At 46.1% G+C, this 1,153,433-nt stretch overlaps 2 protein-coding genes and 1 long non-coding RNA gene across 4 annotated transcripts; all 3 read right to left on the reverse strand.

The window, feature by feature from the left end:
- Window positions 1–40,749: 40,749 nt before the first annotated feature.
- Window positions 40,750–593,515, reverse strand: LOC138498563 (uncharacterized). Of its 2 annotated transcripts, XR_011278749.1 has the most exons (4): window positions 593,393–593,515; window positions 530,870–530,986; window positions 447,029–447,289; window positions 40,750–41,334 (listed from the first exon to the last, which is right to left on the reverse strand). It is a non-coding gene; the product is annotated as an uncharacterized lncRNA (long non-coding RNA). The 2 variants fall into 2 exon arrangements; XR_011278748.1 differs by lacking the exon at window positions 530,870–530,986 and having other exon boundaries at window positions 593,393–593,513.
- Window positions 593,516–880,571: 287,056 nt separating this feature from the next.
- GCM2 (glial cells missing transcription factor 2) lies at window positions 880,572–938,366 on the reverse strand. The gene is made up of 5 exons (XM_069620713.1): window positions 938,114–938,366; window positions 892,220–892,472; window positions 888,948–889,060; window positions 888,315–888,440; window positions 880,572–883,733 (listed from the first exon to the last, which is right to left on the reverse strand). Exons 1-5 carry the CDS (start codon window positions 938,210–938,212, stop codon window positions 882,846–882,848), a joined length of 1,479 nt encoding a protein of 492 aa, XP_069476814.1. The 5' UTR covers window positions 938,213–938,366; the 3' UTR covers window positions 880,572–882,845.
- Window positions 938,367–944,283: 5,917 nt separating this feature from the next.
- On the reverse strand, window positions 944,284–966,534 carry LOC138498237 (uncharacterized). The gene is made up of 3 exons (XM_069622096.1): window positions 966,373–966,534; window positions 945,678–946,493; window positions 944,284–944,685 (listed from the first exon to the last, which is right to left on the reverse strand). Exons 1-3 carry the CDS (start codon window positions 966,532–966,534, stop codon window positions 944,284–944,286), a joined length of 1,380 nt encoding a protein of 459 aa, XP_069478197.1.
- Window positions 966,535–1,153,433: the final 186,899 nt, after the last annotated feature.

A 1,153,433-nucleotide genomic window follows, 5' to 3' on the forward strand; every position in this document is an offset into this window, starting at 1 on the left:
GTCAGGTGGTGCGCCCAATGCCCTCCACTTCCTCTCCACTGCCCTACGCTTGCATTTAAGGGCGACGAGGTCGGAATCGTACCAAGAGTTGCACTTGGATTTGGGTTTCAAGTGGAGCCTCATGGCAGGCGGAAGGACATCCAGAGTGTTAGAGATAGAGAGATGAAGTTTAGGGAGGGCTGTGTCAGGGTTTGAGTCAGCAAAAGGTGCAGGAGGAGGAGAGAAAGTAGCGGCAAAAGCCTCAACTGACACACGCTTCATGGGTCGGATGACCGAGAAGGTAGGTGGGAGTGATGGAGTCGGCTTGACCTGCGGGGAAGACAGAGATCGGTGGGAAGAAAGGAGAAAGTGATCACTTCAAGAAAGAGGACTGGTGAGAGGGTTAGAGAAGGGGAGGTCTGAGGAGATCAGAACATCCAGGGTGTGCCCTGCAGATTGAGTCGGGAAAGAGGGAAGAAAAGAGAGAGGGAGAGGGAGAATTGCAGGGGTTGCAAAAGAGTCCTGAAGGAGGGCTGGTAGCATCCAGGTGGATGTTCAAGTCTCCGAGCAGGAGAAGTTGAGAGGTAGACGCAAGGAGGTAGAAGGAGAGGTCAGCCCGCTCAGAGAGGAAGAGGGCAACCTGGCCAGGCGGCTTGTAGATAGTGGCCACAGTGAGAGAGAGGCCAGGCGAGATAGAGAGCCTGCAGACCAGGCATTCAAAGGAGGAGTAGTGCTGCATTGGAATGATAGAAGCAGGGATCCACTCTGGGAAAATCAAGGCTACACCCCCACCAGGATGGTTGGTTCTGGGTTCAGAGAGGATCTTGTAGCCATCGGAAAGGAGAGTGTCAAAGCTTGTGACAGAGCTGGCTGTGAACATTCAAATCAAGCTGTTCCAGGAGGCGGCAGGTGTCAGAGGAGTGTTTGACAGCTGAACGAGGGTTGAGAGTGGCGATGTGGAGCAGGTTGCCACATTTGAAGGGCTTCCGGGGAGGGGTACAGGCCAGAGGTACACCCTGTGAAAGTGTTGGAGGTGCCCGAGGATGGGGAGAGGAGGAAGGAACAGAAGGCAGGATAGTCAGAGAGGGAGAAGGAGTGCCAGAGGGGTGGCAGAGGAGGGAGGCAACATGGTGGCCAGAGAAGCAGCAGGGAGTGGCGAAGAGGTGGCAGATGAAGGAGGGGGCAGAGGAGCCACAGAGGGATAAGAAGGGATAGCAGGAGAGAAAAGGAAGTTGATAAGGCGCGGGAAGCATCTATCAAAGAGGAGGAGATTGGCCTGAAGGCCCTGGACCAAGACAGTGCCAATTAAGTAGACATTAATGATGGTCTTAGATGAGTGGAAGGGGGCCAGGAGGGCCCCCCACCAGGTGCCACCATTAATGGGAGAAGAGGAAAAAGGAGAGAGAACAGAGACCATATGGGGGGTCCATAGGCCTGGCGAGGGAAAGACAAAGAGTATGTCGGCAAGGGTCTGTCTATATATATTTAGTGGGTCTGGGATCTCTCCGCCCAATATAAGGGGGGCGGGAGAATGAGAAGTAGTTGTGGTAGAGGCGCCTGTGGGCCCGGGATCTCTTCACCTGAAAAAAGGGGGTGTTCGAACAAAAAGTAGATCTTATTGTGATTTTTGTTCTTGGTGATTTTTTGCGGGGATTAGCAGAGGCCAAGAGAGGGCCTAAGGTGTTATGTAATAAGAGGTTTGTGAGGAGTGAGCGAATGGTCAAACTTCCTTGCTCATGATTTTAGATCTTTCGGCTGCCTTTGACCTGGTGGATCACTCCATCTTGATCACCAGTTTAAGGGATAGCGCCTTTTTCTCAGACCATGCCACGCAATGGATTACCTCCTTCCTGAGTAGAAGGCAAAGGAGGGTTGCAAGTGGGGTGGCAGAGGCAAAACCGGCCCCTCCTACCTATGGGGTACCTCAGGGGGCGTGAGTTTCACCATAACCTTAACATGGTGCCGTTCTTCAACTTTCTAGAACATGAGGGCATTCTATTTGCCAACTATGCGGATGACACAATATGTGTCATCCTTATATCAGGCTCACACAGTATTGATGAGAACATCAATAAAGCATTTTACACTATCCATACCTGGAAGGTATTGAATGGCTTGGTCTTGAATAGCGAGAAAACAGAGTTTATGATTGTGGATATGGACAACAAGCTTGCTAAATTAGGCCTCATGATTAATAGCTTCAATATTGACAACTGTAAAATCGAGGTAAAGAAAAAAGTAAAAATATTTGGCATTATTTTGGATGAAAATCTAAGGCTCAGGTTTTTAACCTAGTCTCCACATCATCATACTTCATAAAGTTGCTCAGTCACCTCCGTCCTCTTATATCTAAAAAGAGCGCAGAGACTATAGCCAGAGCCATTGTTGGCTCAAAATTCGATTATTGTTGCAGTCCCCTCGTTGGCATTACACAAGTAGACACCAACTGCCTACAGGTCATTCAGAATGGTGCAGTCAGGGTGGTGAAGGGTCTGAGATGGAAGGACCATGTGTCAGAGGGAAGACAGAGTGCACTTTAGGATGTTACTCATTACACATAAATGTGTCACAGGTCACATGCCAGCCTATTTATCAGAGGCGATTGTGAAAAAGCAGAACTCAAGATACTTAAGATCCAACAACACCAATCTTTTAAAAACAGTACGCCCTAAAAGGAGCTTTTCACATAGCAGCTCCAGCGGCCTGCGACGCCCTCCCACCAGATCTCAGGACATTGGGCCTCATTACAACATAAAAACAGCACGGCTGCCGCCGGAGTTGCATTTATTCCGGCACCCGTGAATGGGCAAGAACCGGGTCATGCCGAGCTCAGCGGACCCGGTAATTGCCCGTTTGCGGGTGCCGGTAACATAAGACTCCCCATTCGGCCCCATCGGGCTGAATGGGAATGGGGACGTCGGATGCACTGGCACATGCAGAGTTGTGCCGATGCATCCGACGTGCTGTGCTCGCGTGTGCCGGCTCAGCCTGCCTGGAAAAACCTGGCTGGCTGTCAGGCTACCATGAGCACAGCCCGTAGTATGGCGGTCCGGGAACTACGGCACCGGCATGCCATAGGCAAACTGTCAAAATGGTTTTAAAGTTGGCTTTGAATGGAAGAGGTAAAACACAAAAAAAGAGCTAAATCACAGGAATTGTTGAAATACTAATAGGAGCCGCTTTATATGGTTGTAGACAAACACTAGCAATGATTTGAGAGCAGAACACAATGAGAAAACTTAATTTTGAGGTGGGGTGCAATGAAAAGCTATTTTACACGTTATAGATTTTGGCCAAACTAAACTTTGCGGCAAACTTTTCCACGTGCGGTAATCACAATCGCTGGAAAACTATAAGGATCTGGGATGCGGTTTTGGGTTCTCTGGAAATCTTAGGATGTTCATTTCTAGCATGGAAATTGAAGAAGTTATGGACATTTTTGTGGAGGTCATTTTATTCCGATAGAGGCAAATTGTAAAACAAAGATGCGCTTTTAAAAAGACAAACAGGATTTCTTTACACTAGGGATGGACTATGAAGATGCAAACTACACGACAGCACAGCCACCAACCCAGGACGTCTCTGGATCAGGTTTTTGCCTGCCGAGACGCTTGCCTTCTTCAGAAAAATATATATCAGCGCAAAGATCGGTTGAACACTACTAGTACAGAAGAAATAATAGGGATGAGCTAGAGAGTTCAGGCGGTTCAAAAATATTCTAACAATGCAGTTATGGATATCATAGAGGATGGGTTTGGATAGGGATGACTATGGACAGTACATAAACTAGTGACAGTCCTATACTAAGGGTACTCACTATATAGGTTTGAACAGAACCGTCAGGGATTCAGGTCAGTCAACATTTCTGGACAGGAATTCTGCTGGGCACGGCGGACTGGACAGCAAGGCGCTCTGGTCTGCAATCAGCAAGGCGCTCTGGTCACCGCATGGTAAGACTGGACTGGATCTGCAATGGCTCTGATTCACAGCTATCTGGTCACAGCACGGCTCTACTGGGTTGGGTCTTTGGATTCTGGCAATAATTCTTAGCAGGGAAGCAGTACAGCACAGCCAGGCTGTTCTTTGGTTCCTCTTAGAGGTGTGGGGTAAATTCTGGTTTCTGGAATTTTAAGGCCAAGCTGAGAGTAGTTCAGCTATGGAAATGGGCCTTTCTGCGTGCCAAGTTTCTGGAGTCTGGAATATGGATAGTTTTCTTGCAAAGTGCTCCGCCAGCAATCGGTTGGTGGGTGAATGTGTGTGTCCTTCTAAATCCTCAGTTGTCTCTATTTATGCATTTGATAAAGGGGTGGGTATGCTGAATTATCCTAAGTGATCCCCCTAGTTTGGCTGTAGGCTGGAATCTTCCCTCTCCCTTGATTGGAGGAGAATACAGTGTGTCACCATGATGATGTGGTTTTATGAGTCAGGGAATCCTCCCCTTGGTTTTTGAACATGAAATCTACTTTTCACATAATACATATTTACAATTTTACAAACTTTATAACAATAACAAATCTATATCACATACGTGGAGCAAGTGCTCTTCCAAGCCCCGTCTCTGTAGGATCTTGGGTCTGGATTTGAAAGAATTTCGCACTTTTTGTCCGGGGCACAATCTCTAGTTTGTCCAAAATTGGTACACATTTGTGCATTGTCTATGGGCATAAGTGTGTGAAGTTTCATGCTTCTGACATCAATACATATGGTATAAAACCACAATTTCTACAGTTATGTCCCAGAACATAGCACAGAGTTCTGGCTCCTCTTAAAATGTGCAGCAAAAATGTAGGTTCAGAAGTCCGGGGTTTATATATTTTTTTACAATTGTCCACAGTAAATTATCAGTCTTATTAGAAATCTGCTTTTTGTCCATTGTGAATCAACAAGATTGTCTGTCCCCGCCTCCTTCTCCTTCTTGCAGCTTCAGCAGCAATCTCCGCCCACTTCCTTCGGGCACAGGCCTTCACAATCCTTCCTGATTAGCATCTCCATGCCTGGGAGGAAGCCCATTATGCTCTTACCGGAGCAGCCCCAGTGCCCCTCCCCTCTTAATCAACACATGAATGTGAGTTCCTGGCCCAGAGAGCAGAAGGGAGGTGCCTTGCCCAAAGGGGGAAGTTGTTTGTAGCTTTGGCTGAATCAGGCTTACTTTAAAAGTCAGTTTGTTACATTTTTCTTTGTTGAAAATAAACTTGCAATTTTAAAACAACCATCTAGAACACTGATTCCAGATTCTAAACCATGAGGTTTAAATAGTTACAATGCAGTTGGCTCTTGATAACAGGTCACTTAGATTTTAGACATTAGATCTTAATGGTACACATTTACAGTTTAAATGCAGGCTTTTGAAACAGGTACTGTGCCCAGATTTTGACAGCTTTCACAGGCAGGCAAACTGGCTGTAGATGTGTTTGTGACCAATTCAGCTTTCGAGGATATTGCAATTCCACAATGCTTTCTTGACTTCAGTAAAATGTGACACCCAACAAGAAAATTGGATATTTGCGAGTGTTTAGGACCAGCATTTCGTATTTTCAGCAACCAAAAAAAGATTTAACTGCAAGATTGTGGATTTCTTTCAGCCAGCACTGCTTTTCATCTGTGCTCCATTTTTACATGCTGGGCAGCCCAATGACATGTTTCAGAAGTGCGGTGTCCATTCCACCACTGACAACATGCATGGTAGATTTGGCAGCCATCTTTTTGTGCTTGGCAAAGCGTAATTTCCTTAGATTTTGGCACGCATGGGGTTTTCACTGCCATTTTGATGATTCTGGTGCCACCAGCACACAGTGATGCCACAGGGCAGATCAGAGTGGGTTAAAACATTCAAAAACATGCAGGCAAATAGGTCATTTTTCAAGAGAGTGTAGAGGCAGATAATCATTTACATAAAACATTCAAAAACATGCAGGCAAATAGGTCATTTTTCAAGACAGTGTAGAGGCAGATAATCATTTACATATCCTCAGCAGCCTTATGTATTCTTATCCCAACAGAGGCTTAGTCCCATACCCCCAGTCGTCTGGAGAGCTACCCCCAGCAGTTTCTTATGGTTTCTGTTGCCCGTAGCCCTGCCTGCTCCCCCACCATCATTTCCACAATTTCCAGCTCCAGTTGCATGCCACGGTATGCAGTGCATCAAGGACAACAGCAGGGACATCAGAAACCGAACAGTAACGCTGTGCCGAATGGCACAGTGACACATTACCAGGTGGTCACAGTGGTTGGAGGGAACCCATTTGTTTTTCAAGGGACAAACACCTATGTACACTAGGACAGCCCACAGAGAACATTAGCATGCCCAGTCCTATCGGTTACCGCCGACCCAGAAGTGGAACCCTTGGTGGGCATGGAGATAGGTAATAAACCATTAATTTTCATGGTGGACACATATGCAACCAAATCATGCATCAGCGAGAGAGGATTCCATTTGTTAGGCATGGTCTACGCAGGGCTTCTCTGGGGCAATTCAATCAGTTCCTTTTATGAAAGAAATACTCATTAAGGTGGGGGGCAGAGAGGTGTCGCCCCCCTTGCTGTTTTCTACAATGACTCCAATCAAGTTGTTGGGAAGGAACATACTTTGAGTAAGCTCAACATGACCATCTCGTTCACTGAAAGGGGCGTGATATGTTAGACACCCGGTATGTGTACTGCGAGGGTAATTTTGACTTTACATGCATTGGGCATTGAATCTTCAGTGATAGAAATACCAGGGGCACCTGACTTGTTTATGCATGGCATCACAATACTATTCAGTGCAATATTGGCGAGTAATTTACACATTTTTGTTTAGGTTGGCCCAACCTCAAGAAGTAGTTGCAGGAACAATTATCATGCTTGACATAGAAGGAGTTCTATTGTTGAAAGACAGGATTGTGTTGATAGCAGTAGATTCTGGTAATGGGGAGTGGCACACAGTTGTGTGCATTGATCCTATCAAACCAATGAAAGATGTTTCAGATGAGAAACTTTTTGAGAACAAAGATAATTAAGGGGAGATAACATTGGAAGTGTGCGTCCCTTGTGAGGTAATGATACAACATAGGCATGTAGCCTGTTCTGTGTTAGTGGTGGGGAATGCCCCCTCTTTTGCTTTAGAAGATTTGTCTCAGGTACCTAATAAGTTGTGGACGAGTAATCCGGATGATGTAGGGCTTTTACGGAGTGTTGCGCCAATACCTATCACATTGTAACCTGACGCTGTGTTGCCCAGAGTGAAACGGTATCCCTTATTAAAGGCAGCGGAAGAAGAGATTTATTTATTTTATTTATTTATTGTTTATTTGTATAGCGCCTCTACAAAGGAGTGTTTCAAAGCGCTCAAGGAGAGGAGGGGAACAATGGGAAAAAACAACAGTCATTCAGAGCCCTTGACTTTCTGAATGATACAAGCGTGCAAAGAGCAGGTAAGTGCAGGGATAAGTGCATGTATGCATATAACAGTGGAGATAATTCTTTCATGTCTGAAGACAGTCGCTAGTTTTTCAAAGTGCCTTACACAAATAGGGTAAAAAAGGCGGGGCAGGTAAAATAGACATCCTATTGTACAATGCTAAATTGCGTACAATTATATAGCGGCGTGACATAAATACATTGGCGGGGGTGGGTGGATGAATGGAGGAGTGTAGGAAAGGTTAGCTACTGGGCTTTCTATGCTCTGAGTAGTGTAAGCGGTTTTGTGGTATAAGGAAATGGGCAAAGTAGGTGGAGGGGAGATGAGGAAGGGGTGGGTGGGTTGAAAACAGAAGGGGGACAATACACAACAATACAAGAGGATAGAAGAAGAGGAGAGTGTAGAAGAGGGGGTTGGGTTGGGTGCAAGGGGAGTGGGCTAGGGGGTAGGGAGTAGGGGCTGCAGATGGCATAGCTAAATTCGAATTTTAGGCAGGACAAGATGAAACACATGCAGCAACTGGGCACAGCTAAATTCGGTGTTTAGGCAGGACAAGGTGAAACACATGCAGCAACTGGGCACAGCTAAATTCTATTTTTAGGCAGGACAAGGTGAAACACATGCAGCAACTTGGCACAGCTAAATTCGTGGGACTCCAGATGAGATGGAGTGAGAGGTGGCACAGTCCTGGGTGTAAATGGAGAGGATCGATGAAGTTAGTTGAGAGAACTGACCTTCGGTGAGAAGTTAGTTGCTCCAAAATATCTGTGTGTTCGAAGTGTGTGGTGTACTTCACAGCCTCCGTGTGAACGTGGGATGTGTGGGAGAGAACCCACAGACCTGGCCGGGCAACAGACAGGGCCTTAGAAAGTGGACCTTTGGTGAGGGGGCCGGCTAAAGCCTGCCAGCCCCCAATAGGTGAATTAGTCCAGCTGCAGGCCAATCGGCATGCAAGCAAGGTGGAGGAGGACTCCAGGCCTCCTTCCAGATTGTAATGCAAACGGTGGCCATCTTGGAGTTACCACGAGGACCACCAGGGAAATGATCATTGCCAGTGGAAGTCCATTTCGGCAATATGCCCGCCACCCCAGCAAGATGGAAAGGCAACCAAAAGGCAGCACGGGGGTCAGCGCGTTCGGAAGAGCGCTTTAGCACAAAATCAAAATCAAACTAAAACAGCGCATTTCTTGCTTTTCTCTTCTTCTATATTCTAAAAGAGCGTTTGTCACATTTTTGCAGCAACAAGCCTACTTCGTGTGCAGAGTGCTGTAAGGGAGACACACAATGCTGCATCTGTAGAAACTGAAGCAGCCTCCAGGTGTGTAGCAGGAGAAAAGGTCACATTGTCGTGACTCGAAGAAGAGAAGAATGCTGGTTCAGGATTTTAGTGGAGGAGGACTCCAGGCCTCCCTCCAGGTTGTAATGAAAACGGCGGTCATCTTGGAGTTACCACGAGGACCACCAGGGAAATGGGCATTTGCAGTGGAACTCCATTTCGGCAATATACCCACCACCCCAGCAAGATGGAAAGGCAACCAAAAGGCAGCGCAGGGGTTTGGCGTGTTCGGAAGAGCACTTTAGTACAAACTAAAAATAAAACAGGGCATTTTTTTCTTTTTTCTTCTAAATTCTAAAAAAGCATTCATCACATTTTTGCAGCAACAAGCCTACCTCGTGTGCACAGTGCTGTAAGGGGGTAACTCAATGTGGCATCTGTAGAAACTGGAGCACTCTCGGGGTCTGTAGCAGGAGAAAAGGTCATGTCATCATGACTCGAAGGAGAGAAGAAGTAATTTATGACACCATAATGGCCCTCTTTCATTAGGGTGTTATAGTACCATCTAATTCACCATGTAACACAGCTATTTACCTCATGAAGAAATCGAAGGGGGCTAGTTGTAGGATGATTCGGGATTTGCACCCCCTTAATGATGTAGTACTGGCAGAGTTTCCGGTGGTTCCAAAACCTGCACAATACTCTGTAACATACCTGTTGAGGCAACTCATTTTACTGTGGTGGATTTGAAGAGTGCCTTTTTCTCAGTGCCCTTGCATCCAGACTCACAATATCGAACAGCATTTACATTTGCAGGGAGCCAATTCCAACATACTAGGCTTCCTCGAGGGTACTGTGAGTCCCCATAGTATTTTCAACAGGGTTTTACATGAAGACTTAGGGAATATTGATTTTCCCAGCACCATCATTCAATGTGGATGCTTTGTTGGTGTGTAGCACTGCTGAACAACAGTGCAGGGAGGACTCCATTGCCTTGTTACAATTGTCAGCTGACAAAGGATATAAAGTTGACAGAGCAAAGTTGCAGTACTGCCAGCAGGAGGTGCTGTAGTTGGGACAATTGACTTCAGTGAACGGTAAATGAATGACTTGAGAACGTGCAGCAGCAGTGCACGCTACCCCCCAGCCAGTGATGGTTAAAGACATGCAAACATGTCTCAGTCTGTGTTATGTGAGATTGGCATCATGGAAGGTGACACAGACAACAGATTCAATGTATAACAAAAGGCTTTCATTAAAGAAAATGTCAGGATGGAGTAAGGCCTAATGTGCACTATGCGAAGGTGGGATTTCCCTACCTTAAAAATACTAAGGAAAGTCTGTGTCAGTAGGTTCAACTGAAAAGCCTGTGTGTGTCCAAAATCTATACTTGTCGTCACAACTAAGACTAAATAATGTGGAGGGATGTCAACCATAAACTAAACAGTGTTCCAAAAGTAAAGTTCTGAGCTATTTCCAGCTCAGGCTTACTCTTCAGCTTCTTTTCTCCAAATGTCAATAACTTCCTTCCAATGTTCAATTTACTTTTTTTTGGACTTGAAGTAATAAAGTTCCACACTTTTGTAAAGGTCAGGGTGCCCTTTCCCAAGTTCCATATAGTACCGGACAGCACGGCTCAGGGTTCCCTTCCACAGGTTCAATATCAAAAGATGACACAAAAAGAAGTATCTTTAAGATGTGCCTTTAAACTGTATTTCAATAATTCTTTACAACCCAGGGCTCCCTTGCCCAAGTCTGGTGTGCACCAATGGGTGTTTTCCTTTTTACACAACACCAATCTTCCTTGTTAGCATATAGGGGTTCTCTGGTCTTGGTGCAGTTGTTAGACAACACAGTCCACCGATAACAGGTCACACAACCAGGAACCTTACATTCATTTTCAACAGTTCTTTATTCAACGGGTAGTAGTTCTCTGGTCTAGGCGTAGTTGTTGGATCACATGATCCACCCATTACAGGTCACGGAACCAGGAACTTCCAGCTCTCCTTGAGTACTTCAATATTCAGCCAAACAAGTAGTTTCTCAAATGTAGCTTCACAACCTAAATATACAAGTGGCTTCTCAACCTTGACTCCAACTTTGCACTCAGAATCCTTCATTCATCTCAGTTTCCTATTTGCTTTTATTTCATTGTTCAATATTTAGCAGGTTTATTCTTTCCTTTCAATTTGGTATTCAACATGTGCAGGTTTTTCTTATTTCATTTAGTTCGGTATTCAACAAATGCAACGTTGGTTGCTTCAATCAATTCATTATTCAATAAATGCAGTTTTGCTTGTTTCATTCAATTCAGTATTCAAGAAATGCAACTTTGCTTCTTTCATTCAATTCGGTATACAATAAAGGAAACTTTGCTTATTTCATTCAATTCGGTATTCAATAAAGGCAACTTTAGTTGTTTCCATGGACCGCTACTACATTCACGGTCCCTTGGAGCACCTAGGTGGTTCCAGTGTCCCTGACACTTACCCGGACCCGTCAGCTCCTCTTAACAGCTTCTCCCCAAGTGGGAAAGCCTGTTCGCCAGGTGCTTCATTCAGCACATGCCTGCTCTATTGCACAGCTCTCTTCCCGCTCAACGGTACCGCCTGTTGCCTGCCTTCCCTTCCGTGAGATCTCTGTCCTGCACAGTCACACCAGCAGAAGTCCCGGGGTCTTGGTTGGCATCTCAGTGTTGAGGCTTCTCGTGCTCCCACACAGCTTCTTCTGCTGCATCTTCTTTTTCCCCTGCTTCTCTCTTGTGCTTCAACATTCCACCTCTTATACCCCTGTGGTCATGTAATGGTCTGCAGGTGTATTCCATTAATTAAGGCTGCCTGGCTCTGATTACAAGGACATGCCTGACCTTCATGCATCTTCTTCGTCCCAGTACCAAAGTGGTGAGAGTATTACTCTCAGTGGGGAAAGTGTAATGTTCATAACTCTCAGTTGTTTCTTCCTCATCAGTACTGTTAGGTACACCAAAAGGGGAATGAAGAGGAACTGTCTTATGATGACCCATCAAGGTAAGGGGAGTGTTAGGCTGGTTGTCATGAGGACATGCGGGATACTGTGTTTTGTCCCAAGGTACCTCATCCCCAATCTTTCTCCTACTCTTTCTAACACATCTGGTATGATAATACCTCCTACCCTTCTTAGAGACAAGGTAATATGGTGAACAATATCCCATAACCACTTCTGGGATAGGGGTTCTCTCCTGAAAGGAGGATCTGGAATACTGTGTCTTACCTAAGGGCATCCCACCTCCAATTCCCAAAGACCATCCATTCAGGTGGTCCTCCCTTACTTGTTCAAACCCCTGGGCAGGATCAAAAAGTGATGGCCTTTCCCTGGCCACCTAGATAGAGGATCCAAGAGGAGTAGATGTGAGAACACCCTCAGGTTTCTCACAGTAACTACTGTAGAGCATGGATCTTTGACTCCACACCATACATTCGACGGTTGTTACAAGCCCTTAAAGAAGCACAACGGACGAAAAATACTATTATATGGATCGAGGAGATGGTTAATCGGAAAAATTTGATCTCTACTGCTCCCGTATTGGCGACTCCTGGCTAAACTAAAGAGTTTATCTTTTTTCACTTTCTAATGGCCAGATGATGACTTCAGTTTTTGATGCAACGAAGCACTATGAATCATGAACCCCTAGCATATTACAATGGCATGTTGGATTCTGTCATGCAAGGACAGTTTCCTTGCGAACAAGCATTGGCTGCTGATGTTTTTGCCAATGAGAAGTCTGCTACTATTGTTATGGAGTGTTCATTGATGTTGTATGTCGAACACGCTATATTTGAAATACTGGATCGGTCCAAAACTGCATAGACCACACAACAGGCTTTCACATATGAAGTGATTCTCTGAAGCCCATCTATTCACATTGTTCGTTGTAAGACAGTGAACCTGGCTAACTTTTTGACTGAACCCATCACTGACAATGACTAAGTGCATGATTGTGTTACATACAAGGGTCCTGAGGATGACATTCCTAAAGCATGTGACTATGCTTTAGATGATTGAGAGGTGTTTTTCATTTATGTGCCCTCGATATTTGACCAGGGGACAGGCCAGCGACATACTGGGGCAGCAGTAGTGGGATTAGTTGATGGGGAGTATGAGGTTTTTGTGCAGTGAAGTTTACCAGGCCATTATTCAGCACAGGCAGCAGAAATGATTGCTCTTATCGAAGCACTTGAGGCAGTGCAAGGGTGCAGAGTTACAATGTATTCTTACACGGCTTATGTTATTACCACCATTCATTTAGGTTTGTTGATATGGATGAGAAGAGCATTTTATGGAGAAGATGGGTCCTCAGTGCAGCATGCAGCCCTATTGGATCAGCTGATACATGCCTTGTCCCAGCCCACACTTGACACAGTCATCAAGTGTGGCACCCACACAAGTTGCATAGACTTTGTCTCCCACGGGAACGAAGCAGCGGACACGGAAGCAAAGCTGGCCGCACATTTTCCAATACCAGATATTCCAGAGCATCGTGGGTTTGTGAAAATGCAGTTGTAGTTGCAGGTTCTATACATTGCACTTCCTGTCACTGAAATAATTGAGATACAAGGCCAGGTGCCGCAAAGTGAGAAGTTCTTGTTGCAAAGAAGGGGGTCTGCACAGTCCACAACTGAGTTAGTGTGGAGACAGTCCAGTACAAGAAAGGTGGTGATGTCCCAAGATTTGGCCCTAGTGGCGTTCAATCAATTTAATTACCCCATGCACGTGTCCAAGCAGCATATTGCTGCAGACATACAAGAAGATTGGTATGTGCCCAATATTCAGGAATTGTTGTCTTTGTCTACATCCAATTGCATAGTTTGTCAGACACAGAGCACAAGGCAGACATTAAAAACTTTGAGAGGAAAACTGCCTCGCCCAATTGGCCCTCTTCAGGCCTCCTTATGGGGGTGTGTGCAAGATGCTTAAAAGTGATAACAGCACCCACTTCTTTAATGAGCCGTTCAAGGCAATTGCAGCTCTTTTGGGTATTAAACACAAGATGTGTTCCATTTATCACCCCCAGGCCAACAGCGTTGTAGAAAGGATGAACGGTTTACTGAAAACTAAGGTGTCTAAACTTTGTGCTACACTAAAAAAAATGGGTGGCCCTGGTCAGTTTGAGGACCCAGCCCTGTAAAGACATCACCTCTCCTCGCATGAAATAGTGACGGGGAGAGGTATGCCCATGCCATTATCTCCTGTACGTAGTGCATCTGATGCTCACAGGGCTGAGTGAAATTTTGGGGGATGAGCTTCATTCGTATTTGACTCAGTTAACAAAGTATATTAAATACCTTTCTCAACAGATTGCTCCACGTCGAATAGAAGAAGGTGAAATTAGCGCTGCACCCGAAATCTGCAAGCTCGCCACCATTACAACTGTTCCCTGGCAACAAGGTGTATATTAAGAACTTTCTCCACAGGTGGCGGGAGCCTCGGTACAACAGACCTTAAACCGTGGTATATGCTACTACGCTGGAGGTCAAAGTGAAAGTATTACGGTATTGGGTGCATCTGTCTGATGTTAGGAAAGTGCCACAAAGCATTTTATCAGAGTGTTTTTAATTTGGAAATTCTTTTTTTGAGGAAATAAGATTTCCAGCATTTAATTTTGTGTGATTTTTTTAAATGATGTTTTCTACTCTGTATTCACAAGTTTCTGTATTTTTGATGGTATTCACACCATATGGTTTAAGAATTTTTGTAGAAGGATGTGTTTTACGCGAATGTGTGGGTTTTTCTTTAGTTTGTTTTTAAATGTATCTAGTGATTTTATGTTCATGTAAGGGTGTGTAGTGCAAGGGGATGTACAACCGATCAATTGTTTGATGCTACAACACCAAGTGATGATAATATGACCACAGTAGTGAATTTTAAACGAATGAGAATACAAGATACAATAATATGGAACTTAAAGATGCTAGTTAAAAGGGATTTAGATGAAGCAAGTGAATATAATAAGTACAAAGGTATAGTATTTGCTACAATGTCTGATGTGCACCACCCAGAATTTAGTAACATGTGGTACAGTCATATGAACTCGGTAGGAAACAGAGGTATAATGGGAGTTGTTATGTCTGCTTCCTCATCCCCCATGCGTCTGGGGCACCCAAAATGTTAGTAACCCAGGAGATAATGCCTTTAGAGGCCCAGTGTTTGGAGCATTTAGCGCTGTGTCAGGTTTGCAGTCTGTTCCAGGGGCACAAGGTGAAAGTTGTACTAATGGACAAAGATGGAGAGAAGTGTGCCAAAGACAACAGTGCACCCCACTGCAAACCACAGCCCATGTTAAAACTGGATGGAGTATTGTTTGTGTCAAACAGATGGGAGAAGGCAGTGGTGAGCTGTGCAGCAAGGGGGTTGGTAGGGGTTGGAGTAAAATGTATGGAACATCAACAAGAACTGTTTCACGATATGGACTGCATACATACCCAAACTAACATGGATTGAAGCATGTGAAACCCCAGTAAAAGTTCAACAAGCGGACAAATATCACTTTTGTTTTCGAGGGCATGGAACTGTTCCTCTAGGTACTAATACTAAGTGCAATAAGACAATGTTAATTCCAGATTTCGCAACTGAACAGCAGCTCTTATGGACCTGTACTGGGCATGCGGTGAACAAGCATATCTGCATAGTCATTCTTCCTGGCGAGGCACGTGTGCGCTAACAACATAGCATTCACCTATCCGAGTGGTGCTTGAAGCACACCTGGCTGTGGCATCAAAGCATGCGGTATCGCAATCTATCCCAGCCTCTATTCAACCACCCGGTATGAGGAAGAAGAAGCGGTTGGTAAAGTTGAGAAGGAAAAGACCAAATTATCTGTCGGAAGTTTCATCCAAGCTGATCAAAGCGATTCCAGACAAATATCGGTTGTACGCCAAGACAGAGGTGTTTTTTGCATCCCTCCTAACACCAGGAATCCAGACTGCAGCGAATGCAAAGTGGTTGCAGATTGTTCGGTGGGAAGTGATCCAGTTGGCAAATGATACTGAACAAGGCCTAAATGCTATCAAGCGCGAGCTGAGGGCCATCCAGTTGATGATGCTCCAAAACCGATATATCCTGGAACTCCTGACGGTGATGGAAGGGGGCATGTGCAAGAAGATAGGGTTATCCTGTTGTACGTACACACCCCCAAATGACACAGAGAACAGCTCCCTGACACACATCATAGGGGCATTTCACAAGCTAAAGACTGGCATGGAAAGTGAAGCAGGTGTGCAGGCCAAAGATTAGTTCGACACGTTGTTCTCATGTGCGCCATCCTGGCTTGGGCATTGGTGAAGATACTGGCTCCGATCGTGGTACTCCTGCTGGTGTTGTTCTGCATGTGCCAGATGATGCTGCGATGTTGTGCCAAGACTATTATGAACAGTGTAATGATGATGGTTACTATTGGGGCAGGAATGGCTCTCCCGGGTACAAAGGATTGTCAGGCTCAAACTGAGGTCCCAAATAAGCCACACATGGTTAGGATTGAAAGGTCTATATACCCCCCAGGGACATTAACCTCACGCCCCACTAGATCCAGATAACTACAGTGAGCACTGGGTGGATTTAGCAGGTGATGGGGAGTGTATATATCTTACATGCACCCCAGAGAAATATGCACAGGATGGGGCAGTTTGCGTCATGTGTGTAGGGCATGGGTCCCCAAGGATGAAGCCGATAGAGAGAAAGGGAGAGGTTAGTTAATGGAGGATTAACTAAAGGGGGGACTGTTGGGATGCATTTTCAGATCACTGCCCCTCCCAAATGATTTAGATTGCAGAAATATATTAAAACATGGAGAATGCGCAAATGGTGATGCAGGTGGCAGGGGGTAACCTTGTGGGCGGAAGCAACTGGTGGGAGACACATGTATTTTGGGAGGTTGTACAGGGGAAAACTAACCATTTGCTTTGGGGTAATGTTATATAGAATACAGTGTATATGCGTAACAGTTATAACATGAACTAATGTTGCATTTAAGAGTAGTCCAGAATCTTTGCAGGCTGTGTTGGAGACACAGACCAACAAGGCCTCATCTCTTGCTTATCACATTCCAATTCCCAGGTGCAGCAAGGACACCCACATATAAATATATGAAGTCAGACCTTTGAACAATTAGGTAGGAAAGCGAGCAGCTAAATGGGAGAAGGGTTGTGGCCCAGTACAAATGTCACACTCATGGGACCCGGGGCTAAGAGGTCTTGGGTTGACAAAACATGAACTGAACACCAGCGCCCCCCAGAATGATGGTTCTTCCATTTGAACTACCATATGTACAGGAATAGTACTTTTAAATTTTGGATGGATTAGTGGGACACCAGGCTTACGTCTTGGGAGGAGTAACTGATACAGAGGGGTGCCGAGAACAACAAGGTCCATGATTTGTACCAGGGAGAGCAAAGGGTGATACCAATATAGTAAGGAGGCATGATGGGGGCGCTTGCGTGTCTGGGACGAGAAAAAAGTTGTTTTGTTTGCAAGGATTAGGATGACCTCATAGTTATCTGCCGAGTTAATGTTGATGACCAGGTGCACATCACGTGGTTAGGAGTAAAGACAGGGTGGTGCCTTTTAAGTGTAACCAATTGCTTTGCAGTGTTTCAAGGTAGAAGAGACTATTACCGACATGCGATGAAGATGGAGAAGACAACACGACCAACTAGAAAAGGTTCTATATGTAACTATTAGCATACAAATATGCAGCAGCCAATGAGGGTGGGGGATGAATACTGTATCTCAAGTGCGTCATGAATGATGATTTGTATGTTTATAGGATGAACTCCATTTTGAGGATGAGAGAGAGCTCTGCGGCAGCGGACAAACAATACCTTGTCTCCCTTTCCTTTTTGTTTACAAAATAAAGCCCTTCTTGAAAAAGGGTGTACTTAGCCTTTTTTTCTAGCGGGTTGATTTTCCTATGTCTGGTTGTTGTGGAGTTACCCTACACTGTCCCCCCTACTTCCTGTAGCACAAAACACTTTGTGATGTCACGAGGCAAAGTCCACTTCATCCAAGAACATGGATTTGATCCCTAAAGCAGGCTAGCATTAGTTCAACCACCTGTGCGCTTTTGCCATTAAAATAAGTGGTTTCCTTCTCCTTCTCTGATTCACTTTGGAAACAACACCTGAGAAAGAATCCACTGGATCTTGGTTGGGAGAGTTGACTTTCAAGAGCCCTCCATCAGTGTAAGGGCCAGAGGTGAGCTTTGCTCCCTACCCAATCCCATGGCACACCGAGATTGACTCTTGCTAATGGAACCTGCATCTCTACCAGTCCCACTGCTGCCCAGAGCTTTGTCGTGGTGAAGGATTCCTGATAGTATGGACCACCCTCCATTGTTGGGAGCACGAGAACAAGGACGGAACCTGTCCCTGAGACCCCAGAATGAGACTCACATCATCCCGAGAGCCAAGACAGCCAGGATCCCTGCTTTTCATGACATCAAACCGGCCGAACTGCCTTCGAACCAGGTTCACTGCATCTCATAATCCAGGACTCAGCGGTGCTGCCTTTGGCACTTGATCGAGCCACTGTGCTTGTGAACTTTAACCAGCATTTTATCCTTGCTGAGCCTGTAACCTACCCCACTCAAATTGCCTTCTTATTCGCCGGACCCTTCTCAAACCACTGGAGTGTCACACATTGACTCGAACCAGCCATTTTTAACATCTCAACCCAGCTCGACCTCGACCCCTTAACTCACATTGCCTGTTTTACCTTTATGATTGGGAACACTGTTGGTTTGCAGAAGTGTGAGCGCAGAGTAAGTGGTTTTACTACTACTCACCCTTGCACTGCTGCAGAGCAGAAGTCATTTTGTCTCACTACCTTTAGCAAAAACCCATTTCATGAAGACTAATTTTGAGTTTTCTTATTTTGAAAAAAGTAAATTTTTTGACATGCTTCCTACATTGCAATTCCCAACATGTTATTCCACTTATCACATATATTCAGTCTTTCGATACTTGTAGGTGTGGGTTGATAGTGTTTTTAGTGTATACTGTGTATTTAATAAAGAGCTTTATTTTTCTAGTCTTTCATGGAAATGTATTTTATTTTGGTACATACTGTACTGTGTTTGGGGGCTACCTCTCCTAAAATACCTCTCTGAAGATCTGAAGATTGTAGCCTGCCCTCAGGTCAGTGCTACCGAAGTCAAAGCAGGAATACTACCTACTTTTGGTTGTTTAACCTTTATGATTGAAACATCTCTGTGCAGCCAAGAAAGTATTTGGCCCCTCCACCCTTGTCTTTCTTCGGTCTAGAATAGGATTTTGACACACTTTCCCATTTTACTTGCTGTATAGTCTCTACTGGTACTGGCATTGGGCTTTCTCGCTAGCATGGTCCATTGGTGATGATGACAACAGGGTATGTCACCCGAAGAGTCCTTTCTGTTGTCTGAATCAATGAAAGGGCAATGCAATGATTCTTAGCAATGCAAGGATATGACATAGAACTTATGGTCTGGCAGAGACATGGTTCCCAGAACAGTTGTATCAGAAAAGGTAGGGACAATCTATGAGAAACCTGAGGGTATTCTCCCCAGCAAATCTCGGGAGTCCCTTATTCAGGTGGCCAAGAAAGGGCAGATCCTCTCTTATCCCGGCCTGAAAGGCAGACACTCGGAGAAAGATCACCTGGGTAGGGGAGCCCAGGTGTATGCTCAGGAGAATGCCCAAAGGGAGACTCAATATGTTAAAGGAGAAGACAAGCAGAGTGAGATCCCTGAGTCCTTTATGGGGTGTGCCACATCGGTCCCCTTTCAACCCATTGAATATCTCTTACCCAAACCCAATAACCCCTCGAGACAGAACCAATGCCCTGGGATCGCAAACTTTGTCACAATCAGAAGCCATATTTTCCAAAAACCCTGTTTTCAGGTTCCTTGTCGGAATACTCCCAATCATTCATCTTCCAGACCCTATGATTATTATTTTACGCTCTCCCAACCTACCCAGGTAAAATTCTACCATTCCCACAATCGCTCTTGTTTATTTCATGGTCCCAGCTATTCCCGTTTACCCCACAAACCCTACCAATCCCGTCCCTCTGATTGTCATTTTCCAAACACCCAATCCCCTTATGACAGAACACTACCGTTCCCACAATCCCCTCTGTTCTATTCTCCATCCCGGTCATTCTTGTCCATTTCCTAAACCTTCCCCATCATATCCTGTAGGATAATCCAACAATACCTTTTGTCCACCCTACCCCGTAGGATATTCAGGAACTCGACCACCCTCCTTTTTCACCCTGAACACCTCCCCACATTGTGACAGACAGCAGACTTAAAATGAAATTGTTTACCTGACATGTCCCGACACAAAGGTCAGGCAGAGTCAGGCAATTAATCAGAATCACAAACACCTGACGGCACTTTCTTTTCCCCATAGGGATAAAAGGTGGAGCAAAAGAGCAGAATACGAGCAAGGCGAGCCCCGCAGACAGCACGACAAGACGACTAATCAGGCGCAACAGTTCAAGAGAAGGAAAAAGGCAGCAGGAATCGAGAGGGTGGCAAGGGGAGAAGTGACCTTGCCCTATTCGTCCCAGACCCATGGAACCTTTGTGGAACAGAGCCTAAGACTGCGAACAATAGCACCAGTGTCTTGTAGCAGATGTCAAAATTACATGGGACATGCCTATGCTGATGAGCAGGAGCGAGGGAAGCTCCCACAACCGTGGTTCCGGCCTGGACTCCAATGAAAAAGAAAAGCCAAGTGGTTCATCACAGCCAGTGAGTCGAAAGGGAAAACAATAAGAACCAAGCTGTGTTGAGTGAGACTGGCAAAGTGGCAAGTTTGAACCAAGGTCTATGAACTGTGAAAGGACTGTAACCAGTGTTAAAAGGGGAAACCAGACGCAGAGGGAAACCGGCACCACGTGGGTGCTAACTCAAGAGACTCTGGTTTAGCCCCATATGAAAGAAGCTACAAATACCAGCAGGCCATAGGATAGCCAGCGGAAGAGATCAAAGTGGTCATACTGAGGGTCTAGTGAAATCCCTGTACAATCAAAATGCTTTGATCTACAAGCTAAGTAAAAGAAAGGGAAGTGAATCCTGCAGTGAGAGGAAACAAAGGAAGTGAATCCCACCATATGAAAAAGCAAGGGAATGAGATATGTGAATCCTGCAAGTTGGTAAGGGTCCGAGCACGACCGAGGGAGATCCAGGGGTAAATCCGCTAGCCAAGTGCTGGCAGAAGAGGGGTCTGAGCCCTACCGAGGGAGATCCAGGCGTGAAGCTGTCACCCAAATGTTCATTGGGAAAAGAACTGTCATATACATTTTGGAATGAGATATGTGAGAAGGGTCAGCACCCAGAAGAGTGGGACCCAGGTATGAAGCCATCTCCTGCGTGAAACTGTTGTAAATAATTGAAAAGGGTCAGCGCCCAGAAGAGGTGGACTCAGAGGTGAAGCCATCACCCTATGTGAAACTGTGGTAAACAATTGAGAAGGGTCAGCACCCAGAAGATGGGGAACCAGGGGTGAACCCATCACCCAGCGAACAGTGGAAACAAACTTTCATTTGTTAAAGGAACTTTTGTTTTTGTTAGTTGAAGACCTCAGGTCCTCGAAGGCAAGAGACATTCAAGGAAACGAGACTTGCCCATCGACGGTCCTGAGAGCTGCCATTAGAACTGTCATCTCGTGCTGGAGAAGCCTGAGACTGTACTGTGCTACAAGATCCTAATTTACCCCGTGCTCAAAACATGTAGAAGGGAGACCCAGGCTACTGCATACTGACATATTATTTGATAACACTTTTTTCTTTTCTTGAGAACTATCCCACACACTTTTTTGTATTAGTTGTAAGGTTTGGCAATAGTTTTCTCTGTATAGGCCCTTTTATTTTACACAACACCACTAGGACTGCCTTATTTTTCATTTGATGGTCGACGATTGCTCCCATCTTAGATTTAGGTTTAGAATAGGCATTTTTCCAACCTGCATACAGAATTCATTGTTCAATAAACACCCATGAACTGTGATAACTTGTGTCTGTCTTACTTGTTGCCACCATGAGTTCCTCACAATGCACAGTGAGTAAAAACAGGTACAGGTGCTTTCGGGGGACTGCAGGCACCAGGTAAATATAGAAATTCCTTTGCAAGCTCAACTTCACCATTCTGCTGTCGGTTTGTGCATGTAGGTTCTTTGCTCATCCTCTCCCACAACAGCAGAGTCACTTCACTGGCTAAGGCTAGTGTACCAAGAAGGAAATGACAGTTAAGAGTTTTGCATGGCTAGTTTTCTCGAGACAAGGGCAGTGAGATTTGGTCTCACTCTGGAAGTGAGGCTACACAGTTCCCCAAGGTACTGATCAGAGCTCTGCCAATAGAATGGTATTTTGGTGTCTTGGCAGGTTCTTTAGTATGGATCTACATATCCTCTTATGATCATATATTCTTACATTTGACAGCACAAAATGCAAACAGTGAGATTTGAGGAGTGCTCGTACCCCGAAGATAAATCTATTTAAACTTTGTGTAAAGCTCTGCGATCATCTGGAGGACTCAAAGGTCTGTTGTTACCATCTTCCAGTTAGCTTTGATCCATTGCCACCCCATCTAGCAAAATTAGACGAGAAAGACAAATATGTCTTCCCTTTGAATTTGTCTCTAAGGTAGTATATATATGGATCAATCTCACCATTACAAAATGTTGTATCAGAAGTCAGCAATCATTCACGGAAGGCCAGGGGTGGACTGGGAACCAAAAGTGGCCCTGGAAATTATTTTCAAATTGGCCCTCATTTTCCACCGAGCAAGAATAGCAAGTTAACCCAACTCACACTACCAGCACAACATGAATATAATGGTTCAAAAGAGTGCACTTTAAAGCAAATGATTCCATGACAGGTATCCTGCCTCCCCGCCCCAACATAAATCAGATACCTTATGTGCCAATTTTTACAGATATGGCACAGTGAGATCAAATAATTTGCCCAGAATCACACAAACTGATAGGGTGGAGCTACGATTTAAGCCCCTTCTGCACTTCAGAAAGTTGACCAAATATCTTCACTGCTCTGGCTGACAAATATGTCCCTGATAACCAATGTTTGCACAAGGCATATAGAAAAAGAGAATACCTGGAACACCTCCCACAGTCCTTGAAGGCCACCCTATCCATATCCCTTACCCTCTGCAGTCCAGAATTGGAGCTCATACATGTGGCCAGGATTGGTGGCTGGCATCTCTGAGGTACTTACTGCCCTTCCACTCATCCTCTCAGTCTAGTTGCTCCTGGAGCAACCAGAGGCTGAATGTTGTTTAGAAGTGCCTCAGAGGACTCAGCTAGAGGCAGAGGCAACTTTTGGTGTTAGTGGACGAGGTGGTTCCTGGAGGTTCCTGGAGGTAATGACATTTTAAATGATTCAAAGTTGGTGGTGGCTGGTTAATTATTTCATTGGAGGGGCATTATCATCTCCCCCAAATTAACATGAGCACCCAAGCATAGCAATGTATTGAAAATGCGCATTTTACTGCACAATGAATTGGGGTATATAACTTACATGTGAATAACACATGAACAAAATTGAATATATGCCTGGTAACCAGGAGCACACAGAAGCATTTTGGAACATTTGATAGTGGGGATGAAAGTGTAAATTGATAATCTGCATACCCACCAAAGTGGTCCATGGTAATGAAACATTAAAAGGAAATGCATGTTTATGGAAATTCAGTAGCAGAGTTGCTCTTAGTACCTTGTTATAACTATGTGGTGGCAGGAAACCAGAGAGCGTAACTTTTCATACAAGACCGGTGCAGCTTTGCAGCACTTTCCACAGAGTGTAGAACATTTAAATGGTTTATAGTGACTTTTTCGACAGTCGCTATTTCGACATACCAATATGTCGAACCAAAATTGTCGAATTTATTTTTTTCTAATGCCTTTTTTTTAAACCATCTTTTTTTTCTAAACCAAACTAATCCCTATAAAAAAAAGAAAAAAACATTTGAAAACATTTTTTGGGCAATTTTGAATCGACATATTGGTATGTGGATTCTTTTTTTTCGAAATATTGACTGGATACCCATTGAAATGTGTACACCTGTAGTTTATCTGGCACAGCAGAGGGTTGGACCCTTGAATCCTCCCTTAAAAACAATGGCAGCCTTTAGATGAGAGTCTCTCATTTCGTGCCACACCAAGTGTTTGTCTGTGCGTATGGGGAATTCGGTAAATTTTGCTTGGCTCTTGAATTAAAGGGACCAATGATTTTTGGAGGGTGTGTAGTAAAAAGCAGCAGTGCGGCGTAAAGCAGCTAGTAGTGTATTTCCACAACCCAAGTGTTCAGTTATTGCCCCAGATTCAAGGAAAAAGCTATGACCACAGATATTGGGTAGTAACTCACTGGCTATTTGCAGCCTTCGCACCAGCTTTGGTGACCAGTAGGCTTACACTATGTGGTAAAGCTGCTGCTCCCAGTCAGCACTGTATATTGCAGGCTGTAAAATGTAGTTTGTTCCCAGAGAGTATCTGTTTTCTTCAAATTAGGAACAGTGACGGTGCTAGGGGGAGGAATGTGGCCCCAATGCCATCCAATTGCCTGCAAGGCAGTGGCTCTTGTGAATACAATCTATGACACATCCTCCCTTTTTCAAGTGGAAACCTGTAGTAAATCCACTGAAACGAGCAATAGGAGAGATAGGAAGTAACAGGAATTACTAGGGGGGAAGCTGAAAGAAGAAAACTCACCATGCAAGCAAAACAAACTTGACCCAGGAATCATGAGAATACTTTTTTTATTCCTTTGAGCTTTCCCACTGGAGTACAGTCTGGAGTCAGGAATGCTGCAACATTGGTTGCAGTAAGAAGACAGAGCTTTCTGCAAAGCTGCTGACCCTTATTAAGTTTACTCACAGTGGCAGAGGCAGGTTTTGGTGCTGGGGGGACATAGGGCTTCTTAGATGGCAGTGGTCAGTACAATTTCATTACTTCACAAGATTGGTTACAAAGAGGGAACCCATACAACATGCCCCTGCATCACTGTCTCCCCACACATCTGTCTAGCGCTTTTTCCCTTATCTCTCATCTTCACTTATTTCGCCTGCTGCTTGCTCTGCAGTAAGATAGGTCAATAAGGTATGCATTCACGTCAGGCATTTGTGTTCACCCTACAGGACGCACGTTTGATTCCAGGTAGGACTCTCTCAGGTCATGTGTGATAAGGCCACATGCTTATAGTCATTGTTTGTCAGTCTTGCATGTTGTTATTAAAAAATGTGAAGAACAACGTGAAATTGTAGAAAACAAACTGATTTTTGTGTTCAAAAACGTGATCTGAAAGGCCTCTGACATTTGGTCAGCTCTCGTGTGTAGCATGCCTTTCACTAAAATGGACAGCATAATAAGAAATGGAAGGTAATTCGCTAAACAGTGCCATAAGAATGTGAAAAGGCAAACCTTTCACAGAAACCAACAGAGTACACAGGGAGATAAAATGGTTTGTCGAAGATCACAGTTGTGTCAGATAGCAAAGCCACAAAACAGGCTCTACACAATTCAACCTCTCTCAGTCCCAACCAAAGCTTTATGCACTTCGTTTGGTGTGGCTAGCCAGTTTTATCAATGCTTGTTTGGAGGAACCAAGCTCTAGACCTGCTCCTTTCGGATGCTATGTTAGTTTTTTATAAGCGCTTTCTGGTGCAGGTAAGTGGTTTATTGGCACAGTAGATGTTAATAGCACCGACGTTTATTTACACAAGCTATCAACCTCCGAAAGAGAGTCCCTTGCTGGCTTTTGGTACTTTAATCTGGCATGTGAACTTAGATCTCTGCAACAAGTGATTACAACACTCAACTAGGACCCAAAATGAGCACTTGCAACTAGTCATTGTCTAGTGGTAAATGAAGCATGGAAAGTAAGAAATTATGTTTTGGTGTACGTGGACAATTGAGGGGGCAAGTGACTTTTTATCCCTGGCTAGTAGCTTCCAACTTATCATTTTTACCCTTGCTCTCAACTACCTTGTAATCCATTGTGTCACTCAAATTTACCAACATGCATTTTAACTTTGGTTATTGCACGTGATCAATGCAGTCCCCCAAGAAAGGAGAAAACACTACTCAAGTTGTGATATAGCAAATTAACAAACTATATTTGCGGTTGTCTGCAAGATGCAGCTCACCACATTTTGGACTACGACTCCCAGGAGTACTCATAATTGACAATTCACTCTACGGCAGATAGGAGTTGCAGAGCGACATTTGCAGACCCATGTACAGTGAACACTTTATAGGTTTAAATGATAAAATCGGAAGTTAGCTCCCAACAGTGGCCATGTAGAAGGCTCATGGCCTCAGCGCACTATGTATCATGACATGTATAATTTATGTTTTGTAAAACATGTGCAATGACGAATAGCTTTCAAATAGCCAATTATCTCCAGGGCGGTACCCCATTGTAGCAGACCCTTTTGTCCTCCCATAAAGATGTCACTGCATACACTTCCCCTACCTTATCTGCACTCAGGTATGCTCCCCAGTCTTCCCTGTGCCCCTCTCCAAGACTCAACTCTTTTCTGCATACTAATCCTTTGTTGCCTGTACCCCTTTCTTTTATACTGCTGTGCGCCTCATTGCTGTGAACTAAAATCCCCTCAGCCCCACTTGCTGATGCACTCGTCTTCTCCTTGGCACTTATTCTCCCCCTAAACCCTTTCGCTTCGGCAGTAATGTTCTTCTTTCACTTGTATCCCACTCTTTTCTACAGGTACCATTCCCCATGCATGCACCCTTCTTTTTTTCCCCTCCTTTCAGTTTTATTCTGCACTGAAACCCATCTTCCAGACATTCTACAGATTCGTGTCACTGGTACCCCCCCTCTGTTGCCCCGTACTGAATGCTCATGTTCTGGTTTACTCTTCTGTCTTAGTACTTGGGGTGGTTCATTTCAATTACAACATACATGTCCAACCAATTATGCTAGCTCCTCTCTCCCCTACTTTAATGTGTCACTGAAAAAAGTGGTGCAATATTATGCCTTAATGAGGTGATAATCATGGCCCATAGTGAGCACGTTTGCGCACCTACGAAACTGTTAACTTTAGAATTTATGTATTGCATAGTGTTCTTCGAAATCTGACTATATTTTACTGTTTATTCTCAGCCCACTCTCACCTGAGATCCGTTGGTTGCCAGTCCATCACACAAGACAACCGAGAGGAGCAAGGTTCACAGTGTCAGATGGAGCAGCCAGCAAGGGATCATGCTTTGCCTGCAACACCCCAGCTCAACCAGCCCATGAGAAACTTGAACGTGCAAGCTGGGGAGGCAGAAAAGATACATTCTAGCTCAGTTGCTTAGCAACACAAGCTCTGCTAGTTTCTAGTCCCTTTACAAACTCTCCAGCACTCTGTGTGTGTCAGTTACACAGAGCTGAAGCTGCAGGACAAATTGCTTCGGCTTTCCTGACAGTGACACTCTCACAAAGACAGCTCAGCCCAGAATACGTAACTTCAATTCAGCAATGAAACATTTAAAGAAAAGTGTTTGTTAAAAAATAGATGCAAAGTCAGGCACTACACTGCTACTGAAGCACATAAGAGACCCAAGGTGCAGAGGCCTACCGGGAAAACTCCCGGTTTCCCGCCAGGCCAATTCAGGCCTGCGGAAGGCACAGGAAACTTGCAGGTACAAAGGTGACGTGGGCTTTCTTCTTCGGTTTCAGTCACTAATAAGCCTCAAGTACATAAAATACATGATACACCCAATGGCCACCACTCGCGGCCTAGCTCAGCCCCAACTGAAACACACATTCACATGCACACACAGACTATTCATTCAAACGCTATTCACCCAACATTCTCTGAGCTAGCATGCAATCTGCAAATACCAATGTTCAATTTTACTTTCATAGTTTCCAGCAGAAGTGGCAAGCCCACACCACGTGATCTCTGACCCTAAATATTGGCCTTGGTGAATTCCGCTGAAGGCTTATATTTTATAACTTTATTAAGAGACTTTCGTATGCGATCATCTATGTACTCAACTAACTCAGGGAACAATTTGAAGACCTGTGTGGTGACGGTTAGCTGAGTTAACCTGGATTTCTCAAGTTCAACCTTCTCCAGGGCCTGAAAATCTCCTTCAAGACTCTCATTTACTGAACTTGTTTGTTTGTTTGTTTGTTTTTATTATTTGTAAAGCGCACCTAACCTGTGGGTAGCAGGGCGCAAAGAAACAGAAGGAGTGTACAACTTAAGTTACAGAGCACGGATTAAATGAATCCAACTAGGTTACAGTGTTGGAAGAATCAAACATTTGGACCAATACATCAAAGTATAAATTATAGGTGAATATACATAATCTACAAGTTGTAGATATATCTAGGCATAGAGGTGAGGGGATATACAATTTATACACATTTACAGTAGGCGCGGCAGTGGAAGAGATTAGATGTCATAGCATTAGATGTCATGTTCCTTGATCCAGCGGATGGTATTAGATCTGAATTGTGGGTAGGGAAGGTCTTCCCTAAGAGATGGTGGTAAGGAATTCCAAAATTGTGCTGCTTTGACAGGAAAGCTATTCCCTCCAGACATAGTACGTTTGAATCTTGGGACAAGGAGGAGGTTTGAGTTGGCCTTTCTAGAGGGGCGGCAGGAAGTCGATCTGGTGAACCTCGTTATCAAATATTGAGGGGCTGCTTGGTGGAGGCATTTATGGGTCAGAGAGACCGATTAAAGGAAAATGTTATCTTTTTTAGAAAGCCAATTGTACAATCTTCTAGTCTCTGAGATATGTGCTTTCACCGGGAGGCTTGGGGCTGCTCTTAAGGCATTGTTTTGTAGGGTTTGAATTTTATTTGTAATGTATTTGTTGCTGCCTACGTAGAGAGCGTTGCAATAATCCAACTTGGATAGAATCAATGCTCTGGCTAGAGTGATGCAGTTGTTTGGTGAGAGGAACGGTTTGGATGCCCTAATAAGTTTACATGTGTAAGATGTAGCGGAAGCCATGGCATTGACTTGTTTTTTGAAGGTGAGCGTTGAGTCTAAATAGAATCCTAAGGATTTAACCTCCTTAGCTACGGTGATGATATTATTGTCAGTGACAAAAGAGGAGTAGTTTTGGCCTAATTTATTGAGGTTGGGTGCGGTGCCTAGGATGAGGAGTTCAGTCTTGTCATCATTCAGGCACAGACCATGAGAGGCCATTCATGCCCGGATGATGAGGTACACTCGATTTACAAAGGCCAAATCCTTGTCATAATCCCCCGTCAGCGGGATGAGGATCTGGGTATCATCAGCATAGTTCGTGTAGGTGATACCAGGCCATCTAGATCATCGAAAAGGGGCTTTGTAGAAATGTTGTACAAGGTGGGGGAGACGCAAGAACCCTGTGGCACACCACCGGTAATGGGCATAGGGTCAGCGGCCGCTGAAGGGGAAAAAACGTGCATAGTGCGGTTGTTGAGGAAGGACTGGATCCATTCAGTTGTCTCCTGGGAGAAATGAGCTGCCGACTGTAAGTGTGTGCAGAGGATCTCGTGGTTGACCAGATCAAATGCAGCTGAGAAATCGAGTAGTAACAGAAGTGCTGTCTTGCCCTCATCTCTCAGCTCATCTATCTGTGCCTTAAGATCGATAAGCGCAGTCTCGGTCCCATGCTGAGGTCTGAAGCCTGACTGTCGGACTCCTAGGAGGTGGTTGAGTTCAAGGTATTGTTGAATTTGTTGGTATGCTATTTTATCAAGGATTTTGAGGAGAAACGGCACTGTAGTGATGGGACGGTAGTTAGTAGGGATGGCAGGATCTAAATTTGGTTTTTTAAGGAGTGGGAGGACCCAGGATTGTTTCAGATTGTTAGGTATGGTACCGGCTGTAAAGGATGCATTTATTAGTTCTCGAGCTGCATCTTTTATCAGTTGTGCAGGGCATAGGTCCCCATGGCAGTTCAAAGGTTTGAGTGCAAGAATAACTTTTTCAACCTCTTTGGTAGAGACTTTGCTGAAATTGAAGAGGGGCGTGGGCACAGGAGGTGACGTCCGGGTGGGATGAGGTGTAGTAGAACTGGTGTTACTCAATTTGGGGATGGAGAGAAGGGAATCTTTTTTGTTACTGATTTTAGTTTGCAGAGAAGTAATTTTATTGGCAAGAGCATTTTGAATATCCGTACACCAGTTTTTGTCCTTGATGCATGAGTCAGGTGGTTGGACGGGAGTTTCTATTTCTTTCAGAATTGAGAAGAGCTCTTTAGTATTAGATTTTGCTTGAGAGATTTGAAGGTTATAAGAGGTTTGTTTTGCAAGGATAATTTCTTTTTTGTACTGGGAAGCTAAATTACTTAGGTTTATCTTATTCATTTCAGAAGGATCTGATCTCCAAATTTGATCATAGCGTCGTTTCTCCTGTCTGATAGCCTTATGGTGAGGAGAGAACCAATTGTTCACGTTTGCGAGGTTTGCTCTTTCTCACTTTGAGAGGTGCTATGGCATCAAGGGAGAATAGCATTACTTATTGTACAGATCTACCATGGTTGAAGGATCTGTATGGTCGGGAATAGCGTTAAGAGTAGGTAGGATCAGAGGAATAAGGTTTTCAGGAGTGATGTTTCTCTTATTTCTAGTTGGGACAGCTGGAGCTATGCTGTTAGATTGTAGCGGTGGTGTGGGCTCTAGGGAGAATGTGATCAGGTGGTGATCAGACCACGGCTGCGGAATTATAGCTGAGACTGTAAGTGGGCCGTTATGCACAGCTAGCCAGTTTAAGGTTCTACCTTTGGTACTGGTGGGAGCTGTGATTTTCTGAGTGAAACCTAGTTCCTCTAGGGTGTTATTGATTATAGTAGCATTAGTGTCTAACGGGTCGCTAAAACCAAGGTTAAAATCTCCTAATATAATGCTTTGGGAGGAGTTCTTGAGATTATGCGATATAATATTTGTTAGGTCATCTTCAAAGGATCCTAGTGGACCAGGAGGTCTGTATATTAGGTGAATGGATACAGACTGCGTATTAGATAGAGTTAATTTAGCCGTTAGGGATTCACAAGAACTTATGTTGTGTGGTGGTGAGAGATTCACTGATAGGTTGGTTTTAGCTATGATAGCAAGGCCACCACCTCGAGAGGTGGTACAGTCGAGTTTTAGGAGAGTGTAGTTGTCTGGCACGGCTAGCATAATTGCTGGGCCGGCTGCTGGGTGGAGACAAGATTCGGTAACGGCTAAGAAGTCTAAGTTTTCATTGTGTAGTAAGTCAGCTATGTCAGTAGCATGAGCTACCATAGTGCGTGCATTTATAAGAGCAGCTCTCATCCCAGAATGAACTGGTTTCAGGATTGCTAGTTGTGTTTTAGGTTTGGATTTCGGGAGAAGTATAGGTTCTCGGAAGAGTCTGCTGTTAAGTTGGAGTGGGTGCCAGTGATGGCTTGAATTACGCAGGCTACGAGTGGCATTACTGTGCGCTAGTTTGGTTGGAGGGTCATAGAGCCTAGGTAGTCTAGCACGTAATTTAAGGTTCCTCTGTGAAACAGTGCAGGGTATGGTAATCATGGCAACCTGTTTGAGGGCATTCTGCGCTGGTGCAAGTAGGGGTGGATTAAGGGACATTGAGTGGTCATGTAGGCTAGTAATGTATAGGAGAGTTCTTAGTAGGACAGTGTAAAGCCATGGGGAATACATTGTATGCAGAGAACTGGTAAGGAATCAAGCAGAGTATAGCAGATGTCCATATATAATAACAAAGGTGTAACACAAGGCAAATGTAGAGACCAAGTGCTATTCAATGGAGGCTGGGCAAGTATCACACAAGGTGTAAAAGCAGTCTAGGGCTAGTAGCGTCTATGGCAATTCAAATTTAGGATATCTGACACATTTAGGGCACATTGACGCTTGGTGCACTGCAGCAGTAGCTAATCAAATACTGCATCAGGTAGGATATATGCAGAGTATACTGACATGCAAGTGAGGCAAGATAATAGGGAAAGCTTCAAGGTGTATAGAGGAGACTAAATACAATACTGGTAATCAAAGAAGGCATATAGAATGCTGCTATGTCTAAGCTTGAATACTAGACATGTGCAGGCTAAACAGCTGAGAATGCACAAACAATGGAGCATCTAGATTTGAATTTTAGCAATCAGGGCTAAAGTGAGGCCAATTACAGTGAACACAAACAGTGGAGCATCTAGATTCGAATTTTAGCAATCAGGGCTAGAATGTAGTATATATGCAGCAAAGAGGCAGTTATCGTCAGGATGTATGCAGTGCAGGCAATGGATCAGGGGAGGTACAGCTGTAGGCATTTAAGCCACTTCGAGGTACATATATGTCCAAGTTCTATAGTGTAAGCTTAGCAAGCAGAGTAATTAGTCAGATGTGCACATGCAGCAAAATTTTCAAGATATCACAATGTTTGGTAGGCAGGGCGAGCATACATAGTGAAAGGAAGTTCTGTATAGCGTGGGTCTTTAAGTTCCAGGTGCCCAGTTGTCATATTAGCATGTGGACAGAGAGGCACTGGTGGGTTACTCACAGTCTCAGTGTGCATGGGCAGGGGGTCTGGCCCTGGACTCTGGTCAGCTTGGGACAGTCTCAGGACAGTTGTTGGTCTTGCCCTCAGGGCCTTTCCAGGAAGGGCCGGCTCACGCCTACCGGCTTCCGATAGGCTCCTGATTGGTGCAGGGGCCAATCAGCAGCAGGCATCACTGTGGTGGAGGGGCTGAACATGGTGAACAGTGTAGGAAACACAGGCGGCCATCTTGGAAATAGAAAACACCTCGTGTGTTGCAATGGTGGTGGGGTGCTGATGGCATCAGGGCAGCACAACTCATGTGCATCACGAATGTCTTAATATTAAAAGCTCACGTTGTTTGCAGATATTTCCTCAGCTACTGCACCTACAGCGCTAAGAATAGCCATATAATATATTGCTGCATTTAAATAAGGCTAGCTAACAGCATAACTTTGCATGGAATTCACAGCAATCGGAGGGTGTCATAACCAACTGCTTCTGCAGTGGTTCGGAGCTCCTGCTCTTGGAAGAAAAGGCCTAGACTACACCACTATCTCAGCATCACTGCATTTACTCTATTTATCTGACATGGTGAACCTGTGATTTTTAATTTCCAGGACCCTCTGAGCTTGACATGAATGCAATTCTTGATGTATTCACCAAAGATCCATGATTCCTCAGGGTATGGGAGGTCCTGTTTTTTCCTGAAGTGAGAACTGCAACCTTGGAGAATGAGCCCCCCTGTTTGGTATTAGTTAAGGTGGTGGTTTCAGGTCGCTCAGTACAGCTGTACCACAGATTGTGCCTAACACTATTCTAAAATCCAGTTGCATGATCCTGCATCCAGACATTACTGAAATGAATATTGTTTTCTATCCGCAGCATGACTAGCTTTTCTAGTAAAGTCTGATTGAACCTTTCAGCTTGTATATCCCTCTTGAGATGTTATGGGCAGGCGATGGTTTTCTTCACTCTGATGAGACTCTTCACCTTCCTGCAGCCACCATGCCCCCCCCCCCTTCAGGCCAAGGGATGGTGCACTTGGCTTTGTGGGGCACCTTAAGGAATCCTGCCCTTACCCCCCCCCCATTTCATTGTGAAGACAACCCTAAGTTTGCAGCATCATTCAGAAATAGAAGCCACAGGTGAGTATTCTTTATTCGATGGGGTGGTGGGGCATTTCACTTTGTCCTGTGGCTGGGTACACTGTGTGAGAGAAGTTCGAGGGAGAGGTTGGATTTGACGTCTGGAAGAAATGATCAGGGGTTCTGGCCCCTACCCTGATAACCTGACAAATGTTGTTCCCTGCGCCGGAGAATGCCGCCCTATCCAGCTGGCCATTGAGGACAGGACCTGAGCAAGTTAGAGTGAGGATTGAGGCAGTTCTCACCCTTCCAACCAATTTACATGGGTGTCTGGGTTCCTCATATTTCAAACAGCCATTTTATCTGAACCAAAATGTCTTGCCTCCCATAATTGTTAGCATGTAGTTTATGATAATGAGTTGAGTTTCCAGACTGCCCCTTCTCTCATCTGCCAATTCACAGACCTTTGTTGCAGATGGAGACAATGCATCTATTACAGAAAGAAAGAGGGAGCAAGAGAGAGAGAGAGAGAGAGAGAGAGAGAGAGAGAGAGAGAGATTGACTTGACTGTGGCAACGTAAGAAAGTAACATGGGACCAGTCTGCAAGAGGCCAGTGGCAGTAGTGCAGGGAGGGGTCAGGTTGTTTTGCCTGCAAGGCCAACAAAATGGACAGAAGGGTCCTATATAAGGAGCACTTTACATTTCATGTATGAGGCGAGATTCAAAATCAGGAACTTGAGCTGAATGAAGATGTGAGAGTCACCCATAGTGCACTGAGAACTTTTCACATGTGTTAGGTCTTCCAGTCCTCCCCTTACTGGCACTGCCAAGAAACAATCCTCCAAGGTTGCTGCACTATGGCTGACCCTCACCAAAAAGGTAAAGCAGCACAGGGCACATGGCGCAAACAGGAGGAAGAGGAGATGCCATGCAAGGCGGGCTCCCATTCCCTTGGTCAGGCCCTCACGCTGGGCATTGAATGAGGTCCAGCTCATTACCCTGTACCAGCTGAACAGGGAGATGATAGCACAGGAACTGTCCATGACCCACGACAACATCCAGAACAGGATCAATATCAGGACTGCCATACCTCTGCTGCTGAAGCTCACGTCGGTGCTACATTTTTCTAGACAGTGGGACCTTTCAGCACATTGTGGGCATGCTGCATGGCACGTACCAGCCCACTTTTTCAGTTGTGCTTGGGCAGGTGCTGAAGGCATTCCTGTGCCATGCATTCCGGCACATCTATCCCACTATCCTGGCAAAGACAAATGCCACAAAGGCGTGTTTCTACACAGCAGCCCACATGCCAAATTGAATTGCAGCGCTGGACTGCATCCATGTGGCGTTGATTACCCCCTAGACATCCGAAGATGCATAGCGGAAAAGGAAGCAGTTCCACTCTATGAATGTACAGGTTATGTGCGATGTGGACCTGACAATAACACATTGTTGAACCCTCTTTCCTGGATCCACTCACAATGCCATGGTCCTGCGTAATATTACCCTGCCTGCGTACATGGAGAGTCACAGAGGAAAATGGACATGGATGCTGGGTGAGCACTAGTGCCATCACACAATACAATCTCGCAGCACAAGTTGAATGCAATGTGATGGGGGGCATTACTACCACTGATCACTGAAGGCCCTGTGAAGACCCTGCACCTGCCGGACCTGCTCTCTTAGACCATACATGACATCCATAAACCCACAGAATGAGGTCCAGCAGGACTATGCAGTAGTATGTCAGTAATGCATACTGTCCTATCTGATACACAGAGGACTACATGAACCACAATGCATAGGGCACACATACCTGCACAGCCGTACAACACTGCACAATGACAATGCAACACTGGCAGACAGTGATGGCATGTGCACTGCAAACATGCATGTGAATCCATTGCAGCAGGAACACAGAAACTGCAAACATGCACAAGAACAACCAATCACCAAGCAGGGCACTACTTGACAGTACAGCACAGACCCAACACAGACAACATGCACATTTTAAATCCTATCATAGGACGTGTTTGCCACAACTTGTTTGTGAGCTGGGTGCTCAGTGTATCTCTAAATCACAATGCACATGTACCCAGGTATTAGTTCATACTTCATGGAATTCCTGGGAATGAAAACCATGAAGTACAAATGCAACATAACTGCATCAAGAGAGAGCATCGTCGATGCACTGTGACGGACATCTGTGATCTACGCTCTTGCAGGTGACTCTGGTCACCCCAGCTGCCATGGCTGATGACACTGGTGTGCAATCTATGTACGCCACAGGAGGTGGCCTACGATGAAGCACAAGTCAGGACCAGACTCTTCATTGAACAGACCTTTGGCCTGCTGGAGGCACGTTTCCAGTTCCTGGACTGTACCGCAGGGGCCCTGATGTACTGGCCAAACAAGTTTGGCCACTTATTTGTTGCTTGTGCCTTGCTGCACAACATCTGCCTCAGGTGAAATGTCCCCTTCCCCCTTGATGTGGACATGCCTCCCCATCTTAGTTGCAATGTTTCTGTTTTCTCCTTTGTTTGATTACAGTCTGGGTTTTCTTGGTTGCATCCAGGGGTATCTGGGAGCAGGGACGTCATTTCACCAAAATGCCAGGGGTAGCGGAAGTGACATCACATGACCCTTGACCCCCTGATGACATCACAGGAAGTGATGTAATTTGAGCCCACCCCAAGTCATAACATGGGAAGCGATGGACCATGACCTTTCACCCATTGACAAAACAGGAAGTGGCATCACATAACATTGTACATTATGAAAAATATGGTTACGATATCACTATAATGTGATGCTGATTTCATACAAGAATGGATCACCATATGTATCCTTAAGATCAGTGTGTATAGGCGCATATTACCAAATTACTGTGAATGCAAGCAGACCTCCATCGCCAAATGATAATGATGTGTTATTATATAGCACTTATGCTTAAGCGCTTTATATAGAAAAAATATACACCCGATATCACCCAACCTGTGTTGGTACTCATTTATCGACCTCACAAGGATGAAAGGCTGAGTTGAGGCGTTTCAGAACAGACTAAATCAGTGACTCACCCCCTGAAGTGTGCCTGAAATAAACCTTTAATGAGTCTAGCAATTATTGTATAGAATTGCAGAAAGACACATTATTTGGTATTCATATTCTTCTTATTTAGGGTCAGTGCTGAAAGTGTTAGACTTGTGGCACTCCTGTTCTTATTTGTCTTCTTTGTTTTAAGGGCCCTGAACAAGAAAGCCAGCCTCTCCAGAAGGTGCTGGCCAGAGCCCAGGAGTTTGTATTACACCAAATACCATGCCTGACACACAGCACTTTGGCAACTGTGGTTGCTTTGCGATCTTTAATCGGGGGAGCATGGCCGAAACAAGTGAAATGATCTGTGATCTCAAGGATATTTTGTACTCTTCTACTGCCCATCTCCACAGCGGGTAAATCGATCCACACCAGGATCATGGACCCAACAGTCTGAAGATGCTGGTGGTAGACTGCCGGTTGAACGGCAGTTTTACAAGTGATGCACGTGATTTGCACTGCTTGTTCAGATCGGCAGCAAGGTGAGGGCAGAATCTGGTATAATGACCACTGTAGTGTGATCTGATTCTAGGGGTACAATCTGATCATGCAAAGGGTACAACACAAAATGGCAATGCTGCTCGGGTAGCATTGGTGGTGAAGCAGATGGTCCCAGATCTGACTTTCCTTGTACGGAACATCACTTGTCATCACTGTTTCCACTCTTTAACTCAAGCCTTGGATTCGCCGTCATTTCTGGCTTGGGGAGGTAGTCCACTTCTATTCTTCTTGCCACACAGGAAACAGGCGATTCTGTTATCTCCTAGTTTTGTGTCCGAAATGTAGTTTTGGGTCAGTTGAGGCAGCCTTGTGGTTGCAGGCTGATAACATTGCAGTATGTTAAATGTTAAAGGTATTTGTACCGTGCACCGTCACCAACGGAATTGGTCCCCAGGCACTGTGGGGGATCTGTAAATTATAAGGTGGGATGGGTTAGTAAGGTGAAGAGGGAGTAGGATAGTGAGAGGAGTGGTGTTCTCTTGGCAGCTTCAACTCGGTATACACCGGGTGCTGAGCTTTGGTGCGGGTATTGGATCGGTGTCAGTCCGCGTGTGCTGTTGCTCCGGCTTATGTGTTGTTGCAGTGTTGTGAAGTGCGTGCGGCTTGTTGTGCGAGAGATGGTTGTGTGAGTTTTTTGAGTGAAATAAGTATGCAGAGTTTGAGCTTATTTTGGTTAGTGGGTTACTTGATCTTTAGCATGCTAACATTCACAGTTTTGTCTAAGTGTGGCACTTGTTGACCTTCACAATCCTATCTAGATGCGGCGCAGGCTAGTGTTTAGGATTCTATCTAGGTGTGGGCATGCTAACACTCACAATCCTATCTAGATGCGGCGCAGGCTAGTGTTTAGGATTCTATCTAGGTGTGGGCATGCTAACACTCACAATCCTATCTAGATGCGGCGCAGGCTAGTGTTTAGAAATCTGTCTAGGTGTGGGCATGCTAACACTCAAAATCCTATCTAGATGCGGCGCAGGCTAGTGTTTAGGATTCTATCTAGGTGTGGGCATGCTAACACTCACAATCCTATCTAGATGCGGCGCAGGCTAGTGTTTAGGATTCTATCTAGGTGTGGGCATGCTAACACTCACAATCCTATCTAGATGCGGCGCAGGCTAGTGTTTAGGATTCTATCTAGGTGTGGGCATGCTAACACTCACAATCCTATCTAGATGCGGCGCAGGCTAGTGTTTAGAAATCTGTCTAGGTGTGGGCATGCTAACACTCAAAATCCTATCTAGATGCGGCGCAGGCTAGTGTTTAGGATTCTATCTAGGTGTGGGCATGCTAACACTCACAATCCTATCTAGATGCGGCGCAGGCTAGTGTTTAGGATTCTATCTAGGTGTGGGCATGCTAACACTCACAATCCTATCTAGATGCGGCGCAGGCTAGTGTTTAGGATTCTATCTAGGTGTGGGCATGCTAACACTCACAATCCTATCTAGATGCGGCGCAGGCTAGTGTTTAGAAATCTGTCTAGGTGTGGGCATGCTAACACTCAAAATCCTATCTAGATGCGGCGCAGGCTAGTGTTTAGAAATCTGTCTAGGTGTGGGTATGCAAACATTCACAGTCCTATCTAGATGCGACGCAGGTTAATGTTCACAATTCTAAGTGTGGCACATGCTAACATTCATGTTTCACCTAAGCGGGGCCATGCTATCCTTCAATCAATATTGCTTTGGGCATTCCCTCTGCGGATCCTCCCAGATGACACACTTCTCTGGCGTGGTGGCAGTCACACAGCAAGGACCACTGAGTCGGCTGCCAGTGGGAGAGTGCATCTGCATTCATGTTTCTTACTTTTGGCTGCTGTACCAATTGAAAGCCATAAGCAGACACTTGGCTAGTCAATAGCCGCCTATTCCCTCCAGTTTGCCTGACTTTAATATGCACGGAAACTTGCAGGTTCTGTGAGTGAACTTTCCTCTATCGCGATTATAACATTTTTCTATAACCACGATCCTGAAACCAAAAACGTGTTTATGTACTGGATAGTTCCTTTCAGCTGGGTTCAGGCCACGGCTGGCAAAACTAACTGTTTAAAAACCTTCCATGCTGTTTCTGTAATGAAATAGCGCCTAGACTGTCAAGTCTAGGCATCCACGTGAAGGGCTTGGGTCAAATTTAGATCAGCCTTGTCAACACAAGATCTTCAGTGGGCGTCTTGATGAGTGTCTGTAAGGCTTGTGTATATGCAGTGGTTTCCTGCTCCCCTATTGGCTGCAACTCTCACCTTACCATCTGCACCAATCAGTGCCTGTCTTTTCCACGGAAGCTGTGGAACACAGGCGAGAGGATTGAAAACCACGCAAAGCCCATCCCCCTTTCCCAGCACGGTTTTGTTGGCAGTTTCTCATGGTTTCCCTGCTGTTTCTCTGACGTGCTAGGGGTGTGGAAGTTAGTATTTCTGCTTTTGTGTTGAAATATTTGTTTTTGTGTGATGCCGTTCACTGTTGGGATGTTGTGAAGGTTTATACTGCATCTTAGTTGCAATGTTTCTGTTTTCTCCTTTGTTTGATTACAGTCTGGGTTTTCTTGGTTGCATCCAGGGGTATCTGGGAGCAGGGACGTCATTTCACCAAAATGCCAGGGGTAGCGGAAGTGACATCACATGACCCTTGACCCCCTGATGACATCACAGGAAGTGATGTAATTTGAGCCCACCCCAAGTCATAACATGGGAAGCGATGGAACATGACCTTTCACCCATTGACAAAACAGGAAGTGGCATCACATAACATTGTACATTATGAAAAATATGGTTACGATATCACTATAATGTGATGCTGATTTCATACAAGAATGGATCACCATATGTATCCTTAAGATCAGTGTGTATAGGCGCATATTACCAAATTACTGTGAATGCAAGCAGACCTCCATCGCCAAATGATAATGATGTGTTATTATAAAGCACTTATGCTTAAGCGCTTTATATAGAAAAAATATACACCCGATATCACCCAACCTGTGTTGGTACTCATTTATCGACCTCACAAGGATGAAAGGCTGAGTTGAGGCGTTTCAGAACAGACTAAATCAGTGACTCACCCCCTGAAGTGTGCCTGAAATAAACCTTTAATGAGTCTAGCAATTATTGTATAGAATTGCAGAAAGACACATTATTTGGTATTCATATTCTTCTTATTTAGGGTCAGTGCTGAAAGTGTTAGACTTGTGGCACTCCTGTTCTTATTTGTCTTCTTTGTTTTAAGGGCCCTGAACAAGAAAGCCAGCCTCTCCAGAAGGTGCTGGCCAGAGCCCAGGAGTTTGTATTACACCAAAAAAAAGTTTTTTTTTTTTTTTGAGGTAGCAAGGGAGACCACAGAGGTCACAAGGGAGACCTCAGAGGTCGCAGTTGTGACCTCTGGTGACCCTTAAATGACGTGCCTGTCTGGGAGTTGCAGTTCGGAAATGCAAAAAAGAGAACACAGTCCACATGCTGTAGCAGATGGCAGTATGAGACAAAAAGTGGCACAGTTTAAAAGGCATATGATGGGTTTTCGGGCACTGTTCCATCCCCCAACGCTCACTTACTGTATCTGGGGCACGGATGGTGCTGGCTTCTCTCTTAGTGAGCCTCCAGCAGCAGGTTGTGAAGCCCTCCCCGACCCCCGTGACATGGTCATGACCCTAACCCAGCCACATAAATCATACCTCAAGAATTCCTTCAATAGACAATAGATTGCCAGACTGTAAAGCAATTGTCTAGTTATCAACTATCATTTGCAAACAGTCATGCTGCGGTGCGAATAAACAGTAGGATAAGGATGCAAGTTATCTCAGATGACAGACTATATTAAAACTGGGACTAGAGTAAGATTCCTGGGAAGACAGGGTGAGCTTATAACCACTTACTAATTACTTCCTTCGGCAGTATATTAAGGCTGAAAGCGACATGGGAGTACAATATGAGAGTCAGAGCTCAATGGGTTTAATGATGAGACAGTCACAAAAACAAAATGAACACTGTAGCTGCTGTCTGCCTAGGATCTAACAATGGGACATATAGAAGCGTTGGGTGCCTGCACTGAATTGGCACTAATTCCTTGCCTGGTGCTGCCCTCCTCAGCTGGCCTCAAGTGGGATCTGGCCTCTAGGCAGCAAGGGGCTGGGACAATAGGTGGAACTGCATATCGTCATCTTGGAACCTCTGTCCCCTGAAGAAGAGTGGTGCAGGTGGTTAGAACCACGCTCCTCCATGGGGAGGAGTACTTTAGGAAACATGCAGCCCATTTGTGCTTCAAACACTAGAGGTGCGACAATCCAGCAAAAGGCTTGCAGCATTTCAGGCAGCTTGCAACAGACAACAAGCCAGGCAGTTTATAGAAAGACGATGTTCTTCAAGTGGTCCCCTGCTGAAGAGCCAGAACGGGTCAGGCAAACAATTCCAGGAACGGAGCTGTTGAACAAAGTTCCACGTCTCAAAGCCTTGATAATTGGTCTTCTCTCATACAAGGTCCCAAGGATCTATCCCTCTGTTAGTGACCATAAAACCTGCAGGATAAAGAGGCAGAGAATCTTTTGAGTAGGGTTTTGAAACAGTCTGAGATAATACTTTCGTGAGGATAATCTAATCATGAGTCCAATACATTTTTAATACATGTTCTACAATGCACTCTTAATACAAACTATCAACCCATTTCCACATAACCTGCCAAACACACGCCACTAAGGTTTAGATTCCTCATTTTATTTTATTTTAATGATCATTTGTAAGGCACTTTATACAACAGAAATGTGTTTCAAAGAGCCACAAGGCTAAATGGGAAGGGAACAGAGGAAATAAAAACAATGGCAAAACACTAATATACAGTTGTGATCCAACTAAGCCTGGTGGCATTCAGCCGTGCAATTGTATTGAGGAGAAGTGCAGGGGAAGGGGATAGAACCGGGAACAGAGGAGTGGACAAGTGCTAGAGGAGGGCCCAGGAAGGAAGTGCTAAGCTGAGCCGAGGAGGAGAACCTCAGGCTAAGTGCTGGTACAGGTGACTCTCAATGGTGGGATGTGGTACCACCAATAGGGGCACGCAGGGCAGTGTAGTGGGGGGAGGGGTGCTGGTATTGACTGGGAGGAAGGGCCTGGGATCCTGTGAGATGAGGATCAGGCCACAAGTCACAGCAGCAGTGGGGTGATTAGCAGGGATGGCTGTGGGCCCGCTTCTTGGAGCGGATAGAGACGTGATATTGCCTTTGGAGCGGGCGGCAGGCTAGGTTGTCAGGAGATAAGCCCAAGGTGTGCCACTTCCATTCAGCAACTCTAGATCAGAAATCCTAGATCAGAGTCATACCAGCTTTTGTTCCCTGGTTGCAGGTTTTAGGCAGATCCACATGGCAGGGGCAAGGATGTCAATGGTGTTAGAGATGGCAAGGTGCAGGTTAGCAAGGACAGAGTGAGAGGGAGAGTCAGGAGTGGGGATGGGAGGGTGTATGAAGGTGGAGTCAAAAGCAGCAACTGACTCTTGCTTCATCAGTCGAATGATGGTGAGGGGGCTGGCAGTGCAGGGGGTGGCTCAGATTGAGGTCCAAGGGGCCCCAGGTGGGAGGAAAGGAGTGAGTGGTCAGACCAGGAGAAGGGGGGTGGTGACCGGATTAGAGATAGGGATGTCACCAGAGATGAGGGCATCAAGAGTGTGGCCGGCAGAGTGAGTCGGGCCGGAAGGAAGAATAGTGAGAGAGAGGGAGTCACAGAGGACCCGGAACTAAGAGGTGGATGTTGAAGTCACCAAGGAGGAGGAGATTGGAAGAAGAGGTTGAAAGGGATGAGGCAAGGTCGACCCATTCAGGGAGGAAGAGGAAGATAGGACCAGGGGGTCTGTAGATAGTTGTGAGGGTGAGAGAGAGTAGGATTGAGTAGGAATGATGGAAGCAGGGACCCATTCATTACACTATTCAGAAACTATACATTTCTAGTACAATTATAAAGCATACATACATAATAATAAATAACAATAAAATATCAGTCTACATTAATCCACTAAAAACACTAAAATCACAGACAAAAATAACATAGTCGAACCATCAATAACAAAACAGTCTTAATTATCATTAGCACCTGGGGTGGGGTGAGAAGCCAATCAGGTTGCTTGGACACAGGCTGAATCTACTGATACAAGCCCGCGTTCCGAGCCACCTGCTGTCTGCTTCCACCACCGCCCACCGCCATCTTCCCCTCACCTTCAAATGCCTATTTAGGAACCCCCCGTCCCTCCCACCCCCAGCCTTGCTTACTGCTTTCTTCTGCGGCCACAGCGCCTACCGCTGCTGCGCTGTTGCTGGTCCTGCTTCTTTGCAGCCATGGAAATGGAAGAGGGGCTCCTTATGGAGCCCCGCCTTCCAGATCCAAGGCGCCCATCTTAGTGAATCAAAATACAAGGCTCTGAGCATCCCGGGTTACTGTAATTGGCAACCCGGGGTGTTAATAGCATTAATACCCTCTCAGGCTTGCCTGATCGGTAATGGCCCAGGGACCCAAGTTAGAGCCCCTTCCACTCCCTGGCCTTTTACTCGAGCCCCAGGGCATTACCACCCGTTTCAGCCCACCAGAGCGGGTATTAATGCTTCATTTTACATAATCAAAGGGTTTCGTTCTAATGTGCCATGTGCAATCCAGGAAGTTCAACATTGCCAAAACTACTCTAGAGCGGGTTACTAATTTAGAAAACAACAGTGCATACAATTCATTTAAGATCCTATTTTTAATGATCAGCTGGAAGATAAATGTTTTCCGCAAGTTTCCATAAAGAGGGCATGCAAACATAAAGCATTTTTCACTCTCTTCCATTCCGGGCAGAGTGGACACCTCTTTGATGTCTTTGAAGATGTATTCGATGTATTAACTGTCAATGGGAGGATGTGTAGTCTTGTTGGACCAGGCCAAACTCCTTGCACGCTTTTTCCATCATAGAATGAAAAGCCCCTATATCGTCCGGTGGTGACGGGTGAGTGGGACTCTTTGGTGTTTCCATTTCCACATCCGACACCCAGGATGGATCCCTAGATGGTGAGAGGGATATATCTGACGCTGACCCGTGGTCAGATAGGGAGTCCGAAAGCTCACCTTCCTCCTGGACTGCTGGAGTAGTAGGAACCCCGATCGATCTGGTCGGGCGGTGTGAAGGGCCGGGCTCGTCGACGGGGGGTGTCGACAGTACAGGTGGAAGCCTTTCGTCCAGCGATTTCAGCAGCGAGTGTAAGGAGGACAGTACCTCCATGGACAGGGTCGCCTGAGAGCTTGGAGGTTGGGTAAACACCTGAGAGCAGGTTGCTCCTGATGGAAACCTGGGTCGTAGATCGAGGTCCTCCGGGCTCACAATTCTGAAGCCGTCGTCTTCTTTCGAGGCAATTGACGCTGCCTGTTCCTGTAGCAATGTGTCAGGCAACCCCATATCAAATACCTCCGGTCTCCAGGCCAGAACTTCCGTCGACGAGGACATCGTCGCCGAGGTCGTCGCTGGGTTGATGACGGGTGAAATCGACTGCGTCAGAGGCAGTGAAGACACCGACTGGTTCGTCGTCGTCGACGTTGGGCCTGCAGGTGGTTTAGGCGGTCCCGCCTTCACAGCGCTCTCCCTGCGTTTATCCGAATCTCTACTCGTGGCTGATCTGTGTTGATCGCCCGAGGAGGATTTAGGCCTCTCCTTTCCTTTCTTCGACGAAGTGGACGAAGATGTCTTTCTTGTAGAGTCTTTAGAAGAGTCCTTAGAAGAGTGACTTTGTGGAACGTCCTTTTCCACAGGTCGTGACTTCTTAGCCGGGGGTTCCAACGAGGTTGAGCGTCGAGGGGCTCCTGATGTTTTCGCAGAGGCCACACTGCGCACAGAGCCCACCTCTGACTGAGGGTACGCTCCCGCACCGTCATTTAACCAGGATACCAGCCGGCGGTTTCGATCCTTCAGGGTTTTCTGGGAAAAACCTTTACATATTTCACACTGGTCTGCCGAGTGGTGAGGGTGGAGGCAATAAATACAGTCTAAATGGCCGTCCCCCTCATAAACCTTCTTCAATCCGCACGTGGCACACGGGCGAAAAAGACGTTTACCCGACATTCCGATAAAATTAACAAACTCACAGGAGTTCGACAATTCGAAAAAATCTAGCAGTAGAGACTACTCGAGGAGATCCCACTATCTTTGGAGACGGTTGAAATCTGACGGGACCCGCGGGGGCGGGGCTTATATACCATTACGTCCTTTGGGGCATGCGTGGACGTCCCCGGGGAGGACGTAGATGTGGATAGGACACACAAGTGTCGGAAGTTTTTTCCTATAGGAAACGACTATATATGTGTACCGAGGGTTCCCAGTCTGACGACGGGGAATATTCTAAGCATGTGAATCCATGAAAGGTCCAATGCTGGAGAATGGATCCTGCTGGGCCTGTAAGAAAATGGGTGATAGCTGATTCATCGCATTTATCTTGGACATTCCTTCACTTAAACTCTGTAGAAGGAAGGTCTTGATCCCATAAATGTATTAAATCTAACAATGTAAGTTGGTGTTTGACATGATCCAGTCATTTCCACCTGTGCCCATTAGTAGAGCCCACAAGCGGAGCCAGAAAAAATTGAACAAATCTGCATGTCATGTTCTAAATGGCAAAGGCCTCCTTCAAAATAAAGCAGAACCGTGGGTGCTTAAGTTTCTCACTTGTCATTGTTCGAGAGTGACATTATGGGTTCAGGTGTGGTTCGTCAAGCGCTGAGTGAATATGGGCTCAAAGAAAGCCAAAAAGGAAACAACACTCAGAATGTTCAATAAAAGTAAAATAACTTCAGGGAAATCACATAGACATATTATGGGTGCTCACACTAACTGACCCTGAGCGAAGAGTCACATACTATTAGGAGAATATCGTCCTACAGAGCAAACGGTCAGAACGGTGGGACTAATCCCAATGAGATTTACATTTTTGGAAAATTATATTAAACCTCTAGTGGTGGAATATATAGTTTTATTTGAAAAAACTTGTATTTGACCATAAGAAACTTAGAAGGAATCGAGAATTGATTCAATATATTCAAAAATTGAAAAAATCTAATAGCGCCACATAGAAGAAAGTACACAACGTAGACCATGCTTATGTAATTAGTATGTCAAAAATGATATTTCATAACCATCATGTGTTGAATTTCATGTACGTAAGGTAGCCAGCGATATGACAAGACACGTTTTGGGAAAACCATTCATAAGGAAAACAGGAACCTCCTCTCTGAAGTTCTCTGCAAAAATCATAAAATATACTCAAACAGCCTCATGCTAGATTTTTATGCACAAAATGTTTGAAATTCGGAAGTTCAAGAAATAGGGAATGCCGCTCATAACTTCCTGGAAGCTGTAACAACTCTAGTGAACAGTCACCGAGAACGCCTCTTTAATGGCCAAAGCGATGTAGATAGTCCAAACTTATGTACCACCAAAAAACTCTCTAAGTCACGTCCAAAAACGGTCAAAATCAAAACATCAAATAAATAAAAGAGTAGATCTATTTAAACTACACTAAAAGAAAAAAAAACTGGACCACTTACGTGGTCAAACAAATTCATACCCAAGCTAGTAGAATAAATTAATAATTTGAAAAGATCTAAAGTGTCTCTAGCAAACCTCCTAGAGTGTTAAGTCATTTAACACCATTTAACACCATAAGTCAATATTGCCAATTTATAAGTACGTGAATAAAATACAGCGCAATTCATCTTAATCCTACTTGTTACATGAGGGAAAATAACCCTCGCCATGCAAACGCCTAATTGGAGGTACTGCTTTTAGTATTTATCTCAATGGGAAAAACGTTACTCAACCACTGCATAGGCACCATATTGAGAATGTGGAATACATTTAATGCCAGTGTCGACGAATATAAAAAAAAACAACTAACATGACCACGCAACTAATTACTGTAGAGAAAACACAATGAATAGTGTATGATCAAGAAATCATATTTGACCCAGAATGGTAAATTCACTTGAAAAGAAAACCAAACTAGTACAAAACGAGATCAACATTGTCACAAGGGTTGTTAATTGGTTCTTGACCCTTCATTCTGGAACTTGTGCCCATTTTACAAGAGACAATAGAAAATATCCCTGGCAATGCTACCGGAGGATATATTTGTTGAGCACATGGTCCAATCAGGAGGAAGTCAACCGTTGAGTCTCTGTCACACATGGGGAGTGCTTATAGAAGCCGGAGAGCAGCAGAGTCTGGGAGGCAAGGCATGCTCCATGGAAGAGCTGGCCATAGGAGAGTAGCACATACTGGGAGAACCCTGCCTTGAACAATTTAAGTGAGAAGAGTGGAAGGACCAAGGCCCTTGGGGAGAAAAGCCTTGTGTTTGGTTCAGAAGCCTACATATAGCACAGAGAGGAGTGAGAGATTATTTAGAGCATGCACCATTTTAGTAGGGGAATAGTATGAGTGCTGAGCAGGAAGAAGGTCCTGGTCAGTTGAGGATAGAGACGTACATTGTTGTGTATCATAGACAGAGGGGTATCACCTTGGAGAGAGTGAGGGGTACCATCTGGATGTGGGATGAGATTATGCTGCGAGAGAGTAACAGATTACGGAAGGAGATACATGAGAATATGTGGGGTTGAATTAGGGGGAAGATATTCGACTCGGGAGGAAGGAGGGTAATACTGCTAGAGACAGGAAGGGATGAGAGAACATCTGGGAGAAGAACGAGAGAGGCAATGTTTGGCAGAGAAAAATCAGGAAAGACTGGAATCAGATAAAGGATCAGGTGAGTGGGCTAGAGGTTGGCTCTGGAGGTGGGAAGGAGAGATGTGGCTCAGAAGACAGACACCAGCTGGAAAGAGTACCAGAGGTGGGCTGCTAGGGAGGCAGATAGAGCTAGACCATCTTAGATGGGAGATAGAGAGAAGGAGAGCTTTAGCGAGCACAGAAAGATTCTGGAGGACCACGTTGGACCAGGGCAGTTCAAACAGGTGGGCGGAGAAATTAGAAGGTAACCTACACCAGGGAGCAGGGGGCCAGCTCCTGGAAGAGCACTGAGTAGGGCCACGCTTCCCTGCTGAACCTCACCAAGCCAGTTGGAAAGCATCAACCCATGTACCCCGCCTGGCTCAAGGAGGACTACATTTTTATACCGCACCCATCAAAGTACTCAAAACCATCTTGCAGGTGTTGACCCTGGGCAATGTCTGGTGAGAAGGGGCCACCACTCTGTCAGAAGAGGACGGAAAGGAAAAGACCTATGAGGCAGCGATCCAGTGGACCCCCAAAACATCTGTATACCGACACAGGAAGATTTGTGTTTGTACTAGTCGGATTTGTATTTGACTTTGGAACACTGCTTGGATTATCCCTTTGAAGCAAGCGAGGAATCCCTGTTCTTTTGGAAATTTGAACAACCTGCTCTTCTCTTACTCACAGGATGTCTGGCTCTTCAGAGCGATTATTTTGCCCTTTGCTTTGTTGTGTTGGCAAGCATCCTGACACCTTAGGTTACTTTGAGTATTTTCTCTATCAAAACTTTACATTTAGTTCCGGGAGCACAGTGATGCACATTCATTTAGGAGGGTCATCACAGTGTGAAATAAACGGTTTCTAGTATTTAGGCAGACGAGGCATATGCAATATATGTTTCTAAAATCAGTAAATGCGAATGGAAATTTGAGTTTGCCTTTGATCGTTTGTTTTCTTCAGTGTTGCAACGAAAATATCTCACAACTGAGAAAGCAGGACAATAGGGACTTCCAAACTACCAGCCCTCCTTACATTACTTCATTATATCTAACTGCATGAAAACAAATTTGCCACATTTGTATTCAAGCCTCTTGGAAATCACTTCCTAGCTTTTCTACCAACATAACTCCGAAAAATGTCCACTCAATATACTCTGATGTGATAATTTACTCAAGAGAGATCAATGTTTTCACAGTGTCTCCAATCTAACATTTCCCTCACTGTGATCTTTTAGTCATTTAGAAGTGGCTCCCTTCCTGAAGTAAATGTTGTTGTACTTGAGCAGGGCAGGGCACAATATCTGCACCATTGTTGTAGTGTTTTAACGTGTGCTCCTTAGACTTGGCTACCAAAGGCGGGTTATTAAAACTGTGCACAATTGATGGCAAAAAGATCTTGCACTGGGGTAAAATCATGAGTTGGTGATGCTAGGAGGGGACTTATACTCATTAATGACTGCATATGGACATCCCACTCTAAGGTATCTGATTAGAAGTGCCATTCGCTGGGAGTGGATGCATCATGCAACTGTGAGCTTCTCTTGCAAGATATTTTTTACTGCTCGATGAGTGGGGACTGTGTATGTGCATCACTGTTAGGAAAGATTTCGTAATTGTAGGTAATTTTCCTTCCATGTGGCAACCCCTAAACTTTTTGCTGTTGTTTTTCACCTTGATCTCGACTTTGCCAGAGAACTGCAGCCTTCTGCCGCACTCCTCTGGGCTTTCGCTCCATTCTTACGGGGAAACTGACATGCCCTTAAGACAGTCAGTACCGGGAAACGCTGTTTTCCGTAGTTTCTTTTATCATGTTGCGGCTTTCGTGCAACATGACACAAGAGGGCACTGTAAGCTAAGTTACTGCTCTCTTGGGTCTCTAGCCTTCTACAGGCCCTAGATACTCTTTTTGGATTGTAACTGATCAGTGCAAGTGATTCACGGACGGGAATGGTGGCAGCGATCGTTTCTTGTGTTTTGAGCTCCTTTTGGCGTTTTAAGCGCGTTTCTCGCGCTTGGCCCAAAATGGTGGCCTGGCTCCCAAAATGGCCAGACCACGAGGCTCCTTTGTCCTGTCCGCTGACCGTCTTGCTCCCTTCACCTTCCCCAGGTCGAGCCGACCCGGGGCCTTCCTTATTTGGGCATGTACTTTCCCGTGAAACACGGATGCTTTTGCAGGCTTCTACAGGCCTTGTGTGTGCCTCCAGGATGTGGGCTGGGATGTCTGGTCCCAATACACATCCTGGGTGCCAGAGAGTCTAGGGTGGTGTGAATGCCTGGGACCACCGTGGTCCGTGATAGGTCCACGTATGGTGTGAGTGTTGATGAGCGGATCTCCCATTGGGTCCCCTCCGTTTTGGCACGAAGGGAACCGTGGATAAGAGGGGGCTGGAAACACCACTACCATGCCGATCTCCTGAGTTCTCACGAACGAAGGAATACAGGAGCCAAGTATCCTGCAACCAAGAGGCTGAACCGAGGAATCGCTGGTGACCCACTGAAGGACTGCTCCTCTGCACTGCTGTCGCCTTGTGAAACCCTTTTTACCCCTGATCGAACCAGAAGGCCTGTACTGGTACTTCGACCTTTGGAATAGCGGGAACAGCTATTCTCGGCATCTTCACCATCTCCTACTTGTAAGCCTTCGGAAGTGTCTCTGGGCCATCCAGCCAACTGACCAGCCTACACAGGAGTCTTGCTCTGTAACCGCCGCCAGCTTGTGTAGTATTTCGAGTCCTTGTCACTCTCACACGATTCGTACACTTGGCGTTCCCAGGTCTGAAGGGAGTAGTGTACATTTGACTGAGATACACACGGCCGCTCTGTTGCCCTGCTGTGGTAACAAACTGTGCGGGTTCACTTCGTTTGGGACATCTTTAACTCAACTCTGCTGCTGATGAATCAACACGATGACGAAACGTCCCCTGCTCTCCTGAACCTGCCAGCGACTGAAACTGACGCGGAGAAGCCTGGGTCTGCTTGCATCGGGGACCCGTGAGTAGCATAGCTAGGAACTGGTCACCCTCCTGCAGGAGCCCATAGCTTTTCCCCGCTGTGTCAAAACAGCACGCCTTTCCGTACTCGCGCTCTGCTTCTGCCCACAGTGGAGGCTGCGCTTGAGTCGCGGAACTCTGTTCTTCTTCATTTGAGCACTAAACTGAACTGCCTGATTCCCTCAAAGAGACTCCCCCTTTTGCCCGTTGGCACCAGCGTGTGCAGGTACTTTTGAGCACAAGGCTCCACTCTTCGTAGGGCTCGGACTTCCTTTTAGTTAGGTGCCTCTGAAGGCGGACTGGGTCTAAGCATTATTTCGCACTGCCTGTTTTCCTTCCCTTTTAGGTGGGTGTAGTATTTACTATTCTGATAAAAGCTGCCTGACCTATGTGAGACATGCCTGATCACATTATGGTATGTAGAATCAGAATAATTGGAACTCAGGTGTTAAGAGAGTTCTAGAAGGAAGGACTGGAATTGAATGATAACTGTCCAACTCCCTTTGCTACTAGTTGTCTCCCTCCTCCTTTTCCTACATTGTTATATACTTATAATATTATATATATCTCTCAATAAATATACTTACCTTTATACTGCCTCCTATTGTTTATAATATATGCCGCGACCACTTCAAATGGCGACGAGGATGGTTCTCGTTGAATTGCTGGTTCCCGTCGAATTGCTGTTTCATCAGGGTGCACGGAGCTGCTCCGCTCATGCCCGAGCGTAGAAGCGGCCCCGTCTTCTCGTTCCTGAAGGTAACGCTCGGCGGCTCCAGTGCGGCACATGAGGAAGCTGACGGTCTGTGTTACGTATCACGGAGCCACTGCAGTATTTATTTTGCCTGGTTCCGATTACATTGCCATCGGAGTTCGCGCATGCGTTGAATGTGCTGAAGAATGAAGTCTCTGCTCCCTTAAGCAGTCTTGATGCAAAAGCAATTATTGCTTCCTGACCATCTTTTTCTTGGGACAACACGGCTCCCAAGCCTATGTTGCTGCACTGATTAGGTCCAGCAACATAGGCTTGGGAGCCGTGTTGTCCCAAGAAAAAGATGGTCAGGAAGCAATAATTGCTTTTGCATCAAGACTGCTTAAGGGAGCAGAGACTTCATATGCCACTATAGAGAAGGAAGCTCTAGCTATTAAGTGGGCAGCTGACAAGTTTAGAAGCTTCATATGGGGAAACCAAGTTGAGTTTCAAACTGATCATAAGCCTTTAACTCAAGTGTTCATGTCAAAAGGTCTTAATAAAGTATCCAACAGAATGAGAAGATGGGTCATGATGTTGCAAGAGTTCGACTACACTGTGGTATATGTTCCAGGAATAAAGAATGTGTCTGCTGATTGTTTATCTCATTTAACTAACATTTCTGAGATTGTTGATGAAGATGAAGACATGGAAGTTGTCTTCTGTGTGGAAAATTCTTCCATATCCAAAGATGTTTGGGATCAGGCTGAATCCAATGATAATAACATCAAGAAATTGAAAGAATTAATTCAAAGTCACCAATTTATGAAGAAATCTAAATTTGAGGATGCCAACTTAAGTGCTTTTTGGACGGTTGCAGATGAACTGCATGTTCACGGCAATTTTGTAATGAGAGGAGATAAAGTCATTCCTCCAACGGATCTGCGTCCAGCGAATGGGTTTCTCCACTTGTTGTGATAAGGAAGAAATCGGGAAAACTTAGAATCTGTGTTGATTTACGTGAGTTGAACAAATGTGTCATACCTGATCGTCATCCTTTACCATATATACAAGAAATTGTTTCTACAATTGGGCCCTCTAAAATATTTTCGACGTTAGACTTATCATCTGCTTACCATCAGATTAAATTGCATAGAGGTTCAAGGAAACTGACTGCGTTCATAACTCCTGATGGTTTGTATCAATTTAAAAGAATGCCGTTTGGATTAGTATCGGCAGCATCAGTCTTCCAGAAGGTTATGCATGGTTTGTTCAAGAATACTAATGTAGTGATTTGTTTTCAAGACAATATATTAATTCATGCTGACACTCAAGAATTACACGACAAGAGATTATTACATGTATGTAAAAAATTGTATGATGCTGCCATGACTTTAAGCAAAGACAAATGTAAGATAATTTGCATGGAAATCGAATATTTGGGACATAAAATTACAGCAGAAGGAATTTTTCCAAAACCACAATTAGTCAATACAATTGTGGGAATGCCGAGCCCAAGTAACAAAGATGAGATTCGTACATTTGTTGGCATGGCTGAATATTACTCAAAATTTGTCAAGGATTTTGCCATACACACTGTTCCATTACGAGAGGCACTCAAGAGGAAATTGTTTGAGTGGAATGTGGAGTGTGAAAATGAATTCAATTTTATAAAAAATGCGATAAATTCTGCTCCTGCATTAAAGAATTTTTGTACCAATGACAAGATTATCATCACTACGGATGCCAGCAACATAGGCTTGGGAGCCGTGTTGTCCCAAGAAAAAGATGGTCAGGAAGCAATAATTGCTTTTGCATCAAGACTGCTTAAGGGAGCAGAGACTTCATATGCCACTATAGAGAAGGAAGCTCTAGCTATTAAGTGGGCAGCTGACAAGTTTAGAAGCTTCATATGGGGAAACCAAGTTGAGTTTCAAACTGATCATAAGCCTTTAACTCAAGTGTTCATGTCAAAAGGTCTTAATAAAGTATCCAACAGAATGAGAAGATGGGTCATGATGTTGCAAGAGTTCGACTACACTGTGGTATATGTTCCAGGAATAAAGAATGTGTCTGCTGATTGTTTATCTCGTTTAACTAACATTTCTGAGATTGTTGATGAAGATGAAGACATGGAAGTTGTCTTCTGTGTGGAAAATTCTTCCATATCCAAAGATGTTTGGGATCAGGCTGAATCCAATGATAATAACATCAAGAAATTGAAAGAATTAATTCAAAGTCACCAATTTATGAAGAAATCTAAATTTGAGGAGGCCAACTTAAGTGCTTTTTGGACGGTTGCAGATGAACTGCATGTTCACGGCAATTTTGTAATGAGAGGAGATAAAGTCATTCCTCCAACGGATCTGCGTCCAGCGAATGGGTTTCTCCACTTGTTGTGATAAGGAAGAAATCGGGAAAACTTAGAATCTGTGTTGATTTACGTGAGTTGAACAAATGTGTCATACCTGATCGTCATCCTTTACCATATATACAAGAAATTGTTTCTACAATTGGGCCCTCTAAAATATTTTCGACGTTAGACTTATCATCTGCTTACCATCAGATTAAATTGCATAGAGGTTCAAGGAAACTGACTGCGTTCATAACTCCTGATGGTTTGTATCAATTTAAAAGAATGCCGTTTGGATTAGTATCGGCAGCATCAGTCTTCCAGAAGGTTATGCATGGTTTGTTCAAGAATACTAATGTAGTGATTTGTTTTCAAGACAATATATTAATTCATGCTGACACTCAAGAATTACACGACAAGAGATTATTACATGTATGTAAAAAATTGTATGATGCTGCCATGACTTTAAGCAAAGACAAATGTAAGATAATTTGCATGGAAATCGAATATTTGGGACATAAAATTACAGCAGAAGGAATTTTTCCAAAACCACAATTAGTCAATACAATTGTGGGAATGCCGAGCCCAAGTAACAAAGATGAGATTCGTACATTTGTTGGCATGGCTGAATATTACTCAAAATTTGTCAAGGATTTTGCCATACACACTGTTCCATTACGAGAGGCACTCAAGAGGAAATTGTTTGAGTGGAATGTGGAGTGTGAAAATGAATTCAATTTTATAAAAAATGCGATAAATTCTGCTCCTGCATTAAAGAATTTTTGTACCAATGACAAGATTATCATCACTACGGATGCCAGCAACATAGGCTTGGGAGCCGTGTTGTCCCAAGAAAAAGATGGTCAGGAAGCAATAATTGCTTTTGCATCAAGACTGCTTAAGGGAGCAGAGACTTCATATGCCACTATAGAGAAGGAAGCTCTAGCTATTAAGTGGGCAGCTGACAAGTTTAGAAGCTTCATATGGGGAAACCAAGTTGAGTTTCAAACTGATCATAAGCCTTTAACTCAAGTGTTCATGTCAAAAGGTCTTAATAAAGTATCCAACAGAATGAGAAGATGGGTCATGATGTTGCAAGAGTTCGACTACACTGTGGTATATGTTCCAGGAATAAAGAATGTGTCTGCTGATTGTTTATCTCGTTTAACTAACATTTCTGAGATTGTTGATGAAGATGAAGACATGGAAGTTGTCTTCTGTGTGGAAAATTCTTCCATATCCAAAGATGTTTGGGATCAGGCTGAATCCAATGATAATAACATCAAGAAATTGAAAGAATTAATTCAAAGTCACCCATTTATGAAGAAATCTAAATTTGAGGAGGCCAACTTAAGTGCTTTTTGGACGGTTGCAGATGAACTGCATGTTCACGGAAATTTTGTAATGAGAGGAGATAAAGTCATTCCTCCAACGGATCTGCGTTTGAAGATTATAGAACTGGGTCATGAGGGTCATCAAGGAGTGATAAAGACTAAACAAAGAATTAAGAATGACTATTGGTGGCCTGGTTGTGACCTGCAGATTGAGCGATATATTAGGGAATGTATCCTTTGTTGTGATGATGAAAAAAAATGTGTGGGTTCCAGGCAACCAATGGTTATTACTGACATTCCCAATAGTGTATGGAAGGATATAAGCATGGATATTTTAGGTCCCATATGTTGTAAAGGGGTACAAAAGTATTGCTTGGTAGTCATAGATCTTCTCACCAGGTGGGCAGAGATTTTAATTACTTCGAGTGTCACGGGTAAAACTGTGGTTGAATTTTTATCAAATATATGTGAGAGGGAAGGATATCCGGGAACTATTCTTTCCGATAACGGTACTCAATTTAAGTCTAAAGAAGTGGCAGACTTCTGTAAAAAATTTGCCATTGAGCACAAGACTAGCTCAATTTATCATCCCCAAACCAACGGAATAGTAGAACGTTTTAATAAAATCTTGAAAGAGACCATCAGAATGGCGTGGGCCAATGGGTTGGATTGGGAGAATGTTCTTAGAGAGAAAGTAATTGCTCATCGTTTTACTCCGCACACCAGTACAGGTATTTCTCCTTTTGAGCATAGCAGAGGAAGAAAGGCAAACACCAAATTAGCTCCCATTTGGCTCATTAAAGAGGGTAAAGAAATAGAAAAAAATCTGGTTAAGGCAAAAGACAAAATTAGGGAAACACAAAAGAGGAACAAGGTGAATTATGATAAGAAGGTACGTAGCAGCAAGTATGATATGTGTACAGCTGTTGGTAAGTTTGTTAAAGTGTTACTTCCTCCTGCTCTAAGAAATGGACCATGCAAATGGTCCAATCCTATTAGGGTTATAGAGGCGTTTCGTAATGCTGTCAGGACAGAGGACAAAAGGATATGGAATGTAGAAAGAATTTGGATGTGTGAAAGTAATGATTGTAACAAGAAAGAAATAAAAAATGTAGGCCTGAATACAGTTAGAAATGTTAAGACATCTAGAAATGTAAGCAGCGGTGCGAAAGGTAAAGTTAGTAGTACTGTTGAGAAAAGAGAGAATGTGTTGAGACTTGAGTGTCGTGTAGGCAGTAGAGGCCTCCGCCCCCAAATGCCGCACAGGGAGAACTTAAAGCAACTCTCTGTGCAGCCGTTGAGGTCACAGGCGAAGATGTTCGAATGTCCAAGTCCGGGAACGCGAACCTCTGGGACCCCACACTGCTGCAAGAAAATGCGGATTAAGTACCAAGCAAGAAACAGTAACTACAGTATTAGAATAACCGAAAAGGTCTTACCAATCAGGGTCAAGGAGGGGATGAGGAACCTAGTGGAGAGGTCCGGGACCCACGTGGACGGCAGTACCCCAAGAGGAGTAGGCTCAATTGTTCGCCTGTCAGCAGGAGCTGTGGAGCTGTGGAACTGTGAGGCAAGGAGTTCAAAGAACCAGTATGCAAAAGGGTGATCCAGGAGGCAGTCCAATAACAGTCCGTGGTCGAGAGCCGTGTATCACTGTGCAAACAAATCCGAAGGGGTAAATCCAAGAGGAGTCCAGTAAAGCAGGCCAGGTCGATTCCGTGAGTGTTCCAAAGATGATTCAAGGTCCGTAGCGCCAAACAGTATGCAGAGCACAGCTGAGAAGCAACGAATACCCAGGTTTCCGGGTTTATGTACTCGCGCTTCTGGTCACGTGATGCGTGGCATGGTCACGTGATCGGGCAAGAGCATCACGTGACCTCACAGTTCCGCGATGCGGAAGCTCAGGGTTAGCCCTTCGCGATCCTATGCGCCAAGGCAATTGCCAATGTAGAAACGGCCGTAGTCTGACAGCCGTCCTGTTACGGACCAGGCGCGGGTGTGCCCGCAAGACGTGTGTGAGTCCACGTGAGTCCCGGGGAAGGGGGGAAGTGAGAGAAGGGCGGGACTGGGGATGAGGGAGTGCCCTGGGGACCGCATGATGAGGGATCGTGACAGAACCCCCTCCCAAAGGCCCACGACCCCGTGGGCAGGAAGGGTGATCCCGGTGGAAGCGAGCCACCAACCGGGGAGCGTGGACATCAATAGCAGGAACCCAAGAGCGCTCCTCCGGACCATAACCGACCCAATCAACCAGGTATTGCAAGCGCCCCCTGCAGACCCGGGAGCCCAGAATGGAGGAAACCTCGTACTCGTCTGGGGAAGCCAAGGACACCGGGGCAGCAGAGGCGCGCAAGCGGGACGGGGCCGGACAGGGTTTGAGAAGGGAGACATGAAATACAGGGTGTACCCTCCAAGAACCCGGGAGAACCAGTCGGTATGTGACAGGGTTGATAACCCGGGAAACCACATAGGGACCCACAAAACGGGGCAACAACTTCCTACAACCCACTAGCCTCAAGTGACGAGTGGAAAGCCATACCCGGGAACCCACCGAGAAAGATGGAGCCAACAGCCGTTTCTTATCTGCCTGGACCTTCATGGAAGATTGAGCCTCACGGAGATGTAAAGCAGCCTGGTCGTGGATAGAGGACAAATCCCTAAGACAGGTGCTGGCGGCCGGATTGGTGGAGGCCGCAAGGTCAGGGATCGGTAATGTGCGGGGATGTTGGCCATAGAGAACATAGAAGGGGGAGAACCCAGTGGATGCATGAACCGCATTGTTATAAGCGAATTCAGCGTGTCGGAGGGCACGCAACCAAGAGCACTGTTGTTGCAGGATCAGACAGCGGAGATATTGTTCCATTGTTTGATTAGTCCTTTCGGTCTGACCATCCGTCTCCGGGTGGTAGGCCGAAGAGAACCGGACATCGATACCCAACAACCTAGTTAGAGCGCGCCAGAAGCGAGAAGTGAATTGCGATCCCCGGTCTGATATAAGGACAGAGGGTAACCCAAAAAGACAAAAGACGGTATCAAAGAACAGGGTGGCCAGGACGGAAGCAGAGGGGATACCCTTGCAGGGGATGAAGCGTGCCATCTTTGAGAAGGAATCCACCACCACCCAAATAGTGTCGTAACCCTGTACCCGAGGGAGTTCCGTGACAAAATCCATGGTTACCGTATGCCATGGTTTCGGGGGCACTGGTAAAGGGAGAAGCAGTCCTAATGGGCGACCTCTACGGGTTTTGCATTGTGTACATATGGTGCATGTATTGACGTAACAATCCACGTCCCTCTTCATGCCCGGCCACCAACACCAACGCTTCAGGAGGGATAACGTACGGCGTTGGCCAGGATGACCATTCACAGGGGCATCGTGCGACCATTCCATTGCCATGTTGCGTGTGTCGGCAGTGGGCAAGAACAGGCGGTTCAGCACAAACGGGAGGCCATCCTGGAACACCGGATCCCACTCAGATAGTTGGTCGGGATGTAAGGACACCCACTTGCGTACTGCGTCCACTAAGGGCATCGAGGGAGTACATAGACAAACGACCTTAGTGTCGTCCAACATTGTGTTAGGGTATACGGGAAGAGAGACCCCCCCGGGAGAGCGGGACAGCGCATCGGCCTTGCCGTGTGCGGAACCAGCCCGATGCCGTATTTGGAAATCGAATGCTGCAAAAAAGAGGTGCCACCTCACCTGACGGCTGTTAAGGCACTTCAGGGAAGCCAAGTCCTGCAGGTTCTGGTGATCAGTAAACACTGTGACTCGATGCTTGGCGCCCAAGAGATGGTGTCGCCACACGCGGAAAGCGTCCATAACCGCCAACAACTCCTTCTCGGTCACGGTGTAGTGTGACTCGGGGGTGGTAAACTTGCGGGAATGAAATGCAACAGGGTGCAGACGACCCGTGGCCTGACAAGCTTGGGATAAGACAGCACCAAGAGCGAAGGAGGAGGCGTCAGCTTCCACGATAAAAGGGAGTTCAGAGTCGGGATGCTGAAGAACAGGGGCTGTGGTGAAAGCAGTCTTCAGTGAATCAAAGGCCTTCTGTTGTGTATCAGACCAAAGGAAGGGAACTCTAGGACTGGTTAATGCAGTGAGGGGAGACACGATAGAAGAAAACCCAGAGATGAATCTCCTATAGAAATTCACGAAACCCAAAAAGGACTGAAGGGCTTTCAGGTTCGCAGGAATAGGCCAGTCCAGAACCGCTTTAACCTTGGAGTGGTTCATGGACAACCCCCCGGGAGTGATACAGAACCCGAGGAAATCAACATTACCAACGTGGAACAGGCACTTTTCCGGTTTGGCATATAGGGAGTGCTTCTGTAAGCGTGTTAATACCTCACGAACGTGTCGCACATGCTCTTCCAGGGATTGAGAAAAGATTAAGATGTCATCGAGGTAAACCACGACGTAAACATCTAAGATATCGCTCAGGATATCATTCATAAACCTCTGGAAGGTCGCCGGGGCATTACACAGCCCAAAGGGCATGACTGTATATTCGTATAGGCCGTACCGGGTACAGAAAGCGGTTTTCCACTCGTCCCCGGAACGGACGCGGACCAGGTTGTAGGCTCCGCGAAGGTCCAGTTTAGTAAAAATGGTAGCGTGTGTGAGTCGATCCAGCAAGGGCGTGATGAGGGGAATAGGGTACCGATCTTTCCTCGTGATAGCATTCAGGCGTCTATAATCAACACATGGGCGTAGATCGCCTTCCTTTTTCGGCACAAAAAAGATAGGGCTGGCTGCAGGCGAGGTGGATGGTCGTATGTGCCCTAAGCTCAAGGACTTCCTAATGTACTCCTTGAGAGTCGTTTCCTCGGATGGCGAGAGGGAATAGATCCGCCCCGTGGGAACCACTGTATCAGGGAGTAGATCGATGGGGCAATCATACGGGCGATGTGGAGGCAGTGTTTCAAAGGAGCCACGATCAAAGACAGCTGCGAAATCTTGATAGGCCTGAGGAACGTCTAGTGCCACTAACCCAACTACGTGTTCTGATGGTGTATCTTGCGGATCCTGTACTGTAAGATGAGCTATAGCCTGGGCAGGATTGTCGCTGTGTGCGTCTGTGGGAAGACAGAAATGCTGGCAGACAGCCGACTCAAAATGAACCAAACCCAATTTCCAATCAATGAGGGGGTTATGTTCCTGAAGCCAGGGGATTCCCAGGATGAGCCCAAATTGTGGTGTGGTGATAAGGTCAAAACTAATGGTCTCCCTATGTCTGGATTGTATTGTTAATAGCAAAGGGGCTGTTTGTTGTTTGACTGGGCCCGAAATCAAGGACGAGCCATCTACCGCCTGTACCGGTTCAGGCCTGGTCTTGGTCAAGAGGGGCAGGTTTAACAAACGGGCCAAGGCTATGTCGATAAAGTTTCCCGTGGCCCCAGAGTCAATTATCAGAGTAACAGGATGTGAAACGGACGCTGTGGGCTGTAGAGTGGCTTGTACATGAATGGGCCGGATACGCCCAAAAGAGGGTGTAGGGTTCGGGGTGTCTGTGGTATAGCTCGATCCCGTCCCCGGTACTATGATCGAGCTATCTGAAAACCCTGTGGCTTGTTTTTGGGACGACGTGGGCATTCCTTAACAAAATGACCTAGGGTGCCGCAGTAGTAGCAAGCGTTATCCGCCCTCCTGCGTTCCCTTTCTAAAGGAGATATCGGACTCCTGACCCCCCCGATCTGCATGGGTTCTTGGGAGGAGTCAGAAGAAGGAACTGTCATGGGAGAAGTGGAGGAGTGAGTGAAACCTGCTTCCGCTCTTCTTTCGGACCTACGTGCGTCCACCTGGAGTGACAAGTCAACCAAATCTTGGAACGCAGTGGGTAACGAGGGTACTACTGATAAGGCGTCCTTCATAGGGTTACTGAGACCCCTATAGAAGACGACTGCTTTCTTGCCCTCTGGCCAAGAGGTTTCAGCGGATAGCTGGTTAAAACGGGTTATGTATTCAATGAGAGAACCCCTACCCTGGCACAAATCCAGAAGTTCCAGATCACGAGATTGGGCCTTGTGTCTAGTATCAAAAACCCTGGACATCTCGGTGACGAGGAGATCGAAATCATATAGGGCCGGGTTATCGTTCTCCAATAAGGGGTTGGCCCATGCAGCGGCAATCCCAGCCAAATGGGAAAGGGTAAATGCCGCTTTCGTGGTGGAATCTGGAAAAGCCTGAGGCCGGCACAGGAAATGCAACTTGCATTGGTTTAGGAAGGTCCTAAATTTCTTGGGATCCCCGTGGTATCTCTCAGGGGCCGCCAATGGGAATGGAGTAGGTAGCATCATGGGAACGGGATTCTGGGGAAGAATCGGAGGTGGAACAGGTCGAGAAACAGAGGGTGTGTCTCCGAATTCTGCATCTGGGGGTAAAGGGTGTCTGGCACTTTGTATGTGGTCGAGACGTTGATGGATAGCCGTGTTGGCTGCTGCCATATCGGCTCGTAGCACTGTAATGGCTTGGACTATAGCAGACATGGGGTCTTCAGCGTTCCCCTCCATTGCCTACACGACAATAGGCTTCTCAGTCTGTTGAGACTTGAGTGTCGTGTAGGCAGTAGAGGCCTCCGCCCCCAAATGCCGCACAGGGAGAACTTAAAGCAACTCTCTGTGCAGCCGTTGAGGTCACAGGCGAAGATGTTCGAATGTCCAAGTCCGGGAACGCGAACCTCTGGGACCCCACACTGCTGCAAGAAAATGCGGATTAAGTACCAAGCAAGAAACAGTAACTACAGTATTAGAATAACCGAAAAGGTCTTACCAATCAGGGTCAAGGAGGGGATGAGGAACCTAGTGGAGAGGTCCGGGACCCACGTGGACGGCAGTACCCCAAGAGGAGTAGGCTCAATTGTTCGCCTGTCAGCAGGAGCTGTGGAGCTGTGGAACTGTGAGGCAAGGAGTTCAAAGAACCAGTATGCAAAAGGGTGATCCAGGAGGCAGTCCAATAACAGTCCGTGGTCGAGAGCCGTGTATCACTGTGCAAACAAATCCGAAGGGGTAAATCCAAGAGGAGTCCAGTAAAGCAGGCCAGGTCGATTCCGTGAGTGTTCCAAAGATGATTCAAGGTCCGTAGCGCCAAACAGTATGCAGAGCACAGCTGAGAAGCAACGAATACCCAGGTTTCCGGGTTTATGTACTCGCGCTTCTGGTCACGTGATGCGTGGCATGGTCACGTGATCGGGCAAGAGCATCACGTGACCTCACAGTTCCGCGATGCGGAAGCTCAGGGTTAGCCCTTCGCGATCCTATGCGCCAAGGCAATTGCCAATGTAGAAACGGCCGTAGTCTGACAGCCGTCCTGTTACGGACCAGGCGCGGGTGTGCCCGCAAGACGTGTGTGAGTCCACGTGAGTCCCGGGGAAGGGGGGAAGTGAGAGAAGGGCGGGACTGGGGATGAGGGAGTGCCCTGGGGACCGCATGATGAGGGATCGTGACAGAATGGCAATTCTGAGCGGTTTCAATTTTCCTTGCCAATCACCTCCAGACATGGAGGATGTATGTCCAGATCTGGCAGATCTTATCGTTTACCGAAGAGGATGGAGGACTATGTGGAGTTCAAGTGAACCAGCTGGAACAATTGTTACATCTGTTGTTGTACATAGTTTTTGAACAATGTAAAGGGAATATAGTTTGTTGGAACAATATAAAGGGAAGGAGATGTGTAGTATTTACTATTCTGATAAAAGCTGCCTGACCTATGTGAGACATGCCTGATCACATTATGGTATGTAGAATCAGAATAATTGGAACTCAGGTGTTAAGAGAGTTCTAGAAGGAAGGACTGGAATTGATTGATAACTGTCCAACTCCCTTTGCTACTAGTTGTCTCCCTCCTCCTTTTCCTACATTGTTATATACTTATAATATTATATATATCTCTCAATAAATATACTTACCTTTATACTGCCTCCTATTGTTTATAATATATGCCGCGACCACTTCAGTGGACTACACATTTCGTGCATCTAACGCTTGAGACTTGTTTGTATTTGTATATATATTGTATTGGTATGGTATGTGTTGGTTTACTAGAGTTGTATTGTGATTTCTCGCTACGGTCATTGTTTTAAAGGCCTTGGAATAAATGTGTAGATATTTTTAATATAACACCTGTTTGGAGTAGTTTGTAAGTGTCCTTGCTTTGTGTGCTCATTGCGGGCTTTCAGTCACCCTCACCCCTCTTGAGACCTATAGTCTTGACCGCCGCGATCGCTACCCTGATTGGTCTGGCTTGTCCAGAGGTTACCCTGTTCCAAGTAATTAGGTTGGCCTTCTGAACTTCTGCGCCGCCAGGACAGAGTTCAGAAATCCGTCTTAACAAATTGGTGTACAGCGGTGGGATACGACTGAAGGTATCCAGTGTTGCGCACGAACTAAGGCATTTCAAGTTATTCCTACCAGGACACATAGTGAATTGTAATAGTTTAACTTTAAAAAGGCCATAGTCCTATCTAACAGTATGGAAACAAATACCTTGTTAACTTTAAATGCTTCCAAATCAGAAACATTGAAAAAGATGTGTGCGGAGAGAGGTGTTTCCTCTCAAGGCACGAAACTGGATATGATCCAAAGAATCGTGGCGTGGCAAGAAGCGCAGCTTGACGCTATAACTTCTGAGGACAGTGTGGAAGGAGGTGGGGCTGCTCTCACTGGTAGAACCGACGGTTCTGCCGCTGCACTGATCTACCGCGACCACGAGGACAGGGAGGATGAGATGTCTGTTTCCTCTGCCAGTGCTGATGGGGAGGCTATGCTTGAATTCAAGAAGCAAGAGCTGCGGTTTAGGCAGAAGGAGCTTGAATTCAGCATAGCCAAACTAAAAATCGAACAGGCAGGAAAACAGAAAGACAGGGATCACCAGTTGGAACTGGCCAAGCTTCAGGTTGCAAATGGGTCCAAGGGTCCTGGACATGGGTCTGGGGCCTCCTCTCATCCACGGTTTCCGAAAGATCTGCTCAGTGTGTATGAGGAAAGGAATGACATTATGGACTGTCTGAATGCGTTTGAGTATGCATGCGAAGTTCAACAAGTTGACAATGCTGATAAGATTGCCTGGTTACTCAGCAGACTTCCCCATTCTGGCTGTAGTGCCATTATGGAAATGTCGAAGGCTGAGCGAGCTGATTTCGCAATGTTAAAGCAAACTCTCATTTTAAAGTTTGGAAAGACTCCGGCCCAATATTTAAAACAATTCAGAGAGTATAAGAAAAAAGAAGGTGGTACTTGGGTATCTTATGTAACTGAATCCTTAAAAAACTTAACTGGCTGGGTTGAAGGTTATAAGGTTTCTACCTTTGAAGGCATGATAAATCTTGTCATGCTGGAACACATTTTTGCATCTTCTTCCCCGGAGCTTAAGCAGCATTTGGCCGATTCGAAGGAGATAGATCCTAAGAAGCTGGCCATTGCCGCAGACTTATGGGTGTCACATCGAGTGTCCCATAAGGACAAAACTCATCCTGGTAAGCAGGAGGAAGGGAAAAAGTCCAAAGATAAGGAGGGTGGAGAATCTGATAAATCTTCTTCTGAAAAGGGCCACAAAAAGAAAAATAAGGGTAAGACACAAGAGAACTCACAGGGTAGTGGAGGTCAGCCTCCGAAACAGAACTCTGGTTACAATAAGCCTCCCTATGTAAACAGACCCAATGGATCTTGTTTTGCTTGTGGAGCAACTGACCACGTGAAGGGGGATCCCCGGTGTAAGGTTAGACCTTTGGGGGTCCACTCCGCTAATCTGGCCTTCTCCTCCTACGAGGAAGAAGAGATTACAGGAGCATCCTTCTCCTCAGACTCGTTTCCCAGCGGGATAGAAGCTGAGGTAGTTTTAGTTTCCCTGGGTTCCTGGGAGCCTAAAGTCGCAGAGGCTTATGCTAGGATTCCAGATAATACAAAGCACTACTTTAAAGACAGTGTGCTGATCAATGGAGTAGATACTCCAGCTCTTAGGGATAGTGGGTGCAGTCGAACTGTAGTGGATTCTACCTTGGTAGACTCAGAGGAAGTTGCCAGAGCTACTCTGATGCCCACTAAGTTGGCTGACGGCCCACTCCGTATGTTCCCAGTAATTCCTGTAAATCTTACTTTAAATGGTACAGCAGTCAGGATTCCAGTGAGCATTCAGACAAACGTCCCAGGAAAGGTCTTGTTAGGTAATGATCTCAGAGCTTTAGGGCTCGTAGGAGACACTGCCGAAAGACCCTACACACGGTCTCAAGTACGGGCAGCATTGGCCAAGACCAATACGCCGCCCCAGCCGAAGGGGAAACCCAAGGCGAAAGGAGTAAACAAGTCAAGACGAGGGAAAGAGAATATTCCCCCGAGCTCGCCTACCACTGCGGTGGAGGAAGTTGGTCAATCGCTCGGGCCTGACGAGGAGGTGGCGATGCCTGAAGTATTTGACCGCAACGACCATCCTGAACTAAAAGACTTGTTAGTAGAAGGTGGTCCTGATAGGGACAAATTCAGTAAAGGCCAACCTGAGTGCCCATCTCTGGAAGGCCTAAGGAGACAGGCCTGCTCCCAGCTTGAGGGTGAGCCTCCTGGGACGCATAGGATTTATTGGGAAGGTGGACTCCTGTATAGTGAGCCCACGGAGTCTACAGAAGGAGACCATAGGAGGTTGGTGGTTCCCCTTGCTGTTAGGCCCTTCCTCCTGCAGTTGGCGCATGAAGTGCCCCTTGCTGGTCACCTTGGTATTAAGAGGACCAAGCAAAGGTTATCCATGCACTTCTACTGGCCCAAGATGGGGGTGCAAGTAGAAAGTCACTGCAGGAGTTGTGCCTCCTGCCAGCTATCTGGTAAGGTTGGCTCGACAATCCAAGCTCCATTGGTACCACTCCCAGTTGTGGGAATACCATTTGAAAGGGTAGGGATCGACATCGTTGGTCCCCTTGACCCGCAAACATCCTCAGGCAATAGGTTTATCCTGGTGCTGGTCGACCATGCAACCAGATATCCTGAGGCCATCCCATTGAAAACTGTAACTGCCAAGTCAGTTGCAAAAGCGTTACTTGGCATATTTACTAGGGTTGGCTTCCCTAAAGAAGTTGTGTCGGATCGTGGCAGCAACTTTATGTCGAAGTATATGCAGGCTCTGTGGAAAGAATGTGGGGTCACCTACAAGTTCTCTTCTGCATACCACCCCCAGACCAATGGTCTGGTGGAACGTTTCAACAGAACGTTAAAGAGCATGATTGGGGCTCTGGAAGAACCTCAGAGAAGAAAATGGGATTTTCTTTTACCATGCTTACTGTTTGCCTACCGAGAGGTACCACAGGAGGGTGTTGGCTTCAGCCCCTTCGAACTTCTGTTCGGTCATCCTGTACGGGGACCCTTAGCCATAGTCAAAGAGGGATGGGAGATGCCCACTCCCCCTGTTACTACCAACGTAGTAGATTATGTGCTGGGGCTCAGAAAACGGATGGTACTTCTGATGGGCTTGGCTAGTGATAAATTGAAGGCAGGACAAGCGCTGGTGAAACATTGGTACGACCAGAAAGCTTCCCTCATCAACTTTACACCTGGTCAGCAAGTCCTGATCATGAATCCCATAAGGCCTCGAGCTTTATAGGACAAATGGTCAGGCCCTTACACAGTGGTGGAGCCCCTGGGTGAGGTTAACTATTTAGTGGACCTTTGAAGGCCTGGACAGGCTCCAAAAGTGTTTCACGTAAATAGGCTGAAGGCTTTCGTCCCAAGAGTCGAAATCGCAGCACTGCTACTGGCTTCAGATGTTGAGGAAGAGGAGTCTGAACCACTCCCCGACCTGTTCCAAAGCGGTCCTTCAGATAGCTCCTTGGAGGGTGTCCGAGTGGCCCCTCACCTGACTTCTGATCAGCAGGCTGAGGTGAAAAGTTTGCTTAGGCAGTTTCCCCCCCTGTTTTCACAGTCGCCTGGTTTGACACCTTGGTGCAAACATGACATAGACACAGGAGACAGTGCACCTACCAAAAGTAGGGGATACAGGATGTCAGACAAAGTACGGTCTTATATTAAGACCGAGGTCAACAAGATGTTAGACCTTGGGGTGATTGAACCCTCTAGTAGTCCTTGGTTCAGCCCTGTGGTTTTGGTTCCAAAGGCAGGCACTTCTGAATTGAGGTTCTGTGTGGATTACAGGGCTCTGAATGCTGTCACCAAGACAGATGCACACACCTTGCCTCAAACAGATGAGCTGGTGGATACTTTGGGTGCCTCCAAGTACCTCAGCACGTTTGACCTCACTGCTGTCTATTGGCAAATAGCTTTAGCAGAACATGCCAAGGAGAAGACAGCGTTTTCTACTCCAGACGGCCTTTACCAATTCAGGGTAATGCCGTTCGGGTTGAAAAATGCACCTGCCACTTTCCAGAGGCTTGTGAATCATGTTTTGAATGGGTTGGACGAATTCTGTCTTGCATATCTGGACGATATAGCAGTTTTCAGTGCCACCTGGGAAGACCATGTGAAACACCTCGGGATTGTGCTCCAGGCTCTTCAGAAAGCACACTTGACCATAAAGGCTAGTAAATGCCAGATTGGACAAGGCTCAGTGGTTTACCTTGGACATGAAGTAGGTGGAGGGAGGATACAGCCTCTACCCAGTAAAGTACAAGCAGTACAAGACTGGCCTACCCCCACTACACAGACCCAAGTGAGAGCCTTCTTAGGACTCACAGGGTATTACCGAAACTTCGTGGCAGACTATAGCACCATAGCTGCCCCTCTGACTGCCCTCACCACTCCGAAGAAACCCAAGAAGGTAACTTGGACCGACGAGTGTGAGAAGGCCTTCAATGGCTTAAAAGACTCCTTGTGCCAGGCCCCTGTCCTCAGGGCCCCTGATTATCAAAGACCTTTTATCGTGCAGACGGACACCTCTGACACTGGGATAGGAGCTGTACTATCACAAGTAGATGAGAAGGGTAAGGAACACCCTATTGGTTTTATTAGTCGCCAGCTTAAGGACAGAGAGCTCAGATGGTCCACGGTAGAGAAAGAATGTTTCTCTGTTGTGTGGGCCCTAAGGAAGCTGAGGCCCTACCTCTATGGGACCCACTTCACTGTGCAAACTGACCATAAGCCCTTAAAGTGGCTAATGAACATGAAGGGGGAGAATCCAAAGTTGCTTAAGTGGTCCATAAGTCTACACTGCTTCGACTTCACTATTGAGCATAGGCCTGGTGTCCAACATAGCAATGCTGATGGGTTGTCCAGAATGTTTAACCGACCTGAACAAGAGACTCATCCAGGGGCGGATTAGTTCCCCCTGTCCATAGTCTGGGAGGGGCGAGTGTTAGGAAAGATTTCGTAATTGTAGGTAATTTTCCTTCCATGTGGCAACCCCTAAACTTTTTGCTGTTGTTTTTCACCTTGATCTCGACTTTGCCAGAGAAGTGCAGCCTTCTGCCGCACTCCTCTGGGCTTTCGCTCCATTCTTATGGGTAAACTGACATGCCCTTAAGACAGTCAGTACCGGGAAACGCTGTTTTCCGTAGTTTCTTTTATCATGTTGCGGCTTTCGTGCAACATGACACAAGAGGGCACTGTAAGCTAAGTTACTGCTCTCTTGGGTCTCTAGCCTTCTACAGGCCCTAGATACTCTTTTTGGATTGTAACTGATCGGTGCAAGTGATTCACGGACGGGAATGGTGGCAGCGATCGTTTCTTGTGTTTTGAGCTCCTTTTGGCGTTTTAAGCGCGTTTCTCGCGCTTGGCCCAAAATGGTGGCCTGGCTCCCAAAATGGCCAGACCACGAGGCTCCTTTGTCCTGTCCGCTGACCGTCTTGCTCCCTTCACCTTCCCCAGGTCGAACCGACCCGGGGCCTTCCTTATTTGGGCATGTACTTTCCCGCGAAACACAGATGCTTTCGCAGGCTTCTACAGGCCTTGTGTGTGCCTCCAGGATGTGGGCTGGGATGTCTGGTCCCAATACACATCCTGGGTGCCAGAGAGTCTAGGGTGGTGTGAATGCCTGGGACCACCGTGGTCCGTGATAGGTCCACGTATGGTGTGAGTGTTGATGAGCGGATCTCCCATTGGGTCCCCTCCGTTTTGGTGCGAAGGGAACCGTGGATAAGAGGGGGCTGGAAACCCCACTACCATGTCGATCTCCTGAGTTCTCACGAACGAAGGAATACAGGAGCCAAGTATACTGCAACCAAGAGGCTGAACCGAGGAATCGCTGGTGACCCGCTGAAGGACTGCTCCTCTGCACTGCTGTCGCCTTGTGAAACCCTTTTTACCCCTGATCGAACCAGAAGGCCTGTACTGGTACTTCGACCCTTGGAATAGCGGGAACAGCTATTCTCGGCACCTTCACCATCTCCTGCTTGTAAGCCTTCAGAAGTGTCTCTGGGCCATCCAGCCGACTGACCAGCCTACACAGGAGTCTTGCTCTGTAACCGCCGCCAGGTTGTGTAGTATTTCGAGTCCTTGTCACTCTCACACGATTCGTACACTTGGCGTTCCCAGGTCTGAAGGGAGTAGTGTACATTTGACTGAGATACACACGGCCGCTCCGTTGCCCTGCTGTGGTAACAAACTGTGTGGGTTCACTTCGTTTGGGACATCTTTAACTCAACTCTGCTGCTGCAGAATCAACACGATGACGAGACGTCCCCTGCTCTCCTGAACCTGCCAGTGACTGAAACTGACGCGGAGAAGCCGGGGTCTGCTTGCATCGGGGACCGGTGAGTAGCATAGCTAGGAACTGGTCGCCCTCCTGCAGGAGCCCATAGCTTTTCCCCGCTGTGTCAAAACAGCACGCCTTTCCGTACTCGCTTCTGCCCACAGTGGAGGCTGCGCTTGAGTCGCGGAACTCTGTTCTTCTTCATTTGAGCACTAAACTGAACTGCCTGATTCCCTCGAAGAGACTCCCCCTTTTGCCCGTTGGCACCAGCGTGTGCAGGTACTTTTGAGCACAAGGCTCCACTCTTCGTAGGGCTCGGACTTCCTTTTAGTTAGGTGCCTCTGAAGGCGGACTGGGTCTAAGCATTATTTCGCACTGCCTGTTTTCCTTCCCTTTTAGGTGGACTACACATTTCGTGCATCTAACGCTTGAGACTTGTTTGTATTTGTATATATATTGTATTGGTATGGTATGTGTTGGTTTACTAGAGTTGTATTGTGATTTCTCGCTACGGTCATTGTTTTAAAGGCCTTGGAATAAATGTGTATATATTTTTAATATAACACCTGTTTGGAGTAGTTTGTAAGTGTCCTTGCTTTGTGTGCTCATTGCGGGCTTTCAGTCACCCTCACCCCTCTTGAGACCTAGTCTTGACCGCCGCGATCGCTACCCTGATTGGTCTGGCTTGTCCAGAGTTTACCCTGTTCCAAGTAATTAGGTTGGCCTTCTGAACTTCTGCGCCGCCAGGACAGAGTTCAGAAATCCGTCTTAACAATCACCTATTGAAGGAGAGACAGGGCTACAGACTGACATTAGTTGTTCGAGTAGAAAGAGACACATACTTCAGGATGGTGTGACAAATCAGGACTATTTGTCCCTTGTTCCCAGTGCGGAGCCACCCCCTTTGAGGTTAGGGAAGTGAGCCCCACTCAGCAAGACCCTCTGTAGTGGTCTGGGCAAGTGGGACCTCACTGGGAGTGACTCCGCTTTTGGGGACAAAGACTTCCATTCTGGTAAAGGAACTCCCAGTCCAAAGAACAATGGGCCTCATTACACAGATGGCGGTAAGGGTTTACCGGTACCAGTATTTTACCGGTACCGGTAAATCCTTACCGCCTTACTACGAGGTCCCTTTGCGGGTTGGGGAATTTAACGCCTGCTTTTTGCAGGCGTTAAAAACCAACCCGCAAAGGGACCAGGGAGCTAATTACGGTACCGCAATTTGCGGTACCGTAATTAGCGCCTTCCCCATTCCCATAGAGCCCTATGGGGCAAAAATGGGAATGGGGAAGGGCAATGGTGGAAGGGGGAATTACCGCCCCGCCAACCTTGGAATAGGGCGGAAATTCCCCTTTCCACCAAGGCGGTGCCGGTATTTTACCGGCATGAACCATGGGGTTAATAGCGCCATGGTTCACCGCCATCCGTGAAATGAGGCCGATTGTCTGCCTACATGAGAATTGGAAAGACTGTTGTTACTTCTATTTTAACTCTACCAAGCAGTGAACTTTCTTCAATCTCTTTGGCTTCAGGTATTGCTGGATGCCGCCTGAACTCCATAGTCAAATAGGAATGACACACCCCTTTTGTTCGTAATGACCTACATAAAATCACAAAAAACCTGAAACCAAAGCCAGAGAATCCTACGCAGAAGAATGCCTCTGATGGGAGGACATCCTGGAGGGGCAGAGCCACGCTAGACCGCAGAGTCAGTAGTAGCGTGTAGAGTGAGCAAATCACTAGTAAGATACCGGAAGACTGGCGTCCTGACTGACCAAGATGTCATGGTCGGGAGAGAGACGGAGACAGTGGCGTGCCAGTTCAGATGCCGTGGTGGGCTGGGGGACCGTTAATTGATGCCGAGACCAGACCGCAGCAGAGAAGTTGGATTCCCAAAATCTGTGTAAGAAGTGCAACAACTGCCGAGCTGGAAAGAGTAAGGGAAGCAACTGCTCCCGAAAAGGTAACTCTGTTGAGAGGGGCGTCCAATGGTAGCAGAGGCTGGGAAGGCCACATGGGTTACGGGAGCCAAGAAAACCCAAACAGGTAGCCGCCCTTCCGAGGCCCTGCTAAAGCAAGTCTATCAGATGCCAAGGACAAAGGCTATTGTTCCGGCCTCCTTTTTTTTGTTAAGATTTCGTAAGTAGTAGGGCCAGTTAGCTCTTAGGATTTAGACTAAGGACTATTTCTTTTGGATCGTGACTAGCACCCTTACTTTTAGTGTGGTTAGTTAGGGCACTCCCCTCATAGTGGGAGGGCTAGATAGGCATTTTATTTGTATGGGGGAATAAACACCCTTGAACATGGCACTACCTACTCCAGCTCATTCTTCTGGTTCGCCACAAAGGATGTTAAGAGAATGAAATTAAATAAATAGGTGTCTTAGATAGACTTTGGAGGGTGATAATATTGCCTCATTACGCAATAATGTTTGGGAACAGCATACTGCTAATGAGTTGATAGCCTGGAAACTGTGTTAGGTTATATTGCTGGCAATGAAAGGCTTCTTGTAAAAAACACTGTTGCAGTATTTTTCTATCAAGCTTTACAGGTGGAGTGGGGTAAGGGCATAGACTGGCAGGGACTCAGAGGGTACACTGAAACCCCTCTGCTAAATAAAAAAGAGCAGAAAGCGTGGGAATTCTACTGCCAGTGTTTTTACCAGCAGCATTATACTGCCCTCAATATGACCTAAAACCCTTGGGAGCATGTGAGTTGATGCTGTACGTACTATGGCACTGGTTCTAGCTGTACAAGTTGAGGGCAGGAACATTATTTCAGTGCATTTTCCGTCAGTACCTTACTCAAGTAGTGTTTTAAAAGGAGTCATTTTTACCAGAAGAAGTATTTTAATTGGGTGTTTTTAAATATAGATCAGGGCTAGTAGGTTAGGGGTGACGGGTTGAAGTTAAGGGGGTAGGGTAAGCTGGAAGAGTCAAGGTGAAGGGCTAGGCATGGATGGGTGAGAGGCAAACGGCTATGTGTGAGTAGTTAGGTGTAGCACTGGGCGATATAGATTTTCAAAATCGATATAGGATGACACAATATTGTTAACATCAAGATACATACATATATAAACATTATTAAATATACTATTTTTTTATTACATTTTGATATTTGCCGAGCTGTGTGTATTCTCAAACCGGAAGAGGAACCCTGCATTTGCACTTTATTTTATTTTGATCAATGTCTTATAAATAAAGATGCTTGTGACATCTCACATGTAGTTGGCTGCTTAAAACTGAGCATTTAACCCACAAAAACAGTACCGAGATCTATATCGTATATTGCCATTCAGCCCAAAAATATTGAGATATGACTTTTGGTCCATATCACTCAGCTCTAGTTAGGTGTGAAAGGTCAGGAGAAAAGTGGTGACGGTAAGTAGGTAAGGAGTTTAACGGGAAATGTTAGGGGCAAAAGGTTATGGGATCATGGGTTATAAAAAATGCTATGTTTGCATGGGTTTGGGGGTGATGTTCGAAAGGTGCAATCCTTCAGGGAAATTGTTAACAACTTCGGGAAAATGCTCCCTTTGAAAATGGTACTCAAAGAAAAAACACAGATGAAAGTAGCATAGTTCTGAAAGTTGGTGCGTAGGATACCTAGCAAGTTTCTTCTTCTCCAAAAACTCTCTATTGTGCTCACTCACTCATTGTCCCAAAGAGTAGGGGCCTCCCAGATTCAACTGATTGAAATATGGTAACCTTAGTTAGATGTGCAGTCAAAAATACACAAGAGTTGTTTCATTTTTATGAAACCTGACTGTGAGGCAAATGTTGAAATAGTGTTAGCCTCAAATATGACAAAATGTAGGCGCATGTTTCCCAATGTCTGCGTCTATACGAATTCCACTAAACACCTGGGCAGCGACAGAGTCAAGGAAAAGTCTGCAACACAAACATTATTAACGGTAGTTACCATCATCCTACGAAAACGTTGTACTGGCCGGAAGCGCTGCTTATTAATCCTACTGCAAAATGCCCAGAAGCATCTGACTCAAAATAACAGAAGGGCAAAAAGCTTAATAATTAATGTATCACGTTTTTGAACGTGGAATGCCAAAGACCAAAATATGTTAACCCAAACAAAAAGTATACAAAACATTGATTGATAGTGACAGTGTGAGAAATCAGTTTCGTGAAATATAAAAGGTATTCTTAAATAATAAACAATTTGTAACCCATGGGTGTGTATTTATTATTTTTAATCACAGTGCCTCAGTATTGTGCTCGGTTATGCATGTTAGGGAAATCACAGCATCAGTTAATGTGGGGATTACTTACCACTGATCTTAATTACAACTAATCTGGAACAAAAGAGAAAATGGAAACCACACTATAGGACAGTTCAATTGTATGTCCTTATTCATTAGAATTTATCAAGAATTGTTCTGTGCTCAACAATGGTCACATAAAATAAAGGAAAATGATATATGTCTTGGGTTAATCAAACATGTGATGGTTACAAATATAATAAATAATGACAAGTAACTACAAAGGCAATTTCATAAAGAGTGAAAACGAGTGTTGAATGATAACAATTACATATATATATATAATATATATACAAAAAACACAAAATTTAATGCAAAAACAGATAATTAGAATGGAAAGGAAGGTTTGTAATTTCCAAAGAAACTCTTTGGATGTTTCCAATTTTGATTTGATTCTATGTACGCTGTACTTTTCTAAAAGAGTTTCTTTGGAAATTAAACTATCCTTTCCTTTCTGATTATCTGTTTTTGAATTCAATTATGGTTATTCAACTCGCCAGGATAAAAACAGGATAAAAACAGATCAACAAGTTCTACACAACGGTCTACCCACTTCACCTCCATACAATTCCCAAACCACACCCAGAATCTGCATGCCTATGCTTAGGTGAATGTCACCCAAATGAAAGCAATACAATAGGTAAACAATTTCCAAAAACCACCAAAACGTACTAACAATTTCCCTTCTCTACCACACTACTCCACTACACTTCTACCACACGCACTTAGATGACTTCTGAACCATCCCGCTAAAACATCCAAACCACACTTCATTTTCAAACCAACTACCACAGCCAAATAGCCTCTCAAAAGAAACAACACAATCACTGGACAACGCCCTTCTGGAATCAAATATCCAATGTACAAAACAAAGCACACCCAGAAAGCACACATGCACAGGTGCTAATTACTCCTGGTTCTACATTGTGAGAAACCAGAAGGTGTCTCATCCGCTAGTCCCCACGGATCTCTCTCTTAGGTGGCCATGGCACAGCTATCACCTTTGGATCCGGACCCTGGGGTGGACCAGTGTGGGAAGGATCACCTGGGTGAGGGGTGTTCGGGGAGTGTGATGGGGTATCCCCCCCTGTAACACCTTCACCCCATCCTAGCAGGTAGGATATGTGGGAACCTTTACCCCACCCTTTCCCTTCTCCAACACAGAGTGTGTGCAAAGCTCAAACGTACCACCTTGCCCCGTGCTGAAAACGTGGGGAAGAGGAGCCAACTGCTCAACTGTCCTGACATATTATTTCTTGAACACTTTTCTTTTTGCCTACACCATTGTCCCACACCCTTTTGTATTTAGAAGTAAGGATTGGCAATAGGTTTATTAGTATAGGCCCTTTTATTTGACAGAGACTTGACTAGGGCTGCGTTATTATTATTTGATGGTTGTAATTTGCTACCATCCTTAGATTTAGGTTTAGATAGGTGTTCAGCCAACCCATATGAAGTTCAATAAACACTCTTGAACTGTGATCACGTGTGTCTATGTTCACTGTTTGATAGCATGCCTACTTTACAACATGCATCCACAGATGAGCACAGCACATGCCTATGCTTCTCCTCCCCCAACAAATACAACCCACTTTACATCACAGAGCTACGACAGCACCTGTAGAACATGACAATGGCAGCGGTGCGTGGTATAAATCAACTTAGCATAAAATGTCACTGTAGCACAAGGTTACTGTTGTAAAAATGAAAGTTCAGCGCTGTAAAAAGGCACAATCTTACTAGCTGCGGGAGAAGCGCTCTGAACGGGGGGTGGGGCTTCCTTGATAGTCACACAGTAATTTGAACCAGGCCGGAGAATGCCCTAAATAACAGTGTTTTACATTAAAGAAACATAGATAATAAAGAGGGTCACAGGTAAGTGTGAGATTCAACAAATAGGCCTCAAAGCATGCTTTTTCAGAAACGTGTGCTCATTTCATTAATTTATTAGAAGCCACAGTAGTTAATAGCACATTGCAAATCCCATAATCCAGTATTGCACGATAGGAAGCACACAATGTTTGTTACTTTTGAGGTCATAAACCAGAGCTCACAGGTCCCATCGGAAGGCAATGAATGCACAACCATTTTATAATTCAGCATATTTCATTTACAAAACCTGATCTACTGACGGTTTCAGAAAGCCCATGGCGGTTTTAAATTGCCCCTCATTACATTTCTGCCTCGTAAGAGGGTCGATGAATTGCTAATGTGCTACATTTGCACTGTAACTTGTTCTTGGTTCAAGGCTCTGATAGTGTCATGGTAGAAGGCTTTCTCATGTGAACGAATATGAGATGACCGGGACAGATGAATAAAGTTCTGCTGGTCATCTCAAATATTTCAATGAATTGGCACTATGATGTGGGAATTGGGGGTTGGATTGTGATGTCACATGGGAGAACCAGGGGTGGTGTGGTAAAGTCTGCGGGACCCAATCATAGAAAGTAATCTATGTCCTCCTATAGGCGTTTTTTATGCAATCACCAATCAGCTATTCATGGGGAGACTTTTTATGCTGCAAAGTGATTGATGTTAATTAGTTTTGATGATTATAAAAACGTTTGGTTCAGGGGCGCTTCTTTGACAGTGCCTTTTCATGCAGTTCTGCTCCGCATTCTGTTTGAATATTGCTGTCTCAGCTGTGTCTGGGGCCCTGCATAAAACTGTGTTATTTCTTGCCTGGCGTACACTCCTTTATGACTACTTTTGTACTTTTTTACTAGTGAGTTCTAAGGTGACCCCGAAACATTTTTGGAGGCCCCAGCGAGATTTGTCAGCTTTCCCGACCAGGCGTTGGGATTCCTGCCGTGCTCCTGGAGGAGTGCGGGATAGCGCTTGCTGATCAGTTCGGAGAGCTCAAATATCGAGGAGGCCCGCGGATGCTGAGTTGCCAAAGGTCTGCCTGGTGAGGGTGCTGCCTTCACTCTGACGGGGTACTGGCCTTTAAAGGGAGACTCCGAGGTTGAGAAGAGTGGATAATCTCCTAAAAAGGATATGTGAGGGTACCCGTGCATGAACGCGCAAGAAGCAGGAGGGATTATTTTTATGGTGTATAGGACGCACCCACTAGGGGTGGAGGGCGATTGGCCACAGTAGTCATAGATTTTAGGTCTACTCATCCGATAGGGAGTAAGTGGGTGCTGGCACATCTGCATTAGAGTAGAGGGGTGCGTAGTAAGTGGTGGACCTTGTTAGACGGCAGTTGTGTGTAGTGCAGTCAATTGGTATAGTTGAGTAATTTTTTATAATCTTTTGGCTTAAAGAGTTCGAACAAGTGAAGAAAAAGGGGAAAAGAAGCATATGTGTATGTGTTTTGTGTTATTCTCTCGGTGTGTTCCTGCCGGGGATCTGTGTCCCTTCTTCTGGCTGTTGAGTTTTGAATCGTCCGTTCGTTTTCTCTCTCGGGTCGGTTCTCTCTCTGTTGGCCGCTCTTTGTTGTGGGCGGTCTTGCCTCGTGCTTCCCGCCAGCTTTTTGTTTGTGGGTACTGTCGCCTGAATTTGTTTTCCTTGCCGATTCTTTGTGTGTGACAACTGTTATTTCCTCTTCCGCTCTCCTCCTCTCTTTGCGGGCTTTGCCTTAACTTCCCAACTGTTATAACTGTTAACCCAAATAACGTCAACAAACGCCCAGCCTCCCCTCCTCTGCTCGGGCTCCACCGCTTTCCAGGTGCCGCTTTTCCCTCCTCGGCCTTGCCTGTCGCGGCGTAGTGTCTTGAAACTGACACTATAAACATTGTTTTTACTGGGGCTTCTCTGTGGGTCTTGGCGGTTCCCCCTCCCCGAGTCTTGTGCTCCCTTTGTAAGTCTCTTTACTGTGGGCTTTTCAACTTGGTGGCTGTCGGTTGCTCCTTTTCGTTACTTCCCGGTAGCCCATGGGAAAGAACAGGCCGCAAGCGCTAGTCCCCACAAGGACCGAGATGTCTTAAGAATTGTCACGTGGAATGTCAGGGGGATGAACGCATATGTCAAGAGGCTAAGGATTTATACCTGGTTAAACAAAACAAGGACCCACATTGCACTGTTGCAAGAGACGCACCTGACGGCGGAAAAACAGGCCAAAATAAAGAAAAAATGGGGAGGCCAGATGTATAGTGCAACATACTCCAACTACGCCAGAGGAGTCATAACCTGGGTCGCCCCGGGCGTCCCATTCCAGCTCATCAACCAAGAGAAAGACACGGAAGGGAGAATCCTGGTAGTCCATGGGATGCTAGAAAATCGGGAGATATGCCTCGTGAACACCTATGCCCCTAATCACGATGCTACGGCCTTCTTCAGAACGCTCCCGCCCCGGCTGGCCCCGTACAGGAACGCAACGATGATCTGGGCAGGCGACCATAATTGCACACTGGACCCCCGGCTGGACAGGTCGGACAATAAGCACAAGAGAACGGCGCCGCCAGCGAGAGCACTACAACAGATACTAGACCAGCTCGGACTCGAGGACGTCTGGAGGAAGGTACATGGGGAAGAGAGAGGATATACGCATTATAGTGCCCCACACAAGACATTCACACGGATAGACTACCTGTTTACGGGCAAGGAGACACTGGGGGAATTCACTGAGGCATACATACATGCGCGAACCCTATCTGACCACGCCCCCCAGACGATCACATGGGCGCACACACACAGGAGAGCCCCTATACCAACATGGAGGTTGAGGGCAGAGGCATTATTGGACGCGGGCTTCCAGGAACACATCCAAAGCGTAATAGAAGACTATTTTGAACATAATGAGGGTAGTGTGGAAAGCACAGGAACGGTCTGGGAGGCCTTCAAGGTGGTAGTCAGAGGGGAGGCGATGGGGAAAATGGGAGGTCTCAGACGAGAAACCCTAGCACAACTAGACGAGTTAGAAAGGAAAATCGAGAAGGCTGAGAGACAAGCGGGGGAGAAGGGGGCGGAACAAGAGAACCTCACCACCCTGCGACAACAGTGCGTGGAGACCTGGGAAAGATTGGGACGACTAGACTACGGGAAATACATACAGAAACTACATGCTGAGGGGGACAAGCCTAGCAGACTCCTGGCCTGGCTAACCAAGCAGGAGACTAAGCGGGAGCCAATTAATGAAATTCAGAACAGCAAAGGAGAGGTGATAAGGTCCCAAGAGGGAATAAACGAGGTGTTCTCGCAGTTTTACGAGGACTTATACTCCAGGGTCCAGGAGGCAGAGGAGGGGGACCTGAAGGAAGCCCTCGCGGAAATTAGACTCCCACAATTGACGGAGGAACAGGCCCAAATATTAGACGCCCCTCTCACTGTAGAGGAACTAACGGAGGTAATCGCCCAGCTCCCGACAGGGAAATCTCCGGGGCCAGATGGGCTCCCGGGGGAATTTTACAAACAATATAAAAATGACATAGCCCCGAGACTGCTAGAAACACTAGAGGAAGCATACGAGAAAGGAAGACTCCCGAGTAGTATGTCAGAATCTATAATAATCCCGATCCTTAAACCGGACAAGCCCCCCCTCGAATGCGGTTCCTATAGACCGATTTCCCTAATAAACCAGGACTCCAAGATCCTGACGGCGGCACTAGCCAACCGCCTGAAAAGAGTGCTACCCACCCTGATCCACACGGACCAGACAGGGTACGTGCCAGAACGGAACACGTCCTGGAACCTGCGCAGACTCCACTATGTTATAGAAAGGACAAACCAGGAGGGAGGGGAGTGTGCTGTAGCCTCACTGGATGCAATCAAAGCATTCGATTCGGTGGGATGGGACTGGCTCCTGGGAACGCTCACCCACTATGGGATTGGACAAGGGTTTACAAGATGGATAGAACTACTATACAAAGACCCGAGAGCGAGAGTCAAGACGGGTAGACAAGTATCTAGGGAATGGGGCATAGAGCGAGGCACAAAGCAGGGATGCCCCCTGTCCCCAATGTTATATATCCTGGCCCTGGAGCCGTTCGCAGTATTTCTAAGAACAGATTACAAAGACACGGGCATAGAGATAGACGGGGAAACACACCAGATATCCATATACGCAGACGATATACTCCTTTACATACAGAACCCACGCACCCACCTGCAGGACTTACTAGAGGCGCTGCGCGCGTTTGGTAGGTTATCCGGAATAGTGGTCAACAGAGAAAAATCCGTGCTGTTTCCCCTGGCAGGCCTACGCGCAGTGCCGTCAGATCAATTACCCCCTCTGGGCATCACGTGGGCCCCGAACACCTTCAAATACCTAGGAGTGGAGATCTATCACGACACCAGGGAAACACACGCAGGTAACACACAAATAGCTTTAGACAAAATTGAAAAGGCTATGAAATTCTGGCAGACGCTACCGTTGGGCATGATAGGCCGGGCGGCACTACTAAAAATGACAGTCCTACCCCGACTCTTATATTACTTCACGAACATCCCATACAACATACCAAGGCCCTTCTTTAAGCGCCTACACACTATGGCGAGAACCTTCCTATGGGGAGGGGGACGAAACAGGGTGGCACTAAGCACACTACAGAGAAGCTATGAGTGGGGGGGCATCAAACTCCCAGATTTTGAATATTACTATTTGGCAGCACAACTCCAATTCGTGGTGCGATGGCTGGGCGAGGAGACCTCAATAGATGCAATAATTATTGGGCCAGCACTCCGGAGGTATCACCTGAGAGAATTATTATGGGTCAATGCCGCCCAAGCCAAAGACCTACCCAAAATAGCCCAACTAGGCCGAACACTATGGAAAAGAGCCTGGAAGACACAGGGCATACGAGACCCCTGCTCAAGACATATCCCACTGGCGGGGCTGGTGGACACCCGAGTGGCCAGCCTGACCACGTACAGGGCACAATGGGAAGACAAAGGTGTGGCCCAAATTGGGGACCTGTGGCGTGACGGACAGTGGGTTGAATTCCAGACCCTGATGGACGAACAAGATGTACACAGGGGCCAATTCATCCTGCACAATAGCCTAGTTCAGACAATAAAGAAGAGGTGGAGCACTATGCCAGAGCCAGAGGACACCGAAGGGGAACTAGAGGCATGGTACGATATATCCGAAGGAGGTCATACGGTGTCCAGACTCTATGAGCAAATACTGGGACACACCAACAAAAAAACACTAACAGCACGGATGAAGTGGGAAGAGGAACTGCAACAACCCTTCGAAGACGAGGAATGGAACAAAGTCCTCATGTACACAAAAAAGGTGTCCAGAAACGCCAGGTTCAGACAACTGCAGATATACATAGTACATAGAGCATATCTAACCCCCAAGAGAATGTCAAAGATGGGAGAAGGACAACCCCGGAGCTGCCCGCGGTGCGGAGACGAACAGGCCGACATGGTGGACATGTTCTGGTCGTGCCCGCAAATAGCAGACTTCTGGAACACGGTGAGAGAAAAGGCGTTGACAGCAGACATACAGATGCCAGCAAGAACGCCAGCAACATACCTATTGGGCCTGTTCCCAAGGGGACACCGGCAGATGACACACGTGGCAAAAATGAAGGATTTAATGACAATACTAGCGAAACGCCGCATAGCGATGGCATGGAACAAGAGCGAAGGCCCCTCGAAGGAAGGATGGTGGGCCGACCTACAAAAATGGGCAATAGCAGAGACGGCAGTCTGGGCGAGAGCTACACAAGGGGGAGAGAGCGACAGAGGAGCCAGACTACAAGCATGGAACTCCCTGGTGCAAGACCTGTTTGGCAGCGGAGGCGAGGACGATACGACTGACATCACCGATCCAGGTGACTCAGGAAACGATGAAATTGAACCGCCCACGTCGGGAGGCACTACATAATTCAGAAGAAGAGAACTAACGGGAGGAGAGAGACGAGGTCGTGACCAGCGCGGACTCTGAACAGTGCAACTCCAACTGGGAAAGACCAGCAAACACATGCAAAGACAAGACCAAGGGAAATTCCCAGGGAAAGGAGGGAGGCCACCGGGAGACTGGCCCCTCCGCTACGAACTTGACAACGGCCGGCGCCGGCCCCGAGGCGGCAACGGACCACGAACATACTGCGGCAGCCTTTCGGGAGAGGGAGGGGGGGAGGAAGGGGGAAAGGAAAATGGGAGGGGGACTTTTGTTTCTGTTTTGTTTGTTCTCTCCCATTCCTTTTATGTTGTAAAACCAATAAAAAGAAGTTAAAAAAAAAAAAATGTGTATGTGTTTTGTGAGTAAGTAGTGGGTTATAGCGGTAGAGTGGAAGTTGTTGCATTTTTTTGTTGATTGTGGCTGTGGAGATTACGGAAGGGCCAGAGCCGAACTAGCTTGTAAATATGAAAGCTGCTGTGTAGAGCATGCAGGGGGTAGCGAAGGGAGGAGCAACCTCACTCTCAGTGTACTAACATAGGGCATTGTTGTTAAGGTGCTGGGCCTGTGGAAAGGGCCATTCGTGTACTAATAAAAACTAACTAGACGGGCCTGTGGAGAAGGCCATTGTGTGTAAGAGTGGAACGAGAGGTGTGAGAGGGTGGGGCATCAATCAAGGAAGAGGGTGTGATAATGTCATCCTACTGGATAGACACACCCCTTGATCACATGTGGAAGAAATTGCCACAATACTGCGATAAAACAATAAAGTACAAGTTTCAGTGGGCAAACGACACAGTGGGGAAGTGTTATCAGGAATGGCCTGGAGAGGGAACATTCGATAAGAATATTATCAACAGTATGCAATCATACTTGCAAGCTACCTATAAAGAGGCAGGGCATTCTAGGGCTCTGGAAGTTGTACGAAGAAAAGAAAAAAGAAACAGAGTAGGAAGAAGGGGTGGAGGAAAAGGGGAGTTTGCCACCCCCTCCCTATGCAATATAGCCACTGTTGAAACCAGCTACAAGATATATAAATCCTAGACGAGTATCTCAAGATAAGGAGGGAACAAACAAAAAGAAAGGTGAATGCGAACATAACTCTGGGAATAGGGATGAGAAGAGCACAAAGAAATATTTGGTGGACATTAAAAAGAGCACACAGCAGCAACTTGACTCAGTGTTCAGGGAAGCAGAAAAAGCAATGGAAAGGGAGATAGCGAAAAAAGGGAAAGAACAAGGAATGACACCACATGAACAGAGATGGACAGCAGGTCACATACCAATTAAAATTGATAAATGGGGCGAGTACATGGATGACAGTGACGTAGATATGACAGAGGGTGATTGCACTATATCAGACTGGGAGATGTATGGAAGCCATGGTATCACAAGTATGACACTGACACAATGGGTACAATTTGTAAAACATTTATTGAAATTGTTGGGGCTGGAGAAACTCCTGCTTTGCCCTATAACTAAGATGGGAGTAGTCTCGACCATCAAATAATAAATAATGCAGTCCTAGTGGAGTCTGTCAAATCAAAATGGCCTATGCCAACAAAACCCTATCTCTAGCCCTATCTCTTGTACAAAAAAGTGTAAAAAGAAGAAATGTATGCAAAAGGAAAAATCAGTGTTCAAATGAATAAATGTGGTTGAACCAGCCCTCCTCCCCACGTTAGACCTCAAAGATTTAGGCGGTTCCTCTAGGCAGGATGACACACTCTGGCTCGGCTTCCAACACAACAAATAGTTTAAAACGTGGACAGAGGCCCGTCTGGCCTTCCACGTTAAAGTCTCTTTGCCTGGCTTCAAAATTAAAGTTTTAACCGAAGAGTTCACCAAAGTTCCCGTTTGTCGGGCTCAGACCTTTCCCCATACAGTTCACGTAGGTCCCCCTCTGTCGGGCTCAGACCTTTCACGACAAAGTTCAACACAAACTTGCAAGGGGGCTCCCTTCCCTAAGCTTATTATATTTCGGTTCTCCCTCAGTCGGGCTCAGATCACTTTCGGATGATTAAGACTTTCTAATGTGCGTGGCTTTCGTTACAGACCAACGCAGGACCACTTTGTCCCAAAGTTCACAGGTTTAACTTTCACTCTCTGGGATTAAATCTTCTTTATTTCACTTTTGCTGTGCATTCGTTTTATTGCTTCAAACAACGCACCTTTCACTGAGACTTTTGAGTGGGCTACTTCGTTTCGCCGGACCACTCTGTTACTTAGTATCAGTGATTTCACGGCTGTCTTTCCTTCAAAAGTTCATTCATAGGTCTTCCTTTCCTTGCATCTCAACCACACGCGTGCAGCCTTGACTTGCGGTATATTGTTACTTCAAACTTAAAGACACACCGGTCTCTCAGGTCACTTGCCAAATCACCAGCTGTGTGCAGCTTTTTCTTGGTTTCGCGATTCACCTGTGGGATCTGACATTCTCCACATGTCTTTTGAGGCCTGTTGGAGGAAACAGCCTCCATTAGGGAACTTAGTAGGTTTGCCTTCACCCCAGAAGTTCTGCTCGTACTTGTGTTCCGCCTTGCTCAGAGTGTGTCTTTAGGTGTTGCTTTTTGTCCGTGTGAGGAGAGCTAATTGGTATCAGGTGTATGCACTTGAAGTCAAGTGCCTGGCTTTGCCTGACGCGATTAACTGACATGTCCTGTACGATGTATGAGAGTTAGTCTTGTTACTCTCAGTCACCTTCTTCCTCGACCCAGTGTTTGTGTAAAAAGGGTGGAGCTGGGACCTCAGAGTATCCTAAAAAATAGGATGGGGTAAATGAGTAAATGAACAAAAAAAGGGGGAATACCGGGTCTCACCATCTGAGAAGGATATTGCAGAGGTCAAGCCTAGAGAGAACCAGAGCTTGGGTAACATTGAGCTTCTGGGGGAAGGTGAGAAAAGGGAGAATTCCTTTGAGAAGGACGAGGTGAAAGTGGGACTTCTTGGCAATGTGCTGAGTGTGAGGGAGGAAGGAGAGAGAGGGGTCGAAGATGACTCCAAGGTTTCTGGCTTCAAATGAAGGAGCAGGGGGAGAGCCCATAGAGGATGGCCAGAGTGAGGGGAAAAAGAGGGAGCAGGGGTCCCAAAGGGAATGATCTCAGGCTTGCTGGCATTGAGGCAGAGATTGTTGTAATGGCAGAGAGGCAGTCAGGAATGATGGAAGATGCAAGAGGGTCAGCAGGAAGTTTGAAAAAGAGTTGTGTGTCAGCTGCGTAGCACTGGAAGTTGGCAGAGAAGTAGGAAATGAGGAGTGCTAGCTGAGCAAGGTAGGTGTTGCAGAGCCAGAGGGAGAGGTTTGAGCCCAGGGGGACACCACAGGTGGAGAAGGAAGTGGGTGAAGAGAAGGTGCCCAAAATGACTTGAGACAAACGGTCAGTTAGGAAAGAGGTCAGCTCAATTGGCAGTATTGGTAGGGGAACAAAGTGACAAAATTTGGCAGCGGGCGGGATATGCAGCGGTAAAATTAAGTTCTAACATACATGACGGAGCACCCTTTAACAATTATCAAGCTCACGTTTGGAAAGCTCTGAGAGAGCTATATCCAGATATGTCAGATATGGGGTCAATATTAGCACAAGTATGTACAATCCATACAAGAGATGTGGACACATGAAAATAAACAGTCCTAGGATGACAAAATCCCTTTGTTTTATCCCATTTTAGAGAGGGTGCTCTACACGGATGTGCAGGTTTCCCTAGGATAAATAGTGGGGATTGAAGCGAAAGGATGGCCTGAGATTCGGGCAACAATTGCGCACTATTGTAAAAGGAAGCAGGAGAAAAATAAAGAGATAGCAGACAAGGTAGTAAAAGCAGAACATAAATGAGTGCAGAAACAACTGGCTACAATAAGCATGGAAGGAGCATTGCTCACAGGACCAGTTGTTGTCCCACCCACCCAACAAGGGGGGCTCCGGTAGCAGCAGTAACACAGCAAGGTGTATACAAGCAAACGCCATGCAATCAACCGTGGGGGACGGTACAGATGCAACAACAACCTGCATTTACAAACACGCAACAACTGCCAGGGCTTTCATTTGCGGGCAGAGTAAACAATTACACGGGACAGTACCAGACAGGGAGAGGGTATTATACAAGAGGAAGGGGAGTTGAGTACAGAGCTATGGGACCACAGTTTGGAGGATATTGCTTTGTATGCAGCAATTTTGGTCATTTTGCCCGAACATGCCCACTAATAGCACAAACATGGCAACAGGGGGTGCAGCATCAGCAGTCATATATACAAACGCAGATACCTCAACAGATTAAAATGATACTACAGCAGCAGCTGCAATTGCTGCACACACAAACACAGGGTACACCAGCTCAGGAACAAGCACAAGTGCAGGGTGGGGAAATGGCGGGAACACAAGGTACAGTGTGCATACTTCAGGCACCAGCACAGACACAACTACAAGAGCGAGTAATGCTCCTGGGACAGAATACAGTACCCCAATAAACGGGAGTGACAGTGATAGCCGGCAATCCATTCACGTCTTCCACTAACACATTTTTCCAATAGGGGTGCCCACGGTAAGTACGAGTGTGTCCTGTCCTAGCAGTAACTGAAGATCCCAAGGAGGAGCCCGAGGTAGCAGTTCAAATAGGACAGAGGGATTTACCTTTCTCCTAGATACTGGGGCAACCAGATCATGTATAAAAGAAGAGAGATTTCCATTATCCAACAAAAATCTGGACACACAAGGCTTTTCGGGGACGATTTTGAATGTTCCTCTGACTAAATATTTACCCTTAACAATAGGGACGCAGCATATTGTTGCACCATTATTGTACTAAAAAGACACACATATCAACAATCTAGGAAGAGACTTGCTCAGCAAACTGAATGCCACAATTTCATTTTCAGAAAAAGGGATTGTGTGCACTACACCTGGGATGTACCCAGTGTGTGGGAGTCAGGGGTCATTTAGGCCCCCCTTACACATTCAGCACAATGTGGACCACTTGTTCGTGCAATAGTGGGGGACGCCTCCATTGCCCTTATGTAAATATTACCATAAGTGGGGCTATTGCAGGACACACTTGGCGTCCTTTTTGTGTGCCCTCGACTCCATCTTTGGACTAGGCCTCACTGCGATAATATGAAATGGCTTCTCTCCCCTCTGCAGCGCTGCGCACTCCACGCTCATGGCCCCACCTTTTCTCACTCTGTCGGAAAGCCTCACAGCTTCATTTCCCCCAGATGCGCCGGGGACAATTGAAACAAATATACTAATGTAACATCTTCACTCTTCCTCTGAGATCACTGTCCTGTGTGTGAACCGGCCCAATCATGACTTGTAGCTCATACATCTCCACAAACCTGCCTGTGCCCTCTTACCCCCGCTGTTGGAAAATTACTGCCAATGTAACCCTGTGCCCTCCTAAGGTATTCTCTTGATGTACCATAAGTGTGACCCTGCTGTGAAGCCCACCCCAGTATGCCCGCTACTAAAACTAGACCTCTGTCACAGTATATGTGCCAACGTTATTCACCCAATCCCAAGCATTTGTAGTCCCATATAGTATGATGTCAGTGATGACGCTTTTTCCCTTCATAAACCAATATCTTTGTATTGTTTGCCAGAGCGTTCTCAGGGCAGCAGAGTACTCTGGATGCCAATGTTTTATAAAGAGAAAATAACTCTTGCAACCTGTTCTCTTAGTCTCATTCCCCATTGGGGTGTGTCATATTCATTTGTGTTTGCACGTTTAAGACGGGGAGTGAGCCTTCACCAGCTAGGGTGGCAGTGTTGATACAGGCATACTATACCCAAAGCACGGTGAGAGGGATACCCACACACACACCATTGTTTCTGTATGGGGTGCAAGTGCTGCTGGGATGGGTACCAGAAATTGAGAGAAAGGTGTTTCGACTCTCCACTGAATTTCTGTTCAGACCACAGTGCCCCTCCACTGTTACCTCAGGCACACACACACTGCTGTACCTGGAAGAAGTAGTGGTAAGTAAAGACATGATCATATTAGATGCAATCAATGACGACAACATGGAGTGGAGATCAATATTATGTATAGATCCCACCATGACACTGACAGGAGCAACAGACACAGAGTTGTTTGCCATCAACGATGAGGAAGGAGAGGTAGTGCTCGAACTGAGCATACCATGCCCAGTAAATATAAAAAAAAGAGTGGTTTCTCAGATGACGCAGTTGGCAAAGAAAGAAAATATTTGCAGGAAGATCTGAGAAAATTTCAAAGACTCTATGGACGAAAGGACCCCATGATGTATGGATACTAAAAGGGGATGGGGCAGTACATATAAAATTAAAAGAAGGAGCCCTGTTACCATGAGTGAAGCAATACCCCCTCTCCCGAGAAGCAGATGAGGGCATATATGAGATACCTATGGCAGCAAGGTTTAATACAGGAATCCACATCACCTTGAAACACGACTATCTATCTGATCAAAAAATCAAAGGGAGGGGCGTGGCGTTTCATACAGAATTTATACCCCCTTGACAATATTATTGAGGCAGAATACCCATTTGTTCCAAACACTGATACAAAATGTTTTGTAGCGTTCCAACAAAGGAACACTATTTCACGGTGGTAGATTAAGAATGCCTTTTTCTCCACTGCCCTACACCCAGACTCCAGGTATCTCACCGCGTTTACATATCGTGGGACCAGTTTCAAACACACAAGAATGCCTCAAGGGTACTGTGAGGGACCCAGAATATTCAGTAGGGTAATACAGATGGACTTCAGCAACTTACAGATTGCGAGCACAGTGATACAATACGTGGATGACATTTTAGTGTGTAGCACGACAGAAGAAGAATGCAGGAAAGTCTCAGTGACACTACTGAGATTGCTAGCTGACAAAGGGTACAAATTACAGTATTGTCAAAAAGAAGTTGTTTATTTGGGCCAGATTGTGTCAGCAGATGGGAGAAAAATAACACCAGCTAGAGTTGAGGCAATACATAAAACACCCAGACCAAAGACAGTGAAAGAAATGCAACAGTTTTTAGGGCTGTGCAATTATTGCAGTGCATGGGTTTTTGATTATTCCACCTACACTAGACCATTACTGCAGGCACTAAAGGAGGCTCAGAAAAACAAAACACAAAAGATGGAACAGGGACACAAACCACTGGCCTATTACGGTGAATGTCTAGATCCAGTAATGCAGGGATACTTCTCATGTGAGCGAGCACTTGCTGCTGCAGCAATCGTAATTGAGAAAGCTTCCACAATAACAATGGGGTGCCCTGTAATTTTGTATGTGGAACATGCACTGTTTGCAATACTAGAAAAGACCGAATCAACTTTGGCAACGTTGGCCTAAGGCTGGTCCCTGTGTCCATAATGACGCCTGAAATTCTTGGTGAGGCAGGTGTTCCCGAGGTGGGGGATCCCAGAGGAAATTTGTTCAGACAATGGTCAGCATTTTGCAAATGATTTAATGAAAGAAATCACGGCCCTACTGGGGATAAGGATGAATGATTAATGGTTTACCACTCACAAGCCAACGGTTTGGTAGAAAAGATGAATGGTCTGCAAAAGATTTGCCTAGCTAAGCTTACACAAATGCTAGGAAACTCCTGAGTGCACTGCTTGCCTCTTGCACTTTTTGCTTTGCGCAATTCACCTAGGGGAGATCACCATCTCACTCCTCATGAGATTGTTACAGGGCAGAGAATGCATTTGCCTATACCTCCATCATGTACAATCTCTGATGCTCAATCATCTTCTAGCATTCTGGGGGGTGAATTTGATATGTATCTCACAGAACATGCAAAATCACTTCAATATATATATCCCTGCAGACACGGCAGAGAGCTCACACAGAGCAAACAAGTGATAAAAAATGACAATTTCCAAAAGCGGCACTTCTTTAACCAGGAGATAAGGTGTACATCAAAAATCATGTTATGAGGTGTAAAGAAGAGTGCTTCACTGGGCCCCATACCATGACCTTTTCAATACCGATGGCTGTAAAGATTGAGGGCCGGCGAGGATGGGTCCACATCAACGACATGCGCAAAGACAAGAGCATCGCCTCCCATTGACAAGAGGAGCAGAGCACAGCATAATGGGAAGTATTTGCGAAATGTCCTTAACATTTTTTTCAGCAATCAGAATTTACAAATAAACTGCAAAAGAGGGACCGGCGGTAACCGTGCCGGTGCTACCATCGGGTTTCTGCTGGACCTGTAAATATTTACCAAAATATTTACTGGCGCCTGCATTCCTGATGCCACCGGGAGAATACAACCCTGGCAGTCCACAAAGTCCAGAAAGTCAGGCGCTGGTAAAATGTAAGTCCTCCATTCCCATAGTTCCATAGGACCCTATGGGAGTGGGGGCACAGAAGCACCAGCACCATTTCTAACAGTGCTGGTGCTTCTGTGAACGGTCTGCCTACTGTGGCCGCTGCGCCCGGCAGGGTCAGACCTGTCAGACACGGCGGCTCCCGCAGGCAGACCTGTATTATGCCAGTTCGGAAACAACCGTGCCGGTAAGGGTCATAATGAGGCCCAATGTCATAATGAAGAGACGTCAAACGTTTTCCATTTTTTTTGCATGTGATAATATTAACATCTTTTAGTATAAGATAAATGTTTTTGTTTTATTTGATTTTAAAAGAAAAAGGTGTTACAGAGTTAAATGACAATGTAAGTAGAGGAAAGAGGAGTTTAATGGATGAAGAGAGTTTTCACAACGACACTGAAAAAGGGCAATGTTTATAATCTGGAAATGTTTGGTAAGACAAAATGTTGCAGGTGGGAAGAGAAAGGGCAAACGGCACTTGCTACGTCTGTTCACTCATCCCACAGGTAATAGGGGCACCCAAGTTTTTCCTGCCTCACGGTATGTCTTATGAGGAAGCAGCATGCCTGATGCACCTATCCCTTTGCAAAACTAGGGGTTTATTTGAAGGAGCAAATGGCACAGTACAGCGGGTGGATGAGGGGGAACATGTCTATGCTGACAATTACGTGAAACTAAACAAAATGCCCAAAAAAGAGACCAAAAATATGATAGTAGAATATATAACGGAAGGTTCTAGAAGGGGGAACTAAAAAATAAGTGAACACAAAAGATTGCAGTGCATAAATAAGGAGGGGCAACACATCCCCTGGTGCCACACACGACTATTAATGAGAATAAAAGGGTCAGTGTGGTATAATGGCCAATGGGGGGGGGTATAATGCGATATTGTGCTGAAGTGTTGATGGGATATGAACAGAGTGTGGCAGCCAAAGTGAATGGCAGTTGTAAGGCAATTTGGGGAAATGATATATATGGATTGACCTGATTACATAAAATACATCACCCAGTTGACATAAAGAGCTAAAGAGCTTTACCCAATTTCCTCTATGTTTCAGGTTGAGGGGTCTAAGGTGATGAGGAGTGTGGAGCTGACTCAGGGTACATCGGCTATCATGGACGTGTGGTGAGCCTGTGGATCGAAGGCCTACACCCAGCTTCCGCCTGATTGGAGTGGGCTCTGTGCAACTGTCACTCTGCACAGCCCTGCCCTGGTGGTGCGTCAAAACAGCACTGCCATGGAACCTGCACTGCAGAAAAAACTGGCACAGCAAAGTGAGAAACAAAAATCGCTGAGCAGAAGGAAAAGGGAGAATAATTATTTTTCAGAAAAGAGTGGTGAGAATGTGGCCACTATCCTTGACGGATTCTGGTTATTTTCCAAGGCTGCAACATTCTTTACATCCCGGTTGCTTCCAGGTGTGCAGAGAGCAGCCAACGCAAAAATGGCTACAACTCATGTGCTATGAGTTGCTGCATCTAGCCAATTCAACTGAAAAATGCCTAAATGCAATAAAGGAAGAGATGAGGGCACTACGTTTGGTGGCCCTCCAGAATCGTTACATGTTTGACTTTCTAACTGCTATTGAAGGTGGAGTTTGTGTGAAGTTCAAAAGCAGCTGTTGCACCGTAATGCCCAATGTAGAGGCTTTGAATGGAACATTGAAAGCAGCTGTAAGGGAAATACAGGCACGCCACGAAAAAATGACAAATGAAGCTAATGGAGTGCAGTCAAGTAACTGGTTGGATGGCATTTTCACATGGGTGCCCACCTGGCTTTCTGGAGTATTTTGAGTGACTGTTCCCACGTTGGTTCTCATTCTCGTCACCTTCTGCATTAGCAAACATCTTTCACGACTTTACACTAACAAACGAAGAAGAAAAGTTCTGTTGCCCCTGAGCATTAATAAGGATAATAAAAAAGGGAAGGGTGCTAATTAACTAATTGGGGAAAATGCAGAGGACTATAATGATGTGTGGGTCAGAACACAGACTGAGGATTTAGAAAACTATGAGCAATTTTGGATTTCATGTCTTAAGGATGGACAGGAGTGAATATGGGTGGGTGACCCAATGGATGGTTGGGAGGAAGCTGGGGGTGACATGACGAGATTAGAAAAATTATGGATTTACAAAAATAGAACAGCAGAAAGGGAACAGCGGTGGTAAAAAGAGTTAGTTATTGATAGATCAATAAAAGGCAGGAATAATGTGGTAAAAAGTTCAGCACTGTAAAAAGGCACAAACATACAGTTTTCTCTATTCCTTTGATGAGAGTTGCATGGTTGACTGTTTCAAAAGCTGCTGAAAGGTCTAATAGTATCAGGGTGGTGGGGGTATTGGATTCTGAGTTCATTTTTATGTCATACCTGATGGAGAGTATTGCTGATTCAATCCCTCTCATAGGCCCGAAACCAGATTGTGCCTGGTCCAGTAGGTTGTTGGTTTCCACATGTCTCTGGTTTGTCCATATACTTAGGTCACCATCAATTTGGCTAGGTTAGGGATGTTTGATATTGGCCGATATTGGTGCTTCTATTGGTGCATCTCTTGGGATCTTTGAGAAGAGGTTTAATGTAGGCAGATTTGAAACTCCTTGGAATGGTTCCTGTTCCCAGTGAATGATTCCTGGGTTTGTAGAAATATTGTGCAGGCTCTTCTTTGCTGAGAATGTAATTGTTGATGTCTGTTGGGGAGCCAGCGGTGTTGCTTTCCTTCACTAGTTTAGTAAAGTCTTTTGTGGCGATTGATGAAAAGTGGTTCAGTCTTGTGGTTGCATGTGAGGGTACACTGCAGGTGATATTGTTTCTCCTGTCCTTGGACATAGTGCTAATGACTTGCTGGATGTTATTCATTTTGGGCCTCATTACAGGTTTGGCGGTACAGTAAAAAAGTAGTGGTAATTCCCATGCTACCACTTATTTTAGCTGTAACAGAATTACTACTGTTTTTACGGCACTGCTGAATTCAGAGTTTGAGCTTGAAGTGGAGGATTTACCTCCAGCATTATGCTGGAGAAAAGTTCTCCGCTTTAAGGCCAGAAACCAGTCACATTACTGCAGTGGAATTAAATACACATTTACACTACATTGCCTCACTTATTCCTATGGTAAATCTACTGAGCCAAATGGCAGTAACTATAATCAATTTTGGTTGTAATTCGTCAGATTTACTGCCGATTTACCACCAATTTTGTAATGCAGCCTCTGGTAAGCCAGAAGAAGGACTCAAACCAGAGGACGTATTTAAGCATGTATTTATTTAATATTTTCAAAAAAGGGCTCACTGACCCTATGGCTAAAAGGGAGTTGCCTTCCTAACTAAACTAAGGTGCTCGTCTGTAGTCCAAGAAAATGGTCCTCGGTCCTAACCTATCCACTAAACTGGCCCTACCACTAGCAAAAGAAATATGAAGAGTGCCCTGCACTCTTGGATAGTCACAAAGTTCTCTCACTCTTTTCCAGGAATCCCCCCTGGGCCTTGATCCAATTTTAGAGATTAACAAAGTTCCTCCCAAAGAAATCAATTCTTGTCAGTCTATCAACATTTTCCTCAAAAGAAATCAGTTCGTGTCAGTCTATCAAAAGTTCATCAAAGATTTTCAAGGTTCAAATTATTCTCAGGTTCCTGAAAAAACCAAAATGTCCAATCTTCTTTATGTTGAGAGATATTACCCTGATCCCCTTCCACCAACTTTGTCGATCTTTCCACACTACAATTAACTTCTGAGCACTCTTGTTCTCCCATGATGTATTCTCTCTGCTCTGCTTATTTTGGCCCTATGACTCATCTGGGTTCCCCTGACCCAAGTCCCACTTAGCTTGCTAAGGCCAATGTGACCCTTTTCAACTCCTGTCTCTCTTGGTTGTCTTTGGTGCCTGTGACTCCTGGATGGGATTGGTTTTCTTATGTTTTCGCTATCACTGTGAGCCTTTTAATCACAGAGTTACACTGCTCAGGCTTCACAGGATCCCGCCACCCTTTAGCTCCACTCACTCTCTCAGGTTTCTCAGGTCCCTGTGAACTTTGGATGGGGCTAGGGTTGTTCTTCCCTGCTCTGCACTTGTTCTCTCGTCTCGCTTCCTCCGTCCGACCTGGAAAACCTGTGTACCTGCTGTGTTGAGGTACTTGCTACAGGGAGGGTCCATCTTGCCAGCGGCAGTGGTACTCTAGAGTGCTTGCCGCTTCTCCCCATTGGAGAATGGCAGTTTTTGGGTTCTGCTGGTCTCACTTCTCTTTCACTCGTCGCTGGCTCTTGTACTGAGAGTGGAGTATCCAGTCCTCCCATCATCCCTGGGCTAGGCATTAGTTCGCGGACTCTGGGCATGCCACATCCTGTACATGTACCAGCCTCCAGGTCCAGTTCATTCTGCGATGACTCGGCTTCTCCAGCCTTGCCTGTTTCCTCCCCTTGCATGTGGCGACACCGCCAGAAGTCTGCCTCCTTTTGTGCTAGAGCAGGCACTGCTGATCTGCGCGGCTCCTCCCCTTGCTGTCGGTCTCACATCAGGGAGCCGCCTCACTGTTGGTAATTTTCTCCTCTATTCACAGGTCTCTTGCCCTTTATCTTCGCTCCTGTAATTAGAAGGGCCCTGTTGCTTATTAGATTTGGGGTTGTTTTACCTCGACTGCAATGTTCCTGACGGAAATGACCGCATGAGAAATGTACGTTATAGAAAATTGTTCGGACATTTCACATCCAACCCCAAATCCATATAAACATTAACCCCCGCCCACACCCCAACACACGCCCGATCCCCTATTTACCTTTCATTCCGATGTGCTGTGTCCCTGCAACGCTGGTTCCTTTTCACTTCCGTGATCGGAAACCAGCGCTGCAGGGTCCTTTTCTTTTTTTTTCTTTTGGTCGGGTCAGCTACAGGGGTGTCCCCCACAACCCCCCGCTCAGTATAGTGAGCGGGGTGTTGCAGGGGACACCCTGCAGTCTTTTTTCCCCTTTTTTTTTTTTTTTGGTCGGGTCAGCTGCAGGGGTATCCCCCGCAACCCCTGCTCACTATACTGCATAGTATAGTGAGCGGGATGTTGCTGGGGACACCCTTGCAGCATTTATTTTTTTTACTTACACCACCAAATAGATACTACAAAATGTCCTACGAACATTTAGTCAGTAGGACATTTAGTAATATCTATTTTCAAACTTTTGGTGGTGTAAGTCATTTAGATTCGGTAATTTTGGCCGAATCCGTTTATTACCAGTTGTCAAGCAGGAGGAAAGTCCAGTATTACCCTCAGTCAAACACATAGATGGCTTGTTCCCTTCTCTTACTTCCATACAGGCAGAGAGTACATTGGGTACAGGGAAATGGGAGACCTCGCCCCCTAAAGGGGAGTCACTCCGAGTGAGGTCCCGCTTGCCCAAACCCATAGGGAGGATTTTGCAGATCGGGCTCACCTCCCTAGCCTCAAAGGGTGTGGCTGCCCTTTGGGGAGAAGGGACACATTCCCTTGATTCATCACAGGCCCTTTGTTTTTAAAGTGGTTTGCAAGGTCATCACAGAGTTTCTGTGATGAAGTGGGGGTGTGTCATGATGCCCGCTCCTGGGGAGCCGGTTCAAGCCCTGCGTCCCCGAAAGCGGACATCCAGTCCCCAAGGAAGGACCCAGCAACCCCATATAGGGGCCTTTGGACAGTGTCCTGGTGCCTATGGCGCCAGGCTCATAAAAGACATCAGTCCTGGCGCCATAGGCGCCAGGCTCATTATGGAAGTGCTTGGGTGCACTTACCTGATGCAGACCATGCTGCAGGATCCCGGCCCCCTTGAGGCCTGAAAGGAACTACTTTACCTGTGGGACTAATTTACCATCCGGGCGTGGTCGGGGAAGGATACATACCTGATTGGAGGAAGGATACATACCTGGAACTTCTTCCCAGGCTATTTAAACCCCACCCGAACAGCCACACGTGCTTTGCGTTGTTCTGCATCTAGCAGCTGGATGCTCACCGTGTCTGCTCCTGCATCCTGACTTCTGCCACGCCTGCCAGCATCCTGGATCACCTGCAAAGGAAGAGAAGAAGAGAACAGAAGAAGGAAAAGTCCTTACCTGCTAAATCCGCATCCCAGAGACATCTCGCCGACAATCCTGAAAAGGAAGACTTTTTTTTAAAAGCTCATTGCGTCGATCGCTGCAGCGCCGCATTCCACTCACCTTTACAGGGCGCCTCCATGTTCAGCAGCGATCATCCGGATTCGCAGTCACGCCACAGCGCCTAGGGAGAAAAAGACCAGAACAAAAGGTGAGAGAGAGAAGGGAATAAGGAAAGCTAAATCTCCATGTTAAGACTTACCTGTTGATTCATTCCCTCTTCATTTCGGCTCCGCGCCGCATCCTGGCATTTCCGGACCCCAGCCCCTAAGGGGAAAAAGAGACATCAGCGTTAATGAGCGAATGAAAAGACATTACCAAAAAACGCTCATTAAAGACTTACCTGATTTCTACAAGGATTTCACCTCTCATCTCGGGTCGGTGCCTGTTCCCCGGCATTCCGTACCCCGGCTCCTATGGGGAAAAAGACACTAGCATTAGTACATTAATGCATGGACACAAGGGGAACATCTTATCAAAAAAACGTGCCTGGAAGCCAAGCAAGTTTGGTTCTCACCAATCCGAAAATCCAGTGAAGTAACTGGATACCAACGCGCCCCTGCATCAGAAGCAGGATGGAGAGCTCGTCCTTCCAGACCCTAAGGTGAGACGCTACGAGGAATCACAGAAGGGTTTCGAGGAGGGTGAGAGGGGAAAGTGGGAGGCTGATTGCATTACCCCGCAGACAGTTAATCCCCTATTTTCGCCTACAGAAGGATACTTCTGCGAGCCAGACAAGCCAGATTTGGGGGCCCGGTCCAGTCCGTCTTCCAAACCCTGCGCATCACCTTAGAAGAGGTCACAGCAGCGCGAACCAGGCCAGCGCCTCCGTGGGAGTCAGGTGAGCGTTACAGGGTGTTATTACATGATATCAGGTTTCTTATCTTGTTGATGATGTTGAACATTTCTTTCTGTGCATTGTTTGATTTCCTGATTTTTTCAGCATAGTGCATTTTCCCTACTTTAAGAATTTTCCTGTTGGTTTTAATGTTTCCTCAGAGCTTGGTGGTCGTTCCAGAGAACGTGAACTGGGGAAGCAATTGTAGGTAGGACTTTTTTGCTGAAAATTGCATCCAATGTGTGTCCCGCTGAGTTAGTTGCTCTCTTCACCATTTGTTGTAGTTGCTTGCTGGCTAGGTGGGAGGTCAGCGATTTGGTAGAGTTTCTATTCTCCTCTTCGAACCAGATGTTAAAGTCCTCTAGTATGATCAGGTGCTCGTGTACTACTGCAATGCTTGTTATGGCGTCCACAAATTTCTCAGTGAAGGTTGGGTTGTATGTAAATGAGTAGGAAGGATAGATTGGTTTGATGGTCCAGAGATATGTGGAGGAAATCTCATTCACAATCCGGGCTGTTTAACAATGCTGCTGCTGGGATTCTTAATCATTCTTTGTAAGCTATGGCTAGGCCTCCCCCTCTTTTTCATTCATGCTTGGCCTGCCTACGTTTTAAGTTGCTATGGAGGGATGTGTGTACAAATATCTCAAAGTCATCCACTAACCAGGTTTCTGTGACAAAAGGCATATTGGTTGCCCCTTCACTGAGGAGTACATGTATCTCTGTCATTGAGATGGAGGTGACAAGGTTGCAGTGAATCTTGTTGTTTTCTAGGGTCTGTTTAGCCATTGGGAGTTGCATAGGCAGGATGCTCGCCCATTGGTTCCTCTTGTCCTTTGACACGCTGATTGATTTTCGTTCCAGGACTGAGTGAGGACCTTTGCTGTTTCTGTTTCTATATTTATTTGTTTTATTTGTATTTATTTATTGAACAATTGTATGGCACCTATACATCAAAAAGTGTTTCCAGGCACCACAAGACAAGGGACGGGGGGCAGTGGAGAAAATAACAGTAACGGTACAACTAGGCCTTGTGACATTCAGATCGTGCAAGTGCAGTAACAGGAAGTTCAGGGAGAGGGGAAGAGGGTGAAGTGCACGGCTGGAGGCAGGGGCTGGACAACTGCTACGGGAGGCTAAGGAGGGCAAGTGATCAGGGAACAAGGGATGGGGTGAACTAGTGCGAGGAATTGGGTGATGGGGAAGAATGGAGGGCCTGGCACCAGTAAGGCTAATGAGGGGTACAGGCAACCAGACATGGAGGCAGGTGGAAACTAGCAGGGGAGCGGGAGAGGGAAGCAGGAGGAGATAAGGAAGGTATTGAGAAGCTTCCAGAACATAAGGAGATCTGGCTCAAGAGAAAGAGGATCCAGGGGGCTGTTCCAGAGAGAGGTTCCTGCCGAAAAAAGAGATCTACCTCCCCACTCTCTGCTTGGAGAAGCGTCTGACCTGCAGGGAGTTAGAGCTAGAAAACCTAAGGACTCTAGCAGGGAGGTATTTGGGGAGAGTGAGTTGGATGTAGTGAGGTCCCAGGACCCAGAAAGCCTTGTGGATGATGTGGAGGGTATTGAATTTGATCACCTCAACCACAGGGAGCCAGTGGAGAGATGTTAGGCCTGGAGAGATGCGTTCCCTGTGCTTGAGGCCAAGGATAACTTTTGCAGTCCTATTCTGGATTAGTTGAAGAGCGCGGAAAGAGGCAGATTAAGGAAGAGGCTGTTGTAGTGGTCCAGCATGGAGAGAACCAGAGCTCTGGAGACATTGAGTTTCTGGGAGAAGGTGAGAAAAGGGAGAATGCCTCTGATGAGGTGAAGCTGAAAAGTAGATTTCTTGACAAGGTCGATATGAGGTTAGAAGGAGCGAGAGGATTCGAAGATGACACCCAGCTTTTTTGCCTCACTCAATGAGGAGTGGGAGCCAAAGGAGGATGGCCAGAGAGTAGGAGGGAAGGAGGGGGCAGGAGTCCCAATAAGAAGGATCTCAGTCTTACTGGCATTAAGGCAGAGGTCATTGGCAGTACACCATGCCTGAATAGCAGTCAGACAACCAGCAATGAAAGAGGAAGGAGAGAAGGCCGAGCAGGGAAGCTTAAAGGAGAACTGTGTTGTCAGCATAACATTGAAAATAAGGAGAGAAGGTGGAGATCAGGTGGGCAAGAGGAGCAAGGTAGATATTGAGAAGCCACATTGAGAGGATAGAACCATGGGGTACGCCACAAGTGGAGAGAGAGGTAGAGGAGAGAAATGGGCCCTGTTGCACTTTGGAGGGCCTATTCGAAAGGAAGGAGGTCAACCAATCCAGTGCCCTTTCCGTGATGCCTAGGGTATCATATAGCCGATTTAAGAGGGTGGAATGATTGACTATGTCAAAGGGAGAGGACAGATCGGGGAGGAGAACGGAAGGGGAGTAGGAGTCAAGGTTTGAGAGCAAGTCATAACGGGTGTTCAGGAGAGTTGTCTCTATGCCTCTGGCTGCTCTGAAGCAAAAATGGTGGTCGTAGAGACAACCAACAGATTCAGTGTGATGGATTAGTTGGGAGATGAGCAACTTCTCCGAGAGTTTACCCAAGAAGGGAGTAGTGGAGATAGGGGGGTAGTTAGCCAGGCAGGAAGGTTCAGCAGACGACTTTTTGACAAGAGAATGGTTGCAGAACTCAGCCAAGGAGGGAGCAAGGGAGGCAATGTTTTCCTTGATAGTTCTAGAGTAGCAGGGGACTGCCTGTTTGGAAGAGACTTTCATAGAGCAGACTGTCTTGGTAACCTCATCCGGTGCTATGGGTAGGAGGTAGGAGAGTAGGGGGGAAGGAGGGAGTGGGACCAAGAGAGGCCTGGGTACAGGGGGAGGAGGGAGGGAGTAGAAGAGAGAGGACAGGATGTTCTGAGTTTTGGTAGTGAAATTGGTGGCCAAGGCCGTGCAGAGGGCCTGGGACGGAAGCGGAGAAGTAAAGACAGAAGTAGGATTGTTAAGTTCCTTGCAGATTTTGAAAGGTTCAGCCGTGTTGGTTGTGGCCGCAGAGATGCAGGCTTGGATATGGGCCTATTTCTTGGAGCGGATAGAGAGTCTGTATTGCCTTTGGAGCAGGCGGCAGGCCAGTTTGTCAGAGGATGTGCTAGAAGCCAACCATTTTCGTTCAGTGACTTTGCACTTGCGTTTGAGCAAGGCTAGGTCAGAATCATACCAACTATTGCACTTGGAGGCAGTCTTCATGCGGATCCTCATGGCAGGGGCAAAGATATCAAGGGTGTTGGAGATGGAGAGGTGAGGGTTAGCAAGGGGAGAGTCAGTGTGGAAGTCAATAGCAGGAGTGGGGTGAGGAATGAAGGAGGCGACAAAAGCAGCTACTGACACTCGCTTCATCAGTCGAATGACAGGGAAGGAGACCAGCAGTGAAGGCAGAGGATTAGCACGGGGCCAATGAGCTCAAGATGGGAGGGGAGAACAGCATGGTCACACCAGGAGAGGGGAGTAGTGAGTGGGTTAGAGAAGGAAATATCAGCTGTGATGAGCGCATCCAGAGTGTGCCCAGCTGAGTGGGTTGGACTAGAGGGAAGAATGGTGAGGGCTGGATGCTACCAGCCCTTCTTCAGGACTCTTTCGCAAACTCTGTGATTCCCCCTCTCTCTCTATTCTTCCCACTGGCCCGTCTCACTCTACAGGGCACAACCTGGATGTTCTGATCTCCTCAGACCTTCCCTTCTCTAACCCTCTCATCAATCCACTCTCTTGGAGTGATCACTTTCTCCTTTCTTCCCACCTCTCTCTCTTCCCCGCAGGTCAAGCCGACTCTAGGACTGCCACCTACCTCCTCAGTCATCCGACCCATGAAGGGTGCGTCAGTTGAGGGTTTTGCTGCTACTTTCTCTCCTCTGCCTGCACCTTTGGCTGACTCAAACCCTGACACAGACCTCTCTAACCTTCATCTCTAACACTCTGGATGTCCTTGCCCCGGTCATGAGGATGCGCCTGAAGCCCAACAAAGTGCAACCCTTGGTGCGATTCCAACCTCGCCACCCTTAAACGCAAGTGTAGGGTGGCAGAGAGGAAGTGGAGGGCCTCGGGCGCACCCTGTGACAAACTGGCCTGCCGCCTGCTGCAAAGGCAGTACAGACTCCCTCCTGTTCTCTCTAAGAAGAGAGCCTACATCCAAGCCCTCATCTCTGCAGCATATAACAACTCGGCCATACTTTTCAAAATCTGCAAGGAGCTGGCCAATCCTGCTGCAGTCTCTACTTGCCCTGTTCCCTCTGAGGCCCTCTGCATGGCCTTGGCATCGCATTTTACTACTAAAACTCAGGACATCCTGTCCACCCTCTCTTCCTCTACCTCTTCTTCCTCCTCCTCTACCACTCCTGGCATGTCTGAGGCTGCCGCTCCTCCTCCTTTTTCTTCCTTTCCCCTTTTCACCTGACGATATTCCTAGACAAGTCCGATCTATTAAAGTCTCATCAAAGCAGGTTCTCCCATGCTCATCCAGAACTATCAAGGACCATATCAACACCCTTGCTCCAGCCTTGGCCAATTTCTGCAATCACACCTTTGCCACTGGAACTTTCCCCTCACCTCTTAAGCACTCTCTTGTACACCCCCTTCTAAAGAAGCTGTCGGACGATCCTTCCTCTCCGATCTCCATCACTCCTTTCCTTGGCAAACTCTTGGAAAAGCTGGCCATCTCCCAGCTTAATCTACATACTGAATCTGTTGGTTCTCTCCATGACCACCAGACTGGCTTCAGAGGTGCCAGAAGAACGGAAACTGCTCTATTGAACACCCATGAAGACTTGCTCTCCAATCTTAACTCTAATCTCCTTTCTGTCCTCATTCTCCTTGATCCATCCTCTGCTTTTGACACGGTCAACCATGCCATCCTGCTCCATCATCTCCGGGACAATCTTGGTATTACTGATCAGGCCATGGCCTGGTTGACCTCCTTTCTCACTGACCAACCCTCTCAGGTCCAACTCAGGTCTTTCCTCTCTTCTAGCCCTCTCTCTACTTGTGGTGTTCCCCAGGGGTCTAACCTCTCTCTGTGGCTCTTCAACCACTACCAGGCACCTCTTGCCCACCGCATCGATACTGTTTGCTCCAATTTTCAATGTTATGCGGATGACACTCAGCCCTCTTTCAGGCTCCCCTCAGCCACCTCTGCTTCTTCTCTCATACCAGACTATCTGGCCGCAATTCAGGAATGGTGTGCTGCTAATGATCTCTGCCTTAATGCCAGTAAGACTGAGACCCTCCTCATTGGGATATCCGCTCCATCCTTTCCTCTCTCTCTCTCTGGCTGCCCACTCTGGGCCCTCTTCCTGCTCCTTCCTGTGAGGCTAAAAACCTTGGTGTCATATTCAACTCCACCCTCTCCTTCCTTCCTCACATCTCTGACGTCTCTAAGAAGTCAAACTATCAGCTGCACCTCCTCAGAGGTATTCTTCCTTTTCTCACTTTCCCCCAGAAGCTCCCTATCTCCAGCGCTCTGGTCCTCTCTAGGCTGGACTATTGCAACAGCCTTTTTCTAAATCTTCCTGCCTCTACTCTTCGACCTTTACAACTAATCAAGAATAGGACTGCAAGACTTGTCCTTGGCCTCAAACCCAGATATTGTATCTCTCCAGCTCTGAAATCTCTTCACTGGCTCCCCGTGGCTGCAAGGATCAACTTCAAGACCCTCTGCATTGTCCACAAGGCTTTCTGGGGGCCTGTGACCGCTCTACCTCTAACTTTCTCTTCCAAAACATCCTCCTTCTTCAGCTCTCTGCTCATCCACCTCCAACTCTCTGAGGGTCAGACGCTTCTCCAAGCAGAGAGTTGGAGGCAGATCTATCTCCTCAGCTGGGGCCTCCCTCTGAAACAGCCTCCCTGCTCCTCTCAAACTTGAGCATAACCACCTCTGGTTCCGGAAGAAACTCAAGACCTTCCTTTTTGCTTCCACTTTCTCTCTTCCTCTTCCCTGCTGATGCACCTGACTGCTCTGCACACTGGTCACCTGGTCACCCTCTGAACTCAGGCCCAGGCTCCTGAAAGACCAGTTGCTCTTGCACTGCCTCTGGGCTCCCCAGCACTTAAGGGTCTGTATCTGCAACTCTACAGTCCCTTCTCTCTGCACTTATGAGCCACCCGCGGGCTGCACGTTTGAGTTCACTCCACTTCCCCCTTCGCCTCCCCCCTTGCACTGCTCCCCTTCCCTCTTCCCTGCACTTACGTGATCTGAATGACACAAGGCCTAGTAAGATTGTTATTTTGTCCTCCCTTGTTTCCCACTCCTTGTCTTGTTGTGCCTAAAAACACTTGTGTACAGGTGCGTTATAAATGCCACATCATATCATATCATATCAAAGAGAGTTGCAAAGGTTGCAGAAGAGTAGAGTGGCTGCATTAGACAAGTCTATGTGAATATTGAAGTCTCCTATAGGGAGAAGCCTAGAGGTAGAGGTCAGTAGATAAGAGGCAAGGTAGGCCTACTCCGAGAGGAAATGGAGATCGGCCCATTGGTCCTGTAGATGGTAGCAAGAGTGGGCGACAGAGAAGGAGAGATGCAAAACTTACAAACAAGACATTCAAAGGAGGAGTAAGATTGAGTGGGTATGATGGAGGCAGGGACCCAATCAGGGAAGACAAGAGCCACTCTGCATCCAGACAGGTTAGACCTGGGCTTGGAGAGGATCTTGCAGCCCTCAGGAAGGAGAGTGTCAAAAGCAGTGACAGAGCTGGCATTGAACCATGTCTCAGTGAGAGTGAGGACGTCAAAGTCAAAGTCTTCAAGGAGGTGACAGATGTCAGAGGAGCGTTTGACAGCAGAGCGTAAATTTAGGGTAGCTAGGTGAAGCAAGTTGCCACCTTTAAAGGTCTTCTGAGGCGGGGTACAGGGATGAGGTACTTCAAACCGTGGGGGCGAAGAGGCCATTGGGTGGCAGAAAGAGGAGTCACAGGAGAGGGGAAGAAGTTAATGAGAGAGAGAAGACGCCTGTAAAGAAGGAGGAGGTTGGGCTGAGAGGCCCAGGCCATGATGGTGCCATTCTGATAGACATTAATGATGCATCTGGACGATGAAAAGTGTGCCAACAGCACTTCCCATCTGGTTTCACCATTAATGGGTGAGGAGGAAAAAGGGGAGAGGATGGAGACCAAGTGGGAAATCCATAGGTCTGGAGAGGCGACAGCAAAGAGGATGTCAGTTATAGTATGCTTGGAGGAAGCATTGACGTAGGTGTCAGCAATAGGCAATCCTGGGTTGGAGACCAGGAGTGCTTTTTTTAATGTTTTCCTTCCAGTCTTCGAAAGAGGGGTAGGAAAGTTGATAGAATAGCAAATAGAGTAGATATGAGAGATGGAGAGCACCATAGTTGCATGGATGGGGGCTGGAGAGCAGACAAGGGGGCTGCACAATAAACACAGAACTCACCGGGCCGCCTAACAGTAAGCAGGTGGAGAAGAATCAATGCAGCAAGTGAAAACAGTAAATCACAGGGTAAAAGGGAAAGGTCATAGGTTTCAGTAGGCAGCTGGGGAGCACACAAATTTGACAGGTATGGAAGTGCAGCCGGTAAAAAGAGCAGCCAGGAGTGATAATCAGGTAAAGAAGGGCCTAGCAAATGTCATAGCAGTATTTTACAATAGTACTCAGATATGAAATTCACAGATAGGTAAAGCAGCCTAGCATACTTGCACAGTTAACAGGATTTGATTTTTTCAAAATACAGTCAGACGAAACATTTAGTAAAGAACCAGTAATTAAAGCATCTAGATTAGATATTTCAAAGTACATTCAAGATGCAAGCAATTGAGTAGAACCAGCAGGCCCAGATATGGCATTAAAATAAAGTTAGAGATGGCCTATAATTAACATCAGGCAGTAGATTGCAACACCAGGCAGCACCACCGGAATAATGGAGCAGCTGCAAATTACCACTGAGAATCAGGGTCCAAAGTCACAATTGAAGTACAGTCATTTCAGTATACACAAATGTCCTGGTGTTGATGAGACTGGTGAGCTACCAGTAGAATTAGAGAGAAAAAGGGTACTGCAATAGTTGAGGAAGGGCTAGGGCTCCATAAAATGTGAGGAGGATGCCAGCAGACAAAGACAAGGCCCAACACAAGGAAGAAACAAGGCCCAACACGAGGATGAGACAGGGCCCAGCAGGGCCAACAAGAGGCCCAGGTGAGCTGCGGGCAACAATGGAGGCCCAGGCCCAGGTGAAATTGCCGGCACAATAGAAGGCCCAGCACGCAAGTGCATGCCGTGGCGTTGTGGGGCCAACAATAGGCTCAGGTGTAGCGCGGGCAGCAATGGAGGCCCAGGCCCAGGTGGAATTGCAGGCAATGTAAGCCAAAGCACCCAGGTGCGGGCCGTAGCATTGTGGGCCAAAATGAGGCCCAGGTGAAGTGCGGGCAACAATAGAGGCCCAGGCCCAGGTGGAATTGCAGTCAATGAAGGCCAAAGCACATGGGTGGGGGCTGTGCCATTGTGGGGCCAACAATAGGCCCAGGTGAAGTGCGGCCAGCAATGGAGGCCCAGGCCAGGCCCAGGTGGAATTGCAGGCAATGAAGGCCAAAGTATGCGGGTGCAGGCTGTGCCCTTGTGGGGCCAACATTAGCCCCAGGTGAAGTGCGGGCAACAATGGAGACCCAGGCCACGAACAGGTGGAACTGCAGGCAATGAAGGCCAAAGCACCCGGGTGCAGGCCGCGGTGTTGCGTTATGGGGCTGAGTGCGCCTTGCAGAATGCCTACAACAATGGTACGATGAATGAAAACAGAAGCCAACAGCCCTGTGTAAGTGCAGAGGGGAGATGGAGCAGGCCTACAATGTTTCCGCCAATGCTAGGGGGAAGAGGCATACAGCAGTGATGCAGATCTGAGCAAGGATGGAAGTTTTACTTGAGGTAGGTTGCGAGGATAGATGATGCAGCGTCCATGAAGAGATTGAAGCTGAAGCCAGGATTTCTGCGTAAGTCGGTACGAGCATGGTCAGGTGAAAAGCAGAGGATCCATCCCCCTAATATGCCAATCCTCCAGAGGTCTGCTCAACACGGCAAAACACTCTCCATACTCTGCGCGCTCTGCGGAGTGGAGGGATGTAAGCAGGTTCGGCCTCCAGAATGGATAGAGATGAAAGACTCCCCGTCCAGGGAGCTCCTCCAGAGGTCTGCCCAACATGGCAACACACTCTCCAGGCGGAGTACGTTACATATAGGGTCAATGTGCTTTGGTGGTGCTTGTAAATTTGTGAATTAGTATTCTCTGGTGTCACCACTCCTTGGTGATAAAAGGTGTCTAAGTGGTTCGGATCTCTTCTTGTTCTGCGATCATTTTTTAGTCTGTTGGTTACTTCTTCTCTCCCAGTTTTAGGTGTAATTCTTTGGTTGTGAGGGTTTGTAGGTGGACAGGTATCGCGAGAGAAAGTGATCGTGTGTGAGATGTTGAAAAGGGCTCACTTATTTAAGGAGGTTTTGCGGGAGGTTTCCAGAAGTATTAAGGTTCCATGAAGCATTTGGCTGTGGTGTTTAGCTTTCTTAACAGGTACTTCGCCTATGAGGTGCTTTCTTTTCTGACAGTCTTTCCTTGAGCAGGCCATTTTGTTGTGTTTTGTGGAATTGGCTCACAGGGAGAGGTTGTGAAAGTAGGCTGCCTCTATCGCTGGGGCCTGCCGATTTTCTTCTGAGTGCCTTGAGGTTAAGTTAGTCAGTGTGAACTGAGTATACTCCACCAGTAGGTTTGGCATTCTGGTACCTTGGCTTATCAAACGTGGGGTAATATCACAGTGAAAATGCCAGGGAGCATATATCAAGGAGGTGTCCCGACACAATAAGTGAATCCAGGGAGCAAGTATTGCAGTTGGGCAATATGTCAGTGAAAAAGCCAGGAAGCAAGTATCCCAGTAGTGTGCTATCAGAAATAGGTAGTCTAGTTTTTCAGTCATGCGATATCATTTTGAGTAATATCAGTGTCAAAAGTGTTTGCACTTTAATTTATATCATAACCCAGGGGAGCCGGTATGGATCAGAAAGCCAATAAACGGCCTGGAAATTGGCCAATTGAGAGGTTGCGCTGTGTGACTCCCCATGTCAACACCACAGGTAGTTCTCTTAGTGTGCCACTCCATCTAATCACAGCAACGCCGTGATACGAGCCCTTCCACCCGCACCTCTCTCCTGGGCTACACCTGACAGACATGGTGTTGTATAATAGTTGTAAGGATGACAGGAGGCGTCTTAGTGATAGTGATGTCCTTTATTCAGCATACGACATCAATCATCATATATAGATGTACAGGTGGTAAATCCACTCGGGCAGCTTGCCTCTAAAGTAAGGGGTTGCAGCTGGGAGGCTGTATTGTCTTCTGTTAGGCCTAAGGCCTAATTCTCGGAGGAGCTGGGAGGGCACGTCTTCCCGCGTCCTCTGCTGCTCCCGTAATGCGTGCCGAGCGCGCGGGGGCGGCCCTAGTGGCCGCGGCCGAGATCTCGCGAGAGTTGCGGCTCTCGCGATATCTCTACACACCTCCCCCTGATAATGCAAAGGCAGTTCATTGCAATACATAGTCATTGTATCTCACCGGTCTTCTGTGTTCTCTTCTTGGCCGGTCACTTTTCTCGCTGTGGGTATCCTGATGTTCCAGTTCTCGTTCTGCTGTGGGTGCATCCGGTTCCATCTCTGTTTCCTCCCTTTCTCTGTCATCATTCTCTGGCTCACGTTCTTCTTCTCTCTCGCAGTCCATTCCTCCTTCCGTTTCTGATCTCTCCGGGGTCCTTGCTCTCTCTTGTCTCTTCTGGAATAGGGCTACTCTTTCCAGGTTCCAAGTGCGCCCGTCTTTGGGGCAGACGTGGTTGGTTCCTCTGTGGATCACTTTTATGGGTCTGCTGAACCGAGAGCCCATGATTTGATCCTTTGTCGGTAGTCGTATTTTGATCCAATCTCCCTCTTTAACGTCTGACACTTGTTTAGTCCTTCTTCTTCTGTCACTCCACGTTTTCATGCGTGTTTTGCTGTTTTCAATTCTCCACACCACCTCTGACATGTCTACTTCTTCATCTTCTCTTACTTTGGTCAACCATGGTGGTATAAGCGTTGAAGCTGCTCTCCTCCCTCTTAACATTCGAAACGGGGATACTTGAGTGATCCCGTTGGGAGTAAGTCTGTGGGCCGCTATGGCCTCTTTGGTTGTTTTGAGTGGGTCCATTCCGGAAGCGGTTGCTAGCTGGATAGCACCTTTTATAAACCTGTTGGCTCTCTCTACCAGTCCATTGGCTTGGGGATGATACAAAGCTGCTTTCTTCTGGTGTATGTGGTGCTTCCTCAGGAATTGTTCCATGTCCCTTAAAATTAGTTGTACCCCATTGTCCGTTACTACTTCGTTGGGGAGTCCTTCCCTTTGAAAAATTTCCGTGAGGACTTCGATTACTGTCGCGGTGGTGATGTTTGGGACAAACTCAGCCTCAACCCACTTTGATAAGTAGTCCACTAGTACTATGCCATAGCGATGTTCGGGCGCCATCGCCTCCAAGGGTCCTATAAAGTCTATACCTACTTTTGACCACACCGCTTCTGGTACTTCTGTGGGAATCAGAGGCGCCTGTCTGACCTTTAAGCGCTTGTCGCTGTTGAGGCATTCATGACATCTCTCTATCATGGTGCGAATCTCTTGATCCATGGACGGCCACCAGTAGGCCTCTCTCACTCTGCGACGGGTCATAGTGTTCCCTAGGTGGCCCGCATGGGCTCTGCAGAGAATGGTCCTTCTCATACCTACGGGTGGGATTATCTGGTCCGTTTTCAATATTATTCCATCTGTTTCCGATATCTCTTCTGCCACCTTCCAATAGGGCCTCATGCCTTCTGGCATCGCTTTTTCATTCGCCCACCTTTCCCTGATCCACTCTCGTATTCTCGCCATGGTTGGGTCCTTTCCGTCTTCTTCCAACCAATGCTTCTCACTGAGTTCCAAGTAGACTGGTGCTTTGAGATCTGTGATGGATGCCACGATGCATTCCTCTTGTAGAAACGTGGTGGCCTTGTCTTTACCCTCTGGTAATCTTGACATGCAGTCTGCCTGCGAATTCTTCCATCCTGAGATGTGCTGTACTTCAAACGTGTACTCCTGCAGTTTGGCTGCTATGCGTGCCAATCTGGGTGTTGACACTTTAGTGCCTCCTGGGCTGAGCATGTGGATGAGGGGTTTATGGTCGCTTACCAACCTAAATTTTGTGCCCCACACGTATGTTCTGAAATGTTATACCGCCCATGCACACACTAACATTTCCTTTTCTATGGTGGAGTAATTCTGTTCGGCCGAGGATAAGGCTTTCGAGGCAAAGGCTACCACATGTTCCGTGTCACCTTTCTTCTGCGTTAGGACAGCTCCTAATCTGTACGCACTGGCGTCTGTGGTGATGACTGTACCCCATTCGGGGTTAAATGGTTGAAGACACAGCGCTTCCATTATGTGGCGTTTTATGCTTTCTACCGCTTTCTTTTGGGGTTCTTGCCACGAGTACTCCGACCCCTTTTTGAGGAGTTCGCGGAGGGGTGCTGAGGTTTCCGAGAACTTGGGGATAAATTTAGCGTAGTACTCCGCCAGTCCAAGGAATGACCTTACTTCATCTTTGCTGGTGGGTTCCGGTGCTTTAATTATGGCCTGCATTAAATTTTGTTTGGGACTTATCCCTTGCTCGGATATTTTGTACCCTACGTACTCAACTTCTTTCGCCTTGAATATGCATTTCTCGTAGCGTAACCTCACCCCCGCTTCTTGCAGCTTGCTTAGGACTGTTCTCAATGTGGCATTGTGTGTCTGTTCGTCCCTTGCATAGACAAGGATGTCATCCTGAAAATATGCCACATTTTTGACCTTCCGTAGTAGGACATCCATCATTCGTTGAAAAGCCGATGCAGCAGAAGATAAGCCGAATGGCATCTTGGTGAACTGATAGGTGCCAAACGGAGTGATGAATGCTGTGAGGGGCTTGGATTCCTTGTGCAATTGTATTTGGTGGTATGCGTTTCTCATATCCAGTTTTGAGAATATTTTGGCTTCTTTCATCATAAGAATCAGTTCATTTATGCTCGGTAGCGGGTAACTGTCCGTAATGACTTCCAAGTTTACACTGCGAAGGTCAATGCAAACCCTTATCTCTTGTGAGTTGGGTTTCTTTATGAGCACAACTGGGCTCAGCCACTCCGAAGCTTCAATTTCTTCAATGACGCCATCCATCCTCATTTTGTCCAATTGACTCCTGAGTGTGTCTCTCGCGGTTGCTGGTACTGGTCTCACGCGATGTTTGACTGGGACCGCATTCCTTTTAAGCATTATTTTGTGGACGAAGCCTTTGATATGCCCCGGCTCCTCCGAGAAGAGTTTAGGATAATCACTTTTGACTATTGGTACGCTCCTCCCGCAGACAGAGAGTACTTGATCTTCTGTGCTGGGATCCAGTTTGATTTTCAATTTATCTTGGTCGTCCCATCCTAATACTGCTGGACCCTCTTGGCTGAAATATACTCTGGTGGTGGTTTCTCTTCCTTTAAACTCCACCTTCCCATTGATATAGCCCAGTAGGTCAACTGACGCCCCTCCAAAAACCGTGGGTTTGTGCCGTGTGGTGAGCACTCAAACCTTTTCCATCCTCAACATTTCTTTGTATGTGCGTAGGGGGATTATGGTGAGGTCAGAACCTGAGTCCGCCATGACTTTTGTTTCCATCCCGTCGATTTTGATTATGCAATGGGGTTTTTCTCTCCTGGCCGTGTGCTGTTCACCATGATGACTGTGGGTCTCCCTTCATCTTCCGAGGACGACTCTCTTTCCGTGTTGCGACTCATGTTGACGTTTGTGACTTTCTTGTTTCTCCACCGACACACAATCGAGAAATGGCCAATACGTTTGCAGATAGAGCACTCTTTATCTCTGGCTGGGCACTCCCTGTCAAACGCCAAATGTTTCGTGCTTGTACACCTGTGGCATTTCAGTGGTTCTTTCGTTCTCCATTTTTCTTCTTTCGTGTTCGATACTTGTCTCTCTTTCTTCGGGCGAAACGCCACTGCTTGTATTTCAGTGGAACTATGGCTTCCCGTGAGTTCTTTTCGTCTCCCAGCTGTTTCTTCGACTGCTCTGGCAATCTCCATTGCTTTCTCTAGCAGCAGTTCCTTCTCCATAATGAATTTATCTTGCACTTTCCTGCTGTTGGTGTGAACTACCAGCATGTCGCAGATGAGGCTCTCGGCATTGTTGCCAAAGTTGCACAGCGCTGCCAATTCCCGTAGCTTTGTAACGTAATCGTCAACGGGTTCTGAGGCTTCTTGTCTGCGGCTATAGAAATGTATTCTGTGCAGAACCGTGTTCTCTTTACTGGCAAACCTTTTTACGATTCTTCTTACCGCTTCCTTGAATACGTCATCGTTGTCACCAACCACCGGGCCCGGGGTGAGACTTTCAAACACCCTCTGTCCCTCTACCCCTAGGGCGTTAAGTAACATTGCCCTGCGCCGTGCCGCCGAGAATCCTGCACCGCCCACAGCCTCTACGTATGTCGTAAATAAGGGCTGCCATTGCGGCCACGGGATGGCAGGTTTACCTGGAGTTTGTAGGAAGGGCGGGGGTGGTGTCGCACCTTGCATGGTTCACATGGGTTGTAGTGGTGATCCTCGTCGCCAATTTATGTTGTATAATAGTTGTAAGGATGACAGGAGGCGTCTTAGTGATAGTGATGTCCTTTATTCAGCATACGACATCAATCATCATATATAGATGTGCAGGTGGTAAATCCACTCGGGCAGCTTGCCTCTAAAGTAAGGGGTTGCAGCTGGGAGGCTGTATTTTCTTCTGTTAGGCCTAAGGCCTAATTCTCGGAGGAGCTGGGAGGGCACGTCTTCCCGCGTCCTCTGCTGCTCCCGTAATGCGCGCCGAGCGCGCGGGGGCAGCCCTAGTGGCCGCGGCCGAGATCTCGCGAGAGTTGCGGCTCTCGCGATATCTCTACACATGGCCCCTGGAGGTCCCATATAACCTGTCCTACACCCACCCCCCTCCTTGCCTTACAACCCCAGTAAACGACTCTGCCCCCAGAGGATGTACTCCACTCCATCTTGCTGGGCCACACCTGGGAGACGCAGCCTGGCTTTGGTTGTGCTGCCCTCCCACTGTGCCACTCAGTATCAGCTGGCATTTGAATCACCGCCCCTCCCTTCTCCTTCTCCAGGACATTCCTATGCGCTCAGTTTGCTGGGAAAAAGCCAGCAAACACTACAGGGAATTGCCTGCTTACTTAAAATCCCCCACACCCTCATGCATTGGACATAATAGATTTATAGATTTATAGACTGCGCCCATGGAACAGAACTCGAGCTATGTGCCCATGAAACCTCATTAAACACCATTATTGAGTTTGGGCCTTTAACTCGGTCTTCAGAGCCCATAACTGCAGTTACGCCCTTGTAGGTCTATAAAGCTTAAATGCAGTAGTAGAAGGAAGATTTGGGGGCCCTCCAGTGCTCCCAATGCACGGCCATGCAGAGCTCCACAGCAGAAGGTGTGTGTCCCTCCCCTCTACCCCTCCCCTCACACCCTCTTGCATGGCCGGCTCTCACAGTTCACAGTCTTGCAATGACACCCAGCTGCAGCTTTTGATTTATGATGTGTTGCGCCAGAGGCATACCCGGGAAGTGACCTTGACATGATTTCCCTGTCATGTACACAGCAGATGCAGGTCACTGATAGCCTTTGTTGTGAAGTTGCTGTCGGTTACTTCTGATTCAGCAAATGTTTGGGATCGGATGTCACAGATTTCAAGACCATGTTCCCTGTCCGAGGCAGGAGGTGGATGGAAGTCCTTACTCTCATGAGAAGTACTATCTGTAGAGAAGTTTCCACCTGCAGTGCCGAGGTGTGCTAAAATGTAAACAAACAGTTGAAAAATGCAACTGTCATTTTTCCAGATCGTGAGATGACTGTGTGCCCTAGTGCGCACTTTAGTCGCTACCATCAACACAGAACATTCGCCAGCGTGATCCAACATGCCCTGGATATTGTCAGGCACAGAATGTCAGTTGCATGAGAATGGATGAACATATGCACTCAGCAAACCAAGCGTGTAAGATTAATGCACACGATGGTGGTGAACTTCATAGCCTGAACATTTAAATATTCATCACCATATTGTAGTCTTCAAGGAGGACATTTTTACTCGTATACCTTTATAGGGAAAGTGCAAATGTGCACGAAGTTCTGCATCCCAATATGCGTGATTCTAATTGGTCCTCCCTAGTGCCTTCGCTTCTGATTGGAGATCCTGGTGGATAAAATGCTCCAACCAAGTGAGACAGAACGCCCAATCTGCATCTCAACAGTAACATCGAAAAAAGAATAGTGTTGTGCGGTCTAACAGCACTTGTGTATTTTTCACATCATTTTAATATGTAGTGAAAAAGGTGGCAAACCTTGCCTTATGACTTGGAAATGCAAAACATTACTGAGGCAGTCATTCCTAAATGTTCTGACACCACTCTCAGATACCACCTTTTCTACACACAGTTTAAACATTTGCAAAATTAGGCCATCTGGATGGTGGCAGTGATTTGACATTTGCTATTTCTGTGGTGGCAAGCAGTGGCAGACACAGCCTTTGGTGCAGGAGGAGCCGTGGTACCAAAAGGGGCACCAGCATTTACAAATTCAAGGTGAATATTTTTTGGTGAAGGGGCAATAATATTTCTCCCCAATTAACACGACTGAGCTTAGCTCGGTAGCCCTAAGTCACGTAAAAGGGATTTCAGGGGCTCTTCTGTGGAGAAATCATTAAAAAGAATGGGTTGAAAGGGTTCATTTTACAGCACAAATATTTAGAAAAATTGAGCAAAAAGCCAGACCTTCTCCAAACTGTTCTCTAGGGTAAAATATGGAATATGCAATGGATGACAGGTCACCAATGGTACATAGAAGCAGTTCACAACATTCCCATTATTGGACAATGATTACACAGTTGGCGTATACACGAGTTGTTATAGCAGTTTCTGAGGTACTCCTATTCTATTTTAAAACAACTGAAGCTTTTTTGAGTGTGAGAAAGTGGTTCTACTCCAGGGCGGGTCTCTTGCAAACCCTGTTTGTTAAGCTAATTTTGAGGGGCTACTAGTGAACACTGTAGCACTTAAAGAGAAAGTGTCTAGTACACAGTTGCAGGCCATATAATAAGACTTCGTACGTGTACATTTTAGAAGTTCTTCAAGTAGCAAGTGGTTTCTCCAATGTTATTATGGTAAATCGCAAATATTGGCAAGCTACGAAAGTGTTAGCGTCAAGATGCAGACTAGCTTGCCTCAAGAATAACTTTTATGCTACATGAAACAAAGCCAATACTTGAGTCGCGCCTCACAGCACTTATTCAGGAATAATGTTTAACAACTGGCAAACATTTATGAATTACATTAACGATGGTGAAAAACATAAGGAATGCAATTGAATAAAATATTTGTGTAGGGTTACAAGCAACTCTTATTAATAGTAACCATATTGACTACAAGATTTAAATTGATGATAAATTAGCAACCTCAGCTGGTGCGTCAGCCAATTAGGTTGCCCCAAACCCGGGCTGAATCTCACAATACAAGCCTAGGTTTTGAACAACCCAGGCAGTGGACCCACCAGTATGTCATCATCCCCAATGCGTTCCCAGTCTCTCCATCTTCACTTCTCACCCTCCCCTCCTGACAACCTCCATTTACCTGAATCGTGGGTGCAGCACCGCCCACCCATGCCTGCCATGGAAATGGAAGAGTGACACTTGATGGAGCCAGCCCTGCATTTCCATGGAGGCCATGTGAGGTGAGAATAGAATCATTGTTCCTGATAAATGTATTGCTCTTAGCAAATTTTCGAGGGGCTGAATGAGGTAGTAATGGCCCCGTGGCCCAACGTTACGGACCTCTCTTCACTCGAGGCCATAACCAAGGCCCTGGGCTTTTACCACCTGGTTCAAACCCTACAACGGGTTTTATTGAAGAAATACTGTATAAGAGATGATAGGAAGTGAAATAGGTGAGGTTTATTACAACTGCTCTCAGTTCAATGTTAGATAAAAAAAAGGGCAATCCTTTCCCTCTTGGAATGTTGCATATTTAAGCAAAACACCATGTGACACCTGCACATATGCATTCGACTGCATTGTCATAAGTGCATGTTTTATTTTCAATCCACTTCATTGCTAGTAAAAAAAGTTCTTGTGCAGATTACCAATGTTGCTTGTGCTGTAATCTAATAACCTGCATGGAATGCCACTTCGTGATAGTGTGCAGAATTGTGTTGAAAGTACATGTTTTTCTGCATGCTAATTGTGTACATATGAACTGAACAAAAATAAAATAGTTATATAAGAATTGGAGTAGGGCTGCTAACGGAAAGCGGCCATGGCAGTCATCCCTATGCCATCAGGATACTGATAAACACAAAAGGACTTAAATTAAGCACCCTAATCATGTAAAAAATAAGAGAAATCATTACAAATGTATGTTTATATAACAAAGGCAAAAACACCTTTAATCTTCAAAAAAAAGTAGTATTCGTTTGAAATACACATGAAAACACCAATTTGTACATTAATATGTGTGAACAATGAGCCGAAAAACAAGCCGACTCTATGGCCATGAGTTTCACCCAATGGGTTTTGTCAAGGCTAGTGTAAAAGGTCACATTACTGTCTAGTACTGATGCCTCAGTACTCAGCAGATGAACCCTCATCCTGCTAAGAGATGCATATATGGAACTAAAAGAATCCCTTCAATGATGAACACACCAGTCTCGGCAGGATGGAAGGTCGTCCTACATAACTTTATGTATTAATGTTCAGGAGGGCGATGAGCGACTCAAAGGCATTTATGGGTTGCAAGCATAAAATGGGTAGTTTGCAACACATGATCTGGGAATGCAATAAGGTATATGTTCTATGGAGCGAAGTGGGAAAAGTGATACATAAAGTGTTGGGGCTGGACTTGCTCTTTGACTTTAAATCTATGATCCTAGGGGAAGATGCCCTTATTACAGACCTGACATATGCAGGAAAGTGCTGATTTTATAGGGAAACTATGGCTGCCAAGAAGTTGCTCTTGAAGGAATAGAAATCGAGCAAACTCCCTTTGGGGTCAGAATGGATTAATGAAATGTACACAATGTCAATAATAGAAAGAGTTATCTTAAGGCGCCAGAAATAAATAAATAAGACGCGCAATGAAACATGGGGGAGATGTGTAAAGTTAATACATGTTACACAAGCAGTAGAGGGAGTCCAAAGTGAAAGCCAATGTTATTCAGTTATTTCTGTAGTGATATGTTTTTTAAGTTACACCAGTTGTAAATCTGAAAAATGTAAATAAAAATAAATAAAACCGTTATGTATTAATAACGCTAACTGATCATCCTGAATGGAGCGGTGTTTAATTATCTTGTGCACAGCACCTTCTAGTGAGACCAAATTGCATTTTCTATATTGATATGCACAGTATATTGGATATTATTTTCACAAGAAAATGTCTCCCGATGTAAAAAAAAATGTTAAATGATTCTATAAACAAAAAGGATCGAACTGACACATCCGTGTATATTTGAAATGAATAATTGTTTTGAAGATTAAAGAAGGTACCTGGTGATAGGATATACATATACTCCATTTTCGTTTCTGCACTCAATTGGATGTGCCGAGGGCCTGTGCATAGGCTCATTGATAGTTGCTGGAAGGGCTTTGGTGCAGTTCACTCTCTGTGCTCAATTTATCTGCATGGCTCAGAACCTACTCTATCAAAAACAAATATATGAAGCTCAAAGCAATTACTACTCCAATGAAGATGAGACAGTTTCCAATAAATTCAGAGCTCTGGCTGAGAAAACATTCATGTTGGCCTAACAGTTTTGATAGTTTGGAAAGGAAATTACTAAATTGTTTTGAGGTTTTTGAACCCGTTTCACTTTCTGAGGGAATCATGAGATATGGGTTTGCTTTGCTGGTTCAAGCCTCATGAAATGTGATAAAGTTCTTCCTGTGCCAGGGCTGTTTTCTGAGATAGCCGTGTATTCTCGAAAACAAAACGAAAAGGAGCCAAACTCTCTGTTAACGGAAAATAATTGTTAATGGGGGTTTCCCAGAGACTCAAACCCGTACATGGGGTGTAGTGGCAGGGCAGTGAGAGGAATAGGGGGAGAACTCAATGACAGGAAAGAGGGTTTAAAGTAAAAAAGTGTCAACATTGGAAAACAGAGAAGGAAAAATAGGAATCTTATTTGCCTTTGATAGAAACTTTCTCGGACATAGGGCATGTGACCTCTTATCCAAGAAGGATTATATTGGCCCGAGGGTCTGGCAAACTATTGAGCAATCAGTACTCTCTATTCTTGGGCAAGTTTCTGTAGTGGTTGAACTGCTTTGCGTCGGAGCACAGCTAACTGGCCCTAGTCAATCAGGCCTTCAACCTAGTAGCAGTGTTTAGGCAGCTACCCTACAGGCTTTAGGTGATGTTCACTGCTTGTTTGATGATTCGGGTTCTTGCCTGTTTTTACTTCTGTAACTGTCAGCAGCTTTTGACACTATCAACCATGGGGGTTCTCTTCTATAGCTTTCCCCATTGACCGGGAATGGCGAGTGTCCTCAAACCTTTGGAAACTGAATACATCCAAGTTCCTGTTACTTGCATATGCTAAATCATAGGTTTTTCTATTCTCTTGCTTGAATGAAAGTTAATTTTACGGTGTACCTTCCTTAGATCATCCCATTGCTAAATCCTTGCACATTTTTGGATTTCCCTCCTTTCATCTGTCCCTGTTGTTAACTCATTGGTGAAATCATCTAATTATCACTTACTTGGACTAAATGGTTTGTGTTGTGTTCAAATTTATTTAAGCTTTCGTTATTTCATGCATTGATAGTGGGAACACTGTCTCGGATGGTCTTCCCCATCCAATTTGCTTCCCCTGAGTGTGCCCCTTCATGAAACAGCAAGGTAAGTTTTCAGGGCCCTTAAGTTTCATCACATTACTGCTATGCTTATGTAGCTTCATAGACTGCCATTGTATTCTAGGATAGTTTTAAATGGCTAGCTTGGTTCATAAAAGGGCTCATACAGAGAGTATGAGCTACCTTACAGATATATTAGCCATCCTCATGGGCACTGCCCTCCTTGGGTCATAGAACAGCTATGTCTTGATGCCCCTGATTTTATTTGGACGTGTACTCTGAAAAGCTATTTCTCAGATAGCGCATGAGCCAGACTGCTATGTTGGAAAGCCCTCCTGATTCTACTGCGACAATTCAGTGACCTATTACTGTTTGAAAATCCTTTAAGACGTGTTTGGTCTCAAGCTTTTTAGCACCATGGTTCTCTTCAACTTCCTCCCTTCTCCTGCCACTCCTCTGTCTGCCACCCCGCTTTCCCCTTCTCCTCTACCGACGGGCGTACCAGATCCCTATACCCCTCTTCGGGAGGCCTTCAAAGGTGGCAACCAGCTTCACCTAGGTACCCTCAGCTCTCGCTCTGCTGTTAATCACTGCTCTGACATCTGTCTCCATCTTGAAGACTTTGAACTTGACGTTCTGTCAGATACACCCTGTTATAGGGGTGTGCACCTACTGGCAGTTGAAACTCGTCGTGTAGAGGACAAATTCTTTCTGCCAATATATAACTCTCAATTGTACAGAAGGACAAATTAAGAGGTCTATTGACTGGAAGATGGAGAAACGTCAGCAGGACAGGAACCCACAGGACAGCTGACTGCAAGAAAGACAACAGTCAGGACCTTAACCATTCAATGACAGGCAATACCAGAAGTCAAAATCAGAATGCTTACTTGTGTTATTCAGAAAAAGACATCAAGTAAAACATAAGACTTCCTGTCGCCAGTTTGGATAAGCGTAACCCTAAAGGCAGAGGACAATGATACTGTGAGAACCTAATTAAACTGAATGCAGGAAAATGTCATACAACAAGATGATAACAGAATAATGTCTTAGCATCAGAGCATGTTGAATTGCTGGTGCAGAGTCTTGGAGGGAGTGTAGACAATCCCCTATCCCGCCGGCATGAGGACGCCTAAAAATTGAGTCCACAGTCCCAGAAAAGAACCCTAACACCAACGGCACAAGGACGCCTAGCAAGAACAAGTGCTCACTCAAGAAGTCTCTAGTCCAAGCACAGAAATTTCCAAAGTCTTGAAAACACGTAGAGATCAAAGTTCCATGAAGTAACGTAACAAATTTGTGAGGCACAAGCAGTCGGTAGTCCGTTCCAGGGTCATAACGTTCCTGGCAGTAAGCGTAGCAGTGGTAAACAAAGGGGGTAGCCCTATGTACCAGGAAGCCCCTAAAAAAGCATCAATAACTGGTGAACAATTGGGGTCTGGCTTCCCATACAAGTTTACTGACACATTTCTGATTTTAGTGCGATTACATAAACTGAAGAGGAGGCTCTCATCAAGTTAGCCTCCAGGACCAACAAATGGTGAACCCTAAAATAGCTCTGGATATTCAAAATCATTACTCATGGCTGGCCCAATTTGAGTAAAAAAGCACCAACAAGGAGAGCAACAACTCTGGTAAGCCACTATTTAGCTTAGTAGCCATTATTTAATGAGGAACGTCTTACTATTTTTTCAAACAAAGAAAATTCATGCATACAAATTCATACAATCATAAATGGAGTAGAAAAGTTGGCAAACACAATACCTAAAACACAAATATGGATTGTTTTTGTGAACAGAATTTGCTACAAATATGCAAAAACAACAGATGCAAAGCAATAATTTGGTTATGTAAGATGATCAGCGAAAGAAGCATCGTTTTGCCTATATCATGTATAGTTCATGAAAGAAATGAATTCACCACATACAGGACTCCAACCTGCTGTCATCTGGTTTAATATGTTTGCTTTCCTGTGACGCTAAACCAGTTCAAATAAGAATTGTATCTTGGTTAGATAGGAGACCAGTCTATGGTTGCTGTGGATGTGTAGAGACCAATCCAAGGTCAACGTCAGAAAGTGGTTTCCTGGTGTTTTGAGGAGGACCGCAAAATGAATGCGTGTCCAAGGACGTTTCGGCTGGCAGTGGAGGCTACCTTCATCTGGTGCTATTGGATGTCGCTCTACAAGAAAGAGAGCGTGCAGTGTTAAAACGGAGGGTTGTCTTGGGAGGAAGAAAGACCCAACCCAGAGTTGGGGAAATTAAGAAAAGGGTTAATATACACAATGGTAAAAACAGTGTAAAGGAATCTAAATGCCTGAGAAGGTACCACCCACCTGGAAAAGGAACTTCTATGAAATCTAATGCTAGTCAGCCAGTAACTTTGACATCCTAGTAATCTAAGGCTTCTTTTCACAGAAGTCAAAATTGATCTAAATGAGAAGAGTGAAGGGAACCGTCACTGGATAGGACCATTTGCAGGTTAGTGCACTTGCACACGATTTTCCTTTTCCGAAGCTATAAAGAAATAGATTGTGAACAGTTTTTCCTAATTAAGATATTTGTTTCTATTATATTTTCAGAGCCACACCATCCCAGATATTTATACCTGAAGAAGGGCCAACAAGCCCGAAACGCGTAGCAGCAGATAGGGTGCCCAAATGGCCCTGACAAAACTTAATAACTCCTATCAAAATATCAGGAAATTATGTTTTCATTTATTTAGTTGCTCTTGAATTCTGTATATAACATGAGGAGAAGAGTTTTTTTTTCTGTTATCATTTATGTAAGACGTGTTATCGTTTTGACTTATATTGAACAATGTCAGCAATTACAATGTGCTGAAATTGATGAATGCATAATCAATTTGAACTTTCATTGCACTCCATCACATTTGTTCTGGTACTACACCCAGCAGGTTTCAGATGTATATATCTGAATTGGTCCGAATGCATTCAGATTCTGTTTATATCCAGGCGCTGGTTATATAGGCAAAAACGGGACCTGGCGGCATAATAAAGCCCCCTCCCTTATCAGGACTGCAAATGAGTCAAGTCAAAGACTGAGCAGTACAGGGCGAGTGAGCGCTGGATGGCTGGAGACAAAAACCAGAGACAGAACATAGGCAAAGAGTAATTGACACAGGCGGCAGCCCGTCATAAGGGCTTGCCTGCACATTTCATGTTCACTAACTTTAACAGTACTACTTGTGGCTTACTAGATTCCTGGCATTAACTGACACGACTTAAACTCACTCAGTTCCCTATAGAAGAAACATTTCATTTGGGCAAATTAAGAGCGCTAAACGTGCCTTAGAAGAACAGAAGGAATAAAATAAACACCTGCCAATGCGGGGCTTTTGCAACTTGGTTAGTGGAAGCAACGGCTAGATAAGATGACTGTAAGATCTAGATACGATGACTGTAAAATTAGGGGGCTGAGAGAGGTTAACGGCTGAGGGGGCAGATACAATTTCTAAGGGCTTAGAGGGCATCAGAAAAATCGGCATAGATCGTATAGAGAAAGACTAACATGGAGCAGGATAATGAGACTTCATGATATTATAGACTTCTTTACAACTGTACAGGCAGCAGCATGAGAAGACCAATGGCAGGCATGGCAGGGATCACAGGCGCCGGGAGCTTTCTGCCCCCTTAGTGCTGCACAGCCCTAACATGCTGAACATTCTGCACCAACACTGCCTTTGCTGTGCAACTTGGGTGCCCAAGGGAGGAGGGGGGCTGTTGTCCGATGCACCTACCTCTTAACACTCTGTCGGTGACGAGGGGACGCATGCCATATGGAAGAGACTCTGTGGTTCTCCATGCACCCTCTATACATATTTCGGCAGGGAAACGAGAAGGAGGGAGGGCAACAGCCCTACCTTGTTAACATACATGTTCCATAAACATCAGGAAACTTACGGAGCCTGGCTACAGAATTCCCATATATGAGGGAGGAACCACTACAGACCAAGACCCGGAAACAGGGGATATCCTTATCCAAGCTGGGGAAAGAATAGTTTCTGCTGCCCCAGAGGTTTGCCCAGAAAACTCTGATTAAGACTCACCTTATGATTTCATGATTTCAACATCATAAAAGTTACCATAAATAATAAAATAAATAATAAAATACGATAACAGAAGTTCATATTTTTCGAACAATCCTTATAAAATTCTAACAAATTAAATACACTTTTTTCGATACTAAAACACATCAATTCATAAGTCGACTAGTAAGTCAAAACACTTTGTTATACTGGTTGTAATTCATCATCAATCAATTTTAGGAATGCAACAAGCGCAAGGATTAAGGCTTTCCCTTGCCCCAACATCACACGATTCCACAAATTCTCCAAACAGTCTACATAGTTAGTGTTACCAAAACGCATCAAAAGTAAAGTTCTAACATTTTTGAAGTAAGGGCACTCAAGTTTCAAGTGTTTTAAGGTCTCTTCAGAATCAAAGCATTTGGGAAATCGACAATTCGTACTCTTATGCCTCTCGCTCACATGACCACAGTGCTTAATCCTCTCTAATGTATGGATCTGGTTTAGTTTGAATCTCATGTAATGCCTACGTGCAATATTATAAGGATTTTTTTTTTAGATATAGACCACATCCATCCCTTTTACCGGTATACCTCGCATATTCCTTGTATGTCTTTAATTTTGCTAATTCTTCAATAGTCACCGACCAGTCACAATCAAAAAGCTTTCTTTTTACATAACTTGGTCGCATATATAAGTCCATTTCTTCCACACCCAATTCATCCAGAATTGTTTTCATCCTTAAGCCATAGGCCACAATTGAGCCTGAGCTACAACCTTTAATCATGTGACTCAGGTCCAAGTATAGTGAATTACTAATAGGATTAACAATTCTGCCATAGTTGGTTAGAGCTCTCCATTCCCATCTGCATGCCAAAGAGATCAATCGCAACTCATGGCGGATAATGCAATTGGGTATGGCTGCAGACAATTGCACTGCTGATTTTAACAGTTTCCCTTGTAAAGAGTTAAGTTGACATTTCATATTATACAGGCAGATGTCTAGAGAATACAATAACACAGGTTCAACTTTCAAAGTTAGAAATTCTAATAATGGAATCAACGAAACGATGCAATATTTAAAAAAAATGACTTTCATCTGGCTCATAAGTGGTCTTGATTTAGCAAGTAAATATTCAATCCAACCTTTCTTGGTAGAGGAATTACTCAACTGATAACCTAGGTAAATGAATTCATCAGGATAATTGATCACATTCCCATCAATATTCCATATGGAATGTTTCGTTTTTTTACCTGCATTAAATATCATAATGTTTGTTTTGGATGCATTAGGTCGTAATTTATGATGAAATGCATATTCAGAAAACATATGCAACTTTCTTTGAAGTCCAGTTGGAGTCAGATCAAATAAGACGATATCATCTGCAAATGCTATCCAGTTCAATTTTAGACCACATAAGTGTGCAGGAAAAATATTGTTACAGTTCCATATCGTATCCAAGGCACTGAGATATAAATTAAACAGTGTAGCAGCATAATTGCATCCTTGTTTTAAGCCAATGAATCATCTGACCGACTCCGTTAATGCACCCTCCCTTGTCAATCTTATGCAATTTGGTGTGTTCTGATGGAATTTAGCAATCCAATTGATCAGGTGGACAGGGATAACAAGTTAAAGCATTTTAGACCATAGCAAGTCACGCACTACGGTATCAACGGCGGACGTCATATCAATTGAAGCTATGTATAATGTACTGAGCTCCTTAGATTTGACCCCTGCCAATAAATGAGCCATAATGGTTGCATTCAAGGTTATACTCATTGCTTTTCTAAAGCCTATTTGGGATTTAGAAAAGGCATTAAGAGCTACAAGCTGCTTATCTAGGTCAGCCAAAACCAGAATCAAGAAGATTTTTGCTGCTGTGTTAGGGAGAATTCTCTTAAATGGCTGATTTCCCTTACCTAAAGAGTCTCCCAGCAGCTTTGCTGGATTTCTAGGGTTTCTTTTTTTTCACGTGGTAAGAGTGTGAGCCTTTTTCCCACTCTTACATGTGTTTTGCTATGTGTATTTCCACTGTTTGTGTGATCTTGGGCACTGGAGCCTCACCTACTCCATGTGCACCACTTTTTGTGTGTTACACAGCACCTTCAGTGCAGTGACACAGGGTTGTCTTTGAGACTTCCCCCTGACTCAATTTTTTCTGGGGCTGACTACTGTCCCCCAGAAACAGGTAAAGTTGCCATTAACTTTATATAGTAACCTTAAACTGCAGAACCAGTACACCCCATCTTACATGGAGTACTGGAAAGGGTTAACTCATCCCTTTTTGCCTGTGCCTCTTGGAGCCTTGTTTCGCTCCCTTAACTATAAGATTTGATTGGTGGCAGTGGTATCTACCCTAACTTTCCTACCGCGATTATATTATATAAACGTGGTATTGTTACAGGCTATTATAGTAGCCTCAAACATAAACCCGCTTGACCAAATACATTTTATTTTGGTTCCGGCTGGGTTTATTCGCCATTTCTTTTTGTTAAAGTCTTTCTCGTGTTTTTCTCTGCGCGCCAAACCGGGGATGATTCCTTTGCTTGCTGTCTTTTCGCAGGCTTCTGCACAGAAGCCCTCCTTAAGGCGCCTGATAATCTAGGTAGGCAGGATGTGAGGGAGGGATCTTCCGACCCCTGCCATGGGTTGCCTTAGTAACTCAAGTCACACTCTTGTCTGATTGGCTAAGGGGACTGGCCTTTCCAGGCCAGCCACCCTGCTGTGTGATTGACAGCCAGGCTGTATGAATGGGGTAAAACTGCATAAAAAGCAGGTCTCTGGGACTGGAAGAGCAGTGTCGCCACTGGAACGATAGAACCAATGAGGAACTGGAAGAAGAGGACCCCTACCAAGACTGAACCGCCCGGTGAAGCCATGCTGCAGGTCCGAATCACCAAATCCGACGACAGAGAAGCTCCTCCAGGAAACTTCTTCCCTTGAGCTGGTGGGACCAACCAGTTTGCCCAAACTACAAGCCAGGACCCCTCCTCTGGTCGAATTTGCTGTACAGATCTACAGTGGGCCGGATAGCCGGGAAGGTCGGACCCTGCTTGGGTTTTAAGGAGCGCACCTTTTATTTGTTGCTTTTCTCTGCTGCTGGTTTCTTCCCTGGGTGGCGCAGGACCCTCCAGTCTTCCTACTTCGTGTCAGTCCAACAGTCGCTTCAGGAACCGTGAGCCTGCAGGAACCACCAGGAATGTCGCATCAGCTAGAGCTCCCTCTCCGTTTTAAGGTACTGTGCCGTTCCGGTTGTGCATTTCGCTCAGGCGCAGTGAAAGTGTTTGAAATCTTTCTCACATCCTAGGGCTTGTCCTTCGCTTCTCTTTGAACTAACTTTTCTACCGACCAACCTCGTCCAGAATCTGTGCCACGAACTTTACCGCAAACTACATTGAACCTATTATCTTGAGCAAAGGACTTTTGAACCATTGACTTTGACCCTAAGCGTTTTGTATCTGATTTTAACCTTGTAGTCTCTCCTATTCAGTTGCCCTGCTTACTTACCTGTTGGTTTTGCCTAATTTCTAATAACTTTGGGCCTCATCACGAGTTGGGCGGTAACGCCGGCGCAGTTAGCGCTGGCGCTAATAGCCCTACCGCCAAACCCCCCGGCGCTATTAGCGCCGGATCACGGGTTTGGCGGAACGGTTATTGCCCATTCCCCATTGGGCCCATTCTGGAATTCCTCATTCCCCATTGGGCCCAATGGGGAAAATTCGCGCTATTACCACCGGCGGATTTCCCACTGGCGGTAAACGTGCCGATAATTGGCAAATTTGCTGCAGATTTTCCCCCAGCTCAGAGCTGGGGGGAAATCCGCCAGGGTCATGATCTGGCAGACTCTTAAATGCGTCAGTAATAGTGCTACCGCCACATTTAAGGGTTACCGCCAAACTCGCGATGAGGCCCTTTGTCTTTTCCTCCCTTTTAAATTGCTGGAGTACCATTTTGCTCTCACTTGATTTTGTGAGCTTAACTTGTCTGGAATTTAAGGGAAATGGTGTGGTGTATTTATGATTGTGATTTTTTTTACTTGCTTAGAAAAGTGAAATGTTATACAACTGTTAAGTAAATAAATACATATTCTTTTACTTAGAAACCTTGAGTCAGTGTTTGCCTGAACCATAGTAATTGCTGTCCTTTGTGTAACTACTTGTACTGCTCACTTACTCTTGAGATAGGCCTGTCTGCTCCGCTACTGCTACCACTATAACTGTGTAGTACAGGCTTATATCAAAGGTGACATTGTACTGTCACTTGTAGTCCTAATTGTGTGTAGTGTTCCCAAAGGGTACTGCATATAATTCTGCCTAACATGCTGCATCTGTTAACAATATAGGCCTATAATTTTCAGGGCGTAATGGATCCCCTTTTTTAAAAATAGCTATTATAATGGCAGTCTTCCATGATTCCGGTAATACCCCTGATAACAAAATTGTATCAAATTTTATTTTCAAAATCTTGGTCCAAAATTTCGAGTCAGCCTTATATACACATCCAGGGATGTAATCAGAGCCCGCAGCTCTAGAATTTGATAGTTTTTTTAAACCCTATTCTATGTCAGCAATTGTCCAATTAAATGTAATTGATGCTGAATCGGATGGAGAATAATATTTGTTATTGACAAAACGAGAGGGCAGTTTATATTTAAAAAAGTTTATAGAGAAAAAAGGCCCTCCATGTGTCAGCTTGAATAACATTTTTTGAATCAATCCCACCATCAGATTGGTTATTCTTAATTGCCGCCCACACATATCTACTGTTATGCTTACAGATAGATCGAATCATATCACAGTTTTTTTTGTTATATTTGTCCCGATGTAGCACTTTTATTTTGTTCTTATAGATTTGTAATATTCTATTGTTTAAGTATACAAATTGTATCTCACCGATTTGTTCTCTATTCAGATGTTTTATTTCTCTATTTTTTTTAACATTTTAAACGTTTAATATCTGTATTAAATGGATACTTAAGGTTAGTCATAAGGCGTATCTGACTGCTTAACAGATGGGCAAGAGCTTTTGTTATAACCCCAACCACAATGTTATCCCAATATTGTGGGCCCCTTATTTCTGGGGTATTAAAATCGTCTTTACTATATAGTTCACTAGAGATGATTTCTGCTAGTTTCCTGCGCACCGCAGGATTCAATCTGATTAATGTTTGTTTACGTTTAATCTCTAGTGCATGCAAGACATTGTTCACCACATAAGTATTACAATTAATGGACAATAACAATTGTATTGGGGCGTGGTCACTGACTGAAAATTCCAATATCTCTGCCCTATCAATGGTTGCCAAGAACGAGTCAGACATACAAAAAAAAAGTCAGTCATTGAACAAGAGGTGCCTCTTTTCCATGTATAATCGATTGTTGGTTCATTATAGTTAACAAATGACACTTCACAGTCACTAAAATATGAACGCCATTTGCTTCCTCTTTATACCATCTGATTCTGTCTTTGAGTATTGTTTTAAGACACTCCTTTATTTATACTACAAAATGAGTTGAAATCCCCACCAACAATAATTTCAAAATTAACATTGAATGTAAGTGCAAGTTCTAGACATCCATCAATATCATCCAGTACTTCTCCAATTGGGTATTTCAAAGGATTCCAATACAAACTAATCAGAAGAAGGTGGTTACACTCCACTCCCCGCAAATCAACTGATACTGCCAGTATATGAGGGGATGAGTATATCCACTTAAATTGATTTGTTTATACCAATTGGCAACCCACCATAGGGTGCCCCGCCAAACCTTTACAAGCCAACGAACATTAAGTACAATAATCAGGGATTATTAATGGGTCTATTTTCATTGTGATAGTGGGAAGAGTTTTTAGAGAGATAGAAGGAACCCATTTTAGAATGTTTTGATATCCACACGAGTTCCAAGAAATAACTTTAGGTTTCGACTTTACATTACTTTATGAAGTGGTTATCCCCAAATTCGCAGCATAGATAGTTTTTAACAGAGGTTCGATCCATGCAAACTCATTGTTGTTACGAGAAATGGCAAGAAGTTGCAAAATACCCATTTTCCCACCTTGAGCATTCCCAATCGCTTCATTTTCACAATCATTTCTATTACTCGTGGTCTTTAACTCATGCTGTATGAATTCATTGGCAGCTTTAACATCGTAAAATGTGTATAGCACAAATCCCATATTTGCTAGCTCTTTTCTAAATGACCAAATGAGCTTCAAAACATGCTCTGACAGAAGATGACACGTCATTCTATAATGGTTATGTGGGGCCAGGGCAATATTTTCAAAATCATGCAAGGTTAGTATTCTTAGAGATGGAATCCTGTAGATCATATCTAACAGGTACCTTCTATTGATTTTATCCTGCCCTAGGATCTCATACCGTCCCTCTAGTCCCATCATGTTAGTGCCCTGTTTGGGGACAATTACAACCCGTTCCTCTTGTTTATTTGCGCATGCTTGTGGCTCTGGAGGCCCTTTGGTGTTGGTATTATTAGCCGCTGTTTGAATTATTGCATTTGGAAAGCGATTTGGGCTGTTCGAATCTCTTTGCTGCATAATGCCTCCCATCATAGGGTAGTTCAGCATTTTATCAGTGTGATGAGTTTCCAAAGATGTGCTATTTTGTGATGGGGGCTTTAATAAATTGGTTACGGTTTCAAGAGTCATTATACCGTTTGTTTGTGCTTTTTCAAGTTCACAACGGTCAATCACGCCAGGTTGCAACATGCTGGTCAGCAAGGGTCCTTGCACACCCTCATAACCTGTTCCACAAACCTCCCCTCTCCATCAGAGGCATTAATGCTATTCACCTGTTTGTTTTCCTGACTAGTACAAGGAACAGATTTATACAGACTCTCGCATTGCAATAGTTTCTTACATTTTCCCGTACCAATCCTAACAATGGGAAAATCTTGTACATTCCTATCATTGCAATCTAAAGGCGGTTTACTGCATATTTCTGAGTATAAATGAATTTGAGCATTATTATCAATTAAGGTATGAACACTCACATTGGAGTTATTTTCAGTTATTCCATCATTTGTGATATTCGATGTACATTTTCTGCCATCTATGGGAAAATAATTCGATAATAATTTCTGCGTTTTTGTCGCACTTTCACCTATTTCATTTATTGCTACCACATTGGTACTAGGGACGTGCCTCTGCTTCTGAGGACGATCTCCTGGCTCGGACCCTATTTGAGGCAGAGACTCCGTCTTCAGTTCACTTTTAACATCTTTAATCCCCCCTCCTTTGCTACAGAGACGTATTTGACTTTCTTTAGAGAGTTGATCTACATCTATTACATCTTCATCACCATTCATAGGGGGAACCGGGTTGAATGATTTGGCATTCTCCCCCTTTGGGATTTTAAATTTTTAAATGTTTTCATTGGCAGATTGCCTCTTATTTTCCCTGCACATTTTACTGTACGTTTCTGTAGTTTACGATGATGTCGGGATAAAAAAAGCCTGGATTGGCAGAGGGCATATCCCCAGTTGATTCCTCTCTGCATTGTTGTTCAATTATACTTGTTAATGCAGTTGGGCTGTCTAGTATCTCAGAACTGGTCGGAACCAATTGTGTTGAAACATTCAGATTGGTTATACCTGTGTCCTTTTTTAAATCAGCAATATTCACACTCTGGTCTCACTAACCAGATGAGAGCACACAGGAGGCTATAGCAAACTACTTTGTGGCTGGTCTGCTACCCAAGATGCAAGCACAATTAGAGAGTGTGTGCATTTGGTGGCAGATTAAACCCTTAACAGATCTACTGGTGGTAGCAGAGTAAAATAATATCCCTTCAAATGAGCAATTTACAGGGGCAAATACAGAAGGCACAAAATGGCACTCTGAGGCGAGGTAAAAATTGAGGTAGGGGTATAGGAGGCCCACACCTGCGCCAGATGGGACAGGTAACACAGGTGGGTGATTATGCAGGTCATCAGAGGCAGGGGGGTCCACAGGATCATCAGAGATAGTGGGGGCCACAGGATCAGCAAAGATAAAGGGGGAAGCAGGGACAGTGGGAACTAAAAATAAACCCATTAGTGTGAAACTATTGTAAACAGACTGGTTACTAGAAGAATGAGTGCCCATTTAAAGCCTACTTCAGGGGAATCTGGTGCAAAATATCACACAAGGTTTCCTTGTTGACAGTTCCGTCCCCTTCCCTGATATGAATCAGAAAGCTCCAATCCCATTCCCAAATCTAAATTCCCTTGCCTACACCTCTGGGCAACTCTCATCCCTCAGAATGATCAAGACCTTTTCTGACTAAAACAAGAGAGGGAGGTCAAGATGGATCCATTAATATCAATATATCAGGACAGCCCATATGTACAAAATAGTTTAGAAGGAATATCTGTACCCAGCCTAGCAAATGCGGGGCATAGTAAATCAGCTGTGGGCATGGACAGTTCCCAGATGCGCCAGTGTCCACAGACACTGCGAAGGCAGTAGGCATATCCAATATTCAAGTTATACACGCAGTTACCAAATCCATTACGATCACATTAGGACCTTTCGCTGATATACATGCTTTTCTGGTAAGCGGTTCTGAAAGTTTAGTTAATTTGCAAACACATGATTTCCTCCTAAATCCTTAGTTAATTTGTGAACACATGCTTTCATCCTAAACCCTTCTGATGGTTTAGTTAATCTGTTAGGTAGAGATCTTTTTTGCAAGCTGTGGCAAGGTGGAGTGAGGAGTCGGACAAAGAGGTGGCATTATCAAAATCTAGTTTATTAACTACTCAACCAAAAGGCATGAGCCGTTCTTATCTCTATAGGGTTATCCCTACCTAGTCTAAAATAACTCGGGTGTTTGTCGTAAGGATGAGGGTCACAAGAAAGCATCTCCATCCTGTCCAAATCCTACTCTAACCCTACCACTAAGTTTACAAAATAGTTCAGCATCTATATAAGACAAACTACCTGGAGAATGGCTCCCTTTTAGTCTTTTGCTTCAGACTTTTCAGTCTTTTGCTTCTGTTTCTGATTCAACAAATGGTTCTGGGTGCAAGAATTACTTGTATAGCGTGGTTATTAGCAGAATACACTTTCGTTATCCCTATGAGATGTCCATAGTACTTGGCATGGTCATTCAGGCTCCATAAAATAAAACTACAGTCTCTGTCAGGGGTGCACCAAACCCATTTTCCCCAATAGTCAAGGGTGTTGTATGGGTACTCAAACATTGCCACTGCGTCAGTTGTGTTCTCAATGCAGTTTGTGCTTTTGTCTACTTATCTTCTTCCGTCTCTATGTCAATCAACACCTTCATCCCTACAGTCTTCTTAGTTGTTTTTCTACACTGAGTTATTATCCGGAAACACAACATGCTAGCAACACTACTATTAAAGCTGCTACCAATACATTCAGTCCATTTGCCATCCATGTTGGCATCCATGAGAATATGCATGACAGCCAACCTTCATCTCTTCCGACATTCTTCGCTTCTGCCTCCATCTTCGTGTGTATTTCACAAAGTCTGGTTATGGCCTCTGTCAGAATCCATTATCTTCGTCATTGCAGGAACGAATGTACAGCAAGAAGACCCTATCTTGGTGCAAACGATGCCTTCCATAGCTGTGAGGCGATCCAGAACATATCTGTTCTGGAGGCCCATCAACCTGACCATCCTCACCTCTTCCTTGATTGCGTTGAACCCTTTGACGGTTCAGCTTAGTGTCTGCATCAGCTCCCAACAGGTAATCTGGAGCCACTTGGCATCCGTGCTTCTCTGTACTGCTGGAACAATGGATGCAAAGAGCATCTCAGTTCTGCCGAACAGCCTTTGCTCTGGTGGTATCGCATCTAATGCCCTTTCCATGTCTGACAAGGGATAGTTCACCCTTTTTATTCTTGTCAGTTCTGCAGATCTCTTCTTTCTCTTATTGTTGTCCATCTTAGAATATCCTTCCATTTTTATGTCCTTTTGAGGCACTACTAATGCTGGGGTCTTCACGAGTGAGCATATCCCCCCCAGTTGGTTGGCAGCTTCAGGTATGCTTTCGACCCACAGGCCCATTAGTGGTCCATGAGCACTGCTCTTCCAACCTTCATGACTGGTATCTTTGAAATCTGTTTGCATCCTTCATTCTCCCCAACTTCTACTTCTCCATCGTTCTGGAAACATAAAGCAGGTTCTGGAAACATAAAGCAGTTCCCTTGAGCGGTATGATGGGCATGGGTCCTGCTTTGTTTTCTACCAATGTGAGCAATTTTGCACTTGCTTCCCATTCCTTGAAGCATTTTCTTGCTGTACTACTTCCACTGGAACCATTAGGAGAGCATGGGTTTTGCTCCCAACTACTCCCTCTTTCCATCCTTCTTAGGTACATACCTGTGTTGCTCGCTTTCCTGGAACTCGTCCTCTTGTGGTGCAAAGGGATAGATGCATGAGGCATTGTGCTCTTTGTTAGGGTTGCTTTCTCTAAGTGTGTGTTTGAGGTGTGTTTGTTTGTTGTAGGAAAGGAGGTGTTAGGGTTGGCTCTTATACTTGCATGTGTGCTGAGCCAGGATTGATGTCACCATCAGAATGTAGGCTGTGAGTCTGGAGTGTGAGATTAGAATGTTTGGGGTTGAATGGGTTCTAACCCAGGCAGTTAGATTATGTGAGCCTGTGTGGTGGGAGCCAGTGGGCTCCTGTCCCTTTCCTCTTTATCTCCTAATGACTTGTTGACATCTGATCCTGTAACCTAAGAAGCTAATAAAGTAACCACTATGCGTACCTGGCCTGTGTATCCTGAGTGTCCCTTGGAGTGAACCCTATGACCAAGAGCCGGTCATAACACTCTTGCTGCTGGAATTTCAGTTCCCATGAATGTTGTGGAAGCACACATGTCATAGGGTATGAGAGAGTAGACAGAACAGCTCTCTCTTGTTGTTTTTTTCCCTACCTTAGCCATGTGGCTATACCACCTGTTATTTGACATATAGGCTGAATTAGTTATCTATGAATTTCCCTGATGGAAATCTACCTCTGCACTGCACCTAACTCTTTTTACTTTATTAGCAGTGCGTATTGCCTGCATGGTAATGGCTTCCATACCAACATGGACTGGGGTCATGATAGTAGGGGTCCAAGCTTGTGCACGTGCAAACAACAATCTTCGTAAAACAAGGAGTGTACAACAGAAAGCACAAAACATTATCACAACAGTTCATATGATATTTCCCATTCTGTTGCCTTGCGGTGCTCCTGGTGTCTGTGAATTAATGCTGAAAGGCATAAAAAAAAGCATTGTTATCGAGTTAGTGTGTGCTAATTCAAGCTCTTCGTCAGTAATATTGGGCAAGTGCTGCATAGAATAATCATTCCCACACTATATGTATTCTCGGGTTTCCAAGTAAAGAAATAATGGATTGGTCTCCACTTTCAATTGTGGATAGGTGTGGCTTAAAAGAGAAAAGCATGAATAAATAGTCTTGGAGGTATCATACGCTCCAATTGGGCCCAAATTACATGTCTAATAAAACATTCTTGGAACGAGTAACGCCTTTGAAAGATCATACGGTAAAAATAGTCCTTGCTTTCTCGATGAGTGCTGCTTGTAAGGAAAGGATAGTGTACCTAATTTATGTGTATATATTGTTCCTTTTCTAGATCTCTTGCCCTGGACCTAGTTATTCAAGGCTGTTGTTCTTCTTCTTTGTCTTTTTTAAGACGGGAAGAGGCCTCACCTCGGCAGGGCTTGATGTCTCCAATGTAGTTCCAAACTTTTTTCCCTGCAGTTTTACTGCATGGTCTGTTGCCTTTCCTACAAGAAAGGGACCCTCAAATCCTGGTTTGTACCACGCCCTCACAAAGTTTCAGAGCAAGACAGTATCTCCCAGATAAAACAATGGTTGTTTTAAATATCCTTTGTTTTTGTCTGTGCTGTTGTGGTCTTCAATGTTCTCTGATCTCTCCCCCTGCGCCTGCAGTTGACGAGAAATAAAAGACACACTAGCCATCAAAGAAGCCACATATTCGTACATTTCATCTCCAAAAACATTGGATGTTGCATTTGCGTCTGTCAATGCCCTAGTGGGAGGAGCCATTGGCAGTCGCATGCGCTGTCCTGTTACCTCCTTGTGGTCGGATCTGGGCTGATTAGGCAATGTGAACAGTGTTAAAGGTAAACCATGAAGCCATCCTTTTTTCAAAGTTACTTTTATCTTGGCAGTTTTCTCCTTGAGTAGGCCATTTAGGCACTCACACACCCTGTTCTCTTGCGGGTGATAGGTACAGGAGAATTTGTGCTATATCCCCAGTAGGGCTGTAATGCGCTCAAAAATCTCATTCACAAAGTGAGGACCATTGTTTGATGGCAGGACCTCACACCACCCCTCTCCCCATCAAGGGAACACCTCGCTAATGAGGAATTTTGGCACACTTGGATCATATCAACATGGTCTATATGGAGATGTTGGAAGACACCAGTCGGGTGTGGTATAACTTCTCTCACTACACATAAAGTGTGTCCTGCAGAATTTATTTTACAAGCAACACATTTTCCATGAATACAGCGATATGCTCTGCCATATTAGGACACAACCATTCTTCTCCCATTTGTGCAGCAAATAGCTCTTTACCCATGTGAGTAGTGTAATGCAACTGCGTGAGTGCAATCTGCAATAATGCTATTGGGAGTACTAGTTTGCCTGTGTTTTCCTTTCGCCATAAGGCATCCGTGGGAGAAATTGAGCATCCCCTTTTATTCACAACTGTTTCTCCTCTGCCGGTTCCCTCACATGAAATTCCATTAGTTGTGTGGCTGGTAATGTGTTGTAACCTTCCTTTAAAATCATGTTGCGCACACGAATATGTGCGATCGATGGAGTATCAACATCTGTTATTCCTAGAAAATATGCTGCGTGCTTTGTTTCTGCCTCTGCTGCTTCGTTGCCCTGGGAGACTGTGGGCTTGGCATTTCACGGCTGCTGGAAGTTGAAGCGCCTCTATGAGTCTGCACAATGGGAGCGCGTGCTGCACTTATTTGTCGTCAGCACGTTGGAAGCCCATCCTAAGCCATCATTACAGTCTAGAGTCTACTGTAGACATCACATACGCTGAATCAGAATACACTGTAATCTCCTGGTCTTTGCGTGCTTCTAATGCTATTATAAGACTACTAATTCTCCTGTCTGTGCTGAAAAATGGGAAGGCCATCTCGTGCTTGCTATTGTTTATGCTGTACTGTATACTTGGAGTTTGGCTCCCAGACAAAACAATGTGCTAGGCCGTAGGCCTAACTTTGACCACAGATAACTGGTTGCATAGGGGACCAATGTGTCCCGACACCAACTCCATACCCCTTGCAATCTGTATACTTTTAGTGTTACGACTGCCGTCCCTGTATGTCTTTCCCTTGTTGTCTAGCCTATAGTCGATGACCCGTCAATATAAAGCACTTCTCCCCACTCAAGAGTTTTCTCCCCCACCTTGGGAATGTTATCATACTGTTCCATGTTTGTAGTACAGTTGTGTACATAGTCTCCTTCCTCCACTGGTTCTGCTACAAATGTCGATGGGTTCACAGTCCTGCATCTTACTATTTTGATTGCTGTATTTGAGCTAATCACCTTGTATCGGGAAGCTCTTTGTGTGGTTAGCATACTCTTGGGTCTTTTGAGAATCGTGAAAAGGTCGTGTTCCACATAAAGGGTGGTACTACACCCCATTGTAAAACTCACAGAATTTTCTACCACAACTAGGCAGCAGCCAGAGCTTGCTTTGCTCACAGGGGTAATGTCTACTTATCATTGGGTCTAAATGTCCCCTGTAATAAGCCAAGGGTTTGTGTCCTAGGCTAGTCTTCTGTGTAAGTACTGCAGTCATCACTACTCCATTGAAATGTGATAACAGGAAAACATGTGTCACGGTAGTCCAGAATCCCTACCACTGGAGCTGTGCATATTGCTTTCTTCAGCTCATCAACAACATCAGTCATCTTGTGTGTCCATAACAACTTCCCATTCCCTTTCTGTGCTTGCTTGAGTCCGCTTAACAAAAGTCTTGTGGATGTGCTATAGTCAAACACCCACACTCTGCAATAATTACACAGGACTAGAAACTACTGCATCTCCCTCACTGTCTTTGGCATTGGTATTATGTGAATTACCTCAGCCCTTTCTGGAGTCACCCTTCACCCGAACTGGGATATCAAATGTCCTATGTATAGCACCTCCTTTTGGCAACATTGTAATTTTGCTTTGTCCACCTTGTAGCCCTTTTTTTTACTAATACTGTCAGTAAATACATTTCGACATTGGTCTTCTGTCTTGCTGCAAATCAAAACTTTGTCTATGAATTGTATGACGATTCTCTCTATCTGTATGTTGCCTAGATCCATTTGAAGGATCCTACAAAAGATAGATGATGACTCACAATACCCGTGTGGAAATCCTGTATGTTTCTACTTCCGGTTTCTATATAGGAACATTGTCAGCTCTTGTGATTCTTCATGAAGTGGTATATATTTTTTGTTTTTGTATGTGGTTAATAAAAAAACCTTTACAAAACATAGTGAAATAAATAAACAGAATGCATTTACATAACATTTTCCACACATACAATGTACAGATAAAACATTACAAAAAAAGAAAAAATGCTTTTTTAAAATTCAAAATAGTCTGATTTCATTGTGGTTATTCATACGATTCAAGATCTTTTTCTATAATCCTTAATGAAGTGGTATAGAAAAAAAGGCATTCTTCAAGTCTATCACCGTGAAGTGCATAGCTTACATTGGGACGTTGCACAGAATTTTAACTGGAAATTCTGCCTCTACTATCTGGTTCATAGGGCACAATTCCTGGATAAACATCCAGTTTAACGAGAGAAGAAAGATGGCAAAACAGAAGGGGATCCCAAGGAGGGAAGTTCCCTTGACCTTTTCGCCTTTTCGACAAGGAACCGTTACTTTCCTGAAACCTCGAGAATAGAAACTGTAAGACCAGGAAACCAGGCAGAAGAATCTTACATTGTGGGTCAGAGGTATCCAGGACCCACCCACGTCAATCAAGATGAGAAGAAACGCCATATGCCATGGCATTGCCCTTGGCTCCAAGAACAAAGCAGCATCATTGATATCAACACAGCCGGTGAGTTGGGTAGACCGATACAAGACTGGCCTGTGTTGAAGCCAAGGTTGCAAGCAGCAACATTGTATGGCGAGCACTGGAACAAACATTGTTATAATGTGTGTGATAAAGGACGCAAGTAAAGTTGAATTGCTGATGAGTGATTGAACTTTTGAAGCAAGATACAATACCTTTGACAGAGTGGTCTGGCACCGCGTGGGTGCTCATTCGAAAGTGTCTATAAGGTATCTAGCTGAGAACTGGCAAAGTGAAAGTGAGAAAAAGATCATATCAAGAAGAGAGCGAATAATTGTGAATCAAAGTGGTCCTGCAATGGGTTCAGCAAAATCCTGTGCACAATCGAAAGTCTTTCATTTTTGAAGCAAAGAAAGCTTGAAAAAGTAGATGAAGTTGGTCCGAGCCCGGCGGAGGGAGATCAATTGAAAGCTTTGTGTTAAAGTGGGTCTGAGCCCGGCGTAGGGGGACCCGGGTGAACAGTGAATCATTCGAGAAGGTTTTGTGTTAAAGTGGGTCTGAGCCTGGCAAAGGGGGACCCGGGGTGAATCGAAAATCACCCAAGAAGTTGTACATGTGAAATCCTAAGAAGAAAGGAACTTTAATATTTGTCGTGCTACATCAGGCCCTCTGAAATAAGAGACTTTGAATGGCAAAGAGACTTTGACACAGAAGGCCCTGATGTTAAGGTTTTTAACTGCATCCTCGTGGTAGAGAAGACAAAGAGTGTGCTAAGCTCGAATGTGCCACCCCGTCCCGAGCTGAAAACGTCAGGAAGAGAAGACAACGGCTTGAATATCCTGACATATCATTTCTTAAACACTTTTCTTTTGCATTAACATTATTTCCCACACTATTTGTATTTAGAAGTAAGGATTGGCAATAGGTTTATTAGTATGGGCCCTTTTATTTTGACAGACTTGACGAGGACTGTGTTATTATTAATTGATGGTCGTAGCTTGGTCCCATCTTTAGATTTAGGAGATTTAGGATTAGATAGGCATTTTTTCAAAACCAATTGAAGTTCAATAAACACCCTTGAACTGTGATCACTTGTGTCTGTCTTGCTGTTTAATACCATGACTTCCTTACAGTCGCAAGTCCATTCTGTACTTTACTTTCATATTTTGTCTTGATATCATGGATGGGAATTGCATGAATGTTGAAGCGGCGTATCCCCCACTGTGTTACCTTAAACAATACTTGTCAATACTTAATTGCCCTCAAATCGAGGTTTTTGGCATGTCCGATTTTAATCAATACAACATAACATATCTTTTCTCAGCCTCTCTGTCTCAACACCATAAATACAGGCGTGATCCGCATAACCGCCCCTTTGCAGCTCTCCGCCCTCAAAGCTTAATCTACAATTCCACTAGCATTCTGCTCATGCTCCGCCCCAATGGCACAACACTGATTCTAAACCAAAATCGGTAAATGGCCTACCGAGTTTCACCACGTTCCGTTCACTTCAAATCCTACTGAACAACCTCATTGGTGGTGTCACCACTACTATAGAGGAACAATTGTCGCAACACAAAAAGCCACAACATAACATATACACGGCCGCCTTCCTGCTCATCTAACAGGGTAAACCAACCAATCTTGTGGTCCCGCTTCTGTTGCGTCGCCTTACAGGATTACGTCTCAGAGAGAAACTTAGAAAACCACCCTCCGTAATATAAGGTAGCCTTTTCTGCTATACCCCAGTAAACCAAGATATACTTTTTTTTTCTCTCAAAGTTTTTTTCTTCTGCAAGCTAAGCTGACTGTCTAAGCATACTGCCCAAACTGACTGCCCAACAAACAGGTATCCTTACACCATCCCAGAAAAAACGTCCCCCAAACCACTGAACAGATCTGTTCTCCCCACATTGGCTGTATAGCTGAGTCGATCTTACATTCCGTGATAAGCTGAGGTCTCTCAGGCACTGGCTCTCCCACATCCTGCCACTCTGCCCTCTTGTCTGATAGGTGTCCATTGAGAAGCACACAGGAATTTTCTGAAGGCAGCTCCTGTCGACGTCTTTTGCATTCACGCGTGATTATGGATGTCGATTTCTGAGGGTCAGCACACAGCCCTTCGGGCATGCAGCGGGATGAGGCGGTTTCTTGCCGAAAGAACCCAGTGACCTCCTCTGCTACCACATGTCCGGACTCCTCTAACAGTCACCCCGATTAGTAGCAGAAAACACACTGGCCTCTCGGAAATTCCCAGCCCAAGAACGGAAGACTCAGCAACGTAACTGTTGTTTATTATCAAATAAACATAACATGGATCACACCAGAACAGGTTTCATCGAGAGCTCTCAGCTTCTAAGCATGTGTCACCCGATACGAAAGCGGAAATCCTGCTTTCGTTCATTTCAGCTCCTCGCCCCTCTTCACTGGAACATGCTCCCTCTGTCCCTTCGCTCTATCACTTCCTACTCCTTGTTCCGTTCTTCCTTAAAAACTCACCTGCTTCAGTACCATGATTGATTGTTACCGGCTGTAGCTGAACAATGATCTGCACCATTGTTTTTTATGTATCGTTGATTTCCTATGTAAAGCACTTTGGATAAAAACGCTATATAAAGAACAATAAAAATAAAAAAATACAAATATTATCCTGGTGTGATGTCACAAATACATGTTCCCTCACAGAGACCTATCAGAAATTTACATTGGTCAGTTTGGGCAAGTTATATATAATGAATGTATAGGTTAGTTTCATAATTGGTTAGCCATATCCAGTGGCTCCTCCTAGGACCTCTAATATCACCCATCTACAATGTTGCGGGGTCGCTGAAAGACCATTGGCCCTTGTAACAAATGATATCCCCACCTGAAAGGTGAATTTGGATTGGTCAGAATATGTCCTCCAGCCCTGTGACCATAGACAGTTCTCAGACTGAATGTACCTCTTCAAGGTAATGAGAAAGAACTTGGAGCTGTGAAGCATTCCCTAATGTTGCTATTCTCTGATCACCCAAGCCTGTGAGAGTGCAGTCAGTTAATGAATTGTAGGCAACACTTGTATCTTCTTCTGTCTGGTTCTCAGGGAACAGTTGTCTCTGTCTGGGTCATGTGTGCCGAGACCACAAAATGAAGCCCTCTCTTCTGTAATTATGAGGACTTTAGCCTGAATTTCTGCAGGTAGCTCACTATCTTGTTAACTGGAATTTTCCTGTTCCACTTTGTCTTTGCCTAGGCGCCCTGTTTCTGCTTGCCTCGAGCTGCAGCGATCATGTCAGGTTATCTGTGCAGTCAGAATCTGTCTCTCCTTTTTTGATTGTTTCAGAGGTCTATAACTTCTATAGTATTCCTTATGGCTTCTCCATGTTAGTAGCAGTCAATCATGTGCAAGCTAGATATAAGAATTATTTGCATCTTGCTGTTTCAGCTTTGGCAAAAGTTATGAATGTAGAGATATGTATGAGTGTTCCTCCTCAGCCTTAGTGGGTCATAAGCATGTGCTTTGTGCCTGTATGCAATAAACTAGCACAGGTCTGTGTAATGTCATGAATATATGAATATGTGCTTCAAGTATAAGTGTAGCTACGTCATGATGTCAGTAATTACCTCATTTGTTTCTGGTTTCCCAGTCAGTCGACCTGATCAATTAATGTCAGTTCCATGTTGTCCAAATCATCAATTGGGTATGGTCTGAATGGTTGTCTAAGAGAATATCGCTTTTCACACCTGCAATACATTGAAGATTGCAGTAATGGGCCTATTGTTTCGCTGTCTACGTGTAGAGTTGTGTGTGGGGCATGAAAGTCAGATTTAGCCCCTCATCTACAGAACCCCTTCACCTGACCGACACAACAGTCCTCAAAAGTCTCTTTAGTTCCTCCAACAGAGTTTTACCACAATACCAATGGTCCTTCTTGACCTTTTCCGGAACTGAACTTTCTCTCTAACCAGCTCTGGTTGTCTGTCCTTCTCTACCCTGCTGTCAATGTAATCACTGTTACAAGGGAGAGTACTCCCGAGGCACCCTTGATTTTTATTAATTTCACTGTCATGACTGTGACGAGGAAGATCACTCTTGGTGCACTCTGGACTTTGTTTGCTTTGCCAACTACTGCTGTAGTAAGGTTGACTAACCCTGAATGCTTCTTCTATATGGATTCTATGGGTGTTGTCACTGTAACGAGAGAGGTTACTCCCAAGTGTTTCTTCTCTTTGACATTTTTCAGTGTTACTACTGCGAAGAGAGAGATTACTCCCAAGTGTTTCTTTTCTTTGGCTTCTCTTAGTGTTAACACTGTGATAAGGGAGATTACTCTGAAGTGTTCCTTCCCTTTGGCTTTTCTTAATATTATCACTGTGACAAGGGAAATTACACCCAAGTCTTTATTCTCTTTGACTTCTCTTAATATTATCACTATGACAAGGGAGATCACTTCCATACTTCTCTTGAGTGTTAAGGGTGTCACCACTTTGACGAGTGAAATCACTCCCGAACTTCTCGAGTTTCAAAGGGGTCCGCACTGTGATGACGGAGATCACTCCTGTACTTCTCATGAGTTTCAAAGGGGTCACCACTGTTCTTCTCTTGAGTTTCAAAGGTGTCACCACTTTGACGAGGGTGTACAAACTTGATGTATTTAGGTCTGCCCACCCTCCCGGGTTTCCTGTGGGGTCCAGGCTGCTTCTCTCCATTGTGGGACTTCTTTGGCTTGGTTGACATGTTCTTCCTGGTGGTATGTCCCTTCCTTTGAGGCCTGGGCAGTATCCGTGCTGTTTATGGACTAGCCGGACCAGCCTCCTTGGGTTACGCCACTGCCTGGAGCTCTTCTTCCTAGGACCAGGTCGGTGGCTTCCCTCCCCGTTACTCGTAGGGTCAGGATTTACCACTCTCCATCCCAACCGTGATTCAACAAGCTCTCAGTTTTCTGTTGATTGCTGCTCCGCATTCGAATCTCACAAACTCCTTCTCCATCACTGAAGGTTAGGTCTTTGTTGCTTTTGTTCATGTACAGCTGGTCCCTCCCCAGCGTGAACACATGCACAGTCTTTCTTTTGTCTTTGTGGATTGACCTCCATTTGTCTCTTACTCTTCTTCGTCTCAGTATGGTTGGCTGCCAACCAACCTGCACTCTTTATGGTTTTTCCATTCTTCCTCATCTCAGAGTATATGTGTATCACAATAACAAATAGAGACTTCAGGGGTTGATACCTTAGAAGGGGGAGAGGGTGTTGGATGTCTTTTAAGAGGTAAGAGGGAGTTCCATAAAGGAAAGGCAGTCCTTATCCCCAAAGGGAGATTCTCTCCCTATAAGGTCCTCCTGCTTATTACCACCCCAAGGGGGAATATTGGATAGCACCCTCCCTGCCCTAGCCTCATAGGGAAGGGCTCCCCTCTGGGGAGAAGTGATAGAATACAATGAATCATCACAAAGCTCAGATGCACTATATATTGCTCCCCTGATGGCGTAGTCCTGAATGTTCCCATAATAATGCAGAGCCTGTTCTTGCAGCCCCCCCAGGTGGCGGTAGAGGAGGATTCACCAAGTGAGGGAGACTGGTTAGATGATTTAAAAGCATTAACTCCATTCCTGCTTCTTTGTTGTCAACTGATGACAATGAGATAAGATATATTTACATTGCTGAACCCATTAGGATAAAGATTGCCCCCTTTAAGAAGCTGCCACGCATTCCCACTCCCCTTTAAAGCCACAATGTCCCTGTTATTGAATCACTCTTGAAACAAGGGATAGTACATGCACCAACCCAATATTGCCTGTGAAGAAGCCAGAGAAGGCAACTTACTGTTTTGTTCAAGACTTCAGCGATGTTCACGCAGTACTAGTCCCTTTGTTTTCAATTGTGCCAAACCGGGCTACAATACTGTCATGTATCCCTCCCTCAGCTACGAATTTCACAATAGTACATCTGTGCTCAGAATTCTCTTCTGTTCGTATACATTACGATAATAATTATTTGTTTGCATTTTCACACAACGGAATATAGTACAGTGGGACAAGATTGCCCCAGGGCTCACGGAGTCACTCCCTAAGCCCTCCTTCCCAACAGCTGAAAAAAGATTTAGATGACATAAAATGTGCAAGCCAGTCTGTGCAAGTTCAGAATGTGGACAACCTATTGATAGCCTCACCATCCTATGAAGCATGCAAGCAGGACACACAAGTATTGCTGACTGCTTTAGAAAGAAAAGGGATATAAAGCACACAAGATTCCAAAGCCCTCAAACTCTCACAAAGATGAGTGTATTTTTATGTATATTGGAGTAGGGTCATCAGTGGATTCTGGGTTATGCAGACATTGTTAAACCTGTCCAACAGTGCACCCAAGTGCACACGATTGAGCCATTACAGTGGTCTACGGAAACTGAAGAGGCATTTACCAAAATGTATTCTTTTTTTAACCATATCTGCTCCAAGTGGGTTCCCAATTTACAAGGATTTATGCTATAAAGTCATGCAAGAAGTGGTTTTGCCCTGTCTCTCCTTACACAGAAACACTGCATACACCATAGCCTTGTGGCTTGCTATAATGAAGAACTAGACCCAATTGCAGCGGGATGCCGCCTTATCTATGGTCAGTTGTGAAAGCTGCATTTGCAATGGTGCCGGGAGTATTGCTCAGGGGGCAACGCATTTGTCTTGAAAGCAAGACAAGGCATAGCAACAAAGGTTTGAATCCCGGGTTTGCCCTTAGAAACGGGTCCCCCAGTATTAAGCATGTTATAAAAGAACAAATATAATTATAATAGAGAAATGTGACAATGTAGTGTTGTGATCTCCCATAGCGGTTACAGTACCACACTTAGTTGTATCCATCTTGTTGAAAACCAAAGGCTAGAAACAATAGGCTAAAACATATGAGAAACTTCTTTTGAACTCTTCCAATGTTACTCTGACCAGATACCCAGTGAGGAACCCAGCATTTCGCCTTCCCACTCCTCAAGATGGGAAACCGCATGAAAAAGAACCCCATGATTGTGTTGCTATTACAGATTTCCTACTGACACCCCGAATAGGCTTAACTGATGTTCCCGCCCTGAGGAAGACCTGATCTATTTTATTGACAGATTGTGCTATCAAGATCAAAATGGGAGATTTAGTTGTGGAGTAGTATGTATGTGAACCCGGAGAGGCAGTGTACAGTGGGAAGTTACCTGAGGTCACTTCTGCATATATCACAGAGCTGGTGGCACTCACTTGTGCATGCCAGCTGGACACTCACCGTCTGTTAACATTTATACGGATTCAAATTCTGCCTTTGGCTAGCCCACAATTTTGGACAGCTCTAGAAATAGAAAGGATTCTTGACATTGAGAGGGTCCCCCATTAAGATCAGCATTTATGACAAGGCACTCCTACACCCCGTTATGCTCCCTGAAAAAATATATTATCAAGTGTGCCGCTCATCAGCTTCTATATGATGACATCAATTGCAGCAATTACTTTGCAGGCAGGACAGCAAAACTGGCCGCCATTTCTGAGTCAGAAGATGAAAACATTCTCCCTGTTAAAGTCAGTCCTGACTCCTCACTATTTTAGACACTGGAAGATTTGGCACAAATGCAAGACGTTTCCCTATCCTTTGAAAAGGATAACTGGATGAGAAGGGGATTTTGAGTCCATGAATATTCTCTGTGGATTGATGACCAGAGTCGATTAATGGCACCAAAAATACTGTTAGGGTGTACCATGGCCAGGCTTGTGTGGGAAAGGAAGGAATGATTATGTCATTGAATAAGTCCTGGTTTGCACCTAAGATTGTCAGAATGGCTCAAGAGTATTGTATGTGTTGCATGATCTGCCTCCAGAATAATGTGGACAAACATGTTCCTGCCATCCAGGGGGTACATCCTTCTACTTTTGGCTCTTTTGTAGGTTTTCAGATTGATTTTCTCCAGCTCCCCCACTGCAATAACTAGCAGCATCTCCTTGTTATTTTGGAAGTATTCTCTGGGTGAGTGTAGGCATACCCCTGTCGAAAATCAGATGCTTCAACTGTGGTTAAGATACTGTTCAGAGATGTTGTGCCCAGGTTTGCAGTACCGATTAGTATTAACAGCGACAAAGGGTCGCTTTTTGGAAATAATGTGGTGAAACACTCCTGGCAACTCTGAATGTACAACACTATTTACATTATCCACATCATCCCCAATCAGCATGGGCAGTAGAGTGAAGAAATGTTATCATCAAAAATGGCCCATAAAACCTCACTTACCTCCCAGCTGTAAAATCTGTTGATGTAAGTCTGCACTGAACTGATGACAACTTATTTGGGTATGTGAAGTCCATCATTTCTTATGTCAGCTTTGTTCACAACCACGTCAAGGCAGCTCTGTCTAAGGAACCAATTGGGCCTGGCCACTCTCTGTAGCTAGGCAATTTTGTGCTGTTAAATGTTCATCAGAGGAATTCGTCCACGGTCTGACTCTCTTTTCTGTAGGTCTGTTTTTAATTTGCACACTTCCAGGTATAGCACATCTTTTTCCTGACACAGGCTGCCAATCTGTTCAGTCAGTTCCTCTTTTTGATGTTTTATAGCACCTAACTTCTGGCGCCCTTGGTCAAATTCTGTTTGGAAATCAAGCTTCTTAATGATTAACGTATTACTCTCCTCTTCCAATTTCTCAATCTGTTTTTGTAAAGTAATTATCTGCTCTGAGCAGGGTCTGTTATATTTTATTTGTTGATTCAATTTATGTTGACTCTCTTCCAGAGAATTTCAAATTCTACCTCAGACTTTTGGCTCTTTTGCAATTTTTCCTTCTACCTATTTTAATTCACTCTGGGTTTGGTTTAAGAGCTCAGACTGGTTTTGCGCAAGGGTTATACTTTCTTGGTATTTTTCCTCCATACCCCGCATGTGGAGGTATATGTAGGCAGTTAGTTGGACCATTTTAAGCTGCTCCTCTTTAATATTCTGAGTCATGTAAAACTCAGTCAACGCTTTCTGTAACAGGTCACTGTCCTGCCACTCATCCATGTTCATGGAGGTGACCTGTTGCATCATGATAGCCAGGCTTCCTGCTCCTTCTCCGCCCATTCCCCTCTAACGAATAGTTTGTGCAGCAGGTGCTAACACTAACCATGTTAATCTCAACAATGCTCATTATGAAAAGTGTTCTTCCTTTATTTAATTATCTATGGAAGAACACGTCTGTACTCTGCTTTTGTCTAGTTTAGGGTTAACTTTATTTTTACACACAGGCCTGATACCTAGGGTATAGGTTTTGGGATGGCGCTTTTACAGTGTAACACAGTTTTCTAACCACCAAAAGTATCACTACTTTTGCTGAGCCTGCTGTGTTAAGCTGTCACGGGTGGAAACACTTCAATCCCGGACGAGCCCCCAACATGTAACAGATTTTAGAACACAGCACACTCCAGCCAGTGACTCTTTCCACTGACCATGAATGTGGCGCACAATAAAAGCACCTTTTTATTTTTACTTGAACCCTGGGTTCTTTATTGAGAAGGCACCCAAACCGCCTCACTCCCACGTTAACAAATACCCAGTGTCGCAATGGACTATGAACCAGGCCAGTGTGCAACAATGAAATATTTATACATTTTTAGAATTCAAAGAAAATCAAGCAAATCAAAGTTAGGTCCGCAGCCACCTCAGTGTGGCAGTATAAAATGCAACAATCCTGCAACACAATTAATTCAAATTCCTACCATCATCTACATAAACCTTTAATAGAAATCAGAAGCAAAATCACTCTTCAAAATGACAGTTGGCACACAGGTGATGCACTCCCCCTGCAACACTTCACCCAAACACCTACTAACGAAATTCTTTGTGGATGGAAAGTAGTGGCAAGGAGTCAGTATGAAGAGGGAAAAATCGATTTTTAAATTCAACCCACCACCCCAGTATGGGAGGCCAGAAATGAATTGAAAACCTTCAAACAGAGGAAAATGGCATACTCAGATTGTACTTGTTACTTATAGATCAGTTACAGTTGCAATAGGATAGCTAGAACAGAACTTTGTTTGGCTGCACTTAAGAGACAAGGAATCTTACAGACTACTGAGCAGGAAACTAAAGCAATGTGAACACAGGTGAGAAAATCGATTTTTGGGAGGAAAACAATGCACAAGAAAACATGTGGCAATTGCAATTCCTTGTTTTACACAGGCTTTAAAATAACAAACAGCTAAGAAAAGAGGCTTAGCAGTCAAAATCGGAAATCGGTTTTTGGGATGGGAAATAAAGGTACAGAAGAGATAGGATACTGAGCGGAAGGGATGACACGTTATAGGATGATAGTCTAGGTTTTTCTATGGGAAATACAAGTCAGATTTTAAAGAAAAGCAAAATACACTGGCAAATTCGGTTTTGTGGGCACACTGACTAGTTCTACTGATACTATATTTTAAGGACGATAATTGTTAAAGAAAGGCACTTGTCATGAGGTGGTTGAGTTCAAATTGCAACCAGCTCACCGTGAATCTCTTTATAGGGGGAATTAATTTATTTATTTCAAATGATACTAGGGATTTACACAGATAACTGAAAGAATTAGAAAAGAAATATGCTAACAGATATGGACTAACACAGATTCTTCTAAGGAAAGTGTATACAGAGAATACTAGCAATTTGGGATATTAGTGGGATTTTAATGGGATTTTAGTAGGACACAAGGGTCAAAAGAGCTGGATATGCAGTTTTCGGTACTGGGTGGTAGGATACTTACAAGGCAAGCTTGAGTTTGGTAATTTGGAAAGCTAGCAAGGTCTCTGGACAGTGGGGCCAAGGATCTGGTCACTGGGCAGCGGGTCAAGAGATCTGGTCACTGGGACAGCTGGGCTCTCCGGAATGGGAACAGCTGGGCAAGGTCTGGTCACTGACAGCTGGATGGGTCAGCTGGGCAAGGTCTGGTCACTGGACTCTATTAAAGGGGATCATCTGCCTTTCCTGCTTTCTTCCTGAATGATTGGGTATATATGGATCTGGATGGGTGGTTCTGCCTGGATCTGGATAGTTCTGCCTGGATGAACTGAGCTGCCTCTGGATCTAGTATTTGAGTCTTGGAATCTTGAATGTTGAATCTTGAATATTGAATCGTGAATGTCCCTTGTGTCTCCCTGTCTCCCCTTTAAATAGCCAGAGTGACATAGAATTTTACAATCTGGGGGGTGTACTCTGGAGTTACTCCTAACCTAGGATAGGCCAGGCTACCAGTGTTCCCTCCTCCCTCTGAGCTGGTTGGTTCAAGGGAAGTGACATAATTTTATGTGTGTGCCTTTTATGACTTCCTTTGTCTCACCAACCTATTTCTTTTACAAAAATGAGTTATGGCTCAAAACCTCAGATTTACACTAGTCACCATCATAAAAACCAGATCTTCAGAACCCACATTTCACAGGGAATCGGCCAGTTCGAACCCCAATTCTATGTGATGATACATCGCCCTTTGGCACAATTCTGTCGTTTTTAGGAGAAACATAATATTTAAAATTCTGCAAATGGCTACACATATGTCCACATCTACGGCTACACATCTGTCCACATCTATTCCACATGTTTTCATCAAGTATGATGTCTGTGCCATTTATACTTCAGCCAGAAATGCATTTTTCCTGCCATTCCAGTTCCCCAGGTGCTAGCAGCATGCACTGGGTCTCATTCTGCTTGTTTAAAGATTACATGAAAACTGTCATAATATCGCATTGCTGCTTATTCAGAATGCAGGGAAAAATGTCATGAAGTATAAATGTATTTTATTGTCAATGGGGTAGATTTGCCATAGATGTGGGTAGTGCTGCCACCCCCCCAACCAAACTGTCTTCCCCTGGGTCAGCCTGAACAAAGGGTTTCAATGATGCCCTTTGAAGCAATCCAGTGGGTGCTGGGAAGGGATGTAGAAGGAAATCACACGATTGTGTAAAAACACAGGGCTTCAACCCCTTCTTTTGTCCTTTGGGGCAGTTCTGGCAGAACCAGTAATTATCACACTTTTAATCTCAGCACATGTCCTTGCAGCATCAGTTCACTTGTAAGTTCAAAATTGGGAGGCAAGCCTTCCTGCCAAACTGTTTGGACTGGAATTCCTGGACCTCAGCCAGGCTGATTGAAGTATTTTTGGGGGTGGGGGGCATAATATACATAGCTTTGCAGCCCCTCCATCCACATATACAATTGTGTTTTTTGTGCGAGCCATGGTATTATTTCATATTTTAGTTTTCAAATTGCATTTTCCTGCTTTGCAAAAGCAGATTTTACACATGTGTTTATTTTCTTTCATGTTAATTTCACCAATGTGGTTTCTGCCGTGCACAGTTCCTTTTGAATTAACTTTCTAGAAGGCTTTTAAAGATACAGTCAGTTTCTGGACACATAGATATGCTGAAAAGAGTTACTTTGTAATTGACACGAGGCCAGAGATAGAGCCACGCTATTGCTTTGCTTTGCAGTAATTTGCGTGCTGGTTCATTTCAAAAGTAAATCATAGCCGTGCAGACTGAAACAGAATTATTTGCTCTTCATGGACTTTATTAATGAAAACAATGCCGTTCTGGGAGGGATTGCCTTTTTTATGGCAATCGAATGAAATACACAGCAGGGCTGTGTTTAATATGGCAAAACTTTGTGGTGCTTAAAATGGGGTGACAGTGTTCAAAGCTCGCCACACATGGGCCAAGGAGAACACAACACAGCCGTTTTTGGGTGAATGTTAAAATGCGGTTACAGCTGTTTTTGGGTGAATGTTGAAATGCGGTTTTGTGATGAAGGGAATTTCTGTTGGGGCTGGTAAATGTACCCCACACACCAAAGGTGCATTGGCAGTATTGTTTTTAATCCTACTGTGGTGTTCCCCGATCTGAGTCCCAACCTTTCTGGTACTCATGCCCACGTACAGCAGGTTGCAGGGACATGGGATGGAATAGATCACGTTTTTGGTATTACAGTTAGTAAACTGGCGACGGGTCCAATTTATCTGTTGGTATACAAAAAATATACTTTTTTTGGTGAAGGTGCAAACTGTGCAGTTGCCGCAAGGGGACTACCCCACACTGGGACACTGGTCCATCGGCGGGGAGTGTAGCCTCTACTGAACCATCTCTCGGGTCAAAATCTTGAATGGACCAGCTTGTCCCTAATGTTGGGGGCCTTTTTTAGTGCAAATAGTGGAATCTACATCGTGCATCCTGTTGAAGTAAATAATCGCCAGTATTTTTTTTACCAATTTTCGTATTTGATTTGTTTGAGGCGAAAAGACGGCAACACAGATCACTCTGTCCGTGGGTTCCACTGGTTCCTTGGGAGTCAACAGTGCTTCACCGTCGATGAAACAGGCCCTTGACTAGGAGCCAAGCTCGTGGCAGGTACTGGACCTGGGATTGATTACTGCTGCGCAGCTTTTGCCGTAAATTTAAAACTATGTTACATATTTGACTATTTTCTTCCATTTTGAGCCTATTCAGGGAGCCGGGCAGCTAAGCCGTCCCCCTGCCCAAGGCCCACTCATAAGGTCCATCGACATCCCTGTCTAGCCTGTCCAGCCGTGGCCGACGTGCCAAGTGCCTCTATCTCCACCCACCTGCTCTGACTCATCTCCGGCTTCCTCCTTGCTCTCCGCTCCAATTCTGGGATAAGGTATGTGCTGCTCTTTGGCGCTCTATCTGAGGCACTGTCACTGAGGTTGTGGGGCCTGTGTCCGCACCATCCCCCGTGCAATGTTGTGCACATCACCATAAGCAAACGCTCCACTTGACTCTTGCGCCGTTCGCACCTGCAACATTGAGCCTTTCACCATTAACAACATTTGAACTTCCTTCTGGACCTCTTGCAGTGTTTTACCCCTCCTTGTTTTCGTATCTGGCTGCCATTTGCATGATAACGTACACTTGTACCCCATTCCTTTCTGAATGTTTAATCTGCCTTCTTATTAATCCTCCTATGAAAGTATTTGCCTACCTGCCTATTCACTATTTCTGTAAGTACACATTCACTCTCCTCCAGGAAAGTTGAATCTGCATATTTTCAAACTCTGGCTGTGCTTAAAAGATTGTATTTCATTTACCTGTAGAAAAGCTGAATTTGCCCATTGTTAACACTGGCTGTGCTTTAAAGTTGTCAAATCTAGGGATGTTTTTAACCTGCACAACCACCATCTTGTACTGCATTTTGTGCCTAGCCTAAAGTCAAATCTAGATGTTTTTTTAATCTGCGCATCCACCATCTTGTACTGCATTTTGTGCCTTGCCTAAAAGTATAATCTAGTTGTGTTTTTAATCTGCGCATCCACCATCTTGTACTGCTCTTCGTGCCTGCCAGAATAGCAAACTTGGGTGTGTTTTTAAATCTGTGCCTTGATTGTTTATTGCACACCTTCTTCCTCTATACATGCGTGGCTGTTAGGCCACTTGCCGAGTCTGTGCCCTGTGCAACTCCCTGTGTCTATCTCTCTCTCGCTCTCTCCTATACTATTTTCATGGCACTCTCTATCTTTCCTATTTATTCTTACTGCTTTTCTATCACCGATCCTTCCTCTCCCATGAAGTCTGGAAGAAAAAGGTTTTTAAAAGATCTCCTGGCCTACCTATTGCTGACACCTATGTCATTGCTACTCCAGACAGACTATTACTGATATCCTCTTCTCTGTCCACTCTCCCAACCTTTGGAATGCCCACTTGATCTCTCCCCTCTCCCCACTTCACCCATTAATGGTGGCATTAGATGGGAAGTACTCTTGGCATGCTTCGCACCCTTGAGGTGCATCATTAATGTCTACCACAAGGTACTGTCATAGCCCAGGGTCCTCAACCCAACCTTTTTCTCTTTGACTGGCGACTGCCGGCCCACATCAACTTTGTACCTTCTCCTGCTACTCCTCCTTCCTCTCTCTCTGCACACCTTTACCACCTCCAGTGGGTGTACCTCCCCCCTGTACTCCTCCTCGGAAAACCTTCAAATGTGGTGACCCGCTACACTTAGCCACTCTGAATGCTTGATCTGCTGTCAAAAATGTTCTGACATCTGCCTCCATCTTGACTTTGATCTCAACATCCTCGCTCTCACCGAGACGTGGTTCAATGCCAGCTCAGTCACTGCTTTTGATTACCTTCTCCCTGATGGCTAAACGATCCTCTTCAAGCCTCGGCTCAACCGTTCTGGTGGTGGAGTAGCCCTGATCTTCCCTGAGTGGGCCCCTACCTCTTGCATGCCCAACCAGCACTACTCCTCCTTTAAAAGACTTGTCTGCAAGCTTGGTGTCTATCTGACTCTCTCTCTCACAGATGCCAATAGCTATAGGCCCCCTGGCCCTGAGTCTAACTTCATTTCTGAATGGGCTGACTTCGCCTCCTCCCATCTGACCTCTACTTCTAAACTCCTCCTCCTCTGAGACTTCAACATTCATCTTGATTCCACTGTTCCTGCCTCCTCACTCTTCCGTGATCTCTGTATCTCTCTCTCTCTCTCACTATTCTCCCTACTGGCCCTACCCACCCTGCTGACAGACACACTCTTAATGCCTTGATCCCTGCTGATCTCCTGCTCTCCAATCCCCTCACTACCCCTCTCTCCTTGTGACACTCTCTCCTCTCATCTGGGACTTCTCTGCCCCCTGGCTGAGCTCCCATCAACACTGCCAGTCTCCTTTGTGGTCATCCGTCCGATGAAGCAAGTATCAGCTGCTGCGTTTGCCTCCACACTCATCAGTCCTCCTTCCCCTTCCCTTGACTCGCTGTCATGGTCACCTCCAGAGTTGCAGGGTTGGGACCAAGTGTTCAGGCCAGGAGGGGGTCTTGTTGCAGATCAGTGGGGGCTAAATGGGTATTAGCATGGCAAACCCAGCATTCCCACATTCCTTAGTACCAAAGTTACAATGGGCTCCTATAGAAATCCAATGGTCACAATTCTTCTTATGATGGCCGCTATGCGGGTCATTGTCTAAGTATTTATTGGGAACTAGTTGTTGGGCATTGATGACTATAAAAGGCCCGCCCCCGCAGTGACACACACTTGGCGTTAGTTCCACGGACAGCGGTGTAACGCTACTGGCGCTCAGCTCACAGACCTGCAAGACATTAAAAAAAGTCATGTTAACAACTTGCTAAGTTAATTGAAAAAACTACAGACCTAAGTCTTCAACGTACCTGACAAGAATTTCCGCTGTGGCAGTCTGCCGACAGGTGATTTTTAGTATCCGCAGTTCTGCAGTTCAGTCAGCAGTCTTCCTCCTCAGTCGCGGCTTCTTAGCAGTTCAGTCAGCAGTCTTCCTCCTCAGTCACGGCTTCTTCGCAGTTCAGTCTGTAGTCTTCTTCCTCAGTCGCTGCTTCTTCGAAGTTCAGTCAGCAGACCTCTTCCTCAGCCGCAGCTTCTTCATGAAATTCTCCAACCTCTGAAAACCTGCAAAGACAAGGTACAAAAATTAATTAAAGAACATTAAGACGTTATAACGAGTGAAGATAAAAGACGCGCTTACTTACCTGAAGCTCCAACCAGATTTTCTAAGCATCCCAAAGTCTTTCCTGAGAGAAGGTGCCATGGCTTGGCAATGAAGGTACGCTGTGCCACGCTCCTTTCCAAAACTACACGTGCATGCTTACCTTAAGAGAAGACTTCTTGTTTTTTCTTCAAAAGTCACCAGCACTACCAAAGGGAAAATCCTCTCTTCAACAAACCTGCAAAAGAAAGAGAGATTCATTAGATCAACGTCAAGAGAGAGCTCTCTCCTCAGAACTTTATTTGTTTTTTCTCTCAGAGACTTTAACACCCTATTGACTAAAGACTACAGATCGCGCCAAGAGTCAAGACACTTACCTTCAGTGGCTTTTGAAAGTCTTTCAGCCTGAGTTTGTCTTGATTCTCACCATCAATGCACCCCTGTATGAAAGCAGGATGGAGAGCTCCCAAATAACAAAACACAGTTAAGGGGCAGAACAGGGCACACAGAAACTTTAGGGAAGTTAGCAGGGTGGAAAAAAAGGGGAGCCATAGTATCGTGATTACAGAATATTAATTCCAGTATTCCCCCATATTTTCTCTCTTTTGACACAGGGGAAAATCTCGTTTAAACCAGTATTGACAGATACCAGGGTCCCAGATAATTTACGCTCGTGCAGGGAAAAGGTAAGCGTTAGACTCGCCCACTGACTCTGCCCTTTCCAATCTTCATCTTGCCATTACTAACACTCTTGACAATCTTGCCCCTGTCATGAGGATCCGCCTGAAACCCGCCTCTTAGTATAACAGTTGGTACGACTCTGATCCAGCTGCTCTGAAACGCAAGTGCAGAGCTGCTGAACCGAAGTTGCAGACCTCGGGCGCATCCCCTGACATACTGGCCTGCCACCTGCCCCAAAGGCAATACCGTCTTTCTTTTCACTCCAAGAAGAGGGCCCACATCCAGGCCTGTATCGCTGGAGCCTCTAACAACACACCTGAACTCTTCAAAATCTGCAAGGAACTAGCTAATACATCTGCAATCTCCACCTCGCCTCTTCCATCTCAGACCCTCTCTTTACTGCTCTGGCCTCCCATTTGACCTCTAAAACTCAGGACATTCTCACCCCTCTCTCTCTCTTCTCTTGCTCCTTCCATTCCTCACCATGTCCCCCTGCCTCTATTGGCCTCCCTTCCACCCCCACCCACTCTCTCCTCCTTCTCACCTACCACAACGGATGAGATCACTAGATCTCTAGAAGGTCTCATCCAAACAGGTTTCTCCCTGTTCTTCAAGAACCATAAAGAACAACATCTCCTTTCTCGCTCCAGATCTGGCTGATTTCTGCAACCACTCCTTAGCATCTGGCTCTTTCCCTTCTTCTCTCAAGCACTCTCTTGAGCACCCCCTCCTAAAAAATCCTTCAGCCGACCCCTCATGTCTGGCCAGTTACCACCCTATCTCTACCACACCCTTCCTTTTGGAAAATCCCAGAAAAGTTGGTTTTCCCATGTAAGCGATATTCAATCAACACGACAGCTAAGTCAATGCCTAGTCTGGGATGCTGAGGAAAACCCTTATTGATGTATTTTTATATCCAGTTTAGTACTCTGGATGACAACCCTTGTATAACACCCGCCTCTTAGAATCCACCTGACCCCACTGAGCCAAGAAGTAAGTTTGTTTTGCAAATTAAAAGGTTTATTTGGACAATTCAACAATATATATCTATCACACTTTATAAATCAATTGATAACTGATATCACACTTCAGAATATGAGCAGTAGTCCGCAAGAGGTAACTTATGAATAGGAACAGAAGAATAAGGTGGGAAAGAATGCTTTACATGGTTCAAGGAAACGCAAGGTGGAATAAAATGCAGTACAGAAATAACTTATGATTTTAGCAAAAGGTAATATGATCACTTTTTCTTTTGACAATTCACTCCCCCCCTATGCAATACAAGAAATGGAAGGAGAGCACACAGTCTTCAAGAATCCCAACAAATCACACTTTATAATGCAATACACAGCTCCAGTTCTCCCAGCAAGCTTAGAGAAAACAGGGATGAGTTTGAAACACAGGCGAATTCCTTTAATGTGGTTTGCAAGGAAGTGAAAAAGTGCTAAAATTGCTTTTAATTCCCTCTAGAGGTTCAGGATAGGTGATGGCTACTTTATATTAGTTCAGGCTCACTTTAACAATACTCAATGAATGATTAGCAGATTGCAAACGAATTTTAGCAAGGAGAAGCAAAAAGCTGGTGATTTCTACAGATGAAGAAATCGGGCCAAATCGCAAATTGCGGTAAATTTCGCGAATGCGTGTCTCGCGATTACAGGAAAAGTATAGGGACGTCGGTTCTAGGTTCGTTGGAAAGCCTGGATTCTAATTAATTAAATTGCGTTCCTAGCCCAAATGGTTCCAGAGATACCGACGATTAAATAAAGGTAGTTTTTCTGATTTAAAGTAAACTCAAAATGACAGGTGACAGCTTGCAGCTGCAGAATTGACAGGTGACAGGTGACAGTTGTGCAGCTTTAAAAAAGACACATGACACGATTTCTAGGAGGCAGTTCTACTTAGGTTAAAATAGTTTGGATTAGATTATTTTAACTAAGAGATTGGTTCTGCACAGTTCTGCTAGGTACTCACAATATAAATTTGAACTAGGCCTCGTCACGGATCTGGTCAACACGTCCGGCTGGGGTTCTGTCTGCTCGGCGGGTCAATCAGGCACTGGTTCTGCTCACAGCGATCTGGGTCACCTCTGCTCTGCTGGTCTAGCCTCTCTGGATTCTGGATGTAACACTGCTTTCTGGGTACTGCTACAGGTTCTTGCAAAACTTCTCGGCAAAACTTCAAACAGCTCGCCCGGCTGTTGAATAGTTTGGTTAGTTTTGAGGCCTGCTGAAGAGGATTCAGCTGATAGATTCAGGCCTCTCTGCTACAAATTCTGGAGTTAATTTCTGCTACAGGTTCTGGAGATTGATGGATTTGAAGTCTGGATCTCTGGATGTGAAGTCGTGGGTCAGCATGCTCCGCAGCAAATGGAATTGAATGTCTCTACCTGTCCCAGCAGTCTCTTTTTATGTGTTTTGGAAAGTGGGTGTGTGCGTTGGTCATAACTAAACCTGCCCCTCTCACTTATCATTGGCCAATTCCTCCTCTCTCCCTTGATTGGGGGAAGGAAATGTGAGTCAGAGTGATGCTGTAGGTTTTATGGTCAGAGGAACCTCCCCGTGTCAGATTGCACACAAATCTATTTCTGACCCAAATACATATTTATCTATGTACCATTTTTGTAATATTATAGGTCCAGTTAACATATTTTCTGTAGCACCAAACCATCCGATCCCTGTCTTTGTACGATGTTGTGTCCACTGATGACAGAATTCTCCCCTTTTCATCCAGATAACGACCTCTAAACCTTTCCAGATTTTACACAAATGTGCACCAGGGATATGTGTTACAGATGATAAAGTGTCAGATTTTTAACATGCATACATTTGTAGTGAGACCCTATTTTCCGCTAGCAACCCCCCAGAATACACCACAGGGTCCTAACACCTCTTAAAACGTGCACAGAAAAATCACAAGAATAATGGTATTACTTATATAATTCTGACAAGTCCGCACTTTGAGTTATCTATCTTTTTAAAATTATGCTCTGGTCAAAAAGGGGTGTGGCTTCCCACATCACATGGTGGAATAACTGGTTTATCCACTTCCCCCAAGCCAGTTTGTTCACAGAGGCACAGCTGCCCCCCAGTTTCTCCCAAGAGGAAGCTATTTTACGACGCCCCCAATATAACATTTGCCTGAGTCAAGGAAGTTGCATTGTTCGGTCCCTTCCAGTTCCCAGGTGCTCCACCCCTAATCTAATCAGAGAGGTGTCAAATCCTTTTGGCAAGGGGCAGCAGGATGCAGCTAGGCCTGGGAAGAGTGGATGTTGATCCAGTTTCAACTCCTGTCGGGGATAGTTGTCAGGCAGAATTCAGTTTCATTAAGACAGGTTTCTGCTTTTGTTCCCAGTTTTCTACATTCAAATCAAACTGACAATTTTTACCTATACATTAAATAATTACTTCCTTCAAGTCATTTCAGAATATAGTTTTACATTGTATCCACCTCTTAGCAAGTCTTTCCTTGGTCTGGTTTTGTTTCATTTGTTCAGTTTTACACAAAAGTCTGGTGGTTTTAAAACGCCGGCTTTCTGATAGTGGTGAGTACTGGTAATGCAACCATTTTTGGGATTAAGAAAATGAACTCCCCACAGTTCTGAATTGCTTTTTGGCAATCAGCATTGCCATTCCAATGGTTTCAGGCTACTGTGTGTGTAGCCCAATGGTGGTTTTAGGCAGTGCCCTCCTGTGCTCACAACAGAGGCAAAAATGGGTGGCAGCCTATTCTTCATGTTTTCCCTGTGCACTCTCTGGGGAGTTCTGGCCATCATGATGTTTTCCATGCCATTACTGCACAGTTTTATGGTAGGGCTTGGATGCATGGGTAAAAACATGCCACAAGCCCCCCCTCATGCGATGGCCATTCTGTCCTTTCGCTGATGGAACTCGCAAGATCTGGGATGTTCGCCTCCTCTTCTTCCAATTCCATGGATGGCACAGTTCAGCATCTTTTCCTCCCTCCAGTCGATCAATCAGTTCTCCTTGCTGGTCCTGATGGGAGGATTGGGCGGTACCCCGGGCCCCTTGGGTCTCTGCTCCCGGTCCCCGGTCGTCCTCCTTGGTCAGTCTCCATGGTTTCATCTCTCCTAGGATGATAAAGCAAAGCGGCAATACCTATTCATAGACATTTCTTCACCACTATTAATGGTGTGGCGAACATATACATTTTATGAATCAGAAGATATGAACATATACATTTTCTTTTTTAAATTAGGAGACAAGAACATATATATATATACAAGGATCACCAAATTTTATATGCTATATGTGGAATATTGTAGGGTTGGAACTGAATTACTCTGGAGCGGCCCCCAGTTGTTGCAGAGTGTGCCTGGGATGGCAACACTTTAGCTGATTTATATGTACCCACTTGTCTTCCCCTTCCGCCAGACTGCCTTTGGGGATGCAGATCTTATAGGCAACAGGGGAGATCTTGTCTATAATTTCAAACGGTGCCTTCCATGTAGGCAAGAATTTTCCATGTTTGGCCTGGCTCCTTTGGAAATTGTATAGATAGACCCGATCACCCACCTTATATTCCTTTCGGGTAGTTTTTAAATCATAGTGGGTCTTCATGCTCTCGGCTGATCTTTCTAGATTCCGATGAGCATAGGCAAAAGCATGCTGAAGGTGTTTCCTTAAATTCTCCACATACTCATGAGTTGTGGAGGCATTTATTAACGTTTGCTCTTGGGTTCTGTAGAGCAAATACTGGGGAAGCACCATCTTGCGTCCAGTCATCAACTCAAATGGTGACATTTTAGCTGCAGATGAAGGGGTAGATCTGATGGCCATTAGGAGCAGAGGTAATCGGATATCCCAACTTGGCCCAGAATCTGCCACAAACTTTTTTAATATGCTCACAATGGTTCGGTTGTATCTCTCCACCGCTCCAGAAGAAGCTGGCCTGTAAGCAATATGTAACTTCCTTTTGACCCCCAGTATCTCCCACATCTTTGTCATTACTTCACTGGTGAAGTGGCTACCCCTGTCTGACTCAATCCTTTGAGGTAGACCAAAACGGGAAAAGATGTGGTTAATCATCGGGGCAGCTGCTGTTTCTGCCTTGCAATTTGGGGCCAGGAGACATTCCACCCACTTGGTAAACAAGCATGTAATGGTCAACATGTACTTGTTTCCTCTAGACGAGCGAATCACAGGGCCTACAAAGTCGATTTGCAAATCTGACCATGGCAGTGTCATCCCCCTCTTTTGGAGAGGCGCACGGTGTGTGAGGGATGATGGCTGAAATTGTGCACACACAAGACACCCCTTCAAGTATTGGTCGAGGTCCTGCCCCATGTGTGGCCAGTATGCAACCTCTCTTAAGATTTCCAGTGTAGTGTGAAACCCCCTATGACCGGCGGTGGCCACATCATGGGCGTGACTTAACATCAGGCTTCGGAATGAGGTAGGAACCACCCACTGATCATGGCCAGCTTGGGAGTTCCTTACCAACAAACCGTCTTGGATTCGGAACATTTTTGGACATTTCATCAACACTCTTAGGTCCTCTTTCCCAATGTAATCGCTATCCGTCAGGGGAAAGTTCTCAGGGTGCTCAAGGTGTTGGTAAAACTTACCAATAATTGGATCCCCCTTCTGAGCTGTAATTAAATCAGCATCAGGGGTCTCCTTACTCCATTGTGCAGTTGAAAGATCATTGTGAGTCTTTGTCTGGGACCTAGTGATAGCAGTGACCTGGATTTCCCCCAACAGGGACTCTTTCTATTAGATCCCCTTGGATGGCCCCGGTTTTGGCCAGCTGATCAGCTAAGTCATTTCCAGTTTTGTCTGGTCCCTCTACTTTGGAATGACCCTTGATCTTTGTCCAGTAGATGGTCATCCCATTCGATGTGACCAGATCATCAATGTTTTGAATTAACTTCCCATGTTTCAAGGGTTTGTTATTAGCACATAACATGCCTCTGGTTTTCCAGTTAACCAGGTGCTCCATGAACCCGTTCCGTACATAATCCGAATCTGTGATTATGACCAGTTCATGGAGTTGATGTTGGACAGCAGTGAGGATGGCCTGATGCACAGCCATCAATTCTGCCACCTGACTACTTCGGGGACCAATTTTGTATCCAGCGGAGGGTTCTGGAAACTCCTTCACCCATGCATTCCCTACGCCAGCCACCAGTTCTTTCTCCCCATTGTTGTCAACATGGTAAGAGCATCCATCCACATAGACAGTGGGCATTCCCTCACACTTGTCTTCTTCAAAGACTTTGTGTGGGGAATTAAGGTATGCCTCCATGTTGTCCTTGATTTTTAGACTTTCGTCCTCGAGACAGTTTTCTCTGGCACAATCATGCAAGTCAGCCAGACCTTGCGCGAGGGAACTCTTCTTGTTTTGGCCATATCTGACATCCACAGGAAAGCCTTGCGTTGACAGAATCCAGTAATTCGGGAATTACTCACATTTCTGGCCCGGATTCTGTCACTTTGGAGATATTGCAGAGGCTGGTGTGGAGTCTCCACTATGATGTGTTCCCCCTGGATAAACGGGCGGTAATTCTTCAATGCCCACACCGTTGCCAGGAGTGCCTTCTCACAATCGTTGAATTTTTCCTCCACAGAGGATAAAGTTTTGCTCGCATAGGAGATTACTTTATTGCCCTTTCCACGCTTTTGATATAATACTGCCGTCAAGCACGTATTAGAGAACCCTGTCTCCAGGAAGAACTCCTTGTCTCTGACAGGGTAAGCTAGGCAAGGCGCTTGTGAGAGGCTTCTTTTGAGTTGTCTTACTGCCTCGGATTGTTCGGGACCCCATTCCCACTTGACCCCCCCTTCAAGAGATGAATCAGGGGTCTAGTGATCTCTGCGTAGCCTTCAATGAACTTTCTGCTGTAATTAGTCAGTCCAAGGAGGCTCCTTAGTTCCCGCAGAGTTGTGGGGTCTTTCAGTTTCTGGAGTGCTTCCACTTTCTTTTCTTGGGGACAGAGACCCTGAGGAGTAATCTCATGCCCCAAGAAATTAACACGGTTTCTACACCACTGTGCTTTCTGAAAGGAAAGTTTTGTTCCGGCGGCCCTCAACTGTGTCAGAACATAACAGATCTCCGCTATGTGTTCCTCCACAGATGAACTTTTGATGAGGACATCATCTACATAAGCCAGGTTACCCCTCACACCCAGGTCGGGCATGGCCTTATGTAGGAAAATGTTGAATTCATTGCCGGAGTTGAGGTATCCGAAGGGAGTCCGGGTGCATGTGTACTGCTGGCCCCCAAAGGTAAAAGCTAGTTTGTATTGGTCCTCCCTACTGACAGGCATGGTCCAGTATCCATTGGTCAGGTCTATTGCTGTGAATACCTTTGACCCCTGAATCTGGGCCAGCCCTTGGTCAATGTAGGGCAGAGGCCATCGGGAAGTATGGACCTATTTGTTGAGCTCCCTAAGGTCGGCGCAGAGTCTCCACTGGCCGTTTGGCTTCAATATTGTCACGACTCACTCCCTTCGCTCACGTTCCCACCACTTGGGGGCATGATTTGGGGTTTATTCCCTACTGGACCTTTCCTCCGAACCTTATGCTACAGTGCTGTGATGAATTGGGAGCGCTAAACCCCTATTTTCCAAGCTACTTCCCTTCCGGATCCATTCCAGGTTTTTGGCAGCCAGCATGCTTCTTTAACCAAATGACTATGCTTCCCAGAATGCCTGGCCTACTGCTCCACCTCCACCCTTGCAGGACAAGGTTGGGTGGAGGATAGGCAACACCTGTGGCTGCAGGTGCAGCAATCAGCACACCTGAGGCGTGTGCTCGTTAAGCAGCTTTAAAAGCCTCAGTCTTACTTCAGTCCATCGCTGGTCATCGTTTGCAGTGTTCCTGTTGTGACTAGTCCCTTGTTCCTTGCCTTTGTACCTAGTTCCTAGTTCCTGTTTTCTTGTTCCTCCGCCCTGAATTTCGGATTCATGCGCTAATTGATTTCTGCTCCCTTGATTCCCTTTTTGTCTTCCTCTGTTTGCAGGCAGCATTTCTCAGTGCTTTCCCCTTATAGATGCAGCCCAGTCTGTCTGTGTTCTATATTTCTTTGACTCTGTCCTTTGCTGCTGTAAACCCGTATGCCTTAGCCTTCCTCTTAGATTAGCTTCCTGTCTTTTCCTTGGAGGGGTAGGGAGAAGTTTGCATTGGTTATTTCGTTTTTCCCTGCTCCTGATCCTTATTTTCCATTGGGATCATTCCATGTTTTCCATTGCACAACTGCATTTATTTCCCATTTGATATTTAGGTGTGGTGTGCGGTTGTAGCTAGCTCCTGTGTGAATGCTTATGTTTTCCTCACAAATTTGTAAACACTATTCCAACTTAGGTATTTAGTTTTCCTCCCATTGCTGTTATAGCCTTTCTGGGTCCCAGTTTCATCAACAGGATTCGTGGGCTAGCAGACATTCAAGAGGTTTATCTCGTCCTTGTGAGTACTGTTCTTTAGTTCCCTTATTTGATACCATCAAGAGTGTTAGTTCACAGATCCTGTCATTGCTTGCCCTCCACGTGGGTTTAGCGCTGTCAGTACCTGTAACAGCAATTGGGGGTAAGGCGCTTGCCGACTTTCCTCGCGGTCAGGTGCTTACCCCACATCCCTTTTCATATATTGGTTTTGCTGTCACACTCTATTTGCACTCCTGGGTTCTAGCATACATGAGTCGTTGCTCCTGTGTGCACGTAGTTTAATTCGAAGCCTTTCACTGTGTAATTTAGTGCACATTTCCCTTGCCATATTCGCTGCCTTTGTACTCGCCTGACTAATCCTGACAAATATTCCCAGCACCGGATTATTGAAAGTGCTGTGGACTGGACGGATTATTCCCCGGGACTCAAGGTTCTTAATTATTTCAGTAAGGGACTCCATGGATGCGAGAGGCAAGCGATATTGCTTCACAAACACTGGAGTCATTCCAGGGTCCGTGGGAATTGTTGTGGTGTGGATGTCGGTGCGACCACAGTCATATGAGTCTACCGCAAAGAGATCTTGGAAATCCAAGAAAACTTGTTTCAACTTTTGCTTCTGTTCCAGAGTCACGCAGGCATCAGCTAGGTTGACTCTCTCTTCCACCATCTGCCTGAAGCCTGGAAAGACTTCTGGTTTGGCTATCTCAGCAGCCTCCTCCAGCTGGGTGGAGAAGTCCCTGGTCAGAGTGCTGATTTGGACTGGGGGCGTCAGGTGGGAAAGGCAGCCCTCTATGTTGACTAATGGTGTTGGGTTTACCCCTAACCCTTGCTGTTGGAGGGAAGCATTTAGATGAATATAAGCTTCAGGGTTTTTCAATTTTTGTCCTCTTTTAACTTTCACTTCCAGGGAGAATTGTCGGGTCCTTTCTGGGATGGTGACTTCCTCTTTAATCTGAATTTCAACTGCATAAGGTAGCAATTGGGCTGACCTAAATGCTTTTTCTGGATCATCAAAGCCCATGGGATTATCCACTAATCAGGACCAAGCTTTGAAGTTTATTAGGTCCAAACTAATGGCGAAGCGATTGAGAATGTGACTGCCTAAGTAAAAGGCGGTAGTGACGTCTCGCACGACCCAACAATTATGGACTATGCTCTTGTTGCCAATGGAGATTTTGAGCATACACCTGCTTGGCAGGAGATGTTTGGAATTGGGTGTTTCCAGATCCATTTCCCATTTGTCTATCAGTTTGAATGTGGGAATGGCTGGATCTTTTGGGAGTTGGCGGAACATGGCTTCGCTGATGAAGCTCTTACCGTTGTTCACACACACTCGAGCAAGAACAGAGTCCTTCCCATCATTTAACTGAACTGGGATGAACGACTGCTCTCCAATCTGCTGAATATCAGCCAGGCTCTGAGCTGATTTCACATCTTTCTGGACTATCGGAGTGGGAGTTTCTGATTGTGGATTAGTAAAGAATTTCAGGGTGTTTCCTTCCAATGTGGAATACCACCTTAAACTGGAAGGAAGGTTGATTTTCAGAAATAGAGAGGACCCCCCCATCACCAGTCTGTTGTCCTACTGCTATTACTGTCACGTCTGGAGTTTGGTTGTTCTGGAAGTGAAATTCTACTTGGTCAGATTTTTGTTCAACCATGTGGCAGGTGCTGTTTAAACTAACATGGTTGACACTCTGTTTTAATTGTATTGGTCGGCTAGTCTGGGTCCAGAGGACCTTGTTTACACAATCTATTAGGGGTGTCAACCTTCTCAGGAGGTCATTCCCTAGTAAACAAGGGGTGCCCTCTGGAGTCACTACTATGACTGGGTGTTTCACCTTGTGTCGCCCAATTTTAATGTCCAAGTCTGCAGTCCCCTCAACGGGAATTTCCTTCCCGTCAAAGTTCTGCAGTTGTCCAGGAAGAGAGGTGAGAGGAATTCGGTAATTCTCCCCCCTTCTTGCATTTAGTTCCTCAAAGGCCCTTTTGGACAGAAGGGTAGCTTGGGATCCAGTGTCCACCAGTGCCAAAATGGTACCCTGCCCCTGTACTTGTACGGGGCATAGTATCTTCCCTCCTTCTCCTCAAGGGGGCACAGATAATGCACATTTTTGGACAACTGGTGGGCTAACTTTCTGGTTTTGGACATTGCTACCGAAGAGATTTGGGCAGAATTCTGTGGAGAGCCTTGGGAATCTGAAAGAAAATGTTGGCAACTGGAGATCAGAGCCATTGTGGGTTCCCCTGGTTCCGGTTCTGTGCCGCCCTGCCCTTTTTGGAGGCAGTCATCAGGATGGGTTTGACCCTTGGGATTTTGGTATTGTCGGTTCTGGGATGAGATGATGGGCGGAGGTAGCTCAGTCTCCACATCTCCCCAGTCTGGATTGGAATCCCTTGGGACCCATTTTTCCTTGGGAGGAGTTCCCCGATCTCTGAAGGAAAAGATCCTTTTCCCAGGATCTTCTGAGGATCCCTCTCCCTCAAATTGGAAGACCTGTACCTCCTCCACAAAGTGGGTCTGTTTGGGTCCTTTGTTTCTCCTACCCACCCTCTGCTCCTTGGGAGGCAGGCTTTCAGGGGCAGGAGATTTTGCTTCCGGTTCCTGGTTTTCCAGGGGCTGTTTACAAGTTGGGAAGGAAGCTTCCTCCAAGGCTTTACACCCCCCTTCCCCTTGTGCCTCCTCCCTGGGAACCGGTGGGTTATAGGGGTGCTGCCCCCGTCATTGTTCTGTAGCACCAGGTCCAGAGTTTGGGGCATTCTGCGGTGGCATGCTCATCTGAGGGTTCTGTTGAGCCCTCAGTATGTGACCCAGATCTCGTGCCATATTTTGGACCTGGCGCTCAAGTTGTGAAACCGACTCAGGCTGATACGGGGCTCTATTTTCTCCCCTGGGCTGATCCCCGGAAGAGTAGCTATCCCTTCTCTGGTAGTACCCCTGGTTGGGAAGATTTTGGTACTCCTCCACCCTTGGCCTCCCCTCTCCCGGATTAGGTCGTCTGGGCTCAGGGAATTGGGGAAAGAAGGATGGATGATTTTAGGGCTGGAAATTGGGTGTATACCTGGGGAAAAAGTTCTGCCCAGGATTTGGTGAATTTCTGCCCTCCTGGGGGAAGTTAGGAGGTAAGTTCCCCGGGTCAGGTGCTTGGCTGGATCCCCCCCCTTGGGCTGGAGGAGTCCACACATAACCTAGGATTGGTCGGTTTCCCTTGTAGTGGGGACTTACATAGTCAGAGGGGCGGGGGACCCCATTTGTGGGACTACCTCCTCGACTCCCTGTCTGTGACTGGCCCGAGGGCCTTCTGGGCTGTGAATTATTTGGTGCAGGCAGGTTTTTAGGCCCCCCATCTCCAAATCTAAAACAGGGGCAACCTTTACCTATGCCACCTTGGCAGCAGCAGGGGTGCTGTTGGTTTTGGGGTTTTTCTGTGCATTATTTTTATTTTCGATGGGCTTCTGCACCTCATAGATCCGGGTAGCCTGTTCAATGACCCAGTCTAAAGATCTTTTCTCATGAAAATCTATCACGAGCTGGGTCATTATGTATTTGGGTAAGGCATGGAAAAACGTATTGATAAATTCTCTGCTATCCGTGCTCACCCTTCTGGTGGTCTGCGCAAAAGCACGCTTTAATTCTTGCACAAACTCTTGTGGGGCCTGATCCTCCCCACATTGCAAATTGTAGGCTGCCTTGCGAGCCTCTTGAGGATTTCTGTGCACAGAAAAATGTTTCAAGATGGCCGCCCTGTATGTGGACCACCTTGAATGGTTTTGATCCTCCAGCCCCGCAAAGAAACTGGAGTATTCTGGTGAGAAGGTCCACTTTACATATTGAATACAGCTTTGTCTGTCCTTCAAATGGAAAGTCTCCATCATTTGCTCATAGAGCTCCAAGTGTTCCCAAACAGAATACTTGGCGTTCTTATGATAAGGCGTGATGACACTCCTTATTGCCTTTATTTGTTTCAATGGGTCCTTAAGCAAGGCCCTTTTTGCCTTATTGGCCTTTTTGGTTCGGGTAACCCTGGTCCATTCATCCTCCGACTCAGAAGCACTGCTCCCAGAGGTGCTCGTCTGATCTTCCAGGTTTTCCCAGATTCTGCGAGCCTAGGAATGGCTGGCAGAATGTGGGGACCTGGTCTCCTGTGTCCTGTAATGCTCAGAGGAGTCTTCAGACCCCTCCTTGCTGCCAGGATTTGATGGGTACCCCCCCCACTGACCTAACTGGGCAGAGGTTTTCAGGATGCCCTTAATGGGCCTACTCTCCTGGGGTTCCCCACTAAATTGCACTGTGCTTGGGTGCCCATACCCGGATGCCGGCCCATCCATTCCTGGGAGGTACTGGCCTATGAGCCCCATACTTCTAGCTGGATAGTAATCTGCCATCTCCGTGGCCCTGGGCTCATGTGCGCGAGGGGACATGGGGGTGGCAGAGTCCAGGGACTGGGAGAGATGAAGGCCTCTGGTACCAGGGCTCCTGAGGTTATGCTCAGGCGTTTCCCTTTCCCAGCGCACCTCGTCTCTATCAGCCTCTGCTCCCTGTTGCAATGCAAGAGCCTGCGCTTTCAGTTCCTCAGTTAAGGCCTTACTAGACTCTATCAGTCTCTCCTGCATCGCTACCTGTTGCTGGAGCCTATCATTGTGCTGACAGAGAGCCTCATTTTCTCTCTGTGCCTCCTGATTGGTCCTGGAGTATTGGGCCAGTCTCTGCTGCAGGAGGGTTACCTCCTGAGCTGTGTCCCTATTGGTCTGCTCCTTTCTTGCCAGAGCATCCTCCACCCTCCTGGTGTGCTCTAACAAGTTCTGGTGTTCTTTTTGGAGGTCACCCAGTCCCTGGAGGGCCAGGTGATTTTCTTCCATTTTCCTTTTTAAGTGGCAGACTTCCTGGCCTAAGGTATCCCTTTCCTGACTAAGAGCCTGCATCTGTGCCGCCAGGTCGTCCCTTTGCCTTTGGAAGGCACCAGCTTTCTGGCGCTCCTGGTCAAACTCTGCCTGGGTATCCAGGTCTTTCAAAATCAGTTTATTGCTCTCTGCCTTCTCCCTATCTAGGTGGCTGTGCAGGGTGACTACCTGCTCGGCACATGCCCTATTGAAATCTAATTGTTGCTCCAGCTTTTTCTGGCTCTGCAGTAGGGAGTCCAAACCTTCTTGGTACTCCTTCTGCAAGGCCAGAAATCTGGTATCCTGGTCCGCCTTTTCCTGTTGCAGCACATCCATATCCTCCTTTATTTTAGTGATGTACTGTCTGCTGTCCTTTTCTGACTCCTGGCTCCTGAGCAGCCTCTGCCATTCCCAATGGTTTCAGGCTACTGTGTGTGTAGCCCAATGGTGGTTTTAGGCATGTGCTCACAACATAAGCAAAAATGGGTGGCAGCCTATTCTTCATGTTTTCCCTGTGCACTCTCTGGGGAGTTCTGGCCATCATGATGTTTTCCATGCCAGTACTGCCCAGTTTTATGGTAGGGCTTGGATGCATGGGTAAAAACATCCCACACCCACAACTGATCCAACACACTGAGCTTGTTGGTTGTTTACACAACCATCAATCTGGATTCCTATCCTCATAAAGTGGCTTCAAGATACCCTGGGTATCTCAGACAAGGCACTTGACTGGTTGACCTCCTTTCTCACTGACTACCCCACCCAGGTTCTACTGGGCTCCTTCTCCTCCATCATCTCTCTACATGTGGTGTGCGCCATGGCTCTATCCTCTCCCACTGGCTCTTTAATATCTACATTGCACCTCTTGCTCACCTGATCTACGCCTTCTCTCCTCATTTCCAGTGTTACGCAGACGACACACAGCTATTCGTCAAGCTCCCTTTCTCCTCTTCTTCCTCTTCCTCTATCATCCCGGCCTGCCTGTCTGCTAGCCAATCCTGGTGCGCCTCCAATGATCTGTGTCTTAATGTGAGAAAGACTGAGATTCTGCCTATCAGGACTCCTATTCCGCGTTTCCCTCCTGCATTCAGGCCGCCCTCTATGGGCTCTCCTCCCTCTACCTCCACTGCAGCCAGAAACCATGGGATCATCTTTGACCTTGCCAAGAAAGCCGACTTTCAACTTCACCTCCTTAGAAGCACTCTCCCTTTCATCACCTTCCTCCAGAAGCTCAATGTCGCTAGAGCTCTGGTCCTCTCCAGGCTGGATTTCTGCATCAACCTCTTCCTCAACCTACCTCTCTCTTCCCTCCACCCTCTTAACTAATCCAGACTAGGGCTGTGAGATTTATCATTGGCCTCAAACCCAGGGACTGTATCTCTCCAGCCCTAAAATCTCTTCACTGGCTCCCGGTTGCCGCAAAGAGCAACTTCAAGACCCTTAGCAACATTAATAAGGGTGCCTGGGACCACGCTACCTACAACATTCCCTCACTAAATATTCTCCCTACAGATCTCTTCAATTCTCTGGCTCCAATTCTCTGCTGGTAAAACGCTTCTCCAATGAGAGAGCTGGGAGCAGATCTCTTTCTTCAGCTGGCTCCCTCCTCTGGACCAGTCTCTCTCTCCTTCTCCATCTTGAACCGGATCACCTCTGCATGAGAAATAAACGCTAAAAGATCACTTTCAGGGAGCACGGGGGTGCACACAGAGGAGGGTGTGCGATCACTTTAGCGCATGCATTATAAGCTATATGGTAGATGGGGGTATGAACGCCATCTTGGCAAGCGGCAGTCATCTTAAGAATTTAGGCTCAAGCGTGGCGAACAACATTTTGTGTGTTAGTATTAGACCCCTTGCTTGAGCGTGAACACCACCTCCCACTATGGCCAGGTCTCAGGGATCCTCAAAACTCCTCCGTTGTTCAGAAAGTTACAGGCCCTCACGCCCTGGGAAGAATGCACCCTGCAAAGTATGAGAAGGGAACAGAGCCCCACTTGGCAGTACCATCCCACGAAACAGAAAGCAAGGCCCTCCTGCCCCCAATAATCCCCACATGAGAAATACAGGCTTGCCATGCTTTCATCCCATGACCCCTGCATGCCACAGCACCATCCAAACCCAGACCACTGACCAAAAACCTTTACACCCCTCGATCGATCACTAAGATCAGAAGGCAAGGCTATCGTGCCTTCAGATATGGGTCACGTGATTTGTTTAGCGAGGTGCAGGGTGGCATCAAAATTTTAGTCGAATACTAAGGTGGAGGACGGTAATGCTGGAAATACATTGAAGGGACAGGGCCTCCATACCCTTGTCCTTTATTACTTTATCATGTGTGTTCTGTCTTTTTTTCCACATAGGAGTTCGTGTGGGACTCCTGGCGGTGCGGCTCTTCCTCTTTTTGCTTTGGTGAACAGACCCTTGGCACCCACGGGTGGGAGTATGACCCTGTACTCCTAGTGTATGTTTTGGGCACCTGTGTGTGGCACACAGAGCAGGGTGTGGGCTGGTGGCAGCTCCATGCTGAATTTGACAAGTGCTCTGAGTATCCTCCATTTTGGGGATACCCAGGCCATGCCATTGGAATCAGTTGATTCCTGATAGGAAACAAGATGGCCTCTGTGGCCTCTTGCTTTCTATCGCATGTTACCTTATTTTCCCGAAGTCCCGGAAGTCCCTTCCCCCTTACTAGATGTTGGGTGGAAGTTCCATCTATGGTAGTGTGGGGAAGTCCAGGCCAGACTGGCTGGAGCCTTCCCAATGACTGTATGTTGTGGGTACGCCCGTGGGGTGGGACCTGGGTGAATGGACTGTGTGACGAATACGCATTTCATGTTATGGGTGTCTAGTATCTGGTGTTTGACACAATGACTGAGACAGCCCTGCCCGAAACTGGGATGAATGCAGTGTAGAGTGCTGAATGGCAGAGTGCTTGTCCGAATCCACATTCCGTGTTGTGAGTGTCTGGATGGAGAAGAATGGCCTGAATGGACTGTGAGCTGGAATGGCTGCCTGAATGCCTGAATGCCCTACAGAATGATTGGTTGCCTGAGTGTGACCCAGCAGAGTGAATGGGAGATCAACAGTATATCTGGGGGCTTCTCACTGATGGAAATCATTCAGAAGCTGAAGTTGATACTTGATGCTTAACCGTGAAGGCCACTGGAAGAAAAAGAATTGCTGCTGCTGTCCTTCGCTAATCTGAAAGCTGCGTGACTGTCAAGGAACAGATCCAAGAGAGGACCTGGTTAGGAGACCTCTCCCCGAACTACGAGGGTCCATCGTGCACCAGCATATCTTTGACAAAGCTCCCTGGAAGTCAGACCCTTGAAGGGCTGCCGACCAGAGACGGCGACTGCCGCGGAATCACGAAGCAGAGCGCCTGGACGTTGAAGTTCATCACTGTCGACGAACGCCATCGCTAATAGGAGCCGCAGTGCTCCTTTGCCTAAGACATTTGATCCAAGTACTCCATCTCTCATCACCTTCGACCGCTTTCGTCCTGTCGGAAAATGTCAAGGCCACCAACGACTGAGGAGAATCCGCCAGTGGGTTTCCCGCCACCCGAATACCACAGAGATGCTGATGACCCAATCCTCTTGCTGGGCCAAAGTTCTTTATTACCTCTCTGCAGCAATAAACGCTTGTCGTCGAGACACAACGCATGCCTCAGCTTGCAGAATGTTTTCGACCGATTGTCAACAAGCACCGCAAGAACCAAAGCTGCTGCCTCAACGGTAGTGTTCACCTTTTTCTTCACCGACTCTCGACAACCCGTGGCTCCTCCCTGAAAGGGAGTGCGTGCACTCAAGAAGAGCCCGTAGACAACTCAACTAAGAACTCTACGAAACCAGGTACTTTGGGGGTCATAGAACCTTTAGAAAGAATCAAGACTATATTGAGCATAATTGGACTGGGCTTGTGAAATACGCTTTATTTACAGGTTGCCCAGGTGGGGGGATCCGCACACAGAACTGTGTCAAGTTGGTAGGGACCCATTATTCTGACATTGCTTGATTTAACTTGCTTTCTTCCTGTGATCTATCGTTGATTCATCTTATAATCTGATTCATATGCCGTATGAACTGTTAGCCGTTGATGCATTTCAAAGGAATCGATAGTTAAGAGTGGTACCATGATCTGTATATATTTGCCATTATATTATTGCCAGAGTAAAAAGTGTGTTATTGTGATTGTGTAAATAACGTGAACATTATTTATATAAAGACTGTGTTTTTACTAACACAGTGTTTGGCCGTTCCTTTGTATGTGCTTGGGGACTACACTGTACTTAAGAAAAATCCTGCATCATCTCCTGAGAGCTTAAGCCTTGGTTGCTCAACCACAATACCAAAATAGAGAATCTTGGCTGGGGTGCTCTGTGCTTCGACTCTGCCATATAGAGTGCAGGAGTACAGATACCCCCTCCATTCTTTACACTGGTGGCCGCGGTGAGATGCAAATGGTTTTAAGAATCAGTGTGTAACCTTGCCACTTACAACATATCTACACTTTGTTAAATTGATGTTTAGATGTGTACAAGATAACTACATTACAAACAATGAAATCTATTGCAAATGGTAAATTGCCTAGGATGAGCTTAGAGGCTCTCCAGAGTGCTTGTGAAGCTGTTAAACGGGATATCATATCGTGCCTCCTTTATTGCCCAGTCGCTCTGAGGAGGAAACCGCGTTGCAAAGTTCCGATCTTAGGTCCACTTTGCCGCCATTTTAGGTCTGTCCGCCATTTTGATTTCTATTCTAAAGTAATTCTGTGTTCTTAAATGGTGGACAGTGTTTCCCGCTTGTAACTGAGCCGTCCTGAACCTTGTACGTTAGTTAATGTGTAAACTGTCCGTTGGCTGAATGGTTGGGTTGAGTAAAGAGAGCTTGTCCCATGCCTGACTTGTAGACAGAGTATTGCCTGCGCCAACAAGTCTGATCTGCGGACATACATCGACTACAATGTAATACCAATGCTGAACGTGGACACTAGCTGAACTGCATTGTATAGGACATGTGTTAAGGCTTATTGTTAATCCCGTGAATACACTGTTGCCATTGTGACTTGTTTGTATGTGAATTTAGGATAATCCATATGCATATAGTTGGACAAACCAGAAGTGAACTCGGCATGAACTCTAGACCCTGTATCATTAACCTGTAGAGGGGCTGGATATTATGATTGGAAATGTATAAAATGTGCAACTGTTTAGACGTCCAGTACCTCTCACTTCTCACACCGAAAGGGCTGGTATTCGCTGTGATGTACTGAGGGCCAGATAGCTTTCTGTATCTGATAATTTGTTTCTTTGTAACTGTACAGTTTTAGAATAAAGATCTGTGAATCGTTATTAGCCCGTGTTTGGTGTATTTCCTTTTGGGGTACTCAGCCTCGATATTTCCTTTTGCTTTTACAGATGGCGCCCGAATAGGGACCCTTCAGATTGATGCCATCTCGTTGAAGGTTGACGCGGCTATCAGACCGGGATTGGACGGTGTAGAAGGGGGCCCCTTTCTTGGATGAGACGCGATACCTCAGCAGTGCTGCACGACCCGATCCCTGGATGGTGAGCACGCGGTCCGAGACAGCCTCTTGACGAGAGTCCATATATCCAGGCGTGCATATTTGCCGAAATCACCAACCACGTGGGACCTTTGTTAGTTCTTTGAAATCCGATCGGAACCCCTTAGGATTTGATCAGGTGAGTCATGACCCGATTCTTAAGCATCCTGATAATTTGTTTTGGCATATTACACTTACAAGTGCAATTATTGACCAGGTAACACCTGGGAAATTGTCTGCCTGTTTCAGGGCGTTATTCCGTAGTGACAGACAATCTTTGGAATTTGGCCGACCGGCGCCAAAGGAGGGCTCGCCGGCGTGTTCTATGTACTGTAAGCACGGCATTGGTAGTATAGTGTTTAATGATATTTGGCACAGACAAACTAGACATGCTTCCGAACTTCAGTGGCCAATCAATGGTAGTTTTGAAATTCCTCATATTGAATACTTAGAATCCATATTAATAAAGAAAAAGGCTAGACCTGCAGCATTTGATGTTTTACAGAATTGGAAGAAAGAAGCTATGCAGTAACTTGAGTAGGGAAAAACATGCACGCCGCCATATGACGAACGCCGAAAAAGCGTTGTTATATGATCAAAATAAACAGTCTGAATCAGTTAGGAATATGGATAGGGCTTTTTCACTTGGTATCCACAAAACGTATCCTTCTAAAGACTTTCATGTATCTGATGAGCTGATCGACAAACTTCTAAATGAACGTAGGCCTGCTGCCACTGCGCCACCTCCGTATGTTCCTCTTCCTGCTATTATTACTCCTACCGTAGCTCCTCCTGCTCTTCCTATTGCTTCTCTAAACATTCCTATTCCTCTGGCTCTTGTTCCTCCTCTTGTTGTTGCTCCTCCACCTGCTCTTCCACCTTTGCCTGCTGTTACGGGACCGGTGGGTTTGCCTGCTGCACTAGTCACAGCACCCTTTTTGCCTAATATACAAGATCTGCCTACTCTCCCTCTTCCAAGTGGTTCTGTGCTGCTTGTAGTTGATCGGTGAGCGGGATCGAGGGTTGTAACTCGTAATACTGTGTCTTCAGAGAGAAAGCATGAATTGACTGCATGGGCCAGACATTGCATGGAGAAAGGTGATCAAGCTGATGTTTTTGCCACACTCTCAAATTTCGACAATTTTCCTGAGAAAAACGTTTTTATTGAAGGATTGGGAGTTCATTTAGGTATAATGTGGAACAGGTTAAATGATATAGATCTCCCACAGGGGTTAAGGGATCTGAATATTTTAGCATTTTCTAGAGATACTGCGGAGAAAGTACATGAGCACGTCGAGAGGGTTTTTGAGTACAGAAGGGATTTGGAAAGGTTACGGAATGAAGATGTAGATGGTGATAGTTTTGATGCTTTGTCAGTACAGAAACGTTTTTTTTTCTTGTCGTAAATCGATAAATGAGGAAACACGAATTGTACAAAAGATGCGATTAGGTGGATTTCAGACATGTCGATAACTCCTGTTGAAGTATAAGACATGTATAGTCAGTATTCGCCAGAAATGCAGAGGAAAGTGATACAGGTAATGGTAGAGTACATGCAGGATGAATGTACAAGAAGAAAGATTTGTTGTCCCGCAGAATTATTGAATATTTACAAGAGAGCTTTTTCGTTTGACACTTCTTCAGCTGCTTTAGCGCTCGATCTAGCTTTTTTTGCTCCGTAAGCGCTCAGAGTTATCTACTTCTCAGTTGCCTATGAGAGGTTCCTCCGACATTTCTCCCAAAAGTTGAGATTCCCGCTAATGTTGCAACGGGTGCAGCTGCTCAAGACATCCCTGCACATTATGTGTCGCAGTTCGTTCACGTCCAGTTCTCGAGACAAGAAGTGAACACCATTAAACAATCTATTCCCGACAGGATTCTACAAAGAGAGAGTCTGTCTTGCAATCATCAGTATTTACCTTAAGCGATAGTGATTAGTTGTTTCCCGTACTCCTGCCTATTGATTTGTGGAAACAGATTAGGACTGTAGACGATGTACCAGGGTTAGGAGATACATAGGATAATATGGTTAGGCTTGATAGGGAAAGGCCAGCTGGCGAGAGACCACCACAGGTAATATTGACTTTGCCTGATAGAATAGTTACGAAATTAAAAGCTATAATTCCTGAAAGGAGGATTATTTGGGACAAGCTTACTGCCTGTGTCCAAGGAAAGTCTGGGGGTGCTACTGAGTTCTTTAATCGGTTCGAACAAGTATTTTCAGATTTCAGTGGACAAGATTTGAGTACAGAGTCTGGGAAACGACTATTTGTGGACAAATTTGTGCGTGGATTACTGCCTGACATCCAGTGGCAAATTATGTCTTCAGAGAGCGCTTGGCAAGCTAAGTCTCAGTCAGAAGTATTGCATATGGCTCAATACTATGAGAGCGTGTCAAAAATTAAAAAGAAAGAGTTGAAAAGAGAAAAGGTGACTTAAGTACAAAAGTCCTATTACAGCAAATTGTTAGAGACCCTAGAGGGGTAATTCGCAATTTAGAGGACAGTATGTTCCACAGGGAAATGCGCCATTGGGTCCTGTAAACCAAAGCCAGTGTGCTTATTGCAGACAAGAGGGTCATTGGCATGCACAATGCCCGATCCTCCAGCAGAGGTCGAATAACGCATTTGGTAATATGAGTAGACGATCCAGAGGCCGCCCGGGGACAGGGAGTCCTGGTAGAAGTCAGTTTTTCGCAGGATTCACAGCAACCTTTTTCACAGGATAATCAGGCACCAAGTGTGGATAATAGAAACATTTTTGATCATCCTTCTGCTGCTTACCTCTCCGAAGAACTTCCTTTTGACGACATTCTGTTTCGTTAGGATGGTATCAGGTAATAATATCGCCACTATATGGTCACCGTAAATAATATCGCCGGGAAAATGTTGTGGCGATATTATTTGGGTGACCATATATATGGCGACAGGGGCAAAAAAAAAATTGGGGGTTGCGGGGGTGTCCGCCGCATGTTCCATGCAATAATGTCACCACAAAAAACGACCATTTTTCGGCGATATTTTTGCATGGCAATATTTTTGTGGCGACATTATTACATGGAACCGTTAGGATTGCCCGAAGCAGGGTTTGGAACCGACGCCTATTCCCGTTAATCAGAAAGGACCCTACGTTGAGATGTTAGTGGGAAATAGGAAACATCTATTCTTGATACATGGGCACAGAAGTGTTCCATTGACCATTCATGGGTTCCAAACATTCCACTGTCAGGGCAAACCAATGTTTCTGTAGGGTTTTCTGGCACACCAGTAGTCTGTCCAGTTTCTTCGCCGGTACCGATTACTTCGGGCCCATTTGTCCATTCCTCTTGACTACGAATTGCGGAGAGAATGTGTTGGGGTTCAATCTGTTGAAGGAATTAAATGCAGTAATTCATTGTTCTTCTGATGGAGTGCGTTTGACGATTTCACCACAGCAACTTTCCGTCTCTCAGTTCTTGACCAGACCTTTGCCGCCGGAATTCAGTGATGTTCCGGAGTGTTTATGGGCAATTGATGATAATGATGTCAGTGTCTTGCAAATTGAGCCTGTTAAGATTATTTTGAAACATGGAGTAAAGTTGCCACGTATTCCCCAGTATAAGATCTTGGCCGATGGTGAGAAAGCTTTGAAATGCATAGTCTCTGATTTTGTGCATCATGGGGTGATTGAAGAAATTGCAGGTAGTTTGTGCAATAGTCCGATTTTGCCCGTGTACAAAAAAGGCGATAATGCAATTCCTTTCTGTTTCATTATTGATTTATGTGCCATCAATAAGATTGTTGCTCCACAATTTCCCATTGTGCCTGATGTGACGACAATATTAACTATGATTCCGGCTTCTACTCACTTTAGTGTTGTGGATCTAAAGAACGCCTTCTTTAGTATTCCTATACACAAAGACAGTAGATACTTGTTTGCATTCGCCTTAGGGGGACGCTTGTTTACCTTTACCCGTGCACCACAAGGTTACACGGAGAGTCCTAGCATTTACAGTAGGACTTTGAAAGAGCAGCTTGACACACTCGAGTTGGCCACCACTTGTACACTGCTTCAGTATGTCGATGGTCTACTCTTAGCTGCTGACTCAGAGAGCGCCTGTAAGGAGGGCACCGTGTCGTTGCTTATTCACCTAGCACGACATGGACACAAAGCTTCACTTAAAAAGTTTCAGTATTGTCGACAGGAGGTCGCCTATTTAGGCTAACTCCTGTCACAGGAGGGAATAAGGTTGACGCCTGAGCGGATAAAAATAATTTCTAGCATGTCTGTCCCAAATACACAGAAGGAAGTCAGAGCCTTGATAGGAATGGCTTCGTACTGTAGGCAGTGGATCCCGAACTTCTCCTTAGTGATTAAACCAATATTGGCTTTGACGAAGAAGGGCATTTCTTTGCCGTTGCCGTGGAACTTGGAACACCAGCAAGCATTTGATCTGCTCAAGACTGCATTGTGCTCTGCACCAATTTTGGGCACACCAAACTATGAAAAGGCCATTGTTTTGTATGTGCATGAATGTGCTTTGGCTGTATTAACGCAGGAACATGGAGGGAAGAATAGGCCGTGCGGCTACTTTTCTTCCGCCCTTGATCCTGTTGTATGCGCTTTGCCAAGATGTTTGAGAGCTGTCACTGCTGCTGCTTCATCTATAAAACAGAGCGAGGGAATGGTCCTAGGCCATGCTTTAACCCTGGTGGTACCTCACTCTGTAGATGTTCTATTAAACAGAACACAAACGCAACACCTCACTTCCGCACGATTAACAAGATATGAATTGATCTTGTTTGCACCGCATATTGAAATAAAGAGGTGTTGTGTATTGAATACAGCTGAACTTTTACCTTTCCCGCAAGGTACTGCATGCAGTAATGAAGAGTCGCATGACTGCCTTTACACTACAGAACAAGAGACAAAAGGCAGAATTGATCTAAAAGATACTCCTTTGAACAATCCACAAGGGGAGCTGTTTTGCGATGGCTCCTGTTTCAAACTCCCGGATGGTACATCCACTGATGCTTATGCAATCACCACATTGAGCATGGTTGTGGAGACCAAAATAATCACGCATAACTCTGCGCAGGCTGCAGAGATTATGGCATTAACCCAAGCTTGTGAACTTTCCGAAGGGTTTACCGTAAATATATATACTGACAGTCAGTACGCTTTTGGGGTGGTTCACCACTTCGGCAGACTTTGGGCAGAACAAGGTTTCTTGACCTCACATGGCACTAAAATCCAGTATGGCTCCTCGATAGTATGGTTACTCTCAGCGCTTGCACTCCCTACTCAGCTAGCAATTATGAAATGCGCAGCACATCAGAAGATCATAAATAATGTAGGAAAAGGGAACGCTTTTGCTGACCAGATAGCCAAACAGACTGCCACTGATCTCTCTTCAGAAATGTATACTTCAAGGGAAGCCACACATGCCTGTACTTTGAATGAGGGTTTTCAATGTGTGAAAAACATTCAAGCTGATACCACTTTAGAGGAATCTAAGAAATGGACTGAGGGTTTGTCAAAATGGGATGACGATGGGTGGACAAAGTAAAAGGGAAATGGTTACTGCCTGATGCATACATTACGATGATGGTCGCCATTGGCTCATGGTCCCACCCATATTTGCGCACGAAAAGTTACCAAAATGTTACAAAATGTTATAAAATATGTGGGTAAATGATAAAATTTCTAAGGTAGCCGAGCGCTTTGTCCAAGGGTGTATGATTTGTTTGCAGCATAATGTGGGAAAGGGCACATCGACTCCTAGGGGTAGTTTTGGTCCACCTTCTGTCCCCTTTGAGGTTATACATTTACTTTATTGAAATGGAGCGTTGCAATAACTACAAGTACATACTAGTGGTTATCTGCATCTTTAGTAAATGGGTTGAAGCCTTTCCTGTCAAAGATGCCACAGCTATGACAACAGCGAAAAACATGCTGAAGGAATATTTTCCTAGGTTTGGTTTGCCAAGAGTCATCTGGTCGGACAATGGTCCACATTTTACCGCTGCTGTAATTCTGCAGATATGCGCGGGATTACAGATTCATAAACGGTTCCATTCGGCTAGGCACGCTCAGAGTGCTGGTTTAGTAGAAAAACATAACGGCATCATCAAGAACGAGCTCGCTAAGACGTGTGCCGGCACCAAACTGAAATGGCCGGACGCCTTACCGATCGTCTTATTGTCCATGAGAACGACCCCTCAAACTAAGACTGGAGTCTCTGCATTTGAGGTGGTCATGGGTAGGCCAGCTAACATTTGGGGTCTGCCAAAGCCCCGTTCGCTACACGATGTTGAGCATGTACTTCTTTCTGACTATTGTGAACAGTTAACTAAAAATATGTATTTGATTTACCAACAGGTGCGAGAAGCTTTACCTGTCAGGTACGAGGGCCCAGGCCATAGCACAAGGCCAGGAGATTGGGTCCTCATCAAGTCGTTTGAACGATCTTCTTGTCTCGCACCTCATTGGCGGGGCCCGCACCAAGTACTCCTGGTCACACAGACAGCGGTGCGAGTGGAAGGCAGGAAGCACTTGATCCACGTGTCCCACATCAAGAGGATTCCTTTCCCTTTGCCACACGATACAGAAGACACAGAACCCCTCACCAATACTGTAATCAACGATCACGAAGCATCAAACAGCACTGAGAGTGCGTCGGAGACTCGCCCTGAGCCAGTGGGTCCTGGGGAAACAGCCGCTTCATCTGCACACTCTCCAACAGTTCCTTTTTTCGAAACTTGTGTTGGATCATGCTTTGAATTCACCGCTTCCATCAGGAAGTAATGACATGTTGTTCACAGATCACTCAGTACCAGGAATCATAAGGTACGATCTGCGTCCGAGGAAGTAGACTTACTGCACGGTTCGGCCGTGCCATCAAGGAAAATCATCGAAGGGCTAGTCTCTTTGGCCCGATCTTTTGTAGATAAGGGGATTCTGTTGGCTAGGGTTTGGGAAAAAGACTAAGAAAAGCCTCGATCTGGAGATCGCCAGCAAATTAACTTTGGTGAATTCGTTTGAAGAGACAATGGGCCTCATTACGAGGTTGGAGGCAGCCACTCCGGTCTGGTGGATGGAGCAATTACCGGTCCATTCTGAGGTCGGCGGGACCGGTAATTCCCCATTCACCAGAGCCATTCCCCATTCCCATTTCAGCCCCCATAGGGCTCAATGGGAAGGCAGCAATAACGGTACCGCAAATTGCGGTACCATTATTGACCACGGTTTCCCTTTGCGGGTCCTTCCTTAACGCCTGGTAAAACCAGGCGTTAAGGAAGGACCCGCAAAAGGAACTCGTAGTAGGGCGGTAAGGGATTACCGGCACTGGTGCCCTTACCGGTGCCGGTAATCCCTTACCTCCTACCTCGTAATGAGGCCCAAAGCCTGCAATCGCTCCCACTTGTACGGAACAGATAAGAGACTGTGTGACCGATTGTAAAAATGAACAATCGAATGCGTGGGCCCTGAAAACGTATTGTTGTCTTGTGATAATGTTAACTGGTTTTACAATAGTCATTGCCTTAGGATTTTGGTATTTGGAAGAAGACTCTCAGCATAGACAGAGTTACCATAACAGTACTGTATTACTCATTATGAATGCCGCACATACCGTTTTTAATCAATCCCATTGTTGGGTCTGCTCGCATTTACCGCAACACAAGGATAAGGGGCTGGGTTGGTATATTCATCCTTTACCTTTGCCCACTGCATGTTATGCTTCTCTAAGGGGACTATTCTTTGGCCAATGGAACGATAGCATCTCAGGGGACTTTGATGGAACTAACTTGAATGATTTTGAGAAATGTCTTCTAACGCCCTTGGGATGCTCACTCTTCACGAATAGAAGCAAGCTTAATATTGCTTCTATTTGGCCTTCTGATAGACTGCCCCGTCCTTTTCAATCTTTGATCTCTTTCAAGATGGCTCCTATAGGCAATAGGGATGCCACGCCACCTTCTTACACTGTTAACCAAAGCCCCGATTCAGTTTCTTTCTGCATACAGAGGAATGGTACTCAGTCAATGGGTGATTTCAAGGGTTGCGCCAATGTTGCGAATTTGACTATTGAGGACAGACCTTTGTATGTAGGCGAACATGTCTACTTTGTTTGCGGTAATGTAGCATTTCCATGGTTACCCAGGGATTGGCAGGGAACCTTTTATTTAGGGATTCTGTTATCCGGGGTATTCATTGCTAGCACTGTAGAAATTTCAAAGGCTCATCCACGGCGGGACGAGAATGGCAATACTTCGGCACACGTTCTGGGCGATGTAGCTAAATCTGTTGTGCCATTTTGGGGGCAAATATCAGAAGACTAGCGAGAGTACTGGAGAGGACCATCAACCGGACCACTGACATACTCTACAACATGATTTTAGAACAAAAAGCAATAGGGTTAATGGCACTTCTTTTTTTTTTTTTTTTTTTATTGGTTTATTCAAACCTTTAAAAAGAAGAAGGAGATAAGGAGACACATCATCCATTTCCACCTTCGGAAGCATACATGAAATCATATTTCAGGATACAATCATGAGAGGTCTGTCATCCACAACTAGGGCCAGAAAGGTCTTCGTATGTGACGTCGGATGAGCTGATAAGGATCCATACGGGCCTATACCATCAGCCTTCCTCTTCGATGTCCCTCAACTCTAGGCTTCGTTCAATTTCCTGCAGAAACACGGTTAGCAACCTTGTCAGCTGTGTGTTGGAGCCAGAGAACATCAACTGCCACCATTCTTCTGCATTCCTTATTGAGTGCTCAGATACTAGTTGTCCCAGGTGTTTAGTTCTTTGTAGTTTAAAGAATGGGCAGAATAAGACAAGGTGCTTAAGTGATTCATCGCAGGTTTTGCAGTATCTACAAACAGTGTTTGCGACGACGTTTCCTGTCCAGTTCTTTGTCCGATCTTTAGTTCTGAAAAGGTTTAGGCGAAATCTCATGTATGTTGCCCTTTTAACGTTATCCGGAAACAAAACTATGTAGTTTTGTAGTGTGTTGAATGCTCGTGCCTCAGCTGGAGCGTCCTTCATTGATTTGGTCATTCTTCTGTCTTCACTAGTTTGAATCCAGTCAGCTTCCCATATCTTTTTCTTCACCAAATCTGGGTTGTCCTGAAGAGTTTTAATATTTGTTCCATGAGTGGTTAGCAGGACTTGACATCTTTTGTACCACAACGCTAGGATACTGTCTGGGCTAGCATTACCAGGATTGCGTAGTATTTTGAATTGAGGTGCTGTTACAGACAACACAGTTTTCCTGAAAAGGGCCAAGGTGTTCCACATGATCCGAGCTTCAAGCGAGATCATGCCTAGCTCATAACGTATGCAGGATGTGGGGGTGCTGTTTGGTAGGTGTAACATTTTTACCCAAAAAATATGCTCCAGGGTTGACCAAAAGTCCGCCGGGCATCCAAAGGCATTCTCTGCACCGTATATCAAGGCTGGTACAGCCTTCTGCTGATAAAACGCTATCACAGGCTTGAGTGAGAACTTTCCATATTTTTTGTTTAAGATTGAGGCTTGGGAGGCTAAGTGTCGACATTTCATCTTTGTGAGCTCCATCCAGGGGCTATCGTTTATATTTGTATTCATTTGCATCCCAAGATATCTGGTGCTTTCCACCGTAATTAGTGTTTCCTTTCCCAGGTGCCATCTGAATTTGTTGTTTTTCTGGTGGCATCCAGTTTGCAAATTCTGTAGTGTTAGTATTTCACTTTTTGAGTTGTTAATGATCAAACCGTTGTTTTCCACGTAGCGTTCGACTGCATTTATTTTACGCTGGAGGCCGATTGGGGTAGAATCCAACAAGATCAGATCGTCAGCATACAACATCCATCCTAATGCAGAACCGTGTATCATGGGAGAAAACGATCGTGGCTCGTTTATTGCGAAACCAATGTCTGAGAGAAAAAGGTTGAAGATGATTGCCGCCAGGGGGCAGCCTTGTTTGACACCACGAGAAGTGTTAATTTCTTCTGTAAGCAAACCTCCTTGGTCAAGGCGCACTCTAATGGTGGTAGCAGAGTGGATTTCTCTGATGGCAGCTAGCAGACTCTCGGGACACCCCCAGTTAGACATTTTCGTCCAAAGTAGCTCTCGATCAATGGTGTCGAAAGCGTGGGAAAAGTCTATCAAAGCGAGATAGACCTTTCTCCCAGCTCTAATCGCTTCCATTTTCAGCAAGTTTATCAACAGGAGGTTAAGGCCACAGCCGACCCCTCTTACAAAACCTGTTTGTCTTTCATCCAGGTGGCCACTTTCGACAATCCATTGTGAAAGTTTCTGTTGCAGCATTGTTGCATACACTTTGCCCAGTACGTCTAAAAGAGCAATAGGTCGATAGTTTTTTGGTTCAAGCCGGTTTCCTTTTTTAAAAATAGGCACAATTATTGCTTGCTTCCAAGACTTTGGAGATTCTTGTCTTCTGCAGATACGAATGAAGAGTTCCTCACAAAAGTCCGCCCATAGCTCCATATTTTGTTTTAAGGTTACATTGGTCAAACCATCAGGGCCAGGGGCCCTTGAGTCACTGGCATTCTTGATTATCTGAAGAATGTCTTCTTTGCGGAATGTCAGGTCCCATTTAGTTAGAATTGGTGTTATAGGGGCCTGACAGGTCCCTTGTTTACTGTACAAATTTTTGAAATGTAATGTCCAACTCGCTGCTGGTACCATGTTTGACATCAGTGCAGATTGAGGGGCACCTTCATTGTTTAAAAGTCTCCAAAACTCTGCCGAGTTTTTGTTGTTCATTTTTTGCATCATTAGTTCGGCGTCGTTTTGGAACATGAGAGCTTTGTGAGATTTTATCCAATTTTTATATTTCTGTTTTGCAGCACGTTTTCCTCGCTCTGCGTCTGTAGGATCTCTGAGTCTCAGGAGTCTGATGGAGGCGCGTAGTTCTCTCTTTCTTCTCATGATCTCGACGTCAAACTTATGTTTGTTAGCAAAGCCAAGTTTTCTCAGGCCCTGCTTTTTTTCCACAAACAGGTGTAATAAGTGTGCGTATTCGACTCCACAATCTAATTTGATGAAGGATTCTGAAAATGTGGAGACTTCAGCCGGGAGCAGTGTTAGCCTAACTCTGTTTGGCTCAGCTAGTATCCGATGTTTCCATCTTTCTTGGAATGTTTGCTTTGCGGCTGACAAGGTGAGGATTACCATGTCATGGTCGCTTTGCATCATAGGTATTACCTCAAGTGTCTTGGTGGTTTGTTGGATCTTTTCTGAGGCGAAGAAGTAGTCTAAGGTAGATTTCTGGTCTGCTCGTCGCCATGTAGGTTTTGCTGGTATGTCGCCGACAGAATTTCCATTGAGCATTGCTAAATTTCTGGCTTCCATTTCCCCCATCCATTTTGAGGCCACGTTATTAGGTGCGTGCACAACTTCGTTGTTTTTCATTCTTGTTGCCAGGCAGTTGATGTTTAAGTCTCCACATATTATTATATTTATTGACTCGTTATCGAGAATGAGGTCGTCGATTTTCGATGAGACTGTATCAATGAAGGAACTTGACCCGGCTTGAGTGTGATTCCAATATATATTGAATATATGGAAAAGAGTCGAGTTGTCAGTTTGACACCCATCCAGGGCTATGGTTGACAATAGTATGAAAGGTGATAGAATTAAAGAGCTTGTAATACGGCAGCCTGAACTCTTTTTTATAATAGTCAACAAGCCTGCCATTGGTCTTCCTCTACTTTTTTTAAAGGCTGGGTTGAAAGCTATTTCGTAGGCATCCGCAGTTGGGCAACTCGTCATCCACGTCTCTTGAAGGCAGACCACATCTAGAGCGTCCGGCCAGGGTTCTTCTAGTAGGTGGGAGAAACCCCTGGTGTTCCAGGATCCGATCTTAAGGTCCCGTGGCTCCTCTACCATTTGGCGTTACCGCTTTGAAGGTCTGCCCAAAGCTTCAGCCAGCCAGGACCAATCCTTTTGTGTTCCACTTTGTTCTTGTGGACTTAGTGCATCAACAAGAGTCGGGTCAGTCAGTTCAGCTCCTTTAATAGTAATTTTGATGGAATCCTCTATGTGAAATTTCCCTGATATGGTTTCAGGGGGGCTCCTGTCCGTTGTCTTTTTCAGGCTTCCAGCGCTGGGATACAGATCACATTCTGCCAATGCTTCCACATTTCGGGGAGCCTCATTATCCATGATTTTGATTGCAATCGGCGGTTCTTGACAGAACGAGTCACGTTTGATTTTGTGAGTGTCGGCTCTGTGATCAGGTTTAGCTTGCTCTAACACTTCTAAGATGTCGAAGCCCATAGACATAAGAGCGGGTCCTGCAGCCAGAACAATATTCAAAACAATTCTGGATCTGAAATGGAGGATGATTTTATCATTTTGGTCCTCGTTTTTGAATTCCACCGTCTTGATGTCCTCAGAGCGTATCGTTCTGAGAGATGGCACGTGTTGAAAGAGACATAGAACATTTGTGCGATTTAGGATAAGATTCTCTCCATTTTCAATGCGTTCAAGCCTCAGCTTGTGAGATGTTTGACTATTGTCGCCAGCGCTGTTGGCATCCCTGTTCGCTCTGCGCCATTCATTTCTTTCACAGCCAGACCGTATGTCAAGGGTCTCGGTTCTGGCCAGTCCTGCTCTGTTTACGTGGTCTTTGTTGTAGGCAGAATCATCCGAAAGTGTGACTTTTGATTTATTACGAAGCCACGGACCCACTTCCAGGTTATTCTTCCTTTCTGGAAGTGGATTAGACAGCGTCTGAGATTGGGCAAGGACTTTTCGCCTTTCTTCCAAAGTTTTGAATATAGGGCTTGAAGTAGTTTTAAGAGGCACGTCTTGTTTAGGCTTCTTTTCGATAAGTGTACATATTCTTGCCGCACCCGCTAGAATTCGGATAGGTACTGCGTTGATTCCGTCGCTTGGAGCTTCCGGTTGTGCATCCACAAGTACCGCATCCTCATCACCCGTTTCAGGACCCTTATCCGCTGAATCTGCGTCTTCATACACAGACAAGTTGATTAAGTCTATAGAATCGACCTCCGTAGGTTCCAGGGGGAGGCCAGAGTCTATATGTTTTGCAGAAGTATTTGCGATGGGGAGGTCTTTTTTCTTTGTTGGAACTCTGTCTTGTGTCCGAGTGTTGTTAACAGTTACGTTGACAGTTTTTAGATTTCGAAGAAATTTTCTTGAGTTGTTGCCAATTCTTTGATTTTTACTTCTTTGATTTTTAGTTTTTTTCAGCGGTCCTAGTGGGAGCGCCTTATGGTCAGGTTTCTGGGGTACAGACCCCTTGAATATGTCGAATATTTGAATTTTGGGCTCCGTGGTGTCCGGAATTAAGATCACCTCAGGTGTGCGAGAGACACACGTGTCAGTCAGAGAGACCGACGAGGAGGGTTTTTGCGGATTCAAGGTCGCCAAATTGTTAGAGGCCTTACTGCTTTGCAGGACGCTGGCAAAGCTCATTTGGGTAGATGCTTTGGTGTTTATGCTTCCAAGGCTAGGGCCCAAGCCCTCATTCGTAGATTTCTCAAGCTCAAGTTGTGAGCCTTGGATGCTCCGAGAATAGGGAACTAAAGGATCCGGCGAACTTTTTTCGCTTCTCAGAATGGTGGCCTCCCGACAGGTCTGCGTTATTGGGGCATTTTTCTCTTGTATTTCCGTGGTTTCTTCAGAGTTATTAGTTGTATCCGTGACGCCCATGTTGGGATGGAGCACCAGCACGCCAGGGTCTATGTAGCGATTATTCATTATAATGTGAGCGGAATTTTCCGTGGACAAATGAACCTTAGTGATTTGTTGAGCAGCTAAGTGGTCCCTGCTAGGTTGTTGATTTGAGTCCTGTGTCATCGAGTGTCGATGCCTTAGCACGCTAAGGGCTTCTTTCGCGACCTCTGCTAGAAGCTTTTTATCCAATTTATTGCTTTCTTTCTGTTCTGTTAAGGTTTGCAGGGCGGAGGTCAAGTTTGTTTTTATTGCTCCATTGTCCTTTCTTTCGGTGCGCAAATCTTTCTCCATGTTGATTATTTTTGAATTCATGAGCGCCACTAATGTTGTTAGATCCTTCACATTGTCATTTAATTGCTCGTACAGTTTTAGAAATGGAGCAAGCGAAATTCCAGTTGCTGACATTAAGACCGACTGTAGGTCTTTTGTGATGTCCGCATCGAGCCTGACCTTTGAGTTGCAATCTTTTTTGAGTAAATGAGATTTAGATCTCCTGACTTTTGGAAAGTCACGTTCTATGATTGAGGAGGCAGTTGAACAGGACTCAGAGGAAGATGAGTTAGAGACATGAGTGTCACGTACACGAGTGTTGTATGCCAGATTTTGTTTGACACTTCTAGAATTAGTTGAATGTGTTATTGCAGTTCTCTGTCTTTGTGAAGCACGAGCCTGAGAGCATGCTATACGGGGTGAATCCGGGCAGGCAGCATTTTCTTCATTTTGGAGAGCAATTTTCCAGTTATGCAGAGCATCGAGCTTTGTGGTAGACCAGACGTCTCCTGGCTGCGTCTCATGGCTATGTGCCAAGGGCGTCCGCTGAGTCTGCTGATCAATTAGACTCCGGTCTCCTCTCGGTGTGAAGATGCAGGCTTTGTTTGTTTGAGAGAAGTCTTGCAGAGTTTTGTTTGCGACTTCTATCGAGACTCTTCTATTTTTATAGGATGTTGGCGACCCGCATCCGTTGTCGGAGTCAGCTAAGTGCTTGTCGAGGGGGCAGAATACTTCATCTTCCAGCACGGTGTTCGTCTTCGCAGAGTCTAGTTCATCCGTTCCATATGAGGAGGGACCATGTGCTTTCTTAGTGGACGGGAGTGCTGAAGAGCATAGCTCTGACGGAAAGGCCTCTTTCCAGGTTATGGCCGAGCTGTCAACACCGCTACCGTTTTTTGGGCATCCTCTCTTATTGTGGACACGCCACGCCAAAACCATCAGTTTGGGTGGTTTGTTTGAGGGAGAATTTAGGAAGTGGGCATCAGTGGGAATTACAGCATTCAGAGAGCTTGGGCTCAGCCTTGCCGCGACCTCAGTCTCTGCAATCTCAGTATTGCGGATATCGGCCTCAGGTGAATCTACAGGCATGACGACAGGTGCATGCGAGGGAGCGGCCACAGGTGAGGGCACTCCGTGTCTGTGTTTTGCGTCGCTCTCAGTGTTCACGGAGCTCACGGAGCTGCCCGTGTGGTCGAGCACCGTCCAGCTGACTAGAGCGGCAGTCAGGGACTTGGGGGGAGAGGGGCTATCCCTAGAATAATCCGGAGCAGAAGCGACTCCGACACCACCCAGGGGTGACTCACCCTTTCTTAGGTGGGAGGGGATCCCCAATCTCACGCGGTCGTCCATGAGGCCGCTATGCCGATGGCCGCTAGGCGCTCGCTCACTCTCCTCTAGCTCGGCCCTCCCATCGCTCGCCATGCATTGTGACGTCGCATTCAGTGTCTGCTTGCTCACATCAGAGGCCAGATTGTGTGACAAGTGCTCATTATATCTAGACAGTTTAGTACTTACACGTGGGCAAGTGCTCGCGTCAGTCAGGTTAGATGTGGAGGCAGAGACGGAGGCAGAATTCCAGCGTCGCAGTTGCAGTCTTGTGTGTGGAGGGGAGGGCAAGCGGTCTCCGCAGGTACCTATTTTCCCGCGTTTGTGCAAAGATCCATCCATTATGGCAGGCACACGGGCCCTCAGGCCCTCGCCCTCGCCCGAAACCAGAACACCAAAACACACTGCGCACACCGCGCGCTCCGCGTGTGCTGGGGATTATGTACTGCTTCCTCCTGGAAGTAGTAGTAGAGCTGTAGAACAGACTTCCCAAAGTCACAAAGGCAGTAGCAGCAGAAAAGAGCCTGGGCAGGCTCAGGCTCACCAAAACACACTGCGCACACCGCGCGCTCCGCGTGTGCTGGGGATTATGTACTGCTTCCTCCTGGAAGTAGTAGTAGAGCTGTAGAACAGACTTCCCAAAGTCACAAAGGCAGTAGCAGCAGAAAAGAGCCTGGGCAGGCTCAGGCTCACCAAAACACACTGCGCACACCGCGCGCTCCGCGTGTGCTGGGGATTATGTACTGCTTCCTCCTGGAAGTAGTAGTAGAGCTGGAGAACAGACTTCCCAAAGTCACAAAGGCAGTAGCAGCAGAAAAGAGCCTGGGCAGGCTCAGGCTCACCAAAACACACTGCGCACACCGCGTGCTCCGCGTGTGCTGGGGATTATGTACTGCTTCCTCCTGGAAGTAGTAGTAGAGCTGGAGAACAGACTTCCCAAAGTCACAAAGGCAGTAGCAGCAGAAAAGAGCCAGGGCAGGCTCAGGCTCACCAAAACACACTGCGCACACCGCGCGCTCCGCGTGTGCTGGGGATTATGTACTGCTTCCTCCTGGAAGTAGTAGTAGAGCTGGAGAACAGACTTCCCAAAGTCACAAAGGCAGTAGCAGCAGAAAAGAGCCTGGGCAGGCTCAGGCTCACCAAAACACACTGCGCACTTCAGAAACGGATGGCATTAGATGGCATCCTGGCTGAGCGTGGTGGGGTATGTAAATTAATGGGGTCCACTTGCTGTGTTTTCGTGCCAGATTCCTCCTCAATGGTTTTTAGAGCAATACAAAATCTGCACATCCTTAGTTCAGAAGTGCATGTTCCCGAGGGAAACTGGGATCTTAGCGCTTGGTTCTGGGACTTCTTGCGATCTTGGGGATGGAAGTGACTTTCAGTCTTACTGATTATTTTAGGTATTCTGTTGTTTTTCTGCTGTTGTATACAATGTCTTCCTGGTATGTGTTCGATATTAGGAGGATGTTGTGCAGAAGCAATGGGTGCATTAGGACACAAGGTATACGCCCTAGAGAAAATATCTAATGAATTTGTGCTGAAGGAAATCTCAGTATCTGACCTCATGGCAATTGATATCTCTGATAGTGATTCAGGATGTATGGACATTGAGACGTGGAGTTACTCGTAGAGTGACTAGAAGTAGTTTAGTGCTTGGCTTAGGCCAAAAGGAGGGTTTGTTAAATGGGATATCATATTGTGCCTCCTTTGTTGTATATAGTGGCCTAAGCCCAGTCACTCTGCAAGGAAACCGCATTGCAAAGTTCCTATCTTAGATCGACTTCGCCGCCATTTTAGGTCCGTCCGACATTTTGATTTCTATTCTAAAGTAATTCTGTGTTCTAAAATGGTGGAAAGTGTTTCCCGCTTGTAACTGAGCCGTCCTGAACCTTGTACTTTAGTTAATGTGTAAACTGTCGGTTGGACGAATGTTTGGGTTGAGATCTGTGAATCTTTATAAGCCCGTGTTTGGTGTATTTCCTTTTGGGGTACTCAGCCTCGATATTTCCTTTTGCTTTTACAAAGCCAGGGAGTTAGACTTTGAGGATAAGTCTAGGGATGAGCTGATAGCTGCCCTGGTGGACTACCAGACTGATTGTGAAGCTCTTGAAGGGGGGGATTCAACCATTGAGGCCTCTTCCCCTGGTGTTGTTATTGAATCTGATTCTCGGAATGCCACCATTCCTGCTGCCTCTATTCCGACCTTCAGCACTGTTTCTTCAGGGAATTCCTTGGAACTTGAATTATTAAGGTTGAACTTGGCCTTTCACTATAGAGAGTTGGAAACTGAAGCTGAATTTAAGAAAGAGGAGTTGGCACAGCAAGTGATACTCTAAGATAAGGATCTTGAACTTAAAAACAAGGACACTGAATGTCAGAAAATCTATTTAGAGAAAGCTAGAGTGGAGACTTCAGTGAAACCAGTTGAGAGTGTCAGGTACCCAGCCACCAAGTTTATGAAAGATTTGGTTGGTGTATATGTGGAGGGTTCTGATATCCTCCAATGGATTGAAGCGTTTGAGATGGCTTGTTGAATCCATGATGTTGATAAAAGAGATTGGGGCTAAGTGTTTGTTAAGCTGAGTGCCTCAGACTGGATATGACTGTATTATGAAACTGAGTGTGGAAGAAAGGGGTCAGTATGAGTGCATGAAGTCTGCTTTGATTGGCAAGTTTGGCAAGACACCTACCCAATACCCTGAAAGGTTCAGGGAATTTAAGCAAAGAGAGAATGTGTCTTGGATTGACTGGGTGAGAGCTGCACATATGAAGATGATGGGGTGGATTGATGGTTACAAAGTGAAAACATTTGTTGAATTGTCCCAACTTTTGTTTTTTCAGCATTTTTCTGAAGCCTGTTCACCAGAGCTGCATCAGTATTCTGCTGACCAGAACATTTCAGATCCCTTTAAGCTGGCCAGGATGGCTGACAAGTGGGTCTCCCACCGGGTGTCCCTTAAGGACTCCAGTTGGAAGGACAAGGACAAAGAAAAGGGGACCTCTCAGAAGGCTGAGGAGTCCCAGAAGCAATCACAGTTGAGTAAACCAAAACCTTCCTATCATAAGACCCAAAAGTCTAGTGGGCATAAGTCCTATGTGGATGTGAGTAAGAGTAGTGGTCCACCTGCTGCAAAGCAGGCTTCCAGCGGTTCCAGTACCGTACCCTGCATTCCTGGCACTTGTTGGGACTGTGGGGCTCTGGACCACAAGAAGGGTGACCCCAAGTGTAAAGTTAAGGCACTTGGAGTCCAGACTGTCAGCCTGACCTACCCTTACCCCATGCCTGAGGTGGAGGCTACTGTCCTCCCCTCCTCTACAGGGATCAGATTTGGTGCTCCTGTAGAGATTTCCCTAGTGTCCCTTGGGGCCTGGGACCAGTACGCAGAAGTACTTGCTACAATCTCACAGTACACCTGTAGGTTTTTCAGAAGTGTCCTCTTGATGGCCAGCCTTCTACTGGCTTTGAGAGACACTGGGACAAGCATGACAGTGGTGGACAGGTCCCTGCTAAAGCCAGAGGACTATGTAGGTGCTCCTCTGAGAACTACCAGGTTACATGGTTGACCTTCCAAATTATCGCCGCTAGCCTTAGTCAACATTATGGTTGGAGACAAGACAACAAAGCTTCCTGTCCTGGTTCAGGACAACATGCCTGCTAACATTTATTAGGCAATGATTTGGTGGAAATGGGGATGATCACAGATGGTCTACCCATAGCTGCTGCAGCAGTCACCCGATCACAGGTCACACCGGGTCCAGCTGTGAGTCTGGCACCACAGCCGATGGTCAAACCCAAGGCAAGAAGACGGAAGAGTAAGAAGGCCACCTCTGTAAAGGGGGCTCCTTCTATTCCTGCTGTTTCAGCAGCACCCACTGGGATTCATGCTCCAGACAGGCGGGGTCCAGTGGTGAACCCAAACTCAACTCCTGAGAGAGAAGAGGCAGAAGATCATCCTGTGGCGGTGGTACTCAACCCAGAGGATCAACCCGACCTTCAATGCCTGCTGGCTGAAGGGGGGCCCTCTAGGGGCGACTTCTGTAGGGGACAGAGAGAGTGCCACTCTCTCTCAAGGGTCTGAGGAAACGGACCCTGGCCCAGGCACAAGGAGAAGTGCCTAGGTCATTCCATATCGGGAGGGTGAGCTCCTTGTCAGTGAGCCACCTAAGCCTGAACCTGGTGCCATCAAGAGGTTGGTACCCCAGGTTTACAGGCCCTTCCTACTGCAGTTGGCGCATGAGGTGCCTTTGGCTGATCATCTTGGGACCAAGAAGACAATACAAAGGGTCTCTGCCCATTTCTACTGGCCCCATATGGGAGTAGACTGGGGGCATTGTCATTGCCCCACTGCAGCCATTGCCAGTGGCTGGCACACCATTTGAGGGGGTGGGCATTGACATTGTCAGTCCCCTTGACCCTCCCACTTCAGGTGGACATCGGTTCATCCTGGTCTTGGTAGATCATGCCACCAGGTAGCCTGAGGCTATACCCCTTCAGATTGGTACTGCCAAGGTGGTTGCCAGGGCTCTCCTGGGCATTTTCACCAGAGTTGGATTCCCTAAGGAGGTTGTCTCTGACAGAGGATCCAACTTCAGGTCGAGTTAGATGAAAACAATGTGGAAAGAGTGTGGAGTTACCTACAAGTTCTCCACCTCTTAGATTTAACAAAACTGTCAAGGGCATGTTAGGTGCTTTGGAAAAGCCCCTAAGGAGGAAATGGGATTGCCTCCTGCCATGCCTGCGGTTTGCTTACAGGGAGGTACCTCAAGAGGGTGTTGGTTTCAGCCCCTTTGCGTTACTCTTTGGACATACCGTGAGGAGCCTCTTGCCTTGGTCAGAGAAGGTTTGGAAGCCACCCCTCCAGGTCCTGCCAAGCAAGTGGGGGACTATGTGTTAGGCCTCAGATGGAGGATGACACAGATGATGGGTCAGGCGACAACGAACCTTAAGGCAAGCCAGGAAATGAACAAATACTGTCATGACCTTAAAGCATCACAAGTGGATTGGACTCCAGGTCAGGAGATCCTTGTGATGGAGCCTACCAAACCTAGAGCGTTGGCAGATAAGTAGACTAGACTCTTCAGGATCATATCCAAGATGGGCGCAGTCAATTATCTGGTTGACATGAGAGTCCCTGGGGTAGACCCTCAGGTATTCCACATGAACATGCTCAAGCCTTTCCAGAGGCGAGCAGATGTCTCATGTCTCTTGCTGGCTTCAAAGCAAGAAGCGGATGAGAGTGAGCCCCATCCTGATTTGCTGCAAAGCAACCCTCAGGATGGCTCTGTGGAGGGAGTGCATCTCTCTCCAGATCTGACACCAGAGCAGCAGAGGGCCTGCAGTGCTTTGCTTCAGCAGTATGTGCCTCTGTTCTCGCTGACACCAAGCCTCGCCCCATGGTGCAGGCACGAAATTGACACTGGTGACAGCGTACCTGTCAAAAGCAGACGCTAGAGGATGTAAGACACTGTTAAGAACCACATCCAGGCTGAGGTCGCCAAGATGTTAGATCTGGGAGTTATTGAGCCATCAACCAGTCCGTGGTCCAGTCCAGTGGTCCTTGTCCCTAAGGCAAGTTCCCAGGGAGGTACCAAGGATTGGCGGTGCTATGTGGACTACAGAGGAGTCAATTCCATCACCAAAACTGACGTGCACCCATTGCTCAGGGCAGATGAGCTTGTGGACAGCATAGGTGCTGCCAAATTTGTGAGCACCTTTGACCTTACCTCAGGCTATTGGCAAATAGCTCTGACGGGCAATGTCAAGGAAAAGACTGCATTCTCAACACCTGAGGGGCTCTACCAGTTTAGAATCATGCCTTTTGGGTTGAAAAATGCACCTGCCACCTTCCAGAGATTAGTCAACCATGTGCTCAGTGGGCTGGAGGCCTTTTGTGTGGCCTACCTAGTCTACATTGCTGTCTACAGTTCCACCTGGGAAGAGCATTTGACTAATTTGGATAAGGTGTTGCAGGCCTTAAAAAGGGCTAACCTTACTATCAAAGCTACCAAGTGCCAGATAGCTCGGGAAAGTCACTTCTCTTGGTCATGAGGTGGGAGGGGGGTCAAATCCAACCTCTCCCCAGTAAGGAACAGGATGTACATGACTGGGAGACTCCCACTACTCAAACCCAGGTCAGAGCCTTTTTGGGCCCCGCTGGGTATTAGCACAACTTCATGCCGGACTATGGAACCATAGCTGCCCCCCTGAAAGCTCTGACTTCGCCCAAACAACCAAGGAAGGTTAATTGGACAGAAGACTGTTTTAGGGCCTTTGTTGGCTTGAAAGAAAGTCTCTGTACACAGCTTGTCCTTTATCGTCCAGACGGATGCCTGCAACACCAGAATTGGAGCTGTCTTGTCCCAGTTAGATGACAAAAGGAGGGAACATCCAATCATATTCATCAGTAGATAACTCAAGGGTAGAGAACTTAGGTGGACTACTGTTGAAAAGGAATGTTTCAGTATAGTTTGGAGCCTTAGGCGCTTTAGGCCCTACCTTACAGGGTCTACCTTCAAGGTCCAAACAGACCATAATCCCTTAAAGTGGATTATGCAGATGAAGGGTGAAACCCCGAAACTGCTCAGGGGTTCCATTAGCCTGCAAGGGCTAGCCTTCACCATAGAGCATAGACCAGGGAAGAGTCATGATAATGCATATGGCCTTTCCAGAAGGTATGCTGACCATCTGGATGACGGTGTCATTCTCGTGGGAGGTTAGACACCCTAACCTCAGTCCGGGGGTGACTGTGATGCTGGAAATGCATTGGAGGGACAGGGCCTCCATATCTCTGTCCTTTATTGCTTTATCATGTGTGTTCTGTCTTGTTTTCTGCGCAGGAGTTCATGTGGGACTCCTGGCGGTGCAGCTCTTCCTCTTTTTAGTTTCGTAAACAGACCCTTGGGATACCCTTATGACACCAATGGGTGGGAGTACGACCCTATACTCTTAGTGTGTAGTGTATGTTTTTGGGCACCTGTGTGTGGCTCACAGATCAGGTTATGGGCTGGTGGCAGCTCCATGCTGAAGTTGACAGGTAATCTGAGTATCCTCCATTTTGGGGATACCCAGGCCATGCCATTGGAATCAGTTGATTCCTGATAGGAAACAAGATGGCCCCTGTGGCCTCTTGCTTTCTATCGCCTGTTACCTTATTTTCCCAAAGTCCCTGGAAGCCCTGACTCCGTCCCTTCCCCCTGACTGGCTGTTGGGTGGAAGTTCCATATATGGTAGTGTCGGGAAGTCCAGGCAAGACTTCCCAATGACTTCCCAATTACTGTATGTTGTGGGTACGCCTGTGGGGTGGGACCTAGGTGAATGCAGTGTGTGACGAATACGCATTTCATGTTATGGGTGTCTAGTATCTGGTGTTCGACACAATGACTGAGACAGCCCTGCCTGAAAACTGGGATGAATGCAGTGTGGAGTGATGAATGGCAGAGTGCTTGTCCGAATCCACATTCTGTGTTGTGAATGTCTGGATGGAGAAGAATGGCCTGAATGCACTGTGAGCCGGATTGGCTGCCTGACTGCCTGAATGCCCTTCTGAATGATTGGGTGCCTGAGTGTGACCCAGCAGAGTGACTGGGAGATCAACAGTATATATGAGGTCCTCTCACTGATGGAAATCGTTCAGAAGCTGAAGTTGATACTTGATGCTTAACCTTGAAGCCCGCTGGAAGAAGAAGAATTGCTGCTGCTGTCCTTTGCTAATCTCAAAGCTGCATGACTGTCAAGAAAATGATCCAAGAGAAGACCTGGCTAGGAGACCTCTCCCCGAGCTACGAGGGATCATCGTGCACCAGCTGATCTTTGCCAAAGCTCCCTGGACGTCAGACCCTCGAAGGGCTGCCGACCAGAGATGAGGACCGCCACAGAATCACAAAACGAAAAACCCGAACACTGAAGTCCATCACCGTCGACGACCACCATCGCCGACCGGAGCCGCAGTGTTCCTTTGCCTAAGACGATCCAAGTACTCCTTTGCTCATCACCGTTGACCACTTTCATCCTGCCGGACAAAGTCAAGGCCGCCGATGACCGAGGAGAATCCGCCAGTGAGTTTCCCACCACCCGAAGACCACTGAGACGCCGATGACCTGACGCCCTTGCTGAGCCATAGTTCTTCATTACCTCTATGCAGCAACGAACGCTCGTTGTCGAGGTGCACCGCATGCATCAGCTTGCAGGATCTTTTCAACTGATTGTCGACAAGCACCGCAGGAACTGAAGCTGCTGCCGCAACGACAGTGTTCACCCTTTTCTTCAACGACCTACTCTCAACGACCCGTGGCTCCTGCCTTAAAGAGAGTGCACTCAAGAAGGGCCTATCGACAACTCACCGAAGAACTCTACGAAACTAAGTACTTTGCGGTCGTAGAACTTTTAGAAGGAATCAAGACTATATTTAGCATAATTGGACTGGGCTTGTCAAATACACTTTATTTGCAGGTTGCCCGGGTAGGGGATCCGCACACACAACTGTTTCAAGTTGGTAGGGACCCAGTATTCTGTCATTGCTTGATTTAACTTGCTTTCTTTCTGCGGTCTATCGTTGATTCATCTTATAATCTGATTTGTATGCCATATGAACTGTTAGCCGTTGATGCATTTCAAAGGAATCGATAGTTAAAAGAGGTACCACGTAGATCTGTATATGTTTGCCATTATAGTATTGCGAGAGTACAAAGTGTGTTATTGTGATTGTGTATATAACGTGAACCTTATTTATATAAAGACTGTGTTTTCACTAACATAGTGTGTGGACATTCCTTTGTGGGTTCTTGGGGACTAAACAGTACTTAAGAACCAGCCCACATCATCTCCTGAGAGCTTACGCCTTGGTTGCTCAACCACGATACCAAAATAGAGAATCTTGGCTGGGGTGCTCTGTGCTTCGACTCTGCCATATAGAGAGCAGGAGTACAGATCCCCCCCAGTCTTTACAAGGACCTTGGTGGTTGCTGATCTGTCTGAGAGCAAGTGAAGCATGTGAGTTAGTGTGACCTCGGCTCCAGCCCTGAGTCCATCCCTCTATCTGCCAGGTGCATTGCTACAACAACAGAATAACATTGTTTTTGCAAAGGAGCTAATTCATTGTTAGATCAGCTTCACTGCGGATGACGAGCCCAGTGACGCCCAAGTGGATGAAGATGGACAGACCAATGTCCTGGCATCCCATAGGGAGCAGGCCCTACATGTAAAGGGCTCTTCCACTCCATACTGTAGAATTGTACTATATGTTATGGCGTCATTAGTGACGTTGTTTGTGCTTATAGTGTGCCGCGCATGCTAACGGAGCTCAGAAAGTTCGATGGCAGCAGAGTTCTTTTCTGATGTATTTCTATTTTGTTGAAATAAATACTTGTTATCCTTTCAAGAGTGTCTTGCCTTTTTCCCTAGCGGGCCGTAGTTTTTCTGGTGTGAGCGTGCAGGGGCGTGCCTTCATTTGGTGACCTTGACATGATCCCAGCGAGCCCCTGGACTCACGGAGGCTTATAGGGCACTTCCGAAGGGGCTTCACCAATCTGCAGCTACCAGTCCTCCAGACATGTCAGTACCAGAGGTGTACAAAAGCCGTTTTTACAGAATTCCTGTCTGTTCTTTGAAGCGGGTCGCGGCTCCGGTGAGAGTGCAGGCCATTGTTGGTATCCCGTGATGGAGGAGTTCAGGTGAACATGCATATGTGAGTATACCCTTGCAAGTGATAACAAGTAGGTGAGAGGTATAGGGGAAAAAGTGTGGGTTGTGAGCAAGTGGAGAACAAAGTCGTTTTTATGGTGTGTGCGTGACTTTTGCTTTTATTATTATTGATTTTTTAAGGAGTATATTTACGGAAAGGAAAACAGGAGTGTAGGGTGCCTCCTAGAGTGAGGCGAGAAGGTGGTACCAATTATATTGTGTAACGGAGGAAAAGGAAATACAAAGGAGCCCCACATAATTAGTGGGCTCAGGTACAGTAGTGGTTGTTATTTTAGCTTATTGTTTACTTGTTTTATGTTGTGTGCGATGGAGGACCGAGGAGGGGTGTTGTGTAAATAGTGGCTTGTATTGAGTGCGTAGAGTGCGAGAGTGGGTGCGTGTGAAGGGTAAGAGAGGGAGAGTAACAGGGACTGTCGGGGAGGAGGGAACGACAAATAGATTTTTTGGTTGTAGAATTTGCAGCATGTGCAGCGCGCGTTTAGAAGCGTAGGGACATATGTGTAGCACATATATCGCTGCAATGGGAGGGGAGACCCCATTAGAGTACATGTTTAAGGTAGCATGGGGTAAGGACTGTAAGTGGATGGACGGAATACTGTGGGTGAGTTTGAGGATGATGATGAGGAGGAAGCAGAACAGGCACCGGAAATAACACCTTGAGTGGAAAGTTTGTGGGATGAGATATGAAGGTTTGGCCAGATGGCAGTAGCAAGGAAAAAGGGACGTGCCGGAAGAAAGGAAGGGAAGGGAGTAGGCCTACAGATGCCTGTAATGCACAAAGGCATGGGTAAGGCACAGTATGTAGCCTGGGCGCAGATGCACACGAACAATTTGATGAAATCACTGCCAACGTTAACATCAGGGGTGGGGAAATGGATATACATGTTTGAAAAACAAACCGCGGTTGTACCCATCGCCATAGATGATAGGAAAAGTTTATTAGTGGCAATGGTGGGAGATCAGGCTGGGGACGCGTGAATTAAAGCAGGATATCCCAGAGTAAGGTTGGATGACGATGCACATGATGGTGCACTGTTCAATAACATCAGAGCACAGGTGTGGGGCACTCTTCCGCACATGTACCCTGACACGCCAGACTTACAGTCGATCATGCAAAACACTATGGGCGATGACGAAGACCCTGCGCAGTACATTATTAAGGTTCAAGAGATTTGGAGGGCAGATCAAGGGACTAGTGGGACATATCAGTTCCTCTTTTCTATTTTGTCATCAAAAGGGGTTTCCCAAAAGAGGTGCAGAAGGCACTGGATACAATTGTGTGCATTGAAGCGAAAGGGTGGGTGGAAATTCAGAGCATAATAATACACCACTGCAAACGAATAAAGGAACGTGACAGTAAAATGGCACAGCAGTTATAGGCAAATGAGCGCAAAATGGTACTGAAGAAGCTGGCTAAGATAGCAGTAGAGGGGATGGTATCTACGCCTGCACAGATGGAGGCTACAGGGAGCACACAAGGGTCCACTGATGTTCGAATAGCAGCATTTTGGCCAGGAGGAGGACAAGGACAGTGGGGTGGTGGACAGCAGTACCCCACCCAGGAGTGGCAGCAAGGAGGTAAGCAGCACAGAAGGGGTGGATTTAGGAGGGGAAGAGGGACTTTGGAGGCATGGGACAGAGAGGTGCAGCTATGGTTCCTCACAGTGTTGGAACTGTGGGAAGTGGGATCATTTTTCGCGAGAGTGTAGACATACAACAATTAGCACCCACAACCGTAGAATACACAACAGATGCTGACACCAAGAATGACATCCATACCCTCTGAAATACACGAAGCATGCACGCAGCTTCCACCTGCCCCCTGAGGGTGCATGTAGAGCAACAGCAGTACCTACAACAGCAGCACCCACAACAGCAGCACCCACAACAGCAGCACCCACAACAGCAGCACCCACAACAGACTATGCCCCAGCATGGAAGTGGTAACATGCACACATCTAATTAAGTACTGAATGGCACCACAGTGCCCTATCGAGGGGTGAGCGTGATGGGGAAACAACCTGTTCGCATACTCGGATTAGGACAGCCCACAGAGAGCGCTTACGTGCCAGTCTTGTCTAGGACAGTCCGCCCTGATGAGGAATCATTGGTGCGCGGAGACACAGGAAACACACATTTCATTTTTATGGTCCACACGGTGCCACAAAATCATGCATCAGTGTGGGAGATTTCCCACTATCGGGCCACACTCTTGACAGGCAGGGCTTCTCTGGGGCTGTCTCCACAGTTCCGTACACTAAGGAGGTTGACATCAAAATAGAGGGGTGGTGCAGACCCCCTACTATATTCTGAAAGTTCCCCAGTGAACCTGTTGGGCAAAGATCTGCTCAGCAAGCTCCATTTAACATCTTGTTTACAGACAGTGGCATAGTGTGTGCCATGCCGGGAATGTGTGCCATGAGAGCAATGTTGATAATCCATACAATGGGAGGAGAGGTGGTGGTTTGTGGGATTCCCATAGACCCAGACATGTTTGTGTATGGAATAACTGTGCTTGTGGAGGCGGTGCCTCAGATTGGCAAAGGTTGTTAGTGAGTGCCAACAGATTTCATTGTTCACCCTGTTGTGTCTCCTGAATTGGGAGCGGGTACAATACTGTCCCTAGACATTCAAGGATTGGTGGTTTCTGCAAAAAGTATTGTTGTGATACGGACTGACCAGGACGGGTGCGAGTGGCGTGCAGTAATTTGGATTGACCCTACGATACCTCTGAAGGAGGTGACTGATGGAGAATTGTTTGAGGACAAGCCAGAGGACGGAGACATAGTACTAGCAATATGCATCCCTGGCGATATAATGGTGCCGTACCGGGAAGTCCGATGTCCCGTGATGGCCGTTGCAGCCTCACTGCAGTTCGTCGAGGCAGATTTCGACCAGGTGGACAACTAAACCCCATGATATAGGGCTCCTACAGGAAGAGACCCCAGTACACATAACACTGAAACCAGGAGCAGTACTAGCCCGAGTGAAGCAATATCCACTCTCCAGGGATGGAGAGGAGGGAATAAAGGATACCATCAGTGCCCTACTCAACCAAGGGATAACTGTACCATATAGCTCCCCTTGCAACACAGCTATATATCCTGTAAAAAAGGCAACAATGACAATTGGAGAATGATTCAGGATTTGCACCCCCTAAATGATGTTGCGCATCAAGTGTTTCATGTGGTTGCTAACCCTGCCACAATCTTGTGCAGCATCCCCAAAGAGGCAACACACTTCACAATAGTTGACCTAAAAAATGCCTTTTATTTCATACCATTGGACCCAGACCCACAGTGCCTCAACCCCTTTACACATGGGGGTGAAGTTCAAACACACAAGTTTATCTCAAGGAACTGTGGGACACCCAGAATTTTCAAAAGAATATTCCCCAAAGATTTAGGCAACATCCAAGTGTCCAGCACAATCATTCAGTACATGGATGATCTGTTGGTGTGCAGCGACACAGAGCAACAGGGCCGACAAGACTCAATTACACGTTTACAGCTTCTGGCTTGCAAGGGTTCCAAGGTGGACAAGGCAATACAACAATACTGTCTACAAAAGGTTCTATATCTATGTCAGTTGATATCAGCACATGGCAAAATAATAATAGCAGATAGCGCTGCCTCTGTGTGTGCCATTACACAGCCCATGACAGTAAAAGAAATGCATAAGTTCCTAGGGTTGTCCAATTATTGCAGGGCATGGATCCCTCACTACAAAGCATACAAAAGCCTGCTGTTACAGGGACTCCAAGAAGCACAAAAGACTGACAACAACATGGTATGGAGTGAAGAAATGTTACAGAATTTTGATGAGCTCAATAAGGTGATTTCAACCGCCCCTGTATTTGCAATGCCTGATTATACAGAGGAATTCTACCTATTCTCACACTCTAGCGGCCAGCTCATTACTATCGTGTTGACACAGAAATGCACGATGGGCCACAAGCCATTGGTCGATTACAGTGGCATGCTAGATTCAGTAATGCAAGAGCAGTTTGGTTGCGAACAGGCACTTGTGGCTGCAGCATTTGCTATTGAGAAATGTTCCACAATAGTCATGGGTTGCTCAATCACACTCTACGTGGAACATGCCATTTTTTGCAATTTTTGAAAGACTGAAATATACTCTGACTACCTAAAGAACATCTGCGTATGAGATCATTCTCTCAAGCGCAAATGTCCACATTGTACGGTGCAAATCAGTGAACCCTGCAACATTCATAACAGAAATGTGCACTGATAAGGATTTGGCCAAAGACGACTGTGTGACATACGAGGGGGAGGAGGATGACATTTGCAAAGTAAAAGACAGGCCACTCGAGGGGGGATGTCCTCTTTGTTGATGGTTTAGTGACAATTGACCAGGACACAGGTCTTAGACATACTGGCGCACCGGTGGTCCACCTAGTGGAGAGTGAATACAAGACATTAATTCTAAAAAGACTACCAATGCAGCATATCTCCAAGTACCAACTGTGGTGGAGTATGTTGTCACAACTCCCCACCTGTTTCATACAGTGCACTGCCCATAGCGCAAATTATTGAATTACAAGGAAGGGCCCCAGAAGAGGAAAAAGAATTGTGGGTCAAAAGGGGGTGCAAACAAACGCCTATTGATTTCTTAATGGAGGCATGAATGTACAGGAAAAGCAGTAATGCCACAAAAACTGTTAATAGCATTTGATCAGCTTCATCACCCCTCCAACAGCTCGAAACATCACATTGCTGCTGATATACAAGAGGATTGGTTTATTCCAAACATCCAGGAGCACTAGACAGGTAAGGTTATTAGATGTACCATGTTTCGCGAGATGCATATCGACTATGCAGACATGGGCGAGACATGTAGCAGGTCCCTGTATCTGATCGTTGTAGTCTGCCCCTTCTCACGTTGGGTGGAGGTGGGTCCTTGTTCACATCCGGATGCCAAATGTGCGGCAAAATATTCGGTCCGTGAAGTGTTCCCCCGATGGTGCGTGTGTGATGTATTAAGGTCAGATAATGGCACACACTTTTTCAATTCGTTGTTAAAGGATGTTACTGCACTACTTGGAATTAAACACAGAATGTGTACAGTATATCACCCCCAGGGCAACGGTGTTGTGGAGAGGATCAACAGACTACTCAAAAGTAAGCTAAGCTTTGCACCAGGTTGAAGAAAAACTGGGTGCATTGCTTACCCCTGGCGCTATTCAGTTTGTGAACACAGCCCATCAAAGACCACCATTTATCACTCCACGAGGTGGTAACTAGTTGCTGCATACACACACCAACATCTCCGATTAGGAGGGCATCAGACGCATCAGACGCACATAGGACAGCAGTTGTTTTAGGAGACAAATTCAAAGACTATTTGACAAACTCTAACATAAGCACTGAAATGTATTTCCCGACAGATTGCACCACCCCGATCAGAGGACGTGCCAGGAGCCACAACTGACTCCACGATTGATTCCACACCTACTAAACCACTGCTGCCAGGAGACCTTGTCTACGTGCGGTCCTTTGTCTGCAGGTGGAATAGCCCCAGATTCAATGGACCATTTGATGTAGTATTATCCTCTTGTTGTAAAAGTTAAAGGACTCTGCTATTGGATACACCTATCCGACGTTTGGAAAGCACCTCTGGACGTGGCACCAGCACTTTAAAAGACTGGTAGTGTGCATCTACCTGATCTCCCTTTCCACTGCCAGCATTCAAAAAGCTAATTGCCCCACCCACCCCAAACACGTGCACGTGCACAGTTGCAAAAAAATGTACCTTTGCACAGAGAGCGCTATCTTGCTCTCTCTCTCTGTAGATACGTTTCGCCTTTCAGGTTGTTCAGAAGATGGAACCAGCGCACTCAAATCACTCATTATATGTTAGAAAAGATTATAATTATAGTATTATGTCTAGATTTTCATATTCTTACATGTGTGCAATGCATTTTATAACAGATATATTTGCTATTTCAATGTTTGTTTTAGGGATTAATTTAGGAGCTTCTTTTATATTAGAGGGACATACATTTTCACAGTAAATAATAGGTCAAATGTGCATCTAAACAAAACTAAACAAGATTCAAATGAAAGTGAATATGTATTTTTCACAAAGCCCAACCTTACGCACCAACATATCAACAATTCTGTACACACTAAGAATTCACCCCCTCGCACCGAATTGTTAGAATATATTGCTAGGTCTCTACTGTTTCCAAAATTTCACAATGCTTTCTGTAACACAAACCTTACTGACATAAATAATATCACTACTGTTATAAATGGATATATAGGTGCACCCAAACGTACAAAGTGACAAGCACGAAGGGGTGAAATAAGACGCCTACGACGGGCTTGGTCTTGAAGCCATAGAAGATATGCGTCACCCAGAACGATATAATAGTTGGTATACAAACATCAGCACGGTGAGGAGAAACAAAGTGAATGGCAGTTGCTGTGTGTGTTCGTTGATACTGCATACTGCAAAGGCACCCATGGTCCTAGTGCTCCAGGAAGTATCAATTCTAGAGGCACAATGCCTACCACATCTTGCGCTATATAGGCTCAGGGGCACTTTCCAGGTACACAATGTGAGGCTTGAACTTGTTGATAAAGACCACCTGCAATGTGACAAAAATCCAAAAGGTAGCAAATGCCTGAAAAGACCCCACCTTGGCTGTTCAAGGACTGAAATACACAAACAACAAATGGCAAAAAACAACAGTTAGCTTCATGGCAGGGGGTCTAATGGGTTACCAAGAAGGGATACTGGCCCGGATGGAAGCAGCATGTGCACCATTCTGAGGGGAACACACCACAAAACTAACTTTGATTGAAGCAATGGCAAGGCATAAATTAGTTTTCAAAAATTGATTAGCAGAATTTGCTAATTACAATATTTTTGATTAGCAAATAAACCTATTTGATTAGCAATTTTGTTCTCCTATTTTAAATGTCACCAGACGTTAGTTTTACCCCAAGACATACAATTAGGAAGAATACATAGCATTTGTATGTACCTCCGAAGTAATACATTTGTGCAACGAGTGCAAAAATGTAAAGGTTCACTGCATGAATGGATCTGATAAAAAAAAAGCTCTGTAAACATTTTTCATTTCAACGCTCTGTGCAGCTGGGTCATGCAGCAGTCAGTGGTGCAGTGCATAGTGCAGTGTCCATCTCAACAAGACATCAATAAAGACGCAATTGTGCGTGTGTCCTTTTTATTTTATTATCAAGTTTCATTTAACTAGTGTTTGGCATAAAACAGTCACAAGCAACTGCCCAAGATGAAGACAGCAGCTACAATGAGTTTATGACAAATTGGGGACATTAGTTATCTTATTCTACAGAACCAAATGGCTAGATGCCAGTCTCTTGGTCTGCCCAGGTCATTGAGGCCCTGATGCAGCACCTACCAGTTACTAGGGCCATAAAGTTTCATCTGCGAGACAAATAGGCCCAGCAAGTTAACATGTAATCATCCATTTGTGGTCTGGCTTATTGCAAGACAGCAACAACTGTGATGATTTAAAAGATCAATATAAATGATCTAAAGAGGGAGTGCCGTCCCAGACACCTAAAAGCCAACAGAAATATCATCACGGTGCCCAAGAGATCGGAAATCTCTTCTCTAAACCTATGGTGCACAGGCACCACATTTTGTGACTCCACGGCATTGTCTGAAGTACTGAGTGGCAAGTTAGCAGCAAATTGTGCAATGTAATGCCCGTCAGGCCATCAACACTGCCTAAGGATAGATAATGCACATTTCTGTTCTTGCCAGCACACTGGTGTGGCTGTGTTGGATCAAATGATTTACCCAGGATCACACAGTTTGGTTAAGCAGTGAAGCCACAATTTGCCAGCAACTCACCACATACCTTCCAAGCTCTAATTAGTACACATTTGTTTTGTGTTTCAAGAACAACAATATTGTTGTTTATTTGCAAAGAACACAAATCACTCAAAGCACCACCTTTGGGGGAGTATTTGCACCACCCTGAATATAAGACTACAAGGGACAGTCCCATAACACAACTTGCTTGCAAAAGGCCTTTTAAATATTGTTCCATGCTTGTAAGGCGCTGCCTATGGCACCAACACAAAAGATGTTTTTTTAGTTTAAAAAGATGGGCTATGCTTTTCTTACCTCTCTGGTGACTCTTCGTTTGTTGTCAAGAGTCAGTGTGAAGGTTCACTCTTTTCTCTTATCGTCCTCTACAGACAGATTCCAACGTCTACAAAACAGACAAACAGCAACTGATTACCCACAGCAATGTGCTTAAGTGGTTGGAAATATTTGTCCCACCGGAATGGGTAGGAGAAATCTTACTGCCAGCCACTTGCAAAGAACAAGCCCTGCAAACAGGGACAGCATCCGGCCCGTTCAGCCTTTTCATTTGATAAGGGACATGGGACTCAGGGATGTCCACAGCAACTAACGCATGTTGCCAGTTTGCAGTGTTATATAATAACACAGCAATTTATATATACGTTTGTTCTGGGGCTTAATGCCTTAGCTGCATTTGCGAGAGCCCTTCCGGCCGTCACTTCCCTTGGGGTATACAGAAGTGTTATCACCTTGTTGCCTTTTCACACCAGTTCCTCCACAGCAGGCACTTGCTGACATAGGCTTTATATAGGATTTATAGCTTTTCAGTGGGTATTATTGTTTCAACTTCCTGCTGCCTGGCCGTTTAGTGATAATCGGCGGCTGTTAACCCCCCAGATTATTTCTTTGTCATTTAATTGGATAAATTGATGTGACATCTACTGTGATGTCATCATATGCTACTTACTATTTTTGAAACTGGTCCCAGAATGTTGGCATGTCACAATCTATCAGATTATCTAGATGGATAGCAGTGTGCTTTAAAACTGCAGCTATCTGACACACAAAGATGTTCCAAAATGGATCAGGTTTCACTGGAACCCTGGCTTTCAGTCTTGTGATTAAATGCTCATGGCACCTTAATCACAAGACTGAAGGAATATCTAAAGGCCCTCTGCAGCACCATGCTATTATTAGTGCGGGACTGGGAGCTTAGAAAGTGGCAATTATTTCCAACCACTTTCTAAGCACCCAGGCCCTGCACTAATAACAGCATGGTGCTGCAGAGGGCCTTTAGATAATCCTTCCGTTTTGTGATTAAGGTGCCACAAGCACTTTAATCACAAGACTGAAAGCCAGGGTTCCAGTGCACCCTGATCCATAATGGAACGTCTTTGTAATGCCCATCACACCACCATAGGGTGACAAAATGTAAAAAGTAAAAAACTGGGACATGATAACTAACATAAAAGTAGGACTAACTCTTGAAAGTGGCTGTCAAGGCACTACACTTACATTTGGAGGAGAAGGGGGTTAAGTTTGCCGTTCAAAGAAACGCATATTATTATACATTTATTACAAACTAGCACTATCTTAATTTGTAAAATAAAGAATGTATTATGTGTGAGATTGTGCATTCCTGCCTGCAAGCTATAAAGACCTACTACAATAAACCGAGACCACTGCAGTTTCCAATGGGAACATAATCTTGAGAAAGGGGGACAGAGCACCAAATACTGGGACAGTCCTGGCAAAACCAGGACTTCTGGTCACGGTAGGCCAACAACATAGTCTGCTTTTAAATATTCTTTCAGTCTCGTGATTACAGCGCTTGTGGCACTTTTAAGCACTAGACTGAAAGAAAATTAAAAATGCCCCCTGCAAGCAGGCTGCGTTATTACTGCAGCGTACTTGCCAACCAACCCTAATGATTTAGGCAGTAGGCTACTGCTTTTAAAGCAGTCCTACCTACTGCCTACAGATGTGGGTGACATATCCTACTGCTTTTTACAGGGGCAGGTAACTTATGTGACTCCAAGGCAGGCTGCTTGAGACCGGCCCAGGACAAAACATGCAACACATTAGTTAGTCTGTCTGTGGGATGGGCGGGTAAGTGATTACTTTCAGTGATGGGCTCAGACCAATCCAGTGACCTGACAGCTACATGACTTTGCCCCCCACTCTGGCCGGGACAGGCCTTAGGTGAACCACCAGTGAAGGCAAGTGGCAGAGCGTGCCACCATCACACATCATCTGCATATCAGACTGAGGAGGGTATCAGTCTCCATGTTGTTCAGTTATTTATCTTGCACTGCAGGAATAAATATGTATTGCCCGGGCTGCTGCTACAGAGCAGTGGCATACGTTGCCTACCAGCTCAGTGTGATTACCTTCTGTGAAGGTAGGTAATTGGTGTTAACTTACATTCAGAATTATACATTTTTAACATTTGAACATCTTTCCATCTTGTGCTGTTGGATGGGTTGTGTATTTTAGACCGCTCCAGTGGTGCCAACAATGTATGTTTTGTATTTTCCTGTGATGTAATTGTTATGCAAAGCATTAGTTTTGAAACTTGAAAAATCCTACATCTTTTTGGCCACAAAATGTTGGCAAGTATGCTGCAGGCCTTGGTGCTTGGAAAGTGGCAGAAATAATATTTCTTCCGTCCTTTCGAGCGGGAGAAATATTATTTTCAGCCACTTTCTAAGCACCCAGGCCTGCAGTAATAACATAGCCTGCTTGCAGAGGGCATTTTGATTTTTTTTTGTGTCCCGTGATTAAAGCACTTCTGGCACTTTTAATCACGAGACTGAAAGAAATGTTAAATGCCCTCTGCAAGCAGGCCACGTTATTACTGCAGGCCTGGGGGCTTGGAAAGTGGCAGAAATAATATTTCTCCCGTCCGTTTGGGCGGGAGAAATATTATTTTCAGCCACTTTCTAAGCACCCAGGCCTGCAGTAATAACATAGCCTGCTTGCAGAGGGCATTTCAAATATTTCTTCCTTCTCGCTAATCACGAGAAGGAAAGAATATTTGAAAGGCGATCTGCCAGCATGCCATTTTACTGTGGGGCTGGGTACTAGCAAGTGGCTGGAATTAATATTTCTCCCACCCGAACGGGCAGGCGAAACATTTCTTCCTAGTCGTGGCCACTTGCTAACACGCAGCCCCGCAGACAAGGGGCTTGCAGAAGGCATGTACCCTCCTCCTCCACCCTCCCCTAAGCACCCCAGCATGACTCCTTACCTCGGATTGAAGCCGGGTCTGTGAGTGGAGCTAGTGTGGTCCTGCTGAAGTCTTCTCCACGTGACTTCGATGCCGCCCCGGGCTGGGCTCATACATTGATACAATGTATTTAGCCCAGCCCGGGAGCTGCTGCCTGCACACTGTCAGTGCACCGAGCGCAGAGATTAAATAAACAGGCACAGTAATCTGTGCCTTTTAAGCTCTGCGCTCGGTGCCATAAATCATATTGCAGTTTCTGCGACATGATATTAAATTTAAAACGCAAACCAGCGGTATGGTATTGCAAATTGCGATGCGATACTGCTTATTTTATGCCTTGAATGGAGAAACCGGTGAAGGTACACAGAAAAGAAATATTTGAACTTTGCATTTATAGTGCTGGAACAATATCTGTAGGGTCAAACGAACATTGCTCATTCCTGATCTCAAGAAAATCACAGTGGCAGTGAGGGATAGCTATTGGGTGTGCGGCCAACAAGCGCTCTTGCACCTCCCACCATCATGGAGGGGCTATTATTTGTTGGCCATGCTGCCCTAGGCCCTGCTTGTAATTCCAGCAGTACATTTGCAAGGGCTGCCATCAGAGACTTTTTCCCCTAACCCCTTTCTAACCTCTGAAGAAGAAACAAGAAACCTGTTGGTGGCACCAGCGTTCCACACACTACCTGGGAAAGAAAAAGGCGTAGCAGTGCGAAGGAAGAAGAGAGCAAATTATCTGTCCAAAGAATTATCGAACTTGATTGATGAAATACCGGAAGAGAACAGAGTCTTAAGCAAAGGAGAGATTTTTTACACCTCCTTGCTACTGCGTGGTGTGCAAGCGACGGCCAACGCTAAATGGTTGCAAATTGTCTGCTGGGAAGTGATACAGCTGGCTAATGACACCGGCAAGGGTTCAATGTCATAAAGGTGGAACTCTGCGCTGTGAGACTGATGACGATGCAAAATCGCTACGTCCTGGATATGCTTACTGCAATGAAGGGAGGTGTCTGAAAAAAGATTGGGGATTCCTGTTGCACGTTCGTGCCTCTCGAAGTTGCTGAAAATGGCTCTCTGTCACACATAATTGAAGCTGTACACAAGCTGGGAATATGCATGAAGAAAGAACAGGAATACAAAGTGACGACTGGTTCGATCTAACTTTCTCTTGGGCTCCATCATAGCTGGGGGCAACTGTGAAAATGCTAGTGCCCATCATCGTCTTCATCTTGGTCATCTTTTGCACATGCCAATTGGGACTCCAATGTTGTGCCAAAGTAGTTCCCAATAGCGCAGTGATAATGGTCTCAATTGAGGTAGCGCCCAAAGCACTTTGCGGTACCACAGATAGTGGTACCCAGACAAACGACCCAGACAAACCCTGTATGATATTTTTCATCCAATTACAGCCACAGGGCACAATCACCACATCCCCACCAGACCCAAAAAATTATACAGAGCATCGGGTTGATTTAGCAGGGGATGGAAATTGTATTGAAATGACATGTACCCGAGAAGAATATGCCCAGTCTGGAGCAAGTTTACGAGATGTTTGCAAAGGACGGGTCGACACCATACTTAGAAGCTGAAAGGTTAGACAGTGTGCAGAGGGGGAGAAGAATGTATATTGGAACTTACCTTCCAGTGACACTGCAGGGGAGTTCTTTAATTTAGCATTAACGAAAGGGGGAATGTTAGGAAGGAGAGAGGGTCTTCTCACCCCCTAAGCGATACCGAATGCAGACTAAATGCTAGGAGAGCACTTTCAGGGAGCAGGGGGGTGCACACAGAGGAAGGTGCACAATCACTTTAGCGCATGCATTTTAAGCTATATGGTAGATACGGGTGTGAACACCTTCTTGGCAAGCAGTAGCCATCTTAAGAATTTAGGCCCAAGCGTGGCAAACAGCAGTTGTGTGTCAGTATTAGACCCTTGCATGAACGTGAATACCACCCTCACCCTGGCCAGGTCTCAGAGATCCACAAAACTCCTCCATTATTCAGAAAGTTACAGGCCCTGGCACCCTGGGAAGAATGCGTCCTGCAAGGTCATGAGAAGGGAGCCGAGTGGCTCTTGACAGTACCATCCCATGAAACAGATAGCAAGGCCCTCCTGCCCCCAACGATCCCCACATGAGAAATACAGCTTTGCCATGCTTTCATCCCATGACTCCCGCATGTCACAGCACCATCCAAACCCGGACCTCCGACCACAAAACATTTACACCCCTCAATCGATCAGTAAGATCAGAAGGCAAGGCTATCCTACCTTCAGAAATGGGTCACGTGATTTGTGCAGCGAGGTTCAGGGTGGCATTAAAATTATAGCCTAAAACTAAGGTGGAGGGCCTTGGGAGTTTCTGATCTGTCAGAGAGTGAGCGAAGCATGTGAGTTAGTGTGACCTCGGCTCTCCCCCTCCAAGCCCATCCCTGTATCTTGTATCTGCCAGGTGCATTGCTATAACAATAGAATAACATGGTTTTTGCAAGGTAGCTTTTTAATTTTTAGGACAGCTTCAACGCGGATGACGAGCCCAGTGACACTGACATGGACAAAGATGTACAGATGAAGACGGGCCTATGGCCTGGCATCCCATATGGTGCAGGCCCTACATGTATAGGGCACCTCCAATCCGTATTGTAGAATTGTACTCTTTGGCGTCATTAGTGACGTTGTTTGTGCTTACAATGTGCCACGCATGCTTACGGAGCTCAGAACATTCGGCGGCAGCAGAGTTCTTTGCTAATGCATTTCTATTTTGTAGAAATAAATACCTTTTTCCCTAGCGGGTTGTATTTTTTCTGGTGTGAGAGCGCAGCAGTTTCCCTTCATAGGCTGAAGCGCTTCATGCATTTAAAGTGACCGTTAGTGGCATGGATAGATTGTGGCAGCAGTCTCAAGCACGCAATTTACACTGAACATTTCTTGCATAGATAGGTTGCGACTACAGCTTTATGAAAATGGTTTAAAGCGCTCGTAGGTAACATGGCCTTTACTTGATTTTTTCATGTGTCACCCTAGAGAACCAATGGTCCTAAAATTTAGCAGGAGGGAAACTGCCCCAAACACTTTTTAGTTGTTGGGGGCTCACTCTCTATGCTAATTTGATGAAAAATTCAGGATCCTCCACCGAAAACATTCCCTACCCCTCAAGGGCTTGCTTAGCCATAAATTGTTTAGACATCTTGGTGCCCATTCAGAAGCTACCCGCTCCCCGGCACCAAAAGCTGCCCCCACCACTGCTATCAGCCCAAATCGGTTCTTCATTGCACACTCTAATACTCTAATTTCTGTTCCTGGGTCCACCTTCACCTATGGAAGGCCTTACCTATCTAAAAGTCACACTGTGCAAATGGGCGACTGCACACAAATCCACCTATGCATTGTTTGGCGGCCCACAGACCAGTGATCGTGTAAGGTGTCATGTGCACACTTACAGCTATTAGTGTACAACCGTGCACCACAAATAGTGCTTCTTCATCTATCCTCGCTGCAAAATCTTAGTGCACACAGCATATCCCGTGCTGCCCAAGATCAGTCGCTATTTGTGTTAAAGAGCAAAATGCCACAACGCCGCTGGGTCAACATGTGCAGAGCAATTAGAGCCTCGTTCTGCCGTGCAGACATAACACAGGTAATGCGCATTGCGCTTGCCGTGAACCAGGAAGCCGAAGAAAAGATAAAAGCATGGGGGGCCAAGAGCTGCGTTAAAACTCGTGCCATTGGCTACGACGGCGAAAGCTCTTCAAAGAAGACTGCCACACCTGCTTCCCTTCTCGGTTTTCATGAACTATGCACAGTCCGACCCTTCTAACTGGCGCATCACATCATTTTATTGTTGGGAGGATATGCACGAACTCGCTACTTTAAGACGCCCCCACCCCCAAAATGAATTCTCTATTAGCAAATGACAGATGTTGTGATGAAACGCGCAAAAGCACGGGAGTTCCTAATAACATGACTCAGTTACGTGCATACTACATGGGCCTGGACTAAGTGACGCGCATTCATTCCTCTGTAAAGGAACTTTCAAAATGCTTACCTTTTGCTTCCCTTCTCTAGCTGACCGTGCGCCCTGTTCCTGGACATAGATGCTGCAAAAAAAAAACCGACATTATGGAAAAGGACACCTTTGGACAATCTCCCCTACCGCTAACCTTCGACGTTGAAATTCCCTCCTCCTCCCCCCTCTGCTCTCCTCGTCACTCATCGGGGCATGCGCTGCCTTGTGTTTATTTCTGTTTCTTTGCGGCGGTGTAAGGGGAGGCAAGCACCTTTTGTCGTAATGTGTACATTTACCCGTTCCCCTAATTTCCTCTCTAGTGCATTCGTTTCCGGGGTCAGTCTTCGAATGCTTCTTTGTTCACTATTTGGATTTGTCAGCGCTGTACGACAAGATCAAGTCAATGTTGTTGCTACTGAAAACTTCAAGGAAAACGCACAACAAGCATTATACAAATTAGTAACAGTACCGACCAACGAGTAACGCTTCAACGGCAATAAATAACAGCAAACATACATAAAAGCGACTTCAAATGCCAAGTCACTTGATTTTGCCACCAGGCCCCTAAAAGCACCTGAACATGTCTTAACGATGTTGATTAATCCACTATGAGCTGAGTTTAAACAAGAATTCCGTGTCTCTTGTGGAGCAAAATAAGCGCAGTATTGAGCACTGTTGCAAGCGATTTCTTTAAGTGCACCAGGCTGCACAGGAGAACAGAACCTGCTACAATAGTTCAGCTTAAAAGCGAGCTCGGCTATATTGTGCTCGGCTTGGCATAAAGGAGGGACATATCACAGACATGGCCCACCAGCTACAAACAAACAATACATTATGCGGCCCTGCAAACATGTACTTTGGGCCACCCAGTATGGTCTTGTGGTCTTGTTTGCATCCAGTCTGTATACTGTAAATAAAACTCCCTTTGGTTCATTTTCCAAATAAAGTGCTGGCTTTAAATAAATCATTTGCTGACTCCGGGTCAACGCAATTCACTAAGCAGGCAAATCATCTGAATTCTGTTAATAAGTGACCCATGCCCATTGTTTTAATAACTCTTAAGTGCTCATTTAGGGTTTCAGCTCCCCCGCTGTCTGACTGTGCCATGATAATCCGTACCTATTAATCCCCTATTAGAAAGGGCCGATAGTATGCACATATTCCCTAGGGCAGTACCAGCCTTCTCACACTAAAGGCTGTGTCACCTTAACTGTGCTCTTGCTGTCCAAAAACAGACCTCAAGGTGCTAACGTATACCTGACATCTTAAACCAGCTCTGAAAGCACCCGTGCGAAAAGGAAAGAGGACAAGAAACACCAACGTAAACTACTTGGTGCTTTGCATGAAATGAAAGAAAATGTTGGGTACATTAGAACATGTGTCTGCAACCTTTGGCTCTCCAGGCGATTTGGACAACTCCCATCAGGTCTAGCCACCATAGTCAATGGTGAGGGATCATGGGAGTCACAGTCCAGCACATTTGGAGAGCCACAGGTTGCAGACCCCTGCATTAGAACAAACAGAAATCATTATATATGGCCTCTGTGGCAGTGATTCAAGTCTGCTTCCCATCTGTGCATACAAATGAGATAAGCAGAAAAGGGCATTATAATAACACCATACCAGTAAAGTGATAGACGCATTGGAAAACACATTTTGCTCATGCCTACAGCCCAACCACTGGACGGATTTTCACCAAATTTGTGGCAAGAGTGGCAGCTTGGTCCCGAAAGTGTGCTTTTGTAAAATTGGTGTAAATCTGTACAGTAGTTTTTTTTTAAACGCCCAAAAAGTAGGTAAAAAGAAATGAGTTATTCTGGGTTCGGTCCGCGGACAGGCCCCTGATTTGTCCAGAGGAAGACGTGATGTCCGCGGACATCGGACGCGGTCGCTGATTGGATAGTGAAAAGCGTGAAGTGCGACAGATTTTTGGAAATGCCCACCATGCTGGATTTGGGGACATCCATCGGTGTCCACGAACATTGCGGTAAAAGCATGTTGAAAAACACAACATTGCAGTTCTTGGATGGCTTATAACTTTGGCATCACTCAATAAAACTGCATGAAATTTGGGAATTTCACTCTAAACCTGATTCCAAATGGTTTTGGAAAGTGTAGTGCAGTTTCGTCAGGAGGGAACAAAATTAGAGGGGGGGTCCCAAAATATTGTAAAGGCTTATAAATATGGTGCCGCTTGACATATCTACACAGAGGTTTGCAAAAAGATTTTAGATCTAGATGTTAATGTTTTTGCAAAGTTTGGTGAGATTTTGTCAAGTGGGGGAAAAATTAGAGGGGGTCTTTCAATATTGTAAAGGCTTATAAATGTGGTGCCATTTGACGAATCTGCACAAAAGTTTGCAAAAAGATGTTAGATCTAGATATAAATGTTTTTGTAAAGTTTAGTGGGATTTTGTCAAAAGGGGGCTACATTAGAGGGGGGTCTCAATATTTTTAGATGGCTTATAACTATGTTGCCATTTGACAAATGTGGACACACATTTTCAGAAGGATTAGAGACCCTAACTTGAACGTTTGTGCAAAGTCTGAATGCATTTGGTCTAGTGGGGTCTATCGTAAATGATTATTCTTTGTACGTACATTTTGCCACTTTTGATCAAAGAAAACATGGACGGATTTCCAGCAAACTCGTGTAAGGACTATTGGCAAGGACCTGATGCATGGTTTTGCAAATGTGTCCGTGTTTTATTTTTTGACAAGTGTCATAATGTAGGTACAAAAAATAGTGATATACCTTTGGTGACTGAGGTATAGCCTGTGGCCATGGGCAGAGGCCATATTGTCTGGGTCAGGCATAAGGTCATGACACGGACAATCTGGCTACTGGCCATGACCATGAGGAACGACCAATGGGGATAAAGTGGCTATGTCCTCCAGGGACCGGGTATGTGGTAAGGTTTTTCGAAATTGGGATAGGTTTGAAAGGGAAAAAAAATTGCTTGTGGTAATATGGTCAGAGGGTTCTCTCTTTGCCTTCTGCAGGCCACCATGGAAAGTGAAGAGGGGCTCTGTATTGAGCCCCGCCCTCCCTTTGCACGGTGGCCATCTTGAGAAAGGATTTTCCTTCCTACAGCGGACGCTGTGTGCATCCCTGTGTAGGAAGAAAATCCCTTTTTTATTTAGCATCCCAGGTTACCACTTTGGCAACCCGGGGTGCTAATGGGCTTCACCCCCCCATTGCAGGGGCTGGAACAGGGGATAATGGTCCAGAGCCCTTGTTATCCACCCTCGCTAACTTGGGCTGGCAGGCCATTATCCCCCGTTCCAGTCCCTGGAACGGAGGATGAACACCACATTATTCCCATTAGCATAACACAAAATGATAATGGAACTGTTGGAAAATCTTATTGAGTCTATGGGCCTCATTACACGTTGTGCGGTAAAAATTGGCAATTACCGGCATGGCGCAATTAGCGTGTCCGCCCTCGCAAGAGGCCGCCAATTGCGTGTCATTACGAGTTCGCGGGCACGAGCATAGCGCCATGCCGGTAATGACCTTGCCGCCATGCCGCAAAAGTCCCCAAAAAGTCCCTTAACAGCATCCTCGAAAGCGCTGATAGCACTTCCGACCTGCCGCCACATGCAAATAGCGGTCACCGCCATTAGCGGTCATCGCCATTAGCGGTCACCGGAAATAGCGTCATCGCACAGGAACGGGAAAGACCACGGCAGCCATCTTTAAAAACACAATCCATTGCCATCCTCCTTATCCAGGACACCTTACCAGGAAACCCGAACAAAACTCCTTCCAGGACAGCCTAAAGATGCCCAAGGCCGTGAAAAAATCTACAGAGCGGCAGCGCAAGGAGAAATTCTGCAAGGAGGAGCTTGTAATGCTGACTGAGACACTGGCGGCAAATGCACAGGTGGTCTCCTGCAACGTCATGCGGCGGGAGGCTGTCCTGAAGAAGAAGGCCATCTGGGCAGGGGTTGCCACCAAGGTCAGCGCGGTAGGCACCACCACCCGCACAGTTAAAGACTGCCGCAAGAGGTGGGACGACCTCCGGCTACGTGTGAGGAACATCCTGGCCGTAAACCGCAACCTGGCTACAGGCACAGGAGGAGGCAGCGAATCACCTATTAAGCTCCGTGAGTGGGAGGAGACCTGTGCATTCACAATCAGAGTGGAATCTATAGAGGGAGTAGGAGAAATGGAGCATGGCGTGCCCACTTCGTCCGATGGAGGTGAGTGTATGCATCCAACAATGCACAGTGAAGTGTGATGGGCCCCCCATGGGCCCCCCAATCATGTGTCCATATGAATGTTGTGGATCCAGCCACCAACAGACATGCATGCATCACCACATATCCGTTCAACCCAGATCCATTTATGCATGACCCACCCAACATCCCCATTACCTGCATCCACACTAAAGAGCCCCAAATGCATAGAACAGCATGACGTCATCATTCAGCATAAGGCAGGTCGACCCATGAATGATGAATATCCCCATTTCTCACCCCTACAGGATCACACACAGAAACTGATGAGCCACGCACTGCGACACCTGCTCCCACATCCAGCAAAAAAGCCAGGAGGGATGCCACAGGGGACACCACCACATCCTCAAGGGGAACCAGCAGGAGTGACCATGAACAGAGGGACAAACGCAGCAGGGGCACCAGTTCAACACAGCCAGAGACCATGCCTGCTGCAATCGTGGCACCCACGGGAGTGTGTCTCCCAGCAAGTGAAGGCAGCATTGAGGGAATGCACTCTGCTGCCACAAGTTCAACGGGTGAGGCAGCAGCCACTGCCCAACTTTCGGATGAGGAGGAGGCACCTGGCATTGTGGATCTAAGCCAGAGCCCCAGACCAACACGCTCCATACTGGCAAGCCTGAGGTTGTCTTCAGGTCCGGGTAGCCAAGGAGAGTCACCCACCCCCACCCTTGAAGGGTCATGGAGCCCCCAGGTATTCTCACCTGAGGCCAGTGCCATGGAACAAGGCGCATCAGCCATCCCACCAGCACCCACCATGCAAAATGACCTCACAGCCATCATTCAGAGGCAGACGGAGATCACTGGGCTAGTAGGGCAGCATGTGGCTGAGGTAGGCCGTCTGAGGGAGGAACTCGGTATTTTTGCACAGCAGACAAGGGAGGGCATGGAGGCATACACCGACAGGATCTGCAACGAAATGGCCCAACTCAGGCAGGCCATGCACCGTATAGCAGACGCAATTGAGCGCCGATGCCCACTCACAGCCCAGGATGAACCGGCCACCACCTCCTCTGGGAGTTCCCGGCAAACTAGCCTCCTACGCCGGTCTCTGCGCAACCTGAGGTGCACCACATCACAACCACCAAATGGCGGGGCAGGAACTGACAATTAGGGCCAGCAAGGACTAGGTGCAACATGTTGAGAAGGACACGCTCACACCATGAGGGTCACATGGGAGTGTTGTGGGGGGGGGTGTAGGGGTGTTTTTGGGAGTGTTGTGGGGGGAGGAGGGTAGGGGTGTTTTTGGGAGTGTTGTGAGGGGAGGGGGTAGGGGTGTTTTTGGGAGTGTTGTGGGGGGAGGGGGGCAGGGTGTTTTTGGGAGTGTTGTGGGGGGGGGGGTGTTTTCACAGTTGGGGCCATGCACTTATTGTTGTCTTTTGTTCACAATACCCTGTTGAAAAGTTTACACTGGCTTGGTATTCATTGTGTGTGTGTACTGTATTGGGGAGATGATTCTTTGTGGGACTGACCACATGTATCAGGGCAGTAATACCCATCTGTATGCATGATGGTCATACCTTGGATGTCATGGAATCTGATGCATCAGATGCTGACGCACATCGTGGCCCTCCTGGACATTGCCACTTGCATGTCCCTGCGGGCCTTTTCAGCCATCCTCATCACCATCCACATCATCCTCATCTTGCGCTTGCATGTCAGGTGGCATAGGCACATTCCGTCTGATGTAAATTTAGTCCCGCATCACACATGCCATGGTTGTCTTCGGCACTTTGTCATGGCCGTATAGGAGGACTTCGCCCGGTACGCTTAGGGACCGGTGCTGTGTGTTGTAGAGGCCAGATGCCTGGTCCATCACAGCGCTGGTACGGCTATGTGCAATTTTCTTGTCCTCTTCCTGCTGGTTCTGTGGTATTTCTGTGTGCCCTGCTGGTGCTTGCTGCACCTGTCTTGCACTACTCCTACTCGTACTCCTCCTGCGTCTCCTCTGTGCTGCCTGTTGTTGATGCTGCCGCACTGCAATCATAATCTCCAGCCCATGTAATGCGGGCAGTATTGGAAGCATTTTTGTGTGGGAAGGGGTGTGGGGAGGGGTGTGGTGTGCCCTTTTGTGCTGCCACAGTCTCCATCGCCTACACCTGTGCTGGATGTGTCCACCTGTGGCAGGTGGACACACTGCTCAGGTCTCTTAACGGGTGGTTCACGATGCCGGTATTAGCGCCATGCCGGTAGGGGGTTTTGGGGTCTTTCCCATGCCGCTATTGCCATGTCTGCCTACCTTGTGATGGGATGCTATTATCGCCATGCCGCTATTTCTGGCCTGGGGGTCGCGCGCCCACGGACTTGCCGCTATTAGTGCCACCGTACTTAACGATGGCGCTAATAGCGGCAAGTCCGGGTCGTAATTGGATAGGAAATTTAGCGTTACTGGTATTCAATTACCGGTAACGTTATTTCCTTACCGCCGTCCGTGTAATGAGGCCATATGTACTTTACTGAGAAATGTAAAGTAGATAGAGTCAATACGATTTTTTTTTGTTTTATTTTTGATCTGTGAAAGGTGGTTCCTAAAGGAACCTTTTTTGTTTTGTTTTTTTGCAGGAGAGGTTAGAATATAAGGTGGGGAGGGAAATGAGGGAAGAGGCACCAAGCACCAATATAGAGGGGCAGGTGGACAGGGGAAGATGTTGCCCGTGTGTTACATCTCAGGTAGGGGGCAGTGTTTCTTATGCTCCTTGATTACAGCTTCAAAAGCACTTCGATATTGCTCCCCGCTACAGAATGGTGTGTTGCAGTATATGCAGAGGACTGTTGTCTTTGATGGATATGGATCAACAGCCTCTTTTATTGCTTGCAAGGTAGCAGGAAGGATTTTGTGTACCACAGAAGTACGCTGTGTGGTTACAGTAGTGGTTGAGGAAAAGGAGGTGGAGGAAGACAGCCTACTACTTCCTAAGAAAGAGTCTTTCTGAGAGCATTGCGATGGTTGGATTGGGTGTGGCGGTGCATGGAGATGGTCCCGTAGGAGTACGGTTCAGGTAGTCTGTGACTGAGTACAACATTGCACTCAGTGCATTTCACTTTGATAGCTTTAGCCTTTGGTAAATTCCCAACCGTGGTAAATAACTGCCACACCCATGATTCTCTCTTGATACTAGAGGTAGCCACTTCCTATACCTCATCTTCTTGGTCCTCTTCATAGGCTTTGGAAATACTAGGATTTTTCTGTTGTCGGTTCTCCAGCTGGTGGTGGTGGTGGCTCTTGTGGAGGAGGGATGGCAATAGCTGATGCCATTTTTAAGATAAATAGCAGTTTTGCTAATATTCTTCCAAGTATGTGCTCTGGACTAGATTGTTAATGGATAATGAGTAAGAATAGGTGTAGGAGCTGTGCAAGGGTACATTTTGAACTTGAAAGTTCCTAGATCAGTAGAAAGTGCAGTTCCTAGTTGTCCGTGAAGCACGGAACCGATCGCGAAGTGCAGACGCATTCGTGAACACATCATCATGCCACATGATGCTAGAAGGTGGGAAATGGCAGAGTTATAAGGTGAAATTTTGTAAATTGGACAAAAATGGTGTTTTATTGTGGGTAAGTATGATATTAGTAAGTTGTAGGAAATTAGCTTGCACTGGTAAAAAACCCATGAAATTCGTTGAGAAAAACTTTGTTGAAGGGATGTTACGGTTAAGTTGCAGTAACAAAAACCTATGAAATTCACTGAAATGTTTTTGTTAAAGGGGCGTTATGGTTAAGTTGCACTAATAAAAACCTATGAAGTCCAATGAAAAAACTTTGTTAGAGGAAAGTTATGGTTACAAGTAAAACTGGAAAACCTCAGAAATTCACCAGCAACCACAACTTGCGCCACCACCGTGCACTGCCAAGACTAACACCCAGGACATCAAAGATGACATCACTTGTTTTTGTTCACTGACATATCTAGGCCTCAGAATTCTGCCATGTACCTTCAGCCATTGTCCATGTATCTGATTTGTTTTTTGAGATTTCATTTTTTTGTTGGCATTCAGAACATTAATGTCGTAGGTTGTCCCCAAATTTGGTGAGGCCAAGATTTAATGCCTGTGCATAGACGCTTCCTATGATGCATCAAATAACTAATTTCTGATAGCAGCAAATAGAAATAAAAACTTTCAGAACATATTTTGCAAACTAGGACTATAACTTCCATAATGCTTGTATTCCACAGAATCACAGAGCCATATTAATTCTCGTCCATCATTGCAGGTTCCGCCTGCAACAGCACATCCTATGTTCTTGCTTATGCCATTTAAGTTAAATATTCAACAGCGTTTCAGTTATCTAAACATTACATTTTGTTGCGATAGTCTTATTTGGTTTCCTTTGCCTGCTGTCACCATATGGGGCGTGACTAGTGTTTTCTCTCCAACTTTAGAGGAGGTTCACAGGCGATACGTTTCAGAGTTTATTTTCTGCTGGTTTTTATGTTCCTTTGTGGCATGTTCTGGCTACTGTTTTCTACTAGGAATATGCATAAGTAATTAGTTGAGATGCTCATATGTAGCCAGGATACTGGACCACTTTCTTAGAATTCAGTATTACTGGTGGCTAAGGTAAAAATACAAAATAGATCAAAATTAACGCAAGTGAAAAAAGCGCAGAGGACACGCCTTTTTCACATGCATTCATTCTGTAAATGCACAGACAGTTTTATCCAAAAAGGTGGCCTGCAAAATTCCGGTTGGCGGAATTACAGCGCAAATGATGCACTTGACAGCCCTCTTACATACATTAATGTCAGGAGATCACTCTTGACACTAATATATAACAGGCTGCCAGCCCCCTGGGTGCTGAAAGCCCGTTTCAAACAATAAAAAGAAATTTAGACATTTCTATTCTTGGGTGCATATTTCACAATGACTATGTGAGGCATAGAAATGCAAGTGGGACATCATTCCATATCTCCTGGACCCTATTCCAAATAGGCACAGGAGAATGTAACCATTTTCTGCGCATTTCAAAGAGCATTCCAATTGTGGATTTGAGATGCACTTTGGAATGCACAGATATGCCCCCTTATTTGCGCAAATGCACAAAGGGGGTGAAAAAGGGCATCTGAATGTCTACATCTGTAGTGCAGATATTCAGACACCCTTTGAGAAAAGGGCACAAGGTTTTTTAGCTCAAGTGATGAGATGTACACGTGCATCTCATCACTTTTGATAAATAAATCAACTTTTTTCACAAATATGATTCGTGCATTTCAGGGGGTGAAAGGACAATGTAAAAGATGTGCTGACCAGGCTCTTTGCATTCATTAGCTTTGGGAGGGTACGCCCAAAATTAATGTATGACAGGCTCCCAGCACCTACATGGGTGCTGAGAACACATTTCAGTGAAATGGTACAAAGAAAAACAAAGTCTATCCCTGTTTGAGGGATAGAAAATGGGACAGCAGCAGTTCATACAGCTGCTGCTCTCTTAATAACAAAAGGCTTGATAGGGTGAGAAATGACTGTCATGTGTTGTGCATCCATTTGAGCCATTTACAAATAGACGCAGGACATGTGAATATGTTATGTACATTTTAAAGAGCATTCCTTTCGTGGATTCGGGCACCTTGAAATGTGCAGAAATGCCCACTTATTTACGTAAACGCACAAAGGGGGAGTAAAAGAGCAGTTGAATGGCTGAATTCGTGAATGCACACATTTTTTTGGCGCAAAGGATGAAATGAAGAAGTGCACCTCATCACTTGCGCTGGAAAACGTTTTGAGAATCTACCCATTCTTCCATAAAATCCATATGGATTTTACATGTTCTTTAACCCCATTTGATCTATAGAGCCCTCTGACTCGAATTTGGTCAAGCCAATTTGAGCCGAATCAAGCATTCCCTGACTCGGCTCAATATGACTCACAAGCAATTTCCAAGGAGGCTTGAGCTGACCAAACCTTTTTTCAAGGGTTTGAACCAGCATTCGAGTCGAGCAATTTAAGGCTCGCCCACCACTAGATTGATGGCCACAAGGAGTCCGAACCACAGGCCTGCTGATCGGCAGCCCTAGCTGCCTTCATTGATACCTCCATTTCTGAATCCCTGGATAGAAACTTGGCTTCCACTCTAAAGGGCTTTGCAACAGATTTAGATGCTCTTAGCAGTGTGTAGCATCAGCCCCTTCATGGGCGTTCTCCTTGTTCATGCCATGGCACCGCACACGCGCAATCTTCCAGGTGCTAGTGGAGACTTGAGAGAGAGAGCAGTGAGGTGAGGATCTACATACTGCAGAGAGAGGGAGAACAATCTATGTATCACCGAATGCTTGTGAAACGATTATAACTTATCAAATAAAAGATAGACTCAGAATTAATAGTGTGTCGGTGTTATTCCTTCCACGCTTTAATTATTTACGGACCTCCACAGTGGCGACGAGTTGTTTGGAGGTCCTTGAACTACATTTCACTCCCAATCATCAGGATCTGCAGAGGGGTAGTATCTGTTACATTCATACCACCTACTTCACTCACCATGCCACGAGATAAATCATCACCCTATCTCCTCCAGCCTCCGGGGGAAACACCTATTCCATGGGCCCATGGCTAGCACAGTATCTGCAAGAAATCAATGGTACCAAATTTGACCAGTGGAGGAAATCTGCACTGCTCCGCGATGCTCCGGGCAATGGGGGCCAACAACTGTTCATGCTGGCACGTGTTTCGAACCCAAAGGTTCCTTTTCAAGGCAGGTTTGTAATGTAGATCTGGGCGTTAAGAGTATGTTTCAGTTCAGTATAAGCCGAGTGGCAAGGATCAAGCATGGTCTGCTGAACATTCTGGCAGTTGCCTTTGATCGTGCAGGATTGCTGCAGGACGAATGAAGAGTGCTTTTAATGAACTGAAACATACTCTTAACGCCCAGATCTACATTAGAAACCTGCCTTGAAAAAGAACCTTCGAGACGTGTCGGCTGACCACCCTTTAGACTATATGTCTACTATATGATCATTAAAGAACAACATACCTTGAAACACTGCATTCAGCGTGTAAATCTTTGTAGTCACAAGATCCAATGAAACCTTCTTGCTGCAAGGTAGCAAGGATCTCCTAAATATCTATTATTACTAAATAGAGACTTGATTCAGTACTTAGATGATGAACCACAGATAATATTCAAGAGAGCAAAAACACTCAAGAATCGTCTCAGTCCATCATTTCTCAAAAGCCCCATGACAAGAGAAAACCTGAGCTGGCTGAATCCGAAGAGGTCAGGCTTTCATAAATGTGGCACCTGCACACTGTGCAGATACGCACATGACACCTGTATGGAATTTGCAGACAGCTATGATACAAATTGGGTAATAAAGGATTTTATTAACTGCAAACCCCCTTTTGTAGTCTACACTTAAATTTGCGTGTGCAACAAAATCTATAGATGAAGCAATCCGAGAACAAATCTCCTCCATCAGCAGCCAAGACCCAAGCCTCCCTTTAGCCAAACATTGGCAAGAGCACCATCAAATGCGAAACAAAGAGCAGATCAGACTTGTTGGTTTGAAGAGAATACATAAAAATGTTAGAGGAGGAGATCTAGAACGCCTCCTTAGACAAATGGAAGCCAAACTAATATGTCACTTCAGGGCTGACACATGAATATGGAATTCCGAACAAGAGGATTTAATCTCTGCTCTTTAGACATTGTAGCTCATTAATTGAATCACAATGCAATTTGGTGTAAAATTAGTGATAACTGAATGACAACAACTAGTTCTGAAATCATTCATAAAATAATAAGGAACCTGAAGAGACAAGTTGTCACTGTGGACTGTGTAATTGTTTTATATTGTCTGTATCATGCAATTACTTATTGTTTAATGGGAGCAATGTCTAGGAAATGTGTTTCTTGCTTTATTTTGCAGTCTCTTATCCACAGGGTAATCAATACCACATGACAAGACCAATCATGTATTTTCCTGGGTAATTACAAACCTGCGGCCCCCAGAATTCAAAGCAGTAACATGAAGCAAACAAATTGGGTAAATACCGAAGAGGTAACTTATAATGAATTAATTCATAACAACTAAACTACTCTACTTGAGGAGAACCATCTCCGGTTCCGGAAGCACCTCAAAACCTTCCTCTTTGCTTCTGCTTTCTCTCCCCCTCTCCCCTGCTGAATGTCCTGGCTGATACTGCACTGGTTACATGGACGCCCGTCTGATCTCGGGCCCAGGCCCCGCCAGTTGCCCACCTGCACTGCCTCCCTGGCAATCCTTGTACCTGGGGACTGTTTTCTGTATCCCTGCAGTCCCCCTACCAGCACGTATGTCTGCACTTACCTTGCACTTGCCACCATCTGGCCGTTCTACTATCTTATTTATTCTACTATCCCATGTACTGCACTTACCCCTCTCCCTTTCCCCTCGCACTTTTCCCTTTCCCCCTTCCCATGCACTTGCGTGATCTGAATGACACTGGGCCTAGTAAGATCATTGTCTGTCTTCCCTTGTTCCCCCTCCTTTGCCACACCGCGCCTTGAAACACTTGTGTATAGGCACGTTATATATGCCATATCATATCATATCATATCATAATACAGAATCACTTATGACTCCATTTCACTATAGAAGAATCAATTAAACATGCCTGATATTACAGTAATAATGTTTCTAATAAAACATCTCTTTGCACAAGTCGTTGTAACGGGGGCGCGTAGCCTAAACGTCCAACTTTTTCATTATAAAAAGGGAACCAAAATGGCGGCTGCGTTTGGTTAATCAAGACACGGCCGCGAAAAGATCGTAGCTCCATATAGATTCAGGTAAGTAAGCAGTGTGGTATGACCAGTCAGCTTAGTAGTTTGTTTTTATAAATCTGAGCAAGAATACTTCCAATTCAACATTTACTATTTCCATAATCGAGTCGCAGCGACTAGTATCACGTCGGGCGTGACTAGAATGTCCTGTGTATGCTATAAAAGAGAAAGAGAACGGCGCTTGCGTTAATTATTTGAATACGTGGCCGCAAGGGAGTTACATTTCTATATACACTGAGGCAAGAGAAGCCCCAGATACAAACAGAGAGCTGCTTGGCTCTAAAGACCAATGAGAGGAATCGGTGCCACAGGTCTGTCCAATGTAAAATGTTATTTCTTGGTATGCAACCGTTGATTTTGAAACCAGTTAGTCTATGGTAGACAAGCAAATAAAGGAGAAAATGGTCTTCGCTTGGCGAAGTGGAGTGCCATTACAAATTGCAGTTTAGAGAGTAGGACAAATGCTTATGTTATTATTAGTTTATTAAACAATCTTATGGCACAGTTAATTTCAACATGCAGAAATCTCTGCGCTTTAAATAGGGACAAACCATGATGATCAAAGAAGGGTTGCTGACTAACTAGAGAGATATTACCTGTATATGAGAATAAAACAAACATATTATTTGAATCCTATGTTTCTAAATGGACGCAGAATGTCACTGTTAGTGGGAAAGCGGAAGAGTCTTTGGAAGACTCACTAACACAAGTAGTATGTCAAGTTACAATGCATGTCTGATGATAACTGTCAGAAAGTTTGGATAACTATAATACAACACTTTACTGCCTTGGGAACAGGGATTATCCCGATAATGAATGGCTAAACACCAATACACATTGCAACTTCTGTTTGATATGTATTTGGCTGATACTTGGGGTAAGTTGTACCTTATCTATATGATTATATGAGTAACACACACTGCAGCATTTAAACTATAGCACTTTTAATGACTGGGGAGATGGACACATTCTGTGTATATTCTTTGCATAATTTAGGTAATCTGGAACTAAAATGTTTAAGTAATAATTTCTATGTCCCTAATTTATTGGCAATTTTATAATTATGTATTTGAAGTGGCAAATTGTGAGTGGTGGAGGACCTATTGATACATAATGCAGGTGTAAACAGAGGTAGTGATGTGACATACACTAAAAATCTCTTTTATGTTTGTAGTTTTTCTTCGTGATCCCTAAAAATACCTACCTTTAACGAACGCCCGTTTTTATCAAAAAATAATGTTGTGGTTTTTCAATAACGTTGCTTTACGTGGTTTAACTTGTTTTATTCCAATATATTTGATGCTGTACATAGTTAATGTCCAGGATTGAAAACGGCCAGGGGCGAAAACATGTGTAACCTAAGGACATACAATTAACATTTTTTCACCTGGCGCAAATTGTGTTGACAATTTTTTACAGTAACTTTATTAGTGTAGGTATGTGCACAGTGAGATGGCCTATGCTCTTCTGTGCTTGTACATTGCACAGAATAGAAGTCAAGGGATCTCCCCGTGTACACACCATAGGATCTATTTAATCAAATCTATAAATCCAGAAGCACATACGCTTATGAAATATTTACTTATTTCCCAGGATGTAAAGTCAGTTTATATACACCTCAGTACTTACAAATAACAGGGCCAGGATATAACACAATTCCCTTTATAGTATCACTTCCCTCAGGATTATTTTCTCTTTAGATCATTCTGGCATATTATTATTATTATAAAAGTTTATTTTGGAAGTATAAAAAGGTTCATAAAAACATAAATACATAGACATAAATCGCACAGTTCAATGTATACATCTCCCATAGCAGCATAAAAAAGACAGCAGCCCAAAAATTGGATATAGTGCAATAATCTTGAAAAAACTATCATATCAGTAATCATTTACTTTTGTGCAAAGTAGCCCTAAGAAAAATTAAAAGGGCCCGGCCCACCCTAGAAGAGTCAGCCCGCAACATAAAACAAAATGCCAGTCTGAATTGAGTGAATCCTAACTCATGCAATATAGGCCTCAAGGTCCTAGATCTTAGCTCAGCATAAGCCGGGCAAAAAGTGGGCCAAATCCTCCAGAGTGGCATTACACAGTAAGCAAGATGACTAATCTAAGTTCCATTCCCAGACAGCCATAACTGTGCTCTTGTTAACACTACCCTCTGGCCAGGATGTACAGCCCACAAGAGATATTTTTGAATAGCCTGGCCTTCAGCACATTTGCTTGAGTTTTCAGTGCTTTAGCAATTTTAAATGTTAAAATATCAGGTGAATCAAAAAGTTCAAGCAGCATTCTTTAGATTAAACTCAGATTTCAGGCATGGGAATCCTATAATTTGTATCTTTCAGAATTAGGGTCTTAATTAGATCGCGTGTCAGCCCAGCCTTGTTATTGCTCCAAATTCGACACCAGTGGCATAAGGGCTGCAAAGTAAAACTATCACCAATAAAAACACGTCCAAATTCGGCATGTACTCCATAGTTAGCAGCTGATCGTGGAAGGCCAAATAATAGTTTAAAGAAACCATTTTCAATTGTCTAAAGAATGCTCACATTCTTAAACCACCATAGCTCCAGGCTGTACCTGTCTACCAACATAGCCTTGCTATTATACATTTTTAAAATCGGGTCCAAGGGTTTTGTTTTAAACGATAACAAGGATATTTGCAGCCTCACCCCCGCAAAAGCTTGTCTAAACTTCGCAGACTGTTTCTTCACATGCAATTCGGAAGTGAAGTTTGAAGACAAGCTAAGTCCAAGATAGTCAAAGGAGTTAACTTACAATACTTGTGCTATACATGGAGAATAAATTTAGAAACTGCTTCCCTTTATAACACACAAATGAAGATTTTTGGGCATTGACCGTCACGTTCAGGTCAGCCATCAAAGCTGTGTAATCAAAAAATAATTTCTGAAGGGCTTGCAGCATCTGTGCAATGAGAAGTGTGTCCAGGTATGCAAGAAGCGGTAACACTCTGTTTCCCATCCTTGGGACATAAGATGTTGAGTTTAATAGATGTGTTTATAGGCCGCTTATGTACAAACTAAAGAGAAGGGCCACCAGGAAGCAGCCCTGACGAACACCCAACTCTACTGGAAAACAATCCGAACAATGGCCATTTGTCCCACTTCTAATGCAAGCCTAGGTATGCTGGTGAAGCCTCCCAACAGTCCAGCCAACCCCTCTGGACAGTTCATGGACCTAAGTACCAGCCACAACTTTACTCAATTCACTTTGTTCAAAGCGGTACTCAAGTCCATGAAGACCAGGAAGAGCCTTAATGTATAGGAAGTGGGCCACTATTAGGTAGAGGTTTAGGGATTGCTCTGAGGTGCCTAGACCTGCTCGAAATCCCAACTGAATTACGGAATATACATTGTTCTGAGTATACCAGGCATCCAACCTAGCAAGGATAGCAGGTTCTTACATTTTAAAAGGTACAACATTCATTCATCGCCTTTACTTATTTTTTGCTGAATTTTTTGTCGAAAATGTTTACCTGGAAAATATCATCAAAAAATATGGGGTTTGGCGGGGTAAGGGCATATAAGGGGTAGGGTGGGGTGGGGGCTAGGGAATAAATAATAAGCGATGGGGTTCTTGAGGGCGGGGGAACCCATCCAAATAAAAAAAAATACCTTTCTTTGTTTTTGGGCAAACATTTTCGATAAAAATATGCAGTGAAAGAAAAAACTGGGGATAATTGAACATAGAACCATTTTAAAAAGGGAATCTAAGAGGGATATGGGCCTATAGGAAACTGGTAAATCCCGCTGCGCCTTCTTATAAATAGGCTGAATCAAAGGAAGGAACAATGGGGGGTGGGACTACGCAACCTGCAGTGATGGCATTAAAACCCAAGACAATATGGGGGCTCACAGGTTTATGTCAAAAGACACAGCTCAGCCGGGATGTTATCTGGCCCTATTTGCATTCTGAATTGAGATGGCCTATGATATTTCCTCCACCAAAAAAGGGGGCACAACATCCATAGCCCTGGGTAAATATGCCTGGGAGACTGCAGTACAGGGTCCAGCTCCAAAAGGTCCCCACAAGATTCCTTGCTATAATGGCATGAAAAATGCTCAACCAAGGCCTGATATGAAAACATGGTATCCAGCCCTTGGTCTTTATATTTATTAAAAGGACCATGATTCACTATTTCCCAGAACATTTTAAAATGATATCCACTGGAAGCTGACACAAGGCCATGCCAGGCTGCAGTTTCAATCTCATTTTTTCTAAAATGAAGAATTTATTTTATAGTTAGCTCTGGACGCAATTATTTCACTTTTGGATCGAGCGGAGATTGGCCTATTGTTAGCATTGGTGCATGCATGCAGAATTGAACCGGCAGCCCTAGTTCCTCTTTCTCTTACCATGCCCCTTAATAGTGAACTGGTTCAAAATATTGGACATTGACACTAAATACATGGTCAAGTTATCATTTAGGTCGCCACCCCCATACAATGAACGATTAATATCATGCCAATTCACTAATATAATTTCCTTCAATAATTCCCCCTGATTAATTGATGACCATTTAAGCATTCTTTTACTACAATCCACAGCCAGATTAAAATTGGGGGTACACCTCGGTGGTAACTCTAAGTCGAGAACAATGGGATAGTGATCACTAATTATGTCCTCAGCTACCTGGAAATTCCCCACCCTGCTCAAATGTTTCAGGGGGATACAAAAATAATAAATATCAGAGCTGCTTGAACTGAGGAAAAGGTTACTTTTCCTGGTATATCACTGGGGAAGATTTCATTCCACAATCGTACAAATATTGCTGCAACCTCAACCCCTTAATGCAATTGCGAGGGTCCCCATCAGACAGCCTTCAGTGTTATCAAAAACTCTAACCCCACCCCAGCCCCCAAGTTCACATTATAATCCCCATCCAGTATTAAGACCGCATCCTGACTAGCTGCCAAACCCAAGAACACTTCATCACCTTAGCCAAACCAAACAAACAACCATTCTTATATATCATTCTTATATAAAAAAAATTCACCAACAGAATATCCAAAGAAAAAGCTCTCTTTGTCACTAGAAGGAAAGGAAACAACAGATCTATAATTACAGGGTCACAGCAATAGAAAGACTTAAATTAGATGGCCATGCCGCCAAAGCATCGACCCTGCACATTTTTCTGAGTGGGTATCCAACCAGTAAAACCTCTTCCAAGAACCAGTTTTCTGGAGCAGAACATCTGCCTGCTCAAGAAATGTCAGCATATTGGGTCTAACTACCCTAGTCTTGGCTCCTGCCACATTCCAGGAGATGATTCTGAGAGAATGCACTGCAAATAGATCTGCTAAGGAAGGTGGGTTCAAAAACAGTTCAGTCTTTCATTAGTAGAGGAAACTCAATGAGGTATAATGAACTTCATCTCAGGAGGACCAACAGGCGCATTCACCATCTGCCTTTTCGCAGGGAGACTCTGCGGTAGTCAATCAATAGCGTCCATTTCCATGAGACATTCAAAGCAGTTTCTGAGATGCAAGTGACAAGAGCGACCCTGCTGACCTCCTACTTAATGGGTATACAAGACTGCTTCACCTTGCACCGAACCCTGTCTGCAATATGGGTAGTTTCCTGTGAAAGCCGGGGGATGCCATTTGTAGGCTGTCACTGGCCAGCATACTTAACATCATCATGATGCCACATATAAATAATTCAGAGGGACCATTGATGCAATCCTTCTATTCTGAAGGGACCACAATGACCCCAGGTGAGAGTTTTGCACATACTCAGTAATCTTGGGGTTTGTAAAGGTCACCGCAATGTATTCTCCATCAATGGTTTTATTTGACAGCCCAACCCAGGATACTCTTCTGGTCATAAAAATATGGTGCATGTTGATAGGACTGTTGTGTATATTTATATTAATCCAATGCGCCACTTTAAAAATCAGCAGCGTTCCATCCTCCGATGAGCATGTTCTCAACGGGGGACATTAACAATCACAGCCACCAGAGGTAGGGCCTCAGCGGGGTGATGAAGCATGTCAGAATAAGGCCTGGAACCTAAAGGGTGGCTAGAGGCCAACTGGCAGACATCATTGGACTTAAGAGCAGGAGAATGGACATCCACCGTAGTAAACTCATGGGGCTTCACCGACACACCAGGCCCAGGGGGGACCATTACCACAAACCGATTGATTAAGCTACGGGAATGTCAATTGAGATATTTTCTTTAGACTAATCTGCTTTTAGCAGAACGTTCAACACACTCTCCAGCACCTTAGTCACTTCCTTCTTTAAAGACCTCATAAAGTCATCCATTAGAGATAAAGTATTAAAAATAGTGGTTTTAAAATTAATCATAAAATCCATCAGAGACTGTATTTGAGACATGACCTGTTTATGATCCTGGTTAAAAGCAGACACAATTATATTTAAATGGTCAAAATGCCCACTTTCATCCCAGGTGGCTTCACTCACAGACTAACATGGAGAAAGAACGCCCTTGAGCTAAGTACAACCTAGGGGATTTGAGTTGGCTAATCATTCTAATGGGGCAGTGGCAGAAGAAGTGGTAGATCCACTGGGAACAGGATAAGCGGTGGCCAAAGCAGTGACATGGGGATCCCCCACATGTCCCACAAGGCCATGACACATAGAGGGCACATGTGAATTGTTGGTGCTGCCCCCGGATGTATTGCTAGTTTCACACTCCCCCTTGTATCACTGGCAGTAATTTTCCCAGGTGGGTGTAAATAAGCCTGCGCCTCAGTAGGTAAGCAGCTGAAAAAATAGCATGTTCAGTTTCTTTTATTTTTCCCTCCATCTGTCCAGCCACTTGCAACATGTAATCCTCTAGGGAGGGTTGCAGTCTGTCTCCCCTCGTGTCCCTGCTTTTCTTCTTTGTATTACTTGGACATTGTCAGATTCTCCCCACAGAGGGCAGGAGGACTTTGGGATTTTCTTGTAACCATTACTCAAACCGGCAGGACCCTCTCTGCTCTACTGCCATATGAATTTATTTTGGCTTTATCACAGACAGGTCGGCACACTTTTAAGGACTGGTTGAATTTTTCCCCTCTAGGAATAGGCGAGTATGTGTCAGCAAGATGGAATCATCTTTCATCCTCAGCCTTTCTGCTGTCTCACCCTCTGGAGAATGCCTGGGGCTTTAACTGCTACTAGGCCTCACTTTCAGGGTGCTGGTGGTAATCCAAAATGGGATAAAAAAAGGAGAGTAATCAATTTTCTGTCCTTCCTGGTGTTGTCAATTCTCCTTCCTCTCCATCAGTTGGTAAGTGAGGGAGTAAGAATGTCAGTATGTCACTGGAGTGTGTTTTGAATCCTCCATAGAACAGTAACACCACATGTTTGAGATGCGTATACTTTGTGCAATCTAATTGGTCAATGTACGTGATTGGACAGTGTTCCACAAGTGACATCACAGTAGAAATACCCCTCTGCAGTCACTGGGTATATTAAGGAATGATTGGCTCCCACCTGGTTGCCTGGTTAATGTACGTCGATGATACAGTACCGGTATCAGGCTACCATGCTCATAGACTGCATTATATGTATATTCCCGGGCCAATGGTCTTGAACTAAATATAAAAAAAACAAAAATGATGATTGGGGGAAAATGAAGATACAGGAATTTTAATTGGAAAATTGAGAGTGACAGAACTGAGGTGGTTCCTTCCTATGTGTATTTGGGTGCTTTTTGTGAGCACTGTGTGTTCTATATATGTACTTACACAGTATGTACAAACCAAGGCTGTACATAAATTGTGTATGATAAAGAGCCTTGTGCTGGGGTTATCCTGTGGAAGGAATGTGGCAAGTTTATAATATTAGTATACTTCCCAGTATTCTGTACAGCCTTGAAATATACGAAGATAATGAACTCAGGTAGCGTAAATTATTGGTGGGAACAATATGGTGTAGAATCCTAGGCCTTGCTCATTCCTTACCAATACAAGCCATTTGTTTAGAATTGGGTCTGGTTTCACTATCTCATTAAGGTGAAACATAGTTGTCTCATTTTGATATGAGTAGGCCACAGCTTGGTTGGCATGAGGAGAGATGTCAAATATCACCTTCTCCGGATCTGATACTATCACAATTTATCCAGACAGTTAATCATTTTCATGCTGAATTTGGCTGGAAACCAGATCTGTATCTTCATTCTGCGCTTTATAAACGTATTTTTAAACAGAAGGCATACGCATGGGAGAGGACTCAAAAACATGGAATTGCTAGAGGGAATACCTTCTATTTCTTCATATACAAAGCAATATTTCCCGCCTGACTCCCTGATACCGTATTTGACTTTGTTAAATGATAAAAGGTTAAAGTATTTTGGACTGAAGTTACTCTTTAATCTTCTACTTGTATTGGTAGTGCTAGGTCCTAGGTTCAGAATTCCAAGGTAAGACCATTTAGAGTACATGAGTGTTATGAACAGGAGACAATTAGACACGTACTTACACAATGTCAATCCTTGGAGAAGATATTTTGTAGGCGATATATGTCTTTTTTCTCAGTTCCTGAAGCCATGAGAGAAGACCAATTTTGGTCATACATCTTTGGTATGTTCTCAGTGGTGTTAACCCGGGCAACTCATGATGTGTGGGTACGTGTCGAGAGTGTTCTGGATAAAAAACCTGCTAATAAATATTTTAAACTCTTTTAACATTGTTCTCTTTAAAAGATCACTACCTAAATGTGAAATCTTTAATTGTAAATATGGAATGCACGTTACATAACTAGAACTGAGGTCAGGTAACTGGATGGTATAGTACAGATTGTTGGGAAAAAATACACTTAGAAGAAATTTAAGACTGTGATACTATACTAATTGTATTAATCGTGTTTTGGCACTGGAACCATGAACTTTATCCTTTACTGTTTTACCTTATATCGTTATGAAATAATGTGAAGATTATATGTTTGTCTTTTGTACTTTGTATCATTTCTCGTTGTGTTTCTCATGATGAATTGTAGGATGAATTTGACTGTTTTAACAGTGTTTAAGGTTTCCTTTTTGTAAACCATTGAACACTAAATAATTAAAAAATAAATTAATTAATTAAGGGGCGGTCTGATGGGAGTAAATTCTAAACAAAGTTTTCCTCCTATTTACTGTGATGTCATCTCACATATGACCACTTTACTAATCGGCCCACCAGATTTCACTCTCTGGCATGAATCAAACTTTGCAATTTTCATCAAGATGCCACATATGATTACTGAGTTACAGATGTTTCCATTTAACTCACTCCTACCTTTACATACACATAATTTTCCTATCTCAAAGTAACAGACTCGTCTTTGTGTATGAGACACACAGGCGTGCGCCTTTTCTGTGCAACAAAATGCAAATTTGCCTAATTTGTATTTTCTTTAACTGTCTAAAACTGTCATTTCGAGATAAAGGTATTTACAACCAGCCTGGTAGTGTTACAGCCTTTGAAGCTTGAAGACCTCAGGGCTTATGACTTTTGATCCTGCCTCTCTTGGACCAGTTAGGATATATTTTATTCATGGTGCGCCTATACACAAGTGTTTCAAGGCAGGACGAAGGCAGGGGAGGGGAACAAGAGGGACAGGACAGCAATCTTACTAGGTCCAATGACAATGAGATCGCGCAAGTGCAAGGGAGACGAAAGGGGAGAAGTGCCAGGGGAAGGGGAGGAGGAGCAAGTGCAGGGCAAAGGAGTTGGAGGAGTGAAGAGCTCGAGTAGGAAGATACTTTGGAAGAGAAAAAAGGAGATATTTTGGTCCCAGGCCCCAGATGGCTTTGTGGACAATGCAAAGGGTCTTGAACTTGATCCTTGCAGACACTGGAAGCCAATGGAGAGATTTCAGTGCTGGACAGATATGATCCCTGGCCTCGAGGCCAAGGACAAGTCTTGCAGTCCTGTTCTGGATGAGTTGCAGAGGACGAAACGTAGAGGCGAGAAGATTTAAAAAGAGGCTGTTACAGTAGTCAAGCCTACAGAGAGAACCAAATCTGTAGAGACAGTGAGCTTCTGGGGGAAGGGGAGGAAGGGAGGAATTCATCTAAGGAGGTGCAGTTGGTAGTTTGACTTTATAGAGACGTCAGAGATGTGAGGAGAGAAGGAGAGTGTGGAGTCGAAGATAACCCTGAGGGTCTTAGCCTCACAGGTGGGAGCAGGAGTAGGACTAAGGGAGGCCGGCCAGAGAGTGAAGGAAAAGAGGGGCGCAGGTGTGCCAATGAGGAGGCTCTCCTTCTTGCTAGCAAACAGGCAGAGATCATTGGCTGTGCAACACTCTAGGATACCAGACAGACAAACAGGAATGAGAGAAGGAGAAGTGGCCGCAGAGGGGAGCCTTAAAGTGAGCTGGGTGTCATCTGCATAGCACTGGAAATTGGAGCATAGAGCAGCAATGCGGTGGGTGAGAGGTGCCAGGTATTGGTTGAACAACCAGGGAGAAAGGTTAGACCCCTGGGGAACACTAGAGGTGAGGAACGACCCAAGTTGGACCTGGGAGGGTCAGTCATAGAGGAAAGAAGTCAGCCAGGCCAGAGCCTGATCAGTGATACCCAGGTTATCACGGACCCGGTTGATCAGGATGGCATGGTTGGCCGTGTCAAAGGCAGAGGAGAGATCAAGTGGGATGAGGACAGAGGGGAGATTAGAATCAAGGTTAGAGAGCAGGTCTTCACGGATGTTCAGGAGAGCAGTTTCCATGCTTCTGGCTGCTCTGAAGACAGACTGATGGTCATGGAGACAACCAACAGATTCAGTGTGAAGATGAAGCTGGGAGATGAGCAGCTTTTCCATGGAGTTTGCCCAGGAAATGAGTGATAGAGATTGGGTGATAAATAGCCAGAAGGTAGGGGTCGGCTAAGCATTTCTTGAGGGTTCCGAGGTCTGGTAGATTTTTAGATAAACACTTGGTTTTCCCAGGCATCAGGTGTGGCCAGGGAGATTGAAATCACAGATTGGGAAAAACAGATCCGCTGGTCAAGCTGAGCTCCCAATATTTGTTAATTATCTTAAGCCCACCATACACACAGATGCAGGCAATAAAAGACAGCCTTAGAATTCATAGCGATTTCGGCCTCCCTGTGACTGAGTCACAGAGGCCAATTGTTATCTTGGATGAGCCTCCACCAGTTCATCTCCATGAGAAAGCATGCAATATTTTTTCCCATCTCATTGCTGGGGGCAGGGTGAATTGAGCAGGATACGAGATGTCAGAGTACAAATCTATAACTGACGCTTCATTCAGGTTGGTTTCTCCCAATTGCCACTTGTAGACTCGAGGAAGTGGTCATTTTGGAACAATTTTATCCAACTGGTAGCTACAGGAGTAAAGTAGGATTTTGTTTTGAGGTGCTCGCACAGGATTTAGTGGTTTACGAGGTTGAATGCAGCTGAGAGGCTGAGGAAGAGGATAAGGGCCAGGTTACCTGAGTGACAGATTTTGTGAAGCAGAATTTTGAGGTCCAAGAAGGCTGATTCAGTGCTATGGCAGGGCCAGAAGAAATATTGGTGAGTTGCAAGTAAGTTGAGGAGTTCAAGGAAGGATTGGATTTGTGTGTAAGTGGTGCGGTCCAATATTTTGAGTAAGAAGGGTACTGTCATGATGGGACAGTAGTTGGTTGGGAGGGTAGGGTAGACCAAAGATTTCCTGAGGACTGGGGTGACCCAGGCCACTTTGATGTTGGTGGGTACGACACAGGAGGAGAAGGATGAGTTGATCAAGACATTGATGGTTGGGGCAAGTGTTTCTGTGCATAGATTGATGATGTGCACTGGGTAAATGTAACCCTTACAATTGGATGGCTTGAAGGCTTTGATAGTGTTGTGTATACCTGCTGCGGTGAATGGTGAATGTTGGAAGGTGGCCATTGGTGGTGGAAATGGTAGGTTGGTGAGGTGAGAGGGCGTTATTGGAAAAAAGAGAGGATTTTTTGGCAATGGTTCTGTCTTTCAGTTTTGAGTTTTGTCGGTAAGGGCAGACTGGATGGTGGTGTACCTTGCCTTATTTTTGGGGAAATGTGAGATGGGAGGGCCAGGGATTAAAATGCTCTCTGAACATGAGAAAAGTTCCCAAAAGTTCTCTTGCATTGGAACTGGCTCCAGAGATCCTAAAGTTATAGGAATCGGATTTGGAGGTGATGAGTGTGGTATTATAAGCTTTCGCTGAGGCGGTGAAGACATCTTTATTTTCTGTAGAGGGATTTTTTCTCCACGGGTGTTCAAGGGCCAAACCAGTTGATGTGGCGTCATGCTTGTTGGGGTGTGAGGTTTTGTAGGGGGTAGGCAGGTTTATTGCTTGTAGCAAGGTGGTGTTGTGTGTCTCGACATGTGATCGAGAGTCAGCCAGGTTGGTTGGCGAGGCGTGCAGGCTGGCAGTGGTGGGAGCTAACATTGCATTTGTGAGTTTCTGTGTGTTGCATGCTGTGATAGTAAAGGTAGTGAGTGGCAGTCTGGGTGGTGAATGTATGTCTTACTGGGATTCTGAATTCGATCATAAAGTGGTCTGACCAAGGTATAGGATTGGTGGCTGTGACAAAGGGGTTGGTGTTCAGGTATCAATCCAGTCAAGGGTGCAGCCTCTACTGTGAGTTGGAGAGTTCACCTTTTGGCAGAGGTTCATTTCAGCAAAGGTAGTGTTGAGGGCAGTAGATCTCTTGTCAGCCAGGTCGTTGAACCCAAGGTTGAAGTCGCCTAGGAGGACAAGTCTGGTTGTGGGTGTGATCGGGGGATAGGAGGAGAAGTAGCTCAGTTTTAGAGGAGCTTAAATTGTTGGGGTGATAGTAAATGCGGATGAGGCTGATTGTGCTTTGAGGGATAAGTGTGAGTTTAGTGTAGAGGAGCTTGCATCCTTGCATCGTGGGTGAGGGGAGCTCTCTGATTTGGAGGTTGGATTTGAAGACAAGAGCAATTCTACCCCGTTTTTTCAGGTCTGTCCTTTGACAGGTCTGGATGAAGTAGTCATGGGGGGTGACTAGAGACAGGGTGGATCCGACTGCATTATGTAGCCAGGTTTCGGTGATTGCTTTTATGTCTATGTATTTGTCTTCAATGAGGTCATGAATGTCGAGAGCTTGTGCGCACAATGAACATGCGTTGATGAGGGTGCAAAGAAGGCTGTTGTTGAATGTGGGACTGAAGGGTGGGCGGGGTCAAGGGGGATAGGATGGAGTGGGTGGCAGTAAATGTGGGATGAGATGGGTGGAGATGTGGTGTGAGAAGAGAGCCTTGCGTTCCTGAGAGGGCATATAAAGGGGAGATGGACACACTGTTGTTAGGTTCATTGCACAGTTGGTACGGGGGCACAGATGAGATAGTATTAGCTGGCCAAGGCAGGTCTTGGTAAGTGCGGAATTGGAGCAAGTGGGGCTGAAGGTGTGTAGTAGTCAAAGTGGGTGGCGGTGAGTGGGGGTAAGAACAGGGTATGTTTAGGTAGGGCAGGGTGTTTGTGGGAACAATGAGAGTTATGTGTGCAATGAGAGGTGGTAGAAAGTGAGTAGGAGGTGGAATGGCTGGGGAGGTGGTGCAGGAGAGATTTGCGATGGGTCACATGTTGCAGCTCACGAAAGCAACAATATTCTTACCTCTGGTGGAAGGTGTGGCAGTTGGTGTTTTGGTGGTAACAGGTTGATGGTGGGCCACAGAGGGGGTGAGAGCTGGTGTGGGTCATGGTGGGTGTGCACCACTGCCCTTGAAGGTGGGTGAATGGGCCTTTGGTGTGGGCCAGGTGCGCCTTTCTGTGCCTTTCGTTGTTCTTATTTTGTGGAGGGTCAGGCACCATGGGAGGCCGAGCCCCTCAGGGCGCTGGAGCGTTGCTGGGTGATTCCTCCAGTTCTCCTGAGTCAGGATAGCATTTGGGGAATGTGGTGGCAACAGCATCTTCAAATGGAGCACGGGCTCCACAGTGTCTCTGTTGTGCTCTGGAGCTGTAGTTGGTGTGTGCTGGGCGGATGCTGACTTTAAAGTGATCTGCTGATCATCAGCCGGACTTGCAAGGGCCTTGAAAGTGGGCCTTTGGTGGGGCCTGCTGCACCTGCCAGCGTTTTTCGTCATCCTTATGTTGTGAAGGGGCAGGCCAATCAGCCATCATGGTAGGCCAAGCCCCTCTGAGCGCTGGAGCGCTGCAGGCCGATTCCTTCTGTTCTCTTGAGCCAGGATAGTGTTCGGGGATTGATGTGGTGGTGGCCATCTTTAAATGGAGCGTGAGCCCTATGACGTCTCCGTTGTGCTCTGGGATTCTGCTTCTGTGAGACTCAGGAGCTGTAGTTGGTGCATGCTGGGCGGATGCTGCATTTAAAGAGGGATCTCCTGTTCACCGGTCTGGGCAAGCAAGGTTCTTGAATGGGGGCCTTTGGTGGTGGACGGCTGTACCTGCCAGCTCTTTTCATCAACCTTATGTTGTGAAGGGGCAGGCCAACCAGGCATCATGAAAGGCCGAGCCCCTCTGAGTGCTGGAGCTTTGCTGGGCGATTCCTCCTGTTCTTCTGAGCTCTGGGAGTGAGGTTGCGGTGGCCATCTTCAAATGGACTGTGAGCTCCACAGCGTCTACCTTGTGCTGTGGGCCTCTGCTTTTGTGAGCCTCGGGAGCTGTAGTTACTGTTACCCCGTTTTGTCAAGAACTCAGATTCACTGAGTTTGTAGATGCACGTCATTATCATTATCCCCGAATTCTATGGTGGTTGTTGCATTATACTGCTTATAATGCATCCTAAATTGGGTGTCATCTCAGATACTCTATCTCAGACCACAGTTGAGCTTCTGTTCAAAGAGAAATATGATAAGTAGGTAGCCCAAGTGTGTTACAAATTTCTCATCCCTATACTGGGCTCAGTCTTCACTAAAACAACGTTCAGGAGAGTCTCTTATTATTATTCATTTTTTATTTGTATTTGGTTCAATTACAAAATGAATTATTGTAGAACCTTTACAAGGTAGTAGTGTGTTTTATTAATTTGAAATATTTATGATATGTACATTGATGATCTGTTGTCTTTTTGATACATTGTGTAAAGGTTGCTATTTAACCAAAATCACTAATACAAAAAAAAATTAAAAAAATGTGTTTACCCTTTAGGATTTTGTCCAGAGCAAAGAAGAGACAGGAGCTACTTATCCTGACAATCCTATAGCACTCAAGGCTCTTCAGGGGCCATGAATGTGTTGCAACCTCACTTGAACCACGACGTGTGTTTCTCCAATGGGGGAAATCTTATAGGGATGGTACTACCCAAAGAAGAAACTATACTGAACCATTTAACAGTCTCCTTTCCCTCCCTTCCCTCCCCTTAAGTACAAATCATGGGTGCAGTCAGTTCTTTTTAGCCAATTGGTTCAAGATAACAAGGAATCTCTGGGTAATGCAGAGACTACAAAGGTTTCATGTAGAGCTTGTATCACCACCCTTCTATGCAAGATATCCAAGAAGGCCTATTTTTTCTAGTCACGTCTGTGGGTTATTTCTCAGTCTCTCGTGGAAAAAGGAGATTAAGACACTCAGTTATCTCCTGCAGGCTTCCAAAGCAATCTCTTTATCATGAGAAAAGAGGGCAGTTATCAATTTGAGAGACCTCAGCAAGTTATGTTCTTCAGGTATTTCAAGATGTAAATGATACATTTATTACAAGATGTCTTACAACCGGGGACTTGGAAGGTTTGACGAGAGCTCAAGGATTCCTATCCGTCCCCAACTTCCCTGCCCAACGCAAGCTCTTTCAATTTGCTCGGGCAAGAGTATTATTTGGTTCACTTTTCTTCTGTTCTGCCTGTCTTCCGCCTCATAGTGTTTCTTGAAACAGAGGTAGTCAGCGGAGGCCACCCTGCAAAGTCAAGCGATTCTACTGTTACATGCAACTGGATGAGATCTTGATAATGTTTCCCTCCAGGGAACTGGTCGTGAGGTATTTAGAGAAAGCACAAAATCTCCTACAGGAACTGTGGTTTGTTGTAAATCGCAACAGATCAGCCACCTCTCCATTTCATCAGATGATGTTTCTGGGTTCCACATAAATGGAGGGATGTCCTCTGTTTGCCTTAAATACTCCCAACACTCCAACAAGGGCCATAAAAACAGAGTTACCTTTTGGGCTGAATCCCCTGAATCTCCCAGTAATCTGCATTCAGCATTTAGTTCAGATAATAGCTATTATTTTAGAAATGTGTTAAAAGACCCAAACGGAAATGTCTGCACCGTAAAATAACGAAGTTGATTTCTTCGTTTCATATGAAAATGTCGGAAATGGCAAAATAAAATAAGGCTCGTATTGCAAGATATAAAAACAATGGGCCTCAAAAACCGGCAGGTTACCGCCGGACTCGTATTACCATTCCGCCTCTCTGATCCCGGAATTACCGGGGCATTACGACCCCGGTGACCCGGGAATTCCGGAGGCGGAATTCTGCAAGCCCCCATTCCCATGGGGAAGTGGAAACACCGGCACCATGTTGTAATGGTGCCGGTGTTTCCATGTCCGCCTGCAGGCGGGTTGTGTTAAACACCTCCCGCCTGCAGGACTCTTAATCAGCCGTTCCAGAAAGAACGGTGGTGGCGGATTTACTTTCCGGACCGGCTGACTCGTAATGAGGCCCAATGTAAAGATTGAACAAATTATGGATTTAAACGTGATTATTAAAAAGAAACACGTACTTGCAGACAACGCAGGGCTAGCTTGTGAACGCTTCCTCATTCGGAGATCGTGCGAACAAAAAATAAGCATGTTGCAAACAAATGCGAGCGCAACTGCAGAGAGGTAAAAATGGATGCACGGGGAACGAGAACGGGACATATGAGGGGTGCATGAGATTGAATGCGCAGGGGGTAAGAATGCAACCAAGAAGAAAAAAAATGAATGCGCGTGGAACGATTACAATGTATATATTGGGAATGATATAGGGCTCTATCATGATCTTGGCAGTGTCCCGGCGGTAATACTGCCGGGATACGGCCAATACAAATAGCGTTACCACTACTCGGCCTGGTGCAATTTGCACTGCATCACGAGTAGTGGTAAGGCTGTAATAGGACTCTATGGGATTTTCGGTGGTATTACCGCTGGCAGTAATAGCGCTGGCAGTAATGCACCGAAAACTGCTGAAAAACGGGCAGAAAGCTGGATTTTTACCTCCAGCAAAAGCTCCAACTTTCACCCAACTCGAGAATGGGCGGACCCTTAAATGGAGCGGTAATAGCGTCACCACCGCATTTAAGGGCTACTGCCCAACTCATGATGAGGCCCATAGTATGGTATAATTATTTGTCATCTTCAGATATACGTGATTTTAGTACAGGCGAAATTCGAAAAATTATACCATACAACCATTTAATTTCTTTCCCCATTGATTTTGGCCATCTTCCTGTGTTTTCAGTGTTACAGGGGTCTTCAAAGCCTAAATATCAAAAAGTCTTGGGCAGGGCAGTACCAATGAAGGCTTGGTTCCCTTGAATCAGAAGTCCAAGAGGTAGTTCAGTTGGCGGCTTTCCCACAAGCTTGGAATGGTAGGTTTATCTTCTATTCTTCCCAAATTCGCCTGTTACAATCTGATGCCAGCTTGGTGGGATTGGTGCAAAGTGTGGAGACACCTTGACTGGAGGTCCATTGACTCTGAGGGAGTCATCATCTCACATGAACTATTTAAAACTGGTTGTTGGTTCTTTTGCCATCAAACGTTTTGCAAGGGAGAGAACACATTGTTCCCTGGTCCTTAGGTCAACATATTTTGTGGAACTTGTTCAAAGTTCCTCACAGATCTGTAAAGGACCTTTTGGGCATTATGTCTCCCTTAAAAGTTCACACAAAGTTTCTTCCAGCTATAAAGAATACTCTGGCTACCTGGTTCTCCAGACACCTAAAAGATTCCAGCGACTGGCATCTGTTTCGCCCTGTGTTTTAGGCTCTGTGGCACCCTTGAGGTTCTATGGTGTTATATCATTTTGCCTCCTTGCTAAACAATGAAATTCCCCATTTTTACAGCTGGTGGCCAGGCAGAGGCCGGGGCAAGGGACACATTTTTTCAGAATTGGGGCCATCTCTTGTTCTACAACTTCGCTCCGTTTTCTTTTATTCCATCTCACCCATGGTACCAAATTGCCCCAGAGTTGAGCATTGAGGTGTCGGTTATTTTTGCCTTTGTTTTCCAATTTTCTATCCAGCCCAGAGGGACAGTTTCATCACCTGGTCTGGAGGGGTCTCTGGTGATGATTGACTGAAATATCTCAGGCCTTTAGGCTTTTCCCAGGGCTTTTTGGTGATGGCTGTCGACAGGTTTGGACTGGCTTATTTGATATGCAGTACGAAAATGCTATATAGAATGAATATATAACGATATATAACGAAAAACATAATGGAAATGTATGTGGGGGTGGGGTAAAGGGTTAAATCTTGTGGGGAAACGGCTGGGGTGGGTTTTTAGGGATGGGAAACGGTTTGGGGGTACCCCCCATAAAAAAAATGTGTATCTTTTGTAGTAATATACTTTTCGTTATATCTGCATTCATTATAAAATTATTCGTTATAAGGACATGTAATCACTTAATTGTCAATAGTGCAATGTCCGAACTACAGACACAACATACGTGTGGGGGCCAGTTTTTTTTAGTCAAAGTGGGGCAGCCTCATGAGTTACCTCACTGTGCAGTTAGTCGTTGTGTACAGTGGTACTGAATACATGCTCTTTAAAATTCACCATTTGCAACACATTTTACCAAAGAAATCTTCCTTTGGCAACTTAAACTGTATGTCACAAAAGGAATAAATTGCCATATGAGACTGTAGGCTACTTTTTCTTTGGTGGCCAACCAAATGTTATGCCCCAGTCCCAGCATGGCTGCCGACTTCTTACGGGAATCATGAGCCCTGGTAACAAGTTCAAAACTGCCAGCTTCACAGGGATGTAACTCATTACACTGTCCCTCTTTGATAAATAAAACAGACCCATACTAGTATGCTGGTACTGTAGTTCGGCCATTGCACTATTGACCTATAAACCAGTCCAAACCTGTCCAAACCTATTTCTGCTGTGCAGGACATGATTGATGGGTTGTCAGTGGGTCAGCATGCAGTGGTGTGTAGATTGTTGAGGGGTATTGGAATTGAAACATCCTCCACTTCCGAAAAGTTCTGTTCAGCAGGATGTTTATTCCGTGTTTATTTCAGGACTGGCCTCCTAATAGGAATCTTTTGCTGCAAGCCTTTTCTTCTAAATTGGTGTCTCTAGTGTATTTGAACTCCTTTATTGTGAGTGTATAATATCTGGGCCTGGGATTTGAAAGGGCGTTAATTGTTTCCACGAGATGTTCATTTTTCCATTTTTCAGACGACCAAACAGGATGATGGACAAGGCCAGCCTTCCCTAAATTGTGTGTGGTCACACGTCATAATGCATATGGGTGGCAACAGTTATTCACAAAATGTCTCTTCTCAATTGTTTATGTCTTTTAGGGCAACTCAAAAACCAGTCTCTTCTCCTACTTTGGCAAGATGGGGATGGCTTATGTGTCAGGCTGCTATTGACTGGTCCACTTGTGGGCCCCATTCAGCCAGAAGGGACGTGACATGTTAGGGAGAATAGGCGGGTGCTCATTTGAAGGATATCCAGAGAGCTGTAATGTTCTTATGAGTCAGTGTTTGGAACCTAGGAACGTTCATTTTAATACGGTTGATTTTTGCCCAGAAGTTGAGTTCGTTTTTGCCATCTTTCCATACCTTACTTTATCTCCCCCTTGGGCGAATTCCATTTCTTTACATGGATTCCTCACTGGTTCGTGGTATGATGATTCCCAGGTATCTGACTAATTCCTTCATCCATTTAAGAGGCACGTCTAGGTATTGAGTGCTTGTCAGGCTTCTGTGCGATTGTCATTATATTGTATTTTCTCCAATTTGTAACTGCAGAGATTTCCCTGGTCATAGACTATATGTTATAAGTGTAATATAGAGATGTGCAGTTTCTCACTAGTTCGCAAGTACCATACGTGATCAGGAATGTTTGGAGTGTTTTGCTTTATGCTGGCATCCTTTGAATTTGCTCTAATCGCCATTACCAAGTTTACCAGTTTGTGGTTGAACAGGAATGTGAATAAGGAGAAACCGTGCTTGCTGCCTTTCAGAATTCTCATCTTTCCAGAGAGGAGGCTATTCGTGTGTTTACTGCATGACTTTCTGTCTATAAAACTTTTACAGTGCTGCCCAAAGTATGTTACACCTCCCAGCAGGGAAGATAGGGTCAAAGTGTCCAAGGACAATAGACCAACAAGAGGATAGAGAGGGGTTAAGAACACCCCCGAAGCAGGAAGTTGTGGGTTGTTCTATGAGGTCAGAGGGGGAGGAAGAGGAAGCAGACCTGGAGAGCAGCATGAGTAAGTGGGGTGGAGTGGAGTGGAGAAGTGAGTTTTGGAGCAGGTGAGGCATTTGTTAGTGAGTGCAAGTGGTACTGCATTGTGAGTGTGTGTGAAAGAGTGGCAAGTGTGGTTAGGAGAGGGAGTGAATGTGAAGTGATTGTGTGAGTGAAAGAAGGAAGTTCGAGTAGAAGTTGGGAGAAAGTAGTAGTGTGGAGGAGAGAGTAGTAATGTGGGGGACTGAGTAGTAGTGTGGAGGAGGAAGTGGTGTGGAAGAGGAAGCAGTACTGTATTGGAGGAAGAAGTACCATCTTCAAGGCAAGGCGTAGAAGGTCTGAAAGACATCAGAGGGACAGAGGAAGATGTTACAGAGTAGAAGAGTAGGTGGGTGGAGTTGGAGTGTGGAGAGTAGTAAGGGGGAACATCAGAAAGTGAGAGGAGCATGGAGATGTAATAGAAAGAAGATCGAGTTGGGCAGAGTGTCTAAAAAGCACAATCCATCAGCCCTTTTTATACAAACAACCACTGGTTGGCTTGTGTAGGGTCAGTGTAGGAAGACTCTGGGGGAGATTAAACAGAGGAGGCCTTCAGCATTTAGGTCATCTTCTGTAGTATAAATCAGAAATTAGACAGTAGGGGTCCATATTCTTTATATATTAGCATAGAGAATAGGGATGCCTGGGCTAGGGTGGATTGGTGCTTTCTAGACGAGAGCGAGAGAGAGTGGCAGAGACGTTTTTATGGGAGGACAAAATGGGCACTTGCCCAGGCCCCCCCCCTGGAGGGTACCCCCACAAGGATGCCTGATCTGAAGAATAAAGATTCCATTGTTCACGAGTCTTAAATAGCAGACTTCAGGATATTTTATGGGGTGCTGCTGAGGCTCTAAACCCATTGCCATTCTGTTTGACAAGTACATTCTGCCTTCAACAAGTATCATGTATTGCTTTCTGTGTTCGCTGTGATATACATGGGTGTGTGTTCCTTACGGCAAAACTCGGTAGCATTCTTTACTTCCTGGTGGAATTATGTTGATCATGTGCAATATGCAAAGGCGAAATACATATTGATGAATTGAGTGCCACAATGGTTCAGAAGTTGGCTCAGTGTGTGAAGCGCACATTGCAGAGATGTGTGTTCATATGCAAAATTAGAATATCACATTCCAGCAATGCTGGCTGAGCCTTTCCTATGTCTGATGTTTATAAACCTGCCTGCATATGTACTTGGTTTTGCTGAACAACATCTGCTATTATCAGCAATGTGCCTGCACCAAATAGGGGTTGCTATAAAAACTAACATTTCATCCGTATGGTGAAAGTCTAGAAATTGGTTTGATCAGATGGGGTGTTGTAAAACGAAGGCAATTGCCTCCAACGATGGCATAAACTGTTAGTCCAAGAGGTGAATAAGTATCCAAATTCCAGACTATGGAACAGAAGTGTTCATGCTTGTATCCTGGATTTGCCAGCAGACGATAATCCTGGTCAAATCATCTAATATCGCTTACATTACTGCGCTGTCTTCTTTGAGGTTTGCCTTCTTGCATACTGCTGGTATCGTTTAGCCCATTACTTGATCTTTCTTCTTATGTAGGCCATTTGGGTGGAAGAGTTGGTAGACAGAAGAGAGCGGGCCAGATGTTGCAGGCCTCAGGCAAGCATATTTTAAGGTCTTTTTGTTTGACACAATAAACAATTTGCTTTTTGGTAAAAGTCAAAGGATTTTATGCACGTTAATAAATGAAAATGTCACATGCCATTGTTTTGGAAGTATTTAAAGCTTTAAAATAAAAATACAAAAGACAAACCCAGATACAATGTGTTAAATCACATTCATTGGTGTGCTGGTTCTTATATATTTCCCTTGATGATGGAAAGAATGAAGCTAGAACCATTCCCATTTTGCATAACACCCTTCTATAAAATTTTGTTGAAAAATTGTCATATTTGGTAATGTGGTTTGTGTATTTTCAAGTCTGTTTTTATAAAATTTGATTGTTTTAGTTCACGCTAAGAACTGGAAAAGAAAGTGTTCTAATGCAGAAATTGCAGAGTTTGCCCAAATCCCAGCTTCACCCTTTCACCCATGTGTGATCCTAAGCATCTCATTTAATCTTGTATTGCCTAACCTCTCAATATTGCCAGTCCCTAAACCTTTCAAAATTGTCAGCCCTTCAGAGTGATTTCCTTCTCATGGTATGATCTTCATAAAAGCCCTATTCATGGTTTCACTGGCTATAGGCTTACTTCCACTTTAATAGTGAGCATATTTATATTGCCCTCACAGGCATTTGTTCCTTTGATATCTAATGGCAACACTATTTGAAAACCATATCCCCCTTCTAATCTCAGGCTGCCTGGATAAAGACACCTTCCTGGTAGCTTCTAATCTGCATCCACTGTCCATGCTACGGCATGCGTAGCTTTCTCCTTCCTACCAATTGGTCTCCTCTATCCCTGCATGAGCACTTTTGCATTCTGTGAGGCAGCTAATGTGAGTTCTCTGCCTATCATGGGTTACATGTACCTTTTACATATGGTCCTGCATTAATACTACAGGCTGCATAACTTCCTCCATGTTATTGATAAAAAATGTACCTGTATGTACTAGAACAGTAACCTCTTCGTAGACTGATAATGTTGGTCTTTAAATGCTACTTGTTTATCATTCTGATTAGAGCAAAAATTAAGAGGGTAAGGGGACTTAAAGGGAGTAAAGGTGCCTATTATGCTGCTAGACAGTATATCAACCTATAGGCTGTGAGGTCAACGGTGGGGGGCTGAGGGCGTGACCAGTATTCTTGATCCCTTTACTTGATCCCTTTATTCCTTTGGTTTGGTGGAAGGGTGCCCCAAAGATGTCAGTGCCCAGGGCCCAAAAAAGGGCTTAAGATGGCCCTGGAGAGTGGGATGGCCCTAGGGCCCTGAAACTCAAATGAAAACCGTTCAACCATCTCTGAGACTCCCATGAGCCATCTGTGACACTATACAAATAGGCCACGCTTGTAATAAAAATCTAAAGGTTTAGCAACAAAAGGAAATGTGTAAGGAATCAAGAAAGATAGTCATATTACTTGTTGGAGCATATACGTTTTATGTTTGCCTCAAGTGCTCAAACCTAAATCTCTATTTTCGCAATTGTTTCAGGAAACTAAAATTCTGATATGGCCATGTAAGTGGGTTTTAAGCATGGTGTTGGAAATATTGTTCTTGGGCATGGAGAAAACTAACTGTCCCTGTAACAAACAAAATGGCTGTAAATTGTTAGAACTAAATGGCAAGACACTTCTTTATTTAGAATTCAGGATATTGACCCAGAGTAACCCTGCTGGTCCATAAATCCTAACTCTAAGTCCCACCCGACTGGATATTACCGGATGCAAGTTATTCTCTTGTTTTCTTGGGGCAAAAAAGTCCCAAAGGTGGTGAATCATGCAGGGAAAAGCAATCTCTAAATGTGTGCCCACCTCTGGACTATTTTGGTCTGGCTTCCGTGGATGGAGAGGGGCAAGGAACAGGATATTCAATCGCCACGTTTCTCTGCTCGATGCAGTGAAACTGATAGCGTCTCTGCCTGGTGCATATGGATAGGTCAGAATCTGTATAGATTTGCCCTGCTTTTTTACACCTGCAAGATGGCTGCCACAATGCCTGCCATTATGAGTCACCAAGTTGCTGGTGAAATCAAAGTTTAGTTTAGTGGAAAAATTCTGAAATCTAATCTCGTCTTCCCAGCTGCCATCATCTTGAAAAGACATAGGAATAGTGACTTGGAAGATGTGACAAATATTTTAGGAACCGTTCAAGGATTGGCCGTTCCCTTGTTTGAGGGAACTGAATGTAAATCAGAAGAAGGGGGGTGATGGAGAATCTACGTCTGTTTTCCCACCACAAACCTGCCACCACTTTAATGCAGAGTCTAGAAGGTGTAAAGGGGACGGATTCGTCAGACTTCAGTGGCGCGCAACAGACCTGCTTCAAACTTAATTACTGAAGTAATTATGGGCAAATGTTTACAAAGTGTATCAGGTTATCTAAAGGCCTCCATAGAAAGTTGGGGGATGGAATTTGCAAATGTTCTATTTTTTACCTAGATGCTTTCTTCTGTCACCACTGCAAGCCAACCCACAATTAAAATGTTTTCCGCTGATAGCTCAGGAGTCTCCTGAACATTGGTGGCTGGTGATTTTGCTCAAAGAGGAGGCATAGTCAACACTCAAGGGCAACAAGATGGCACAATCAAGTCAGCAAGGTTTGGATGGGGGGCGGGGTGCCTTCAGAATTTGTTTAAAATATAATGGGTTCAAATGGTGCACTTTACAGTACAGTTTTTGTTTAAAAGGCAAAATAATGTATAATTGGTTCTGTAGGGTAACAAGTAAAAAAATCAATGGATGTGATGTCACCGGCAGAACACAAGAGTTTCTGCGTGATCCCTCGAACCACAGATGTTGCCAGCACTCTTTATGCAAAACACGCTTCCTGACGCATCAACATATGTGAGTATTCTGCCAGGGGAAGGAGCCATTTTTCATGACGCCTGTGCCAGTATATGCCAGTATTCCCTTGGTAAGGACAAAGTCATGTTAGTCGTGCCTACCAGCACCAGGGGGGTCACTGTAAGCACACACTCATCTTTGTTGTGCCCAATAATGACATTTTTACTGTAGGAACCGATTTGTTTCAATTTCGATCAACAGTTCTGTACTGCCATTGTAAGAAGATCGTTTCATTCTCACTGAGCGGCCTTTCTAAATCAATCTTTTTTGCAAAAGATCTTTAGAAAAAGGTCTTTTGACTTAATACCGTTATGTTATATTTTTTTTCCATTTATAGAGAACAAGTGGGATTTTTAGGTACAAAGGCAGAAAGTCAAATTGGGAGTAAACCAAGACAATTTAAGGTACAGATGGACAGAAACGGCCATGATTTTACAGATGTCCAGAAGGCAAACAGGTTGGAATTGCACTGGAAGAACATTCCTGTCAGCAGCGGGATCTTCCTCTGGGAGCAGCGTCCTCTCAATATACTCTTCGGAAAACAGGGATTAGTAAGCACAGGTCTATCAGAGTATCGAAGCACCCGAGAGGGACATGAATATACACATATTTGCCTGCTACACTTTGTCCTGCAGCCAGTCTCTGCAGATCAAGGACGACAACTCCCCGACCCTCGCCCCTTTGTAATGGCTTTGGTTCAGACCGCCTCCTCTGCAATGGCTGCTTCTCCAGATCATAAGTATATGGACACACTGCATGCACATATTCACTTCCACAAACATTCACAAGTGCACACATACACACTTGGATTAGTGCACAAATTCACATGCGCCCACAGATTCAATCGGCAGCACTTTGCATGCTTGCACACACAAATAGACACAGGCCGTTTTCTTTTTGAGCTTTCTGCTGGCTTCCTCAGCGCTCCACACAGCCAGCTCTCAAGACAGGACTGAAGCAGGATGTCCGCATGCAGGCAGGAAGCAGAGGGAGGTGTCAGTCAGACCTCTCGTGCAGTCGCGATTCCAGTGCATGCATTGGTGCTACTAATCCTGCACCTGTTCCACGCAGTATCTGCAAGGATGCGTAGGAGTATGCCCTGCACAGTTATGGGCACGCAATTGCTCATGTATTATGCCAAATGTGGCCGGCAATGCCGTTGAGGCAAAATGACCTCTGCCCATTCATGATGAGTGGGCATTCAGTGGTCACTGAATACATAGTAGGAACCATGTTTGCACAGAGGAGCTCGGGTGCGCCAACACAGCGGCTTGATGCAGCATAATATGCAGGACAGAGCCCGTAGGGTTGTCCAACTCCAGGTCTCAAGGGCCAGAAACATGACAGGTTTTCAGGATATCCACCATTAATATTCATGAGCAAAATGTGCATTCATTTAGAATGATTGTATGCAAATGTATCTGATCAATATTAAATAAGGGTATCCTGAATATCCAACATAGATCCGGCCCAGGCGTAAACTATTATAAAGGAGCTAGGACTTCTTTCAATACATTCAAACTTGTTGCCAAAAATGTTTTTTATACTTTTGCCATTATTTTTATGTAAGCTCATTTGACACACACCAAAAAGGATGTACTTTTTTGCAGTACGTCTACATTTTTTTGGATCATACAACATATCCAGCTGCAGATCTTTGTCAAATTGTGACTGCAGACAGATTACCTTATCACACATTATCTTTTAATGTGTGTCTTTAAGTCTTGAAAATATACTTGGAAAGCCCAATGGAGATATTTTAGACTTAAGTTAAGTGTCATTCTGGTACTTTGAATGTAGCATTCAAGGTGGAAAAATAAATATGACAATCACACATTTTTCCTTAACAAATGCCTCAAAGGATGTACACTGCTTTCCCATGCATCCAATCATCCATACATCCAGCCAGGCATCCAGCCATCTGTCTGCCTCTCTATCCATCCACCATTCACCCGTCTCTCTATTTAAGATCCATCTGCCTCCCCATCCCCCATCCTTCCCTCTATCTCTCCTGCCATATGTTCATCAATCCAGTTATTCCTCAATTCCTGCTTTCTTCCTTCCTTCCCTCTCTCCTTCCCTTCCTCTATCCCCTTTCACCATGTATTCCTCCATCCATTACCCAAATGCCCCTCTATCCCTTTTACCTGCAACCACACCATTCATTTATTTATTTATTGTATTTATATAGCACACTAAGGCCAAGAGGCATCAAGGCGCTGAGAGGCTGAGACTGGTAAATCCACCAAAAAGTAACTAAAACAGATAGGTCTACAAAGCCCTATACAACTTGGCACCAACCCTCCTTTCTTCCTTCCCTTCATCCCCCATACCTCCATCTTTCCCCATCCCTCCCTCCATCATTTCCTCTCCCATCCATCAATCTTCCCAACACTCCTTCCAAAAGCCAGTCAGTCAGTCCATCAACATACGTTTATTTGACATAAAGATTTTCAAGTCATTACATAAAAACAATAATCCAATAAACCCCTGCTCGCAGCCTCTACACTTTCGGACAATTCAATATATTACAAGTGCAGTTTGGTTTGCTTCCTCTTTAACAACCAGGATCTGTGGGTGTATCTGGCCACTGCAATAACCACAGCTTGCTGGGTCCTTTGTCTTAGGAATCTCATTGCTCTTATGGTATACCTCATTCTTGCTTCTCTCAATACAGGCTTCAGGTCCACCATCCTGAAATATTTTGTTTTCTCGCAAAGCAAAAAAAAAGTGTCATCGTTTCTACTTCCCCCCACACAATGTACACTTATCAGAGTTTGATTCTTTCCAGTTGGCCATAAAATGTGTCACTTGGAGGGTCCCTAAGTCTCACTTCCACATAAAGGGATTTCTCATAGAGCGGAGAGATATAATCTTGGTAAAGTTTCTTAGCCGGGGACCAAAAATCGAGATAAGCCGGGCACAGTTTTCAACTTCTCGCGCTAACCAGCAATCCATCCCTAGCTTTTTCTGTAGCACGTGACCTTAGTTAGTTCCTTTCTAATGCCAAGCAGCTGGTTTTGGGGATTCCCCCATAGGTTAGCACCATCCAATTCCCAAAGCGTATTCTTTACATGGCAAACCCAGACTAGCGATTTCCCTCCCTCCAGGGACATTATGTGGCACAATGCTTCTTTATATTTCGCCAGCCCGTCTTGATTCCAAAGTCTCAACCAAACAAGACTCGGGCCTAGTGATGCAAGAGAAGCCACTGGGGATACCTCTAGCTCCAGGAGCAACAATGCAGTTGGAGTACTTTTAGCTACAAGGACAACTTTTTTCAGGAATTTGGCCTCAATAAAGGACAGTTTTTCCAAATTACCATGCCCCCATAGTTCGGCTCGAATAGGGCTGCAGGAACTGCCTGTTTCCCATACAGGTCTAGCACTGGAGAGATAGCACCACGACCGTGCCGTGCATGGAATGCCACTATTGACCCCCCACACTTATCGAGGGTGGCTGCAGAGCGATTCACTTGAGCGTCCCACCCCTCAGTCTCTTGAAATCGGATCCGCAAATAGTGAAAATCCTTTACCTGATCTATTTGTTACCCTTTCACCCCCAGATTTATGGATATATTTTTGTAAACCTGGGTCTAAACACCATTGATTTTGTCTTATCAGTGTTCAGGTGCAGCTCCAGTTCATCGCACTTTTGCACAAACAGTGCCAATGATTTTGCCAACCCTGTCGATGTTGTTGCAAGGATTACGGCATCATCGGCATAGAATAGGGCAGGTATTTTAGCCTTATCTAATTTGGGACAGTCCTGGCATTCTGAGTGGAGAATGTCCATAATTTCCTGAATGTACAGATTGAATAAAATGGGGGTCATTGGGCAACCCTGACACACTCCCTTTGATACATTAAAGTCCTCAATCTATTCCCCCCTAGCACATAGCGGGCTGAGGCTTTATTGTCTGTACAGAGGAGCCTGATGAGTCTGATTAGGTCGTTGGAGCTTTACGTAGGGAGAGTATCTTCCAGAGTTTCCCTCTGGAAACAGAATCAAAAGCTGTCCTTAGGTCGAGGAACAAAGCATACAGTTTCATGTGCTTCAGAACCGTGTATTTCTGAATGATCATATGTAGTAGAAAACAATGCTCTATTGTTCCCCTTTTTTCTGGAAATCCTGCCTGAAAGTCACTGATTACCTTGTAGCCATCAGCCCAGATTTGCAGTTTCGATAGGATAGTTTTCCCAAACAGTTTACCCGTACTGTCCAAGAGGGGTATTGGGCGCTAGTTTGCCGCACTTTCCCTCCCACCGTTTTTATAGATATGGGGATTATAGTTGCCCTGTGCCAAAATTCTGGAATCACATCTTCCCTAATGAATGCATTGAACATACTGCATAACACCGGGGCCCAGATGTTTAATTCGTCCTTAAATAGGTTCACTGAGATAAGGTCTGGGCCTGCTGCCTTACCCCCTGTTGGGTGGAGATTGCCTGCACCGCATCTTCTAGTGACACTCCCCACACCATCCCTCAAAGGGACAGCTTCCTTTGGCTGTACCTCTGCAGGGTCAGTCTGCCCCTGACCACCATATAGGGTCTCAAAGTGAGATCGCCATTCCTCTGCGCCCATACAGCAATTAAGTGTATGTTCACCTCCTAGGTTTTTATCTGTAACTAATTGCCAAAATAGCCCATAATGTTTGTCTTGCAGTGCCTCAGACATTGCCCTCCACTTTCCTGGACATAATCATTCTTTTCGGTAGCATTCAGCTTTTTACACTCAGATCGAGCCTGCCGTAATTTATTTTTATCTACTGCCCCCTTTATGTTGATGCAACCCAGAATTGTTTTTTTTGCCAGCTGACACTCATCGTCATATCAGCCTTTCTGTTGCAGTGTTTTCTTCCCAGTGGGCCTCTTCTGCTCAGAAATATGGGGTAGAAGATTTTTTTTATATTAGCAAATGCCTCAAGTACCAAACTATCATCTGTTTTGTGGGTTACATATGGATTCTATGTTGGTTATAATTGATTTATATAGATCTTGTTTTCCATTTTGTAACATTAGCTTTGGCCACTTAACCGATTCACGGGTGTGGCCTTCCACCCACAACAAGTGTGCGTGTCTTGGTGCTTTGAGGTTTGCTAGCTTTTGTACACTACTATCAAATTGAGCACAAAAATCTCTGTTCTATGGTGGACTTCAAAGTCCATGGCCTTAGCCCAGACACCCCATGCTACTAAAATGTATTCAATGAGAGATGAGCCGATGTGGCCCTTATATGTGGATTTTACTGGCTGATCTTTGGAAAAACGCCTGTTGCAGGCTCTCAAATTTAAACTAAACAAAAGGCAAGTTGTTTCCACAGCAACGCAGTCCAGCCTTGCTGGCACTGGAACTATTGCATCCAGGATGTCCCAGGCGAGATCCTGGTCTTCCCATAGATTGTCCAACAGACCCACTGATTCAATCTGGAGATTGAAGTCTCCAGCTACTATAGTCATACCCCCTCTGTTGATCATGCTTTGGGTTGTCTAAAAACACTTCCTTAGGGCCTGGAGAGTCTCCAGGCCAGTTTTAAGGGAAGGCCTGTTGTAGATGTTGAATAAGTCTAGTTGTTCCTTATCCCCAGTATGAATTGATAGCCATTGCAAGTCAACAGAGATAGTCTGTTTTGCCTCAGGCCTCCAGCCCAGAACCACATCTATCCAAATTAGCAGTCCACCGTTCGGTCTTCCCTTTTTCCCTTTTGTTGCTGCCTTAAAGAATGTTTGATAACCTTGAAGATGTTTCAGGGCCAAACACCATGTTTCCCGAGTTACAATTACTTTGACGCCTTGCACATAGGTTACTCAGTCCTCATCGTCTATTAGTCTTTTTAGTCCCGCAATATTCCAGGACACCAACGAGAACACCTCCCCCCCCCCCCACTTGAGATAACTTCCCCTTCCCACTCCCAGTCAATCAACATACTCTGTATTGCCTCTTTGGCCCTGATATTGGCCTGGGGCCACCTCCCTCCTCAAGGGACCAGTTGGAACATGTGTTATTTCCAAGTTACACCTCACATCCCTACCACTCCAGATGTTAGGAGGCGAACCGTTCCCTAGTATATCTAGGTATTCTGGTGCTCTTAGTGCAACTACAGATTTTCCAACTGATAGAACCCTGTGATCAATACCTTAGTAGGCCCTCTACAAGGGACCATGAGCGAAGAAAAATCTGTATGTAATCTAGATTGGAATGTGGCCATCTAGCTCTTTGGCAAAGGACCAGATCCTCTCTGATGACTGAGCGACAGCCTTTTACATGACGCAGCCAATGAATACATTTATTCTTAAGGCTCTCCTGGCCCTCGTATAGGCCCTGGCCATTTTGCAGGACATTCATCATCAATATTGAGGGACGAGGATCCCTCCTTGGTAATATGTTCGTACCATTCCTTTTATACTCATTAGACAAATAGTATGCCAGAGGTATAGAGTTCGGGCCTGTCAGTGGGGGAGTCTTAGCCATTGACAAGCCTTCCAAAGCCCAGTTGTTTTTCCTGGGATGGCTTATCAAATTATCATTCCCCCCGCACCCCTCCATGGGGCCTATCGCCTTTCCCTATATTGGACATATTATTCGTGACCGTGTCATGTTGGACAAGGCTTTGCACCCTTACCGTCTCTTGTGTCTTGTGTTTTTATCAGTTCGGAGTTACATCCTGATGCTTATTCTACTCTAAATGCTTTTTGTCTGCATTGTGAAGTTGAAGTGTTTAAGAACAGACTAAATCAGTGACTCACCCCCTGAAGTGTGCATGAAATAAACCTTTAAATGAGTCTAGCAATTATTTTATAGAATTCCAGAAAGATAAATTGTGTGTTATTCCTATTCTTTCTTATTTTGGGTAACTGCTCAAAGTGTTACACTTGGGGAACCCATGTATTTTTTTTTTTTAAGAAGCCTGAACAAGAAAGCCAGCCACTCTAGAAACAAAGAGCCACAAAGCATTGGCCACAGCCCAGGAGCTTCCATTTTTTTTAGGGTAGCAAGGGAGCCCACAGGGGTATCAAGGGAGAAGGTGCAACCCCTGGTGGCCCCGAAAATGACGTCCCTGTGCATGAATATAAAGATACATTATTTTTCTGATTTTTTTTCTGATTCTTTAATGTGCACAACTTCAGGATAAAGGCTAGGGGTGTACCAGAAATCTTGATAATCGGAGTGGACTATTTTTATGTATGCATACTGAAAGCGTGTTTTTTAGGGCCTCTGGAAAACCCAAAACAAAAAAACCCTCTGTTTTACACTTTTTTTTCTAAAAGAAATTCTTGCTAAACTTCACCAATTTGGCATGAATGTTCGAATCTGGCCAGATCAGTTGCATGCCAAATTTCTTGAGCTTTCATGCAGGAGGTCAAAAGAGAAAGACGAAAACTTGTCTTCATTTTAGGAAGTAAAGTGTCATATCACCTGTGTTTCAACCATAACTCTATAATGTATTTTATTGCTTATAGCCGGAACCTAGCTCAAGAGTAGCAGAGCCTTCCCATCAGGATTGTGCCAGAATTGGGCTTCCCGTTTTATACAGTAACTAGTGTGGAAGATGGGCCAAAGTGCAGTTTTTTATTAACACCCGTAGGACCACTATATATCTTAAGGCGACAGCTCCCTCTAGTGGTGACACAGGCAAATCTATGCAAATTGGCCTTGTTTCTATGTAAACTAAGGCAACCACTCTGTCTAGTGGTGACAACAGGAAAAAGCTATGACCGCATCGGACAAACATACATCTGGCCTTTCATTATTTATTTTATTTATTTGCATTTTTAAAGCGCTCACACAGCTCGGGGGCATCGAAGCGCTGTTACAGGAATATGTCTTAGTTGCGTATTTATAACGCGCTTAATACCCAGAGGTTTATAAGCACGGACCTGGGGATCGAACCTGTGTTGCTTCGTGTCGTCTTGTTTCCAAGGCCTCTAGCCGGATTGAGTTCCAGATGGTCGGGCGTGGCAGGAGAAGGACTGCTTGTGGGTAATAACAGTGGCTATTTCGACATCACAAAGTTGTCCTTTGACTTACTCATGCCAGCTCTTTTAATGTAAGTAGTTTCCAGAAGGCCCTCCTTATGAAGTCACTCCCAGTGAGTTATTTTCAGTGCTGTCACTTCTGGTGATGTCAATACATATGCAAATTAGGTGACGTTTTGGCGAATTGGGCATAATAAATTGCAATTATTTCCAAATGGGTGGTTGTTCTCAATTACGCTGATGGTCCACTACTGCCCATTATTTAAAAAGGGCAAAAATATCATAAAATGACATAACATGAACGACCAAAGTAACATTTGGTGTATGATTTACAAAACAAACCGAAAGCACAATTAATACACCAAATAAATCAGAGACCAGTATCTGCAAAAAGAAAATAAATACGAAACTAAGGTTCAGACAATAAAAAAAAAGCAGCGCCGCATTGATTATGTTGTTTAGGAAGTTATTTTAAAAGCATTATCATGGCATTGGTCAGAGTTTGTACAAAGACACGGGTATCAAGGGGAGCCCAGCTGGCTTGCGGAGAGCTCTTGCAGTAATCTAATGTTCAGGCGTGCATATCCAGGCAGGATCCATTAAAAAATGCGAGTCTTAAAACGCTGCCATCGATAGCAAAAGACGTAGCAGCAGCCACGCTGTTTCATCCTCTGGGTGGCAGTGACATGGGGACAGGTGGCCCTTTTACACAGCTGTGTTCTTATTTTAATACATCTAAAGCAGGAGCCACAGGTGGCCAGGGCTCGAGAGCAGCCATTTCCTGCAGAATTTCCACAATACCTGGCCCTCCGGGTTCAATAGAGCTGTTCCACGCTCAAAGGGAGTGCAACGTGGGCAGGGCAGGATGTCTGCTCGTCTCCTTGAGACAGCAGCAGAAACCAGGCCTTAACGGGATGATTAATGGAAGAGAACATGGAGGGGGAAAAAAAACCCCTCCTTGATGTATACTGCCGTATTTTAGGACGAGGAGGGCTTTTAAATAAAGTGCTATAACCGTGCAAGTAAACACGTCGAGGGTGAACTGGTCCGTTTTACCACGAGTCAACGAACGTTGGCTAATGTATACAGTAAAGGTGATTCGGGTGTTAGTCATATAGAAGCAATCCAAGTCCGTAATCAACACATGATGTACTTATATCCCTGCAGTGAGGCATATGTCAAGTAGCCACAGTATATTTCATTTTCCCAGAGTACTGCAGTTTCATTGCTCACCCAAAACTTTCATTCTCACCCTGTTTTTTTCACAACTTGATTATTATTATTTACTGGTCTTCCATTTCGGGTCACGCGCTCACCCCTATTCAGCCTATTTTGAGTTTTTTTCCACAGCCCTCTGGTGAAGGGTGTAAAGCCACCTATCGCAAAGGCAAGGCCTGGCTTCCAACCAAACGAAAGGCAGTACCTTCTGAGCAGAGGTCTTTCTAGGTCTGGAAAAGATCCGGGGCTACACTGATGTCGGGATTGTCGGGACTCTGGATTAGCTAGCCTTTTGGTTGTAGACCCTGAGATTTTATCTGGGGCTACAATCAAAAGACTCGGGGCTACAGCCCCTAAGCACCCCCCCCAACCCCCAGCAACGCCTCTGCTTCTAAGGTGGTAGCTGTGGCAGAGCAGTTAGGCCTAGCTCAAGGGAGGATGTAGGCTGTTAGCGAAGTACAATTACTCCCAATAGTTAACCACAGAGCAGGGGTCTCAAACCTTTACGTTAGCAAGAGCTATTTGTAGGCAATGGCCAGTAGGCGGGAACTACTGGGGTGGTGATGTTCCTTTTCATATTTTTTTTTTTATATTTGTGTGTAAGATCCAGGTCAAAATCAGCACAATTAGCAAATCAACCAAAACAGGCAGCACATGAACTGACACACCATATTTCCAGAGGGTCAATTATAAGACATATCTGTTGGCTGTCCACGATACATTAAAGAAAAAACACATGCAGAAAATAATACAGCTGAGCAGGAAAAACAGAAACTAAAGGAGCAGACCACATCCCTAATCCCGTAGCAAAGCGCACAACCCAGCAATACATCCAGACAATACCCAGTTTACCCGGCTGGAGCTATGTCATCATCTGACTACGTATATCTTGGTCTGAGCAAGGAGGAAAGAGCGAAAATGAGCCCCAGACATCACAAAGTCTTGCAGAGTGACCATGTCACAATAGTCACGTTCAACATCAAGTCATTACATTCAACCAGGACTCACAGGAGGGAGGAGCTGAGCTAGTCCATTTCAGCAAGACACAGCGCCGAGCCAGGATCATTGCCAAGATTAGAAGTTTCCTATGACATTTAGGCAATCCCGGTAGCCATCCAAACATGCAGCACAGCAGTTCACGCAGCAACTCATACGACAAAATAGACTTGAGCTTTCAGGTCACTGCCTATCACTGATTACAACAACATGATCCTCTTCCCACTTCGTCCGGCAAGGTAACGCCAACGTAGGCATCCCTTGCTGTACCAAGCAATAAATGAGAGAAACTATACTGAAACTACCTGCCGCACACATAATAAATTGCAGAAGAGTGGTAGCAGGCGGCTTTAGCGGAAAAACTGGGGACCATGCATGCACAGCCATGCAGATTCGGGCATACTGCAACAACCAAGAGAAGCCCAGTCCCAATTGTGCCACAAACTGTTCCTGTGTTACACAAGCCATCTCCAGGTAGAAATCACACATTAACCGAATTCCTAGCTCCTCCCACTGTGCCACAATAGTTTCATCGCACGAAGGTTGCAGAGTTGCCACCCTCCAAGCCGAGAGACCCGGCACGAATGGGCAATCAATACACAACATTCCCAGCAGTCTATGCCACACGTGAACCGTACAAGCCCCCGGGTCATACCAACCATTGTCTTGAACTTGCCGTGAAACCAGATGGGCCTGCAGCGAACAAGGGAGAACAGATAACCTTTCATTTATCTCATGCGGGGAGTATATGGCTCCCTGCATCCAGTACGTAGCAAACTGCACCTGAGAAGCCAGATAGTACAACTCCACATCACGAGCTCCCAGGCCACCCTTATCATAGGGCTGCATCATGGTCTCCCAATTCACCCTAGTAGTCTTCAGGGACCATGTCAGTTGTATCAGTAATAATACGATCATTTTGGCAAAATCACCATTTTAGGAATGGCAATATGACTCCCAGCCGAAAATGGAAGTGTGCACTATCTAGAGCCCTTACCCCAAAGAACTTGAAGATACGCAATATGGTTATCACGCAACAGAGACGCCCAATCTCTACTGACCGTGATCCCAAGGTACTACACCAATAACTGCTCCCATCTGTACTGTCCTATATCAGCGGGTAGCACCGTCTGTTCATTAACGGGGAAAAGAATCGATTTAGCCCAATTAACTCTCAAATCTGAGACTAAACCAAAATCTTCAACCGCCTTAGTCAATGGGATTAAGTTCCTTGAGAGATTCTTAAAATACGGAATAATATAATCCGCATATATCTAAACTATTTCCTGTGCCCCAACCAGCACCAATCCCCTGTGAACATGGAACTTACGTGAGCGCCTGGCAAGTGGCTCAATTGCTGTTGCAGACAGTATTGGCAAAAGCGGACAACCCTGCTGCGTCCTACGCCTTAGAAGAAAGGTCTCTGATCTCCTTCCAAACAATCCAATATGACCACTGGCACCTGCATGCAGTACCTTAACCGGATCCAAAAGGTAAGACGGAAGTCCCACCTTTTTGAAGACCGCAAACAAATAATTCCAGGCCGCCGAATCTAATGCCTTTTCGGTGTTAAGTAGGGCATTCACAGCCTCACAGCTTGCACACTGGTAGCAATGTGCTCAAGAATTGCAAAGAAAGCGCCTTAGATTCAGTGCTGTGGACCTACCATGCATAAACCAGACTGGTCCAGGTGGATAATCAAGGATAGATGGGGTAACAGCCAATCTGCAAGGACTTATGCAAGAACTTTGGTATCAAGGTTTAGGAGCGAAATTGGCCTATACGATGCAAGGTCCAATGGGTTCTTATTCAGCTTTAAAATTAATGTCACCACAGCCTCCCGCAAAGAGGGTGGCAAGGTCCTGGTCTGCACTAACTCCTTCCACATCTATAGCATATGCTGAGGCACCATAGGACCACACTCCTTATAGAATTCGGCCCTAATATACCATCAGAACTCAGAGCCTTAGATGTAGAGAGCTCTTTAACCTCTGCCAGTATTTTGTCAAGAGTGATCAGTTCCGTGAGGGATTCACACGCCGTACCCTCCTATGCTGAGATCGAAGATTTGTCCAAATTGGTAAATAAGAAATGAGGTTCAACATTCTCATGAGCCGCATACAAGCTCTCATAGTAGACCTGGTGTCCAGAATTTGCTCAGAGTCTGAGACAATCTGCACAACAGAATTCCTCACTGACGCAACATCAGAGGAACCCCCCTCTTTGAAGCATAGCGACCAAATGACGCCACGGTCTACCCTCCTCACCATATTGATGCGCAAGTGTGGGTGCTGCCATATGCTTCGCCTCCCTGTCAGCCGTGGCCAGAACTCATCCAATGCTAGCTTGAGCAAAGCCAGTGTTTCAGACCTTCCAAGTCCATCCAAGCAGAGCTCTAATTGTCTCAACTTGGATTCTAAGGTGGTAGCTCAACTGACGTCTAATACTCTTGAGCACTCCACTCTCAAAACCCATACAATGAGGCTGGGGGCAAACATTAAAGGGTTCCCGAAGAACAGCCACATTTGAAACAGAGCCGACATTATGTTAAAAAAACAAGAGACATTTCCTAAATTCTGCACTAAACACAACATCCTGCAGTGCTGATGACTTAAATCACCAGAAGAGATGCGCCGCCACCCCAGAATCAAACCCAATCATCCATTGGATCAGCAAGTGGTCAGAGAACGTATGAGGATGGATTATGCACTTCTTAGTCATTCTCATTAATGCTGCACCCATCAGTACATAATCAAGCCTGGTTTGCATATTGTGCACTGACGAGCAGCAGGAAAATTCTCTACTGTCAGGATTAAGCGTACGTCACCCATCCACCAGACCCAGTTCAGATATACAATATTCAAGCATCCGAGCGGCATTTGCAACTGGCTTGTGTCTCGGACTGGATCTATACATCAGGGTGCCCAAAGTAAGATTGAGGTCACCGGCCCAAATGAGATTGATCTGAACATGCATCTAAGCAAAGGAGCTCCAAAAAAGTCTGTGTCATCTACATTGGGTCCATAGATGTTAACTATTGCCACCTGTCTGCCCACCAAAATCCCTGACACCAGAAGAAATCTGCCATCCGGGTCTGCATACTGGGCCACCATCTTAAACCGTAAAGATTTATGGAGCAAAGTAATAACCCTGAGAGAGTACGAGGGAAATGAAGTGTAATATCGAGAAGTCCCCCAGCACTTAGCCACCATGTCATTACTTGTACCCTGCAAATGGGTTTCCTGCAAAAGTACTATTTTTGCACTGTGCCTCTAGTTTATGACCCTTCTTACTTTCCAAGGGTTGTTTAACCCTCCGACAATCCAACTCAAGATCTCACAGACCACAATAACCCACGTTCAGGGTGGATCATGCATCACACATGCAGCCCGATGGCAGACCCACGGCAAGCTAGCTATAACGCAACCAGTGCAACAGGGACCTTCAACAGGATAAACATACTCCCAGACCAAAAGTGTACCATAACCAGACGTGAACCCATTTTGTCGTAACTCCCAAACAGCCCCAAAAACCACAACCCACCACCCCACATTGCCAATCCCTAACCTGCAGTGAATATCCCCCAACCTCCATACACTCCTCCCGCAACCACATCACAGCAGGGTAACAACCCGAGGGCGTCAGACTCAGCGACCCAGCCGACGAGGTAAATCAAGAGTAAGAGGGCAACCTTACAAAAAACAATCCGACTGGACTGAAATGTTACCCAGAGTGCTATTGACAGCATAACCTGGGTGTGTTTCCCATAATACCTCCACCGCCCATCCCAAGCCCAAAAGCACATCAGACAATTGTCACACACCACCTATCAACTACTTCCAGCACAGATATAGCTGGAACACAGAAGGGATGAAAGAACACCAGGGCAAGAGCACGCGATCACCAATGACAATGTTCAGCCGCATTTCAACCCTTGGACTCAAAAAAGACTTGCACCTCAGTTGGATTAGAAAAAAAACGCCTTTTATTGCCTTGGATCACAAGCAACCTGGAGGGATAAAGCATGACATACTGTGGTCCTCACTCACATAAAGAGCATTTTGCCGCCAAGAAGGAAAGGCGGGGCCTTCTGAACAGTAGGAGTGAAATCTCCTCCTTGTATTATAAATCCCCCAATTCACGTTCCCTCCGGAGGATCGCATCATGATCCCTATAGTAAAAGACATGAAATTACAGGGCATGAATTCTGGCCCACCCCGGCACCTGGCAGGCGACACTATGAGCCCTCTCAACAAGGAATTGGGAAGAAAGTATGGGGTACGCTAACACTTCCCTAATAAAGTCCTCCAAAAAAGGTTCCATGTTCAGCGGTGACACAGACTCCGGAATCCCAACCACACGTATGTTATTTTTCCTTGACCTGTGTTCTATGTCTTGATTCTTGTGGCCTTTGCATCTTGCTGTAGAGTGCGAATGGCATGGCACACTTCAACACTAGTACCCTCCAGTGTTCCCACTCTCTGTTTGGCCTCTGTGATGCGAGCACTCTTCTTATCAAGTTTCTCCTGAATCCGCTCAACTCTTCATCTGGGCCAGCACAATGGCACAGTCAGGTGAGGAACTCCACGTTGTGGCTTCCTGTACCAAACACCTAAACAGAGTATCTCCTTCCATTGCGGACATCAACGCTGCAGCCCCGGGTGCGTCTGTAACTGGTTTGCATAGGCCCAGGCCCTACCTATGAGTAAATTGCAAACGGGGCTGACGCTTGCCACCCTTAGCCATGTGTAGAATGGAGCACGCACACGCATGCAGCTACAAGAACTGGGCAATGGGATATCCCAAGGGCACAGGATGTGATTTATACTACATACACATACTGGCTTGTCCCAGAGAAGTCCTCACAATCCAACGGGGTCACAATGTCAACAGGGAAGACCTCCAACTAGCCGGCAGCACACACCAACAACAGCCAGCCACCAGCTCAGATCACCTGGAAACAAAGCCTCTGTCGGAGGTAGGAGCTTAGCAAAGCAGCCAGGCCCTCACATGTCCATGGGTCCAAAAAACAAAGGAGTAGCGAGATCCATACCAGCACTCCAACCCTCCGCGGGCGCCACGGTACACATTCCTTTCCAGACCCTCCAGTGCTCCGCGCCTCTCTCAGCTGGTGCTAGCCCTCCACAGAATCCAGTGACCACAGGGAACAGGCACACTGTAGTCCCAGGTCTCCAACAGGATATAGCTCAGCCATCCAGGGACAAATAGAGGGCCAGCGAGATAGTCCGAAATAAGGTATGCGGCTACCTGCCCGTACACTCTCTGGGGGCAGCCAGGAGGCCGCAGCCAATTCCAGCAATCAGCATGGCACGGCAAGGGTGAGTAGCCTACTGCTGCCTCGCCACCAGGAAAAGCCGGGCCAACAGTTCCTCAGGGCCAGAGTAGTGTGGGGGGCCTGCTGGTCCCAATATCGAAAAACTGAAGCGGTCCCACTGAAGTATGTCGCCCGCTCACCACCGTGGCTGGGACACCCCTCTAGCATGGCCAGCGTCAGCAGCACAGTTCAGCATCCCCATGGCCTGCAGAGACCGCTCTCCGAAGGGGACCTTCGCCGACACCAATCCGCCCCAAACTCGCACGGAGGGTGCTAAAGGCTGCACTCTGCCATGATCCACCAACAGAATTCAGTCACTGCTGATATAGTATGCAATCGGCCCCCTCCTCAATCGTACACCTCATGGCACTCAGAGCCCAGCAGCCATCTTGCCATGAGCACCCCCTGGGGTGGTGATGTTCAGGTGCATGTGAATATCTGTACTGAGATTTATCTGCGAGATTTATTTTCTCTTCATATAGAAATGCATTTACCATTATATTATTAACTTTAAAAAATCTTTGTTTTATAATTTTGTATTAGTAGCGTTCTCATAAAAAATGCCAAGCATATCAGAATGTAGGAAACCAATCAGGACATTCAGTGTAAAGGCTGACGGTGCATGCTATCTACCAGTGCTGTGCTATCTGGTATTGTTACACTCACCTGGTCTCTGTGGGGACATTGGGGCACGGTTGCAGCCCTCCCAGGATGTAGCACCCCCCTGATCTGCTTCCTCCCGCTGCAAATAGCCTGTGGGCTGCTGCGAAGAATTGGAACCCCGTTCCTGCAGAGATATGAGAGGATGTATGTTTACTGGCCTTCGAGCGATTTCCCTCTCAACACCTTCCTCCTATTGTGTGGTGAGCATGCATCGTCCCATTAAGGCTCACCTGTGGATTTTCTAGGGTGACCTCTCTGTCCTGCTACTTCTGGCAGGGGCACATGTAGAATGAATGGTTCATGACAATTTGCTAGGGAAGGTATTCCTGAGAGCATCCTTACAGACAATGGTCCTCCATTCATTTGTGGGTGCTTTGTTAAATATGCCAAAGAATGTGGAATCAAACACAAGAAGGCTGCGTTTTATCACCCAGAAACCAATGGATGTGTTGAAAGGATGAATAGATGTATCATGGAAAGCATTAGAATGGCGAATGAAACTGGATGTGATAGGAAGGTTGCTATTCAGGACAGAATTATTGGTCTACGCATGTCACCTCATTCGATCACAGGTATAACTCCATTTGAGTTAATGAGAGGATGCAAACCCAATATGGCTGTTAACCCACCATGGTTGGGTTGCAGTAGGGAGAGTGATTATGATGTTGTTGAGTGGCAAGAAAATATTGAGAGTGGAATGTGGAGACATGGTGAGGATAAAGAAGGGAGTGCTAAAAAAGAAAAGGAGAAGCACCATATTATGATCCTGTAAGAGTGACTGCTGTGATGCGTGGAGTGATTCGCATTGAGGGAGGACAAGTACGAATCTGAATCATATTGCTTTGGTGAGAAGAGGAGGACAAACATGTGCATGATAAATAAGAAGGTAGATGTTTTAGTGTGCAGTTGCATTTGAGTATTGTGTACATATAATAAGATAAAGGTGGGAGATGTGTTATAATGTAGCTTTTATGAGTAGGTATTGTATTATATTTGTACAATGGTTGTGTAATACAAACATGTCATGGTGAGAATCCAAAGAGTAATGTAAGTATTCTCTAGAATGTAAGCATGCCATCTAAAGATTCCAATCTCCTGTGATGTGTTGTTTACTTTTATATACATTCCATGTCAATCCGTTGCTGTGATCCAGTGTGCCTGCTTGTTACAATATGCAGCTGGAGGTCCTTTTACTAATATAGTAACTTAAATAAATCGTATCCAAAATACCTGTTGTATCTGGAAATTAGTACATAACACATACCCTTAGAACTAAATGGCTCTTAGAAACCAAAGGCCCAATTCTCAGCTAGTTATAAATTGCCAAAAATGTTGGATTATGGTTTACTGACATGTTTGGTAATTAACACCTAATCGGATGGCCTTGGATTTCACAGAGGGAGCACACAATGCGCCAGTTCAAGAACCTGTGCGCCTGTTGCCAGCATTGGCTGGAAACCAACATGGCCACCGCCAGTTCCGTAAACAGGTTGTTTGCATGTGGATTATGGTGTCACTGCTCCACATTAGGGACAGTTTAAAAATGTCACACATACACTACCTCCTTTGGTGGTGGTCCGCTTATTGCACTTTCGCTATTGTGGAGGATGGTTATGTTATTCTTTACCATTGGTATGATCTCAAAGCGATGTGGGTTGAGCGCCTTCGGGGACCGTAGTCCAGGTCATTGGAGAGAGTAGGGTAGTAGATAGTGCTTGGGTGCCCTCAGTATGTGTGCAGCCAGTGCGATTTACATGGTGTAGTGCTGCATTTTAAGGCTATGCGTGGTGCAGTGATTGTGTGTGATCAACAGAATGTGTGCAGCAAGGCCAAATTGACTTTGGTATCTGCACTCTGGCAGTGGTGGAGCATGTGTATGAGATTGTGTGTGCAGCTAGGCAAATTTTACTAGGAGTGTGACCAGAGAACAGAGGTAAGGTCACCCACCTCCCTCCCAGGCACAAGCTACCTTACACATCTAACTAGACATTTGCCTTTGTACTGAGAGAACACGACAGATTGTGTTTGTCGAAAAAAGAATGAAATCTCACAAGCACTCCTGATCCTAATTGTGTTGGTTTAAGTAGATATATTGCACATAATTGAAAATAACTCTACAACTTTCCTACAATGACCGGACTATTGTCTTGTGGGGTGTTGGAGGAAGAGCTTGGTGAGCATTGTTCCACAGTGCTGCAGAAATGGAATGCAAAAAGGGGTGTTTTGGGCAGTGCTTTAGTTAAATTGCAAATGTTGTGCAATTATACAAAAATGCTGCTGAAAACGTGCAATCCGCCCATTAATTAGCAAAAACTGTCGAAATGCAGGCAGTTTGTGACACAGCAGTATCGTCCTCTGTGCTGACGCCCAGTACCCCCTGAGAATGGGGACGGTACGTAGGCATCAAGAAAAGGCACAATGAAGCATGGTGTTTACCATGCTCACTGCGCCTTGAACAGAATCAGGCCCTGATCATTTTCAAAAGTTTACAGACTGGAAATGTGGACAAGTTAGGCAAAGCAAGATTAAATGAGTTGTCCAGCATAACATATGATGGCTAAGAGGTGAAGCTGAGATTTGAGCCCAATCTGCAATTTCTGCACTTGACCGTATTGTTTCCCAGTTCTTATCATAGAGCAACGTGCAAGTATTTGTGAGTGTTTCACTTTCATGAACTAAAATAATGCCTTATTGTTTTAAGAACTGACTTGGAAAGTACACAATTCACATGATAACCCGATATGACATTTAAAAACAAATTTTATAGAAGCATTTTATCCAAAGGACAATACTTCTAGCTTCGTAACGGCTTCATCTGGGTATTCCTATTCTATTTTGAAGCTTTACATACACCCGAAAGACAGAATTGAAGATTGGTATTTAGTATGTGCAGAAGTCCCTTTCAAATTGTATAAAAAAGCAGACTGTTTTTTGCCAAATTAGCAGACTAGAAAATATGTTTGCCAGAGGCCTATGACATTTGGTTGGCTTGCTTCTGTCTAGAACCCCTTCCACTCAAATGACCTACATAAAAATAAATATCAAGCACTAGGCTAAACAACGCCACCAGTAATTGAGAAGGCAAACTTTTTCACACAAGACAGCACAGTGCAATACAGTGGCATAAAATGATTTGTCCAGGATCACTGTATCTTCTGCTGGAAAAGCCGGGATATGAGCCTCTACACTTTTGTTCCAGTGTCACGAAATTTGAGAAACTAATCACCTCTCCCTACTACCACTTTATGCTCCTCATTGGAAAGTGGTGGCCAGTTTTAACAGCCCTCATTTGGAGGAACAAAGCTCTAGACCTGCACCAGATGGATGCTATGTCACTTTCTATAGCTAGTGTTAACTGGTGCAATTAGATTGCTGGTATGCACACTTTAAGTGTTACTGTCACAAAAGTATACATACAGGCAAGTTTATCAACCTCAGACATAGGAAAAGGCTGAGTCGGCCTTGATGGAATTTAGTACTGTGATTTGGCATATGAACACAAATCTCTGTAGCCAGTACTCAATAAACTGAGCTATCTTCTGAGCAATCATGGCACTCAAATTGATCAATATGCATTTCAACTTTCGGTATGGCACATGATCTATATATAACCCACAGAAGGGTGCACATACTACAGGAGTTCTGCTATAATGACTGGACAAACTATGTGTACTACAGTTAACACAAAATACATTATGGGATTAATTAATCCCAGCAAAATGTACTGGTCAGCAACAGCCTGGTTGCACGTCTGGCACCTCGGCAGCGCACCATAAAACATGGCATGTGTTATTTTAGTTTTGTAAAACAAATGGCAACTGACTGATTTCAATCGAGCAGCCATGTGGGGGCCCCCTCCAGGGTGGGGACCAGGAGCATGTGCTCCTTTGGTACTCCCATAAAGACATCTCTAGAATCAGTGAACGGAAGGGAGAAAAGAAAAACCCTGAGAATCCTTTTGTACAGTTGGACAAGAGTAGAGAGGCAAGCACACGACATCCAGAGGATGAACATATGCAGATCGGTAGCACACGGGGTCCCCTTACATCGGATGAAAAGGAGAAGAGACAAAGGGACAATCTCTGCCTTTATTGTGGAAAGGGAAGTCCTTTCATTCATAATTGGGCAAATCCACCCCAAAAGAGGCGGGGTTCTAAACAGAGGCCGAAGGCGTCAAACAGACTCGTCAATAGAAGGAACTGCATTGACTAGTCCAAAGAGTGGAGGGTTCCCAGATTGTGTTGCTAATACGGTCCAGAAGAAGACCCCTCATCTGCACATACTGGTGACACTTTTCATTTCCACACAAAAAGTGACTGTTGCAGACATGATTGATTCTGGGGCAACTGGTAACTTTGTAGATGTTTTGTTAGCAGACAATTGAAATTACCCACACATGTCAAGGAAGTGACGGAACCAGTACGATCTGTGGGTGGCTCTAAGTTAACTTTGGGTCCTATTAAAACTCAAACTCAGCCTATGTGTATGATATGTCTCCCAGGGCATGAGAAGGTAGTTATAATTGATCCAATTGCCGCTCCTCAGATCGGAGTGATTCTGGGAATGCCCTGGTTAGTGGCTCATAACCCCACCATAGTCTGGGTGTGACACACATTATCCTTTAATGCAGAGCAATGCATGGAGCATGCACAAGATATGAGAGGGCTGGCAACTTACTTGGTGGAGGTATTTGACAAGGGGAAGGCGGAGTCACTGCCACCACACAAGCTATATAACTTCATAATTGACTTAGAAGCCAATGCTAAACTACCATGTAGTTGCTTTCATGCCCTCACTGAACAAGAAAATCAACATTTACGCAAATATCTTGATGATATGTTAGCATGTGCTTTCATAATGACATCCAATTCCCTAGTATTATCCCCCCGTTTTTTGTCCCAAAGGAAGAAGGCTTTTACTAGGGCCCCCATTTTACAGTATCCAATTGAGGGGCAACCTTTCCAGGTGGAAGTTATGGTCCTTAAAACCCCCTTTTCAAAGTCCTGCCAGGTGAAGATCAGAGTGGATGGCCTTCTACTGGACCAAGTTAGGCACTTTGATTATCTGGGCATTAGGTTCAACGATGGGGCGGGGGGTGGTGGTCAGACCAACTGGTTAAATCCAAGTTAATATAGCAGGGACAGTTGTTCTTTTTTTACAGGCCATGGTGGCGGGGCAATCTCACCAGCGCTAGAGCGATAAACAGGCATAGCCTGCGGCACTTTCTGATGCAGAGATTTGGGGCTGCGTAAATACAAAAATGATATATATGCTGTTGAGAAAAATGTGTTAAAGAAGTTATTGCTCTTGCCTAGGAACGCTCCAACCTTGTTGATTCATTTGAAACTCCAAACTTTGCCTCTAGCCGACTTGATTGCCCTAAAGCCAGCCCTGTATTGGGTGAGACTTTGGTCTACCCCGAGTCTGGCCCCCTATAAAGATGCTCTGAGGGATTTCTTGCAAATGTAAGGCGCAAATAACCAGGGCTGGGTTATTCAATGTGGAAATAATGCTGTGTGAGTTAGGGGCTAGACACTATTGGGAAAACCCAATGAGATCGTCCTTCACTTAAGGTCGCCCTTAAAACAACTGTCAAACGCAATGCTTTCAGGAATCTAGAGATTCAATTATATATATTGAAAAATGGCCCGGTATTTCTCCTACCCACCTCATTGGGGAATTACAAAGGATGGAATATATCCCCATTAAGAGCGCTATTAATTTGTTTGTTTTAGGCTGGGCTTTTTACATATGGCTTGGTTCACTCGTGAATGGTCTCCACACAACTCTGTTCTATGTCCACTTTGTAACCAAGCATATGACACACTAATTAATTTCACGATGATATATCCAAGCCCAATGGAGCCTAGGCGCAGGTATTTAAGATCTCTTCTAGTTGATATGGAGCTAATAAATACAAGGGAAGCAACACAGTTCCACACCAGTACGCTGGAGCGGACAGTAGTACTTGCTTCAGCTTAGTATGTGCACTGCTCTTTGTTCATGAGAAGCAAGCTGATGGGCATTGAGCCATTGTAACAAGAGATCACCCCTGAGGCTGCGAGCTTGATCTCCTCTTGAGGCCTAAACTTAATTTCATTGTTCAAGTTCTTTTAACTAGCATTACTTGTTTTCTTTATTTAATCTTGTGGTTTTACTCTTGAATTATTGTTTTGCGGTCCTTATTGAATTTTATGTTAATTGAATGTGAATGCAGTAAATGTGATTGTAATGTTTTGTGCTAAAGGACCACTCTGAATAAAGCTATCAAATGAACAAATATCATGTTTTTAATATATATAATCTACATGTTGTTTGATGAACTTTTCATTACATTTTGATATGATATAAGTATCATTTGGTGAGCATGCAGCACCAAAGCGATGTTCCTTGGTCATAGTTTGGTTCACATATCGTTTTCTGCCAGTGTGCCATTGGTAGCTTAGTGTAGTGTTTTCTACATATTTAATTGACTACCATATTGAAGCTTGTAACTAACAACAGGCAGTGACAACTGATTTCCTTTGTAGTACTTTACTTGTTCGGCACAATTCAAGTGGGGGCATGCCTAAAATGTCATATGAAGATATTAAACATTTAACTGATAAGAAAGCGGAAGTCTGAGGTTTTTCTTCTGAGAAAGCAGGTGCCATTTTAAATCTGATTAGGGTCAGTAGCAAGTCCACACCTAGGGGTGATTCCTCCAAGAAGATAAAAAACAATTAGAGTATCTCAAAGGTAAAGACGTTAACAGGAAGTTGAATGCTATTACTTGTTGTTATAGGATCCAACGTATACCAAATGGTGTATGTAATGTGGGCCTGAGGTGAATGTATCCCACTCAGGCCCACATTATATAAAAATAATAAGGAGTTTGTGAAGAGGTGGGAACAAATCCTGAATAAGTGCTCATTGGACTCAATATTGTTAACTATGTAGGAATTTGCTAGAAATATGGAAAGCCTAGCATAGAAAATCAAGGCAAATCAAACAGAAGTAGAAGGGTTGCTCAGTAAGGAGGAATTAGATAACATACTCAACAATATTAACAACAGATTAGAATCTTACAAAGGGGAATTGGAACTGAAGAAAATTTGAGCATTCTAGAGGGATACTGAGTTCCTCTGTGATGAGGTAAAAGCATGGATGTACACATTAAAACAGCATCTAATAGGCACAGAGGTCACAGCAAAAGCAGTTCACCTACACTCTCTAGCACTGATTCAGACAGTTGCCCTGTCTCAGGAAATACAGTAGAGCAAGAAACACATCCTACAGCTCAGGGAAGTCATTGGACTTCCTCATTCATTTCTTTTTTAGAGGAAAGACGCAGAGAAAGAGAACACAGAGGGACAGGAGAAGGTGCATTGCTGAAACAGAGTTCAAGCAAAGAGTACAAAGAAACATAGTTATACATCTTTCACATAGGTCTGTAAAGACTGGAAGGGGGTATCTATATTCCTGCCCCCTATATGGTGGGGTAGAGACAGAGAGCACCGCAGCCAAGAGTCTTCTATATAAGGTAGCTATGGACGAGCAACCAAGGTTTAAGCTCTCAGGAGCCGATGCAGGCTGGTTCTTAAGTACAGTGAGTCCACAAAACCCCACAAAGGTATATCCACACACTATGTTGTGTGCTAACACGGTTCTTTAAATAAAATTAAGGTGCAGAGATATATACACAATTTAATAACACACTTCGTACTTTGGTAATTCTAAAATGACAAATATATACAATTTCTATGTGGTATCACACTTAGGCTTTAGATTCCTTTAAAATGCATCAACTGCTGGCAGTTATAATAGAGCATACAAATCATGCAGCAAGGTGTATCAACATAGATAATAAGGAAGGTAGGAAGGAAGTAAGGAAGGAAGGCAGGTTAAGGATAAGCAATGGCAGAATACTTTCTTTAGATATAGAGGCACAATTCTGAGTGAGGGTCCCCCCACATGGGCAAGAAGTAATAAAAGTATTTGCAAGCCTAGTCCATAAATTCTTAATAAGTCTTGCTTCCCGGTCAAAAAGTTCAACCATCCCAATGTACCTGCAGTGGAATAGTTTCTTCAACAGCGTCGATGGTATCCTCTGAAGGTGGACTCCCTTTAAAGCAGGAGCGACTAGGTGTCGAGATCCTCTAAGAAAAGTGGAGCACTTGCATTGGGGCTGCAGCTTCGACCATTGTGGTGCTCTTCGATGATCGCTCGTGGAAGTCCTGGGAAGATGAGGCATGCAGTAAACCTCGATGCAAAGGATTCGGTGCCACAAATAAGACTCGGTAATGGATGCAGGCCCGGAAGCGGGCATCGAGTGTTGGGTGCTGTGTTCCTGTGGCCTGTTGGTGCTGCGGACGCAGCACGTACCTCGGGATAGCTTCGGCGATTGGGACTCGAGCACGGGCAAGACCTCGGATCTTCACTCCGTCAGTGTCCTTGGGACATCTTTGAAGGCTTCTCGTGTCAGGAAACCTACCAGCGGACTTTCTTCAGTAGCCGGCGACCACAACTTTCTCCGGCGCAACAAAGTGGTCGGCGGTGATGGTAAGGAAGCCCATTTTCAAATGTTCTTAGGGGATGCAGAGCTTTTTGGCTGCAGGTGTCGAGCAGCACGGAGTCAAGATGTTCGCCCTTCAGGGCGACACAATTCGACTGGCTTCCAGCGGACATGGGAATCTTCTGAACCGATGATCGCTCGTGGAAGTCCTGGGAAGATGAGGCATGCAGTAAACCTCGATGCAAAGGATTCGGTGCCACAAATAAGACTCGGTAATGGATGCAGGCCCAGAAGCGGGCATCGAGTGTTGGGTGCTGTGTTCCTGTGGCCTGTTGGTGCTGCGGACGCAGCACGTACCTCGGGATAGCTTCGGCGATTGGGACTCGAGCACGGGCAAGACCTCGGATCTTCACTCCGTCAGTGTCCTTGGGACATCTTTGAAGGCTTCTCGTGTCAGGAAACCTACCAGCTGACTTTCTTCAGTAGCCGGCGACCTCAACTTTCTCCGGCGCAACAAAGTGGTCGGCAGTGGTGGCAAGGGAGCCCATTTTCAAATGTTCTTAGGGGATGCAGAGCTTTTTGGCTGCAGGTGACGAGCAGCACGGAGTCAAGATGTTCCCGCTTCAGGGCGACACAATTCGACTGGCTTCTAGCGGACATGGGAATCTTCTGAACCCAAGTCGATGGCAATGGACTTCGATGGCCTCAATGTCCAGACGCTCTCTTCAGGATTCTTGGTGGACCCCTTCTCCTGATGCCAGACTCACAGAGCTGGCTTCCAGGATGCCTCGATGAAGGAGAGCAGTTTTGCACGATGGTCCCTCGTAGCTCGGGGAGAGGTCTACTAGCCAGGTCCTCTCTCGGATCAGTCCTCAACAGACTCAACAGCTTTTAGATTACTTCAAAGGAATGCAGCAGCAGTTTTCTTCTTCCAGCTGGGCTTCAAAGATGAGCTTCAAGTTTCAACTTCAGCTTCTGAACAAATTGATAAGTGAGAGGTCCCCAGATATACTCACCTGTCCCTCATTCACTCTGGCTGAGCCAGGCTCAGTCAGCCAATCACACAGAAGGGTATTCATGCAGGCAGGCAATCAGGCTCACAGGCATTCAGGCCATTCACTTCCACCCAGACACCCATAACAAGGAAATGTGGATTGGGGCAAGTACCCAGCCTTTCAGCACACCACACTGCATTCATGTCAGTTTCAGGCAGGGCTGTCTCATTCATTGAGTCACACACACAGAAACAAGACACCTATAACATAGAATGCATATTGGTCACACACTCTATTCACACAGCTCCCAGGGGTGTACCCACAACATACAGTCACTGGGAAGGCTCCAGTCAGTCCGGCCTGGACTTCCCCACAGTACCATGTATGTTCCTACCACCCAACAGCCAGTCACAGGAAGGGACAGACTCAGGGCTTCCCAGGACTTGTGGAAAACAAGGTAACAGGCAATATAAACCAAGAGGCCCCAGAGGCCATCTTGTCTTCTATCAGGAATCCACTTATTGCTATGGCAGGGCCTGAGTATCCAAAAATGGAGGATACTCAGAGCTCCTGTCATCTCAACATGAAGCTGCCAACAGCATATACCCCTTAAAGGTTACCAAGGGTCTCTGTTCACCACAACCAAAAAGAGGAAGAGCTGCACTGCCAGGGGTCCCAACTGGACTCATGTGCAGTAAACAACACAGAACACACATGATAAGGGAGTACAGGACAAGGGCATGGAGGCCCTGTCCCTCCAATGCATTTCCAGCATCACAAGGTCACACAGAGGCAGACTCTTACACTAGTGAAGAGATTGAGGGTTGTCTTTACATGTAGCTGTACATTATTTGAACATAAGGTGGAGTTATGTTGATTCATTTGCAAACTGAAGCTGCATGTTTTTTTCACAGAAATGACTGAAGATAAACAGGACTCTACATCCCAGATTGATAGAGAATACATATAGTTTAAATCAAAAAGAAAATGCATGTCACCCATTAACATGCTGGTAACTGGAGGGATAGCCCAACTACGGCAGAACAACGGGCTAGAGGTACTTGGTTAACAAATGGGGTCTGTTCTGACGTGTAACATTTAGGGGGGCTACTTATTGATTGTAGTAGGCCTAGGTAATTTCTATTGTGTCCACGAAAATACAAAAACACTTTAAATGTGAAGATGTACAATGAGGAGTTCAGACAAGAATAGATATCATTCAGACAGCTTTTAAATTTATTTTGCTGCTGGATGCATTTAGTAGTCATGCATCAGTGGTATTCAAAAAGAGGTATTTGTAAAGATAACAAACAAAAATGCAAATAAATTCTTCACAAATACTGAGTGTGCAGGGAGGTTAATTCTCAGTCTTAGCCTTGCCCTTACACAATTATTATGACAAGGTAAATTGCAAAAATGCAATGATAAAACAAGATAGTGCTATAAAGAGCACTGTGTAACCACCACCTCTTGTGACAAGTGATTAATGTGTATTCAAATACAAGACAATCCAAACAGAAGCAAAAAATGCGGAAACTCTTTGTTGTCTATAGCCAGGCTGCAGGTCGACGTCTAGAAGTAGATCAAAAAGATGTTGGGACCAGGAGAGATATATAAATGTTGGTCCTTAAGACGTTTCGGCAGAGTGCCTTCATCTTGGGCCTGGGGTAGGTCTCCCTAGGGTAGAGATATATTAGTGTCTGAGTTGAGAGTTAAAAACTGTTTAAAAACACAATACAGAGTCTGTTCCAAGACTTTGGTACACCACAATCAAATCAGGCGGCAAGGGAGATAAAAGGACTAACCTTGGGGGCTGCAATGCTGCATGTATCTGGAGATTGCTTGTAGCACCAAAGTAGCGTGAGGTGTAGGAAAAAATGGGACTTTTAAACGATAACTGCAGGCTGTGAAAGGCTACAGGAGTCAAAAACACATACAGTTTTGGGTAAGTTAACAGTTATGGATGATCAGAACTGGACCATGGTGGCTTGGGTGCGTCAAATAAGGGAAACGCTCACCTTGCTGGGTGGCTTCTGTGTGAAAATTCACATGAGAGGCATGGGATGCCGGTTAATCGGCTGGTGTCCGCAGGATTACGGACCCGTGTGGAATGGTGACTTTGTGGAGCCAAATTCGTTTTGTAATCTTGGGCTGTTAAAAAAGAACGAGATATAAGTGCCCGTGTCCTTGGATGATGCAAACATGGTCTGAAAATTGGTGCAGGGATAGGGGGTCTAGTTACCTGAAAACCGAGTCCCGAGCTTTCTGCAGGTTTGCGAGTGAAGTCGCGTGTGTAGCTTGCGAGTAGAGCGCCACGTACACACGAGAAAAATCACCAAGGAATAGCCGAACTGTGTACGGCTGTACTGGATTGCGCATGCGCGCCGCGGGTAGTGTTTACTGTACTGCCCGGCGTGTGCGCATGTCTGTGTTCGCGCTCCTGTAGCGTTTCTGGGTGAGCCTGCTAAAGTGGAATGCTAGTCACTTGCTCATGCGCGTGAGGCAACGGAGTGTCCATTAACTTGCGAACATGAGGTGGAAGGGTAATGTATTACCCCGTGACTTGTGTAGGCTGTTATGAAGTCTGGAGTACAAATGTGTTGGCTCTAGAGGAAGTCTGGGGACCAAATGTGTTGGGCCGCTCATATTAGTTGGGGTAATGTAAGAAACAAAGTAATGCTGTAGGCAAATATTTTTGGAGAAGGAGTAATTGGTTGCTCTTATTCGGATGGGAATATAGTAGTAGGTGCTGTGTTGGGGAGCAAGCGGCTCCTACAAGGTAACAAAAAAGAAGCATAAAAATGTAATATGCTGAGAGCTGGTGAGGACGAAGAATAGAAATGGATATAGTTCTATGCCATCTATGATGGTGTCTTCAAAAGGCAGGAGAGGTAAAAGAAGTACTCATGAGGTGAAGAATATGTCCCCTAGATGTATGATTATCTGCAGAAGCGAGTGGGGTCCATCTCATTAAGGCCGTTGGTAATGCTTTTAAGTTTCAAAATCCACCACGCTTCTTTATGGTTGAGAGAGTTAGTGGCGTTGCTTGTGTTAGGTACTGAGTCTGCTATCCACCACAGGATATCGTCTGGGCCATGATGATTTTCAATGAAGTGTTGTACCATTGGGGCATTGGCAGATTTGCAGCGGATGCGAGATCTGTGTTCATCTATCCTTTTGTGGATTTGGCGAGTTGTTTGACCCACGTAGCGGAGACCACAAGGGTATTCGATAATGTAAATCACGTTAACATGCCCCTAATTGATATATTCCACAAAGCAATATTAAAGGATCTCAGGAAGATCTAATTTAAGAGAGCAAAATATCAGAATTTGCAGAGGCACACATTAAGCTTACTTAAAACTCTTTGTGGGGATGAAAACATCACCAACAAACCAGCAGATAAATGAGGCAGATAAATGTTGTTTAATAGGCTCTACTCCTATTAAACAACAGAAAGTTTTTAACAGAATGTTCTAGACCATTGACCGATTCCAGCATATACAAAGAGCTTGAGAATGGATCGGACGAGTGGAATTCTATCCAATCTTAAGAATCAGTGAAAAGTGGAGGAGAAATGTAAATGGATTAGTGATACAACCAGATTATTTTTACTTACCACACATCCTAAGGTACCCATCTTCCATATTCTTCCAAAGATTCACAAGCAATTGCTCAACCCCCCAGGCAGGCCCACAGTAGCAGTGTAAAGACTGGAGGGGGTATCTGTACTTCTGTCCTCTACATGGTTGGGACAGAGACACAGAGCACCCCAGCCAAGGTTCTCTATATGATATCTTGTATGAGCAACCAAGGCTTAAGCTCTCAGGAGACAATGCAGGCTGGTTCTTACGTACAGTGAGTCCCCAAGCCCCCACAAAGGAATATCCACACATTATGTGAGGTAATAAAACAGCTTCTTTATATAAAATAAGGTTCAGTAAAATATACACACATAAATAATAATACAATTTGTACTGTTCTACTCCAGAGGCGTAGGCAGGGTAGGGCCTGAGAGGCAAGGACCGAGCAAAATCTGTAAATGACTGCTCAGCAGTGCTGTGTGGGTATTTACAGATATTTGTGTCAGTGCAGTGGGCCCAACTACATTAGCATCAGGCCCCATTTGCTAGACAATCCTGGCTACGCCTCTGTTCTATTCTAATAATGGCAAACATATTTTTACTCTATGTGGTACCACACAATACGTTTAGATTCAATTTAAATTGCACCCATAGCTGCCAGTTTAAAAAGCATAGCAATCACAAGCAAGTTGTGATCAAGGAAGAAAAGCAGGTTAGTTTCAGAACATAGGAAGTATACTTTCTTTAGACATAAATATTGATACTTTGTAAGGATCCCCCCACCTGGGCAACCTGTAAAGGAAAAGTCAAGGTGTACTTTATCTTGTCTATTACAGCCCAGTCCAAATAAGTTTAATAATGCTCTGCTTTCTTTGTATACGTTCCACCACCCCAAAGTACCTAGGATGCCACAGGAGAACAGGATCCACAATGAATCTGGTCCCCTTGGATGATTCCTGAGGCTGGAAGACGCTCTTCATTCTCACAGTACCTTTGGTGCCTTGGCAGGCGAAGTGGTGGAGTTTTTCGGCTTATTTCGACAGGACCCCTGAAGGATGGACCCCCTTTCCAAGAAGGAGTCGCCGGGATTCCGAGGCCAAGAGGAAATGAGGCACCAGACAGTTTCGGAAAGGCAGCACTTTTGGTCTTTGCAGTGGTCTCTGCTGGTGGGTTGTTACTCTGGCTGTGGATGTCCCACGAGGATGGAACTTGATATGGCCTCTGAAAAGGCCTGGCAGGAGACAATACGACCCTTCAGGACCTTGGATGCTTTTCGGTGGCGACGGGTTTCAGGAATTCAGGGTTCACCGACCTTTGGTTCTTCAGTGCTGCAGCCACAGCATGGACCTCTCGAGGGCTTCTGGTGACCTAGGCTCGACCACTGGACTGGATTACGGACCCTCACCAAGGCTGGATTCTCGGGATGTCTTCTTCAGATTTTGGTGGTGGGAAACCCACCGACAGACCTCCCTCTGCACACAGCGAACTGAGACCTTCTTGAGTTGGAAAAATGGTCAGATGTCATGTCAGGTATGGCCCTTGAAAGATCTTTGTTCAGGTGAAACTTTCGCAGCTGTGGGTGTCAAGCAGCACTATGCCAGGGTACCCCTCCTTCTGGGCAGTAGACAGCAACCTGGCTTTCAGTGGTCATGAGCACTCCTCTGGTCCCTGGGTGACACAACTGGACTTCTTCGACTCAAGATATCTAAGCACTCCTCTTCTGGATTCACAAAGACCCCTTCTCCAGACAGCAGGCCCACAGGACTGGCTTCCAGGGTACTTCTGATGAAGAGTAGCAGGTGCACAATGCTCCCTTGTAGCCCGGAAAGAGGTATCCTAGCCAGGTCTTGTCTTGGATCAGTCCTTGGAAGAACACAGCAGCTTTTGGATTACGTGAAGAAAATGCAGCAGCAGACATCTTCCTCCAGCTGCGCTTCCAGGCAACAGCTTCTTCTTGCTAAGACTTTGAATTCAGCTACTAAACAAATTTGTGTTAGAGGTCCCCAGTTATGCACATTGGTTACCCATTCAATCAGGCTAAACCAGGCTCAGGCAGCCAATCATTCATGAGTGTATTAATGCAGGCAGTCAGCCAACCAGGCTCACAGGCAGTCAGACCATTCACTCCACCCAGACACCCATAACACAGAATGTAGATTGGAGTAAGCACCCAGCCTTTCAGCCCACTACACAGCATTCACTCCAGTTTCAGTCACACACACCAAAACCAGACATCCACAACACAGAATATGAGCTGTCTTCAGACTCCATTCATACAGGTCCTACCCCAAGGGTGTACCCACAACACAAAGTCCCTGGGAAGACTCCATCCAGCCAGTCTGACAGGAGTCAGCACCAGAGCCATATATGGTATTTCCACCCAGCAGCCAGTCAGGAAGACAAGGACAGAGTAAAGGCTTCCCAGGACTTTGGAAAACAAGGTGTAAAGGCAACAGAAACCAAGAGGCTACAGTGGCCATCTTGCCTTTTCATTAGGAATCCATTGATTCCTAAGGCAGGGCCTGGGTGTCCCAAAAATGGAGCACGCTCAGAGCCGCTACCAAGTCAGCATGTAGCTGTCACCATCCCATACCCTGCTCTGTGGGCAACACACAGGTGCCCAAAACACACATAAGGGGTGCAAGGGTGTACCCCCACCCATGGGTGCCATAAGGGTATTCCATGGGTGTTGCTCACCAAAAGGAAAACATGAAGAGCTGCACTGCCAGAGGTCCAGGCTGGACTTCAGTGGCATAAAACATAAGGAAAACACACACAGTGAAGTAGTAGGACAAGGACTATGAGACGCTGTCCCTCCAAAAGGCATTTCCAGCACAAAAGGCAGTAATTCATAGTTTACTTCCACCGTTAGGCGTATATATTCATTACTTTTTACAACCACTCATACAAAAGACCAGTAGTTAAATTAAGGACAAAACACACTTTTTACAGATTCTTAACCTTGCACATTTCATAAAAGCAATAACCTCTTTACAGTAGACGTTAAAAGTCGTTACACTTCCATACCTCACAACTTAGGTCTAGTTGAATGGATTCTCCTACAGGAGAAACACATTGGTGCAGCAAAAGAATTTATCACAACATTACTTATTTTCGTCTCGCAGTATTCTTACTTCCGGAATGGTGACCAATTCTACCTTCAATCCACCGGCACACCTAAGGAAGCCACTGTGGCCCTGGCATATGCCAACTTCTTTATATTTACATTTGCGAATGATCACATACTTAACCATCCAGTGTGGCACAAGTATTCAAACTACTGGAAGAGGTACAGTAATGACATTGTGGGTGTTTGGAATGACTCTTTCCACACTCTCAAGAACTTTTTAAGAGTACCTTAATGAGATTAACCCAAGTATTCTGTTTACTGCAATCCAGGTACACATTTAGTGGTTGTAGAATTGACCCATTCTCACCAGGGACTATTAAAAAACATATTTCAGAAACAGACAGAAACAAACTCTTCCATCATTTCAGTTTCCACCCACCACGTCTTATCAGAAACATGCCCTTCAGTCAACATCTTAGAGTAAAACACACTTTTTGCGATCACGCCAAGTATTATGAGGAATTGCAATGTATGGCCCAGAGATATAGCTACAGGGGGTATCCAAGAAAGAAGTGATGGGAGCCTTGAACAAACTAAGAACCTTCCATGCGACTTCATTTAGAATACTACAAAGAAAGTCAAAAAGTCAACATTGGCCTTTGTCTCGGGATACACAGTATTATTATTATTATTATTATTATTATTATTATTATTAGGGTATTTATTGAGCGTGGACCTAGCTTCAGAAAGCAATGGAGCACTTTACAATCGTAGGGTGAAAAACACAGTGAGGGAAGCAGAGAACAAGAAAACATTGGAATATCTTCAGGTGTGACAGCAGGGTTGAGAACCTTTTTTGTAATTTCCAACTGTTTTCTTATACACGAGGCTCTAATGTGGGGGACTGATTGGTTAAACATTAAACTGAATTTATTTAAAAGATATGTCGAGGGGGGTGGGTAAATTGCCATGTCTGTTTTACAGGAACTGTAACTATGTGGTTAAGGACAACACAGGCTTCCATCCGTGCTCAGGAGAAACATATATTTACGTGATTATGCCCCCGTGACACAGCCAATGTAATATACGCTATAAGTTATCCCAGTGGTATCTTCTATGGTGGACAGTCCACCAGACCCTCTAAAATTAGATGGAATGAACATAGGTGCAATATTCACACCAATAACCATAATTCCTCTGTGCGCAACATTTTCAAATACATCGACATCAGATTGTGCAGATCTGATTTCAGATTCTGGAAGTAGTGACCCCCAAGAAACCATGAAGACATAGGCAACAGACTTGACCAACGTAAGACTTTCTGGATTGATAGATTTGATTCTGTCACCCCTGGTTGCATGAATGAAGACTGTAATTTTGTGCATTATTCGTAAACACTTGTGTTTGTTCCCTACCTCAGAACAACTGACATTCTAAAACACAATTTTTGTTGTATTCTTGGATTTAGTATTAACTCTCTTTTTCTCAATACTGTGGGACTTACATGGAAGGAACATCCTGTTAGGGTCCTTCATATCATATGATCATTTCTGAAGATTTTTGGGTGAATTTGATCTTTGGATGCAGCATTAGGACTGGTATGTAATAAGTTGGATGTTGCCATTTTTTTAAATATGCGTAGGATTTGCCTATTTTCTTTTGTGTCTCTCACATTGGCTTCATGGCTACCTATTGTTCATAGAATTAAGTTATGGGATGCTGGTACCGTTATTTAATTATAAACTTTTTTTCACCATTGGATTCCTCAGCAATACGGATTGTAAGTACTCTTTTACACACTGCATGCACAATGTTTTGCATAACAATTTTACGGCGCTGGTAGAGCGTTGTTAAGTTGCCATTACCCACGTGATGATGTCATTGCGAAGTTGTGTGGCCATGTGTGCGTGCCAAAAAAGGACAGACAGACAAGATTTTCTCCCCGGTGGCGTTATTGGCTAATGCGTCTGGCATACATGACAACCCTCCCGATTTAGGCGGGAGACTCCTGATTTGCCAGTGAAAAATATTGCTATTTTTCCACGTTCTCCCACCTAAAATAATTCTTTCCCCAATGCATTCCTATGGGAAAAATGTTGTCCCCCGATTTCTCTGACGAAATCTCCCTCACAGGTGTGTTCGGAATGTTGGCATCTATGGTCTGGTGTTCCATCTTGAAGGGATTTACCGAATGGTATGTATTAGCGACCTTTGCTCTGATTTAGTTTGATCTAGTAGAGGTCAATTTGACACGTTTACATTACTCTTTATGATAAAGTTAAAGTCCTGCTAGTGACCTAAAAAAAAAACATCTGGAGAGGCAATCTTTTCAAGATTATACACATGTGGCACAGGTACCTTTTATCCTTTCAACAAGGTACTGCTCCTTTTGCAAATTGAACTTTTAATCATGTCCTCTATTATCTGCATGTACAGAAATACTTTGTTTATGTGTATCTAGCCATCTTTGGAAGTCTTTTTTTAATTGGAGAGACAGTTTGATGCCATCTGCAGATACAACACTGTATGACACAGAATTGTGTTTTTTTGTTTGTTTATCTATGGTATTGTAGCATACCTTCACGCAGAGATGCTCGTGCTGTCTTTCTTTGGTACTAATGTTTTTCTTATTGTTTGTATCTCTTGTTTGAACACACTTTACCCTGATGGGGGGGGGGCGGATGTCTGATATGCATTGGCTTTGCTAGGTCTGTTTCCTCATCAAATGTTTTCTGCATTAAACTACTGAATCATTAATGTTCATGTTATATATTTGATCGATATGTCATTGGATGAATTTTGTCTTCCATTTTGATATGATCTAAGTATCAATTGGTGAGAACACAGCAACAAGGAGGTATTCATTGGCCATAATGTGGTTCTCATTTTGAAAGGCAAGCATTTATTCATTGTCCTGTTTGTCAAGCGGTGTACATCAACTGGTAAATAACTTAACTTTACGTGCAAAATAGCACAATCACCCAGCAGAGCATATGCCATCACTCAGCATAGCCAAATGACAATCAGCAAAAATACTTTGATTCACATATATCGCTTTCTGACAATGTGCCATTGGTAACTTATTGTAGTGCTTGTTATATACGTATGTTAATACCATATTGTGGCTTGTAACTAACAACATGCATTGCCCACTGCTTTCCTTTGTTACCATTAAACATGCAGCACAAAAAAGCTGGTAGTGTGGTGTCAGGATTGTATGTGTAGGGAGGAGTGCTGGTGGAAATGTCTTAATAAGGTGCAGTTAAAAGGCACATTACAGTGGAAAGAAGGGGGAGTGGTGGAAGGGAGTCTGGGGAGTGCGATGTTTGGGGTGGACCCAACTCCCCTTCACGGACAGAAACATAAAAAACAGCCGGCGGCAGTCCTACAGTGGCATACTGTATGGAAATCTAAACAAAAGGAAAGGCTTCAAATAAAAATTCCACATTTAAAAATAAATATGAACTGCATTCTACGCAAAGCATTTGAAAGAAGCACGTGTGAGATAATATTGTTACATCATCAAGCCATCTACAACAGAAGCGTATTGGACCACAGTAAACGAAAAGGCCAAAAATAAATCTTTTAAGTTACATGAAAGTTTACAGCAATCTTTATTAAATGGAGAACAGTCAATCTGGGATGAAAATGCTTGAAATAACCGTCAGTCCCAATGATTGCGCTCTCCCATACGAGTATGTAGAAAATATTTTAATTACTTGAAATAGCAAACATAAATTTAATTGTTCCATAGGTTACATATTAATCATATGTCTATTCCAACAATTTGGACAGAATTCAATTGTTTGATTGGTCACAAATTCACATATGCCTATTCAAGCCGACTCGTGTTTCGACCTCAGTCGTTATCAAGGCAGAATTTTGGCAAAACCAATCCTCAATCTATTGCAACTTTACACAAAACGGTTTCCCAAATTACAAGAATAGTATGAACAATTGAAAAGGCAAAATGTATTAGCCAACACAGATAGTTGGGGACAAGGAAAAGAGAAATAAAAGAAAGAGCAAAGACAAAACACATTTTATATATCATTATCCTAGATAGACTACATATATTTTAAATCATTATGCAGATACATAAAGACCACCTCATCAACTGATCCTTATTTCTGTCGTTCACCATAGAATTCATCAGCTCCCAGAAAATGATGAACCCACTCCACTCTATTCATCTAAAGTACTTTCTCTTATCCCAAACTAGCACCCATTGTGCTATAAAAACCCTCCAATAGTCACCCAGATCAGTGTGATGCTAATGTGTCACCATTAGTGCCCTTCACCATTATATTAAAGTGGTTCACACTCACTGATATATCTCCTTGTGATCATATCAACTCAATGCTGGCTAGGTTAGTCCTAGTTAAATCTGAAACGCCAAATAATGCACAGTTAAGTGATCATTAATATCATCCTCTAATATTAAATTGATTACTAGGGATAATGTAATTCTCCTAGATAACTCACCAGTCTTATTACTCTCCTTCGTCATTAATCTTGAGATTTTTGCTAGTTTGCATGGGTCAAATTACTCCTTCTAATTATCTTTAATCAGTATATGTATAAATAATTGCTTATTTTGAGTAATTACTTATTGATTCAACATTTTAATATTACATATTGAATATTATCAAGCACTCCCTTGTGCATCCTCTTCTCAAGAAACCGACAGCTGATCCTTCTTGTCCAGCTAACCATCGCCCAATTTCCATTACTCCCTTTCTGGGCAAACTCCTGGAAAAGTTGGCCATCTCTCAGCTTAACCTTCATTCCAATTCGGGTGGCTGTCTCCATGACCACCAGTCTGGCTTCAGAGCTGCCAGAAGCACGGAAACTGCTCTCCTGAACATCCGTGAAGATCTGCTCTCCAACCTTGACTCTAACATTCCCTCTGTCCTCATCCTCCTCGATCTCTCTTCTGCCTTCGACACGGTCAACCATACCATCCTGCTCAACCATCTCTGTGAAAACCTGGGTATCACTGAACAGGCCCTGGCCTGGCTGACCACTTTCCTCTCAGATCGACACTCCCAGGTCCAACTTGGGTCCTTCCTTTCATCTATCTTCCTGTCTATCTGTGGTGTTCCCCAGGGGTCTAACCTCTCGCCCTGGCTTTTCAACCAATACCTGGCGACTCTCGGCCACTGCATTGCCACTTTCTGCTCAAATTTCCAGTGCTACACTGATGACACTCAACTCATTTTCAGGCTGCCCTCTGAAACCTCCTCTCCCTCTCTCATCTCTGATTGCCTAACTGCCATTTAAGAGTGGTGTGCCACCAATGATCTTTGTCTGAATGCCAGCAAGACGGAGATCCTCCTCATCGGCACACCTTAACCATCCTTTCCCCTCACTCTCTGGCCGGCCTCCCTTGGCCCTCCTCCTACCCCCACCTGTGAGGCTAAGAACCTCAGGGTCATCTTTTGACTCCACCCTTTCATTCTCCACCCAAATCTTTGAGGTCTCTAAAATGTCAAACTTCCTACTGCACCTCCTCAGGGGTACTCTGGCGTTCCTCTCCTTCCCCCCGATGCGCCTGGTATCCCAAGCTCTGGTTCTCTCTAGGTTGGACTATTGTAACAGCCTCTTTCTAAATCTACCTGCCTCTACTCTCCGACCTCTGCAACTAATCCAGAACAGGACTGCAAGACTTGTCCTTGGCCTCAAGCCCTGGGATCGTATCTCTCCAGCTCTGAAATCTCTCAATTGGCTCCCAGTGGATGCAATGATTAAATTCAAAACCCTCTGCATTGTCCACAAGGCTTTCTGGGGCCTGGGTCCAAAATGCCTTCAGCTATCCCTCTGCAAATACCTCCCCTCTTGAGCTCTTCGCTCCTCTACCTCCAACTCCCTCAGGGTCAGTCGTTTTTCAAAGAAACAAGCTGGCAGTAGATCTCTGTCTTCGGCTGGGGCCTCCCTCTGGAACAGCCTCCCTGCCACTCTAAAACTTGAGGAGAACCATCTTTGGTTCGAGAAGCACTTCAAGACCTTCCTCTTTTCTTCTGCCTTCGCCCCTCCTCTCCCCTGCTGATCTGTTCTGTCTTGGCACCGTGCACCTGGCCACGCTCTGTCCTCCGGGCCCAGGTACCTGCTCACCCCGCCACCCTCCCACACTGCCTCCGGGCCACCGCTTGCACTAGGGTCTGTATCTGTACCCATACAGCCCCCCCTTTTTCTTCCTGCACTTATCAGACCTACCCTGTCTGCTGCCTTAAACCTAGCACTTGCAAATTGCAGGATGCACTACCACTGTTTGTTGCCTTTATTATTTATTTATTGTTATGTATCTGTTTCTCCTCTGCTTCGCACTTTCCACTTCTCCCCCTTCCATGCACTTTTCCCCTCCCCCTTTCCCATGCACTTGCACGTTCTCAATGTCACTGGGCCTAGTAAGATCGCTGTTTTGTTCTCCCCTGTTCCCCTCCCTTGCCTTGTCGCGCTCTGAAACACTTGTGTACGAGTGCGATAGAAATAAAATATCAATATCAATACATGAATAAATTAATTTGAGAGCTCCACCTGGCTACTAACGCTCAGTGTCATCTGATCAATTATGCGTCTAGTATCCTAGCTGGACTGTTGTCCTTGTTGTTTCCTTAACCTAGAAACAATATAGTAGTTGATAATTAGCTTAATTATATATTAGGTTAGAGGTATTTCGAAAATGTAATTATTACCCACTGAGGGTACACACCAATAAGCTCTTGCTCACCAATAGTAGTAGGAGTCCTCATTAAGGGCCCTCCTGCCACGTTCGGCATGCCGCCTGTTTACTAATGCGGACGCCATTTTGAAATCATTATATTTAGACAATGGCGCCATGAGTACGTGATATTAGACGCACACACGCACCGTGTGATGTCATATTCTGTTTCAATATAAACACTGTTGCTATGCTCCCGCCATCACGGTAGATACATTTAATTGTCTGGTGTTACCAATATTCTTTTTATTTGTTAAACAATGGTGCTGCTACTAATGTGGCCCTACTTTAGACTTCCCACTGGGTCTTGAACATGTTTTAATTAATAATGGTTATAACAAATAAGAGTCTGCTTGATTCAAACTCCTCCAGTCCCAATGTAAAAGTTACCTTAGATCTCCATATAATGAATTGTCCTACTAAATATGCTATGCATTTCTGAGTTGGTGTTGGCGACTCTTTCAATTTCTTCCATTGTATTGGTATATAGTACTGTACATGCAATTATTACATCAGTATATTAAATTGATATCCCCCAAATAAAGGACGGGGGTGCATCCTGACGGATGCCTTTACTCCAAAGTGTTTCTAGATTCATACAGGCAATTCTTCCTAAAACTCTTAATGGTCATTCGCACAACATCAATCATATATATTTGATTAACAAGATCGTCCTAAGAAACAACCCACAATGTGTGATGCCGAATAGCCCCAATTAAATGTATGATGAGATATTTGACAATTTCACAATCTTTCGGTTGGAATAACACAGTAGCAACCCACAAGATATCATACAAATTGCTTAAAGCAATAATTGTTTGACTCTAGATAATATTTAAAGGGACACGTTCATTTTGTGTTCTTTGTTCAATCCCAAAAGAGTGCTTTGCACTTGGCAGAATGTTCTGACCCCCATTCGTCTCAGAAACTGTTTTAGATTGTGGCCAAAGAGGAGGACAGCATTATGTAATGGGACTGACCCCAATACAAGATGGAAGGAAGCACGGAGGATAGCACAGGGGCAATGCGCTGGTCTTGGAAGCAAGAACGCACAGAGCAGCAGAGGTGCGAATCTCGGATCAGTGCTTAAAAAGCAAACTCAGGTACGGTATTAGGCGCGTTATAAAAAAACAATTAAATACATGAAATTAAATAAATGAGGAGTGTCATGCCCTGGCAACAACCCATAGGCTAGGACCCCCCCACCATATAAGTCAGTACCTCTACAATGACAACCTATTTTGCAGCTGTCACACGCCATCCTGAAAAATAACCACAGCAGAAGTGAAACCCATGTAGGAAGGGCATCGAGGTGTCCGTTTGCACACCAGTAGTCCTCCCAACTTCTGGATCTCGCCTGTCTGGAAGGGACCACACCCTGAAGCTGCAAGAAAACAGAAACACAAAAAGGGTGGCTTGGAGGGATAATACTCACCTCTGTGTATTTAATAGAATATAAAACCCCCTTTCACGCTAGTGAGGGCGAGTATTCATTCTATGTCAAGCCATGCATTACCTTAATAGCAACATGCTGATTACACTTATGGTAAAAGGTTGTGAACGTGGACTCTTTGGACCAATCATGGCACCCCTTACTTCTAAGGCCCACAGTCTTTTGTTCAAAACATTTTACACATTGAACCACATGTAGTTTGTGATCCTCTGGAAAAGAGGGATTAGAAACTGAGGACGTCATCCATTTAGTCCTTCTGGTGACAAATAAGGTTACCCCTGGAGGTAAATGATATGAGATGATAGTTTATTTATATAGCGCGTATACACAATGTGTTTCAAAGTGCTTCAAGACAAGGGAGGGAACAAGGGAAAATACAATGACATTCTTACAGGCCATGAACAGTAAGGATGTGAAACTAACTATCGTACTCGGCCTGACGACATTTCAGATAGGGCAAGAGCTAAGACATAGATAAGTAGGGGAGGGGGAGAGTGGGAAGGAAATGGAAACAGACAGGAGACTACCATACTAGGCCTGACGACATTTCTGGTAGAGCCGGAGAAAAACAAAAGGTGAGGGAGAGGGGTTCAGAAAGGGAGGGGAGGAACATAACAAGCGACTATCGTACTAGGCCTGACAACATTTTAGATATTGCTGGAGGGGTGGGGGGAGCAGTAAACGGAGGGGGGATGAGACAGACGAGGTTGCTATCATACTAGTTCCAATGATAATTCTGATAGAGTAAGTGCATAGAAGAAAGTAAGGAGAGGAGGGGAGGAGATAGGAAAAAGGAGAAGGGAGAGGAGAGAACAAAGAGTAAGAAGTCAAAAGAGTGGTGAAGAGGGGAGAGCAAATACAATTGCAGAAGTCAGTAGTAACACATAAAGCCTGATTCATGGAATTATATGCGTGAAAAACGCAAATTTGTGTGCCTTTCTGCCCAAAAATCCCTATACTTCAAACAGGGATTTTCAGGCAGAAAGGCGCGTAAATCTGCGTTTTTCACGCAAATAATTCCATGAATCAGGCTGATAATGTTGCAAGCCAGGATACAAGAGGAAGATTGGAACAGCATGATTCAGGGCCACCATGAGTACAAGATGCAAAGGAAGTCCAGCATGAGTGTTGAGAAAGAAAGAGTGATGCACCGTGAATCAATGAAGTCCATAAAAGTCAAATCCAGCATTGGCCACAAGACAGTGATGGTGAAACCAGAATGTATCAGGACAGACGCCTGCAGAAGTAGGCTGGAGGGGGAGGGTAAGCAGGGTAGAAGAATCAAGCAAAACAGGCAACATCTGTGTGCGAGAAGGTGGGGCACAAGGGAACATCACAGGGGGACCAGAGGAGGTGGGGACAGAGGGTGTAAACCCATGTTGGTGCATGCTTACCTGCAGTCTGAGCAGGGGGTCGGGCCGTGGGTCCTCCTGGTCCGAACATGTCCAAACAGGCCAAGCTGCAAAGGAAAAGAGGCTGAAGGGCAACTTAAGTAGGGAAAACGGTGGCAAGCAGGAAGGCAACATGTGGGCGGGGCTTAGGCCAGGTGACCTAGATCCACTTGCACCTGCTCCCCCGCTACAAAGGAAAAGAGGCTGGAGGGCTTCTTATGTAAGGAAAAGAGCTGCAAGCAGGAAGGCACCAGGTGAGTGGGGCTTGCTGAGTGGTGAAAAAGCAACCAGGAAGGCCCCAGGTGGGCAGGGCTTAGGCCAGGTGACCTAGATCCACTTGCACCTGCTCCCCAGCTGCAAAGCAAAAGAGGCCGGAGGGCTCCTTAAGTAGGGGAAAGAGCAGCAAGCAGGGAGGCACCAGGCGGGCAGGGCTTGCTAAGTGGTGAAAAAGAGCGGCAACCGGGAAGGCACCAGGTGGGCTTGGCTTTGGCCAGGTCACCTAGATCCACTTGCACCTGCTCCCCAGCTGCAAAGAAAAAAGAGGCCGGAGGGCTCCTTAAGTAGTGAAAAGAGCGGCAAGCAGGAAGGCACGAGGTGGGCGGGGCATAGGCCAGGTGACCTAGGTGACCTAGATCCACTTGCACCTGCATTTTATTGTCTACTTCCAATGCTCTAACATCTGACACTCTTTTAATAGAAACAAGGCACAAAAACATAGCAAGCTTGGAAAACAGCTGCTGCAAAGATAAGTCGCCATTGTCTGGCCAAGCCTGAAAAACCCTTAACACCAGATTAACATGCCAAACAACAGAGTATTTAGCTTTTTAAGGAACCTTGTTGCGAATGGACTTCAGAGCATTATGCACTAAAAATGCCTTCCAATGGGTTCTCCCTTCATTAAAACAAGCAGAAATGAGATTGATGTGTTGAGCCACACACCAGCCCACCCACCAGTTCCATGCTGAGGAGTAACCAGATCTGGTGGAGGATGCCCATGAGTCTCTGATCACGTCCAAAGCAGTGCTTTAAGTGGGGTAAGAAATTGAGGGGGGCCCTCATTCAGGGGCATGGCTTGCATGATGGGCGTGGTCTAAGACTTGATGGGCATGGCCACTAAGTGTATATCCCAACACAGTTTGCTTGGTACAAACTAAATAGATAAATCACCCGGTACAAACTGCATAAATAAACCGGGTCATGTATGCAGGTGAGGCCTTGTGATCCAAGAACTGTACCCGCTCAGCGCACAACCAGGTTTATTTATGCATTGTTTAGATACACCTGCAAACACCTCTACCACAGTTTTTCCCTACTCATCTCTCTTTTTCATCAATCTGCTCTTTTCTCTTCTTCCGAGTTCCCCTTCCTCTTTTATCTCCCTCTCTCCATTGTTCCCCTCTTTGAATCGCTTCTTTTCACCACTTTTCGTTTCACTCCTTGAACAAACGTGGTTTATTTATTTACATGTATCCAACAAACAATGCATAAATAAAAAACATTAACCATGTTGTGCGCAGGTTGGGAACAGACCACGACTTGATTTATTTATTTATTCATGCATTGTTTGTCAGATATGTGCATGTGACAAACAATGCATAAATAAATAAATAAACTTGATCTGTTTAATTGTGGGCTCCGCGATCGACTCTGCAGCGTACAGCCCCCAGGTGACCTGGGGAGGGGGTGCAGGCATGATTCTGCCCACAGGCAACAAAGGGACTGTAACTTTGTCTCCTGACCCCTCGTGAGGGATCAAGAGAGGAAGTTACAGTTTGGAGATGCCGCAGTGTTGCCTGCAAGCAGCTGTGACTGACAGAAGTGCCAGCCAGCTACAGAGTCACGCAAACAGTTTGGGCGATGCTGTGACTGGATGGCACTTCTGTCAGTCACAGCTCCCTGTTTGAATCATGGTGGCGGCTCATCTCCCGTCGCGGCTGCGGCCGTGGTGGGATAATGTCCCTCTGCAGCGTGATGGGACCTGGGTGCCCACCAGGTCCCCGGCTCAGCCTCACTTTTTGGAGACTGCCGGGGCTCTGACCCAGCTGGCCCCCGGCCCACTTAAAGCACTGCCCTAAAGCATCTTGTGAAAGCCCTCTGAAGCACCAGGAAGAGCTGAAATCTTCCAGGCCATACACAAGAGATGCCCATTTAGTACCAGATCATGAGGGAGACCCGCAGGATCTGGGATGATGTGAGGATGAAGAGGAAGAAGACAGGGAAAATCCACTGCCAACTCCAAGAGGGCTGGAAAACAAAACGGGGAGGGCCAAAAGGGAGTTATTACTATCAACGTTGCAGACTGTCTGCAAACTTGTTCTAGGACCCTTGCTATCATGGCAAATGGCGGAAAGCATATGCCGCCATATTCAAACCAGTTCTGAAGGAACATGTCTGTTGCCAGTGCGCTGGGATCTGTTCTCTATCTGTAGGAGCGAGGCACCTGACAATTGAGCCTGGAGGTAAAGAGATCTATCTGAATCTGCCCCCAGAGAGTGAGCAGGCTAGCAAAAAGAAGTTGTTCAACATCCAGTCGGTCCTGTCCTGAAGATGCCTGGAATTCCAGTCTGCTACTGCATTGCTGGACCCTGGGAGATATTCCGCTTTCAACAGAATGTTCCTGTCTAGGCAATAATGCCAAATTTCCAGCAAAAGATTTACTAGAGCCTTGGAGCGAGTGCTTTCCAGGTGATTAATATAACAAACTGCTGATACTTTGTCCATCCGCAGGAGGACACAGAAATTCCCCTGATCCTTCAGAAGACTCTTGACTAGAAAGGATCCCGCTAAGAGTTCCAGACTGTTGATATGAAGAGACGTCTCCTGTTCTGACCACTTGCACCCTGCAGATACCTGCCCTATCCTGGGCTCCCAGGCCTCGATGCTGGCATCTAATGCCAGGACTACATCTGGGCATGGACCAAAAATTGCTCTGCCATTTCAAGAGTCCATTTGTTTGAGCCACCAAAGGAGCTCTATCTTGACTTCAAGAGAGAGTTCTACCAGTTTGGTGTATGAAGGATTCTTGTGAAGATGCCTAGGGTTCAGATGCTGCAAGGTTCTGTAATGAAGCAGGGCTGGAAAGATAGCTTGAATGGAGGCTGACAACATACCCACCACCCTAGCTAAGTGCCTGAGGGAAACCTTTCCCTTTGCAAGGAGAAGGCAAATCTCGTTCCTGATCTTGGACAGTTTGCTGTCTGGAAGCAGTTGGATTCACTGCTTGGAATCTATACTGAAACCCAGAAATTGGATGCATTGCATAGGTTGGAAGATGGACTTCTTCACATTTATGACAAACCCCAACACTTGCAGCAGAGAGACTGTAACCGCTAGATGGATCTGAAGCATCTGGAAACTCTTAGCCATTGGAAGCATGTCATCTAGATAGATTGTGATTCTTAGCCCCCTGGACCTGACGTATACCACGACCACCCTCATTATTTTTGTGAAACACCAAGTGGCTGAGGCGACACTGAAGGGAGAGACGCAAACTGCCAAGTGCGAGCCCTCACCTGAAACTAGAGTAACTCCTGCTTGGGGGGGGGAACACTGAACTACCAAGTACACATCCTTGAGTTCTATCTTGACCATCCAGTCAGCAGGCAACAGAGTATCTCTTAGAAGGTGAATGCCCTCCATTTTGAAATGGTGATAAACCACAAAGGAGTTGAGGGCTCTGAGGTTCATGACCGGCTGAAACACTTCTTCTGGCATGGGAACTAAGAAAATCATGCTCAGGATTTGAGAGCCCCTGAAGGTGGCAGGAAACACTGCGCCTTTGTGAATGAGATCTTGGACCTCCTAGTCGAATGGCTTTTTTTTGGACTGGTCAAAGGAGAGAGTATCCGGACAGGCCAGAACCCAAGTGTTTGAAATGAGAGACTCCCACTGTGGAAGAAACATGGATAACCTTCCACTCCAGACCTCTGTGGGAAAAAAACATGTGGCATGACCTGGAGCTGCTCTTGCTTCACCGAAACCTCTGCCAGCATGTCCTCTCCATTGGCACTCCCCTCTGGGGGAAAAATGTGCTATGGGCACCTCTTGCAGAGGAGGAGTTGTGCATACCGCTGGGCGCGTTCTGCCTGCGGTGGGACAAACTCTGCGAGAGACGACCAGATGAATGGACTCTATCTCTTATGGCCTTGTAAAACATTTCGGGGCAAAAACTTTGCAGATTTGGATCGCGCTTTGACCAAGGCCGTGAAGATGTGGACCTAAGCAGACAAGTCTTTCATAAACCGTTGCCCAAAGAGATTCCCTTGAGCATTTGGACCTGCCTCTCCTTCTGCCATATCCGACAACTTGGAGTCGATTCTCATGAGTAGCGCTTTACAGTGCTCTTTGGATATGGAGGCATTGGCATTGCTGAGCAGGAAAATTATTCTTTGCACCGAACCTCGCAGGGCATGCACATCCAGTGGGGAATGCCAGAGATTGTAGCATCCTCAGCCATCCCAAAAATCAGCGTGAGGAGACCCAGGATATCAAGCAACCTTTCTGGACAAGCCTTTTACGGCCTCATCCACCCCTTTCTTAGGGTCTTTCTGTGAAAAGAAGGAAACCATAGACTGCTCTATTTCTGGGGTAAGGGCAACCTTATTGGGGAGGACAGGCCTAGGACACTTGGACCAGAGCCTATTTCTTTCCTTCTTCTGCAAAGGCCTCCAGACCGAATGCTTTAGCAAAGCGGTGACTGCCCCCGACGGGTGCAATTTCGCTGGCCTGGGTTGCTGAATGAGAGAAGGAGAATGATAATGATGTGTTATTTATATAGCACCTTAATCCAAAGCGCTTTACAGAGCACATATTTACATACAATATCACCAAACCGAAATTGGTACTCATTTATCGACCTCAGAAGGATGAAAGGCTGAGTTGGCCTTGCGGGGATTCGAACCTGCGACCGGCAGATCACGCTCAGATCGCAACAGTGAGCGCTCAACCCGCTGAGCTATTTTACCGGATCAAAGCAGGGTAAGCCACTGTCATCCAAAAGGGGGGAATCCGTACCCTGGATGGATCTAAAGGGACCACCCTCTTTTACACCGCTTGGGCAGGTAATCACAATCGTCAGAGCTATCATGGGAGGAATTCGAAATGGACGGGTCCCTGACATCCTGAAGCCCCCAGAAAGGCTTGCCCAAGATGCAAGGTTATAGGAGGGCCCTTTTCCACCAATTTGTGTTTCAAAGCCTTCTAGGGGAGAGGCCCTGGACTGGGGAGCTAGGACACTGCTCCTCTTGTACCCCTAAATGCTTGGACTTGGTGGTGCATTTTCGATCAGCTTGAGGGGCAGTGAGGACCCAGGGTTAACATGGGAATGAAAATCTGCTATTTTATTGATAAGCATATGAAAGGCTGAGGCTAGCATTGAATTAAGCTCCTGTAGTGCAGAATCCATGGTATCCTGAATTACCCTAGTCAGCAATGCAGGTGCTGAAAGGGATGCCTCCCCTGATCCCCTAAGAGGGATAAGCAAAAGCAAAATATGGACCAATAGGGTAAAGATAACAGCATTCTGCTGTGGTTTTACAAAATATCAACAGGATATGGTGTTTATTTCACATAACATTAACAATGAATATTTACTTGTAAATCCTTAACATACCAAAAATAGTCTCAACCTTTACACAACTTTTCCCATCATTCATTCCTAACTCATACATACCATCTTCATACTAACACATATTTCAAATATGGGTAATAATTGTCCCCAAACATACAATAGTTTGAAATTTCAAGTCCAACACTCTTGTGTCTTTTAGATGTGGCCCTCTGTGTTTATTACAGTTGTTTTTGTCTACACGTGTTTCAGTTGTAGTTCACTGTGGGCTGACACTTCTTTGCCCCAATATTTGTTAGTATGAAGATTGAGCTTGGAAGACCATAGATAGTGACCAGGTACCGTTATATTTACTAGACCCCTAAGAGGGATGTCTTCAGATTCCAAACCCCCTACAGCTTTCTCACTTGTCTTTGAAGGAGAAGTAAAATGAAAAAGCCCCACCAATTCTCTACAAGAATGTGTGGTGAAGAACTGCTGTGACACAGCGTGATGGTGGTGGAGCTAAGGCACGGGTAAAGACAACACCGAGAAGGTGCTGAGCCTAGAACCCTAGCTATATACACATCCGCTAGGTGTGAGGACTGCAACCCACGATAACGTGTGAGGAACAATCTTGCTTTCTCTTTAGGCGGTCATGCCTTTCATTGCTGAGCAGGCGCACAGGCGGGAAGCTGCCTGGCAGGGAGAGACTGCGTCCCTGCTCTGTATGGAAGCGGTAACAGGAAGAGGCCAGTGTCGGGAGTATGTGCACCGGTGCACAGTCAGCAGACACCCCTGCACTGCTACTGAGCAAAAGTCACCTCCTCTGCCGCCCAGCTTCCAGCGAAGCAAGGGGCAACACCACAGCAAGCACACCAAGTGCGAGACCCGCTGCCGCCTGAGGCTAAGGTGAAATTGTAAAATCTTGATCCTGAGCGAAGACACACTGCACCTGCCAAGGTGAAAGAAACTAACTAGAACCTATAACTTTAACAGAGTATCACAACGCTGTACACAGTTAAAAACTGACAGAAGGACGTAACTTAACTTGTGGCATCAGCAGCAAAGAAGAGGTTGTCATTGTTGAGGAAAGGACTTGGTGGGGGGTTTTAGCCTGTTGGTTGTTGTGTTAAACAAAACTTGTTTTTCTGTTATGTTTGTTTCTTTGCTGCTGGTGTCAATAGTAAATAAGTTGGAGGCATAATATGAAGCCTCCGGTCTTGACACAGAATTCTTAATAAAAGTCAGCAGAGTGTTGGCAGACTTTTGGCCTGAGTGTGAGTCTACTGTGCGGTGTTGCTGCTGAAGGACTTGAGTCGGCTTACCATTGCCGTGCAAAAGTAGGCGCAGTCCCACCTATACACGCTCCACTCCCAACGCGGAGCATTGCAGAGCGTTTGCAGAGTGTTGGCCTGAGCCTGCTGTGCTGTGCAGTGTTGCTGCTGGATGACCTGAGTTTGCTTACCAATGCCGTGCAAAAGTAGGCAGAGCCCCACCTCTACACTCTTCATACCCGACGCAGAGCATCGCGGAGTGTTGGCCTGAGCCTGCTGTGCTCTGCGTTGTTGCTGCAGAAGGACCTGCGACTGCTTACAATTGCCGTGAAAAAGTAGGCAGAGCCCCACCTAAACACTCACCACTCCCGACGCAGAGCGACGCAGAGTGTTGGCAGAGTGTTTGTGGAGTTTTGCACAGCCCATGGAGCTGGCGCCGATGCTGGAGGTCGGAGGGCGGCAAAGAACATGCATCCAAGCTTGGATCCTGCAGAACGGAGGTAAGGGGGGAACAGCGTAAACTGTAGGTCATACATTCAAACTATAAAAACTGTACCAACTTCAGTGATTCCAGGAGCCTTGTGTCCTCCCCAGAACATGCCATTCTTAGCCATGGTTTCTGAACTGAAACCGGGCTGTTCTCTGTTCCGTCTCCATCCCCACTGATGCCTGAAATTCCTGTCTCCCTTCTCACTTCCCCCTCCTTAACTGCAGAAACACTAGGGTCCCAAGACCCTCACCCACCTTTCACACAGATACCTAGTTAACAGCGGCATTTTTCAGATCTCTGGATAAGGGAATACCGAACATGGAGGGTGGGGTAGTGGTGGAGGACAAAGCGGGGGAAGGACCACCTCTGCCTGGAGCCTCTTCCTGTCTAACAGAGCCACTGAACTGTGAAGACCCAGGCAGTGACTATCGCAGCAGTGATGGGGAATGAAGCAGTCCTTGCGTCCACTTCGGCAACAGACATTAGAAGTAAAAAGGAAGAGCGCTATTTGTCAAAATCAAGGAGTAAATCACTGTCGGATTCTGCTAAAGTAAAATGGCACTTTAAGCAAAGGGATGTGCCTCAACCCATATCAGCTGCTGAGGACTGCAAAGCCATTATTGAGAAAAGTACCATCAGTAGCTCCGTGAACCCAACTCGGAAGGAAGAGTGGCATGACTCATCGGACACCGACCTGCTGGCTAGTTCTGACTTTGCCTCCCATGTTGACCCACAAGAGTCACCTATTCGTCCGAACGAACCCGTGATGTGGCCTCCCCCATTGGTGGAGGCCATTACCACTAGGAGGCCTTCAGTAGAACTGAGCATGTCCAAGAAAACTGTGCTTTCCAAACTGAAGATCAAAGCATCACTCAAGATGCCACTCAAGAAAGCTAAATGACCCCGATGGTCCCAACTACTGTCATATAAATCTCCACCCTGGAACCAAGATCAGATCTGAGTGTGGACAGGATGGATCTACAGTCAAGAATTGCACTGGGGGCAAGACTCACTAAGGACATCACAAGTTAGAACTAAGTATGGACACCAATTCTAGCGGGGGAAAGCACACAATTTCGGGAGTCGGAAGGGACTCAGAGTCACGCCGGGCCATACCTCCCAAGAAGCTTAGAATTGTCCCACTCCTTGACAACCCTTCGTCTTCCTCAGTTAACCCCCATACATCATCAGGAACCACTTCTAGATTGAATTTCTGTGGGGTGTGTCCAAGGGGGAAACAGCCCTATCTGCCAAGTTCGAGCGAAGATTCTAGCGAAGACTCCGATTTGGACGCAACCTTGAACTTGAAAAGCCTTCAAGGGACGAGAGAAACCTACATTCCAAAATTCAGCTTAGATGTGCAAGACGCCATAGATACCTCCTTAAAGAAAGGCCGATTAGATGCCCAGACAATACAGCTACAGGCCTCCATCGGCTCTATGGTCTCAATAACATTGTCACCCTTTTTAAAATTGTACGAAAATGTAAACAACAATTTCAAAGACCAGGCGACACTACTCAACTTAATGCACACTAAGTTAGTCTTCATTGAATCTTTCATCAAGGCTTCTAGAGATAAAAGAACAAGGGAAAATGAGACAGAGGGAGTGATCATCGAAACCCTTAATGACTTAATTCAAGAAGCAAGGGAAGACTCTATTACACTATTTAAGCAACAAGACAACACCTCAGAAAGAAAACAGGAGGCTAAACAATTGCCCGTAGAGTCAGCTCTAAGACCATCACAGCCAGAAACCACTGTAAACCCGGTGGTGCTACTGGACAGAGCTCAAGTTTCATTCACTCGAGAGAACGTTGACGATTTACGAGGATCGTCCTTCTATGGAGCTGGTAGCCCACCCAGAACCTTTGATGAAATGGAGGCAGTCCTCCACTCAAAGCCCTGCAGGTCTCCTTCAGGTACAAGAAGGCTGCAGTTCTAAACTAAGCGGCTAGGACAGAGGAGACAGTCGGGAGAACATCTACAAGTGCGAACCACTTCCCTATTTTCAACCCGGGAGCCTCAAAAAAAGGTCAAAGTGCCAGTAAAAGCAAAAAAGCCTGAGCAACCAAAAAAAAAACACACCCATGTCGAAAACATCAATGGGTTGCGGTGCACGGAACCTCATTAGAAATCTTAGAACTGTATCAGTGGAATGAGCGAAATCCACAACTTTAATGAAAAGCCACAATATAGGCTGCTTTAAGGAAAATGCCTACAATCAGGGATCAATCGCGAAGGTTCCTAGGACCCCACCCATACAGGATGCGATAAGTGACATCAAAAACTTTGAAGATCCATTGATGCAGTTGTCTACACACAAGGACTATGAATCTGATGACTCCACAGAAGAAAATGTGAGAGAAACTAATCTGACCTACTTGGACTGTGTCGAAGAAGGGCCGGAACCCCAACTCAAAAGTGGGATCCAATGAAACTCATCCTTTCTGACATTGGAGGACAAATGGGCAAGAGCCATTTTAGAGAAGCCGCCAACACTGCTGGACAGAATGATTGAGCACTCCCGCAACGACAGACAGATATGTGAATCAGGCAGAGAGCAAGACTACAACAACCGGGCATGGGATGCTAGCTCTCAACACACTGCCCAGCCCAGATTGTATAAGAAGCAGGATTCAAAGTATGGTAGTGGTAAGGTTATCCTGGAAAGGGTACTGAAGGCCGACATAGGTTTAATGTTGAATCGCTTTAACATAATGAGTCTCCTCCACCATGTCCCACGACTGCGCGTGAACAAATTCAAAGACATCAGGATAGCTGACTTTCCAAATGAGAATGAAAACGATTGTGTGTGCCTGCATATGGTCTCTGCCTCCTTGACAGCCCTTATGGTGAATGCGAATGATGACATACGTGCCCTGGGTTTTGACCTAAAAGACTGTAAGTCACCAACGAAACTGGCCCAGGAGCCATGCCCTTCTCAATGTCCCTAAAGCCAAAAGGAGAGGGACAGATGCGTTAATAGAGAGTGCAAGCATGAAGTTGATTGACAAAGCAAGCACAGGAGAGACAAGCCAGTGGTTCTAAGTGGACCAGACTCTTTAAAGATCACTATAAGAGGAATGGGAAAAGAAATAATATCTGAAAGTCGGGACTTGAGAACAGTCCCTGAGCCTAAGATTGACAAAGAGCAGCCTTGGGACTGGCTGGCCAGAGCCCTAGCACCAGCCTCTTTGGACTGGAGTCTGACCCGGAGAGGACCCGTGAGGTTGGACATTGGACACTAGAAGACCAGAGGAGTCACCCATCTGTGCCAGGCCTTTGATACAAGAGTGAGAAACCCCATTACTGGACGGCTTCACCAGATACCTAAACAAAGCAACCAATGGGGACCTTGGAAGGCCTAACTCCGGCTTGTTGACAATGATAAGAAACAGCTCCATGGAGAAGGTCACTCAAGTTATACATCCCAACCCCCTCATTCAGATAACAATAATAAAAATACTAGACCATCCCTCTGACAGGCAAGGCAAGGGTGCTTGGCACTCTTTAGCCTTTACTGGAATCCAAACTCGAAAGATTGCAGTATTTTTGTAGACTCTGTAATGGAATGGATAGACTTGCTGTACACCCAGTTGGATGACCCTTGGCTAATCATTTGCAGCGACCTAAATGTGGATTGTCTGCGCCTCGCCACAAGAAGGGAAGGAGTGGCAGGGGCGACACCTCAGTAAAAGAGAGCAAGACACCAGGAGTGGCTAGAAGAAATGGCTGCGGGACAAGCATATGGTGAACGGCCAAGTTAAAGAAGATCTGATTGGGTCGACGACATGGCACTCGGGGACAGCAAGCGCAACTCTGGATTACTTTTGTGTTGCTGGCACTGTGCTCCCATGGGTGATATTCTTGATGGTACTTCACTCCATCAAAGTGATCATGATCTGCCTGTGCTTTCTTGCGTTGGATTGTGCCAGAAAGGAATGAAAAAATCTAACGTTTGGAACCACAAGACCGCCCTGGAACGGGAAGAAACAGGTTATGTATCACCCTAGCATTAGTTCCCCAACTGACTGAAAAATTGATTGCCTAGCAACGGATGGACGTAGACGGGGGGGGGTGGAATACAAACCTTTTCTGGCCATCAACTAGGAGAAAAATAGAAGGGGAACTAAAAGCTGCTTTAAACCAAAGCACTCCTTTGGCACAACAATCTCAACCCAGAAATGTTTGTTGCATGGCGACCTTAGGAGACTAAAATCCCTCACAGTTGTTACCAGGAGTTTGGAAACGAAAAAAAAGAAACAAAAATACAAGAACTGGGTCACATCCGACAGAACAAACCTATATCAGAATGATTCTGAAGTTATGCTGCAGGCTCTGGATTTGAAAAACTCAAAATACCTATGGCAACTGCTAAATGGCAGGGAAATTGACAACAGTATACCTCAATTAAACCCGGTCCATGCGAATGGTTGGGTTGAACACTTCGAAAATCTTTTTGCACTGAAGGATCAAAAGAAGGAAGAGATGACCTATGCCCAGTTAAACCACTGGTCAATCCACTTTGGCAGGGAGGAAATCCTGTGTATCATAATGAAAGCCAGCAACTCACGTGCCCCACGGCCCAATGGGATGATGAACGCTATGCTAAAGGAGGCTCATGAGGCCTAGACAGACTTTTGCGTGGCTGATCGCTTGATGTGGTAGAGTCCCAGCCAACTGTAAATGGGTGGTAGCACATTCCCATCTTCAAGAAGGGTGTTAGGGCGGACCCAAAACATTACCGCCCAATCGCCCCTCCTTCTTGATGTTTTGGGAAAGATCTTCGTGGGAGTCCTGCTGCTGTGCCTGAAGGAATGGGTGAAAGAGACAGAGTCCAGTGATCCTAGGCAAACTGGCTTTGTCAATGGTGTCGGCTGTGGTCTGAACTTGTTTCTGATCAGCCTCCTAAAGATGAATACTCTGAAGGGAGAAGGCATACTCTACACGGCATGTATAGATATGGAGTGTGCCTTCAATTGTATAAGCCGGAAATGATTGTGGGCCAAAATGACCGCCATGGGATGCCCGGGTGACCTAGTGGCAGCTATTAAAGACCTGTACACTGGGACGGTCCTACAGGTCAGACTCGATCAGGCGGGTAACTTGATGAGGGGGATTCAGACTTACAGGGGTCTGAAGCAGGGCTGCCCGTTGGCGCCTATCCTATAAAACATCTTTATCACGGATATGAAAGAGGTCCTAGATCCTCCAAGGTCTTGCCCCCCCAGGATTAATGGAACATCAGCGGGATGGCTTTTGTATGCCGATGACTAAGTCCTCTTAGACAGTACCCCATCGGCCTGCAGAAGAAGCTAGATACGCTGCAGAACTAAGTCAACCAGAACGGCTTGAAGATAAGTTGGAAAATCTACGGGGGAGGAAAAAGAGGTTGCCATGCTGGATGTTGGGTGGTAACCAAATACGACCTGTTGCCTCAATAGAATACCTAGGGGTAATGATTAGTGCAAGTGGGTGTGAAAAGCTGTGGATGGACTGCCTAAACATGAATGGGAAACAGCTGGCAGTGCAAGGAATGGTGATTGGGCGGAAGTACAGAAAGTTCTTGCTCCTCTCAGTCATAAACTTTTGGTCATGACCTATGCCAGGGGCGCGGCCAGCCAGCGCGCTATGGACACGTAAATCCCTAAAGCTCTCATTCCACTGAGATTATCCTGGCCAAATCCAGCGTGCTACCAGCTTCAAATAGCCCAGAAGTATACTCACTGGCAGCGGAAAGTCGCAGCTAGTGAATGGTACCCCTGCGGAGATAAACCATGCAGGGCAGCCCTCTCATAACAGTGGTAACAGGGGAGGTTAAGACATGGCTGGCGCTTCCAAAATGGCTGCCGGACATCTCTGGTGAACCGCGAGAGGCTGGAGGACCTCCGGATGCAGCAGAATCCTGGGCCAGTGCAAGGTAACAGCGGGAGTGCGCCCAACACCATCAGGTGGGAGACGACCACTGTGTGGACGACCACTGTGTGGCTTTCCTGAGAGGAACTGGCCTCGCTGGAGAAAAGACTGCATGCGACCTGTGGGGTGTGAGAAGGACGTGGCTATCCAAGCAGGGACTGGAGCCCGGATGTCGGGGAAGCCGCGGCTGCTCCAGGCAGCGTCCCGCAGTGCGGGAAGGAGAGCGAGGTGGGGTGTGGCACCATCAGTGTCAGAGGGGGTCGGAATGAGAGTGCGTGATCCTGCTCCTGCGGGACTCTGTTGTCCTAGGAACAGACACCCAAAATAGGGAGACTGCCAGAGCCTGGGGCAGCGGTCAGAAGACTAAGCACTCAGCTACGGCACAGCAGCATGGCCTGATAGTGCCCCGAGGTCGACAGGGTGAGACAATAGAGCAAGAACTACACAGGCTGTGACCGCCACCCTCTAACACTCTATAGCACTTCAGCATTGGCAGTGAAGGTACACACAGCAGGAACCCCTAAGGGTGAGAGGAGGACGCCGCAGCCAGTCGCAATAGCCCGGGGAGCCCATGCTGATCGTCTGGAGGGATTGAGAGTGTAAGGCACACAGCGGGAGGACGAAGGTGGGGACGGGTGGGGGTCTGCAAATGAACCACCCATAATCCCAGGAGATAGAAGGGAGGACCCGCACCAGCCCCAGATTACTCCTTGCAGTTCTGGTCCAGCCCTGGGGCCCATGGCCCCCTCCAGCGGATTGGTGCGGCTAAGTAGTGCCCCAAAGGTGGAACAAGGAGGGTTGAGAACCCCAAAAGATACAATCCAGATTAAACGGACCCACGGAAGTGGCCCACGCCTGTTACAGACCCACAGGGGTCTGACATACTCAAACACCCAGACTGCCGGATATAAAGGCGGGTGCAGAGCTGGTGGGGACCAGCACAGGCTACAAGTGACACTGTGCAGAGATAGATCATCAGATATGTGCAGCCTTGGGAACACAATCATCGATACATCCGGAGCGGCCCCGGGGGTCAACATGGTCAAGGGGCAGCAGCGGATAGAGAAATATGCAGAGTCGAAGGATAGATTGCAAAAACAGGAGGGGTCGTCCCATGCCATGGCTTCAGGAGGAGGGGGTAGTGGAGTGACCCTGGACTCACTGATGGAGGCAATTCAGGTCTCTAGATCCTCCTTAAGGGAGAGAATCAAGGAAGTTGGGGTGGACATCTCCCTGCTCAGAGCAGACCTTCGCAAAGTGTGCGAGAGGGTCATAGTACTGGAGCAAAGAGTCAGCACAGTCGATATCCAACTTCTCAAGAATCAGATCGCTGGACTGGTGGGGGCGCTAGGACCTTGGAGACAAGGGAGGAGGACGCTGAAGGCCGGTCGAGATGCTGCAACAATCGTATGGTTGGAGTCCCGGAAAGGGAGGAAGGACCCAGCGTGGAGCTATTTGTGGAGAACTTAATGCTGAAAGTTCTGGGGATCAAGGGATTGTCAAAATTCTTCACAGTGGAGACGGCACACGTGGTGCTGGGCAGGTTCCCGCCACCAGGGGCCCCACCAAGAGTGATGGTGGCCAAAATAATGAACTTCTGGGACCGGGACGCTATCCTGCAGGATGCCCGCAGAGTGGGCTTTTAAGAGATTGGGAACAGTTGCGTATCTTCCCGGCCTTCAAGCTGGAAATACAACGTCAACGGAAAACTTACGATGCAGTGAGACACCGGCTTCGTAAGCTAAACTTGAGATGTATGATGTTTTCCTGGCAAAATTGATGGTGCTCTCTAGGGGGAAATCCTGTTTTTTTATGACCCCGAAAGAGGTGTGGGATTGGCTGGATTCAGAGCCGCATAGTGGGGATCCTCAGGGGGGAGGGAGCCCAAGCGGGACACAACCAGGTGCAGGGGACTGAAAATGGCATGGGGAGTGATATGGAATGAATGGAGGGGAAATGGGAAATGATCACTGGGCGATGAGGAAGGGCGAGGTGGAGGGGGTACTACACTAGGAAGGTAGAGGCGGGGGTGATTCGGGAACCCCGCAGGTTTAACTGACACCACTGGCTGTTGTCCACGACAGGGGGGATAGGAGTGGCAGGCTGGTTAAGGGGTCAGCTGATTGGGAGGGGAGGAGTGAGGCCCAGAGGGGTCTTGCCGGTCAACCACAGTTGGAGGGGTGGGATGAAAGGGGGAGGGGGAGGAAGGGTGGTGGGGAAGGGAAGGAGAATTGCGGGCGCTGAGTTGGGGTTGGGCACCATCTGGGGTTGGGGCAGTTATAGGGGAAAGAGGAAAGGAGAGGGGATCAGTTGGGGTGGGAAGGGATTTTGGGGGGGAGTTGGCATTAGATACACTACAGAGAGGGGGTACAAGGTCTGACAAGGTATTGACAAAGAAGAGCGGGAGGTTGGCAATGAGACTGGGGATGGGGGCTGGTGATACTGGAGGGGAATGGACCAAGGAAGGACTAAGGAAGGAACGGGAAAAAGCTCATAGAGAAGAGATCCCAACAGTTATATGGGTAAGGCTTAAAAATTGGGACATGGAATGTCCAGGGGCTGGGATGGAGCCAGAAGAAGAGGAGGGTGGGGGAATTCTTGAAGCGGCAAGGAATAAAAGTTGCCCTGATTCAGGAGACACATATGGGTAAGGAAGAGCTGGGGAAACTGGGAAAATGATGGGGATGACAGGTATTTGGGACGATTTACTCGACCCAAGCAAGGGAAGAACTCATCTGGGTGGCTAGAGGAGTGCCCCTAAAGGTGGAAACAGTGTTGAAAGATGGGTTAGGGAGGACAGTGATGGTATTGGGCTCCTGTGAGGGTCGCGCAATCTGCCTGGGTATCTCATATGCACCAAATACAGACGATAGGGAGTATTTCCCGTCAGTCTTGCATATGATGGGGCCATACAGGGGGGAGATGATTGTGTGGGGGGGATTTTAATAGTCTCTTGGATGAGGGTCTGGATTTAACCAGGGGTTAGGGCCCCCTCTAAAAAGTATATGACACAGGCACTCAAAGGGGTGATGAAAGAACTCGATCTGGTGGAGCTATGGAGAGAGGGGCATGGGGAGGAAAGGGGGTTCTCTTATTACTCGGGCGTGCATGGCACATACTCTCGCCTGAACTATCTCTTAACAGGGAGGGAATATTGCCAGCTTTTTTGAGAAACCGGAGTACTTGGGGCGCTCCCTATCGGACCACTCCCCCTAGTGGTTGAACTGTTCTGGGCTACAGAGAGACCCCCGACGGCTGTGGTGGTTGCAAAGAGGAGCATTGGAGGATGGGGCATTTGACAGGGAGATCAGCACAGAGATTGAAACCTACTTTCAACTGAATGAGGGATCAGTGAAGTCAATGGGGTCGCTCTGGGAGGTCTTCAAGGCGACTTTAAGGGTGAGGTGCATATCAATGACAGTGGGCATGCGAAAGGAAGCCCAGGTTGCAGACTTTGATAGGGAGTTGGCGGGGGGCACCCAGATAGGAGAAGAGCTGGCGCGGGTGCTCGAACTCCAAAAGAAGACCCTGACGGATCTGTCACATTATGACAATGATAAATGCGATGTGCGGTTGCATGGGGAGGGACATAAGGCCGGGAAGCTATTGCCCGGTTGATTAGTAGAGAAAACCTGCCCGGGTCATTATCCAAATTAGGACCACAATGGGGGAGATAGTGGGCACTCAGCAGAGAATTAATGAAGTCTTCACGGCATTCTATAGAAATGTGTACACGAATGAGAACGGGTATGTGGAGAGGGAGGTGGAAGATCTCATGGAATCGATACACCTACCTAAATTAGGGGTAGACCTACGAGAGGAATTGGAGGCCCCAGTTGAGGAGGGCGATATTTTTTGGGCGATCTGCAATATTAAGAGGGGCACAGCGCCTGGCAGTGACGGGTTCCCGATAGAGTTTTACTCCAAGTTCATTGACCTCCTAGCCCCACAGCTCCGGAGGGTGTACGAAGAGACATTTCAGATTTTGAGGAGGGGAAGGATCTGCTGAATTGTATGGCATATCGACCACTATCCTTATTAAATGTGGACAGGAACATTTTGGGGAAAATTCTGCCAGCTAGGTTGGCAAAGGTAGCGCCGCAGATGGTCCATTTCAACCAATGCGGGTTTGTCGAGGGTAGGAACACCTCAGGTAATATCGCCCGTCTCCACGATGTAATGGATCAGGTGAGGACGTGAAAACAGGAAATGGTGATAGCCTCCTTTGATGCTATGAAAGCATTTGATTCGCTATAATGAAAGTGGCTATTTCGGTTGCTCAGAGAATTTCGGGGAAAGCATGTGAAGATGGCTGGCACTGTTGCACAGTAAGCCGATGGCAATGGTGCGGACCAATAACTGGGTGTCGGGCTCATGGGAATTGGGCAGAGGGACATGGCAGGGGTGCGCGGCTTCCCCAATACTATTTGCCTTGGCTCTGGAGCCATTGGCAGCATTTTTGCAGCAAGAGATGGGGGAGGCAGAGGCGTTGAGGTATGTAGTCTCACTATATGCCGATGACTTGTTATTATATATAACAAACCCAAGGGTATACCTCCGGTAGTTGCTTGAAATAGTGAGGAACTTCCGCTTTATGTTCGGGTTCCACATTAATACAGAAAAATCAGTACTGTTCCCACTGGGAGGGTTACGGGATAGTCAAGTGGAAGATCTGCCGAGGTTAGGGATAAAGTGGGAGAGGGCGTCATTTGAATACCTGGACGTATGGATATTCCATAATATGGAAGAGACATTTGTGCATAACACAGGGAGGGCACTGTCAAAAGTAGGGGATTCGGTTCAAGTTTGGAAAAACTTGCCTCTCTCCCAAATGGGTAGAGTGGCACTATGGAAAATGGTAATTTTACCGTAACCTCTTTATTTCATAAAATGCTGGACGGTAGGATCCGAGAGTTATTGTGGAATACAGGGAGAAGGAGGCTATCCTTAGCAATATTATGGAAACCCAGGGAGGAGGGCGGATTGGGGCTGCCAGACTACTGGAAATATTTTGTGGCAGCGCAACTACAATCGGTATTAGTATGGGATCAGCCCCGGGGGGAGGCTCTGAAAGGCCTAATAGGTGACTTACCACAGAATCGCAGGGGCGTGGAGTTGTTGTGGTACCCATCAGGGTTTGGACTGGGACAAGAAATAGGCCCGGTCACCTAAAAAAAAGTGTTCCACCCCACGCCTCATAACCCTTGACCTCTGATGACATCACAGGAAGGGATGTCATTTGACCAACCCCCAAAGTGACATCCCGGGAAGCGATGAAAACACAACCTTTCACCCCTTGACAAAACAGGAAGTGGCATCAAATAGCATTGTTCCTAAGTACACTAAATTACTGTGAATCCAAGCAGACGTCCAAGGCCAAATGATAATATGTTATTGTATAGCACTTACGCTTAAGCTCTTTTTTATAGAACAAATATGCATACAATATCACCCAACCTGTGTTGGTACTCATTTATCGACCTAAGAAGGATTAAAGGCTTTTTGAAACAGAAGAAAAATGTAAAAATAAAATAAATAAAAAATAAATATGTAACCCCGGTAAGGTGGCGTGCTATGAATGATGAATTGTCGGACGATTGCCCCAGGTGCGGCAGAGGTCAGACGGGATTCTGGCACATGATGTGGGAATGCGGAGTAATAACGGAGTATTTGAATATGGTGGTTAAAGGGGTGAATTAACTGATGGTAACCAAGCTGGAACGAACCCCCTGGAATATGGGGGACTCCTCTCAGAGGGGAGGAAATATAAAACACGGAACAGGATGGTCCAATTTTTGTTGATACTTGCCAAGCGCCGGGTCGCCATAGCGTGGAAACACCCACAGAGCCCAGCGATTGCTAAATGCAGGGCGGAAGTCCGTAGGTGGGGGATGGCAAAACTGACAATACTACAGGGCGCAGAAATGGAAGCAGAAGGGGAAGGGGTGACGATACACTGGGCCCAACTGTTGAATGACCTGTCGAAGGCCAACGATCTAAAACCATCATGAGGGAATGTACATCAGACTGAAGAAGTGGGAATAATGGGAGGGAATAGGAGGGCTAAGGAGCAGGGGAATCGTTGGGTATTCGCCTCACCCCAGATGGGGCCATTGAACATGAAGAACTGTCAGCGGCTTACCATGGAACAGATGAAGAGACTTTGGAAGCACTGCCCTGAAGACGTAGATGTGGTGGGGGTGGGGGAGTGATATTTGGGTGTGTTGTGGTTACTGTTCTGGTAAAAATGACAATAAAAAAGTGTCTTTAAAAAAAAACATTGACCTATGCCGCAGAGGCTTTTCTTGGTCTGCCGCGGGAAGCCTGGGAGCGACTAGAGGGGCGCTTTTGGAAAGTGATTTTAAGACTCCCAAACGCGATCCAAATGGCAATTATTAGACACAAGGTCTGCTGTCACTACATGTGAGAGTTGCCTGGAAATCCCTGATGATATTCGGTAAACTGAACACTCCCGACTGTCCACTGCAATTCCAAATCATAATGATGAAAAATGAGGGTATGTTCGACTGGCCGTTGAACCTATGGTGAGAATAATGTGGTGGAATACTGTCTAATCTTGGCCTGTCAGTTGACACCTTATGCAGAAACTCATTACTGGTAAAGAGGGCCTTATGGGCTGCATACTGGAATGACACCAAAGTCAAAAGATCTAACTCTAAGACTCACACATTATCAAGAGTGCTCTCTGGCTTATCAAACAACTCTGCAATGCCTGCAAACATTCCTGAATGCCGACCTGTTTCTCAGACTCTGCTTGAACATACTCCAGACCAAAGCAACATTGCATAGATATGATGGTCCAGCAGAGGACGGCCGACGTTGGCTATGTAAAAAACCAAGCAGAAACACTAAATCATCTGATCCTCTTCTGCCCTGAGCTGAGAACACAGAGAACACTCTTATTGTACGAAAGCATGAGGAGTAACTTTGGGATCGATGCAGATGCCTGGTGGCAGGCGCTTTATGGGGGGACCAAAGTGTGCCTGGCGCGGAACTTGGTTCCTTGAGCTGATCTTTATGAAGAAATTCAAAGAAACAGATGCTCAATAGGAATGGCCCCTTTCTGAATGACCTTTTGGTTTCTTCCATTTTAACCTATTTGAGTTTTTGGCTTCAGCTTTCTTTTTCCCTCTTCCCTTTAACTATGTGAAGCATTGATCTCTTTTTTATGGAATTGTTATGGAATAGCAAAAGGTTGAAATAAACTAAATGCTAATAAAAAATAAAACAAATGATAAAAGTCACAATTTTCTAGCACAGTCCTGTGCCTTTTCACACGAAAAGTCACTATGGAACCATTCAGTAGCATTTGAAAGCAGAAAGCACCTGAGGCCATATTAGAGAAAATGTGCAGTGTCATTTTGTGCAGAATTTGCGCCAGACAAAAACTGCTGTATTCAGTGGGAATAGGGGATAATGTCAGAAGTCGCATAAAGAGCACGGAATGGACAGTTTATGAATGCAATTCGGTGCAGGAAGTCTCCCCGCCGCAATTCATTTTCACAACAGGTGTAAATCTAAAGTGGCAGTCTGGTGGACCAGGGTTTCCGTGTCAGATTTACACGATACCAAACCAATTGTCAATGCCCTACACCATATATGTGTGTAGCGGAAAGCATTTATATGAATTCCTGTGGCATATGCCTGCCTTTTGCAGATGAAATGAAACTTTGTGTGAGCATGACCTGTGGGAAAGCACACCATAAATTGTAAATAAAGGAGGCAAAAATGCAATTATGCTTTGATAAATTGTAAATAAAGGAGGCAAAAATGCAATTATGCTTTGATTATTCATTTTGTTAATTTTATGGAATTCGTTTTTAATTGTGTGTTCTCCAACCATTTTTTGAAGGACAATAGCTGGAATGAGGAGACCTTAATTAGAGCGTTTAGGGATTAAATCCCTTCTTCAGCTCTTCCACAACAACAACATCTCTGTAAAAAAGATATAAAGGCTGTATCTACAAAAAAAGTATACAGATTAATAAACATATTGATGACATGCAACTTAGAAACTGTAATGTTGTCCTTTGTTACAATAAAACACAATACTCACAATACCTTGGTTGTTCTCATCTTGCCATTTCGTCCATGTTAACTAAGATATATTTCCTTTACATTCCCTACGTAATTCACAAACATATAAAAAAAATAGCTAATCCTTAACTGAAAAAGAAAAGAGAACGACAAAAACACTTCCAAGAAGAAAAAAAAACAGGTCATCCTTATACAGCATTGAGAAGAACCAGGACTGCTCAAACTTATGTGTGACACGTTATAATATGATATGGCATTTATAATGCGCTATACACAAGTGTTTCAAGGCGCTACGAGGCAAGGGAGGGGAACAGCGGAAAGACGGACAACGATTTTACTAGGCCAGGTGACATTGAGATCAGGAACGTGCAGGTGAAGGGGGAAGTGGAAAAAGTGCAGGGGTGAAGGGTGAGGGGGCGGTGCAGTACATGGGAAGGACAGTAAACATAATAGATAAATAAGCAGAAGTAAAAGTGCGGCCAGTTAGTGGCAAGTGCAAGGGTAAGTTTGAAGCAAAAGGATGGGTATCCCCTTCATCGTGGACCTGGGGCGCATACGTGATCAAAAAACAAGGAAACATAGTCACACGGGCAAACAATTGTTTGGAAACATGTGCGAATAGATTCGACTTCAGTATGCGAACAAAGGGGATAAACTTGGTCAGCAAAGTATTACATATTCATATTTTATTGATAAAGTACACACAATAGTATAAAAATAAACACAGTTAATCATAAAAACGAGTACAAAACGGTATAAAAGGCATATAAATGTGTTACTATATAAAGTGGAAATATTTAGTCTATATGGAGAGAAAATATCAAATGTTAAATAGCATTAAGTGCTAGCTGAGCCTAATTACATATAAACCCTGCTGCAGTCAGGGCTAATGGCTATATTTCTCATAGATTGTACATTTCATGCTGTCTAAATGGACATGAATAGTAACATCAAAATATGTGCACATTGTCATGAAGTGCTATGTCAGTGCAAAAAGGCACGAAGCAAAGAGTGCTAAATGCAAGGGTAAGTGCAGGCATCAGGTGTAAGTGCTGGTAGGGGGCTGTAGGGATACAGAAACAGTCCCCAAGTGCGGGGGATGCCAAGGAGGCAGTGCAGGGGTGGAACTGGCGGGGGAGGGGACCTGGACCCGAGATCAGAGGGAAGCCAGACGACCAGTGCAGTTTCAGTTTCAGCCAGGAGTTCAGCAGGGGAGTGGAGGAGAAAAAGCAGAAGCAAAGAGGAAGGTTTTGAGGTGCTTCGGTAACTGGAGATGGTTCTCCTCAGGTTTCAGGGAGGCGGGGAGGCGTGGAGGCTGTTCCAGAGGGAGGCCCCAGCTGAAGAAAGAGATCTACCACCAACTCATTGCTTGGAGAAGCGACTGACTCTGAGCAAGTTGGAGGCAAATGAGGGAAGAGCTCGAGAAGGAAGATATTTAGGAAGAGAGAGTTGAAGGTATTGAGGCCCAGGCTCTAGGAGGCCTTGTGGACCATGCAGAGGGTTTTGAACTCAATCCTCGCAGCCACTGGGAGCCAGTGCAGAGATTTCAGTCCTGGAGAGATACGATCCCTGGGCTTGAGGCCAAGGACAAGTTTTGCAGTCCTGCTCTGGATGAGTTGCAGAGGGCGGAGAGTAGAAGCAGGCAGATTTAGAAGGAGGCTGTTGCAGTAGTCCAGCCTAGAGAGAACCAGAGGTCTGGAGACAGTGAGATTCTGGGGGAAGGAGAGGAAGGGAAGAATACCTCTGAGGAGGTGCAGCTGGTAGTGTGACTTCTTAGAGACATCAGAGATGTGAGTAGAGAAGGAGAGTGTGGAGTAGAAGATGATCCCGTGCTGAACGTACTCTGCCGGTTCCACTATTTGATCTGATTATAATCTTCGAGGAAACAAAATATTGCCAATGATGCAAAAATGTTTTCAAGTTTCCAGGCCTGAGCGTTTTAGCTATTGTCATAAAAATGTGTTGACTAACAACCAAGTACAAATACATTCCACTTAACACATAATTTAATTAAGGCATCATAATGGCATTTTGGTCTTTTCTGTTCATTTAATTATGCTCTCCTACGTGTGTGATTCACATGACGTTTACCCGCGTCAGGCTATCTGAGGCATGACAGACTGTGCGAGCACTGCCTATTTCCAGCATGCATGTTTTACGATCATTGGGATCTTGTTTTCAATTGAGCCATGACGTGAATTGAAGGTGTAAAGGTCTTCCATTCACACCACGGCTTATTTTCAAGCATTTGTATGGTGGTGAGCAGGGGCGGAACACAACTTGCGATTCCGCAGCTCATTTCTTCTCAGCCATACAATGCTCCAGCATCTGCGTCAGCATCTGCGTCGGCATCTGCGTCGGCATCTGCATCGACATGCATTTTCATGCTGGCACAAATGCTGGAGATCCCTATGGGGTCCTTCTGCTTTAGGGATCCATTGTGGCATTTACTCACTTTGCACTGCGAGTGCAAATGTGAAGGGCAAATGGCAGTGTACACGCTTGTACGCTGCATTTTGCCCTTAACATTTGCACTCCGCAGTGCAAATGACGAACATTTGGCAACAAGGAGCTGCTTACGTTACAGTGTAAACGTAACGGCTCCTCGTGTCAGAGACATTTTTATGGGAGGGCAAAAGGAGCACTTGCCCAGGGCTCCCACCTTGGAGGGGGCCCAGAAGGCTAGCTAATCTGAAGAAGTCAGATTCCATTGTTCACCAATCTTAAATAGCACACGTCAGGATATTTTATAGGGTGCTGCTGAGGCTCTGAACCCATTGCCGTTCTGTTTTGGGAAGTGCATTTTGCCTTGATCAATTCATAATTTATTGCTTTCTGTGTTCACTGTGGTATACATAGTTTGTGTGTTCCGTATGGCACAACTCTGTAGCATTCTTTCCTTCCTGTGGGAATTATGTTGATCATGTGCAATAGGCAATGGTGAAATGCATATTGATAAATTGAGTGCCACAACCGTTCGGAAGTTAGCTCAGTGTGTGAAGCACCCACTGCAGAGATATGTGTTCATATGCAAAATTAGAATATCACATTCCAGAAAGGCAGCTGAGCTTTTCCTAGGTCTGAAGTTTATCAACCTGCCTGCATAGGTACTTGGTTTTGCAGAACAACATCTGCTAATATCAGCAATGTACCTGTACCAGATAGGGGTTGCTATAAAAACGAACATATGATCTGTATGGTGAAGGCCAGAAATTGGTTTGTTGAGATGGGGTGTTGTAAAAGCTAGGTAATTACCTCAAACGATGGCAGAAACGGTTAGTCCAAGAGGAGAATAAGTATCCAAAATCAAGACTATGGAACTAAAGCGTTCATCCTGATCAAATCATCTCATATATCTTACATTACTGTGCTGTCTTCTGTGAGGTTTGCCTTCTTGCATACTGCTGGTATCATTTAGCCCATTACTTGATCTTTCTTCTTATGTAGGCCTTTTGGGTGGAAGGGTTAGTAGACAGAAAAGAGCGGACCATATGTTGCAGGCCTCGGGCAAGCATATTTTAAGGTCTGCTTGTTTGACACAAAAGACAGCTTGCTTATTGGTAAAAGTCAAAGGTTTTTATGCATGTTTATAAATTAAAATGACACAAGTCATTGTTATGGAAGTATTTAAATCTTTAAAATACAAAAGACAAACCCAGATTAAATTTGTTAAATCACATCGATTGGTATGCTGGTTCTTATATACTTCCCTTGATGCTGGAGAGAAAAAAGCTAGAATCCTTTCCATTTTGCATAACACCCTTCTATAATTTTTGTTTAAAAATTGTCATGTTTGGTAATGAGATTTGTGTACTTTCCAAGTCCCTTTTTTAAATAAAAATTAGTTTTAATTCATGGTAAGAACTGGAAAAGACAGTGTTCAAATGCAGAAATTGCAGAGTTGGCACACATCCTAGCTTCACCCCTTCACCCCTTAACCAATGTGTGAACCTGGGCATCTTATTTAATCTTGTAATGCCGAACCGCTCACTATTGCCTGTCCCGAAACCTTTCAAAATTGTCAGCCCTTCCGAGTGATTTCCTTCTGATGGTATGAGCTTCATAAAAGCCTTATTCGTGGTTTCACTGTGTCACAGTGAGCATATTTATATCGCACACCACAGGCATTTGTTCCTTTGATATCTAATGGCAACACTATTTGAAAACCATATCCCACTTCTAATCTCAGGCTGCCTGGATAAAGACATCTTCCTGGTAGCTTCTAATCTGCATCCACTGTCCATGCTACGGTATGCGTAGCGTTCTCCTTCCTTCCAATTGGTCTCCTCTATCCATGCATGAGCACTTTGGCATTCTGTGAGGCAGCTAATGTGAGTTCTGTCTATTATGGGTTACATGTACCTTTTACATACGGTCCTGCATTAATACAACATTTACCTTCCTGGATGTTATTGATAAAAAAAGTATCCTGTATGTACTAGAACAGTAACCCCTTTGTAGACTGCTAATGTTGGTCTTCAAATGCTACTTGTTTATCATTCTGATTAGAGCAAGAATGAAGAGGGCAAGGGGACTTAAAGGGAATAATCATGCTTATTATGCTGCGAGACAGCATATCAACCTATAGGTTATGAGCGCGACGGATGAGGTGTTGGGGGCACGACCAGTATTCTTGATCCCTTAATTCCTTTGATTTGGTGGAAGCGGGCCCCAAAGATGTCCGTGCCCAGGGCCCCAAAAGTACTTAAAATGGCCCTGCCTCGTGTCAAATTACAATTTTATAGAATATGAGCCATTGGGTTTTGGATTGTCTTATGAAGATGCTCAGGTATTAGTGAGATGGGGCCTGCTGGATGGGGTGTTGCCATTTGAAATTACGATCTAGGACCTCTCTTCACCTCACAAATCTGTCTAACTTGGACCAAGCGTAACAAGCAGTTTTAAGTATGCTTTTTTGTCACTTTTTTGCACCACTGACATTTTTGCTGGTGCAAATAATGCACGAAATTGCACTGCATCGGTGCAAAGTTTCTGTAGTGAGGGCTAGAAACTAACTTCTGCTAGGTTGTCAACCGCGCCAACCCCAATCATCAAACACAACTCTGGAAGAGTGGGCCTACCATTGCATTAGTTTATTGTTTAAATGCTGCCATATAATCAGTGTACCTGTCTCTTTGGCTATCCAGGAGGAAAGAAATATAAACTATGCCCAAGTATAACAGCGCTCGTGCGCAACAAATGGTCATTCTGTAGCACCCTGGCGCCTCACCCATCAAACAATACAAGCTTGATGAATTATGTTTATGTTATGGTGGTATTTGTAAAGCCCAGCAAACTAAACATGCAACATATACTTTCTTGTAGAATTGCAGTTTCAAGTATTTTAAAGTATTTTACACGATGTGGAATTCAGATAATTAGTCAAGATTACAAGATATCACAGATGAAAGATACTCTGTTGTAAAAATATGACAGAAAAAGAATGCGGCTGCTGCTTCTAAACACATTTTTTCCAATAGAGGCGAGCTATCTTTGCAATATATTTTGCTGCTCGGCTGGAGTTTAGGAAACAGAGGCATGTAGACACATGACAGGCTTGAAGGCCGGGTACAACCGCTCGGAACAAACTCTAGATGGATGGATGGCTGTACTTTGAAGTCTGACTCGCAGAAAAATATGCGGCCTGGGCTGTACTGCATTGCTTTCTCCGCCAAAAGAACGCGTCGAGATAGTTTAGAAAAAAAAAATAAACCCATTCATAATAGCATTCACAGCACCTTTGACTACCAGTCACAACTAAGCCGCTCTCACGGGGCATGATTAATACAGCGGGGAAAGTGTCGTGGCCACGCACCATTTCGCCTGTTAGGGCAGCGGTGTTAAGGACTGTGCTTCGCTCAGATCTCGCGCTCTGTTTTGCCTCTGCTTTGATCCCGCCGAAAGGTCAACAGAACAACACCTGCGTCTCTGCTTCAAGCTGCGAAGGTCTCACCTTCGCTGAGGAAAAAACACAAGACGGCGCTGAAAACGGGCTACGTCATTTCCACATCCGTAAGGAGTAGCCGCTGGCACCTTAATGGGGGAGGGCAGGGGGGGGGGAAGGGGGCTGGTGGCCTGTGGTTTGCTGTGTGTTGTGGCGTGCAGTCCAACGCCTTCCTTTGGTGATGGACAAATCCAGTCTAACGTGCTGCCATGGCAGATAATTATGGTGTGTGAGGTATCACTCATCCCTGTCAGGGTTCACATTAAGAGTAATGGGGTAAAAGAGAAGAGTGCACCAGCCGTGACGTTTCCTATGAAAGAAGACAAACCGAGGAGGTGGTGTTAAAGGAGTCCTTTACTTAAACGTTTTTAGAGAACGAAAGAAAGAGAGCCAGGTAGAAACCATGATTTCTTCAAGAAACAAGAGCACCAATCGTATGTGTGGACATTTGGGGCAGCATATTTCACGATGAGCCTATCAATGGCTAAGTTTTGCAGCCCCTGTTGCATCCAATATTTGGTTTCGATTTCCTTGTACAGTTTTGGAATTCACTAATGCGGCGTAGGTGCTCTAAGTGTTGCAGTAGCATCGGCATAAACTACACGTAGCAGGTGGGCAGGCTTGACAAAGAAGGCGTACCATTCCAGAGCCCTGTGGCCGGCAATGGTGTCAACATTTCCTAAATGTCCCTCCTCACAATGTTATCCCCTATATACACTGAGGAGAAAATATACAATCCGAGCTAACCACCCCAAGCACCTGCATACTGGTACCTGTCCAGTGCAGGCATAACGCGGAGGAGTCTAAATTTCATACTACATGCAGTATCACCTGTGCTATTTTCTGCCTTTTTAGTGTAGGTGCATAACACAGAAATCCGAGAGCACCATGGTTTCTGTGTCAATTAACACCCGATTCCAAAGCAACTTACAAATGCTTCCCTCCATGTCCAGGCATGGTGGCAATGTACATGGATTCCTAAGCGATCCGTATGTATAGGAAGGTGAAAAAAAGCATGGCGACACCATAGGAATACATAGCACCTCCGATAGCATTACAATTGCATGGAGATGGAGATGTTCTTGTATTTGTGAGGCAGAGTGGATGGGTGTGGTGGGATCATAAATTGTGATCTGTAACCCCCTCTGAATCACAACTATATCAAAATCGCATGGAGGAAAAAAACATGTGTAATACCTTTATTTGATGTTGTGTTACGGTTTACAATTAAACTTTTTACAATCATCACATTTATTGCAACTGATTGTTATTTGTGTAAAAAGAAAAAAAAACAGAAGTACAATTTAAAAAACCCACAAATACATAATATCATCTCATGATCTTTACATCTGCATGTAAAAAAAGACAATTCACTGGATGTATATATTCATTAAAAAGGTTATTCAGTTTCTGTTGTGTTAAAAAATAGTTTCTACAAATTTCAGAGCAGCAATTACTAAAGGAGTAGAAGCACCTGCTAGGATGCGATACCAAAGGTTTCTAAAAGCAGATGGCATAGAATGGTTACGGTATAAAACTCGGTCAAAATGCATGTTCTGAATTGGGACAATCAGTGAATACATGTTCTAAAGTTTCTTTCATACCTTTTTCTCTACAGAATCTACACTCGCTGATTCGTGTCCAGTTTAAGCGGATTCCCAGAATCTCCCTAGTGGTCATTAGATTTAGGTGTAGTCAAAGGAAGTTTGTCCAGACTGTTCTGTTGGGGAATTTAATTAGATAAGCAGGGAGAGTGTTCAGTGGTTTCTCTATTAAGATGGTAATTCAGTGTAGTCTGTATGTTTTAGACAACGCGATGGTCCGAATACAATCTCCATGATTTTCACTTCACGAAAAGCAGATTTTGTACAAATTCGTGCAGGGAGGAATCAAGACTCTCCAAGGGTTCCTTACAGTCTGCTATCCACTTATTCATGACCTGGCATGAGGACTTACTCATGCATTCGCAGAATCTGCCATAAAGCGCCTCAGGTGGAGGAGCCCGAGTGTTGGAAAACATAGACAGAGTCTTCAACATGAGTATAGCAGTTAACAAGAGCAGTTCTATTTCAAACTTTTTTTTTTTTAATTTGGTTTATTACAAACCTTTAAAAAAGAAAGAAGGAAGGGCAGGAAAGAGCAAGCATAGTAAAAAAATAGCACATATTTCGCCATTTCTCGTTCAGTAAGTTTTCAAGTACGTTTGCTCTTGAGATGTTAGAATGGACCCTCGCCTTTTGATTCACCACCAGTATGAGTCAAAATTGGCCTGTTCCAATAATGGATCATATAGAAATTCATGGATCTCATACGGTTTCATCATGACTTTCTAGGCGAGTAGCCATCACTACTAAAAAGAATGTTAGTGCTATGGTTAATTTACGATCCGTCTCGTCAAACATTATTTGCCACCAATCTTCAGCGCTTGTTGTTGTTCTTTCCGTCATAAATTTTCCAAGGCAGCGTGTTCTTTCCTGTCTAAAAACTGAGCAGAAAAGTGTAAGATGTTTTAATGTTTCCTTGGAGGCACTACACAGTCTGCATAACTCTGAAGAGGTTTGAACTTCTGACCACAGGTTTGTCCTTCCTTTAATTTTAACAGGTTTAAACGAAACTTCATGTAGAGTCGTCTTCGATACAAATCCGGGAATAGTTTCCAAGAACTATGAATCTCATTGAAACCTCTTTTTTCGTTAGGCACATTTGCCATGATGGTATGGGTCCGTCTTTATCATAGCTATAGGGACTGACTTACGTAGATTTACGGTATGTTCCCAAATGCCTCCTATCTGTGACCAGGGAATGGAAGCAGGACTGGATTCAGTTCTGTATGTGATTCAAGGGAGAATTTTACCCATGTAATATTTAATTAAGGAAAGCATGGAAAATTCCCCATATTGCAGTGTAGGCAGTAATCATGGCTCTGTGCTTCTTAATAGATATTTTGGGGCTTTGATGTCTAATTGCTGTACCTAGGTAGATCAGCTATGGCACTTGTTTCAGTTTTTGCTTACCTAGACTCCACGCAAATGTTTTCATTTTTTTACCCCAAGGCTCAAGGGTAATCATTTTTGTCTTGTGTGCGTTATGTTCTAGGTCTAGTTCTGTTAAGTAACTAGAGAGCAGCTCCAGGTATTTTTGCAAATTAGGCAAGATGCTGGATATGATCAGTGCCCAGTCGCGGGGGAATAGAGGCACTCTGGGCCAGCCAAGTTCCCAGGTCTAAAATATAAAAGGTTGAATGGGGCTGGCAAGAGTACGCAGCCTTGTCTCAACCCCCCTCTAGGTGGAAGCTCTTCTGGACATCTCACCTTCCTAATATAAGCGCTCTTGTACCTGCATATCGGCATGCAAATATTTAACAAGTGATTTAGACCAACCAAGCCGGTAAAGTTTGTCCCATAACCTCTCTCAGTTTACCATGTCGAAAGCACTGATCACGCCAATGAAGGTGAGAAAAAGAGGAGTGGCATTCAATTTCGCCCTTTGTTGGAGTATGGACTGAGCAAAGGTGTTTAAACCAGTACCCAGTCCCTTCCTGAAACCTGATCGGTTGACATCTCTGCTGTTGACCGATTTCATCCAATCCTCCACATTTTTATGAATAAAGGTGGAGACACATTTACTTGCAGTATTGAAGCAGGCCAGTGGTCTGTAGTGAGAGCGGAGTCTCTCGGTCCCCTGTTTTAAAAATGGGCACTACATTGGAGATCTTCCAAGAACAAGGGGTACATTGCTGCTGCAAAACATAAAAAAAACAGTATGTACATAATGTATGACCATAAAAAAGGATTGCCATTTAGGGTAGGCATAGTCAGGCCATCTGGACCGAGCGCCCGAGACGAGTTTGCTTTTAAAATAGCTTGTAAAATATCATCTTGACCGAATTTTCGATACCAATCTGCACTATGCTTACTCAACAATATGGAGCCTTGACGTAGCACATATATTTGGCAAAAGTGACTTTTCCATGTGGCTTCATGGATTGAATTAGTTTGGGTATAAGGTTGTTTATTAAAGCCCAGAATTTGTAATTCTTTTAGAGCAGACTAGGTGCAGCATTTTTCCTGCATTTCTTTCCGAGCAAGATGCATTTGTGGGACTTGAGCCAATTTTTGTAGTTCTTTTTTAAGTTTGTTTACTTCCTAAAATACTCAACATTATTCTGTCTTCTGAGGAACCTTAGGTCCACTCTTAGACTTCTCTTTCTTTCCAGAACTTGCAGGTCAAAACAATGGGCATTAGTAAGCCTTTTTAAATTCAGTACTTGCAAGTCCTTTTTACAGAAGGACTTTGTCAAGGAGTTTATCGCTAGTTTGAGTTTTTTTGGTTCCACAAATACATCTGCATTCTCTCTTAACATACCTTCGAGCTCATATTTATATTTTGTCACACTATGGGGTTTCCATATGACTCCGGTGGTTGGATTGTTTGCTGTGATCGGAGCGCCAAGAGTACATGTTGCCTGCCTTACCCTGCTATCCAATATCAAATGGAGCGCCCCATGGACACCAGCCTTAGAGTCTATAATCTTCAAATCCTCGACCCTATGAACATTCTTTCCGAAGCAAGCTACAAGCAGACTTGGATATATTAAAGATGAGGAATACGTGGGAGGACACAATCCATTAAAAGAGTGGAAAATGTAATCAATCGTTGAAGAGAACTCTCTTCTAGACCAAGTAGATCGAGGTGGGAGATTAAAAGTTTACCGTTCACATGGACAATCCCCACATATGTCAAAAAATTATTTAGTTGGTAACTCCTTTATTTGGGAGTTCTCCTGGTAAAATGTGTAATTACAGGCATTCAAGTGAAACAAGAAGCGTTGAAGTTTCGCCCAAAAACATTAGACCAGGTTTCGATGCATTTACTGATGAAATTAAAATAGCACTCACCGGGATCACCATGGGATTCCAGTAGTTGTTTATTATTAAACAATCCCACCTTGGTCCACTCGTTTTATCCCTCCATGCTAGATTAACAGCAAGGATAAAACTTTCTTTCGTAACCGTGGGGGTGATTAAAATGGGCAACTTAGAATTCATAGCGTTATTAAGACCCCCCTTGGATCTGTTCATTGGTCCTTTCTCTGCTGGTTGATTGATCACCAAAAAGCCATTGAACATTGGCTTATCAATTAGCCAGGTCTCTTGTAAAAGGGCAATCTCACATTTTGATACATTAATTGAATTTTGTCTTATTAATAAGGTGGTTGTACCACCGTGTATTCCAAGAGATTAAGAAAACTAGAGTTCTGATGGTCTCACTTAGAGGCATAGTGAGGCTTGGCTCTACCATGGCAAGCTGATACCAGACACTAGATTCTATCCACGTCATACTTGCACGTAGAAGACTCTAACACTGAATTGGAGAGTACAATCCACCGGACACCCTGTCTTTATCCAAACCGAGGACAATATTGTGGGAATACTCCATATTCTCCCACGGAGCCATTGAGATCTTCAGGCAACTTAGTGTGGACTTCTGGGCTGCGCATGGTGAGTAAACCATTGTACCCTAGAGATAGTAGCAAGGGTGCTTTGTCTAGGACGTTGGATGCGAAATAAAGGATTGTTTGGTCATTTCTAAAGTCAGATGAAAAATCGACCTGGAGTAAATACTTAGTTGTTAACGTCCTCAGCCATGGAATCTCTGAAAAGAGACTCAAGATGTTATTATTATTATTATTGTTATTATTTATTGTTTTAAATAAACATAGGCCTCGGGGCACACACTGAACAATAAAAAGACATACAAAACGGAAAAAGCAGAGTCTGTGGGTAAGTGGGCAGTCGGAGCTTGGGGGGGTCAGTGGGGGATGCAATTCACAAAAACCTGGCTTAAGGTTAAACAAGTGAGTTTTCAATAGAGCAGCATATTTTCGCATGATGCTAGACCACCTAAGAGAATCAGAGGAGAAGCAATGGGTCCACCTAGGGAATGGATATTTGGCACCAGCCACCTTGGAAGAGTGGCTATGGGTCACCCAAAAATCATTGCTGAGGAAAGTGCGCAAACACCCCATTCTGGCAGTTTTGTGGTCCCTCTCTGGAAAAAATTTAGGCATGAGCAGGGTTTCCACGTGGCGCTCCCCCCTAAGCTGTTATCTGGGATAATCTAGTTAGAGGTCTTATAGCAGACCCAAATCGCTTTCAACCACAATATGAGCAGGGATCGGTCCGGGTGGGGCAACTGTGGAAGGAAGGGGTCTTTTTGACCAAGGATGAGCTAGAGAGCGCTTTACAAGGCCATCAGATTCCACTATTGTTATACCTGCAACTAGAAAGTGCACTTCCAGGCCCACAGTGGAACAAACTGCCCCAGAGACAACTCACTCCTTTTGAGAGCGTGCTTAACACTCATGTGGGCTCTAAAGGGTTAATTGCAAAACTTGATGGTGCGTTGTTGGAAAAGGTACATCTACCAACACGAAACACTCAAGCTCGGTGGGAAAGAGGTCTGAGATGGGACGGAAACCCAGAGGGATGGGCTGTAATCTACGGAGGTGTCTGGAACTCCACCATTTCGCTCCAATACAAAATTCACAAGAGCAGATTGCTCCTGCAATAGCACCTCATCCCCCAAACACTGTGGAAAATGTACTCCGGGATAAGCCCATATTGCTGGCAGGATTGTGGACACGTTAGCAACTATTGGCATCAATGGTGGTATTGTCCCAAAGTTCAAACCTATTGGAAGGAAATCCTGTTCTGGATTCACTACATAGAATGTATCAGGAGGGTAGCATCCCCACTCCTGGTTTTGTTTGGTGTGGAGCTTGTAGACGACCAATATTTAGTGTTGCCTCATATGCCCAGAAACGTATTTCTAGCAGCTTGGATGTGTCCGACTATAAGGTGGAAGGTGTCATGATCTCTGCTTCCAAAAGGTCAGGGTTTTCCCAACTCCCTTGGAAGCAGATCCATAACCCAGGTTCCGAGTGCCAACCAGTCCCAATTGGGACCTTTTGGACCCAGTCCTGGCGCCAGTGGCACCAGGCTCATAAATATGCCCAGTCCCAGCGCTGGAAGCGCCGGGCTCATAATGCTTGGGTGGACTTACCTGCAGCAGACCATGCTGCTTACTTGCCTGCCAGTTGAGCCTCTGATCCTCTTCTGTTTGGAACTACTTTTCCTGTTGGGTGGGGCAGGAGCCACTCCCTAGATTCAGAACACTGGAACTCTTCTGGAAAGCAGGAACTCTTTTCTTACCTAGGCGTGGCTGTGGAAGGAGACACCTAAGCACTACAGGAGGCTATTTAAACCACACCCGATGGATGAATCTTGCTTTGCGTTATTCTGCATCCTCTGCAGCAGAACGCTCATCGTGTCTTCTGCATCTGATCCTGGGCCTAAGGAAAAAGGCTTACCATCCTGAATCCAGTCTTCAGCAACACCTATAAAGACAAGAAAGAACAGGTTAGCATTACGGTCTTCAGTGACAGCTCTTCACTTACCTGGTCCATCGGCTGTCACCAACGCCTCGCGCTGCATTCTGGCATCTGAAAGACAAAAGCTTACCAACTCTTCGCACGCTCCGGAGGCCTTCGGCGCTGCATCCCGCATCTGAAAGACAAAACAAGGTGCGTTTAAAGACATTGGGGAACTTTAATACTCACGTGCCATTACTCCTTTCCACATCTAACCCAGTGGGTATTCCGGCACCCTGCAGCCGCTCCGAACTTGTACCTGCAAAATAAAAAGACAGTTAGAGCGCATCGTGAAGCAGGCAACAAGCGCTTACTTACGTGCTTCCAGGCGCTTCTATTCATCACACGGGCTCCATCTTCAACTCACTTCAGCCCGTCATCCGCCATCGCCGGAACCCTGCAAAACAAGAAACATCATTACTAAAGACTTTAAAGACATTAGAATTACTCGAAACTTACCGTTCGTGCAGTAAACGACGGACAGCAGTCCTCTGAAGTCAAGAGGCCTGCTCCCCTTATCCAGTGAAGAAACTGGTTACAGCACCCTGCCCCGAGGCAGATGGAGAGCACGGCGTTCACTTACCTAAGGAGAAGAGAAAGGGAAGAAGAGAGAGACATTCAATAACCCAGTTCCTTAATCCCATATTTTCTATCTGCAGACATCTTACCCTTCAAGTCAGACATACAGTGCACAGAGGTCCAGCCCAAAGAGCCAGCCGTGTGTTACACATCACCTTTGCAGATACGGTATACGCCCAGTCAAGACCGGTGCCTCTACGGGAATCAGGTGAGCGTTACAGAACGCAAAGCCTACCACAAAACTCCCGTCCAGGCGCTATGGAAACCTCGGATACCGACCAGCTAGCCCAGTTACTTGGGGAACTAAGGGCAGAAGTGCATGCAGCCCGTCAGGAAACGAACGCTCTAAGAAGGGAACTGATTATTTCCAAGGAGCGAACAGATGATCTCGCTAGACAATTGCTACAGTCACAAGCCGGACAGACCCCGTTACCCGCATCTGGGGGAAATCTTCCTTCTACATCCTCTATGAATCCAGTGCAGATCAACCTACCTGGGAATGTACCTCTGGCTCCGCCCGAACGATTTTCTGGTGACCCAAAGAGGTTTGCAGTATTTATCAATCAGTGCCGGTTGCATTTCTTATGCCGGCCAGCAGCCTTTCCAACTGATCAAGCTAAAGTAGCTTTCGTGCTTTCGTACCTTAGTGGCAATGCGGCAGACTGGTCGATCCCTCTAGTAAATCAAGATGATCCGGTCCTCCATGATTTTCAAGCTTTTCAGCTCAGTATGGAAAAACTGTTCGCAAGACATTCACAGGGGCAGGCCTTGGACAATGAGCTTCTTTCGTTGCGACAAGGTAATCAAGACCTTTTGGCTTATATTGCGTCTTTCAACAGACTGATAGTGGAAACTCAATGGCCTGAGGACAAAAGGATTACGCTGTTTTATAGAGGTCTATGTGGAGAGCTCAAAGATGTGTTAGCCCAAGTAGTGAATCCCCCACAAGATTGTTCGGACTATATAGACTTAGTCGTTCAAATAGATCACAGAATGCAGAACAGGAAGGCAGATCGTTCCAAGTTTGATGCTCGAGTATTTTCCAAACCGCCAACTCCTTCCAAAGGAGTAGACTCCGGGGAACCCATGCAAATAGGGGGTCTGAAAGGTCCTCTAACACAAAAGGAGCGGGAAAGGAGAAAACAGTTGCAATTATGCCTCTATTGCGGAAACTCAGGGCACTTTCTTCGAGACTGTCCGGTGAAACCTGCCAAGAAGGCAGTAGGAGCTGCAGTTACCAAAGTTACAAACTCTGAGCAGGGAAACGACCTTGCCCGACAAGAATAGAGGTCCTCTTGCCGAGCGTGAAAACCAGTTCCGTGACCTCGCATTTCGTGATACCTATGGTCCTCATTAGCCCTGATAATCCGGATCGATTACATGCAATTGAAGCTTACGTCGACAGCGGTGCCATCGGCAATTATGTGGATCATGAAATGGTTTTGAGGATGAATCTAACTCTTTGTCCCAAGGCTGTAAAGGACGTCATTACTACGGTGGATGGTACGGAGATAGCCTCCGGGCCAGTAATGCATACCACTCAAGAGGTGACGCTAGTAAGTCAAGATGGACACCATGAGAAGATCGTGTTCGATGTGATCAAGGCCCCTCAGTTTCAGATTATTCTAGGAATACCTTGGTTAGAGAAACACAATCCTCTGATCGATTGGCGAGCAAGAACGGTCCAGTTTCCAGAATGTGTCTCTACTTGTCACCCTCCACCTGGTGTTGCACTGGCAGCAATTTCTTCAGAGACTCCCCAGTTACCTCCCGAATACCTAGAATACCAAGATGTTTTCCGGAAGGATCAGGCTAACTCTCTACCTCCTCATAGGTCTTATGACTGCCAGATAGACCTGATACCTGGATCTACTCCTCCTTGTAGTAGAATTCATGCCCTCACCGAGCCTGAGAACCTTCACCTTCCACAATACCTGGATCAATACCTGGCAAATGGGTTTATTCGTCCTTCCAAGTCCCCTGCTTCTTCAGCTTTGTTCTTCGTTCCAAAAAAGGAAGGAGACCTTAGAACTTGTATAGATTATCGCTCCCTGAACCAGATCACTGTTAAGAATAGATATCCGTTACCTTTGATCCCTGAACTCCTGGACCAAGTCAGAAAAGCATGCATATATACAAAGCTGAATCTTAGAGGAGCTTACCACTTGGTACGAGTAAAAGAGGGCGATGAATGGAAGACGGCCTTCCGCACCAAGTATGGACTATTTGAATATCAGGTCATGCCCTTCGGACTTTGCAATGCCCCGGCAGCCTTTCAATATTTTATGAACGATGTCCTCAGAGAGCTCATAGATGTGTGTGTTGTTGTTTACATTGACGACATCCTCGTTTATTCTTCATCGGAATCTGAACATCGGAAACACGTGAAAATGGTCCTCGAAAGATTGCGTCAACACAAACTTTTCGCTAAGTTGGAAAAATGTATTTTCAACGTGACTGAAGTTGAATTCTTGGGATTCATATTATCACCTGGCGGAGTGCGTATGGATTCAAAGAAGGTCGATGCAGTTCTCAAATGGCCATCGCCATCCTCCGTAAAAGGTGTGCAAAGCATGTTAGGCTTCGCTAACTTTTACCGCAGGTTTATCCCTGAATTCTCTCGAATAGTCCAGCCCATCACTGCCTTGTTAAAGAAACACAAACGTTTTGAATGGTCTACCGAGGCGGAACAAGCTTTCCAGGATTTGAAGACTAAATTTATCTCTGCACCAATCTTAAAACACCCTCGCCCCGAACTCCCCTACATCGTGGAAACTGATGCTTCAAGCCTTGCCATGGGGGCAGTTCTATCACAAAAGGACCCGGTAACCAATCAGTTGCATCCCGTGGCATTTTGATCCCGCAAATTCTCGCCTCCTGAAATCAATTACACGATTACTGACAAGGAACTTCTGGCTATCAAGTCTGCCTTTAAGGCTTGGCGGCATTATCTGCTGGGGCCCGACACACCGTTACTGTGATTACGGATCACCGAAACCTGCAATATTTGAAAACCGCAAAAGCCCAATCCTCTAGACAACTCCGTTGGGCATTATTCTTTGCCGAGTTTGACTTCATAATTACCTATCGACCTGGTACAAAGAACGGTAAAGCTGATGCCATTTCTCGGATGGGAGTGGAAGAACACTTGATCAACCCTAAACCTGTACCAATCATTCCCGAACAAAGAATTCTGGGTGTAATCGCCACAGAATCCATAGAGGAAGTTAAGGATAAGGCCAGGCAACTTGTAACTCCAGCAGACATACAGAATTGGCATCTGCAGGGAAAGGACTTTGCAGTAAAGGACAACTTATTGTATTTCCAAGAACGATTATACCTACCCAGCACAGATTTACAGAAAAAAGTAATCTCTTGTTATCACGATTCTTTAATGGAAGGACATCCCGGTATGGCCAAGACCTCAGAAAAGATCAAGCGCTACTTCTGGTGGCCGTCTTGGAAAAAAGATATCAGAGACTTTATAATGTCCTGTGGAGTATGCGCCCAAAACAAGAGTCAAAAGGAAAGACCAGCAGGCCTCTTACGCCCTATTGACATCCCACCTCGCCCTTGGCATACGCTTTCTATGGACTTCATCACCGATCTACCTCCATGCTCCGGATACAATACGATTCTAGTAATCGTGGACTTATTCTCCAAGATGGCGCATTTTATTCCGCTCAAAGGCTTGCCAACAGCAGCAACACTGGCCCGAGAATTTCTCGAAAACATCGTCCGACTGCACGGTTTTCCCTCGGTTCTAATTTCGGATCGAGGTAGTCAATTTATTTCTCATTTTTGGCGAAGTTGCTGTCGGTCGGCTCAAATTGATGTGAGACTATCGACCAGTCACCACCCTCAGACCGACGGACAAACCGAGAGGACCAATCAAACTCTGGAACAGTATTTACGCTGCATGCTGCAACAAACTGAAAAAACTTGGAAAGACATCCTTTGGATAGCCGAATATGCCTACAATAACTCTGTCCATTCGGGAACTGGGAAAACCCTGTTTTTTCTTTTGTACGGCAGTCACCCTCGAACCTCGGAGTTGGATCCCCTCCAAGATCTTGAAACACCAGCAGCAGACTACCTGCATTCTACAATCACCCAAGCCTTTAAGGAAGCTGTTTCTCACCTTCAAAGGGCTAAAGAACAATACAAGAAAGGAGCAGATCAACATCGGAAGGAAGCCCCTCAATATCAAGTAGGGGATCAAGTCTGGTTATCCACCAAATATCTACCTCTAAAAGGGCCACGCACATTCAACCCAAGATACCTTGGTCCCTATTCCATCACTACCATAGTAAACCCAGTAGCGGTCAAGTTGGACTTGCCCCCGCACATGAAGATACATCCGGTCTTCCACGTCTCTCTATTAAAACCCGTGCAACCTCAAACCCGACTAACTAAATCTCCAAAACCTATCCTAGTTGATGGAGAACTCGAGTTTGAAGTCAAAAGCATTCTGGACTCCAAGATCTCCAAATCTAAACTATTTTACCTAATTGACTGGAAAGGCTACGGCCCCCAAGAGAGATCCTGGGAACCTGCTGAATATGTCCACGCTCCTCGCCTAATCAAAAGATTTCACCGAACATTTCCTGACAAGCCAAAACCCCCGGAGAAGCCCGGTTTGGGAGGGGCCTTGAGGGGGGGTACTGTCATGATCTCTGCTTCCAAAAGGTCAGGGTTTTCCCAACTCCCTTGGAAGCAGATCCATAACCCAGGTTCCGAGTGCCAACCAGTCCCAATTGGGACCTTTTGGACCCAGTCCTGGCGCCAGTGGCACCAGGCTCATAAATATGCCCAGTCCCAGCGCTGGAAGCGCCGGGCTCATAATGCTTGGGTGGACTTACCTGCAGCAGACCATGCTGCTTACTTGCCTGCCAGTTGAGCCTCTGATCCTCTTCTGTTTGGAACTACTTTTCCTGTTGGGTGGGGCAGGAGCCACTCCCTAGATTCAGAACACTGGAACTCTTCTGGAAAGCAGGAACTTTTTTCTTACCTAGGCGTGGCTGTGGAAGGAGACACCTAAGCACTACAGGAGGCTATTTAAACCACACCCGATGGATGAATCTTGCTTTGCGTTATTCTGCATCCTCTGCAGCAGAACGCTCATCGTGTCTTCTGCATCTGATCCTGGGCCTAAGGAAAAAGGCTTACCATCCTGAATCCAGTCTTCAGCAACACCTATAAAGACAAGAAAGAACAGGTTAGCATTACGGTCTTCAGTGACAGCTCTTCACTTACCTGGTCCATCGGCTGTCACCAACGCCTCGCGCTGCATTCCGGCATCTGAAAGACAAAAGCTTACCAACTCTTCGCACGCTCCGGAGGCCTTCGGCGCTGCATCCCGCATCTGAAAGACAAAACAAGGTGCGTTTAAAGACATTGGGGAACTTTAATACTCACGTGCCATTACTCCTTTCCACATCTAACCCAGTGGGTATTCCGGCACCCTGCAGCCGCTCCGAACTTGTACCTGCAAAATAAAAAGACAGTTAGAGCGCATCGTGAAGCAGGCAACAAGCGCTTACTTACGTGCTTCCAGGCGCTTCTATTCATCACACGGGCTCCATCTTCAACTCACTTCAGCCCGTCATCCGCCATCGCCGGAACCCTGCAAAACAAGAAACATCATTACTAAAGACTTTAAAGACATTAGAATTACTCGAAACTTACCGTTCGTGCAGTAAACGACGGACAGCAGTCCTCTGAAGTCAAGAGGCCTGCTCCCCTTATCCAGTGAAGAAACTGGTTACAGCACCCTGCCCCGAGGCAGATGGAGAGCACGGCGTTCACTTACCTAAGGTGAGAGCGTTAACCTTTGGGGTTCTACAGGAGAAGAGAAAGGGAAGAAGAGAGAGACATTCAATAACCCAGTTCCTTAATCCCATATTTTCTATCTGCAGACATCTTACCCTTCAAGTCAGACATACAGTGCACAGAGGTCCAGCCCAAAGAGCCAGCCGTGTGTTACACATCACCTTTGCAGATACGGTATACGCCCAGTCAAGACCGGTGCCTCTACGGGAATCAGGTGAGCGTTACAGAAGGGCGCTCTGCTCCAGACAAAGAAGGAAAGGCTGTGCAAAGCAAAAAAGAGATACGATATGGAAAGCCTCACAGCTACACTGATGGAATCGCACTCGCACATAGACTCAAGTGGCTCCCATTTCAAGAGTATTGGGAACTGACTAAACTAGCACCCTAATTCCCCAACTTCGAAAGCCCAGTTACCCGTAATAAAGGCAGTTCTGCACATCACAGCACATTAAAATTACATGAGAGAAAAAGTCCTGAAGTCCGGAAAAAGAGCTAGGCGTCTCAAAGGTAGAAGGGAATTGGCACATTTCTGAGAATTCTCCCTAAAAAGTAGGCTAATCTATTGCAACAGCCTCTTTCTCAACCTGCCTTCCTCTACTCTCCGCCCTTTGCAGCTCATCCAGAACAGGACTGTGAGGTTTATCTATGGCTTCAAGCCCATGGACCATATCTCTCCAGCTCTGAAATCTCTCCTCTGGCTCAAGGATCAAGTTCAAGACCCTCTGTATGGTCCACAAGGCTTTCTGGGTTGAGGCCCGCCCTACATCCAGCTCTTCCTAAATATGCCTGCCTTCTCGAGCCCTTTGCTCAGCTACCTCCATCTGAGGGTCAGGCACTTCTCCAGACAGAGTCAGGGGCCAGGGGGGTAGATCTCTCTCCCCTGCCTCCCTCTGGAATGGCCTCCCTTCCCCTCTCAGACTTGAGCCGGACCACCTGAAATGCCGGACACTGCTCAAGACCTTCCTTTTCTCCTCTGCATTCTCTTTCCCATGCTGACCTACCTGCTGCGCTGACTGGTTGCTTGGCTACCCCCAGAGTCTCCCTGCATACCAGGCTCCTACATGATCGTTCTCCCCTGCACTGCCCCATGGCCTACCCCGCACTTGGGGGATGTAACTACAGCCCCCTGCCTCCATGCACTTACCCAGATTTGCACTGCCCCAGCAGCACTACTAGTGCATTTCTGCCCTGATTGCACAGCGTACAGGCGCATTTTAAGTGACTTGCATCATACAAGAGGTCTCCATGGTCTGGGTCAACCAGGACTCTTACATCAGACACCTCAACCAGAACCAAAGCACCTACAGCAGACATCTCGGGGAAAGCAACACACCATGTGTTGCAGCCCATGTTAGGCAGAAACCTGTGCAGTTCCCTTGGGGACCACTGCAAAAGATTTAGGACTACAGGTGTTGGCAGTAAACCCACTTGGTAGCAGTCTGTACCACCCAGGTTTACCTGGTAGCTGTGGCTGAGCAGTCAGACTTCCCTCAAGAAGAGTTAGGCAGTATGCAAAGTATACACAATAGGTACTCAGATACAATAGCACAAGCAAACACTGACCAGAGCTTTGGTATCAAGGTATATAATTATTTATTTAAAAACACACTTATTGAAACACTCCAGCACTACTATTGTAATTCACTCTAAACACAGTTACTATTATTATATATACACTCCTTATTCCTTATCAGACAAGTCTTAGTTAACACCACTTAGAGAGAGAAGCATTGTCTACAGATAATTTCTTCATTTCTAGCTCATGCTTGAGCTCCATTTCCCTTAGCCTGAGTTCCTTATTCAGTTCCTGGTGTCTTTGTTCAGCCTGAGTGTTTAGTCTGTTGAATTCTAATTCAAGTTTCATTTTCTCTAGCTCAAGAAATTGAGGAAGGACTAAGTGTGGGACCTGGTAAAGGTCCAGTAGGTACAGCTGGCAGAGCAGACAGAGGCCTAGGGGGGACAGTCACAGCAGCCTCACCTTCCTCTTCTGACTCTTCCTCAGGATTATCAACATTTTGATCAACATCAATCTCTATACTTCTATCTACTGTTTCTGGCATGGTAGGTTCCTCTGAACCATCATCCAGACTTTGGTTAGCTAACAACCTTTCTATCAATTCCATTTTCTTGCCTTTAGTCAGGAGATTCTTATGCTTACAGAGAACTCTTAAACAATCAGCAGTTTTTGTAGCAAGGGACTCTTGACTATAATTTTCCACAGTTGACATGTTAGAAAGATTACTTTTTCAGTGCTAAGCTTTGTGGTTACTTGCACCAAGGTCTCTTAAAGCACTCTAAAGTGTAGACTCAATACAAATCCCACTGCTGTACACCAGTGTTAGGCAGGCACCTGTGCAGTTCCCACTCTAAACACAGTTACTATTATTATATATACACTCATTATTCCTTATCAGACAAGTCTTAGTTAACACCACTTATTTCCAGACAGAGGTGAGCGCTTAACTATAGATGGCACTACAATAAGTTAACGAACAAGAGAGGGAAAAAGGCAGAATGTAGGAAAATACACCACACTAATACTTAGGAACTCTTAAGCAAGGCAGGAAAGTCAAAAGTTACTTGTGAGCCAAAATCCATAGGCCGAGCCCACTCTTGGAGAGAGCAGGGCACAAATGCACCCAAGATCACACAATGACAACAGGCTTAAAAAGTCTTGCAGGGAGTTCAGAAAGGTTTTAGTTAGGCTCAGAAAAGTTTAGCCAGGGTGTCCCAGGCTAACCCAGGGTCGAAAGCCAGGGGCTAAATCTACCCCGTACAGTCGGTTGCAAGGGAAGCCAGGCGGAACACGGTACCTTATGTGGAAAGGTTCCTCCAGCGGGGGCAGTTGTTCCTGGCAGCGGGTGCAAGTCGCGGCGTCGTCCAGAGGAAGAGAAGATCTCGACGTGGAGGAAAGATGAAGGTCATTGCACTGCCAGGGAAGAAACCAGCCGCAGAGTTTTCCGGTTAAAGGTACTACCCTTTGATTCGCCGTAGTGGTAAAAACGTCCACAGTACGTCCACAATATGATGGTTTGTACTGGTTCTGTTCAGAATTTGAGACTAGTAAAGTCAATGGTGACTTTACATGCCCTGGGAGACAGTAGTCAGTCCCAGGGTATGGAGTCTATACTGGGGGGTCACTATGACACCCCTGTGTTACTGCACTGAGGGTGCTGTGTAACACACATCACAAAAACACATGAAGCCCTATGGAGTAAAAGACCCCATAACCCATTAAACACATCTAGAATCAAAGAGACACACTCAAATCATGTCCAAGAGTGAGGGTAAAAGAGTCTCACTCTTGGCAGGAGAAAAAAATAAACCCCAAAAATCCAGCAAAGCTGCTGGGGGACTCACTAGGTTAGGAAATTCAGCCTAAACAGAGAATTCTCCCTAACACTCGCCCCCCCAGACTAAGGGACAGGAGGATTTAATCCACTCCTGGATGAACCTCATACCTCTAGTCGATGACATACATCCTAGAGAGTCCATCAGCATTTTGATGGTGACACCCTGACCTGTGCTCAATGGTGAAATCAAACCCTTGAAGGCAGATTGACCATCTCAATAGTTTTGGATTTTCCCCTTTCATTTGCATCAACCCTCTCAAGGGTTGGTGGTCAGTCTGAATGACAAAAGTAGAACCATACAAGTATGGCCTAAACTTCTTCAGTGCCCACACAATAGCAAAGCATTCTCTTTCGATTGTTGCCCACCTTGTCTCAGCATCCTTCAGCTTACGGCTGATGAAGCAAATGGGGTGCTCCCTACCCTTCTCATCCAGTTGGCTAAGGACTGCACCTATACCTACATTGGAAGCATCATTCTGTACAATGAAAGTTTGGTGGTAGTCAGGAGCTTTTAGTACTGGTGCTTGGCAGAGAACTTTCTTCAGGTTTTCAAAGGCCTGATTGCATTCCTCGTTCCATTTGACCTTTTTAGGGAACTTTGGAGAGGAGATTACATTCAGTGGAGAAGCTGTGGTCCCATAGTTCTCTATGAAATTCCTGTAATACCCAGTGAGGCCTAGGAAGGCTCTCACCTGGGTTTGAGTAGTAGGTGTTGTCCAATTCTGCACAGCTTCAATCTTGCTGAGCAGAGGCCTTATTTCTCCACCTCCTACCTCATGCCCAAGGTAGACCACTTTACTCTGTCCAATTTGGCATTTACTTGCCTTTATGGTCAGATGGGTCTGCTCAAGAGCCTGCAAAACATGTCCCTGGTGGTTCACATGTTCCTCCTAGGAGTGGCTGAAGACTGCAATGTCATCCAAGTATGCCATGCAGAAGTCCTCCATCCCAGCTAGAACTTGGTTTACCATCCTTTGAAATGTAGCAGGTGCATTTTTCAGTCCAAAAGGCATAACCTTGAATTCGTATAAGCCAACTGGGGTAGAAAATGCAGTTTTCTTCTTGGCATGGTCTGTCAGGGCTATTTGCCAATAGCCTGACGTAAGGTCAAATGTGCTGAGGTACTTGGCTGCGCCAAGCCTATCCACCAACTCATCTGTCCGTGGAAAAGGGTGGGCATCAGTCTTGGTGACTGCATTAAGAGCTCTATAGTCCACACAGAATCTCAACTCTTTGGATCCTGCCTTTGGTACAAACACAACTGGGCTAGACCATGGACTAGTAGAGGGTTCTATTACCACGAAATCAAGCATGCATCTTCTTGACCTCACCTTTGATGTGGGTTCTGACATGTTCTGAAATTCTGTACTCTCTGCTTTTGACTGGCAGACAGTCACCAGTGAGAATATCGTGCTGGCCCCAAGGGGTCAAGCCTGGTGAAAGTGAGAACAGGGAGGCAAACTGATTTAACATAGATTTGCACTCCTCTTGTTGCTTAGGTGTCAGATCTGAAGAGAGATTAACTCCTTCAACCTTTTCGTCCAAAGGTAAGCCTCTAAGGAGGTCAGGTAGAGCTTCACTCTCCTCCTCCTCTTCCGATTAAGCTAGAAGCAAGGCTCCTACTTCAGGTCTGGAGACATAGGCTTTGAGGCGGTTGGTGTGGAAGACTCTGGGAGCTTCCCTGGGTTTGCCCAGATCCACCAGATAGTTGACCTCTCCAAGTTTTCCCACAACCTTGAAGGGTCCCATCCATTTGTCTTGCAAGGCCCTCTTCCTTGTTGGGAGCATAACGAGAACTAGCTGGTCTTGAGTGAACTCAACCATGTTAGCCTTCTGATCATGCCAATGTTTGACCAGAGCTTGTCCAGCTTTCCAGTTGTCACTTGCTTCTGCCATCATGTGGGACATTCTCCGTCGGAGACCTATCACATAGTCAGTCACTCTGACTGGCTTGGGGGAAGAAGCACTCTCCAACCCCTCCTTGATCAGGGCCAATGGACCTCTGACCGGATGGCCATAAAGAAGCTCAAAGGGAGAATAACCTACTCCCTCCTGAGGGACTTCTCTATAAGCAAAGAGAAGGCATGGCAGTAGAAGGTCCCACTTTCGTTTAAGGGGTTCCTCTAAAGCACCTATCATGCTCTTCATGGTTCTGTTAAACCTTTCTACCAACCCATTTGTCTGAGGGTGGTAGGCTGTTGAGAACTTGTAAGTAACTCCGCAGGTTTTCCACATGGCTTTCATGTAGTGGGACATAAAATTTGACCCCCTGTCAGAGATTACTTCCTTAGGAAACCCAACCCTGGTAAAAATACCAAGGAGGGCCTGAGCTACAGCCGGAGCTGTAACAGTCCTCATAGGAATTGCCTCAGGGTACCTAGTAGCATGGTCTACTACAACAAGGATAAACCTGTTGCCCGAGGAGGTTGGGGGATCAAGGGGACCAACAATGTCAATCCCTACCCTCTCAAATGGGACTCCCACAACTGGGAGAGGCACTAAAGGTGCCACATTCTTGGAACCAACCTTACCAAAAGTGTGGCAGGTATGGCAGCTCTTACAGTACTTATCTACTTCAGCACCCATCTTTGGCCAATAAAAGTAGAGAGAGAGCCTTTCATTGGTTTTCTTGAAACTCAAGTGACCAGCCAAAGGTATCTCATGGGCTAGTTGTAAGAACTGTTGTCTGTTTTCTTGAGGCACTACAAGGCGCTTGTAGTCTCCAGGTTCAGACTCAGTTGGTTCACTGTAGAAGAGGCCATCTTCCCAGTGTAACATGTACTTCCCAGGCTCTTGCCCATCAGCCTGAGAAGTTGCCTGTTGGCGGAGACCTTCCAGAGTTGGACATTCTCTTTGGCCCTTACGGAAAGCTGATCTGCTGGGTCCACCTTCTGCCAGTAAAGACTGCAGCTCAGGATGGTCAGCCGGATCTAGATCTCCAATAACTTCTTGGCCTCCTACTAGCTCTTCTTCAGAGTCTAGTTCAACCACACAGGGTTCAACCACCCTCTCAGCCTCAGCTGGAGGGGGAGTTACTGGTGTAACTTTGCACATCCTAGGGGAAGTCCTTGTTGGAAGCACTGGAGTGCTTGCTGCTGGCTTTTTCCTTGGAGTCTTGGGTTGCCCCTTGGCTCCTGATCTGGTTGAGACTGCAGTAGTTTGCTCCAGTGGAGGAGGAGTGATATCTTTCTTCATCATCTCCTGAGAAGAACCGCTCAAGGTTTTCTCCCTTGCAGGTATAGTGAGCTCCTGTAACCTTTTACTAGGAGGTCTGGGGGTATGTGACACAACTCCAAGAGCTTTCAGGTCATTACCCAAAAGAACCCTTCCTGGCACCTCGCATTGGACACTGACAGGTATTTTTACAGTTATATCATTGCACTGGATGAGAACTGGTAACTGGGGACACATCTGCACAGGCCCTCCAGCTAACTTGGTGAGGCATTTGGGTGCCTTAGCAACATCCTCTGCCTTGAAAAATGATTCATCCACCACAGTTATGCTGGCCCCAGTGTCCCTAATGGCAGGAGTCTCCTGACCATTCACTTGGACACTGTCCTTAAAATACTCTTTAGTATTATCTGGGATAGAATTATATACATCTAAATTCTGTTGTTCCCACAACCCCAGATAGACTAAAGAAACACTGTCTGAGACTCCCATGGGTTCATCAGCCAGCAGTAGAAAGTTTCCACTTGCCATTGGGACTTCCTCTTCTTGAGCAAAGGCTAAGGAGGCAAGTTGGATCCCTGAAGGTTTACCCTTACATCTGGGATCTCCTTTCACATGGTCAGTGGCCTTAAAAACATAACAAGAGCCAAAGGCTCTCTGGAATGGAGGCTTGTTCTGACCCCCTTCTGGTCTGGAACCAGAAGGTACACTAGCCTGATTTGGTTTCCCTTGTGGCTTACCCTTATGGTTTTGTTTGGGGCCCTCTTTGGAATTTGCAGTATTGGAATTCTCTTTGGAGTCCTTTTTAGGCTGTCTCCCCTCATCCTTTTTCTGAGTTACCCCAGAATCCTTGTGAGTGGCCCGGTTGGCAACCCACAAGTCAGCAGCCTTAGCTAGTTTTCTGGAATCTAATTCCCTTGAATCAGCCAAGTGCTGTCTGAGCTCAGGAGAGCAGGCATCATAAATTGACTCCAACATAAACACATTTCTCATACCTTCATAAGTGTTCACTTTGTAACCCTTAATCCATCCCTCTAAGTTTTTCAACCCTTCACTCACCCAGGTAGCCCAAGGGGTACCATCATGCTTTTTGAGGGTTCTAAACCTCTTAAGATACTGGGAAGGGGTCTTCCCAAATCTAGCTATCAAAGCTAGTTTCACACATTCGTAATTCTTCTTATCCTCCTCCCCTATTTCCATTACCACATCAGTTGCAACAGGGGGAAGCCTAGAGAACAACTAGGTGAGTAAGTCATTTCCTGTGATGTTCTGGAGCCCATGATTATATTCAAACAGAGACAACCAATCCAACACATCCAACTTAGGCTCATACATACCAATCAATTCCTTAGGCATCCGGGGTCTTTTAGGACTGGAACGTCTGGAGGATTCAGAGAGAGAAGCATTGTCTACAGATAATTTCTTCATTTCTAGCTCATGCTTGAGCTCCATTTCCCTTACCCTGAGTTCCTTATTCAGTTCCTGGTGCCTTTGTTCAGCCTGAGTGTTTAGTCTGTTGAATTCTAATTCAAGTTTCATTTTCTCTAGCTCAAGAAATTGAGGACTAAGTTTGGGAACTGGTAAAGGTCCAGTAGGTACAGCTGGCAGAGCAGACAGAGGTCTAGGGGGGACAGTCACAGCAGCCTCACCCTACTCTTCTGACTCTTCCTCAAGATTATCAACATTTTGAGCAACATCAATCTCTATACTTTTATCTACTGTTTCTGGCATGGTAGGTTCCTCTGAACCATCACCCAGACTTTGGTTAGCTAACAACCTTTCTATCAATTCCATTTTCTTGCCTATAGTCAGGAGATTCTTATGCTTACAGAGAACTCTTAAACAATCAGCAGGTTTTGTAGCAAGGGACTCTTGACTATAATTTTCCATAGTTGACATGTTAGAAAGATTACTTTTTCAGTGCTAAGCTTTGTGGTTAGTTGCACTAAGGTCCCTTAAAGCACTCTAAAGTGTAGACTCAATACAAATCCCACCGCTGTACACCAGTGTTAGGCAGGCACCTGTGCGGTTTCCTTGGGGACCACTGCAAAAGATTTAGGACTACAGGTGTTGGCAGTAAACCCACTTGGTAGAAGTCTGTACCACCCAGGTAGCTGTGGCTGAGCAGTCAGACTTCCTTCAAGAAGAGTTAGGCAGTATGCAAAGTATACACAATAGGCACTCAGATACAATAGCACAAGCAAACACTGACCAGAGCTTTGGTATCAAGGTATATAATTATTTATTTAAAAACACACTTATTGAAACACTCCAGCACTATTATTGTAATTCACTCTAAACGCAGTTACTATTATTATATATTCACTCCTTATTCCTTATCAGACACGTCTTAGTTAACACCACTTATTTCCAGACAGAGGTGAGCGCTTAACTATAGATGGCACTCCAATAAGTTAACGAACAAGAGAGGGAAAAAGGCAGAATGTAGGAAAATACACCACACTAATACTTAGGAACTCTTAAGCAAGGCATAGGCCGAGCACACTCTTGGAGAGAGCAGGGCACAAATGCACCCAAGATCACACAATGACAACAGGCTTAAAAAGTCTCGAAAAGTTTTAGTTAGGCTCAGAAAAGTTTAGCCAGGGTGTCCCAGGCTAACCCAGGGTCGAAAGCCGGGGGCTAAATCTACCCCGTACAGTCGGTTGCAAGGGAAGCCAGGTGGAACACGGTACCTTATGTGGAAAGGATCCTCCAGCGGGGGCAGTTGTTCCTGGCAGCAGGTGCAAGTCACGGCGTCGTCCAGAGGAAGAGAAGATCTCGATGTGGAGGAAAGATGAAGGTTGTTGCACTGCCAGGGAAGAAACCAGCCGCGGAGTTTCCAGGTTAAAGGTACTACCCTTTGATTCGCGGTAGTGGTAAAACATGGTATCCCGGTTGCCGGGGTGCTTGGCACAGGCAAGGCGGCCACGAGATGCTCCAGGAAGCGAAAAAGGAAGCAGACTGGTTATCCCCACCAGTCGAAGGAAGAAGACTCTCCGGGCTGGAGATCTCCTCTGTCGTTGGGAAAAGTGGTGAGACGGTCTAGCAGGGCTCCACCGATGGTGTCGTCGTAGCAGGTCGGCTCAGCTTCTCCCTCGTCGGATTCTTAGGTATTGTGGCGACTTCTGAAGTTCCAGTCCCCAAAACCCTGCTTTTATGCAGAAAACCCCCATTCACTCAGCCTAGCTGTCACTCAAACATGCTAAGTGGTGAGCCAGCCGGCTCACCACTTGGGCCAATCAGGACGGAGTGCAACTTGAGTTGCCTAGGCAACTCAGACCAGGGTGCCTAAATCCCCCTCCACCGATCCTAAGTACCCCAGACAGAGTGGCACCACTTTGGAGGGCTTCTGTGGAGAAGCCCGCCAAAATAGTGGAACAAAGGGCTCAACTTGGGTTGGAGTCACAGAAGCGAACACAAACGCCATTTTAGAACGGAGTTCTGGCAAAAAATACCAACCGGAGAATTAATATTAAATAAATAAACTGGCGGTATGTTCGAGGCTATAGGAATTAAATAATTAAAGTTGGTTGCCTCGAACAATGGGAAATCCCATAGGGATATATTCGCGGTCGAATATAAAAAGTAGTATCCACTGCCACCAGCCAAAACTCGATCAGGGGGGACGGAGACGTGCCCCCTCGACTAACAGACCCTGGGGCAATCGAATTGCCCCGGCCAGTACGTCCACAATATGATGGTTTGTACTGCTTCTGTTCAGAATTTGAGACTAGTAAAGTCAATGGTGACTTTACATGCCCTGGGAGACAGTAGTCAGTCCCAGGGTATGGAGTCTATACTGGGGGGTCACTATGACACCCCTGTGTTACTGCACTGAGGGTGCTGTGTAACACACATCACAAAAACACAAGAAGCCCTATGGAGTAAAAGACCCCTTAGCCCATTACACACATCTAGAATCAAAGAGACACACTCAAATCATGTCCAAGAGTGAGGGTAAAAGAGTCTCACTCTTGGCAGGAGAAAAAAATAAACCCCAAAAATCCAGCAAAGCTGCTGGGGGACTCACTAGGTTAGGAAATTCAGCCTAAACAGAGAATTCTCCCTAACACCCCACACTTCAATCCTCACAGCCCTTACTTAGACAACACAAAGGAGACCCCCATTCCACTGTCTTAATGGACTGGACTCTGCATGCCAAATCTCCTGCACATTCCCCTCAAGCCAAAACACCTCCCCAGAAACGCAGAAGCTAAACACCTGTTTGGCAATCACACATGTAGTGGATATCGCAGACACTATTACCACCCGCGTCCTGGACGTACTAGTTCTCCTTGAAACACCACTCTCACACACCTCTGCACTCCCTATTCTCGATCCACATCCTATATGTTCTCGTTGTGATGGTTGCAGCATGCGATCTGGGACCATCCGAACTGGCTTAGGACTTCTTAGCCCTGCACCAAGCTAGACCTGGCTTAATCACTCTTCCTACAATTTCCCTGCCCCTCACCCACAAGTCGCCAACTCCATGTGCCATGTGCCTCACGCGCAGTCTTCTAGGGATTTCGATCCTACTCCCAGGCAGCATGAAGGAAGCACTGGTGTGCTGTACCCCACCCAGCATACATCGGACACAACCCACAAGTTAGGCAACATGAGGGTCACGCCTGTAGAATTCACTAAACCCACACATGAACGTTCCCTTAAACAGTCTGCGTATTTGGGGTTTGGATTGCACCTGGGAGGAGTGGTGCTCGGGTTTGTGGGGAGTGGGGCAGGCCAGGGGGAACATTTCCACTACTTTTGGTACATTGCGACTGCCGTTCGAGAGACTACCCAGAAAGGAGGCAGTTGCCAAAAATAGTCATTGGTTAGTCACTGACTTTGCCATGAGAGGTCAACAGGAGGAAAGTATTTTAAAAAACCAGGGCTTTGGGGGGGGGGGGGGCATAAACGTCATTCTTTTTAGATCATTCAAAAATTCATTCTGTTTGATAAAATTACATGTAACCGCAACCGCCACCTTATTTTCCCCTCTCCCTGCTTGGTGTCTGGTCATTTGACTTTTAGTCATTGGCTCTTATTTTCTTAAAACAAGATGATGTGCAGTGGTTTCACCCTTAAGTAGGACTGTTTTGCCGATTTATATTTGTTGCAGTTAGACATGCATGCGTTGGGGTAGGAAGGGTAAAGGTACCTCTTTTAATATTCTAATGGTGAAACCACATACTTTGAATTCTACAAATCTAGTCTGATTCTATCTCCTCATTTAGACCCCAGGTTTCACTATGATGAATGTGGTCCATATACATGTCTGCTTATGTAAAGTCACACCCTCTACTAAGGCTAGGTATAAGAGGTCGCCATGGTCTGGGTCAGCCAGGACTCTTACCAGAGACTTCAACCAGCCCTGAAGGACCTACAGCAGACATCTCAGGAAAGCAACACACCATGTGTTGCACCCCACACTTCTTTAGTCATCACAGCCCTGTTTTAGTTCTCAGACAACACAACGGAGACCTTAATGGACTGACTTCTCTGCATCACAAAACTACTGCACATTCCCCTGAAGTCTAGAAACTTCTCACAAGATGATGTGCAGTGGTTTCACCCTTAAGTAGGACTGTTTTGCCGATTTATATTTGTTGCAGTTAGACATGCATGCGTTGGGGTAGGAAGGGTAAAGCTACCTCTTTTAATATTCTAATGGTGAAACCACATACTTTGAATTCTACAAATCTAGTCTGATTCTATCTCCTCATTTAGAGCCTAGGTTTCACTATGATGAATGTGGTCCATATACATGTCTGCTTATGTAAAGTCACACCCTCTACTAAGGCTAGGTATAAGAGGTCGCCATGGTCTGGGTCAGCCAGGACTCTTACCAGAGACTTCAACCAGCCCTGAAGGACCTACAGCAGACATCTCAGGAAAGCAACACACCATGTGTTCCACCCCACACTTCTTTAGTCATCACAGCCCTGTTTTAGTTCTCAGACAACACAAAGGAGACCTTAATGGACTGACTCTGCATCACAAAACTACTGCACATTCCCCTGAAGTCTAGAAACTTCTCCCCAGAAATGCAGAAGCTTAACACCTGTTTGGCAATCACCCCTGTAGTGTAACATCTAGACATTGCAGACACTATTGCCACCTGCAGACTGGGATTGCTCAACCTCCCTGAAACACCACGCTCCACCCCTCACCCCCATTCCAGATCCACATCCCAGATGTTCTCGCTGTGATGGCTACAGCATGCGATTCGAGGACCATCCAAACAAGACTGGCTGAGCACTTCCTCAGCCCTGCACCAAGCTAGACCTAGCCTTGAATCAGCCCCTTTATCTCTCTCCTGCCATTTCCCTGCGCCTCTCACCCACTGAAGTCTTCAACTCCAGGTCACTGCCATGTTCCTCACGTGCAGCCTTGCTCAGGGATTTCAATCCCACCCCACCAGGCAGCAGGCTAACCAGAACTTTCAAGGAAGCCGTGCTCAGCCTTTAGGGTGCACTGAACCTCACCCAGCATACCATGGGCACAAGGTAAGTTAACATGAGGGTCTTGCCTGTAGAATTCACTAAACCCAGGCCCGAACATCTTGAAGATGCTCACAGCTTGAACAAATTAAAAACGTGATCCACTCATGATGTGTTCTGTGGTCTGAACTATTCACTATCATCCCAGCTTAACTTGTTAACCCATTTACTCTATTCAGGCACTTACGCATTACACCAGTAGCTATTTACAGCTGCCATGAACCCGCAGCAGACTACTTGAAAAGGTTAGACTAAGTTTGATGTTAATGCTTGATGGAGGGAGCTCTAAAATCCCAAAAGGGTGTTTGTGGAAGGGAGGGCCAGGTACTTTGTTGGAATGGCCTTGGGGATGAGCATGGTCCTGGCCGTGAATATTCAATAGCAAAGACCCACAAGCTGTGTCCCTCAGCACATTTCATTTTTCTCCTACCTGTTCTTCAGTGCAGTAGTTTAGGTGGTGCAGAAGTGCCACCTGATAGTACAAAAGGGGTCAATGGATTGAGTGCATCCACCTTTGTTAATCGTTTGAGGAATCCACACTACCATTTTAGCTTGCCCCACCCATTGTACAAATAAAATGCATCGTGCTGGAGTTATGGAGCCCCCTAATCGCGAGGTGAGGCTTACCAGTAGTTTCAGGGATGGGGTTCATTTTGAGCCTGTGGAAGTGCCTGGCATTGTAGAGTTGAGAAGCCCTGGCGTATGCTCAAATGCCTGACCAGCACCAGTCTTTCAGATGACCCATAGCTCTCTGCTTCTGGTGGGTTGTCCAGACCGCTCCTTCCTCTATCTGGAAATTCCCAGCTATTGTGTGCAATGGATCTATTTGAGAGTGTGGGAGATTGACGGTGATGCATGGTGTCAGTGGCAGGAGTGCGGGGAGGAGGCCAGATGGTTTTCTCTTGTTGGGTGTTCATGCTTTGTTAGAACTTGTGTGGTGTTATGCCCTACCATACTATGTAGCTTGATTGCTAACCTGCTCACTGCATAGTTTTACCTTGCACTTCCCTTCTCCTAGATACCACATACTTTAGTCTCCCCACTGGGTTTTCCTCCTTTGCAGCACTGTAATTTTGGCCCCTCTGAGGTTTTGCTCCCTGGTGTCCTGATGCGACTTTGCCCACGAGAGCTTAATGAACGTGTTTGCCCTCCCATGCCCAGTGTAATTAACATGACTGGCCCCTAGATCTCTCGCCATGACCTTGTAGCATGTTGTGGGCTCTTCCCTCGCTTCTGAACTCTCCATGGGAACTCTTCTTATCCACTGTCTACATGCTTTTCTCCTCTTCCTGTGTCTTCCTCGACACTATCTTCTGCCAGAGATACCCGCCCACTCCAGTGTGCCTCAGGTAACCTCTGCAACTTGATGGAAGTGCATGGCTACAGTAGATGCTCAGATTTGCCTACGGGGCCTCTGTTAGCCTCCCTGTACTAACTCAAACTAACTGCTAATGTACCAACTAAGCCACTCACTTGAATACCTCTCCCAACAGACCTTAAACTGAATATTAGTCAACTTGCACAGTACTGGCCAATCATTGCATCTTCATACCACAGGCCCACATGGCTACCCTATGGCGCAAATGCATCTGTTCTCGGCACACAGAACCTAGAAATGGACATGAACAAAAGGCTCTGGGTTCTTCCAGGATTCAACACTACTGAAAATCTAACTGGCATTTCCCTTACCCTAACCCCTTTTTGCTCCAACGGAGCACCTGGAGACCATGCAAATTGCAGCATTGTGCTTTGTAACTCCAACAACCATACATACAATGGGGGATTATAGAACCCATAAGTGGCCATGATTCGGATGCAGGCAAAGTCTTGTTTTGCTTAAATGACCCAGAAACGTTTCCAATCTGTTCATTCATGGTCTATTTTACAAAGGTGTTTTTAAACTGTTAATAGCAAGAGTTTACCAATTGGTCATGGGCACATCTGATGCCTCTTCATAAAGGAAGGACACGATCTTCTAGCTAAATGGCGGCAGTAAATGTTTGTCCCAGAATCTAATCTCACTTGCTCCCTACCACATTAAACACACCCCCTGATTTCAGCAGAGTGCTCCAATCTCCTCTTGCTTTGTCTGAAGGCCACCCAATCCTGTTTTTCTTGGCATTCTGGGACTTTTTGCATTTCCAATTTTAAACTTAGAACCAGATTTGTGTAAAAGAGAGAACCAAAAACAAAGCGGTTTTTGTGTTGGGGTGTAGCTATAGATCATAGGTACAATATGGAAGTGAAATTGGATATCTAGCTGGTAAATTGAGTGTGTTATGCAAGATCAAGTGAGGTGCCTTTTTGAGTAAAATGGAGTGGTGAAAAAAGTAAAGGAAATCGGTTTTGACAAGTACACTTTTACTCTACACTAGAGCATTCAGGCTAGGATACCAAAGACGGACACAGTAAAATCCAGCGTTGATTTGCAAATTCAACCCTAGTTCCCCAGCGCCCGCCCTGGCGGAACCAGTAATCACTCGAAATAGGATTAATGGCTTAGGATTTCACAAGACAAAATTGCTAAAATGGCGCGAGGACTAGAAATCAAAGGCAAGGTGGCAAGAATGATTGTGACTATTACAAGTTATCAGGATAAGGATAGGATGGCTTGGAGAGTGCAACTAAGGTCAAGGCAAGGTATACTATGGTTCCTATTAATACTCACAGTCCACTTTAGTTTAGGATTTTGGACAGTCAGAGGTTCTGGGCACCACACGGATCTGGTCTAACAAAGGACAGCTGTACAGGATCAGCTGGGCATGGACTGGATACCGGGTAGCACTTCTGGACGGGCAATTCTGGTTACTGGATAATATAGGTCATCAGGGTAACCGGATGGCAGCAGCATGCAGTGAGTAGCAGCAATCTGGATCAGGATGCCAAAAGTAGCAGTTTTTCCCTTTGGTTATTTGGGAATTTGAGTGGTTTTCAGAATTTGAGACTTTGCTGGAGCAGGATCAGCAATGCTCGGGTTTTGCAATGGACCCTGGAGTAAGATCAGCAAGGCTTGGCTTTGTAGTTGGGATCTGGAGTCTTGATAGTTGAAAGCAGGAAATCTGGAAGAGTGTCTGTCTTGTCAGGGACCCTTATTTATAGTGCAAAATGACATCAAGGTAGAGGCTGGGTAGGGTTAACTACGCCCGCCCCTAAACTACTTGGATTGGGCAGGGGTACTAGTCTCTGCCTTGCTCTCAACTGGTTGTATTTCCAAGGTAATTAAGTCAGGTTTATGAGGTGAGTTTTACAATGTCCAGAAACTCCCACATTTACTTTACTGAAAATCTGATTTTTGCCAAAAACATTTACACCATTGCAATCTCTTGACAAATTATACACACAGGTCGGTGCAACCTTGTTTCACCCTTCTGATACATTTTGGTAATTTTTAACATGAAAGATTTGGCCTAAAATTCCACAATTTTATACACAGATGCGAATTATCCCCAGGGATGTATGTACAAAATTTTGTTTGCAACATTAATACTTTCCTTGGAATCTGTCATTGTGTAACTCCTGTTCCCCATGCAGCAATGAGTTCTACCAAGTTTTAAAAGAAAGCCCATAAAATTAGATTTGAAACTGCAAACTTTTACATTTTTACTAATTCTTGCTGCAGAGATCTGTGTAACCAAAAGGCAGTCCATTGTTACTAGATTTATTTTTTCTTCCTCCAACTGCAAGCAACTGTCATTTCCTTCAAGGCGGGGGGTGGGAGTGTTTGCCATCTTAATTGAAGGTTTTATTGCCCTTTACACTTGACAGGTTAGTGTCCCAGGACTTCTATTGTCCCAGCCTGGAGCACAGACGAATGTCTGACGAGCGTGTGAACTTTCTTTGTCCTGGCCCATTGAAATTTTTTCAAGCCAGCAGTTTTCACTTGCCTATCCTGGATTTATGGTGTCTCCCTTCCTTGGGGAAGTTGGAATGACAGGTTTTTCTGAGCACTTGAAAATCCAGCCCATGTGTTTAAACTCTTTCATTTCTTATTTTGGGTCCTGAATTAAACAAACCTGTGAAAGGTGTGTTATCACCACTAACATAATCCCTTTACAAAGTTGCATTTAGAAGTTGTGCCCAATAGCCTCTCTGAAAAGCTGCATTTAGAAGTTGTGCCCAATAGCCTCTCTGAGAAAAGTTGCATCTAGAAGTGAACCCAATAGCATATGTGTATTTAGAAGTTGTGCCCAATAGCCTCTCTGAGAAAAGTTGCATTTAGAAGTTGTGCCCAATAGCCTTTCTGAAAAAAGCTGCATTTAGAAGTTGTGCCCAATAGCCTCTCCATAAAAAGTTGCATCTAGAAGTGTACCCAATAGCCTATGTGTGTATATAGAAGTGTACCCAATAGCATATGTGTATTTAGAAGTTGTGCCCAATAGCCTCTCTGAGAAAAGTTGCATCTAGAAGTGTACCCAATAGCATGTGGGTATTTAGAAGTTGTGCCCAATAGCCTCTCTGAGAAAAGTTGCACTTAGAAGTGTACCCAATAGCATATGTGTGTATTTGGAAGTTGTACCCAATAGCCTCTCCGTGAAAAGTTGCATTTAGAAGTTGTGCCCAATAGCCTCTCCGTGAAAAGTTGCATCTAGAAGTGTACCCAATAGCATGTGTGTATTTAGAAGTTGTGCCCAATAGCCTCTCCGTAAAAAGTTGCATCTAGAAGTGTACCCAATAGCATATGTGTGTATTTAGAAGTTGTGCCCAATAGCCTCTCTGAGAAAAGTTGCATCTAGAAATGTACCCAATAGCATATGAGTGTATTTAGAAGTTGTGCCCAATAGCCTCTCTGAGAAAAGTTGCATCTAGAAGTGTACCCAATAGCATATGTGTGTATTTAGAAGTTGTGCCCAATAACCTCTCTGAGAAAGTTGCATTTCTTTGATAGAACTGCACGACATACATAGTATGGTCTGGAATGCAGGGAACGTTTGAAAGAGCATGTAACGCATCATATCACACCCCACGCTTACTCTCTTCTGTTCACCACCACTCAACTAGAACACAGAGATACTATGACACCATTCGGTAATCACTGCTGGTTACACACCCCCCAGCCAGGCGTTCTCCTCAGGCCTAACGCAGCCACAGTCGGTCTGGATGAATCCTGCTAGAACGAACACATACCCCTGATCTCAACCACCACACCTACCGCTAAGAAGCAGCTATTTTACGAATACCGCACCAGCTGCACACATACCCAGTGCGCACACGCACCGTTGACTCTCCCTACTCTCTCTACTGACCCAAACTTCGGTTCCCAAGGGCATTCAACCTACCTGCGCCTTCAGACCATACCAATGGTATAAAAGGCGCTATATAAATGCAAAATAACATAACATAACTAGCCAAAGTAGCCGCTCAGAGCGCTGTCGGTCCATAAGCTGTGAGTCCAGTGCCAGATGTGTCCATACTAAGCGTTGAAGACTTTGTTCTCTCGAAGCTATGTGTTCGGGGGTAGGGAAAAGGGAAGGGGGAAGAGGGAGGTGGAGGGTAAGCGGGGAGAAAGCGCAAATTAGATTTATAATGCTCATTGAAATCACAGGTGTTTACCCCGCCAGGGTCTGTGTGCGAAATTTGGGGGGTATCTCCAAAGGTGCTTAGGCATGTGTAAATGTGGTCACATTACCGTTCCCTTTTGTGTTTGTCATTAGCACTGGCTGGCAACTGTGATGCAATGTACCTTTTGTCTATTGTCGACTTGTCTTCAATAAAATCTTATTTTCAACAAAAAAAAGCGAGGTTTCACCACTCTCTTAAATTCTGCCAGAGATTGAGAAGCTCTCATTGCTAAGGGGAGCGCATTCCATTCTTTAGGGGCCTTCACATCGAAACTGGTTCCATCACATTTGGCCAGCCTGAACCGCGGTTGCTGGAATTTATAGCTGTCGTTAGAATGCAAATGCTGGGTTAAAGGATTTATGGTCCGGCGGTCCAAGAGATATTGGGGTGAAGCGGAGGTCCAGCATTTAAAGGAGAGTGCTAAGAGTTTGTGGGAAATCCTTGCCTAACGAGAAGCCAGTGTAGGGACCTTTTTGAGTTTGCTATAGGGTCACGTTTGAAAAGACCGCACGTACAGCACTGTTCTGGGTGGTTTGCAGGGAGTGGAGATTAGCCTGAGACGTCCCAATTAGGAGGCTGTTGCAGTAATCCAGTATGGAATTTACTATGGCCGTAACCAGGAGCAATCTGTTGATAAAGGAGATGTAGGGCCTGATTTGATTTAAGAGCTTGAATACATAGCCACAAGGCGATCGGATATGGGCCACCTGGACCTTCATGGTCAACTCTGCGTCCCTGTGTATACTCAAGGGGCCTCATCACAAGTTGGGCTGTAGCCATTCAATCAATGCGGCAGTAATGGTGTTACCGCCGTATTTAAGGGCTGGCTAGATCACAGTTGGGAGCTAAATGGGTTGTATTACCTCCAGCTTTTTGCTGGAGGTGAAAAGCCAATTTAGCGCCCGTTTTTGGTGCAATTAGCGCCAGCACTAATAGCGCCCCCCAGTCCCATTGCGTCCAATTGACCGAATGGGGAATGGGGATTTCCTGCCTTACCGCTTCTCGTGATCCGGCGCTAATAACACCGGACCGAGCAGTGGTAGCGTTGGGTGGTATCACAGCGGCATTACCGCCGGGTTACGGCTCAACTCATGATCAAGCCCAAGGTCTTGATACATCTAGTCACATTATTCTTGTTATCTGCGATATTAAAGCTTTCATACGCAGAGTCGAATTTCTTAAGCCATCGCCCTGCAGCCACAATGATGAGATCAGTTTTCTCCTTATTGAGCAACCACGCCTGGATGGTGAGGTACACCCCATTCAGAGGCTCAGAGTCTTGGATGTAGTCACCCGAGAGCTCCATGTCCACATGGGTGTCATCAGTGTAGTTGGTATAACAGACACTCAGGTGGTGAAGGAGGTCCAGCAGAGGCCTGATATAGATGGTGGTAGGGGTAGATTGAGCATTCTCTACTGCCACTCTCGAGATTCGAGGATCCAAGAAAGAAGCAATCCACTCTGCAGCTCTGTCGGAGCAGTGAACCAGATGTTTCAATGTGTCAACAAGTATGGAATGGTCGACCAGATCGAATGCTGCTGAAAGGTCTAGTAGCATTAGCAGAGTGTGCTGCCCCGTTCCACTATGCCTACAAGATTGGATTGAAGGTCCAGGAGGGCCGTTTCTGTCCCATGATTTGCTCTAAATCCTGATTGGCGGGTGCGTAAAATGTCATTTTTCGCAATAAGGTCCTGAAATTGTAAATAGGCCACCCTGTCCAGGATCATGAGCAAGAATTGGACGATGGTCATAGGGCGATAATTTTTGGCCATGGTGGCATCAAGGGTGTTCTTTTTAAAAAGGGGCGTGACCCAAGCATCCTTGAGTGATAAAGGCACTATGCCCTCACTGAATGACAGGTTGACCATTCTGGTAATCCAGGGGATCAATATGTCCAGGGATCCTTTGAGGATGTTAGCAGGGCATACATATCCCTGAAAGTAAGGTGGTTTCAGGTCAGTGGCTATCTTAAGTACTTCAGTTTCAGAGCAATGTCTGAAACTGAAGCTTGCTGTGAAAAGATTGGTAGAGGGGCTAGCATGAGTTGGCGTGGTAATGTGGGGGCCATTGCTTGTAGCTTTGAGACCGAGTTGCCACGTGAGTATAGCTTTTTGGTGGCCAAGAAATTTAACAGAGAATTGCTTCTATTTTCCTGGTACCAGGCTGAATCTCGGATGATATTTTGAAGGCCTGTGCCTTTGCCCTCAAATTCTGTGAGAATTTTGAACAATTCACTGGAGCTAGATCTGGCACCAGTAATTCTAGTGTTGTAGTGTTTAGATTTAGCTTATGTGATGCCAATCTTAAACTTTTCTTTTTCTTTAATCTCATGTGGAGGACATTGTCATCGAACCAGGCGTTCTTTAGATTCAGTCTTTATTATTTGGATTTTCTCTGGCGCTAGGAACTCTTTGGAGGATTTTAGGACAGAGGAGAGAAGAGATGTCAGGTCAGTGACATTCTCTAGAGAGTCAGGGGCAGAAGTTTAGATTCCAGAAGCGCTGCAAGTAATGATGTGGCTAGTTTGTTGAGTTTGTTTTCAGCCCAATATTTAAAGTCACCTACGACAATCACAGGTGACTTCAACGTAGTGATATTATTAAGAAGCTCAAGGAGTTGTTCCTCAAATAAGGCACGTCGTTGGGTGGTCTATAGATGTTTAGGATACTCACAGAAATATTGGCATTTATTTTCACTTGTATTAGTAGGCTTTCACATTAGTAGCATCCGGGCTGAGATGATTAACTATATAGCAGTCCAGATGTTCCCTGACCATGAATGCAGCCTCCCTCCCCTTTGGGCAGTACTGTCCTCGCTTAAGATTTTGTAACCCCGTAGGAGAGCTAGTTATGCTGCCCTCTATGTAGTTTCATTCAGCCATGTCTCTGTGATGGCCAGTATATTCAGCTTGGATGAAGTAAGATCATCTTTAACCTCCACTCCATGTTGTACAAGGGACCATGTGTTCAGGAGCGACATGAAGATGGATGACGCTTTAGGAGGTATAGTATTAGTGCCTGTATTTGTAAAAGTAGAAGGAACACGTGTTTTGATGACAATATCAGGAGGTTCATCCACTTTAGGTCTGCTTAGTGTAGGGGGATCATGTTTTCGATGGCCCCTGAGTTCTCTACCAGTGTGCACATCTTATTAGTAATAACAGATTCTATTTCCTTAGTGCACACAGGTAATGATGCTGTTGGCAGGGGTATTGGGAGCAGAAGCAGAGTGATACCGTGCTACAATATCTTGTTTTGCACAATATGGCTCAATATCATGTGGGATAGTGCCCCTCGTTTGACTGCGCACCTCCTCAAACAAGCTATGCAGATGTGACATAGTAAGTGATTGTCAGAGTTAGGTTAAGATAAGAAGAATTCAATAGCTGAGATATGTGGGGTTTCACAGGACACAGAGGAGCCTCACTCCCCTACACCCTCCGGACATGAACCATCACAAACCAGAGCCTCTCCCAACGTGCCAGCGCTAATGCGCTGCCAAGGGCCTTAAATGCCCTGGAGACTGCAGGTTGAAGTAGTTCACAAGAATGACAGTGCGGGCGAACTAAATAAGCCTGTTAAAGCATAAGAGGTGTACAAAAGCACAGAATGAAGCAAGGGGACTGAATTCTATCTCCCTGCTACTTCAATGATCTAACATGCCTGATGGGCGGCACAAGGCAGTTCACATATGTCACAACAAAGATGTGAATATCACAGCATAAATGCAGGGCAATTTCCAACTTTCAATTTAAGAAAGTCAAGTCTATGTCAATTCTACAGAATTCTATAAAAACTTCTCTCTGCATGCAAGCATACAATCCCCACAAGAGTAATAAATGAATACCAGGCCCCAATTGTTGTGTCCATTTAGTCTGATCCTCCACTCAGCTCCTTAACTCTATTCCACACTGACTAGGTTAGCCCAAAATCCTTCTGGGAAGGTGGTATCATGAAGATTAGGTTGTTTATCACTCACTCACTCTAAGTGATGTTGCTTCTCCGAATGTGTTTTGAAAGCAGATGGCTCAGTGCCATCATGTGGGCCATGGTGGATATTACTCCCATTCACAGAGGAAGACTGCTTTCGTGTGTCTCTCTTCTCAGCAAGAGGTTTAAAAGGGGGTAACTTTGGAGCCGGAGTAGGAGCAGACACATCCTGCAAACGTAGCATAGTTGGCTCGTTCATGGAGTCCTCGAGCTCCACTCAATACCCTGAAAGTTGAAAGAGGTTGTGTGGATCACTCTCTGACAATTACTTTTCCAGCATCAGCATCAAGAAGTGCTTAATGGAGCCCTTTCCTGCCGTTTACTTTGCTTGGTGGCGCTGGCTGGCCGGGTGCTGCCGGAGTGTGAGGTGAGGACGGCGGTGTACATGGAGGGAGCCAAAGCCTGAGTTGAGGCGGCTGCGCAACCAGAGATCTGTGGAACATTTTGGCATCCCTCCGGGAGCGGGGTCGCCGTGAGAACCTGCCGGCTGGGGGAGAGGCGGAGCCCTCACCGGTGCAGAGCACGGAGTCAGGGATGTGTGCCCCGGTGTCAGCACGGGACGTGCAGCAGAGATCTGGGGGTGCCTAATGGCGTGGAGTAGACCAGCCTGGCTTGGTTGGACACTGCTGAGGCCTCCCATGTTTGGGCTGCCTGGAGGAACTGTAATATAAGACCCTTTACCTCCTTGTTCGGCAGGTGTAGCGAAACGGAGGAGGCACTGTTTAACTACTGGATATTGGTAGAGGTCTGGATGTAAGCGGAGAGGCCCTGGTGGAGACACTCTCTGGGTGGTCAGCACTGAAGCTGGCTGCTTCCTGCCGGGTGGTGACTGTTGGACTTCCTGCAAGGAGATGGGCCTGAGATGCTCCCTGGGCATTAGGGGGGACATGGCCATTTGCACCCCCTATTGGAGGGTGTGGGGCGACCCTCTTGTCCCTGTGGAGTGAGGACACTGACGGGGCAGAGACAGTGGGGAGATCTTTGTTTCCTGGACTGTTGTGATAGCTTTGGACCACGCGCCGATGGAGAGGGCATTGCCAATCGGGGAAGTGCACCTTTTCATTGAAATCAGAATAGGCAGGTCAGTGGTGGGTGTTGGTTCATTTGGCACTGCTTGGCTTGGCAGGGGAGCAGAGCTCGTGTGGGGCGGGTGGCCCCTGGTGCAGAGCTGCTTTGATGGTGTGAATTGAGGACATCCAGCAGAGAGGTGCAGTCTCCTGTGGCAGGGCGGCGTGCTGGTCCACCCGCCTCTACATTGCGGTTGCAACCCCCTGTTTCTGTGGCAGACGGCGAGCGACCCCAGCCAAGGCCTACGAAACACAGACTCTGCAAATCCCTGAGCAGTATTTGGGACTTTGCACTTTCTGCAGCTGCTGCGTGGCCGCACCCGGTTTCCTGGTGGTTTGGTCCTTGCCCCATACCCAGATGCCGGATAAACACCCCAGTAGCAAAGGAAAACAAACGAAGATGGATGCTTACGCCCGGAAGGATAGCGTAGGAACGGAGGAATCACCTGCGGCTGTTACGGGCAGCAAGCCCACACCAACGATAGGCCAGCTGGAGGAGACTCAGATTCTTACAACCATTGCATCACTGAAAACATGCCTGGACTAGCAGGTAGACGCGGTTATAGTTGATGTGGGTCTGCTGAGGCAAGATGTGCGGTCACTGTCGGACTGGATCGGGATGGTGGAAACACATGTACGTCAGAGCACGTCTGACATCACTGCTGCCCAGGCGCAGGTGTCCGAGCTGATGAATAGAGTGAGTGTCTTGGAGCGCTGAGTGGAGGACTGTTAAGGCCGGGCCCAAAGGAATAACAATCAAAACCTCTGGCTGCCTGAAGGGGAGGGAGGGAGTTATCCAACCAGCTATTTGGAAAATGTACTCTTGCCAGAAGTGGGTCCTGGGTCGCTGCCACAGGGCTTTACAGTGGTGAGAGCGTACAGGTCATTGGTCCAGAGACTGCCCCCGCGGGCTCCCCCCGAGGCCCATGATTTCGAAGATAATTAACCTTAAGGACAGAGAACGACTTCTGGCTTTTTCCAGGGCAGGGCGCGAGCATTGTACGGGCATCAGCGAAGTTAGCGATATACCCTGGCTACACTATCCTGGTGCAGAAGCCCAGGGCTATGTTTGGTCCCACAAAAGAACAGCTATTCAGAGCAAACATTCGATACATGCTCATTTACCTGGTGAAGCTGAAGGTGCCCCACAATGGCTGGGCCCACTTCTTTGAGGACACTATTGCAGCACACTTCTGGATGGACGCTATGGGCATCACACAGCTTCCGGGGATAAGGAACAATGCCCCGTGACACTCTGACGCTGACGAAGGGATGAAAACTGCCTCCACAATAGTAGCGTAGGGAAATGACTGTGTAATGAAGGCGGGTTTAGCCTACTTAGGGTATACCAAATCCCTGCAGACATGGGTGGCTCCCTGCATTGGTTGCTGGGACAGCCCGAAGGACTTTATTTTTGATGCCAGTTTTCATCCTGCGCGCGACCCTTGGTATGGGGCCAGGGTGTGGGAGAGGCTGTGAGGCCAGGATGCGGGAGAGGCAGTGGGGCCTGAGTGTGCATCTAGCCCCCTGGTGTTTGGATTTTGAGCCGTGAGATGGGTTTAGGTTGGCTTCTCTGTGGATCTTTTTATTTTGTTTTCACCACCTTTTCAGAGGTCTGACTGTTGTGGCTGGAGTGCTGTTGCACTTGTTGTTACTAGATCAATGTGTTTTTTAGGGGAACATATAGGGGCAGAGCACAATGGCAGTAAAAGTTTGAGGGGTAATATCCCGCCTCTACAAGCTCTTCCTCTTTTCTGTCCCAAGAGACCCCCTACCTGCACGCACACAATGGGGAAAGGACCTGGGCGAGGAAATCGACGACGAGAGGTGGGGGGAGATGTGTAGGCGGGCCAATCGCTCCACGGCCTCACTCCAGTATCGCCATCAGGCCCTCAAGGTATTGCATCGCTGGCACTACCCCCCGCAGAGGATTGCTAGAATGAGGCCAGGATACGACCCACATTGCTGGAAGTGTAGGACCAAAAGGGGGGGTTATATTCACATGTGGTGGAGGTGCCCGGTGGTCCAAAAGTACTGGGAGGAGGTATTGACATGGATTAAGGGGATAGATGGGGTGGAGCGGCCTTCCTGCCCCTGGCTTCTCCTTTACGGAATTGACATTGGAGATGATCACGAAAATACCCATGACCACATGCTGCAGGTTATGTTGGTGGCGGCCAGGTGCTGCCTGGCACAAAAATGGAAGAATCCCGGAATGCCCAGGGAAAAAGCATGGGTAGCCAAGGTACCGGCCATTTACGACATGGAATTCCTCACACATCTACTTGATGAATCTAGATCCAACATCGAGGAATTATGGCTCCCCTTCTTCGAAAAATACGGCCGCTCAGTATAATCTTAAGCACCGGACCCGGAGAACTCCCCCCTGGGGGCCTCGGGCCATCGTTCACTAGTCCAACTTCAAGTCCTTCAAAGCTCGGCCCATGACTTCGGCGTGCTAAGTGCACATCATGTAGACATTGCTACACTCTTTTCGGAGCCCGTCAAATATGCAATTATTGAGAACTTGAACTGGTGGGGGGTGGAGGGGGGAAGGGGTGGAGGGTGATGGGTTATAACTGGTTTCCTGTTTATTCATGTTTAAATATGTTCTGCATTGTTGTAACACATGTGCGAAACCTAATAAAACGTGATTTTCAAAAAAATAAAGTTTGAGGGGAAGTGCCTCACACACACAGGCCCTGCAGCGCGCACCGGTCACACAGCAATGAAGGGGGATGTTTCCTGAGGGGCTCATGGTTTGGAAACGAGTGGGTAGAATTTCCCTCTGGTGTATAGATGGGTCTATGGGGAGGACTGGGACACGTAGGGTGTGGAAATATGGTTAGTAATCTGAGAATCATTACGTGGAATGTTAGAGGCCTTAATAGTTATGTGCAACGACTCCGAGTAATGGCCTAGTTGAGGAGAATGGGAGTACATGTGGTGCTTTTAAAGGAAAGGCACCTTACCGCAGAGAGACAATAAGTGCTAGCTTGTAAATGGGGATCTGTATGGCTCTCCATTCCCATCGTACGCCAGGGGTGTCCTTATGTGGGTGGCTTCTGGGGTCCCTTTTCAGCTATTCGAATTTAAACGTGATGACGAGGGCAGAATGGCCTTAGTACATGGGTTTATTGAGAACATGGAGGTAGGTCTCATTAATACTTATGCTTCCAATGGCAATGCCACAGTGTTTTTTAAATCTCTCTACCCCAGAATGGCTAGGTTTAGGGGTGCAACCTGAATCTGGGGAGGCAATTTTAACTGCACGCTGGACTCTGCACTGGACAGGTCGGAGGATCAGTATCGAAAAAAGTCTCCTCCGGCTATGGTTTTGGGATCCTTGCTAAGGAATTTGTAATTAATGGACATCTGGAGGTGGCATCAAGGAGGGAAGAGGCTGTTCACACTTCATGGCACCATCCAGGGTTCACACTCGTATAGATACTTTTTTTATCGGACAGGAGGTTACAGGAGAATTCATTTCCACTAAATGCAAAGCTAGGGTGCTCTCGCAATTTGGCAGATGACCTCACCTACACCACCGGTTCCGACCTGGTGCATCAGAGCTGAGGCTTTACAGGATAGGGCTTTTCACGGATGCCTAGGGGATAGAATAGATGAGTATTTTGAAACCAACACAGGAAGCGTAGTTAAATCGGGTATGTCATGGGACGCATTTAAGACAGTTTGGAGAGGGGCAGCAATTGGTAAAATGGGCAGGCTTCGGAAGGAAATATTGGGCACCCTTTCCAGCACGGAAGCTGCGATTCAGAAGGTGAAGAGCGACTGGGATGCAGTGACTGCAGCAAAGGGGCAATTATTGGTTTTGAGACAGCAGAGTATTGCAGGTCGCCCCAGAAAATTGTTTTTTCAAAAATTACACTCAGAGGTTGCACGTGGAAGGGGCCAAGTCCAGAAGACTTTTAGCATGTTTATGTCGCATGGAGGCACCGAGGGAAATTATTTGTGCTCTACAGAACGAGGAGGTTGAAGTCATCAAGTTTCCACTTGCCATTGGGACTTCCTCTTCTTGAGCAAAGGCTAAGGAGGCAAGTTGGATCCCTGAAGGTTTACCCTTACATCTGGGATCTCCTTTCACATGGTCAGTGGCCTTAAAAACATAACAAGAGCCAAAGGCTCTCTGGAATGGAGGCTTGTTCTGACCCCCTTCTGGTCTGGAACCAGAAGGTACACTAGCCTGATTTGGTTTCCCTTGTGGCTTACCCTTATGGTTTTGTTTGGGGCCCTCTTTGGAATTTGCAGTATTGGAATTCTCTTTGGAGTCCTTTTTAGGCTGTCTCCCCTCATCCTTTTTCTGAGTTACCCCAGAATCCTTGTGAGTGGCCCGGTTGGCAACCCACAAGTCAGCAGCCTTAGCTAGTTTTCTGGAATCTAATTCCCTTGAATCAGCCAAGTGCTGTCTGAGCTCAGGAGAGCAGGCATCATAAATTGACTCCAACATAAACACATTTCTCATACCTTCATAAGTGTTCACTTTGTAACCCTTAATCCATCCCTCTAAGTTTTTCAACCCTTCACTCACCCAGGTAGCCCAAGGGGTACCATCATGCTTTTTGAGGGTTCTAAACCTCTTAAGATACTGGGAAGGGGTCTTCCCAAATCTAGCTATCAAAGCTAGTTTCACACATTCGTAATTCTTCTTATCCTCCTCCCCTATTTCCATTACCACATCAGTTGCAACAGGGGGAAGCCTAGAGAACAACTAGGTGAGTAAGTCATTTCCTGTGATGTTCTGGAGTCCATGATTATATTCAAACAGAGACAACCAATCCAACACATCCAACTTAGGCTCATACATACCAATCAATTCCTTAGGCATCCGGGGTCTTTTAGGACTGGAACGTCTGGAGGATTCAGAGAGAGAAGCATTGTCTACAGATAATTTCTTCATTTCTAGCTCATGCTTGAGCTCCATTTCCCTTACCCTGAGTTCCTTATTCAGTTCCTGGTGCCTTTGTTCAGCCTGAGTGTTTAGTCTGTTGAATTCTAATTCAAGTTTCATTTTCTCTAGCTCAAGAAATTGAGGACTAAGTTTGGGAACTGGTAAAGGTCCAGTAGGTACAGCTGGCAGAGCAGACAGAGGTCTAGGGGGGACAGTCACAGCAGCCTCACCCTACTCTTCTGACTCTTCCTCAAGATTATCAACATTTTGAGCAACATCAATCTCTATACTTTTATCTACTGTTTCTGGCATGGTAGGTTCCTCTGAACCATCACCCAGACTTTGGTTAGCTAACAACCTTTCTATCAATTCCATTTTCTTGCCTATAGTCAGGAGATTCTTATGCTTACAGAGAACTCTTAAACAATCAGCAGTTTTTGTAGCAAGGGACTCTTGACTATAATTTTCCATAGTTGACATGTTAGAAAGATTACTTTTTCAGTGCTAAGCTTTGTGGTTAGTTGCACTAAGGTCCCTTAAAGCACTCTAAAGTGTAGACTCAATACAAATCCCACTGCTGTACACCAGTGTTAGGCAGGCACCTGTGCGGTTTCCTTGGGGACCACTGCAAAAGATTTAGGACTACAGGTGTTGGCAGTAAACCCACTTGGTAGAAGTCTGTACCACCCAGGCTTACCTGGTAGCTGTGGCTGAGCAGTCAGACTTCCTTCAAGAAGAGTTAGGCAGTATGCAAAGTATACACAATAGGCACTCAGATACAATAGCACAAGCAAACACTGACCAGAGCTTTGGTATCAAGGTATATAATTATTTATTTAAAAACACACTTATTGAAACACTCCAGCACTATTATTGTAATTCACTCTAAACGCAGTTACTATTATTATATATTCACTCCTTATTCCTTATCAGACACGTCTTAGTTAACACCACTTATTTCCAGACAGAGGTGAGCGCTTAACTATAGATGGCACTCCAATAAGTTAACGAACAAGAGAGGGAAAAAGGCAGAATGTAGGAAAATACACCACACTAATACTTAGGAACTCTTAAGCAAGGCATAGGCCGAGCACACTCTTGGAGAGAGCAGGGCACAAATGCACCCAAGATCACACAATGACAACAGGCTTAAAAAGTCTCGAAAAGTTTTAGTTAGGCTCAGAAAAGTTTAGCCAGGGTGTCCCAGGCTAACCCAGGGTCGAAAGCCGGGGGCTAAATCTACCCCATACAGTCGGTTGCAAGGGAAGCCAGGTGGAACACGGTACCTTATGTGGAAAGGATCCTCCAGCGGGGGCAGTTCTTCCTGGCAGCAGGTGCAAGTCACGGCGTCGTCCAGAGGAAGAGAAGATCTCGATGTGGAGGAAAGATGAAGGTTGTTGCACTGCCAGGGAAGAAACCAGCCGCGGAGTTTCCAGGTTAAAGGTACTACCCTTTGATTCGCGGTAGTGGTAAAACATGGTATCCCGGTTGCCGGGGTGCTTGGCACAGGCAAGGCGGCCACGAGATGCTCCAGGAAGCGAAAAAGGAAGCAGACTGGTTATCCCCACCAGTCGAAGGAAGAAGACTCTCCGGGCTGGAGATCTCCTCTGTCGTTGGGAAAAGTGGTGAGACGGTCTAGCAGGGCTCCACCGATGGTGTCGTCGTAGCAGGTCGGCTCAGCTTCTCCCTCGTCGGATTCTTAGGTATTGTGGCGACTTCTGAAGTTCCAGTCCCCAAAACCCTGCTTTTATGCAGAAAACCCCCATTCACTCAGCCTAGCTGTCACTCAAACATGCTAAGTGGTGAGCCAGCCGGCTCACCACTTGGGCCAATCAGGACGGAGTGCAACTTGAGTTGCCTAGGCAACTCAGACCAGGGTGCCTAAATCCCCCTCCACCGATCCTAAGTACCCCAGACAGAGTGGCACCACTTTGGAGGGCTTCTGTGGAGAAGCCCGCCAAAATAGTGGAACAAAGGGCTCAACTTGGGTTGGAGTCACAGAAGCGAACACAAACGCCATTTTAGAACGGAGTTCTGGCAAAAAATACCAACCGGAGAATTAATATTAAATAAATAAACTGGCGGTATGTTCGAGGCTATAGGAATTAAATAATTAAAGTTGGTTGCCTCGAACAATGGGAAATCCCATAGGGATATATTCGCGGTCGAATATAAAAAGTAGTATCCACTGCCACCAGCCAAAACTCGATCAGGGGGGACGGAGACGTGCCCCCTCGACTAACAGACCCCGGGGCAATCGAATTGCCCCGGCCAGTACGTCCACAATATGATGGTTTGTACTGCTTCTGTTCAGAATTTGAGACTAGTAAAGTCAATGGTGACTTTACATGCCCTGGGAGACAGTAGTCAGTCCCAGGGTATGGAGTCTATACTGGGGGGTCACTATGACACCCCTGTGTTACTGCACTGAGGGTGCTGTGTAACACACATCACAAAAACACAAGAAGCCCTATGGAGTAAAAGACCCCTTAGCCCATTACACACATCTAGAATCAAAGAGACACACTCAAATCATGTCCAAGAGTGAGGGTAAAAGAGTCTCACTCTTGGCAGGAGAAAAAAATAAACCCCAAAAATCCAGCAAAGCTGCTGGGGGACTCACTAGGTTAGGAAATTCAGCCTAAACAGAGAATTCTCCCTAACACCCCACACTTCAATCCTCACAGCCCTTACTTAGACAACACAAAGGAGACCCCCATTCCACTGTCTTAATGGACTGGACTCTGCATGCCAAATCTCCTGCACATTCCCCTCAAGCCAAAACACCTCCCCAGAAACGCAGAAGCTAAACACCTGTTTGGCAATCACACATGTAGTGGATATCGCAGACACTATTACCACCCGCGTCCTGGACGTACTAGTTCTCCTTGAAACACCACTCTCACACACCTCTGCACTCCCTATTCTCGATCCACATCCTATATGTTCTCGTTGTGATGGTTGCAGCATGCGATCTGGGACCATCCGAACTGGCTTAGGACTTCTTAGCCCTGCACCAAGCTAGACCTGGCTTAATCACTCTTCCTACAATTTCCCTGCCCCTCACCCACAAGTCGCCAACTCCATGTGCCATGTGCCTCACGCGCAGTCTTCTAGGGATTTCGATCCTACTCCCAGGCAGCATGAAGGAAGCACTGGTGTGCTGTACCCCACCCAGCATACATCGGACACAACCCACAAGTTAGGCAACATGAGGGTCACGCCTGTAGAATTCACTAAACCCACACATGAACGTTCCCTTAAACAGTCTGCGTATTTGGGGTTTGGATTGCACCTGGGAGGAGTGGTGCTCGGGTTTGTGGGGAGTGGGGCAGGCCAGGGGGAACATTTCCACTACTTTTGGTACATTGCGACTGCCGTTCGAGAGACTACCCAGAAAGGAGGCAGTTGCCAAAAATAGTCATTGGTTAGTCACTGACTTTGCCATGAGAGGTCAACAGGAGGAAAGTATTTTAAAAAACCAGGGCTTTGGGGGGGGGGGGGGGGGCATAAACGTCATTCTTTTTAGATCATTCAAAAATTCATTCTGTTTGATAAAATTACATGTAACCGCAACCGCCACCTTATTTTCCCCTCTCCCTGCTTGGTGTCTGGTCATTTGACTTTTAGTCATTGGCTCTTATTTTCTTAAAACAAGATGATGTGCAGTGGTTTCACCCTTAAGTAGGACTGTTTTGCCGATTTATATTTGTTGCAGTTAGACATGCATGCGTTGGGGTAGGAAGGGTAAAGGTACCTCTTTTAATATTCTAATGGTGAAACCACATACTTTGAATTCTACAAATCTAGTCTGATTCTATCTCCTCATTTAGACCCCAGGTTTCACTATGATGAATGTGGTCCATATACATGTCTGCTTATGTAAAGTCACACCCTCTACTAAGGCTAGGTATAAGAGGTCGCCATGGTCTGGGTCAGCCAGGACTCTTACCAGAGACTTCAACCAGCCCTGAAGGACCTACAGCAGACATCTCAGGAAAGCAACACACCATGGCCCTCATTACGACCCTGGCGGATTTCGCGGTGCTAAATGCACCGCGAAGCACGGCGGAAAGCCGTCGATAGCGCCATGGGGGTTGGCGGATTTACCACCCCATGCCGACCTTGGCGGAGCGGTAAATCCCCAATCCCCATTTTACCCTTCCCCATTCCCATTCTTGCCCCATAGGGTATAATGGGAGTGGGGAAGGAGTTAATTACGCCGCCGTAAAGTACGGCGGCGTAATTAACAACGAGGTCCCTTAGCGCCATGGTTTTCTCCGCCCGGAAAAACCAGGCGGAGAAAACCTCCATGGCGCTAAGGGAACTCGTAGTACGGCGGACGGGTCCGCCGCGATTAGCGCTGGCGGAAACCCACTCCGCCAGGGTCCTAATGAGGGCCCATGTGTTGCACCCCACACTTCTTTAGTCATCACAGCCCTGTTTTAGTTCTCAGACAACACAACGGAGACCTTAATGGACTGACTTCTCTGCATCACAAAACTACTGCACATTCCCCTGAAGTCTAGAAACTTCTCACAAGATGATGTGCAGTGGTTTCACCCTTAAGTAGGACTGTTTTGCCGATTTATATTTGTTGCAGTTAGACATGCATGCGTTGGGGTAGGAAGGGTAAAGCTACCTCTTTTAATATTCTAATGGTGAAACCACATACTTTGAATTCTACAAATCTAGTCTGATTCTATCTCCTCATTTAGAGCCTAGGTTTCACTATGATGAATGTGGTCCATATACATGTCTGCTTATGTAAAGTCACACCCTCTACTAAGGCTAGGTATAAGAGGTCGCCATGGTCTGGGTCAGCCAGGACTCTTACCAGAGACTTCAACCAGCCCTGAAGGACCTACAGCAGACATCTCAGGAAAGCAACACACCATGTGTTCCACCCCACACTTCTTTAGTCATCACAGCCCTGTTTTAGTTCTCAGACAACACAAAGGAGACCTTAATGGACTGACTCTGCATCACAAAACTACTGCACATTCCCCTGAAGTCTAGAAACTTCTCCCCAGAAATGCAGAAGCTTAACACCTGTTTGGCAATCACCCCTGTAGTGTAACATCTAGACATTGCAGACACTATTGCCACCTGCAGACTGGGATTGCTCAACCTCCCTGAAACACCACGCTCCACCCCTCACCCCCATTCCAGATCCACATCCCAGATGTTCTCGCTGTGATGGCTACAGCATGCGATTCGAGGACCATCCAAACAAGACTGGCTGAGCACTTCCTCAGCCCTGCACCAAGCTAGACCTAGCCTTGAATCAGCCCCTTTATCTCTCTCCTGCCATTTCCCTGCGCCTCTCACCCACTGAAGTCTTCAACTCCAGGTCACTGCCATGTTCCTCACGTGCAGCCTTGCTCAGGGATTTCAATCCCACCCCACCAGGCAGCAGGCTAACCAGAACTTTGAAGGAAGCCGTGCTCAGCCTTTAGGGTGCACTGAACCTCACCCAGCATACCATGGGCACAAGGTAAGTTAACATGAGGGTCTTGCCTGTAGAATTCACTAAACCCAGGCCCGAACATCTTGAAGATGCTCACAGCTTGAACAAATTAAAAACGTGATCCACTCATGATGTGTTCTGTGGTCTGAACTATTCACTATCATCCCAGCTTAACTTGTTAACCCATTTACTCTATTCAGGCACTTACGCATTACACCAGTAGCTATTTACAGCTGCCATGAACCCGCAGCAGACTACTTGAAAAGGTTAGACTAAGTTTGATGTTAATGCTTGATGGAGGGAGCTCTAAAATCCCAAAAGGGTGTTTGTGGAAGGGAGGGCCAGGTACTTTGTTGGAATGGCCTTGGGGATGAGCATGGTCCTGGCCGTGAATATTCAATAGCAAAGACCCACAAGCTGTGTCCCTCAGCACATTTCATTTTTCTCCTACCTGTTCTTCAGTGCAGTAGTTTAGGTGGTGCAGAAGTGCCACCTGATAGTACAAAAGGGGTCAATGGATTGAGTGCATCCACCTTTGTTAATCGTTTGAGGAATCCACACTACCATTTTAGCTTGCCCCACCCATTGTACAAATAAAATGCATCGTGCTGGAGTTATGGAGCCCCCTAATCGCGAGGTGAGGCTTACCAGTAGTTTCAGGGATGGGGTTCATTTTGAGCCTGTGGAAGTGCCTGGCATTGTAGAGTTGAGAAGCCCTGGCGTATGCTCAAATGCCTGACCAGCACCAGTCTTTCAGATGACCCATAGCTCTCTGCTTCTGGTGGGTTGTCCAGACCGCTCCTTCCTCTATCTGGAAATTCCCAGCTATTGTGTGCAATGGATCTATTTGAGAGTGTGGGAGATTGACGGTGATGCATGGTGTCAGTGGCAGGAGTGCGGGGAGGAGGCCAGATGGTTTTCTCTTGTTGGGTGTTCATGCTTTGTTAGAACTTGTGTGGTGTTATGCCCTACCATACTATGTAGCTTGATTGCTAACCTGCTCACTGCATAGTTTTACCTTGCACTTCCCTTCTCCTAGATACCACATACTTTAGTCTCCCCACTGGGTTTTCCTCCTTTGCAGCACTGTAATTTTGGCCCCTCTGAGGTTTTGCTCCCTGGTGTCCTGATGCGACTTTGCCCACGAGAGCTTAATGAACGTGTTTGCCCTCCCATGCCCAGTGTAATTAACATGACTGGCCCCTAGATCTCTCGCCATGACCTTGTAGCATGTTGTGGGCTCTTCCCTCGCTTCTGAACTCTCCATGGGAACTCTTCTTATCCACTGTCTACATGCTTTTCTCCTCTTCCTGTGTCTTCCTCGACACTATCTTCTGCCAGAGATACCCGCCCACTCCAGTGTGCCTCAGGTAACCTCTGCAACTTGATGGAAGTGCATGGCTACAGTAGATGCTCAGATTTGCCTACGGGGCCTCTGTTAGCCTCCCTGTACTAACTCAAACTAACTGCTAATGTACCAACTAAGCCACTCACTTGAATACCTCTCCCAACAGACCTTAAACTGAATATTAGTCAACTTGCACAGTACTGGCCAATCATTGCATCTTCAAACCACAGGCCCACATGGCTACCCTATGGCGCAAATGCATCTGTTCTCGGCACACAGAACCTAGAAATGGACATGAACAAAAGGCTCTGGGTTCTTCCAGGATTCAACACTACTGAAAATCTAACTGGCATTTCCCTTACCCTAACCCCTTTTTGCTCCAACGGAGCACCTGGAGACCATGCAAATTGCAGCATTGTGCTTTGTAACTCCAACAACCATACATACAATGGGGGATTATAGAACCCATAAGTGGCCATGATTCGGATGCAGGCAAAGTCTTGTTTTGCTTAAATGACCCAGAAACGTTTCCAATCTGTTCATTCATGGTCTATTTTACAAAGGTGTTGTTAAACTGTTAATAGCAAGAGTTTACCAATTGGTCATGGGCACATCTGATGCCTCTTCATAAAGGAAGGACACGATCTTCTAGCTAAATGGCGGCAGTAAATGTTTGTCCCAGAATCTAATCTCACTTGCTCCCTACCACATTAAACACACCCCCTGATTTCAGCAGAGTGCTCCAATCTCCTCTTGCTTTGTCTGAAGGCCACCCAATCCTGTTTTTCTTGGCATTCTGGGACTTTTTGCATTTCCAATTTTAAACTTAGAACCAGATTTGTGTAAAAGAGAGAACCAAAAACAAAGCGGTTTTTGTGTTGGGGTGTAGCTATAGATCATAGGTACAATATGGAAGTGAAATTGGATATCTAGCTGGTAAATTGAGTGTGTTATGCAAGATCAAGTGAGGTGCCTTTTTGAGTAAAATGGAGTGGTGAAAAAAGTAAAGGAAATCGGTTTTGACAAGTACACTTTTACTCTACACTAGAGCATTCAGGCTAGGATACCAAAGACGGACACAGTAAAATCCAGCGTTGATTTGCAAATTCAACCCTAGTTCCCCAGCGCCCGCCCTGGCGGAACCAGTAATCACTCGAAATAGGATTAATGGCTTAGGATTTCACAAGACAAAATTGCTAAAATGGCGCGAGGACTAGAAATCAAAGGCAAGGTGGCAAGAATGATTGTGACTATTACAAGTTATCAGGATAAGGATAGGATGGCTTGGAGAGTGCAACTAAGGTCAAGGCAAGGTATACTATGGTTCCTATTAATACTCACAGTCCACTTTAGTTTAGGATTTTGGACAGTCAGAGGTTCTGGGCACCACACGGATCTGGTCTAACAAAGGACAGCTGTACAGGATCAGCTGGGCATGGACTGGATACCGGGTAGCACTTCTGGACGGGCAATTCTGGTTACTGGATAATATAGGTCAACAGGGTAACCGGATGGCAGCAGCATGCAGTGAGTAGCAGCAATCTGGATCAGGATGCCAAAAGTAGCAGTTTTTCCCTTTGGTTATTTGGGAATTTGAGTGGTTTTCAGAATTTGAGACTTTGCTGGAGCAGGATCAGCAATGCTCGGGTTTTGCAATGGACCCTGGAGTAAGATCAGCAAGGCTTGGCTTTGTAGTTGGGATCTGGAGTCTTGATAGTTGAAAGCAGGAAATCTGGAAGAGTGTCTGTCTTGTCAGGGACCCTTATTTATAGTGCAAAATGACATCAAGGTAGAGGCTGGGTAGGGTTAACTACGCCCGCCCCTAAACTACTTGGATTGGGCAGGGGTACTAGTCTCTGCCTTGCTCTCAACTGGTTGTATTTCCAAGGTAATTAAGTCAGGTTTATGAGGTGAGTTTTACAATGTCCAGAAACTCCCACATTTACTTTACTGAAAATCTGATTTTTGCCAAAAACATTTACACCATTGCAATCTCTTGACAAATTATACACACAGGTCGGTGCAACCTTGTTTCACCCTTCTGATACATTTTGGTAATTTTTAACATGAAAGATTTGGCCTAAAATTCCACAATTTTATACACAGATGCGAATTATCCCCAGGGATGTATGTACAAAATTTTGTTTGCAACATTAATACTTTCCTTGGAATCTGTCATTGTGTAACTCCTGTTCCCCATGCAGCAATGAGTTCTACCAAGTTTTAAAAGAAAGCCCATAAAATTAGATTTGAAACTGCAAACTTTTACATTTTTACTAATTCTTGCTGCAGAGATCTGTGTAACCAAAAGGCAGTCCATTGTTACTAGATTTATTTTTTCTTCCTCCAACTGCAAGCAACTGTCATTTCCTTCAAGGCGGGGGGTGGGAGTGTTTGCCATCTTAATTGAAGGTTTTATTGCCCTTTACACTTGACAGGTTAGTGTCCCAGGACTTCTATTGTCCCAGCCTGGAGCACAGACGAATGTCTGACGAGCGTGTGAACTTTCTTTGTCCTGGCCCATTGAAAGTTTTTCAAGCCAGCAGTTTTCACTTGCCTATCCTGGATTTATGGTGTCTCCCTTCCTTGGGGAAGTTGGAATGACAGGTTTTTCTGAGCACTTGAAAATCCAGCCCATGTGTTTAAACTCTTTCATTTCTTATTTTGGGTCCTGAATTAAACAAACCTGTGAAAGGTGTGTTATCACCACTAACATAATCCCTTTACAAAGTTGCATTTAGAAGTTGTGCCCAATAAGCCTCTCTGAAAAGCTGCATTTAGAAGTTGTGCCCAATAGCCTCTCTGAGAAAAGTTGCATCTAGAAGTGAACCCAATAGCATATGTGTATTTAGAAGTTGTGCCCAATAGCCTCTCTGAGAAAAGTTGCATTTAGAAGTTGTGCCCAATAGCCTTTCTGAAAAAAGCTGCATTTAGAAGTTGTGCCCAATAGCCTCTCCGTAAAAAGTTGCATCTAGAAGTGTACCCAATAGCCTATGTGTGTATATAGAAGTGTACCCAATAGCATATGTGTATTTAGAAGTTGTGCCCAATAGCCTCTCTGAGAAAAGTTGCATCTAGAAGTGTACCCAATAGCATGTGGGTATTTAGAAGTTGTGCCCAATAGCCTCTCTGAGAAAAGTTGCACTTAGAAGTGTACCCAATAGCATATGTGTGTATTTGGAAGTTGTACCCAATAGCCTCTCCGTGAAAAGTTGCATTTAGAAGTTGTGCCCAATAGCCTCTCCGTGAAAAGTTGCATCTAGAAGTGTACCCAATAGCATGTGTGTATTTAGAAGTTGTGCCCAATAGCCTCTCCGTAAAAAGTTGCATCTAGAAGTGTACCCAATAGCATATGTGTGTATTTAGAAGTTGTGCCCAATAGCCTCTCTGAGAAAAGTTGCATCTAGAAATGTACCCAATAGCATATGAGTGTATTTAGAAGTTGTGCCCAATAGCCTCTCTGAGAAAAGTTGCATCTAGAAGTGTACCCAATAGCATATGTGTGTATTTAGAAGTTGTGCCCAATAACCTCTCTGAGAAAGTTGCATTTCTTTGATAGAACTGCACGACATACATAGTATGGTCTGGAATGCAGGGAACGTTTGAAAGAGCATGTAACGCATCATATCACACCCCACGCTTACTCTCTTCTGTTCACCACCACTCAACTAGAACACAGAGATACTATGACACCATTCGGTAATCACTGCTGGTTACACACCCCCCAGCCAGGCGTTCTCCTCAGGCCTAACGCAGCCACAGTCGGTCTGGATAAATCCTGCTAGAACGAACACATACCCCTGATCTCAACCACCACACCTACCGCTAAGAAGCAGCTATTTTACGAATACCGCACCAGCTGCACACATACCCAGTGCGCACACGCACCGTTGACTCTCCCTACTCTCTCTACTGACCCAAACTTCGGTTCCCAAGGGCATTCAACCTACCTGCGCCTTCAGACCATACCAATGGTATAAAAGGCGCTATATAAATGCAAAATAACATAACATAACTAGCCAAAGTAGCCGCTCAGAGCGCTGTCGGTCCATAAGCTGTGAGTCCAGTGCCAGATGTGTCCATACTAAGCGTTGAAGACTTTGTTCTCTCGAAGCTATGTGTTCGGGGGTAGGGAAAAGGGAAGGGGGAAGAGGGAGGTGGAGGGTAAGCGGGGAGAAAGCGCAAATTAGATTTATAATGCTCATTGAAATCACAGGTGTTTACCCCGCCAGGGTCTGTGTGCGAAATTTGGGAGGTATCTCCAAAGGTGCTTAGGCATGTGTAAATGTGGTCACATTACCGTTCCCTTTTGTGTTTGTCATTAGCACTGGCTGGCAACTGTGATGCAATGTACCTTTTGTCTATTGTCGACTTGTCTTCAATAAAATCTTATTTTCAACAAAAAAAAGCGAGTTTTCACCACTCTCTTAAATTCTGCCAGAGATTGAGAAGCTCTCATTGCTAAGGGGAGCGCATTCCATTCTTTAGGGGCCTTCACATCGAAACTGGTTCCATCACATTTGGCCAGCCTGAACCGCGGTTGCTGGAATTTATAGCTGTCGTTAGAATGCAAATGCTGGGTTAAAGGATTTATGGTCCGGCGGTCCAAGAGATATTGGGGTGAAGCGGAGGTCCAGCATTTAAAGGAGAGTGCTAAGAGTTTGTGGGAAATCCTTGCCTAACGAGAAGCCAGTGTAGGGACCTTTTTGAGTTTGCTATAGGGTCACGTTTGAAAAGACCGCACGTACAGCACTGTTCTGGGTGGTTTGCAGGGAGTGGAGATTAGCCTGAGACGTCCCAATTAGGAGGCTGTTGCAGTAATCCAGTATGGAATTTACTATGGCCGTAACCAGGAGCAATCTGTTGATAAAGGAGATGTAGGGCCTGATTTGATTTAAGAGCTTGAATACATAGCCACAAGGCGATCGGATATGGGCCACCTGGACCTTCATGGTCAACTCTGCGTCCCTGTGTATACTCAAGGGGCCTCATCACAAGTTGGGCTGTAGCCATTCAATCAATGCGGCAGTAATGGTGTTACCGCCGTATTTAAGGGCTGGCTAGATCACAGTTGGGAGCTAAATGGGTTGTATTACCTCCAGCTTTTTGCTGGAGGTGAAAAGCCAATTTAGCGCCCGTTTTTGGTGCAATTAGCGCCAGCACTAATAGCGCCCCCCAGTCCCATTGCGTCCAATTGACCGAATGGGGAATGGGGATTTCCTGCCTTACCGCTTCTCGTGATCCGGCGCTAATAACACCGGACCGAGCAGTGGTAGCGTTGGGTGGTATCACAGCGGCATTACCGCCGGGTTACGGCTCAACTCATGATCAAGCCCAAGGTCTTGATACATCTAGTCACATTATTCTTGTTATCTGCGATATTAAAGCTTTCATACGCAGAGTCGAATTTCTTAAGCCATCGCCCTGCAGCCACAATGATGAGATCAGTTTTCTCCTTATTGAGCAACCACGCCTGGATGGTGAGGTACACCCCATTCAGAGGCTCAGAGTCTTGGATGTAGTCACCCGAGAGCTCCATGTCCACATGGGTGTCATCAGTGTAGTTGGTATAACAGACACTCAGGTGGTGAAGGAGGTCCAGCAGAGGCCTGATATAGATGGTGGTAGGGGTAGATTGAGCATTCTCTACTGCCACTCTCGAGATTCGAGGATCCAAGAAAGAAGCAATCCACTCTGCAGCTCTGTCGGAGCAGTGAACCAGATGTTTCAATGTGTCAACAAGTATGGAATGGTCGACCAGATCGAATGCTGCTGAAAGGTCTAGTAGCATTAGCAGAGTGTGCTGCCCCGTTCCACTATGCCTACAAGATTGGATTGAAGGTCCAGGAGGGCCGTTTCTGTCCCATGATTTGCTCTAAATCCTGATTGGCGGGTGCGTAAAATGTCATTTTTCGCAATAAGGTCCTGAAATTGTAAATAGGCCACCCTGTCCAGGATCATGAGCAAGAATTGGACGATGGTCATAGGGCGATAATTTTTGGCCATGGTGGCATCAAGGGTGTTCTTTTTAAAAAGGGGCGTGACCCAAGCATCCTTGAGTGATAAAGGCACTATGCCCTCACTGAATGACAGGTTGACCATTCTGGTAATCCAGGGGATCAATATGTCCAGGGATCCTTTGAGGATGTTAGCAGGGCATACATATCCCTGAAAGTAAGGTGGTTTCAGGTCAGTGGCTATCTTAAGTACTTCAGTTTCAGAGCAATGTCTGAAACTGAAGCTTGCTGTGAAAAGATTGGTAGAGGGGCTAGCATGAGTTGGCGTGGTAATGTGGGGGCCATTGCTTGTAGCTTTGAGACCGAGTTGCCACGTGAGTATAGCTTTTTGGTGGCCAAGAAATTTAACAGAGAATTGCTTCTATTTTCCTGGTACCAGGCTGAATCTCGGATGATATTTTGAAGGCCTGTGCCTTTGCCCTCAAATTCTGTGAGAATTTTGAACAATTCACTGGAGCTAGATCTGGCACCAGTAATTCTAGTGTTGTAGTGTTTAGATTTAGCTTATGTGATGCCAATCTTAAACTTTTCTTTTTCTTTAATCTCATCTGGAGGACATTGTCATCGAACCAGGCGTTCTTTAGATTCAGTCTTTATTATTTGGATTTTCTCTGGCGCTAGGAACTCTTTGGAGGATTTTAGGACAGAGGAGAGAAGAGATGTCAGGTCAGTGACATTCTCTAGAGAGTCAGGGGCAGAAGTTTAGATTCCAGAAGCGCTGCAAGTAATGATGTGGCTAGTTTGTTGAGTTTGTTTTCAGCCCAATATTTAAAGTCACCTACGACAATCACAGGTGACTTCAACGTAGTGATATTATTAAGAAGCTCAAGGAGTTGTTCCTCAAATAAGGCACGTCGTTGGGTGGTCTATAGATGTTTAGGATACTCACAGAAATATTGGCATTTATTTTCACTTGTATTAGTAGGCTTTCACATTAGTAGCATCCGGGCTGAGATGATTAACTATATAGCAGTCCAGATGTTCCCTGACCATGAATGCAGCCTCCCTCCCCTTTGGGCAGTACTGTCCTCGCTTAAGATTTTGTAACCCCGTAGGAGAGCTAGTTATGCTGCCCTCTATGTAGTTTCATTCAGCCATGTCTCTGTGATGGCCAGTATATTCAGCTTGGATGAAGTAAGATCATCTTTAACCTCCACTCCATGTTGTACAAGGGACCATGTGTTCAGGAGCGACATGAAGATGGATGACGCTTTAGGAGGTATAGTATTAGTGCCTGTATTTGTAAAAGTAGAAGGAACACGTGTTTTGATGACAATATCAGGAGGTTCATCCACTTTAGGTCTGCTTAGTGTAGGGGGATCATGTTTTCGATGGCCCCTGAGTTCTCTACCAGTGTGCACATCTTATTAGTAATAACAGATTCTATTTCCTTAGTGCACACAGGTAATGATGCTGTTGGCAGGGGTATTGGGAGCAGAAGCAGAGTGATACCGTGCTACAATATCTTGTTTTGCACAATATGGCTCAATATCATGTGGGATAGTGCCCCTCGTTTGACTGCGCACCTCCTCAAACAAGCTATGCAGATGTGACATAGTAAGTGATTGTCAGAGTTAGGTTAAGATAAGAAGAATTCAATAGCTGAGATATGTGGGGTTTCACAGGACACAGAGGAGCCTCACTCCCCTACACCCTCCGGACATGAACCATCACAAACCAGAGCCTCTCCCAACGTGCCAGCGCTAATGCGCTGCCAAGGGCCTTACATGCCCTGGAGACTGCAGGGTGAAGTAGTTCACAAGAATGACAGTGCGGGCGAACTAAATAAGCCTGTTAAAGCATAAGAGGTGTACAAAAGCACAGAATGAAGCAAGGGGACTGAATTCTATCTCCCTGCTACTTCAATGATCTAACATGCCTGATGGGCGGCACAAGGCAGTTCACATATGTCACAACAAAGATGTGAATATCACAGCAAAAATGCAGGGCAATTTCCAACTTTCAATTTAAGAAAGTCAAGTCTATGTCAATTCTACAGAATTCTATAAAAACTTCTCTCTGCATGCAAGCATACAATCCCCACAAGAGTAATAAATGAATTCCAGGCCCCAATTGTTGTGTCCATTTAGTCTGATCCTCCACTCAGCTCCTTAACTCTATTCCACACTGACTAGGTTAGCCCAAAATCCTTCTGGGAAGGTGGTATCATGAAGATTAGGTTGTTTATCACTCACTCACTCTAAGTGATGTTGCTTCTCCGAATGTGTTTTGAAAGCAGATGGCTCAGTGCCATCATGTGGGCCATGCTGGATATTACTCCCATTCACAGAGGAAGACTGCTTTCGTGTGTCTCTCTTCTCAGCAAGAGGTTTAAAAGGGGGTAACTTTGGAGCCGGAGTAGGAGCAGACACATCCTGCAAACGTAGCATAGTTGGCTCGTTCATGGAGTCCTCTAGCTCCACTCAATACCCTGAAAGTTGAAAGAGGTTGTGTGGATCACTCTCTGACAATTACTTTTCCAGCATCAGCATCAAGAAGTGCTTAATGGAGCCCTTTCCTGCCGTTTACTTTGCTTGGTGGCGCTGGCTGGCCGGGTGCTGCCGGAGTGTGAGGTGAGGACGGCGGTGTACATGGAGGGAGCCAAAGCCTGAGTTGAGGCGGCTGCGCAACCAGAGATCTGTGGAACATTTTGGCATCCCTCCGGGAGCGGGGTCGCCGTGAGAACCTGCCGGCTGGGGGAGAGGCGGAGCCCTCACCGGTGCAGAGCACGGAGTCAGGGATGTGTGCCCCGGTGTCAGCACGGGACGTGCAGCAGAGATCTGGGGGTGCCTAATGGCGTGGAGTAGACCAGCCTGGCTTGGTTGGACACTGCTGAGGCCTCCCATGTTTGGGCTGCCTGGAGGAACTGTAATATAAGACCCTTTACCTCCTTGTTCGGCAGGTGTAGCGAAACGGAGGAGGCACTGTTTAACTACTGGATATTGGTAGAGGTCTGGATGTAAGCGGAGAGGCCCTGGTGGAGACACTCTCTGGGTGGTCAGCACTGAAGCTGGCTGCTTCCTGCCGGGTGGTGACTGTTGGACTTCCTGCAAGGAGATGGGCCTGAGATGCTCCCTGGGCATTAGGGGGGACATGGCCATTTGCACCCCCTATTGGAGGGTGTGGGGCGACCCTCTTGTCCCTGTGGAGTGAGGACACTGACGGGGCAGAGACAGTGGGGAGATCTTTGTTTCCTGGACTGTTGTGATAGCTTTGGACCACGCGCCGATGGAGAGGGCATTGCCAATCGGGGAAGTGCACCTTTTCATTGAAATCAGAATAGGCAGGTCAGTGGTGGGTGTTGGTTCATTTGGCACTCCTTGGCTTGGCAGGGGAGCAGAGCTCGTGTGGGGCGGGTGGCCCCTGGTGCAGAGCTGCTTTGATGGTGTGAATTGAGGACATCCAGCAGAGAGGTGCAGTCTCCTGTGGCAGGGCGGCGTGCTGGTCCACCCGCCTCTACATTGCGGTTGCAACCCCCTGTTTCTGTGGGAGACGGCGAGCGACCCCAGCCAAGGCCTACGAAACACAGACTCTGCAAATCCCTGAGCAGTATTTGGGACTTTGCACTTTCTGCAGCTGCTGCGTGGCCGCACCCGGTTTCCTGGTGGTTTGGTCCTTGCCCCATACCCAGATGCCGGATAAACACCCCAGTAGCAAAGGAAAACAAACGAAGATGGATGCTTACGCCCGGAAGGATAGCGTAGGAACGGAGGAATCACCTGCGGCTGTTACGGGCAGCAAGCCCACACCAACGATAGGCCAGCTGGAGGAGACTCAGATTCTTACAACCATTGCATCACTGAAAACATGCCTGGACTAGCAGGTAGACGCGGTTATAGTTGATGTGGGTCTGCTGAGGCAAGATGTGCGGTCACTGTCGGACTGGATCGGGATGGTGGAAACACATGTACGTCAGAGCACGTCTGACATCACTGCTGCCCAGGCGCAGGTGTCCAAGCTGATGAATAGAGTGAGTGTCTTGGAGCGCTGAGTGGAGGACTGTTAAGGCCGGGCCCAAAGGAATAACAATCAAAACCTCTGGCTGCCTGAAGGGGAGGGAGGGAGTTATCCAACCAGCTATTTGGAAAATGTACTCTTGCCAGAAGTGGGTCCTGGGTCGCTGCCACAGGGCTTTACAGTGGTGAGAGCGTACAGGTCATTGGTCCAGAGACTGCCCCCGCGGGCTCCCCCCGAGGCCCATGATTTCGAAGATAATTAACCTTAAGGACAGAGAACGACTTCTGGCTTTTTCCAGGGCAGGGCGCGAGCATTGTACGGGCATCAGCGAAGTTAGCGATATACCCTGGCTACACTATCCTGGTGCAGAAGCCCAGGGCTATGTTTGGTCCCACAAAAGAACAGCTATTCAGAGCAAACATTCGATACATGCTCATTTACCTGGTGAAGCTGAAGGTGCCCCACAATGGCTGGGCCCACTTCTTTGAGGACACTATTGCAGCACACTTCTGGATGGACGCTATGGGCATCACACAGCTTCCGGGGATAAGGAACAATGCCCCGTGACACTCTGACGCTGACGAAGGGATGAAAACTGCCTCCACAATAGTAGCGTAGGGAAATGACTGTGTAATGAAGGCGGGTTTAGCCTACTTAGGGTATACCAAATCCCTGCAGACATGGGTGGCTCCCTGCATTGGTTGCTGGGACAGCCCGAAGGACTTTATTTTTGATGCCAGTTTTCATCCTGCGCGCGACCCTTGGTATGGGGCCAGGGTGTGGGAGAGGCTGTGAGGCCAGGATGCGGGAGAGGCAGTGGGGCCTGAGTGTGCATCTAGCCCCCTGGTGTTTGGATTTTGAGCCGTGAGATGGGTTTAGGTTGGCTTCTCTGTGGATCTTTTTATTTTGTTTTCACCACCTTTTCAGAGGTCTGACTGTTGTGGCTGGAGTGCTGTTGCACTTGTTGTTACTAGATCAATGTGTTTTTTAGGGGAACATATAGGGGCAGAGCACAATGGCAGTAAAAGTTTGAGGGGTAATATCCCACCTCTACAAGCTCTTCCTCTTTTCTGTCCCAAGAGACCCCCTACCTGCACGCACACAATGGGGAAAGGACCTGGGCGAGGAAATCGACGACGAGAGGTGGGGGGAGATGTGTAGGCGGGCCAATCGCTCCACGGCCTCACTCCAGTATCGCCATCAGGCCCTCAAGGTATTGCATCGCTGGCACTACCCCCCGCAGAGGATTGCTAGAATGAGGCCAGGATACGACCCACATTGCTGGAAGTGTAGGACCAAAAGGGGGGGTTATATTCACATGTGGTGGAGGTGCCCGGTGGTCCAAAAGTACTGGGAGGAGGTATTGACATGGATTAAGGGGATAGATGGGGTGGAGCGGCCTTCCTGCCCCTGGCTTCTCCTTTACGGAATTGACATTGGAGATGATCACGAAAATACCCATGACCACATGCTGCAGGTTATGTTGGTGGCGGCCAGGTGCTGCCTGGCACAAAAATGGAAGAATCCCGGAATGCCCAGGGAAAAAGCATGGGTAGCCAAGGTACCGGCCATTTACGACATGGAATTCCTCACACATCTACTTGATGAATCTAGATCCAACATCGAGGAATTATGGCTCCCCTTCTTCGAAAAATACGGCCGCTCAGTATAATCTTAAGCACCGGACCCGGAGAACTCCCCCCTGGGGGCCTCGGGCCATCGTTCACTAGTCCAACTTCAAGTCCTTCAAAGCTCGGCCCATGACTTCGGCGTGCTAAGTGCACATCATGTAGACATTGCTACACTCTTTTCGGAGCCCGTCAAATATGCAATTATTGAGAACTTGAACTGGTGGGGGGTGGAGGGGGGAAGGGGTGGAGGGTGATGGGTTATAACTGGTTTCCTGTTTATTCATGTTTAAATATGTTCTGCATTGTTGTAACACATGTGCGAAACCTAATAAAACGTGATTTTCAAAAAAATAAAGTTTGAGGGGAAGTGCCTCACACACACAGGCCCTGCAGCGCGCACCGGTCACACAGCAATGAAGGGGGATGTTTCCTGAGGGGCTCATGGTTTGGAAACGAGTGGGTAGAATTTCCCTCTGGTGTATAGATGGGTCTATGGGGAGGACTGGGACACGTAGGGTGTGGAAATAAGGTTAGTAATCTGAGAATCATTACGTGGAATGTTAGAGGCCTTAATAGTTATGTGCAACGACTCCGAGTAATGGCCTAGTTGAGGAGAATGGGAGTACATGTGGTGCTTTTAAAGGAAAGGCACCTTACCGCAGAGAGACAATAAGTGCTAGCTTGTAAATGGGGATCTGTATGGCTCTCCATTCCCATCGTACGCCAGGGGTGTCCTTATGTGGGTGGCTTCTGGGGTCCCTTTTCAGCTATTCGAATTTAAACGTGATGACGAGGGCAGAATGGCCTTAGTACATGGGTTTATTGAGAACATGGAGGTAGGTCTCATTAATACTTATGCTTCCAATGGCAATGCCACAGTGTTTTTTAAATCTCTCTACCCCAGAATGGCTAGGTTTAGGGGTGCAACCTGAATCTGGGGAGGCAATTTTAACTGCACGCTGGACTCTGCACTGGACAGGTCGGAGGATCAGTATCGAAAAAAGTCTCCTCCGGCTATGGTTTTGGGATCCTTGCTAAGGAATTTGTAATTAATGGACATCTGGAGGTGGCATCAAGGAGGGAAGAGGCTGTTCACACTTCATGGCACCATCCAGGGTTCACACTCGTATAGATACTTTTTTTATCGGACAGGAGGTTACAGGAGAATTCATTTCCACTAAATGCAAAGCTAGGGTGCTCTCGCAATTTGGCAGATGACCTCACCTACACCACCGGTTCCGACCTGGTGCATCAGAGCTGAGGCTTTACAGGATAGGGCTTTTCACGGATGCCTAGGGGATAGAATAGATGAGTATTTTGAAACCAACACAGGAAGCGTAGTTAAATCGGGTATGTCATGGGACGCATTTAAGACAGTTTGGAGAGGGGCAGCAATTGGTAAAATGGGCAGGCTTCGGAAGGAAATATTGGGCACCCTTTCCAGCACGGAAGCTGCGATTCAGAAGGTGAAGAGCGACTGGGATGCAGTGACTGCAGCAAAGGGGCAATTATTGGTTTTGAGACAGCAGAGTATTGCAGGTCGCCCCAGAAAATTGTTTTTTCAAAAATTACACTCAGAGGTTGCACGTGGAAGGGGCCAAGTCCAGAAGACTTTTAGCATGTTTATGTCGCATGGAGGCACCGAGGGAAATTATTTGTGCTCTACAGAACGAGGAGGTTGAAGTCATCAGGGCACATTAAGAGATAAATAAAGCTTTCTCCCAGTATTATGAGGACTTTTACATGGTGAGGCTTGGGGTAGCTCGGAGAACATTGAGGAAACATTGGCTCAAATAAAATTGACCACACAGGACGAGGGGCGGGCGGAAGTACTAGATGTCCCTCTCACAGTCGATGAGATTGTGTCAGTAATAATGTCTCTGCCAACAGGGAAGACCCTGGGTACTGATGGGCTGCCCAGGGAATTTTATCAAACGTATGCAGCAACATTGGCACCAAAACATCCTGAGATGTTTGAGGAGGCGTATGCAGATAGTCTTCTTCCCAAATGTCTGGGAGAGTCTATAGTCATGCCCGTAATCAAGCCGGGTAAACCTCCTTTGGATAGTGGCTCTTACAGGCTGCTTTCCAAGATTAATCAGTATTATAAGATCCTTACGGCCTTGTTAGTAAATGGGCTGAAAAGTGTGATAGGAGACTTAATACTGTCATGATTCCTGCCCCTCATGTCCACAGCCCTCCAAGATGTCAGGCTGGAGCCAGGCTACGATCACCTACATGGCCCTCAAGGGCCTCTCCATCCCTCCAAAGACCCACTTGGAGTCAGACTTGGCGCTTGTATCACCAGACTCACTCACTCCCATAGGATAACATTGGGGATTGGACTTGTAGTGCATTGATGGGGACAAGATGGATGCCCCCACATATTTCGGTTCCCAGAACTGCATGTGCGGTCTAGTCTTTTGGGTGTGGTTCAGCCCAGAGGCACCTGGGATACCCATAGACTATTTAAGCCACACCCAAGCTGAGAAACATGCTTTGCGTTTTCTGCACCTGCAGCGTGACACTCACCGTGTTCGGATCGGTCTCCAGCAGGCCTGCATCTTTCTTGTGCGCTCAGCTCCTGCAAGAACAAGAACACTGTTAGGAACAGCCTTACCTTGCGGCGCTTCTGCCCATCAGTCATCGCTCCTTCTGTTCTGCGGGCATCTTCGGCGGTGTCATTCCCCTCCCGGCATGCCGCTTCCTAAGGAAAAGGGAAAAGAACAGAAAAAAGGCATTAGTAAGCATTCTGCAAAACTTCGCTTATTTTTAAATACTGTACGAGCTTCAAGCGCTTACCTGAATCCCAGCCACTCTGGGGGAACTCTGTCTCCGGAACTTCTCATCCATCTGCAAGACACTCCAGGTTAGCGTGGAAATGTCTAGAGGCGCCGCATACTGTGCTTACCCACTGCATTTGTTCTTCATAACCGGCATCCACGCTGAAAACGTCCCGCCACCGAAAAGACACAGAAAAAGAACCCAGTTCAATGCAAATGCAAAAGGGGTGCATCGCGCATCGCACTCTCACTCACCTTCAGCGCTACTCATCTCAGCAGCACGCCGCCATCCCTGGACGTCGGCCATCATCTAAGGAAGGAAAGGAACGAAGTTAGAGAACTGTTCAAAAGACTCATTATACTTACCTGTCGGACTCTTGCCAGTGAAGTAACTAGGCAGCAACGAGCCCGCATCAATCAACGCGCCCCTGCACTGAAGGCAGGACGGAGAGCACACTATCCAAGAAAGCAAGGTGAGCTGTGGATCAAAGGGAAGGGTTGGACCCTGGGGAAGAAGGGGTTCAAGCACACAGAGACAATAAGGAGTTAAACTCTACCAATCCTGTGTTTCAGGCCCAGTCTCCAGTCAAATAGCCTCCAGGGAAGGGTTCGAGGTCGCAAGAGGTCAGAACAGGCTGAGTGACATCCCCGTGGATACCAGGTGAGCGTTACAGAACGCAAAGCCTCACATCAAAATCCACCAGGGCGTCATGGAAACGTCAGAAACCGACCAGTTAGCCCACATGTTGGGGCAGCTACGTTCCGAAGTACATGCAGCCAGGCAGGAAACCAACACCCTGAGGAGAGAGCTGATAGTAGCCAAAGAACGCACTGATGATTTAAGCAGGCAACTTCTCTAGTCACAAGCAGGGCATGCACCATTGCCGGGAAGCGTGCCCTCGATGCCAGCGCCATCAGCCAATCCCGCTCAGATAACCCTTCCTGTGGCAGTTCCCTTGGCCCCGCCCGAACGATTTACGGGGGATCCCAAGAGGTTTGCAACGTTCATGAACCAGTGCCTCCTGCACTTCCTTTGTAGGCCAGGGGCCTTTCCGACTGACCAATCACGGGTCGCATTTGTGCTATCCTACCTGAGTGGTAGCGCCGCGGACTGGTCTGTACCGTTTGTGGCCCAAGACGATCCTTTGCTGCATGACTTCAGGGGCTTTCAGCAGGAGATGGAAAAGCTGTTCGCCCGTCGTACTCATGGGCAGGCATTAGACAACAAACTTCTGTCCCTACGCCAAGGGAATCAAGACCTATTAACATACATAGCCACGTTCAATAGACTCGTAGTTGAAGCAGAATGGCCAGTGGAGAAGAGAACCACGTTATTTCATCAGGGGTTGCGGGGGGAGCTCAAGGATGTTCTCGCACAAGTAGTGAACCCCCGAAAGACTGCTCAGAATTCATTGACCTTGTTGTTCAACTGGATCATAGGTTGCAGGACCGGAGAGCAGATCGAACCTGACCGGACCCTCACCCTATGTATGTGCGTTCAAAGGACAACACTGCCCGAACAACGGAAGGTTGAGGAGAACCAATTGAAATCGGGGGGGTCATATCCCCCTTGACTAAAGCGGAAAGGGATCAAAGGAGACAGCAGCAGTTATGTCTGTACTGTGGAAGGTCAGGTAATTTCCTTAAAGAGTGCCCTGTGAAGCCACCGAGGAGGACGGTAGGGCCACGGACAAGGAAGATACCATCAAGGAATCAGAAAACTCCCCAGCCCGGCAAGTGTAGGGGTCCACTTGTCGAGCGAAGAAAGTGAACTACAGACCTCCCATTTTGCACTATCTGTGGTCTTGATCAATCACCAATAACCATCTTGGATGCACGCAGTAAGAGCGTACATAGACAGTGGAGCCGTTGGGAATTACATCGATCAGGATCTTGCGGCAAAGATGGGGCTTCCGTTACGCCCTAGATCAACCACCGACACTGTTACCACAGTCGACGGCACGGAAATAGCTTCTGGTCCAGTATCCCAATGCACTGCAGCTTTAACCCTTCTGTGCCAGGATGGACACCAACTATCTATCATTTTCGACCTCATGAAGGCACCACAGTTCCGGTTGATTTTGGGAATGCCATGGTTGGTAGCTCACAATCCTCGAATCGATTGGCGTGCAAAAGAATTGGCCTTTCCCGAGACTTGTGCCCACACATGTTATCGCCAAGAGAAACAACCAATAGACACCAGAACCTCCACGCTTGCGACTGTGGCAATCGGCACCCTACCAAGTGAATACCAGGACTTTCAAGATGTATTTCAGAAAGAACAGGCTAATACCCTGCCACCGCATAGACCATAGGATTGCCAAATCAACCTGATACCGGCGCACAAATCCCTTGTGGGCGAATTTACGCACTCATGGAACCAGAAAATCAGCACCTGAAGGCCTATCTTGACCTACCTGGCCAACGGGTTCATCCATCCCTCGAAGTCTCCAGGAGCCAGTCCTCTATTCTTCGTACCGAAAAAGGAGGGGGACTTGAGAACGTGCATCGACTATCACGCACTGAACCAGATTACCGTAAAAAATCGCTACCCCCTGATACTGATTCCTGAATTGCTTGATCAAGTTAAAGATGCCCAAATCTACACAAAACTAGACCTTTCGGGGGGCATATCACCTTGTTCGCGTAAAACAGGGGGACGAATGGAAAACCGCTTTTCGCACCAAATACGGCATGTACGAATATCAAGTAATGCCCTTTGGCCTTTGCAACGCGCCTGCTGCATTTCAATTCTTCATGAACGATGTCCTACGGGAATTGACTGATGTCTGTGCTCTAGTGTACATCGACGATATCCTTGTATATTCTGCATCAAAGCAGGACCACGTTAAACACATCCGATCCGTATTGGAGAAACTCCGTCAACACCAGCTCTACGCCAAGCTCGAAAAGTGCTCATTCCAGGTTTCTGAGGTGGAATTCTTGTGCTTTATTCTCAGCCCGAATGGAATCCGAATGGATGTACACAAGGTAGATGCTATCCTGAACTGGCCATGCCCAAATTCATTCAAGGGGGTTCAAAGTATGCTGGGTTTTGCAAACTTTACCGCCGGTTCATCCCAGGATTTTCACAAATCGTGCATCTCATCACGTCATTACTAAGGAAAAGCAACAAAAAGTTGCAGTGGACAACAGAAGCCGAGGAGGCTTTCCAGGAACTCAAAGCAAGATTCACATCTGCCCCAATCTTACGCCACCCTCGCCCTGATCTCCCATACCTGGTGGAAACGGATGCCTCAAGCATGGCTATGGAAGCCGTCCTCTCACAAAAGGACCCCCAAATGGGCCAGTTACACCCTGTTGCCTTCTGGTCACGTAAATTCACACCCCCTGAACTCAATTACGCTATCACAGACAAAGAACTCCTGGCCATTAAGTCAGCCTTTAAGGCATGGCGGCACTACCTCTTGGGCGCCAGACACACAATCACCGTAATAACTGACCACCGGAACCTCCAGTACCTAAAAACGGCAGAGGCCCAATCCTCACGACAACTACGTTGGGCTCTTTTTTTTGCTGAATATGACTACGTGATTTCGTTTCAACCAAGGGTGAAAAACGGGAAGGCCGATGCCCTTTCCCGTATGGGGGTGGAAGAGCAAGGGTATCAGACCCCTGACCCAATAGCAATCATCCCGCGTGACAAGCTCCTAGGAATCACAGCAACCATAACTCAGAAAGAATTACATGAAGAAATCCAAAACCTGATGAGTCCGGAGCAATTACAAGCGTGGAGTGCACAAGGAGAACATTACATGATAAAAGATCAGTTGCCCTACTTCAGGAATCGTTTATTCTTACCAAACCAAGAACTACGAGAACAAGTCATGTCCGGTTATCATGATTCCTTGATCGAGGGCCACCACGGAATCGCTAAAACCCTAGCCAAGGTAAAACGAAATTATTGGTGGCCCACGTGGTGTAAAGACATCATCCAATTCATCCTATCTTGTGGAGTGTGTGCTCAAAACAAGTCATCAAAGCAGAAACCGGCTGGACTATTACAACCATTGGAAATCCCACCAGCACCATGGCACACATTGTCCCTCGATTTTATTACTGACTTACCACCCAGTCAAGGGTTTAACACTATTCTTGTGGTCGTGGACCTATTTTCAAAAATGGTAAATTTCATTCCTCTTAAGGGGCTCCCAAATGCTTCCACTCTGGCAAAGGTATTTCTTGAAGGCATAGTACGGCTCCATGGGTTTCCTTCAGTTTTGGTCTTAGACCGAGGTACTCAATTCGTATCTAACTCCTGGAGAAAATGCTGCTCTATGGCCCAGATCGACATCCGGCTATCCACCAGTCACCATCCCCAAACGGATGGTCAAACTGAGAGGACAAATCAGACGCTCGAGCAGTATCTGCGTTGCATGTTACACCAAGCTGAAGGAAGCTGGTTCGACCTATTATGGATAGCTGAATATGCTTATAATAATTCCCTACACACCAGCACTGGGCAGACACCCTTTTATACCATGTATGGCAGGCACCCACGTACTTCTGAGTTGGACGTTCCTACAACCCTGGAAATGCCAGCAGTCAAAACCTTGCACACGACCATTTCTCAAACCTTTAAAAGGGCAGCTGAACACCTACTTCAAGCTAAGAATCGCCAAAAGAAGTTTACTGATCAACACCGAGCAAAGACCCCCAACTACCAAGTGGGAGACAAAGTCTGGCTGGCGTCTAAACATGTGTCCATTAAAGGAGCCCGAACTTTCAGTCCAAGATACCTGGGTCCATTCACCGTCACCTGCGTGATAAATCATGTGGCGGTCAGACTAGCTTTGCCGTCAAACATGCAAATTCATCCTGTGTTCCATGTGTCTCTCCTTAAACCTGTTCAACCTGGAACCCGGGTAGCAAAACCACCGCAGCCAGTAGTAGTCGCCGGGGAGCCAGAATTTGAAGTCAAGGACATCCTAGATTCAAAGTACGTCAGATCCAAATTATACTACTTAGTAGACTGGAAGGGGTATGGTCCACAAGACAGGACATGGGAGCCTTGTGAGTACATCAATGCACCTCGCTTGCTTAGACGATTTCATCAAAACCATCCAACCAAATCAGGACCAAACAGAAGAGCCACCTTGAGAGGGGCCTTGGGGGGGAATGCTGTCATGATTCCTGCCCCTCATGTCCCCAGCCCTCCAAGATGTCAGGCTGGAGCCAGGCCACAATCACCTACATGGCCCTCAAGGGCCTCTCCATCCCTCCAAAGACCCACTTGGAGTCAGACTTGGTGCTTGTGGCACCAGACTCACTCACTCCCGTAGAATAACATTGGGGATTGGACTTGTAGTGCATTGATGGGGACAAGATGGATGCCCCCACATATTTCCGTTCCCAGAACTTCATGTGCGGTCTAGTCTTTTGGGTGTGGTTCAGCCCAGAGGCACCTGGGATACCGAGAGACTATTTAAGCCACACCCAGGCTGAGAAACATGCTTTGCGTTTTCTGCACCTGCAGCGTGACACTCACCGTGTTCGGATCAGTCTCCAGTAGGTCTGCATCTTTCTTGTGCGCTCAGCTCCTGCAAGAACAAGAACAACGTAAGAAACAGCCTTACCTTGCGGCGCTTCTGCCCATCAGTCATCGCTCCTTCTGTTCTGCGGGCATCTTCGGCGGTTTCATTCCCATCCCGGCATGCTGCTTCCTAAGGAAAAGGGAAAAGAACGGAAAAAAGGCATTAGTAAGCATTCTGCAAATCTTCGCTTATTTTTAAATACTGTACGAGCTTTAAACTCTTGCATGAATCCCAGCAACTCCGGGGGATCTCTGTCTCCGGAACTTCTCATCCATCTGCAAGAGGGAAAAGACACTCCAGGTTAGCGTGTAAACGTCTAGAGGCCCCGCATACCGCGCTTACCCACTGCATTTGTTCTTCATAACCGGCATCCACGCTGAAAACATCGCGGCACCGAAAAGACACAGAAAAAGAACCCAGTTCAATGCAAATACAAAAGGGGTGCATTGCGCATCACGCTCTCACTCACCTTCAGCGCTACTCATCTCAGCAGCATGCCGCCATCCCCGGACGCCGGCCATCATCTAAGGAAGGAAAGGAACGAAGTTAGAGAACTGTTCAAAAGACTCATTATACTTACCTGTCGGACTCTTGCCAGTGAAGTAACTAGGCAGCAACAAGCCTGCATCAATCAACGCGCCCCTGCGCTGAAGGCAGGACAGAGAGCACACTATCCAAGAAAACAAGGTGAGCTGTGGATCAAAGGGAAGGGTTGGACCCCGGGGAAGAAGGGGTTCAAGCACACAGAGACAATAGGGAGTTAAACTCTACCAATCCTGTGTTTCAGGCCCAGTCTCCAGTCAAATAGCCTCCAGGGAAGGGTTCGAGGTCGTAAGAGGTCAGAACAGGCTGAGTGACGTCCCCGTGGATACCAGGTGAGTGTTACAAATACATACTGATCAGACGGGAGATGCGCCAGGTAGAAGCACTGTGTGGAACATGCGAAGACGGCACCATGTGATTGATCAGGCTGGGCAGCTTGGTGTGAACTGTGAAGTGTCCTCACTAGATGCGGTTAAGGCATTCGATTCTGTGAGGTGGGATTGGCTGTACGAGACTCTGCAGCAGTTCAGGGTGGGACCTGGGTTCCAGCGGTGGGTAAGACTCATTTAAATGCAACCCTGATGTAGGGTGAGGTCTGGGAGTCAGATAGCTGGGGCCTGGGGGCTTTGTACAGGTATTTAACAGGGATGCCTGCCGTTGTTCATATTTGCCTTGGAACCATTTGCTGTGTTTCTGCTAACGGAATATGCAGAGGCTGGCATCCTGATTGATGGGGTTACATACCTGATCTCAATGTATGCAGACGACATGCTCCTCCATGTCCACTTACCTGATGAGAATTTGCCACATCTTCTACATGTTATAGACCAGTTTGTGGAACTTTTCGGCATACGGATTAGCCGGGTGAAGTCATGCATGTTTTCGCTTGGGGAACTTGTGGGCCAGAGCCATGCACAGCTGCCAGATATGGGATTACGATGGCATCTGGAGACCTTCCGATATCTGGGGGTGGATGTTAGGCATGACATGGCGGATTCCCATGTGCATAATACACAGCGAGTATTAGACAGCACCTTAAGGTGGATGTCGTTCTGGCAGTGACTGCCCCTGTCGGTGATGAGCCGAGCAGCCCTCCTCAAGATGGTGGTGCTACCCTGCCTGTTATATCATTTCACCAATATACCATGAAATACCTAAGCAGTTTTTTGTCGCTCTGGACTCAGCGGTCAGGACATTTCTGTGAGGAGGGAGGGGGGCAGTAGGATTGCGCTTGGTACCCTGCAGAGGGACTTTGATAAGGAAGGGATAAGACTACCCAACTTCAAATTATATTACCTGGTGGGTCAACTACAGTTTGTGGTGGTCTGGCCGGCATATGAGACCACACTTCATTCAATGCTTTTGCAGTCAGCTCTTCGGAGGTGCTTCCAGAAAGAGGTCCTGTGGGTCATGGACACTGGTCTCTCGCCTGAGTCCTGGCTCCTCCGGTTGGGGAGGAATCTGTGGCGCAGAGTCTGGAGGAAGTTAGGCTTCCTGGACCCATACTCCTCTAATATCCCACTTGTGGCGCTTGCTGAGGAAGGGCTTGACCTTATGACTAGGATAAGGAAGTATTGGGAGGTCAATGGGCTGGTCACACTGGGGGTTTTGCTGGAGGAGGAGAAATGTATGTATTTCGAAAGCCTGAGGCAAAGCTCAGGCATGCCTGCGAGTCAATTATTATTGCACCAGAGCCTGGTGAGGAATATTGAAACCAGATGGCTTGATTTCTCGATGGAAACGGAGGGGGATCGAACATTGGAGTTCATGTATGATGTAGTGGAAGGGGGTCATACGGTTTCTAGATTGTATGAATTATTCCTGAACAAGCACAGGGAGGTGACCCTGGGGTAGCGCACACAATGGGAGGTAGAATTAGATAGATCACTCACTGACAGTGAATGGGCATGTGCACTGGAGTACAGCAAGAGGGTTCCGGGGAACTCTAGATTTTAGCTTACACAGCTGTATATTATGCACAGGGCTTATATGACCCCTCACAGGATCTCTATATTTGGAGGGACTGGGAGGCTAGGGTACCCAAGATTTAACCATGAGGTGGCAGATTTTCATCACAGGTTTTAGTGCTGCCCGGTCATCAGTAGATTTTTGGATGGGGTGATGGGCAAAGTGCCTGGGGGGTGGGGTCAAACAGATGCATGTCTGTCCGGCGGAGGCCTTTCTGCTGGGAAGATATCCAAAGGGGAGGAAGGGCACAATACATATCACCCGCATGAACAACCTCATCTGTATACTGGCTAAGAGAAGGATCGCAATGGCTTGGAAACAGCCCAAGGGCCCAAGAGGCTTGGTGGGCAGACCTAGAAAGATGGACTTTGGCTGAGTCTGCTGCCTGGCGCAGGGTGGTGCATGATGGGGATGGAGATGGGTGCATGGATGTGGAAGCCTGGAATGCACTGGTGCAGTTTCTATTCCCACCGTCGGATGTGTATCCACCGTGAGCGTGTTATTTGTGGATACCACTGACCTGGTGTGAGAAACTAGAAGGTGTCTCACCCGCTAGTCCCCACGGATCTCTCTCTCAGGTGGCCAGGGCACAGCCATCGTCTTTGGATCCAGAACCTGGGGGTGGACAAGTGCGGGAGGATCACCTGGGTGAGGGGTCTTCAGGGAGTGAGACACCGGGTGGTGAGACCCGGTATCCCTCCCCCTGCAACACCTTTACCCCATCCTACCAGGTAGGATATGTGGGAACCTTACCCCGTCTTTGCCTTCTCCAGCACTTTCACATGGATAGCCCGCTCTGGGAGAAAGCAAACTCGCACCCGATAAGTGTATCTGACATGTCCCGCTACTGTGGTCAGGCGAGGTCAGGCAATTACTGACAATCACTGACACCTGACTTACATTAAACTTCCCCACATGAATAAAAGACAGAGCATGAAAGTACACTCTGAGCAAGACAAAGCACCCAAAGGTACAGTAGTTTCGAGTCGGCAGCGAATGAGGGGAGAAAGACAGCAAACCAAAATGGTTCGTAAGAAGGGAATTACCCTTGACCTTTTCGGCAAGATGCTGTTACTGTCAAGAAAGCTAGGAGGCTGAAAGCATAAGGCCAGGAAACCAGACTGAAGAATCCTGCATTGTGTGTTGAATGCCCTCCCACGTAACTGACCAAGGTGGGGAGGAGCAGCAGCAGCCGGCATGGTATCGTCCTTGGCTCCAAAAACAAAGAAGCGCCAGAAAGATCAACACAGCCGGTGAGTTGGGGTGACCGATGCAAGACCGGTCTGTGTTAAAATCAAGGTTGAAAGCGGCAACATTGTTTAACGAGCACTGGAATGAACATTATTAAACGCGTGTGATGAAAGACGCGAGTAAAGCTAAACTGGTGATGAATTTTTGAACTTGAGAAGGAAAGATACGTTACCGTTGACAGAGTGGTCTGGCCCTGTGAATGTGCTCAAAGGTAACTGAGATATCCCGCCAAGAGAAACGAAAGTAGAAGATTGCTGAGAACAATTATGTGATGTGAATCGAAGGTGTCCTGCGACGGTTTAAGCTAAACCCATTGCACACTCGAAAGTCTTCGATTTTGATATCAAGATTATCCGAGCCCGAACGAGAAAGATCGATATCAAGAGGATGCCAGCCCGAACGAGCGAGATCCATTTCAAGAGGATCTGAGCCTGAACAAGGGAGATCCATATGAAGAGGACCCAAGCCCGAATGATGGAGATCCATGGTCAGAGCCTGAACAAAGGAGACCAACTGTGAACACTGTGATATAAAGGGGGTCTCAGCCTGAAGAGGGAGACCCATGATGAACATGGAAAAGCGAGAACTTTTGCATGTAAAAATCCTGATAGGAATGGAACTTTGAGACTTTATTTGTTACGACAGACCCACTGCAGTAACAGACTGTTATTGGAAAAGAGGTTTTGGCAGAAGGCCCTGATGTCTGTGCTTTGAACTGTATCCTCATGGCCGAGAAGTCAGAGTGTGTGCCAAGCTCAAACGTGCCGCCTTGCCCCGTGCTCTAAACGTGGGGAAGGGAAGCCAACTGCTCAACCGTCCTGACATATTATTTCTTGAACACTTTTCTTTTTACATACACCATTGCCCCACACCCTTTTGTATTTAGAAGTAAGGATTGGCAATAGGCTTATTAGTATAGGCCCTTTTATTTGACTAGGACTGCATTATTATTATTTGATGGTCGTAGCTTGCTCACATGCCTAGCTTTAGGTTTAGATAGGTGTTCAACCAACCCATTTGAAGTTCAATAAACACACTTGAACTGTGATCACTTGTGTCTGTATTCACTGTTTGATACCACGCTTTCCTTACATGTGGTGTCAGGAGTGGGATGTAACTCAATTGAGACAAATTACAGAGCCTCAGATCCCTCCACAACCACGAAAGAATCCATAGGCTTTGGCACTTGTAGTAGCAGAGACACTACTATCTCTCCAGGGAAAAGAGGGATGGTCCCATGGAATTAGTCCTAGTACCCCCTAAGGATTGTTATATAAGACTGGCCCCAGAATCTGGCCTAGTCTGGAAGTTTGTGCTTAATGTCCTAGCAGGTGTCATAGATCCTGACTTCTGGGCGACGTAAAGGTTCTCCTACAGAATCATGGCGAAACTCCATTTGAAATACGTTGTGGGGCCAAAATTGCGCAGGGAATTATTGAGAAGGCTCTATTCCCCCGTTTCAAGGAAGAAAGTGAACCAGAAGAAACAGAGAGGTAGCTTAGGCTTTGGAGAGGCTGATGAACCACCCAACATTGAGGCAAAGACGGAAGAGGAACCTACCATCCTTCCTGATTTAGGTGATTCCTGAGTGAGAAGGACAAGAAAGGGGAAGCCCCTTTTTCTTCCTGAAACAGGGATTACTATATCGAAAGGAAACCTCCAGAGAAGGCCTAAGTAAAGTTCAATTAGTAATCCCCAAAACCCACTGTAAAATCGTGTTAGAGATTGCCCATTCTCATTTGACAGGGGGACATTTGGGACAATCTAAGACCCAAGCTCATATCAGAGGGAATTTCTACTGGCCTTGTATCCATGCAGACATAAAGAACATCATCCAGACATGTGAAATGTGCCAGAAAACCAGTGTACCCTTACCTGCCCCTCTAAACCCATTATCAATTATTGAAGTCCCTTTCTTCCGAATTGGGATGGATATAATTGGCCCGTTGGAAACCTCTAGACTGGGTAACAAATATGTCCTCGTAATCGTTGATTACGCTACCCGATACCCAGAGGCATTCCCCATGCTGAACAATACAACTAAATGGATCTTAAGACATCTTTTACCATTTTTTTCTAGGGTTGGTTTCCCCAAGGAAATTTTACCGGATCAAGGGTTCAATTTTATGAGCAAATTGAAGAGTGCAGTGAAGGAATTACTACATATCTCCACCTTATCAGCCTCAGTTTACCACCCTCAAGTGGACAGATTGGTTGAGAGATTTCATAAATCCCTTAAGAGGATTTTGAGAAAATTGGTAGATCAGGATGGAAAGGACTGAGACAGCATCCCCCCCTGGGTCCTATTTGCAGTAAGAAAACCCCCTCAGGCATCCACCAGTTTCTCTCATTTTGAACTACTTTATGGTAGAGAACCAAGAGATGTCTTAGACATGTTCTGGGAGACCTGGGAAGAAAGGGAAGATGCACCTAACCCCCTTTCACAAACAGCTACCCAATTACGGTATCATACGAACCTTGTTCGAAATCTAGTCTACACTCACATGGAAAAAATTTAAGGCCAACAGAAGTCCACCTATGACAAGAAAGTAAATTTAAGAACTTTTTCGGTAGGACAAAAGGTATTAGTCCTCTTACCTACATCTGAAAATAAACTTGCCTCAAAGTGGCATGGGCCATATGAGGTACTAGACCAAAACAGGGACCTGTACTTATAAAATAACCCAACCTGATAAGAAGCAAAAGACCCACCTTCACCATGTAAATCTCTTAAAGGAGTAGAAAGAAAATCCTTCCGCTGCCTCCACCTCGATATTTCTTGTTTAATACTGGAGGATATAGACAACTCAGAGTGTATTCCCCAAGAATTATCTAGACAGAAGCACAAAGACTTAAATGTCCTGGTCATGGCATTCCCTGATGCATTCTGCAAAAAACCAGGGAGAGTACATGGTACTTATCATTACATCAGAACTCCAAAGGGTAAAGTGGTCCATTTAAAACCCTACAGACTCCCAGAAGCCGGAAAACAAATAGTGGTAGAGGAAGTCAAACAAATGCTAAAGGCAAACATTATTGACCCTTCTTCCAGCCCATGGTCCTCCCCTATTGTATTGGTAACAAAACCGGATCATTCTTAACAGTTTTGCATAGCCTTCAGGCAGGTTAACGCCATTTCCGCCTTCGATGCCTATTCCATACCGCGCATCGACGAGTTAATAGATAAACTCAGAAGTGCCGTCTTTCTATCGACCGTAGACTTGACCAAGGGATATTGGCAAGTCCCCGTACATGGACCTAATAAGTTAAAGACAGCTTCTGAACGCCCCTGGGACTATTCCAGTGTAAAGTCTTCCCTTTTGGCTTGCACAGAGCTCCAGTCACTTTCCAACGACTTATGTACTGGATATTACAGCTCTAATCAGATTTCTGTGGAGCATGTATTGACAAGATATTAGTTTACAGTAAGACCTTGGAAGAAAATCTTTTCCATCATTATACCATCAAGAGAACCCTCAGAGAAGCTGGCTTATCTGTCAATCCATCCAAATGTAAACTGGCCCAATCAGCCGTGAAATACCTCAGCTTCTTTGTAGGGAATGGCAGTGCCCAGCCCCAAGGAGATAAAGTGAAAGCCGTCCTAGATACCCCTCCGCCTAAGACTAAGAGAGACCTTAGGGCGTTCGTAGGATTGATTTGTTATTACCATAGGTTCATCCCTAATTTCTTGGAAAAAACAGCAGGGCTAAACGACAAATTAAAGAATGCTGAATCCCAGAAGCTTCATTGGACTGATGAGGATGATATATGCTACAACAACTTAGAACACACCTTGTGCCAGAACCCAATCCTAAAGGTGGTAGACTTTTCAAAGAAGTTTGTGTTACAAACTGATGCTTCTCTCACAGGGTTTAGGAGCAATCCTATCGCAAATGTGTGATGGATTAGAACACCCTATCCTATTCCCTAGTCAAAAACTCTTTCCTCATGAAAATAACTACTCCGAATTGGAGTTAGAGGCCCTTACCATCAAATGGGAAATCACTCATCTAAGATACTATCTTTTGGGGAGGAAGTTCACCCTTGTCACAGATCACTCACATTTAGTATGGATAAGCCAATGAAAGGACTCTAACCCTCGAGTCATGTGATGTTTCTTAGACCTGCAACCCTACTGCTTCACTGTGGAAACCGAAAAGGCAAAGGCCAAGGGAACATCAATTTCCTGTCCCGGTTTCCCTGTGAAATAGATTAAGCTATATTCCATAGGGGAAGGGTGTGTGAGAACCAGAAGGTGTCTCACCCACTATTACCCGCAGATCTCGCTCTCAGGTGGCCAGGGCACAGCCATTGCCTTTGGATCCATACCGTGGGGGGGGGACCAGTGCGGGAGGATCACCTGGGTGAGGGGTCTTCGGGGAATGGGAGTGGGACACCAGATGGCAAGACATGGTATCCCTCCCCTGCAACACCTTTACCCCATCCTACCTGGTAGGAAACATGGAAATCTTACCCCTACCGCCCCCCTTTCCCTTCTCCAGCACTTTCACACGGACAGCCTGCCCTGGGAGAAAACAGACTCACACCCGAGCAGTGTATCTGACATGTCAGGTGAGGTCAGGCAATTACTGACAATAACTCACACCTGACTTCCATTAAACTTCCCCACACAGATAAAAGGCAGAGCACAAAAGCACACTCTGAGCGAGGCAAGGCATACAAAGGTACAGCAGATGAACGAGGGGAGAAAGACGGCAAAACCAGAAGGGTTCGTTAGAGGGGAATTACCCTCTAACAAACCCTTGACCTTTTCGGCAAGACACTGTTAAATTCAAGAAACATTCGAGTCAGAAAGCATAAGGCCAGGAAACCAGACTGAAAAATCCTGCATTGTGTGTCGGAGATAGAGAAGGCTCTCCCGATTAACTGACCAAGGTGGGGAGGAGCAGCAGTAGCCGCCATTGGTATTGTCCTTGACTACAATAACAAAGATGCGCCAGAAAGATCAACACAGCCGGTGAGTTGGGTAGACCGATGCATTACCGGTCTGTGTTGAAGTCAAGGTTGCAAGCAGCAACATTGTATAACGAGCGCTGGAACAAACATTATTAAACACATGTGATGAAACAGGCGAGTAAAGCTAAACTGCTGATGAATGTTTGAACTTGAGAAGGAAAGATACAATACTGTTGACAGAGTGGTCTGGCACCGTGAATGTGCTCAATAGAAGGTCTCTGTGAGATATCCCGCCTAGAGAAACGAAAGTAGAAGATTCATGAGAACAATTGTGTGAAGTGAATCGAAGTGGTCCTGCGACGGTTTAAGCAAAACCCATTGCAAACTCAAAAGTCTTCGATTTTGATATCAAGAGGATCCGAGCCCGAAAGGGAAAGATCCATATCAAGATGATCCGAGCCCGCATGAGGGAGATCCATATCAAGAGGTTCCGAGCCCGACTGACGGAGATCCATATCAAGAGGATCCGAGCCCCAATGAGGGAGATACATGGTCCAAGCCCAAACGAGGGAGACCAAGTGTGAACATTTTGATAAAAGGGGGGTCTCAGCTTGAAGAGGGAGACCCACGATGAACATTGAAAAGCGAGAACTTGTGCCTGTGAAAATCCTGATAGGAATGGAACTTTGCGACTTTGTTACAACAGACCCTCTGCAGTAAGAAACTATTATTGGAAAAGAGGCTTTGGCAGAAGGCCCTGATGTCTGTGCTTTGAACTGTATCCTCGTGGTCGAGAAGTCAGAGTATGTGCGAAGCTCGAAAGTGCCACCTTGCCACGTGCTCAAAACGTGGGGAAGGGAAGCCAACTGCTCAACCGTCCAGAGATCTTATTTCTTGAACACCTTTCTTTTTTCATACACCATTGTCCCACACCCTTTTGTATTTAGAAGTAAGGATTGGCAATAGATTTATTAGTATAGGCCCTTCTATTTGACAGAGACATGACTAGGAATGCTTTATTATTATTTGATGGTCGTAGCTTGCTCCCATCCTTAGCTTTAGGTTTAGATAGGCGTTCAACCAACCCATTTGAAGTTCAATAAACACCCTTGAACTGTGATCACTTGTGTCTGTCTTCACTGTTTGATACCATGCCTTCCTTACATCTGGCGAGAAGCTTGATGGATGTGGGAAGAACAGGAGTGCTGAGCAAGGGTTTGATATGATCAGCTTGTAGGCGTGGTCAACCTCCGGGTTCCCACTATGCCGCTCTGGGGTGCATTCAGGGATCCATTGTCTTGCTACTCAGGGCCCCTGATTACTGATGGTTTATTACAGGGACAATGCATGATGCTAATTTATTGCTATCGGAGGCTCCGATTGATGCCAAGTGGCCCTGGGTGGGGGCTGGGAGGGTCTAGCCTAAAAGGCACAGTGGAAGCATATTTGATTACATCCCAGCACTGCAGGATGGTGCGTAGTCGCTGTCACCGTCAGATGCCTCTGGATCATGCAGACTGCAGACTGTGTTAGGTCATTGCACATGGTGGCCTCTCGCCAAAGGCCTATGTAAAGGTCTCTGAGCTCCTGGGATGGGCCAGTGCAAGGCTTCAAACTTTGTTGGGTGAAGCATGGGATGGTCGAAGTTGGGAAGGCCCGGAGATGGGTGTGGGTTGGATTTTAGTGCACTATTATTGTATGTCTTCAAGGGTTATTTTCTGGGGAGTACAGGGTTGGACTTTCCGTTTTCTATTTCATTCCCAAACGCTAAGAAAAAAAGTTAAATGCAATAAATGAAGAGTGCATTCCCACTGCGGAGGGAGCCGAGTGTTGAATAACTTGTGGAGAGAACCGGGACAAAGGCGAGGGTGTGTAGGCGTAAAATGGGGTTTCCAAGGGATGTTATTTGTTTGAAATATAGAAGGCAATTTGCTAAGATTATCCGTTGTCTATTTTGTCACTCCTTGGATTATTTGCCTTTCAGCTACGTTCACCAGAGGTGGGAGTTCCAGTTCTTTCAAAATTGATTGTTGTATCATTTGCACGTTATGTGCAGATGAAACAGATGTCTCCCGATGATACAATTTCTGTTTTCTTTGTTCGTCTGAAAGGACGTGATCTTTCTCTGTATAAGGGAGCCTGCTTTCAGCCTGCCGATTCTTCTAGGCAATTGGCTTTGCAACGGCCGAGCCACGTTTCATTATTTGGTGAGGGTGAAATCATACTCGGTGCCGGAGGCGGGTTATTGACCATAGCTGCTTGGGTATTTTGTACTGATTTGCTTCTCAAGTTGTACATAACCGCCGTCTCATTATCAGACCAGTCCTTTCCTTACGCACACACTGCACCAATAGACAAAAGTCTCAACAGACACTAAGGGTGCTAGTAGACTAGAGCTTACCCTCAGTAATACCAGAGGCTTGTAGGAGCACACTCATATCTGTATTTGCCCAGACTGCCAGGACTGCATCCGTCCTCCTGCACTCTGCTTTCAGCGGTCCGCGCCTGGGGATGTTATTTAATTCAGCAGAGTGCAGCAGTCAAACAGGTCCCAGGTACAACACTGACTGCCAAGACATCACTTGTCCTCCTGCACTTCGATTTTAGTGCCCCGCACCAGGAAACGTTATTTAATTCACCAGAGTGCAGCAGTCAAACAGGTCGCAGGTGCATCACTGACTGCCTAGACTGCACGTGTCCTTCTGCACTCTGCTTTTTTTACGCAAGGTCCTCACAGTACCAAATGAGATCACCATTTATTTATTTTTTAACCTCAATGATATTTGAGAATTTCATATGGCAGACATTATTGGCACGGGGGAGATGATCATTTGGGACTTGCGCATCATGTGGTGAATCAGTAATGGTCTGCAATCACTCATGATGTGCTCAAATTGGACACATTTGTACAAATTACATTTTCTGCATTTTCCCTGCAAACCTTTGAATGGCTTCAGGTAAAACGTGCTATGGCATGCAAACAGTCCTTCTAGGATTGACTGTCAAACGCCAGCTATAGAGTCAATTATTCTTAACACCCGCATTATATTATTAGTGATGAATTGTTGATGAATGTAATCTTCCAAAATGAGGTGAAGTTGGTTAGCAGTTTATACAGTAACACAGGTTCCATCCATGCTACGACCTGTACATTTGTTTTCCCCTTTCCCAAAGTTTTGCAGATATTTGCAGATAGGAAGGCAGGTCTATTTGTGATGAAAATGGTTTGCATCCATATTTCTTTCAAATAAAACTAAATACATTGCTAAAAAAAATAATAATCAAGATTAGAGAATAAAATACGTATGATGATACCCGGGTGGCGGTAGGGAGAAAAAATTAAAACGAAGAAATAAAAGATCTGTGAAAGTTATACTGAAAGCCCAAAAACTATTCAAAGCCAATAATATAGGGTCCAGTTTCTGACCAGCTCGTGCCCACTGTTGTAATCAAAGAAGGCTGGAACATCAGGTAAACGGGATTAAGTTCCTTTTATTAGGTTACATCAGGAGATAGATGTAAGAGAGACCCACTGGCTCCCACCACCCAGGCTGACATCTCTGTAACTGTAACTTCCAGGGCTGGAACCCTCGTCAAGGACAAACATTCCGCTCGCTTGCATAACATTCCTACGACATCATGCACTGCATGTATCTAGTAGATCACCATATAACAATTTTATTTCTGATTAGCCATGCATGTATGTACATGAGCCACAGACAGAGCAAAATCGCATTCATAACTGGGAGATGACGCAATGACTACAGCAATGCTTGGGGAGGTGCCACCGTAAGAGATCTGATTGGTTGACAGGCAACTAAAGTCCATGAAGGGCGCAAGCATGACGTTAGTCTCCGTTTGATGAATAGGTGCATTCAGTGACGCATTCGAAGTCACTAATGAAGGTGTGTTAAACCACCTGCGAACAAGCATCACATGGCCGTTAGATGACAGATCAGGTCTTATTATGTTTATTGGAAAGATCAGAGAAAGGGAGTGATCTTTGTCATTTGGGAAGACCAAGCCAAATTGTGTAGGTCTCCGATAGGTCTAGGAAGTAATGCCCTGCATGATTGGAGGATGCTCTGTTAGCATGTTCATTGTTAATGTAACTGCGTGTAAAACTCTATAAAACCATGAGGTTTGTGTGTTCAGTGGCAACATTTTCTTGACATGGACACTCTGTCGGTTCCCGTGTGCATTCCTACACAGCTGTATGGACGCTGCCTGAGGTTGCTTATTAGGTTACTTGGTGATGGATTAAGTTTTCTACAGAAGGCATACATTATCATTTGGTGGGGCTTGCAGGAATGGTGGCATCACACTGAGGGTACATTGGTTGTACAGAGGAATACGCTCTAGGGGGCCTGTGCTGGGGATCTGACAGAACTTTTAAGGGACACAGCTTGCAATTGCATTTGTTATTTTCTATTTATTGTATATACTTAATACATACATAGGTTTGGCAGCACTTCCAAACAATCAGTGGAAATTATGCAAAATTAAACACTGACATGGTGCTTTCAGAAAAAAACAGATAATGGATTTTAATTTAGGCGCAACCCTTTCCAAGTAGGAACACATTTTTTAGGGACAAAATGCTGGGTGTTCTCAGAAAAGAAGCTATTAAAAAAGGCAATTATAAAATTATTTGAACATTGTAAACTGTCTGTTTGCATAATCTTTCAAAGTTTATGTCAAGTAACTTTCAGTATATACTGCAGTCATAATACAAATGCTATACTTGTCTTACTGAGCAAAGCATTTTATTATAAACTAGAATAATCATATTGGAGATTACCATTCCAAGATGGACAGTCTGGTGTAATCCTGTGTACTCTTTTGAAATACCTCTTTTTAAAAAAAAATCTTTTTTATTAGTGGTAACAAAAAGGCCAACAACACCGTTGCACAGTTCATTTCACAGATACAACAGGAATAAATTTGTTCAATGCAGTTTCACAAAACAATATTATGGTGACAGGTCATCATCAGTAATCATATTGCACAGGTAGACTCTAAACGGGCCCCAAATGTCTTTGGGTCTGCACGTCGAAGGTTGGGTCAAAACAAACTGCACCTCTGACTCATTGACATGTGTCAATTCTTGTAGGAATTGGTTCATGCTGGGTGGCAGAGCACTTTTCCATTTCAATAAAATACATTTTTTAGCAACCGCACATGAAATGTTGTATAGTCTTCTGATTTTTTCTGAGTGCTTACCTATGTCCCCAAACAGATATTTCTGGGGGGTCAAATCGGGGGGAACCTGAGTTATTTCTTCCAACATTTCTGCTACTGCCCTCCAGAACCCCCCAACCACCGGACAGTCCCAGTACATATGAAAGGAACCAGCCTGAGGAGCATTGCATTTAGGGCAGGCATCCGAGGCATCCGGTGCGAATTTAGCGATCCTGGCCAGCGTGTAATGTAATCTATTTAGAATTTTAAATTGGATTAACCTCAGGCTAGAGTTAAGTGAGATCTTCTTAGTTAGTGAACAGTATCTGGCCCATTTCTTCTCTTCGATGGGAACTTGTAAGTCTGCCTCCCACCGCTCCCTTATCTGATTCGCTGTGGGGGTGTGGGTCTGGACTTCAGTGTATAGCCTAGAGATTCCCAGGCCATTTTTAGCTGTCACTAGTTGTATACATGGATGTGGTGGAGGTTCGTCCGGGAAGAGAGGCCACCTTTTCTGAAAATGCAGATCTCATACGGTACTATTGCAGCGTTTTCAGTGGACCATCTCGCAGCGCCCTCAGCAACAGACCCAGGTCTGAAAAACTGCCATTGACAAACAAGCTTCATTTCACAGTTAGGGTCCCAGGATTCCTGTATGCTCGTGTCATATGTAGGAGGAATTCCCGGAAAGTTCCACAGAGGTATCTCAGGGTTATAGGGGGCCTCAAGTCTAAGCCTTTTGTATATAGCTTCCCATGCCCTGACTGTGCAGCTAACTGGATTGGATTCACACATGTCTTTATAGTGTGGATCAAAAATGACTGATTGTATGTTTCTGGGATGTGTAGTATATTCTTCGATCCATGCATGGGGTGTGCTGTTCTCGTCATTGTACCAATATTTAGCAAATTGAGCTTGGACCACATAATAGTAAAGCTTGAAATCAGGGGCTGATATACCTCCCGAAGAATAGGGTTCCGTCATTTTTTCCCAGCTTATCCTCGCTGTCTTACCGTTCCAGAGAAATGTTACCGCCATGGATCTGAGTTTGGCAAAGAAGTCTCTGCCAGGCCATATGGGGACGTTGACAAACAGATAAAGAAGTTTAGGTAGGATAACCATTTTAAGAATAGCGACTCGACCGGCTAAAGAGATCGGGAGCCGCCCCCACATCTGGAGCTTGGCCGTTAAAGTTTGCTTTCGTGGTTATCTGAATATAATGTAAGCTTATTCCTGGAGACAAGAATTCCCAGGTATCTGATACGGTCTTCAGACCATTTGAGTCCATCTGTCACTGTAGGGCACTGGGTGGCCGGTGTAAGCGGAAATATTTCCGATTTGGCCTTGTTTATCGTGTACCCAGAGTAATCTGCAAACTCCTGCATCTCTGCAATAATGGGTGTTAAATTGAGTTCAGGTTCCTTGACATATAATAAAGTGTCATCCGCATAGAGTGATATTAGCTGGGTAGATCCCTTCATTTTGATCCCTCTATCCGCATGTCTGAGACGGACCGCAGCCACCATTGGCTCAATGGTTAATGCGAACAGCAAGGGTGAAAACGGGCAGCCCTGTCTCGTTCCCCTCCCCAACAGGAACATCTAGGAAATGGCTCTATTGGTCAGGACACGAGCTTCAGGCTCTGTGTACAGTAATTTCACATATTTTATGAAGTTGGGCCCCATCCCAAACGCCTCCAGCACCGCAAGGAGATAGACCCATGAGACAGAATCAAACGCTTTTTCAGCGTCAAGGGATATGGCCACTGCGCTCCTCGCGGGATCTATTTGTGCCATTATGCCAAAGAGTCTTCGGAGGTTCAGGGCCGTAGATCATGCAGGGATAAACCCGTTCTGATCAGGATGTACTAGGGTAGGGACTGCCGGCAGAAGCCGATTCACGAGGACCTTTGCAAATATTTTAGCATCAGTATGTATGAGTGACAGGGGCCTATAGGACGAGACGTCCTGTGGCGGTCGCCTAGGCTTATGGAGTACGGTTATAATAGCTTCTCTCATAGTTGGGGGTAACTTGCCGCACTCAAGTGCCTCCTCCCACACCAGCAGCAGTATCGGAACGAGCTCCACGTGAAATTCTTTGTAGAATTCAGCTCCCAACCCGTCCAAACCTGGTGCCCTGCCCAAAGCCAATGCTTTGACCGCTTCTACAATCTCTTCCGCAGTCACCGGTTGATCTAGCGCTAGGCGTTCTTCATTGGGGAGTTTAGGGAGGGAGAGAGCCTCAAGGTATATCTTAATTTCTGCAGGTGTTTTCTTATCTTTATTTGAATATAATTCCTTGTAGAATTCCATAAATTCCCCATTAATGTCTTCATCTCTGAGCAGTACCCTCCCCTGTACTGTGCGTACACTTGTGATCTGTGTAGATTGTCTATCGTGCTTGAGTAAGTTGGAGAGCGCTCTGCCAGCCTTGTTACCCTCCCCGTATCTGCACGCGCGTATAGGGGCCGCCACATATCAGACCTCCCTTATGGCGAGCTTATCAAACTCTTGAAGGTGTGTGTGTATATTGGCTAATACTTCTTTGTCTTGCGTGTTTGTGTATGTTTTCTCCAGAACATCTAGTTTGCTTTCAATAGTTGACACTTCGGTTCTCACAGCCTTCAGCATACCCGTAGTTTTGGACATCAACACACCCCTTATCCAGACCTTGAAGGATTCCCACACCATTGAGTATTTGTCAACTGATCCCACATTGTTGAATAGAAACTCTGTGATCTCAGCATGGAGTGCTTCTACTGTCCCCAGGTCTCCCAACATTCCACCCGGCATCCCCCACCTCCTAGCAGGACATGGGGCATTCCGGAACATTAGTTCCAACAGCACTGGGGAATGATCTGACAATGTTCGAGGAAGGATTTCGTACCCCCCTACCACAGCCATCAAAGACATGGAAACAAACCAATAATCAATCCTAGACTCCGAGTCATGTACCGAGGAATAAAACGTATACCTCCTGCTATCAGGATGAGTTTCACGGCATGCATCTACCAGCAAAAGTTGTGACAAAACATGTCTCAGATTTAGTACTGCCCTACTTGGGGTTCTAACCACCTTCAAGGATCTATCAAGAACCTGGTCCAAGGCCAAATTGAAGTCCCCCCCCATAGCACATTCGGAACATCAAGTGACATAATTATCTGGTATGCATCCATGTAAAAAGCAGGGTCATCAATGTTAGGCCTGTACGTGTTGACCAGGAGTATTTGTTGAGTAGCCACCTCCCCCAAGACCATGACATATCTGCCCAGAAGATCAGCCTTCTGACCACCCACCCTGAACCCAAGGCCTGGATGAATAAGGGTGATCACCCCTCTGGACTGGGATAAATAGTCAGTGTAAAACCTCAGGGGACCCCACCTGGGAAATATATGGGCGTTTACTCATTCCTACCGCATGGGTTTCTTCTAGCATCAAGATTTGGGGATTATGCCTGGCAACATAATTGGAAATCTTCTTGACCTTAACCTGATTATTTAATCCCCGCACATTCCACGTCAAGAGTTTAACCCTAAGCCCAGCACCGGGGCTCTGAAATGGAGCATTAGCCATTGTCAAACTCAACGGGTTTACAGTAATCGTGCAACTTAATCAGTGCCAGCCTCAATGCCACCATAATTTTACTTTTCAACCAACAAGTCCCCTCCAACCACTTCACATATGAACATGGCTCCGTAGAGTGGCACCAACCCCCAACAAGATGCCACCATAAGTCAATACAAGAGCTGAATTCACTAAACCCCTCACCCTCTCCCACCCCCCACCCGCATCATCACCCCCGACTTGACGATGTGTCCAACAAAACGTATGGAATATTCCGCGGATGGCCATGTTGCTTCACATGGCCGCCGATCAGGTCCAACAACTCCACCGACCAAATTGCCTAGTAAGCTTGACACAATACTTATCTTGAGTATAGCATTAGAAAGGGTTGACAGTCGAGTGTTTCTTAGTCTGCAGGTCTGGGTCTGTTGTTTTGTGCCGGTCTGCCCTCTCTAGGAGGAAGGGGTATGGACGTTTCAATATATTGCGTGGCTTCAGCCGGAGACTCAAAGAAATGGGCCCTTCCCGCATGCTGAATCCTCATTTTTGCTGGGAACATCAAAGCATATGGGATCTGACGTTCTCTTAGGAGCCTCTTGACTGTCTCGTAGGATCTTCTGCTTGCCTGCACCCCCGAGGAGAAATCTGGGTAAATGTGAATGCGACTATCCTCATATTGGAGGGTGCCCGCCTCTCTTGCTTACGTAGGATTGTATCTCTGTCCCTGTAATTGAGTCGTGCGATTATAGTACGTGGTGGTGAGTCTGGTTTGGGTGCTGGGGCCAATGTACGGTGTGCTCGTTCCACCAAAAAATGTTCAGAGAATGTCTCCGGTCCAAACAGGGTTTTAAGCAGTGTCTTGAGTTGTTTCTCCATTTGGCCTTTGCCAAAAGATTCCGCTACGCCCACCACACGGATATTGTTTCGCCTGTAGCACGACTCTAAGTCCTCACATTTGTTCTGTAGTTTCGCCATGTTTTCTTTGATTTGTGTGATGTCACGGCTGTGATGTGAGATAGTGTCTTCATTAGTGCTTATCTTGCTTTTGGTTTCTGTTATACGCAAACTTTCTTTCTCCCCTCTAGCCTTTAAGGAGCCGATAGTGGACACTATGGGCCTCATTACGACCCTGGCGGTAAGGGGTTAGCGCCAGCGTTAGCTGCGCCGACCCCTTACCGCCAATTACGGGGTCCCTTAGCGCCATGGCGCTTTTAACACCTGCTTTTAGCGGGTGTTAAAATCCATGGCGCTAAGGGACCATGGAGTTAATTACGCCACCGTAATTTACGGTGGCGTAATTAACGCCTTCCCCACTCCCATTATGCCCTATGGGGCAAAAATGGGAATGGGGAAGGGTAAATGGGGATTGGGGACTTACCGCCCCGCCAACCTCGGAATGGGGCGGTAAGTCCGCCAACCACCATGGCGTAAACGTAGTTTACGCCATGGTGGTAAAGTCACGGCCCAGGCGGTAACTTACCGCCTGGGTCGTAATGAGGCCCTATGTCATCCAACTTCGTGTTGACTGCACGGAAACCATTCTGCACTATTGTGGTTAAGTTGTCTAAATTCTCACTAGGCTCAGTAGTGGGGCCCTCGTTAGCAGCAGTGCGGGCGTCAGCCGACGTAGCCAGACTCTGACAGCCCATGTAAGCGTCCATTGGGCCTTTCTTCTGTTTCCCCAGAGTTTTGGCACCTTTTCTCGACTTCCATGGGTTCCCCCATGATACTATCGGAATCGTGTTCTGAAGCAGTGCAGTATATTGTTAACCAAATTTCTATTTGCCGTCCTCCCTTGCTCCTTATGCAGTGTCCGAGCCCTGGGAGTGGACCAGATTAAGGGGCTAGAGGTGTTATGAACGATTACACAATGAGCCCCCAGCCGGAACTTGGTGGTCTGAGTGGACTGTGTCCCCCCACGTACAGTACTCCACGCTTACCGCATTTAAAGTGCTTAATAGTTCTGTGTCGTTTTAAGGGGGTTTATGAACCACTCCGGTTGGCAGCTGCTGTATATGTTGGGGTCTCCACCCAGCCCAGTCCCCACGCGGGACGTGCTCCGTATTCCGCAGTGCAAGCTTGTGCCCCCGGAGTTCCCGCTGCACGTACTATGGTGTTCCTGGGAGCCGGAGCAGAGCACCGGAGCGTGGGCCTGCCCAGTGCCAGTATCGGGGGTTTTGGGGGGGCCGCGTGTACCACCGCGATTCGCCGGTCCAACGGGACGGCAGATAAAGTATATCGGCTCCGTGAGGATTGTCGCCGGGTCTGCAAGCCGCTGCCCCCGGAAAATAATGTGTCCTTTTTTGGCCACTCATCCGCCACCCAGCCGTGCCAGACATTCTCGTCTCCGGGCCTCTTTGCGGTCCTGTATCGCGGGCCCACCGCACACCCCGCAGGTACCACAAGGGGCTTTTCTGGAGCTCAGCGGCCGCGGGCCACCACACACCGGGTCCGGACCGGAAGGCGGGTCTGTTTGTCCGACTGAACCACCCGCTCCATGGCCAACCCAGGACAGCAGCGTATTACCAGCAGGGCGTAGGGCCTGGCCGCAGTTCAGGCTCCTCCCATCAGGGGCCTAGGTCCTCGCGTGGATCTCCCTGGAGCTTGGCGCAGGATATATTCATCCGCGTGTGTCGGCCGATCTGCCTGAGGCTGTATCTTTGGCGTTCCCGGCCTCTGATTCACAGGAGTTTGACTGACCCACCACGGATGGCTGGGTTACTTCCCAGAACGTTTAGAGTATGCAGGCAATGTTATAACGGATGATATGGCGCAGGATATCTTAGCGGAGCGGGAGCTCTGGAATCAGGTGGCCATTTCTGTTGTGCGCAAAAGCGCCCCCCCCCTCTTTTGAAATACCTCTGTCTGTGAAAAAGGGGAAGAGGACAAATAACACCAATATGTGCTCATGTATCCTTTACATAAATCAAAGAAGACTTTAGGAACATAAGAATTATCTTTATATGACAAAATGTACGTGATGAAGGGTGTGTGTGATTGAATCACTAAGTACATAGTGCACAATGAGATTTTTTCTCATTGAATTTCTCACAGCACTCACCCTAACATTATGTGTGGCAAAACATGAACCACATTTGCTCTTTGGACAGCCTCAGGATTTGGATTTGAGGATATAATGGCTGCAACATCTGTCACTCCATTGTTTCCTCTCTTGTATGAGGGGAGCCTTGTGGAATTTTAGAAGAGGAGGGCTGGGTTGTGTATGGGAGCGAGGGGTCCTCAGGCCCCCTCGCGTCGTACACTCCTCAGTACAAGGCTTGGACTGCGTGCCTACGGTAGTGGGATTGCCCCTTGCCCTTATGTAAAGTTAACCACGGTTGACTGCTACATAAATGGGACTACTGAGCAGAACACGGGGCATCCATCTTTTGTGCCCCCTTTCGACTCCATCTTGGGTAAACAGGCCTCACTGCGATAGTACAGCAATGCTCAGCTCCCCTTCCACCGCAGCAGCCAAGGACAGAGACACACACACAAGGCACGCAGGCAGCTGGCTGGCCCCCACCCTTGCACTCCCCCTGCGAAGGAAAGCTCTGCGCTTCCATTCTCCCACTGAAGCTGAAGAAAGTTGCAACAATCAATATGCTACAGTTTTCTTCCTCTGAGATCACTGTTCGTCTGAGAACTGGCATGTGAACCAGGATGAGCTAAGCACTTTCTGCTCGATTCGTCTTCATAAACGTGCAAGCTACCCACCCCCATTAGAACAATTTCTTGCCATCCTGACCCTGCACCCCCTGTAAGGTATTTCTTTCAAGTGCCAGACCCTCGCCTGTGCTGTGAAATCCACCCAATATACTCCTTACTAACCTTAAGCATTTTTAAAACTATATATGCTTTTGCTTGCACTAATGAGTTTGAAACCTAGGAAAAGATGTGAAACACAGCCTGATTCTTCTACATGCACAATAAGGTCAAGACCTTCAATTAAAGCCACGAATGACCCAATTGTACTGACAATAATCATTGTGTGTGACTTATGTAGAAATGTGACAAGTAGCATAAAATGTTTTAAGTAATTTGTTATTTAGTGTGTAACATATTAGCTTAGGTAGTGACCACATTGACCGAACCCTGACCTGCATGGAGCACAAGATGTTTGACGTCCGTCAGCTACTCAGCCAACCAGGAGGAAGCAATGCCACCCACATCTACAGCACCACACGGCCTGGCCAATCGGGTCCATTTAGCATTTTTTGTTAGAGTTACTTTAACTAATATAAATATGAGTCTGATGTAATGAGATTGGGAGAGTTTTTTGGGTTATTTCCTAGCTGGAGAAATAAACCATCCTTTGAACTCTTGCAGCCGGGTCTCAGTGCCTCTTTCCCTGACAAGGGGTTGTGTCTGCTATTTTATTTTTTCTCTCACACGTAGTAAGCCGGGGAAAGGCACCTACATTTTTGGTGACCCCCGCAACGTGATTTAGAGAGGAGCCTTGAGGCCTGCGCCGCCCGGCAGCGAGATCCAGGGCGCCCCCCAGCAGAACCATCACCTCCGCGGTTGACCAGACTGTGCACACTAAGAAGAAAGGGTCAAGGGTTCCCGGTTGATGAATACCCGATCGAAAAAGCTGCTCACCAAGGCAGGCCACGGCTTGGTTGGGGGACGGACCTGAGCGAGGTCCGGCCGTGAGCGGCGACCCTCGGAGTACCTGACTGAACACGTGGAGTCCCGGTTGCAAAGACCCCAAAGGAAGGTAAGGGGAAATACGGGAAGAAGGGAATTAGCAACAAAGGGAAGGTAGCCAAGAATAGGGTCTGCGTGAGTGACGGTGAGGCTTTTCTGATCTATCCTTTATATGGCCATTAGGTGTTGTAAGAAGTGAGAAGAAGAGAAGTGGTATCCTAGCCCGTAGGGGGTAGAAGGCAGTGCCGCGTAGCATTTGTCCCGACCAAGTGCAGAATAGAGATAAAGAGAAAATAGTAGGGGTCTCGTGTAGGCTCGGAGTAGTTTTTAGAACATTCTTTTTCCGTGGAAGTAAGAAACCTTGAGACATAATAAAGGTGAAAGAGGTGGGGAGTGAATGCGAAATAGTAGGTAGTATAGGGAAGAAGAAAAAACAGGGACAGTAACGGGAATAGGGAAAGAACAAACGCGCGCAGGCAGTGCATGTGTATGTTGCATGATTATATGTTTGTTGGTCTGCTTTTATGTATATGTCTTGTTGAACACGCTAAAGTATTTTAATACTAGTAATTTGTGATTGGTATAAGGTAAAGCAGAAGAAATAAACTGTGAGGGGTGATCAGGTTACACCTCTCAGGAAGCTAATGTGACATATGGTAATTGTAAGCATTGATAAAGAACATATTATTTCCACGTATTGTAACTGACATACCAAGTTATAGGTGGGAAGAGATTCAAAGGTACTAGAATGCACAAGAAAGGAAAAGAAACTTTGCCATGGGGGGAGTAACACCACTAGCACATATTTGCCAGCACCTTCCACTTTATAGCGACAGGATACAGAAGTATCACGATCAGTGCATCACTGAGATAAAAGGAGACGGGGTTACACCGATTTGGCCAGAAGGAGGGTCGTTTGACAAAAGAGTGTTGGACCTAGTATCAACACATTTGTTAGTGCGATATAAAGGGAAACAATTACAGAATTGGAGAGAAGTGTTAGATTTATGGCGAATGTTTGAGGAAGTTGCCCCCATGGCAGAGGTAGGTACAAGCCGAATGACAGAAAAGCAGAAAAACCCTTGAAGAAGTAGGTGGGACACCAAAAGGGGAATGCTCAACAACTACAACCGAAAACGAAGTAACAAAAATCTATCCCTTAATGACTAGGCCAGCGGTAGGGTTTAGTGAACCCCTGTATATACCGCCCACCACCTCTGCCCAAGGCGGGGCAACAGCCCCCGAACCTCCACCATATGACAAAGGAGGCCTGTATGGCCCCACGAGTGCGCCTCCTGTGGACATAGCACGTTTAACAGGTGATTTGAACCATCAGCTAGCACATGCACAAATGGAAATAACACGGTTAAGAGCTTTATGTGACAAAGGGCAAATGCTGCCAGGGGGAGGGGAGGTACCTCTGTTGTCACTGGCAGATCTCACACCCCCGATAGTGGCAGCAAGCAATGCAACCCCAGCAGCTTCGGTATCAGGGCAGTCTATAGCATCGCAAGGGACGTCATCGCAGCTGAGGCAAGAACAAGAGTGGCAGTCAGGACAGTTCCTGTTCCAATTGAATAACAAGCCAGTGAGAATTATACGCCCAGATACACCGGAGAGTCAACAAAGTGGAGATCAGGGTGAAAGACAAGGAAGTGAACCTAAGGAAAACTGGGAGAATAACAACGAGCTAGAGTCAGAAATAGAAGAAATATGGGACGATTTAGATGAATACGAAGAGGCAGCTGCTGCAGAGGGTTCCCCACTGCCAAACCGCCGTTACCCAGACACACTATCGCCACCATTATGGCAAGGTAGATTAAGACAACGAACAGGGAGGATAGGAAACATATTGGTAAGTAAAACGAAGAAAGGGAAGACAAGCAGAACGGGAAAGAAACAAAAACTACAAATGCCACTGATACATAAAGGAGCAGGTAGGCCAAACTACATTCCGTGGGCCCAAATGGACAAAACCAACTTGTTAAAACTCCTCCCCCCGCTGACGGGAGGGGCAGGTAAGTGGATACATATATTTGAGAAAAACACGGCAGGTGTGCCGTTAGCTATAGGTGATGTAAAAAGTCTATTAGTTTCAGCAATTGGGGACCAAGCAGACACAAGCTGGGAAAGGGCAGGGTTCCCGGGAGTAACCATGAGCTGTGACCGACACGATGGATCACCATTTAACAATGTTCGAGCACAAGTGTGGGATGCATTGCGGCGTGCATTTCCAGACGTTCCAGATTTACATGCAGTGATGCAGTGCACGATGGAGGAGAACGAGGATCCTGCGCAATTCATTTTGCGAGTGCAAGACTTATGGAGAAGCGAAACTGGTACGGCATGGAATCAATCAACAGCTTTATTCTATTTTATCATTAAAAAGGGGTTGCCGAAAGAGGTGCAGAAGGCCTTGGACAAAATAGTTGGGATCGAAGCCAAAGGGTGGCCTGAAATTCAGAGCATAATTGTACACCACTGGAGGAGGATCAAAGAGAAGGAAAAGGAGGTCACGAAAAAGAGGCTGGCTGACGAAGCAAAATTGGTACAGACGAAATTAGTGAAGGTTGCCGCCATCACTGCCAGTGCAACAGCAGATAGAGGAAACGAAGGAGAGGAAAACACGGGAGGAAGGCCCGTTGGGATAGCAGCGCACTGGGTTGGAGAGGACCAAGGACAGTGGAACGGAGAGGAACAACCATGCCAAGGATCGCAGTGGCAGAACAGGCCGGCCCAAGGAAGAGGTGGGTACCGCGGGCAAAGGGGAGGATATGGAGGAATGGGAAACAGAGGGTATGGTGGACACGGACCAAGGGGAGGACAACAGGGGTCGTGTTGGAATTGTGGAAGATGGGGACATTATTCACGAGATTGTAGAATGCGACCATCAGGGTATTTTCAACAGCAACAACAACAGCCCATAAACAATGAACAGGGGTGAGGCTGCCCACACCCAGGTAGCCCTTGTGGAGCTCCAATGGGGGGGGGACAACAGGATGAATACTGCTATGACCCCCAAATGCAACAGAGACAGCCAGCCCCACAACAGCAGCAACAGCAGCAGCCACAACAGCAAAACGAACTACAGCCCATGGCGAGACAAAACCCAGTAGGGAACATAAACAATAACCCTTTTGCAGCGGCCGCAAAGGGTGCCCCTGCACCATTTCGCAGCGTAACGGTCGTGGGTGATTACGTTTTTTGAATGCCAGGTCAGCAAAGATACCAAGACTAGGACAGCCCACAGGGAGCACTTGCGTGTCCAGTCCTATCCACCACACAAAGTGCAAATGAGGAACCACTAGTGGTGGCAGAGATAGGAAACAAGCAGTTTATCTTTATGGTAGACTCTGGAGCAGAAAAATCATGCCTCACAGAAGGGCGGTTTCAGCTCTCGGGAAGAAATTTGGAGACGCAGAGGTTCTCTGGGGCTATTTTAAAAGTTCCTTATACAAAAGATCTTGATGTAACAGTGAGGGGAAAAACAGTGCGTGCACCCTTATTGTATTACGAAGACGCGCCAATCAATTTGATGGGACGAGACTTACTCAGTAAGTTAAACATGACCATAGCCTTTACTGAAAGAGGAATAGTGTGCTCGACGCCAGGAGTATGCCCCGTACGGGCACTCTTGATAATAAACACAATTACAAAGGAAGTTGCAGTAAGAGGGATTCCCATTTACATGGACATGTTCGTCGATGGAATACAGGTATTAGCCAGAGTAGTGCCTGAAATAACACAAAAAGAGTGCAGAATACCATCCGACTTTATATTCCGCCCAATCACACCAACAGATGTAGTACTAGGCACAATTATGTCTATAGACATTGAGGCAGTTCAAGTTTCCAACAAACGCATTGTGGTCATAGGCCTGGACACGCAAGGACGCGAGTGGAGAAGTGTGCTATGTATAGAGCCAAACATAATGCTAAAAGATATTACTGATGAAGAATTTTTTACTGATTACGAAGGGGATGGAGAAATAATAATGGAAATAAGCATACCATGTGACATTATGATTCAATACAGAGAGATACACAACCCACGCATGGCTAACATAAAGGCCCCACTGACAATATTTGAAGAAGACATGGCCAGGGTAGCACCTGAAATTTGGACTACAGGGCCACACGATGTGGGATTGTTGCACGAGGTAACTCCCATAAAAATTAAACTAAAACCAGGTGCCCTCCCACCCAGAGTGAAACAATACCCAATATCCAAAGAAGCAGAGGAAGGTATTAGAGAAACAGTGAATGCACTCCTAAGCCAAGGTATCTTAGTGCCATCAACTTCCCCATGCAACACAGCGATTTTTCCGATTAAGAAAGCAAAAGGAGGGGCGTGGAGAATGGTCCAGGACCTCCGCCCACTCAATGACGTCATCCAAAAAGAGTTCCCTTTAGTGCCTAACCCGTCATCAATATTGTGCAGTATACCAAAAGAGGCAACTTGCTTCACTGTCACTGATCTGGAAAAGGCCTTTTTCTCTGTGCCACTTGCACCAGAGTCGCAGTACCTTACAGCTTTTACATTAGGAAACAGCAGATATGAACATCGCAGACTCCCACAGGGGTATTGCGAGAGCCCAAGCATTTTTAACAGAGTACTACGAGAAGACATTGGCAACATAGATGTAGGGAGCACCATTATACAGTACCCAGACGATTTACTCGTCTGCAGGAAACCAGAAGAAGAGTGTAGAGAAGACTCGATAACACTGCTTAACGTATTGGCTGCCAAAGGATACAAGGTGGACAAAGGAAAGTTACAATACTGCCTTGCTGACGTTGTGTATCTTGGCCAGCAAATATCTAAAGATGGAAAAAGAATACTACCAGACAGAGCAGCAGCCATTCGACACATTATCATACCAAAAACAGTGAAGGACATGGAGAAATTTCTTGGCATATGTAACTATTGCCGAGCGTGGATCCTCGATTACGCAGCATACACACGGCCAATGCTACAAGCACTGAAATAAGCACAAAAGAACAGAGCCCCAATAAAATGGACACAGGAGACAATTGCTCAATTCTCTCGATTAAAAGACCTTATTTCAGACGCCCCAGTCCTTGCAAATCCAGATTATGAAAGGGAATTTTTCCTGTTTTCACACAGCAATGGAACATTAATGACAGCAGTATTGACACAAAAGACATCGCTAGGCCACAAACCATTAGCGTGCTACAGTGGAATATTAGACCCAGTAATGCAGGGACATTTCGCTTGGGAACAGGCCTTCGCTGCAGCGGCCTTCGCCATTGAGAAAAGTGCCACAATCGTAATGGGATGTTCAATGACGCTATATGCGGAACACTCGTTATTTGCTATCTTGGAAAGATCAAAATCTACCCTCACAACACAGAGAGCCTATGAAATAATAATATCAAGTCCAAATGTACATGTGGTCAGATGCAAGACAGTGAACCCAGCCACATTCATTACAGAGCCATGCACAACTGAGGATTTACAGGAACACGATTGTAACACATATGAGGGGAGAGGGCGATGACATTCCCAAAGCAAGCGAAAACGTCCTTACAGAAGGAGAAATTTATTTTATAGACGGGTCAGCATCCATAAACTCAGAGACAGGAGAGAAACATGTGGGGATGGCGGAAGTGCACATGGAAGAAGACACATACGAAGTGATTGTTCAAAAACACCTCCCCTCACACTACTCTGCACAAGCAGCCGAACTGACTGCGCTAACCAGCGCGTTACACATAGCCAAAGATTGTGCCATGAACATATATTCAGACACAGCTTATGTCACCACCACAGTTCACTCAGGGCTATCACATTGGCGAAGGAGAGGGTTCAGTTCAGAAGAGCAGACGGGTCCCCTGTACAACATGCCACGTTGCTAAATGAACTAATAGAAGCTTTAGCAGAACCATCGGTAGTAGCGGTGGTTAAATGCCAAGCCCATACCCATAACACAGACGCCGTCTCATTGGGGAACGCGGCAGCTGACGCGGCAGCGAAAGAAGCCTTTTGCTTCAATAAGACACCAACATCAGATTACATTGTAAAAACAACCACAGCAGAACAACCAGCAGATGCATACAATAACACGCCCATAGCACAGATGATAGAACTCCAGAGAAGGGCCCCACCGGAAGAGCAGGAGTTGTGGGGCAAACGAGGGTGTAAGCAATCAGCCACAGATCTTATTTGGAGACAGGAAACGACAGGCAAAGTAGTGATGCCGGTACAATTATTAGAAGTAGCATTCCAACAACTGCATTTCCCAGCTCACGTTGCAAAACAACACATTGCCTCAGATATTCAAGAGGATTGGTTTGTTCCTAATCTACACGAATATTTGTCTAAATTTGTGATTGAATGTACTACATGCCAAACTTACAATTCAAGAATGACATTACGAACCCTGCGTGGCACTTTGCCACGCCCTACAGGTCCATTTAGAGAACTACATATCGATTACGCCGATATGGGAGAAAGATGTAACGGAGCAAGATACTTGATTGTGGTGGTATGCCCTTTTTCACGGTGGGTGAAAGCGGGCCCCTATCCCCATCCTGATGCAAAATGTGCTGCCGAGTTCCTTGTACGAGAAGTATTCTCGTGGTGGGGAATCTGTGACGTGATCCGTTCAGACAACGGCACGCACTTTGTGAATGACCTCTTCAAAGAAGTAACCTCCCTTCTGGGGGTGAAACACAAATTATGTTCGATTTATCATCCAATGGCCAATGGAATTGTGGAGAGGATCAACGGGCTGCTCAAAAGAAATTTATTGAAATTATGCAGCACGTTGAAAAAAAATTGGGTATATTGTCTGCCCCTAGCACTGTTCCAACTCAGAAACCAACCATGCAAGGATCATCATTTAAGCCCGCATGAAATCGTAACGGGAAGGAGAATGCACACACCGCTCTCCCCTGTTAGGAGGGCGTCTGATGCGTACAGGGCTGTCACAGTGCTGGGAGAATAGTTTAAGGAATACCTAACACAGCTAACGCGCGCAGTACGCAGCATAGCAAAACAAATTGTTTCACCATTTACTGAAGATGTAGCAACAGACACCTCCATGTCGACAGCAGACAGCCCGGAGGGGCCTTTAATGCCAGGGGAGCAGATTCTTGTTAGAAATTTTGTAAGAAGGTGGGATTCACCAAGATTTCATGGTCCATACACAGTGGTGTACAGCATCCCAACTGCAGTTAAAGTTACGGGGTTAAAGTACTGGGTGAACCTCTCAGACGTGAGAAGGGCACACAGTGTTACACCTCCCCAAAATGAAACCGGCTGTGTGGATGCCATCACTGGCACAAGTTGACATGATGAAAATTGCAACTTGGATAGGGAAAGTATAGGGGAAAAGCAAAGGTTTTACATATTTTGTCTCTCTCTCTCTCATTCTCTCTCTCTCTCTCTCTCTCTTTCTTTTGTTTTCATATGAATCATGTTGTTTTTTTCTATTTTTTCCGCATTTATTCCATGATGAAATGAAAAGGAATTGTCAAATGCCTAACTGAGTAAAGAAATGAAAAAGAATGAACAATTGCAATTATGTTTCTTTTCATATGACTTAACGAATTTGTCTCGCCCACATAGGTTCAACATGAGCCAATGCGACGAAATGGCTGAGCAAGCTGAAATGTTAGATAGAAATAGGGATGCCACTAGGGCCAGTAGATTAAATAATTTGGAATGTGTTATAAAATATGCTGCCATACTATTTGCAATAATGATGTTTTATCTTATTTGGTATAATGTTGTTTTATATGTGGCAAATGAAATGAACAAAGGGGGGACCAGAACTGATATGACAAAACCAGGGTCTAAACTAATATGGACTGAAGCAACGGCTATTTTGAAGGACACTTATAACATTGAATTGAATAGTAAAAATATAACGTTGCCCCTTGTACAATTGCACGTAAACAAAACTGCTATTCCATTGTTGAATAATACCTGAGCCAAGGAAATAGAGCTCGGATGGAATGTAAATGATGATTACTATTGGTTAACTAATTCCAGAAATACAAGCATGCGTACACACACTGCACCAGAAACCACTACTGAATACACACATGTCACTATGAACAATATAGATGAAGCATGGTCTAGAATATTCCCGCTGCAATATCCACGAGTTGGTACACAATTAAAAAACAGAAGGAGGAGAAAAAGGGGGGTGGGAAAAAACAGATACGATATTTATCATAACCTGGGGTTAGATGAAATAGAGGACCCCCGACACCCTGACCAATCAAACAAATGGTATTCAGACATGAGCGCCGCAGCAAAGCAAGCAAGTAATGAAAGTTGTTACGTGTGCTCACTTATTCCTCAGGCAACTGGAACCCCAAAAATGTTAATCCCACAGGAAGTACCCTTGTCTGAGGCCCAATGTTTGATTCATCTAATGCTATGTAGAATAAAAAAGACATTCCAAGCACACACAGTCACTATGGAAAAATTGGAAAACGAACAAACTTGCACCAGCAGATGACAAGGAGTAATCTGCCTCCAGGAGCCATTTTTCATTATAAAAGGGACAAGATATGCAGATGACAAGTGGCATGATGAAACGATTGAATGTAAAGCTGAGGGGCTTCGAGGACTGCCAGATGAAACATACGAATGGGCAAAAGAAACGTGCATCCCCATCTGGTCATAGCATATCACCAAGCTGACATGGGTCACACCCCTGGAGAGATCCATAAAGATTCAAAAGGAAATGCCGCACAAACTTTGCTTCCACAGAGAAGGGAAGGTGAACATGGGAACCGTGCGGCAGTGAAATAAGACTTTAATAATGCCAGTTACGAAAAAAGGCACTGCTGCATTAATGGACATATACTGGATCTGTGGCAAACAAGCTTACCTGCATCTCCCAGCATCTTGGAGGGGCACTTGTGCCCTAGCCACACTTCACTCAGCACTAATGGTGATACCAGAGAGCCACGTTCAGTTTACAGCAAGGCCTTCGGCTGACACATCGACAGCAGGCCAATCGACTGACACATCGGCAGCAGGGCAATCGGCTGAACCATCGACAGCGCCCGATGAGACAATCACGGAGCCCCCAGCATACGAACTATTGTCAGAAGAAACTTTGAAAACCAAGTTGTTACGCAGCAAAAGATCCAATTATATTTCGTCCAAATCGTCAGAACTCCTTGCTAAAATCCCACAACAGTATAAGCTTTTCTCATCTGCAGAAACATTCTTTGCATCGTTCCTAGCACCAGGCGTTCAAGCAAAGGCAGACGCGAAATGGCTGCAGATAACATGCTGGGAGCTCATCCAGCTGGCCAACGACACTGAAGAAGGATTCAACATCATAAAAATAGAGCTCCGAGCATTGCGCCTGATGACAATGCAAAACAGATATGTCTTAGATCTTATCACGGCGATGGACGGTGGTGTTTGCAAAAAAATTGGGGGGCTGTGTTGCACTTTCGTACCAACTTCCGATGCTGATAACGGGACACTGTCACATGTGATAACAGCAGTGCATAATTTAGGAGAAAGAATGAGAGCAGAAGGTGGAGTAGACAACAACACGTGGTTCGACGATCTGTTCAGCTGGATACCATCATGGGTGAACATCGCAGCAAAGATACTCATTCCCATCATAGTCTTTCTTCTCCTAATATTCTGTGTGTGCCAACTGGGACTAAGATGCTGTGAAAATAATATGCCTAATTCAGCAATGATGATAGTAACCGTGGGCCGACAGACAACGGTGGCTACCATGATAGATGCCCAAGTACAAACCAGAGAATACACCACACCACAGTATATGACTGCCATCTATAGACAGTATGTGGACGTGGTCGATAATCTACATTACACTACCATTAGAGAACCAAAAAACTTGCTGTGGTATAACGAGGTTTGGATAGATTTAGATGAGGATGGTGGGATATACTTAATGGTCACCCCAGAAGAATACGCAAGAAGAGGTAACAGCTTAAGAAGTGTGTGCAAAGCATGGATGCCAATAAAGGGTACACCTGCTTGGGATGAGGCTGTGGCTGAAGCTGAGCGCTACCGAAGGGAGAACGGAAAGAACGAGATAAAGTAGTTTGTTACTTTGGATGTAACGAAAGGGGGGAATGTATGGGAGCGAGGGGTCCTCAGGCCCCCTCGCGTTGTACGCTCCTCAGTACAAGGCTTGGACCACGTGCCTCTGGTAGTGGGATTGCCCCTTGCCCTTATGTAAAGTTAATCACGGTTGACTGCTACATAGATGGGACTACTGAGGAGAACACGGGGCATCCATCTTTTGTGCCCCTTTTCGACTCCATATTGGGTAAACAGGCCTCACTGCGATAGTACAGCAATGCTCAGCTCCCCTTCCACCGCAGCAGCCAAGGACAGAGACACATACACAAGGAAAATAATATGCCTAATTCAGCAATGATGATAGTAACCGTGGGCCGACAGACAACGGTGGCTACCATGATAGATGCCCAAGTACAAACCGGAGAATACACCACAGTATAGGATGACTGCCATCTATAGACAGTATGGGGACGTGGTCGATAATCTACATTACACTACCATTAGAGAACCAAAAAACTTGCTGTGGTATAACGAGGTTTGGATAGATTTAGATGAGGATGGTGGGATATACTTAATGGTCACCCCAGAAGAATACGCAAGAAGAGGTAACAGCTTAAGAAGTGTGTGCAAAGCATGGATGCCAATAAAGGGTACACCTGCTTGGGATGAGGCTGTGGCTGAAGCTGAGCGCTACCGAAGGGAGAACGGAAAGAACTAGATAAAGTAGTTTGTTACTTTGGATGTAACGAAAGGGGGGAATGTATGGGAGCGAGGGGTCCTCAGGCCCCCTCGCGTTGTACGCTCCTCAGTACAAGGCTTGGACCGCGTGCCTCTGGTAGTGGGATTGCCCCTTGCCCTTATGTAAAGTTAATCACGGTTGACTGCTACATAGATGGGACTACTGAGGAGAACACGGGGCATCCATCTTTTGTGCCCCCTTTCGACTCCATCTTGGGTAAACAGGCCTCACTGCGATAGTACAGCAATGCTCAGCTCCCCTTCCACCGCAGCAGCCAAGGACAGAGACACATACACAAGGCGCGCAGGCAGCTGGCTGGCCCCCACCCTTGCACTCCCCCTGCGAAGGAAAGCTCTGCGCTTCCATTCTCATGCTGAAGCTGGAGAAAGTTGCAACAATCAATATGCTACAGTTTTCTTCCTCTGAGATCACTGTTCGTCTGAGAACCGGCATGTGAACCAGGATGAGCTAAGCATTTTCTGCTCGATTTGTCCTCATAAACGTGCAAGCCACCCACCCCCATTAGAACAATTTCTTGCCATCCTGACCCTGCACCCCCTGTAAGGTATTTCTTTCAAGTGCCAGACCCTCGCCTGTGCTGTGAAATCCACCCAATACACTCCTTACTAACCTTAAGCATTTTTACTACTATATATGCTTTTACTTGCACTAATGAGTTTGAAACCTAGGAAAAGATGTGAAACACAGCCTGATTCTTCTACATGCACAATAAGGTCAAGGCCTTCAATTAAAGCCACGAATGACCCAATTGTACTGACAATAATTATTGTGTGTGACTTATGTAGAAATGTGACAAGTAGCATAAAATGTTTTAAATAATTTGTTATTTAGTGTGTAACATATTAGCTTAGGTAGTGACCACAGTGACCGGACCCTGACCTGCATGGAGCACAAGATGTTTGACGTCCGTCAGCTACTCAGCCAACCAGGAGGAAGAGATGCCACCCACATCTACAGCACCACACCGCCTGGCCAATCGGGTCCATTTAGCATTTTTTGTTAGAGTTACTTTAACTAATATAAATATGAGTCTGATGTAATGAGATTGGGAGAGTATTTTGTGTTATTTCCTAGCTGGAGAAATAAACCATCCTTTGAACTTTTGCAGCCCGGTCTCAGTGCCTCTTTCCCCGACAAGGGGTTGTGTTTGCTATTTTATTTTTTCTCTCACACGTAGTAAGCCGGGGAAAGGCACCTACAGTTGCAAGGCAAGGATACAAGCATACGCAGTCCACAATGCAAAACATCCTTGGAGAATTATATATTTATGATAGGGTAAAATTTAATGAAAACTGACTTCATGGGGCAGACAAAGCATTTTTGAAGCCTTTTCTTTTAACAACTAACTGCCTCATCACGAGTTTGGCGGTAACCCTTAAGTGCAGCGGTAATGCTATTACCACCAAATTTAAGGGTCCGGCAAATCATGGGCTTGGCGGATTTACCCCCGCTCTGAGCGGGGGGAAATCTGCCACGATTTTGCTGATTTTCTGCGCTATTACCACCAGCAGTAATACCACCGGGGGTATTAGCGCCCAACATTCCCCATTGGCCCAATGGGGAATGGGAAATTCCCTAATAGACCCAATGGGGAATGGGGATTTACCGTTCCACCAAACCCGTGATCCGGCACTAATAGCGCCGGGGGGTTTGGCGGTAGGACTAATAGCCCCGGCGGTAATATCGCCGAGGTCAGTGCCTAACTCGTGATGAGGCTAGTGAAAGAAATGTATAAGTTGACAGTGTGATGTGTAAATCGGGAACTGACAATAAGAATGACAGTGCTGGCCAACATTTTTAAAAACGTATTAACAAAGGTAATAAAAAGGATTTCCTAACACAGTACAGTGGGCAAACAATTCATGAAATCTACTGGTAAAATGACAAAGACCTAGGTTTTATGACAAGGTCCTATGTATAGAGCTAATGGGGGGAAGGGTTGCAGCGGAAGGTAGACACTCCATGTTTTTACTGTTAGCGGGGGTACATTGAGTTTACCCCAGGGTCAGCCAACCCCTCCCCTCAGATCATTATGTCAAACATAGCCCCAACAGCACTCTTGCCTAAAGCAGGAACACTGGGGGCAAAGTACACCCTCAAGCGAGCACGAGTTAGACATCAGTAGGACAATAGAAACGGCCTCACAGCATTACCAGGCTTCTTGCCAGCACGCTCTTATGCGCAGGGAATCCATTTCTAAACCTGCATGTTTAGTGGAGGATTGGGGCATTTTTAAGCAAAACACATGTAGCACTAGGATAGAGCATTTACCAACACAGAAGGAGAGATGGACACTACACCGTGCAGCCGCCATGGCAATTCATCTTGAAATTAAGAGGCCACTGGCCATCTTTCGACATTGCAGCAAAGACTTCTGCAATCACTGAGAAGAGGCTAGATGTATACAGCTTGTGGGAGAGACCAAGGAAACCCTGAAGGTACGGAGAAGGCACATGCTCTGACCTTGCCCTTAGAGATTGTACATGGAGAATAACTAGGGTCATCCAACATTCCAAGCTTGTTGGCCTCAAAAACCCTCTTCCCTGAAGAAGGAACAGAGGGGGCACAGTAAACCCTCAAGTAGGCCTAACTTACACATCAAAAGGAGAATAGAAACTGCCCGGTAGTGTAAACACGATGCCAGCGAGACCGCTCACATGTGAAGAGAATCCCTTGCTAAGCTTGCAGGATCGGGGGAAGAGCTTGCAAGCAACAAACATGGAGAGATAGAACAGCATTTACCAGCACAGAAGAAGATATGGACACTGAGGCACGCAGCCGCCATGGCAGTTCAACCTGAAATTATGATTGTGGTTGCCATTTTTATGCCCTTAGCGCATGAGCACCCAACCAATCAACCAGTCACTGAGTACAAGAAAGTGGAGGATAAACAACATGAGGGAAATGAAGCAGTGGCATAGGGACACCTGCCAATGAAAAAGCATACACGAACAAGGAGGAAGTTCCAACCAATCGTATTAATAAATGGGCATAATTAGACAAACAATAGAGTATAAAAAAGGAGGCAAAGAAATCCAGAGGGTGAGGGAGTTTGGACAGTAGTCCAGAGAGGTGCACCAGTGGAATAAAGAGGGAAGATGTGGAGGAGGAAGCCGTGCTTACTGCATGCTCTAACTTAATGCATGAGAGGAAACATGCAGCCTGAATTGGACGCTTCATCCAGACAGTTGGTGGCTCTAGCCCAGACTCCCATCATTGTCAGATACCAGTGAGCCAGGACCTGGCAAAGTCCTAAGATTGCTAGTTGGATAGTGGATTTATTGAAAGCCAGCTGGGGGCTATAACCCAGAACTCTGGCAAGTGCTAGGAAATCCAGAATGGATTCTCTTGTGGTCTTATACCTAGGAGGTGGGCCTTTGTGAGGGAAAGCAACTAATTCTGTAGTGGGTTCAAGTGCAGGAGGACAACCCTTGGATGATGGGTGAAAATAATTACAGTCTGGCAAGTAGACTAGCGGGTGGGACATTCTTGCTGGTAAACATTTTTGGGTTATTCTCCAAGAAAAGGGGCTATAATAAGTTATTTCTGGTAGACATAGTGGTACACCAACCTTTGAGAGACGAGGAAGGCTTCTTGAGGAGACTCAGAAAGGCCCAAAGGGAGCCTCTCAGTAGAGCAGGAGACATCGCCCAGACATTTGTGGCCCCAAGAAAAATACACAGGAGAGTGAGAAGCTCTGCTTCACAGATTTGTAGGACATGGACAATAGATCCAGTAAAGACTAGAGACATTGGGACTTGAATGATATGAAATTGAGGTTAGAGATGTTGGGCCTTGACCCATCGGGATTTGAAACCTGCGCGGTAGGCTATGTACAGAAGCCCCAATACACCCTCTGGTTAATTCTCCACCATAAGTAATCAGGCCCATGGAAACTTCCATGAGACTACCGATGCTCAATGTAAGATTCTCTTCGATATTCATAAGATGCTTAAATATAAACACTTTGAAACTTGAGTCATAAAGCCAAGAGTCACAGTAAGCAATGAGAACAAGTGGGCATATTGCAATCATTTAAGTGTTCATCTTGAAATACAAACAAATTAATCAATTAGTCTAACAAAAAGAGGACATATCAAATACAATGTGCTTTGCAGATGAGTCACGTCAGGAGGTGGACTCATGTGTAGCCTTGTCAATTGACACGTTCGCTCAATGGACCTTCATCAGAAGTGTAGAGGGCTACAAACCAAATACACCTACACCCCATTCTGTTTAAGAAGATTACAATTCATGGATTATGAATTTATAACAAAACTCTAAAAAGATATTAGAAGGTTTAAATGTTCTCACCATTCGAATAGTGTGAAGCAGAACGAGATAAATCCAAGAATCGCAATAAAATATGGTTAAGAAATTTGACATTTTCTGCTAAAAATGTCCAGTGGCAACGGATGATAGGAGAACTCTGGGGAAACAAAAATCACTCCATAATGCAAATGCTTACCCTTGCCAAGGGACCACAGGAAATCCAAACTATTATGGGGTGCATTTAAAGGCCCTAGACAGAAGCCCCTCTCACCTGAACAGCAGCATTTAAGCACTGCCACCAAAAACGGCTTTGTGTTGCTCTTATTTCACATGAGTGGCAAGAATTTCTACACTGCAACCAAAAATGGCGCTGTTTTGCTTTTATTCACCTGAATGACAAGAAGTTCTACACTGCAACCAAAAACGGCCTTGCTTTACTTTCATTTCACCTGAATGACAAGAAGTTATACACTGCAACCAAAAACGGCCTTGCATTACTTTTATGTCACATGAGGGGCAAGAATTTCAACACGACTTCTAAAAACGGCTTTTGCTCTCCCTTGCACATGAACAGCAGACCTTTCAACAGTGCAAATGAAAAACGGCTTGGCTTTTTCTTTCTGTTCATGTCAAATTAAAGAACCATGTGAAAGGGCGCCTGCCCATCATTGTCAATGGACCAACAACAAATGTAAATTCACTCAAGAAGGAGAAATCAAAGAATCCTGTGACTTGCAAGACAGGATTTTAAACATTAAAGCAAAAAAACAGCCTGCACACATGTTTACATTAAAAGACTGATTTAATGTTAGGCATATTTCGCACCAATCAGAATTCGTTTTATGCCATTTTGTCATGTAATTTCCAGGCGGTTTTAAAGATATTAATTGCATTTCCCTAGGACTTTGGGGACTGAAAAGGCCAGTTAAGACTAGTTTCTGGCTGATCTGAACAGGTGACAAATATGACAGTTGGTGAAAAGATGGAAAATGAAATTAGAAACATGCTTGATCATTTGCAGATTCATAACTGTTATACATTTCATGAAAAGGACAAAAATGTGCCAAATGGTCATGCTACATCGTACATATTTGGCAATCGATTTATGTAATTCCCCATGACCAACTAAAACCGCATATCTGTTTCACATGGCACTGGCTAGTATAAATATGAAGTTATGAGACATAACTAGTTTTTGCCAAAAAGTGGTAATGAGAGCAAAGAATTGTAATAACCCTTGAAGCAATCATGCCAGGGGGCAGGGAGAGGAATGGTAAACTGTCCTATCTGAGCAGCAGGGATAATTACAGGGTACTCCCCCTAGATTTTAAAGTTAGCGATGTTATTTTTGCTACATAAGGTGGACTGTACTAGGTCAGGGGACAGAGACAGACAAAAACAGGGAGACAGGAGAAGGAGGACGGAGAGAAGGCTGCCGAACCTTACCATCTTTGAGAGCACAGTGACCAGACCCCTTGCCCTACCTGTCCAGAGTTCCCTGAGATCAAGCTGGCTTTCCTGAATCCTAAACCAAGGCTTACTTTGTAAGTAGCATATACCCCCACCTTAAATTGCATAAATCCTTCATTTTTGTAGTAGTACATTTAATCGAATACCCAATTGAAAACCTCAAATTCCCAGTGCAATCTAGTCATCTCCCTCTAGAAGAAAATCTTATTTTCTTGTGTGTGTTAGCATATCTCCTTTGGAAAACCTTTCAGTGTCTGTGTAAATCATTAGTATATTTTTTAGTAAATCAATGAATTCTCCCATTGAAATTCACGGTACAAGATTGTTGAAATTCAAAATTTATCATCTTGTACCTGGTGTTTGTATTTAACTGCTATAGTCATAAAAGTGTTGCCTTAAAAGAATGAGTCTCCTTGTACTGAAAACCGAATCTGTCCGTGTATTGTGTGCATTACCAAACAAATTACCAAACAAATTCCTATTTGCACCTGTCCTTGTGTATAGGCGCGTTGTGTATAGGCGCGTTACAAATACCATATCATATCATATCATATCAAAACCCAAACCGTGGTTCCCATTGTTAGCAATCCCTTTTTGTCTAGTAGTCTACCTGTTATGTGCCTCTGTCCTTGTCATTGAAAACCGATTTTCCTATTATAAGCCAAACCCCTTCCCTGAGCTGCCTGTCATTGTAAACCTCAGTATAAACAAATTTCCATTTGCCACTGTATTTTCTCTTTGCATTTGCTTTTCTCCCAAAACTGATTTTCCCCCTTCATTTCTGTTGTTGCCCTGTCGTGCTGATTAGTATTCTCTAAACTTTCCCTATCTCCTAAAGTGTAAACAATTCGAATTTCCTTCTATTCTGTCCCCTAGCAGTTGTGAGTAATAATCAAAATCCCATTCTTGCATTTTGCTCCAAAAACGGGTTTTCACTTTCGTCGCCGGCTTCCCATCTGGGGGTGGTGGGCTTTACCCCAAATCCGATTTTCTCTCTCTATTTCTACTCCTTGCCACTGCCTTCCATTCAAAGGAATCAAGTTTAGCTGATGTCTGGGAGTGAGTGTTGCAGGGGGGTTCTAAACCGTTGGTGCTATTACTTTGTAAAAATGGTTCTTTTTTCTGTTTTGCCATTAAAGACCTGTGTGCACTGTAATAGGATATCTTAACCTGATGGTTCTGTAGAGATCATTACATTTGTGTTGCCACAACATTGGTGGCTGTGTATTTTAAGTATTTTCCTTTTGTTTTCATTAAATAATACATTAATAAATATCTTATTGATACACATCAGCCTGATTCCTAGTCCATTGGGACACAGGGTGTTTGTGGAGGTGGGGTGCGGGACAAGTTGCAGGCCTACTCAAAAAAGAATCTGTAGTTTATTCAAAAGAAAAAGCGTTTTGTTGTGCACCACTTCCATTGTAGGGCAAGGAGTTCCCTAGTTGGCGTGGGCCATGCAATATGCCTTTGACATTATGAATCCAATAAGCGCAAATACATGGCTCAGCTTCAAAGGGGATAACATGAAGAAACCTGAACCTAGCCTGACATGTTTACTTGCACATTGCACATTTGGCGATTGTGATTATCATAATATGTATATACTGAAGTGCTAGTATGTTTCGATATAATACCAACGTTTTACCTATTTCTTCTGTGGCTGTTTTTTTGTTCGCCCCATGTTTAGTTATGTGTGGCCTGGTTATGATATTGTATGTCTGAAGATAGTATAATACCAACACTGTAAAGAGACTATTATTATATGAATTTTATTGGGTTTTAATGATGATTTTATTGAAACATAATCAACTAAATCATGTATGTGCATTGTATCTATTAATAAGTTATATATGTGTGTTGAATTTTAGTTAATCACTTGTTCATTGATATACATAATTTGTAAAAAGCCTAATTACTAAATACAATAAATAATAATAATTGTAATAATAATAATAATAATAATAATAATAATAATAATAATAATAATAATAATAATAATAATAATAATAAAAGATCATATACATACTGGGCATTTTTTATCAGGGCCCATACTACCGTTGATTACCCTCCTCCCACCATAATCATGCAGTATTCCAAATGCATAGTGAGATTCAGCATAAATATTTACTCAGCCAAGAACATTACTCAAACATTTGCATCATTCGAGGACTATGTATCATCGACAGAACATCCTGAATCGTTATCCTCAAAAACATTGATCGCCATCAACTCCTTTATGGCAATATCCTGCATTATCAAGGCCTTAGTAGCTTTGTCAGGCATATGAATCTTAGGTTCTAATTTACCTATTGTTTGTGCACAACTTCTTACTATCATAGAACAAATGACAGGCAGACATTGTATACAACAACAGCAAAATAGTACAATGCCAAGGATAACCATTAGAACTAACTGCAAAGATTTCCAAGCCCCAAGATCACAACAAGTCCCAGAACCATGTACCAATATCCCAGTTTCTCTCTGGAACATGTACTTCAGTACTTAAGACATGTAATTTCTTAATCGCCTTAAATATGGTAGGGGAGGAATCAGGTACAAAAACGCAACACGCAGATCCCACCATTGTGCATAACCCACCACGCTCAGCTAGGATGATGTCTAGCACCATCCTATGTTGGAGAGCCACTAATCCAATAGCCTTTTGTTCTAGCGTCAGGATGTCAGTGGTCTCATTGATGGTTTCTCCAAAACCCTTGCCAATTTTCTAATATCCTGGGAGTTTATTATCTGTCCCCAGAATGACACAAAGGATTTGGCAAAGTCACCCAGAAATTGTGAAGGAGTGTCACCATCCTCATCCTGCCTGGGACATTTTTTTAAATTTCAGCAGTAGTGGCGACATACACTCCTGGTAACAATATACCCAAATATAACAAGTACCCTCCCAGTCTCTGGGTAACCACAGATATGCCTTATTACCACAAACAAAGTAAACAGGATCTCCTACATACAAAGGTCTATCCTTGCTGGTTAATATAGCAGTATTCGTACAACCCTCAAATGTACCCATTCGTTGGGAACCTTCTCTTTGTATGCAGAATGGAATGGAGTTTGTACTATGGTAGATGGTATAGGAAGGAGGCATGGCATCCCTATTAGCTACAGGTTCTATTTTGAAGGTAATCAATGACTGAAAAGGTCTAGAGAGTCTGCCAGAAGGCCTAATAGAAGCAACATTCAGTTTTCTCCTATTCGCAAACAAAGAACAACCTAAAGGTGTTAAGACTTGTCTCTCAAATTTGTTAGGATTAGTTCCATCAAAATTCCCAGTGACACTATCGTTCCACCGGCCAAAGAATAATGCCCTAAGCGAAGCATAACATGCAGTAGTTAAAGGAAGATGATGTATATACCAGCCCAGTCCCTTTTCCCCATGTTGTGGCAGATGTGAGCATACCCAGCAATTGGTCTTATTTAAAATGGCATGGGTTGCATTCATAATAATTAATAGAGTATTGTTATGATAACCCCCTCTATGTTGGAGGTCTCGAGGACGGAGAGTGTGCAAATGCACATAAGGTGGAGACACAGTGAAGATACTTGCAGTTGGCAACAATACATCAAGTGGGTGTGCATTTTCCAGATACCAAAACCCAAATGTCAATGCAATTATAATACAAGCTGTTATTGTGACCAGGGTCCATTTGGTTCTAAGGGACCATGACTCTCGATGAACGGATTCATTATCAACAAAACGATCAAGATCCTTTTTGGTATGAGTGGCCTTTAAAATAGGCATAGTTTCTCAGCGTCTGTTAAGAAGCCTCACTATTAGGCTTTTTTAGTTCATCCGTGGGTGGCACTTGACCACGTAGCCTATGTTGATTGAAGGTAACTTTGCTGGTCCCTGCCTCTTATTGTATGCAGCAGAGAAATGACAAGGGACTGGCTCAACAGTGGTTTCTTGTGGGTTTCTTGTGGGCACAGCCTATCTGTACTTTCCTATCCTATTTACGTTAATGTAATGTCCGCAAAATCTAAATCTAAATTCGGTTCCGTGGTCTCAGATTGTACCTTACAACTCCAGGTACGGTATGATCAGAAAACAAAGCGTCGTCATCTCCTGAGGAAGATGTAGAAGCAGAAACAAGATCGATCGACGGTGAAGAAGGAAATGAAGAAGCAGCAATCTCCCGAGGCCCCACAGGTTTAGGAAGGACTTTCGTGACACCCTCAGTGTCGATCAAAGCAGGCTTATTGTGAGCGTCAGGATTGTCAATTCCCTTCTCCTCCCCTTTGTCATAGGGCAGAGGAAAAGGAATCCTCTTTACGTGTGTTGCGTGGATCCAGTGCTTCTTCCCAGCCACTCATATGGCGGTTTGCATTGCCAAAAGCATCTGATGCGGTCCTTTCCACGGGAGTGCAAGGCAGGAGCCCCTCTCAAAGTTCTTCAGAAGGACCCACTGGCCAGGTCGGAGACGATGACCTGGACCCTCATATTTTACAGGGAGGGCTCCTCGTACCTGTTGATGAATCAAATACAACTTTTGAGTCAACTGGTCACAATAATCAGATAAAAGCGGATACTCAATATCCTTCAACTACTTGGGTTTTGAAACATTCCATATATTTGCTGGTCTTCCCATTATAATTTCATAGGGGGATAGCCCTGTTTTAGACTGTGCGGTCATCCGCATTGATAATAAGGCAACGCGTCAGGCCATTTGAAATTGTTATGTGCACACACCTTTGCAATTTTATTTCTTTAGAATTCCGTTATGGCGTTCCACAAGACCGGCACTCTGAGCGTGTCTGGCTGACCGTTTATCAATCTGTAATACCGTACAAACTTGCAGGATGACAGCAGCAATAAAATGTGGACCATTATCGGACCAAATGACTCTCGGCAAACCAAACCTAGGACAATATTCCTTCAGCAAGGTCTTTGCCGTTGACATTGCTGTGGCATCTTTTAGTGGAAAAGCGTCAACCCATTTACTAAAGGCACAAATTACAACTAAACATTTTTATAGTTTTGACAACGTTCCATCTCAATAAAATCAAAATGGATCACCTCAAAAGGCATGGAGGGAGACCAAAGATACCCTTTGGTTTCCGTGTTCCCTTCCCAATGTTATGTTGCAAGCATATCATGCAACTTTGGACAAAACGTTCAGCAGTTTTCTGAATATTAGTATTGTACCAGACAGGCTCTAACTGTTGACAAATCTTTTTGGCACATATGTGTGTTGAGCCATGAGCCATAGTGAACATAGCAGTGACATAGTCATTGGGTAGCATCCATCTTTGCTTCTTCTTACCCACCCACCAATCCTCATCATCTATACCCGCTGGACCCTCGGCCCACTGTTTGATTTCTTCTGGAGTAGATTCAGCCTGAATTTCTTTTATTCTGCTAATCCCTTTGTCCATCATACAAGTGTCAATGACCCCTCCTGTTGGATCTGACACATACATTTTCTAATGCAGATCGGTAGCAGTCTGTTTGGCTATTCTGTCAGCAAAGGTTTTTCCTTTTCCCACATCGTCCGTCACTTTCTGGTGTGCGGCACACTTTATTATTGCTAAATGTGTAGGAAGCGCAAGTGCTGAAAGCAATCAGACTATTAAAGTACCATGCTGAATTTTTGTTCCATGTGAGGTCAAGAATCCTCTCTCAGCCCATAGTCGGACAAAGTTATGTACTACCCTGAAGGCATATTGACTATCTGTGTATATATTTACAGTAAGCCCTTCAGAAATTTCACAGGCTCTGGTTAGCGCAATAATCTTGCGGCCTGCGCAGAATTATGCAGAATTTGTTTAGTCTACAAAATAGTGCTTAACGTGTTGATTGCATAAGCAGCAGTGGATTTACCATCCAGAAGTTTAAAGCAGGAGCCATCACAGAACAGCTCCCCTTGCAGATTATTTAAGGGTGTATCGATAAAATCAATTCTGCCTTTTCGTTTCTTGCTCTGTACTATTGAGGCAGTCATGTGACATCTTGTCACTACAGTCTGTTTCTTTTGGGAGAGGCAATAGTTCAGCCGTATTTGATGAGCAACATCTCTTAATTTGGATTAGCGGAGCAAATAGAATCAGCTCATACCTTGTCAGTCGAGCTGATGTGAGATGTTGCGTCTGCATTCTATTTAGTAGAACGTCTACGGAGTGGGGTACCATTACGGTTAAAGAATGACCTAAAACCATACCCTCACTTTGTTTCACGGATGCAGCAGAAGCAGCTACAGCTCTCAAACATCTCGGCAAAGCGCATGCAACAGCGTCTAATGTGGAGGAAAAATAGCTGCATGGTCTATTCTTGCCCCCATGCTCCTGTGTTAAACCAGTCAAAGCATATCCATCACATTCATGCACATACAACACAAACATCTTTTCATAATTTGACGTGCCCAAAACCGGTGCTGAACACAATGCAGCCTTAAGCAGATTAAAAGTGTTCTGGCAATGCATGTTCCACAGTAAAGGCAAAGAAATACCATTCTTTGTCAATGCCAACATAGGTTTTATTATCAACGAAAAATTTGGGATCCACTGTCTACAATATGATGCCATGCCTATTAATGCCCTGATCTTTTTTTGTGACAGTCATACCAGAGATTCTTTGTATCCGTTCAGGTGTCAATCTTCTTCTCTCCTTCACAGGAGATAGCCTAAATAGGCGACCTTCTGTTGACAATACTGAAACTTTTTCAACAAAGCCTTATGCCCATGTTCTGCTACATGAATTAGCAGCAACACGGTGCCCCCTTTGCAAGCAACTCAAGAATCAGCAGCTAGAAGTAGATCATCGGCATACTGTAACAACTTGCAAGTAGAAGGTAACTCAAGCGTATCAAGCTGTCTTTCAACGCTCTACTATAAATGCTTGGACTCTCAGTGTACCCTTGTGACACACGAGTGAATGTAAAGGAGCATCCCCCTAGGGTGAACGTGAACAAATATCTGCTTTCAACATGTACAGGAATACTGAAAAAAAGCGTTTTTCAAATCCACAACACTAAAATGTGTAGCCGTAGCTGGTATCATAGTCAATATTGTAGGAACAGCAGGTACAATTGGAAATTGTGGAGCAACAACATTGCGCGTAAGTCAATAATAAAACGGAAAGGAATTGCATTATCCCCTTTCTTATAAACTGGTAGAATTGGACTATTAGACACGCTCCCCGCAATTTCCTCAATTACTCCTCGCTGTACAAAATCAGAAACAATACTTTTCAAAGCCTGTTCACTGTCAACCGAAATCTTATACTGCGGAATACGCAGCAATTTAACACCTGGTTTCAACACAATTTTAACTGGTCCAATTTGTAAAATTCCAACGTCATTATCATTAACCGCCCATAAATATGTCGGAACCTTATTCAATTCAGTTGGTAAAGGGCTATACAAATATTGTGGAACAGAAGTTTGTTGAAGCAAAAGAGTTAAATACACTACATCCGAAGAACAGTAAATCACAGCATTCAATTCCTTTAAAAAATTCAAACCCAACACATTTTCCCCACAATTTGTCATCAATAAGAATGGACAAGAATCAGTGACTTGGCCCAGTGAAATTGGTACCGGCCGAGTTTGATGTTCTGACTGGATTTTCTGAAAAATGTCTAGGCTTAGGTCTCTTTGAATGGGCTTTTTGAAATACTATTTGTGTATAACATCAGTGCACATTCATATTTGTGGACTCTTTGAATGAGCTTCTTGAGAAATACTTCCTGTGCACATTCATGCCACCTTGAATGGGTTTTTTGAAAATATACTTTGTATTTACTGATGACCTGACTGGATTTTTTTGAAAAAGTTCTTGGTTTAGAAATATCTTTATTGTGTTTAATTAAAATTTAAAAAAATGACCCCATCAGGGTTTCATGTTGCTTACACTGGTATCTTTTTTACAAATAGGATTTAGTGACAGCGCACATTCTTTGCAAAACCTCCAGTTCCTCTAAACTGTGTATTCCCACCTCTGGCTCCTCTGGCTATTTGCTGCAACAATACTCTAGTTTTCAGGTCTCCCTTCTTCTTTTCCACTTTCTCCTTCTCTGTATTAACCCTATTCTCATAGTACTGAGCCATATGTAACACTTCAGACTATGATTTCGCTTGCCAAGCACTCTCAGAAGTCATGATCTGTGATTGGATCTCAGGCAACAATCCACGCACAAACTTGTCTACAAACAACCTTTTTCCTGGCTCTGTACTTAAGTCTTGACCACTTAAATCTGAGAAACCGTGCTCGGACCTATTAAAATACTATGTTGCACCCTCTGACTTCAATTGTATGCAAGCCGTAAACTTATCCCATATGATTCGTTTTTCAGGAACCAGAGTTTTCAATTTAGTCACTATTCTACCTGGCAAGATCAGTATCACCTGTGGCGGTTTCTCACCGGCATTTCTTTCCCCATCTACTCGTACTAAGGTATCCCATGTATCACCCAACCCTGCCTGATCATCTACAGTTCTAATCTGCTTCCACAAATCAGCAGGAAGGTTCACGGGAAACAACAAATCTATATCACCCAGCGTGAAAACTGACGAATGCAAGACAGATTCAATTTTTTTTATAAAATCCTGTTGGATTCTTCCTAATATCTGTAATTGATTGCCTAATGGTATTCACTTCCTGTCTAGAAAGTGGGACATGCTGTCAGGATTAGTCAGGCGAGTACAAAGGCAGCGAATATGGCAAGGGAAATGTGCACCCAGGAACAACGACTCATGTATGCTAGAACCCAGGAGTGCAAATAGAGTGTGACATCAAAACTAATATATGAAAAGGGATGTGGGGTAAGCACCTGACCGCGAGGAAAGTCGGCAAGCGCCTTACCCCCAATTGCTGTTACAGGTACTGACAGCGCTAAACCCACGTGGAGGGCAAGCAATGACAGGATCTGTGTACTAACACTCTTGATGGTATTAAAATAAGGAAACTAAAGAACTGTACTCACGAGGACGAGATAAACCTCTTGAATGTCAGCTAGCCCACGAATCCTGTAGATGAAACTGGGACCCCGAAAGGCTAGAACAGCAATGGGAGGAAAACTAAATACCTAAGTTGGAATAGTGATTACAAAATAGTGAGGAAAACATAAGCATTCACACAGGAGCTAGCTACAACCGCACACCACACCTAATAATCAAAGGGGAAATAAATGCAGAAGTGCAATGGAAAACATGGAATGGATCCCACTAGAAAGTAAGGATCAGGAGCAGGGAAAAACGAAATAACCAATGCAAACTTCTCCCTACCCCTCCAAGGAAAAGACAGGAAGCTAAACTAAGAGGAAGGCTAAGGCAAACTGGTTTACAGCAGCAAAGGACAGAGTCAAAGAAATATAGAACACAGACAAACTGGGCTGCATCTAAAAGGGGAAAGCACTGAGAAATGCTGCCTGCAAACAGAGGAAGACAAAAAGGGAAATCAAGGGAGCAGAAATCAATTAGCGGATGAATCCGAGATTCAGGGCGGAGGAACAAGAAAACAGGAACTAGGAACTAGGTACAAAGGCAAGGAACAAGGAACAAGGGACTAGTCACAACAGCAACACTGCAAACGATGACCAGCGCTGGACTGAAGTAAGACTGAGGCTTTTAAAGCTGCTTAACGAGCACACGCCTCGGGTGTGCTGATTGCTGAACCTGCAGCCACAGCTGTTACCTATCCTCCACCCAACCTTGTCCTGCAAGGGTGGAGGTGGAGCAGTGGGCCAGGCATTCTGGGAAGCATAGTCATTTGGTTAAAGAAGCATGCTGGCTGCCAAAAACCTGGAATGGATCCGGAAGGGAAGTAGCTTGGAAAATAGGGATTTAGCGCTCCCCATTCATCACAGCACTGTAGCATAAGGTTCGGAGGAAAAGTCCAGTAGTGAATAAACCCCAAATCATGCCCCCAAGTGGTGGGAACGGGAGCGAAGGGAGCGAGTCGTGACACATGCACAAACTGTGAGACATAATGTGCTTCAGCATTAGTGGCAGGTGTTCATGCTGCGGCATTAGCTGGAATTTCTACTTTCGGAACAAATGTCGGAGGAACCTCCCTCATCGGCAATTGTAAAGTATGTAAATCTAAACGTTTATTAAGCAACAAGGCTAAGTGAAGTGACAAAGTACTCAAAACAGTATCGGGCGAAAAAATGCTCTTTTATAAATAATCATCAAATATGCGGGACAACGTTCCTTTCTTTTCATAAATTCCACTTGTAGAATTGAGAATTGTAGAAATGAGCCAAAACTACTCCTCATTTGTAATCGACAACAACAACATCGCCGTGGCTAAGGAGGTTAAAACCCTTGGCTTCTATTTAGACTCCACACTTACCTTCAAAAAACAAGTAAATGCTATGGCATCCGCCACCTCCTATACATGTAAACTTATTAGAGCAGCCAAACCGTTCCTTTCATCTAATAACTATCACCTTAGCTACAGCGTTGATCCTGTCCAAGTTGGACTATTGTAATGCTCTCTACTTAGGCAGCAATAAATACATTACGAACAAGATTAAAATCTTGCAAAATAATGCTTTAAGAGCAGCCCTAAGCATCCCGAAGAAAGCCCACATCTCAGAGACTAGAAGATCTGTCAACTGGCTTTCCACAAAAGACAAAATCTTCCTTAAATAATTATCTCTCACAAATGCCTCCACCAAGCTGCCCCTCAATACCTGATAACGAGATTCACTAGACCGGTATCCTGCCGCCCCTCCAGAAAAGCCAACTCCAACCTCCTTCTGGTAACCAAGATTCAAACGCTCTATGTCTGGGGGGGAACAGCTTTCCTGTTAAAGCAACACAATTTTGGAACTCCCTACCACCATCCCTTATGGAAGACCTTCCATACCCACAATTCAGATCCAATATCATCCTCTGGATTAAGGAACATGACACTTAATGTACCTCCATGCTGCGCTATAATGTAAATATTGTAAATTGTGTATATCCACTGATCCTCTATGCTTAGATATATTATATAACGTGTAAACCTTGTGTATCTCCTTGTAATTATAACCTGCTGTATCTGTTTTCAATGTTTTTGATGTTTCCAGCAATGTAACCACAGTTGGATTCCATCTATTGTGTTCTCTGTAACCTAAGCTATACAATCCTCTTGCTGCTCTTGCGCCCTGCTACCCTTGGGTTAGGTGCACACTACAAATAATGAAACAAACAAACTCTATCATCACCTGTAACACTTTCCTTTGCATTGCCAGAGCATGCTGACTAAACATGTCATGCACTTCAATGGAAGAAATCGACACATCCGAAATCCATCTAAGAGCGTCTCTCGTGCAAACGCGCGTTTCTTCACTCATTGGTTTCAATGGAGGAAGAAATTGCTTATTCACATATGAAGCTTGCCGTTCATTTTAATCCATCTCATCTTTCTGTAACCGATCTAGCTCCCTTTTAAACCCAAATACCTTCTCTACATGCTCATACACTTTCTCTGCAGTTTCCCTTGGGCGGGCAAGGACATTCAAATCCCTCAACCCCTGTGGGACATTCATGTCCGTCAAATCACTCCATATATCAACTATATACGTTTCCCTCTGTTCTATCAAAATATTCTGTTCAGGAATACCTGTTACACCTCGCCCTCGGCCGTGCCGCGTTTCCCGGGTTCTGCCTCGTTGCTCTCGTATGAGCAAGAACAATTGGGGAATTCCGGTTAAAACCAAAATAAGGGACAGGAAAGTGATCGCCCTTCATAAAGGGTTACGGCGCCGGCACGCGCCCTTCTTATCGCGCTGGCAGCTGCCATGGCAAATTTGTACGCGAACTACAGTATCCAGAAAACCTGTTACGTTGTAGTTCTCGGCGTTGAGAGGGGAGCCTCATTTTCAATCGATACGCCTCTTGTTGTTATTTATTCCACAGCGGCATACAGAACGCTGCTTCTGTTTAAAGTTACAACCGGCTTACTTTCCGGAGTGCCCTCCCGGTATCTTGAATTGTGAAGTCCTGTTTTTTCCCGTGTACCGACCCTGCCTGCACACGGACTCCTTATTCTGAATCCCCGATTTGAACTGTTTTCTGACCTCCCGTGTACCAGACCCCTTGCCTGCTTTTGGAACTCTTGGACACTGATTCTGCTGTGTTTCGTGACCGCCCGTGTACCAGACCCCTTGCCTGCTTTCGGAACTCTTGGACACTGATTCTGCTGTGTTTCGTGACCGCTCGTGTACCAGACCCCTGCCTGCTTCCTGGACTCTGAGACAGTAATTACTCCGGTAAGAAAAACTCTAATTGGAACACCATTTTCTGTGGAATTCGACTTCATTCCTAAGTGCATCTTTTGAACGCTTTGCTGTGGTGCACCATCCCGAAACCAGTGCGACCCTCGTTCCATTCGGGGATAGCTACCTTACTAACCTCCCTATTTTTTATTTTATACTTTCGTTGTTTTCCAGGACTCTTACTTCAATCCTATTTCCATCAGGGGTAAAGTATAGTTTTTCTTGGTTTTTCCATACTGCAGAATTAGACGTTAGCCATATACTAAGACCTCTCTACTTTATAGGTTATTCCGGTTCCTTTGTCTTAAGGGGAGATTAAACCAGGTACTACTAAAGGGGAATAGTCTTGGGAATAAACCAGTTTCATTATTGGCAGATTATTAACTTGTTATACTTTCCTTTACAGCCTGGGTTTGAGACGGTCGGTTCTCCCTGCTTTTTTGATCGATCGGTCCCCTTGTCTGTACAGTTCAGCAAGTGGTCATATTGGTTTAAAGAGCTCATTCCCTCACAGAGAGGAGGCTTGGGTAGGAGGCTCCAACCCTAGCTCCTTCAAGCAACTCCCCAGCAATAGAGGTCCGGCCTGTTTTCGTACTCTCCATTGCGGTGAGTAACAGAAACAGAAGCCATGGAAGAGGTTGATCCTTTAACCACCTTGGTTCGCTTGGTATCCGAACTTCGTTCTGATATGACAACCGCACATAGTGCTCTCCATCAAAGGATCGACAATTTGCAGAGTTTCCCAAGCCCCCACACCTTGGGGGTGGATACGTCTGCTGCTACGGCATCAGGTTCAACCGGTCCCATACCCTCTGCCTCTGGCTTTACGACTACCCCGGTGCTTATGGCTGCTCAATTCCCACTGGCCCCCCCAGAACGATTCTCTGGGGATCCTAAACATTATCGCACGTTTATCAACCAGTGCAAATTACATTTTCTCTGTCGGCCCACTGCTTTCCCTAATTCTACAACGAAGGCAGCCTTTGTTCTCTCTCACCTTGGGGGTACCGCAGCCGCTTGGGCTAATCCGTTACTGGAATCTAATAGTTACGTCCTATATGACTGCGATGCTCTCATCACGGCCATGAACCGAGTATTCGACACCCGCTATAAATCCCAGGCTACTGACCTGGAGTTCCTCAATCTGCGTCAAGGCACATCCTCTTTGTTTACATACCTTACTAAATTCAATCAGTTGGCAGCTGAAACTGATTGGCCGGAGGAGAAAAAATCAGCCGTGTTTTACAAAGGGTTGTCAGAGGAATTAAAGGACGTTTTGGCCACAGTACCAGTGGTTCCAACCACTTTTGGTGAACTATTAGACCTGGTATTACAAATAGATGCTAGAAGAACCGAAAGAAGTGGTGAACGCAAGTCACCAGCCCCTGTTACTCTGCAGGTGGAACAGTCTTCTCCTTCTACTTCGCTTCCCGAACCTATGCAGATCGGGGCAGTAAGAGGTCCTTTGACTTCTGCACAACGAGATTATCGCAGAACGCATAATTTATGCATGTATTGTGGATCTGCTGAACACCTTCTGAAAGATTGCCCTAAGAGACCTGTCAAAAAGCCGGGAAACGCCAGAACCCGGCGATAGACAGGGTCCCTATCCCGGGGGTGCTTTCCTTGGACTCTCATGGTGCTGTTGCTATTCCTGTTAGCCTTCCTGTGGTATTTACCACTGGAGATAGTACCTTTACTTCATTGGCGATCATTGATTCCGGGGCCACCGGGAATTATATGGATTACGATTACGCCACAAGTAAGAACGTTTCGGTTGTCTCTAAAGCCCAACCCGAGGCTGTTCACGCTGTGGACGGTACATCCTTGGTCTCTGGCCTAGTCACACAAAATACCTCTTTAATTCATATGCAAACCAGGGAAGGACATGCTGAATCGATCTCCTTCGATCTCATTAAAGCCCCTCAATTCCAGGTCATCTTGGGCATCCCTTGGTTGCAACATCATAATCCAGCCATCGACTGGACAAGAAAAACGGTGCAGTTTCCTTCCACTGAATGTAACGAAAAGTGTTTCCTAGACACTAGTGTGTCCTCTGAGTCTTCTTGTCAAGCCTTGGTAGCATCTATGTCCATGATTGGAGCCATCACTAAATCTCCCGAAACCGAAATCCCGCCTGAATACAAGTCTTTCTGTGATGTGTTTGACAAGGGAGGGGCAGACCAATTGCCACCTCATAGGCCTTACGACTGCCCAATCGATTTACTGCCAGGTGCTAAGGTCCCGGCGGGTAGGGTCTATTCCCTTACGGTTCCAGAAGATAAGATATTAAAGGACTATATTGACAAGGCATTGGCCACGGGGTTCATTAGGCCTTCCAGGTCCCCTGCGGCTTCTCCGCTCTTTTTTGTTCCGAAAAAAGAGGGCGACCTCCGCCCCTGTATTGATTATCGGGCATTAAACGCGGTGACGGTAAAGAATCAATATCCCCTCCCGCTCATTTCAGTGCTCTTGGACCAGCTCGGTTCTTCTGTAGTCTTTACCAAGCTGGACCTTAGGGGGGCATATAATCTCGTTCGAATGCGAAAAGGGGACGAGTGGAAGACCGCATTCAAAACACGCTACGGACTATATGAATATCTGGTGATGCCGTTTGGTCTCTGTAATGCCCCTGCCACCTTCCAGGCATTCATGAATGATATTTTCCATGACTGTTTGGATCAGTTTGTTGTAGCATATTTGGACGATATCCTCATATATTCACCCTCCAGTGAGGAGCACACGAGGCACGTGCAAATCGTCTTGCAACGGTTGAGGGAAAACCACCTGTTTGTCAAAGCTGAAAAATGTGTCTTCAACTCCACTGAAGTGGAGTTTCTTGGTTACGACCTGACTAGTAGAGGTATAAGAATGAGTCGCTCTAAAGTCAGGGCTGTCTTGGATTGGCCTGTTCCTACGTCAATGAAAGCCTTGCAATCCTTTTTGGGGTTCTCGAACTTCTATAGGCGCTTCATCCGTTCTTTTTCTTCTATATCAGCGCCGTTGACGGCTTTGACCAGCTCTAAGAAATCCTATCAATGGAACCAGGAGGCACAAAGAGCCTTTGACACCCTTAACGCAGCCTTCACTTCCGCCCCAGTGTTACAGCACCCTAATCCGTTACTCCCATTTTTGGTGGAGACCGATGCCTCTGGCTCGGCTATTGGGGCGGTTCTATCTCAAAAGTGTCCAGATTCAGGGGAAGCCCATCCGATTGCATTCTTTTCAAGAAAACTGACGCCCTATGAGCGCAACTATCCAATCACAGAAAGGGAACTCTTAGCCATAAAAGACGCCTTTTCCGAATGGCGGCACCATCTTTTGGGGGCTCGACATCAGGTCACAGTTTTTTCGGATCATCGGAGCCTTTTGGCGTTTAAATCAATGAAATGTCTTACTGCACGACAGGCTCGCTGGCATCTCTTCTTTTCCCAGTTTTATTTCACAATCACATATCGACCGGCCCGATTGAATACTTGTGCAGATGCTTTGTCACGCATTGCCTTCCATTCTGACAACAAAACCTCTGACAAACCGCTCTTGTTACCTGGTAACGTTGTTTGTGCCTGCACTCCTCAACCTAGCCTGCGGACTTTGATTTCGGATTGGGTCTCCGCGCATAAAGAAGAATGTGAGACTCTCAATCTTGATGTGGTTCAAGGCCTACCCTACATCCAAGGACGCTTGTTAGTGCCTCCAGGACAGGCACGATTACGTGCTCTAGCCTGGTCTCATGATTCCCTATGTGCGGCTCATCCGGGTCAGCAAAAGACGCTGGAGGCATTACGCCGTTGGTCCTGGTGGCCTACCATGTCAAGGGATGTGATTGACTATTTGGCATCCTGTTCTGTATGTTCCCAATGCAAGGTCTCCCGTTCTAGACCTGTGGGTTTGTTACGCCCTCTCCCTGTGCCTCACAAACCCTGGTACATGGTTTCCATGGACTTTATTGTGGACCTACCTCCTGTGAAAGGTTTTGACACTATCTGGGTAGTAATCGATTATTTCACCAAGATGGCGTTGTTCATTCCCTGTACAGGTCTGCCTTCTGCCCCTGTGTTGGCTTCCCTTTTTCTCCAGAACGTTTTTCGGTTCTTTGGATTGCCTGCCATCCTGGTTTCGGATCGTGGCTCTCAATTTACATCACGTTTCTGGAGAGCTTTGACTGCTTCATTGGGTATTGACGATCGGTTCAGTTCTGCTTATCATCCTCAGACGGACGGGCAAACCGAAAGGGTTAATGCCACCCTTGAACAATTTCTTCGGTGTCTCTGCCTTCGTTTCCAAGCATCCTGGTTGACGATGCTTCCCTCTGCTGAATTTGCGTACAATAATTCCATGCATACCGCCTCAGGGGTCTCCCCGTTTTTTGCCCTATATGGTTGCCATCCACGATCTTTACCGTTTGATCCTGCGCTTCCCATTGATAACCCGGCGGCTTTGGACTGTGTACGGGAATTGGTGACGACCCGTAGTACGGTTCGCTCTCATCTACTTCTAGCTCAGGCCAGGGCAAAGAAAAATGCTGATCGTCACAGAAAACCGGCACCTGCTTAAAAGGTGGGCATGAAAGTTTGGTTATCCACCCGTAATTTGCGGATTCCTGGCAAGCGCTTGTTGTTACCTAAATTCGTGGGTCCTTTTCCCATTATTGAGATTATTAATCCGGTGGCTGTGCGCCTTTCTTTGCCTTCCTCGTGGAATCAACATCCGGTATTTCACGTATGTCTCCTGAAGCCTTGTCCACCCTCTGTTCGGCTGCCCGATCGCCCTCTTCCGATTCAGGTGGATGGGGATGATGAATACGAAGTAGCGGACATCCTGGATTTTCGTCTCCGTAGGGGGCGCCCCTTTTATTTGGTGGATTGGAAGGGTTACGGTCCCGAAGACAGGTCCTGGGAGCCCTTGTGCAATATACATTCTCCGGCTCTCTTACGCCGTTTCCATGCACAGAGGGGGTCTGCGCCGCCTTTGGGGGTGGATGCTGTTACACCTCGCCCTCGGCCGTGCCGCGTTTCCCGGGTTCTGCCTCGTTGCTCTCGTATGAGCAAGAACAATTGGGGAATTCCGGTTAAAACCAAAATAAGGGACAGGAAAGTGATCGCCCTTCATAAAGGGTTACGGCGCCGGCACGCGCCCTTCTTATCGCGCTGGCAGCTGCCATGGCAAATTTCTACACGAACTACAGTATCCAGAAAACCTGTTACGTTGTAGTTCTCGGCGTTGAGAGGGGAGCCTCATTTTCAATCGATACGCCTCTTGTTGTTATTTATTCCACAGCGGCATACAGAACGCTGCTTCTGTTTAAAGTTACAACCGGCTTACTTTCCGGAGTGCCCTCCCGGTATCTTGAATTGTGAAGTCCTGTTTTTTCCCGTGTACCGACCCTGCCTGCACACAGACTCCTTATTCTGAATCCCCGATTTGAACTGTTTTCTGACCTCCCGTGTACCAGACCCCTTGCCTGCTTTCGGAACTCTTGGACACTGATTCTGCTGTGTTTCATGACCGCCCGTGTACCAGACCCCTTGCCTGCTTTCGGAACTCTTGGACACTGATTCTGCTGTGTTTCGTGACCGCTCGTGTACCAGACCCCTGCCTGCTTCCTGGACTCTGAGACAGTAATTACTCTGGTAAGAAAAACTCTAATTGGAACACCATTTTCTGTGGAATTCGACTTCATTCCTAAGTGCATCTTTTGAAAGCTTTGCTGTGGTGCACCATCCCGAAACCAGTGCGACCCTCGTTCCGTTCGGGGATAGCTACCTTACTAACCTCCCTATTTTTTATTTTATACTTTCGTTGTTTTCCAGGACTCTTACTTCAATCCTATTTCCATCAGGGGTAAAGTATAGTTTTTCTTGGTTTTTCCATACTGCAGAATTAGACGTTAGCCATATACTAAGACCTCTCTACTTTATAGGTTATTCCGGTTCCTTTGGCTTAAGGGGAGATTAAACCAGGTACTACTAAAGGGGAATAGTCTTGGGAATAAACCAGTTTCATTATTGGCAGATTATTAACTTGTTATCCTTTCCTTTACAGCCTGGGTTTGAGACGGTCGGTTCTCCCCGCTTTTTTGATCGATCGGTCCCCTTGTCTGTACAGTTCAGCAAGTGGTCATATCGGTTTAAAGAGCTCATTCCCTCACAGAGAGGAGGCTTGGGTAGGAGGCTCCAACCCTAGCTCCTTCAAGCAACTCCCCAGCAATAGAGGTCCGGCCTGTTTTCGTACTCTCCATTGCGGTGAGTAACAATACCCTATTGAACAGAAATCGCAACTAGAACAGCTAATTCATCACCCTTTTCAATATACTTTTTAGCACATGTATATAATTCTCTTTTTCTGTCCTTAGATACTGTACCACGAGTCACTATTCTAGGATCAGCTCCTGCCCCTTTAACCACTGCAGGTGAAGCAGAACCACCTGGCAAAGAGTCAATAGGTAGCAGAGAGAATACTGCTAGTGGCGCAGACAGAATTATGGGGACAGCAACTGTCGGCAAGGGTGGAGGTGCAGGAGGGGGAACAACAACAGGAAGAAGAGGAACAATGGGAGGAGGTGGACCAACAACGGGAGGAGGTACATAAGGAGGTGGTGCAGTTGAAACAGTTCTACGTTCATTTAACAATTTATTAAGAAACTCATCTGATGTATGAAAATCCTGAGAGGGATATATCTTTTGCTAATCTAATTGAAAAGCCCTGTCCATATTTCTAATGAATTCTAACTGTTTCTGCTGATCATGCAATGATGCTTTCTCAGAATTCGTCATATGTCTACGTGCATGCTTTTATTTACTTCTGAGTGGCTGCATAGCTTCCTTCCTTCAATCTTTAACTGCATCAAATGCTGCAGGCCTAGCCTTTTTTCTCAACAATGCAGATTCTAAATGTCTAGGCGGGCAATTTCAAAACTACCATAGACTGGCCAAGTTCGGAAACATGCCTGGTCTGTCTGTGCCAAATTTCATTAAATACGATAGTTCCTAGGCCATACCTACAGTACATTATAAAAGCCGGCGACCCATCGGGTGGCACAAGTTGGCCTTGTTCCATAGATTGTCTATCTCTGCAGAATAATACCCTGAAACATGATGACAATTTCCCAGGCATATCAGATCACTGGTGTTACCTGGCATCGTTTGTATTTGCAAAAACAAATCTGGAACCAATATCAGGATTCTTAGGAATCTGGGTACGACTCACCTGATTTCAAAATACAAAGGGTCAGATCGGATTACAAATCATCGTGGCTGGCATCCTCGCAAAACAGGCCTCGATACGGGGACCCTCGTTGTGATGTCTCACTAAACACTGCCCACCGTCCAGGGATCGGGCGTGCAGTACTGCGGAGGAATCGCGTCTCACTTTGCAGGGGCCCCCTTCACTCTCCGATCCCGGTCCGACAGCCTCGTCTTCATCTTAGGAGTGTGACATTGATCCTGAGGGTCCATATTTGGGCACCATCTGTAAGATTAAAGAAATATCGAGGCTCAATACCACTTAATAGAAATACGCCAGTCACAAGTACAATGGTACAAGTACACTTTTATTTCTCAGAACAGCTCTCTGGTCTCTCAACACCTCCCAATGTGTGGTAGCGGACACTGTGAGATGAGAGAGTGCTGGACATTACAAAGACACAGGTTTATATACACTTTCCACAGTCCCGGTTACATCGTCCAGCCCATCTTCCATTTACATATTCACTTAGGGTTCGTACCCAGTTCACATAACTAATACAGATTCAAACAACTATACATTGTTCAATGTTTTCCTCAAATACTAGACATGCTTTTCTCTACATAAGACACAATGGTAACATTCTTTGCTTTACTCGGTCATGTTGGTTTTTCGTTTGTTCTCGAGCTCAAAGTTAGTCCAGTTTCAAGAAAGTATCACAAAAATTTCTGCAAAGGTACACAGTTTTAGCTATTCAACATTCTGTTCACTGTTTGCATGAGGATGATGCTATTGACAACATCTAAATTACTGTTCAGTTCAACACTAGTTTAGCTCCAAGGTTTCTTAGTGCAGGACAAACAATCCACTTTCAGCGGCTTCAACATGTTTATCTACGTTGACACAGCACAAAGTTCCTTTTGCTCTGCTGGAGCCAAAAACACAAATTCTTACATGGGACGGAAAGCAGGAGTTAATCAAAATGGCGGATAACTTAAGATGGCGGCGTAGTCAGTCTGTTTTCAGGTTCATTCAAATGCGCTTAGGCCAATGTTCAATATCAGGCGGTATTATGCAAAATATACTTTTACAGTGCTGTCTGCCTTGCTACTCCTGTGCTCTCATGCTCCACCTTTTATCCCTGTGGGGAAGGGAAAGGGACATCAGGTGTGTGTGATTTTGGTCAATTGCCTGACTTTGCCTGACCCTTGTATTGGGACATGTCAGGTAAACGGCTCTTGTGTTAGCCCATTGTCTTTTGTTGTTTGCGAAAGTGTTTGTGTGGAAAAAGGGGGGCAGTGTTTCAGAATATCCTACGTGGTAGAATGGAGAAAAGGTGTTGGAAGAAGGGGGATACCGCGTCTCACCCATGGGTGTCCCACTTGCACTCCCGAGGATCCCCCATCCAGGTGATCCTCCCTCACTGGTACACCCCCAGGAACTGGATCCAATAGTGATGGCTATGTCCTGGCCACCTGGATGGCAGCTCCCTGGGGACCAGTTAGGGAGACACCTTCAGGTTTCTCACATCTCACTGTGCCTTTACACAAATTGCCATGTGTTTGTCCATTCCCTAGCCCATTGTGCTGATCTATGCTGGGGGACAAATGCTTTTGGCCAGTGCATTCACATGTTAGTGGGTGCTGGTAGACTTACCGCCATCTCCGTGGCTTGCTGCTCTGGCCTCCATGCTCTCATGGCCTTCTCCATCCATGGTGTCATGGCGAGGGGTTCCACAGTGCCACCTCCTCTGGCTGCACTCTCTCCCCTGTGGTGGGAAATGAGGCTGCAGTCCCTGGTCTTTAGGTCGCTCCACCACTTTCTGTAATCTTCTGAGTCATGTGGGATGATGACCACTGCCACCACCATGTCCCTGATGGAGGACCATATGGAAGCCTTCCCCTGGGCAGAGGGTTTGAGATGCCTGCTTCCATAAAGCTCCTCGTCATGGCTGACTACCTCATCCACTAGTACCTGCAGTTCTGACTCAATACATTTCTGCTTTTGCAGCCTCATTGCAGGGACTTTGTCTTTCCCTTTTCCTGTGACATCTTAAGACTGGTATAGTGTATGGATGGCAACAGGAAAAGGGAGATTGAAAGTGGATTGTGTTTTTAAAGATGACTGCCGCCATGCATCCCGTTCTGGCGATGACGCTATTTCCAATGGTGCCAATTTCCCCCGATGTTAATTCCGCCACTGGAATTAGCGCAGGATTTGCCGGTGGTAATGGTAATGTCACAAATTCCAGGCTGATTTACCGTCAGATGCTAATTTTTGGCAGTAACTCCAGCGGACGGAATAACTGTTACCATCAGTGGTGTGTGTGCGCTCCTTCTAAGTCGTAATATGATGGTAATTCCGTTGTATTACCGTCCAACTCATATTGAGCCCCATGCATATTCTGGACAAATGTTAGGTCTTGGATTTGACTAGTAAGGCGGTGACTGCATGTGCCATTGGGTCATACATAGCCTCATGCTGATGCTGCATAGCTGTTTCTCTCCACTTTTTCTGAGGTGGAGGAGCCATTCTTGCTGTGCTGTACTGGGTGGTCTGGTGGGGCGGAAACCAACCCAGCACCCACATTTGTCAGGAGTCAGGTCACTACTGAATTAGCTCCCTACATCATGAGATGGCTTCCTTGTATTAGCGTGGCGTGAGGACAGTGTGGGGTACTGGCCAGGGAAGTTAATGTGTAAGTTCGCTTAGTCAGGCTGGATGGACTGAAGGAGTAGAAGACAGTAATATGGCAGATGTACCAGGCAATCTCCAAAACAGGTGGCAGACAATGAAAGGGGATGGCAGGAAGGAACACCAACCCAGAAGATGGGAGAGCTGGGAAGAAAGGGAAAGAAATCAAGGGATGAGGCTCACTACAGGATCAAGGACTGGTGAGGGAGAAAGGAGGCTTAGACAGGCAAAAAGAAGGGATACTAAAAGCAGAGTGAACACAGCAAAAACTAGACGAAAAGCGGGTCAGGAAGCATATGAAGCAAGGGCAGCATTAAGATGCAATGGCTGTTGAGCGGGTTATATATCTCCTGCTTAACTGAGACAAGGCCATACACTACAAAAGGGTTTGCTATGGCAACCTGGGATACCTTCTGTACTGCACAAGTGTAAACCCTGTAAGCCGATCCTCCATAATCAACATAGTGGCACCCTGTGTTTCTGAGCTAAGACTGCGTATGTCTGCAAATGTGGTAGAGTGACTTGTTCCCTTAGCTGAGTGCTGCCCAGAATGCCTCTGAGACTGGTACCAGTGGTGATAAAGGCACCAGGGTGGCTGCACCTTCCATGTGAGTGACAGCGCATGTAGCGGATTGAGCGCATAACACACTGCCACTATAAGGGGTAATCCTAACACTGTTTTACGAACTTTGTACAGCCAACATGGCTGCCACCACCTAAAAAAGGCAAGGTGAGGTCTAGTGCCATACTATAGCTTGATATTCAGTAGTATTTGTCCATGTGTTTTTATGTCAGCACTGATTGGCCCTAGCCCTCGTTTTCATGGCAGTACAGAATGAAGGACTTCTTAAAATTGAGTAGTGTGGAGGCTCCTGGCATTTTACTTTAGGTCCATAGATGTACATGAGCCTTGGACAGTGCAGAACGGCAGCCATCATTTGGAAATGACATGTGCCACTGCCCTGCTAGGTATGGTGCTGTGGAACGATTATTGATTGGTTGGCAGATGCAACAGTGCCCATAAGGCAGTGTGAGGATGAAGTAAGCCACTGTCCATAGCACAGGCATGCCTGCATATATTCTCCACATCAGCTCGAGAAGACCGGTATAGCTGCCTGAAAACTGTAACTATGTCCACGTGACTGCAGAATCCAGTGTTGGCTCTGTTAGGTATGATGGAAAGCTCCCAAAGAGGAGGTGGTCTATGTGATTTGGGTGGGTCAAGCAGTATTGCATGGTGCTGGGTTGGTCCTGTAAAGCCATGCCCCCAGGATGTACCATTAAGAAGACCACTTTGAACATAACAGACTAAATGTATAATACTAACATTTCAGTGTGCGGCTCATTGTTTAAGAATAATCTTTTTGCAACAGGGATACTATTTTGCTTTCCTGACCCATATTGCTACCTGTGTCGCTTTTGGATTATTTGGTGATGAGCTGTGGGTTTCTGCATTTGGTGCAGTAACGCCTCGGATTTGCCATGCCCATCTGAAATGGTAATGGGAGTAGTGGGCCTCTTCCCTTGAAGCACCCATATGCACAAATGGATAGGTGAGAGGCCTAATTGGAGCCTCTAAAGGGGTTTCGGGAGAGAGCTGTCCATGAAGGTTTGTGTTTCTCCTTGGGCTGCCAGCCAAGTTTATTTAATTATAATGAAGCTTGGTTGAAATGGGATATACAATTTACTACTAAATATAATTTAGAACATGTAAAAACACAACTCAGGGAATCTGATAATAATGGAGGAAAATTTAGCAGAGTTGATGGGAACTGAGGGCAGAAACTGAGACACCTCCATAAGAGAACACATAGTATGCTAATAAGTAAGAAGATAGTAAAATATAATAAAATGGCAATAAATCATTTGAAAAGCCAGACCCACTGGACAGAGGTATGGCAGTGTATCACATGTTTATCACCTACCAACCAGAAATGTGCAGATACCTAGAAAAATGTAACATTTTAACTAAGGGAGGTAATATTGACAATTTCCTGTCAATGAAGCGTTCAACATAATAGAACTTTTTTTCTAAGAAGTCTTCTGGAAGCTAAGTAGTAATAAATTATACATATAGAATGGGAAATCTTTCTAAGTTGGTTTTCAGAAGGCTCAAAAAGACTGGGGGACTCAAAGCCAAGAAACCTAGAAGGTACACCCATGAAATTACGCCGTAAATTAGAAAATCCTCAGCAACATAAGGGAGAAGCTGAAGGGGAAAGTCGTAACTCATCTGCCTCCAGGGCTAAACTGTATCCACGTTTGAAGGACATCAGCACGGGGAAAGAATGAGAAGAAACAGGAACAAAATCATTATACAAACTTTAGGGATGCACTGCCTGACACAAGTGGTGAGGGCAAAAGCAGGACAAGTGGCACAAGCAGCACGACCCAGGCAAACGATGCAAGTGCAACCCCAGTAAGCCTCCTCGAAAAGCGCAATAAGCGTGCTACCCTTGTCGTAAAGTCAGGCCAGCCAGCAGGAAGCTCTTACTCCACCAGCCCCTCCGAAATCCTTGCAGGTGTAATTTATCAATAAAATCCACACCTCCAAACCGCACTGAGAATAAAATTAAAATTATTACTGGAGGGTTCTGAGACAGATCTGCGCCCTGGTAACTCAGAAAAGCAGTGAGAAACTAGTTCAAGCCATTGTCTTACCCAGACTTAACTATTGCAACTTCTTGCTAGGTGGGGCAAGTAAGGATTGTCTGGGTAAGCTCCACAAGATCCAAAATGATGCGGTTCAAGCAGTCTTTAATATTGTTCAGAGAGAACCGGTATCAACGGCCCGCAAGGACATCGACTGGCTTCCTGTTGTTGCCAGGATCCAGTTTAAAATACTCACATTGGGCCACAAATGCCTGTTCAGAAATGCACCATCTTATTTGAAGAGCAACTTCTGATGTCTACTGTCTTACCATCCCATGCTTCAAGAGAAGCAGGGGAAATGGCTGATCTTTCCCCATTGTGATTGCTCAAGTTTGGAATGAGCTGCCTGGTAACTTGTGAAAGAAAAAAAAATCATCTTGTCTTTAGGAAGCACTTGAAAACTAGATTATTTGCTTAGGTAGGTCTTCTATCATCTATGTTCTCCCCTTTATAGTTAATTTTGCCTTGTGTCTGTGCAGCGCCCTGGGCGCTTAACAAATATATAGACAGTTATCAGGAGTGGGTGCTAATGGAACTCGTAGCTTGGTAGCTGTACACACCCCATGGACTTCTGGGGGTATGAGGATTTTGTGTAAACCAAACTGAGAAATTTACAAGAGTTGTGCCCTGTCATACAACTCCCTCCTGGGCTAATATGAATCTGCTCATGAGAGGTATTGTGCCTGCCGAAGTACATCAGCTTTTGACTCAAGAGATTAACTGGCCCACAGAGAATGTAGGTAGGGTGCTGAGTTGGTGCAGATTAGAGATGCTTTGGTGCAAAAGACAACTGTGGATTGCCCCTGTAAGACTGATTGACAACAATGTCTAATGGCAAAAAGAGGAAAGATGTGTATTAGGGGTCCACTAAGGCTTGCAATAAATAAATTACCAGTGATAGTCCAAAAAGGAGGGCACACCAGGCAAGAAGTAGCGCTGTGACCTCTGGGTGTTTATTAATCTGCCATTGGTCAGCACCAGAAAGGAATGAACACGAGACACCCTGAACTAGCGGGCAGGGAGACATTTAAATGGCACCTGCCGGATGTTAACCTTCGTAAACAGTATTATGGACACTCTGTGGGCTTGTTACTTTCCAGGGACACCAAAACGTATCATCTGATTGGCTCTTCTTGGTGCGCCTCTCCATTCTGCATCCTTGTTGCCCATACCCACTGGCCAAGGGGTATTTTTGAAACTGCCTTGGTGTGGAGCAAGAGGCTTTCTGTATTTGATCAGTTTCCCCAGCTCCCATGAGTAGTTGTGGGACTGGCTCACCGACCTTGATTACATCACCCGGTGCTGTTCTTAGCAACTGGGGTCTGCTGGAAATGAACAGCCTGAATTCAGTCATGGCACACAGGCTGTGTGTTCAAGTCTAGCCCATGAGGTGAGGTCCACCAGTGGTGTCTCCATAATCTACGCTTACCTGCAGTTTCGCTGCCCTTGTCTTTATGCGGCTGGTTCCCTCGTGCCCATATTGTGTTACATACAAAGTGTCTGCCCTTGTTTTCACCCCCAGGGGTGTGTCCCACCCCACCCTACTCATTCTCACAATTGATAGGAGGACCACCCTGCTTGGCGCTTAATCAGCACCTTCATTGCATTCCCCACTTTAATCGATCTTTTGATCGACACCTTCTGCCGTATAATCTCCCTACTTTGTTCCTTGGGCACGCATAGCTGTGTCACCCTGTCCATATCCCCTCCTTCTTCCTCGTACCTTTCCAGTGTGTCTCCAATTATTAGACAATCCTGTCCATCTAGGGAGCATGCAACCCAAAAATCATCATAGTCTTCTGTATTTGATGGGGGTGCTGAAAAAGCCCCATGCACTACATCCTCTCCCTCATCCACCCTGGGTGGCTGCCTCTCTAATCTGCTTTCTTCATCACCAATTTTATTAGCAGACATTATATACCATACTTTTCCTTTGCAACATTTGCACTGTTTCATTATCCACTGTCCATCACAGAAGGCGATGAGCTTCACAACGAACACAGTGACAGTTACTTTGAACATGACCGCTAGCCACTCTGGCTCCCAAGCAAATAGTGAGTCCATCCAAATGTCCAGAGCTGTACCATGTGTTTCTTTTACCATGTTTTCATGCAATGTATGTATCTCTTCAACTGCCTCCATGAGAGTTCCATTGACAGCCTCGTTGGTGGGTGTTGCTGTGCAGCAGCTGCTCCCAATTTTGTGGCAGACCCCGCCTTTCATTGCAGTCATGAAATCCAGAACAAATCTATTCTGTAGGGCCTCCAGGCAACGGGAATGGTGCTCTTCTCGCACTGCATTCAGTCCTTTTTTAGTTGCATTTGCCAAATGTAGTACCTCATTACGGGTAATCTGCAGCCATTTGGCGTCGGTGGTGGCTTGCAACTCGGGAAGTATTAGAGAGGTTAAGAAAAACGTATGCTTTGTTAAAAATTCATAAATGCTGTGGGATTGCGTCCAAACTCTGGGCTGATTTGCCAGATAGGTAGTTGCTGCTCCATTTCTTTCTCACCACTTGCCCTTGCTTGTCTCTCACCTCCTTCTGATCCTTTTCCTTGTTCCTCTGTATTGATGTGGACAGTTTGTTGAAAGGTAACAGGTCTGCCCGGGGCATGACCAATGCAGGGTTGTGGATGGCCACAAGTGTGCATACCCCTGCCCAGTCTGGCGGCAGCTGGGCATAGGCTTTGGACCCACATGCCCACCAGATGTCCATCACCGCTGCAGTCGCTTTCTGCAATGCCAGGATGCTCATCGTCTTCTTGCAGCCAGTGTCCATCCCCATCATGTGGATGGATTTATGTACACAGGATGGTGTTTCTCATCTATCCATGTCAAGGCATGTACATTCACATTCCATATTCCCCTGCATTCGTTATTTATTTTCTTCACTACCCTCTCTTCATATCCAACCAGCCCTTCTGCACGGCACTGCATCATCCCCTGTTCCGATCTCCCACTGTGAAACACTGAGCCCCTTATTCACATCAGGAAACTGGTATGGCACCATGTTGGGGTTGTGGGTGGCTGATGATTCTTCCCCCATTCGTGCCCCATCTACATTATACTCCAGTATCACATGTTTTGTTGCTTCCTCCCTGGTCAAGCTTTCAAGTTGTATGTAATTATCCACTTATACCTCCTCCCCCTTGTCTTTCCATTGCACTTTTACTGTGTGCCCCTGAAACAACCCCTGAATTCTACATAAGAACAAGTGCATCAGGCATCCCCTGCGTCTGCTGCTCCAGTGGCAGGAATTGTTTTGGTGTCCCTGTAACATGTGGGATGAGCGAGCACACATAGCAACTGCCATTAGTGCTCTCTCGCCCCTGCCTTTTCATCTCGTCATACCACACGTTTCTGGATGCCATGTCTCCCCCTCACCAATGGAGTCATATAACTTCTCACTGCTAAATATGCTTCTGTTAGTACCTGAATCCTTTCCATTGTTGGTTGGCATGCCCCTACTTTCTTTACAGGATACAAACCAGAGGAAAAGGAAGTGAGAAACAAGAAAGAGACAAAACAATCATATCCCAATATTTTTCGCACCACATTTGTATTTTCTTCCATGCCCCCCACTTGTCTCTTGCCCACCTCCTTCTCCTCCTGTGGGTTTCCTGTAAAGTCTGATAGCAGTTAGGAATGTTAATGATAATTGGGTGATACTCCCCATCAAGTTGTGTTTCTCTCTTTTCCTTCTGTTGTACCTTGAGGATGTCAGTGATGTGTATCTATGCCATCCTTTCTTTCACTTTTGCAGCAGTGGGTGTCGCATACACAACTTCGTAGGGGCCAGTGAACCTTGGCTCGTACCACCTCTACACATTGTTACAGAGAGGTACTTTATCCCCCGGGTATAAGGTATAGGAGCAGTGCTTGTGTGAATTCTTCCTCTCTGCGTGCACTTGTCTGTTTTTAAATGTTGGTTGAACCTGCCAGGTAATGTATTTGAGGGCAGTTGTCATTTCAATTAAGTACGTTTGTAGCTCTTCTCCCAGAACCTGTGCAGTGGTATTAGCATCCAAAATTGAACGTGCAGGAAGGACAGGCGCATGCATCCTCCTGCCAGTTACAATTTTGTGCGGAGTCAAGGGCTGATCCGCAACGGGTGAGTTGTGAAGGGCAAAATGCGCTAATGGGAGGCAAGAGACAGTTTTTGAACAATGTCATTGTTAGCTTTGCTAAGCGTTCTTTAAGCAAGCTGTTTAATCTCTCAACAATTTCATTTGCCTGCGGCTGGTACACTATGCATGGCCGGTGTTTTATTTCTAGGAGGTGTGGTATTTCCTTAAAGAGGTCATTGGCAAGACCTTATCTCATTGCATACCCCCATCTTGATAACACCTCCCGTACTAGTATCATTGTGGCTGACTGCGTAATATTTAGCACAGGGCCTGCCTGAATCCAATGGGAAAATGGACAGACAACCACAAGCAAGTACCTATAAGAGGTACATCTGTCTTGCACTTCGACATAGTCGATATGCAAATGCTGGAAGGGCCCTTCCAGTCACAGCAATGTTCCCTTTATAGTTTTCAAAGTATGGCCAGGCAAAAACTGCTGACACACCACACAATTCCCTGTAAACTCTGCCACTCGCTCATGTATATTTGGAACATACCATCCTTCACTTGATTCTGCTGCTATGCATTCTGTCAGGCTTCCAGGAGTCCAAGCGCAGGAGTGGCACGAATGAACCGCCCCCTCTAAGGTTTTGGCGCATGCAAGCAAGAGCTTACGCAGACATCCGTAACCCCAGCGGGGAAAGAGGGTTAGGGAACATTGGTTGGACGGGTACGGGAAAGTAGGAACACCGGATAGAGGTTGCAGGGTACAGTATTGGATAGGACATGGGGTAATTAGGGAAAGTACATTGTAAACAAGGTTTTACATTGCATTCATTCTTCCATGCATGCTTACACTCATTGTGGGTTACAGACAAACCAAATGAAATATCAAGGCACTTAGCTTTGGGTTTGAGCGCTGGCTTCCTGCCTGCGCACTCCAGGTCCGGTTCGCCTCAGAAGCGATCAAACGCTGCAACAAGAGCAGAAATTAGGTAGTGCTCTGCATAGTTCTGAATTACAACAATTCTCATGCACGCATCATTTTCAAACTTTCACTTTTTAACGTTAGGGTTGTTAGTCTCAATGCCACGTGGGGCTCCTGCCGGGCGTTTCTCCCCCAGGGTTCACACGTGAGTATTCTACAGGCGGCGATAACGTTCTTGCCTTAGGCATGCTTTCAAGAACCGCACGTGGTTGTTTGCAGGCAGCTGCCGGCAATGTTGTTTCTGGGCGTGCATTGTTTTGGAGCCACCTAGACCCTAAGGTTAATCACATGCGGGAGCCGCACGTGGCTAATTAGTAGTCAACACATGCAGCGTTAGTTCAAACCCGCACGGGTTAACAGGCGGCCAAAATGTTAGATGCCGAGTCCTGATTCCTAGGTTCTCCCCAGTCTGATAAACACAATACCGCTCTACTTATCTTTTCAGAGGACAGGGGGGTTTCTAGGATCTAGGGCATTACCCCCTGTGCGTGATTCCCCTGTGGCTCCTTCCCCCAACTGTATCAAGCATGCAGCACTTATTTTAGAGTTGCGAGGGGCCGGATCGACTGGTCCTTGGGGCGTGGCCCCTCGCGCTGTCCCCTCTAGCTGGAGCTTCAGCGAATGCGACAGCTCGCACTGGAGTTCGGAGCAAAAGCCCCGTGCTCGGAGATTCGCGCATGCGCGTTGCCTTGCCACTCCCAATGTGGCTTGTGAAAATTAGTTCTTGCCTCTAGGGCTGCTGGGAAGTGTGGTTCTGGAAGGCTTCTTCCTGAAAGAAGGGTAAAGGAGCCTTCTATAGGGCTTAACACTGTTCTGGAGCACCTTTGGTAGTCTTGTCCTCTGCCTGGCCCCTCTGGTCCCCCCACACAAACTAATGGGCCCCCCTGGTCCCCTTGGGACCCTGACACGTTCTTTGAACAGTGCACCTGCTCTAATGTTACACTTAACAACTTCTGTGGTGTGTGAGAGACAACAACCAAATGTATCCACAAATCATTTTCTTCCTGCAGGGCCTCTACTTGCAGATCTATTATCTATACAATTGCCATGGTGTTCAAGCTTTCCCCCTTTTCTTACACTTGACCTGTTCTCTTTTCTGCTGGAATTATTTTCATTCTCTCCTTGGTCCCTGGATATAGTGCTGTGGCCCCCCTAGGTAAGTGGGCCGCTTCTTTTGCTACTCTGTCGGCCATCTCATTCCCTATAGATATTAGGTCCTGCTCACCTGTATGGGCAGCACATTTTATTATGACCACCTCCACTGGTAGCTTCAATGCATCAATCAATCTCCTCAAGCAACTCTGCATGTTGTACCAGAGACCTGTCCCTTCTCCAAAAATCCCCTTCTCTCACACGGTGCTAGTCCTGAATGTATTGTGGATGCCACACAAGCTGAATATGAAAATATGTTAGCTGCATGCCCTTCTGCCATGTTCAATGCACTTATCATGGCCACTAACTCTGCTGCCTGCGCCGAATATTGCTATGGTAATCTGCTGGGATGCTATTACATACTCCCCATTCTTGTAGCACACTGTCGCATCCTCTGTATGTCTTCCTCCTGTGTTGGGGTCTATACTTGAAGACCCATCAATGAAGACCATGTTTGCCCCTTCTATTTCTTCCTCCTTGTTCCCTTCCATTCTGTCCATATGTGCTGCGCAGTGGTGCATGTAATCTCCTTCCCCTGCAGGCTCTGCTATGAATGCTGCTGGGTTTACAATGTGATACCTCACTACCTTGATGGCTCGGTTTGTCAGTATTACTTCATATCCTGACGCCGTTTGAGTTGTTAGTGTACTTTTGGATTTTGCCAAAACAACAAATAATGAATGCTCTACGTACGGCACCACTAGGCACCCCATTGTAATTGTCACTGCCTTTTCTATTGTAAACACTGCAGCTGTAAGCGCTTGTTCACGGGGGAAATATCCCCGAATAACTGGGTATTAAACACTGCTATAATATGCCAATGATCTGTGTCTTTGTGGCTTCTTTTGTCTGAGGACCGCTTCATCACTGAGCCATCTGAGTGGGAAAACAGATAACACTTCTCTTTGTAGTTAGGAGTGGCCAACACTGGGGCATGGGCCAAGGGTTTTCTTTTGTTCTGTGACATTTTCTTTCATTTCTGATATCCACTTTATTTCCCTTTTCTCTTCTGCACCTCCTTGAGGGCCTGCATTAAAGGTTTTGTGAATGTAAAGTAATCAAAGACCTGTGCCCTGCATTAGTTGCATAGCCACAGGAACTTCTGCATCTCCTTCAGTGTACAGGTATATGCTGTCCTGTGAATTACCTCTACCCTCTCCTGTGTTTCAATGGATATTATTTGCCCCAAGTACACAATCTCCTCCTGGCCGTATTGCAATTTTTCCTTATCCACTTTCTATCCCTTGTCTGCTAAGAGTGTCAAGAGATGCACCGAGTCATTTCTACACTATTCCTCACTTTCTGCACACCAACACATCATCAACATATTGTATCACTGTGCTCGGCATTTGTAAATTGCTTAGGTCCATTTGTATCACTCTGTTAAAAATGCTGGGTGATTCGCAGTAACCCTGAGGCAACCTAGCGTGTTCAAATTGGGTTCCCCGATAAGTAAAGGCTGTCAAATATGTAGTCTAGGTGTAGTAGAATGGAAAACAAGGCATTCGTTAGGTCAATGACCATAAAGTACTTCATCTTCACTGGTATGTTCCATAGTATTGTAGCGGGGTTCATGACCAAAGTAAATTCTGCTTCCACTACATCATTAAGAGAGCGTAAATCCTGTATGAATCTCCATGACCCACTCTTTGATTTCTTTATCGGGTATATAGCTGTGTTGCATGGCGATGTGGATGTCTATATTATGCCCTGCTGCCACAGTGCATGTATTGTTGAATATATCCCCTCATCTGCTTATCTGGACAATGGATACTGTTTTGTTCGGGGCAGTAGCGCCCCTTCTGTTAACTTTATCTTCGCCACCCCCAATCCTTTTAATACTCCAGCATCATAGGGTCCTTTGGTCCATAATCTCTCTGGAACGCTTTTGAGATCCTCAGCTGTGTGTCCGCTCCCACTTTTCACCAGCTGTGGTTGTATCAGCACTAGCTTTTCTACCACTTTCCCTGGCAGGAAATTTGTAGCTGGAATACCATCTCTCACTTCTCCTCTCCATCATAGAACAGCTGTTCATTCGTTACTCCTGTGTTACGGTCAGTGTTGGGTCGATGCATAGCACTGTACGCCATTCCATGCTGTCATTGCTCGTCCTGCATAGGATCATCATGTCTTTACGTATCACTACCTCTTCAAGCTGTAGCACTAACATGGTGCCTTTTGTGTCTTCCTTCTGGCACTGTGGTCTGAATAGGAATTCTGGAGCCAATAAAAACACCTTTCCTTGTATCCCGGGACCCACCATAGCAGGATCTGGACCCCATACAAAAACATGCTAGGGTACGTGGGTTGGCCGCGCAGTGTGCTCTGAGCATGGGCTGCTAGAAGGAGCGCAGCCACTTGTGTGTAATAGATGCCTGGCATTGAGCACACCATCCCCTTTTCAGTGAATGTTATTGTGGCATTCTGTTTGCTGAGCAAGTCTCTCCCTATATATTAATAGGCGTGCCTTTGGAATACAATAGTGGTGCTATGATGTGCTGCGTCCCTATTGTTAGTGGTAAGTCTTTTGTTACAGGTACTGTCACCACTGCCTCAGAGAAGCCCTGCTTATCCATTACTTTGTTCAGTAGTGGGACTACCCCTTCCCTTATACAAGATTTGGTAGCTCCTGTATCTTTGAGAAATTAGAATTCTCTTGGTCCTATTTTCACTGCTACCTCGGGTTCCTCTTCGGGGCCATCAGTTACTGCTAGGACTGGACACCCACAAGCTTTCTGTGGGCCTCCCTATTGTTGCGGATTACTCTGTGGAAAAGAGAAATAATTTCCTCTGACAATACTGACCCCTGTGTTATGGGGTACCACGTTCTGTCCTAGCACCAATGTACTTCTGGCAGCTAGTGTGGGCAGTTGTGTCACTCACTCTTTGAGGCATCATTCCCCCATCTGTCAGTCCCCCTTGGGCCTGCTGTGGCCCCTGAGGCAGGGGTAGATCTCTCTTCTGCAGCATAGTCAGGTACGGCTCCACCTACTGACACTGCTGTTGTGCCATGACTAATCCTTGCGGCTGCACCATTTGAATTGCTTGTGCCTGAGCGTGTTGCCCGAAAGGACATGTGCACACAAAATCCCCCATGTTCCCGCATATGAAACATGGTCCAAAAACCCTATACCCTGCTCCCTGGTATCCTCCTCCTCTTCCACGCTGTGGGTGCACTCTCCCTATTGTGAAAGAACCCCCCTGCATGTAATTCCCTTGCTGCGGGGCTTCCGACTGTGGCATGTACTGTGGTAGCAATTAACTCCCTATTGTGGTGGGTTGCCACTGCGGCAGTGTCAGGTACAAGCATTGCCCCTTCCATGGTATACCGTGCAAGTTTCTTTTTCACCAATTTGTTTTCTGCCACCTGCCTCTCACTCTCCTGCTTCCTTTTACAGTAGGGTACTATCGTTGGCTGTATCTCTGGCCATCCCTTCACTTCTATCCCCACAATCTTGTCTAACGATGCTTGAACGTCCATTGGCAATCCCTTGACCAGTATGTGGTAAAACAAGGGTATGCGCTCGTCCTAGCCCCTTTGTGTTTCCTGTGTCCAGAGATCCTGTACCTGTTTTATATATCCTGTGGGGTCCTCGTCAGGTTTCATCTTATGTGCCATTACTGTTCCTAAATTGTAGCTGTCTGGGTACATGCTTCTCAGGACCTCCCATACGTGTGCTCGACAGTTGTTGAACGGAGCCCCAGTGTATGCGTTAGTGCTTAATTTCACCCCCTTGTATCCTGCCTGCTCTCACATTTTGCCCCCTTGTTCTCCTATTATGGCTGGAAATAAACTTTTCATATCCCCTATTGCTAGCGTCACCCCAGCTATCTTTTTCTCGAGTGCCTGTACCCATTTGCTGGCCCCTGTCACAACGGATGGTATGCTGTATATTAGTTTGTCTCGGTCCATTGTCTGCCATGGTACATAATGTGTGTCGCCTTTCCCCATTTGTAGCAGCGGCAACTGCTTTGTCTTGGGCTGCTCTATCCCCATCCCCCTTTTGTCACCTGCGCCAGACACTTTCCCCTCCTACTACAAAGGGTGGTTGACCAGTCTCTTCCGGACTCATCACTGTCCCATCATCTTCTTTGTTTTTCCCCCTTCTCCCATTTTTGACAGGGGTCCACTCGTCCCCCTCTCCATCGCTGCACTCTCCCCCTACTCCTTCCTCATCTGAGGCCGCAGTATTCTTGAACCCTCCTTCTGTCTCCTCCTCTCCCTCTTCCTGTTCCTCATCATCCATTTTAAATTTTATTCTCCTCAACAACCATTACCCTTGTCCCCCTCTCTATTTTTTCTCCTTACCTCCTCCCCTATCACCCTCTCTGCTTCGTTAAACAATCCATCCACCTGTTGTTGCGTGTTCTTCTCAATTTCCTCTAATCCTTCTTGTGTGCCTCATCCCGCCATGTGTCCCTGTCCTTCTTTTTCTCCGTTGTCTCTTTTTCCACCTCGGGCTTTCCCGCTGCGGGTTTGTGTACCGTGCCGCGGGCCTTAATGTAGGACAAACGCTATAGGGTGGGTGTGGAGAACTTGGTCCATCCTCTGTCCCCTCTCCCTCCTTCTTCATTTGCTCCCCCTTCTTTTCCTCATACAGTTTCCATTGCCCCTATATGTTCTGCCTGCTCTTTAAATTTGAACCTTTATACTTTGTTAATGAGTATGAGAACATGTTTTCTATTATTTTACTATCAAATGTTCCCTCCCCAGGCCACACATGGAAACACTGACCTGCAGTCTTCTGGACCCACTGAAAGTTATCGCTTTCGTGCTTAGCGAAAGTTTGTAATAATTTAAGACACTGGTTTTTGAGATTGAAATAAATATGTCCAAAAACTGTGGATTGTTGTGAGGATCTCGCATCCGGATTATTTTTGTTATCAATATATGAACCCACTGAAAGTTATACTTTAGTATTTTATGTGATATTGGGGCAATTTATGGTTGAGGGGTCTTTCTTGATAGGCCATTAGCTCTCTCCATTTGTCTGCTCTTTCTCTATACTCTAGTTACCTTAGCCACCCCCTCACACTTCTATCCATCCTCTTTTATGCCTCTCTCTCTCTGTAACACCCACGCTTCACCCTCAGGCACTCGTGCCCCCCCTTTTATTTCCCTCTTTTGCTCTGGCCCTCTGCACAGGGCCACCCGCGCCATCCGACACACCAGCCTTCCCCTCAGGCCTGCCCAATCACTCCGGCTTAGTAAGTCAACGGCCCTCTCCATGGGCAAACCTTCCCCCTATGTTGGTAAAGGTAGGCGCCGAATCACCTCCACTCCTCCAGCTCATGCCCACCGCTACAATGGCAAGCTCACTATTATACATCAGGCACCTGACAGCAATGACGCTTCCACCTTCGCCAACACCATGAAAGTAATACCAACAACACTTACTATCATGTGCACATCCTTCTCAGTTACTTCAAACTACTTCTTCACCAACCACGCAATATAAAAACACATGCCTCTCCAAAATGACGAAAATATACAAATGCTGGTGCTTCGTGCAGCTCCCGTCTACCGCGGGTTCGCCCATTACTATGCACCCCTCCCGCTCTAATCCATTGGTACACACATGTCCAATACCTATGGGGGTGGAATGTACTAAAATCTACGACTACTACGGTCGATAGTTCTCCCACCCAAGGATGCGTCCTAAACACTGTAAAATATAATCCCTCCCCCTCCATGGACATGCAACTGTCAGACAGTGCTTTCTTGCACAGTTACACTCAGGTATCCTAGAAATCCTCAAGCCCTCTCCACACTGAGCCTCCTGTGCAAGCTCACTCCTCCCGCTGAGCCTGGGCGGGTGCTCAGGACCTGGCAGACCTTCGCAGCCTTGATTTCTGCAAGGCCTCCTCGGTTTTGAACGTGGAACAGGTCTGTTGTCGCTGGACCCGTTCCCCTACGCAGGGGGGGCAGAATACCCTCAGTTAACCAGAGAACCAAGGATCTTTCAGGGGCATCCAAAAATGCATTAGGGGTTCACTAAGGCTCGCAATAAATAAACTACAAGTGGTAGTCCAAAAAGGAGCATACGATTGGCCACCAGGGGGTGCAGAGATGCAGTAACTTCTCTGTGCTGCTCCTCACTCACAGGGCCTAACTGGGACCAGAGCTCCCCCAGAGAGCCCCGGTAACTTTCAGGACCAGCCCACCAAGGTGTGCCGAGCCATTTTGATACAGCTGACAGTTTTCCCAAGTTGCAGAGCCCAAGATTGGTTGAGGTATGGCCCAGGACCGTCAGCCTGCGGCAAGCCCTGCTTCCGAGCTGTGCATGGGAAGCAAGCATAAGTGACCTGAGCCCGCGATCTGACAAAGGCCTGGTGAGAAGCAGCACTGAGGTGAATATTCTACGACTGTTGGCCCGCTGGACCCTGAGGCCTGCCCCCTTTTGATGGGAGGGAGAGGTGTCCCCAGACCATCAGAGACTGTGGTGAGCAAGTGTGGGAGGGACAGGGAGCAGACCGCCCGTTCCCCTTCCAGAGAGTGGAGCGGTGCCAGTGCTGTCTGTTCCTTTCCCGGGGAGGGGAGAGGAGCAGTAACAGCATCAGTAGTGGAGCAGTGTATCTCCCCAGGGTGCTTGCAGTAGTGCCGGCAGAGGAGCAAGTCCTGTGCAGATAACTGGTCTTCTCCCCTCAGGGAGAGGAGACTCGCCACGACACCGGCGCTAAGGTGAGAGCGCGCTGCTGGGGTGGAGCCCCAATGCCTCATGTGAACGCCGAATTTTAAGGAGGGGAAAATGAAACACAACACAGGGTCCAGCACAGTGACATCCTCAGCCTTGTCTCCCTTGCTTCTCCCGGCCATCACTATAGTTGATTAAACAACCTGCACAGAGTCCAGGGTGGGGGCACTCTGCCCCTAGAGAGAGCCTACTAAGTGGCAACCCACACCGCACCATGCTGCATCCCTGACACTAGGAGGCCAAATTAAATAGGACCACCTCGCCTTTCATAGCTTGCACTCCTTTCCCCACAACAACTTCCCGGGGTCACCTTTGGATGTCCCCTGGACTGCAGGTGGGCATGGGTCTGTAAGTGGTTTCAACCCAGCACTCCACCTAAATCAATGCCTAGTATGGGATGCCCAGGGGAAACCCTTATTTATATATTTTTATGTCAAAAGTTATTTTATTTCTGGATGATGTACCCTTATATAACGCCCCTCTCTTTGAATCCCCCCGGTCTCACTAAACCAAGAAGAAGATTTGTTTTGCAAAGTTAAAAGATTTATTTGAAGAATTCAACAATATATATATCAAACTTTTATGAATATGCACAATATCTGAATATCACACTTATGAATATTAATATAATGATCAGCAAATGGTAATATGACAATATCAACCATCTCTTTAATCAATTAGGAGTAGGAATAGGAAGAATAATGTGTCAGAGAATAACTTTGTATAGGTTCAAGGAATGCAATGATAGGAAAGAATGCAACACAGAAATAAAACTTGATATGAATTCAGTCAAAGACAAGATGATCACTCTTTCCCCCTGTTATTACTCACTCCCCCCAATATACAATATGAAGAGATGGAATGAGGGCACACAGGTTTCAGGAATAACAATCGACAATTGCAGTTTCAATCCCGATTCCCCCTCCGCCCCCAGCAAGCTTAGAGAGAACAGGATGATTTTAAACAGGTCAAATGCTTTTCAATGTAATATGAAGTGAAGGGAAATTACATATAGGCAATAATCCTCCTATCGACAGCAGTAATCATGATACAAGAAAAGTTAATGGAGGAAATTTAAAGGATGAAGCGAGCGCTCCGGGGTGTACTAATAGTAAACTTAGAGGTACGGTGAGAGATAGGGAAGTTTTACAAGACCTCGTTTACCCACAGAGAGCGCAAGATTAGATTACGATAACTATGTGAAAGGGAAAAGCCAGATTAGCAATCACAACGCCATAATGCGAAGGACGGAGCAGCCGTCAGAAGCAAGTTTGATCCTATATTATGTGTTTAATGATGGCCACTCTCCCATCCTTAATAGATCATATGTCTTGAGTCTATTTCGAGACATCCCAGAGTTAGCTCTTATATCATCATGTGACATCCAACTGGTTGATTTCATCGACCCGAATAGGATGGACTTCGTACGTTTAGTAATTGCTTCATCAATGGTGCGGGCTCTGATTCTTAAGGAAGCTGGAGCGCTGCAGAAGAGGGGCTTTGATACGTACGAATATGTGGACCACAGTGACTATTTACCAGAGAAAAACGAGGAACAAAGATCTCGAAATTATAGTTCAAGAGAGACTGAAAACGAGACAAATCAAGCTGGCGCTGGCCAGTTATCTATAAGTGACATAAATGAATGGAGAGCTATGGCGATTTCACTGAAGGAGACTCTGGAACATTTAAAAGGTATGGGAAAATCCAGCTAGTAATGACAACTTATTTAATCTGGTGTCCTGGAATTCCAGAGGACATATGCATTTGGTACAAAATAAAACAGTATGTAAGACTTTAGAGAAATGTGACTTTATCTTAATACAGGAAACATGGGCTTGCGGTCCTCTGCTATGGGATGGTTTTGTTATGCTTTGCATGTTTGGCCGGAAAGGCAAAAAAGGCCGGCCCAAGGGAGGTTTGGCAATTGCATACAGAAATAACCATGAAATATCAATGATTAGGGAGATACATTTACACACGTCTTGCCTAGCAGCTATCTTTAAAATTGCATCAGAGAAGGGTATTATCCAGCTCATGATAATTAACATCTATTGGAATGATGCGGAAAATGACGATACTATACTTGAAAAATTGCTGCAGGACTTGAACACAATAATAGAGGAGTGGATAATTTCTACCCCAAATGGCTTAATGATCCTAGCAGGTGATATGAATGCGGATTGTGTACAATCAAGCAGTGAGAAAGCCTGGAATTTAAGTGAAGAGGGGCTTAATAACACGGAAAAAAATAATAAACAGCATAGAGGGGCCCTATGGTGTAACTTTGCTTATTCTTGGGGCTTGACTCAGTTGTATAATGAGAGACCGACCTGGAATGCCCGGGGGGCTTCGTCTATCATTGATTACATCTTTGCGAGTGAAAATCTAATTGGTAACATGCCAAATATGCTTGTTGAAGTTAACTCTGAAAGCGATCATGCCATGCTATCAATGAATTTGAATATAAAGAAACAAAGTAATACTAGTGATGTATATTGTCCTCAAATAACTGCAAATGTTAGGGGCTCCAGAATAAAGTGGAACTGGAAAAAGACAGTGAAATTTAATAATCTAATGCAACTTGATTTTGAGAATTGTGCGTTGGAGGCGAAAAAGACTCAGTACCCGGTTGACAAATTTGGTGAGTTTCTGGAGTCAATGATGACCAAGTTTGAGCACCCTAAATTGGTGGGGATTTCAAAGAAAAAAACTCATAGGCATGCCTTCGATCTTGATATGAAATTACAAAGAGCATTGTTGAATAAGGACCTCAGAGTTCTAAAAAAACAAAAATATAAGTTACCTACAGATGTGTTTGCTGAGAAATGTAGATTGAGGCGACAAGCATACAAGAACTGGAGGATTCATCACCAGGCCTGTGTACTACAGAGGGATGGTGAAAAAATGCTTAAAGCAATGAAAGAAAACAACTCGAGAAATTATTGGGCTCTGATCAACAGTACCGAGCTTACTCAAATCCAACTGACCACTAATCCCATTAGCAAGATGGTGTGGTGCGAATATTTTGAGAAATTATATGCACGCTCTAGTAATGAGGATTTCAAGATGGCTCAATTGAATCATAAGTGGAACCTAGATGTATCCATCACAAAAGTTTTATCTGTAATAAAAAGAATGAAAGCCTCCGGCACTCCGGGACCCAGTAACTTGTCGATGGTATTGCTAAAGCAAAATGACTCTCTCTGGGCACATATTTTGCATATGATCTTTAATGATGTAATTGTGACTCAGACCATGCCTGACTCATGGAAATTATCATATGTAATACTAATTTTCAAAAAAGGTAACCGTCAGAGTCCGAATAACTATAGACCGATTTCTCTGATAAATATTGAAACTAAGATATTCTCCGTCATAATTTTAGAGAATCTGTTAAATTGGATGGAGGATAAGGATATTCTTGACATCCGGCAGATCGGATTTCGTAAAGGCATAGGAACTGATGCTGGGAGCTTAGTACTCACTATATTGCAGAATCAATCTTCAAGATTGGAGAATGCACCAATTTACGCTGCATCTATGGACCTCTCCGCCGCCTTTGATATGGTGGACAGGCCTCTCTTATGGCAAAGACTTGTTAACCTGAAAATAGAGAGGGGATTACTCTCCATGATCATCCATCTGTATACAAATACAGTTTTAAGGGTACGACTCAATAACGAGGGTCTGATGTCAAGGGAAATTTGTGCAAGGAATGGCTTAAAACAAGGTTGCACCTTGGCTGCAATTTTATTCAACTTATATGTTTCAGGAGCTAAGGATAGACTGGATCCATCAGGTTTAATAGCCCCTAAGGTAGGGGGATTCACGATCAAATGGGTGTCGTACGCAGATGACGTCATGCTTTTTGACAGAACAAAGATTGGCCTGCAACGGCTTATTAACGCGTTTGTGGGCTTTGTTGGTGATATGAAATTAAAAATCAATCCGAAGAAAACTGTAATAATTAATCTGGGAAACAGTAATAAGAAATGTTCAAACCCGGTATGGTTTGTGGAAGGTACAGCAATTCGCCTACAAAAAGCATTTAAGTATCTGGGTTATGCCTTTGCAAGTAACTTGACAAATAGTTTTGTGAAAAAATGTCTTGAAGTCAAAGAGAATGATGCGGCAAAGCAAATGAGAGTTATAGAAAGTAAATATGGGAAATTCTCAATGGGAGCAAGTAGGGACTTTTACTTGATGAAAGTGATCCCAAGGCTGGCATATGGACTAGAGTTCTATCCCGAGAAAGAAAGACTATACTTAAAATCCATGGAATCAAAAATTTGGAAAAAATTACTCTTCTTTTTACCGAAAAGTATACCGATCGAACTAATAAGATACGAGTTTGGATTCAATTCTTTAAAATGCTCTATGGATTGTAAAAAAGCAATGCTCTATAGAAAGTGTTTACTTGCTAAGCGTAACTCTTTGTATCAGGTCTGTGGAAACGATACTGGGAAATATATGTCTAATTTAAAAGAAGAGGTTGAAAGCATTATAAGTAATATTGGCGTTTCAATGCAATGTTTGTTGGAGAGACCTGCTAAAACTAGAGCTCTGATTAAAGCATTCGACTGGGTTGCTAACAATTCTGTGATAATGAACTCAAAATTGTATGCTCAAGCTTTATCGTTCTAGAAATGGTTCCCTGAACCTGAACGATACCTGGTAAAATGTCCCTCCAGGAAACTGCGGCATAGCATTATGAGATTCAGATTTAATGTAATGAATACAAATGAAATAGCTGCTGTAAGGAAATTGATTCCTGAAAATATGAAAATATGTCGGTTTTGCTCGAATGAGACTTTCCCGAAACACTTGGTCATTTGTTATTAGGCTGCCCTATGCTCAAGAGAGAAAGATTTGCCTACTTTGCGGATTGCGTATTTGACAGCTCTTGTGTAGTTAGAGAGCATTTATGGTTTGAAATGCTGCATGGTTGTAACATCTCGTTGAAAATAAGGGTGATAGCCTTTCTAGAAAATGTCTGCAAAGTCGTATAACAGTAGCAATGAAAAGGTAACTAAGCAAAGAGTTTATGGACAAGTTTTGTAGTTGAAGGAAAAGGCAAAACAGTGCTAGATAGGGAAACTGTACCAATCTTATCTGAAGACAAATGAATTGAAGAATTGATAGAAAATATTCACGAAAAGTATGGCTCAATTGTGTGATATATATTTTAATTGGTTTTATACATATGAAATGAAAACGGATTTACGAATTATACTAAAGAGAAAACAAAATGAATTTCTATTTTATATATGCAAAATGATGTTTTTAAAGGCTTGTGCTAATGAATTGTCAATTGTTTGTGTGGCAAACGAGAACTGTTTTTATAATTGTTATAATGATTTTTCTACATGTCTATGTGAAATGATGTTTTCTATTGGTGTTAAATGATAAGTGTCTTTCTTTTCAAGTTCAAATTTGTAAAGGTTTTTTTAAACCAATATACAATAAAGAAATTAAAAAAAAAAAAAAAAAAAAGATTTTAATTTCCTAAACAGGATTCAGAACTAGTGGGAGCTGCTTTGGATTGGGTCAGGTAAGAACTAGCAATGATTGTAGAATGATTAGCAGATGGAACACGAAATTCAGAAGTTGAAAGCAAGAAATAGCTATTTTTATATGGAGTGAAATTGAGCTAAGTGCACATTTGCGGCAACTTCTCCACGCGCAAGAAATGCAATTACAGAAAAACTATAAGGAGTAGGAATGTCGTTTTGGGTTTGTTTGAAATGTTAGCTTCAAAATGGCATTTAAAGTTTGTTCCTAGCACGTACAGTTCAAAAGTTACAGAGGTTTTAGTCAAGGTCGATTTTTCTCAAAAGAGTCAAGATTTCACAAATGAAAGATGCACTGTTGAAGATTTGGAACAAAGATTTCTTAACACTAGGGAGTCTATGGGACCGCAAACTACATGGACAGCACAGTCACCTATCCAGAGGCGCCTCCGGATGGTTTCTATCTGCCTGAGACGATTGCCTTTCTCCAGAAAATATATATTAGTGCCAAGTCGATTATCACTACAATTTCACAGGATTATGTGGATGAGAGAAGAATTTAGGTTAGACAAAAGAGATTCAATAATACAGTCTGGATATGTTGGAATGGTTGGATGGGATTACTTAATACTAAGCGATGACTATGGACAGTTCTATGCTAAATACTCACTACTATGGCTTTGGAATGGAATGGGCCCGCCAAAGATCTGGTCAAAGGTTTGGCTTGGACTTCACTCGCCACCGGACAGGATTCAGGACACCTGGACTGCTCTCAGCAAGGCACTCTGGTCTGCACGGCCTCTTGGACTGGATCTGATGGGTTCTGGGTTACAGCTCTGCTGGACCGATCTGGATCTTGGGTTCTAGCAAGGGTTCTTGGCCAGAAGCAGCAAAACAGCTCAGTCAGGCTGTTGAATGGTTTAGGCCCCATGGAAGTTTAGGGGTTAAATCCAGTTTGCTAGATTTTTAAAGGCCTACTGAAAAGGGTTCAGCTTTTTGGGTTAGGCCTCTGCTTCAGGGTTCTGGAGTCTGGTCCTGGAGTCTAGAGATGGGTTCTGAAGTCTGGATTCTTCCTGCAGAGCGCTTCGCGGGAAGAGCAGTGATGAGTGAATGTGTGTGTTTCTGGGTCCTCAACAGTCCCTATTTCTCCATCTTTCAAAGGGGTGGGGAGGCTAGTTGTGCTATGCCCAACACTCTAAGGATCTGATAGGTCAGAGAATTCCCTCTCTCCTGATTTGAGAAGGGAACAGTGTGTCATGATGTGTCAGAGTGACACTGTGTTTATGGTCCAAAGAAAAAAACTCCCCTTTGTGTCTAACCAGAAAATCTACTTTTCATAAAAAACATATTTCAAATGTCACAAACTTGTTGATAATGCATATTTACATTACAGATTACTTAAGGTACGCTTCTGTCAAAGTCTCATATTCCTACGAGTTTTGGTTCACAAATTACAGTTTTTCACGCTTTTGGTTGGTTACACATTTTTGGATCTGTACACTTTTTTTACACATACATGCACATACCATCTGGCATACTTCTGTACATTTTCATCTTCATAGCATGAAGTGTGTCGGAAGCGGCCTCTCTGTGTGCGAGTGGAAAACGAGGTGCGGCTTGACACAGGGACCTGGAGCACGTAGGATCGCGCTCGTAGGTGCTTTTCTCTAATCTCGGCTCGGCTCGGAACGGCTGGCGAGACTGCGAGCGTGTAGAGGAACGCGAGGAACGCCAGGAATGCCGCGAGGAATGCCGCGAGGAACGCTGACCGTGAGGAACGCGCCCGTGGGTAAGCAAGCTAGCAGGGAGGCAAGGAGGCTCCCTGCATCTTGCACTCTGTGCAGCTGCCCAGCAATACACCTACTAGGTGGCCCTCGGTGGCCCCCCGTATTGGCCTCCGGTATCCCATCCCCTCCCCCTCTGACTTGCCCGCTCAACACTGAGCTGCCGTGGTACCTGCCGGGAGGACAGGTGGGTCAGCGCGGGGGTGACCGCGAGGAGTGGGGATAGGGAGCTTGGAGGTGGGATCAGGTGGGGCAAGTATCCCTTGGTATCCGCTCCCCTAGGGAACAGGAATACTTATAGTAGGGGAGTGTGGGGAACTCGAGGGGTTCAGCGCGGCTGGTACAGGAACTGCACTGTCTGTCTGCACACCCGGAATTGGTCCTGGAAGCGACCGCTTTGGGGTGTTGGTAACCTCTCAGGCGGCAACTGATGCTTAGGATTACATCGAGGGTCCCTCTCCCCCACACCGGGGCACCATTAGCTCTTTGCACGCAGGGGTTACCTGCGGAGTATCAGTACAGTGTTCTGGCTGCCCGGAGACTGTGGACCTTAGGTCTTGGATCCGGGTAGAGAAGTAAAATAACGCTGTCTAAATAACAACACGACATATCACTCAGTCAACCCACAAGTGAGTGATCGCAGGGAATAATTTCTTTGTGCCCTCACAGTTTGCTTCGAGTAGTTCTTCTTCCACTGAAGTAGGACTCTGATAAAGGAACCTCCTACGGATTGTGTTGTCACTTTGCGGACATGCAGCGGGGGAAAAGAGTTCCCCAGTCGAATTACAACCTACGGAAAGGCAAGACACAACCTCTGAAGGAAGGCAAGGAGAACAATAAGAAAGGCAAAAAATGCAAGAAGAATTCAATAAACCCGGTGCCTGTCGTACAAGTAGCTATCACAGACTTTTTTGGTGTGAATCCTCCACCGGAAATAAATTCAACAATTAATGAGGAAACAGCTGAACCAGGCATTAATGGTAGCATCTCATTAAACTCCACGAACTTTGAGGATATTGATAACAATTCACTACTTGACCTCTGTTTGAGTATTCAGAGAGGAATGGCATCACAGAATCCACAGAGGGCAGCTAACAATTTAACTCATCAAAAAGAAAGCATTAGTACAACATTGGAGGTATTTAATCCCAAAGGGCAGCAGTGGTCGCCTATCTGCCTCTCCAAATCTAGCGATGGCCTCCATGGAGGACGGCCCTGAAAACGAGGCCGAAGAGGAAAATAGTCCGCACACCAGTATTACGGCAATAGCCGAGCTCCAATCGTCAGTAGCCTCTTTACAATTTGCACTCAAAATACTCCTGCAAATGTCAGGGTGCATATTGACAAACACTAATAGCTACACGAGGGCGCTGGAGCTTAAGGACTACCCTTGAGACGAGGTGGAAGTGAACCTTTCGGATGCAGTTCATATTGTGGAAGAGATGGAAGAGCCGGAAAAGATTATTGAGGAAGCTGCCGAGTATGCTGTTCCTAGTGGTAATGCCCTAGATGAGGAACCTTCAGTAGCAAATGTAGAAGATCTAGAGATAGCACAAAGTCCTGGGACCTTTCCTACACGGAAACAACGTAGACTAGCCAAGAGGGCACTCAAAAACAAGAAAGCGTCAACGAGCGCCCCACTTCCTATCGCGGGACCCCAGTCTGCCCCTGAGATTCGATCTAAAAAAGCCAGAAAAAGACTGGCACGAAAGGCAAAGGGGCCTCTGTCAGATTGGCTAGTACCAGGAGAGAAGTCTAGTGTGGTGGATCTAGATGAAGTCTCACGGGTGGACTCTGAGCAAGGCCTAGACTACAGTGCTACACTATATCCTGAGGATCTCTTAGGGTCGGGGGGAACAGGAGAACCACTTAAGCCTACACGGCCCGTACAAAGAAGCTCAGATGAGGAACGTAATTTGAATCGCATCTGTTACATTAAGAATCTCTATCCTAGTGGAAAAAATCCCTGGTTGTCACGTTCAGAGTTCTTAACCAGACTCCACTATATTCCTCAACTTCGAGTTATGAAATCTGATGACTTCTTGTTCATTGAACCCCTACAGGTGCCTAATTCCCATGTCTCTGCCATACATTGCACCTTTCTGGCTTCTGCGCAAATGATTAGAAAATTTAAAGAAGAACTGATAGCGGTAGATATTGCCATTGACGTTGATCCACAGGAGAGGGACTCAAATGAGGAAACAGAGGCTATTGATACACAAGCCCCCACTGCCGAAGAACCCATAATGGTGGCACTGGAAAATTCTGCAGTGACTGAAATAAAACAAGCTCTTAAAACACTATTGGAAGCTCTCCCGCGAATTACACAGAACCATTGAAGCTTTTCTCTTATTTCGTGGAACTGTCGAGGCTTTGTTCATCTCTTGAGGCCAGAGGGATCAGTGGATTTGCTGTCTAAGCACAGTTGCATATGTCTCCAGGAAACATGGACATTGAATCCACTACTGCTTGATGGTTTTGTAGTATACCAGTCACTTGCCAAAAGGGGGGATAAGGGTCGCCCATTTGGGGGTTTACTCACAGGGGTGGTTAACACGGTCAACTCACGGAAGATACAGTCCAAAGCCGCTGATTATCTTCTGGCGGTTGAGGTGGACTATCCAAATGAATATGGACAAAGCAGATTCCTATTGATTAACCTCTATAATCCCCCTGGAGCATTGTCAAGAGAGCCATTACAAGAGGCAATTCAGGAGTTATTGTCATCTTGGACACAAAGGTCTGGCAATATAGCGGTAGTGGTTATGGGGGACTTTAATTGTCATATGAGGGGCAATTATCTGGTTTCTCCTAACCCCGTCCTGAGTGAAATATGCTTGATGACTCATGGGAGAAGGGAGAGCGAAGGGTTAGGGTGGTTACAACTGTTCGATACTTGGGAATTAACCATGATTAATGGTCGAACATTAGGTGACCGGCCGGGGAAACACACATGGACTAATGGCACATCGTTTAGCACTTTGGACTACATATTTATGTGCCCTGAAATGCAGTCCAGAGTTACTGATATGAGGGTAATGCCCAATAATTGGAGCGACCATGCGTTACTTCTTTGCTCACTCCGCCTCCCTCTCCCCTCCGCCTCTCATTTGAACATTGGCAATATTCAAACCAATTGCTCAGGATACAGAATAGTCTGGTCGGAGAGGAGCATTAGAGCGGCCACAGAAGCACTTAAATCTGCCGCTCATTGGACTCTTCCTCACTTCGAACAGATGACTGTTAATGAAATAGAAGAATGGATCCTGGGATTCTCGGGTTTACATGCCACTATAAAAAGAGGCACATGCTAAAATTGGGAGGTACAACACTCCCTTATAATAAGGGTATACGTGACGCCAAGAGAGGGCTAAGAGCAGAGATTCGGGGTCTTAAGCACTTGTACATAGTGGGAGCCACCTATTATGAGAAAGTCAGAAAAGCTAAAAATAGATACAGAGCTTGTATTAGGAACATCAGAACAACAGAGAGGAATAATAGAAATCAAAGGCTTGTCAAAACCATCTGCTCTAGAAACTCGCGTAATATATGGCTACTTTTAAATGAGAACAGAGAGAAGGTTAAGGGCCATTTAGTCAATCCAATTGGTGAGGAATCATGGGTTAAATTTTTATTAGGTCGTAATTCTGGAGAGGCGGATGATCCTAATATAGCTGTAGTGAAGGCTCCCTTTCCCCCGCCTCTTGATGTCTCTGAGGAGGCCATATATAATAAAATAGCCACAATGAAAGCTTCCAGAGCTCCTGGCCCTAATGGGCTGGCCAATGCAGTTATTAAGAACCACCCTGCTTTTTGGGCACACCTCCTCTCTATTCTTTTCAAAAAGGTCTTAGCCCAGGGGACGACTCCTCGCTCATGGCAAACGGCTATTTTGGTGCTGGTGTTCAAAAAGGGTAGCCGCCTTGATCCAAATAACTATAGGCTCCTCTCCATGCTTGATACCACGGGAAAACTTTTTGCAGCATTTCTGCTTATTGAGCTGCAGAAATGGGTAGAACAGACCAACACTCTTAGCAAATCCCAATGTGGTTTTCGCCGTGGCTTCTCTACCACCCATAACCTTTGGGTGATGGATACGCTCCGTACGCGGGCGCTTAGCAAGGGGCAGCCCCCGCTTTATGCGCTATACATTGACTTCAAGGCTGCCTTTGACTCCATCCCAAGAGTTAGGCTGTGGACTAAGCTAGAAACCATGGGCTGCCCGCCAGGTCTCCTATACTATCTAAGACAGTTGCATTACAATACCACGGTGTGCCTCAGATTAAATCAAGAGGGCAGTATGACTAGACAGGTGAGACAGAACAGGGGGGTAAAGCAGGGATGCGTAACAGCACCCCTGGTTTATAATCTATACATTTATGATATTCCAACAGCACTTGCCGAGGCGAACAACTGCCCACCTAAAATTGGGGAAGCACCGTGCACTGTCTTAGCATACGCAGACGACCTGGTCGTTTTTGATAACACCATAGCTGGTATTAGGCGCTCTGCGATGACTTTATGGGAATACGCCAAGATCAATGTTTTGACGATTAACCTAGACAAGACAAAGGTGCTCAGATTTACGAAGAAAAGAGTATCCCGAGTCGAGCTGTGGGTGTATAATAACAATATATATATGCTCCATCCTATCGGTATCTAGGTGTTGAAATTGAACCGCTCGGCGATTATTCCCTGTGCAGACAAGGGCGTATAACTAGGGCGCAGCAAGTAACAGCATTAATTGCGTCATTTACCTGCAAGCAGGCCGGTTTTACCCTATGGGGGACGAGACACTTATACATTCAAGTGTTTGCGCCCATGATTACGTATGGGCTTGAGGCCCTTACTTCATTCGATCTGGCCTGGCTACAAGTGATGGAGGGTAAGTTCTGGCGACGGATACTGGGATTACCTCCGAGTGTCCCAATGGCCCTGATTAGGCTTGAGTTGGGCCTTCCATCACTTAAAGCACTTGTACTTAAAAAGAGGGTGGGTTTCTATCTCAAAATGAAGAGTAGTTCTCCTAACCCGTTATTGGCAGTTATACATCAAGAAGTGAGTAAAAAATATACCACTTCCCCCCTCCAGAAAGATATGACCAAATTTCTTAGAGACATCGGTTGGACTCATAGAGGGGCAACTGTCTCCCAGGACGTTTTAATAGCGCTTGGGAAAAAGGTAGACCTCTGGGACTGGTTAGAGAACTTCTCACACTTGAGTAGTTTAAAGTCTTGTTCCTTTGTTAAATATAGACTCTATAATTTTATGAAACCCCAAGCCTATTTGTACCTCTGCCCCACCATAAGGCTCAGACGTTTTATTACTCTGTTCCGTCTGGAGCAATTACCCACTCTGTCTAATTTAGGAGCCAGGAAAAAGATCCCTGCTACTGAGCGAGTATGTCATTTATGCAAACTTCCTGAATGCCTGGAGACCGCTAAGCATCTATTGACCGAGTGCTCTATATTGGGTTCCTCAATTTCTAAATATCTTGGGGAATTTGTGCACGACCCGCAAACTATATGTGAAAGATCATTCTGGCTTTATTGTACTAAAACTTCCAACATGCATCTGTTCATTGCGCTGTATAATGTATGGCTACAGATTGAAAAAGTTATGGGCACCTTGATTTGAAACGTCCTAATAGGGTGGGTTAACTATTAACTGAGTTACTCTGATTAGGAAGAGGCTATACTTCTCCTACACAGTTAATGGGTTTGGAGGCACGGCGTCTCTTGTAGGGGTGTTTAACTCCTGCATAACCACCACTATGCATGTGCTAATCTGTAGCCAAGGATAATTGGATATATATCGTTTTGTATTTTACTTTGCTTTCTCTTTGGAGTATTTTTGACGTATGTAAAGGAACTATTTATTGATGTATATATTTATGCCTTATTTTAAAGAGTTTATTTTTCTATGTAATTTGTAATATGTGTAAAGTTTGAATTATTTTCAATCTGTATCACATTAAAGTATTATTATTATAATCACAATAGCTACAATATTAACATTTCGTGGTTCAGTCTCAGAACATCGCACAGATTCCAAATTAGTTTTAAACTGTGAGCGATATTTTCATTTTAATAACCTCTAAATTCCATATTTTTACCAGATCAGTACAATTTGTTATAAGTCTTTTTCTTAAACATATATTTACTCCAGTTTCAAATCCACATTTTCAGTCTGGCCCGCCTCCAATGTCTTGGCTGGGCTAGAGAGTCACATGGGCTTGTCTTCCTGCCAGGGTTGGTTTCTGTTCACACCTGAATTAGCATTCCCATTCAGTTCAAGGAACCCATTGTCTCTTTCCCAGGGCAGCAGAGGAAGTCTCCTCCCCTTCTCATTAGCAACCCCATGAGATATTCTCTCCTTTTGGCAGGAAGGAACAAGATGGTGTGTTCTCAGTGGTGGGGAACCTTTTTGAAGTTTAGCTGAATCAGGTTACCTACAGTACATTGTGACATTGTTCCATGTGAAAAATATAAGTTACAAATTTAAAAATAAGCAAACATATCTTCAATTCCAGTCTTTTTCAACATGAAAATCAATGTGTGGCACCCTATATTGCATTTGCTGGAAGTCCCTTCTTTGCATATTTAGCTTTTGAGACACAAGTTTCACCTGACAGATTTAGAAATCGCCAGCGTCTGACAGAAGCGAGTAACGGTATTGCACCCATTTTTGACATATTTCTTTCCAGCAAGTATCTTTAAAAGTGGATTTTGTTCTGATAAAATATACTTCTGCTGACATTATATTTATGTGGATTCTTGAAGTAGAATGATGTTCAACACCCAACAAGGAGGTTGGATGTTTTGGGTGGTTTGTGAACCATGATTTTTGCAAATTTTGACAACCAAGAAAAACGGATTTTCACACAGCTCTGTGTTTCTTTTTCAGCCGTTTTGCTCTGTGGGCAGCCAAATGATGGGTTTTGGCAGTGGTCTCCTGAGTTACCCCTTACATAGGCAAAAGTGGATGGCGGCCTATTTTTCAGATTTTTCCTGCGCACTTCTGGGGGATTTTTAGGGTGCATAATGCTTTCCAGCGGTCATTCTGATGTTCCTGATGCAAGCAGCGCACAGGAATGTTGCAGGGCCTGGACCAGTGGGTTCAAAACATCCCACAGGTCCAGCAATCAGTATATCTTCCCCCGAGGTGGCAACAAGGTCTCGAACCAACAACTGATTTAGCCTGTTTTACAAGGTTTGCTGGGTGAGCACTGAAGATTGGTTGTGTCAGGCTCAACACGCTAACCTAAGTTGGCGCTGCTCCCCAGGGGGGACCCTTGCCATCCTGGAAGGAGCCACTTGGTCGTCCTACACCCATAAGTTGGTCATCCTAATTTTAAAAATGTCAATACGAAACCATTGAATCCTAAAGCATAAATATGTGTACTCTGTCTAGTAGAATCATGCCCCATTACCACTCATTGTACACCTGAACAAATGGCGGAGTCTAAATTCGCTATTAAGGCTCCTAGCCCACTTGGTCCTTGCTGCAATCAGTCTCACTAAGCGACACATGGTATATAGCCAATGTATTTGTATGTTGCATGATTCAAATGTTTATGGTCACTTACGTGGGTAAGGTATAGCCACAACCAGCTCTTTTTGATTTGTGTTTTGTTCATGCTACCATTATAATCTAGACACTTCTATACGCTAGGATTTCAAATTGTGTTGATTTGTGATTGTACTAGCTTCTCATAGCCTACATAGAGCACCCCCCCAGAATTTCAAATTGTGCTGATTTGTGAGTGTTTTAGCCTCTTGTAGCCTACTTAGAGTACCTACACAGGATTTCAAATTGTTCTGATTTGTGATTGTATTAGCCTCTTATAGCCTATATAGAGTACCCACTCATCATGCTAAGCTTTATGACCGTTCTCATGTTCCCCTTCTGCATCATCCATGACAGCGTGCCCTGCCTAGGAGGCTACTGTGTAAGTCACAAAAATGGACTCTCCAAAGTGGCCTGCCCCCGGCACCACCCCGTCCCATGCCCCACACCATTCTTGCCAGCCCTTCTCCTCTTACCACCCATTTCCAACCAGTCTACTACCATTAGCCCTAATGACACCACACTTGACAGCAAAACACTCACGCAGACACATACCTCTGTGCATATTACCAAGCTCAGCAACACGGAAGACAATCTTCCCCGTCCCGTCACAGGCAGGACCAGACGTTTGCGCCTTAGATCACACACATTTCACTGCTTCTATGCAGCCAAACCACACCCCACATCCCCGGAACAGTCACCTATTGCGACGACCCACCACTCACGTAATCTCAAACCCACATCCAAAATCGATCCCTCTATATCAAACCATGAGACCTCCACGGTAACAGTCACACCCCTGCTGAAGCCAAGTACTAACCTTCAAGGTGCCCTCATCAATGCCCGCTCACTAGGAGCGCACCCCACTGAAATCCACGACCTCATCTTAGAACTGCAACTAGACTCACTGGTAATCACTGAATCCTGGCTCCACCAAGCTTCAGGCCCCCTCCTCTCACTTGCTATTCCACCTGACTGTACCATTTTCAGAACCGATAGAATGCACTCTCAGGGAGGCGGAGTAGCCATCATAGCCAAAACTAAGCTCCAGCTGAGACCCTGCCCCATTGAAAACATCACAGGCTATGAACTTCTTCTAGCTAAACTAGCCATAGACGCCAAAACAACTATAAACATCTTAGCGATTTACAGAGCACCCAAATCCCAATAGCCACCCCAAAATAGACATACCTCTAGTGCTAACCCCACTCATCAAACCCAACACCAAATGTATCATCCTCAGTGATGTTAACTTAGGATTTAACAACAGCCTAGACTACAAAGCTGAAGCCCTACACTCAGCCCTTAAGGACATGAGCTTTGTGCAGCTAGTGAACATTCCCACCCACATTAAGGGAAGAACCCTAGATTGGATCCTCACTCACAATACTACAGTCACTATTGATTCCATCTGTCCATTAGACTGGACAGATCACTACAATCTCCAATTCATCATCATCTCCGACTCACCCACATGTACTAAACTCAATGCCCCCAATACATACGAAGCTAGAAATCTCTGCAAGCTCACTCGCGAACATCTCAACCCAATCATCAGTAAAACATTAGACACCTTGTGTATTACCAGCAACAACCCATGTCTTCTAGCAGACACTTACCATAAATGCCTCTCCTCCACTATTAATGCGGTAGCCCCTCTAACCACCAAAACCAAACGTTCTGAGAAACGATCATGTTTCTGGTTTAACGAAGAATTAGTACACTCAGGAGAAAGAAACGCACCCTCGAACATGCACACAGAAAACACCCCACTATAGAGACAGAAAGCACCTTTCAATTAGCTAACAAAAACTACAAAACAGCTATCATCAGCTGTAAAGCCAACACTTATAACGGCCGAATCAGTAACGCTACCTCTGACTCCAAAGAGCTCTTCTCAATCTTGAGAGAACTGGAAAACCCCATACCGACCCCATCCACCATAAAAACCAGCAAAGAATGGTGCACCAGTATTGAAGACGCCTTAGCTGCCAAAATTAACCTCCGACAAACCAAAATATCAATGAAAAAGCAACTACTAGCCGCCAAACCACTGAGTGACAACCTCACCCTTAATCCCATCCTGAATACCAGCCCCATCTTTTCATTCACACCAGTCTCCCAAGACCAAGTCTTGGACACCATCTCCAAACTCAAAGCTTCCAATTGCAAAGGAGATACCGCCCCAGCTCAGTTAGTCAAATCATGTGTCCACTCTCTCACACCCATCATAACCAAATGTGTTAATGCATCCTTCAACACCAATTGGGTCCCAGCCAATATTAAAGAATCCTGGGTCACTCTCCTACTACAAAAACCCACTCGAGATCCCACAATATCTACCAACTACCGTCCAATAATGACAGTTACTTCTGAAAATCCTCGATAAAATAGTGTATAATCAAGTCCAAACCCACCTGGAACAAAATCAACTCCTAGGGTCCAGACAATCCGGTTTCAGGCCTAACCATAGCACCAAAACCACCCTACATGACCTTAAAATTCAGATGGATTCTATCAGGGATTCAGGTCAACTCTGCATACTCCTACTATTAGACCTGACTGCAGCGTCTGACCTTGTTGACCACGACAAACTCTGCTCCACCCTAGCTAAAGATTTCAACTACTCCATCGAAGCCACTATGTGGATCCATTCGTTCCTAGATGATCAAACCTCTAGAGTCGCTATAGGTAAAGAAGCCGCTGACCCCATTCCTGTCCCTATTGGAGTACCGCAAGGCTCTTTCCTATCCCCTACCCTCTACAACGCCCATACCAAACTGCTATTCTCTACCCTAGATGATATGGGTGTCATCTACACACATTTTGCAGATGACACCCAGATCCTCATTCCAGTCTCAGGGAACTATCTCAAAGGCACGGAAACGATCAACAAAATCTATGCCAATATCCAAAACTGGATAGCACTAAATAGTCTATGCCTTAACGATGAGAAGACAGAGATTCTCATTGTGGGGTCAAAATCCAAAATAGGATCTCTACACCCTGACTACGCCTCCATTAACATCGACGGCTCCATGATACCAGTTCTGATGCAAGTCAAAACTCTAGGAGTCTACTTGGATGCAAATCTCACGATGACTAAACACATCAGCAACCTCTCATCATCCATCGCCTACACAGCTAAACTAATCACCCTTAGCAGGCAATTCCTCTCCCCTACCAAATGCATCACATTGGCCAGAGCCCTGATACTGTCCAGATTAAACTATTTCAATGTCCTTCTGCTAGGCACTTACAGCACCAATCTAAAAAAACTCCAACTGATACAAAATAAAGCCTTACGGGCGGCCCTAGGAATTAGAAAATCAGATCACATTTCCAAAACCAGAAGAGATCACCATTGGCTGCCCATAGCCGCCAGAATCATCTTCAAAATACTATGAATCACATTTAAATGCAACCAAAACAAAGGTCCATCTTACCTCAACAAAGTTCTCACTAAAAAAGAAGTCACCAGATCTCTAAGATCTAACAATCTTTTACTTCTCACCACACCTCGCTTCAGAAAATCCAGAGCAGGAAGCAGCAGCTTCCAATGCCTAGCTCCAAAACACTGGAACTCCCTCCCACTCAGCATTAAAAAAGAGGAATCCCTTTCGGGCTTCAAAAAAATCACTCAAAACTTGGTTATTCAACCAATACGAATAAAGCCACTACCTCAGCATCCGTAAATACTCTGTGACGCTTCTATTTTTAATTGTATGTAAATGACTTGCTATGATTTGTTCTGATTGTAATTATTATGCAAATGTTCCCCACTGAATTATATCCTAACAAACTGTCTGTAACCTCGTCGTGATACCCAAGGGTCTGGCCGTGTAACAAATGTAATAAATAAAATAAATAAATAAACACCACCAATCACAGGAAACTGAGCCCTCTGTAGCATCACCCATCATGGAGGACACCCAATCCATGAAGAAGGACATGGCAGCAGTGCTTGATAAAATAAAGGGCTTCAGAGCAGACATTAGCAAACGGTTTGATGGGCTTGACAAGAAAGTGGACAATATGGATGGCAGAATCCAGGAGCTTGAGGCAAATCAATCCTCAATTGACATGTTAGAGACCCAAATGGATATGAGAATCTCGGAATTGGAAAAAAGGGAGGAGCAGTGTGTCTTAAAAATGGATGACTTTGAAAATCGCGAATGTCGTAATAACTTGAGATTCTTTGGTTTCCGGAAAGAGAGGGAGAAACGCAAGGCGATATAATAAAATCCATAAATTACGTCATTAGGAAGGTCTTCAATGATGATAACACCGTTGAGCCCACCAATGATAAAGCACACAGAGCTGGAGGGGAATCCTATGGTCCACGGTCAGTGTTGGCAAAATTTCATTATTATATGGAGAAAACAAAGATTTTGGACATGGCGAGAAAGAACGGTTTGATAGAGTGGGGAGCTTCACAAATCACCATATTTCAGGACCTATCAGCCTTTACTCTAACCCACAGAAGGCTCTGCATCCCCTTGACGAAATGGCTCAGCTCCAAGGGAGTACGATATAGATGGGGGTTCCCATTCTCACTTTCCTTTGAGTTTGAAGGATACAAATATAGCCTTATAACAGAAGACGACATCAGCAGAGTGACACAGGAAATCCTTGGAGAGGCTGCCCCGGATCCCACCGGAGGGGGCACAGAGTAAGGCTCCGAAAAGTAAAGGTGCAGTAGATAGACGCTGAGTCAGAGGTCTTCGCAAATTTAAGAAACTGAATCCGGTGTCCACCCATGCTGTCTTGAGGGGACGAAACGATCTTGTGCTCCGCCTTGGAAAGGTTTCTGGAGTGCTGCGCTCCAATAGATTCCAGATCCAGTGAACATCAAGTGCTGAGTAAGTACTCAGCTGTCTTTGAAATATTGGGAGACCTTTCAAACCTCTCATGATGCATCTCTTCTTTCATCTGACTACACAATGTAGGACATGAGATTGTTTCTTCAAATCCGCATGAGGATTTTGATGGCGTGTTAATTGTAAGGGAAGGGGGCTTACTGGAGGAGGCTCAGAGGTAATAGGGGGGAGTATGAAAAGCCTATGGGTGAGGTTGCATTTGGTCGTCTGCCTAAATGATGCCCCAGATGTCACCAGGAGTGCAGACGCCAGAGGGGGTGAGGGGAGAGAGTTGGGCGTTCTCTTGGTCATAAGGGGGATTTCACATTGCATAATTCAAACAAGACCATTCTACAGAAGGTTGAGATATCAAAGTTTAGGAATGTCCGGTTTAAGGCACCTATTTACGTACTAAACAGCTTTAAGAGGAGATACAATGATTTGGTCTCAGATCAAAATGGCTAATATGATTAATACTATGGCACTGGGTCCACTGAATGTTCGAGGATTAAATGCCTCAAATAAGAGATCCTTAACAATACGTGAATTTAACTGTTTGAAGCGAGATCTCATGTTCTTGCTGGAGACACACTGGCAGAGGGGAATGGTGCCGGCCTTGAAAGCCATGTCGATAGATAAGGTCTTTCACGCTTTGAGTAAGTCCAAAAAGAAAGGGGTGGCAGTAATAGTGGCTAACAAACTAAATGTTGTCCTGAAAGCTGAAGCAAAAGATCCCGGTGGTCACTTTGCAATGGTTAAGAGGGAAACTAAAGGTAATATGGTTACCCTGGTCTCCTCGTACTGTTCAGAATGATGGTCAAGACCAATATTTGGACTCAGTGAAGGGAAAGATTCAATCGTTTGTAGAAGGCTCTTTGATTATAGGAGGTGATTTTAATATGGTCTACGACAGTGGCTTAGGAAAAAAGCAGACCCCCATGTAGTGTCCCAAATGCAGTACAAGAAGGCTCTCCATTTTCAACAGACCAACTCCGAGTTGGGGGTGGTGGAACTCTAGTCAAACTTTATATTTTTGAAATGAATCAACTTTTGTATAATAAGGAAAGTCTCACCTTGGCAGACTGGAACTATTAAATGAGAGGCCAATGCAGCGTGTAAAGGTTACCCCGACCGCCGCAGCACTCGCTACCCGGTAAAGAAACCCCGAGAGAAAGTGCGCGACCGGCAGGGAAACCCTCTGGGATAGAAAACCCTGACAGGATGCGGGCTCCGGTGTATCGATCACAGCGTAAGGACGGTGTCTCCAATGGTGATACAGGGAGGCTTCTTCTGATGGCAAGAAACAACAAGGTAAGGTGCTTTGTGGAAGAGTAGAGCGGTAAGTATAAAGAAGGTAAGAAGGACCCCTAACCTCTTAGTTGGCAAATCCTCGAATACCTGAGGCGATCCCTGAAAGATGGGATTCCGAGAGAGCTGAAGGACGGGAAATCTAGAAGGTAATCGAGAGGTAAGTGCGCGCACTATGGAAATGGTAAAATAGGGACTAACGGGAAGACAAATTACTGTTTTGAACTGTAGCGAAAAATTACCCGGAAGGAACCCCAGAGATTGGAAGGGAGATTAAGCTCCCGACGGGGAGATGGGAATGACCCCTGGGATTGAGCAAGCCGAAGCGGCTGGGAAGAGAATCTGAAATAGAATCAAGACAGTATTAGTAAGGCAGGATGTAGGAAAGCATAGGTAGAGTGAAATGAGAGCACCTAGGTACGAACTCACGGAGCATCAGCCAAAACAGTAGCGACGCGAAGAGCTGTCAAACTTCGTGCCGTATAAGGAATCACGTAAGTTGTTTGCCGCGTCCCTGGCGAACGTGTAGAGACTGCAACGTTGTTCTCAGCGTGGACTGTTCTGCGGTCCGCCATCTTGGAAGTACCGACCCGAATTACACCGCACAATCGGTTTCGGGACCATAGGGACCAACATGTTGCGTATGTAACACTTCCTTTCCCAGGTTCGTGGTCGGGACCCCCCTTTTTCTATTACTCGAAAGTGCACAGCGCATCATCAAAAATAGACTACCTCCTTATTGAAAACCTACTGAAAGACAGGATGTTGTAATCAACCATGGAGTCAATACTGTGGTCGGACCACGACCTGGTGAAAATCAGAATAGGAGTATGGTCATCAGGTAAACAGTCATGTAACAACATGTTATTTAAAGATAAGAACTGGCACAAACCCTGTTGAAGTCCATTAGATAATTCTTTCATTTTAATCACAATGGCTAAGGGGAGCTTCTGGGAATATGGAAGGCCTTTACAGCTACTATTCAAAGGGTTTTGGTAGGAATGGGAGTCAAAAGGAAGAGAGAACGAGCAGCGCAAAAGTTGGCACTTAGGGGAAAAATAGCAGCATTGCAACTGGGGAGGAAAATGAAATTCCAATGCTGCTAGGTGATCGGGATAAACCCCAGAACTACATAGCCAAATTGAATGCCCTTTTGATTCCTCAAATTGAACGAAAGTTGTGTATTGGAAGACAGGTCTTTAGGACCGCTTCCCCGACATTCCCCACCTCCGTGAGGCCCGTGGTTCGTCAGCGGCCCCCCAGGCACCTGAGCTCGGGAGGCTGGATGGCTGCTGATTAACATCAGGCCACACGACCCGTACTGTAACATACCATAGACACCATTTTGAAAACGCCAAGACTCAATCTTAGATGTACAGGCCAAACCCTAGGCAAAATAACCTGCATGCGAAAGCTGTAGCTGCGCCTCCGCTTACCGCGCACAGGGAGACTTGCACGTTCCCCCTCACCTCCACCTCATGGCAGATCCGCTAAAGGCCCTTTCTCATGAGCAACCAGACGTGAACAAGTATCAGAACACACATTGTATCATTTACCTTCCGCAGTACATCACTGTCCTAGAAGTGACCTGGCTTGCAGCTTGAGTCTGGAAAATAACAAGAACGATCCTGATCAAACAAGTCTTGACCCTGCATCTAACCCCCAACATTCAAAATATATGGTGTCAATAACCTTCCTCCATGAACCACTGCCCACTGCAAAATACTGTGTGCCCTAAAGGTCTGATAAAAGGGCTTGATAGATCCCTTCTTATGCTAGCTAATGATTGCTGCTAATGTACAAAGGATAAAGCGAAAAAGCGTTACAGAGAATACTTGTGTGTTGTGTAATGGATTAAAACACATTTAAAAAGAAATGTAACATCCATTAAGGGCGTTGAGCCGGTTTTTGCTATGAATAAGAATGTAAACGAACGTGTTGCTTCTCTGATCCTGCGTATACAATCCAACCTGACGCTACCTCACGTTGTTATCCGTTTGTATGTCCTATGAATTATCAATATGTGTTCAACTAAACGTTATGTAATAGATGTGTCGCTGTCCGACCCCCATTGTTACGAATGAAGCAGTAAACAAATTTGTAAACGATGGAAACATATAATCATTCTAATGATACTAACTTTAGTAACTGTCTCCTCATATGGTATATTGTGTAGTCCAGGAACAGAGAATCGCTTAGAGCTAAAAGGCCATCTCCCCCTCCTCCTGTCAAGGCCCGCCAGGGCTTGCTGGTGTTCAAACAGCGCAGCCTCACCGTCCCACATTCCTGCTGGACTAGCATCAAATATTTACCTCCCCCATGTCAGAGGCCGCCGTAGTTGGCCAAATGAATTATGTACAACCTGGTCCAAAATCCCACCGCCTTGAGGGGCCAGAGATGTGCCCTTACTAGTCCAATAGTGCTCCAGTTCACCCCAAGTTAATGGGCCATAGGGACAGTTATTCACCCCTGTACTAACATATCGTAAAGCCATCTCTCACCACATCTAACAGACTAGAATGACAAGGCAACTCACCCCGTGCCCTCTGACAAAACACCTAGATTTATGGCATCTGGCCATTGGGTCAAGAGTACTTGTACCTTGATATATTGTGAAGCTGCATATTATATGCTTTCTCCCCTGTCTTTCGTGTGATCTTAGCTTAACCTATTGTAGGATTTGCAGGACAACCAAAGTCGTACAAAGTGATGAGTGTTTGTGTGTGTGGCCACAAGGGCAAAGTGTTAGTACAACCACCAATCATCGACACAGACTACGCCCGGCCTGGCAGCTCCACCCCGACAAGCCCAGCTGACCTGTCCACCCCACGTTGGCACCACGCAGATGTCCACCAATCCTGGAGCAGCTCATCGGTGCACCACCTATAGTTTAGTCAACACCACCCAATCCCCGAGACTTTTGTGCCCCCTATAGCTACAGGATTTATGATGTAGTTTTGTAATAAATATGACTGTCTTTGCTATTGTCAGACAGAGTGCTCTCGGAGCTTGCAGAGTCCTTTGCATGCCCTATATTGATTATATAAAAAACCCTTTTCACATCACCCGCACTTGGTCCTGGTCTCATTCCCTCCTGGGGTGTGTCCTTTATTGCCTCTCATTGTGCGGAGGTTACTGCCTTGTGGGGGACGCTTGCTTTCAGTGGTGACCCCGAAGGCGTGATTTGTTTTGTATTGTCCCCGTTTGGCACGAGAAATTCCGGGCGGCAGTGGAGATGCACGGTGGACTCAAGAGAGCTGCCCACCTACAGTAAATGGTACGCTTAGATGTTCGCACGCAGTAGGCCAAAGGATACGGGTCCCGTTCCAAAAAACCCTTTTAGTACCGCTCGCCAGAGCCGGGGGGTGGCCATTGAGTGTGAGGCAGCACCGCCTGGACGGACCCAGTCCGGAGAATCTCGGATCACACGGATCACTCGGATCGCACGTGAGTATTGAATGCGAGTGATCATAAAAGGAGAAGGGGAGGGAGCCAGATTATACGAGGTCAGTCAATGGGTACTTTCGACTATTTATACTATTTTCTTTCTCTGCATATGGCCATTAGGATAATAAGGTGAGATAAAGGAAGATAAAGACGGGAACTTAGCTCTGTAAAGGGGTAGAAGGCGGCGCTGCATAGTGCTATCTTGGCTAGTACTGGGAATAAGTTGAATAAGTGGAAAATAAAATAAGGGTGTCTGAATAATAGGGAGACACAGTGTAAACATTAGAAACTGCTTCTTCTTTCTTCTTTATTCTGGGTATTCCGATACTATAAAAAGTGTTATAACTTCTAAGGTGAAGAGGGAGAAATTGGGTATGGGTCAGGAGGCCTCGTAAAAGATAGAAGTGTAGGGCAAGAAAAGGGAGAGTCATTTTTATGTGTTGTATGTTAAAAGTTTGTTAGAGCGCATAACTAAGTACCATGACCAATGGGTCACGGAAGTAAAAGGAGAGGGGTTGCCCCAAGTATGGCCACATAGAGGGTCATTTGATAAAAGTGTCCTGGACATGGTAGCCACATGCATATTTATAAAATACAAGGGAAAACAGTTTCACAATAGGAGGGAAATATTGGATTTGTGGAGACTGTTCGAAGAAGTGCCCCCAATCAAAAAGAAAGATATAGTACTCGATCAACCCGCCACTACTAGCACCCCTGTGATAACAACTGAAAGTCAAGGAGGAGGGGAGGAAACAGAGGGAGCAGCAGAGGTAGCTCGGATATACCCCCTCTTAAACAAACCAGTGCCAGCAGAAGGGTATAGCGATCCCACACACATACCCACCACTGCTCCTGCAGCCGCCCCATGACCAACTGCACCACCACCATATGATTGCCCCAGACAGAGTGGACAGGTAAGTACCCCCAGACATTGACAAACTAACAGAAGATTTAGACTCCAGGCTCTTTATGGTCAGAGAGGAGCTGTCTAGGATAAGGAGTATATGTGAGCAAAGTGGAACGAGCACGGCAAGGTCAGAACAAACGGCTTGAGCGCAACCGCTTGACAGGTCTACCTAGAAAGGGTGGAAGAAAGGGGAAATACTATTTAGAATCCAGGAAGAACCCACTCGAATAAAATAACTGGGACCACATGAACGCAAAGAAAACACAGGAGAAGAGGGGATGGCCACTGGGGGGATAGAAGAGCTGTGGTGTGACATCGAGGATGAAGAGCAGGAAAATGGAAGGCTGGGGGCAGGAGGTAGGTCAGTAAGATTGTACAAGACACCTCTGGGAAGAGCAATGGAAGAAGAATGGACAGGGAGGTTAAGGAATAGAATGCGAAGAATGGCCACATTGGGAAGGAAAGGCTCAAAGGTGAGTACAGGTAAGGTAAAAAAAGAGCAAGCTGCAGCTCCCACTGATACATAGAGGAGGTGGGAGGCCAAATTACATACCTTGGGCGCAGATGGACAAAACAAATTTACTAAAGTCCCTGCCCCCGCTATCAGGAGGGGCAAGTAAGTGGATATATGCATTTGAGAAGCATACCGCAGGAGTGCCATTGGCGGTAGGTGACATTAAGAGCTTACTGGTATCGGCAATAGGTGACCAAGCAGATAGAGTATGGGCGAAGGCTGGTTTTCCGGGAGTAACATTGGATTGTGACCGCCATGATGGGGCTTCTTTTAACACACTGCATGCAAGAGTATGGGATGCACTGAGAGAAACATTCCCAGACACTCCAGATTTGCAGTCAGTGATGCAATGCACCATGAATGATGGGGAGGATGCCATGGATTTCATTTGTCGGGTGCAGGAGATGTGGAGAACCGAGACGGGTACGGCCTGGGACCAGTCGACGTTGCTATTTTACTTTATAATAAAGAGGGGGCTCCCAAAAGAAGTGCAGAAAGCACTCGACAAAATAGCAGGGATCGAAGCAAAGGGGTGGCCAGAAATTCAAAGCCTAATAGTTCACCACTGCAAAAAAATAAAGGAAAGGGAGAAGGAAATTGCACAAAAAAGGTTGGCAGATGAAGCGAAGTTAGTACAGACGAAACTGGTGAAGGTCATTGCAGCCATAGCAGCACTCCCCCAAAATAGGGAGGCAGAGGAGGAGGAGGGAATGGTAGTGATACAAGGGAGGATGGCAGCAAATTGGGCAGTCAACGGGCAGACACAGTGGAATGGACAGGAGCAATACGTAGGACCACAGTGGCAAGTGTGAGCCCCCTGCGGAGGACGAGGTGGGTACAGGGGACGCAGAGGGGGTTAGGATACGGGGGAAATGGTGGGTATGGAGGGCAAGGACCTAGGGAAGGACAAGGGAATTGTTGGAATTGTGGAAGATGGGGACACTTTTCACGAGAATGCAGAAGCAGGCCAAATAACATGTACCAAGACAACCAACCTTATGGTCACCCACACCCGGGAAGACCATATGGATTACCCATGGGAGGAGCACAAGGGCAACAAGAGCAAGGGTACCTAGAGCAGCAAAGGGAACAACCCCATAACGTACAACAGCACCTGCAGAGCTGTGAGCATATGCCATACACGCAGGGCAACCCTTTCACCACAACAGCTAACGGTGTGCCAGCCCCGTACGGTGGGGTGGCAGTGGTGTCAGGTAACGTCTTCAGCCAAGGGGGGAACACGAGACACCCAGCATAGGACAGCCCACAGGGAGCACATGCGTGTCCTGTACTATCTACGACCTACAATGCAGCAGAGGAATCATTGATAGGGGCGCAGATCGGGAATAAATGGTTCATATTTATGGTAGATTCGGGAGCTGAGAAATCATGTTTGCGTGAAGGCCGGTTTCCGCTACCTAATCGTAAATTGGAGATGCAGGGGTTCTCTGGGGCTGTTGTCTAAGTTCCTTATACAGAAGATTTGAATGTCTCCGTAGGGGGAAAAACAGTAAGGGCACCCCTATTATACTACGAAGAGTCGCCAATCAACCTATTGGGAAGGGACCTTCTCAGTAAACTTAATATGACTATCTCCTTTAAAGAAAGAGGTATAGTCTGTTCAACTCCAGGGATTTGCCCTATGCGCGTAATGTTGGTGGTACATGTGCGAGCAACAGCACCTGAAGTGCGCGGCATACCGGTGGACCCTGATGTGTTCATTCAAGGGCTAAAAACATTAGCACGTGTGGTCCCAGAATTCAAAAATGTATACTGGAAAGTACCCGAGTTCATTTTCCAACCAATAGCACGTCCAGAGATTGTGTCCAGGACAGTGATGTCACTAGATCTGCATGCAGTTCAAATCTCATCCAAAAGAATCGCTGTCATTGCAATGGACATACACGGCTGCGAATGGCGCACGGTACTGTGCATCAATGCCGACATTGCATTGCGTGATCTATCAGATGAAGACCTTTTCTGAGACTCAGAAAGTGATGGTGAAATAATAATGGAGATAGCGATACCTTGTGACATCATGATACAGGAGAGACAAGTGCCTGTACAGCTAATGGCAGTGGTAGGAGCCCCCCCTTTATTCTTCGATGATGACATGAAAGCAGTGCCCAGTAACTTGTGGACCAAGGGCCCACACGATGTGGGACTACTGCATGGGGTCACACCAGTTAAAATAAAACTCAAGCCTGGAGCCATATTGCCCCGGGTAAAACAATACCCTCTGTCCCGGGAAGCAGAAGAAGGGATAAAAGAGACGATTGGTGCATTACTGGCCGAAGGAATAATAGTGCCCTCAAACTCACCATGTAACACTTGTATTTACCCAATCAAGAAAGCAAAAGGTGGGGCTTGGAGGATGATCCAAGACCTGCGCCACCTCAATGACGTCATTCAAAAGGAATTCCCTTTAGTCCCGAACCCGGCATCCATCCTGTGCAGCATCACAATAAATGTGTCACATTTCACAGTAGTGGATTTGAAAAATGCCTTTTTCTCAATTCCACTTGCAAAAGAGTGCAGATATTTAACAGCATTTAGACTGGGGGGGAAAGAGATACGAGCACTGCAGGTTACCCCAGGGGTACATCGAAAGCCCCAGTATATTCAACTGCATCCTACATGAAGATTTAGAGAATATGACAGCCGAGAGTACGATTATTCAATATGTAGATGATTTACTCATCTGTGCAAAAAATGAGGAAGAATGCAGAAAAGACTCCATCGCTCTCCTGACATTGTTGGCCCATAAGGGTTACAAGGTTGACAGAGGAAAGCTGCAATACTGCCAACGAGAAGTGTTGTACTTGGGACAACTAATCTCACAGGATGGCAAGAAAATAATACCAGACAGAGTAGCTGCCATTACCACAGTGGGAAGACCAAAAACAGTAAAGGAAATGCAAACATTTCTCGGCATGTGTAATTACTGCCGAGCATGGATACTAGACTACGCCGCATATACAAGACCATTATTGCAGGCACTTAAGGAGGCCCAACGAGAGAACACAGAAATACAATGGTCTTTAGAACTAAGTGACGCGTTCACGTCATTTAAAGAATTGATCTCGAGCGCACCAGTGCTCGCGAACCCAGATTACGAGCAGGAGTTCTACCTGTTCTCCCACTGTAAGGGAACTCTCATGACAGCAGTATTAACACAAAAGACATCCATGGGACACAAGCCCTTCGCCTACTACAGTGGCCCACTGGACGCTGTAATGCAAGGATACTTCGCTTGCGAGCAATCTCTTGCAGCCGCAGCTTTCGCCATTGAAAAAAGTGTGACAATAGTGATGTGGTGCTCCGTTACCCTGTTCGTGGAGCACTCCCTGTTTGCTATCTTGGAAAGATCAAAAAGCACACTCACATCAGAAAGAGCAACTGCTTATGAGATAATTCTGTCTAGTGTAAATATACATATAGTGAGATGTAAAACAGTGAACCCGAAAGATTAATCACAGAACCATGCACATTGGAAGATATGCAGGCACACGACTGCGCAACATATAAAGGGGCTGATGGGTCGCCTGTACAACACGCAGAACTCCTCAAGGACCTTGTTGAAGCACTGAAAGACCCCACCATGGTGGCCATAGTGAAGTGCCAGGCCCACACCACTAATACAGATGTTATCTCTTTGGGAAATGCTGCCGCGGACGACACAGCTAAGGAAGCCTCTTATCTAGTGAAAGAGCTTCCAGGTGAGTACCTAGTACACACACATGTAGAGGAAGAGCTCCCGGATGGCTATAATGCCATGCCCGTGTCACAAATACTAGAGTTACAGGAAGGAGCGAGTGAAGAAGAGAATGAGTTGGGGAAGAGAGGATGTAGCCAATCATCAACTGATCTTTTATGGCGTCAAAGCAACACAGGAAAAGTGGTAATGCCAGTCAAACTCTTAGAAATAGCATTCCAACAGTTACACTTTCCTGCACACAGTGCAAAACAACATATTGCTGCGGAAATACAGGAAGATTGGTTCGTCCTGGGGTTACTGGAGCAGATATCAAAATTAGCAATGGAATGTACAACGTGCCAGATATACAATTCAGGAATGACCTTGAGGACACTGCGGGGAGCAATACCAAAACCATCGGGTCCCTTCAGAGAGCTGCATATTGATTATGCAGATATTGGAGAAAGGTTCAATGGTGCACGATACATGATAGTGGTAGTTTGTCCATTTTCCAGGTGGGTCGAAGCAGGGCCCTGTGCGCGTCCAGATGCAAAGTGCGCTGCAAGATTCTTAGTGAGGGAAGTATTCCCACGCTGGGGAATTTGCGATGTAATTCGCTCGGATAATGGCACGCATTTTGTCAACGACCTCATCAAGGAAGTTACAGCTCTGCTAGGAATTAAACATAAACTATGTTCGATTTATCATCCGCAAAGCAATGGCGTAGTTGAGAAGATCAACGGCCTCATGAAGCGGAGGTTATCAAAATGGTGCTTTTCCCTTAAAAGAAATTGGGTGCACTGCCTGCCTTTGGCCTTGTTCGAGTTGAGAAATCAACCCAGCAAGGGCCACTATCTGTCACCTCATGAGATAGTGACTGGAAGGCGCATGCACACAGCACACTCCCCACTTCGCAGACAATCATATGCCCGCAAAAGCGCCACAATATTAGTGAAGAATTTAATGACTACCTGACAAAACTCACCAGAGCAGCCCGCATGATATCAAGCCAGCTTGCACCACCATTTACACGAGAGGAAGGTAATGAGGCATTACAATTCATAGATAAAACCCCACAAGGCCAGTTAATGCCAGGGGAGATGATATACGTGAGGAGCTTTGTACATAGGTGAAATGCCCCAAGATTTCATGGCCCATATGAGGTAGTGTATTGCACACCAACGGCTGTTAAAGTGAAGGGCCTGAGATATTGGATACATTTAACAGACGTACGAAAAGCCTATGATAGTGTCAGAGAAGAACAAGAGGAAGACGTACAAAACCCAGCAGAAGTGTCGCAATAGTAAAAGAGACATAAGAACAATTAGGTCCTACATGGGTAAAGGATAATGCCTTATAAAAGAAAAGGTACTGAAATGAATTGTTTTTAAGAGACGAAAAATGAACATAATTTTGAATTGTAAATATTGAGAAAATCTCTCTCTCTCTCTTTTCTTTCATTACATGGTAAAAATAATAAATAAACTTGACTGAGTATGCTTAATGTACTTTTATGTTTTAACATATAGGAGTAACCATGGCAACGAATGGTCAGCCCACAAGGAATAGTGTTAGGGCAGTTAGAAATGTAAATGAAGCCTTTGATTTGTGCAGATATTCGTATGAATGTGGATTGTTTGTGTGCGCTGTTCTATTTTTTACCATGATTTCTGGCCTGGTTATCTACTGGTTCATTGCATTCATCTCTATCGAGATGAATGAGGGGGGGGAGGAATGGAACCAATATGGGGAATGGAACCAGAAGGGTTAAGGAGGGGGCCTACTTAATATGGGATGGATTTCAGCTTATATGGGGTTATGATACGCACCCGACTCTCATGTACAGTCCCCAAATGATACCAACCACAAGCTAACCACAAGTCCAGCTCCCCCCTCAAATGCCTCAGAGTACAAATGTCTATGGTTTAAATGATCGTAACCCTTCTGTTATATCATGGTTGTATGACGCTACTGGCACAATGTCCACACCAGAAGTTAACTCAACCACAGAAACTAGCCCTACTGCGAGTAGGAAAGAAGAGAATGCAGAGATGGCAGAGAGGTTTTTGGCCTTATATGATGAATGGGAAAAGGGGGTCGTGGGAAAAGGGTGGTGATGTCACAAGCAGCAAGAAAGGCGAAAAGCTACCTTAAAAGCAGTAGGAGGAGGGAGGCGGGGAGGAAAAAATATGACGAATATTATGGCCTGGTCCTAGACACAATAGAAGACCCCAGGCATCCACATCAGTCCAATAAATGGTATGCAGACATGTGCTCCACTGCAAAACAGACAACCAACAAGAGTTGTTATGTCTGTTCCTTGATCCCCGACGCCTCAGGCACACCTAAGGTCCTGCTACCTAAAGAACTGCCTCTTGCAGATGCCCAGTGTCTCCTTCATCTCACTCTGTACAGAATTAAGAACACCTTCCAGGCACACGATGTCTCTTTTCAAATGATGCAAAACGAAAAAACCTGCTATTCAAGAGCTAAAGAAGTGATATGTTTAAAAGAACCTTTTTTCGTGATCAAAGGGACATTGTTTTTGGACAATAAATGGAAAGATGAAGTAATATTGTGTAAATCTGAAGCGGTACGAGGGCTGCCGGGCGAAAAACTGCAATGTATCGAGAAAACCTGTACACCAGTTTGGAAGGAACATATCACAAAGCTAACCTGGGTGACCGGCATAGAAAAACCGTTTAAATTGCAAAAAGAAATCTCATACGAACTGTGCTTCCATGGCGAAGGAAAAAACATCATGGGTGCAAATAAGAACTGCAATCGGACACTCACTATCCCAGACATGAAAAAGGGGACAGCAGTACTCATGGACACTTACTGGGTCTGCGGCAAACAGGCGTACTTCCACCTCCCACAATCCTGGAGGGGCACATGCTCTCTGGCAACACTGCATTTGGCTCTGATGGTGATCCCGGAGAGCCACATTGATGGGGGAAAAGGAGTGCCAGCTGCCCATTGTGAACAAAAGGTACAACCAACAGAAGAACTGTCATTGTATGCCCTGTCCTCGGGCGGCGCAAAAGTAATGCTCCCAAGGTGGCGGAGATCATCCAACTACATATCCAAAGCCTCTTCAGACCTGTTTGCACAGATTCCTGACAAATACTGATTGTTCAATTCTGCTGAGAAGTTCTTCGCCTCCCTAATCCCGAGTATCCAGGCGCGAGCCAACGCAAAATGGCTCCAAATCACGTGCTGGGATCTGATCCAGCTGGCCAACGACACTGAAGAAGGGTTCAATGTGATCAAGGTGGAGCTAAGGGCCCTACAGTTAATGACCATGCAGAACAGGTATGTCCTAGACCTGTTAACGGCGATGGATGGAGGTGTTTGCCAATAAATCGGGAGCGCGTGCTGCACATTTGTACCTTCTGAAGTTGCGGTCAATGAAACGCTCCCACATGTTATTGCAGTAGTGCACAATCTGGGGGGAACAAATGAGGAATGAAGGTGGAGCAGATGCCAGCACTTGATTAGATAGCATTTTTTCTTGGGTACCATCCTGGCTGGGGTTGACAGTCAAGATGTTGATGCCCATTGTGGTATTTTGACTCCTGATTTTTTGCATGTGCCAGTTGGGTCTTCAATGCTGTGCAAATGCAGTGCTGAATGGGGCAATGATGATGGTGACAATGGGCAACACCAGAGGAGCAGCACAGATCATGCAAGAAGCACAATTACAAACAGGTGAGGACCCTGAGCCCAAATATAGAATGGTGCCATTATACTATGATGGGGACATAGTGGACAGGTTATATCATACCACAATAAAGGAGCCCCGAGAACGGGAATGGTACATAGAAGTATGGGTGGACCTGGAAGGAGATGGGGGATGTATGTATATGACCTGCACACCTGATGAATATGCTAGGAGGGGGGAGAGTCTCCTAGTGGTTCGTAGAGCCTGGATGCCAATAAAGGGTACGCCGGCTTGGGATGAAGCAGTTGCTAATGAGAAAGAACGCCAGAGGTTGGGCGAGTTACAGTATTGGTTACTTAAGTAACGAAAGGGGGGAAATGTATGGGAAGACAGGTCTTTAGGACCCCCTCCCCGACATTCCCCACCTCCGTGAGGCCCGTGGCTCGTCAGCGGCCCCCCAGGCACCTGAGCTCGGGAGGCTGGATGGCTGCTGGTCAACACATCAGGCCACACGACCCGTACTGTAACATACCATAGACACCATTTTGAAAACGCCAAGACTCCATCTTAGATGTACAGGCCAAACCCTAGGCAAAATAACCTGCATGCGAAAGCTGTAGCTGCCCCTCCGCTTACCGCGCACAGGGAGCCCTGCACGTCCCCCCTCACCTCCACCCCATGGCAGGTCCACTAAAGGCCCGTTCTCACGAGCAACCAGACGCAAACAAGTATCAGAACAAACACTGTATCATTTACCTTCCAAAGTACATCAATGTCCTAGAAGTGACCTGGCTTGCAGCTTGAGTCTGGAAAATAACAAGAACCATCCTGATCAAACAAGTCTTGACCCTGCATCTAACCCCCAACATTCAAAATATATGGTGTCAATAACCTTCCTTCATGAACCCCTGCCGACTGCAAAATACTGTGTGCCCTAAAGGTCTGTTAAAAGGGCTTGATAGATCCCATCTTATGCTAGTTAATGATTGCTGCTAATGTACAAAGGATAAAGCGAAAAGCGTTACAGAGAATACTTGTGTGTAATGGAGTAAAACACGTTTAAAAAGAAGTGTAACAGCCATTAAGGGCATTGAGCCGATTTTTGTTATGAATAAGAATGTAAACAAACGTATTGCTTCTCTGATCCTGCGTATACAATCCAACCTGAGGCTACCTCACGTTGGTTTCCGTTTGTATGTCCTACGAATCATCAATATGTGTTCAACTAAACATTATATAATAGATGTGTCGCTGTCCGACCCCCATTGTTACGAATGAAGCAGTAAATGAATTTGTAAACGATAGAAACATATAATCATTCTAGTGATACTAACTGTAGTAACTGTCTCCCCATATGGTATATTGTGTAGTCCAGGAACAGAGAATCGCTTAGAGCTACAAGGCCATCTCCCCCTCCTCCCGTCAAGGCCCGCCAGGGCTTGCTGGTGTTCGAACAGCACAGCCTCACCTCCCCACATTCCTGCTGGACTCGATCCAAGTAATTACCTCCCCCATGTCAGAGGCCGCCGTAGTTGGCCAAATGAATTATGTACAACCTGGTCCTAAATCCCACCGCCTTGAGGGGCCAGAGATGTGCCCTTACTAGTCCAATAGTACTCCAGTTCACCCCAAGTTAATGGGCCATATGGACAGTTATTCACCCCTGTACTAACATATCGTAAAGCCATCTCTCACCACATCTAACAGACTAGAATGACAAGGCAACTCACCCCGTGCCCTCTGACAAAACACCTAGACTTATGGCATCTGGCCATTGGGTCAAGAGTACTTGTACCTTGATATATTGTGAAGCTGCATATTATATGCTTTCTCCCCTGTCTTTCGTGTGATCTTAGCTCAACCTATTGTAGGATTTGCAGGACAACCGAAGTCGTACAAAGTGATGAGTGTATGTGTGTGTGTGGACACAAGGGCAAAGTGTTAGTACAGCCACCAATCATCGGCACAGACTACGTCCGGCCTGGCAGCTCCACCCCGACGAGCCCAGCTGACCTGTCCACCCCACGTTGGCACCACGCAGATGTCCACCAATCCTGGAGAAGCTCATCAGTGCACCGCCTATAGTTTAGTCAACGCCACCCAATCCCCGAGACTTTTGGCCCCCTATAGCTACAGGATTTATGACGTAGTTTTGTAATAAATATGACTGATTTTGCTATTGTCAGACAGAGCGCTCTCGGAGCTTGCAGAGTCCTTTGCATGCCCTATATGGATTATATAAAAAACCCTTTTTACATCACCCACACTTGGTCCTGGTCTCATTCCCTCCTGGGGTGTGTCCTTTATTGCCTCTCATTGGGGGGAGGTTACTGCCTTGTGAGGGACGCTTGCTTTCAGTGGTGACCCTGAAGGTGTGATTTCTTTTGTATTGTCCCTGTTTGGCATGAGAAATTCCAGGCGGCAGTGGAGACGCACGGTGCGCCCGCTCAAGAGAGCTGCCCACCTACGGCAACTGGTACGCTTAGACGTGCGCGCGCAGTAGGCCAAAGGGTACGTGTCCCGGTCCAAAAAACCCTTTTAGTACCGCTCACCGGAGCCAGGGGGCGGCCATTGAGTGTGAGGCAGCGCCGCCTGGACGGATCCAGTCCGGAGAATCTCAGATCACACGGATCACTCGGATCGCACGTGAGTATTGAGTGCGAGTGATCATAAAAGGAGAAGGGGAGGGAGACAGATTATACAAGGTCAGTCAATGGGTACTTTCGACTATTAAAACTATTTTCTTTCTCTGCATATCGCCATTAGGATAATAAGGTGAGATAAGGGAAGATAAAGACGGGAACCTAGCTCTGGTATGCTTAGACGTGCGCACACAGTAGGCCAAAGGGTACGTGTCCCGGTCCAAAAAACCCTTTTACTACCGCTCGCCGGAGCCAGGGGGTGGCCATTGAGTGTGAGGCAGCGCCACCTGGACGGACTCAGTCCGGAGAATCTCGGATCACACGGATCACTCGGATCGCACGTGAGTATTGAGTGCGAGTGATCATAAAAGGAGAAGGGGAGGGAGCCAGATTATACAAGGTCAGTCAATAGGTACTTTCGACTATTAACACTATTTTCTTTCTCTGCATATCGCCATTAGGATAATACGGTGAGATAAGGGAAGATAAAGACGGGAACCTACCTCTGTGAAGGGGTAGAAGGCGGCGCAGCATAGTGCTATCTTGGCTAGCACTGGGAATAAGTTGAATAAGTGGAAAATAAAATAAGGGTGTCTGAATAATAGGGAGACACGGTGTAAACATTTGAAACTGCTTCTTCTTTCTCCTTTATTCTGGGTATACCGATACTAGAAAAAGTGTTATATCTTCTAAGGGTGAAGAGGGAGAAATTGGGTATGGGTCAGGAGGCCTCGTAAAAGATAGAAGTGTAGAGTAAGAAAAGGGAGAGTCATTTTTATGTGTTGTATGTTAAACGTTTGTTAAATGTCTGTTTTGTGTTACATATGCTAAGCTTTTGATGTTTCAAGAATTGTGTTGTAAAGAAATGATGTTGAATTAGTGATACCAGATAGTTTTGTGGTATGGTCATTATAAGTGTGACCGGGTAAGATCTTAAGACAGTAATATTGTGAACGAGCAATTTGTAACAGCCAGGAACTGTTAGAGACAAAAAGATACACACACACACACACACACGTGAGGGACAGTGACAGTTGCACATAACACAGGTGGGTGATCAACGTAAGTATAACATGGCGGCAGAAACACCCCTGGCACATACATGCAAAAATCTGCCTGGCTATGCAGAGCGCATAACCAAGTACCATGACCAATGGGTCACGGAACTAAAAGGAGAGGGGTTGCCCCAAGTGTGGCCACAAGGAGGGTCATTTGATAAAAGTGTCCTGGACATGGTAGCCGCATGCATATTTATAAAATGCAAGGGAAAACAGTTTCACAATAGGAGGGAAATATTGGATTTGTGGAGACTGTTCGAAGAAGTGCCCCCAATCAAAAAGAAAGATATAGTACTCGATCAGCCCGCCACTACTAGCACCCCTGTGATAACAACTGAAGGTCAAGGAGGAGGGGAACAAACAGAGGAAGCAGCAGAGGTAGCTCGGATATACCCCCTCTTAAACAAACCAGTGCCAGCAGAAGGGTATAGCGATCCACAATACATACACACCACTGCCCCTGCAGCCGCCCCACGACCAACTGCACCACCACCATATGAGTGCCCCAGACAGAGTGGACAGGTAAGTACCCCCACAGTAGACAGTGACAAACTAACAGAAGATTTAGACTCCAGGCTCTAAATGACCAGAGAGGAGCTGTCTAGGATAAGGAGTATATGTGAGCAAAGTGGAACGAGCACTGCAAGGTCAGAACAAACGCCTAGGGCGGAAACGCCTGACAGGTCTACCGAGGAAGAGTGGAAGAAAGGAGAAATACTATTTAGAATCCACGAAGAACCCACTCGAATAAAAGAACTGGGCCCACATGAACGCAAAGAAAACACAGAAGAGCGGGTGGACACTGGGGGGATAGAAGAGCTGTGGTGTGATATCGAGGATGAAGAGCAGGAAAATGGAAGGCTGGGGGCAGCAGCAGGAGGTAGGTCAGTAAGATTGGACGAGACACCTCTGGGAAGAGCAATGGAAGAAGAATGGACAGGGAGGTTAAGGAATAGAATGGGAAGAATGGCCACATTGGGAAGGAAAGGCTCAAAGGTGAGTACAGGTAAGGTAACAAAGAGCAAGCTACAGGTCCCACTGATACATAGAGGAGATGGGAGGCCAAATTACATACCCTGGGCGCAGATGGACAAAGCAAATTTACTAAAGTCCCTGCCCCTGCTATCAGGAGGGGCAAGTAAGTGGATATATGCATTTGAGAAGCATACCGCAGGAGTGCCATTGGCGGTAGGTGACATTAAGAGCTTACTGTTATCGGCAGTAGGTGACCAAGGAGATAGAGTATGGGCGAAGGCTGGTTTTCCAGGAGTAACATTAGATTGTGACCGCCATGATGGGGCTTCTTTTAACACAGAAAGCACTCGACAAAATAGCAGGGATCGAAGCGAAGGGGTGGCCAGAAATTCAAAGCATAATAGTTCACCACTGCAAAAGAATAAAGGAAAGGGAGAAGGAAATTGCACAAAAAAGGTTGGCAGGCAAAGCGAAGTTAGTACAGACGAAACTGGTGAAGGTCGCTGCAGCCGTAGCATCACTTCCGCAATATAGGGAGGCAGAGGAGGAGGTGGGAATGGTAATGATACAAGGGAGGATGGCAGCAAATTGGGAAGGCAACGGGCAGACACAGTGGAATGGACAGGAGCAATACGGAGGACCACAGTGGCAAGTGTGGGCCCCCCGCGGAGGACGAGGTGGGTACAGGGGACGCAGAGGGGGTTAGGATACGGGGGACATGGCGGGTATGGAGGGCAAGGACCTAGGGGAGGACAAGGGAATTGTTGGAATTGTGGAAGATGGGGACACTTTTCACGAGAATGCAGAAGCAGGCCAAATAACATGTACCAAGACGACCAACCTTATGGTCACCCACACCTGGGAAGCCCATATGCATTATCCTTGAAAGGAGCACAAGGGCAACAAGAGCAATGGTACCTAGAACAGCGAAGGGAACAACCCTATAACATACAACACACCCTGCAGAGCTGTGAGCATATGCCATACGCGTAGGGCAACCCTTTGGCCACAACAGCTAACGATGCGCCAGCCACGTACGGTGGGGTGGCAGTGGTGTCAGGTAAACTCTTCAGCCAAGGGGGGAACACGAGACACCCAGCATAGGACAGCCCACAGGGAGCACTTGTGTGTCCTGTACTATCTACGACCTACAATGCAGCAGAGGAACCATTGATAGGGGCGCAGATAGGAAATAAACAGTTTCTGTTTATGGTAGATTCGGGAGCTGATAAATCATGTTTGCGTGAAGGCCGGTTTCCGCTATCTAATCATAAATTGGAGACGCAGGGGTTCTCTGGGGCTGTTGTCGAAGTTCCTTATACAGAAGATTTGGATGTCACCGTAGGGGGAAAAACAGTAAGGGCACCCCTATTATACTACGAAGAGTTGCCAATCAACCGATTGGGAAGGGACCTTCTCAGTAAACTTAATATGACTATCTCCTTTACAGAAAGAGGTATAGTCTGTTCAACTCCAGGGATTTGCCCTATGCGTGTAATGTTGGTGGTACATGCGCGAGCAACAGCACCTGAAGTGCGCAGCATACCCGTGGACCCTGATGTGTTCATTCAAAGGCTAAAAACGTTAGCACGGGTGGTCCCAGAATTGATAAATTTAGACTGGAGAGTACCCGCAGAGTTCATTTTCCGACCAATAGCATGTCCAGAGATTGTGCCTGGGACAGTGATGTCACTAGATCTGCATGCAGTTCAAATCTCATCCAAAAGAATCGCCGTCATTGCAATGGACATACAGGGCTGCGAATGGCGCACGGTACTGTGCATCAATGCCGACATTGCATTGCACGATTTATCAGATGAGGATCTTTTCTCAGAGCAGAAAGAGATGGTGAAATAATAATGGAGATAGCGATACCTTGTGACATCATGATACAGGAGAGACAAGTGCCTGTACAGCTAATGGCAGTGGTAGGAGCCCCTCCTTCCTTCTTCGATGATGACATGAAAGCAGTGCCCAGTAACTTGTAAACCACAGGCCCACACGATGTGGGACTACTGCATGGGGTCACACCAGTTAAAATAAAACTCAAGCCTGGAGTCATATGGCCCTGAGTAAAACGATACCCTCTGTCCCGGGAAGCAGAGAAGGGATAAAAGAGACGATTGGTGCATTACTGGCCCAAGGAATAATAGTGCTCTCAAACTCACCATGTAACACTTGTATTTACCCAATCAAGAAAGCAAAAGGCGGGGCATGGAGGATGATCCAAGACCTGCGCCCCCTTAATGACGTCATTCAAAAGGAATTCCCTTTACTCCTGAACCCGGCATCCATCCTGTGCAGCATCCCAAAAAATGTGTCACATTTCACAGTAGTGGATTTGAAAAATGCCTTTTTCTCAATACCACTTGCAGAAGAGTGCAGATATTTAACAGCATTTACATTGGGGGGGAAGAGATACGAGCACTGTAGGTTACCCCAGGGGTACTGCGAAAGCCCCAGTATATTCAACCGCATCCTACATGAAGATTTAGAGAATATGACAGCCGAGAGTACGATTATTCAATATGTAGATGATTTACTCAAAATGAGGAAGAATGCAGAAAAGACTCCATCGCTCTCCTGACATTGTTGGCCCATAAGGGTTACAAGGTTGACAGAGGGAAGCTGCAATACTGCCAACGACAGTTGTTGTACTTGGGACACCTAATCTCACAGGATGGCAAGAAAATAATACCAGACAGAGTAGCTGCCATTACCGCGGTGGGAAGACCAAAAACAGTAAAGGAAATGCAAACATTTCTCGGCATGTGTAATTACTGCCGAGCATGGATACTAGACTACGCCGCATATACAAGAACATTATTGCAGGCACTTAAGGAGGCCCAACGAAAGAACACAGAAATACAATGGTCTTTAGAACTAAGTGACGCGTTCACGTCACTTAAAGAATTGATCTCGAGCGCACCAGTGCTCGCGAACCCAGATTACGAGCAGGAGTTCTACCTGTTCTCCCACTGTAAGGGAACTCTCATGACAGCAGTATTAACACAAAAGACATCCCTGGGACAGAAGCCCTTCGCCTACTACAGTGGCATACTGGACGCTGTAATGCAAGGACACTTCGCTTGCGAGCAATCTCTCGCAGCCGCAGCGTTCGCCATTGAAAAAAAATGCGACAATAGTGATGTGGTGCTCCGTTACCCTGTTCGTGGAGCACTCCCTGTTTGCTATCTTTGAAAGATCAAAAAGCACACCCACAACATAAAGAGCCACTTCTTATGAGATAATTCTGTCTAGTGTAAATATACATATAGTGAGATGTAAAACAGTGAACCCCGAAAGATTCATCACAGAACCATGCACATTGGAAGACATGCAGGCACACGACTGCGCAACATATAAAGGGGCTGATGGGTCGCCTGTACAACACGCAGAACTCCTCAAGGACCTTGTTGAAGCACTGAAAGACCCCACCATGGTGGCCATAGTGAAGTGCCAGGCCCACACTACTAATACAGATGTTATCTCTTTGGGAAATGCTGCCACGGGCGACGCAGCCAAGGAAGTCTCTTATCTAGTGAAAGAGCTTCCAGGTGAGTACCTAGTACACACACATGTAGAGGAAAAGCTCCCGGATGGCTATAACGCCATGCCCGTGTCACAAATACTAGAGTTACAGGAAGGAGCGAGTGAAGAAGAGAAGGAGTTGGGGAAAAAGAGGGGATGTAGCCAATCAGCAACTGATCTTTTATGGCGTCAAAGCAACACAGGAAAAGTGGTAATGCCAGTCAAACTCTTAGAAATAGCATTCCAACAGTTACACTTTCCTGCACACAATGCAAAACAACATATTGCTGCGGAAATACAGGAAGATTGGTTTGTCACGGGGTTACAGGAGCAGATATCAAAATTATCAATGGAATGTACAATGTGCCAGAAATACAATTCAGGAATTAACTTGAGGACACTGTGGGGAGCAATACCAAAACCATCGGGTCCCTTCAGAGAGCTGCATATTTTCTTTCATTGAATGGTAAAAATAATAAATAAACTTGACTGAGTATGCTTAATGTACTTTTATGTTTTAACATATAGGAGTAACCATGGCAAAGAACGGGCAGCCCGCAAGGAATAGTGTTAGGGCAGTTAGAAATGTAAATGATGCCTTTGATTTGCACAGATATTCAAATGAATGTGGATTGTTTGTGTGCGCTGTTCTATTTTTTACCATGATTTCTGGCCTGGTCATCTACTGGTTCATTGCATTCATCTCTATCGAGATGAATGAGGGGGGGGAATGGAACCAATATGGGGAATGGAACCATAATGGTTAAGGAGGGGGCCTACTTAATATGGGATGGATTTCAGCTTATATGGGGTTATGATACGGACCCGACTCATGTACAGTCCCCAAATGATACCAACCACAGGCTAACCACAAGTCCAGCTCCCCCCTCAAATGCCTCAGAGTACAATGTTTATGGTTTAAATGATCGTAACCCTTCTGTTATATCATGGTTGTATGACACTACTGGCACAATGTCCACACCAGAAGTTAACTCAACCACAGGAACTAGCCCTACTGCGAGTAAGAAAGAAGAGAATGTAGAGATGGCAGAGAGGTTTTTGGCCTTATATGATGAATGAGAAAAGGGGGGCGTGGGAAAAGGGTGGTGATGTCACAAGCAGCGAGAGAGGCGAAAAGCTACCTTAAAAGCAGTAGGAGGAGGGAGGCGGGGTGGAAAAAATATGACGACGAATATTATGGCCTGGTCCTAGACACAATAGAAGACCCCAGGCATCCACATCAGTCCAATAAATGGTATGCAGACATGAGCTCCACTGCAAAACAGACAACCAACGAGAGTTGTTATGTCTGTTCCTTGATCCCCCACACCTCAGGCACACCTAAGATCCTGCTACCTAAAGAACTGCCCAGTGTCTCCTTTATCTCACTCTGTGCAGAATTAAGAACACCTTCCAGGCACACAATGTCTCTTTTGAAATGCTGCAAAGCGAAAAAACCTGCTATTCAAGAGCTAAAGGACTGATATGTTTAAAAGAACCTTTTTTCGTGATCAAAGGGACATTGTTTTTGGACAATAAATGGAAGGATGAAGTAATATCATGTAAAGCTGAAGCGCTACGAGGGCTGCCAGGGGAAAAACTGCAATGTATCGAAAAAACCTGTACACCAGTTTGGAAGGAACATATCACAAAGCTAACCTGGGTGACCGGCATAGAAAAAACGTTTAAATTGCAAAAAGAAATCTCATACGAACTGTGCTTCCATGGCGAAGGAAAAAACATCATGGGTGCAAATAAGAACTGCAATCGGACACTCACTATCCCAGACATGAAAAAGGGGACAGCAGCACTCATGGACAGTTACTGGGTCTGTGGCAAACAGGCGTACTTGCACCTCCCACAATCCTGGAGGGGCACATGCTCTCTGGCAACACTGCATTCGGCTCTGATGGTGATCCCAGAGAGCCACATTGATGGGGGAAAAGGAGTGCCACCTGCCCATCATGAACAAAAGGTACAACCAACAGGAGAACCGTCATTGTATGTCCTGTCCTCGGGCGACGCGCAAGGTGTGCTCTCAAGGCGGCGAAGATCATCCAACTACATATCCAAAGCCTCTTCAGACCTTTTGGCACAGATTCCTGACAAATATCGATTGTTCAATTCCGCTGAGACGTTCTTCACCTCCCTAATCCCGAGTATCCAGGTGCCAGCCAACGCTAAAGTGCTCCAAATCACACGCTGGGATCTGATCCAGCTGGCCAACGACACTGAAGAAGGGTTCAATGTGATCAAGGTGGAGCTAAGGGCCCTACGGTTAATGACTTTGCAGAACAGTTATGTCCTAGTCCTGTTAACGGCGATGGATGGACGTGTTTGCTGAAAAATCGAGAGCGCGTGCCGCACATTTGTACCTTCTGAAGATGCGGACAATGGAACGCTCTCACATGTTATTGCAGCGGTGCACAATCTGGGGGAACAAACGAGGAATGAAGGTGGAGCAGATGCCAGCACTTGATTCGATAGCATTTTTTCTTGGGTTCCATCCTGGCTGGGGCTGACAGTCAAGATGTTGATGCCCATCGTGGTATTTTTACTCCTGATTTTTTGCGTGTGCCAGTTGGGTCTTCGATGCTGCGCAAATGCAGTGCCGAATGGCGCAGTGATGATGGTGACAATGGGCAACACTAGACGAGCAGAACAGATCATGCAAGAAGCACAATTACAAACAGGTGAGGACCCTGAGCCCAAATATAGAATGGTGCCATTATACTATGATGGGGACATAGTGGACAGGTTATATCATACCACAATAAAGGAGCCCCGAGAATGGGAATGGTACACAGAAGTATGGAAGGACCTTGAAGGAGATGGGGGATGTATATATATGACCTGCACACCTGACGAATATGCTAGGAGGGGGGAGAGTCTCCGAGTGGTTCGTAGAGCCTGGATGCCAATAAAGGGTATGCCGGCTTGGGATGAAGCAGTTGCTAATGAGAAAGAACGCCAGAGGTTGGGCGAGTTACAGTATTCTCATTCGTTACTTAAGTAACGAAAGGGGGGAAATGTATGGGAAGACAGGTCTTTAGGACCCCCTCCCCGACATTCCCCACCTCCGTGTGGCCCGTGGCTCGTCAGCGGCCCCCCAGGCACCTGAACTCGTGAGGCTGGATGGCTGTTGATCAACACATCGGTTCCATGTAATAATGTCACCACAAAAATCTCGCCATGCAAAAATATCGCCGAAAAATGGCCGTTTTTTGTGGTGACATTATTGCATGGAACATGCGGGGGACACCCCCGCAACCTCCAATGTATTTATTTCTTTAATTTTTTTTTTGCCCCTGTCACCATATATATGGTCACCCATATAATATCGCCACAACCTTTTCCCGGCGATAATATTTACGGCGACCATATAAATGGGGATAATATTACCTGATACCAACACATCAGGCCACATGACCCGTACTGTAACATACCATAGACAACATTTTGAAAACGCCAAGACTCCATCTTAGATGTACAGGCCAAACCCTAGGCAAAATAACCTGCATGCGAAAGCTGTAGCTGCGCCTCCGCTTACCGCGCACAGGGAGCCTTGCACGTCCCCCCTCGCCTCCACCCCATGGCAGATCCGCTAAAGGCCCGTTCTCACGAGCAACCAGACACAAACAAGTATCAGAACAAACACTGTATCATTTACCTTCCACAGTACATCACTGTCCTAGAAGTGACCTGGCTTGCAGCTTGAGTCTGGAAAATAACAAGAACCATCCTGATCAAACAAGTCTTGACCCTGCATCTAACCCCCAACATTCAAAATATATGGTGTCAATAACCTTCCTCCAGGAACCTCTGCCCACTGCAAAATACTGTGTGCCCTGAATGTCTGATAAAAGGGCTTGATAGATCCCTTCTTATGCTAGCTAATGATTGCTGCTAATGTACAAAGGATAAATCGAAAAGCGTCACAGAGAACACTTGTGTGTAATGGAGTAAAACATGTTTAAAAAGAAGTGTAACGCCAGGGCGTTGAGCCGGGTTTTACTATGAATAAGAATGTAAACCAACGTATTGCTTCTCTGATCCTGCATATTCAATCCAACCTGACGCTACCTCACGTTGTTATCCGTTTGTCTGTCCTATGAATTATCAATATGTGTTCAACTAAACGTTATGTAATAGATGTGTCGCTGTCTGACCCCCATTGTTACGTATGAAGCAGTAAACGAATTAGTAAACGATAGAAACATGTAATAATTCTAATGATACTAACTGTAGTAACTGTCCCCCCATATGGTATATTGTGTAGTCCAGGAACAGAGAATCGCTTAGAGCTACAAGGCCATCTCCCCCTCCTCCCGTCAAGGCCCGCCAGGGTTTGCTGGTGTTCGAACAGCACAGCCTCACCTCCCCACATTCCTGCTGGACTCGATTCAAGTAATTACCTCCCCCAAGACAGCGGCCGCCGTAGTTGGCCAAATGAATTATGTACAACCTGGTCCTAAATCCCACCGCCTTGAGGGGCCAGAGATGTGCCCTTACTAGTCCAATAGTACTCCCAAGTTAATGGGCCATAGGGACAGTTATTCACCCCTGTACTAACAAATATCGTAAAGCCATCCCTCACCACATCTAACAGACTAGAATGACAAGGCAACTCACCCCGTGCCCTCTGACAAAACACCTAGATTTATGGCATCTGGCCATTGGGTCAAGAGTACTTGTACCTTGATATATTGTGAAGCTGCATATTATATGCTTTCTCCCCTGTCTTTCGTGTGATCTTAGCTCAACCTATTATAGGATTTGCAGGACAACCAAAGTCGTACAAAGTGATGAGTGTTTATGTCTGTGTGGACACAAGGGCAAAGTGTTAGTACAGCCACCAATCATCGACACAGACTACGTCCGGCCTGGCAGCTCCACCCTGTCCACCCCACGTTGGCACTACGCAGATGTCCACCAATTCTGGAGCAGCTCATCGGTGCACCACCTATAGTTTAGTCAACGCCACCCAATCCCCGAGACTTTTGTGCCCCCTATAGCTACAGGAATTATGACATAGTTTTGTAATAAATATGACTGTCTTTGCTATTGTCAGACAGAGCGCTCTCGGAGCTTGCAGAGTCCTTTGCATGCCCTATATTGATTATATAAAAAAACCTTTTTACATCACCCGCACTTGGTCCTGATCTCATTCCCTCCTAGGGTGTGTCCTTTATTGCCTCTCATTGTGGGGAGGTCACTGCCTTATGGGGGACACTTGCTTTCAGTTGGCATTTCTAAAGCAGAAATAAATGGAGAAGGGGGAACAAGCCAATACGATTCTGGCTTGGAGGTTAAGGGAACAAAGAAACGGCAGAAGGGTAGCTTCAATACAACCAGCTGGCAGAGAAAAACTATTTAATGACGCTCAGATACCAGAGGAATTTTGTAAATTCTACGAGACCCTTAACAGGTCTGAATACGAAGAGGAAGGATCTCCTATTGATCGGTTCCTAACTCTCTCCCCATCTGTGTCTCCCTCTGGATAAGGTGGCTTTGTTAGAAGCCCCTATTCCCAAAGAGGAACTAGTTGATACCATTAGTAGTATGAAGGAGGGCACAGCACCAGGGGAAGATGGTTTTATGGTCTGATTCTTCAAAATGTTCCGCTCCACTCTAGCCCCATTAATGACTAAAACGTTTAATGATGCACTGTCTTTGGGCTTGCTCCCGAGATCCATGCTTTCAGCCCTAATAGTAGTCATCCCGAAGGAAGGAAAAGACCTGTTCAAATGGCAATCTTATCGGCCCATCTCTTTACTGAACAGGGACGTAACAATTTAGGTAAAAGTATTGGCCAATAGACTCCATCACCTTATGACCTCTCTGATACATGGGGACCAGGTGGGATTCATCCAAGGCTCCCAAGGTTCTGATAATGTGAGAAAAATGATCGACCTAATGCATGAGGCACAATGTCAAGGAATGAGAGCATACTTGGTTTTGATAGATTCAGAGAAAGTCTTTCACCGAGTGGAGTGGTGCAATATGGGAAAGGTCTTGCAAAAGATGGGGTTTGTTAGCAACTTCAGGCAATGGATCCCAGCTCTCTATAATGACCCAATGGTAAAGTTGCAAGTAAATGCCACTATGTCAGCCCCTTTCCATTTGTCTAGAGGAACTTGGCAGGGCTGTCCCATTTCTCCCTTTATATATGCCGTGACGTGACAATGGAGCCTCCTGGCAATTGCAATTAGGGAGAATCCAGGGATCACAGGAATCCAGTGTGGGATCATGGATTTTAAACTTTCCCTGTTTGCAGATGACATACATGCTACTTAACAAATTTAGAAGCATCCTTATTTGAACTTCTCATGCAAATTCGGTCATTTTTCAGGCCTAAAAATAAACATCCCCAAGTCAAAGGTAATGCCTATTGGAGTTGATGATTCAGTAACTAGAGGTAAGAGAACTATCTGCGGCATGAGAATCGAGAAAATAGCTACTCTCTATTAGGGAATTAAAATACCCAGGAACCACTCAACGCTGGTAGAGTTTAACTTTACTCCCATGTTGTTGAGGATTAGAAAAGACCTATTACGCTGGGGCCCCTTAACACTCATAGTTGGGGTGAATGGTGACAATAAAGATGAATGTCCTCCCCTGGTTGTTTTACTTGTTTTATTGCTCTTTCGATCACTCTCCCGGAATCCTTCTTCGCCAAACTAAAATAAAATTCATGGTAAATAAATGTATATGGAAAGGGAAGAGGCCTAGAATTAAATTGGCTACTTTAACTCTTCCTAGAGACCTTGGTGGCTTCGCCCTCCCCAACTTTTGCCTGTATTACAAAGCAGCCCAATTACGCGTCATTTTGGAACATCTTAGAGGTGACTAAGGTACTTAATGGACTTACATTGAGGACCTATACACACACCCAAAGAAAGTCATAGACCTGTTGTGGTACCCAATAAAAGCTATTCCCGACAAGGTTAGGAGACACCCAAGTCTTGGAGTCTCATGTAGACTGTGGAAAAAGGGTACATTTAATAACCTCCTCTCTTCCTGCCCTTCTCCACTAAGTTCTGTGTGGGAGGGCCTGTTAGATATTGGTGGTCTGGGCTTTCGCCATTCACAAAAATGGTAGGACAAGGGGCTAGAAAGAGCTGGGCAACTGTTCTCAGAGGACCATTTCATTGAATACGATTTCTTGATGGAGAACCTGGGAGCTGAATCACTGAATCTATTTGAGTATCTGCGCCTGAAAGGGATTATGTCCAACCCAAGATGGGACTCCAAGATTTCACGACCCCTTACACTTTTGAGAGAGATTAATTAAGCCACCTTGAGAAAGGGAATTCTTTCTAAACTATGTAAAGTGATGGTCACGATGGAGCTAGAGGGGAGACAGAACTTTAAACATTATTGGGCTGAACAAATAGAGCGGGAAATACCAGAAGATACCTGGGGTAAGATTTATAAGCTAATGTTCACTGGTAATATTTATAAATCTGTAATTGAGCACAACTTCAAAGTATTGAATTACTGGCATCTGCCCCCCCTGACACTGTCCAAGATATTCGGGGCATCCTCCCCCCTCTGTCCCAGACATTGTGGTCAGGTTGGTTCTTGGTATCACATGTGGTGGTCATGCCCAAAGATAAAAGGCCACTGGTCCGTAGTCTTTAGTTGGATAAAAGACACAGTTGGAATATCCCCTAACCTGGAACCCTTACAAGTATTATTGGGTGTCCCAGATGAAGAAAGTAATTAACCCAGATTCCCAAAAATTTGTGAAGCAATGCTGAGAGCAGGGAGAGTCGCCATAGCCCAGAAATGGAAAGACAGTTCCACACCCTCCAAAAATGACTGGATGACCAAACTCTGGGATGAATTCACATATGAAAAATGGTCAGCTGTGGTTAGTGATTGTGTAGAAACGTTCCATGTTGATTGGGGAATTTTCATCCTGAAATGGGGCAGCGATAGAATGAAACATTGATTACTGACATGTCATTCTCTATGATGTGCAGTTCTTGACCCTATGTCAGACCAATTCTGTAGGGGGAGCGACGATAGATGCAAAGAACCTGTACTGCCTTGACTTTCATACCTTATGTAACTGATGCACTGTCCGGACTGGTAGAATGCTTAATGTGAAACACGCACAGGGGGGTGACGGGGGATGGGTTAAATATTCAAGGAAGTTTGGCGATGTTTGAGTTTGAACTCGGAAGTATGTATTTCCTTAAAAGAAGGTTAATAAACACTGAAGTAAAAAAAAAAATGTAAAAAAAGGAGCGTACACCAGGCAAAAAGTAACGCTGTTTATTACAGCTGGGAAAGCACAAATCAAGCTGCAGCACAGTGGAACAGAACTGGTTGATGAGAGATGACAAACTGGCTCACAGCAGACATTACTTTTATATTGCTAATACAATGTGTATACAACTATAAACAGTTTCACTTTGAACGTTACGACTCTTCGGTTCTCACAAAGCTGACTGGTTAAACAAAGCCATACCCCCCAGTTAAACACACATTAGTTAGACATGATTGAAGCAAACAGACCTGCCCTCTCCGGGCTCACCCCCCACCCGTGTGGCGCCACATTGTTTCCCGCTCCTCCCCGCAAACAGTTTGCAATTAGTTATACCATAATTGTGCTGACCTCCGGGTCTTTATTCATCTGCCATTGGTCAGCACCAGAAAGAAATGAACAGGAGACACCCTGAACGAGTGGGAAAGGGAGACATTCACACGGCACCTGCCACATTGTTAACCTTCGCGAACACTATTATGGACACTCTGTGGGCTTGTTACTTTCCAGGGACATCAAAATTTACCATCTGATTGGCTATTCTTGGTGTGACCCTCCATTATGCATGCTTGTTCCCATACCCATTGGCCAAGGGGCGATTTGAAACTGCCGTGGGGTGAAGCGAGAGCCTCTCTCTCTCTCGCCCCATCCTCCCTTATTCCCACAAATGATAGGTGTGCCCCCCTGTCTGGTGCTGAATCAGCACCTTCATTACAGATGAATCACCAGTCGATTTTCTCCATTGTTTAAAGGTTGTTTTCATGCATCATTTATCAATACATATGCTGGCTGAGATGCCACAGAAAGCATTAGCATTTGTGCAGGGGCTGTTCCCTAAGGTGCGACAACAGCTCAAAATAGTTTGTGTTGGGTGGCAGACAAAGCCCTTCTCTGAGTAAAGTTTGGTTGCAAATTATTGTGTATCATGTCAGGGGCAAAAAGAAGGAGGCTGACAATGGTATATTGATGGCCCTCCAGGTGCAAAATTTAAAGCAGCAGCAACAAGGTCTGGGGTAGGGCAATCTTTGTGAATACAGGAGGTAGGGGGACAGTATGATGAAGAGGCACTGGGCATGCCTGATGAAGAGGCAGAAGACAAGGGGTGGTACACCTAGCCAAGAAGGAGAGTTAAATGGAAGTATGAGTGCCCAATCAGCCTCAGCTTCAAGGTACAGGTGAGGGGGTGGTGATATCTTCCGCCCTGCCTTTATTTTATTTTATTACAATTTTTGTTCAGCGCTGGCCCTAACCACTGGGTCTAGGAGCTCTTTACAAGGTTCAACGGTTAAAAAGATGGAAGGTGAAACAGAAGTTACAAAATGTTTTCAGGATAGGATTGAAAGTTTAGGATAGACAAGTAGAAGAAGGGAGTTGTAGGAGCAGGGTTACGTGTAGGGAAACAGGTAGGTTTTGAGACTCTTTTTGAAAGTGGTTGTGGAGGGTGAAGTGTGCATGTGAAGAGGTATGATTTTCCATGCCCATGGTGTCCAGTGGGTAAATGCTTGCTTTTGTGTGCATGTTAGCTTGTGGAATGTATTTGTGTGCATGTTAGCTTGCGGAATGTAAAGGAGATGCTGGCTTGCTTGTCTGGTGTTTAGTGTGGGTGTTGGGTTTTGTTTGTCATGAAGGTAAGATGGAGATTTGTGATGGATTGCTTTGAAAACAATGCAGTCTTTTGAAGGCAATTCTTTGAGGCATGGGAAGTCATTGGAGCTCGGCAAGAGCTGGGGTGATATGTGAATATTCTGGTAGGAGGAGGGGGAGTCTGGCTGCTATGTTTTTGTATGGCTTGCACGAGGGGGGCACAAGTGCTGCTAGGAAGTCCAGTGAGGAGAGCATTGCCATAGTCCAGCTTGGAGAGAACCAGTGCTTGGACTTCTGAAGGGGCCCCTGAGGGACCATTGTTTGTGGAAACAAGGCACAATCACCACACACAAACTGATACGCCAGACACAAGGTTGTATTCCCAAATTCTAGGGTTTATTGCAAACCCCGAAGGGCATCACCTGATATTCGAATAATCCGTACTTGGTGCGAAAGGCAGTCTTCCATTCGTCGCCTTTCTTGACACGTACCAGATGATATGCCCCTCGGAGATCTAACTTAGTGTAGATACAAGCATCCTTTACTTGGTCTAGTAATTCGGGGATCAGAGGCAATGGGTATTGGTTTTTTACCGTAATCTGATTTAATGCGCGGTAATCTATGCAAGTTCTAAGGTCACCTTCCTTTTTTGGCACGAAGAATAAAGCTGAGGATGCAGGAGACTTGGAAGGACGAATAAAGCCATTAGCAAGGTATTGGTCCAAGTATTGCCGTAGGTGAAGATTTTCAGGTTCCGTGAGGGCGTAGATTCTACTGCATGAGGGTTGTGCACCGGGTAGGAGGTCGATTTGACAATCATATGATCTGTGAGGAGGTAATGTATTGGCCTGTTCTTTTTGAAAAACATCCTGAAATTCTTGGTATTCCTGAGGTAACTGCACGATTGGGTTAACGACTGTAGCCAGGCCTTTGTTCAAAGTTTTCTCCGGGTAACAGGTGTGTGCACAATCCGGGAAGGTTATTCTCTTCTCTCGCCATTCTATACAAGGATTATGTGTTTCCAAACATGGCATCCCCAGTATTATCTGGAACTGTGGGGCTTTGATTAGATCAAACACAATAGTCTCTCGATTCCCATCTTGACTCAACAGTGTCATCTCTGTAGTGGAATGAGTTACAGGCCCCGAGGCAATCTCAGTTCCATCAACTGTGGTGATGACATCCGAAGTGGTCTTTTTGCAAAGAGGTAGATTCATCCTTGACACCAATTCGTGGTCCATATAGTTTCCTACGGCCACGCTATCTATGTATGCCCTTACTGCGTGCATACGTGATGGCTGCCTGGGATCAAGTAGGACCATTGGGATGATCAGATGCAAGGTCTGAGTGTCCTTCTTTAAGCTCGGCAAGCGGACCTCTACGCTTGTCGGGCGTGGTCGTTTCCTGAATCAGACTCTATGTGGCTTTTATCAGCAACTCCTACCACCTTCTTGGGTGGTTTTGTAGGGCAATCCCGTAGAAAATGTCCAGAGGTTCCACAGTACAGACACAACTGCATCTGTCGTCTTCTTTCTCTTTCCTTTTGAGTTAAGGGTCCTTTAACCCCCCCCCGATCTGCATAGGTTCAGATGCATCTGTTCCTTTGGGGGCAACGTTGGGTTTAACCAATACCCGATTCTCGAACTTAGCTCGATCAGTCTTTCGGTTCTGAAGTCGGTGGTCTAGCTGGACCACTAAGTCTATAAATTCTGTGCAAGCCTGAGGTGGGTTCACAACTTGAGCCAAGACGTCTTTGAGTTCTCCCCGAAGTCCACGATGAAACAATGTAATTCGTTTTTCCTCCGGCCACCCGGTTTCCACCACCAACCTATTGAAGGTTGCACTATAGATTAGCAGATCCTGGTTACCTTGTCGTAAGGATAAAAGTTCGTTGTCCAGGGCTTGACCCTGTGAGTGTCTGGCGAATAGTTTTCCATGCTCCATTGAAAACCCTGAAAATCCGGGAGAAGAGGATCATCCTGGTTGACTAACGGAATGGACCAATCCACTGCGCTGCCACTAAGATATGACAATACAAAGGCTACTTTGGCTTGGTCATTTGGAAAGGCTCCCGGTCTGCATAAAAAGTGCAAGCGGCATTGGTTCATAAACACGGCGAACCTTTTGGGGTCCCCAGCAAAGCGTTCGGGTGGAGGTAACGGAATATTTCCTGTTAAAACCACTTGCACAGGATTGCTTGATGAAACGGAGGTTGGTTTTCCCCCATATCCAGGTAGGGGCGTTTGCCCAGCTTGGTTTTGCAGTAGTTTCCTAGCCAGATCATCAGTGCGCTCCTTTGAGACAATCAGTTCTCTCCTGAGGGCATTAGTCTCTTTGTGAGCGGCATGTACTTCAGCCCTAAGTTCCCCCAATAATTGGGCCAGTTGGTCGGTTTCCGAGGTTTCCATAACACCCGGGTGGGTATTTTTAGAAAGGCTTTGTGTTCTGTTACGCTCACCTGGACCCCACAGGGGTGTCGATCGGACCCGGACAGCTGCGGTCTCCGTCAACGTGATGCGCAGTGCAGAGATGACTGTCTGGACTGGCCCGCCTAGTATTGTCTGCTGGACCCGAAGAAGTATTTTCCTGCAAGTGGAAACAGGGATTAGCCACCTGTGGGTTTTAGTGATGGCCTCCCAACTGTTCTCGCTCTCCCCCACTAATCACCTCCGATATCCCCTTAGTAACCTCACCTTATGTTTCTAAAAGATGAGCTCTCCATCCTGCGTGTCTTGCAGGGTCGCGTAGATACCAGTTACTTCACTGGTTTGAAGGCGTTGGGAGAGTTCCGGTAAGCATTGACTCTGAAGTCCCAGGCGGGATTGGTAAGTATCAAGTTCAAAGAGTTCAATGTGCCCGATGTTCACTCTTGTCCCCTTTCTTCCTTAAGTTGCAACTGAGTTCGTGAGAGGGTCTCGTAGCTGCTGCTGGCGTTCAGGTAAGAGTCTGTGTTACCCAACGCTGTCCGGTAACTATTGCATGCGTTAACGTGTTGTTTTTCTCCCTCTTTACAGATGCGGCATATGAAGATATGGAGAATAATACCGCCAGTGGTAAATCGGGTAAGTCTATGGTGGCAAGAGGTATTTGTTTATTCCCTTGGCTCACCTTGTTATTCTTGTGCCCCTAGGTGCCGGAGTACGGCGAAGAAATGATGGAGACAGTGCCGGATCGAAAGATGCTGTGAGAACTGGTGAGTATGGCGCCGTGCTGGAGCTGGCGAAGTGACGCGTGCAGGACTGATGTACTTTCTAGGTCGGGAGATGAAATGGATCCGGAATCAGGTGAGGAATTTGAAATAAGTTTGTTTTCTAACCTTGTCCTTTTCTTCCTCTTTATTCTAGGAGCTCCGGATTTGAGGCGGGCGTGGCAGAAGACTGGATGCTGGCTGCAGGCACGGTGAGAGTCACGCTGCTGGATGCAGAATAACACGAAGCATGTGCTGCTGTTCGGGTGTGGTTTAAATAGCCTCCAAAGTAGTCCCACGAAAGAAGTTCCCCAGGACCACTCCCAAGTAAAAAATAGTCCCTGTAGTAAAATAGTCCCATCCAGGCCTCACATTGGCTTGGATTTATTTGCAGCATGGTCTGCATGAGGTAAGTAATGTCTATGAGCCTGGTGCCTATGGCGCCAGGACTGATTTTTATTATGAGCCTGGTGCCTACGGCGCCAGGACTGAACCCAGACAGCCCCTAGCTGGGGCTGCTGGGGTTTTTGTAAATGTCTGGATGCCTGCTCCCGGGGCTGATGGGCTTGATCTGGATGCCCGGGGGTAGGCATAATGACACCTGCTTGATAGAGAGGAGAGAGCTGTTGAACTATGGTTTATGGTGGTGGCTGCAGGATTTCTGTGATTTGACGGGGCAATTTTGTGGTGTGCCTGTGTGATGATGGTGTTGCAACTGTTGAGGAGAGTGAAGGGATGTGCAAGGAGGGGACGAGGGGGACAGTTTGAGTGGTGTTAAGGCTGTGTCTGTAATGTGTTTGGTTTGTCTGGCTGGGGGCAAGGACAAGGTGTAGCAAGTGAGAGGATCTTGGGAGGTAGAGTGAACGTGAAGGGGATAGGAAAGTGGTCTGACCACGACACCCAGATTCGATTTTCCACAGAGACATGAGTTCTGCTTGAAATCAAATGGCCCAGGGTGTTGCCAGCTTTGTGTGTGTTGAGTAGATGATGAATTCTGTGAGGTTATAGGAGATAAGTGAAGTGAGGAAACTATTTAAGCCTGCAGGGGAAAAAAGGGAGCAGGGTGTTGGCATCCTGCAGGGGTATTCTCAGACTCGTAGGAGTTTCAAGGACCTCTGAGTTTTCCACATTTTAGTTGGAGTAGTGTACATGTTTTATGCTGTTGCAGGCGGTTGGCTTCCCTGGTTGAGGACTTGTGTAAGCCCTGTTGCACTCAAACGGAATTGAAACGGAACTGGATGCTTTGAAGCAATAAGTATTAATTAAACCTCTTGTGTTGGAGGTGCTGTTTAATCAGTATACTGTGTTGTGTTGTGGGATCATTAAGTGTTTAGCTGAAAGCATGTCACAGTCGAGAGCCCTACAAGGCACTTATTTCTTGATGGTCCCCCATGGCCTTTGGGGAAGACAAACACTGAAAGAACACTATTAACATTTCACATCGCTTGTGTTCACCCTATCACTAAGAAGGAAGGGTTTGAGTAACCTGGTGCTCCACTGAGATCAGTGAGTAGTGGTAAGGAGGAAGGCCTTAAACCGGGCTCCGTGCTGTGGCGAGCACCAGTGGAGCATGGCACAAGTGGTGTGGGGCACCAGTGGGGTGGGGCATGTGGCAGGCGGAAAGAAAGCTACAGCCGCCGAGCTCAAGATTTCATAGCTCCAGGTTTGGAAAAACCAGCGTCCAGTGCGCAAAATGCACAGAGTGCTGCAGGGCAAAGGGGAGGGAGACTGACTACATCGGCCCTCCAAAGCTGTCCGACGTGCCTTGCCCTTAGCACGAGTTCTGAGGGAGCTAGGCTGAATTGAATGAGATTGTAACCGCTCTGGGAGAGTATACGTGCCCTTTGTGCATTTATTTGTGGATATTGCGGGCATTTTCCTGACCTATTGTTTTACTGATTTATGGAACACTGGCAACTGTTATCCGTGCCTGGGGTACTATAAAGATGGACGCACCACCGGAGAATAACTATGCACGTCTTGCTTTATTAACATTCAAGGAAGAACTGCCTTTCCCTTTCAGGCTCCTCCCCTTCCTTCTCCCACTCCCGCTTCCCTCAAGGAGCTTGTCTCTCCCTTAAAGGTTCAGAGACCTGTGACATCACCCCCGGACAAATGTTCTGACGTCAGGTTCTGACCACCAGCCGAGCAGATCTTCTGGTCACACGCAGGGGGCATGTACTCCTCCCGCTTGACTCTGACGATTCTGATACCGCGAGTGTATCCAGTTCATGGGGTCTCCACAAGTCGTCCCGCTGCTCTCTTGGCTCCGGGTCTGGTTCCGGTGGGGGTATCTCCGGTTCATCCTGTTTGTTTTTTTCTTTTTTTTAAACTTTATTTAACAAGTGGCATCAGTATACAAGAGGTACAGTCAGGTGCATATTCAATATTACAATGTTTTCGGTGTATGCACTCTGGTACAATCACATTCATACATCCAATGTATTTACTTTCACGTAATTAGTCCAGATCATTGGTTAAATTTTGTGTTCCGTACTAGTTGTTACTTTAGGTATTCTTTTCCATAAACAAATGGTATGGGGTATATACATCTTTTGGGTTTTGCCATTGCTACCATAGTTTGCACATATCCCTCCTCATTTTCATTCACATGTGTCATTTCAATGAACCATTGTTTCAATGTCGGTGCCTCTTTTGCTTTCCACTTAATTAGTATGCATTTTTTGGTGCTTATACAGCCTATGTTGAATAGTCTACGGACCTTAATGTCAGCCTTGCCAATATCGCCTAGAAGGTACTTTAACGGCTGAGGCATCGGGGGGATGTCCACTATTTCGTCTAGAGTTCGTGCACTATTCTGGCAAAAGTCAGCTATCGGAGGGCAGTTCCAGAACATATGTATAGTGTCAGCATCTACTGCATTACATTTCGGGCAGAGTTCTATATTTTGTGGGTTGAATCTTGTGATATACAGGAGGTATAATGAATCCTATTCAGGATCTTGTATTGTATTAACCACAGTTGTGTGTTAAGCGATACCTCTCTGGTCAAGGTGCACATTTTCTGCCATTTATATTCATCTATCTCGGACTCAGTATCTCTGCTCCATTGTTCCATGAGTGTAGTTGTCTGGGGATCCCCCTTCTTGTAACTTAGAGTACAGTCTCGCCAATAGTTTTTTTCTATTATTGTTTTGTGTCACCATTTCCATATACTCATTGATTTCGGGTTCAGCTGGGTAAAATGGCCACTTTTGTCTTACGGCGGCTCTCATCTGATAGTATTGCAGTATTTTCACTGGGTTGTCACCTAGTTTATCTTTAAACTCATTTATCGTGACAAATCTTCCTTCTGGGAAGAGGTCACCTAGTAGCATCGTCTTATCAGGGTCCCACGCCATTGGGACATCAATGTCCATGGTTGGGAGGAGGTCTGGGGTGTGCCATAGCGGAATGTTCCTGCTATATGAGTTTTTAATTTGGAGTCTAACCATTATACGTCTCCAGGCATCCAATGTAATGCGTAATGGGTCAATTGGACAAGGGTCTGTTCTGTGTGTGCATATTAGTGTGGTTTCTATTTTGTTTGGGGCTCCCAACTGCTTTTCATGGTCGATGTGGGAATATTTGTTACCCGGTCCGTACCAGAGCCCAGCATAGTGGGCTTGAGCCGCTAAATGATACAGCTCAAAGTCGGGGGCCCTGGGACCCCTCCGGTGATAAGATTCAATTAGGGATTCCCATTTTACCCAGGCTGTGTTACCACCCCAAACAAACCCCACAGCTAGTTTGCGAAGCGAGTTGAAATATTGTCACCCCAGCCAGATAGTGATGGTGTTGAAAAAGTACAGTACTTTGGGGGCTACTATAATTTTCAGGATGGCAATTCAGCCTATCAATGACAGTGGGAGGTTACCCCATAGGGCAAGTTTATTTTCAAGTGCAATGAGGTAGTTTGCGTGATTGTGTTCATGTAGAAGTTTATGTGATCAGGCAACCCTGACCCTGAGGTACTTCACTGTGTTACCCGCCCACTACATCCCATGTAACTGCGTTGGTTTAGTAATTTTATCGTTAAATGGGAAGAGTTCCGATTTTGTCGCATTCATTTAATATCCTGAGTGCTGGGTAAATATGTCGACTTCAGTGAGGATTGGCGCTATGTTTTCTTCGGGGTGTTTCAGATATATGAGAGTATCGTCCGCATATCGTGATATAATCTGTGGGTGTCCCTGTATGTGTATCCCTCCATGGCTATGGAACTCACAGATTCTGCTTGCGAAGGGCTCAATTGTTAATGCGAACAGCAGTGGGGAGAATGGGCATCCTTGTCGGGTCCCTCTAGCAAGCATAATCGTCTTAGAATAGTTCCTGTTAGTGCGTATCTTGGCTCTAGGGTCGATGTACAGTAGCTTTACAAATTCATCAAATCCCTCCCAAAGTCCCATCCGTCTCAGGACCCCAAATAGAAAATTCCATGATACTGAGTCAAAAGCTTTTTAGGCATCAAGTATCATAGCAGCTGCCGGAATCTCAGGGTTAATCTGTGCCATAGTACCAAATAGCTGTCTCAGATTTAGGGCAGCCGATCTTCCAGGTATAAATCCCGCCTGGTCTGGGTGAACCAGTTCAGGCATGTAGGGTAATAATCTGTTAGTTAGTGTTTTTGCTATTATTTTTGCATCTGAGTTTATCAGAGAGAGTGGGCGGTATGAGGACAATTTGTTAGGGGGTTTCCCTGGCTTTGCAAGGACTGTTATTACCACCTCTGTAAGAGATGGTGGCAGTGCTCCAGTAGTGCAGGCCTCCTCCCATACGTTAAGCAATTTAGGGGCAAGGATGTCTTTGTAAGCTTTATACAGTTTGATACCGATGCCGTCTGGGCCTGGAGCTTTGCTCAATGCCAGTGAGGTTATGGCTTCACTAATTTCTTCCACTGTTATTGGGAAACTTAACTTAGTGTTGGATGTTTTATCCAGGATAGGTAGATAAGTTTGTGCAAGGTATTGTTCTACTTTACCTTTTGCTACCTTGTCATTGTTTGAATACAGTGTTTGATAATAATCCTGAAACATGGCGTTAATTTCGTCAAGGTGGATGGTTATCCGCCCATCGGGTTTTGTGATCCCACTTATGTGTTGTGCCTCCCGCTCACCTTTAATTATCCCAGATAAAAGCCGGCCTGGGCGGTCCGCTTCCCCATATCGCCTAGCCTGCACCCTCTTTGTAATAAACCGTGTTTCTCAATCAGCCAGGTCGCAAACCTTCTGCCGATTGCCTTTGATTAGGCCCAGCAATGCTCTATCATTTGCTCTACTATGTTCATTTTCTAGATCTCTTAGGCCGGCTTCGGTTTCCCTAAGTTCTCCTCTAGTGGATTTTAATGTGCAAGATGTCACTGATATCATTGCACCAAGGAACCATACTTAGAATGTCTCCCACACCGTGGAAATTCTGGTCACAGAGTTCTCATTTTCAGTTAAGAATGTTTCTATGTCAATCCTGAGTGTTTCCACTAGGGAATCGTCTAGTAGTGCTGTTGGGGGCATTCTCCATGTAAATGTTGGAATAGTTGAGTAGCTCTATCGTGTTTCAAGTACTATGAGTGAATGATCAGACCATGTGCGTGGTAGTATTGTGGTTCCACACACTTTATCTGCCCATGATCAGACACTAGCCATAGGTCAATCTGAGAGTGGGCATCATGTACTGTAGAGTAGTATGTAAATTCCCTGGAGGTTGGGTCCTCTGTTCTCTGAATATCTACTAAACCGTATTGGGACATAATCTGTTTTATCATGTGGGAGGTCTTGGTCGTAAGTCTATATTTGGTGCTTGATCTGTCTATGGACAGATCCAGTGTAGTATTGAAATCTCCCCTCATAATATGGGGGCATTAGGGGTCTGGCTGATCAAGGTCGCTACCTTAATGTAGAATGTAGGTTTGTCTGCATTGGGACCATATGTGTTTACTAGGATCAATGCCCTGTTATTAATGGTATCTAAACAAAAGTGGGTACCTGAAATTAATCCCTGGTCCTACAGGTAATCACACAGAACAATATAACACAATGGGCCAGCGGATGGAGGATAACAAACCCTTATTCACCAAATTTGTCACAACATATTATATGATAATCACAAAGTTCTTTATACAAATTCCAAGATTTACAATAATCACACTTTTCTGCTCACATTCTTCTCCCCATCATTCATTCTCACTCATACTCTCCTTACAGAGGGTGTGTAATTTGTGAATATTACTTTGCGAATAAGTTTGGTGAATAAGAGTTTGTTGTCATCCTCCATCCACTGGCTCATTGTGTAAATTAATTATGTTGTGAACAGTTTGGTGAATAAGAGTTTGTTGTCATCCTCCATCCACTGGCTCATTGTGCTCTATTGTTCTGTTATTATGGGTGCCTGATACCACTACGTACCTGCCTTCCTGATCTATGCATTTTGATCCAACCTTAAAGTCAATGTTCTTGTGTATTAATGTTATAACTCCCCTCGCCTCTGATGAGTAGTTTGTATATAAACTATTCCTACAACACTTATGTGCCATTTGTTTATGAGTTACATCCAAAGTGTGGGGTTCTTGGAGCATTACTATGTTAGGTGCGTGTCGGTCTAAGTATGCCCAAATCTTTCTTGCTTGAATCGGGTTGTTTAGCCCTCTCCCATTTCTTGAAATCCATTTAGGTAGAGGAGCCACACCGCATTACCAATTCCATTATCCCTTTGCATCCCATTGTTTCACCAACAGTTTATCAATTAATGTGTCCTTATTTGCATTGCCTTTGCCACAAAGTCAATGTTCTTGTGTATTAATGTTATAATTCCCCTCGCCTGTGATGAGTAGTTTGTATATAAACTATTCCTACAACACTTATGTGCCATTTGTTTATGAGTTACATCCAAAGTGTGGGGTTCTTGGAGCATTACTATGTTAGGTGCGTGTCGGTCTAAGTATGCCCAAATCTTTCTTGCTTGAATCGGGTTGTTTAGCCCTCTCACATTTCTTGAAATCCATTTAGGTAGAGGAGCCATACCGCATTACCAATTCCATTATCCCTTTGCATCCCATTGTTTCACCAACAGTTTATTAATTAATGTGTCCTTATTTGCATTGCCTTTGCCACTTTGTTTCTCAACTTTTCCCCCGTTAACATCAGGGCTATTATCGGCCCATACTTTTCAAACTTTGATCAAACGTGATCTCCCCAGTACCATTCCTTCCTGCCCCCCACCCTCACCATCAACCTCAACTCGATGATGCAACCATTCAAACCTTATGGATAATCCCAGGGGGGCAATGCCGTCAGCCTTCACCTTGTGTTTAGCTCAACGTTACCCAGGTCTTCTTCATTTTGTCCGTTGCTATTACTGTAGATAACCGAAGCATTCCGGTTAAGTTGTGTGCGCATTCACCCTTTTCAATCATTGTCATTCCGTTGTTCCTCCTTGTTGTTGCGTGGTACATCAGTCTTTGGGCGTGGTTGCCGTGGTGGAATAGGTATGGATGCCTCTACATAGGACATTGCATGTGCTGGATCCTCTAAGAAATGAGCTCTGCCCCGTGCTGAATTCTCAGCTTGGCTGGATACTTTAGAGAGTACAGGACCTTACGGGCCCAAAGAAGGAATTTTACAGCATCGTAGGATCTTCTATTGGATTTGAATTGTAGTGAGCCCTTTTGTCTCGCGAGTCTGAGTATTGTGTCTCTATCCTGGTAATTTAGCAGTCTGGCAATTCTTGTTCTTGGGGGTGAGGGCTCCTGGACGCAGGGGGGGGCAAGTGTTTGATGTGCCCTCTCAACAAGAAAAAATTCTGAGGGTTCAAACAGTTTCCTTAAGAGGTTCTCCATGAATGGCTCCATGGGGCCTTTGGCTGCAGTTTTGGGAATTCCCGTCACACAGATATTGTTGCGCCAAGACCTTGCTTCCAAATCCTCAAATTTATTCACCACTTTCTTCAATTCTGTTTGGATGGCATTCAGTGTGCGATCGTGGCGTGATACCGGGTCTTCATTCGTACTTATTCGCGACTCAGCCTCCGTGATGCGTCCACTTTCTTTTTCAATCTTTGCTAATAGATTGTACCAACAATATCGTCTAGTTTGACGTTAATGGCCATGAATCCATTTTGCATAGTTTGCAATAGGTGATCATCCCTTGAGCATTCTTCTCCTCCTTGTATTTGTGAATTGCTGGGGGGGGGGGCTTCAGGGGTCAAGGGTCTCGGGCCAGTGAATGAGTCAATTTGGCCTTTCTTCTTGCTGGCCCCTTTGGTCATGGCGCTGATTTAGTAATACAGATACAGAAATCTCAAGCGTGTTGACTCTAGATATTTGTTACTGTCTTCAGTGATCTAGATGTATTAATATCCTTGTATCGCCCCGCTATGATGTGTGGATAGTGTATCCACTCCAGATCCGTGTTGTTTGGTCAGGCTGTGCTTTAGTTTGCGCTCGAGGCGGGGAGGATCTTGGCTGTCACCCCTAAGCCATGTGTGTCAATATCCCTTAGCTGATTTCTTTATTAATGCTGTTTATATGAATGCTGTTTATAGCGTTACTGGTTTGGGGCGGGACTGCTCGCACCTTTTGGGCCGATTGTGCAGATTGTTTCAGGTATTGCCTGCGACGGAGCCACACTGCCTTGACCACACTGGGGGTGCTGCGCCCTATTTGTGTCCCGGGTCTTACAGCGTGGGCTGCAAGCCAGTATTGCGATATACTTAGACATGAGTTATGTGCCATTCAAGCAATGCAGGTGGGTCTGTGTTGTTGGCTCAAACTGTGTTAGTTTGTGCTTGAGGTGGGGAGGATCTTGGATGTCACTCCTATGTTTGAGTTGTCATTATCCCTTGACCAGCAGCTTATCAATGCTGTTTATAGCATAACCGAACTGGCTGGGGGCTCCTCGCACCCTTTGGGCCGATTGCACGGATAATGGCAAGTATTGCCCACAGCGGCACCACATTACTTTGACTACGCCAGGTTGCACTGTGCTCTGTTTATGTCCTGGTTCTTATGGCGTGGCCGCAAGCTCGTACTATTGTGTACTCGGACATGTGATATGTGTCGTTCGAGTAATGCAGGCAGCTTAGGATTTTAGAGTGTTGGGCGGTATTACGTTTGTCTCTACCTCTCAATTCAACTCCAGGATGGACAGATTTCGACCGTATTGCCGTCTATTAGCGGGGAGCCGGTGACCAATCCTCCCTCCGGTTGTTTTGGAGCAATATGTTTCCAGTGAGCAGCATCTGTTGTGGTGCCAGAGGGCGGTGGGCCCTGGGGTTTAATGAGGGACAGGGTGTGCTGATTGTCCTACCTTGCCTTTTCTGTCAGAGGATGTTGATCAGAGGCTTTCACTTCGTGGCAGCGCAGGCTTCCGTGGTATGTTGCTAGACCTGATGGTTCCATGATCCGCACCTGCGGATAGTGGTGCAGCCTCGTGGGATACAGCCACCTGCTCTGCCGCTCTGAAGAGGCGCTTGTTCTTGGGGCCGGCTGACAGGGAGTTCTCTCCTATCTTATCCCGCACGATTGAAGCTTCCCAACGTTCTATTCAGATTGGGGGGTCTGACCGGTGAGCTTACCACCGCCCGGCAGACGGGCCCCTCACTGTGCTGCTGATGTTGTTACTTGGCTCGCTGATCAGGGGGTACTAGTGTTCATGTCGGGGGGCACTTCATCCACACCTGTCCACAGCCAGCACCTGGAGGATTCGTGTCGTGGCTCGCTGCCTACCTCGCCAAAGGTATAGAGTCCCGGGGAGGCCTAGGCTCCTCCTCCAGTGGGCGAGTGTGCGCTCCACCAGCGACGGGGAAGGCAGATCCAGAAGTGGAATATCTCTCGTTGCAGTTGTCGGTTTCTCACCATTTTCGGAGAGGGAGACATATCTCGGTTTCCTGCACCCTGTCGTCTGGTTTGATTCAGGTGGGCATATGTGGCAGCAGAAATAATTGGAAGGATTTATAGCTGGGGAATGGAGCTCCACATTCAGGCGGCCATCTTGTTTCTGGTTCTTCCTGTTTGATGAGGTGTTTTGTCATGACCTGTCTTCAATCCAACGCAGGAGCTGCTGAGTCCCACAATTCTACTAAGATGTTGCACTCTCAACAGATCTAAACAGCTGAATTCGAGACACCCTGGGGGGAAAGGGGAAGTGGAGAAAATAACAAACTCAGACACTGAAACCTCTATCTTCTTCCGGTCTCTGCATAGATGAGAGGTTTAAATTACATTAGTAACCTTCACTTTTTTTATCCAACTGTATATACTCTGCCACTCACATTCATTATCTGAAACCTCCTCTGCAACTGCCTAGAGGATTGTCGATTTTGTTCTTAAACAAATAAACTCATGACACTCTTATACTCAGTTCCTTCTTTCAAATATCTGTGAAAACCTTTAATCAATTGAATCATGAATTCTCAGAAAAAAAAGTGTGTACCCCTAAATTCTCAACTGGAGATGGGCCTAGTAAACAGCTTTCTAATAGATCCGCATGAACAGTCTCAAAAAGGTTGAGTTCTTTGGACTGGGCACAATTGATTTCCTTAGGATACTGAGTTGATAGTGTTCAATGAGAGTTGTGAAGAATCTTTCTTTTTTGGGGTTTTGAATTCTTCCACAAAATAATCAGTCACACATGCCTTTACAAAGCTGGAGATATCTGAAGCACTGAGTCCACTCCAGCTAACTTTAACTTACATTTGTATTGACAGCCCAACCTTTAGTTTGAAGTTCATGAAAGGATTTTCTCAGTGTGTATCTTTTAAAAATCACAAGTTACTAATTCCCACCTTAGTGTGAAAAAACATTAAGTTTGTGGTTTTCTGACTGTAATGGAATGAACCAAACTGAGGCAGCACTTAGTGCCCGTGCTACTCTCCAAAAACTGACTACGGAAGAAAGGTTGTTGGCTAAGTTATTGTGCTGCGTAGACTGCAACACCCTCAGTCGCTGCGCACCGGCGCAGTAATGGGAAAACAGGAAATAAAATATACGTTGCAGTTCTACATCGCCGCTCAATTAGAGTTAAAAAATAACATGACGCTGAGAAAAAAAAAACGTGCTCGCTCGCTTACCGTGTCACAGGGAGGAAGTCTGGAAAGAAAATCCTACCCTCACCTCAATACGCGAAGCCAGAGTTTTCAACACGAACTGGATTCCTCTACTTCATCGAAGCTTGTTGAATGCAATACAGCTGCTGCCTTCTTCCAGGGACGGTTCGCGACAAACAGGAATCTACCAAGGTAAGCAAAACATTAGGAAGGAATCACGCTCTGGTGAGCGACTCTCTCTCCCGCCTCATGCGCTAGGCACCCAACGTGTCAGCTTGCAAACAGTTAACCCCCAATAAACCAGAGTCAAGTCAAAAGTAACAACAATCAAACGGAAGGTTTCTGTTAAGGAAGAAACAGAGTTAAGAATCTTTTCTCTTCAAAAAGGTACTTAGCTTGAATGACGGATTTAAGAGGAATTATTGCTGCTCTCTTGTACTGTTGAAACACAAACTTATTCAAATGTTGAAACCTGACTCGAGGAAAGGCTTTCTTCTTGAAATGATGTTTTCACAAGACCCTAGGCCCAAAATTCAGGAGACATAAAAAACATGACCTGAACAGATAGTTTCTAAAATGAAAGGCAGTTTAGAATGTTGGATGTAGACCATTGTTTGTTCCTGCACCCAATCACGACTCCTGTTCCTTTTGGATTTAAACCGTTGTTCTTCCCTCCACCCAATCACGACTCCTGTTCTTTACCTTGGTCTTGGCTTGGGATCCCACCAGCTTGCTGAATACAAAAGTTGAGGCCCAAACCTTTCCAGGGAACCTTACAAGGAAATAGCAAATTTTAAAACATGAAACTTAATTAAACACTGGGTCAATGGGTACATCTTTCCCAGGAGTAATGGTGTCTATATTCCCAGCTGTCTATTTTCCCAGGTGTATATTTTCCCAGGGACCAGACATGTTTGAGCTGCGAGCTGTTCCTCGTGACTTCTCGCTCTCTGAGTTTTGACGTGTCACCATGGTCCGCTTGATGGCAACAACGTTCAGTGGTTTCTGCAAGTATCTCTCATCAGTTTTCTTTGTCATGGTTTGTTGAACGAGGACCTCATCTCCAACTTGGAAGTCCTTGTGCACTGCTCCCCTTCTCATGTCTGAGTCTATTTTTGCTCGTTCTTTTCTCTCGGTGTTCCTCCTTATGACGTCTGCGTCTGTTTTCGCTGGTGCGCTGGACATTCTCATGATGCAGGTGCGGACATCATCAATTCTGTGGGTGTCTTGTTGGTGGCTTCATGGGGCGTGTTCCGATAGTCTCGCAATAGTCTGCACAGTGCTTGGTGTGGGTTGGTGGCTTCTATGCGAGCCCTATGGACTGTCTTTTTAATGGAGGCGATGAAACGTTCAGCCATTCCGTTGGCCTGTGGCCATCTGGGGGTGATCCTTTGATGTGTGAGCCATGTGTTTGGCAAAAGCTGCAAATTCGTGGCTGTTGAAGGGGGGGCCGATGTCCGATTTGATGGACCGCAGGATGCCCCACTCGCTGAGTACTTCATCAAATGTCACGCCCACTTGGGGGTATGCCGTCGGTGTCACCTTCTTGACGATGGGGAATCTCGAGTACTCATCAATAAATAGTAGTAGGTATTCGCCTAACTCCATCGGACTGTAGAAATCGACAGCTAGTCTGTCCCATGGCTGGTCTGGTATGTGGGTCGGCTGTAATGGGACGGGGGCTTCCTCCTGTGCTGTGCATTGCAAGGCAGGCAGTTCTTGACCCAGCTGTCAACGAGTGACTCCAAGAAGGGAAACCATACATTACATCTCAACTGTCGTTTCGTGTTGTCAGCACCACGGTGACCTTCATGCACCACCCTGATGACCTCGGCTCTGAGTGTTGCAGGGATGATTATCCGGCATCCTCTCAATAAGATGGAGTGGTACTTGAGTGCCAGCTCTGTATGCACTCTTGCAAGTCTTTCTATTTCTTCTTTGCACACCCCTGTGTGGTTTACAATTGCGCGCTTATAGTCTTTCCATTTGTTATTATTAGACTGGCTGATAGCCAAAGCCATGGATGGGTCGGCAGTGGATGCAGCAGCAATGGCTTCAAGTGAGATTGCAGGTGGCAAAGCATTGGCGGCTACATAGTTGATGTATTCTATGTCGCCTCTGCAAGTAGTTGGTGCCCCTTCTGGGTGGCAGGAGAGGTAGTCTGCTGGATTCTGGTCACCTCCTGGCCTGTGGATGATGGTGTAGTCGTACTCCTGCAGTCCGATCGCCCATCTCTCTATCCTTGGTGGCATTTTTGTGCGCGGATTGCCAAAAACTGATAGCTGACCCTGGTGGTCTGTGATGAATGTGAATTTCATCCCGATGATGAAGTTATGGAAGTGCTCACAAGCCCATACGGCCGCCAGGGTTTCCTTTTATGCTTGCGAATATGCAGATTCTGTGACTGATAGGGCTCGGCTTGCATAGGCAACGATGTGTCTGGGGTGTGTCTCGGCTCCGCTCGTTTGTGCCAGGATGGCCCCAAGTCTCACCGGGCTGGCATCAACCATAATTTATGTATGCCAGTTGGGGTCAAAGTATGCCGGGTGGCGTGCTTCAGCCAGTGATACCTTGATGGAGTCGAAAGCTCTCTGACAGTCATTTGACCAATCGAATGTGGTATCTTTTTGCAGCAATCTTCTCAGGGGCTTGGACAGGGACGCATAGTGTGGGATGTAGCATGCGCAGAAGGCGGCCATGCCGAGGAACGACCGTAAGTCTCCTGCTTGCGCCAGTGCTTGCAGGTTGTAACAGTGCTAACTTTGTCGGGATCAGGAGTCATGCCATTGTCCGTCAAAACGTGGCCCAAAAATGTCAGTTTCCTCTTGCTGAACCTTCACTTGTCCAGGCTGAGTGTTAGCCCGGCCTCGTGTAGGGCTGGCATGTTGTGGTCTTCCTGCGATTTGAGAATACAAGGATATCGTCCCTGTAGTTGAGAGCGCCCTTGATCGGTCTGATTATTTGTTTTATGATTCTTGGAAAATTTGAGCAGCAGACAAGATGCCAAAATGTTGGCGTCTATAGCGAAAAAGACCTTTGTGGGTAGCGACGGTGGTAATGCTTTTTGACTCTGGGTGAAGTTCGAGCTGGTGGTATCCTTGAAGTAAATCAAGTTTTGAGAACATTATTGATTTGTTGAGTAAAACGATCATGTCCTCAATGCATGGGCCGGGGTGACGTTCCCTTGGTATGGCGGTTTTGGCCAACCTCATGTCCACGCATAGACGTTGGCATCTGCCTTCTTTGGGTACGATGACCTGGGGAAACCCACAGAGTGGGGCCCATCGCTGGTTCTATAATGCTCTTATGTAGTAGCTGGTCAAGCTTTTTTCGAGACTGCCTCTTGTAGGTGGTCTGATGGATTAGTCAATGTGCAGTTTGATGGGTGCTCCTCTGAGTATGGGAAACCATACATTACATCTCAACTGTCGTTTCGTGTTGTCAGCACCACGGTGACCTTCATGCACCACTCTGATGACCTCGGCTCTGAGTGTTGCAGGGATGATTATCCGGCATCCTCTCAATAAGATGGAGTGGTACTTGAGTGCCAGCTCTGTATGCACTCTTGCAAGTCTTTATATTTCTTCTTTGCACACCCCTGTGTGGTTTACAATTGCGCGCTTGGCTTCAAGTGAGATTGCAGGTGGCAAAGCATTGGCGGCTACATAGTTGATGTATTCTATGTCGCCTCTGCAAGTAGTTGGTGCCCCTTCTGGGTGGCAGGAGAGGTAGTCTGCTGGATTCTGGTCACCTCCTGGCCTGTGGATGATGGTGTAGTCGTACTCCTGCAGTCCGATAGCCCATCTCTCTATCCTTGGTAGCATTTTTGTGCGCGGATTGCCAAAAAGTGATAGCTGACCCTGGTGGTCTGTGATGAATGTGAATTTCATCCCGATGATGAAGTTATGGAAGTGCTCACAAGCCCACACGGCCGCCAGGGTTTCCTTTTATGCTGCGAATATGCAGATTCTGTGACTGATAGGGCTCGGTTTGCATAGGCAATGATGTGTCTGGGGTGTGTCTCGGCTCCGCTCAGGCCTTTGTCCGCTTGGGGTGTCATGGTAAACGGGAGTGGCATGCGCAGTAAGGCTGCCTTGGATGTGGGTGTGGGAGGCGGTGTTCCGGGGTTGCTTATGATGGCAGATGTCTGGGTCGTGGTGTTGGCCAACCCTCTGTATTCTCCAAGTAGTGGCTGGTGTGGGTGTTGTTTAACGTGGTGGCACCTTTTTCGCTGTGACCAGGGGCCTCAGCGCTGAAGGTGTAGCTGTTGTGTAACACAGCGTGCGCCTTGGGACGTTTCTGGTGTGGAGAGTTGTGCTGAGGCCTTAGCACCAGTAGGTTGGCTCTTTGTAGTCAAAGCGTGTGTGGTTCACTGCCATGGGTTGCCTGGACCACCTTGCTGTGGTGGCAGGATAGGTAGGTGGCAGGATTGCTGTTCTGTCTGTGGATGCGCTGCGTGCGGCGTTACTTGCACTTACTGTTGTCCTGAATGTGCATCCGTTGCAGCTTTCAGCTGCGCGGCAAAACAGAGAACAGTGGGGTCTGTGTACACTCCGGCGGGATCGCTGGCACTGTAGAGTTCCTGGATGCAGGACGCCTCTCAGGTGTGGAAGTGCTGTGCGCCCAGGATAGGGCGTGCCTCTGGTGGGGTAGGCAGGCTATTGGTTTGGCACAACCCGGAGAGTGTATGGAGGAGGCAGGACCGCCTCAGCGGTATGAGCAGACCTAGTGGGATCACAGGCCAGCTCGCGGGAGGATGCGGAGGAGGTGGTATCACCTCGGGAGGATGAGCTAGCCCAGTGGGATCACTGGCCGGCTCACTGGACTTCAGTGCACTGGAAACAGCCTCATCACCAGTTGTTATCCATGCCTGAGGCACTATAAAGAAGGACGCGACACCAGAGAAGAACTATGCATGTCTTGCTTTATTAACATACAAGGAGGAACTGTCTTTCCCTTTGAGGCTCCTCCGCTAGCTTCTCCCGCTCCTGCTTCCCGCCAGGAGCTTGTCTCGCCCTTTAAGGCGCAGAGACCTGTGACAGCAACTTGTCTTTCTGGAAAATTGTGACTGAGAAGGCCAGATTATTTAGGTTCTGGTCTTGGTCGAAGACTCAGGACATCAACCTATACGTTTTACATTGGGAATCACAACCTTTTAACATTCTTTAAGGAATATTCTTTTCTCATTTTTCTTTTTGGGTTACAACGGTGCTCCCAGATTTTAACTTTTGCTTCTTGCACAAACCACTGAACTAAATTGATATGGGCTTGGGTCCCATTTCCCTGTGATTACTATTGACTATCACACTTTGAAAAAAACCACTTTATATTGTTTTTATTTTAACCTGTTTTTTGTGATTTTTGCACTACCTGTAAGCATTTTGTTAATTCAGCATATACAGCTTACGTCTTTAAGTGATTATATAGAATTTTGTTTTTATTTCTTAAACATGTCTAAGCGGAAGGATGCCAGTCCACTGTGTAATCATGCAGCAGGGAAAAGAGCCTCGAAGTTTGTGGACCGAATTGATGAGGCCAACGCAATGATTAACAAAATTGCTGGGCTTTTGCAGGACATTAGTGTTTAACCTCGGGAAAGGGGAGAGTGGTAGGAGTATCCAGACAACCAAAACCGGTTCTAATTGCAGCATGGTTGTTAAGGACGAGTTGGTTTTCCTGCTGCAAAAGGAAGTGGGTGCCGCTTCATGTGCAAGGTTGAGAAACCGTCCACTTCATAAATTAAGCTTAGAGTGGATGCTTAACAAAGCCAAGGCCAATTTAGGAACACCGAAAATTAGTATGGCTGCTCTATTGGAAGTGGGGAATATCCTACCCGGCTGTGAGGTCCCCAATCATCCCAATCAGCAGAATGGGAAATCCTTTAATGTCCGTGTAGAGGTAAACCATTTATTATCAACGGTTCCATCACAGGGAGGTGAGGGTTAGTGGGAGGGAGGTGTGCAAGCCCAAGTATAACTTATCCCTTGAGTTCCCCATGAGTAAAAGATTTGATATTTTGAGAGATCAGGGACAGTACCTAAAGAGATCTCTGTACTAAGACCGGATGATCCTCAATCGCAGTCGGCCGTGGCCTTGCTTGGTATAGATGAAGAGCTGGACTGCCGTGGGACTGCAAAATGATATCTTTGAGGCTGGCATCACTGCAGAAAGAAAACGAGGAATTGAGAATTGAACTGAGACGGCTTAATATGGTAGTGGCGGGCTTGGTCCCACAAGAGCAGATTGTCCAGGAACAAGTTGTGACAAAGGTAACGATTCCCGAGAAGGGTCCTGAGTTTGGCAGTAATAAGATGGGGCCCACCCAGGGGGGCATTGAAGTTCAAATGACCCAATCTTGCGATCTCTTGGGCGTGGCTATGAAACAAAACCGACAACTGGTAGGCCACTGTACCCTCGCCCAAGACGAAGTGGAATCACTATTGGGAATGAAATGCCTGATTGGTTCTTTTTGATGAATGTACCTAAATCCCTGGAAGTAAACCATGAGAAGGGGGATAGCTTAATTAAAAAAGTTACCCATTGCTTGAGGGAAAAAAGAGGATTCTTATCAGTCATTCGAAAGAATATCACAGCCTGCGTGAGAATGGCAGGCCCACAAGGTGAGGACTTAATTAAAGACTGAATGAAAGATTCCAAGAAGGTCCATGACAAATTGGCAATGGAACAGCGGTCCCTTCCTCCAAGCGGTTTAACCATCAGTATCAAAATATTGCCACGTGGGTTCTCCTAGAGGCTATGGGGATAGTCTGGATGATAACACCTGGGTGGGAGACAGTGCTTCATATTGCCAAGTTACAGCTCACCGTCTCTTGGGTCTGTTGAGCGAGAGGCATCCACCGCAGCATGTCCCAGTCAAACCAATACAACAGGTTACTACTGGAGCACGTGTTTTGGGTTACAAAAGGTCGAAACCCCTCTTGGAGGGGCAATCCAGGCTTCAGAGCAGGCTGATTGAATTAAGCCGGGAGTCCTCCAGCAATTCAGTGGACTGATGGGTTGGGCACCTCATCCTTGGCATGGCCCAGCACAGTTAATAAGTATACCGAAGACCACAGGTATAGGTGTGGGGGAAAATGGAATGCACCTATGTCCTGGAAGCCTTGACAATCAAAGGCCTGGGGTGCGCGTTGTATCCTGGAATATTGCTGGTGTGAAAAAGTAGATGACTGATAAGGACTGGTTGAACTTTATTATGGAACATGGGATCATACGCTTGCAGGAAACCTGGGCAATTGAGGCCCCGCACTTGAAAGGTTATGCAACCTTTTCAATTCCAGAACGGCAAGGAAACAAAGGCCGACCAAGCAGAGGGTTGCTGACTTGGGTGGACATGGCGTTGTTCATATAGATAAAGGTGATGGAGAATGACTCCCCAGATATATTGGAAATGCATTTGAAACTTAAGGATGAGTCAATGATGGTTGTCATAAACTTTTAAAATAGGGGCTTTCCTGAAGCAGTGACTGTGCTTTTATCTAAGGTCTGCTCGTGGCAAAGCAGTTAATCTGGCTCCCTGAGGATTTTAGTCAATGGTGACTTAAATGTTCAGTATGAGCCCCTGGAGTGTATGGGTGGCATCCTCAATGAGCAAGATAGTCATTGGGGGATAGGTAGCCTCAATTCAATGAAATGAAAGAGACAGTATAGGAATGCAGAGGAAATGGCCACCCTATTTCTCTCAGCTAATCTTAGGGCTTGCAACGGGTGGTTCCCTGGGTATGACTCAACGATGCATACTTTCGAAAACTAGCAGTCCCAAAGCAGAATAGACTATATTCTGGTAAACATTGAGGCATGGCTCCTTGTTAAAAACTTCAGTGTTCAGCACAGGATGGAAAGCGATCACCATCCCTTGGTTCTGGAGGTAAAGGGAGCCTTCATGGGCAAGCTAGACACTGGAGAATCCTCGAATGCGGAGGCATGCGTCCCACCAGTGTTTAGTGGCCATTCTAGATGTAACATTAAAAGGAGAAACTTCGATTTGGTTAATACTTTGTCCCTAGCTTATCAGGAAACTGTTCCATTGTTAGATGAATTTTCCCTCAGGGATTTAAAGGATCCTGCTTCCCTAATTAATTTACACAAAAGGCTGACCAGGAAGCTGGGGCCCTTCTTTTCCAAACCGCAGAAATTGGTACACAGAACCATGGAGTCTAGGAGCACTTTGTACGATTCTGTAGACTTGCCAAAGGCAGGTTGATAAGTGAGTCTAGATTGCAAAGTATATCAGGTACCTCTAATCTGCAAGTAACTAGAATGGAGTATTGCAAGCTCTTAAGGGACAACAAGAAAATTGCCTGGTGTGAGGGTAATTGGAATGCTCTGCTAATGGCGATAGATAAAGGGGATTCAAGGGCTTTTTGGAGCCTAATGGGGGCAAGGAAAAAAATGGGCTCAACTCCTTGCAAGGCTGTATTACTGAATCCACTTGGGTAGAGTACTTCTCTAGATTATATAAGGAAGAGATAGTGTCATCTGATGCTTCCAAAGAGAATAGAGGGTGCAGCTCGAGGGAGGCCGTTTATGATTACCCACTGCCTGTGCTCACAAATGAGGAAGTAGGCAGGGCTCTGCTCAGCCAGAAGCTGGGGAAAGCTCCAGGCATGGACAGGGTTCCAATAGACTTGTACACCACTGAACCAGTCATTTGCAGACCTTATTTAATTAAGTTATTCAATGCCAAATTGATACATAATACAGTACCAGAATCTTGGACCCAGGACAAGATACTGCCAATTCACAAAAAGGGAGTAAGAGAACTCCCTACCAACTACCGACCAATATTGTTGTTGGATGCAGGGGGAAAAGACTATGCGAGAGAAATACTCTCCCACCTTGAGTCATGGATTGCTGATAATAATATTATAAATCATCGTCAAGCAGGATTCTGTAGTGGGTTGAGTACTGTCGACGAGAGCTTACGCTTAAGAATTGTTTGCGATAATTGTGCTGTCCTCAGGAAAATTAGGGTCTATGCAAGTTACGTAGACCTGAGGACAGCATTTGATACAGTGCCTAGGTCACGTTTATGGGTGGTCCTAAGAGGGTTACATATTCCGACACAGCTTCTGGATGCTATTGAGAAGCTGCACTCAGATAATACAGCAGCAGTCTCTGGGGACATAAATGGAAGCATTTCAAGAAGGTTTAATATTGAGAAAGGGGTACTCCAGGGGTGCGTACTGGCGCCTAAGCTATTCTGTATCTTTATCAATGGAGTATTTAATGAGCTCCTGGCCTACCAGACCAATGTCCCCACTGTAGCTGGCGACAAGATTCCAGCCCTATTGTTTGCTGGTAATGCAGTACTATTTTCTTTACCTCCAACCGGCACAGGCAAACAATTGGGGATATTTGTGGAATTCTGTAGGGAAAATGGTCTGGCACTTTATGTGACTAAAACTAAATAAATCTTTTTTTTTCCCTGCACTAAGAAAAAGTACAAAGGCCCTAGGATGGTATTAGAAGAGGGCCTGGTTGAATAGGTTGACTCAGATGACTGTTTAGGCGTTAGGGTAATGTCATCTTGCAGTTGTAAATCACACTTGGATAAAGCAAGGATAATATTGGCCAGGTCCAGTGGTGCTCTCACACGCATATGGCTAAACAGGCTAATGGTGCGGTGTGTGTTTCACTCGAAGCCTACAAAGCCCAGGCAAGACAGGCTGCTATATATGGTGCAGAGTTATGGGGTATGCAAGTGTTAGTTTACTTGCCACCGTAGAAAACAAATACCTCAAGAATATCTTGAGGTTACCATCTTCCACACCAAATATGCTTGTATCGCTAGAAACAGAGATGCAGCGGATAGAAGCCATTTGTCAACTGCAACCAGTTTATTACTGGGCTCGATTGTGGTCAAACCATCAGCTACTTAAATATAAAGATGCCTTAATGGACGTTATGAACCAAGCAGGGGGTTTTATCCCTGGCATGGGTCATTGTGGGATATATTCTGGGGTTACACCTAATTTTGTGGTATTTTATGGTGGTAGTATCTCTTGTGGTAATTCATTGGGGTGTTTCTTTTTACATTTGTGAAACTAACTTCAGGATATAGCCTAACAACTGTTTTTTAGCAAGGTACTTCCTCTCACAAAATACTGGACTTGGTACACTCTGGAAGGTAACTAATACTTTTATACCTCACAGCATTTTATTTACAATGCTGCTATATGCCATTGTGGCTGACTTGCAAAATCATAAACAACAAATTGAAACACCACGCATTCATTCACTCTCTAGCTTGATAGTTCACAGCAGTTATCTCACTTGGAAACATTTATTATCGTTCTCCCTTTGCCCTTCAAATAAAATGACTGATTGCCAAAAAATGCACCAGAACACCAAAGGGCCTCATTATGAGGCTTGCACTCCCGTAATGAAGGGTGCCGGTACGGGACCGGCACCCTTCATTACTGGATGCGCAATTACGAGGTTCCCTTGCGGGACCCAGAACAGACATCCGGTAAAACCAGACATCCTTTCCCGGGTCCCGTGAAGGGGACCAAGGAGCTAATAACGGGCCCATTGTTAACAGGCTTGTTATTAGCTCCATCCCCATTCCCATTGCGCCCTATAGGGGCTCAATGGGAATGGGGATCGGTTCCTTCAAGGAGGAATTACCGGGTCCTCCAATGTTGGAATGAGCCGGTTATTCCTCATTGAAGGAACCCGGTGCTGGAACACGGTATGGAGGCAGCCATGCCCTTATTAAGAGCATGGCTACCTCCATACTCGTAATGAGGCCCCAAGTCTTTGTGAGGTGTGATTTTATCATAACAGATAAACCGAGTATACATGGCAACAATTATGCATAGGACAGATTTCTCAGTGCAAGTGTATGAGCAAATGCACATTTCAAAAATAGAATGCACTGTGACAACTCTTACCAATCTTACCTTGAAAGCGCAGAGCTTGGCGAGACTTATACTATGAGAGAAAAAGAATAAAACTGCAAAAGCATTCATGTAATTTCTAAATCGCATGCACTTTAAACATGGACAACGCTACACATAAAATGACCTGTTTTCCTGACTGGCTGACCGACAGGCAATCCAACCCCCTCACTTTTTGAGTTTTTGACATATATTCACCTATGAGTTGGCAATAGTCCTGGCTCATCTGGACATGGGAACCCCCTCAGTCTGCTTGCCTGGTCTGCATGGTAAGCACTGGCACACCAAACAGCCCTCAGCCCTGCAGTCTGTCTGCCTGCCAGCTCATCTCAGCCCAGCATTTGAGGATGTCTGACAGGTACACCCACACAAAGCCTTTTTATGACCTCTCGCTGGCACTCAAAAAGAAAATACCTTTAATCTAGATCCACCCACATCATCCGATCTGCTCAGTGTTTTTCCCCATTGAAATAATGGCATTGCTGAATAACAAATGTTACATCTCTTCCTTTCACTTCTTTTGCTTCCACAATGGATCTTTTCAGCAGAGCGGAATTTCATATTTTCATAACACGGCATGAATCTAGCTTGCACGTTTATTTTTCCATTGAAGCAGAGCTTCATGAAATATGGATTCAGGTTATTTGCATATAGACTAATTTGCACAAAATGTTAAGGACATGGGATTCAGTTTGTTAACTGGGATTGGATTAAGTTAGTATGTTAATGCATATTAGTATTAGTTTAATGCAATTCAGTCAATTGAAATATCATCCTGAAATAATATGCAATTAAAATATGCTCTGCATTTCTGAACTCTGTGCATTTCCCATCTGGCGTGCACCAGTTGCATTGGCAACATATGCCTTGCATATGTTTGTATTTCTGCATTTCTTAATTTCTGTATAAAGCCCACTAAAACTCATACTAAAACTACATGTAAAAGTAAATGTGCATGCTAAATTAATAAGCCCCTGTAATTGAAAGCCCCTTTAACCCATCAACTCCTACACTGTGCACGTCAAGTGTTTGCTCGGCAACCCGGGTCTGGGAGAGTATTGGGCCAATCCCAGCAGCATAACCAAATCCAGCAAGGCAGTGATAAAGGTTGCTGCAATGGCACAATTCAGGCATGATTTGCATGCTTCAGAGGCAGTATCTTTGTTGTCGATACACTATTGCAGCATAAAGGAGACAGAGGGCTGTGAAATGTACCTAGATTATGTTCATCCAAAATCGGAAAGACTATTGTACACAAAGCTGTGGATGGGAATATTGCCAGTCGCAGGCCTTAGTCATAGATGGGTTGAAAACATATCTGCTTCATGTCCAAAGTATGGTAATGGACATTCTAGATGTAATGTGAATGAGAACATGGTCAATTTTCTATTGATATGCCCAGCAACACACCCACTGATGGTATGCTACGTAAAGCCACTGTTTCTGGCCCGAGGATGTCGGACAACCAATGAAGCCTTTTTAACTAACGCTAGCTGTAAGTATCTTGTATGGGTGTATGGGAGCGAGGGGTCCTCAGGGCTCCTCGCGTCGTGCGCTCCTCAGTACAAGGCTTGGACCGCGTGCCTCCGGTAGTGGTATTGCCCCTTGCCCTTATGTAAAGTTAACCACGGTTGACTGCTGCATAGATGGGACTACTGAGCAGGACACGGGGCATCCATCTTTTGAGCCCCTTTCGACTCCATCTTGGGTAAACAGGCCTCACTGCAATAGTACAGCAATGCTCGGCTCCCCTTTCCACCGCAGCAGCCAAGGACAGAGACACACACACACACAAGGCGCGCAGGCAGCTGGCTGGCCCCCACCCTTGCACTCCCCCTGTGAAGGAAAAGCTCTGCACTTCCATTCTCACGCTGAGGCTGGAGAAAGCTGCAACAATTAATATGCTACAGTTTTCTTCCTCTGAGATCACTGTTTGCCTGAAAACCAGCATGTGAACCAAGATGAGCTAAGCACTTTCTGCTCGATTCATTCTCATAAACGTGCAAGCCACCCACCCCCATTAAAACAATTTATTGCCATCCTGACCCTGCACCCCCTGTAAGGTATTTCTTTCAAGTGCCAGACCCTCGCCTGTGCTGCGAAACCCACCCAACACACCCACTACTAACCTTAAGCATTTTTATTATATATGCTTTTACTTTCACTAATGAATTTGAAACCTAGAAAGAAATACAAAACATAAGGCCTCATCACGACTTCGGCGGTAACCCTTAAATCCGGCGGTAGCGCTATTACTGCCGGATTTAAGGATCCGCCGAATCAGGGCTTCGGCGGATTTCGCCCCAGCTCTGAGCTGGGGGGAAATCCGCCGAAAATTCGCGCTATTACCGCCGGCGGGATATCCGCCGGCGGTATTAGCACGAAGATTCCCAATTGAGCCCAATGGGGAATGGGGCATTCCCAAATGGGCTCAGTGGGGAATGGGGACTTACATCCCCGCCGAACTCGTGATCTGGCGCTATTAGCGCCAGGGAGTTCAGCGATAGGGCTAATACCGCCCGTGCTAATAGCGTTACCGTTACCGCCCAAGTCGTGATGAGGCCCATAGTCTGATTCTTTTGCATGCACAATAAAGGTCAAGGCCTTCAATTAAAGTCACAAATGACCCAATTGTACTGACAATGATCATTATGTGTAACTTATGTAGAAATGTGACAATTAGCATAAAATGTTTTAAATAATTTGTCATTTAGTATGAAATAATACTAGCTTAGGTAGTGACCACAGTGACCGGACCCTGACCTGCACGGAGCACAAGATGTTTGACGTCCGTCAACTACTCAACCAACCAGGAGGAAGAGATGCTACCCACACCTACAGCACCACACCGTCTGGCCAATCGGATCCATTTAGTATTTTTTGTTAGAGTTACTTTAACTGATATAAATGTTGGCATTGATGTAATGAGGGGGGAGAGTTTTTTGGGTTATTTCCTAGCTGGAGAAATAAACCATCCTTTGAACTCTTGCAGCCGGGTCTCAGTGCCACTTTCCCCTACAAGGGGTTTTGCCTGTTATTTTATTTCTTTTTCTCTCACACGTAGTAAGACAGGGAAAGGCACCTACATTTTTGGTGACCCCCGCGACGTGATTTAGAGAGGTGCCTTGAGGCCTCCGTGGTTGACCAGACTGTGCACACCAAGAAGAAAGGGTCAAGGGTTCCCGGTTGACGAATACCCGATCAAAAGCTGCTCGCCAAGGCAGGCCACGGCTTGGTGGGGGGACGGACCTGAGCGTGGTCCGGCCGTGAGCGGCGACCCTCGGAGTACCTGACTGAACACGTGGAGTCCCGGTTGCAAAGACCCCAAAGGAAGGTAAGGGGGAAATACGGGAAGAAGGGAATTAGCAACAAAGGGAAGGTAGCCAAGAATAGGGTCTGCGTGAGTGACGGTGAGGCTTTTCTGATCTGTCCTTTATATGGCCATTAGGTGTTGTAAGAAGTGAGAAGAAGAAGAGAGGTGGTATCCTAGCCCATAGGGGGTAGAAGGCGGCGCCGTGTAGCATTTGTCCCGACCAAGTGCAGAACATAGATAAAGAGAAAAATAGTAGGGGTCTCGTGCAGGCTCTGAGTAGTTTTTAGAATATTCTTTTTCCGTGGAAGTAAGAAATCTTGAGACATAATAATGGTGAAAGAGGTGTCGAGTGAATGCGAAATAGTAGGTAGTATAGGGAAGAAGAGAAAACAGGGTCAGTAACGGGAATAGGGAAAGAACAAACGCGCGCAGGCAGTGCATGTGTATGTTGCATGATTATATGTTTGTTGGTCTGCTTTTATGTATATGTCTTGTTGAATACTCTAAAGTATTTTAACACAAGTAATTTGTGATCGATACAAGGTAAAGCAGAAGAAATAAACTGTGAGAGGTGATCAGGTAACACCTCTCAGAAAGCTAATGTGACATATGGTAATTGTGAGCATTGATAAAGAACGTATTATTTCTACATATTGTAATTGATATACCAAGTAAGAGGTGGGAAGAGATTCAAAGGTACTAGAATACACAAGAAAGGAAAAGAAACATTGCCATGGGGGCAGTAACACCACTGGCACATATTTGCCAGCACCTTCCACTTTATAGCGACAGGATACAGAAGTATCACGATCAGTGGATCACTGAGATAAAGGGAGACGGGGTTACACCAATTTGGCCAGAAGGAGGATCATTTGACAAAAGAGTGTTGGACTTAGTATCAACACATTTGCTAGTGCGATACAAAGGGAAACAGTTACAGAACCGGAGAGAAGTGTTATATTTATGGCGAATGTTTGAGGAAGTTTCCCCCACGGCAGAGGTAGGTACAAACCGAATGACAGAAAAGCAGAAAAACCCAGAAGAAGTGGGTGGGACACCAAAAGGGGAATGCTCAACAACTACAACCGAAAACGAAGTAACAAAAATCTATACCTTAATGACTAGGACAGCGGTAGGTTTTAGTGAACCCCTGTATATACCACCCAACGCCAGTGCCCAGAGCGGGGCAACAGCCCCTGAACCTCCACCATATGACAAAGGAGGCCTGTATGGCCCCACGAGTGCGCCTCCTGTGGATATAGCACGTTTAACAGGTGATTTGGACCGTCAGCTAGCACAAGCAAAAATGCAAATAACACGGTTAAGAGCTTTATGTGACAAAGGGCAAATGCTGCCAGGGGGAGGAGAGGTGCCCCCGCTGTCACTGGCAGATCTCACACCCCCGATAGGGGCAGTAAGCAATGCAACCCCAGCAGCCTCGGTATCAGGACAGTCTATAGTATCGCAAGGGACGTCATCGCAGCAGAGGCAAGAACAAGAGTGGCAGTCAGGACAGTTCCTGTTCCAATTGAATAACAAGCAAGTGAGAATTATACGCCCAGATACACCAGAGAGTCAACAAAGTGGAGACCAGAGTGGAAGACCAGGAAGTGAACCCAAGGAAAACTGGGAGGATAATAACGAGTTAGAGTCAGAAATAGAAGAAATATGAGACGATTTAGATGAATACGAACAGGCAGCTGCCGCGGAAGGATCCCCGCTGCCAAACCACCGTTACCCAGACACACTATCGCCACCATTATGGCAAGGTAGATTAAGACAACGAACAGGGAGGATATGAAACATATTGGTAAGTAAAGCGAAAAAAGGGAAGACAAGCAGAACGGGAAAGAAACAAAAACTACAAATGCCACTGATACATAAAGGAGCAGGTAGGCAAAATTACATTCCGTGGGCCCAAATGGACAAAACCAACCTGTTAAAACTCCTCCCCCCGCTGACGGGAGGGGCAGGTAAGTGGATACATGTATTTGAGAAAAACACGGCAGGCGTGCTGTTAGCTATAGGTGATGTAAAAGGTCTATTAGTTTCAGCAATCGGGGACCAAGCAGACACAATCTGGGAAAGGGCAGGGTTCCCGGGAGTAACAATGAGCTGTGACCGACACGATGGATCACCATTTAACAATGTTCGAGCACAAGTGTTGGATGCATTGCGACGTGTATTTCCAGACGTTCCAGATTTACATACAGTGATGCAGTGCACAATGGAGGAGAACGAGGATGCTGCGCAATTCATTTTGCGAGTGCAAGATTTATGGAGAAGCAAAACTGGTATGGCATGGAATCAATCAACAGCTTTATTCTATTTTATCATTAAAAAGGGGTTGCCAAAAGAGGTGCAGAAGGCCTTGGACAAAATAGCTGGGATTGAAGCCAAAGGGTGGCCTGAAATTCAGAGCATAATTGTACACCACTGGAGGAGGATCAAAGAAAAGGAAAAGGAGGTCACGCAAAAGAGGCTGGCTGACGAAGCGAAAGTAGTACAGACGAAATTGGTGAAGGTCGCCGCCATTACTGCCAGTGCAACAGCAGACAGAGGAAACGAAGGAGAATAAAACGCGTGAGGAAGGCCCGTCGGGATAGCAGCACAGTGGGTTGGAGAGGACCAAGGACAGTGGAACAGAGAGGAACAACCATGCCAAGGATCGCAGTGGCAGAACAGGCCGGCCCAAGGAAGAGGTGGGTACCGCGGGCAAAGGGGAGGATACGGAGGAATGGGAAACAGAGGATATGGTGGGCAAGGACCAAGGGGAGGACAACAGGGGTCGTGTTGGAATTGTGGAAGATGGGGACATTATTCACGAGATTGTAGAATGCGACCATCAGGGTATTTTCAACAGCAGCAACAACAGCCCATGAACAATGAACAGGGGTGGGGCTGCCCACACCCAGGTAGCCCTTGTGGAGCTCCAATGGGGAGGGGAGGACAACAGGATCAATATTGCTATGACCCCCAAATGCAAGAGAGACAGCCAGCGCCACCACAGCAGCAACAGCAGCAGCAGCCACAACAGCAAAACGCACTACAGCCCATGGTAAGACAAAACCCAGTAGGGAACATAAACAATAACCCTTTTGCAGCAGCTGCAAACGGTGCTCCTGCACCATGCCACGGCGCAACGGTCGTGGGCTACAACGCTTTTTCAATGCCAGGTCAGCAAAGATACCAAAACTAGGACAGCCCACAGGGAGCACTTGCGTGTCTAGTCCTATCCACCACACAAAGTGCAAATGAGGAACCATTAGTTGCGGCAGAGATAGGAAACAAGCAGTTTATCTTTATGGTAGACTCTGGAGCAGAAAAATCATGCCTCACGGAAGGGCGGTTTCAGCTCTCGGGAAGAAATTTGGAGACGCAGGGGTTCCCTGGGGCTATTTTAAAAGTTTCTTATACAAAAGATCTTGATGTAACAGTAGGGGGAAAAACAGTGCGTGCACCCTTATTGTATTACGAAGACGCGCCAATCAATTTGATGGGACGAGACCTACTCAGTAAGTTAAACATGACCATAGCCTTTACTGAAAGAGGAATAGTGTGTACAACGCCAAGGGTATGCCCCGTACGGGCACTCTTGCTAATAAGTACGATTACAAAGGAAGTTGCAGTAAGAGGGATTCCCATTGACATGGACATGTTCGTCTATGGAACATAGGTATTAGCCCGCGTAGTGCCTGAAATAACACAAAAAGAATGCAGAATACCATCCGACTTCATATTCCGCCCAATCACACCAACAGATGTAGTGCCAGGCACAATCATGTCTATAGACATTGAGGCAGTTCAAGTTTCCAACAAACGTATTGTGGTCATAGGCCTGGACACGCAAGGACGCGAGTGGAGAAGTGTGCTATGCATAGAGCCAAACATAATGTTAAAAGACATTACTGATGAAGAATTGTTTACTGACTACGAAGGGGATGGAGAAATAATAATGGAAATAAGCATACCATGTGACATTATGATTCAATACAGAGAAATACACAACCCACTCATGACTAACATAAAGGCCCCACTGACAATATTTGAAGAAGACATGGCCAGGGTAGCACCTGAAATTTGAACTACAGGACCACACGATGTAGGATTGTTGCACGAGGTAACTCCCATAAAAATAAAATTGAAACCAGGTGCCCTCCCACCCAGAGTGAAACAATACCCAATATCCAAAGAAGCATAGGAAGGTATTAGAGAAACAGTGAATGCACTCCTAAGCCAAGGTATCTTAGTGCCATCAACTTCCCCAAGCAACACAGCGATTTTTCCGATTAAGAAAGCAAAAGGAGTGGCGTGGAGAATGGTCCAGGACCTCCGCCCACTCAATGACGTCATCCAAAAAGAGTTCCCTTTAGTGCCTAACCCGTCATCAATATTGTGCAGTATACCAAAGGAGGCAACTTGCTTCTCTGTCATTGATCTGAAAAATGCCTTTTTCTCTGTGCCACTCGCACCAGAGTCGCAGTACCTTACAGCTTTTACATTAGGAAACAACAGATATGAACATCGCAGACTCCCACAGGGATATTGCGAGAGGCCAAGCATTTTTAACAGAGTACTGAGAGAAGACATCGGCAACATAGATGTAGGGAGTACCATTATACAGTACGTAGACGATTTACTCGTCTGCAGTAAAACAGAAGAAGAGTGTAGAGAAGACTCGATAACACTGCTTAATGTATTGGCTGCCAAGGGATACAAGGTGGACAAAGGAAAGTTACAATACTGCCTTGCTGATGTTGTGTATCTTGGCCAGCAAATATCTAAAGACGGAAAAAGAATATTACCAGACAGAGCAGCAGCCATTCGACACATTATCATACCAAAAACAGTGAAGGACATGCAGAAATTTCTTGTCATATGTAACTATTGCCGAGCATGGATCCTCGATTACGCAGCGTACACCCGGCCAATGCTACAAGCACTAAAAGAAGCACAAAAGAACAGAGCCCCAATAAAATGGACACAGGAGACAATTGCTCAATTCTCTCGATTAAAAGACCTTATTTCAGACGCCCCAGTCCTTGCAAATCCAGATTATGAAAGGGAATTTTTCCTGTTTTTACACAGCAATGAAACATTAATGACAGCAGTTTTGACACAAAAGACATCACTAGGCCACAAACCATTAGAGTACTACAGTGGAATATTGGACCCAGTAATGCAGGGACATTTCGCTTGCGAACAGGCCCTCGCTGCAGCGGCCTTTGCCATTGAGAAAAGTGCCACGGACGTAATGGGATGTTCAGTGACGCTATATGCGGAACATTCGTTATTTGCTATCTTGGAAAGATCAAAATCTACCCTCACAACACATAGAGCCTCTGCTTATGAAATAATAATATCAAGTCCAAATATACACGTGGTCAGATGCAAAACAGTGAACCCAGCTACCTTCATTACAGAGCCATGCACAACTGAGGATTTACAGGAACATGATTGTAGCACATACGAGGGAGAGGGTGATGACATTCCCAAAGCAAGCGAAAACGCCCTTACAGAAGGTGAAATGTATTTCATAGACGGGTCAGCATCCATAAATTCAGAGACAGCAGAGAAACATGTGGGGATGGCGGTAGTGCGCATGGAAGAAGACACATATGAAGTGATTGTACAAAAACGCCTCCCCTCACATTACTCTGCACAAGCAGCCGAACTGACTGCGCTAATCAGCGCGTTACACACAGCCAAAGATTGTGCCGTGACCATATATTCAGATTCAGCTTATGTTACCACCACAGTTCACTCAGGGCTGTCACGTTGGCGAAGGAGAGGGTTCAGAAGAGCAGACGGGTCCCCTGTACAACATGCCACGTTGCTAAATGAACTAATAGAAGCTTTAGCAGAACCATCGGTAGTAGCGGTGATTAAATGCCAAGCCCATACCCATAACACAGACGCCGTCTCATTGGGGAACGCGGCAGCCGACGCGGCAGCGAAAGAAGCCTCGTACTTCAATAAGACACCAACATCCGAGTACATTGTAAAAACAACCACAGCAGAACAACCAACCGATGCATACAATAACACGCCCATAGCACAATTGATAGAACTCCAGAGAAGGGCCCCACCGGAAGAGCAGGAGTTGTGGGGCAAACGAGGGTGTAAGCAATCAGCCGCAGATCTCATTTGGAGACAGGAAACGGCAGGCAAGGTAGTGATGCCCGTAGAATTATTAGAAGTAGCATTCCAACAACTGCATTTTCCAGCTCACGTTGCAAAACAACACATTGGCCCTCATTACGACCCTTGCGGAAATCGACTGACCGGAGCGCCACAGCGTAAATAGCGTTTCCGCCATTGCACGAAGGAGCAAAGTGCGGCCCATTCCGACCCATCGGGCACGAGCACCACGGCATGGCGGAAGTGCAAAGTCCGCGATGGCGGAAATGACCCCAAAACGGCCCACACCGCCGCCGTACGGCGCCCCAGGTGCAATACCGCCACCCCTCTTAGCGGTCACCGCAGTGTGCGCCTACCGGAAAGTACGGTGGCCGGAAATATACGGAAACGGAAGTTAAAACACGGGCCCGGAACGGGAAACATCCCGGCGTACACCTATAAATACACTAAAACCACACAACCACCAAAAACACTACCCTGAGACACACCCCACCCCGTCAACCACCCTAGCGAAACCAAGAAAAATGGGAAAAGTAGCGAAGAAAGCGTGCGACCGCAAGCGGCAGGTCCACTTCACCCGTGAGGAACTCACCGTGCTAACAGAGACCCTCCAGGAGAATGCTGCCGTGGTCTTCTCCACGCAAATGACCAGGACGGCACTTGCAAACAAGAAGGCCATATGGCCTCTGGTGGCACAGCGGGTAAGTGCGGTGGGGACCGCACCCCGCACCCCACAGCAATGCCGCAAGCGATGGGACGACCTGCGGATACGCGTCCGCAGCATACTCTCTGCCAACCGCAACATTGCCACAGCCACCGGGGGAGGTCCTGAATCACCCATCAAGTTGACCCCCTGGGAAGAAATCTGTGCCTCCACCATCGGAATGGAGAGCATTGAGGGAGTCGGAGGGATGGAGAAAGGAGTGCAGACATCCGAAGATTCAGGTAGGTGGGCCAGATAAAACAATCCACACAGTCCATCCATGTGAAGTACCATGCGTCCACATAGTGCAACAGAAACACATGTCCAGGAGAACGTCCACACACATCGGCCTGATAGCGCACGTTAAAAACCACAATAAATACATAAATAATTAAAAACCCCTAAAACACGCACTACACGTGCAGCAGGCACACCCTAACTGCAGGCTGCCAAACAACTGCACCCTCACTCCACACACAAATCAAAGCACCTCCAAGGCCCCGACCCAAAACACCCTCAGGTACCACCCCAAAGCATGTGATACAATGCCATTCCAATTCCCACAGACCCATCAATAACCCTCGCTCTCCTTTACTCCACCACAGGGTCCGATCCAAACGACGAGCAACAGGACACCCCTACCAGCACACCTGCAAAGAGGGCCAAGACCAACGGCCAGAGACCCTCCACCTCAGCTGCACGCATCAAGACACGGCAGCAGCACAAATCAGGTGGCAGCACACAGGAGGGAACATCAACAGGCACCCCAGCAGCCAGCATGCCCACAACACCACCACCACAGGTCCCCCCAATGGATGCCACAGAAGGCACTGCCTCTGGTGGCAGCAGCACCATAGGTGACACCCCATTGATGGCAGCATGCTCGGACACAGAAAACGGGGATGCCGAAGTCAGATCCATCCATGACCTGTCCCAATCCCCCTGTCTGTCCCATCCCGTACAACATGAGGATACCACGCAGGGGCACCCACAAGACGACGACTGGCCATCCCCCCCAAGCCCTGTGGGAAGGCAACATGAGGTCAACAGCCCCTCTGCGACACCCCCGCAAATGGCCATGGCCCAGCAGAGGCAACAGTCCCTCGACCAGTTGATCGAACAACAGCAGCAACTGGCCACACTCCTCAAGGACCATGCCGATGAATGTGGGGGCACCAAGGCAGACATAGAAACATCAACTGAGACACTTAGGGCAGAAATGGAGAGAGGCACAGAGACGCTAAGGTCACAAATTGAGAGAAGCACCGAGAGCCTGAGGGGGGAACTGCATGCGACGTCCAAAGACGTATGTGCCGAACTTGCCGCAGTGCGCCGTGTGCTCACTGAGCTCTCGCAAACCCTTAGGGACATGCATGGACGTGAGCAGGCAGACACATCATCCGTTGCAAGTTCCGTCCAGGGCAGCCCCCAACGTAGATCTGGGAGGACCCGGCGCTCGACAGGCAGGGGTGCCCCTGATACCCGCAGAGGGGGCATGCAATAGCGACAGCCCACTGACAATGAGCATCTTTGGACACTGGTGTTCGGGGGGGAGGTAGGAGGGTGGAGGGGGTGTGTTGGGCTCACTTGGGTGGCGGGTCGATAGGGTGTACAACATGATATCACATATGCCATAAACAGTGCACGGTCAACCAATGAGATGTGTGGACATTGATCTTTGTGTACTAGGCCATCATAGGCGTACAGTCCATTTTGTGCATGTTCCAGACACACACAGTGCCACGTGTCCCGTGTCCATGTATCAGCCACCAGGCATGAGTGCTAGAAGCATACATCAATGAGATGCTGACGAATGTCACGGGCCTCCGGTGCCTCGCAGACTCCTTGAGGTGCTGCCACATCCCCACCCTCATCATGACCATCATCCGGTGCTTGCAGTTCTGCGTCAGGGGGCATGGGCACATTTCTACGTACGCACATGTTGTGGAGCATGACACATGCCATCACCATCTTTGCAACCTTCTCATGGCGGTACAGGAGTGCCCCGCCAGACCTGCTGAGGCAGCGGAAACGGCCCTTCAGTAGGCCGAATGCCTGCTCAATGACTACACGGGTACGTGAGTGGGCATGGTTGTAGTCCTCCTCATGCTGGTCCCGTGGGTTCCGGACTGGTGTGAGGAGCCATCTCTTCAGTGGATATCCAGCATCACCTGTATGTGGACAAGAAACGTAGGATGTGGAATGCCATTGATACTTACGCACACCCCCCCCTTCCTGCCAGTACATTGCCAAATCACATACCCCACATCATCATGCATGCAATGAGACTCACCGAGTAGCCAGGATCTGTTCCCTGCGTGTCGCTCCATGTAGCGTGGTATGGTAGAGTTCCTCAAGACCATGGAATCATGGGTTGATCTAGGGAATCGGGCACAACAATGCGTAAAGATCCTGTTGGAGTCACACACCATTTGTACATTCAGGGAATGAAATTTTCTTCGGTTGCGGTACTGGGCCTCCATGGCATGTGGCACGACCAATTCAACATGGGTGCAGTCGATGGCACCAATGCAACCCGGTATGCCGGCAAGTGCATGGAATCCCACTTTTGTGTTGGTTATTTCCTGCTCCGAGCGTGGTAGGGAGATGTAGTCGTCTGCGTGCTGCAGGAGGGCATCGAGCACTTGGAATAGTGTCCGTGAGAACAGTGGCTGAGAAATGCCATGCAACTGTCCGACTGTGTGCTGGTAGGTGCCTGTGGCCAGGAAGTGTAGTACAGACACCACCTTCAGTAGGGGTGGGATGGCGGTTGGGCTATCTATCATGCTGACTAGGTCAGCCTGTGTCATGTCCACAATGGCGGCTATGGTGTCCCGGTCCAGACGGTAGAGGGTGTGGATCTGCTCATCAGTGAGGTTGAACGGATGTGCTCGGAGGCGTGGGATTGCGGGCTGCCTGCGTGGTGGTAGTGGCTGTGCTGCTGGGCCTTGCTGGCCCTGCCTTGGCCTCCTCCTCCTCCTGCGTCTCCTCCGTGCGGCTGGTTGTAGTTGTTGTTCGTCTTCTTCTTGGAGTCGGAGCACTTGCAGTGCTATCAGGTCCCCCAGGGCCAACATCGCGAGTCCTGCCGGTAGCATTTCGCTGTGGTTGTGGGAGGAGACTGGCTGTGCAATTTATGTGTTTTCAGGCTGTATGGCCTCCACCTGTGGTGATTGATTCCACCTGTGCAAACTGCTCTCCCCTTTGGCCGAGCACGTCCCGCGCACAACGCTGCAATTCGGGGAATGGTATCTTGCTATTGCAATCATGTATTTGTACCCGATGGGCGTGTAAGATTGGTTGATATGTTCATTCTGCTGTGGTCCCATTGTTTCCCATACTATCTGTGCAGTCGCGAACGGACTTGTGAAGGGTCAGTGGAACGTAGTACTCGAGTAACGGTGGGCCCTCATGCATCACTGTACCGAGTTGCAACGACGGGCGGGGCGTCCCATTTGTGGGTGAAGGCAGTTGCCATTTTCACACACAGCCGCACTCGATGGAATAATTAGTGATTTCAAACGGCCACAGATGCCTTTTCGACGTGATGTTGCAAATGAGGAATTCGAAGGGCGGCGCTTTCGGTTTCCAGCTAGCGGCGAGGAGATGCCCACAGGTCTGACTGCAAATATAACGTTCTATTGTTCTATGTCCTTGAGACAGGGCCCATGGCGAGGGAGCAATGATTGATATGAATAGTTTGGGATGCGCAATAGCTACGTGGGCGATGAGGCCGGCCATTCCCAAATACATGTTACTTCACAACACTGGATTTACGGGCTGGGGCACTGTGGATTTAGCAGGCTGCATTACGCACAGACTCAATGGACGTTTCTAATGTCATGTGAGTAATTATTCAGGCGTTTTGATCCCGGGATGAGGGATTGATGGATGGATGCATGGGCAGGTGATTTGATGCAGAGTTTGCCATGTACAGGGCTTCTTGGGATCTATCCGCCTCCCCTACGCTATGTGATGCAGGCCTGCCATAGTGGGACCATCGTCTATCTGGCCTTGTTGAGCCCTCCCTGTCTCGACGCGCCCTCAGACACTTGTGTCCATGCACGTTAACATTCCCATCTGATGGATTCTGTTTTGGCAGACGCATGCACAGGTACACTCGTTCGTGATGGTGTTTACACCTAGGTATAGATGGTTATGAGTCGCAAGTGGCTTTGGGGTGGTGATGATTCTTTGGAGTGGGCTAGCATGCATATGGCTGTGGATTTCGTGTGCTCATTGGAGTGAGTTGTTCGGATGTAGTTCTGATGGCCATTCTGTTCTTGTTCTTTTCTTTTGGTTGACAGGTATCTCCTCCCCTTTTGCCACTGCCATCTGTATGCCACTCCTGCAGATGGCTTTTACTCCCGACACCTGCTGCTTCGTGTTAATCAGTGGAGCAGCATTACGATCTTATGGGACGATCGCCAGTGGCCCACATGCCCTTACGCAGTACTGGTGGCTCGGAGCAACATTTCGGCCTTTCAGCTGGACTAGTGCCTCCCCATTGGGACGGCCCTGCGGTTGTGTGCGCTTCCTTGTTGCCTTTTCGTACGTGATTGTGGCTCTGTGTACCATGATGGGACAGGGCGTCACACAAGTAGTGGCTGGTCATTTCTTGCGGATGCAGCCCACAATGGTGAAATGTGTTTTGGAGTTCATGGCCTGATGGCTGTATGGGCTTGGTGATTTTGTTGTGCATTAAATTTCTATTCTGATTTGGCCTGTGTAGCGTTTTTCTTTGCAAGTGATGTGGCATGTGCCTATTTGTGGGGCGATGTATTGTGAGGAGATCTGCATTGGGTTCCTGCTTCGGGGTTTAGTTGCGTGGTACTGTGCTGGGCGCGTTTGCCTACTGAGCCCGTGAGGTCAGGGATGGGGGCTGCCTATATGACAGTTTGGATGTTGTCATGCTCAGGGGCGGGGGATTGGGTTTTGTGTAACAGATGGCGGTCAGCCAGGTGGACTGGTGGAATGATGTGATTTTCGGAATGTTGCTGGGCACAGGTGCCTGTGTTTGCGTGCGTTTCTTGGTGGGGGACTGTGGTCATGTCCATTGGGATGGCTTCTGTATTCGTGCCATCTGTGCCCTGCAGCTCCCATTGGCCCCTCTTGTGTTGCTTTTGTTCGTTGGCATGCATGGGTGCTTTGTACATTTCAATGGTTGCATTGTGACTTCATTGCACCTACAGGGAGTTGTACTTTGTGGGCAGGGAGCGGTGTACTGGCACTCAGTGGGGCCGTTTACGGTTGATTCGCGATGCCGTACTTCTCGCCATGGCGGAATGGTCCATTCCGCCATGCCTGATGGCGTTAGGTACATGTCCGCTAGGGTCGGAATTGGCGTACCGTTGCGCCATGGTGGTGTTTGCGGTTTGGCATGGAGCGCGCGCGCGTGCTTAGTGCAGTTAGCGTTGGCGTTCACTACGGTGTCGCTAATGGCTTCGTACTTTGCGGTGACGGGTCATAATCGCAACGAGCGCTATTCGATGGCGGTATTGCATTTCCGCCATCATTTTTCCATTTCCGCCAGGGTCGTAATGAGGCCCATTGGGCCTCATTACGACCCTGGCGGAAATCGCGGTGCAAAATGCACCATGGAGCACGGCGGAAAGCTGCCGATAGCGCCATGGGGGTTGGCGGATTTTCCGCCCCATTCCGACCTTGGCGGGGCGGTAAATCCCCATCCCCCATTTTACCCTTCCCCATTCCCATTTTTGCCCCATAGGGTATAATGGGAGTGGGGAAGGCGTTAATTACGCCACCGTAAAATATGGTGGCGTAATTAACAACAAGGTCCCGTAGCGCCATGGATTTCTCCGCCCGGAAAAACCAGGCGGAAAACGCTCCATGGCGCTACGGGAACTCGTAGTAGGGCGGACGGGTCCGCCGCGAATAACGCTGGCGTAAACCCACTCCGCCAGGGTCGTAATGAGGCCCATTGCCTCAGATATTCAAGAGGATTGGTTTGTTCCTAATCTACACGAATACTTGACTAAATTTGTGATTGAATGTACTACATGCCAAACTTACAATTCAGGAATGACATTGCGAACTCTGCGTGGCACTTTGCCACGCCCTACAGGTCCATTCAGAGAACTACATATCGATTATGCTGATATGGGAGAAAGATGTAACGGGGCAAGATACTTGATTGTGGTGGTATGCCCCTTTTCACGGTGGGTGGAACCGGGCCCCTGTCCCCATCCTGATGCAAAATGTGCTGCCAAGTTCCTTGTGCAAGAAGTATTCTCATGGTGGGGAATCTGTGACGTGATCCGTTCAGACAACGGCACGCACTTTGTAAATTACCTCTTCAAAGAAGTAACCTCCCTTCTGGGGGTGAAACACAAACTATGTTTGATTTATCATCCAATGGCCAATGGAGTTGTGGAGAGGATCAACGGGCTGCTCAAAAGCAATTTATCGAAATTATGCAGCACGTTGAAAAAGAATTGGGTATATTGTCTGCCACTAGCACCGTTCCAACTCAGAAACCAACCATGCAAGGACCATCATTTAAGCCCGCATGAAATTGTGACGTGAAGGAGAATGCACACACACCTCTCCCCTGTTAGGAGAGCGTCTGATGCGCACAGGGCTGCCACAGTGCTGGGAGAAGAATTTAAGGAATACCTAACACAGCTAAAGCGCGCAGAACGCAGCATAGCAAAACAAATTGTTTCACCATTTACTGAAGATGTAGCAACAGACACCTCCATTCCGACAGCAGACAGCCCAGAGGGGCCTTTAATGCCAAGGGAGCAAATTCTCATTAGAAACTTTGTGAGGAGGTGGAACTCACCAAGATTCCATGGTCCATACACAGTGGTATACAGCACCCCAACTGCAGTCAAAGTCACAGGGTAAAATATTGGGTGCATCTCTCAGACGTAAGAAGAGTACACAGTGTTGCATCTCCCCAAAATGAAACCGACTGTGTGGATGCCATCACTGGCACAGGTTAATATGATAACAATTGCAACTTAGACAGGGAAAGTATAGGGGAAAAGCAAAGGTTATACATATATATTTTGTCTCTCTCTCTCTTTCTTTTCTTTTCATATAAATCAAGTTGTTTTTTCTATTTTCTCCTAATCTATTCCATGATGAAATGAAAAGGAATTGTTACATGCCTAACTGAGTAAAGAAATGAAAAAGAAATGAATAATTGTAATTATTTTTCTTCTATGTGGCTTAACAAATTTGTCTCGCCCACATAGGTTCAACATGAGCCAATGCGACAAAATGGCTGAGCAAGCTGAAATGTTAGATAGAAATAGGGATGCCACTAGGGCCAGTAGATTAAATAATTTGGAATGTGTTATAAAATATGTTGCCATATTATTTGCAATAATGATTGTTTTATTTGGTATAATGTTGTTTTATACGTGGCAAATGAAATGAACAAAGGGGGAAGCGAAATTGATATGACAAAACAAGGGTCTAAATTGATATGGACTGAAGCAACTACTCTGAAGGACATTTATAACATTGAATTGAATGATAAAATTATAACAGGGCCCCTTGTACAATTGCACGTAAACAAAACTGCTATTCCAATGTTGAATAATACTGGAACCAAGGAAATAGAGCCTGGATGGAATGTAAATGATGATTACTATTGGTTAACTGATTCCAGAAATACAAGCATACGTACACACACTGCACCAGAAACCACCACTGAATACACACATGTCACAATGAACAACATAGATGAAGCATGGTCTAGAATATTCCCGCTGCAATATTCACTAGTTGGAACCCAATTAAAAAACAGAAGGAGGAGAAAAAGGGGGGTGGGAAAAAATAGATACAATATTTATCATAACTTGGGGTTAGATGAAATAGAGGACCCCCGACACCCTGACCAATCAAACAAATGGTATTCAGACATGAGCATCGCAGCAAAGCAAGCAAGTAACGAAAGTTGTTATGTTTGCTCACTTATTCCTCACGCAACTGGAACCCCAAAAATGTTAATCCCACAGGAAGTACCCTTGTCTGAGGCCCAATGTTTGATTCATCTGATGCTGTGTAGAATAAAAAAGACATTTCAAGCACACACAGTCACTATGGAAAAATTGGAAAACGAACAAACGTGCACCAGCAGACGACAAGGAGTAATATGCCTCCAAGAGCCATTTTTCGTTATACAAGGCACAAGATATGCAGATGACAAGTGGCATGATGAAACGATTGAATGCAAAGCTGAGGGGCTTCGAGGGCTGCCAGATGAAACATACGAATGGGCAAAAGAAACGTGCATCCCCATCTAGACACAGCATATCACCAAGCTGACATGGGTCACACCCCTGGAGAGACCCATAAAGATTCAAAAGGAAATACCGCACAAACTTTGCTTCCATGGAGAAGGGAAGGTGAACATGGGAACGGTGCGGCAGTGCAATAAGACTTTAATAATGCCAGTCATGAAAAAAGGCACTGCTGCATTAATGGACATATACTGGATCTGTGGCAAACGAGCTTACCTGCATCTCCCAGCATCCTGGAGGGGCACTTGTGCCCTAGCCACACTTCACTCAGCACTAATGCTGATACCAGAGAGCCACGTCCAGTTTACAGCAAGGCCTTCGGCTGACACATCGACAGCAGGCCAATCGACTGACACATCGGCAGCAGGGCAATCGGCTGAACCATCGACAGCACCCGATGAGACAATCACAGAGACCCCAGCATACGAACTATTGTCAGAAGAAACTTTGAAAACCAAGTTGTCACGCAGCAAAAGATCCAATTATATTTCGTCCAAATCGTCAGAACTCCTTGCTAAAATCCCACAACAGTATAAGCTTTTCTCATCTGCAGAAACATTCTTTGCATCGTTCCTAGCACCAGGCGTTCAAGCAAGGGCAAACGCGAAATGGCTGCAGATAACACGCTGGGAGCTCATCCAGCTGGTCAACGACACTGAAGAAGGATTCAACATCATAAAAATAGAGCTCCGTGCACTGCGCTTGATGACAATGCAAAACAGATATGTCTTAGATCTTATCACAGCGATGGACGGTGGTGTTTGCAAAAAAATTGGGGGGGCGTGTTGCACGTTCGCACCAACTTCCGATGCTGATAACGGGACACTGTCACATGTGATAACAGCAGTGCATAATTTAGGAGAAAGAATGAGAGCAGAAGGCGGAGTAGACAACAACACGTGGTTCGACGATCTGTTCAGCTGGATACCATCGTGGGTGAACATCGCAGCAAAAATACTCTTTCCCATCATAGTCTTTCTTCTCTTGATATTATGTGTGTGCCAACTGGGACGGAAATGCTGTGAAAATAATATGCCTAATTCAGCAATGATGATGGTAACAGTGGGCCGACAGACAACGGTGGCTACCATGATAGATGCCCAAGTACAAACCGGAGAATACACCACACCACAGTATAGGATGACTGCCATCTATAGACAGCATGGGGACGTGGTTGATAATCTACATTACACTACCATTAGAGAACCAAAAAACTTGCTGTGGTACAATGAGGTATGGATAGATTTAGATGGGGATGGTGGGATATACTTAATGGTCACCCCCGAAGAATATGCACGAAGGGGCAACAGCTTAAGAAGTGTGTGTAAAGCATGGATGCCAATAAAGGGTACACCTGCTTGGGATGAGGCTGTGGCTGAAGCTGAGCGCTACCGCAGGAAGAACGGAAAGAACGAGATAAAGTAGTTTGTTACTTAAGATGTAACGAAAGGGGGGAATGTATGGGAGCGAGGGGTCCTCAGGCCCCCTCGCATCGTACGCTCCTCAGTACAAGGCTTGGACCGCGTGCCTCTGGTAGTGGTAATGCCCCTTGCCCTTATGTAAAGTTAACCACGGTTGACTGCTGCATAGATGGGACTACTGAGCAGGACACGGGGCATCCATCTTTTGTGCCCCTTTCGACTCCATCTTGGGTAAACAGGCCTCACTGCGATAGTACAGCAATGCTCGGCTCCCCTTTCCACCGCAGCAGCCAAGGACAGAGACACACACACACACAAGGCGCGCAGGCAGCTGGCTGGCCCCCACCCTTGCACTCCCCCTGCGAAGGAAAAGCTCTGCACTTCCATTCTCACGCTGAGGCTGGAGAAAGCTGCAACAATTAATATGCTACAGTTTTCTTCCTCTGAGATCACTGTTTGCCTGAAAACCAGCATGTGAACCAAGATGAGCTAAGCACTTTCTGCTCGATTCATTCTCATAAACGTGCAAGCCACCCACCCCCATTAAAACAATTTATTGCCATCCTGACCCTGCACCCCCTGTAAGGTATTTCTTTCAAGTGCCAGACCCTTGCCTGTGCTGCGAAACCCACCCAACACACCCACTACTAACCTTAAGCATTTTTATTATATATGCTTTTACTTGCACTAATGAATTTGAAACCTAGAAAGAAATACGAAACATAGTCTGATTCTTTTGCATGCAAAATAAAGGTCAAGGCCTTCAATTAAAGCCACGAATGACCCATTCATTATGTGTAACTTATGTAGAAATGTGACAAGTAGCATAAAATGTTTTAAATAATTTGTCATTTAGTATGAAACAATACTAGCTTAGCTAGCTTAGGTAGCGACCACAGTGACCAGACCCTGACCTGCACGGAGCACAAGATGTTTGACATCCGTCAACTACTCAGCCCACCAGGAGGGAGAGATGCTACCCACACCTACAGCACCACACTGTCTGGCCAATTGGATCCATTTAGTATTTTTTGTTAGAGTTACTTTAACTAATATAAATGTTGGCATTGATGTAATGAGGGGGGAGAGTTTTTTGGGTTATTTCCTAGCTGGAGAAATAAACCATCCTTTGAACTCTTGCAGCCGGGTCTCAGTGCCTCTTTCCCCTACAAGGGGATTTTGCCTGTTATTTTATTTATTTTTCTCTTACACGTAGTAAGACTGGGAAAGGCACCTACATGGGCATGGAGAGCGAGGTCAAAAAAGACATAGGTCCCCATTACAACTTTGCTGGTCTGGAAACAAAGGTGCCGGTAAGGTTACCGGCACCGTTCTTTCCGGACCAGCAAAGTACAAGTCTGAGGGCAGGTTGCCTTCCTGCCCGCCACGTTTGCCCTGGCGGGTGGAATGGCAACCGCCCGTAGACTTTCATGGAAGCACCTGCACCGTTATTATCAGTGCTGGTGATTCCATGGTCCCCATTCCCATTGAGTCCTATTTGACTCAAATGGGAATGGGGACTAACAATTACTGCCGCCTGATTTACCGGGCTGCCGGGGCTGTAATGCCCTGGTGTTTCCGGGAAGTCAGGTGGCGGTAAATCATCACAAGTCTGGTGGCAGCCTGCCAGTTTTGGCAGCAGCCTGCCAATTTTACAGGCACAGCTACCGCCGGACTCGTAATGAGGCCCATAGACCCTCCACCAATGAAGCACGGGCACTGTAATTCTATGATGAAACTTATGAATTATCTGACAGTTGTGATCCCTAATTTTATTGTTGAGATTAGTTTTTATTTTTATATATGATGCTACGTAATTGTATTATTGGATGGTGCTTTTATGACTGTATTGTCGAAATAAAGCATTATGAAATGAAATGAAACTATTTAGTAGGGGTGTTGCTGTCTGGATGGGATCTACCACGGTTGAAGTCATTCAGGTGGATATTGATGAATGGGGAGCTGTGGTTGTTAGCTGTGAAGTTATAGGTGACATCATATTACAAACATTAATATTTGATAGCCAATAGGGTCTGTATGTCAATTGTAGAATTGGTTGTAAAGAGGTACAATATTTAACAGATATGACAAAAATCAGACTTTAAAGAATTTGACTTATCCTCTGAAACTGTGTGATAAGTTTGCATTTCTATTAAACTAGTAGTCCAACTTCTTACTCAACCACTCACAGGTTCCAGTGGTCTAATTTCAGAACATCATGCTTTCTTATTAAGCCAGCTATCCCCAATTAATCTGTTATAGAGAGACTTACAGTGCAAATTGAGATGCACTATTTACTGTCCTCCTGTCCTAATTCAGATCCTGTGGCCACCTCCACCTCCCTTTCTTCCACACCCTCCTCACCTGAACCGTTGGATTCGAGGTCCTCGGAGTGGACGAGCCGTCGGGTCAAACAGTCTCTTTCCTTTCTTGGTGGTATCTGCCTGCCACGGAAGGAAGCCACAGTGAATGCTTGTTAAACAGCAGACCTGTGGCTCCGTTTCTGTAATCGGGCTTAAATAAGGGAAAAAACCAAAAGGCATAAAAAACCCTTCTCCGATGAAGAACTGGTTCCTCCTCTAAATATGAGATGCAAGCAGCGTAGGTAACTTTCCAAGCCAGAGGAATAGTGAGTGATTGCGTAATCCAGGACAAGATGGTGTGGCTGCAGTCCTGCGACCGTGGGTGCACCAAGAGAAACCAAGGCTAGGCAGGTAAAGAAGGAGAGCCGAGGGAACAGACTCGCCGAAGGGCGGAAAGGTAAGGAGAGAGGAGGAAGGAGAAAGAGAATGAGGAAGTGAATGGAAGCTCTAGCGGGTTCCGCGTCCGCAAGGACGTGGGGCGCCAGAAGGAGAAAGCCGCACTGCCTCCGTGGATGAGAGAGAGAGCTCCGCAGAGAGATGGTCAGGCAGCAGAAAAGGCAAGAAGGAAACAAATATCGCAAGGATAGGAAGAACACTTAGCGTCGGACCCAAGAGGCGGATAGGAGATCCAAAGGTTGCAACGCGAAAGCTGCCGGAAGGAGGAGGGAGAAGTACCTCCCGGCGGACGCCGCGTGAGAACCACTAGACCGCTAATCCTGGGAACCAAAGGAAGCGTGATGGAGCACTCGGGGCCGCGCGCAGTGCTGCAGTCTCCAATGCGGAAGTAACTGCCAATCACGGCGGGGGATGACACCTCCGGATAGAGAGTTTACAGATATTCCCAATGAGCATATAAATGAGTTATTTGCTATGCTGAGAGATGGATCAAGTACAAACCGAAAATTGTGAGAAACACAAGGATTTAAATGAACTGATAGTTCATGTCCCGTAAGAGTTGTGGTCTCAACATACCAATGTTGTAGGTTTAATTCCTGATTGTGAACCAATATAAATTCAGGTAGACTAGGTAAACCATTATCCCTGAAGCTACAATACCTGATGAAACCTGAGACTGAAGCAAGAATATCTAGTATCATTGAATCACTCACTATTGGAACAGGGAATATACATATCCACAATCGGCCTTTGTAATAATACCCCACTTTTAACCCTTAGGATGGGAGGGGTATACATTTGTTTTCAGAACCAGCAAACAGTAAACGCTGTAATGTTGCTGTTATTCCACTTGTTCCAACCCCTGTGACTATATTGTCGTGTATACCGCCTATTAAAAAATGGTTAACAGTGATTGATTTCTGTTCAACCATCTTGACCCCATAAACCCTGATAGCCAACATTTATTAGAATTTTCTCACAAATGCCGGCAGTTAACATTGACCAGGTACCCACAGGGATACACTGAAAGTTTAGCCCTTTTTAGGCAAGTCCTGAAGAAAGACCTACACAACATACATCTTTCCAAGGGGGGGAGGGGAGAGTTCTACGTTAGTGCTTTGTGTCGGTGACCTGTCAGTTGCATCTCTCACATATGAAGTATGTAAGCAAGACACACTAGCATTAATAACAGGCCTGGCCCAAAAGGTACATTCAGTATCTAAGCAAAAATTATGCAAAGGAAAATGACATTATTTGCTTCATAAAATATAGGCAGGGGAGTGAAACATAACACAGATTCGATTAAAAGCAATAATGAAATTGCTAAAACCAGTAACCATAAGTCTAACAATATCATTTTCAGGTGCCATAGCAATGTGTAATTGGCTATGCAAATATAGTGAAACCACTACATGAAATGACCTATTTGAACACACCTGAACCTCTCCAATGGACAAAGGAGGCTGGCAGGGCATTCAAATAAAGCAGGCATTAGACATCTCCCTATTACCTTACCCGACAGATGTGAATAAGTATGATTATACTATAACCACATATGCTCTCAATAAACCTAGAGCAGATTTACAGGGACCCCCACTACAAAATCCAGATTAGAAATGGTGTGTGTATGAGAAGGGGAATTCAAGTCAGTCTATGCAGTTTGTGCAGCCCATAGTGACAAAAAGCGTGCAATTGGAAGGGGTAAATTCTGCACAGATGGCTGAAATGGTTGTACTTTCTCAGCATGAGGCAGGCAAGCAATTTAATATTTACACTGATTCTTGCTATCCTTTTGTCATAGTACATGAATGTGGCAGTTTGTGGCAGGAGCAAGGTTATTTAACCATAGTTGGAACCCCCATTTAAAATGCAAATTATATAAATTCCCTCCTAGAGTTGATAAAACTCCCAAAGAAATTAGCGGTTGTGAATTGAGACGTGTACCAAACCCAGGATCATGTCAACAAAGGGACTGCCCAAACCCGACACTGGCAGAGAAATTAATGTGCCAGCAGAAAGTATTTTGAGAAAAAACACCCTATAAGACACTTGACCAATTTCATAGAGTTTTAAGAACGAGTGCCCTATAGCAAAGTAGTGCATAAGGAAAAGCAGCAGGATGTTCTATTCATATTTGTAAGTTGCAGTGTGATCATAAGGGACGTTTTGTTGTTCCCGAAGCATAACAAGCATATTTCGCACAAATGCTACATTGTGTACCAAATGTGTTCAAACAGAGAATGCTAAACAGAATGAAGAGGGAATAGATTGCCACAGGTTTTTCACAAATTGTAGACCAACAAATTTGAAGATTTTTGATATGTCGCATCAGAATAAAGGACAATCATCAAAGGTACAACAAGCAGCACAACCTGCCGCATGGACCCCATTTGCACAAATCCAGTGTGACTTAATTCAAAGGTCAAAAGTAGCACACCTGGAATGTGTGCCGATTATAGCAGACACATTGGGCCTCATTACAAGTATGCCGGTCTGGAAACTACAATGCCGGTAAGCTTACAGCCACTGTTGTTTCTGGACTGGCATACTACAGGTCTGCTTGCCAGAGCCGCCATGCCTGACAGGTCTGACCATGCCGGGCACAGCAGCAATGGTAACCAGACCATCACAGAAGCACCAGCACCATCAACAACGGTGCTGGTGCTTCCGTGTTCCCCATTCCCATAGAGTCCTCTTGAACTCTATGGGAATGGGGAATTACAATTTATTGGCACCTGACTTTCCGGGCCGCAGGGGTTGTAATCTCCCAGTGGCACCGGGAAGTGAGCCACCAGTAAATATTTTCGGGGCTGGTGGCAGCACGCTGGCAGTACCAGTCCGGTTACCGCTGGACTCGTAATGAGGCCCATTGTCTAAAAAGTTGCAGGTATAGACCACTCATAATGCAGATACACAAGCAATTCTGAAAGCATTGACTTGAGATTTCATTCCTAGGTTACAAATCAGTATCAGGGAGATAGAGGGACACATTTCATATAAAAACCTATCCAGAAGCTATGCAAGATACTGAATATGCAACAAAAGCTCCACTGTCAATTCAACCCACAATCAGCAGGGTTAGTAGAATGCCAAAAGGGGATCCTCAAGTGGAAAATAGCCAACATATGTGCATATTCTGGCTTGAAGTTGCCAAATGCACTACCACTAGCTGTAATAATTATATGGGAAACTGCCAGTAGGGTAACAGGACCAAATCCCTATGAGATACTCATTGGTAGGCCAATGCATTTTCCAGAAACTTCACTGCTACATTTGAAAAGTGGGGGCGTGGTGAAAATACTGGACAATACAGTTCTTGAAAAGTGCATAGGTTTAGTGCAAACGTTTGGATATATTTATCAGCAGGTACATGAAGCTTTGCCCAAGCAACCAACTACTCCTTGCCGTACCTTCCAGCTAGGCCATAGTGGGTGTTCATAAAGAAGCATGTGAGGAAGACTTGTTGGATGAGTGGTAGACGGGCCTTTAGAGATATTATTGATGATGGAAACCATTGTGTGTTGTCAGGATGTGCCCACTTGGATCCACCAAGTGCACTTCCATGTAGTGAAATCAATGAGCATCAATAAAGACAGTGTCGCCATCACTGGCTTGCTTGATAGTTAAAATGATCTTCTCACTCCTGCTTAGCTGGGGCTCTGGGGAGGAACGATATTTTTAAGACTCTTGTGTCTGGAAAGTTGACTGTAAATTGGGGAAAGGGGCAGTTGTTCAACAACAATTAACCACGGTACAGATGAAGAACGGGCCATGTTGGAAATGCATTAAAAGCGTTACCTGGCAAAGTGGGACTCATGGATCACATCCCTGAGAGCATGGTATTGATTACAATGCTGTGTTTGTTCAGAGTGCAAAGCATGTTTGGACATGTTGTTTTTGTATGTACCATCCTAACAGAGTGCATCCCTGGGGATTGGAAGAGAGGGATGGTAGCTAAAACAGCATCTGTTTCCAAATGGGCTAACGTTAAACCTACTCCAAAAGTAACTCAGCAGTCTGAGACTAAGCCTACGAAATCAGCAATGAAGATAGAAAAAATTTAAATGGCAAAACCAACTCAGACAATTCATCGAAACGTATATTGTGCAAAATATTGAGATTTTCAGGATATGCGCAGACAAGTGTACAGGGGGGATCGGACAATGGATGGACAATAGAAGGAGGAATGACACCAGAGTACCGGTATTGGTGAACAAGCAATTTGTGCATGGGTTGTACTTTATTTGGACAGTACATAATATGGTAGATTCAGTAGTACCTGCTCATAAAAGCCTAACATGAGGAAACTAGTGTTACAATCTCATGATTCAAGAACAAATGCAGATGCACCACTCAAGACATTGGCCCTCATTACGAGTTTGGCGGTAGCCATGGAGCTGTTAGCTCCATGGCTGCCACCAAACCGGGCTCATTTAACAGATTTACAACTGGCCCATTGTTACCTCCCTCTTCCCCTCGCGGGACCCGTAAAGCACGCCTGGTTTTACCAGGCATGCGATCCGGGTCCCGCGATGGGAAGCTTGTAATCAGCCCTGACGGAATGAAGGGGGCCGGTCCCGTACCGGCCCCCTTCATTCTGTCAGCGCACGCCTCGTAATGAGGCCCATTGTTTGCAAGATACTCATAGATTGTTGGCATTGGATGCCCTGTATGAAAACCCACATATGTACAGTTGAACGGAAAATATTGTTTTGTGTGTCATTCATTAGACACGTCCTGAAACACTAAAGAAAGATGCAGGAGTCCCAGTCCAGCTCTGGCTGCGGAGAAGAGCATGGAAGTTTACCGGTTGGCATTGGAATATCGAGAAAGGAGCCTGTTCATTCAGTGCCTATGGGCCCGTTGAAAGTGTATCGGCTCAACCTATAAGCTGCCTACAGGAATTTAGGCAGGCTGTATCTGGGCAGGATTTCACAAGGGGATAGGAACCCCTCTCAGCCTGGGTTGTGAGGCCTAACAGAGTGGGAGCCAGAGCAAGTCCTACTCAAGAGGGGGATGGTGACAGAGGCGAAGGCCCCAATTCCTGTCCCTTCCTCAAGTGCCAGTCTTTATATAAGCAGTACCACTTTACATCACCCCATACCTCATGACAAAAATGGAAGCCCAGTACTCTCTTTTCTAGGACTTGCAGAGAAGCATGTTAGGTCCTTGCTGAGCAGAAGGCCTTTGAGGAGAAGGCAGGTGATTCACAAGTGAATATCAGTGTTTTCCTGACTAGAATTAGAAGAGATATTTCTTACCCAAGCATTTTTGCAGTTAGATTTAAGGATGTACATCAACCTGCAGAGGACAACATCTAGTACTACCACATGAGGGCAGTGGGAAGAGGGAAATCGAGCAAACCTTGCTTCGTTTGTTCATTGATCCCCCATACAACAGTCACTCCCGGATTGTTTTACCACAAGAAATACCACCAAAGGTAGTACAATGCTTAGTGCACCTGGCAGAGAGTGATCAACTGAAGGGTACTATAATTGGCTATTTAGTGAAAGGAGAGGGGAATAATGGGGCCGTTCTTATGGTACAACCCACATAACAGTTTTCTGAGGAAATAGGGCAGGAGCTGCCTCACTGCAAAAGAAGACCTCAATTAGAGATAAAAGGTGCAGTGCTTTACCAAAACGAATGGGTTGAGGGACTGATAGGGTGCAAAGCAGCAGGCATGTTTGGATTACCAAAGAGTACTGAAGTACAAATAAATTAAACCTATTTTGATGTCTGGGAAAAGTATATCAAAAGCTGAGCATGGATTGATCAATATAAACCTCCTGAAACTTCCATGATTCCCCTTAATATTTGTTAGGAAAGATTTCATATTTGAATGTAATTTTCCCTCCATGTGTCAACCCCCAGACTTTTTGCTGCTGTTTTACACCCTGGTCTAACCTTTGCCAGAGAAGCGCAGCCCTCAGCCGCACTCCTCTGGGCTTTCGCTCACTTCTTATGGGGAAACTGACATGCCCTTAAGACAGACAGTACTGGGACCTGCGTTTCCCTTAGTCCTTTCCTCATGTTGCAGCTTTTGTGCAACATGTAACAAGAGTGCAATGTAACTTACTTTACCGCACCCTTGGGTCTCTAGTCATTCCAAAGGCCCTAGAAACTCTCGCTGGACCGTTATATGAACTGGTCAGATGTGTCACAGACAGGTCTGGTGGCAGCTATCGTTTTCTTATATTTTTAACGCTTTCTTGACCTGTTATCCACGCTTACTGCATTTGGCACAAATAGGTGGCCTGGCTCCAAAATGGCCATGCCACAAGGTTCTTTGTCCTGTGCTTTGGCCATCTTGCCCCTTCACCCTCCCCAGGTCGACCCGACCCAGGTCAGTCTTTATTTGTCATGCACTTTCCCGCGAAACCCAAAGCTTTCGCTGGCTTCTGCATGCCTTGTGTGTGTGCCTCCAGGATGTGGGCTGGGATGTCTGTTCCCAAAACACATCCTGGGTGCCAGAGAGTCTGGAGTGTCCTGAATGCCTGGGACCACTGTGGTCCGTGATTGGTCCATGTATGGAGTGAGTGTTTGTGAGCAGATCTCCCATTGGGTCCTCTCCGTTTTGGCGCAAAGGGAACTTTGGATAAGAGGAGGCCGCGAACACCACTGCCATGTCGATCTCCTGAGTTCATACAAACAAAGGATAAGGAGCCAAGTATCCTGCAACAAGAAGCCGAGTCGAGGAACTGCTAGTGACCCGCTGGAAGGTTTTGGCACCCTGAGCCCACTGTCGTCCTGCGAGACCCCTCTGCATCTGATCGTCTGAGAAGGTCTGCAAAGACGCTTTGACACATTGGAATAGTGGGACCAACTATTCTCGCCACCTTCATCAAAACCTGCAAGTAAGCCTCTTCGGAAGTGTCCCTGGGCCAACCAGTGGGCTGACCAGCTTACGCAGGACGTTTGCTCTGTTACCGCCGCGGTTTCGAGGAAGTCTCGAAACTTGGTATACTGCTTGCTCTGTGTCTACGGCACCCTCACATCGAATTTGGTACACTTGGCATTCCCAGGTCTGAAGTAAGACGAGTGTGCCCGGACCGGAGGAAACGCGGTTACTGTGTTGCCCTGCTGTGGCAATGACCTGTGCAAGTTCGCTGCACTTATGACCCCCTTGACCCTGACGCCTGCTACCGCGGAAACTACGTGGCGTCGAGACGTCCTGATTGTCGCATTCAAACCTGCCAGCGAAGTGGACAGAACTGGTGAAGTCTGGGTTTGCCTGCGTTGGGGACCGGTGAGTAGTCCATACCCCAACCGGTGGCCCCTAGCGCAGGAGCCCATTTCTAAGCATGAAGTGGCCCCCGAGAGCCCCTTTCCTTTCCACCGCTATTGCGAAATAGCGACTCTATCCCGCACTCTCAACCTGCCTCTGCCCGCAAGTGGAGGTCCTGCTTGAATAGTGGGGACTTGTTCTTCATCAACCTTATCCACCTTCCTGAGCTGCTAGTGACCCTTGAAGAGACCCTATTTTTGTCTCGTGGCACAAGCACGTTCATGTACTATTGAGCATAAGGCTCCTCTCTTCGTAGGGCTTGGACTGCCTTTTAGTTAGGTGTATTCTTGATGTGGAACTGGGTCTAAAGATTACTTGCACTGCCTGTTTTCCTCCCCATCTAGGTGGTCTACATACTTCGTGTTTCGTAATCCATTGGATCCCTCTGGTCTTGTATATATATTGTGTTGATTGTGATGTATTGGTTTACTTTAGTATTATTGTGATTCTTTGCTATGGTCTATATTACAAAGGCTTTGTAATAAATGTATCTACATGTTTAATATAACACCTGTCTGTCTAGAGTAATTTGTAAGTGTCCTTGCTTTGTGTACTCATTGAGGTCTTTCAGTCACCCTCACCCCTCTTGAGACTTAGTCTTGACCGCCTTCCATAGCTACCCTGATTGGTCTGGCTTGTCCAGAGGTTACCCTGTTCCAAGAAACTAGGTTGGCCTTCTGAACCTCTGCCCCTCCAGGTCAGAGTTCAGAAATCCCTCTTAACAAATTGGTGTGCAGCGGTGGGATAGGACTGAAGGTATCCAGTGTTGCACACGAGTGAAGTCATTTAGAGTTATTTCTACCAGGACACATAGTGAATTGTTATAGTATAACTTCGAAAAGGCCATATTCATATCTAACAGTATGGAAACAAGTACCTTGTTAACTTTAAATGCTTCAAAATCCGACACATTAAGAAAGATGTGTGCTGAGAGAGGTGTCTCCTCTCAAGGCACAAAAGTAGAAATGATCCAGAGAATCATGTACTGGCAAGAAGCTCAGCTTAGAGCTATAGCTTCCGAGGACAGTGCAGAAGGAGGTGGGGCTGCTCTCACTGGTAGAACTGATGGTTCTACCGCTGCACTGATCCACAGAGACCATGAGGACATGGAGGATCTAATGTCAAATGTTTCCTCTGCCAGTGCTGATAGGGGGGCCATACTTGAATTCAAGAAGCAAGAACTGCTGTTTAGGCAGAAGGAGCTTGAGTTCAATATGGCCAAACTAAAGCTAGAGCAGGCAGAAAAACAAAAATACAGGGATCACCATTTGGAACTGGCCAAGCTTCAAGTTGCCAATGGATCCAAGGGTCCTAGATCTGCTCAGCGTGTATGAGGAAAAGAAAGACATTATGGACTGGCTGAATACATTTGAGAATGCATGTGAAGTTCAACAAGTTGACAATGCTGATAAAATTGCCTGGTTACTTAGCAGACTGCGACATTCTGGCTGCAGTGCCATTATGGAAATGTCGAAAGCTGAGAGAGCAGATTTTGCAATGTGGAAGCAAACTCTCATCTTAAAGTTTGGAAAGACTCCTGCCCAATACTTAAAAAGATTCAGAGAGTATAAGAAAAAAGAAGGTGGTACTAGGGTATCTTATGTAACTGAATCCTTAAACAACTTGACTGGCTGGGTTGAAGGTTATAAGGTTTCTACCTTTGAAGGTATGATAAGTCTTGTCATGCTGGAACATATTGTTGCATCTTCTTCCCCTGAGCTTAAGCAGCATTTGGCAGATTTAAAGGAGATAGATCCTAAGAAACTAGCCATTGCAGCAGATTTGTGGGTGTCACATCGAGTGTCCCATAAGGACAAGACTCATCCTGGTAAGCAGGAGGAAGGGAAAAAGTCCAAAGATAAGGAGGGTGGGGAAACTGATAAATCTTCTTCCCAAAAGGGCCACAAAAAGAAAAATAAGGGTAAGACACAAGAGAACTCACAGGGTAGTGGAGGTCAGCCTCCGCAACAGAACTCTGGTTATAGTAAGCCTCCCTATGTGAACAGACCCAATGGATCTTGTTTTGCTTGTGGAGCAACTGACCACGTACATCCCAGATGTAAGGTCAAAACCTTGGCGGTCCACTCTGCTAATCTGGCCTTCTACTCCTACGAGGAAGAAGAGATTACCGGAGCATCCTTCTCATCAGACTCCTTCCCCAGTGGGATAGAAGCTGAGGTAGTTTTAGTTTCCCTGGGTTCCTGGGAGCCTAAAGTCTCAGAGGCTTATGCTAGGATTCCAGATAACACCAAGCACTACTTTAAAGACAGTGGGCCTCATTAAACGGTAGGTGGTAGGGGATTACCGGCACCGGTGCCGGTAATCCCCTACTGCCCTACTACGAGTTCCCTTTGCGGGTCCTCCCTTAACGCCTGGTTTTTCCAGGCATTAGGGACAGGACCCGCAAAGGGACTTTAGAGCTAATAACGGTACCGCAATTTGCGGTACCGTTATTAGCACCTTCCCCATTCCCATTGAGCCCTATGGGGGCTCAAGTGGGAATGGGGAAGGGGCCTGGTGAATGGGGAATTACCGGTCCCGCCGACCTTGGAATGGACTGGTAATTTCTCCATTCACCAGGGCGGAGTCGGTAAGGTTTTGGAGGCAGCCATGGTGCTACTAGCACCATGGTTACCTCCTACCGTGTAATGAGGCCCAGTGTACTGATAAATGGAGTAGATACTCCAGCTCTTAGGGATAGTGGGTGCAGTCGAACTGTAGTGGATTCTACCTTGGTAGACCCAGAGGAAGTTGCCAGAGCTACTCTGATGCCCACTAAATTGGCTGATGGCCCACCTCTCATGTTCCCAGTAATACCTGTAAATCTTTCTATCAATGGTACAGCAGTCAGGATTCCAGTGAGCATTCAGAGGAGTGTCCCAGGAAAGGTCTTGTTGGGCAATGATCTCCGAGCTTTAGGGCTTGTGGGAGACACTGCTGACAGACCCTGCACAAGGTCTCAAACAAGGGCAGCACTGGCTAAGACGAATGCCCTGCCCCAGCCAAAGGGGAAACCCAAGGCTAAAGGAGTCAGAAAAGTAAAAAGAGGGAAAGAAAATATTCCCCCGACTCACCTACCACTGAGGTGGAGGTAGTTGGTTAATCACCAGGACCTGACGAGGAGGTAGTGATGCCTGAAGTATTTGACCCAAATGACCATCCTGAACTAAACGATTTGTTAGTAGAAGCTGGTCCTGACAGGGAAGAATTCAGTAAAGGCCAACGTGAGTGCCCATCGCTGGAAGGCCTAAGAAGACAGGCCTACTCCCAGCTTGAGGGTGAACCTCCTGGGAAGCATCGGATTTATTGGGAAGGTGGGCTCCTGTATAGTGAGCCTACATAGTCTACAGAAGGAGACCATAGGAGGTTGGTGGTTCCCCTTGCTGTAAGACCCTTTCTCCTGCAGCTGGCGCATGAAGTGCCCCTTGCTGGTCACCTTGGAATTAAGAGGACCAAGCAAAGGTTATCCATGCACTTCTACTGGGCCAAGATGGGGGTGCAAGTAGAAAGTCAGTGCTGGAGTTGTGCCTCCTGCCAGTTATCTGGTAAGAGTGGTTCAACAATCCAAGCTCCATTGGTACCACTCCCAGTTGTGGGGGTACCATTTGAGAGGGTAGGGATCGACATAGTTGGTCCCCTTGACCCCCAAACATCCTCAGGCAATAGGTTTATCCTGGTGCTGGTCGACCATGCCACCAGGTATCCTGAGGCCATCCCATTGAAAACTGTGACTGCCAAGTCAGTTGCAAAAGCTTTACTTGGCATCTTTACTAGGGTTGGCTTCCCTAAAGAAGTTATGTCTGACAGAGGCAGCAACTTTATGTCAAAGTATATGCAGGCTATGTGGAAGGAATGTGGGGTCACCTATAAGTTCTCTTCTGCATACCACCTCCAGACCAACGGTCTGGCAGAACGGTTTAACAGGACCTTGAAAAGTATGATTGGGGCTCTCGAAGAACCTCAAAGAAGAAAATGGGATCTTCTTTTACCATGCTTACTGTTTGCCTACAGAGAGGTACCACAAGAGGGTGTTGGCTTCAGCCCCTTTGAACTTCTGTTTGGTCACCCTGTACGGGGACCCTTAGCCATAGTCAAGGAGGGATGGGAGATGCCCACTCCCCACATTACTACCAACGTAGTAGACTATGTGTTAGGGCTCAGAAAAAGGATGGTACTCCTGATGGGCCTGTCTAGTGACAAGGTGAAGGCAGGACAAGCTCTGGTGAAACATTGGTTTGACCAGAAAGCTTCCATCATCAACTTTACACCTGGTCAGCAAGTCCTGATCATTAATCCCATAAGGCCTAGAGCTTTACAGGATAAATGGCCAGGCCCTTACACAGTGGTGGAGTCACTGGGTGAGGTCAACTATTTAGTAGACCTTGGAAGGCCTGGACAGGCTCCCAAAGTGTTCCATGTAAATAGGCTGAAGGCTTTCATCCCAAGAGTTGAAATCGCAGCACTGCTATTGGCTTCCGATGTTGAGGAAGAGGAGTCTACACCTCTTCCTGACCTTTTCCAAAGCAGTCCTTCAGATAGCTCCATTGAGGGTGTCCGAGTGACCCTCACCTGACTTCTGATCAGCAGGCTGAGGTGAAAAGTTTGCTTAGGCAATTTTACCCCCTGTTTTCAAAGTCCCCTGGTTTGACACCTTGGTGCAAACATAACAGACACAGGAGACAGTGCACCTACCAAAAGTAGGGAATACAGAATGTCAGACAAAGTACGGTCTTACATTAAGACAGAGGTCAACACAATGTTGGATCTTGGAGTGATTGAACCCTCTAGTAGTCCTTGGTCCAGCCCTGTGATTTTGGTTCCAAAAGCAGGTACTTCTGAATTGTGGTTCTGTGTGGATTACAGGGCTCTGAATGCTGTCACCAAGACAGATACACACCCCTTGCCTAGAACAGATGAGCTGGTGGATAACCTGGGCGCCTCCAAGTACCTCAGCATGTTTGACCTCACTGCAGGCTATTGGCAAATAGCCCTTGCAGAACATGCCAAGGAGAAGACAGCTTTCCCAACTCCAGAGGGCCTTTACCAGTTCGGGGTAATGCCTTTTGGGTTGAAGAACGCACCTGCCACCTTCCAGAGGCTTGTGAATCATGTGTTGAATGGGTTGGACAAATTCTGTCTTGCATATCTGGATGATATAGCAGTTTTCAGTGCCACCTGGGAAGACCATGTGAAACACCTTGGGATTGTGTTACAGGCTCTTCAGAAGGCCCACTTGACCATAAAGGCCAGTAAGTGCCAGATTGGACAAGGCTCAGTGGTTTACCTTGGACATGAAGTAGGTGGAGGGAGGGTACAGCCTCTACCCAGTAAAGTACAAGCAGTACAAGACTGGCCTACCCCCACTACACAGACCCAAGTGAAAGCCTTCTTAGGACTCACTGGGTATTACCAAAATTTCATGGCAGACTCTGGCACCATAGCTGCCCCTCTGACTGCTCTCACTACTCCAAAGAAACCCAAGAAGGTAACTTGGACTGAAGAGTGTGAGAAGGCCTTCAATGGCTTAAAAGACTCCTTGTGCCAGGCCCCTATGCTCAGGGCCCCTGATTACCAAAGACCTTTTATTGTGCAGACAGATGCCTCTGACACTGGGATAGGAGCTGTACTATCACAAGTAGATGAGAAGGGTAAGGAACACCCTATTGGCTTCATTAGTCGCCAGTTTAAGGACAGAGAGCTCAGATGGTCCACGGTAGAGAAAGAATGTTTCTCTGTTGTGTGGCCCCTACGGAAGCTGAGGCCCTACCTCTATGGGACCCACTTCACTGTGCAAACTGACCATAAGCCCTAAAGGTGGCTAATGAACATGAAAGGAGAGAATCCAAAGTTGCTTAGGTGGTCTATAAGTCTGTAAGGCTTTGACTTCACTATTGAGCATAGACCAGGTGTCCAACATAGCAATGCTGATGGGTTATCCAGAATGTTTAACCGACCTGAACAACAAACTCATCCAGGGGTGGATTAGTTACCCCTGTTCTTAGTCTGGGAAGGGCGAGTGTTAGGAAAGCTTTCATATTTGAATGCAATTTTCCCTCCATGTGTCAACCACCAGACTTTTTGCTGCTGTTTTACACCCTGATCTAACCTTTGCCAGAGAAGCACAGCCTTCAGCCGCACTCCTCTGGGCTTTCGCTCACTTCTTATGGGGAAACAGACATGCCCTTAAGACAGTCATTACTGGGAGACTTCGTTTCCCTTAGTGCTTTCCTCATGTTGCAGCTTTTGTGCAACATGTAACAAGAGTGCAATGTAACTTACTTTACCGCATCCTTGGGTCTCTAGTCATTCCAAAGGCCCTAGAAACTCTCCCTGGACTTTATATGAACTGGACAGATGTGTCACGGACAGGACTGGTAGCAGCTATCGTTTTCTTATGTTTTTAATCCTTTCTTGCCATGTTATCCGCGCTTACCGCGTTTGGCACAAATAGTTGGCCTGGCTCCTAAATGGCCATGCCACAAGGTTCTTTGTCCTGTCCTTTGGCCATCTTGCCCCTTCACCATCCCCAGGTCGACCCGACCCAGGTCAGTCCTTATTTGGACATGCACTTTCCCGCGAAACCCAAAGCTTTCGCTGGCTTCTGCATGCCTTGTTTGTGTGCCTCCAGGATGTGGGCTGGGATGTCTGTTCCCAATACACATCCTGGGTGCCAGAGAGTCTGGAGTGTCCTGAATGCCTGGGACCACCGTGGTCCGTGATTGGTCCACGTATGGAGTGAGTGTTTGTGAGAAGATCTCAGATTGGGTTCTCTCCGTTTTGGCGCGAAGGGAACTTTGGATAAGCGGAGGCCGCGAACACCACTACCATGTCGATCTCCTGAGTTCACACAAACAAAGGATAAGGAGCCAAGTATCCTGCAACAAGAAGCCGAATCGAGGAACCGCTGGTGACCCGCGGAAGGTTTGGCATCCTGAGCCCGCTGTCGTCCTGCGAGACCCCTCTGCATCTGATCGTCCTAGAAGGTCTGTGAAGACACTTCGACCCATTGGAATAGTGGGACCAACTATTCTCGGCACCTTCATCAAACCCTGCAAGTAAGCCTCTTCGGAAGTGTCTCTGGGCCAACCGTTGGGCTGACCAGTTTACGCGGGACGTTTGCTCTGTTACCGCCACGGTTTCGAGGAAGCCCTTGAAACTTGGTATACTGCTTGCTCTGTGTCCACGGCACCCTCACATCGAATTTTGTACACTTGGCATTCCCAGGTCTGAAGTGAGACGAGTGCGCCCGGATCGGAGTAAACGCGGTTACTGTGTTGCCCTGCTGTGGCAACGACCTGTGCAAGTTCGCTGCACTTGTGACCCCCTTGACCCTGAAGCCTGCTACCGTGGAAACTACACAGTGTCGAGACGTCCTGATTGTCACATTCGAACCTGCCAGCGAAGTGGACTGAACTGGCGAAGTCTGGGCCTGCCTGCGTCGGTAACCAGTGAGTAGTCCATAACCCAACTGGTGGCCCCTAGCACAGGAGCCCATTTCTACGCACGAAGTGGACCGCAAGGGCCCTTTTCCTTTCCACCGCTATTGCGAAATAGCAACTCTATTCCGCACTCTCAACCTGCCTCTGCCCGCAAGTGGAGGCCCTGCTTGAATAGTGGGAACTTGTTCTTCATTGACCTGATCCACCTTCCTGAGCTGCTAGTGACCCTTGAAGAGACCCTATTTCTGTCTTGTGGCACAAGCATGTGCATGTACTATTGTGCATAATGCTCCTCTCTTCGTTGGGCTTGGACTGCCTCTGAGTTTGGTGTATTCTTGATGTGGAACTGGGTCTAAAGATTACTTGCACTGCCTGTTTTCCTCCCCATCTAGGTGGTATGCATACTTCGTGTTTCATAATCCATTGGATCCCACTGGTCTTGTATATATATTGTGTTGATTGTGATGTATTGGTTTACTTTAGTATTATTGTGATTCTTTGCTACGGTCTATATTACAAAGGCCTTGTAATAAATGTGTCAATATTTTTAATATAACACCTGTCTGGAGTAATTTGTAAGTGTCCTTGCTTTGTGTGCTCATTGAGGTGTTTCAGTCACCCTCACCCCTCTTGAGACTTAGTCTTGACAGCCTGCCATAGCTACCCTGATTGGTCTGGCTTGTCCAGAGGTTACCCTTTTCCAAGAAAATAGGTTGGCCTTCTGAACCTCTGCCCCTCCAGGTCAGAGTTCAGAAATCCCTCTTAACAATATTTCAGAGGCAATGGAAGTGTACATGAGGGGACAAACAAGCAATGTGACGAGACGCTTGATCTTTCAGACATCCAAGGGGGTACAGCAGCACTCATGACTGGACGTATGGTGGGATAGCCCATGTGCAGTTACTGCCATCCTGGAGAGGAACATGTTCTATGGTAGCCCTGCAGTCTCCCGTGTTGGTTATACCAGGCGCCAGCATCACAGCGATCCGCAACCACTCGATGACCAAATCAGTTTATTTAATGAATCAGCGGGTATGGCACTCTTTGGAACTGCAACCTCATTATTGTAGCAATAACCTGTCCTAGGAGTCCAGCAAGAAGCTCAATGATATACCCGAGGAGTTTTGTTTATTTAGCAAACAGAAAACAAATGTGTCAATTTTCACTCCTGGGGTACAAGCAGCAGCCAATGCTAAATAGCTGCAGATTACACGTTGGGAATTAATCCAGTTGGCTAATGAAACCAAACACAGTCTGAACGCCATCAAGGAGGAACATCATGGATTTACTGTCTGCAATGGAGGGTGGCGTCTGTGTGAAAATAGATACTTCTTAAAGACCTTCCAACGATCAGGATAATGAAACACCTACCAAAGCAACACATGCAACACACAATTTACGCACCACGAATGAGAACGAGGGGGGTATGCAGGAAAAGGATTGGCTCGCGTCATTGTTTTCATGGATACCCTCGTGGATGAGTAATATCTTCAAACTACTGATTCCTGTTCTTGTTGTGTTGCTTGTTTTTCTCTGCACCTGTTAATTGATTATGGAATGTTCCAAGAAAATTATGTCTAAACAACTGCCCATGCTGTCACTCACAATGAAATCCGAAAATGACAAGCCCCTCTTGAAAAATGCTCACAGCCACACAGAACAATGAACACTCGAGAATAAGCCTTGGAATATTAAAATAGAGCAGTCACTATATCCCACAGGAACACTGTCCAATTGCCCTGATGACCCAAAACATTATTTTAAATGTTATGTAGATCCTTCTGGGAACAGTGACTGTTGTTTTTCTAACATACACTCCAGAATAATACGATGGAGATTGCGAAAACATTTTTAAAGTGTGGGGACTAAAAACTCCTTTCAACAAAATGAAGTAGCAATGAGATGTAGTTCATAAACTAACTAGAGGGGGGAATGTTCTTATGGGAGTACAACATCACAAAAATAAAAGAAAGTGTAGGTTAAGAGAATGTGAAAAACTTCAAGGTTTTTGCCATTTTAATGATGCTATGATGTTTCAGTGTCGGTCACTTTCAATAAGGGTTTGTTTCTGCTGCATTCAAGAGAACATTTAAAGTTGCCAAGGTACGTGGCAGGATTGCCAGGCAGTGTAAATATTAAACATAAGTACTTAACAAATGTTTTATTTGCACTAGGGGCCTCTTGCCACGTTAATTAGAGCCCAGCCATTTTGAATTAGACACTGTTGAAGTTTCTGATATTACACTAAAACAACAGGTTCTGCAATTAGCTCCTCTAGGACTCAGCCCCCAGCTCCTGTCATTTCATTTATTTAGCCTTCATTTCTGCTCCTTTTTAAAAAGTCTTATGATTGCCAAGGTACACAGCAGAAGGGTGCAGAGCAAACATAGTTATTATTACAAGATTTATATTCCTGGCATCCTTTTTCATGCAGATTTTGACCTGTTCCTTTCTCTTATGGTTTCTCCATATCCTTCCCCTGTTCTGACTAAACCTAATATTTCCTCCCACGTCATAGATGCACTTACTTATACATCTCCTCTCTCTCTAGAGAATCCCCTAAATCAGTGTGGTCTGCAGAAACCACCTCATTCACTCTAACTACTCACTCTCCTGATGTCATTCCTGGTCCTTCTCATCCCAATAATTCACTCTCTCCTAATGATATTCCACATCCTCATCCCAGTAACTCACGTTCTCCTAATGGCACTGAGCTGCCATCTGTTCCCAACTACCTCTCCCTCTACATGGTATCTCCCAATATATGTCTCGCCAGCTTCCCTTCCTCTGTAGCGTCCTTTATCACCACACAAACCTCCTCTTTCCCCTTTTCAGTAGTCTGTCTTTGATGAATACTTTCTCTCTCCTGCCAAAACCTACTCCCTAACTAGTGCCCCCCCATGTCCCTCTCAAAGGAGGTACCCTTCTCCCTCTGCTCTAAGACAATCTCTCCCTCTGTCTCTTCTCTCGCCTGATTAACTTATTTCTCACCTACTTACCCGATGCTACTCCTCACTTCCCTCTCTAAGGTGTGTGACAAGACCAATATTCTGGCCTTGTCAAGAGGGGGAAGGAGAGACCTGCTACAAAACAAGTTGGAGCCAGTCCCGAGTCTGCGGGGGAAAACCATATTTGAGAAGACCCCAGACCCTATCCCCTCCCCATTTTTCGAGATGTTTCTTTGCAGGTGCCTGCTTTCCATTGTCTCTGTGCAAGAAGACGAAGACCAGAGAGAAGAGCCAAATCAGTGACGAGAGAAAGAGTCGTATAGAGGCAAACCTCTTATGTGACACACACACACCGCAAGCTGCCATGGCCAAATGAGAGACTGCTTCTACACACGGCAGGGATGTAGCCAACACTGCGGAGCCACTATATCACACAACAAGCTCGCACAACACACTGATGGGGAATCATACTGAAATGTCATCTTTTTTGGGTGCCCTCACAGTCACTGTGACTTTCGGGGTGCACTAAATACTGACTCCCTCTACTGTGCCCAAGCAGAGCAGGAGTTGCAGGGGGGGTCCCCAGCTATCCTTGAGCGTAGAAACAGGAGTCGGGGTTGCGGGGGTGTCCCCCGCTTTCCACTGTAATAAGCGGGGGACAGGAAAGTTAAAAAAAAGAAAAAGCACCCTGGGGCGTCAACTCTGACCCACGTTAATGGGAGGAACTGATGCCGCAGGGATAGAGGAGTGTAGGCGGCACACACAAGTGTGCCACCTTAAAGGTAAGTGGGGTGGGGATGTGAGGGGTCGGGAAGGGGAATGCAGGTCGGGGATGTGAGCGAAGTGATCTATTTGATCACTGCGCCGCACCATAATTGGCATTGACATTTTCGTCGGCGCAGTTACAGGCAGGGCAGTGATCACATAGATTCCACTGATGGTTCACTTGACTGCAGGGGACTACAGAGGGAGAAGGACCTGCCCTCCATAGTAAGACTTATCAAGGCGCCCTGTTGAACGGGGTCCAGAAATGTAAACGGGAAAATGGGCCTTCTCAAGCCACCTCACTCAGTATGAGAAGAGACTGTGGAGCTCCCATGAAGAGGAGACACGCTCACACAAAGTCCCTAGACCACTAGGGACCAAAAGGGGAGAGGGGAATACCTTCACCCTAATGACCCACCATGAGACCCCAAGAAAAATAATCAACAACAGTAACTCAGACATTGACCTTCCAATGCTGCCATATTGGGTATGCTGCAAGCCCAAGTGGGAAAAGGGGGCGGGGTTTAGCCCCATGTTTATGACTTTTCATTAAACACACACGCCCTGGTGGGGAAGACAGGGCCAGGGTGAATTATTGGCTTAGGAGTAAAAGTGGTTCTGCAGTTTGAGTGTGCATGTTTGGGTGGTGAGTGTTTAGGAAAAGTAGTGTACGGAGAGATAAGGAAGTAAATGGTACTGAGTGAGGAGAGGATGTTTGTGTACTGATTTAAGGGAGCAGTAATAATGTGGAAGATGTAGTAGTAGAAGTGGGGTGGTATAGTAGGAGTGGGAGGCAGATAGTAGGAGGAGGAGGAGGATAGTAGCGGGAGGAGCGTAGTAGTGGGAGGAGGAGTAGTACAGAGAGGAGGTGAGTTATAGTGAGTGGAGAAGTAGCGTGGAGAATGGGAGTAGTTGCAAAGATGAGTAGTAGTAGAGTGGAGTTGGAGGAAAAGTAACATCGAAGGGGGATGTAAGATCAGGAAGAATTAAACCTTTAAGGGACATCAGAGATGAGGGAGGCATGAACAAGAATTAGGTAGAGAGGGAGAGAGGTAAGAGTGGGCGTGCAAGAGTAGTCTGACTCATACCACAGTAAGGGAAAGGCACTACCCATATTCAATTCGAACACTAGCCCCGGGTAGAGAAGGCACAGTTAGGAAGTCCCTGAGGGAGATTAGAGAGCCAGCATCTTAGTGTACCACCTGTAGCAAAAGACAGTTATTAGAAAGTAGGGGTCAGCTTTTGGTAGCACTAACCATGGGTTATGGATGCCTGGGTTAGGGGGGATGGTCGAATTCAGACAAGCAAGAGAGGAATGGGACCCACAAAAAAAGAATAAAAACTCTTGAACTGTCTATACGACTTGGAGTGATTTATTGTGCCCCCTGTGACAGGTGGTACCCTTCTCTATCTTCTCTCAGACAATATATCCCCATGTCTCTACCTGCTCAGAACCTCCCTTGTGTTCTTTACTATACCTACTCCCTTTCTTTCCCACCAACTCTCTCACTCTCTATATTTCTCTTCTCACTAGCCCATGTTTCTCTTCCATGACCACACAGCAGGTTCTCCTCCTACTAGCATGCCACATTCACACTGTTCTCTCCTGGGCTCTGCCAGGTCCAGGTCTCCCAAGGTCTGCTGTCCTCCTTTTACCATATTCCTCCACCCTTTACCTGTGCCCATGTGTTCCACCTGTGTAGTAGAGCTCGGGCCATCTCCTGATTGGAGCATGTGATCAAGGAGGGTCATGTGAACTGCAAGGGCCTGGCCTAAGGTTACATCAAGGCTGGTTGCGTTTTTTTAATTCTATGACAAGACAGGAGGCTCACATTATGCTTATACTTTCTTTAATACTGCCATATCAGCATTTTAAAACTTTAACTTTAACTTAATGTTTTAGTTTTTCTTACATGTTACTTGGAAAAAAACAAATCAACAAGTTACAAGTTTCGTATTTCAACAAAATTCAAACTGGGTTCTAGAAACAACGCTTCCCATAATCCTGAGGCCTTTGTAGTCCTGACCTCTACCCTCGCACCAATCAGTGGCTAGATCGGGGTATAAACACTCTCCCCCCTAGGTCCATTCCTCTTTCTTTTTGCTGCCATACAGAGATAAGTGTTATGTCTCATTATATGCTCTATGAAAGTTAGCAATTGCCTATTTGAATATAATAGATATTAGAATGCCGTTACTATCAATAATATTTTAGATGATAGAATGACAAGTGTTCATTTAACAACGTTTGTAGTGTTCAGTGTATGAGGTGTGCGCACGTGCGAAATACCCTTTACCCGTAGTAGTTGTAATTTTGAGAGGGAGGAGAAGCGGTGCGGAGCCGCGAGCAAAGCCGGTCGCCTCTGGCAGCCGACCCGTTCTCCTCAGGCATATGCGCAAATTCGCGCACGCCGGCGAACAACAAAGCTCTAGGACCCTGTAGCGGCCTGCATAAACGCATATAAGCGGAGGCGGCTCGCGCCGCCGAACGCGGAGTGCATTAGGACCCAGTGAGGCAGATCCTGCCTCCCAACCTTCCCGTCATGCTCCACGTCCCTCTAACGCTCGTTTTGGCGTGTATGTATAGCAAAACAGAGCGGGGAGGCATGCGAGTCAGTGCCTGAGAGGAATTTTTCCACAAAAAAAAAAAGAGAAAAGAAATTATTTTTGGGGAATTTTGCATGAACTGCAGAGAACGTAGAACAGTTCACAGACAGGCTAGAAAGGCACAGAGTGCAGTTAAAGCGAACTCTGATTCAGAGCCTTAATTTACGGCTCATTCCCAAGAAGTTAGCTCTGCTAACAACATTCAGTGGCTCACTCATCGCACCCCAAAGATTCTCAGTCCACCACACCAGAGTGGAGTGAACAAGAGTGGGAAGAAGAGCCCTCTTGACAAGACACTGATTTATCCCTCAGCTTCAAGAGGGTTCTGGGAGATTCACTTTCACAAGCGGTATCTCAGGGGGTGCAACCTTTGACTGAAAGGTTGGCAATGCTGGAAGCATGCATGGCGGTGCAGCAGGAACAGCTGGCAGCCAGGAAAAGACAGGCAGACAGCCCTGGGGAAGGGACGTCAGCTGGACCCCCTCAAAAGAGGGTTGAAAATAAGGGGTGTAATAAAGCCCGAAAGAGCGCAGACTCTTTGACCCCCTCGGGCTCAAAGGATAGGGTTAACTCTGTTCCCGAAAGCCAGAGCGACCCAGTCGCCAGATTGAAAGAAGTCTTTCTAGCAAAGTTGGCAGATGATCACAACAGACCCCATGCCCCAGGGGTGGACAATTCTGGGGATTATGAAGAGGGATACGCCCCCGACGACGAAGGCGGTGAAGAAGAAGATTTTCCTCAACCCATTCCTCAAAATGTTCCCGAGGAGGAAGACAACATAATTGATATGTTTGACCCAGAGGCCATTAGACACCCAAAGTCATCCGAGTGGGTGCCCTCACCCAGGGTAGCGTTATACATGTCACAACACATCAGGAAGCCGCTGGACAGAGAAGTCCGATCCCGCATGCGATCAGAATGTCCACGCCCTGAGCTGCCTGGGAAGCTGGCGGATACATCAGACCTGGACCCAAAGATGGTCACTTATGTTACCAAATCCGCACAAGACATTAGGAAAGGTGTCGATCGAGCATGGAAAGGGTGTCAGGACAAGCTCCTGGACTTAGCAGGACCACTGGCAAAAATGATGCACCTAGTGGAAAAGTCAAAAGACACTGGTATCCCAGTAGACAATCATGCCCTGGGTAACTGGGCACAAAGAGCAGTATGCCTATTGGGTAATGCCAACTGCGCTCTCTCTTCGGAGAGGAGAAGAGGCGTCCTCCTAAAGATCGATAAAAAGCTCCGCGATTTAACCACATACGAAATGGGTGAAGGCGCCAAAGGCCTTCTTTTCGGAGAGGCTTTCACGAAGGAGATGTCCCAATTTGTTGGTACATACACAGCTCTCGAGAAAGCCCAGAGCTCTATAAGGAAGATATTTCCAGGGCATGTTTTTGCTGGGACCAGACGATTCAGAGGTCGCTCGTCCGGTCGCTACAACTATCAAAGAAGGCCTCAAGGTCCACGCACGCAATATTGGGAAAACCGTCAGCAAGACACCTTTTTCCTGGCCAGAGGAAGACATCCAAGAGGCCGTAGAGGAAGAGGTTTGTTCCGTCAGCCTGGCGCAACAGGCGGTGAGTACATCAAATGTTCCGATCGGAGGGAGAACTCTCCGCTTTCTGAAAGAATGGCAAGCTTTATCAAGCCATGATTGGGTTTTGCAAGCAGTAGCGGGTCTTCGCCTAGACTTCATAGGCATTCCGGACAGGACAGAGAGCTCGCCCCCATTTGCATGCCGTGAGAAGAGAAAGTGCTTTTAGAGTGTGGGGATGGGGCCCGAGAGGCAAAGGGGAGATGAAGGTAGTGTTACCCGGGACTCAAGGGGTTAACGCTCGGGAGCCCCCTCCGTTGGAAAGGCGGAGTCTGACTGTGCAAGGGGGTTATGGGGCACGTGCGCTGCGAATGCCACTTCCTTTTAGTTGTGAAAGAATAAAGAAGTTCCTCCTATCTCTCCGTGTGTGCGTCCTTCATTTGGGCCTAGATCCCTAGGCAACATTTGGCGACGAGGATCTCTCCCGCGCACCGGAGTCCTCCTCCGACGGCAGTCCGCCTGTGGTGGCCGATCCAGCGAGCCTCCTCCTCCTGCTCCACCTCCGCGCAGCACGGCACTCCGCCGAATCCGCCTTGTCGGACCTCCTCCGTCGGACCTCCGCGACGGCGACCCCGCCCGCGCAAGGACGGGCCTTCTCTCCCAGGGGCCATGAGCACCTCCAACCCGGGGTCCAGCCAAGGCTCGCCTCAACTGCCGCGGGCGGCGAAGTCGATTCAACTACGACTGCCCCCGCCGTTCACTATGACTCCGCAGGCCACCAAAGGCCCCAGATGGACCGACTGGATGGACGATTTTCGACACTTTGTGAGAGGATCCGGCGACGGGGACTCCCCCAATATGAGGGACATTTTCCTTAACCTGGTAGGGGGAGAAATAAAAACGGTCGTTAAGGCCATTCCACCCGCAGACCAGGACACTTTTCCCAAGCTGATCGGCGCGCTGGACAAACTGCTTATTATCGAAGTCAATCGGGACTATGAAAGATACTTGTTCAATCAATGCACCCAACTCCCGCAAGAGACCGTCGACGAATTCATCACACGTCTACGGGTGAAAGGGGCGAACTGCCAATTTGATGCGTTCTCGTTAGAAGAAGCTATCCGGCTGAGGGTGATCGAAGGGTGCCTCTCCCCTGCACTCAAGAAACAGCTCCTCAAGAAACCGCTCACCATGCCCGAGGTCAGTGAACTCGCCCGCATCCACGAGAGGGTGGATGCGCAGGCCTCGGCCATGGGTCACTCCAACAACGCGAAGGTGGGCTCAGGGGAATTTGTGGCCGCCATACTGCCCCCCCGTCAAGGCCCCCAGCCGTATGGACCATCCACTGCCCCGCCGATGTCAACCCCGCGGCTGCAAAGACAGTGCTACCGCTGCGGGATGTCTTTCCCCCACTCAGGGTCCTGTCCAGCCCTGTCCCAGCGATGTACCAACTGCGGAAGAGAAGGACACTTTCACTCCGTCTGCAGGGAGGGCGTCCCATTTCCACCGATGCGGCCCCAGGCGGCCCCCAGAATGCCGTTCCGCCCGCAACCCCTGCAATACAGCCAGCCGAGACCATATCAACAGGGCCTCGGCCAGAGGCGTTACGTTCGTGCGATGGACGAATACCTAGCGGCAGGATATGCCCCTCCGTATGACCAGGCCGAACAGCCCAGACATTTCACGGATGAATACGACAACCCGCCTGCAGAATACAGGCCGGAAACCCTCTGCCATGACGACCAGGCGGCGGCCTACTATGCGCCGCAGGACCACTACGACCAGGATGAGTTCGTAAACCTTATCCTCGACAACAAAGAGGCCAGGGAGGCCCCGCAGATCCCGCTCAAGATGGCGAACTGCCAATTTCAGTTTATGATTGACTCTGGGGCCACAGTGAACATCATGGGCGAACAAGACTACGTCAGGATACCATGCCCGCCACAGCTCAGTCCGTCTCGCTCCAGAATTTTCCAGTGGGGTGCCGCCACCCCGCTCCAAACGTTGGGTCAATTCACCCAGTGCCTTCTCCTGAATGGGCGGCAAGTTGATGCGACCATTCACGTGATACGGTCCCTCGCCAAAAGCCGATGCCTCCTTAGCTACCTCACGGCGTCGCACCTCGGACTGATTGAAATTCACGTGAATGTGGGTGACGTGATCACTGCCGCAGCGGCCAAACCCGGCCAGGGGTACACGGAAGATGTGATTGCCTACCATCAAACTCAATCGCTCGTCTCACAAGAAGACATCGCGGGGGCCTTCCCCAAGCTCTGCGTGGGGCTAGGAAAACTACGGGGACCCCCAATCCGGCTCCATATTGACCCCAACGTGCGTCCAGTGCCGCAGCATCCCAGAAGGGTCGGATTCCACCTTCAGGAGACAGTTTCGGAGGCGCTCCAGCAACTGCTCCGCGACGACATCATTGAGCCGGCGACGGGTCCGACGCCGTGGGTGTCCCCCCTTGTGGTGGTACCCAAGGAAGGGGGCAAGATCCGTTTGTGCGTGGACATGCGGGTGGCCAACACGGCGATCCAACGGGAACGACACCCGGGACCATGTATTGAGGACATGATTGTGATGCTGAACAGTGCCCAAATGTTCTCTAAACTGGACTTAAATCAGGGATACCATCAGCTGGAGCTCCACCCTGACTCCCGGCCCATAACCACGTTTGCGACACACGATGGACTCTTTAGATACCGGAGGCTGAACTTTGGAATCTCATCTGCCGCTGAGATCTTCCAGGAAACTATACGCCAGATCATCCGACCTATCAAAGGGGCCCTCAATTACAGTGACGATATTCTCGTCTTTGGATCGTCCAAGGAATCCCATGACAGGGCTCTACACGACACCTGCGAGGCCCTTCAGGGTGCCGGCCTCACGCTCAACATATCGAAATGCCGGTTCGGCAAAACAAAACTCAAGTTCTTTGGACATATCTTCTCCAAGGACGGCATGCTGCCTGACCCCGAGAAGGTCGAGACGATCACCAACCTCGCCGAGCCCCGACAAGTGGCGGATGTCCGTTCGTTCCTTGGCATGGCAGGATACTGCGCAAGGTACATCCCCCACTATGCCTCCATCACAGACCCACTGAGGAAACTGCTACAGAAGGAGTCGCCGTTTGAATGGACACAGGCCTGTCAACAGGCTTTTGCGGACATCAAGCAAGCTCTCGCCGAGGCCCATCGCCTCGCATATTTCAACCCACAGTGGCACACCGAGGTGGTAGTCGATGCCAGCCCAGTAGGCCTCGGCGCCATTCTGGCCCAAACCAGTGGCGCAGATGTTAACCCCAGACACGTGATTGCATACGCGAGCCGAGCGCTATCAACGCCTGAACTAGCCTACTCCCAGGCCGAGAAGGAGAGCTTGGCAGCGGTCTGGGCGTGTGAGCATTTTCATAACTTTATAATCGGAAAGAAGTTTACGCTGATCACCGATCATCAGGCGCTTCTCTCATTGTTTGGGAACCCGCATACCAAGATGCCACCGAGGATTGAAAGGTGGGGCATCCGCCTCCAGGAATACGATTACGATATCGTACATCGCCCGGGGGGCGACCTTAACCCCGCCGACTACCTCTCCCGACACCCAGTAGGGGCCCCGCTGGCACGGAAGGGGGACGTTGCGTATGTGCAATATGTGGCGGCTCAGGCGCTGCCCCCGGCACTGTCACTCGAAAGGGTAGCGGCCGCGTCGGCAGCCGATCCGACGACAGCCCTGGCGATCAGCCTCACGACCGCCAACAAGTGGAAAGATCACCACAGAGCCACTCTAGCTCACCCGGGGGTGAACAAGCAAGAAATCGAACGGCTAGCCAGGGTCCATGGTGAACTGGCGGTAAAGGACGATAACATTCTGCTCAGAGGGTGTAGGATCGTCATCCCTGCCACACTCAGGAGCGAGGTGGTTAGCATAGCTCATGAAGGTCACAGGGGAGCCGAGAACACAAAGAAGCAGCTCAGATGCCATGTGTGGTTCCCCCTCCTGGACGCAGCTGTGGACGAGTGGGTGAGGAACTGCCACGCCTGTCAGTGCACAGCCCCTGCAGAACATCCGCCCCCGCTCCAACACACTCAAATACCTGAGCACCCTTGGGAACGAGTAGCCATGGATTTTTACGGGCCCACTGAAGCGGGCGACTATATTCTGCTCTTCGTGGATGAACACTCAAGATTTCCGATTGCCAAGAGAGTCAGCTCCACAGCGTTCTCTCAAGTTGCGGCAACGATAGAAGAGGTCTTCAGTGAGTGGGGGATCCCCAAGTGGGTCAAGTCCGACAACGGACCACCGTTCTGTGGGCACGAATTTGGGACACTGGCAGAGCACCTGGGGTTCAGGCACATGAAGATCACACCACGCCACCCCCAGGCGAATGGAATGGCGGAGCGATTTATGGCATCGATTAAGAAGGCCATTCAGAGGGCACGGCTGGACGCCGTTGATACACACCAAGCCCTATGCCGCCTGTTAAGAGACTACAGAAACACTCCCCATGAGGTCACAAACAAGACGCCTGCTGAGCTCATGTTTAGATATGAAGTGCGAACTCGCATCCCGAGGAGTACGGTGCAGGCTGAGCCGGCCGACCAAGATCTCCTCCAGAGAGATGCGGTGGCAAAAGAGAATGCGAGGCGTCGCACCGATGCTCGAAGAGGAGCGGTACTGCCGGGGCTCCAGGTGGGAGATGAAGTCCTGGTACAGCAGCCGGCAAGCAGGAAGACAGACCCGAGGTTTGCTCCAAGCCCCCTGAGGATTGTTGCCATGAAAGGCACGATGGTGACGGCGGAAGATGAGAACAGGACCGTCACCAGAAACTGTCAACAGTTCAGGCCATATGCAAGGAGAGAGCCCACGGAAGGAGCTCAAAGGGCACTCTCACCGGAACCACTAATGCAGAGGGATGATGAGTGGTTTCCCCCGGAAGGGGACCCCCGGGATGTGGCCCCGAGTGAAGTAATTGAAGAGGAGCCCGATCTGGGGACTCGAGGTGAGAGGCCGAGACGGCTCATAAAGAAGCCGATGAGACTTGTTGAGGAGTGTTAAGTTATGTGTTGAGACACAGGGTGTCAAGTTGATGTTTGGACATATTGTCCGGGGGTAGTGTTACCCGGGACTCAAGGGGTTAACGCTCGGGAGCCCCCTCCGTTGGAAAGGCGGAGTCTGACTGTGCAAGGGGGTTATGGGGCACGTGCGCTGCGAATGCCACTTCCTTTTAGTTGTGAAAGAATAAAGAAGTTCCTCCTATCTCTCCGTGTGTGCGTCCTTCATTTGGGCCTAGATCCCTAGGCAACAGGTAGCAGAGGGAGGAGATGGTGAGGTGAGAGGGACAGAGTAGGATGAGAAGTTAGAAAGTGGGAAGAGATAGGGTCAACAGGGTGGGTGCACAATTCAGAGTAAAGAGTGAGTGGAAGGGCCGAGAGGAGTAGGGGAGGAGGGAAGAGCAGGTGGGGAGATTATGAGAAGAGTGAAAAGAGTGAGTTTGGGAAACAGTGTGGGGAGAGATGGTGGAGTGGAGCGAGATGGGGGAGGGGTGAAAGATGGGCAAGAGAGAGGTCATAGGAAGGGCTAGCAGAGGAGAAGAACAAGATTTGGAGTAGGTCCGATGTGGAACAGAGGGACTGATAGGGAGGACAGGGAAACGAAAGAAGAGGATAAGGAGTGGAGGACAGAGGGGAGGAAAGGAACGGGGGTTTGAAAGGGTGTGATGTGGTAAAAGGGGTGAGATTAAGGTAGCAGACTGATGGGAGGGTGGAGGAAGAGGGTAGCATGGGAAGGAAAAGGAGAGAGACCAGAAGAGAGGAAGGAGAGGGGAGAGTTGGAAAGGGAGAGATTGTGGGAAGTTGCTGTAGGATGAGTAGCAAAGAGAATGTTTATTAGGTAGATGGGGTTTGGGAGAGATGGGGAAAGAGGTCAGTGGAAAGGGATAAAGGATGGAGAGAGATGGCGGGATCAGAGAAGAGGTAGGGAAGAGTTACAGCTTAGTAGGGGAGCAGGAGGACATTGCGCGGAGGAGGATAAAGGGTAAAAGGATAGCAATGAGTGGGGTGGGTCCGTGGTACCAACAGAGAAGGGAGGTTCAGAGAGGGGCTTGGGCTGTGTGTGTTTGGTTCGCGAGCAGGGAGTGGGATTTTGCACATGGGGATGGGGATTCAGAGGAAAAGGGCATGGGATTGGTGGGATGAAGGGTGAGAAGTTGTGCCTTGGTGGAGAGGCTTAAGTGGATCTGAGAGGGACTAATGTGGGGGAGGTGGGAGGATTGGAGTAATAGTGGGAATGGAAAGAGGCAACAACAAGAATAAGAAGGTTTAAGGATTGTTGGGGTGTTAACATTCTGAGATTTAAATTTGGATCCGAAGAGCATTGTGGGATGGTAAGTGAGAAAAGAGTTTTTCAATCTTCTATTCAGTTTCGTATTCATTTCAGTGTTCATCTCATTTTACTTGGTTGATGTATTTGCTTTCTTACCCTTTCAGCCTCACTCTTTGCTCTCTTCAGTGTATTGTTCCTGCCTCCCCTTGCTTCTGACCCATTAGTGCCCCTTGCGCCAGCAGTAATCCACCTTGTCCAGGTCCTGATCTCCAGTGCTGCTGTTCCCTGATGATCTGCCTTTTATACAAGCAACTTGTCACAATGGAGAATTGACCACGTCATTGTGACATCTCATCAGGGTGGGTGATACCTTGTGCATCCGGACTTAAAACGGGAGAAGAAGAATAAAACCATAAGAGCATCTGCCACCTCTATCTCTACTCAACATAATAAGTCTTCCTTATACCTGAAGAGAAGGCTACCTGCTTTATGTGGTCTTGCTTCAGCAATATCAGCTTAGACTCTTCTGCTGTGAAGTCCTCCCCCGTGCACACTGCAATGTCTTCATGTCCTTGGAGGCTTGTGACATCATACAGCTCAAACAGTGACATCACCAGCGTTCTACCCTCAGAGTTCATGCCTACCTGATGCTGCTGAGAAATCATGGAGCCATGCAAATACATGTCATCAAGTGCTAAGTAAATGCATTTCCAGGCCCTTAATGCTCTCTAGGATATGAAAGGTGAAAGTGCACATCATGAGTCCATTAATTATTTAACTCACCCAGCGTTTCAGAGAGTAATCGTCTAAAACTAAAGAGGTTATTGAATGTACACTCTTCTCTCACTTCACTTCAAAGGAGGTCCTGATTATTCATTGTCTCACATCCTCACACTGCACATGACCGCCCCTCTACAACCACATCTGAATTAGACCTGTTTATTGCTCAAGCCCTCAAAGATTCCCCAAATAATATGTTTCGTGCAGAGAAATAACTTGCCAAAATACTATTTTCTTTTAAAAGTTGCTATTTCAATATCTAGAACAACTGTTTACCAGACACCATGCCATTGAGCAGAATAGGCCATTTAAGCTAATAAGACAAACACACAGCGATACCAAGTAACCATCACTGAAAGCTGACCATCAGATCTGCGCCACATCCTGGGTATGCAACCTGGATACAAAGCGTGCTTCTTTGCTCCATGCAGAAGAATTGTCATTGTTGTATAGGGCAGTGCTATATTGTGCATAACTTTATCAACTCAAGACTGTCAGCTCTCAAGGATGTAAGATGATTCATTGGTGTGAGGCTCTGATCGGGAAGTGCACTTCCAGTGATGGCTACTGGGTGGTGCTTTGTTGTGTGTGTCACATTAGTTGAAATGGCCTGTTCTCATATTCGGGAAGAATTTTGTTTTCAATTCTTTGGAATGCCGCTGTGGAGGGTACAACCAAAGAAGAACCAGCAGAAGTCCAAGATTTGGGAGACCAAACATCCCCTTGCATGCTACACAAGGCTATACCAATGTCTCTTCAGGTATGGGTTTATATGGGTTCCTGCACCCTTCTTCTTCTTAGTTTAGATTTCAGGCTCAAGGGGTACCCACACCTGGTTTATGTTCTACTGCTTATCCCATGTTTAAAGGGTTCCTTCCCCCTTGCCTCTTCTGGTTGTCTCTCTGCCACCCTTCGACTTTTTTGAAGCTATGGTAGACAGAGTTTGCTTTCATTCCAGTTGTTGAATCAAGAGAGGTCTGTCTGCTAGGCTTGCATAGCACCACTGGGGTATGAGCCTTCCCATCTCCCCAGCTGAATTGTCATCATCCTCTCCTAGGGTGCTGATATCTACCCTCTTTGTCACCTCTCTACTCCTACCGACATCTTGACACCCCCCCACAACACAACATCACATGCTGATTTCTCCTCCCTCCGTAGCTTCAACCCCATCAGATTGGGATCTCTCCCCTCACCTTTCCTCAGGTCAATTGTGCCCTCCCAGACCTTGCTGTTCTGGCTGTCTCTGACCTCCTGCTGTTCACCTCCTTATCCTGTCTATCCACCTCCTCGTCCTGGTGTTCCCTATACTCCCTCTTTGTTTCTCCTATCACCTCTTTCTGATGTTCCCAAATCTCCTACTTAATATTTTCTACCACTTCCTTCTGATGTTCTGCAACCTCTTCCTCACTCTATGTTTCCACCTCCTCCTCCACTTTATTCTCTAACCTCCCCCCAAGACCCTCCCTGTTCTGACTGTCTGTGACCTTATGATCTTCATCTCCTTCCTCTTTAGCCTGTCTATCCGTTTCCTCTTCCTGACATTCTCAACCTTCTTCTCAGCTTCATCAACTCCTCATTCTGATGTTCACCAGCCTCCTCCTTACTCTCTCCTTCCACCTCCTTCTATCCTCCAGTCCCCAACCTTCTCCCTCTCTCAAATCTCTCATCCAAACCCCAGTCACCAACTCCTGTCACCAATTTGCTCCACCCACCTACCACAACCTCCTTCTCCAAACACCCACTCTGTAAGACTGGGAGTTTGGGCTTTTATAGACCTCTACCCCTTCCCTTGGGCCTGTTGCGAGAGTCTTCACCTGTGCTGGTAGATGGGAGACAGGCCGTGATTTGCTATTGCTAAGGTGTCCGCTAGTGCTTAAGGAGGGTCACTCAGGGTAATCCAAGTTGTTAATAGGTTGGGCCACCATTTAGGTTGTTATTTTTCCTCTGATTGTTGTCTGCGATTCTCTGCTAGAGTTGTGGTTGTTTATTTCAGTGTTTGGCACAGCACGCATTCAATCACTGACTCTATGTGTGTGTGGGGCTGAAGTTAGTCACACTCCAATGATCAAATATATTATTGTTCAGTATTTATGAAGATTGTAATAAGAGGATCTAATACTGAACAATAATATATTTGATCATTGGAGTGTGACCTAATTAATTGGTTACATAGTATTTGTATGAATGTTGGTTTGATAAAGTGAAATGAATGGTATGTAGGGTTGAATGATTTTTGGTGTGGATCTTAAAAAAGTGTGAAATGTGCTTTATGTTTTAAATAATTCATACACCATTGGGTGCTTTTTAGATATACAATACTATTAAAAACTGTGTTAAATTAAAAAAAGATTGAATCATTTGTTATCATTTATAAAGAAACAAATGTATATGATGTCATCCTCCATCTATGGATTCATTTCTTGTATTGTACTGTACATTTAGTCCACATGACCCTAGATTTTTGGGCTATCCCCTTTATTTTTGAAATTATGACAGGGGAGGCCAGCAGGCACTGTCGCATTTGCAAGCACGCCCCTGTGTGAATCAGGCGTGCACCTGCAACCCTTGAAGTCCCTTCACAGTACCTCCATAACCATATTCGGTGGGCAATTTTGCTGTTCAACAGTTTCTCAGCTTGGCACCTACCTCCACTCGCTAGGCACTGGCGGCGGTGTAGCTCGAGGTTGCTATGGTGCCTGGGAGATTGGGCGCGAAAAGAGAACTACAACTCCTGGTGCTGTTCGTCCGGCTTCCCTGGTGCTGAATGAACAGCCAATGCAGAGGTAACGCGTTCTCGTTCTGGCAGGGTCATGCTCCTCAATGGTTGAGAAGCATTTGTTTTTCCTGCTGTGCTTACCTGGTATTTTGACTTCTTGGCCCTGGTTTTCCTGGAATTTCTTGGATCACTCTTTACCTGCCACACCTGAATACTCTGGACTACAATCTTGACCCTCATATGATATTGACTTCTGTTTTGGATTATCCCTATTGGCTCACGGCGACTTAATGGGCTGCTTACTTGGAATTGACCTGGCTAGTATTCTTTTGGGATTACCCTATTGGATCTGTGATTGGGTCCCCGTCTTTTGGAATTACTTTCTGGTTGTGATCCCTTAGCTCCCATCCTTGTACCGTGCGGGTCAGGACCGTGCAAACTGTTGTTCTTTTGTGGTCTTTTTGGATCCATGGTCTACATCTGGTGAGCGGACTCGACACCAGGCGACTCATCTACCCTATGGACTCAGGAAATTATGGTGGAGCGAGCGGTTCACTTAGGTTTCCTGCTTTCCAACCGCCTTTCGAAGGTAGGAAAAGGGAACAAGGGGAGATACAGATGACGAGGTAGTTTGGAGGTAGGCCCACTTGTGAGTCCTTGTAGCCTGGGAGAGTGGTGCAACACACCTCTGCCCTTTCACTGGACTCCTCCCCTCAGGTGTGGTTGTGTCTGTAGGGGTGCTCTATCTCAGAACAACCTTGACAAATATCAGTGAAGGTGCATGTGAACCGAAAAAACCTGTATATCAAGTTTAAGGAATTAAAATATAAAATAGGGACGATATAATAGAGGGACTGTGGAACCTTCCTGCCTGACTTCCCAAGTGAATTGACGGGAAGATGTTAGTTCTCCTAGTCAACCATATCTTAGTACTGATTTGTGCCTGTAAGGATTTCTCTTAGAATGTCCAAGCATTTTCCTGGCCCATATCTGCCAGTCGTTTTTGCATGTCTATCGATTAACAAAGTTAAAGCCAGCCATTTGCACCATAAACACCAGGTGCATTTGTACTTTTGCCCTCTCTTATATTCTTTCTCATAAAGCAATATATATTTACTGCTGCTTAATGCCCAAAAGAGATAGAAGAGATAGACAATTCATTAATCGAGCCAAGCCAGAGTTGAATAATAAGGCAGGATAAAGACCCATACAAGGTGTCTTGCCATGGTAGCCCCTACAACACAAAGCTCACACCAGGCATCCCAGGTTTGGGAGATACGGCACAGTGATATAAAATGATACGCTCAGGACAATATACATTTAGAGATGAAGCAAGGATTGGAGCCCAGTATACACGTCATACACTTACTTGACATGATATCTTTTCAGCTCCGGTTGGTACAAATATGAGCTAATAAATGGTTTTAAAGTGCTAACAGACTACTCAGGATGACTTTAAAAATGCACAAATCGGGATTACAAGATGGCGGCGGAGAGGAGAAGACATGCCTGAGGTGGCTTCGCTCTCCCTCCCGCGCCAATAAAGCAACACAGAAAAGCAGATTCGTCGCCCAACAGAAGCACCACAAGATCGGGGCTGAAGGATCAGAGAAAGAACCAACTTTGCAGTTGAAAGCGCGCCAGTTGAGAGGACCGAAAACCGAAACATCCAACGGGTCCCAGGAGAGGCCTTCCCAGGGCCACCGCGCTTCGATGAACGGACGCCGGAACCATCCACAGACGGCACTGGTGGCAGCAGGGAGAAGCAGAGGCGTACTACGAAGGAGCACCAGGAGCGGAGCCGCAGACGTGGAGGGAGAGCCAGTCCGCTGGGAAAAGGGAAATAGTACACGCCAGAAGGATAGAGGAGAGCCAACTGGGGAGATGGCTCCCTTACCCCCGCGGACTCAAGATATCGACAGGCGCGGCAACGCGAACTTCGCCGGCAGCAGCGGGACCCACGAGAGCGGCGCAGACCCGGAGGTAGCGCGGCTCGATTAAGCAGGGGGCGTACGGGGGAGACGGCAGCTCGGTCGAGAAGAGCAGAACCCAGAGGGAAGGAGCGCCCCCCAATACGTGCGGTGGGGAAGCACCTCCGGAGCCCACCGCGCTCCCACGCCAGCTAGAACCGAGGTGGGGGAGCCCCCGCTCCACGCCCTCCACCCCAGTGAAAATATAAGTGAGAGAGCCCTGCACCATATATGCTACAACCCCCGGAGTGGGGAGGGGGAGAGAGAGAGCCGCGCACAGAAGAACACAACAGGGGGGGACCTATAAATAACAAAGCGGGTTCAGGGCTCGGGCCACTGCACTATACAGGCCAAAGGACATCATATACAATAAGGGAAGTCAGAGGGGGAGAAACAAGATACAGGACGCCAGAGGAGCATACCACACTGGCACGACAAGTAAGCCAGGGCCCCAATAAGTGGGAGTACTGAAGCAAGGGGAGAGAGGGCGGCAGCAACAAATATAACGCCCCAAGCAGTATAACGGAACAAACCCTACCTGCCACACAAGGATTAGCCAGAGTATTAGCCAGAGTAAAACAAAGATCAATCTGCATCTATGTCCATCTAAGCAACAACAAGGGAGCCAACAGACACCTCAAGGGAAGTCAGACCAAAATCTCCCGCAACTCTGGGGCGCAGACCATACATCGCAGAGAAAAAAAAAGAATGAAGAGGAACACGCAGCCAATACCGATATGGAAAAGTCTAACACAGAGATGGTGACAAAAGAGGATATGAGGGCATGGTTTGGGGAACTGCAAGCACAATTCTTGACCACAGTGCAAACCCAATGCGAGACAATGAAGGGTGAAATTAAGGCGGCAATACAAGAATTAAGAACAGAAGTAACAAATATAGGCGAGCGCACGGATACCCTGGAAAGAGTGGTGCAAAACTTAGAAGAAGAAGTGCAACAACACGCAGAGGCCCAGGAACCCTTAATATGTCTGACACACAAGTACAGAGTGAAGATTTAGAATATCGTTCAAGGAGGTCAAACATAAGGATTAAAAATATGGTGGAAACGATCGAAGAAAAAGACTTAAAAGATGCGGTCCAGCAAGTATTCAAAGACATTTTAGATGGAAAAGAAGATGAGGATGTACCAATACACAGGGTACATAGAGTAGGTCCAAAGAGAATGGGAGAACCGGGCGCTAGACCCCGTGACGTCCTGGTAGCGCTCACATCATACCCCCACAAAGAACAAATCCTGCGACGAGCAAGAACAATGGAACATATCCGCATGAATGGACAGGACATTCAGCTATATTAGGACTTGGTGCAATCAACGCTATTGAAACAAAGAGACATGGGCCCAGTAGTGCAAGAGCTAACAGCGAAAAAAATTAGGTACAAATGGACTTTCCCGTTTGGACTGCTATTTGTGTGGGACAGGAAGCAACATAGGATAACAACATGCGAAGAAGGAACTCAAATACTGTGAATACGGCACCAGGAGAGAGACCACCATGACAGAGAAAGGGGAAGAGTGATCTCAAGGACATCTACATGGGGATGGACGACGAATGACAGAAGATCGAGGCGAAACAGACAAAGAAATAGGAGCACGACAGAGAGCGGAAGGCTGCCAACAGAGGACCACATCCCAGAGCAGATTCTCCATACGGGCCTTGCACGATCAAGAGAGAGCGAGCAATCTACATTAACCAGGTGGAGGGAGGGGGGACATCCTGGGCGCAAAGCGGAATCAACAAGGGTTTTAGGACACCCAACAAGTTATCCCTGAGGTGATCGAGGGCATGGCGCAGAAGGCTGTATGCCAAGGCGGTCATGGGAACCAAAGCCCTCCTCAGGGCAGTTATGGGGGGGAGGGAGGCCTCGCAGTTTGGGGGAGGCTGAGTTGGAAGGGGGGGGGAACGGAAAGGACAGCATATATCCTTCGCCAAACAGAGTATCACAACAAAAAATCCAACAACTCAAGGTGGGATGGGGCTAAAGATACTGGGCCTCATCACGACTTTGGCGGTAACCCTTAAATCCGGCGGTAGCGCTATTCCCGCTGGATTTAAGGGTCCGCCGAATCCAGGCTTTGGCGGATATCGCCCCAGCTCTGAGCTGGGGGGAAATCCACCGAAAATTTGCGCTATTACCGCCGGCAGGAAATCCGGCGGCGGTATTAGCGTGAAGATTCCCCATTGAGCCCAATGGGGAATGGGCCATTCCCGAATGGGCTCAGTGGGGAATGGGGACTTACATTACCACCGAACTCCTGATCCGGCGCTATTAGCGCCAGGGAGTTCGGCGGTAGGGCTAATACCGCCCGCGCTAATAGCGTTACCGTTACCGCCCAAGTCGTGATGAGGCCCACTGACATACAATGTAAGGGGATTGAATTCCCCCGTCAAGAGGAAGAAGATTGAACATTTCCTGGTGCAGGGGAAATATGACATTATAATACTTCAGGAAACCCACATTAAAGCTCAGGATAGGGGTAAGGTTAGACTAAAAGGGTATAATCAAATTATACAAGCCAATGCCCAAGAAAAGAAAGCGGGGGTACTGATTGCCTTCAGGAGCACAGCGAATGCGCAGATAATTAGGACACAAATAGACAAACAGGGCAGATATATCCTTGTGACTGCGAAAACAGAGGACCACCCCATCACGATAGCGGCACTTTATGCCCCAAATACAGGAAAAGGGGTGGTTCTAAAGGAAACGTTAGATAAACTGGAGCAGTTTGCAGTAGGGGAGATAATATTGGGAGGGGATATGAACCTAGCTTGGGACCCTAATTTAGATAGATCAGCCCCACAACAACAGGGGCAGGAAATTTCTTCCAATGCTCTGTGACAGAAAATGAATAACATAGCATTGGAGGACGTCTGGAGACATTTGTATCCCACACAAAAAGGATACATATACTTCTCTCACGTCCACAATACAATGTCCAGGATAGATTACCTGTGGGTCTCGACCAGTCTATTAGGCAGGATAAAACTAGCAGAGACCAGCTCTATCACGCTATCAGACCATGCCCCATTGTGGGCAGACATAACACCAACCCAAAACCGCTCAGGAATATGGAGGTGGCAACTCCCAGAGGAAATAATCAGAGACCCAGTACTAGGGAACACACTCAGGGAACACATGCTAGAATACCTCACACATAATACACTCCCAGAAATATCTAAAGAAACCCTATGGGAAACATTTAAGGCAGTAACCAGAGGCCACCTGATAGCATTGAAGGCACAAAGGGACAAACAGACGCGCAAATGGGAAGAGGAGCTAGAATCAAACATTAACTCAATTCACACAGAAATTACCCAGAAACCAACAATTAAACTGCAGAGGTCCCTGAGACACCTCTAAGGACAGCTGGAATCCCTCCGCAACAGAAGGACGGAGAGAGACCTATTATATATGAAACACTGGTATTACATTAAGGCAAACAAAGCAGACAAACTCCTGGCGAGACAGCTCAGAGGGAAGAAGCAAAATCAGGCAGTAAAGGCACTAGTAAATGAAAAAGGGCAAGTGAAGACACAAGCACCTGAAATTGCGGACATCTTTCGGCAATTTTATCAGAATCTATACTCATCGGAGCACCCTGATGAGGGACAACAGAAATCCTATTTGGAAGGGGCCTCACTCCCGAAAATATCAGAGGAGCAGAAACAGCAATTAGATAGGAAATCACAGAAGAAGAAGTAAATCTAGCAATTAGAGATCTCCCGAAGAATAAGGCCCCGGGACCGGACGGCTACACAGCACACTTTTACAAGAGATACAAGGACATAATAGCCCCACTCCTAATTAATTTATTCAACTCGTTCAAAGTAAGAGGTAATATTACCCAATCGATGAATGAGGCCAAAGTGTTGGTCTTCCACAAACAAGGGAAGGATCCACAGCTCCCAAGCTCATACCGCCCGATTGCGCTAATTAATTTAGATGCTAAATTATATACCAAGATTTTAGCTAAAAGATTGGCGCCACTTCTCCCGAAACTAATCCACCAGGACCAGTCAGGATTCGTCCCGAATAGGCAGACACATGATAACATCAGGAGAGTGTTTCACTTGGTGAAAGAAATAGGAATAACACAGACCCTGGCAATAGCATTGGCACTCGACGCGGAAAAAGCATTTGGCCGCATCGAGTGGTCACTTCTCTTCCTCATACTAAGACAGATGGGAGTGGGAGATCCCTTTATAAAAATGATACAGGCAAATTATAACTCCCCAACAATACGAATAGCGGTCAACGGAGAACTGTCAAGGAAAACCCACATAGAAAGGGGGCCAAAACAGGGGTGCCCACTATCCCCACTATTGGAAGTGATATTCTTGGAACCCTTGCTATCCCGAATAAGAAACAATCAGAATATCAAAGGTATAGATATGGCAGGTCATACACATAAGGTCGCTGCGTATGCGGATGACATGCTGGCGATCCTGGGGGACCCCGAGAAATCCCTCCCAAACCTTCTGCAAGAGATTGAGACATTTGGTGCCCTATCGGGTCTGAAAATTGACAGGCAAAAATCCAAGGTCCTGACATTGGTGGGGGATTATCATACATATGGCGGAATAAGACCCCCAGATTATCAAGAGCGGTTCTAACGGCTCCAAGAAGAGAAGGAGGCTGCGCACTCCCGCACTTCCAAAAATATTATGATGCAGCCCAATTATGGGTGTTAAAAGAATGGATACGGGACAACTCGCAGAAGATTTGGGCGGCGCAAGACAGGGCGGTAGGGACAACTCCCACCAGACATCTTCATATGGCTAGGGAAACAGTACAGACACCCCAATGTTCAAATCAGCGAAATTATGAAGGCGATCTTAAGGGTCTGGGATAAGGCAACTCAGAAAGGCTCCCTAACAAAAGATCCAGCCCCATTCATGCTGCTATTTAAAAACCCAGAATTTCCACCAGGAGGGATGCAAAATGGTGGGAGACATGTACCAGGCACAACAGATACGACCCTTCGAGGAATGTAAGGAACTATTGAATTTAACGACATCTGACAAATATAGATACGACCAGCTCCACCATTGGCTGAACACCCCCAGAATAAAGAATGCAGTGGCGAGGGAGCTGACTCCATTTGAGGCATATATCATGACACATACGGGGGCGAAAAATGTTGTCTCAAATACATATAAATTCATAAATACCTCAACAGAGGAGGTAAAATGGCAATATATTAAAATATGTGTGGGGGGCAATACATAAACTCACGAGAGCAATACAGACCAGAGAAATGTGGATGAAAGTACTAATACAGTGGCATTGCACGCCAGAAAGACTCCACACGATGTTCTGAAACTCACCAAATTCATGCTGGAGAGAATGTGGAGGGACGGGGGACTGGAGGCACATATGGTGGGACTGCCCGGCCCTCCAACCCTACTGGACATAAATAAAGACAACGATACAGTCAATGTTCCCAGAGATGGGGGACCTGGGTGAAGAAGTGTGGCTATGCGGACTGTGGGACCCAAGGGAAACAACATTTAACACGACACAGAGACACAACTTCATGGGAATATTGATGGCAGCATGGTTGGAAATAGCCCAAAAATGGAAACAGAAACATCCACCCCAGGCAATAGACTGGACACGCAGAATCTGGTCACATCTGGCAATGGAGCGCTTAACATACATTATCCAAGGGGAAGCCCATAAATTTAAGAGAAAACTGGGGCGGAGTTTTGGAATTTCTTCAAGGGGAATATATGCAACAATGGTGCCCACATAAAATTCGGATACTAGACTTATTTAATTAATTCTAGTTAATTAAGGCGAATGGAAAAAACAACAAAGTTCGACAAACGGGGGAGCGGCAAGAGGGGACTGAAATGTTACCGCTGTTTGTTATGTGTGTCAGAAAATCAACACAAAATATAAAAAATGCACAAATCATTTTTTAGAAACATACAAGACACAATGTTAACCTCATTTATCTACGTGTGCCACATACTTTTGAAGTGATCGTGAGAACATTATTCGCACCTGTGGAAAATTAGTCGACGTGACAATTCAACTCAGACATTGCAACTGCTGGCAAACTCGGACTGGCATACACTGTAATCTAGGGACATCCCAACATGCTTGGCCAGTAAAGTGGCAGTATGGCTGACACACAGTTAATCTCCTGACATGTACCAAATTCCCTCAGGTTGATACCTTTCATACAAGCCTTTACTTGGTATAAGATGTCAACATTTTAGTGTTTGAGTCAACAGTTGACATCAGATGCTGGCACATGGGAATATTATCCCATTCCTATCTATACATTGCTTATGAGGCTTTACTTGGCATAAAATTGTGGTGTGCGGGCATTTAGGGGAAATGAGCATATACTGTCCTCAAATGGACTTGTCAGGTTGTACCGATGTCTGGCACAAGAGCTATGACGTCTTCTAAACTTGCAACACCTAGATATGGGTGGGTGCATTATATTTCGCAGGTGCAGCTTGATTTGACCTATGATGGATGTACTTGGAACGTGCTGCTGCACCTCCACATGTTACCAGACCCCGGACTTGTGAGGATGTAAATATACCTGGCATGGGAGGCTTTTCTTGGCATAAAATAGCAGTGCGTGGGATTTTGAGGTTGCAGTTGGTGTATGTTGGCAATACTTCATCACGCCAGGTTGTACATTGTACTTGATGGCTACATGCGTTGCTAGAGCTGGCATAAAATGGTGGCTCGAGGACGTGAGGCTGCATTCAGCATAGTATGGCAGACCTGGGCATGAAAGGCTGTATTTAGCATTTGTAGACGTTTCCTCGTATACACACTGTAGGCGGCATAAGGTGGAAGTCGCTTACCATATGAAACTTTTAGCATATAATGCAGTTCTCCTACCCTATAATAGTTCTGTTATTAGTTTCCCTGGTAAAACATAACTGCAACCCCGACATATCAAGGCAGACGAGTAGGTGATATATGGTTAGTTAAGTATTTTCTTTTCGATTTGATAACTATTTGTTATGTTATCGCTATTATGCTTATTTCAACACCACTTCTTGTGATGCTTTCAGCAAAGGGCATGTGGTGTCCCTTCCTGTGAATCCATCGGGGTCAAAAGATATGAGATGTCACTTCCTGTGATGTCATCAGGCATGTGATGCAACTGCTGCTACCCCAGGTATTTTTATGAATTGACAGCCCTGGTTCATTCTTGTACCCTGGCTTTACCAGCAGACGATACAGTGGTCCTTGTCAAATCATCTTGCATGCCAGCAGGGACCACAGTTCCACTGCTTCTTTTCGTACACCTCCACCGCTGCACTGCTCTATTCTATGAAAAGGTTTTCCTTCTCACAGGCTGGTGGCATTGTTTAGCCCATTACCCGATCATTCTTTTGAGGAGAAGGGGCTCTACACAGAAGAAAGTGGACCAGATATCACAGGCCTCTGGCAATCATATTTTACGGTCTGCTTATTTGACACACACAAAAAGCTTTGCCTTTTTGTACACTGGTCTTCTGCATGTCAGACATTTTAAGCCACAGAATTATGTTTTGGGTGTATTTAAAGTTTTGAAAAACCCAAAAAAATAAACCCAGATGAAATCTTTTAAGGTCCCAACCATTAGTATGCTGGTACTTGTATACTTCCTGTGATTGCCTTAATGGAGACAAGGAAGCTAGAATCATTTCCATTTTTAGTAATATGCTTCAATGACGTTTGTTTTTAAAAATGGTCATGTTGCATTATGTGATTTCTGTAGTTTCAAAGCCAGTTCTATAAAATGGGATTCTTTCATTACATGCTAAGAACGGGAAAATAAAACGGTAATGTGCAGAATTAGCAGATTGGGCTCAAATCCCAGCTTCACATCTTAACCAATGTGTGATCGTGGGCATCTAATTTAATCTCATATTTCCTAACCTGTCAACATTGCCAGTCCCTAGCTCTTTTAGAGTGATTTCGTTCTTAGGCAATGATCTTCAATATAGCCTCACTCATGGCTATAGTGTTGCTCTGTCTATAATAATAGTGAACATTAATATATTGCACATCAGAGCCACTTGTTTTTATGGTCCCTAATGGCAACACAACTTGAAAACCAGGTCCCTCTTCCAATCCCTGTCTGGACATGGAGACCTTCCTGGTAGCTTCTAATATTTATCTATTATCTGTGCTGTGGTATTTGTATCCTTTTACTTGCTTCCAATTGGTCTCCTGTCTCCTTGCTTGGACACGTTTTCATCCTTTGAGGCAGCCAGTCTGAGTCCTCTGTACATTGTGGTTTATGTGCCCCTTTTTCATATGATATGTGCCCTGTATTTATACTACAGCCCATATACCTTCCTTGGGGGTTAACGTTTCCCTGTTCTATGCTGTATCTTTGAGCCAGTCCTGTATTTTTTCACACTGCATGCTGGGTCTTGCAGGCCCACCAATGCAATAGGAAAAACAAAACAAGTTCCAGCATGCAATTGTATTTGTATTTATTTTATTTGTATAACTTGTGTTGCCACCAATACACCATTCAGCTCTGCAGAATCACTATCAGTTGTAAGCAACAACCAGGACTGGCACAGGTGTGAAGCGTGGAATTGGGAAACTTGGTAGAGAGGGATTAAAAAGGTCCTGTACCTCTGCTATAACATAAGTACCCGTGTTGAGGAATGCTAACGTTGCCCTTGAAATGCAACTTTTGTATTATTATGATTTCAAGAATAAGGAGGGTAAGGGGACTGAAAGGGGGCGCCCATGCATATTTTGATCGCTGTGAGGCAGCATGGCAAGCTATGGGTTGTGATTTCGACAAAGGGGTCACGATCAGATGTTCTGGATCCCTACATTTCTTTGGTTCACTGGAGGGGGGCCCCAAAGGTGTCGGTGCCCCGGCCCCCAAAAGTGCTTCAGATGGCCCTGCGGATTGCTCGTGCATTACACCAGCCTGTTCAGAGGCTTGTAAATAGGCAGGCCATTCCGCCCAGCGTCCTCTGCTTAGTAGACCACCCCCCGCCCCCCTTGCACCTGTTTCCACCAGTGCCAGCACTAAACAAATCCTAAAATGTATAACACAATTGCTAGTCTTCTACAAATGACCTTGCTGGCCTGGATGATACCTGGACTTCAGGCGTCTTCTGCCCTGCGTCTGCTGATATGCACTTGCAGTTCATTCAGAGGGTCGAATCCCGGGTAAAGGGGGGGGGGGGATTCGGCAGCAAGACCCACTGTCTTTTCAAGTTCTAAAGACGCTTTTAAGTGCTTCAACAACTCCTGAATATTTGTAGGCCTCTGCATGAATTTCCTGCCAGCAGCTGCGGCAAGTTCATTTGTCATGCAAGACTGTAGCACAAGCATGCAGGGTTTCACGCCGGCGACAGGTTCTGTTCACGCGAAGGGACAAGAGAAGAGAAAACAACATTTCTCGGATTTCGTGCATTAGGATAAACTTCCTTAAAACGTTTCAGCAGGTAATTTTGAAGGTTGCGTCTGTGACATTAAACCTGTTTTTCTAGCCATTTCAGGGAGCAGGAGACCCATAGAATGGTCCATTAAAATACCCTGTAGAACAAAACAAGCATTGACAATGCCAATAGTTTGGCTTTTGTGTAGGCATGGGAAAGGCACTTGTCAGGCACTGCCGCCGTGGTAATAGCAGTGTCTGACAAATGCCTAGTACTTATACACAAGTCAAAACGGTTGGCATTGCCAATGCTTGTATTTAACAGGACTTGTGTGGAGGACATGCAGAGTGCTTACAAATCGAGTGGCTGAAGGTAGACGTGGTTAAGAAATACGTATTACACCAGTGCCGTGTTCACAACTCCAATTAAGTCATGAACGCTCAGAAGACTGCTTTGAAAAAAACACTGGCAGAACAGCTGCAAGCCGTGTGCCCCTCCTCATACGCCATGTCTCCCTATCTGTACTACCATGCAATAGTTTCGGCTTATTGGTGTCACCAGCAACACTGAATAGCCCAAACTAAAAAAATAACATGCATACGCCAGAGCACGGCTGTGTTGATGTTCCCAACAAATAATGCAAAAGGGGTATTTGGATGATTTGAAAACTGAACTTTATTAAGTATATGTAAATGGAAATCCAATACATACCAATTTCGGTTGGGTGATATCGTATGTAAATATATGCTCTGCAAAGCGCTTTGGATAAAGGCGCTATATAAAGAACACATCATTATCATTATATAACTATATCTTCCATTTTAATGCCCTATGTTGTCAGGATGCATCCATTGGTATACAGAATAGTGTATGACAATCTCCAAGCCCCCCTCATCCACACCCAATCCATACCCACACATTTACCAAACGTTGTAGTGGCAGGTATGTCATTTATATGAGTGGCAAGCAACATGGCTCACCACAGATGATGCAATGAGAGAGATGAGGGACCATCCAGCCTGTCATATGCAGTATATAACTACACAACATTATTGTTATATTGTTTTCTGTGTAGTGGACATTTAAAAGGCTCCCTCCCAGCTGATTCCAGGTTTGGCTGCTAAGGAAAACGAGGCACAGTGATGTGAAGTGATTGAACATAATCGCATAGGGGGGTCATTCAGAGCTGGGTGGATTATCTTTTAAAATACATCCGGAGGAAGGTACCATTCCCCTGTGAGATATTTAAAAAAAAACCTCCAAATTCATAGTCTACCACCGGTAGAGGTGGTATTTCAAGAATGACTCCGGAGGTATTCCAGAAATACCACCTTCATCAGTGGCAGCCTAGAAAGTCATTTTTAAACAGTTTTTCAACCATTTCCACCTTCAATGTGAAGGTGGGAATGAGTAATGTGCAGTAGTGCTTCATACAATTACTGTATATTTTCTATGCATTAAAGGGTCAAATCTGACCCTTTCATGCATGGTGGTGAGAGGGGATGCTCACATTTTCAACCCCTTAAAATGGCCCACTGTAAAACCTTTTTTCACTGTATTGAAAGGGAAGCACCAGCCCTTGCCTTCTGTGCTGTAAAATAACTTTTTTTTAAATGGTGTCAAATTTCGAATTATTAGCTCCACTTCTGAGGTGGTGGTAAAAATGTGCAGATATTCAGCAGAATGTCTACCTAAAATAACACCAGTCATATTTCCATTGAATACCACAGTGGTATTTGACAAAGCCCTGAATTGACCACACAGTAACATTGGCAGTATTTGGCAAATACTGCAAATTTTACTGTTACTGTCCAATTTAGAATGACTTCCAAACTGTGGTGAAGTGGGGAAAGCTGAGATTGTAGCCAAGGTTTCCTGCTTCTAAGTTTGTTTATTAAGGAAGTAAACCAAATATCCTCAAACTCCATCTTACTTTTACAGCAACTTAAAATGCTTTCTGTATAGTAGTTTTCTAAAAGTTAAACTATTATTCTTTGTTCAAAAGATCTTACCTCTAAAATGCCAAATCACATGGTAAATAAGACTGGCATTGTATGAGAAATCTTTATAAAAACAAGTTAGGTGAAAACACTGTGATGCACTCATCAAAAGAGCACACCAGGAAGCAGCATACCTGTAAAGTGAAACTAGGATTAAAAATGCATCCATACGGTGCTCCACAGTATATTGTCCAATCTATCGAAGAAAAACAATTGAGTAAATGCTAAATTCAATTAACTGTACTCAATTCGTGGTGTGCCCAGATGTGCAACCGCCTGTGTCTTAACATGCTATACAATGATGATAATATAATTCACTGGGATGAGAGCCTGTTCCATAGATACATGTGATCTTTATATCACAGGTTTAAATATTGATAGGGCTGAAATTATGTTTCATCCTTTCTAGCTCAAGAAAGGAAGTACTATTATGTAAAGTAATTATAACATGTATGAATGGCTAACAGAGACAATTAAGACGTGTTGCCTTTTTATAATGAGAGCAATTTCTGGCTCAATATCCCTGTAAAAGGCGTAATTTCCACATCTACTAGATACAACCCCCATGCTCATGGTAAAACAATTAAGCAAATACCAAGCTACGGGGTGATTAACTATGGTGTGCATCTTAACCAGAAACGTTGGGGTGAAATTATGATGAGCTTTCCCAACTGGCAATTTGGGGCAGACGTATACCTTTTATCGTTTGTCTCGGGATGATAGCTCAGGGGCAACGTGCTCGCCTTGGAAGCATGACGACATGGAACAACACAGGTTCGATCGCCAGGTCCGCGCTTAGAAACCTCTGGGTATTAAGTGCGTTATAAATAACCTATCATATTTGTAGTCTGCATGCAGTGCGACTACTAGCTGTAAAGGCTGATAAAACTAGTAATGTCGAGTAACGTCGCTTCATTTTCTGGGGCTGTGAAGTGGCTAGCATACAGTGTAGCCCAGAACAAAAGCTCTGGTCCCTAGGCTTAGGAAAGGAAAAGAGTGCAAGGGTGTTAGGCAGAATTATACGCAGTATCCTTTGGGAACACCACACACAATTAAGACTACAAGTGACAGTACAAATTCACCTTTGGTACAAGCCTTTTCTACACAGTAAAAGTGATAGCGATGGCTGAGCCGCCAGACTTATCTCAAGAGCAAGTGAGCAGTATTAGATAGTTACACAAAGGACAGCAATTACTATGATTCAGACAAACACAGACTCGAGGTTTTCAAGTAAAAGAATATACATTTATTTTACTCTTCAGTTGTATAACATTGCACCATTATAAGCAGTTCAAAAATCACACTCTTAACACACCTCACCAATTCCCTTAAATTCCCTTAAATTCCAGACAAGTTAAGCTCACAAAATGAAGTGGGAGCAAAATGGCACTCCAGCAACAATTTAAAAAGGGAGGGAAAGACAAAGATTATAGAAATTGCACCACACCAACAGGTAAGTACTCAGGGCAATTGAGCAAGAAGAACTACAGTAATAGAATCGGATAGAAAAAGGCCTAGGGCCAAAGTCAATAGGACAAAAGTCTTTTGCTCAAGGTCACACGGTTCAGGGTAGTTTGCGGTAAAGTTTGTGTCACGGGTTCCGGACGAGGTTGGTTGGTAGAAAAGTTAGTTCAAAGAGAAGAGAAGGACAAGCCCTCGGATTGGAGAAAGATTTCAAACACTTTCACTGCGGCTGAACGAAACGAACAACCAGATTTGCACAGTACCTTAAACGCAGGAGATGATGTAGCTCAGGCGTACGTTCATAGTAGTTCCTGCTGACTCACGGTTCCTGAAGCGACTGTCCGACTGACACAAAGTAGGAAGACTGAAGGGTCCTGCACTACCCAGGGAAGAAACCAGCAGCAGAATGAAACAACAAATAAAAGGTGCACTCCTTAAAACCCAAGCAGGGTCCGACCTTCCTGGCTATCCAGCCCACAGTAGCTCTGTACAGCGAATTCGACCAGAGGAGGGGTCCTGGCTTGCAGTTTGGGCGAACTGGTTGGTCCCACCAGCTCAAGGGAAGAGGTTTCCTGGAGGATCTTCTCTGTTGTCGGATTCTGAAGATTCAGACCTGCAGCAGGGCTTCACCGGGCGATTCAGTCGTTGAAGGGGTCCTCTTCCATCAGCTCCTCATTGGTTCTTTTGTTCCAGTGGCGACTCTGCCTTTCAGGTCCTAAAGACCTGCTTTTTATGCAATTTTCCCCCATTCACACAGCCTGGCTGTCAATCACACAGCACAGTGGCTGTCACCCAGCCAATCAAACAGGAGTGTGACTTGGGTTACCAAGGGAACCCATGGCAGGGGTCCTAAGACCCCTCCCTCACATCCTGCCTACCCAGACTTTCAGGTGGCTTAAGGAGGGCTTCTGTGCAGAAGCCCGCGAAAGACGGCGAACAAAGGGACCAAACCTGGTTTGGCGTGCAGAGTAAAACACGAGAAAACTTTAACAAAAAGAAATGGTGAATAAACCCGGCCGGAGCCAAAATAAACTGTATTTGGTCAAGCGGGTTTATGTTCGAGGCTAATATAATAAGCTAAAACAATACCATTGTTATATAAGATAACCGCGGTAGAATAATTAGGGTAGTTACCACTGCCACCAGCCAAGTCTTGATGAAAAGGGAGCAAAACAATGCACCTAGGGAAACAGACAAAACGGGATAAGAATTAACCCTTTTCAATACTCCATGTAAGATGGGGTGTACTGGGTCTGTGATTTAAAGAGACTACATAAAGTTAATGGCAACTTTACATGTTTCTGGGAGACAGTAGTCAGTTCCAGAAAAAATTAGTCAGTGGGAAGTCTAAAAGACAACCCTGTGTCACTGCACTGAAGGTGCTGTGTAACACACATAACAAATGATGCTCATGGAGTATGTGAGGCTCCAGTGCCCAAGATCACACAAATGGTAAAAACACTCACAGCAAAACACATGTAAGAGTGGTAAAAAGGCTCACACTCCTATCAGGTGAAAAAAATAAATCCTACAAATCCAGCAAAGCTGCTGAGGGACTCATTAGGTGAGGGAAATTAGCAATTTATGAGAATTCTTCCTAACAAAGGGTGAACGTCAGGATGTCGTACAAAGTAAAGTTTGTCTGCCATCTAGAAACCTAACTAGCCTGATGCTGCCCCTTCCACCTCAAAGGAAAGGAATCTTATGATAACCCAAAATCATTACAGAGCATTTGCCCAAATCGTGTGCGCGTGGCTGGTTTCTGACCCACCCTATATTGTGTCAGGGTCAGACCAGGGCTTCTTGCCGCTGCCTCTGGGTCTTTCACCAACTCCAAAGTTCCAGTCCAAATGTTCAACACACCTCCTTGGGCAGGCTTGGACTGGCCCATAGGGCAATAGGCCCATGGCCGAAACACAAACATAAAATGCTGGCATGGGCCATTTTTCTTGGTCAAAGTGGCCCACTTTTTTTGGCCAGTTTGGGCCAGTTTGATGAGTTAATTCACTCTGCGGCTAGTAGTGTTGACCAGTGTTGCTGAATAAATATTCTTTAAAATGCACAATTTGCATCACACTTTATCAAAAAACGTCCCCTTTCAAACAGTGTCACAAAAGGAATGAATAGCAGCCATTTGCAACTGGGGGACACTTTTTTGTATTTGTATTTATTAAAATGTATATAGCACTTTACGCCAAAGCGCTTTCATTGGTGCCCGAGACAATTTTAGGGCCCAGTCTGACCCCGTCCTTGGGGCTTCTCGCCCAGTTGGTAATATAATAAGCAAAGCCTCTAGGCCCCGTGCCTGCTATTCACTTCCAGTTCTGACAGCACAAAGTTCTCTTGAATGTCCTTAAATAGTCAGGCCTGGTACAGCTTGGTTCAGAACCCTTTTGTCACCTATCCTTCTCTAGGACCGCGGGATGCACAGCCCCTCTTGTGCTTGATCGTGTGTCGGCCCACTGTGGGCCCAAAGGATTTTCTCCCCACCCTGGGGTCTCAGAATTCACCACCTCTTTTGGGTTATCTGCTTTCTTAGTGCTGCTTGGGCCTTTTTGTGTCTCAGCCTCTCTTGGGTCGTTTAATCTGTTAACCCCTCTTGGATAATTCACTTTCTCAACCCACCTTGGGATATCTGGATTGTCACCCCGGGTAGGCTGGTTTTCTGCTTCAGCCCCTCAAGGATTATTCACACTCTCCCCAGAGCTTCGGGCATCTAGAGTTCTGCCCCAGTTCAAGCAATCTGTGGCCTCAGCCCCTCCTGGGCTATTTGCCTTCTCACCCCTGTTTTAGGTATACAGATTCTCGGCCCGGTTCAGGCATTATTTTTACTTCAGCCCCTCTTAGCTACTCACCTTTTCGACCCAGCTTGGGGTGCCAGTCTGTCTGCCCGCCTGCCTTTTGGTTCTTCGAATACACCACGTACCTGTGTCGCTACAGTGGCATTACTCGGGAAAGGCAGGGGAGCAGCTCTTCTGTGTCGGTGCGCAGGTTTCAGGGTTTCCTAGCTCCAGTCCTGCCGGTGGACTCCATTTTGCGCGCGGCTGCATGACTTCTTTTGGTGGTGAGGCAGAGCTTCTCTCACTCCAGGCTTGGTTCCAGGAAGCACCATTCGGCGGGCTTTCTCACTCCTCTGTGCTCCACGTTGTCTGCGTGGGACTGCCTCCTGACTCCGTCTCAAACGGAAACAGGCCCTCTTCTGCTTCTCGGCTCCACAGGCTTGCCGCCCTTCTTTCCTCTCTCTCTTGGTTGGTCTCACGGGCCCTTGTTGTTCCACCGGGGTAGGAAACAGAACAGTCCATTGGCCCAGCAGTTCATACACAGTGGGCAACTGAAAAGTGTCAGGAACCATACCTGTTAGTGAGTAGTCCTGTAACTGCTTGGTGTACTGTTCATATAGCCCATACAAATATTAGCTTCCTGCGTCACGGGAGGGTAATCTCAGGCAAGGGATAGCCTGTCTTCCAAGGTGGGGATGTCAACCCAAGTGGGAACCCACTTGCACTGTCCCCTATGGGGTGGGAATCTTAGTGGGAGCCGGGCTCACCGCTAGGGGAGAAGAGACGAATTCCTTGGATTCATCACACACAATTGTCCAAAGTATACAAAAACAGCTCCTACATTGTCATATTTTAGATTTGAGATGTCCGCAGGTCCTGTTTTCTTTCCTACTTACTCTACATGGCTGTTTAGAAGCAGAGGTGTACTGCCTCGCACACGGGGTCTGAAACCTGTGGCTCTCCAGATGTTTTTGCATATGACTCCCATTATCGCTTGCCATTGAGTATTCTGGCTAAGGCTGATCATAGTTGTAGTCTGAACCATCTGGAGAGCCAAAGATCTCCTTAGTCAGGCATGAGCGGTGCATCCTGCATTGCTGTTACTTTGACTCCCGGGTCCTGCTCTTCATGCTAATGCCACTGGACGTGCAGACCTACAGATACCCGAATGCCATGAAAAATACAGCATCAACTGGACACACCCGCTTGAAAGTGACATCCGACAACTTCAGCTGTGCGCCGTATTTGCAAATGGTGGTGCTTAGCACAATTAAAATGATGGGGGCTTGAGTACCGACCGCCTCCGTGTAGCACTAGATGTGGACAAATGCAATGAATCCTGCAATAAGTAGGCAATTAGTTTCCTGGCACAAGGAAGCGGGCACAGCCATGCCCCAGTCGAGTGGTTAAAAGAAGTACCGTGAATCTGCACATGATTTGGTTTCCCCCCAACCCCCATCAACCCTCTGGCTCAGAGGTGTTCAGCGCAAGCTACACCCCAATATCTATGAAGACAAATTACCCCCCCTCCCCACCCCTCTTTGAAGTATTGTAAAAAATAAACACATTTTTGTTTCCTCCTGATGATGTTTTTTCTGTGGGCTGAACTGTGGTTCTGCCTATGCCCGATACAACAGTTTTGAGAGTGCCAATGCTGTCATTATTGTACCACAGAATGGTTAGGATATTCAAAAAGGTCACTGTATAGCCACCTGCCGAAGAAAAGCACTTAAAATGTGACTTTGCTCCAATGGTATGCTCTTTCTGTTGGACAGAGAAAACTGAAGAATTCCCCTTCAAAAGTGAAAATAGAGAAAAGAAAATTGAAGCATATAAAAGCTGCAGAGAATGGACTGGACTCCCCATCTCCCTAGCCGGCAGAATCGGTATACTTAAAATGGTAGTGCTGCCTCAACTTCTATACCGCTTCACCAACCTCCCGATATGGCCGGGCAGCGATTTCTTTAGGCGCTACGCGGCATCACAAACACCTTTCTCTGGCATTCCGGTGCAGTCCGTCTCAAACTTGCTACTCTTACAACCCCCAAGGAACTAGGTGGGCTCGGCGCCCCTGATTTTCTCAGGTACTGGGCGGTAGCCCAATCCCAATTTGCATCCCATTGGTTCAACACCACTGACCCCCCTCCCCATGTCTGACTTGAGAAGCGGAAGGTTGGCGAGCGTGCGATTGGATCCATTATTCTCAAGTCCGTTCCCCCTGATTTGGACTCAGCAGACCCTGTTGTTAGCACATCCCTAGCACTTACCAAAATATGGGCAATGGTGGCCACGCCTCACCCATTTCATGGTGATCTCCCACTCTGGAACTTCTTCCCAGATGTTCCATATATCCCTCAGCCCATTGTGTCCCGCTGGGCGGAGGCTGGTCTCTTAACGCGTTGTGATGTCTTTGTACAAGGCAACTTCCTTGAGTGGTCGGACTTCCCTCTCTCCGTCAAGCGTAAATCTTCTGCCTGGCTGCAATACTCCTCGCTTCGCAAGAATCTTAAGGCCAGATACCCCGATTTCCCCACCCTCCCACCAGACGATCCCATAATTACAGAACTATGCTCCTCCGATTCCTTCAGAGGTAAGGTATCAAGACTCTATAACCTACTACAAACCAGAGCGCCCCCCCCCACTAGACTTAGACTTAAATGGGAGGAAGATCTTGGTGTCGAGATTACTGAAGAGCGCTGGTCCCGCATGTGCAGGCGGACCCAGGAAGTGTCCTACAATTCAAGGTTTAAGCTACTGCAATTCAAGGTTCTGCACAGGTACCACTACACGCCTGCTAAACTGCATCATATGTTTCCTGAAAAGTCGCCTAATTGCCCCAGATGTGGAACGGACCAAGCTACCTATATTCATATGATTCACACTGCTCAAGCCTGGAGCAATACTGGCGCGACATATGCTCCACTATGTCTGACATACTAGATCACACCATTGACCCCTCTCCTATGCGCTGCCTATTTCATGATCTACCCGGATTGAAACGGGATTCTAGAAAGCTGGCAGGTCTATGTTTTGTGCTAGCTGTGCGCTGTATACTATTGTGCTGGCTGTGTCCCAATGCTCCCACGCACGCGCAGTGGCTTAGGGCAGTCACCTGGGCGCACAACATCGAGGAGACCTGGGGGGCACTACAGCATTCACATTGGAAGCCAAGGGATATATGGCGGCCCTTCCGGAATTACATGTCTGCCTCGTCCTCGAGCCCAGTTCCGGAGTCCCCCCCTCCTACCCAATCCCCTCAATGATCCCTCCCACGTTTTGGCACGCTGGCTGGCCCCGCTCGCAATGCATCCCTAGCCATCTACCCCCTGTGGTCTGTATGCTGGTTCCTGATGTACTGTTAATGATTCTTGCTGTAAATGTAAATTGATGGCATGATGTGCTCCTCTCTGATGTATTGTTCTGTGTGTTGTCAAGTCGAATAAATAAAGTTTAAAAAAAAAAGCTGCAGAGAAAATCACTTGCAAAAGTCAAACAAGGACAATAGGAGGATAAACATAAAGCTGCAGAGAATGTTCAAATGCAACAGTCAAAAATTTAAAGAAAATTGGAGAATAAAAATGAACAGAGAGAAAATGTATGAGCAAAAGTAAAAACTGAAAGAAGAATAGAAGAAGCATAAAAAAAGCTGCAGAGAAAATTCACCTGCAAAAGTCAAAATTGAAAAACAAACAGGAGTGGAAATAAACGAAGCATCACAAACAATTCACCTCCCAAGGTAAAAAAAAAGAAATGCTGGGCCATGTTGTTTATCGCTACAGTCTTGGGAAAAGGAGAAACTCGGAAGGTCTGTGTAATTCTTAAATTCGCAATGCAAAATAACCTACAAGATGTTAACTTATTCCTGATACAAAGCTTTGCCTAAGCAGATGAATTTGAAGGAAAGCTGAAACAAGATGGAAGATATAAAAATGTAGCTCAGAAAATTCACCTACAAAATTATAAACTAATAGAGAACAGGAGAAAAATATAAAAAGCTGAACAGAAATGTAATCTACAAAAGTCAGAACTGAAAAAGAGCAAAAGTAGAAACTTTAAAGGACAGCGCAGATCAAATTCACATTCAAAGCCTACAAAATGCTTGTATGGCTATGATTGCTTTGGTGTACTCAATGGCTGCAAAATCCACGTTTATCTAAGACTGCTTTGGTGCTTTCCAAACATGTGTAATTCACGTGCTTTGGGTACTTCCACACGTGCAAAATTCAAGTGTGCCTAAGACTGTTTTATTTTACTCCTTCAGCTACAAAATTCACATACGCCTAACACTTCTTTTGTGTACACCCACAACTGTATATTTATGAGTGTCTAAAACTGCTTTGGTGTACCCCCACTCCTACCAAATTCATGCCTACCTATTTTGGCATCCTACAGATCTATAAAATTCATGTGTGCATAACACCTCTTTGTTTACTCCTGCACATACAAAATTCACATGGGCCTATGGCTGCATTGTGGTACTGCACAATTCAAAGTTGTATAACACTTATTTAAATTAATCCCATGCCTACGAAATCCAAACATACCTGGGACTGCTTTTGCATACTCTCCACGATGAAAATTCATGTGCGCTAATTTTGCATTGGTGCACTCCTCCTGCATAAAACATTCATATGTGCCTAAGACTGCTTTGGAGTACTCCTACACCTACAAAATTGACATGTTCCTAAGATTGGTTTGGCATACTCCCACACCTTAAAAATTCAATTGTGCCTAAGAATGTTTTGGCATTTCCCACACATTCAAAATTCCCATTTTCCAAAAACATCTTTTGCATCCCACCACACCTACAGAATCCTTCTATACTTAACACTGCTGTGGTGTTCTCCTCCGCATAAAGAATTCTGATGTAACTAAATAGCATTGGCATGCTTGCTTGCCTATAAAATTCATGCACACCTAACACTTCTTTCGCGTACCCCACACCTACAAATTCATGTGTAACTGACACTGCTTTGGCATAATTTCACACCTACAAATAAATACCCATTTACAAAGGAAGCTTTAACATAAATCTACATAACTTCACGGTACCCAAGACTGCTTTGCAGCAGTCCTGCACCTACACAATTCATGTGTGCCTAACACTGCTGTAGCGTTGTCTTCCACCTGCATAATTCACGTGTGCCACATTTCTTTCATTTTCTGTCCTACCTACTTACATTATGTGGGGTTTTCAATGCTTTGGGCTTCTCCACCACCCATAAATTGTGTCCTAGCCAAACTACCAAAAATGATGACCTTATTCCTTAACTCTATGTACGCCTTACTATCAAATTTAATACTACTCAAACCTACACTAAATCTAATGCCAGCTATCCCCACGCCTTTTCTACATAAAGTCTCTCCCCTAACTCTCCAGAGGCAGAGTTCTGTAATATTGCTTCTGCCTGTTCCAACGTCAACGGCTGAGTGTCCCAGCTAGTTTCACTGTCTAGTTTATCTGTGATGAGAAACTACCAGCCCAATACCCCTTCCAAAGAAACACAAAACAAGCAGCCTATCACCCACTCCTAAACATCTCTTGCTGGATGAGATTGGACAGGCCCTTCCTTACTACCACATTTCAATTGGATAAGGCTTCAAAGGAACTGCTGTAACTCACAGCAGCTGTTTAAAATCAGGAATATGGCTTTGAACGAGGACCAAAAAAGTGTAGTAATACAGGTTTGAGTAGCCCAACAAAAACATGACAACCACATTGAAAAACTCAAACCCAATGTCCTTAACGCCACTACCTTTACGTGGTTGCAAAATCGAGCCTAGTAGAAACAAGCCTTTGAAAAAACCCTGCCAATTTTTACCTGGGCAAGCTCATGGAAATTCTAGGGGATTGAGTTGTGCATGCACCAGCAAGAGGATACCTGGGCCCCAACAAAATCCCAGCCGCTAGAACGGAAGACTCAATCATAGGGCAAAGTTTACTGCCTTTATTATCCAACAAGATTGACAGGGATCACACTAGAACAGCATGTGGTTTCCAGAGCTCTCATCCTCCAAACGTGTGTCACACCATTTTAACCATAAGTGACGTCATAAAAACAAGTTACATCCTCCAAAACCTATCAGGGATGGGGATTGGTCAGTTTAGGGAAACTACATAAACAATATATATGGGTTAGTTTTGTTAATTGATCGCCATATCGGGTGGCTCCTCCTGGGACCACCTCTACAGGTAACAAATACAAAATTGCAAGAAAGTGGAGACACTTTTAGCCACTGCACTGTCACTGCCACCGTCTTAGTGTGAAAGGTAGCTACGTATTGGGTAAAACATGTTTTCCAAGCCTTGGGACCTTGGACAGCTATCAGACTGAGTGGACCTTTTCAAGGCGATGGGAACGAGCACGAAGCCTGAGAGAGTAGATCCATTTATTAGCATGTGCAGTAATTGTATCTTTCCACCTCTGGTTCGATGGGAACAGCTTCCCTCCATTTACCTCGAGTGAATAGGCATTGTCCTGTCCTTCCAGGTCACGTGTGTAGGGACCACAAAACAGAGCTCACTTGCTTGTCATTATTAGGATTTTTAACTAAATTCCTTGCAGGTGTATTACTGTCTTGGTAAACTGGAAACTTTCCGTTTCTGCTTATCCTTGGCTAGGATGTGTACTGTGTCTGAGCTGGAAGCTCTGTCTGCCCGTCTTAAGCTGAATCAGGCTGTCAACCCTTTCATGTATTCGGAGCATGTCTCCCCTTCCCCATTCACTTCAGTGCACCAATAGCTTCCATCTTTGTTCTTACGGCTCTCTGTGTTAATAGCAATGCATCATGTGCAAGCAGGATTTATGCATTCTTGGCACCTTGCTGTTTCTGCTTTTAGCAAAGGATATATATGTGTGTCAGTCGTCTATCTGCGTGAGTCATAAGCATTTGTTTTGTGACTATCTGCGATCAATTAATGTATGTTTGTGTAGCTTCGTGCATGGATGCCTATATGCTTCACGTCTACATGCATCTACGTTGTGATGTCAGTGATGACATCATTAGTTTTCACAGTTGCGGTCAGTCAACTTGTTCGCTCGATGGCAACTCTATCTCCTCAACATCGTTAATCGGGTATGTCTTGACTGGCTGTCCTTGCGAGCATTGTTTCTCACATCTGTGATACATCGACAATGGTGATGAGATGTACATCTATCATTTCTCTGCCTTCGGGCTGCGAGTCAGGTAGGGGTCACGAGGGTCACACTTGGAGCTACATCTTCAAAATGTTTTCTTCATAAATCAGCCAATGCCCTTCTGTGGGACTTAGGAGGGACAGGGATTTGAAATGCTTGGGAACAGCAGTTTTCACGTAGACTTGAAAGTTTTCCTATAAAAGGCCTGTCAAAATCAAGCATTAGCAAAGCTAACAGTTTCGGTTGGTGTATAATATGGTTGGTGTATAATATGAGACTGGCATTTGCCAGGCACTACTATCATAGAGTGTAAGGTTTACTAACACGTCGTACAGTTCTCATAGCTCTGACAATGACACTCTTACTAATGATCCCAATATGAGACAACAGAGACGGGGCTTTGGTCGCGGCCACGGCAATTCGAACAGATGCAGGTCCCAGAATTCCCACCCGTTTCAACAGGGGAGAGGCCCGTCTGCTGGTTTTTTAGATCAGGACATAGAGACTTGGGATTACGAACCTCGAGTAACCAGGAGCAGCAGAACTTATTGATCAATATGTCTGCCTATAAGCCATTTGATACTGAAATGTCAGTGTTGGAAAAGGGATTTGGATTCGTTCCGACTGTTCCTTATGACCGGTTTAATTCTAGGTTGGAAATAGAATGTCTGTTCAGGAAGATCCATCTTAAACAGTTTTTCAAGGATGACCCTTTTGAGACTGAACAGAGTAACAGTGGTCTACATAATCGTTCTAGTTTTTGCCCTCCAGCCACCAGTTACAGTCCCGAATCAATTGTATTCGAAAGGAGGGTATTGTCTGATTTGGAACACACCCATTTTTCCAATGCATTTCAGAACTGTTCGGCTGCAGAGAAAAAAGCTTTTGAGACACTCAAAAACAACAAATCCATAGTGATTCGCAGCACAGACAAGGGCGGTGCAATTGTTCTTTTAAATTGCTCCAATTACATTAACGAAGGTCAGAGACAGTTGTCAGACACTACTTTTTACAAACCGGTGGAACAAGATCCTAACCCACGATTGAGAGCCCTTATACTGAATAAAGTTGAGAAGGCTGAGGAGGGACGCTGGATCACTCATAAGGAAGCTGACTATTTAGTGAAACAGGATTCGAGTATCCCTTTATTTTACATATTACCCAAGGTTCACAAGACACTAGTGAATCCACCCGGGAGACCGATAGTGTCTGGTACAAATGTTTTATTGGAACCTTTGGGCAAATTTGCTGATGCTTTTTTGAAAGGCTTTGTGAGTAAGATGCCGTCATACATCCAAGATTCCATGGCAGTGATCAATTTGGTCGAGAACTTTCATTTTGATCCATGTGAAGACATACTGGTGACGATGGATATTGCCTCCCTTTACACTAAGATCCCAGAAACTGCCACATTGGATGTTATAGAACAATCATTACTGACTAAACGTAATCCGGGTATGACACCTAATTCATTCAACCTGTGGTGTACCATGCTTTCGCTCACTGAAAATTACTTCCAGTTCAACAGAGAATGTTTCCAACAGATCCCCGGGACCGCAATGGGGTCGGCTGTGGCCACTTCATTGGTTAATCTGTATGTTGATTTTTTTGAACATATGAGTATTTACAGTGATAACAACAGTTACAAGTCACAGATTACTGTGTTGAAGAGGTACGTCGATGACATGCTGCTGGTGTGGCACGGAGATGAAACCACTCTGCTGGCATTTTTCCAATGGTTGAATGGGTTGAATCCCATTTTAAAATTCACTCTGAACTATCACAGAGAACGTATAGACTTTTTAGATCTCACCATTGTTTCGAATTGCTTGACCAACAAGTTAGAGCTCAAACCTTTCCACAAAGCCACCGATCGCAACTCCCAACTCAGGTATGACAGTTTTCATCCTAAATCCTTGAAAGACTATTTGCCGTTTGGCCAATTTTTGAGGCTCAAGCGTAACAGTAGTAGTAGGGTTGTGTTTTTGTCGGAGACAGCTAGACTGAGTCATAATCTTGTACAGCGTGGTTACCCTAAAAAGATTGTGAAGAGGTCATTGAAAAGAGCGTCCAATAACCATCCAGAGGCTTTGTTAGAATACAGGCCAAAACCTATACTTGCCAGGTCAGATACACTAGTGTTTGCGAGCACCTTTAATCACCTGTCTAATCAGGTGGTCAAGATTGTGAAGAAGCACTGGCACATTTTAGCAAAGGCGAAAATACCCATTGATAAACCTCGATGTGTCTTTAAACGTGGACATAATATTAAAGAACTGGTGATTAGGAATGATGTGAGTGACAGTCGGAATACCCAGACCACCATTATGGAGCAATGGGGTCTGGCTAAACTGAGAGGACAGGCTCCTTGTGGGACATGTGTTTGCTGTCAATTCACCAAGAGGACCACAGAGGTAGACATTGGGTTACCAAGACCATAGGAACAGAAAATGTTCTCTAATTGTAACTCAATGAATGTAGTTTATGCTATATGGTGTCCGTGCCCCAAATTATATATTGGGAAGACGGAACACAAGATCAAGATCCGTATAAGCGAACATAGGAGCTGCATTAGAAATAGAATCTTGACGGCCCCAATGGTTGGACATTTCATTTTGCATGATCATAGTTGCAATGACCTAAGGTGGACAATTCTAAAAAAGATACCGACAACAAACAATAACTCAGCTGATAAGCAAATTCTGTCGAGAGAAGAGATGAGACTTATCTTTTTGAGTAACAGTCATCTTCTGGGCTTAAATGAACAGATGGACTGGAACATATAGTATCTTGTCAAGTCCGGATCATTTCTAGACGCTTTGAGGGCCCCGGCCCAGGTAACCTCTTCTTCCCCCTTTTTTTGATGCACCCAGTATCTGTATCCCGCCATGTGTGGGCGGATGTATACTTTATTTAACTTTCTCGCCACAAAACAGCGGGGCTGGGTATAAAATAAAAAAAAAATAATAATAATAAACAATATAAAAGTAATTAACAATTTAGGATGTTTTGTGATAGGCATTTGTGTGCCGTCATTCAGGAACAGTGATAGTCCCAGTGCGAGATGGCCATGGTACGTTGCTGATACGTGACGACGTGTGGGTATCACATGACTCCTATCACGCAGAATGTCTCTACTACGTAATGAAGTTTTGGTATCATGCGACAACTATATCTTTTGAACGGCCGCTCACCTTTGTCCTCCGGAAATACGTCTGGCGGTTTGGAGCGACTTCTGAATTGACAAGCGAGTCAGCGGTGAGTGTTCCAACGAGACATGCTGTTTTCGTAACACTATTTTTCCATAGTTACTAGCACCCTGATGGTGTGCATGAGTACCAGCACTAGTCATTTCGCAGGATTGTATATCATTCACGTGATCATTAGAGGGGATCCACAGTTAGTGTCTACTTTATCTTGCAAATTGCGATCGAGCCTTATAGTGTGGTCCGTTGTTATTGTTGTCTTTGAGACAGATACACCACGGCGCCATCGACCGGAACGAGGACAGACGATGTAACAGTTCCACGATACAGGTGATAATTGATGAATAATACAGAGCAGCAGTACTATTTCAGAACGCAAGCGATGAAGTTTGAAATTTAAGGTCAGTAGTAGTTTGGACCATGGTCCACTGGCTCCTTGATTCGATTAGAAGCAGTATGTGTAATTAATCCTTATAATGGATGGATGTTTGAATCACAGTACTTTGTGTTCACAGCCTGATAATGTTGGTGCGTGACTGCTGTGACGATAACAATTAATTCCTTATCAGTATCCAGACAATGGATATTAGCCCTGTCCAGTCCCTGCTATGAAGTTGTTGTTTGGAACTGATGTAGCTGTAGGGGCGTGAGTACAGTGTTGCCAGATTACCTTATTGGGCACTCAGGGTGGTTATGAGTGAGGTATCATGTCTCTTCTCTCTCTGGTGCTGTTATTCATGTTTTGCATGACTCCTCGTGGTCTACACATTCTCGATTGTTTGAAAGTGTGGTATTCTATACCTGTCACCCCATTCTATTGCATGAGGCTTCCTTCCAGGTGTTAGAAGTCTTGAGGTCTTGTCCTAATTATTAGGTACATATGAAGCTAGGCACTCGCTCCAATACATAGTAAAGGAGCGGTTCTGAGTTTCATTATTATGTCGGACTAATGGGGAATCCGGGATGGAGGGTTCTAACTGTGGATGTTCCTAAGTATGACACAGTGTCAGAAGGTGATGGTGTCTATGAACGGGTTGAACCAACTGATATAGTCTTCTTGTCACTCCATGTGGTAATCACACTGCACATTTTTACTTGATGTGGATGAGGGAGGGCGTTCAGTGCCCCCCATTGCACGCCGCTTATTCATTTAGCGGTACGTGTTTTGACTCAGTCGGTATAATAATGTACTCAGTCCGATTGAGTGTGTTTCTGTTTCTAATTACAGGTGAGTCTCTGATGTTGCCTACACGTCTGTGTTTCCACATGCCGTCCCTTGAAAATCCCAGATTTACTTACCCCTGAAGAATTTCCGCAAAACGAATGATGTACGGAATGAAACATGTTGGGTTGGGGAATTTAATATTGCTGTAGGTTGTACTATGTAATACACAGTGAAACACATTGATTTAATCGAAGATTTTGTTTATGCTTTGTTGTTTCTCTGTTTATTTCTATTGTTTTTCATTGATAGGACAGTAGATTGTATTTTAGAGTGTGGTCTCCTTTTTAGATCATGAGGTTATTAGCATATGAGATATTAGTGAAGTGAGGATGCTTGATTGTTTGTGTGAGAATGAGGTATGTCTGGAGTATGTTTTCAGGGAATGTGAGAGAGTCATGTGTACGAGTGGATAGGATCACTATCCTTCTCAGTATTGTATAGGATATTGTGTATGCATTACAATTGTTATGGCACATTGATGTTTTTTAGAATTAAATTATTAATAGAATTTTGTGTATTTTTGTACAAATTAATAAAAATGTCATGTATTTTGAATTTGTAGTGAAGTGAATTGAATTGTTTCGCATCACATTGTTAATGTATTTTGAGGTATATAAACGTGTGTCCATGTCTAGAGCTCACCCACAGAAACACAGGTGCTGCGATCTCTTCATGTTTAAGTAGATATATTGACACATTCCAGGTCAGATGACAGTACCCAGATAAACCTGGTATCCCCTGTTACTCTTGTTTGTTACTGCTATCATATGCCCAGGTATGTGCATCACTTTCAAGCTGCTAACATTAATGGTCAGTTAGTACCATTACGGCAATGCCTGGCAAATACCTTTCCCTCATCTACACAAAAGTCAAAACTGTTGGCATTGCAAATGCTTGTTTTTTTTAGTTAGAAAACTGTCTCTTTCATTTTTGTCCTAGTGAAAACATGTTTTGATAGTACCGATTGGGGGAAAACCTTTTTGATCCATTGCCTACATTATAAGCAGCCAAATGGTTGCTAAATTCATTTTCTAATTTTTTTTTGTTCAAGGGCAAAGTTTAGCTGAAATGGCAGCTTTGATGAGCCCCAATTGTGACAGTTCTATGTCCTGACGCTCACCTTCAGACACAGCACAACCTTATTCTTTACACGACTCCAGGGGAACCACTGAGGGGAAACACTGCATGGACCCCATACTGAAAATATAGCTCTTTTCATAAACATGGTGGTCTGTGTGCTTTGAGCAAAATGCTTGGAAAAGAGAATTATTACTTGTGGAATGAAATGAAATTCAGCCTGCCAAATAGAGCAGACCAACATCTTCGGTTTAGGTTCCAGGCACAAACCCTGAGCAATGAGCACATGCCGTTATTGCCCCTGGAGACAATGGGCCTGGTTCCAGGTTGGGCAGTAGCCCTTAAATGCGTCCGTAACGCTGTAACCGCCGCATTTAAGCTCAGAGCTGGAGGCAAATGCTCCAGCGAATGGGCATTTTCAGAGCTATTAGCACCCCCATCCTCATTGGACCCAACAGGGAATGGGCAATAACCGTTACCCCGCTACTCATGATCCAGCGCAAATAGCGCTGGACCTCATAGCGATAACGCTATTTGCCTTGGCGGTATCCCGGCGGTATTACTGCCAGGATATCGGCAGACCCGTGATCAGGCCCAATGTCATCAATCGCTTCTTAATAACCACCCCTTTTTTCAAAGACCACAACTAAGTGTTCCCAATTTCTTTCCTTGCAAATATTTGGCTTTTAACATATGGACATAAGTAGTGCCAGTTGAATTTAAAGAGCCACTCTTGTAAAGGAGCAATGATCTTAGACATGGTGCGACAATATGATATGATATGGCATTTATAACGCACCTATGCACAAGTGTTTCAAGGCGCGACGAGGCAAGGGAGGGGAACAGAGGGAAGACAGAGACAAGAATCCTACTAGGCCAGGTGGCATTGAGATCGCACAGATGCAGGGGATGGGGGAAGGGGAAAAGTGTGGGGGGGGGGCCGGTTCAGTACATAGGAAAACAGTAAAATAAATAAGACAATAAATAAGAGTGCGGCCAGCAGTCCTGTTTTGGATGAGTTGCAGAGGGCAGAGAGTAGAGGCAGGCAGATTTAGAAAGAGGCTGTTGCAGTAGTCCAGCCTAGAGAGAACCAGAGCTCTGGAGATAGTGAGCTTCTGGGGAAGGAGAGGAAAGGGAGAATACCTGTGAGGAGGTGCAGCTGGTAGTTTGACTTCTTAGAGACATCAGAGTTGTGAGGAGAGAAGGAAAGTGTGGAGTCGAAGATGACCCTGAGGTTTTTAGCCTCACAGGTGGGAACAGGAAGAGGGCCAAGGGAGGCCGGCCAGAGAGTGACAGGGAAGGAGGGAGCAGGTGTGCCGATGATGAGAATCTCAGTCTTACTGGCATTAAGGCAGAGATCATTGGCGGCACACCACTCCTGGATGGCAGACACAAAGTCAAAGATGAGAGAAAGGGAAGAGGTGGCGGAAGGGAGGCTGAAAATGAGTTGAGTGTCATCCGCATAGCACTGAAAGTTGGGGCATAGAGCGGAAATGCGGTGGGCAAGAAGTGCCAGATATTGGTTGAACAGCCAGGTAGAGAGGTTAGACCCCAGGGGAACACCACAGGTAGAGATAGAGGAGAGGAAGGACCCAAGTTGGACCTGGGAGGGTTGATCACAGAGGAAGGAGGTCAGCCAAGCCATGGCCTGATCGGTGGTACCCAGATTATCATTCCCAGATATTCTAAGCGGCTGCCTAGGAGGTCCCCAATAGAGTGGCACAATGGATACCATTTAGGCTCTAAAAACATCAAATCTGGCCCAATTTAAGGACGGGGTGCCAAAATGGAACTTTGTCTGGAGTCGCATGAATCTGTGAACTAGCATTGGGCCTACCCAAATTAAACAAGCATTGGCAATGCCAACAGTTTGGGTTTTTGTGTAGAAATGAGAAAGGCGCTTGCCAGGCACTGCCGTAGTGGTATTGATTGGCTATTGATGGTAGCAGCTGAAAAATGGTGTGAATGCCTGTCCATCTAAAAGCAGTGCCTGGCAAATGCCTAATATTTATACACAAGCCAAAACGGTTGGCTTTGCCAACTTGTTTTTGCAGGACTTAAGTGAAGAACATGCACAGTGCTTATTAATCGAATGGCTGAAGGCAGACCTGGTTAAAACATTTTTATTACACCAGTAGCACGTTTACAAGTAAAGTCATTAATTCTCAGAAGACTGCTTTAAGAAAACACAGACAGGAACGACTGCCCATGAAGAGGTGTTTTGGGCGGGGGAGGGGCAGGAACCTGGTGGGAATGGCCATAGGGATTAACATGTCATGGCAGGCAAAGGGTGGGCCAATAACCAAGCAACACCTGCAAACTTTGTGTTCCTCCTCATATGCCATTTCTCCCTATCTGTACTCAGTGCTAAAGCGCCACCTAATAGCCCAAACTAAAAAAGACACAAAGAATCATTGAAGAAGGTAGGGCAGGGCTTAGCACACTGGACAAACATTCTTGACCTACAAAGTCTTTACTCTAATGGTCCATCGGCAAGATCTGATGCATCCTTATGACTTTCCGTTCTGAAATATGTTTCTATGATGGATGTTATTTTTTGTCAGTGATTTAAGGCAATCCACTGACTTGTTGACAGTGTTTGCTTTCATCATAAATAAACTAGTGGGGATGAACAGCTGTGTTACCAGCTAAGAAGCACACGACCATGATGGCTAAAGTTCTTTTTCAACTATTGTGAATTATGTTGCTTGTGCCACATTAGGGGATTCTACCAGTAAATGCTTCTCTTAGCGAATGAAATAATGGACCGGGATCAAAGGGTGGTGAACAGAACTGATTACACACAAACTCCTGACCAAAGATAATCCGAAAAATATATATACATTTATTTTCATACACTACTCATGATCAATAGTAATGTTCCAATTTCTATATACAATGTAAAACCGAAACGTCTAATACACCTTTGGTGGCTCCAACTACATTCAGTCTATTTAACCAGGCGTACTCACACATACACTCACTCAAACATCTCATTCAGTACATATTCCCTATACTGGCCTCTTTACATACATGGCCTACTCGTAATAATTCAACAATTTTCATACACCCCATGTTTCTACTGGTGTGTCTTTCTATTTAAGCAATAAACCCCGAGCCGCTGGGGCATTAATGAGTCAGGTAATGCCCCGGTGCCCATAGTTATAGGCCCGAGCAAATTGAGGGCCTTAACGAAGGCCCCGGGGCATTACCTGACTGGGTAATGCCCCCGCAGCAAGGGGTTTATAGCTATTAGTACCCCGGCCTGCCAGACCGGGGTACTAATAGCATTTTTTATATTCCCAAACGCTGCTGTGTTTTGTAACAGAAAAAAAAATGTCAAAGGAAATGGCCACCGGGAAGGGAAAACGGAGTCTGTTTTCCCTTTCCATGGTGTCCATTGGAGCGGACGCACTCGGGACGAAGGTAGGTGGGGTTGGGAGTGCGGGGAGGGGATTGTGTGCAGGGGACGGGGGAGGGAGAAAAAAAATGTACCTGAATCCCAGCCGGGGGACGATGGCAACCTCCAGCCGTGTGGGGGCTCAGAGCGGGGCTGGCCCTGATTCAAGCCTCCTCATTGGCTTAGGGGCTGCCTTAGGGGCTGCCACGCCTAACGCCGGGACAAAGGAGTGGAATCCCAGCCGAGGATGTATATATATTATTCTGATTATCTTTGGTCAGGAGTTTGTGTGTAATCAGTTCTGTTCACCACCCTTTGATCCCGGTCCATTATTTTGCTTATATTTGCTCATTATCTGGGGGGCCGAGACCATACCAGGTACCCTTTGTATAATACACATTGTTAGGGAATGAGGCCATTGCAGATTTATTTCAGATGTACTATGTGGCCTACAGGGCCAGTACTGCTTTTTCTTGCACAATACTAATTAGCATTAGAGTGGGATCATTAGGATAGGATAGTGGTAAGAAAATGTGCAGAATCACATTGTCATAACCAGCCACACGGGTTTCTATTTTTGTCGAGTTCCATTGTTCTTTTTAGGGGAAGACATAGGGGACGGCCTCCCGCTGAGATCGCAGGCAGACTGGAGGACGCTGTTTTTAGGTGTGTTGTGATAAGGACAATCATTACTAGTGACTCTGAAAGCTACTGTTCCTGAAGAATGCCAAACAAGGAAGTGATCGAGCCATAGTTAAGTACTGCTGGCAAAGAATGGCGGCAATCTGAAGTAAACAACATCCAGTGTATAATTCCTTGAGTTTTGCTTGGTCGGCGGCCCTCCCTTTCCTCATTGTGATGGTGATGGTGTCAAGCGGACAAACCCAACGCGAACGTTGGTGTAACCAACCGTCCCACTGCTCCTACGCACACACTAATGCACGTGGTGACGTCAGGAAATATCACTTAGGTAATAAAAGACAGGCTTCGAGCAGGAGTAAAGCACAACCATAACCTGAGCAAACATCAGTCATTTAAGCAGCACAACTTACTCTATTGATAAAGAGTCTGAATTGTGGTAGGGCTCGTCCTGGTGAGGCCTAGTATACACAAACAGACACGGACACAGAAGTGCATGCCCAGCAGGGACCCACCTTTATTCCTTACAGCCCCACGTGACCTCCTTGTCACGCTAGCCCTTCAAAAGGCACACCGCACTCCTCCGTTTTCATATTTCGAACAAATACCAAATAGAACACATGCTATATTTTGTCACACAACATAGCTGTATAACTCAAACAAATAGGTTCAACAACACCACCATGATAACTGCACCACCAGGTGCTGTCAGCGATCAGGGGAGATCTACTTCAAAGTCACGCAGGTAGTTGGGCTGCCTGTGGCGATCTCGAACAGGTTAGCGCCTCTCCCACCTGGATCATCCTGTGCAGAGTCCATGCTGCCTCCTTCATCTGTCGTACCCTCTTCCCCGCTGCAGGATGCAGACCGTCTCCAGACCCGGCCACCTTGGCAGATACACAGATCTTTGGCGTTGCTCGGGACTCGACTCCGGTGGCGGTCCCATCTTTCGTAAGAAGCAGGAGTTCCTCATCACAGTCGTGTTCCCATCCGATGCGGTCACTATCAACCCCTTAGTATCCATCACTCTGAGTGCGGTTGGTTCGTGGGCCAAAGACAGTTTTCCTCTCGCATTTCTAGTTCTCACTAGCACCCCGTCCCCTATCTCCAGATGCCCATGTCGCAACCTCCTCTGATCACTTTCCCTTTAGTTGGCTCTCCTTCTTTACTCCAACACAGCATCATCGCCAATGACTCCCAGTGCTTGTGGCGACTATTCTGGCAAAATCCTCCGTGGGCATCGTTGGAACAGTGCCTCTGTGGGGGACACATCAGTGGAACAATGAGGGGTTGTTCGATATTCAGACAGGAACGGATACAGGGCTCACTTCTCACATTCTCCCTGTCCACGGGCTATCCTGAAGACTTTATTCAGAGTCTGAATCAGTCTTTCTGCCTCTCCATTTGCCATTTGCCACAGCGGAGTGATCTTCCGGTGTATGATACAGCAGTCCCGCAGCTGAACCCTCGGCCCTGGAATGGGGTTCCATTATCAGAGCAAATTTCAACTGGAAGACCATGAGTGGCAAATGCCTTCTCCAACACTGGTATAACATCCTCCAGTGACATGGAGCTGACAAACTCAACCTCAGGGTACCTTGACTACTGGTCGACCAGAACCAGAAAGGGATTGTCCCGGCAAGTGGATCCGAAGTCCATGTGCACTGTCCCCCATGGCACACAAATCCTTTCCATTGACTCGGTGCGTGGCTCCTGTCGATGTGGCAGCCACTTCTTGATCCTCGCCAGGGGCTTGGAGAAAGACCCAGTCATGATCAGTATCAGGGGCTTATTATTGGTAAGGATCTTCACAGGTTTGCCGTAGATGTACAGGTGAAAATGTTTGCAGCTTCATAGCACTGCCAGGGCCTCCCTCTCAATTTGCGAATACCGATGTCCGGTCGCCGTCAGTGCCCTGCTGGCGAATGCCACTGGTCGATCTGATCCATCGGACTGCATTAGCACCGCCCCTAGGCCAAATGGACTGGCGTCCACACTGATCACCGACTTTTGCTCTGGGTTGAAAAACGCCATTGTGTCATCTGCTGTCAGGGTCCCTTTTATGTCATTGAACCCACTTTGCTCCAGTGCTGTCCACCTCCAAGCACACTCATTCTTGAGGCTCCTGAGCGGTTCCGTCAAGGTGGCCATGTTCCGTATGAACCTGCCACAGTACATGGCCATCCACAGGAAACTAGGCACCTCCGACACATTCACCGGGGCATAACCCTTGCATATGTCCTTCACCTTTACCGGGTCAGGGATATACCTCCTTCCTGGAACACGAATCCGAAGAATTCAATTTTCTGTTGCATGAATCCACATTTATCCCGGTGAAGGGTGAGACCAAGGTGTTGGATGCGCTTCAGGACATTCTCCAGCCTCTACAAGTGTTCCTGTTCAGATTCAGCGTACACCATTATATCGTTGCTGATGTTTATCGCTCCTTTCAGGCCAGTGAGCACCCATGATTGTATTCTAGAAGACCCTGCAGCAGACGGTATGCCAAAATTCAGCATTTATACCTGTACAGGCCTGTGTGTGTAGTGAACATGGTCACATAGTGGGATTCGGGATCCAACACCAGCTGATGGTAACCGGACCTGAGGTCCAGCTTGGAAAAATAGCACGCACCCTAGAGGTCTGCTAGGATGTCATCCAGGGTGGGCATTATGTGTCTCTCCTGTCGGATGGCCCTATCCGGGAGGCGCATGTCCACACAGATGTGTATGGCGTCAGGCTGCTTGGGCTTTCTTGCAACCATAATGGGGGATATCCATGGGGTCGGCCCTTCCACCTTCTCGATGATGTCCAATGTAACCAAATTGTCCAGTTCTTGTTCCACTTTTTCCCTTAGATGGAATGGCACTCTCAGATGTTTTAGCGCAACGGGTTGGACTGTGTTGTCAATGTGCAGCCACACCGGGTCACCCACCACCTTCCTGATTCCACATTTTGCATACACATCCGCCAGCCAGTCGGATCTCCCCAGCTCCAAAATGCGTGCCAGCGTAATTCCGGGCTCGCGCAGTATCTGGATTCTCATTTTGACAGACGAGCAGCCTTGTATGAGTTGTTGGTGCTTTTTGTGCTCCACGTCAGGCCAGGCACACGCCACCGTCATGCGTCGTAACCTACTATGGAAAGCGTCAAGAGACTGCCCTTCTTTCTGTAAGGCAGTCCTCATGAGGAACCTCTCGTAGTCCACATTCGCCATGGGCGGAACATATTCTTGAAGGGCTGTTTTAGGAGCACCAAACGAGTTGTCTGCGGGCCGCAAAGTCTCATAGATGTTATGAAGTGAACACCCAGGCCAGCCGAGAAAAGCATGATGAACGTCATTGTTTCATTATCGTCCTCACCTTTGGCCTCGAAGAACATATCCAGTCTCTTCACCCATGCGATCCATATGGGTCCCAGTGACGAAGGGGCCCCAGCGATGTCAAATTCCTGTGATGGTGCAAGGTGCGCAGATGGACGTGGCATCCTGGCAACGACAGGTGCATTATCTTCTTCCCCCATGTTTCAACGCCGCTGAGTCACAGCCGGCATCACCGAGGCGCAGTAGGCATGTCCAGTATGGGCACAGCAGGTGCCTGGCCCAGTCTTGATGTTCCAGTGTTGGTGGGGTCTCAGGGTCCACAAGTACTCCACTGTATAGCTGCAACCACGTGAGACCTCATGCTACTACCTTCCAGGGCTGTGGCAGCCTGTTTGGGCGCACAAGCACTCCACTGAGGAGCTGCAACCCAACCAAATGCACAGTAGCATGTAGTGTTGAGAGCGCAACTGGCTCACATTCCAGTAGCGGGGTTCCACGTAGCGCGCGCCCCAGTGGGCATGCAAAATAAATGGAAAATTATCTGCGCACTTCTTGCTGTGTGCGTCGTCGTTTAAGTTACCTTTTTTTCCAAGCCCCTGCTTGCGGAACCGGTACAGGACAATAGCAAACTTTTTTTATTTTTTAACTCCTGCTCCTGGAACCAGAGCGGGATGATAGCCCTCGCCTCATGGCCTCCCTGGCACAGAGTCAAAGCACACCGCCCGGCCCGCGAGGCAGCGGGGGAGGAGGGGAAAGAGCGAGGGGTGCTTGCCCGATCCACCGGCGCATGTGAGCACACGTGTGGTGCTCCGGAACAGACGGTGCAGGCCGGTCAGCTGGGTGCCTGCGGGAGGCAGGTGGAAGCTGCCAGCGCATGTGCGGGATCTTCCGCCTCGTCAGCGGTGTGGTGGGTCTTGTCCTGGTGAGGCCCAGTATACACAAACAGGCCCCAGATTAAGCCATTCAAGGTAGGGGGGTCACCAGTTCCCCTAGCCGGGATGGCAGAACACATTTCCAACATAATGACATCAAAGTAGATGGAAAACTATACATGATGCCAGTAGTAAGTGTTCCGTCAAACACTATCAATGACTGTGAGCAGAATTGCAAAAACTGAGAGACCAAGGTCATACACTCAATCAGAGCAAGTGCGAATTCAATAAAGAAAGATTGCAAATTCTTTGGGTTTGGGTTTCAGGAGTGTTGTGTATGGAAAGGAGTTTTGCACCTTTAAGTAGGGGAGAGTAAGGCTGCACCTACCCCCACAGAACCAATCTGAAATACTGAGTCTTCTATGCATGATCAACTATTGTGGAGAGTTTATTCAGAACTCTGCCTCCCTGACTGACTCGCTGCAATGACTGACCCAGATGGCAGAATACAAGGAGTGGGGGAAGCAACAGGCTATGGCGTTTCAAGCAACTAAAGGTGCTCTAGTGGCAGAAAGCACTATGGCTTATTTTGACCCAAAGCAGCAGAAGGAGTTAGTTACTGATGCCAGCCCTCACAGCCTGGGCGCAGTATTCACTCAACGCACATAAGCAGGCAATGTAGTCCCTGTAGAGTTCATAGGCTGAGCATTAACACTGAGACAAAGATTTTCACAAATCAAAAGAGAGGCCATCACTGTGATGTGGATGTTTGTTTGTCTGTTTGTTTGTTTTATTACCTGTATTGCGCCCCAGACCCAAGGTATCAGGGTGCATTGCATAAGACAGTTTACAGCTTGGTTACATAACAGTTTGAATACATACATAATACAATAACTATACATAGCAGATCAGATCAATGGCATACACGTAATTCCAGGATAAACACTGAAAAATCCCTGCAAGTGCAGAGAACCCTATGGGTCAAATGAGTATGTACAAATATACATAGTTTTCCAGGCGACGTTAGACGGGAAAAGTCATTGTCAGGTATTATTTGTCTAGGTCTTTAATCCATTTTATGAGGTTCTGCCACTTTCACTTGAACCTGTATGACAAACCCTTCAAAGTGTTCATACCAATATATAACTCGGTGGATCAGCATTTTCTTGCCTCACCATTAAACTTTGGAACTCCCTCCCCAGAGAAATACGAACCATGAAGGACCATCTAAAATTCAGAAAACATCAAAAACCCTGGCTCTACAACTCAGAACGGGACGAAAATGAATAAACAACACCCACGCCCCATGAAACGGGCGCCACAACTGAAAAACAATGGAGGGTAGGCCAGACCAGAGTGAAGAGCAGGGAAAGTAGAGAGACGTCTGAATGGGAGGCATACCCAGATGTACCCGTACACATGGTGGGCCAAAACGGAAAACAGGGGAGAGAGATGAGACTGACTTAATTGGACCACAGAGAGGGCCTTATTTAAAAAGGGGAGAGAGAGGTATCCCAAACTGGAGCATGGGGCACAGGGAGCACAAGGGCAGAGGGAGCAGGACCCCCCCTAGGAGGATCTGTGGGGGTGGTGATTACTGCACACCGCAATGTGCTAGGGGGAAGGGAAGTGGGCAGCATTTGGCCTAAGCACTGGAGGTGGGAAGGATGCATTCACTGAATAGCCCTATTGAGGACCCACACGTCTGCACACAATATAGGAGTGGTAATTGAAACACACCACACTGTATGACAGGGGAAGGGATATTTGCTGCAGGCAGTCCAAACGGAGGGGTTAGGACAGAGTACCACCACTTAACACCCTACTAAAAAAACTCATGCTTCTGCATACACCTCTCAAACTCTGAACTAAACGCAACCATAACTCTACAGTAAAACAAACCACATGCACTTCATTACACCACAACAACAAAACAAACCACAGATAGCCTTGCACAACAGCACATGGTGGCTACCCCACCTTAAGCACTCTTCTCAAAACTAGGTGTTACTGCATTTGCTGTTGTGCCCCATTTTGGACTTTTCACCCTCTGCCCAGGTTGCCCAATTCTAGGTTTTACTGTATTTACTATTGTTCCCCCATTTCAGGCATTTCTCTCTCTATCTAGGTGTCCCAAATCTAGGTGTTACTGCATTTGCTATTGTGCCCCCATTTTAGGCGTTTCTCCCTCTATCAAGGTATCCCAAATCTAGGTGTTACTGCCTTTGCAGCTATGACCCATTTTAGGTGTTCCTCTCTCTATCCAGGTGTCCCACTTCTAGCTGTTACTACATTTGCTGTTGTGACTCCATTTTAGGCGTGTCTGCCTCTATCCTGTTGTCTCAAATCTAGGTGTTACTGCATTTACTATTGTGCCCCCATTTTAGACATTTCTGCCTCTATCAAGGTGTCCCAAATCTCTGTGTTACTGTCTTGACTGTTTTGGACCCATTTTAGGCTTTTGCCTATTTTCCGTGGTACCTCAAATCAAGGTCTTCTAGCATTTACTGATGTGTCCCCAATTTGGGCGTATTTTCCGAACTTTCCAGGTACCCCGATTCACAGTGTTTTTGAATTTACTTTGTATCCCAGTTTAAGCATTTCCCCTACTGCCAGGTATCCCATATCTGAGTGCATTTACTGCTGTGTCTCCAACTTAGACTCTTCCCCCATTCCCAACTACCTGAAAACAAAGTGTTTTACATTTACTGTCTGGTCCACTGTCAGGAATAAGGTTTGGGTCAAGGGGCAGCACTCAGTCTTTCAGAAACAGGGCTGAAATTGCAAAAAAATACACTTCCCAGCATGCTGTGGGACTGTGGGTAGTCCTTTGGTCTCGCGCGGAGAGCCAGCTCGGCAATCAGGGAACTTCTTAAGTCCTCCACCGCGGCGGCAACATTTCTAGGATGTGAGGAGCTTAGGAAGTTATGGACGCCGAAGGTGTGTTGGGCTGTTTTTACCGCGGTGGTGAAACTGAGCAGCCGCAGCATATGCAGTGACAGGAGCCCGGGCCACGGCTGTGATTTATGAGCGGCGTATTCTCACGTGTGGCTTCAGTCTTCAGGGTCCGGGTGTCCTCGTGAGGCGCCCGGACCATCAGATAAGTGAACCGAAAATTTTGTGTGTTGCGGCTGATGCATTTTGTATTACGCTGCTGCTTTCTATATTGACTTTGCCAATGCGTGTGAGGAAACACTCAAATGAGTTACTTGCTGGCCAAATTACACCTGTGAATTCTCCTGGCTCTGATTCTATTTTCAAGGAGTGTTTCAGGTGAACCTGGAACAACATTTAGTTTAGGTTGTTTTGGGCAATGACATGGTGAACCTCAGGAAAGGGGCACGTGTTTTGTGTACTTTGTTTGCCATATTTGTTTGTCACTTCACTGTGCCCAGTGGGCCATGAGTCTCGTGTTTCATGCAAGGGACAACCCCTTTGTTTGTGCCATCATGCTTGTTGCAAAACTATGTTTACCAAGGGAAACACCCAAATGTTTGTTTTAGTACTATGTTCTGTATGAGTATCTAACTCAATGTTCTATGTGCCTAATCTGGTGTCTTTCAGGGCAAAACTCAAGGGTATGCTGTGCTCTTAGAAGGTACACCTCTCATTAAGATTTGTATGAAATAGTTTCATTTTGGTATTAGGAGGTCATGTCAGGTTTTCAGGATTAAGGGTACAGGTATAGGAGTATGGTAGTTATGCTTATGTACCTGCATGTTATGTCTTCCCCTCCTTTCCTTTGTCATTCCACCCCCTTTCCCTAACTCCGTCTTTCCCCCATTGGCTGCCACGTGGCTCCCTGTGTTGTTCACTTCAGGCGCCCGTGCCAACCACGGTGGGAGGGTCGATCTATTCGGCTTCTGTGGTTCGGGAAAGGGGGTTGAGTCCCCTGTTATCCCTTTTCTAGTATTGACATCCACCAATTTAGACATCTACTGCTGTGCCTCAAATCTAATTGTTACCTCATCTACTGGTGAGTCCCAAATGTAGGTGCCTCTTGCACCTCGAAGGACTGTCTGTTACCATTGCCAAAATGCAGCACCAAAATTCTGTTCATACTGACTCTACCATCCGTCCACACCCGGACATACCAGCCAAGATCATACCAAACCCTGTGCCACACACACACCTTACCACACCTGAATCCAGCCATATTCCTCTGCAGCCAATGCTCATTAGCTGACATTTCGCCACCCAGAAGGAGACTCAGCAGCCCTCTGGTGCGCTACCCGCCTCAAACCCTCAATACCCTTGAGTCACCATCCACTTCATTCCTCACCCACCCAAAGCCTCTTCCAACCACCTTCACCCAGCCGTGTCTCCCCCACAGAAATAAGGCAGCTTGCTGGCGTGCAAACACCTAGAGCCCCATCTCTACAGCACACCTCACTCTATTAACCTCCCCCTACACGCAACCGCCTTTGATCCCCTACCGTGGCAATGCTGCACCACCCTGCAGCCACCATCCCACCGTCCTCCACCACACCCTGCAGCCTCCTAAATCTCATTTCCCCTACCCCAGTACAGTACGCGCAGCCCTAGCCAGCACAACCCTATTTACAAACCCCCACCCTCCTGCATAACCCAATGACCTTCAAGCGCCTCAAAAACTATGCAGACTGTATTGACCACAACCCAGCAGCCTCACATTGCCCCCATCCCCAGATCCTCACTGATACTCACAGCCTACTCTACACAACCTTCGCCGCCTACCCCAACCCTGTCACAGCCTCCACCCTCTCCTGATGCCTACTACACAGCAAAACCCTCTTCTATCATGCATACTCATCAATGCTAGATCGGTCACTAAATATAAACACAATGTTTGACCTCATCCGAAAAGCCTGACTTCTTATTAATCACTAAGACCTGGTTCTCTGATGATTTCCACCCCACTACACATGAAGCTTTCCCGCCCGGCTACTCCCTGCTTATGCACAACAGACCCAGCAGATTGGGGGGGTCTGGCCATCCCACACAAACCTCACCTGACAGTAAAATCCACAGAGAGTCTTCCTGCCGATCCCAAATGTGAATCCTCCTAGCTAAATTCCCACTCAGCCATTTAGTCACCCACAGTTTCCTTCCCCTGTATAGACCTCCCGGCTACAATCGTCAGTTTGCCCATTGACTCTGTGACTCACTCTCCCCTATGCTGATCCAGCACCCTGCTCTCACTATGTTAGGGCATTTGAACATATTGTTTAAGGTCGCCACCAACCCATGACTGGCTCCCTCACTGACAGTCTGGGAGCTCTCGGCCTGTCATAAATGATCTCACACCGACCCACGTCGCAGGACACACCCATGATGCACTTTTCTGCACATCTGACCAAGTTTCCATGCTCACGCCTCTCCCTCTGAACTGGTCTGATCACCACGCTATCCTTTTCACACTTTACTTTCTTTCCCCCACTCGTCCCCCTATCCCAATAAAGCCCTCATCCACCCCGGCCGCTGTCCCTCTATGGAATAAAATCATCATCAATCCACCCCTGGCCGATTCCCTCCTTTATACACTACCTGACCTCTCCCGCAAGGAAGGACACCCCTCCATCGATCTATTTGATCATTGGCTCTGCAAAGCTATGACCCCTGCACACCTTCCCGTCACCCTTCATGATGATCGACCACACACCAAAAGTGGTACACCCCCGCCCGTAAAGCACTCGAAACCCTCAAGTATCACCTAGAATGAGCCTGGAGGAAAACGCCCACTGCCCTTAATAAAATGGTGCTTGAAAGACTGAACAGGGCATAGCTGTATGAAATCAAGAAAGCTAAAAAAAAAAATCATTATGGGAACAGAATTTCCAACTCCAAAAATTCATGCAGGGAACTCCACAAACTCCTAGGGGAATTCAATTCCCCCAGCTGTCTAACCTCCCTCTCCCTGAACTCACAAACTCACAAACCACTTTCATAGCGTGGTGCTTGAAAGACACCACAGTATAACATAAAAACTAGCTCTGATCCCGCTACCCACAGATGGACACCACTCAAATGCCAAACCCTGCCCTCCCACCCATCCCACCTTCTTGTTCTTCTCTCCCCTTTCCCTGACTAATTTCAGTGACCTACTAGCACTTAGCTGACTCTCAGACTCACCTGGAGACCATTGCCCTCCCCCACTCCTAAGAAAGATCCTCTCATCAACCTGTACTGGCAGCATAGCCCGCTCGATCCTAAGCAACTCGGTCACCTCAGGCATTTTCCCAGAAGCCTTCAAAACCTTTCATGTAAAACTGCTTCTCAAAAAACCCTGCCTCGACCTTCTCTCCCCATCTAACTATCGCCCAATCTCCAACACTTGCTTCATTGCCAAATGAATTGACCACATGGCATATGAGCAACTTGGCCTCTTCAGAGAAGCCAACAATCTCCTCAACCCTGCCCAATCGTGTTTCCAACCCCTCTGTGGAACGGAATCTTCTCTGGTCTCCATCTGGGGTGACCTAAAAAGAACTGCTGACTCAGAAGGGTGTGCCTTTGACACAATTGACCACACGGTACTAAGAAACAGGCTCCTCACCTTATGCATAAAGAAGACTCTGCCCTTAATTGGATCACCTCTTTCATCTGCAGCTGCTTCCAAATCATTCTCCTCCCCCTTTCTCCTCCACCCCGCCCAGTGACAAAAGGGCTGCTGCAAGGAGCCTCCCTCTCACTACCCCTCTTCAACCTCTACCTTAGCCCTCTGTCAGCCCTCATCCGCTCACAAAACCTCACCCGCTAGTTTTATTTTATCGTAATGTGTTTTAGTTCTTATGAACTTTTCACATATTACTGTATGACATGATGACAGTTTTTACTAAACTGAATATTACATATTATTGTTACATTAATACATTATAATGTCAGGGGGCGTGGCCGGCAGCGCAATAGAGCGGACGTGAGTTCGATCGGCTCTGTGACCGCTGCAAATATCCTGTCTTTTATAGCCTGATTCCTGAGAGTTCTATACACTTCTGATACCTGCATCGATAGCTGACGCACTGGGGCACCATCGGATGCAAAATTCAGGAAAAACCGGAGCCCCAAGAGCGAACCCGAGACGAGTGAAGAGCGAAGCGGAGAGGGCTCCCGCGCTCCCAAGATGGCCACCGCTGGCGCGTAATGCAGTTCGGGGCCTGTCGGGCTGCAGGGAGCAACGGTACTGCAAGCAGACTTGACGCCAGACCATCTCTGTCCCCGTGGTAACAGCGTGGACGGGGTAGAGAGCTGGCCCACGAGGAGTCAACCCCCCGTGAGGGATCGTGGCCCCGCCCCTCGGGGGCCCTGCGACTCGAATGCTGAGCCGGGAAGACTCTCTTACCGCGACACCCAGCGAGCCTGGTGAGTGCCCCCAGGCACCAGCCCGAACCCACGCACTGGTAAACCCGAGGTGGAAGCCCCTCTCCGAGCCACACCTGCGGGAGACTTCGGATGAAGAACTCGCCTCACCGGGACTGCCGCTGCACACGCTGAACTACCCGATCAACAGTGCGCCTCGGTCCCTCCCGGGCACACACAATCCCGCGACACCCATGGCCACTGGGACTAAATACCACCACAAAACCGGCGAAACTACCTCTCTCCAAGGATGGGCAAAGATACATTGAAAAAAGCCTCTACGCAAAGCAAGATGGACCAATTTGCGGTGGCACAGGCCCAGGCCTCGCAGACCCACACACCACAGACCCCCCCCTGAGGACGAGACCGCCCTCTCCCTGAGAGATGTGATGGCTGCCATTGTCAACTCCCGCTCCTCGATGGAGATGAAAATTGACAGTATAGCGGCGGATGTCTCCTTTCTGTGCCATGACTTGCAGAAACTCTCCGCCTGTACGGAGGAGGCGGAACAATGCATCTCGGGACTGAAGATAACATTAAAGGCATCAATCAAAAACTCTCACAGACACTAAATCATCTGAAAATGTAAGAGGCCCGTGTGGATGAGGGGGAAGGAAGATCGCGCCGCAACAATATACGCATCCTCGGCCTCCCAGAGGGGGAGGAAGGGCCCAGCATGGAGCTCTTCTTGGAACAATGGTTGGTGGACATCTATGAGCCTCACCCCTTCTCTAAGTTCTTCTTGGTGGAGAGAGCTCACAGAATGCCATCGGGCAGGCCTATACCTGACGCACCGCCCAGAACGATCATAGCCAGATTCCTTAACTATCGGGACAGAGATGCACTCCTTCAAATGGCTCACTCCAAGGGTACAATCACCCATAACGGCTCCCGAATCGCCTTTTTCCCTGATACACCCAGGAGGTGCAGAGGGCGAGACAGTCGTTTGAACCGCTGAAGAGGCAACTATTCCACATGAAAGTAAGATGCGGACTGCTGTTTCCGGCCCAACTCAAGATCCACCACAAGGGAACCAAAGTTCATTTCACAGATCCGAAGGAGGCCTGGAGATGGGCGGAAGTGCACATTGAAGGGGACTGGACGGCAAGACCGACGGATCGGGGAAGGAGACCCCGGCCTGGGGCAGGTCGTCCCTCTCCCGGGGGGCAACCGGATGCCAAGGAACTAGCGATCCTTGGAACAGGTGGCAAATCCCGCCAACTAAGGCGAGGGAAACCAACTAGCACTAAGAAGCGATGGAATACCGAACCGAGGAGAGACCAACGTCACACGTGAACCCTAAGAACCACGGAATGCTCAAAGGCAGTAGGAGCTGCGGACCCGAGGGGACCCCCTCTGCTCGCCTGCCAGCCAGGACCCCAAATTTGAGCTGACACTCTAGTTCCGAGTGTCAACGATGTTCAGGTGACAGGTACTTCATGTTGGGGTGGAGCATAGGGAGGGGGGGATGGGCGAGTTTATGTTGTTTTTGGTTTAGTATTAATACACGTTTATTACGCATTCACGAAATTAATGAATCACACCACCCAACACACCCGACACATAACAACTCCATGAAACAACCCATAATGTCTGCAAACCTGGTACTTTACACAATAAATGGCGACCACACTGACCCACGCACCAACCCCTGAGCACCCCAGATCTCTCAAAATAATGTCATGGAACGTGAACGGGTTGGGGTCCGGAATTAAGCGACGCCTTGTTCTGCAATATTTTAACAGACATTCTCCTGACGTCGCCCTGATAAATGAGACACACTTGGCCGGGACCAGCTACACTTTCTTTTGCAGAACCAACTACCGATTGGCCCTACATGCGGGATACACTATGGGATCCAGAGGGACTCTTATCCTGATACATAAACGCGTCCCATTCACATCGCTAACAGTTGAACAAGACCCCCGGGGTTGCTATGTGGTGGCCATAGGAACACTCGGACAAGAATCACTGGCCATTGCGTCAGTGTACTCCCCGCCAGGACTGGGAGAGGAACTCCTGGATCAGTTGGTCACCGTTATGGCAAAACACCAACCTGATACGTGGATTTTGGGGGGCGATTTTAATGACGTCATGTGCAATATAAAAGATCGCACTCATATCAGGGACTGCAACCCGAACACTCCCACCAAACTAGCAACATTTGCGTCAGCCCTGGGCCTTCGGGATGTGTGGCGGCATCTCCACCCTGTAGACGAGGCCTACTCGTTCCACTCGGGAGCACACAGGTCCATGTCCAGACTGGACTACCTCTTCCTCCCAGGCACCGATATACATAGGGCGACCGCTGCAGACCTACTCTCCCGAGGCATCTCAGACCACTCACCCCTCATGGCGGCACTGCGCATACAAAGTGAAACCCCACCCCGATCATGGAGGTGATCACTTTCCCGGAAAACCAGCAATAAGTGCTTCCAGTTGCTTTATCCAAATAATACAGCTTCCACCTTTAACCAGACATGATAAAGTGCTATGTGCAAGAATTTACTACCCGTATTCAAGCAGTAGTTCTAGAATGCATCATTCAAAATATCTTTGCAATTCCTCACCAAAAACCCTAACAATGCCATGTACAGTGGGCAATTTTTCCGACATTCTGTCAGTACATGGCGGGCTGTTTCTTCTCTACCTCTAATACCACACATATGACATACCCTGTCCTCATTAGCCATTGCATATATAACTCCTGTATTTGACAACACCGGGAGCTCGTTTAATCTTAACAATAAGATAAACCTACGCAAAGATAAACCTACGCAGCCTCAATGAGGGACACGGCATCAGGTAGCTTTGGAGAACCCTATAGGTATGAATTCTATTTTTTATTTCCGAATAATTTGTCAACTTTTCCAAGTGTATATTATTTTTTACCCAATGCCATCTTTCCAGTTTTATCACACATTTATTTTGTAATGTATGTAGTCTAATCCCCAATCAGGACCCCATGCAATTTCCACAAGCGATGTGTTCATCATTTGCTCATATTTACTACCCGGCCTTGTGTCTTCCCCCAACAGTTTCAACAATGGACACATGGGGCTAGTTCTAGAGTGTATATATAGGAGACACCTCCTTTTCAGGGCTTGTGATTGTAGTCTTATCAATTCGATTGGAGTGCTCGGTCCCAGGCCCAGGATACGCCTCCAAAATGTTCCCTCTATGACCTTTAACCACATGAGGTCTTGCATACATAGGCCATCTAGTCCATACAACATGGTGGCACAAAAACACATTTTACATAACAAGACATCATTTATGCTATAACCTGAATTTTCTCTGGTAAATTTTGCTAACATTGCTGTTAATACCACTGCTTTTCTGCGCTTCGGCAATAATGACGGAATAATCGCCATTCGCCATTATATCAACTGCCAAATACCTGAACGTACTTACCTTTTCTCTGTAATTCCCTTCAATCAAAACGTTAGGGGTTGTCATTTGTCTATGAGCAAAGTGCATCCACTTTTTTATCTCTAAACCATTTATCTCTGCATACCTCTATATTTCCGATAGAGATCTTTTAATACTTGAGAATTTCCGGTTACATAGAACCAGGTCGTCAGCATATGAAATGCAGAGTACCCTTTCAGCCAAGATCTTAGGAGAACAGCTAAGCACTTTCCCCAGTACAGTCGGAAGATTGGCAATGTATATGGCAAACAGCAGAGGTGTTAATGGGCTGTGTGATGGTACCGCTGCTGGCCAACCTACCTGTACAGTAGATATCTCATAATGACCACAAACATCTCTTAATATACTGTCCGGACATCCAGAACTTTCCATTTTTGCCCATAGTCTATCTCTTTCGACTGTATGGAATTCTGCTCGAAAGTCGATCATGGCAACATGTAAATATGGAGTACCTTTAACTTTTGTTTGCATTATTAATTTGTCCATAGGTCTAAGACAATGGGTTGTACTAGAACCCAGTCTAAATCCTTTTGGAATTAATCCAGCAGGTTTATTGAGGTAGCCCATTTAGTTAGCTCATCCAAGATTAACGATGGAAATATTTTCGTTGTAATATCTCACATCGCCAATACCCTAAAATTTGCTAGCTCATTGCATTTCCCTTTTCATAGATTGGCACCAACACTTTTGTATATAATATTAGTAGCAGCTTTGCCCAATGTTTTGGGGCCTTCTTTCATGCAACATTGGCAAGCCCATTTGGGCCTGGAGCTCGTGAATCTTTTGACGTAGTTATTTTTTTCTGGATTACCTCTACATCTAGTTGTATCTCAAAACAACTGCTCCTGATGTTGTCTTTCTCTTTTTGTACTTTGGCCATACAATCGAATTTACTACTAAAATAGATGGCCCACTTGTGTGCACCAATAGTACTAGTAACTTGTTTTGCCTTATTTGTTTTTATCACTCCTAGGAGTAGCCACATCATTTTTGCTTCATTAGTTTGAGCAATAGCTACTAAGTTCTATCATTGAGCATTTTTATCAGAGAAACGCCACCATTTCACCCATCTCCTACAGTTATTCTTTATTACTCGTATGGCCCCATAGATATTTTGGCTAGTGGGCAAACACTTTTACATTTTTCGTACTTCACTTCTCATCTCTCTTTTTGCATCTCTAATCTTTACGTCATAGAGGTATTTATTATTTTTTCTGGTAGTATATATATACTTTCCCTTTTGGATGGCAAAACCCAACATTTGGGGGTCATTAGGATATGGAAGGCAGCCATGGTGCTATTAGCAACCCTTACCGCCCAACTTGGAATGCGGCCCATTGTGTTTTTTATCCTTGCTTCAATCTCATCCACTGTCAAACCCCTTAAGTAGCTCAGATTAGTTTCAGTGTTTGTAGCTATATAACTGTTGGCCATTTTTTATACTCTTTAGTGTCCAGGTTACCCTATGACCACAGGAGTTCACATTCACATCTCTGATTCCTGTGAGTTCATTGCTCAGTTCCCTATTCTCTAAGGAGAGTGCTAGAACCGCATGATCACTTAAATCATTTTCTGTCACAGTTAATTTTCCTATAAGTGGTATCACTATGCTGTTTGTAAATAGGTAGTCTAGTGCTGCGGCTTTAGCACTACTCCTCCAAGTTTATTTCCTCGGTAGATCAGCAGTTACTCTACCATTCAACATATAGCAACCCCATTTGGCAAATGATCACACCATAATGTGCCCTTCTGGATTGCCAAGGTTAATCCATTTTACACAGACTGAAAACATTAGGAGTTTCCGTTATTTCACTTTGACATTTACATCGTGCATTCAAATCTCCACCTATTATCACTGCTCCTCTTTCTTCTGTTACATTAACAAGGCCAATTATCTCTGATACGGTTTCCATCATTTTCTCTGTATGTAAATTCCCTTGGGGTCATAGACATTGATTATCATTACACTTGTTTCAGTATCAGGGAAGCTGACTTCTACTGCTAGGACAAATGCATCATCACTGTTAATATATATTCTTTCAACTTTTATGTTACCTCTTACTCCAATTACCATGCCCCCAAATGAACGTCCCCTCTTCCCCTTTCTGGCCAAAATGTGGTATATTTGATATCCCTGCAGATGTACCTCAGTCGTAAGCCAGCTTTCCTGGAATAGGAAGATATAATTCTCCATTAGCCCCCCTCCCCAAGGATCCATCAACCTTCCCTGCTACAACTACACAGACGATATGCAGAGCATTTTCATAATCCCCAAAAACCAAGCCTCGCCACTCCCATATGTCGCCTCTTGTCTCTTAAGGATCAATGCCTGGATGACTAACAACCACTGAATCTTGGGAAATCAGAGATCCTCTTATGTGGCAAAACCACTCTGATCCCACAATCTCTACATTGGCTGCCTGCCCTGGGTACCCTACCTGCCACCTCCACCGACGTTAGTTATATTGTATACAATTCTCTGTATCTGACGTTGTCAGCGACACACCCCAGGGTCCCCACTATCTTTGGCAGACTCTCCGGCTTTGAATGGCATTCCTGGATTCTCCCGCAGTCAGCCGGCAAAGGATTTCTGCTTGTTTACTCCACCTCTCGCTGCTACCACAGATCGGGTCTGCTTCCTTCTCGGCTCTCGTACGTGAAGCACTGCTGTAGACTACCTGCGAACACCCTGGGGTTCCTCATAGTTCTTGGTGTTCCTGCAGCGTATCGCGGAACAGCAGCTTTTTCTTGTCTCGTTGGTGAGCCTCCTTTGTCCACCATGCCGGCTCCAGCCTTTCTCCTTCCCGGTTCCCAAAGAGAGATTTTGCTGCCTCCCGCCAGCAGCAGACTTCACAGACTTTCTGCCTCCGCCTTTTGAACTTCCCGGGCTCAGGTACATGTGAGAGAACACTAGAGCGCTCGCTGGACTTGGAGTTTCCTTCAATCTGCATTTTCTGATTGATCTTCTTCGTCCCAGTATTTTCAGAATTCTGGTACATGGAGTCTATTGTTGCAAACTGATTCTGATAACTAAAATATTTATTTTCAAAGATTTCACACGGTAGACCCAAGGTGGCGAGTCGGCCTACAGGTTTGGGGAAATGGGTTTCCCTATTTCCTAGAGGGGAATGGGCAGATGTGTGGCAGTAGGCCATAAGGGTATTGGAAATGGGAAGACGATCTTCAAGGGAGAATGGGGGATACCATGTCTCACCTGATGAAGCCATGACTCTCATACAGCCGCCCCCAGGGTCAAGATCAGGTACCGGCTGCCATCTCCTGGCCACATGGGAGGAGGTTACCACCGGGAAATCAGTGAGAGCTCCACCAGGTACATCACAGTATGTATGTATGTATGATTTTCATTTTTGATATACCCCCTGATTTTTTTCATGTGTTTTTGTGTACTCTTTTACAATAAATTAGATTACTTTCTCATTGTTTTTTGTATTGTTACTGCTTGATGGTATCAAAACTAAAGCACCAACACAATGCGCCCAGTGACAAACAGACAATTAATTCAACTCACAATCACTTTTCAGCAATCCATGTCATTTTGCAGTATAGAACACACTCCTCGTGTCCCCAAATGAAAACATTCACCACCGATCTTGTGTGATTTACTTAATTTTACAGCATGCCTGAGAAGGCAGCACATACTATTTGTCTCTTGTTATCCCACGACACCCCGCAGCCTCACGCTTGAATTCTCTCAGCTCACCAGCTCTGACTGCTCTTACTGCAAAGTGGCGCATTCACACCTCACTATGAGCTGCTCCCCTGCCATCGTCTTTAATAATAGCCTCTTATGGGACACCTTGTTGGTAGATGATTGTGTGCCAGGCAATAAAGACTTGCATGTGGCGCCGGCTGATATCAGACCTTCACTTTGATGTCATCATTGCTAGCAGCACTACCATTGCTACCATTACTTCTCCCACTCCCCAAAGACATTGAAGTTGCTGTGATTGCTAATAAACCCCATAAATCCTGATTGGGGACTGCTCCCAAGGGGGTCAAAGATGGTGTTGGGGTGCGGGGAGCCAAAATCTTTTCATTTGGGATCAATACAAGATAAAAATTGAAAACGTGAAGACAACAGCATTTTTTTCTGAATGAATCTTTATTGCCATGAACAATGCATAAACGTTGAAAACCAAAGTGTGAGTATTAAGAATGGGCAGACAGCAGCTGTTCAACCAAAGGGTGAGATTTTCATGATGCCTCCCAAAATCATTTATGCTTACCATGGCTGTCTCAGAGAGGAACAGCATACCTGAAATCATCAAAAATATACCCTAATAGTAGGGAGGGACTTTCTTGACTCACCATGATATTCACACTAGCTTTCCAGATGTTTTTGACTATAGATCCCATCAGCAGTACCCAACATGGTAAATGGCGGGGGGCCATTGGAGTTGCAGTCCAGAACATCTAGAGAGATGCATGTTACAAACCTTGACCTTTATTACCACTACTATTATCCCCTTTCTACACCACTACTGCTCTCCGCTCTTCACACAATTAGTACTCTCACGCACTGCAGACTACTACTACTAATACTCCCACATCCTTACCCTCAGTCAGCCTCCTTTCACTCCCCCAGTCATCCTTTCACTCACTCCCTATTGTCCTACTAGCAATCTCACTCACACACTTTGCATACACCCTTACACCACAGTACCAATTTCTCTCACTAACCAACACCTCACCTTTTCTATAAACTGCCTCCATACTCCTCTACACTGTCCTTCCTCCTTCTGGTCTCTTGGTCCCCTCCTCACCTCTGACCTCACCTGAACAACCATTTACCTTCCTGTTTTATGTGCCCCCTTTTTTTTTATCTTTCTTCTCAGGCCCGGCTCCAGGAATTTTCATCTGGCTGGGCCAGGGTTGTGACCAGGGGGGCCCACATTCCATTGGGTGTGGGTCTAGGAGAACCCTATTCAAAGTGCTGGCGTTGATCCAGATTTTGCAGATCTCCAAAAATAAATTTGCACACCTCTATAAAAAAGTACATAGCAGAAGAGAAGCAAGGAAAATCGTATTGCAACAACAATCTACCTGTCTTCCCTTCCCATCTGCTCTCCCCTTTCTGTTATATCTGATCCTCCTTCACCTTTCACCATCCAGACACGTTCCTTCAGCTGCCCTAATCACTGTTCCCATTTACCTACCCTTTCACCTGTTCACACCAGCACCCAGCATGCATTTCCTGGCCTGGTTTAAGAGAATTCAGGGCGATGCCTCCTCCTCTTCCTCTGAGAGGGCTGAGCAGATGGATGGTGTCTGTGGCTACTCCCAGCGGCCCCGAAGGGGACGCTTGTGCTCCCTCCATCCTGTTGTGAAAGATAGACCCCCCCACAATACTGAAGCAAGGAATAGGAGATTTTGTTTCCTACAAAATTACATTTTTTTCTAACTTTTTTTTATTTCATGAACAGAACATACCATGCCCAATCAATACAGGTAGTCTTGTTGATCTTAACAATATTTAGAGCACAACAACATATCCTCCAATAACATACACAGGTATACAATTCTCCCTTCACCCACCCATTCCACAAATGCCCCCTCCTTTCCAACTGAACCCCTACATTAGTCCCATTCTGAATGTCTCCCATCAATGGTTCATGTCCAATATTAAATTTGAAACACAAAATGTTATATTTTGTTGCATTTTCGCAGCACATTTTAATTGATTTGAGAGCGCAAGGCTGTTCTAGGGTTGTAAGGGCTGCATCAGGAGGCAGACGGTGCTGGTTGAGGGTATTCCAGCCTCCTGGTATCGCTCCTGGTGGAGTATGGCATGAAGGAGCGGGTCTTGCTCCTCTGTCATGCCCCTATACATCATTGTCTGGTACATACTGTTTACATCCTGGTTATAAAATGCAATTGTCCGAGATGACACTGGTAATGAATGACACAATTTTGTTCAATAAATGTGGCCTGGATATTTTCAAAGTTAGATGTGTGTGTGTGTGTGTGTGTGTATCCTAATGCCTGTGCTGGCCATCTATTAAATCATGAGTGACGTTTTCTGGAATAGCTCGTAATGCAAACTGAATCTCTTCTAGGGGCACCTACTTTTAACAGGCAAGGCATAGTGAAATTAAAAAAAATATGCTGAGGATCACACACTTTGGTTGAGTGGTAAAGCCATAATTTCAGCGTAGCCTGAAATATAGATATTTGACCAAACATCTGCAGAGCTCAAGTTGGTACAAATATGTGTTGAAGTTTGGCTTCCAATAACTAAAATAATACTAAATTGTATACAGTTTACTTAAAAAATGCACCAGTCACATGATAAACCAACTTGACAATGTATTCATCATTGTAGAAACATGTTGATGAAATGATTACGATGGGGCATTTTGTTTTGAATCCTAAACTGCATAGAGCAGAATTCTCCTGTTTGCGCTTTTTTGCAAAAGGGGCCATTCATTAATTTTAATTGTTTCCACCAAGTACTGGAAAAGAAAAGATTAAAACAGGTGAAAATCGCTTTTGATCCTTACTTTACCACTACGTGTCTGGAAAAGTTTAAATCACCTCCACAATTAATGATTGTGGGAGTCATCCGCAATGGATTCCTTTTGACTCTGTCCTCTTTTACCACGTGTAAAAGTCGGCAGATCTCATAGGAATCCATTGGATTTCAACCAATAGGATTTGGCAGTGGGGCCTTGTTAAGTCTGATCTGATCTCCATCTTCACTTGGCAAATCATACAAAATCCTGTAGCTCATACAAAGTGGAGCTAAATGCATTTAGCGCCACTTCTTCCACTCTGCTTGACCTGGAAAAGAATCCCTTATGACTGTAGCTTTATTTTCCCCATCCTGAATGGAAGCCTACAAGCTCCAGCATAGCAATGAATGAGAATTTACCAAAAATCTCTTACAGACACAAAGTGAAATGAAATGCATGTCAAGGTTATTGTTTCACACAGCTTGTTCTGTATCCCCTTAATTACTAATCACCTAACAATCACACTTAAACAGCTTCTTAAAACCCTATATATTTAAGTGCCACAGCAATGATCACTGCCTTTTTACCTTTTCTCATTTCTAATTTATTTATTTATTGAATTTATTTCTAAAGCACAATGACAGTGGCCCGGGGGCATAAGAGCGCTGACATGACATACAATAAAAAACATAAAGCTCAGCGAAGCCTAAGGAGAAACCTGAGAGAAACTAGTGGAGGTCAAGGATCCATTTACTCAAAAGGCAAGGTTTTCAGGACACGTTTGAACCTGGGAAGACTGGCACACAGCCTCAAATCAGGCAGGAGAGTATTCCACAAGTGAGGAATTGTGGCTGGGAAGCATCCATTTTGAACCTGTACCAGTTTGGCCTTTGGGGTGAAAAGCAACCCTGTGTTAGTGGATCTTAGATTACGGATGTTAGATAGCCACTTCAACTGTGCTGCCATATAAAAGGGCTTATTCCATACATGCAAGTCCCTGAAATGCAAAGGGTACGAAACTTGATTCTCTTTGTAATAGGGAGTCAATGTAATTCTCAGTTTGCTGTTGAGACATGATCGGTTTTGCGCATCCCCATAACGACCCTAACTGCATTGTTCTGGACTGCTTGCAGACGATTGAGCTCTCCTTTGCCTACCCCAAGTAGACTGCTGCCACAGAAGTCCGGGCGGCTCCCTATGATCGCCCTGGCTAGGGTGGCACAACTGCAGGCCTCAAGGAATTGTCTGAGTTGTGCCAAAAGTATAATGTAATATAATGTTGAGTTTGACACTAGGCTGCTGATATGGGACCTCAATCGTGACTCCCAAGGTTTTGATTGTTTTTTCAAAGTGGGGAGCAGACGGTCTGCGATTTGAAAGAATGAATAGGACTGATCAAGCTGGTGCCACTTGGGGCTGGTGCCCAGGATAGTAATCTCAGTTTTTAAGTTATTCAAGGCTAGGCCATTATTCAGCATCCAGAGCTCGATTTGGTTGTATGTGGCATTAATGACCTCAGTGTCTTTGGAGTGGTCACCTGATAAAGTGAAAAGACACTGAGTATCAACAGCATATTTGGCATAGCACATCCTATTGTAAATAATCTGCCTCTGAGACTTGTTAAAAGATACAACCTCTATGGTAGGGCTTGTTCAGCCCTGATGTTTGCATGTGAGGGGTGGCGGTAGAGCAGGGGAGAGGCATTGGCATGTGTCCCTTGTCTAAATGTTAAATCCACCTCTGATTGTAGTCTTTAGTAAATATTGAAATACTGATTTTTATTTATAAAAGATGTACACCTTATATACTTTGCCCTGGAACATTATAGAAAAAGCTCCTCTTTTTTGTTTATTTTGTGGGTGTTCATGTTTAATTTCTGGCACTGCCTAAACACCCAGCACCCAGGATTTACATCATACTTTGCAAACTCTGTAAAGTTACTCAACAGATTAAGGTTATGAAGTCAGTACTTATCAGTTTGAATCATGAAACATTCTGTCAGAGTAGACTAGGCTTCCAAACAAAGATACATTCTATTTAGGTCGGAGCCCCACTGGTAAGTATGCATGAGAAGATCTAAAACTTGTCAAAACTTGCCAACCTAGCCTAATAATTTTCAGGTAGGGCCTTGTTGGACCAGCTCAGTGCAGCTTGATTCCCAAGGTGTAGCCAGCAAGACACCAACATCTGGGCATATACACATTAACTTAGGGAGACAAACAGAAGCCAGCATGCATCGGCAAAGCCAACGGCTTGGGCTTTTGATTAGGCATGGATAGGCATTTGCCAGACACTTCCATAAGGGCACCACATAAGGGTACCACCTGGTCATAAAATGGGAACCACTGGAAAATGGTGTCAGTAACTGGGCATATGATGGCATTGCCTGGCAAATGTCTAATACCTATAAGCAAGCCAAAACGGATGGAATGTGATTGCTTGTTTAAGACATGACTTCAGTGCAATCACAGAGGCATTGACAAATATATTGCTTATAAAATCAACTGGCTGAAGACACACATTAAGAGAATTTTACTACACCAGGAGCTTATTTACACAGGTAATTAAGTAATTAAACACTCAAAAGAATGCTTAGATATAACACTGACAGGCCCTATACAGCAACATGTTTGGTGTTACTTTGTTATAGAGCTTGCTCATAGAGTTCTAGAAACGTTAGGTTTTTCTGGTGAGGTATTAACACAGCCATGGCTAGTCATTAGGTGGGTAATTGAACAGACACACCCATAGGAGGTGTGTTTCTTCTCACATTTTATCGCCATCCTAGCTGCGTTTCACTGCATGCATTCTGGTTGTACCTAATATGTAAAAAGTCTATGAATCAATTAAAACCACCGTCATTGCTCTGGCCAGCCTTGCATACTATTGTTTACATATCAGCCTTGGCCCTGTCACTAATATCAGAAGCCCGTCCCAAACTTCTAGACCACAGGGCCTAAAAATCCATGTGGTTACTTGTGTTCCAGTGAAGATGGAAATTGAGAATGACCTGCACCTTTTGGTGGCAGCACCAAAAGTCATTTGCTAATGGCTTGTCCCCTTCTCTAATGGTACAGACATACTGCAAAATGATGTCATGGAATGTTGCGCACTGCAACGGTAGTGGTAATGTTTAACTCAAAGCCCTGCATGTATCACTTTTTGATTTTACTACACCCTCCCCTCCAGAATTACATTTTTGTTACAACCAACCTTATCTTTTCACTTATACTCAAGTAGTTAATGCAGCAGAATATATACTTTGAATGTAATTTGTAAGGACCCCAAGTCAGGTGACGCACCTTGCGCAGAAATCTGTGTTCAAGCATCTTACCTGTCATTTATATAACTTGATACAGTTAACCATTTTATTAAGCATGATGTGAAAAACCATTATATTCTCACAAAAAATAAACACAATTTAAAATACAGAAACCAACATTGTGATTGTAGGTTTGAGAAAATAGTTGTAGGCAGCCTGCTTGAATATGTGTGCTACCTCACTTAGAGGAGGTGTGTGTGGCTCTCCATCCCTCTGGTTATTTGTACTTTCATGGCTGTGGGGCATAAATCATTGTCTAGGGCAATAAAACAAATCCTGCATTTCAGCCTCTCAGAATGTCTTTGAGGTTGCTGATTAATGTTTAGAGTGCCGTCCATCCCCCCACTCCCTTGGTTACTAGTGGTGTATCACACCACTGACATGGCCTCCTTTCTAGGGGGGGCCAGGGGCTGGATCTGGGGGGGCCTGGCCCCCCTGCCCCCCCTGCTGGAGCCGGGCCTGTTTCTTCTACTTCCTCCATTGTGTTCGCCCCTGCTAGTTCCTCAGGCCAATCATTCCATGTCTTCCCCTCCCGGGAAGTCTTACAATCAGCAAATTGCATATAAGGGGGTCTAAGTCCCACCCCTTTCTCACATGCATGTGTCAATGGGGGACTACTTTGGTAAATGTTCAAGCTCATGTTGGAGTTCCTCAAGGCCCTGAAACTACAACTTTTATCCAGGACCCGCTCCACAGATTGATTAAAGGTGAGCGCCTCAGAGTCCTGGAGCAAATTGCAGTGTTTCACATATCCTCTGAAATTTCCTCAGGCTGTCTGTGTAGCATCTCCCAGAAGCTACCTTTTCTTGTCCTGCCAGTTAGGGTGTGCTGGTAGGCGCACCTCTCTGCAGTCTCCTATGGGATACTTTCTTGTTGGTACACTGCTAGGGATGCTGCTGGTTGTGGTTTTCTAAAGAAAGCTGAGAGAAACTGGCCATCATCTTGCAGCATAGGCATGGGGTGATCAAAAGTGGTAATATTGACAAGCATAATGGCGCATAAAGAAGGCACGTAGACTGGGGCCCTCCTGCCACCTTCTACTTCTGGGCTAGGATTGTATCTGGCTTCCACCCTGCTAGGCTTCCCATCCCCAAGGTGAGAGATGTTCCCCCCACCTCTTGCCGGTCGGGTTACTGACCTTATCACACTGTATGGTTCTGTGTTCCATACACTGTTAACAATACCTATGCCATGATCTCACTCCCTATTCATCTGTCAGTACAGCAAGGTCTTTGTCAGAATGTTTTCTGCTTCATGGCAATGTGCTCAAACATTGTAACATACTGTAATATAATATGACTTTCCTTAACAGGTGCCCCTCAAGGGACAGTGTTTGCCCACCTGCAGACACAGAATATCTGCTGCATCATTCCTCTCTGAGATCCTGCAAATGGTACAGTGCATTCTGACATTATGTTCTATTACAGTAGAGGTTGTTTTTGCGGTTTATAATGCACATGGCTACCTATAGTTTTCCTCTATTTCTCTGTCTCTTTCACTCCCCTGCTTGCTCTCTCTCATGCTATGTCTTTCTCTGTTATGCCACTTATAGCAATCCAATGTTTCCTGCCTACAGCCTGGGTGCATTGTCTTACTATATGTTACTTTACTGTATATACAGCACACTGATGATGAGGTCTGCCACATCAAATGGTCTCCCTCTGTCTTTATCACTTAATACAGTGCAGTCTTTGTCAGAATTTGTTCTGCTACTGTATGTGTTGATATGTCCAAATATTCTAACATAACATTTTTCTTAACAGAAGTCCCCCCCTCGCCCCCCAAGAACCTCAGCAGCTCAATATTCAAGAAGGAGGCATAGAAGGAGGTGCTGGATTTCACCACCAAATTCTCCTCATCCACCTTCACAGTCCCTACTTTCTTGTCCACTACACATTTACCAGTCCCAATGGCACCTTTGACACCTCTGTCTTCCTCCTCCTTTTCCCAGTTGATGCCCCGTGTGCCACATGCCACTCCACCTTGGGCTCTGAGGGAGAAGAGTGTTATCCTCTATTGCCTAATTATGTACTGAAAACCATTTCATCATGAGGATGTGCAAGTAACTATTAACACATACCTCTGAAAACTGTCTGTGTGATATGGCACACACACTGTTTGAACATTTTATTACCATTTAGCCGTGTTAGCAGTTGTGTAAGAGACTGAACATTGATGGATCTACTGAGCACTAGCAACCTCGCTTGTGCATATAGTTCTTTGAGGTTGACCACCCCCAGCTTTGTATGAATAAAATAAATGATTTCTTGCTGATGCAAACTGCCCTTGCTCCCTCTCTTTCGTGACCCACCATGACACACCGAGAGTCTCCTGGACCAGAGGCATCCATCACTCTTCCACCCCACCCACCACTCCCATCCTCTGCCCTCACCCACACAAGTGGCATCTGTCAAACCCCCCTCCTGTATGCCACACAATGTTTCCCCTCTTGGCCCTGACATTGGGGGCAACCACCAACCCACCTCTGCCTACTCTAATTATGCATTTGCCTTCCCCTCCTTCAGTAGCATAGAGTAGGTAACGTTACCATACTTCTCCGGCAAAAAACCTTTGCGAACAGGTGGCAAGTCTGTGTCATGTGGGGTTTGAGAGGAAGCTTTGTGCAGTTCAATGTTGCATTAGAACAGTGTGGTTAGTACTGTCGAGCTGGTTTGATGCGATGGGTACTACTGGGTCGAGTTGTTGGGCAAAGCAATGCATCCAGCAGTTTGAGTCAAAATCCAGGTTGGATTCAATGTGAAGAATGTGTATAAGCGCTTTACAAATAAACAATTACAAAGGAGCAGTGAAGACCAACGAAGAAATCAGCAAGCCAGTGACACAAGGAGATAAAAGGAATGACATTCTTGAGAAAAGAAGAAGTAAACAAAACACAGGGGAGAAATGACACAAATAGTGTCAACTCCACCACTTGGTCTGCAAAATCCAGCTAGAGCAGTGATGCCATGACAACAACGGCTTCAGAATTGTAATGTGTACATGGAAGCAAGCGTCAGGTTTCCAAGAATTAATTGAAAAAGGGAAAGTGGCTATACTAACGAATGCACTTGATATAGAAGGTCAAGGCATCTTCCAAACACTTCCAGTTGAGAAAGAAAATGATGGATCTACCACAGAGAGCCCACATGAGGAATCACTTATAAAATTGAAGAAAACATTTGAAAATAGCAGGATCAAATTGAGGTTCAGGATGCATTGCTATGAAAGGAAACAAAGAGAAAATGAGTCAGTGGATGACTCATATTGACACTTCAGAGACAAGGGAGACACAATGTTGAGAGATTTACTAGGAGTGGGTTGCAGAAGCTGAGAAATACAGGAGGAAATGCTACAATTTAAAAAGCCCAGGCTGGGAGAAATATTAAATATAGAATACAGTGTAGACAGTGATCGAAGTCAGTGGGAACGATCGGGAGCGGTATTCCACCACTTTTATTTTTTTTCTGTTTACCATTCCTCTACTTTTTAAGATTACCTTCATCTTCACCATTCTATATAGAGGATATGTCCTTGTGCAAGTGTAAAGTTGTAATAGGTGCCTCAGTTACTAGTCACTTAGAACATTGCAATGCCCCGGCCGCAACCCCTTGTCACATGTCACACTATGCTTCCGCCTAGCCTCTTCCCTGCCGAAACCACAGTTCCACTACTTTTTTCGGTATACTTCTACCACTGAGTGTAGAAGAAAGCATGATTCACAAGCAGAAGGAGCAAAGGCAGTATCAGGAAAAAGGAGTCATGCAAGTGAGTGAAGGTGGGAAACTAACAGAGCAAAAAGAAAAGCAAACACTGAATGAAAAGAGTACCACAAACCAGAAGAGTCAAGGTCAAAAGGAATGCTAGAAGTGTGGCCTTCAGAAGACACGCAGCACTTGATAGCAAATGCCGCGCTAGAGTGAGAAAGTGCACGAAATGCCAACAAATAGGCCACTTCTCGAGAATGTGAAAGAACAAGTCAGTAAAGCAGGCAGAAAGAGAAAAAAGTGAAAGCAAAGAATCAGAGAAAGAAAATGAATCAAGGCCAGCAAGGATACTGAGTATCAATGCTCTCAGAAAGAAAGGGAAGAAAAAAGAATCACACTGCGAAGTACGTTTAGAAGGCAAAGTAATATGAATTATGTCCGACCCAGGATCAGATCTCACAAACACATCCGAAAGAACAGTATGAGCAGTGGTGGAAGGAAGAAGTGCACAAATTAAAGAAATCCAAGCCAAAGCCAGGAGCCTATGGAGGCAAAGAAATCAAAATATTAGGCTACTTCAAGAATGAAATACAATTCAAAGACAAAACCAAAGTAAGAGGGTACGTCACTGACATAGGTGATGTACTACTAGGCTGGCCACATCTAGCCAAACCAGAAATAGAATAAGATCCCAACAGCACATCATGGCAGTATCAAGTACGAGAAAGCAAGACTTGCTAGAAAAGTATGCAGAAGTATTTTAGAGTGCAAAAGGAAAACTCAAAGGGTACTTGCGGAGAACCAAACTACGAGAAGGCACCAGACCAGTCAAACAAAAGGTGAGGCCTGTACTAGTCACAGCAAGAGAGATGCTACAAGTACTATTGGTGAAGCTATTAGAAAAGAACATAATAGAAACAGTTGAGGCAACAGAATGACTAAGCCCCGTAGTAATAACATAGAGGGCTGGCTAGGGCAAACTAAGGATGTGCCTAGACCTTGAAGCATTGAACCAATGAGTTTTGAGTGACAATTATCCCTTACCAAATATATCATGCAATCATGCAATCACTAAAAAGAGATACAATATTCTCAAACCTAAATTACAAGTCCATACCGCCGGGTATTCATGCCTTCTGTGCGCGTATATCCCAATAGACGCACAATAAGTACTTAGCCCTAAGATCGCTATAGCTGGGGCAAAGCAACATAAAATGGAGAACCGTTTCATACTGAGCACCACAACACCGGCGAACAGAACTCCTTGCAGTATTCAAAATTTTCCCTGAATGAGGCCACGCGCAAAGTGCCTGCTCTCAAATCAAACACCAATAAACGTGCCATGCACGGACTGATGTCATCCAAGCATCGTTCAAACCCAAATGTGCCCTTTACCTGCAGATACAGCTTGCCACTAGAAAGTCTTGCACAGGAGGACACCAACACCTGCATATAATAATCTCTGCCGGCGCCTCTGATTACTTCCTTGCAATAAAGCCTTAAATATTTCAACCCTGGTGTTAACCATATACGTGACCATAAAAACTAGGGTTTAAAGATCACTATAGACTCTATAGGAAACACATTGCATTCTAAATGCAATGTGGCATTTGGAGTACTTCTCGGTTGCAACATTATGCCCTTTAAGAATTTATTTTCTGCAACCCCCAAGCTTGTGGAGCTTTCACATCCCCATATGTCTGCTCCATATAATGCTGCAGATAAAGCCTTACACTGATATAACTCTAAAACTGGTTTTAGGAATCCTTTGCCACGCATGCAATAAAACCTCTTGATTCCACTGCTATATTTTATCAAGGTCGTAGTGGCTTTGGAAACTGTCTCTGCAAAACACAGACCAAGGTAGTTGTACATTGCAACCTGCTCTAACGCCACCCCTTATATTTCTATGCGCTTTTTTCGTTTGTCTGACCATTCTGCCTCTATAAACCATTACCTTCATCTTGATCTTGTTTATTTCCAGGCCAAGACTGACACAAGTTTTCGCGAATATTGACGCAGTTAGCCTTATGCCCGTAGGTGATGTTGCTAGCAAAACAGCGTCATCCGCAAAAAAAAGCCCCGGATAACTAAGAGTACCAACCCTGGGTGGATCCATACCACTAGTTACCAGCACCTCTATTAACCTATTTATATAGAGGCAGAAGAGAAGTGGTGCAAGCACACAGCCCTGCCTGACCTAATTTGTCACAGGGGACAGAGCTGAAGGCCGTTTTTAGATTGGCTAAGACTGTATATAACTTGCAATCGTTCATACTTGTGTATTTCTCTACGGGGAGGTCGAGTCTCAGGCACTGTTCTTTTGTACCCGTCCCTTTCTGGAAACCCACTTGCGGTGGATCTATTATTCGGGCGAGTCTACCCATTCTTGGAGATGTTCCAAGATTATCTTTGCATATAGTTTCCCCGCCCTGTCTAACAATGAAATTGGGTGGTAATTGTCTGTTTTTTCTTTGCACCCCTTTTTGTAAATTGGTACAATTATGGCCTCCCACCACATGCTAGACACTAAACATGTTGAAATGACAGCATTACAAACTCTTGTAATCACAGAGCCCCATATTTCTACCTCGTTCTTGAAAGGATCTACTGGTATGCAATCAGGCACAGATGCCTTTCCAGCATCAAGAGCTGCGATGGCCTCAGCTACCTGTTCCAAGCTCACTGCAACATCTGAACGTTGTGTGAGCAAAGCCTCATCTGGTGCACCCAACTCTAATACACCACTTGGGGGCTCAGGAATTTCATACAGGTTAGCAAAATGAGCCCCCCAATCCTCCGTGATTATGCTACAGTGCACGCCGTGATGTTCATCTAAGGGCATGCCCCCCACCAACCTCCAAAAAACATGTGTATCATTTGCGGTGCTTGGCTCTAACAGTACTTCCAATCTTCCCATGAAAAACATTTTTTTCTTGATTGTGACTATTGCTTTATATTTTGCTCTTTAAGTTTGTAACTTAGGTGCATCTACTACTGGTCTTCTTTTCAGGCAGTCCAAAATGTCCTTCTTTCTGGGTCGACATTCGACATCGTACCATCCCTGGGTTGCCTGAATCGGTCTCCTAGGGTTAGAAGCCGGTCTTGTGAATTCTGGATGTAGTGCTGTGATCAGGTCGTCGTAGTGGGATAATATATCTTGGGAACCTCTATTTGAGGCACAGATAACCTCAATGTGCCCTGTAATTATTGAGTATATTTCAGGCAGACATACCCTAACCTGATTGTTGTTGGTGAATTTAATCTCCCATCGAAAAAGTCCAACTACCATCTAGTCGCTCATTTCTTGACAACGATGTTGGGTCTTGGCCTACCACAATTGGTCACGTATCCTACACATTTTATGGGCAATACTCTCGATCTTATCTTTGCACCTTGAGCCATTGACTCTGTTTTCTGCGTGCTCCCTGTTATTTGGTCGGACAATATGGTGGTGCCCTTTTCAGTGCAGCTTCAGGGTTCCTTTCTTCCTTCTGCCGTCAGTATATTCAGAACCGCTAATGGCACACTGTTTGTCATCAGGATCTGAGCCTCTTAATTTCCAATGACTGTGCGAACACTACTGACTGCACACTGTCAATCCTGTCCCGGGCCCTTTACGTTGTGGCAGACACTCTTGCCCCTGTTAAGCGCTGTTTAGTGAAAAATCACTGCTCCGGACCGTGGTATACAGCCGAACTTAAAGATCTTAAACTCCAGTGTCGACAGGCTGATAGGAAGTGGAGAAATGGCTATTTATTAGCCGATAAAGTTCTCTTTCATTTGGCTACTGCAAGATACCATAGAACTACTACAGTGGTCAAACAACTATTTTTAGTGGAAAAATTGACCAGGCTATCAACCAACTTGAAGCTCTATTTGAAGCAGTCTCAGCCTTGTTTATCCCCATTGCGACTCCTTGTCTAAGTTATTTAATGATAAGATGGCTGCCATTCGTAGTGTGATTACTACTACTCTTCCACATTCCACCGTACCCTATCCATCTGTGGGCAACTGTGGAGCTTCAGCTGACTGGTCTACTTTCCCTACTTTTACTGCCCAGGACATTGTAGCCACTAACTACGGGCTAAAATTGGCGTAACCCTCTGACCCTATCCCACTTTCTATATTGAAAGATGTGTCGAGTTGTTAAGGGACTTCAATTCAGCACTCCAACTAAGTCAATGCCTGGTCTGGGTGGCCCAAGGGAAGCCCTTAATTATATATTTTTATGACAAGTTATAATCTGGATAATAAACCCTTGTATAACGCCCCTCTCTTTGAATCCCCCTGACCTCACTGAGCCAAGAAGTAGGTTTGTTTTGCAATTTAAAAGATTTATTTGAAAATTAAACAATATATATATATCACACTTTCATAAATAAATTAATATTTGATCGCACACTTATGAATATGACCGTGATCAACAATGGATAATATGACAATTGTACGCTTATTTAATCACTTAGGAGTTGGTATAGAAAGGGTAAAGTAGCAGAGAATACTTTTATGGTTTCAAGGAAAAACAATGATGGAAAGAATGCAGCACAGAAATAAACTGATATGGTTTCAACCAGGGATAATATAATCACTTTTCCCCTTGTAGCAAGTCACTCCCCGCTATGCAATATAAAGAGATGGAAGGAAAGCACACAGTTTTCAGAAATATAATCAACATGCGATACAGATTCAGTTCAAATTCTAGTAATCTTGGAGCAACCGGTATGCTTTTAAAATATGCAGAAATATTTTGAATGTGATTTGTACTGAAGTGAAAATATGCTAAAAATGATTTTAATTCCCTATAGGAGATTCAGGGTGGGTGATAGCTACGTAAGATTGGTTCAGGTCAACCCTAGCGAGGCTCTATGAATGATTATCTGGTTGCAACTGAATCTCAGCAGCTCAAGCAAAAGGAGCTATTTTTGACAGGTGAAGAAACTGGGTCAATTGCAATTCGCGGCACTTTTTCCGAGTGCATCGAGCGCGAATACGGAAAAACTATAAGGAATAGAAAGTCAGTTCTCGTTGGAAAGCTTAGATTCTTAGCTTTAAAATGAAAGTTAAATCTCGTTCCTAGCACGTACGGATCAAAAGATAGGAACGTTTTTGTAGAGGTAGATTTTCAGAAGTAAAATTAAACTTTCAGAATGACAGATGACAGTTTTGCAGCTTTGAAATGACAGAATGGACACACGATTTCTATGCAATTCTAGATAGGATGAATTGGATGGGATGAGATTATTTTAGACTAAGAGATTGGTTTGCACAGTTCTGGCTGGGTACTCACACTATAAATTTGAAATAGGCCGTCAAGATCTGGTCAGGTTGGCTGCGGTTCTCTTGCCACGGACGTCTTTAGTACCGGTTCTGCTCACAGCGATCTGGTCTGGGTCTGGTATGTGGTTCAGGATCTCTGGTTCTGGTCTGGTCTCTCTGGATACAGCACTGCTTTCTGGGTCTGCTACCGGTTCTGGCAAAAGTTCTTGGCAAAGATCCAACAGCTCGCCCGGCTGTTGAATTGTTTGGTTAGGTTGCTGGATTCTGAGGCCTCTGAAAAGGATTCAGCTTGTGGACTAGGCCTCATTGCTTTAAGTTCTGGCTTGGTTCTGGATCTATCTGGAGTTGAGTTCTGGATCTCTGGAGATTGTCTGGATTTTGAAGTCGTCCGGTAAAATGCTTCGCAAGAAAGTGGAAAGTGAATCCCCTCCCTGGGTTTCAGTGTTCCTTTTTATGTCTTTTGAAAATGGGTGGGTGCATGGGCATAACTAAACCTGCCTCTCACAACTTATCATTGGCCCAGTTATCCTCTCTCCCTTGATTGGGGGAAGGAAATGGAGTGTCATTGTGATGATGTCTGTTTATGGGTCAGAGGATCCTCCCCTTTGGTTTCACTTAGAAAATCAATTTTACCCAAAATACATATTTCCCAGATACACAATTTGTTGAAATTACATGTACACATCATATATTACTTAAGGTAGGTCTCTGTTCCAACTCTGATGTTTCTAAGAGCTTGGGTTAAGAAATGACAACATATTTTCGTTTTTGGTAGCTTTTGCAACATTGGTTTTTCATCAAATCTTTACACAGACCTGTACCCTCTCCCTGAGCATATTAATATAAGTTATCATGTCTCTAGCATAAATACAGTGTCTGCAACATTAATAAATTGTGGGGTTCGGTCCCAGAACACCGTACAAAGTGGAGTTTGGTCTCAAATCGTGAGGGCATTTTTCATATTAAGGATCCCCAAATTGTACATTTCTGTGAGCGTAATACAAGATTTTATAAGCAATTTAATCAAACATACATTCGCCCTTAATTAAATTCACATATGAGTCTGGGTCCGCCCCCAGAAGCTTGGCTTGACTCAGAGATCAAATGTCTCTCCTTCCCTCAGAGCAGTGTTGACAGTAAACACCCACAATCAGCATATTCTATTCAGCAGAAAGAGTCTATTGTGATGACTGAGATCAGCAGACAAGGGGACCACTCTGCATCTGGTTAACACGACCATGTGATCTCCTGGGCTGTTGATGGTGAGGGCTGGTGTGAATGCTTCCCATGAACAGAGGCCTCTTGAACTGTTAATTGAATCAGACTGTCTTCTTGTGAGGGCCTGGGAAGAGCATGGGTTGAGAATTCTCATTAATCAGCAAGCCTTTGAAGTCCCAGCTAGCTCAGGATCCTTTTGCAATTCTTGAATACAGCTCTCCTATCAGAGTTTAGATCGCTAGCACCGGTTAGTGTCCAATGCCAGTACTGCACCTATTTTTGGGAGCTGTCTTGAATTAATACATTTCAAAAAGAAAGGATTTTACTTGATAGTATATGATCCTTGCTTGACATGACATTGATGTGGATCTGCAGTAGAGTAAAGTAGAACACTCAACCAGAGTTGGATTTTTGTTTGGTGGTTTCGTGCCCATGATCTTAGCAATTTTTGACATTAATAAAAACAGATTTTGAACAGAACCATCTTTCTTTGCACTGGTGGGTGGCAGGTCAGGCGACCATTTTGGTGGGCGCAAAACTGCGCGGTTTTCCGTGATTCTGGCACAAATGTGGGCTTTTTGGCCATCTTGGATTTTCTAAGCCCACAGCACCAAATGTTGCAGCATAATAACTTGAACGTGGGTCAAGACACCCAACAAGCCCCCCCGCCCGACTGCACTTTGATTTCGAGTCGAGGGAAAGTCGGGTGCAAAGGATGTTTTGATCCACGCGGTGTATGTCCGCATCATCTTCTTCTGATTCCGCAGATGGCACAGTTCAGCATCTTTTTCGATTCCGCAGATGGCACAGTTCAGCATTTTTCCTTCATCGGGTTGATCGATCAGTTCTCCTTGCCGGTCCTGATGGGAGTATTGGGCGGTACCCCGGGCCCCTCGGATCTTTGCTCTCGGTCCCCAGGTCGTCCTCCTTGGTCAGTCTCCTAGGATAACAAAGCAAAGCGGCAATACCTATTCGTAGACATTTCTCCCCCACAATTGATATAGTGGGGCGGCATATACATTTTATAAATCAAGAGACATTTACATTCTTATTTTAAAAACAAGATATAATCAGGAGACATTTGCATTCTGTTACTATATTTTTGATATGTGGAATATTTTAGGGTTGGAGTTTTTATTGATCTGGGGCAGCCCCCCCTGGGATTCCAGAGGGTTCCTCCAGTTGTTGCAGGGTGTGCCTGGGATGGCAACACTTTAGCTGATTAATGTGGACCCACTTATCTCCCCCCTCTGCCGAACTACCTTTGGGGATGCGGATCTTGTAGGCGACTGGGGAGATCTTGTCTACAATTTCAAAAGGTCCCTTCCAAGTAGGCAGAAATTTTCGCTGTTTGGCCTGGTTCCTCTGGAAATTGTATAGATAGACCCGGTCTCCCACATTGTATTCTTTCATGGTAGTCTTCAGGTCATAGTGAGTTTTCATACTCTCGGCTGATCTTTCTAGATTCCGCTGAGCATAGGCAAAAGCATGTTGGAGGTGTTTCCTTAAATTCTCAACGTATTCGTGAATTGTGGCGGCATTTATTAATGTCTGCTCTTGGGTCCTGTAGAGCAAATGCTGGGGAAGCACCATCTTGCGTCCAGTCATCAGCTCAAACGGTGACATTTTAGTTGCAGATGAAGGGGTAGATCTGATGGCTATTAGGACAAGAGGTAATTGGATATCCCAACTTGGCCCAGAATCTGCCACAAATGTTTTTAATATGCTCACAATGGTTCTGTTGTATCTCTCCACTGCAAGAGAACAGGCTGGCCGGTAAGCAATATGTAGCTTCCTTTTAACCCCCAGTATCTCCCACATCTTAGTCATTACTTCGCTGGTGAAGTGGCTACCTCTGTCTGACTCAATCCTTTGGGTAGACCAAAACGCGAAAAGATGTGGTTGATCTTCAGTGCAGCTGCTGTTTCTGCCTTGCAGTTTGGGGCCGGGAGACATTCCACCCATTTAGTAAATAAGCATGTCACTGTCAACATGTACTTATTTCCCCTAGAGGAGCGAATCACGGGGCCTATGAAGTCGATTTGCAAATCTGACCATGGCAGTGTAATCCCCCTCTTTTGGAGAGGCGCACGGTGTGTGAGGGATGTTGGCTGAAATTCTGCACACACAAGACACCCCTTCAAGTATTGGTCGAGGTCCTGTCCCATGTGTGGCCAGTAAGCAACCTCTCTTCAGATCTCAAGTGTTGCATGAAACCCCCTATGACCGGCGGTGGCCGCATCATGGGCGTGACTTAACATCAGGCTTCGGAATGAGGTAGGGACCACCCACTGATCATGGCCAGCTTGGGATTTCCTTACCAACAAACCGTCTTGGATTCGGAACATTTTTGGACATTTCATCAACACTCTAAGGTCCTCTTTCCCAATGTAATCGGTATCCGTCAGGGGAAAGTTCTCAGGGTCCTCAATGTGTTGGTAAAACTTACCAATTATTGGATCCCCCTTCTGAGCCATGATCAAATCAGCATCTGGGGTCTCCTTACTCCATTGTGCAGTTGAAAGATCATTGTGAGCATTTATCTGGGACCTAGTGATAGCAGTGATCTGGATTTCCCCCAACAGGGACTCATTCTCTATTAGATCCCCTTGGATGGCCCCCGTTTTGGCCAGCTGATCAGCTAAGTCATTTCCAGTTTTGTCTGGTCCCTCTACTTTGGAATGACCCTTGATCTTTTTCCAGTAGATGGTCATCCCATTCACGGTGACCAGATCATCAATGTTTTGGATTAACTTCCCATGTTTCAAGGGTTTGTTATTAGCACATAACATGCCTCTGGTTTTCCAATTAACCAGGTGCTCCACAAACCCGTTCCGTACATAATCCGAGTCTGCGATTATGACCAGTTTGTGGAGTTGATGTTGGACAGCAGTGAGGATGGCTTGATGCACAGCCATCAACTCTGCCACCTGACTACTTCGGGGACCAATTTTGTACCCAGCGGAGTGTTCTGGGGACTCATTCACCCATGCATTCCCTACGCCGGCCACAAGTTCTTTTTCCCCGTTGTTGTCAACATGGTAAGAGCATCCATCCACATAGACAGTGGGAATTCCCTCACACTTGTCTTCTTCAATGACTTTGTGTGGGGAATTAAGGTATGCCTCCATGTTGTCCTTGATTGTTAGACTTTCGTCCTCGAGACAGTTTTCTCTGGCACAATCATGCAAGTCTGCCAGACCTTGCGAGGGGACTCTTCTTGTTTTGGCCATATCTGACCTCCACAGGAAAGCCTTGCATTGACAGAATCCAGGAAGTCATTCGGGAATTACTCACATTTCCGGCCCGAATTCGGTCACTTTGGAGATATTGCAGAGGCTGGTGTGGAGTCTCCACTATGATGTGTTCCCCCGGGATAAACGGGTGGTAATTCTTCAATGCCCACACCGTTGCCAGGAGTGCCTTCTCACAATTGTTGATTTTTTCCTCCACAGAGGATAAAGTTTTGCTCGCTTAGGAGATTACTTTATTGACCTTGTCATGCTTTTGATATAATACTGCAGTCAAGCAAGCATGTATTAGAGAACCCTGTCTCCAAGAAAAACTCCTTGTTTCTGACAGGGTAAGATAGGCAAGGCGCTTGTGAGAGGCTACTTTTGAGCTGTCTTACTGCCTCAGATTGTTCTGGACCCCATTCCCACTTGACCCCCCACCCCTTCAAGAGATGAATCAGGGGTCTGGTGATCTCTGCGTAGCCCTCAATGAACTTTCTGCTGTAATTAGTCAGTCCAAGGAGGCTCCTTAGCTCCCTCAGAGTTGTGGGGTCTTTCAGTTTCTGAAGTGCTTCCACTTTCTTTTCCTGGGGACAGAGACCCTGAGGAGTAATCTCATGTCCCAAGAAATTAACGCAGGTTCTACACCACTGTGCTTTCTGAAAGGAAAGTTTTGCTCCGGCGGCCCTCAACTGTGTCAGAACATAACGGATCTCCGCTATGTGTTCCTCCACAGATGAACTTTTGATGAGGACATCATCTACATAAGCCAGGTTACCCCTTGCACCCAGGTCGGGCATGGCCTTATGTAGGAAAATGTTGAATTCATTGCCGGAGTTGAGGTATCTGAAGGGAGTCCGGGTCCATGTGTACTGCTGGCCCCCAAAGTTAAAAGCTAGCTTGTATTGGTCCTCCGTTCTGGCAGGCACAGTCCAGTATCCATTGGTCAGGTCTATTGCAGTGAATACCTGTGACCCCTGGATCTGGGCCAGCCCTTGGTCAATGTAGAGAAGAAGCCATCGGGAAATATGGACCCGTTTGTTGAGCTCCCTAAGGTCGGCGCAGAGTCTCCACTGGCCGTTTGGCTTCAATATTCCCAGCACCGGATTATTGAAGGTGCTGTGAACTGGAAAGATTATCCCCCGGGACTCAAGGTTCTTAATTATTTCAGTAAGGGACTCCATGGATGCGAGAGGCAAGCGATATTGCTTCACAAACACTGGAGTCATGCCAGGGTCTGTGGGAATTGTTGTTGTGTGGATGTCGGTGCAACCACAGTCATATGAGTCTACCACAAAGAGATCTTGGAAATCCAAGAAAACTTGTTTCAACTTTTGCTTCTGTTCCAGAGTCACACAGGCATCAGCTAGGTTGACTCTCTCTTCCACCATCTGCCTGAAGCCTGGAAAGACTTCTGGTTTTGCTATCTCAGCGGTCTCCTCCAGCTGGGTGGAGAAGTCCCTGGTCAGAGTGCTGATTTGGACTGGAGGCTTCAGGTGGGAAAGGCAGTCCTCATGGACCTGGAAAATCACCTCATCCCTCCTGAAGTCACAAGTCACATCTTCCTTCCCATAAGGGCAGGAAGTGTACACCAGGAAGTTCCCCCCATGCCGGGTAAAGATCCTGTCTGGTGCTGTATTGTCATCACTGTCACTGTCAAAACAGTCCTTGGGGATTGGTCCTAACAGTTCATTTTCCAAATCAATGGAGAAATGTCGATCATCAACCGCCATTCCAATAATGGTGCCAGCGGCTAGAGTAATACGCTTTAAGTCGCTGTTATCCACGTCTATTGGAATGGTGTCATGTTCTATGTTGACTAATGGTGTTGGGTTTACCCCCAACCCTTGCTGTTGGAGAGAAGCATTTAGATGAATATAAGCATCAGGGTTTTTCAATTTTTGTCCTGTTTTAACTTTCACTTCCAGGGAGAATTATTGCGTCCTTTCTGGGATGGTGACTTCCTCTCTAACCTGAATTTCAACTGCATAAGGTAGCAATTGAGCTGACCTAAATGCTTTTACTGGATCATCAAAGCCCATGGGATTATCCGCTAATCGGGACCAAGCTTTGAAGTTTATTAGGTCCAAACTAATGGCAAAGCGATTGGGAATGTCACTGCCTAAGTAAAAGGCGGCAGTGACATCTCGCATGACCCAACAATTATGGACTATGCTCTTGTTGCCAATGGAGATTTTGAGCATACACCTGCTTGGCAGGAGATGTTTGGAATTGGGTGTTTCCAGATCCATTTCCCATTTGTCTATCAGTTTGAATGTGGGAATGGCTGGATCTTTTGGGAGTTTGCGGAACATGGCTTTGCTGATGAAGCTCTTACCGTTGTTCACACACACTCGAGCAAGAACAGAGTCCTTCCCATCATTTAATTGAACAGGGATGAGCAACTGCTCTCCAATTTGCTGAATATCAGCCAGGCTCTGAGCTGATTTCACATCTTTCTGGACTATCGGAGTGGGAATGTCTGATTGTGGATTAGTAAAGAATTTCAGAGTGTTTCCTTCCAGTGTAGAATACCACCTTAAACTGGAAGGAAGGTTGATTTTCAGAAATAGAGAGGACCCCCCATCACCAGTCTGTTGTCCTACTGCTATTACTGTCACGTCTGGAATTTGGTTGTTCTGGAAGTGAAATTCTACTTGGTCAGATTTTTGTTCAACCATGTGGCAGGTGCCGTTTAAACTAACATGGTTGACGCTCTGTTTTAATTTTATTGGTCGGATAGCCTGGGTTCAGAAGACCTTGTTTACGCAATCGATTAGGGGTGACAACCTTCTCAGGAGGTCATTCCCTAGTAAACAAGGGGTGCCCTCTGGAGTCACTACTATGACCGGGTGTTTCACCTTGTGTCGCCCAATTTTGATGTACAAATCTGCAGTCCCCTCGACGGGAATTTCCTTCCTTCAAAGTTCTGAAGTTGTCCAGGAAGAGAGGTGAGAGGAATACGGTAATTTTCCCCCCTTCCTGCATAGTTCATCAAAGGCCCGTTTGGACAGAAGAGTAGCTTGGGATCCAGTGTCCACCAGTGCCAACATTGTACCCTGCCCCTGTACTTGTACCGGGGCATAGTATCTTCCCTCCTTCTCCTCAATGGGGCACAGATAATGCACATTTTTGGACAACTGGTGGGCTAATTTTCTGGTTTTGGACATTGAGAGAGAAGAGATCTGGGCAGAGTTCGGCAGGGAGTTTTGGGAATCTGAAAGAAAAAGTTGGCAATGGGATATTGATGCAGTTTTGGGTTCCCCTGGTTCTGGGCCGCCCCCCCTTTTTGGAGGCAGTCACCAGGATGGGTTTGGACCAGGGGTTTTCGGTATTGTTGGTTCTGGGATAGAATGATGGGCGGCGACAGCTCAATCCCCACATCTACCCAGTCTATGGATGCGGTTTTGGGTTCCCCTGGTTCCGGTTCTGGGCCGCCCCGCCCTTTTTGGATGCAGTCACCAGGATGGGTTTGAACCAGGGGTTTTCGGTATTGTTGGTTCTGGGATAGAATGATGGGCGGTGACAGCTCAATCCCCACATCTACCCAGTCTGGATTGGAATCCCTTGGGACCCATTTTTCCTTGGGAGGAGTTCCCCCATCTCTGAAGGAGAAGATCCTTTTCCCAGGATCCTCTGAGGATCCCTCTCCCTCAAATTGGAAGACCTGTACCTCCTCCACAAAATGGGTCTGTTTGGGTCCTTTGTTTCTCCTACCTCCTCTCTGCTCCTTGGGTGGCAGACTTTCAGGGGTAAGAGATTTTGTTTCCGGTTCCTGGGTTTCCAGGGGCTGTTTACAAGTGGGGAAGGAAGCTTCATCCAAGGCTTTATACCCCCCTTCCCCTTGTCCCTCCTCCCTGGGAACCGGTGGGTTATCGGAGTGCTGCCCCAGTCATTGTTCTAGAGCACCAGGCCCAGAGTTTGGGGCATTCTGCACCGGCATGCTCGTCTGAGGGTTCTGTTGAGCCCTCAGCATGTGACCCAGATCCCGTGCCATATTTTGGACCTGGCGCTCTAACTGGGAAACCCGCTCAGGCTGATACGGGGTTCTATTTTCTCCCCTGGGCCAATCCAGGGAAGGGTAGCTATCCCTTCTCTGGTAGTACCCCGGGTTGGGAAGATTTGGGTACCCCTCCACCCTTGGCCTCCCCTCTCCTGGATTAGGTGGACTGGGCTCAGGGAATTGGGGAAAGAAGGATGGATGATTTTGGGGCTGGAAGTTGGGTGGATACCTGGGGAAAAAGTTCTGCCCAGGGTTTGGTGAATTTCTGCCCTCCTGTGGGAAGTTAGGAGGGAAGTTCCCTGGGTTGGGTGCCTGGTTGGATCCCCCCCCTTGGGCTCGAGGGGTCCACACATACCCCAGGATGGGTCAGTTTCCCTTGTAGCAGGGACTTACATAGTCAGGGGAGCGAGGGACCCCATTTGTGGGACTACCTCCTTGACTCCCTGTCTGTGACTGGCCCGAGGGCCTTCTGGGCTGAGAATTATTTGTTGCAGGCAGGTTTTTAGGCCCGACCATCTCCAAATCTAAAATGGGGCAACCTTTACCTCTGCCACCTTGGCAGCAGCAGGGGTGCTGGTCGATTTGGGGCTTTTCTGAGCGTTATTTTTATTTTCTATGGGCTTCTACACCTCATAGATCCGGGTAGCCTGTTCAATGACCCAGTCTAGTGACCTTTTCTCATGAAAATCTCTCACTAGCTGGGTCATGATGTATTTGGGCAAGGCATGGAAAAACGTATTTACAAACTCTTTACTGTTTGTGCGCACCCTTCTGGTAGTCTACGCAAAGGCACGCTTCAATTCCTGCACAAATTCTTGTGGGGCCTGATCCTCCCCACATTGCAAATTGTAGGCTGCCTTGCGGGCCTCTTGGGGATTCCGGTGAACAGAACATTTTTTCAAGATGGCCGCCCTATATGTGGACCATCTTGAATGGTTTTGGTCCTCCAGCCCCGCAAAGAAACTGGAGTATTCTGGGGAGAATGTCCACTTTACATATTGAATGCAGCTACTGCTGTCTTTCAAATGGAAAGTCTCCATCATTTGCTCATAAAGCTCCAAGTGTTACCAAACAGAATACTTGGCGTTCTTGTGATAAGGGGTGATGACACTCCTTATTGCCTAAATCTGTTTTAAGGGGTCCTTAAGCAAGGCCCTTTTTGCCTTATTGGCCTTTTTGGTTCGGGTAACCCTGGTCCATTCATCCTCTGACTCAGAAGCACTTCTCCCAGAGGTGCCCGTCTGATCTTCCAGGTTTTCCCGGATTCTGCGAGCCTGGGAATGGCTGGCAGAATGTGGGGACCTGGTCTCCTGTGTCCTGTGACGCTCAGAGGAGTCTTCAGATTCCTCCTTGCTGCCAGGATTTGATGAGTACCCCCCCACTGACCTAACTGGGCAGAGGTTTTCAGGATGCCCTTAGTGGGCATACTCTCCTGGGGTTCCCCACTAAATTGCACTGTATTTAGGTGCCCATACCTGATGCCCGCCCATCCCTTCCTGGGTGGTACTGGCCTATGAGCCCCATACTTTTGGCTGGATGGTAATCTGCCATCCCCGTGGCCCTGGGCTCATGTGTGCCATGGGACATGGGGGTGGCAGAGTCCAAGGACTGGGAGAGATGAAGGCCTCTGGTACTAGGGCTCCTGAGGTTATGCTCAGGTGTTTCCCTTTCCCAGCGAACCTCATCTCTATCAGCCCCTGCTCCCTGTTGCCATGCAAGAGCCTGTGCTTTCAGTTCCTCAGTTAAGGCCTTACTAGACTCTATCAGTCTCTCCTGCATGGCTACCTGTTGCTGGAGCCTATCATTGTGCTGACAGAGAGCCTCATTCTCTCTCTGTGCCTCCTGGTTGGTCCTGGAATACTGGGCCAGTCTTTGCTGCAGCAGGGTTACCTCCCGAGTCCCATCTCTACTGGCCTGTTCCTTTCTTGCCAGAGCATCTTCCACCCTCCTGGTGTGCTCTATTAAGTTCTGATGCTCTTTTTGGTGGTCACCCAGTCCCTGGAGGGCCAGGTGATTTTCTTCAATTTTTTCTTTTAATTGGCAGACTTCCTGGCCTAAGGTGTCTCTTTCCTGACTAAGAGCCTGCATCTGTGCCGCCAGGTCGTCCCTCTGCCTTTTAAGGGCCCCAGCTTTCTGGCGCTCTTCTTCAAATTCTGTCTGGGTATCCAGGTCTTTCAGAATCAGTTTGTTGCTCTCTGCCATCTCCCCATCTAGGTGGCTTCGCAGGGTGAATATCTGCTCTGCGCATGCCCTATTGAAGTCCAATTGTTGCTCCAGCTTTTTCTGGCTCTGCAGTAGGGCATCCAAACTTTCTTGGTACTCCTTCTGCAAGGCCAGAAATCTCGTATCCTGGTCAGACTTTTCCTGTTGCAGGATACCCATATGCTCTTTTATTTTAATGATATACTGCCTACTATCATTTTCTGACTCCTGGCACCTCTGCAGCCTCTGCTCGGAAGAGACCAGGTCAGATTGGGCCTTCTCTAATGCCATCAGTTGCCTATTTGCCAGATCTTGGCCTTCAGCACATTTGTCCTGTATGGCTCCCATATATAAATATAAATATGCCGCTACCCTGGCAATCTTGTTGTGCTCATCCTTGGCCTTAGGGGCCATATATAGTTCACTCAGGGCCACATGTAAGGGACCCTGATCTCTCCATATATCTGACTCAGTTACAGTGACCTGTTGCGCGATTGCCTGCAACCACACATTTTGGTCCTGTTCAGTCCACTCACCTCTCACAAATAGTTTATGTAAGAGGTGATATCTCGCTATTTTGATGTCTACCAGTGTCATCATTCTGGAAATTGATTTCCTTCCTGACTTACAGAAGTTAGTATTTTATTTTGCAAAACAGACCGTTTCCTTAGAGTGTTCCTTTGAGGAGTTTTTTTACAGTGTAATACAGTGTGCTGATCCAACAGGATTTATGTATCCTATCAGTTAGCACACTGTATCAAGATGCACAAGTGATAGATCTAATCCAGACGCCCCGGCTCGAGCCCTCACTCTGTTAAGGGACCTCAATTCAGCACTCCAACTAAGTCAATGCCGAGTCTGGGATGCCCTTAATTATATATTTTTATGACAAGTTCATGGATCTGGATGATAAACCCTTGTATAACACACCTCTCTTTGAATCCCCCTGACCTCACTGAGCCAAGAAGTAGGTTTGTTTTGCAATTTCACAGGTTTATTGGAAAATTAAACAATATAGGTATATCACACTTGTATAAATAAATTAATATTTGATCGCACACTTATGAATTTATGAATATGACCGTGATCAACAATGGATAAGATGACAATTGTATGCTTATTGAATCACTTAGGAGTTGGTATAGAAAGGGTAAAGTAGCAGAGAATACTTTTATGGTTTCAAGGAAAAACAATGATGGAAAGAATGCAGCACAGAAATAAACTGATATGGTTTCAACCAGGGATAATATAATCACTTTTCCCCTTGTGGCAATTCACTCCCCCCTACGCAATATAAAGAGATGGAAGGAAAGCACACAGTTTTCAGAAATACAATCAACATGCGATACAGATTCAGTTCAAATTCTAGTAATCTTGGAGCAACTGGTAAGCTTTTAAAATATGCAGAAATATTTTTAATGTGATTTGTACTGAAGTGAAAATATGCTAAAAATGATTTTAATTCCCTATAGGAGATTCAGGGTGGGTGATAGCTACTTAAGATTGGTTCAGGTCAACCCTAGCAAGGCTCTATGAATGATTATCAGGTTGCAACTGAATTTCAGCAGCTCAAGCAAAAGCAGCTATTTTGACAGGTGAAGAAACTGGGTCAAATTGCAATTCGCTGCACTTTTTCTGAGTGCGTCGAGCGCGATTACGAAAAAACTATAAGGAATGGAAAGTCGGAAAGCTTAGATTCTTAGCTTTAAAATGAAAGTTAAATCTCGTTCCTAGAACGTAGAATCAAAAGATACGGACGTTTTTGTGGAGGTAGATTTTCAGAAGTAAAATTAAAGTTTCAGAATGACAGATGACAGTTTTGCAGCTTTGAAATGACAGAATGGACACACGATTTTTATGCAATTCTAGATCAGTTGAATTGGATGGGATGAGATTATTTTAGACTAAGAGATTGGTTTGCACAGTTCTGGCTGGGTACTCACACTATAAATTTGAAATAAGCCGTCAGGATCTGGTCAGATTGGCTGCGGTTCTCTCGCCATCGACATCTTTAGTACTGGTTCTGCTCACAGCGATCTGGTCTGGGTCTGGTCTGCGGTTCAGGATATCTGGTTCTGGTCTGGTCTCTCTGGATACAGCACTGCTTTCAGGGTCTGCTACCGGTTCTGGCAAAAGTTCTTGGCAAAGAATCCAACAGCTCGCCCGGCTGTTGAATAGTTTGGTTAGGTTGCTGGATTCTGAGGCCTCTGAAAAGGATTCAGCTTGTGGACTAGCCCTCTCTGCTTTAAGTTCTGGCTTGGTTCTAGATCTATCTGGAGTTGAGTTCTGGATCTCTGGAGATTGTCTGGATTTTGAAGTCGTCCGGCAAAATGCTTTGCAAGAAAGTGGAAAGTGAATCCCCTCCCTGGGTTTCAGTGTTCCTTTTTGTGTCTTTTGAAAATGGGTGTGTGCGTGGGCATAACTAAGCCTACCCCTCACAACTTATCATTGGCCCAGTTATCCTCTCTCCCTTGATTGGGGGAAGGAAATGGAGTGTCATCCTGATGAGGTCTGTTTATGGGTCAGAGGATCCTCCCCTTTGATTTCACTTAGAAAATCAATTTTACCCAAAACACATATTTCCCAGATACACAATTTGTTGAAATTACATGTACACATCATATATTACTTAAGGTAGGTCTCTGTTCCAACGCTGATGTTTCTAAGAGCTTGGGTTAAGAAATGACAACATATTTTCATTTTTGGTAGCTTTTGCAACATTGGTTTTTCATCCAATCTTTACACAGACCTGTACCCTCTTCCTGAGCATATTAATATAAGTTATCATGTCTCTAGCATAAATACAGTGTCTGCAGCATTAATAAATTATGGGGTTCGGTCCCAGAACACCGTACAAAGTGGAGTTTGGTCTCAAATTGTGAGGGCATTTTTCATATTAAGGATCCTCAAATTGTACATTTCTGTGACCTTAATACAAGATTTTATAAACAATTAAATCAAACATACATTTGCCCTTAATTGAATTCACATATGAGTCTGGGTCCGCCCCCAGAAGCTTGGCTTGACTCAGAGATCAAATGTCTCTCCTTCCCTCAGAGCAGTGTTGACAGTAAATACCCAAAATCAGCATATTCTATTCAGCAGAAAGAGTCTATTGTGTTGACTGAGGTCAGCAGACCAGGGGGCCACTCTGCATCTGGTTAACACGACCATGTGGTCTCCTGGGCTGTTGATGGTAAGGGCTGGTGTGAATGCTTCCCATGAACAGAGGCCTCTTGAACTGTTAATTGAATCAGACTGTCTTCTTGTGAGGGCCTGGGAACAGCAGGGGTTGAGAATTATCATTAATCAGCAAGCCTTTGAAGTCCCAGCTAGCTCAGGAACCTTTTGCAACTCCTGAAATACAGTTCTCCTATCAGAGTTTAGATCGCTAGTGCCAGTTAGTGTCCAATGCCGGTACTGCACCTATTTTTGGGAGCTGTCTTGAATTAATACATTTCAAAAAGAAAGGATTTTACTTGATAGTATATGATCCTTGCTTGACATGACATTGATGTGGATCTGCAGTAGAGTAAAGTAGAACACTCAACCAGAATTGGGTTTTTGTTTGGTGGTTTCGTGCCCATGATTTTAGCAATTTTTGACATTAATAAAAACAGATTTTGAACAGAACCATCTTTCTTTGCACTGGTGGGTGGCAGGTCAGGCGACCATTTTGGTGTGCGCAAAACTGCGCGGTTTTCCTGGATTCTGGCGCAAATGTGGGCTTTTCGGCCATCTTGGATTTTCTAAGCCCACAGCACCACATGTTGCAGCATAATAACTTGAACGTGGGTCAAGACACCCAACAGAGTGCAATAATCCCATCAAGGCAGTCAACGATTCACTTTCATCAGGGCTTATCCCTGATGATCTAAAACATGCCCGTGTAATCCCCCTTCTTAAAAAACTCTCTTTGGATATGCTGGTCCTTTCTAAATTTTGCCCTATTTCCCTGCTCACATTTCTTATGAAACTACTGGAGTCTCTGGTTTCTCCTCTTCTAGGCTCTTTTCTTGAACTATCTTCATTCTTTGACCCCTTTCAATAGGGTTTTCGCCCAGGCCGAGGTACTGAATCTGTCTTGATGTTAGCGGTTGATGATTTGACATGGTTAGTGGACATGGGGTGGTGGGTGCCCTTATTTTATAAGATCTTTCAGCATTTGACACGGTTGACCATCCCACCTTGGTCTCCCGTCTCTCTTCCGCAGGCCTATCTGGTCAGGTTTTGGCCTGGTTTGCTTCTTTCTTGGCGGGACTTTCAACAGTCTGTTTCTCTGCCACCTTTTCAGTCCAAACCTGTACTTCTGTTATGTGGAGTCCCTCAGGGCTCCTCATTGTCTCCCACTATGTTCAACGTTTACATCCAGCCGCTTTTTGGCATCATCCACGCATATGGCATTCTGTACCACTCCTACGCTGACGACGCACAGATTATTCTGCGGCTCGATCTGTCTCAGTCTTATTGCGCTCTGCAACACATGTGTACGAGCGCGATACAAATAAAATATCATATCATATCATATCCTGTTACGGCTGTTTGGTTGAGGAGTTGGCTGGAGGCCGTGGGTGGATGGATGGCCAGGAACTGGCTTACGTTGAATGGGGAGAAGACAGAAGTGCTGGTGGTAGGTACTGCTAATCCTTCTCTGTTCTGTACCCCAGAGTTCTGGCCCGCTAGTTTGGGCCCTTTTCCCAAACCTGTTTCATCTGTCAACGACTTAGGCATCAAGATTATGTCCTCTTTATCCATGTCGGATTAGGTATCAGCCACTTGTCAAAAGGGTCACTTCAAGCTGTGGACACTATGCAATGTTTTGCCTTTTATTCCTCTTAAATTTCAGGCCCCTGTAGTCTCCTCTCTGGTAATCAGTGGAATTGATTATTGTAATGCGCTTTATTTGGCTGCACCGCACTATTTGCTCCACCATCTCCAGCTGCTGCAAAACATGGCTGCTAGAACGGTCCTTCGCCCGCCTGCTTGGTGCCCATATGACTCCCATTCTTCGTCAGCTCCACTGGCTCCCAGTTGAGCAACATGTGAGGTTTAAGTTTCTATGCCCGCACGCAGAGCCTTTTACAAAAAAGGGGCAGAATATCTTCAGGTAAAGTTTTGCCCTTATTTTCCCCCGAGAGCACTGCGCTCTCAGTCTTCTTTGACTATCTCAGTCCCTAAGTGTAGGCTCTGTCGGGTTGGAGGCTGTGCTTTTTCGGTGGCTGCTGCACAGGCTTGGAATTCTCTTCCTTTTCACCTGCATGCTATTGAGGTCTATTTCTCTTTTCGGTGGGCCTTGAAAACATTTCTTTTTTAGTGTCTTGTCGGTACTCAGCCAGTGTGTACATTACTTAGGGTATATCGCCACAATGCCTTTGGGTGACCGATGCGCTTTACAAGTGTCGATAACATAACAGACTATTTCTTATTCAATACCTAAACCCACTTGACAACCCTACTCAAAGGCTTGATTTCCTAGTAAGATTACCCCAGACCAGGGACAAAAAATAAACCTATGACAAAGTAAAAACCTATCTCAAGGAAGAGTGCATGGTATCATCTGTAACAGAACACACAGACCAAGGGAACATTAGAGGAATGGAACAGAGAAGCAAGAGAAGATGAAAACATACAGCGAACAATGTAATATACAAGGAAAGATTGGCGAGGAGAGAGAACACTTATGCCAAAATTACAAAGTTACTAGAAAAGCCAAACAGAATTACACAAGCATGAAGGAATTTTTATGAGAGGGAACACGCTAATACTTCTATCCAGCCATAGGACCAGAATAATATGACTACGCCATTAAGGGCCCACTGAGATCAGACTCACAAAAATGAGAATAAGAGAACAAAACTGGTGGCCACAAATGTAAGAAGGAAACAAGAAAATGACAACCAGGACATTACCACTAGGAAATGTAAAATGGCCAAAAGAAGTGTGAGTAGATTTCATAGGTCCAATGGAATTGTTGTACAATTCCCAGTAGAACACAAATATGCCACAGCCATTGTGGATTATGCATTGAAATGGTTGGAAGTGCCCTTCATGCCAGAAATCACAAATATACTGCGCATAATGTGCTTCGAGGAACTATTTAGAAGAGAAGGATGGCCAAAATGTATGGTCACTGACAATGGAGTCAAGTTTGTCTCTGAAAAAAGGAGAGAATATCTAACAAAAAATGACATACATTACAAGAAATCCACAAAATATCACCCATAGCAGAATGGACAAGTGGAGAGAATTAATAGATATACAAAAGGCATCATCCAAGCAGCGTTCTGAGGAGGGTTAGATTGTCAAGAAGAAGTGAGCAAAAGCATAGCAGCACATAGGATGACTCCTAATATTGTCACAGGCGTATAACCATTTCACATGAGAAAATGAGAAAACGACTAGCCAATACACAACTATTCCCGCCATGGATAGAAAAGTGAATGGTTAGTGGAAAAGAAACTGAGGGAAGCTAAAGCAAGAGTGAAAGTAACTCAAAGAAAAAGAAAAGAAATACATGATGCGAGGACATCAGATAAAAGACAAGCCATACATGGAGGACATTGGGTCAATAGTTGCATGCTTCACAAAGACAGATGGACTATGTCCAGATACAGTGCACCCATTCAAATATGGAACGTGCATGAGCACTATATTCAAACAACAGATGGAAAAAAATTGAATTGGGACCGAGCTGCACTTTACAATCATAAAAAAAACAGAAGACAGAACAAGAGCAGAAATTCAGAATGAGATGGATGTAGATGAAGTACAAGAACAAAGAAATGAGAGGAGAGTAACGGAGTCGCAAGAACAGGAAGAAGTACAGCCAATAACACCACAAGAAGGCAGAAGAGAATCCTGAAATAGAGGACCTGGAACAAAGGGAGAGACAGCAGAGAGCAAGAACAGAAGTATAAAAGGTGGTTTCCCAGAATATACTTACAGAAGGAATACCACCTGAATGGAACAAAGACTATATAATGGACTACACTTGCTTTTGTTTACAGAAGGGGATAATTTGGCAATGTATGGCACGCCACGTCATGGCACGCATACGTGACTATGTGAAGATGGAGAATGAGACACAGGAGAGCGCACTGAGCTCGGAGATGGAAGCTCCAACCACAGCAATCACATAAAGCATGCGTGTCTGTGCACATTAAGGGATGAACATATTTATGGCACATGTCACAGGGCCACAGTCTAAGCCCTGTCAAGGGACAAGGGAGTCCGACCCTAACACCCAGCAAAGCCCGAACAAGTGGGGGCAGTCCCCCTCCTCACCATCCCTTACCCGATAGCACACCGGCTCCAACACCACGAGGGGGCGCGGCAGAAAAGTGGGCGGGCCTCGCACAGCGATCCGGCATGGTGAACAACTGCGGGATACAGAGAATTACACAACACTGGCATGCAACAATTAGAGTGCGGCACAAGCGTTCTTTGGAGCCTATACTCAAACAACCCTGTCAACGCCACTAACCCATCAGGGATTACATTATCAATACAACAGGTCCATGTGCGTCACTATAGACTCCAGAGCCGAAATGCAGAAACACTGCATGGGAAAATGGGGTGGGGGTAAAAGCCCTTTTAATCCTCCACATTTCCCCTTAGTGTTGTGACAGAGTAAGTTACCAATCCTGGAACGGAGTGGGATATTTAAGAAGGTGTCTGTGAATGGTTTAATGTGGGTTCCTTTGGTGAGGACAGGAGATGGAGGAAGACGTTTCCAGAGACCAGAGAAGGAAAGTGCGACAGGAGTGCGGTTGTGCTGGAAAAAGAGGTCCGAGACGTGTTTGAGCGTGGGAGTAAAGAGTGAGTGTAGTAGGAGTGATGTAGTGAAAAAGTGGTGGGAGTGAGAGGTGGCAGTAGTCGGCTGTGGTAGTAGTGGTAATGGAGGGTGGTAGTGAGATTAGAGGGAGACAGGAAGTGGCTTTAGTAGAGAAGTGGTAGTAAAGGTAGAGGGGGAGTAGTAGTAGCAAGAGGTGGTGGTGCTGGTAGAGAGATGATACTATTGGGAATTTGTATTGTAGTAGTATAAGGAAGGTGGTAGTAGCAGTAGCGGAGTAGTAGTACAGGAAAGCAGGTAGCATAGAAGGGAAGAGGGAGGGGAAGATACCAGAGATAGTGGGCAGCAGTGACGGTAGAGAGTAGAGGAACTGAGAAATAGGAGGAAAGGCAAAAAGGGTAGAGGTAGGAGTGTGAGATGCAAGGGATACCAAAGTAGTGGGAGGAGAACAGCTTGGGCTCTAGTGTAGGAGAGGGCCAGAAGAGATCATATGTGTGAGTAGAGAGTGAAGCCGGATGAAAGAAGGCACCATCCCTAACGCCCTAAGAACACTAAGCGGATTAGGTCAGGGAAAACTAGAATGCCCCTAGGGAGTGAGGTAGCCATTTTATTAGGGAGGAAATAAGTAGACCTAGAAAGAAAAGACAGATAGGGGTCACCTTGTGATAGCTACTAAAACCTTGCTCTGGATGCCTGGGCTAGGGAGGGGAGAAGACTCGGGGAAGTGGAGTCAGAGAGGGACGACCCTAGCGCCAAAACTCAAAGGCTTGGATAACCCCAAAAACACCTGAATCTATTAACCAGTCTGTTGTAAGTTCAATAAACACCATTGTACTTATAACAACAGTCAGAGTGATTATTTGTGCTGGCCACTCCGTCACACACAATAAATATATGTTTCACTTGTGTCCTGAGTCATTTATGAAGGAACCAACCCCAGAATTTGCCTACCATCTCTTCTGAATGAGGCAGTCAACAGTGTATATTAAACAATACCTATTCTTCTGTATCTGATGCTATCCCCATAGACGATTTAATTCTGTACCATAACCTGAATATGTAATTTATTACAAGGCCTATTAAAGTGTTCTTTTCGGCCCATTTTATTCTTTTAATTCCTGAGGGATTCATTATTCTTTATCCAGATCGCTCTGGCCGTTCAGGAGGAGGGCTAACTGTTCTTTTCAAAGCCGCTTTTTAGGTTACGGTTTTTGACTCTTTCTCTTTAATAACTTTAGAAATGATGTCTTCTAATTTTGTATTTGTCATCTTTTTCTTTTTTTTTTTTTTTTTAAATATATTTTTATTTTATCTCAACCAAACAACATTACAACAAAACATAAATAAACACCTCAAACAACAAAAACCAAACAAACAAAAAATAAGGCACCGCAATCCCCATCCCTCCCCCCTATGAGCCTGCAGAGTGTCCGCCATCAGTGTCCATTCCATGCAGTGGGGCCTCATCGCTCTCAAGTCCAGCCGAGCCCGACCCCATACCAAACAGCTCAGCCACCAATGACTTCCATGCCGTGAGAGAGCCTGTTTCTTCCTCATCCCCTGTCATACTGCCATCCTGCCACGCTGCCGTTTCGGCATCAGCCCATTTTTGGAGATCTCGCCACCAGACCTCCACTCGCGGCTTATGACATTCCTTCCACCCCATGGCTATCCTGCGTTTGGCAAGCACATAGGCCAGATCTTTAAGTTTCTCAACATGTCGAAGCTTGCGCGCCCTGGGATACCCTCCCAGCAGACAGGCCCAAGCCGAATCCACCCTAAGTGTGATACCCCTCCCTGCCAGCCTCCGCACCACTTCACCCCAGTAGGTTGCAATCACTGGGCACGCCCAGAACATGTGTATCATGTCCGCATTCTCTTCGTTACACTTGGGGCACGCCTGGCGCCCACTACCCAGAAATTTGGAAATTCTCAGGGGGGTCATGTATGCCCTGTGCGTAATATAGAGCTGTATCTGCTTAAACCTGGCGTTCCTCGATACCTTTTTGTGGTACCCCAGGGCGCGCTCCCACATCCCATCCGCCATTGGGGCCCCCATTTCCGCTTCCCATTCCAGTCTCAGGTGCCCCAAATCCTTCCCAACCTTTGTAATCAACATCTCGTACAGCCTAGAGACCTCGTGCCCACCCTCTGATGCATCATACATTATTTCCAGCGTGGCATCCGGTTCGTCGGCCAAAGTAGTTTCGGGCCACGTGCTCCGGACCTCCGGGACCACCCTATGATATGTCACATATTGACCCCTGTGTAGCCCGGACCCTGCCTCCAGTTCATCAAACTCCATCAGAGTCCCATCCTGCCAGATGTCACCCATAGTGACCAACCCCACTGACTCCCAGTATGTCCGGAGAATAGCTCTCAGCTGCCCATCTTCCTTCGCCAGGGCGACCAGAGGTACCTGCGGCATACACGGCCAGGGGTCACCCATCATCCGACAGGCACGCCGCCATATGTCCCTGCCAAGGGCTAGCATCTTAGGACGCTCCCTCATCCATGAACCGGTCACCCAGATCACCTCCTGCAGGTAGAAGGGGGAACAGTCTTTCCCGAGCAGCCTGTGTTCGGAGGTCTCTTCATCCGAGAGCCACCTAGCCACATATTGCAGTTGCGCCGCCATATAATAGGCCTCAAAGTTCGGCAGCTTCACGCCACCTTTCTCATAAGAGTTCTGCAATTTCCACAATGCGACCCTGTTGCGCGTGCCGTGCCATAGGAAATTCCTACATGCACTATGTAACCTAGCAAAAAACTTCCTAGGTATCATATACGGGATTTTATTAAAGTAATGCAGGAGCCTGGGCAGCACCACCATTTTAAGCAGAGCTCCCCGACCCATCATCGCTAAAGGCAATCTTTCCCAGAACCTCATGCACTTCTCAATCTTTCCCACAGCTAGTTCGGTATTATGCCTGTGTTCTTCCTCGGTCGTGTGATACACGTCAATGCCCAGGTACCGGAAGGAGCTCGTCGCCCACGGGATCCGCAGCACTGGCAACCTCTCCACCGGTATCCCCACATAACTGCCTAGCGGGAATAATGCGGATTTCTGAGGGTTAACCGCTATGCCGGACAACCAGGCATACCTCTCCAATACCTCCAAGATATACTGCAAATTCTCTTCCGGGTGTTTCAGGTATAACAGCATATCATCTGCATACAGGGATATAAGATGGCACTCCCCTCCCACCTCTATGCCCACCGGATCATACTGCTGCCGGAGGTAAATCGCTAAGGGTTCGAGGGCCAGTATGTACAACATTGGGGACCAAGGACACCCCTGCCTGGTGCCTCTGCCTAACTGCCATCTATCTGACACCACTGCGCCCGTACGGACCCTAGCCAGAGGCGCACTACATAATAGCTCGGCCCACCTCATGTAGCCTGGTCCCAGTCCAAACCGCCCTAAAGCCGCCAGCAGCTACGGCCATCGAACCGAGTCGAACGCTTTAACCGCGTCCAACGCCACTATCGCCATTTCGCTGTCCTCATTGCACCCCCATTCAACCGCTCTGTGAAGGCGTCTATGATTCTGGGTAATATTCCGATTCGGGACATAGCCCGTCTGGTCAGGATGGATCAGCTTGCCTATCACCCTCCGCAATCTGGCCGCCAGGACAGCTGTTAGGATCTTGCTGTCCTGGTTCAGCATCGACAGGGGCCGGTAGGAGCCACAATCATGTCCCGGTTTATTGGGTTTGGGGAGCGGCACTATAATCGCCTCCCTGAGCGATTCCGGCAGCCACCCTACCTAGAACGCTTCATTAAGCATCTACAGCATGGGCGGGAGCACCTCCTCTCCATACGCTTTATAAAATTCACTGGGGAACCCATCCACTCCTGGGGCCTTGCAAGTGGGCAGCTGCCGCACAATCTCCTGCAGCTCCTCCAGAGTGATCGGAGCATCCATCTCCTCTCGCTCTTCGTCACTTATCCTGGGCAGGCCTATGTCTTCAAGTACTACCTCTATCTCCTCCCGGCTTCCCCCTTCTCGATCCTCATATAATGCTTGATAATATTCCGCGAATACCCCATTCACCCCTTCCTGGGTGTCCTCCTCCACGCCCTTTTGAGTGATAACTGATCGGATCGGGGTTCTCGGGGTCTCGCTCTTATACAGCCAAGCAAGAAGCCTGCCCGTCTTGTCCCCCCCCGCATGCAACCTCTCAATGTACTTCCTGTAATTCAGATTACAGAGCCTGTCCCAGTGCTCTGCGCACCTCTGCTGCAGATTAGTGACCGCCTCCGTATCAATCCCCCCCTCCCCCAGCTCTTTCTCCAACTCTATCTCGGCCTTTCCGCAAATCAGCCAGGACTCCACCCATTAATCCCTTGGACTTCGTAATGGCAACCCCCCTCATTACAACCTTAAAGGCCTCCCACAAAGTACCGGCCGACTTGACACTACCTGTATTCGCCTCAAAGTAAGCAACTATCTCCTCCCTCATGTCCTCCCTGAAGACTGGATCCTTGAGCGCTTCCGCCCTAAGGCGCCATGTTGGAATTCGCGCACGTGGGGGACAAAGCTGCCATCGCATGACCAGGGGCGAGTGGTCCGAAAGGACTCTCGCCCTATAGTCTATCTGGTCACACTCCGCAACAACGTCCGGAGTGGCGAAAAAGTAATCCAGCCTTGTGTGTAGCTGGTGCGGGGCCGAATAATGCGAATATTGCCTCGCGCCAGGGTGTCTCGTCCTCCACACGTCTGCCAGACCAAGGTCTGCCAGCAGCGTCTGCAGCACCCTAGCCGCCGGGCTGGGCCTGACCACCCTGTCATCCGACCTGTCCTCCCTGGGGTTTAGTACACAATTAAAGCCCCCCCCCAAATCACCGAACCCCCCATCCCTTCACCAAGTCTAGCGATCAGCGTCCTAAAGTATGTCGCCGTGTCTCTGTTGGGAGCATAAGTATTTATAATACACACTACTTTGTTTTCCACAAGCCCCTTTACCATGAACAGCCTCCCATCAGACTCCACCACCTCCCCAAGTAGCTTAAACGGGACATGTGGTGCAACCCAAACCAGCACACCTCTAGCATAGGCAGAATATGTAGATCCAACTACTGTCCCTTTCCACTTCCTCCCCACCAGTTCCAGTTTATCCCGTGTCAGATGCGTCTCCTGTAACAAGGCGACATCTATCTTTTGCCTTTTTAGGTACAACATGACCTTGTTACGCTTAAGGTAGCTGTTAAGCCCTCTAACGTTCCACGTTAGTATCCTAAGGTCCCCCATGATTTATCAGTAGCTCCCTCCTCCCTCCCAGGTCTGCTCGCCTCCCCCCCGCCTCAAGGACCCCCATTTCCAGTTTCTCTCCCAGGCTCATATGAAAACTAACGCCCCCCACCCCCCTACCCCAACCAACTGCCCAGCTCCATCCATGGATCTCAGGCATCCCCGTGTTCGGTTCTCTCTGGAACCCAAGTAGAGAACCCGACAGGGTGTCACCCCACACACTGTGACTAACCTAAACTCAAACTGGGGTACAAAGAACAGCCCCTGGAGGCTCCTCTCCCTCGCATCCGTATCCGCACACACGGACCATGTTCCAGACTCCCAACGCATACATTTCCATAACAAGGTCACAAAGACTATATTCCAGTCCCAATGTTCATGCCCCAACCGGGCCCGCATCGTCACTTATCTCTTCCCGTTTCATCCGCCGTCTGCTCATCTGGCTCCTGAGGACAGTTTTGTGCATCGAGCCACTCCATGGCCTCCTCCGGAGTGTCAAAGAACAGCATCTTAGTCTTGAAGAAAACCTTCAGTCTGGCCGGGTAGAGCAACATATACTTGTACCCAGCTGCCCGCAATCGCCTCTTAACCGCCCCAAAGTTCATGCGACTGCGCTGCACTTGCAAGGTGTAATCGGGGTAAGCAGTAATGGTCGCCTCTCCTCGCCGTATGGTGCCCCCCTTACGAAAGTATTCGAGGATCCTTTCCCGATAATTGAGGATCTTGGCGATCACAGGCCTAGACGGGTTCCCCGGCGGTGGTCTCCTGATCAGGGCCCTGTGCGCCCTCTCCACCGCAAACCCCTGCGACAGGGCTCCCCCAGTGATCTCCTGCAGCAGCAAGTTCTCAATAAACTCCGTGGGATTCTGCCCTTCAGCCCCTCCGGCAGGCCCACAATGCGGACGTTGTTTCTCCGGGCACGTCCTTCCGCCTCTTCAGCCCTACTTTCCAAGTTGCCCACCCGCTGCACCAGGGCATGGATATCATGCTTATGTGCGGCGCAGTCCGCCACAGTAGGGCCCATCTCCTTCTCCAAAGTTTCCGTGCGCTCAGCCAGGGCTCGCACATCCTGCCTCAGGAGGTTCACGTCCTCCTGCACCGCTCCAACCTGTAGTTCCATCGCAGTTTTCAATTCGGCCACAGCAAGTTGGAGCTTAGTCTCCCACGTCGCCTTCAGGTCCGCGACCGCAGCAAGGACCTCCTGGTTCGCACCACCGGCGGCCATCTCCTTGGTCTGAGCCTTATCCTTGCTCCTGGCTCCTTCCGGGCCGGGCGCCGTCTTGGCGTATTCGTCGAGTGTGGGCTGTTTATTCTTCGCTCTCAGAAGCTTGTTCGACATATCTCCAGTCAGGAGCGTCCTTCTGGCCACGCTCAGGTCCAAGGCTGGGGGGCACTGTGCCCATACACCACAACTCAGTTTGAGGGTCCCAGCTCGCCCAATAATCTCAGGCACCGCTGTTGTCCGGCGCTCCCCCCAGATGGGCCGGGTCGCCCTGCCCCCTTCATAACGCCGAGCGGGCGCTCGTATGCTGTGGCCCCGGTCCACCGCTCCTTTGTCCCCTCGTCAAGCGGCGGCGGCCATTTTGTCGTCCGCGGAGGTCTCGCCACCAGCGCTTTACTCGGCTCCTAAGTACACGTACGCAATGCGAACCCGTGTAAAAATGTATCCTCGCGTGCAGCCGAACTTCATGTACGCAGTCATCACAATCTTCGCCAAATCGCAGCGGTCCTTGCGCGGTATCAGCCGGATAATGTACGGATCAGCGGGAGCCCCCGTACAGGCACGTCTTTTCACATGGCTTCCAAGCCACGCCCCCCCTTGTCATCTTTTTCTTTATTTCCTCTCTTATTTCATGTCCCCCCTCTGACCTATAATGCAATGCTCAATCCTATTTGTGACCATATTGTAACCAGTTCCATTTCCAATTTGCATAACGTATTTTTGAGCAATTTTAATTTGCCCTGCAATGGGGATGGTGATCCACATAAAATGTGAGTATGCATTACTTTTACTAAGATAGATATTCACCAATGTATTTAAATCCCTACTCATATGCCAGGAAATATTTACATTGGCTCTTTACTTCCAAATAATTATTCTCTTGTCATTGCCTTTTCCTGATAGATTGGTCGGAATACATTGCCATTGCATGCTCCTTGCCCTTAAAATATGTTCCTGTTCTCCCTCTAACCTTAATCAACTTTCTACATCTTTAAAAACTGTTTCTCCTGACTCTCTAGTTGAGGCTTGTTGTGCCAACCTATAATTGTTCTTTACATACTTTGATTGATGGAAATATTTGAACTTCTAAATCCCTTAATCGCCTTGTCCTGGTGTATGCTGTTCATATTAGATCCCCTCGCTCAGTGCTCTGGTTTACTGCCAATTAAGGAAAGGAAAACAGCATATTTGCTGCATTGAAACATCCTGTCATAAATTGCAAAACTCCTTTTCAGAATTATAAGACCACGTTGTTGCAGGCAAGTCTTCATTTCTGACGAATCTTATCTGCCCTGCTCTTAATGGTCCACGTGAACTGTTTAAAGTCACCTGTCATTGCTGTGACCCTGCCTCTGTTTCACCTGTGTCATTTTCCAAATCTAAGGTCAATTCTTTCAATCTCTAGTCTTCCTCTAGTCTTCCTCGATATTTGACAAAATTCAGCCTGTAATTACTACTAAAGCTCTTTGTCTCAAGTCCTCTGTCTTCCCAGCTCTTTCTCATTCTGTCCCTAGTTGGAACGCTTTTTTCACGCGTAACAGTTCTTATTTTTCTTGTTGTCAATCTTCCAGTAAATGTACTTTTTATTCTTATCATCCCCTTCCTTCTTATCTTATAAAATCTATACCAAACACAATTTCCCTTCCTTGACTTCCTGTGTTTAATGATACTTTTTCCCAAGGTATTTCCCTAATGGCTTGAAAGCTGTCCAGATGCTTTTACTTGTGAAAAAATGCTGGCCTTGACTTGTGGAAAAAAAATCGAACTAGTGACCTATAATTGCTTTACCTTTTTTAGGTAAAGCTTTGGAAAAATGTACAGCAGCTCAACTTGCCCAGAACCATTCGCTTCGCAATTGGCTACAGGACTATCAGTCTGGTTTCTTAAATTAGTGACAGCAACTCTTCAGATGCTGGATGATGCTATGTTCACGTTGAACACCAGTGATGCTTGATAGCTGGTTCTTCTGGATTTCTCAGCTGTGTTTGATGTGATTGACTATGACATCTTGGTAGCTGGTTCTTGATTAACATGTCGTCCTCCCATATGGGTTTGGCAGAGCCTGTTCTGGGCTATGTGGTGAATCTGGGAAATGTGTCCTTTCTCCCGGAGGGGGAGCCACCCCCCACACAGTGTAGGTGAGCCTGCTCTACAAGACCTTCCATAGGGGTTTGGGCAAGTGGGACTTCGGAGACGAGGACTCCCAGGGTAGACTAAGAAAACCTATGACATCTGTACTATATGCCTGTATAATTAATTATTAATAATAATAATAATAATAATTTAGCATTTATATAGCGCTACGGACCCTCAGGTATCTGAGCGCTGCTTATTATTACCCACAGTGTGTGGTGCTCATTTATCAACCTCGGAAGGATGAAAGGCTGAGTTTGGCCCTGCCAGGATTCGAACCTGCATCAGCAGGCTCTGCACAGATGTCAAAGCGAGCACATAGGTTGTAAAGTTGATAAAGCCATTTGATTTGTCTAAACCCTCCTCAGACATAATATGAAATAAGCAAAAGCATGTTACCTACCGAGACCAGGACTGCTATAACAACACAGACGTCCTTAGTGGAGCAGGTGATTCCCTGATGCAAGTTCGAACAGCAGGGAAGGAGCGGCACAAAGTGGACACTGCCTCTGGAGTGCTGAACACAGGGAGCCTGGAGGCGAGACTGCACAGAGGATGTGGTGGGCTCGTAGGCCTCAGAACTTTGCTGAGTCCAGGAACGCCAGGGACAAAAGCTTTTCAATCCCGGTGCTGAGAATCTGAGAAAGAGAGGGAGCCACAAGTCCCAGCGAGGCCCCAAGAAGGCCATCACCACCAGATCCAGCCAAACGTCAGGCGGATATGAAGGCTGCTGACACATTACCAACCCTCCCTGGCGGAAGCGCTGTGAGGAACCCGGTATGAGGCTGCTCAGGAAGAAGAGGCAGCTGAGTGCTACGAGCGGGGAATCCAAATCCCAAATCCATTACGGGCCAAGGAGCCGAGAAAAATCTAAAACAGGACCGAGGAGTCCTAAATGATACCGAAGAACCCAGAGTAGAGAAAATCAAGAGAATCTTATCGCTGAGTCCTGAGAGGAGAAAGGACGCAAACCCTGGCTGAAATCTGCAAGGGGAGTCCAGGGTCTAGAGATCCTGCAAATAGCGTGCAGCAGAGCCAACGGGTCCTGAAAGACATACGATTTGATAATACTGAGAGTGAAGAGAACACTGAACTGAAAAGTGTAAACTCCATGCTATCCAGGAGAGGGAGCGAGTTGGGCCACAGAATACGACAGTCTTAGAGAGATATAAGTCGAGTAAGCCACTGGCTGCAAGCAATGAAGGCTTTGGTGAATTTAACAAACAAGGACATTGTACCTTTTTTTCCTGAGAGGAATATTTATTTGATATGGATTGTTTCGTGAGAACTGCTGCAAAAACTCTAACCCGGAACCGTGTCTTGGGATCAACATTTACGTTGAAGATGGTCTGAAGCAAGGGGGGCAGCTAGGAAGTGTTAACAAACCCGTGGGTTTAAGCCGTTTCTTTGGTTTTTGTTTCTTTTCATCTAGTAGTAGCGCGAGGTACTTGGACAGGTTAGGACGGAGGACTGCTTTTGATTATCCTGACATTCTGACAAGAACCTTAGTTTTAGTTTCTTAGGAATGGAATCCCCTTTTAGCAGTAGGGAAAGCAAGATGTTTTCTTTTTATTTAAATAAACACAAGTTGAATAATGTCGTCTGGTCAGAGTCTTGTATCTGGTTCGCCACAACTGCTTCTTCCCCTCTTTCCTGTGGAATCACTCCCAGTTTGTGCAAGAGGGCATGGGCAGGTTAGATACCCTACCAATGTGGTGTCAGTGTTCCTCTGGGTTTGAATCTGTCGCACATATTGTTTAACATCTACAACGTACCTCTGAGAGATCTGACCAGAAAGCCTGGCCTTGAGGTGCTCCCGTATGCTAAAGTCACCCAGATTTATTTTAAGGTATCAGATCCAGCTGACATCCTCTCTGGGTGAGACTGCCTCATGGCTATCAAGTATTGGATGTCTTAACTCTTCCGGAAATGTAATCCTTCTGTGATGGTGTTTCTTGTTGATTCCGCTACGTCCTTTTTCACTGCACAGTTTCCAGAATGGCCTACACCACTCTCTTTGATTGGTATCACCCCTACCCTTGTGCCCTCTGTCTAATCTTTGTTATTTATTGTTGACGCCAATCTTTTCTTTCAAACCCATATTACTTGTTTATATCAATCCTGTTATTTCATTGAAGTATTCTTAAGAAGATCAAACCATTTTTACTTTCTTCTGAGCTCTGTTCTGCTATGGAGGCTCGTTTTATCCTGCCTGGCCAATGGTAATGTCATCTTTGTCGGCTTGCCTACTTCGGCCTTGGATCCTCTGATCTCTGGAAAATGGAAATGTGCTTATGTTAACTGAGTTTCCATTTCTCTTTATCAGCTTCCAATTCACTTTTAACCACTTTTCAAGATCTGCCGCATCATCTACAAGGCATTAATATATTTACCAACAGAAGTACTTTCCATCTTCACTGGTGGAGGCCAAGTTGTCGTTATGATATTTTAAGACTGACCATGCCTAGTCTGAAACATGCTCTATATTCCTCTCGAGCTTCCCCTGTTGCTGCCTCTAGAGCGTTGAATTTTCTTCCTCCTGAGGTTTGTCTCTTTACTTCTCCGCTGCCTTTTAAAAAAACTATTAAGAAACATTTGTTTTCTCTTGCTTATACTTAATTTTGTTGTATGTTTTACTTTGTTGAAATGCTATTTGTGTTAAAAATGCTTTATATCTAATATTGATATAATTTTAAGATACATTGTTTGTATAGTTGTTGCTGCTTTATTATTTTGTGCTATTGGTTATTTTACATATATGTACATATTATACAGCTCACTGATACCTTCTGATCTGGAACCGCTTTATAAATGTTATGAAAAAATCAAACAAATTATAGATAAATATAATTCAACAAATTAAGTAATAGAGTTTTCTATTTGTTTTGCCTGATTAAATAAATTCTGCAAATTAGTTTATGTACACAATTTTGTTTTCAGCAATTTCACCAAAGGCTTAATTGGAAAAAATCATAATTCACCCAATTTCTCAAAGGGAAAAATTATGAATTTCACCAAATATGCAGCCGGAATTTTAATTTCACACACCCAATACATTCATCCATCGGCTGCATAGTGGACAGAAGAATAATTACAGACCGTTCTGTGCAATTTTATTCAGGCGGCTGTCCTATTTGTATTTCCATTCCTCAAACAGTGATGGAAACCATATTTACATTTTACACAAGCATGACTTGGCTTATTTCAGAAACACGTCATACAGTATTTCTGAACTACCAGATGTCTTGCAGAACTTACTTCCCTAACTGCGATAAAGACATATTCTGGCAGATACCCCACACTACTCCATGCAGTAAGGGTAATTATCACTAGTAATATTCCACTGGGAACACCCTCAACTCGTAATAAGGGCATTGGTCCTGTTAAGAACCCTATTTTTCCAATCACAATGGCATCTTAATTTCTCCCGAGGCTGTTTCTCAGTAATGTCCTGCTCCTGTCTCTGACAAGACTATTTAACTCCTTTCTCCAGAGCAGCCCTGAAACGAAATACCCCATAAGCATACTCTCACCACTGCCTCATGCACTAGGTCTGACCTCTTCAGGGCTAATACGAGCAAGGGCTGGCTCCCACGAAACACCCACCAGCATGCCAGTTTTACCACCACCGTTGTTTCCGGGCCGGCAGGGTCGTAATGAGGCCCATAGTCTGGAAGTGTTTTATTCATGTTGTGTGCTGCAGGCCTGCTCACCCCAGGCTCTCCCTCCACACAGGCCTTTGCAGGCAAGCCTGCAAATAAGGACAGAGCACTGGCGACGAGGCATCATGGCCCATGCAGCAGGGGAGAGGCACGCTGCAGGAGCCCATCTGTATGGTAAATGCAAGAGGAAAGAATGCATGTGCACACCATGGCAGCCAGAAAGCAAGGGGGCTGTTGCAGCATACGGTCAGTGCCTCCCCACCACAGTGGTTGAAAGCGAACAAAACAAGTGGGAACACACCCCATTTCACTACCAAGAATAACTAAAGCAGCTGCCCCACACACCTGTAATCGGGAAGAAGGCAGCCGTGACAGGCCCTTCCATTCCTGCCAGGCTGGCTCCCGCATTCATCCCCAACCCCCGACCACATGCACAGAGTGGTTTGGGTACGGCAATGTCCCCGTTTGATAGGGTGAAGGAGGATTCTCTCTGTTTAAATGCATCGCGGCCGAGGGGGCGCTGTTGAGCGCCGAACAAGATGGCCACCTGAAGCTCGAGCTCTGTGGCTGGCAGATCGCAAGATTCTAATTTGGCACCTTCACCACCTGACAGCCGATCCCGGCTTACACGATTTTGGAGCCGCTACCCCAGGGACCCTGCAGACCGAATCCTGACAAAAAACGGAGTTGTGGTGCGCTATCCCTGGGCACCGCCGTGACCATCCCCCCACCTGCCTGCAGCGCTCCCGCGTGCCAAAACCCGGCCTCGGCGGAGTGGCGGACTGACTCGCCTGGGGGCCTGCGGCGTGTTCTGCCCCGGTGGATGTGCGCCGGCGGGTGGCGATCCGCCTCTGCCCTGGCTGGTGGTGACCGCGACCGCTTGTGCTGGGCGGCCCGGGGCACACTTGGAGGGACGTCTGCCCTGCATCGGGGCTGCCCGGGCCCCTCTCTTTGACTGCTGGGCCTCGCCCTGGTGCCGACTAGGCGGGAGCTCTCCCCCCCGCCGACAGCGAGACTTCAGCGCCCGGGGGACACACGCGGTGCTGCCGGATCCTTGCAGCCACCAGGTACGTGGGAGGGGGAGGCCCCGCGGACGTCCCTGGGCGGCGACACTGCCTCACCCCCTCCCTGCAGCGCCTCACGGATTACCTGCCGGCGGCCCCCGGCCTATGGGCCCATTTGCGGTTGGTGTCGCCCCGGTCCTAGCGCTTCCCCAGCCTGCATTTGTCTGGGCGCCCCCCCACCTCGCGGACTCTCCTTCATCCCCTCGCTCCATTGGGGGAGCCTTGGACATCGCGGGCCGTGTGTGTCTTCATCCTTGGGGGACTCCTATGGTCTGAGGGGGCCACGGTGATCTCGGTGCCACTACTTCACCCAGGACCTTTTGTTTACCGGCTGCCTGCCCTATCCTTCATCGCCGTGCTCGAGGCTGCGGCCTGTCTACCCTGCGGAGCATTGCCCCTCTCCATTCATCGCACTAGGCCATTCATATTTGGATTCCTGCTCTCACAGTGTCTGCTGGGCGTCATCGCCCCCATCCCTGGGGTCTCCTACCCCCGAGGCCTCCCTGCGTTGCTCCCCACGCCTCCCTGGGCTGGCTGAGACCCCGCGGCCTGCACTGGTAGCCGCAATATTGCATCTATATGGATTCACAGCCACAACTCCCCCTGCATTACTCCCTGTTTCATACCATACTTCGCACTCTCCCTCACGTGGTACAGGGTCAGAGCTCCCCCCTTCCTCACTCCCAGGGCTGCTGGGGTTCCCCCCCTCACCCCCACTCGACCTCCAACATCGTCAGGATGACCAAGGGAGGGTTGAGGAAACAGAGTTCCATCAACATGTTTACGAAGGCTGCGACGAGATCATCAGAGGAGAGCCCTGTGCAGGCCCCTGTTGCATCACCACCCGACACACCACCGGAATCCCAAACTATGATGGACTTCATCCGTGAGGGCTGCACTGCACTCCACTCAAAACTGGATGACATGAACAGTACTATATCCTCTATTAAGGCCCACATCGAGCGGACCGACAGCCGAGTGTCAGAGGTCGAGACACGGGTCGGTTCCGCAGAGGATGCACTGGGTGACCTGCGCTCCGAGGTCACCGCTCTCTCCAACCGAGTCCTCGAGGTAGAGAAGAAGAACGAGGACTTGGAATCTCGATCGAGGCGTAACAACCTCTGCATTATCGGGGTTCCCGAGAATGAAGTTCATGAACCAATGGAGGACTTTGTTGAGCATACATTGGTCTCGCTCCTGGATTCTCCCAAGCTCTCCCCGCACTTCGCCATTGAGCGGGCACACCGAGCCCTGACGGCTAAGCCCAGGCCCGGTGCTCCACCTCGGCCCATCATAGCCCGGGTGCTGAACATCCGTGACCAAGATGACCTGATCAGGGCCGCTAGACTAAAAGGTGAGCTACTATTGGACGGCGCAAGGATTCATCTTTATCCGGACTGCTCAACCGCCGTCCAACGTGAACGCAAGACTTTCCAAGCTGTGAAATGCAGGCTGCGGGATCACTCAGTCAAATACGCTATGCTCTATCCTGCCAAACTCCGCATAGAACACGCCAACCAGGTGTTTTTCTTCACGATCCCGGAGGAGGCCTGCAGGTTTATCGACGAACATTTCCCTGGTTGACCCCTCTCCTCTGATCACGGTTTTGCAGTTATCCTTCTGTCCCGACGAGGAGAGGCCAGGCAAGGCCGTCTTCCTGCATCGGGGTCACTTTGATCCTCTATTCCGGAATCTGCTTGTTTTGCTCATTTTACAAATATGTGCCACATCAACATGTGCCAGAATCCTGTTCAAGTTATTTGCAAATGTCTACTGTGGGCACCTTTTGTCTTATTTGGATCTGCCACAGCCCGGACTGCGGCGGCCAGTCCGGCCTTCAGGCCCCCAGGCGCTGATGCCTCTGGTTTGGTTTTGGTTGAGGGGGGTTGGGATTGTCATCCCTCTGTTTGGGGGGGGGTCTGGGTGGGGGTGGGTCATGTCGGGGGTTATGTTGTTAAAAAGTTGCCGTTGGCAGCGAAGGCGAACCGCAAGGTGGTACTCAGGACTTGGTGCTGCAAGGCTGTGAAATCGGCCCGCTGGGTATTGACATTTTTTCTTTTTCAACCACCACTGCATCTGTGACCGAGAGTGACCTGACCTTCATGAGCTGGAACGTACGTGGGTTGGGCAATTATAAAAAGATGAGGCAGCTCCAGTTGCAGGCCGAGCGTCATGGGTCCAAGATTCTGTTTCTACAAGAGACACATGCTCGCGCGGAACAGTGTATGCGTTTTGCCAAAACCTGGGGTCCCCATAGATTCTTTACGGATTTCTCCACCCAAAGCCGCGGGGTCATGACCCTCATTCACAAGAGCCTCAAGTTTACTCTTATTTCCTCACAAATAGACCCTCAAGGCAGATATGTGTTGCTTCATGCTACGCTCCAACACAGGGAGTTGGTCCTGCTGAACATTTACGGCCCTAACCTAGATGACCCTGATTTTTATGTAAGGTCACGTCCCTCCTTGATGGCTTCCCCCTTGTCCCCATCCTTTTGGGGGGCGACTTCAACACGATTTTCGATGTAGCCCTCGACAGATCTGGATCCAGGCCCCGTCAACTTTCCAGGGCAGCCTACGCTGCACTATTATCCCTGCCCCGTCTCGCCATGGTAGACGCATGGAGGTTCTTCTACCCGGACTCCCGTGTGTACTCTTTTTACTCCTCAGTCCACGATTCCTATTCCCGTATTGACAGATGGCCGATCTCCAACGAATTGGTTAAGAGCGTTATACAGCTAATGATCCTTCCCAGAACCCTGTCCGACCACTCTCCAGTTACTGTGACCATCGGTTGTGGTCCTGATCCCGGCCGGACATGCAACTGGAGGCTGAAACCCCTCTCCTTACTGGACCCGGAGTTCTGTTCCGAGCTCGAGCGGTCAATTGAAGAATTCTTCGAGACTAATACGGGCTCGGTAACGTCCCAGGCCACTTTATGGGAGTCATTTAAGGTTTATATTAGAGGGATTGCGTTGTCCAAAGAGAATGGGGTCCTTAAGTCAATCCGGAGAGATCTTGCCGCTAGTGAATTCAGACTCTCTGCCCTGGAAGCTACATGCTCACTTCACTCCACCCCGGGCAACCTGGCTGACATAGGGATGGAATTGGACACGTTCCGATCCCTCACGGATCGCGAACAAAGGTTTTTGGATAGTCCTGGCATGGCGAGGAGATACGGGGAGGGGGAACTCCCCGGTCGATTTCTGGCACGACTGATCCGTCACGAGACGGGGTCCCCACACATACTCGGAATCGAGAGGCCTGACGGCTCCATGGCTGTCTCTTCGCAAGACATCAATAGGGAATTTTTCACATTCTACGAAACCCTATACTCTAACTCAGATGAAGTATCAGTGGCAGAGATCGACTCCTTTCTCGATGCCCTTCCTCTCTCAGCCCTGTCCCCGGAGGCCGCGGCCTCCCTTGACCCCCCTCTCACACTGGAGGAGCTGTCAGACGCTATTGACTCCTTATCCTCGGGGCGAGCCCCCGGCTCGGACAGTATCCCGGTCGAATTTTACAAGCATTTTAAGACACAGCTGCTCCCTCACTTGCTGGCTCTTTGGGAAGAGTCTGTGGAGTCCGGTGTATTCCCCCTTCACTCCGGGAGGCCACAATCACAGTACTACTTAAATCATGTAAATCCCCCTCGCAATGTGGTTCATACCGCCCGCTCTCACATATAAATTGTGATGTCAAAGTATACGCCAAGGCTCTGGCGCTCCGGTTAGCTCCCTTCCTGCCATCTATCATCCATCCAGATCAGACGGGTTTCATCCCGGGTCGCTCTACCTCCCTGAGCCTGAGGCACCTATTTAATATAATCAACAGAATCAGTTCTGAGACGCATGCAGTGGCTGTCACCCTCGACATGCAAAAGGCGTTTGACTCGCTTTCTTGGAGGTACCTATGGCGGGTTCTCGAGAGTTGCAAATTCGGCCCCTCCTTTCTCTCCTGGGTCAGATTGCTTTACTCTTCCCCTGTGGCCAGGGTCCGCACCGACAACCAATGCTCCCCCCTCTTTGAGATCGCCAGGGGGACGAGACAGGGGTGCCCCTTCTCTCCCTTGATCTTCGCTATAGCAATAGAGCCCTTCGCTGATATGCTCCGCCAACTCCACGCTCATAGAGGCCTCCGCACTGCGGGCCAGTCGGACATAGTGTCTCTATATGCGGATGATGCATTGTTGTTTGTGCGTTCTCCCTCCATCAACTTACCCCCAATACTGGAGGACATCATTCAGTTTGGTCGAATCTCTGGCCTCAAAGTGAATTGCTCAAAATCCACTCTTTTCCCACTCACGGAATGCGCTCTCCCTCCTCCTGACACCTTTGGCTTCACATGGGCTCAATCCACGTTTACCTACTTGGGAATAGTGGTAACGCGCCAGCAGGTGCTGACCTTCCAGGAAAATTATCAAAAGTACCTCACACACCTGACGGCTAAGGTCCGGGTCTGGGACAAGCTCCCGATCTCCCTGGCAGACAGGATAGGGCTGTTGAAAATGGTGGTGTTGCCCCAGTTGCTTTACATGTTCACTAACATACCCTTGTGGCCAGGGGTGGGCTTCTTCCTTGACTTGACCCGTACTGTGAATTCCTTTCTCTGGCACTCGGGTGCGGTCCGCCTTAAAATTGATACCCTGTCTACTCCCATGTCTAACGGGGGCTTTGGTGCCCCTGACTTCCTGAAATACTGGCTGGTATCCCAAATCCAATATACTTCTTACTGGTTTAATACAATGGACCCTCCCCCGCATGTCCGACTCGAGAAGCTTGCGGTCTGTGACCGTGACATCCGCTCCTTGGTGATACAACCCGCTCCCTTGGCACTGGACTCACAGAGCCCGGTCGCCTGCACGTCCATAGCATTAGCGAAGATCTGGAGGCTAGTCAAAACCACTTACGCCTTCCACGGCAACCTCCCTCTCTGGAATTTCCTCCCGGGGGTCCCGCGGGTCCCACCAGGCACGGTTCATCGCTGGGCGGACGCAGGCTACGAGTTGTTGCGTGATGTGTTTGACCAGGGTATATTTGTTGAATGGCCCGATCTCCCATTGCCCCTGAGGAGTGGCCAGAGTGTATGGCTTCAATACGCATCCCTCCGCAGGACCCTCAAGCGTAATTATCAAACGTTCCCTGCGTTGCCACCGGACGACCCTGCTATTGAGGAGCTCACCTCCCCTGGGCCCACAAGGGGTAAAATCTCCAGGTTATACACTATGTTACAATCCAGATCTGTCCCAGACTTCACCAAACTGAAGCGTGTGTGGGGGGTAGACCTTGGTGTTGAAATGTCAGATGAGCGCTGGGCACATCTATGCGAGCGCACACATCGAGTGTCCTTCAACTCCCGGCTTAAACTCATTCAGTTCAAAGTACTACATAGGTTTCACTACACCCCGATCAGACCACATCGCATGTCCAGGGATCACCCTTCCAGCTGCCCTAGATGCTGCCGGGACGATGCCGACTACATTCACCTGATTTGGTCCTGCCCTCGCCTCTCACAGTTTTGGGAGGCAGTTTGCTCGACAGTGTCTGCTGTGCTCGACCATCCCGTTGTTCCTTCCCCGGTGGTATGCCTCTTTCATGACCTCCCAGGCCTCTCCCGTGATTCCAAAAAATTAGCCGGCCTCTGCCTGCTACTTGCGGTACGCTCCATCCTGCTATGCTGGCTTCGCCCCTCACCTCCCACACACACCCAATGGCTGAGAGCGGTCACGTGGGCCTCGGACTCTGAGGAAGCCTGGTCCCATATGCAACCCGCCCACTCCAGGCCTAGGAATGTCTGGCTCAGGTTCCACTCTTACATATCCGATCTAATCGCGACACCGGATACCTCCCCCCCGCCTACTTCCCCCCACCTGCTCGGGTCCTCACCCTAATCACAGTCTTCTGTTGCCCTCTCCATGCTGTGATTGTACCCATTGATTGTGTTATTATGTGAAGTAACCTCTGTGCACCTACATTATGTATATTCTATTCATATTGTAATGCCTGACGCTGTTCGCTTGTGTTTTGCTGCCACGCTGAATAATAAAAAGAAGTTTAAAAAAAAAATGCATCGCTGCCGCCATAACCGCATGACTGAACACAGATAAATGCTTACACAAGGTAAGCACTTTTGAAAAGGAATGCTGTAGGGCATTTCGCTACTGCACTAAGAGTGAGAATTGGGTATTAATGTTTAACAATGAACACGTTTTAGATCTTGCCATTTCTTACTTTCAGTAGGCACACTGGAGAATTAAGGCAACTATTCCATCCGTCACACTTTCAACTTACCTGGATTTCCTACATCCAAGCACTCGATATGACGTCTGGATAAAGATCAATGTAATAGACCCACAGTATAAACTGGATGTTTGCTGGACATATCTCTGTTACCGTCACCATGCATATAAGCCACTACTATAGAGCTGCTATTCTGTTTTGTTTTTAGTATACAGTCTGCATGCAAGGATGTGTGATTAAGCAGCTTTAAGACTGCTTAAAGAAAAGTGGATTACAGAATACTCGCAGTTATGATGATTATCTGACAGGCATGTTCTTTTAAAAAAAAATGTATTTCTTTTTCTTGTGAAATACAATATTGAGATTAAGAGGAGCAGAGGTTTCAATAACCTCACGTCTGTTAATATGTTTTAGAGCCTGCCCTGAAGACGGACAGAAAGTCTGAAATGCATTGGCTTGGGCCTCTGCTGATGAACCTTGAATAAAATGAATGTGATCACTTGGAAGTTTGGACAAATGCGAAGAATATTTTTAACTTTATTAGGTTCATTGAAAGGATAAAAAACTATAGATTATCAATGATTTAACTTTGAAGTAGTATTAACTACGCATCAAGCGTCTCCAAGCTCAGTGAGATTCTCACTGAGCAACCCTGAATGTCCCCGTTTGACCCATACATGGACCCAGCGTCTGTTAAACCCAGAGGAGTGCTGTGGATACAGAAATTCAAGATGCCCATGGATTGCAGAGATATAGCCATGCAGAGGGAAATGCGTCCCACCTATAACTAAACATGGAGGATGACACACTGCACATTTTCAACTCTCTACCAAGCTCACAAGATGATGACGAGTACAACGCAGCTAAAGACACCCTTACCAACCATTTTATGTCCCAGCTTGACCCGGACTACGAAATATTCACCTTTTGAAAGACGCGACAGAGCGAATCGGAAACCATCAATGCATACCACACACAACTGAGGCGGCTAGCCCTGTCCTGCGAATTCGAGGACATCGACATGGAAATCAGCTCCCAGATCATCAATGGCATGCACTCTGAAAAGCTATTGAGAATCATTCTGACTGAAAAAGGCATCCCTGTGCCCTGCATATTTGAATATGGGTGTCAGCGAGAGCTCTTGCACGCCAGAGCAGCCTATATGAACACAACCCTGAAGAAACTTCAAATGACTCCGGGCCCACAAATCTGTCAATCACCAACCAGCCACAACAGAGCTGAGATAACAGGTAGTCAAGCCAGATACTGATGTGACACTCCAGAACACCAGGCACGAAAGACAGCAGGTGGTGTGGCGGGCAAGGCCATCGAAAACAAAACTGCCCGACACAGTGAACCACGTGTGATGCATGCGGCCGTCTCAACCACTACGCCAAGGTATGCCAGTCATCAGGCATCCCGCCGAACCAACGACAACCAGTCCCATGGAACGCACAGAAGAAAAAGAAACAGGCCAAAGGACAGCAGGTCGAGGCCAAGGACGGTTCCTCATCAGCTGTGTCTGACAAGGACGACAGGACGACGGCACCAATTGCAACCCAACAACTCTGGAAGAGGAAAGGTAAAGTCTACCTGACATCTGCGATAGAACAAGTAAGGGAGCGAGCAAAGAGGAAGAGAAGACCCCGATGCATCATACAAGTGGGAGAGCAAAAGGTGATGATGGCCATCGACACAAGTGCATCAGTAAATGTTATGCCCCTCAAGACACTACAGCAAATGTACCCACAGCCGACACTGACAAACACCAACATGTAGCTGTATGCATACATCAGAAGGAAACACTTACTGGTGTCAGGGCGGTTTGGAACATCGCTCAGCAAGAAAGGAGGCTCAAGAATACAATCAACATTATACTTTGTGGATGCCGGTATCAAGTGCCTACTCAGCTGGAGATTGGCGGAGGACCGGGGGTTAATCATATTGTCTGTGATGTCACAGACAACAACGATATAGTTGACCTACCCCAACCTACTACGAGGGATCGGGTGTCTCAAAGACAAGGTGGTCAAGCTACAGAATGACACAACCATACAACCACAGGCGGTGAGACACTGGAGGACGCCTTTCCACATGAGGGACTTGGTGGCAAAAGAACTGCGCAAATTGGAAAATACTGGATTAGTTGAAGAGGTAACAGGACCCACACCATGGGTCTCCCCGATGGTTGGGACCAAGACGCTCAAACAACCACGGAGGATCCGAATTTGCATTGATATATGCCTCCCGAAGGCGGGCATGATCCAGGAGATACACATTACCCCAACGTTGGATGAGATCATTGCAGACCTTACAGGGTCCAAAACCTTCTCAAAGATAGACCTAAATGCAGGCTACCACCAACTCAAAGTACACAAGGACTCAAGGTACATCACAATGTTCTTGAAGCGCCTGGGGCTGATGAACTATAAAAGGCTACATTTAGGAATCTCCTCTGAGGCTGAAGCCTTCCAGCAGACAATACAGATCGTTCTACAGGGTCTCCCAGGAGTCCTAAATGTCAGTGATGACATCCTCATCCACGCACAAGACAAGACGGAGCACATGTGCCGGTTAGCAGCAGTCCTCGACCGATTAGATGCAGCTGTTCTAACCATCTATATTAAAAAGGGGTGTGTATGACCCTCTTTTTTGATTTGGGGGGCCTATGTCATGAGGGTATGGAATAATACTTTTGACACAGGGACATAAAATACCTCACCTGTACGGCACTTGCCGGTAGTATAATGTCGCACAAAAGATTTTAACATTTAATCTATGTATCAATTAGAGAGCACCAACATTTGTTTGCACATACATAACAGTTTTTATTTTCTAATAAATCCTTTAAAAAGCCTGTTAAGGCTGCTGTATATGTATCACCATTTTCGACCTCCTATTTGTGAGGAGTTGCATACAAGAGCAGTCATATTAAGTCTTCATATGACTAACAAATTGTAATACCGTTTTTTGTGAGGGTTAGTACAAGTTGTGACTTAGCATGTGGTTAATATAGCCAACACATCGACACTTCTGGTGTTTCTGGCGCGAACTGGGTGGTTTGCTGTTCTAGTGCTGTCTTCAGGACTGTGCAAGTGGACTGGGTGGTATCACTTGTGTACTCCTTGGTGGGACATCTGAGCCGGTAATTGAGGTGTCACAGGTGCTGAGAAGAGGTGTAGCGTTCTTCTCTCAAGGTGCCTTCTGTGCACCTCGTGTTTCTTGATCCTACTCAATATAGGGTCTGCTGGTGAGTATACAGGTAGATAAACTGCGTTTGCTCGTATCGTGGCGAAGCGGTGTCCGCGGTAGTGTTCCACTGATGATATGTACACAGCAGCCTTAACAGCCTTTTTTAAGGATTTATTAGAAAATAAAAACTGTTATATATGTGCAAACAAATGTTGGTGCTCTCTAATTGATACATAGATTAAATGTTATAATCTTTTGTGCGACATTATACTACCGGCAAGTGCCATACAGGTTGGGGTAGCTTATGTCCCTGTGACAAAAGTGCTGTTCTAACCATCCATAAGGACATTTCTCAAGGAGGAGCTGACCGTTTTCGGCTATGTGTTCCACAGCAAGGATGTATCAGCAGACCATCTCAAGGTTGCCAACATCAAGGTAGTGACACCTCCCCCACCACACACACAGAGGTGCACAGCTTCTTGGGGATGGAAACATACTGCAGGAGGTGCATTAACAACCTGGCCCCGATCTCGGAACCACTGTGGGCTTTGACCAAGTCAGCCACCAAATTATAGTGGAGCAAGCCCTATCAAGAAGCGTTCGATTGCATCAAAGAATCCCTGTTGGCCAGCACTACCATGGCATATTACGACACACACCTGCAAGCTGAGCTATATGTGGGCGTGAGCCCAGTTGGACTGAGAGCCATTTTAAGATAAAACTCACCTACAGGGGAGATCCACTCAGTAGCATATGCTTCCCGTGCCTTGACCCGCACGGAACATCACTACTCTCACATCAAGAAGGAGGCCATCGCCATTCTGTGAGGGTGCCGGCACTTCCACCCATACCTGTATGTATGGAAATTCAGGGCATTCACAGATCGCAAGATGCTAATCCCAATTTTCACTGGTCAGCACCTCAGCCCCTGGTACGATTGGGAAGTGGCTGCTACAGCTACAACAGTATGACTTTGATCTCATGTACCGGGTGGGATCAGACAATCCAGTAGACTTTTTGTCTAGGCATCCTTGTGCTGCTACAGCGGCCAAAATAATGGAGTCAGTTGAGAGAGAGGAACATATTTGCCTCATACTTCAAGCCACGAAACCCGAAACAGTCAGTGGGCCTCATAACGAGTGTGCCGGTCCGGTAACAACAGTGTCAGTAAGCGTACCGGCACCATTGTTACCGCACTGGCACACTCTGAGTTCTGTGAGCGGCTGCCATCCGTCCCAGCCACGTCTGACCTGGCGGGCAGAATGACAGCCGCTCACAGACTTTCACCGAGGCACCGGCACCGTTATTTATGTTGCCAATGCCTCTGTGTTCCCCATTCCCATTGAGTCCTTTTGGACTCAATGGGAATGGGGAATACCATTTTTCCGGCGCCTGACTTCCCGGACCGGCAGGGTTACAATCTCCTGCTGTTACCGGCAAGCCAGGCGCCGCAAAAATTCATGAGTCCGGCGGCCACCTGCCAGTTTTACTGGCACAGCTACCGCCAGACTCGTAATGAGGCCCATTCTGTCAGACATGGTGGAAGCCACAAACAGTGACCCATGCTGCAACCTGGTAAAAAACACCATCCTGGCAGGAGGGTGGAATTCCTTTCTACAAACCAATCACAATCGCACCACAGCAGTAAAAGACTTCCTAACTGGGGTGTTCACGGTCTGCCTTGAACTGTCCATCACGAGTGAACGACTCATACTGAGGGGCAGGTGCATTCTATTGCTGCCCAGTTTGCAGGACAGGATTGTCGCCCTCGCGCATGAGGGTCATTAGGGCATTGTCAGGACAAAGGCTCAAATATGGACCGGGTGTAGTTCCCACAAGTGGATGCCAGAGTGGAAGCTGTCATTTCATCATGTCTCCCATACCAAACCATGGGGCACCAGTGAGACCTGAGCCGATCAAATCCACCCCAATGGGTACCTCACGATGGGAAGCAGTCAGCATTGACTTCTGCACAGTACAGGAAGGGACCTACCTTCTCATGGTCATCGACGAGTACTCCTGTTACCCGAAACGGAAGAAGTCCCCTCAACGACGGCAGAGGCAGTGTTGCCGGCACTGGAAAAGATATTTGCGACACATGGATTACTCAACTCCATTAAAAGTGGCAATGGGCCTCCATTCCAAGGCTGAGAATTAATACGATATCTGGACAACCTCCACATACACCACCACCACATCACACCTTGATGGCCCTAGGCAAATGGAGATGCTGAGTGTTTCATGAGAACATTCAACAAAGTCCTCAGGATCGCGAAGGCACAGAACGCCCCATGGAAATTGGAGCTACACTGCTTCCCCAGTAACTACCGGATACACCCTATGCATCGACTGAAACCGCCCGGCAGACCTCATGTTTGGGACGGTGGTACACTCTTCCATACCGCACCACTGCTGCAAACAGGTGGAGAGACTGAACAGCCGGTGCACTCACTTGAAAAGTCCAATCAAATTAACAGAAGAGTGACAAATGACAGGCCAAAAGGTCCCACCACAAGGTCGGGATCAGGTGCTGGTACTCCAGAATGCATCAAGAGCCAAACTATCAAGCCCTTTCGACACCACCCCTTGGACGGAGATTCGACGGAAAGGGACCATGATAACGGCTGGATGAGGCAGTAAATCAATAACAAGGAATGCATCATGGTTCAAGAGGATTCCAGCGATGGTGTGGAGAGAAAACCTGGGCCAACCCGACTGGAGAGTGCCTGAAGGAGAAGAGACATCGAAGAAAATCTAAGTCAAGAGGAAGGACAGAGGCACATACTGCCAGAAAACTGGGAGGAAGGAACAGAGAGACTTGCTCTGCCTCCAGAGGAAGCCCAGCCGAACAGCACTTCCCCAAAGATGGTGGCTCGGCAGCACAACAGGTACCACCTGAGGATGGCGCTGAGGCCCCCAGGGAAGCTAAGTGACTATGTGTGTTAATCTTAGACTGTCATGCGAAAGACGTTGACTAATGTTAAGTTTGTATATAGTTATCATGGGGAAAGAAAAGGGATGTTATATTCAGACTACAGCACCGTGCAGAGCAGAACGTGAAATAAACATATTTATCTCCATCTGTGGAAGAGATCAGCACACACGAGCAAACACAGAGTTTTGAAGTGTTTTATTAATGCTGCGTGGTGCAGGCCTGCTCACCGCAGGCCCTCCCTGCACACAGGCCTCTGCAGGCAGGCCTGCAAGTAAGGACAGAACAGGAGCCACTACCGGAAAAGTCCTACCTGTAGCCCGATAGAGGCCCAGGGCAGTTGTGTACCTTGCCTTGCAAGTCAGGCAGGGTTGGATTGTCTGTTGCAGGATTTTGGCTATTTCCCGAAATCCATTTGACTTTAATTGGGCCAATTTAATCTCCTAACGTGTGTGGTCCGATTTCCCTCCAGCAGAAATCATTAAAGTTGTACTTTTTTAAATCTGTTGCTGAGCTGCATTTGCTCTTGCTCTTGTGTCAGCTCATCAAGAGAGACACAGTGCCACGACCCATGCTTAGAAGTTCTAGGAGAGGTGTTAAGGTGCTGCTCCAGCCAAGGTTGCCTGTCAGCGAACCTTGACTGAAATCCACAGGCCCTCACAGGTGTTCCTGTCTCAGGCACTTCCTCCAACTCGCCGAATCCTGCTTCTGAGAGTTTCACAGATAACAATGACTAAACTTGGGAAACTGAAGATAAGCAAAGTTTAAAAGCAGAAAGTATGCACACATGCATGTATATCATTCAAATTATTTGTGTTTCCAAAATTCCAAAAAAATACGTTCTTGTTCTGTTGTTCGTTCCTTGACAAAAATATTCACAGTGAAGGTTAGTCTGAAAGCACACACCCGTGAATTCCTCTTTCTGTGCTGTTGTAAGTGGGAAAAGGACAGAGCCCCTTTAAGAGGAAAGCCCAGGACTAATGGGAAGGAGCGGGAGGCAGGAGGAAGGGGAGGAGCAAGGGAAGGGAAACGGCAGTAAGAGCATGGAGGAATAAAGGGAAGGTTGGAGAGGCAATGACTCCTGTGTCTGTCATTCAGTGTGCGTGTGAATGGCCCACCTCAGCAGTATAACAACTGGCGACAAAGTGAAACGTCCCGCGCCGTGGAGAAAATGGCCAAAAGATGTCTATGGGAACAGGAGCTGTACGGCCAGCTGGCAGCACTGGTGAAGGGCCCGTATGCCCAGCAGTAGTGCAGGGCCTGCGCGCCCAGCAGTAGCGAAGGGCCCGTGTGCCCAGCAGCAGTAGTGGAGGGCCCGGGTGCCCAGCAGCAACCGGGGCCTGTGTGCCCAGCTGTGTCCGTGGGCCCGAGAGCCCGCAGTGAAGACAGACGGGCCTGCGAGCCCAGCAACCAATGGTGGCCGCGCGTGCCCGGCAGCTGCCGAGAGCCCGTGCGCCTGCAGTGAGGAGGGGCCCGTGTGCCCAGCAACGGAGGCGACGGAGGACCCGTTCGCCCACAACAGAGGGAGACCGGTGAGGAGCTCTGGTGGAGGGCCCGTGTGCCCCGCAGTGAAGAGGAACACAAGGAAAGGACCCGTGAGCCCTGCAGCGGGCCTGCGCGCCCAGAGTAACGGGCCTGTGTGCCCTCGTAGTGGGCCCGTGTGTCCTGCAGTGGGCCCGTGCGCCCAGGAACAGTGGTGGGCCAGAGCGCCCTGAAATTACAAGTGGGCCCGAGTGCCCGCAGTGGGCCTGCGTGCCCAGCACCATCGGGCCTGCGAGCCCTGTGCGAGCGGCAGGGCCCGTGCGCCAAAGTGAGGTAGGGCCTGCGCGCCCAGCAGCAGAGAAGGTGGAGGGAAGGTGTGCCCAGCAGCACCCCAGGGCCCGTGTGCCCGCAGTGAAGAGGGGCCCGTGCGCCCAGCAGCAGAGGGAACGGAGGGCCCGCGCGCCCGCAGCAACAGAAGACGCAGCAGGTATGAGTGGCCCTGCTGCAACAGAGGGACGTCGCGGGAGCCCAGCCCGACATCAGTGAAGACATCGCGGGAGCCCACTCCGACAGCAGAGAAGACCGCCGGACAGGGCCCGGCAGCACAAGAGTGCACCCACCCTGCCAACACCCAGCCACCCCGACCAACGCAATACGAGACGGGGGAAGCAACGGGAGGGACACGAGAACGCAGTGGCACCCACGACCAGCCGCGCCAACACCACCACAAGGACACGCGCAGGAAAGAAAGAGAAGACAGACATGAAAAGCCGCCCAAAGTCATGTGTACCAGCAGCAGAGAAGACCCGTACTAGACAGGACCGGCAAAAGTAAAAGCAACGCCACCCATACAAACCAGAGGATCAAAATATAACGATCTGCCGCCAAAGATCACACGCAAGCGCACTGTGACTCCATACCCAAACTAAACACCGGCCACCATGACTGACCCAGCGCAAGCAGATGCCGACGCAAGTGCGCAAGCCCTAGCAGACTTGGGCCCCACTTCATATGCCACCATCATGAGAAGGCCCAACCCATTCGCCTTGATCCCGCACCACGACCAAGGAACAAGATGGGAGGAATGGGTCGAAGAATTTGAGGACTTTTTAGGTGCAATTGGGAACAAAGACCCGCCAAACAAACTCAGCATATTTAGGAACTTGGTAGGAAAAGAGGTAAAGGACATCATCAAGACAATCCCAGCTACAGACAAAACCATGTACCAACGTCTCCTCGATGCACTAAACGACAAACTCATAACAGGATCCAACAAAGACTACGAACGCCTTGCATTCAACCAACACAGGCAGCGTCCACACGAATCGATTGCGGAGTTCGTCATACGTCTCCAGCAGAAGATAGGAGATTGCAACTTCGCCAACTTCAATGATGAAGAAGCTATAAGACTAAGGATCATAGAAGGGTGCACCTCGTCAACGTTCAGGAAACACCTTCTCATAAAGCCCCTACCCCTAGGGATAATACTGAATATGGCAAAACATACGAGAGAGTTGAGGCACAGGCAGACACCATTGAAAGGAAAATGGAACGCGACGCCATCGCAGCCCTCATGGAAGAGCGACCACAATACTCTGACCCCACTCGACCCTGGAGAAGGAGGAAACCGAGAAGACACTGGCCAGAAAGCCCAGACAAAGAACAATGCCACGGGCGAGGGTGGAAACACACCCACAGACAACCATACCCAGCCTTTGGACGAACATGCTGGCGCTGTGGCCAGGAAGGTCACCTTCAGAGAATGTGCAGGACAAGACCACCCACAAGCTCGACATGCCAACCCACACCCCAGGCAAGAGTCCCGAGTACACCTAGAGCACGGTTAGACATCAGAAAAGACATCACGGTTGTGAACACCAGCCCACCCAGAAGTCTCAGGAATGCAAAACCCCTCGACCCTTACGGACCAGCACTTGGCACACGAACCTCACCCGTTCTGCGAGAGGACTATGAGCTTCGCAACCGCCCAGTGCCCTTGGAAATATCGTACGGGGGGGGAATAGAAGTCACAGAAAACCGCAGTACAAAGCAACCATACCAGACAAGGGTGGAAGAATACCCCCTAGACAAACCCCAAGACCATGCCGCCCAATGGAGGACAGCACAGACAAAACAGCCCAAAGGACAGTCACAACGTGACCCGAACCAAGGAGACCGCAGAGTGCCGGACACCATCCGCATGATACCGAGTCCCGCCAGAGGACACAGCCGTCTCAGTCACCGGACAGCACTACAGCACGCACTCATCAGCGCCACTACAGGTCAGCCAAAGTAACCCACAAGAAGGACTACGTGCCCGAAGAGCAGGTGACAACTATGACAGAGAACCACGGCAAAATGACGCCAAAGGACTCCCTCCTCCACGAACTATACTTTGAAGAGCAGGAACCAATGAAGGGAGAAGAGAGAAAGGAAGAGGAGAGAACAAAGACCTATGAAACACTGCAACAAGAGAGCGTGGAAGAGACCCACGAGCAACCAAGCAGGCCCCACCGGGCCATAAAGAGACCCCAACGTCTCATCGAACAAATGTGACCCGGGAAGTCTCATGTTAAGCAAGGGGGAGGTGTTGTAAGTGGGAAAAGGACAGAGCCCCTTTAAGAGGAAAGCCCAGGACTAATGGGAAGGAGCGGGAGGCAGGAGGAAGGGGAGGAACAAGGGAAGGGAAACGGCAGTAAGAGCATGGAGGAATAAAGGGAAGGTTGGAGAGGCAATGACTCCTGTGTCTGTCATTCAGTGTGCGTGTGAATGGCCCACCTCAGCAGTATAACATGTGCATTGTCATACTTTTAGTTTCTTGGGTACAGTGCACAACTCGAGAGTATAAGGTTTTGGACGTTGTCTGGCCACTTGTTTTAGAAGGCGAGCGACTACCGCCACGGGTGTTTGAGCAATTAAAACATTTAAAAATGTGTCATCTTAATATCTCAAGAAACAGTTACCTGTCAATGAAGAGTTAAAAGGCTAACCTCTCTGCACCTGTTGGCTGCCTGATAAGTGACGAATCCCAGGGTATTGTCACATCTTCCATGAGGCGAGAGAGGTGATCCCGCTGTCCGAAAGTCACCATGGGGTGGTACTCAGCGGGTGGATCTCGTGGGAGGGTAAACCCCTCATGGGATCGGTGACAATGGCCCTGGGAGAACACAGTATTCATGCTCCCCTTTGGTGTCTGCACCTTCCTTAATCCCCACTCAATTCCCTCTAGTGCCCCACGACACTATTTTTTATGGTTTAGCAGAGGACACACTTAGAAAGACTGAGACGAGGAAGAGGGAGATTTTCCCATACCTGATACAGAATAACACTGTGATGAGGAGGATGAAGCAAGGAGGTGAAAGCCCACCGCAAAAAGCAACACACGTGGTAGAGCTGCCAGAAGGGCAAGCTGATGTTAAAATGGGAAGAATCACAAATTCTGTGATCAAACAACCAGCGCTGAAGGAGCAGGGAAGGAGACACTGGTCCCAATCCAAGGAACTCGAAGTCTGAAGGCCGGGACACAGTCTGCTACAAGTACCTGGAAAGTATTAGCGAGACGGACCTACTCGGCAGAGACAAGGAAAGAAAGACCAGCGAAAACCAGACAGGAACAGAGATGCGGGCAGCCGACGGCAAGAGAGAGACGCTGGAGCTGCAGAGCCGCAAGAAGGAGAACGTGGAACGCAGCAGGAGCAGAGAAGCTTTGCTTCGACTCCCGAAGAGACCAGACAATGCCCGGGAATTCCCAAAGGTAGAAAAAGGGACGGACTGGTCAGGGGGGCATTAAGGGAGCTGAGGAAGCTTGTGAAAACAAACTTTGCAAGCCTGCTAAACCTGATAAGAACTACTGAAAAGCCCAAGGGGGTTTGAGGGATCCTGTGCAGTATAAAACAAACTTTGTGAACTTTACAACAACACCTCAAAGATTACAAGGGGATGAAAAAGAAGGCATAGATACGAACTTTGTAAACTCACTAGAAGCATCCTGAAGAACACAAGGCGGTGAGAAAGAGAATCTGAAATACATTGCAAACTGTGTGAAGCAGATAAACACGTCCCTAGGGACACACGGAAACAGCAGAAGAGACGAACAAGCAGACATGAACATAGAGAGTTCACCAAGGTGGGGAAGCACCCGACCGGGGAGTATACCAGGTCTGCCCAAGTAGACACTAGTTAAAGAAGGGGCAAGGATCCTGCCGAGGCAAATGAACCAGCTCTGGGACCCAGATGAAAGCATGCAAAGCTCACCAGTGGGATGCATAAGAGTCGAGGACCCACCTCCAAACACGAAGATTGATCATTAGTGGGCTGGAGCCCAAAACATAAAAACCTTTAATACTGAGTTGTGGAAATCAAGTCTGGCAGCAATTGGAAAAGTCTACGGTGGGGTCTGGGAGGCTAGTGAACCAGGCCTGAAAAGAGGCTGGGAAGGATCATTTTTGTGCTATGGAGTGGGTGAGAGGAATTCCCCAGAGGATTTGAGGAATGTTAATTTGTGAAAGGAACCTGGAACCCAGGAAGAGGTTGCGCCCAGGACTGCAGGGAACTGGGTTAACTTTAAGACGGTTGAACATTCAACTTTATATATATTTTCCTTTTTACAGAAGAACTGGGCCTTGGTGTCAGCATCCAGAACGAGGAGACCGCCTTCTGGAGTTAAGAAGACACCCTTTTTTTCTTTAGTTAGACTGACAGTGTAAGGGACGGAAATGGGTTTAGACACAGGACGGTGGACATTTTTGTTAGACTGACATCCTGACCAGTCCAAAGTATTCTTTTGTTGATGCAGGGCAACCCCTCTTAGTAGATAGGACAGTTAAACCTTTCCCCAACCCCTTATTCTTTGCTCTGAAATTAATAAAAGTCTTTAACCCAAAATCACCATGCCACCGGTGTCTCATCTAGCTCCTTCTTTTATTTATTTTTATTTATTTTATTGGGCATTTCTAAGGAGCTTATTCATTAAGGAGATTGTCTTTAAAAGCAAGCACCCACAGGACAAAGGGAAGGGAAGAAGGGACACCGCAAGACAATGGAAAATGCAAAATACAGAAAAAGCGGTCCTTATAAGCCTTGTGAACATTTGGATCCTGCAAATGCAGGGAAGGAGAGGGATAGGAGAGGAGGATAAGTGCTAAAGGATCCACAGAGGTGTGATGTGCCAGGGAGATAGTTGCTAAGCCCTATGGAGCGAAGGGCTGTGATTCTGTTTCGCTGTATCCTCATTGTTTTTCTATTGGAGTGGAGTGGAAACAAAGCTATCGGCGAGTGAACACTGTGTGCAGCAGTCCCTTTAAAGATCCTCCTGCTGCTGCAGTTTAAATTTGTTTTGTTTAAATTTGACCGCGCCGCGCCCTTGCGGCGCTAAGCCCTGTGGAGCGAAGGGCTGTGATTCTGTTTCGCTGTTTAGCTGGCGAGCGGAGAGCGGTGCCCTTGATGACCGCGAATTCAGGACCACAGACTAGGAAGAAAACACTCCAGCATCGGCGGATGATGAATCCGTGGACAGCAATAAAAGCGGCGACCGGCTCCCGAATGGCTAAGGTAAGCGAGTGGGGTGACGGGCACTCTCGCCCCGTGCGATCGAATGTGTTGCTCAAGTCTCTTACAGTTTCACTCTCACCCACGCACCCTAAGCCCGCTGTCACAAGCTTAACAACGCCCGCAAATATGCTTTTAGTAGCAGTCGAAGCGAATGACATTATTGAACCTGATGAAGCAAACACTGCAAACAAAGCACCTGCCACTCACCTGCAACAACAGTCACATGACCTTCACGATGAGCAGCCTTGGGTCATTGACCCAACTCCCTCTTCTTCTCCTGTCCGTTCTCCTGATCGCCCGCCGGCTGCAGCTTCACCACTTGGTGAATCTATGAAGCAGAATGAGACCGTTGGCTGTAAGGGGAAACTCTACAGTAGCTGCATCAGTTGCACTGCCTTCCACCCCACTTTTGCAGGAAAACAAAACGTCCACTTGACAAACAGTCCTGAAGTTTTCTATTCGCCCTTTGACGTGAATGATGTTGAAATGATTGAAGCCGAACCCCCAATTGCAAATATCTCTGTTGAACTCCGCCCACTTCATACAGATACTTCAATTGTTGCCTCTGGCCGACTCGTAACATCCGGCAGGAGGGAAAAATTGCCTACTTCTACCGACATGTCAGCAATATTGGTCCCACCAACTGGCCTGTTGTCAAATGACGATACCTCAAACTTCATAATAAACACTAGCAAACTATGTGGACCACCTGGTACCCGTACTTCAACGGAATGTTCTACTTCGGATTTAACGCCATCAGTGTCAAGGAAAAGGCCTCAGAACATTCTTAGACTTGCACCCGATGTGAACAGTGGTAATGAACCTCTAATACCTGCTAATCATCAAGAACTTGATGCCCTTTCATTAATTTCTAAAGGGCAAGAAAATGGTCACCCCAAGGAAATCCAATCCGAGTTGCCTATCAAGTCCAACAAGTTAAATACTGCAAGGAAAAACGTCAACATCAGAAAAAATAGCACAAGTCTTGGTATTGAAGGACGTGAAGCGCGCCTGCTGGCACAACTAGACGCTGACTATGCCCCTGCAAAACAAAGGCTGCTAACTTATTATGATGAACGTCATCAAACTTGTCCTCGGCCAATGTCACAGCTCAATTCAACTGAATCAGCTGACTTGGTCACTCAGGGAAACCATCCTCGGCAAGACCATTCGACAATAAATCTTGATGGCGCTGACTTGAGCAGCCACTCCCCTGGCATTGTTGATGGAGAGCCCGAAACAAACCACAATGTGTTTTCAAATAATAGTGTGGCAGAAGGTCCCCGATTACCCAATTTGGCATCCACAAGTACCCCCAGAGTCCGTACCTCCTTGCTGAAGAAACACTTGTCTGATCACTCGAAAAAAGCTCAATCAAGCACTCAACTATCATCTCATGAGGAGACTGCCTCGAGTTCACATTCTTGTGCCGATGGCTCCTCATCGTCATCCCAGTAATCTAGTCTCTCGGCTGCAGCTGCCACGCAGCTGTACAACAATGTGCTTGCTGCGACCTCGATGGCGATGATTCCCTTCACAAAACTTTATGAATCGCTTCATGATGCCTTAAAAGATCAGACAGCTCTAATTGCAGATCTATCCGAAAAAATGGTGAAAACAGAAAACTTCAACAATTTTCTTAAAAATCAGATCTCGAGAGAAGCTGATCTTACCACTCGGTGGCAGGAACGCCTGACTGATTTAGCCGCACGTCACCACTGTCAAAACAACACCTTGTCGGAAGGACTCTTGGATGCCCTTAAGTGGATGCGGCATAATGTCGATGTTGCCTTCTCCAACTCAGTACCGCAACACCCACCAACCGCTAAATCATTAGGGCACCTAACAATAGAGTCTACTACTGAAAGTGGGACAAACGATCTTCTTAACTCGGCGGCCGGGCAAAATCCTAGCTCGGAAACTATTCTTTTGGCATCCTTGAGTGTCTCTCAAAGTGGGCAACTCAATCAAAATGGGCAACTCAATCAACCAATCATGATTCCAACTCTGACAGGCCGTCAGTTGCATCCCGATGACCCCCAACAACATCTAAAAACCAGCAAGGACAACACTGAGAAGGAAACTACTACCACATGTAACACTCCAAAAGGAGCAGCTTCTGACGCGGAACAGCCTGCAGTAATTCTATCAAAAGACAAGAAACAGGACTCCGTGTTCTCAGTTCCGCAGTGTTCGTCAAACTCATTTGGCATTTTTGCGGGAGCTGCGAAATCAATAACTTCTTCTCTTCTCGACCCATCAGCCAAAACTTTAAAAACTGTGAAGAGCTCACGGGTCGCCAGCAAGCTAAATCTCAAACGTCCACATGCTGCAATTGACAAATTGAAAGTAAAAAAATGTATCAGAAATTTACCATCACCGAAAAAGTTGGGTTTGTTCACACGAACAACCAAACCAGAAGAGTTTGAGGCTAAAGTCACTGCCACTTCAGCAAAAGGTGTAAGACCAACTTGTGCACCGGCTCACCCTTCAACTAAAAGACGAAGAATCGAGTCTGCGAGTGGGACAGTCGAGAGCCTTGACAGTAGCCCTGAAATAGATCTATGCAATTTTTCTACCTATTCCGACCAGGAAGATCTACTTGAGATAGCAAAAACAAAGAGGTGATGGCTGGAAGGTTTAGAATTAATCTTAACCACTGGCAATGCTCTGGGCAACCCTCCAGACCACCGTTCTTCGCCTGCCAAGCCATTACAGAAGGGAAAGACCATATGCAAATCAGGCTTGGCCCCACCCCAAAAGGGGCAGTCCAGCCCGAACTGCTAGGCCACATCCCCTCTGCACGAGACCACAAGCATCCCCAAACATATTTCGCTCTTGTTGGGGCTCATCAGTGAGGAATATCTTGGGTCTCTAGGCCCAGCAGGCACGGGACCCACGTCTGGGCATACCCGTCCCACTCGGGGTGACATAGCAAAAACAAAGAGGTGATGGCTGGAAGGTTTAGAATTAATCTTAACCACTGGCAATGCTCTGGGCAACCCTCCAGACCACCGTTCTTCGCCTGCCAAGCCATTACAGAAGGGAAAGACCATATGCAAATCAGGCTTGGCCCCACCCCAAAAGGGGCAGTCCAGCCCGAACTGCTAGGCCACATCCCCTCTGCACGAGACCACAAGCATCCCCAAACATGTTTCGCCCTTGTTGGGGCTCATCAGTGAGGAATATCTTGGGTCTCTAGGCCCAGCAGGCACGGGACCCACGTCTGGGCATACCCGTCCCACTCGGGGTGACGTAGCAAAAACAAAGAGGTGATGGCTGGAAGGTTTATAATTAACCTTAACCACTGGCAATGCTCTGGTCAACCCTCCAGACCACCGTTCTTAGCCTGCCAAGCCATTACAGAAGGGAAAGACCATATGCAAATCAGGCTTGGCCCCACCCCAAAAGGGGCAGTCCAGCCCGAACTGCTAGGCCACATCCCCTCTGCACGAGACCACAAGCATCCCCAAACATGTTTCGCCCTTGTTGGGGCTCATCAGTGAGGAATATCTTGGGTCTCTAGGCCCAGCAGGCACGGGACCCACGTCTGGGCATACCCATCCCACTCGGGGTGACATAGCAAAAACAAAGAGGTGATGGCTGGAAGGTTTAGAATTAATCTTAACCACTGGCAATGCTCTGGGCAACCTTCCAGACCACCGTTCTTCGCCTGCCAAGCCATTACAGAAGGGAAAGACTATATGCAAATCAGGCTTGGCCCGAACCCCAAAAGGGGCAGTCCAGCCCGAACTGCTAGGCCACATCCCCTCTGCACAAGACCACAAGCATCCCCAAACATGTTTTGCCCTTGTTGGGGCTCATCAGTGAGGAATATCTTGGGTCTCTAGGCCCAGCAGGCACGGGACCCACGTCTGGGCATACCCGTCCCACTCGGGGTGACATAGCAAAAACAAAGAGGTGATGGCTGGAAGGTTTAGAATTAATCTTAACCACTGGCAATGCTCTGGGCAACCCTCCAGACCACCGTTCTTCGCCTGCCAAGCCATTACAGAAGGGAAAGACCATATGCAAATCAGGCTTGGCCCCACCCCAAAAGGGGCAGTCCAGCCCGAACTGCTAGGCCACATCCCCTCTGCACGAGACCACAAGCATCCCCAAACATGTTTCGCCCTAGTTGGGGCTCATCAGTGAGGAATATCTTGGGTCTCTAGGCCCAGCAGGCACGGGACCCACGTCTGGGCATACCCGTCCCACTCGGGGTGACATAGCAAAAACAAAGAGGTGATGGCTGGAAGGTTTAGAATTAATCTTAACCACTGGCAATGCTCCGGGCAACCCTCCAGACCACCGTTCTTCGCCTGCCAAGCCATTACAGAAGGGAAAGACCATATGCAAATCAGGCTTGGCCCCACCCCAAAAGGGGCAGTCCAGCCCGAACTGCTAGGCCACATCCCCTCTGTACGAGACCACAAGCATCCCCAAACATGTTTCGCCCTTGTTGGGGCTCAGCAGTGAGGAATATCTTGGGTCTCTAGGCCCAGCAGGCACGGGACCCACGTCTGGGCATACCCGTCCCACTCGGGGTGACATAGCAAAAACAAAGAGGTGATGGCTGGAAGGTTTAGAATTAATCTTAACCACTGGCAATGCTCTGGGCAACCCTCCAGACCACCGTTCTTCGCCTGCCAAGCCATTACAGAAGGGAAAGACCATATGCAAATCAGGCTTGGCCCCACCCCAAAAGGGGCAGTCCAGCCCGAACTGCTAGGCCACATCCCCTCTGCACGAGACCACAAGCATCCCCAAACATGTTTCGCCCTTGTTGGGGCTCATCAGTGAGGAATATCTTGGGTCTCTAGGCCCAGCAGGCACGGGACCCACGTCTGGGCATACCCGTCCCACTCGGGGTGACATAGCAAAAACAAAGAGGTGATGGCTGGAAGGTTTAGAATTAATCTTAACCACTGGCAATGCTCTGGGCAATGAGCAATGCCAGAGGTCAAGATTTATTCTAAACCTTCCAGCCATCAACTCTTTTGTTTTGCTATTGTCACCCCGAGTGGGAAGGGTATGCCCAGACGTGGGTCCCTTGCCTGCTGGGCCTAGAGACCCAAGCTACTCCTCACTGATGACGCCCAACAAGGCTGAAACATGTCTGGGGATGCTTGTGGTCTCGTGCAAAAGGGATGTGACCTAGCAGTTCGGGCTGGACTACCCCTTTGGGGGTGGGACCAAGCCTGATTTGCATATGGTTTTTCCCCTTTTGTAATGGCTTGGCAGGCGAAGAACGATGGTCTGGAGGGTTGCCCAGAGCAATGCCAGAGGTCAAGATTTATTCTAAACCTTCCAGCCATCAACTCTTTTGTTTTGCTATTGTCACCCCGAGTGGGAAGGGTATGCCCAGACGTGGGTCCCTTGCCTGCTGGGCCTAGAGACCCAAGCTACTCCTCACTGATGACGCCCAACAAGGCTGAAACATGTCTGGGGATGCTTGTGGTCTCGTGCAAAAGGGATGTGACCTAGCAGTTCGGGCTGGACTACCCCTTTGGGGGTGGGACCAAGCCTGATTTGCATATGGTTTTTCCCCTTTTGTAATGGCTTGGCAGACGAAGAACGATGGTCTGGAGGGTTGCCCAGAGCAATGCCAGAGGTCAAGATTTATTCTAAACCTTCCAGCCATCAACTCTTTTGTTTTGCTATTGTCACCCCGAGTGGGAAGGGTATGCCCAGACGTGGGTCCCTTGCCTGCTGGGCCTAGAGACCCAAGCTACTCCTCACTGATGACGCCCAACAAGGCTGAAACATGTCTGGGGATGCTTGTGGTCTCGTGCAAAAGGGATGTGACCTAGCAGTTCGGGCTGGACTACCCCTTTGGGGGTGGGACCAAGCCTGATTTGCATATGGTTTTTCCCCTTTTGTAATGGCTTGGCAGGCGAAGAACGATGGTCTGGAGGGTTGCCCAGAGCAATGCCAGAGGTCAAGATTTATTCTAAACCTTCCAGCCATCAACTCTTTTGTTTTGATCTACTTGAGAGACACAACGCGAGTGAAAATGATGTCCCACATTCTCTCCCACCTGATGTTCAGGGTCTGTCTAAACCTACAACAAATCAAAGGTCCACGCCAGCAGTCTCGTCTCCTCGTTCTGGAAACAAATCTCATAGAGCTCGTGAACATCTTGTGCATTCAACTGAACACTCATCAAGATGGAATCCTAAATGTACCAAAAATCAACAAAGTAAGAAGGTGCATTATGTATCCAGAGCCCACCAAAATCTCTCTTCCTCTTCAATTGCCCAAATTGGGAAATTACATCTTCAAAAGATTCAAGACGATGATAATGACGTCAATCTAAATCGTGCAAACGTGATGAGACTACTTAAATGCATTCCAACACTACGCACAATTGAATCAGCTAACATTAAGATTGTCGAATATCCAACAGAACGCACGGCTGATCAGGTCATTTTGCACATCGCTTCTGCCTCTGTTCAAAATACCATGATGCGTGCCTCTGAAGAGTTATTGGCTTTTGGTTTTGATATTTCGATCGAACCTCTGGCACAGACAAAGAGTTCCAATACTCGTCCTTTTTCAGCTCCATCAAAGGCTGACGCCTCCATAAGCTCTAAGGAGCTAAGGCAGTCACTTGCTGAAATCTCATCAAGGCACAACCAAAACCTTCAGAACAGCCGCAAGTCAACATGGGATAATCAAAAATGTTGCTCCCGCGACAGGAGACAATAGCCATGACCAACTGGCCGTGAACCTTGGTGCGAGTTCCTATCATGGAACACGAAAGGGTTCACGCATCTTTTCAACATCTTTGAAGCTGACCTCCAGCGAGCGGTCATAATCTGTTTACAAGAAACGTGGCTTGTTGAGGCTCCAGCGAGAGACAGCTTTGAAGTTCATCTGAATCCTGCAGTAAAAAAATCCACAAGGTCGCCCTTATTCTGGGCTACTTACAATGATCAAAGTTACCAATCAGTGGAAAACTCTGGAAGTCTCTAATCCAAATTCTTTTATTCAGGGGATTCTCATGCAATCTACTCAAGGCATCATAGAAGAGCGGCAAAACCTTCTGATCATTAACGGATATTGGAATCCTCACAAAATCAGCACAGCTTTGTTTTTGAAGGCCATTACTAGTCTCATAGATAACGCTGTTATAATATACAGAAACCTGTCGATAATCTGCTGTGGGGATTTAAACTGCTCCTGGTTTGGTTTTGACATCACTCGACAGGTATATCTACCATTGGCCGAACACGAGCTGTCTAGCCGAAGTAAGGCATGGACGAAGGCACTACAAAACCGAAATTGCCATTTGGTGAATGGAAATGTCAAAGGAGACGACCCTCCATCTGCAACCTGGCATCGTGACACTTCTCACAGTATCCTGGATTACTTTTGGGTGTCCCAAAATATGGTGGACAAGATAACTAATTTAAATGTTGACAAAATGCGTAACAGTGACCACGATCTCTTACGCCTCTCGTGCACGCTGGAGTGGATATTTCCAGAAGGACAATATGAAATTCCTATCTCAGTTAATGCTGGGGGCAATCGCTTACGAATAAATGGACCAAAACTTCAATTATTGAGTGAACAGTTCTACAATCTCTATGCAGATCAAAATGTCAACTATGCGCCTCTGGTCAGCAAAATGATGTCCACCACTGTCGCAGCAAGATCAATGGGAATGTTCCATAAACATATGTCAAACACAATCATCTCTGATCAAAAGAAAACGATGAGAGCTGACATAAGACTGCTGAAAAGGATCTCAAGTTCCTCCACGACGGCTGAGAAGCTCAGAAAAGAAGTTAAACAAAGGCGTCAGGTGTACCGCAACTGGTTGAAATCGCATAAAATGATTATCCATCAAAACAAGGCCGAATCATTGATGAAAATACTAGTGACCAAAAACACCCGTCAGATATGGGACATCTTAAACTCTGGTAATTCTTGATGCTCGGTGCACATATCCAACGAAATAAGCAGCGCAACCTGGGTAGAGCACTTTTCTGAAGTTTATCAGTTGCCCAAAGAAGAATGCCACCCAGACACAAAGTTTTCTGGCGCCGTTTGGGAGGTGACGATGTCTGCTCTTGAAATAGAGAAAATGATCAAGACCTTGAAGAACTCTCATGCCGCAGGTCCTGACATGATTACCAACATCATGCTGAAAAAATATGCCCGGCAATGGGCCATCTTGATTGAAGCCTTGTTAAAAACGATACAAACAACAAAGCTAATGCCTGATTCATGGCTGGAGGCAATTGTGGTTCCAATATTCAAACGGGGCAATCGAGCGATTCCAACCAACTATCGCCCGATTGCCCTACTTGATACTATTGGAAAAATCCTGGGTTCGTGTCTACGTCAAAAACTTGATGCATGGGCTTTAAATGCAGGGATTCTAGACATTAGACAAACAGGCTTCACCAAGAGAGTGGGTGTCAAAGTCAATTTACTCATTCTAACCATTTTAAAGCTGGAAACCCTGAAGACAGGGAAAAAACTATTCCTTGCCTTTATCGATTTACGTCAAGCCTTTGATATGATCAACCGTGAGCTACTGTGGACAAAACTACAAAACTGGAATTGTCCGAGATCCATATTGGAGCCGATACAAGCCTTACACTCTGGTACATCAATGCAAGTACGGCTAAACATCCAAGGCGACTTGTCATCAAAAATTCTTACACATAGAGGCGTGAAGCAAGGCTGCCCTATGGCAGCTGAGCTCTTTAAGCTCTTTATTGCAGATGTTCCAGCTTGCTTGAACCAGGTCCAGTGTTTTTCCCCAAAAATTAACAACACTCCAATAAAATGCATAGCATATGCGGATGACCTTGTTTTAATTGATCGCACCCAGATTGGTATTCAACGGTTGCTGAGTAATCTCAGCGACTACTTAAAACAAAATGACCTGAAACTGAATGTCGATAAAACTAAGATAATGGCTATCGGTATAATAACATCTCCGAAAGACAAAGCCTTTAAATGGACCATCGAGAATAACATCTTGTCAACAGTGAAGTCCATTCGCTATCTTGGCGTCATGTTTAATAACTCCATCAACGAACATCATTGGAGGCAAGATTTGATTGCACGGATGAATCAGTTTGCAATTCAAGGGGCCAAGATTAACAGCGAATATGGAAAATTTAGTTTGTCACCAGTCTTGACATTTTATGTTCAAAAGGTAATTCCAGCAATCGCCTTTGGTGCTGAGGCCGGATGGAATTTGGACGCACAGATATGGCATAAACTCGAAGCAATATTCTGGAGGCGCGTCCTAAGACTCCCAAACTACGTATCCATTACTGCGATCCTTTATGAGTTATCTTCGAATTCCCTACACTCTGTTGTAATCTGGAAATCTCTGACCGCCTGGAGGAAAATGTGCGTAGCTGCACCGTGCCCTGCTTACCAAATTCTAGTTGCGAAACATGAAGCTGCCAATAATCAATTGTTCGGTGCCTGGAAATCAGCCCTGGCCAACCACCTTACCAGTGCGGACATATCAATTGACGACCTAATTAATTTGCCACAGTTGGCAAAGAATACATTTGAAAATTGGTCTTGGATCTGAAACTCAGAACATCGAAGCACCCTGAAATCCACGCTGAAATCAGAAACTAGTGTGCATAAATTGAATAAACCTTGTCGATACTTAGTAAAATGTCCCAGTTCACAATATTGTGAAAAATTCTTGAAGTTCCGGCTAAATGCCATTCAGACTAAAGAAATGCTGTGGCAACGCAGAAATAAGGACACTGTAGATAACATGTGTCAATTCTGCTGCAACGCCATAGAAAAGTCTCATCATCTGGTAACAGCATGCTCAGGGGTGACTACCCAGCGACAATGCCATCTTGGGAAATATGCCCCACTTGACAACGACAGGCCAGTTGGTGGGGCTGTGTAATTTCTGGACATGATATCCAACTAACATGTGCTGTCGTAAATTTTCTGGACTCTATTCTCTCGCGCCCTGAGGCTTAATTAACTAACCAACTAATTTTCTTCTTTTTGGCATTGGCATTCATAGAATGTGATACGAGTTGTTATGCTCCTAGTCACTTAACCACAGACCAAAGTTTTAGTTTTACTTACTTTGATATCCGGACCTGATTTTTGTATGATTATGTATTCTTTTGGTCTGAACATAAGCTAGCTATGATGTGGAACCATGACGTAATGTGATTTGCTAGTGCAACTAGTTGTCTGGTTGTGAGACGTTCTCAGACGTATAGGCTCACTTTTATGTAACAAAAGTTATGGTTGACCGACTTTTTCTTTTAAGTTGTGATCCTATAGCTGAAGTTTCAATAAAAAATGTTTTTTTAAAAAGATAGTTGCAAGGCAACCGATAAGTGCCAGGCAGTGACCACAAAATGGAAGAGGGGTCACCAGCTCATCAGTAAATGCAGACCTGTGAAGCAGCAAAAGCCAAGTGGTGCCCGAAGGCAAGTGCAGGGAGGGAGGATGCTGGGGGTGATCGGAGAGGAGTCCCGGATCCAGAAGGACACATAAGGACCCATGCCACCAATCAACAGCTACTGTGGGGTCTAGCATGGGTGGGAGAGTAGGAAGAAGGAGGAAAAGAGGAAAGTCTTGAGGTGTTTGTGGAACTTGAGGAGATCTGGTTGAAGGTGGAGATAAAGGGGGATACTATTGCAGAGGAGGGGGCTAGCTGAGGAGAGGGAACGGCCACCTCTCTCTGCTTAGAGAAGTGCTTGACAAGCAGAGTATTGGAGCGGCAAGATTGGAGGAATCTGGAAGGCGAGTATTTGGGGAGAGCAAGTTGCAGATAGCGTGATCCCTGGCTCCAGAAAGCCTTATGGATGATGCAAATTTGATCCTGCAGCAACTGGGAGAGATTTTAAGACTGGAGAGATACTGTCCCTGGGCTTAAGACCAAGGATACGTCTTGCAGCCCTATTCTGGAATCTCTGGAGGGGGCAGATAAAAGAAGAAGGTAGATTAAGGAAGCGACTGTTGCAATAGTCCAGCCTGGAGAGTACCAGAGCAGTGGTGACATTGAGCTTCTGGGGAAAGGTGAGGAAAGGGAGGATGCCCCTGAGGAGGTAAAGTTGGAAATGGGCCTTCTTGGCAAGGTCGAACATGTGAGGAATAAAAGAGAGAGAGAAGTCAAAGATAACTCCCAGGTTTCTGGTCTCAGAGGAGAAAAGAGAGTGAAGGGAGAAGGGAGGGAATAGGAATCCCGATAGGAAGAATCTCAGTCTTGCTGGCATTGAGACATAGGTCATTAGAGGTACACCAAAACTGCCTGTGAGTATCGCTGGTGTTCTGAGCCTCAATGTTTCCTGTGTTGTATTATGAGGTTGGTGTCCCTTTCCCTCTTGCCCTGTGCTGCATTAACCAGATGGTGAAACTGGATAGATTATCTGCTACTTGTGAGGTATATTTGGTGTACTGAATTCAAAATCCCACGTCTGGCCCCATCCAAGGAAGCAAGCAGATCAGTGTGATATGCCTATACAGATGGTATAGCAGTGCTTCATTTAAACACATAAAATTAGAAACGGATTTGTAGTCCCACCGGATGGGTTGTGCGTGGTGTGTGTTTTTAACATGTTGTGCTTTGAGGAAATGCTGAAACTATATGCATATTCCTTTGCCAATTTATTTAGGGCTGCAACAGAGTTGTCAACCTGCACTATTTTGTGTCTTGCAGGTTTCGCTTTGAGCTTCTCTCATATGGCGACAGAGGTGTGGTAACGTATATTCTATCTAGCACCTCGCTGGTTATTCAGTGTAATACACCACTAGGAATGTGTGAGGACTGTCCTGAAGACAGTGGTTTCATCCACATTACGCCACTGAAACCGGTAGCTGCGTTGAGGAGGCTAAAAATCCCTTACTAAGTCAGAGCAGCCATCACTCCCAACTTTCTGCTGATTAACATTAACCATCTGCAGCAAGTTGAGAGTTGTTTTGTCTTCATTTTTAATAATTGGTGTTTATTGTTGTAATATAACCACTAATGTTTTAACTAGAGAGATCCTAGGGAAATCCAGTAAGACGAGAGGTTAATCAAATGTTTGATACCCTGAAATAGACTACTGACCATGTGCCGTAGGAATTCCGCCTTTTCTTTTTCGTCTAAATCGATGTGAATGAAAGAAAGTGCCTAGGAGGGAATGGTTGAAAACTCGTTCACCAGACTAAGCGAAGCCATAGCTACCTAATTGAAAAGCTGTGTAGATCTTTTTTCTTTTATACTGTCTACTTTAAGATAAGCGGCACCTCAGTGCTTCCTAGTATTAGTCCACCACTAGGCAGTCTTAGATAGAAAATCGCTCTGTCCTTGTGTCTTCCTGAATAGCTTTTAGTTCCTCCTCCGACCACAAGGTGACCGAGAAGTATGTGGCAGAGAACTTACATGCAGATGTGTTCTGCCTTTTTGTGTTAGAAACTTGATGAGTTAGGGCAAAACCCTGTTCACTGATATATTTCCCCCTTTAGTGCTATTATATGTAAAATGAAAACAACTCTTCCTCTGCCCACCCCTTGAACAGTTCACTACTTAGTATGTTCTTATAGGACTTGAATACTGATGAAAGACAGCCGTGTGACATGAACTCTCTTTCACATGCAACACATCATTTTGAGCCGCATTCTTTGGCTGTTGCAGAGGTTATGCCAGGCAAGGTGTCGTCAACATCTCAGGCATGAGGCTCCCCAAGAATTCGCAGCATGTAAGTATTTTGCTAATTACATGATATAACGCCAGATAGCTTGACGTGTATATTTATAACTGAAAGACATTCCTGTGACCTCAACCTCCAGACCCAGCGTGTACTTTACAACACATTGGAGGATGGCAAGCATGCTGTACACTTGCTTACCTTCACAAGTGTTGCGCAGAGGTAGGTAGGTGGATAGTGCAAGTGGCAGCGGAGGATCACTCACTGACGAACTGAGAGAAATTTATCATTCATTTTAAGCCGAAAACTGTCATCAGTATGCTGGTTCCTTGCATTTTAAATTTTTAAAAATATATATTTTTTTTAAATATATTTTTATTTTATATATATAAACCACACAACATTACAACTTAAACATAAATAAACACGTTTAACAACAAACAACACTGCAATCCCCATCCCTCCCCCCTATGAGCCTGTATGGTGTTCGCCTTTGGTATCCGCTGTGGGCGAGGGGGCGTCATCATTCTCAGAGTCAATTGAAGCTGACCCCGTTCCAAACAGTTCAGCTATCAACAGTTTCCATGCCGCGAGAGAGCACATTTCCTCGTCCTCCCCCGCGATACTGGCATCTCGCCACACAGCCGTCTCGGCCTCCGCCCATTTTTGGAGATCCCTCCACCAGACCTCCGTTCGTGGCTTATGACACTCCTTCCAACCCATGGCAATCCTACGTTTAGCAAGCACATAAGCCAGATCTTTCAATTTATCGACATGTCTAAGTTTACGCGCTCTGGGATATCCCCCCAGTAAGCAGGCCCAGGCTGAATCCACTTTGAGCGTAACACCCTTTCCTGCCAGCCTCTGCGCCACTTCACCCCAATAGCTTGCAATTACTGGGCACGCCCAAAACATGTGTATCATGTCTGCATTCTCCTCGTCGCACTTGGGGCACGCCTGGCGTCCAACACCCCGAAATTTGGATATTCTCAAAGGGGTCAGGTATGTTCTGTGCGTTATATAAAGCTGTATTTGCTTAAACCTGGCATTTCTCGATACTTTTTTATGATACCCAAGGGCTCGCTCCCACAACCCATCTGCCATCGGGGCCCCCATCTCCGTTTCCCATTCCAGTCTCAAGTGCTCTAAATCGCTCCCAGCCTTCGTCATCAACATCTCGTACAACCTAGAGACCTCATGCCCGCCCTCCGATGTGTCATATAGTATCTCCACCGGGACATCCGGTTCATCGGCCAGGGTAGTTTCGGGCCACCTATTCCGGATCTCCTGCACTATCCTATGATATGTCATATATTGACCCCTGTGCAGTCCCGACCCTGCCTCTAATTCTTCGAACTCCAAGATGGTCCCATCCTGCCAAATATCTCCCATGGTGACCAACCCCACTGACTCCCAGTATATCCGAATGGTTGCCCTGAGCTGCCCGTCTCCCTTCGCCAGTGCGACCAATGGGAACTGCAACACACACGGCGAAGGGTTGCCCATCATCCGGCAGGCCCGTTTCCACATGTTCCGTCCCAAAGCTAGCATACTAGGCCGCTCCCTCATGCATGCATTAGCCACCCAGATCACCTCTCGCAAGTAAAAAGGGGAGCAATCCTTCCCAAACAGCCTGTGTTCAGGGGTCTCTTCATCAGAGAGCCACCTGGACACATATTGTAGCTGCGCTGCCACATAATATGCCTCAAAGTTCGGCAGCTTGATTCCGCCCTTCTCATAGAAGTTCTGTAGCTTCCACAGTGCGACTCTGTTGCGCATGCCGTGCCACAGGAATTCTCTGCAAACACTATGTAGCCTCACAAAAAACTTCTTAGGAATCATGTAGGGGATGTTGTTAAAATAATGCAGAAGCCTGGGCAGCACTACCATTTTAAGCATGGCTCCTCGGCCCATCATCGCTAGTGGTAATCTTTCCCAGAACCTCATACATTTCTCGATCTTCCCCACAGCAAGTTCGGTGTTATGCTTGTGCTCTTCCACGGTCGTATGATACACATCAATCCCCAAGTATCTAAAGGATCTCGTCGCCCACGGGATCTGCAACACTGGCAACCTCTCCACTGGAGTCCCCACATAGCCCCCCAGCGGAAATAGAATGGATTTCTGAGGGTTTACCGCTATACCGGACAACCAGGCATACCTCCCCATCACCTCTAAGACATACTGCAAATTTTCTTCTGGGTATCTTAGGTATAACAGCATATCATCTGCATACAGGGATATGAGGTGACACTCTCCTCTCACATCAATGCCAACCGGGTCATATTGCTGCCGGAGGTAAATCGCTAAGGGTTCTAGGGCCAGGATGTACAACATTGGGGACCAAGGACACCCCTGCCTAGTGCCTCTGCCCAACTGCCATCTCTCTGACACCACTGCGCCCGTACGGACCCTGGCCAGTGGTGCACTGTATAACATCTCGGCCCACCTAACATAACCTGGTCCCATCCCGTACCCTTTCAGAGCCGCTAGCAGCCAAGGCCACCGAACAGAGTCGAACGCCTTAACCGCGTCCAATGCTACTATCGCCATTTCGCCATCCTCGCCACCACCCCACTCGACCACCCTGTGGAGGCGCCTGTGGTTGTGAGTGATGTTCCTATTGGGGACATAGCCCGTCTGGTCAGGGTGGATCAACTTGCCGATCACTCTACGCATTCTAGTAGCCAGGACAGCTGTCAGGATCTTACTATCTTGGTTCAGCATCGACAGGGGCCTGTAGGAGCCACAATCATGTCCCGGTTTATTTGGCTTGGGGAGCGGTATTATAATCGCCTCCCTAAGTGACTCCGGCAACCGTCCCATCTCATACGCTTCGTTGAGCATTTCCAACATGGGCGGGAGCACTTCCTCTGCATAAACTTTATAAAATTCACTGGGGATCCCATCTGCCCCTGGGGCCTTACTAGTGGGCAACTGTCTCACAATCTCCTTCAGCTCTTCCAGGGTGATCGGAGCATCCAGCTCCTCTCGCTCCTCATCGCTGACCTTGGGCAAGCCTACATCTTCCAGCACCTCGTCTATCTCCTCCTGGCTGCCCCCCTCGCAATCTTCGTATAAGACCTTATAGTATTCCACGAATGCCCTGTTCACGCCTTCTTGGGTGTCTGCCTCCTCCCCCTTTTCATTGGTTACCATTCTGATCGGGGATCGTGGGGTCTCACTCTTGTACAACCAAGCTAAGAGTCGGCCCGTTTTATCTCCCCCCGCATGCAGTCTTTCAATATACTTTCTATAGTTCAAATTACAGAGCCTGTCCCAATGTTCCGCACACTCTTGTTGCAATTTGGAGACCGCCTCCGCATCTGTCCCACCACCTTTCAACTCCTCCTCCAGCGCAGTCTCAGCTCTATGCAAATCCGCCAGGACTCCCCCCATCAATCCCTTAGACTTCGCAATGGCGATCCCCCGCATTACGACCTTAAAGGCCTCCCATAAGGTGCCAGCCGACTTAACGCTCCCTTTATTCACCTCAAAATAAGCAGTTATCTCTTCCCTAATATCCTCTCTGAAGGCGGGGTCTTTGAGCGCCTCCGCCCTTAGGCGCCATGTTGGAATACGCGCTCGTGGGGAATACAGTTGCCATCGCATGACCAGGGGTGAGTGGTCAGAGAGGACCCTCGCCCTGTAGTCTATATGGTCGCACTCCGCGACTATGTCTGGCGTAGTGAAAAAGTAATCAAGCCTCGTGTGCAGTAGATGCGGAGCCGAATAGTGCGAGTATTGTCTCGCGCTCGGGTGTTTCGCTCTCCACACATCAACTAGGCCAAAATCCGCCAGCAGCGTCTGCAATACCCTAGCCGCCGGACTGGGCCTAGCCATCTTGTCATCCGACCTATCCTCCCTGGGGTTCAACACGCAATTAAAGTCACCACCCCATATCACCGTGCCCCCCATCCCAACACTGAGCTTGGTGCACAGCGTCCTAAAATATGTCGCCGTTTCCTGGTTAGGCGCGTATGTGTTTACAATGCACACTACTTTGTTCTCTACCATCCCCCTCACCATAACCAACCTCCCATCCTCCTCCACAACCTCCTCAATTAGCTTGAATGGGACGTGTGGCGCCACCCACACCAGCACTCCTCTGGCATAGGCGGAGTACGTTGATCCTACCACTGTTCCCTTCCACTTCCTCCCTACCAGCTCCAGTTTCTCTCGCTTTAGATGTGTCTCCTGTAGCAGGGCTACGTCTATCTTCTGCCTCTTAAGATACAACATGACTTTATTTCGCTTAAGATAACTGTTAAACCCCCTAACGTTCCACGTTAATATCCTGAGGTCTCCCATGGTCTATCAGTAGTTTCCTCCCCCCATCCGAGGCAATCCCTCCCCACTTTGCGAACACCCACTCCCGGTTTCACCCCCAGGCTCATACAAAAACTAAAACTCCCCCCCAAACCCCTACCCCCAACCACTGCCCAGCTCCATCCCTGGATCTCAGGCATCCCTGTGTTCGGTCCTCCTTGGAAACCCAAATAGAGAACCCGACAGGGTGTCACCCCACTAACAGTGACTAAACTAAACACAAAAAGGGGGTGTGAAGGGTGGCTTCAGGTGGTTCCTCATCTTCGCAACCATGTCCGCGCAAGGACCACGTTTCATACCCCCTGACGCGCACATGTTCTCAAGCGAGTTCAGTGACTATAATCTAGTCCCAATGTTCATGACCCTACCGGGCCTACAGCGTTACTTATCTCGTCCTTTATTTTCCACCGGCCGTCTGGACATCTGACTCCTGAGGGCAGTTGTGTGCATCCAACCACTCCATAGCATCCTCCGGGGTGACAAAGAACAGTAGCTTGCTCTGAAAGAAAACCTTCAGTTTGGCCGGATAGAGCAACATGTATTTAAGCCCCGCTTCCCGCAATCTCCTCTTCACCGCTCCGAAGTTCATACGACTGCGCTGTACCTGCAGGGTGTAGTCGGGATAGGCCGTTATATTCGCCGCTCCTCGTTGTATTGTGCCTCCCTTGCGGAAGTGTTCAAGGATCCTTTCTCGGTCCCGGTAATTAAGGATCTTAGCTATCACTGGCCTGGGCGGGTTTCCCGGTGGTGGCTTCCTAGTTAAGGCCCTGTGCGCTCTCTCAACCGCAAAACCCTGCGACAGGGTGCCTCCCGTGATCTCCTGCAGTAGCATGTTTTCAATAAATTCCGTTGGATTGTGGCCCTCAGTTCCCTCCGGCAGGCCTACGATACGAATGTTGTTCCTCCGGGCGCGCCCTTCTGCCTCCTCCGCCCTACTCTCCAAGTTGCCCACGCGTTGCACCAGGGCATGGAGTTCACGCTTATGCACAGCGCAGTCTGCCGCGGTAGGGCTCAATTCTTTCTCCAAAGTCTCTGTACGCTCTGCCAGGGTACGCACGTCCTGCCTTAGGAGGTTCACGTCCTCCTGCACTGCCCCAACCTGGAGTTCCATTGCGGTCTTCAGTTCAGCCACAGCGAGCTGGAGCTTGGTCTCCCAGGTCGCTTTCAGGTCTGCGATCGCAGCGAGGACCTCGTGGTTCGCACCCCCGGCGGCCATTTCCTTGGCTTGCGTTTTGTCCTTGCTTTTGGCTCCGTCTGGGCCGGGAGGCGTTTTAGCGTATTCGTCGAGCGTGTGCTGTTTGGTCTTCGCTCTCAGGGGCTTGTTAGACATGTCTCGCGTCCTTCAATCCCCGCTCGGATCTGGGGCAGGGTTTTACAGTGCGCTCTGCGGGTGCCCCATTGTTATCACCACTTCTCTGACACAAAGTTCCTCTGTCCTCCGGCACCCCCGGCCATCTTGTCTATTACCTAGCGAAGCCAGGTCGCGTCTCACCCTCTGAGGTCCACTTTAGGCCACAAAAGGCCCGGGGCACAGTTCCCGGTCACACCGCACGATCCGGTCATAAAGTATCTTCGATCAGGCCCTGCTCCCTTCCCAGGTCCTCGCCGTCGGCCTCACAGGACTGGGTGTCCTTAATGACCTCGATGCACCCGCGTCATGCACCTACACCAGATCAAGCACCCCTTTGTTCCTTTGTTCGGCGGCGGCGGCCATTTTCTCGTTCATCGCACTCTCGCCTCCAGATCTTCTTTTAGCTTTTTGTTGCGCTCTCACGGTGCAGGCCCGTATCGAAACACAACCTCACGTTCACCTGAGATTCATGCGCGCAGTCATATCAGTCTCAGCCAAATTGCATCGGTCCTTGCACTGTTTTCAGTCGGATAATGTGCGGATCTTCGGGAGCCCCCGTACAGACACGTCCTTTCACATGGCTTCCTAGCCACGCCCCAAATTTTTAAAAATATATATTTCTTTTAGTAGCTGGTTGTGAGTAGGACAGAAAAGGAGTGGAGCTCTAGACTTTTATTGAGACTAGAGTGACTGTGTCACAAGGACTCCACTTGTACAGGTCTGAGCATTATTTCCACAAAGGAGTGCATTCATCCTGAGCAGCCTTGTCTAGGGCTATAAGGCAATAGCCGAAAGTCTGACTCAGCTGGCCAGTGTAGGCTAGATTGATGATTTTGTAGACCGTGCAGTTGCCGTGTTTACACACTAAAATGCACCATTTGCAAACATGAAAGTAATGCACTCCCAGGCACTACTTGAGTCGGATGTCACGAAAAGTCACAAATTGCCATATGCCAACGAGGCCCACTTCTTCTGGGTACCTGGGTAGATTTGTTTGTGCCAGTTCGACCCTGAAGTCGGCCATCACAGACAACCACTAATCACCTTCTAGTGCTGTAACTGCAGGCCTGTAACTGCTCCGTTGTGGAGTGGGTGCATCCCAGCACGCTTTGAATCCTCCAACTAGTCTCGGCTGATCACCCCGCTCTGGTATGCCCTACCCACAGCCAACACCAGCAGCCCTATGGAGGTGGAAAAAAACAGATTACCCTAGCCTCTGAGCCCTTTTAACAACAATATAAGCTTAATTTACATTGATAATGGGTTTTTCTAACGAATATCGCAGTCTAATGCATAACACAGCTTTGACGTACTCCCTTAGGAAAAACAGGTTCTGAATCTAGCTAATGGCTCCTTACAGTAAAAGAAAAATGTACTCAAGAACATTGTTTGCTATTGCACAGGTAGAGCGATGTTGGTGTCAGATAAGGGATGCCAAACAATGTCCTCGGCCAAAGCCGCTGCCTCCTTAACACGTCAGTTGGTCTTTAGACACTCATTCCCCACTTGTAGCAAGTGGGTGAGGGCAGGAAAATATGTCTGTATTTTTTTACAGATCTGCTGATACTCCACAATACTTGAGGTCCATGTCTTGCTTTTTTTGCGGCTCCGCAAGCACGTAAACCCCACACACACACGCACGGACACACGTGCTGGCATTTCTGCTGTAAGAGAAATCACCAGATATCCTTGTATGAAAGGAAATTGTGTGTGCTGTAGCGATTTCTTAAATTAATTGGGGCAGAGATTGAATAGTGGTCCAAATAGGAATTGTTTTGCAGCGGTTGCCATGTCTTTCCTCTGTTTGTTAGACACAGTACTTGTGTTCATGTTTAGGACTAGTCGGGAATTGGAATTTAAAGTGTGGTATGTTATCACAGTCTCCGATTCAGTTGCCCTCATTTGTCGATCAGAGGAAGATTGATTCACAATTTCAGAATTCAATGGGTACCTTTTTGGTCTCTTTGTCAAGCGATAGGAACTTAGACTTCAAGACCCAGGATTTTCGGTTTCTAACTTTAGTCTCTTTCTGAACTGGCATCAGGAGCTTTGTCTCCCACGTTCCCCCCGCTTCAATGTTTCTGAGGCGCAAGTGCTTTCTCCTATGTTGCTAGGATCTTTGTCTCCTAGTTTCAACTGTGAAAGTTCCTCACACCAGTTGTTTTTCAAATGGCAATGGCAAGCTAATCTCCAAGTTACAGGAATCAGCGCTTCACACATCAGTTCCTTTAAAAAATGGCACCATCACCTTGCCTCAAAGTTACAGGACTTACTCCTTCTCAGGTTCCTAAATGGAGCTGCAAACGTCTTACAGTTCCAAGATTCTGAACTTTTCACATCAGTTTATTATTAACGTGATGCCATTGACCACGTTCAAGACACTCCAGTCCCAACGTGACCTGAAAGCGACGGACACGCTACTGTTTGCATATGGTTGCAAGACCCCCTACCCATAGTAGGCAGGTTCCGCACCACCATCAACCACGGAGAGATGGCGATACAATCAAAAATCTACGTGGTGAATGCGGGCATCGAATACCTCCTGAGTGGAGACGCCGCTGAGGACCTGGGGCTGGTGAGCTTCATCTGCGAAGTGACAGACTTACGAGAGGTCGAGAGTGTCCTTGGAAAAATACCCCAACCTACTAAAAAGGATAGGATGCCTGAAAGGGAAATCAATAAGGTTACACATCGACGAATCAGTCCAACCAAGAGCAGTACGGCACAGACGGACGCCGTTCCACATGCGCGAACAAGTAGAGAAGGAACTAAGGGCACTGGAGAAGGCTGGCATAATCGAAGAAGTGAAGGGACCCACACCTTGGGTCTCCTCCATGGTTGTCACCAAAAAGCCTAAACAACCTGGCAAGGTCAGAATATGCATATACATGCGCCTACCAAACACAGCAATCAAGCGGGAGCGCCACATCACCCCGACACTGGACGAAATAGTGGCTGACCTCACCGGGTCCAGGATATTCTCCAAGGTAGACCTGAACGCTGGCTATCACCAGCTGAAGCTACACAGGGACTCTCGGTATATAACAACGTTCTTGATGCACATTGGCCTCCGCAGGTACAAACGCCGGAGCTTTGGAATCTCTTCGGCTGCCAAGGTCTTCCAGCAAACAATATAGGAGGTGATCCGGGACATACCAGGAGTCCTGAATGTCAGCAACGATATCCTGATTCATGCCAGTAACAGAGAGGAACACATGAAAAGGCTTCACATGCTCCTGAGCAGGCTAGAAGGTGCACAACTGACGATTCATAAAGAAAAATGTGAATTCCTAAAGAATGAAATATCTTTTTTTGGATACACGTTTAACAGCACAGGCATCTCAGCGGACCCACAGAAAGTGGCAGACATCCAAGCCGCAACCCCTCACCACTCCAACTGAGGTGCGCAGTTTCTTAGGAATGGCTACCTACTGCAGAGATTCATCCCAAATCTGGCAACACTCTAAGAGCCCCTTCGAGAACTCACCAAAGCCGACACAAAGTGGGAGTGGGGACCTGCATGCCAAGAGGCGTTCGAGCACATAAAAGCATCATTATCAGCCGACACCACAATGGCATATTACAACACAGCACTTCCAACTGAACTGTATGTGGACGCAAGCCCCGTGGGCCTAGGCGCCATCCTCACGCAAGTAACAAAAACAGGTGAACAGAGGCCGATTGCATATGCCTCCAGAGCACTAACACCGACGGAGCAACCATACTCCCACATTGAAAAGGAGGCGATAGCCATGCTATGGGGGTGCCGACACTTCCACCTATATCTGTATGGTTCCCCCAGATAGACGACAAAGTTGAACTGCTGATCAGCACCTGCCTCCCATGCCAGATAACAGGGCCTCCACCTGACCCGGAATCCATCCAATCGGCAGTGCGAGGGTTTGGCAGATGGGACGCGATAAGTATTGACTTCTGCAAACTACAAGAAGGCATCTACTTACTGGTGGCCATTGACGACCACTCTCGGTACTGTTAGGGAGAATTCTCCTTCTAGGGCTAATTTCCCTCACCTATTGAGTCCCCCAGCAGCTTTACTGGATTTTTAGAGTTTATTATTTCCACCTGGTAAGAGTGTACATCCTTTTTCCACTCTTACATGTGTTTTGGCCTATGTGTTGTTACTCATTGTGTGATCTTGGGCACTGGAGCACACCACTCCAAGTACCCCTGTTCTTGTATGGGTTACACAGCACCTTTAGAGTAGTAACCCAGGGTTGTCTTTTAGACTTCCCTCTGACTCCATTTCGCTGGGGCTGACTACTGTCCCCGAGAGAAAGGTAAAGTTGCCATTTACACATAGTCATTTTTACCACAGACCCAGTACACCCCATCTTACATGGAGTACTGGAAAGGGCTAATCTGTACCCCTTTTCTGTCTGTACCTCCCTGAGCATTGTTTTGCTCTTTTAACATTTAGACTTGGCTGGTGGCAGTGGTATCTACCCTAACTTTTCTACCGCGATTATATTAGATAAACGTGGTACTGTTCTTGGCTATTATATTAGCCTCGAACATAAACCCGCTTGACCAAATCGTCTTTCTTTTGGCTCCGGTTGGGTTTATTCGCCATTTGTTTTTGTTAAAGTCCTTCTTGTGTTTTACTTTGCACAGCAAACTAGGTTCGCTTCTTTGTCCTGGGAGGTTAGCTCAGCGGCAACGTGCGCGCCTTGGCAACAAGATGACACAAAGCAACACAGGTTTGATTCCCGGGTCTGCGCTTAGAAACCTCTGGGTATTTAAGCATGTTATAAATATTCAACTAAGACAAAAAAACAAAAACAATTAAGCAACTTAAAAAAAAAACATACAATTCCTGTAACTATGCCCACGGGCTGTGTGAGCGCTTTAAAAATGCTAAATAAATAACATTTGTTCACCGTCTTTTGGCAGGCTTCTGCACAGAAGCCCTCCTCTTGGCGCCTGGGTGTCTAGGTAGACTGAATGCAGGGAAGGGGTGTAGTCACCCCCTGCACAGGGTATCCTAAGAAACCCAAGTCGCACTTTGCCATGATTGGCTGAGGTGGTTGTCCCGGCATGACAACCCCCTGCTGCGTGATTGACAGCCAGGCTGTGTGAATGGGGGTTTTGCGCATAAAAGGCAGGTCTCTTGGGCTAGAAGTCAGTCGCCTCTGGAACTACAAGGAACCGAAGAAAAGTGGAGAGAACGACGGCTGCTGCAACTACCCCGTCCCCGTGAAGCCCTGCTGCAGTCCTGAGCTATCTTCCCTTCGACGACTAAGAGAAGATCGAGTCCAGAGTCTTCGTCCCTTGAGCCTGGTGAGGATAACCAGCTCATCTTCTTCAGCCAGAAATCTCTGCCATGGTCGAAATCGCTGCACACTGCTGTAGTGGTTCGGATAGCCACCGGCTGAGCCTCTCCTGTTTTTAAGGAGCACACCTTTGCGTTGTCGCTGCTGTCGGCTTCATCCCTGTGTGGTGCAGACCCCCTTCAGATGTCCTCCTTCACAACGAAGCTCCAGGAATCGTGGGTCTGCGGGAAACCAACAAGAACAACTGCCAGGGCGCCAGCTGCATCGTGGGAATAAGGTACTGTGTTCTACTCGGGGAAACTGGGTGAATCCCTTTTCTTCATCCTCAAGGCTTGTCCTTGTCTTCCCTCCTTCTTATAACTTTTGCTTCCGAACATTGACAATATTCAAGTACTTTTTGGCTACACTGAATCGTGAACTGTCTAACAGTGTGATCTTCGGCACAGGCCTAACTCCGACCCTTTGACTTTTGAACACCTGTTTCTGAGTGTTCCTCGATACTGTCTGCCTAACCTAAATATTGCCTGTGATTTTTGCCTCTAACTCCCTCTGGGTATCTCAGGTGCTAAGTGTGTTTTTGCCCCGGTAGCATTTCATGTCACGGATACGCGTTTATTTAGTAGACCGAACCGTCAAAAAGTGATCGCAACCGTATCCGCGGTATCGTGTTTTGTTCATAACACCGGTTCATTCAAACAAAGGGTACTTACCTTGAGACTTACTGTACAAAGTGAATTGGTTAGTTGTAGTATATTTAACGTGTGGTATTTTTTACAGTTTAATAGAGGTGTTGTTTTTATAACTGATGGTTTAAAAATAAATGTACTTCTATTTTTTACCTGAAACCTTGAGTCAGTGTTTGCTTGAGTCAAAGTAATTGTGGTTCCTTTGTGTAATCTCTGCTACTGCTCATACACTCTTGAGATAAGACTGGCTGTTCGGCTACTGCTACCACTATAATATAGTAGTACAGGCTTGTACCAAAGGTAAAACTTGTATTGCCACCTGGCGTCTTAATCCGGTGTAGTGGTCCCTAAGGGCACTGCACAGGATTCTTCCTAACAGGTACCCAGAGGTCGAGATTGTCAACTCTACGGCAGCGGAAGCCGTCATTCCCGCAATTGAAAAAATGTTTGCGACGCATGGACTACCAACAAGAATCAGGAGCGACAATGGCCCACCATTCCAAGGGGAAGAGTTCAAACAATATCTCAAAGAACTCAACATCCGCTATCACCAACCACGTCATGCCAAGATGGCCGCAGGCGAACGGCGATGTAGAACGCTTCATGCGGACAATTAACAAAGTACTGCGCCTGTCGCGGGTCAATGCTAGCCCCTGGCAAGTCGACATATATCGGTTCCTGCAGAATTATAGGGTCACCCCGCATAGCACGACAGGCATCCCGCCGGCAAACCTAATGTTTGGCACTATCATAAACTCTGCCATACCGCATCACCCGAGCGGGAGCCCTGACACACTCGACAAGGAGCGAACAGAGTCAAGAAGGACAGATGCTAACGCACACATGAGCGCCAAGAGGCGTGCCAAGGAATCCGACCACCGAGTGGGCGATCAAGTGGTCATGATGAGAAACCCCTCCAAATCCAAACTGGACACCCGCTATGAGGCAGCCCCGTGGACAATCCGCAAACAGCAAGGCACAATGATAACTGTAAAAAGAGGCCAAAAACAGGTGACGAGAAATGCGTCATGCTTTAAGGCAGTACCAAGGAAATTGTGGACAGACGGCGAGTGCCCCCCAGAAGAAGAAGAGGATCCGCCGAGGGACGAGGAACCTGAAGACCCGCATGGCGGAGACAGCATGGAGGGAGGAGCTGAGGAACTACTGAGCGAACCAGAACCGGGCGAGCCGGACATTGAAGGTGAGATGCCCGAGAGGACACTGGGGCCCAGGTCCAGGGGTAGAAGTTATGGGTTAAGAACCGCCACACGGCCTCCGGCCAGGCTCAGAGACTATGAGTGGTAAACAGCCCCCACCAGTGACTTAAGAAAAAGGGGGCAGCCTGTTTGGTTTGAGAAATGTATGTTTTGTGTATTTTGTTTCAGTTAAAATAAAGGAGGAATGTTATGTCCGCCTTGCGTCCCGCTACGCGGTGACGCAAGGCGTCTAATAAAAGCCCTGCCCCCGCTCCGCGGAGTCAGTTCCGGGGCAGTGAGACCAGTCGAGCGTGTCGGTGCATTGTTTGCTCCAGCCGGAGCTGCGCTAGCGAGGCCTGCCCGCGCGGGCCCCTTGATCCCTGTCTACCGCTGACGCATCGGCAGAGGCAGGACTTAACAAAGACTCGGCAAGGCGATGGCGTGATTTGACCGCTGTAATGTTCTCTTCACAGGCCCTTCAAAAACCCACAGCTTCCGCCACAGACTGCATGACAAAGCTGCCAAAGTGTTATTGGACTGTGAACGAAGATCACATGGACGTGGCCCTGAAAGCACACCACTGTCTCCCAGTAGACTGAAGGTTCACATTCAAGACACTTTGCACCATATGCCAGGTTTACTGGAGATGCACCCTGGGTTAATTTCAAAGACCTGTCATTCACAAGTACCTCTTTCCAAGGCTCACTTGATCAGTGAACGTTCAATCAAGTGACTCAAGCTTGGGGACGATCCCTTGTGGGTACACAGCGTCGATCGGGGGACACCCTCTTTCCCAGCCTGCAGGGCAGAACCAAACAATGGGCACTTAAGAAAGTACTTAAAAACGGATCGTTTCATCGTGGCCTTCAACTGAGTGAGGTATGTCTGTTTTTCAATAGGATACCGACTATTGAACTGGATAGTGGTCCATTCCTAGCATTCAGTTGAATTCTATCTTTCTTGCAATTTACCTGGCTGCTTAGTGTTATCACCTAGCAGCCTGAAGTAACGGCAAGGTGACATGTTGCCCTTTAGAAAACTACCAGTGAAATGAAGGATTTAAAACTAACCCTCACAGGTCATTAATCACATCACATGCACAATACAGTTGTCACCTAGGCGTGCCGTACTGTCTCTTCACCGTCTTCAGGTAACCCCAATGTGAACTTTAGAGGACTACTTCCTTGACTACTTTAAGGAGCCCATGTTTTGACACGGTAGTGGGTGGGTGATAAAAGATGATCTATGACAAGACTATGCCACAAAGAGATGGCCTGGTGCCAGGACAATGCAGTGCATCGCAAGCCTCCTTGAACTTCCCTCGGCAGTTGTGAGGGACGTCATTTGGGGGCCAACAGGGGTTGCAACTACAACCCCTGGGTACTCCCTTGCGACCCCAACTTTATTTTAAAATATACACTTTTTTTGCAAAAAAAACCTGGGTGCTGCTGGAGTAGCAGGCCCCCTGCTACTCCAGCAGCAGGGGGGCCCGCTACTGGAGGGTCTGGTGGCTCCCCAGCCCACTACTCACCCATCAGGGTGAAGGCTGGGCCGGGGAGACTCTGTAGGGGTTGGAGCTGACATAAAATGGGACACATGTCACATGCCACGTTCAGCTCCAACCTCTTCTGACTCGGCATCCCTGCAGCTCACATAAAGGTCCCTGTTTGTGAGCCGCACGGAGGAGCCGCGGGGGCCTGGATGGATGGATCAAAGGCTTTTTTTTGTAATATGATCTGTTTTTTGCATGTCTAAAGTGTGTGTCAGATGTATGTATGTGAATGGTGGGTGAATGAGTAGTGATTTGATGTGCTTTTTGAATGTTCTGGGTGTGTGCCTGTGTAGAGAATGCAATGAGTGGATGCAAGAGAGGGTGTGAGTGACTGGTGGGTGAATGAGAAGTGATGTGATGTGAGTTTTTGAATATTCCGGGTGGGTGGGTGGGTGTGTGCCTGTGTGCCAAGAATGTAATGAGTAGATGTAAGAGAAGGTGTGAGTGACTGGTGGGTGGGTGAATGAAAAGTGATGTGATGTGTGATTTGAGTGTTCTGGGTGGGTGTGTGCATGTGTGCCTGATTAGAGAATGCAATGAGTGGATGTAAGAGAAGGTGTGCGCGACTGGTGGGTGAATGACAAGTGATGTGATGTGTGTTTTGAGTGTTCCGGGTGGGTGAGTGTGTGCCTGTATAGAGAATGCAATGAGTGGATGTAAGAGAAGGTTTGAGTGACTTGTGGGTGAATGAGAAGTGATGTTATGTGAGTTTTCTGGATGGGTGGGTGGGTGTGAGCCTACGTATAGAATGCAATGAGTCGATGAAAGACAAGGGGTGTTAGACTGGTGGGTGAATGAGAAGTGATGTGGTGTGTGATTTTGTAATGTTCTGGGTGGGTGGGTGGATGTGTGCCTGTGTAGAGAATGCAATGAATGGATGGGTGTGGGCCTGTGTAGAAAATGTAATGGGTGGAGGTATGACAAGGTGCATGATTGAGTGACTGGTGGGTAAATGAGTATGAATGTGATGGTGTGTTTTTGAATGTTCTGGGTGGGTGCGTGTGTAGAGAATGCAATGAGTGCATGTAAGAGTAGGTGTGAGTGAGTGAGTGGTGGATGAATGAGCATACATGTGGTAGTGTGTGTTTGAATGTTCTGGGTGGGGTTTGGTGTGTGTCTGTGTGGTGAATCCAGTGTGAGTGAGTACGAGAGGAGATATATGGGTGAGTGACCGGTGGGTGAAAGGGGATGCATGTGTGTGTAAGGCCCTGGGAGATTGGGGATCACTGGAGCATGTTTGCCACATCCTTTATTGACTTTACATGTTTTACAGGTATGTTTGGGCAAAGGAAAGTTCATGTGTGTCATTCCCTGGATAGACTGGCAGTTTGGTGCAGTCAGTCCAGCTATTGCTTTCTGTGGCATGGCATTTATTACTCAGCATCTTTAAAAAAGCAAGCATGATAAGCAGTGTTACCTCGCTAGACTGATGTTTTGGTGTAGCGGTTTGTGTATTCTTCACTATAGCGTGACATTTTATTAACTGAGCATCTACGATGAATCAAGCAAGATAAGTGTTCTTATGGTTCTAAAACATGCGCAAGGCTCGAAAAGAACCCTTCTCCACATAAAATGCAGCTCCAAAAATCAATAAAGATCCACGCACAGTGATTGTCAAAAAACAAGAGTGTATTCAAAATGCCCTTTCTGAGACACGTGTTTCGGCGACAGACTCGCCTTTTTCAATCGGGGCTAGTAGGAGTTAATAATAGTCACGTTTAAAGTCTGTTGGTTGCTTGTTCATGGGATAAATCCTGCCTCGAGAAATCATTCACCTCTTCTGTCGCCGAAACACATGTCTCAGAAAGGGCATTTTGAATACACTCTTATTTTTTGACAATCACTGTGCGTGGATCTTTATTGAGTTTTGGCGCTGCATTTTATGTGGAGAAGGGTTCGTTTCGAGCCTTGCGCATGTTTTACTTTCTACCGGAGCAGGGGGATTCACTCCGTTACTCCACTAGACAGCTGCCACTCACGTCTAGCACGGGTCACTGAGGGTTGATATTCCAAGACCCCCTTTCTTTCACATTATTCTTATGGTTCTAGACTGGATTACATCGGAACCAGTTTGGACAGGTTTTCCCATTGTCGGGAGGATAGCTCAGGTGCAATGTGCTCGTCTTGGAAGCAAGACAACACGGAGAAACACAGGTTCGATCCCCAGGTATGCGCTTAGAAACCTCTGGGTATTAAACACGTTATAAATAACCTGTCATGTCATATCATATCATTGTGACATGTCACTGTTAATGGCCAAACCAACTGGAGTATGTACTTACATAGGAGTACTGGCATATATTGCCAGTAATGATACTATACAAAAATGTCTTAAAGTGAACATAAGTATGGTCTTATATGGGAATACTAGCATATGTTGGTGGAGCCAGCATGGAAATGTATGGGCACAGCCAGCATACAAATGTTTTTTTTACAGTGGCACATATTGCAGGGACCTGCATGATAATGCGTTGGGAAATGTCCTATGCACTTTTGATGACTTGCATCTATTGTACTTTTTTCAAGATTTACCCTACACCCTATAAAGCCGATTTACCCAAATTCTCACAGAAAGTGTGCTGTGTAATGCACCATTTTAACCCATTATTCAGCAGGAGCACCTAGATATCATTTACATACAATATTGGAAGATACGGCTCCTGATTTAATGTGCATTACAGAGAAGTGGTTCTCTCAGTGTTCTGACCCGGATTTGTGCCAACTAATGCCTACCCCCTATGCTGCGCTGCGTTTTGACAGGCCCCCACCCAGTAGAGACGGGGCCTGGCCTTAATTTTCTGAGACTCCTATCAGTGTTCACTTATCCCAGTGGACCACTCCCTGCCTTGTGAACCTTTACTGACTAAAGCACAGGTTGATGTGCATGTGATTGTCCACTTTCTATTGGTACATAGACCTCCGTCCTCAAGTCGAGTTGATTTTGCAATCAATTTTGCTCAGCTGGTGGCTAATTTGAGCCTGCCACACCTTAACCAAGTGGTGCTGGGTGACTTCAATTTGCATCATAGTGATCTTTCTGTTCACTATGAAAATATTTTTGTGACCAGCCTAGCCTATCGGACCTCTCTTTAGGTCTGTGTAACCATCTTCCAACTCATGTGAGTGGTAACACGCTTGACCTTATTTATTCTGAGGCTGGATTGGTCTCAAGCTGCACCCCGTTTCTGATTGTCTGGTCTGACCACTTGTTGGTCCCTTTCTTGGTCCAGATTCCGCTCTGCCCTCCGAAGGTATCTCACGGTGTTCAATTCCGTAAATTGTGGCATAAAGTGGTCTTGACTGACATGTCGTATCTACTACTGGAGGAAAGTAGGATTTCTAGGGAGAAGGGTGATGATCCTTTTTCCTCTCTCCTAAGATCCCTAGAGATGGTAGCTGATAAAGTAGCCCCAAGGCTCCCCCATTTTTGCAAAACGAAGCCTTCTGAAGTGTGGTATACTCCTGAACTGAGATCTCAGAAGCAGCTGTGTCACCGTCTGGAGAGAGACTGGCGGCTGAAATATGATGCGGATGGACGAAACCTCTATAAGCAAGCTGTGCTTTGTTATCACCAGATGATACGATCTGACAAATCTAAACATTATGCGACCCGGGTAACCGAAGCATCTTGCGTCTCTAGAGAATTATTTTTAGTAGCCAAGGAGTTATCAGTGAGCCCCTCAGGCAATTTTGCTAAACTGCCTGACGCCCAGCTAAGATATCATGAAATGAGTACCTTCTTTCTTGTAAAAATTCTTGATATTAGTAAAGTCATCAAAGACAGCCAGACTGATAAGGATATGCCTCAGACTCTGGCCAGTAAGGGCTTTGCCCTTCTTCCACTGGTAAATAATTTCAAACTCGATCCAATAAATGATGACGTTATCTGGAAAGCTCTTTTGGGTCTCAAGTCAACCTCCCCTCTAGATGCAGTTCCCCTTCACATCTTGAAATCTCTTCCTTTTACGGTGATTGGTATGCTGACTGATGCATTGCAATACTATTTTTCAATGGGCATTGTTCCAGCTGCTCTCAAACATGCAGTAGTCATGCCCCTCTTGAAAAAAACAAATTCTCATCCTTGAGTGCCAGCAAACTACAGGCCCATCTCTTTACTTGCAGTAATGAAGAAGTTGATGGAGGCTGTGATTACCCCCCAGCTTTCTAAATTTGTGGGAGAAAATAGCTGCTTGCACCCATTCCAATCTGGGTTTGTCCCAAGATGGGGACTGAGTCTGTAATGACATCTCTGTTAGATGACCTTGCGCTGTTTTAGGACCGCGGAGAGACAGGAGTACTTATTCTGCTGGATCTCTCTGCAGCTTTTGACACGGTAGACCATGAGATTTTGCTGACCAGGCTGGAGCAAGCTGGAATTACTGGTCCTCTCCTAGCATGGTTCAGATCTTTCCTGGAAGGCTGATCTCAAACAGTCTCCTTTCAAGCATGTCTCTCTTCTCTTGTGGAGCTATCTTGTGGAGTGCCGGAGGGGTCAGCCCTGTCTCCCCTTCTTTTTAATTTGTATGTTCGATTGCTGGCTGACCTCATTACAGAATGCAGAATACTGTTTTATTCTTATGCTAATGTTACGCAGCTAGTATTCTGGCTGGACTCCTCCCAAGCAGCGTCTCCTAAGAAACTGCAAGACTGCCTGGAGAAGGTAGGCAGTTGGATGTCAGCCAACTGGTTGCAGTTAAACAGAAGTAAAACTGAGGTTTTGGTGGTCGGTCCCCATGGGAGCGATCATCTCTGGATTTTTCAATACTGGCCTCAGTCACTTGGCCTGTGTCTGGCCCCCTGGGCCTCAGTAAAAAGTCTCAGCGTGAAGCTTCTTCCTAATGGATTGCGAGAGGCCCAGATCTCCGCTATCTGTAGTGCTGGTTTTGGAAGACTGAAGGCCCTAACGAAGATTCTCCTTCTGCACCCCCACCCCCAAAAATCGCATTACATTGGTGATATCTACCATTTTGGGCTATTTGGACTATTGCAACAGTATTTATCTGGGACAGCCCAAGTACCAGATTCAATGGCTGCAAGTCCTTCAGAATTCCGCAGCACTACTGGCTCTTAAAGTGCCCCCTTTGTCTCCCTCTCAAGCTCTTCTACAGCGGCTGCACTGGCTGTCTGTGGCTGCTCGGATTGAGTTTAAGATTCTTTGTATCGTCCACCGAGCAGTGCACAATGCGGGCCCTCACTATCTAAAAAGGAAATTGGAAAGGTGCTGCCCAGAGAGAAATCTGCGCTCTAAATCCAATTTGCTTCTTAAGATTCTGAAATATCAGAGAAAGCGTCTGGGTGGATGCTCCTTCTCAGTCCTGGCCCCCATCTTGAGGAATGCTCTTCCACTATACTTGAGAACATTTGTTGACTCTTTTCCTTTTAGGAGAGAGCTGAAGACCTACCTCTTTTAATCTCCTTCTTCCTCCTTAGTCAAAGTATGTAGTAATGCGTGCTCTGGGCTTGCTGTCCTTCTTAGCGCCTACATGCCTTTGGGCCTTAGTTCGCGCTCTATCCATTTTTTATTAATAATAATTATAGTAATAATTATTATTATTATTCAACACACTTACTCTGGGGAGGGAGAAGAATTCCCCCTGAGGCACCCCCAACCCATTTTCGTTAGTTCGGGCTCCCTCGCTATGCTCAGTCACAATCACATACTTGTGGCAATTATTTACACCCTCCAAAAAAACAACTCACCAGCCACCACCGGTGGCTGGTATATTTGTGGACCAGGCACCACCCACTTTTCTCTATGTTACGTTAAAGATTTAAGCTTTGATTGAAAAACATATTTACTTCTTTCATTTGCAGTAGTGCATGCCACTGCAGTGGCATAATTCTCATGGACATTGCGCACATGTGGTGGTCCAGACCGGCCCGGGGTGTGGCGTGCTTTGTTAAAGAACTTGGGGGGCCTCCACAGCATAGCTCGCAGGGGAACTGCCAAATGTTGTGCTACGCCATTGGGTACCACTGGGTCTGACAAAGCGGTAGTGTGGCGTGCGCACCTTGAAGTCTGCCAGTGAGTCCCCGGGTGAGAGGCAACTCGTGGGTGTTTTCAATTTTAAATAACTGTGTGATGTTATGAATGTATGTGTTCAGCAATGATATTACATTAAATGGTGTTTTTTTAAAGTCCTATGGCACCCAGTATTACGCTTAGATAATAAAAACTATTGGGGGGTCTTGGGTATATTGAAAGAACCTTTCCCAGGTTTATACTCCAGCAAAGATAACATTATCAGGTACACTCCCCCCTGTGCACGCAGACCAGTCTAATAGGTTTATTCTATTGTAGTTGTATCTGAATCATATATACATTTATAACCAGGGGATTTTGTTGATACTAAATCCTGGTCAATGATTGAATTTTCAGGCCTTGCTCGTGCAGCATTTTTCTCCTGGTTAAACAGCAGCGCACACCTCCCCAGGTCTGTACTGTTTTAGCTTGTTTAACACAGCGACGCCACAGATAACACGCACTTCTGTGTATATTGATCTATAGATGGTTCATACACTTGCTGCAGCCGTGTTACAGATTCCGGTTACCCTGTTAGAAATACTGCATTATGTATGTTTTACATATAGACCCCACGTCGAATCTGGAAAATAGCATTTCCCAAATGTATAATCGTGGACAAATCATGCCTCCCTCTGTGCTTCGGTTCTTATATCTGGCTGAAATGAGACCACTTGGAAACACAGGTGCTAGATGCATCTAAAAATCTGAAGACCGTTTGCATGGGAAATCATAAGAATACAACAACAAAGAAACAGTTATATTGGCCTTGTGACAATCCTACTGTGCAAGCGCATGACAATGTCATAAGTGCAAGGGGGTGGGGGATAGCGGGAGAAGTGCAGAGTGGGGATGGCAAGTGCTGTTCAGGCCAAGGCGGCAAGTGCCAGAGGAAAGAGGGGGGAGGGAGAGTGAAGTGGACAGGGAGGACTAAGTTGAGGTAGTCCGGCAAAGGGAGCCCCAGGACAAGTGCTGGCAGAGGATTCTAGGAGGGACTGGTGGGGGGGTGGTCTGCTCCCTGTATGACACTGAAGGGACCAGGCTCCAGACACAGCAGCAGGTGGAGAGTTTAGCAAGGGATGGTGGGAGGGAAGGAAGAGGAGAAAAGCAAGATCTTCAGATATTTCCGGAACTGAAGAAGATGTGGCTCAAGTCCGAGGGGGGGGCTGTTCCAGAGGTAGGTAGAGAAGGATCTCTGTCTTGCTGACGTTGAGGCAGAGATCATTTGCAGAGCACTGTGCCTGAATAGCAGTCAGGTATAAGAGGGGAAAAGGAGGAGGGGGAGAGAGGGGAAAGCAGCCAGATTGAGGGCTGTGTGTCGTCTGTGCAACACAGGAAATGAAGGGAGTAGGTGGAGATCAGGTGGGCCAGAGGGGCCAGCTAGATTCTGAAGAGCCATGGCGATAGGATAGATCCCAGAGGGACACCATAGGTAGAGAGTGAAGTGGAGGAGAGAAAAGGACCAATTTTCACTTGGGAGGGTCTGTTAGAGAGGAAAGAAGTAAGCCATGCCAGTGCCCTGTCCATGATTCCTAGGGCATCACAGAGATGGTTTATGAAGATGGAGTGGTTGGCAGTGTCAAAAGCAGAGGAAAGATCGAAGAGGATCAGAATAGAAGGAGTGTTAGAGTCCAGACGAAAGAGTAGGTCTTCTCAGGTGTTCAGAACAGCAGTTTCAGTGCCTCTGGCTGCTCTGAAACTGGCCTGGTGGTCATGGAGACAGCCAGCCATTTCGGCGTGGAGGGTCAGTTGCTCCAGGAGTTTGCACAAGGAAGGGGTGTTAGAGGTAGGTCGATAGTTAGCTGGGAAAGAGGGGTCAGCAGATGGCTTTTTTAAGAGAGGGTGCACAAGAGAGTGCATGAGGGGTTGAGGAAAAGAGCCTGTGGCAAAAGAGTGGTTGCAGAGGTCAGCCAAGGCAGAGGTGAGAGTGTCGATGTTGTCTGTGTTAGCTTCTGTTGTAATGTGATGCACTCCATAATTAGCTATAGTTTTGAAAACTGTGCTGCGCTCCATAGTTAGCCATTGCGTTGAGCTGTGCTGCACTCAATAGTTAGACTTTGTACTGAATTGTGCCACACCCTATAGTTAACCATTGTGCTGAACTATGCTGCCCTCCATACTCAGCTATTGTGGTGAACTGTGCTGCGCTCCATAATCATTCTTCTGCACCCTATAGTGAGCCATTGAGATTAATTGTGCTGCTCTCCATACTTAGCAATCGTGTTGAACTGTACTGCGCCCCCTACATAGCTATAGTGTTGAATTGTGCTGCCCACTATAGTAAGCCATTGTGCTGCGACCTGCAGTTAGCCATGGTGTGGCGCTCCATACTTAGCTGTAGTGTTGAACTGTGCTGCTCTGCGTAGTTAGCTTGTGTTGCAATGTGCTGCACTCTATTGTTAGCCGTTGTGCTGAATTGTGCTGTGCTCCATGCTTAGCTTGTGTTGAACTGTGTTGCGCTCTATTGTTAGCCATTTTCTTGAGCTGTGCTGCGCTTTACAGTTAGCCTTTGTGCTGAATTGTACTGCACCCTACACTTAGCCATTGTGCTGCGCTCCATAGGTAGCCTGTTGTTTTATTGTGCTACGCTCCATAGTTAAGCATTGTGTCGAATTATGCTGCTCTCCATACTTATCTATTGTGTTGAACTGTGCTGCACTCTATTGTTGGCTATCGGGTTGAACTGTACTGCTCTCCATAGCTAGCTTGTGTTGAACTGTGCTGGGCTCCATAGTTAGCTTGTGTTGAGCTGTGCTTCGCTCTATAGTTAGCCATTGGGTTGAATTGTGCTGCGCCTCATACTTAGCTATTGGGTTGAACTGTGCTGCGCACAAAAGTTAGCAATTGGGTTGAATTTTGGTGAGCTCCATAGTTGGCCATTGTGCTGAATGTGCTGTGCTCCATACTTAGCTACTTAGTCCTGCACGTCTTCGAAACTAGCTGCATTGTAGGCTAATGCACACATCTTGAAGCCAGCAGTATCATAAGTACTGGTTATAATCTGGAAATAGCCCCATTTCAGGTACAACATGGACTCTGAAATGAGTCGTATTGAAGATTAATGCGCTCACCTTGAAACTAGCCACACAGTATGAACTGCTTTATTTGAACTACCTGTACTATAGATTACACAGCAATCAGATGTACACATTGTGACTGTTGGTCTCAGTTAGCCCCAGCCACCGTTTGAAACTTGATTCACTCCCATACCCCCCAATGAACTTTCTCAAAGCAGCTGAGCCCTAATCTAACAGGGCACTGAATTCCTCCCACTATTAATATGGCTGCACTCAGTAACACGTTGGGGCTAGTTATTCCTTGCTGCACACAAAGGTTTAGCCGCAGTCAGTACCAACCACAGAACGGATCTAGCTGTACTCCAGCGCCACACTATAACTGCTGTACATCCCACTGCATGCAAGAAACCGCCACTGTGAAGCAATACGGGGATGCAACAGGGAGGCCTTCACCACTGTGAACCCAACTCAAGCACAAACCCCAAAACATAGAGAGACCTGAAACACTGCAAAGCAGAGCTTTTCACAGCACCACACACTCGGACCAAGCCATCCCTAAAGGAAACCAGAACTGCATGGAAATATAACTGGAAACCAGGAAATAATGTAAACACGAGGGCTCAAGGCCCTATTAAACAATAAACAATATACAAATAACAAACATAAAAGGAAACTACAAAAACGAAGGAAATGTGACCAGGGACAAGGAAGCTGACTAACCAAGAGGACACCCGCTCCTGGAAACTTACCTCACACACTCAAGACAAGTAATAATACAAAAAAGAAAAACACACACCACCAAGCCTCATCACACCATAGACAAAGAAGGAAGAAAGGAAAATAGAAAAAGGAGTGAAACCACAACCCAACAAGATGGAACCTACCCTCCAGAATTCACAACACCAAGGAACCCTGTGGTGACACAGCTAAACGGACATAGGATACAGACCAAGAAAAGGGCAAACGCAGAATATTTATCATGCTACCGCCCTACCTACGACTCCATCGCAATGCATAACACAGCCGGCAAACAATCCACATGCAAAAACCCAAACAAACATGGACTCCACCAGGACACCAAACCAAGCACTCCAAAAAGCAAAACATTGCAACCGGATAACTCCTTTGAAAAAAAAAACAAGAATCAGGAGCAAACTTGACTCCATAACCATTAACATGCCATACATTACCAAAGACTGTAATAAAGCACTCACACTCAAACAACCCACCACCCTGCGCACGAACCAAAACTAAGCAACCCTGCTATCAACCTAATTAGACTTCTTCACAAAGGGACTGAACACCCAAGAACAATCACACCTAGCAAGCGCAACCAAGAGAGAATCCCCAGCAATGAAAGCCTGACAGACACCACACCAACTGGAACACACAAAAGAACAGTCAACAACCCACAAGGGAAAATAGACAAATTATACTGCAGCTTACTCAAAGTAAGAACTATGACTAAACACAAAACAGAAATACACTACATCCTCAGTCAGGGAGGCACAGACGCGCTTCTCCTCACAGAAACATGGCTATCAGACAACTACAAAAGTATCACGCACAAAGCCATGATGGACAATTTCAAATGAATCCACATCAACAGAGAAAACCAAAGAGGAGGCGGAATCGCACTGGCATACAAAGTACACATCTGCGCCACGCTACTCTCCTCAACTGAGATAGAAACTGCAAATCCCTCCTCATCAAGATCAAACTCAGCAACCAAACCAACATAGTGTTCTTTCTGATCTACAGACCACCATCCTACAACCCAAACTTTGCGATGAAACTCGCAGACTCCATCGCCAACCTATCCACCTACCATGACAACCTACTCATCCTGGGGGACTTCAACACCTGGTTTGAAAGAGAGAACTCAATGTGCGCCTTCCTGGAAACACTCCACTACAGGCAAATAGTAAACAGATCCACCGACAATGTCAGACACACCTTGGACAAAATCGTCACCAGAGAAGGACTCTATGCATCTGCCCCTGCAACACCAATGGTATGGACTCAACCTAACACCACTGAGCTGAACAGAATGACCCCAGACTCAGCGGAAAAAATACTCAACACATGGATCTTCGAGGCCCTAGACTAACTAGCACCAGGAAAACCTTTCAAAGCCACAGCAAACAAGTTGGCAGCAAGGTGGTTCACTGAAAAGCCGAGAGAACTCAAAAAAACAAACGGCGAATTGGAAAAAATATGAAGACAACACTACAATCAACCGGACAAAATAAAATACCAAAGACAAGTCAGACTATACAAATTGGCAGGCTTCAAAGGCAAACAAACATACTATGCTACAAGAATCCAATTGGCAACCAACCCACAAAAATAACTCTTTAAAATCAAACAAGAGATAAAAAAACATTTATCCTGCAACAATGGTGCCATCCCAACACAAGCACTATGTGACAGCATCACCAACTACCTTAGAACAAAAATGGAAACAATCCTACAGACCATCAATACAAACTGCACAAATATAAAGATAGCCACTGAACCACTCATAACTGGCAAAACACCAACCGCAGCAGCAAGACTTGTCCACTATGAACCAATAGATGAAGAATCTTTCTCCACACTAATAAAGGACACCAACCTCGCAGGATCTCTAAGCAACCCTTGCCCCCCGGACATCTACAAAGAAGTCCTCAATCAGAGCACTGCAGAACCACACTTCCGGCACCTAATGAGCCTATCCCTGAACACAGGAATAGTATCTTTCAAATCAGCATACATCAAACCACTGATAAAAAACAAAAACGCAAAGTGCAGAATACCCCAGCAACTGCAGATCTAAATCCAACCTGCCCTATCCGGTGGAAATACTGGAGAACCATGAATACAAAATCCTACTTAACTACGGAGAAACTAATGGAATACTCGACCATTCACAAGTTGCTTCAGTCCGGTGAGATGAACAGAATCAGCACTCCTATTCATATGGAACGACCTAAAAATAAATGCAGACAATGGCACTCAATCTGCCCTCATACTACTGGACATATCAAGGAATGCAGTATAAAATAATGTGCCTTAAAATGGTTAAAATATTTCCTCACAAATCGAACAGAAAGGACCTAGCTGCCACCTTTTACCTCATACACCAAAAATATCTCCTGCAGAGTGCCAAAAGGATCGAGCCTCTGCCCCCTCCTTTTCAATGCCTACATATCCCCATTAATGAAAATCATTTTAACCCAAGGACCTACTGCCTACAATTACGCAGACAACACACAACACACAACTCGTTGTGCAGATTGCCACAACCCAAGAACTAAACAATACCCTCAACAATTGTCTAACATACATATACAGTTGGATGACAATGAACAACCTCAAACTGAACCCGGCCAAAATACAAATAATGCTCCTGCCCCTAAGGAGCAATGGAACCAACACACAAATGGATTGGCTGTCAGGCATGGGAACTCGACCGGAGACTACAAGTGTGATAAATAACCTAGGAATATTCATGGACAACGGACTATCTTTGGAACCACAAGTTAACACTATCACAAAGAAGTGCTTATACCTCCTGAGACTACTCAGAGAGATGCCCCCGGTACCTCTCTTTTCCAAATAGAACTTGCACCATGTCTGTGGACAGAAGCCACAGGCAGGGCCACCCATCTATTCGCTAGAGAATGCAGCTATGGGTATGCAAATCCAGTCTAGCAGCTTGCATAGCCGTCCACACTGAAACCCCTAACCTGCCTCAATACGTCTGCCATTAGTATACAGCAACAACCTATGAAAAATGTCAGTCTAGCTGGGCACGAATTGGGTCACCGTACTAGAGCTCTATCCTAAACTACCCACAACACCCGCCCATGTGCCTGACCTGCAGGCTGCTTACTGGAGCCTAGCCAGCCCACCTAAGTCCTAACCTGGCAAAATGCACACACACATCTTGAAGTTAACTCTTAAAATCTCTGACACAAGGATTTCGATCCCCGATGGTGTTCCAACCACAAAGCACAATGAGGCCATACAAATAGGGAAAGGGCATCATATAATGACAAATACAATACAATACAATAGAACCCTTTCAATCATTTCCGTGATATTGTCAAAAATTAACTACGCAAACAGCCTCTATCTCGGAATGCCTGAAAGGCTCACCAAAAAACATCAACGCATCCAGAACAGTGCAGCAAGGATACTCCTGAGATTAAACAGAAGAGACCACATCACACCACCTACACACCACCTACATTGGCTCCCAGTAAAAAAATGAATTAAATTCAAGGCCCTCTGCATTGCCCACAATTCTCTACACAGACAAGGAGCTGAATTTCTCCAGGCCAAGATCACCCATTTGCAACTGGGAAGAGACCTAAGATCAAGCAACGACCTCCAAATTGAGATGAAACAATAGGAAAAAGGAAATTCGGAGGGCCTGCATTCTCACACCGAATGGCTAATCTATGGAACACAATGCCAAAGGAAATTAGAACCAGAGAAGACCACCACACCTTCAGGAAATGACTGAAAATATGACTATTCAACTGCCAATGGCCAGCTATACCAATGAGCACCAAAGGAAATCCTCTAAACCACCAACCCACCTCTTCCCACTCCGCCTCTCCTAGCCATGCATCACACTTAGATCCGGAAAAGACGAGCAATGCCTCACATTAGACGGATCAGTGAAGACTTGAAATGAGTCACATTTAGATAAATCTGGGAAGATGTATCCATGCACCACATTAGATAGAATTACATAGACTATTCATGCCTCTCTTTAGATAGATTGGGTAGATTAGCCACGTATCACTTCTAGAAGCTTTGTGAAGGTGAGCCATGTGTCACTTTAGCTGTAATTCTTACAACACCCAGAAGCACAATGATATCTAATAATTATTGCTGTGCAAATAAGGACTAAGGGGAGTAGCCAATGTGTTGCACTCACAGGAATTTGTAGGAGGAGCTAGTGCTCTGAGCTTAGAGATGTGGTGGGGCGGTCAGTGTACCGTAGCTGGAAGACTTGGAAGGTACCAATGAGCTGAAGCTGGATGAGCTCTGAGAACAGATTTGGAAGAATGTTGTGAGTAACAAACGTACTAACTAACCACCCTGCTCCTTGCTCTCCTCCTACATAACTCACAAGTACTATACACACCTTGGGATAGACATATTACACAAAACACACCAATCTTAACTAACATCAGCACACAACAAACATCCCAGGCACTGGACCTTGCCCTTACGGACAGAACAAACCAGTGCTTACAACATAAAAACCAGCAAACTACACATGAATCACACTAAAACACACACACCGACATAACATTCTCCTGCATACAACAAACAACCACAATACTGGACCTTTCCTTTAGGGATACAGCAAGCCAGTGGTCATGATTATACTACCAACTAACTTCACATAGAACTCACAAACACATACCAAACATAACACTAGTACATAACTAAGGCATTGGGGGTCATTATAGGTTTGCTGGTATCCCGCCAGACATTCGGGTGGGATACCGGCAAACTGCCCTACCATTTCCACTGCCTGATATCCCGATATTACTAGGATATTCCAGGTGGCGGAAAGGGCAGTAACTCCTCATTCCAATGGGTGGATTGCCGGTATTACTGGAACTGGTATTACCGGTGCCAGTGATACCGGCTGTTTTTTGCCAGTGTGGGCATGATTTACCTCCAGCTTTGAGCTGGAGGTACATCAGGAATCCCCAACCGGCATACCTGTAGTTTGGCGGTGTGGTAAAAGCGCTATTGGCGGAATTACTGCCACTTTTACTGGCACTTTAACTGCACCAGCAAACTTGTAAGGACCCACCTTGAGTCTTAACCTTACAGATATAAAAAGACAGGTGACACAACCAACTCACATGCAAGGAAACACACACAGACACCAGAAGTGCAGGTGACTCCATAAGTGCTGCCAGAGGGTGGCTCTTAAGTGCAAAAAGAAGGGACTGTAGAGTTACAGATACAGAACTTTAAGTGCTGAGGTAGACCGGAGGCAGTGCAAGGGCAACTGGACATGCAGGAGCCTCGGCCAGAGTTCAGGGGTGGCCAGGTGACCAGTGTGCGGAGCTATCAGGGACATTAGCAGGTGTGACAAACCAGAGGGTATTCTCCTAAGCAGATCCCAAGAATACCCTATTCAGGTGGCCAGGGAAGAGATGGCCCTCTCAGATCCCAAACCTGGGGGTAGACGAGCAAGGGGAATCACCTGGGTAGGGGGTTATGCTCGGGGGTATACCCCAGGTGAGATGCAGTATTATACCAGGGAGGAAGGTGAGGAGGGCGAAGTCCCTGAACTTTTGTAGGCTGTTCCAAATCTACCTCCCTTCCTCCCAATGAATCTCCCTTATCAGAACCCAACAAACCCTCCGCCTATGGTAAACCCATTAGAAACCCCATTGCCGTGGGAATCTGGATCTCCCAGGATACATGTTTTCCTGTTGGCTACCCGAATACTCCCAGTCATTCTCCTCCCCGTCCCTCTGATTATTATCTCACAAATTACCAGTCTGATTTAACCAAACACTGTCCCCCCATTCATCTTACCTTTCTGAATTCACCTACCCCCCCAACCCCTTGGACAAAGCATATAATTCCTCACAACACCTTTTCCCCATCCTACCCCGTAGGATATTTAGAAGATCCCCCCCCTTTCCAACATGAACACTTTCTTACACCATGAAAGACAAAAGACAAACACCATAGCTGTTTACCTGACATGTCTCAACACAAGGGTCAGGCAGAGTCAGGCAATTGACAATAACTACACACACCTGATGCCCCTTTCCCTTCCTCACAGGCATAAAAGGAGGAGCACGAGAGCACACCAAACGCACGAGGAGCAGCTATTCCAGGATGGCAGTTCAAACGGGGAAGAAAGGCAGTGAGACTGGAAAGAACAACAAGGAGGGATGTGCCCTTGCCTTTTTCGATCCAGACCCGTGAAGCCTCCGTGAAAGGAATCATAAGATCAGAAACTACAGCTAACATGTGGTGTGACAGAACTCAGCGGTGCACAGGACCCTCCCGCACTGATAACCGAGGTGGGGAGACACACTTGCTACCGTGGTACCTTCCTTGACTCCTGAGACAAGAAACAATAAGGAGTTCAGCACAGCCAGTTAGTCGGATGGGAGAACCAATAGTAAACCGGATGGTGTTGAGCGAAGGTTGCAAACGGCAACATGATATGAACAAAGTACTTGTGTAGTAATGAACTTTTAAAGCCCAGGGAAAGACTAGCTGCAGAGTGGTCAAGCGCCAGGTGGGCACCCATTCGAAAGACTCTGGCTGGTCCCCTTTTCTTGTGAACATTATGGTACCTGGAGGCCATAGGGAAGGCCGGCATAGAGAGTTAAGGCGGTCTTACAAGGGTCAAGCCAAAATCCCTTGTACAATCAAAAGGCCGTAACCATTACCAAAGTTTTGACATTGTGAAACAGGCGTTTGTGCCCAACTGAGGGAAACGCTGAACGAACGGTGAATGTGTGAAGACTGACTGGGGAAAGACCAGCTGCAGAGTGGTCCAGTGCCACGTGGGCATGCATTCAAAAGACTCTGGCTGGTCCCCTTTTCTTGTGAACATTATGGTACCTGGAGGCCATAGGGAAGGCCGGCATAGAGAGTTAAGGCGGTCTTACAAGGGTCAAGCCAAAATCCCTTGTACAATCAAAAGGCCGTAACCATTACCAAAGTTTTGACATTGTGAAACAGGCGTTTGTGCCCAACTGAGGGAAACGCTGAACGAACGGTGAATGTGTGAAGACTGACTGGGGAAAGACCAGCTGCAGAGTGGTCCAGTGCCACGTGGGCATGCATTCAAAAGACTCTGGCTGGTCCCCTTTTCTTATGAACATTATGGTACCTGGAGGCCATAGGGAAGGCCGGCATAGAGTTAAGGTGGTCATACAAGGGTTGATGCAAAATCCCTTGTACAAATGAAAGACCTTAACCATTGCCAAAGTTTTGACATTGTGAAACAGGCGTTTGCGCCCGACTGAGGGAAGCGCCGAGCGAACAGTGAATGTGTGAAGACTGACTGGGGGCAAAGAGAAAGACTGACTTGGGGCTAAGAGAAAGCCTGACTTGTGCTTGAGAGAAAGCCTGACCGGGGCCTGGGAAAAGCTACGGGAAGTGAATCCCACAAGGTGTTACAGCTAAGTGAACTGGATGCCCACGAATGAGAGTAAAAAGTAACACCCCGTAAACATTGTGTCGACAAGTGTGAACCCGGCTGAGGGATGTCCACAATGAACGGTTGTTTAAAAAGACATTGAGACTTTTGAATGTTACAAGTTGCTGATATCTTGAACGAAAGGCTGTAGTAAACCCGACTGAGGGAGGCCAACATTGCAAAAGGATCAGAACCCGGTTGAGGGGGATCCATGGGTGAAGGGAAATCACCAGAAGGGAAGATTACTGAAAGGAACTTTTGTTTTGTTGTTTATAGCACATCAGGCTATAGACTGAGAAGAACTGCTTGACAGCTCAGGCCAGAACTTGAGCTCATAGCAGTTTTGAAAATTAAATACAATCGCTAAATTGTCTCTCTTTAGCTATAATGATGGGATATGCTGTGGCGAAAATGCTTCAGACAAATCCTAATTACCACGCTACTACCTCGACATGTAAGAATCGAGAGGAAAAACATTATCCAAACAAATACGATGCTCCCCCTGGTGATTTGCGGTGGCCTCACTTCATAAAGTTAAGTGAACTATATATACATGTATCATAGGACGGCAATAGCCTACCTATAGTTAAGGTGATAGCCTTGAGTAATATGAAATCCGAAAATGATGATGCTAATAACTTTTGGCTTGCAGGACGGATATGGCTAATATTTCCCAAACAAAATGTCTGTCACGGCCAACCCCCAGACTAGAAAATTTGGGAACGATTTGTTAAAAATGAAAAAGTTATTAAGCATGCAAAAATAAGCTATTGGCGGCCAACTCCAATTCATTTTCCTATAGAGAAAAAGTCCAAATTTGGTAAAGCCGAAGAGCAAAAACCTCTGGGCGGATTTGGACCAACTATGAAACAACTTGGCCACGAAGCATTGATTTTATTTCCGGGACAGGTTTGGGGTTATTCCATCCAGGAGTTTTTCAAATATTTAACGGGGAAAGGGCGGCGCTCTGCTCCCAAAATTATAGCTATATCTCCCATGGTACTTTGCAGCAGAGAGGTTTTCAGAAATGAAAAGCCACCATTTTCTTTTGCTCGATGTGATCGATTACCAGGGTTGTTAGGCAGAATCCAGTGCAGTTCCCTCAGGGAGCACTACACCAGATTAGGACTACAGGTGAGAGCAATAAATCCCCTTTGGTATCAGTCCGTACCACAAAGATTTAGTTGGTAGCTGCGGCTGAGCAGTCAGACTTATCTAAAGAGGGAGATGAGCAGTATTCAGGGTTTATACAATAGGTCTATTAGGCTATGGCACAAGGAAACACTGATCAAAGCGTGTTAGTTAAAATGTAGATATATATTTATTTTATACACTTCTAATCAAACACATGTATCACAAGTATCAAGCAAGTTAAATTGAGTCAAGGAAAAATATACACATACACACACTCCCTATATGAATTATAGACCAAGTGAACCAGAGTGAAAACTGAGCAAAACGGCACAGTGAAAACTACACACAAGGGATCCTCTAACAATTCCTCACAAGCGTGGGAAAACACAAGTTTTTCAGAAATAGGTTCTTATACACCCTAGCAACACTTCCCATCAGTTGTGAACCAGTTCAGCAAAACAGTGCATCAGTGTAAGCAATACTTAAAATGAAAACTGAGCAAAATGGAATTTCACAATGATTATGCAGAGGGAAGAAAGAGTAGTTATAAGAAAGGAGTGCATCACACAGTTCGAATGGAGAATCAATCTCGAGAAGGCAGGTCTAACAATGTGCCCAGAGCCAATAGGCCTGTGCCAGAGTTAGTGGTAAAGGGCAAGGGCCCAGGAGCAAAATGTTCTTGTAGCTGCAGTCAAGTCTTTGGTTAACGATATTTGAAGAGATGGTTGCAAAAGTTGAAAAGACGATGTTAAGAGAGAGGGGCGGACAACCCAAAAGGTAGGTAAAGTATTTAAAACACCTTTAGCACTACCGCAAAGAAAGGGCGACCTGGCGGAACAATGTACCTTAAAATGGAGAAGTGGCTCCTGCGGTGGCGGTTGTTCCTGGTAGTTCCTGCAGTTCGGGTGATCCGGCAGAGGAAGAGAGGCTCTGGTCGTGGAGGAAGGTTCGAGTTATTACACTACCCAGGGATGAAACCAGCTGCGGTGCTGCCCGACGAATAAAAGGTACGCTCCTTTAAATCGCGGTCCGGGTGGACTGGTGCCTGGCTATCCGGCCTCCCAGTACTGGGTATGGGAGATTCGACCAAGGCAGGTCCGGGAAGGCGATTGGCAAACTGGTTGGCCCCACCAGCTCAAGGGAAGAAGGCTCTTACACGTGAAGATCTTCTCTCGTCGTGTGGAGAAAAGTGGTGAGACGCTGAAGCAGGGCTTCACCGGTGGTTCAGTCGTTGTAGATGTTTTTGGCTTCTCTCCTCTTCGGCTTCTTAGTTCCAGTGGCGACGTCTTGCTCTTAAAGTCCTCAGGACCCTGCTTTTATGCAAAAAGGTCCCCATTCATATAGCCTAGCTGTCACTCACACAGTGGAGTGGTCATCTTGGCGGGAGACCCTCCAGCCTATCAGGATATAGAGTGCGACATGGGTTGCTGAGGCAACCCTGTCCAGGGGTCCTACTCCCCCTCCCACACAATGGACCCACCCCAGACTCAGTGGCGCCGGAAGGAGGGCTTCTGGGCAGAAGCCCGCCAAACGGACGAACAAAGGATCCCCAACCTGGGTTAGGATTGTAGAGAAAGACACGAGAAAGAAGTTATATTAAAGTTCTGGCAAATAAAACCTACCGGAGCAAAGTTAATATTAAAATGCATCGGCGGTATGTTAGAGACTGTCAGAAAATGTGGTAGCCTCGAACAATGGGAAAATCCCATAGAGAAATATTCACGGTCGAATATTTATGGTAGTAACCACTGCCACCAGCCAGAAACTTTTGAGAGAGGTACTGTAGGGTACACTCTCTAAAATGAACATAGGGGAAAAACTATTAACCCCTTCCAGTACCTCCATAGTAAGATGGGTTGTACTGGTTTAGTTCATAGGATTTGACTAGTAAAGTCAATGGGGACTTTACATGCCCTGGGAGACAGTAGTCAGTCCCAGGGTATGGAGTCTATGTTTGGGGGTCGCTACAACACCCCTGTGTCACTGCACTGAGGGTGCTGTGTAACTCATGTGAATAAAGATGGGTCCTATGGGGTTGAGAAAGATCCCATAGGCATTGAACACAAAAATAGCCTAGAACACACATAGCAAAAATGCCTAAGAGTGGGAAAAAGAGTCTCACTCTTAGCAGGTAAAAAGAAACAAACACTTCAAATCCAGCAAAGCTGCTGCGGGACTCTTTAGGTAAGGGTAATTAGCCATAAAATGAGAATTCTCCCTAACAAGGGTAATACCGGGTTATTGCGAAAATTAAAAGTGCTCAAAAAGTTATTTGTAGGAGAAAAAGGGATGACATTGCATCAGGCTAGAGGAGGGGAGGGGGAAAGAGGATACAATGTGAAATTGGAGAGTTATGGGTGGTCTTGGGAGCCAGTTAAAGTTCAAACATTTTTTGATTATTGAGAGAATACTGGGGGAATCTTGCAAGATTCCCACTGCTGCAACAGAAGACGTGCTCGGATAAGAAAATGCATCACACGAACAAAAGAGTGAAATGGGGTAATGGGAGCGGGGAATGAAGGGGAAAATCAGCTGAAGGGAGTGGGGGCAAGGGAAAGAGGAGGGGCACTTGTTGAGTGCATGAGAGGAATGAGAAGAGTTTTGGGTTTTTGAACATTTTCAGATTATCGGGGGAATACCAGGGGAATACTGCAGCATGGGTAGTTCATTGCCGCTGTTTGTGTAGTTCATTGTCATTACTGGGGCAATCACATGGGAATCGGGAGAGAGGGGAAAAAAAGGAAATGTTACACCTACAGTGATCACATCTACTAAGTAAGGGGTAATGGGTCTTTGTGCTACCTAGAGGCCACCTGGAGGCCCCCAAAGAAACATATTGGTGCAACATGTAAAATAGCCACAGCTGAAGGCCATGGCTAGTGGGCCCCAAAGATACCTATTGATGCAAAATGTACAGTGGCTGAAGGCCATGATTAGTGGGCCCCAAAGAATCCTATTGGTGCAACCTGTACAGTGGGCACGGCCAATGGCTAGTGGGCCCAAATGAAACTTATTGGTGGAACATGTACAGTGGCCACAGACGGAGGCCATGGCTAGTAGGCTTCAAAGAAACGTATTGGTGCAACATGTACATTGACCAAGGACAAGGCCATGGCTACTGGACCTCAACAAAACTAAAGTATAACAAAACCCTTGAAATTCTGTGATGCCATCATTGTGGTCATACGCAGCGCTACAGGGGGACACATTTAAGGTTGACTTGCTGCAAATGCAAGTGCTGAATTTCACAGGCTTTGTTGCGTTAAATTGATCACCTTAGCTGGCGTATGCAGTAATTGTAATTGGTTATTTATAACACGCTTAATACCCAGAGGTTTCTTAGCGCGGACCCAGGGATCGAACATGTGTTGCTCCACGTCGTCTTGCTATCCTCCCAAGCTCTCTTAACAAAGGTTTTTTTACTGAATATATTTTGCCCTGTTGAACATGGCACTTTATAAACGAAATACCAATCATGGATTTTAGTATCTGAGAAAGTAACATAGACATCATAGGAATTATTATTTGCACATTATGATATGCTGCTTTAACGACCTGTACTGTATTTGTGCATGTGACACTTTCATTAAGGTATTGAAATTTGCACACCATTATATGCCGCTGACCTCTGTTTTAAAAAGCACATGCTTGGTTACTATGGATACCGATTGAGACATATGCTCTAGATATCGCGATATCTCGGGATGGGCACTTGCCTTTCTCTGAGATCGCTGTTGCCTGCCCTATTAGCTTTGAAGCGCTTACCTGCTTGGCGGAGCATGACCGCGTGTGGCTATTTATAAGCTTCACGTGGCCATAAATATACAAACAGGCACACTTGTGCGCATTCGTTTATGATGCACCGAATTGTAGGAAAATTGAAATCTTTGTGTAGGGGCAGTGCAGAATGGTTCATTTTATCCGTCCTCATCACGGTTACAACAGACATAAAGCTGTTTAGGAAATGAAGTGAGGTATTTTACCATTACGAACATTTAAGAATGACCATTTCAATAAGGAGGTCATTCTGGTGATTACAAAGTAGCTTTACTATTTTTGATAACATGATCTTGGGACACGTGATGTTGAACGATACGGACCTTTCTGGTACTGCCTCTTTTTATACTCTATGGTGCACTCGGCACAATTGGATTTTACAAGTCTGAGAAAGCCTGAGCATTCAGGCGGAACGCGTGACTTTCTCCACCCTCTGGGTGAGTGCTTTTTTGCAACCTAATGGCTGTCATAAGGGAGAATTCGTTTTTCTTCACCCCTTTCTTTATAATGTGCTGTACATTGTCAGAATAAAGATGTTATTTTAAAGTAGTAAGGTCTTGTGTGCTGGTTTTTTCCCTATATGCTGACAGTGGTTTTTTTTGTAGTGTTACAACCTCACAGAGGCATGTGTTTTTCATATATATATATACATATATTCAGTGAAAAAACTTTGTTAAAGGGACGTTATGGTTAAGTTGCGCTACTAAAAACGTATGAAATTCAGTAAAAAAATGTTGTTAAAGGGACGTTATGGTTCCAAGTAAAACCGAAAAACCCTTGAAATTCGCCAGTTATGGTAAGCTAAGCAACCATAACTCACGCCACCACCGTGCACTGCTAAACCTAACACCCAGTACATCAAAGAGGACCCAAATGGTCATGCACCCAACACTGTATGCCCTGGCCACAACCACTGCAGCATATCACACCCATACACTCAAACATTTCAACTATGGCCTATGGAAACTTTTAATGTCCATGGACATTACCAGTGTTCTTAGAACACTTTCAATTTACCAGCGAACAATACGAACAGCGTCTTCAGGACACCCCCTACGAACATTTCAGAATGCTGCAAGAGTTCTTAGAACACTTTAAATTTGACAACGAACAATACGGACAGCGTCCTCAGAACACCCCCAATTTGTATATTTGCGAACATTTCAAGACACCGCGAGAATTCTTAGAACACATTCAGCTTGCCACAGAACAATACGGACAGCGTCTTCAGGACACCCCCTACAAACATTTCAGGACACCGCGTGAGTTCTTAGAATACACCCCCATTTTGTTCATTTGCGAACATTTCCGGACACTGCGAGAGTTCTTAGAACACTTTCAACTTGACAACGAACAATACGGACAGTGTCCTCAGAACACCCCCATTTTGTTTATTTGCAAACATTTCAGGACACCGCGAGAGTTCTTAGAACACTTTCAACTTGCCAGAGAACAATACAGACGGCGTCTTCGGGACACCCCCTGGGAACATTTCAGGACACCGCGACAGTTCTTAGAACACTTTCAACTTGATAACGAACAATACGGACAGCGTCCTCAGAAGACCCCCATTTTGTTTATTTACGAACATTTCAGGACACCGGGAGAGTTCTTAGAACACACCCCCATTTTGTTTATCTGCAAACATTTCAGGACACTGCGAGAGTTCTTAGAACACATTCAGTTTACCACAGAACAATACGGACAGCGTCTTCAGGACACCCCCTACGAACATTTCAGGACACCGCGAGAGTTCTTAGAACACCTTCAACTTGAAAACGAACAATACGGACAGCGTCCTCAGAACACCCCCATTTTGTTTATTTGCGAACATTTCAGGACACCACGAGAGTTCTTAGAACACATTCAGCTTGCCACAGAACAATACGGACAGCGTCTTCAGGACACCCCCTACGAACATTTGAGGACACTGCGTGAGTACTTAGAACACTCCCCCATTTTGTTTATCTGCGAACATTTCAGGACACTGCGAGAGTTCTTAGAACACATTCAGCTTGCCACAGAACAATACGGACAGCGTCTTCAGGACATCCCCTACGAACATTTCAGGACACCGCGAGAGTTCTTAGAACACTTTCAACTTGACAACGAACAATACGGACAGCGTCCTCAGAACACCCCCATTTTGTTTATTTGCGAACATTTCAGGACACCGCGAGAGTACGGACAGCGTCCTCAGAACACCCCCATTTTGTTTATTTACAAACATTTCAGGACACCGTGAGAGTTCTTAGAACACATTCAGCTTGCCACAGAACAATACGGACAGCGTCTTCAGGACAACCCCTATGAACATTTCAGGACACCGCGTGAGTTCTTAGAACACACCCCCATTTTGTTTATCTGCGAACATTTCAGGACACCGCGAGAGTTCTTAGAACACATTCAGCTTGCCACAGAACAATACGGACAGCGTCTTCAGGACACCCCCTACGAACATTTCAGGACACTGCGTGAGTTCTTAGAACACACCCCCATTTGATTTATTTGCGAACATTCCAGGACACCGTGAGAGTTCTTAGAACACTTTCAACTTGCCAGAGAAAAATACGGACAGCGTCTTCAGGACACCCCCTACGAACATTTCAGGACACCGCGAGAGTTCTTAGAACACTTTCAACTTGACAACGAACAATACGGACAGCGTCCTCAGAACACCCCCATTTTGTTTATTTGCGAACATTTCAGGACACCGCGAGTGTTCTTGGAACAGTTTCAGCTTACTTGCGAACAAAACGGACACATTTTGAGTCCTCAGAACACCACCCATTCAGTTTATTTAGAACATTTCAGAACACCCGCGATGTCCGCAGACAAATCGAACACAAAAAGAACGTCCACCACATAAAAAAGCACAACATTTAACCTATCTCAAACCCTACCATCCTCCCCAAACGCTCCCACACAACACACTCTACTAAATACAGATTTCAAACAAACTTTCACCGCACTGTCCGTGGACGTCCGCGAATCCAAGATGGCGGGTGCTACCGAAAATCTGACGCGCTTCACGCTTAACACCGTCCAATCAGCAAACACGCCATATGTCCGCGGACATGACGTAAGCCACTCGGCCAATCAGGACACTGTCCGTGGAGCGAACAGGGAAGTGTGTCCGCGGACCGAACACATATATCACTAATTTTTTTGGACCTACTTTTTGGTCATTTTAAAAAAAACTACTGGATGGATTTTCACCAAATTTGCAAATGCACGCTTTCGGGACCAAACCGCTGCTCCTGGTCCAAATTTGGTGAAAATCCGTCCAGCGGTTTGGGCTGTAGGTGCAAGCAAAATCTTTTTCCCATTCAGTCTATGGGAAAAGAAAAAGTTTTGGGACCCCCCCTATAACTTTGCCCCCCCTGGACGAATCCTCACCAAACTTTGCAAAATTCAGAGTGGGCCATATACTTTTTCTGCAAAGTTTGGTGAGGATTCGTCCAGGGGGAGCAAAGTTATAAGCCGCCCAAAAAGTGCTCTTCCTATGGAAACACCAACTTAACCATAACTACATGGCCACTACCGTGGCCATGTAATATATATATATATATATATATTTATTTTTTTTCAATGAGAATAAACTGTGTTAAAGGGATGTTATAGTTAAGTTGCACTAATAAAAACCTATGAAATTCAGTAAAAAACAAATATCATTGATGACATCACATGTCTAGCCCCTTCTTTTTTGTTCACTGCCATATCTAGCCAGGTGAGTTTATTTACTGACAGTCAGAAACCTAACTTTCAAAAGGTATTACATTTATAGATATTGCTATTCTCACATGTTCTTACACTACTTTCCTTGTAATTTAATCGCATCTTATGATGTGCATATATAGGGGAAGAAGCAGGCCTGAAACACAGCAATAATTTATTGTACGTGAATACAATCATGTAGATTATACACAGTTGCTAATGATACTGCCTCTTGTTTGCTTACTTTACTCTCCATATATAAGCCCCATATGTGTATGCATTGTAGTCTATTTATGTTTTGTGTGTATTAGTAGAAATATGTAGTAAGTGATGCGTTATTGGCTACTTAGTACATGTTTCACAGTACGGAAAAGTTTGATACAGAAGCATTCACCGTTTTATTATATAACTTTGGAAAATTACAAATATAGCACCTCTGTGGTGTGTGCTGCAGCCAATACCTACATTTCTGTATGAGTAGGTTCCTTTACTAGAAAGAACACTGCAATGGAATGTTCTTTAGAACACTACATTGCGTGATGAAGTATTTAGTTTATTATACATCTCCCGATAATGCCTGATACTTTTTTGCCAACATTACATTCACAACCCCTTGTATGAAAGGTAAATGCACATGTGATGTCATCAGTGATGTCATCAATGATATTTGTGATGTCATCTTTGATGTCCTGGGTGTTAGTCTTAGCAGTGCACGGTGGTGGCGCGAGTTATGGTTGCTTAGCTTACCATAACTGGCGAATTTCAGGGGGGTTTCGATTTTACTTGTAACCATAACGTCCCTTTAACAACGTTTTTTCATTGAATTTCATAGGTTTTTATTAGTCCAACTTAACCATAACGTCCCCTTAACAACGTTTTTTCATTGAATTTCATAGGTTTTTATAAGTGCAATTTAGCAATAACGTCCCTGTAACAACGTTTTTTCTTTGAATTTCATAGGTTTTTATTAGTGCAACTTAACCATAACGTCCCTATAACAACGTTTTTTCATTGAATTTCATAGGTTTTTATTAGTCCAACTTAACCATAACGTCCCCTTAACAAAGTTTTTTCATTGAATTTCATAGGTTTTCATAAGTGCAACTTAGCAATAACGTCCCTTTAACAACATTTTTTCTTTGAATTTCATAGGTTTTTATTAGTGAAACTTAACCATAACGTCCCCTTAACAAAGTTTTTTCATTGAATTTCATAGGTTTTTATAAGTGCAACTTAGCAATAACGTCCCTTTAACAACGTTTTTTCTTTGAATTTCATAGGTTATTAGTGCAACTTAACCATAACGTCCCTTTAACAAAGTTTTTTCATTGAATTTCATAGGTTTTTATTAGTCCAACTTAACCATACGCCCCTTTTAACAATGTTTTTTCAGTGAATTTCATGGGTATTTACCAGTGCATGCTATTTTCCTACAATTTACTAATATCATACTTACCAAATATAACAATATTTGTGTCCAATTTACAAAGTGTCACCTTACTACTCTGCCATTTCCCACCTTCTAGGATCATTTTTAACACTTCTATACCCTTTTTGCAACTATTTCAACTAGTTTTGCATCCGTAGACGTCTACGAACATCTGACTTAATTGCGGACCTTCCAGACAGTGCCACATGACCATACGGTGGCGCGCAGCATGATGACGTATCCGAAAACCTGTCCACACTTCACGATAAGATCCATCCTTCGTGGACAGTTTGGGACTGCATTTTCTACTGATCTAGGAACTTTCAACTTCAAAATTTCCCTTGCACACCTCCTACACCTTTTCGTACTCATTATCCATTACCAATCTAGTACACAGTACATACTTGGAAGAATTTTAACAAAACTGCTATTTATCTTAAAAATGGCATCAGTAATTGCCACCCCTCCTCCCCAAGAGCTACCACCACCACCAGCTGGAGGACCTTCACAACAAAAAAAGCGCAGTACTTTCAAAGACAATGAAGAGGATCAAGAAGATGAGGTAGAGGAAGTGCATACTTCTTGCACCAAGATCGAATCATGGGTGTGCCAGTTCTTTGCTACTGTTGGGAGTGTACCAAAAGCTAAAGCTACCAAAGTGAAATGCACTGAGTGCACTCAGTCGCAGACTACCTGGACAGTACTGCTATCTGACCACCTCCATGCACCGCCACACCAAATCCAATGACCACAATGCTCTCAGAAAGGTTGTTCCTTTCTCAGCAAGTAGTAAGCTGTCTTCCTCCACCTCATCTTCCTCAACAAATACTGTAACCACACAGCCTGATGTCTGCGGGCATTTGTGCGTTATAAATAAATAAATAAATAAATAAATAAGGAGGGCTACGGACCATTATCATCCATTGCAGACCCTGAAATGGGGGATAAAGGCCATAAGCAACGATGGTTCCCAAAGCAGGAACCCAGGGTGCTAAAACATAGATTTTTCTTCCTATTGAGGGACGCCTGCTGTGTCCCGCTGTAAGAAGGAAGGATTATTCTTCCTACACCGGGACACCTGTGGTGTCCCGCTGTAGGAAGGAAAATCCTTTTACAAGACAGCCAACATGGAACGAGAAGGCAGGGCTCCGTACACAGCCCCTCTTCCCTTGCCATGGCAGCCTGCAAAACCCTATGAACATATTACCACAAGCACTTTTTTTCCCTTTCTAACCTATCCTACCTTCGAATAACTTTACCACATAGCCGGTCCCAGGTAGACATAGCCACTTTAACACCATTTTTCGTCCATAGCGGTCATGGCCAGTAGCCAGATTGTCCGTGTCATGACCTTATGCCATGACCCAGACAATCTGGCTACTGCCCATGGCCACAGGCTATGCCTCAGTCACCAAAGGTATATGACTATTTTTTGTACCTTCATTATGACACTTGTAAAAAAATAAAACATGGGCACGTTTGCAAAACCATGCTTTAATGTCCTTGCCAATGCTCCTCATGAGTTTGCTCGAAATCCGCCCATGTTTTATTTTTTTTAAAGTGTCAGCGTATGTACATACAATAGTCATATAACTTAGCCCACACTTGACAAAATCCATTCAGTCTTTACACAAACATTGAAGGTTGGGTCTATAATCTTTCTCAAAACGTTTGTCCACATTTGTCAAATAGCAACAAAGTTATAAGCCATCTAAAAATGTTAAGACCCCCCTCTAATATTGCCCCCTCTTGAGAAAATCCCACCAAACTTTAGAAAACCATTTATATCTAGATCCAAAATCGTTTTGCCAAATGTTGTGCAGATTTGTCAAATGACACTGCATATATATGCCTTTACAATATTTTGGGACCCTCCTCTTATTTTGCCCCCTCTTGACAGAATCCCACAAAACTTTGAAAAACCATTCAGGATTAGTTGTAGAATAAAATTGCAAAATGACATGCAGTTTCATTGGCTGCGCAAAAGTTATAAGCCATCCAAAAACTGCTTTTCCCCAACCCTGTAATACAGAAATAGGTACAGATGTCCTAGGACATCTGAAGTGTCCGCAAACACCACAGCACTACCGCAGGACATCTGGAGTGTTCGCAGACTTTTGGGGGGTGAAACAACCCAGTTTTTGGCTTCTTATGGCCATATCCAATCCAATCCTCACACCCCCCGCATCCCCAGAGATTGTTTGTTTAGTTTGACAAGTGAAATGCTGCTTTTTTAAAAATGTTTTCACTGCGTGGCGGCGGACCCCAAAAAAGTCAGTGAATCCTAGATGGCGGGCGCCTCAGGAAAACCGACGCATTTCACGTTGTCGCACCATCCAATCAGCGGGCGCGTCCCGATGTTCGCGGACCACGCAAAAGTCTGTGAAGTTTCTGGCCAATCGGAGGCCAGTCCGCAGACAATACAGCCAATCGGAGGCCAGTCCATGGACCGAACAGGGAAGTGAGTCCGCGGAGCGGACATAGATATCACTAATTTTTTTGCCACACGTTTTGGTCATTTTAAAAAAAAACTACTGGATGAATTTACACCAAATTAACAAAAGCAAGCTTTGGGGACCAAGCCGCCGCTCCTGCTGCAAATCTTGTGAGCTGTTTAGGCTTTAGGCGTGAGAAATGTTTTTTCCCATTATGTCTATGGGAAAAAAAAGAAATTATGGGAACCCCCTTATAACTTTGCCCCCCCACCCCCCGGACCAAATCTCAGGATTCGTCCAGAGGGAACAAAGTTATAAGCCACCCAAAAAGTGCTCTTCCTATGGGATTAGCAACTTAACCATAACTACCGTGGCTGTGTCATATATATAAATACCTTTCCAGGGAAGTGTCTAACTCCAATAAAAAGGTATCAAAAGCTGTGTACAAAGCAGCAAAGTAGTTAAAAACTGTCCCCCCTGTTAGCCCTTAAATTAATTCAATAACAGACTAGTTAATTGTTTAGCTATTTGCTGTGTCCATATCTTAGGTGAGCATCATCCATTGGATGCTTTGTTGAGAGGTTGGAGAGCAGAGAGAGCTTGTGTAAAATGTAATGATGAAAGGAGACTTTTATAAAACAATAGGCAGTCGAGAATAAACATTGTACTGAGCCATGTTTTCGCTACTGACTGGCTGTCTCCGTACATGGTGCTGGGGCTTCAGTTTCCAATTGTATGGCTGCATCACTGACAAAGCAATACGCTGCTGCGAGCTGGAAGAGTAGGGTTGGAGAAACATTAGACAGAAGACACGCTTCTGCTTCCACAGAAAATATCTAACTTTTGCGCATTTTCAACTCCTGCAGATTTCCATAATCTTCTTGTGCATTTTCGACAGCTGGTTGCCCAATTCTCTGCATGGATGTGTTGACACAGACTTTCCCAGCTTCCCTTGCCCAATACACATACATTCATTGCATAGCGTGACCAAATACACAAAATCATTGCTACGCATGGGCATTCGCAGGCGTTCACGGCCATGGATGGATAAGTCGAGGGCCATTAAGTGGTTTATAAAGCCATAGAGACTCAGAGAGTCTTGCCAATTACAACACCCTGGTCCTGTGACTTGGGCCCAGTAAATGCAGAATTGCACGTAAGGGTCTGCGTTTGGTACTTTAAATGTAGGAGACCCAAAAGAAACTTATCACAATCGCGCATTAGTGGCCTTAAAGATCATTTCCAACATATTATCTATTTACACTAGTAGATTGTTAGGAAGTATCAAAGAAAAGTAGCCTGTTGGGACCTGGGGTCCATTAATGGTCTTTAATGAACATCAATATAGATTTGGTGTGTATCCAAGATCTAAGTTTAAAGAACACAGCCAACACGTGATTTGACCACTGAGGTCTTTCTCAAAGTTTTTGCATATAAGAAGTGATAAAACATATGGAATTGTGTATGTGTAAACAACATGTTTTCAACATTTATATACAATTGATAAGAAATACATTCAATTTTTAATGTATTGTTGACATAAGAAGGTTATACATACAGTTACAAAGTCATAATAAAAAATGGAGCAATTGTGGATGTCAAGTTGAAAAGAAAAAAAGGGAAGTACATTTCAGAGAAAAATGGAGAAACAAGAGACAAGAAAAGCACAGCAATTAAAATAGGTATGTTTGATTCTCTGTAAAGAACATCTCAGTATTAATCATAAGCCTCATTGTGGGTTCTCATACTCAAATAGTCGGGTCCAGATCGGATTATATTTTGATAAGCGTCAACTTGTGTACAGAATAGTTTTTGTTCAGTTCCTGTAGTGTAGGTGTCTGTTAGATATCAGAGATTGGTTCTAATATCATTCATGGATCAACATTTATTGGGGATGCTTAATCTTTAAAAAACAGTGAATCTGTTACCTGTTTCTACATTTCCAGGTGTGGAGCTTGATTTAGTTTATCTGTTTCTTGAAAAGCTTCAAAAGCTAGCAAAATGAAAAAAAATATTCAATAGCTGTCTATCAGTTTGGAGCTTGTTTAGATCTGAAACATAGAACCTTTTAATCTGGAAGGAAAAGTTGAGGAATTACCTTTCTGCAAAGGGCTGTTCCTAATCTTAATTTCTTAAATTATTTATAGTGTATCTCATCTATTCGAATTATGATTGAAATGCGACATTCATGAATAATGTAGGTCCAAATAGTATGTTTGAAAGAGAACAACATTTAGTCAGGTGCTGTGGAGGCGACTATTGACCACAGGAATTGGCTCTAAGTATCTAACCGGTTCATATTGACTCACCCGTTTAATTACTGAGGATGCATTCATCCCTGCCGTAATCTGCAAACTGTCGTTCCGCATGCTTATACGTGGGTACCATTTTGTTTGACTGGTTATATATCAGTGATGACATCATATATGTCAACGTGTGGCGTCATTAGGTGCCGGTCAACGTGCAATTGTATTCTTACGCCAACTTGAGTACAAGTAATAAAATGTCATGGCTTTTATTGCGCTTTTGAAATTATTGAAGAAAAACTAAAATAGTTACAACACATGTGCACGTGGTGATGTAGAGGTTATATAAACTCCTAACCTATGTATGAACATCAAATTGATTTTAAGAGACCTCGGACCATAAATCCAATCCTCTTTTTTGTGCAACGTGAATTCCCCTTGAAGCCCAGGTAGTTTGAACATTTTACATAATACGAGTAACATTAATCTATTTAGTCCAAATGGGTTGATGATTATTACTGAGTGCCATTTCTAACGATCCAATAAGCATGAATGTTCAAATGTTCCATCTCACAAGTCTACATCACACTTAATACACCAATTCATATTCAAAGGTCCATCGATAAATATTAGATGTTCATTCTGTGCAAATATGTGTAGCTTCAAGTTGGCAGAGTTTCTATTCCCTGTCTCCTCCTCTTGCTCCAAAGGTAACAGTTTGTATTCCAACACATTTCACATCTTTCTTGTTGTAGCTGATGGTGTTACTGCCAGTGTAATACCAGTGGAAGCTTCAGATGTTGGCTTCCCATCATGCTTCAGTGTTCAGAAATCCTGATGCAAAGTTTGTATAGTGTACACGCAAAATTTGTGTGTACACTTTATTGCACACACAAATTATTATATAAGTGATACATTTAGTACTGCAGGATTCCAAGATGGCCGCCGGGGCGATGAGACGCGCAACCCTCTCTGCCCGGGTCGCCAAACTTAAGCACAACTATGCAGTAAATTGGAGCAGCGAGTGAAGGTACAGCTCCCCCCCACGACCAGAGTCCCCCCCGGAGTGATAATCAACCCCTAAAAAGAGTGGGGGATTTGCGGGGGTGCGGGGCGCGGAGCCTGCCCATCCCCCACCGGGATGAAACCGAGGACTGGCCCGCGGGCGGCTCCGATCGCTTCAGGACAGCGCGCCCCACGGAGCGGAGGTGCAAAGCCCCGGCCAGGGGGCCTCAGGCGGGTTCTTCTCCTCTTCCCTCGCGCCCTCTTGAGGACGAGCAACTGCGGACGGGTACCCGGGAGCAGCGGAGACACCTCTCCTCCCCCATTGCGGCAGGCAGCAACACGCACCTGAGGGAGCCGCAAAGCAGGGGGAGCAGTGAGGGCTGCCCAGCCCCATTCCGCGGCCGGGAAGGGAGGCGGAATCATCGGACGGACCTCTCCCCGAGACGAACAGCAAGAGGAGGGGCGCCGATGACAGAAGTGGGGTGGAGAGGCCGGAGTGGACCCGCCAGCGTCCCAGACCTGCCGCCACGTGAGTGGTAAGCAGAGCAACGGACATCAACCACGCAATACCCGGAGGTGAGCGAGACTGTTGGGGGAGAGCCAGGGAGGGGGTGCCCCCCCACACCCGCTGCAGTGGTTGGGGTGCCGTAGTCTGAGGGCCACACGGAGAAGGCAGAGATACCCCCACGACAAGAAGAACCCCACGAGGGGTAGCCCACCCCAGGGGAGGGAAGAGACTGGAGGGGCCCGCCGTGGGTAGCCCAATCAGGGGCACCGGAAGAGGGGATTCCACTACAAAGAGGCCATGCAAGCAAAAAAGGGGCCAAATAAAAAAGGAGCATTAAACATAAGCATACTATACCCATAGTGGGAAGAGTACCTGCTGGGGGAGGCGGCGGAGGCACGATTCGCAACTCTGAAAAAGCTCGCAGGATACCTAAGATCACTCCAGGTACTCTCCTCAATCATGTCAAGGGCGAAAGAGAAAAGCAACCCCACCCAACAGACCCCACACGCCTCAAAACAGGACGCAAATATCCTTCAGATGTGGTCGTCTGACTCCACGCCGCAAGCAAAAGGGAAGCCCCAGGAGTACCAGCAAGGGGAGTGTGCGGTACCGTCGACCCACCAAACGCCACCCTCTAGAGATGACTTGCAAGCATGGTTCCAGGAATTACAGGACAAATTCATGTCAACAGTGCAGGAGCATTTCACGACAATGAAAAATGACTTAAAACAGGTAGTGCATGATCTGAAGGTAGATGTGGCCAAAATGGAGGAGAGAACAGACTTACTGGAGAGAGCAGTCCAGGGCATTGAAGAAGAATCCGAACAGGTTAGCGAAACACAGGAGCACCTGGTGAGACTCACCCATAACCTGGAAATCCAATGCGAAGACCTGGAGAATTGCTCCAGAAGGTCCAATATCCGCATTAAAAACATGGCAGAATCAGTGCAGGACAAAGACCTGATGACAGCAGTCAAGGAAGTATTCAGGGATATTCTAGAGGCTCCAGAGTCGGACACAGTCAGAGTGGACCGGGTCCATAGGGTAGGACCGAAAAGATCTGGATCTCCGGGTGAGAGGCCGCGGGATGTCCTGGTCGCTCTCTCCTCATACCCACAGAAAGAGCAGATCCTGAGAAGGGCCAGAGAAATGGAGCACATCAGAATGAACGATAAGAAATACAATTATATCAAGACTTAGCCCTGGTCACTCTGCAGAAAAGACGTACAATGGTCCCACTGGTCAAGGCATTGGTGGCAAAACAAATCCGATACAAATGGACCTTCCCGTTTGGACTGACCTTCACATGGGAGGGGAAACAGAGAAGAGCGACCACATGGGGAGAAGGTCTTCAAATAATGGGCATACAGGAAGATGAAGAGGAAACTGACCAATCAAAGCCAAGGGGCGACCAAATGAGAAAACCAAGGGGCTGGGAAACTGTAAAGCAAAAGAGGCCACCCTTGGGAAGGGAAACCCGCAGGAAAATGCCTTGAACAGACGAAGGAAAGTGGAACACCACGGACATGGCAGATGGCAGCTAAATGAAGACCAGTGGGGGGGAGCGGAGGAGAATGATTTGCTACAAGAATGGTGGCCCAGGCGGCCTGGGCGGGACGCACCAGCTTGGAATCCGGTAAGAACGGACGGCTATGTGGGGTTTAGGATTCCCTACGAAAAGGTTCCTCGAGCGTCCGGAGGCCAGGGAGCTCTGGGCTCCACGCCCTAGCATCAGTAGGAACCCTCGCCCTACTCGGGGACAAGTTGTTTGGTTCATGGTTGGGGGTTGGGGGGGTAAGTTCAGGGGAAGGGGAAAAGGGGAAGGCGGCAGGTTTACAAATGTAGCGTCAATGAAAGGGGACGATAAACTAAGGTGCATATACGCCACATAATGGGGAGAATCCGTATTGTAACATACAACATTCGGGGGCTGAATCACCCCACAAAGAGGGTTAAACTGGAAAAACAACTTAAAAGGGAAAGGGCGGACATACTACTGCTCCAAGAGACTCATATTAGAGCAAAGGACAAACAGAAAATTAGAATTAGAGGGTACAAAATATGGGCCCAGGCAAACTCAACAGAAAAAAGATCGGGGGTTCTTATAGCGATAAGGGAAGATTGGGACCCCAAAATAGAGGAAGCTGCCTCAGATAAAGAAGGATGGTATGCGTTTGCTAAAGTTGTCCTAGAAGGCCAGAGCATAACCTTGGTGTCAGCTTACGTATCCAATATGGGTCAGGATGGATTCTTCAGAGATACCTGGGAAAACTGGAAGCCTTTGCAAAGGGGGAGGTGATTCTGGGGGGTGACCTGAATATAGCATGGGACCCACAAGTGGATAGAAGCTCAGGGAATACACATGGACAAGGGGCCCCCTCAAAGTGCCTAAAGCAGCAGATGGACCAGTTATCCCTAAATGATGTGTGGAGGGAATTGAAGGGGGATCAACGTGGGTACACATACTTCTCACACGTCCATAATACGATGTCAAGAATCGACTATTTCTGGGTATCAATGGGACTCATGGGCAAGATTCAAGGGGTGGACCTGGGAACAATCGCCCTTTCCGATCATTCACCCCTGTGGCTTGAACTAAACCTCCCGGGGAGATCCAACGGGTTGTGGAGGTGGAGACTGCCAGGGGATATAATCCAGGACCCGATTATGGGGGAAACGGTAAGGGAAATACTTCGCGCAAAATGACACGGGGGAGGTCTCTATGGCCACAGTTTGGGAGGCTATTAAAGCAGTTATCTGCGGGAAGATAATGGCGCTGAAAATCACAAGGGACAAACAAAGGTATATGTGGGAAAAGGAACTTGAAAAAGCAATAACAGACCTACAGGAGAAAATAGTGGCACACCCCGCCAGAGCCCTTAAGAAAACGCTAAAACACACATTGGGCCAGCTAGAAATGCTTTGCACAAATGGAGCAGAAAGGAGCCTACTATATCTCAGACAGAGATATTACATAAAAGCAAACAAAGCAGATAGGCTATTAGCAAGACAACTCTGCACAAAACAGAAAGAAACAACGATCAAGACTATTAGAGACACGAATGGGGAACAGCTGACACGCACTCAAGATATAGGGGAGACATTTAGAAAATTCTACCAGAAACTTTACACTACAGATCACTCGGATGAAGAGGCACAGGACAAATATCTTGACTCCCTTCATATCCCCCGAATATCAGAGGAGGATAGGCAGGCTCTGCAAAATCCCATACAGGAAGAGGAAGTTAAAAAGGCAATAAGGGACCTCCCGGTAAACAAAGCTCCCGGGCCGATGGCTTCACAGCCCCATTCTACAAAAAATATATGGATATTTTGACCCCGGGCCCTTACCAAGCTACTAAATTCATTCAAAGATAGTGGCAACGTTACCCCCACAATGAATGAAGCGAAGGTCCTAGTTTTCCATAAACCAGGGAAAGACCAGTCATCACCAGCATCATATAGACCAATCTCCCTAATAAATTTAGATGCAAAAATATACACGAAAATACTAGCAGCGAGAATTTCCCCACTTTTCCCAACCCTGATTAAACTGGACCAATCGGGCTTCATCCCGGGAAGGCAAACCCATGACAACCTGAGAAGGCTCATCCACCTTGTGGAGAAAATAGGCATCACACAAACCCCGGCGGTACTCCTCGCAGTAGACGCAGAGAAAGCGTTTGACCGGGTAGAATGGTCAATGCTATTTAAAACTTTGAAGGTTATGGGTTTTGGGGAACAATTCATTGCAAGGATAAGAGGGAACTACAACTCCCCAACGAGTAGAGTGGCCATCAATGGGGAGGTAACAGAGAGGGTAATAATAACAAGAGGTACGAAGCAAGGCTGCCCGCTGTCCCCGCTATTATATGCTATCTTTCTAAAACCCCTTCTAACGAAATTAAGGGAGGCAAAGCACGTCAAAGGGATAGACATGGCAGGAACACAACACAAAGTGATAGCATACGCAGATGACATGTTAATCGCACTAGAAGACATGGGCCGAACCTTAGCGGCAGTGATGGGGGAGCTGGAAGACTTCGGGGTAATCTCTGGCCTAAAAATCAACAGGAATAAATCTGAAATACCAATCTTGGTGGGGGACCGGGGGAGAATAGAAAGGGGGCAAAAAGCTTAGACCTTAAGATAGCAAAGGAAGGTATAAAATATCTGGGAATTACACTAACCCACAAGATAGGACAACTATATGGGGAAAACTATCCTCAGCTTATGGGGGGTCTACGCAGAGACCTGGAAAGATGGAATCCCCTGATGATCTCTTGGTGGGGCAGAATTCAAGCGGTCAAAATGACTATCCTCACAAAGCTTCTGTATTATTTTCAAGCGCTTCTGGTGGGGATCCCTAGAACGTTCTTTAAAACCTTATCCAAAGTGATCTCGACCTTTGTGTGGAAAGGGAAGACCCCGAGACTGGCGAGGGCGACCCTGGCCGCACCAACCAAGGAGGGGGGACTGGCGCTGCCACACTTTCAAAAGTACTATCAAGCGGCCCAATTAAAGGTACTCAGGGAGTGGTTGGGCGGAAACCCGCAACAGATCTGGGCGAAGCAAGACAAGGCAGTAGCGAGGACCCCGTTGGTAGAACTACTCTGGAAACAGAAACAATATAGGCACCCCAACCTGGGGATCAGTGAAATTTTGAAGACAACGATGGGGGCATGGGACACCCAAACACACAAAGGCATTCTGACTACCACACTGGGACCTTTCACACCCATCTTGCGGAATCCGCAGTTCCCACCGGGAATGGAGCAGGGGGCATACGAAAGCTGGGAAGAGGCGGGAATAACGAAAATTGGCCAAATGTTCTTGGACGGTGAGGTCAGATCTTACGAATCATGCTTCCCACGCGCATATATACGTAAACGAGATACATTTAGATACGAACAATTTAAACACTTGCTAAAAACACCAGAAATTGCTGAGGCCGCAACGAGAACTCTCACTCCCTTTGAGAAATATGTCATTTCCAACACAGGGGTAAAAAATGGGTCTCCACTCTGTACTCCTTCATAAACTCCCAGGAGGAAGAGATCAAGTGGTCTTACATGATCAAATGGAGTAGAATACTGGGGGAGGAACCTTCGAAAGAACAATGGGTGGACCTTTGGACACTGATCCCAAAGATGACGAGGTCAGCTCAGCCAAGAGAAATGTGGATCAAGGTTGTAACACAATGGCACTTCACACCTGAAAGACTGCATTCCATGTTCCCCAAGACGACAAACCAATGTTGGAGGGAATGTGGAGAGGTGGGAACGTGGAAACACACCTGGTGGGAGTGTAAAGGGATTGTGCCATTCTGGGAAGAGGTGAAGGGAGAGATGGGGAAAATGTTCCCAGATGTGGCACAACTGGGGGAGGGGGTATGGTTGTGCGGAATGAGAGATAGCACCACAAGGAAATACAAAAAAACCCAATGGAGAGCCTTCATGGGTCTTCTCGTTGCGGCCTGGTCAACAATAGCCCAGAGTTGGAAAAAGAAAGACACTCCACTGACTTTCACGTGGCTACAAAAAGTGTGGACGTATATGGCCATGGAGAAAGTCATTCACACAGGATAAGGAACGAAGGATAGGTTCACAGAGGAATGGGGTGGAGTCCTGGAGTATCTCCAGTCGGATTTAATGGAACAATGGTGCCCACACAACATTAAAGTAACGGACATATTTAGTGAATAATGCTATCCCAGAATGACGGTAACCTGTGCCCTGATGGGAGGGAGAGGGGACTCGAGGGGGGGGGGGAGTTATACTGTTTAATGTTGGTTGATATGTGAAATCCAATAAAGATATGTTTTTTAAAAAAAACAATTTAGTACGGCAGTTAACTCTGGTGTGAGTAAAGGTGTAAAGGTGTAAATAAAGGTTGGTGGCTTCTTGACGTAAGGCTTCAGATCCTTTTCGATCATTAGGATGTGTCAATGTTTGTTGATCACCTTATGAAACAGGTGACTGTCTGCATTATAAGGAAGGATAAAGCTCTCTTTTTCGGTATCCTCCCTATCGTGTCTCTTTTTAGGGGTTAATAATTCATGTCTGTCAACATTTACTGATTTTGGCTGAGCTTTGCTAAGTACAACCGTTCTGTATCCTCTGTCTTGAAATCTACTGGTCAACAAGTCACATTTTCTTTTAAAAGTAACATCCTTGCTGCAACTGCGTCATGCTCATACATATTCTTCCATAACACTCTTCTGATGGCAGCTATTTGTATGAAGAGTGGAATTGACTTCAATGGGTTTCCTAAATGTCTGTGATTATAGTCTGTCCTGGTCTACATAAATGTGTTTATCCAAAAAGTCAATCATGCTGTTTTTAGCAGTACTAGTTAATTCTATACCAAACTCATTGGTATTGAGATATACTAACAATGATTAAAGTTCTTCCATTGTGCCCTGTCAGATCATAAAAATGTCATCTATGTATCAATGCCAGATGATTATACGATGCTGTATATTTTTTATTAGTGCACACAGTTTCGCATAGTGGCCCATAAAAAGGTTAGCTTCTGGGGGGGCTAATATTTCATTTGTTTGGTAAGGTCTCCCTGGAGGGACGCATTCCTATGTCTTGGCGGTGTTCCATTCTTGTGCTCATACATAAGAAGAGACCCAGAACATGCCCTGAGAACTTAAGACTGTTGGCAATGCTAGACACAACTGGTAGAATATTTGCGTCATTATTTCATGACAGGCTAACTGAATGGGTTGGTTCTATTGGACTGCTTAGTAAGTTCCAAATGGGCTTTAGGGCAGGATCAGGAACCGCCCACTGCCTATGGTTGTTTGATTCTCTCACTAAGGCAGCAAGGATTAAAAAACACTCTGGCCTCTATGTGGTGATGATAGACTTTCGGGGACCCTTGACATGGTAAATATGAATAAACTATGGGCCAAAATGAACCATATGGGCTGCCCGTGAGATCTACTAACAGCCATATTGAGACTGTATGAGGATACCTCAGTCCAAATTAGACTTGGTAGTAGGGGCTGAGTTTATGCACCGGTCAGAACAAATTGTGGGATAAAGCAGGGGTGTGTGCTTGACCCCTACTTTTCAACATGTACGTAGCTGAAATAAAGGATGCGCTAGAGTCTGTATATATCTGTCCGCCCTCAAGATAATAGGGGTTAAAGTCTCATGCCTTTCATATGCAGATAACCTAGTCTTATTATGAATTACAAGAAGTCTAAGGTCATGTATTTTTCACATAAGCAGTTTTCTTTTCCAACCTTAGTTATTGATGGGAACATCATTGAGCATGTTACCAGTTACAAATACCTGGTTGTGGAATTTACCACTAAGACCGACTATAGAAAACTGATTGATTCAAAGAAACGTAATGCAATGTCCAAACTGAGCATGATGTAAAGATGCATGAGAGCAGCTTCTGGCTTCTGTTTTCAAGGCATCCTCACTCTCTACAAACAGTACTTCTGTACCTCAGTTCTCTATGGCTTGGAAACACTTAGCATGAAAGACTTTTCCTGGTTAGATGTGTTGGAGGGCAAATTCTGGTGAAACATGTTAGACCTGGGTCCTAGTGTCCCTGTCAAAACTATTCATCTGCAACTGGACCTCACATCATTGTTTACTATGGCATTGAAAAGGAGAATTGTATTGTTTCTTAAATCTTGTAAAGCACCAAGATGCCTACTGTTAACACCTGCTAGGTTAACAAGCACCTATTGGCCATTGTGAATAATTGGCATCCTTGGTGTTTGCGAGTTTTGAAAACATGGGCTGGCACCCCGATTGGGAGGATATCTTACAGGAATCAATTAAGAAGGTTTTCCTGTAAGCTTGAGCAAAACCAATGGCGTGCAAATTATTCCCACATTGCTACACTGAGAAGTTATTGCACTTTTATCGACCAGTTAGCTCACAAATATAAAACACCCCAAGGCTATATTAAACTATGCCCCACCCTGAATTACGCAGGTTTGTGTTGTTACTGCGAATGGGCAAATTACCTGTATTGGTATCCATTGGACCTGAGTTGGGTATCCATACAGAGGGGAGGGGGTGCCACTCCTGTGGTCTATCTGGAATATTAGAGACGGCTCAGCATGTGTTGACTGAGTGCCGCATATATGGCCCACTCTATATGAAGATGCTTGGTCCATATGTGTCAGATTATAACACCATCAAGAGTGAGGCTTTTTGGCGGTACTGCCTGAACACGGGACATAAATCTGTACATATAGCGCTATTTAACATCTGGAACACAATATTTAAGCTGCGAAAGGTGGGAAAAGTGAGCTAAACTGTGAGATGTTCGATGATTTAACAGTGAGGTATCTGATGATATTTATATTTTGCAATACCTGGTCTATTCTCCAGAATTGCTTATTTAAATTATGTAGATCTGAAATTAACGTATTGTGGCGTGTACATGGATTGTTTCTATGTTCTTTTCTTTATTTTCAGTGATCCATTGATTGGTTTTCTTATAAGTACTGTAATGCATTTGATGGTTTTCTAAATGAATATTAAATGTATTTATTGTCTTTTGTATTATGATACATCTTGTTTGAGCTATAAACATAATAATACATACAATAAAAAGGTTAGCTAAAGCTGGGGTATAACAGGCCCTCATTGCTATGCCTTTAGTCTGTTGGCGGTAAGTGATGTTGAGGATAAACACATTGTTGGTCAGGGAGAAGTGCAACATCTCTTTGATCATTTGCAAGTGGAAGAGATATGTAGCCAATGTGCTGGCAAATGTGAAGTCAATTGCCTTTAAAGCCAGATCTTGGGTGATTAATCTTTACAGAGTCTTCACGTCTAAAGAGTTTGCCTGCCAACTTATTCCCTCTATTATTTGCAATATATGCATGGAATCTCTGATGTATGATGGCAAATGAATGACTTCTGGTTGTATTGCTGTATCAATATATTTTGAAAAACGCTCAGTTGTCCACCAAATAAACCTTATGATTGGTCTGTCCTCTGGCAGAGTCTCAACGGGTTTGTTTATTTTCAGGAGAAAATAGATGGTCGGGATCTTAGGGTGGTCAATAGTTAGATATGCTTTCTCATTATCAGGTAGTAATCATTTCCTATACCATCTATTGACAAGGTTTTTGGCTTCTATAGTAATCTCCTTTGCAAGATTAGTTTTTAGCTGTTGATACATCCCGGAATTTGTAAATGGTTCAAAGCCATTTGAATATAATAAGACTTATTTAATATTACAATGTTCCCTCCTTTGTCTACTTCCTTAATGATAATTTAATTGTCACTTTTCAACTTGTTCAATGCCAATCTTTCAGATTGTGTTAGGTTGTTTCTGTAATCACCCTTTTGTTGGTGACGCTTATCAATAAGTCTGTGTATGTCTAGCGTTACTGCTTTATGAAAAGTATCCATAACGTTGTCTTATATGATATGATATGATGTGTCATTTATAATGCACCTGTACACAAGTGTTTCTAGGTGCGACAAGACAAGGAGGGCGAAACAAAGGGAGGACAAAATAACGATCTTACTAGGCCATGTGTCATTCAGATCGTGCAAGTGCGGAGAAGAGGGAAGGGGAGAAGTGCCAGGGGGGAGTAGAACGGGGAAGTGCAGTTAACTCACAAGTGCAGCCAGCGGATGGCTCAAAAGTGCAGAGAGAAGGGACTGTAGGGTTGCAGCTACAGACCCTTAAGTGCCGGTGAGGCCGGAGGCAGTGCAACGGCAACTGGACATGCAGGAGCCTGGGCCCGAGTTCAGCAGGGGAGAGGAAGAGAGAAAGCGTAAGCAAAAAGGAAGGTCTTGAGTTTCTTCCGTAACCGCGGGTGGTTCTGCTCAAGTTTGAGAGAGGCAGGGAGGCTGTCCCAGAGGGAGGCCCCAGCCGAGGAGATAGATCTGCCCCCAACTTTCTACTTGGAGAAGCGTCTGACCCTCAGAGAGTTGGAGGTGGATGAGCAGAGAGCTTGAGAAGAAAGATGTTTTGGAAGAGAAAGATGGAGGTAGAGTGGTCATAGGCCCCATAACGCCTTGTGGATGATGCAGAGTGTCTTCAAGTTGATCCGTGCAGCCACAGGGAGCCAGTGAAGAGATTTCACAGCTGGAGAGATCTGATCCCTGGGCTTGAGGCCAGGGACAAGTCTTGCACTCCTGTTCTGGATAGGTTGTAAAGGTCGAAGAGTAGAGGCAGGAAGATTTAGAAAGAGGCTGTTGCAATAGTCCAGCCTAGAGAGGACCAGAGCTCTTTTTTTATTTGTTTAAATGTATTGATCAGGTGCATTTAGGTGTCATAAGACACCCTTTTGCACACAAACATTCAACATTAAATAAGATCATATAAGAAAAAGAAGAAACAATAACATTGTATACGAAATATATGTCAAAAGTTAGCATTTCATTTAATTACATATAATGCATATAAAAAAGAAAATGTTACATTTCATTTTAAAATCGAGTCAAAAGATAATCAATTAAAATATGGTTAAACAGGGATACTTTTAAGCCAGACATGATAGGCTGCGGCCATGATAACATAGGACTCTGCACTGTAAAGCATGCTCCGAAACTGGTCAGAGCTGCAGCCAACACATTTTCCATATCCCCTCTGATAAAGAATACACAGCACCATAGACTCTGTCAAGCCATGCCAGACTGTTTCAATATGGGAGGTACAAAGCCTACAACTATGTTCCTCTCTTTATTCCCCTCCAGGGTCAACAGCAGGGAGGCGGAGCGTAACAAGGTATTTCCTCTGGTAATCCCCGAATAAACCCTGCTGCAAATATACTGCATACTTTCGTGTTTCCGCCAACCTACTCAGAGAGGAAATGAAGTCAAATGTGCATGTTTTCCTGTTCAAACCACTGAAGAATAAAGGCACGGCGGGCAATACAGTACAATATAAATCAATATCCTGACAGTAACCTCCCACCATGGTCTCCAATTTTCAAAACCAAACACTCTTAGATAGGAGATTACTATGGGCTTCTGTGCTGTATAGTAGAGAGGCCGTGGAACTCCAGTTAGATTTTATTTCAACCCTAAATTTGTAAGCTGCCTTTTTCCAGGTAGATCAAAGTGACAGGAGGCCCAGTTCTAATCACAATGCCTCGACAGGGACAGCAGTAGGAAGATTTAATATAGATCGTGGAATTTTTGCCTCCAACTGAGTAAACCAGGAAACTGACTTGAGGGGAAGACTTACAATGCATACAGGATAGTGGGTATTATAGACACACTGGGGGTCATTCCGAGGTTGGAGGTAAGGGAAAAACAATGGCGGTAAAGGATTACCGGCATCGCTTACCGCTAGGCGCTATTCTGACCAACCAGACCGCTATTTACGGCACTGTGCCGTAAATAGTGGTCTGGGCGCGGGCGCGCGACACACACCATTCCGGCATTAGCGGCATGCCGTAAATCGGAGATGATCACAAGTGATGTGGACATGCAAATAACGGCCTCCTGAAGGCTGAAAAAGTGCTTACCGGCATGGTGTAAATACCGGCATCGCCGACCAGGCGTTAAGAAGCCTGAGCAGTGTTTCCAAGTGCCACAGATGCACACAATCAGCACAGGTGGAGGCAATGGAGTCTGGGCCAGAACAAAAGGAGCACACCCACACACCACACCTCCCCCACACAAAGATGATACCAATAGTAGTAGCATTATTGGAGCTGGAGGCCCTGCTTGCAATGTCTCAACAACAACAACAACAGCCGCCACCACAGAGGAGACGCAGGAGGAGAAGGAGGGTGAGACAGGCCCAGCATGCCCCACCAGTGCCGTGACCGTTACCATGCCGGCAGCCCCCAATCCCTCGCATCAGAGTCACCAACCTTCAACCTAACACCTGAGCAGATCCACACCCTGTACCGGCTTGACCGTGACACCATCACCACCATAGTGGACCTGATACACAACGACATAGTGAGCCTCATAGAAATACGCACCGCCATCCCCCCTCTACTGAAGGTAGTGTCTGTGCTCCACTTCCTTGCAACAGGCACCTACCAGCACAGAGTGGGGCACATGCATGGCATATCACAACCCTTATTTTCCCGGATACTGAACCAAGTGCTGGATGCCCTCCTCTAGCACACAAGGGACTACATATCCCTACCACGGACTCCCCAGGAGATATTCGATACAAAAGTTGCCTTCCATGCACTGGCAGGCATGCCAAATTGTGTAGGTGCCCTCGACTGCACCCACGTGGAGTTGGTGGTCCTGCATGCCATGGAGGTGGTGTATCGCAACCGTAAGCAATATCACTCCATCAATGTGCAGATGGTGTGCGACGCTAGCCAGATCATCACACATTGATGCGCCCGATATCCAGGATCAACTCATGACTCTTTGATACTGCGGAACTCCACGTTACCACGCTACATGGAGTGACATGCTGGACGACCTGCCTGGCTGCTTGGTGAGTTGCCTGACTGGGCCATGGCAGTGCATTGGGGTTGTGAGGTGGGTGGCTGCATACTCCACCTGGGTGGGAATGGGGGGGGTGCATACTCCACCTGGGTGGGAATGGGGGGGATGCATACTCCACCTGGGTGGGAATGTTGACGTCAGTGCACGATCTGCACATCACCGAACACTGTGCCCCAAAGCAACTGAAATGGTACGTGATAACCAAATCCCATAGTGATGAAGTAAGGCCGACACCCATCACTACATGACTAACAGGTAACCAGCCCACATCCCACAACACATGCACAACTCATCACCGGCCCTCACACACTGTAAGGTCATCCAGCACTCTGCACTGCGTATGCGCTATGTTGCTGACTGACGCATTTCACCACACAGGACAGTTATCCGTGGCCGTGCATTGAACTGAGTCGACCTGGGATACCACAGTGTGTCACTGGTTCGGCACACCCATAGGAGTGCTGCATGTCACCATGGAACTGATCAGTGCAGAATGCCCAATATAGAATTGACTACAGCCAAAGCTCCCTACTACCAAATTCCACAGAACACTACTCTTCACTCATTTTACACCAACACTGCAGTATGCATATACGATGCACGTGCAACAAGATGTCAGTGCACACCATGACCCATCTTGAAGATGCAACCCACACCATTAGTCCATTGCACAGGGCACATAGCGGGGCCAGAAATGGGGTCACTGCATCCAGGGACATGTGCGTGTGGGCACAAATTACCTTCTTACATGTGAGACTAGTACAGTTGTCCTACATGAATGTGCGATCACTTACCTTTATTCCACTCTCATGCAGGTGATTGTGGCTATCCCTTGAAGCCGTGGCTCATGACCCCTGTCCGAAACCCACAGACCAGGCACGAGGAGGACTACAATTGTTCCCATACCCGTACATGTGTGGTGATAGAGCAGACCTTTGGCCTGTTGAAGGCACGATTTCGTTGCCTAAGCCGGTCGGGTGGGGCTCTCCTCTACAGCCATGAGAAGGTGGCCAAGATCACCATGGTATGTGTAATGCTGCACAATATGTGCACCCGTCGGAACGTACCCCTGTCCCCTGACATGGAACTGCTACCATCTGATGATGATGAAGGGGAGGAGGAAGATATGGCAGGACATCATCACGGTGCCGATGCACAGGAGGGACGTGCCGTGCGGCAGTCATTGATTGCACAATATTTCTGACACACAAGTCAGCAGAGGGTGACATAATGTTAGGACATAGGGCACTGGGTGTGGGAATACATGTACACTATGCACTGTGCAAGAATAAATGACACATGCGCAATGATGAATGTCCACTCTGGTAATTTTTTTGATGAACAACCAATGTATTGAAAGTGAAAATATCAACGTGAAAAACAAACCCTCCACCACCCTCACCCCCCTCCGACTCCCCCACAACTCCCCAACACACCCTCACCCCCTCCCCCAAAACTCCCCAATACACCCTCACCCCTCGCCCCCTCCCCCACAACCACCCAACGCACCCTCACCCCCCTGCCCCTCCCACCACAATAACCCCACACTAGTCCTATAGGGTCCACGTAGCCCACATGTGGCTGGCAGTAAAGTCACTCTGCGCTCCCGGAGCCAGGGGGAGGCATGTCCCGGCGGCGCAGCGCACAGAGCGACCGACGGAGTGGGCTGGTCTGGGTGGAGTTGCTTGTTGAAGGTGTGTCATCATGCTGAGGCTGTTGGCCAGGATGAGCAGCCTCCAGAGCATCGGCTATGCGGCCGAGCACCTCGCAGAGGCGGTTGGTGCTTTCCGTTATGGACTGGCTCGGTGCCCTCAATTCAGCACACCACTCCTCCCTGGCCTGCCGATTGTCCTGCACAAATTCTGTTATCAGGGCTGTGAGCTGGTCAGCCCGCTGTGCATCGGCGGATGAAGCAATGTCCCTGCTGGGGATCGGGCTGACATGTCCTGCTGGCGCTTCCTCAAGAGAACTGTACACAGGACTGCCATGTCCCTGTGTCTGTCCTTGGCCAGACTGCTCCAGTGTGTCGTTCTCACCAGAGTCACTGAGGGATACCTGGGGGTTTGAGTAGTCTTCAGGGGTGTGCACGACTTCCACTGTGTCGTCCTCAGTCGCTCCCCAGATGTCATTGGGGCTGTCCTCACCTTCGAGGGGGACCGTGGCTGCCACCTCCCCAGCCACACTGGACTCCTCGGACCGTGGCGTTGGGCAGGTGTCTGCAGCCAGTGCAGGGAGGGGTGAGGGTGGGGGTGGGGGTGGTGCACCCTCCACGGGCCTTGCTGGTGCTGGTGGTGTACGTCCCAGTGTTGTCTTTGTCGCTGGGAGATGGCGGCCCCTGCCTTGGCCCCTGGAAGTGCTGGGACGGTTGCTCTTCTGCTCCTCACTGTCATGCTCACTGCCTGTGGGGGTGGAAGAGAGGGACGGCATGAGTGATGTTTGGATAGCCAGCATTCATACATGGCTACGATATCACATTCAGACAATTGTGGGTAATCGGCATTTGTGTAGGGAACGGCACGTCATTCCATACTTGGGTGGTCAATGCATGCATATGTCGGTGTCACTCATGTTGGCCAGGTACTGTGCTGTCTAACATGCACACTGTTTACATCAACTACCCTGTGTGTCTCATGGATGGGCAACTTTGTGTGGTATGTGGCATGTACGTTACGGCCTTGCACCTGGCACTGGCTTGGGTCTCACTTGCTTTGGCATGATTTACAGGGGCGGGTGTGGCCGACCATGCCGTGACTCTTTGGCCAGACGTTAGCAGTGACTTTCATAACATTTGCGTTAGCAGTATTTACTTTGGACACTCACCTCCATCAGCGGATGACGTCGCGCCACACTCCATTTCTCCGACCCCTTCAATGAATTCGGCCCCTATCATGGCCGCACATGTCTCCTCCCACGGCATGAGTTTTATTGGTGAACTTGGGCCTCCTCCGGTCTCCAAGGCCTGGTTTCTGTTCGCAGAGAGGATGCTCTGCACCCTCAGCCGCAGGTCATCCCACCTTTTGCGGCAATCCTTTATGGTGCGGGGGTGTTGCCCACCGCGCTCACCTTCTGGCATACTAGTGCCCAGATTTCTTTTTTTTTCAGCACCATCTCCCTCCAATGTTGCTGCTAAAAACAGTCCCAGCATGCTCGTGGAGGGTATCTACAAGCATTTGCAGCTCATCTGGGCTGAACCGCTCTTTTCGGAGGCAGGCAGCTCCCTTCTTTGGTGCTTTGGGCATTCCTGGGTGGTTGCAGTTAGTTTCCGGTAGGTCACCAGTGTGCCAGGGGTCTTGTCTGGTGAGGATGGCAATGGATTGTGTTTTTAAAGATGGCCGCTGTGCTCCTTCCCGTTCCTGTGCGATGACGCTATTTCCGGTTCCGCAATTTAACGGTGACCGTAAATAACGGTGACTGCTCTTTACAGTCACCGCTTATGCCGCGTTGATCTATGCCGGTAGTGTTGTCTACGGTGCAGTTCATGCCGGTAGGGGGGGTTTTGGGCCCTTTTGCGGCATGCCGCTACGTCCATTACTGGCGTGGCGCAAATATCGTGCCCGCGAACTCGTAATAATGCGCTATTAGCGGTCTATTGCCAGCTCGGACACGCTATTTGCGCCATCCGGTAAGGGACGGAACTTACCCCCAAACTCGAAATGAGGGCCACTATATGCCATAACAAGGGCCTCTATATTTTTACCCCCTTTACCACAAATAATCCTCCTAATAGCCAGCCACTTGCCCCATGTTCTGGCCACTGTCCGTTCCTCCAGATGCACTAATGACGGAGAGGCCTGTAAATATATGCCGAGATACTTGTAGGAATGGACCAGATCCAGGCGTACATTGGCCCTCATTCCGAGGTTGGTGGTAGTCATGGCGCTATTTGCGCCATGACTGCCACCAATAACGGGTCCGGCACCGCTATAGTTCAATGGGGACTTACGGGTGTAGTCCGACCTTTGCGGGACAGGTAAATCCCCATTGAAAATGCCATTCCCCATTCCCATTTGAGCCCCCATAGGGCTCAATGGGAATGGGGAAGGCACAAATAACGGGCTTGTGAATGGCAAGACTGTTATTTGCGCCCTAGTCCCTTAACGGGTCCTGTCCACAACGGCTGGTCAGACCAGCCGTTACTGGTGAGACCCGCTAAGGGACCTTGTAGTAGGGCGGTAAGGGATTACCGGCACGGGTCTCCTTACCGGTGCCCGGTATCCCTTACCGCCCACCTTGGAATGACCCCCATTGTCTAATACCCAGACTACTGTGTCATCGGCATACATGAGGCAGACCGGTTTAGTTTGACCAAATTGGGGAGGAAAATTCGAAGCTGACTCAATAGCCCTATGCAAGTCAGATACATAAAGATTATACAGCAGGGGGGCCAAAGCACACCCTGCTTAAGCCCCACATTTGTTAAGTAATGGCCTGTCAGTGCTCCCTCCAGGGAAAGTCTCACTCTGACACTGGTGTCACCATACAATAATTTTATAAAATATAATTGGGCACTAACAATGCCCCATGCCAAGAGTTTTTCCCATAGGCTGGAGCGAATAATGCTATCAAAGGCAGCGCTGTAGTCCACAAAGCATAAAAACAGCGGCGCCCCCGAATAGCTATAGGCATCAGATATTAGTGTCTGGAGTATCCATATGGAGTGGAAGGTGTTAAATCCCTTCCTAAACCCTGACTGGTGGAGTCCCAATAGATGTTCATTATCCACCCAAGATGACAATAACTGTAAAAGGAGACCAGCAAAAATCTTGGAACTACAGTCCAACATGGCGAGTAGACGGTAACATATCGGGTCTGCACGCAATCCCTGTTTAAATATAGGCACTAGGATGAAACCATGCTAAGATTGGGGAATGTAACCAACTTCACATATATACATGAAATAACGTTTCAGTAATCCTTCCCATAGTGGGGGGTCTAATTTAAGGGCTGCATTACAGAGACCATCGGACCCCACCACCCATGAAGCTTTGGACTTTCTAATCATACCCTCTAAATCTGCAGAGGCCACATGGGACCAGAATGTAGTAGAACAGGACTGCGAGACTTATCCTTGGCCTCAAGCCCAGGGATCGTATCTCTCCAGGACTGAAATCTCTGCGCTGGCTCCCAGTGGCTGCAAGGATTAAGTTCAAAACCCTCTGCATCGTCCACAAGGCCTTCTGGGGCCTCAATACCTTCAACTCTCTCTTCCTAAATATCTTCCCTCTCGAGCTCTTCACTCAGCCGCCTCCAACTACCTCAGGGTCAGTCGCTTCTCCAAGCAACGAGTTGGTGGTAGATCTCTCTCTTCAGCAGGGGCCTCCCTCTGGAACAGCCTACCCGCCTCCCTGAAACTTGAGGACCACCTTCAGTTCCAGAAGCACCTAGAAACCTTCCTCTTTGCTTCTGCTTTCTCCCCCCTCTCCCCTGCTGAAGTCCTGGCTGATAATGAGACTGCACGGGTTACCTGGCCACCCATCTGATCTCGGGCACAAGCCCTGCCAGTTACACGCTTGCGCTGCCTCCCTGGCAACCCCTGCACCTGGGGACTGTTTTCTGTATCCCTACAGTCCCCAAACCAGCACTTATGTCTGCACTCACCCTGCACTTGCCACCAGCTGGCTGTTCTTATTTATTTTATGTTATTATTTGATTATCCCATGTACTGCACTTCCCCCCCTCCTACTCCCCCCCTCCGCACTTTTCATTCCCCCTTCCCCTGCACTTGTGCGATCTGAATGACACCTGGCCTAGTAAGATCGTTGTCTGTCTCCCCTCTGTTCCCCCTCCCTTGCCTCGTCGCGCCTTGAAACACTTGTGTATAGGCGCGTTATAAATGTCATATCATAACATATATCATATCATATAGACCATGGATGCAACCGTTTGCACAACACCAACCTCTGTGGAAAACCAATAGTGGGTTTAATGATGTTTGCCCAATCAGCTTCTGCAACACTGCACATTTCCTGAGCTTCTGAGGTAGCTCGATAAGAATGGAGCATATACCAACATTTTCTGGTGTGTTCTAATCAAGATGTGTAGAAGTTATGTAAGGCACACAAGGATTAAAAAGTGCATGCCAAATGTGCTAAAATACTACACTCAGTGTACCCAAACACAGTTATTTTAAGGAATACTTATCGCATATAATTACACAAATACAATGAAATAACATTGAAAAACCTTTCCTAAAATATATCATCAGTCATAACCGTGGCTAGAGTTCAGTGACTTTTTTTCTAGCCGCGGATACAATATTATACTGTGTGGGTAAGTCCCATAGGCTTTTATATATATATATACATATTTACGTAATATATCATTGTTTGAAATGACTCTTTTCAGTACAAACAGCATACTTTTTTGCACATTGAGGCCTATAGCTACGGCTATGGACCAACGAATCTGCAGCTACAACCCTCCAAAGTCGTTCCTGCATTTGATTGCGCCGCCGAAATTCAACACCCCATTGGCCGATATCATAGCCGCGTTATTCATTTATGTTTCAAAAAAATATATCCTTTTATCTGTAAAAAGTAAATAATTAAAGGACACACACATTTTAAGAAACGTTATTTAATAGACATTTTTATGACCCTCATATCTTGTATGCAGTGCACCACATGCACTATATAAGATACAACATTTGTGCATAACACACCGTTGTTCTCTTTGCACATACTAATCATTGGGAAACAAATCAAACTTGGATAAAAAATCATACATAATATAGAAAAAGTATTAAAACTGTCACTACAAAAAATGAACAGCAATATATAAACTGAGTAAGAATAAACATGGTAGATTTTACTGGGTGGTTAAAGTACAGAGGATGGGGACGGTTAAGTAAACTTGGAGAAGAAGAGACAATAGGGTAGGATAAGTAAACTTGGACGACAAGGGATAGAAAACAATCACAGAGGTACAAACACTAGTACTTTAAAAAAATATATATTTTTTTAGCATTCTATTTTTGACCCCGCAGAAAACAAACCTCCGAGAAGTCCACTGCAGATAACTGAAAATATTTAAAGGTAAAATAACGAAATAAAAAATGGAGACAATCAAACACATGGTGCAAAAAGACACTAAGATGTGGGCCTTCAAATGTTCCATTTAAAAACTTGGAAACATCTAGTTTCATTGAGGCACCACCGACAGTGAATGATGAGCCCTCAACTTCTGCAGCATTGTCAATTCCAGCTATTCCAATTTTACTGCTCCCAATGTTTCGGTTATGAGAGTAATGCGTAGCCGATGTGACAATTGGCTTCTCCCGGGCGATCCCACACTAACCCATTGAAAAATGACTCTCTCCAAACATAATGTACATTGCCATCATCAATTCACTAACACAATAGCGGTACAATAAAAGTATCACAACTGTTACTATAATCATTGAACATACATATATAAACTGGGTGAGAAGAAACAAGGGACATTATGCTAAGGAATTACAATAGAGTGAATGGGGTAGGTTAAGTAAAATGGGAAAGTAAGAGAGAATGGGGTAGGTTAAGTAAACTTGGAAAGTAAGAGAGAATGGGGTAGGTTAAGTAAACTTGGAGAACATGGGAAACAAAACAGTCACACAGATAGAAACAGTACCCATAACCAATCAGGACACCCGGGATTCCATAGATGAGATATCTACCCCACCCAAAAAAATAATTTTATATTGATCATTGCAAACAGTCCTTTTAGGAACGTCAGTACTAATCAACCCTCTGTTGCAGGTCCACTCGGACAATTAATGCAGAAAAGCAATACCTCCTCCACCACCAGCTCCATCCACTCTTATGTTTTCAATATGGGTTAGCCTTTCACAGAAGTTAACTGTACAAAATCTGGTGTGAGTCCACTGCGATGATAACAATGCATATCAGAAATCGCAAGAAGCACCACAAAATGAAAATGCATGTGCATCATGCATTACATCGCAGACAATCAGAACCTCATACAGCAAGTCCATCCACCAGTGGGAAACCTTCAACAAACAGTCAACCCTCAACTTCTGCGGGTACTGCTTCAATTCAACCTCTTGCTAATCTACTGGCAACCAATTTATCAGTTAAGAAAATAAAGTGTCCCATAAACCACAATTTAATTTCCACGAAAGCTGCAACAACATAAGATTCACACAGAGGTACATCTACTTTTTACCCAATCCATTTTAAGTACAGGTTGACCTTTCACTGGAGTTAACTGAACAACGTCTTCAGTAGCCAGAGCACCTCAAGTACTTGAAGCCTATCAGCACCTGCCCACCATAAAAACAATAAAGGCCCAATCAGAAAATAAAAGCAGTACCGCTATGTTTTGAATATAGGTTGGGCTTTCACAGGAGTTAACTGTACAACATCTGGTGCATGTCGACTGTAATGATGAGAATGATCCAGCTACAACAAAATAAAACATGAACTTGCAAAACACCATCAATTGTAACACCTCACAGAAAACTCAAAACAGCTAAGAGTACTGCATAGCTGAAAGTGCATTCAAATTAACCATCAACCTCAATAACATGAATACAAAAACGAAATGCCTGCATATAAATGCCATTGATTGACAAATCTAATTTTGCAGATCCATTTTATTAAAAGTTAAAAAAATACATTAAAAAATACTTGCCACACAATCAGAGCAGATGAAAAAAAGATAATGAACACCATCTGATAGCAGTGGTTTATATAACTAACACAACAACACTGCAAATAAACCTTCAAATATGTAAATATTTATTAACACTTATTTTCCCATCAGCCACACTCTTGCCATGTGCACAGTGAGAGTTCTGGAATCAAAAGGATAAAACTGAATAAAATGGTGGCTTTTATACTTTCCAAAATAAATACCGAAAAAGAGGACAATATACTGATAAAACTACTAAAATGGATGAAACATTTTCACCACAATCTATCACAGAGAGTTACACAAATAGAAAAGTAACAACAACCAATAGCAAACAATCAAACTTACAGAAATCTTTTTTCTGCCACCCAGCATCTTTCAAAGCCGTGGCTATTTGACGCGGTTACAGACCTTGCTTTATAAATGCAGCTACCCCTAAATGTTTTGCAAGTTCAAAATCAAACTAAGTCAACTTCAAAACTTTAAATAAAGCAAGGGAACACCTAAGCAGATAAAATAACACACACAAATGAAATTCTGTGCTGTATCATCCACATAACAATATGATTATTGCACAGAAAATGAATGGTTCATTGACATGGCTATAAACAAAGCCACCCCTACGAGTGCAACTAATACAATTACGACAAGCACAGACGCGCCAATGCACGTGCTTTTTATAGACACGGTTATAAAAAATCCCTTCATGGCTGTTTGCTGTTAGCGCGTTTATACTAAAAAAACTACAAATAGAATAATGTATTTCCACTCCCCCAAACTGTAAACAAGTGACCCTAACATGCCTACCAGCCCCCCTTCCACCCCCCATGGTCCTCCTCCACTCCCCTAGTCCCTTCCAAGCCCCCAAAATACTGAATGCATTTATGATGGTACTCCACCCAAAATGCCGGATAGCTGCGGCTATCACACGTAAACAAATGCACGACGTGCCATTTGCCGCCATATAGCCACTTTTACCCACAGGTAGCAACACCGCGCACTGGGTGGGTGCTGGATAGCCAAGGGTAAATACCTCAATCGTTGTTGTTGCTGGGCACGATCCTCAATACACCAATCACTCCCCTTTTTGTATAGCCGCGGCTATAAGAATCTTTTTTTTAATCTGAGTATGGAATATAAATGACAAAAGAAACAGAAGTGAAATGATGGTACTTAAAAGGTGTCAATACAATAAATGACTGCTCATAGAGTGATTTAAAGGGGATGATGATAAAGTATACATAGTAGTTGGGATATAGAAGATTGCCGTTAGGTAGGGTGGATAAAGCTCAAACAGGTAAAGGATGGGTTGGACACAAAAAATTAGAGTATAGTACATAGAGAGTTCTACAATCAGAGGTACAAAAATACATACAATTCTAGCTTTTATACTGTCCAAAATCAAAATCACAAAAAAGAGGACTGCATTTACTAAACCAAAATCCCAAAATGGCCGACACATTTTGATTGTAACCTATCACAAACAAAAAATTACTAGAATTACAAAATAGGAAAAATGTTCCTGGAAATAGAGAAAGACTGCAGATATCATGGCTGCTTTGAAAACTGGGGGGAGGGGGCTCACAACGGGGTTTATAGTACAATAGAAGTTAAAAGACTGCTCATGTAGTTATGTAAGGTAGATGAAGGTCAAGAAAGCAGAGTATAATAGATGACAGTAAGCTAGGATACATTTAATGGGTACAATTACACAAGATATAAGGTGGCTTGTTTTTGTATACATTTTTTAAACAATGTTCTTCTTTTCTTCTCCTCAGTCTCACAGGTAAGAAATTCTGAAAATACACTGCCAGAAAAAAAGATAAGACTCCCAAATACCTAGTGTGTCACTGACATGGCCTGTGATATTTCACCCCGACATCACTATACCTATGAAAATAACTATCTATAGCCACGGGCATGGAACTACTTATACCCATGGTTTTCTGTAGTCTTTTACAGCCTCGAATATAGACTTAAATATCGAACAAATTGCAGGACAAAAATGCTTTCCTGCCCCCCAGGCCTTCACCGAGTGCCTCCCTTATCTGTACCAGCTCCCCCCCACTCCCCAGATGGTCTCCTCACCCCCTGCCCTCTCCCCTTCCCCCCACAACACATTCTGCTTATGTGACGCAGTTTGCTTTGAGATGTCAGCTATTAGAGGTTATAGCCGTGGCTACAGAAAGCTTTCTGTTGCAAACTCAGTCCCTGAACCTCCTGTAACTCCCAGATTTCACTTGGAATCCTCCAGCAACCTCCCCACCTTTAGACTGAAGTAATTTGCAATTATTTTATCCTGCAAATAGCTTTTTAACTACTTTTTCTTTCCCGTTAACCTCAACTATAGCCACGGTTATCTATCGCATCAAGAGAAAAACAAGATGGCAGTCGATTCATTTCTTACATCTGCTGCTGGCGAGGTAACGTGGCTAAGACCCTGCTGGGTCTTCTTACTTTTTGTTTGTATTCCGGCTGATTACTTGTGCTCTGTGCGCCTATTGCACTCTCCCCCTCTCGTCGCTTCCACTTCCCCATTTCCCTCTCCCTGTCACCTCCCAGCCAACTCACCTCCACGTGATTGGTGCAGTAATGTGGCCTAATGGCCTGCTGTGTCCCGCACTCGCCACTTTGTTCCATCTGCTGTGGGCGAGGTAACGTGGCTGAGACCCTCCTAGGTATTCTTACTTTTTGTTTGTATTCCAGCTGATTACCTGCAGTTTGTGCGCCAATTGCACTCCCCCCTCCTGCACTTCCACTTCCTCATTCCCCTCTCCCTCCCACCTCCCGGCCCGCCTACCTCCCCGTGATTGGTTCTATTGCTGGTCTTACTGACCCTTCCAGGGCAGCCCTCTGCCTGCCAGCCCCTGTGGCTAAGGGTCCCCAAGGCAAAGGGCGGCTACCACTGAGGTGGCTCCAGCTAGTGTCTGCAGGTGTCAGCAGGGGAAGCCAGTGGCCAGCCGTCAACTAGCAGCGACTGTGGGGTATATTTACCAGCCCCAACAGAAATGCCCTGCATCACAAAACTGCATTTTAGCAGTTACACATAAGAATGGCTGCATTTTGTTTTCTTCATGTGAACCCAAAGAAAATATCTTAAAGGCAGAATAGCTCTGCGCTGCTGGGCTGTCATCTCAAAAACTCAAAGCTGTACAAGAAAATGTCCTGTATTTAAAACGACCTTGCACTGGTGCTATCTTCATTTTTAAATATCGCACAGTTTTGTTCAAGTAAAACACATCCATGTCATCTATTTCATGATGAACACCATCAAATGAGGGCCATCCCTCGCAGAACAGCATTGTTTTGTCAAATAAAGTCTGTGAAGAGCAATTTAATTTCAGTCTGCATGGCTAGCATTCACTTTGGAAACAAATTAACCCATGCAAAGTACTTCAAAAGAAAACTATCTCTCTCTTGCTATATGTCAATTACACAGAAACCATTTTTCAAGCATACCCCTGTGTACAGTAACTGACCAGAGCTATAAAAAAAGCCTTCAGAAAGCAAATGCGAGGAACACTGCATCTTGTGAAATCAACATGTAGAAAATGAACACATGTAAATCTGTATTTGCAAAAGCAAAAAAACTGCTCTTTTGAAAGCTAAATGTGAAATCATCCCAATACTCAAACAGAAACAGTATTATATGTGTGAGGCTCGGGTGGTTTAAATGTATGTTATATTTATTTACAAAAAAACTTGGGTTCTGGGGAAGAAAGAGAGAAAAAGAAAAAGAAATGTTTGAAAACAGCAGAACCAGTTTGGCAAGGCAGGCACTTCCAAGGTATTTAGCCCCCATGGGAAAGGAAGTTCCTTTACAAATGTTGAAATTCACGACCTCGTCAGACTGGCTGGCATTTCTCCAGCAAGGGACAATAGGCCAAGGGGAACTAGCACTTTCACAAAGAAGTGTGAATTCCTTTGACACCCCTCCTCAGCTTCAACTGCCTAGGATCAAAGGGCGCTATGGTAACCCTGTTGGTCAGACAGTGGGGGCAGGTTGGCTGTGGAGATTTGAAATACCGCCCACACAGTGACAAATGCCATCCATAGACGTGAAATAACTTTTTACATTAAGACATTTATTTCAATAATCTGAATAAGCAGTAATGTGAGATTATGACAATTTTACTGTAAAGTTTGGACAAGCAGAATAAGACTATGGGCCTCTTTATAAGTTTGCCGGTCCAGTAACAATGGTACCGATAAGCTTGCCGGTACCGTTGTTACCAGACCGGCAAACTACGAGTTCTGCTCGTAGGTGCCTTCCTGCCCGCCAGGTCTGACCTGGCGGGCGTGCCGGCACCTGTGAGCAGAGCATGTCGGATGCACCGGCACCATTGTCAATGGTACCGGTGCATCCAACCTCCCCATTCCCATTAGTCCCTATGGGGGAATGGGGAGCATTTTTTTTCCAGTGCCTGAGAATGGGCAATTAGCAGGTCCGATTGGGCCATAATGGCCCGGTAATTGCACATTCGCGGGTGCTGGAAAAAAATGGTACCGGCGGCAGCCATGCCTGTTATACAAGCATGGCTACCGCCGGTATTGTAATGACCCCCTATGTGTGTCTTCTTGGTATGTGGTGGACGTGAATGGCAGTAAAAAGGCATTTCTGGGTAAAGCGTAAATGCCACAGATATTAGATTTTGAGAAAATATGCCAGACACTATTATGCTGTAGCCATTTGTAGGACTTTAGGTAAAATGTTTCTCACATAAAACTGCAAAATGGTGCCCAAAGGGCGAAGCAGCATTGCACATACTTGGCGTTTGAACCAGCATATTCCTTGTGAAATATGGGATCAGCCTATCTGATTTGTATAATGGTTTACGATTGTAAATATAAAGTTACGTTCCATAACTCCTGTTTGAGAAAAATTAGGCTTGTGGGACAAAGGAGTCATAAAATGCATATACTTAAGGGGAGGTCACTTCCTTCAGTCCAAACCAGCTCAGAGGGAGGTGGCGACAGGGATACACTGACCATTCCTAAATTAAGAGGTATGTCCAGATTAGTTCCTCCCCCATTGTAATTTTTCTGATGTCATTCTGCCTATACAAAATTCACCCTGCAAGACTGCAAGACTCCAGAACCAGGTCCAGAGGTAGCTGATCCAGATCCAGACAGAACCACCTATCCAGAACCTCCTTTCCAGAACCTCCTATCCAGAACAACCTATCCAGAACTAGATTCATCCCAATAATTCAGGGAGAAAGGAGGAAAGGCTGCTAATCCCTTGGAGAGAACCGAGCAACTAGAACCTTTGCCCAGAGGATGCATCCCACTGTCCACAGTGACCAGACCCCTGCTGCCCAGCTGTTCCCATAAAGGAGAGCCCAGTCGCTGTTCAGAGACCCGGTTAGCTGTCCAAACTACCCAACTCAAGTGCATTTTGTAAGTACCAACCTCCCCAGTAACAAAAAGTTGCATACACCGCTCTGTTACCTTGCATTCTGTCCAAACCCTATAAAAATCCCATATGAACCCTAGTAACTTCCCAAATTATCACCATCCTCTGTTCATCCTGTCCGTAGAAGAATCCATCTTACTCTCTATGTGTTAGTGTAATTATTTCATATCATTTCAGTCCTCTTTGTAAGTCCTTAGTACCATTTTTGAAATAAATTAATTAATTCCCTTATAGGGAGGAACGTGGCGCGTATTGGTTAAAATTGAAAATTAAGCTCCTTGCGTGCAGTGTCTTTCTTTTATAATCTAGCCACTAAAATACAGTCTCAGTAGAACAAATCCTTTTGTTAACAAAACCGATTTTTCCCGTGTGATTGCTTTCATTATAAAATCCGATTTTCATTTCCTATAAAGAAACCCATACTGTCACCGCATAAGAGTCCTCCCTTCATGTCTGTATCCTATCTTTTATGTGCTTTTGTACCCCATCAGAAAAACCGATTTCCGATTTTGATTGTTTAGCCTAGTTTCTTAGCTGTTTGCTTGTTTAAAATCTGTGAAAAATAAGAAATTGCAACTTTGCCACGTGTGATTTTTGCTGCATTGCTTTCCTTCCCAGAGTCGATTTTCTCACCTGCATTCATGTTGCTTTAGTACCTTGCCCTGTAGCTTGTAAGCTTTCTTGCCTCTTTAGTACAGCCACACAAATTCCTGTCCTATCCATTCTACCGCACATGTAAACTGACCTCTAATTATCCAGTGAACTCTGAGTGCCATTTTGCTCCTTTTTCAAGGTTTTCATTTCGCTTTGGCCTCCCATTCTGGGGCGGTAGGTCGAATTTACAATCCGATTTTTCCCTCTTTTTTCTGACTCCTTGCTACACCTTTCCACTCACACAAAATGTAGCCAACAGGTGTTTGGGGGAGTGTTGCAGGGGGAGTTCATAGCAGTTGTGCCATCAAAAAGTGATCTTGCTTCCATCTCCAATTATAACTTGTGTATCTTATGTCAGAAAGTTAAATTAATTGTATTATAACATTTTGCTGTATATCATAACCCCACTGGTGATTGCTGCCCTACATTTGATTTGTTTGATTTTGCATTTGAATTTAAAAATAAATGAATATTTCATTATTACACACCGGCCTGGTTCATGATCCATTGTGACACAGGGTGTTTTTCAAGGGGTGTTTGAGACGGGTTGGGTGCCTTCTCAAAACAGAATCCGAAATTAATAAAATTAAAAGCGTTTTTGTTGTGCGCCACATCCCTTGCCAGTGGAAAGAGTCCTGCTCTGGAGTGTGCTGCGTAGTAAATTCTGCTACACACTGGGGGCTCATTTGCCGAGATTGAGATAAGTGTTTTCACCCGTGACAGCTTAACACAGCAGGCTAACCCAGAAAAGGTAGTGATACTTTTTGTGGTTAGAAAACTGTGTTACACTGTAAAAGCGCCATTAACTTAGACCCTAAGTATCAGGCCTGTGTGTAAAAATAAAGTAAAATTAGCCGTGAACTAGACAAAAGCAACAGAGTACAGATTTGTTCTTATATAAATAATGTAATAAAGGAAGAACACTTTTCATAATGATCACTGTTGAGATCAATATGGCTAAGCAGCACCTTCTGCACAAACTATTCATTAGAGGTGAATGGCAGGAGCAGGAAGCCTGGCTATCCAACATGATGCAGCAGGTCACCTCCATGAACATGGATGTGTGGCAAGACAGTGGCCTGTTACATCAAGCATTGACTGAGTTTTACATGACTCCAAATATTAACGAGCTGCATCAAATGGTCCAACTCATCGCCTACACATACCTCCACATGGTGGTTATGGAGGAAAAATACAAAGAAAGTATAACCCTTGCGCAAAACCAGTCTGAGCTCTTAAACCAAACCCAGAGTGAATTAGAACAGGTAGGAGAGAAAGTGCAAAAGAGCCAAAAGTCTGAGGTAAAATTTGAAAATCACATCAAGCAGCTCAAAGAAGAGTTGGCTGTACAGCAACAAACCAACTCAGAACAAGAGACCAGATTAGCTATGTTAAAAGAAGAGTGCCAGGAAAAGGTTGAATCCCTGAAAGAGAGTCAACTAAAATGTAACCAACAGGTGGTATACAATAAAACCTGCTTAGTGGACATGAATGTATTTCAAAATCAGATTAAAAAGTTGGAAGAGGAGAATAATAAGTTAATCATTAAAGAACTCCACTCTCAAACAGAATTTGACCTAGAACGCCAGAAATTAAGTGCTATCAAACAACAGAGGGATGACCTGGCTGAACAGAGGGGCATCCTGTATCAGGAAAGAGAGGCCCTAGGCGCATGAGACAAGTAGAAGGTTCTCTAGAAGGGACCACCCAAGCCAAAAAGGTGCAGAGTCAGCAGATGTATCTCCAGCAACAAAAATGGTCTCAGTGTTCCCAGGCAATACAGGCAGCACAAAAAGACAATGAGGCCCTCTGTGATGAGAACAGTGGACTCCAGAGTCAGGTAGCAGCCCAAGAGAAGGTACTAGAGGTCAGCCAAGCCCTCATAGCAGAGCAAAAGGCTCAGGCCTTTGCATACGGTCAGGAGATAGGGGGTGAGAGGGAGAAACTTGAGCTGTTAGAAAAAGAGTATGCTAGGCTGAATCAAAACATGAGGGAGCTCAAACAATTAGAGAGTGGCAGGGAATCCCCTGATCACATTATGATGCCCTCTGTACCAAGGGCCACAACCCCATTTACCCCCTTGTATACCCAAGACACTGCTCACTTCATGTATACAGGTTCACATGAGCCAGAAACCACGAGGAGACCAGACCCCAATAGGCCTGGCATAATTGAGCTGACAGGACACCGCCCATCAGAGACTGATGGACGGGCATCCCTGTTCAGGTTAAAAAATGTCATTGCAGAGAGATCTGACCAGGAAAGCTCCTATGAGGAGAAAATCAGGGAGCTAGACCTGCAGAAACATTACCTACAAAGGGACTATTTGGTTCGCTTTGCAGAAAAAAAGAGCAGGAATTGAGGACCCAAAAGAGTATTCTGAAAACCTCCACCCAATCAGGGCAGGTGGGGGGATTCTCCACCAACCCTGGGAGCAGGGAGGAGTCAGACAACTACTCTCCTGTGCGAAAGAGGGAGTACAGGGGGATTGACCCAGAGGGCCCAAAGTACAACAAGGGAGAAGAAACTAGGCCCCGCCATTCTGAGACAGACTCCCAAGCTCAAAGAACTAGGCAGCTCCTAGAGGGTAATGAGGGGACCTCAAATAGCAGCAGCTCTGAGTCTGAGGGCGAAGGGACTCAGGTGAAGCAGCAAAAGACAGCTAATGAACAAAAGAGAGCACTGGTGAAAGACCCCATTAAACAGATTAAAGCTATTAGAAATGTCATGACCTTATATCACAAAAATGCCAAATATTCTGTCTGGGTCCATCTGGAGCTACATGAACAGATGATGACCCCTTTTGACATTCAAAATAGCCAGAATTGCATAGAATTTGCCAAATGGACATTCTCTCCAGAGTACTCCAGCTTCTTTGCTGGGCTAGAAGACCAAAACCATTCAAGGTGGTCCACCTATAAGGCAGCCATCTTGAAGCACTTCTCAACACACAGAAACTCCCAGGTGGCCCGCAAAGGTGGCCTACAATCTACAGTGTGGATAGGATCAGGCCCCAAGACAATTTGTGCAAGAGCTAAAACTGGCATTTGCGCAAACTACTAGGCGATGTGAGCACGAATAGGAGGGAATTTATAAACACATATTTTCATGCACTCCCAAAATATATTATGACACAGCTGGTAAGAGATGTTCATGATAACAGGACCCCAGGGTAATAGAGCAGTCTACCCGGATCTACGAGGTCCAACAACCTGTAGAAAACAAAAACCAAATAAAAAAACCCAAACCAATCAACAGCCCCGCTGCTGCCAAGGTGGCAGAGGTGAAGCTTGCCCCCATTTTGGACCTAGAAATGGGGGGCCTAAAAAACACCTTCCCAAAACCAGCTAAAGCAGGTGGTAGTCACTTAGGAAACCCCACGGTGACCTCTAACTCTGCTTATTACATCAGTCCCAGGTACAAGGGTGACAGACCCATCTTGGGGTATGTGTGGACTCCCCCGGCCCAAGGGGGGGTCCAACCAGGTGAGTATTTCCCCAGGAAACTTCCCTCCTAACTTCCCTGAGGAGGGCAGTAATCCTCCAAATCCTGGGTTAAGTTTCTTCCCTCGGTACCTTCCAAACCCCAACATGCAGGACAACCCTCCTTTCTCACCCCGCTTTCAGGAGTCCAGACGACCCAATCCGGGAGAGGGGGGGCCAAGGGTGAGGGGTTACCAAGGGAATCCCCAGTACCCGGTACTCCGGGAGAAGGAATAGTTACCCTTCCCGAGAACAACCTAGATTTGATCCAAGACCCATGTACCAGCCGGGGAGAGTGTCCCAACTGGAGCGCCAGGTCCAGAACCTCACTCAGATTCTAAGTCGCATGTTGAGGGCTCAGCAGAACCCTCAGATGAACATGACGGCTCAGAACCCCTCAAAGCAAGGGTCTGGCACCATGGAACAATGACGGGAAGAGAACCCCGACAACCCACCGGTTCCAGAGGAGGAGGCACGGGTGGAAGGGGGTGCAAAGCCCTAGAGGAAGCTTCCTTCCTCTCCCGAGAAAAGCCCCTAGTCACCCCCGGATTTGGAACTAAAATCTCTTGCCCCCAAAAATCTGCAACCCAGGGAACAGAGGGTGGGTAGGAGAAACATAGAAACCAAAAAGGCTCATTTTGTGGAGGAAGTCAGTGTCCTCCAGTTTGAAGGGGAAGAATACTTGGAGGATTCTAGGAAGAAAGTCTTCTCCTTCAAGGACAGGGAATTCCTCCCAAAGAAAAATGGGTCCCAAGAGACCAGAACCCAGACTGGGTAGGTGTGGGGACTGATTCAGAATCAGCCATCCCTGAACCCCAGAATTGTTATCCAGAGCACGTAAGGATCACAGAGGGATCCTCCCCTCAAAGTGGTTCTAGTGACTGTCTCCAAGAAGGGGGGGACAGCACAGAACCGGAGGAAAAAGGTGATTCTCAAATTCCCCAAATTCATTCGGGTGGCTGTCTCCAAGACGGGGGGCACAGAACAGAATCAGGAGGGAAAGGGGAGCCTAAAACTCCCCAAATATCAGAGTGCCAGATTTTGTTTTCAGATTCCCAAACTCCATCTTATTGTGTCAGAGTCCAAAATAAAGAAATTAACCGCCTAGTGTTATGATGTAGAATCTTATGTAGAATCTTATGATGTATATGTTCTGTTCTTTATTATGTAAATAGTTCTGTTGTCCATGGTTACAGCTTCGTGTATGGTTCTGGAATGTTATTTGAGAACCATACACAAAGATGTCTGGCTGTTGAGGGTTGGCCTCTCGGGGACTTCCTCCCAATAAACGTATTAAGTTATATAGAAGAAAGTGTGAGTCACTTCCTTACAATTGGCGACGAGGACTCGTGTGGATGGAAGTCCCCAGTTGTTTATGCAGTGTTGGATCCTGCCGCGACATGCAGTGGAAAGCATAAACACGACGAAACGGACCCACGTATGATAACCAGGCAAGTCATATGATACGGCACTTTTGAAGTTTTGGAGGAAATGAGAAGAAAATACCTCAATTGCATATGCATCGGCGCTCGCATCTTTTGAGCGGTGTGCGAGACCAGGAGTCCAACCGACGACAAGTTAGAGGAATGCACCCATAACGTGATTACATCCAGCGCAGTGGCATATTGGGACATTGAAGGCACTGCGGAAGGTTGGAGTAAAGCACCTTCCAACGTCATATGCGTGCCGCCATTTTATGTATCCTGGTTGTCATAGTTACCATATAACGGAGTGTAAGAAACTAAATAAATGTTGGGTGAAGCCGGATGAAAGTAAATAAGTGCACACTTGCACTGAACAACATAAAACGCATATAGTGTACCAGCACACTTGTAATGACATTGGTGAAAAGTCAAAAGTGAAACTGCAATGTGAATGGTCATATGCTTGACACATGTTCATGGAATTATTTCATTTCGAATGAACAGAGCCAATTACTGAGTGTCTACACATTATAGCAACGTTCATATTACACAGTAATTCAACCAAGTCGGTGAATAAGTTTAGAAGCTTGTTTCAAAATGCAGAACATTGCGGCTCCAGTTAAATTTTTGGCACAACCCGGAAATCCAATTTGTTCTTGGGAACAATGGCAAGACAATTTCCAAGTTTATTTGAGAGCAATCGGAGGAGCCAAGTTTAATGATGATTTGAAGGAAGCCACACTGCTACATTGTGTGGGTGCAGAAGCACTCAGGATTTTTAGGACATTGCCTGAACTGGGGAATACAGAAGAAGGTTCTGGAGACTCTTCGAGTGGGGCTAGAAAATGTGAGACCGCAATAGCAAAACTAGGCAAGCACGTTGGAAATAAGACCAACATTGTTTTAGAAAGGTACAGATTTTTCTCGAGGAAACAGAATAAAAGTGAAAGTATTGATGCCTACATGGCTGCGTTAAGAGGTCTGTTGTCCATATGTGAATTCACTGGAGTAGCAGATGAGTATCTGAGGGATCAACTGGTTCTGCACGTGGCAGACCCTCGGATTCAACAGCGTTTGTGGCAGGCAAAGAACCCGACACTGGAACAGGCAATTGAAATCGCCAGATCTATAGAACTGGGTAAAAGATGTATGAAGGAAGTTCAGAATAAAGTGGAGTGTACAGAAATAAAACCAGTCCAAGACATCAATGATGGACATTGTAACAAGGATGAGGAGGCTTTGGTTGCCATTGTCAAGAGAATAGTTAAATCAGATTTTGGAATGGGTTCCAGACAAGATAAAGAAAGCACATACAGACCACAAGGCAAATGTTATAAGTGCGGCTGGTACAGACATATAAATGCAGAGAAGGATTGTCCAGCACTCTCGGCTGAATGTTATAAATGTGGGCAAATAGGACATTTTGGCAAAGTCTGTCGCAACAGCAGAGGAAGAGGAAGATTTAATACACGTTATTTGAATGGTATCCAGAGAAATGCTGGTCACTATGGTAGAGGAGCAATGACAAGTATAAAAGGCTTGGAAGAAATTGGTGGTCCAAGTAGTTTGCTGGCAATCACGGATGGATTTGAAGAAGAAGCACAAATACTGGCCTCACACCAACTGAGGGCAGTCTTGTTCCATGGGTGCCCATGGCTATAAATGGTATAACATTACAAGTTATGATTGATACGGGTTCTCCATATACAATGGTGGATGTGGAAACCTATTTGAATGTACTAAAAAAAATAATTGAGGATTTAAAGTTAACCAAGGTAAAAGCAACTGGTTATGGCAAGACACCCATCAATATCATAGGGTATATTTGGGTACACTTGGACTTAGAAGGAAGAAAGACGTACTGTAGACTATATGTAGCCAAAAATGGGTTCTCCACAGTTGGATGGTGGGAGCAAGCGACATTAAAAATTAGGATACATCCTGGTGAAAGTGTACCCATTCTATGCATAACTGAAAATAGTTGCAACACTTCTGAGAATTTAGCCAGGAGTTTTCCCAAAGTGTTCAATGACAATATTGGTGTTCTTAAAGGATTTAAACATCGCATTGTACGCAAGAGAGGGGCAAAACCAGTGGTACATAAGTGAGAAACATACCGAGAAACAAAAGCAAAAGTTGAAACATGTGTTTTTAGATTTTCAAGATATCTTTGCTGTGGACTCGTACGATTGTGGTCACACCAAGATACATACTACCTCGATTCCCACGGACCCTGGAATGACTCTTGTATTTGTGAAGCAATATCGCTTGCCTCTTGCGTCTATGGAGTCCCTGACCGAAATCATAAAAAACCTAGAGTCCTATGGGATAATTCGCCCAGTTCACAGTACCTTTAATAATCCGGTATTGGGGATTTTAAAACCAAATGGCCAATGGAGACTTTGCGCAGACCTTAGGGAGCTGAACAAACAGGTCCACATGTCCCGATGGCCTCTTCCCTACATTGACCAGGAGCTGGCCCAATCCAGAGGTCAAAGGTATACACCGCCATTGACCTGACCAATGGATACTGGACCATGCCCGTCAGTAGGGAGGACCAGTACAAGCTGGCCATTACCTTTGAAGGGCAGCAGTATACATGGACCCGAACTCCCTTTGAATACATAAACTCCAGCAACGAATTCAATATCTTCCTTCACAAGGCCATGCCCAACCTGGGTGAAAGGGGTAACCTGTCCTATGTGGATGATGTCCTGATTAAAAGCTCAACTGTGTAGGAACACATAGCAGAAATCTGCTATGTTCTGACCCAGTTGAGGGTTGCTGGAGCAATACTGTCATTCCAGAATGGCACAGTGGTATAGGACCCGTGTCAACTTCTTGGGACTTGAAATAACCCCTGGGGGTCTCTGTCCCCAGGCAAAGAAAGTGGAAGCACTACTAAAACTGAAAGACCCCACAACTCTGCGTGAACTAAGGACCCTCCTTGGACTGACTAATTACAGTAGGAAGTTAAATGAAGATTACGCAGAGGTCACAAGACCCCTGGTCCACCTGTTAAAGGGGGGGGTCAAGTGGGAGTCGGGTCCAGAACAAGCCCAGGTATTAAAAGAACTCAAAAGAAGTCTCTTACAAGCGTCTTGTCTGGCTTATCCTGTCAAAAACAAGGAGTTCTTCTTGGAGACGGGGTTCTCGAATACATGCTTAGCAGCAGTATTATACCAAAAGCATGACAAGGTCAATAAAGTCATCTCCTATGCAAGTAAGACTTTATCCCCTGTGAAGGAAAAATTCAACGATTGTGAGAAGGCAGTCCTGTCAACAGTGTGGGCATTGAAAAATTACCGTCCGTTCATCCAGAGTGAGCACATCATAGTGGAGACTCCACACCAGCCTTTGCAATACCTCCAAAGTGACAGAATCCGGGCAGGAAATGTAAGTAATTCCAGAATTACCTCCTGGATTCTGGCCATGCAAGGCTTTCCTGTGGAGGTCAGATATGGCCAAAACAATAAGAGTCCCCTCGTGCAAGGTTTAGCTTACTTGCATGATTGTGCCAGAGAAAACTATCTCGAGGATGAAAGTCTCAAAACCCAAGACAACATGGAGGCGTACCTGAATTCCCTGCACAAGGTCTATGAAGAAGACACATGAAAGGGGATGCCCACAGTTTATGTGGATGGGTGCTCCTACCATGTTGACAACAACAGGGAAAAGGAACTGGTGGCCGGCGTTGGGAATGCCTGGGGGAATGATGCCCCAGAGCCCTACGCTGGGTACAACATCGGTCCCCACAGTAGTCAGGTGGCAGAGTTGATGGCAGAGTTGATGGCAGTTCACCAGGCCATCCTAACTGCCGTGCAACACTGACTCCACAAACTGGTCACAATCACTGATTTAGATTAAGTCCGGAACGGGTTCGTGGAGCACCTGATCAATTGGAGAACCAGAGGCATGCTATGTGCAAATAACAAACCACTTAAACATGGCAAACTCTTACAAAATATTGATGATCTGGTCACCTCTAATGGATGACCATCTATTGGAAAAGATTAAGAGTCATTCCAGAATAGAGGGGCTAGACAAAACTGGAAACGACCTGGCTGATCAGTTGGCCAAAACTAGAGCCATCCAGGGGGATCTCCTTGTGATCGAGTCCCTGTTGGGGGAATTCCAGGCCACTGCTGTCACCAGGTCCCAGACAAATGCTCACAATGAACTCTCAACTGCCCAGTGGAGTAAGGAGACCCAAGATGCGGATTTAATCATGGCACAAAAATGGGAAATGGCAGAGACATGGGTCCACATAAATCAGTCAAAAAGTTGTCACCTCAGACACAATTTGCAGCGGATTGATGAGCCAACGGAAAATCAAACAGAGGAGACATTTGGAGAATTAGAAGAAAGAAAATGAAAAAAGCAGAAGGAAATATGCAGGCCCATAGGTATATTTATGTAACAGGGAGACCTTTTCTTTATTGTTATTGCAAAAATGTATAATGAAACCATGGTGTAAAGGTCCAATCATGTCTTTGCCTTGTTGAGTAATTTGTTTGAGGATATTGTTCAATTTCCACTGAAAATTGTAACTGTATGAATAGTTCCGCTGTTGTAATTCTTCCTGGAAGACTGTCAGTGAAAGATTCTAAAACCTGTTTTTATCTATCTTCTATTGGATTATTAACTTCATTACCTCCTAGACTGGTGAGGACCTAGCTGGGGACCTGAAAAGGGAAGGAAGGAAAGGTAGTGCAGCTCCATACTCTCCAACCGAAAGACGGAAGGAAATCCTGGTGTGGCGCTTCCTATTGAAGAAGAACTCCATCAGATGAACCCCACTTTGCCCTACTCTCCCTCAACAAGAAGTCATGGGAGAGCAGGGGGGCGATTATGTGGGGTATATTTAGCAGCCCCAACAGAAATCCCCTGCATCACAAAACTGCATTTTAGCAGTTACACAAAAGAATGGCTGCATTTTGTTTTCTCTTCATGTGAACCCAAAAAAAATCTTAAAGGCAGAATGGCTCTGCGCTGCTGGGCTGTCATCTCAAACACTCAAAGCTGCACAAGAAAATATCCTGTATTTAAAACGACCTTGCACTGGTGCTATCTTCATTTTTAAACATCACACCGTTTTGTTCAAGTAAAACACAGCCATTTCCATCTATTGCTTTGTCAAATAAAGTCTTTGATGAGCAATTTCATGTCAGTCCACACGGCTAGCATTCACTTTGGAAACAAATTAAGCCACGCAAAGTACTTCAAAAGAAAACTCTCTCTCTCTTGCTATATGTCTATTACACAGAAACCATTTGTCAAGCATATCCCTGTGTACAGAAAATGACCAGAGCTATGAAAAGCCTTCACAAAACAAGTGCGTGGAAAACTGCATCTTGTGAAATCAACATGTAGAAAATGAACACGTATAAATCCATTTTTGCAAAAGCAAGAAAACTGCTCTTTTGAAAGCTAAATGTGAAATCATCCCAATACTCGCACAGAACAGTAGTATATGTGTGGGGCTGGGGTGGTTTAAATGTATATAATATTTATTTACAAAAAGACTTCGGTTGCTGGGAAGAAAGAGAAAAATAATTTTATTTTTTTTAAAACAAAAACAGCAGAACCAGTTTGGCAAGGCAGGCGCTTCAAAGGTATCCAGCCCCCATGGGAAATGAAGCCCCTTTACAAATATGAAAGGGCCAAGGTGTGGAAATGCCTGACCTCGTCAGACTGGCCGGCGTTACTCCATCAAGGAACAATGGACCAAGGGCAACTAGCACTTTCACAAAGAAGTGTGAATTCCATTGACACCCCTCCTCAGCTTCAACTGCCTAGGATCAAAGGGTGCTATGGTAACACTGTTGATCAGACTGACACAGTGGGGGCAGGTTGGCTGTGGAGATTTGAAGGACCGCCCACACAGTGACAAATGGCATCCATAGACTTGAAATAACTTTTTAAATTAAGACATTTATTTCAATAATCTGAATAAGCAGTGATGTGAGATTATGCAATTTTACTGTAAAGTTTGGACAAGCAAAATAAGACTATGGGCCTCATTCCGAGTATGGAGGTAGCCATGCCACTTTTAGCAGCATGGCTACCCCCACACCGGGTACCGGGTCCAGGTTCCTTGAATGGGGAAATACCGGAGCAGTCTGACCTTAGAGAGCCTGGTATTTCCCCATTCAAGGAACCCGGACCTGGTACATCCCCATTCCCATTTGAGACCCCATAGGGCTCAATGGGAATGGGGAGGATGCTAACAACGGGCCTGTTAATGATGGGCCCGTTGTTAGCATCCTGGTCTGCTTGCGGGACCCGCAAAGGATGCCTGGTTTTACCAGGCATCTTTAGCGGGTCCCGTGAGCAGACCTCGTAATGAGGCGGTAGGGGGTTAACAGCACCGGCAGCTCCACCGGCGCCATTAACCCCCTACCGCATGGGTCCTAATGAGGCCCTATGTGTGTCTTCCTGGCATGTGGAGGACGTGAATGGCAGTAAAAAGGCATTTCTGGGGAAAGCGTAAATGGCACAGATATTAAATTTGGAGAAAATATGCCAGACACTATTATGCTTATGTGTAGCCATTTGTAGAATTTTAGGTAAAATGTTTCTCGTGAAAAACTGCAAAATGGTGCCCAAATGGCAAAGCAGCATCGCTTCTATCATCAAGGAAGCCTCTCAAGATCTAGCCCCCTTCATCGCGGCCTTCAGAAACGCCTCTTTCAAAACATAGTCTCTGACAACCTCAAGGACGCTCGGGAAATCCCTCTGCTCAAAAAACCTTCCCTTGACCCAAACATACCGACAAACTTCAGACCTATCACTACGGTCCCTTTCTTGCTCAAGATTCTAGATCGGGCAGCCTATCTGTAGATCCAAGAATATCTTGAAACTATGAATCTCCTTGGGCTGAGACAATCCGGTTTCCGCCCGAGACACAGAACTGAAACAGCCTTGATCGATCTTAAAACTCAAATTGAGATACTAAAAGATCATGGGAAATTAGCTCTGCTCTTACTTCTCGATCTCTCTGCCGCATTCGATCTGGTCAATCACCAAATTCTTTGCCAGCATCTCAAATCTGCAGCCTACTTCTCTGACTCTGCCAATGCTTGGATCAACTCTTTTCTAAGCAACAGATCCATGCAGGTCTTCTCTCCTACAGCATCCGCGGACCCTTCTCCTATTCACTCCGGCATCCCACAAGGTTCCTGTGTGTCGCTGACACTCTATAACGTGTTCACCAAACCTCTCTTTGATGTGCTTGATTATCTGGGTGTCTCTTACACTAACTATGCGGATGACACCCATATACTCATGCCTATCACAGGAGATCACACAGCCGATACCAAATCCCTGAATGTCGTCTACCTGGTTATTAAGGCCTGGATGGCACAACATGAACTGTGCCTCAATGATGACAAGATTGAGCTCCTAATATTAGTCTCAACACAACGTATTAATAAACTAGACCAGGCCTTTAAGTCTTTCACCATTTATGGCAATGTCATTAAGGTCTCCAAGGACACTAAAACTCTAGGCGTCTATCTGGACTCTGCTCTTTCACTGAACAGACAAACCAATGCAGTAAGGTCAGCCTCGTCCTATACTTGCAAACTCATCACTGCCTGCAGACCTTTTCTGAACTCCCCCAACTGCATTACCTTGGCAAGAACACTCATTATGTTTAAGATCGACTATTGCAGTGCCCTCCACCTGGGGACCAGCCAGTCTAACCTCAACAAACTGCAAACTACCGAGAATAATGCCATCAGAGCGGCTCTCAATATCCCCAGGCACTCCCATATTTCCAACGTCAGATCAGACCTATGCTAGCTCCCAGTAAAACAGAGAATCACCTTAAAACCCTTAGCCTTGACGCACAAATGCTTGGCCAACAAGGCCCCATCCTACCTTTCCAACCGTCTCACGCTCCATATGTCCACATGACCCATTAGAACTCCACAAACTCACAGCCTCACATTGCCCAGATTCAAACTCCAAAAAGCCGGAGGTGTGAGCTTCCCCGTCCTGGCCTCGAAGCTTTGGAACTCCCTTCCTGTCCCCATCAGAACTAAGCCTTCCTTTCAAGCTTTCGTGAATAAAACCAAATCTTGGCTCTTCACGCAGAATATATGATGCACCTTATACAGGGTCTATCCCTGAACCTTCAGGGTCTTTCTGCTTTCTTGTATATTTTTGTACATTTATCTGTATATTTCCTATTGTATACTTCTGTATTTTATTGTATTTGTGATTCCATTTTGAGACTTCAGATCTCCTCTGTATCTTTTTGAAAACAGGGGGAGCTTGAGTTTCTTGCCATTGATCTTTACTGTACTTTAATGTAACTGTGTATGCAAGATTATGCGCCCAGATGCCCACGGGCCTGGCTGCATTTTACAAATAAACAAAATATAAATACAAATGTACAGACTTGGCGTTTGAACCAGCATATTCCTTGTGAAATGTGGGATCTGCCGATCTGATTTGCATAATGGTGATGATTGTAAATATAAAGTTACATTCCATAACTCCTTTCTGTGAAACATTAGGCTTGCGGGACAAAGGAGTCATAAAATGCACATACTTAAGGGGAGGTCACTTCCTTCACTCCAATCAGCTCAGAGGTAAGGTGGTGACAGGGATAGCCTGACCTATCCTAAATCAAGAGGTATGTGCATATTATTCCCACCCCCATTGTAAATTCTCTGATGTCATTCTGCCTATATAAGAGCTAGGCAGGGAGGCATGAGGAAATTCAACATTCAAAATTCACCCTGCAATACTCCAAGACTCCAGAATCAGGTCCAGAGGTAGCTGATCCAGATCCAGGCAGAACCACCTATCCAGAACCTCCTATCCAAAACCTCCTATCCATAACCACCTATCCAGAACTAGATTCATCCCAATAATTCAGGGAGAAAGGAGGAAAGGCTGCTGATCCTTTGGGGAGAACCCAGCAACTAGAACCTTTGCCCAGCTAATGCATCCCGCTGTCCACAGTGACCAGAATCCTGTTGCCCAGCTGTTCCCATAAAGGAGAGCCCAGTCGCTGTCCAGAGACATGGTTAGCTGTCCAAACTACCCAACTCAAGTGCATTTTGTAAGTATCACCCTCCCCAGTACAAAAAAGTTGCATACACCGCTCTGTTACCTTGCATTCTGTCCAAACCCTATAAAAATCCCATAAGAACCCTAGTAACTTCCCAAATTGTCAGCATCCTCTGTTTATCCTGTCCTTAGAAGAATCTGTGTTAGTTTCTATGTGTTAGTGTAATTCTTTTCATATCAGTTCTCTGTGTAAGTCCTTAGTACCATTTTTGAAATAAATACATTAATTCCCCTATAGGGAGGAGCACGGCGTGAATTGGTTAAAAATGCAAATCAACCCCCTTGTGTGTCCTTCTTTAATAATCTAGCCGCTAAAATACAGTCTCAGTAGAACAAATCCTTTTGTTAACAAAACAGATTTTTGCCCATGTGATTGTTTTCATTATAAAATCCGATTTTCATTTCCTATAAAGAAACCCATAGTGTCACCCCATAAGAGTCCTCCCTTCACTTCTTTATCCTATCTGTTATGTGCTTTTGTACCCCATCAGAAAAACCGATTTCCGATTTTGATTGATTAGCCTAGTTTCTTATCTGTGAAACATAAGAAATTGCAACTTTGCCACGTGTGATTTTTGCTGCATTGCTTTCCTTCCCAAACTCGATTTTCTCACCTGTATTCATGTTGCTTTAGTACCTTGCCCTATAGCTTGTAAGCTTTCTTGCCTCTTTAGTACAGCCACGCAAATTCCTGTATTTTCCATTCTACTGCACATGTAAACTGACCTCTAATTATCCAGTGAACTCCGAGTGCCATTTTGTTACTTTTTTTAAGGTTTTCATTTAGTTTTGGCCTTCCATTCAGGGGTGATACCTCGAATTTACAATCCGATTTTTCCCTCTTATTTGGGATTCCTTGCTACTCCTTTGCACCCACACAAAATTTACCCAGCAGGTTTTTGGGGGAGTGTTGCAGGTGGAGTGTCTAACAGTTGTGCCAATCTATAAGTATGACAAAAAGTGATCTTGCTTCCATCTCCAATTATAACTTGCGTATCTGATGTAAGAAAGTTAAATTAATTGTATTATAACATTTTGCTGTATATTGTCACCCCACCGGTGATTGCTGCCCTTCATTTGATTTTGCATTTGAATTTTAAAATAAATAAATATTCCATTATTGCACACCGGCCTGGTTCATGGTCCATTTTGACACGGGGTGTTTGTCAAGTGGGCTGTGAGGCGGGTTGGGTGCCTTCTCAAAACAGAATCCGAAATCAATAAAATTAAAAGCGTTTTTATTATGTACCTCATCCCTGGTCTGGTGTGTGCCGCATAGTAAATTCCGCTACACGGCTAAGTAAGGTCGGAGTGGCACGGGTTAGGGCTAGAGCCTCACTCTAACCAACCTGGCCACATAGCAGACTCTCAAACTTAGGTGTGTTTTTCTCCTGTTTTTAAAATTGCACAGTGAAAGTATTAAAATTGCATTGTGAAACCTAGGCCGTTTCCCCTCTATTCAAGATTCTCAAACTTAGGTATGTTTTCTCCTGTTTTTAAAATTGCACTGTGAAAGTATTTAAAATTGCATTATGAAAGTATTTAAAATTGCATTGTGAAACCTAGGCCTTTTACCCTCTATTCAGGACTCTGAAGCTTAGGTGTGTTTTCTCCTGTTTTTAAAATTGCACTGTGAAAGTATTTAAAATTGCACTGTGAAAGTATTTAAAAAATTGCATTGTGAAACCTAGGCCTTTAGAAAAGTACTCATCTAACAAACCTTTCCACCACTATCTAAGCGCCTGTCGTCTTGTCCAATTGTCAACTTGTCTCGTCTCTATCTGTCTCATCTGCTTCCACCCTGCCCTGTGTCCTTCCCTAGTGTTCTACCCTACCCCTTCCCACTCACTTCCTCTTTTCTCCTCTCACTACCTACTCTATTGAGCTCTCTGTCTCTCCTATCTTTTTTAACTGCTTTTCTATCGACTATCCTGCTATCCTTACTAAATCTGGTAGGAAGAAGTTTAAAAGGGACATCCTGGTCTCCAACCCAGGCCTCCCTATCGCTGACACCTATACCAGTGCTTCCTCCAGGCAAACTTTCACCGACATCCTCTTTGTCATTCCCTCGCCAGACCTATGGACTCTACATATGGTCTCTGTGCTCTCTCCCTTCTCTTCCTCTCCCATTAATGGTGGCACCCGGTGGGAGGCCCTCCTGTCCTCCTTCCACTCCTCTAAGGTCATCATTAATGTTTACTTGAATGGTACTGTCTTGGTCCAAGGTCCTCAAGCCAACCTTCTCCTCTTTGATAGATGCTTCCCGCACCTCATCAATTTGGTTTCTTCTCCTGCTGTCCCCTCTCTCCCCTCCATGGCTTCCTCGCCTCACCCTGCAGTCTCCTCATTGGCTACCTTGCCCTCTCCTCCTTCCTCTTCTGCCCCCCCTCGGGCTTCTTCTACACCTCCGTAGGCCGTACCTCTGATTTGTACCCCCCCAGAAGTCTTTCAAGGATGTCAGCCTTCTCCTCATTGCCACTCTAAACTCTCGCTCAGCTGTCAAAGACTCCTCTGACATCTGCCACCTCCTGGAGAAACTTGAACTCGATGTCCTTGGTCTCACCGAAACATGGTTCACGGCCAGCTCTGTCACAAGCTCTGACACTCTCCTCCCTGATGGCTACAAGACTCTCTCCGTGCCCAGGTCCAACCGTTCCAGAGTGGGTGTAGCCCTGATCTTCCCTGAGTGGATTCCTGCCTCTGTCATTCCTAAGCAGGTCTACTCCACTTTTGAATGCCTTGTCTACAGGCTCTCTCTCTCTCCTTTCCATTCCCTCACTGTGGCTACCATCTATCAGTCACCTGGTCAGATCTTCTCTTTCCTCTCTGAGTGGGAGGACCTCTCCTCTTCCCTCCTGGTCTAAACCACTCAACTCCTCCTTCTTGGAGACTTAAACATCCACTTGGATCCTTCCTGTCCTTCCACTGGACTCTTTCGTGACCTGTGTGACTCTCTCCACTGCCTATTATCTCCTCTGGCCCAACTCACTCTACAGGGCACACTCTGGATGTTCTGATCTCTTCAGACCTTCCCCTTTCGATCCCTCTCACCACTCCCCTCTCCTGGAGCGATCACTTTCTCCTTTCCTCCCAGCTCACCCTCTCTACCCCTCAGGCCAAGCCAACCGCAGCGCTGCCACCAACCTTCTCCTTTATCCGACCCATGAAGTGTGTGTCAGTTGAGGCTTTCGCTGCTACGTTCTCCCCCCCGTCAACCCGCATGGCTGACTCTCACCCCGACATAGCCCTTTCCATGCTCCACTCTGCTATATCTGATACCCTTGATGTTCTTGCCCTTGTCATGAGGATCCGCTTAAAGCCCAAAGCCAAGTGCAACTATTGGTACGACTCATACCTTGTCACCCTTAAATGCAAGTGCAGGGTGGCTGAAAGGAAATGGCGTGCTTCCCGTACATCCTCTGACAAACTGGCCTGCCGCCTGCTCCAAAGGCAATACCGGCTCTCCGTCCTGCAAGGAGCTGGCCAATCCTGCTGCAGTCTCTATCTCTCCTGTCCCCTCCCAGGCCCTCTGAACGGCCCTGCCTTCTCATTTCATCTCCAAAACTCAGGACATCCTGTCCTCTCTCTCTCTTTCTCTCCCCCTCCTTCCTCTACTCTCTGCTCTTCCTCTGGCCCTTCTTCGGCCACTTCTCCTCCCTCCTTCTCTGCCTTTCCCCTGTTCTCCGCAGACATTGTTTCTAGACAAGTCCGATCTATGAAAGTCTCATCGAAACAGGTTCACCCCTGTTCCCCCAAAACCATCAAGGACCACATTGTCACCCTGGTCCCTGTTCTGGCTGATTTCTGCAACCACTCCTTCACCACTGGAGTCTTGCCCTCCCCCTTGAAGCACTCCCTTGTGCACCCTCATCTTAAAAAACATCTGCCGACCTTTCCTGCCTGGCTTACTATCGTACAATCTCCATCACTCCTTTCCTGGGTAAACTCCTGGAAAAGCTGGCCATCTCCCAACTTAATCTTCACTCTGAATCTGTTGGCTGTCTCCATGACCTCCAGTCTGGCTTCAGAGCTGCCAGAAGCATGGAAACTGCTCTCCTGAACATCCATGAAGACCTGCTCTCCAACCTCGATTCCAACACCCCCTGTGTCCTCATCTTACCTGATCTCTCTTCTGCCTTTGATACATTCAACCATGCCATCTTACTCAACTGTCTCCGTGATAACCTGGGTATCACTGATCAGGCCCTGGCTTTGCCAACCTCCTTCCTCTCTAATCGACCCTCCCAGGTCCAACATGGGTCCTTCCTCTCCTCTATCTCTACTTGTGGTGTTCCCCAGGGGTCTACACTCTCTCCCTGGCTGTTCAACCAATACTTGGCACTTATTTCCTACCGCATCCCCGCTCTCTGCCCCAACTTTCAGGGCTATGAGGATGACACTCAACTCATTTTCAGGCTCCCCTCTGCCACCTCTTCTCCTTCTCTTATCTCTGACTGTCTTTCCGCCATCCAGGAGTGGTGCACTGTCAATGATCTCTGCCTTAATGCCAGTAAGACTGAAATTCTCCTCATTGTCACACCTGCTCCATCCTTTCCTGTCACTCTCTGGCTGGCCTCTGTTGGCCCTCCTCCTGCTCCCACCTGTGAAGCTAAAAACCTCGGGGTCACGTTCGCCTCCACACTTTCCTTCTCTCCTCACATCTCTGACGTCTCTAAGAAGACACACTACCAGCTGCACCTCCTCAGAGATATTCTTCCTTTCCTCTCCTTTCCCCAGAAGTTCACTGTCTCCAGAGCTCTTGTTCTCTCCTGGCTGGACTACTGGAACAGCCTCTTTTTAAATATGCCTGCCTCTACTCTCCACCCTCTGACACTCATCCAAAACAGGACTGCAAGACTTGTCTTGGCCTCAAGCCCAGGGATCGCATCTCTCCAGGACTGAAATCTCTGCACTGGCTCCCAGTGGTGGCGAGGATTAAGTTCAAAACCCTCTCCGTTGTCCACAAGGCCTTCTGGGGCCTGCAACCTCAATACGTCCAACTCTCTCTTCCTAAATATATTCTTTCTGGAGCTCTTCGCTCATCCACCTCCAACTCCCTCAAAGTTAGTCGCTTCGCCAAGCAGCGAGTTGGTGGTAGATTTCTTTCTTTGGCTGGGACCTCCCTCTGGAACAGCCTCCTGCCTCTCTGAAACTTGAGGAGAACCATCTCTGGTTCCAAAAGCACCTCAAGACCTTCCTCTTTGCTTCTGCTTTCTCTCCTCCCCTCCCCTGCTGATCTTCTGGCTGAATCTGATACTGCACTGGCTACCTGGCTACCCTGATCTCGGGCACAGGTCCACTCCCGCCAGTTGCACACCTGCACTGCCCCCCTGGTAACCCTTGCACTCGGTGACTGTTTCTGTATCCCTACAGCCCCTTCTAGCACTTGACACCTAATGCGTGCACTTACCCTTGCACTTGCCACCAGCTGGCTGCACTTCTATTTATTGGCTTTATTTATTTTACTGTTATCCTATGTACTGCACTGCCCCCTCCCCTTTCGCCCCGCACTTTTCCCTTTCCCCCCTCCCCTTGCGCGATCTCAATGTCACCTGGCCTAGTAGGATCGTTGTCTCTGTCTTCCCTCTGTTTCCCCTCCCTTGCCACGTCGCGCCTTGAAACACTTGTGTATAAGCGTGTTCTAAATGCCATATCATATTATCATATTATATATCATATCATATAAAAAATGGTTTTTGGTAAATCCCCAAGCTATAGCCATCTATTTTTGAGAAGGGGCACCCCCTGCTCCGTCAAATATTTAAACTACTCCACGGTGCCCAAGATGTTTCAGACCTGGTCCAAATCCGTCCAGCGGTTTGGGCTGTGCCCTTCAGAAGAAATTGACCTTGTTTGTCTATGGGAAAATGAAACGGAAGTAGGCCGCACTTTTGGAAAAACCTTTTTTGTCTTCCTAATAACTTTTTCATTTTTTAACAAATCTTTACAAAACTTTACAGTCTGGGAGGTGCGTGAGTCCTTAATCACTTTCGAAATTTTGGTCAAATCTGTTGCTCGAATCAAAAGTAATTAACGATAGACATTTTAGGGGTTCCTATGGCAGTCTGATTCACATTAACTACAGGGCGGCGACAGCTGCCCTATAATAAAAATGGAAATATTACTGAGAGAAGCTGCAGAGATGGTGGTATCATAAGCAGGGCACTTTTTATCATGTTCCTCAATAGTCTTGACAGCCATGTATACATGAGGCTGGGTCCAATCATCGTACCTACTCAGTGCAAACAGCCCTGAGTGCGCGCACATAGAATGAGTGCATGACCCACAGTGTGTCTTGCTGTTTTTCTTGCACACTCTGTCTCGTTTGGACCCTGCCTGGGTTTTAGCTTTGGTGCTGGTAGTGAATTTCACTGGTGTCCCTGTTGGGAAGTAGTCAAGCTGAGGAGGTGGCATGGAGGTGATGAGGCAACATGGTAGTCTAGTGGTCGAGTAGTGAGGTGGGGCGAGGGTGAAGCAAGAGGAGCTGCAGTGTGTCGGCGTATGACTGTTCTATTTTTATGAAGTGATGTTCCTGAAATACTCATATGGAATGTTTGCTCACTTTCAGATGACCTGTAATCTGCAGAGATATTGGTGCCAAATAGAGCCGTTTTTGGGGTTATCTGCTTTTCAATTAGTTGACCTAATCCTACTCACTACTCGCTTTTTAGTTTGTAATCATTTTTTGTGAAATCTTTGCTTTGCATGTCTTAATTTGACCTCATTATTCACATGGATACTTGGGGATTCTCCTGTGAATTAGCGCCACTTCCTACTTTACTATGGTGCTGCTGCTCTCTGGCAATTCCAGACAGGGCAGCTTGACTGTGTTTGTAATCAGCAGCACCTAGACGAACTATGCCAACATCAAGAACTGATTGGTGGGGTAGTTGCACTGCTTCTTCAACCTCATTAGCAAAGAAATCCGCTACACAACCTAATACCTTCAAGTGAACTGGGGAGTTGAACAAGAAAGAGCAAAGATGCACATTCAAACAGTTTGACTGCCACTCAGACACACATGTGCCAATAAATAGGGCCAAACAGATATCCAAGGTAATCGCTAGAGGTGGTTAGATGACGGGCCTGATCTTTAAAGGAAATTTGACCAATCAGAATGACATCTGCATTGCATCATATATCGATGTATGAAACTTTTTTTCATGGTGTATAACTTCCTTTTCGAAAGATTAATATCTATGAACCAAACCTGTGCCATCTGCCAGTTTGCGATGATGTAATCTGCTGTGCGATCAACCGACGGTCAAGTGCCCTGGCAGCCATAAATCACAGCTCATGCTCTTGTATGTGACATCAGTGGCTGAACCTGCTACGCAATGTCCCTTGTAATGACGTTAGTACACGAGAGAACTAAACGTACTCTCTACGGCTTTATACAATCACTTTTCTGCATGCAAACTCACAGGGCACTGACTCATTGAATACATAGTCACAGCTATTTTGTTTATTCTCTTCAAACAAAAAAACACTTTTTCAATATTATATTTATGTGTAATACATCAAAGAAGTTGGGGCGTTACTACATCATAATGTTTGGTATTAGAATGTATATTGCGAACTACATCAATGGGAGGCATTCAAGCAATGTATTCATGTCCTAATAGTTTTTGTGCATGATAACTCACTCCAAAATCCACGCCGATGTTCTAGTAGCTATGCCAAGACTCATTCCCAGATCCCAATGTAGCTGTTTTATTTTCTTTGGACATGCAGCTTTTACAGTGACACTTATAGAATTCACAATGCTCGATAAAGTGACTGCCAAATTCATATCTCTCCACCTTTTGCATCCACAAGGAGAAGGGAGGGTCGTGTAAAGTGCTTGGTGGGTGAGTGACCTGATTACAAGGCGCGTTAAGCCATGGCACAAGAGACTTTAGAGCAGCAAATTGCTTTTGATTGTAGGGACAGCTGGGCATGCCGGCCCTGCTCTGTGTTCCCATATAATTGTCACAATCCAACCATTATGGGGTGCCACATTGAGGTATTGGGCCTCATTACGAGTAGGGCGGTGAGGGATACCGGGCACCGGTAAGGAGACCGGTGCCGGTAATCCCTTGCCGCCCTACTACGAGTTCCCTTAGCGGGTCCCTCCTTTAACGCCTGGTATGACCAGGCGTTATGGACGGGACCCGTTAAGGGAAATCAGAGCCAATAATGGTACTGCAAATTGCGGTACCATTATTAGCTACCTCCCCATTCCCATTGAGCCCTATCGGGGCTCAAATGGGAATGGGGAATGTTTTTTTCAATGGGGAATTAACAGTCCCGCAAAGGTCGGACTACACTGGTAAGTCCCCATTGAACGAGACCGGTGCCGGTAAATAGCGCCATGACTACCTCTAATCTCGGAATGAGGCCCATTGTCTGTAAACCACATCTGGTTGAATATAAGTTCTGTGGCATTGGTAGGTTAAGTTGATGAACCTGTCGATCGATAAAGAACACTTTGATAGTCTGCCACTATGAATATATCCATTTTATTTGTATACTAATACATTTCAAATCCATTTTATATCGTCCGATATATGTACTATTTCGTAATTGTAAATACAAACACATTGTGTACTTCCACCATGCTGCCTTGATCCATCCTCAACGTGTTCTGTCCTATATCCTCAACTGAATGTGAAATTCCAACTTTGCTGTGTGCAATATCGTCTATTAAAACAAGGGGACTCCTTATTTCCAATAGTCAGGTTTCAACATTGTACCTGATGGCATGCTACACCTCTGTATATTTTCATGGTCGTGTCTTCTAGAGAACCCTTTTGATGAAAGATAAAGGTCAGCAGTTTGTGTACACGACCTTGGATATGTTTCACCCAAGATCACGTTTTACAAGCACTGTTCACAAGTAGTGGCATTAGTTGCTACTTTTTCTCAGCTTCTATTTTGGGTGTTTCCGTTTGTATAATTGTTCATCCATGAAGTGTGTTTTATTCTTTAATTCTTTTAACATCATCTACTATACTGACAACTGCCTGTGATAAACACATTGAAAACTATTATTTGTTCTGTATGCCTTCCTAATAATTTGAATTAGTGCACATAACAGATGCACATAGAGTGATAACAAATACAGCAATCCTTTGTAAGATATTATTATTACAGGTGATCTTCATGTTGATCTTTACCACCACATCCCTCTTCCTCGTCCTGATACTTATTTTCGACATCACAAACTGCTTTAAAAATATCAATTAAAAGACATGAATGATCATATTATTGAAAAAATGTCCATTCTATTCATTATTTTGATTTCCATGCACCATTCACATTAACAGATAATTTTCACTGTAATTTACTATTTTCATGTTCATTTAGCCTGGTAAATTGCAAATGCATTCTATATACTATGACTGTGATTTGATGGACATACAATAACTTGAGGCACCTGCTGCGTAAAGATTAGTCCAAGACGAACGCCATAATGTTCTCATAGATAGATAAGTGTAAACAATATGTTACTTGAGAATGATATGATGTGGAATTTCATGTAGATCACACCCTACTGTCCTAGGGTGGTATTACAAAACAGAGATTATAGTTGCTCTTATATTTCTGGGAAAGATTTTATTGCTTTTCATGAGGCAGAGGTCTTAGCAGCAACTTTCTCCAATGTAAGCTAGTTGGAGAGAGGGCAAGGGCCTTATTGAAGCATTGTTTATTTTCACAAGAAGAGTTGGCCACCACCATTCCACTTGTACAAGCTTGGAGATTGTTAGACCACGTGTCCGAATGAGTGGTGTGTTAATGAAGAAGTGCTCTTTCTTTTTAAGCATTTTGTAGTCACGAGAGAGCCAAACGACACTGCTATGAACAATATGAGATCAGCACCCTGGGTGGGGGCGCTGGCCTATCAGGAGGCTCGGTACGTAGGCTGTACTCAATGGTACAAGCCCGTGTTCCGAGCTGCCGGGGCAGCCAGTGTCCACTTCAATTCTCTTCCCTTCCCCACTGCGCCTTCACTTTTGATGTCTGGCTTGACACCACGCTTTGCTGCTTTCTGCAGTCTGTTTTCCATACTGATGACGTCACAGTGATCAACATGGAAAAAGGACTTCCCTGCCAACAGTACTGAGCAGCGCTGAGCAAAGGTACGTTTCTTTAAAAAAAAGTATTAAAACACCATTAGCACCCGTGTAACACACTACACAGGTCCTAATGCCGATATTAACCTCAGCGGTGCGCCGACCATCTCAAACGGTACTGCCGCTCTTGTTAAGAGACTGTCGCTTCACTCGAGCCCTTTGGGAAGCGGCCCGTTACCGACAGGTTCGGCCCGCCATCTCAGTTAATATCACCTCAATCTATTATTTGTACTATACTGTGGTTTTATTATGTGATTTCCACATCACTTTTGTCACATACCAATTTCAATTTTATTTACTCAAAAAGAATACTTTATTGGACAATAATAAGTCAACAAACATAAATTACTGATTAATGATTGTATCGAAACGACAACTGTTAGTTTCGATATTTATAAGCAATGGCAGTGTAGTTTTTAAAGAAGACAGTGTGAATCTTAGCGTTACAGTGTTAGAGTATAAAACACATTTCAAGGAGCATACTACTGTTTTATTTACCTTTTCTGGATAATTTGGCTACAATGGCAGACTTTTTAGGACATTCCCCTGAAGCAATGTTTTTGGTAAGAGTCTGCTCGTAGCTGAAGAGAGAGAGAGAGTCTAGACAAAATGTATTAAAAAATCCAATCATTTAAATAACTATGCACAATTACACAATAGTTGTAAATACATCACAATTACAGTGTTTAACAATACAAGAAGACAGTGTAAAAAGGTGATAAAAACAATCCTCAGGCATAGAATTCATATTTATAGAATCAATCAAAAACCACTGTGGTTTTTGGAGCAGCCGAAGATGGAAACATTAATTAATTCACCGTCTCTTTTATGGGCCACATGTATCTGAATTATGAATGAATTGTACATTTGTAATTGAACGTTTGTTTCAGTTGTGCATCCTTGTTAGATGCTTAGTGTTGTAATATGTGTCTGGAGTTATGTTGCAGGATGTGTGTGGAGTCACATGGTGTGAAGTATTTGATTGATTCTATGAATACAAATAGGTTTTTTCGCCATTTTACTTTGTCCTTTTGTATTGTTAAACATTGTAATTGTGATGTGTTTACAACTATTGTGTAATTTTGCATAGTGATTAAAATGATTTGATATTTTAATACATTTTCTCTAGACTCTCTTGCTTCAGCTGATGCTATTTTGTTCCCTGAGTCTGGAGGGAAGGGACGCCTGCTTTTCAGTACGCCCTGCTTGTGGAAGTAAACCTGTTCTAAACTGTCTGTTACATCACCAAGACAGTCAAAGGGAGGTCTCTCGGAAACTCAAATGTCATTTGTTCAAATACAGGCTTGGTGACTCAGTCCTTTTTGATGTTGGCACATTTTTGCCACAGCATTGCAGAAACCATTGTTACAGAAGCCAGAGAGAAGGAATGGGAGTTCTGGACTGAGGATTTCTCGTTGACATAGCAACAGGCAAAGCCATGGCATGAAACTGCCAAATCACTAAAATCGTTTTCCAAACTCCTCTGCCAATGAGAATTTCCCTACTAATATCTGAACCAATCAGCAGCTTTATAAGAAGCAAGTCAGGTGCCAGGCTTTACATTCCAAGCTGCACAGTCATATCATATTGGGCTATGTTGGGCTACTTTTGACAGCAGATCTGTTTTTGTCCTCCTGAAGCTGCCGTTCTACATACACACCCACCCACCTCAGAGCTCACTCTCTCTACCCTCCATTCCGCTCTCTCTGCCCCACCCAGCCCTCTCGCTACGCCCACCAACCTCCTCCCTCCACTCCCAGTACGTATGCTGGTTGGGTTTGTTTGGGCTATTTCGGGCTACTTTTGGCAAGTCCTCTGGTGGCCAGGGTCGGATTGCGCCATAAAATTGCCTTGGGCACCAAGGAAAAAGTGGCCCACATTTGCAAATGGCTATTCATTGCTTTTGTGACACTGTTTGAATAGTACCCAAAGGGGAGATTTTTGATAACATGTGATGCAAATTGTCCATTTTAAAGAATATTTATTCAGCAACACTGGTCCAAACTACTAGCCACTTAGTGAAGTAACTCATCAAACTGGCATACATTGGTAAAATGAAGTGGCACACTTTGACCCATAAAGCTGGCCCACACCAGCATTTTGCATTTTTGGTTCGGCCATGGGCCAGTCCAAATCGGCTGGAGGCTGCTTTGTTTTTCAATTGTTTGCCCCCAACCATCATCAAACACCCACCCCACCCCCACTCTCTCTAACCACACCAACTCACACAACACTACCCACCCTACCTCCACCTTCTCACCCTACTTCCTCTACAGTCCAACCACCCCCTCTAACCTCACTCACCCAATCCACACTCTCTCTACCACATACACCCTAACCCCACCCTTTCCCCACTCTATCTACAACCACCCACCCTACCCCCCACTCTCTGCCCCATCTAGCCTACCCCCACTCTCTCTGCCCAAGCCCACTCTACAGCCTCTCTCTCAACCCCCACCCACACTACATCCAATTTAGCTACCCCCGCCCACCCACCCTATCCCTGTCTCTATAGCAAAACTGTGAGAAACCTGAGGACATCCTCACACTCTCTTTCCTTGGATTCTCGTTTTAGGTGGCCAGGGCACGGCCATCACCTTTGGAGCCAGACCCTTGGGGTGGACAAGTGTGGGAGGATCGCCTGAGTAGGGGATCCTAGGGGAGTGGAAAGGGGATGCCCAAGTGTGAGACATGGTATTCTCCCCTTTCCAGATATCTAACACCTTGCTCTCCCTCCTTCTTTGCAGAACACCATAATTCCTGTACCATTACCCCCTCCCCAATTCCAACAGGCAAACAACATATCTATACCTCTTTTCCCGACAATAATTTATCAGACCTACCTCTCCCACAATCCCTATTTTTCAATGGCTTGCCTAAGTACTTAGACGAAGGAGAAACATCATATAGGAGGAAAGTTTACCCATAGAATCTACACCGGGAAAATGCAAGGAAAGACTGCCTACTCTTGATGACGATGTCCCATTATCGAGGACAGGCAAGGTCAGGCAGACCCGACCCTAACCGAACACCTGCAGACAATTAACCTCCCACAGGTGTACATAAAGAGACTGCATAGTAAAAGAAATAAATTGCTTTTGGGAAGCCAGGAGGGAGGCTGCAAGGCTGCGTCTGTCAGGGGATCTGTCACGCACGGCGGTCGCTGGCAGCTGTGGAGACGCTGGCGGTGGAGCGGCCATTGATTTAGCCGTCACGCCGCCCGCGCTTTCCTCGGCAGCGGTCTAGTTTTTTCCAGCCCTTCCGACCAGCGACGTCCTTTTAACGAGCGCCAACCCGGAAGCCAGCGCGTTGCAACCTTTTCACGTTAGGCTTCCGGGTTGGTACGCTTCAGTTCTTTCCTCCGCGGCTGCCGCCGCTCCCTTTCCTTTTTCTCCTGTTTGCTTGCTGGCTTTCATTTTGCTCTTGGCACGCCTCGCTCTTTTGGAGCTTTTTCTCCGCTCCACCTTGGCTCTCTCTCTCTTTCCTTTCACCCCTGTTCTCCTGGTTCCTTCCCCCTCAGCTCAGTCATTAGTCACCCCATCTTTGTACTGTTGTTTCTCCCCTGGAGCAGTCGCCATACTCCACTTCCTGTAGATTTCCTTATCAGCTGGATCCTTCAAGTTACACCGTCCCACCTTGTATCCTGCTGCCATCTTCAACTAAGAAGGGGTTTTTTGCGCCTATCGGCTTTTTCCCCTTAACCGGTCTGCCCCGGTATGGGGGCCCCCTCGGCCCCGTGTTAGAGGAGCAGGGTGGCTTCCTCTCGAGGCAGACCTCATCCACACTCCAGAGAGGAGGCATTGAGATTAAAGAGATTCGGACTCACATCGGACGAGGAGACCACAGGTGAGCAGGAGGGTGTGAGGGGCACTCAGGGAAGAGGGGTGAAATTGACGGAATCCAGGAGTGAGCCTGACAGTTTGCAACGCCAAAAAGGGAATATGGCCACCCCAGAACAAGTACAAGAACTAGTGGCCGCAGTCCAGGCCATGAACATAGAGTTACAGAACGTGAAGGCTGATAACGCAGTCTTAAGGCAGATGGTCTCTACTCGGGAAACTAGGGATTCCGACTTATCTCCTATGGCCCTATCCTCGGGCAAGTTTGACGGAACTCCGAAGCGCCTCAAGGAATTTTTGGAAGCCTGCTCCATTTATTTCACCTTTAGACCTCAGTTGTTTCTCAATGATCACACCAAGGTGGGATTTATGGTATCCAACTTGACAGGGAATGCCTTAGCTTGGGCCGCCCCTCTAGTGACCAACAATAATCCTATCATCAGAGACTATGAGGGCTTTTTGACCTTAATGCGCCAGACTTTTGAACAACCTGAGATAATACATGTTGCTGCGGAAGAACTCTTGGATGTACATCAAGGTTCCAGTGATTTGCTGGCATATATCTCCATCTTTAAACGTTTGGCTTCAGAGGCTGGATGGCCAGAACGGGCCCAGTACACAATATTCGGTCGAGGTTTGAAAGAGGAGATAAAGGATGAACTGGCAAGGATAGCCCGCCCCACCACCCTGTCTGATTTATTCTCCATTGTTACTCAGATTGACTATCGCCTCAGTGAACGCAAGGCGGAAAGGAAGAAGCAAAAAGCCCCTGGCCCCTTTCTACCAAGTGCCCACTCATTGCCCTCGCTGCCTCACTCCAGTAACAAGGAAGAACCGATGCAAGTGGGGTCCGCTAGATCACCCTTGACACCCGAAGAGAGAAGACGTCGGAGGGATGCTGGCCTCTGCATGTATTGTGGATCAAGCGCCCACCTACTTCGGAACTGTCCAGAAGTCCCGCCTAGACGGTCGGGAAACGAACAACCTCGGAACTAAAGGGACAAGTAACCGAGGTCAGAGCGCTAGTCCCTATGTCACTGTGACGGTAGCTTCACACCCAACCACGTTGGACTCTCGCCTCATGGCTGTTCCTATCCAGTTGGAAACTCCGACAGAAGTACTCACCACCATGGCTTTTCTGGATTGTGGTGCCGCTGGGGTATTTATGGATACCATGTGGGCACACCAACAAGGTCTCCCTCTGCTAAAACGGGAAGAGTTCCAGAAGGTAGAAGGAGTAGATGGTTCCCCGCTTTCGTTGGGGCCTATTACCCATTCCACAGTATCCTTGAAGGTCCGCATTTTCCAGCATTCGGAACAGATACAATTCAACTTGATTCGAGCAGCCCATTTCCCAGTAATCCTTGGGATTCCCTGGCTGAGGAGGCATAATCCGCTCATCGATTGGGCGCAGAACACCATGGCCTTTACCTCCCCATACTGTAAACAGAATTGTTTATTTCATTCTTCAGAAGTATTGGTCCAAGTCCTTACTCCCCAACAAGAAGGAGTAAATGAGATTTGTAAGGTTCCCCCGGAGTTGGCCGAATTCAAAGAAGTCTTCAAAGACAATCTTGTCTTAGATTTACCCCCACATAGGCCGGAAGACTGTGCCATCGAGCTGGTGCCAGATGCCCTGGTTCCGTTTAGCCGCATGTTTTCTTTGTCTCTACTGGAGAAGAGGACTCTTCGCAATTATTTGGACTCCCATCTGACCAATGGCCTCATTCGTCCCTCCAAATCTCCGGCTGGAGCCTCTCTATTCTTCATACCTAAGAGGGATTCCTCTGAGTTAAGGCCATGCATTGACTATTGGGTTGAACAAGGTCACGGTTCGTGACCGCTATCCAATGCCTTTGATAACAGACATATTGGAAGCTGTTCAGGGTTCCACCACCTTCTCTAAGTTAGACCTCCGGAGTGCCTACCACCTTCTCCGAATAAAGGATGGGGACGAATGGAAGACCGCTTTCCAGACTCCGTTTGGCCTTTGCGAGTATCGAGTGATGCCATTTGGCTTGGTTAACGCTCCTGCCATATTCCAGCGTTTTATGGATCGCCTGTTTTCTGATCTGTTATACCTCAGTGTCATAGTATACCTGGATGACATTTTAGTTTTTTCGAAGTCCACCTCTGAACATACATTACATCTCCAGACGGTCCTACATCGTTTACAGTCCCAACATCTATTAGTTAAACCCGAGAAGTGCCTCTTCAATATGTCTTCCGTTCCATATTTGGGATACATCCTTTCCCAGGAAGGCATCACCATGGACCCGAGGAAAGTATCTGCCATCCTGGACTGGCCCACACCCACCTCTCTGAAAGACGTTCAACGGTTCCTGGGTCTAGCCAACTTCTACAGGAAGTTCATCAGTCAATTTTCGCAGATTGTGCTGCCCATTACCTCTCTACTTAAAAAAGACGCCAAACCTTTTCTCTGGTCGGAACCAGCTAATCAAGCTTTTATCGATCTCAAAAGAAGATTCTGCTCCGCTCCTATTCTATCTCAACCAGATCAAGACCAGCCTTTTATAGTCGAGGCCGACGCCTCTGCAAGCGCCTTAGGTGCGGTACTCCTTCAACTGAAGGATGGCAAGGAACATCCTGTAGCATATCTTTCCAAGACTCTTTCCACAAGTCAACAGAACTACTCTGTTATTGAAAAAGAACTTTTGGCTCTCAAGGTGGCCTGTGAAGAGTGGAGACACCTGCTGCAAGGCGGAACACATCCGTTTACATTACGTACTGACCATAGGAATCTGAAGATTCTCCGTAATATGGAATGCGTCAATTCAAGGCAGGCTCGCTGGGCGCATTTTTTCAGCCAGTATGACGTTTCCATTACCTACATTCCTGGCACCCAAAACAGCTTGGTGGACGCCCTGTCTAGATGTCGGTCTGCAGACTACCACTCTCCCTCCGTTAGCCACCCTATGTTTCCCCGAAACAGAATCGTGGGGATAGTTTCCTCGTTTCTGCAAGAGATTAAGACAGTAACTAAACCTGATTTAGCAACCACCGTACCCGGTGACTTACGTTCTCAAATCCATTGGTCTGAGGGTCTTTTACTGGTGGGGCAGCATTTGTACGTCCCCTCTAAGTCCTTACAACTTAAGGTTCTGGAATGGGGTCACAACCATGTAACCGCAGGGCACAGGGGAGTCCGAGGTACCTTAGAGCTAACTTCTCGATCTTTTTTTTGGCCTTCACTCTCCCATGATGTAAGGCAACACTGTAAAACGTGTGTGGTTTGCGTCCAGAATAAGAACTCCACCCACAAACCCTACGGGTTGCTTATGCAGCCGGACTTGCCAAGCCGGCCATGGTCCCAAATTTCCACTGACTTTATAGTAGACCTGCCCAAATCCCAGGGGTCGACTTGTCTCATGGTTACGATTGACACATTCACCAAGCTGGCCCATTTTTCCGCACTGCGGGGAGTGCCGTCGGCCACCGAGATGGCCGAAGATTTCCTCAGGGACATTTTTAGGCTCCACGGACTTCCTGACAAGATTATTTCTGACCGGGGTAGTCAGTATACATCTCGATTTTGGGGTGCCCTGTGTCAACGGTTAGGGATAGAGAGGGCTTTGTCATCAGGCTTCCATCCTCAGACCAACGGTCAGACAGAGCGGCTCAATGCCACTCTCGAGCAATACCTCAGGTGTTATGTCAATAATAATCAGGACAATTGGGTGAACCTTCTGCCCACCGCCGAATTTGCGTATAATAACGCTGTGCACTCGGCAACGGGACTTAGCCCTTTTTTCTGTTCTTATGGCTATCACCCTCGCAGTATTCTCCCAGTTTTTTCCTCACCTACTAATATACCCACCATCGAATCCACCCTGGATCAAATAAATGCAGCCCACACTACAGCTCAACGGAGTCTAGCTTCGGCTAGACGCACGTATAAGGACCTATCTGATCGAGCTCGTTTACCCTGTCCTGACTGGAAGGAGGGTGATCGGGTCTGGTTATCTACTAGATACTTGCCTATGTGGGTACATTCGACCAAACTAACCCCCCGATTTATAGGACCCTTCAAGATAATCAAGAGGATTAACCCAGTGGCTTTCAAATTGCAACTTCCCAAGTCCATTTATCGGGTGCACCCGGTCTTTCACTCCTCTCTTCTCTGCCCAGTTGATCCAGACACCCCAGTTAATAAGACTACAGGGCTATTGAGTAATCCCAAGTCTATACCTGAAGAATATGAGGGGTCTGCCATCTTAGATTCCAGATATCGTAAGGGCAGGTTGGAATACCTGGTGTCGTGGAAGAACTATCCTAGTTCAGAGGACTCCTGGGAGCCCAGGTCGTATGTATATGCGCCTAGGCTTGTCAGGCGTTTTCACCGGACACATCCAGGGAACCCCGGAGGGTTCGGGTCTGGAGGGGAGTATACTGTCACGCACGGCGGTCGCTGGCAGCTGTGGAGAAGCTGGCGGTGGAGCGGCCATTGATTTAGCCGTCACGCCGCCCGCGCTTTCCTCGGCAGCGGTCTAGTTTTTTCCAGCCCTTCCGACCAGCGACGTCCTTATAACGAGCGCCAACCCGGAAGCCAGCGCGTTGCAACCTTTTCGCGTTAGGCTTCCGGGTTGGTACGCTTCAGTTCTTTCCTCCGCGGCTGCCGCCGCTCCCTTTCCTTTTTCTCCTGTTTGCTTGCTGGCTTTCATTTTGCTCTTGTCAGGCCTCGCTCTGTTGGAGCTTTTTCTCCGCTCCACCTTGGCTCTCTCTCTCTCTTTCTTTTCTCCCCTGTTCTCCTGGTTCCTTCCCCCTCAGCTCAGTCATTAGTCACCCCATCTTTGTACTGGTGTTTCTCCCCTGGAGCAGTCGCCATACTCCACTTCCTGTAGATTTCCTTATCAGCTGGATCCTTCAAGTTACACCGTCCCACCTTGTATCCTGCTGCCATCTTCAACTAAGAAGGGGTTTTTTGCGCCTATCGGCTTTTTCCCCTTAACCGGTCTGCCCCGGTACGGGGGCCGCCTCGGCCCCGTGTTAGAGGAGCAGGGTGGCTTCCTCTCGAGGCAGACCTCATCCACACTCCAGAGAGGAGGCATTGAGATTAAAGAGATTCGGACTCACATCGGACGAGGAGACCACAGGTGAGCAGGAGGGTGTGAGGGGCACTCAGGGAAGAGGGGTGAAATTGACGGAATCCAGGAGTGAGCCTGACAGGATCCCTACCTAAGCACTGACTGAGCAAGGCGGAACATGAGTACGAGTAGAGCTTCCGGGGTGAAGGCAAACCTACTGGAGCAGAGCAACAGACCAAGGCACGAGAGCAGTGGGTCGAAAACGCCAAGAGTTCCCTACTGAAGGTTGTTGCCTCCAACAGGCTGCGAAAGACACGTGGAGAAGGTCAGATCCCACATCAGAGGGCTGCAATATGTTTCAAGGATGCAAGCCACCCTGCCGGGTGAATGGCAGACTTGGGATGGTGAGGCCAAGCCTGTGGTACTAACCTTGACTCGTGAATTGGAAATCGTGAAACCAGGAAAGAAATGCACACAGCCGGTGAGTTAGCAAGCAACCTGAGAGACCAGTGTGTGTTAAAGAAAGTTTGAAGTGGCAACATTATATCACAAGTGAAGACTGCACACGTTTGGATGAAACGCGAAGAAAGGCAGACCTGTGAATGAACTTTGAAGTAAGGACAGCTGTGCAATCAATGATACTGAGTAACAGAGTGGTCCGGCGAAAGGAAGTAGCGCACTTCAAAGTCTCAGTAAAAGGTGCATTGTTTGTAACGATAAAGCGAACGAACTGCAAAAACAAAGTAAGCCAACATTAACTCCTAGAGAAGGGTAGAGGGAAAGTTGAACCTTGTTTTGTTAGTTGAAGTGGTCCTGCGAAGGTCTGTAAATGAAGCCACGCACATTTGAAAGTCTTTGACACATGGAGGTTTTCTGAGCCTGGCTGAGGGACACCTGAAGTTTAATAAACTGAGGGAAGGGAGCCCCTTGCAAGTTTTGTGGAACTTTGTTTTGAAGAGATCTGAGCCCGGCAGAGGGGGACCTACGTGAACTTTTTGTTGAAACATTTTTTAGAAGTCTAGGGGGGACCTACGTGAACTTTTTGTTGAAACATTATTTAGATGTCTAGTGCGAGAACATAATTTTTGAAAAGGAATAGTAATTGTATAAAGCATTTTACACAATTACTATTCCTTTTGAATACATCCACCCACCCACCCAACTGTCTCTACACCCACCCAACTCTCTCTACAACGCACCCTCTCTCATTCTCCTTTCACACTCTCACTTTATTTTGTACACTTTTGCTCTCAACATTTCTTGCTTATATTTCCTCTTTCTCGTCATTGATGGCACCCTCTCTCATTAATTTCCTCCCTTGCTCTATTCTCCTTCCTCTCATTCTCTTGTACACCTTCACCCCTTTTCACATCCTCCTTTGAAGCTTTGCACTCTACTCCTTTCAGCCTGTTTCCTATGAATGCACAATGAAAAGAACAGCAGTAAATGTCAAAACTATTGGCTTTGCCAAAACGTGTTTCTTTTTGTGAAGGCCAACCCTTAAAGCAATTTGCCTGCAATACCAGCAGTTCTAGCATATTGCTTGCCAACATTATCACTATGAGCAAGTACCGCAAATCGTGTACTGGCTTCCATACCATGTATGCTGAAAATGCAAACTTTTAGGCCTGTACATCAGACACATATTGTGGAAAACCTCTTAATCCTCAATGTGGCAAAATTCTGTGAGGCCCTTCAATCTCTGGTGAGTCCTTTGCCGTGCACTCTATTTACAAGGGCTGTATGAGGTTGTGACCATGGCTCCAGCCACTTTTTCCTTGACTTCTCTTCCTCACTCAGAGGTTGATGTATGCATGCGTGACAGTGGTTTTGCGCCCCATGATTGTTTGTTAGCAGAATGGTGAATAATTGCCACTTTTCCACCAGTATGTTCACTAAACTTTCACAGTATCTACAACTCCACCAGAGATGGTTACTTATTGTCTGCAACCATTTCAGTAGTTCTTCACAGCTCTTTTTTCCCTTTCATAGTGGTTTACTTGGCTACAGACTTTGACACATGTCATACATCGAATTGATGCATGATCGATGGGAACCTCTCTAACATGACTTTGGCAATGCCCAAATGTCTGTCTTTGACAATTTTTTGTTTGTAATACTCTGGATTGAAAAAGTTCAATGAAAGTTACAAAATCATACTTCTCCATTGCAACAAAGGATGAACATTCAGTCAGTCACCTGGACCACCATGCAGTTTACTGTTCTTTAGTGTCCAAGTCCTGAAGGTGATGATTGCAGTACTTTGCTGAAAATCCAGAACCGCCACACTAACACCTGAAAGCCAAAGCCTATGCCAGTGAGAACATTGTCCACTGCTATCTGCTCTTGATTCAACTCATAAAATATTACAAGGAATAAGTAATTGCACTGGTATTAATAGTAGGAGGTTTTCAAAGGGAACCCCAGTTCGAAATGTGGAGCCACTAAATAACAGTATGAAAGAACTTAGTACATTTCCAAAAAAAGCTGCAGTGTTCACAGCCTCCTTGAATGTTAAGGTTTGTTCCAACTTCTTGTCTTTCAAAATGCATCAACGGTTTGCTACAACTATTTCCCTGTTTCGATGAGTTGCATCTCAGCATCCTTAAAATGTCAAGCAAGCAGCAGTAAAATGCCTCATTATGACTCCGGCAGCATTTTTTTCCAGCACCCCAGAATGGGAAATTACTGGGGCATTACAGCCACGGCGGACCCGGTAATTGCCCGCTCCCGGCACTGGAAAATATTACTCCCAATTCCAATTTGAGTCCCATTGGACTCAATGGGAATGGGGAGGTCGGATGCACCGGCACCATTCGTGAATGGTGCCGGTGCATTCAACATGGCCTACTCGCGGGTGCCGGTCTGCCCGCCTGGTCAGACCTGGCGGGTGAAAAGGCACCCTTGAGCAGACCTCGTAGTTTGCCGGTCCGGTAACAACGGTACCGGCAAGCTTATAATGAGGCCTCATGTATATGGAATCCCACAAAATCCAATTTTTGGGCAATTAAGTGTCTTCAGTTTCAAAGTGGTGGTTACTTCCTCTGCACTTGGCCTGCCGCAGTCAGGGTCTTTGTTAAACTTATCAATCAATTCTGAGGTTGCCTGAGTGGGTTTCAACTGGCATAAATCAAGTTGCTGGATCTCGATTGCCTCTGAATACTGCACCAATCCTTTAGATGGTGCTTATTAAAGGACTGGATCCACAAGGAATGTTGTTGACTCTTATATTGGTATCCAATGGAGCAGCAATGATCCTTCATTGCTTTCCATCGCTCCACAATGATGTTCAAATCAAATTCTGGCCACTGCCTATGGGTAAGGAAAATCAGACCGCTGATCTTGGATAAAAATTGTGAATTATTGGCTAGGGCTACCATCCTATCAAGAGTAAGTTATTGTAATGCCCTATTGGGTGGCACATCCAAGAAAAACCTGCGTGCACTCCAAGTGGTCCAAAATTATGCTGTTCGCATTATAAAACAAGTGCCATAGGTCGATCATTTCACAGCACATGGTAAATCCTTTCACTGGGTCCCTATCAGAGCCAGAACACAATTTAAAATGGCCATTTTTATTCACAAGGCAGTCTATGGCGCAGCTCTGGAATTCTTAAAAAGTAGAATAAATATCCATCAGTCTACCAAAATGCTGTGCTCAAGCAATACTAAGCGCCCAAAGAGTTTGAAAGCAAATGGTAAATCTTTCCCTTATACTGCATCCATTGCCTGAAATGCTCGCCCTCCTAATCTGCGCTTGGAAAGTAATCTACTTTCCTTTCGGATGAGTTTGAATACCCACTTTTTGGATATATCACAACCGACTTTGCTGCCATCCAAGCATCAGCTCTTGTCCCGTGCTTTATGTTATGTCTTGAGTGTTTTTGTCTCCCACGCCCTTATGCCTGTCTGGTTTTGGCATCTAATTAAAACAATATAAATAAAATAAATATTAGCAAAAGCACAGTAATTGCTGTGGGGTTTTGAGTGTTACAGACTTTTGAAATGTGTCTGTCTCCTTCCGGTCACAGTCAAACCAGTGTGCACACAAACCTTAGTCCAACACAGTTTCTAGATTGTCGGGTTTTCCGAATATCTTGCTCTTGCATTATGGCACTCGTAGACCATGTTTTTCGATTTACAGATTTGTGCAAGTAATTATTAAATACTGATTGAGGGTCTACTCTGGTGGTGGCTGACAACACCATGTGAGTCTGCAGACAGCCCCATCCAGAAACAGAGATGTAGTGACGCAACAGCTTCCCTTTGACCCCCAAGACCGGGCAAATCCTCCCTCTTCTCAAGAAAAAAACATTGAACCCCTTACGACCTTATCAACTGCCGCCCGATCATTCATCGACCCTTTCTGGGTAAGATCCTTGATAAATCAGTAGTCACGCAATTTCTTGAATACATCAACGCCAAGAGCTTCCTTCAGTCCTACCAATCCAGCTTCAGACCCAGGTGCAACACAGAAACGGCAAGCATCAACATGATCAACAATGCTCTTAACATCCTCCATGATGACCATCGTTGCCTCCTGGTTTTTCTCGACCTCTCAGCATCGGTCAACACAGAAGACCACCAGACTTTAAACCAAAATTCTACATCGCTGCGTGGAGATCAGTAAGACCATCCTGATCTAGTTCAAATCCTACATTGCTAACCACCCACAATTCGTCCAAATGCATTCCTCCAATTCATCAATTCTACCCATCACTTGAGGCGTCCCAAAATTATCCATCCTCTTCCTCAGGGAGTTAACGACAGGGGAGGGGGGGGCAGTAGGAACTTGAGCTCTGTCCTCAAGTTTAAAAGTGTGGGTGTGTGTCTGTGTTGACAGGGAGAAGGTTCCAGAGTCTTGGGACATAGACAGAAAAGGCCTGTGTTCTGGTTCTTTCCTTCCTTCACCAGCAGATTTCAAATCTGCATGGGTCCTTACTTCTGAAATATTGAGTGAGTTGTGTGTGTGTGTGTGTGTGTGTGTGTGTGAGAGAGAGAGAGAGAGAGAGAGAGAGAGAGAGAGAGAGAGAGAGAGAGCGAGGTTTGTTTGGGTGATGTTTGGCGGCAGGGGGCTGCATCATAGAAGTTATTGACAGTGACAATGCTGCCTTATAGTGTATTAACGTGATTTACAGTGACCATACTGGTATAGATTTTGGCTGCAGTTTCACAAAAGTGGTTTGAAGTGACCATACATGCCTAGATTATGTTTGCAGATTCATAAATGTTATTTACAGGGACCACAATGGCATAGATTGGAGGCACAAAATTTAAGTACTGTACACTAGGAATGCCACCATGTATTATGGCCTCAGCCTGATGAAACTATTTATACTGGCAATGCTGGGATATATACCATGGGCGCAGTTGCATTAAAATGACTTACAGTGGCAATGCTTGCATATGTTGTGAACTCAGGCATCATCAAGATGTTGTCAAATGCCCGGTTTACTTTATATATTTTAGTATATTAGTGTTTACAGGGAAGGTGGTATGTGTGTTTGTTTCTGTTAGGCAAAATCACATGCAGTACCCTCTGGGAACACTACAGGTAATTAAGACTACAAGTGTCAGTACAATTTCACCTTTGGTACACGCATGTACTACACAGTAATGTGGTAGCAGTGGCTGAGCAGCCAGACTTATCTCAAGAGTTGAGTGAGCAGTAGAACAAGTTACACAAAGGACCAACAAATACAGTGGTTCAAACAAACACTTACTCAAGGTTTCTTGATAAAAGAATATACATTTATTTACACAGTCAGTTTGAAAACATTCCACTATCATTAGCAGCTCAATATCATATACTAATATACTATACACAAATACACAACCAATAAGTTACTGAAACGTTCAGCTCCCCTGAAGTGGGAGCAAAATGGCACTTCAGTTACTTTAAAAAGGGGTAAAAAGACAAGGTTATAGGAATCAATAGCACACATACTTTCAAAGGCAGGGCAAAGGGTTTCAGTTAACTAGAACCAGCAATTCAGCTCATAGGCCTGGGCCAAAGTCAATGGTTCAGAGTCTTTGTATAGGATAGCACAGTTCTGGTAGTAAACGGTTAAGTCTTTGCCACAGATCTTAGAAGAATTTAGTCAGATGAAAAGTAATACGAATTTTTAGGGAAGGACAAGCCTTCGAAGTTGGGAAAGTTTCACAAACTTTCACCGTGGCCGAAAAGATTTCCAGACCGCGTTTGCACAGTACCTTTAAAGTGAAGATGAGCTGTAGCTGAGGCAGTTGTTCCTGGCAGTTCGAGCAGATCTCGCTGTTCCTGAGCTATTGTCGTGGGACAAGCAGGAGGACGTCGGGAGGTTCCTGCACTGCCCAGGTAAGAGGCCACAAGCTTGGAAAAACGTCGGTTTAAGGTGTGAGTGCCTTAAAGACCACAAACTGGTATCCTTCGCACTGGATATCCGGTTTTCCACAGCACTCTGCAGATAATTCGACCAGGAGGGGGTGGTGTCCATGCGGCTTACGAGTTGGTTGTTCCCACCAAACTCAAGGAAAGAAGTAACCTTGAAGGGCTTCTCGGTCGATGGAGTTTCAGGCAATTCGGACCTGCAGCAGGGCTTCACTGGTCGTCCAGGACTTGCAGCAGTGCTCTTCCTTCAGCTCGTCTTTGGTTCTTCGTTCCAGTAGTCGACTCTGCTTTCCAAGTCCCAGAGACCTGCTTTTAAACAGTTTTCCACCATTCATTACAGCCTGGCTGTCACTCAGACAGCAGGGTGGTTGTCCTTGCCGGACAGCCAGCCGGTCAGTCATGCCAGAGTGCATTCAGGTCTCCTAGGAGACTAAGCACAGGGAGTTTCAGGCACCTCCCTCACATCCTGTCCACCCTAGACACTCAGGCGCCAGAGGAGGGCTTCAGCACTGAAGCCCACTAAAGGCCAACGAACAAAGGGACCATACCTGGTTTGGCGCGCAGAGACAAAAACAAGAAGGACCTTTCCTAAAAGAAATGGTGAAAAAAGTTGACCGGAGTCTGTTTTTACAGATAGGTCTTGGGCGCCATATTGAAAAACATGGCTGACCCGATTTTTAGCTACCGTTCGCGGTCGGGAAAAATCATGGTAGTTGGATGTAAACCACTGCCACCAGCCATTTAAAGTAGGAAAGGGTAACATTTGACTGTTACATGAGTGTTTTGACTCAGGGGATGCTAGGCAACCCCTCCAGTACTCTATAGGAAGATAGTGTGTGCTGTATCTGTAAATTTAAAGAGACTAATAAACTCAATTTAACTTTACATGCTCTGGGAGACAGTAGTCAGTCCCAGAGAAGGTATTTTAACCTTTCGAAGTCTAAAAGACATCCCTGTGTCACTGCACTGAAGGTGCTGTGTGACACACAGAAAAAGATGATGCCTATGGAGTTGTGTTAAAACTCCATAACCAAAGAACACAAACGTAAAACGCACATCAAAATACATGGAAGAGTGGGAAAAAGGCTCACACTCTTCCCAGGTAAAAAATCAAATCCTAGAAATCCAGCAAAGTTGCTGGGGGTCTCAAAAGGTAAGGGAAATTAGCACATTTTGAGAATTCTCCCTAACAGTTCGGTCTGTGTGACTATGGTTATGTTTTGGAGTGTATTTGTGACTGTGTAAAGTATGTGAGGAAAGATGTATCCATGTTCATGTTACTGTATGTCTATGTATGATATGTGTATTTGTTGTTAATTTGTATGTGTCTTTTGTTGTTCACATAAGTTTGTGGTGGGCAGGCTAATGACTTTATTACATTTTTTCAAGCATTAACCCCAAGAACCAAGTGTAAATTATGCCCCATTTTTACCCATTTCTCTAAATAAATATGCTGTACAATGCAGATTATTTATAAATGTTCTGGGGAGCAACACCCCAACATTAGTAAGGTATCTGTTGCTATGCTTGCTCGGGTCCGCTCATTTGTGGAAGATGATCATGTGCCCACACTAATGACATCCTCCAGCCGCCACTGACCTTGAATCGTTTTGCAATGCCAGTGTCCGTTCAGTGCTGTCCTACCCCCGCACCAAACGCTGCACATAGCTCTCAACTCACACGCTTTTGGCGGGTGTCACCCGCCTTTTAAAGGGCTGACTTACCCGCCAAGCCTCCTGCACGCCCATGCATTCCAATGGGCGTCTCACCCGCCAAAAACAAAATCGGGTGGTTTCACCCGCCTTTGCAACACAAATGGTTGAGAGCTATGGCTGCATGTGCTACTCACATGAGCACAATAATGTTACTGGCCGTACACAATGGCGGCTGAAAGATGTGGGTGGCAGGGGCCAGGGGCTACCCCCTTGTTTCTGTGTTAGATGTAAGATTTCATTCAAAACCTCACATCTTTCACAAAGCAGCATCACGCCGCTGCGGCTGCATTAGCCTCGTAATGATTAGGCATGCGCAGTGGCCCAGTCCGGCACGAGAATCTTTGGTGACGAATACGCCTATTCGAGGAGTTTGGGGGGGGGGCGCTCAGCGGGGCTTGCAGCGGGCCCTCATTTTATCTAAACAGCCACTGTCTGCTGTTTGGATAAGGTGGAAAGGCGCAAACAGTTTTAGTTCCTTTCCGTATTACTTAGAACATTTGCACCAGGGCAAAAATGAATCAGACACTTTTTTTCATTACTTTTTGTGCTCCATAATATAAAAATAAATGAGTTTCATAGATGTATTTTTTTATGCTACGCAAAAAACATAGTAAAAGAAACAGCCCAGTGAAAATGTTTTTAGATAATACGGATTGGGGCAAAAGTGTTGTTCCATTCCTTGTCTTTCAAGCAGCAACAATGGTGCTAAATTAATATGCTCAATTTTTGAGCAAAAGGGGACAGTTTAGATAATCGGGCGCCAGGTGGCTTGTGTGTTCAGAGAGGCAGTGATGTTTCCTGGCAGCAGTCTTTCATTGATACACTTCAGCGGTGCCCTTTCTGATGACGCCCCAGCTGCACATTTAGTGCTACGTGCTACCAGCTGCAAGCATGCTATTCAGCAGTGGTACAGGACACCACTGGCATCGAGGGCTATGCCCATATTAAGAATACTCAAGAGTAACCAGTACCTCCAGTGGCGCTGCATCATTCCAGCCACGCCACCCCGAGCGGCCATTTCTGCTATGCACGCAGCTTTATTGGCGTTGTGGCGTGGTGGCGTTTTGTTACTAACGCTGAGTCTTTTGAGGGCATGCTATTGGTGAAACGTGGACCTTGTGTGGGTTGCAAGATACTTTCACCACACTAATAAATGAATGAACACAAAATACATGTGTTATAAGCTGATATTTAGATGTGCACAGCAGCCGTGGGAAAGAATAACATGCAGTAGCATTTGCGGGCGTGGCTGACGCATCAAACTCCCTAACCCATGAAAAAGATTTAGCAAAACCAGGAAGCTGTTAGGAGGAAAGTTGATGTGGGCGCAGTGTACGTTCCCAAAACTTCAGAAGTCGGGAACGCCGTAAACAGCCGCTCACGTGAAGCCTACCCAAACCCACACCTGCCCCCACGCATGTTTATAGACCTGGCCCCCATGTGTATCTCCTCTATTGTCCCACACATACAATCTGTGAAAGGACCTTGTAATTTGAATTCATAATCGCTCAATCACTTTACTTTGATGCTGAAGGGGTAGAGGCCCGGGGAAAGGTGTTTTAAAAAGAAACCCCATCCAACAAATGGTGCAGCTTCTACTGGGCCTTTTTTCTTCTCTTTTTGATGAGATGCCATGGACATCTTGCTGATCTTTGGGAACCTTTATTTAAAGTAACCTAATTCTGCCTTATCAGAGAAACATAAATGCGCTTCTCATGGGTTCAAAGAGAAGCAGGTGATGCTCGCCACACTATCAAAGATGCCCCTTTCTGCCTTTATAAAGTTCTTAAATGCACTTTTTCATCCTATTTTTCTTTTCAAACAATTTCTTTAGGTTTGGCTCATAGATGTGGCGATTGCCACCTGTCTGAGAAAAGATCCTATTTGTATAGAAAATATTTTGAGGTTTGGCACTTTTTGCTGTCATTTGTAGAGTGGCACACATACATATCACAGAATCAGCACCAGTAGCAAATTCTCTGTGTTCACTGTATTATTGTCACAATAAGGTGATTTAAAAAAGGTCATACTACATACGCAAACAGTTGCCTGAAAAGTAATGGGTTAATTCATTCAGCCGCTCCTTATCTAAATTCACGTCAGGCCCGATTCAGAACTTGGCACAGTGAACGTGCTAAAGAGCACGATTCACTGCATCAAATCAGGCCGCCAAGTGGGCCTGGGGGGTCCTCGCAGTGCACAACGCGCACAATCCTGAAATCTCGGCAGCATTTTTGTAAAATAACGACATATTCGTTATTTTACAAAAATGCTGCCGAGACAGGACACAATATAAAAGCCCTGAATTAAAATACAGTGGCCCATATTCTCATCTTGGCGCAGTGAAGGTGCTAAACAGCACGATTCACTGCGCCAAAAGAGGACGCCCAGAATCCACTGCTATTCTCAAGTGGGCCTCTGCGTCCTCGGAGAGCACGACAGTGATTTATGTGGATTTCACCTGTTTGAAGGGGTTATGGGCGCAATCCAATCTCGGCAGCATTTTTCTAAAATAAGGACAGATTCGTTACTTTACAAAAATGCTGCCGAGAAATCACAAGTGCCACTGTTTACAAATAGAAGTGAAAGCTTCCATTTGTAAACGCATGGCAGATGAGAAAAAAAAAAACAGAAGGCCATAAAGGACAGTGTTTAAAGTCCTCCGTCCACCCATGCAAATCCACGTTTAGGAATCCCATTGCATGAAGTAGGTGCAGAAATGTCTCTACTTTCTCTACTTTCAATATTGGTGCATTCCTTCCAACTTGGGAGGAATGCGCCACTTTCGGAATACATGTGGCGGTTGCTAGGATGGGTTGGAAACAAACCTAGCAACCGCCACATTCGGAAATGGGTTTTAGGAAGCCTAGTCTTGTGGCACTCTGCCAGTTTAAAATGTGCGCTAAACTAGCGCACATATACGGTACCCTTCTGGTGCCGTTAAACTGGAGGAGTGCCACAAGAAGCTTTGTTTGGTGTAAATGAAAGTGTTCATATACACCTGTGTGTTGTATATGGACACTTTCATGCACACCAAAGCAAGCAGCTTCAACGTTGCTTCAACATCCTGCAATGTTGAAGCTGCTCACTTTGGTGTATAGAAACGTGTTATTCGAAGGGACTGTGTCCTCCGACGTATTCCTTATCTTTGCTAGCTTGCTGGCCTCGGAATTTTTTTCTTTAGAGGGCGCTGCGCGTCGACGACTGCCGAGTCGATGTCCTTCGACGGCCACCGTATCGGCGCCGACGTCACCATGCCCATAAATAGACACGCACTGCGTCTGTTGTTCAGTTCCGTTTTTCCGCGGTTCGTGGGGCCTCGGAACGTCGTTGCTCAGTTCAGTCAGGTTTATCTAAATCTATTTCGACGAATATTCCTTATCGTTCTCGATGGCTTCTTCATCAGAACCGACGACGCCGCGATCCGGCTTCAAGAAATGTCGAGACTGCGGTAAAAAAATGTCAATAACGGATCCACACAGGGTCTGTTTATGGTGCTTGGGGTCTGAGCACCATTGTTCGGAGTGTGAGGACTGCATGTCCATGACGGCGAAAGCCCTGAAGGAGCGAAAGGGGAAGCTCGAGAGAGGTAAGTCAGCCAAATCCTCCTCGAAGGTTTCGTCGGCCGAGTCGAGGCATTCGTCTCCTCGCCGTCGAAAACACTCCCATTCTAGATCTCGAAGCAGCTCCCACCATTCGTCGAGATCTAGACACTCAAAAAAGAGACGTCGAAGGTCCCATTCCTCATCGTCTTCGGTGTCCCCAGAAAGCGTTTCCTGTCCCACCAAACACAGTTCTCAAACTGAGTGGGAGGAATTCAGAAAGAAAATGTTAAGGTCTTCGAGAACGCGGCCTCGACCCCCTCGAAGACAGCTGAGGGTGATACCCCGGGTGAAAAACCCAAAAAATCAAAACGCCGCCAGTCGCAGCACCCGGCGAAACATTGAACCCAAGAGCGCCATGAGCCATCGGGTAAGAAGGCACCGTCTTCAGCGCCGTCGTCGAAGATTCCTTCGACGCACGGGTTGGCACCATCGACGCCGTTGTCGAAGGGTTCCTCGACGCATCAGTCGATCGACTCGACGCCATCGTCGACGCCAACGTCGACGCCGATGAAAGAGAGGACCAAGGATCCACAGCCAACAGTGTTTTCAAGGGGCTCCGGCACAACGCTGAGACCGTCGTCAATGCCCTCGAGTAGGATCCCGATCCTCTCGAATTCTTCGAGGCCCCTTCCAGTTTTTTCGAGGCCATTTTCAGCGCCTTCGAGGCCGGTTACATCGGCGTCGACGACTTTGACATTTTCAACGAGTTTGGCTCCTTCGGCCCTAGAGATGGGCTTTACTCCATTTCAGAGATCAGAATACCCTGGTCTTTCTTCAATTTATGAAGAAAGAGAAGACTCTGACCAAGAAACTTTTGGTTTACAGAGATCCTCACCGCCTGCTGCAGAGGATTTCACCTCTGAAGAAAGGAGGCTGAAGGAACTAAAGGACTCACTTCATGAGGCCAGTGGATTTGACACTTCCCCAGAAGTGGAATTTGTAAAGCCAGACCCAGGGGAACATGCCGAAACACCATATAGAACCCTAATGGCAAGAATAATTGAGTTTATGGGTTGGTCTGCACCTTCACCTGTTTTCCAACAGGATGATCTAACGGATATATTGGACAAAGGCCCACAGGAGGACCCTACAAAGAAAAACTGCATCCAATTTGGAGACTCCCGAAGTCATCCCAGCAGTCAATAAGAGACTGTCGACTAAGTATAGGGTAGCGGCTGTTGACCCTGAATACTCGTCAAAACACCCGACCCCAGAGAGCCTGGTGGTTCAAGCGGCAACTTCATCCAGCAGTAGGACTGCTTACCCTACTGTCCCACAGGACAGGGATGACAAGAGGTACGACTCTATGGCAAAGAAAGTCTTCTCTGCCTGTAGTATGGCGTTGAAGTCCATCAACGCCACCTGTACGCTCGCCAGGTTCAGTCACATATTATGGGAGTGTGCTTCATCAGCGGCTGACTACATACCCGATGGAGAGGAGAAGGAAGCCTTCCTTAACATCATTCAAGATGGCAAAGATGCCATGTGCGAGTCTCTTCAAACTGGCATCGATTCCGCTGACAGTATCAGCAGGGCCATGGCGGCTAGTACAACAATCCGCAGGCATGCATGGTTGCGAAAGTCTGGCTTTGCTCCAGATGTACAGGCCAGACTTTTCAATATGCCCTTTGACGGCTCTTCGTTATTCGGAAAAAAGGCTGATGACAGTCTGGAAAAGTTACAGACTTCTAAAGCAGCAGCAAAATCCTTAGGAGCTGCTATCCGCCAAATTCCTTTTCGCCCCTCAGGAACCTCTGGGAGAGGAAAGTCCTTTTGCTATTATTCCGCATTCGGAAAAGGCAGAGGACAGCCGGCTCAAAGAGGCCAAAGAAGATCCACCCGAGGTGGATGGGTCAAAGGTACTAAGACCGCAGCAGCAGCAGGTGCCTCTTTACCCTCGGCATCTGCATCAGCCGCCCCCAAACCACTCTGAGGCCTTCGCACACAAGACACCTGTAGGGGGTAGGTTAACTCACCATCTGACGGAATGGCAGGCTATAACGTCAGATGCTTGGGCGTTGGAGACAGTTGCCCAAGGTTACTGCCTACCCTTTCTACACATCCCTCGGAGTCATCCACCGGGGAACAGCTCCCTAAAAGTTCCAGATCCGCTCCTCTTACAGGAAATTATGGACCTGCTAGAGAAAGGTGCCATAGGACCGGTACCTGTAGTGGACAGGAACAAGGGCTGGTACTCCCCCTACTTTCTCATACCAAAGAAGGACGGAGGACTGAGACCAATCCTGGACATAAGAGAATTGAACAATTTCCTCAGGAAGGACAAGTTCAAGATGGTAACTCTCTCTCAGATCCTTCAGGCCCTCCAGCTCTAGGACTGGCTGGTATCTCTGGACCTTCAGAATGCTTATTTCCATGTGCCAATCCATCTCAAGCACAGGAAATACCTGAGGTTCGCAATTGGCAACTCTCATTATCAATTTTGAGTTCTGCCATTTGGGCTGACCTCCGCCCCAAGGGTCTTCACCAAGCTGATGTCGGTAGTGGCGGCGAGTCTAAGGAGGGAAGGGATCCATGTCTATCCCTACCTGGACGATTGGCTGATCAGGGCCGTATCTTCGGAACAGGCTCAGACCCAGCTAGATTATGTCTGCCTCTTCCTTCACAGACTGGGATTCTCCCTCAATTTAAAGAAGTCGCAGATGATACCATCTCAGAGACTCCAGTTCATTGGAGCGGTCCTGGACACTTCCCTGGGAAAAGCCTCCCCACCAGAGGTGAGGGCTCAAGATATTCTACAGATGGTCACCAAGTTTCAGAATGCCCAGCGTCTCCCAGCCTTCGACTTTGTGAGGTTGCTAGGCCTCATGGCATCCTGCACCTTCCTTGTGCCAGAGGCTCGCCTGAGAATGAGATCTCTTCAGTGGGCACTGAGAAGTCAGTGGTCACAATTCTCAGGGAGAATGTCAGACCTCCTCCGGATTCCGGAAAAGGTAGCCCACCACCTTCAATGGTGGGCCTATTCAGAGAACATCTTGAAAGGAGAACTGTTTTGGCAACCACGGCCAGAGATAACAGTAGTCACAGACACCTCGCTCACAGGGTGGGGAGACCATGCCAACGACTTGACCATCAGCGGTCGTTGGTCTCCATCAGAGTCCAGACTACATATCAACCTATTAGAGCTGAGAGCGATCAGACTAGCGCTGAAAGCTTTCCTGCCATCAGTACAGGGGAGAAATGTCCTGATAATGACGGACAACACGGTGGCCATGCACTACCTCAACAAAAGAGGAGGCGTAGGATCACTGCCACTGTGCAGAGAGGCACTGCAGCTCTGGTTTTGGGCAATTCGGGAAGGAATCTCTCTATCGGCAGTCCATCTAGCCGGAGAGAAGAATTTGACAGCGGACGCTCTGAGCAGGCAGAGCACAGTCTCCCACGAATGGGAGCTAGCTCAGGAAGTCCTTCAAGAGATCTTCGCCCTTTGGGGAACCCCTCAGGTGGATCTGTTCGCCACAAGCACCAACAGGAAGTGTGATCTGTTCTGTTCAAGGGAATTTCCCCCGAGAGGAGCTCTGGGAGACGCGTTCGTGGTGGACTGGGAGTTTCCACTCCTCTACGCGTTTCCACCAGTCCCTGTTATTCCTCAAATGATCAGGAGGTTGAGAAGATTCCGGAAAACCATGATCCTAATTGCCCCGGATTGGGCCAGGAGAACGTGGTACCCGGACCTTCTAGATATGTCCATCTGTCCTCCAATCCGTCTTCTACTCAAAGAGAATCTTCTCTCGCAGAAGGGAGGTCAGGTTCTCCATCCAGACATCAGAACCCTCAACCTTCACGCTTGGCTTCTGAAAGGTTGAGATACAAGGATTGGGATCTCCCTGATGACGTCATGGAGGTGTTGCTTTCGGCCAGAAGACCAGCAACAAAGTCTTTATACCGCTGCCATTGGAACAAGTTTTGCAGCTGGTGTAGGGAAGAGAATATCGACCCTTTTTCATGTGATACACCAACGGTGCTATCGTTTCTACTCCACTTGGCAAACTCAGGCCTTCAAGTTGGCACTGTAAAAGGCTATCTCGCAGCGCTTTCTATCTTCAAGCGCACTGCGGAGGAACCATCGTATTTCAAAATTCCTCTAGTGGTACAATTTCTCAAGGGTCTGACTAATGTTTACCCTCCAAAACCATTCCAGGTTCCATTATGGGACTTAAATTTAGTCTTAAACTTCTTAATGGGCACTCCATTCGAGCCACTCTTGCGCATTAAGATTTCTCACACTTAAAACTGTCCTACTTGTAGCACTAACATCTGCTAGGAGGGTGAGTGAGCTACAAGCTCTCTCCTGTAAACCCCCACATACAATCTTCCACAAGGACAAGGTTGTCCTCCACGTGAAGCCTAATTTTCTCCCAAAGGTGGTTTCTGAATTCCATATTACTCAGAAAATTACCTTGCCTTCATTCTACCCTCCTCCCCATCCGGGGAAAGAGGAGCAAAGGCTACACAGGCTGGACCCTAGGCGAGCTCTCAGCTTTTACATCAGCAGAATGGCTAGAATCAGGCAAGCAGACCAGCTGTTTGTAGGATACTCAGGTCACAAGTTGGGACTACCCATAACAAAACAAACCATCTCCAGGTGGATTATCTTGGCCATCCTGGAATGTTATAGACTAGCAGGGAAAGAGCCACCCCAAAACCTCAGGGCTCATTCAACCAGGGGTATCGCAGCTTCTTCGGCTCTCCAGAGAGGGGTACCGGTCCGGGACATATGTGCGGCTGCCACATGGTCGTCCGCACATACATTCACAAAATTTTACAATCTGGATTCCTCCACTACTCAAGAGACCAGATTTGGCAAAGCCGTATTACACCCGGTCCATCCCTAAAGGGATACATAACACTGTCACTCCCTCCTCCAATTACATACCACTGCTATGGGAGTCTAACAAAGATAAGGAATACGTCGGAGGACACAATCCCTTCGAAGAACAAGTTACTTTCTTAACTGGTAACGTTCTTTCGACGGGATGTTCCTCCGACGTATTCCTTATCGCCCCTCCCATCCATCCCCGCAGTGATAACTTCCCTTGTGGTTGCAGCTTTCGCTCCTTCAAGGTTACTAACCAATTCAGGCATGTCTTTTCTTATACTACAAAACGGAACTGAGCAACGGACGCAGCGCGTGTCTATTTATGGGCATGGTGACGTCGGCGCCGATACGGAAGCCGTCGAAGGACATCGACTCGGCGGACGTCGACGCGCAGCGCCCTCTACAGAAAAAATGTCTGAGGCCAGCAAGCAGGAAACGTATATCAAAGATAAGGAATATGTCGGAGGAACATCCCATCGAAAGAACGTTCCCAGGTAAGAAATTAACTTGTTCATCTGTGTTCTCTGCAGCATTTTCGTAAAAAAAAATACCGAATCTGTCGTTATTTTACAAACATGCTGCCGCGATTGGATTGCACCCGTAACACCTTAAAACAGGCGCAATCTTCACAGATCACTGTTGTGCTCTACGAGGATGCCCAGGCCCACTTGAGAATAGTAGTAGAGCCTGGGCGTCCTCTTTTGGCGCAGTGAATCGTGCTGTTTAGCACCTTCACTGCGCCAAGTTGAGAATAGGGCCCTGAGGCCCACATTCTGAACTTGGCGCAGTGAAGGTGCTAAACAGCACAATTCACTGCGCCAAAAGAGGACGCCCAGGCTCCACTAGTATTCTCAAGTGGGCCTGGGCGTCCTTGTAGAGCACGACAGTGCACTGTGTGGATTGCTCCTATTTTTAGTTGTAACGGGCGCAATCCAATCTCAGAAGCATTTTTGTAAAATAACGACATATTCGTTATTTTACAAAAATGATACCAAGAACACAGGTGTGTATGAACACATTCCTATACACCAACGTGAGCAACTTCAACATTGCAGGATGTTGAAGTTGCTTACTTTGGTATATAGGAAATTGTTCATATACACCCGTGTGGTGTATATGAACACTTTCATTTAAAGCAAGCTGCATCAACGTTGCAGGATGCAACGTTAAAGCTGCTTGGTTTGGTATAAATAAAAGTGTTCATATACACCCGTGTGTTGCATATGAACACTTTCATGTACACAAAGAAAGCAGCTTCAACGTTGCAGCAACGTTGAAGCTGCTTGCTTTGGTGTACATGAAAGTGTTTATATACAACACACAGGTGTATATGAACACTTTCATTTACACCAAACAAGGCTTCTTGTGGCACTCCTCTAGTTTAACGCCAACAAAAGGGTATCGTATATGTGCGCTAGTTTAGTGCACATATTAAACTGGCAGAGTGCCACAAGAATAGCCTTCCAAAAAGCCAGTTTACGAATGTGGCGGTTGCTAGGTTGGTTTGCAAACCACCCTAGCAACCGCCACATGTATTCCGAAAGTGGCGCATTCCTTCCAACTTCGGAAGAATGCGCCACCTTCAGAATAGGTCTTAGGTACCGAAAAGGTTGTTAACCCTTTTAACGTCCTTTTCGGTACTTAACACCTTGATGAGAATATGGGCTTTAGCTTGTTTCATTTTGTTTTCTTTGCGAAGGAACAACAAAGACCGGTAGTAGCAAGTTATTCATTTTATTGATATCACTTGTAAAATAAATGTACCATAGAAAAGTTTGAATACTAAAAATATCTGAACAGGGGAAGATGCCGCTCATTTAAAAGCCCACATAACTACCGTTGCCAAATGCTTGCTTAATGGGATGTCTACCAGGGATGTCATTTCACCAAAATGCCAAGAGTAGCGGAAGTGACATCACACGTCCTTTGACCTCTGATGACATCACAGGAAGTGATGTCATTTGAGCCCACCCTGATGTCACATCACAGGAAGTGATGGAACATGACCTTTCATCCCTTGACAAAACAGGAAGCGGCATCATATAGCATTGTTCCTAAGTACACTATGAAAAATATGGTTACGATATCACTGTAATGTGATATACATTTCATACAAGAATGGATCACCATATGTATCGTTAATATCAGTGTGTATAAGCCCATGTTACCAAATTACTGTGAATGCAAACAAACGTCCAAGGTCAAATGATGATGAGGTGTTATTATATAGCAGTTACGCTTAAGCGCTTTATATAGAACAAATATGCATACAATATTACCCAACCTGTTTGGTACTCATTTATCAACCTCAGAAGGATGAGTTGGCCTTGCCGAGAATCAAACCTGCAACCTGCAGATCACACACACATCGCAACAGCAAGCGTTCAATCCACTGAGCTATCTTACCAGCTTTATTAAAATGAGCAATTACATGTCTGAATGTTCTCAAAGTCAGAAAGCAAATTACACTCTGTAGTGGAAACCACTATACTGAAACCATGAAACCATGAATATTTTATTTGTATTTCATTGTATGTTTAAAATATACATATTAAATCATGTTTCGAGCTCATTATCTAAATAATACCATTTAATTAGAAAATTGAAAATTCAGACTGCTTGGCTACATTAAGTCAGTATTGACTGAATTATCAGTCGTGTTTTTAGAAAAGTACTGTGTTTTTCAATTTTCTAATTAAATGGTATTATTTAGATAATGAGCTCGAAACATGATTTAATATGTATATTTTAAACATACAATGAAATACAAATAAAATATTCACTTTTCGTATATTATTGTTAGCATTGCTAGCATCCACCAAATTTGGAGTGGGACTATTACAGCTAATAAGGGAATTATGCGCTGAATGGTGAGGTGAGCAATCTGCATGAATGCAAGTAACTAACCCTATAATATTTGCAACACTTACATAACTCCTTTTAACTACCATTGTATCACTGCTGTCTCTTTTGTCCTTCATATTCCAGAGTCAGTTTAAAAAAAACAAAAAACAATCCTATAGCCGCAGCTAGATAAAAAAGGGCTGTCATTGGTGTATTGAGGATCCTTTTTAGGGACAGCCAGGACTGAGGGTGTTTACCTGCTGCTATCCCAAACCCATCCCACACCATGGGTTGTTACCCGTGGGTATACCGTGCAGCCGCGGCTAGGAAGCAGCCACTGGTGCATCGTGTGTTGTGTAGCCGCAGCTATAAAATTGTATTTAAAAAATATATACATGTGGGTGGGGAGTTGTCTTGGAAAGTTTTTTAAGATGTATTGAGTGCAGTATTTTTAAACAGTTATTGGAACATTTTTAATACCTTCTATTAATCAACAATACATATAAGTGTACATACTTTAAAAAGGTAAATAAATATGAAAAGTTTGTTAAAAACAGATTTATTTGGGGGGAGATGTGGTTGTGGGTTATCTTTTTCTTCTAGTTTGAACACATGATACATCTTCTTCCTTAGCCCAATTATTTGGATTCTTACTGTCCATGATTTGCCTTACATTTGTAATGCCCTTTTTGATTGATTGTACTTCTTTTTGAACTTTAATTAATAGTTGTTTTAATTCTGTTAATTAATCCATGATTAGTTTTGTGGGTAGTTCTTGTGGTGCTTCTTGTTTAATTCTTCGTGATACGTGAAGGACTTCTTCATCTGTTTGAACTTATTTGAAATATTTTCAAACACTATAATACACTTAAACAATATTTGTGTTGGTTGCAAAGATATTTAAAAGTAGTTAGATAAACTATATCTGTTTGGTGACTGATATTTGTTCAATAACATATTATTGTTAGTTTAATTTTAGAAAATATAAAGAATGGACTCACAAAATCCTGAATGTGATGTATTTTCTTTTGGTTCCTTTTCTTGAGTATATTCTTTTTTAATTTCTTCTTCTGTGGGATACTTCTCTACAAGCCATCCCATCTAGTGTTCCATTGTACTGTGCTTGTCACCTCATATGTTAGAATTAGAAATGGTGGAAGATTACATGAGGAGAAAATGTGGAATTTCTTGTATTTACTTTATGATTGGTTGTTTATTGTTTGGTGGTTAGCTGCCAATAGGTTGACAAGTACCTCAGATGCTGTTCAACTGTTGAACCTATCACAGATTGTACTTTTTTTGAGTGATGTTTATATGTGCCAATAAAACTGTAGATTATATTGTATCATTATATTAAGAGTATTTCTATATAGTAAATTTTTATTGCTTGTGAGTGAGGTGTAGTTTTAGGAGATTATGATATTTTTGGGGTAAATGTATTGTTTCATTGAATATTTGAAACATGGAGCCAATTTCAGAAGGAGAGGAATTTCATTTTTCAGAAGACTGTGGAGAATGTCAGAATTTTGAGAATGGGGTTGATAGTGATGTGTTGTCAAAAGCATTGGCTTACAAAGTTGTTTTGGTTCTATAATATTATTTTGGATGGAGTGTTTGAAATGAAATGAGAGGTTTATGCTACAATTGTGAAGAAATATTTTCGACAGGGAGCACAGTTTTTTTTCTCTTCGGGAAAATAAAATTAATCATCTAAAGAAAGAGCATAGTGAAATGTTTCAAGATTTTTTGAATTGTAATAGAGGTGAAGAGTATTTCTCTAATTGAAAATATATTTGTTGGTTATATATTGGTAAAATTACCCAAAGGCTCTTTTAAGAGCCACCCAGAGAACTTTTTATGTATATTGGAAAACGTTGATGCCTTTTTTTCCAAGTAGCCGTGGCTACCACTGCAGCCAACAAAACCTTGTTTCATGTCAGAGGGGAGTTATAGCTGCGGGGGCCAGTAAGCCAATGGGACGTCGTGCAATTGTTCGGTGGGTGCAGTCGCGACTATTTTAGCTGTTGGTATAGCAATACCAATTATTGTGCATTGATCATGATATTTCATAGATTCTACAGTACATCATTTTACATGTGTTTCTGATTGTATGTCCTTATGTGTACCTTTGTGTTGTTTTAATTTTTACAGCTTGTTAACATTTCTTTTTGAATCTTGAAAAATGTTACGGGTGGCTACTGGTGGTTGACCAGACCTGCAGCTACATATGCTGCGATTGGACGTCGTACTTTACAGCTGGCTTTGGTAGCAGCGGGTATGAACCCGCTGATTGTGCCCACGGTTATAGATGTTCGTATTTTGGCATAGTGATCATATTATCTTATGGATGTTTTAGCACAGATTTTTACATGTCTTTCTGTTTGGATGTTCTCACCTCAAGGAATGTGTGATTTGAATTTGAAACCTTTGCAATATGTTTTTTTGAGTGCATTTAAAAAAATGTACATGTGCCCGTGTCTATGGGAGGGTCCTCTCAGTATAACCGGGGTTATAGCCACGGTTATGTAATTTGTCAAATAAAAAAAGTGGTTTTATTTAATTGTGTTTCTACATATTCTACAAAGTATTCTTTAGAAGGATTGTTTTGGGGTTAATTGACTGTTATATGTTATAATGAAAATGTGTTGGGCATTTAACTTGTTTGCTTTGTACAGTCCTCTTTTGTGCTATTGATTTTTGAAAGCTAAGAAAGTGACCTTTTTGTGAACTTTTGACATTCTGATTCCAGAACTGAGTGTGCACATGTTCTGTGTGTGGCTATTGTGAATATTTATTCATTATTTGGCGCAGCTGAATGTCAGTGATTGTGTGTATTTATATATTACATGTATAATATGAACTGTTGTTTATATAAGATACATTAAGTATGTTTAGGTTTCCGATTTAGAGAAGTTTATAAGTATTATTTGGAAAGTAGGGTTTTCCATGTTTTACTTCAGTGTTTTCAGGAGCGTGATCAAGCAGTAGTACATGTTATGCTATGGTTATGTGTGAGAAAAAATATATTTCCAATTAAAGGTTGTTGCTCACTGACATTGGAAGATGTGAAACGAATGGGGAGCATAAGAAACCCTAGCGTCAACCATGTAGCATAACTCTACCGTTGGCAAGTATTGCAGCTGTTTATGTGCTTTGTAGTCGGATATCAAGGTGTTTCCTGTGACCCTATATTAGTGACGTTCTACTGTGTTCGAGTTGTAGAAGTGTTTGAATGTGGCTTTAAATTTGAAATGTTTTATGAGGTAGTGCACCTGATGAATGCTAACTTGGTTATGATTTTCGCCAATGTTCTTTTGCTTATTTGTGGAGATTTCTGGATTCTGCCAGCTTACTGGGAAAGTTAATTTCAACTGGTAGGTTTGCAGTGAACATTTCCTCTCTTGAGAAGTGGTTTGGGGAAGGTACTCTGACATTATGGCTAGAGTATGCCAGGTATTACTAAAGTATTTGGCGTTTCAGGCAAAATACACCAGGTAAATGGTTTCTGAGAAATTATAAAGCAAAGTGAAGAAGGCGAATTCATAGTGGCTAAGGCTTTATAGTTTGCATTTTAGCTTTTCTGCAGTAATCCATCAAATGTGTTTGCCTCTATTTAAATAGGTAGGACCTTGCAAATCTGATTATATATACATATCTTTCTCTTAATATGTGCATGCTTTACCATGAATTGTTAGGTTGTGAAAGAAATGATTACTGTGGTGTATAAGATTAGCTCACTTTTCATTTAGGCTTATCATCCAAAAGATCTACTGTGCCAACCACAAATATATCACAACCTGACAAAACCCATTGCCCACCTAGTGAAACAATTTTTTTGCTCATCCTATTTACGTTATATGAGCTGCTCAATACCATCCCAGATTACTGAATCACTTAGATCAGAGGGCTACACAGGGCATTTTTTTTATAATGCAGCTTTTACACTCTCATCTAATTGTTGCATTATGTAGCTCAGCTATTTACAGTTTCCTCACCAGCAATATATGTAAAACTGAGTCTAACATTTAGGTGACAGATTTGAAAGTGCATTCCATCACTGCATTGTATGTTGAACAGTATGGGTACTATAATGTTAAGCACCAATGCATGCACATGTCTAACCTGTGTGGTAGACAAAACAAAATGTTGGTAGTAATTTATAAATATAATCAGCAACCATATCTGGCAGTTTCACAATTTACTCAGAAATGGTGTGCTTTGAGAGGGCAGACACCCACTTGAGTCCCATTATATGTGATCACATGGTTCTATGTGAAATTACCTTTTTTAAAGGTCTCAAGAGAAAAATACCGATTTACTTGGTCCAATTTTCTTTAGATCGGTAAACCATCATTGTAAGGGACTTTTTATCTTGAGACCTTTAAAATGCGTTTTTCCCGTTATTTTAATATTCGGGGGGTTTCACCCCCCAAGCCTTCCATCGTTCTCCCCCTGAGACCCCAGGATTTCAGCTCCAGCCCCCTCCTCCTGACCCCACTCTCTCCAGCGGGATTTCCAGTGAACATTTCTTCTCTTTAGAAGTGGTTTAGGAATTGTACTCTGAAGTAATGGTTACAGTATGCCAAGTATTACTAAAGAAATGTTCACTGGGATGGGGACAAGGGCATTATTGATGAGGTTCGCTAGTGTAGCTTTCTAGGGCTGTCCAGTGCACTTAGCCATTCAAACTCTAGTGAGAGCAGGGATGGGCAGTGGAGGGAGGACATACATGGTGATATCTTTTGTTGAGTAGCAGTAGAAGCGATTAGTTAGTAGTTGAAAGGTAGGATAGCAGGTCAGGCCTTGGTGCTTGTCTTTGCAAGTCCTTTGAGGTGGTCACCTAAAGAGGACTGATTAAAAGGGTGGTGGCAGGAGCAAGTGTGTGGCAGGGCTCAGTCACATGACCAGCAGTCTACTCAATGCTGTCTGCCTGGAGCTGCCCCACAGTCCTTAAGTAGAGACTTGTAAGGCGTGAATTGAAGACACACCAGAGATGCATGAATGATAGGTTGGTACATCAAATCAAAGGTGTTTAACAGATTATCTTGCAACACCTTTATGAGTGTGAATTATCAAGTTATGCTAATGTATGCCACGTTTACTGTGCTCAGGACTAAGATGCCCACTTTGCACCTTCAGTTTATAGATTTCTGGTGAAAGAATGCCTTTGAAGTGTCCTCTATGTGCTAGATGGAATTACCAGTAAATATCTTAGACCAAATAACCAGACAGACCTAAGGAAGATGGTAAAATACGACTTTAATCTCAATATAAGAAAGCAGGTAGAAGTAACGGCTATCACAAAAGATGCATGGTATTTCACACCTTCTCTTGTTTGTATAGAGTTTATATACTTTTTCATACGTCATTTATGATATCATCCTATGTGGCATTTGCAAAACCTATTAATGGGAGGGATTGGATTAGGGGAACATGTCTATTTATAGAATCATGTAAGTGTTAATATTTAATTGGCTGCCCCTTGTCTGTAGGACACTCCCTGAGCTACTTCTACAAACGTAGTATACTGATTATAGCAAAGAATATGGCAGCGGGTTGGTAGCTGCCACATTGTATATAAAAGCGCGTGGCAGGCTATATGATTGTTTGGCAACCCCATCCAACCTTGGGCTTTCTGCTTATTTAGCAGCATGTGAGTAGAAATGAAACCTAGGTACTTGAGATGCATCAATTCATTTCTTGTTTTCTCAATTAGTCCATCGTATGTCATCGACCTGATCCTTGGCCAAGGCCTTCTGTTTGTAGTTGACCTCATAGTCTGCTCACTGTTCTTGCACCCATGTCTCAAAATAGCCTCCTTGATCCCAGGCCAAGGTACTCCCTTATTCTGCACACAAAAACAGCTTCTTCATCAGTTCCTCAATTTGCAATCCTAGGCTCGTCTTTTGAGGTAGCTGGGTTGATTCGTAATACAGGCTGTTGTCCATTTTCTTCCAATGGCCGTCCTAAATGTTATGTACATACCTCTTTTTAGTAAGCTTCTATGTACCTTTTCTACCTTGCATTACAGCGTATTTACAGTTATTGGTCGGTGCGTTATTTCATCTTCTTATATTCATGATTACTTCATCTTTAGGCACATGTTTCTCTTAGTGTTTCAGTTACATTGTCAGTTTTAAGTATCTTCATATCGCTTCGGCATAGGTTCATAAATCTTCTTTATGTCATCAGACTTTACTTAGAGTTCATCCATATTACTCATAGCCGCATTCTGGCATCTTGGTAGTGGGCATCCTTCCTGGTAGCATCCTTCTTCTGCCTCTCTATGAGGGTATATTCTGAATGGCTGCCTGAATGTATATCGTCTTCATACACTCAACGCGGTATAGGAATGTTGCATGGATTCATGTATGGGTTTCCAATTGCAGCTCTTCACCTGCTACTCCAATAGGATGGTGGTGAGGGGGTGGGGACCAGAGGAGAGGCATCCACCTGCTCCTCTACATTCTCCCCTCTGTTCTCTTCGGGACCTATATCTTCATCTCCCCCTCAGGTGATCAGCATTCTTTATATGTTCATCCCACTCCAAGTCATATATCGACAATCCCCAGCTGGTTAACAGAATATCCATCACCCCACATACCTCTTCTGATCTTGGGGATAGTAAAACGTTGTTCTTGGAGGTGCAAGAGGACTCTTCTTGATGTTATCTTGAGTACTTTATTCTGTCTGTCTTTTTTTCTCCAGTGCCACTTTTAATGTCAACCATTATCTTCATTCGAATAGCTTTCTTGGCTGTCTTCTGGTATTGTCCCAAGATGATCCTTATAAGACAAACTCCTAACAGCACTAACACTAGTATGGCTCCAAGCAATTTCAAAGCATTCGCCAACGAACCAAGATGGAATCCATGAAAACAGAGATAAGAACCAATCGTCTCCTGTCGTCTCATCAGCTTCTTCTTCCATCTTTGTATGCAGGGTTGTTAACATCGTTATTGCTTCTGTCAGGGTTGTATTCTCTCCATCATGAGATGGTATAAATGTACAGAAAGACAGCCCGACCTTAACACAAACGCCTCCTTCCATTGCTGTTATTAGATCCAGAGCATACCTGTTCTGGAGGGTCATCAGCCTGATGGCTCTCAATTCTTCTTTGATTGCATTGAATCCTTTTATTGTTGCATTAGTCATCTGCAGCAATTCCCACCTAGTGATCTGTAACCACTTGGCATTCACTACTGCTTGGAGTCCTGGTGTAAATATGGATGTGATTATCATGGCAGTCAAAGTGAATCATTTGAATTCATCAGGAATGTCTTCATAAGATTGTATTGATTGCTATGAGAAATAGCTCTCTCTTTTTAGTTGATGAAGATGAACTAATATTTTCCTTCTTTGCTATTCATTCATCTTTGGAAACTCCTCAATATGGAGGTCACTTTTGGGAATCACTAATGCTGGGATGTGTACCCTTTCAATGGAGTACACTCCTCCCCAATCTTAAGGCAAGTGCATGTAATCTCTGGATCTGCAAGCCCAATATCGACCCATTAGCACTGTAGTTCCTCCATTCATTACTCACACTTTGATTATTTCTCCACAACCTTTATTCTTTCCAACATAGACCTTGCCATCATTCTTGAAGCAGGTTGTCACATTCTTCACTTGCAATATATGCACTGGTCCTGCTTCGTTTTCAACCCAGGTTACTAGTTTTGCATGCTTGGCCCATGATTGGCCCATGATTCCAGGCATTCATCATTCACCTTTTGCACCTTACTGATTGCTTCTTTCTTAAATCACTGCGTAGGGTATGATATTGGGCCATCTTCCCAGCCAGTACTGGTTGCTACATGCCCATACACCAACAGCTGTATTCTTTCCCAGCATGCTGGCTCTCCTGGTTTTTTCAGTTGTGTCTGAGCAACTCTTTCTCTTCATGTCAACAGTTTTTATTGGTTCTCCATACTGGGACGACTACATGAGTGTTTTGCTTGTCCACCACATTCCAGTCTCCATTCTCTTTGTGTTCACCTATGTGTCTTAGTATGGGAAAGTCTGTCTTGATCGCCATTTTAGAGTTGCCCATTTTGCATCATGTGAAGACATTTCCCTTGCAATAAATGTTCTTTCCGTATTCATGGCATACGGTATTAAGGAACAGACATAACAACTTATGCTGATGTTCTTTCTCCCACCTCTTTGATGTGCTGGTACCATGGGTTGTTAGCTAGATGAGCTGATTTGTATAAATATGTATTTATACTTTAATTGTCTTCTTCAGCACCTCTCTTTTTTCTAAAAAAATATCTTTTAATATCAGAGGTCAATGGGGTTTTTGGACTCTTAATAGGGACAATGGGCGAGGTCTTCTTTTATTGTTCATCACTGCCTATAATATGTGTGAATGCCAACATAATAAGTATAGCAGTTAAAATCAAAATACCACAAAAAGCTCCATTATTCATCCTTCCCACAGTACATTTCCTTTGTGGAGCTACATTTCTTACTTGTTGAAACATTTCCATTTCTCCAATCATTTTCAATATACCAAAGTTATCGATTTATTGATAACTCAGGAATTTATAACAATAACTGCAAAATAATCACCAATATATTTTTTTTATTTTATTTGTTTTTTGGTTTAAAAAACTTTACAAATATTTTACTTCATTTTTGAAAATTTAACTAATTATACATATTGGGGGTCATTATGACCCTGGCGGTAGGGGGTTAATGGGGCCGGTAGAGCTGCCGGCCCCATTAACCCCCTACCGCCTCATTACGAGGTCCCCTCACGGGACTCGCTAAGGACGCCTGGTAACAGCAGGTGTCCTTAGCGGGTCCCGCGAGCAGACCAGGATGCAAACAACGGGCCCGTCATTAACGGGCCCGTTGTTTGCATCCTCACCATTCCCATTGAGCCCTATGGGGGCTGAAATGGGAATGGGCATGAGCCGGGTCCGGGTTCCCTGAATGGGGAAATACCGGGCCCTCCAAGGGCGGAATGGCCCAGTATTTCCCAATTCAGGGAACCCGGACACGATACCCGGTATGGGGGTAGCCATGCCGCAAATAGCGGCATGGCTACCTCCATAGTCGGAATGAGGCCCATTGACTCTTACGTCCCACTGGTGGATGCAGGTGCTGGGGGTGGTGCTGATTTCTGTGCATGTAATACATGAGCCTCATGCATTTTCATTTTGAGGTGCTTGTGCGGTTTCCAATACGCATCATCCACATCATCCCAGTGGACTTGCAACCAGATGATTTATCATGACTGATGTTCCCAGGCTTTTTGACAGAACATTAGACGACACATCTTAGTGTTTTCTTTTAAAATGTACATCGTCCCTACTCCACCTCTTTTTTAGAACAATGCTCTATCACCTGTAAATATTGCCAACTGTCTGCATTGGTCTTTGTTCCAGTTGCTTTCTTCCTGGGTGGTGATGGATTGGGGACCCAGATGACATTGTCATCGCTGCTGCTGCTATCATGGTTAGACATGTTGGAATGTCCAACTGGGGAGGAAAATGTAAAACAACAAAAATGACAACACTAAAAAGACAATGGCCCTCATTACGACCCTGGCGGAAATCGCGGTGCTAAATGCACCGCGGAGCACGGCGGAAAGCTGCCGATAGCGCCATGGAGGTTGGCGGATTTTCCGCCCCATGCCGACCTTGGCGGGGCGGTAAATCCCCATCCCCCATTTTACCCTTCCCCATTCCCATTTTTGCCCCATAGGGTATAATGGGAGTGGGGAAGGCGTTAATTGCACCACCGCAAAATACGGTGGCGTAATTAACATGAAGGTCCCGTAGCGCCATGGATTTCTCCGCCCGGAAAAACCAGGCGGAAAACGTTCCATGGCGCTACGGGAACTCGTAGTAGGGCGCACGGGTCCGCCGCGAATAACGCTGGCGTAAACCCACTCCGCCAGGGTCGTAATGAGGGCCAATGTCACAAATAAAGTAGAAAAAAAGTAAAATAAAAAATAGACAAACTGAACAAATCACAAGACAAGGGAAAAGAGGATTAGGTTAAAAGTGGGCAAAAGGAAGAAGAATTAAAGGGTTAAAGTACCAAATGTTCTTGCAGTTACTTGGATAACCTTTCACTAACAAGCACTGATAGCAATGATCAATATAAACTTATTTTCTTGTGGGTGGGGTGATTATTTGTGGCTACTCACTGCCGCGCCCCCCGTTTGGACACTTTCACACGCATGGATTTCCTCATATGGCGTGGTCATAGCCACGTTAATACATCTCAATGTGGGATTGGGCCATTAGTTAACGCGGATAGGAGTCGTAGAAATGCAGCCGCAGCACATTGGATGATTGGCTGGTGCATCAGGCGCGAAGATGCGTAGCCGCATTAAAGGAGCTTGAAATCCTATTGGCTCAATTTGCACGTGCGGATTTCATCAAAGGGCATGGGTGTAGTCACGTCAATGCACCGCAGTGTGTCATTGGCTCATTCGTTAATGCGGCTAGAAGGGTACTGCAGCTCATGATCTGATTGGCTGTTAAAAACAGGCACGAAATCACGTAGCTGCATCAATGTAGCTTTCAAATTGATTTGGTCTTACAGTGACGTGCCTACTGCCACATGCAGGTGTGACGCCTCATTGGGCCATGCGATTGGTTAATAATTTATGCACAAACACGTCATTGCACTTGGGCACGTAAAACACATTCCGGTTGGCTATATCGCCTAATCGATGTTATACCCCTCTCCCAAACACCTTTTTCATATATTTTTTGTCTCTTGGTGGAGGAACTTCATTGTAAGCCTTCAGAAACTTTTAAAAGCAGTACCTTGATGTATCCATTCCTTTTTTATCGTTCTTCTTCCTATACCTTTGTCCTTTGTCTTGTGCTTTGTAGTTTGTCAATTTTTGCTATGTTAGCTTGTTATATTTTTTTACAATGTGTTTTGAAATTAAGTCCTTTTTGTGTTGCGTATTTTCACAGTTTTTATTTTTCCTCCACGGTCCTGCATTTCAAAATGACTACGACCAGCAGTGATGATGACGTGGTGTGGGTGGTTTCAGCTTTACCACCAAGGAAGAAGCAATGTGCACAAAAAAACATAGCTAACTGTGGCAATATTTCTACATAAAGGACCTTTACAGCAAAAAGGAGATTGAGGTCATGTATAATTTCTGTGGGACGGTTTTGCTGAGGGGGCCTTCACACAAGCCATCGCAAAGCTTGGGCATATCCACGTTAATTCAACATCTTGGCCCTCATTACGACCCTGGCGGAAATCGCGGTGCTAAATGCACCGCGGAGCACGGCGGAAAGCTGCCGATAGCGCCATGGAGGTTGGCGGATTTTCCGCCCCATGCCGACCTTGGCGGGGCGGTAAATCCCCAATCCCCATTTTACCCTTCCCCATTCCCATTTTTGCCCCATAGGGTATAATGGGAGTGGGGAAGGCGTTAATTGCGCCACCGCAAAATACGGTGGCGTAATTAACATCAAGGTCCCGTAGCGTCATGGATTTCTCCGCCCGGAAAAACCAGGCGGAAAACGTTCCATGGCGCTACGGGAACTCGTAGTAGGGCGGACGGGTCCGCCGCGAATAACGCTGGCGTAAACCCACTCCGCCAGGGTCGTAATGAGGGCCCTTGTCTGTGTTCATTGGGAGGAATCCTAAAGAAAGGCCCATGTGAAACATAAAGTCAAAGCACACTGAGCAATATCAGCACAGCCGTATTTGTCATCTATGTATGAATCCTAGTGTTTTTCTCTTCTCAGTTCCTACCTCGTTTTTCTTATCCCTCAAAACAGACCTTTTCAGATCCAACTTTTCAGTTAAAAAATGGACAATAAAAACACATGTTGTAAATATGGATCAAAGACCTTTAATTGATCCTTTCAATACAGTGTGTGTGTTAAAAGAAATCTACATATCCTTAAAAAACATATCTGGGCATTAGTCTTGTAAAGATGTATTTTAAGATATATTGCGGGTAGTCTTTGTACACAGTTACTGTAACACTTTAATACCTTTCTATTCATCAACAGTACATACAAATGTAAACACTTTAAAAAGTTAAGTAAATATGCAAACAACATTTTTAAGGATAGGTTTATTTGGGGGGAATGTGGTTGCACAATTTTGTTTTATTTTACTTTCTACACATGATACGTCGTTTTCATTAGCCCAATTGTCTTTATTATTAATGTCAATTATATATAGAATAACAAACCCCTTGAAATTCAAGGAACAAACTTCAGTTGCAGGGATATTAAGGTGAGAACTCAACAAAAAACCTCTGAAATTCAGATAAAGCACCCATTGTTGCGCAGCCTATGACAATGATGACATCACAGATCACATCACTGATGACATCACGAATTACACTACAACAGTAACTGGCATCAAGCATGGCCTTCAGCCATGGTCAGTGTGCATGGCCAAATATATTTGAACACATGAATGGGTACTAGCCATGGCCCTCATTTATGGACAGTGGCCACATCTTTCACCCATGTTCACTGAATATATTTAAACACTAACAGGCTACCAACCATAGAGTTTGGCCTTCACCAGCGGATACAACTTTCAACAGTGTCCAGTTTATAGTATATCCACTTATCAGGCACTAGCCATGGGCTTTAGCACAATACTGGCCAGTGGCCACAATCTTTGGCTGTGCCCACTATATATTCTAACATATAAATGGGCCACTAGCCATGGCCTTTGACCTTGAGCAGTTTGTACATCTTTTGGCCATGTCCACTGTATATTTTAAAATAATAAAATGCAATAAGAGATGGCCTTTGGCCATGCCCACTCTGTATTATACAACACTAACATGCCACTAGTGATGGCCTTCTGCCTTGCCCACTGTATATTATATACACTAACCAGCCACTCGCCATGGTCTTCAACACAATACTAGGTAGTGGCCAAGTCCTTTGGCTGTGCCGATTGTATATTCTAACATATTAATGGGCACTAGCTTTGGCCTTTAGCCATGGCCACTGACTTCAGCTTTCAATGTTTCCCACTGTATATTTTAAAACAGTGATGGGCTACTGGTCATGGCTTTTAACCATGCACATTGGTATTTTTGAACACCTACCGATATAGCCTTTGGTGCTGGCCAGTGAACCCAGCCTTTGTCATGGCCAGGTCCATGGCCTAAATTGTTATTAAGGTAATGAAGGTTTTCATGAGCTAACTTATAAATGATGGTATGTCTAATTCCATTATTAGTGTTGTCACCAGTGATGGTATCAGTGATGTCATTTGTAATGTCATCAGTGTTCTCATACAACATGTAATTAGTGATATTATCATTGTGGTCATAGGCTGCTCAACAGGGGGCACGAATTTAAGCTGGCTTTAGCTGAATTTCAGGCATTTTGTTGCGTTAAATTCTCAACTTAATGTCCCTGCAACTAAAGTTTTTTCCTTGAATATATATATCAAAAAGGAAAATTGTCTACGAGCATAAGAAAGCACTCGCCAGTGATGGACAGACATAACTACATAAATTAAATGTTGCATATCATTAAGTGTTTTGTCCAATCTTTGCATTTTTGGTCTCGTGGATGATTTCCATCACTTTAGAAGTGTTCATCTAAGGTCACACAACATAGGGGACCCTAGTGGTGCCATGGCCATAGTGTTGAAAAGGGCAGCTCATGCGCTTCACATGAGCTCTTTTACTACAATCTCTTGGCTGCTCTTGCCCTAGTGTTTCTTATTTTATTTATTTATTTATTTATTATTTATTTATATAGCGCTTATACACAGGTGAAAGGCGGGAAGGTAACCAGGGAATACAATATTAATTCTTAGGCTTTGAAGAATCTGAATGATCTAATCATAAAAACTAGCATAGTAGGCCTGATGGCATTTCTCCTAGTGCAAGTGCATGAAGTGGTACAGTTGAGAACAAGCTCGGGAGTGGGGGATGTAAACAGAAAACGGTGGGGGGTGTCATTTGCCCTGCCCCTTAACCGAGGACTTCCTGCTATTAAGGAGCATGCGTCATGGACAGCACTGACACAGTGGAGTCCTTGGGATCAGGACTGCATGCAGGAGGACTAAGGGTGGACAGAGAGAGGTCTTCTAAAAGTAATTTATGCTGCCTCACCTATTCAACCCCCTTCTGATCTAGGAAGCTGGGAATCTGGAACCAGAATGCCAAACCCTGGTAGCACCCTGCAGAGCTGGCAGGTGGGCAGCTCCCTCACCAACTGAGGGTCGTCAACAGCGGCAGACTTGTGAGTGGTTGATTCAACAGTGGCAGACTGCTGAGTTAAGGTGGCACAGGGAGAGGTTGCAGATGTCCAGTGCATGCCTTTGTGCCTTTCTCTTCCAAGAGGTTGAGTGGCCACAGGAATAGTAAGAGTAGCTGACATGCAGGGGGCACATCAAGATGTCTGACCTGTGTGAGTGAAGCTTACACTGCCCATGTCCATGCTACCAGGTCCGTGAGACATGGACTCTTGAATTGGGGTGTCCATGCCCATATTTTACCTTTTCGGGTTGAGGGAAGCTTGCATAATCTCTGCCGATGATGTACCTGGTTTATCTGTGATGTACCTAGGGAAGTCCTTTGGTAAGAGAAGGTGTGAGTGACTGGTGGGTGAATGAGAAGTGATGTGATGTGTGTTTTTGAATATTCTGGGTGGGTGTGTGCCTGTATAGAGAACGCAATAAGTGGATGTAAGAGAAGGTGTCAATGACCTCTGGGTGAATGAGAAGTGATGTGTGTTTTTTAATGTTCTGGGCGAGTGTGTGCCTGTGTATAGAATGCAACAAGTGGATGTAAGAGAAGGTGTGAGTGACTGGTGGGTAAAAGAGAAGTGGTGTAATGTGTGTTTTTGAATATTCTGAGTGGGAGGGTATGTGCCTGTGTAGGCAATGCAATGAGTGTATGTAAGAGAAGGTGTGAGTGACTGGTGTGTCAATGAGAAGTGATGTGTGTTTTTGAATGTTCTGGGTGGGTGTGTGCCTGTGTATAGAATGCAATAAGTGGGTGTAAGAGAAGGTGTGAGTGACTGGTGGGTGAATGAAAAGTGATGTGATGTGTGTTTTTTAATGTGCTGGGTGGATGGGTGGGTGTGTGCCTGTGTAGAGAATGCAATGAGTGGAAGTAAGAGAAGTTGGAAGTAACTCGTGGGTAAATGAGAAGTGATGTGATGTGTGTTTTTTAATGTTCTGGGTGTGTGCCTGTGTAGAGAATGCAATGAGTGGATGTAATAGAATGTGTGTTTGAGTGGTGGGTGAATGAGAAGTGATGTGATGTGTGATTTTGAAATTTTCTGGGTGGTTGTGTGCCTGTATAGAGAACGCAATAAGTGGATGTAAGAGAAGGTGTGAGTGAGTGACTAGTGGGTGAATGAGCATACATGTGGCAGTGTGTGTTTGAATGTTCTGAGGGGCTGAGGGGTTGGTGTGTGCCTGTGTGGTGAATACAGTGTGAGTGAGTGCGAGAGGAGATATATAGGTGAGTGACCACTGGGTGAAAGGGGATGCATGTGTGTGTAAGGCCATGGGATACTGGGGATCACTGCAGCATGTTTGCCACATCCTTTATTTACTTTAGATGTTTTACTGGTGTTTTTGGGCAAAGGCAAGCTCATGCGTGTCATTCCCTGGCTAGATTGGCAGTTTGGTGCAGTCAGTCTAGCCATTGCTTACGGTGGCATGACATTTATTAGTCAGCATCTTTAAAAAAGCAAGCATGATAAGTAGTGTTACCTCGCTAGACTGATGTTTTGGTGTAGCGTCCTGTATATTCTTTACTGTAGTGTGACTTTTTATTAACTGAGCATCTATGATGAATCAAGCAAGATAAGTGTTCTAATGGGTCTAGACTGGCCTGCTTCAGAACCAGTTTCAACAGTTTTTCCTATTGTGACATGTAACTTTTAATGGCAAAATCAACAGGAGTATATACTTACATAGGAGTACTTGCATATATTGCTAGTAATGATACTATAGAAAAACGTCTTTAAGGGAGCATAAGTATGGTCTTATATGGGAATACTAGCATATGTTGGTGGAGCCAGCATTGAAATGTATGGGCATAGCCAGTATACAAATGTTTTTTATACTGGCATATATTGCAGGGACCGGCATGATAATGCATTGGGAAATGCCCTGTGCACTTTTGGTGACTTGCATCTATTGTACTTTTTTCATGATTTACCCTACACCCTACAAACCCGATTGTTGGCCTTTTACCTACATCGTTGGCCTTTTACCCAAATTGTCCCAGAAAGTGTGCTGTGTAATGCACCATTTTAAGCCATTATTCAAAACATTTACTGTGAGGAGGGAGAAGAATCCCCCCAAACCTCCCCCAACCCATTTTCGTTAGTTTGGGATCACTCGCTATGCTCAGTCACATTCACATACTTGTGTCAAATATTTCCTCCCTCCAAAAAAACAACTCACCAACCACCACTGGTGGCTGGTATATTTGTGGACAGGGCACTGCCCACTTCTCTCTATGTTACATTAAAGATTTAAGCTTTGATTGAAAACACATATTTACTTCTTTCACTTGAAGTAGTGTGTGCCCCTGCAGTGGCATAATCATCATGGACATAGCGCCCACCTGGTGATCCGGACCAGGTGTGGCGTGCCCTGTGCTTTGTTAAGGAGCTTGGGGGGCCCCCACAGCATGGCTTGCAGGGGAGCACCAAATGTGCTACGTCATTGGGCACCACTGGGTCTGAAAAAGGGGTAGTGTGCAGTGCGGTGCCTTGAAGTCTGCCAGTGAGTCCCCGGGTGAGAAGCAACTCATGGGTGTTATGTGTGGTGCTATGAATTTATGTGTGCAGAAATTATATTACATTAAATGGTGTTGTTTTATAAGTCCTCTGGCACCCAGTATTATGCTTAGATAATACAAACTATGGGGGGCCTTGGGTATATTGAAAGAACGTTTCCCAGGTATTATACTCCAGCAAAGATAACATTATCAGGTGCACTCCCCTATGTGCACGCAGACCAGTCTAATAGGTTTCTTCTATCCTAGTGGTAGCTGAATCATTTATACATTTATAAACAGGGAATTTTGTTGAGACTAAATCCTGGTCAATGATTTAATTTTCAGGCCTTGCTCGTGCAGCATTTTTCTACTGGTTCAACAGCAACGCATGCCTCCCCAGGTCTGTGCTATTTTGGCTTGTTTAACACAGCAACGCCACAGATAACACGCACTTCTGTGTCCATTGATCTATAGATGTTTTATACACTAGCTGTAGCCTGCATTACAGATTTCGGTTACACTGTTAGAAATACTGAATTATGTATGTTTCACATATAGACCCCCACGTCGAAACTGGAAAATGGCATTCCCCAAATGTTTAATCGTGGGAAAATCATGCCTCCCTCTGTGCCTTGGTTCTTATATCTGGCTGAAATGAGAGCACCTGGAAACACAGGTGCTAGATGCATCTAAAAATTCTGAAGGTCGTTTGCCATCATTTCCGGTGATGTCACTTGGTGCGGGGTCAAATTACATCACTTACAGTGATGTCATCAGTTGGTCAAGGGTCGTGTGATGTCACTTCCGCTAGCCCTGGCATTTTGGTGAAATGACGTCCCTGGATGTACACTTGCAGTAGTTCTAACTAAGCTGTATGTAGTGTGTTTGTGAGGGCCCATAATATACATTCTCTGAAGGGTGTCCGCTTGCACTGGCCATGCCCAGGTATCATTGTTTCTGAGAAAGATTCTTAATTAATCGGTTCACAGGCCACACCATTTCTTTGTGAGGAATCCTTGCACAAGTGATGCCCGTGCTGTACGTATGCTCATCCCACGACTATTTATGTCAAAGAGAACTGTGTACAGTCCTTCCCATGCTCTACCTATTTGTTTGGGTTGTAAGCTCGCATTAACTTTCCCCAGTCTTTACATGGCCTGTATGATGGATGCTTGTACGGGCTCGTTGTCTGGTGTAATGGGCGCTTTCCAGGCTATTCTCATGCTGTAAATGGTCACATTTTGAGGGAAGCTTGTGTGAGTGCTCCCCATCTAGTATTTGTTTTTTGTGTGCAAGATGTTTGCTCTGCTGCCCATTTTGCACTGTGCGTTTTATGTGTGAGGTGACCTTGCATTGCTGCTGGTGGTTCTTTAGCTTTTTCGGATGTGGGTGAGGTTTCACTGCTGCAGGTCTGTAAAGTATGTACTGCTGATGCCAATAGGGTGTGTGTTTGTGTATGGGGTGGTGCTGTATGCCTGCCGGTCACAATTTTTAATCCTAGATGGGTAAGATCATTCTTTCAATATTCTGCCCGATGTGATCATTGTTTGGGAGAGAGGGGGATTTGTTTAATTATAACATCAAAATGCACGTGCACATGGAGGCTCGTTCACTTGATGGTATAGTTCGAGGTGGGGCAACAACATGACCTATCACCTGAGGTGGCCAAAATGTTTGCACTGGCATGGATGGTACAATGCCTTCATTAGGGCTGACAAGTCTACCTCACTGTATCCAAAACTGGTTTAATACGCTACAAGACCTTATCCCAAAAGGGACCCATCTTTTCAGAATGTCAAAACGTGTAGCCAGTTGGGCATTTATCTTTTGTTACACGCACAACATACATCTGTAATGTATAACTTGTAAAATCTTTTGTCCCGTGTGTTTGACTTTCTAAGCATTTGTACTTCTGTGATGGAATTTTCTCTGCCAGTTGACTTCGTTGCATCTCTGTTGCTGTTGCAAATACACTATTTTCCTCCCACTGAGAATCTGGTACGTTTCAAAAGCTGAGAAATGGGTACTTTCCACTTGTGCCATATAGTGTCAGTACTGCAGAGGACTTTCCCGTTGTATGTTTGATTTGTCCTGTCTAACAGTCTGAGGCATCATTATCTTCGGTGTTAGCATCTTCTCCTCCAGGAAGACATTTCTCCTCTTAACATCTTCTACTCCAAGAAGACATTTCTCCTCTTGATACTGCAGCTTCGATGAGCTCACCAGACTTTAATTAGTTGGCTTTCTTTATGCTCACTACCCTTGCCTTTTTATGCATACATACATTAATCCACTGTGCACCGTGGTCGCAGGACCACAGGTGTGCCCACACCATGGCCGCCGGCACCCATTTCCCAAAGCTCAGAACCAGATGTATTGTTATTAAATCATGGATGGGTTCAGTTACTATCTGTCTTACAAGTCCCTCGTTTTGGGGAATTCATTGTGTGTCTTCTTCTACCTGACTCCCAAAATCAGTAGCCTATATGAGCTTGCCATTGAAGGTGAACTCAGCAACCACATTGCTTGTGCTCTTCTCTTTACTTTACTTTACTTTATTCAATTTATATAGCGCAGGCCTTGGACCCTGAGGCTTAAGGGAGCTTCACAATACAGACACATAACATAAATTTAGGGAGACATATCAACTAGTCAGGATTAACTGCAGTCTTCTATCACCAACACTATGAGAACAGAAATGTCGTCAGTTTCTTTTTGAAGACCTCTATAGCTTCTATGCTTCTTAGCTCCAAAGGTAGGTCATTCCAAGCCACTGGCGCACTGGCAAACAAAGGCTCCATTAGTGACTTTCTCTGTTCTACATTTAGGCATCATCAGCTGATCCTGCTTGTTTGACCTTAGTGCTTTACTGTGGGTTTTATTCATAAGCAAGGCTTGAAGGTAACACGGCATCTTCCGCTGTCTGCACTTATGCGTAATGACCAGGAGGCAGAAGCAAATTCTTGCTTCTATCGGCAGCCACTGAAGAGCCCTTCTAGCGGAGGAGACATGATATCTTCTAAAAAGGCCCATAACTGCCCTAACAGCACCATTTTGTGAGACCTGCAGTCTTTTGAAGAGTGATGTATTGGTGCCCATTAGTAGGCTGGGGCAGTAATCTATTCTCGAACCAACGATTGCCCTAACCAGAGTCTCTGCATTGGCTTGTGAAATAAGAGGCCTAATGTGTGCAAGTAATTTAGTATAATGCGCACATGAAGACACAATTCCAGAGACATGCTGTTCCATAGTTAGATGTTGATCAATGGTGACCCCCAAAATTTTGACTTTTTTTGACAAGATGATTTTTATCCCACTGATCTCAAAGCTATCATACATGGGGTCTAGTTTCTGGATCGTATGAGGAGAGCCAAACACCAGCAGCTCTGTTTTACCCTTATTCAGGGCAAGATTGGTAATCACCATCTAGGACTTGATCATACCATAGATCCTATTAATCAATATTTCATCCTGTGTATGATTGCCAGACAAGGGGATCAGACACTGAGTATCATCAGCGTAGTTGTATTTGTATTTATTTGTATTAATGGATTTATAACGTGCACTGAACAAAATGAACTGTATAACGGCGCAGGTGACAATCATAATAGAGAATATAACAGAATTCATATCAAGCCCTCATCGTAAAGAGGGTTATCTATCTAAACAGGAAGGTTTTTAGTGCTTGACAAAAGTGGAAAAGCGAGCTCATAGTCCTCAGTTCAAGTGGCAGAGAGTTCCACAGCTTTGGACCAGAGACAGTGAATCTTCTGTCACCCCGCGATTTATTGACTGAGCAACGGATAGCCAAATAATTGCCATCACTAGAGCGTAGCTGCCTAACGGGGTGATACGGTTGTATAAGCTCCCTCAGGTATAGAGGGGCGATACCTTTTACACACTTGAAAATGCTGCAGGCTTTTTTGAACACAATACGGTCTTCAATTGAGAGCCAATGTAGCTTGCGACAAAATGGACATACTTGAGTGGTTTTGCTCAACTTGAATACCAATCTGACAGCTGCATTCTGTGCTTTCTGAAGTCGCTGAAGTTGTTTAACGGACATACCCGATAGTTAACTATTGCAATAGTCCAGGTGGGCGCTAGCTAAGGCGCCCACCACGGCGGCATGATCTTCTGTAGATATGTAGGAAAGCAATTTACGCAGCAGTCTCAAAACAAAGAGCACCGCTTGAATCTTGGCTCCAACCTGGGCTTCAACCCCAAGGTCCTCCTGCCAGATGCAGCCCAGATTTTTTATTTTGGATACAAATTTTAGGTTTTTGGCCAAAAGCAAGGGTATAGGCAAATACATTCTTTGCAATATTCAACAAATGCTTGGGTCCAAACAAGATAAGCTCAGTCTTTGATGCGTTGAACTGTAGATCATATTTTGACATCCAGCCACTTACTTCTTCCATGCATTGGCCTAGTTGATTAAATGCTTCCTCAAAGTTGGCAACTCGAATGAAAATCTGGGTATCGTCCGCGTACGAGTGAAAATTCAACCGGTAATGCTTCAGAATTTCCAGAAGGGGTCGGATGTATAAATTGAACAGCAGAGGAGACAGGGAGGATCCCTGCGAGACTCCACGATTAAGCTTGATACTTTGTCCGGAAGCCGGAGTGAAATTTGTCCAATAACAATTCACGTTCAACAAATTACTGCAACTGGTTGGTAACAACTTTTTGGGGTATTTTAGCTGCCCAGGATAGCCGTGCAATGGGGCGATAATTCTGAAGGATCTCCACATATCAAGATGGCTTTTTCAGCAAAGGTGAAACAATATAGAGCTTTAGATTTTCTGGGACAATCCCACTTGTCAGTGATTTGTTAACAAAAGTAGTGAAGAATGGGGTAAGTTCCTGCACCATTCTCGTCACTGTATAAGCCGGCAAAGTAGATAGGGAGTCAATGGTGGGTTTAAGAGACCCAATGAGTTTAAATATATCGTCTTCAACAACCGGGTGAAACTGAAACATAGGTGCTAATGTCTGGTTCTGTAAATCATCCAAGTTGCCTGAAAATATACTAGACAAGGACACAGGTGGATTATTAGAAATCTCCTGTTTAATATCGGCCCTGATCCGTTCAATTTTGTCCACAAAAAAGGAGTTAAAAAGATTAGCCCGCACTACAGACGAGTCCAACACTGCTGCTTTACAATTAGGATTACAAAAATTGGATATAATAGAAAACAGTTCCCTTGATTTATTATTGGCCATTTTCAGTTTCTCACCCAAGAAATCCTTTTTTTGCCAGAAAAATAGCTAGTTTGTAGCCCCAAAGTGTATTTTTAGCTTGTTTTTTATTTTCCGGAGTTGGCTTCCTTAGCCAGATCTGGTTAGTCCTGCTGACTGATTTCCACAGATGTTGCAAGTTCTGGGAAAACCAGAGTTGAGAAACATTTTTGGGCTTGGGTTTTAACACGTCCATTTTGTCACAAATAGTGCCCAAAATTAATGCTCCAGCTGTAAAAAATCCATTACATGAGAGTATAGGGTCAATGGAAGCGAGAGCCTCCGTAATTTTGCTGCCAATGATTCTATCAAAGTCCTGGCTTTTCTAGACTGTATAGCCACTCTTTCCTTGATATTAATTGTGGCCTGCACAAGGAAGCTAAGTGAGAACATCTTTACAAAGTGATCGGACCAATGAAGTGGCACAATATCATTCATGGTAGCCTGTTCAACTCTTGCTATTATGACATCTAGGCAATGGCCTTTAATATGCCAGGGTTGTGCTCCCAGTGAATGAAGATCTTGAGTATTCATTAATTACCAAAGTTCTTTAGCGTCTGGTTTTGTCTAGACATCTAACCAGATATTCCAATCAGCAACTAGTAGTTTGTGAAGTTTACCCCCTTGTGGGCTAACGTAGCAAATAAAGGGGCTATGAACAAATTATATATACATGGCGAAGTGCATAATCCCTGTGGGACCCCAAAATGAATGTCAACAGGTTTTGCCTGCGCTTCTTGGTAGAAAACTCTATAGGCTACTCGGTCCAAGACTTTAAGAAGAAATGGGGTATTTGTTATAGGTCTAGGATTATTAGGAGAGTCTGCGGATAGCCCAGGCTTTTATAATACTGGAGTAACCAATGCCTCTTTCAGATCCAGTGGCACAACCCCAGTGATCAGAGAGGCATTAACAAACTGACAAATATCCACCAGCAGCGTAGGGGAGCAAGTCTTAATGATCATGGCAGCTGAGACATCATTTTTACATTTGGTGGTTTTTAGATGTTTAATGATCAAAGCCAATTCATCTACTGTAATGGGGGAGAAATTAAATGGAGGGATTGATTGACATCTCTCAAACACCCAGTCTGAGGCGTCTAATGTGGATTTAGCCGTCAAGTTGTTTTTTAACAATATCAGCTCTGATGTTCTCTAGTTTGCCTTGCCAAGTCTGTTTTACCTCTTCACACCAAGCATTGTCCTTGTACAATAAGCCAGGATCAGGTTGGTTTGTAGTGCTTTGTTCCTTGAATATTTTAAACAGCTCTCTTGTATCTGATTGAGCATTTTTTATTCTATTGTTGATAGAGGTCTTTTTTGCTTCAATTAAACCTGTCTGATTTTTTTGCCAAGTGAAGATTTGCCAACTGAAGATGGTCTTTAAAGAAAACTAGTGTCTACAGTAGTCCCAAGTCCCCTCTCCAGAACGATGCAGTGCCTATTGATTTTCTTTCATCATTTAGATAAAGCGCAACCTCCATTCTAGTTAATTTGTCCATTCCGGGTATCCCTGTATGCCATACAGTCATAAGAAGGTTTTAAGTTAATGGGTGAGTTTTGTTGCTTTTCGTTTTGTGAACCCTTTCAAATCCAGTTGATCAGCCTGTAAAATTAAAATGAATGTACAGAAGAAGTGATTCCTGTCCACATCACTGGTATATTGAATGATGTCACTCCTTTGCAGGACCTTTCTGGTGTGTGAAGGTGGTGTAGAACGCTTCATCAACTGTTAACCAGCACTGGGAGTCTGGTATGTATATCCCACTAACTTCAACAAACTTGCCCATCAACAATGACCCGGGCAGCCTACGGCATCACAGTCTCCAAAGCTGTGATGTGCTTGATGCCTGCAACTCCATCCATGTGTTCACATGAACGTGCAGGCTTTAATCATTCCTTTCCTGGTGCACCTCTATGTCCTGTCACCTTTGCCCCGAACTCTCATTCTTGGTCACTTGTATCGGTATGTGACTATTGATTGATATGGCAATGGCCTCCTGGATTTGTGAAGCAAAGCCTCAGATCACAGTTCAGACCTTTTCCCTTAATGACTGCATTTCATTGGGACGGCTGATAATCAGTTTTGACTACACGGTATTGTCCATCTGTCACATCAGTCACTGGTTGTAAAAAATGCGTAATTCATTTTATTTTAAATATGCAAAATATTTGAGTTACATAAAGCAGAAAAATAACAAGAGCAACCTAGAGTTACACTTTAGCTAAACAAATTGTGCAAAAGGTTGAAACAATTATTGGGAGGTATTATGGTAGGTTGGGGCGAGCTGGTGCATTTCAAGGAACAGCCTGTGAGCATGCATGCCCGGGCATGTGCAAAAAACAAACTATCTAGGACCTCATTGAAAGCGAGAGCTCATGTGCAGGACGCCGTGCATGCGCACAGTCGATTTCCACGCAAAATAAAACACAACGAATGTGACACTATGCATGCGTGAAAACCTGCAACAACACCTACAGTTTCAGCGAAAATACTGTCACTCTCCTTCTGCAAACACCCGGTCTGTAGGTGCCAGCGGGCGGCGTGAAAGGCACAACGCTGCCCCCAGAATCTGGAAAAGATTTTGTATTGTTCTACTTACTGACTGAATATAATAATGCATTTGCATGAAAACAAGCACGTGAATTCTCACTTCAATCTCTTTTATTACAGGATTCTTATGAGCACCCTGGTTGATGGGTAAAGCATAAACTGTACACTGCAAGAATATCTTCACGAAAAGGCCAGTTTAGTTATAGCAAGGTTAGATAAGGTGGGCATCAACAAGCTTCCTCAAACCATATACAACACCTGAACAGTCAACAGACTCACAATTGCACGGACAATAATAATCGAGCGCATACTTGTAGTGCAAGGTTACTACACAGTGGTGAGAAATGGTGGCATGCACATTAAGGGCTCTCTTGGACCCAAAGCAATCCTGCACAAGCATGCATACATAAATGCAAATACTGCCTCGTATCCCAGCAATATCTCTGGAACCACTATCATTTCAGGCAGGAGGGGAATAACATGGGTTGTAGTACGCCCATTTCGCTTCAGAGAGATGGTCCAAGAAGATACTTCACTTCAAATTGCTTTCTTTTCAAATCTGTTGCAGAGTTGCCATTCCAGGGCATTAAAAGGGAAGCTTTTTCCCCTCAAGATGAATTGAGATTTTTATGGAGAACTGAGGAACTCTACTGATTCTCCACGCAATAAATCAAGAGAACTTTTTGACCGGTTTTCATTCGGTGAATTAGGAAATCAGTTGATTTCTGACACAGATCATCTACATTTTGTCACAAATTATTTTTTTCAGTTAAAAGTGCCAATCTCTTCCACCGAACTGGAATATATCCTCAAGGCGTAGCAAATGCTATTGTTTTGTTAGTGTGCAAAAGGTACATCCCCATTCCTAGAGACCAGAGTTACCATTCTCTCGGAGAAACTACAGTACATCCAGAGGCAATCCTGTTATAGAAGGTTGGCTACAATATTTGAAAGTTTTATGTCTGCTTAGTTGCAACATGCTCCACAAATGCAGGCGGGCCCGTCCCCGCTTGTGCCCTAGATTCACTCTTCCTTACTCAGTGTTAATGGTCCACAGATGCAAAATACGTTTTCAAGTTCTTTCAGCTGCAACACTATTGTTCATAGACTGGCAGGCTCTTTCATGAATATTGTATAAGCTACTGCGACTTCCCCTTTCATATTGACTTCGCCAAGTCCAAGAGAAGTTATACGCTGGAGAACGCTTGACTTTTGTATCATGGAGCATCCCTTTTATAAAAATAGAGTGGCAGTATTGTATCCTCTCAAAATGTACAACAGCCACCCATTGGAAAAATATATCCCCATGTTTTCCAATGTCTAACTATTGTAATTCTGGAAGCTTCCTTCATATAGTGTGTGATTGAAAATGTGCACCATTTCCATAGCCCATCTCATGACTGTCTCCAACGTGTCTATACCCCTCTAGAAATGTGATAGAGAAATATTGGGGTGTAGTGGGGCTGAGCAACTGCACGTGCCACACCTCTTTTTTTTTTCCAGAAGGAGATCTTTGACTCCTCGGTTCTCAATCTGGGAATATTCCTAAACACTAATGTACACATAGCCTTAAGACACAGAAAGCATAACTAGAACTTTTCAAACCTGGTCGAGTGATGTGCATGTGGTGTCCGGTGAAGCTCAGAAGAAGTGTGGCAATGAATTCTAATTGTTTTGTCCTGTGCAGTTTATTTAAAAACCCTTATAAATGCTCTAAAACACATGCAATTGCTACATAAATATGAAATGTGATTAGAAACCTATACACACATGTACATTACGACTTCACTGTACAAGAGGGCCTATTTCCAACCACAGAGTCCAGGGGAAGGTGATCATTCAATGCTAGCGGAGGGTGGTGCGCTCGATCAACACTTCTGTTCAACCAAGGTACTGGCCCAAACGTCTAAATTGTGGGCACACCTTAGTGCATAGTTCTCATACATGTCATGAAACATTAAGGGCAGGATTTAGCAGGACGTGACATGACTCTTCAATGTTCTTCTCGATTTTGCAACTGCCTATACCGCGCATGGACCCGCAAACAGCGAATCAATGTTCACTGATTAAATAAGTAATCAGGTGCGGTGCGCAGATGACAGTGGTGCGTAGGTTAGAGCTGAGTTGTAGTGAGTTCTCAACAACAAAATAAATAATCCAGTTGCTCAACTGCACATTTGAAATGCATGATTCCTGAGACAACACACAATTTTCTTAAAACACTCTTTTAGCTCCAAGAAAAAGTGAAAATTAGAGATCCGGTACTTCTCTGTAGTGTGGTGGCCTCCCATGGTCCAGAGGATCTCTATTGAGATGCTCTCATACTGTAAAATGCTAACTTTTTTCATTCAATATTGTTTTCAGTAGTCAGAAATCGCTGTTATCATATGCAAATGAATGGCCCACTCGCTCAGAGTAATTGTTTCCTGTGTACGGGTACCGGTACGTATCCAGGTTATCAATCCGGTCTGATTTTATGGGTACAGGATCCGGCTGGTAACCCAGGGCTGACTTGATCACCCCAAAGTCTTCTTGTGCCTTTACTTCTGGATAGGCAGTTTCCAATGAACTTTCGGGAACGTGGCTACAGTTCTGGAGATTTTTCCCCTCACACCCATTGTCTGTGTACTTCACCACCGACGGCTTGTACGCCTGGTAGGATACCTTGGTCGTGGTTGTTATCACAGTTTGCAGTGCTGGAGCAACTGGTGAAGGAGTCCTTCCATACCTGCAGGTATAGTCACCTTTATAATATTGGTGGCCGGTGCTAGCCTGGATCTGCCCATAGTCACTTCTATCCCCATAGCCAGATTTTCCAAATATCTGCTTCCACCCATGATGTTTGCCAGCCCCATCAAAGCCCTTGTCATGGACATTCAGGGCACTAGAGCTGTGTTGAGGCCCATTCAATGGAATGTGATCAGAATCAGGAGGTCCATTGTTCAGATCTTTGTAAAATGCTGGATATGAGCTAGAGCCTAAATAGCCAGGTACTGTGAATTCATAACTGCACGGTGCCCTGGGCATGTAGATTCTCGGGTTTGGACACTTCTGAAATGGTGACACAGAGTCCCCTTGAAAGCTGGCTGAGTCGTATGAGGCTTTGTAAAGGTCTGGGTTCTGAAAGGAAGTGTAATGCTGAGCTTGGACTGGGAAGCTAGATTCTGCAATGAGGCCAAACCGCTCCGGCCCTTCCAGGCATGACAACGAATGGATTCCGCCAAAATGGCCTCCACTATCATGATATCTTCCAGTCTGAAAAGAAATAAAAAGACATTTCAGCTCATCAAGAAGTAAACTGTTTTAACAAAACAATAACCATGTTTCTCTTGACGTATTCAGTGGGTATAACTAAGTCATATTTCAAGTTTATATTTCATCAGGTAACAACACATGATATGCAAAATAGTTGATATACATGCAGAATAAAGTGTTCTGAAACTGCTAAGGATGGTTGGTTACTGGTTGGTGGGGTTTTATATTTCCAAAATATACTTTTCTAAGGCAAAAGCTGCAGTCTTAATCAGGATTAGGCGTGTCATTCTACCTCACTGTTAAATTTAGTTAGTGTCTTAGGATATCCACAGTGAATGTTTATCAGTGGAAAAAGTACATTTATTGAATTGGAGTGCCTTTATTTTGTTCATTCTTAAAATCACACTGGATCCAAACATCAGTCTTATCCTTGAAATGTATTTGAGGACATTCAATGCAGCAGTCTAAGAAATACAATGAAGTGCCATATTTTCTCCTCCAAAATCAATTATATGGACTATCCTAACCATCTAAAACCCCTTACATTTCACCTTAGTCTCTAAATAGTCAAATTGATATAATAATAGCCAAATCTAAATCCATCAAAACACCAGGCCCAAAAATGATCCCTTTAATACAAGAATAAAATCACATGATTGAAGGATATTATGATTGGCCTATCAGTAGTAAGATAATACCAATTAGTTCCAGTAGGCGATTAACTCCTGGCAAAACCCTCACCAAACATAGTGACTGATGCCCTAAGTGACTAACACATATTTCCACCAAAACCATGTCAGCACATAGAGCCTACAAGAGCATATTTGGTTACCAAATGTTTGTCATTGGTCCTCACAATGGTTTTTGTTTGACATAAAATATGGCACAATTCCCCATAAATATTGTTCAAGTGGTTCCCCATTGATTGCCAATTGACCACAGGCATACAGTACACCTATATTTACCCACAAAATACTGCTAACGGGTTTGAACAATGATTACCAGTTGGTCATTAATTGCTTTTAAATGTGTGTGAAAATACTCTTAATTTGGCTTCAAAATGCTAGTGAATGGGCTATGAAATGTTTGTTTTGTTTTCCTGCCTGCAATTGCTCTAAATCTGGACTCAAAATGCAGTGAACATTTTTTAAAAATATTCATATCAGGCAGAGAACTTAAGTCATCTAACCACAAATGTCTTTCATTGGTATTTTGTATAATGTAGCCTCAAAACAAGTCAAAATGGCCAAATGATGCTGCCAGAGTTGTGGTCAGAGTAAAGAAGCTGGCACACATTACAACCATCATATGGAATTGCAGTGAACACCAGCAATTTCGAATCCATGACCGACCTGAGGGCGTAACGGTATATGGTAAAGAAATACATACATTTTATTAGGGAAAGATTCTTAGTAGGGCTGACTACACTTTCTCTAGGTATGTCATCTCTCAGTCAATTACAGCAATGTAGCTTTGGAGACAGATACGTGGCAGTCATTTTCTGCACACGTTGGACAGCCTCCCAAATGCACTCTGAACAAGAGCAAGTCTTGGAAAATTCCATTCACTTCAGAAATAATTTTGAGTCTGCTAATTTGAAGGTAACAGAATCACTAAATTAGAAATGCATTGCATGTAGCACTATTTTCATCATAGCATCAACTATTTTTAAAAACCCTTTATAATCTGTAATTTAGAAAATGTAAAATATGTATAACAAAATTAATTCTATGTTGTCTGTACACTGTAATAAAATAATGTAGGTTTAAGCAACCTTTTCCTATCGGAAATTAATTCAGGACAGACAGATAAAACGACCAGGAGGTCTTGTACTATGCTCTTAAAAGGAGGATATGTCTATTTGGTATAGGGAATGTTATTGCATGCTCCTTTCACAGTTCGTGTGACCACATGGTATAATTTGAAGTTCAAATTAAACAGTCACATGTCTTGATGACATATGTCCTCAAGGTAGCTCTGCAAACTGTTATCTTTAGCTGTGTACACAATACCTTCCAGTCTTTGCTGGTTGACAGTATAGCTCAAGTCTTTCACTTAGCTAGCGTGAGCTGGAGAAACATTCAGTAGTTTATTGAGAGCTGTTTTAAATTCAACCACATGAATTGGTCGCTCATGCAGTTTACTTTTTAGAGTTCACATCCCAGCAAGATTGATAAAGGATACAACTATATAATTCTTTCTAGAGTAGATTTCTTATGGTGTAAATTCTACACATGATGCAGTTTGAATCTTTTTAATAAAGTCAGTCATAATTCAAACAGATTAATCCCAAAAGCTGCTACTGCCTTAGTTCATTAGGATTGTCCAGTCTGGGGCAGAGGTTTCTAATATATTCTTGTAGCTTTTGTCTAATCTATTTAGTAAGTTATGCTTTAAATGTCATACAAGATTAAAGATGGGATTTTTGGTACTAGCTAATTGGACCAATTTAGCAGTGGAAAAAAATTGAGGTTAGGTGGCCAACCTCATGCTGACAAAGAAAAATGAAAACAAATGAAGGAAGCCTCCTGCGTGCTGCTGAAAGAGAGAACTGCAGGTTAGACTACCACCTCAAAAAGAAAACATGTGGTAAAATGAATCTTTAGCTCATGGGCTTATATGAGCAATTTTACAATCTTTGAGTCTTGTAGTATAAAATACATTTGTTTCGTTTAGCATCGCTTATTTTTGGTACTATTTAAATGAAGTTGTAAATGTTTGTTCCATTATGGCAAGAAGTCGAACCTCACATCCAAAGAGAGAAAGTAAATTGCAAGTTCAATTTTGTTGTTCAACCAGGACTATTGGGATGTTTTTAGTTATAGGGCCTCATCACGAGTTGGGCGGTGACGCAGGCGCTAATAGCGCTGGCGCTATCTGCCCTACCGCCAAACCCACCGGCGCTATTAGCACCGGATCACGGGTTTGGCGGATTTGGAAATCCCCATTCCCCATTGAGCCCATTCGGGAATGCCCCATTCCCCATTGGGCTCAATGGCGGATGTCCCGCCGGCGGTATGAGCGCGAATTTTCGGCGGATTTCCCCCCAGCTCAGAGCTGGGGAGAAATCCGCCAAGGCCCTGATTTGGCGGACCCTTAAATCTGGCGGTAACAGCGCTGCCGCCGGATTTAAGGGTTACCGCCAGACTCGTGATGAGGCCCACAGTGTTTTAAAGCACACAACTCTTTTTGTAGAATATTTTGCAAAGACTGTCAAAGGATGCTGCAAACCAACTGGTGTCAGGTGAAGTATAACTGTTTCACCCACGTATATTGTACCTTGTAATGGGGCTTGGCCATTTAGGAGGAAAAGCCTGAGCGCTGTAAACCTTGTGGAAGATCAGCACTATAGAGGGCAAAGTAGAGTGGCATAAGGATGCAAACTAGTTTTACTCCATTTCCTGTGTGTTTTTATCATGTTCATTGGCCAAATATTCTGAATTGTTTGAATACAAATTTCAAATCATAATACATTTTAAAGATCATATGCTCAAAAGAAGCAACTGCATTGGCAGACTGAATCTCCAATTTATCAACATACGTTGGCAAATCGTTGACACGTGTTTCTGGATGCATTACAAATGTAATATCCGGCGCCTGCAAACGGTGCTTAGAATATGGTACAAGGCTATGACACTATGTAAAAGCCCTAGTAGTCTGAAAAGTCTACAAATGCCCAGCCATGCAGTGATTTACCAAGTCTGACAAGTCTACAGGTGCCTCGTCATAAGGTGATTTGCCAAGTCTGACAAATCTACAAATGCCTAGCCATGAGGTGATTTGCCAAGTCTGACAAGTCTACAAATGCCTCGCCATGGGGTGATTTGCCAAGTCTGACAAGTCTACAAATGCCTCGCCATGAGGTGATTTGCCAAGTCTGACAAGTCTACAAATGCCTCGCCATGAGGTGATTTGCCAAGTCTGACAAGTCTACAAATGCCTCGCCATGAGGTGATTTGCCAAGTCTGACAAGTCTACAAATGCCTAGCCATGAGGTGATTTGCCAAGTCTGACAAGTCTACAAATGCCTCGCCATGAGGTGATTTGCCAAGTCTGACAAGTCTACAAATGCCTCGCCATGAGGTGATTTGCCAAGTCTGACAAGTCTACAAATGCCTCGCCATGGGGTGATTTGCCAAGTCTGACAAGTCAACAGCTGCCTAGCCATGGGGTGATTTGCCAAGTCTGACAAGTCTACAGCTGCCTAGCCATGAGGTGATTTGCCGAGAAACTCTATCTCTATTAAAGAGAAAGAATTATAGTTTTTAAAGACCAGGAGCCAGAAACGTCCAAAAAGAAACAATTAGCTTTCAACCAAACTTTCCGGGAACTATTTTGGTCAGGGGCGTGGCACATAGAAAAGATAAAGATAATAGGTTGTTTCAGTCATGTGCTTCTTACAGGCTGTGATGACTGCTGCTATTATCTTCATTGTTCGCCTGCGTGTGCGAATGGGCAAGCCCCTTTGGCTATTTGTGACAGTGCAAAACATGCCTCAACAACCTGCTGAGCGCTCTGAAAGTTTTCAGAGGTGAAGTAAGGCCAGAGCCTTCGAGAACGACTTCTGAACAATGCAAGTACCTCCATCTCCATCGCTCTCTTCTTCTGGGACAAGTGAGAAGAAGACATCTGTCTCTTCACGGCACTTCTTCGAGCTTCTGTCTCGGATTTGCTCTCCGGTCTCGGGTGATCGTGGACACCTTTTGCCTGCCAAGACACACAAACAATATTGCAATGAGCGCCAGAAAGATCTTTTCCTGTGGGTTACACCACATCCATTGGTGTACCTGAAAATTGTCTCCTGAACAAGCTTTCCAGGTTTACTAGACTGCTTGTGGCAGCTACACGTGTATTTTCATGGGCTAATTCTTTCCAAGGTACTAGACTTTTTACAGCCCACAGTACTTACACTCTTCTCTCCGACCACCTTCCCAAAAGGATTCCTCTGCCCCCACTAAAACAGACAACTAAACTGCCAGTGGTAGTACCACTTCCCGTGGTACTCGTGGGTTATAAACACACATGCGCGCTCGAGCAGTACAGCAGCAAAAGCCAGTGCCCTATGTGGGCCGGGGCCTGACGGGGCCAGGCCCCGGAACTCTCCTAAAGGTGGGGTTGAGCCGGGGCCCTGCCGGGGCCCTCCGGTCCCACCACAACATTGGCGGGATGCATTATCCCGTCGCGGCCGCCGTGATCATTTTCCATGAACTCTACCTGGAAGAAGATAGCTTTGCCGTCAAGGCGCCAGAAGTTGGTGACAGGGTATCCGCTGTGACCACGGCATGGGATCAGCTCCAGAGCTGAGTTACAGTTGTTGCAGACCTTTTCTGAAAAATAAAGGAAAAATACAGGGTTGTGTTAGAAACACATATTTATTTTTAACTGTACAAGTTCACTGAAGCTACAAGCGTGCACGATCTTGATAAATGCATGTGTTGGGCTTTAAGAAGGCATTGCAGAAATGGTAAGGGGTGCTTTAGAGGACTAGGATTGCCAGAAATCCACACAATTACTTAACAGATTAAATGGAAGGAAAACTCAAGACAGATTTGGAAAACCTATGAGACAATGGCCTACATGTACGCACTACAAGTCACAATACCTTTGCAGTGCAGCATTGTACTGCTACAGGCAACGTTATTTGCACATTCTGGGATTGCAGGAGATGCACAATGAGTTGTAGTGAATCAGCCAATGAATATCTATGTGGGTTCTGTGACTCGTTGCGTTGTGCCAGACTCTAGATATAAAGGCATGGACCATTTTGGGAAACCAATCAAATGTAGCTAAATTATCGAACACATGCACTGGTGTGAAAATCAAAGCAAAAGCATTTAGAACCAGTTTTTCTGCTTGCGCAATGCAGAACAAAGAGGTTTTACTATAATCCATATTTCCTAAGGATAGTTGCAGTTAACTTAAGTGGGCTTTGCCCATTTTTTACTGCAGCCATGATAGGGAATAAAACAAAAAGGGCTTGCTGCAAATTTAGCTGGGATCCCATAACATCAAACTTAGACTCAAGGGAAGGCAATTGGGCACACGAATAGATTTTATCATGTATTTTCTGTTCATACAATTAAAAAATAAAATAAAAAGATTGCTACATTTTTCCACTGTGAATCAAGAACCTGGTTTGAGGCAAAATATGTCCCTTTTTTGGTCACATACAAGCATACTAAAACAAAAATCAGACTGCTTGATTTTTGCCCAAGCGCTTTTTAATCCGTTTCGCTTAACAGCAGGTAATGCTCAGGTGATTCTGGACCTTCCACGCTCTTCGCAGTCTTCTGATGCAGATCTACACATCTTAAATGTCCATGCCTGCAACCTTGCACACCCTAGTCTTAGTCTGGGTGAGTTAATAAAGCCTCTTGAACCATCTCAACAGAGCTGTTTGCCCAGTCGAGGATGTCCAACAGTGCAAAGGGTTTAGTAAACCTGGATCCAAGAATGTGTTCCTTTTGGGCTACAATAAGCAAGAATGGTAAACAAGTGTCCTAGACCTATCAAAAGGCTTGGCTTTTTCTGTCATTTGCCCTTAGCCCTCATTCGCTTCTTGCCAATACTGTAAGTAAGAATGTCATTTGGAAATCCAGGCTGGCCTGTGTGTATTATAGACTGGCTATGTTACCTAAAGGGCACACGTGGGCCTTAAGCAGTAGTGGAGAGCTACCACTGACAGTCCATTACCAGCCATTCGATAACTGGTGCCAAGGAAGTATGAGCAAAGTCTAGCATCAGTCGACTACCACCACAGTTTTTCCCTCAGCGGTAGCCTCATCACCGGCTCAGCTGAACTGGTGAGGGCTCGAAAAGCATTACAAAAAGTAAGACCAGTCATTTACTAATGCCTTTGCTGGCGAAAATGGGTGGGCCAGAGGTGGATCCCAGTTAAACCTGCGTTCGTGTGGGTCTTCCTAGTTGACAAGGACACCCACAACAGGCCCCCACTAGTGAGCACGAGACAATTCCACTGAACCAAGAGGGGAGCACTACCCATTCGTTAGTACCAAAGAAGATGTCCTGTTTTATTATCACCCGCAAGCAAAGAAAGGGTGTTTTCTCTAACCCCTCAGACAGGGCCTTCTCTTGAAAGAAAACAGGAGGAGAGAAGCTCTGGCTATGAGAAACCGTCCACCCTCAGTGTCAACTACAAAGCATCCCTTTGATGAGCCAGCAGCGCGAGCACAGTAATGAAGAGAGGGGTTATGTTAGGTTATCAGTATTTGTAGAGCGCGCGTTCGCCAAAGGCATGACAATTATTAATGGTGCCAGTGCTACCGGCCTCCCCATTCCCATTGAGCCCTGTGAGGCTCAATGGGAATGGGGAGTAAAAGTTTCCGGCCCCTGGCAATGGTCAAATACAGGGTCCGCCAGGGTTGTAATGGCCCTGTATTTCCCCATTCACAGTGGCCGGAACAATTCGCAAGATTGGCGGCAGCCTGCCGGTTTTACCGGCAAGGCTCCCAGCAAACTTGTAATGAGGCCCAGAGTGATTTAAACAAAATCTGCTGTTCCACTGGCAGCCAGTGAAGCTGTCTGAGCAAAGGGGTCATATGCGTCCCATATGGGGGGGGGCGCAGAACAGCCCTGGCGGCAGCGTTCTGCAAGAGTTGGAGGCGTTTTATGAGAAACCGTGGCTGAGCCAAATACGAGTTGCAGTAGTCAACTGCACTCAGCACAAGGGCTGCCACCACAGGTGCCTGAAATGTTTTCTGAATGTAGGGGAGCACCTTAAGGAGGATGCGTAATTTGAAGTGACCACTTTTGCATACAGCAGCAACCTGATCATGCATTGACAGGGATGATGCAATTTGTACCTCCAGATTCTGGACCAAGGGAGATGGTAAGGGAAAAGGGCCCAAGGAGGTAGGCCAGAAATCGCTTGTCCAAAACAGCAGGGGGGTGCTTATGCCCACAACTAGGACCTCCGTTTTATTTCCATTTAGCTTAAGCCAATTGACTGTCATCCACGTCCCAAGGTCTTCCAGACACCTCCTAAGACGGGCAGCTGTGTCAGGGCGAGTAGGTTCTAGACGCAGCAAGATCTGTGTATCATCTGCATAAGAACAGCGGAAGCCATGAGAATAAATGAGTGAAGGAAGGGTCCGAATATAGATGGTAAAGAGTATTGGAGAAAGAGCGGACCCCTAGTGGACACCGCAATCAAGCATCATCGGTTTAGAGCAAAAAGGGGGCAGGGAGACAGATTGAGAGCGGGTTAATTGTAGGTTGCCGTCAGGTGCATCTTTCCCCTTAAGTGGCTAAAAAGTCATTTTAAAAATATCACATTAGTGAAGAGACTTCTCTGAAAACCACCTATGTGTGTCTTATATTCCCTGCTGTATTTTTTTAAAGAAAAACGTCATCAGCCGAACCAAAAGGAAATGCTAAATATCATTGGTGGCTTTAGCCACATTTCCTGCATCATGAAAGATTTGCCTACACCGGCTTTTTGTGTTTGTGACGTGCCCCTTCCTTACTCTGCTGCTTCTGCCGAGCCTTGTCGCAGATGGCCGGCCGGAGCAGCAGTTTGGAGCCGTCCAGCAGCGTGCAGTTCCGGCTGCAGACCACCACGCCGAGGCAGGACTTCTTGAGGATCTGGCAGTTGTGGTTGTTGGTGTTCCTCATTGCCCAGCCGCTCAGGTGACGCTGGGCGTTCTTGTCATCGGGGCTGTAAATGAAACGCACGTAGCCGTCCGTCCATTCCTGAAAGCCATCAAACTGCTTCAGGTCCTGAAAGGGGGCAGAAAAAGAAAACAATACAAGCCAACGGTCAGTGCAGCTACGTGACGTACATTAATGGCAGAATAAACCTAATAATACGAGAGTAAGATAACATGTCGATCCGTTCCATGCACAGAGAACATTATTTTATTTTATTTTATTTTGCATTTGGGCATTGAGCATTGAGGCGCTATGAGAAGGCTTAGGGAGGCTGTTATGATGCGTAACTTAGTGACTACGTCACTATAAGAGAACCTTCACTGGCTCGGGTTCCAGGTGACGTTGTCTGCCGAGCTCGAGTCGAGAGCTGCGGGGAGATAACGACATCGGAGCCGTGATGCTGGAGGGGAACTCTCTGTTAGAAATAAACTTACATAAATACATAAACTGAGTCGTGTCATCGTGATGCTGTAAAAGTGCACTGCGGACTGAACATAACAAGTGGCGACGAGGATACTACTGTTGTTCCCTAGTGCAGAGAGTTCCCGGAGAAGAAAGATATCGTAACAACAGATTCAAGTATCGTGGAAATTAAATTGAGGTACCGGAACTTGTCGTGTGCATGGCAGTACAGATAATAGCAAAAGCTACCTCGTAAACTTAAGTGGATTGAACGGCATGCGGATAACACGGTGCGTGTTTTGAATCTTGCGCGAGGTGATGTGGAAGACTTTGAAGGAGCCATGAAGTGAAACGTGATAACGTGTGTCACGTTATTAGAGTAAAGCACCTTAAAAAACGTGCTTTACGTGCCACCATCTTTGTTTGGGTGTAAACAAACAGCTGATTGTACGGAACGGCTGTTTTCGGATGAGTAACAAGAGATTGATTTAACATTATAAAAGAAGTGCAAGAGAAAGATCTACAAAGGAAATTACAGTGAAACGTGGCAATCAGTGAATTACACCCTACTGCTGGATATGTAGTAAAGTGGTTACTAACCACAAGCAATAACAGTGTGGACTACAAAACAGCCCTATAAATCAGGTACTTAAAGGAGCCAATCTATGTGGAACAACACTGTAACACTTAAAGCGAAAATTTAACGGCAATAGACTTTGTAAAGGGAAATACACAGCACAGATAACTGCACTCTTAAAAAAAAAACTAAAAAAAAACTAAATGCAGAGTATACCAGCTCCAGAAAAGTGTTTGGCTCATCCTGGAAATCCTGTTTTGTCTTGGGAACAATGGTTGGACAATTTCCAAGTCTACATGAGAGCTATAGGAGGTGCAAAGTTCAGTGATGACTTGAAAGAAGCTACATTGCTGAGCTGTATAGGGACAGAAGCATTGAGAATTTTCAGGACATTGCCTGGGGATGCCGACTCTGGTAGTAGTTCAGGTGATGCTACGACTAGTTCCAGGAAGTATGATGTAGCGTTAACAAAACTGAGCAAACACTTTGGAAATAAGACGAATGTTGTCCTGGAAAGATATAGGTTCTTTACCAGGAAACAACTTAAAAATGAGTCGATTGATGTGTATGTGGCGGCATTGAGAGGTCTCATTGCTACATGTGATTTTTCTGGAATAGCCAATGAGCACCTGAGAGATCAGATAGTTTTACATGTGGCTGATCCCAAGATACAACAGAGACTTTGGCAAGCGAAAAATCCAACTTTGGAACAAACACTGGAAATTGAAAGATCCATTGAACTAGGAGATAAATGCATGTGAGAAGTACAAAATAAACAAGAGGTACTTGATAAGAGTGCTATTCAGACTGTCCAGAACGAAAGCCTTGATAAAGATGAGGAGTCATTGATTGCTATGGTAAAAAAAATAGTGAGATCGGATAGGGGAACAAGTTCATGGCAAAACAGAGATACCTTTTCTAGATCTCAAGCTAATTGTGACAAGTGTGGATGGTTTAAACATGCAAATCCAGACAAAGACTGTCCAGCAGTTAACGCTGAATGCTTCAAGTGTGGTCAAGTTGGGCACTATGGCAAGATGTGCAGAAGCATCAGAGGAAGAGGGAGATATTTCATGCGTGGAAATGCTTATAGAGGACATAGTTTTAACAGTAGGAAATCCACATCAGGAGTGAGAGCTATAGAAGAGACCCATCAGCCAGATGGAGTAGTAGCAATTTCCAATGAGATTGAAGATGCAGTACACATTTTGGCTCTTTCATCCAGTGAAAAAGCAATGGGTCCATGGGTACCAATGAATGTGGATGGAGTGACCATACAGATTATGGTTGATACTGGATCTCCATATACCATAGTAGACAAAGACACGTTTGAAAGAATTTTAGATAAGAAGATGGAGGATCTATATATGACAAGAGTCAAAGCGACAGGGTATGGCAAATCCCCTATTGACATTGTTGGTTATGTTTGGGTACAGCTGTCCTTTGAAGGGAGACAAACTTACTGCAAGTTATATGTGGCGCTCAAAGGTTTTGCCATAGTTGGTTGGTGGGAACAAGCAGCTCTAAAGATTAGAATCCATCCAGGAGAAATCAAGCCTATTTTGAGTGTCATGGATAAATGTTGTGATTCCCCTGATAGCTTGGTTCAGAGATTTCCTGAAATATTTAACGATAAGATTGGAATGCTCAAGGGCTTCAAACATCGCATTGTCCTGAAAAGAGGAGCGAGACCTGTTGTGCATAAGTTGAGGAATATACCGGTTGGAACACGTGATCCTTTGAAGAAAGAATTGGAAAAGTTGTGTTCCCAAGATATCATTGAACCGATAGAAAGCTCTGAGTGGTTGTCCCCCATCGTTATAGTAAGAAAAAAGGAGGGGGCTATTAGAATGTGTGTTGACTTAAGAGATTTGAATAACAATACATGGATAGATTGTCATCCCCTGCCAAATATAGGATAAATGCTCACCACTATGGAGCCGCCCAAATATTTTTCCACACTTGATTTATCATCAGCATATCATCAGATTGAATTAGAAGAAAACTCCAGACATCTCACGTCATTTATAACACCGTTGAGGGCCTTTCGCTTTAAAAGGATGCCGTTTGGCCTAGCGTCGGCAGCTGCTGTCTTTCAGAGACTAATGCAACATTTATTTGAGGGGTTACCTGGAGTGTACTATTTCCAAGATGACATTTTGATATCAGCTATGACAGAAGAAGATCACGATGCCAAGCTCCTTGGAGTTCTTCAGATATTACAACAAAAAGGTCTTACTTTAAAAATTGAAAAATGCAAAGTGAAAAAGAGTGAAGTAACTTATTTGGGTCATTGTATTGATGCTGATGGAATTAAGCCCAAGGAGGCCCTAGTGAATACTATATTGAAACTTCCTGAACCGTCTAATAAAGATCAATTGAGGAGCTTGTTGGGCTTAACTGAGTATTATGCGAAGTTCATTGATCATTATACTGACAAAACGACACACATGAGAAATCTTATGAAAAAAAATGTGAGGTTTGGATGGTCAACGGAATGTAAAAATGAACTAGAAACAATCAAGGAGCTAATTAACAAAGCTCCAGTTTTGAAAATGTTTGATTGTAGTGCTAAAACAGTCATATCTGTTGATGCAAACAATTCAGGTTTGGGAGGTGTACTTGAACATGGTTCAAAATGAGAGAGTTGTTCCAATAGCTTTTGCTTCTAGAACACTGAAGGATGCTGAGAAAAATTATTCTACAATAGAGAAAGAGGCCTTGGCTGTGATGTGGATTTTGGAGCATTTTAAAGGATTAATATGGGGTATTCCGATTGAAGTTAGAACTGATCACAAACCATTGATCCATATTTTAAATCCAAGGAATCCGCATTTAACATCCCTTCGCATTAGAAGATGGATTCTTGTTATAATGCAGTACAATCTTTCTATCAGGTATACTCCAGGTAAGAGTAATGTAGTTGCAGATTGCTTGTCTCGATTACCATGTTCCTCAGGTGATGAGGGTGACGATAAAGAAGAAATGGAAATGGACAGCGTCATTGCACAAATACATCCTGGTTTCACTAAGGAAGATTGGATGGAAGCTGTCAAAGCAGATGGGGAACAAGAACAACTCAGATTGGCAATAAAAAGTGACTGGAAGGACGTTCATGAAGGGATGTTGCCATGGGAAGGCAAGAAAGAGGAAATGTCTTGCAATGAAGTCTGCATATATCGGGGTGATCGTATTGTGCCGCCCATGAGTTTAAGAGAGAAGATCATGCAGGACATATAGGGAGAAATCTCACCAAAAGAAGAGTAAGAGAGGTTTATTGGTGGCCTAAGATGTAGAATGAGTTAGAAAGCATGGTGAAAGAGTGCTCTGCATGTGCAGTGAGTGACAAAGGGAAGTTTGTCAGAGCCACACCTTTGCAACCCATAGAGATACCAAGATCAGTGCGGACAAAGTTAGCCATTGATATTTCAGGACCATTTGAGATATTGGAGCCTCATAAAATTTACATCATAGTATTGGTTGACTATACTTCTAAGTGGATTGAATGTGGCATTGTGGAGGAGTCTATGTCTGCAATAAAAGTCAAGACATTTCTGGAAGAAATATTTGACAGGGAAGGAGAGCCTCAGGAGTTGATATCAGATAATGGGGCACAATTCATGTCAAATGATGTACAAGAATTCCTCAAAGAAAGAGCCATTAGACACAGAACCACTGCTTTATATCACCCTATGGGAAATGGATTGGTTGAGAGAATGAATCGATTTATCAAAGACACCATTCAATTAGCAGTAACAAACAACATTTCTTGGAGAGAGACCCTTAAGGAGGTATTGATTACATATAAAGTTACGCCACATTCCACAACAGAGGTAGAACCATTTACAATGATGAGAGGAAGAGTTGCTACCAACAGACTGAGACCGGCTTGGTTAACAGAAAGGAACAATAGGGTTGTTGACATGGAAGCTGTTGTAAAGAGAGTAAAGGATAAACAAGCAAAGTATAAGAAATATTATGACAGACAGAAAAATGTGAAAGAAAGTACTATAAAGGAAGGTGACTGGGTTAGAGTGAAAGAGCCCAGAAGAGTTGTGAAAGGAGTATCTAAATATCGTTTTCCGCAGAGGGTAGTGGGTTGCTCCAGTAAATCTGTAGTATTAGAGTATCGAAATCGGTGGTCATGTGATGATGTGATCAAGACAGATGAGGAAGTGGAGCGAACTCTTGACATTGCCAAAAGAGTGGAATGGAGAGATGTCAACAAAACAAAAGAAAAGCCAACAACCAAGCATACCAATGTTGCAGATGTGATGAAGGACAATACTTTTATGGCGACACCCAGGAATAGAGTGCCATATCTCAAGAAAGACTTCATGTATTATTAATACTCTTTATTTTAAAGGGTTCATCAGTTATGCATGGGGAGAACAACGACATGTATCCTTTTTGGTGGTGTAGCTTTACGTCTTGAATTTTCTTTTTAATAGTTCTCTTGTTTTATTTAAAGAAAGGTTTGGTCACATTTTGTTTAAATATAAAGGGGGGGAGATGTTATGATGTGTAACTTAGTGACTACGTCACTATAAGAGAACCTTCACTGGCTTGGGTTCCAGGTGACGTTGTCTGCCGAGCTCGAGTCGAGAGCTGCGGGGAGATAACGACATCGGAGCCGTGATCTGGAGGGGACGTTAGAAATAAACTTACATAAATACATAAACTGAGTCGTGTCATCGTGATGCTGTGAAAGTGCACTGCGGACTGAACATAACAGAGGCTTGATTCAGGGTTACAAGAAAGTGACCCCAGCAGAGACTTAAAGACAGAACTAGTTACGGTTAACAATGGACATTTTGCATTCTTTATAGACTCTGCATTCAGTGGGACTCACACATTATAATCAAGCATTGGCAAAGCCAATAGTTTGGGCTAGACATGGGAAAGGCACTTGCCAGGCACTGCCGTACTGTTATAAACTGCAAAAGCAAAACGGTGTAAGTACCTGGACATCTAATTGCAGTGCCTGGCAAATACCTAATACGTATACACAATTCAAACTGTTGGCTTTGTCAGTGCTTGTTTTTAACAGGGCTTTAGTGAAGGATATGCATAGCGCTTACAAATCGAGTGGCTCAAGGCAGACCTGGTTACAACAATTTTATTACACTAGTGGTGCATTTACACCTCAAATTAAACCCTTACGTCACAGAAGACTACTTTGAAAAAACACTGGCAGGTACTTCAAGTGTGACGTTTGATGATAAGGCTTGATTAAAGTGAGCTCAAAGAGTTCCCATGAGAAGGTGTTTTGGGCAGGAGGGGCAGGGAGTGGGTGGGGATGGCCATAGGAATTGGCATGGGCAGTCACTGGGTGGGCAAATAGCCCAACAACACCTACAAGCTTGTCCCTCCTCATATGCCATGTTTCCCTAGCTGTACTGTAGTGCAATCGTTTGGGTTTATAGGTGGCACAAGCACCACCCAGTAGCCCCAAACTAAACATCCTATACAGATGCATTCATTGTTTATTTTCAAGCATTCAAATAAAACACCATTCGTAAAACCTATTCAATGGAAGGCATTTCTTGTGAGTGGATGAAAGGTTGCTTATGCATAAGTGCGTGCGCTGCACTGGATCCGATTCTGGCTGAGTGTGACTGCTGGTCAGCGGCTACTGATGCAATGGTTCAGGCTGGTGGGAATCAGGGCAAGCGAGCCTGTGCTCTGAGGTGCTCTGCCTGCGCCACGGGCAGGGAGAGAAGAGAACGGTGGGCTTAAGATGGCAGTATGGCACACTATAGGGATCTCAAGCTGAAAGGCTACTGTTTGAAGGCGACTCGGGCTGTTCTGGCTGTTCCTGAGCTCAGGTAGGTAATGACCACGCACCTATGTCCCTCTCTCCCCTGGCACCGTTCCAAATGGACTGCTGAGGAATGACTTTCAGTGCAGGTATCCAGTACGTTTTAAGGGGGACTACAATGTAAACAGTGGTGCCATTTTGCGTTAACTAGTAAGGAGGCTTCCAGCTTTTGCTCTTTTTATAGCGTTAAGATCCGTTTTTTGGGGCGGTCTTGGCCATTAGCAGCCTGCTATCAAAACACGGTTCGATAGCAGGACCTATCGAAGTGCGGGCTTCGGCAATGGATTATGCCTGTTAACGGCCAAGCCTGTATGCAAACACCAGTCTCAATGCTATGAGCACCCCAGCATGTTGCTGGCTGGGGTGGTAACAGTTTGTTTGGGATCCAAGAAAAATAACTGTTCTTTGATTAAGGGGCGTGCATTGACATTCACCTCTTCATCAAAGGGAAGGTGGTACGGCCCATATATGTCCACAAGTGACATAACTGTGGATTACGAGTCCCTTGTCACTGTCCATGATAGCTGGTCAGCAGTTGGAGGCTGCATGGCAGTGGGATGCAGGTAAGTGTGGGAGTGAGATTAGGCATGGGAAGCATGGGGTGGGGATGAGGGGGTTGTGGGCGGGAGGGAAGCTTGCAGATGGGGGGACTCTCCCATTAGGGAGCAGTGATGGAGTGCCATGTGGGGGACATGTGGGCTACATACATGCCAAACCTCCCGATTTGGGAGGGGGACTCACGATTTTTTTCTTTAACTCTTTTTATTGATATTTTGTAAACAGCGCAAATTCAACATATTAAAAAATACTGACGACAACACATTCCCCACCCCCACAGTGCAATAATGCTGACCATGAACAGAAGAAAAGGAGACATTATTGTCCACACTTATGCATCAGACAGATAGTAAATGGGCTACATAAGGTCCCCAAATGTCCTTCCGCCTTGATGTCGAGTTCACGGCTCCATATTCAGCCTCTATATCATAACAATATAAAACGTCCGTTTTCCATTGCTCGTATTCACGGGGGTGCCCCCTTCCCCATACCATGGCCACTCTCCTCTTCCCTAGCAACAGTCCCAGACGTCGTCTAACACGCTTAGGTAGTTTATACGTGTAGGGACTCCCAATTATTTAATGAAAAATATTACTATTTTTCACTTTCTCCCGCCTAAAATAATTCCAGCCCCAATACATTCCTACAGGGAAATTAATTTCTCCCGATTTCTCAGACACAATCTCCCTGCCAGGTGCTTCAGAATGTTGACATGTATGGGGGGAGCACACAATTGAAGAGTAGCTGAGCACACCAAGTTTCAATATACAGAAGCGCTATTTCGATTTATGAAGCTCAATCCTAACAAAGAAAAATTCCGAATGTGTTAAGTGTGCAGGGGAGAAATCTATGACTCTGGCATCAAAAGTCAATGGCCCTCATTACAACACTGGCGGTAACCAATGGCGCTATTAGCACCATGGTTGCTGCCGGTATTGTAACAAGTCCGCCATGGTGCAATGGGGAATTACCACCCCATTCCAAGGTTGGCGTGGCAGTAATTCCCCATGCACCATTGGCCCTTCCCCATTCACATTTTCGCCCCATAGGGCTCAATGGGAATGGGGAAGGCGGTAATTACGGTACCGCAAATTGCGGTACCGTAATTCCCTTCAAGGTCCCTTTGCGGGTCCCTACTTTAACGACTGGTCCAGACCAGCCGTTAAGGTCGGGAGCCGCAAAGGGACCTCGTAATTAGGTGCTAAGGGGTTAACGGCGCTGCAGCCTTTTACGGCGCCGTTAACCCCTTAGCGCCAGGGTCGTAATGAGGCCCAATGCATAATTTACAAACCAACAAAGTGTCCATACCTTATGGACACTCCCGCCCCATGCAAACCTATAATTGCCGAAGTATTATCAGCCAACATTTTAAGTCATTGTAACAATATTATTAAGGTTTCTTATGTATCAAAGTAGTATTCAGAATCTCAATTAGTGTTGTTAATCAACAATTTACTAGACGTATTACGTTAGTTTTGACAATAGTATAAATTCACCAAAGTAACAAAAAAGAGAACAATTTGTTACCAAATCTTTTTGACATATAAAAATTCAACGAAAACACTTTTTTTACAATACATTTTTCAACAAAAAGGTTTTACAAATGATAGGGCTCGATGCATTTCAAGAATAAGTTCTCTTCTTCAGGAGCAAGTTATCACTTTATCTTCCATTTTCATATTCCAAACACATTGCTACAAAATAAATTTCACACATTTGGATGCTAGTCTGGTGACGACTAGGTTTAGGGTATTGCCTTTGTTGTGTGTGGTGAAGAGCACAATTTGCTTAAGGTCCATGCAAGCGGTCAGTGCGAAAAGCGCGCTTCGAGTGTAGTTGTTAGCCTGTGACTCAGGGACGTTAAAATCACTGAAAAAGGAATTTATTTGAATGTGCTAATTTGGCAAAGAAGAGTAAATTGGAGATGTCTGCAATGAAAGAGTCAATCCTGTGAAGTGGTCTGTAGATGAGGTGGATGGTAATGGATTCCTTGTGCGATAGAGGGAACCAGCAGGCCAGTGATTCAAATGAGCTTGTACTGGGAGAGGGGATGATGGAGCATGGCCGATTGCTCCTGTGAATGATTACCACTCTGCCTTCTGCCCTTCCTGGTCAGTCAGCATGTTGCATGCATTAGCCTTGGGGTAGGAGGATGTTGAAAACATGTGGGAAGGATGGGGTAGTTTCAGTAATGAACAGGCCATCAAGGTTATTGAACGAGATGAGATCAGCGATCTCTGCAGTGTGAGTGACTGCTGAGCAAGCATTGATCAATTTGAGAGGGTGTGTGCATGTGGTGTGTGGGTCTTGGCAAGGGCAATATTGATGAGGTTCGCTAGAGTAGCTTTCCGGGCTGCCCAGGGCACTTGGCCATTTTACCCTAGTGAGAGTGGACATGGGCTCTAGAGGAAGGAGACACATGGTTAGTAGCAGTAGTAGCAATTCGTTTGCAGATGAAATGCAGGATAGAGGGTCAGGCCCTTGGCCCTATCAGGCACAAACAGGTGAGGTCCTTTTCTTTGCATGTCCTTTGTTGAGGGCGCCAGTGATGAGGATGCCTAAGGAGGACCAATTAAATAGATGTTGGGTGGAGCAAATGAGTGTCGCTAATATTTTTCTCAAGCACATTTTTGGGGCTAAACTCTGAACATCCCAAATTTCCCCAGATTCCAAACTTTCCTGAACTTTCTTTTAGGTTTGCTTGGAGTGATTCTGGTGAATTCTGCCCAGTAGATTATGAGGGACATGCATGGTTGGGAGGTGTGATTAGTCTTTTTCTGGTTGCATGGCTTGTGTAGGTAGTTAAGTAGGGAAGGGCTTTTACTTTAACTTACATTACGACAGTTGGAGGAGTTTTAGAAATAGGATAGCTTGGCTTCATTTTACATTCCAATTAGTTGGAAGTAGGAGATTACATTCAGTGGCTGTAACTGAGGACTCCCTCTTTGTGTGACTACTAGGTAGAAAAGAATACCAGGGAGGAGAAAATCCCATAATTGCTTGGATGCAGGATTTTATTTCAGTGGCTATAACTGACTACGTCTTTTTGTTTCTAATAGCTAGGGAGGAGAAAATACTGAAGTTGGTTAGAGACAGGAGATTACTATTAGTGGTTGTAGCTGAATGTGTCTTCTTTTTGTGACTACTAGGGAGAGGAAGATGTCAGAGTTGGGTGAAGGACAGTGATTACATTCAGCGGCTGTAACCGGGTTTGCAATACACGCGCCATCTTGTTGTGACTTGGCAAGAGGGAATCCAAGGGGCAAGTTCACATGGCATACACATCCTAGGTCTCTGAATTGCCATTCTAAACTTTGTGTGTGGTTCGTCAGTTCCAATTGGCCTGGTAAACTTACAAACTCCCACAGATCTCACATGTGAATTTTAACACGGGGCAATCTTGTGGGTCACCTGAAACCCCAAAATGGAATGTGGCCTGAGATAGGAGTTCAGCCAGGGAAGGGTTTATCTAGCACTAAATATACCATTTAAAATGCACCACAATATTTAAGCAGTAACTAAGAGGTGGGAGGAATTGCCACTTGGTAATGCACCGGGGACCAAGTTGCAGGCAGGAGTGAAGCATGGATTAACTCCTTGCAGGGCCGAAATTACGGTCTACTTTGGATGCAATGACGTGTAGAGTAGCCTTGATGGTTGTTGTGGGTAGGGGCAGAAGAGCACCACCTGGACACACTTTTTCTGGGAAATATTGAATAACAGGTGCCAGGAGTAAATAAAGTCATAAGATTGGCAGAGATGTTGTGCTAGAAAACAACCTCCTATCACCTTACACATTACATTTTAAATGCACGCCAGTTCGACCTATTCCATTTGGGTGATGCTTGTCCAGCAACAAATAGTACTCTTGATTTGCCCATAAGAAATGTAAGACTGCAAATCCCAGAATGCAAAGAAACATGTTGACCAATCATCTCTTATTATTATATTGAGTGTGGACAGTACAGATACACAATATGGAGTAGGAAACAGAGGGGCACAGAGGAGGGGTACATCTGTGCAGGGTGGCGGGAACGCAGATGTGGGAAGTACCGAAATGGGAAAGAACCATTTCTATTCCAAACATAATTATTATGACTATTAATGGGTGGATTAGCAATATAGGATGTTTGGTGGTAGTTGTGGGGTCGAAATCAATGGTCCTGTGCGTGTTCTAACCTCTGATCCCTCTAGAAATGACACATGACACCCTACCAAGACAGCGGCACATGTCTCTGGGATATTGTGGTGCCAAAACAATGACAATATGTGTCAATGAAAGGGCCTATTCATGGAACAAAAGAATAATACGTCCAAAGGTTGCACTTAAGCACAGTGTGGCCACTACCAACGGTATCAGATGCAAGCATGTTTAATTAGCCCTTGCCCAAGCTGTTGGGCAAATCAGCAAGCAAGGATGTTGAAGAAAATAGGGCAAGAATGCCTCATTGCTTTAAACTGCCCCACGTTGGAATAGTATCTGGAACTTACCCATCCCCTGATAACTTCACTCTCAGCCAGATGTTACTGTACCATCATGTCTGTAAGAGCATCTGAAAACCCCCTCCTAATCCTGCAATCTACCAACTTGACCCATAAGCGCACTCAACCAATCTCATTGAATGACATCTCGGAACGTCAAAGTGCAAAGTGTCTTTTTGTTATGCAAAGTCCGGGTAAAGTCATTTTGTACTGAAAAAATGACTATGCGCTGACACAGCAAAAACACAATTGGCATGGTTCCATGAATCAGGGGCTGTGTCGGCAGTGAAAGTCACTTTGTCAAATATTGCATGACTCGGGGCCACAAACTTTATATCCCACCCTTCTGAAAAAGTTGTAATACAGCACGATCTGAATACATTGTGGTTTGCACGGTTTGGGGGGTGGGATTGGGAGGCTTCCTTGTGAACGTCTTCACAGCCTCAATAAATAGGAGCCCTGGCCCTCTTGGTAAGAGCTCTGAAGAGGACACTAAGTGACTCTGTTTACAAGAGCTGCAACGCAAATTGAATGTGTAAAAGGTATGCAGTGAAAGGAGGCACCGCTTGTAAGATACGATTCAACCCCGATTCAACCCCTATCTTTCGCTTTGCCATACAAATACTCCAGCATTCAGGCCAGCCGCCATGTTCATGCTGCTGTATATCATGTGGAGTTCTATGGAATCGCTTGCTTTACACCGACAAAAAGCAAGCGGATTCCATAGCAATCCAATCCATTATTACGCTGCCAGCCAGGCGTAACTCGCAGGTGGCGTTTGCTCACTTTCCGCGCAGAGTGCAAAATGGTGGCGTAAAGACGAGTAGGTCACCATTTTATAATCCCTTTTGCAAACCGGTCACCTCCATGTAAATTATGCAGACTTAAAAAATGAGCCCCTTGGTGTACGCATCATTACTTTGGCTTTTCTCTTGCTACGTGCTGGTTTATATATTTCTCTTTATAAAGAGTTAATTATTCCAGTAACCGAAATCTTAATTTACACTAGCATAAAATGCAATGTATGACATACTTTGCATATGGCTGAATGATCTGCAATTAATTTCAAGGTAAGCAACAAGGCAAAGAAAGGCTAGGCCAACTTTAAATATCAATCAAGGAAACCATGAAAAGTTGAAAACATCTGCCATCTCTTTGTCTTGCCATTATTTTCCATTCCCTGGATACTTTGTCCATTAACTGTGAGGCAAACCTAAGAGTGGATTCTTTCCTAGATGGAAGGCCAGGCCCCAACTTGTGATTTGACTCTGCGGTTTCCGATGTATGAACACTGTGAGGTAGTTGGGTATAGAGGAGTGCAGGGCCTTTCCCCAGTAGAACAGACACGTTTGTATGTGGTGGATGTAAGAGATCCAGGATTTGCATATGCGTCCTCCTTTTTTTTTGCCACATAGTGCTGTTCTCTTCAGCTTTCACAGTCTGCGGTTGCTCGCCACGAGCAGCATGAGTTTCGGTTGAATCTTTTGCTGCAATCACCTTCCAAGTAACAATATCTGTTAGGGAGAATTCTCTTGTAAGGCTATTTTCCCTTACCTATAGAGTCCCCCAGCAGCTTTGCTGGATTTGAGGGGTTTATTTTTTTTCTCCTGCTAAGAGTGAGACTCTTTCCCACTCTTAGACATATTGCTGATGTGTGTTTCAGGCTATTTGTGTGCTTAAGGTCTATGGGGTTTTTTATCATCTTTTTACATGTGTGTCACACAGCACCCTCTGTGCAGTAACACAGGGGTGTCACAGTGACCCCCAGACATAGACTCCATACCCTGGGACTGACTACTGTCTCCCAGGGCATGTAAAGTCCCCATTGACTTTACTAGTCAATAATTATAGACCAAACCAGTACAACTCATCTTACTATGGAAGTACTGGAAAGGGTTAATAGTTTTTCCCTGGTGTTCATTTCCGAGAGGGTACCGTCCAGTCCCTCTCTCCAAAGTTTCTGGCTGGTGGCAGTGGTTACTACCATAAATATTCGACCACAATTATTTTCCTATGGGATGTTCCCATTGTTTGAGGCTACCACTTTTACTGACAGCCTCTAACAAACCGCCGGTTTATTTTATTATTAACTTTACTCCGGTAGGTTTTTATTGCCAGATCTTTGATATTATTTCGTTCTCGTGTCTTTCTCTGAAATCCTAACCCGGGTCGGAGGTCCTTTGTTCGTCCTTTTGGCGGGCTTCTGCATAGAAGCCCTCCGCTCGGCGCCACTGAGTCTGGGGTAGACAGGATGTGCGGGAGGGGGAATAGGCACCCTGGACAGGGTTACCTAGGCAACCCAAGTCGCACTGTGCCCTGATAACCACCCCGTTGTGGAAGTGACAGCCAGGCTGTATGAATCTACATAAAAGCAAGGCTCTGAGGACTGGAGGACAAGACGTCACCACTGGAACTAACAAACCCGAAGAGGAGAGAAGCTGAAGGCATCTGCAATGAATGAACCACCGGTGAAGCCCTGCTGCAGATCCTCACCACTTTTCTCCAACGACTCGAGAAGATCTTCACCTGCAAGAGTCTTCTTCCCTTAAGCTGGTGGGGCCAACCAGTTCACCAATCGCGCTCCAGGACCTGCCTTGGTCAAATCGCCAGTGCTCTGCACTGTGAGACCGGATAGCCAGGCACCCGTCCACCACGACCACGATTTTAAAGAAGTGTACCTTTTATTTTGTTTTGGCAGCACAGCGGCTGGCTTCATCCCTGGGCAGTGCAGTGTCTCGAACCTTCCTCCATGACGAGAGCCTCTCTTCCTCTGCTGGATCTCCCGAACTGCAGGAACTGCCAGAGACTACCGCCGCCGCAGGAGCCTCTTCCACTTTCAAGGTACATTGTTCCGCCAGGACTCCCGTTTCGTTGGGCACTGCTAAAGGTGTTTTAAATCCTTTACTTACCTTCTGGGTTGGCTTCCCCTATCGTCTAACATTGTCTTTTACTTTCTGCAACCACCTTTTCAAATCGTTAAACAAAGACTTGACTGCAGCTACTAGAACAGTTTGATCCTGGCACGTTGCCTTGTTCCACTGACTCTGGCAGAGGCCTTTTGACTCTGACTAAATCTGTTACAACTGCCTTCTCTAGATTGCTTTTCACCAAGAAATGTGTTGGTGCACCTAAACTCTTATAACCACCTTTTTCTTCCCCTTTTTAATATTGTCAAGTGCCATTTTGCTCGGTTTTCACCTAAGTATTGCTTATGCTAAAGTACTGCCTTGCCTAACTTCACAATCCAACTGGGAAGTGTTGCTGGTGTGTTTTAGAGTCTAAACCTGTATAACGTGTCCTTTCCCTCCCTTTTGAGAAATTGTTAGAGTGCTATTTCTGCTTGGCTTACACTGTGCCGTTTTGCTCAGTTTTCACTCTTGCTCAAACTTGTCTAAGATTTAAACAGGGAGTTGTGTATACTTTTGCTGACTGTTTTAACTTGCTTTAATGATAGTGATGTGTGTGTTGAACTTAAGAGTGTGTAAAATAAATATATATATATTCTTTTTGATAAAAAAGCTTTGGTTGGTGTTTCCTTGCTCCATGGTGCTGTAGTCCTGTTGTGTAAACCCTGAATACTGCTCATCTCCCTCTTGAGATAAGTCTGACTGCTCAGCCACAGCTACCAACTAAATCTGTGTGGTACAGACTGATACCAAAGGGGATTACTTGCATATACCTGTAGTCCTAATCTGGGGTAGTGCTCCCTAAGGGAACTGCACAGGATTCTGCCTAACAATATCCATAAGTGTCGAGTACAGGGGGGAGAGGGAACAACTGCTCCCTTACTTCTGTAGCAACAAGGTCAGGAGCCACACTTTGCCCCTCCCCCCGCCACAGAGATGTGTACACTGTTCACCTGCTGACTGTCATTCCCAAAGGAGACTGCACGCACGATTGCCAAGACTGCACCAGATTAAACATGATTGGCTTTTAAGCCATGTGCATGAACTGAGATCGTACCCGTTCGACACGTGATTTGGCTTTACAGGTAACAACCATACTGACACGTCATACTACCTGTCAAGATGAGAATAGGGACAATGATAAAGGGGTTGGCCCCACGGTGAATACACAATACAGAACAAGACTAGAATGAAGGTAGGACAAATATCTCAAGCCCAGATCTATACTAACAACTGAGCTAACAATTAATTGCCCCATACGATCATTTCAGTTCACAGTTTTCAAATGATTTTGATGTCACAAAGAAGGTGGCATGTGTGTTACAAATTCTCGACAGAGAAATTCAAAGGAAGCATTTATCATTTAATAATAGTGTGCATGAATTAATTACATTTAAATTCTTTTGTACCTATTGGTTATCACAATATGTTAAGAAAGTATCCGTTTTGAACAACGTTTTAAGTCAAGTATTCTATTATGTCTGCCCTTGATTTGTTTTTCCATTTCCTTCCTAATTTATACTTTGTTTTTGATCCTGCAAGGGCACTTAACATTCAGCTACGTGTACACAGAGCATTTCAGGAACGTATATGAATTAAGCAACACATGTACATGGATACATATTTGTGAAGGGCCCGAGGAAGCTCTTTTGAGGAGTGAAACACACGGTGGCCTTTTTGAGTGAACCTAGATGCAACAGAGCATGTGTTAGAGCATGTAAACATCTATACAGGGTGTTGAAGCACTGGTAAGGCTATGAACACTAGCATGTAGTTTAGAAATGTCAGAAAAAAATGATGAATGCATATAATGTAAAGAGATTTTGTTATCATTGGTTGGTGCATTTTTCATTTAAAATGTTTGAACTTCTGTACAAGCATAGGAGAGGGGTCTAGCTCAGGTACTTGCTCATATTCAAGGGAGCGGGGAGGATTTGCCTCCATGGTGTAAATCAAACGTAGGCACACATGACAATATCACAACCCATCGACAAGTTCAAGGGAAGCTTAGCACACATGTGCCTTTGGTTTTGGCAGGAAAAGGGGTGTTTGCCTCCTGTAACAGAAAAGTGCACGTCTCCAGTGCACTCATTACAGTGCCCACATTCTCAGCTTGGCACGTGCGTGGAAAAGGCCTTCCGCATCTTTCACCCACGCGCGGCGATTCTCCCAGTGCACGGTCTGCCACTGGTGCATCCCCACTGCATTATGGAGATTCATGATAGCGCTGCTAACAGCAGAAGCATCAGAGTTGTGTGGTCCCTCCCGGTAATTATGCACCACCTGAGACTGGCATAGCCCCCAAAGAAAACCATCTGTGAGACCAGCTTTAGACTAATGGTTTTCTTGTGGGCTCATGGGCAGTAGTGCGCATTAACCCAGGGGCGGAGAGTATTGCCCGGGGCTTGCAGAAACCCAATGGAAGGACACATTTTGAGAACTCCTTCACAACAGTTTCTGCATGCCCAGAATAATAATAAAGAATAATTCTTCCAAAAGAACATGAGTAATTTGTCCTTGATGTCCAATCACGAGGCGCGGATGAACAGGAAAATCCCAGGGGAATATGGACGCCTGGGAGTGGACGCAGTCACAGTATTCCCTGGGCATTCTCCAAGTGCACAAGATTGAGGGCCCGATTCATGAAATTATATGCACGGAAAATCAGAACTTCGCGTGCCAAACTGCGTGCGAAATCCTGTTTGGTGATTCAAGGAATCGACTGCGCAGCACTTTTTTGTACTTTACGGGGACTTTGCGCAGACTCGGCGCGTTATTGCGAGAGGCAGAGTGCCTTTAGCGAGATACCACGGAGAGCAGGGCAGGGTAGGGGACGGAACACAGAAAATGAGGAAGAACAAAGAAAAAAGTGTGCATCACGAGGGACAGCCAGCGGGCAGTCCATTGCACGCCCACTATTGCGTGGAACGATATGTATTCATGGATCCGAGGGTGCAACCTCTCGGCGGGGAAATGGCCACACAAAGCCCTCATACTACCTGCTACCCAAAGGCAGGCATAGGTACACTTGCACATAAGATTCACTGGGCAGAGGTAAAATTGTCGGATTTAGGGGTATGTGTATGCAAACATGCTTCCGAGCTGACTTAGGGGTGCGAGTATGCAATGTAGCAGCGTGCAGGAACGGTTTACGGGGGTTCACGTGCAGATTTTCCCAGTTTTACCAGGATCAATCGTACATGTTGTCATGGTGCCGGTAACCGTTATGGGACACCCTGCGCAGGGTCCCCGAAGGGTGCATGTATTCGTCCACGGGGGAGCACACACAGGTAGCTGTTCTAGCTGTTTTTGCTTTGTGTGGGCGCGGGTCGGGGGTGTTCCGGCCTCGTCTTGCGTATATGGTTACTTTGCGCAAACAATCCATGAATACACGGAATGCGCATTTTTTCTTCACGCAGTGTCGTTCTCTGCGCATGGCCCTTGCAGGAGAAATGCCCACTTTTCCATGATTCGGGCCCTTTGTGCATAAATGCTCTGAGGCTGGGCACTGTCAAACAGCCAACAAGAGTTTTACAATATCGGCAACCAATACGCAGAAGAGAATTCCCTTTTGATCCCATTTACTGAGCTCTCATGCCCAATCTTTTTGTCTAACTTTTGTCCTCTGTGCACCAAAGCCCTTGCGTGCTCTTACCAGCACCTATCTGGTCTTTGCCCACCCTATCTCTCGCACACCAACTGTTCACTTTCTCCATCACTCGACACAACTTGCTTTCCTCATCTCTCTCAGAAACGCAAACTTGTCTCTTCAATATTCTACACGTCTATTTCAAATCCGTGGCAGTGTCGTTTTTCAAAATGTGTTTTGGCGGGAATGTATCATAAGTAAAATAAAATTTAAAAATTCAAAGAAAACAAACAGCCCATTTAGAAACGTCACGTGTGCAGGTTTGTTTGCAACGAGGGGGGTTTGTCACAACCGTTCCTTAGAATGAAATAAAGGTTGCAATGTATCAGGTGGCTGCGCGGTTTTTCTGCGGGATTTGCGTCTGCCGGCATTTCGGAGCGGGAACACGTCTGAACAGCTGAATTGTCACGCGTTCAGCTTTTGCCGGCAAGGGGAAGATTAATGTTTGAGGCAAGCTAAGCAACCCAGGAATGCTTTTAATCTCCAATGAAAGGGTGACATGACACGTTGAGCTGGATTCATAAACAGTCCATATCGGTGAGGAAATGGCAGTTCCGGTGAGCAGAATATAGGTATGCTGTCAGACTCTGTGCCCGGAACAAGTGGGACCTCTGTCGTTGTGGGACCCCGTTGGCAGTGGGGGAGGCAGGTTCTCGTGCTAGAGGAGGTGACAGGTCCTCACGGGAAACTGGTCAAAACCAATTCAGTACTTTGCGGGAGGCACGTGAGGATCGGAAAGGAGTCCCCACTTCAGCCATTCTGCTAATTCCAACACAGCCCATATGCGTCTGTTGGGTGCCTCCACATGTCATAATTGCCTATGCTGCTGCATCTCAGCTTGAGTCTCTAGAACCCTGAGCAGCAGAGAACCTGATGCCTTTTTGTGGCGCGCCCATCACGCAGAAAGCGCCACAGAAGTTATGACCACTCCCTCTATGGTATAGTAGCTGGCAACAGCCTCGTGCTTTGACGTAAGTAATAGAATGTAAGTGGTATTGTATTGCGCCCATTCTGCCACTATTGGTGGACTTCCTGCACATGGCTCTAGAAGAAAAAGGGAGGGAGATTATAAGGGTGCAAGGATAGGCAGATGCAAAACCTCTGGTGTTTGTGGCTGCAGATCAGAAGTTCCCTGTTCCTGTGTGCCAGTCTGCTTTCTATGGGGTGAAAACCAGTTTGTAACTTTCTTCTGAGTCACTAAGATTGTGAAGTTATTACGTTTGATGGTGTGATGTGACTGTGGGGGACATCTGTGGTCAGAGGACATTGTAACTTCCTATGATGTCATTGGGTGGTCCTAACATATATTTGTAGAAAGATGTAAGTGCCTCTGCATAGTCTCCGACACGAAAGACGAGAAATGTGCATAGCGCTGCCCTGCTGGCTCCCAGGGCTACCAAGGCATGCATGGATATCTCAGGGGCAACACTTCTCTTGAAAGCAAGACAATGCAGAGCAACACGGGTTTGAATCCCAGTCCCGTGCTTAGAAACTGGTCTTGGGCAATTAAATGTATTGTGATTCAGTGACAATACGCTAATAACATGGAAAATTGAGTTGGAACTCACTCCAGGCTAGCAATGAATGAGGTCGAAATTTATTAAGTAGATGTTATACGGTACATATGGTATCCTTCAACTAAAAGGAACCAGTGGGCTATCGACCATTGTTGTCTTTCAAGAACAGTGTGATCTCTTTTTGTACATGATTTAGTTTTGTATAGGCAGGATGTCACAGGGTTGAGCACAACACAGGTTGTTTTATATACAGGAAATTGTTTTTTAGGATACATTTTGTAAAAGGTTTTTAGAACATTTTTTGCACATTTTAGAATATTGTTCTGAGAAGGTTATGATATTATGAATTGTGATGAAATAAAATTGTGAAATATAATTGTTACGTGGTGACCTAGTATTTATTTGTTAGAAAATACTAGGCAGTGCTGCATTGGGGAAAAGGTGAAGGGGTAACAGGTGGACGTGGCTTGATCTGTTAGTCATAGGATTGTCCTGAATTTGTTCTTAGGAGCCTGGTCAGCACGTCGGTAAAACGGCTCGACGTCTCTGTGTGTATTGTGTCTTGGGTATTAAGCGCCTTACAAAAGAGTAATACATTTCAACAACAGAGCAGTCTACCCCCACTTGTGTTGGGGGGGAACCCAAGCACTTGCATCCCATCATAGCTGTTAAGGTCTACAGTGCTGATAACTATTGTGACCTTATACAGAAAGACCCGGACAGGCCCACACTGCTTTGGAATGATGTGCAAAGCAGCAGTAGATCAGAAGATGGCCATCTGTTAAAGGTAAAAACAGATCCAAAACAAGGCACTTGATTGATTGATTGATTATTTATCATGTGCTTGTATACAATTGTTTCAAAGCGCAACCATGCATGGAAGGGGAAGACATAGGGAACACAAGACCAACGATCTTACTAGGCAGAGTACATTTAGATTATGCAGTTGAACAGAAACAGGAAGTGCGTGGGGACACCAGGGACCAAGTGCACCCAGTCCCGTCAGAACCTGGGTTAAGTGCAGAGAGATACAACTCTCATGGGTCGTAACTAAAGTGCAGTAATGCTGCAGAAAGTGCAAGGCCCGGGGGCAAGTGCAAGAGACTGTCAAGGAAGCTTGGGACATGTGAGGCTCTGAAGGTGCCCCAGGCAGCCAGTCGGCGAAACTGAGCAGAACTAGAGGAGAGAGAGCGAGAGCGCAGAAAGAGGTGGTTAGCAGGCTAGGGGACGAGAGAAGGAAGAGGCAAGGAGGAAAGTCTTGAGGACTTTCTGGAACTTAAGGAGATCCGGGTCAGGACGGAGAGCGGCAGGGAGGCTGTTTCAGAACGACACATATGCCCCAGCGTCCTGAGGAATATGCTTCTCTTCTGGAGGAATCATGATATCGCATTTTGCAGGTTTTGGCCCATTTAACTTTCTAGTACGCCAAGACCCACAGCCTCGGTCCTCCACTTCATTAGCGCAGACTTGGATGTCTCCATCTTGATCTCATTCACAGCCCCTTCAACTTCTTATTCACCAAAAATGTCAACTTTTGATCGTAGCATGGCTGCAACACTGACAAGCTTGCTCAGCAAAGCATGTATGAATTTGTTGCTTGCTAGCACAGAGCGCCACCCCTTTAGCAGAAAAGAAGGGGTATGTTCACATCACTTGTCAGGAAGCCCAAGCGTGTAGTTAAAAGAATAGTCTTCAAATTCCAGTGTATGTGTCTGTGACCTGTGGCTCTCCAGATGTTTTGGCCTTTGATGCCCATGATCCCTCACCATTCAATGTACTGGCTGGGTGTAATGGGAGTTGTAGGAAAAACCATCAGGAGAGCCAAAGGTTGCGGAGACCTGCGGTGGTGCAATGCAGACTTTTATTTTCCCACGGGTTTATGACAGCACAACTCGAAAACGATCATTTTAAGTTGAGGTATGCATGTATGTCACGCGCACATCCCAGAGGTGCGCACGCACTGTGAGTCAATTGAAATGATGATTGGTTAAATGAACGGCTCATAGAGAAGCAAATCATGGCAACTAATGCTGGAAAAGCCAGGTCAATTCGTTGTCAGTATTGCCCACACCAGACGGGTTGTTCCAGCCTCTTGGGGTGATCGCCATTGATCTTAAGTACATTTTGGGTGCATTGGTTTATGGGATGTAGAGCATTGTTTCCATTTCAGATACTGTAGAACTGAACTTTTTTGCATGTTATCGGATGTAGCAACATGGAACCTTTTAGTGGTCAGTGGCAAGGTGAATTCTGGCTGCCAGTGGACGCTTCTGAGGCTGGGCATAGGGTGTGGTAGCCACCGTCTGAGCTCCAGAATACTGGCCATCTTGTGATGCATTGAAGAACATGTGGCATCATTCCCTATGGCAGCCAAATAAGTTCCTCAAGAAAAGGCTGGATGCTCTCCAATAATTTCCGGTAAGAATTCAAACTTATGACAACTTTGTGGATCTCGTTTGCTTCAATTTAGGTAGAATCAGGGAAAAATACAGTCGAGAAATTGGATTGAAAAGTGAAGTGTATTGCCCAAAATGAATGTTGCAAATGATGCTTTGATGATCAGTATTTTATATTTTGCCCACTTAAAACACACCTGTCCTTGATCCAAATAATCGAAGACAGGTGGCATTCATACAGTACTTAGTAACCAAAAAGACGTGGTTCCATAGGTTGTTGTCATTGCAAAGGGTGCACTGCAGCAACAGCTGTATATCATTGGTGCAGGAACAGAATCAGAAACCATGTTATAAGCAGAGCTAATGGAGACAGCTTTTATATTAATTGTAAAGAAGAGGGGTGAAGGCCTGACTGCAGAACCGACATGTGATAGATGGATTTGCGTGAAGGTACTACGCTTTGGCCTTCTATGGGGTGCTGTGTTTAATTATTTATTAGAAATTCTTGTACCATTCCCATGGGCCTCAGGGCACGCACACATAATCGACCAGGCAAACGACCATACAAGAAGTTATTAAAACAGTGTGGAAAAAGAGAGGCCAGTGTGAGAAAAGCTCATGGATCAATGTGGGAGAAGCTCTATAATCAACAAGGAGTCCTAATCAGGTGGCAGGTTAAAGAGAAACGTTTTCAGTTTTCTCTTAAACTTCGCTGGCGTCTCGAGATCTCTAAGGCAGATTCCAAGCATTGAGGCCTGTAGAGAGCTTTCATGAATAGCGATAAGTCTAATGGGGTCAACCGCAGCCCTCAGGCCCAGCAAGTCCCCTAGCACCCTCTTTGCTCTATCTCTTCGGCAAGGAGCTCATCCCCTGGGTGATGGAGCAGGTTAAGCACTGCACCCATCGGTGGTCAGAAGCACTCTCTGAACAGTGACTTTCCTTGCATTTGATGATATGGTTGGTTTGTAGGGAGGTTTCATAATGTTGTTGTGTTATGCGCTGGTGGACATAGAGAAAAGGGCAGTGGTGGGAAGTATTGTCAACACCATCCAGGCTTTTCATTAAAATGGACACTGGAGATTAAATGTGCTGAAAAGCTGTGTAATGACCGACGTCAAAGTTTGCTGACGTTTGTTTGCCAGAATTGGAGGAGATAGGTCCCAATGTAATGATGCCGGGCCCCTAGACTTCATAATCTCGGTGGTCTTACACCATGACTCCCCAATGACTATCCTATTGCATATCCTTTGAGCGGGACAGCTGCGAGTCAGCAGAATGGTTCGCGCCTTCAAGGTGGTTCTCCCCCTGATGGCGTGTTGGCTTCCATCCATCGCGTGTTGAGTGCTGGTTTCCATTTCAGCATTGCAGATCATTTGCTCTCCACGTCAATGGGGCCATTTTATGAAGTCTTATAGACGGATGGGTGGATGACCTTCTCCAAATAGCCTCCATTGTTCACGCTCTTCAGAGTTGGAAGATTTATTGATTTATAGTAATCAAAGTAATAATCCTCTTCGGCTCTGTCAAATGCAGATCTGATGGTGTTAATGAAACTGGAAGGGTGAGTTTGTCCGCACTCTGTTTCTTTATCTTTTTGTTTGCCATTTCTTTCCATCAGCACTGTTATTTACGGATTACACAGTTTCTTTTCTATGATGTGCTGTTTTAAAAGGAGCAGGTTCATCAACAATAACATAGTTGCCAACTGTACCCATTCCAATCTGTAGGTGCTTATCCAGTCCTGTTTTTTTCTTTGCATTCTGGGACTTGTAGTTGCACGTTTCCCATTATAAAACTCGGACCCTAAGTCCCAGAATGCAAAGAAAACACCAGCACTGGACAGGCGCCTACAGATTGCAATGGGTCATGTTGGCAACTATGCAATAATATGTGGCAGTGCATCATTATAAAACTGGAAAACATTATGGCTATGGAGTTCTGCAGATAAATGCGTAGGGTCCTTGAATGATTTGATATTTTTCTTGCTGTGAGGTTCTTGGGCTACAGAGAGAACAATACATAAGCAATTACATGGATGGGAACTACCTAGGAAAAAAACCTGAGCCAGAAAGGGGAATTATGAGACCTCTGCCCCAGGGAACTTCTTCCACATAGAATACATTAATGTATTATTCACACCCCACCTTCCACTCCCTGGAGGCCGCGTGGTGCTGCTACATTTGGGAGAGGGGAGCAAATGGGCCGTATTGATTGTATTGTTTTGAACCATCTCCCTGCCACTTTTTGCACGATAATTGGATGTTATCACTCGGGTTGAGGCTGATCACGACCCTGTCTGCCTAGCACTTGTCTCAGAACCATTTTTAAAATTAGGGCCCCACATGGCTGACATTACTGTCACTAATAACCGCAGGAGACTTGAATGGGCAGATATAGACTGCCATATAGACTGTAGAACTATTGCCCAACCGCTGCTATTAAGGCCCACTCTTATGGAACTGAGCACAATTTACCTTCTGCTGAAAAGTTGAATCTGTCTCTAGTGAATATTGTTTCTTCCTTTGTGACTAAGCCTACAACACAGACTACTCAAACAGCTAAGCAACAAAATGGCTGCTTTAACAAAGATTGCAGAACTGCTAAAACCTACTGACGGAGTATAAAACAGCTAAAGACCCAAATAAATCCCACTTCTCCGTGTGAACTACTCAAATTCAATTCTACATAAGACAAGGGCAGCAGGATTTGAGACGTGGGAATCGTTTGTCTCAGCTCGAGAAACTAGAGAGTCAGAAAATGTTTGCCGCATCATTTCAGCATTATCATCAAATGTTTCAGGCTCTCACTACAAAGTTGAACATTCCATTTCTAAAAATGAATGGTTTGTACATTTTAACAAGTTGTATAACCCTGTTGTTCAGCACGAGCCTGTTCCAGGAGTTGTGCAAAATTATTACTGGGAGCCCAATCAAATTTCAGAAGCGGATGTGCGAAAGGCTCTCGAATCACACAAAAGGGACAAAGTCCGGGCCCCAGATAAAATTGCGATTGATTTCTTTAAGGAAGAACCTGCTGTTTGGAGCCCAATTTTAACTTGGTTTTTTAACTGTTTATTTCCGATCAATTCTGTACGAAATAACAAGTGAACAGCTAAAACTGTGCACATTTTTTTAAAGGGTGATTGCTCCCTGCCTGGTAACTATAGGCCTATTAGCCTTTTTGACAGCCCTGCTAAAGTGTATGGCAAGGAATGTTTAACTTGGCTTGAAAAATGGGTCCAAGAAGAGAATATTATTTCTGAATCGCAGGCTGGCTTCCCTTGAAAAATTCGTACAGTAGATCAGGCCTTTTGTCTTTTACTCATTTTAACCAAATTTGTGATTTTTAAGAAAGTGTCTTTATATCTTGTTTTTATAGATTTTAAATCCGATTTTGACTCGGTAAACTGGAATATGTTATCGTACATTTTAACCAAGCTTAACATTCCTGCTGGCATTTTAAATCCCATTCAGAGACTATATGAGCAAAACACTGCAGCGGTAACATTTGGGCAGAACGGTGAGGTCACAGACCCCTTCCCTCTGCCCAATGGGGTATACCAAGTGTTGCGTACTTGCCCCTCTTCTTGTATATATATATAAACAATTTGGCTTTACACATTTTAAACTCTAATACTGACCCCCCTCTAAGAGCTAAATAAAAGGTTGGCATTTTACTTTATGCCGACGATAAGGTCCTGATTTGTAAGACCAGATTGACTCTGCAAAAGCAGTTGGATCTCGTCCTTGGCTTTTGCTAAAATAGGTGTCTTAGCGTCAATCGACAAATAATAATGGTAATGACTTGCCATCCCACACACAAGTGTAAGGCGTATATCACGCTGGATGGAGTTATTTTACAGGAGGTAGACTATTACAATTACGTAGGTATAAGGTTCCAAAACAAGGGAAAATGAACCAGCCAAAGAGGCAAGAGCAACCTCTCGCTGATACGTCACACAAACACCCTTTGCACTTTAAATTCTCGTTTAGGGAATCACTACCCACTTCCTGGACTTGAGGTCTAAAAAGGCCAAACAGTTTCTGCTGTGCAATAGGTAAGTGAGCTCTTGGGTATATATGGCATAGACCATCTTGCCAAAGCTGAAAATAAATGTATGAAGCTTATTTTTGCCTTGCTTCAGAGTACTACTTCAATTTCATTACGGCTGGAGGCCGGTCTGCAACCAATGTATTTTAACATGCAAAGCAAGTCTCTACTTTATTGGCTCCGCCAACATAAGGCTGCTAGATCGAGCCACTGTAAAGAAATGTTTTGGGATGTGATGAACACACCAGGAGGGAAGTCAAGTCCTTGTTTCCGCCATGTATTATCTCTGTTGGCCATGTTCATTTATGGCCATTTAATGAATAAAGATGTTGTGATTAATGAATAAATATATCGGGATGATAAGTGCAGACTCCACATGCCCGCTATAAAAAATGAAATGGCTGTATCTGTGTCCCAGGTTTGTTTTCCTGGTTACATTTTTCATAAAAGCTCACTTGCCCCCAAAGAACTATTTGAATGAGATATTTCCTGTTTGCAATAGAACTCTGTACATTAAGTTTCATTTGAACATTTTTGCGGTTGCGGATTTTACTAACAGATGGTCCAACAACTCTTCTAACTGCTGTCCTTTCTGCACAGATGTGGTGGAGACGATTTCACATTTCCTCTTGGAATGTCCTAAATACTCATCACTGCAGACCAGGTGGATTCTTCCGGCCCTTTTGAAATATCATGCCTGCTCTCTCTGGGACAGCTTAGTCATTTGTAAATCGACATCCTATCAGGATGTGGTCTTTGTGGTATCCAGGTATTTACCTGAATCTTGGTGAGTGAGCTCAAACATTGAGTGAAAGGTCTGCTTCTAGTACTTCTTTTAAATTTGGCCATTTTATTTTAAGCATTTTTTTAAAAATAAACTTTAATTATTATTTTTGATAACACCCGTTTTAATTTGTGTTTGGTCAAGTGTACTATATGCCTGTTGTGGATAAAACTTTTTATGATCTGTATTTTATTATTTGGATTAACACTTTTGTGTGCCTGATCCTAAAAAATAAAGTATAAGATTGATTGACTGAAAAGGAACTTGCAGAAAAGTGTTCTTTCAAAAGACACCTTTCAAACAATGCACGTATTTTCTAACTTAAACGAATGTGTGGACTACATCAGAAGGGGAAAACATATGATCATTTTGTTATTGTATAAACTAAGGGACCCCCATCACATACCTTTTAAGGATCCTACAAGTGAGCTATCCGTTTTGTGGCTGTGCAAATATATCAACCTGCAACTTTTGCTTAAGGTAAAGAAAACATCTTGGTGATAGATAATATCCTTGTAATGTATGGTAGTCTGCAGTATGTTGGGATGCATAATCAGCGCTCCAGACAGGCAAAAGATTTAGGCTGAGGAAAACCTATTAGCGCCACAGTGTGACCATATTGAGTTTTGCGCAGCAGAAGGCGCAAGTATAATTTGTAGTTAGTTTTGACACTTAATAGATACAACATATAGCAACACAGAAAGAGCAACAAATGTACTAATGTTGCGGTTGCAGATGTTATAGATAGGGCAGTGTATTATAGGCCTTGTGATTGGAAAAAGTACACAATGGTAAGTTTTCAGTAAGGTGCAAGAAGGGAGCTGAAGTAGGCGGAAAGAGAAGATGGAGTGAAAAAGGTGTTGTGGTAAAAGCAGGGTCAGCGGGTCGACATGGCAAGAGTGCCGCCATATTGGACTTCACGTCCTAGCACACAATGAGTAGAATGAAGGACCTGATGTGGAGCTGCGGCTCTTTTTAGCTCGGTCCCAACACAAATCCCCTTTCCATCCCCCAAGAGAGAAGACGAGGTCAGAGGCACCCACGCTGCGCAGATGAACGCTACTTGTAAACAGCTGCAGATCTCGAAGGCGCTGGGAATGGGATGTTAAATGTGGTGAGGGAAGGTATGCATGTGCCCTTTGAATGACAAATTCATGAGAACAGGGCACAAGGTTTTGTGATGCCAACAGGTCATGCGAAGATTTAGAGCACTACTGCCCTGACCCAGCAGATGCACAATCAAAGCTAATAAATCCCTGAAAATTAAACTGAAGAGTGGTGCCCTGGTCACGTCATTACTGGGTACCTGGGGTGTAAAGCAGATAAGGCAGTGGCCTTTCTGGAACGTACCGTGATTTGGGATAGGAGGAGCAGAGGTGATGCTAGTAAATTTAGTACAAGGTCGAAGGTGCAGTTTGTGTGTGCCACGCCGTCTGTTATAGTGAGAAGGCCCATTGTCTTATCAAAGCAGAGTTGGCCTTGACAGGGGCATGACAAGCTCCATGTCAGTTCGGTTCTAAGGGACCGTCTGCATATAATAAACCTTGTTTTCCCTTGCAAACGCTGTGCAGTGGTTATTTTGCCTTTTTTGATTCTTTTTTATCATATGGGTTTTGGGTCATGTCCCTCTACAAGTGCATGTATAAAAGACTGTAAATAATATTGTTAGAATACATGTCAGCCTGCAACAGCTGTATAAAATCCTGGCAAAAAAGTTCATACTACAGGCTTTTTGTGACAAATCAACCGACGTGTACTGTAAAAATGACATAACAACTGCTCTGTAATCAGTTATTACGCTTGTTGTGATGTCACAATGTTTGCTGTTTTAGCCAGCACATAGAAGTCACTGCTGCACTTAATTAAAGCTGTGAGAAGCTTTTCAAATTACTGGCTTGTAAAATAGCTTTCTATGACAATTCATAGCCCATAATTGACAGGGAACTGTTTATGGCTGTATCTTTACTTTGTGCACTGCTGGAGTTTAACAAAAGTGACTAAGAATCTGATTGTTTTAACTTATTTTAAAGCACAAAATAAAAAGAAATGTCAATTCTTTGTATAAAACTGCTTACACTATTGTTCTGCAACGCATTAGAATCTGCATATTAGCTTCATAAAAATCCAAACGGATCATGTTCTGCAGTGATTATATGGATCAGCAAATGGAAGAGCTCTTTCATTATATTAAGCAAGAGGTCAGGTATAAAAGGGGATGACTGTGTATGACCATGTAGTCTAAGCAATGAAATACCCCCTAGAGTCTGTAAAAATGATATTCCAAGTCACCAAGGACTTCCGTGACAGTGATTACTTCCTCCCATATATCCTGTAATACGTGTATACAAGCCTGAAAATAATGTTATTACAGAAGAGTCGTGACATCACTACTGACCTGTAATACGAAAATGACACCATTAGAACTCTGTAATAAGTCATTACGCTTCATTTGTGACGTCAAAATGCCTGCTGCTTGGGCCAGAACAGAGCACATTTGCAGCTGCCACTGCAGCTCTTGAATAAAGCCAAGACAAGCTTTTCATACTCTTTGCTTGTGAAATTGCTTTCTGTGACACTTTATAGACATTAACTGATAAGCAACCGTTTATGATTGTGTGTTTATTTTGTGCACTGCTGGAGTGTAATGCAAGAACCTGCATGTTATTTATTATTTTGAAGAACACAATGAAAACGTTGTTAGATGCATTTTATTAAAGATTTTTCTGCAACACATTAGAAGCTGAATATTTGTTGTTTTTCTTCCTATACAAACAGATTGTACATACATTAGATGCATCAGCAATTGTACGATCTCTTACATTACGTTGACAGTGCAAAGCAAAGCCGTGTGTTACAAGAAATCAAATATCCCTTTCTGTACTAAAAATGATATTGCAAGTCACCTCAGAGATCCGTAACCTTTGGCCTTGTTCCTCTATTTGGTCAGGGATCCTCTGTGACTTGCAATATCATTATAGCGTATGGCAGGGATACTTCATCCCATGTAATACAATACAGAACTGAGAACGCTATTGTTACTGTAACAGTGTATTATGACGTCACGGTGGCTGCTGCTTCAGCCGGCCTGGGGCAGACTTCCTGCTGCCACTGGAGCAGTTGATTAAAGCCAAGACTAGGTGTTAGGATCCATTTCTTCTAAAAATACCTTGTCTCTTTAGAGCCATGAACTGGAAATGAACTGTTTATGGTTTTATCTTTATTTTGTATATCGCTGGAGTTTGACACTGGAGAGCAAGCATCTCTACCTGCATGTTATTTTCACTGATTGTAAACCACAAAACAACTTTGAAATACATTGCCTTGAACACCGATAAAATGTTTGTGCAACACATTACAAGCTGAATATTATTGTTTTTCTTTGCCTCTGAACAGATTCTACATTGATCATATGCACCAGCAAATGACGATCTGCTGCATGAATGGAAGGTAGACAACACGGGGTTCGGAATTAAGACTGGATAAGCAGGAGCTCCTGGGTACCAAGCATTAACCAGTGACTAGGAGCTACTACTGGAGAACGGGGAGTTAGTACATAGCGTTCCGCAAATTCAAATTTCGCATATGATGAAAGCATATCATTTTGTCCAATTATGACACCTTATGCTTTACATGTCATATAAATGTATCCCAATTATCGATTTGTCCCAGACACAAGAGTTAAATTCAAATAGGTGTGTTGTTCAGCATCAGTTGGCCCGGTGAGCCAAAGGTAGTTCCTGGTAGCTGTTGGTGTCAAGGCACTTGTAGGCTACAAGCAGGAGCTAAATAGCTCCCAGCTCCCCTCCATTACGAATCCTGGAGCAACATTCTATAAGGTATAAAATGCCCCCTACCCTAAGTAGCATAGGACACTGTGCAGTTCTGTGATCTTAAAAGGGACACAGTCTTCAGCTGTGTTCGTCTATTTGCTCACAATATGCTTTAGTGACTATAACCTACTGTAGGTGTTTGTTTATGCCAAAAATAATGTACAGTCAAGTGTAAATGCTATATCAGATAAAGTTCCTTTGACTATACAGAATAAGGATATTGATATTGAAAGTCATCGAAAGACTCCTCTCCTTTCTAAGTCCATGACACGCCACAGTGACTTGCAATATCACAGTAAGTAGAGGCCCTTTAAATTCTTATACTACATGGCTGTAGCTCCATCCTCTGTAAAACGTGCCCGCCGCTTCTTTGCTCTGACGCAGGAGATGTTCCAATCACTTAGAAGTCAAATAAATGTAGGCTGTTGATTAAATACACCAACATGCAGCTCGTGCTGCGTTGAAAAGAGATATTTAAAGCATTTCAATAAAAGTCTGTTTAAAATAGATTCCAGCCCCCATGTACTGGACTCCAGCAGTGCACTAAATAAATAATTTACCATACAACTCGGGTTATCAAGTAAAAATGATTTGTGAGAGAAAGAATGTTTAGGAGGAGGGAAGCGGAAAGTCACGTGACCAGTGATACAAGTGTACCAAAAAAGTAGTGGATCCCTGACTTCGGCGGGGGACAGAGTAGGAGGGAAAGGAGCAACGTGCAACACATTTTCCAAGGGTTGCAGTCATGCTGGTTGACAGCCAATTGAGTTGAAATAGATTTCAGTTTAGCTGTAACTGATATTCGTTGGTAAAGTGAAGAAGTGTGCTTTAACTTCATAAATAACACTTCCGGAATGGTGAAAATGGTTGCAAAAAGTAGTGGAGCTGTTAACAGTAAAAAAAATAAAAGTACCGGAACACTGAACTGACCGTTCCCCATCACTTCCACCACTGCATGTGACACTTAAAGTGGTAAAGTGCCAGATGGAGCTTGTCTTACAGAACTGCCCTTCACACTGTGTGCTGTCTCTGGCAGCAGCATTGCAAACGTCATTACAGTTGGTTAGTGATGTCACAACTGTACTGTAAAAAAAATGATAGACATGTTTCGATACAGATTGTGCAGGCATTTGTGTGTTATTTTATATATTGCACCGTATTATACCTACTCCTTGAGTATAGGGTATTTCCATAGGGCCACATATGTAAATCCAACACATTGATGTTTAACAGACGATCATGCACATAATTAAACACGAAGGCCGCATATTTATTAATAACTTAGTTTATAACACACAGTTTTAGCTCTGGTGAGCCACAAGTGTTAGGATGTTCCTTAAGGTGTCACTCATTGGAGTTATTGCATATCTTAAACTGGCACTTCGTTTTGTCTTGATAATTTTATTGCATACATTGTATTATGAAGTTTGGTTTGGAACACAATGAAGTATTTTCTAAATAAATATAACTTCAGACCAAACCCCATCATGATAACCTGGCACCACCAACCTAGTCTAGGGCAGATTGCTTGTTTCTCTGTCCCTGCAACAAACTCCCTATTCCACGACACTTAGCATGCAGTAAATGTAGCGGTGCAGTGTGCCCCAACACAGCTCCTGACTCAAAGCAGACCATTATGCATACCACTCTTCGCCATCTAAACATAGGGCACACTCTACCCAACAACCTGACAACGCAGTATTTACTCTGTGACTTGCTACGGCTCGGTCGGCGTTACCAAGCTGGCAAAGTGCTGCAGGGCCACACCAGTGTCTGTTGTGCGATACTACTGGTAACATAACATAGCGCACTCAGATACTACAATGTCAGTGTACAAAATACAGTACATTGAAAAATGCAACCAGTAAGTAGTATTACACTGTACTAGTCATACGTGCATCATCAGAAATATCAAGCATGCCAAGTGAAGATAGTGGCATATCTTGCAAATTAATTTCACGAATTTTACAGTTCTCTTCCTCTCACTTGTGTTTTATTATCAATGGCGTCAAAGGAGGTAGAGGGGGTGGAATCGTGTCACAAAAGTGTCTGTGTGCGCATGTGTGTGCGTGTGTGTACACACTACACAGCCTATCCTGGTGACTGTCTGCATAAAAGCCAGTAGCTGCTCTCTCTCGCTCTACAACATTCTGAAGGGTTGCATTTTCGAATATGTTGGCAGCGTGATTGGCTACATAGCACCCAGGGTCTACAGTATGTCAGTCAGTATTAAAACAGCACCCATTGCTTTTCGATTAATCTAGCAATTCTGATGCTTGCTTAAAATGTGGAATTTTTTGCATCCAGGCCTTCTCTTTTCTTTTCCTCTACAAACGAGGGTCTAGATGCTCCCGGGCAGGGGCACGATATGCCAACGCTCAGACAGGCATCTCGACCCTGTGAGCACTACGGTGGTGATTTGGTGCAGTATAAAAGATGTCTAACATAGCTTAACATTTTTTAAAAAATGTGGTCCTGCGAAATGAAAAGGAAACCTATCTGCGCTAGCACTGTATGGGTCTGTTTCTCAAAAGTGCTTTTCAATGGGAAAATCCTATTGAAAAACACTTTGTGAATGAGGCCCTCGGTGCCGTAACCTTACACATTCTTTAACAAACTTGGTTCTATGTAATCGCCTTTGGCGAGTTGCTGGTGTAAATAGGCTCAAAGAGGAACAATAAGTCGTGTTTCATCACTTAAGGGTGTAGTGGGAAGGTTCACGTATTCACTTCCCTCGACCAGCATGAGAAAATGTCAAAACATGTACATAGGAGGCAGGAGGGCCATTCACGCAAAGCAAAACTCCAGAGCAGCTAAAGAACGAACACAAGTAACCAGTGGCCTCTCGATGACCCCCGATCAAAGGAATCAAACGAGTGCCTGCTCACTTGCCATCCAAGCCTAGGTGCCGACAAGTAGGTTGGCCTTGATGCTGGCAACATGGAAAGCTTAATACTGGTTAACCCAATCATGTCATTATTCTGTCCATTGGGGCAATGGATTTGCAAACAGCACCCTACACCACTTGAGGAGTCCCAACATCTGGGCCTCGTATTTGATAGCAAGCTCGCTCGGTGCACTAAATGGATCAAGCTTGCAGCATTCATCTGTTATCTGGTGCACCTTACATTTGCACACCCCACAATTGCAATTGGTACGGCCTTGTAGCCCTTTGTCAGCTTGATAGTGCCACAATGCAGCACCTTGGACTCCCATAGGCCTGGCTCCCTAGTAAGGGCATGGGTGCCAGGCTGTTGGGTGCAGGGAGGTCTAACTTGAAACGTTGTGTGCTATGAGTCACTGTGCACTAATAACTATGCTGTGTGTCGCTAGTTCTTGCGTGCATATGTACAATTAAAAAGAATGTGTCAGATAGACAGAGGACATGCAAGGCACCCCAGCAAACATGCGAGGTTTCCAAGGTGCTCGGGGGCATGCACACTATATACTGGGGGACGCTGATTGTTCTGCGTGATGGTCACTGCGTGCCATGAGCCATGTTGCTACATGCCGTATCGCTGTAGCTACTGAGGGCCCCTAGGAAGGTTATGGTCTTATATGAGCAACCAGCAGCATAATGAGCTAAGCCTAACAGTTATATTCTCTATGACTCACTGATTCAAATTTTACTTAGTGAGTTTACCACTCTGCCCCTTAACATAAGGACTGTCTCCCATTTACCGCAAAGCAAGGCAGCAAATTGGAGGAAACAAGTAAGGCAATAAGTTTACCATGGAGTAAATGCGTTGAATTCTCACAAAAAAAAGCCCATATCACTATTCAGATCGTCTGCATAGTCTATTGAGGAGTCTACGACAGCCGTCCGATCTATTGGGGTGGCAAGAACAGCGGCCACATCTATTTTAAGCACAAACTTAATTTTGGTTGGTGTTTTTGTGAAGTGCTCCCTCTGTTCGCGTGTTATTTCAGAGCACTACTCAGGGGGTCTGAGGACTGTCTGCCGGGATAGCTGAGGTGAGGAGAGACCACCATAAAGGATACGGGTAGAGTCCAGAATGCATGCCTAAGTATTTACATATCAAGTTATCTACGATTGATAATGGACCAACTGGGAGCACCGTTGTTTCGTGGCACCTCCAAAGCACAGGAATACAGACTTATCTAGGATTTCCACAGACCTTTAAAAACCTTCACAGCAGTTAAGTGCAGGTTTGGAGGGGAAAGGAGGCGGGTGCAAAGAACACAAAGGATGGCTTTTCAGATTTTCCGTCATCTTCTGATGTCAGTCTTGATGCAGAGGGCTAAATGCAGGAAGCTCCCTGGGGACGAGCCTTGTGTGAGAGATAAGTACTCGCTTGAATTTTAAAGCAAATACTTCAAAGTTTTGACAGGGCTAAACGTGAACAGCCAGGACTTAGTAATGAACCTGGATGGGTGAAAATAATCTATATGAGCAAGTCTGGATTCAAACTTGTGACTGAATGGTTACCTGCAAATATAGGTTTACTCGCCAAAAAATATTCCTTTGGGGAATGTGACTTTATGTTTTAATTCCCAAAAAACGTTATACTCACTAAGCACAAAATTGGGCAGTAAAATGCTCCCACTTTAAGATCATATCCTGATCCCTGTGGGAACGTGCTTAGACATGGCAAAATAGTGGAATGAGAATGTGAATGCATTATTTTATTTCCGTGTCAAAGCACGGTTAGAATGAATGATGCTTATATGTTAAATGGGGTGCCCTGCAGGGGTTACAGATTTGTGGTTGTTTATTCTGCAAACGTTATATCTTATGTACAGGCCTTGAACCCACTATTCGGCATCTATCGCTAAAGTTTACATTTCAGGGGTGGCCACTGATGTGTATCCTTTTCGACAGAGGCTACTAAAGTGGCAATCTAGTTCCTGTTCTCACTACTAATTGCTGCTATTCTTTAAGGGTGCAAGTAGTTACAGATACCTCCGTTCGGAGGGTGACAGCAGCGGACAGCCAGCGCCCAGGATGAATGCAGCCCGAAAATCAACCCACGGCAACATCTATAGCCCCAAACACCCCTCAGACTGACAATACAAACAAATACTGCCCAAACCAAACTCGAATGAGCGGTTAGTGTCTAGTCCACCTGGGCTACCTGCATACATGTTTACAACCCTTTCCACCCTCTGCGTGTCCACCTATCTTACAGAGCGAGACCGGTTTTGCAGATACGTGCATGGGGAAAACAAAGAAAGGACGCTGCTGTGTTCATCATCGGACTGGCTGATAGGCAGTGGTCGAAGAGGGCGGGAGCGGTCGGGAGCGGTGCTCCTCTACTTCTTTTAATGAAGTTTTACTGTTCCTATACTTTTATTTTAAAAAGAAACCGTTCCGTAACGGTTTCGTTTTAATATAAAAGTGTAGGAAGCAGTTGAAACTTGCACTTTCAGTGCAGTGCACTGAACATTCCCTTAAATTGCAGGCGCATGCATTTGGGGGTTTGTATTGTGCATGGGAGGGGGTGTGGCGATGGGGTTTGTGGGGAGCTGTGCAGACCAGTAGGGAACATAGCTCCACTACTTCTTTTCGTACACTTCGACCACTGCTGATAGGACAATAACGTAGCTGGCGCTGCAGCAAACGAGGCCCGTACGAGGATGTTAATCTATCTTTGTAGCATAAACAATACTAGTCACAAATTCGTTTTTGAACAAAAAATATTTGTGAAAGGAGTGCAGATAATCAAATGACATAAATGGAAAAATATGAACAGATAAAGTTTAAAATGTCGGGAAATGTATATATACAATAAAACAGAGGAACAATGAAAAGACACTCCAGCTCTGCACCTGCAGAACCACGCACCAAGAACATGGTTACTTACTTCCGGTCTCTCCCTGCAGCGGACATTCACTTCCGCCGCACAGGACGCATCGGCCGCCGTCACGTAGGGTGGAACGTCACCGCGCGCCAGTCATAGCGGGTTGCTGCCAGCAACCACTCACCCACTGACACGGGGCAGCATAGTAACTCTGCCATGCTGTGCAGCATGTTTAAACCTGTGACTGGTGCTCCCCAAGCAGGTCACAGTAGCACCAGGAAACACGACAAACGCGCACCTTGGTATCAAAACAAATCCAGGATGTGTTTTGTATTAATTTCTATGCTGTGTCCAACTCATAGCTCCCAACCTTTTTTGTCTCCAAGGCGGGTGAAAACACCCGATTTTATTTTTGGCGTGTGATAGGCCCATAGAAGTGAATGGGCGCCTGAGGGACTTGGCGGGTGATTCATCTGCTTTTAAGGCGGGTGACACCCGCCAAAAGCGTGTGAGTTGAGAGCTATGGTCCAACTCGTTTTCCTGGATGTTAAAAAACATAATTTGAATCAATAGTTACATGTTTTGGACACCTCAGCGCACAATTTGAATTATAAATATTTGGCAAATTACTGAAATGACTTGCTGTGCAGTGACAGGTCCACCAACCTTATAAGACAGGGGCGGGTTGGGCCAGAACATTGTCTCACAGTTGCGGATGTCTGTTTAGTCCTTTTGTGACACTGTTGGAATAGCACCCAAGAGGGAGATTTTTGATAAAAGTGTAATGCAAATTGTGTATTTTAAAGAATATGTATTCAGTAGCACTGTTCATAACTATTAGCCGCATACTGAATTAACTCATCAAACTGGCTCACATTGGCCAAAATTGTAGCCCACCTTGATCCTAAAAACTGGCCCACGCAAGTATTTTGAGTTTTTGGTTGGGCCATGGGCCTGTGGCCTCAAAAAGAAAGGGGCACACCTCAGCAGCAGTCAAATTAGCATTTACAAACGGGTCCGCACATCCTTACTTTACAGGCTCCCAAGCAGAGACACCTGCATTCCCGTGTTTACAAATATGCACACAAAGAAAACAGGCAGATTTCCATCCGTTCCTATACTTAAAATTAAGAAAAGACGGAAAACGGGAAGCCTGCCACGCTGTAACGCAGAGCTTCGCTTCCGGTGGCCACACCCAAAGGGGGCCCTGCATGGTCCCAGGTGGGCAATGGTGCCAGGGAGAAATGGGAAACAGGAAAGATTGAGGCTTCGACACGTTTTTCGTCTAGGAATCTGATATTCGCGTTCCGAAGACTACTGTTTAGACGTGAAAGTGAACCGTTAGTCAACGGCTCATTCGAGAAAGGCAATGAATCTGCGTGTTACGTTTATTCGTGCTTTAATTGCATAAAAATGTCAACATAACGACTTGCAGGGTTACTGGCAACATGAGAACAAAAAAGGCGAGCGAGTTTGATGGGGTTTACCAAGTTTTTGGTGCACAACTTACTGTTGAAGATTGAGAAGTGTAGTATAAAAGCATAAAGAATGCGAAAACACCGAACGCAGGTATCTTGAAGTGAGAACAAAAATAACACATCTTGGCGAGTGAAACGTGGTTAAAATATAAGTGAGGCTGTAATCTTTTATGAGTGTTTGGAGATCGTTTGCAATTTTTAAGTAACTGTTTCTTGAATATCTCTCTGTTCCTGCAAAATTTTAGACAAACGGAAGTATATCGTTTGATCAAAAATGCTGATGCCGTTGAGGGCCTGATTCACAGAGCGGTGCAACTTGTGTTTTTGCAGTTCAAAGTGATTTTGCACTGCAAAAACACACTTTGCATCGCTCTGTGAATCAGGGAGTTTTTTGGCAGTGCAAAGTCACTTTGCACCACACGAAACATTCCATGAATCAGGACCTCAATGTCTCTGTGCATTCTTGCAACTGTGGTTCGGGCAGAAAATAGCAACATTATCCCTTTGGTGGTCTTGTCCCAGTGACCACTAATAGGGAAGAGCTACCCAAATGGTGCCTCATTGGTTTCGAATGTCCTTCACTTCCTGGGACACAACCCACTGATGTAACAAGAAGTGCAGTATTCCTCGTTTAATGTAATACACCTAGATTCACCAAACGCGGCAGCGCAACCTCAAGTGTTTAAAGGGTTGTGACTCACTCATACGACGTGCAATACATGGTGAAAATTCATGATTGACTTGATATTTTATTTATATTGCGCTCGTACACAAGTGTTTCAGAGTAGGACAGGCAAAGGGAGGGGAACAGAGGAGAACAAAACAACGATCTTACTAACTACGCCCAGTGACATTGAAAACGCGCAAGTGCATGGGAAGGGGAAAAGTGCGTGGAAGGGGGGAGAAATGGAAAGTGCGGAGAAGAGGAGAAACGGATGAATAATAAACAACAAAATTACATTGAAAATGCTTCTCTGCAGGTTTCGTGACTTGTTGTGTTTCCAATCATGTTAATTGATGGATTTAAAAGTTGTAAACTGTATTTTCTTTTTTTTAAAACGTGCTTTGTAACTACTTTTTATGTTTGTGATAGTAGTATCGTTATTAGTATTAACATGTTTATCACTTGTTTCCCTAGAATAAAACACAATGGGCCTAATTCACAGGAACTTTTTTTATAATGGCCAAACCCCATTGGAAAAGGTTCTGTGAATTAGGGCCAATATCAGGTTTGCATATTTTTGTATAGGTTTGTGCCTGGAGGATAACTCACGGGCAGCGCATTTCTCTTGGAAGCAAGACACCAACCCCAGTTCTCTTAGAATCTGGTCTCCGGTATTAAGCGTGTTATAAAAGATGAATTATGTTATGTTACTGGAGATTTTGTAAAGTGCCTGTGCCATTGATATAGCCTCCAATCACTGTGGCGGTATGAGGTCTGAACAAACATAAAAAATAAAAGAGCATTGCACGGCATTCGACTAGTAATTAGAATTTCATAGACTCGGGGCCCGATTCATTGACATTTTTGCATGGTTGAAAGTGGCTTTGCACTGCTGAAAAGTGGCTTTGCACTGCCGACACAAACCCGGATTCATGGGACTGTGCAAAGCGTATTTTTGCAGTGCATAGTCATTTTTGCAGTACAAAATGACTTTGCACCCACCTTGCACTTCCAAAACACACTTTGCACAGTTCCATGAATCAGGGTTTGTGTCAGCAGCGCAAAGTCACTTTTCAGCAGTGCAAATTCACTTTGAGCTGTGGAAAAAATGTAATGAATCGACCCCTGGATGACTAATTTAGAGACATTTTACTAGCCATGCAATGCAGAGAGGATTGCTATGTAAGTGACTATATGACAGCATTATCACATTTTTCGTTGGCCTCGGCTGTATTGTAAGGGTGACAGCTTTTCGCGGGCCTCGGCTGTATTGTATGGGTGACAGCCCGAAAGGGGAAAGGTTCTATTAGAGATTAGTCTATCAACGCAAGGCCATTTGTCTGCCGTTGATGGCTGTGCTATATAGCGGCCAATGTCAACGCACACAACAATGGTGGCTGTTGCTGTAACTTGGTAGAAAGATGAAGGGATACTGGGAATTCAAACGTTCAGAACAGAGAATTGCTCCATTTTAGAAATGAGAGCTTACCCTTTGAGTTATCCACCCAACGCATGGCCTCATTCACAAAGCTTCTTTCAATGGGAAAATCCCATTAAATAAAAGGCTGTGTGACTCAGGCCCAACGTGCGCTGCTCCATACCTTTGTTGTGTACGTCATTTTTCTAATAATTCTGAACATTAAGCGAACACTCGCCCTTCCATGGGGAGCCACTCTTGCCTTTTCCCTCTCAACAAAACACGGGAACTATCACATGTCCTCAAACAACCATTACAGTGGTCATAACAAGATGAAACCATGAAGAAACGTTATTTAGTTATTTTTATTGCTTGCTTGTTAGGCGCGTATACAGCAAATAAAGTACTGTTTCAAAGCGCTCACAGGGCGAGGGGAGGGAACAAGGGAGTGAAATAAAATACAAAACACAATATGTATTAAGAACAGTGGGGGAAACCGGGGGAAGCATGAACAGGTGACTTGTGAGTATTCAGAAAGTGCAGCAAGGAAGAGGATGGATAGGTAAGCGCTGGGGGGTCCGAGCTCCTGGGTCAGTCACAGATGAAGTGCTAGGGTTGTCGAGTGCTGCACGGGCAGTGTACCGAGCCACAATAACCTTGTTTAAAATGAAGGTTCACCTGAATCACATATAGGACAGGGCCTTTATGCTAATCGATTTCGGCGCTTACATGCCGGGTACCGAACGCGCGAAGTGACATTAGATCCCTGATACCAAGACGGGTATATGGATTGCATTCACGGAAAGAGTGCCAGCAACCTTGTCATGACGAGTAACAAGCGCGGTCCTCTTTGAATTTCTCCTTTTAGCACACGAGTGCGATTTCCGAAAACAATGATATGTATCTACATACGGCAGGGTTTAGGCGCTATGATATGCCCTTATATACATTTACATTCAGGTGCCCCGAGAATTCCTATTGGCAGTGCAAAGCTAAGGCATTTTTTGTAATGGGTTGCCTTTAATCAGCTGTCTCGGGGATCCATAGTTTTAAGGCGGTTTTTTAATATTCGTTTTAATTGAATTTGATGATCATTTTTATGACATGATTTTCTGCTTCCGACTTCTTGCACTTAAAAAAAACTGCTACAGTGCATAAAATGTACATACAAAATAACAGTATACAAATGAGCAAAACATGAAATGAGTACGTTTTAATGTAGGCAGAGTGTAAAAAAGAAATGTGCACGCGTAGCGGTGCCGGCTCTAAAAGATCGCATTCCGGGGTGATGTGCCTGCACGCGCCCCTCCCGTGCTGGTCTGTTTGCACACGCACTTGCGGTGCACTGTGCACACCTTTGCGAGAGTGCAGAAGACCCCTGAGAGGGGGCCGGGGGGTGAGGGGGCGTCATGAGGGATAGTTTCGTAAATCTTGGACGTTACGACACGGATTCCAGCTGCAGAAGGTGCAACGTTCAGCCGCCGTGTTAAAGATTTGTATGAATTAGCACTAGTTTGCCCTCGTGTAAAAAACAGTAGAAAACTTTGCACCAAGAGAAGTGCATTGTTTTCGTGGTATACAACACTAGGGCACAAATGACCCCAATGTAAAACAAAAAAGAATACTTTGCCCTAGTGCCAATACCGTACAATTGTGCACTGGCACCGATGCAACATTTCTGTACTCTGGCCCCAGAGGCCCACTTTATGTGTGCGCTTCATCCGTCACCGTGCCCTTGTGCCCCTCCCCTGTGGTTGCCCCCATGGGGGATTTCTAGTGGGTGAGCGGGGCCAGCTTTGTGGCAATAGTGTGCTTAAGTCTATTTTCATTCCGATTACTAGTAGTTGTCCCGACTATGTTTCGGCATTATGCAGCTTGTTCACAAGTCGGGCGTGTGAACACAAAATGTGTGCTTGGTCTTCACACGCGACAAACGCCCCTGTATCACCGTTTACGAGGCGGGTATTACTAACGATGTTCAGGGCCTCATTTTGCGAAAATGTTTTAACATGGGAAAGTTCCATTGAAAACATTTTTGTAAATCAATATATTGCTATGGTGTATTCGAAACCATGCAAATAGGAGTATGCAAAGCACGCGCGGTTTTACTTCAATTGGATACCCAGTTTATTTTAATATGTTTCTTTGTATCTAGCGGTTGGCGCAGCAGTCGTTCCCTGTTTCATGGCGCTATAATGCACAGGTGATTTGAGTAGTAACTGGACGGTAATAGATGTATCAAGCTCTGTATTACAAGAGGTCTGAGGCGCCCCTCGGGGCTCGAACCTGCGCTCAGCTATGTGAAGCCAGCCTCTTCTTTTTGAAACCGTCGAAATCATGCGAGACGTGCGCCTTTAAAAAGCCAAAAGTTGGTCATTTGAACTTTTTGCGTTGGCAGTTGCAGCAAAGTCCACACGTGCGCCTCCCTGAACCTTGGAGGGTGCAAACAGAACCGCTTCCTCCAGAGCGTCCTTAAAGGGGCCTCCGGTGCACATGCCAGGACAGGCGGCCACAGCACCAAACCAGACCGCCAAAAATGGGCCAATCTGGAGGCCTCACGTGGGACAAGGGCGATGACGCGTGATTTAGGGAACAGTTGGGAATGCTTTGTTTTCCAATAGAGGACCCCATTAAAACCCTCACAGAGCAGATAACTCTTAAAACTCGGCGGGCCTGATAGATAAATAAAAAAATAGATAAATAAAAAAAAATCATTTAACAAGGGGGCAATCGCCCTGAGCAACGCTTTGCAAATCAGGCCCAACCAGTCGTCGGCAAACACGGAACACTCTCGGCCTAATTTACGGAGCGTTTTTTAATGGGACTACGCCATCGTAGAACGCTTTTTAAATCCTGTTCTGGGCATCCGTGATGATGAAACACAAAGGCGAAGGGCTGCGGAGGCTTCCCTTTCGGTAAACGAAGCCTCGCGTGCATTATAGGATTAAGAGACCCCAGGACCCAACTAGATTTCTACCCAACCCGAACACAGCGACTCTACTTCTATGTAGGGCTTGAGCAACTATTTCCCCTTAGCACCGAGGGACCTTCTGATTATGCGTGGCGTGTTTGCGGGATTATAGAATTGACAATGAACTGGTGTGACATCACAGCACGAGATCCAGGTGCAGAGAGAACTAAGAAGGTTTATGATGTCACTATGGGTCTTAGAAGCAACCAGACAATCCCATCGAGGGAACGTTCTGGAAGCCGCATTAATGATAGGGCATGGCATTTATAACGCGCCTATACCCAAGTCTGTCAGGGTGCCAATGGTGATTGTTTCTGATGCAGTGGAAGGAGAACTGGGCTTCATGCTTCACCACACACTGGGCCTGGTTCACAAAGCGTTTCTCAATAGGAAGAACCCATTGAAAAACGCGTTGTGACTCGGGCCCGCCGTTTCCCCTCACTAGATAGCCCCTTCAATGGGAGGGATGTCACTGTAAACCCCGAAACCCCAGCTCGACCTCCTCGGATCATTCTGGAAGCCTTCTCTCTGGGGATAAAGGCAATACTGTGCCGGGTAAAAAAAAAAAAAAAGAGGCGTAGTTCCGGGTAAACAAAAATGCGTGGCTTTCCCTTATCCCACGCAATATGTAAAGTCTGGCACACCTGTGTAAAAGCCCCTTTTCACGATCCCCGCGTCATTTCGGTGGTTCTGCTTCATGTAAATGATGTTAAATGCTGCCCATGACAGTGGGCAACCGCGCCAGAAAATACATGTGGTTTTATAAAAGGGCTTTAGCTACGAGTAATGTGGAGTGGGTCCTGCCGGTCTGGAACCAGTGCATGGGTTGGCAAGGAGCAGGCGCTCAACTGCAGGAGCTCTCTGACCCGCGGAGACCGGGAAATACATGCACTAGATTCTCAAAGGTCCCCCCCCCCCCCTTACCCCCCCCCCCCCCCCGCCTGTGGCCGTGGGCATCTTAATTCAGGTGTGTGGGGCGCGCACAGCGAAGGCCCTTAGACTGTGTTCCAATGGGGTTCTGCCATTATGAAACACAGGGCCCTAAGCCCCAATCGAGGAGCAGCGAGAAGGTGCTCCGGGACTGGACCATACATAGGGCATGGGAGGCCAAACCCTTGATCAGTAAAAAAAAAAAAGTCATTCCCCTTTTCAAGATGTCCCAAATGAAAGAATATTTGGGAAATGCATTTAAACAAGCTTGCCCTGCTTTCCACCCTGGCGCGCGGTGCCCAGGAGTGAGCCCTGGTTGGCTCGGAACATGCCCCCCCTATATCCCTACCCCCCGCCCCGGCAGCTAGCAGTGGATGCATACAGCCCCACCACTCCTAGTGGGAATTTCACGCGCTACACCCACAGACCCATTCTGCAAAGAGTGGCATCGGGCGGGGGGCACTCGTAGCAGCCACGGGGAAGGAAGCGCCCCCTTAGAACGGGGACTCGCAGCGACCCATCAGAAACGAATAATCTATTGTTCAGCAATATCTTGAGGGCTTTTGTGTGGGTATAATGCAGAACAAATAAAGGGGCCTAAATTGATGGGAGGTTACAGTGCTTCTCTCCTTTCAGCCTTATATGGGTTTCTTGGTGTAGTTAGCGTAACGCTATATGAACACATGTCACCATAGTATCAATTATGGAGCTTTGCCTACAACGTATTTGAGGGTTTGTAATGAGTTTGATATTTTATTATGATATTGTGAAAGGTCTATTTTGAAACCAAACGCAATAAAAAAATAAATTTAAAAAAACTATTGTTCAAGAAAACAATTCGAAGTCCTGTCCACACACGCGAGGGCCAATCTAGGAGAAAGTGGGGCGATGCGTGCGATGAGCAAAAGAAAACGAACCCAGAGTGTAAAGGAATGCAGACGGCGACGACCCCTCCTCGCCCCCAACAGCGCAGTCCTCTTGGAGGGTTGTTCCCAAGTACGGGATGTATGCCAAAATGTGCCCTAACTCCGATGTACCTACTCTCTCTCTCTCTCGCTTTATCGCTTTTGGGGGAGTAGAAGGGTAGGGTGCTTTGTTGTGCTTTTGTGTCTGCGGATTCTTCATGGGAGAAAACAAACAAACTTGTTCCTCCGTACCCCATCCCGGCCAACCACCGTGTCCGCAGCCCTTCCCTGCGTCTAGCCATCGGGCAGACCTCCGGTGGGTCCCGCTATCTCCCCGCACAGCCCTTCCCAAAGCCGAGTCACTCCAGGGCTGCAGACCGGGCACGTTTGCCACCCGCTGCGCACATGTGCCCGCATTGCACAGTTCACTCCCTGCTTCTCAATATAGTGGCATTGTGGTATTATTCGGCATATTCTAGAGATTTGTGGAATCGATTGCTAGGTTGAAAGGTAAGCAAAAGAAGAGCCCAATCGCTGTTCTACTGGATCCCTCACGGCGGCACCCCCACTGATGCACCCTTGATCCTCGGCACACAGATTCCCTGGCTCACCTGTGGCAGCTTGGGGTCGTTGATGTCCCAGTTCAGCTTCATCCCGTAGGAGCAGATGCAGTCTGAGTCTTCGAAAGGCTCCCCCGGGACACCCGACATGGTGGACAGAGGAGCCTCGACCCCCACCGGGGGCTGTGGGGGCAGCGGGCGGCCAGTGGCAGGAGCTCAGCCCTGCCACGGAGACGAGGAGCGCGCAATGGAGGTAGGAGGTGGCGGGGCCGCCTACCTGGTACCTGGGAGCTCAGACCCGCGCCCTGCCCCTGCTGCTGGCTCAGTGCACTAAAAGCAGGAAGCCTCATGGGTCTTTAATGTTTCCGCCTCCTCCCCTCCCCCTCCACCTGACATCACTGGGAAGCTGCCATCATATCCACCTGTGCTGAACCGTGCCCCCTTCCTGCCGCTCAGAGATCAGAGGAGACGGCACTGACACCTCACAGAAGTCAGAGGATCGGGGCTTCAGACCTCTCAAAGCTCCGAAGAGCTGGACACCCGCGCCTTTCTGACAGGGGGGTGATGAGGGGGGGGGGCTTGCCCGGGCTCTAATAAGGATACTCCCCCCCTCTCAGACATTAGGGGGCACGGGCACCTCTGACACTAAGTCGATATCGGGTGGGTACCGTGCGCACTTCCCTCAGACACGGTGGCGGGGGCGGGGGGCGGGGGGGTTGAGAGTGGGGCTGGGCACCACGGACACTAATAGGATATAGGAGGACACTCACTTTCCTCAGTCAGTCATGAGGGGTCATCCCTGAGACTTTAAGAGTGTTTAGGGTGGTACTCACTCCTCTCAGAGATCGAGGTCAGGGAACTTTGTACACTTGGAAGTTTTAGAAACGGGCACCAGAGGAATCGGGCATTATTGACTCCTGGGGTCCAGAGAAGCATGGGGCATTACTTCCTATCAGAGGTGCCAGACACCTGTTCTCACTCAGGGATCAGAACTGCTGTCTCTCTGGGATCAGAGGTGGATATTGCTAATTTTCATGTATCAGAGGTGCAGAGGGCACTTCTGCCTCTGAGGGATCAGAGGTGCCAGACGCTGCTGCTTCTCAGGGATCAGGGGTGCAGAGGGCACTTTTGCCTCTCAGGGATCAGAGGTGCCAGACCCTGCTGCCTCTCAGGGATCAGAGGTGCAGAGGGCACTTCTGCCTCTGACTGATCAGTGGTGCCAGCCACTGCTGCTTCTCAGGGATCAGAGGTGCCAGCCACTGCTGCTTCTCAGGGATCAGAGGTGCCAGACGCTGCTGCTTCTCAGGTATCAGCGGTGCAGTAGGTATTGGTTGCTGCCTCTCGGGGATCGGAGGTGCAGAGGGCACCTCTGCCTCTCAGGGATCAGAGGTGCCAACCACTGCAGCTTCTCAGGGATCAAAGGTGCCAGATGCTGCTTCTTCTCAGGTATCAGCAGTGAAGTGGGTATTGGTATCTGCCTCTTAGGGATCAGAGGTGCCAGACACTGCTGCTTCTAAGGGATCAGTGGTGCCAGACGCTACTGCTTCGCAGGGATCAGAGGTGCCAGACACTTCTGCCTCTCAGGGATCAGAGGTGGATATTGCTAATTTTCATGTATCATGAGGTGCAGTGGACACTTCTGCCTCTGGGGGATCAGAGGTGCCAGACGCTGCTGCTTCTCAGGGATCAGGGGTGCAGAGGGCACTTTTGCCTCTCAGGGATCAGAGGTGCCAGACTCTGCTGGCTCTCAGGGATCAGAGGTGCAGAGGGCACTTCTGCCTCTGACTGATCAGTGGTGCCAGCCACCGCTGTTTATCAGGGATCAGAGGTGCCAGCCACTGCTGCTTCTCAGGGATCAGAGGTGCCAGACGCTGCTGCTTCTCAGGTATCAGCGGTGCAGTAGGTATTGGTTGCTGCCTCTCGGGGATCGGAGGTGCAGAGGGCACCTCTGCCTCTGAGGGATCAGAGGTGCCAACCACTGCTGCTTCTCAGGGATCAAAGGTGCCAGACGCTGCTTCTTCTCAGGTATCAGCAGTGAAGTGGGTATTGGTATCTGCCTCTTAGGGATCAGAGGTGCCAGACACTGCTGCTTCTAAGGGATCAGTGGTGCCAGACGCTACTGCTTCGCAGGGATCAGAGGTGCCAGACACTTCTGCCTCTCAGGGATCAGAGGTGGATATTGCTAATTTTCATGTATCATGAGGTGCAGTGGACACTTCTGCCTCTGGGGGATCAGAGGTGCCAGACGCTGCTGCTTCTCAGGGATCAGGGGTGCAGAGGGCACTTTTGCCTCTCAGGGATCAGAGGTGCCAGACCCTGCTGCCTCTCAGGGATCAGAGGTGCAGAGGGCACTTCTGCCTCTGACTGATCAGTGGTGCCAGCCACCGCTGCTTCTCAGGGATCAGAGGTGCCAGCCACTGCTGCTTCTCAGGGATCAGAGGTGCCAGACGCTGCTGCTTCTCAGGTATCAGCGGTGCAGTAGGTATTGGTTGCTGCCTCTCGGGGATCGGAGGTGCAGAGGGCACCTCTGCCTCTCAGGGATCAGAGATGCCAACCACTGCTGCTTCTCAGGGATCAAAGGTGCCAGATGCTGCTTCTTCTCAGGTATCAGCAGTGAAGTGGGTATTGGTATCTGCCTCTTAGGGATCAGAGGTGCCAGACACGGCTGCTTCTAAGGGATCAGTGGTGCCAGACGCTACTGCTTCGCAGGGATCAGAGGTGCCAGACACTTCTGCCTCTCAGGGATCAGAGGTGCCAGACACTCTGCTTCTCAGGGATCACAGGTGCCAGACACTGCTGCTTCTAATGGATCAGTGGTGCCAGGCGCTGCTGCTTCGCAGGGATCAGAGGTCCAGTGAGTATTGGTTGCTGCCTCTCGGGGATCAGAGGTGCAGAGGGCACTTCTGCCTCTCAGGGATCAGAGGTGCCAAACGCTGCTGCTTCTCAGGGATCAGAGGTGCCAGACGCTGCTGCTTCTCAGGTATCAGCGGTGAAGTGGGTATTGGTATCTGCCTCTTAGGGATCAGAGGTGCCAGACACTGCTGCTTCTCGGGGATCAGATGTGCTAGACGCTGCTGCTTCTCAGGTATCAGCGGTGAAGTGGATATTGGTATCTGCCTCTTAGGGATCAGAGGTGCCAGACACTGCTGCTTCTCAGGGATCAGAGGTGCCAGACACTGCTGCTTCTCAGGAATCAGAGGTACCAGACACTGCTGCTTCTCAGGGATCAGAGGTGCTAGCCGCTGCTGCTTCTCAGGGATCAGAGGTGCCAGACACTGCTGCTTCTAGGTATCAGTGGTGCAGTGGGTATTGGTATCTGCCTCTTAGGGATCAGAGGTGCCAGACACTGCTGCTTCTCAGGGATCAGAGGTGTTAGATGCTGCTGCTTCTCAAGTATCAGTGGTGCAGTGGGTATTGGTATCTGCCTCTTAGGGATCAGAGGTGCCAGACACTGCTGCTTCTCAGGGATCAGAGGTGTTAGATGCTGCTGCTTCTCAGGTATCAGCGGTGAAGTGGGTATTGGTATCTGCCTCTTAGGGATCAGAGGTGCCAGACACTTCTGCTTCTAAGGGATCAGTGGTGCCAGACACTGCTGCTTCGCAGGGATCAGAGGTGCCAGACACTGCTGCTTCTAAGGGATCAGTGGTGCCAGATGCTGCTGCTTTGCAGGTATCAGAGATCAAGTGAGTATTGGTTGCTGCCTCTCGGGGATCGGAGGTGCAGAGGGCACTTCTGCCTCTCAGGGATCAGAGGTGCCAGACACTGCTGCTTCTCAGGGATCACAGGTGCCAGACACTGCTGCTTCTAAGGGATTAGTGGTGCCAGACGCTGCTGCTTCGCAGGGATCAGAGGTCCAGTGAGTATTGGTTGCTGCCTCTCGGGGATCAGAGGTGCAGAGGGCACTTCTGCCTCTCAGGGATCAGAGGTGCCACACGCTGCTGCTTCTCAGGGATCAGAGGTGCCAGACGCTGCTGCTTCTCAGGTATCAGCGGTGAAGTGGCTATTGGTATCTGCCTCTTAGGGATCAGAGGTGCCAGACACTGCTGCTTCTCAGGGATCAGATGTGCTAGACGCTGCTCCTTCTCAGGTATCAGCGGTGAAGTGGATATTGGTATCTGCCTCTTAGGGATCAGAGGTGCCAGACACTGCTGCTTCTCAGGGATCAGAGGTGCCAGACACTGCTGCTTCTCAGGAATCAGAGGTGCCAGACACTGCTGCTTCTCAGGGATCAGAGGTGCTAGCCGCTGCTGCTTCTCAGGGATCAGAGGTGCCAGACACTGCTGCTTCTAGGTATCAGTGGTGCAGTGGGTATTGGTATCTGCCTCTTAGGGATCAGAGGTGCCAGACACTGCTGCTTCTCAGGGATCAGAGGTGTTAGATGCTGCTGCTTCTCAGGTATCAGTGGTGCAGTGGGTATTGGTATCTGCCTCTTAGGGATCAGAGGTGCCAGACACTGCTGCTTCTCAGGAATCAGAGGTGTTAGATGCTGCTGCTTCTCAAGTATCAGTGGTGAAGTGGGTATTGGTATCTGCCTCTTAGGGATCAGAGATGCCAGACACTGCTGCTTCTCAGGGATCAGAGGTGCCAGCCACTGCTGCTTCTCAGGGATCAGAGGTGCCAGACGCTGCTGCTTCTCAGGTATCAGCCTTGCAGTAGGTATTGGTTGCTGCCTCTCGGGGATCGGAGGTGCAGAGGGCACCTCTGCCTCTCAGGGATCAGAGGTGCCAACCACTGCTGCTTCTCAGGGATCAAAGGTGCCAGATGCTGCTTCTTCTCAGGTATCAGCAGTGAAGTGGGTATTGGTATCTGCCTCTTAGGGATCAGAGGTGCCAGACACTGCTGCTTCTAAGGGATCAGTGGTGCCAGACGCTACTGCTTCGCAGGGATCAGAGGTGCCAGACACTTCTGCCTCTCAGGGATCAGAGGTGGATATTGCTAATTTTTCATGTATCATGAGGTGCAGTGGACACTTCTGCCTCTGGGGGATCAGAGGTGCCAGATGCTGCTGCTTCTCAGGGATCAGGGGTGCAGAGGGCACTTTTGCCTCTCAGGGATCAGAGGTGCCAGACTCTGCTGCCTCTCAGGGATCAGAGGTGCAGTAGGTATTGGTTGCTGCCTCTCGGGGATCGGAGGTGCAGAGGGCACCTCTGCCTCTCAGGGATCAGAGGTGCCAACCACTGCTGCTTCTCAGGGATCAAAGGTGCCAGACGCTGCTTCTTCTCAGGTATCAGCGGTGCAGTAGGTATTGGTTGCTGCCTCTCGGGGATCGGAGGTGCAGAGGGCACCTCTGCCTCTCAGGGATCAGAGGTGCCAACCACTGCTGCTTCTCAGGGATCAAAGGTGCCAGACGCTGCTTCTTCTCAGGTATCAGCAGTGAAGTGGGTATTGGTATCTGCCTCTTAGGGATCAGAGGTGCCAGACACTGCTGCTTCTAAGGGATCAGTGGTGCCAGACGCTACTGCTTCGCAGGGATCAGAGGTGCCAGACACTTCTGCCTCTCAGGGATCAGAGGTGGATATTGCTAATTTTCATGTATCATGAGGTGCAGTGGACACTTCTGCCTCTGGGGGATCAGAGGTGCCAGACGCTGCTGCTTCTCAGGGATCAGGGGTGCAGAGGGCACTTTTGCCTCTCAGGGATCAGAGGTGCCAGACCCTGCTGCCTCTCAGGGATCAGAGGTGCAGAGGGCACTTCTGCCTCTGACTGATCAGTGGTGCCAGCCACCGCTGCTTCTCAGGGATCAGAGGTGCCAGCCACTGCTGCTTCTCAGGGATCAGAGGTGCCAGACGCTGCTGCTTCTCAGGTATCAGCGGTGCAGTAGGTATTGGTTGCTGCCTCTCGGGGATCGGAGGTGCAGAGGGCACCTCTGCCTCTCAGGGATCAGAGGTGCCAACCACTGCTGCTTCTCAGGGATCAAAGGTGCCAGACGCTGCTTCTTCTCAGGTATCAGCAGTGAAGTGGGTATTGGTATCTGCCTCTTAGGGATCAGAGGTGCCAGACACGGCTGCTTCTAAGGGATCAGTGGTGCCAGACGCTACTGCTTCGCAGGGATCAGAGGTGCCAGACACTTCTGCCTCTCAGGGATCAGAGGTGCCAGACACTCTGCTTCTCAGGGATCACAGGTGCCAGACACTGCTGCTTCTAATGGATCAGTGGTGCCAGGCGCTGCTGCTTCGCAGGGATCAGAGGTCCAGTGAGTATTGGTTGCTGCCTCTCGGGGATCAGAGGTGCAGAGGGCACTTCTGCCTCTCAGGGATCAGAGGTGCCAAACGCTGCTGCTTCTCAGGGATCAGAGGTGCCAGACGCTGCTGCTTCTCAGGTATCAGCGGTGAAGTGGGTATTGGTATCTGCCTCTTAGGGATCAGAGGTGCCAGACACTGCTGCTTCTCAGGGATCAGATGTGCTAGACGCTGCTGCTTCTCAGGTATCAGCGGTGAAGTGGATATTGGTATCTGCCTCTTAGGGATCAGAGGTGCCAGACACTGCTGCTTCTCAGGGATCGGAGGTGCCAGACACTGCTGCTTCTCAGGAATCAGAGGTGCCAGACACTGCTGCTTCTCAGGGATCAGAGGTGCTAGCCGCTGCTGCTTCTCAGGGATCAGAGGTGCCAGACACTGCTGCTTCTAGGTATCAGTGGTGCAGTGGGTATTGGTATCTGCCTCTTAGGGATCAGAGGTGCCAGACACTGCTGCTTCTCAGGGATCAGAGGTGTTAGATGCTGCTGCTTCTCAAGTATCAGTGGTGCAGTGGGTATTGGTATCTGCCTCTTAGGGATCAGAGGTGCCAGACACTGCTGCTTCTCAGGGATCAGAGGTGTTAGATGCTGCTGCTTCTCAGGTATCAGCGGTGAAGTGGGTTTTGGTATCTGCCTCTTAGGGATCAGAGGTGCCAGACACCGCTGCTTCTAAGGGATCAGTGGTGCCAGACACTGCTGCTTCGCAGGGATCAGAGGTGCCAGACACTGCTGCTTCTAAGGGATCAGTGGTGCCAGATGCTGCTGCTTTGCAGGTATCAGAGGTCAAGTGAGTATTGGTTGCTGCCTCTCGGGGATCGGAGGTGCAGAGGGCACTTCTGCCTCTCAGGGATCAGAGGTGCCAGACACTGCTGCTTCTCAGGGATCACAGGTGCCAGACACTGCTGCTTCTAAGGGATTAGTGGTGCCAGACGCTGCTGCTTCGCAGGGATCAGAGGTCCAGTGAGTATTGGTTGCTGCCTCTCGGGGATCAGAGGTGCAGAGGGCACTTCTGCCTCTCAGGGATCAGAGGTGCCAAACGCTGCTGCTTCTCAGGGATCAGAGGTGCCAGACGCTGCTGCTTCTCAGGTATCAGCGGTGAAGTGGGTATTGGTATCTGCCTCTTAGGGATCAGAGGTGCCAGACACTGCTGCTTCTTAGGGATCAGATGTGCTAGACGCTGCTGCTTCTCAGGTATCAGCGGTGAAGTGGATATTGGTATCTGCCTCTTAGGGATCAGAGGTGCCAGACACTGCTGCTTCTCAGGGATCAGAGGTGCCAAACACTGCTGCTTCTCAGGAATCAGAGGTGCCAGACACTGCTGCTTCTCAGGGATCAGAGGTGCTAGCCGCTGCTGCTTCTCAGGGATCAGAGGTGCCAGACACTGCTGCTTCTAGGTATCAGTGGTGCAGTGGGTATTGGTATCTGCCTCTTAGGGATCAGAGGTGCCAGACACTGCTGCTTCTCAGGGATCAGAGGTGTTAGATGCTGCTGCTTCTCAGGTATCAGTGGTGCAGTGGGTATTGGTATCTGCCTCTTAGGGATCAGAGGTGCCAGACACTGCTGCTTCTCAGGAATCAGAGGTGTTAGATGCTGCTGCTTCTCAAGTATCAGTGGTGAAGTGGGTATTGGTATCTGCCTCTTAGGGATCAGAGATGCCAGACACTGCTGCTTCTCAGGGATCAGATGTGCTAGATGCTGCTGCTTCTCAGGTATCAGAAGTGAAGTGGATATTGGTATCTGCCTCTTAGGGATCAGAGGTGCCAGACACTGCTGCTTCTCAGGGATCAGAGGCGCCAGACACGGCTGCTTCTCAGGAATCAGAGGTGCCAGACACGGCTGCTTCTCAGGGATCAGAGGTGCCAGACACTGCTGCTTCTCAGGGATCAGAGGTGTTAGATGCTGCTGCTTCGCAGGTATCAGTGGTGCAGTGGGTATTGGTATCTGCCTCTTAGGTATCAGAGGTGCCAGACACTGCTGCTTCTCAGGGATCAGAGGTGTTAGATGCTGCTGCTTCTCTGGTATCAGTGGTGCAGTGGGTATTGGTATCTGCCTCTTAGGGATCAGAGGTGCCAGACACTGCTGCTTCTCAGGGATCAGAGGTGTTAGATGCTGCTGCTTCTCAGGTATCAGTGGTGCAGTGGGTATTGGTATTGGTATCTGCCTATTAGGGATCAGAGGTGCTAGACGCTGCTGCTTCTAGGTATCAGTGGTGCAGTGGGTATTGGTATCTGCCTCTTAGGGATCAGAGGTGCCAGACACTGCTGCTTCTCAGGGATCAGAGGTGTTAGATGCTGCTGCTTCTCAGGTATCAGCGGTGAAGTGGGTATTGGTATCTGCCTCTTAGGGATCAGAGATGCCAGACACTGCTGCTTCTCAGGGATCAGATGTGCTAGACGCTGCTGCTTCTCAGGTATCAGCGGTGAAGTGGATATTGGTATCTACCTCTTAGGGATCAGAGGTGCCAGACACTGCTGCTTCTCAGGAATTAGAGGTGCCAGACACGGCTGCTTCTCAGGGATCAGAGGTGCCAGACACTGCTGCTGCTAGGTATCAGTGGTGCAGTGGGTATTGGTATCTGCCTCTTAGGGATCAGAGGTGCCAGACACTGCTGCTTCTCAGGGATCAGAGGTGTTAGATGCTGCTGCTTCTCAGGTATCAGCGGTGAAGTGGGTATTGGTATCTGCCTCTTAGGGATCAGAGATGCCAGACACTGCTGCTTCTCAGGGATCAGATGTGCTAGACGCTGCTGCTTCTCAGGTATCAGCGGTGAAGTGGATATTGGTATCTACCTCTTAGGGATCGGAGGTGCCAGACACTGCTGCTTCTCAGGGATCAGAGGTTCCAGACACTGCTGCTTCTCAGGAATCAGAGGTGTTAGATGCTGCTGCTTCTCAGGTATCAGTGGTGCAGTGGGTATTGGTATCTGCCTCTTAGGGATCAGAGGTGCCAGATACTGCTGCTTCTCAGGGATCAGAGGTGTTAGATGCTGCTGCTAGGTATCAGTGGTGCAGTGGGTATTGGTATCTGCCTCTTAGGGATCAGAGGTGCCAGACACTGCTGCTTCTCAGCGATCAGAGGTGTTAGATGCTGCTGCTTCTCAGGTATCAGTGGTGCAGTGGGTATTGGTATCTGCCTCTTAGGGATCAGAGGTGCTAGAGGCTGCTGCTTCTAGGTATCAGGGCGCAGTGGGTATTGGTATCTGCCTCTCTGGGATCAGAGGTGCCAGACACTGCTGCTTCTCAGGGATCAGAGGTGCCAGAAACTGCTGTTTCCCAGTATGGGAGGCGTTGGGTGGCACGGCAGAATCTCAAAGTTCATACGTTGGTCCTGATCAGGTGTCAGCAGCTCACCCAGTCCTCGTTTCCTTCTATGCAATTAGTGACGTGTGCTGTGTTTATTTAGTGGGACAAGCAAAACTACACCTATAGCAATGGAGGAGCGGCTGAAGGAGATAGCCCTGACAGATGACTATCAGAGGGATCCCAGGCCGATGGAGAAATAGGCTGTATACAAAAATCACAAATGAATAATAAAATATCAATGATCATCTTTTTAAAATGTAAATGGTGCTGTTTTGTCACATTGAAGAAATTCCGAAAGTGCATTGTCCCTTGCAAGGACCGTCGGGGCACATGCGAAAGTACTGGCTTTGGGCGGGATCGGCAACACATGTCTGCCCACCCACCACCCCCTCACCTGTGACACCCCCACAGGCAGCCCCCTCCAGACTGGACACCACCCTCCTACCCCCCTCACCTGTGACACCCCCACAGGCAGCCCCCTCCAGACTTGACTCCACCCCAGCCCCACTCACCTGTGACACCCCCCACAGGCAGCCCCCCTCACCTGTGACACCCCCACAGGCAGCGCCCTCCAGACTGGACATCACCCTCCTGCCTCCCTCACCCGTGACACCCCCCAAAGGCAGCCCCCTACAGACTTGACTCCACCCCCTGCCCCACTCAACTATAACACCCCCCCACAGGCAGGCCCCTCCAGACTGGGCACCCCCATAGGCAGCCCCCTCCAAACTGGACACCACCCACAGCCCCTTTAACCTGTGACAGCCTCCACCGGCAGCCCCCTTGAGCCCCCCCACAGGCAGCCCCCTCCAGACTGGACACCACCCCAGTCCCCCTCACCTGTGACAGCCCCAGAGGCAACCCCCTCCAGAATGGACACCACCCCCATTGCCCCCCTCACCTGTGACATCACCCACAGGAAGCCCCCTCCAGACTGGAACCCATCCCATCTCCTGTGACACCCCCACAGGCAGCCCACCCACACTGTATATCACCCCATCCTCCCTCACCTGTGAAACCACACCAGCCCCACTCGCATGTGACACCCCCCGCAGGCAGCCCCCTCCAAACTGGACGCCACCCACAGGCAGGCCCCGCCAGACTGGGCACCCCCATAGGCAGCCCCCTCCAGACTGGACACCACCCGCAGCCCCCCCACCTGTGACACCTCCCACAGATAGCCCCCTCCAGACTGGACACCCCCCACAGGCAGCCCCCTCCAGATTGAACACCACCCAAGACCCCCCTCACCTGTGACACCCCCCACAAGCAGCGCCTTCCAGAATGGACACCACCCCAACCCCCCTCACCTTTGACACCCCCCACAGGCAGCCCTCTCCAGACTGGACATCACCCTCAGCCCCCATCACCTGTAACACCTCCGAAAGGCAGCCCCCTCTAGACTGAACACCACCCACAAGCAGCCCCCTCCAGACTGCACACCACCCACAGCCCCCCTCACCTGTAACACCCCACCCCCACAGGCAGCCCCCTTCAGACTGGACACCACCCACTGACAGCCCACTTCCAGATGGACCCCAGCCCCCCTCGCCTGTGACACCCCACACAGGCAGCCTCCTCCAGATTGGACACCACCCCCTGAACCCCCCTCACACATGACACCCCCCACAGGCAGCCCCCTCCAGACTGGACACCGCCCCCAGCTCTCCTCACCCGTGACACCAACAACAGGCAACCCCCTCCAGACTGGACAAACCCACAGGCAGCCGCCTCCAGACTGGACACCACGCCCAGTCCCCCTCACCTGTGACACCGCCCACAGGTAACCCCCTCCAGACTGGACACCACCCCCAACACCCCCCTCACCTGTGACACCACCCACAGGCAGCCCTCTCCAGACTGGAACCCACCCCCTCCCCTGTGACACCCCCACAGGCAGCCCTCCAGACTGTGTACCACCCCATTCCCCCTCACCTGTGAAACCCCCCACAGGTAACCCCCTCCAGACTGGACACCACCCCCAACACCCCCTCACCTGTGACACCACCCACAGGCAGCCCCCTCCAGACTGGAACCCACCCCCTCCCCTGTGACACCCCCACAGGCAGCCGCCTCCAGACTGGACACCACGCCCAGTCCCCCTCACCTGTGACACCCCCCAAAGGCAACCCCATCCAGACTGGACACCACCCCAAACCCCCCTCACTTGTGACACCACCCACAGGCAGCCCCCTCCAGACTGGATGCCACCCACAGGCAGCACCCTCCAGACTGTCCACCACCCGCAGCCCCCCCACCTGTGACACCTCCCACAGACAGCCCCCTCCAGACTGGACACCCCCCACAGGCAGCCCCCTCCAGACTGAACACCACCCAAGACCCCCCTCACCTGTGACACCCCCCACAAGCAGCCCTCTCCAGACTGGACATCACCCTCAGCCCCCATCACCTGTAACACCTCCGAAAGGCAGCCCCCTCTAGACTGAACACCACCCACAAGCAGCCCCCTCCAGACTGCACACCACCCACAGCCCCCCTCACCTGTGACACCCCACCCCCACAGGCAGTCCCCTTCAGACTGGACACCACCCACTGGCAGCCCACTTCCAGATGGACCCCAGCCCCCCTCGCCTGTGACACCCCACACAGGCAGCCTCCTCCAGATTGGACACCACCCCCTGAACCCCCCTCACACATGACACCCCCCACAGGCAGCCCCCTCCAGACTGGACACCGCCCCCAGCTCTCCTCACCCGTGACACCAACAACAGGCAACCCCCTCCAGACTGGACAAACCCACAGGCAGCCGCCTCCAGACTGGACACCACGCCCAGTCCCCCTCACCTGTGACACCGCCCACAGGTAACACCCTCCAGACTGGACACCACCCCCAACACCCCCCTCACCTGTGACACCACCCACAGGCAGCCCTCTCCAGACTGGAACCCACCCCCTCCCCTGTGACACCCCCACAGGCAGCCCTCCAGACTGTATACCACCCCATTCCCCCTCACCTGTGAAACCCCCCACAGGTAACCCCCTCCAGACTGGACACCGCCCCCAACACCCCCTCACCTGTGACACCACCCACAGGCAGCCCCCTCCAGACTGGAACCCACCCCCTCCCCTGTGACACCCCCACAGGCAGTCGCCTCCAGACTGGACACCACGCCCAGTCCCCCTCACCTGTGACACCCCCCAAAGGCAACCCCATCCAGACTGGACACCACCCCAAACCCCCCTCACTTGTGACACCACCCACAGGCAGCCCCCTCCAGACTGGATGCCACCCACAGGCAGCCCCCTCCAGACTGGACACCACCCGCAGCCCCCCACCTGTGACACCACCCACAGACAGCCCCCTCCAAACTGGACACCCCCCACAGGCAGTCCCCTCCAGACTGGACACCACCCAAGACACCCCTCACCTGTGACACCATCCCAGCCCCCCTCACCTGTGACACCCCCCACAAGCAGCACCTTCCAGACTGGACACCACCCAGCCCTCCTCACCTGTGACACCCCGCATAGGCAGCCCCCTCCAGACTGGACACCACCCACAGCCCCCCTCACCTGTGACACCCCCACAGGCAGCCCTCTCCAGACTAGACACCACCCACAGGCAGCCCACTTCCAGACTGGACACCACCCCAAGCCCCCCATCACCTGTAACACCTCTCAAAGGCAGCCCCCTCCAGACTGCACACCACCCACAAACAGCCCCCTCCAGACTGCACACCACCCCCTGAAACCCCCTTACATGTGACACGCCCCACAGGCAGCCCCCTCCAGACTGGACACTGCCCCAGCTCCCCTCACCCGTGACACCAACAACAGGCAGCCCCCTCCAGACTGGACCCCACCCACAGGCAGCCCCCTCCAGACTGGCCCAATCTACAGGCAGCCCCCTCCAGACTGGACACCACCCTCCAGACCTCTTCACCTGTCATACACCCCACAGGCATCCCCCTCCAGACTGGACACCACCCATTAGCCCCACTCACATGTGACACCACCCACAGGCAGTCCCCTCAAGACTGGACAAACCCACAGGCAGCCGCCTCCAGACTGGACACCACGCCCAGCCCCCTTCACCTGTGATACACCCCACAGGCAGCCCCCTCCAGGTTGGACACCACCACCAGCCCCACTTACCAGTGACACCACCCACAGGCAGCCCCCTCCATACTGGACACTAGCCCCCAGCCCACCACACCTGTGACACCCCCCACAGGAAACCACCTCTAGACTGGATGCCAACTCCCAGCCCCCTCACTGTGACACCCCCCACAGGCAGCCCCCTCCAGACGGGCCACCACCCCCAGCCCCCCTAACCTGTGACACCACCCACAGGCATCCCCTCCAGACTGGACACCAACCACAGGCTGCCCCCTCCAGACTGGACACCCCATACCCCCTCACCTGTGACACCCCCCAGACAGCCCCCTGACAGTCTCACACATTGTGCAATGCATGTCTGCAGCTCACCTGAACGTCCGTGGCCTAAGAGCACCATGAAGTGCAACACCAACATGTAGTTCACAAATACGACCAACTGGAATCACCATAGGTCCTTCCATGAGTGGAGCATCTGGTCACACACCCTTCCAGGCCTCAATCATCCCCCACCATACACATGTGACAAGTGAATGCAAAAACACGTGCATGTTGCCCATGTCACTATCACAGTTTATTACGCAGTCACACTCAACTCAGGGAGTTCCTTTCCCCCCAATCAAGGTGGCACTCAACAAAGCATTATTAGTTTGTTAAGGTTCACTTTGGCAAGGCCTCCAACCTGTCTTGCACCCAAGCCCAATAAATACCCGGTACCACAATGGACTAGAAACCAGGCCGGTGTGTAGTAAGAATATAGATTTATTAATTTATTTAAACCAATTTTGACGAACAGACTAACATCAGCCACCAATGCTGCGACAACGACTTCCATAATGTCACCAACACAGAGATAATACTGAGATATGCAGTCACAATTCCCTGCAGCTTTCTTTTCAAATCACCCACCAATATGGAAAAAAGAATAATTCAAGACACACAGTGATTGCTGATTTGGTTATAATACTTTCTCTCACAACAAGCCCCACCCTGCAAACATCAATTAGACTTGGCCCCTCTGAATTGAAGGCAAGTGGCAGAGAGTGAGAACACAATGGGAACATCGTTTTGGGGTTCTGATAAAAATGCACTCCTAGGAAAAAGGATTCAAAGGGAAAAAATCATTTTTTCACTTATTACCACAGATGCAATATGAGGGAAAGAAAAGCAGTGGGAAAATGTGTTTTGCCACACCTAAAAAGAACAGGCAGAACTTTGTGGTTTGGATCAGAGCACAATGGGAACAAAGGGGCAATTTTGTTTTTCCCACCACATATGCAAAGGAAATACAAGGCTTCACACTTCTGAATTAAAATGAAGGGGATCAATGGGGAATTTCAATTTGCACCCTGCACACTCACGTGGAAACAGGGTTTTGGGATTCATCCTTTTGGCAATCTTTAGGTCTATACCGGCTCAAAACACACTGGGAAGAGCTTGTTAGTTTGAAATGCTAACAAAACACATCCTGTGATTTCTATAGGGGAATTAATTGATTATCTTTAATTAAATATACTAAGGATCTACAAAGACAAACAGGGGAAATACAAGAACAATACTTGAGAAAAATGCAGAGTCTACACAATCTATGGCTTTGGGGATAGTTTTACCTACAGGAGAGGCCTTGTAATGGGCATCAGGGAACAGCAGAGCACGGCTGGGACAGCAAGCGTGTCAGTCAAGGATAGTCCCTCTGGCTCCTCCAAGGGGTCCCAGTCAGCTTCTATGTCTCCTGGTCCCTGTCTCCAATGCAAGATTTGGGGCCTCTCTGCTTGGGTATTTCTTGCAAGAGTTCAGCAGCAGGTTACCTTCCGCAATAAGTGAAAAAGTCCAGTTCTGATGCAAACTGGTTTACTTATAGGGCAAATGACATCACAAACTTGTCATGATTCCCGCAAAAGGGATTGGTTGGTTTTCTCTACCCACCTCCCACCTATGTGCTAATAGTACAAGGAGATGAGGGGTGTGAGTTAGGAAAGCTGTGGGAGGAGAAAGCTTTGTCATCCCAAACTGACATGTGGGCTTGGCCTTTTCAAACTCTGAAAATCTATCAACATGGCAAGTACTCTCATTTTTCAAATATTTACATGTATGGATATATTTTTAAGAACTACATTTTAAGGCAAATCAGATGATGTTAATCTTAAGTCAGCATGCCCTTCCTATGCAGGGATATGTTTTTTTTCATTTGCTCAGGAGCCGTATCAATGAAAGATATGCCACTTCATAGTTCCCATGTTAATTTTGTCCTTCACCCTCATACCAACTTTCAAATCTCTGGGAATCAAGGGAAGGCCCAAATCAAATTTTCATGAATAACTTCTGTTATGTTTATCACACAAAAATCATTTTGGCGTGGTTCAAAGGGGGTTACTGTCACCCTTAATAAAAGTCTAGAATGAGCGTTGTGGCATATACGCTGCCCTTTTTATGCAATAATATGTATTTTTCCATGAACTAAACTCTAGCATTTCCGCTGTTCTCTTTCCCCTGAAGCATGTGATCAGCCAGTGGCTGGCTCATGTTTATCTTCACACATCCCTTCTAGGCCTTGTAATGGCCCTGACTGCAACTGTAATGTACATTTTATGGGAGTTGTGACATAAAGTCACTTCTGCTGAAAGAACAGGCATGGCTTTATCTATTTCCATCGTGGTTTTCTTTCTATTTTTTTAAGCAATGGAGCTGATTGAAGCTTGACAACCAGACCCCCCTCTCCAGGACCGGCAGAGGAAAAGTCTTGAAGGATAAGTTTCATTTTCAGGAGACATGACTAGCTGCCTGTACAATTCTGCAAGAAATGGCTTATATATTCACACACATTACCTATGTGTCTCTCTTGAACATCCGTGGAGATGTCATGATGCCTACCTCCGGGGAACAAGACCAGGTCCAGCAACCCCGGAAGCAGGTATCAAGTTATTTTGAGCAAGCCCAAAAACCCCTGCTAGGGGCTGTTTGGGTGCGGTCCTAGTGCCTATGGCGCCAGGCTCATATGGAGAGTCAGTCCTGGTGCCTATGGCGCCAGGGTCATAGAGTAGAACTTACCTGATGCAGACCATGCTGCAAGCTTACCTGATGCAGACCATGCTGCAGAGCTCCAAGCCAAATGAGGCTTAGAAGGGACTATTTTACCTAGGGACTATTTTTTACTCAGGTGGGGCTGTGGAGGAATACTTACCTGGGACTACTTTGGGGGCTATTTAAACCACATCCGAAGAGCAGCACACGCTTCGCGTTATTCTGCATCCAGCAGCGTAACGCTCACCGTGTCTGCAAGCCTGCATCCAGTCTTCTGCCACGCCGCCTCGAGTCTGCAGCTCCTAGAAAAAGGGAGGAACAGAAGGAGAAGAGGTTAGAATAAGAGCAAATCCTTCGATCATTACCTGAATTCTGGATCCACCGCACCTTCGAGCTGGAAGAAAGAAACATTTTACACACGCCGCCTCGCCTGCTGCAGCGCCGCGCTGAACTCACCGGCCTTCGCAGCACCCTCACGATCCACCACATCCTTCTGCACGTTCCCACCGCACTCTGGCACCTAGGGGAACACAAGAACAGCAAAGGTGAGCCAAGGGAATAAACAGAGGCAATAGTAATTACCCCGATAGACTTACCTGATTACTGCCGGGGGTACTATTCCTCTTCACGGGTCGGCGCAGTCCCCATTGCATCCTCGCCGTACCCCGGCCCCTAAAGGGAACAAAAGAACAACAAGGTGAGACGAAGGGACAAACAAGGGGAACTCTTCTCACCACAATAGACTTACCTAATTTTACCGCAGAAGAAATTATTCCCCGAACTTCATATTTTCTCACCACACCTGAATAAGGGAGCAAGCCACATGTTACATTCTGGCCTTATTTTATTGAACTGAGTAGGATAAGCCAAATCCTTACCTGAACTTCGTCAGCTACCACGAGGAACTCTTCGCTGGGGTCAAGCTGCAAACTGCAAGGAATCGGACAAGAGTGAAAGTCAGACATGTGAACTCTTACGAACTACATACTTTTCGGAGTCAATATTGTTCTGGAACTCACCAATTCCTTCGAGCCAGTGAAGCAACTGGTTATCAACGGACCCCTGTGCTCAATGCAGGATGGAGAGCTCATCTTTTCAAACCATCAGGTGAGACTATAAGAGGGGATATCAAAGGAGATCTGTGGGGAGAACAGCGGGGGTGGTGGGATTTACGCTCAACCCCACGGGTGGTTAATTGCCTTTCTCCATTTACAGAAGAATATTCCTACAGGCCAAGCAAACAAAGCTAGGTGGGCCAGTCCAGTCCGTCATCTCGGCCCTATGTGTCACATTGGTGGAGACCGCAGCTGTCCAGTTCAGATCGACGCCTCTGTGGGAGCCAGGTGAGCATAACAGAACGCGAAGCCTACCCACAAATTCCCACCCGGGCGTTATGGATACCTCAGAGACTGACCAATTGGCCCAATTACTAGGGGTACTGAGGGCTGAAGTGCATTCCACCCGTCAAGAAACCAATGCTCTTAGGAGAGAGCTGATTTTGTCTAAGGAGCGAACTGATGACCTTGCTATGCAACTATTGCAAAGCCAGGCTGGACAAGCACCCCTACCTGGTTCCGGGGGAAATCCAGCTCCTGTGTTATCGAGTAACCCTGTGCAAATAAACCTACCAGGAAATATTCCATTAGCCCCACCCGAACGCTTTGCCGGAGATCCCAAAAGGTTTGCCGTGTTTATGAACCAATGCCGCTTGCACTTTTTATGCAGACCTGAAGCCTTCCCAAACGATCAAGCCAAGGTAGCCTTTGTATTGTCATATCTCAGCAGCAGTGCAGCTGATTGGTCAATTCCACTAGTTACTCAGGATGACCCAATTCTTCGGGATTTTCAGGGCTTTCAAACTAGCAAGACTATTTGCCCGGCACTCCCAAGGACAAGCCCTGGATAACAAACTTTTGTCCCTACGACAGGGTAACCAGGACCTTCTATCCTACATCGCGACCTTTAATAGGTTAATAGTGGAAACTGGATGGCCTGAGGTAAAACGAATCACGTTATTTCATCGAGGGCTTTGAGGAGAACTTAAGGATGTCTTGGCTCAAGTCGTGAACCCACCTCAAGACTGCGCTGAATATATAGACTTAGTGGTCCAGTTAGATCACAGACTTCAGAACAGAAAGGCTGATCGAGCCAAGTTTGAGAATCGGGTGTTGGCCAAAACCCATGCTAACCCCAAAGGAGCAGTTGCTTCAGAACCCATGCAAATTGGAGGGGTTAAAGGACCCTTAACCCAGAAGGAAAGAGAAAGGAGACGGCAAATGCAATTGTGTCTATATTGTGGAACTTCTGGACATTTTCTACAGGATTGCTCTGTAAAACCACCCAAGAAGGTGGAAGGAGCTGCTGATAAAAGCCATATGGAGTCAGACTCGGGAAACGACCACGCCCGACAAGCGTAGAGGTCCGCTTGCCGAGCTTGAAGAAGGATACTCAGACCTTGCATTTCATCATACCAATGGTCCTCGTAGATCCAGGGCAGCCATCGCGTATGCACGCAATAAGGGCATACATTGATAGCTGGACCATAGGAAACTATGTGGACTATGAATTGGCTTCCAGGATGAATCTACCTCTCTGCCGAAAAACCACCTCAGATGTCATCACCACAGTCGATGGAACTGAAATTGCCTCTGGGCCTGTAACTCATTCCACCGCAGAGATGACACTATTGGGTCAGGATGGGCATCGAGAGACTATTGTGTTTGATCTAATCAAAGCCCCACAGTTCCAAATAATACTGGGGATACCTTGTTTGGAAACACATAATCCTTGTATTGATTGGCGAAAGAAGAGAATAACCTTCCCGGATTGTGCACAAACCTGTTACCCAAAGAAAAATCAGAACGCAGGCCTGGCCACAGTAACCACAGCAGTCATGCAACTACCTCCAGAATACCAAGAATTCCAGGATGTCTTCCAAAAGGAACAGGCAAACATCTTACCTCCTCACAGATCGTACGATTGTCAAATCGATGTCATACCCGGTGCACAACCCCCTTGTAGCAGGATCTATGCCCTTACGGAACCTGAGAACCTTCACCTACGACAATACTTAGACCAGTACCTTGCCAATGGCTTTATTCGCCCATCCAAGTCCCCTGCATCTTCACCTTTGTTCTTCGTGCCCAAAAAGGAAGGTGACCTCAGAATGTGCATAGACTACCGCGCATTGAACCAGATAACTGTTAAGAACCGATACCCGTTGCCTCTGATCCCTGAACTACTAGACCAAGTGAAGGACGCTTGTATATACACTAAATTAGATCTCCGGAGGGCATACCATCTGGTACTTGTAAAAGAGGGCGACGAATGGAAGACTGCTTTCCGCACTAAGTATGGGTTATTCGAATACCAAGTAATGCCTTTCTGGTTGTGCAATGCAACAACAGCCTTCCAATACTTCATGAACGATGTCCTTCGTGAACTCATTGATGTTTGTGTTGTCGTGTATATCGATGATATCCTAGTATACTCCTCTTCAGAATCTGACCAAGTGAAGCACGTCCGAGCAGGCCTTGAAAAATTGCGCCAGCACAAACTATATGCAAAACTAGAAAAATGTGTTTTTTATGCCACAGATGTTGAATTCCTTGGGTTTATCCTGACCCCAAAGGGAGTCCGAATGGACTCACGAAAGGTGGACGCAATCCTTAAGTGGCCATCACCCAGTTCAGTTAAAGGAGTACAAAGCATGCTCGGCTTTGCCAATTTCTACCGCAGATTCATCCCAGATTTTTCACATGTCGTACATCCCATCACAGCACTCTTGCGAAAAAATAAACGCTTTATGTGGACTGAAGAAGCTGAAAATGCCTTCCAAGAGCTGAAAGCGAAATTCACATCTGCACCTGTGTTAAAGCACCCGCACCCTGAACTTCCATACATAGAGGAAACTGATGCATCCAGTCTAGCCATGGGAGCTCTCCTGTCTCAAAAGGACCCTGAAACCGGCCAGCTTCACTAAGTAGCATTTTGGTCCAGAAAGTTCTCGGCACCTGAGTTAAACTATGCGATTACCAACAAGGAGTTATTAGCCATTAATTCCGCCTTCAAGGCTTAGCGGCATATCTTCTCGGTGCCAGGCATACCATTACTCTGATCACTGATCACCGGAACTTACAGTATTTAAAAACAGCCAAGGCCCAATCGTCACGTCAACTCCGATGGGCATTGTTCTTTGCCGAGTTCGATTTCGTGATAACCTATCGACCAGGTTGTAAGAATGGTAAAGCAGACGCCTTATCCCGAATAGGGATGGGAGAGGCAGAAGTGAACCCAGAACCAGTACCTATAATTTCCCAACAAAGGATTCTTGGCATGACTACTCTACAGACTCTAGAGGACATTCAGGTAAAGATCCAGCAACTCTTTGATCCTACAGCCCTGCAGGACTGGGTAAAGAAAGGCCCAGACTACTCTGTCACCAATGATCTGCCTTATTACCAAGGGCGGCTATTTCTGCCACACAAGGAACTACAAAAGCTAGTAATTTCCCGTTATCATGATACCCTAATGGAGGAGCACCCAGGTATTGCAAAAACTGAAGCTAAAATTAAAAGACAATTCTGGTGGCCCACCTGGCGAAAGGATATTAAATCATGTGTGATGTCTTGTGGCATTTGCGCCCAAAACGAAAGTCAAAAGAAAAAACCAGCTGGGCTCTTACAACCTTTAGACATTCCGCCTACACCATGACACACCTTATCGTTAGACTTTATTACCAATCTACCTACTTGTAATGGGTTTAACACCATTCTAGTTATTGTGGATCTTTTTTCCAAGATGGCCCACTTTATTCCTTTAAAAGGACTACCTTCAGCCTCAACCCTGGCCAAAGAATTCCTCGAAAACATTGTTCGCATACATGGATTTCCGTCCGTATTGGTCTCTGACCGGGGCAGTCAATTCATTTCACATTTCTGGAAGAAATGTTGTCAATTGGCGCAAATCGACGTGAGATTATCAACCAGTTACCACCCCCAGACCGATGGTCAAATGGAGAGGACCAACCAGACTCTTGAACAATACCTGCGTTGTATGTTTCATCACACTGAGAGTAATTGGAAGGACATTCTTTGGATCGCCGAATATACATACAATAATTCAGTACATTCTGGAACTGGACAAAGCCCCTTTTATACCCTATATGGGCACCACCCTCGAACCTCAGACCTTGACTCACCTCAACACTTAGAAATGCCCGCAGTGGACTATCTGCACTCTACGATTACACAAGCCTTTAAGGAGGCAACTGCACATTTAAAACAGGCGAAGGAGAAATATAAGAAAGATGCTGATCGGCATAGAAGTGATAGTCAACAGTACCAGATAGGGGCCCAAGTATGGTTGGCCACAAAACACATACCTCTCAAGGGAACGCGGACCTTTAACCCTAGATATTTGGGACCTTACTCTATTAAGGCCATTATCAACCCGGTGGCCGTCAAGTTGGATTTACCTGCTGATATGCGAATTCACCCCGTCTCATGTGTCACTTTTGAAGCCTGTGCAACCAGGGACAAGATTAACCAAGCCACCAGACCCCATCCTTATAGACGGGGAACCCAAATTTGAAGTTAAGAACATCCTGGACTCCAAGATGGTGAAGTCAAAACATTTTTATTTAATCGACTGGAAGGGTTACGGACCACAGGAAAGGTCTTGGGAACCTAGTGACCATGTGCATGCACCTCGATTGGTGAAAAGATTCCACCAAAATTTCCCAGAAAAACCAAAACCACGGGAAAGAACGACTTTAGGAGGGGCCTTGGGGGGGAGTGCTGTCATGATGCCTACCCCCGGGGAACAAGACCAGGTCCAGCAACCCTGGAAGCAGGCATCACGTTATTTTGAGCAAGCCCAAAAACCCCTGCTAGGGGCTGTTTGGGTGCAGACCTGGCGCCTATGGCGCCAGGCTCATATGGAGAGTCAGTCCTGGCACCATAGTAGAACTTACCTGATGCAGACCATGCTGCAAGTTTACCTGATGCAGACCATGCTGCAGAGCTCCAAGCCAAATGAGGCTTAGAAAGGACTATTTTACCTAAGGACTATTTTTTACTCGGGTGGGGCTGGGGAGGAATACTTACCTGGGACTACTTTGGAGGCTATTTAAGCCACGCCCGAAGAGCAGCACATGCTTCGCGTTATTCTGCATCCAACAGCGTAACGCTCACCGTGTCTGCAAGCCTGCATCCAGTCTTCTGCCACGCCCGCCTCGAGTCTGCAGCTCCTAGAAAAAGGGAGGAACAGAAGGAGAAGAGGTTAGAATAAGAGCAAAACCTTCGATCCTTACCTGAATTCCGGATCAACCGCGCCTTCGAGCTGGAAGAAAGAAGCATTTTACGCGCGCCGCCTCGCCTGCTGCAGCGCTGCGCTGAACTCACCGGCCTTCGCAGCATCCTCACGATCCACTACATCGTTCTGCACGTTCCCGCCGCACTCTGGCACCTAGGGGAACACAAGAACAGCAAAGGTGAGCCAAGGGAATAAACAGAGGCAATAGTAACTACCCCCATAGACTTACCTGATTACCGCCGGGGGTACTATTCCTCTTCACGGGTCGGCGCAGTCTCCATTGCATCCTCGCCGTACCCCGGCCCCTAAGGGGAACAAAAGGACAACAAGGTGAGACAAAGGGACAAACAAGGGGAACTCTTCTCACCACAATAGACTTACCTAATTTTACCGCCGGAGGCATTATTCCACGAACTTCATATTTTCTCGCCACACCTGAATAAGGGAGCAAGCCACAGGTTACATTCTGGCCTTATTTTATTGAACTGAGTAGGATAAGCCAAATCCTTACCTGAACTTCGTCAGCTACCACGAGGAACTCTTCACTAGGGTCAAGCTGCAACCTGCAAGGAATCAGACAAGAGTGAAAGTCAGACATGTGAACTATTACGAACTAAATACTTTTCGGAGTCAATATTGTTCTGGAACTCACCAATTCCTTCGAGCCAGTGAAGCAACTGGTTATCAACGCGCCCCTGTGCTCAATGCAGGATGGAGAGCTCATCTTTTCAAACCATCAGGTGAGACTATAAGACATCAAAGGTGATCTGTGGGGAGAACAGCGGGGCTGGGGGGATTTACGCTCAACCCCACGGGTGGTTAGTTCCCTTTCTCCATTTACAGAAGAATATTCCTACGAGCCAAGCAAACGAAGCTAGGTGGGCCAGTCCAGTCCGTCATCTCGGCCCTACGCGCCACATTGGTGGAGACCACAGCTGTCCAGTTCAGATCGACGCCTCTGTGGGAGCCAGGTGAGCGTAACAGGAGATCTGCTCTCCAACCTTGACTCTAACATTCCCTCTGTCCTCATCCTCATTGATCTCTCTTCTGCCTTTGATACAGTCAACCATACCATCCTGCTCACCGTCTCCGTGAAAACCTGGGTATCACTGATCAGGCTCAGGCCTGGCTGACCTCTTTTCTCTCAGATCGACCCTCCCAGGTCCAACTTGGGTCCTTCCTATCAACTACCTTCCTCTTTACCAGGGGTCTAACCTCTTGCCCTGGCTTTTCAACCAATACCTGGCAACTTTCGCCCACTGCATTGCCATTTTCTGCTCAAATTTCCAGTGCTATGCTGACGACACTCAACTCTTTTTCAGGCTGCCCTGGGCCACCTCCTCTCCCTTTCTCATCTCTGATTACCTAACTGCCATTCAAGATTGGTGTGCCGCCAATGATCTTTGTCTGAATGCCAGCAAGACAGAGATCCTCCTCATCGGCACACCTTCACCATCCTTTCCCCTCACTCACTAGCCGGCTTCCCTTGGCCCTCCTCCTACCCCCACCTACGAGGCTAAGAATCTCGGGGTCATCTTTGACTCCACCCTTTCGTTCTCTGCCCACATCTCTGAGGGCTCTAAAAAGTCAAACCTCCTACTGTACCTCCCCAGAGGTACTCTGCCTTTCCTCTCATTCCCCCAGAAGCTCATGGCATCCCAAGCTCTGGTTCTCTCCAGGTTGGACTATTGTAACAGCCTCTTTCTAAATCTACCTGCCTCTACTCTCCGCCCCCTGCAACTAATCCAGAACAGGACTGCAAGAATTGTCCTTGGCCTCAAGCCCTGGGATGTTATCTCTCCAGCTCTGAAATCTCTCCATTGGCTCCCAGTGGATGCAAGGATTAAATTCGAAACCCTCTGCATTGTCCACAAGGCTTTCTGGGGCATGGGTCCAAAATACCTTTAGCTATCCCTCCGCAAATACCTCCCCTCTCAAGCTCTTCTCTCCTCTACCTCTAACTCCCTCAGGGTCAGTCGTTTTTCAAAGAAACGAGCTGGGGGTAGATCTCTATCTTCGGCTGGGACCTCCCTCTGGAACATCCTCCCTGCCACTCTAAAACTTGAGGAGAACCATCTATGGTTCTGGAAGCACCTCAAGACCTTCTTCCTTTCTTCTACCTTCGCTCCCCCTCTCCCCTGCTGATCGGTTCTCTCATGGCACCATGCACCTGGCCACCCTCTGTCCTCCTGGCCCAGGTACCTGCTCACCGTGCCACCCTCCCGCACTGCCTCCAGCCCACCCCTTGCACTGGGGTCTGTACCTGTACGCATACAGCCCCCACCCTTTTTCTTCCTGCACTTATCAGACCTACCCTGTCTGCTGCCTTGAACCTAGCACTTGCGAATTGCTGGCTGCACTACCATTGTTTGTTGCCTATATTATTTATTTATTTATTATTATTTATCTGTCTCCTCTGCTTCGCACTTTCTACTTCTACCCCCAGCCATGCACTTTTCCCCTCCCCCTCTCCGATGCATTTGCACGTTCTCAATGTCACTGGGCCTAGTAAGATCGCTGTTTTGTTTTCCCCTGTTCCGCTCCCTTGCCTTCTTGCGCTCTGAAACACTTGTGTACGAGCGCAATAGAAATAAAATATCAATATCAATATCAATACATTTTACATGAATCATTTTATAAGACATCCAGGCCTTATATCCCTGTGTAATATCTTTTCTTTATTGTCACAGTTGACAAAGACACGAGTATCACTTCTGCTTCTGGATTGTCCATATGCATAGGGCAGTTAAATGAGAAAACCATGTTCAAACTCTGAAAATCTAGTAGGCACTTCTCTCTGCATACTGTCATTTGGATGAGGAAAAGGAAGTTTTTTTATTTCGTATATTTGCAATAAGCTTGGTTTCACTTGGGATAACTGGGGCAGAGTCTGGTATTACATTGAAGATCATGTACACCCAGCTATCTGTCTCTTTAAGTAAAAAGTGTAGCTTTCCATGGATTTAGTAAACAACGTTTTCAGCCACATGTCTTTCCCTTTCCTTGCTGAAATGCGCTGTGCATATCTTCATACGCTTGTACCTCCGAGCATATGTCTCCTTCATTTGAGATTTAGGCCTGTCTTTAGTCCAATAGGCCTCATGTCTGACATCACTGTTTGTGTGCTGGCCTTATACTTTAATGGGACTTTACAAATCACTTTGGCCTCTTTATTTCTGGCATTCAGGGGCTATATTTCACCCCACAGCACATTGGCAAGGCATCAAAACACAGTGACAGAATGTGTGCCACGACAGAAGCAAATCTACCAAAATTAGTTGCAAAATCCACAAACAATGGCCAGGCATATCTCAGCCTGCGCATGAGTGACCTGGGTGGCAAAATACCTGTCAGGGAACAATCACATGATAGGGCCATGCATGGGTGATGGTAGGGCAGTCAGAGAGAGCATGACTCACAGAGACTGCAGAATTGTACTGCCACTCTGGAAGAGCAAATATTGCCTACTACTGCATTCCAGTGGTAGAGGTTGAGCAACACATGAGAGAAGGCATTGTATGACTGCACATACTGGGGAACGTGTCCGCACAACATGGGCTTTACACAGCAATGACAAACTAATGTGCTAAAACGGGACCATGGAACACAGTGAACCAACATCCCTCCACTCCAACCACACAGATGCCAAACACACAGTGATGCTGCACAGGTAAATGCTAATGAAAACATACAGTGCGAACCAAGTCGTCTGATGGACCCACCCCCACATGTCAGGCACATGTGCATCCTGACATCCGCAACCATCCCAGCAACAACAACACACACGCATGCATGCCACAATACACATGACTTACAATGGAGAGATGACTGGCTGAAAATATAACTATCAAAGAGGCCAAAACACAAATGAACTGCAGTGAGCGTGGAATGTAACAAGTACAATGCTGCATTTGAAATATATATGTACAGAAATAAACTGGAAATGAAGCGCAATGTAGTCCATGGGAAATATGTGATAAAATGATTATCCTAAGTCTAAACATCTATATATAATAAAAACTTGGAAGGGAAGTGTTAAAAGTCTGGGGAAAATAATAAATAAAAAAAGGAAACCTACACCTAAAGAACTATGTGCACAGGCAGCGGGATAGTCCAACTCCTCCTCTCCAATCTCACTTAGACTTTCGACCAGGGCTGAGTCCAGCGCCACATCCTCACTCCTCATGCAGACCTCCGTTCTTGCCTGGAGGGCTTGCAGGGAGGGTCTCCAGCGTTTGTGTCTCTATCACCTCAGCCTCCCTGTAAGTGTTCTCCAGGATGGCAGCCCACCTCAGTGCCCAATGCAGTGCAATCTCAGCCCTGACCAACCCAGCCCTCACTTCCTGAGCCCGCTGCTGTCTCTGCCCTGATCTGCTTACCATATCCCCTGAACACAGAAGACATACTGTCCCTCGGGTCCATGTGTGCCTCCTGCCTCACATTGCGGACCTGCCTCATTTGGATGTTCTGCCCTGTAAAAGATAGCCTCCTCCTTGTTGCCACCTGATGCCACAGTGCCCAGTGCCTTCTATGTGTGTAAGCCCTCTGAGCTGATGATGCTACCCAGGGCCTTACGGCACGTTCACTGCTTCTGGGTGCCTGCTGTCCCTCCATTGCCTGTGACCCTGTCTGTGCCTGGGTAGGCACAGTGACCACCTCCATTGATTTCCCTTGGACATCCCTACTCGGGCAGGGATATTGGCTCCACCAGACTGGGCAATGTGGATGGGACTGGTGCACAGGGGGCCCTCGTGGTATCTGGGCTGGAAGGCATCCTGGAGGACGACTGGCGCATAGAGGAGGAAGACGAGGAGGGGGTTGCAGCAGTGAACATCTCATGGAGCACAACACGGAACAGACATATTGCAAGCCAGCCAACGAGGCGGCATACCTCACTGTGATGATGTGCAAGTAGACTATGTATCTCCTGCACATCATCATGAATGACGACTAAGCCAGACATCCAAATGCACCTGTTGCATCCAGGCGTGAGTGATGCCCAGTCACACATTCCCATCTTTGACACATTCACATTAACATCATGCATGCACATGACACAGGCAACACTACCTCAACTGTCACACTTGTCACACTGGCACGTTTCAGACACAAGTAACGGTCTCAAAGACAGCACTTCAACACACAATGCAAGTAATAGCTCATTAAAAATACATATTGCCTGAATGCATACATGTAGAGCAATGTCTGGGGCATGCACGCAGGCATCCGTCTCAGAAGCATACTTGCTGTAAGCCTAAGGGGCTCACTGCCAACATGCAACAACATGCACACGCACCATAGAGCATTGTATCACATGGATACTCACCAGTCGACTCCAGACGTTCATGTAACTTGCAGACCTGGGTGTGCAGCGCTGGGTAGGACGTCTCCAGGACCTGCATGTTTGTAGTTGAAAGCTGGCACCTGCGCACATGGTGCACTTCTGCGGTGGCACCAGCCTGGTCGTAGCACAAGGCCTTGCTGTGAGTCCTGGATTTCAGGTCCTCCCAGCGCTTGTGCATGGTCTTGAAGGTGCAGGATGCCACCCCCTCTGCATTGATGGCATCCGTTATCCCGTCCCAGATCAGATGACGTCCTTCCTTGCCGCATTGCATCACAAGGTTGAAGAGGGCATCATAATGCTCCAGGACCTTCTCCACCAGGATGTCAACTTCCCTGGCTGTGAAGTTAACAGCCCTCTGCCTCTCTGCCATGGGGTTGCCACTCTGGTCTGAAGATGATGGTGCAGACATGGCAACCCCCGAGGCAGGTGTGGGTGGGCAAGGAGGTCCTGGAGCTGGGCTGTGGAGCGGTGGTGGTGGTATGGCACGGTGGGAGTCTGATGAAGCAGCTGAGGTGGTCACAGGGCCAAGGACAGGAGTACTGGCAATGGCTGGACAGCAGGCACTCCAAACGCATTGCAGGTGGACAGCAGGCACTGGACAGGCAGCAGCAGATGGCTAAGTAGGAGGCAGCACAGGGCAATAGGAGGCAGGTAAAAATGCACAGAGGCAGGAGCATGGGTCTTCCGTGTATATCTCAGATGGCAGCCGGAAACAGAGTGACAGGACTTTGTGCATAAAAAATGAGCATGGACACGTGAAATCCAAGGAAAGGCCCTCAGCGCGTAACTTTTGTGACGGGTGCAGGCTTTGAGCACGCCATATTCAGGGATACATAGGTATGTCTAGAAGCAACTCTGAACGTGCGTGCAAAGGGGAGGAGACAGACGAGTGGAGTACTGTGTGTTTGGGGGTTCCACACAATCCGTTCACTTCAGGGACAATACAAACTTCTTATTTTGGTGGGGGATTTACCTCTGCGCATACGCGTGCCTACTTTTGTATTTTTCAAGGCTAACGGTGTGTCTTGTATACATTTTTCAACTATGGGTGCCCCTGTGTATTGCATACCTCTATTCCTGCCTTCAGGCTAGCTTTCCAGGGTTCAAGTATGCATTTTTTGTGTTGCTGTGTGCCACTGCATATCGCATACCGGCTTTTTTCTTTTTTCTTTTTACGGAAACTATCCTGGTCTCGCGTATGCATTTTTTTCATTTTTTGTGGTGCCTGTGCATTACACATACAGTCTTTCCATCACGTACACTGCCCCCTCACTCTAATTACCCAGGACAATTGCTTCGTGTGCCTTCCATTTTTCACTTACACCTGGAAGATAAGTGAAAGGCCCCAAGAGGGAAAGGGGGCAGAGTTGGCTAGGGTTAGGGACCTCCTGTAGAAGCAGCTATCGCAGGCCCAAAGATCCAGGGACCTCCTTCTCAAGCAGCTGTCTCCAGCCCAAGGGTCCAGGGACCTCTGGCGGAAGCAGCTGTCCCAGCCCCAAGGTTCCAGGGATGTGCAGCTGAAGCAGCTGTCCCAGCCCCAAAGGATAAGGGACATGCAGCTGAAGCAGCCGTCCCATCCCAGAAGGGTAAGGGATGTGCAGCTGGAGCAACTGTCCCAGCCCAGAAGGGTAAGGGACGTGCAGCTGAAGCAGCTGTTTCAGCCCAGAAGAGTAAGGGACGTGCAGCTGAAGCAGCTATCCCAGCCTGAAAGGGTAAGAGACGTACAGCGGAAGCAGCTGGCCCAGCCCCAGCGGGTAATGCCATGCCCCAGGCCACTAGTGGTCCAGAAGCTGGAGCCCAGAGTGGTGCTAGCCACACAGGGGCAACACCAACACCACAGGGCAAGAAGGCAAAGCCTGCACAGCAGGAACAGTCTCAACCCCATGGCAAGGCACAGCACACTGGCACGTTGAGCAAGAGAAACTACCATGATGAAGATCTCCTGGTCCTCATGGGCTACTTGACCATGCACCACCATGACATGTGCCAGCAAACGGGGAGTACACATACACCTGCTCATTGTATGGTGCATTGGCAGCATGTCACGGATGAGAGCAACACCTTAAGGATTGAGAAGTGCACTGCTGCTCAGGTAGTGAAGCACTGGAATGACCTCACCCGTCGGACCAAGTCCAAGCTGGGTACCTACCTTGCCTCTGCTCTGGCAACTGGAGGGGGTTCACCAGAGGAGAAGGAGCTGACCCAGCATGAAGAGGCTTTGGGCAAGGCATGGGAGGCCCGCCAAATTATGAGGGCACATCCAGTTAGTGACCAAGAGTGTGCATTCTGAGTATGTGATGTAATTTCACGTCACAGAGCTACATGACCATGCCCATTTCACTGGTATTAGTCAACAGTTAGCTGTGCCTTGTGCCATAGTGTGCTTGCTAACAACCCTGTTTGTTGGCAATGTGTCCACTGGCAACATGACCCTGAGCAGGGAATGTTTTTGCCTGTCTGAATATGACATGATCAGATAGCTTCTTGTACCTAGTGTGTGGATGTGTTACGCTCACCTGATATCCACTGGGGCGCCACACAACGTCGGATGGGAGACTGTGCACTCTCCTGGACCCCTTCTGTTTGTGTGTAAGTTGGCTGGCAGACAGATCCTGTGACAGGAGAATGGAGGTTAGGTACGGAGGTACCAAGGCCCCCACCTCCCACTGATTCACCTTTCCCCCTGAAGGTTCTGCCTCACCTTGTTTTCTTGTATGTTGAGCTCTCTGTCCTGCTTTTCTGCGCAGGGGCGTGTGGTAGTTGGGGGTTTTCAGAGGCCTAGTTACTTCACTGGTCCTGTACCCCCTGTGTCGGTTCCAGTCCGGCTGTGACACCGACTCTGCTTATTTGCTTATAGAGTTCAGGTAAGTCTGCATTCCCTGTCTTTTCGATGTTGCTTAAAGTCTCTTTCTGTCTCCCACAGGAGTTATCGCAATTGTGGAGCAGCTGCGCCGGATAAATAATGCTGAGTAAAGTGGTTTCCACGGGCGCCACGCCGCTCAATGTGGGCTAGTTGCTAACCTGCCTTTCTTTTTTTCTCCACTTCTTACAGGATCCCGTGCACTGACAGTCCGAGGTGAAGTGCCACCAACGACTGGTATTCCGGTGAGTGAATTTTGTTGTCTTTAGCTTGTCACCTTTGCTGAATGCGTCACGCGATGTGGAACCCACAGCTTGCCGAGTGCGGGTATTAATCTGATGTCCTTTTATTTTGCAGGTTGCAGGTTGCGTGCCCTCTGAACACCCCGGAGATGGTGAGGCCGTCGAGCGCTGATGGAAATGCGGATGAAAGCAGAAACTGCCACTCACAGGTAAACTCCTTTTAGGTAATGCAGTTCTTCTTTCTTGCAGGCTGCGGAGCACTCCGGAGATGGTGAGACCGCCAAGTGCTGATGGAAGTGCAGATGGACGTATCACAGGTAAGTGTCCTTGTTAATGATGTTCTTGTTCTTGCAGGTTCCCGTTGGATCAAGGTTGATGACTCCAGATGTAAGCAGCTGGGAAAAGCTGACGAGCTGGAGCTGGGCACGGTGAGCGTTACGCTGCAGGAGTGCAGAATAACGCGAAGCATGAAACCCAGTTCGGGCGTGGCTTATATAGCCAGCCACACCTGAAGATCGACCACACCCAAAACACTAGACTGTTAAGTTCAGTTTGTGGGGCTGAGTTGAAATGAGGACTTCCATGTTGGATTGAGGTCCCGAGTGGTGCTTGCTTCATCCTGAATAATCAGCCTGGCGCTACTTTTTGAAAGTCTGATTTATAGTGGTAGGTAAAGTCTTTACCGCAGGCATTTCCAAGGTTGTGGAGGCATCCAACTCCGAAGTACGTGGATGTCTTCCATACTTGGTATGGAATGGACTGTGCCCAGTGCTGGAGTGTAACGAATTGTTGTAGGCATATTCGGCTATCCACAACACATCTTTCCAACCTTCTTCCACTTGATGTAACATGCACCTTAGATATTGCTCTAGAGTCTGATTTGTCTGGTACGTTTGACCATCAGTTCGTGGATGGTGACAGATATCAATTTGGGCCATTTCACAACTCTTCCTCCAGAAATTAGGCACAAACGGCTGCCTCGGTCTCAAATCAGGGCAGAAGGAAATCTGTGTAGTCGCACGATTTGTTCCAAAAATACTTTCGCCAGACTAGATGCGTTTGGTAGACCTTTAAGTGGTATGAAATTGGCCATTTTTGAAAAGAGGTCAACTACTACTCAAATATCATTGAATCCTTGGCAGGGGGTAGTGTTACTCTCACCTGGTATCCACGGGGGCACCACACGATACTGGATGGAGGTCTAAGCGCTATCCCAGACCCATCTCTGCTTGGTTATGTGCCAGGCGTTGGGTAGCGCCTAAAAGAGGAGAATGGAGGGTTACGATACTGGTTCTGTGATGGGTGGGCTCCCACCTCCCTCTGGTCCAAATCCCCTTCCTTGGGGTTATTGCTCACCTTAGGTTTTTGTGCGTTGAACTCTCCGTCCTGCGTTTCTGTGCAGGGGCGCATGGTTGGTGCGGGCGTTCCGTGGACCTAGTTGCTTCACTAGTCTGTGTGCCCTTATGTCGGGTCCAGACCGGCTGTGACTCCGACTCTGCTTTCTGTCTTCCAGGTGAGTTATAATGTCTTTTCTGTCTTTATTCTGTCTCTTTCTTTCCCTCCGTTTTCTCTGTCTTCTTTGCGTATTGCTCCACTACGCTGTTCCCTAACAATGTCTCTTTTGTTTTCACAGGGATGATTGCGATATCGGAGTTGCCACGCCTATGGCGAAGACCACGGTGAGTTATTGATGCACGTAGCGCTCCTCTGTTTATTGGTGTTAATTGCTAACCTGTGCTCTCTTCTCTTCTTTGTACAGGTTGGGGTGATTTTCCGGAGTGATGAGCAATCAAAGCGCTGCTTGCCCAGGTAAGTGCTTTGTTAATGCTGACCTTGTTCCTTCTCCCTTGCAGGTTGCGGTGAAACCCGGAGATGGGCGAGGTAAACGAAGCGCAGGATGGATTCAAGGCCGGTTACTTCACAGGTAAGTGTTCTTGCTCGCTAATGCTGTCTTGTTCGTCCAGGTTATTAATGGAATACAGAGCTAGGACTTCAGGATCCGGCCGCCGGAGAAGCAGATGAGCAGGAGCTGGACACAGTGGGCCTCATTACGAGTTGCCCGGAAAATCCGGCTCAATTACCGGCATGGCGGGAAGTGCGTGTCCGTGCACTCAAGAACCCGCTAACAGCGGCCGATCACGAGTGCGCGAGCACACGTGTCCCCCCCATGCCGGTAGTGGAAAAACCGCCATCCCGGTAACGGCCCACCAACCCCCCTATACCGGCATTGTGGCTTGCGTCCACTCCGTAACCGCCTTCAATGAACCACTAAAAACCGCCACGGTAACTCTGGCACAGAATCCCCGTGTTCGCAAAACCGGACCCGGAAATTACGTCATCGCGCAGGAACGGGAAATGGACCGGCAGCCATCTTTAAAAACACAATCCATTGCAATCCTCCACAACCACCACTCCTCCGTTGTCGTCGTGTGTCAGAATAGCATCATCATGTCCAAGGCCAGCAGGAAATCCACCCAGAGGAAGAGGAAGCAGCGTTTCTCAGACGCTGAGCTCACCATGCTCGCCAACACCCTGGAAGAGCATGCTGACATAATCCGCAGCACAGACCTAAAGCATGCAGCCCAAACCCGCAAAAAAGAGGTCTGGCTTGAGGTCGCTCAGAGGGTGTCAGCAGTGGGGAGCGCCCCAAGGAGTGTGCGTGACTGCCGGAAGCGCTGGGACGACCTCCGCCTCCGTGTCCGGAGGATCCTGTCGGAGAACCGGAATGCCGCAATGGCGACAGGCGGTGGCCCACACTCCCCAGTCAAATTGATGCCATGGGAGGAGACGGCAAGTGGTTTCATCGACCCTGAATCCATTGAGGGGATCGGAGATCAGGAGGCCGGCGCAGCAATCACCACTGAGGAAGGTGAGTGTACCATCACAACCACGTATTACGACACATGATGTGGCCCAACTGATGGGGAAGTTAGAGTGGGCAAGGTGATGCATCAACATATCCATAGAATAATCATTGTCACTCCCTGCACCACATGGACGCTGAGTGACGACCCCAATCCCAACAGAGGTGCCACATGACCCAACCATGCCCATGCACCCACCACACAGAGACCAAACAAATGCTACCCCACCAGCCATGCATTGATTCCCCACATACCCCCTCAGTACACCTAAAGCAACAACCCAGAAATGAAATGATGGCTGAATGCATGAACATATCCCACCGCAATTCATCAGAGCTGCCATTTGACAACATCACTGATGACCTGCATCTCTTCTATGCCCCAGGCACCGATGATGCAGGTGGACCACTGGACAGGGGTGCAAACACGTCCAGTGCACACAAGGGGACCAGGGCCACCGCAACCCACCAGGCCAAGGAAATGACATCTGCCAAAGCCAATGTGCCACGCAAGGCACCAACCCTGCAGGGGACACCTGCACCCACTGTACAACAACAGAGAACCACAACAGTGGGAGCCGTGCCGCCAGCCACCAGGGACGTTGTGTCCACAGAGGTGGAAGATGATGCAGATTTGATGTCTGGCACACCCACCACAAGCCACATTGCCAGCCCCCAACCTCTTGCGGAGTCTGAGTGCCTCAATGATCCCTGTCTACATGACTCGGACCTCGGGGAATCAGACTATGCGCTGTTTGAGGACAGCGCTCCGGACGAGGGCTCCGCGCAGACGCCTTCCACCACCCTGCCAGCCACCACCTTGCCAGCCACCACTCTGCAAGCCACCACTCTGCCTTCCTCCACCCGGCCAGCCACCACCCTGCCAGCCACCACTCTGCAAGCCACCACTCTGCATTCCTCCACCCGGCCAGCCACCACCCTGCCAGCCACCACTCTGCAAGCCACCACTCTTCATTCCTCCACCCGGCCAGCAACCAGCACACCTGCGGATGACACCTCGTTGGAGTCCCGCCTGACAAGGGTAGAGGCCCGGCAGGAGTCCATGCTCCAAATCACGCACCAGCAGGTAGAAGCAGGGAAAGAGGCCATGAGTGCCATTGTAACAGCTATTGCAGCTAATACTGCTGCAGTGGAGGCATCTACGCGTGCCTTCAGGGAGTGGATGGGGTCACTGACAGAGGCCCTCCTTGCAGGTAACGCTCAGATGCAGCGGCCACACCTTGCCACAGACAGTGGATTGACAATAGATACCTCCGCAACAACTACCCCTACCACCTCGTCGCAATCCAGTCCAGGGTGTCTGATGAGGAGGAGCGCACGACGGTCGGCCATGGCACCCCCCAAACCAAAACTTCCAAAGAAGTGAATGCACGGACAATGACATTGTGGAGAACCACATTGGGGAAGGGAGCACTGTTCGTTGCACATATGGGGACACTTTGCATCTGTGGGGTGCCAGAGGGAGTTCACAGGGGTGTTTTGAGGGTTTGTGGGGTGGGAGAGGGAGTTCACAGGGGTGTTTTGAGGGTTTGTGGGGTGGGAGAGGGAGTTCACAGGGGTGTTTTGAGGGTATTATGTCCGCCACATCACGTTTGATTGAAATACACCGTAGTGTGCAAGCATATCATTGTTTGGACTTCTTTCTTTTCAGACATGTGCATTTATTTTGTTTGGTGTACAGTGGGCCAATTGGGAACATCAAGGTGTGCATGTCCTGATTCAATGTGTCGTAGACACATTACTCACATCGTCCATGCGTTTCTATGGATTGTGTATATTTTGCATTGGTGTACAGCATGTCTATCCTGTGCAGCACGTACTGGCAGGGGGACTCCTTCGCCTCTGTCTCCATCCCCTTCATCCTCACCCAGGCCATGCCTGTGAATCTGAGGTGGCAGTGTTACATTCCTTCAGACGCACATGTTGTACAGCATGACACAGGCCATGGTGATCTGTGCCACCTTCTCCGGCCTACATGGGAGTGCCCCACCAGGCCTGGTTATGCTGCGGAAACGCACATTCAGCAGGCCAAAGGCCGGCTCAATGTCTACACGGGTACGAGTGTGCACACAACTGTACTCCTCTTCATGGCAGTTCTGCGGGTTAAGCACAGGGGTAAGTAGCCAAGGCCTCAAGGGATGTCCTCCATCACCTGCAGGTGGAGACGAATCGGTATGTGTTGCTCAGAACTACCACCTTCAGGGAGCACGGTCATGGCAGCAGCTATTTGGTGTGGGCATGCACATGTCCCTGTAAGTGTACCAAATAGTCACCTATATGGAATGTATACTGTAAAGAGGTGTGGAACACTGGATGGGTTTGAATAGATGATGCAGGGTGAATGCTGCATGCTGAGGCAGATGTGCTGTGGCAGTGCGACAATGTTTAGCCTCCAATTCATGCTGTATCCTCTTCACTATGCATGGTCACACTAGCCGCATTGCTACAGTTGCCATCTTATTCAGTCATGCATTGCTTGCCATCACCATGGTGCCCCGGTTATGCCTCTAACTTGTTGTCATCCATATGCATTATTTGTGATATGTGGCCCAGTGATGTGTCATTTTCCGTTTGGCTGGGTCAGGTGAGGAGTGTTTAGCTCTGCATTCATTCTCCTCTCACTGGCTATTGCCACCCAGGTGTACTATTAACCCCCCTTTCCCACCCTGGTGAAGTATCCTCCCCCTTTCCCACCCTGGTGAAGTATCCCCCCCTTTCCCACCCGGGTGCAGTAGCCCCCCTCCTGCATCCGCACACATGAGTACCCCACAGCATGGCCATGGGCCTGTTGTGCAACTCACCGAGCAGCCAGGCACGTGGTCCAGCATGTCGCTCCATGTGACAGGGTAGCGTGGAGTTGCGCAGTACCATGGCATCATGTGTGGATCCAGGAAATCGGGCGCAGCAATGGGTGATGACCTTGCTGGAGTCACATACCATTTGCACATTGATGGAGTGGTATTGCTTGCGATAGCGGTACACCGCCTCTATGGCATGGGGGACTACCAATTCCACATGGGTGCAGTCGATGGCACCAACACAATTGGGCATGCCTGCCAGTGCATGGAAGCCTACTTTGGTTTCAGCTATCTCCTGGGCAGTCCGTGGTAGGGATATGTGGGTGCTTGCGTGCTTCAGGAGGGCATACAGCACTTGGTTCAGCATGCGTGAGAATAGTGGTTGTGAAATGCCATGCAGCTGGCCCACTGTGTGTTGGTAGGTGCCTGTGACCAGGAAGTGTAGCACAGACACCACCTTTAGTAGTGGGGGGATGGCAGTGCGTATTTGTATGTGGCTGGCAATGTCATTCTGTATCATGTCCACTATGGTGGTGATGGTGTCACGGTCCAACCGGTACAGGGTGTGGATCTGCTCAGGGGTTAGGTTGAATGGGCTGGGTCTGGTGCGAGGGATTGGTGGCTGCCTACGAGGCGCTGGTGGCTGCGCTGGTGGTAATTGCTGGCCCTGTCTCACCCTTCTTCTCCTCCTACGTCTCCTCTGTGCTGTCTGTTCTTGCTGCTGTAGTTGTTGTTGTTGCTGTTGTTGCTGTAGTTGTAGCAGTATAGGCATGTCCTCCTGCGCCATGATTGCAAATGCTAGTGGTAGCATTTTGGTGTAGGAAGGGGTGTGGTGTTTGGGTGTGCTCCTTTTGTACTGGGCCACTCTACATTGCCTACACCTGGGGGGGGGGGTTATGGTGTGTGGGTGTGCTCAGTTCATACTGGCACAGCCTCCATTGACTCCACCCGTGGGGATTGTGTGCACCTGTGGCAGCTGCCTTGTATCTTAGTTCCTGTTTGCGGGTGGTCCGCCATGCCTGTTTTGCCGGCATCATGCAGCCCGTTATTACCGGGTTCGCGATGCCGGTATTTGCATGTTTGCGTGGGTTGTAATTGGCACCTATTACCGGCATGCCGGTATTTCCTGCCTGAAGAGGTGCGTGTACGCGCCTATGCCGCTATTTGCGGCACAGTTAATAACGGTGCTGTTAATACCGGGTTTGTGGGTCAGAATGCTACGGAACGTTAAATGATGCCGGTATTTACATACCGGCATCATTTTTCCCTTACTGGCATACCTCGTAATGAGGCCCAGTGAGTGTTACGCTGAAGGAGTGCAGAATAACGTGAAGCGTCTTCTGCTGTTTGGGTGTGGTTTAAATAGCCCAGGTAAAGTAGCCCAGGTAAAGTAGTTCCAGGCCAAGTAGTTCCAGGCCCAGCCACACCCAAAACACTAGACCGCATGGCTTGGTTCTAAAGAACTGAGCTGTGTAATAGGCCTCCATGTTGGATTAAGGTCCAAAACTGGTATTACTTTATTCCTGATAATGAGCCTGGCGCCTAAGGCGTCAGGACTGACTCCATGTATGTTTCTGATGGAATTGTAAGGCCCTTGGGGCCAGTGTGAAGGGCTTTAGCTCCACTGCTGCCAGGGGGCTGTTATACCTGAGGGGGTCAGGAGCATGGATTGTAGCAGTTAGCTCGGTGATGAAATTGAGGGAAAGTGTATGCCAGGGCGCAGGTGGAATTTCCAAGGGCTGAAGGAGTCACGCCGGTTTTTGCTTCAGGGATTTATTCTGTGCACAGATGCCACATGATAGAATACATTCTATAATGTCCTTTCGCAAGGTTGGCCACCAATAATGTCTTTTTACTTTGGCTAAAGTCTTAGCAATCCCTGGGTGTCCCTCCATCAGGGAATTGTGGTAACCTAAGATGACTTGTTCTTGAAGTACCGTATTTGGTAGATACAAACGTCCCCTGAAATACGGGAGCTGATCCTTGATTGCGCAATGTTCACTTTGAGCGGCCCACTCCTGTAATGCCTCAGTGCTCATTGGGAGTCAGATTTCCTTTTGAAGTTCATCCAAGGCTACTGTGGCGGTGATATCTAGTAAGTTGTCACCTGGTATGATGGCTACGGGATCTGGGGTCGCGTATGCGCTTTCATCGACTCCCATACGGGATAAGGCATCTGCCTTTCCGTTCCAAACTCCTGGTCGAAAGGTGATTATGTAATCGTATTCTGCAAAAAATAAAGCCCACCAGAGTTGACGAGATGATTGAGCCTTTGCCGACTTGAGGTATTGAAGGTTGGTTGGTAATTACAGTGATGGTATGTCTGGCGCCCAAAAGGTAATGTCGCCAGGTCTTAAAGGCTGCCTTGATCGCTAGGAGTTCTTTGTCTGTTATTGCGTAATTTAGTTCAGGTGTGGAGAACTTACCATGCTGGAGGTATCGGTTACCACTCTATACGGGAGGTCCGGCCAGACGTGTTGCAAAACTGGGGCTGAGGTAAACTTTCTCTTAAATTCCAGAAATGCTTTTTCTGCCTCTTCCGTCCATTGGAAACGCTTATTATTTTTTTCTAATAAGGAAGTGATCGGATGTACAATCTGCGAAAAACCTGGGATGAATCGGGAGTAAAAATTTGCAAAACCAAGCATACTTTGGACAACTTTAAAAACCTCAGATGAATTGGCAGTAAAAGTTCGCAAAACCGAGCATACTTTGGACACCTTTAATCGAAGATGGGGATGGCCAATTAAGAATGGCGTCTACCTTGTGCATATCTATTCGGACGCCTCTGGGAGTGAGGACGAAACCCAAGAACTCGGATTCGGTGACATGGAAGGAGCATTTCTCCAGTTTCATATATAACTGGTGTTGTCGGAGTTTTGCAAGGACAGAGTGAACATGCCTGACATGACCCCTTTTTGGACGAGGAATACACCAAGATGTCATCAATGTAGATTAGGGCACATAAGTCAATCAACTCCCGCAGTACATCGTTCATGAAGTATTGGAATGCAGCGGGAGTGTTGCAAAGCCCAAAGGGCATCACCTCGTATAATCCATACTTGGTGCGAAAGGTAGTTTTCCATTCGTCTCCTTTCTTCACCCGCACGAGATGGCATGCCCCCCCCCAAGGTCCAATTTGGTGTATATTTGGCCATTTTGACTTGGTCCAGCAGTTCTGGGATTAGGGGTAAGGGGAAGTGGATTTTCACTGTTACTTGACTAAGTGCGCGGCAATCGATGCACGTCCCCCTCCTTTTTGGGGTACGAAGAATAGTGACAAGGCTGCCGGGGATTTGGATGGGAGGATGAATCCGTTGGTCAGATATTGGTCCAGGTATGACTTCAGATGGAGATTTTCTGGCTCCGTGAGTGTATAAATGCAACTACATGAGATTTGCGCACCGGGTACAAGGTCGATCTGACAGACATATGGTCTGTGAAGGGAAAGAGTGTTGGCCTGTTCCTTTTGAAACACATCTTGGAAATCTTGGTATACTCATGGCAGTGTACTCGTTACGCCTAGAACCGCTGCCTCTTTACCTTGAACTGGCGTGGATGGGTCGCACATCAGCGTTTCTACTTGGTAGCAGGCATGGACACAGTCAGGGGGGAAGGTCAATTTCTTTGCACGCGAGTCGATGCTAGGATTGTGAGCCACCAACCACGGCATCCCCAAAATCACCCAGAACTGAGGGGCCTTAATAAGGCCGAAGGCTATGGTTTCCCTATGCCCATCTTGGCACAGAAGGATCAATTCCGCTGTGCGCTGAGTGACAGGACCCGAAGCTATCTCCGTGCCATCGACGGTGGTAACTTTCTCAGTCGTCGTTTTTTGACAAAGGGGAAGCCCCATCCTTGTTGCCAGGCCTTGGTCCATGTAGTTACCAACTGCTCCGCTGTCAACATAGGCCTCCACGGCATGCATCGGAGACGGTTGTTGGAGACTGATTAATATCACAGGCAGGGCAAGGTGTGAGGTCTGTGGCTCTTCCTTTCTGCCCGACAAACGAATCTCTGCGCTTGCCGGGCCTGGAAGTTTTCCGACTTATGTTCTCCTCCTTCTTTTTCAGTAGCTCCGACCACTTTCTTAGGTGGCTTCACTGGGCATTCCTTATGAAAATGACCAGACTTCCCACAGTATAGGCATAATTGTTGTTGCCTTCTTTTGTCTCTTTCCACTTTGGTCAGTGGACTGCGTACCCCCCCGATTTGCATGGGTTCTGAAGTGTTTTCTGATGCACGTGGATTGTTCTCCTTAGGGCGTACATACATAGTAAGATTATCAGTACTGGCTCGGTCCGTCTTTTGACCTTGCAGCCTGTGGTCGAGCTGCACCACAAGGTTAATTAATTCAGCTCAGTCTATTGGCGGGTCTACCACCTGGGCTAGGACATCTTTCAATTCCCCTCGTAGCCCTCGATGGAATAACATGGTTCTCTTCTCTTCCGGCCACCCGGTTTCAACAATAAATCTGTTATAGGTAGAGGTGTAGGTCAACAAGTCTTGGCTGCCCTGGCGAAGAGACAGGAGTTTGTTATCCAGAGCTTGGCCCTGAGTGTGCCGAACAAACAGCTTCTCCATTTCATGTTGGAATCCTCCAAAATCTCTCAAGAGTGGATCATCGTGTTTCACTAGCGGTACAGACCGGTCTGAGGCACTACCACTCAAATATGACAGAACAGAGGCAACCCGTGACTGGTCATTCGGAAAGGCTCCGGGTCTGCAAAGAAAATGGAGGCGGCATTGGTTCATAAACACTGCGTATCTTTTTGGGTCCCCGGTGAAGCATTCTGGAGTGGCCAAAGGAACCGCCCCAGGGAGGACAATCTGTACTGGTTTGACGAAAGTGGATGAGAGCGAAGGAACAATTCCTGGCAATGGAGCCTGACCAGCTTGTGTTTGGAGTAATTGCCTGGCTAGCTCATCAGTACGATCCTTAGCGACTATCGACTCCCTCCTAAGGGCATTGGTTTCTTGCCTGGCGGAGTGTACTCCAGCCCGTAATTCCCCCAGTAACTGGGCTAATTGGTCAGTCTCTGATGTTTCCATGACGCTCAGGTGGATGTTTAACTAAGGCTTTGCGTTCTGTTACGCTCACCTGATATCCACGGGGGCGCAACACGATGTCAGATGGGAGGCTGTGCACTCTCCTGGACCTCTTCTGTTTGTGTGTAAATTGGCTGGTGGACAGATCCTGTGACAGGAGAATGAAGGTTAGGTACCGAGTCTGTGATGGAGGCCCCCACCTCCCACTGATCCACCTTTTCCCCTGAAGGTTCTGCCTCACCTTATTTTCTTGTATGTTGAGCTCTCCGTCCTGCATCTCTAGTTAGAGGCCTAGTTACTTCACTGGTCCTGTACCTCTTGTGTCGGGTCCAGTCCGGCTGTGACACCGACTCTGCTTATTTGCTTATAGAGTTCAGGTAAGTCTTCGTTCCCTGTCTTTTCAATGTTGCTTAAAGTCTCTTTCTGTCTCCCACAGGAGTTATCGCAATTGTGGAGCAGCTTCACCGGACGAATAATGCTGAGGTAAGTGGTTTGCGCAGGCGCCGCGCCGCTCAATGTGGGCTAGTTGCTAACCTGCCTTTCTTTCTTTCGCCACTTCTTACAGGATGCCGTGCGCTGACGGTCTGAGGTGAAGTGCCACCAACGACTGCTATTCCATTGAGTGAATTTTGGTGTCTTTAGCTTGTCATCTTTGCAGGCTGCGTCACGCGATGTGATGCAACCCACTGCTTGCCGAGTGCGGGTATTAATCTGCTGTCCTTTTATTTTGCAGGCTGCGGGCCCTCGGAACACTCCGGAGATGGTGAGGCCGTCGAGCGCTGATGGAAATGCGGATGAAAGCAGAAACTGCTACTCACAGGTAAGCTCCCTTTGGGTAATGCTGTTCTTGTTCTTGCAGGCTGCGGAGCACTCCGGAGATGGGGAGACAGCCGAGCACTGATGGAAGTGCAGATGGACATATCACAGGTAAGTCTCCTTGTTAATGCTATTCTTGTTCTTGCGGGTTCCCGTTGGATCAAGGTTGATGACTCCAGATGTAAGCCGCCGGGAGAAGCTGATGAGCTGGAGCTGGGCACGGTGAGCGTTACGCTGCAGGAGTGCAGAATAACGCGAAGCGTGAAACCCAGTTCGGGCGTGGCTTATATAGCCAGCCACACCTGAAGACCGACCACACCCAAAACACTAGACTGTTAAGTTCAGTTCGTGAGACTGAGTTGAAATGAGGACCTCCATGTTGGATTGAGGTCCCGAGTGGTGCTTGCTTCATCCTGAATAATGAGCCTGTCACCATAGGTGCCAGGACTGACTCCAAGTCCTGTGCTGATGGGCCTTTAAGGCCCTTGGAGCTTTTTGGGCCGTGTGTAGCCCCACTGCTGTCAGGGGGCCGTTGTCTCTGAGGGGGCCACGGATAGAAATCATCACAGGATGCTGTTTCTCTTATGCTGACATGCCCTGCATTTTGTTGCATGACATCAATGTGATACACATGTTTACTGTAGACACTTTTCACATGGCTCCTCATGTCTTTTTCTGTCCATGTGCAGGTGAGGAGGCACCAGATGCAGAGGAGGAGGAGGGAGAGGAGGAAGATGAGTCTGTGGCACTTCAGACCACTAGTGGAGGACATGGCGTGGCAGGCCGTGGATTCTCACCAGACAATTCTAACTCCTTGGACACCATTGGCTCTGATGCTGAACCGGATGTGCAGTCCTCGCTACTGGCAGAGGTGAGTGCACCAATTGTTGGAGCAGTTGGGGCCCTTGAGTCTGCAGAGAATCAGGTTCCTTCATAATGCCAGTCATTGGTGTCATGGCCGTCTGTGGTGGTTACGGACGCAAGGCCATGCTTCCATGTATTGTTTTCTGGTCCTGGGGCAGATGTCAAAGGGAGGGTTGCAGTCCTGAATCCAGAGGCAGTGGCATCACAATAAGGGCCATACTCCCTTGGGTCAGGCAGGCGTGGGCCCTGCACAAGTGGGGGACATGTGCAAACTGGGCAGACAGAGTGGGAGCAGCAGATGTTGCGTTCCGCACACCAAGATGAAACATCAGGGTAATTCAAAAATATGAGTATCTTACATTCCGTAATCATTATATAAACGGTGTTGTATCACATTCAGAACGATTCATCAGAGAAAGATTGTGTACGCGGTAAAAGCTCACATCTCGTATAGTGGTTAGGAAATGCAGGGAATATAGACACACTGCCATCTTACATCTGCTTTTTGTCACCCCTGCAGGAGACGGAGCAGCCCTCCCACCCTAAGCCCCCACTTGAGCTAGGCTGGAAGACTGACTGACAGCTATATCGATGAATCAGTCCTGAAAAAGATGGTTGTAACTACCATATCCCATCAAAACGGGTCGATCCTTCTGGCCATGGGTGACACCCATGACCACCTGTAGATACCCCAATAACAAGGGGTGTTATCCTAAGAAGAAATACACTAGTTATCTTCTTAACTCACAAGTCGTGAGCCTTTTATAGTACTTTGTACGAAATAGGCATCATTACACCACACATGATGCATGTTTTTTTTAATTTTTTTTAATTTTTTTAGATGTTCAGGAAACTCACCACTCTACATGAGATCTGATTAAATAGCCTATGGGTAAATGAAATATGGACCTAAAATCCTGCGGCCATTTATACACTCATGCAAGCTCTTTGAGCTATGATTGACAGTGATTTAATGCCCAGCTCTGTCACATTAGGAGATATAAGAGTTGTGCATTTCTTTGCATTTTGGTTGCTTGTCTCTTAGACACAGTTATATACCCTCTCGAAATAAACATCAATGCAGGTTGAGGTACCCATACATTTGGCTAGTGAAGGGACAGCTTTTCTCCCACACTATCCCTATTAGATAGGTGCAGCACCACGCGCTGCCTAGGGATAGGCACCCCATTGTAGGGACAGGGTGTTCTTCTACCAGAGCGTTCCGCACACGAGAGTTTGGCTGAGGGCATGGACAGGGTGTCCAGTTCCATGATCCCAACAGCCACACAGGTGGAGCAACAGCTGTATGTTATGCAGTCCACATGCTGCTCCCACAGGCTGTGCATGGAGGCCAACATCAATGGCCGACGGGCAGATCTGAGGTCTCTGCGGGCATCCTTGCTTGCAGAGGGTCGGCACACTGGGAAGCCCTGAGGTGCGAGTTGTTGGCCCACAGAGCTGCAATCTGTGAGGAAGCGGCAGCCATCAGAAGACTGTTCGAACAGGAGATGCTATCATTGAGGCAGACTTTCTCAGAGGAACTCTGTGCAAACCATCAGGTTGTGCATGCGGACCTCTAAGCCCTCAGTCTGTTAGTGCATTCATCAGTGTCATGCATGGCCGCTGCCACTGCAGACCAGGCCAGGGCACTGCATGGTGAGCTTCCAGCACCACTTTCACCTTCTGATACAATGCAGGATGGTGGTGCCAGCAGAGACATGCCTCCTGGCCCACCATAGCCGTCTGGTCCGTTTGCACAAGGAGGGGATTAAAAAAAAAATGTCATGTTTCCTGCCCCTCCCCCTCCAGCCCCACGGCACCTCCACTATCCTGGGTGCACCACGCCGGTCCATGATGGACATCTTTTTTGTTTTCTTTTGTTGATACTTTTAGTTCACCTCAGGCCCGGATGTTGGCATTTTATTCTTGAGTTGCCCTTTCCAGGTTTTATTTTTATTATTTTACTTAATTTTTCCTTGAGGTGTGCTGTTAACATCTCAAAGTCATGACGTTTGCACTGGTGGACATGCAGGCATGCATAATGAGGTCAGCTTGCATGTTTGTTTGCATGGTGGTGCACAGGATGGCATGTGCAGGTAACTATGGGTTCTGTGTTTCCTCGCACATGTGTGCTGTGTGAATGATACTTCACTATGCCCGTTGTAATGTCTTCTCCCATGTTATTCAGTAATCCAGGATCTGGCGGTGACTACTGTCTAGAAGGAGACACCCTGCACCCTTTGACGTCCATGCTCCCCATGCCCTGTCCCTCCTGTACCTAATTTGGAGACACAGTTCTGGGAGAAGGTGATGCAGGATTCACACCATGCTGATGCAGTCCACGGTTTGCTGCATGTGTAACTTAACTTATGTGTGCTTTGCATGCTACCATGCCAGTGTGGTTATTTAAGTGGTACCCCAGTTTCACCTACCTTGGTCACTTCATCTATTGCCGCACCTACTGTGGTGTAGTGCATGTCATTGGCCATCTTCAATCCAGGCAGTGTACTCTTTGATGTGGCATTTCCTTGGTCAGTGTCACTCCCAGTCCCTCTCCCCCTCTCTCTTGTGGTACGCTGCACTCATGGGTAGATCACAATCCATGTCATGTCACCCTCTTGCACCCTGTGGTGCTTCTGCAGTGGGTGCTCTCTGCATATGTTCAGTATCAAATCATGTGTTCTCATGGTTGTGCATGTTGTTTCTGTTGTTACTATGCATGTGATTGCATTTAGGGGAAGCATCTCCCGATGGTGTGCATCGTATGCAAGACAGGTGGGTATCCTGTGCAGGTAAGTAAAGGGCATTAGCAGACGCTTGTGTGGTGTTTGCTTAGGAGTCTTGCACTGTGTGTGATCACAGGGGATTGACTTGTCGTGTGGGTCACCAATCCTTCTTAATGGGTGCATGTTTTATTTGATTTAGTAGTTATTCTGTTCTCTCCTCTGTTCCGCACTTTCCACTCCCCCTTCCATGCACTTTCCCATGCACTTGCACTTTCTTAAATGTCACTGGGCCTAGTAAGATTGCTGTTTTTCTTTTTTTTGTTCTCCCTTGTTCCCTCCCTTTTGCCTGGTCCCCCTCTGAAACACTTGTGTATGAGGGCAATATAAATAAAATATAATTTCATGTTTCACAAGGTGTTCTCTGGTGATAGGTCTGGGCATGGTGTTGTTTCCATGGATTGGTGGGGCCACTGGTTTCATATTCTAAATTGTGGGAGTTCCAACTGTGCGGGAATTTCTTGGGTGTTTGGGCATGGGTTGCAGGGTCAGCTGTTTGTGGCCTGTGACAGATGTTGATGGTTGTGCTGGTGTGTATCTCATTGCACTTTGACCATGTGTACCGAGTGACACTCCACATCCCTTGCAATATTTGTGGGGTTATGGATCGACGGCATATTTGACCTTTCTTGCTTAGTGTCCCCCAATTACGGTGTGCAGGACCAGTTACAAGCCACAACCATATCAACATTGATGCTCAGTTTTGGGATGCTATGTTGTATAGCAGCACATTACGTTTAGCAGTGTTGCTGTTTGCAGCTTCAAGTGGACCGCAGCTGGGTGCATGGTACTGCTGCATTAAATTGAATGCAGTATTTGACCAATTGTATGCTGTCACAATGAAGTATGCATTGACTGTGCACTTTTTGTTTGCATCCTACATTTAGCATGCATTTACCCATGCTTGCTGTATCACATTACTTTGTGTTGTCTGCCCTCTGTGAATTGATGGGGCAAACATGATCCTGCCAAGAGTGCATGGGCTGAGTATTTGTGTACTTATATTCTTGTGCTTTGCTTCATGGCAGAACTCTACAAAATGTTCAGGGAACCTGCAAACCCATCCGCTGTATCTTCTGCCTCTACTCCTTCATAGTCCCTTTGCAATGCACTTGCCTCTCGCTTCTATTAAAAAACAATGGACATACTGAACATCCTCGTCACGCTCTCTTTCAACACAACCCTCCCTACTCTGCCCCCACTACCAGTCCCCCTCCTCCTTCATCCTTCTCCTTCTTCACTCCTGTCTCCCCTGAAGAAGTCATCAGAGTTGGCAACTCCATGAGGGTCTCTTCCAAACAGGTTGTCCCATGCTCATTGTGAACAATCAAAGACAACATCTCTCTCGCCCCAGCTCTTGCTGATCTCTGCAACCTCTCCTTTGCTACTGCTTCTTTTCCATCATCCCTCAAGCACTCCCTTGTGCAGCATATCCTTACAGTACCATCTTCAGACACTTCCAGCCCAGCCAACTAACGCACCATTTCCATCAACCACTTCCTGGGCAAGCTGCTTGAGAAGTTGTATGTCCCCCAACTCAATGCCCATTCTGAACTGGTCGGTGATCTGCATGGCCACCATGCTCTCCTGAACACTCGTGATGAATTGTTGACATCCCTCAATTCTAAATCCCCTGCTGTACTCATGCTCCTCGATCTTTCTTCTGCATTTGACACAGTGAACCATTCCATCCTCATTAGAAGTCTCCATGATACACTTGGTATGTCGGAGCCATGCACTGGACTGGCTTAGCTCATTCCTAACCGACCATTCCTCCTAAACCATTCTTGGCCCTTTCACCTCCCCTACTTCCACCTCCACCTGTGGCGTACACCAGGGCTCCATTCTTTTGCCCTGCCTCTTTAACATATACATTTCCCTGCTGGAAGGCATCATTGTCTCCTTCTCCCCCAAATTCCAGTGCTATGCTGACGACACACAACTCTTCTTCTAAAGTCCTACTGACGCCCTTACACCTTCCTTCTTCCCGGACTACCTCTCCACCATCCAGGCGTGGTGCACTGCAAATGACCTCTGCCTCTACGCCAGCAACACCTACAATCCCCCTACTAGATCCCCTGCACCCTACTTCTTCCCTTAACTCTGGCCTTCCTCTATGGGCTCTCACCCTGCCCCCTACTCTAAAGCCAGGATTCTTGGAGTCATCTTCAACTCCACCCTTTACTTTATCCCTCATATTCAGGACATTGTCAATAAGTCCAGCTTTCAACTCTTCCTTCTCAAAGTAACTGTACCCTTCCACACCTTCACCCAGGGACTCAATATTGCTCATGCTCTGGTTCTCTCCAGGCTAGACTACTGCAACAGCCTCTTCCTTAATCTTCCTTTGTCCACCCTGCAACCCCTCCAGCTTACCGAGAATAGGGCAGCAAAACGTATCCTTGGCCTCAGGCCCATGGACCGCATCTCTCCTGCCCTACAAAGCCTTCACTGGCTCACAGTCTCTGCACGGATTAAATTCAAATTCATCTGTTTCATCCACAAGGCTATCTGGGGCCAGGGACCACTCTGTCTTCAACGCTTCATGGTCAAAAACTCCACTTCTAGACTCCTGGCTTCCGCTGGCACCAACTCCCTCTGTGTGAAGCGGGATGCTAAACAGGAAGCTGGTGGTTGATCAGTTTCCTCGATGGGCTGCTTTCTGTTTAATAGCCTCCCTATCCCTCTGGGTCTTGAGCAGAACCTCCTTAAGTTCCCAAAAAGACTGAAGACCTTTGTCTTCTCCTCTTCCTTCTCCTCCTCTCTTCCCTGCTAATCATACAGTAGCGTGACTGATGTGCTGCGCCCTTATGTATCCTCAGGGCCCGACCCCCCACATCTCTCATCCAAGTCACTGTCTATATACTGCACTTGCTTAGGCTCAGCCTCACCACGGGAGGTTGGACTTAAGTTTGTCATTTTTCTTAGCACTTCACCACGTGCACCTCATCACCTTTTCCCTTTCCCCTCTCCCTTCTAAACTTACATGTTCTGAACACTCACAAGGCATTGTACATCTCCTCTACCAGTTATTGTCATGATTTGTTTGTACTATTAATGCAATTATTTATCTCAGTTGTAATTCATTGTCTAACCTCCCCTGTCCCCACCCTGTTGCCCTGTGTGCGCTTTGAAACAGTTTTGATAATTGGTTTAGCGCCTGACAAGTGAACAATACATACATGAATAAATGAATGTGCTCCCATGGCTGTGTTTGGTGCACTGTCATAAAACTACACAGGTGATGGCATTCTTTGTCATGTCATTGTTAAGTCTTCCAGGGGTGTCCTTACATTTTTTGTGTGCTCAATTATCTGCATATTTATTTTATTATTTGTATTTGATTTATTTCCATTTGTAGAGCGCGTCTAACCCGAGGTATGTGGGCGCTTGTTACAGTACGTAGGTGAAACTGTCAACTAGCATATTGTATGACATGGATGAGTATGCATAATTCAATATGACAATGACCGAGATGATGCAGCTTGATGGAGTGAAGCTACAGGTCTTGTGTGAAGAGCCAGGTTTTCATTTTTTGGTGGAAGGATTTTAACTAATGGTCTGATCTCAGAGTGGTAAGGCATTCCATTGTTTGGCCGTCACTACTGAGAAGTTCTGGCCGATTGTTTTAACTCTTTTGAATTTAGGCGTGCTGAGGAGGTGGGAGGTGATGGCAAGGGTGAGTCTCTCAGAGTGGTGTTTGGTAATTTTGTTGGTGAGGTATTTCGAGGCTATGTTAGCAATGCACTTGTGTGTGATGGAGTGGGTCTTAGATTTGACGTGGTTTATGACGGGTAGCCAATGGGCAGTGTGTCTAGTGTCTGAGATAGTTAAATATTGTGGGATATTCAGTGCTGCTCTTAGGGCCTTCTTCTGAATGATATGTATTTTTTTGGTGTTGTGATATGTGATGTCTTCTCCTTTTCAAGCAGCTTGTTGACTGATGTGTGTTGTGTATGTGCCATCGGCTAGTGAATGGGGATATGTGACATGCACATTTGCGGCATGTCACTGAGGGGGACTGGCAGTGTGGGGGATGTTGTTGTTTGTCAGTATGTCAGTGTGTGTGTTTTCTTTGTTTGATTTGCATGCAGTGTGAAGGTGTTGCTGCATGTGTGCTGGGACACATGTTGATGGCTGTCTTGTGAGCTGTTTGCATGTGTTTTACGTCACTGAGGGGTGCCAATGGCTCTTGAATTTGTGGGTGCATGGAAGTGTTAGCTGCACTCTGTTTCATTTTGATCATTGTCTGCAGATCCTTCTGTCAGGCAATGATGGCTATTTCCTGTGATGAAATTTGAATGGCGACTGCATGCCAAAGGGATAGGTAAAATGTGCATTTATCTTGATCGTTATGGAATGGCTACTTTTGTTGCTGCATGTCTGGATCTGGTAATTCTGGTGGGTCTCAGTGTTTGCCACAATTGTCTATTATCTCTTGTAAATATTTCTTTTGTGGATGGGGTTTATTGTGGTCATGTTGACATGTTGCGTAACTTGTGTTTCATTACTGCACTGCTTTTCTACACCCCACACTAGGGACATTTATTTTGCCGATCGTGCACATTGTAGGACATGTGTACAGCTATTTGAAATTTGGCTTGTTGTATTTTGTGTCCATGTAAATTGTTGAGGACATGTATGGCTTGCAGCTCATACATGATGTTTCAGGATTTGTCGATGCTTACACATTTAACAGGTAGGTAAATAATCAGGTCTGCCCGAACGCCAGGGGAACACTACAGTGGGGACAGTGCACGGTAACAATATCCTTGAAATGTACACATGGGATCGTTTTGGTGCCAAAGAGGTTATTTAATTAAATGGTTGGCATGGTGGTAGTGGTGTCATTACTGTTTAATGTTTCTTTTGCAAACACTAAAATACATGCCCACAAATTTACACTTCCAAGGACACTTTCTCAGGGTGGTTTTGTGGACACAGTGGATTAGCCCATTGTCATCATTGAATGGCACCTGGGATTTGGCGGAATTTTGTGCACTCCACACAGGAAGGAATTTATGTGAAATTAGATTGCACAAGCTGGGTATGTGCAGCCTCTCCACGTGCCCTTTGCCCAGTCATACGCAAGCAGTGTGCCTGTGGGTGTGGATGGGGTGCCACCACCATCTCCACTGGGACGCCGCGCCGTGTTGCAACATTGTGCAGGACCCATGCTGCCACAATGACCCTGTAGACTACTGGTGGTGCATATAGCAACATACCACCAGAGTGGTCAAGGGAGCAGAAATGGGACTTGAGCACTCCGAATGTTCGCTCCACTATGTCCCGAGTTTCAATATGGGCAGTGTTGTACCTTACCTGGGCAGGTGTATTGGGGTTGCGTATGGGCGTCATCATGTATGAGCTCAGAGGGTAGGCACTGTCCCCTGTAGAGGTGAGAATGGTTGTCATTGTCATTTGTTGCCAGTATCTATTGGTATGTGTGCAACATGCATGCATGTGTATGTCCATTCGTACTCACCAATGAACCATGTGATGCCATGCTTCCCAGCCTCCAAGGCCCGATGTTGTGGAGACATACTGACGATGTAACTATCATGGGTGCTGCCACCATAGTTGGCATACACTTCAGTAATGATGCCCTTGGCATCACACACAACCTGAACATTGATGGAGTGCCAGTGTTTCCGGTTGCGGTAGACGTTTTCTGTTGCTCGAGGTGGACGCAGAGCAACATGTGTGCAATCAATGGCACCCAGCACTTTTGGGAAGTGTGCCACCCCATAAAAATCCTGGACCACTGCTTGCCTTTCTGCCTGCGTACTGGATATATAGATATGCCGGCGGACAGAAGGACGTGCATTTATGATAGCCAACACCTGGTGCAGCATGACTGCATGGCCTGGGATATGCCACCGACTATGGCGGTGGTACACTGGAATGAGCCAGTTGCCAAAAAATGCATAACAGTAAGCACCTTGTGCAAGGTCCTCAGTGCTTGGGAGCACAAGGTGGGTGATGAGAGGTCATCTTCCCACTCTTTGACAAGTTCTAGGATGATATACTAGGGAACTTATACCTGCCATAGACCTGGCCATCAGGCATCCCAAAAAAGCTGGTCCTTGGGTGGAAGATCCGGGCCCTGGCCATCCTCCCCTCCTGCGGTGTCTCAGGATGACTGCTGCAACAAATGGTGCATATGGCACGTACACAACACACACATCAGTCAACATCCTGCATTAAAATGAGGATATATCAGAAATGCAGATAATTGACACCCCAAAAAAGTAGGACCCCCCTGGATTACAAGCAATGACATGGCATGGCATGCCATGGCCAGCATAGTAGTGGGAAACATGCTTGGGAGCCCATGTTGCAAAGCACAAGAAGGCCAGTACACAAATACTTAACTCTTGTACTCCAGGCAGGATCATGCAGGAGGCAGCATTTCTCAGTCAGTCAAACAGCTTTATTCGGCCAAAAAAATGACCATCAAAGTACATCCTACAAAAACATTTCTAAGAATAAGAATACGGTTCTGATACAGAGTTGCATAAGATCAGCCACAGAGAAGACAACAAGGCAGTACGAACAATCCACCCCCTCCAATGGAAACCATAAGCAGATCTTTAGGTCCAAAATCAGGTCCCACCATCCCCATGCCTCCTCCAACACCCATGGCGCCTCGGGCCTAAGGCAGTCAAATTAGCACCTGAAAGGAGGCTGTTGCTAGGGAAGACCCCAGTCTTTACTATGGCAGATCTAACAGGGGTGACAGGGCTGAGGAAAGGGGGCATGATGATTGAAATCCCACTCTTCGATAACTTGCCAGCCCGTCCACAACCTCCCCAAACCCTGTGTGCTATACTATGGTCCCAAAAAGTCAATTTGATGCTGTCCAGGGAGTTTTTGCCCATGCTGGTAATTCTGCTGCACCCCGCCAAACCCTCTCCACGTACAAACGGGCAGCCTCCAGGTCAACGGCAGTCCCGTTGGGGGTGGACAAAACCAGAGGGACCTCTACAGGTAGACAATCTGAGGGACTTTCCAGGAGTGGGCACATGTGCCCTTCGTCAGCTGGGGTGTTGATCATGGGCTCCTCCACTTGAACAATTCCATCTCCCTTCCTTTGAGCCTCTAGCAAAGTGTATAACAGATCCTTGATGATGGCCAGTTCTGCCAGTACTTGGGTACACCCACACCCCCTATGCAAGGGCGCTTCCTCGGTGGGTTGGTCAGAGGTCAATTTGGGCTCATGGTTACTCCCAGCAGGTGTATTGTTTTGGATAATGACCTCGACCGATCGAGAAGGAGACACACCAAAGGGGGAGCTACCCCCTGAACTTGTAGATGAAGGTATATCGCTCCATGAACTATTGTGGGAGCTTGAGGAGGAATTGCCCCTTTGGGCAGTTTGGGCAGTTAGTGTCAGTCTGGCCCCCGCAGCCAAAACAGATGAAATGGGAGAGTCCAGCCGGGGCCCAGAGGGTAAAGCAACCAGACTCCGTGCAGGTAAGCGGAAGGGCTCTACCCTTGGACTATCCAGAAGATGACGGATCTCATTGAGCAGGAAGTGGGTATCCCCAAGATTTGGGGGTGCTGTGGCCTCATGGGTGGTTCCTGGTGCGCAATGTGTTATCAAGGCAGCTAAGGGACCCGCTATCCGATTCCTCTTTAGCTGTCTGATTTTCCTCTTGGAGCCGGGAGGGGGGCCCGGGCCGAGCTCAGGTCCAAAAAACACAAGGGGTACAGGGGCTGGGGTCCCCCCAGTGGCTTGAGCAAGGTGGTCCGCAATGTGTTATCAAGGCAGCTAAGGGACCCGCTATCCGATTCCTCTTTAGCTGTCTGATTTTCCTCTTGGAGCCGGGAGGGGGGCCCGGGCCGAGCTCAGGTCCAAAAAACACAAGGGGTACAGGGGCTGGGGTCCCCCCAGTGGCTTGAGCAAGGTGGTCCGGCATAAGGACCCAGAGAATTGATTCAGAAATAGGGCAAAAAAGGCGCCAGTAAGGGATTGTCACCTAGGTTACCTCCTTTACAGACAGCAAATGGCAGCAGCAGCTTCCATACGGTGAGCAGCGGCTTCAAACTCCAACCTCCCTCTGTTCAGTGTTGGAGTGACATCTCTGCAAGCAAACAAGGAGTGCAACGCTTCCCCTCTGCGGTCCGCGAACACCCCTGCGGGACGCAAACACCCCGCGCCCTTTCGCGGTGGGCTTCACTCGGCGGGCTTCAGAGTCCGGGCGTTTGCAGTGGGGGGGGTGTGGCCAAAAGTACGAAGGCCCTCCTGGGCCAAACAAAGTCCTCCTGCGGGACGCAAACACCCCGCGCCTTTTCCCCGCGGGCTTCACCCGGCGGGCTTCAGAGTCCGGGCGTTTGTAGTGGGGGGGGGGGGGGGGTGTGGCCAAAAGTACGAAGGCCCTCCTGTGCCAAAAAAAGTCCCCCTGCGGGACGCAAACACCCCGCACCCTTTCCCCGCGGGCTTCACAGAGACCGATGTCAGACTGGAAGGCTAGCCACGAGGCAACTGCCATGGAAGACATACGCACATATGGCAAAGCAATGTGAAACTGCTAACAAGGCTAAATACATGCAAAAGGTAGGATTCAAGGTGCAAGGTCAATACAGACTTCATTGTGACAGCATGCAATTGGTTCAATTGAGTATTCAATTTGTAAAGAAGGAGCCAAGTACCCCCACCTCAACCACTTTGCCCATTTTGCATATATGTTGGGAACCAGAATGTGTGACACGAGCGAAACCATTGATCATACAGATACCAAGGAGAATACTGGAAGCAAGGTTCCCATTGAGAAAACCATACCTGCATATGAGACAGTATGATGGCCATTTGAATGAAATCCCAGAATAAACAGGACAGTTGAATGGAAGAGAAGAATGGTGACGTCAACGTCACACGAAGCAAGCTGACGTACATAGAAGAGATGCAGAGATAGGAGAATGAAGATATTGAATAAGGCATCAAGAATGTATCAAAGATAAGTGACATCTTGGGATCAAGATGAAGAAACTTATGCTACAGAACTGATGAAGATATCAAGTCATTTTACACGTGTACATATGCAAAGAAACGCAAGCAGATGAAGTATTCTTGAGGCTAGCTTTAGAGTGAATAGATTGCGGCATGCACCAATGTATACCTACATAGGAGCAAATGAAGAATGGATGTTTCCACTACGTATTATAGCAGAGCTTGACTAAAAAAGGAAGGTCTCTTTTCCAATGTCACAGAAAGCGTCCTGGTTCCTTGCAGGATAAGTATTTGGATCCTTATTAGTGGAAGGATCTCAAGCATTTCTGCTGTGGTTGTTACATGAACATTTTTATTTGCATTGTAATAAGGTTTAGACACATTGGGCCTCATTACGAGTAGGACAGTAAGGGATACCGGGCACCGGTAAGGAGGCCGGTGCCAGTAATCCCTTACTGCCCTACTATGAGTTCCCTTAGCGGGTCCCTCCTTTAACACCTGGTCTGTATGGATGGGACCCGTTAAGGGAAATCAGAGCCAATAATGGTACCGCAAATTGCAGTACCGTTATTAGCCACTTCCCCATTCCCATTGAGCCCTATAGGGGCTCAATGGGAATGGGGAATGGTTTTTTCAATGGGGACTTACCGGTCCTGCAAAGGTCGGACTACACCGGTAAGTCCCCATTGAACGAGACCGGTGCCGGTACCGTTATTGGAGGCAGTCATGGCGCAAATAGCGCCATGACTACCTCCAATCTAGGAATGCGGCCCATTGTCTATTGGGTGAAGGTCAGCCGACACGCGTTTCAACCACGAGGGTCTTTCTCAAGGCAAATTGGTAAGGTTTATATGGCAAAATCCAGATGGTTCATACAGCCATTGGCTAGTAGCCATCCAATTATTAGGATGTTGTAGGCTGATGCCTGCGTTCTGCTCGCTCCGTTCGTCGTTGCAGCAATAGATCAACTCCAAGAGAACTACATACAGAGCTTAGCACAGGAGTGTTCATTACCTAGAACCCATTTTCAACTCTTTTACAGTGTGTCGCAGATAAAAACAATTGAATTAATTAACAGGAGTGAAACTCAGAAAGGCGAGGGTGGATGAGTCCAAGAAGCCATGGTCTTATCAGGCTGGAGTGAGCAGACATTGAATACACATTGTGTGAAAGAACAAAACTCTCCTGATCAGAAGTGTGGGATGAATTGACCCACTCTGGTATACTATGCAGCCTCTCTCTGCTATCTATGGTGCGAGAAACAGCAAAATGGCGGCAAAACCCTTGTGCGCGCCAAAACCTCCAAAACCGTGTTTTTTCAACACACAAAAAGAAGGCTGCACAACCTGCCACCCATGGTGCATGTGTGGTGGAACAGAGCACACACTGCAGAAAAAGTGCCAGTGGGCTCCATGACAAGTAAACATGGAGTACAGAGGGAGAAGCAGCACTTTGCAAGTGAAATTCCAAAATGTGCCTGTAAATGACATTTACTTTGCTGCTGAAACTTCAAAATGCCTGTACATAACACTTTCCAACACTCAAAATCTTGCTTGGCGCTAAAATTCAGTTAATCTAATGAAGCACTGTGAATTTACAAAGTCCTGAAATGTTAAGAGCAAAACATTTTCTCAGCAAAACTGGATTGCCTGTGAATGACAATCCCGGTCAAAAATCTGTGTGCAACCACACTGGGCTACCTGTGAGAGACAGCCCCTGTCAAATGGGCTCTCCTGATTAAACTTTAAAGCTGCCTAAAACTAAAGATCTGCCGGATTAGCAAATATAAAAGGACTGTTGCTGAAAGTAACACGGATCTCAGTTGTTTTGATCCCACAGGCTTAAACCTAAGTATGTAATTTATCTATGTCATCTGATGCAATAAGTTTGTTTTATGCTGGATTTCAAGTCAAGAAATTAAAAATTTACATAGGCTGGCTGGGCCTGCAAGAGGTTGAAAAACAGGTTTTGACACAAGGGGAGGGCATTGATCTCAGCAGATGCTCACTGACACATCATAATTGTGGGATAGGCCAGACTTTTGTCTGCTACCAAGGATTGAACAATGGCAGATTCTCCAGGCCAGGAAATGGACATGTGAAGAGGTCGTTAACTAGGCTTACAGAAGGAAATCCCAAAGGTGGGGGTTACTCCTTGCCTCCAGAGACAGACAAAAGGCTGACCATTTGCTGCTAAGAATATGTAATGAACATTTTTTTAGAGAATTATAAACTCGCTATCAGAAGTGGTGAAAAATAAAAAGGGCAGATTTGTTAATCTCATTTTTGGCCCGATCTTTCAAAACGTGGTGGAACTGTGTAGCATATTCTGAACAGGCATGGCAATATATGTGGTTTTTTGGGAACTGTATTTATGCTAGAATTGTTAAACTTTGCACACACATTCCTATGGTAAACACAAATATTTGTGGAAATTTGGAGAAAGTTTGGAAAATGTGTTCATGGCGAAATGGACAAAATGCTGCAAAAAGGTGAAACAAGGTCTCACAGCTGTGGGATGTTGATGAACAGATACTCCATAAAATATGTAATCCTTGTATGTGATTTTCGTAGAGGTTACAAATGTATAAATATGTATTTAGGACAAAATTCGATTTTGATACTAGTGGCTGAGGGAAGTTTCTAAGGATTGTAAAAACGAAACCATAACCTTGACATCATCTGTCTTTAATCCAATCACTTGGATGCAAGGTGGAGATGAGGCTGTGATCCAATCGTAGTTCACAAGGGCGAGTTTAGTTAAGCCGGCCCATGCACCCATTTTAGTGATGTCATTTGAAAGGATAAATAGAGACATCTGACAATACATACACACTCTCTCTTCTGATTCCAGCGAAGCACTCTGATCCAGCATTCAACATCCAGCCTTTAACATCCTCCCAGATCCAGATGCCAATCACCAGGCCAAGCAGTAGCTGGACCATTTTCAGATAGGCCTCAATCCTCAATTAACCCTCAACTAATCCTTACAACCCAGTGAAGCGCTGTGGTGTGGGGAAGCATCCTGAAACTACCTGGCTTGCTACCATAATGCTTGCCTGATGAACTCGCCATCCCGCTGATCTGAAATATCCAGAAACAAGAAGAGCAGATCCTGAGCAGTTCCGGTGACCGGCCTAGCTGATGTGCTGTCCTTCCCTGATAGACCCGATCCATTGGCCAGAATCTTGACGGGCCAAAAATCATAAAATCCCAGTGGATTGTGAGTATTAACAGGATGCTAAAGCACTATTGTATGCATTGCCTTATCTTGTTCCACCCTAATATCTGAACGATCCTTACTTTCATAACCAGTGACACTGTCAAAACCTTTAGTGCTATCTTATTCTGTCTATTTGCTAAAGCGTCATTTTCATAGTCATTTTTATTTGTGTAACTCTGATCCAAAAATCCTACTTCGAGTGTTTGGACTGGTTCCGCCGGGGAAGGCACTGGGGATCTGTTACTGAAGTCATGAATCAGTCTAAGAGCTTACTTTGTCCCAACCTGGTTGTCTAGCCTGCATTCTCTAGTCTTGAGTAAACGCATAAACCATAATTTCTGGTTTTTAACTCCATCCGTTGTAAAGATAGAAACAAAATTTCAACTCCCACTGATACCTAACATCCTTAGCTGCATTACGAAACAGTTTAGTTGACCCGTTTTGATCAAAAATCGCATAGTAAAAGTTTGCCGCGAATTTACATTTTGCAAAAGTTTTCCACGTGTGAATTGTCTTTAAATTATTTCCCACTTTGCCTTTATAATTCCAATTGTTTTCTTTTGATTAAATCATTGCTTTTGATTGCTTGCATCTGTTCAAAGCGGCTCCCGTAGAAATGTATAATAATTTAAGCATTTTTGACCACATTTAGTGTTTTTTCTCAGCCAGTTTCAAAGCCATCCTGACATTTGAAAAGTGAAATCGTTTTTCTCTTGTGTTTAAGGGGGGGAAGGTGGGCGTGATATTCTGTTTGGTCTGTATTATTCCTGAGTAACTGCTCTCTCCTCACATCTATTTAAATTGCCTATTGGTGGGTCGAGGCTGTCACAGGGGGAACCTCTAACCACAGTGCTATCTGTTCCAAACCAATCCAAAAGTATCATTTTCTTTGCTGCATTCTTTTTGTGTTCATTACCTAATTCCCAGTGCATTAAAGATATTATTCATAGTCCTTGTCACCCCTTGGTGATTGTTGTTACCTATTAAATATATATTGTGTTTTAAATTCTCAATCCATAAATAAATGTTTACTGTTACAAAGTAGCCTGATTCCTGGTTCAGTGTGACCGGGGGGGGGAGTATTTCGAGAAGGGTGTGATATGAGTGGTATATCATTCAGAATATTGAAATTATAGACAAAAATAAATAAAGGTTTCCTTTGTGCACTACATGCTCGGCGAGACTTGGGTGTTTGCCTGATTGAAATCCCTTTCAGCTTGGGGGCTTGTGTCCAGGATCCTGAATTTGATCTACCACTCGTGACAGTCTAACACAGCATACTAGCCACCAGAGTACATACACCTTGTTGGGTTGGCGTACTGTGCTACACTGTACAAGCACCCCTCAAAAGAAATACTCAAAGCAATTGGGCCTGTTTGCAAAAATAAATTAACCCTGAGATAAGTCAGAAGGAAATTGACATTTCTGAGATGGCGACTCCAGTGGAAATTAATATTGCTAGGGAACACTTCCTGCACAAACTGTCAGGGGTGAGTGGCCGTAACAGGATGAACAGGTATGGCTGCAGGAAATAAAACAACAAGTCACTGCAATCGACCTTGATACCTGACAGGGCAAGGGTCCATTGCATCAAGCGCTTAGCGAACTGTACATGGCCCCAAAAATAAGAGGAGCAGTGTAAAATTGCCAAAATAGAGGCCTACCTGTACGTCCACATAGGAATCATACAGGAAAAGCATGCAGACAATATAGATTTGGTCAAGAGGCAAGGGGAAGCACTGCAGAAAATCCAGACCTACCTGGACTCTGCAGGACAAAGGCTCCAGGATGGCCAAGAATCTGGAACAGAGGCTAGGCAGTATATTACCAAACTCCAAGAAGATCTGGCTCTCTTGCAGCAAAAGAATGTAGAACAAGATCTCACATTACAGATACTGCAAGAGGAGTATCAGCAAAGAGTTGACTCTCTACAACAGAGTGAACAGAAACTGGAGCATCAATTGAATTATAATAGAGTCTGTGCAGAACACATAGTCACCTTACAAAACCGCCTAGAATCCATGAAAGAGGAGAATAATAAATCAATTATTAAAGATATCCACTCTCAAGAGGAATTTGATGCGGAGCGCCAGAAATCTAGTGCAATTAAACAACAGAGGGATGACTTGGCTGCACAGAGGGGCACTCTAACTCAGAAGAGGGACGCCTTAGGCCAGGAAGTCATCCAATTATAAACTAAGTTAGAGGAATGAAAGCTGGCCCTTCAGGAGTTTAGTGAAATTAAAAGTGATCATGGAAAGCTGTTAGAGCACACCAAATGGGTGGAGGATGCTCTGGCAAAGAACACTGAGACCAATAAGGACCAAACTCAGGAGGCGAGTCTCCTGCAGCAAAAATAGGCCCAATATTTCCAATCCAGTCAGGAAGCGCAGAGAGAAAATGAGGCGCTCTGTGAAAAGAATGAGAGGCTCCACAACAGATAGCTGTGCAGGAGCAAATCATTGAGACCTGTAAGGCCTTAATAGAGGAGCAAAAGGGTCAGATTTTGGCATGTCATCAGGGAATAGGGGCTGAAAGAGATGAGATACGAAGGGATGGAGAAACCCCTGAGCATAACCTCAGGACCCCTGTGATCAGGGACTTTAATCCCTTCAGTTCCATGGACTCTGCCACCCTCATGTCCACTGGCTCATATGAACCAAGGGCCATGGGGATGGTAGACTTCAGCACAATGGGAAATATGGGACTGACAGATCAGCGCCTCCCAGAAATGGATAGGCGGGCATCGCTGTACAGATTCCCAAATGTGAGGGCTAGCCTCTCTGATCAGAAATACTCTAGTGAGGGGAGAATCAGAGAATTGGATCCTCAAAAATATTGCCTACCAAAGGATCAGTCTGTCAAATTTGGCAGAGGAACTCCATGAAACTAGACCTGCCAAGAGTATCTTAAAAACCTCTTCACAACTAGGGCAGTGGGGGGGGGGGGTACGCAGCCAATCCTGGGAGCAAGGGAGAGTCAGAAGACTCTTCTGAGAGCCGCAGCAGGTCTCAAGAGACTAGGCCCCCACATTCTGCAAGCCATTTCCAAAGCCGCAGAATTAGGGAGAGCCTAGAGAATCAGATAGCCACCTCCTGTAGCAGTGCTTCTGAGTCAGAGGATGAGTGGACAAGGGAGACTAAGATGAAAAAGGCCAAGAAAATTAAGAGGGCCCTACTGAAAGATCCCCTGAAACAAATCAAGGCCATTAGGAGCGTCGTAACTCCCTATCATAAAAATGCCAAATATTCAGTTTGGGAGCACCTCGAGTTGTATGAGCAAATGATGGATACTTTCCACCTGAAGGATAGCCAAAGTTGCATTCAATATGTCAAGTGGACATTTTCCCCTGAATACTCCAGCTTCTTTGCGGGGCTGGAGGATCAGAACCACTCAAGATGCTCCACCCGTAGGGCAGCCATCTTAAAGCATTTCTCCATACATAGGAACCCTCAAGAGGCCTTCAAGGCGGCCTACAATCTGCAATGTGGGGAAGACCAGGCCCCACAAAAATTTGTACAAGAGTTAAAACGTGCCTTTGCGCAGACCACCAGGAGGGTGCACACAGACAGTAGGGAGTTAATTAATACTTTCTTTCATGCACTCCCTAAATACATCATGACCCAGCTGGTGAGGGACTTTCATGGGAAGAGATCACTAGACTGGGTCATTGAACAGGCAACTCGCATTTATGAAGTGCAGAAACCGGTAGAAAATAAAGGTGCAACTAAAATCCCCAAACCAACCAACACCAGTGCTGCTGCTAAGGTGGCGGAGGTGAAGGTTACCCCAGTTTTAGATCTGGAGATGGGGGGCCTAAAAATATTCCTGTGCAAAATCCTCCTAACCAAAGACCCAGAAGGCCCTTGGGCCAATCCCAAGCAGGTAGTCAGGGAAGTAACCCCACATATGGGACCCCTAACTCCCCTGACTATATCAGCCCCGTTACAGGGGCAACAGACCCATCCTGGGCTATGTGTGGACTCCCCCAGCCCAAGGGGCGGGGATCCAACCAGGCAGCTGCCAACCCAGGAAATTTCCCTCCTAACTTTCCCCAGGAGGGCAGTAATCCCCCAAATGCAGGGTTGAGTTTCTTTCCCCGGCACCCACCAAACATCAACCCCCAAAACAACCCTTCTTTCTTTCCCCACTTTCCTGAGCCCAGACAGCCCAATCCGGGAGAGGGGGAGGCCAAGGGTGGAGGGGTACCAGAACTAACCCAACCAAGGGTATTATGGGAGAAGGGACAGTTACCCTTCCCGTGATCAACCTAGGATGGACCAGAGACCCCCGCACCAGGCAGAGCGGGTGTCCCAACTGGAGCTCAGCAGAACCCTCAAATGAACATGGCGGCCCAGAGCCCCTCAAATCAAGGGCTTGGTACTCCAGAGCAATGATGGGGAGAGAACCCCGACAACCCACTGGTTCCCGGGGAGGAGGCACAGGGGTAAGGGGGGTTAAAAGCTTTAGAGGAAGCTTCCTTCCCCACTTGTGAAAAGCCCCTGGAAACCCAGGAACCGGAACCAAATTCTCCTGCCCCCGAAAGTCTGCAACCTAAGGAACAGAGGGCGGGTAGGAGAAATAAAGGGCCTAAAAAGACCTATTTTGTGGTGGAGGTTAGAGTCTTCCAATTTAAAGGAGAGGGGTCCTCAGAGGATTCTGGGAAAAGGATCTTCTCCTTCAGGGATGGGGGAACTCCTCCCAAAGAAAAGTGGGTCCCAAGAGATCCTAATCCAGACTGGGTAAATGTGGGGACTGAGTTAAAACCGTCCAACTTTGAACCCCAGAATGACAAACCAGAAAATCACCTTGCCCAAACCAATTCTGGTGACTGCCTCCAAAAAGGGGGTGGGGGCAGCCCAGAACCTGAACAAGGGGAGTGCCAAAACTCCCCCCATATCCAACTGCCACCTTTTTCTTACAGGGTCCCACCCAAGCTCCCAAACATAATCCTGTCCAAATTACCCCTCTGTCAGAATCAAGAGTGAAGAAATTAACCCACCAAGTGGCCCAAAATGTGCATTATCTTTGCCCCCTTCAGGAGAAGGAGTGAAGATTTTATGCCCCGGTCCAAATACAGGGCCAATGTACATTTTTGGCATTGGTGGACACTGGATCCCAAGCCACCCTTCTGTCAAAAACGGCCTTTGGTCAGCTGAATTCGGGAAGGGGGAGAGATACCAGATCCCTCTCACCCCTCTTTGTGGACAACTTCAGAACTTCAATGGGAATGAAATTCCTGTCGAGGGGACTGCGGATTTAGAAATTAAAATTGGGCAACACAAAGTGAAACACCCGGTCATAGTTGTGACTCCAGAGGGCACACCACGTTTACTAGGGAATGACATCCTGCGTAGATTGTCTCCCCTCATAGATTGTGTAAACAAGGTCCTCTGGACTCAGACTAACTGACCTATAAAATTAAAACATAGTGTCAACCATGTTAGTTCAAATGGCACATGCTACATGGTTGAACAAAAACCTGACCAAATTAAATTCCATTTTCGAAACCACCAAACCCCTGATGTGACAGTAATTGCAATAGGACAACAAACTGGTGATGGGAGGTCCTCTCTATTTCTGAAAATCAACCTTCCTTCCAGTCACAAGTGGCAATCCACACTGGAAGGGAATACTCTGAAATTCAATACCAATTCACAATCAGAAAATCCCACTCCTATAGTCCAAAATGATGAGAAATCAGCTCAAAGTTTGGCTGATTTTCAGAAATTGGAGAACAGTTGTTCATCCCCATTCAGTTAAATGGGGGAAGGAGTCTGTTCTCGCCCGAGTTTGGGTGAACAACGGTAAGAGCTTCATCAGCGAAGCCATGTTCGGAAAACTCCCAAAAAATCAAGCCATTCCCACTTTTAAATTGATAGACAAATGGAAAATGGACCTGGAAACACCTAAATCCAAACATCTCCTGCCTAGCAGGTGTATGCTCAAAATTTCCATAGGCAACAAGGGCATAGTCCATAATTGTTGGGTCGTGCAAGATGTCCCTGATGCATTTTATTTAGGCAGTGACATTCTCAATCGCTTTGCCATTAGTTTGGACCTAATAAACTTCAAAGCCTTGTCCCGATTAGCGGGTAATCCCATGGACTTTGATGACCGAGAGAAAGCATTTCGGTCAGCTCAATTGCTGCCATATGCAGTTGAAATTCAAATGGGAGAGGAAGTCACCATCCCAGAATGGACCCGACAATTCACACGTAAAGTAAAAATTAAAAGAGGACATAAATTGCAAAATCCTGACGCATATGTTCACCTCAATGCCCAATTCCAACAGCAAGGGTCTGGGTTAAACCCAACACCACTAGTCAATACAGAACACAACACCATTCCAATAGTAGTGGATTACAGCGATTATAGGAGTATCGCTCTGGGCACAGGCACCATTATTGGAATGGCAGTTGATGACCGACAAATTTCCATAGATTTAGGTAATGAACTGGTAGGACCAATCCCCAATGACTGTTTTGACAGTGATAGCGACAATGACAACACCAGACAGGACCTTCACCCGGCATGGGGGGGGGGATTTCCTAGTGTACTCTTCCTACCCTTATGGTAAGGAAGAGGTGACCTGTGACTTCAGGAGAGATGAGGTGATCTTTCAAGTCCACCAGGACTGCATTCCCCATCTGAAGCCATCAGTCCAAGTCAGTATTTTAACCAGGGACTTCTCCACCCAGCTGGAGGAGGCCGCTGAGATAGCCAAAACAGAAGTCTTTCCGGGCTTCAGGCAAATGGTTGAAGAGAGAGTCAACCTAGCTGACGCCTGTGAGACTCTGGAGCAAAAGCAAAAGTTGAAACAAGTTTTCTTAGATTTTCAAGATCTCTTTGCGGTGGACTCATATGACTGTGGTCGCACCAAAATCCATACAACAATTCCCACGGACCCTGGCATGACTCCAGTGTTTGTGAAGCAATATCGCTTGCCTCTCGCATCAATGGAGTCCCTTACAGAAATAATTAAGAACCTTGAGTCCCGTGGGATAATTCGTCCAGTCCACAACACCTTCAATAATCCGGTGCTGGGGATTTTGAAACCAAACGGCCAGTGGAGACTCTGTGCTGACCTAAGGGAGCTCAACAAACGGGTCCACACTTCCCGATGGCCTCTTCCCTACATTGAGCAATGGCTGGCCCAGATCCGGGGGTCAAAGGTATACACTGCCATTGACCTGACCAATGGGTACTGGACTGTACCTGTCAGTAGGGAGGACCAATACAAGCTGGCCTTTACCTTTGGGGGACAGCAGTACACTTGGACCCGGACTCCCTTTGCATACATCAACTCCGGCAATGAATTTCATATATTTTTGCATAAGGCCATGCCCGACTTGGGTGGAAGGGGTAACCTGGCCTATGTAGACGATGTGCTAATCAAAAGCCCAACTGTGGAGGAACACATAGCGGAGATCTGTTATGTTGTGACACAGTTGAGGGCTGCCAGAGCAAAACTTTATTTCCAAAAGGCACAGTGGTGCAGGGCCTGTGTCAATTTCTTGGGGCATGAGATAACTCCTGAGGGTCTCTGTCCCCAGGAAAAGAAAGTAGAGCACTGCAGAAACTAAAAGATCCCACAACTCTGCACGAGCTAAGGACCCTCCTTGGACTTACTAATTACAGTAGAAGGTTCATTGAGGATTACGCAGAAATCACAAGACCCCTGATCCATCTGTTGAAGGGGGGTCAAGTGGGAGTGGGGTCCAGAACAAGCCGAAGCAGTAAGACAACTCAAAAGAAGCCTCTCACAAGCGCCTTACCTAGCTTACCCTGTCAAAAACAAGGAGTTCTTCTTGGAGACAGGGTTCTCAAATCCATGCTTTACTGCAGTATTATACCAAAAGCATGACAAGGTCAATAAAGTAATCTCCTATGCGAGTAAGACTTTATCCTCTGTGGAAGAAACATTCAACAACTGTGAGAAGGCACTCCTGGCAACGATGTGGGCATTGAAAAATTACCGCCCGTTTATCCAGGGGGAACACATCATAGTGGAGACTCCACACCAGCCTCTGCAATATCTTCAAAGTGACAGAATCCGGCCTGGAAATGTGAGTAAATTGCAAATTACTTCCTGGATTCTGTCAATGCAAGGCTTTCCTGTGGACGTCAGATGTGGCCAAAACAAAAAGTGTCCCCTTGCGCAAGGTCTGGCTGACTTGCATGATTGTGCCAGAGAAAACTGTCTCGAGGACGAAAGTCTCAAAATCAAGGACAACATGGAGGCATACCTTAATTCCCCACACAAAGTCTATGAAGAAGACGTGTGTGGGAATGCCCACTGTTTATGTGGATGAGTGCTCATACCATGTTGACAACAACGGGGAAAAGGAACTTGTGGCTGGCGTGGGGAATGCATGGATGAATATGCCCCAGAACCCTCTGCTGGGTACAAAATCGGTCCCCATAGTAGTCAAGTGGCAGAGCTGATGGCTGTGCATCAAGCCATTCTCACTGCTGTCCAACACCAACTCCACGAACTGGTCATAATCACTGATTCAGATTCTGTACGGAACGAGTTTGTGGTGCACCTAGTTAACTGGAAAACCAGAGGCATGCTATGTGCTAACAATAAACCACTAAAACATGAAAAAGTAATACATAATATTGATTTGGTCACCTCGAATGGGATGACCATCGACTGGAAAAAGATCAAGGGTCATTCTAAAGTAGAGGGACCAGACAAAACTGGAAATGACCTAGCTGATCAGCTGGCCAAAACCAGAGCCATCCAAGGAGATCTACTTGAGATCGAGTCCCTGTTGGGGGAAATCCAGGTCACTACTATCACTAGGTCCCAGACAAATGCTCACAATGAACTCTCAACTGCCCAATGGAGTAGGGAGATCCCTGATGCTGATTTGATTATGGCTCAAAAAGGGGATCCAATATTTGGTAAGTTTTTTCAACACATTGAGGACCCTGAGAACTTTCCCCTGATGGATACTGATTGCATTGGGAAAGAGGACCTCAGAGAGTTAATGAAATGTCCAAAAATATTCTGAATCCAAGACGGTTTGTTGGTGAGGAGATCCATATCTGGCAATGACCAGTGGGTGGTCCCTACCTCATTCCGAAGCCTGATGCTAAGTAACGTCCATGATGTGGCCACAGCCGGCCATCGAGGGTTTCATACGACATTAGAAATCTTGTCAGAGGTGGCATACTGGCCACACATTGAGCAGGACCTCGACCAACACTTGAAGGAGTGTCTTGTGTGTGCACAATTTCAGCCAACATCACTTACACACCGTGCTCCCCTCCAAAAGAGGGGAGTGACACAGCCTTGGTCAGATTTGCAAGTCGATTTTATCAGGCCCATGATTCGCTCCTCTATGGGGAACAAGTACATGTTGATCGTAACATGCTTGTTTACTAAATGGGTGGAATGTCTCCCGGCCCCAAATTGCAAGGCAGAAACAGCAGCTGCCCTGATGATCAATCACATCTTCTCGCGTTTTGGACTACCCCAAAGTATTGAGTAAGACCGAGGTAGCCACTTCACTAGCGAAGTGATGACAAAGATGTGGGAGATACTTGGGGTAAAAAGGAAACTACACATTGCCTACTGGCATCCTCTAGTGGTGGAGTTGAGAGGTACATTAAAACTATTGTGAGCATATTAAAAAAGTTTGTGGCAGATTCTGGGCCAAGTTGGGACATTCAGTTACCCCTTGTCCTGATGGCCATCAGATCTACCCCTTCATCTGCAACAAAAATGTCTTCATTTGAGCTGATGACTGGACGAAGGATGGTGCTACCCCATCATCTGCTCTACAGAACCCAAGAGCAGACCTTGATAAATGCCTCCACAACTCATGAGTATGTTGAGAATCTGATAAAACACCTTCAACATGCTTTTGCATATGCGCAGCGGAATCTAGAAAGATTTGCAGACAGTATGAAGACCCACTATGACCTTAAGACAACTAAAAAGGAATATCAAGTAGGAAACCCCGTCTAATTGTACAATTTCCAAAGGAACCAAGCCAAAGAGCACAAATTCCTCCCAATTTGGCGGGGCACTTTTGAAATTGTGGACAGAATCTCACCAGTCACCTACAGAATCTGCACCCCCAAGGGCAGTTTGACAGAGGGGGAAGAGAAGGGGGTCCACATAAACCAGCTAAAGAGTTGCCACCCCAGGCATACTTTGCGGCAGATAGAAGAGCTCACCGGAAACCCAGAGGGGGAAAATCCAGACAGCTAGAAAAATTATTAAATATTAATTGAATACACCTGAGAAAAAGGGCAGATTATCACTGAATAATAGATGGGGAATATTGCCAATTGTTAGGGAATGCAAGTGTCTTTCCCACTGCTGAGATCCCCCGAAGATGTGTGAGCACAGTATTGGGAACATTTTCCTAACCGCATTAGGTTCTGTTTTCTAGTATTGGCACTAAATCGGAAGAATCACCAAGGAGGACCACTAGGGGACTGGGAGGAAAAACCCAAGGAATCTGGAGTATCCTCCCATCCCAACCCGAACCGGTGAGGAGAACATGCCGCCTCAATCGCTGACAGGAGAAGCAACAGAATTTCTCCACATGGACAGAAAAGAACATTCCACTCGCCCGACTCCCCCTCTACTAGAAGTCAAAACAAAGTCGGGAAGGGGAATTTGTGGGATGTATTGGCCCACTCTGCTATACTATGCAGCCTCACTCTGCTATCTATGGTGTAAGAAACAGCAAAATGGTGACAAAATCCTTGTGCATGCCAAAACCTCCAAAACTGCGTTTTTTCAACACACAAAAAGATGGATGCACAACCTGCTTCCCATGGTGCATGTGTGGTGGAACAGAGCAGACACTGCAGAAAAAGTGCCAGTGGGCTCCATGACAAGTAAACATGGAGTACAGAGGGAGAAGCAGCGCTTTGCAAGTGAAATTCCAAAATGTGCCTGTAAATGACATTTACTTTGCTGCTGAAACTTCAAAATGCCTGTACATAACACTTTCCAACACTCAAAATCTTGCTTGGTGCTAAAATTCAGTTAATCTAATGAAGCACTGTGAATTTACAAAGTCCTGAAATGTTAAGAGCAAAACATTTTCTCAGCAAAACTGGATTGCCTGTGAATGACACTTCCTGTCAAAAATCTGTGTGCAGCCACACTGGGCTACCTGTGAGTGACAGCCCCTGTCAAATTGGCTTTCCTGATTGAACTTTAAAGTTGTCTAAAGTTCTGCTGGATTAGCAAATATAAAAGGACTGTTGCTGAAAGGAACATGGATCTCAGTTGTTTTGATCCCACGGGTTTAAACCCAAGAATGTAATTTATCAATGTCATCTGATGCAACGAGTTTGCTCTATGCTGGATTTCAAGTCAAGAAATTAAAAATTAACTTAGGCAGGCTGGGCCTGCAAGAGGTTGACAAACAGGCTTCCACCCAAGGGGAGGGCATTGATCTCAGAAGATCCTCACTGACACATGATAATTGTGGGGTAGGGCAGGCTGTTGTATGCTACCAAGGACTGAACAATGGCAGATTCTCCAGGCCAGAAAATGGACGTGTGAAGGGGTCGTAAACTAGGCTTGCAGAAGGAAATCCCAAAGGTGGGGGCTGCTCTTTACCTCCAGAGACAGACAAAAGGCTGACCATTTGCTGATAAGAATATGTAATTAACATTTTTAGAGACTTATAAACTCGCTATCAGAAGTGGTGAAAAATATAAAAAGGGCAGATTTGTTAATCTAATTTTTGGCCCTATATTACAAAACGTGGTGGAACTGTGTAGCATATTCTGAACAGGAATGGCAATATATGTGGTTTTATGGAAACTGTATTTATGCTAGAATTGTTAAACTTTGCACACACATTCCTATGGTAAACACGCATATTTGTGGAAATTTGGAGAAAGTTTGGAAAATGAGTTCATGGCGAAATGGACAAAATGCTGCAAAAAGGCAAACCAACGTCTCACCGCTGTAGGATTTTGATGAACAGATACTACATAAAATATGTAATCCTTGTATGTGATTTTCGTAGAGGTTACAAATGTATAAATATGTATTTAGGACAAAATTCAATTTTGATACTGGTGGCTAGGGGAGGTTTCTAAGGATTGTAAAAACTAAACCATAAACTTGACATAATCTGTCTTTGATCCAATCACTCGGATGCAAGGCGCAGATGAGCCTCTGATCCAATCCCAATTCACAGGGGCGAGTTTAGTTAAGCTGGCCCATACACCCATTTTTGTGATGTCATTTGAAAGGATAAATAGAGACATCTGACAACACATAAACACTATCTCTTCTGATTCCAGCGAAGCACTCTGATCCAGCATTCAACATCCAGCCTTTAACATCCTTCCAGATCCAGATGGCAATCACTAGGTTAAGCAGTAGCTCAACCATTTTCAGCTAGGCCTCAATCCTCAATGGATCCTCAACTAATGCTTACAACCCAGTGAAGCACTGTGGTGTGGGGAAGCATCATGAAACTATCTGGCTTGCTACCATAACGCTTGCCTGATGAACTCGCCATCCCGCTGATCTGAAATATACAGAAACAAGAAGGGCAGATCACGTGCAGTTCCGGTGACCGGCCTAGCTGATCCTAGCTGATGTGCTGTCCTTCCCTGATAGACCCGATCCATTGGCCGGAATCTTGACAGGCCAGAAATCGTAAAATCCCAGTGGATTGTGAGTATTAACAGGACGCTAGAGAACTATTGTATACCTGCCTTATCTTGTTCCACCCTAAAATCTGAACTATCCTTACTTTCATAACCAGTGACACTGTCAACATCTTTAGTGCTGTCTTATTCTGTCTATTTGCTAAAGCGTCATTTTCATAGTCATTTTTATTTGTGTAACTCTGATCCAAAAATCCCACTTCAAGTGTTTGGAATGGTTCCGCCGGGGAAGGCACTGGCATCTGTTACTGAAGTCATGAATCAGTCTAGGAGCTTACTTCATCCAAACCTGGTTGTCTAGCCTGCATGCTCTAGTCTTGTGTAAAAGCATAATCCATCATTTCTGGTTTTAAACTGAAGTTTTTGTCCAAATTCGTGTCTTTATTCTCCAAAAACACCTCCCACTAAAACCTCCATAACTCCCTCAGTTTTAAAGATAGAAACGTAATTTCAACTCCCACTGATACCTAACATCCTTAGCTACATCCAAATCCCAAAACAGTGTAGTTGACCTGTTTTTATCAAAAATTGCATGGTAAAAGTTTGCTGGGAATTTACATTTTGCAAAAGCTTTACACGTGTGAATTGTCTTTAAATTATTTCCCACTTTGCCTTTGAGATTCCAATTGTTTTCTTTTTGACTAAATTATTGCTTTTGAATGCTTGCATCTGTTCAAAGCAGTTCCCGTAGAAATGTATAATAATTTAAGCATTTTTGACCACACTTAGTGTTTTTGCTCAGCCAGTTTCAAAGCCATTCTGACAGTTGAAAAGTCAAATCCGTTTTTCTCTTGTGTTTAAGGGGGGAAGATGGGGGTGATATTCTGTTTGGTCTGTATTATTCTGGAGTACCTGCTCTCTCCTCACATCTATTTAAATTGCCTATTGGTGGGTCGAGGGGTGTCGCAGGGGGAACCTCTAACCACAGTGCTATCTGTTCCAAACCAATCCAAAAGTATTATTTTCTTTGCTGCATTCTTTTTGTGTTCATTACCTAATTCCCAGTGCATTAAAGATATTATTCATTGTTCTTGTCACCCCTTGGTGATTGTTGTTACCTATTAAAAATATATTGGGCCTCATTACGGGTTTGGCGGTAGCCATGCCGCTATTGGCGGCATGGCTGCCTCCAAAACGGGGTCCGGGTTCACTGAATGGGGAATTACCGGGCCATTCCGAGTTTGAAGGGCCCAGGAAATTCCTCCCTCAGGGAACCCGGGCCCGGACCTTCCCCATTCCCATTCGGCCCCCATAGGGCTCAATGGGAATGGAAGAGGGAGCTAATAACGGGCCGATTATGACCAGCCGTTCTTAGCTCCCTGGTCCCCTCGCGGGACCCAGTAAAGATGCCTGGTTTTACCAGGCGTCCTTAACGGGTCCCGCGAGGGGACCTCGTAATCGGGCGGTATGTGAATAACGGGTCCGCACCCATTAGTGGACCCCATTAACCCATTCCGCCTGACTCGTAATGAGGCCCATTGTTTTTTAAATTCTCAATCCATAAATACATATTTACCGTTACAAAGTAGCCTGATTCCTGGTTCAGTGTGACCAGGGGGGTATTTTGGGAAGGGTGTGATATGAGTGGTATATCATTCAGAATATTGAACTTATAGACAAAAACAAGTAAGGGTTTCCTTTGCACACTACAGGCAGGGCGAGACTTGGGTGTGTGCCTGATTGAAATTCCTTACAGCTGACATGGACAAAAACAAGGAAGACGTCAGAGGTCTATTAGAAAATAGTATTTTAAATACACTAGAGCTCAATTTTGATGTCTTCAGTCACGTGGAAGGTTGAAGTTGGACGAACATGACGACCACACCTATGCATGAGGGCAGGGCGTGCCTTTACTCCCCTGAATTCTCCAGAGAAAAAGAACACTCCAAGGACAAGTTCAAAGCCTTAATTGTCAGCAGACCACTGAGGTAATGATGGATGATATGCTAATTGGTGGGAAGCTATGGTTAAAGACTAGTTCACCAGCACCTGGAAGACCAGCCTGCATGCTGCTAACGTAAGTGGAAAAGTACTGACAGAGGTTAGAGTGCCAACCAATTGTAGCGGGCCGCGTGATTAAGGGTTCTGTACTTTGTGTAACCAATGGGGCATCGTCTATTTAGTGATGTTCATAGTGACCTGTTTGAGGGGAGGGCATTGGTGCCCCACCTGATGTAAAGAAACCTATCACTTTTCTTCACTTTCTTACACTAGTATGGATCATATACTTAGAGGTTCCTTTAGAACCAATCACAATAGCCACTAGGTTTTTGTAGTTTGCCACATAGGATGACGTAAGTAAATACATAGGTTGGCGTCACGTATGAAGAGTATTTGTTATAAAAGAAACCTTTTTTCAAGATGCAGTGAGAAGTTATGCGCTGAAATGTCCATTGATGTCCGTTGTACTCCCTGTTTTAGATAATTAATATTAAAACAGTTACCTTTTTGCCAACTGCCCGAGTCATTTAGATTATTGATGTTTGAGTAACTTCTGCATCCCCATTCATCTCAAGGGTATTGCTACCTCATCTTAAAGGGCTGGAGTCTCCCAGTTCAAATTGAATGCATCAGCACCATGTACACAGCTGCGAGCAACTTGAAGCTGCAAACACCATGGTGCAGCATGCATGGGACATCCATGTGAAAACACCAATACTGCACAACGTGCCTGTTCAAAACAGCATCCCAAAAATGTGCATCAATGGTCCTATGTTTGTGGATCGTAACTGGGGCTGCACAACATCAGCGGGGAACCCTGAGCAACAGAGGCCAAATGTGCTGTCGAACCATTACCCCACAAACATTGCATTGGATGCGAAGTGTCACTTAGTAAACATGTGCAAAGGGCAATGAAACACACACCAGCACAACCTTCAACACCTGTCACAGGCCACAAACAGCTGACTTTGCCCCCCACTCAAATCCCACCCACTCACAACCACCAAAAAAAGGCAAACACAGCTGGAACACCCACAATTTGAAATCTGCAACCTGTGGCACCATGATTCCATAGAAACCACACCATGCCCAGCCATACAACCAGAACCACACCATTGGACACATGCACCCGTGAAGTAGTACCCGGGCCCCACAAGACAAGTCAATTTAAAGTGATAACACACAATGCAAGACTCCCAGCCAAACACCACACAAGTGTCTCCAAATGCCCTTCACTTACCTGCACAGGGTACCCACCTGCCTTGCATACGATACAAGTCACTGGGAGACACATCCCCTAAATGTAAAGACATGCATAGTAACAACAGAAAGAAACTGCACATCCATGACAACACATGAATAGATGACGAACATATGCAGAGACCACCCACAGCAGAAGGACCACAGGGTGCAAGAGGGTGACAGGACAAAGAATGTGATCTGCTCATGGGTGCAGCATAGCACAACAGAGAGTGTGTGAGAGGAAATACCAAGTGAAAAACACATCAAGGAGTACACTTCCTGGAGTGGAGATGGCCAAGGACATACACTACACCACAGTAGGTGTGGGCACAGCTGAGTTGGGAGGAAGACAGTGACATGAATACCACTTGAAAAACCATCCTTGCATGGTAGCATGCAAAGTACATATAAGGAAACTGCCACATGCAGCAAACATGGGGAAGAATGACGCATGCTCAACATGCAAGACAGTGTTCATGCTTACCTGCTGACTGAGCTGGCATGATGTGAATCCCACATCACCTCCCCCGGGAACTGTGTCTCCAAATGAGTGAGAGGAGGGCCAGTGCCTGGCGGAGGTCATGTGGAGCATGGACGTGAAAGGGTGCAGGGTGTCTCCCCTGGGACTGCAGTCACTGCCTCATTACTGAAACAACATGGGACAAGATATTACAACAGGCATAGTACAGTACTATTTACACAGCACACATGTGTCAGGATACATTAAACCCATAGTTACCTGCACATTCCATCCTGAGCACCAACATGCAAACATGCAAGTTGATCTCACTCTGCATGACTGCATATCCACCACTACATACCTCATGGCCATGACAGGGCAACTGTACAACTCAAGTAAAAAAGACAAATAGAAAAAAAAAAGAAATAAGATAACAACTAGACACTTGGAAAGGCCAACTCAAAAATAACATGCCAACATCCTGGCCTGGGGATCTATAAAAGGAACAACAAAAAGAAATAAAAAATGTCCATCATGGACAGGGCGGGAGGGGTGTCCACCTGGGAGGGGTAGGGTGCATGTCAACGTCCACATGGGTGGACACCAAATACAAACAAAAGAAAAATACCCTCCATGGGCTCATGGACCTCACAGCAACAGTGGACCAGGAGGCATGTCTCTGCTGGCACCCCCAGCCTGCATTCAATCGGCAGGTGGAAGTGGTTCTGGAGTCCGACCACACAGTGCTCTGGCCTGGTCCTCAGTGGCAGCCGTCAGGCGTGACACTGATGAATGCACCAGCAGACTGAAGGTTGTGAGGTTTGTATGCACAACCTCACAGGTGGCACAGTGTTCCTCAGAGATTGTCTGACTCAATGCTAACACCTCCTGGTGGAACAGTCTTCTGGTGGTTGCATGTTCCTCATGAACTGCAGTCCTGTGGGCCAACATCTCACACCTCAGGGCATCTCTGTGTACCCGATGCTTTGCAAGCAGGGATGCCTGCAGCAACTCTATATCTGCCCGTCAACCCCTGATGTTGGCTGCCATGCGTAGTTTGTGGGAGCGGCATGTGGACCGCATGACCTGCAGCTGTTGCACCACCTGTGTTGCTGGGGGAGTAATGGAAGCGGCAATCCTATCCATGGCCTCAGCCAAACTCTGAAAGGGATCACCCTGTTGGTGTGCGGAACGCAAAAATCTGCAGCTCCCACTCTGTCTTCCCAGACTGCACACATCCCCCACGTGTGCAGAGCCCACGTCTGCCTGATGCAAGGGAGCATGGCCCTTGCTGTGATGCCCTTGTCCTTGGCTGAAGGACTGAAACCCTCACTTGGACATTTGCCCCAGGACCAGAAACCAATACATGGGTGGGTGGCCTTGCAGCCATAACCACTGTAGACAGGGCCACCACTGACTGGCCTTGTGAAGGCACCTGACCCCCTGCAGACTTACGGGCCCCAACTACTCCACCCATTGGTGCACACACCTCCACCAGCATTGAGGACTACACATCCGGTTCAGCATCAGAGCCAGCTGAGTCAGAAGAGTCTGCAGCACGGCTGAGGATGGCCTGGAGCACCAGTGGATTCTCACAGCCTGCCATGCCACATCATCCACTGGTGGTCTGAAGCACCACAAACTCTTCTTCATCCTCCTCCCCCTCCTCTGCATCTGGTGCATCCTCACCTGCACATGGACAGAAAAAGACATGTGGAGTCATGTGCAACGTGTCTACAGTAAAAATGTGTATCCCATTTCTGTCATGCAACAAAATGCAGGGCATGTAGTCATGAAAAATACAGCATCCACACAATATGGCCAACAAGCAATGTGAACATGGCATATGCAGACTGGCCACCAAATCCTCTGGTCAGGGCCTATGCGGCCAATGGACACACTACAGGGTTGTTAAGAAACACATCATGGGCCATGGTACCGCCCACTGTAATACCAGTGAAATGGTGATGGACATGTGTCTCTGTGATGTGCAATTACATTACATGGCAACAGGCAGCCACACATATCCACATACAAGGCCGCAGCATCACATGCCACACTAGTGTTGTCTTGTTACAGGGACTGGAAACAATGAGACCAGGCCGTACGTTTGGGAAACAGGAAATAGTTCCAGGTGATGTATGGCTGTAAGAGGACCACCTAGGCAAGGTCAGTGAAGGGAGAGTAAGTCAATGGAGTTGTAGATAGGAACAAGGTACAGTGACCCACAATAGGGAGAGGAGCGTGGGCCCATGGAGTGTGGGCTGAGTGTGGGAGGGTGACAGGGAGCATGCGTCACAGTGATTTGCCTCTGGAGTCGTTGCCATCGGGGCAGCAGGGATGTGTACAGTCTAAACATATGCACATCCAATCAGGGCACGCCATAAGGTGTGTTGTGTGTCAGCTTAGATGGTTTTGTGGCATGGCAGCACATACATACATGTGTGAAAAGAGATTCAATATGCTGCATGGCATGAGGTTTAACTAGCATTTAGGACACACGCACATCTCTAGCAGAGCAGGGTCACTCACATGAAGGATGCAGCAAACAACTGTGTATGTTGCCGAATCATGTTGCAGGTGGTGGGAGAGATGCTTGTGGGGGATGAATAGTGTCACACGCACGTGTTCCACTGATGTAAACCACATGGGTTGTATCCACTAATGTGTCCAATGGACAGAAGTCAGTCCACCAGTCGATATGGTTCACCCAGGGCAGTCATTCCAGCAGCCAGATCTGCACCACAATTATACATCTTGGTGATACATTACTTCACATACTCAGGATGTACAATGTTGGTCACTCACCTGACGTCTCCTTGTAATCTTCCAGGCCTCCCACGCCTTCTACCTACTCCAGCAGTGTGAATTGGCTCAGAGCCTATTCATGCTGGGTTAGCTCCTCCTCCTCTGGTGATCCTCCCTCCAGTTGTCAGAGCATAGGTCAGGTTGGCACCCAGCTTGGACTACCTGTGCAGCAGTGCTCTTCTCAAACCCTACGACGTTGATCTAATCCGTGACATGCTGCCAATGCACCATACACTGAGCAGTTGTATGGGTGCTCCCTGGATGCAGGCACATGTCACAGTGGTGACTGGCCATGTAGTCCATGAGGATCTGGAATTCTTCATCATGGAAGTTCCTCTTCCTCAACGTACGTACCAGTGTCCTGTGCTGTGTCATGAGGTTGAGCCTGTTCCTGCTGTGCAGGCTTTGCCTTCTTGCCACGAGTGGCACAAGGTGTTGGTGCCACCCCTGTGTGGCTAGGACTACTTTGGGGTCCAGATGCCAGACCACAAGTGGCTTGGTGCATGGCAAGACACCCCTGGGGCTGTGGCAGCTGTTGCCACAGAATGTCTCTGGCCCCTCACCCTGGGGAAGCTGCTACCACAGCACGTCCCTGACCCCCTGGGGGTGGGGCAGCTGCTTCCACAGCATGTCCCTTTCCCCCTTGGGGCTGGCGCAACTGCTTCCACAGCACGTCCTGACCCCTTGGGGTTGGGGCAGCTGCTTCCACAGCACATCCCTGACCCTGGCCCTGCCTGCTCGCTTTCCGTCTTGGGGCCTTTCCACTCATGTCCCAGGTGTAACTGAAATATGGTAAGCACACCAAGTTATTGTCCTGGGCAATATGAGTGAGAGGACAGTCTACGTGATGTGAGACGTAGTTCTGTGGTTCAGCAAGGCTCAATTGTACCCCAGATGTGGATAGTACAGGACACGTAAAGTATGGGCACCCAGAAAACAAATAAAAATGCATACGCCATACCAGGATAGATTCCAAGATAAGAAAAAATGGTATGTGATACAGAGTGGCACCCTGCAACACACAAAAAATGTGTACACGAACCCCAGAAAGCTACCAGAAATGTAAAAATAGTGGTACGCGATACACAGGGACAACCAGAATTGAAACAAATGCTCACGTGACTCACTGTTAGCCTCACAAAAATGAAAAGTAAATGGGTGTATGCACGGAGGCAAAGCCCCCACCAAAATAACAAGTGCGTAAGGTCCCTGAAGTGAACCGAATGCGTGGCATCCCAAAATATGCATGTACTACACTCGTCCATCTCCTCCCCTTCGCACGTACGTTCGGAGTTTGCTTTTACACATACTTATATATTCCTGACTATGGTGTGATCAACACCTGCGTGCAGCGCGTGTCACGTAAATTACGCGCTGAGGGCCTCTGTTTTCACGTGTCCACGCTTTTCTCAGTTTTACGTTTTCCCGTGCCAAGTCCCTTCACTCTGTTTCCAGCTGCATTCATTGCGAGACACAGAAGACCCACGCTCCTGCCTCCGTGCCATTTTACCTGCCTCCTCCTGCCCTGTGCTCCCTCAAACTTGCCATCTGCTGCTGCCTGTACAGTGTGTGTGCCTGCTGCCCACCTGCTGCCTGCTGTCCAGCCATTTCCTGTGCTCCTGTCTCTGGCCCTCTGACCACCTCAGCTGATTTCCTGGACTCCCACCGTGCGATTCCACCACCACTGCTCCACAGCCCATCTCCAGGACCACCTTAGCTACCCACACCTCCCTCAGCAGTTGCCATGTCAGCACCATCTGTCACTTTTATTACTTGGGATGGGATAACCACGAATCTCTGGGTCGTCACTGAGAACGATTTCCCCTTACTCCTCCTCACCTGTGTCGGTAGATGCGACTTTGGCTCCTTTTTTCCCTTTCTTCTTGCCTTTGTGTTTTCTTTCATAGAGATAGGGCCTCCCTCGGTTCGAAGCCACCCTGCTGCCTTTCAAATGATGGCAAGCAAGAGGGGCTCCTTTCTGAATGTGTCCAGTTGAGGAAAAAGCCTGAATGCAAAAAAAAACTCCCAGATTGTTCTTGTGCTACCGGCAGCTGCAGAAGTGGAAGACTGTAGGTCGCGAGATTTCCAGATAACCAAGGATGCACTCCGGATGAAACAAAGACGTGCCAAGGCGGTAGCAGGTACACCTCCACAACAACAGTGAAGCACAGGATGAGAACAGTTGACTGGGGCAGAACACCCTTAGAGAAGGGTAAGGCGTATGGTCAGAATTGCTCCGGGAAGGATACCAGACAAGAGTAAGGCGGGAAGAAACAGACGGGAGAGATTTCCCGTAAAATAAGGTAAGTAAGAATAAAGGTATGAACCCAGAGCAGGAAGCGAGCCAGAAGGAGAAAATCAGGCGCAAAAAGGTGGAACCAGAAAAAGGCAGTCGGAACGAACAAAAGTATGTACCGGGAAACTAAGGGTGGACGAGGTAACAGGAAAGCAGAGTAAGCACGGGTAGAAAATACTAGCGTTAGTTCTCACGAAAGGAAAGCGGAAAGGGAGGAGCTAAATAGCAAAAAGAAAGGTGCACAGAAAGACTAGACCCACACACCCGATGGGAGGGAAAATGTAACGGAACATTCTAATGGCGGTACAATCGCCTAACGGGCCAGATGTGCCATGAGAATCGATGTGTGACACCATCATCCTCCGACCAGAGTGGCAAACCCATGGCAGCAAGGCAGAGGGCTGTCAACTTCAACACCAGTGAAGTTGACGTCCTAGTGGAGAAGGTCCTGGAGCCTCATGATGCCCTCTTCAACCCAGTGATGCAACGCAGTAAGGAAGGACGTCATCAGATCTGGGACACGGTCGTAGATGCCATCAACACGGAGGGGGTGGAAGTCCATAAGCGCTTGGAGGATCTGAAATCCAGGACCCATGGCAAGACCCTGCATTACATTCAGGCCGGTGCTACCGCGGAGGGGCACTGTGCACGCAGGTGAAGGCTGTCGAGCAACAACATGCTGATCCTGGAGAGGTTCTACACGGCGCTGAATTCCCAGCTCTGCAAACTACAACAATGTCTGGAGTAGACTGGTGAGTTGGCATGTGGTGCACTGTTCTACGGTGTATGTGTGTTGTGCATGTGCCTGCATTTCGGCAGTGACCCCCTTAGTCTTGCAGCAAGTATGTTTTTTCTGAGACGGATATCTGCATGCATGCCCCAGACATTGCTCTCCATGTGTGCATTCAGACATCTGCTGTTTTGAAATGTGCTCTTGCATTGTGTGTTGTAGTGCTGTCTTGCAGACCGTGCACATGCAATGTTACTTGTGTCTGAGATGTGCCAGGGTGCAAGTGTGCCAGTTGAGGTAGTGTTGCCCATGTCATATGCGTGCATGATACTCATGGTTATGTGCCCAAAATGGGAATGTGTGACTGGGCATCACTCACGCCTGGATGCAACACGTGCATTCAGATGCCTGGCTTAGTCACGTTGAGACATTGCAGTTCCCGGAACTCTGATGTGATTGGTCATGGTGCTGCTTGGGGCCTCTGAGATGATGTGCGTGCATAATATGTGTATGTGCTTGGTGCTATGGCATGCTCACATGTGCATGTGCAATTGATGCATGTGTGTATAGCATGCGCAATGGATTGGTTGTGACAGTGGCATGTCGTTTGATGTGATTGTGTGGAGTGATGGCCAGGCAGGTGTCTGCATGGCCATGCTGGGATTGATGCCAGTATGGTTGGCCACTGGTAGACATGATTCAACTGTGTGGCTTGCACACAGTTTGTCCACGATGGTGGCCCACCACTTCTGTGCTCCAATGCTTTACGTGTGTGTATGTCCTTCCAGTTAGCCCCCTGCCCACCCATGTGCTATGTCTCCCATGGATGTGCATCCAGTTGCAGGTGGGTCAGGTCGACCTTCCCCTAGGGTCATGTGATTCATCTTGGTATGTGTCTGTGCGATGGCCACATTGTGCTGCATTTACATGGGAATGTGCCCTGTTTGTCTTTCACATTGTACCTGGGTTGTTGTGTCTGCATGGATGTGGATTGCATGCCCATGTGTGTGGGTGTGGAGGTTGATGGTTGTTCCATTGACAAGTCATATTCCCGTGAATGTTGGTGATGGCACACCGGCTTTGGTGCAGTACACTGATGTTGCTGTTCTGTGTCTCCTTTTCCACAGTTGCATCCGATGAAGAGGGTGGAAGCAGTGCTGTTGAGCATTGATGCAGGTATGCCTCCATCAGACAGAGGTGCAGGGCCCAGCCACATCCCCCGACAGCTCATCTTCGAGGAGCAATGTGGCTGTGGCAGCACGGTAACATCGGGCATGAACACTAGGGGTGAGTCCAAGAAGGAGAAGGTGGGAGGGGACTCCTCAGCAGCGGTGGGGCCAGGTGATTCCACACAGCAGCCATCCATGGCAGAAGACGCCCTGGAGTCATCCACGTTTACAGAGGGGTGGGAGTGGAGGAGATGGCTGTTGCAGCCCAGCCCATGGGGTCATGTCGGAGTGTTGAGGTGGGCGTGCTTGCTGCAGTCCTGTCTCAGGGGCATGAGGGTGTGCAGGCCACCATGGAGGTGCCTGTGCAAAATCCTGTCCCTGGGGCACCAAATGCAGCAGTGTGCGCCTGCCAGGATGCCTACACCCAGACCTACACCCCCTTGCCATCTGGTGTGTCCGTCCGGGATAATGTGCTGACCGGGTTGACGAGGCGAATAGGTGTCATTCGTGATGATGGGCTGGCTACTCGTAGTCTGCTTGCCCATCATCACAGTGAGCTATACTGCCTTGTGGCCTTGCTTACAGCAGACCTTTTCCCTGGTGGACATGGGCTGTTCACTGCTGCAACCACCTCCTCGTCTTCCTCCTCTGTGCACCAGTCATCCTCCACGGTGTCTTCCAGCCAACATGCCAGCAGGGCCACCAGTCCAACCCCCAATGCCCTGTCTGGTGGAGCTCACATCCCTGCCTGAGGTGGGAGTCCCAGACAAAGCAGCTGAGGTGGTCACCGTACCTACCCAGGCACCAACAGGGTCACAGGAAATAGAGGGACAACAGGCACCTAGGAGCAGTGCAGGTGCCGTACGCCCCTGATGATCATCATTTGCTCGGAGGGCGTACCAATGTAGCAGGCACTGGGTACTGTGGCAGCAGGTGGCAATGACAAGAACGCATTATGTTGCAGGTCAGGCCACCAAAGGGGGCATGCGGAAAATGTGAGGCAGAAGGTACAAGTAGAAATGAGGCACTCAATGTCTTCCGTGTTCAGACAATATGAAGGGCAGATCGTGGCAGAGAAGTAGCAGGAACGGGAAGTGAGAGCCATGATTGCCAGGGCTGAGATTGCACTGCGTTGGGCAAGGAGACGGGCTGCCATCATCAAGGCCACTTGCAAGGCGGCGCAAGAGGCAGAAGCGCAGATGCTGTCCAACCAGCAAGCCCTCCAGGCAACAACGGAGGCCCACCTGACGGAGGAGGACGTGGCGTTGGAGTCAGCCCTCGTAGAAAGCTTGAGTGAGATTGGAGAGGAGTACTAGCCTGCTGCCTTTGTATACAGTTATTTAGGTGTAGATTTCCTTTTTTATTTATTATTTTCCCGGGACTATGCAGACTTTCCTTCCCAGTTTTTCATGTATATGGTTATTTAGGCATAGGGTTGTTTTTTCATATCATATTTTCCCCTGGACTGATTGGACCTTCCTTCCCTGTTCTGCTTGTACATATTTGTATTCAATACATCTTTAATTTTGTTACATTCCACGCTTCATGCAGTTCATTTGTCTGTCTGCAACTTTGATAGTTCACTTTTCAGCCAGTGCATCTCTCCATTGCAAGTCATGTGTCTTGTGGCATGCCTGTGTGTGTGTTGTTGTTGCTGCTGTGATGGTTGCTCCTGGAAGGATGCACATGTAGCTCACATGTGGGGGTGGGTCCATGAGATGACTGGGTCTGCACTGTAGGTTTTCATTTGCATTTACATGTGGGGGAGGTACAACAACCCATTGGCAATGTTCTTGGCAATATCAGGAGTTTAGTTCCACTATGCCCGTGGCCCAATGGATGTGAGGCGCTGTTTCTTTAGCCAGGGTAACCCCAGGATAAGCCCAAACTGCAGAGCAGCGATGAGATCAAATGTAATTTCTTCCCAATGGGTGCCCCTGCACTGCATTGTCACCATGTGAGTACAATGGGTTATAGGTCCAGAACTAGGTGGTGTGCCGTCAATGGCCCGTACAGGCTTGGGGGTCCGCTTCCAGTGTAAGGGTACTCCATGCTTAGCCGCATAATGGGCGTCTATAAATTTCCCAGTTGCGCCTTAATCCACCAGCATTGTGACTGCCTCTTCTCGCTTTAGGAAGCCTAGAATGCCAGGGAAACCGATGTGTGGGGCAACGTTGAGGTATCCTATGACAGGGGTCCCCTTACCCACTAGGCTCGACTGTGTGACCCCTACAACCGTTGAGCTGAGGCGTTTCCATGGGTCTTAGGCTTGGTAGGGCATTCACGAGCAAAGTGTCCTGCCATTCCGCAATACATGCATAGCCTGTTCTTTCTTCGCCGCTCTTTCCCCTCTCTGGTGAGCAGCCCTCGAACGGAACCTATCTCCATGGTTCATCCCCACTTGCTTTTTTCAAGGTTCCTGTGCACTCCTCAGGACTGATCTAACCGGGCTATGGGGCGAGGGTCGTTCTTTTATTTATCCCCCCGTCGTTCTGTCTGACGGTGGTCCAGTTGCAAGGCCAGGTCAATCACGGCAGTGCACACCTGGGGCTGCAGGTCAACTTGCGCTATTAAGTCCTTCACATTATCGCGGAGCCCCTGATAGAATAGGGACATCCGCTTTTCCCGCGGGCACTCTGCTTCTGCCACTAATCTGTTGAATTGTGTCATGTATGTCACTAATTTCTTGCTACCTTGCCTTAGCATGAGCAATTCCTAGGTCTTTACACAAAGTGGCTGCCTGGCAATTGAATATTTTGCCAAACTCGCCTAAAAATTCCTCCCAATTATACAAGAGGGACTCGTTCTTCTGGACCAATGAATTTGCCCATGCCGCAGTATCCCCGGTAAGATAGGAGATGACAAAGGCAGTTCTGGCCTGAGCGGACGGAAATGCCCCTGGTTTATTCAAAAAGTGGAGACATTGAGTTAAGAATGGCGGGAACTTTTGGGGATCCCCCGAATACTGTTTGGGTGGAGCGAGGGTTACAACGGCCTTGGGGGTCAGTGGAACTTGAACTGGGAGCCGAGCAGTGCCGTGCACCTGTGCGGCCAATGCAGCATAATCCTGTCTGAAGGCAGCCAACTCCCCCTGCAGGTCCTGCAGGTCCTGCAGCACCTTTGCAATGTCTTCCATACTGGTGGTTGATCGCGCCACTTGGGTGCCTGAATAACACATGGGCTTGTGCTTCTGTCACTGTCCAGAGAGTGGCACACACCAACAACCCTTGCTATGGTCTCGGGACCTGCAAGTCAAAGCTTACACAGGCTTCCTTGACCACCGCAGGGAAGGATGGTTAGGGTAACGTTGGTTGGATAGGTTGAGGGGTTGTAGGGAAACCGGAAAGAGGGTTAGGGAGAGGTTGTGGATAGGGAAGTGGGTTTTAGGAAAACAGATTTCTGCGCACATCTTCAGTTTTCCTTGGTCCTCACTCTTACACATTAACACTACATTCACTGCCCCACCGCCCCCCTCCTAGTATCCTTTGTGCCCCCACTAGTCTAATAACACATTAGCACATGGAAATACCAGGAGAAACACCAGAAACATGAGAAACAAGAACTGCACAGGTGAAACACCAGGAACATGAGTAACGCCTAAAAATTCCTCCCAATCATACGAGAGGGACTCGTTCTTCTGGACCAATGAAACCAAAACAATACCACTGTTGTGGTTACATAAGGAAAGCCTGCAGAACTTAGCTTTAGTGTTTGGTCCCTGTGGAATATCCCCCTGTTGTCTCCAACGGGCTGGTAAGAGTCCTGCAGTACTGGGCGACACAGGAGCAGTTCAATGCTGAAAAAGAGCGACCATATTCATGTGCTGCTAAATGTTACGCTGCACGTGGCAAGTTCACACATACATCCATTATACGTTCTCTATGGTCTGTAACATGCTGCATGTGGCTTTGGTAATTATGCAAACTGAGAACAGTTTTTATCACATGCATGGGTTGGGCTGCACGTGGCAATCTGCAGGCCACACGTGGTTTGCAAGACACCTAACAACACCCGGAACTGTCTCCGATATTGTGCGGGTGAGTTAGGTACATGCGGGCGGGTACGCTCCCTGAGCGTGGCTGTCTGGAGGGACAGCGTTGGGTAAGTATTTTGGGTAGAGAGTTAAAGAAAGCACTTAGCTTAGCATAGGCGCAGGGGCTATTGTGTTAGGGTTGGATTCAAGCCCCCTGCAGAACCCCATGTCTGCCTGGTTCACCTAGCACTGCTGCAACACTTATCTTTTTGAGGCGAGGAGCTGGGCTGGGCTCCGATGGGCCTGGGCCCCTCGTGTTAGGTTGTTGGGCGGGAGCAGCTCGGGACACGTCCTCTCTGCGCAAAGTCTCAAGCACAAGCCCGGTGCTTTGAGTCTCTCCAAGCAGAGCCTAGTTTGATGTTGGATGGCCCAGTGCTTGCTGGGAAGTGTAGTCTTTGTAGGCTTTCGTCCTGCAGAGTGGACATAGCAGCCACCTGTGAGGCAGGATGCGAGTGTTCCTACAGGTCAGTTTGGCCTTTTGTGTGCACTTTATCCCTGACACTGCTGCAATACCCCCGTTTCCTGGTGGTCTTGTCTTCTTGCTTGCCCTTCTGCCCCTGACACATCCAAAGTGCTCCTAGAATTGCAAGATCCTTATTGGAACAGTAATCCTGTTCTACAATTTGCTGTGGATAAGTCTTTTCACCTTTTTTATCTTATTGACCACAGGATACTTTTTTACTCCAAAGGAGATACCAGCAGGAAGTTGAACATGTCAACTTTAGCCTTAGTTTATACACTACACAAGAGGGAGTTGCAGTCTGCTGGTGGGTTCTGTGAGAAACCTGAATGTGTCTCACCCACTAGTCCCCGGGGATCTGTCATCCAGGTGGCTAGGACACGGCCATCGCATGTGGATCCAGTTCCTAGGGGATGACCAGTGTGAGAGGATCACCTGGGTGAGGGGTTTTCGGGGAGTGGAAGTGGGACACTGGATGGCGAGACGCAGTATCCCCTTCCCTATAACACTTTAACGGTTATAGGTCAAAGTTTCGAAAACAAAAGGCACGAATGGCTTTTTTTCGACAGTAAAAGGACCGATAAAAAGGATCCATTTTTTTTTATGGGGGGGGGGTTCCTTCCCCATCCCCCTGTTTTCTCTTTATACATTTTTTTTAAACATGCTAAACTAAAAAAAATATTAATAAATAAATATTTAAAAATGTCAATCCTTTTTTTCGGTTCTTTTGTTTTCGATCAAAAGGTCATTTGACCCTTTGCAGTCAAACCTTTGACCGGACACCCACTTTAACCCATCCTACCAGGTAGGATACTTAGGAACTCAACCCCCTGACCCCTTTTCCAACACAAACACTTTCTCACGGACAGCTCACTGCGAGGGAAAATGGACTAGAACCCGGGCCATATACCTGACATGTCCCAATACAATGGTCAGGCAGGGTCAGGCAATTACTGATCATTACACACACCTGACTTCCATCACACTTCCCTACATGGATAAAAGGTGGAGCACAAAAGCACACCCTGAGCAAGGCAAAGCAAACGAGGAAGCAGCAGTTCAAAGATAGCAGTTTAACACAAGTCGAAAGATGGCAAGACCGAAGAGGATTGCAAGGAGGGAAGTGCCCTTGACCTTTTCAAGTAAAGACCACTACTTTCATGAACCTTCGAGAATAGGAAACGTAAGACCCAGAATCAAGCATGAAGAATCCTGCATTGTGTGTCGGACATACGGAGGGCTCTCCTGCATCGATAGTCAAGGTGGGGAAAATCGTTTGCCGCTGTAGTAGTGTCCTGGTCTCCTACAACAAATCTGCGCCAGTGAAGTCAGCACAGCCAGTGAGTTGAGGAGACTGATACTAGACCGGTCTGTGTTGAAGCCAAGGTTGCAAGCGGCAACACTGTATAGTGAAAACTGAGGAGAACAGTGTATGAAGCGTATGTAGCAAGCAACACGAACATAATTAAACAGCAGATGAGTGATTAAACTTTGAACCCAAGATACAATACCATAGACAGAGTGGTCCAGCACCAGGTGGGTGCTCATTCAAAAGTCTCTGTTAAGTATCCAACTGCAAGGTGGAAAATGGTACAAAGAAAGGAATTGTGAAATCAAAGTGGTCCTGCAACGGATGAAGCAAAACCCTAGGAACATTCGAAAGTCTTCAATAGTAAGAATATAAAGAAACTAGATAAGTTGGTCAAACCCGGCGGAGGGAGGTCCGCTAAGATTGTTTGTTAAGGCAAGCTTGTGTTAAGAGTTACACTTGAAATTGGTCTGAGCCCAGAGGAGGCAGACTAATTGTGTTAAAAGGGATCTGAGTCGGGCTGAGGTGGATCCGGGGTGAACCGTGAGTCACCTCAGAAAGAATGTCATAAGAACATTGTGTTAAAAGGATCTAAGCTCAGCTGAGGTGCATCCGGGGTGAATAGTGAATCGCCTAAGGAATTGAGTACTTGTGAAAATCTGAAAGAGGAAAAGAACGTATTGTTTATTTTTCGCATTAGGCCCCCTGAACGAAGAGACTTTGAAAGGCAAAAAGACTTGGGCCCAGAAGGTCCTGATGCTAATGATTGTACTATATCCTTGTGCTAAAAAATCCAGAGACTGTGCTAAGAGCGATTGAACTGCCTTATCCCATGCTGAAAACGTGGGCAAGGGAGGCCAAAGGCCTCAACATCTTAACATATCATTTGCGAACACTTATTTCTTTTCGTGTCATTGTTTGCCACACTATTTGTATTTAGAGGTAAGGATTGGCAATAGGTTTATTAGTATAGGCACTTTTATTTTGACAAGACACCAATAGGACTACGTTATTATTTGATGGTCTTAACTTGCTCCCATCTGTAGATTTTGGATTAGATAGACATTTTTCAAACCCCATTTCTTGTTCAATAAACAACCTTGAACTGTGGTCACTTGTGTTTGTCTTACTGTTGATACCATGCCTTCCTTACAGGTCTCAACACAAATTAGGACATACCCACTTGAGTTAGGTCAGTGTTGGACATTACAGTATAAAACCTACAGTGGGCCTATCATGCAACTCCAGGTACACACACTCTCAATGATACATTAATCTAGGATAGTGTCCACTAGGATGCATGTCCCTTACACCTCCAGGATCATGTTGAGGGCCAAGATGGAAGCATTTGCTCAAGGAACAGTTAGATCCTGAAGATGATATGGAGAATGTAGAAGACATGTCAGATCATGTTTGTTTTGTGAAGTATTTTGATACCTTTCACTTGTATAAGCAAAGGTCAGTGGGTTCCTAAATGAAGCCCAATGACAGCACTTTCCTGTTCCTTTTCTAAACTCACCACCATAGTTTAATGCACAACATCCTTAAGCACCAAACCACAGGTGGAGAGAGAGTGCATAGCACAGAATAGACATATATTCCCACCACCTCCAAAAAATTGTCAGTGTGTGTGGTCCATATACTCAGTGGTGACTGATAAAACATTCTTTGCCACAATGACAGGGAAAACATAGAATCAGTACCCTTTAACATACATTTTGGAAAGTACATGGAACTGACACTCTAGACTTTGTGTGCAAATATCCCATTTCGATTTACACTACTTTTTAAGTCACCTGTAGTTTTAACTTCTCACCCTTTAATCCAGATTGGCAAGCCAAAAGAGGGTACATTATGGTGGAAAACTGAGCAGCTTAACAAAGCAATGCAGGAAAACAAATATGAATACATTACAAATGACTTGGTCGTTCCAGTAGACTGTAATCTCCATGTTGTGAGGAAGGCATGGGATTGAGCAGTAGACACAGACACAATGGATACAAGTTTTGAAAACCTTTATTTATGAATTTAGTTGGCATGGTAGAATTCCTAACTTGCCCATACTCTATAATGGGAGTAATCTCGACCATCAAACAATAACAAATACGTCCAAGTCCGTCTGGTCAAATTAAAAAGGACCATTCTAAGGAAACCGAACCTTGCCCTCCTTCTACTTCTCAAGATAACACATGTGTTAAGGGAATACAAAAGGGAAAATAGTGTGTCAAAAATAAACGTCAGAATGGCTTCAGCACCAACTCCCTTCCCAGGTTCAACCCCACGCCTTCTAGAGAATCTATCAATAAACAAAGGATAGGGGGATGGGACAGTTCTATCAGTTTTGCACATTTTGGCTTAGTGGTACAGGTCAACAGTTCAATCTCAGGCTTTTAAGTCTTGGCAGTCCAATCACTTCGTTAGGCTTCAGCCACCTTGCCATCAATCCTTAGTTCATATGCTTCCAATTTCTCACAGTTCTGCACAGGCTTCCCCCTGCCTCTGCCGGGCTTGAGCCTGTCTTGATCCACTTTATCACACATGTATAGTTCTGCACAGGCTTCCCTCTGCCATGCTCAAGCCTGTCTTTTCATGGGGGTTTACTTCCCCACGTTTTTATTCAAGATATCTTTCACTGTCGAAGACTTTCAAAACTGCAAGGAATTTATCTGGACCTCTGCATGACCACTTCGACCTGCCTTTCAATATTCACAATCCACACTCATCTTGTGACACCAATACATCTTGGTATTTATTATTTCTGCTTTCTTATGTCTGCCCTCTTGGCTTGTTCAAAAAATAAAAGTTTGTGTGTAACAACAATACCTCTTGGCATTTCTTTTCTCATTAATGCTTCTTGGCACTTGTAGTTTTTATATCCCACTTTTTTCCCCTTGGCACATTTCACAATTCACATATTTCTGTGTAGCACCAATGCCTCTTGGTACTTGTAGTTCTTATTCTCTTTCCCTTTTTTCTTGGCTCTCGGCACCAAAGTTCTTATACTCAATTTTTGACCTTTTGGCATATTCAACCATGTATACATATGTGTCTTTCTTCTTATTCAACTTTCTTTCCTTTGATCTCCGTCTGTAATATGTTTCAAATTAAGTTCATAACATTTCACAGAGACTTTTGAAGGTGTGACTTCCTTGCCAAGGACCACTCTGCTACTTTTTTTCCTTAACAATTATCCTCTTCATTTGCATTTTATCGGCACACGCACAATCTTCAACTTTCAAATGACAGTCACTTTCTCTTTAACATCATCCAGACTTTTATTACTCTTGATAACTCACTGGGTGTGCTAAACGCTTTGCTTTCATATTTTCTCTGCACTTCATGGCCACTAGCATCGCCTCCTCTGCTCCTCCCCAACTCCGCCGTTCACCCGGTAGCGTCATGGGGCGTCTTCTGCCACCTGGAAGGTTTCTTGCCTGCGCTTGCTCGATTCTGCTTTTCAAACACTCGCGGCTTCTCGAACACTTGGAAATCTTGCCTGGCTTTTTCTCGATCCTCTAAATTGCTGGTCAGTCCGTTGGCCTTCCAACTTCCACAGCCTGGTTCACATCAGGCTCAGAAAATCAGTTCCTTCACATACACAGCCTCGCTCAAAGTATGCTTGTGCGCTGCACCTTTTATTTTCACAGGGCGTCTTAACAAGTGGCAGGTTTACATTATTAGAGCTAAGTGCCTGGCTCTGCCTGACCTCATTACAGGGACAAGGCCAATGCAAGTCAGGGGATGTAATCTTTCTGACCGCATTCCCCATCTTCCTTGGTGGAGTACTTTTGTCAAAACGAAGTGGGGAGGAATTATGGGAGTTGTAGTTTCCCATGAAATAAACAGGGATAGGGGTTAGATGTGGAAAAAGGGGATACCATGTCTCGCCATTAAGTGCTTTGCCCCCACCCCCGAGTGCCTCCTGCCCAGGTGATCCTCCCTCACCTGTCCACCCCCAGGGTTGGGATCCAAATGTGATGGCCTTTCCCTGGCCACCCGAGTACGGGATTCCCGGGGACTAGATTGGTAAACACCCTCTAGCTTTTCACAACATCAATGAGTGTTATAAAAGGCACAACGGTATAGGTGTAGGTGCTTATAATGCTGAAGCTACATGATTCACTTCACAAACCGATGCTCTTTTTATAGGCAAAGCATGCTATTTAATGGCAAAGCAAGCACATTCAAATGAGATCATTAGTAAGATAGACACATGAGGAAAGTCAGGTAGTTGGCTAGCAATGCTAGACCGGATAGGTCACCTAGGAAAAGGTTAGGATGAAAAGTGCAGATTCCATCTACACCTGGAAGGAAGCAGTATTTGAAATCGAATGGCTGGCAGAACATTCGATAGAGAACAGCTTTCATAGTGCTGATGACATTGTCATTGGTTTGCAGCAAGTAATCTAATACCTGAGAGATGTGTTAGTTGATATGGTACATGTCATCCAAGAAGACTTGGAAACCCTACACAATGAACATTAAGCTGTTGTCAAACTTCTGGTGATCAAGTGACTTTCTATACACACTATCTACAGGAGTTTCAGATTGGACTACCATAACATGGCCAGTACAACTGATGGAAATGAACTAATCAAACAAGGCTCAGCAACAAGCCATTTCAGAGTGCACCTATACTCTGCTAAGTGTCTTCAAAAACACATTCTATGGCTTGTCAGCATGAGAAAACCTCATGTCATGGACAATTCAGGGAATCCTGAACATTCCTGTGGCAACAGGTCCAGTGTGTGTGAAATTGCAGTCCTGAGCTACCCTGCATCGAGTGAAGGATCATTGGGTAAAACCATCTCTGAGGTAGCTGATGAATCCTACGGAGTCCTCACTTAAACCCCTGTCTAAAGTCTCCTCCAGGTGACCTGGAAAAGGCAGATGCTTTCTGATCCTGACCTTGGGGGTGGTGTTCTGCAGAGGGGTCACCTGGGAGGAGAAATTGCCCAGGGGAATGAAAGGAGTCTGTGGGGTGAGAAGCAGTACTTATCTTCCTCTAAGGAAGACATCTCCTCCATACCAAAGTCTGTAATGGCTTGCTGCCATAATCTTTGCATTCTACAAACTAAACATCTAACTGTGGGTAGAAACAATCACAAATTCCTAGGCATTGGGAGAAATGAAAACCCTTCCAAAATCCTGGAGACTTTTAAAGCTAAAAACCTCCCTAACTCCCAAAGATACAGTGAAAGGAAATCTGTGACTAATAATAATTTAAACTCTAAATGACTTTATTCCTCTTTAAAATGAAGTTTGGTGACTGATCCATATGATATGAATATTATGGGGAACAGAAATGAGTTTAAGAATGAAAATCAAGCCAGAAACACTAACTTTGCCATTAGGGACCTCAAGTCCCAAAATTCCCCAAGTACTGGGACAAAGAAGAGGGCTAAAGAGGAACAATGCTGCAGGAGTGGTCAGGTTGTTAATAGAAATGACCCACAGCTTAGGCAGATTGAGAAGCTTAAAAGACCACCTCAGGTGCAGGTAATTGGCGAGCAGGAAGAGCAGTGTGATCCGTGTGTGCAGCCGACGCAGGATCTGGAGGAGGGAAAAGGCGCTGGCACCACTGTCAGGCAGAAAATAGTAGCCGGTCCTGAGAGGGTCTATACTTCCAGAAACCTTAAGTGCAGAGGCTGTGCAGTGGGAATCAAAAGTGAGGGAAGATTTCCTTCTCAAGAGGCTGTTTCCAGTGGCTGGCGAACACCAGAGAGTCTCCGGAGCAAAGGAAACTCCTTTTACAAGTGGCGTGGGAGACAGCAGACCAGGAGTAGCTGTTTGCTGGGTCACGAGGAGCCACTAAAGCAGAACACCTGCGAGGGGATCGTACGGGCACACCTTACTGTGAGTTCAAAGGCTGATAGCGACCCTGGAGCGATCCAAGACCGCTTGCGTGCTCAAGGCAGGCGTTTACCAAGTAGCAAACACTTGCATATGAGCGGAAGTCATACTAAAAGTAATTTTGAACACCGAACTATCAAAAAGCAGCAAAAACAATATTTGTAGAAACCAAATGACTGTAACTTTAAGCGTGTGAGTTTGTTGAGAACCCAGCCACCCGATGGGGCAATATTATTAAAATCTAATTTACACAACCATTGCCCAAGCCAAGAGAAACGAAAAACAAGGCAATTCACTTCTAACAGACTTTGCCAAATACAGAAGGGGACTAATGAAAGGTCGAATGGTTATGAAGCTCGTTGCCCATATTTTGAGGAGCATATAACAAAAGCTGGTATAAACCCACATCGTCGAAGCCAAGGAAGAAGCAGAATAAGATTGTATCCTTTCCAGTTTTTGGTTAGTTATGCAGTGGGGAAATAAAAGTGGCAAGAAAGCTGCCCCTCTGGAAAAGGCTATTCAGAAGGAGAGGAGCATAATTTGCAGAGGAGTATTAAAGAACACCAATGTGAATCTTGTAGTTGATAAAAGTTTGATGTTGCTAAATAATGGACACTGTTGCAAAGCTGTTATAAGTTGATCCTAACCACAGAAGCACTTGCTGTTTGTGACTCGCTGTTCGAGCAGGTGAGTATGCCTGAATTGGCAAACCTTTGAAGTAGTAGGCCTTGCATGGGCGTAAACCAGGTGTGAATGAGGTAGTAGCCTGGCATGGAAGTAAACCAGGTAGTTGATGAAGTGGTATAAAGTGATGCTGACAAAGATAATGGGCCTCATTACAGGGTAGGCGGTAAGGGTTTACCGGTACCGGTATTTTACCGGTACCGGTAAATCCTTACCACCTTACTATGAGGTCCCTTTGCGGGTTGGAGAATTTAACGCCTGCTTTTTGCAGGCGTTAAAAACCAACCCGCAAAGGGACCAGGGAGCTAATTACAGTACATCAATTTGCAGTGCCGTAATTAGCACCTTCCCCATTCCCATTATTCCCTATGGGGCAAAAATGGGAATGGGGAAGGGCAATGGGGGAAGGGGGAAACACGCCCCACCAACCTTGGAATAGGGCGGTAATTCCCCCTTTCCACCAAGGCGGTGCCGGTATTTTACCGGCATGGACCAAGGTGCTAATAGCACCTTGGTCCACCGCCGTCCGTGTAATGAGGCCCAATGTATGTTGCTGAAGAAAGAACTGTATAAAACTGATGTAGTGGAGTTACATTTCTTCAGAAATTATCAGTTGTGAAAAACCATCCTGACAAAGACAATTATTGTTGCTATTGACAAAATAAGAAAATATTCTTTATGTAAAGAGGATAACTCTGAATCTTACTCTTGCTCAAGGAAGAGAAAGAACCTGCTATTTTCTTTGTTGAATCACTGGAGTGTTGGAACTTTCTGTGGTCAAGTTAGAGTCACAAAGCACTGTGTTGGAACCCTGTTACAACCCAGTATTTCCTGGTTTCTTTTGGAACTGTGGAGCAGATTCTTGCTTGAATCTGGGGAAGGGAAATTCATCCAGATTATAAGGAGAGATTATTGTCACATTACGAATTCAATTGTTATATTTTTGCTGCCTTTGAAATGACATACATATTACTTCTTTGAGGTATTGTATGTGTAAGTGTGAGGGACAGATATACTTTGCTAGAGTGTTTCCATTGGTTTATTTTATGCAGGGAAATCCTCATCGGGGTAGTACAGTGAGGCATTTATCCAACCTTTCAATCTAATAAAATGGCATCTTTTGAAAAATCTTCACAAAGTTGTCCACCTCACATTTCTGACCCGTCACAGGTACCCTACACCCAGGCTTGCATGATGCATGGAAACACCACTGTTCACCAGTATTGCCTGAAACACTGTGTGGGAACACTTCATGTAAAATGCCAGGACATCCCAAAGGTCCGCTCATGTGAGCAGAATTTATACTCTACAGTATGTTGCGAGGGGTCAGTAAGGCGAGACGCACAACTGTTTGATGATTTGTCAAAACATGCAATTTTACTCTCTAAAGAAATATAGTGAAATGCCTCACTGTCCCAACTCTGCTGAGGATTTCCCTGCCTAACCAAAGCTAAGGGAAAACACTCTAACACAGGATTTCTGGCCCTCACACTAAGCAACAAATACACAAAGAAAATGTATGGCAATACAACATAACATGAACAACATTCACAGTTTCGTATTAACCTTCTAATGTCCTGGGTAAATTCCCTCCCCCCAGGATTCAAGGTTAATTCTGCTAATGTTCTACCAAAGGAAGAAATGTCAAAGTAAAGGTTTGTTAACCAAAGTTCCAATGATAGCAAATATTTTCACCTTGGTGAAATATCCACTTTCTACTTCTAACAAATAGCACCAATGGTAATCCCAGCCACAATGTTTTGTCACCTCTTCAAGAAGACTTGCCACAGTTCAAAAGAAATGCAATATCTAAAACTGTCAGTGAGACACAGGTCTTGGTTACCAAATAGTATTTCCATAGTTACAGTTTTAGTATTCACAATGGTATATTTGTCAGGATGACTTCTCAGTGTTGCTGCTTCCACTTCAACAACTCCACGTCTACTTGATTCACCATGAGAATAGCCACCTTTGTCTCACAGTACTCCAATTTGTTTAGGCTACTATGATGTTGCATCTACTGGCAACCAGATATACCACCACAGCGTCAGCCCTTTGGACTACTACGACAACTTCAATTATTTGTACTTGTGAGAAACTTGAAGGTACACTCACATCTACTCCTCAGGGATCTTCTGTTCAGGTGACCAGGGAAGGGCCATCGCATTTGAATCCTGACCCGGGGTGTGGACTAGCGAGGAAGGATCACCTGGATAGAGAGTCCTTGGGATCAGAGAGAGGGTACCTGAAGGTGAGACCTGGTATACCCCCTTCACTAACACTGGCTTATCAGACCCTCCCATAGTCTTTATGGGATATTGTCAGTCATTTCCAGATTTTCCCGGTAATCTTACTTCAAGTACTGAGACGAGGAAGAGACAACTAAGGGTAATGCACACTTCCTACTGGAAACACCACTATAGTACAGGAATGAAGAGGAGGGAGCCTGAACACTACAGAGCTGAAGGTCAGGCATGTCCCAGTAATGAGCTTAATTGGAGTCAGGCAAAATCAGCAAGAGAAACACACCTGAATACCCTTGATGGGCGACAGGTGTCTAAAAGGGAGAGGAAAGCAGCAGAGAGCCCTGGTTCTCTCGAAGTCCTTCCCCCAGAAGCTCACTGTCTCCCGAGCCCTGGTTCTCTCGAAGCTGGACTACTGTAACAGTCTCTATCTTAATGTGCCTGCCTCCACTCTCCGCCCTCTGCAACTCATCCAGAACAGAACTGCGAGACTTTTCCTTGGCCTCAAGCCCAGGGACCGTATCTCTCCAGGACTGAAATCTCTACACTGGCTCCCAGTGGCTGCGAGGATTAAGTTCAAAACCCTCTGCATTGTCCACAAGGCCTTCTGGGGTCTGGGGCCTAAATACCTGCAACTCTCTCTTCCTAATTATCTTCCTTCCCGAGCCCTTCGCTCATCCGTCTACAACTCCCTCAGGGTCAGCCGCTTCTCGAAGTAACGAGCTGGGGGTAGATCTCTCTCCGCGGCAGGAGCCTCCCTCTGGAACAGCCTTCCTGCCTCCCTGAAACTTGAGGAGAACCATCTCCGGTTCCGGAAGCACCTCAAAACCTTCCTCTTTGCTTCTGCTTTCTCTCTCCCTCTCCCCTGCTAATTCTTCACAAAATTCTCCACTGAATCTGAAACTTGGCCAATCTCACCGACCTCGGTCCTGGGCTCAGCCACTCTCCACTTGCACTGCCTCCCTGGCAACCCCTGCACTGCGGGACTGTTCTCTGTATCCCTACAGCCCCCCCTTCCCAGCACTTGTCTGCACTTATCTTACACTTGCCACCAGCTGGCCCTATTTATTTATCTATTTATTTCTATTCTACTTACCTTGTACTGCAGTTTTCCCTTCCCCCTACCCCTGCGCTTGCGCGGTCTGAATGACACCTGACCTAGTAGGATCGTTGTCTGTCCTCCCCCTGTTCCCCCCTCCCTGCCTCGTCGCGCCTTGAAACACTTGTGTATAGGCGCGTTACAAATGCCTTATCATATCATATCATATCAGAAGAGAGAGCAACAGGAAGGTCAACCCAACCTGTGAGAAGCCAGAGAAGAACGGGATGTCGAGACACTGAAGGACTGCAGAGCCCAGTAGAGTTTTGTTGTATAGCGAGGGAGCCGTGTCTCCAGGGAGCCGGAGGAAGCAGGAAAAGAGAGCCGTGGAATTTGGTGGTCCCTTCGCTATGGCCAAGAAATGCTTTTTCCCGTGAATGGAAGTATTGATTCAGGGATATCCGAAGGGCAGGCAGTGTGACCCTGATATCAAGTCACAGAAATCATCGTAACTGGAAAACAGAGTAGAAGAACGCTGCGACCAATGAGTTTCAAAGGAGTGCGAGAAGCCCGGAGCGCTTATGAGAAAGACTGAGTTACATTGTATCGGAGTGGTCGCATGCAATCGGCACATTCTAAAAAGCCTCCGATCAAAGCAGAGGAACGAACTGAAAGGAATGAAGTGTTTGAAAGAGCTTTTTGTAGAAACACTATATCAGGAGTGTCACATTAGAGCGGTATGTGTTCAAAAGTCTCTGATTAAGCAAGAACATTGAGAAAGTAACATGAAGTGGAATGCTGAGTAAGTTAATTCAAGCTGTGGATGAGCAACCGAGGAGAGCTAGTGAAGGGTGAGCAAAATGCTGAATGGGCAAAAGCAAGTTGAACAAAAGTGAAGGTTGTAATTGAAAGCCAACAAAGTACATTTTGGAAAAGAGAGCTAAAGAAGTAGCAAGAAGGCTAACCATGAATCTATGAACTTGTGAGTCTTTTGTAAACCACCAAGACGACAGAAAGCTGGACAAGCGCAACCGGTTAGATCACCTGTAATGGGTGGGCTCTGCTGACTGTGGCCAGTGAAGTGCGCCTAGGCCAAAAAGCCCCAACAAATACAGAAGAAGTGTGAAAGACATCCTGAAACAAGATAAAGCTGAAGAGTGTAGAACTTTGGTTTTGTGAAGCTGTGCTTTAAGCTTGGGGACAGGAACCCTGAGCTCTTTTGGAACATTGGTTTTGTGAAGCTGTGCTTGATACTTGGGGAAGGGAACCCTGAGCTCTTTTGGAACATTCTTTTGTGAACCAGTACTTCAAGCTTGGGCAGTGGAGTAACTTTTCTGAAAATGTTGGGGGGGACAGGGATGGGGTGGATGGAGGGTGGATGATGACTCTTAGGGATCGTTTTGGCCAAATTGTTGGAAAAAATGTGGTTGAATGGTTGATTTGACTGAATTCGGTCACCACCATTATTTCGAAGTCGAAGATACTGAACATGAAGAGCTGGGGTTGCGGGGTGTCCCCTGCACCTCATGTTCAGGATTTTTTCTTTGGCAGTTGCAGGGTGTCCCCCGCTTCCTCAGCATTGTTGGCAGGGGACCCAACAGAAAAAGAAGAAAAAGGGACCCTGAAGCGTCAGATCTGACACGCGTTAGGTGGATGGATCTGACGCTGCAGGGTACAGGAGAGGTGGCGGATGCAGAAAAGGTAAGTAGGGGGGTTTATGGGTGTAATGGAGGTTTCGGGGGACATGGGTTTGTTTTTTTTGTACCGAGGTAAAAACGCATTTGCAGCAAAAATGATTACGGTCAATTACGCTGTGATTTTGTACCTCAGTCAAACAACCTAAATCCCTGAGGGATAACACTTGACGACTACACCACAAGAGTCCATTATTGACGCTCTGTTATAACTTTCATAAGACTGGTGGTGTATCTTTAAAATCCAATTGGGCCCCCACACATCTTCAGCAAGCCTGCCATGAACCCAGTGACACAAAATAATATTCACAAACTTAATTCCAATAGAACATACAAACAATACATTATTTATCATTCATTCAGACACAAAAGTCAACACACATATGCTTGCATACTCTCAATCACACACAAATGAACCAAGCACCTCCATTGACATACACTGTGTGCACACAAAATGTATATGTGCATATACAATAACACATGGAAGCAGTGGCGCAACATCCATTGAGCAGACCAGACTTTATCACCCCCTGATCCCTGAAATTTTGGGCTAATTTCACTTAACATAGCTGAACTATAAAGCAGTGGCCGAATGGAACAGATTACTGGAATGTCAGCAATCCCCTTGATTGTTCGTTTCATTAAAAGGCAGAAGCCATCAGTTAATGCAGTGCAGTGAGTGACCAAGTATACTTGGTATCAATTTTTAAATGCCATATATATATATCTCCAAACCTGAGCTCTGCACAGCACCTTATATGTGTACGCGCTGATAGATTTACTACAAGATTCTGACTGATTAAAATTAAGGTATGTGTTCAAATGGCTCCAAGCAGTGGAGTACCGAGCAGGAGAGGCAGCTTATTCTAAAGTCACTTCCATGGTGCCTCCAAGTATGTGTCTGTCTGTGTGTCGCATGAACCTGAGCTCTGCACAGCACCTTATATGTGTACGCGCTGATAGATTTACTACACGATTCTGACTGATTAAAATTAAGGTATGTGTTCAAATGGCTCCAAGCAGTGGTGTACTGAGCAGGAGAGGCGGCTTATTCTAAAGTCACTTCCATGGTGCCTCCAAGTATCAAAGACTGATGATGCACCTTGCAATGTCTTTTTCTGTGGAGTCACTTCTGTTGGTGTAATCCATATAATAATTACAACGCTTGCATGCATTTTGCCTCAAAGGGCTTGGGCAGAGTTCTCATAGAAGGGTTTCCTGCATCTGGAATGATCCTGCAGTTTTATTTTTTGTTGTTGTGTGTTAAAATGCCATCTTCCACTAATGTTAGCAAGAAAGTAGATTGGGGCAGGGGTGGATGGTTTTGAGGCGCCAAGGAGACCATGTGGAATTCCACACACTGCATTTCGTTGCACACTCTTACAATGCTGGATACTCCCCTGCTTAGTTTGGTAAGTGAAGCAGTTTTTTTGTGGCCTGTAACCTGAACCATGAAACCCATTTACTAATTTGCACCAAGTGTCTGCAAAACTCGAAATACTTTATGCCAGTTTGGTGAAGATTATTTTTGGCGGCAGGGGGAAAAGTTATACAGGACTCCTAAAAGTGTGCTTTTAACACAAAATCCCACCTAGAGCAAAAAACTGCTTAACAAAAGTTCATCTTGTTTGGAAGGTGTATAGCCCTCAGCTTCATTTCACAGAATTTGCAGAGTACAACAGTTTTGGGTCACAGGTTTTCTCAGCTTGACTCTTCCCACTGTACTCGGGGAGGGCGCACCTTCCGGCAACTTCATTTTGAACATAGGATGGTGGTGCTTTAGTAGCAACTGAAAAGTGGCAAGACTAATGTTAGAGGCCTTGAAGAGCTGTGGCTTGCCACAGAGAATGCACCATTTGTTATTGTTAGTGTGTCTTCATATCTGGGGCCTTAATGTGTACTGTGAGCTCTGCTCACATTTCCCAAAAGTGACACGCGCCCTCACCGCCCTCACTAGGATCAGACTGCCGTCCATCCCCCCAGCAAACATACACAAACACAATTAAAAATTATTTAAAAAAAAGAAACTACCTCTGCTCTGCTTTCAAATGCCACCCGGGCCACGTCTCATGTTAGACCGACCTAACCTCTTTGCACTCACACACCTCCAGACAGATGTCACGCTCACCTGATTCCCACAGAGGCGCAGGTCTGGCTTCAAGTGCTGATGCTTCTTCTATGGTGAAGCGCAGGACTCTGAAGATGGACTCACTGGCTCGCAGGAATATTCCCCTGTGCGTGAAAAGGGAGTATTACCTACTGACTGAATAATGCTCAAGCCTCCCACTCCCTTCCAACCCTCCACGATACCCTTCCTCGATTCCCCGTGAAGTCTCACCTTAGGGACTGGAAGGATGAGTTCTCCATCCTGCTTCTGATGCAGGGGGGCGTTGAAACCCAGTTACTTCACTGGATTGAGGTTTGATGGGAGTTCAAATAAGCTTGATTATTCAGGTAAGGCGCTGTAAGAGTTCTGTAGCAAATGAAAATGGGAATGACCCAACAGGTAAGTCTTAGAAGGAAACTGAGCTTTTCCTATTCTCTTCCTTCTCTTCCTTCTCTCACCTTGTGTTCTTGTCTTTTTCTCTCTAGGCTCTGGGAAGTGGCTGCGGATCCGGATGATCGCTGCTGAAGATGGAGGTGCCCAGGAAAGGTGAGTGAAATGCAGCACTGCAGCGATCGAAGCGAAATGCTTTTAAAATGATGTCTTCCCTTTCAGGATCGTCGGTGTGAAGTCTCCGTGATGCAGCTTTAGCAGGTAAGGTCTTCTTTCTCTCCAATTCTCTCTTAGCAGGTGACCCAGGGTGCTGACAGGCGTGGCTGAAGTCCAGATGCAGGAGATGACCCGGTGAGCGTCCAGCTGCGAGGAGCAGAACAACGCGAAGCGTGAGTTGCTGATCGGGCGTGGTTTAAATAGCTTTGGAAGAAGTTCCAGTTATGTACCCTTCCACCGATCGGGTATGTATCCTTCCCCGACCACACCCAGGGGAAAGTAGTTCCACAGGGAAAGTAGTTCCATTCAAGCCTCAAGAGGGCCTGGATGTAGCAGCATGGTCTGCATCAGGTAAGTGCACCTTAAAACACTTGAACACATGTCTAGCTTTATGAGCCTGGCGCCTAAGGCGCCAGGACAGGGGTCCAACATGAGCCTGGCGCCTAAGGCGCCAGGACTGTGTCCAAAGAGCCCCAGCTTGGGCCCGCTGGCACTTCCCTGGGGGAAATGATGCCTGCCTCTGGGGTTGCTGGGTCGGACCTGGCTCCTTGGAGGTAGGCATCATGACAGTACCCCACCTCAAGGCCCCTCCCAAGGTTGTTCCCTCCGGGGGTTTTGGCTTGTTCGGAAATCTCCGGTGGAACCTTTGTATTAAGCGAGGTGCGTGAACATGGTTACTAGGCTCCCACGATCTCTCCTGAGGTCCATATCCCTTCCAGTCAACAAGATAGAAGAGTTTGGACTTTAACACCTTGGAGTCTAAAATGTCTGTAACTTCGAATTCTAATACCCCTTCAATTTGAACTGGGTCTGGAGGCTTGGACAGTCGGGTCCCTGGTTGTACTGGTTTCAAAAGTGATGCATGAAAAACTGGATGAATACGCATGTTAGACGGTAAATCCAGTTTAAAGGCCACGGGATTGATTATAGCCTTGATGGGATAAGATCCTATGAATCTGGGATTGAAGGTTTGCGGGCCCTTGAGGGGTAAATGTTTCGTTGCTAGCCATACCTGATCTCCTACTTGGTAAGGAGGAGTTTTACTTCGGTGCAAATCAGCGTTTTCTTTATACCTTTTCTTGGCTTGCTGTAAATGAGTTGCAGCTTCTTTGAAGGCTCGGGTTATTGTGGAATGCAGATGATTTACTGCGGGCATTTCCAGGGTCAGAGGTGGATCTAGATCAGAGGTCCGAGGATGGTGACCATACAAAGTATAAAAAGGAGTTTGTCCGGTTCCAGAATGCACTGAATTGTTGTATGCATATTCTGCGATCCAAAGAATGTCTTTCCAATTTAACTCGGATTGGTGTAACATGCACCGAAGATATTGCTCGAGAGTCTGATTGGTTCTCTCGGTTTGTCCGTCAGTCTGGGGGTGGTGGCTGGTGGATAGCCGCACATCTATTTGTGCTAGTTGGCAACACTTCTTCCAAAAATGGGAGATAGATTGACTTCCACGATCCGAGACCAATATGGAAGGGAAACCATGTATGCGAACTATATTCTCCAGAAATTCCTTGGCCAAGGTGGAAGCTGATGGCAAACCTTTTAAAGGGATAAAGTGGGCCATTTTGGAGAATAGATCCACAATTACAAGGATAGTGTTGTAACCAGCACAAGGAGGCAGGTCAGTTATAAAGTCCATTGACAAGGTGTGCCATGGTGCCGGTGGAATATCCAAGGGTTGAAGTAGGCCAGCTGGCCTTTTCTTTTGACCCTTGTTTTGGGCGCAAATCCCGCAAGACAATACAAAAGACTTTATGTCTTTTCTCCAAGAAGGCCACCAGAAGTGGCGTTTGATTTTTTCCTCCGTTTTAGTGATACCAGGGTGTCCTTCCATTAATGATTCATGATGATGGGCAATAACAAGTTCTTGCAATTCTTTACTAGGCAGAAACAACCGCTCCTGGAAGTAGGGTAAGTCATCATTAACGGTGTAATGAGGACCCTTTTGACTCCATTCCAGTAAGGCTGAAGAGTCTAGAAGGTGTTTTACTTGCGTTTGGATGTCCTCAATAGTTTGCAATGAAGTTAGGCCTAAGATTCTTTGTTCAGGTATGATTGGCACAGGTTCTAAACTCGAATTGGGTTCTTCCATGCCAATCCGGGATAAGGCGTCCGCTTTACCATTCTTGCAGCCAGGGCGATAGGTAATTACAAAATCAAATTCCGCAAAGAATAGAGCCCATCGGAGTTGTCGTGAAGATTGAGCCTTGGCCGTCTTTAAATACTGTAAATTTCTGTGGTCCGTAATTACGGTGATGGTGTGTCTTGCCCCGAGAAGGTAGTGACGCCAAGCCTTGAAAGCAGATTTAATAGCCAGTAACCCTTTGTCGGTAATTGCGTAGTTGATTTCAGGAGGAGAATATTTCCTGGACCAAAAGGCCACAGGGTGTAGTTGGTTAGATTCTGGATCTCTTTGAGACAGGACAGCTCCCATGGCGGAACTGGATGCGTCGGTTTCCACAATGTAAGGGAGATCTGGGTGCGGGTGCTTCAATATAGGTGCAGAGGTGAATTTGGTTTTCAGATCCTGAAAGGCTTGTTCGGCCTCACGAGTCCATTCAAAGCGTTTGTTTTTCTTTAGGAGAGCTGTGATGGGTTGGACTGTTCGGGAAAATTCCGGGATGAATCTTCGATAGAAATTGGCGAAGCCGAGCATGCTCTGAACTCCCTTCACCGAGCTAGGAGATGGCCATTTGAGGATGGCGTCCACCTTTCGCGAGTCCATTCGGACTCCTTGAGGTGTCAGGATGAATCCGAGAAACTCCACTTCTGTGGTATGAAAAACGCATTTTTCGAGCTTTGCAAATAGTCTGTGCTGGCGCAATTTCTCAAGAACTGCCCTAACATGTTTTCTGTGATCGGATTCTGAAGAGGAGTACACCAGGATGTCGTCAATATAAACAATGACACAGACGTCGATAAATTCCCGAAGAACATCATTCATAAAGTACTGAAAGGCGGCAGGTGCATTGCACAAACCGAAGGGCATCACCTGATATTCGAAGAGCCCAAATTTGGTGCGAAATGCAGTCTTCCATTCGTCGCCTTCTTTTATACGCACCAGGTGATAAGCTCCTCGGAGATCTAACTTGGTGTACACACAAGCGTCTTTCAGCTGGTCGATAAGCTCAGGGATCAGGGGCAGAGGATAACGATTCTTAATCGTTATTTGATTTAGGGCGTGATAGTCTATACATGTTCTATGGTCGCCCTCTTTTTTCGGCACGAAGAACAAAGCTGAGGAGACAGGAGACTTGGACGGGCGAATAAAACCATTGGCTAGGTACTGATCTAAATACTGACGCAAATGTAGGTTCTCAGGTTCCGTAAGAGCATAAATCCTACTACAAGGTAGTTGAGCATTGGGTACCAGATCGATTTGGCAATCATAAGACCGATGGGGAGGTAACGTGTTAACCTGTTTCTTCTGAAAAACGTCTTGGAATTCTTGGTATTCTGACGGTAGCTGTACAGGGGTGGAAGTTGCCGAGGCTAGACCCATAACTGGATTTCTTGGGTAACAAGTTGGTTCACAATCAGGAAAACTTATCTTCTTTGCTCGCCAGTCTATTCTGGGATTATGTGTTTCTAACCAAGGAATTCCAAGAATTACTTGAAATTGTGGGGCCTTGATCACATCAAACACGATTGCTTCCCGATGTCCATTCTGACCCACCAGTGTCATTTCAACAGTGGAATGCGTTACAGGCCCTGCGGCTATTTCGGTTCCATCTACTGTAGTAATGACATCTTGGGTTACTTTCGGGCGGAGAGGGAGCTTAATCCTGGAAGCCAATTCACGGTCTGTGTAATTTCCAATAGCTCCACTGTCGATGTATGCTTTTATAGCATGCAACAGCTGAGGCTGTTTTGGGTCCACGAGCACCATTGGCATGACAAAATGCGAGGTCAAAGAGTTTGTTTTCAAGCTCGGCAAGCGGACCCCTACGCTTGTCGGGCTAGGTCGTTTCCCGAATCAGGTGTCAATAAATCGTTATCAGTGGCTCCAACGGCGTGGCCAGCACGCATGGAGTGAGGACTGCTCTCCACGAAGCTCCTGCCCATGATCCTGAAGCGCGAACAATCGCGGCCGAAATAATGCACTTTTGAAGCTGAAACTCAGCTGAGCCATAGATGAACCACCTCTGGGGGACCGGCGAAAATACCGGAGAAAATCGGAGCAGATAACACCGAGAACGAAGCGTCCTGAAACTCCCCCCAAGACGTCCAAGATGGCGGCCGGACCATGGGACCCACGACGCTACGGCCTGCCGAGAGCGTAGGATCGAAGGGCGGACTGCGGCCATAACCACACTCCTCCACCAAGCACAGGAAGCGGACGATTGTCGGGCCCCTGCTACATCGCCCCGAGGAGGGAGAAAGCGGAGAACCTTGCGACAGCCAGAGAGCGAGGGGACCCGGCGCCGCCGCTAGCTGTCCCTGCCGGCCCGCCGGCGAGAGCACACGCGGAAGCGACACACCCGAGCATCGGTGTGGGCCCCAGCTGGAAACCCACGGATCACCCAGCCCGGGACAAGGCCCGGATCAGGAGAGGCAACCGCATCCCCGACCAGCACACCAGAAGTAAGTGCCTGCCATTACGAGCGGACACACGGCCACCCACCGGCGGGGGCCGCCGACCGTCCCATCAATTGCAGGGTGCGGCGGCGACCAACGCTCGGAACTGCTTCACACCACCTAACCCCGGGGGGAGCTATCATTCACCCAGCTACCCGAACTGCAAGCCCACGGACAATCCGCTGAGGGTCGCGCCGGGGGGGGCGCCACGGACGGCCGATGACGCGGTTATAGCGGGATTGTGGAACCATCTAACCACCCCCCACGGCCAACGGGGGCGAACACGAGCACCAAGCCAGGGTGTGACTCAGCTCTGAAACGATCCCCAGAGGAGAGATCCTCATAACTCAATGTGGCCACTATCCATAAACTGGCACCGGTAAAACCAGAACTATCAGGCGGTGTAATGTCTCCTCCCAAAAGCAGATCAAAAAACATAACGATGGACGCATTTACTACCCCCAAACCGAAACAACAGATATCACACGCGGAGAACAACATGGCCGAGGCGCCAACACCGACGGCAGACCCTCGTGACTCACAGATCCTTCAGGCAATCGCGGCACTGAGAACAACGGTAGAGGACATGAGGGGGGAGATAATATCAGACCTCCAATTAATAAGGCAAGATGCCCGAAACCTGGCTGAAAGAGTCACCGCCACAGAAGTCACCACACGTGAGACCTCAGAGGCGACGCAGGGACTACAAGCGAAGGTCAAAGCGCTAGAAACAACGGTGGCAAGACTAGAAGCAAGATCCGAGGAAGCAGAGGGCCGGGCACGACGGAACAACGTTCGAATCTTGGGAATCCCGGAGGGCATGGAGGGCTCAGACCCCACAGAATTCATAGAATCATTGCTACTACAGGAAATTGGGGCAGGCAACCTCACCCAGGGGTTCTCCGTGGAACGTGCCCACAGATCTCTCCAGAAACGCCCACCCCCAGGGTCTTACCCGAGACCTATGATTGCAAAAATTTTGAATTTCAGGGACCGAGAAACTATACTGAGGTTCTCCAGAGAAGGGGGAGAGATCAAAAGAAATGATGCATTAGTAGTCATGTACCCTGATTACACGCCGGTGGTGCAGCGAGCAAGGAATTCCTTTGTACCCATAAAGGCCAGACTACGCAAACTAAATCTTAAATACATGCTGCTGTACCCAGCAAGACTTAAAATAATACACAAAGGGAAGGCGATCTTCTTGGAAACCCCGGACGCGGCAAACTTATGGCTCGAACATAATAACCTAGCGGAAGACACAGAGGAAAATGCGAAAAGCAGCAAAAGCTGACTCCGCAAGAGTCCAACGCAAGCGAAATAGAACGTAATGATTGAACCCAGATCCGCATCAAGGAAACAGAAAGATTGGGCAGGAAGCAGGAGCCCCAATCACAAGACAGCTGCTGAACCCCCCCAACAGACAAGGTGTAGTCAACGCAGCTACACACCACCCGAACCCGAAGACCTGGAGAGGTATGGAAGGCTTGGGAGCCCCCGAGCGTTGTGAGTTTGAAACAACTGCTGGGGGCAGTTTCTTCTTGTTGTTTTGTAGTGTTAATCCATTCCCCGGAATGGTAGTTGAAGTAGTTAGTCAGTCTCCAAATGAAGAAGCACAACTAGAGGGCCAGGGGGCCAGAACGGTGGCTGGGAGGGGCAGGAGTCCACGAGCAAGGGTTGACCTTGAGGCCCCAGATGAGAACGCAGACACACCAGGGAGAAGCAAGACCCTCCCGCACCTCCAACATAACCCAGATGGCAACGCACATTAAGATACTGACCTGGAACGTAAGGGGCCTGGGCACCTACCTTCGTAGAAATAGAATCAAATCCTACCTAAGCAGGAAGAAAGTGGACATAGCCCTGATACAAGAGACACACTGTGACAAGGAAGCAAACGCAAAGCTTGATGAGTACTGGGGGGGCAGGGCTTCGGAGCACCTTACTCTAAATACGCCAGAGGGGTTTACACTTGGATCAACCCACGAACACCAATCCACCTGCATAAAACGGAAATAGACCCAGAGGGCAGATACCTCATAATATGGGGCACCCTTGAGCACAAAGAGATTTGCATAGTTAACTCATACTTCCCCAATAACAACATCCCCAACCACCTGAAAACACTGGGTTCCAAGATGGTGCAGTACAGGGAGGGCCTCTTTTTGTGGGGAGGCGACTTTAACTGTGTTCATGACCCAGAACTGGACAGATCCTGGTCCCCACAGAAGGGTCCCTCCGCAGCCACTCTATCCCTAGTCACCTTATTAAAGGAACTGGATCTGACCGACACGTGGAGGGAATTACACCCAGCCGAAAGGGCCTACTCATACTACTCATCACCCCACAAACTCCACACCAGGCTTGATTACTTCTTCATAAGCAGAGAACACCTACCCCAAGTAAGTGACACGCAATACCTAGGGAGGACTATCTCCGATCACTCCCCCCTACTGCTAGACTGGCGACACAATAGCCCCAGACCACCCATCCCCATGTGGAGAATGCCCACCGAGGCCCTAATAGATCCAGCTTTCAGGGAGGAACTACATGAAGTTATGGAGAACTACATAACTGAAAACTCAGGTAGCGTCGAACACGCCAGGACATTATGGGACGCCCTAAAAGTAGTTACGAGAGGGGAAGTTATAGCGAAAGCCGGAGGAATCAGGAGAACCCTAAAAACCGCCCTTGAACAGAAAGAATGTGAGATATTAACACTTGAATCCACGCCAGTGGATACCCCCGGGAGGGAAAATGACCTCAGAACTCTTAGGGAGGACTGCTCAGGGGCATGGGACAGACTAGCCAAATTTGATTTCATAACCAGAACAAACAGAACACACTCAGAAGCGGACAAACCTGGCCGGCTTCTAGCCTGGCTTTGTGAAAGAGAGCACCCTAAACACATAACCACGACACTACAGGATGAACATGGTGCAGTGCATGGTACCCAACAGGGCATCAACGATGCCTTCAAAGCTTACTATGCCAGACTATATTCCCATACAGAAAAAGTCCCGCAAGAACAAATCTTGGACACCATAGAAGAAATAGGGCTACCCAGACTATCGCCAACACGACCCGAGACCCTAGACTCTGACATCACACAAGAGGACATATCAGAAGCCATTCGCTCCCTAGCCACATGTAAAACCCCGGGGACAGATGGGCTCCCCCCCGAGTTCTATAAAGCATTCGAACCTTCCCTGACCCCCCTACTACACCAGGTCTTCTTAGAAGCCTACGAAGAAGGCATCCTACCAGACAGCATGAGAGAAACCCTGGTGATACCAATGCTCAAGCCCGATAAACCTCCCGATAAATGCGACTCTTACCGACCGCTCGCTATGCTGAATTATGACGTCAAAATATTGACGACGGTCCTAGCAAACCGACTCTCCAAAGTGATTGGAGACGTCATACACATAGACCAGAATGGTGTTATACCCGGCCGAAGCACGTCCCTGAACTTGCGAAGGCTCCAACATATCATAGCCCAAACCAACGCATGTGACGAACAACTAGCACTACTGTCTCTAGATGCCATTAAGGCGTTTGACTCCATATACTGGGAGTGGCTCATAGCGGTTATGGAGGGATTTGGAATTGGCCAAAGGTTCATCAAATGGGTTAAGATCCTATACAATAATCCGAGGGCTAGGCTCAAAACTGGGAAATACGTGTCGGAAGCCTGGGACATCCAAAGGGGCACTAGGCAGGGCTGCCCACTCTCTCCCATGCTTTACGTTCTGGGATTAGAACCCATAGCAATTTACCTTAGAAACCAGTTCTTTGATGCAGGGATCAGGCTGGCAGGAATAGACCACATCATCTCATTATATGCCGACGACGTCCTGATATACGTAAATAACCCCATAAAAATGTCCCGACAATATTGGACGTCCTTGACAACTATGCCAAATACTCTGGCATTAAGTTTAGCAAAACTAAATCCTGCTTGTTCCCACTAGCAGGATTAAAAAATAGAAGCACCGATGAACTCCCCAAGGTGGGCGTCGAGTGGCGGACGACGGCTTTCCGTTACCTTGGGATCCAAGTAATGCATACCCCGGGGCTGATGCATGAGCATAACACGAAGGCAGCGGTTCCCATACTTAGGAAATCCATAAAATTCTGGGCAAAGCTTCCATTGTCTATGCTAGGCAGGGCCTCAATAGTTAAAATGATCATCCTCCCCAGATTCCTGTACGGATTTCAAAACGTGCACTTCTACATTACAAAACCCTTTTTCCAACTCCTTGACGCAATAATCAAGGAATTCCTGTGGCGAAACGGCAGACACCGGGTGGCCTTATCTACGCTGGTCCTGCCGTATGAGCAGGGCGGAATTCAACTACCAAACTTAGAAAAATACTACCTGGCGGCCCAACTGAGCCATGTATCCAAATGGCTAGCAGACGATGTCACTTCCGAGTCCCCTCTGCTGCAAGGGCTGATAAAGCCGCTTCGGCTGAAAGAATTGATCTGGGCCCCTAAAAACCTTATGTGCAAACCACCATTCCTGGCAGACCTAGGCAAGAGAATATGGCACAGAGCTATGATGATCCAGCATCTGAAACAACCATACTACCAAGAAGTGCCGATATTGGCTGGCCTGGGCGAAACACACGTTAACCTGAACAACATCAGATCGTGGGAAAGGAAAGGGCTATACACTTGGGGCGACCTCTACATGGACGGCATATTTAGAGAATTTGCCGAAATACGGGAGATGGAGGATATCCTCGCCGGACAATTCTTGTGGTACCAAAAGCTCCGGAACATAGCCCGATCTAGATGGGCCACCTGGCCCGAGGAACCGGAGGCAGATCCCTTTCTGACATTGATATACAACCTGAACGATGGCGGGAAGGTAGTATCGCAGATATACAGCATCATGCGCAACATCCCCAACCCTCGAAGCGAAGCAATGAGGGCCCGCTGGCAAATGGACATGAGGCAGGAAATGTCTGACAACGAATGGCTCAGGGCACTGTCGTTCCCGAAGGAGGTGTCAAGGAACCAGAGATTCCGATTAATACAAATCAATGTGCTCTACCGCACCTACCTGACTCCAAGAAAACTAGCAAAGTTTAATAAGAACAACCAAGCACAGTGTAACTGGTGCGGGACGGAAGGAGCAGATCTGATCCATATGCTATGGAACTGCGTTAAGACACAAACTCTCTGGGCAAAAGTGAAGCAGACTTGCGAAGTAGCTGAAGTCACGAGATACAAATGGACCCCAGCGGAATGCCTCCTGGGTAGCTACCCCAGGCTAGCCAAACTTAAACATGCTGTGAAATTGATGGACCTGTTGTGTATAACAGCCAAGAGGACCATCGCCATGGCATGGAAAAAACCTGCGGGTCCGAGCTGTAAAGCCTGGCGCATCGAACTGGAAAGGTGGGCAAATGCTGAAACCAAAGCCTGGGAAGACAGCATAGCCAGATCCACCGAAGAATCAAGCACGGCACTGGAGGCATGGAAAGACACTATGGCTAAAATATTTCGATCCTCCGATGATAAACCCCCTTGAATAATGAACTCGAACACCCTACCGACCCACTGAAACGAATAAACATTGGAATACGGCCCCCCGTCAACCAGGCCATCCCAGAAGGATTCCCAATGGCCCCCCCAAAGCCGTGCCAACCGCCCACCCCCCCCTCCGAAGACGGACTAACCTCCAGCTAACCCCCATAAGGAGACAGTTAATGTTTTTATGTTGTATTAATGTTGTTAACCTTTGTGAATGTAATGGCATGTTACCTGCAAGTAAGTCAGTCAGCCTGAGCTAAAGACCTGACCAATGAAAAGGGGTAATGCATATAACCACAAATGCCAATAAACTAATTTTAAAAATAAATCAGTGGCTCCAACCACCTTCTTAGGTGGTTTAACCGGACAATTTCGAAGAAAGTGACTGGAAGTCCCGCAATACAGGCAAAGTTGCATTTGCCGCCTTCTCTCTCGTTCCTTCTGTGTTAATGGTCCTTTAACACCGCCAATTTGCATAGGTTCGGATACGTCGGTACTCTTGGAGTTAGCGTGGGTCTTGATCGGTACTCGGGTTTCGTACTCGAACCGATCTGCTTTTCTATTTTGAAGTCTGTGATCAAGTTGAACCACCAAGTCTATGTAGTCTGCGCAGACCTGGGGTGGATATACTATCTGATCTAGAACATCCTTAAGCTCTCCGCGCAGGCCTAGATGAAACAATGTGATCCTTTTGTTTTCTGGCCATCCAGTTTCCACAACCAGTCTATTAAAGGTGGCAACGTAGGACAGAAGATCCTGATTACCTTGTCGTAAGGATAGCAGTTCGTTATCAAGGGCCTGTCCTTGAGAGTGTCGAGCAAACAATCTTTCCATGCTGGCCTGGAAACCCTGAAAATTCTGGAGAATGGGATCATCCTGATTTACCAATGGAATAGACCAATCGGCAGCACTGCCACGCAGATAAGATAGTATAAAGGCTACCTTGGTCTGGTCGTTAGGGAAGGCCCCCGGGTCTGCATAGAAAGTGTAAACAACATTGGTTCATAAAGACGGCATATTTCTTGGGATCCCCCGCAAAACGTTCAGGCGGGGTCAAAGGCATGTGTCCAGGTAGATTGATTTGTACCGGGTTATTCAAACCCATTGATGTGGAAGTATCTCCGGAATTAGGTAAAGGAGTGTGCCCTGCCTGGGCCTGCAATAACCTTTTGGCAAGGTCATCTGTTCTTTCCTTGGATAGGATCAGTTCTCTTTTGAGAGCGTTAGTCTCCTGGCGGGCTGAGTGCACTTCTGCCTGTAATTCCCCCAAAAGCTGGGCCAGCTGATCTGTCTCGGAAGTCTCCATAGCGCCCGGGTGGGAAATTGTGGGTAGGCTTTGTGTTCTGTCACGCTCACCTGATTCCCACGGAGGTGCAGGTCTGGCTTCGAGTGCTGATGCTTCTTCTATGGTGAAGCGCAGGACTCTGAAGATGGACTCACTGGCTCGCAGGAATATTCCCCTGTGCGTGAAAAGGGAGTATTACCTACTGACGGAATAATGCTCAAGCCTCCCACTCCCTTCCAACCCTCCACGATACCCTTCCTCGATTCCCCGTGAAGTCTCACCTTAGGGACTGGAAGGATGAGTTCTCCATCCTGCTTCTGATGCAGGGGCGCGTTGAAACCCAGTTACTTCACTGGATTGAGGTTTGATGGGAGTTCAAATAAGCTTGATTATTCAGGTAAGGCGCTGTAAGAGTTCTGTAGCAAGTTCCAAAGTTCAAGCTTAATAATAATGTTCATTGTCTTATTGCTGCTAGCGCTAACGCTTATGTCTTTTTCCCCTTAGGGACCGGGGTTCGGAATGCCGGAGATATGGCGCCGACCCGAAGTGAAACGTGCAGTTCCAGTAAATGACAGGTAAGTTCTGGATGAGCGTTCGGGTATTGTCTTTGCATTCGCTCATTCAATGTCTTTGTCTTTTTTCCCCATATGGGCCGGGGTCCGGAATGCCAGGTAGCGGCAGGACCCAAAATGAAATGAGAATGACCCAACAGGTAAATCTTAGAAGGAAACTGAGCTTTTCCTATTCGCTTCCTTCTCTCACCTTGTGTTCTTGTCTTTTTCTCTCTAGGCTCTGGGAAGTGGCTGCGGATCCGGATGATCGCTGCTGAAGATGGAGGTGCCCAGGAAAGGTGAGTGAAATGCAGCGCTGCAGCGATCGAAGCGAAATGCTTTTAAAATGATGTCTTCCCTTTCAGGATCGTCGGTGTGAAGTCTCCGTGATGCAGCTTTAGCAGGTAAGGTCTTTTTTCTCTCCAATTCTCTCTTAGCAGGTGACCCAGGGTGCTGACAGGCGTGGCTGAAGTCCAGATGCAGGAGCTGACACGGTGAGCGTCCAGCTTCGAGGAGCAGAACAACGCGAAGCGTGAGTTGCTGATCGGGCGTGGTTTAAATTGCTTTGGAAGAAGTTCCAGTTATGTACCCTTCCACCGATCAGGTATGTATCCTTCCCCGACCACACCCAGGGGAAAGTAGTTCCACAGGTAAAGTAGTTCCATTCAAGCCTCAAGAGGGCCTGGATGTAGCAGCATGGTCTGCATCAGGTAAGTGCACTTTAAAACACTTGAACACATGTCTAGCTTTATGAGCCTGGCGCCTAAGGCGCCAGGACAGGGGTCCAACATGAGCCTGGCACCTAAGGCGCCAGGACTGTGTCCAAAGAGCCCCAGCTTGGGCCCGCTGGCACTTCCCTGGGGGAAATGATGCCTGCCTCTGGGGTTGCTGGGTCGGACCTGGCTCCTTGGAGGTAGGCATCATGACAACAGAAACCAGCAAGATGAATGAGCTTCCTGTCTGTGTGTCGCATGAACACAAAGCCGGAAAGCGATTCTCTGCACCACGGTCCCGTGGACGTGATGCTGCTAGCGTGGCAGCACAGGCGCCATGCGCTACAACACCAAGTTCAGCACCCTGGCTGCTGACTTTGAGTCAGGCCAGCCAGGGTGAAGGACTGAGCCATGCAGGGCATCCCTGCCCTGAATGTGTTGCAGCATGGCTCCCAGGCATCTCTGCATTATGTGATGAGACAGCTCAAGCCTTGTTGGGAACCCCAGCCGGGCTTGCGCTGTCCAATTACATAACTGATGATTGCAGCCCCCCTGCCCTCCCTCCAAAAGATGGGGGGACAAAAAGGCATGCCACAGAAGTTGGGGGGGGACAAAACACCCTGCCCCCCTATAATTACGCACATGAGCTTGGGGAAGGGAACCCTAAATCCTGAAGGAACATTTGAAACCTAACATTGTTGGAACAGTATCTTGAACTTGCAACGGGAGCTAGCAGCTGCTAAAGACTTTCTTTTGAACACTATTTGAGTTAGAATAACTCTACACTACATTTCTGAATTAGACATGAGGGTAAGCATAGGTTTTGACACAGACAGACTCTTGATTTGGACTTCTGGACAGAGACTTTCCTTAGTTTCTTTAGGTAGGGTGATTCCTACCATAGCCATAGAACAAGCTAAGCATTACACACATACTGATACTTAACAAAGATTCCATTGTTGAATTTACACTCTATTGTCTGTGTCATCTCTTGGTTACCATGCCTGTCTCATATATAGACAGTCTTTGGCAAGACTCACTTTAAAGTACTTCAACACCTTCAAGTAGGCAAGATACTCTTCCTCTGAATAGCTCTCTTCAAAAGGGGCAGCCTCTTAGCCTCTCTTGCTCTCTGCCACAATAACAACCTGGGCTTGCCTTTAAGACTCACTTCTTTTTGTCTTCTACAATCTCTGGCAATACAGGCGGTGTCAACTTCAAAATAGTCTTTACAAGCAGCCAGTTTCCCATCCCCAACTTTACCTTCACCTTTCTGCCAGCTATCAGCCCAAGTAACTACCCACAACCCTTAGTGCCACCCTCTTAGCTTCGGGTAATGCTGGCACATATGTATCTTAGGCCAATTGAACTGTTATTAGATTAACAGTAACAGTAACAGTTAGGTTGCTTATTAACTCTGAAAAAGGCTGGCTTCACTTTTAATATGGCGAGACTCTTCGCTTGGACAATGCTTGCTCTCCTCTTCAGTAGTAAATATGCTTTAACTTCTTATATATGGAAGGTATGTCACGTTAAAGTAAAGAATAGAGTTCAGTCTTCCTTTAGGAATCACAATTATGCACAATTGCTTTATCAAGGCAATGTATTCGGTAATGGCCCTCACAACATTCACTCTTCCTAATTAGTGACACGCGGCCACTCCTTCAGATAGTTACCGTCTTTTAAAGGTATAACAATGGGGTTAAGCAGCATTCGCTCTTCACAGGAGTAAAAGGATTTTCCTAATGTACATGAGTGCTACTTTTTCATTGTTCAAGTATTACAATCTCAACTAACAATTCCGGCTCGCTGCAGAATTCCAGGATTTGCTCAACGGCATCTTTAACACTTGCCAGGCGGGTCACACCGCTTCCACGACTTCTGCCACAACTTCTACTACTTTTGGCTTCTTAGGGAGCCAGACCCTTCTTCTCTGAAGGTGTCTCTGGTCCAGCCACATGTTAATGGAGCTCCTCTCGCTCCCAAGCCCCACGGCTTGACACCTGCTCCTCAATCTCCAACACGTTTGCTGCATGGCAACCATGGAAATCAGACTCATATGGGGAAAGACATATCTCCTGCACGCCTTCCGATACGCAGCCTCTGCATGTCAGAGTTTGGGGGAACAGGACTCTCACAGAACAAGCAGATGAAATCTGCTGTATCCACGTTGCGGCATCCCTCTTGTTCTCCCACGTCTGCCTGGTTTTCCAGATTTGTGCCTTCTTCTTTCTGCTGCTACTTCTACAGTTCACACTCCAGCCACATTTCCAGCTCCTTCCAATTGCCTGTACCTGAGGAGGCCTTTTATGCCTCCCAGGTTCCTTCAGATGTGGGCTGTTAGGCTTAATTGCCTGGCTACTGCTACAGCATGCCTCTTCAGCCCTCTTCCTCATCCCAGGTGATCCTCCCGCAGTAGACCACCCCCAAGTTCAGGATCAGGAAGCATCTGCCTTGGTCACCTGGGAGGAGTCTTTAGGCAGGGTTTCAGTGAGGATCCATAGGATTCTTCACAATGTACTGTGACAAATCAAGGTAATTTGTCCCTTTATCCCCAAAGGAGAGCCACCCCTTTTGAGGCCTGGGAGGTGAGCCTGCTCCGCATTACCCTCCCCAAGGGCCTGGGCAAGTGGGACCTCACTGGAAGAGACTCTGCCTTTGGGGACAAGGACGCCCGTTCCTTTAAGGAACTCCCTAACCGATCTCACAAGATGACATATATGGGACGGTCTGGAATCATTAACAGCAATAAAAATCAAGACAGGGCTGAGGACAATGTTAACATGCACCCTGAGTATCAGAGAAAAGTAACTGTCTCTTTAAGGTCAAACCGCGACTTCACTGTGACATGGACGTTTAAGGAGGTGGACATGCTGAGATTAGAGGGAAAGAGAGAATCCTACGGTAGAAGGGTTGGCCCCCGGGTAGCGTAATGCAATCTGGGGAGACACCATACGAATCTGTGAGAAACTGAGGGTCCAAGAACCCGAAAACAGTTGGGGTTGTGGCCCCACGTAGTTTGTGGTGTACAGGGAGCCAAACCAACAACGCTGACACCAACCAGCTTAAGTAGCCACAATTGCACCGGTGCCAGGAGGGATGCCGGACCATAGCACGAAGGGAAAGCGAGAAACTTGCGAGGAGATGCAAACAGAGAAAACAAATGAGAAAGAGAAGCCAAGCAGGAAAGAAGGGCCTGACCAACCACGGGCCCCAGAGACTTTCCACATGAAGAGAGAGGTAACAGAGTACGGGAGGACCGGGAGGCCAAAAGGGAATCGATATACGAGCGAATAAACTCGTCACAGTGAAATTGTTGAAACTCAAGTTACAAAGTTGACAAATCTGAACTGTGACAATATACAAGGAAACATCATATATACATCTGAGAAAGAGTATTAATAAACTGAGAAGACCACCAGGGAAAAGGGGAAGAATATCTCAATATTCAAGAGATACAAAGGGGTGCCTATTAAGGAGAGAACCATATGAGATGAAGGTAACTCGTCACAGTGAAAGGGACGTAAACGTAAACATAACTCTAGGGAATAAAAAAAAAACAGAGGCGAGAAAGAAGGTTAGGAGAAGCCCAGAAAATAGGTTCACTCCAATGCAACTAACAGATACCGAGAAAGGGAAGAAGAACCCCTAGTGTCCCAGAAGCTATAGTTGGAGTTGGTTAGAGAGAGAATACTATGCAGTAATCACAAAGGAAGTGAATCAAATACCAAATAACAAGGACAAACTAATACCTTAAAGGGGAGCAGTAATTATCAAGAAGGGACATCCTAACCAAGAGAAGATATCACACAAGGTCATACACAACAAAACTATGTGGATGTCAGGCACAAACAATCGTCACGAAAGAGTCCCAGGAAAATAATCCCACAAAATAAGGGAAGAACCACAGACCTTATCCAAGAATTGGAAGCCCTGGTACAGAAGGTGACTAGAGACTATTTGAAAATAAGAGATTAAAAGAACTCTAAAGCAAACCATAGCCCTGCTTTGCCAGGAGAAGGGAGTCATTCTCCTGTCCTTAGTTTGTTTTGAATAGTGGTCGGGTCAGATAGGGTTAGTTTTTGGACAGCGGACTTTCTTTTGATTTGAACATTTCCAGACAATTGACAAGCACCTCAGTTAAATATAAAGGTAGTAAAATCCCCATAGTTATAGTGATAAATAGGCCTTCATATTATTTAATAAACCATTCATGGAAATGTCTTCAGAGTGCCTCCATACTCCTTCTGACTCGTCAGAGTACATTGAATGCGATCCGAAGGGAATCTTTCAGCAGCAAAGCCCTGTTATTACTTAATGGTTCCTAGATTGTGCAGTTCAACTCGTCATGCTGTGGTGTGCCTGTGGGAGGTGCCAGCCTGATCACTGTCTCAGAGATGGTAAAATGTTGTGACATCATCCTTCATCCACCAGTGCAGACTGAACTTGTGTTATTCAATTGGCCCTAAGTGAAGTTGAAGCCTCATCAGTTCCTGCAGTTATCGTTGAAGCTACCATACCTCATGAACATGAAGATTACCATCATCAGCACCACAGAGACCTCTGTGGAAGCATCAAACTGAGCAATGCACTTGACCAAACTGCCACTATAAAATCCCCAGATTGTCTGAAAGGGGTTCAAACCCTAATGGAAAGCTCCTCCCCAACAAATGGCAGTTCCACACTGGGATCCATTACGGACTTTCTGATGCATGCAGTCTTTTCCATCAATCCAGTGACAAGCATATTGGTCTTCATTGGGAAAACGGTCACAAGGATTTCTCCTAGTATCTATATACTCCAAACTGGATTCATCCTGATCATCTTTATTTTGTTGTGGTGGATACCAGAGGTTATGTTCTATGCACACCAGCTCTAACCGGATTTACAAATGAGAACTGTTCAGAACAATTTCTACGATGGAGATCTACCCATCTCTATCCACATTTAGGACAATTCTTTATTGGTTTTGCCATGACTATGACAGTGAGTAGGCTTGTATCATCAACTAGAAGTGGTCTACAGTCCCACATCTGCTAAAGCTATCTCTTCTAAACAATAAATGCATTTTAGTTTTAATAAGGTTTTATTTCTAGGAATAAGTGCAGTTCACCGACTGATCAAATATAGAATAATTTGTTCTTTTGTCTCTTTTACTCCCTCGATGATTCCTAGACATCTTCCATGGCTTGTTCTATTACTCATGGGGTGGTGTTGCATACTCTAGCCATGCATGGGATTGAGCATCATCTCAAGCTGCATAGTAATTTTGCACGCTAGCATGCAAGTAGTAAAATGCATTGAAATGTATTTATGCATTGAGCACATATCAACAAGTATGAAAAGATTTTACCATTTACTGTGCAAGCATAGGCTCCAAGCCAGGCTAATCACTTGTTTTGGCATAGCTATTGGGCTCAAGTCCAATGGTCTAGGGTGTGTTCCAATAGTTCTTTTGTTTATGTAAATAGTACCCAATGTTTTAGTAAACAGTAACTAAGTCCTAAAAGACTACAAGGCTTCGGGACAAGGTCAGATGTGGGGGAAATTGTTGACTGGTGGGCTTGTAGATAAATAATCCTGCAGCTGTTTGAGATAAAATAAAATCCTCTGGTGAATGTAGAAAAAACTGCTGGAGATTTTTGAAAAAAAGCCTCTGTCTTCTGGTAAACCATTGTGCTGAAAGCTATAAATGGTCAGTTTCTATGAGGGGCAGGGGTGGACTGGCCTATAGAGAACTCTGGAGATTTCCTGGTGGGCCTCTGCACCCTGGGCCTCTTTTGTGTCGCATTTCCAAATTTTCTCATAGGAAAAGCATTGGACTTGCTGAAAATGTGTCATATGGGGCCACTTTGAACTTTATTTCCAGGGCCTCTTTTGGTCCCCAGTAATTATTTCCAGGTCCTCTTTTAGTTCCCAAGCCGCCCCTGATGAGGGGGAAGGCAGTGATGTTCACAAGTCCTAGAGAAACGCTGGCATACTGGAGAGCAGTGCTTGAGGACCAGAAGCAGTCTGGAAGTACTCTCTTCATTATGGGCTCCGGATAGAGTAGTAGGTAATCTTTTTGGGTTCCAGAGACTCAGAAAGCTTATATTTTTGCTTTTTAAGAAACCTACCATTTTTGATTGAGCTGCATATGGAAGCCAATGGCAATCAGCTCACTACCCATGGAACTATTTTATTTAGATTTGGCTTATGTTTGGTCATGGTCAATTCCATTTGACACTAAATCCTGCTATTTTGTGACTTGATGTTGTGACTTCATTCAGTCGACAGATGACTGTGTTGTATGTCTTTTTGTGTCAGATTGTTGTATACCAAATAATGAAATACATTTTATCGACATGATAAAGTACTGTAGGTATTTAGACACTACTTTTAGCACTTTATGGTGTATACAAGGTGGAGAAGGGTCTCTTTCGTACTAATGTTTTTGACTTATCTCCTGTGGAATTTGAATTACTCTATTTTGGCACTTTACAATTTACAGTATATGCTGTATATTTTGTCTCCACATGATGGATCTTTTCTATGTACATGTTTTTATGTTTAACCAAGTGAGAATAATGTTTTTTATGATTATTATGATGTTATTACAAGAATCAAATATGTGAGTTTTTCAGAACTTTCTGTCCCGAGTGTCCATGTCTACCTAAGGCCCGTTTTGAATTGATGTTATTTTCGTGAGACACCATGTCTGCAGTTCTTTCTATAACTAGTCCCCAGGTGTCTGCGTTAGAGGGGTGAACCCACACATAGCTCAGAATGTACTTGCAGCATATTGCTTAGTGGGTCATTTATGAATGTTCTTGTGGCTACATTTGTTGTCAGGGCATTTTCACATTTTCTATCCTCTTGTGGGGTGCTATTTTGAAAATGGCAGGATTAGACGTTGTTTCTTTCAGCGATTAACAACTAGCGGAAGTTGTTAATGTTCCATCATTTTTTGACAATCTTCCTAACGGTTTAGAACCAGGTGGATCAGTGAGTAACACCAGCAATTCCATTCTTAAATTAAGCAAAAATACATTCACAACTCAAATGCATGGGCATTTGCTAACTGAATATCTAAAAAAAAAACATACTGGTGGGCATACAGGTTCATAATGAACCTTGCCTGTTCATAGATGATGAAGAATATAAAGTAGGTTTTGCAGGAGTTGCTACTAAATGTAGCAGACACTGGATGTTACTGACAATTAACACTGCTCAAAGGATGAGCGAGAAAACTAGTGAGGAACTGGAAAAAGCAGAAGTGGGCTTTTCCATTGAGCCCACTATTCAAAATGCCAAAGACAAACTAGAAATGATAGAGAAACAGGTTAAAAAATATATCAAAATTACTAACAACAAAAGAATTGATAAATTAAGAAAGGACAATCAGAACTTTGCTAGAGATGTGGTATATCCATATCTCAGTTCTGACTACACTTGTCCACAATATTGGAATGACCTGAGTAACCAGAGAACACAATCAGGTAAATAATTTCAAACGGAGTGGTTCCTATCGCCAGAAGTGGGGTAGAAATAATGGTTGTGTTAGACGGAGAGGGGACCATTTTCAACAGAATTATCAACTCTTAAGTTACCCTCTGGTCTATCCACCTCAGGCTTATCAGCCTCATGATCTCCATTTCCCCCCATACAAAGGGGCTCTGTCAATACCAAATGTTTACGAGACACGCAGTAGGGCGTACAGACGTTAGAAGCACCTAGAGCAGTTTATAATATCTCTGATAGAGTACTTTCAAATGAGGATCTTAAAGTTCTACAAAAAGGTTTTTCTTTTATCCCCATGCGAAATCCCAAAAAAATTGATATTTAAATCGAACTCCTGGAATTTCTCAGAAAAGTAAGATTCAAAGATTTTTTTTGGGCCTGGGAGATGATGATGACACCAGACACAGAAAGCAATACCCCTTTTAGATCTAAATCCTCATTTATGCCTTCTCTCTCCACAGTCTCTAGAGAAACAGTGACATTTGAAAGAGCTGTCCTCAAAGACTTTAACATGATCTATGATAAAATGGATGGAAGACAGAATTCCAGTTTCAACTTTAGTAAAGCTGAATGGGATCATTTACTTAAATTATGAAATGTTGAATCTATTCAAATCAAAAAGGCAGACAAAGGTGGAGGAATATTAGTATAGATACTACTAAATATGATACTGAGGTGTTAATACAATTGAACAGTAATGAATTCTATTGTCATTTGAGAGGCGATCCTCCTGAAATGATAAAAAAAGAAATTGCCCCTTTTTCTGCTACAGGTTTGGATGCTGTTTGCTTAAACAAAAAATAACTTGATTTTCTAAATGCTGTTGAGGTTAGGATTCCGCTATTTTACATCCTTCCAAAGATTCACAAAGATTCCCAACATCCTCCGGGTAGACCCATAGTTTCCCTATTTGGTTCTATCTTAGAACCTATTGGACAATTTGTGGATTATTTTTTGAAACCCTTGGCAGCTTAATCTGATACCTATTTGGCAGATACCACGGATGTGAGTAATAAAATAGAGGGTTTAGCTTTTGACAAGGATACAGAGGTTCTTATCAGCTTAGATGTAAAATCTTTGTACTAAAATATCCCTCATAGGGGGTCCATGAGTATCATGAAAGACTTCCTCAACAAATGGGAAGGTTTTCCTAAGGTTCCCAGAAAATTCTTGGTTGACCTTTTAGATGTTGCCCTCATTAAGAACTATTTCTGCTTTAAAACCTCATATTTCATGCAGATTAAGGGAACGGCTATGGGGGCAGCATTTGCTACCAATTTTGCGGCGCTATTTATGTGGCACTTTGAACAACTTGTATTTTAGCCTACACCAATCCCTTTAAAGAAGCGTGAAAATTATATAAACGCTACACAGATGATGTTATCATCATCTGGGATGAAAAAAAGAGGGTTACCATATCCTTTTCCTCAATTCGATCAATGAACAAAATTCAAATTTGAAGTTTACCATGCATTTCAGTAGCAGTGAAATATCCTTCCTGGATTTACTTATCAAGGAGGAAAATGGTGTACTTATAGTAGACTTATTTTGGAAAGAAACAGATAGAAATACCATATTGCGCTACAATAGCTTTCATGCGGAGGCACTTAGGGAGAATATCCCGTATGGTCAATTTTTGAGATCAAGGAGAAATTGCACGCAATTACAAGATTTTGCAGTGCAATCAGATTTGATCACAGAACGTCTCTCGAAAAGAGGTTACCCTCTCAGATTGCTAAGACAATCATAGAAAAGAGCCAAAAATCAATTTACATCCAACTTTTTGAATAAGAACTGTAGGGAAAAGAAGACTAATCGGCTAGTTTGTGCAAGGACTTTTAATACATGTCATAAAGAAATTAAGAAGTCAATTGTCAAACATTGCCCGCTTTTGCAAATTAAGAACCCTAATTTATTGCGCCCCATCTTTGCTTTAAAAAAAGAAAGGAATCTGAAAGATTGGCTATCAAGATCAGACAGGGCTACAAAACCCATAGAAAGGACCCTGACGTCTATGTGGGGGATGGCACTGGTAGTGGGACACTCGCCCTGTGGTGGTTGCAATATTTATGGTTTAACGTCTGCTTGTAGTTCCCTTAAATTAAATGGAAAAAGGTGGAAACTGTGCAGCCAAACGTCTTGCAATGGCTCTAATATTATGTACGCCATTATGTGCCCTTGTACTAGGAGATGTATAGGGAAAACCTATAGAAACCTATAGAACCTATATGAAGACCAATGAAAGTAAGAATTACAGAACACAAGTTTAAGATCAGGACATACAGCATTGCTTTACCCCTATTAGTACACTTTCTGGCTGAACAACATGGTCCAGAAGACCTGAAATGGTGAGCAGTAGAAAAGGGTGGTGGCACTGATTATCGTAATACAGCCATTAAACTATCCCAAAGAGAATAATAGTGGATGAATCAAACAATGAGCCATGTGCATGGTTTGAACAATCAAGAAGAATGGAGGGAGCCACTTGATATAGCTCTGTTGCACAACTCTCCATGTGTTCATCCTCACTGGAGTGACCATGGCGTCCGTAGTTATGTATTATATTGACTTTTTTCAGGGTGGATATTTTGACCTTGAACTGCAGCACTATTGTTAGACCATATATGGAATAAAGGAACCATAACCATATACTAAATGACACGCCAGTCATGAGGTTCATTTCCCAAACAAGTCTGGTTTTATTCAGAGTATCTCGATCAGCCGATCGGGTCTCAACACCTCAAGACTTGTGCTCACAAACACTGTGAGAGGAGAGAGAGCGAGCCGTCGATGAAGTAGTAATATATATACATAATACATAATCATTGAACATCCTTATTCAGACCAGCCATATACATGAAGTACAAGCTAGCGTTCAGTAATTGACAGTTAGGCACGTAACTTCATTCAGTCTAAACATTCGGTATTTCTAGCCAAGGTTTGCAGAGACAACTTACTGTTTTGGGGAACGCGGGGCACTGGCACAAGGAAGGATATCATGTTCTAGCAGAGAGACATTCCAGCAATGTTATCTAGTTGCTGCGCTCATGGTCTAAGGGTCAGACAGTTCTGAAGCAGAGAAATACCATCCTTCGTGAAGGAGCACCGCTAGTTGCATATAATTCTCAGTTAACTGCCTTCTATGACAGCGCTTGCAAGACAAGCCGGCACCTGGGTCTCTGATTAGCCGCAGCTCTTGTACAGCTTCAAGGCTTTACCGAATAATAAAACAATGTATTTCTGCAGGGTTTTACATTCCTGTATAAACAGGATTCAGAGTTCAAGCTATGGACTCATGTGTGAGTCTGAAGCACAGAATATAGTTTGCAAAGCGTTATAAGAAAAAAAAGAAAATGGGGGTCATTACGAGGTTGGAGGTAAGGCATTACCGGCACCGGTAAGGGTGCCGATGCCGGTAATCCCTTACCTCCGTATTCCGAGTTCCCTTTGCGGGTCCTTCCTTACCTCCTGCTTTTAGCAGGAGTAAAGTACGGGACCCGCAAAGGTACCTCGGAGGTAATTATGGTACCGTACTTACCTCCTTCCCCATTCCCATTGAGCCCTATGGGGCAGAAATGGGAATGGGGAAGGGCAAAAGGTGAATGGGGAATTACCGGTCCCTCCAACCTTGGAATGGACCGGTAATTACTCCATTCACCATGCCGGATTTGGGACGGTTTCGGAGGCAACCATGTAGCTAATTACTCCATGGTTAGCTCCAAACCCGGAATGAGGCCCAATGACGGACAATTACAAAATGGATTCCCACTGGCCACATTTAGGCTTCGTGGTTTGCGGTGTTCGTTGCATGATGCAATTTGCTTACGCCCAACATACATAACGTGACATTCGGGCTGTACAATTACATTACAGTTTAACACTAATGCATAGAGCAGAGGACCCTTGTGTTTTATCGTGGTTTGTCAGCCTAACAATGCGTGTTTTTTCACCATTCTGTGGCTTTGACAACTGTTTGATAGATATACAGAGGGGAGTGAACTGTATCCAATACACCGTGGATCGTTTGACTCCCTGGTTTAGAAATAAGGTTTCTCCTGATACTCAAACAATTTCCAAAAGATATACTTTTATTAAGTACTTCAACATATGTGCTTTTTTGTGCTTCTCTGTTCTTGATTTGAATGTAGATATTTAGATATGCAGGCAAAGCAGTGAGCGATCTATATATTTATATATATTCTGTTGGCAAGGTCCACTATAGATAATGCATGTTTAATTCGTATTCCAGTACACTTGGCTAGTCCCATTTCTTTGTCTTTGAATTTGGTGTAAGTACTCCTTAGAAATAGAGGAAGAAGTATGTTCCGAACCCTCGCAATTCGAAGGCGATGCAAGATGGCTTAGTTTACAGACGCCAAGCCGGTAAATTACCAAACGGTGTGCGGCACCTCTCTTGTTCGAGGACTAAGTGGGAGACATGGGTTGTACTGCACAGACGGTGTTTAGGCATTTCTCAGTAGTGCGAATGGAGCGCTTTTGCTTGTTTTGTGTTTTTTTAAAAAAAACCCTTGTGACAGAATGATAGATGTGCCGCGTTATACAATTATGCAGTTTGTTTAGAATTGAGGCAATGCTGCGGCTACACTACTACGGAAACAAATATATGTGGTCACCAGTTGTGAACGAAGCTACTTTTCTAATTGTAAACCAAGATATATTTGAAAGGTAATTTGACTGACTGGTCCTTTCCACGATCTTTGCAGTACACGCTGTTCGAATTCACTCCATTGCAGTTTCTTTGGTCTTGTAGTCAGCCCGATGGGTTCATTTAAAATCTTGAATCTGACAGTTCCCTGTTGCATGGAGTAAAAAGAGGGGCACTATTTGAAATAGCCCATTGGACACACATAAGAGGTATGCGATTGCCCTATATGCATCAGACTTTGATGTATGCCATTGTTAGCAACAGGTCAGGAGGTTGATTTTGATTAACTTGCTTCTGCTTGGTGCATTTGTAGAATTAATAAGCTGCAGATATCCCAACAGAGGGTGGAGAGCGACCCGATTGGGCCCCCACACATGAGCAAATGGTATGATGTTTGCTCACTAATTAATTTATAGGAGCTATTGATGGATATGGATGAGGTGTGGACATGGAGTTCTGTTTTAACGTGTTTATGTTATATCAAAACCATATTTGGTGGTGGTTTTTGAAGATTTCATTTTTATTGGTCAACAACAGTCCAGTCCTGAGGAAGGCTGGCAACAGTGCTATTGTAGATCTGGATGCCGGTTGGTCGAAACTTGGAGAAAGGAAGGTCTTTTGTTGTGACTTCCTTCAGTCGACAGATGACTGTGTTGTATGTCTTTTTGTGTCAAATTGTTGTATACCAAAAAATGAAATACATTTTATCTACATGATAAATTAATGTAGATATTTAGAGACTATTTTTAGCACTTTATGGTGTATACAAGGTGGAGAAGGGTCTATTTAGTACTAATGTTTTTGACTTATCCCGGTGGAGTTTGAATTGCTCTATTTTTGCACTTTACAATTTGCAGTATATGCTATATATTTTGTCTCCACATGATGAATTGTTTCTAGGTACATATGTTTAACCAAGTGAGAATAATGTTTTTTATGATTATTATGATGATATTACAAGAATAAAATATGTGAATTTTTCAGAGCTTTCTGTCCCGGGTATCTATGTGTACCTAAGGCCCATTTTGAATTGATGTTATTTTCATGAGCCACCATGTCTGCAGTTCTTTCTATGGTTATCCCCCAGGTGTCTGTGTTAGAGGCGTGAACCCACACCCCACACATAGTTGAGAGAGACTAAATCTTTTTAAAGCATGATTTCCTTTTTGCTTCTTTTTGTTAAGAGACCAGGATGGTTTTGATAGGTGGGTTTTACAATTGGATTTGGTATTTTTGTACTTTTCAGGATTGTACAGACAACACACCTTCCTCCAGGCTCTAGGCATCCAGCCCTCAGCTCTCTTACCACTGCTAGCAGAGGACTGTTGTGGGTATGAGAGTTAATTTTACCAATTTTTAACATCACATTGGGAAAGAGAAGAGATATTGAGAATGCAGCTAATTTCATGCGGCTATTTAGTGAGAATTGATAAGCATACAATTGCTTTTAAGTAGCTATTAGGTTTTTTGAGATGGTTGACTCATCTTGAGTAGACATAGAAGCTAAGAAAATGATAGATGTATTTTCATTGGTAACCTTTTGCATATTGAGTGTGTTATGTGTAGTTACAATAATAGTGGCAATGCCTTTTATTACCTATTTCTCTTAATACTTTGCAGGAGAGTGTGAGTGTTCATTATTGAGAATCAAGTTAGAAGCATTTGTGCGTGTATATTAAGTGTGGGACGTCTTTATTGTCTTACTGTATATGGTGCATGTCTTTCATGAGGAATGGGTTAGTAGAAGGTTTAATTGTAGGCCCTAAATAAATTACATGACATTAGTAAATAAGTCATGTGTGGATGAGTGAGGGTCGCTAACCCACTGTAGGGGTTTCTTGCCTACTCTGTTTTGATGCACCGTGACAGGTATATGCTTTTCTCTACCTATAGTCCTACTACAACCCCTTTTTGGGGGCGGCGGTCTAGCACACTCCCCTTGGGGTTGAGGAAAGGCTCAGTGAAGTAGAGGTGATAAGAATCATGTCAATGCATTACATTCAGTCACATAATACATTACAGTTCATACAGGAATTAAGAATAGTGCTGTGTGTGACAGGTTCTTTTTGAGTATTCACAGAAATCTCAGACTCTAAATAAGGATGATTATACTCAAAGCTTTACTCACCAGTGCTACTTTTAAAATGATGCTATTGGTGGGGCACAGACACACAAATGCAGCTGTGGGTGCACGTGTGCCTCCATGAAACATGTGTAGGGGAGGGTACCAGGTCCCTGCAAGACCCAGTCATACAGCATACTAATAATCTGCATCAGGACTCACAGTGTGAGTTACCAAGAAGCAGGATTTACATAATGCCTTGGACAAGCGTCCAAAGCGGTTACTACAGAGCTGTTTACAGGAGGGCACACCTTCTTTATTCCCAACCGTTTTTTGTGGCTCACTCATGAGTGAGCCTCCTCTAGAAGAATGAAAACAGGCAGCTTGTGCCCCCTCAAAAGCTTTGCTTAATGATTCCTGGCCTCTCATGGGTTATTCGGCCAGTCAGGGAGGGGTAGGGTGATCCTCAAAACTTATAATCGGCCTCTGTGCTATAACGGACAGCTAACTTGGGAGGGTGCAGGAAGCAAGTTTCACACAGATGTCGCAGCCTGTGCATTATCTCAGCTGCCAGGTGTACCAGAAGGTATTATGCACATGCTGCTATAGCTACCAGTTTGCCCAAAGCGACATTACAGGCTTTTCATAGGGAAACAGGACTTCCATGAATCCTCACTCCTGACTGCCATAAATTAAGCAAGCATTGCAAAGCCAAATGTTTTGGTGTTCGCAGATGTTTATTTCATGTTATGTTTATCGGCAACAATGCAGCAAATACATGGGTCCAACACAGCCAGTCATTTCAAACATGCATGACAATTAATGCGTGCAGTCACATAGCATTAGTATTAGACACAGACACATGGTGTAAGCTCCCTGTATTGTGTATAGACGTGTTTTCTGTGGTTATCACTAACATTGTGTCTGCAAACAATACATTGCAGACATGTATGCAACTTTCCATTTTATCAGTGTGTATGTAGGGGTTGTTTAAGCAATTATGGTGATTTTAGCAGTGAGTTTGGACAGGGTATCTATCAGGTGTATGGGAGTTTGCAAGAAGATGTGGGTTCTGCTATGGTGGGTGGTTGAAGCTACAGTGGGAGACTGGTGGTATATGTGTCGGGTAGGTTGGATGTAGGTAGGTGGGTAGGAAGGCCTGGAGTTGGATGAAGTAAGGGTGTGGTCATTTGGGGTATATTGCGGTGGGAGTAGGAAGGTGTGGAGTGGATGGCATAGGTTGTGGTCGGCGATGTTGGGTAGGGTGAGTTAAGGCAGGTTTGGGGGCAGGGTGGTAGGGTGGGGATAGGCTCACAGGGTGCTCTTGCAGGCATGTGATAGGCTGGGATATGCAATTATGGGGTAGGGTGGATGTAGGCAGGCTTTGGGTTCAGTATAGGGGTAGGATGTGGCAGGTTGTAGATGGGCAAGTGTGAGGTAGCAGTGGGGCAGGGTATGATATGGTGGGGATAGGGAGATATGGTGAAGGATGGGATGTGTAAAGATGGGTGAGAAAGAGTTGGGGTAATCTGCAGGTAGGCAGGCATGAGTAGGGTAGGGGTAGGCAAGCATTGGATAGGGTGACGGTAGAAAGGCATGGGGGACAGGGTAGCAGGCATGGAGTAGGGTGGGGTGTGTGGCACAAAATTAAGTAGGACGGGTGTAGGGAGGCATGGTTTAAGATGGCTGTAAATAGGTCTGGGAAGGGTGGGGGTGGGGGTGGTCTGTATTCAGGCACCATGCTGCTGCTTGCCAGGGGGTAGGTTGGATTCTTCAGCAAGAGCAGTAGCTTCAGGCAGAGCTCTCGGGAAAGTATGGGTTGGGATGCAGTGCCCCAGTTCCTTACGTGAGTCCTATTACAGTCATTTGCATTTTCTGCATTTTCCCAGAATTAATTTGGGTACAGCAGTAACTTCAGAGATTTGTTTTTTAATGGGAAATGATACGAAGATACTGATTTTTTTGCTGATCTACAGAAACATTCTAAAATGTTTCTCTAAAAGTGGCACACGTGGTTGCTGTCCCAACATGAAGCGTTCCTCTTCTCCATCACTGAAGAGAACAGTCATACATTAAAATACTGCTTTATAATTCTTCACAGTGAACAAATAATCAGGAATCATACATTTGTCTTGCATGTTCATCAGAAGATGGCCTTACGTGTCAAATATATTTCTGAGAATTGCATACATTTACCCTGTGATACTAATGAGTTTGTGGCAATGTGCTGTTACTCTGTTGATTAAAGTCTGCACTTTACTCACGTAATCATTTTAGTCGAACCTCAACCCAGTAGCAGAAATAGAATCTTTAAGTTCAGCTCTCACCTTGGGCCTCATTACGACCCAGGCGGTAAGGGGTTTACGGCAGCGTAAACAGCGCCGACCCTTACCGCCTGATTCCGAGGTCCCTTAGCGCCATGGAGGATTTAACACCTGCTTTTAGCAGGTGTTAAAATCCATGGCGCTAAGGGACCTTGTTGTTAATTACGCCACCGTAATTTACGGTGGCGTAATTAAAGCCTTCCCCACTCCCATTATGCCCTATGGGGCAAAAATGGGAATGAGGAAGGGTAAATGGGGATTGGGGACTTACCGCCCCGCCAACCTCGGAATGTGTTAAATCCTCCATGGCGCTAAGGGACCTCGGAATCAGGCGGTAAGGGTCGGCGCTGTTTACGCTGCCGTAAACCCCTTACCGCCTGGGTCGTAATGAGGCCCATAGTCTTTCACACACGCACTGGCCTGCACAAAGTTAAACACTGCACGCATTCACAGACATTAGCACATGCACGTAGACACATGTATCCGTGCGTACAATCTCACAGACAGATAACCTTACTTCATTCCTCACCGCCTCAAGTCCACACTCCACCTGTTGGACTGACTGGAAAGCCCTGCACTTCGCCAGGGCTTTTTGTTACTCGTCTGGAGGGTGAATATTTGGAGAGTGTTCTTTGACCAGAAAACTCAGGGTTGGGTGGTGGAGCACTTGGGCTACCACTGGGGAACAGCCTAATTGCTCGGCAAATATTGCTGTCATGTACTGTTCTAGATCCTAGCCATCCAGGATGTGCTGATGGATAGCATTTAACCTGAACCTTAACTTTGGCTCCTGTTGTGATGCATGTGCAGATTATAGCCCCTCCCAGATGATTCAGATTGCAAAAACTATATTGAAACATGAAGAATAGGTGCAGGATGGTGTGGGGGGGGGAGGGTGTCTCACGGGTGGTACTAACTGGCGGGAGCGGGGAATCACATAGGGGGAACTAACCAGTAGTTCTTATAATAGAAATATGTGAGATACATAACGTACATATCGCCATGATAATCACGATATAAAGTAGTGCTGCATTTAGGCGTAGGCCTGGATCCTCACAGGCCGTGGTGAAAACACAGAACAAGGCCTCATTCTTTGTCTGACCATTCCATTTTGATTCCCAGGCATGGCAAAAAATATGTACTTGCACCCACACCAGCTGGGCCTTTGAACAATTAGGCAGGAATGTGTGTAGCTGATCAGGCGAGGGGTTGCGGCCTAGTACGAAGGTCATATTCTTTGGAAGGAGGCAGAGGTCCTGGAGTGCCAAAACATGAACCAACAAGACACTAGCACCCTGCCGAATGATAGTCATTCTATTTGGACTACCCGATCTAAAGGGAAATTGATCTTAAATCCTTGGTGAACTGGATTGATTAGTGGGACACTAAGTTTACTCGTGGGTAGGAGTCCCGATAAAGGGGAAAGCGGAGAACAACATGATCTATGCTTCGTGCCAGGGAGAGTCAAGAATGATGCCTATACTGTGGGGAGGGCACGATGGGGACACCAACGTGACTGGGATGAGAAAAGGGCTGCTTTGTTTGTCGGGACCAGACTGACCTCAAAGTTGACTCCTAAGTTCATACTGATAACCAGGTGTATATCATGTGATTAGGATTGAAGGTAGGGTGGTGTCAGTTGAATGAAACCAATTGCCTTGCAGGGTCTCAAGATGGACACGGGTGCTAACCACGTGTTGGTGAAGATGGGAGAGAAGACAGCGGAACCAATTGGAAAATGGTCTATATGTTATTATTAGCATGTATACAGGCGGTAACCAATGCAGCTGGGGGATTAACACTGTACATCCAGTGCGTCATATGTGACGATTTTTGCGTTGATAATCTGAGTCTTGTACGGATGATGAGAGCTCTGTGGCAGTGGATTTATAATACCATTGTCTCCATTTTTCTTTTGCATGCAAAATAAAAACTCTTGTCTTTCTCGAAAAGGGGTGCACGTAGCCTTTTTCCCTACTGGGTTGTAATTTCTTAGTCTGATCGCTGGGGAGTTACCCTACACTCCATATCCAGGAAACGTTTTGACATGTTCATGTACTGATCTGTTTTCCACTTTATTGTGTGGAGAATATGACATCCTCAAAGATAATACATGAACAGACCAGTAGACTTTGATACATGCATACAGTTAGGAAGGCACAATATGCAAAGAATGCCAACTGTTGTACTCATTTTATTTTGTGGCCTGGTTCTGTCTAAAAAGGGTGCAGATGGCCTTTTTTCATTATGCAATTTATTACAAATGTATGCAACACTCCCTTGGCCACAGAAATCATTTCTGGGTTGACTTTATATATTATTATTAAGCGTACTTTTGGAAACAGATCTTCTATTAAAGTGGCACATATATTACAGTGTAACGGTTTGCTTTAATATGCAAGTTACATATTAATTATGCCGAGGGAACCTGTGACATTTGCATCTTGACATACGAAGGTCCCCCAAGCCTAATATTCAACGTTTACACAGCCGAGTGCCAACGTACAATGTAATAAGGTAGCATACTCCTTTGGACTCCACCCTTTTACACTCTGCTATGCAAAATGAGTGAATGGCTGGCTGTATTTACAATGGCTCCAACCTGCTTTTTGCTCGTGTAATAAGCAAGCAGAATCCATGGGAATCCAAAGCATGAAAATGCATACTGGCGCAAATGGAGTATTTGCATGGTAGAGAGGAAGGATGAGGCGTAATCGTAACTTATGATACGCTCTTACTCTCTGCTGTGCAAATGGATGAGAATGAGCTGCACCATTAACTGCGAGGGGTCAGAAATGTAAGGCGGACAAGTAGAGTTTTTCCACAAGTAGTCATTTCATTAAACAACTAGTGTGAAAGCCTGTGTACACGGCCAAAGTGCATGAGGAGAGAAATGTTCAGAGTGTTAATATTACATCTAGCCTTGTATATTTCTAAGGGAACAGCTCCCTCTGTGACAACAGGCAAACCGGGCAATCTCTACTGCATATGACTGCTTTGGACAAACATACATCTGGCCTTTTATTATATTGTATGATAAGGGTGTGATAAACGCATCACTTTCCCTAACCTAACCAATATTTCCCTAACTGCCAAACTAATACTTAAGGAAACCACTCGCAATTTAAAAGGTATCTGTCCCTCACACTTATGTATGCAACAGAATCGTACAGGTTTCATATGGCTGTTCAAATGCAACAAAATAGCAATTCTATTCAAACAAACTTTATAACCATGTATCCTTGTAACCACGGTTGGATACGCTTCCAAGGGATTATTGCAGGATTTTCCAAATCAAAGTTCCAAATAAGAATGTTTCTTTCACTCAGTAAACCTTTCATTTGGCAATTGGATGGTCTTATTAATAAACAGGATTTATTACTCTTCAAAATGGTTGTCCAAAGTTTCCACAGACTCTTGCTTGATAAACCAAAAAGTCTTTGTCTTCACACTTCCAGTCAATATTTCAATATAACTTCTCCTCTTTGAAGACCAACTACTTTCACATTTATTCTTAATCAACAACAATATTCTGTCGGAATGGCTGTACCACAGTTCATCATAAACACCGTAGTGGATTTGACACTGACCTTCCACCACAATGCAGTACTTCAATATCTTCTTCCTGGTCCACTAACCTACCAAGGCTACCACTAATAATCCCTTCCTGGAATACTCACCTGCCAGAATAAAACTAGTACCACTACTACAAGTACTCTTTGGTGAGGCTTGCTTCAAACTTTAGAAAGGTCTTTGACTTTCAACAACATTGAGATTAACAACTTCCTCCATAAGGATATAATACACATTGATGCTGTTTGTGCCACTTATTTGAATGCTACATGCAATGCAGGTTATGCTGGGTTCCTACTTTCACACCATGTAACTGTGGGTAATGTCTCTTATTTAAGTTTCTCTGTTTAGGAAAACTGTTTCCCTTTTTTGTTATAATTGCCCTTCTTTGGCTTAGGCAATGCTGGTTGCTGTTAGCTCAAATATGACCTTATGTTTACTTTGGCAATGATGGTTATTATCTTTCTGCAATATTGCCCCTTCTTTACTTTGACAAGAATGCTTCCAGTCTTTTTAAATATTGCCCCTTCTTTATTTTGACAATGATGGTTAGTATATTAGTTCAATATTGCCCTTTCCTTACTTTGGCAATGACAGTTGTAAACTTTCTCCTCTCGCTTTCTCTTAATATGAGTATCATGCCAACATTGCTTTCTTTCATTAGTTCGGTATTCAAAATACTTGCGAGGGGCCAGCGGTCTACTGCGCAGCACCTCTGGGTCACCGAACAAAGGCCAACCCACCGGTCTCTCACTGAGTGTCCACATGACCCGCTGCAATTGCAACTTCTTCTCTTGTCAGGTCCTGAGCTTCTGACAGCTCAAGTCGCACTCCTTCAGCACATGCCTTTCCGAAAGGGAGCTGTCTTGTGCCTCGCGTACTCCAGTGCTCGCCAGCCACCGGAGTAGGGCACAAGATAAGGAGAGCTTCTCTTTCCCACGGGACAGCTCACCACAGCAGTGCTTCCCACTGCGTGGCCTCTGCACTTCAGGTTTCCAACTCCTATGCCTCTCTCTGGACCATAATCCACTGCAAACACAGAGGCAGCTCTGTTTCTCTACCTCTACTGCTCCCAGTGCTGCAGGCTACTTTTTCCTCTAATGGCCTTCTCCTGAAGGGGCCTTAAATATTCAAAGGTCCCACTCATGTGTGGTTCACTACACTACAGTTCTGTACCTCTGTACTTCTGTGCCTCTTCCTCCTCCCAGTGCTTAGAGCACTATGGGACTTGAAGGCCCCAATGTTCTGGTTCCTTTTTATGTCAAAGGCCCCAACTTTGCAATACACCATTAAAACTTTGGGATCATTAGGGAAGTTGGTTAGAGGTTTCTCCCAATTCTCCTGCCCTAAGTCGCCTTCCATGTGATTTTCCCACAGAACACCACCCCAAGGGTCAGGATCAGGAAGCGTCTGCCTTTCCCTGGCCACACAAGACGGGTCCCAGGCCAGGGTCTTTGAGGAAAATGACCTGTGATGTATCACTGTATCACATAACGCAGAACCTTATACATTAAATTGACGGTATGGCTCGATGAAAATAATCCCAATTGTTGGTTTAGTAAAAGACTGAGGACCAGTGGCTTAGGACACAATTGTCTGCTCAAAGGAGGTCATTAACACCTCCACTTGTGTTGCTGGCCCCCTTGATGCAAAACTAAACACCCGCAAAGCAGAATGTGGGAGTCAAGACTAAATGAGGGCGAATTCGACCTTTATTCTTCACTTTTATTCTCTGCTTTGGGAGAAATAAAACACTGCCTGCAAATATGCTTTGACAGTGTTTAATCATGGATTCCAATGGAATCCGCCTGCTCATTAGCAGGTGCTAATCAGAGGTGTATTCCATTGGTGTAACCTCTTTAGAAAAATTTCATGGAGGCGTAAAACCAAATGTTCTCCCGAGACGGGGGAGGAAAGCAAAGCGCAGATGCCATCTCCACTTTGCTGCTCTCCCACGCCTCAGCACAGCTGTAAAAGGAAGTGGAGCATAAAAGGAACAACATCCAGGAGGGACCGGGGTCTCAAAGGAAGAACTCGGGAGATCCGTCTGCTCCAGCCCATCTTAACGGAAGACATTATAGGGGCAAGCGGAGATGGGAGAAGAGGAGCGCCCGCTCGAAGAGAAGCACTGGGGAGCATTGAAGAAAGCAAGGACCTCATTGGGACAAAGAGATCAGGCCAGGAATCCGGAGGGACCAAGGGGACTCCACTCAGCAACAGTGGTGCGCACTGGTGTGCGAGTGGGGAGAAAGGCCTAAGCCCAAGGCAAGGGTGCACAAGCCCTTAGTAGGGGACAGCCAGAGGGAGAGAAGCCCATACCAGACACCGAGGACATCAGGATATCATTGGCCCATCCCCAGTGATATGATCTATATGATATGATATGGCATTTATAATGCGCCCATACACAAGTGTTTCAAGGCGCAACGAGGCAAGGGAGGGGGAACAGAGGGATGACAGAGACAATGATCTTACTAGGCCAGGTGACATTGAGATTGCGCAAGTGCAGGGGCAGGGGAAAGGGAAAAAGTGCTGGGGACAAGGGGGAGGGGTCAGTGCAATACATGAGATCAACAGTAAAATATAGAATAAATAGAAACCATAGATGAAGGGTGCGGCCATCTGGTGGCAAGTGCAAGGGTAAGTGCAGACATCAGGTGTCAAGTGCAGGAAGTGGACTGTAGGGATACAGAAGCAGTCCACAAGTGCAGGGGTTGCAGTGAGGCAGTGCATGTGTGCAACTGGTGGGGGAGGGGACATGGGCTCAAGATCCGAGGGTGGCCAGGCGACCAGTGCAGATTCAGTTTCATTCAGGAGTTCAGCAGGGGAGAGGAGGAGAGAAAGCAGAAGCAAAGAGGAGGGTTTTGAGGTGCTTCCGGAACCGGAGATGGTTCTCCTCAGGTTTCAGGGGGGCAGGGAGGCTGTTCCAAGGTTAGAGCTCGGCCCAAGCACATAACTAACTGTCAGGTGGGCCAAACACACACAGTAATCCAGGAGGCAAGAAAAGAAAGAACACTCTCCCCTGAAGGGGCAAGAGGCACACATACAGCAAAAAGCCTCCAGTATATACAGGAAATCCCCCTCAACTAATGGGCTTTATATACAGCATAATACAGGACCCAGAATTGGAACGCACTACCCCTCTGGCACAATGAAAAGTAGAAGGATCACGGAGGGAAGCAGCATACTACCTATGTAACAAGAAGGAAATAGTGAAGAGTCTCCAGCCGGCAGGGCTCAGTGGACCAGAGAGGGAAAAGTCTCTCAGGAAGGAGTGAGGCAAGCGCTAATGTCCAAGACCAGGGGAAAAGACTTGCCTCTAACATCGAAGGGACCCAGGAAACCTCCCAAGAGCAACTGCCAGAGGAAGTGGCGCAAAGAGGTTAGCTCCCTCCACAGAACCCAAGAGGATCAGTAGCAAATACAACAGGGAGATACCCAAACAGAAGAAGGCCAAGACCTAAATGTGACGCAGTCTCTACTGAAGCAATACTTCACTGACTTTGGGGATAGAATTGCTGACATAGTCCAGAAACAAATTACTATTATGAGGGAAGATCTGGTGGCAGTGCTCCAGGAGATATAACAGGATGCGGACAAAATGGAGGAAAGGGTGTAATTTAACGAGAAAGCTATATAAGAGTTGACAGAGGGCTCTAGGAAAACGGAAACCTAGGTAGAAAAATTGTCAATCGCGACCCACAATCTAGAGCTTCAGACAGAGGACGCAGAGAACAGGTCGAGGAGATCAAACATCCGGAGCAAAAATATGCCTGAGGATGTGCTAGACAAAGACCTTGAAGCAGTGGTAAATGGCATCTTTGAGAACCTACTAGACACAGAGGAAAATTCAGGGGTGAGAACAGACAGAATCTATAGAGTCGGCGGCGTAGAACAGAACCAGAGGCAAGCCCCAGAGATGTACTGCCAGCTCTGTAAGATTACAAAACTAAGGTGCAGATTCTGCAATTATCAAGGAAGGCGAAACAAATAACGTACAAGGGGTCTGAACTGTGGCTATTCCAAGACCTGTCGCAGACAACCTTGGCCAAAAGGAGGAAAATGACCGCAGTCATGCAGGCACTTCAAGATAAGGATATCCAATATTGGCGGATGTTCTCGTTTGGTTTGGTGTTCGAATGGCAGGGGAAGCAGTATCGGATCACTTCCTTTGAAGAAGGAGTGAGAATACTGGGGATCAAGGAAGAAGACCAGGAGGCAACTGAAGGACCAAATATCGCACAAGAACTGGGAACGGTCAATGGTGGTGAAACCAAAGCGAAACAAGAAGGGGGGGTACCAGGCCCAACTGAAACGCCAGCCACCTGAGGAGAATGAGGGAGGAGGCTACCTCCAGCGATGGACAGAACTTCTGGAGATGGTCACTGAGGTACAAAGGGCTAAACAGGCATTAAGCCTGGAGAGAGCGAACAAAGGGGTTGACTCAGGAGATTCTGAGGGGATGGGGAAAGGGGGATGGAATCCGGAATGGGTTGGGGGGAAACCCGCTGATGCACAAGCTGGGTTAAACTCAATTCCCGAGGGGAAGATTCAGGGGGTGGGGGGGCTAGAGGCCGGTTCAACCCTTCAAGCCAAGGGGAGGGGCAGGGGGCAGGATGGGAGGAGGGAAGGAGTGAAAGGGAGAGAAGGAAAGGGAAGGGGGGAGGGAGTCTGACCAGGAATGGGTGAGGAGGTATAAAAATGCTAGAGATTCCTATAATAATGGAGAGTCTCAATAGGCTAGGCATCACATCCCAGATATCATATAAACAGATTCAACTCCTCCTTGAAGAGGAAAAAATTGGAAAGGTACACACAGAGGGAGGGGCACGATATAATAACATTACAAGAAACCCACGAACAGATCCGGGACAGGGAACGTTTGAGACTGCAAGGATTTTGACAAATCTACCAGTCCACAGATAAGAACAAGAAAGCGGGAGCGCTGATAGCCATACAGAACAATCTTGATCATTTAGTGACTGAGATGGACAGGGATGCCCAGGAGAGATACCTAGTTTTGAATTTGAAGGGAAGGACTATACGGTAGCAACCATTTATGCCCCAAATACGGGTCAAGATGCCTTTATTCAACACGCCCTGGCCAAACTCAAGAAATTCGCAAAGAGTCCCATAATTTTGACAGGGGATTTTAATATAGCATAGAATCCAAAAAAGGATAGATCCATGACAACTAAGGTACCCAGAGGGAACGTTCGAAAGAACAGAGAAAGTGGAGAGGTTAGCTCTAGTGGACATTTGGAGGGAAAAGGAAGGGGACAAGGATAACTACACATTTTTCTCTCATGTCCATCGATCATCATCATGAATAGATTATCTGTGGGCATCCCGGAAACTCCTGGGAAGGGTAAGGGCCATAGAGGTGGGGGTAATACGCTTATCATACCATGCACCCATGACACTGATAATTGGTAGAAGATCAGGCGCTCTAGGACTCTGGAAATGGAGGTACCCAGCATACCTGTTTAAGGAGGAAGCTTTGAGGAATGAGTTGAAAGAGGCGATCTTCGCTTCTTTGAGGATAACAATTCGGAAGACACATCAGCGCAAACGAGGAGGGACGCCTTAAAGGCTACAATTAAGGGAAAAATCATTGCGATTAAAGCCCACAGGGACACGCAACTAAGGCTGGTAGAAAAAGATCCAGAGGAAAAATTAAACAGAGTAATGGCCAGGATGGGAGTGGGAGCGAGTGGGGAAACAAGAAAGGAGTATAGAGCTATAAAAGGCCAATTGGATATCTTACAGACAAAGGCAGAAGAAAGATCTGTGTTGTTTTTAAAACAAAAAATCTATATTAAGGCTAACAAATCTGACAGACTTTTAGGGAGGATGTGGAGAAGGGAAGAGAAGGCTAAAACTATTTCAAAAGTGAAGGTGGAAGGCGGGTAACCAGCACGGATGACAACAATATTGCCCGGGAATTCTCAAGGTTTTATACACAACTATATAGCTCAGAAAACCCCTTAGAACAGAGTTGAGAGGACTATAGAGGATCAATGGAATTGACACAAATAACTGAACAGGGGAGAGAAGTACTAGAACTAGACATCACATTGGACGAGGTGTGGAGGGACAATTTGGCTCTACCCAGTAATAAGTCCCCTGGCACGGATGGCTTTAGCGCAGAATTTTATAGATCCTTCAGGGAAACATTGATTCCATATCTGGTACCTCTTCTCAATGAAATCAGGAGTAGGGGACAAATTACAGCAACCATTGAATAGGCAAAGGTAGTCCCCCTCCCAAAAGAAGGTAAAGACACGACTGTATGTGGTTCTTGTAGGCCGGTAGCCCTAATCAATGTAGACACGTGAAGATCTTTACAAAGGTGCTGGCGAATTGCTTAGATCAAATTCTCCCAAGCATTATTAGCTCAGACCAGTCAGGGTTCATCAGGGGCAGAGAGACGGGCGATAATACAAGGAGGATAGCACACCTCATAGAAAAGGGTAATAAAAAAATAATAATAACAATAAAAGAGTCTCAGCTATCTTAGTAGGATTAGATGCGGAAAGGCCTTTGATGGGGTAGTGTGGCGGTTCCCGTTCATCGCAATGAAGCGAATAGGCTTTGGTGAGAAGTATCTAACAAAGATCAAGGCCAACTACCAAAACCCATCCCCAAGGCTGCAATTAATGGCCAGCTGTCTGAGCCCATTAAGGTCTAGAGGGGCACGAAGCAGGGTTGCCCCCACTCTCCCCTGCTCTATGCAATCTATCTGGAGCCACTTATGGTGGCAATAAGATCGAATGGGATAATTGAGGGGATACCATTTGGCTACAATGTGTTGTAAACTTGTGAAAATGTTAATAAAAAGTTACATGGAAAAGAACATGACATCTGAACACTTACTTCTTTGTCTTTAGGACACACTGGGGCTCATTTTTGAGTTCCCCCGTAATTTGGCAGTGGAGACCTGTTCCGTTTACACTTCAGCATAGACAGGTGCCAACTGCCAAATATTCCTGATTTGCATGATAGAGTGCAAAAGGGGAATGTAAGAAGGCTGAGTACATGGTTGCACTCCGCCCTACAAATAAACTAAACACCAGCTGCCAAGTATGCATGGCAGGCAGCGTTTACAATGGATTTCGAAGGGGTCCGCTGTGGACTTCATATGAATCTGCAGCATTTGCACTATCATGAAAATCCACGCCGGTGCAAATGTGGTTGTATGGCCGAAAGGAAGGGAGTGGCGGAAGCGTAAATTACAACCTGCATCTCCTCTACATCATACACATTAAGGAAAATAAGCTGTGACAGAAATCTAGTGCGTAAAGGCCTCACGCATTCGATTCCCATTACGACAAGCTCAAAATGAGCTCCACTGTATTCCTTAAAAATCTTCCTAGCATGACCGGAAGGTTAATCTTTATAAAAGTGGACTTACATATATATATGATTCATTTATCCCAGACACTGCGTGTACCATCAACATTTACATACTTTTCTGGATACACAAATACTATAATTTGTTTGACCTAAATTCTTCAATGGGATCACCTATTATTACAAAATTGATATTACATCAACGCCCACCTGTGTGTTCTGTTCAGATCCTTCCAAAAGACTCAACGTGCATGTTTTTCTATGGGTGCACAATAGTATATTATGTCCTAATCTATCGTTTTTCTGTACGATATGTGATTCTAGGTTAGAACTGTACCATGGACACATTTTAAAATTGTACAATCAGAGAAAGCGCGAACTAGTTTGAAACACGGGCATATTGCCAGAAACTACAAATTATAACAGAAGATATTCTTTCATTGCTTGTTACAGGAAGTGCACTTCAGAATAAGTCGTGTCCAATTGACATGATCCTCGCATTCAATTAAGGTGTGCTTTGTTTTTACCCTTTACCAAATGTTGTCAATATGCGTTTTCATTCCTTTGGATTTTTGGAGCAGAGGCCAAAGTAAAAATCAGGTGCAAAGTTGCACTATGTGGAATAGAGGGGCACGTTATTAAAGTGTTAATTTTAACTTCTTAAAACATAGTTTCAGATAAATGTGTGCTTTGGAAAGCTGAGGAAAGTATCCACACTACTAGGATGAGGAATGTATGTATATGCAAAAGCGGAGAGATGTTTTTTTATTTGAAAGGAACGTTCGGCAACACGTGACTGAAATCGTTTGTTTGAACTGCGTAGGCAATGCGCCACCTCGGCCAGCGTTTCTTGAAAGTATGTCTAAAGCTGTTCACATGTATCGGTCTCTGGTCCCAAATGGGTTGTCAGGCATGTGCTGCATATCTGCCATAGATACAGATCATCTGTAAAGACTCCAACGAAGGTTTTCAAAAAGCTTGTGGGACTAAACGCCGTAATCTGTTCAATGGCAGACTAGTTCTTCAAGGGAAACGCGCACCAGGGCAGTGGCCAGAGCCTTCCCGGCCTTATACCTTACAAAAAACAGAAACAGGTTTCAAATTATACCTAAAATAAATGCACACCTCGTCGCACCATTCGATGAAATGAGTAGAATGTCAGCAGAGGTCAAACCAAGGAACTGTCGATGCCTGCACTGGAAGAGGGACCATTACTTAGCAGTGTTCGCCGCCTAGTGGCAGATGCAATGAAATGGCGCCAGATTACCTTGTAAACCCATGACCGCCCATCATTTAGCCTGACAGCATTATGGGTTGTTGGCGCGTGGCAGCATCTTGGCACACAAGAGAACACGAATTGGCAAAGCCAAAACACTTTTGATGTTTCTATAGGAACCAGGAAGGCATTTGCCAAATACTACCGTAAGGGTAGTGACTGGTAATAAAATAGTAACTGCTGCACAGTGGCGTGGGATCGCTGTGCCTGTAAAATGCCAATCTAACATGCTGGGAAGGGGCCAAAACTGTTGGCCTGGCCAATGTTTTTTTCATACAGGACTTCAATGCAAGGGCAGGCATACTCCTTATAAATCAAGTCGCTGAAGAATGCATGCCAACATTATCAATTCCATTCGGGAGACGCCAGTCCAGTAACGTTGCATTCTGGGACTTGTAATCCTGGTTTCAGCAGGGGAACATCCAGGAATATAAACCCCAGGATGAAAAATTAAAACCAGGATTGGACTAATGTCTCCAGAATTGAATGGATGTTGACATGTAAGCTGATTGACACATGAGACATTTTTTATTACAGGACGAATACAAGTATAGCTGCAATTAAGCCATTGTCTCTCTGAAGACGGATTTGAATACAAATGGCAGTCACTTACAGCACCAATGTTGATGTCATTGCTTGATAAATCTAACTCAGATTGAACCCGTGAGGATGTGTTTTGGGCAGATAGCGTGTAGGAATGGCTGTAGGGATTAGCAAATCAATGGGTGGGTAAATAACCAAACAGCACTCCCACGTGTTTTTCCCTCCCCTCATCCCACCTGCCTTTCTAGCTGTACTCCAATGCAATCATTTCAGTTTATTGGTGGCGCTCTAGCGCCATCCATAGCACAAACTCAATAAACGCATTGGATATCCCAACAGGTGGTCTGACTTTGAAAATGTAGAGGCTAGTGTTTTTTTATTTATATTGATTGGGATTCACAAAAATCAATCTATAAACTCTGAATGTACAATGCCAGACCTTCTGCCATTATCAAAACGTGCTCTGTTTGTGGTATGTTTAAACTGTGGAAAAAGCAAACCTGAAAATGTGGGCTCTCTTACTCTGCGTTCTTCGAGAGCTATAGCACCGATTATCTGCTCTGTGTAAACCGAGTTGCAGCATTCTGTGTGAGAGAGAGGAAGCACACACCAGATGCATGCTGTGTGTGAAAAATTGCTTTAGAGTCAAGGGTCAAAAGCTTAAACACAACCTGCTAATTGGCTTGTCACTTTCACAGACTAGCCCCCTCCCAAGTCGCTATACTGAGTGTCAGCCTAAACCATCCTCCCTCCCCTAATTCCGACCCTCAAATTATCCTCCCCTGCTCCAATCCCAGTAACCATTCCCAGCTGCCACCCCAGTCGCCCCGCCCCCGTCCACTCGATGGAATGCTCCCCATCTACCTCCCCTGTCCATCGGAGCCCTACTAGTCCTACAACTCTTCTTGACATGGACTAACCTGTCCGTACCAGATAGAGCTAACTATTTCTTCCTGACTTCTTCCCCCAAACTGCTCGCGCCTGAACAAACGCACCGTGCTGACAAATGACGGTATGTGTGCAACATTGAAAAATGAACCTCTTAATGCCTCTGCCTGTCACAAAAAAATCCCCTCAAATCAGGCCAATGGACAAAAAACATCTCCCTCCTCCCATGACAGAACCATGATTCTCCAATCTCTGCTAACCACTGCCCAGCCCCCAGAAGAAAAAAAAAACAGGCTAATTTACCATTAGCCCACAAGGGGAAGGAGGGTGAGAATCCAAACCCCAGCCTAAACTGCTGGAGACTCTTGGGTTTCTACACTTTGAGGAGGCACATCATCTGGGCAGCCAATCCCCTACTGCTACTTTGTCTCGCGACTCCTCCGGGGCGGGCTCAGGGGACTCACCACCCTAGAGCCCCCATGGAAGAGACACATCATGCAACAGACATGTACTGTGTGAAAAGTGTTGCTTTAATGAGACGGATCAAAATCATACAAGCAACATGCTAATCTGGCTTGCCATGTTAACAGATTAACAGCCAACACACAAATGGCTACTACAGAGTGTCAACCTAACCAATCTCACTCCCCAAATACCCACCCTCCAATCATCTTCACCCTTCTACAAGGTCTGTAAGAATTCTGTGCGGAGACCCCAGTCACTTACACTCAATTAAATCCCCTCCCCTTCCCCATCTACCTCTCTTCTTTCTATAAATCCTACCCCAAACCTTCATTCCACGGGCGAGCTGGCCCATCACCAGACAGAGCTAATAGTCTCTCTTTGACTTCCCAGGTCCCCCAAACTGCCCCCACACTCATGGAAATCCCTCGCTAAGAGTTGTCCTGCGCCGACTAGACGACCCTCTCAATCCTACTCACTCACGCCTTTGTTGTCCCTGCCCACACAGTCATTCATCCAGCAATGCAATTCTGCTAAATAGAGCCCATTGCCTATACAGGACAAATGCACCCCATCCTGTCCGAACATTGTCTCACGTTATGCCCTCATGCACAATTGCCCCAGTTCCCCTGTTCCAATAAAACGTTGCCATCTCTTTATTAGCCTTCCATCACGTCCTATTGATGGCCCCCTTACCCCTATCCAAACCCTCCTCGGAAGTAATCCTGTACTTCATGCAAACACAGCCCTTCCCCAAAGCTCCCTTACCAACATTACCTTCTTGCTCACAGCCCTCGTTAATGCCTCATTTGGTTCTTTACCCAGGTCCTTCTCCCCTAAGGAGCGCTGGAGGAAAGTTCTGGGGTACCACGTTTGTCTTGAAGGCAAAACAACGCAGAGCAATACAGGCCGAATCCCGGTCCCGTGCTAAGAGCCTGTTCCCGCTATTAAGCGCGTAATAAAAGATGACTTAATTAATTACTAACAATCCGGGCGTGGGGTGATCTTGCTTCAACAGCGCCACCAGCTGCCCGTCTCATTCCCCTCTAGCCATTCCATCTTGCCAAGGCATAACCATAATTAGTACCCGGCACGCGCGGCTGAACAGGAATACTGTATGGTGATTGGCTCATTTGCGAGCCATACCACACGGTATTCCCGTCCACGCCGTGCGTGTCGGCTACTCTGTTCCCAGCGAGGCGCGGGGCAGCCCCTCAGCCAATGAGGAGGCTCGAAACAGGGCAATCCCCGCTCCGAGCCTCCCCATGGATGGAGGCTTCCTTCGTCCCCCGCCGGAGACCGCGGTACGTTTTTTTTTTCTTCCTCCCCATCCGTCCACGCGACCCCCTTAACTTCTTTTTTCTTCTGGTCTTGGAAGCGAACGCGCTGGGAACACTTCTGTTCCCAGCGCCTCCGCTCCCGAAGGCCGCCATGGAATGGGAAAACGGACTACGTGTTCCCTTTCCATGGCAGCGGCCATTTTTTAAATTTTTTTTTATTTTTTCTGTTACGAAACGTGTTTCGGAACAGAAAAAAAAGCAATTAGTACCCCGGTCTAACGGGCGGGCCGGGGTACTAATGGCAACTCGGTGGCGGGCCAATACCGCCCTGAGGTAACGCCCTGTGAGCAATACCTGGGGCGGTATTGGCCCGCCACCTCGTGGCTTATTACCACAGTAACCCTTCGCTGTCTCGCCCAGGCCGCCTTTCCACCTGATTTCCGGCCCACTTCCCCAGTGAGTGGCTGCAGATTAATCTTTCTGCTGAATAATGTCACCCAGTGCTCGCAGCCTCTACAACGAACCGAGGCGGGAAATACAAACACTCATTAGAAATCCACCTCCACTACACGCACCTACTCTTCATAGGTCCTGAACTATATCTGCCCAATACCCGTAATTTCCTTCCACCCTACCCTTCTCCAAATCGGCCCAAATATTGAATCAATAACATATTCCCTCTCTGACAAACCTAAAACCTGCAAGTATTTCATCTACAGAGTCCTCGCCAGGAAAGCCGTCAGAGCTGTCCCATCTGCATACACAGATATATCACCTCTACTGGCCTTTTTTTTATTTTTTATAGCTTTCGACACTCTAAACGACCTCACCGGACTCTCCTCAGCTGACTGAAGCAGCAACCCCCACGTGACACGCCTCTTTCCCCGTCTTGTCAATGTTTGCCACCGTCAGAGAAGCTCTCAAGCATAGCCAACCTCTGCCCTCTACGCATTCCCTCAGTTCAAACCCTGTTCGCCCTTCCTTCCCAGTGCCGCCACCACCCTAAACACCCACAGAAAACACAATTTGAACAACCTTTGTTCCTCCGGTGATACGCAGACCCTGGCAGTAAACCATGCATAGCCCACAACACCAAAATCATAACAGCCTTCCTAACCCTCCCCCGCACAAAGCCCCTCTCCCCCATCCAGCATTCTTCTACCCATCTCCCCAACAATGGCTCATAGCACCAAAACAATTTCCCAAAGAAAGACACCACTGACAATTTACCATCAATGTTTGTGGCAACAAACCTCTCCTCACCATCTCTAGATCCCTTCGCAAATTCAATTCAACAGGCCCCCATGCCCTTTTCTTTGACCCGCTATTCTGACCAAACCTCCCAATATGCCCAAAAGGTTATTTTTGCCATGGATCGGCTGTAACACTCCCATCTTCCCTATACCCACTTTTCTTGCGGACTGCGCATGTTTCCAGGTCTTTCCCCTTCTGTAATGGCTTGGCAGGCGAAGAACGGTGGTCTGGAGGGTTGCCCTGAGCAATGCCAGTGGTTAAGATTCATTCTAAACCTTCCAGCCATCAACTCTTTGTTTTTGTTTTTCCCGGGAATCTCTGCCATTGAGAACCAGACAGCGAATTAGCAGTCGTACCCTGGAACATGCTGTGCCCAAAACACAATATCATTCTCCAGATAACACAAACAACCTCAGAAGTCACAACACCTTCTTATCCCTCAGATACTACCTGTTCACCACCTGTACCAGAGCCATTTTGTCCACATTAAAGACACCTTAATGTCTTTTAGGCGCAGGCAGCACCAGCAGTGTAGCGGAGACCATGGATTTCATGATTCTCCTACAAAGCAACATTCCAGCAACAGCTCACCACGAAAGATGGGGGTCGCAACTGGAGTGCGGACGGCGGCTCGAGTGATGGTCGGAGTTGGTGGAGTCCCTATGGTAACTCTGGCTTTGTCACTGGCTTGCCATCCAGGTCGATTGGTCTAGCATTGGCACTGGTTGTGGGCATGGACATGTGTGACTCTCTCTCGCATCAGAGTCAAGACATGTTGTTCTTGGCTGTCTTCTCCCGCAGCCTATGGGTATGAAGCCGTGTGTTGAGGCAACTGTTATCCCTGCAGGTGACACTCCAGCTGGGGCTCGAGTGAGGAACCGCAAGGCGGATCCAGGGCTGCGAGCAACTGGATAGAAAAAAGAGTACAAGCAGCGAGTTTGGGGTGGACGTGCTTTGTTCCCCCATGGCTTGGGACCTGTGTTGTACCTCCAGTGTGGTGCTCGAGACCACCTTGTTGGACACTTCCCATGAAACGCTGGATCCATGGTGCAAGCAGTTGTCGTCTTTTGCTTTTTGAGGGTGTTTTTGAGGGCCACAGACTGAGCTGGGTTTTTTGGCTCCCTAAACTGATTGACCTTTAGGATTACCCCTCTCGCCTTTTGTTATTTCTTTGAGGGTGGATGGCTTGTTTTGGTCCTTCATAGTTCATTATGTTGTCTGACCTTCATCGTTTAAAAAAAATATTTATAATTTATTAAAACTTTTAGCGAATAAATCCAATATCGTCCAATCAACAGATTTTCCACCATTATGATTTACAAAAGAAAATTCACCCTTTCCAGGAGCCATTCCTAATGATCCTCCTTCTTTGCAAAATCTACATACCAAGTCTCTAGGGCCATTCACAGTTCTTATGGATAGGACGTCATTAGTGGTATGAAGGTGGAGCCTAATCCTCGTAACCTGAGACCTGTAGAAAGGGTCTGGAAATGTCCTCAAGTAGTGCAGGTTGAAATCCAATCGGTTTCCCACAATTTTCGTTTGACATTACTTGGGTTGGTCAGTAAATCCTCAACCGAGACACCAAGATAGTCCAACAGATCTCTGCAGGCAGAGTCCCACTTTGCTGCCACATTTTCGATTCCACTTTCAGCTTCTACTTTAATTAAAACCAAGATTGGAGCAGGTGTCTCTTTAACGCATTTCTCAAACAAGGTCAGGGTTTTCCACCCTGCCATTGCTTTCAATGAGGTTAACCCCTAGTCCCTTCTGATGACTTGCGTTAGCACAGATCTTGGGAGGCCCAGGGCTTTCTTCCAAAAAAACACACTCCAAGCTCGCCCAATACTCCTTTGGAAACCATAATAGTGAATCAGAACCATAGTTCAGAGTAGCTACAACCTTTGCCCTATAGAATTTCAATATTAGCAACATCGTTAACGGTAAAACATTTGTTTCAATATTTGTGCTCGATTGGCCAGCATTATGGCTTCTATAGGGTTGAAAGGTTATGAACTTTTGACTGTGCTTTTGCTGATTCACATCCCAAGGTACTTAAAGGAATCTACCCTTTCTATTATTGATGCACCTAAGAACCATTTAAGTACCTGTTTCTTCTTACCTTTGCCTTTTTCCTGGATTAGGATCTTTGAATTACCTGTATTATTTTGGAAATATTACCCAAGGACATATACTCGGCCCAGTCTTTTCAGCTGTCTTTGAAGTCCAATTGCAGTATGGTCTAACAGGACTAGGTAATTCGCATATAATAGATGTCCCACCGTTGCTCCTCCAATTTTCAGTGGAAAACACCTGGTTTCCTCCATAAAAAGGACCCAAGTCAGAGAGACAGAGCTTGAAAAGAGCAGATTCTAAGGGACATCGTTGTTTGTTTGTTTATTATTCATAATGTGCAAACATACCCAAAGGTAACAGTGCGCAGCAGATACAAGAATATGCGGTGCTTAGTTACACAGAATTAATATTTACATACATACAGTATTTAAGTAGGAGGGTATATACAGGTAAATCAAATACAACATATTTACAATAGCACAATATACAGGTTTGATGAGCAGTCACTTCAATCAGCACTACATTTAGTGAGCATTCGCTTTCAACCACAGGATAGTGTTGGTCCTAAAGTTTTGGTAGGGAAGGTCAGTTCTTAATGTGTGGAGTAGAGAGTTCCACAATTTAGCTCATCCTGGGAGGATAGTTTAGCGGCAACGTGGGCGCCTTGGGAGACAGATGACATGAAGCAACACAGGTTAGATCCCCGGGTCTGCACTTAGAAACCTCTGGGTGTTTAAGCGCGTTATAAATAAGCAACTAAGACAACAAAAAAAAAAACCCGAACAATTCCTGTAACAGCGTCTCGATGCCCACGGGCTGTGTGAGCGCTGTAAAAAGGCAAAAAAATTAATAGCTGCTTTCAACGGGAAGCTGTTGCCACCGATAGTAGAGCGATTGAAATTAGGTATAGAAAGGCAGTCTTTGTAAGCTGTTCTACTGGGTCTCAGGGAGATCTGTCTATGGAATTTGTTGACCAGGTAGGAAGGTGCAGCCTTATTAAGGGATTTGTGGGTGAGTGACAGGGTTTTTAGGTGGATTTTATCCATGGTTGGCAGCCAGTTATTATGTCGTCTTAATCTGTTTAACTCCACGACCTGTTGGTATTTCTTCAGTCAGTAGTCCCCCCAACTTTCAGTCGCACTCTCAATGCATTATCTGAATGGAGTGCTTTCAGTTGGTCAACCAGATCTTCAGGGCATCTCCAGTTTGTCAGGTTGCACCACAGTCGTCTATTTATGCTGTCGAAAGCTTTAGCTAAATCGACAAAGACTAGGTAGATTTTGCAGTTCGTTCTCAAAGCTTTATCCTTCAGCAGTGATAGCAGAAAGATTGTTGGGGTTGTCCCCAAAACCCTGACAAATCCTGTCTGGAATATATCCTGTCGAACTTCTAGATGCGACCAAACATTCAATCTCTTTCATAAGACTGAGGCATATATCTTGCCCATAACATCCAAGAGGGCAATATGGCGATAGTTGTTTGGGTCATCCTTGTTGCCCCTCTTGAATATTGGTACCACATTCGCAGTCCTCCATGACACAGGTACATTTTGTACAGCCACTATGTTTTCCAGTATCATGCATATCAGTGTGGCCCATTGCTCTGGATTTTCTTTTAGGACCATATTTGATAGACCATCCGATTATGATGCACGGGACGCACTTGATCGCTTTATGAGGTCACTATATCTTCGTGGTTGTTTGATTTAGACCACAGTGGCAGTGATTTAATTACCATTTCTTTATTTTAATCAGGTTCAGCATATCGTTCTTTTAAGTGTTTTGTCCGGTCTGCCTCTAGCACACCATTTATTTGTTACTGCTTTTGACACCTTACCGTGGATTTGATAAAGTCCCAGAATTCATATGATTTCTTTTTGATAATGGCTCTCAATTTTTTCCACATCTTGCTGAATCATAGAACTCTTGTGCCAAGTAAGCCTGTTTTTATATTGGTTTCTTAGCCTCTTAATGACAATTTCCCTGTTGAAGGATGAGCCGAATTTAGCTTGTCGAGTGGCAATCCTCAGTTCTCACCTTTTTTCGGGTACTTGCTGGTCATATACATGCTGGTGTCTTGTTGGGGTTGCTTTTCCATGTGTGTTTCTTACAGAAAAGTTGCCAGGATTTGGATGTAATCGGCTACACACAGTGGTCTTAACTCACTTCTCGCAGGTATGTTTGCTGCATACATAGAGACCAGTTTTTCAACGTCTCACTTTGCCATTTTATAGCCGGAAACCATTATTAACAGACACCAGGAACCTGATCATTTTTTGGGAAGATCTTTCAATCCCGTCAACCCAAGTCATTTTTAACATATTGTGATCTCTGGCTTTGGTTGAAACTGAAATAAAGTTGCTTTCCTGCCTTCTTAGTACGTCATCTTAGCTTTATTTGCTTCTTATTAAGTTACAGCTAAATGAAGAAATATAGGACAGACTCTGGCTCCCATCACCCAGGCAGGGCTCTCTCTCACTGCCTGGGCTAGGATCTCTCATCACCAATATTTTCTAATCCACACAATAACATTCTAAATGACATCACAAACGTGTACCTACATTCACAAGCACATTACAACAGAAACTATTTCAAAGGAATCTATGCCATCAATCAAATCTCTGGAGACAAATATGTAGTAAATCACAGAAGTTTGCCCACCCCGCACCCAAGTGGGGCAGCAAAACCTGTTCTCTTCGAAGTGGCCATTTAAAATATGGAGTTCTCTCATATACATTAGCTCAATCTATAATAGCCTCTGCTTCGGAGGGTTCAATGCACTGGTGTCCTCTCTGATTGGTTTCCCTATTGGTTCATAAAGGACATATTTAAGTCTCCACATAAGATCATCGAAGGATTGTCTGATTTATAGGCATCTTCAATTACACCAGTGATTTTCTCAATCATATCACTCACTCCTAATGAGAGTGGGTTCCAAAATATATTGATTATGATTGGGTGTTTCCAACATGCGTTCCCCAAGTTCATCAATTGACTCCATTAGCAAGTATTGTTCGTTGGATATGTGAACCTATATTGTCAGAGCCGATTACTTCAAAATTGTTTCCGCTTTGTATTAAAGTCAAAAGTCCTGCATTGGGTCATCCTGCTCCACCATTCACTGCTGGGTTGAGGAAGGTGTCAAATACAAATGTTTTATTTGTCTTTGCGGTGGTCAGTTAATAGTTCTGACCACTCATTTAGGCTTCTGGTAACCATGGCCATGACTCTTCCACAGATAACTCTGAAGGCCTTTGTCTTTTTCGTTCGACCTTCCTTTCGTGACCTTCACTTCCTTGTCGTTTTATCGCCAGAGTCGGGTCCATCTTTGGTTGTCTGTAGTTGTATCCTTCACCAAAGCCTCGCTGACTACTCTGAGTTGACTTACCAACGCAATCCCTTACTTTTATCACTTCTACTGAGTTTCGTACAGAGGGAAGTCTTCAACAACTACCGTTCTGAGTTCTTTGCCACAGGAAAGCTGTTTGTGTTGTATTGTGAGGTATCTTCTGCCACTGAATCAGTCAAGACTGTTAGATCGAATCCCAAAAGTTGGAAGCTCGTGGCTGATGCTAGTATTAGTTGCTTTTCTACGGTCGAACATAGATGGGCATACACTAGGTCCATACGGTCCTCTCTTATGAACTCAATTACAGAGATGTCTTCAGTATTAATTTGTCATAGGTTAGGGACACGGTGGAAGAGCGTTAACACATTATATCTATTTAGAATAAAATGGTCTGCTCGGTCCACTACTCTTGCCAATCTAAGACAGCGCATATAGTCTCTCACTGGAATTTTCTTTTGGGTGCTATTTCCCACATCTGTCTTAGTTTTAGTGAACCCAATTGACAGGTGATTCCTACTATTTCTATCTGAAAACTCTCCAATCGTTCTCTTTTGTTCCATGGATTTAGTAGCGCTCAGATTCTTTGGTAGTTCTTTCTCCACCAGAATGATTTGGTCATCTTTGTGTACTATTCTCATTACTGGCTTTGCCGCAGTAGCAGATTGATCAGGCATCATCTTCAGACATCCACCTTGATAGCTGCTAATGTCTACTCCATTATTTTCACAAGATCTAAATTTAGCAACAGCTATGTCCCTTTTTTCTGCTAGTGTCAGAAATGGTTTTGCTTGATCCAGACCACTAGTAGGCACGATCAGTCGGACCAAAGGATGATTCATTGTTGGTGAACGGAAATTATTTTGAATCTCATTAGTGTCCTCGATTTCTTCTTCCAACGACTAAGGTGATAACTGTAATAGTACGTTTGTAGTCTCAAGCTCCATAGTTTTCTCACTTAGCTTTTGGTTGTTGTCCTCCAAGACCTTCTGGGTATATCTTTTTGCCATTTTTTGTTGAGGTATTCTCAGCAAATTTCTTTTCGATTGGCGGAAGTGACAACTTCCTCAGAAAACTCCTAGAGGCATTTGATTTAACCATTGGCGTTAGTCTTTGCTGTTTGTTGGTAGCACTCTGTTACAATGTAAGCTCAGGGCTTACCTAGAATGCTTACATGGAATGCTTACCTTAGCATTCTACCTATGCTGATGTATCTCTGTGTTTACTTGTGGAGCTGATTCCACATTCCACTGAACAGCAGTTGGTGGTTTGTTGATGCAGAGTACTGCTGGGCTCAGGGTTTCTGCAATAAACGTTCTCCCCAATCACCCAGTGTCCTCCATCCTTACACTGGCGGCGAGGGCAGCCAACCCTGATTAACCCACGCGTGAAACGGCCTGTTATACGATGGCCCAGTAGGATTCACCTGTCGCCGTACGAATCGCCCCAGGAGTGTGTCTTCAGGGAAGGCGGCGAGCGAACGGCCCAGGAAGCAGGTCCATCCTAAGTAGGCCTGCGCTCCCCACACCAAGAGGGGGGGGGTCGAGTGCGTGTGGTGGTTGTGGAGAAAAGGCATGTTGGGAGTGAAAGTGATATGGTCAGTGCTGATGCTTGTTCACCAAACCCACGGGTGAGGATTGGTCTGTCATGGAGGAGTGTGGTCTCGGAGTCACTTAGGGCTTACAGGTACTCCCCTTCTGCGCTGACAGGTTGTTCTCCATTTCAACAGATGCGCGGAAGGAAACTGGGCACCAAGTTGAGGGTGCCAGCGTTGGGTGGCGGCACCCATTCAGGGCTGAACATGCAGGAGGTGTTCGAGCGGGTTCGTAGGAAGCAAGAGGTGTTCAAGGAACGGCAGGGTCACAGGAAGCATTTGGCAATTGTGCAAGGAGACCACGTACAGATTAATAATCCTAGGCATGTTGTTAAGGGTTGCAATGTATACATGCAACCTCGAATGGTTGTAAAATCGGGGCGAGGTTATGTCAAGTTGGATCATGGGACTAGATGGAGCAAGAGGCGTGTGGTGATTGTGGAGAAAAGGCATGTTGGGAGTGAAAGTGATATGGTCAGCACTGATGCTTGTTCGGCCAAACCCACGTGTGAGGATGTTGGTATGGGTCCCAGGAGTGAGGTGGTTGGTGCAAGTCCTATAGTTCAAACAGAAGGCACTGACGCCATATGTTTGGGTCCAAGGGAAGGTGTCTATGTTGGTACAGGTGAATGTCTCAATGTGGAAGGTCTTGAGTCATCTGTTTCCATCAGCAAAGTTGATGGGGTGCGGCAGTGCTTTCACCCTGCGCGAGAGATGAGAGTGCCAGCCAATTGTAATGACTATATCGTAGGAGCTATTGTTAATTAGTACTTTCTTTCTTCCTCATTGTGTCTGTGTGGTGGTGTGTGAGAGGTCTGGTTGCCAGGTATTGTGGTTGGCTGAATGATGGTTGAATGGGGGGTCCATAGTGAATGAGTGGGTCTTTTGAGGGTATGTGTTCATTGTCTATATGCTATTAAATGGGGAAGAATTGTTACGATTTTATGGGCTGCCATGTGGAATATTTTGGGGGGGGGAGAAGTGTTACAATGTAAGCTCAGGGTTTACCTGGAATGCTTACATGGAATGCTTACCTTAGCATTCTACCTGTGCTGATGTATCTCTGTATTTACTTGTGGAGCTGATTCTACATTCCACTGAACAGCAGTTGGTTGTTTGTTGATGGAGAGTCCTGCTGGGCTCAGGGTTGCTGCAATAAACTCACCAAATGTAGCAGGTGCCCCTCTCTCGGAAGAACAAGGCATGATAACCTGTTCAGTGGTTGTTAACCACATTGAGAGTTCGCAGCCATCTGCTTTTTGCTCACTGTACCTTTCACAGATGGGAAATATCCATTTGCAAATCAGTCTTTGTCCCGCCCACATGGGCAGTGCAGCACTGAAATGCTATGGCAATTCCTCTCTGAACAAGAGTACCACCAGCAACCCCATACAAGTGTTTCAGCCTCGTTGAGCCTCATCAGTGAGGTGAAGCTGAGCCTCTCTAAGCACAGTGAGCAGGGAGTCCACGTCTGGTTGCCCCCAGGTAACCTAGGGTGACCAACCCCAAGTTCCTTCAAAGAATTTAACAAAGGTAGCAGGCGCCCCTCTCTCGGAAGAACAAGGCATGATAACCTGTTCAGTGGTTGTTAACCACATTGAGAGTTCGCAGCCATCTGCTTTTTGCTCACTGTACCTTTCACAGATGGGAAATATCCTTTGTTGAATTTGCTGCAATAAACATTCTCCCCAATCACCCAGTGTCCTCCATCTTTACACACTCGCTAATGCTCTTCTTTTCAGTTTTCGGGCAAATGGTTGGTAGGAGTTTAGTGTTACAACCTTTGTGTTCTTATCAGCCTCCACTGTACTCTCAGACAAAATGATAGTCGCTCTTATCTAGAACGATGACTTCCAAGTCTTCAGAGTTAGTCGGGTTTTCACACTGCACAGTCACCATGGGGACTACATTTGCCCCAGCTCTGCTCTCCATAGATAAGAGTTGCTGATCTTGTAGGATTCACAGGATCCTGTTCAGTTGTAGAGAAATCCACATTTGTCTCCAGGTGCTATTTGCTACGATTGCTTTCTGGCCTTTCCTCACCACATGTCTCTCAAAAACAACCATCTGCAGCAGATGTCCCTGCTGTAATAAAACCTTCAATATACACTATCTTTGAATGCAGCATGTCCATTAAAATTGTTTGGTCTTTTAAGGTATCATTAATGGACTCATATAGTTTTATAAATGGAGACATAGCAATAGTCACTACCAACATGTGATTAAAAGTGCAAAAAAGGTAGCAGGCGCCTCTCTCTCTCAAAGGAACACGGCATGATAACCTGTTCAGTGGTTATTAACCACTTTGAGAGTTCGCAGCCATCTGCTTTTTGCTCACTGTACCTTTGGCAGATGGGAAATATTCATTTGCGTATCAGTCTTTGTCCCGCCCACATGGGCACTCCAGCACTGAAATGCGATGGCAATTCCTCTCTGAACAAGAGTACCAACATCAAGCCCATACACGTGTTTCAGCCTTGTTGGGCCTCATCAGTGAGGTGAAGCTGCGCCTCTCTGAGTACAGTGAGCAGGGAGTCCACGTCTGGTTGCCCCCAGGTAATTTAGGGTGACCAACTCCAAGTTCCTTCCAAAAATGCAAAAAAGATAGCAACACAGCATGATAACCTGATCAGTGGTTATTAACCACTTTGAGAGTTCATAGCCATCTGCTTTTTTGCTCACTGTACCTTTCACAGATGGGAAATATCCATTTGCATATCAGTCGCCCTAAATTACGTGGGGGCAACCAGATGTGGACCCCCTGCTCACTGCACTCAGAGAGGCACAGCTTCACCTCACTGATGAGTCCCAACAAGGCTGCAAACTCTCAAAGTGGTTAATAACCACTGAACAGGTTATCATGCCGTGTTCTTTCGAGAGAGGGGCGTCTGGGACCTTTTTTGTATTTTTGGAAGGAACTTGGGGTTGGTCACCCTAAGTTACCTGGGAGCAACCAGACGTGGATCACTGATGAGGCCCAACAAGGCTGAAAAAAGTGTATGGGGTTGCTGTCGGTACTCGTGTTCAGAAGAGAATTGCCATAGCATTTCGGTGCTGGACTGCCCATGTGGGCAGGACAAAGACTGATATGCAAATGGATATTTCCCATCTGCGAAAGGTACAGTGAGCAAAAAGCAGATGGCTGCGAACTCTCAAAGTGATTAATAACCACTGAACAGGTTATCATGCCGTGTTCTTTCGAGAGAGGGGCGCCTGCCTCCTCTTTTGTATTTTTGGAAGGAACTTGAGGTTGCTCACCCTAAGTTACCTGGGGGCAACCAGACGAGGACTCCCTGCTCACTGTGCTCAGAGAGGCACAGCTTCACCTCACTGATGAGGCCCAACAAGGCTGAAACACGTGTTTGGGGTTGCTGTTGGTACTCTTGTTCAGAGAGGAATTGCCATAGCATTTCGGGGCTGGACTGCCCATGTGGACAGGACAAAGACTGATACGCAAATGGATATTTCCCATCTCAGAAAGGTACAGTGAGCAAAAAGCAGATGGCTGCAAACTCTCAAAGTGGTTAATAACCACTGAACAGGTTATCATGCCGTGTTTTTTCGAGAGAGGGGCGCCTGCTACCCTTTTTAGTATTTATGTGATTAAAAGGGTCATACTGACCATTTTTCTTTGGTGGATTGTTCTCCTTCTTTTGATTTTTTGTTCTTAGTCGGTCACGTCTAGAGTACGTTGAGCTAAATGCTGAGGATAATGAGATAGAAGTACTTCTACAAGATACCCTAGATAAGGGGGGTGAGACCCCCTATCAGTTTATCCTCCTTTATCTCCCCCGGAGATCTTTTCCTGGTTCAATCACAATTAATGTAGAGGTTTCGTGCAGGGTCATGCTCTCCTCCTCTCCAAACTCTTTATTATTAATCATGCTATTCTTCTCGTTACTTGGCGTACCTAAGTTGGTTTTGGGAATGCCTCTCTGAGACAGACAGCTTGCGTCCACTAGGTCAATCATTTCTCTTATTCTGTCAATATCACATTGTAGCCATAACGCTATTATACTTCTATTTGTGTATAACGGCACACCTTTCCACCGCTCACAGTCAGGGTTGTTTTGATCCTTTGACTGAACTTCCTTTTCCTGATGAACAGGTTTAGGCTGCCGCTGCTTCGCAATAGAGGCTTGTGTGGAGGTTGAGTTAATTCTAGCTCTTTTTTGTGCGGTCGTACACCCACGAGGGCTACTGTTTCATAGGTCAGGGGTCAGTATTTGCACCATATCTACAGCAGGACCATCCACTCCTACTGTACTCTCCACCATTTCTATGTCTGTAACTTCCGCAACCAGGGCCGAGGTGACCCCCACCTCTCCCATGTGTGATTTATGTAGTCTAAATTGGAGTTTGTATTTGTCCATCCCCCAAGATTTTAACAATGTTGTCGTATTTCCACTCGGTACTTGACGCACTCCTTTCCACCTACATTTTTTCACATAAGCTTGTTTGTCAGTCTTTTTAATACCCAGTGGGAACATACAGAGTTGTTTTTTTTAGTTTTGATCTCTTGTAGTTTAAGATGATTAAAACATGATGCAATTTCCACAGGTTGGCAGTGCTCAGGCTTGCCCTCTTCCACTTGCACTGCAGTGTGTTGGTCTGTATCCCTACATGCAGAGCGTCTGAGCCAAAAGTCTCTATAAGGGGTTCAAGGCATCTCTCCACTTCCTGCTGCACCAAACCCTCAATCCTTGCTTTGGTACCTGTAAACGCGAAGGAGGTGTTTGCTAACCATATCTTCGGCACGGGGTTTGTAGATTACATGTTAAAGATGGGTTTTCCCATTTCCCTGTCCCATCTCGCTGTTTCTGTGACACTGCTTCTGTGTTCAATGAAACCTTACCAGCAGGATCCCTTACAACTTCTTGCACAATAAGAGAGTTGTTCAACTTCTGCGATGATTCAGTGTTCCCATTTGCATCTGTATTTACACTTACACTAGTGTTTATGCTCTCTCTCAAGTTCTCTGTCACTTTCTCAATTCTTACCAGTTTTCCCGCCGGTCAACGCAGCCTCTCCCGGCTCTGCACAAAGTTCTAAAGGTTGCCGGGAGCTTCTCAGGCTTCGGGTCCTTTCCCCCAATTCCCTCAGTTCACTGTTGTCACGTCTCGATGGTTTTCTCACCATCCTCCACGAGCCCGCACATTCACACAGTCGGTTGACTGGCGAGTGACTGGACTCTACTCAGGACTCTGTGTAGGCGCTCCGTGCCACCTAGGGGCTGATATAGCTTTTCTTAAAGCAAAAAACAGAAGTTTAGCAGGTCCAAAAGCAGCTTGTACCCTTCTTAAGAGTGACTTGACTCTACTTCGGACTCTGCGCCACAGAGGGGTGGATATAGCCTTTCTAGAGGCAAACAGCAGTTTAGCAGATCCAAAATCAGCTTGCATTCACAGAGTCTACAGAGACCAGTCCTCTCAGTAGCCTTTTTAAGAGTGACTGGATTCAACTCAGGACTCGCTCTGAGCCACTGAGGGGCTGATATAGCTTTTCTTAATGTGGCAAACGGCAGTTTAGCAGGTCTAAAAGCAGCTTCCAAAGACAGAGTCTTTACTGTATTCTCAGAATACCATTGCATTTTCTTTCTTGTAGGTTTTCTTCTGCTCTTGCTTTTCTTTTCTTCTACACCTCTTATTGTTATTCCGTCATGACTTGATTTGTACCAACTCATCAATGTTTGTAAAGTGCTATGGCATAAGGTGCCACAGAATATAAATACAACACAATAGAATACAAGATAATATTTTCCTGCTCCAAGCCTCATAACGACATTTCAACCGACAAAGGGAAACACTCCATACGTGCAATATTCAGCCGCAAGCCTCCCCAATCCTGCAGCCAAATCTCTGCACACCATTCACTATTCCAAAAGAGACCGAAGCCTCCAGCCCCTGCAGCATCTGAGAACATTTGAATTGGCCCATTGTCTGGATCCCCCAGCAACCACATAAATGCCTCTGTGGTAGGTCAGATAAAGGAGATGGACACAAGGACATAGTTAAACACATCTTTATTTTCCAACACAAAAAAAATAACCCTCCTGTCTAAGATGGTTTCCCTAAGCTACACAATAATAAACTGGTGCTTGTCATGTCTCCACATACAGGTCTGTCCTCTTTCCAAAACCTGTTCTAAACGATCACTAACCTTACTTTATAGAATGAAAGCATAAAAGGCTCTAAACTGGTGCTTAGCCTAAGGTTACTTGACCCAAAGAAAGGGGGTAGAGGGTAGCAAGCTTTCTGACCTTTCCCCAAAGGTTCATAAGTCTCTAGTAGTTCGCAAAAAACGAAAGGGAAAAGTTCCTTCAAAGAAATTTGTCTTTCAAAACTTCTTCTTCAGTCCAAACAATGCTCTCCTTGAGTCCTTGAGATGTTAGCCCTCCTCTAGGGATAAGTCATTTGACCCAACTGGGCCTGTACTGGCAGTTCCAAAATGGTGTGTTCTTAAGCAATCCAGCACTTTCCCATACTTTTGGCGGGGTCGTCCCTGTCTCAGTCCCCTGTGGACTCTGGACATCTTCCGCTCTGCTGCCTTCTGTGCTTTTTTCCCCTAGAGTTTCTCGGGCCGATGCTGGACCTCTTTTTGGGGTGGTCACTCGGGTAGGCTGTTGTGGCCTGCAAGCTTCTTGGACTTGTGTGGTACCCCTTGGTGGACCGGTCTCTCTCGTGGCCCCTCATGGGTTGTGGGCTCCTTGACCCCATACAACACCCGCTAGTGCAGTTCTCTCTGCTAGCCTGTCAAGGACTGTGGGATTCTATGGCCCATGCTGCACCCTCTCGTTGGGTTATCTCTCTCGTAGCCCCTCATGGGCTGTGGGCTTTCCAGCCCCGTGCAGCAACCTCTTGTGGGTTTATCTCTCTCATAGCCGCTCGTGGCGGTGGAATTCTTGGGCCTGGGTGGGTCCATAATTCGGGCCCTCTTCGGGTTATGGCGGACCCGAACGGCTTCCTCGTTTGGGAGCCTTGGTGTAGGATCAGTAGGATGCTGCTACCTTTCACATGCAGTGGTTGCGCTTACTGCCTCTCTGTGTCTGGGTGCTCCGCCTTCATCGAAACTCCAGCATCAGGTACGCTGCCTCCTCCTGCCACCCACCACAGCATTATTCTGAATCTCGCTCCTGCCCTGCCCATCTGCACATCTCCACGTCTCGTTTGCCGCTCTCTGTCCGCAGCTCGCCCTCTCTTTACATATTTAACTCGGGGCTGAAGAAGATGGGGATTCCAGGGTTAGCATGATACCCCAGCGTTGGTGTACAAGTAAGTTTTCCAGCCATCACCCTTAAAGTGCCAGTGAGTGTTGTTGATATGTTAAGTCCCCATGTAACCAACAAACATTGGGTTTGAATGAGCGGAAAGTGGGTTGGCATTATCAAGTTGGCACAACTTGTTCCTGGAAAGGAAGTGTCACTTCAGTGGGATCCTGCTTGCTTCGACCCCTACGATAGGTGTTGCGTAGCGGACTCCCCTTCCTAGTACCACAGAGGCTAGCTCCCACTTGGGAAAAATGGGCAAATTCCCTGGATTCGTCACACCTCATTGAAATGCTTCAGAATAACCAGCAACATCTGAAGATCCTCTCTCACTGCCACTGAAGGCCTAATCCTTTGATGCAGACATTCTGCCCCTTCATGTTCCCTGCCATGCTCGTACAAAAGGTCCTACCCGAGCCAATCACCCTACAAGCAAAATTCAAGTGTCCTAATAACTTTTGTACCTTGCTCAATTACAACTGCCCTTTCATTAAACGCTCATCCAATAACTACAGCAGCTCCCCCACCTTCCCAGCGGGAAACCTAGAACACAAATCAACTGATCTAACTCACTCTCTAAAAAGGCAATCTGGTGGCTGGTCCTTCCATCTTTTCTGGGTCTAGTGCAACCCCCAAGTGTTCCATCTGCCCTTCATATACCCACAATAACCCACCACACTTCCGTTCATAATGACCACGCCACGCTATCAGGACGTCATTCAGCTAATGCACATCTGCCCACACCCGAAATTGAACTGCAAAAAAGTGCTGAAACGTTCCAAGATTGCATGTGTTTTTAAGAAATCCATCAGCAAAGCCCTGTCCACAACGATACTGCTCTAGAACTGCATTCCCAACTCCTTTCCCCTCATCCCTAGCACCTTAATTGGGTTAGGGCTCCTTCCGCTTAACGTTTAACCCCATCTCCTGGCTTCATCTCCCCTCCCATTAACCCCCACCTCCCGCGGTCATTCCACATTGTTTGACCGTGTGTTTGCCTTCACGTCGCGATGAATCATGGGAAAATCTGCAAAAGCAAACCTCTCTATTGAATGACCTGCTAACCACGGACTGAGGTGTTCTAAACTCTGCCCATAGCCCTGGCTGTTCTGGCACGGAAAGTGCTGGAACGTCAAAAGTAGGGCACTCGCCCTTTGCGCCGTTAGAGCTGGCCTGTTAGGCAACATCGATTTAAGCCACACGTCTATGCCCAGTCCTCCACATGACGCCTTCATGCGTCCCCGATCCTTGCCCTGGACTCATCATAGCGCAACCATGCCAGACCTAGCTAAATTCACGCGTGCCTTGCGTATTACATCCATGCATCTAAACAATGCAACACTTCTATCAGGAAATATTTCTCAGTACACACCGCATACATTAAAAAGCCTGACATCCAATTCTCGGGACCCTATGTCTACTAGTAAGCTTCTTTGCCTCCTCTTTCAACACCTATTTGCATTGCAATTCTGTATGAAGGAACTTAAAACCTCCCCACACTCACCTTTGGAACACATCCGCTAGACAGCATCAAGTTCTCACACAGAGGTTTCGTTATTCCATATACAGAAACTCTCTCCCTCCCACGGTCACCTATTCCTCTTTTCCACTACCCCCGACCCTTCCATTTTAGCCCCAACATCCACCCCTTCTCACCAGCCCTCCACCTACTGTGTACCGGTCTCCGCGTTCCCCCCTTTTGCCCCTTAACCCATTCAGTCGCATTTCTTCCTGGAGCTACCCTGCTGCCACATCTTGGGCTCGAAGCACAAGATCAACCCCATCGTCCCTCCTAACCGTTCCCCTGCTACCTCCACTCTCCTACTCTTGTGCTCCTTGGACTGCCTCCCTGTTCCCCAAGCCGCTAACTATACTCCCATAGACGTAGCAAAGCAGGCAGTATTTAAAAAAAATCCCCACTCACATATCTCATGTACTTTTATTAGCCAATCATGTTTTCCTACATTTTTCACCTCCAAAAGTGCATATTGATGCCGACTTATCTATCATCTTGCTCTCAAATGTAAGTGTTACTCGAGTCAATAGTCCCATTTTTAAATTACTGAAACTCATGTGTCAACTATCAGGAACAGCAACTGTAGCAATGCTCGCAAGGGCAGCCCACACATTTGGTAACAACAACATTTCTCTGTGTGGCGATTATGTTCCAACAAAGAAAACATTTTCACAAGCCATACTTTTTTGGCTGTGCCAATGCTACACTCTAGTGAAGTATACCGCAAGTGAGTTTTTGTTTACTAGTGTAAAGTGTAAAATAAATCACTTCTAGAGTTCCAATTTCATCAGATAATGCACAAAAAGATTAAATGATTGCCCAGAATCACGCACAGTGGTTAAGTGGTGAAGCCGGGATTTGATCAGAGTCTGAAATGTAGGCACTTGATCACATATCTAACCAGCTCTAGTTGGTACTAATATGTGTTTGGTTTGGCTTCTCAGGGCAAAGCAAATATTTTGCTGTTTAGCGATTATTTGTGCACAAATCCTAAAATAAATCAACCCAACACAGTATAAATCAATAAAGAAACATGTTAAGCAAAAAGGTAGGACTGTAGCTTTATTTTCTCCCTATGTAAATGAAAATGAAGAGGCAGGCATCAGTGCATGGAGGCTTCGTAGGCTTGAAGTTGGAGCAGGTAGACAGGGGTTAAAGGTGATTTCCTGGGCCAGGTATCAGAGGAGGTGCAATCATAATGCCCTTTATGTAGAATTCCTCGATGTTGAAATTGTCCTCATGCCTTTCAGTGGCTGGCCTGGGAGGTGGCATCACTCCAGCAAGGGGCCCGCTTAGTGGTCTGAGGTGCTGGCTAGGTGGTCCCATCTTGCACGGGGTACCTTGTTAGGAAATGTGATGTCCAGCATCACACAGACAATATAGGAAAGCCTCTGCTGGCGAGAGCTTGCTTCTGTGGTGTTCAGCCAGTTTTGGCACTCTCAATGTAAAGTGGTACTAATGTTGCCTCTCATTTTTTAAAAGCAGCCTTTTCAAAATGTCTGCCACAGATCTGCCTTTTTTATATCCAAGTGTAAAGTCCATTATACCATTCATGTGATTGAAAATGCAGATTGTCCTCACTTAGTCCACAAGATTCCTTCGTTACTCTATTAAAATGTTTGGTAATAGGAATAGGGATACTGTTAGATTCAGGCCGTATAACCAGATGGCAACCTAGACCAATACACGACTTCCTGTAGACTAAGGCCTTTCTCCTGATATGCCAGTGGAATGCTTCAAAAATACAACCCCACCAATTGATCAGGCAAAAAGAGGGACTGGACTGCTACCAGCCACCTGCAAGAAAAAAAGCACAACAAAAACTCCCAGAACACCAACCCCTTATCTTAGGCAGAACTCCTGTGATAGAGTACCTACCTGGTTCTTTGGTGCTTTGGGTCCTGATTCTCCGTGAAAATCGAGTAGCAACAGTCCATAGGCCAGGGGAACACCCAGCGATTCTCGAGATGTTCCATGTAAAAGGCCACACGTTTTGGAAGAACCTAGGCCTACCAGCACGAGGACGCACCTAAAGCATGGGGAGAACTTTGCAAGAGAGACCAGATGCGGTATGTAGGTGAGCAGGGATACAGGTGCAGACAGCGAGTAGTAAATCTTCAGGAGCAGCGTAGAAATGCAATCCACAATGCAGGAAAAACATGGAAAATCCAACAAATACCAAACCAAGGGAATTCCAAAGACCTAGAACCCTGAATTAATCTGATTTACCAAAACTGAACAGCACAAACACAAACCAATTGGAGGCTGAGTCATACACAGAGACTATCACCAAACAGAGCACCAAGACAAAAAGGGTAATCCAAAAAGCAGTGTCAGAGATAAACCAGCCAATCCAAAAGCCAGGAATAAGACAAAAAGCAGAACAAAGAACACACGCTACCCACCTTTTCGTTCAGAAGGTGGCTGTTGTCAGTGTTTTCAATGTTAGCACTTCAGAATTGGGAGGGCTCACAGACTCCCATTTGCTGAGAGTCACTAATGTAATGACGTCATGCTGCGCTGTTGTCACTGGGAATTGAAGTCCCGTTGGCTGGACCGTTGACGGAATTCCCACGGGAGCTGCCGCCAGGCATAGAGCATTAGTGCCCGCTTGTGGCAGCGCCTGACATATGAGTTTTCTTTCTGTGATTCCTTTCATCAGAAAGTAACCTTTAGGTCAGATGTGATGACTCAGGAATGAAACGCGGACACAAGTTTGCCATGCTTTTGGCTAAAGATTTTTATTGAAATTAAAAGGGTTGGTAAAAGGCCTCTCTGACACTGATCTAAGAGGAATTTCCCTACCGAAACCAAAACTAAGAATTTGTCTGTGCCAGGATGTCAAAATCAAAACTGTCCTTATGTGCAAAAGTTCTATTCTGGCCCTCACACTAAAAAACGAAACTATAAGGTGAAAAAGGGATGATGTCTTTAACTTTTGATGCTTTTTGAAAAAGTTCCATAAAGGAAGAATAAATAGTTCCAACAAAAAAAAAAAACAGTTCTGCAAGGATAGAGAGTTCTTGTTCCAGAGGGTATTTCCCTTCCTTTTCAATACAAATAGTTATTTAAGGGGAAAAGGTCCTTGTTTCAGAGGATGTTTGCCTTCCCCTAGATTTTTCTTACACACAAAAGTCCCTTGTGCCTTTCTTGGCCGACAAGAATGCTGTCATAGACACAACTGTTTATCTTTAAAACCTGATGTCTTTCAGGGCTCCTGGTATCCTGTTCTGTTAGGATGTTACCCCTTGTCTTTCTAATAGCACAGTCCTGATATTCAGGGGGCATAAAATTGTCTTGAGCACCAATGGAAAAAGTGGCCCACAGTTGCAAATGGCAACTCATCCTTTTGTGAAAGACTGTTTGAGTAGTACCCAAATATGTGATGCAAATTGTGCATTTTAAAGAATATTTGTTCAGTAACACTAGTCAAAACTACTAGCCGTGTGGTGAAGTAACATCAAACTGGCCCACATGGCCCAAAAAACTGGTCTACTTTGACCCAAACAACTGGCCCACACTAGTATGTTGTGTTTTTGGTTCGGACATTGCCCTGTTGCCCTATAGGCCAGTCCAAGCCTGCTTATATTGTTTCTCAGGATTTATTTATTTAACACTTGTATAGCGCAGAAACCACTGACGCGAAGGCTTAAGGGCGCTGACAAACAAATGATCTATATAACTGGTCTAGAATGCAAAGGTGAGAAAGAGATCAAGAATGTAGTAAACCAGTGGTAGATTATTTAAACAAATGTGTCTTCAGACCTTTTCTAAAAACACGGATGGAGTTTTCTGATCTCAATTTCAGGGGAAAATTGTTACAGGCCACAGGAGCTGCAGATAAAAAGGCACCAGCCTTAGTTTGCGATAATATACATACCGGAATCATAAAATGATATTGAGTGTTAGATCTGAGATTATGTTTACTCACTTTAGGTCATAGTTCCTCACTGAGATAACTAGGGCCTGAATGTTTCAAGCAATTAAAAGAGATAGATAAGAGCCGGAAGAGTATACGTTCCCTAATAGGGAGCCAATGGAGTTCCCTTCTCGCCTCAGAAATATGATCAGACCTTTTCTTGTCCAAGACAACCCTAACAGCATTATTCTGCACAACCTGCAGTCTGTTCAGCTCACCATTTGAGAGACCAATTAACAGGCTGCTACAATAATCAAGCCTGGAGCTAATCAATGCTCTGGCAAGAGTTTCCCTACTAGTATGGGAGAGAAATGGTCGATCAGGTGAGAGCAGTTTGATATAGTAAGAGGATGAAGCCACCAGACTACCGACCTGTGCTTTCATATTAAGATTACTGTCAAGATAAATGCCCAAAGTCTTGACTTTCTTCTTGACCACTATAACACATTCATCAATAAACAATTTGGAATATTGACCTTCAAGTTTACCGATCTTGGGGACAGTACCCACAAGCATAAACTCTGTCTTGCTTGTGTTAAGGGCCAAGCCCTTAGAACACATCCAACTTTGAATAAGCAAGTAAATTATGTTGATGTTAATTTAATCATCTGAGAAGACACCAGAGATGGGTATGATACACTGAGTATGATCGGCGTAATTAGTAAACTCGATGTTGTTAATGTCCAGGAAATCAAGAAACGGTACCGTTAAGAGATTATAGAGAATCAGAGAGAGACAGGCTCCCTGAGGGACCCCTTGCGTCAACTCCTTGATATTGGCATCAGCTAAGTTGCTGATCACTCTCCAGTGACGATCTTTCAAAAAAGAGGTGACCCAATCAGCCGCCGATGATGAGAAACCCGCCACCTCCCTCAACCTGGAGACCAATAACGTATGGTCTACCAGGTCGAAGGCGGCAGATAGCTCCAACAGCATCAGCATGCTGGGGTCGCCTTGATCCATGTGTCTAAGGAGCCTACATTTTAAATCCAACAAAGCGGGCTCTGTGCCATGTTTTTCCCGAAAGCCAGACTGTCTCTTATTCAGGATGTTCCCATTTCTTAAGTAAGCCAGTAGTTGAACATAAGCAACTTTATCAAGAATCCTAAGAAGAAATGGGGAGTTGGGGATAGGGCGATAATTAAGTGGGTCAGCGGGCGAGAGATCAGGTTTTTTTAATAACGGGGTCACCCAAGAGTGCTTGATGCATGTGGGAACCTCACAGTCCCTAAAAGATGCATTAACAAATTTACAAAGTATGGGGATAAGTGAGGTGGCATACGCTTTAATAGTTAAGGAAGGACAAACATCTCCCTTACAATTGGAAGGTTTGAGATTTTGAACAATGGTTGTTAGGTCCTCTTCTGTAATTGGTTTAAAAGAGAAGAGTTCACCTTCCTTCCAACATTTAGCGGGGGTAATAGTATCCGTTAGACCTTTACTGGATAAAGAGGCTCTGGCATCAGCGATACCCTTATTAATTTTCGTACGTTTATTATCCATGGCCTCCTGTACTAGGTTACATCACCTAACATCTTTAATGATGGAATCTGTGTGGTTTTCTTTCTAGATTCCAATTCTTTGAACACCTTAAAGAGTTTCTTAGGTGTAGACTGAGCCTTGATAATACGATCATCCACATAGGCTCTTTTTGCAGCAATCACTGCTTTTTTATAAGCTCTAACATGAGTATTATAGGTTTCTTTGTCAGCTTCCGACTGAGATTCTTTCCATCTATAAAGTGCTTTAGTTTTGGCACTTTTGAGGTCTTGAAGATCATGAGTAAACCAGATATTAGGTTCCCTAGTAACACATTTTTTACTAGAGATGGGTGCTAGTGTGTTGACAGCGTCTTGAAGAGTAACTTGAAAGGCTGCAATGATATCTGCTATTGAGGAGTCATCTTTAATCATATGATTGAGTGTGGTAATCCATGGTTCAAGGGATTCGGGCGTCAGTTTTTAAACATTTCTACTACGAGTGATACTGAAAGCAGGTTTCTTATTGTCAATGATTTTGTCTGAAGTAATCTCAAAGTAGATAAAGAAGTGATCCGACCATGGACAGGGACTCACATCCATGTTGGTGGGTGTGGTATTAAGGCCGCACAGCAAATCTATAGAGTGACCCTTCGCATGAGTAGGCACATTAATAAATTGAGAGAAACCTAGATTAGATAAGGTTTGATCCAAGAATTTGGCGCATAAGTCAGTGCTATCTCCTAGCCAGTAATTCAAGTCACCCATTGAAAGGACATTAGATAAAGGTTTTAAAATAGTCAATAGCACATCAGAGAGCTGATTGCATTCATGTATCCACACCCTTGAAATTATCCAGTATGTTCTCTTGCCAGGGCTTCTTGTTTTCACCGATTTCAGATTGCCTGGTGTCAGAAGTCTGAGGGCGTCCTCACTTCTTTCCCCAAAATATCCTCCCACGAGGTGGCCAGGGAAAGGCAATCTGTCTTGGATCTTGACCCTGGGGGTGGATATGCGTGGGAAGGATCACCTGGGAGGAGGAGACTTGGGGAGTGGGGATGAGGCACCCTTGGGTGAGACACAGCATCACCCATTCCCCCATTCATAAGGAAACCAATGTCCCCCAGGCTTTTATGGAATATGTCCAATACTTTCCCTATTGTGTTAGAATATCATCTCCCAATGTATACCACTATGGTACTGAGACGAGGAAGAGACCCCATAGGATCATATATACATCCTATTGACTCAGACATAAACAAACACCAATCTGGTACTGGGATGAGGAAGAGGAATACAGAGTACCCAGACCGTTGTGAAATCAATGTGAATGGCCTGCACCTGAAGCCAAAGGTGCAGTATAAATGGCCTGCCCAGGTGATGCTAATGGAGAGACAGGGAAGCAGATTGCCTGTTGAATGCTTTGTAATAAGGAATGGTATCGAAGTAAGACAGACACAAGTGATCACAGTTCAAGGGTGTTTATTAAACTGTACAAATGGGTGAGATAAACACCTAATCTAAACTCAAATCTAAGATGGGAGCAAGCTACGATCATCAAATAATAATAATGCAGTCCTAGTGGAGTCTAGTCAAATAAACAGGGCCTTTACTAAGAACACCTAATGCCAATCCTTACTCTATGCTACAAAAGAGTGTGGGATAAAGTTCACAAGAAAAGAAAGAAGTGTTCAAAAAATCATAAGTCAGGATGTTATGGCCGGGGTCTCCCTTCACCGTGTTTTTAGCACGGGACGAGGCGGGACTCTCGAGCACAGCCCACTCCTGGGCTTCTCCGGCACAAGCTTACAGTTTCCCATATGTCAGGGTGATCTGTGCTCAAGTCTCTTCTAATGCAAAGTCTCTTGCTTCAGAGGGCCTGATATGCCAAAAACAACAAAAGAAAACAGTTCCTTCTGGTAACCTTCATGTCGGATGATTACTCTTCACCCTTGGATCCCACTCAGCCAGGCTCCGATCCTTCTCTCAATGTTAGCCTCTCAAAGCACTTGCCAATTTAAACAGAGGCTTCCGAAGGGTGATCACGTCTTGCAGGGTCACACTGTTATTCTATAGCAAGTGTGGGTTTCACAATATCACAGTTCGCACAGCGTTCCCCTCAGCCGGGGGCAAATGTCAGTTTCACAACTCCCTCAGTCAGGTTCACACTTTACACAGTTCACAATTACAAAATCTCAGAAAGCGGATGTTCCCTTCCCCTAGCTTTCTCTTGGCATCCCCCATCGGGTTCATATTTTCCACAGTTCACATTTCAACAAAAAGTCATTCTAGACCCATTAGGTTCTTCTCTTAAATCCGGTCTCAGTCCCCAGTCAGGCTTTGCCTTAAGCCCCCAGTCAGGCTCTCTCTAAAGCCCCCAGTCAGGCTCTCTCTAAAGCCCCTAGTCAGGCTCTCTCTAAAGCCCCCAGTCAGGCTTCACACATTTAATTCATCACAATTTTCTAGGGTGTGTTAGGGTTCACCCCAATTTGCAGGCATCCCTCAGTCGGGTTCACATCTGCCTCCACACGGTGTCAAAGACTTTCGACTGTACAAGCGGTTTGGTTTGACCGTCATATGACCACCTTGACACCTCACGCCAGCCTCCCCTATGGCCTCTTGGTACTTGTTGTTTCTCCTTGTTCGGGAGAGGGGGTAGCAGCCAGAGACCTTCAAATGAGGGCCCACGTGGCGCCAGATCACTCTATCTCTGGTGCCAGTTTCTCTCACAAAAGTTCACAAGGTCTCCCTCTACCGGGCTGAGACTCCTTCCACAAAGTTCACAGGGGTCTCCCTCTGCCGGGCTCGGATGTAACGCTCACCTGATTCCCGCAGAGGCGCCGGTCTTGACTTGGTGAATGCCGTATCTTCAAAGGTGATGTGTAACACACGGTTGGCTCTTTGGGCTGGACCTCTGTGCACTGTATGTCTGACTCGAAGAGTAAGATGTCTGCAGATAGAAAATATGGGATTAATGAACTGGGGTTATTGGGTGCCTCTCTCCTCTTCCCTTTCTCTTCTCCTGTAGAACCCCAAAGGTTAACGCCCTCACCTTAGGTAAGTGAACGCCGAGCTCTCCATCTGCCTCGGGGCAGGGTGCCGTAACCAGTTTCTTCACTGGATAAGGGTGCAGGCCTCTTGACCTCAGAGGACTGCTGTCCATCGTTAACTGCACGAACGGTAAGTTCTGGGCACTTCAAATGTCTTAAAAGTCTTTTGTAATGATATCTCTTGTTTTGCAGGGTTCCGGCGATGGCGGATGGCGGGCTGATGAGAGTTGAGGATCGAACCCGCGTGAGGAATAGAAGCGCCTCCAAGCACGTAAGTAAGCGCTTGTAGCCTGCTTCACGATCCGCACTAACTGTCCCTTTTATCTTGCAGGTACAAGTTCGGGGCTTTAGAGAAGCTGAAGGGTGCTGGAATACCCACTGGATTCGGCGTGGGAAGGAGTAATGGCACGTGAGTAATAATGTTGCCCAATGTCTTTAAACGCACCTTCTTTTGTCTTTCAGATGCGGGATGCAGCGCCGAAGGCCTCCGGAGCGTGCGAAGAGCTGGTAAGCTTTTTGTCTTTCAGATGCCGGAATGCAGTGCGAAGACCTCCGGAGCATGCGAAGAGTAGGTAAGCCTTTGTCTTTCAGATGCCGGAATGCAGTGCGAAGACCTCCGGAGCATGCGAAGAGTAGGTAAGCCTTTGTCTTTCAGATGCCGGAATGCAGCGCGAGGCGTTGGTGACAGCCGATGGACCAGGTAAGAGATGCGCTGCCACTGAAGACCGTAGTGCTAACCTGTTCTTTCTTTGTCTTTACAGGTGCTGCTGAAGACTGGATTCCAGGATGGTAAGCCTTTGTTCCCTTAAGCCCAGGATCAGAAGCAGAAGACACGATGAGCGTTCTGCTGCAGAGAATGCAGAATAACGCAAAGCAAGATTCATCCATCGGGTGTGGTTTAAATAGCCTCCTGTAGTGCTTAGGTAACTCCTTCCACAGCCACGCCTAGGTAAGAAAAGAGTTCCTGCTTTCCAGAAGAGTTCCAGTGTTCTGAACCTAGGGAGTGGCTCCTGCCCCACCCAACAGGAAAAGTAGTCCCAAACAGAAGAGGATCAGGGGTTCAACTGGCAGGTAAGTAAGCAGCATGGTCTGCTGGAGGTAAGTCCACCCAAGCATTATGAGCCCGGCGCTTCCAGCGCTGGGACTGGGCATCTTTATGAGCCCGGTGCCACTGGCGCCAGGACAGGGTCCAAAAGGTCCCAATTGGGACTGGCTGGCACTCGGAACCGGGGTTATGGGTCTGCTTCCAAGGGAGACGGGCAAGTCCTGATCTTTTGGAAGCAGAGATCATGACATCGGACCCTTCTCACAAAATTCACAATGGTCTCCCTCTGCCGGGCTCAGACCCTTCTCACAAAGTTCACAGGGTTCGAAAGTATAGTTTTGGACTCCCAGTCCCAGAATACACTTGTGATCATTTTGCTCCCACTTCGAAGCTCCCCAAAACGGCATTCCATAAGGGGGATGTTTCAATGAGGTCAGGGTCTTACCTCCTGCCCCTCATTTACCTGGGTTTGCCTGTCTGGCCCCAGGGGAGGAGTTCTACTGTAGGTACCATCAGGCAACCACCAGCTGCCCCTAGTCTTGCCTTCTGGAAGTACAGCTCCCTCCTCCACACTGCAGTCTCCTCTCAAATAGCAGGGCCAGTGTTTGGGTGCTTTTCTCCTCCCTCCTCCAGGTCCTTCAGGGATTCTGTAGCTCACTAGGGCTTTCTCCTTCTCTCCGGCACCTTCCAGTATCCCCGACTCGCTCAAAGTGTGCTTTCCTGCTCTGCCTTTTATGCTGCCTGGGAGAGACAAGTGGAGTCAGGTGCGAGTAATTAAAGAGGGAGGCCTGACTTAGGCTGGCCTCATTATTGGAACAGTCTGCTGTAGAAAGGGGAGAGTCTTTTTCTGTGTCTTTGGTTCCCTGTTGGTAATCTTCATCCTCCCAATCTCTCTCCTCCTCGTTTCAGTGACTTTAGAAAAGAACAGAGGGGAGGAATTATGAGGATTGTAGTTTTCACTAGTAAGTTTAGGAACATCACAAAAAATACAGTTGAGAAAGGGGGGATCCTGTTGTCACTCATGGTGAGAAAGTGTCCGTGTCAGAAAGGGGTGGGGGTAGAGTTCCTAAATATCCTACTGGGTAGGATGGGGAAAAGGTTTCATAAAGGAAGAGTGTACTGCGTCTCGCCATCGGGTGCCCCTATCCTTCTCACAGAGGACCCCTTACTCAGGTGATCATCCCACACTCATCCACCCCCAGGGTCTGGATCCAAGGGCTATGGCCGTGCCTTGACCACCTGAGAAAGGGATTCCCAGGTTTCAGACAGTGAAACACCCTCAGGTTTCTCACAGCATGCAGAAGGAGAAGCCGGAGGTAGAGGCAGAGAGATGCGTGTCCAAAGTGCTGAGGTGCTGCAGAGTCGTTGCAGTGGAAGCAGACTGCGGTGGGAGTTGTCAGAAGGTCTCTGGTGGAAGGGGCAGCCTGCTGACCTCCTGGAGTCAAGAGGACTCCTTCTCCAGTAGCCCAAGGAGTCGGAGACCTGAGAAGAGGGATCTGTCGAGCCAGAAAAAGCAGCAGCTACGAAGTGCCGACCGGAGCGGAGAAGGGAACACGAAGACAGCATACCCGGTGAGTCAAGTGAGGCTGAAAGACTCTGGGATGCTGTGGGGCGTGCCGTATTGGGAAGGTAGGTCAGAGCACTCGCAGAAGCAATGGAATTGCTGGTTTCACATGTAAAACACTGATGTTTGATAACTACGATCAGGGCTTTAAGTGGGCCGGGGCCTGCCGGGGCTGGGCCCCGGCAGGCTCCGAAATTTCGTTTTGAGGCGGGGCCCTGCCGGGGCCCACTAATCTCCCATTGCAGCCCCAGCCACTACACGAAAAGGCTTTTTTTCTACAGCCTGAAGCTCTCGCTCGTGTGCGAGAACTTCAGGCTTCAGAAAAAAATGCCTTTCAGCCATAATGGTGGCACCGCACCTGCGAGGCATCCCTTTAATCAAGGGATGCCTGTGGGCCGGCGCCACCATTATAGAGAAAACGTGAGGCCTCTGGAAGCAGAGGCCTTGCTTTCTAAATACTGAAGCTCCCGCGGATTCGCGGGAGTTTCGGTATTTAGGAAAAAGGCCTCTGCTTCCAGCGACCTCACCCTTTCAACCTTCATGGTGACGCTGCCCCTGCCCAGCTGGCGAAGGGCAGCGCCACCATTAAGGCTGAATAGGCGAGGCGCTGTCCACTGCCAGGCAAGCCTATAGAAAACAAATGCAGAGATCAGCACCCTCTCCCGCATGGGGAGAGGGTGCTGATCTCTACAAAAGGCTGCCTGGCAGGGGTGCCAGTAGCCCATTGAGCCGAGGCTTGTCAAGGGGGCGTGGCCTCACGGGTCAGCAGGACCCCCGCTGTTAGGCCACGCCCCCTCGATGAGCCCCGGCTCGATTTGTAGTGCCACTTAAGGCACTGACTACGATAATGTGACGGTTGATGAATGGAGAAATTTGTGAATATGGAACTGTATGGAAATTGGGAAGACCGCAGAAGGTTCCGAAAAGCAGTGAAATTTAAATTCCCCATAGGAGAGTGCACTGAGAATTTCCAGTTATGTTATTTTTGACATGAATGAAATGAAGTTTTGAACACCGAACCAAAGGAAAGTAATAATGAGTGAATGCCACATGAATTGAAAGCAGAGAAAAGCGTTCCCTGATACAAAGGAACTGTGAATCATGGAAACTAAAGAAAACACACATTGGTAATGAATATAAAGAACTGTAAATTGTAGAAGCTGAGAAAAAGCAAGCATTGGCAAAAGCCATAAGGAAAAGAGGAACTGTGTCAAAATTGTGAAAAGGTTGTGATACTCCAGCACGTAAATGGTGGCAAAACAAGTGTTGAAAAGGACTGCAAGAATATAAGTCCAATGCCTGGTGAGCTGAAACAGTGGTGATACAATTGTGGAAAATAAGTCAAACAGGTGTGTCGGTTGCGTGTCCTGTAATGGGGGACTTTGTGGTCCAACAACTGCACCTAGACCGAGTACACCCCACTGAAGAGAAGCCACTTAACTCATTTATAAGTTTGTGTTAGAATATCAAGAGTAGCTGGTACATTGTAAACTGAAAGAATTGAACTTTATGCTATTGATGAAAGAGGCAAAAAGCCTGACAACTGGGAAGGAGGAGTTGTGTTGTTGTGAAAACAGTGAGAGACTTGAAAGCTTGGGGAAGGGAACCCCTTGTGATTGAAAAAAGTGAACTATTTGGAATCCAGGGGAAGGGAGAACCCCTTTCTGACCAAGAGCTGCAAGAAACTCAGAACTTTTGTTTGAACACTTTTTCATTTTATGCTGATGTCCCTACACAGTATGAACAAATAGACGTGAGGCCAAGTATAGGTTTTGGACACATACGGACATTTACTTTGGACTTCCTGACACCGACTATCCTTAGTTTCAGTTAGTTAGGGAAATCCCACCTTAGCATAGGGCAACGTAGGCATTATCTCACCTTCATTGTGATTTTAATAAAAATGTGTAGCCCAAACTTTCCTCAGTTCTCAGTGTCTACTTCCTGATGCCTTCACACAGGACGTCTTATGTTCATATATTTATAATTGCCTAGTATACCCTCCTGCCGGGCCTCTTGTATTTGTGCACTTGTAATTGTCTGGTATACTCTCCTGCCAGGGGTTCTTGTATTCATGAACCTGTAATTGCCTGGTATACTCTCTTGCCGGGGCTTCTTTTACTCACACACCTATTACTGGCTCGTATAATCTCCTGCCAGGACCCCTTATGTTCACTCTGTGTTTCCCTACACTTCCACAATTATGCATTTACCTGGTTGGTTAATATATCCTCTTGATACACCCCTGTGTCCCCACTATCCTCGGATTGACTCACCGACTCTTGTTGGCGGTCTCGGGCTCGTTTGCGGCCAAACCGGCAAAGGTACACTGCCCGCTTTCCACTTGTGACTGCTTTCACTTCATTCATCTGTCTCACATGGCTTCTCTTCAACACGCCCACTTCGCTTCAGGCTCTGGTAAGCAAGGTGTTACTTTTTGCAGTCGGCAAACGCCCAGGAGTCTTTCACCAGTTCCTGGCGTGTCTGCAGCACTCCAATTCTCGCAGCATCTCCCTTCTTGCTGGTGTTTTGCTTTTCAAAGAGTGCACAGACAAATCTTATTTCTCTCACCAATACATTGAATGAACAAACTTGAACGCAGGAAGGCAATGACTCACACATACACACTCTTAGCTGATTGATAAACAGGCTGTTATACCGCCTTGTATTCAACAAAAAGCATACATAAACGAATAAAGGCAACACCAAATAAATGAAGAAAAGACATCTAAATAAAATACCTCACTGTTGGTGCATCTTTAAGGAATTCCCTCATCTCGCCAGAATCAGCTGAAAAGCCTTGAAAAACAGTCAGGCAAGAGACCACGGCAGCCAACAGGCCCAGAGTGAGGCGTTCCCCCTCCAGGATGAAGCTTTCTGCCTGACCCCTTCAGTGCCCCGCATTTTAAGCCCTGTTACACATCGCTGCAAATGGTCTTTGTGGGCACGTACCCGTTTATGCGGCACTCTGCTTTCGAGCAGTTCCAAGATGAATGCCCGTGAGATTCCCCATACCACCTGCAGCGGTCTAGTTTTTGCACGTCTCTTCGACGTACGGCCAACTGCTCACGTGATCCTTTATCCGGAATCGAAGCGGACGGTGCTTTGCGTCGCTTCTGCTTTTGACGCTCCGTGAGTTCGCTTCTGAAACTTCTACCTACCTCCACTAGTCAAATCTACTTGTATCTTCCGTTTCTCCTAACTCTGTTCTCTCCCCTCATTCAGATTCTCCCTTCAGTCTTCGCCTGCACACTGTTCATTCAGACCAATCCGGTAGACTTGTTTGTTTCCCGTCTCTCCTAGACTTCCGTTAGAGTAAGTTTAGTCCTTTTAGGGTTCCCCCTCTCTCCGATTAGCTTACTCACCTGTTCATTCCTTCCAGAGTCTCCCGCTGCTCCCTGATACTTCCGATCTCCAGTTCTGAACAGTCTTCCTCCAACTTCGTTCCTTCATTGGTGAGAGGATTACTTTCTGCTTCCCCTTCACTGTTCTACTGTATTCCTCTTCTGACATTCTCCTAATTTTCCCTCTCCTGTGCTCGTAGGAGAAGCCTCCCGTGTGAAATCCTTTTCTGCCATCCGTCGGGGAAGCTTCCACTTCAACTTCCTGCCGATTCAGACGAAGAGGGACTCGACCAGGGTTTTCTTCACATTAGAGGGTTATGCTTAATACAAACATAACAAGCCCTACAAAAAGGCGGGGTGGCATCTTCTAGAATCTTCTGGACTGAGTCTCTGCCCATTCATGGTTCCTGTGTGCCCCCGGCCGGAGTGACCCATGGTAACCACAAGGAGTAGAACTCTTCCCTTTCTCAAGAAAGCAGGAAAAACAACTCTATAACTCATCCTTAGATTTGGCAATGTCCATGGCAACCTTATCAGGTACTAGCCGGGACCTGCGTATCCCAGCCTGTACACATGCAGCGTCCTTGGATGAGCAATGCAATCCAACATAAGCAACGAATAACATTAAAAACATGTTTTCCAGTGAAATGGTGCTAACAATGCTGAAAATATATTTACAGTTCACAGCAAGTGCAACTTTCACTGAGGCATGGAGTGAATGTCCACTATGGCTCAGAGCACACCAGAATGAACTGCGCACCAGCTCCATATTTTAGCTGAAAGCATTACAATCCACCCTTGAACATTTGACTTCCATAGCCCAGTGGCATTAGAGTCAGCTTCTGAAGCCGACAAAGCATCATAACTAAGTTTGGAATGCATTGAATATAACAGCAACAAGAAATGATAATAACTAGTATCACACAAATGCAAGCAAAGGTGTAACGCAGTGTATCCTCAATATCTGGAGCCCACGAAAAAAACAAGTCCCGCCAATTCCCGGTATGATATTGAGACACTTGGGATATCAAGTCTTTCATACTTTGAACATGACTTTCAATGGATTGTGAATGATCACTCAAATAAAACAACACATACCTTCAACTGTGTTACAACCCAGATTATGTTTCAGCAACAAATAATCAAGGGCAGCTCGATTTTTCAAAGCTTCTTTTCTAATAATTTTGCTATCAAAAAACAACTCCTCTAATGCTTGAGAGGTCCGATTGTGCCCTTTCACTACTAAATGCTAATTTAATTAAAGATGTATTGCCCAAGCAGCTAAAGCCCAAACTCCCACTAATGAATAGGCAAGAGCGAATACCTCGGCCTCTGATAACAAATGCACATGTGAATCACAATTTGGGGATAGCCATACAGATTTGAAAGTTGACCTTATGATTCGATATAGTGCTTGGTGCAAAGGAAACATCATTAATCCTAATTGTGTTAAGGCACATGGGCCTCCAGAAATGCTACCTGGCATATATGTGTATGTGGTGTTGCCACATGAAAAAAGCCATCCAGTTGGATGTTTCACATGATTCAGATGAATGGCATTTACCACTGTGTAATTACAGGTCATGGTATTGTTTACATTGGTACATGTGCTTGGAACGTGTGCACACAACCTCCTCTCAAACACTGTTTGATTTTTCTCTAGTTAGATTGACCTGTTGGCATTTGCCAATTTCTTTCGGTTCACAGATCATACGATAGTAAACATCGCCTTGAGTAACATTGTAAGTTATTATTTGTGTCAGGTTTCTCCATTTGCGATTTGATTCTTGGTAAAACTTGAAATACTCGTAGACAGAAAAGGACTGCCGTACATCACAATCCTGTACTGAAGAATCATTATGCATGACCCCAAAAATTTGCCTCAGAGTCGGAGCAGGCGTTGGCACTGCTACTAGTCAGGTAGTCAACAAGGCTTCTGCATGATGTCAGTCAGGCAGAAATGGGAAATGTTCCAAATTTGCCATCCTAGATATACCCACATGTTCTCTGTTTGGGCAATTATCAGTGAATGCCTTTGTTGTGCTAAGGACATCTCCTGCACAGCCGACATCAATGTTGTCTCCGCTCACAACTGATGTCTCTTTCACATTCCACAAATCCTGTTCTCGGTCTGACTGGGTTTTTGGCATCAGCATTGGGTGGCTTTTGGACATCCTTTCTCATCATCAGACTCCCACGGATCACTGGCACAGATGTGACATTTCGCAGTTGTTGCAGCGTGCCATTTGACTCTCTCGAACGGAGCCCATTTAGTCCCACAATTACACCAGCCAGACACAGTATCTACAAGGCAAACCCAAAAAGTAAGCATTTGTTGGGCCAAACACAATTCCTACGATGAGCGTATTGCCAAATCAAATTCTAGCATGAGAGAACTTTTCTCCATACTAAAAGAATTAGAGTCTCTAATAGCTATACCCGATATCTGCTCCAAAGACAAATCTTGGTGTGCAGACATCCAACATGCGCTAGCTAATAAAATCAACATGCTCCAAAATAAAATTCATCAGAAAAGAGAAGCACTGAATTTACAATGCTCGCCAAAAAACTCTCTGCCTACTGCATCACTAACGGCATACAATAACACATTCCACTTTTCTAAAATGTCCACATTGGAAGTAGAAAAAATAATCTTGTCACTGAAGCCCTCCAATTGCAAAGGTGACATTTGCCCAGCACAACTAATAAAAGTTGCTGACAGAGAATTATCTCCATTCATCACTAAACTAACCAATGCCTCCTTTGCCTCAGGCTCCATCCCTGCCAATCTTAAACAATCTTGGGTGCTCCCTCTCCTCAAGAAACAGACATTAAATCCCCTTATCCCCACTAATTACTGTCACCACGGGTCCATTTCTACCCAAAATATTGGACAAAGCGGCCTATAATCACATTCAAAAGCATCTTGGACTACATAAACTCCTAGGTTATAGACAATCTCGCTTCCGCCCTCTACATGGAACGGAAACAGCCTTAATCGACCTAAAATCTCAAATAGACGAGCTGAGAGACAAAGGGAAGACAGTACTTCTGCTCCTACGTGAACTCTCAGCCGCATTTGACCTGGTTGATCATAAGGTCGTCTGTAGACACCTTGACTCTGCCGCCCATTTCTCCCCAGAGGATATTAGATGGATTTAATCCTTCCTGAGTGGGAGAACTATGAGAGTCTTCTCCCCCTCGGCAGCCGCTGACCCGACCCCTATTCTGTGCGGAGTCCTGCAGGGCTCCTGTGTCTCGCCAACCCTCTATAACATCTTCACCAAACCCCTATTCGATGATCTGGACCTTCTGGGTATCACCTACACAAATTATGCAGATGACACGCAGATTCTCCTCCCGTTTTCTGGGGATCACAGTAAGGACACAGAGTTGGTGAACAAGGTATACCTTATCATCCAAGCATGGATGGCCACCCATGGACTATGCTTGAACGATGATAAGACTGAGCTGTTAATTCTGGGCTCTCAGGCCAACATTTAAAAACTAGGACAGGAATTCTCCTCATTTAATATTGACGGGAATACCATTAAAGTCTCCAAGGAGGTAAAATCTCTTGGCTTCTACACTGTCTTTTGACAAACAGATAAAAGCCCTAAACTCATACACCTGCAAGCTGCTAAGAGCAGGCAAACCTTTCCTCTCTGATGATAGCTGCTTGATCCTGACAAGAGCCTTAATACTCTCTGGAATTGACTATTGTAATGCCCTATACAGCGGGGCAAATAAATCTATCATCCGGAAGCTACATATATTACAAAATAATGCCTTACGAGCAGCCCTAGGCATAAATAAAAGAAGTCATATCTCATCCCTTACCGCCAACATAAATGGCTCTCTATGAGTAACAAAATTCATCTAAAGACGTTGTCTCTGACCCATACAGCTCTTAACAATGCTGCCCCTAGTTACCTCTCAGATAAATTCCAGAGAAGAATTATTTCTAGACCAACTAGAGCTGGCAATAATAATTGCCTGGCTATACCTAGATATAGGCTCTCTACCATCGGTGGCAATTGCTTCCCTGTAAAGGCAGCAAAATCATGGAACGCACTTCCACAAGACTTGCGAACAGACCAACCCTTCCTATCCTTCAAGAAAAATTGAATTCGACACATTATCTCGATATGACCCATAGTCTCCCATCCTTTCAGGTTGTGTGGAGTCTATTACTCCCGCTATCCCTACTTAACTTCATGCTACCACTGAAACACATGTGGAATCTATTCTACCTATGAGTCTAATTGTTACATGGGAGTGTAACCTGCTGTAATCTGTATATTGGAACACTGTATATTGTTGACATTTTTATGTAATTACTCCAAGTGCCCCAAGGAGTGAATTATCTGTAATTTGTATAGTTGTACATTATATATTACTGTAACTATACATCTGCCATATTCGCACATCAAACTGTGCTCTGTATCTACAGAAGTTTCTACTATATTTGTATATATCTGTATATTGTATAACTATGTAAGCCTTGCATTTTCATACTGTTGCGCCCTATTACCTCCGGTCTGGAGCACGTAATAAGTGTATAAACAAACAAACAAACAAGTAACATTTTTCTGTGGGCACATAACTCCATCTCTTCTTGCCAGGCTCCATTACTAAGACTACTTGGTTCTTACCTGATGCAATGACATCTGCAGGTACAGGTGGTCTACTAGGTCTTTGACTCACACTTTTGCACCCGGTACCATGTTGTTTGAAGAGCCAAAACCATGATCACCACGAGTAGTTAACACTGTGGTGGGCTCCCCCTTTCTGATCATGGACAATTTAACTGGTATGATAATCAATTGGGCTACTCAATCTCCCTTGTGAATCGGTAACACTTGGTCTCCACTAGGGGTGAACCAAACTTCGGCTTAGAGTAAGTATTCAGCCGAATTCCGGCTGATAAAAGCTAATCGGCTCCGGCGAATAGTTTCTTACTATTCGGCTCTTGCTGAATACTTTGACATTCTCATTTGAATACAATGCAACAAGAACTCAGAAAGGCAAATATACAGTTCAGTTTGCAAAACTGAACAGAATTAGGCAAGACACTTACCCACAAAGTGCTATCACACAGCTGTAACATATCTGTCACGACTCGCTCCCTTCGCTTCCGTTCCCGCCACTTGGGGGCATGTTTTGGGGTTTATTCCCTACTGGACATTTCCTCCGAACCTAATGCTACAGTGCTGTGATGAATTGGGAGCGCTAAAACCTTATTTTCCAAGTTACTTCCCTTCCGGATCCATTCCAGGTTTTTGGCAGCCAGCATGCTACTTTAATCAAATGACTATGCTTCCCAGAATGCCTGGCTCACTGCTTCACCTCCTCCCTTGCAGGACAAGGTTGGGTGGAGGATAGGCAACACCTGTGGCTGCAGGTGCAGCAGGCGGCACACCTGAGGGGTGTGCTCGTTAAGCAGCTTTAAAAGCCTCAGTTTGCTTCAGTCCAGCGCTGGTCATTGTTGCAGTGTTCCTGTTGTGACTGGTCCCTTGTTCCTTATTCCTAGCTTTTGTGCCTAGTTCCTAGTTCCTGTTTCTTGTTCCTCCGCCCTGGATTTCGGATTCATGTGCTTAATTGATTTCTGCTTTCTGGATTTCCCTTTCTGTCTTCCTCTGTCTGCAGGCAGCCTTTCTCTGTGCTTTACCCTTTGATGCAGCCCAATTTGCCTGTGTTCTCTGTTTCTTTGATGCTGTCCTTTGCTACTGAAAAACTTGATGCATTAGTCTTTCCCTTTTTAGATTTAGCTTCCTGCATTTTCTCCTTGGATGCGTGGGAAAGGTTTCCTTTTATGATATCATTTTCCCTGCTCCTGATCCTTACTTTCTATTGGGATCCATTCCATGTTTTTCATTGCACTTCTGCATTTATTTCCCATTTGATTATTTAGGTGTGGGGTGCTGTTGTAACTAGTCCCTGTGTGAATGCCTTTTGTTTTCCTCACTATTCTATAATCACAATTCCTACTTGCTCCTTGACTTAGGTTTTATGTATTTAGTTATCCTCCACCCATTGCTGTTATAGCCTTCTGGGTCCCTGTTTGATCAACTGGGTTTGTGGGTTTACTGACATTCAAGTGGTCTTTCCGGTTCTCGTGAGTACTGTTTCTAAGTTCCTTATTCAGTATCATCCAGAGTGTCAGCACACAGATCCTGTCCTTGCTTGCCCTCTATGTGAGCTTAGCGCTGACAGTATCTGTAATAGCATAGTGGGGAAGGAGTTTGCCGACTTTCCTTTCAGTCATAAGGAGGTTCTAAGTGCTTACCCCACATCCCTTTTCATATATTGGTATTTTTGTTTCACACTATCTGCACTCCTTGGTTTTAGTATACATGAGTCGTGGTTCTTGTGTGCACGTTGTTTGATTCAAGGTTATTCACTGTGCGATTTTGTGCACATTTCCCTTGCCATATTCGCTGCCTTTGTACTCACCTGATTAATCCTGACAGAATGACCAGCCCTAAATTCCCATTGAATATGACAAGTTTAAGAAAGAAAGGCAGCAAGGCCTCTAACAAGTTTGTACAGAAAGCTTCCCCTACATTTACCTGTGACAATCAAATCACTAGTCCTGACTTAAATGAACTCCTTGTCACATATGGGCATTTACGTGCAGAGTATTTTTCCCACAGGATGGCACATCTTACATTGCCTGATCCTAGTTCTGTCTTTTATTTTGATCCATATTCTATGTCAGCACAAGCCTTAGCAGCAGAAAACAACACACTGTTAGACTTATTATACAAGCGTACCTCTGTTGTTGAACCCCATGATTCCAGTTGTGCTTCACCTCAGATTGAACAGTTTCATGATACAAACATAAAGAATGGAGAGGTTCCTTGCATAACTTCTGTTTTCTACCCTCAGTCTAAAGCATACTCCTTTGCACAAGTACATACTGTAGTCCCTAATGCCAAGAGGTCTAATGTCAATAGTTTGCTTAAGGGAAACACAGACCAAGTTGGTAAGAAAAAGTATAAATCACAGAACCTGCAAGCAGTAGATGACAATGTACAATCGGTGCACATCCAGATTGCTAGTGCAGGATCCAGCCCTGATGCCACTATGCCTCCCCCTGTGCCTACTGATAGTGATGTACAGTTAATGCAGGGCATGCTAAGAGCTAAGCTTGAGGAGTTAAGACACAAATTCATTTCTTTACAAGAAGAGAATAAGACCTTGCACTCTTTACTGAATACACCTCAGACTTTATCTGTTGATGTTGATGAAGTGAACACTGTTCAGCCCTGAGTGCAGAGACTTTGGTAAACCATGATATTTGTCAATATGTTAGATCTATTGGGAGTGAAAGTCTTTCTTCTAGCACAGCGCTTAATCTGGGCACAGTTTCTGACAATTGTTCTGCTGTTTGTCAGGGATTGCAGTTAGCTGAAGATTTACAAGCCACTCCTTTACCTAAGATTTCCTGTGTAGCAGTTTGTCATAATTCTGAGCTTGAACACATACATGCTTCTGATTTCCAAACACAATCCACAACGGTGACATACACAGAATCAGTCACTACTGTAGGCTTAGGTTTTGCCCTTGATCTTGCTGCTGAGACTGAAGTAGACGTTCAAGTTGATGTGGAAAACGATGCTACCTCTGTGTTCGCTCTTCCTTCTGCCAATTTTGGTCACAACGAACAGTCAGAGACAGTACAGATTTCAGGCTTTGATGGACTCATTCCACAGTATACTGAACCAAACACCTGGCAGGCGATTCCTGAACTGTTGATTGTTAATCTGCCACTTTCAGAAGCTAAGACAGAGGAATGGACAATTGACGAAATCTTGATTAACAGAGACTTTACTATGGTGATTCCTCTGGTGGATATTGACTTCTACAAAGGAAGAGACTCTGTGCCATCCACTAAGGAGAGGGACAGCAGGGGTACAGCTCAGTCTTTGGTTACTGGTGCCAAGGAGTTAACTGCCGTAAAGGTGTTTTCCATTCCTGAGCCACAAATGTGTCTGTCGACTTCTGGGACTTCAGTCTGTCCTCCTACAACCATTGACTCTTCTATTATCCAGTCCACAGCTCTGCAGTCATCTTTGGCACACGTGTCTTCAATCAATGAACAACGGCCATGTCTGCCATTCACTCAAGAGCCTTCACCATGTACGTGGTCAGTGCCAAAGACCTTGACAAGTTTGTCTTCAGCTAACGAGATGGCTCCAGCTTGCATGCCTTCAGCCTCAGAATTTCCTCTGGCATGCTTGTCTTCGGCTACAGTGACTCATCCCGCAGATTATCCTTCAGCCATGGAGCCTCCGGTAGTACATTCTAAGTGCATGTCTTCGGTCCCAGAGCCTACTGCTAGTTTGGCTTCAGTTCATGAGAGTCCTGTATCCTGCTCAGCCTCACTGCCAATATCGGAGGTGTACCTGTCTACACTGTCAGATCCTGCTGCATATTCTTCTGCTCCAGAGATTCCTCCTGAATCCCAACCATTTACTACCGATGAAGGTCCAGCCTGCCCTTTGTATGCTTCAGGGGGATCACCAGATTGCCTGCCTTTTACACAAGATGATTCTCCCAACTGCTTGACTGTAGCGTCAGAGCCTCCCGACGATGCAACATCTGAGTCTGAAACTTCTGCCAGCTCTCACTTCAGAAACATCAAGCTGGATCATGACTCGGGAGAGCCTTACATGCAAGGCCATTGGACTTGCCTGGAGTATTACGAGAGGGAGACGGATACCATCCGCCACGGCCCAGTCACCGAACAAGTAGTCGACCAGGATAGCGGGCTGGGTGGTTCGCATCTGGGGTCCGGTTCGGATCAGCCGCTTGACAGCTTTTTTGTTGCCGGATCACACATGAGCCCGAGGAAGGGAATGACTGCTGCAGTTCAAGATGTGCCTATTATTCCTCCTGCTGCGAGTGTGCCTGATGTACTAAGTACTGCGTCTATCACTCCTATCAGTATGCCAAACGTCCCTGCGGTTGTATCCCACATGCAACAAGGTGGCTACACGACTGTCACCGGGAGTGTCAGCCTCGAACAACCCATAGGACTTCCAGGCCTCCAAGGCATGGAACATATGCAGTCAAACCTTAGTCACTTTCAACCACAAGCTTTTTCCCAGATGGATGACAGAAAAAGATCCGAACCTCTACCTCGGCCGCCACCTTCTTTTTCTGAACATAAACATTTCCTGAAACCTGCAGTTTCCTCACCTCCTGCGTGTCCACTCTCGGCAGAAAGGCTAACAGGGCTTCTACCATTGTCTAAGGCATGTTGCACCAGCCTGCCTCCCTCCTCAAAGACTTATAAGTGTCCACTCCCAGTGACTGAGCTTCCTGGACCTTCCAACTCTGCTTCAGGTCCTGCAAGTCCTTCATGCCTTTCTTCGAACCATGAGTCTCTTCCTCACCAGAAGCCTGCCTATGACTCTTCTAGACTGCAGCCTGATTCTATTCATTCCAGTCCATCTGCTTTTGCCCACAGGCCACCGTTTCCATCAGTGCCACCTCCAAAGACAAAGCGCTCCTATCATGGAAGGAAGATGTTTCGTGCGGGTGACGGTCGCCTGGAGACGGCCGTGGGAGGGGGTATACTGTCACAACTCGCTCCCTTCGCTCCCGTTCCCGCCACTTGGGGGCATGTTTTGGGGTTTATTGCCTACTGGACATTTCCTCCAAACCTAATGCTACAGTGCTGTGATGAATTGGGAGCGCTAAAACCTTATTTTCCAAGTTACTTCCCTTCTGGATCCATTCCAGGTTTTTGGCAGCCAGCATGCTACTTTAATCAAATGACTATGCTTCCCAGAATGCCTGGCTCACTGCATCACCTCCTCCCTTGCAGGACAAGGTTGGGTGGAGGATAGGCAACACCTGTGGCTGCAGGTGCAGCAGGCGGCACACCTGAGGGGTGTGCTCGTTAAGCAGCTTTAAAAGCCTCAGTTTGCTTCAGTCCAGCCTGGTCATTGTTGCAGTGTTCCTGTTGTGACTGGTTCCTTGTTCCTTGTTCCTAGCTTTTGTGCCTAGTTCCTGTTTCTTGTTCCTCCGCCCTGGATTTCGGATTCATGTGCTTAATTGATTTCTGCTTTCTGGATTTCCCTTTCTGTCTTCCTCTGTCTGCAGGCAGCCTTACTCTGTGCTTTACCCTTTGATGCAGCCCAATTTGCCTGTGTTCTCTGTTTCTTTGATGCTGTCCTTTGCTACTGAAAAACTTGATGCATTAGTCTTTCCCTTTTTAGATTTAGCTTCCTGCCTTTTCTCCTTGGATGGGTGGGAAAGGTTTCCTTTTGTGATATCATTTTCCCTGCTCCTGATCCTTACTTTCTATTGGGATCCATTCCATGTTTTTCATTGCACTTCTGCATTTATTTCCCATTTGATTATTTAGGTGTGGGGTGCTGTTGTAACTAGTCCCTGTGTGAATGCCTTTTGTTTTCCTCACTATTCTATAATCACAATTCCTACTTGCTCCTTGACTTAGGTCTTATGTATTTAGTTATCCTCCACCCATTGCTGTTATAGCCTTCTGGGTCCCTGTTTGATCAACTGGGTTCGTGGGTTTACTGACATTCAAGTGGTCTTTCCGGTTCTCGTGAGTACTGTTTCTAAGTTCCTTATTCAGTATCATCCAGAGTGTCAGCACACAGATCCTGTCCTTGCTTGCCCTCTACGTGGGCTTAGCGCTGACAGTATCTGTAATAGCATAGTGGGTAAGGAGTTTGCCGACTTTCCTTTCAGTCATAAGGAGGTTCAAAATGCTTACCCCACATCCCTTTTCATATATTGGTATTTTTGTTTCACTCTATCTGCACTCCTGGGTTTTAGTATACATGAGTCATGGTTCTTGTGTGCATGTTGTTTGATTCAAGGTTATTCACTGTGCGATTTTGTGCACATTTCCCTTGCCATATTCGCTGCCTTTGTACTCACCTGATTAATCCTGACAATATCTTATATTGTAAGCTGCTCTTTAGGGCATGTTTTGTTACAGATTCTTAGACATAAAAGGTGCTCATCTTTTATACTTATCCTGTAAAAATACAGGAAGAGCTTTTCTTTTGGCGAATGTTTATAGGCATTGTCACTTCCCATTGCGTACGTCATAGTCCCCCCTTTTCTTTCTTTTAGGATTTGAGTCCTGAGTTTAACATTATCTGATATTAATTGATATTTTATCAGGAATTATAAGTTGCATATGTTTGTGTATTGGTGAGACGGAGTAGGGAGGATAAGTGAACAGTGAGAAGCATTTGTTTGGTTGGGGTGAATAGTTGTGAGATGGAGTTCACTCATTTCAGATTTCCTCTTGACTTGTGTCCTGCATGAGCCGACATGAACCATTTTATACATTTCTATTTGAGCTGCAAAGAAGTTTCTAAACTCGACCGCATCGACTTTGGAACTGGATAGAGATTGCAATGCATCTGATTCACAAAGGCAGTTGCAAATTGAAATATCCATTTTGTTCATTGCAACCTAGCACTTTTCCATTTGTGAAGCCTCCTACTTTAAGTGGCACTGGTTTTGAATATACAACAACCTTCGGTACATTTGGTCCCTTCATTTTGGTTAAATCTGATTTCTTCTGGCTTTTATACTTTAAATAAATATGCTACATTAATTACAATGAAGAGAAAAAAAAGTATAGAATGCATTTAAAATGGTGTTTTTTTTTTTTAATAAGTGTGTTTTTTCAAGTTTGGTACCAGATTTATTAAACAAAGCAACTATTTGGCTTCATATTCGGCTTCGGGCGATTGGTTGACAAACTTTTCGGTATTCGGCCGAATACCAAATATTCTGTACAGCCCTAGTCTCCACTGTTCATTAAAATGACTGATTTCTCCTTGGTGGTCAGCATCTATTACCCCGCCTAGTACTTGCATGCCTTTCAATGCTAATCCAGATCTTGGAGCAATCTATCCCATATGTTCTGGTGGAACCTGTACTCCAATCCATGTTTCAATCACAATTATCCCTCTTAGTTCTAACCTGATCTCTTCATGAAAATGTAAGTCTACGCCTGCAGATTACGGGGTTGCTAGTTATGGAGTTAAAGCACGCAGTGTGCTTTCCCAGTACATTAAAGTCTCTTTAGCTGAATTGGGTTGAATCTGTAAAGCCGGTGACATAAGTCGCAACAAGGGAGTCTCATGGTTATTCACTGGTCTATTATTCAACACCTGTACCGCATCAAACACTCGATCATGCCAGCCTGCTGAACAGCCATTGTCAGATTTGCACAGCTGTTCTTTCAACAACCTGTTAATTCTCTCAATGAAACATGATGCCTTTTGATGATAAGGCAGGTGACACACCCACTCAATGCTCTTTTCCTGACAATATTCCTGAATCAATTTCCCTTTAAAGTGTGAACCATTGTCGCTCTGAATTTGCAAAGGTACACCGTAATACAGCGTAATCTGATCTAACAACGTAATGGTGTTCAGTTGTGTAGTATGTTTACATGGCAATACCATCAAATATCCAAAGTATGTATTCACAATTGTGCATGCATATTGACAGCCTTTGTTTATTGGCATAGGACCGATATAATCGGTCTGCCTGATTTGACCCAGTAACATTCCTCTTCGCAGCGTGCCCTGGACAATCTGAGGGATGGGTCTATGCTGTTGGTGTTGACACACCGGATATTGCAAAATGATTGTTTTCTGTACCTCTAAAGGGATACTGATCCCTTGAGCTTGTGTCCACCTGAGAGTAGCTTTTTCTTCAGGGTGTCCACATTTCTGGTGAGCCCACTTGGCCAGACCCTCCAAACCGTCCTCTTGAGCCTCTGCAGCCACAGATAAACTCTTTGTGTGTTCATCTGTAACAGAATGAAACCAACGCTCTAATGAATCCGTAGCACAATGTGCATCCACATGATATACAGCGACTTCACTTTGTGATAACATTTGCCAAATATCTTGCCACTGTTCCTTTCCTCACAACTCTTTAGAATACATTTTCCATCCATTCTTTTGCCATGTTGGCAGCCACAACGCTAGCCCATTCGACACCGACCATGAATCTGTGTACAAATGACATTGACAAGGTGTCTCTTGTTTCAAAGCTTGGTAAACTGCATAGAGTTCTGCAAACTGACTGCTCTTTCCTTTCCCTGACGTTGTCAAAATCTTTTTTTGCCTTGTGATTGTATGACACTGCTTGTCAATATTGCTTAGTTCCCACATAGCATGCAGAGCCATCAGCAAACCAGGCATGCTCTGTCTGTGCTACTGTCAGATCACCATAAGGTACTCCCCATTTCCCGGGAGACTCATGTATTTCAGTCACTTCCTGTGGTATGTAATCTGTGGGTTGTATATTAGCCACTTGCTCATGTAATTTCGCAACTCCACCCTTTCCCGATTTGGCTCTGTCTTGAATGTACCATTTCCACTTTATTATTCTGGCTTCTGGAGCGTGTCCTTTTCTGTGTGTCTTACGAGAGCTCAACACCCATTGCATAATCGAGATTTCGGGCCTGATCAGTACATCATGCGCCACTGTCTTTTGCTCAGTATCAACAAGAGCCCAATAGCATGCCAGCAACTGCTTCTCAAATGGAGTGTATCTATTACCGGCCTCTGGCAACTTGCGACTTCAAAATCCCAAGGGAAGACGTTTTCTGTCCGGTTCCTACCACACATACAAATTAGCATAATTTCCTTGTACAGACATATTTAACTCCACTTTGCCTGCCTTGAATGGCCACAAATCAAGCACCTGTTGCATTGTGTCTTTTGCCAAATCAAATGCTCTTTGCTGCTCCTCCCCCCACTGAAATTCATATTTCTTTCATGTCACTTTATAGATGAGGGGCAATAACTGCCCTAGATGGGGTATGTGCTGTCTTTAGAACCCAAACAGCCCTATGAACTGGTGAGCTTGTTTTTTGTTAATCAGAGTGGTGAACGCAAGTATTTTCTGTCAGGCCTTCAGTACCATCTCTCGATGCCCATTATGCCAATGAACTCCTAGGAATACCACTTTCTCAGGGGTCCTTGAATCTTCTTAGGGTTAATCTCCCACCCTTCCTTCTTTAACCTTTCAATGATTACTTCTAGCTGAGTTTGCACGCTTTGCTCATGTTTACCCTGAATCAAAATATCGTCAATATAGTGGGAGATTTGTAGGTCAGGTTTAGAAGGTATTTTGTCTAAGTGTTCTGCCACAAGCCGGTGACAGATGGCTGGGCTATGCATGTCCCCCTCAGGTAAGCTCGTGAAAGTGTACTGACGTCCATTCCAAGAAAATGCGAACTCCTCTTGGCACTCCTCAGCAATTGGCACAGAGAAACATACATTGGCTAAGTCTACCATTGCATATCAGGTTCCCTCAAACTTTTGTACATTCTCAATCCAAGTAATGGCATCTGGAACTGCAGGCACTGAAGGATGAGTAAGTGTGTTCAACTCTCTATAGTCCACAGTCATCCTCGAACTCCCATATTATCTTTTAAGAGGCCAAATGGGATTGTTTGAAGCAGTAGCAACAGGGCATAACACTCCTGCGTGCACATACCCCTTAATGGTGTCTGAAATTTCCTCATGCCCCCCGGGAATGCAGTATTGCTTCATAGATTTCCGCTTGGTTGCCAAAGGCACATGCACTGGGGGAATTCTCAATTTGCCTACAGTAACTGGTGTACAAGTCAATGCACTCACTCCAAACTGATAGGTTTTCTGCCAAGACCCACAGTCAACCCTTCCAACATGTCAAACCCAATTATATACTCAGGTATCGGGACAATCAACATTTGGTATTTTGCCTATTTAGTTCTCCACTCTTGTTTGTACTGCGAGGGTTTCCTTCCCCCCATAATCCCATAATGGTAAATTGTCTACCTTTAAATCGTGTTGGATTTCCATGAATCAAAGAGGCCTCTGCCCCGGTATCTATCAATGCTTGCACCTCTTTTATGTTACCAGGCCCGCAAAAAATCCTAACATTAACATGAGGTTGCCTATCAACTTTTATATGAGCAGACGCTACCGTAGCTTGGCCATAATTCTAGTAGAATTTCGAATGAGTGTATTCCGACTCTGACTCTAACATTGCACTCACCACTTTCCTCCACAGGATGAGTTAAAGGTAAGGTGTCCCTTTGTGGCTTAGTCACCACCTTTCTCTTAACCTGTTTACAGCACTCTTTCACTGCAAGCCATCTCCTTTTGTATAGCTTGTAAATCTCCCTTGTTTCAGTATCATCAATCTTTTCTCGTGGCACACCATCTTTCCACAATGGCAAAAACATTTTCTTTCTTGACACTCGGGAGTCTCTACTATCTGGCTTCCTACCTTCAGTTCTTCTCTCGCTATGCCCCTCTCTCTCTGGGCTTGTCTTCACTTTTGTCCCATTCCCCCCACGAAGTCTGCTAGTTGCCGGATGGCATCCACTACTTCATCTGTGGGTTTGCCCACCCTACCTACGAGCAGATCCATGATGACGCTTTTGTATGCGGTTGGGGCAGTTCTTATCACCATATTTCTAGTTCACACCAAAAGCGGCAGTACCCCATGTGTCCTGGCTCATCTGCGTCAATGGCCTCCTTCATGGCATGCTCTCTGATCTTTTGAATTATTTCTTTCAAAGTACACCATCTCTCAGGGGTGTTGCTAGGTCTGGAAAAGACCCGGGCTACGCTAATGTCGGAATTATTGGGACTGGGGGCTAGCTAGCCTTTTGGCTGTAGCTCCTGAGATTCTTTCCGGGGCTACAACCAAAAGACCAGGGGCTATAGCCCCCTTAGCCCGCCCCTTGCAATGCCTCTGCCATCTCTTTTCCTCACTAGGCCAGTCAGTGGTAATAGGATACTTGCGGATATACCCTTGAGGCGCTAAGTGCAACAGAGATACCTGCGAAGCTTGACCATTAGCTTCAGGGGGCGGCTCTGCCCTCGGTACTTCCTGTATATTGGTGCCACTTGTCAAAGGTAGGAAGCACAGGGAATACATTGCATCTACCAATAACACTGCTGCCCCTCTGTCAAAAATCCTAACCATCCATGCCAGGAAAGGTTCCCCAGACTGCTGCCTCAGACGAGTAATGATTTCCCCAACCTCCTGTTGAGGTATAATCTTCCAGAGTAGTTAAATCTACAACCCCTCTACCCGGATTATGCGGGTGCGGCCCCACCCTCCATCTCGTAACTGGCTTGGCCGCTACTGTCTTTTGATTAGGTTTTAACTTACATTTTGCATCCCTCTCTAAGTTACTCTCGGAGCCGGTGGAGTCAAAAATGGCCCCATTCCAGGTGTCGGGATCCCAGTCTGTGCGTGCAGTGGCTATTACAACTGTCACTTTTCCGCTGGTTCACACCCCCTTTCTATATTTATATTGGGCAACCCTTACTGCAGACTGCTCAACTACTGTCTGGTATTTATCAGCCTTGTCCTTAAAAAGCTTAATTTGCAATTGTTGCATTGGCGCAATCTGTCTCTCTGCAGCCAACTCTTTTCCAGCCATAAAATATCCTCTTTCAATGCCACATTCCTTTGGTGTATCTTTCTATAGTCATGTAGGAGGACCCACCCCCTTCTGCCTAAAACTGCACATTCCTTTCCCTTCTCAACTGAAACCTGCTGTAACCAAAACACAATCTGTGCGCGATTGGCATCCCTTAAACTCTCATCCCATGGCTGACTGAAGCCTGCACCACACACCCAGGTCTGTCCCAACTTATCATATGGACTCTTGGCCCACCCTGGGATCATTAACTCGGGACATTCTCTGCCAGCGGAAGCCCCTTTTCTCTTAAACAACCTATTCATATTTCCAATATTTTACAAAACTCTTTTTATCATAACTGTAATGAACTTGCGCAATACACACACAGAACACTGATTAATGCAGCCAGACTCCCACTGCCAAAAGCAAAAAAAACTCACTTTCACTATGAATCTTGCCTACACACATTCAAGCACAAATTCTTGGATGCCTGGAATTCTTCATCGCAAGGCACCCTGGTCACACAGCAATTATGTTTTGCTTTTCAAAGAATGCATGGACAAATCCTATTTCTCTCGCTGATACACTGAATGAAAAACCTTGAACGCAGGAAGGCAATGACTCACACATACACACTCTAAACTGAATGATAAACAGGCTCTTATACAACCTTTTATTCAACAAAAAGCATACATAAATGAATAAAGGCAACACAGAATAAATGAAGCAAAGAAGTCTACAGAAAATACATCACTGTTGGCGCATCTTTAAGGAATTCCCTCATCTCGCCAAAATCAGCTGAAAAGCCCAGAAAAAAATTAAGTCAGGCAATAGACCACGGCAGCCAATAGGCCAAGAACGAGGCTCCCCCCTCCAGGATTAAGCTTTCTGGCTGACCCCTTCTGTGCCCCGCATTTTAAGCCCTCTGCAAAGTTGGGGTGGCACCTTCTAGAATCTTCTGGCCTGAGTCTCTGCCCATTCATGGTTCCTGTGTGCCCCCGGCGAGAGTGACCTACAGTAACCTCAAGGAGCAGAACTCTTCCCTTTCTTAAGAAAGCAGCAAAAATGACAATGTCTATGGTAACCTTATCAGGTACCCGCCGGCACCTGCGTTTCCCAGCCTTTTTACGCACATTGGCCTTGGATGAGCAATGCAAACCAACATAATCAACGAATAATGTTGACAACATGTTTTCCAGTAAAATAGTGCTAAAGATGCTGAAAATATATTTACAGTTCACAGCATGTGCAGATATCGCTGAGGCATAGAGCGAATGTCCATTATGGCTCTGAGTGCACCAGAATGCACTGCACACTAGCGCCATATTTTAGCTCAATGCATTACAACTGGCTGGTGAGTCACCCGGCTCCAGCACACGTGTCTATGCCTCTTAGATCCTCAAGCCCTGCGAAGAGGTGAAATGTTCTCTCACCAACAGCATCCTCTACCAATTTCCTTCTAATCTTTACATTTCCCTGGCGTAGGTGTTTGCCATAAACAACTAGAGCACACACTGCCTTGTCGCATCTGCTCTGCACTGCACTTTCCCTCTTCCTCTTCCGAGTATTCAGGTGATTCTGAGAAAATAAGCCTTTCGTTGATGGTTAGTTTAAAAATCTTGAATAACCACTTTCAACAGTTCTAAATGGCGAATCAGTTCTGGATGTTGGAAAAGCAGAACTGGAGAAGGTGGTCTTGTAATTTCCACAAGGTGGACCAAAGCTGGAGGTTTGGTCTCTGTGATTTGGGGAAAGGTTTTCCTTAGCCTTCCAAGGGGGAAGTGTAGCCGCATGACAATAGGCCATGAGGGTATTAGGAACGAGAGGATTATCTTCAAGGGCAAATCGGGGAAACATGTCTGATCCAATGAAGCCATGACATCTCCCCGGAGGTTGTCTCCTCCCATGTGATCCTCCCTCATAAAGCTGCCCCCAGGGTTAGGATCAGGTAGCTGCTGCCATCACCTGGCCACATGGGAGGAAGTCACTGGCGGAGATCAGTGATGACTCCATTGGATTCATCACATACATTTGCATTGAAGACCATGCTTCTCGCACAAGGGTCATTATTTTGATGTTGGTTAGTGGTCCCCTGTAGACGAGGAGTGTTTTCTCTAGTCTTGGATTCCCACCTCCAAATAGGTCCTTCTGAATTAAAACCCTCTTCTTCCCAAGAATCGAAAGGGGAATAGGGTAGGTAGGTTGGCATTTTTCTGTAAGGTTTCAAAACTTGGAAAGTCTGTGCCAATTATTGTTTGCTCCGGAAGCCCAGGGATAACAGCAGCATTTATTTGAGTGGTTGCCCCATGAACTCAGATGCTAAATGGGTTTTATGGTATGCCTCCTCATCTCCATGGACACAGGTATTTATTGGAATTCACCTTCCAAACTCTCTGGTCGATATCAAGTCGGCTCTTATTGTTGTCTGCTTGCTGCCTGAGTTGAGTAAGGCTTTAACTGGTACCACGTTTACTGTAGCAGAGTCATGAGTCTTAAATGGCATAACCTCATACAGAAAAAATTACTGGCAGTTTCAATCTTTTTTTCTTCTGGAAAGTTACCGTCATCTCAATCCCTTCCCGTCATGTAACCGATCTTCCTAGGTTCCTTTTTTTTGGTAGAGGGACATTGACTGGCCAGAGGCCCTGCCTGTCTGCACGAGTAGGGAGTTATGATATGATATGATATTTTATTTGTATTGCACTCATACACAGGTGTTTCAGAGTGCGACTAGGCAACTGAGGGGAACAGGGGAGGACAACACAACACAACCATACTAGGCCAAGTGACATTGAGAACGCACAAGTGCATGGGAAAGGGAAAAGGGGAAAATGTGCATGGAAGGGGGAGAGTGGAAAGTGCGGAGCAGAGGAGATTAGATAATAATAAATAAAATAAAAACAAAATGGAGGTAATAAACAGTGGTAGTGCAGCCAGCAAGTGGCAAGTGCTGTGTTTAAGGCAGCAGACTGGGTAAGTCTGATAAGTGCAGAAAAAGAAGAAAATGGTAGGGGGACTGTATGGGTACTGATACAGTCTCCAGTGCAAGGGGTGGCCAATAGGCAGTGCAGGAGGGTGGCAGGGTGAGCAGGTACCTGGGCCCAGGGGACCGAAGGGGGCCAAGTGCACAGTGCCAAGAGAGATCAGATCAGCAGGGGTGGGGGGGTCGAAGGCAGAAGCAAAGAGGAAGGTCTTGAGGTGCTTCTGGAACTGGAGATTGTTAGCCTCACGTTTTAGAGTGGCTGGGAGGTTGTTCCAGAGGGAGGCCCCAGCCGAAGATAGAGATCTACCCCCGGCTCATTTCTTACGATTGACCCAGAGGGAGTTAGAGGTAGAGGAGTGAAGAGCTCAAGAGAGGAGGTATTTGCAGAGGGATAGATGAAGGTATTTTGGACCCAGGCCCCAGAAAGCCTTGTGGACAATGCAGAGGGTTTTGAATTTAATCCTTGCATACACTGGGAGCCAATGGAGAGATGTAAGAGCTGGAGAGATACGATCCCAGGGCTTGAGGCCAAGGACAAGTCTCACAGTCCTGTTCTGGATACGTTTCAAAGGATGGAGAGTAGAGGCAGATAGAATTAGAAAGAGGCTATTATAATAGTCCAATTTAGAGAGAACCAGAGCTTGGGAGACAGTGAGCTTCTGAGGGAAGGCAAGGAAAGGCAGAGTACCTCTGAGGAGGTGTAGTAGGAAGTTTGACTTTTTAGAGACCTCAGAGATATTGGCGGAAAAGGAAAGTGTGGAGTCAAAGATGACCTGAGGTTCTTAGCCTCACATGTAGGGGTAGGAGGAGGGCCAATGGGAGCCGGCCAGAGAGTGAGGGAAAAGGATGGAGATGGTGTACAGATGAGGACGGAACTCAGTCTTGCTGGCATTCAGACAAGCATCATTGGTGGTAGTCAGAGATGAGAGAGGGAGAGGAGGTGGCCGAGGGCAGCCGGAAAATGAGTTGAGTGTCATCAGCGTAGCACTGGAAATTTGAGCAGAAAATGGCAATGCAGTGGGAGAAAGTTGCCAGGTATTGGTTGAAGAGCCAGGGTGAGAGGTTAGATCCCTGGGGAACCTCACAGGTAGAGAGGAAGATAGATGATAGGAAGGACCCCAGTTGGACTTGGGAGGGTTGATCAAAGAGGGAAGAGGTCAGCCAGGCCAGAGCCTGATCAGTGATACCAAGGTTATCACAGAGACGGTTGAGCAGGATGGTGTGGTTGACCGTGTCGAAGGCAGAAGAGAGATCAAGAAGGATGAGGACAGAAGGAATGTTAGAGTCCAGGTTGGAGAGCAGATCATCACGGATGTTCAGGAGAGCAGTTTCTGTGCTTCTGGCTGCTCTGAAGCCTGACTGGTGGTCATGGAGACAGCCAACGGAATCTGAATGAAGGTTAAGCTGAGAGATTGCCAGCTTTTCAAGGAGTTTGCCCAGAAAGGGGATAATGGAAATTGGGCGATAGTTAGCCGGACAGGGAGGATCAGCTGTGGGTTTCTTGAGAAGAGGATGCACAGGGGAGTGCTTCAGAGGGGAGGGGAAGGATCCTGAGGCAAAGGAGTGGTTGCAAAAATCAGCAAGGGCCGGAGCGAGCAGAAATCAGCAAGGGCCTGAGCGAGGGTGTCAATGTGGTCCTTGATGGTTTTAGAGGAGCAGGGATGAACCTGTTTTGACGAGGCTTTCATAGATCGGACTTGTCTAGCAACCTCGTCAGGGAGAAAATAGGAAAGGATGAGAAGGACGGTAGGGGGTGGTTAAAGGGGGTCTATAAGCACAAGAGTGGGGCCTAGGAGTTAGCCGGGCCTCAGGTTTCATTTCTCCCCTTTCTTTGCTTATCATGGGTTTTCTTTCTCCCCTTCTTAGGTCATTTGATATGGGTTTTTGAGAGCTATCTTGGTTATTATCTTTTGCAGGGAATGGGGGACTGGGAAACACCTTCTGATCTTTTCTGGGCTCTTCATCTCGATGTAAGCTTTTCAAATGTTTATTGGCGTCAGCATGGTTTTGGGCTGTTTCTATGGCCATAATTAAGCCAAGTCTGTTTAACTGAAGAACTGCCCATTGTAGATAGGGAGGCAATGAGTTAACAAACTGCTTGATCGCAAGGGCTTCCAACACCTCAGGTAATGTTATTTTACCGAGCCATGTGGTTAAAGTATTTTGTACTCAACCCCTAATTATATAGGGGTTTTGTCTGGGTTTAGCTTGATATTTCTTAGTTTCTGTTTATAGAAATGATCTGTTTGGCCTGCTCTTCTAATAACCCTTGTTTTATTTCATCAAAAGTAGCTGTGCCCAAGGGATTTAACAACTGGTATGAAGTTTGTAGCTCACCTTTCAATAGAGAAGCCAGATAACACATGTTTAAGTCATCTTCCCAATATAATTGATGTGCCAACCTTTCAAAGTTGAGAAAACAAATTCCCATGTCTTCCCCTTCCTTGTAAGGTTGAAATATTCCATGTGGTAAAACAGGTCTCCGTTGAGAGGCAAAAATTGTATCCAGACCGGTTTGAAACTGCTCTTTTCTATAGAAGCCATCTCAAGATTCTTTGATGGTATCTTCCTCTCCAACAAAATCAATACCCTGTTCAAAATTATAGAACTCAGGATCATGAAGTAGATCTTCTGTCCGCTTCACTGTAAAGGAAAATATCTCTTCCTCTGCTTCTTGAGGTTGGTCTATCTCTATTTGGTCAAATGTGTCTTCTTGAGAAATGGGCTTCCCTAGATTTTCCTTCTAAATAGGGATCCGGGAGGGAATCCTAAGGCTAGGTCTTAAACCAAGAGCAGGTATTGGGGCAAGATCTATTTTTTGCCCTAACTATTAAAATCATGTTACTATTCGGTTTTATATCATAGTTCGTTAATGTAAAGGTGTCTAACAAAGGGCGACCGTGAAAAAGGAGCCATTGGTGTGTAATGGGAAAAGCAGACCATATTAATATTCTTTTTTTAATACAAAGAATGGTTTTATTTGAGTTTTTTTCAATTGTTAAGTCCTTCTCTTCTATTTGTTGGTGTCTCATTTAAGATATAAGAGATACAAACATGGAATTCCGATGGGTTCCCCAGTTTATGTCGGCTGGATCAGAATCCCAATCTGACACCATATGTGATAAATCAGGAATGAAACATGGACATACGTTTGCCATGTTTTTGGTTAAAGACTTTTACTGAAAACAAAAGGGTTGGGAAAAGGCCTCTCTGGCCCTCTCAGATGAATTTCCTTACCTAAACCAGAACTAAGGATCTGTCTGTGTCAGGATGGCAAAATCAAAACTGTCCTTGTGTCCAAAACTTCTGTTCTGACCCTCACACTACAAACTAAACCACAAGGTAAAAAAGGGATGATGTCTTCAACTTTTGATGCTTTTTGAAAAAGTATTCGTAAGTAGAAATAAATAGTTCCTACAAAAAAAATAAAACAGTTCTCCAAGGAGGAATAGTTCTTTTTCCAGAGGGTTCCCTTCCCCTGGATTCCTTTTCAATACAAATAGTTCTTTAAGGATAAAACTTCCTTGTTCCAGAAGATGTTTCCCTTCCTCTACATTTGCCTTTAACACAAAAGTGATCCTTGTTGCAGAGGAGTATTCTCTTCCCCTGGTTTTGTCTTTAACACCAAAGGCCCCTTGTGTCTTTCTTGGCCCACAAGAACGCTGTCATACACACAGCTGTTTATCTTTATAGCCCTTTGTCTTTCAGGGCTCCTGGTGTTCTGTTAGGTTAGGATTTTACCCCTTGTCTTCCAATCAGCATAGTCAAGATATTTGTTCTCAGAACGTCTTGTATCCACACAATATATTTAGAATTGCCTGGCTGGTATACACTCCTGTCAGGGCTTCTTGCATTCATGCACTTGTAATTGCCTGGTATACTCTTGTCAGGGTTTTTAGGGCAGAGATGTGCCCAGCAAGCCGAGGGGAGAAATGTGCACAAGAGAAGTGTAAGGAATCCTGCAGACAAGAAAGGATAGGCAAGTACTACAGACAGGCAACAAAAGGCAGTGAACAGAAAGGGTCAGGGATTACAAGTAAGAAACACTTAGATTACAAGTAAGAAACACTTTAGGTTCCCACTTGAGGTGTACACAATGGGGGAAGAGTTTCACACAGGGTCTGGAAAAACTCTAGCCTTCTGAGCTGGTTACTGTTACAGTGCCCCACTCTGAATGCTCATGGAAAGGAGCAGAAGGAGTCAGTGTCTGTGTCTGGACTGGGAAGGCATCATGGGTAAGACACAGACAATAGGTTCAAGTTATCTCAATAAAGGTTTATCAACTCAAAAAGGCAAGGTGGATTAATGCATAACTTGCCCTAAGCTAAGGTGGGATTTCCCTAGCTAAGGTGGGATTTCCCTACCTAAAGAAAACCTAGGATAGTCTGTGTCAGGAAGTACAAAATAAAACAACGGTCTGTGTCCAAAACCTATACTTTCCCTCACAACTAACTGCATACAATGTGTAGGGATGCCAGCATCAAAAGGAACAGTGTTCAAAACAAAGTGTGTGGTAAGGGAATACCGGCACCGCATAACGCTCCGGCCTATTACGAGTCAACAACCCGATATCAGTACCACCGCTGAGACTGTGCACCCTGTACAGGCATGCGCGCGGGCACGCGGCCCTTTGGGCTGGCAATACCGGGATGATGCTAACAGGAGGACATCACAAGTCATCCGGACATGCACATACCGGCATCATGAAGGCGGTAATAAGGGATACCAGGATGCTGCATCACCGGCATCGCGAATCACCCGCTAACAGCAATGTGCAGTGTTCCCAACTGCCACAGGAGCAATGGAGTCTGGCCCAGCACAAAAGGAGCGCACCCACACCCCTTTCCACACCAAAATGATTTCACTTGCAGTTGCAATATTGGGGCTGGAGGACATGCTTGCATTGCTACACCAGCAACAGCAACAACAGGCACCACAGTGGAGACGCAGGAGGAGAAGGAGGGTGAGACAGGCCTAGCAAGCCCCACCAGTGCAGCTAGTGGTACCACGCAGGCAGCCCCCAATCCCTCGCATCAGAGCCAGTCCATTCAACCTAAACCCTGAGCAGAGCCACACCCTGTACTGCCTGGACCGGGACACCATCACCACCATTGTGGACATGATAAACAACGACATTGTCAGCCTGATTCAAATCTGCACCGCCATCCCCCCTCTACTGAAGGTAATGTCTGTGCTCCAATTCCTGGCCACAGGCACCTACCAGCACACAGTGGGGCAGATGCATGGCATATCACAACCCTTATTTTCACACATGCTGAACCAAGTGCTGGATGCCCTCCTGAAGCACTCAAGCGACTATATATCCCTACCACAGACTGCCCAGGAGATCTTTGACACGAAAGTTGGCTTCCATGCACTGACAGGCATGCCAAATTGTATTGGTCCTCTTGACTGCACCCATGTGTAATTGGTGGTCCCGCATGCCATGGAGGTGGTGTACCGCAATTGTAAGCTATATCACTCCATCAATGTACAGATGGTATGTGACTCCAGCAAGATCATCACACATTGTTGTGCCCGTTTTCCCGGATCAACTCATGACTCAATGGTCCTGCTTGAACTCCACGCTACATGAAGCGACATGCAGGACGGCGTGCCTGGCTGCTTGGTAAGTTGCATGACAGGCACATGGTAGTGTAATGGGGGGAGAGATACACACACCACCCTGGTGTCATTGGTGTGGTGACTGCACAATGTCCATACTGCAGAACACTGTGCTCCAAAGCATCCCAAACTGAACATGACACCCAAACCCTATAGTAATGATGGAACTGCACACCAATGACAATATGCCTGACTTTCAACGAGCCCACATCCCACAACACGTCCACTGCACATCATCAGACCTCAACCTCTGTAACACAATCCAGTAACATGCTGTGAGTATGCACAATGTAAATGTCTGCAGCAAAACACAACACAGGACCAGCATCCATGAGTGCGCACAAATCAATCCCACCAAGGGAATACAGTGCTTGTCACTGTGCCACCACCACAGTAGCGCTGCATGTCACCATGGGAATAATAAGCGCTGAATGAGAAATGAGACTTGTGCCAGTGCCGCTAGTCATAAAATCATACTAATCACTACACATCACATTATGATACCAAACACAGCGGTATGCATCCACAGTGCATGAACATCAGCAAGGGAGTGGACACCCTGTATCATCTGGATGACGCAACCCACACCATTAGACCATGGGACAGCACACATTGTGGCAAGGTAAAATGTGTGCATACATCCAGGGACATGTGCATGTGAACAACAAATATCTGCAGGCATGTGTGATAAGTACAGGTGTCTTTCAGGAATTGACTTACACATACCTTATTTTGAACCCATGCAGGTGATAATGGCTATCCCTTGAAGCCATGGCTCCTCACCCCTGTCCGGAACCCGCAGAACAGGCACGAAGAGGACTACAATCGTGCCCATACCAGCAGACCTTTGGCCTGTTGACAGCACATTTTCGCTGCCTTAGCAGGTTGGGTGGGGCACTCCTGTACAGGCATGAGAAGGTGGCCGAGATCATCATGGCATGTGTCATGCTGCACAACATGGGCATCCGACGGAATGTGCCACTGCCCCCTGACATTGAACAGCAACCACCATGTGAGGATGAAGAAGATGGGGTTGCACATCATCCAGGTGGCGATGCACAGGAGGGACGTGCTGTGTGCCAGTCTGTGATAGGCCAATATTTCTAAGACACATGGATGCAGAGGGTGCCATGAATGTGGGACTCAGGGCACTGGGTGTGGGGTACATGGATTCTATGTAAAACCAATAAAGCACACATACACAATAAGGAAGGTCCAGTCGTGATTTTTTGGTACACAACGGGTGTATTTAACAGGAAATAAGTCAAAAGTACTCAGACCCTCCACCTCACACATATTCCCTCTCCCAGCCCCCTCCCCCACAACACCCCCGCACAATGGCGGGCAATGTTATGCCACTCGAGTCTGCATAAGTCTGCACATGCAGGCTGACCCTGCTACTTATGTCCTGTGTCGGACTCCGGGGGCGGCATGTTGTGGCGCCGCATGGTGCGCACAGACCTGCGCAGGGGACTCGTCTGTGTGGAGCCTGACGATGACCCGGTGGGCGCATGCTCTACTGTCAGGGCAGGACGCTGAGCCTCCAAGGCATCCGCAATCCTGGCAAGGACCTGCCTCACTGCCGACAGCTCCCCACAGATCTTTAAGGTGCTCGACTCTATGGCCACTTTCATGGCCGCAGTGTTCTCTCGGGCCTCCTTCCTCGTCACATCACCATCAGAGACATATTGTTTTACAAGCCCGGTCAGCTCCTGCTGCCGCGCCTCCATTTGTGCCATCCTCAACTCCCCGTCCCAGACCCCTGTGGAGGTGGATGGTACGTGCGGCAAGGGGCCCAATTCAGGTGGGTCCTCTGTGGGGCTCCAGGCCTCTGGTTCTGCCTCTTCTCCAGACTGGACATGTGAGGTGCCATCAGGTGTGCTTATTGGGGTGTACTGGGGTGTTTGGGGGGGCTGGGTGTGCCACCAACTTCCATTGAGCGGTTGTCTTCCTCAGGGACACATACCTCGCCTTGGGATTGTTCTTCATCGCCACTCTGTGGTGCTGTGGCAGCTGCCTCCCCTACCGAGCTGTTAGCTGCAGACAGGGTCGCATCTGCCACTGGCTCAACTGCAGTGGATTCCACAGGTATTGGCACTGTTGGTGTAGTGGCTGTCCTTTGGCACCCCTGTTCCCTGCCATCCCGTGTTGCCTTTGCCCTCGGTGGCTGATGTGCCTTGCCTGTGCCCTTGGACATGGAAGGCCTGTTAGTGTCTTCCCTGGAACTGACCCTCTTCAATGGAGTGGTGGCCTGTGCAGCAGAGTCCTGTCCATCACTGTCGGTATCAGGGTCTGTGGGGGAACGAAAGAGGGAGGGCATCAGTGATGGTTGTACATGCATACAATGATATTAGTGCAATTGTACACATTTGATGAATTGCTGTCTTACAGTTGTGGCATACAGGTTGCTTGCCATATGGTGGGGTTATTCAGGCATATGTTAGGTTCACACATGTGTGAGGTGGTGTATGCTGTGTGACATGCCTTTGTGTTGTGGACTGCGTGCAATGTGGCACATGCCGTTTCCCTGTTTGTGGTGTGTGTCTCAGGTATGGCATTGGCATGCTGCATGCATGTGAATGTGACGGTGCTGGGGACAGCATCTAGGCAGGGATGGGTCCATATGTGTGTGATGGCCCATGCATTGCCTCATGGCACGGTCACATTGGTGGACCATCATCATACTTTGCATTACAGTGTTTTCTTTGGACACTCACCTCCATCTGCCGATGACGACGCTCCACATTCCATATCTCCCACTCCCTCTATGGACTTCATTCTAATGGTGCTGGCGCAGGTTTCTTCCCAGCGGGTGAGTTTAATGGGTGAGTTGGACCCACCGCCAGTAGCCAGACCCTGTCTCCGATTAGCAGACAAGATATTGAGCACTCTGAGGCGCAGGTCGTCCCAGTGTTTTTTAATGTCCTTTACGGTGCAGGGGGTGGTGCCAACCGCACTGACCTTCTGGGCCACTAGCTCTCATACCTCTTTCTTTTTGAACTGTGCAGCTCTCCTGAGGTCTGAGGCAAAGACCACGTCTGCATTCTCTGCCAGTGTGTCGGCCAGCATGTTAAGTTCATCCTCTGGGAATCGCTCCTTTCTCTGGCGGGATGCGCCTTTTTGTATGGCCTTTGGCATTGCGCCGAGTTGTGGGAGCAGATGTGGGTGGTGGTGTGTGGCTCCAGGTCCTGTATCTCTAGGATTGCAATGGATTGTGTTTTTTAAGATGGCCGCCGTGCCATTTCCCGTTCCGGCGCGATGACGTTTCTTCCAGTTCCGGTAATAATGTGCCGGTATTGCCGGGCCCGTTATTTAGGGGTGGACGGAGGTGGAGGGGGTGGCAGCGCTTTCCATGATGCTGCTAACAGGGATTTTGGGGCCATTTACGGCATGCCGGTACAGATGATACCAGCATGCCGCAATGCGCATGCACACATTCTCATAATCGGCCGCTGTTAGCAGCGTAATTGCTACCCGGATGCGGTATTACCTACAGCCCGGTAAAGTTTGGTTTTTAACGCAAATCTCGTAATGAGGCCCACTGTATTGTGGCTTGGTCAGCCACCCTGCACTTGTTACACTTTCTTATGTTTCCTTTGGCTCTGTAAGGAAGGCATGACATTGAAGTAAGACAGACACAAGTGACCACAAAGAGTGTTCATTGAACTTTTCAAGGGGTCTGATAAACGCCTATCTAAACCTAAATCTAAAATGGGAGTAAGCTACAACCATCAAATAATGAAGGCAGTCCTAGTGCAGTCTTGTCAAAATAAGAGGGCGTATACTAAAAAACCTATTGCCAATGCTTACTGCTAATTTACAAATTGCATGGGGGAAACATTCATGACAAAGAAAGAAGTGTTCACAAAGTGATAAGTCAGGATTTCCCTTCCCTACGTTTTCTGCATGGGGCAAGGTGGTTCTGTCGAGCCGAGCACACACTCTGGCTTTCTTGACATGAGGATGCAGTTCCAATTCCAGTATCAGGGCCTTCCGTGCTTAAGTCTCTTTTCCATCAAAGTCTCTTGATTCGGGGGGAGGGGGGGAAATGTACACACCAAAAATTAGAAAGTTATTTTTTTCTTAGAATTATATGAATTGGGTGTCTCTCCCTGCACCCCCCCTCAGCCAAGCTCAGAGCCCTTTATTTTACAATTTCAAAAGTATTCCTTCTTGGGTGACTCATGGTTCACCCCGGATACCCCTCAGTCGGGATCAGATCCCTTTATTCCTTCTCGGGTGACAGTATTCCTTCTCGGGTGACTCACGGTTCACCCCGGATTCCCCTCAGTCGGACTCAGATCTCTTTGTCACATTCAATTAGTATCTCTCAGCCGGGCTCGGACCAATTGCAATTCACGTCATACTTATCAAAGACTTTCGAATGTGCACAGGGTTTAGGTCGACCCGTTGCAGGACCACTTCGATACAAAGTTCCTTTTTACCATGCAGTTGCCATTCGGTTGGATACCTTTCAGAAACCTTTGAATGTGCACCCACGTGGCGCAGGACCATGCTGTACCCGGTATCTTATTGGGCTTTCTCAAAGTACATTCACTCCTTTTGTTTCCACTTGTTTGCACCTTTCATCACATGCACTTAAAACACTTTCCTTTTTGGATTTCCTCATACAATGTTGCCGCTTGAATCCTTGGTTCAAACACAAGCTGATTTTGTATCAGTTTCTCCAACTCACCGGCTGTGCTGCTTTTACTAGCACAGCTTTCTTGCAGGCGCCAAGGACAGTACCACAGCAGCAATCGCTCCTCCCGACCTGGGTTATCAACACAGGATCTCCCTGCATACCTTTGATGCGCAGTGTCGGGTTGATCAGCATCAGTTCCGGTGTTAGGCTTCTCACTTTTCAAGGCTTGTGAAAGTAACAATTTCTAGTGGTCAAGGGTACTTCCCTCCTTGCAACCCCCCTTTGCAGTCTTGACACCTTTCTATTTGTGTTAAATCACCATGTTGGACCGGCTGCTTCCTTGTTTGCTTTTCCTCACGCAGAGTGTGCTTTCATGGTCCTCCTTTTATCCGTGTGGGGAAGTGTGATGGGAGTCAGGTATGTGTAATGATTAGTAATTGCCTGACCAGAGTGTTAGGACATGTCAGGTATACAGCTCTGGTGTTAGTCCAATGTTGATCACGATGAACTGTCCTTGAGAATGTTTTTGTGTCGGGAAAGGGGTGGGGGAGTGAGCTTGTAGGTATTCCACCTGGCAGGATGTGGAAAAAATGTTACAGGAAAGGGGACACCGCATCTCACCCTTTCGTGTGCCACTTCCACTTCCAGGTGATCCTCCGGCACTGGTCCACACCCTCAGGAATTGGATCCAATAGCGATGGCCGTGTCCTGGCCACCTGGATGACATATCCCCGGGGACTAGCAGTGAGACACCTTCAGGTTTCTCACAGCTCTTGCCAATGCTTGTTTCCTTATCATATACAGTTCTTTTGCACTCTCTTGACTGTGGTCAGTGCTGGATTTTTCATGTCATGCATTTAACTATTCATGCTCTTTTGGCTTTGCTATTACTTGTTTCAGTTCACGCAGTTCAACGTTTCAATACAGTTCAAAACCTTCCTTTCAGTAGGATTCTCAATCTTCCTTTCACTCATCTCAAGAAGTAAGATTATTCCTGAATTACCTTCAGTTCATTCGGTATTCAAAATTTGTTAACATCTGCTTTAAATTGCTTTTCTTTCATTCTGTATTCAAAATGCCTTGCTTTCATTCATTTCAATGTCCATAGCTTTATTTTTGTGACCGCCTGCCAGTCCAGTGTTCCCCCCCTTCTGGTTTCACTCACTGGTCGGTCTTACGGCTTCTCGCAAGTTCTTCCGCGGCAACAGGTTTACTTATCTCTGTGCGGTCTCTCGCAGCTTCCCCCAGCGGTCTTCTGTGGCTCACACACACCCAACAGTGCTTCCTCTGTGATGCAGGATTCACACAACCATTTCCCTCAATCTCGCCAACCTCCTTCTCACGGCTTGCCAACGCCTGCAGTGTCCTGAAACTTCGCTTTTCACTGCTTACGCTCTGCACTTTTCCCTGGGTCTCAAGCACTTCTCCTGCCACACAGGAGTGGTCTGCCTGCAGTTCTTGGGTGTTCTCCCACAGCTGATTCGATTCCTTTCTGGCGTCTTGCTTTTTAAAGCTCCCGCCTCCATTTTCGTTACAAAAAACGACTAGACCGCTCATCACTAAAGCCGTGGTCCTGCTTTGCTCTTGTGGTCCTGCTCCTCGTCCCAGTACCTGACTGGGGTTGATAGGTGTTTGTTTTCACAAAGGGAGGCTGTGTTGTTTTAGGTGTCATCTTCTTCGTCCCAGTAGCATATCGGTGCAATATGGGGAATACTTTAGGGAAATCACAGGGAAAGGGCTGACAAAAACCTATAAAGGTTTGAGGGATGGAGGGTTCATGGTGAAAGGGAAATGGGGGATACCATATCTCACCTAAGGACATCATCTCCCTACTCCCCAAGTCTCCTCCACCCAGGTGATTATCTCTTGCATATCCATCCCCTGGGTTGGGACCCAAAAGCAATGGCCTTTCCCTGGCCACCAGAGAAAGGGATACCAGGGGAAAAGAAGTGAGGATGCCCTCAGGTTCCTCACATATCCTTCCCCTATGTGGGTTAGGCCTCAATGTTTCACATGGGAACTGGGAGAGGAAGGCAACGTTTCCCTGGTCTGGACTCTTCCGGTGTTCCACTGTGAAATTGTATGGTTATAGGTCTAAGAACTGCTGTATAAGACTTGGGTTTGTTTCCTTCCTTTGGCTTATCCACACTAGATGGATCTGATTGGTGGCTAATCTGAATTTGCATCACAAAAAATAATACTTCAGATGGAGTATAGTCCACTTGATTGCCAGTGCCTCTAATTCAATAACTGAGTAGTTCTTCTCCTTGAGAAACAACTTTCTAATGATGTAGAGTATAGAGTGTTCCAGTCCATCATGATCTTGAGAGAGGACAGCTCCTAAACCCATTAAAGAAACATACATTTGCAGGATGAACTCTTTGAAAAAATCATCTAGCTTAAAATGGGGCTCTGGCAAAGAGCTTCTTTTAATATGGTATTACAATGTTGATATTCCTCATCCCACTTAATCTTTTGGTGCTCAGCATTTTTCAACTTACCTATAAGTCTTGCAGTCTTGCTCGAAACATGTGAGATGAATCGGCGACAGTAGCTGATCAAACCTAAAAAAGGCTCTATGGTCTTTCTTAGTGGTGTGGGGGTGTCAAGTAGGGCCTTAACCTTTTCCTACAGGGGTTGCACAGAGCCATTACCCTCAAAGAACCCTAGATATCCAATAGCTGACTTGAGCCAATTTACATTTGTTGTTAAGCCTGCCTTTCTCAATGTTCTCATGGCTGTGTAGAGATGATAGACATGATCTTCCCAAGTTTAACCATGTACTACAATATCGTCTTTATAGGCCCCACAAAAATCAGAGTATGGTTGCAATATATTGTCCATTAACCCCTGAAATGTAGCGGGCCACATGTAGCCGAAACGGGTGAACCTTAAACTGAAACAAACCCCTACGGGTGTTGCAAAGGCACTTTTTCCTTGTCAGGACCGTGTAACGGAAACTGCCAATAGCCTTTCGTAAGGTCTATGGTAGAGAGATGTGGCACGTAAGTGGGCTGTTGGTCTGGAGAGTCTGTGAGACGGAATTGACTGCCTGGATTGAGGCATTGGAACTTTGCCCTGACAAAGTCCGTTGTTTGTTTTTGTGCCCCACTCTTTGGTCCCCGTCCACAGCTCTCGGCTCCGACGTGCTGATAGCTTCCCGTGCTAGCGCACCCATCGTGCGCACCCGGAAGTGGCACGCAAGTGGGCTGTTGGGCTGGAGAGTCTGTGAGACGGAATTGGCTGCCTGGATTGAGGCGTTGGAACTTTGCCCTGACAAGTGAGTCGGCAAGAGGAAGCTCAGAAGGCTCTTTTTGCAGCGCAACACGCTGGTTACCCTGCGAAGTACTTTGAAGCACTGCAAAGTATTGGTGCCAAATGCCGGGTCTTGTGACATACTCAGAGACATATTTTGGGACTTGGGGACTTGGGGTTTTGGAGTTTTGGGTTTAGGAAGTTGTGAATTTGGAGAGTCATGTTGATGATGATGTAGTGCTTTAAAAACAAGCTGCACACTGATTCTTGGTATTTTTATTTTTCCAACAGAGTCTGTTGTTCCTTGGTCCCCGCCCACAACTCTCGGCTCGACGTGCTTATAGCTTCCCGTGCTAGCACACTCGCGCGCGCACCCGGAAGTGGCACGCAAGTGGGCTGTTGGGCTGTTAGGCGGTGTGGCGGCTGGGGTGGTGGGGCATAGTGAATTTGGTGTGTCCCATTAACTTTTATGGGTTGGGGCATCCTACTTCGTGGAATATGACTTATAGTTTTGCTTTGATTGTTTGTCGCCTGTAAAGCAAGTTATTTGTGTGCACAGTCAAGCCCACTAATTATGGCAGAGGGGTTGTGCAGTGTCACAAAAGAGAATCTACAAATTCTAAAAAAAAGCAGAGGCTGAGCAAATTGTGGCCAAATTACATTTAGATATGTCTTCCATTCCGCTTTCTCGTGAAGACGACATGGAAAGAAATCTTTCCCTTGAGCCGTCACACGGAAGTTTACCTTTCATAGAAAATGTGAATGGCTCCTTTAAGATCTTAAAAGATGAGGCCTTGTCTATAGAAAGCGATCCCGCTTCTGAAGGAAATAAAGCTCCAGCCTCCCCTGAATGTGCCAGGGAAAACGATCTGTGTAATCCGCTTGTATCCGATGAAACCGTTCGTCCATTGTCAAATACCTTGCCAGTAGCCAACGGTAATTTTGACTCGACACCTTCTAAAACAGAGGCCCATCCAAATATAGTCTCTGAGGTGTCTAAAGAAAACTCCCTGCACAAAAATCGCATAATTAATATTGCTTGGGAGATTCCCTCTTTGAAACTGGCTAAAAACACCACAGAATTCAAAACAGCACTGGGGTCCTTATCCATCAAAGAAGCAAATAAAATATCCCGAGAGGATGGGATAATGAAGAGTCTAACCTAAATCTTAGTTTAGATAGAGATGCGATAAAAAAAAATGGGAATCGAGCAGTTTGGCATACATACTGCTGATTTTTCCATGATGGCCCCTGTAATAGAGCTGGAACTGGAAAAGCGCATAAGACTGTCACATGAACCTTCCACCCCAGTCAAGAAAAGTAAACATGGGATTGAAAATGTTTTTCTATTTAACAATCCCCAACCTTACTCATACGCTGTGCCTCCTCACTTCAGTGCTCAAAAAGAAGCACGAATGCTAGGGGGTCATCTTTCTTCAAGAATAGTTAGTGTGGGAGGGCCTGCTACTCAGATAAACAGTTCCCCCATCTTAGAAAAATCAATGATCCAAGGTACCCAACTTTCACATAGTCCAGAAGGTCTTGGGCCTTCTCATATTGATTTCAATTAGTCCATGAATCATGGAAATGCATCGCAGATCTAGAGATGAACAACAACATTGCCTTCAAACTTTCCGTGTGTTGACCCGGATCCTAAACTTACTAGATAGGGGTCACGAGCAAACACATGAGGAAATAAATATTTTGTAGATGCAAATGTCTGATCTCATAGGTAAGCTCTGTAAAATGGAGGGCATGTTGTCTTGTAATATGTTTTCCGCCCTGATTCATAACAAAGACGCGATGCCGAATTCACAACATATTGCCACCCAAACTAAGTCTTTCGCAGAGGCTGTGACCGAAGGGCTTTCGCCCAAATCTGTTACAAAGATGGTCACTGTCTCACCGATTGTAGGAATAGAGGACACTAATGCATCTAACATTGCAGCCCTGACTGTCTTAGTTACTGAGATGGGATCCTCTCTTGCATAACTTTCTAAGCCAGCTGATAAGCAGGCAATTTTGCCCATGATGGGCATTGATGATGCCGGCCCACCTGGATAGTCCGACGGCATTGACTGACCTAATTGATCTAACTGGAGAGGATCAGATGTCAAAGGATATAGAAAAAAAGTCTAATGTTGATCAATCGCACGCCAAACCTATATCTTTGCCCCAAACTAAAAAACAAAGAAGAGCCTTGGTTCATGCTGAAAAACGCAGTATTTTTAATAAAAACTTGAAAGGAAATCAACAAAAGAAACAAAAAAATCAAGAATGTGAGAAAATAGATAAACATAATACACACATGAAAGATATTTGTAATTTATCTGGGCGAGACAATATCATCGATTTGAATCAACTGAACGAAGAATCAAAGGCTTTGTTGAACCTTCCGGAATCCAATCCGACTGCCCAACCACTTAAAAAAATCTTTCATGAAAAGAAAAAAGCCTTGGAATCCAAGGAGAAGGATGATCATAATCGTGATCCTTGGCACAGATAATGGGCAAAGGGCCTTTAAATATGCAAGCGGTGGCAAGAAGTTAGTAAAGATTAAATCTTCTATGTCCAATGGTCCGAGTTTGAAAACATCTAACTCAAAAGCGCTGGATTTACATGATGTACTCAATGATAATGTTGCCCATGAAGGAGCACAAGAAGGCGAACAAAAATCACCAACCTCAAATACGTCGAATTTGTTGTCACAATGCCCACTAGTAAACTCTAATCTTAATGGGACAAAAACTGCTGCAATTTTGGGACAGCACGACTCCTCAGCAATAGATAATTCTATTGACATAAAATCTGATACGGTTATGGGATGGGAAAGCGAGCCACAACGTCATGATAAAGCTCGCCTGAATCGTACTTTTATGATGTCTGTCATGCAAGATATTCCCGCCCTGCGGATCATTCGCTCAAATGATATAGATTGGGTGAAAATAGCAGCGACAAATAACAACAGAATGATCTGCAAATGTATGTCTCCGTTTATTCTGAAGTTGCTATGGGAACATAAAGAAGAGCTAGCATCCATTGGCTTATCCATCTGCATTTTTCCCACGCTTGAGGAAGCAACGATTTTTCTGGAAACAATGCCTCCTGTTTTCTAAAGTAATCCTCCTGGTTCCACTCAGGGCGTTCTATCTAATCTGGATGCTGACACTATGAAACAGTTTATGGCATTTGTCTCAGTACTAAAGGAGATGTCTTGGGGAGATCCTAATATCGATCAACCCGCGAATCAACCAAAAGGGATGAGAGATTACTAGCTTGGTTAAACTCTTTATCATCTCGTGGAACTCATGCGGTTTGAACAACTTCAAAAAATGGTACAGCCTAAATTATTTTCAAAGACCTGACATTATTTTTATTCAAGAATCTATGAATCAAAACAACTTTATCATAGAGGGCTATTTTGCATTTACACAGGGCGCCAGGCGGGGTCCCTTGGGACGGCCCTCGGGTGGTCTTGCGATCTTAATACCGCATATAAATGCTCCACTGAGATGATTAGTAGTTCTGAATCAATATTAGCTATAGCTTTAAAAGACGATGAGGATCCTTCCATTATTCTTATACTGATCCGTATTTATTGGAAGAAACTAACTTTCCCAATTGACAGCATCTCGGATGAATTGATCGATGTATTGGAAAAGGGCCTCATTTTGTTTCCTTCAGCCAGAATTATTGCCTGTGGTGATTAGAATTGTTATTGTTATGACAAAAGTATTTACAACACTGCAATGTGGAATAATCATTCATCTATGTCAAAGAAATATGGGCATTTGTGGAGTACCTTTTTTCTTGACTGGGACATGCAGACGCCTTGCTTTCCTTTGGATATTTACCACTACACTTGGGCGAGAGCAGGGTGCAAATCCTTAATCGATTATTTTTTTATTTCATCTAGTCTATATTCGAGTATTGACGCCTTAGTGATAATCAATCCGAATCTAGGTGATCATATGATGATTTCTCTGACCCTGAACCTTTCCAGGCTCACTATGATGACCACCTTTTTTTAGCTTTGGTACAACCTGATCGTCACTCTTTAACAGTGAGATGGAATCCAAGGGTATGTTCCATCTTTAGACAGCACCTTGAATGCGATTCTAATATTATTTTACTGTCTGCCCCAGGAAACCCCTTTCTTCTACATTGGGATAATCAGAATTCGTCTAGAATCCAATTTCACTTACAGAAGTTAACATATGTAAAAAGAATGAGCAAGTTATTTCTACTCAAGTCC

The sequence above is a fragment of the Ambystoma mexicanum genome, chromosome 5q, assembly GCF_040938575.1.
Source record: "Ambystoma mexicanum isolate Mex_15411 chromosome 5q, UKY_AmexF1_1, whole genome shotgun sequence".
NCBI classification, from domain to species: domain Eukaryota; kingdom Metazoa; phylum Chordata; class Amphibia; order Caudata; family Ambystomatidae; genus Ambystoma; species Ambystoma mexicanum.

What these genes read in the sequence shown, in the direction of transcription:
- GCM2 (XM_069620713.1), bottom strand. Translation starts at nt 938,212, where the DNA reads ATGTCGGGTGTCCCGGGGGAGCCTTTCGAAGACTCAGACTGCATCTGC. An exon ending in GGCTCGGCAGAAGCAGCAGA is followed by an intron (nt 889,061 to 892,219) that starts GTAAGGAAGGGG and finishes TTTATTTTTCAG; the next exon opens with AAAAGGTCTGCAACAACTGT. An exon ending in AGAGAGCGATGGAGATGGAG is followed by an intron (nt 883,734 to 888,314) that starts GTACTTGCATTG and finishes ATTTCTTTTCAG; the next exon opens with ACTGGAAGATATCATGATAG.
- LOC138498237 (XM_069622096.1), bottom strand. Translation starts at nt 966,534, where the DNA reads ATGCACAAGCGCTGGGAGGACCTGAAATCCAGGACTCACAGCAAGGCC. An exon ending in ACCCAGCGCTGCACACCCAG is followed by an intron (nt 946,494 to 966,372) that starts GTCTGCAAGTTA and finishes ACTGATACCTAG; the next exon opens with AAGCAGCAGCGTCTAGCACC. An exon ending in TGATACCTAGAAGCAGCAGT is followed by an intron (nt 944,686 to 945,677) that starts GTCTGGCACCTC and finishes ACTGATACCTAG; the next exon opens with AAGCAGCAGTGTCTGGCACC.